The sequence below is a fragment of the Anabrus simplex genome, chromosome 9 (genome assembly GCF_040414725.1).
Source record: "Anabrus simplex isolate iqAnaSimp1 chromosome 9, ASM4041472v1, whole genome shotgun sequence".
Taxonomy (NCBI): Eukaryota; Metazoa; Arthropoda; class Insecta; order Orthoptera; family Tettigoniidae; genus Anabrus; species Anabrus simplex.
Window position 1 is genome coordinate 108,138,440 of NC_090273.1, and position 1,153,433 is coordinate 109,291,872.

The window sequence follows — 1,153,433 nt, forward strand, 5'->3', positions numbered from 1 at the left end:
ACAGGAGAAACTCGGAACTTAAAACTGGACCAAATTATAAATTTTCTCAGAAGATGTCACTACCTTAATTTTGTGATTATGAAGTTGCCAGTACTGTGTGAATTTCAACTTGTTTTGTTTTCTGTTCCTCAAGAAGTGTGGACACTATCTCATAGATGTCTCTACTAAGAAACTATGATCATGTACCCTGGTGCGAAGTGAAGGAACTTTATTTGAAGAAATTTTGTATTCATAAGTTTGTTCTTTACTAAATTTCGTTCATTCAGTTGTGGGTTGGCAATATTTATCTTTCTTTCCGCCTGTTTTGATTTTAACCAACCAAGAATTTCTGTAATTAATTTCCTACCAATCACAGGTTTCTTCTTCGATTTGATGTGTAACTTTAAGCGACCCAATGAAAGAGAGAGGGTGTGGCTTAATTATTCATGAAAGGTCTCGAACTTTCCCCGAGGGTCTATCAACTGTTGATTTTCTCGTCTCTCGGCCTCTTGATGAACATGTAACCTAGTGTGTGGACGTGTAGCAGGAGACGGGAGGTGCCTATTACATCAGGAGCTGGTCTTCAGTAAGGTAATGGCCGCTTAACATCTTTATTTCTTGCTAGCTCAGCAGTTTAACCCGCAGGAAAGGTCCGAAACCTTTACAATGTAACCTATCTTTCCAACATGTAATTTTCTGCCGTTTGATGTAAAAACTTCATAAAATCTGTTAATTCGGGGTAGAAAGTGATTTATCCTCTCGAGCTCCCCTTCATTTTGTTTGAGGTGACTACGTTTTGGTAACTGGTTCTCTTCCTTAATGTTTTAAATTTCTTTCTTATACGGGTCACCTCCATAGTTTGGGAATAGCCCCTGTTTCATCGGCCTAGTACCTTTTATGATTTAAAACGTGTATTTAGGAGTGCAAATACACGCCTCCATTTATTTTTTGTATTTCGGGCCATTTACTTAACCTGTTCTTTTTCTGCTAAGGCCCAGTAAATTGGGTACAAGATAACCCCGTGTCTTGTTGTAAGTGGTGCCTTAATGGCAAGTAATTGTAAAGTCTACTATTGCCTTGAAAAGGCTTGAGAAACTGAGAGCGTGTATGCTCTTTTCAAGTATTGTAAAAGTGCCTCTAGGAGGCTTGACATGGTAAATTAAGGAGCAAGCGCTCCAGGTATTTGGGGATTTCTGCCCTTTGTAAAATTACGCTCCTTTGTAATGTTTGATCTGGAAGCTCAAATATGATAAAACTAAGGGCTTGTAGCCGAAGTGTGTTAAAGATTCGAAATCTTGGATTTTTTATTTCTAAATCTTGTTTTTAAATTACTATGTTATTGTTATCTCACTAAGTGAGAAATTGTTGCTTTTTTGAAAATATAACCTTCCATTTCAGTTTAAATTCTTTCTTGACAAAGTAGTTAGATCCATTCATCCCGGCACCTTCTTTCACCTCTGCTGGTCTACCAAATCACGGTAACAAGTGGTAGCAGTGCGTGGTTGAATGGGTCTCAATTTACCCCTTTTGACGGCTAAACATTAAATTCAATTTGTACTCTAACAATTTTCTCAGTCGCTTGAATTTTCTGTTCCTATTTTCTAAACGTGTAAAGTTTCTGTCATCATGTCCGGCCTTCGCGAAGTCCTCCACCCCGGCTACTTGCGCAAGGAGGAATTGATTTATGAATTAGCTATTAGAAATGTTCAGTCTGGAGGCACGGTTGCGGCCGATACCACCAAGCTTAAAGAATCCCTTGGATTCCCAATCAGTATCCCAACTTTGGGAGAGAAAGACATTGATGAGGCTCTCTCCACTATCACTGACAACACTACTGAGCTAGCATCTGTAGTTAGTTTTTTGAAGTAAGTGATCCATCGCCCAATAAACTTAAACGGGTGCAAGCTAGACTGTTCCATTTTTATCATAGAGTTAGCCATCTATTGTCTCTGAACTTAAACGAAGTTCAGGGTAAGGAGGCAAGTAATCTTGTTGAACACCTTTCTAAAATGTCCAGTAAAGTTAGTCAATTGTTAACTGGGTCTGCTACGCCCAAATCTGATCAAGCCACTGTTGTAAACATCGTATGTGAGGAGGACTTGTCCAAGAACGTAGAAAGCAGAAAATCTGTGGCAACTCAACAAACTTCTGCCCCATTAGGAAATGAATCTGAGCGTCGTACATCTATTCCACCATTGGTTTTGAATAATACAGTCTCTGAACCAGCTTCTCCGCCCCCTAGGCCTTTACCTACTATGTCACCTGGGTTCAGTAGTTCGCCTCATCCTTTGACTATGTTGCTTAGGGGAATTTCTAAATTTTCGGTCAATTCTACTAGTGATATCATTTCCTTTTTAAGATTTTTAGTCGAGTTTCAGGATCACGCTCTGGTGTTTTCTCTTTCCCCTTCTCAAATTCTTCAGATTATTTACCCTTATTCCATTGGCGTCCTTTCAGACAAAATAGTTAGAGCCTTATCTGAACAATCATCTATTGAAGACTTTCACGCACACCTTCTGGAAAATTTTATTCCGACTAAGGCAATGCCCTCTCTAATACAGAAGTACTTTTACAGAGTACAGCGTCTGGATGAAAACTTGGCAGACTTCATCCAAGATTTTAAGTTTTACACAAGGGTATTTGCTCTTCCATTTCCTGAAGTTCAAATTGTGCAGGCCATTGTGGAAGGGATTTCACCACCCTACAGGTCATATCTGTGTTTTGCGTCGCGTCCTCAAACATTCGCGGAGTTAGAAGCTATGGCTGTCTCAGCCGAAGGAGTTAGGTATGCCGACACCTTGCGTGTCGCAAAGGAGCCCCCTCCGTCTTCGAGTACTTTTCGGCCTCCACCTCGCCGAACTTCCATAACCCGCAAATGTTTTGCTTGTGGGTCGGCAGATCATCTCCGGAACAAGTGTCCGTTGATTAAATCCAGTGGGACAAAGAACAGAGCAGGGTCATCCCGAGGCTGTTTTAAATGCGGCTCGTTTTCCCATATAGCCAAGAATTGCCCTAATGCTAACGGCATCCCCTCCTGTTCAACTTCTGGTGCAACCTCCAGCAACGTAAATAATCAAAAGTGACAAGTGGCATCGGCTGAGTCGGCGTGCTCACCTTCGTCAGGCTCAGACCCTGTTAAACTCGATGAAAGCTCAGGGAAAAGTCAGGGCTCTTCTAATTTATCATTCAAAGGTCCCAAAGAATGCCTTAGGATTGCGGCGGAGACCCCCGCACTGGTTCCCTTTCTCAAAATTGAGTTGAATAATGAACCGGTTACTGCTCTATTAGATTCTGGGAGTGTGTGTTCCATTATTTCGGCTGAATGGTATTCCAAATTAAAGTCTGTCTGTAAATTTTCTGATTATTGTTCGTCTTCGGTTCAATGCGTTTCGGCTAACACTTCTCCATTAGAAATTTTAGGCTTCATCTTTGCCAGAACTAGGATTGCTAAATTTACTTGGAAAGTTAAACTGTTTGTGGCTAAGCATTTGTCTTGCCCCATTATATGTCTTTTACTGGTCTAGTGCTCGACATTCAGAACAAGTCGTGCACCTTCAAGTTTGCCAAATATTGTAAAATTCCCTTGTTAAAATGTAATTCTGTGTAATGTTCATCTGTTTCGCCTACCCAGGATGAGATGTTGTTAGACCTTAGACATCTACCTGAGGAGCAGGCTGAGAGTATTCGTAAGTGGTGTCAGTCATTTTCAGAGGTTTTCTCCGATACTCTTGGTGTTACTGACCTTATCGAATACAAGATTGAGGTTACTGATTCGGTCCCAGTTAGGTTTCCACTTTATAGGTTATATCCACCTAAAATGAAGGCTCTTAAGGAGATCATCGATGAAATGCTGAAAGATGGTATAATTCGGCCCTCTAAGTCGGCATATTCTTCGCCTATTTTCTTGGTTCCGAAACCCCAATGTGGCTTTAGGCCTGTGATTGACTATAGGACTTTAAATCGGAAGGTGGTGTTACAATCTGTACCCCTTCCCGACCTTCACTCTCGTTTTTCATGGTTTCGAAAAGCTAAGATCTTTACTATCTTGGAGCTTAGTCAGGCGTATAACCAGATCCCTCTAGCCGAAGAATCCAAATATCTGACAGCTTTTGCCACGGATTGGAACTTGTATGAGTACAACTGCGTGCCTTTCGGCCCGTGCTTACGAGACTGCTAGATAGGGTCTTTTCCGACATCAAATTCGAGTACTTATACCATTATCTCGATGATGTCGTATTTTCTGAGACCTTTAAGAACATCTAGATCATCTGAAACAGGTCCTTAATCGACTTCGTAAGGCAGGGTTAACCGTGAAGTTGTCTAACGTTGCTTTCGCTAAGCCTTCCATGTCATTTCTAGGGCATATTGTGCCGCCCGATGGTGTTTCCATTGATCATTCCAGAATACAAACCATCCGTGATTTCAAACCTCCTAAGGACATCAAAGACATTGCCAGGTTCATAGGCATGGTGAACTTCTTCAGGAAATTTATTCCAAATTCCGCCAATAGAGCGGCGCCCTTGAACCTTCTTCGTAGGAAAGGCGTCAAATTTGAGTGGGGGGCCTTCTCAACAAGCCGCTTTTGAAGACCTGGAATTAGCTCTTTGTAATGCCCCTGTTCTTGCTATGCCTGATTTCTCGAAGAAATTCATCGTTCAAATCGACGCGTCGTCGTCAGCGGTGGCTGCAGTGCTTCTTCAAGATACTGAACTCGGGAGACGACCCATCGCCTATGCATCTAGGACACTATCGGCTCAAGAAGCCAAGTATTCCACCTATGAATTTGAGGGTTTGGCAGTCTTGTTTGCACTAGAGAAGTTCCGCCTCTATCTGGAACACGTCAATAATAATGACCGTCTCTTTGGTGTAGTGGTTAGCGTGATTAGCTGCCACCCCCGGAGGTCCGAGTTCGATTCCCACTTCCGCCACGAAATTTGAAAAGTGGTACGAGGACTGAAATGGGGTCAATTCAGCCTCGGGAGGTCGAATGAGCAGAGGGGGATTCTATTACTTCCTCATTCATCCTTGAGGTGGTTTTCCGTGGTTTCCCACTTCTACTCCAGGTAAATGCCAGGATGTTACCTAACTTAAGACCACGGCCGCTTTCTTCCCTCTTCCTTGTCTATCCCTTCCAGTATTCCCATACCCCACAAGGCCCCTGTTTAGCATAGCAGGTGAGGTTACCTGGGCGAGGTACTGGTCTCCCTCCCCAATTGTATCGCCGACCTAAAGTCTCACGCACCAGACACTGCCCTAGAGGCGGCAGAGTTAGGAACCCTCGCTGAGTTCGAAGGAAAAACCAGCCTTGGAGGGTAAACAGAGTAAGAAATAATAATAATAATAATAATAATAATAATAATAATAATAATAATAATAATAATAATAATTCTGGGAGATTGGGAACATCATGCTTCAGAGAAGGATCGGAGCTTCTCAAAATCTCTTCGCTCCATGAAAGGATTTTCCTTGGTACTATTAACATCAACACACTGTTAAAAACTGGAAAGCTTAAACAACTGACTGACGCCCTGGACAAATTGGATATTCAAATTCTAGCGATCCAAGAAACCAGATTTCAAGATCAGAACCACTTTGACTCTGAAAACTTCAGGATATTTAAGGGTAAACCAGCAATAAATATCAAAGGGAATTTATCAATACTTGGGACGGCCTTTGCAGTAAGGAAAACCATGTTAGATTCAGCCATCGACTTTACATCACCATGTGAAAGAATCTCAGTGCTTACAGTGAAATCAAGCAATAAAGCATATGCCTTGATAAATGCCCATGCCCCCACTAACATAGACAATAATAAAAATCCTCAGAAAGTAGAAGACTTTTGGGAACTGCTTGAAGAAACTACTAGCAAGATCCCTAAACATCAAGTTAAAATCTTATTAGGAGATTTCAATGCACAGGTTGGCAGAGAGAAGAAATACAGATCAATCGTAGGACTTCATTCTGCACATCGGTGGACTAATAAGAATGGAGAACGTCTAATAAGCTTTTGTACATCATTCATGCTGAGACTCATGTCCACGCACTGTATGAGACCTTTACATAAAAGGAAAACTTGAGGATCACCTAACACATTACTAGGGGAATTCCAGATTGATCATGTTGCTATTTCCGTAAAGAATATGCTTGAGATTCAGAATGTTAAAGAACGGAAGACAGTTGTCGATTCGGATCACTACCTTACGCAAATCAATGTTAGGTTCCAACCAAACAGATCTAGACCAAAAGGCAACCGATTTCCAAGAGTGGATACGGACTGTCCGAGGAAGATCGCTGACGTTTCCGTACGTGACATGCACGATCAAGATCCTAAGGTGTGGCCAGACATTTGCAGTTCATTGCAGTCATCAGCAATGAAATTCGGACAGCCGCCCAGGAAACGTAAACACAGAAGGTAGAACACAACCTGTAATGAAGCTATCCCTCTCTAAAGAACCAGAGAAACAAGGAAATGCCATTTGGTCCTTGTTTCAATGACGGTGAAATCCTGACATTCACCTCCCCGCGGTAGAGAGGGCGCAACGACTGCATATAAAATAATATTTTATATGCAGGCGGCTAACGAATGAAGGGACCGATTATCTCCCGGTATAAGGAGATCCCCTATACCAAGTGCCAACAGTCTCTTTGAGAGTGGATGAGCGGGCACTCTATTGTCCTGGGGACTATAAATTGTCCCCAAAGGCGGAGGAACCAGTTTGGTCAACAGCATTAGGATGCAGAAGGCAACGGGAAACCACTGCATTAAAGATCCTGAGAGATATTCCAATAAATCCACATGGCATGGCTGCAACGTCAAGATCGGAGCTGGCCGTGGATCGTCTACCTCCGTTTGGAGACGACGGCTTAAGAAGAAGAAGATGACGCTATCAGCGACAGAATTAAAGCATGGAATCATTGGAACGGACACCGAACAGTCGACAGATGGCAGAATTTCCTTAAGACTCAAAAACTTACCTCAGAAACAATACGCCGCGAAAACGTACCTATAAAATTCTCTCAAAACTGCTTCTTAATAGAATAGAAGCGAATCTGGACCAACAACTAGAAGAATACCAAGCAGGGTTTAGGAAAGGCCGCTCCTGTATCGAACAAATATTTAACATGAAGTCAATACTCCGCCACAGAATGTTGAGGGGTAAGAAAATTGTGGTGTCGTTTATAGACTTCAAAAAAGCCTTCGATTCGGTGGACAGAGAGACTTTGGATAAGATCATTAGGGAATTTGGAGTCAAAACCAAACTGGCAAATATAATCAAAGAGACCGTAACAGGCACAACCTCCAAGGTAAAATTCTTCGGGCATCTCTCACAATCGTTTGAAATCAAGACAGGCGTGAGGCAAGGGGATGGACTATTCCCACTCCTATTCAACTGTGTCCTAGAAAAGGTAGTGAGAATGTGGAACTCAGAACTTGAACATCAAGGGATAATCCCGATCTGTCTAGGGAGAAAATCAGGTGGGTTTAAAGTCAACTGCTTGGCTTTTGCTGACGACTTTGCTATACTATCAGAAAGTCCAGAGGTCGCAACCATCCATATTAACCTCTTGGAAAGAATCGCCAGCCAAACAGGACTGAGGATCTCAGCAGAAAATACAAAATTCATGACGAACATCAAAGATGGACAAAAATTCCTGGAAACAGAGATTGGACGGATAGAAAGGGTCAAGAAGTTCAAGTACCTTGGTGAGACGATACAGGAGAATGGACTAGAAAAAGCTGCAGTGGAAGATCGGATCTCAAAAATGGAGAGAGCATACGGATTGACAAAAAATCCACAATAAGAAGTGCTTATCCTGGAATTCCAAATTAAAACATTACAAACCGTGGTCAAAACAGAATGCCTGTATGGCAGTGAGTGCCTGCCCATGAACTACAAGCTGGAGAAGCTAGAGGTCCTGGAAAGAAGAATCCTCAGAAAAATTATGGGAGCTGTCCAAACTGAAAGCGGTTGGAAACTTCGGAGTAACAAAGAAGTTTACCAGAAGGTGGAAAGAATCTCAGAGACGATGAAGAAAAGGAAGCTGGCGTTTCTTTTTATTTATTTATTTATTTATTTATTTATTTAATTATTAGATACAGCCTATGGAGGGCCATTTTACAACAATAATAATAATAATAATAATAATAATAATAATAATAATAATAATAATAATAATAATAATAATAATAATAATAATAAGTTTAAATAAGTATAAAAGATAACAAAGGTATAAACAACAATATTAAGTAACAACAATAATTAACAATTTTAATAGTAACAATGTGACAACAATGACAACGGTAACTGGCAAGTGTCGGTATCAGAAATTAGGAAGAAGAAAGGTCAAGGGTTGGTGGGACGAAAGAAAGTGAAAACCTGGAGAGGACTTCAAAGGAATCTTTTAATTTTTTGTTTGAAGGATGAGAAAGGTGTGAATATGTCGATATCGGGTAGTGAATTACCAAGTGTAGGGAGACGGTGGAAGATAGAGCGTTGTTGTAAGGTTAGGCGCGGATGGGACACATGATGGGTGCGCCGGTTACGTGTAGGGCGGGGAGGAACGTGTATAGGGAAGTGCGCTGGAAGAGAATTACATTTGGTGTAGCCATTGATTATTTTGTGAAGGTAACATAGGTCAGAGAACTGTAAACGGCTTCTCAGGTTTGGACATCTATACAGAATGAACGCAAACAGACTTACCAAACAGATATTTGATTACTTCTGGAGAAAAAAGACCACTACAGCATGGATTAACGAAACGAAGAAGGATATGGAAAGCTTAAGCATCTTGGAAGACCAGCTGTTAGAAAGGAATACGTTTACGAACACGTTGAAGAATTTGAAAGGTGTTCAAACCGCAGGAAGAACAAGGAAGACCGAAAGAGCCTGAACAGATGAACAACGGAAGCAGGCCAGCGAACGCATGAAGGAGTATTGGACACAGAGGAAACTCCGCACGCAGAGAAAGAAATGAAGTTGTAGCGTGATCCTTAGTGGTCCATTCGCTTGTAAAAAGAAAAAAAAATGTGCGGCTCCTTGGCTGAATAATCAGCGTGAGGCTTTCAGTTAATAGGGTCTCGGTTTCGATTCCCGGCTGGGTCTGGAATTTTAATAGCGTCTAATACATTCTTCTGGCTCGAGGACATGGTGTTTGTGTTTGTCCGTAGACTTTCCTCTTCATATTCAGACAATACACCATTCCGCCACAGAAACACTGAAAAATGATTACATCCTTCCAAATAGGCTTGATGTCAGGAAGGGCATCTGGCCCTGAAACAGGGCCAAATTCACGTGTGCGATGTATTTCGAACGCAGGACTCCACAAGTGTGCGAAAATCAGTATAATAATAACAATAATACGCATCAGAAGCCATATCCTTTGGCGATAGAAATTGAAAAGCAAGAAAGGAATATCGGAATATCCTCCGGATAAATGTATGGTCCCACGAGAGAAAATGGATTAAGAGGAGCACAGCGGACTCTGCCCATTAACTGACATGTTCTCTGATGCCGTACGCAAGAGACGCCTGAAATTCTTTGGTCATATCTATAGAATGGACAACGACAGACTCATTTAAATTTATTTAAAATAATCAACTCGTAGAAGGACAAAATAAACTGTCTAAAAAGAACTAAGGTGAACCTCCAAGAAATGAACATCACGGGAGACATCAGAGAAGAGATCCTGAAGCCTTTAGTACAATAGTGACCAAGCAGAAATTTGTACAGAAACCAAAAAAGAAAACTGGTAGGAAGTGGTCGACAGAACGCAAGATGCAACACAGGGCCTTCATCAAGAGATTTTGGGAGGATAAGAAGGAGAAAACCATCAGGCCAAGGAACAAATCCAAACGAACTCTTTGAATGGGCATAACGAGGAAAGAATGATAATAATGGTACTAGGACAAGCTGAGGCAAATATTCATTTATAGGAAGAAGAAATTAATGGAGGAAGTCCTTTGAAATAATTTAAGAAAAGAGTACATAAATTATTTATAGGGAATCTTTTATTCAACAATTTGCTTCACGTCGCACCCACACAAATAGGTCTTATGGCGACGACGGCATAGGAACGCCCTAGGAGTGGGAAGGAAGCGGCCGTGGCCTTAATTAAGGTACAGCCCTAGCATTTGCGCCAACGGCCGTAGCCGTGTTGAAACACCGGATCCCGTGAGATCTCCGAAGTTAAGCAATATTGGGCGTGGTCAGGAGTTGGATGGGTTACCACGCGCTGTTGGTGGGGGGTAAGGGAATGGAGGAGCGGAAAGGAACTGGCCACCCTACCGCACGTAAACTCCGGCTCAGGAACACCTTTGCGGAGGTTCGGACCTACCTTCGGGCAGAATAACCCTTACCTACCTTACCAGCATTTGCATGGTGTAAATATGAGAAACCACGCAAAACCATCTTCAGGGCTGGCGACACCCACTAACTCCCGGATGAAAGCTCACAGCTGCGCGTCCCTAACTGCACGGCCAACTCGCCTGGTGATAGGGAATCTGCCAGCTGTGCGACAGTCCTAATGCATATCACTGATGATTTATTGAATAATAATAATAATAATAATAATAATAATAATAATAATAATTCTGATCTTTTTTCCTTAAATGCATGCCATACTCTGAGCAATATACACTGTAGATACAAGTCTGGATATTAATAAATTTGATATGTTTCTTTGTATTTGTTTTACGTTGCACTGACACAGATAGGTCTTATGGCGATGATGGTGGTGGTGGTGGTGGTGATGATTATTGTTTTAAGAGGAAGTACAATTGGGCAGCCAACCTCTATATAACACTAATCAGAGAGAGAGAGAAAATGGAAGGGGTCCGACACTTCGAAAAATGAAGGTATCGGCCGAAGGAAGACAAGGGCCACGAAGGGCGTGAAAATGAAAGACTCCCTAGGCCTCCATACGTAATACCGCTGGAGTCTGAAAAGAACAAGAGTTGACCAAGAGAGGTCGGAGAGGATAGATGAAAGTGAGGAGCCTGGCACAAGTAAGTGGAAGCAATGCCAGGACTCAGCTAAGAGCCCCTTGGTTGCCAATCCACGCTCCAAAGTTCAGAGCCCTGGGGCCCCTTTAAGTCGCCTCTTACGGCAGGCAGGGGATACCGTGGGTGTTATTCTACCACCCCCACCCACAGGGGGATGGCGACGATGGGACAGGAAAGACTTAGGAAGGGGAAGGAAGCGGCCGTGGCCTTAATTAAGGTACAGCTCCAGCATTTGCCCGGTGTGGAAATTGGAAACCATGGAAAACCATCTTCAGGGCTGCCGACAGTGGTGTTCGAACCCACTATCTCGCGGATGCGAGCTCACAGCTGCGTGTTCCAACTCGCCCGGTAAATTGATATGTTAATTATGAATCTGGATTTGGAGAGTTCCATGCGATATGCTCGGGTTCCTTATTTTCATTGCCATCGCTGTCATGTACGGAGAGTACCTTATACGTCAGCTGTTAAAATATGACAAAAGAACAAAGCAGTTACCTGTTGCGTGTTAGATTTGCCAGCGTTCTGGGAGATATTTGGCCGTTCAGACTTGCGTAACCGTATATGACATCCAAGGTTGATCGAAGGAGAAGTTCTTTATGAATAAATATACTTATAAACCCACAAGCTTGTAATTGATAGGTTCAACACTTTGATTTGCTGCGTTGACATAAGCAAGCTATAATTACCGCCTCTTGATAGCAAGACTGATGTGACATAAAATTCTACTTACTTATAAACCGGTAAAGTAATAAATTGAATTCGCATAACGTTATGCCTTGCATGATACGTATTTCTACAGGGAGTATGTACTTCTTCTTATTATTATTCTTCTGGTGTCGTCTTCTCATGGGAAGTTGGTGAAGCCATGCAGTAAATCCAGGGTGTATTATAATTAACAGCGCAAACTGAAACATGGTATTAGAAGCAAAAGTAATTCTTAGTGAACATGGGCCAACAAACGAGCCTCTTGCGAAATAATTTAGAATTTCTTATTGAATGTTTGGTTAGGGGTACTAGGTGATCGTCTTATTGGGCCGTACATTTTACGAAACAAGCTCAATGGACGGAATTACCCTCGGTTTCGGCGGAATCATCTTCCAGGATTGCCTGCACCCTGGTACAAGGACGACACTTTGAACACTTCCTTTAACTACGAGTAAGTACAATGTACAGCCATTGTAACATTTCACATAGTAAGATAATTTTCTTGTACATTAAAAACAACTGCACTTCTACCAAATAATCTAATAACTTTTCCTAATGTTGTATTGGTACCCTTTCCCAACTAGGATGACGTTTACACACAACCAAGTCAATGATGACTGGGAACCACAAATTCTAAGTTATATCGCAAACGGCTCGTTTGCAAACCCACGTTTACTAAGACGTTTTTGCTTCTAGTATCGTGTACTTACAGCTGTTTTAATTTGTACTATTAATTATGTTACACCTTGTAATGCTGTTTTGTACTTCCCGTTGCCGACGGACCATTGACAAAGGATCAGAGTCCAGGATAATCTTCCCCGCCCAGTTCTACATTTACCCCTTTTATCTTGCCTTCTATTTGTCATTTCGGAAAATATGATCGAAATACGCTCCTTTCCTCTGTCTTGCAAGGGTTAAGACTTCGCATGATTCTCTGTCTAGACGGAGTACGGTACATCCTTGTTGGTGATGTTGTCTGCCTTGGTGTCTTGAACATTCTGCGGTATAACACGATTCAAAGGACAACACTCTTGTTCGCCGGCGACGCTTTTACTGTCCCTCCTTCGACACCGCAAAGCAGCACCGATAACAAGATGTTTTATTTCAGATACGCTCTTCTTGCAATGCCGATACTGGTTTAAAATTCGACATCCGGACTCCATTTCTGCATTAACAAGTATTCGTGCAGAATAAATCTGGTGGGGACACCAGACCGTCCGTATCGCAATTTAGAACGCCTGGAAGATATGCATAGCCACTTAACGGCATGGATGAACAAGTTGCCGGCTTAAGGGGAGTCATGACTGAAATTTAGGTAAGTGGTAAATTACTTGGAGTTGGTTAGTTAAATGGTTGCAGAGTTCTTGACGGATACTTTTTATTTTTATATATTGAATGGAAAATGCCAGGAGAGATACCATGAACGATGCCTGCGGAGGATATTGAAAATAAAATGGCAAGATCATTGGACGAACTTCAGTAACCTCGAGAAATCCAACACTACAAACATGGAGGAAAAATTAACCAGGAATCAACTACGCTGGTCTGGACATATTATTCGCATGCCAGATACACGCCTCCCAAAGCAAATAATGTATTCCCAACAAAAAATGGCCTACTTAATCATGGAGGGCAGCTAAAGGTACAAAATAATATTTTGAAATGTAATTTGAAAAAAATGTGAAGTTGATAGTGTCAAGTTGGAAATTATACCCAATGATAAGTCAAAATAATGTATGATGGAGTTAAACATTTCGAACATGATAGAGAAAGATTAGAATATGAGAGGTGTAATCGCAGGAAAGAACAAACATTAACTAATTCGACATTAGAAAATATGGCTTCCTACTTAACGTAGAATTGGACTTATCAGCCTTGATTACTCACAAGTGACTTTCCAAAATACATATTTATATTCGTCTGACGAATAAACGCCTATCATGAACCAGAATAATAGGCATTTGAATTGTGACACCCTTTCAGAGGCTTTTCTGTCCAATGTGAAAATAGCGTTGATGATTTTTTGCTTGCTGATTAGCATGAATTTAGTTTTCTGAATGTTTTTAATTTGCTTACCGTTGAATGCCAATAAAGATTAGATGGACTTCAACACTGCAGTGTATGCACGGTTGCTCAAAAAGAAGAATGAGCGAATGGTTTTTTTAATAAGTTCTTAGGTATATTTTTATCAGAAACAATTTGACCTGTTGATATAATGTTTGTCGTGGGTATCTACAGGTATTTTTTTATTTATATGGTGGGTGAATTATATTTTGACAGTAATTAAAATTAAGTTCTCCTGCTTGTTTGATTTTCCTCTGTTCTACAATTAACTTGATATTGGTTATAAAATCTGTTTTCTCAAAGGTTATCTGGAGGCCAGCCTTTGCTGCTTGGGTTTTAAGTTAGTTGATTTGTTTTGCAGCGGTATCTAGGGAATTGGAGAATGTCACACGATTATTATTATTATTATTATTATTATTATTATTATTATTGTTATTATTATTATTATTATTATTATTATTATTATTATTATTATTATTATTATTATTATTCACCACTTCCAGTATCATCATGGGCAGATTTATCGGTATTAATATAACGAGAGTTCTATAATTTATCTGGATAAAAACAGGAGATTGAATTGTATTTGTGTGGATTATTTGGGGAATAACTAGAAAATAAAATAAGAAATTATAATTAAAACGCATAAACATAAAGTAAATCAGTTTGGTTCCTGAGCAGTTAGCGTTCAGACCTTTGGATCAGTGGGTGCTGGTTTCGATTCCTGGCCGGTTCGGGGATTTTAATCTCATCTGATTAGTTCGTCATTCACGTCGAGTGTTTTTTTTTGTATATTCCAACACACTCATCTTCATACATGAAAAATACTTCTCACTACCAAACAACACGAAAACCCGCAATAGCAAATACTTTCCTCGTCATAGCGCTGGCGTCACGAATTGCAAGTCCAAGAGTTCGCACCCACGACCCAGCAGGATGTCTGAAAAGTGGCGGAAGAAGGAGAAAATGAAGATGAAGAAGATAAATCGCATACACGGATATTCACAATATTAAAGAGAACAACATTTTCAGCAAGGAAATATACGGTATTATTTTTGCATGTTAACTCTTTGAGCCTCAGTCTCCAAATGTTTTCGCTGTCGGCTTCATGAGAACACCACAGTTAGGTTTATGTTGATTGTGCGGTCTGTCTTCAAATATATTACACTGGTTGACAAGGTTTTCCTCACAAGAAATCTGGTGATTGAATCTAATGCATTTTCTCATACTAAATTCAGATATGTAGTCAGAATTTTTCCATCAGGCACAGTCTTTTTTGGACAGCGACTTTTTAAAATGTGATTTTAGCGTTCACTTTTGCCTGTCATAGGAACGTTTGTCTCATATGTATCGATTTCATTCAGCTGCATTTAAGGATATTTTATGTAATGTGATGGTGAAATACCGAAAGAGAAGACTGGGGAGGTTCATTCCTGTCTTGACATGCGCAGACCTGTTAATCTGGCATTGTGATGTGTCAGTATTGTGTAGACGGTGAGCGTGTTAGCACGAATATAACCAGTGAAGTATTTCCTTCCTTCCTGTTTACAGTGTATTTTGTTTTTTAATATTTTGTTTTTCCATCATGCCACGAAAGTGTAAATTATACAGATATTTTCTGCTATGTTTGTGGTGAGCTGTTCTTCAAGTCTCAGAAGCGACATTGTGAAAGAGTGTTATGAACTTTATTTTTGACTGTCGAGTTGGTGATTTTGATAAGAGCTGGGTCCCAAATATATGCTTTGTTTCATGGGTTAGATGTTTGACTGGGTGGAAAAATGGTACACATAATATGCCATTTGCAATTTCCATGCTTTGGAGGGAACCGAATGATCATCGACGCAATTGTAATATTTGTTTAAGAAATATTAAAGGAATCATATCTAAATCAATATATCGTCGTTGCCGGAACAAAACCTCCTATGTGATAATAATTTTGGAGATATACTGACCCGCAGCACATACAGTATGAAGAGCGAGAATGCCTTGACAATATTCACACAATATTGCGCCTTAGATGATAGAACATTACCGACCAAAATTCTAAGCTGAAATATTTCTCATAGGAGGTTTTGTACCGACAGCGACGATATACAGTTACGTATCCGAATTTGTCATCTGCAATGAGGCCAGTGTTACACAATGAAGATTTCCTTGTACAAATTGCAAAATAATCAAATGAATATGACACAAAATTCCTCCTTATGGGGAAAAATTGAAATGATATTTGAATTCAACATGAAATTTCTAGAACATCTTTTTTTATATTCTTGTAAAAGAAAAAAAGGTTCATTTTTGACGACCAGTGTTATTGTTTCAGTGCGCTATTCTGTTGAATTTGTATAAAGACAAGTGCACGTGCGTACGACAAATTGAAAGTGATAAAATTGTGGCGATAGACAACTGTTGATTAGTTGAAGTTCCTGATATTCTTAAACCTGTCAGTTGTGTCATTAGAGCCGTACGCTGAATAGTCATAATTACATTGCTCCTCTTCATCGTCTTCGTTGGCACCGGCTATGTAATAGGTGTGGCATCTCATCACAAAGAAATAGAACGGAACAGTATTTATTAGTTCCGGTAAATAGAATATTATTTCTTCACATCTTGGAGAGTTACTGGAGGGAGGAAATCGAATAATTAACACATCACAAGAGAGTCTATTACCGGCGTGACCTTCTTCAGAGGTTGCTCAGCAGGTTTAGCTGCCTGCAAGCTCTCGTGCAATATTCATAATTAGTAGTTATATATATGCGACATCCGCATTCATCGAAAATGTGTAATTAAAATGGTTCACAATTTTAAAATATTCTAACAATACACCTTTGTTCTTGGAAATTATCTCTGTATTTGCATCGTTTGCATAGACAATTAAGCAATTGAATGTTAATAGACTGAAATAATTTCCGATGTCCGGTATTATAACTCTTGAACTATTCAGGGTAAACATGCATATCCGTGTAGTACGTGTCACTTGAATGCAGAATTTTGTTCTAAAGTTAAGCCCAATAATTTGGGGATACTTCAAGTCTGTTGAAGAATCTATGGTCTTCGTGAATTTTAATGTCGCAGTGTGGCGTAATAATCAAGTTTTGTTTTAAATCAAATAGGATTTCGACGATTAAGGAAGGATCATCGGTCGATTTAAAGTGGCCCAAATATATAGTGACAAAACAAACAATATTAAAATTAAATTTCGACCATGGTCTCAACATCAAAGAGTACTGAATGTCGCCCGAAACTTGCTACTGTAACGATAATGGTTACAAGAAGATGGAGAAACAGCGCACATGGCGAGGAGTCACTTGCCTTACTGCAACAACACTTCGGAGATCGCCGTACAATTCGCACTCTCCGGATCTCACTCCTCCAAGTGTCTACATATGAGCCATACTTAAAGATTCTTTCTTCCGGTCAGATGAGCCTCTTAGGAATGTTCTCGAATTATGAGAGAAGATAAATTATTTTTGTACCCTTGTGCCATCCTTCGTTCATAAATATTTTCGACAATCTACTGTGCAGGACCGTTATGAACCACGAGTAAGTTGTGAGAGTGCACTTTCTCATTTTCCACTTTTCTGCATTATAGCTGTTGCTCGGCAGGCGGATTCCCTATCAGCTGTTTACCTGGACTTTTCTTAAATATTTTCTAAGAAGATCGAAATTTATTGAACACCTCCCTTGATAAACTATTCCTCCTTCTTCCTATAAGCGAATATTTGCCCTAGCTTTTCCACTTCAGTTCCTATTTTATCTTCATATTATGTCTTTCCTACTTAAAAAAATACCTTAAAATCGTTCCACGTCATCCCTACACTGACAAAGTTTGGTAAAACCCCTCTTTTGCCGGAACTTACCCAGAACAAATCATGTTGCTTTCCTCTGGATCCCTTCCATTTCTTGAATTGACTAATCATAGCGAGGATCGCACACACTAGAATCATAGTCTAACTGGAATCTTACCGGTGACTAACACGCCCTTACTACACACCCCGAATATCTTAATAACCCTATGATGGCATCAGAAACCTCTAGTTTCAATCTCCTTAATATGATTACCACATTGAAGATATTTCAATATATTATTGCCTAGTTTCTTGTGGTGATATCCGTGAAATAATTTCACTCCATAATATACAGCAATTAAAACTGAAAGGATTTTCCTTCTTGGTGAAACGTACAACCTGTCCTTTCATCTCTTTTACCATCATACCACTGCCTATTATCTAAGAACACTCTCCAGGTCGTTTTGCACTCACTCACAACGTTGTAACTAATTTGTTACTCAATTCAATGTGGGCTGTAAATCGCGTTAACATACCGTGGCCCTATTATGCTTTTGTCTCGTGTCCCTGTGGGCCTTCTCGATGATGAAACGAAAATATTCCTTCCATAGCCGTACCTCGAAGATTCTAGTACTCCATTACCAGATATTTAAATACCGGGCCATCGCGAACGAGGAAGGGTGTCGAGTGTGTGGTGAGTGTTCCACCAGGATCACTGATAGTTGTAGAGTTGGATAGCAGCAGTGATGTGGCTGTCGTCAGGGTTTTTATTGGAGTGAGTGCAATGGAGAGTAATGTTGAATTTTGGTCGCTGTTGCTTAATGGTGCTGTGTTGTTGTCCTACCGAGCAATACGTGGTGAGCAGTCCACTATGTCCAATGGCTACGTTAATTTCTCTAGCCGTACCTCGAAGATTCCAGTACTCCACTACCAGAGATTTAAATACAGAGCCAACGCAAACGAGGAAGGGTGGCAAGTATGTGGTGAATGTTCTACCAGAATCACTGTTAGTTGTAGAGTTGTAGGAGTAGTGGTGTGGTTGTCATCAGATTTGTTGTTGGAGCGAGTACGACAAAGACTAATGTTGAAGTGTAGTCCTCTTTTTTTAGTGGTGCTGTGTTATTGTCCTACCGAGTAATCCACTGTGTAGAACGGCTACGTTGACTATGAGATAGTGGATTTGACTGTGTTGATTGTGTGAGTTGCCGTATTTATCTGGAGTTGACTCAAAACACTCGTCGTGTGTTATGGTTGTTAACAGACTGAATGTTCGAACCTGTTTGCGTTGAATGTAGAAATATGTTGTAAGCAGGACAGTTTATGTGTGCATTTGCCAATTATTACAAAAACCCATACTGTTTGTTCAGTAGTCTCGGATCTAATGCTGCAGTTATTTGGTGCTTCAGTGAAATTTTGACTTGTTATCCACTTTTTATCTATTGGATAAATTGTAAACAGTTGCTGAGTATTGCAATATACTATATCAAGAGTTGGTATAGTTAGTATGTGATATTTCTTTCCATTCACAAAAATAGTTATGGCTTTATTGGTGAAAGGAACTAAGCGTAAAACGTATATAAATCATTCTGGAACATGTTCCTATTACCACCGTTTCATATCTATGACCAATGTGAATATAGTATCAAAGGATTATTCATCGAACTGTGCCGAAATAAAGAAGTTATTGTTACTCTCCTGAAAAGTATAAAAATTCATGACTTAATTCCTTTCTCGTCTTCACGATTCATTTATTACTTCTTCGCGGGTTTAATGTGAGCTTCTACATTAATGACATTTTATTGTGTGAACTATGCAATGAACGAGTCAGTGATGCTATAAGAGTCTTGAAAACGACTGCGAAAATTATTTAGAATCAAACAAACAAAGACGAATCAGACAACAATCTGAAGTATTAACATATCCGACAGAAGGATAGAGTTACCAAAATGTTTCAAAGTTTAGGCTGGTAAGACTTGGAAGAAAGGAAACGAGCTGATCGACTAAGCGGCATTATTTTATATTAGAGGCAACCGTCCTCTATATAATCAGAGATAAAAAATGGAAAGGGTCGACACATAAAAATGAAAGTATCGGCCAAAGGAAGACAAGGTTGACGAAGGGCGTGAAAATGATAGACTCCCTAGGCCTCCATACGTAATACCGTCGGGGTCGGAAAAGAACAAGAGTTGACCAAGAAAGGTCGGATCGGATAGATGAAAGTGTGGAGCCTGGCACAAGTAAGTGGAAGCAATGCCAGAACTCAGCTAAGGACCCCGTGGTCGCCAACCCACGCTCCAATGGGCAGTCAGTGGAGAGATCCAGTGAAATGACGTTAGTAGATAAGTTTCATTGGTGTTATTAAAAGTAGGAAATATTACAATATTAATATAAAGTCTGAATTCGAGAGGACAAATTGGGGTAAATAGCCTATTCGTTTATTAAAGGAAGAGACGTTACGGATAACAATAATTTACCAAGTGTGGTGTTCGATACATTTCTAGATTCTCTGAATTTTTTTAAGACTAGGTAAACAACTCACAGGGAATCTGCCAACTGGGTGGCTGCCCTAAATGCAAATCAGCGGTGACTGATGATTGATGACGAAGAGAAAAATAATGTGCCACATCTGCTTAAATGACCAGGTACTATTGCAAATTTCTTAAAAGATCTTTAAGTTATGCTGGATTTTCATTCCCAGGGTGCCCATTTTCCAAATAGCTTCAGAATAGAAAATACAATTGCAGTATGGGATTTCAAGCCCAGAACGATGACTTTTGAATGCAATAATCTGAATTTTGTATTTTGCAATTTTGAGTGTTTTTAATATAAAATAATTGCCAATACCTAACGTCATTATTCATGTTGTTGTGCATATACAGTTGGAACTTGAAAGCAGGTGCAATAAATATGTATGACATGAAAATTAGCTTTTCCAAGACTAAATTGGTGCCAGTAGGTAAGGAACCAAAGAGAATTGAGTGTCAGGTTGGGAATACAAAGCTGGAACTGGAAGGTAATTTCAAGTATTTTGAATGTGTATTCTTCCGGAATTGTAGTCCCTAAGTGAGATTGAATCAAGGTGCAGCAATGATAATGGAGTAAGTTCACAGTTGCAATATACAGTAAGAAAGATGTCACTTCCCAGACAAAACTATCTTTCCACCGGTCTGTTTTCAGACCAACTTTGCTTTACGGGAGTGAAAGCTGGCTGGAGTCAGAAGTAACAGCCATGAAAGTGGCGAGAATGATTGCTGATATATACAGGTGGAACAATGGCAGGAGGTCAATCGGTAGAATAAATTAGGAATGAAAACTGAAATGAAATAGCGTATGGCTTTTAGTGACGATGGATGGACTCGGTTTCTAATGATAGATTTATACAACTAAACGAGACCACAGTGTTAGTTTTAAGTAGTGGTCTTTTGATTTGATTCCCATAGACGACCTTCGCGTCGTGATGTGGATGAAATGATGATGAAGAGGACACATACATCCAGCTCCCGTGCCAGTGAAGTTAACCAATGATAGTTAAAATTCCTGACCCTGCCGAGAATCGAACCCGGGATCCCTGTATCCAAAGGCCAGCATGCTAACCATTTACCCATGGAGCTGGACGGATAAATTAGGAATTAACTCGACTGATGAAGCTATACGCTTTAGTCGGCTTCGGTGGTGGGGTTATGTGAGGCGAATGGAAGAGGATAGGTTTACCTGGGAGAATAATGGAGTCAGTAATGGAGGGTAAGACAAGTACAGAGAGACGAAGACGACGATGGATGGACTCGGTTTCTAATGATAGATTTATACAACTAAACGAGACCACAGTGTTAGTTTTAAGTAGTGGATTGTGGCGATACTTAATAAATTCACAGATGCTTGCAGAATGAACGCTGAAAGGCATAACACTCTATAATAAATACGTATGTATATTTGTATATACGTAGTATACACTAACATTATACATTTTTACAGTTCATTTTAGAATTTAAAGTGCGCCTGTAATATATAACACAAGTATTTGATTTACAAATTTACTTGTTCTTTATAAGTCATTTAAGGAGAGTCATGACTGACATTTTGACCTTCCACATTTTATCACTTATCAAAACCACATTTAAAACGCAAGCACATATTAATAAGATATATCTCCACACAAAATTTGAAGATAATAAATTTGCAAAATTATTTACACATAACTTTTATTTTGATGTGCTCAGTGGAAAATTTTCAATGCGACACAGGTTTCATATTTTTTGGCTATAAATTTTCAGACTTGTCAAAAATACTCAAATATTTAAGAAAAACTCCGGTTTTTGCAGTCAGGTGTAAACTATTGGGGATATCATTTTTTCAATATTTCGTTATTCATTGATTGGCATAAATCTAGTTTCATGCTATTTTAGGAGAAAACATATGAAGGTACTTCAGCTAATGATAAAATTCAGAACTACTTTTATTCCTGTACATTTTCAAACATTCACTAAAAATGTCAGGTGAATCTGGTAAGAATTCTGTTGCGAGGAATATTTTATGCTTGGCAAAGAGCTAAAAAATGCGTTAATGTAGAAAAATGCAATTGAAAGTTTAAAGAAACATATTTGCTTTAAAACTGCCCTGGATTGTAAATTATTTCCTCAGATGTCTTTCCTCTCTTACGCACAGCGTAGGCCTACTACAAGGTAAATATATTCCAGAGGTATTACTGAAATGGTATTCCGAAAGAACTAAGAAGCTAAAGTTGTCTGACAGCATGAGAGAAAGCGGCATCCGCTTGCTCTATATACGACGTACCACTACCATTTAAATGCGGCATTTAGAGATTTTGAAATGGTGTTAGGAAAAATTTGATAGCGGTGTTTGGAAGAGAGAGAATTGAAGATTTTTAAGGTTAAATTGAAAATTCTCTATAATGAATATGTATGTATGTAGTATATACTACCATTATACATTTTTACAATACATTTTAGAATTTAAAGTGCCCGTGTATCATATAGCACAAGTGTTTGATTCACAAATTGTCTTTACAAATTGCTATTTTTTAAGTCATTTGGACAAAAATCATTACGTTTCAGTCATGCCTCATCTTACAGTATTAAAATATTTCAAAATGTACGTTGGTTATAATTTAGAACTTCTTCTTCTTTATCTGTTTACCCTCCAGAGTCGGTTTTTCCCTCGGACTCAGCGAGGGATCCCACCTGTACCGCTTCAAGGGCAGAGTCCTGGAGCTTCAGACTCTGGGTCGGGGATATAACTGGGGAGGATGACCAGTACCTCGCCCAGGCGGCCTCACCTGCTATGCTGAACAGGGGCCTTTAGGGGGATGGGAAGATTGGAAGGGATAGACAAAGAAAAGGGAAGGAAGCGACATTTGCCTGGAGGAGAAGTGGGAAACCACAGAAAACCACTTCCAGGATAGCTGAGGTTGGAATCGAACCAATCTCTACTTAGCTGACCTCCGAAGGCTGAGTACACCTCGTTCCAACTCTCGTATCACTTTTCAAAGTTCATGGCGGAACCTGGAATCGACTTCGGGGGTGGCAGCTAATCACACTGACCACTACACAACAGAGGCGGACATAATTTAGAATAATAATTTAAAAAAATAGACATGGGTCTGTGAGACTCAAGTTACAACGTAGAGTGCCAGTGCAGCAGAGTTAATTGTCTCCTGTCGTCGCCATGCGCGCGAATACTGACCTTTTCCCCGTCTTGTCCATTCATTGATGGTCGAGTCAGTGCCCTCTGCTAATGTTGATGGACCTGTTGAATGATGCACATTAAGCTGTTCACAGTTCCCTATAAGGAACATGGAGATGATTGATGTTTCGCTAGAAACTGTATTACTTACAGCCCGGGAGCGAGTTTCATTAATTCGCGCCCGTTTCCAACAAAATTATTACTTTGAAAGAAGTTGATGATCAATCAGGTGTTGCTTATAACATAGGTACAAACTGTACATTTCTCTTCATATGGAACGTTTATTAGGTAAGGTCATGTACAATCAACAGCACAAGAATATTTAATATAATTTAATAATAAGAATACGAATAAGAATAATTTAAGAAATATTTAATTATACATTCTCGAAAAGCGAGGATATCCGCAAAACTGTGGATAGCTTGTAGCCGAAGAGATGATACTTGAAATTAGTGATTAGTAATCAAATACAAAATAACCGCTTATTCGATTTTTCATTTTATTCTACTCTACTTCTTCTGCTTCTTCTTTTCCTACCGCTTTTTCCCACACCTGTGGGGTCGCGGGTGCGAACATGTGGATTTGGCCCTGTTTTATGGCCGGATGCCCTTCCTGCCGCCAACCCTATATGGAGGATTTCATTGTATTAAATTATTCGATTATATTTTCCATTCAATTATTTTTCGATTATTCATTCGAATGAATGAGACAATCGAAGAGTAAATATTTTTCCATCGGATTATTTTTCGATTGTTCATTGGAAACTCCATTCGAATGCATGAGGCAATCGAATAGTGAATGCTTTCGAAACAATCGCAAGAAAATTTATGTTATTAAGACAATTCATTTACTCATTTTGTGAACAGTTGGGGATGCGTTTGGAAAAAGGCGTATTTTTGCTTTTGATTCGCAATTTGGTGTATTGAGGCTTTAATACTGACTTAAAATCCTGGAGTTGAACTGGAAACCTCTTCCTTGCGGGGAAATTACGGAAAAATAGCTGCGGCATATATACGAGGGTTGCGGCATAAGTCATTGCAACTATGTTTCTCCTCACATTCTCACTCTGCTAGCATACAATAGTCATGTGTCCTGGAAAGCATGACACTCCTAGAACATGGACACAGGTGGTGATGGTAGTGATTATTGTTTTAAGAGGAAGTACAGCTAGGCAACCATCCTCTACATAACACTAATGGAAGGGATCCGACACTTCGAAAAATGAAGATATCGGCCAAAGGAAGACAAGGGCCACGAAGGGCGTGAAGATGAAAGACTCCCTAGCCCTCGCAAACCTAATAGCGTCGGGGTCGGAAAAGAACAAGAGTTGACCAACGAAGGTCGGATAGGATAGATGAAAGTGAGAAGCCTGGCACAAGTAATTGGAAGCAATGCCAGGACTCAGCTTAGGGCCTCGTGGTCGCCAACCCACGCTCTAAAGTTCAGAGCCCCTGAGGCCCCTTTTTGTTGCCTGTTACGACAGGCAGGGGACACCGTGGGTGTTATTCTACCGCCCCACCCACAGGGGGAGAACATGGACACAGCACGATATGTCGGTGTATTGGACAGGTACCATGCACAGGGCGATGGGACAGCGGTAATGAGTTAGGCTCCGTGCAGAATGGATGTGACGAGGTAAGAACGCAAGTATCCAGTATTCGGGAGATAATGGGTTGAAAACCCACTGTCGGCAGCCATGAAGATGCTTTTGCGTGGTTTCTCATTTTTCACACCAGCCAAATGCTGGGGCTGTACCTTAATTAAGGCCACGACCGCTTCCTTCCCACTCCTAGCCCTTTCATGTCCCATCGTTGCCATAAGACCTGTGTCGGTGCGACATAAAGCAGCTTGTAAGAAAACGAGGTAAAAACAACGTAGGAAGTACTGGAACACCCGCCATAGTCACCGGACTTGTCTCCGTGCGATTTTGATCTTATCCCCAAAGTGAAAGAACCATTGTACGGGATGTGGTTTGGGACACGAAAGTACATTGTCAACGCTGCGAAACATAAAACTGCACATCGTTCTTGGGCTGAGTGGCCCGGACGGTTGAGGCGCTGGCCTTCTGACTACAACCTGGCAGGTTCGATCCTGGCTCAGTCCGGTGGTATTTGGAGGTGCTCAAATACGTCAGCCTCGTGTCTGTATATTTACTGGCACGTAAAATAACTCCTGTGGGACTAACTTCCGGCACACCGTTCTTTTACGCCCGAAGGAAACCAATCAACTTCGATGAATGGATAATCTGATTGAAAAACAGATAGAAAAACAATAAAACTCATCCCATTAGAGAATTGAAAAAGCTCTCCTTTGGCCTGTGGACAAGCGTCGTAGCATGTGATAATATTCCGCTTCACTCTCGGCAATTATTCACCCTCATGAATCTTGTTTTTTTTTGGGGGGGGGGTGCAAATTGCATTTAAACACGAAAATACGTTGTTTAGCACTCTATTCAGAAGCCGTAAAATGCACTAAGCCACTCAATTACTGCTGTATAACAAGCAATCGCGCTGTACGCTGTACGGAAGCATATCGCAGATCAGCCGAGACTATGACATCACTGGGTGACGTATTTGGGTCAGATGCGTCATCACGCGGATACGGTACACGTAATAACTGGCACCTCGACTGAGGCCCGTACTGTATAAATTTGAAACTTTAGTTGAAACGGGTTAATTTTCCTTGTCTTTATCACATTTATAATCATGCTACTGCACGAGCTGTTGTAGTTAGCTTCTTCTCTATGGGTAATTCTAATTTTACTTTCAAGGTGACAAAGAGAGATACGATTGGGTGCAGGTGAGCGACTTCCCCGCTGGATTTTCATGACAACTTCACCCAGCGCAATTTTGACATTGAAAGACACGTTAGATAGTAAATTGAATTCAAATTAATTTACAAGTAGCCAATAATAACTAGAGAGGAGCTGTCTCGCCGTGCTCGCTTCACCCAGAAGAACTTGGGTTCGATTCTCCGTCAGGAAGTTCAAAAACGTAGCGATCATATTTATAATTCTTCGTTCGCGATATTGATATTTCAACACTTCGAATTTTTGAAGCGGAAACTGATTAGAACGCGATTTCTTGCAGCTATACCGAACGTCACAGAAACCCCTTCTCTAGATTATTTACGACATTGTAAGTACCATATAAAGTATATTTTCTGAATGAGGATTTTATTAAGAGCTACAAAATTTACCCATGTAACTTTGATGTACCCATAATAGCTTAGGCTGAGTAACTCGAAACATTAAGGTAGGTGAATTTTGAATATAAAACCGCCCTGGGTACGGTCGTTCGAGCGGGATATCAATGTTGATATTCCTGTCTTGTCTTATCTGACTTAGGGAGGCAGAAAGAAGCGGTGAAGTTCATTTACAAAATAATGAATTCGCAAATTGATAATCCTGTGTTCCTTTTCCACCTGAACACCAATGTGCCGCGCCCAAATTAAAGACTTAATCTAGCATTCTTAAATAAAAATTTAGAATATTTGTCCATCAGCATTCACCACTTTCCAGACCTGCAATATAACAGTGCATTTCAGAAAAATAATGCTCTTGATATCAGTACGAACATGACAATATTTTAAAAAGAAATTATGGCTAGCATTTACAGATAGCAATTAAGATAAAGCCTCTATGTTCAGTATATTCAACTATTTTGGAACATTGACGTGTAAGCACAAGCCTATAATAACAGGGCAGATTAGATTTATGAACATATGCTCAGGTAATAATTATTTGTATAAGTTATTTGCAATTTTACTTTATATCACACAGAATTCTACTGTAACTGGGATGAAATTCCTCTAGCATGCGGTAAATTAAATTAGAGTAAATAAAGGAAGTTTCACCGGGTTTTCAAAGGGGCCCAGGAAACAAAAACAGTAACGTTTATTCAGTATTTATGCTTTGTGGTTAATTCAAATTCTTAATTCGATGTACTTTTAAAATGATCCCAGGCCTCAGATTAATCATTCGTACCAAAATGTTTCTTTTGCAAATTTCATTTCTAGATTATTCTTCCTCTGGGAATCAGATAAGATAAGACAGAAATATGAGCACTGATATACCACTCGAACGGCCGCTCGAACGCTCCAAGTTGTACTTCCTCTTGAAACAAGAATCACCAAAACTACCACTTTCGGAATGCAGTCGTAGCTGCCTTTCACAGAAGGGATCTTCTAGCATGAACTTCACCGTAGATGCAATAAACAGAGCTCGTAAAACCGTCGTCGTCATAAGGTATTCAGTCTTGCAACTAGTTTTCCCTTGTGATAAGTATTTTCCATTTGATTGAGTACCGCCTGTGGGCGGGGGTGGTAGGATACATCCACGGTATCTCCTACCTGTCGTAAAAGGCGCCTAAAAGAGGCCCCAGGGTCTCTGAAATTCGAAGTGCCCTTGGTGGCTCTAGACGAGTTTGGAATTGCTTCCATTCGCTTCTTTAATCTTTCCTATCTGACCTCCCTTGGTGAACTACTGTTCTGTTCCGACCCGATGGTATTAGGTTTGAAAGGCCTTGGGAGCCTTTCATTTTCATGCCTTACCTTCTACCTTAATTTTGTGAAGAATCAACATTTTTCCTTTCTCCTTTTGATGAGTCTTAAGAGAATGATTTCCCCATCGTTCTTCCTCCTCAGCCGTTTCATTTCTTCACAGCTTCGTAATCTGGGTTTATCTAAAACATTGAATGGCTTTCTTGATCTTTTGCAAACGGCCGTAGACGTGTTGAAATACCGGATCCCGTGAGATCTCCGAAGTTAAGCAACATTAGGCGTGGTCAGGAGTTGGATGGGTTCCCACGCGCTGTTGGTGGGGAGGTAAGGGAATGGGGGAGCGGAAAGGAACTGGCCACCCTACCGCACCTAAACTCCGGCTCAGGAACACCTCTGCGGCGGTTCGGACCTGCCTTCGGGCAGAATAACCCTAACCCCTAACCTTGATCTTCAGTGAGGGAACGTTTCTGGAATTTTCCCTTCAGTTATTTCAGCCTTCAAAGTGGCTTGCCGAAGTCGATTCTGGACTATCCACATGAGCTGTCGCTTCCTAATCTGACCCAGCAGATGCCTACCTCTCCTGTAGGCCTACGTAATCTAATAACTCAGCAGTGATTATCTTTGTTGTCCAATAAGAGAGCAATTTATTCGAAACACAGTGCCTCTATAAAAGGGTCTTCTTGTTTGATTTTAAGCGTTTACTGATACACTGTATTGTTATTAGGTGGTTGACCTCACGTCAACACTTCGTAAAATAGAAAAAAAAAATAGCATGGTAGGCTCTGCTAGATACAGCTGCTACAGTTATGTACGTGAAACGTCCCTGGTATACTATAATTGTGTGTGGGTGGGTCATCAGTCCATGGACTTGTTTGATGCAGCTCACCATGCCATCCTATCCTGTGCTAAACTTTTCATTTCTACGTAACTGCTACATCCTACATCTGCTCTAATCTGCTTGCCATCTTCATACCTTGGTCTACCCCTACCGTTCTTACCACCTGCACTTCCCTCAGAAACCAAATGTACAAGTCTTGGGTGTCTTAAAATGTGTCCTATCAGTCCGTCTCTTTTTCTCGTCAAATATATCCAAGTCGATCTTCTCTCACCAGTTTTTTGATTCAGTGGCTCTTCATTCGTGATTTGATCTACACGTCTTACCTTCAGCATTCTTCTATAACACCACTAACGTTCTCCTTCTTTCTCAGCTAGTTATCGTCCATCTTTCACTTCCATACAATGCCACGCTCCAGATGAAAGTCTTCACAAAATTCTTCATAATACCTATAGGCCTATCAGGTGGTGGTGGTGATTATTGTTTTAAGAGGAAGTACAACTAGGCAACCATCCTCTATATAACACTAATCAGAGGGTAAAAATGGAAGGGATCCGACACTTCAAAATATGAAGATATCGGCCAAAGGAAGACAAGGGCCACGAAGGGCGTGAACATTAAAGACTCCCTAGCCCTCGCAAACCTAATAGCGTCGGGGTCGGAAAATAACAAGAGTTGACCACGAGAGGTGGGATAGGATAGATGAAAGTGAGGAGCCCGGCACAAGTAAGTGGAAGCAATGCCAGGACTCGGCTAACGGCCCCGTGGTCGACAACACTCGCTCCAAAGTTTAGAGCCTCTGGGCCCCTTTTAGTCGCCTCTTACGACAGGCAGGGGATACCGTGGGTGTTATTCTACCGCCCCCACCCACAGGGGGTTATAGGCCTATCAATGTTCGAAGTGAGCAAATTTCTTTTCTTAAGAAAGGCGTTCCTTATTGAAAAAATCCTCTTTTAAAATTACAAGATTTTCAAAACAGGACACTTAGAATGACGACCAAAAGCACCAATACTTAAATCTAACAGGAAGATACGAACTGAATTAGTATTCCGACTGTCAGATCCCTGATTAAGATGACCAAAGCTAGAATCCATAAACGGGTCGTACGAACCAAGTAGCCGAACACACGTTACAAACATCGCAGCCCTTAGCTTGCTTATAAACCTTTTTTAACAGTAAATAGAATTTGTTTCGGCCTCTTCAATATTTAATATCATTATCTCATTAAATTAATCTTAAAATTAAACCCCCAAAAGGGACAGTTTATTAAGAAGGGGAGTTTCTCACCCTACTCCCCCAATAACTCCTCGAATCAAAGTTAAACTCCATTGCCTCAGTGAAGAGGGGGTTTCTTCTCTGACGGGAGGCGAATGTCGCCTCTCAGCGAGATCGTTTATCCCCCGCCAGTGCAAAATCGGAGATTTTTCCGACTCAGCAGCACATCTCGGGAACAGATGAGTAAAGGGGCATAGTTTCGCCGTGGGACTCTCATGTACTCGCCCTCAAAAACAAAACATAATCAAAATAAACATGTACTAGTCTGCATGTTATGTCCTTCTCACTTGTGCCATCGTTAGTTTACTATCTAAGTAGCAATATTCATCTATTCACTTCAAAAGGCATAGATTCCTTATGTAATATTTCCTGCATCACCTGACTTCATACGACTGCAGTCCACTACTTAGTTCTTCTTTCTTAATCTGTTTACCCTCCAGGGTTGGTTTTTCCCTTGGACTCAGCGAGTGGTGGTGGTGATTATTGTTTTAAGAGGAAGTACAACTAGGCAACCATCCTCTATATAACAATCAGAGAGAAAAAAATGAAAGGGTTCCGACACTTCGAAAAATTAAGGTATCGGGCTAAGGCAGACAAGGGCCATGAAGGGCGTGAAAATGAAAGACTTCCTATGCCTCCATACGTAATACTGCCAGGGTCGGAAAAGAACAAGAGTTGGCCAAGGGAGGTCGGATAGGATATTCTAGATGAAAGTGAGGAGCCTGGCACAAGTAAGTGGAAGCAATGCCAGGACTCAGCTGAGGGCCCCGTGGTCGCCAACCCAAGCTACAAAGTCCAGAGACCCTGAGAGCCCTTTTAGTCGCCTCTTACGACAAGCAGGGGATACCGTGGATGTCATTCAACCACCCCCACCCACAGGGGGAAGGACTCAGGGAGGGATACCACCTCTACCGCCTCAAAAGCAGTGTCCTGGAGCGTGAAACATTGGGTCTGGGTATACAACTGGGGAGAACGAGCAGTACCTAGCCCAGGCGGCCTCACCTGCTATGTTGAACAGGGGCCTTGTGTGTGGAGATGGTAAGATTGGAAGGAATAGGGAAGGAAGAGGGAAAGCCTTAAGTTAGGTACCATTCCGGCATTTGCCTGGAGAAGCGGGAAACCACGGAAAACCACTTCCAGGATGGTTGAGGTGGGAATCGAACGCCCCTCTACTCAGTTGACCTCCCGAGGCTCAATGGACCCAGTTCCAGCCCTCGTACGACTTTTCTAATTTCGTGGCTGAGCCGGGAATCGAACCTGGGCCTCCGGGGGTGGCAGCTAATCACACTAACCACTACACCACAGAGGCGGACTCATTACTTAGTTATAGAATTATTTACGTATTTTCCAAAACTTTATCGGTACCATTCAGTAATTTCTCCAGAGCCTCTGCAGATTTAAATAAAATAATAATAATATCATAAACAAATCTCAGAGTTTTGAATTCCTATCCTCGGATTGTGATTTTCTTATCAATTTCCTCTTATATAGGCTATTATCCATACATTCGTCTTATATTTGTTCATTTCTTATGAAGTATGCCGAAATTCGTACATTTTCAGTCACAGAATCTTAAATATATTCTTTATTTACGGTCTCATTTGATTTGTTTCTGGCTATTTCTGATGTATTTCGTTGGGAAATATCAAATTGCACCTCATTCGCCTCTGTACGTCATCTCCACGCCGAGCTACGGCCAAAACACGCCTTAATTTAGCACCCACCTTCTGAAGAGGTCAGCACACTGGGTCAGATATTGTAGTCACTTCTTGTGCAACCACCCTTCTACTGCTGCCTCTGTGGGTCAGAGGTAGTGTGTCGGCTTCCGGATCCCAAGATAACGGGTTCAAATCCGGGAGAGATAGTCTGATTTTGGAAAGGCGGAAAATAATCCATTCGACACTCCATATCGTGCTATGTCAGCATGTAAAAAAAAGTCTCTGGTGACACGTTTGATGTTCACCCCGCAAGAAAACATTAAAACCCAGCTATAGACTCCCCAAGAGAGATTCGGTTTTCTCTGCCATATAGTAGGACTAGAGTGAAATGAAACGTCGGAGCTGAAGAGCAGACAGCCTGTTGGCGTCAAATGAAAATCTCTCCACACTATAGCTGAGGCCATACGTTTATTTATTTATTTATTTATTTATTTATTTATTTATTTATTTATTTATTTATTTTATATCTAATTAAATTGCCAACGGCCGTAGCCGTGTTGAATCAACGGATCCCGTGAGATCTCCGAAGTTAAGCAACATTGGGTGTAGTCAAGATTTGGATGGGTTGCCACGCGCTGTTGGTGGGGGTAAGAAAATGGAGGAGCGGAAAGGAACTGGCCACCCTACCGTACGTAAACTCCGGCTCAGGCGCACCTCTGCGGAGGTTCGGACCTGCCTTCGGGCAGAATACACTCTTACCTTACTTACGTTAAATTATGCCTTTGGTGGCAAGAGCTAGTGTTTACAGTGCACTATGTCTTCTGGTGTACTGGGCGAATTAGCCCTGCGGTGAGGGGTGCGCAGTTGTGAGTTTGTATCCGGGGGATAGTGTGTTCGAATCCCACTCTCGACAGCCCTGAAGATGGTTTTCCGTGGTTTCCCATTTTCACACCAGGCGAATGCTGGGGCTGTATTTTAATTAAGGCCACGGCCGCTTCCTTCCCACATCTAGCCCTTTTCTATCCCATCGTCGCCATAAGACCTCTCTGTGTAGGTGCGACGTAAAGCAAATTCCAAAAATTAAAAAAAAAAAATTCTAGTGTAGGCTAGAACAAGTTTGTTACTTCATTGACCCGACTCAGACTCAGGTGGTGGTGGTGATTATTGTTTTAAGAGGACGTAAAACTAGGCAACCATCCTCTATATCAATCCGCCTATTCAATACAATATATAATTTATTAATATCTAGGACATGTTTCGTCCCCTAAGGGACATCATCAGCTAATAACAAATTAACATTAATATATCAGTAATAAATATTAAAATTGGAAAGACACATTAAAATTTTTGACAATTTAAAATCTTAAAATTTTGTTAAAATTGTAAGTCATAAGACAGGTAAAACAGTCAAATTGTCCATATTTCTCTTGTTGATGTTCTTGGAAAATACCAGTTTTGCTTATAAAATCTTAAAATATCATTTGTTGTAAAAAGCACACTTGATTTGTATTCCTTGGTGAAAGATTTGTTAAAACTTAATAATCATTCCTTAGATGGTATACTAAAATTTAAGTGCTTCAGAATTTAAAGTCAGATCGGGGCCGTGATGGTAAAGTTCTGTGTGGTAATGGATATATAACTTTATCTGAAATAAAATGAAAAAATAATATAAGTGTAAGTAACGTGAAATGGAAGATGAAATAAAAACAATGTAATGTAATAAAATCGTATTACATACTCCTCTATATAACACTAATCAGAGAGAAAAAATGGAAGGGGTACGACACTTCGAAAAATGAAGGTATCGGCCAAAGAAAGACAAGGGCCACGAAGGGCGTGAAAATGAAAGACTCCCTACCCCTCGCAAACCTAATAACGTCGGGGTCGGAAAATAACAAGAGTTGACCAAGAGAGGTCGGATAGGATAGGCGAAAGTGAGGAGCCTGGCACAAGTAAGTGGAAGTAACGCCAGGACTCAGCTTAGGACCCCGTGGTCGCCACCCCACGCTCCAAATTTCCGAGCCCTGGGGCCCCTTTTAGTCGCCTCTTACGACAGGCAGGAGATACTGTGGGTGTTATTCTACCGCCCCCACCGACAAGGGGATCTCATACTCCTCCTTGGCTTTGACAACATGAAAGTGACTGAGGTATGGGTGATGGTAGTAATGCCATTCCTTATGCAGCCAGTCCCTGTTATGAATGGTGTGAAGATGTTGCTCAAAGGGTCGGTTGGTGTGCGGGAACTTCAGTGGGCTTCCCAGACTGAGATGTAATAGCATCTTCTGGCTCAGTGAAGAAAGCAACGGGAAACTACCTCATTCCTTATTTCCCTAGTACGCCTGTTCAGTGACGACTGGGCCACTTATGACGGCTGATGGTGGAGTTGCTGAGGTCCAAATCAGCCTCCAGGCTGAGCACTCAACAGGCATACATACATTAAATAAATATATAAATAATTCCCGTATCTGTAATACGTTTCGAGCTAAAATACTTTTAAGTATTTCATGGAAATATACATACTATGAAAAACGTAAAATTAAGCAATTTTCTCATTGTGCCGAAAGTTGAGGGGTTAAAGGGCCAGGAAACTTTTCAAATTTTGAGTCTCGGATAGCTCTAGCCAACTAAAAATAAATTTCGAAAATCACTTTCCGGCCTAAATTCAGTTCCGGAAAAACAGCCTAAAATCGCTTGTTTCTTTACTCGTTTTCTTTTTTATTCAAATCATAGCCAAATTAACTTACCTATATAATTATTTATGTAATGTGATCCTTGGTTCAATACCCTTAGGCATTTTTTTGGTTTTTTGGAAAATGTCCGCACCGAATGTAGTTATAAGGGTTTAAGTGAAACTCTGCATTGACTCACATTAGCGCTCGTAGTGGTGCTTAAGTGAAACAATGCATTGACTCACATTAGCACTCGTAGTGGTGCTTAAGTGAAACAATGCATTGACTCATATTAGCGCTCATAGTGGTGCTTAAGTGAAACAATGCACAGACTCATATTAGCGCTCATAGTGGTGCTTAAGTGAAACAATGCATTGACTCATGTTAGCGCGCGTAGTGGTGCTTAAGTGAAACAATGCATTGACTCATATTAGCGCTCGTAGTGGTGCTTAAGTGAAACAATGCATTGACTCATATTAGTGCTCATAGTGGTGCTTAAGTGAAACAATGCACTGACTCATATTAGCGCTCATAGTGGTGCTTAAGTGAAACAATGCATTGACTCATGTTAGCGCGCGTAGTGGTGCTTAAGTGAAACAATGCATTGACTCATGTTAGCGCGCGTAGTGGTGCTTAAGTGAAACAATGCATTGACTCATATTAGCGCTCGTAGTGGTGCTTAAGTGAAACAATGCATTGACTCATATTAGCGCTCGTGGTGGTGCTTAAGTGAAACAATGTATTGACTCATATTAGCGCTCGTAGTGGTGCTTAAGTGAAACTCTGCATTGACTCACATTAGCGCTCGTAGTGGTGCTTAAGTGAAACAATGCATTGACTGACATTTGCGCTCGTAGTGGTGCTCAAGTGAAACAATGCATTGACTCATATTAGTGCTCGTAGTGGTGCTTAAGTGAAACAATGCATTGACTCATATTAGCGCGCGTAGTGGTGCTTAAGTGAAACAATACATTGACTCATATTAGCGCTCGTAGTGGTGCTTAAGTGAAACAATGCACTGACTCATATTAGCGCTCATAGTGGTGCTTAAGTGAAACAATGCATTGACTCATGTTAGCGCGCGTAGTGGTGCTTAAGTGAAACAATGCATTGACTCATATTAGCACTCGTAGTGGTGCTTAAGTGAAACAATGCATTGACTCATATTAGCGCTCGTAGTGGTGCTTAAGTGAAACAATGCATTGACTCATATTAGCGCTCGTAGTGGTGCTTAAGTGAAACAATACATTGACTCATATTAGCGCTCGTAGTGGTAGAAAAAGGCAAATTGTTAATCTAATCGGCCGTATATTGATTATTAAGAAAAGGATTGTAATTTTTAGGAATAAATACATAATATATTATCATACTGTATTATATTTTATTCAACTAAAATTCGTAGCTCATATCCCTAGGATGTTTTCAACATTGAGTTGTCCGACTCGTTGGCTGAACGGTCAGCGTACTGCCCTTCGGTTCAGAGGGTCCCGGGTTCGATTCCCGGTCGGGTTAATTCCAATGGCACGGGGGCTGGGTGTATGTGTTGTCTTCATCATCATTTAATCCTCATCACGACACGCAGGTCGCCTACGGGAGTCAAATAGAAAGACCTGCACCTGGCGAGCCGAACCCGTCCTGGGATATCCCGGCACTAAAAGAGCCTTACGACATTTCAACACTGAGTTGCTTGCTTGAAAGGCTAGTACTGTGGATTTTTCTCTTCAAATCCCACTATCCCGTATTTGAAAGTCGTTTCCGTCAAAACATACCTTGAATCAGAACTGTTGCTGTGTCTCTATAGGAGAGGTCTTCTTGCCTGAGTTCGACCGTACATGCACACATTATCTCCAGTGTTGTGTATATGCATTGGACCCAGAAGGTGTCCGCCTTCGGGAGGCGGTCTGTACCCATTATTAACAACCTCACCTCTTATGATTAATGTCACGACGCACATTGATTTTTAATTCTTGTTACCATGTAATGGTTATTTATTAATTTCTCCTTGCGACTCTTACAGGTGTGGCACCATCGTTACCAGTAAGTTGTTGTACCACATTGATCGATGATAATCATCATCAAAACATTTCTTTTTTCGTCTAAAAAGAGATCGGGCCATATCAGACCAAATCGATGATGACTGGAGTTTTAAACACCTGTTCTACCAGTAAACATTCTCGCTCTTACGACAGACGATTGCGTGGGCAGCGAAAGTGGTTTTGAATAAATAACAACAGCAGCTGATGGAGAACTTTGACGTGAATCTTCAGTCACTGGTTCGAATCAATCCTTGAGCTGGGTTGTATAATGGCACGATATATTACATCAGCTATAATCAAGTACCATCAACAAGTATTCAGTTCAAGGACTGGTATGTGGCCACGAAGCGGTTCCATGCCTCCAGTCTGGCAGTTTTTATTGTGGTGGTGGTGGTGATTATTGTTTTAACAGAAAGTACAACTAGGCAACCATCCTCTATATAACACTAATCAGAGAGAAAACATGGAAGGGATCCGACACTTCGAAAAATGAAGATATCGGCCAAAGGAAGTCAAGGGCCACGAAGGGCGTGAAGATGAAAGACTCCCTAGCCCTCGCAAACCTAATAGCGTCGGGGTTGGAAAAGAACAAGAGTTGACCAAGAGAGGTCGGATAGGATAGATGAAAGTGAGGAGCCTGGCACAAGTAAGTGGAAGCAATTCCAGGACTCACTTAAGGGCCCCGTGGTTGCCAACCCACGCTCCAAAGTTCGGAGCCTCTAGGTTCCCTTTTAGTCGCTTCTTACGACAGGCAGGGGATACCGGGAGTGTTATTCTACCGCCCCCACCCACAGAGGGATCAGTTTTTATTGCTACATAGTTTTCTACTTCAGTGTCTACTAAGATCTGCTTTATTAGGAATATTTTGCTCTATTAGCCAATTGTACTTCTTTATTCAGAAAGGTCGACTTCCAAGGCCGTTACCTGCTATCGCAAATCTAAAACCATAGTTTCTATAATGGGAGAACAGGAATTTCTTGAAGATTAACAAGTCGAAAACGAATGTTATTACGTTCAGAAGAGGAGGGATATTCTCCGCAAGAAACAAAACAAAAAATACGGCTATACATCAGGAAACATAGTACGAGGTTGTGGTGGTGGTGGTGATTATAGTTTTAAGAGGAAGTACAACTAGCTAACTATCCTCTTATGACACTAATAGGAGAGAAAAAAATGAATGCAATCCGACCCTTCTGAAGAAGGTATCGGCCAAAGAAAGGCAAGGGCCACGAAGGGCGTGAAAATGAAAAACTCCCTAGCCCTCGGAAACGTAATGGAGTCTGGGTCGAAAAGAACAAGTGTTGACCAAGGAAGGTCGGATAGAATACGTGAAAGTGAGGAGCTTGGCAGAAGTAAGTGGAAGCAATGCCATGACTCAGCCACGGGCCCCGTGGTCGCCAACCCATGCTCCAAAGTTTGGAGCCCCTGTGGCCCCTTTTAGTCGCCTCTTACGACAGGCAGGGGATGCTGTTGATGTTATTCTACCGCCCCTACCCACAGGGGGAACATAGCACGAGTTGTGAAGATCAAGAAATCTAACAGGGATAGTAAAAACCAGGACTACAGACGAAATAGAAAAATTTATTCCCTCCTTACGTGTCAGGTAAAAAAATGAAATGGTGTATGGCTTTTATTAGTATCCGAGTATCCGAGGACAAGTTCGGCTCACCAGTTGCAGGTCTTTACATTTGACGTCCGTAGGGCGACCTGCGCGTCGTAATGAGAATGAAATCATGATGAAGACGACACATACACCCAGCCCCAGTGCCAGCGAAATTAGACAATCATGGTTAAAATTCCCGACCCTGCCGGGAATCGAACCCGGGACCCTTGTGACCAAAGGCCAGCACGCTAACCATTTAGCCATCGATGTCGAGCTGCGTGTCAGGTATAACTGACAGAATAGGGCGCATACTTAGGAAGTACGATATAATTCCAATTTTCACCACAGATCGGAAGCTCAAATCTCTGTTTTGACCAGTCAAAAACATATCTCTTGAAACACCGGGCGTCTATGAAGTTCCATGTTGTTGTGGTTGCTCATATGTAGTCATGACAAAAAGGTTTGTTGCTCTTCCATCATCCACAGAAAACGCTATAAGCCAGTCTGCCATAGCAGAACACTTCTACAATACAGACCATCAAATCATCTTTGACCAGGCGAGGGTCATCGCACCTGTAAAATATTTCTATGCTGGACTTGTGAGGGAAGCCATAGAGATAGAGATGCGCCTTAATAACTTCAACAGGGAATACGACTACAAATTATCAAATACATGGAGACCTGTGTTCCATAAATACATGCATAAAACCACCATGGCACAGCGTGACGCACTCTAGAAACTGTCGACAGAGGACGGTAAATCAGTAACTTCACTCCCAACCACCTCAGCACAGCGTGATGATACCCGAGTCCAGTTAGTGGAGAGTATGGTCGGGTCTTCCACGTTCTTTCAAGAATTTCAACAACTTCCCATGCCCTTAAGAAGGCCAATGTAATTTGGCGGAAGACTCGGCTTTGTTTCAACAATAAACTAGTGGACCCGCGCTTCTCCGCAGCATTCCTTCCAAATAGTTCAGATAACTTGTTTTGATATGCCAGACCTAGTCATATTGTTTTTCCTGCTCTTTTCAATAATTTTATCAGTAGATACAAAACTTAATAATTGATTCATTCTTTGTGTAGTTTACATCACTTCTTTCTTTCCATACTGTATTCACTGTGTTTCGGCCATTCGGGTGTACCTCGTATCTGGATGTTAACATGTTCAAACGATCTTGCCCGAGATATTGCAACATAAGATACAATTGGACGTGACTGAATGCTTGTTCGGGTAAGTAGAATCCCACTTTTACAAGAGGTTGTCCCTGCGCTTTGTTACTGGTAATGGTCATACAGAAGGCTAGTCTACTTGATTCTTGCCCGCCTCTGCGTACGTTGATGTTTTCTATTAGCAGCATGTAATTTATTAGTGGTGGTGGTGATGATTATTGTTTTAAGAGGAAGTACAACTAGGCAACCGTCCTCTATAACACTAATCAGAGGGAAAAAATGGAAGGGGTCTGACACTTCGAAAAATGAAGGTATCGGCCAAAAGAAGACAAGGGCCATGAAGGGCATGAAAATGAAAGACTTCCTAGGCCTCCATACGTAATACCGTCGGGGTCTTAAAAGAACAATAGTTGATCAAGGGAGGTCGGATAAGATAGATGAAAGTGAGGAGCCTGGCACAAGTAAGTGGAAGCAATGCCAGGACTCAGCTGAGGGCCCCGTGGTCACCAACCCACGCTCCAAAGTTCAGAGCCCCTGAGGCCCCTTTTAGTAGCCTCTTACGACAGGCAGGGGATACCGTGGGTGTTATTCTGCCGCCCCCACCCACAGGGGGAACTGAATACGTGTTCGGGTAAGTAGAAACCAACTTTTACAAGAGGTTGTCCCTGATCGTTGTTACTGGTAATGGTCATGCAGAAGGCTAGCCCACTTGATTTTCCCCCGTCTGTGCGTACATCGACTACTTTGTTAGCAGCATGTAAGTTATTAGAGAAGTTCTGCCATATGTTGAGTATGTTAAGAAGATGGGGAAGGTCAGAGAATCAAAGAGTATAACAGTACACAATAATTAATATTCCTCCCTGATCAGAGGAAGCGTACTCCTTGGCTTGACAGGTAGTAATCCAACATGACTGCATGCAATGCCATTACTAAGGATTGAAATCACATATATCAGAATATTAATGAAAGTTGAAACACAGTTTGGGTTCAGAAATTCTTTCGGTACAAGGGAAGCATTGTTTGCGCTAAATACGTTAAGTCAGAACAGTCTAAATCACCAGCAAGAAGTGTTTGCATGTTTCATTGATTTTGAAGAGGCATTTGACAAAGTACATCATCCAAAACTTGTGAAAGTCCTAAAGCATATAGGAGTTAAATCTTTACTGGAGACAAAAGGCCGTTGTCCGATTCGGAAATCAAACCACAAACGAGATAGCCATCCAAAGAGGAGTTAGACAAGGTTGTGTTTTGTCTCCATTGTTATTCAACCTTTACTCGGATAAACTTTTCAAACAGCTTTAGAAAGTCACCAATATGGAATAAAAGTAAATGACGACATTATTAACAACATAAGATTCGCGGATGATACAGTCATCCCGTGTGACGGTTTTCATGGTCTCCAACTCCTGCTCAATAGTATTAGTGCAGTAAGTGAGGACATGGGACTAAAAATAAATGTAAACAAGACCAAGTTCATGATCTTCAGCAGACGTGCCAATGCTGAGGCGATTTTACAATTAAACAACCGACAGATTGAGAAAGTTACCACTTTTAAATATCTGGGTGCCATTGACATTGAACAACTTGATCCTGAGAAAGAAGTGAAACAGAGGATAGCAATAGCACGAAGAACATTTACAAAAATAAAATCTTTCTTTTGCAATGACTACTTAAATTTAGACAGAGGATGGTCAAGTGCTATATATGGTCAGCCTTGCTATGTGGAATGGAAACATGGACCCTCAAGAACATATCTGTGAAACGCTTGGAAGCCGACATGTGGATCCACCGAAAGATGACTGTTACCTCATCTTACAGCGGATTGTACAAGGAAAAATACAGGGTCGAAGAGGTGTCGGGAGGAGGCGAACATTATGGCTTGGAAACATCAAAGAATGGACTGGAATCCACAGTGTTGAAATATTTTTCCACCTAGCAAGAGATCGTACTGCATTCGCCACAATGATCGCCAACGTCAGGGAGACCTGATATAGTACTGTGAAGTAGAAGAAGAAGAAGAATAAATGTGTTAGTCGCTTAGCAACCTGCTAACTACAGTATGTATTTCGGTCTAGGGTAATCCTTCGCCTGCAATTACTGGAGTGACCATTTAATGATTTTGATTTTGATTTTGATTTTGATTTTGATTTTGATTTTGATTTGATTTGATTTGATTTGATTTGATTTGATTTGATTTGATTTGATTTGATTTGATTTGATTTGATTTGATTTGATTTGATTTGATTTGATTTGATTTGATTTGATTTGATTTGATTTGATTTGATTTGATTTGATTTGATTTGATTTGATTTGATTTGATTTGATTTGATTTGATTTGATTTGATTTGATTTGATTTGATTTGATTTGATTTGATTTGATTTGATTTGATTTGATTTGATTTGATTTGATTTGATTTGATTTGATTTGATTTGATTTGATTTGATTTGATTTGATTTGATTTGATTTGATTTGATTTGATTTGATTTGATTTGATTTGATTTGATTTGATTTGATTTGATTTGATTTGATTTGATTTGATTTGATTTGATTTGATTTGATTTGATTTGATTTGATTTGATTTGATTTGATTTGATTTGATTTGATTTGATTTGATTTGATTTGATTTGATTTGATTTGATTTGATTTGATTTGATTTGATTTGATTTGATTTGATTTGATTTGATTTGATTTGATTTGATTTGATTTGATTTGATTTGATTTGATTTGATTTGATTTGATTTGATTTGATTTGATTTGATTTGATTTGATTTGATTTGATTTGATTTGATTTGATTTGATTTGATTTGATTTGATTTGATTTGATTTGATTTGATTTGATTTGATTTGATTTGATTTGATTTGATTTGATTTGATTTGATTTGATTTGATTTGATTTGATTTGATTTGATTTGATTTGATTTGATTTGATTTGATTTGATTTGATTTGATTTGATTTGATTTGATTTGATTTGATTTGATTTGATTTGATTTGATTTGATTTGATTTGATTTGATTTGATTTGATTTGATTTGATTTGATTTGATTTGATTTGATTTGATTTGATTTGATTTGATTTGATTTGATTTGATTTGATTTGATTTGATTTGATTTGATTTGATTTGATTTGATTTGATTTGATTTGATTTGATTTGATTTGATTTGATTTGATTTGATTTGATTTGATTTGATTTGATTTGATTTGATTTGATTTGATTTGATTTGATTTGATTTGATTTGATTTGATTTGATTTGATTTGATTTGATTTGATTTGATTTGATTTGATTTGATTTGATTTGATTTGATTTGATTTGATTTGATTTGATTTGATTTGATTTGATTTGATTTGATTTGATTTGATTTGATTTGATTTGATTTGATTTGATTTGATTTGATTTGATTTGATTTGATTTGATTTGATTTGATTTGATTTGATTTGATTTGATTTGATTTGATTTGATTTGATTTGATTTGATTTGATTTGATTTGATTTGATTTGATTTGATTTGATTTGATTTGATTTGATTTGATTTGATTTGATTTGATTTGATTTGATTTGATTTGATTTGATTTGATTTGATTTGATTTGATTTGATTTGATTTGATTATTACTGAAAGCTGGCTGAACTTAGAGACGTAATCATTTCTCATGGTTCACAGGGAGGTCATACCGGAAAAAATGAATCAAATCGGTCCAGTATAATAGGCGGACGGATTTGTCAAAGCTGTTTTAAGTAAACTCTTTTAATATATGGATAGGCTATGTTTTAGTAATAAATAAGTGGCTTTAATCCAGTTAATCGTAATTATTTAATAATAGACAATTTTACGTGCGAGAACTCTACGTTAGAAATGGTGCCTTACTTTAAGTATGTTGCTTAACACTTCTGTTGACTGGCTCAACATTAAAAGAGAGGACAGCTGCAGCAACAAAAGCAACATATAATATCCCCAAACAGAAACATCTTTCAGTGGGGATAGTGATGGTGGTGATGATTATTGTTTTAAAAGAAAGTACAACTAGGCAATCATCCTCTATATAACACGATTTAAAGAGAAACATTGGAAGGAATCCGACACTTCGAAAAATGAAGATATCGGCCGAAGGAAGACAAGGGCAACGAAGGGCATGAAAATGAAAGACTCCCTAGCCCTCGCAAATCTAATAGCGTCGGGGTCGGGAAAGAAAAGAGTTGACCAAGAGAGGTCGGGTAGGATAGATGAAAGGAGCCTGGCGCAAGTAAATGGAAGCAATGCCAGGACTCATCTAAGGACCCCGTGATCGCCATCCCACGCTCCAAAGTTCATAGCCTCAGTGGGGATAGTTATGGCCCTCTTCATACTTCACATAATAGCACAGAATAATATTCTTTCATGATCAGAGGAAGTGTATAACTCTCTGGCTTGACAGGTAGTAATCAAACATGGCTGCGTGCAATGACAATACTAAGGATGAAGATCGCATATTTCAGAATATTAATGAAAGTTTTAGTCGCTTAGCAACCTGCAAAGTATAGAATGTAAACCAACTTGCAACCTACTACTAATCTGGCACAAACTCACTGTACTTAACCTAAGAAAATTAGGGAAACTTAAAAGCAACCTATCTGAAATACATTCTAATGTTCTTAACAATTCTCTGAAAACCGACTTCTATCTCCAGGACATCAAAACAGCCTTCGGCCTAGAAAAAATCCTACCTTCTGCACCGTAATTGAGGAGAGGATAGGAAAAGCGAAACAAATAGCAAGGGAAATCTTCGGCAAAGAAGATCTAAAGAAGGACATAGGGAAGGACTCCAACTTCAAGTTACGCCTTATCTACACGAAATTTGCGTGCATTGTTTCTATGGAAACGTTTGCATGACCATACGATACGATTCGTACCTACAAACGCCAACAATGTGACTCCTTTTAAATTTTCGGTTCATTTTGGCCTACTAGGGACCACGGGACTCGTCTTAAATCATAGCTATTGTCTTCTGCTTTTTATTGGCCCAGTACACTTTACTTTTCTGGCTGCATGCCTGCTTCCTTCCATCCGTTCACTTATGTTTGGTGGTCCCTGTTCTCTATTTGCTTGTGAGGGACAGTGGGAAGGCTCCCTGTAGGATGGCCTGTCAGTGCTGAGATCGGTTCTCTGTGGTCTCTAATGGGGTCTGTAGTTCCTCTAGGTCTGATTTTACTGAGGTGATCCACTTGGTCATGGAAGCCTTTACCCGCTTGTCACTGTGAGGATTCTGTTGATCAGCCTGCAGGGTTTCAGGCGGCTCATGTGCCCGTAGGTAGTCGCCTTTTCCCCATACAAGTGGCTATGTCTTCCTGATGTTCGTAGAGTTCGTTGTTTTGGCTGATCCTCCAGGTACCATCCTCCTCACTTATGGGTTCTAGTATACTCCTCAAGATCTTCCTCTTTTTAAGTTCCAGTTTCCTGAGTAGGACCTTTCGATTCATCAAGAGGCACTCAGAGGCGTAGAGTACAGTTGGTCTCACTACTGAGTTGTAGTGCTTCAGATTCAGGTTCTTGGAGAGTTACTTAGAGAGGTACATACTTGGAAGTGTAGATGTTTTTACAGAAATCATAGGCCCTCTCTAATGTATTTATTTATTTATTTATTTATTTATTTATTTATTTATTTATTTATTTATTTATTTATTTATTTATTTATTTATTTATTTGTCTCTTTGAAAGTACACAGGGAATAGGCTCAATACAGTGCCGTCTTAACACACCAATACTTCTAATACATACGTAAGAAAAAAATAAATACAACATAAAAATAATGAAAATGACAAGGAAAGAATAAAAAGAAGAATAAAATGTATATACAGAGAAAATAGCGATTTAAAGTACATCAAGGATATTTGCACGAAATATGTGCAATAGCAACGTCTGGCTCGATGAGGAAAGCAACGGGAAACTTCCTCACTCCTCATTTCCCTATTATTCCTCCGCAGTGACGCCTAGGCTGTCTATGATAGCTTTTGGTGGAGCTGTGACGGATAAAACCAGCCTTCGGGCTGAATACCCAACATACAACACATACATTACCTGAAGACTGTACCTAAAAGACACTTTCCCTTTAATGAATACGCTAAGGAAGGGCAATAATATTACCTGTGGGCACTGTACCTTTTAATGTGTAATTAACAATCACCTATTTGATACGTTTGAGCCTTTTCTGTCTTTTGATGCCTAAAAAAGCCTTTTTAGAAAATTACTCCCGTTTTTTGTAATACGATTGACTTATTTGCATTCAAATAACCTTGAATGTTGATCTGGCGTACATCAAGTGCCACTTCTATGGACTCCGACACGCACTCACAAAGCATAAGACAAGAAAAGAACCGTTGGTAGAAATTTCCGACACTGTTTGGTATATTTACAAAATCTTAGAGGAAGCGTCAGGTGGGAGGACAAGCAGTGAATGCCAAACTGCAGCGTGTGCTTGAGAGTAATTCGTGATGGAAAACAATTAATGCGATTGGCTGCAGTTTACAGGGCAATTCACGAATATAGGTAATTTTTCAACCGCATTAAATTTCCGAAATGCAGTTTTGTTCTATTGTTTCGTGTGAAGAAGAAAGAAGTTTCTCTCAGTATAAAATTATTCTGCGTTACAGTAGAAAATTTCCCTCGGAAAAATCCTGAAAAATATATGATGCATTGCAAAATGTAACTTGAAAGCTGTTCAGTCTGTTGAACCCACAAGTTCAATGTAAATACTACACTTAATGAAGTACTGATTTGTCTCAACTTCAGCATAGTTCCAAATTTCTAAATCCCAGGTATTTGGACAGAAAAATTCTGCAGATTTCTAAGATTTTTTTGAAGGGTGTACCCATATTACTTTTTTGTTCAAATAGCATTTTCAGACTCAGCTCTTCACGTAGATAATTGTAATATTTTCCTTTTCTCAGAAATTTTAAATTTCTCTGGAAATGTTTTACAGTGTTCCAGCTCCTTAGTAATACCACAGTCTAATATATACAGTCGCGAAGCTCTAATAAGAGGAAGGTTCATCCACTTGACAGCCGAAGCGACACTAGCACCTCTAGCGGCAAGATAGGGGCAAGTTGTTAGCAGACAACAGGGAACGAATTACCACTACAGTCTAAAATGGTCATAACTTCTGAACCATTCGTGCAAATAATGTCCTGACAAGGTTATTGTAATCCTTATGAAATAGGGGAGGAGGTCAAACAATTTAGATGAGGAGTTCGAGGATAATATCGAAATATTTATTTAATCTTAAGGAGTTGCCTTTTTAACCGCGGACTGTAACATAAAATCGCTTCTAGAGGGCAACCGGTTGGAAATAGGTATATACAATCGGCGGCTTTTTTTTGTAGAGGTTTCTATGCTCTACAATTCGTACGCTTACACTTGGGGTCTATCGTTGACGGTTCAGCCAAGAAAGCAAGTGACCGACCATGGTAGAGCGCTGGCCTTCTTACCCGAACTTGGCAGGTTTGATGTCGGTCGGTCGGTCACTTGCTTTCTTGGCTGAACCGTCAACGATAGACCCCAAGTGTAAGCGTACGAATTGTAGAGCATAGAAACCTCTACCAAAAAAGTCCGTGATGGTATATACCTATTTCCAACCGGTTGCCCTCTAGAAAACGATTTTATGTTATAGTCCGCGGTAAAAAAAAAACTCATTAAGATTCAATAAATATTTCGATATTATCCTCGAACTCCTCATCGAAATAAATTGTTTGACCTCCTCCACTATTTCATAAGGATTACAATAACCTTGTCAGGACATTATTTGCACGAATGGTTCAGAAGTTATAACCATTTTAGACTGTAGTGGTAATTCGTTCCCTGTTGCCTGCTAGCAAGTTGCCTCTTCCTCGCCGCTTGAGTCACCTCGGATGAAAAATATAATCAGAGCTTCGCGACTGTATATATTTGACTGGTAATGCTAGGGAGCTCGAACGGACGCTGTTGTGATGTCATCTGTAGAAGAGCTGTGCGGGATGCCTCCTTTCAGGGGCGTTTGTTGCTCTGTAGAACGGATAGCGCCTTCTGTAGCGTTTAACACTCATAACGACCGCAGCGCGAATAAGCAAGTTGCACGCTGCCTCTGCGCAAGCGCACCGCCAGCGATAAGGGACTTCAACTTTTGTACAGAGAGGGTTACAGCATCCGCGCTCTTGGTAATACTAGGAGCGTGGACCCGACGCTGCGCTGGCCGCTTTATTGCTATCAGAGTATTTTAGGGACCCTTGAAAGGGCCATTGGACCTCCCAGGCAAGCCTGGTCAGACAAGAAAGGATAGGAATTAGGAAAGGGTTAAACTTTAAAGTATAATGTTGCATTCGTTCGTTCGTTCGTTCGTTCGTAATCTGTTTACCCTCCAGGGTCGATTTTTCCCTCGGACTCAGCGAGGGATCCCACCTCTACCGCCTCAAGGGCAGTGTCCTGGAGATTCAGACTTTGGGTCGGGGATACAACTGGGGAGAATGACCAGTTACTCGCCCAGGCGGCCTCACCTGCTATGCTGAACAGGGGCCTAGTGGAGGGATGGGAGGATTGGATGGGACAGGCAAGGAAGAGGGAAGGAAGCGGCTGTGGCCTTCAGTTAGGTACCATCCCGGCATTTGCCTAGAGGAGAAGTGGGAAACCACGGAAAACCACTTCTAGGATGGCTGAGGTGGGAATCGAACCTACCTCTACTCAGTTGACCTTCCGAGGCTGAGTGGACACCGTTCCAGCCCTCGTACCACTTTTCAAATTTCGTGGCAGAGCCGGGAATCGAACCCGGACCTCTGGGGGTGGCAGCTAATCACGCTAACCACTACACCACAGAGGCGGACATAATGTTGCATTACCAAACAAATTTAATTTCAATGAACTCTCGTCTGACTTTATATTTATTACAACAGCCAGTACGTGTCCCCTCCATAATTTAGCCTTCCTTTTAGAACACCAACATAATTTGTTAGCAGCAGTCATTGCGTCCTGTGTTGCATAAGCAGTAAGCATATTAGAACCAATAATTTGGTCATCAAAATCGGATAAATTGTCAATTTTAGGAATTTTATCCCGAAATACACACATATAAATGTTCAAACATGCTTAACCTTTGTCATGTAAGTTGTAAACACACAGGTTCAACCTCCAACCTAGTAATACACCTGATTCTTCTGGCTTATACAACAAGAATTCGTGATATAGATTATAGGGGGGTCGTACTTGACTTGATAGAATCTGATGATGTTCTTTCAAGAGCGAAACATTTTCTTTGTTTAATAGTGTGTATATTTATTCCTTGTTTAAGGTATACTAACAGTTTCCCGCTGGCCCCGCTCTCAATGTACAAAGTATGGTGTTGTTCCTTATTATTCTCACGGGTGTATTTGCGAAGTTACGAGTTAATGAAATAAAACACATGATCCGCTGTGGTAATAGAATGTAATATTATGTCAACAACACACATGAAAATACATCACACAAAGAAATTGAATTAAACGTTCCTTGGAACAAAACTACGCGCCGAACTGTAAAAAAAAAAAAAAAAGTTTTTCTTAAGATCTTCGTCATGGAGATAAATGTACTCATAACTTTCCTCAAAATCTACCAATTTAAGTAGTTATTACCTCAAAAGAAAACGCTTGATCCATTGAGTGTTTTTAGACCAAAACGATCTGCGTACCTCAATTAGAACAAATGATATGATTGCTTCAATGAGAAAAAATGTTGAAGAAATGAGACGTCAAATTGAATGTGCACTCATAACATTCCTCAGAATCAACCAATTTTAAAGGTTAAGAGCTGAAATGAAAATACTTGATCCGCTGAGTATTCTTAAGTCAAATGAACTCCGTACCTCAATTAGAACCAAATATATAATTGCTTCAAAGTGACAAAAAAATTGAAAAAAATCAAATAATTTGAGGAAGGCGGAAGTTAAGTTATTTATAGTACCTGATGAGCTAGAGTCCAGATTTCCATGCAAATGCATGTTTTTCAATAAGCTACCGACACTTCTCAAACTTTGCAAATATTCGTTTTACGACTTAACAATGCCAAATAACTGTCCTTTTTCCGTGCATGTTTGCATGTTTTGGCCATTTTAGGAGAAAATTAATGCTTAATGCATATTTGGAAGATTTTGGATTTAATAACGAATATTTGGACTTTCCACGTTATAGGCTATAGTATGTCTATTACTGAGAGACGGAGAGAATGTATTTCTGGCATCCTATGTGACAATCCAAGTTAGTAGCCTACATACGGTACAAGTCCTACAATCCATTGACCAAACACTTTCTTATCTGTTGCTTGAGTAAATAATGACGTATTTCGGAAGTCCCCACGTCGATATCTATTTCTTAGGAATAAGGTGTCCCAGTTTTACAGTTGTACATTGCTATAAATTGAACCGTAAATTGTGCATTAATCATTGACGGCTGTTAGGCGAACAAAAGAAAACTTGTATCGCACTTCTGTGGCGCCGCGTTACTGGGATAGCAGCTTACAAACTCTGGTTTTTCATTGAACCCTCTACCGTTGTTATCTTAGAATGTCCTACCCGGAACTCTCACTCATCCGTCACACGTCTTTGTTATCGCAGCAGGCAATCGTTACCAGTTATTGAGGACATTCAAATGTGTCTGCAATCATCGCATGGAGAAGTAGCAGCGGCAGCTAGAGATAGGTTGAACAGATTAATTCCTTCAAATCCTGATTTTCAGTTCGTCAAGCTTATAAAAGACGTATTGTGGTGAAAATGCAAAAGATGTACAATTTGACCTCATTTTGTTCAAATGTCTTCATTGAAGTATGCATCTATCACTTCCTGTGATGTAAAAAGATCATTTTCTATGCTTAAGAATGTGCTGACAGATAAACGAATGGGCTTAAATCAAGGCAATTTGGAGAAATTAGGGTAGTTTCTGTACAATGTTTCAAAATGAACTGAATTTTGACGGTGCATATTTTCCAGTTTATTGTGCATGTTTTGCCATATGATAGTGCATGAATGCATGCATTTTTTGAGATTTGATAGTGCATGAAAATCCGGGCTCTACTGATGACAAATCTGTGCATGAATACTTTTCAGTTAATATAAAAATGAAGGAAATCAACCGGCTAGAATGGCCGGACAGACTGACTTTAGTTTTCATAATTTTTTTAAATATGTAGATTAGAGTGTAATATTTATATTAAACTTCTGTGTTCAACATATTGAAAAGCTTTTAAGTTACATTTAACTCAGTCGACACTGTAACAAAGATTATTGTCTGGAAACTAAAAGAGGAGTCCGCCTCTGTGGTGTAGTGGTTAGCGTGATTAGCTGCCACCCCCGGAGGCCCGGGTTCGATTCCCGGCTCTGCCACGAAATTTGAAAAGTGGTATGAGGGCTGGAACGGGGTCCACTCAGCCTCGGGAGGTCAGCTGAGTAGAGGTGGGTTCGATTCCCACCTCAGCCATCCTGGAAGTGGTTTTCCGTGGTTTCCCACTTCTCTTCCAGGCGAATGCCGGGATGGTAGCTAACATAAGGCCACGGCCGCTTCCTTCCCTCTTCCTTGCCTATCCCTTCCAATCTTCCCATCTCTCCACAAGGCCCCTGTTCAGCATAGCAGGTGAGCCCGCCTGGGCGAGGCACTGGTCATTCTCCCCAGTTGTATCCCCGACCAAGAGTCTGAAGCTCCACGACACTACCCTTGAGGCGGTAGAGGTGGGATCCCTCGCTGTGTCCGAGGGAAAAGCCGAACCTGGAGAGTAAACAGATGATGATGATGATGATAATCTGTTGGATACTTGGTTTATTTTTCTTTTATCATTTTGTGGCTGTTTCTTGAATTGTATTTCTTGCACATATCTGCTCTATTTAACCAGCTACTCCATACATGTTGTTGCCTCTTTTACTTGCCTAGCTCACATGTTTCTAGTGCCTTCTTCTTTATCTGCTTCTACTACCGTTTTTCCCATGTTGGTGCAAACCGTATCGCACATGTGGATCTGTCCCGGTTTTACCCTTCCTGACACAAACCTGTAAGGAGGTTTGTATTCACTATTGCATGTTTCCTGGCGGTTGCTAGTATATCCGTTGTGTGAATATGAAGAGAAATGTGTTGAGACAAACACAAGTACGCAGTCCCAAAGCCGTAGGAGTTATCTATACACTGTTCATAACTCTGACCCGGCCAGAAATCAAACCCTGGCCTCTCTGAACCGAAGGCAACTACGTTGACCATTCATCCAAGAAGTCGAACATATTTCTTTAAGTGCCTGGCTACGATTTTAAACTAAAGGTTCTCTTTCAAAGATCAATTCGTACACCAAACTGTTTTTGGAGGAATGAATATTTTTGCTTCCGGATCTAAGCCTCCTTTTAATCTTGAAGTGTCAGAATGTTTTGAAACCCCAAAGGCCGACGTAGATACGTAGCATGGTTTCGGTAGATTGAATGTTTCTGTTTTCGGGTCTTAAACCACATCCAAATCCCTGACTGCTGAATTTTTTTTTCAAACTTTGTCTTATTTACGTCTAGGGAATGGAAGCGACCATCATGTAAAAATTTAACTTCGTACTTCAAATGGTTTCGGAAGAATGAATATGTTTGCTTTCAGAACTAACCCACATTTAAATCCCTTATTAGAAGCAACATGTTTTAAACATCCAGGACATAAAGTAGTAATCATTATGTGAAATTTAAACTTTGCACTTCAGCCAGTCCTGAAGAATAAATATTATTGCTATTGGAACTTACACTCGTCCGCCTCGATGGTGTAGTGATTAGTGTGATTAGCTGCCACTCCCGGAGGCCCGGGTTCAATTCCCGGCTTTGAAACCAAATTTGAAATGTGGTACGAGGGCTGGAACGGGGTCCACTCAGCCTCGGGAGGTCAACTGAGTAGAGGTGGGTTCTATTCCCACCTCAGCCATCCTTGAAGTGGTTTTACGTGGTTCCCTACTTCTCCTCCAGGCAAATGCCGGGATGGTAGCTAACTTAAGGCCACGGCCGCTTCCTTCTAACTCCTAGCCTTTCCCTGCTCCATCGTCGCCATAAGACCTATCTGTGTCGGTGCGACGTAAAGCAACTAGCAAAAAAAAGAAAAGGTACTCCTTCCACCCCGTCAACATCCACGCGTACCGACCACCGTTTATTTTACGTGGGTCTTCCCCATCACATTACCACAGGCTTCAGGAGTACCTCTGGCTCAACCTCAAAGACATTACCGACCTTGTACTTGCGCCTTGCAGTACGTACCCATAGCCAGTAGGCAGTAATGTTCGGTCTTTGAATGTTGAAACCTTAGCGTAAAATCGTGAAAAATCCCATTATGGCAATCCACAACACATACGAGTGTTAAGCTATTAGCCCCAGTTAATAATTCATGCAGTATAGGGTTGATGTCTCCATCTCGCAGAAGAATCGCCATCAACAGCGTTCACTCCATATGGACTCTGAGGAGAGGTTTGGAATTTAATCCAGGCTTTTTGCACACAATCTAGTGATTATGAATTGCTATTTGCTTTACGTCGCACCGACACAGATAGGTCTTATGGCGACAGTGGGAAAGGAAAGGCCTGGGGATGGGAAGGAAGCAGCCGTGGCCTTAATTAAGGTACAGCCTCAGCATTTGCCTGGTGTGAAAATGGGAAACCACGGAAAACCACCTTCAGGGCTGCCTATAGTGGGATGATTATGAATTGTATGTCACGACTTCTCCTGCCCCGCCAGTCTATATTCTAGTCTGGTGGTGAAAATGATTTCTACAGTACTAACGGGACTCAGATAACCACAGTGCCAGGCCATATGGACTTGACACCTTAACGGTTATGGCCAGTAGGTTGGCGACCATATGAGGTGAATGCTCTTTTCGAACTCCCCAATTTCTCAGAACTCCGCTCAGTGTCTAGGGGTTATTATATCACCATTTTCCCCATGCATGGGTAACTTCACTATGTCTGTCGCATTACGCATGTTTCATAGCCCTCATAAAGACACCTTAATATGGTCATTTCCATAAGTTTCCAGTGCAGCATACCAATTCTCCCCAACGTGATATGTAAATAGCCTCCTCCTGGCCGTGTACTTATATAATGATAATAAATATTGCAGCACACGGGCTATATATATGATAATCTTGATCTCACCTCCCCACCGTGACCAACAGTTTTGTTCTAACGTACCGCATGCTTATGAGCGCACTGTCAGAAGAAGCTCGATCAATCTTGGCTGGAAAATATCCCACGACCGATTTCTCCGGATCAGTAACGCTCTGTCACCTTTTGTACTGTCTTATGCTTTCTAAATCAAGGACACGCTGTTTCGGTCTTATGTGAAAGATCGAGTCGTGTTTATTGTCAACCGAGAAGTACTGTATTTGACCGGAGCATTCTGTTTGGTGTGACAATCAGTGAATATCTTATGTCTTCCAAAATACTTTGTGTTGTAATAATGCTATAGCCAGGCTGAGTGGGTCAGGCGGTTGAGGCGCTGGCCTTCTGACCTCAACTTGGCAGGTTCGATCCTGGCTCAGTCGAGGTGATATTTGAAGGTGCTCAAAAACGTCACCCACGTATCAGTGGATTTACTGATACGTAAAAGAACTCCTGCGGGACGAACTTCCGGCACCACCGCGTATCGAAAACGACCACAGAATAGTTAGTGGGATGTAAAAATATTATTATTATTATTATTATTATTATATATAATTCGCTGGGGCCATCAAGGACCACGTTAAGTCTTGTTGCATTTGACACTGAACTTGGCCTTCTGTAGAGCCCAAATTTCCCTCATTCTTTGTGAGTGGGCCTGCTTACGCTACTTTGTCCAAGGGGTACCGTGTCTTCTCTTCGGTTGCTCGTCTCGGTTTAGCCCGTTCGTCAATATTTTCTTGCGGAAGAGATCTCTGTTAAGGGCGTCTTTGCAGGTCTTCTTTGGTATTTCTAAACCAGGGAATTGTGGTTTTGGGGTTTGAATCAAAAAAGTGAAGGATTTCTTTAGTTAACTTTCTTCCGTCCATTCTTTTCAGATGACCGTAAAATCGTGCCCGTTTTTTTCTGATTGTGTCGGTAATTTTCTCTATTTTGCTGTAGACTTCCTTGTTGGATCTCTTTTGATGGATTCCATTTCTGTACTTTGATCCCAAGATTCCTCTCACAATTTTGCGTTCTCTTTTCTCCAGTTCTTCAAGGAGTCCTTTGTTGGCATTTAGAGACAGGGTTTCGGCTGCATATAGAACTACTGGCTTCAGAACTGTTTCATAGTGACGTATCTTGGTGTTTTGGGAAAGACATTTTTTTGTTGTAGATTGTGCGGGATGTTTGGAAGGCTATTTCCAGTTTGCGTACTCGCTCCTGAAGTGCTTCTTTGTCCAGTCTATTTTTCATGTTGATCTCACCCAGGTATTTGAATTTGTCTACTCGGGTGATGTCCCCGTATTTTGTATGGAGTTTGGTGGAGCCTCTTCGATTACTTCTGTTTTCTCAAACGATATCTGCAAACCAGTTTGTTCGGCAATTTCCTTTAAAATTTCAACTTGAGCTCTAGCGGTTTCTATGTCGTTTGAGAGAACAGCAATATCATCGGCAAATGCTAAGCAGTCCTTTGCGATCCCCTTGGATTTGGTTCCTATTCTCAATGGACTGTAGTTGGTTTCCTGTAATCTCACCCGTCAGGTTCTGATGATCTTTTCAAGAACACAGTTAAAGAGTATTGGGGATAGCCCATCACCTTGTTGGACTCCTGTTTTGATGTCAAAGGAATGCGAGAGACATCCGTGGAACTTCACCTTGGATTTGGTATCGTTATTATTATTATTATTATTATTATTATTGTTATTATTATTATTATTATTATTATTATTATTATTATTATTATTATTTGCTATTTGCTTTACGTCGCACCGACACAGATAGTTCTTATGGCGACGAGTGGATAGGAAAGGTCTAGGAATGGAAGGAATTGGCCGTGGTCTTAATTAAGTACAGCCCCAGCATTTGCCTGGTGTGAAAATGGAAAATCACGGAAAAACATCTTCAGGGATGCCGACAGTGGGGTTCGAACCCACTATCTCCCGTATGCAAACTCACAGCTGCGCGCCCTCAACCTCATCGCTAACTCGCCCGGTAATAATGATAATAGTATTTGTATTATTATTAATGCCATTTATTTAACGCCTCTTTAACTAGACTTCGGTCTCGAAAATTTGAAAGGAGTTTCGTTAAGCCTCACCCTTGTGAAAAGTTAATACAATTGAATAACGAGAGAAGTAAGTTGTATCAAGGGAATAAAAAGAAACTAAGTTTTCTTTTCAATTCTGTGTAAAAATTTTCGGCTTACCTAACTCTACGAGGTTGCCTCTGTTGGCGAATCTAGAGTTTACAGTGCACTGTGCCTTCTGTTATGAGCTAGAACATTAAAAAAATGCTGCTCCTTGTAAAGCCACAACCTGTTATAAAAGGTGCGAAATTTCATTCATAGGGTCGTTGATGCATTTCAATGGGCTTGGGACTCACATGGAGTGGCGTGCACTGAACCCCATCTAACCCAGCGCTGTTGGGGCAAAGAACGTTCTATTAACATCTTCTAATTATTCCTTAGAACGCATATTTTTATAATGTTTAAAAAATTGCGAACATCTAAGCCAAGCCAAGTAGAGTTGTCTCGACAATCCGCTCGCACTACCGCAGTTCAGCTTCTCCAGCGAGCTGGGTTTCCTTGCCGACGCGATAGAGAGCTACGTTCAGCGAAATTTAAGGTCGCTTGGTTGACGCATGCACTTGAAGCTTCCTTGAGGCGGAGCTGTAGCCCCTCCTCCGACAGCAATTTACGGCGAAACGCCAGTTAGCTTAGGTAAGGGATGTTAGTTTTAATACTTGACACTCGAAGTGTTCAGCGCCACACACTAGAGACTGCAAGAAAAATATCAAATTCTTAACAGTATAGCCACTTGCACATCGTCTTGATAATAAAAATAGAGCCAGTATATGAAATCAATTGTAATATAGAAGAATATATTTTAGTCTTGGGTTTCGGCATGTATACAGTTCTTTCGAGCAATTCATTGATGGCAAGTGTAGAGTATGTGTTCCGATAGCCGCAGAAAAATATTTAGGTTGCCCAGCATGAACACAGAGTTAAGCGGGAATGGTTGTCTGTGATGGTGGTATATGGTGATTTTTTGTGGTGTTCCTCTTGGATTAAAGGTGGAGGTGTCGCGAGTTCTGTGGCATTCTTCATGATTATAACAATATTTTCCCTCCTTTGTCGTTGATGCACGTACACTCAGTATGCGAGTGAAACTATAAAACTTCAACGGCGGTAAAATACCAGTTAAATTTTTCTGATTAGTTAGTCCTAGTATATTTTTGTGAAAACCATGACTGTACTATCACGAAGCGTCACCGGATGCATCTGAAGTACATTGTTTAAAATCTGCTGTAGATTAAGTTATGATGATGTCGTCACTGCCGTGAATATCAATGTGGAAGTATGTGCGAGCGTGTGGTTGAACTTATTCTTGAAAGATCTTTCTCAGGTAGACCTTTCCAGAAAAATGCAGCCTTATAAAATGGTAATGTTGACTTTAGAGAGTGTAGTGGGGCTACCATTGTTTATATTTAAAAATCTTTCTTGCAGCTGGGGTAATGAATATATTCACCTCACGCCACTGCTCATATGGCATCGTCTGGCTAGTACAAAAACTCAAGCGATTATTTTCAGCAAGCGTCGGCCTAAATTTGGTCATCTTACTATTAACAATGGCTCTCTGTCTTGGACTAACAAAGTAAACTATCAGTGCTTAATAATGGACCGCGGTTTGTCCTGGGGTCACAATATAGAACAGGCCTTACTGTACAACGAGCTACTGCACGGGTGGCAATCCCGATACCTCTGCTAGAAAGTAAATAATATTAAAATAATAATATATCTCTACAAATATTGAGAAAAATATTAACCAGGGCTATCTTGCTGTATGGTTGTGAGGCCTGGTGCTATATCCGAAAAGCTTCACTGTCAAAAATCCAGATATTCCAAAATAAAACACTCAGAATGATACAAGAGTCCCTAGACTGAAATCTAATAAAAAGATATAACGTGAATGTACAAATTGATGGAGGTCTGGAGGCTGAAATACAGCACAGGGTAAATAATGTATGGATGAATTGGAAGAAATTGAGTGCAGTATAGTGTGATAAGAAGGTCAGTCTCTGGAGCACTTCAACACTGCTGGATCAGTTCCCTTGGATGTGCAGTACACAGTTATTTTGGGACGATAAAATAAAAATATTCACATTAGAGTTGGTTTTTGTCAGTTTTACATCGATATGTTTCCGGGATGAAGGAGCCCGCCTGGTGGCCATGATCGTTAAGGCGTTGAAGTCTATATGGTGTGACACCGAGGTTAGCCGGTTCGATCCCCCTGTGGGTGGAGGCGGTAGGATAACACCCTCGGTAACCCCTGCCTGTCGTAAGAGGCGACTAAGAGGGGCCCCAAGGGCTCTTAACTTTGGAGCGTGGGTTGGCGACCACAGGGCCCTTAGCTGAGTCCTGGCATTGCTTCCACTTACTTGTGCCAGGCTCCTTACTTTCATCTATCTTATCCGACCTCCCTCTGTCAACTCTTATTCTTTTCAGACCCCGACGGTATTAGGTTCCCGAGGGCTAGGGAGTCATTCATTTTCATGCCCTTCGTGCCCCTTGTCTTCCTTTGGCCGATACATTCATTTTTCGAAGTGTCGGACCCCTTCCATTTTTTCTCTCTGATTAGTGATTAGTTGCCTAGTTGTCTTCCTCTTAAAACAATAATCACCACCATCACTTAGCCGGTTCGAGTCCCGTTGGTTGAAAAAATGTCACCATCAGAATGTTGGCCGGCAGGGTGGGAGAGGTGACGGTATACAATTTTTGATCAATACATTGCGTACCGTCGGATTCTGTGATGTAGTGGTTAGTGTAATTAGCTGCCACCCCCGGAGACCCGGGTTCGATTCCCGGCTCTGCCACGATATTTGAAAAGTGGTACAAGAGCTGGAACTGGATCCACTCAACCTTGGGAGGTTAACTGAGTAGAGGTGGGTTCGATTCCCACCGGAGCCACCCTGGAAGTGGTTTTCCGTGGTTTCCCACTTCTCCTCCAGGCAAATGTATGGATGGTACCTAACTTAAGGCCACGGCCACTTCCTTCCCTCTTCCCTGTCTACCCCTTCCTATCTAACCTGTTCAGCATAGCAGGTGAGGCCGTCTGGGCGAGATGCTGGTCATCCTCCCCAGTTGTATCCCCCGACCCAGAGTCTGAAGCTCCAGGACACTGCCCTTGAGGCGGAGGAGGTGGGATCCCTCACTGAGTCCGAGGGAAAAACCGAACCTGGAGGGTGAGCAGATAAAGAAAAATAAGGAGAAGAAGAAAATTGCGTGCCAAAAGCCTGGATTCAATTCCAAACCTCTCCGCAGAGTTCATATGAAATGAGAGCATATGATGCACTTGATGGTGATTCGTCCGTCAGATGGAAACGTTAAGCCTTGAACAGACCTCTTGGTGCTATTCGACTGGAGTAGGCTATGTGCCGGCACCCAGTTTCACCCTCTTCCTTCCTACTATCATATATCACGTCATTCATTTCCTCTCATTAGCTCCTATAATGAGGTTGGCGTCTGGAAGGTTATCCGGTGATAAAATCCCACCACAACAGATTCATCTCACCTCATACCCGACTCCGTGGAGAAACAGCGTTGAACGAACGAACGAACGAACGAACGAACAAACAAACAAACAAACAAACAAACAAACAAACAAACAAACAACCCAACCAACCAACCAACCAACCAACCAACCAACCAACCAACCAACCAACCAACCAACCAACCAACCAACCAACCAACCAACCAACCAACCAACCAACCAACCAACCAACCAACCAACCAACCAACCAACCAACCAACCAACCAACCAACCAACCAACCAACCAACCAACCAACCAACCAACCAACCAACCAACCAACCAACCAACCAACCAACCAACCAACCAACCAACCAACCAACCAACCAACCAACCAACCAACCAACCAACCAACCAACCAACCAACCAACCAACCAACCAACCAACCAACCAACCAACCAACCAACCAACCAACCAACCAACCAACCAACCAACCAACCAACCAACCAACCAACCAACCAACCAACCAACCAACCAACCAACCAACCAACCAACCAACCAACCAACCAACCAACCAACCAACCAACCAACCAACCAACCAACCAACCAACCAACCAACCAACCAACCAACCAACCAACCAACCAACCAACCAACCAACCAACCAACCAACCAACCAACCAACCAACCAACCAACCAACCAACCAACCAACCAACCAACCAACCAACCAACCAACCAACCAACCAACCAACCAACCAACCAACCAACCAACCAACCAACCAACCAACCAACCAACCAACCAACCAACCAACCAACCAACCAACCAACCAACCAACCAACCAACCAACCAACCAACCAACCAACCAACCAACCAACCAACCAACCAACCAACCAACCAACCAACCAACCAACCAACCAACCAACCAACCAACCAACCAACCAACCAACCAACCAACCAACCAACCAACCAACCAACCAACCAACCAACCAACCAACCAACCAACCAACCAACCAACCAACCAACCAACCAACCAACCAACCAACCAACCAACCAACCAACCAACCAACCAACCAACCAACCAACCAACCAACCAACCAACCAACCAACCAACCAACCAACCAACCAACCAACCAACCAACCAACCAACCAACCAACCAACCAACCAACCAACCAACCAACCAACCAACCAACCAACCAACCAACCAACCAACCAACCAACCAACCAACCAACCAACCAACCAACCAACCAACCAACCAACCAACCAACCAACCAACCAACCAACCAACCAACCAACCAACCAACCAACCAACCAACCAACCAACCAACCAACCAACCAACCAACCAACCAACCAACCAACCAACCAACCAACCAACCAACCAACCAACCAACCAACCAACCAACCAACCAACCAACCAACCAACCAACCAACCAACCAACCAACCAACCAACCAACCAACCAACCAACCAACCAACCAACCAACCAACCAACCAACCAACCAACCAACCAACCAACCAACCAACCAACCAACCAACCAACCAACCAACCAACCAACCAACCAACCAACCAACCAACCAACCAACCAACCAACCAACCAACCAACCAACCAACCAACCAACCAACCAACCAACCAACCAACCAACCAACCAACCAACCAACCAACCAACCAACCAACCAACCAACCAACCAACCAACCAACCAACCAACCAACCAACCAACCAACCAACCAACCAACCAACCAACCAACCAACCAACCAACCAACCAACCAACCAACCAACCAACCAACCAACCAACCAACCAACCAACCAACCAACCAACCAACCAACCAACCAACCAACCAACCAACCAACCAACCAACCAACCAACCAACCAACCAACCAACCAACCAACCAACCAACCAACCAACCAACCAACCAACCAACCAACCAACCAACCAACCAACCAACCAACCAACCAACCAACCAACCAACCAACCAACCAACCAACCAACCAACCAACCAACCAACCAACCAACCAACCAACCAACCAACCAACCAACCAACCAACCAACCAACCAACCAACCAACCAACCAACCAACCAACCAACCAACCAACCAACCAACCAACCAACCAACCAACCAACCAACCAACCAACCAACCAACCAACCAACCAACCAACCAACCAACCAACCAACCAACCAACCAACCAACCAACCAACCAACCAACCAACCAACCAACCAACCAACCAACCAACCAACCAACCAACCAACCAACCAACCAACCAACCAACCAACCAACCAACCAACCAACCAACCAACCAACCAACCAACCAACCAACCAACCAACCAACCAACCAACCAACCAACCAACCAACCAACCAACCAACCAACCAACCAACCAACCAACCAACCAACCAACCAACCAACCAACCAACCAACCAACCAACCAACCAACCAACCAACCAACCAACCAACCAACCAACCAACCAACCAACCAACCAACCAACCAACCAACCAACCAACCAACCAACCAACCAACCAACCAACCAACCAACCAACCAACCAACCAACCAACCAACCAACCAACCAACCAACCAACCAACCAACCAACCAACCAACCAACCAACCAACCAACCAACCAACCAACCAACCAACCAACCAACCAACCAACCAACCAACCAACCAACCAACCAACCAACCAACCAACCAACCAACCAACCAACCAACCAACCAACCAACCAACCAACCAACCAACCAACCAACCAACCAACCAACCAACCAACCAACCAACCAACCAACCAACCAACCAACCAACCAACCAACCAACCAACCAACCAACCAACCAACCAACCAACCAACCAACCAACCAACCAACCAACCAACCAACCAACCAACCAACCAACCAACCAACCAACCAACCAACCTGCTTTCGGGATGGAGGTCTGTCTGCGGTTAGCGTCATCAATTTTCCGACAGCGTTGTAACCATGACAACCAGTGTTCGTATATGTATCCTGTTCAGTAGCGTCATCTTCTCGCTGTGCGCTTTCTTCTTGTAACCAAGGGCTTTAGGAAAATCTCATATCAACTGAACAACGTTCTACTTGCCTCAATCCAGAATTAAAATCCTTGTACTGGCCGGAAAACAAACCCAGAGCCTTGGAATAAGAGACAGGCATGCTACCCCGACACCACAGGGCTGTTTAATAATAACAATAATACGCAAGGTGTCTCAGTTGTTGACAAGGGACGTCAGCAGAGACGATTACACTTTAGGGAAGAAACTTACAGAACACGATAACTTCCGATAGGCTTCCTGAACGTGGAATATCTTCTCTCTTAAAGACGTTTACAACATGTTCGTGCCGTAATCTCCCCGACAGTAGCCTCCGTGGACAACGTGCCGGCCTCTCACTGCTGTGTTCCGTGGTTCAAATCCCGGTCACTCCATGTAAGAATTGTGCTGGACAAAGCGGAGGCGAGACAGGATATTCTCCAGGTAATGCGGTTTTGCCTATCATCCTTTATGCCAGCAACACTCTTCAGTATCATTTCTTTTTTTTCTTCTCTTCCTACCGCTTTTCTCACACGTGTGCGGTCGTGGGTGCGAAATATGTTGCACATGTGGATTTAACCCTGTTTTACGGCTGGATGCCCTTCCTGCCGCCAACCATATATGGAGGGATGTAATCACTATTGCGTGTTTCTGAGGTGGTTGGTAGTGTAGTGTGCTTTGTGAATATGAAGAGGAGAGTGTTGGGACGGACACAAACACCCACTCCCTGAGCCAGAAGAATTAATCAGAAGCGTTTAAAATCCCCGACCCGGCTGGGAATCGAACCGGGACCCTCTGAACCGAAGGCCAGTACGCTGACCATTCAGCCAACAAGTCGGACTTCAGTATCAGTTCATCTGTCAGTCGTTAATCATTTTCCCAAAGGAGTGCTACACGCTTCAGCAGGCGGCATAGTTCCTATGCCTGCCGCTAGATGGGGGCATCATTCCATTCCAGATCCGGTCGAATGACAGGCTGTGGATTTTCATCTTCAGTCTCCCCGACGGCATCCTCCTTGTACACAGTGCAAATGGTTCGAGCCTCGTCAGCTGCTTTTGCTCCCCTGTTAAGCTCGAGCAGAAGAATATGTCGAAAATATTTATCTATCGCCGCTTGGGGCTCCACCTTCAACCGAACTTCTGACACTTCATCTTCTTCAGAGCAACTCAGTTCAAAGCGTAATACCCCATCACTGCAGTAGCTCTCCAGTTGACAACTAACAAACGATCAACATGCTTCTGGCTATCTCAATAGCATCAAGTAACAGTACATCTAAAGGCTACGCACATATGCATCAACCTAATAATTCATAGCTAGTAAAAGCACCATCTGCGATTACTATACTAACATGTAAACGATATGTTTAAGAGTTACTGACAATAATTCACAACGCTAAATAAGAGAAAGGTGCTCTGGAATGCCAGCCTTGGAGACACGGTCAGTGAGTTAGAAAGAAGTGAGTAATATTATTCTGTCATAATGCAAAAGCTTAATGAATGATGATAATTACTTGGAAGTCTCTAATTAGTTAGACTTGAGAACAACGCGGTATGAAAATACATTAATAAATAAAATGATATAAATGATTTTTCTAACTAAATAGTAACCGAGATCAATCTTTCGTTGGTTTTATATCACTGGTTAGTGAGTTTAGTGCGTATTATTTCCATTGTTTAATTATTTGTTCATACACGTTCCTGTTCAAAAATACACAGGGTGGTCGGAAACAACGTGAAACTGGTGTATGAACGTTAGAAGGTTGGTCAGACTGATAAATAAGTTGAAAAAATATTTTTGATACCTCTCACCTTTGTCTTTTTATCAGGTGCTGAAGTTAGCTAATCAGATCGTTTCGAAGGTGAATTCAAATGGGCTTTGCGTGGTTTATTACCGGCTTGAAAGCACTAATTGAGGAAAAAACTTCGTCACGGTAGAGATTTGAACACGGACCTCCGGGCTGACAGGATCGCGCCATATCCTTTTCCCTTTGATTAATATTTTATATTTCTTGATTAATTGTTGTGATGTGATATTAGCCATACGCTAAATAAATAAAGACATACAAAAAATAAATAAGTAGTTATTTTAAAAATATAAGGCATCCGTGTCTGAGACGGCAGCATGCCGGCCTCTCACCGCTGGGTTCCGTGGTTCAAATCCCGGTCACTCCGTGTGAGATTTGTGCTGGACAAGGCGGAGGCGGGACAGGTTTTCCTCCAAGTACTCCTGTTTTTCCTGTCATCTTTCATTCCACCAACATTCTCCACTATCATTTCATTTCATCTGTCAGTCATTAATCATTGCCCCAGAGGAGTGTGATAAGCTTCGGTAGCCAGCACAATTTCTATCCTCGCCGTAAGGTTCCTGACCCAGTCATTGAATGGAAAACAGGCAGTAGGTTTTCATTTCCATTTAAAAATGTAAACATTTTTCATTTAAACCATACAATGGGTGGAAAATACTTTTCATAAAAATGAAACGGGACAAACTGGTGTTTGCTTTAACTCCCTAAATAACAGCGATCGCCCTCGCGCACTTATCACTCATTCTCATACTTCGCACGACGCTAGGGACCTGACATTTGGCACAGGTGTTCCTTATGTGCAAATCTAATTAAGGAAATTAAACATGTTTTATTATGTTATCAAGTGCTGTAACGGCCAAGAACGGAGTTAGGCAAGGAGATTCATTATCATGCCTGTCGTTCGACATAGCTCTGGAGAAAGTTGTTAGAGATGCAAGTATCAACACAAGGGGAACCACCTTATATAAATCAATTCAAATTTTGGCATATGTATATGATATTGATTTAATCGCAAGAATACCAGGAGAATTGAGAGAAACTTTCACAAGCCTCGAAATAGCAGCAAGAAATATGAATTTACAGATGAATGAAGAAAAACTAAGCCGTAACCAAGAAAGACTACCCTAGTGTATCTATATTCATAGAAATTGGCTCGTATAAGTCTGATGTGCGTAGCTTTACCTACTGTGGATCAGACATTAATTCCAAGAACAATGTTAGTTCTGAAATCCAAACAAGTGCTATCATGGCCTCAGAAAACATCTGAAGTCTAAGGTGCTGTTCAGGAAATCTAAAGTCCTAATGTATAAAGTTTTATTAAAGCCTGTATTAACATATGGTGCTGAGAACCGGACAAACTCAAAATCTGATGAAAAACAGCTCGGTATTTATGAAAGAAGGATTTGGAGGCAAATTTTTGGCCAGTGGAAGAAAACGGTGTCTGAAGAAGAAGATATAATCATGAGTATATCATTTATATAACGAACCAAACATTGTTAATTGCATAAAGATCAGAAGACTGGAGTGGGCAGGACATGTGCTGCGTGCTAATGACAGAATGGTAAGGAAGATATCTATTTAATGCAGTGCCAGAAGGAATCAAGAAAGTTGGAAGACCAAAGTTAAGGAGGGAGGAAGGGATGAGAGAGGATGTAAAGATAGTTGGAATCAAGAATCGGAGGAGCTCTGCACTTAACAGGAAAGAACAGGGAAAACTTCTTCAGAAGGCCAAAGCCCACATTTGGCACAGGTGTTCCTTATGTACTAATCTCATTAAGGAAAGCAAAAATGTTTTATTAATTATTATATTATCAAGTGCTGTAACGACCAAGTACGGAGTTAAGAAAGGAGATTCATTATCATGCCTTTTTTTTTTTTTAATACAGCTTTGGAGTGATGATGATGAAAAGTGTTCTGATGGTTAATAGGTTGGGTGGAGGGTGGGCGTCGGCAGAGGAGGCAAAGGGGCAGATGCCTCCCTCTAGAATGCCTTACGGCCTCATTAATGTTTTGGTACACTTTGTTTCTCTGAACCTTCTGTTGCAAAAAGACCACACAATATAAATACAATTAATTAATTCGTAATATTATACTCTATTATATATATTCTCTTTTACTATCCGCGTTACGTCACAGAGATACAAACAGTTCTTATGGCGACGATGGGATAGGAAAGGGGCAAGAGTGGGAAGGAAGCAGCCGTGGCCTTAGTTAAGGTATATCCCCAGTACTTGCCGGGTTTGAGAAAGGGAAACCACGGAAAACCATCTTCAGGGTTGCCGATAGTGGGGTTCGAACCCACTATCTCCCGCATGCAAGCTCACAGCTGCGAATCTCTATCCGCACGGCGACCTCCCTCGGTACTCTAATAAGTAAGAATCTTTCTCTTTGGAAATGTCTCAGTTTTGACCTCAATAATTAACTTCCTGGCGACGTAACTGAGGGGGGGGGGAGAGGGATGTATAATTTGGGTAAATACCCTGAAGATAATATCACTACATTCTCGTGAAGCTAGAGAGCTGCAATTTTCTCACGTATTTTCCTTGTAAACGAGTTTAAAATACTATCCTAATTTGCTCTCTCCGTTTGAAAGCAACTTCCACTTTTCTACGTATACCAAGGTGTTAAGTTTGGGCGTTATTGTTTTATTAATATGACGTATATATTTTCAATGTGTTCATAATTATTAACATAACTACTACTTTATTGTGATTATCATCTGCACTAACAGTGCTTAACATACACAAATATGGTATATAAACAAAATACTGTGTGTAATATACAGTGTCTCATATGGACATACACCTTATTCCGAATTGTTTCCGAGATAGAGCCCGGCTCCAGGGCTAAATGGTTAGCGTGCTGGCCTTTGGTCATAGGGGTCCTGGGTTCGATTCCCGGAAGGGTCGGGAATTTTTAACCATCATTGGTTAATTTCGCTGGCTCCAGGGCTGGGTGTATGTGTTGTCTTCAACATCATTTCATCCTCATCACGACGCGCAGGTCGCCTACGGAAGTCAAATCAAAAGACCTGCACCTGGCAAGGCGAACATGTCCTCGGACACTCCCTGCACTAAAAGCCATACGCCATTTCATTTCATTTCATTTCATTTCATTTCATTTCATTTTCCGAGATGGAATCCATTTAATGTACATTTGTTTTTGGGCTAGTGTGCATCCCTCTCCCATGGAACGGTTCTTCCACTTTGGGAATAAAGTCGAAATCACACGGAGACAGGTCTGGCAAGTATGGCGGATGTTCCAGAACTTCCCACCACCATCTCTGAAGTTGTCTTTGTACAGCCTTTGCTGCATGCGCTTGGAACTCAAGTAGTGCCCGTGTTCTGTCCACGTCCATGCTGAAATGCTGCTGCTGCCTATCTCACAAAGGTTCAGTACGAAAGTCCATTGTTCTCCATAGATTGGACAAGTTGTGTGGCCAGTTTGATGTACGCTCGCTTTTCTTGTCTCGTTACATCCATTATGCACCGAGCCTGACTCACTACTGCATTCCCATCGCCCTGTGCGTCGTACCGGTCCAATGCACTGCCATCTCGTGCTGTGTTCATGCACTATGTGTGTCATGCTTTCCAGAACATACTAGCATTGTGGAAACAAGTACTTTCCATTATTTATACCCCAACCCTCGTAAATAGATATCGTCTTTATTGGTGGCGAAGTTAGGGTCCTTGATCCCTTCTTAAACTAAAGCAAACCCCGAACCAAACCCCATGGCACTACAGCCCTTGAAGGGCCTTGGCCTACCAAGAGACCGCTGCTCAGCCCGAAGGCCTGCAGATTATGAGGTGTCGTATGGTCAGGACGACGAAACCTCTCGGCCGTTATTCTTGGCTTTCTAGACAGGGGCCGCTATCTCAGAGTCAGATAGCTCCTCAGTTCTAATCACGTAGGCTGATTGTACGTCGAACCAGCCCTCAGGTCCAGATAAAAATCCCTGACCTGGCCGGGAATCGAACCCGGGGCCTCCGGGTAAGAGGCAAGCACGTTGCCCCTACACCACGGGGCCGGTTTGATCCCTTCTTACAGTCAACAAATTACTACAATAACGTGATTTAAAATCTGAAAAACGAACAATGCAAAATTGATAGCAATAACATTAATAATAGTCACAGAAACAATAATTCAGAACATACCGTTATACCGGGTTGGGTGAAATAAAACAATAGGATTGACGCGGCATTGTTAATGAACATCGCAGGAGATGCTGGAAATGGCCTTATCCGAGGACATGAAATACTGAGTATCCAAAAGTCTTGACTCCACTTCAGTCAGAAACTAACGTCAGAACTCAACACGTGAAGGTTCGTCTGGATGCTTGAACGCATGCACAGCAGTAAATTTGTAAGAATAGTGTCCACTTGCACAGATAAATGGCGCTGAGATTTCGTCGGACTTCGTTCCAGGGATTCCTTCACTCGAGTAATGTTTTCTGGGGTTCGAATTCTTTTCGGAGAGTTACGGTTTTTATTCGTTACAGAGCCTGTTGCACGTCATTTTGCCAATAAGTTTTGCATTGCAGTCTTTGTTGGAGTTTTTTCCAAAACACTTCCAGTCTTAAACTCTTGCGCAAAGAGTTCCGCACAGGTTTTCCGGCAATCGTGCTTCGCATAACACTCGACAATCAACACGCGCTGTTTTTATCGTGAGCACTGTTTTGTGTTGCATTCAACTGGTCACTAAACTCGCCTGCTCCCCTCACTCACTCACACCTAATGACACAGCGACGTACTCGGGACACAGCAAGCGATTGGTGCATCGAAATCACGGTTTTCAGCATTTCCTGTGATGGACAGTTCTCCTTTTCATTAACGAGGGTCAATTTTGCGTCAGTTTTAATAAATATTTTCCGTGCCAGTTTTGTTTTCCCCATCCCGTATATAGTTACCTTTATAATTATTCTTAAACTAACCCTAATACAAAATTGTGACCTAAGATGAACAATATTTGACAAATCACTGATATATTTATACCTCGCTCGTGTCACAATTCAGTCTGATGAATCAAGCGAGAACCGTCGATAATCCACCTTAAATTTCTTTTTTTTCTTTTTTTGCTAGTGGCTTTACGTCGCACCGATACAAATAGGTCTTATGGCGACGATGCGATAGGAAAGGCTTAGGAGTTGGAAGGAAGCGGCCGTGGCCATAATTAAGGTACAGCCCCAGCATTTGCCTGGTGTGAAAATGGGAAACCACGGAAAACCATCTTCAGGGCTGCCGACAGTGGAATTCGAACCAACTATCGCCCGAATGCAAGCTCACAACCGCGCGCCTCTAACCGCACGGCCAACTCGCCCGGTCCTTAAATTTCTTTAAGGAAGTAATATCTCTGAGGTTGGCAGGGAGAGAATTACATGACTTGGCAGCAGAGATTGGTTATAGACAGTAGTTTGGCGTAAAGGTATTATGAGACAGGAATCGGATCGTGTACTGTGATGATGGTGGAGACGAGATATTGAGTGCAGTTTACGACGTTCTGGCACTCGAAGCCATGACAGTTTCTTATAATACGGTTTTATATTACTATCATAATGAAGATTAAAAATAAGTCTAATGCACCCATTTAAAGTCCGACGTAGTTTCTTATTCCTGTCTTAAGTAATGTCCATTAATACAGTGTCATGGTAGTCATGAACAGGTAGGATGAGAGAGAACGAAGAAAATAGTTGAGTAGCATTTCAAAGGATAAGAGGGATTTGCGTAATATTTTTTTTGCACGTGTTCATTTCAATTTGACGTCTCGTTGATTACAACATTTAAGTTAGCACTAGGGAATGGCATCGTTATTTAGCATAATTGGAAGCATATAACGACGTTCTGATGAATTCAAGTTTCTTCTGGGACCAATAGGTCGATATTTATTAGGATTGACTAATAAACTGTTTTTAATAGCATAGTCACTGATTTCCTGGAGGCCAGTGTTTTATAGTAACTATAGCCCCTCTGGAGTTCAAGCATGCGCGCTATACGCCTCACAATACCAATCATTGTCCATGTATCACTTTTGATCAGTTAAAGACCGTCCGACTCGTTGGCTGAACGGTCAGCGTACTGGCCTTCGGTTCAGAGGGTCCCGGGTTCGATTCCCGGCCGGGTCGGGGATTTTAACCTTAATTGGTTAATTCCCATGGCACGGGGCTGGGTGTATGTATTGTCTTCATCATCATTTCATCCTCATCACGACGCGCAGGTCACCTACGGGTGTCAAATAGAAAGACCTGCACCTGGCGAGCCGAACCCGTCCTGGGATATCCCGGCAGTAAAAGCCATACGACATTTCATTTCACATTTCAGTTAAAGACCAACAAATCAATAATTTTTCAGGAAAGAGAAAAATTATTGCATATGCAAGTACAAAAATGAGTTCATTTATGAAAAACAATTAAAATGAAAATCCACAGCCTTTTTCCAGTCATTCGACCGAGTCGGGAATGGAATGAATGAAGCCCCAATCTAGCGGCGAGGATAGGAATTGTGCCGGCTGCCGAAGCCTGTCGCACTCTTCAGGGTAAATGATAAATGACTGATAGATGAAATGAAATGTTAACAGACAGTGTTGCTGGAATGAAATATGACAGGGAAAACCGGTGTGTTCGGAGAAAAAACCTGCCCTGCCTCCGCTTTGTCCAGCACAAATCTGACATGGAGTGAGCGGGATTTGAACCACGGTACCGAGCGGTGAGAGGCCGGCGCGCTGCCGCCTGAACCACGGAGGCTGCTTATGAAAAGCAATATTTTATTTTTTGAACTTAAGTTTTTTTTTTAAAGTAATGTATGAAATGGAAGTCAAACAACGGAAAATAATCTGCAAATATGTCTTACATTTGTATATGGCGGAAGAGAAATCCTGTACATGCCCTTGGAACACAAATAATAGCAAATAATATCAGTGTATTAATAAAGATAACAACAATAACAATGAAAATGTCAAGAAAATGTTTCAAAACGTAAATGTGATTTCATCTATGGCCTTTATTTAAATGATCTGTTACACCTGGTGATGAACCAACACCAGCACCGTGCATCATCTTGACTGATGTTCCATCCTTACACCACGGAGGACAAAATTCTGATGGCTCTAAACCAGTTTCAAGTTGAAATGTAAGACATAAGATGACACCACAGCATAGGCGTGATGAATTTTGGGCCCGGATTTTTATGCAGTAACCGCTTAGATTGCAAACTAATTTGGTTAGTAGGAAGTGTCGGCCACCTGCTCTTCCATAATGCAGCAAGAGTAACATAAATTATAGGGGTTTTGATGGGCCGTACCCCTATTGTTTATGCAAACCCCGTAGCATAGTCGTTGTGAAGGTAGACTATACTTGTTACTCGCTTCAGGAAGTTTGCATTCTAACCTATTACTGCATAAACATCCGGGCCCTAGATGATATACCTCGTGTTCACTTAAATCTCTTCTTCTTCTTCTTCTTCTTCTTCTTCTTCTTCTTCTTCTGTTTAACCTCCAGAGTTGGGATTTTCCCTCGGACTCTGCGAGGGATCCCGCCTCTACTGCCTCAAGGGCAGTGCCCTGGAGCGTGAGACTTTGGGTCTGGGTATACAACGGGGGAGAATGACCAGTACCTCGCCCAGCCGGCCTCACCTGCTATGCTGAAAAGGGGCCTTGTGAGGAGGAATGGGAAGAGTGGAAGGGATAGACAAGGAAGAGGGAAGGAAGCGGGCCGTAACCTTAAGTTAGGTACCACCCCGGAATTTGCCTGGAGGAGAAGTGGGAAACCACGGAAAACAACTTTGAGGATGGCTGTGGAGGGAATCGAAACCCCTCTACTCAGTTGACCTCCCGAGGCTGAGTGGACCCCGTTCCAGCCCTCGTACCAATTTTCAAATTTCGTGGAAGAGCCGGGAATCGAACCCGGGCCTCCGTGGGTGGCACACTAACCACTACACCACAGAGTCGGACTCACTGAAATCTCACGTTTTAAAAATGAACTGGTTATATCCTTATTCCGGGGAAGTCTTCAAGTACAATGATCCTCCAGAAATATGTATTGCACGTTGACAGATATTAGTTAGTTGAATATTTCTACTACGAGAATGGTTGACTCATTCCTATTTTTATTTGTATAAATAAAGAGAATCAAAGTAGATTATAATACAATTTATTATCAGCTTCATAGTAAAACAATTGCGATTTGAGAAATGAAGTGAAACTTCTCGAAACTATATTCTGTATCTCCAGTCGTTTCATGTGTCTTAGTCCGACTCCATGCCTAATGGCTAGCGTGCTGGCCGTTGGTCCAGAAGGTTCCGAGTTCGATTCCCAGCCGGGTGTGGAATTTTAACTTTCATTATTTAATTCCGATGGCTCGAGGGCTTGGTGTGGCTGCCGTTTTCATCATTAGAATTTAACATAAGTAGGTAGAATTCCGTCCTCGAAGATGCGCAGGTCACCTGTATGTCATCAACTCGGAAGAACAGCACCATCTCTCCTCCCAGGCCACACTCCCTAAAATATATTCATGTCCGAGTAATATGTCATTTCTAAAAATCTTAAACTTTTCGATCACTTATTTTCCTTGAGAACTGAGTAACGTCACAAATCTGGTCGATTCATCCTTTTGCATCTCGTCCTCGTAACTTTTACCGTTAACTTTTCCTTAGACAATTTTACCAGGTTGTCATCTTTATTTCACATAATATGGCCAAGGTTATACTGATGGTTTCCCACCTTGACCTCCTGGATGACGGAATCACGTGTTCTCCTGGCTGTATATGATATTCCCAACGTTCTCTCCGCCAGCACCACATCTCGAAGCCAGTGATGCGATTTCTTGTCACCAACTTTGACTGCACGTATAACAAACATACAGAAAATATTAAAAGGCAAGTGAATCGAATCATCTTTTCTTTGTGCTCACAGTTATTGATATCTTGTCGTAATATTTTTTAATTTCCCCATTGTTTATTTATTTATTTATCGTATGATGTGCACAGATAGATTATCCCTTTCAGACCGGAAAGAAAACTGGAGGTGTGAATTTTTGTTTGTACGTCAAGAACTGACTAAAATGCTCCTCAATACACATATTAATAGTTTATTTTACAAAATAAAAACTAACATCCGAAAAACAGGACCCACACAATTGTGCGTATCAAAATTCAAAACCTCGTTGTATCACGTACGATGGTGTAGCTTCAAAATTTACGTTCACTAACCAATGTACACACTTCATTGAATATATTCCGGTATTCAGTAAAGCTTCTAGATTAATATAAACGCAGTAAATAAATACTTACTTTCGGCACTACTGCTTCCTGCCATCTCGCCGATCAACTGTGCTTTTTAAACCCTTCTTCCTTCGCCCTGGCGGTCAAGCGCATACTAAAATCAATTGAAATACACGCCACGTGTCCTGCACAATCACTGCAGTCCGGTGTAGCGCCGAAAAAACATCAAATACGGTCAGGGATAACGAAAATACGAACCCGCACAATTGTGCGTACTCGGTCTGAAAGGGTTATATAAATAAGTAACAATATATACAAGCAGAAGCCTATAGTTCCAAATCAAGTCCATTGATCCATTTTAAGGCCTCCTCAGTTGCGTTGTGTATGTCCTCCAAAGGACCTTGAAATGGTCTCTGTGGACACTCGGCAATTACGTGGTGGATGGTCTGTGAGGTAGCTCCACAATCACACCTAGAAGACTTCTGCCAGCCCCATTTAAAAAGAGTATAGCCGCATCTTCCTTGATTGACTCTTATCATGTTTAAAGTCCTCCCTTGACGTCTGGGTAGATGGAATCCGGGAGGTTGAACATGAGGTAGAGTCACAAGATGTTGATTGGGAACAGAAGACTGCTGCCATTGGTGTAACCAGGCGTTCGTGATGGAGAACCCAGATTCTACCAATGTAAGAATATGTCCTCTGAAATCTTTAAACCTTAGACGTTTTTAACAATGTAAGGTATGTTATGGAGAATAAAGTGAATTTAATTTTTCAACACGTCCATTTCCGAGTAAGTGTTCCTTTTAAGAATGTGTCCACGATAGGCACGATGGTGTATTAAGCAAATTGGGCCAGTCTCTTTCCTCTGTTTTATCACTCATCAATCCTGTAGGCTACCACAATTTCGTCAACTTGTTTGCTGGTTACTTGTAATCAATTCAAAGCGGCAATCTCTTCCTTCTTTTACAGTTCTCCTGAAGCCTCTCGTAAAAGGACTCAGTCTTCTTGTCTGAATGGTTTGAAGTGGGAGCATAGACCAGTACAATCTGAACTTTGTATCTTTCCAAAACTAATTGCGTTATTCTGCTGGATAATTCTTCTAATACAGATTTATTGTCAGTGAAGTTCCTGGTTATTAAGACACCAACTACATGCAGCTTTCCTCGTGGGTCGGTGTAGAAGTAGAGTAAATCACCAGAGTTTAAGAGGGAACAGCCTTCTTCTTTATGCGAACTTCGCTAAGACCGACAATACTCCAGTTAATCTTACTCAGATCTTCTTCTATCAATGAGCGACGGTTGTACACAAAGATCTGGAAAGTTTGGATATTACTGCTTGCAATTTTTTTTTTCTGAGACATCAACCGTGCCCCACCCGGAGATCCGACGGAGGGGCTGTTTTATCTCCGAAGAATTTGACTTTGATGTCATTCATCGCCAGTGACGAATCCCTGATGCTTCCGCACTGATCTGCTCGCCGACCCTGTTTCCTGCTTGTACTGGATACCCGAACCTTTCAATCAGTTGCTCAACTTAGCAGGAGCACTTCTTGTAGGTTACGTGCTTGGAGTTGGAGTGAGAAAGGCTAAGAGAACTCAAACTTGCCGAATGATTATGGTATTGTTCCTAGATGGGCTGCAACGACGTATCTCACTCCCATTACGCCCCAGTAGAGATTATACAGAGTGGTTGAAAACAATGTTCACTGAGTAGGTGAGTGTTTGAGTGTTGGTCATACTGATATCTGATTTCAAAAACTCATGTCGATGTCCCGCACTATTGTCTTTTTATCAGCTGCTGATGTTAGCCAATCAGATCGCTTAGTTGGCGAATTGAAGTGGGCTTTACCAGGTGGTTTTGCTAAATCTGCACGTGGCTTCGTCATGTGTTATGCCGAGAAATGAGCATCGAAAACTAACACCCCTTGGGTTTCATCAATGCCACCATAACGTGCTTGCTATGGGCTGAACCTATCAGCAGGGAGGTCCTTGTTCAAGTCCCTCCCCTGGAGAAGTTCATTTCTTCTATTGGCGCTCTCAAGCCGGTCCTAAGCCGCTTGTAAATTTAAGTACACCACCTCGGAAAGCCCGTCTGAAGTCGCTAACTGGCTAACTTCAGAATCTGTTAAAATGACAACGGTGCAGATGAAACATATATATCACTTAGGGCAGAGACACGACGTCAAGGGGAGTGGAAACAGGAAGGACGCGGTGGAAAGTATCAGCGTGTTCAAGAATTGCATGCGTGAGGAGGTGGTGGTATACTGTTTTCGGCTGGGATTATGGATGGTCGTCGTACAACTTTGATATCGATTCGAAAGATGGTAATCCAGCGGCATACCGATGACTTTCTTCGACAATTTGTACAAATATTTAGGGAAGAATATAGCTCTGTTCATTTTCATCGACGACAACGTTCACCCTCATCGAGGTGCATCAGTGGGGGACGTCATGAGAGAGGCGGGTATAAACCATATGAAATGGCCAACTAGTTCACCGGACATGAACCTCATTAAGCGTGCATGGACACTTGTGCGCTGTTACATGAATGAGTGGTGAGGAATAACATTGACAACTTAAGGGGTCGGTGAGGTTTCGGTTTCCGAGCCTCATGAGACATGTCTGGTCGTGACATCCCAGGGAAGGGTGGTAACAGTTCCTCACCAGGGGGGGGGGGGTGTCACGGCCAGACAGATTTAGGATAGAATTAGTATAGATTTAACGTAGTAAGTAGTTAGTTATAGGCTTAATTTAGATGTAGGGGGTGCCCTAGCATGTGAGCTGGTCATCCGTCCATGTTAGAGACAGCTTAGTAGATTTAGTTGGGGGTGGAGCCTTGCGTGGTGTCTGGTATTCCGTCTGTGTGGAGGGGCCACCAAGTTAGTTGTAAGATTAGAGGTTTGTAGGGTTGGCCATTGCATGTGGACTGGTCATCCGCCTGTGTAAGAGACCACTTTGTAATTTAATTGGTGTATTTTTAGTTATGTCTATAACTGTTCAGTTTCACTGGGTTTAAGGGTTCTTTGTTTTATGTAATTTAATTGTGAACATGTATCTGGGCTAAATGCCTCCAATGTTCAATAAATGTTCATTCATTCATTCATTCATTCATTCATAAGCGTGCATGGAACAGATTGAAAAGGCTTATCTTTATCGTCCACAACCTCCACAGGCACTCCTAGACCTCATTAGATCTGTCCAGACAGAATCTCAAGATGACGTCAATGAACTGACCACAGGCATACCACAGGGTGTCAGAGACCTGAACAATGCCAGAGGAGGCCATGCATGATACTAAGTAGTGAAAGGATTTCAATGTAAATACATGCTTGTTTTTCCTTAGATAGGCCTACAGTTAAACTTTTGTCATATCTTTACGCATTAGAATATTGGCAATCATTTATAAGGGGCAGTCGAATGAAAAGCGAACATCCGATGCAACCAGACCATGAAAAGATTTTATTGAATGGTAATTGCCAAAAGCGTTGATACATTTATCACACTGGGAGACGAGACGATCAATTCCAGTTTTGTAGAAAGAGATAGATCGCTGGCAGATCCACAACTACACCCAATCGTGCACTTCCTCGTCCGAATGAAACCGACGACCACGAGTGTCTTTCTTCAGGTCACCAAAAATGTGAAATGACAAGGTGAAAGATCCATGCCGTACGAACAATGTCGAAGTGTTTCCCAACCAAATCGTTGAAGCGTAGCCTTCGCCAGACTGGAAGTATGGGGGCGAACATTATCATGCAAGAGGAAGACTCCATCCGACAGTATTCATATTACATTTTTCCCTATATCCAGGTGCAGTACATGTTCTTACATATTTGAGGGAACCTTGCATATATTTATATAATTTAACGTTTTATTTTAAGTAACTTCTGTATTTTATGGTTTCAAAGTTATTCTTCCCAAAAAATAAGATTGGATAAGAAATTGTTGCTACTGAGAAATCTACGAGCTCCTTTATCGTTTGTCAGTGGTCATTTGGAGAGATTCTGCAGCGCTTATGGATATGCTTTGAATTGCGCTGTTCTGAAGAAGATGAAGTATCAGATTTACGGTCGAAGATGGAGTCCAAAGCGGCGAAAAATGAATATTTTCGACACATTCTTCTGTTCGAGTCTAATAGGGGAGAACAAGCAGCTATCGAGGCTCGAACCATTTGCACTGTGCTCGGGGACGGGGAGTTTGAAAATGAAAATCCACGGCCTGTTTCCAGTCATTTGACCTGGTCAGGAATGGGATGAACGATGCCCCCATCTAGCCGCGAAGCCTGTCGCATTCCTTTTGGGGCAGTGATTAATGACTGTCAAATGAAATGAAATGGTACTGGAGAGTGTTGGTGGAATGAAAGATGACAGGGAAAACCAGAGTATCCGGAGAAAAGCCTGTCCCACCTCCGCTTTGTCCAGCACAAATCTCACATGAAGTGACCGGGATTTGAACCACGGAACCCAGCTGTGAGAGGCTGGTACGCTGCAGTCTGAGGCACGGGGGATCTTCTGGTACAGTATTTCCATTAAATATGGAAAGACAATTCTGCTCTAAGACATATTTTCCTTGTTGTTGGCTTTGGCCTTGTCACTCAACCTACTGTGACCCATATGAAAAAAAACGTTAAACTTGTGTTCCGTGATTTAATTTTCATTTAAAATTATTATTTGTGAATTTTATGACATAACATGGATATTCTTTTTTTTTTTTTTTTTTTTTTTTTACAAGTTGCTTTACGTCCCACCAACACAGATAGGTCTTATGGCGAAGATGGAACAGAAAAAGGCTAGCAGTTGGAAGGAAGCGGCTGTGGCCTTAATTTAGATACAGCCCCAGCATTTGCCTGGTGTTAAAATGGAAAACAACGGAAAACCATCTTCAGGACTGCCGACAGTGGGGTTTGAACCCACTATCTCCCGAATACTGAATACTGACAGCACATAAGCGATTGCAGCTATCGAGCTCTGGACAGATATTCTTTATAATAATTTGCGTCACTTTTATAAAAAGAATATCAGTCCATATTTTACTCCATATTTTGAAAATTTTAGCCCACATATATGTGCATATTTAGCCATTTTTAAATCTTACCCCTAGTAATGAGGTAGAGTGACGAAGGGGCAGTCTCACACACACAAAAATCATACATCTTTTAACCTCTTCATTATTGCTGTTTATTTGCGTTAGATATCGAAAGAAAAGCATTTGAGTTTATAAAATTTTACATTTTCAAGTTGTATGCCAACTTTTTGGTGGCGTATATAATTCCTTTTCCCTTCAAGACGACAAAAACATCTGTCATTCCACTTGTATTGAATATACTAATCTCAATATAGAGTTAGTTCTAACTCCATGAAATGGGCCAAAACAACATCTCACTAAAAGGGTCGATGTCTTGGTTGCGATTGTGAACGATTATCTTCTTCAAGGTGCACTTGAATGACAAACCACTGCTAATTACGAAGTGGAAGATGTCCAGGAGACTAGTTTATATCTGACAACTCCTGCTCTTGACTTTTCTTTTTATAGTGTGTGGCTGTTTTACGAAATATGGCAAGCATTTAAAAACTGAAATAGGTTGACTGCCCAATTTAGCTGTCATCATAGAATATTATATAGCTCGGTCGTCAGGTTTATGTGTAATAAGCTCTCGACTCGAGAGTATATGGGAGGGGCTCCTTGTCGATGCTGGACATGTCTTTAGGTTTTAGCCATTAAACTCTCGTCCTTTAAGTCCAATATATTCAACTTCCAATGTTCGGGCCGTATGAGTCCGGCGTAGTAATTAAGTATTATGGCTCATTATCGCATTTAAAGTGCCTCATGTCTGTTTCGATTACCCTCACAGACAAGCTCCATCAAGACATCCTTATCTATAGAATGAGGAAGTAATTACTGATCGCCAACCTCAGCGGTGTAGTTATTAATTCACTATCCTTCTGCTCCCAAGAGAGTGAGTTCGAATTCGGATTTTGCCGACAGCATTCAAGATGTTGAAATGCGTAACCTCCACATCATTTGCTTCCTATATATTATGGATAGAGTCCTGCTCGGATGTGGATACCGCGAAGTTAGATTCTTGGAGGGTACAAACAGAATGGCTGTGCGGATAATTTTGCTGATAATTTATAAATAATTAAGTTTATTTTCTTTTTATTTGGGAAACCAAAACAGCGAGAAGCCGAATTACACAGTTCCGCAAAGGAAAAATATATTTACAGTGAAGTATCACAAGGCTAACATAAAAAAATAAGTGGAAGAACAATGAGGAAAAAAAAACATCTAATGATGGAAATAGAGGAAAAAATTAAAACTAACAAAATAACAATAGAGACACAACAATTAAGAACAAAACATAAAGGCAAGAGAAACAACGAGGAAAACTGAAGATTGAACGTAAAACGAAGAGAAGAACTTATAGCTAGGCACAGTAAGATAAATACAGATATAACACATAAGTAATGGTATAGTACAGTAAAAAAAAATGAATATTACATGATGTACAAAAGAGAAGACAGCAATGAGAAGAGAAAAGAAAGGAAAATTAAGAAAATGAACTAGGTTAAGTTAAGGAAGAATCGATTAAAGGAGGCATACGAAGAAAAAACGTCCAAGTTCCTGTCAGAAGATAAAGAGTTAAGGAGGGTTGGTATGCGGATAAATAAACTTCTTTGAACGAGAGAGAGGCCGGAATACGGAATATGAAGGGGCAGATTAGTCCTGGTTTTGCGAGTTGGAACATGTAAGGAAAATAAGGATGCAGGTTCGGGGGAACGAAATAAACCGTTAACAGCGATATATAGGAATCTAAGGTCGGCTACTTTCCTGTTACTAGATAACGGGCGAAGATTTAAGTTATTTAGTATCTGATTACTGCTCAAGTTTCGACAGTCAGATACTCTGGCTCTAACAATGGCAAAGAAGAGTGACTGCACACGGTCTATGTGATTCAGATTAGCGGGTGAAGAGGTAGACCAAATAGGAGACGCGAATTCAATAATCGGTAGGATGCAAGATACATAGTAGTCTCGGAGGGCGTGGACATCGGTGATGTCAGAAAATCTATACAACACACCGAGAAGTGACATTGCTCGTGAGGTTATCTTTTGTATATGGGGGACAAATAACAATTTGCTGTCAAACAACACTCCTAAGTCATTTTGTTCTGTTAGAGTTGGGAACGGGTTACCGAGGAGGGGGTATTTACTGAGAATCGGGGATTTACGAAATGTGATCGAAATAGAGGAACACTTGGTAGGATTAGGCTTAAGACGCCATTTTCACTCAGGTATACTCTTACTTTGGCTTGTGGTTAGGCGACCCTTGACAGTGGTATGGAAGAATGGTGCATTAAGTCCATAAAGCTGTAATTCTGAACGTAGCCTAACTGGCTCCTGTCCGCAATTAATGGGAGGAAGGTACAATGGTCAATACGTCGGTAGATGTCGTAAGAGAAAATCTCTCCTAAACGTGGGACTGCGGGAGCTCTGGTACCAGGTATCAGGTCTGTTGTACTATGTTAGCAGATCTATCCGTTTCAATACCTTGGGTGTAATATAGTGTAGTTAAATATTTACAATATCCGCAGATAATCATTCGCGGACGGAGATAACCATTCGCGGATGCGGATAACCATTCGCGGATGCGAATGCGTGTGCGGATGCGGATAATATTTTTATATCCGCGCAGGGCTCTAGTTATGGATATCAAATGCGTAAAAAAAGAATCGACACTCTGATATGTCTTATACTGCCGGTAGACTTACTAGCACATAAAATAAATTGTACGGGACAAAATTTCGGCACCTCGGCGTCTCCGAAAACCGTAAAATTAGTCAGTGGGACGCAAAACCAATAAAATTGTGAGTGATGCCTTCATTATTGTTTGTTTCTGTGGTAATTGGCAGTGTGGTGTATTGCATGTATTTCAGCTGGCCTGTAGTTCTGTTCACCCAAGGTGTAAATATACATACAGCATGTGCTCGCCGCTTTTATGGAACAGCAGTGACGTTCGTGAATGCGGGCGGAGATGCTCAGCCACTGCGATACTCTTTTCCAATAGCATAGGGCAGGGTTTTCCAAACTTGTTGTCTTCGAGGCCCCCTGAGCTTATTGCATCCATGTCCAAGCAGCCCTTAGACCAAGGCCTCTCAGGGTGCATGCACCACTGCATTGCGCGGTGCACGGTGCAAAAGACGACTTTGCTTTGTTGACCAGAGTGCAGACCCCCACTCCTCGACTTGAAGCATTAGCGCGCTCTCTCTCTTTCCCCACGCCTGTTTCGCTCGCTCCGCCTGTCTCTCTCTTCCTCATTTGCGCCATAGCGCTCCAAATCCGAGCTGAGTTGAGCCGAGCTTAGCCGAGTCGCCCCGACACGGAGCGTTGGTCCGAGCCGAGCCGAGTGGGGCCGATGCACTGTGCACAGGACCTCTACGCCTCAGTTTGCACGCGTGAGAGTTTGAGCGTTTGAGAAGCCCTGCCTTAGTCACTGAACATAACACTGCATTCAGTAAACAAAATACAACATTTTGTAATGAGCCCATGTTTGATTTTATTCGTATAATTTAGGTCTAATATTTATTTTCTTTGAAAGTTTACTGTAAGACAATTTATACTAGCACAGAAATTATAAAACAGTTTCACACTTGGCTAATAATTACAACAGTCAATATCTGGAAACTTAATTGAAAAAATTCACTTGTTGCGGTTGTTGGACGGTGCTGTTTTCCAAAGACCAAGCGTTTTACAAGCGTAGTCACTCGAACCGAAGATCAGCCTCTAAATTTGTTTCTGTACTTCGTTTTCATTCGTGTAAGAGCATGCATGCTGCCATGAAAGGCATTACAGGCAGTATTTCATTTCTACAAATTGTAAGGTGTAGGATGTCACGGACACAAAAGTTGAACAGAGACGTGAAGTTGTGGTACATTGATGGAACTTCCTGAAGCTAAACATGCCACTCCATCTGATTCTCTGCCCATGTCATACTTCAATTCATTTTTCATTTTTTCTCTGCCAGGATACATCAGCTAAGTTGATCTTCCTCAAGGGCAGTTCATGTTCAGTTTCAAAGAAGAGATTTCTGATTCACGAGATTTTCTCAACCAGAGGTGGAAAATATGGTCTGAGTGAGGCTACTAGCCATTCCAAGCGTCTCATAACTACATCATTTAGGCCTAAACTGCCTTGTAGTATTTCTTCTTTTCCGCTGCTAACTTTTATTATCTATCGGCCAAGTTAAGAATTACATATACTGTATGTAAGTTACACAGATTTTAAGGCGTGTAAACTAAGACCAAATCCCACGGCGTAACAGCCTCGAGGGGCTATGGCTTACCAAGCGACAGCTGCTCAGCCCCAAGTCCTGCAGATTATGAGGTGTCGTGTGGTCAGCACGACGGATCACCTCGGCCGTTATTCTTGGCTTTCTAGATCGGGGAATGAAGACATCTACATATATAAAATAAGAGTTTTGTCTGTACATTGCTCCGAATAAAAAAAATCTATTTCTGTATCGGTCGTGACCACAGTAATAAGGATATGCACGTTTTAATTTTCCATAACTTCTGTCTGTCTGTCTGTCTGTCTGTCTGTCTGTCTGTCTGTCTGTCTGTCTGTCTGTCTGTCTGTCTGTCTGTCTGTCTGTCTGTCTGTACGCGCATCATGAGAAAACGGCTGAAGAGAATTTAATGAAAATCAGCATGTAATATCGGGGAATAAGTCGCTACAAACTAGGCCATAAATAATTTTATTCACGCTGAGTGTAATGATAGTTTAGGGGAAGGCCTAAAATGTAAATCTCAAATATTTATGTTATTAATGGTCCTATCCATAAATACTGCATAACTTAAGTTATATAGTATTCAATTTCCCATCATTACGTCTCGTACATTTTTACCGCATCGGGTATGATAACAGAGATATTCATGAATTTCGATTTTTGTTGCTAAGTCCATATCAGCACCGAGTCACAAGAAAATAGGGAAAGAGATTTTAATGAAAATCGGTATGTAATTCGGGAAAAAAGGAACTACAGTCAACGCTATAAATAATTGTATCAGCTGACCTAATATCACAGAGTCGGAGAAAACTTAATATGAAGGACTACAATATAGAAAGCTCATAAAACTGATCAAAAATAACATGACATTGGCCAATGTTTGTTGTGATGTGCTTTGTGTCTCCTGCTGCCACTGATCTCCGATGGATGGGATTACTGCTACGTACTGAATATAACAACCTGCCTGAATATCGGCGGGAAGTAGTTGGACGGTTAGATCTCTATCTTCTTTAACATACCATTGCTTTCTTCTGGTTCATAAATATTCTGATACTACTGGTACGTAACACACTGGTTCATCATAGCATTCCAGCTATTCAATCCCTACTCTGAGGCACTGATTAGAATGAGCAGTTTAACGGAATATTGGTAGAGGAGTGCTCGTGGCTGTCTGAGGGCTGGTCTAGATCGGCAGCGTAGTACTGATCGTTAAAAGTGGGAAAATGTGCGATTTTTCATCTGGTCGAGTATTTTATGTGATACCATTGCTGTTAATCGCTACATTCCTACTTACGTCATTGTAATGATCTACGTTGACTTCAGTTGGGAAAACCACAAAGACAGTCTTTCTGAGAATTCCATAGCGAAGCAAGGGTACATGCTAGTAGTTACTAAATTTAGTATAATGGTCTATGAATTGTGTGTACAATAAAATTTCATTGCCGACCCCTTGGAATGGCTGGCACATAAAAAAACCTCAACGAAAACCTTCTGATAGACTGTATATCCGTATGTGGCTGGGAGGCGTGGCCAGTCTTAAAGGAGATAATGGATAGGAAGAAAACTGTCCCGCCTCTGTGGTGTAGTGGTTAGTGTGATTAGCTGCCACCTCCCGAGGCTCGGGTTCGATTCCGGCTCTGCCACGAAATTTGAAAAGTGATACGAGGGATGGAACGGGGTCCACTCAGCCTCGGGATGTCAAATGTGTAGAGGTGGGTTCGATTCCCATCTCAGCCATCCTAGAAGTTTTCCGTGGTTTCCCACTTCTCCTCCAGGCAAATTCCGGGATGGTACCTTACTTAAGACCACGGCCGCTTCCTTCCCTCTTCCTTGTCTATCCGTACCAATCTTCCTGTCCCGCAACAAGGCGCCTGTTCAGCTTAGCAGGTGAGGCCGCCTGGGCAAGGTGTCCCCCGACCCATTGTCTCACGCTCCAGGACACTGCCCTTGAGGCGGTAGAGGTGCGACCCCTGGCCAACCCTGGACGGTAAACAGATTAAGAAGAACATTATCACATTCGCGGTTTTGACACAGCAGCGATGATATGATAGTGCTTACCGGCACCAAGGAGTCTGCTCAAGGATTAACTTCCCCATCCAACTGAAGAATTAGCATCGACAGCGTCAAATGCTCTCACTCCTTAGGGACACTGCGGAGAGATCTGGAGCTGAATCCAGGCCTTTGTCACGTTTTCGGGTGATTAGAAATTGTATACAAAGACCTCTCCTACCATGCCGCTCAACATTATGATGGTAAACCAGCTAACCACTGTGTCAGACCATATAGACCTTGACTATAATGGCTACCAGGTCCACTTGCAGCTGTCAAAATTGAATCGCATTATCGACATGATGTAGGCTTTTGGGCTTATGCCGTGTCAAGAAAGGCTTCTTAAGCAAAGAGCTTTTGAATTTAGACATTATAATAGAAGTGGAAATGGTACGTTATTTCGTCACCAGATGGCTCCCCAGACGCGGCACAGCGCTAAAGTTTGAAGCGGAAGCTGACGGAACCATCAGAATCAGTCTAAGAGGGTCACATAACATTGACAGGTGTATGACATCGACACAAGCATCTCGCCATGAGAACGTACGAATTTGGAAAACACCGAGATGAAATAACAATAGTGAAGGGACAGGGAAGGGAACTACCTACGCAAATCCTTAATGGATGCCAACCAGGTATCACTTAATTGATAGCCAGTATCCCTGTTGAAATTGTTAGGATTTCTACGTATATCCACAGCTTCCCGTACAATCCTGGACGTGTAGTGTCTAGTGTGGGTAAGAGCTTAAGAGTTTGAGCATCTTGGAACATGACATTATGACCCGACGATAGAGCGTGCTCAGATATTGCTGATTTGTCTGGCTGGTTGAGACGAATATTAATTTCATGTTCCTTGATACGAGTACCAATGGTCCGACATGTCTGCACATGCTAGACAGTCGACTGTCACGTTGTTCTTTTAATATTAGTATTTTTATAAGTAGTGTTTTTTTAATTAAAAAAGGTGACGATACTCACTCGAACTTCTTTATAAACGGAATCTCACAGGAGTTCCCACGCTTTCTTCACATGCCGGAAAAAGAAACAACATGCACCATCCTCAAGGACTTTGTTCAGTGGAACCAGGGTATAATGGCGCTCAGGAGGCCTGTCCGTGAGCACTCTTCTTTGACTCTGCGGGCTGTAACTGTGTTGAGTTTAGTCGCATTGTGGGCCTGCGGGAAGCTGGGTGGACGTATCGGCGGATTACTGCCCATATTGGGCACAATGTATCGGTGGTATGTCGCTGCCTGTAGATCCACACCTGTAGACCAGTCTCCGGACGTCCGCGGAGAACAGACGGACGTCAAGATTGACGCATTGTGCGAGCAGTGGTGGCAAACCGAATATCAGCCAGGAACGAAATCCGGTCACATGTTGCACCTGCTGTATCACAAAGGATCACTGAGAACCAGATGCTTGCAGCAGGATTACGATCGCGTGTGCCTCTGGCCAGGCTACCACTGATACCAGGACACCGCCAAGCGCGCCTACTCTGGGGTCGTGAAAGAGTTGACTGGAGAGGGGAATGGCGCATCTTCAGTGACGAGAGTGCGTTCTGTCTGTATGCAAGTGAAAGACGTTAACTGTACGGCGTAGACCTGGTGAGCGGCCAAATCCAGAGTGCATTCGCCCACGACGCCCAGGTCCCACCCCAGGCTTCATGGTGTGGGGGGTCATCAGTTACAACTCGCGGTTGCAGTTCATTTTTCTACAGGGTAACGTAACGTAACGTAACCAGTGTCAACGTAGATTGTTCTCCCCGTGCTACGGCCATTTCTTCGGCAGCAAGGTCATGTGCTTTTTCAGCAGGACAATTCACATCAACATGCAGCCTCTGCGACGCAACGTGCCCTGGCCAGCAAGATCACCGGATCTCTCGCCAATTGAACACATGGGACATGATGGAGCGGAAATTTACGCGTTCAAGAGCTAAAGCCGGATTGCATCAAAAGATGCAAGTTTCTGAAAAAATCTACCACAGGATGCCATTCGGCACCTCTATGATCGATTGCATGCGCGAATACACTGCTGCTCTGCTGCCAGAGGTGGTAAATTGTGTGTTCATGCGACGATTTGCGAACCATTTTGTTGAGACATATGTGTTTCAATTGGTTTGAATTTATTATCATATCACATACCCTTGCAATGGCAAACTATCTGTCACATCGCTTATGAATAAATTGACCTTGTCCTTGATCATTAGCATTTTTTCTGTAGTGCATTTCCATATGTATTCTTCTTATCTCGATCGCTCTTTGCATTAGTATTTAAAGCGGAATATCATCCTTGCAGCAGTCACCGATCAACGTATTTGTCAGGTCATAAGTTGGTGAGAGGCGGTCCAACTATTTCATAAACATGATTGCAGAGGTTGGTGATCTGGCTCATCTGTGAAAACCTTCTTTCGCATTCACTGGAAGATAATGCAATGTGTTTGAGAGAGGAAACAGTCCCTCGAGCAGTTTGTCTTCTTCAAAGTACAAGAACAAAGAATATCCTCTCTTTCACTTACACGAAGCATCTGCGCTTGCTTTCGAATGTTTGCTTCTCCAAAGGTGACTTGCCTTTCTGGCCAGTAATGAGAGTCTAAGACTTTAGCACAATCAGGCAAATCTACATCTGTCCCCTGCGGTAGTCTTCATTCTAAGGGTTCCTTTAAGCATTGATAGAAGTTGCCTGGATTCACTGTTTTCAAGAGAGACGCTATAATATGGCCCAGCGTTAACAATTCTTTCTTCAAACAATTTTATTGCCTTCCTTATCTTCTCAACGTTGTATGAGAAATATTTTTTTCCTGCAATTCTACATATCTTCTAATTTTCCTTTCCTTTCCTCATTCCATGAAATTAGTACACGTTCAGGTTCCCTACTTGAAATTCCACTAAATCGAACGAATTCCTACAATCTTCTTTTATAGTTACTGCACTGAGACTCTGGAATACACTCCCAATGCACAATCGGCACTTTACTCCCTCTCATGAAACCAAATTTGCCTACCGAAAGTTGTTTCTGGCAACATATAACTGAGTTGTGTGTGCTATCGTGTGTATATTGTGTGAATGGGGTTCATTTTATCCTTTATGCAATTCAATTATTATTATTATTATTATTATTATTATTATTATTATTATTATTTCTTTATATTATTAATATTATTATAATAGTATTATCACTGTAGTTGTCCTAATGTCCGGCTCCATAACTAAATGGTTAGCGTGCTGGCCTTTGGTCACAGGGGTTCCCGGGTTCGATTCCCCGCAGGGTCGGGAATTTTAACCAAAATTGGTTAATTTCGCTGGCACGGGGGATGAGTGTATATGTCGTCTTCATCATCATTTCATACTCATCAGGACGCGCAGGTCGCCTACGGGCCTCAAATCAAAAGACCTGCGTCTGGCTAGCCGAACTTGTCCTCGGACACTCCCGGCACTCAACGCCATACGCCCTTTCAATGCTTTGTAACCTAGTCTTAGCGTATCTGTTCGTAGTATTATATTTTGTAAATTACTAGAGGATGGTTGCCTAGTTTTATGTCCTCTTAAATCAATATTCATCACCACCACGATATCTTACTTTTACTTTTAAGTTTATATCTTTAAACTTTATTATTTAAAGTGGTTAAGTGTAAGAGAGGGCCGTGAGCCCTAACTTCTCCACAAAAATCAGTCAGGAATAAAATAATAATAATAATAATAATAATAATAATAATAATAATAATAATAATAATAATAATGATAACAGAGATCGCTTCCGCAAGAAAATATTGACGAACGGACTACACCGAGACGAGCAACCGAAGAGAAGACACGGTGCCCCTTGGACAGAGGAGCGTAAGCAGGCCCACTCACAAAGAATGAGGGAAATTTGGGCTCTAAAGAAGGCCAAGTTCAGTGTCAAATGCAACGTGGTCCTTGATGGCCCCAGCGAATTATATATATAAATCACTCAGCTGTTGAAAAGCGCCATTTATTGGCACCAAGACCAAAATAAAATGACAAGATATGATTTTCTTAGACAGCATCATTCTGTGCTTGAATACTCAAGACCCTTCCTATTTTTAGGAGCTACTAATCTAATTTTGCTCAACACTCTTGCAGTGGCCTTCAATCATGTCCTCGTACGCATTGTTCGTATAAAGAAACATAACAAAAGCGTATAAACAAACTTGATTTCAAACCATAAGCCACCACTTCACAGGAATTGTGATAGAAATGTTCCGAATAATATCGAGTTCACTTTTCTTCGCAATAAAGTGCCAGTACACTGCGTACCGTTGCGTACCGCCACAAAAGCATTTATTATTATTATTATTATTATTATTATTATTATTATTATTATTATTATTATTAGTAGTAGTAGTAGTAGTAGTAGTAGTAGTAGTAGTAGTAGTAGTAGTAGTAGTAGTAGTAGTAGTAGTATTCGTTAGGGCCACTAAGAACCGTGAGATCTCAACTGTTTGTCTTCTTGGCGGGCCCACCATGTCCACTCTTTTCGGAGCGTGCTTTCTTCCATTCACCAGAATCGACATGCTTCATTCGAGTTGGGACTTCTTCTGGATGAACCTGTCTAAGTTTGTGTTTGGGTAGTGCTCGGAACTGGATGTCTGTTTTTGTAATTCTATACTTTAAAAGATCCTTATCGATCTCCACCAACCAAGGAGGAATCATTTTGAGACTTCTGAAGTAGGAAAACAAACGGTTACAGATCCTTTCAGCTGGCAATCTGAAGAGGTAGGCGTAAAAAGTTGTCCTTCTTTTCCGGATTACTTGGCATGCTGAACAGGGGACTTGTGGGGGTGGGGTTATGGGGAAATTGTAAGTGATAGACAAGGAATGGGGAAGGAAGCGGCCGTGACCTTAAATTAGGTAACATTCCGGCATTTTCCTGCAGGAGAAGCGATAAACCACTTCGAGGATGGCTGAGGGGGGGAATCGAACAACCCTCTACGCAGATGACCTCCCGAGGCTGAGTGGAATCCATTCCAGCCGTCGTATCAGTTTTAAAATTTCGTGGCAGAACCGGGAATCGAACCTCCGTCAGTGAGAGCTAATCTCACTAACTACCATACCATAGTGGTGGACTATTCTTATGATTATTACTACTTATTATTATTATTATTATTATTATTATTATTATTATTATTATTATTATTATTATTATTATTATTATTATTACAAGAAAGAATTACGGATTGTCACAGTTAGTTTCCGCGAAGACTATCGTATGAAGAAAGCTTCCTTTCCAACTCCATAAATAGAAAGACAGCATCGGTACTGGTCAAAGCAGGTGCCTACGAGTGATTGTAGTCGAAGACATACCAATTATCTGTCTGTTTATTGACGACAGAGGTGATAATAATATGTTATCTTGTTTCTACAGCCATTCACTAGCAAGTCATATATTAGTCAGTCGTATACAAAAGGTAATTAATTGCAATTAACTTCAACTTGTAGGTGTGAATTAGGGATAGTTTCTCATCACTCTAGTCGGAGTTTCTGCTTCATCTTACTAAATACGGAGAGAAAGCTCTCATTTGAATTCTTCTTGCCTCCTTTTTCTTTATCTCTACCGATGATGATGATAATAATAATAATAATTGTCAGATAATTTGTCATTACTTTTGTAGATTTCCAGAAGTCGTATGACTCGACTGACCGCACAACACTTTTCCAAGTTCTCCAAGAATTTGGCCTAGACAACAAGACCCGACAGATCATCCAAAATACACTGACTGGTACGTCTTCCACAGTGAAATTCAGATCTGAAATTTCTGAAGCCTTTCAAGTCCAAACAGGAGTTCGGCAAGTAGATGGACTATCACCAATACTTTTCAACTGTGCTCTCGAGAGGGTCATCTGGGAATGGAGACGTGCTCTCCAATCTAAAGGAATACCTAATGAAGTTCAAATAGGTCGAATTAGTAATGGCATAAATATTGACTGCCTTGATTTGCAGATGACCACGCTCTCCTTACTTCCTAACTACCCAACAAATCAATTACCAGCTTGAATGCGCAGTTAAGAATGGCCTCAAAATCTTCTACACCAAATCCCACTTCATTCCTAACATCATACATGCTCCACCACATCTTCTGACTTCCCACGGTAGAATCTTGAAAATGGAAAGGTTCAAAATTCTTGGTGAATGGGTTGAATCCCACAATTTTGAAGAGTTCGCGGTCTTAACACGTGTCATCAAGTTTGAAAAAGACTTCCTACTCACTCAAACAAAAACATTCCATCTCTCCAAATGCAAAAATTCGGCATTATCAAACTGTAGTTACAGCTGAAGCATTGTATGCAGCGGAATGTTTTACACTTCCAACGCATAGTCTGCTTGAAAAACCGACAATAAAGGAAATAATGATTATCCGAAAAATTCTTTATCCCAAACTCAAAATGGTGTTTACAGACTTCGGAGCAACTTAGAAATAAAAGATATAAAGCGTAATCCACGTAAGAAGGATAACTTCTTGCGTTTACCTCTTCAGATTGCCAGCTGAAAGAATCTGTAAACGTTTGTTGTACTACTTCAGAAGTCTCAAAACGATTTCTCCTTGGATGGCAGAGATTGATAAGGAGCTTTTAAAATTGTAATCTCAGAAACAGACATTGAACTCCGATACAAAGACAGGTTCATCAAGAAGAAGTCTCAACTCGTCTGAAGCATGTCCATTCTGATGCCTGGAAGAAAGCACACTCCGGAAGGATGAAAACCTGGTGGGCCCGCAAGAAGACAAACAGTTGAGATCTCGCGGTCCTTAGAGGCCCTAACGATGAATAATATATATATATTTTTTTACGAGGGACTGTGGAAAATCTTCAAAAGACACTTGTGAAGGGTCCGCACTCCACAAGTGTGTGGGATTCTTACCCACTAAAAACCACACACCCTTTTCCCACGATGTGTGTCATCACCCCGGAACCGCTCTCGCATTACTTCAGGGTGAAATCGTGATTTGCCTTTCAGATGTCTTCTTTCTTCATTTCTCCTTTACGAACGTTCGTATGCTTCCAAATCCTTCTTCTTCTGACGAAGGACGTTCTCCACGTACACTGCCACGCGATTCCAGGATTCCTGGTTTCGCAGCATCGCCGAAATAATATTATCTGTTGTCAGTTCTCATAGTTCAGATTCCACACATCTTCTCTGAAACGTCCAATGGCCGTATACAAAAAAGGTGTGAAATACGTCGTCAATGTCATCACAGTATATGCATGCTGCGTTACTCGCTCTGCCCACTTTATGCAGGAATTTCCGGAAATATCCATGCCCTGTTAGAAGCTGCGTGAGGTAGTAATTTACTTCACCATGGACCCTTTCAACCCAGATATCCAAGCGTGGTATCAGTCGCTTAGTCCATTTGCCTCGAGGGTCACTTTCCCATCTGAGTTCGACGATGCCGAAATATAAGTAGTATATGCCAGAAAACTGAATCTTAAATGAGGCTCATTATAGTTCAAGTTTCATTATGATACAAGTTCTCCACCAATCAGAGTTCAGATTTTCATTATGATACAACTGTTTGACCAATTAGGTAAGGAGAGCAAAATCAAACATGTCGGGCACACATAATAACATCAATGCACCTTCTACAACCACACGGCACATTCCCACAAAAGTCATTTCACCAATTGTACAATAAGCTGATGATGATGATGATGCTTGTTATTTAAAGGGGCCTAACATCGAGGTCATCGGCCCCTAATGGTACGAAGTGAGATAACAACAAAAAATGAAAAGCATCCACTGACCAAAATTAAAAAATTACAAAAATAAAAAATGTCATGAAGAATGAATGGATGGATATGAACACACAAAAAAAAACAGTGGATCAGACTCAAAAAAGATTGTAAATAATAGTATTAGTGACCAAGGGACCACTTATAAAGCACAATGATGCTAAGGGTACTTATCGGTAGTAAAGGAGAACCATGATATTTCTCAAGATGCGGTACTAATCAAAGGTAGCGTAAACTCACGGTGTTCCAAACATGAAGGTACTACTCACAAGTATTGTACGTTGTAAAGGTAACGCAGACCTATGGTGTTTCTCATACAATGGCGCCACTCATAGCCAACGCAAACCGATGAGGTTCGTCACCTAGGTGTACTAATCACGGGCGCCGGTATTCCCGTGGTGTTCCTACAGAGTGGGTACTAATCACTGGCAACGCAGACCTACGGTGTCGCTCGTATAGTGGTACAACTCACAGGCTACGCCCAGACCTGTGGTGTCGCTCACACGGGTACAACTCCCAGGCAACACCCAGACCCGCGGTGTTGCACACATGGGCACGACTCACGGGTACTGGAAACCCACACTGAACCCCACTCGAGTGCTACGAATCACAAAACTATGGAGTAGCTAACAGAGTGGTACTACTCGCAAGTAAAAGCGACCGATGGTGTTCCGCGCGTGTTGGTACTAATCAAAAGTAGTTTCATGGTTCTAATACAATCATTCCTTGGTCGCCCCTTTTAGTCGCCTCTCACGACAGGCAGGGGATACCGTGGGTGTATTATTCGTCAGCCTCCCCCACCCACAGAGGGTGTGTGTTTGGTCCGCGAGAGGTATTTTATTTCCCTCAAGTCCGCCGTCAAGCCGGTTAGGACCCCCCTATCCGCCACCTGGGACGCGCCACGTGGGAGTATCACCTCTCCCCCTGCTACGCCTGCGTAGCAGGTTCGTGGTGTACAATAAGCAATTTGTATTTGAAATAAAGCTAGGTTATGTTAACCGTCTATCGAAACTTTGAAAACTTTGAAGGTCTCTGATCCACTCACGGAAAATCAACAACCCAGAGCATGCGCTCTGCGCCTGTTCAGCAAACTCAACTGGCAAACGACATCTCGAAAGAAATGTATGAATATTTTAAAAATAGAGTTATAATTACTGTCGAGCATAAACAGTCGTATGCAACTCGCCTATAATGGTAATTAAGACACTCGCTTCGCTCGTTTTATAAACATACTCGTGTCTTAATTATTGCCAATATAGGCTTGCTGCATAATGTACTATTACAATGTGCTTTATGTCGCACAGACACAGACAGGTCTTACGGCGACGATGGGACAGGAAAGGGCTAGAAGTGGGAAGGAACCGACCGTGGCCTTAATTTACAGCCCCACCGAGCTCGATAGCTGCAGTCGCTTAAGTGCGCCCAGTATCCAGTATTCCGGAGATAGTAGGTTCGAACCCCACTGTCGGCAGCCCTGAAGACGATTTTCTGTGGTTTCCCATTTGCACACCAGGCAAATGCTAGGGCTGTACCTTAATTAAGGCCACGGCCTCTTCCTTCCAACTCCTAGCTCTTCCCTGTCCCATCATCACCATATCAGTGTCGGTGCGACGTAAAACAACTAGAAAAAAATACAGCCCCAGCATTTGCCTGACGTGAAAATGGGAAAACCACGGAACACCATCTTCTGGGATGTCGACAGTGGGGTTTGAACCCCCCTATCTTCTGTATGCAAGCTGACTGCTACAGTACGTTACCCAAACGGTGTAGCTACTCGCTCCGTATTTTTCAGTTTCCATTTAGTTAATTTATACTGTGAGAATCTTCAAGCTGTCGATACGTTTATTATTATTATTATTATTATTATTATTATTATTATTATTATTATTATTATTATTATTATTATTCGTCTGCTGCTTTTCCCATACCTGTGGGTTTGCAGGTGCGAGCTGTATGGCACATGTTGATTAGGTCCTGTTTTAGGGTCGGATGCCCTTCCTGTCGCCAACCCTATTTGGAGGCATATAATCACTATTGCTTGTTAGTGTGGTGTGTTGCCGGGATAGAATAAATTTAAAAAGTACCTGAAAAAGGAAACATAATAACAGTTTATATAATGGTATCAATTTCAGATATAATCTGTGCTGTGACGTAATTTCCTACTTCCTGTAGTCAAAGGAGTATGGGATATGACGCTTTACTCTACTCTAATTAATTAATTAATTTCCGCAATTGTTCCATTAGAAATCGTCTCTGACTGATTGAACTCCGCATCACAGTAATGTAAACAGAGAGAACATCAAACTTATCCTTGTTGAACTGTTTCTCGGCCTGGATGCAGCCCCGTGGTTCCATACTCATCTACACAAAAATGGGAGTGTCTTCATTCGCATCTCAAGTAATTAACCACCACTGCAATACTAACTAAGGTACAGGTTAATCCATTTCCAAAAGATAAATATCACAGTATACCATAAAGTATGTGTGGTAACTCTGAGGGCTTAGTGGAGTCTTCACTGCTTCAAATAACGTTCATTGATGGCCATGAACTTTAAGACGTGAAGTCTACATGGTGTGACACCTTGTGTTTGGCTGGTTCGAGGTCCATTGTCACCATCAGAATGTTAACTAGTAGGGTAGGAGAGGTGGTAGCATACGATTTCTAATCATTAGACTGCGTGCCAAAAGCCTGGATCAAATTCCAAATATCGTGCTCATATGGAGTGAGGGACATATGCCATTGTTGGTGGTGATTCATCCGTCGGATGGAGACGTAAAGCTTTGAGAAAACCCTTGGTTCTATTCCACAGGAGTAGGCCATGTTCCGGCACCCTTTCCCTTCCTACTACCATTTGTCACGTCATTCATGCCATCTCGTCAAATCCTCTGATGAGGTTGACGTCAGGATTTACGAAGATTTATCTAACTTCATATCCGACCATGTAGAGAAACAGGACAAGGGCTCGACATATATTAATATTTCATTACACTATAACCCCATGCACAGTCAGACTCGTTGGCTTAACGGTCAGCGTACTGGCCTTTGGTTCAGAGGGTCCCGGGTTCGATTCCCGGCTGGGTCGGGGATTTTAATCGCTTCTGATTAGTTCTTCTGGCTCGGGGACTGGGTGTTTGTGTCCGTCCCAACACTCTCCTCTTCATATTCACACAACACACTACACTACCAACCACCACAGAAACACGCAATAGTGATTACATCCCTCCATATAGGGTTGGCGGCAGGAAGGGCATCCGGCCATAAAACAGGGCCAAATCCACATGTGCGACGCAGTTCGCACCCGCGACCTCACATGTGTGGGACAAGCGGTAGGAAAATTAGAAGCAGAAGAAGAAGATAACCCTGTGCACACACTTGTTGCATATATTACAGCAAGACTCGAACAACAAAACAAGGGAACTTCAATGCATGGATCAAACATGGACGATTTGCGTCATGTCATATCAAAATTATTTATAATAAAATTCATTTAATTTAAAATAAGTAAATTCACCATAATAAGGAATAAAATATTGTACGCAACAGCCACTAAAGTGATACGTTTACGTTACTCGTTTCGGAATTCCGGTAAACATCTCACAAATGAAGAATAAGCTTAAGGGGAGACGTGGATGAAAATTCATTGATTTTATAAATTCTCTCTAACTTGAATTAGAATCATGAAACTTTGCGCTCTGATTTCAAATTCATTATTCTTAACTATAAATATTAATCAGTTACCTTAGGTAGCATGTTTAAAAAAGATTTTTCAAGTTTGAATTTTTGTCATATTGATGTACCTTTTGCTCAGCAAAGCCGGAGTTCTGGACCTTGTAAATCTTTATTAATTTCTAAGAACTTGATTATTTAATGCCTTCAACTTGAAAACTTCTCAAGAGTACATAGACTATATATTAAACTCTGAAGTCCGTAAAACGACATATTTTGTAATTTCCTTGCAAGAAAATGTGTGAAAGTGTTTAGACTGTCTGTCTATCAATTTTCAGATTTATACCTTTAGTATTTACAGAGAAAAGGTACACTTGTCATGTAAAAAGGAAGTTCAGGAAATGTCGATTGATTTTCACATCACAAAACTTCGCACTTCATCACTAAAATCAAAACAAACTTTCCGCGGTGATCGCTGTGCTTGACCAACCGGAAATGACGCTTCACAGCCTTCTTCAGTACTCCTAAGTGTGATAGTGTGATTAGTGTAAAATAGCCCTTCATAGGCTGCATCTAATGAATAAATAAATAAATAAATAAATAAATAAATAAATAAATAAATAAATAAATAAATAAATAAATAAATAAATAAATAAATAAATATTTAGAGGATGATTTAGAGGGCAGTCTGAACCCACCAGAAACCCCTTCTAAATATGTCTTTGGGCACAGCCATTGAGGTAAATACTGTATTATCCGACTGGGCAGCTGAGGTCGGCGTAATTCTCCAGATTATTCATTTATTAAGGTTACAGGCAAGTGGAGTAGCCTCTCTATGAAACTAAAGTGTCTTGGATTTAACTCGTAAGCATAAATATGAGCATGTTTTATTTTTACAATCCAAAAACCTGTCGGCTCATTAGTTTAACGAAGAACTTGTAGGTGCAATAATACCTACCACATATTGATACCCACAATGCTTTATTTCTGAAATCATTTCGTACAATTAGGAGGAAATAAACTCAAGTAATACGGCTGCTTTAAATATGAACTGTCGGCAAGAACAGGTTTTGAGTTTAATGTTAAAAGGATATTGCAATTCGTCAGTGCTAGTTTTCTCTATTTCCCACAATTAAAACTTCATTATTGTGTTTATAGCCGTGTTTGTTTGATTATAAGTTGTGGTTAGTGTCACACGCAGTGGTTAACTTAATGAGCGGTTACAATCGAGATGGTTCAGATCGATAGTATCGTCGCACAAGTTGTCTTGTAGTGGAGGATATCTGCCGCCAGATCTCGGTACAGCTCTGTCCCTAGAAAGCCGTTTGAATTATTGAAATACAGCTCTCTTCCCCCACTTCTACTCCTTTACCGACTATGGCGAGATCTCTTTTAATACCCTTTTTTTCTCTCTTTCGCTGGTTTTGTGCAGAAGAGACTCAAACAGATTTACTTGGTGGTAAGTTATAAAGGATAAGACTCCGAGAGATTCAAATGTTTATGTATTATTTGTTTCTTCAGTCAACTGCATTAATTTCGTACCTGAATAGGAAAATCCACAACCTGTTTCCAGTTTAAACCGTGTCTGGAATGGAATGAATGAAACCCCCATCTAGCAACGAGGATAGAAACTCTGCCGAAGCCTGTCGTACTCCTGTGGTGCTATGATTAATCTATATAAAAAAAGTTGTAGGGGTCTGCTGTCTGTAATTTCATTTACTTGGCCAATTTTTCAGATATTTGTCTGATTTAGGTCAATTCAAGACCGTATCAGTGTTTTTTAGCTTTCGTGTCTGTTTGTTTGTTTGTTTGTCCGGCTCTTCCAACCATCATGGCGAAACGGCTGAACAGACCTCTACCAAACTGCATATATAGGGTATACTCATCCACAGAAAGGTTTAGGTATGCATATGATTTAAATATCACTGAACTGAATGGGGGTTTATAGGGAAACGACAACAGTTTTCTTCCATTTCCTCTTATACTATTGATTTTGTGTAAAATCCGTGGACTGAATGCGAAATTTCCCTTCATTTTAAACAACTTTTGTTTGAGCATAATTTCGCTTACTCTACAAATGCCAGAGAAAATTACTACTTTCTGCTGGTTTCATGCTCTGCATTGAGTGTCGTCGACAGACAACAAACCTACCGGTTACAATGACAACGTATGAAGCTGCCTGCCAGCGGGGAAGTAACATAATATCATTTTTGTCAACATTCCTGTAAACTCGTGATTTTTCCTTGCGTAGAAGGCGAGAGAGATGTCATGCTGTCATCTGCGGGAAATTTGCGGAATGCCCTTGTAGGTTACAATCGTCTCCGAATAGTTCTACAGGGGCTGTTAATACTTGAAGAGTACCGCGTAGTGTAGCCCAAGATTTCACACTGTAAGGTATTTTCTGGCATTTTGTAAGAAATTTACTCGATTTCTCTTCTACTTCTGTTCTCTGCTTTAATTTTTTGCCTCCGTTTTGCCTCTTTAGGCTTAAATAATAACACCATATGTCATCTTCTTATCTGTTTACGTAAGAATCCCTGCGCCTAGATTTCTCCTCTGTTAATGCCTTCTTATATCCGTAACTCGTATCATCACATTTTAATGGGGGACATTTCATTTTACGATACATCCACTTGGTAGTTACATATTTGTTCTATCCGGCTGTCCTCAGTTATAATCCTATTTTCTATTAATTTCAACTTTCTTAACAGTAATACTTTTTTCCTTAATTACTCCGTATCTATGCTAGTGCTAATCCGGAAACCTGGACACTCTTTCCTTTGAGGAAAAATTCCAAACTGTACAAATGCATAACTTTTGGGTCCAGGAACGTATCCAAATATGGAGGCAATTTCAATGACGACGCAGACATTCATTTCGGGATAATTGGTGGCTAAACGGTAAGTCGTATCACGAAACAGATATAACAGTCGACTTTCAATTTCCTATGACATATTGTCGTATGTGATCCCTTGTGCGTGAGATAGAGCTGCATTTATCTATTTTAAGTCAATTTCGTACTGTTTACACATATATCTTATCGCTTGGCACACTTATAGGAAGGATAGAATCATCAAATACGGTACGCACATTGACACGACCAGTGGTCATATGTTAAACAATTTTCATGATTCCTACTGCCACATTAGTATCCAAAAAATAAAGTAATGTGGGAAAACTGTACCCAAATTTCACCCTATTTAATGTTTCTAACTCAGTCTAACCCATAAATATAGGAGATACAAGAAAATGTCATAGGACCAACCATGTAGCATACTAAAAGTGGAGTCTGATGGCCGAATCCGTTTGTTAATATGACTTACTACTTATAAGCAGAAAATCTCGAAATGAAAGTCTGTACTTATAAACTGCCCATACTTATGAAGTTGTAGGGGGTAATTTCGTTTATTTTGCCAATTTTTCAGATATTTATCCCATTTAGGTCAAATCAAGACCGGATCAATGGTATTTTTAGGTTTCGTGTCTGTCCGTCTGTCTGTTTGTCCGTCTGTTCCACCATCATGGTGAACGGCTGGATAGATCTCGACCAAACTTCATATATAGAGTATACTCAAACAGGGGAAGGTTTAGATATGCATATGATTTAATAATCCTCAATATAATGGGGATTTATAGAGAAAGCACTACATGTTTCTTCCGTTTTCTCTTGTACTATTGATTTTCGGTAAAGTCTGTGCACTATATGTGAAAAGTCGCTTCATATTAAACATCTTTTGTTATGTACATAATTTCGCTTGGTCACTGGACACTTTCTTTCTCGTTTGACGGAAAGTTCCAGGCTGTTAAAATGTATTACTTTTAGACCCAGGGAAAAGTCGATATATTATGGAGGCAATTTCAACGATGGTTGAGCGGTCTAATTACTATTATCTTAGCATTGTAAATACAGCACGTTCATATACGAATTCACACATACCGTAAATAACTCAGATGCCTTAATAAAACAATTTACTGTGGGTTGAGCATTGCATTGAAACATGGCACCATCCGCAGAGAAATGTACACACAGTTTACCGAATGCTGGAGTCTATTCTTGAAGCATATTACATTTTTGGAAACGGCTCTTAAAGAGATGCTGGTAATACATTCCAATCATCAGTTCCCCGATTTACAAACTAATATTTGCCATAGTTAGTTTTCTGCGATCTACCTTGTACTTTATGTGGATGATCTGCCTTACTTATGTAACCTGACTAACAGATGAAATGAAATGGTGTTGGAGAGTATTGATAGAATGAAGATAACAAGGAAACTGGAATACTCGGAGAAAAAAAACTGTCTCGCCTCCGCTTTGTCTAGCACAAATTTCACATGGAGTGGCCGGGATTTGAACCACGGTACCCAGATGAGAGACCGGCGCGCTGCCACCTGAGCCACGGAGGCTAATTCCTACCTAACGAAAATACAGGAATTAGAGATAAGTTATCAACGTATTAAGTATAGCAGGTTGAGCACAGTTTCCTAAGTATTAAAATAGAAGAGAGATGTATGGAGGTTTCGAAAAAAAAAGCTAGCCTGTTGCTTTATGTGACTAGTGAGATCATTGGCTTCATGTTAAAATAACGAATATGAAAATAATGCATTTCTCTTTAATACATTTTCTGATGCCACTGTTGGTCACGCTTCTCATGGCATAATGTCGAATATGTGTCTCTTTGTCAACGTCGGTTCAATTACCCTTGGTTGAAGAAAAGAAAATAACCATCAGAATATTGCCCGGTATGGTAGGAGTGGTGGTGGTCTACAATATATAATCACTAGATTACATGGCAAAAGCCTGGATTCAGTTTGAAACCTCTCTGCAGTGCTCATATAGAATGAAGGGATGAGACCCTGTTGATGGTAATTCATCCGTCGAATGGTGATGTTAAGCCTTCGTCATGAGTAGGCTCTGTGCCGACACTGGCTTCCACTCTTTCCGTACCTCATTGTTATAATAATCCCACATCCGGACACCTAGGTCACCCATGGATATCAAATATAAAGTCCTGCAGCAGGCAACATGTCCTCGTACACACCCACCACTAATCCCCATACGATAAATTAAATAAATAAATAAATAAATAAATAAATAAATAAATAAATAAATAAATAAATAAATAAATAAATAAGTAAATAATGGGCTACAATGAATCCTTACACAAATGAATTTGAGGTTTTTCTTTCATAACCTTTATAAAGTAGCGTGATTACGGGCTGCTATTTAAATTCTATTATTCACTTCATATATCTTGGAACTATAGTGAATGAGCACTTCGATCCCAAGAATGAAATATTATCCAGGATTGGGCAAGCTAAAAATTTGTTCAACAGTAAGAGGGCCGTACTCACTCGCAGAGATCTCAACCTTCAGCTCCGAGTTCGCATGTTGTGATGCTATGTTTTCCTTACCCTTCCGTATGATTTTGAAGACTGGACGCTCAGCTCTTTGCTGGAGGGATGGATTTAAGATTTCGAAATGTACTCGTATAGAAGAATTCTTCGAATATCCTGGATAGAAAGGAAGACCGATGAGGAAGTCCTCAAATTGTTAAATACGAGAAAAGACATTCTATTAATCATCAAGACTGAAAACTCAGGTACATCATGGGAGGAGAACGATATGAACTTCTCCAAGTCATCATCGAGGGGAAAACTGAAGGAAAACGATATGTGGAAAAACGGAGAAGTTTCTGGTTAAAAACTCATCCATTGGTCGGAATTCGAACCACGGCTACCTTGGTAAGAATCCAGTGAATGCTTCACTCTCTTCCTCGCGTAAGGAACATTAGACATCTTGATTGCCATCATTCTGTACTTAACGTAGGCGAAATTTGGTTAACTTTATGGATTTGAAAGAAAATTGAAGATTTTTAAATTAATTTATATTGTACCCCCAATTGTAGGCGATACATGAACGGTACTTTTACTAATACAAGGTCATGCTTTTCCTAATTCCAGCCCTTATTGTTATTTGCGTTAACTCCCGTGTATGTTCAGTCTTCAGACCGAAGCCTGATTTGATCCTCGAACAGCTCCACCATCAGCTGTCATATATAGCCTAGGCGTCACTAAGCAGGCGTGATAGATAAATGACGAGCGATGTGGCTTTCCTTTGCTTTCGTCACTGAGGTAAAAAGTGTTTTTATGTATCAGTCGGACAAGCTCACCAAAATCTACTCAACAGTCGACCGTATGAACAACATTTTCACACCATTCATATGACAGATTGGCTGAATAAGAAAAGTCTGAGTCGTTACCTGAATGGTCAGAGTACTGACCTTCGGTTCAGAGGGCCCCGGGTTCGATTTTTGGCCTTGTAGGGGATATTCGCTTCTGATTAATTCTTCTGGATCGGGAACAGGGTGTATGTGTCCGTCCCAACACTCTCCTCATCATATTCAGACAACATACTACACTACCATCCACCACAGAAATACGCTACAGTGATCACATCTCACCATGCAGGGTTGGCGTCAGGAAGGGCATCCGGCCGTAACACAGGGCCAAATCCACACGTGTGACGCAGTTCGCACCCGCGACCCGACAGGTGTGGGAAAAGCGGTAGGAAAAGAAGAAGAAGAAGACTGGCTGTATAAGAAACTGCATTGCTCATATTCCCAGTCACTTTAATTTTGTGAAAGCCATGAATGAGACTGAGATTATCGAGCAAGTGGCTGTGCGGTTTAAGTCACATAGTTGTGAGCTTGCATCTGGGAGATAATGGGCTGGAACCGCACTGTCGGCAGCCCAGAAGATGGTTTTCCGTTGTTTTCCATTTTCACACCAGGAAAATACTGAGGCTGTACCTTGATCAAGGGCAGGGTCCTATCCCATCGTTGCCATAAGATCCTTCTGTGCCAGGCTGAGTGGTAAAAAAGGAAATGGCGTATGGCTTTTAGTGCCGGGAGAGTCCGAGGACATGTTCGGCAGGTGCAGGTTTTTATATTTGACTCCCATAGACGACCTGCACGTCATGATGATGATGAAATGACGATGAAGACAACACATACACCCAGCCCCCGTGCCAGAGAAATTAAGCAATGATAGTTAAAATTCCTGGCCCTGCCGGAAATCGAATCCGGGACCCCTGTGACCAAAGGCCAGCACGCTAACCAAATAGCCATGGAGCCCGACAGTCCGGTGGTATTTGAAGGTGTTCAAATACATCAGTCTCGCGTCGGTAGATTTGCTGGTACGTAAAAGTACTCCTATGGGACAAAATTCCGGCACCTCGGCGTCTCCGAAAACCGCCAAGGTGTTAGTGGGACGTAAAAGAAACCAACATTATTATCAGACCTATATGTGTCGGTGCGACGTAAAGCAAATCGTAAACGAACAAAACAAGAGGCGGAGACATATGAATGAAAGTAACAAATTTGTTTCATCCCATACCAGAAGTGGGACTGGGCCTTAATTTAATTCCTACCTGAATATTCTTTCTTTCTTACTCTGTTTACTCTCCAGCGTTGGTTTTTCCCACGGACTTAAGTGATGGATCCCACCTCTATTGCCTCAAGGGCAGTGTTGTGAGACATTGGGTCGGGGATACAACTGGGGAGGGTGACCAGTAACTCGCCCAGACGGCCTCACCTGCTATGCCGAACAGAGTCCTTGGTGGGGGACGGGAAAATTGGAAGGGATAGACAAGGAAGAGGGAAGGAAGCGGCCGCGGCCTTATGTTAGGTACCATCCCGGCATTTGCCTGGAGAAGTCGGAAACCACGGAAAACCACTTCGAGGATGACTGAGGTGGGGATTCGAACCCACCTCTACTCATTTGACCTCCCTAGGCTGAGTGGACCCAGTTCCAGCCCTCGTACCACTTTTCAAATTTCGTGGCAGAGCCGGGAATCGAACCCGGGTCTCCGGGGGTTGCAGCTAATCACACTAACCACTACACCACAGAGGTGGACTCCTACCTGAATATAAATACAGAAATACAGGCAATCGGAGGGAATTTATTAACGGATAAAGTATTATAGGTTACTAACCACAGTTTCCTAAGGACTCACATGCCAAAAAAAAAAAAAAAAAAGCTCAGTCCTTCTCAACATTGCCTATTTGAGGTCTACGTAGGCCAGACTGTCATAAACCTACTTTGCCACGTGGAAAGGAACAGTGTTTTATCAGTAGATTTGACACAAAGAACTATTTTCACACCAACACTGTTGATGTTCGCACTTCACTTTCGTCACGCCATTGTTGGAATTCGTGGGAAAGAGGTCATGAGAGTCCAAGTTCACGAACTTGTGGGTCGGTGCCGTCTGTAATATATATCACTACAAGATTAGCTGTCGTAGAAAGTGTAAGGAAATGAGCGTACCGTACTCACATAATTAGTACCGAGCATTCGAGTTACAGCTTGAATATACTGAGCATTTCAGTGGTCAGTGAAACTGTATTCAACAATTAGAAGAACAAACATTTTGCTTTTGTTACGTTTGTAATAATAATAATAATAATAATAATAATAATAATAATAATAATAATAATAATAATAATAATAATAATAATAATAATTGTACCGGGCGGTACACCTCCACGCCGCTAATTTAAAATGTGCGCCAATTGAAACTCCTCTGCTGGAGGAAGTCTGAACCTTATTGATGGTATTGATTTTCAAGTTTCTCAGAAGATGTCACTACGTGGAAAATTTGGAGTTTTTGAACTGTGTCATTTTCGACGTATTTTTGTTTTGCTTGTAGTAAGAAGTGTGAACTTTCTCTTCTAGAGGACATTACTGAAGATCAACAATAGTGCACCCTAGTGCGGAGTGAAAGAACTGTTTTTTGGAGAAATTTTTATTTCAAAAGTTTGTTTTTTTGTTAAATTTCTTTCTGTTATTGTTTAAGTTGGCTGTATACCCCTATCTTTCCCCTTGTTTTGTATGTATCCAATCCCGAATTTCTTCAATTTATTTCTGACCAATCCGAGGTATCTTCCCCCAACTTGAATATGTTGCTGTATCCTACCGAATAAAGTGATTGTGGGCGGGTGTTCTCATTCCCCTAACGCCTAGAACCTTCCGCGAGAGTATATAAACTGCTGATTTTTGGGTCTCTGCGCCACTTCTGTTCCATCTTTCTGTGTGTAAAGTACATAGCAGGGGGCGGGAAGCGCCTCTTTCTCCGGCAGCGGTCAACAACCAGGTAATGGTCGATTAATTACTTCTTTTATTGCTTGCTCAGCAGTTTAACTCTCGGGGCGGGTCCGAAGTTTCCATTATGTAACCTTCCTTAAAATGTAAAAAAACTTGTATCTATTCTATCTTTCAATCTACATATTGGGATAGAGAGTGCTTAACCCTCTCGAGCTCCCACTCACATTGTTTTGAGGTGAACTTATTTTCTCAACCTATTCTTCCATAACATTATGTAAATTTGTTTCTTTTCTAAAGTCACCTCCGTAGTATGGGATTAGCCCTTGCATCAGTGGCCTAGAGCCAAATTAGGTTTTGAAACAAATACATTAGGAGTGCAGATCGCCTCCTCTCAAATTGTTATTTTAGAGGTCATGTAATTACCCCCTTTTTTTTATCTAATAGACCTCAGCAGGTTGGGTAGTTTACCCCTGTGTCTATGTCCAGAGAGGACAACTTGAAGGTGGAGTTTGGTGTGGCCTTTGATAGGCTTAAAGTTGAGAGCGAGTGGCTCTTTTTCTAAAACTGAGTGTTGTATGCCTCGAGGAGGCTTTGCTGTGTAATTTGGAGCAAGTGCTCCAGGGTTTGATTGGGGTCTTCTGCCCCGTTGTTGAAATTGGTATATCGTAAAGTTGAGCTAGTTGCTCAAGAATTGTGTTTTCAGGGCTCGAAGCCCAAATCCTGCAAATACTGTAATTGTACTTTGTTGCCTTGTTACACCGTACCTGCTATTCTTGTTATTTCCTTATTTTAAAAAGAAAATATAACCTTGTTAAATTTTACATTAACTTTGATTCCGTAGTTTGAGACCCGTTCACGCCCGCACCTTCTTTCACCTCTACCTACCACTAAAACACGGTAACAAGTGGTAGCAGAGCGTGGTTGAATGGGTCTCATTTTAGCCCCTTTTGACGGCTAAATATTGTTCTGTTCCGAACTCTAACCATTTTCTCAGTTGCTGGAATTTTTGAGGTTTTCAAAATTGTTCTGTCATCATGCCCGGCCCTCGCGATGTTCTCCATCTTAACTACTTGCGCAAAGAGGTGTTGATCTATGAGTTGACTATCAGAAATGTGCAATCTGTAGGCACGGTTGCAGTAGACACCAATAAGCTTAGAGAGTCCCTTGATTTGCCCATTTCCATCCCCACCTTGGGAGAGAAAGAAGTTGACGACTCTCTTTCCACGATCGTCGAGAATATTACTGGGCTAGACTCTGTAGTTAGTTTTTTTGATGAAAATGATCCTTCTCCTAATCAAATTAAGCGTGTGCAAGCCAGGCTGTTTCATTTTTCAAATAGAGTTAACGATCTGTTGTCTCTAAAGTTGAATGACGTTCAGAAGAAGGAAGCTAGTTCGCTGATTGAAAATATTTCTGAGTTATCTAGCAAGGTCACTCAATTGTTAACTGGCGAAATTCCTCCCAAAAGCGATCAACCCACCACAGTGAATGTAGGTAGTGAGGAAGAGCCTCCTAAGGGAGAAGTCAATAGAATAACCGTTGCTGCTCAAACTATCTCTGCCCCATTGGACAACGAGTCTGAACGCCGCACATCGTTGAATAATGTACGTGCTGAATTAACTTCTTTGCCATTGAAACCTTTACCTACTATGTCACCCGGGTTCAGCAGCTTGCCTCATCCATTGGCAATGTTGCTCAGAGGTATATCGAAGTTTTCCGTTAATACCACCAGTGACGTAATTTCATTTTTAAGATTTCTAGTTGAATTTCAGGATCATGCCCTTGTGTTTTCTCTTTCCCCATGTCAAATTTTGCAAATCATCTATCCTTATGCAATTGGTATTCTCTCCGACAAAATAGTAAGAGCCATAGCTGAACAGTCATCTATTGAAGATTTTCACGCACACTTGCTTGCAAATTTTATTCCTGCTCGCGCGAGGTCATCTCTGATTCAGAAGTACTATTATCGTGTACAGCGCTTGGATGAAAACTTGGCTGATTTCATACAGGACATTAAGTTTTATACTAGGGTGTTTGCTCTTCACTTCCCTGAGGATCAGATTGTACAAGCCATTGTAGAAGGCATTTCACCACCCTATAGGTCATATTTGTGTTTCGCGGCGTGCCCGCAAACCTTCTCCGAACTTGAAGCATTGGCCGTCTCAGCGGAAGGAGTGAGATACGCCGATTCCTTGCGTGTCGCGAAAGAACCCCCCGCCTTCTTTTAGTAATACTCGGCCTCCACCTCGCCGATCAGTCACACCCCGTAAATGTTATGCTTGCGGGTCGCCTGACCATCTTCGCAATAAGTGTCCACTGATCAAGTCGAGTGGGACAAGGAATGGGGCTGGTTCATCACAAGGCTGTTTTAAATGTGGGGCTTTCTCACATATCGCCAAAAATTGCCCAAATTCAAATAGCACCCCCTCCTGCTCAACTTCTGGTGCAACTTCCAACAAGAATCAAAAGTGACTAGTGGTTCCGGCTGAGTCGACTAATTCTGCTTCCCAAGGCTCAGCCCCTGGCAAAAAGGTCGTGAATTCAGGGAACGTTCAATTTGCAAATCCTTCTTTTGAATGCCCCAAAGAATGTCTTAGGATTGCGGCGGATACCCCCGCACCTGTCCCTTTTCTTAAGATTGAGTTAAATGACGAGCCTATAACAGCTCTATTAGATTCAGGCAGTGTTTGTTCAATTATTTCGGACCAATGGTATTCTAAATTGAAATCGGTTTGTAAACTACCTGACTATGATTCATCTCCTGTTCAATATGTTTTGGCCAATTCATCCCCATTAGAAATTCTAGGTTCTTTGCAGGTCAAAATTCGTATTTTTAAATTTACATGGAAAACCAAACTGTTTGTGGCTAAGCACTTGTCTTGCGCCATCACACTGGGTGCGGACTTCATTTCTCACACTGGTCTTGTGCTCGATCTTCAGAGTAAGTCGTGCACATTCAAGTTTGCGTCCAATCTAAAATTTCCTTATTGAAATGTAATTCAGTATCATGTTCATCTATTGCGCCTACCCAGGATGAGATGTTGTTAGACCTTAGACATCTACCTGAGGAACAGGCTGATAGTATTCGCAAATTGTGTCAGTCGTTTCCCGAGGTGTTCTCTGATACTCTTGGTGTTACTGACCTTATCGAATACAAAATTGAGGTCACGGATTCGATTCCTGTTCGTTTTCCACCATATAGGCTATCTCCACCTAAAATGAAGGCTCTGAAAGAAATCATCGATCAAATGTTGAAGGATGGTATTATTAGGCCCTCTAAGTCGGCGTATTCTTCGCCTATTTTTCTCGTCCCTAAACCCCAAGGAGGCTTCAGGCCTGTCATTGATTATAGGGCTCTCAATCGGAAGGTTGTGTTGCAATCTGTGCCCCTTCCCGACCTTCATTCTTGTTTTTCATGGTTTCGTAAGGCCAAGTTCTTTACTATCTTGGACTTGAATCAGGCCTATAATCAAATTCCCCTTGCCGAAGAGTCTAAACATCTTACAGCGTTTGCCACGGACTGGAACTTATACGAATACAACCGCGTGCCTTTCGGGCTCCCCACGGGAGCAGCTGTACTCACTAGGCTACTAGATAGGGTCTTCTCCGACATCAAATTTGAGTACTTGTACCACTACTTGGATGATGTCGTCGTATTCTCGGAGACCTTTGAAGAACATCTAGATCATCTGCGAGAAGTTCTTAATCGCCTTCGTAAGGCTGGGTTAACTGTCAAGTTGTCCAAGGTGGCCTTTGCTAAGCCCTCTATGTCATTCCTAGGGCATATTGTGTCACCTGATGGTGTAGCAGTCGATCATTCTAGAACACAGGCCATCCGTGATTTTAAACCTCCCAAGGACATCAAAGGTATCGCCAGGTTCATTGGTATGGTGAATTTCTTCAGGAAGTTTATTCCTAACTTCGCTAATAGAGCGGCGCCCTTGAACCTTCTTCGTAGGAAAGGCAGCAAATTCGAGTGGGGACCTTCTCAACAAGCCGCTTTTGAAGATCTTAAATTAGCTCTCTGTAATGCCCCTGTACTTGCTATGCCTGATTTCTCGAATAAATTCATCGTCCAAACCGATGCGTCGTCGACAGCAGTAGCGGCAGTCCTTCTTCAAGAGACTGAACTAGGGAGGCGACCCATCGCCTATGCATCTAGGACCTTGTCGGCTCAAGAAGCCAAGTATTCCATCTATGAGCTCGAAGGTTTGGCAGTCTTATTCGCCTTAGAGAAGTTCCGTCTCTATTTGGAACATGTCAAATTCGACCTGGAGACAGATAATCAAGCCTTAAGCTGGGTCTTAGGTAGGCCGCGCCGTACTGGTCGTATAGCCCGTTGGGCCATCCGTATTTCTGCCTTCCAATTCGATGTCAGGCATATCAGAGGTACCGAAAATGTTGTTGCTGATGGACTCAGCCGTATGTTTTCCAACGACGTCGAGACCCACGAACCGGCCAACAGTTCATCACCTCCCGAGTCCATACTATCTGGTGTTAATGCCATCTTAACAGATGCTCCCATGCTCTTTAGGGATATCGAGAAATACCAACGTGAAGATCCGACGCTGGCTCCGATAATGGAAACCGTTTCTTCTGGGGAACATGTTGTCCCTTATGTTCTGAGGAATGGTGTTCTATGTTGCCCTTCGAGGCATGATAAGATGATGAAAGTTATCGTTCCAGCTGTTCTTGTGCCTATGATCTTCAAATACTATCATGAGACCCCATTAGGGGGGCATCTTGGAATCTTTAAAACTCGTGAGAAGATTCGTGAAATGTTCATTTGGAAGGGTATGGACGGTGAAATCCGTGAACTTGTAAAAGCTTGTAAACCTTGTTTGCTCAGTAAACCCATCATGTCCACCAAGGTAGGCCTTTTGTCTTCGCATCAAACGTCGCGCCCCATGGAACGCCTGTATATTGATTATGTAGGACCCTTCCCCCAGTCAAAGGGAAACGCAAACAAGTTCATCTTTGTATGTGTAGATGGTTTTACAAGATTTTCCTGGTTATTTCCGACTAAGCTGGCTACCGCTCAGTCCACCATTACTTGCCTAAATTCTATTTTTGCGTCTTTTGGTCCGTGCCAATATATTGTGTCTGATAATGCTAAGGCGTTTACATCAAATCTTTTTCGTAAATTCTGTTTTGACTTGTCCATCTCTCATGTAACTACTTCTGCTTATTACCCTCAACCATCTCTGGCTGAACGGGTTAACCGTAATCTCCGGTCCGCGCTTATTGCCTATCATCATGAAGATCATTCCAGGTGGAACACGTCCCTGCATTGGTTAGCTTTTGCTTTGAATTCGGCGGTTCATGAATCACATAAATTTACTCCAGCCTCTTTGATGTTCAAGTTTGTTCCCAACACGCCGCTCTCTAACCTCTGGTCTCTGAGTGACATTCTACCCGAGACAATAGATCCGGACAACATCAAAGATCTTTGGAAGAAGGCTAAAGCCAATCTTAAAGTGTCTCATGAAAAGGTTAGGGAAAGGTATGATCGTGGACGGAGACCCACCCCTTTGAAGGTAGGTGACCAAGTTATGGTCAAGAATTTTGTTCCCGCGGGCAAGCTTGCCCCCAGATTTCATTGGCCTTGTGTCATTCTCGATTTTCTTACGCCGGTTACGTTGTTATTAAGTAATCCAGCCACCGAGAGGATATTTAGGGTTCATCTGTCACAGGTGAAACCGGTGTAATTTCTGGGTTAACTTGCTTCATATAATCGTGAAAGGAATATGAAGGATATATTTTTTTTGAGTTTTCAATTTGTAGGCATTCTGCCCCTTCTATAATATTTTGTTTTAATATGTAAGTGTTTTTGTAAACCCTCCCCGCACCGTTAAGCTGCCATTCTGTCCTTACCTCGGCCATTACCACGCTCCCGTCTCCTGCTATACACACTGTGGCTTGCTTATATTAAATACCATATTAAATGCCATGGATATCTGCACGCCGCTGGCCCCTCAACCTCTCCACAAAGCCTGTGCCCTCAAAAATGATGATGGTCCAACAAATTCTGCCGCCTAGTTTTAATGTTTCAGTGCCCCCGCAGCCGCGCGGCGCCGTGCCGCGACTGGGTTTGAGGAAGGGCCCCCTCGGCCCCAGCGAGGACGACATGTGCACGGCGAGCCGGAGCTCTCCTCCCGGCCTAGGCTGATGTGCGGCGCACGACCTGCTACTTGCCCGCAGCCTGTATATGTTCACCGCGGGCGCGGCGTGTTTCAACACCTCTGCTCCCCTCATAGTGCGGGCGAGCGGTATCTCAGGGTACTTGAGGGGTCCGAGCGGCCTCCTCTGGACGCAAGCTGCAACGGCCGGTCTGGCCATCCAACTTAATCATCACTAACTACATGAACTATTACTATCAGCAATTACTGCACTTGGGAATTCAACAGCAATATTTGGTGGACCTTGCAAAATTTTTCTTCACTTTCAAGTATTAAAAGTTTATCTTCTGAATTCAACTTCTACAACCATAAAGACTTTACTTCACCTGCAACAACAACATTTTGAAACTGAATCAAACCAGATTAAGAAAATCTTATACATTTTTCGGCAATTAATCTCCATATCTACATCAAAACTTGGACCTGGTTTTCAAACAAATTTCATGTGTCACCCCTGGAGGAACTTTTGGGGGGGGGGGAGGTCTGTACCGGGGGGTACACCTCCACGCCGCTAACTTAAAATGTGCGTCAATTGAAACTCCTCTGCTGGAGGAAGTCTGAACCTTATTGATGGTATTAATTTTCAAGTTTCTCAGAAGATGTCACTACGTGGAAAATTTGGAGTTTTTGAACTGTGTCATTTTCGACGTATTTTTGTTTTGCTTGTAGTAAGAAGTGTGAACTTTCTCTTCTAGAGGACATTACTGAAGATCAACAATAGTGCACCCTAGTGCGGAGTGAAAGAACTGTTTTTTTTGGAGAAATTTTTATTTCAAAAGTTTGTTTTTTTGTTAAATTTCTTTCTGTTATTGTTTAAGTTGGCTGTATACCCCTATCTTTCCCCTTGTTTTGTATGTATCCAATCCCGAATTTCTTCAATTTATTTCTGACCAATCCGAGGTATCTTCCCCCAACTTGAATATGTTGCTGTATCCTACCGAATAAAGTGATTGTGGGCGGGTGTTCTCATTCCCCTAACGCCTAGAACCTTCCGCGAGAGTATATAAACTGCTGATTTTTGGGTCTCTGCGCCACTTCTGTTCCATCTTTCTGTGTGTAAAGTACATAGCAGGGGGCGGGAAGCGCCTCTTTCTCCGGCAGCGGTCAACAACCAGGTAATGGTCGATTAATTACTTCTTTTATTGCTTGCTCAGCAGTTTATCTCCCGGGGCGGGTCCGAAGTTTCCATTATGTAACCTTCCTTAAAATGTAAAGAAACTTGTATCTATTCTATCTTTCAATCTACATATTGGGATAGAGAGTGCTTAACCCTCTCGAGCTCCCACTCACATTGTTTTGAGGTGAACTTATTTTCTCAACCTATTCTTCCATAACATTATGTAAATTTGTTTCTTTTCTAAAGTCACCTCCGTAGTATGGGATTAGCCCTTGCATCAGTGGCCTAGAGCCAAATTAGGTTTTGAAACAAATACATTAGGAGTGCAGATCGCCTCCTCTCAAATTGTTATTTTAGAGGTCATGTAATTACCCCCTTTTTTTTTATCTAATAGACCTCAGCAGGTTGGGTAGTTTACCCCTGTGTCTATGTCCAGAGAGGACAACTTGAAGGTGGAGTTTGGTGTGGCCTTTGATAGGCTTAAAGTTGAGAGCGAGTGGCTCTTTTTCTAAAACTGAGTGTTGTATGCCTCGAGGAGGCTTTGCTGTGTAATTTGGAGCAAGTGCTCCAGGGTTTGATTGGGGTCTTCTGCCCCGTTGTTGAAATTGGTATATCGTAAAGTTGAGCTAGTTGCTCAAGAATTGTGTTTTCAGGGCTCGAAGCCCAAATCCTGCAAATACTGTAATTGTACTTTGTTGCCTTGTTACACCGTACCTGCTATTCTTGTTATTTCCTTATTTTAAAAAGAAAATATAACCTTGTTAAATTTTACATTAACTTTGATTCCGTAGTTTGAGACCCGTTCACGCCCGCACCTTCTTTCACCTCTACCTACCACTAAAACACGGTAACAATAATAATAATAATAATAATAATAATAATAATAATAATAATAATAATAATAATAATAATAATAATAAGGAACTGGAATATCTGTACTAGAATCAATGCCTGGTAGAGGTGTGACAAACGGCTATTTTTGTGTAACTGCTACATCTGTCACCGCTACAATAAAATAACTGTGACAAGTAACAGTTAAACATAACCTCCAACGTTTCTCACCTTTTATTGATGACAGCCTGGTCACGGCTTCAACTTGTCTCGTTACAGTTGTGTTGCAAAGTCCCGTTCATTCACTCGCGCATGCGCTCACGCATCACTACACTGTTGAAAGTCGGTGCAGCAAAACACGCATTCCTATTTGCAATAAAGTGAACGACAGGCAGACAACGGATGAAATGAGAAAAGAACATAGCGTCTTTTCTGAAATCTAGAGTAATGAGTTTGACAATGCCCCGATCAAGGATTTAAGACAAGAAAACGTGATGATCTGTGTGCCAAACCTCGACACAAGCCGGTACAAGAGGTTCGATTAAGTAAAATGAAGTAATGTTTTGTTCTCTGTACTATCAATATGGAAAGTTAGCATACTAATTTATTTATGGTAGAAGAACAATTATACGGGAGAAACTTAACAATATTATAATATAGGTAGCCCTGTGCGATGTCTGAGTAGGTGATTACCCCTGAGCAGTTCCATATGTCATAACAGTTTACACTTTAGTTACCGGATGACAGCAGCAACTTAAATACACTATAAGAGTATATTATACACTATAGTGTATTTGACTAAGCAATCTCCTGCGAAAGCTCTCTCACTTGGAAGACATTCGTACTTTCTGAACTCTGCAGGTCACATTCTGTGTCTGTAAGCCGCTATTAGTGACAGTTACCACTTCCCAGTTACTGTTTTCACTAGTACGTTATTCTGTTGTCGTTATTCGGTAAACTTTTAAACATCTTCAGGGCTGCCGAGAGTGGTGTTCGAACCCACTATCTCCCAAATGCAAGGTCACAGTTGCGCGACCCTAAACCCATGGAGTCACATTTTGAGGGTGCATGAATACAGATTAACGAAACAGATATTGAAATACCTTTGGTATAAAAAGCCAACAACAACCTGGATTTGAGAGATCAAGGGAGATTTGGGACGAAATAATATAAGAAAATAATGAGAAGCCAAGGAAAGAGGGTTTCTTAGAAATAAGGTGTTAAATATGATAGAATCCAAAGGCAAAATTAAACTGGTACAAAGCGATCGGAAGAGGGAAAGAAAGAACACAGCGAAAGGATGAAATAGCGTTGGAAAGAAAGGGGGAGGAAACGTTAAAAGCTAAGGTATTTAAATTGTGACGTTGCTCCTAGCAGACCATAACGCGAGGAGGAAGACGAGGAAGATTAATAGTAAATAAATGTTAGTAAAAGAAAAGAGAAGTCATTTCCGTACTGGCCATAAAAACTCTGGGAGGGGTCGAAGGTAAATGCTTCCATTATCCGTAACCTCGACACTTGGTGGGGTAGAGTGCTTAGTTCTACACTTGAACGCCTTTGCTTGCAGGAATTAACCTGGTACTCATTTTTGGTGTAGTCCTAGTGAGCCTCAGGGCCACGAGCACCGCAGGACAGTGGGAATCTCGTTTCTTAAAAATAAATGTTAGTAAGAGAGTTATCATCACGAGAAGGAAGAAATATATTACAAATTTCTTATTGAAAGCAGAGGAGGGTGGTGGCACTGAAACACCTAATACATTGAGTAATTGTGTTCGTTCCATTTCTGTACGGGGAGGACAGAAAATGTCGTCCAATAGAAAAACGGGTAGTGATACAAGGGATGAGGACAATTACGTACCTCGCTATTTTCACCCAAGTCAAATGGGGCAAGTAATGTAATGTTTTGGACGAGGTCGGTGCCCCAAGCCTTGAAAGGAACCCTAACGACACCTTAAATCAGAGTTATGTTACGAAATGTTAAGATTCGTCAAAAAACCAAATGTCGATTGTTTTGCACGAATAAGTTTCCTCCTCTTACATTATCGTTCGAAAGTAAAAGTCGAAGTGAGGTGAAGCAGAACGACCGCGGTTACTCTTTCTTTCTTTCTTTCTTTCTTTCTTAATCTGCTTACCCTCCAGGGTTGGCTTTTCCGTCGGACTCAGCGAGGGATCCCACCTCTACCGCCTTAAGGGCGGTGTCCTGGAGCGTGAGATCTTGAGTCAGGGGATACAACTGTGGAGGATGACCAGTACCTCGTCCAGGTGGCCTCACCTGCTATGTTGAACAGGGGCCTTGGCGGGGGATGGGAAGATTGGAAGGGACAGACAAGGAAGAGGGAAGGAAGCGGCCGTGGCCTTAAGTTAGGCACCATCCCGGCATTTGCCTTGAAGATAAGTGGGAAACCACGGAAAACCACTTCCAGGATGGCTGAGGTGGGAATCGAACGCACCTCTACTCAGTTGACTTCCCGAGGCTGAGTGGACCCCGTTCCAGCCCTCGTACTACTTTTGAAATTTGTGGCAGAGCCGAGAATCGAACCCGGGCCTCCGGGGGTGGCAGCTAATCACACTAATCACTACACAACAGAAGCGGACGCGGTGACTCTTACCTGACAAATTATGGTTGGAAAGCTACTGTTTCTAAGTTCTGTGGCCGTGCTAGAGGGGTCATTTCATCTGGCGCAGGGAAAGGTGGGGGGGGGGGGGTCTACCTGCTTGCATCAATGTGACTAAGCGCCGTTCGAAATACATCATGCTTGAGTGTGGTCGGGCGTACGGTGTGCTGCTCTTGAACCCTCAGACAAAGATTTCCATTTGAGCAGTATCCCACTCTCACCGTGTAACAAGTACAGCGCGGTGTGGTCGTCACCAGTTGTTTACCTAGATCCTAGTAACTAGCAGTACATTACCTTACATTCCCCCAGATGAATCCAGATGAAAAAAATTGAGTTAGAGGGTTAGTTTCTGCCCTCATTTTAATCGTTCTATTGTCACCACCTTCAGCGGTTATTGGATGGCATTTTTCTATATCCTGCGAAAATTGAATTATCGTAAATATGTCTTTCAATAAATCAATCACAAAGTGGTAACGATTAATTTTGCTTGCGGGACCTAGTGTTTATAGTGCATTGTGTCTTCTGGTATGGGCTAGAGCAATTTTGTTACTTTCATTGATCTTTCTCAGCTTTATCCTTGGCTTTGAAAAAATGAAAGTGACCGAGGTATGAGAGATGCTAGTAAAACCATTCCTTATGCAGCCAGTCCCTGCTATGAATGGTGTGAAAAAGTTGCTCGTAGGGTCGGTTGGTGCATGCATTTCAGTGGACTTGACATACTGATATGTAATAGCAACTTCTGGCTCGGTGAGAAAAGCAACGGGAAACTACCTCACTCTTCATTTCCCTAGTAGCATCTTCAGCGATGCCTAGGCCATCTATGACAGCTGATGGTGGAGCTGTTGAGGATCCAACCAGCCTTCGGGCTGAAGACTGAACAAACATACATTGATTGATTGATTGATTGATTGATTGATTGATTGATTGATTGATTGATTGATTGATTGATTGATTGATTGATTGATTGATTGATTGATTGATTGATTGTTTGAATCACAACAAGTTAACGATACATAGGAGAGCAAGGTTGCTTGCTCGATAAACCCTTACAATTTTGAAGTATTACTGGAATCCGTCAGCTCGAGAAAACAAAGCAAGAGGTAAAAAGCCCTGACACAGGTACAACATGAGCCTATTGGATCCTAACTGTTACAATTATCAAGGGACTCAGCTCCCATTCACATGAATAGGACCATGATACGTTAGAGTTGAAGCTAGCCTTAAAGTTTGAGAAGGAGATCATGTCAACACTTCTGAACATGGGTCAGAACTCATTTCACAAACCAAGATGAGTCCTATAGTGGGCTATTGATACAGTCTTTCAATTTACATTAGTGATCACAAATTCACAGATCTAGCTCACATTCTAAGGTTACCCTTCAAGAAAGTTATATATAAAGTCCGAAAACCTATCCTACTTGGCCACAGCAGAACGAATTTGGAAAAGGAAATCCTTAAGATAGACCGATAATTAATTACAAAGGAGGCTTACACCAAGCACTTCATAATGAAAAGTTTAGAACCCTATGTGAGCTGATGGCCTGGTGAATCAGAGGCGAATCCCTTCCTACGGGTTGACTAAGTGGGAGAAACACTGAAAGCCGAAAAAGGTAAGTTCAATTTTAGAGTTACAAAAGCTTAGTCAAACAATTTAACTTGAATGGGAGAATTATGAGGGTAACCACTCGTACTTCCTGACATTCAACCATTTTCCCATGAGGGAAATAATAATTTAAATACGGGAACCATCCTCTGTTACGATGAGGAAAGGAAGCCCTAACGGTCACATTTTAAATGAAAAGTGAGAATATTTTCCCTACACGTCACACGCAGTTAAGCGCACTTAGATAAGTTTATTCCTCCATATCTTATTAGTTTGAACTTCTTTCAGGGTGTAACCCCCGCCTCCAGCGATTCCCCGAGGGGAACTCTCTCTCTTTCACGATGCGTACACAATCCCATCAGCAATGCAAGTCACTGAGGGTGAAAATGCCTCAGCTTACATAGAGCTAGAGTCCGAAAGATCTAGATGTTTAATATTCAAGGATCGAACTGGACGGCTTCCGTTACCTAAGAGAGACCCATATTGGTCAGAAATAATACATTCTAGCTTAAGATAGACGGGTAGCATTAGATGAGGTAGTGGAGGAAGTATGTGCAACTTCGGAACTAAAAATAAAAACAACAACATGCTATTACTTTTACGGACATAGAGGTATAAACTTTCTTTCAGGATTAATTAGGGTTTTACCCTCAAGAGGTATCTTATATATCGGGGACAGAGCCGTCTAACCATAGAAGAAAGATCTATTACAATATTTCCAAGTTCAGAGTCTTAAGCAGAGATGGGCATAGTAAAGAACAGCTCATGGAATACGTAAAGCGAGAGACTGTATTATTATTATTATTATTATTATTATTATTATTATTATTATTATTATTATTATTATTATTTGCTACTTGTTTTACGTCGCACCGACTCAGATAGGTCTTATGGCGACGATGGGACAGGATAGGACTAGGAGTGGGAAGGAATCGGCCGTGGCCTTAATTAAGGTACAGCCCCAGCATTTGCCTGGTGTGAAAATGGGAAACCACGGAAAACCATTTTCAGGGCTGCCGATAGTGGGGTTCGAACCTACTATCTCCCGAATGCTGGATACTGGCCGCAATTAAGCGACTGCAGCTATCGAGCTCGGTATTATTATTATTATTATTATTATTATTATTATTATTATCATTATTATTATTATTATTATTAATATGGAATATTCATTATCAAGTAACAGTAAACAGAAATTCACTGAAGGTCACTCTTATGTATTCCCGCCAAATATGCGCCGTCCTTGCTGTGGGAATTAGCAGTATAACAACAACAAAAAAGGGAGTGAATAAATAGGAACATCATGTGTTGTCTTTTTATTGATTTTAACTGACAGGCAAAACAAAAACCTCAAATACTTTCTGCACCCATACGAACAAACATGCTGGCATACTTAAGCTGGCTAATGCCGATCGTAACTGCACGTAATTGGAGCGAGAGAATAGAGTTGTTAAACGTATGAGGAAATCCTTTATAGTGATAATGTGCCGTCTGCAGTAATTGTGAATGGAAGAAGAAAAAAGCTCATATAACACTAAGTTAAACTTTGTGAATAATGTTTCCATTTAACGATGATTACTACTTTGGCAAGACATGTCGGGTCCAGTTTTTACTAGTCTTGCTCCTTATATTGACTTGAATACATTTTAAAATAATTTTCAGTACGGTTCGAAGCTGGTTAGCCTCTATGGTCAACACAAAAACGCATGAAATTAAACATTTTCAAGGTATTTACACATACAGTATTTGAGTTCCTTTTCTATTTTCAAAGTAATTATTTCTCTTTACTGTAAGTACTTTCTTAGAACCAAATCGTTCTATAAAGACATGGGTAAACTTAGGAACTTTATTGCCCAGAATGAATATGTTATACCAATATTTGTTTTATTTTTCCCTTTTCTGCATAGTGTTGCCATCAGGCAAAATATTACTTTTCGTATGTGTAAGTGGATACATATTGTGGACAGAGGTAGGTTTACGACACACCTTCAAGTGTACAGTCAATGAAACACACATACCAGTGATGCCTTGTTTAAAAATAAATAACAGGTAAAAAAGCAGCCTTACAACCATCAACATTCATGCGTACCAACCACTGTTTACTTTTTGTGTGCCCTCCCAAAAACATTACCACAAGCTTCAGGAGTACGTCTGGCTCAACCTCAAAGACATTATCGGCCTACGGTCGTGCAAGCAACCTTGCGCCTTACAATACGTACTCATGGCCAGTAAGTAAGTAAGTAAGTAAGTAAGTAAGTAATTAATTAATTAATTAATTAAGTAAGTAAGTAAGTAAGTAAGTAAGTAAGTAAGTAAGTAAGTAAGTAAGTAAGTGAGTGAGCGAGTGAGTGAGTAAGTAAGTAAGTAAGTAAGTAAGTAAGTAAGTAAGTAAGTAAGTAAGTAAGTAAGTAAGTAAGTAAGTAAGTAAGTAAGTAAGTAAGTAAGTAAGTAATTAAGTAAGTCGTCTTTATTTGTGGCGAAGTTAGGGCTTGAGGCCCTCTCTTACACTTACCTACAACTTTTAAAATAATTAACATACGTATATTTTTAAATACAACAAATCTTTTTTAAATATTAGCGTACTAATAGAAAATATGGAGATAGTAATAAAAGAAATAATTATAGAATGTGCAACATGACAATATAAATGAACATGATAATAATTTTAAAACTAACACTGTCTGTCTGTTAGGTCATCAGCCCAGAGGCTGGTTGGATCCTCAAATAGCACCACCAAAGGTTATGCGGTTATAAGGAAACCGCAAAAACCAATGGCAGCACCAAAATGAGGCGTACTAGACAAGACGAGGAGTGAGGTAGTTTGCCATTGCTTTCCTCACTGGGTCAGAAAGTGCTATTGCAGCACGACTGACCGTATGAGCAACACCTTTCATAACACTCAGATGCACTAGCCGTGCTCTGAATGTCATTACTTAGCACCACCCATACCCCAGCAGCTTCCATATTGTCACAGCCATGGATGAGACTGGGACTTTGGTGAAAGCTACACTTTGTTCTGGCCTGTGCCAAGAGATGGATACAAAAGTACTGTATCCATCAAGAAATGGCAGCAGGCAAAAAACTAACACTAGTAATAATAAAAGAAAGAAACACAGTAAAAAACCTATAACTAGAAAATACATTTCTAATTTTTATGAAAATAAGCTCATTCACGCACTCATTCACACTACCCACATCGAACAAGTCAACTAGAGGTATTCAGCAAGTGATTTCGGCAATCGATCTTAAATCTCCTATGAGAACGTAAATCCCTAATGTTAGCGGCAGTGACTACGAAGGAGCGCTTGTAAGTCCTGGAGTGACTGAGAGATATTGTTAAACAGGAGCCAGATCGTGTATCATGGTTATGATAGGAGGAGAGGTAATTAAAGTTTGATGAGAGATAATTCGGCAGTAATGTTCGGTTTTTGAATGTTAGCGTAAAATCACAAAAAAATCGTACATATACAACCCTGACAGAGTATTACATCACGGCCAGACATCTGCTCCCATGACATACGCACTGCAATGCCCCAAACATAAACCTAAGTACGTGACTTACCGAGACTATAGCCGTATTGACAACGAACAATTATTGGAAGACGCTTTTTCGATGCCGTGGCAGGAGTTAACTCATAAAACTAATATTGACGATATGGTAACAACTTTCAATAACATGATACTACACATTTTTGACAAACACTCCCCTCTATGAACAGCACGCGTCTGTACTCTCCCCATGGCTAAATGATGATATTAGAGCAATGATGGCTATGCGGGATGCAGCTCATAGGAAATATAAACATTACCCGACGGAGGAAAACTTTATCTATTACAAACGACTACGTAATAAAACGACTCAGACAGTAAGAATCGATCGACTACGGTACGCCCATGACCTTATAAAACCCGACGTATGACCCGCTACTTTATGGAAGTCAATCTGCCAATTTGGACTGAATAAACCGGACAAGGTGGACGATTTGGAAATTTCTCTTGATGAATTGAATAATCACTTCGTATCCTCCCATGTACAATTAAACGAAGAAGCAAAAGAAAATCTTTTGAGTGCAAATTACAACACACCACCCGCAGGCAAAGACAAATTTTATTTTAGTTATGTCTCACCCCTGCAAGTGAAAGCGGCTATCTTGTGAATTAAAACTAAATCCAAAGGGGGTGGGGGGACAATATATGTATTATAATGCTAAAGAAAATTATCGACGCTATTATTCCAGTATTGACATTCATATACAACTTCTCCCTTCAAAACAGTGTATTTCGAACTGTCTGTAAAATGGCCGCGGTACATCCTTTACCGAAGACTTTACCTAGACCATAACGTATAGAAGAGGAAGTGCGACATCTTCACGAGTTACCGTGGACCGCCGCACAGATGGCACTGCCATTCTAGTGATGACTGAGCGCGAGGATAACTGAGGCATTTTCGGGACTACTACTTCAAAATCTACTAAGAAACTCAAGCATGCAACTTACGTTTGAAAATGATTTCATCTGCTGGACACCTTGGAATATTTTCTGGATGATTTCACTGCCTTCGAAGTAACTAGCTCCCTTCCTATCCCCTTCGTGCGGAAGAAGAATCGATATTTCAAGTAGTAAAGTACGAGTTTTGGTAGCAAACACAGCACATGATCTTTACAGCACCCCAACTGCGATGACTTCACTTTAATAACATCTCAGTTATCCAAGCACTCAAAGCAAATATCACCCCGTAAACTATCCATACACGGTAGCTTTTCCGCAACAACGTTTCCTACTCGCAACAACACATTATAAACACTTTCCGACGCATACGTGAGATATCTGGCGCTGTGCATTGAGCTGTAATCTTTAATTAGTGTTAGGGAAGCAGGCACGTTATCAGTCAGTTTGCCGTTCTAGGGGATCTTGATTACATTTTCCGATCAAAATGTAGCTATAATTGTGTCCCCACAAATATTCCGACACTTCTAAGGTACTTTCCAGGGTAACTCTTAAAGACGCCAGTGTCCTTTGTGAAACGAATGAATTCTGAGTATCTCTGTGAACATTCTGCCATTTAATTAAAGTTTCATGTGCCTGTGATCCTATATACAGTGCTTGAGTTTGATTAGCCGAATTTAATGCGTCAATCAGACAGTTTAAATCGCTTGTGAAAATTTCCGTTTGTTTACTGTCTTCTAAACCCTGTGTTTTAATTCCCCGATAGAATGCTATGCCATTAGCGACTGATCTACTGAATAGTTGAAATGCCACTCTCACATTCATTCGCCGAAACGAATTGGGATTCAAGTGGTCAGAGGTCAGATTGCAGCAAACTTTCAATCCGGAAAATTCAGGAGACTAGTCACATTCGTAAACTTTCCTGTAGAATGAATAATCAACAATATTTCCATTATAATTAACCTGTCATTTGTCATGGAAATGATTTCTTACACATTTAAATACAGTATATGTGGCGCGTGTGAAAATGCCCATAATTTTCTGTTGGAGTCAGCTGGATTAGAATATAACATTTCAGATTCTTTATGTCACCAGATATTCCTAAGCATTTCCACAACTTTTTATTCGACCGGCTACCATCCGATGTGAAACCAATGATCCGTACACCTACTTGTTCCAGTTGTATGATGACTTCAATGATAATGCTATGGCAGCGGTAGCATGCTCATTTATGCCGTACGGACATTTTAGGCCCTTCACCAAATTTCTCAAGTGGGATTCAGAAGGCAATGGTAGCAAGTCATGATTTAAACAGTGCCTATAACCATTGCAAGACTTGGAAACCTTGATAGACGACACGTTGTTGACGTTCGTGTAAATAAGCTCCCATCCATCTCAGAATACTGTAGGAGAACCCTCGGTGATAAGGTTTGGATAAGAGCAACTCATGGTCTACAGAGTCAAACGCTTTGCTGAAGTCCAATAATACTAGAATTGTCAGTTTTTAAAAGAAGTGCATCAAGAAGAAATTCATCACTATATCTCATTCCTTTTTTACTTTTCGCTTGACATTTCTTTAACAATGTATCGAAATGCACACCTGAAGACGATCGGTCATATCCAGATCTGCAGCCGGGTACAAAACATGAAGGCATGATGATGTGGTAGTTTCCTCTCGCACTGATATACGCTGCCTCATAGCGCAATAGCAACAAAGACCGAGGTATTTAAACCATAACCCTTCTCACATCACTCAATCGTGAATACACTAATACTGCAAACAGTCGAAACATCTCTGACAGCGACAATAATGAGCAATAAAAATTACCACAACTGAAGGCGGATATAAGGCAGGCTAATGGCCAAGGGTCTCTGGTGATATCACAATCGCCTGTGCTACCACCAAGCGGGTGTTCCATGAACCTCTTGGGCGTTCTCTTACGGGCCAACGGAGATGATGTCGCACTTCCTCTTCGATACGCTATGCCTAGACTAAACAGTGACTACAGACCTATAACTATACTGTCAATAGTAGCCAAGGGACTCGAACACGTTGTGCATAATCAAATCACGAACTATCTCAACCACTACGACATACCAGAGCCACACCAGTCAGGTTTCCGACGCAATCACAGCACATGTATTGCCTTACTAAGCGTGACTGGCGATATAAGACAGGCTATTGATGAGCAAAAACTGACAATTCTAGTATTATTGGACTTCAGCAAAGCATTTGACTCTGTAGACTATGAGTTGCTCCTATCCAACCTTTATTACCGAGGGTTCTCCTACAATATTCTGAGATGGATGGGAGCTTATTTACACGAACGTCAACAACGTGTCGTCAATCAAGGTACATTTTCTTCGTGACAACATGTGAAAACAGGTGTCCCACAAGGGTCAACCCCAGCTCCTTTGCTATTTTCTGTCTATGTCAATGACCTAGCTCAACAGCTGACACATTGTAAAGGTCACATTTATGCTGACGACGTACAATTGTACATCCATGCAAAACCAACACACGTTTCGACAGCAATCGAGCAAATTAACATTGATCTAGAGGCCATAAGTAAATAGTCTTCCCAGCATGGACTTATTTTAAACCCGAAAAATTCCCAAACCATAGCAATTGCCCACCCATGACTTATTTCCAGTAATTACTGCATGTCCATCCCTGACGTTCGACTTCAAAATCAAATTTTGCCCTTCGGCAAGAGTGTAAAAAATCTCGGAGTAATCATTGACCAGCACCTCTCGTGGACGGATCAGACAATATCTGTGAGTAGACGATTTTTTGCCATGTTGCACACATTAAACAATTTCAAATTTACTTTCCCGTTCAGTCTAAAGAAGAAACAAGTTGAAACCTTCGTTCTTCTAATATTCGATTATTGTGACGTAGTTTACAAAGACGCGAAAACCGAGCTTCGAGATAAACTACAACGTGCACAGAATGCCAGTAGTAAGATTAATATATAATCTGAAATTTTCAGATCATATTACCCAGTCTTACGTCGACCTCGGATGGATACGTCTTAAAGACAGGCGCAAGTTGCGTATCCTGACTTCATTGCACCAAATCCTTACATTAAAATCCCCATCTTACCTTTATGAACGATTTCATAGCTTATCTTAACACCATGATAAAACCACCAGAGCACTGAGCTCGACATTGCTCGCTATTCCTAAGCATATATCCTCAACCTACAATAATTCCCTCACTGTTGTGGCCAGCCGTGAATGGGACTTCCTTCCGCAGGAGGTCAGAGGGATATCAAACCACGGAAGATTTAAACGTAGGTGTTCAAAATATCTCTATGAAAAGAGCTCTCAGTGCGACCGTCTTCATTCATCAACACAATAGTGTTAGAGAGTACTCAGCTGTGGTTTCCTCCTCATTTTGTAATGTTCTTCATCCACAGTAAACACACGAAAACTGCAACATTCGGCAGTGTGATATAGTTCTGGAATTGGACAAATTAATTAAATACTGTATTAGTAGGTTTATCATTATCATTATTATTATTATTATTATTATTATTATTATTATTCATTGTATATTAATTTCTTCGTAGGTACGGTATTATATTATTGTACCTAGGAAGCAATATGTTAATTTAAATTGTGTGTTATAATAAATATATTTATGGAAAGTAGGATAGCATTGTAGCATAGTAATTTACTTCAGTCTCTTTTTTTCATTTATTCATTATTTTTTATTTTTATTTTATGTTATTTATGTATTTCACTGGTTAAGTATAAGACAGGGACACGTGTCCATAACTTTGCCAGTTAAAATAAACCATATCTATCTATCTACACTACTACTAAACGTTTTCACTCCTCCCCTGAAGGGGGAGGCTGGCCTCTTAGACGGTTACGCCATCCCTCAGGCCGGGAGATTTGTTACGGTGAAGGAGATGTGCGGAGAAGGTGAGGGGTTTGGCGGCCGTGGCCCATACTAGGAAATGTTCTGGCATTCGCCTTAGTGCAGGAGAATGGGAAAACCACGGAAAACCATTCTCAGGATAGCCGACGGTTGGGGCCAGCCGTGAGGTCCAGCCCTGTCCCGTCTCCCGAATCTAGAGGCGTAGAGCCACGGTAGAGCCGTGGCCACCTCTCCTCTGCTCGGTTGGCCGGTCAGAGTACGGACCAGCCGTGGCCACTAAAGGGACGGAACACAAGAGCGGAAACGCACTCTGCACCTATCTATCTATCTATCTATCTATCTATCTATCTATCTATCTATCTATCTATCTATCTATCTATCTATCTATCTATCTATCTATCTATTATGGTAACCACTACATACGAGTGTTAAGGTAGTAGCTCCAGTTAAGAATATTGTTGGTATATCTAAAACACTGAACGTAAGTTGAACTTTAAAGATTGAAATTTTCTTCACCAAACGGAAACGTAAAATACTTCATGCAGTAGAGGGTTATGTAAAATGAAAAAGTCATCTGAGCAAGGACACGCAATAGTGCAGGACAATTAGTTATATTTATAACTGTGAGAAAAAAATTAAACGCAAAAGTATATTATACAGGAAAGGCAATATAAAACTGGCCCGGAAAATATTTTAAATAAAACTGTCGCGGGATTGGCCCTTGTCAAAGAACGTCACAGAACATAGTGGAAATTGCCACCATTGACGTGGATGCAGCGCTGTGCTCAATATATCAAACTGTGAGACACGCGTAGCAGCTCTGCCTGCGCAGCTGCAAGAGCGTTTTCAGTGTTCTGCTGTAGCTCTTCCAGTGTGTGAGGATTGTGGGAGTATACCTGACTCTTCAATTTCTCCCAAATCAAAAATCACAGGGAGAGAGATCAGGCGATCGAGGTGGCCAGTTGATAAGATTGTCAATGCGGTGTCTCCTGTTGCTCGGTCTTGCTGAAAATGTCCATAAAGTCCTTCATCTTCTGTGAGTTGATCCACACAAAATTGAAACAGTCTTCGGACATACCGGTTAGCATTAAAAATTTGGTGAAAGAATCGTGTTACGATGAAGGCACCAGACATTGCGGACCATACACCAGACTTGACATTATGCAGCGGCTTTTCGACGAAATGATGGGGATTTTCTGATGCATAATGGCAAGTGTTCTGTAAGTTCGCATACCCTGACAGACTGAACCAGGCCTCATCTGAAGAAATGGAAAACTGAAGATCCAAAAGTCCTGACTCCAGTTCGCTCAGAATTCAACACGCGAAGGTTCGTCTGGACGCTTTAATGCACGCACAACTGTAAATATGAAAGGATACAGATGCAGGTTCTCTGTGATAATGTTTCGATACGATGATCTCTTAATTCACACTTGCACAGATAAACGGCGCTGAGATTTCGTCAGACTTCGTTCCAAGCTTGTCTTCACTCGAGCAATGTTTTCTGGTGTTCGAACACTTTTCGGATAGTTACGGTTTTTATTCGCTACAGAACCCGATTGGCTCCATTTTGACTCTTAATTTTTGCATTGAAGTCTTTGCTGGAGGTTTTGCCAAAGCACTTCAGGTCTTAAACACTTGCTCAAACAGTTCCCCAAAGGTTTTGAAACAAATCGCGCTTTGCGAAATACTCGAAAATGAACACGCACTGTTTTATCGTGAGCACCATTTTGTGTTGCATTCAACTGGTCACTAAACACGTCTGCTCCTCTCATTCAGTCACACGTAATGACACAGCGACGTACTCGGGACACAGCAAGCGATTGGTGCATCGAAATCACGGTTTTCAGCATTTCCTGTGAAGGGCAGTTCTCCTGTTCATTCACCAGGGTCAATTCCATGTCGGTCTGATCAATATTTTCCGGGTCAGTTTTATTTTGCCCATCCGGTGTTACAGGGTATTACCGTGATGATGATGATGATGATGATGATGATGATGATGATACAGACTTTCAGCTACCCTGGATAAGGGTGCGTGCATAAATTTGCGAGAAGAAACCCCGCCCCAAAAACGTCTCTTCGGTGGTATGAACCAAATTTGTTGTGGGATCATGTACACACTATGAAGACATGTACAACAGCTGTTCAAAATAGCGTGCCCTAGACTCGACAATGTCGCAGTAAATCAATTAATTAATTAATTAATTAATCAAACATCACTGACCTACATTTAAGTCATTCGGCCAGGGGACAGATTGCCTATCTGTTGTTTACCTAGTACTTTCTTAAATAATTGCAAAGAATTTGGAAATTTATTGAACATCTCCCTTGGTACGTTATTCCAGTCCCCAACTCTCCTTCTTATAAACGAATATTTTCCACAGTTTGTCCTCTTGAACTCCAACTTTATCTTCATATTGTGATATTTCCTATTAAAAACACTATTAAAACCTTTTCGTCTACTAATGTCATTACACGCCATCACTCCACTATTTATTTATTTATCGTATGGTTTACAATCACATCGCAATAAAAGTATTTTAAAATTAAAATTAAAAACTTCTGAACACATTAAATCAAAATGTCAGATAACTCGGAACACACCGCTTAGTCGAACAGCCCGTCTCCTTTCTCCCGGTGGCATTTGAAGGTGCTCAAATACGTCAGCCTCGTGTCGGTAGATTTACTGGCGCGAAAAATAACTCCTACTGGATAAAATTCCGGCACCTCGGCATCTCCGAAAATAGGTAAAAGTAGTTAGAGGGACTTAAAACCAATAACGTTATTATTATTTAGTTGCGGAGTTTAAATCCCAAATATGAGCACATTTATTTATTTATTTATTTATTTATTTATTTATTTATTTATTTATTTATTTATTTATTTATTTATTTATTTATTTAGCGTATGGCGTTTTGTGCCGGGGGTGTCCGAGGACATGTTCCGCTCACCCGATGCGGGTCTGGCAATTTTAATGATGTGGTAAGGAGAGAGGGAAATCCCGTGTGGGCACGTAACCTGCTGTATATTACTATTCAGCCCCAACTCCTGTAATATAATACCAAGGGGCCTGCTGAAGGTTTATCGTCTCCATCCGACAGGCGAATCACCGTCAACAGCATCATGTGTCCCCGCTTCACATGAACAGTGTGGTGAGATTTGAAATTGATTAAAGCCTTCTGGAACGTAATTAGGTTATTATACATTGTATATCATCACCAATCCTACCCTCTTTGGATCATCAGTGCATAAACTGTTTTGATGCAACCCTCCATGCCACCCCATCCTGTGCTAAGTTTTAATGTCTACTACATTCTACATCTACGTGGGTTCGAATCCCCGTCCGGAAGTCGTAAAATTTAAGAAATGAGATTTCCACTTCCGGAGGTGCATATGGCCCTGAGGTTCACTCAGCCTACACCAAAAATGAGTACCAGGTTAATTCCTGGGTGCAAAGGCGGCCGGGCGTAGAGCTAACCACTCTACCCCATAAAGTGCCGAGGTTACGGATAGTGGAAGCCTTTACCTTCCACCCCTCCAAGGGCCTTCATGGCCTGTACGGAGAAGACTCTGCTTTTTACATTCTACATCTGTTCTAACCTGCTTGTCATTTTCATATCTTGGTCCACCCCTACCGTTCTTACCGTGTATACTTTCCTCAAAAATCATTTGATCAAGTCCTGGGTGTCATAAGATATGTCCTATCATTATCTCTCTTCTTTTCGTCAAATTTAGCCAAATCGACCTCCTCTCATCAACTCGACTCGGTATCTCTTCATTCGTAATTCGATCCCCCAATCTCATTTTCAGCTTTCTTCTGTAACACCACATTTCAAAAGCTCATCTTTCTACTTATCTTGCTGCTTATCACCCATGTTTCAAATTCATACAACGCCGCACTAAAAAAGGTCTTCAAAAACTTATTTCTAATTCTTGTATCAATGTTCGAAGTGAGCACATTTCTTTTCTTAAGAAAGCTCTCCCTTGCTTGCGCTAGTCTGCATTTTAAATCCTCCTTCCTTCTGCCATCGTTAGTTATTTTACTACCCAAGTAACAATATTCATCTACTTTCCTTTAACACTCCATTCACTAATCTAATATTTCCTGCATCACTTGAATTCGTTCGACTGTACTCCGTTACTTTAGTTTTGGACTTATATACTTTCATCTTGTACCCGTTTCCCAAGGCTCTGTCCATACCATTCAGCAATTTGTTTAGACCTTCTGCAGATTCAGATAAAATAACAATATAATCTGCAAATCTCAGGGTTTTGTTTTTCTGCACTTGGATTGTAATTCCCTTTCCAAATTCCTCTTTACCGCCTGTTCTATATCAGTACTGAAAAGAAGGCGGGGGGGGGGGGGCAAACTGCAGTGTTTTTCAAAATCCTCTACTCTTAACATTGCTGATTGATTATTATACAGATTGTAGATAATTTTTCTTTCTCATTATCTGATTCTGATCACCTACACAATCTCAAATGCAGGAGCTCGATTCAATCAACATTATAGAGTGCCTTCTATAGATCTACGAATGCCTTGTTAATTCGGTCCTTTAAGATCAGACGTAAAGTTAGGATTGATTCACATGTTCATACATTTCTTCTGAAGTCAAATTGATCTTCTCCTTCCATTCTTCTGTAAATAATAAGTGCTAAAATTTTGCACGCGTGAGATGCTCTGCTACACTACCGGCTAAATTTCTGATTTATTTTTTTCCTACCAACTGGACTCGAAGCGGCTAACCATGGTGTCTAACCATTAAAGTCTTGACTCCTTAACCATCATGGCTACTGGGTGGGCTACGCCAAAATTATAGTTTATTTATATTGAAGGACTATCAGGTAACGACCGGACCAGTATCCTCGTCTTGTACTGTGGACATTCATTAACATAATAGACCAGGTTACCTAAATTCACATTCTAGTTTTTCTTGTATGTGGTTCCAAAACAGGGATCACTCCAGTTTCCAAGTTGAAGGAACAAGAAAGAAGTAAACACTGCATAATGTACTGTATACAGTATGTACTGAGTTATTCAATGTCCTGCTGCCATCTTGAAAGGTACCCTACTGATTGACTCGTTGAGGGAAGAAAGGAGATCAACTCTCTTCATCCTTCCGCGTCTTCTCTTTGTCCACTAATACAACAATCCGTCTTGTGTGTGTTTCGTATGAAAAAGTGGTAGTATGTATGACTTTCCTTGACATAGAAACATTGCAATGTCGCAGGGCGGGTTTGCTTGCTTGCGGTGTATGGCTGAGGAACTGCCTGTGTGTGTGTGCGCGTGCGTATGTATGTGAACTGGGTTAGTAAGATCTTACTGCCAGTCACCGCTCGCAATTCCTCAACAGGTTGATTTTCTCCAACACAGTAATAATTCGGACGCAGTACATACAGAATGAAACAGATATTAACAGAGCTGGGATTTCTACTTGAATACGTACTTTTTTTCCTTAAATTCATTTAGCAACTTTTCATATATTAAAGAATGAGGATAATGATAATAACAGTACTAATAATGTCCGCCTGTGTGGTGTACTGGTTAGCATGTTTAGCTGCCACCACGGGAGGTCCGGGTTCGATTCCATGCTTTACTACGAAATTTGAAATGTTGTACGGAGGTCAACTGAGTATAAGGAAATTCTATTCCCTCCGCAGTCATACTCGAAGAGGTTTTCCGTGGTTTTCCACTTCTCCTCCAGGCAAATGCGGGGTTGATACCCAACTTAGGGCCACGGCGGCTTCCTTCCCTCTTCCTTGTTTGTTCCTTTCAATCTTCCCATCCTCTCACAAGGCCCCTGTTCAGTACAGCAGGTGAGTCAGCCTGGGCGAGGTACTGGTACTCTTACCCAGTTGTATCCTCGACCCAATGTCTCACGCTCCAGGACACTGCCCTTGAGGCGGTAGAGGTGTGATCCCTCGATGAGTCCGAGGGGAAAACCAACTCCGGAGGGTAAACAGATTAAGAAATAAATAAATAATAATAAAAGTAAAGTCATCCCCGTACAAGCCATGAATGCCCTTGGGGGGTTGGAAGGTAAAGGCTTCCACTACCCGTAACCTCAGCACTTGGAATGCAAATTGTAAAAAAAAAAAAAAGTTTCATTTAAATTCTTAGGAACGTTGTGGATTTTCTTTAACAATTTGGTTCACGTGTCACCGACACAGATATGGCTTATGGCAACGATAGGATAGGAAAGGGATAGGAGTGGGAAGGAAGTGGCGCAGGCCTTAATTAAGGTACAGCTCCAGCATTTGCCTGGTGTGAAAATGGGAAACCATGCTAAACTATCCTTAGCGCTGGCGATAGTGGGGTTCGAACCCACTATCTCCCGAATGCAAGCTCACAGCTTCGCGGTGCTAACCGCACGGCCAATTCGCTCGGTTTTGTGGATTTCATGTTTAAGCATAAATCTTTACTAGTAGTATTTTTTATAAGTATTAAACTTTGATAAAATTGAGAAATTCTTCACATTATTTTATATCAATTTTTCAAAAACCAACTGTTCATATTTTATTCCATATTTTGAAATTATTTAGCGCACAAGTATATACATATTTAGCAATTTGATTACATGTAAGTCCTAGCCGTGGTTTATCAGTATTAGAATAGGACTACACGGTGACTATCCACTTCTTCTTCTTCTCCTTCTTCTTCTTCTTTCACTTTTATGACCACATAGGGTCACTTCGGTCAGACTACTATCCAAGTCTTTTCGAAGAGACTGCTCGAGCCTTACCGTCCTCCCAACAATTTTTCATATGAGGCGTATAGTTTCAAACATGGCCAAGTTCGTTGAGCTGTTTTTTTCAGGAGAAGCAAAAAACTCGTTTAGGGTATTAATTCATATATATTCCGACACTTTAATCTTTATGTTGCTTAGCAGAGGCTTCTGATTCATTACTATACATTTTTTTACAGTCTAAATATATTACATGAATTGAAAAATGTATTTAAAATTTGGACTTGACCATGTTTGAAACTAACTCTGGGACTTGGCCGATTTTGAAACTTACGTAAGAGGACTTGACCATCTTTGAAACTTAGATTAGAAAATTTGGCCTAATACCTAAAGAAAAAAGAAATCTAGATTAGGCCTATTTTCCAACTGTGTTCATCTTGACTTTATTTAGAACAAATATGATTAAAAATGATATAAGATTTAGTAAAAAAATCTTTAAAGATTATTATTTTAAACATTATGTTTGTGAAAAATTACCCAACATTGTAGAGGCTAATTAACATTTAAATAGTGTATATTTTGCAAATATATGGATTCATGTAGCTACTTCAATGTATATTCTTCATAGTATACCTATTCAATACCATCGCGCCTTCGAAACACATCACCGAGCCTTGATTGAATCACCACTAACAACACGTTGTTGATTATACTCATCTCAGCTGTCTTTCCCTCGTGCGCTTCCAGGTGGAAAGATCACGTTCCCGCTTTCTGGTATGGCGTTTATTAAATTCCTCCATTTTATTGCACAACAAGTATGAATACTATTAAAAATGACCAATTAATTATGTATGTATTTATTATTTATAAAATATTTGTTAAAATACACGCAAACAAAACCACCACATGTGACTCGAACAAACGTCAGGCCGCCATATTACCGGAATAAAACACGTGACTGGATAGCGCAGGATTATTGGCCCGTGCGGGTTAACAGAGACTTGGCCGACTTTGATATTGACCTCATTCTTTGCTGCAATTTTAAATGTGATCTGGCCGGATTTGAGACCCACTTTCGTTCCCGTTGTATTCATCTTGTAAAGAGGAATCCATGGAAGTCAAAACATCAGAACGTGAAAAAGATGGACTTGGTCGTGTTTGAAACTATACGCCTCATATACTGCGAAGTTCCTGTCCTTTCTGGTGTTGAAAATATTCGTGTTGTGAGTTCCTTTCATGTGAGTATGAAGGGGATGTAGTTACTCTGGATTATTTTTTGTTTAATATTATCTTATCTGGGCCGGCCTGCCGCTATAGGGGTAGCGTGCCTGCCTCTTACCCGCAGGCCCCGGGTTCGATTCCTGGCTAGGTCAGGGATTTTTATCTGGATCTGAGAGCTTGTTCGAGGTCAATTCAGCCTACGTGATTACCTTTGAGGAGCTATCTGTCGGTGATATAGCGGCCCCGGTCTAGAAAGCCAAGAATAACAGACGAGAGGATTCGTCGTGCTGACCACATGACACCTCGTAATCTGCAGGCCTGTCAAGGATCAATAATTAATTAACTAATAAAATCTATAACCCTAATATACTCATGAAAATAGGGTTCAAACTACTAGGACATTCAATAAATAGTATCAGTAGTGAGTCCCAACTCTTTGTACACGACGTTGTTGGGCGCTATCCGCCACGTAATAATAAAAAAACCCACGGCACTACAGCCCTTGGAGGGCCTTGGCCTACCAAGCGACCGCTGCTCAGTCCGAAAGCCTGCAGATTACGAGGTGTCGTGTGGTCAGCGCGACGAATCCTCTCGGCCGTTATTCTTGGCTTTGTAGACCGGGGCCACTATCTTACCGTCAGATAGCTCCTCAATTCTAATCACGTAGGCTGAGTGGACCTCTAACCAGCCCTCAGGTCCAGGTAAAAATCCCTGACCTGGCCGGGAATCGAACCCGGGGCCTCCAGGGCCACGTAATAATAGACTACTACAAATGCCGACCAACGTGTTTGCAATTATTTTACAACATAAAGCCTGTCCCCCAAAGTAAGAAACTGAACATGCTGAAAACAACAAAACCTAGATGTTGTCGTTCGCATTGTGAGATGCTATGGAAAGATGAACTATGGCCCTCAGGAGCTATGTTTGATAAGTGCCATTCTTCAGTGTGCAACAGAATTGTAGTTGCTCTGATTATGAAATTAAGGACTATATAATACTGCCCAATGGGAGCTCCCGCTTAATCATGACAGGAGCAGATAACACTTCAACTACTGTAATTACCTGAGTTCCATTTTTTAAAAAAATGCCAAATTTCAAGCGCTATTTTGTCTACTGCTAGTCCTGGTTATCGGTATTAGAATAGGACCACACATTGTCTATATTCTTCTTATTTCACTTTTATGACCATACGCTGAGAAGTGATGACACAGAACTCTTATTAAGTTAATAATTATTTAAGGTCGAAATAAAATCTGCTGGCATTATTAACTTTTTAAAATTTTTGTTTCGGCCGTCTAGGGACCACTTCTGACATTTTTTACAGTATTTATAGCCTTCTCTGCCAGTACAGTATCTTTTAATCCTTACTCCTACTTCCTGGTTCTGCTCTTCTGTGTAGGACCTCCCTTTTCTCATTAACGTTTCCCCAGTCTCCTTGAAACCCTTTTTGATGAGTTGTCTAAATTGATTTCTGTCCATGATATAATCTTCCGGAACCCTCAAGTCGAACCTCACTTCTCGAAACTATTTCAGCTCTGTCTTCGTCTTCCTGAAAAATTCAAAGATTTTCTTCGTTAGTCTACGAGTATTATAGTCCACCCTCAACAAGTGTACTTAGAACTGCAACCTTCTCTTCTTCATCAGTTCTGTTCTTCTGTTCTTCGATAAATTTGTTTGTTAGCTATGAGTCTCCTCTCCCCATTATTTTTTACATGTGGGCTCAGAATTATTCTTCCTCCCTTCCGGATACCTTCTTATTATTATTATTAAGTCTCCGTGACGACAAGTACCACGGTTACATACTGGTCCCTGTACCTTCTCAGCAGATTTAGCGGGGAATTCAATTCTTGCTATGAGTTTCAGGAGGAGTCATAGTGACTATTGGTCGTTTTAGCTCCGTAGTAGGACACCCATTGGCAAGAAATAATCCAGAAACCGTCAGTAATGACGGGTAAACTTGACGAGTATATGAATATCTGCAGCCTTATCAACTGTGTTTATAATTACCAAGTGAATTAACTTTTCTGAAGAGAACTCGACTATCTTTCAAGGTAGCTTTGACGAGAAAAAGAAAATGAGCGTGTTCCACCAGTGGGCATACCCGGCTTTCTTTTGGGCAGTCATATTTCACGTGTGGCACACGAAAGAATCGTCGTAAAAGCACCGAAGGTACATTGTTAGGCTATTGAAAGGGCGTATTTTTCGAATATCTCTAACAACAATACGGAAGACGGAGAAATTCTACTTATGGCAAGGCGAGGGATAAATAATGCTGAAATTGTTGAGAAACGTGTTATGACTATGATTATTTATTTATTTATTTATTTATTTATTTATTTATTTATTTATTTATTTATTTATTTATTTATTTATTGCAGGAAAATTCATCATTAGATCTCGATAGTAATTGCTCATCATAATTCAATACAATACAATGGATTTATTTTGTCTGTCAAGATTAAGACCATTAGGCTCTCTCTTCCATCTAGCCAGAAAATACAGTATCTGCATGTGCAAAATTAAAATAAATACATTTACAATTGAAACATCTTGCAACTACTAAACAATACAATATTATGATAAAAATAAAAATAGAAAAAGAAGGAGAATGATGATGATGATGATGATGATGATGATGATGATGAAGAAGAAGATGATTATTTACAAAATTATGACATGATTCGCTGATTTCTATTAACCTTGGTAAAAACAGTGAGATTATATAAAGTCGATAGTTTGAGGAAGGCTAAATCTACAATATTTCCATAACGTACGAATAATAATTTAGGATTTCATCTACGAATTCCTGTTGTCTAAAATGTTTCGTAATAACCTGGGTCCTCTTTTTCTCTAGCTAGCTGACTTGTCCCTGTGGAACTATTATTATTATTATTATTATTATTATTATTATTATTATTACTGAACACATTTATAGGTTAGTTCTTATCTTGCTATGTACAGTTCCTTAGTTGGATGGTCAGCTTGTTGGCCCTCGCTTTAGACGGTCCCGGGTTATATTCCCAGCCGGATTGGGAATTTTAACTGCGTATAAGTAATTCCTCTAGTTTGAAGACTGAGTGTTTGTTTATCCCAATACACATTTTTGTGTACACTCCGCACATCACACTATCAGCCACCACAGGATCACACAGTAGTGAATGCATCCCTCCACATAGGGTGGTATCCGGCATCTGGCCGTAAAACTTGGCTAAATCCATAGAGATTGTCCACCCGAGGTAACTGGAAAAAAGCGAGGAAAAATAATAATAATTTGTAACTTGTTCGGGGGAAATTGGCCTCCAATTATAGCTAAAAATATTCCTAGGCGTGGACAAATAGCATGAAATCATAGAACCAGAACATCTCTCATAAAAGCAACCCATTTGGCAGAAGACCGTGATAATTCTTGAGATCACGACCCTCATAACTGAGGAAACGGTGAGAAGAGAATAAAAACTGACCAGATGTTAATAATTATTATATCTGACGTAACGAAACTGCTCATAAATCTCCGGTTATGAAAACAACATTTCACAACGCAGATACATGACATTGTTTACTTGTGGATGTCGTATGATGAGAGATATTTCTCAGATCCGGTTCCTCCATCACCGCATTGCGTATATACGTTCCTGACATACAGGTGTGTTTGGTATTTTACCCGTTACCTCGCGACATGACTGGAATATTGTTACGACCACTTCTTCAATGAAATCTCGTGCAAGAAGAAGAACAAGGAGTGAAAGATGAAGAAGAAGTGCCTTGTGGCATAAATATTTATTTTACAATTATTCCAGGCATGCTGTTCGGTCTACTTTGTATCAGATGAATCGAGCTCTTTCTTAAAAAAAGGAAAACTATTGAGGTCATTGTAAGTTGATGATATCATCCTTCTGAACATCTTGTGCGTGGATGTGGTTATTAATTAATGTAGACAATGGAATATTGCATCTAAGAACTCTGTGTAAGTCAGATGTTGCGTAATTTTTTAATACTGACAAACACCGTTTAAGGAAAAGAGCAACATATGAACCAACCATCCGATTCTATCAACAAGAACATCAACTGGATGACACCGAAGTCATCGGATTAACTCTTGGTGCTAGAGGAATGATTCCTCTCTTTTTCGTCCAGTTCTGCAAATTATTTAACCCCAATCAGGCATTAATAGAATAATTTTGTAGTGACTACCTTGAAATATTCCATCCAAATCCTGAGGAACCATATTTTCCAAACGTTTTAATTGCACCAACATATAATATGTCAAATGTGCTAATCAACACACAATTACTTTTAATATTTATCTTGTCTTTTTGTGTACTTTGTTGTCAGGGGCAATGTCCAGTTGGGGAAAGTCGAAATAAAATAAAATGAAAAGAATTTCACCGAGGAACTGTGATAATTTCTGAATAACATGAAAGCAATCTAACAATCTTCATGTTGTAACACACGATGTTCATATACTGGGCTATCAAATGAACAGGGACACTTGACATGGCTGATAATTTGACGTTAATTGTGACAGAAATGAAGTAAAGTGTTTAATTTCAATATAATTGAATCATCTATTTTTTAATAAGTCGAAATGAAAGAACACATCATACAGTATCTAATTAAGACGAAAAAGTTCCGATTTTCTTTTCACATTTTAACTGCACATCCCTTATTAGATGTCATTGAACTTTTGGCTTTAATAGCAGCTTCTAAAGCATTTGCCATGCTTTCCATGCACTTTATTGCCAGTTCTGTAATACTCAAAGATTCCTGCAATATTCTTCTTAGTTCTAAGCTGCTGATTCTTTCTGATTGTAGTGCTGACATTTCAACAAATTAAATTTCAAGAACTGTGAAGAATATAGTCTATTTTTACTTGTGAATTATAGACATCGACAGAAGGATAACACCTCAAAGCACCGAATAATTTGAGAAAATACTGTTTTTAGAAGATTTTTACGGTTCTCCTGTTTTGTACTCTCCTTAATGTCAATAATTTTCTAATTTGTTTCCTAGTTAAAATTGTTTTTAATTTCGTTCCTTGTCTTTCAGATATTGTCCCAATTGTTCCGTTTTTCATGGTGAAATGCGTTTTTTAAAATTTTCTTTACGCCGCACCGACACAGATAGCTCTTATGGCGACGATGGGATAGAATAGAGTTAAGAGTGAGAAGAAAGTGGCCGTAGCCTTGATCAAGGTAAAGCCCCAGCATTTGCCTGGTGTGAAAATGGGAAACCACGGAAAATCATCTTCATGGCTTCCGACAGTGAGGTTCGAACCTACTATCTCCCGAGTGCAAGTTCGCAGCTGAGCGACCTCAACCGCAGGCCAACTCGTTCGGTGGAAATATATTTATCTTTGTAGCTGTAGTTGTGTAAATTTGAAGTTTACATTTTTAACGTTTTTAAAAATTCAAATAATATTGTATCCACCGGGAGGAGTCGCATTCGGAAGACGCCTGGGTTCGAACCCTACCGTTGGCTGTCCTTAGAATGATATTCTGTGGTTTCCCATTTTCTCTTCCAGGCAAATGCCCGGACAGTTTCTATTTCATAGGCCACAGCTGATTCCTCGTTCCCCCTTACCCAATATCCATTCACCTTCACTTTTTCAATCTTCAATTGCTCTTCAACTGAGACTGGCGTCAGGAAGGGTATCCGGTTACAGAAACAAGCCAAACAAATTCATCTCACATCATCTACGACCCCACATCAAGAAGCAGGTAACAAGTATAGTCTACCCTCCATAAGGTTATGTTATGAGACTTGCATGAACCGTAGGTGTAAGGCCTATCAGAACCTCTAGAATGTATAATACTCTTACTACATAACGGAAGAACGGGCTAGACTACACTTCCTAATAACCAAATTAGTTTGAATTCTACCGAGCTCGATAGCTACAGTCGCTTAAGTGCGATCAGTATCCAGTATTCGGGAGATAGTGGGTTCGAACCCCACTGTCGGCAACCCTGAAGATTGTTCTTCGTGGTTTCCCATTTTCACACCGGGTTAATGCTGGGGCTGTACCTTAATTAAGGCCACGGCCGCTTTCTTCCCGCTCATAGCCCTTTCCTGTCCCATCGTCGCCATAAGACCAATTTGATTCGGTGCGACGTAAAGCAACTTGTGAAAAATAATTAAAAGGTTTGCAATCTAACCTACAACTGCCGGTTAGACCTTCTTCTCTCGGTGGAGTAAAGTTATAATTCGGTTACTACAGAATAAACCGTACCGTGGATTTAATTGAGCTTTCCCCCCAAAAAAGTAATGTACTTGCGTTACACATCTTGCAAAGTGGAATGAAGGATAACCTTAAAAAACACGGCATGTCAAAAAAAAGTTAAGCACCCAGAAGGAATGGTTGAAAGTGAATGAATCTACATATTCTGAAAGATCACTTGCCTTTATTGAACTGATTACAATATGGGATGAAAGAGACAATGCCGTTGGCAGTTACAGGAGGAATGTTGATGCCAGGTCAGTAGGGTGTAGCCCAGCCCCCCTCTTCGCCGCAATGCATGCCCTTATGTGATTTGGAATGGTGTCAAACAGCGTTTGGGTACTCTCCTGAGGCAAGTTCGTCCACATTTTTTGCAGCTGTCCCTCCAGATCCCGCAGGTTGGTACTGGGACAGAGTCCCTTTCTAATGTCATCCCACCCGTGTTCAATGACGGCGAGATCCGGGGATCTAGCTGGCCATGGGAGGACCTCAATATGCTCTGGGCAGTCCATAGACACACCTGTTGTGTGCGGACGTGAATTATCCTGTTGGAACACAGTCCCAGGCTGCTGTGCCATAAGGGGTAGGACGTGCGGACGCAGAATGTCTGCGACGTATCACTGTGCCGTCAAAGTCTGCCGAAGCACTATTAGAGGTGACCGGAACGCGTATCGTATGGCTCTCCATACCATGATGCCAGGGATTACACCTGTGTGTCTTTCTACAAAATGAGCAGGATCTGTCCTCTGCCCTCGACGTCAAATCCACACATGGTTGTCATCGGATAAGCAGGACTTATCATTGAACATGATGCGACGCCAGTCATGCTCTGTCATGCCTCCTGCGCAAGGCACCATTCCAAACGCAGGCGTTGGTGTTCTGGTGTCAATGGCAACAGAAGCATGGGGCAGTAGGACGCCAATCGGGTGGATGCGAGTCGGCGGGACACTGTGCGGGAACTCACAGGATGTTCTAGAGTCTCCAGTACATGTTCGCGGATGGCGGCTGCCGAAGTTATGGAATCCCGCAAATGTTTGGCGCACCATACGACGGTCCTCCCTCGCGGTGGTCTTTTCTTCGTCGACCCGAACCTGCACGACGTGACTGGGTGCCCTCATGTACCCATTGAGTCACTGTGACATCTGAATGGCCCACATGCCTGACAATTTCACGATACGATCCACGAGCCTCATGCAGTCCCGCAATGCGGCCTCTGTCAAAAGCTGTCATTTGGTAGATAGGCTGTCTAACGCGTCTGCGAGGCATCGCGGGTGCTTCGTACTGTGTGTACTCCTCTCTGCACGTCTTACTTAACTGTCTGACTACAGAAGTTTACTGGTAACGAATGCTCCCTGGTGGTCTATTTCTAACCGAGTACAGCCCTTGTAAGGCAGACCCTCCGATAAGGGTGGGCGGTATCTGCCATATGTAGGTAATTGCGTGTAATTGTGGTGGAGGATAGTGTTATGTGTGGTGTGTGAGTTGCAGGGATGTTGCGGACAGCACAAACCTACAGTCCCCGAGCCACTGGAATTAACCAATGAAGATTAAAATGCTCGATCCAGCCGGGAATCGAACCCTGGACTCTATGAACCGAAGGCCAGTACACTGACCATTTAGCCAACGAGTCGGACGGTCCACTAGTAATAATACTATATAATATCGTGTGGCCTCCGAAGAGGCCTGATGCAGGTCTTTCGATTTGACACCGTATAGGAGACCTGCGTATTAATAATAATAATAATAATAATAATAATAATAATAATAATAATAATAGAAAATTGTTGACGTACCTTGCCTTCACGCAACATATTATGCATATATAATATAAAATCTCTTCCTGTCAATTCATTTGTGTCAGGCTTACATTTAGTGATTCTATGTTAGATAATTATCACCTGGAAATCAAATTATGATATTGCATTTGACTGTTTCTGCATTCACGTCAGTAATTCCCCTTTGGCAACTAAACTTTATATTGACAGCTTCAGTACGATTTGCAATGAAATACACATTTGATGTAATATTGCCCGTATGTTTGTGGGTTTATTCCTTGTTAGCGCACGCACACGTAAAGATGCGCTGAGTAAAACAAGCGTGAACTAAACATTACTTTCTTCTGGAACGAGTTCTGAAGACAATAGAAAGAAAGTAATAGCAGGTCATTGTGAGAATAATTAGTTGGTTTAATGAAGCAGGTGAGGAGAGGAAAGCTCAGGCTTTTGACATCATTACACCGAGCTATTTCTAGGGAAGAAAGCGAAATTCTTGAGAACTGTACGACAAGTCTTCTTTTTATGACATGATAAGCTTTTGTTTGTTCTTCGGCTGTCAACACGATGTGTTGACAGTTCCTCTTTGGTCAAATGCAATAATTCTTTTGATTTAGTGCGCCCGTGTTTCAATAGAATTGTCACTTCATGGGAGTACTTTATTCACCTCTAACAAGGTCTCTTGTGACAGGCATTTCAAGGAAGTGGATAAAGAGGATCCCTTCCCAAAAGTCGACTTATAATAAGGAGATTATTAACAAGTTTCGTTCCTACTCTCACAGTTTTCAGAAACTGTATAGCCATCGTTTTATATTCAAATCTTTAGTTCCAGACAGATATGGAAGTTGGCAGAGTGGCGGTCGTCCAGGGTTCCATTCCTAACTCTGGTATGGACGATTTTAATTGTGATATGATAATTTCAATAACCATGAGTTGTAAACTTGGTTTATAATATTATAAAATATTTCTAGGGAATTTATTATCAAATTTGGATTATGGGTTAACACGTTACTGTCATAATTGAACCTGGAAATAAGAAATAATTAAAGTGCATTGTTTCCAGTTTATTGCAATATATTCTGCTAAGTTTACTCTACAACGTGGTATATAATTTATTTTATGTGAGTGCATAGTTCTGAAAAATCTTTTAAATGTCTACGTGTCTATTTAAGCTGATATAAGTTGTAATACTAAATTTTATCCTTAAATCACTTTTTCTCAATATTTTATTTTAGTAAACGTAGGAACTACCAGACACAGGAAGCTGAATTTTGGACCGTATATTTTAGATGTACTACTGAGTTCTAATAAGAACAATTATGCATTTAGTTCCAATAGCTTTTAAGATATTATTTTCTAATTTTAGGGATTTGGCATATTTTATCGGGCATGATAATTATTTTCTCTATCCTAGTCTATTTCAGTTAGGAAGTAGAATTCTCTTGTTAGGCTCAAGTGAGCAAAGTAGGAAAGTTGTAGATATTTCAAGCTTGTAGTTTTAAATTACTTCCAAAAATTGTACCTAAAATCTCGAAGACTTTTGAAACTTTATAAAATTTGTAACCTTTTTACCTAGAAGCATTATGAGCTAGAGTAACGAAACTGTTCAGGAACAAAGATCAGGCTTTGATAAGACACCGAGAGAAATTTGAGCAAAATCCATTAGATACTTTACAAATATTATACCTTATAAATGCGAGATATGCATTGCGCTGTTTGGAACTCTGCCCGGTTCCTTCAAGTTCAGTCTCAATTTTGGACTACATGAATAACTATAATTATACATTGCGTGTTTGCAGGGAATATTTTCCTTCTGACTTTTTGGTTGCGCCCCACAGTCAGCTTGCATTTAAGACAGCTTAAAAATTTTCATACAAGAGTGAGGATTCACTTTAGAAAATATCCATCATATTTGCAACTACTTGAGGGATATTCTTGAAATCTGATACACACTTACATTAGTCTTGTCTGCAGCATACGGTGTCAGGAAGTTGATTTCTGCTGTATAGATTTTGATTTAAAACCATCCAAATTTTGTTAAGCTTATTTCCTATAAAACAGATTTTCTTCAGAGGAAAGTGTCGATGGTTTGACTCAGTTCGCACGAAGATGAAACTCCATGAGATTGATAAGCAAAATAATATTTCTTTAATATGTCAAACATCATTTAAATGGAAGCTTCCGGTATTATCATTTGTAGCTAAACCCCACAATTATTATTATTATTATTATTATTATTATTATTATTATTATTATTATTATTATTATTTTTATTAAATGTGATAATGTCGGTTCATCGTACGTAATAGTTAAATATGAACTGATTTGTGCAGTTATAAAGAAAATTCTTAAAATTAATTACAACCTTTTCAAATGGTTTGTCTAAAATATTACATTAGAACAGAACATATATCGCCCGTACTAGAAGACTTCTTCAGCTTGAAGATTACTAAAGAAACAAGATATACATGTAAAACAGAGCTACAGAAGTAACAAGATAAAAAATTACACAGATACTACAAAACTGAATATTTAAAAACATTTGTCGTTCTTCAATCTTGTTGCCATGAAATGAAATACTTATTTGAACAAATGGGTACATGTTAGTACGAAACATAGATTAACTAGAATAGTTCCTTGGAAAATTGCAGGGGTATATTCATTAAGTCGTCAAATGTTTCCTGTCGTTTGCAATTTCGGAACAGAGTACAAGGTTCAGATTCCATGATTTCTTTATGAAGAATGTCAATGTTAATCGGGAATCTGAAGCGAAAATCATAAAGTCGAGTGTGAGAACGAACACATTTTTCATAAATAAACAAGTTTAGGGGGATAAAAATGACCATAAACTTTACTCACTCAGTCTTTCTTCCAGCAGTTGGGTAACCAGACTGAGAAGCAATTTTTCGGTAGGCTAAGACCAATCAAGGCTTTAGTGCCATGGGGTTTGATGTAGTTTTTGATGTGTTGTGTTCCTGTTGTGAAAGTTCGTCCAATTTGGACATTCACTCCATTTAACTGTGACCTTCCCGCAGACCCCTAAGGTTCATCCCGGGACTGCGGCCCTGTGGTTGACAAACACTGCTGTAGACCTTCCTCTCCGCTGCCTTGTCCATTGTCGCACGTCGATCTGGAGGCATTAAAAATTCAGATGTGCCTGTTTATCACGATTCTTATTTGGGCGTTGAAACGATGTTGTCGTCGACCGGGTGAAATATTTTTATCCTAAGCCATCGCATTAGTATGCAAATACGAGCCGTTTATATTGCAAAGACATTTAACTGGCGATCCATATATTTAAAGAAGATTAATAATTTAACGTTGATGAATAACGATAACGACTTGTATGCAGATTTTCCAGCTATTACAGTGTAGTAAATATTAGATGAGCCACTTGTTTCTTTGTCTAGGTGCAACTTTGTGAGCGTCAAAATTTGCAGCGGAAATTACTCATTTGCAGGTGACGTGAGAAATTCTTTAGTGTGAAGCAATCAAGAATATATTTTAGAACTGTCATTGTTCCAAAAAACAGATGCATGGATTTTTTAATAATAATAATAATAATAATAATAATAATAATAATAATAATAATAATAATAATAATAATAATTTCGTGTGGCTATTTCTAGCCGAGTGCAGCCCTTGTAAGGCAGACCCTCCGATGAGGGTGGGCGGCATCTGCCATTTGTAGGTAACTGCGTGTTATTGTGGTGGAGGATAGTGTTATGTGTGGTGTGTGAGTTGCAAGGATGTTGGGGATAGCACAAACACCCAGCGCCCGGGCCACTGGAATTAACCAATGAAGGTTAAAATCCCCGACCCGGCCGGGAATCGAACCCGGGACCCTCAGAACCGAAGGCCAGTACGCTGACCATTCAGCCAACGAGTCGGAAATAATAATAATAATAATAATAATAATAATAATAATAATAATAATAATAATAATAATAATAATAATAATAATAATAATAATAATAATAATAATAATAATAATAATAATACCTCCTCTGCGAACCATGTGACCTTGCCGCGGTGGGGAGGCTTGCTTGTCTCAATGATGCAGATAGCCGAGCCGCAGTTGCAACCATATCGGATGGGTATCTGTTGAGAGACCAGACTAACGAATGGTTCATCGAAAGGGGGGTAGCAGCCTTTCGGTAGTTGCAAGGGCTGCAGTCTAGATGATTGACTGATACGGCCTTGTAATAATACTCAACATGGCTTAGCTGTGTTGATACTGCTACATGGCTGAAAGCAACGGGAAACTACAGCCGTAACTACCTCCCGAGGACATGCAGCTCTCTCTGTATGGATGATGTACTGATGATGGCTTCCTCCCGGGTAAAATATTCCGGAGGTAAACTAGTCCCCCATTCGGATCTCCGGGTGGGGACTACACGAGAGGGGGCGATCATCAGGAAGATGGATACTGACATTCTGCGAGTCGGAGCGTGGAATGTTAGAAGTTTGAATCGTTGTGGTAGGTTAGAGAATCTGAAAAGGGAGATGGATAGGCTAAAGTTAGATGTAGTTGGTATAAGTGAAGTACGTTGGCAGGAAGAACAGGAATTTTGGTCAGGCGACTACCGAATTATCAACACGAAATCAAACAGGGGAAATGCAGGAGTTGGTTTAATAATGAATAAGAAAATAGGGCAGCGGGTAAGCTACAACAACCAGCATAGTGAAAGAATTATTGTCGTCAAGATAGACACCAAACCAATGCCCACCACAATAGTGCAGGTCTATATGCCTACTAGTTCAGCGGATGATGAAGAAATTGAAAGAATATATGAGGAGATAGAAGATTTAATACAATATGTAAAAGGTGACGAGAATCTAATTGTGATGGGAGACTGGAATGCAGTGGTAGGCCAAGGAAGAAAAGGTAGTACATTAGGAGAATTTGGATTGGGACAAAGGAACGAAAGAGGAATTCGGCTGGTTGAATTCTGCACTGATCATAATTTAGTCCTTGCCAACACTTGGTTCAAACACCACAAACGACGGCTGTATACGTGGACGAGACCTGGAGACACTGGAAGGTATCAAACAGACTTCATTATGATTAGGCAGAGATTCAGAAACCAGGTGTTGGATTGCAAAACTTTCCCAGGAGCAGACGTGGACTCTGACCACAACTTGTTGGTCATGAAATGCTATCTGAAGTTAAAGAAATTGAAGAAAGGAAATAATGCAAAAAGATGGGATCTAGACAAGTTGAAAGAAAAGAGTGTGAGGGATTGTTTCAAGGAACATGTTGCACAAGGACTAAATGAAAAGGCTGAAGGAAACACTATAGAGGAAGAGTGGAGAGTCATGAAAAATGAAGTCAGTAGGGCTGCTGAAGAAATGTTAGGAAGGAAGAAAAGATCAACTACGAATCAGTGGATAACTCAGGAGATACTAGACCTGATTGATGAACGACGAAAATACAAGAATGCTAGAAATGAAGAGGGCAGAAAGGAATACAGGCGATTAAAGAATCAAGTGGATAGAAAGTGCAAGGTAGCTAAGGAAGAATGGCTGAAGGAGAAGTGCAAGGATGTCGAAGGCTGTATGGTCCTGGGAAAGGTAGATGCTGTATACAGGAAAATCAAAGAAACCTTTGGAGAAAGGAAATCTAGGTGCATGATTATTAAGAGCTCAGATGGAAAGCCACTTCTAGGGAAAGAAGACAAAGCAGAAAGATGGCAGGAGCATATCCAACAGTTGTATCAAGGTAACGATGTAGTTAATTTGGTTCTGGAACATGAAGGGGCTGTTGATGCTAATGAAATGGGAGACCCAATTTTGAGGTCAGAGTTTGACAGAGCTGTGAGTGACCTAAATAGGAACAAGGCACCTGGAATTGATGATATTCCCTCTGATTTACTGACTGTCTTAGGAGAAACCAGCATGGCAAGGTTATTTCATTTAGTGTGCAGGATGTATGAGACAGGGGAAGTCCCATCCGATTTTCGGCGGAATGTTGTTATAGCTATTCCCAAGAAAGCCGGTGCTGACAGGTGTGAAAACTACCGCACCATTAGTTTAGTATCTCATGCCTGCAAAATTTTAACACGTATTATTTACAGAAGAATGGAAAAACAAGTTGAAGCTGAGTTGGGAGAAGATCAATTGGGCTTCAGAAGAAATGTAGGAACACGTGAAGCAATGCTGACTTTACGTCTGATCTTAGACGATCGAATCAAGAAGGACAAGCCCACGTATATGGCATTCGTAGATCTAGAAAAGGCATTCGATAATGTTGATTGGACCAAGCTATTTATGATTCTGAAGATGATAGGGATCAGATACCGAGAACGAAGAATTATCTCCAATCTGTATAAAAATCAGTCTGCAGTGATAAGAATCGAGGGCTTTGAAAAAGAAGCAGCAATCCAGAAAGGAGTGAGGTAAGGCTGCAATTTGTCCCCTCTCCTTTTCAATATTTACATAGAACGGGCAGGAAAGGAAATCAAAGAGACATTTGGAAAGGGAATCACAGTCCAAGGAGAGGAAATCAAAACCTTGAGATTTGCCGATGATATAGTTATTTTATCTGAGACTGCAGAAGATCTCGAGAAGTTGCTGAATGGTATGGATGAAGTCTTGGGTAAGGAGTACAAGATGAAAATAAATAAGTCCAAAACAAAAGTAATGGAGTGCAGTCGAACGAAGGCAGGTGATGTAGGAAATATTAGATTAGGAAACGAAGTCTTAAAGGAAGTAGATGAATATTGTTACTTGGGTAGTAAAATAACTAACGATGGCAGAAGTAAGGAGAACATAAAATGCAGACTAGCACAAGCAAGGAAGAGCTTTCTTAAGAAAAGAAATTTGCTCACTTCAAACATTGATATCGGAATTAGAAAGATGTTTTTAAAGACTTTCGTGTGGAGCGTGGCATTGTATGGAAGTGAAACATGGACGATAACTAGCTCAGAAAGAAAGAGAATAGAAGCTTTTGAAATGTGGTGTTACAGAAGAATGCTGAAGGTGAGATGGATAGATAGGATCACGAATGAAGAGATACTGAATCGAATTGGTGAGAGGAGATCGATTTGGCTAAATTTGACGAGAAGAAGAGATAGAATGATAGGACACATCTTAAGACACCCAGGACTTGTTCAGTTGGTTTTTGAAGGAAGTGTAAGTGGTAGGAACGGTAGGGGTAGACCAAGGTATGAATATGATAAGCAGATTAGAGCAGATGTAGGATGCAATAGTTACGTAGAAATGAAAAGGTTAGCACAGGATAGGGTGGCATGGAGCGCTGCATCAAACCAGTCTATGGACTGATGACTCAAACAACAACAACAACAACAATAATAAATAAATAATAATAATAATAATAATAATAATAATAATAATAATAATAATAATAATAATAATAATAATAATAATAATAATAATAATAATAATAATAATAATCACTTTAATGTTGTGGCTTACTGATTGTGGGTTTCTACCGATCAATTAAACATTGTACAGGAAAATATTCGAATCGTAGTGTATTTTAAGTCCTGGATCACCTATCCAAGTCCCACTCCCAATAACTACAGTTACACATCAAAAACACTAGTTAACTGACACGTTTCCACGTAGTCAAATACACGGGAATGATGACATACAGGATGAGCATGAAGTCCCATTACCCGCTATCCTTGTATACACGTAGAATATCAACATAACGACTTATTACAGAGTGACTGGGTAGAATATTTTACTATCCGCTGCCCAACATTGATATCTTTATTAGAACGTTTAAATGATGCAAATCTCACTGGGAGTTGTTTTTAGAGAAGAGATGTCTTGATTACGATAGCCAGGGACCTGCCATCCGGCCCCCAGAACCACATTTACTCTTATAACCTAACGAAATGTGGCACGCGCCATTGTCCATTTCTTGAGCAGCTGCCATATAATGAGAAATAACGTCACTCCCAGAAATCAACAAACATATTCGTAGATTCCGTGACCAACGGATCCAGACCAATGGTTTTGTCACTAGCTAGACCTAACCAGTCCAGACCCATTGGGCTTTATACTACATTAATTAATCTTCTCGCCACTATCGAATGTAGAATGCGCTGCTGCCGCCAAAAATTAGTACCCAACTCTTGGTTATTAAAGAACAACCAACTGAACTTGTTCTGTAAGTCTATGAATACTACTTAGTAGGAATTTGGTTTTGTGCTGTTGTCAGTCCTAGTATATCTGCATAGGCTACATGGGACCGAATCTCACCGGTACCTTCTGATATACAAAATAGAATTTTTGGAGCTTAAACAAAGAGGATTTTTTCAGGTAATGCTTCCATGTTCACTGATCAATAAGTCGCAAAAGTAGGACTATTTTTTCATTTATTAGGTCGCGTATGTCTGCATTGATTCGTTTTCATTCACGGCGTGCCATGGGGTTAGTCAGAGTTGCGTCTTGGTAAAGCGAAACAGTCCAACTCATGAGCCCAATGCTATAAGCTGTGGGTGAAATGTTACACACACACACAGTCTAGTAACCCGGAATCTGTTCATATTTATGTGATTTTTGAAGAGATTTCTGCTACTACTAACTCTCAAGTATGTACTTGGTATTTACTCTCCTTCGTCCCAGAGTAATTCCAAAATTCCTTAAATTATTCCTACCGTAATCTAGAATAAATTTGTGAACTAAACATCAACGGATATGTTTTAATTTTTCGTTCTTCCTATCAAACCTTGGTACAAGGATTTTGAAAAGAGCCTTGGGCAGCTTTGAGCTGGTACACCTTAGAATTACTGCCCAATAAATGGCCTTTAAAATAACATGACTCAGAACTTCTTGTGCTTTTATTCGGTGAAGCTCTTTCAGTCTTTTATTTCATTTAGTTCCTGTTAATATTCCCTGGTCGTCGAGTTGAGCACATTAAATTGCTAATTTCTTTTAACCGAGCTACCTTCCTCTCTCTCTCACTGAGACCTCTAATTAATTTATGACTTAATTTGAGGTTTAGTGGGCCGACCTCAGTTCTGACTGCAATTAAGGAAGATCCAGAAGAATCGTTGCGATGACAAGAAAAGTGTACATCAATCAAGAACATCCAGCACCTTTCGTGCATGCCAATAACTCCCAGAGCGCAGAGTATTTAGTCTATTCCTTCACCTACTCTAGGGTATCAACGGAAACAAGGTTTTGTCCCGAAATAATGGTTATAATGATTACCGTTCAATTTTCTCGATTTCATTTTTCTAAACGGTATATTTCTCGAAACTACCATTCTTCCCTATTTCAAATGTATCAAAATTTATTAACTCCGAAGGAAGGAAGGAAGGAAGGAAGGAAGGAAGGAAGGAAGGAAGGAAGGAAGGAAATAAAAACATTAATTTTTATTTCCTGGTTTGTACAATTCATACACAATTGAGTGACAAGGTAGGTATCATGAGAAATAAATGTTTCGGACCTTGACGTTTCATTGTTCTGAAACACAATGACAGTCGTTCGTGATATTGTATCAGGGGCGATTAAAATTGTTCCGTTCGACGGTCGTACGGTCCTGAATCGGGATGCCAATCACGCAAAATCGCCATGAGCATTGAGCCACTCATCCCACCAATGCACCAGGTTGAAGTTCCCCGTGTGGTAAAATACTGTGTCCTGTTGCGTGAAGAAGTCCGTAACCGCCTGCTGCACATCCTCGACCGACAGGAAGCGTCGACACTTGAAGGCTTTTTTGACGGGACCGCAGATGTGATAATCCCATCGGGAGAGATCAGGACTATAGGGCGGGTGCTCGAGTGTCTCCCGCTTGAAATGTTGTTGTCCGTAATGGCTGAGGCTGGCCTCCCAAATCGACCGGCGTCTTGTGTCGAAACGGAACCAGCGGAAACTTGGTGCAGCATTCCACAACGGTGGTTTTCAACAGACAGAGATATTGATTGGTTGGTTGGTTGGTTGGTTGGTTGGTTGGTTGGTTGGTTGGTTGGTTGGTTGGTTGGTTGGTTGGTTGGTTGGTTGGTTGGTTGGTTGGTTGGTTGGTTGGTTGGTTGGTTGGTCGGTCGGTCGGTCGGTCGGTCGGTCGGTCGGTCGGTCGGTTGGTTGGTTGGTTGGTTGGTTGGTTGGTTGGTTTGTTGGTTGGTTGGTTGATTGGTTGGTTGGTTGGTTGGTCGGTCGGTCGGTCGGTCGGTCGGTCGGTCGGTCGGTCGGTCGGTCAGTCGGTCGGTCGGTCGGTTGGTTGGTTGGTTGGTCGGTCGGTCGGTCGGTCGGTCGGTCGGTCGGTCGGTTGGTTGGTTGGTTGGTTGGTTGGTTGGTCGGTCGGTCGGTCGGTCGGTCGGTCGGTCGGTCGGTCGGTCGGTCGGTCGGTCGGTCGGTCGGTTGGTTGGTTGGTTGGTTGGTTGTTTGGTTGGTTGGTTGGTTGGTCGGTCGGTCGGTCGGTCGGTCGGTTGTTTGGTCGGTCGGTCGGTCGGTCGGTCGGTCGGTCGGTCGGTCGGTCGGTCGGTCGGTCGGTCGGTCGGTCGGTCGGTCGGTTGGTTGGTTGGTTGGTTGGTTGGTTGGTTGGTTGGTTGGTTGGTCGGTTGGTTGGTTGGTTGGTTGGTTGGTTGGTTGGTTGGTTTACACAGTATTTATTGATATTCCCAGGCGCTATGCTCACTGTATGCCATAACGTGTATGGTTTCGTTGGAAAAGAAAATTAGAGTGAAATAAAGCCCTTCCTCCGCAATGTAGCTGCTTTTGGATTTATCATTTATAATTAAGCATCATTTACTGGATGATTGTCTACATTTTAACAAATCATTGAAATGCACCTCTGGACAACACTTCGTTACGGGGAGGTATACCTTAAAAATCATCCGTCTATGAGAAAAAAATTCACACTCATATGCTACTGAGTTGCTAGCTGACGAAGTCACAGACCCATAATAGGGAACAATGGCGAACAGACAAACAACGTACAGATAAAAAAAAAAATAATTCTTAACCTGTTTTGCCATGAATGCTCTTAGACAAAAATAGGGCGTTAACCATTGTTGATATCGATGCAGATGTATTCCTTCAATGTCACTATTAAAAATCAATTATTAGGCCGGAGTTGCATTACAAGTACATATATTGCACTACATCATTGATAACTAGCTACGATGAGAATGGGTCTTGAGAATGAAGTCCTGCTACGCATAGAATGTAATAAAATATGGTGTTTACCTTCAGTAAGATTTCTAACCAGGAACTTTCGATATATGTGTGAAATTATAATTATGTAGAGAAATAGCTGTGGAGATCAACGGAATGAGCTGGCACTGAAATGTGTTACCACTTAAGATGCATTAAACAGCGGTACATGTCCACTGATCACGTCATGTTCATAGAGAGCCACCTTGAAAGACAACAAGTAGAATTTCTTTGTTATGTTCTAGGTTTATGTTTCCAGCTGTACAGCGAACTGACATTCCGAACAGAAGAAACTGAATTACATTACGCGATTCAACTGGGGGGCTGTAACGTTTAGAAGTCCGGCGTAGTTCGAGTAAAGACTCTTGCGAAGAATTAGGAGAGTACATAAACTTAAGTCCCACATTAGCAATTTGTACCAGTTTAAGGGTCTCCGGTACGGTGTATCTTTCCCATGCATTTTTTCACACAAACTTCATTGCACCTTTTCTCAACAACTAATTAAGGTACATGTCTGAAAATAAGTAACATGAACCTATGATGGTTTTCTAATACTTTAACAAAGGTATTTCCAAAAGTGCCGTTTTGTATGACTGAATTTATTTTTTAATACTCCAATATATGTTTGCACTTCTGGAGGTTCTGTACAGTCAATAATTCACACACTACGAGGTATAATACAATATCTATGTGTTAAAATGTTAAAATCCTCATATTTTAAAGGCTGCAAAATTTTCAGAAGTTCATGGACGTAGTTTCTGAGCAAAGGTTCACCAAATCTTTCAAAAAGTAAACTTACGGGAAACCGCTGTCAAAGTTTCAGTGCATTCCATAACCATAACTAGGGTATTATGGATCGTCCTGATAGTTTTCTTCCAGTCTTCTCTTTAATTTTCTTCTCTCGTGTCTTATTTTCCACTTCCCTCAGTGCTTTCTCTGAAACCCTAACCCTTCCTTTGTCAAGCTTGTACATGGCTTGTATTGTGATATACACAACGCGAATACTTTCTTCAATGTCTCACATTTTGACAAGGTGCCATTGCTAAAAGTCATTATAGCATCGTAATCACCAAAATGAAGAGCATTAATTGACACCAAAAAATGTTCATGTAATACTTAACCAAATAACGCTGTTGATGCACTCATTCTGATTTTGGGTACAGCCATGTGAACACTTTTTTTAGAGACTGTCCATCAGATAGGTCTCTGAAAATAGACCTACGTTCCTCTTCGACAGCATCCTTGTGTACAAATGTTTCCGCTGCTGCTTTTGCTATGTTGTACTTACACCATGTATCAGATTCCTTGGGGCAGAGTCCGTGATTCTGTGCAGAATCAATTGAAGGAAAGCTGCGAAGACTGCCCACACTGCTTCCTCTTAAATAGTTTATTTAAGACATTCAAAGGTTACAAAAATATTTATTATACACCAAATTAAAGACATTCCAAAGATCAATAATCAGCAAAACACAAAACGAAAATAGAAGTACAGTTGAGGGTAGTTTGTTCAAAATCTGCTATTTCCCATTCCAAAAAATAAATCAGTATTTCGTCCACATGCATTACAGTATTTGTATACTATTGATTGCCGTAAGCAATCCAGACCAGAAAGATGTAATTCCTTAAAGGTTGTACCAAACCTGATCATAGGTACGTTCCACGTGCCTTTTATTTTACATTTCTTGCGTTTTCCCACAACATTCTTAAGGTGGAAATAGCACCATATAACAAACGCTCCTCAATTATCGACATTGCAATGAATGGTACGACGTTCAGATACCGGGCGAGTTGGCCGTGCGCGTAGAGGCGCGCGGCTGTGAGCTTGCATCCGGGAGATAGTAGGTTCGAATCCTACTATCGGCAGCCCTGAAAATGGTTTTCCGTGGTTTCCCATTTTCACACCAGGCAAATGCTGGGGCTGTACCTTAATTAAGGCCACGGCAGCTTCCTTCCAACTCCTAGGCCTTTCCTGTCCCATCGTCGCCATAAGACCTATCTGTGTCGGTGCGACGTAAAGCCCCTAGCAAAAAAAAGACGTTCAGATATCCGACGTTCGAAGTTCGGGTTAGATCGAGTCAACATCTCCAGTGAAGCATGAACACATAATCTAAATTTAAATTTAAGATGCTTTGCGATTGAAATGAGATGCTGCAACGTTCAGAAATCCGAGTTTCGTAGCTCAGTGGGATCGAGTCATTATTTCCTGTAAAATATTAGAACAGAGCCTTAATTTAAGTCCAGAAGCAGTAATTCGTAATAAACTCACATAATAACCATTCTAACCAGCAACTTTCGATATGCGAAATAAACTTGGGATACTGCAACGTAGGTGCTGCCTGGCCGAGGCGGTAAAGACATGCTTGAATCCCCATCGGGAAGTCGAAAAAATTAATACTCGATATTTCCACTTTCGGAGGTGAACATGGTCCCGAGATACACACATCAACTGGTTCAGAGAGCCATTAGTTCCATTCCCGACTAGAAAGGGCATTTTAAACGTGTCTGCCTCATGTGATCTGCCACGCAAACAATGAGGGGAAAAAATCATTGTCAGCTACTGTAGTTGTCGGTGGGGAAAGGCATCTGACACACGAGGCGTGGCAGGGAGTGGTGTCACGGGAAGGACGGGCAGTTTTCCTTACCAGGAGATACCACGACCAGCCAGTTCTTTTAGATTAGTTTTAGGCAGTTAGTTGTAAGATTAGAGGGTGGTAGGGTGGGCCCTTACATGCTCGGGGGCTGGGTGTTCATGTTTGTCTTAGCACACAATTCACGTACACACAAAACACCACAGAAACATGCAATAGTGAATAAATACCTACACATAGGGTTGGCGTCAGGAAGGGTATCTGGCCGTAAACAGGGCCAATCCACATGTGCTACGCAGTTCTCAACTGCGATCCCACAGATGTGGGGAAAGCGATAAAAGATGAAGATAGAAGCTACAAGATGATGGAGTTTCATATTTATAGTTTCATCCTTCGTTTCACTAATTTATTTATTACTATGAGAGGCGTTTTTTTTACGAACATCAGATAATCTCGGTGTTTAATTCTTTAATACACCGAATACTAACACTTCTTATGATAGACAAACTAATGGATAGAATAATATCAGAATCCAATATCACTTGCGAATTCCTTATCCTAATGGTAATTTTTAGAAATAGAAGCAGTAATAAATTTCTCTTTTGCTGGATTAGAATCTGTAGAATTTACAAGATGTTCTAAATCTCAGTGCATTTCGCCTTAATACTGCTTCTGTCAGTTCTACTACAGTTACATTTCAAGCTGATTAAGTTCTCCTCTGTCTATTGCCGCTAAGTAGTATCATTTATATGCGCAATGCTCCGATAGGTAGAACAAATATTTGGACTTAATTTGATGGAAAGGAATGATAATAATAATACGGTCATTAAGCTGCTTTATCAAGAATCTATTCCTACTCGAGCTGTTGGTGTGTATACGGCTAGGCAATATCAGAAAATTATAATAATGGAGTTAATACAGGAACCGTTATTTAGCTGGGAGTGTGTGGTGGATATAGCGAGCTTGAAGAGAAACTCATTACTGCTAATTTATCCGATTCTGATTATCAGAAGATAGGGATATTTCATAAAATGGAGCTAAGCAACCTGTTCACTGCACGGGTGTTTATAATTATTAGAAACTATACACGTGAACTGCAGTGAGTTTCCTTTACACATGAGTTACATGTTTATATAGTCACCAGACGACCAAAGTAAAAGTAAGTTGGAGGCTCAACCTGATCGGGAGGAAATACTTGGCATCCATACAGAATATGCTGTAGTAGATTACTATCTGATTGAACATGGCCTGCTCACAAAATGAATTTCGTATGCCGGCCAGTTCATGTGCTGCAGCGTGAAGGAACGTTCACTTCGCAAGTTGCTACGGAAGTGTTCACGTCGGCTCCTGGTAATTGTAACTGTATTGAGGGTTGAGATCTCAAATGAGCAGCACAAACTTCCTTCCTTCTTTGAAACGAAGTTTTGCTTCAGAAGCGATAAGGTAGGGGCACAGTGGTCGGTATTGTTCTGCTTCATAATTGTTCGTAGGAGAGTTGGGCATGTTAAGCCCCTAAAACTTTGAATTTCTTTTATTTTGTTCATCATTGCTTATGTCAACCTTAGTAATTTATTTTCTTAGTACACGGTGATTACAAAGCAAGTTGCTGGGCACATTTTATACAAACGCCGTCTTGAACATATTTGTATGTCCTTATTCGAAAGAAGATATGTATGTACTGCACAGTGTGCCTTAGTTATGAACGTGTAATGTACACCCCTCCAGGCTTGCACTATCTGATAACGTCCTGGGCTAGCGCTCGTAGCAGCTGTTTCTCGTGCACGCAGAGTTGTCAGTCATATCGTGACCTTGACATGCCTGCTCAAATAGATTCCATACCTTCCACCTCATATGATCTGCCACGCAAAGAATGGGAGGAAAAAGTCATTGTCAGCTACTGTAGTTGTCGGTGGGGAAAGACATCTGACCCACGAGGCGTAGCGGGGAGTGGTGTCACGGGCAGGACGGGCAGTTTTCCTTACCACGGGGATACCACAACCAGCCAGTTCTTTTAGATTAGTTTTAGGCAGTTAGTTGTAAGATTAGACGGTGGTAGGGTGGGCCCTTGCATGTGAACTGGTCATCCGCCAGTGTAAGACTCCGCTTAGTATTAAGTTTTAGACTAAATTAGTTGTAGATTTAGTTGTAGTAAAGCAGTTGGTCTAGCCATGTACTATTTTTTTTTATTTCCTTATGCCGATGGTTTGTAACTATGGTGGGGTAATACAGATGTTATGTAATGTAAAAAATAGATTCCATTACTCAATACGGTATTGGATGCAGCGGAAGAAGGGCTAGTTTGCGATGGTCCGTCAGCCAGGTAAACCCACTGTATTCTTAACTTCGAGCATAGAGTTGTGGATATGTACTTGCTCTCTCGTCTTCCAGGTCCAAACTATATCCGTGTTCGTATTATTTTTCCTTTGCAGCCTAGAAAATATACGAGCGATGCTTAATAGGGCTAATATTGTAATTCTAGAATTATTTCTATGTCTCATAAAATGTGGCGACCGTTTCTTATCCATTCACTCACTATCCTTTCCCCTGTGGGTGGGGGTGGTAGAATAACACCCACGGTATCCCCTTCCTGTCGTAAGAGGTGACTAAAAGGGGCTCTCAGACGAGTCCTGGAATTACTTCCACTTACTTGTGACATGCTCCTCACTTTCATCTACCCTATCCAACCTCCCTTGGTCAACTCTTGTTCTTTTCTGACCCCGACGGTATTAAAGCACTCGAAGTCTAGGGAGTCTTTCATTTTCTCGCCCTTGTCTTCCTTTGTCCGATACCTTCATTTCTCGAAGTGTCAGATCCCTTCAATTTTTCTCTCTGATTAGTGCCCTATAGAGGATGGTTGCCTAGTTGTTCTTCCTCTTAAAACAATAATAACCACCACTCACTCACTCGTTATCCCCGTCTTTCGAGGCTCGGCCTCAGCCCTGTCACACCGTGACCGCCCTGACTCAAGCACGAGGGCTGCTCACTTGAGTGGCCTGCTGTACGGGAATGAAGAGATATGAGCTGGTGCTTCACACGATGGAGATGCGGATGTTATATGTAAGAAGAGGCACGCCTGGACTTTAATGGAAATGCAGAATTATGGAAGATGTCCTAAATAGCCCTAATTTCCGAGAAGATGAGGTAAACGGGGCTGTGATCAGACCAGACCCAGAAACTGTTTACTCATGCTCAGCTCAGATGGTGGACAAAGGAAGATATGGATGTGAATTACTCGCTCGAAGATATGCAAACTTCGAGTGTATGTTTTACTATCGAAAATTACCTCCTGATTGGATGAAAATAGCAATTCCACCTGCGTGTAAGCAAGGTAACAGGAAGGAATGCAACAATTATCAAGGCGCGTCATTGATTTGTATACGTGGCATTTTAGATGATTGAACAGGTAGGTCATTTCCAGTATTTAGGATGTGTATTTTTAGAGAATGGTGGTATAGTAAATGCAATTGCATCAATGAGCAAAAAATCTAATTCATGATAATATAGCTTTTGGGGTTTTTTCCTTTTTTTCTGAGTTCATTTAGGTCGCCCGAGCACCAACTGCTTGTGCTTTAGCTGTGCTATTGTTGTTTTTGATTGTTGCCACTGCTGGGGTTCTTAATGGTAGGTTTGACTGCTGTTTTTTTCTTGCTAGCTTGACCTTTTCTGTTGGCTCCGTATTCCTTCATTTTCTTTGTTTATTTAATTCATATTATTTTATTTTATTTATTTCTACAGCACAACTATTTCCAACAAATTTACATTGAATGATTATCATAGAGAAAAAGAAGAAATAAAATACTGACATTATGCTTTAAGGTAGAATCAAAACTAGATAGAAGAAAAAATTAAACACATATATGCATGTAGGCCTACAGTTCCTGAAACAAACATTGAAACACCGTGAAGGGGAGGAGGCGTGTTGAGAGGGTATGTGATGTTAATTCACTCAAATTTACAAATAACTTGGCCTTACGAGTCCATATATCAGTATGACGTTGTACCCCATCAGGCCTGAATGCGTGCACTGATTCGGTTGGGAAAGGTGTCATAAAGTCGTTGTATCCTCTCCTGAGGGAAGCTAGCCCACAACTGTTATAACTCATCCTTGATACCGTGGATACTGCCACTGGGACGGAGCTGGTTCCACACTTGTTCTATCGGGGACAGATCTGGGGATCTTGCTGGCCATGGGAGTACCTCAACATAATGCAGACAGTCCATAGAGACACCTGTCGTCTGTGGACGAGCATTGTTCTGTTGAAAAATGGTACCACGATACTGTCGCATGAGACGTAACACATGAGGACCCAGGTTGTTCGCGATGTACCGTTGTGCCGTCAGAGTTCCCTCGATCACTACCAGCCGTGACTGAAGTCTTACCCGATAGCTCCCCACACCATGACACCAGGAGTAACACCGGAATGGGACCTCTCTCCAGGTCGCCTCCATACTCGCAGACGATGGTCCTTCGGGGTAGTGCAGAACCGCGATTCATCGCTGAACACAATGCGATGTGCCATTCATCAGCAGTCCGTGCTTCCCAGTCACGGCACCACTCCAAACGCAACCGTTTGTGTTGTGGTGTTAACGGCAGCCTAGTCTCCGTCCAATGGTGAGGGATGGCGCAGAACGTTTCAGGGAGTCCATTACTTCTTCTCGAATGGCAGGCGCAGATGTAAAGGGGTTACAATGTGCTTGGTGCACAATACGACGATTCTCCCTTGTGGACGTCAGAAGTGGTCGACCAGAACCTTGACGACGAGTATGCCTGCCCTCACGTTCCCATGCGGTCCAACATGGGGCCACTATCACATCCGAATGCCGCACAAACCTTGCACCCTTGCAGAGGGAGTAGAGTACTTGCTACATTTCTGTAAGACAGGCTTACAACCCCTGCTGTTGTGTTAATGGCGGTTTCTACCTTCTAACACCTCGTTTGGCTTTAACCCTAACACCTCCATACCTCCAAGCTTTAACTAGTTGATGTTAGAGCCCTCGCAGAGGGAGTAGGGTACTCTCAGAGTTAGTCCCATAAGAGCCCATGTATAGCGGCCATCTTGCGCATTTTCCCCTGTCCCAGCTCTCAGAGTTAGTCCCATAAGAGCCCATGTATAGCGGCCATCTTGCGCATTTGTCCCTGACCCAGCTTTCAGAGTTAGTTCCATAAGAGCCCATGTATAGCGGCCATCTTGCGCATTAGCCCCTGGCCCAGAATCCCCCTTTTATCGCGTAGGCAGCCAAATGGAGACCCACAATGAGGCCCCTTCCAAACTCTGACAGGTTCTGATAACGCTTTATTCATACGAATATGTGGCATCTCCGTGTCCTTCACAGAGATCACTCACCATCTCACGTTCTTCCACACCCCTTCTATAGCCCTGGTAACAACACTAACGCACTCTGGTGGCCGCTCTACGTGTCACAAAGAATTACAACTCTAATCATTTGCATATCCGCCAATGGTGTGTACCAGTAAAAATTTACATTGACATCCGACCATTTCTTCTACGTGTTTAGATTTTTCACGCAGTATAATATACAATCAGTGTATTTTTGTTAGATATTGAATACATGGATAGACATTTAATATTCAATGCAAATGGGAAAGGCAGTTATTCAATGACAATTTTATCTGTTTCAGAAAGTGTATCACGTCCAAATGCACTGTAGAAGTCGTGGAAGATGTCACAATGGGAACAAATCACATTCCCGTCACGCAGAAATCTTGGTAGAGGACTATAAAATAGGTGATTACTGCCAGAGTGTTTTCTCTTGAAGATGTGCTGACAGCGAGTGCCTACAGCGTCATGAATATTTATCTACCGCCAGAGATTAGGACAGTCTATTATGTTATGGAAGAGTTTATTTAAAAATGATAGATTAGCAGTCATTTCCTTTCAGACAACTGTTGAAGGTCAAAATTTCCTTCAAACTCAGAAACAGGAAGATCCTTGTAAGTATAACCTGCTCGTAATCCAAGAATTCTGATGAACCATTGCTGAATGGACTGAATCTGCTCAATATGAACTCGATGGTAATGGCACCAAACAAATGAGACATATTCTAGAGTTTGGCGAACTAAAGACTTTTACAAAATAATTAAAGAACTATTTTCCAGGCCATATATAATGGAACGGAATATAAAACCAATCATTTGAGAGGTTGTATTACATAATGATGCAATATGTCTTCCAGAATCCGTAATATAGTTGCATCTTTTAATACATACTCCATTAAGAGTGTAAGCATTAAGAATTGGTTCAGTCTTTCTATTATCAGTAACCAATTTAGTTTTGGCTGTGTTAACTTTAATATCATTTTGTGGACACCACTGCCAAAGTCCATCAAGTGCAATTTAAAGGTTGCATATGGAATCAACAGAATACACAGTTTTAAATAATTTCAAATCATTTTGCCCTGTCAAAAAAACAAGCTGAATAATAATAATAATAATAATAATAATAATAATAATAATAATAATAATAATAATTGCTTTAGGTCCCACGAACTACTTTTACGGTTTTCGGACGCACGTAGGTGCCGGAATTTTGTCCCGCAGGAGTTCTTTCACGTGCTAGTAAATCTACCGAAATGAGCCTTACGTATTTGATCACCTTCATATACCAAACCAGCCATTGTAGGGTCAGAAGGCCAGCGCCTTAACCGTCGGAGCCATTCAGGCCGTCTTTACTGAATGAAATATTTAACTCGTCTTATTCTTCCTCTTCCACAGCTTTTCCCACATCTGTGTCACACATGTGGACTTGGCCCTGTTTTATGGTCGGATGCCCTTCCATGTATGGAGGGATGTAATTACTATAGCGTGTTTCTGTGGTGATTGATAGTGTACTGTGTTGTCTGAATATGAAGAGGAAAGTGTTGGCACAAACACCCAGTCCTGGGGCCAGAAGAATTAATCAAACGTGATTAAAATCCCCGATCCGGCTAGGAATCGAACCCGGGACCCTCTGAACCGAAGGCCTACCAACTAAATGAAATGTTTATTGTACTCTGTTAATGAAATGAAATTAATATAGGCATTTTACATAACATTATTTATTTGAATTTATTGCATACCTATGTGATAAAGTTGCTTTTGCAAACCTCTGTATAATTGCCGCCGTATTTGACCTAGACACTGTCCTATAAATACTACCAGTTAGGTTACAAATTGGAATTTGCGAATAATCTTCGATAATTTCCAAACAGATGCCTATCAGGAGTGATAATATCATTTCGGTAATATTTCAGTGACACTCGATCGTGATTGGTTGAAACTGACACGAACTGTAAATTGGATTCCTCAATATGCAATGGATGAGGTAAATAGACGTAAGAATGTGATAAAGTGATATCACGAATATACTCTTGCCTACACAGGGCAATGTAAACTGTTACTACCTTGTTTTCAACTACGATGTTTGACTAAATTTTGGACTGGAAGGAAGTGCGACTTTTGAAATCCGAGATAGCTCATGGCAGGGGCAGCGGAAGACCTGTGTTGGCTGCAAGTTATTCCGACTGGGACTGTTCCATAGTTAAGGCCACGGCCGCTACCTTCCCACTCCTAGCCCTTTATTATGCCATCAGCCCTCCCGGTGGTGATGATCTTTAAGGCGTTGAAGGCTATATGGTCTGAAACCGTGGTTATCCGGTTCGAGTCCCGTTGGTAGAAACCATTTTCACCATTAGAATATTGGCCGGCAGGGTAGGGGATATGTTGGTATACAATTTCTAATTACTAGATTGTGAACTAAAAGTCTTGATAACCGGGCGAGTTGGTCATGCCGTTAGGGGCGCGCAGCTGTAAGCTTGCATCCGGGAGATAGTGGGTTCGAACCCCACCGTCGGCAGTCCTGAAGTTGGTTTTCCGTGGTTTCCCATTTTCACACCTGTTCCTTAATTACGGTCACGGCCGCTTCCTTGCCACACCTAGGCCTTCCTATCCCATCGTCACCATAAGACCTATCTGTGTCGGTGCGACGTAAAGCCACTGACAAAGGAATGTCTGGATTAAATTCCAAACTTCTCCGCAGTGCTCATTTGATGGAGTGAGGGCACATGACGCTGTTTTTGGTAATTTGTCCGTCGGATGGAGAAGTAAAGCCTTGAGCAGACCCCTTGATGCTATTCGACAGGAGTAGGCTACGTGCCGACACTGGTTTCATCCTCTCCATATCGTCATCCCACATCCAGTCGCGCAGGTCACTTATGGGTGTCAAATAGAAAGACCTGCACTAGGCAAGCCGAACATGTCCTCGGACACACTCGCCACTAAATGCCATACTACAGATATAACCTGAAGAATACTTCATTAATTATTTTGTATAAGTCTCTAGTTCGTCAATTATTTTTTATAATTTGCTTCACGTCGTACCGACGGAGATAGGTCTTATGATGACGATAGGATAGTCTATCTATCTATCTATCTATCTATCTATCTATCTATCTATCTATCTATCTATCTATCTATCTATCTATCTATCTATCTATCTATCTATCTATTACTTGATTCAAGAACTGGAAAAAATCCAAAGAAAAGCAACTCGATTAATTCTGGCTGATTTCCGACAAAAGTGCAGCGTTACAAAATTGTTGCACAGTTTGGGCTGGGAAGACTTGGGAGAAAGGAGATGAGCTGCTCGGCTAAGTGGTATATTCCGAGTTGTCAGTGGAGAGGTGACGTGGAATGACATCAGTAGACGAATGAGTTTGAGTGGTATCTTTAAAAGTAGGAAAGATCAAAATATGAAGATAAAGTTGGAATTCAAGAGGACAAATTGGGGCAAATATTCGTTTATAGGAAGGTGAGTTAGGGACTGGAATAACTTACCAAGGGAGATGTTCAATACATTTCCAATTTCTTTGCAATCATTTAAGAAAATGCTAGGAAAACAGCAGATAGGGAATCCGTCACCTGGGCGACTGCTCTGAATGCAGATCAGTAGTGATTGATTGATTGATTGATTGATTGATTGATTGATTGATTGATTGATTGATTGATTGATTGATTGATTGATTGATTGATTGATTGATTGATTGATTGATTGATTGATTGATTGATCTACCTATGCACCTACTGTACCGTACTGTAAGAATGTGTTTGGATGACATATTTACCCACTCCTAAGGTTAATTTTCCTTTACAGTCGAGCGTAGGAAAAGGAACTCAACGAAAATTGTTCTGATGGACTATATATCAATATGTGGCTGGGAAGCGTGACCAGTCTTAAGGGAAATAACGGATAGGAAGAGCATTGTCACATTCGCGGTTTTGGCATAGGGGCGACGACATAATGATGCAATGTGTCTTCCAGAACCCAGTGAAGGGTAATAATAAGCGTGCTGGCCTCTGGTCACAAGGGCCCGGGTTCGATTCCAGGCAGGGTGGGACTTTTTAACCTTAATTGGTTAATTTCGCTGGCACGGGGCTGGGTGTATGTGTCTTCTTCATCATCATTTCGTCCTGATCACGACGCGCAGATCGCGTACGGTCGTCAAATCAAAACACCTGCAACTGGCGAGCCGAACTCGTCCTCGGACACTCCCGGCACTAAAAGCCATACGCCATTTTATTTATGGAACCCATGCCTGTGTTCTAAGCACTAATGGTTGAATTTAGGTTTATTGAAGGAAACAGAGCGAGCCAGATGGTAGTACCCAGATAACTATATTTTAACATGGATATGTTTCTGTGCTGGTGATATAGCTGGAATTAACTTCATCAACTTCCCGAGACCATCGTAATCATGGTAAGCAGTTTTCGTCTACTCGTTTATGTATACTAGGTCAGTAGCGTCATCTTCTCACTATGCACATCCTTTTCTTTCACAATTTGACTTACGTCACTCCTGCACAGATAGCTCTTATGGCGATGATGGGATAGGAAAAGGCTAGGAGTAGGAAGGAAGCGGCCGAGGCCGTAATTAAGGAACAGCCTCAACATTAGATTTGAAAATGGGAAACCACGGAGAATTATTTTCAGAGTTCTCGACAGTGAGATACGAACCACTGTTCCCCTAAGCCACTTGTTCGGTAATGTGCACTTACTTCCTTTAACTAAGATCTTGAGAAAACCTCGTATCAAGTGAACTCCGTTCTACTCCTTATTCTATAAATTTCTTGAACTGGTCGAAAACGAACTCAGAGCCTTGGAATAAGAGAGAGGCACGCTACCTCTACATCACAGACCGGCTAAAATAATAATAACAATAATAATAATGTACCGAGAGAGTTGGTTGTGCGTTCAGGGGCGCTCAGCTGTGAGCTTGCATTCGGGATATAGTGGGTTCGCGTCCCACTATCGCCAGTCCTGGCGAAGGTTTTCCGTGGTTCACATCCTTCCGGGCGAACCGAGCACGCCTTTACCGCCTCGGCCAGGCAGCCCCTAATATTAATAATAATAATAATAATTATTATTATTATTAGACTATTGGTTTTACGATGTTTACAATATATTTCATTTTCTCACAATTCATGGGCCTTGCCATTCTTTAGTGGATACGCTAATTTTTCTTTCGATATATCAAAACGCTTCATCTACCCTTTGGGGTGGATTCAAAGGACGCATTATCTGAAACTCCTGCATGTTGTAAGAGGCTACTAAAAGGGGAACAAGCAAAGAATTTGTACTCGCTCTCTCTTCTTCTAAGCCCCAAAATTATCCTTGAATCCATGGTTTTCCGTGCAGCGGACAAAATGTACTATAGCTCATTCCATGTTAAGAAAACAGTATTGCTCTTATGGACCTACAAGGAGTGAACACACGCCCTCTGAGACACTCATAATTCCTTGTGATACTGTATTTTGTAATGTATTATGAAAGATAGGTAAAGGGATCAGGTATTTTTGCTCGTGAGTTATTAAACTAAATAAATAACATACCTATTCTTTGTTCATAAATATATTCGGGGGGGAGGAAGAACAATAGCAGGAACAGCCATCGCTTCGTTGCCTTCCTTAATTTTCCTTCTTCTGTGTTGCTCTGGTACAAGGCTCGTGTAGTTCCTCACTCTGTGAACAGCCGGCAGCCCACTTCTGTAGTTAAGTGGGGGAGACCCTGGTTAACATGGGGAAAATAGGCCAATATTCATTCGTTTGTTATACACAAACGTTGTTGACAAATGCTGCCCATATCCCAGTATTGGCATGCTTCCTAGAAATCACAAGCAACTTCAGTAATGTCAAAATTCGAATTATAACAATTTTAAATAAAATGTTCAAAATTTCCCGCCGTTTTAACAATATATCATGGTTTCCTTCATAACTCTCTTACTGTTTCACGGATAATAATGAATTTTTCAGAGTTTCCTCCCATAGTGTTGTACTATAATCTGTACCTCATTCAGATCAATAGGATTTATATTAGATTTCATATAAGATATTTCTTTACAAAAATATTCATATTTTCAGGTGCTCGGAATAAAAACTCGACAATAATATCTAAATCGCAGTCTATGTTAGTGATTGAGGTTCGTTTTGTAGGTGGAGGTTTGATACACACTTTAAGAAAGGAAACGTACCAAAATTCTTATAAACCTGGAATTTATAAAGGAACCAGTGATATATTGTTAAAAGGTGGGGGGGGGGGGGGATGTTAACATTTTATTTTAAAATGTTATCATTATTAGAATTTTGACATTATTGAAGTTGCTTCTGGTTGTCAGGAAGCATGCCAATACTGGGATATATGCAGCAATTGTCAACAACAATTGTAGTATATTTAACAATCGAATGAATATTAACCTTTCCTTTTGTGAAGCTGGGTCTCACCCTTGAAGTCATCTGAAGTATTTATTTGTTGCGTGTGTGTTTTTAGGCTTTAAATCAGTGAGTGATTGTCTTGTGTTTGGGATAAATTTATGCGATAAGCCAGCGTGTGTGATTTCTTTCTTTAACACTGATACTGTGATCTTTTGTGGAGTCTTCTTCATTATTTATCTGTTTTGTAGCCTATATTGCCTGGAGAAATTTATTAAATACAATTAAATGCACCCGTCGTCTCTCGAGCTCATGGACTTTATTTGTCTATTTTCTACCCGATTTGCTGAGAGTTTTTATGTGCCGTAGTTTACCTCTGATTATGTTCAAACCAAAAATAGCCCCTGTAAAAAGCCCGTCCCCTTTAGTGCATACAAATAATTTGTAGCTTACACTCTTCCGCTTTTGATGTTGAACTTAAATACCGAATTTCACAAATTTATGTGCCGCAGTTTTCCCGTGATTGTGTTGAGCAGAGCCGTTCGATAAGGTAACCCTGTTGTCATAAGAGTAATACTGTTTTCTTAACCTGGAATGAACTATAGTGCGAAGTTTTTATAACACATGAAACTGGCTAAAGAAGGTATTTGATTTCCATGGACCACTGAGTGGTTTACGCCTTGAGCGTCAGACCGTGGAGCCAGCTTGTTTGATGTCATGTCCATCACGGTGTAAGAGTAACATGATGCCGTGCGGTGACCAGGACTGTTGTTAGGACTGTTCTCGCACTGATACATTGTCACTGAATATGATACCTCTCTGTGAGTACTACAACTACTTGCCACCTTACCATTCTAATAATAAAACTGGTAGAAAACATTGACGGTAGGCTGTCACTATTGTAACGGACTCCGAGTGTTGAAGGTTCTGTAGACTCACTTACGAGGGCAAATCAAAAAGTAAGTTACACTTCAAATTTATGGCCATTTATGAAACCACCTAACATAGGCAAAGCGGCTGTGACAATATACAATCAATGGCTTAGTGCACAAACATCGTATGTCCATTTATGGACAGTTTGGAGTTAATACTATATTTGGATGTCTCTCAAACATATCTAGCTAATTCACAATTATAGTATGTCCAAATAATAGGGAACATGATGATTTCCAAGGTGCAAATATTGCATGTCCTGGTTAAATCAACTCTAATTCATGAACGTTGTATGTCCCGTATAATAACTTTAGCCTAGGTATATAAATTTAGTTTTCATTTTACTTGAAGGAGCAGATATTGTATGTCCGGACATACTATTTGGCTGTTGAAAATTTCCAGTTCTTACTGCCTTGATGGAGCACATGTCCTGGACACTGTTTTGAAACATCTGACGAGGGAACACATACATGTGTTTCTCTCGGATTCGGTTGAAATTTGGTAGGAATATTCGTGGGAGGCAGTAGAATGCTAAGCTGAAAACTGCATGTGCCCAGCGCAAGTTTAAACGCCAAAATTGAACAAATAAACAGTCGTAAAATTAGAAGTGCCGCGGGAGTATCGGGGTGTGGCGGAGAGGTAGGGAGGAGCGAAGCAGCGGACCTGAACCAACCAGGCTGTAACGAGCTGCGCCAGCAGCCAGGCAGCGTATAGTTAGCGCGTTCCCCTTAACTTCCCGATCAGATGTTCTTGTCACTCGTTGTAATTTTTCAAACCTTATTGGCATCGTCGTTCAAACATCGTCCTTTGTACACTTGTTTCATGTGCTGTTTTCATATTTACGTTTTGCACATCTGATCCGGAAGTTACGGGGAACGCGCTAACTATACGCTGCCTGACTGCTAGCGCAGCTCGACGCAGCCCGGTTGGTTCACGTCCGCTGCTTCGCTCCTCCCTACCTCTTCACCACACCCCGATACTCCCGCGGCACTTCTAATTTTACGAATATTTATTTGTTCAATTTTGACGTTTAAACTTACACTGGGCACATGCAGTTTTCACCTTAGCATTCTTCTGCCTCCCACGAATATTCTTACCAAATTTCAACCGAATCCGAGTGTAACACATGTATGTGTTCCCTCGTGAGACATATTTATAATTGAACGGTGATTATTCAACTTTATTTGATTACTTATTATTCAACCTTGTGATTTTATTAAGAAAATAAAATCATTTAATAATAAATGATGAAAAATAATGTTGAAATCAATTCCTTTGCGAAATATAACGTTTGTACTTTGAGTTCTATTTCACATTGTTAGTGCCAAATGTTGTATGTCTCAACCTTTCAATAAAATATAGTGAATAATTCCTTTTCTGATGCACAAAAATGTGGTCCAGTTGTTGAAATAAAATTACAAAGAAATAATCTACAGATCAGTAACACTGGCTACAGTTATATTATTTGTCGTAAGTAACTGCAACTTCATAAACTTTCAATTTGTCTTTTTTTTTTTCTTTTCAGAATCATGATTTTTGGACTTACAATATTTGTGCACTAAGCCATCGCAATGTAAGTTCACTTTTCCACATAGTAAACATTTCTCGGAACGGTCAACCAACTTTTCGATTCCGGATGCGTATGAATCACCTCCTGCGCTATGTAGCCACTTGGAAACAGCTGCTTTCACCCCCTCATCGTTTCGGAATCGTCGTCCACCGAGATCCTTTTTTCTGGACAGTATGGAGGATGTTGCCACACCTCCCAGTTGAATCGCTGAAGCAGTTCGGACGTTTGGTGGGCTGTGTAAGGTGTTGCGTGTTGAGATGTTCAGACTTACCGCCATGCCATTATCATGTGTTCGGAAAGCTGGAAAAGGATCTCGGTGGACGACGATTCCGAAACGATGAGGAGGTGAAAACAGCTGTCTCCAGGTGGTTACATAACGTTGGAGGTGATTTCTACGCATTCGGAATCGGAACATTGGTTGACCGTTCCGAGAAATGTTTATAGTCCCTTGGGGACCATGCGGAAAAGTGAACTTACTTTGCATGTTACCATAACCGTGTTGCCTATGTATAGATGGTTTCATAAATGGCCACAACTTGGAAGTGTAACTTACTTTTTGATTCTCCCTCGTATTAGAAATAATATATAAATATGTGGATAAAACTGTTTACTGAATGAAGCGTGGAACACTTGGAATCGACAAGGAGCATTGGGAATCTTCTTCTTCTTCTTCTTCTTATTCTTCTTCTTCTTTTTATACGGCTTTACCCACATCTGTGGGGTCGCGGGTGCGAACTGTGTCGCACATGTGGACGTGGCCTTGTTTCGCGGCTGGATGCCCTTCCTTTCGCCAACCCTATATGGAGGGATGTAATCACTATTGCGTGTTTCTGTGGTGGTTTTTAGTGTAGTGTGTTGTGTGAATATGAAACGGAAAGTGTTGGGACAAACACAAACACTCCGTACCCGGGCCAGAAGAATTAATTAATGGCGATTAAAATCCCCGACCCGGCCGGGAATCGAACCCGGGACCCTCTGAAATGAGCGCCTCAACACTGACCATTCATCCAATGAGTCGGAGAAGGAGCATTGGGAATATGGTTATAAAAAGAAAGCAAAAACCGTAAAGTAACGAAGGAAGGATGGAAAGCAAAAGGTCATGAGAAAAGGAAGGGCTTCCTTTACATTAGATGACCTAATATCACTGAGTCGGAAGAAAACTAAATAATGTGAATACTTACCATGTGGAAAGCATATAAAACTGATCAACAATAACACTACACTGACCATTGTTGTGATGTAATTTGTTTCTTATGCTATCACTCATCACCGATAGATGGGATTATTGCTGCGTCCCGAGTATAAAAGCATGTGCCTGAATAGTGGCGGAAAGTAGATAACTTTACCCTGTCAACGACGGGTACTATAGATAATCATTATTTACATTCATAAAGAAGATGGAATTATTCTTAAAAAAAATTGCTATAAGACATCGTCATAGCAATCGACAGGAAGAAGTACATCGGCTTAATTAATTAATTCATTCGTTATCGATCCAGCTGTGAGACTTGAAGGAGGAAACACACAAGCAGAAGAGGTTGGCGCTGAAAAGAAAAGCCACTACGAACCGTGCTTTCAAAGAATGGAGGAGAAATACAACATACTTTTCAAAACTGGGAGGTAATTCGGCTGCTGCCTGCTTTCAAAGAATGGAGGAGAAATACAACATACTTTTCAAAACTGGGAGGTGATTCGGCTGCTGCCTGGTGCTCGCGGGGAGTGATATGTAAATTCTGCGTGAACGTCTTTCGGAATTTTGAAATTAGTAATTTGGAACGAGGATTTGTTTACTGTAATTCAATTTGTTAACATTGATGCTTTCATGGCCCGTATTTGTAGACATGATATGGGCTTTTGGGCTTATGCCGTGTCAAGAAAACAAGGTGAAACTCTTGACGTTTCGCAGAGAACTTTGCTCCACGTCTTCAGGAGAATATCTCTTCTCGCCACGAGAAAGTGTTCTACAATAATGAGGGTTTGAATTTAGGATTGTTTTACCGTTGGAACTGTATTAGTACGCTCGTTCGTCACCAGGTGGCTCGCTGTATGCTGACACAGCGCTCCAAGCGGGAGCTGATGATAACATTAAGCTCGGAGCTAGCTAGAGCGACGCATCAAGTCGGCCGTGCTCTAAACGAGATGTTCATCACACCGTTGTGTGCGTGAGGAGTAACAGAGAGAACATCACACGAATCATGGACGAATGTGGTAGAAGAAGTAAATATAAGCTGTTAAAATAAAATGCAACGAAAGGCACCAGGATAGAAGGGAACAGAGCTGAATTAAGAAAAGAAAGTCTGTGGAGAAAAACCAGAGGATGATGTGAAACGGTGTGAGAAGTGGGGCGGGGCATAACCGGTGCACATACATACATACATACATACATATATACATACATACATACATACATAGAGCGAGCCACCAGGTGACGAACGAGCGTACTACTACAGCTCCAGCGGTAAAACAATCCTAAATTTAAGCCCTCATTATTGTAGAAGACCTCCTCGGGAACACTGGAGATTTTGTTTTCAGTTCCAGGTGAGTCTGTAGGTCTTCTGTAATTTTGAGATCCTCTCCTTATTTGCTTCACGATTGAACCCTGATGGCTGAATTATTTTCCTAAATACTTCAACTTATTCACTTGATTAATTTTGCCGAATTTAGTCTTTAGATTATTATTATTATTGTTACCGTGTTTTAGCGGTAGTTAAGCATGAAAGAAGGTGCTGGGTGGTGAATAGGTCTCAAGCTACTAAAGAGAAATTAAATTTTAAAATTTAACAAGGTTATATTTTCTTTTCAAAATTAGGTAACAACAAATAGAACAGGTACTTAGTAGCCGAAATACAATTTGAAATGTACAATTACAGGGATTAAAGAATTTGGGCTTCGAGCCCTGAAAACACAATTCTTGAGCAACTAGCTCAACTTTACGATATACCAATTTCAACAAAAGGGGCAGAAGACCCCACTCAAACCCTGGAGTCCTTGCTCCAAATTACACAGCAAAGCCTCCTCGAGGCATACAACTCTCAGTTTTAGAAAAGAGCCACTCGCTCTTAAAGTTAAGCCTCTTCCAGGCCACACCAAACTCAACTTTCAAGTTGTCCTCAAAGGACATATACACAGGGGTAAAATACCCAACCTACTGAGGTCTATTAGGTGAGAAAAGATTAATACATGACCTCTAAAATACAACTAGAGAGGAGGCGAACTTGCACTCCTAATACACTTTGCTTTTAAAACCTAATCTGGCTCTGGGCCACTAACGCAAGGGCTAATCCCATACTACAGAGGTGACTTAGAGAAGAACACTTTACATTACATAAACGAAGAAAAGTTTGAGAAAATAAGTTCACCTCAAAACAAATGTGAGTGGGAGCTCGAGAGGGTTAGCACTCTCTATCCCAATATGTAACTTTACAAGAAAAAGAAGAAAAGAGTAGTTACATTTTAGGAAAAGGTTACATGATGGAAAACGCTTCGAACCCGCCGCGAGAGTTAAACTGCCGACCTAGCAAGAAAAGAAGATATTAATAGGCCATTACCTGGTAGTAGATCGCTGCCGAGGAAAGAGGCGCTTCCCGCCTCCTGCAATGAACTTAATACACTGAAAGATGGAACAGAAGTGGCCCGGAGACCCCAAAATCAGCAGTTTATATCCTCTCGCGGAAGATTCTAGGCGTTAGGGGAAATAAAACACCCTCCCTCAAAATCTTTATTGGTTCGGGAAAAGAAACCCCTACATAGAGGAAAAAGAAACACATTATTGGTGGAAAATTAATTAAAGAAATTCGGGATTGGCTAGATCCAAACTAGGGGAAAAAGAGGGGTATACAGCCAACATAAACAATAACAGAAAGAAATTTAACAAGAAACAAACTTTTGAAATAAAAATTTCTCCAACAAAATAGTTCTTTGATTTCGCACTAGGTTGCACTATTGTAATTCTTCAGTAGTGTCCTCTAGAAGAGAAAGTTCACACTTCTTACTTCAAGCGAAACAAAAACACATCAAAAGTGACACAGTTCAAAAACTCAAAATTTTCCACGTGGTGACATCTTCTGAGAAAGTAGAGAATTAATAGAATAGATAAAGTTCAACCTTCCTCCAGAAGAGGAGTTTCAACTGGCGCAACTTTTAAATAAACAGAGTAGAGGTGTACCGCCCGGTACAGACCTCCCCCCCCAAAAGTTCCTCCAAGGGGTAACACAGAAGAACATAAGCTTTGTTTCCAAAATAAGGTCCAAGTTTTGATGTTGATATTAAGATTAATTGCGGAAGCATTTATAAGATGTTAGTAATTTGGTTGGTTGCAATTTCAAAATTTTGTTGTTGCCGGTGCAGTAAAATTTTTATGTTTGTAGAATTTGTATTTCTGAAGATAAACTTTTACTACTTAAAGGTGAAGAAAATTTTTGCAATGTCCGCCAAATATTGTTGTTAAATTCCCAAATGTAATTATTGCTTATGGTGACTGTCCATGTAGTTGATGTAGATTGAGTCGGATGGCCAGACCGGCCGTTGCAGCTTGCGTCCAACGGAGGCCGCTCGGACCCCTCAAGTACCCTGAGATACCGCTCGCCCGCACTATGAGGGGAGCAGAGGTGTTGAAGTACGCCGCGCCCGCGGTGAACAGATACAGGCTGCGGGCATGTAGCAGGTCGTGCGCCGCACATCAGCCTTGGCCGGGAGGTGAGCTCCGGCTCGCCGTGCACATGTCGTCCTCGCTGGAGAGGAGGGGGCCCATCCCCCTCCCCAGTCGCTGCACGGCGCTGCGCGGCTGCGGGGGCGCTGAAACATTAAAGCTAGGCGGCAGAATTGTGTTGGACAATTATTTTCTTTGAGGGTACAGGCTTGTAGAGAGAGTGAGGGGCCAGCGGCGTGCAGATATTCATGGTATTCATTAAGCCACTGTGTAGAGAGGAGCAGGAGACGGGAGCGTGGTAATGGCCGTGGCAAGAACAGGATGGCAGTTTAACGGGTCGGGGCAGGTTTTACATAAGGCTTACATCTAAAACCAAAATATTACAGAAGGGGCAGAATGCCTTGAAAGTGAAACTCAAAAAAAATATAACCTTCATATCCTTTCAAAATAATATGGAGCAAGTTAACACAGAAATTACACCGGTTTCACCTGGGACAGGTGAACTCTAAATATCCTCTCGGTGGCTGGATTACTTAGCAATAAGGTAACCGGCGTAAGAAAATCGAGAATGATACAAGGCCCATGAAATCTGGGGGCAAGCTTGCCCGCGGGAACAAAATTTTTGACCATAACCTGGTCACCTACCTTCAAAGTGGTGGGTCTCCGTCCACGATCATACCTTTCCCTAACCTTTTCATGAGACACTTTAAGATTAGCTTTAGCCTTCTTCCAAAGATCTTTAATGTTGTCCGGATCTATTGTCTCGGGCAGAATGTCATTCAGAGACCAGAGGTTAGAGAGCGGCGTGTTGGGAACGAACTTAAACATCAAAGAAGCTGGAGTAAATTTGTGAGATTCATGAACCGCCGAATTCAAAGCAAAAGCTAACCAATGCAGGGACGTGTCCCACCTAGAATGATCTTCATGATGATAGGCAATAAGTGCGGACCTGAGATTGCGGTTAACCCGTTCAGCCAGAGATGGTTGAGGGTAATAAGCAGATGTAGTTACATGAGAGATGGACAAGTCAAAACAGAATTTACGAAACAGATTTGATGTAAAAGCTTTAGCATTATCAGATACAATGTATTGGCACGGACCAAAAGAAGCAAAAATAGAATTTAGGCAAGTAATGGTGGACTGAGCGGTAGCCAGCTTAGTCGGAAATAACCAGGAAAATCTTGTAAAACCATCTACACACACAAAGATGAACTTGTTGGCATTACCCTTTGACTGGGGGAAGGGTCCCACATAATCGATATACAGGCGTTCCATGGGGCGCGACGCTTGATGAGAAGACAAAAGGCCTACTTTAGTGGACATGGTGGGTTTACTGATCAAACAAGATTTACAAGCTTTTACAAGTTCTCGAATTTCACCGTCCATACCTTTCCATATGAACATTTCACGAATCTTTTCACGAGTTTTAAAGATTCCAAGATGCCCCCCCAATGGGGTCTCATGATAGTATTTGAAGATCATAGGTACAAGAACCGCTGGAACAACCACTTTCATCAACTTATCATGCCTCGAAGGGCAACATAGAACACCATTCCTCAGAACATAAGGGACAACATGTTCCCCAGAAGAAAGGGTTTCCATTATAGGAGCCAGCGTCGGATCTTCACGTTGGTATTTCTCAATATCCCTAAAAAGCATGGGAGCACCTGTTAAGATGGCATTAACACCAGATAGTATGGACTCGGAAGGTGATGAACTATCGACCGGTTCGTGGGTCTCGACGTCGTTATGAAACATACGGCTGAGTCCATCAGCAACAACATTTTCGGTACCTCTGATATGTCGTACATCAAATTGGAAGGCAGAAATACGGATGGCCCAACGGGCTATACAACCAGTACGACGCGGCCTACCTAAGACCCAGCTTAAGGCTTGATTATCTGTCTCCAGGTCGAATTTGACATGTTCCAGATAGAGACGGAACTTTTCTAAGGCGAATAAGACTGCCAACCCTTCGAGCTCATAGATGGAATACTTGGCTTCTTGAACCGATAGAGTCCTAGATGCATAGGCGATGGGACGCCTCCCTAGTTCAGTCTCTTGAAGAAGGACTGCAGCTACAGCTGACGACGACGCGTCCGTTTGGACGATGAATTTCTTCGAGAAATCAGGCATAGCAAGTACAGGGGCATTACAGAGAGCTAATTTAAGATCTTCGAAAGCGGCTTGTTGAGAAGGTCCCCACTCGAATTTGATGCCTTTCCTACGAAGAAGGTTTAAGGGCGCCGCTCTATTAGCGAAGTTAGGAATAAACTTCCTGAAGAAATTCACCATACCAATGAATCTAGCGATACCTTTGATGTCCTTAGGAGGTTTAAAATCACGGATGGCCTGTGTTCTAGAATGATCGACTGCTACACCATCAGGTGACACAATATGCCCTAGGAATGACATAGAGGGCTTAGCAAAGGCAACCTTGGACAACTTAACAGTTAACCCAGCCTTACGAAGGCGATTGAGAACTTCTCGCAAATGATCTAGATGTTCTTCAAAGGTTTCGGAAAATACGACGACATCATCCAAGTAGTGATATAAGTACTCAAATTTGATGTCGGAAAAGACCCTATCTAGTAGCCTAGTGAGCACAGCTGCCCCCGTGGGGAGCCCGAAAGGCACGCGGTTGTATTCATATAAATTCCAGTCCGTGGCAAACGCTGTAAGATGTTTAGACTCTTCGGCAAGGGGAATTTGATTATAGGCCTGATTCAAGTCCAAGATGGTGAAGAACTTGGCCTTACGAAACCATGAAAAGCAAGAATGAAGGTCGGGAAGGGGCACAGATTGCAACACCACCTTCCGATTGAGAGCCCTGTAATCAATGACAGGCCTGAAGCCTCCTTGGGGTTTCGGGACTAGAAAAATAGGCGAAGAATACGCTGACTTAGAGGGCCTAATAATACCATCCTTCAACATCTGATCGATGATTTCTTTCAGAGCCTTCATTTTAGGTGGAGATAGCCTATACGGTGGAAAACGGACAGGAATTGAATCCGTGACCTCAATTTTGTATTCAATAAGGTCAGTAACACCAAGAGTATCAGAGAACACCTCGGGAAACGACTGACACAGTTTCCGAATACTATCAGCCTGCTCCTCAGGTAGATGTCTAAGGTCTAACAACATCTCATCCTGGGTAGGCGAAATAGATGAACATGATACAGAATTACACTTTAACAAGGGAATTCTACAATTGGACGCAAATTTGAATATGCACGACCTACCCTGGAGATCGAGCACAAGACCAGTGTGAGAAATGAAGTCCGCTCCCAATATGATGGGGCAAGACAAACGCTTGGCCACAAACAATTTGATCTTCCATGTAAATTTAAAAACCCGAATTTTGACATGTATGGAACCTAGAATTTCTAATGGAGATGAATTAGCCGAAACATATTGAACAGGAGAAGAGACATAGTCAGGGAGTTTACAAACAGATTTCAATTTAGAATACCAATCAGCCGAAATAATGGAACAAACACTGCCTGAATCTAAGAGAGCTGTTATAGGCTCGTTATTTAACTCAATCTTAAGAAAAGGAACAGGTGCGGGGGTATCCGCCGCAATCCTAAGACACTCTTTAGGGCATTCAAAAGATGAATTTGAAGGCTGGTCGTTCTCTGCATTTACAACCTGTTTACTAGGGGCTAAGTCTCGGGAAGATGGATTAGTCGGCTCAGCCGACGCCACTAGTCACTTTTTATTATTGGAATAGCTGGAATTTGCACCAGAAGTTGAGCAGGAGGGGGTGCTATTTGAGTTTGGGCAATTCTTGGCGATATGTGAGAAGGCCCCACACTTAAAACAGCCTTGTGATGACCCTACTCCATTCCTTGTCCCACTTGACTTGATCAGAGGACACTTATTCCGCAGATGGTCAGGCGACCCACAAGCATAACATTTACGGGGATTGACTGGTCGGCGAGGTGGAGGCCGAGTGTTACTAAAGGAAGGCGGGGGTTCTTTCGCCACACGCAAGGAATCGGCATACCTAACTCCTTCCGCAGAGACGGCTAATGCTTCCAGTTCAGAGAAGGTTTGCGGGCACGCCGCGAAACACAAATATGACCTGTAGGGTGGTGAAATCCCTTCAACAATAGCTTGCACGATCTGATCCTCAGGGAAGTGGAGAGCAAACACCCTAGTATAAAACTTAATATCTTGGATGAAGTCTGCCAGGTTTTCATCCAAGCGCTGTACCCGATAATAGTATTTCTGAATAAGGGAGGACCTGGCCCTAGCCGGGATGAAGTTAGCTAGCAAATGGGCGTGGAAATCCTCAATAGAAGATTGCTCGGCAATGGCTCTAAATATTTTGTCAGATAGAACACCAATAGCATAAGGATAGATAATTTGCAAAATTTGACATGGGGAAAGAGAAAACACAAGGGCATGATCCTGAAATTCCACTAGAAATCTTAAAAATGAAATTACGTCACTGGTGGTGTTGACGGAAAACTTAGAGATACCTCTAAGCAACATTGCCAATGGATGAGGCAAGCTGCTGAACCCAGGTGACATAGTCGTTAAAGGTTTCAAGGGCAAGGAAGTTAATTCAGAGCGGATGTTACTCAATGACGCACGGCGTTCAGATTCGTTGTTCGATGGGGCAGAGATAGTTTGAGCAGCAACGGTTATCCTATTGACTTCTCCCTGAGGAGGCTCTTCCTCGTTACCTACATTCACCGTGGCGGGTTGATCAGTTTTGGGAGGAGCTTCGCCGGTTAGCAATTGAGTGACCTTATTAGACAATTCAGAAATAGTTTCAAGGAGCGTATTAGCTTGCTTCCTCTGAACGTCATTCACCTTTAGAGACAATAGATCATTAACTCTATTTGCAAAGTGATACAGCCTGCCTTGCACACGCTTAATTTGATTAGGAGATGGATCGTTTTCATCAAAAAAGCTGACTACCGATGCTAGCCCAGTAATATTCTCGACAATCGTGGAAAGAGAGTCGTCAATTTCTTTCTCTCCCAAATTGGGGATGGAAATGGGCAAATCAAGGGACTCTCTAAGCTTGTTAGTGTCTATTGCAACCGTGCCTCCAGATTGAACGTTTCTGATAGTTAACTCATATATCAACTCCTCTTTGCGCAAGTAGTTAAGGAGGAGAACATCGCGAGGGCCGGGCATGATGACAGAACAATTTTGAAAAACTCAAAAAATTCCAGCAACTGAGAAAATTGTTAGAGTTCGAATCAAAGCAATGTTTAGCCGTCAAAAGGGGCTAAATTGAGACCCATTCAACCACGCTCTGCTACCACTTGTTACCGTGTTTTAGCGGTAGTTAAGCATGAAAGAAGGTGCTGGGTGGTGAATAGGTCTCAAGCTACTAAAGAGAAATTAAATTTTAAAATTTAACAAGGTTATATTTTCTTGTCAAAATTAGGTAACAACAAATAGAACAGGTACTTAGTAGCCGAAATACAATTTGAAATGTACAATTACAGGGATTAAAGAATTTGGGCTTCGAGCCCTGAAAACACAATTCTTGAGCAACTAGCTCAACTTTACGATATACCAATTTCAACAAAAGGGGCAGAAGACCCCACTCAAACCCTGGAGTCCTTGCTCCAAATTACACAGCAAAGCCTCCTCGAGGCATACAACTCTCAGTTTTAGAAAAGAGCCACTCGCTCTTAAAGTTAAGCCTCTTCCAGGCCACACCAAACTCAACTTTCAAGTTGTCCTCAAAGGACATATACACAGGGGTAAAATACCCAACCTACTGAGGTCTATTAGGTGAGAAAAGATTAATACATGACCTCTAAAATACAACTAGAGAGGAGGCGAACTTGCACTCCTAATACACTTTGCTTTTAAAACCTAATCTGGCTCTGGGCCACTAACGCAAGGGCTAATCCCATACTACAGAGGTGACTTAGAGAAGAACACTTTACATTACATAAACGAAGAAAAGTTTGAGAAAATAAGTTCACCTCAAAACAAATGTGAGTGGGAGCTCGAGAGGGTTAGCACTCTCTATCCCAATATGTAACTTTACAAGAAAAAGAAGAAAAGAGTAGTTACATTTTAGGAAAAGGTTACATGATGGAAAACGCTTCGAACCCGCCGCGAGAGTTAAACTGCCGACCTAGCAAGAAAAGAAGATATTAATAGGCCATTACCTGGTAGTAGATCGCTGCCGAGGAAAGAGGCGCTTCCCGCCTCCTGCAATGAACTTAATACACTGAAAGATGGAACAGAAGTGGCCCGGAGACCCCAAAATCAGCAGTTTATATCCTCTCGCGGAAGATTCTAGGCGTTAGGGGAAATAAAACACCCTCCCTCAAAATCTTTATTGGTTCGGGAAAAGAAACCCCTACATAGAGGAAAAAGAAACACATTATTGGTGGAAAATTAATTAAAGAAATTCGGGATTGGCTAGATCCAAACTAGGGGAAAAAGAGGGGTATACAGCCAACATAAACAATAACAGAAAGAAATTTAACAAGAAACAAACTTTTGAAATAAAAATTTCTCCAACAAAATAGTTCTTTGATTTCGCACTAGGTTGCACTATTGTAATTCTTCAGTAGTGTCCTCTAGAAGAGAAAGTTCACACTTCTTACTTCAAGCGAAACAAAAACACATCAAAAGTGACACAGTTCAAAAACTCAAAATTTTCCACGTGGTGACATCTTCTGAGAAAGTAGAGAATTAATAGAATAGATAAAGTTCAACCTTCCTCCAGAAGAGGAGTTTCAACTGGCGCAACTTTTAAATAAACAGAGTAGAGGTGTACCGCCCGGTACAATTATTATTATTATTATTATTATTATTATTATTATTATTATTATTATTATTATTATTATTATTATTATTATTATGCATGAATGGTCCCTTTCGGAACACATGAAGCTTTATCTATGATTTCGTTTGCGGAGGATCCAGGATGATTTCATCTGTTGACTAAATATCATCTTCCTTTCTTCCGTCCACTTGGTACCTGCTCTTTTTGGTACTACAGTTTTCTGGAGTAATTTCCCACTTGTCAATTTTCTTTCTATATATATATTTCGATTCAAAATTTCTTCAGGTTGAATTTGTGCGTTCTTCATGTCCACTTTTGTTTGTTGTATCCAAGGAAAATTCTTCACTTTATCAACTTTCAACAATTTGGCCTCTTAACATGTCCATAAAATTTTGGCTTTTTTTTCTGAGGACTTCCGCAATATTAGATAATTTTTCTGTGGATTTCCGGGTTTGGAGGCAGTACCCTTCTTCCGTGTGTCTTGGTCCTAAAATTTTCCTCATGATTTTTCGCTCTTCTTTTAGGATATTTTCCAGCTCGCCCTTTGTAGGAAGCGTTAGAGTTTCCCGGGCATATAAAGCCTCAGGTTTGATTACAGTATTGTAATGTTTAATCTTAATGTGGAGAGACATAACATTTTTTGTTGTAGATTTCTTTTGATCTCCCATATGCTCTTCTGAGTTTTTGGACACGGTTGTTTTGGGCTATTATTATTATTGTTGTTGTTCTTTTTGTTGTTTCGTATAGGCCGACTAAGGACTATGATATTCAACTATTGCGTTTGGGATGCGTTTTGATGTTTTCCCAGTTATTGCGCATCTTCTGGCTGTATTGTTCGTTCCTCTCCTTTGTCCTGGAACCTCATTTGTTTAAGTATCCTACAGAGAGACAGATGTCGGGTCTTTTAAGTCTCTTTCTGTTCCTCCCAGTTCCTGGAGATATTTGCTGATTTGATCTTCCTCCTTTCTCAGTAAGCTAGAAGCTGGTTGGTCAACCTGACATGATGCATCTTGTACAGTAGGTGCTACGGTGCTTAAGGAAGTGTATGCGCTGAGGCTAAGCGTCTCTTCCTGGCCATGATCGTACTTTTTCTTCGCAGTATTTGCAGCGCTATTGGTTAGCTCGCCTCTTGTATTCGTTCCCTTCGTCGACAGGTTCCAGCACCTCCCTCAATATTTTCCTCTCCTGGATTTCAGGCTTGTCTAAGAGTCCCTTCCGGATGAATATTAAATGTTATTATTATTATTATTATTATTATTATTATTATTATTATTATTATTATTATTATTATTATTATTATTATTATTATTATTATTATTATTATTATTATTATTATTATTATTATTATTATTATTATTATTATTATTATTATTATTTCGTTATGCCCATCATACAGCACGTAAGAACTTGTTCATTGGCTTGATGCCTGTTGCCTTCCTATTCTTTCAAACTCTCTAATCTCTTGATGAACTCACTGTGTTACCTCTTCCGTTCTGAGTACTTTGTACCAGTCCTGCTGCCAGTTTTCACCACAAATGTGTGTTTATTTACTGAGGTCCTGAAGACTTGGAGCGATTTTTCATTATTTTTGTTCCCTGATGTTCTATTCATTCAAGGTCCCTTCTTGTTTTCTGCTGCCAATTTATTCTCATGTTTTGGGAACTTGTTACAATGAACAATCTTTTTGTGCGTCTACTATTATCCATCCTAAAATTATATCCAAAAAATGTCAAACGTCTCTTCCATACAGTATAGATTATAGTATCTGATCCAAGTTCCATTTTCATGTATGGGCCAGAAAATTTTCAAAAGAATTTTACGTTCTTGTTTTTAAATATATACAATTTTAGAATAACCTCCTAAACTTGCTTATATAACTTCCGGTAGGACAACTGTTTTGTAATGTTTCCATTTAGCATTACGTGACATTTCTCGTTTATTTTAGTGATCCCATGTTAGTCTAAATGCCCTCTGAAGTTTTGAGGCCATTTCTGTATTGGCCAAACTATCTAATCCCGAAGGAAGAATTATCTATCCAAGGTATTTAAGAAGGATACGTGTGAAATCGTCCCATGGGCCTATACTGTTTCAGTTTTATCTTTCTTGAACTTGTGCTGAAAATTCTGCATACACTTGATTTTCTCAAATGATATCTGAAGGCCTGCCTGTGATGCTATTCTGTGCAATGTCTCGATAGAATATATAGTTCCCTCCATGTTATTAGTAAGGAATGGCGTATGGCTTTTATTGCCGGGAGTGTCCGAGGACAAGTTCGGCTCACCAGGTGCAGGTCTTTTGATTTGACTCCCGTAGGCGACCTGCGCATCGTGATGAGGAAGAAATGATGATGAAGATGACACATACACCCAGCCCCCGTGCCAGCGAAATTAACCAAAGATGGTCAAAATTCCCGAGCCTGCCGGCAATCGAACCCGGGACCCCTGTGACCGAAGGCCAGCACGCTAACCATTAAGCCACGAATCCGGACCATGCTATTAGTGATGACAGCTAGGTCGTCCGCGAAAGCCAAACATTATTATTATTATTATTATTTTGTTCGCATCAGAATGCTAGGAACCACGTTAACTCAGTTGTCTTCCCTGTGCTTTGATTTTTGTCAAGTGCTCCTTCATTCGCTTCCGGTGTCGCTCTTTTCTTTCCTCCGTCCATGTCTTTCCCGTCTTCAACTTTGGCCTTTCTTGAAGACCCTAGTTGGTTTCTTAGTAACGTTCTTGTATATCTTCATAAGTGATCTCCATCTCCTGTAGGTCTCTTTTCATCTCCTTGTACAAAGTTGGCTATGTCTTCTTATCTTTAAAATAGGTAAAGATCCGGTTCGATAATCGTGTTGGATTTAGGCCCCTTTCACACCATCCACTGCTTTCCACACCACTCCACTCCACTCCACTCCACCAGAGGTGTAGAACAAGGCCGGTAGCGTTCACACGAGACACTTCGTGTGGCGCAACCTCCGTCCGCTCTCGTCAACAGCAGGCTGCCGTCAACCGGCCTGAAGTGTCTTCCACTCTGGGCGACCGGAAGCTCACTAAATCAGACTAGCTCGTTCAGACGGTCAACATATGTGGCACAAGTTCGAAAATTTCGTTTCAAAATGTTGGTTCCATTCATAGATACTGAAAAGTTAATAACAGAAATACAAAATCGCCCTTGTCTGTGGGATTAACGAATGACAGACTATTCAAATAAAATTAAAGGCTTCAAATGTAGAATTAAGTTTCCCATGAAGTGATTCCAAATTTTTCCGAACTGGACAACTTCAAAGAGAGAGAAGTTGATAACTATAGTACAGTAATAGGCTATATGTGTTATAACTTATGTTAACCATTTATTCGATATTACAATAACATGGGTCATTGAAAAATAATGAATCAAGGTTTTTTAGCAGTCTTTATTTCAAAAGAACTGCTTCCAATGAACCTTAGTACTCTTCTTTCACCTCAACCTTCTTTTCGTAAGAATATAAATCCCAAGGATAACGTTCGCGTCCAAGGACCAGATTCAAACCGAGACGCAAAATATGTTGTGGGGCTAGAAGTTGCCGGCAAGTTGACGGAAGTGGACATCAAGAATAAACAGAGTGTCTGAGAAGTGACGTGGCGTGGAGAGCAAAGGGACCGTGAGAAAGGAGCCTATATTCTTAGCAAGTTGCATTAAAACGTAATTCTCTCTTTCCGCACGATATCAGAGATCTTATGGACATGAGTATAGAGCTCATGGTTATGCCAACGTCTACAGTATATTCATCTTTGTCTTTAATTGGACTAGGAATTTTCCTTAAGATCTTCCATTTCCAATTTCTCTATCAGGCCTTTCTTGTTCATAGCAAGGCATTCCTCTGCATATTATGAACTATAGAATACCAACTTCAGAGAATGTGAAAAATGTCTGGATAGTTGAGCGAATTCTTAAACATTTTTCATTACATTATAAACATGTTCGATAAACTGCATTTAAAAAAAAATATATTTTAACTGTTAGCAAGGTGACTCTTAAAGTAATGACTCCTGACCAATCAGATTAAATTCAGAATTTTAAACACTTTTCGAGCACATCCGGTTTGAAATATTCAGCGGAATAACATTACATTTCCAAAACGTGAAATATTTTTATTCGGCTATTATTATTCTTGTAAGCAGGTATAAGACCATGATTAGTGGCTCTCGGTCTCAAATCCTACACCTCTCTCGTTCGTAACGAACAGAAGGAACCTATTTTCAGGTTATCGACTTGTGTCAGACCAGTTTTTATCGAGCATTTTGGCCAAGTACTTTGCCGAGATGCTTTTTAAAATTGAACTTCATACATAACCATACAGCAGATTACTCCAGATATAAGTAATGCGTACTAAACATGCAACTCTAGAATAAGAATTAGTGTGGAAGCGTACTACTTCATGTAGTCTACGTTGATCGGCACTTTTCTCTGATCCAAATCTTTTAATTTAAAAGAGGTTGCTGCTGTTGCGGTAAAAAAGGTACTCTGGATGTGGCGCACGTCCGACCGTAATTTGCTGTTCTCCCAATTGTTGTTTTGTATTCCACTTCTGCTAATTATCACGTCCAGCACACGTGACCGGGAACGTGTCATCTTAGCAGTCGGACGTGATGTGACATTGCTTTTAATAATCATAAACTCAGATGAGGTATAGATAATAATGACGTCTCCCCTCATTGTAATCTGAACAGGTAGCTTCTGTACGGCAGTAATTGAGCAGGTTAGGTTACAATAGATACTGGCCGGCCAAGAACTCGTTTTATCAGAAATCAGCATCGTTAGACATATCATAACAACACTCGATCTAACATAATTTTAATTGGTTTTGAAATTTAGATGCGGTGTGGGTGTTTTTTTTTTAAAGTTTAATTCTTACATCGTATACTAAATGACTATCATCTAATTTTGTGCTCTCCTTTGTAGGGTCTATCCCATAAGTATTACCTGCCACAAAATGTGAATGTTGTGCCCAGCAGCTCACAGTAAGTGGGATGTATGAAGGAAACACGGATTTTTAATTGGATACTTATCAGCAGAAAATGCAAAGTGACAAGTATATGAACACTTTGAAAGTAAGTACTCCCTGCAGAAAGTTACCTTACCGGACTGATAACTAACAGCTGTGGAAAAATTCCAAAATCAGCTCTAAATTTAGATAGAGTGTTTTTCATCAGCAAGTAGCTCAGGGATAGACGATCATTCTCAGCTGTTTGCTTACTGCTGAGAATTTTAAAGCCAATTGCTCCCTCATAATTTGGCCAAGTTCCTTGTTCATATGAGCCAAGTGCATTATTTGGAAAATAGATTTACATTCTCTCAATTTTACTATGAACTTAAACAATATCAAATAAAGCCAGGTAGACTATTCTCAATACTAAAACAAAGGACCTTAAATAAAAACACGTTTCTGCTTCTTAAGCCATGTAAGTGTATTTTCACCATATCAAATATTAGGAAATATTGTAATCTCATAGATGTATTGCCAACGGCCGTAGCCGTGTTGAAACACCGGATCCCGTGAGATCTCCGAAGTTAAGCAACATTGGGCGTGGTCGAGAAGTGGATGGGTTGCCAGGCGCTGTTGGTGGGGGGTAAGGGAACGGAGGAGCGGAAAGGAACTCGCCACCCTACTGCACGTAAACTCCAGCTCAGGCACACCTCTGCGGAGGTTCGGACCTGCCCGCGGACAGAACACACCCGTACTTACTTATAGATATATTTTAGATGTTTATTTTTAATAAATCCTCAGCATTAAAATATATTTTCGGTTTTAGTTATTACTTTAGCTGTTCAATTTTTTTTTTTTGCTTTACGGCGCCTCGACACAGATAGGTCTTACGGCAACGATGGGACAGGAAAGGCCTAGGAATGGGAAGGATGAGGCCGTGGCCTTAATTAAAGGTACTGCTCCGGCATTTGCCTGGTGTGAAAATGGGAAACCAAGGAAAACCATCTTCAGGGATGCCGACAGTGGGGTTCGAACCCACTATCTCCCGGATGAGAGCTCACAGCTGCGCGCCCCTAAACGCACGGCCAACTTGCCCTTTGCTGTTCAATCTTAGGTTATATTATGCATTCTCTTCTTTGCTATTATAACCTATGTTTCTGAAATTTTAAAAGAAAATTTATATGAAAATGTATCTTATTTGATAAATTTAAGTGACAGTGACAGTTAGTTACAGCCGAAACGATCTGTGGTCCTACTTGTGATTCCCCTTCTATTTTAAACATGGCCCATCTTGGTGGTGGTGGTGATTAATGTTTTAAGATGAAGATCAACTGGATAACTTATCCTCTATTAACACTAATGAGAAGTAAAATTAAAGAGGTTCGACACTTCGAAAATGAAGGTATCGATTAAAGAAAGACAAGGGACATGAAGGCTGTGAAGATAAAAGACTTCCTAGGCATGGAAAATCTAACACCGTCAGGATCGGAAAAGAACAAGATTCGACCGGTCGAGGTTGGATAGTATAGGTGATAGTGAGGAACCTGGCACAAATAAATGGAATCAATGCGAAGACTCAGCTAATGGCCTCCTGGTCGCAAAACCACGCCCCCAAGTTAAGAGCCCCTGTGGCTCCGCTTAGCCGCGTCTCAAGATAGGCAAGGAATACATCATCATCGGTTGTTTGCTCAGCAGCAGGTTTTTGCATGCATTTTCCAAGCCGATCTGTCTTCTGTCAAACTCTTAGTCGTCCAATATCTTCCATTAATTTTCACACTGTCTATCGTCTGATACCTATTTCTTCCTCTCACCCTTTACCATACAACTTAAAGCATGGGAAGATATCCGTGAGAGGCTTCAGTTGGAAAATAATTATATCGGCAGGACTGACCACAAGTATAAAATTAGAAGGAATTTTAGCAGAAGCGATTGGGGTAAATTTTCATTCATTGGGAAGGGCGTGAAGGAGTGGAAGAGTTTACCAGGGGTAGTGTTTGATCCTTTTCCAAAATCTGTACAGATATTCAAGAAGAGAAAAACAGCAACAGAGAAAATAAATGAAATGTTAGAGGGTATTCGACCAGTGCAGGTTATTGTAAATAAAAAAATGTGTGTGATTAAATTATTCCATACCCTGATCTAAGGAGTTTGGACAGCCAAAGTAGGGGACTGCCTGCAGGGGTGAAGTACAGTGGGGACTTCGAGGGCCCTGGGACCGCTACGGTAGCTGTGAAGGCCCTTCAGGAACTCTGAAAAGTGGAGGCAGAAGGGAGCTCTGGTTAAGACACAGCAAGTCGTTATGCTACTTACGTTCCAAAATGGGTAAAAAATAAATAAGTAAATAAATGCATTGTAAATTTTAATCTTATACCAGTTGTATAGTATTTTTTGAAGTAATTCCACGTACTGTATATGAGTTGACTATATTTGTAAGTACAGTAGATATTATAAGTAGAATTTTTTAAACAATATAAATTTATTAAGGATGAGATGTGTGTTTAATAGAAAAAATTGTTAGCGTAAACTGTATAATATTGTATTCTAGGAAAATTTTCTTCTCTTGTTAATCTAAAATTTAGTGCTTGACAATAATGTATTTTAGTGTAGCATTTGCCACCGAGGTGGACACCTCATTTGCAAATAAAGAGATTTTGATTTGATTTTGAACTTTTCCTTCCAGTGCCTGTGTTAATAAACTTTTCCTCCGTAAACCGTGACCTAACCAATTCTTCTTTCTCTTTTGAATGGTTTCGAGTATTGTCGTCCTTTCTTCACCTACTCTTTCCAATGTCATTCCTGAATTTGTCTTGCCAGTTGATCTTCTCCATTTTTCTCCATACCCACATATCAAAAGATTTCAATCTTCCTTTTTCCCCTCCCTTCTCAAAGTCCAAGTCTCAGACCCATAAAGAGCAACGCTTCATACAAAGCACTTCACTAACCTCTTCTTAAGGTCCATATTGAGTGGCCCACTACTCATCAGAACCATTTACTTCATACTGTGGATGTTATTTTACAGCCTCCCCCCACAGAAGTGTCCCCTCTTGCTTCGAAAGATTTTGTAAAACCACCTTTATGCGCAAAGAAAATACCGATGCATGTCTACCCCTTTAGCCCTATTTCCTGGTACTGGCTCGGAGATGAGTTGAGATGAAACTATATGGCACGTTCTCTTACGGTCGGATGCCCTTCTTGACGCCAACCACAGCTGAGGGACTATTGAAAATAAACAGTGTGATGATAAATGAAATTGGGAAAGGAAGTGGAAATAATCAGCTGTGGCCAATGAATGGTAACTGTCCCGGTATTTGTCTGGAAGTGAAAATGGGAAAACACGGAAAATATTCTTAAGACAGCCGATAGTGGGGTTCGAACACACATGCCTCCCGAATGCATAGCTTGGCTCCTTTGCTTAGCCATAGCGTGCTAACACGTGCGGCCAGTCCTCTCGGTAATAAATGAAATAGGACCTACCTGTAATCTGGATAGTAATACATTTTTGCTTGTGCTTGTTGTTTTACGGGGCCTAACATCGAAGGTCATCGGCCCAGTAATACATTTTTAAAGAGGACCATAGTCTAATACTTACTGTTCTTATTTTCACTTTCTTTATTACCAATGTTTGTGATGGCATCTCTGTAATATATTGTTTATAGCTATTACTATATTTTTGTCTTTATTGTTCCTTCTCTTGCGGTAATCTGTAATGCCAGAAAGTATTGTCTCTAGCATGCCATGTGGCCATGGATCTTAAGACGCGAAGTCTTGGCCGGTTCGATTCCCTTTGGTCGAAAACATTTTCATGATCAGAATGTTGGCCAGCAGGGTAGGAGAGGTGATGGTCTACAATATCTAATCACCACCAAAAGTCTGGATTCGAATCCAAATCTCTGCACAGTATTTATATGGAGTGAGGGATATGACGTTGTTGATGGTGATTCGTCCGTCGGATGGAGACGTTAAGCCTTGAGCAGACGCCTTGGTACTATTCGACAGGAGTAGGTTATACAACGGTACAAGGTTTCGTCCTCTCCCTTCCTACTATCACATATAACGTAATTCATCTCATTAACTCCTCTCTTGAGGTTGACGTCAGGAAGGGCATCCGGTCTTAAAACTTGCTACGATAATTCATCTCCCTTCATACCCGACCCCGTAGAGAAATCGGTCAACGGTTGGACATACATACATAATAAATTGTCTCTGGCAAACAATTTAATGGGTTTAATTCTATTAATTAAATGAAAGGAACAAATTAAAACATTGACTCTTTAACAGCAGATTTGCCGGGCTGAGTGGCTCAGACAGTTGAGGTACTGGCCTTCTGACCTCATCTTGGCAGGTTCGACCCTGACTCAGGTCGGTCGTATTGAAGGTGCTCAAATATGTCAGTCTCGTTTCGGAAGGTTTACTGGCATAAAAGAACTCCTACGGGACTAAATTCCGACACCACGGCGTCTACCAAAACCGTAAAACCAGTTAGACTGACTTAAAAACCAATAACACTATTATTTTTAACAATAGATTGACAATAAAGTTAAAATTACCATACCTAGAAATAAAGAAGTGTCGTAATTTAGGAGCCAATTTCTGTAACATTTCATATACCGTAATGTTTGTTACTTTTTCTCCCACAGATTTGCAAGTAATATTCTTTATTTTCTTCCTTGGCCAAATAAGAAACCATGGCATTCAGGTCGTTCTTGCAGAACTCATAAAAAACTATGTACTTTGAAGTGTCTTACTACCTCAGCTTCTTCCACTATTTTGCTAAGATCTCTGAGAACATATTACGCCTTTGATTTTGCCTTCTTATTCTACAGACGAGCGAAGTCAGGAAAACATGTTATGAATCTATGTTCACTAACAAGGAGCGTTCAGTTTCCCACCTTAAAAGAAGATTCAGCTCCACTGCAATATTTTGGTGGTGAGAAGAACTCTCTACAATCTGGACTTATCCCCGATGATATGTAATGCTTCTTGGCGCTTAACACCTTTATGCTAATTCGTATCCAATTAATGTACTGCACAATGCAATTTCACCTTGGCTTAACTGAATCACAACTATTTTTTATTCTATAGAAATGCAGGTGTAATTTGAAAGATATCCTCTCGAAAAGATGTCTTGATCTATAGATCTGAAACTGTGACCGACCTTGGGACTTGGACCTGAACCCCAACACAGGTACGTTAATAGATTCTACTTGGGTAGCGAGCATCAAATTCACACTTTGATGTTAAAATTATTTTATACAGTGAGTGGCGCAAAGTCATGGGAAGACACTGAACGTGATGTTAATAACGAGTTTCTCCTCCGCGAGCCCTAGAAACGGCAGCATTGCGGCGAGGCATCGAATCTACAAGGTGTTGGAATAGTTCTAGAGGGATCTGGGCCCACGCATATTGCACTGCTACCCACAATTGGTCTTGTGTAGTTGGTGCGGGGTTCATGGAGCTTACACCATCATCGGCAGCATCCCATAAATGTTCGATAGGATTAAGATCGGCGGATCTGGAGGACCAGTCCATGGTCGTAACTTCACTGGAGTACTCCTCGAACAACCTGCGTGCCTCCACAGAGCGAGACATGGCTCATTGTCCTGTTGAAACATGGCACCTTCATCAGGGTACTCTAGGGCCAGAAAGGGATGCAGATGGTCTGAAAGAAAGTCCGCGTAACGTGCATCTGTCAGCGCTCCCTGCAGCCGGGCAATGAGACCTAATTGCGACCATGAGAACGCCACCCAGACCAGAACTGAGCCATCTCCCGCCTGCACACAACCTTGTTGACACGCGGGATCTATAGCTCCATGGGGCATACACCAGAGTCTCATGCGCCCATCAGCTCAATACAACTGGAACCGGGATTTATTGGACCATATCACAAGCCGCCATTGTTCCATGGACCATTGCTGACGTTCGCAGGCCCATGCAATCCATTGAGCTGTGTGACGAGGTGTCAGCAAAGGGACAAGAGTTGGTCGTCGGCTGATGTAGCCTATGCGGTGCAACGGCCTCTTGACAGTCCTGGTAGAAATGGGTCCCTGACTCCCAATATTCAACTGATCTGACTCACAGTAGCCCGTCGAGCGCCCAGTATGGTTCTGCGGAGGCGACGTGATGTCCGTTTGGTAAACGCCTGTGGTCTTCCCGTGCGGCGGGTTACGCGGGTGGTAACATTCTCTCTTCGATACTGATGATCCACCCTCGACACTGTTGACCTCGGAAACGCGAATTCGCGTGTATTCTCCGCAATGCTATGACCCATGCACCGTTCGCCGATGATCATCCCGCGTTCAAAGAAGGTTAACTCGCGACGTTTTGTCGTCCTCACGACTATGTTGTATGTGACAAAACTGCTCAGCTACGCCGCGTCTAGCTACAACGTTCAGGAGTCATACACGACACATTTTCTAATGACTTTTCCCATGACTTTTGACCACTCAGTATACTAAGTTAAAATAATGAATCCGCTTGCTACATAACCTCTCAAATTTTATCTTATATTAACCCTTTTGATGTCAGATGAAAATTGAATAATATACTAAAATAAATGGCAAGCTAATTTGAATGATAATACACTATTTGAATCACTTCATACAGAAAGGGCCTCAGTTCCCTTCTCTACTAAAATGAGATTTTTCATAATAATAATAATAATAATGATAATAATAATAATAATAATAATAATAATAATATAATAATTTTATTGTTTTATATCCCACTAACTACTTTTGATGGTTTTCGGAGACACGCCGAGGTGCCTGAATTTTGTCCCGCAGGAGTTCTCTTATGTGCCCGTAAACCTACCGACACGAGGTTGACGTATTTGAGCACCTTCAAATACCACCGGACTGAGTCAGGCTCGAACCTCGAACGAGGAGTCAGTGAGCAGGAGTCAAGGAGAAAGGCCCTCAGTCACGGACTGAAGCCTGTTCTCTATAAAATTAAAGTTCTGCTATATATCTATCTGTCAGCGGATGTATACAACAGTAACTGATTATGTTTTGTTCACTACAGCAGATTAGCTATAATATCTCAGTACAATAGTTACTTCTCCATTTACTGATAGCTAGCTGTGTAAGGCATGCGTTCCCTCTGAGACATTCAGGTCAAGATATCTCAGACTTTCATTTTACGAGCATCCCAGCTTATAACTGTGATTGTGAAACATACTTTATGAGTCTGCTTAGCTTTTTAAAATACAATAATGTGTCAATCTTGAATACTTGTAATATTTTCACTGCTTGCTTATAATTGTTCATGATTTGCACAGAAGGGGTCTCAGTCCAGTGACTCAAGAAAGTTGAAAGGTGGTGGTGGTGATTATTGTTTTAAGAGGAAGTACAACTAGGCAACCATCCTCTATATAACACTAATCAGAGAGAAACAATGGAAGGGATCCGACACGTCGAAAAAAATGGTATCGGCCAAAGGAAGACAAGGGCCAAGAAGAGCGTGAAAATGAAAGAGTCCCTAAGCCTCGAATGGCCTAATTCTGTCGGGGTCAGAAAAGAACAAGAGTGGACCAAGGAAGGTCGGATAGGATATATGAAAGTGAGGAGCCTGACACAAGTAAGTAGAAGCAATGCCAGGACTCAGCTAAGGGCCCCATGGTCGCCAATCCAAGTTAATAGCCCCTGGTGCCCGTTTTAGTCGCCTCTCATGACAGGCAGGGGATAACGGGGATGTTATTTTATCGCCCCCACCCATAGGTGGATGAGCGTTGAGAGCATACAATAATTAATAAGTGTGTTTGTGAATCATGTTTAATATATCTGATTAGTATTTTAAAATACATGATTATGTTCATCTTTATATTTATTCCAATGTTTTCCTATAAATATTTGTGATTTGTGCTGAAGGGGCCTGGGTCCGGTGGATTTTACAGGCCCTAAATGGAAATTACATAGTTGAACATCTGCATGCACTTCACAATCCATAACTGAGTTGTAACCTACCTATAGCACGTGTTTTGAATGTGAGTTGGGTGATGTATTGGTTCAAAATATTATCCGTATGTTTTCCCGAAAAATAACTGTTTTGGACTAAGGCCCATTCTGCATGAAGCGATTTACCTGAGGAAAAGTATCCTCCTACCAGGAATGTACGTGTTATTCTAACTCAACATACAGAATAATGCTAACCATACTGTTCTACGTAGTGTCGAGTTAGTGAGAGAGGAATTCTTTAGGGCCTGTACGGATGTCTTCGGCTAATGTTAAGAGACATCAGAAGTGCGCGTCCTGTCAAAGGAAATTCACACACACTAAGAGCATTGAACTTGATCACAATGACCCAAGTCTCTGAAAACGAATCAGCAACTACAACTACAAGCAATCATTATGTTAAGGTGATTTCATAAATGATATGACATTTTCTACTTCATAATAATATCTATGTTCTGAAAAAGTGATTAAGATATGGCAAAAGGAAACTAAAGTTATAAATAAAGGTATATGTGTATCAAACAAAATACATCTTAATTGACTAGCATTTACTGATGCTATTGCTATCCTATCGTACAACAAACAGGAAGCAATCCAGTCTGTAGAAAAACTTCATGGATAGCAGCCAAAACAGGACTCCAAATGTCTTATGAAAAGACAAAGTATATGGAAGGGACTAGATCAGATTTCAACAGTCAACCATTAATCATCAAATATGTAAATATCACTCAAGCAGGCAAATTTAAGTATCTAGGTTAAATTATTGATTCATCAGGGTTAAATCAGGAAGCTAACAAAGAAAGAATTGAAAAACTTCAAATAGCATAGACAATTACTTGGAACAGATGCAATAAAAGAACTATATCATAAAAGAAAAATTACAACATTATAAATCAGTAGGTAAAACATAAGCACCCATCTGAAACCAGTATAATTCGTGGCAAATCTCGAAAAAAGATGATCAAAAATCAAGAAATCCTCAGGACAATCTTAGGACCAAAATGCGAAAATGGAAATTGGTTGAAAAAGGAAATCACATGAAATCTATCAAATTACAGAAAAAAATCGCAGATACAAGGAGGAAACTGCAATTACAATTTTATGATCACTTATACAGAAAAAATAAGAACAGGCTCACAAAGAAAATTTTAAACTTAGCCTTATCAATGAAAAATCACGATAATTTGCTAAATGAAATCAGTGAAGACCTAAATGAAATTGGCGTTAATGAAGAAAGCATTCAAGATATAATAAAATTCAGAACCTTAATTCGTTAACACAAATCTCTGTAAGAATGGACTAAACAACGTAAAAAGGAACGCAGCGAAAGGTTGAAGAGATATTGGAAAGAGAAGGAAAAAACAAAGAAGGTGCTAATAAGTTCAAACGTGCCCCTTTGTTGGGCATAACGAATCGATAATAATAATAATAATAATAATAATAATAATAATAATAATAATAATAATAATAATAATAATAATAATAATAATAATAATAATAATAATAATGGTGTGTGGCCTCCGGAGACATCTGGTGCAGGTTTTCCGAGTTGGTGACTATAGGAGACCTATGTATCTGTAAGGATGCGTCCCTAGCTGTGATGAATTCTAATGCTGAAAACGTCATGCACACCCCCAGCCTCGAAGACACTGGAATGGAACAATTAAGGTTAAATTCCCCGAACCGGCCGGGAATCAAACCCAGGTCCAATTGGACGAAAGACGAGCACGTTAACCATTTAGCCATGAAGCTGGACATCTTCCGCTTGGGAAAAATACACGGACTCGAAGATACCGGCTGGATAAAGGCAAAAGAAAATCTCTAACATGAAAGTGAGGTCCGGCGCATTTAAACATAAAATTGTAATTTAACAACAGTCGTTGAAATTCTGAATGGAGCTCAAATAAAAATCTAAAACTTCGTAGAGGATAACACCCAGAAGGCAGATCTAAGCCTGTCAGATCAATCCCCACAAGTCACCTGTCTTATCTGATGTTCCCACTGTCCGATAGCCAGTCGCAATCCGGTTCCTATCTTGTGTGGTCTGCGTCCTGTCAAACCGCTTGGGAAACTGATACCGTGGAGAATGACCGCCTATTTCACGTAACGGCCAATGTTTGCGCTATTATATTATAGTGTCCTACATAATAATAAAAAGAACAACGTATTATTGTTATTATTATTATTATTTATTCTTCCTTTCTTTTTTTCTTTTTTCTTTCTTTCTTATTACTTTTATCCCCCAAGGTTGTTTTTTCCTCGTACTCAGCGAGAGATCCCAACTCTACCGTCTCAAGTACAGAGTCATGGAGCGTGGAGGGATACAACTGGACAGGAGGAACATTACCTCGCTCTGGCGGCCTCTCCTGCTACTATTTATTTATTTATTTATTTATTTATTTATTTATTTATTTATTTATTTATTTATGTATTTATTTATTTATTTATTGAATCCGTTTACCCTCTAGGGTTGGTACCCCCTCCCCCGACTCAGCGACGGATTCCACCTCTACCACCTCAAGGGCGGTGTGATGGAGCATCAGACATGTGGTCGGGGGAATGAAACTGAGGAAGAGGACGAGAACCCCTTAGGCGCCCTTGCCTGCTAAGCTGGAAAGGGGTCTTGTAGGGAATGAGAAGATCGGAAGGGACAGACAAGGATGAGGGAAGGAAGCGGCCGTTGCCTTAAGTTAGGTAGCATCCCGGCATTTCCCTGGAGAAAAAGTGGGAAACCACGGCAAACCACTTCGAGGAAGGTTGAGATGGGAATTGAACACTTCTCTACTCAGTTGACCTCCCGAGGCTGAGTGGACCCCGTTCCGGTCCTCGTACCACTTTTCAAATTTCGTGGCAGAGGCGGGAAACGAACCCGGGCGGGGATGGCAGGTAATCACACTAACCAAAACATCACAGAAGCGGACCGTATTATTATTATTATTATTATTATTATTATTATTATTATTATTATTATTATTATTATTATTATTATTACTACTCACCTTTGAGGTCTTCGGTTAAGATAATCCCTGGTTCGATTCCCGGCGGGGTCGGCGATTTTAGTCGCATTTGATTAAAATTTCTGGCTCGGGGACTAGGTATTTGTGTTTGCCCCAACACTCTCCTCTTCATATGCATACAACATACCATATTACCAACCATCGCAGAAACACGCAATAGTGGTTACATCTCTCCACATACGGCTTGCGTCAGGAAGGGCATCTGGCCGAAAAACAGGGACAAATCCTTATGTGCGACGGAGCTCGCACCCACGACCTCACAGGTTTGGGAAAAGCGGTAGAATGACTACTACTACTACTACTACTATTATTATTATTATTATTATTATTATTATTATTATTATTATTATTATTATTATTATTATTATTCATACTACGAGTAGTTTCTTCACGTGGATATGCCCGCGCAGTTATAGTTACGAACAAAAGGAAATAGGTTATATAGTCGCTGCGCCTGCGAAAATCGCTATGTGATAATATTGAGGGAGATATGCTGACCCGCAGCACATATTTCATAACAGCGAGAATTCTCTGAAATTACTCCCACAATATTGAATCGTAGATGACTGAACCATACCGGACAAAGTTTTAAGATAGAAATATTTCACGTACCGGTTTTCGCAGGTTCAACTTTGATATATTTCAAACGCAATGGACGGGATAAAAATATATGACATCCAACGTGTTGAGAAACGTGGACATATTTGTTGAAGGGAACGTAACAAGTGCTTTCAATAACACCAGTCAAATGTTTGATATTTACAATGAAAGTGTTAAAATATCCATATAGAATGTGTCCTTGAATTGCACAACATTGGCGACCAGTTCGATTCAGTTTGTAAAGGAAGGAGGAAAGAAAGAACGCTCCCTGTTACTGTAATCAATGTTTGTTTATTTATAAAGTTGCAAAGTTAATTCTTTTAGCCCTTTCTTACACTTAACAAATACAATTTTTAGAATTTTAAAGCATTCATTTAAAATATCCAATATTTTTCTGTTATTGTCTACGCTGTATTTAGACTTTTTTCATCAATCGTAATGTTAATTAATTGTACTATTGTTACTCCTTATCTGATTTACTCGTCATATCTTCTGAAAATTACCATAAAAACAATGCTGCGTATGCGTCGTGCTGACCACACGGCCCCTCGTAATCTGCAGGCCTTCGGGCTGAGCAGCGGTCGCCGGGCAGGCCAAAGCCCTTTCAAGGGTGTTAAGTGCCGTCGGGTATAAGATTAAGGCCTTCTCTTCCATCCAACCAGACACTAAAATATACATATATTACATGGTCTTGCTTTACACTAATTAGATTAAATAAAAATTACATTGATAATAATACAAGAATGACGAGTGATGAGATTAAATTTAAGATGAAATAAATTATTTATAACAAAAGAAAAATTAAAAAATCTAATATCCTAATATTACTATGTTACAATCTGAGTTCACTAAAACCATGTTAAGAAACAGTGGATAGTCTTGAATGAGAAAAGTAAAAAATGTAAATGGGGCAGCCTAGGATATTTAACATTGAATACGTAAGTTTTGGTTTCATTCCGCCGTCATTCATTCTTACACTCATTCGTGTCAACTGTATGTGCAATGACAAGGAACGAATGGCTGTAGGTATGTGTTTGATACGGTACTATTTCAAGTAGTGATCCGGAACGAGTATTCATTTCTTGGAATGAAGAAAGAAGCCTAAATTTGGACGAAAAATAGCTGGGGCTGTTTGTTGAAAGCAACTGGCACACGAGGGTCATTTGGTGGGATTTTAACGTAAACATCCCAACTTTTTTCTAGTATGGTATTATATGAGTTTCTTGTCGGAGCTGGAAGGCATATCGAAGAGTTCTGTGCACGTTGTAGTTTTTCTGCTTATTCACAGGTTAGGTCAATCAGTATACTATCACAGTAATAGAAGTATTTGTATAAGTTTTAATTTATGGTCCAGTGGAAGAATGTTGAATGAACATATTTCCCTTCTAATTAAGATCAACATAATCCTAAACATAACCATGTTTTATTTAGGCCTTGCCTGTGATTGTGAATTAATTCTTTATAAATAATTAATTCTGTTAACGCTAATATTTTTTATTGAATCTTCTTCAAAACGCCTTTCAGGATCTAGGCTCCATGTCATTTCGCCATCTGACGATGGAGCCTAGATTTTGAAAAGCGCTGTGAATAAGATTCAGTAAAAATTGTGACTGGTAACAGATTTAATTATTTATTAGCTCAATATACCTGACAATAGTATTACTGGTAGGATATTGTATTGAAGTGTTATGCCATATTTTTTACATTTGTTTCTATGTATCGTTTAGAAAGTTCATAGAGGTTTGCAGAGTGAATGCTGAAAGACATCGTAGTGTATAATTGAGATGTAAGTATGTAAAGTATGTGTGTATGTAAGGATGGATGGATGGATATGCAATTTACATGTCATTATTTAAAAAATATAAATTCTGACATTTATTTGTATCAAGAAGGTGCTTTAATGTTTATTTATGCTTGTGACTTTCACATTCATTAACTAACTAACGAAATAAATAAATAAATAAATAAATAAATAGATAAATAAATAAATAAATAAATAAATAAATAAATAAATAAATAAATTGAAAATAAGAATTAAAAAGGAAACACACCAACAAAAAATGTAACAGAAACATTAAGAAAAGGATATTCCATTTTTTGGATATACCATATTTACCGTATGGGAATTATACCCGCATATTTTAAAAAAAATTGAGGCACAGAAGTGGGGTGCGGGTTTTATTTGAGTAAATGTTGGCATTCTTTTCAAAATCATCCTTCCTAAAGTTAGGGTGCAGAGATTATTCGGTGGCGGGGATTATTCGCGTAAATACGGTATCTGTAATGAATGGATGATAACAGATTGACGCAGCAGATATTCAAATACGTTTGGGAGAAAAGGTGAACAACAAGCTAGATACAAGAATTGCAGAAAGATTTAGAACTCAACAACTTAAGCAATATAGCCGGAAGGGTAGGACTGAGGATCGCCTACAACAAGACAAAGACACTGAATACCACTGAGGATTGGACAACACCGGAAGGCACAGTGCAAAAGGTGGACAAATTCAAGTACCTAGGAGAATTTATAACAGGAAAGAATAGGAGCAATGAGGGAATAACAGAGAGGATAAAGAAGTTGCGATCAGCCTTCTGTATGACCAGAGGTATATACAATAAAAAGAATATACCTACAGACGCAAAGATTAGACATTACAAGGCAACGGTGAGAAATGCTGTATTATATGCTGCTGAGACAATAGCACTAGGAAGAAATGGTGCGGAACAACTAGAGAAAGAGGAGAGAAAAATATTGAGGAAAATACTAGGCCCTAAGAGAGGAGGTGAGAGATGGATGAGGAGACCCAGGGAAGAACTATACCGGAGCATGAGGACAATCTCAGAAGAAATCAGACTGAAAAGAGCAAGGTTTGCGGGACATGTAATCAGGATGAATATGGATAGAATGACGAAAATAGTATGGGAAACAACAGCGAGGACACGAGGAAAGACAGGAACCAAGTGGGTAGTTGAACTCCGGAAAGATTGGTCGGAATTGGGGATCAAGGTGGAAGAAAAGGAAAATTGGAGAAGCAAGTACATACCGACTAATATGCCAGAGATCAATGATAGGGATGGATACAGGAAAAGGATTGAGAGTCACCAGTGGAGTAGACAAGAGAAGAGGATACTGAATATCTCGGAAGAAGAGCGGGAGAGAAGAAGAGAAAGGATGAAGAGGTTCTGGGAGGAGAAGAAGAAAATGCAATCCATGAAGGAGCTGTCCGTGGTCCTACAGAGGCCGTAACGCAAGAATAAGAAGAAGAAGATTTAGAAATAAATAAAATAGGAGAAGAGAAATAGAGATTTTAAACAGAATGTTTTAGGAATGGAAAGATTCCAAGGAAGAATGCAAAAGAAAACCCGGCCCAAAGTGGTCTCAGAAGAGAAGAATAAAGCATAATGCAATGATGAAGGAATACTGGAAAGAAAGGAAGAGGAAATAACAAGGAAGGATGAATTGAAATTGACAAGTGCTCCCTAGCAGACCTGATCGTAAAGAAGAAGAGGAGGGAGAAGAAGCAGTAGTGGGGAGTGCTGTTCGAATGTTATCGTGTCCACCGGAAGGGATTTGTACCTACTACCTGCAGGAACTGTTACAGTGATTACAGGCCACCTGTACTTCAATGAGGATATTTAAATACAAGCTACCAAAAATACTCCTCTGTGTTTAGTTCTTCTCTCTGGGTGGCTTTTGTAATTTAACTAAATTATGGTTTCGATGTAGAAAACACAGACACTTTTAATTTCTGACATATTGGTGTGAAAACGGAGTGGGTGGTTGGTCTTCATTATTGCAGTCATGTTAGAAATTGCTCCACCGTTTAAAATATATTGCATCTGATGGGGTTATTCAGTGAGCTGCCCCGCCAGACTAATGTGCTCACTCCGTTGATGGATCGTCCGCGCGTTAACGAGGAGGGGATGGACAAGCCGCCACGCGCCTTTTACGGGCAACAGCGCCCCCAACACCCACGGTGACACGGAAAATCTTTTTAAGTGTTGTTTCCTGTTAATTAAGAGTAGTTTTAGAGAATCACATCTAATCAAGAGTTTCGAGACAAATGGGCATTACCCTTAATCTCCAGACGGTTGACCAAGTTTGTGATCAATGAGAAGTTAGCATTGTTTTTGTCATTCAGCGAACACACGATCGGATGCATCAAAGTATATTACATGTTGCAACTTCTTGTTACTTGGAGAGTAAAGTTGTCATGGATATGGACAGTCATTGACTGACTCAGACACAACAACAACAACAATAATATTAATAATAATAATAATAATAATAATAATAATAATAATAATAATAATAATAATAATAATAAAAACAGAGCCGATGACCTAGATGTTAGGCACTTTAAACAACAAGCATCAATAATAATAATAATAATAATAATAATAATAATAATAATAATAATAATAATAATAATAATAATAATAATAATCCGTGCCCAGTGGGTAAGATCATGTGTAATGGTGCTGCGTCATTTGTCGGCTTATACAGAAGAACTGTACTTCTTTTATGGCTTCCGAGGAATAATAGTGGTTCTACTTGTGGTGTTACAAGTGAGTTAGTGTTATCTTGTGATTTTGTTGTTATATAAGAGGGTTTTTGGTTAATATTTAATATGAATTTCATGCCGTAAATGTCCGCCATCTTGGTAAATACGACAATTATTCCATAACACGATCTAGAGGTCACTTCATATATCTAGTGAACATTTTTGATATAACTGCACTCATTTTGTTTCCTTTGTCATCAATTCCATAGAAACCACGAATAAGATATGCAATATTCCTTTTACTATCAGCGTTGCCAAGGCCACACTGCTGGCCACTATATTGTCAGCCATTTTTAAGCCTGGCAATGTGACGCATATGTAATGGACAGCATAATGCATTATTACCTGGTCAGCTCACGTGGGGGTTTAGTTCCGAACTGAGTACGAACTAAGCATAACCCTGCGTGAGACACTGGGATGGGGCCCTCAACCCCGACACGGCGCGTCCCAATGGCTAATAGGGGAAGTCTCCTGTAGATGTACAGGACAAGTGTGAATAAGACGTAGTCAAATAAGCACTCGCGGATCAACTGAGGAAACTAGAACTGTGGTCAACGGCTTCGATGGCAGAAGAGGACATATGTCTCAATGGCTGAGAGGGCGGAAGAACCAAAAATAAAATCTTTTTTTTTTTGCTAGGGGCTTTACGTCGCTCCGACACAGATAGGTCTTATGGCGACGATGGGATAGGAAAGGCCTAGGAGTTGGAAGGAAGCGGCCGTGGCCTTAATTAAGGTACAGCCCCAGCATTTGCCTGGTGTGAAAATGGGAAACCACGGAAAAAAATAAAATCCACCTCGCGTCTGACTCGGATCGAGCGGTGAAGTGGTCAGCGTCTGTTTACCTAGTAGGTACGGCTGTATAGTTACGTTCCAGGAACTAGCAATCCCTGGTCCTAATTTCCCAGTGGAAACACTGGTTCAATCTTTGATGACAAGCTATGATGATTCGTGAGAGTAAAATCAGCATTACCCCAGGTGGTAACTAATCCACCCGTCATGAGACGGCTACTGGGTATTCGGATTCTGGGGAACCCAGGCAATCACGAACACAGAGAAAGTCGGAGTTCTCTGGCAAACTAACATCCAAAACCTTCACATACATTGGCATGTGCAATGTAAACACCTTAATCCAACCTGGTAAATTGCACAATCTTGCAACAGAACTAGATCAACAGAAAATTCAGATACTTGCCCTGCAGGAAACGAGATTCACTGATGAGGACACAGCTGATTATGGAAACTACCGTATCTTCAAGAGTAAAACGGAGCGGAGAGTTGGTAAGGGAACTCCCTTACTAGGAATGGCCTTCATGGTACATAAAAGTATTGTAGATTCAATAAAAGAAGTTACTCCCATAAGTAACCGGCTTATGACAATGCGAATCCAATGTGCTAACAAGAAATATACCATAGTGAATGTACATGCACCCACTAACGCGGACAATAAAAAAGAACCGCAAAAACTGATGCATTCTGGGCTAAACTTGAGAAAATCATGGCGAAGATTCCAAAAGAGGATACAAAAATTTTGCTGAGTGACTTTAACGCACAAATTGGTAAAGAAAAAGAACATCAGAAAACTGTTGGCAAATTCCCTGCTCACAAATTCACTAACAAAAACGGGTTGAGACTCGTTGAACTGTGTCAACAAAACAATCTTAAAATCATGTCAACTTCTCTGAGAAAATCTCCACGGAAACAGAAGACCTGGAGGTCTCCCGTTCCAGGGATCGGTGAATTTCAAATCGATCACATTGCCATCTCTCATCCCATGCAGAGAGAGGTGCACGATGTACAGGTACGCCGAGGAGCAAACGTCGATTCCGATCACTACCTAGTGAGCATAAAGGTAAAATTCACCCCGAAGAAAATTCATCATAAGAGGTCACAAATACCGAAGTTTGATACGACACAGATTGGAAATACTAATCTGCAAGAAGTGTGGGAAAGGGAACATGCAGGCACCTGGGAAATTCCTCAACAAAATCATCCAGAAAGCTCGAGAGCAAATTCCCCTGAAAAAGAATACTAAATACCCTTGGTGGAATTCTGAATGTGAACGTGCCTTGAAGGAACGAAAAGAAGCATTCCAGAAATACAACAGCAAGAAATCACCAGAAAACCAAACATATTTCAATGAAACTAGAAAACGAGTAGCCAAAATCATCAGGGAGGTCAAGAGAAAACACTTGAAGCAACAACTGGACTCGATTGAAGACAACTTTCGTAACTACAATGTACGAGATTTCTACAGGGAATTCGGAGGACAAGTCCGTGGGTATGCTCCTCAAAACCTGGCTTTCAAAAGATCAGATGGAAAACTTGCATTCAGTAATCAGGATAATTGTCAGGAATTAGCACTTTACTTCGCTGATATCCTCAACTGTCCAGAGCCCCTCACAAGATTCCCTCAAGAACCCCCAAGGCACACTTTCCCAGAATCTCCACCACCGACAGAGGAAGAAATCCGCGGCCACATCCTCAAACTTAAAAACAATAGGACCTCCGGAGAAGATGGCATCATTGCGGAACTTCTGAAAAATCTTGGACCTAACTCCCTCAAGGAGCTCACTCAGATCATTACAGATATCTGGCAATCGGAAGAATTACCTCAGGACTGGAAGTGCGCCCTCATCCACCCATTACACAAAAAGGGAGATAAGACTGACGTAAACAATTACAGGGGCATTTCTCTTCTCCAAGTGACTAACAAAATTCTTTCAGCTTGCCTTTTGAAGAGAACGCAAGAACAACTTGAACAAAGTATTGGCGAATATCAAGCAGGCTTCCGCCCTGGTCGCTCGTGTGCAGAACAAATATTCAACTTGAAGGCAACACTTAAATACAAAGCATTGAGGAACAAACCGGTCATCTGCATTTTTGTTGACTTCAGGAAAGCGTACGACTCGGTTGATCGACAGTCTCTCTTCGTTATTCTTGAGGAACTGGGGCTTGATTCCAAGACCCTCAACCTCATCAAGGCAACACTCACTGACACTATCTCCAAAGTTAAATTCATGGGGGAGATCTTTGAACCATTCCCGATTAAAACTGGCGTCCGACAAGCTGACGGCTTATCTCCGCTTGTTTTCAACCTCGTCCTAGACAAAGGCATCCGCGAGTAGGAAAAGGTATTGAAAGACATGGGATACTGGCGCCCCATACGACTAGGACGACCCAAAGACGGTATTGAGATATCATGCCTCGCTTTTGCAGATGACCTGGCCATAGTTACAGATGATGTATTCACAGCCTTCAAACAAATTGAAACCCTTAGCGAATGTGCTGGAAAGGTTGGCCTACAAATTTCCTTTGAAAAGACCAAGTTCCTCTGCTCTAAACTTGACATCCAAAATTTGAACACGACACATGGGCAAATCAACCGAGTACGACACTTCAAGTACTTGGGAGAAATACTTGAACCAACAGGAGGCGAGAAGGCTGCACAGAAAATTCGCCTACAAAAATTTCGGAAAGCCTACGGTGGGGTTCACAACATATACAATAAAAAGTGCTTGTCCCGCCATGCAAAGATCAGACACTATAATACAGTAATAAAGCCCGAAGTCTTATATGCCAGCGAGACCCTTACACTAAACGGGAAAGGTGACCTAGAAAACATTTTAAAAGAAGAAAGAAGAATCCTGAGGAAAATTCTCGGCCCCCGAAAAACAGAAGATGGATATAGACTGAGGTCACGCAAAGAGACAGAAGAGCATTCCAATATTGCAGCAGACATCCGTAAAAGACGTCTGAAATTCTATGGGCACGTCCATAGATTGCCGGCAAGTAGACTGACACACAAGATTCTCACCTACATAGAACATCTAAAAAATATTCCATGGGTACTAGAAGTGAAGAAGGATCTGGAAAAAGCCCAGATAAACCCAAATGACACCACGGACAGAAACCTTTATAGGAAAAAAATTAATGGATGGAAAGTGCAACCAGAGAACGAAGTGAAAAAGAAGACTGGAGCAAAGTGGACAGAAGAACGAAAAAGGATCCACGGAGAAAGGATGAGAGCTGTTTGGCAACTCAGAAAACAGAATCGTTAGAGCTTTGCGTGATCCATTGGGTCCATACCCACATAATAATAATAATAATAATAATAATAATAATAATAATAATAATAATAATAATAATAATAATAATAATAATAATAATAATACGCTCTGGTCCAAAGAAATATCCCCACCTGCATATTTTAAGAAAAACATACTTCATGAGAGTATGGAGAAAGAATTTGGATGTTTTGTTTCAGAATAGCAATACACAGGATTTCTACAGTATATGTGGCATGCTTCAGTACTTTATGTGACCACCTTTAGCCTTTTTAAGGGCTTGTACTCTTTGTGGCATTGACTGAACAAGTTTTTCGCAAGTAGCAGGCTGAATTTCATTATATCACACTACAATTTTTTCAATTAATTCCTTTCTGGTAGTGTAACAATGTTTTCTGAGTTTTTCAGACATAATATCCCATAAATTCACATTGGGGTTCATATCGGGGAATTTGGAGTCCGCCATTACCGCAGAATGCCAAGATCTGGGACACTTTGCCGGACAACCCTGGACCGGTGACAACTGGCATTGTCGTCTTGGAAAATGAACGGTCCTAGCTAGGTTTGCACCACTAAAATGATCCCTAGCACTATTCAAAACTTCCTACTTCATGAAGTTATAGTATGCCGTTCTATTGGTTGAACCTCTGCAAAATTCAATTCTTCCCACCCGTTTGGGAATTATTGCTCCCCACAGCGTAACACTTTTATTAAGTTTCTTAGTTTCCAAAATACATTCCTTATTTGACTTGTCTCCGGGATCTATCCACAGTTTTACATCACCATCATTACCGAACACATTGACTTTTTTCCTCAGTTGTCCGATTTTCATACATCTCAACATTTCTTTTCTGTCTTAGATATGCTTTTTTTTTGTCAGAAGTGGCGTCTTTGCAGGCTTTTTCTTTTTAATGTTCATATCTGAGAGACGTCTTAACACTGTTTGTTGTGAAAGGGAATGACCTAAATCATGTTGCAACTTGCACGAAGGCTGCTTGGAACTCAATATTCGTCCTTGTTTCGCCATCTCTTTCAGCACCCTGCACAATATTGGGCTGGCATTCTTTTTGCGACCACATTTATGCCTCAAACTTGTTGTCCCTGTCCCTTTTCTTTTCTTTAAAACATTACTCACTGTTTTATGGTCAATGAATAACCTCCTAGAAATTTCCCTGTTGGATATTCCTTGGGAAGTGAATGCAAGATTCATGCCATGCTTCCTTGGTGATAGGTCTTTCTTCCTCCCCATGACCTAAATAAAACAAATATCAATCATAAATTTTCTCAAACTCCAGTGAGTTATGTGAACACAATTCTATCTATTGAGAAACAGAACAATCTCTTTTTGAAAACTTACCAAATTGGTTTCCATTTTTATAATTCAACTTACTGAAGAACAACTGATAAGTAGTGAGACGAAAGTACAACTAGGGGTATATGGCGGGAATTTTGTGAACTTCAGGCATGTGTGCCACCTTGTGGCCAAATATTGCGATATCTCCTAGGAGCTGTATTTGAATGTGCCTCGGAAGCCAATATCAAGATAAATCTTATCACGTTGTCCTGTCATTCACATTACTTCAATTAACCAGTCAAAACTGAGCTTTTGATAACAAATACCACTTGAAGAGTGTCTTAACTTCATTAGAAAATAAACTGATAGTACGAAAACGCTAGTACCAATGCAAGTCTGTTAGAAAATGAGGTTGAAGTTGAAATATTGGGCCAGTATACGTAGTAGGATTTTTTGGGCCGGAGTGTAATAATTTAAATCATGAGAGAGAATTTCTGAATTAAAAAAACCTATAGAATCGCATGGAACAGGTACAACAACAAAAATTAATATCTCGGAATGCTAAATTAAAGCAGTATAACACTGTAATTAATCGTGAAACATTACACGAATCAGAAACCTTGATTATTGGAGGCAGATCATTAACTGGAATTTTTGGAAAACAAGAAAGGAAAAACCTCAGAAAAATCTTCGTCCCAGTATGAGGAGGAACGTGGATGAAAATGTGATCACCTGAATTATACCAGCAATCTGAGAAAATATCACTTTGAGAAGAAGACGTTTGAAATTTTACTGCTATATCCACAGAATGAACAATGAAAGACTTACTAAAAAGATATTTAACTATACCTCCTCACTAAAAGTCAAGAATAATTGGATAATCGAAATTAAAAAAGACCTTCAAGAAATCAGCATAACAGGTGAAATTACTCGTACATGGGACGTTCAGAACGTAGGTGAACCAACATCATTTTTCTGAAAATTCCAAAATGAGAAAGGCCACTGCATGGATGGAAGGACGGAAGAAAAACACAGTGAGAATATGGTGAGATTATGGGAAGAGAAAAAAAGCAAATTCATCTGCTAAAAATGTTCAGTCGCGCTCCTTAGTTGGGCACAACGTCGTGAAAAAATAAATATTGATTTGGAACCGAAGACCTAAGACCCAGAACTTTTTCATACGTTGGCTGATAGCATGCCTCTCTTCCTTCGATAACTGTCCCAGAGGTTGACGTCGAATTTGCTAAAGTGATAAATCTTAGAAGTGATCTGTCGCCGAAAGTCCATCCTGTTTGTTATGACGTCATCTGCGATCTTCAGAATTTGTAGATCCCATCGTATCTCTTCCAGCCACCTATTGGTGTATTTTAATTTTGAGATACAGTAGAATTCCATCAGTCCGGCATCCGACAGTCCGGAACGCCCGATAGTTCGGCACCATTCCTGGATTTTTTAAATGTTATTATCTCTTAATAATGATCTCTCGTGAACAATTTGATGCATTATTTGTCGAAACCAATTGAAGTGTATTTTTTATTATTTCAAAGTGAATAGTGCAAATGTATCTGATAAAATCCATTTGTTATGCATTGATTTACTTAAATATCTCTACAGTATCTCTGGAAATATTTAGTCTAGAAGGCTGTGTGCTGTACTGAGTACTGGAAAGCCAACCATATGATTAAAAATAACAGATTTCAATAATTGAATGTGTAGGCCACGTTCAAAAACGGATGGGAACAAGCCTTCAGGAATTGAAGCGGACAGAACGAAAGGAGAAGTTGTAGATGGAAAGACTCTTAAATGTTAAAGGAAGACTTAAAAATAAAAACATCGACGAACTCCGACATTATTATGGAATGGCAATAAGAAACAACACGTTTTAAAAGAGGAGTGTGTTATTAAACTAATGATTCTGCTGATCAACATTTTACTGAAAAACGTCATGTTACAGCTGTTTACGCTGTACGCCTTAACCTATATCGTAGTAAGAGGTACCGCCAGATATTCCGGCATTTTCGGTAATCCGACACCGGACCGGTCCCGAACGTGCCGGACTATCGGACTTCTACTGTATAATAAAATATTTTCTTAGTTAGCCTGTCGATGTTCATTCCGTGTGGACCATAAACTTAAATGTGCCTGTAATTTTCTCTATATTGTGGTAAGGGTCTGCGATTTTTCTCTTCGTACAAATTTTATTCTTTTGGGATCCCAGAAATTTCCTAAGTCTTTTTCTTTCTTTCTTTTCCAGTTCCCCTTCTTCACGTCTTTTGTTCAACATAAACCCTTTCAGTTCCAATGTTGCTTTAAATTAACACGATATTCAGTACATACATGCACTAAGCTTACTATTTTCCCCTGAGTTCCTGTGTTGCTGTGAATTAACTACAGATGTAAGCTTCCATAATCATTCAACACATTGCTTGGTATAAAAAGTCTTTAAAATACCATGTGTACCAGATACACTTAAATTTAGAAATATTAATTTGTTTTAAGTAGGTTTGATATTGTTGTTAATCTAAAGCAACTTTGAGACTCAATGGGTAAACTGTGTTAGAATATCCTAACCTCAAATCAATAATGAGCAAAATTAAGCATTTTGGAAGGGAACTGAAAGAGATAGAAATTGAGGATATTCTTGAGAAGCTTGTTGACGGGACGATGTCTGACTTCGAAGATAGTGACTCGGCGACTCGATAGGAAGGCAATCAACTTTATTTGTACATATATGTAGGTGTAGGTCCAGAAGATAAAAGACAATGATGGAGCCAGTCGGAAAAGAAATCTGTGGAAACGATTGTCCCCAAGTGGTGAAATAATATAATAATTTCCTGGGGGAGTAGATCTAGCAGATATGGTGCTTGAGCTATACAGAATAGACATTAGATTGGTCAAGTGATATATGGAAATTGTGTTTTGGTGTATTAGTGTTGCAGTAGTCAATGGTTGACTGCTGTAACGTAAACATAAAGAGCAGCCAGGAGAAAAATGCATGTATTCCCTTGTACAATTTCAGATAGAAATATCTCAAATACTGACTAAGACAGAGAAGGTTCTGAATCGAAAGCATGGGCGACCAAATGACAGTTCAGTTCCAGAATACAGTTGAAATATGTTCGCTCCAAGACCAATCGATGATGTCAGCTATGATGAATATGGACACTGGCCTCAGTATGAAACGAAGAAAAGCCGATGTAAATTTTGTCCTAGTCAAAACATCCAGCTGACCTGCTCTAAATGAAGAGAGAATTTGTGTTTGATAGGAGCCAAGAAGTGGTTCTTCCAATTTCATAACACGTAATTGAGGAAACATTACAATTTGATGCAGGATTTACCGCTCTATTCCCTTGTGTAGAATTATTTAATGAGGCAATGTTAGATATAGTATATTTTGTTTGTTAGATGCACTTTTGTGTACATCGTCGCCATACGGCATATCTGTGTCGGTGCGACGTAAAACAAATAGAAAAAAAACTTTTGTGTACAGAAGAACATCATGAAAATTGCTCTGTGAAGTATGTATGTCGCATTTGAATGTTACTACAGGCTCCCAACGTTAACCGAGAGCAACATGCTGGATTTTCTAAATTAATGTGGGAAATTTTGAAAAATTGTTAGTAAACACGGTCACTGTGTTCTAAAACAACTGTTCTAAAGGAGACAAAAATTCTCGCAAAAATAATAATTCGGTACCGAAAGTGCGGTAAAGTTCAACAACAACAACAACAATAATAATAATAATAATAATAATAATAATAATAATAATAATAATAATAATAATAATAATAATAATAATAATAATAATAATAATAATAATGTCTGCTTTCATGGCTGAGTAGTCAGTGTCTTGCCCTTCGTGTTTCAGGATTCTGGGTTTGATTCCAGGTCGGGGAGTGGCATTTTTATTGTAAACGGTTGATTTCCTTGGTGAGAGCTCACACACTATACAGTCCCCGTTTAATTACAGTGCCTGAATTTTGCCTGAACGATATCGATCGTTTGTTGTATCGGTGTTGAGTGACTTTATAAACTATGTCCATGTTCTTCAGTCTCAATAATAATAATAATAATAATAATAATAATAATAATAATAATAATAATAATAATAATAATAATAATAATTTTTTGCTAGGGGCTTTACGTCGCACCGACACAGATAGGTCTTATGGCGACGATGGGATAAGAAAGGTCTAGGAGTTGGAAGGAAGCGGCCGTGGCCTTAATTAAGGTACAGCCCTAGCATTTGCCTGGTGTGAAAATGGGAAACCACGTAAAACCATCTTCAGGGCTGCCGATAGTGGGATTCGAACCTACTATCTCCCGGATGCAAGCTCACAGCCGCGCGCCTCTACGCGCACGGCCAACTCGTCCGGTAATAATAATAATAATAATAATAATAATAATAATAATAATAATAATAATAATAATAATAATAATAATAATAATAATAATACGAGTAATAATAAGGGAATCAACCGTTTACAATAAAAAATGCCACTCCCCGAACTGGAATCAAACCCAGAACCCTGAAACACGAAGGGCAAGACACTGACTACTCAGCTAAGGAAGCAGATATTATTATTATTATTATTATTATTATTATTATTATTATTATTATTATTATTATTATTATTATTATTATTATTATTATTATCATTAATCGGGAGATAGTGGGTTCGAACACCACTGTCGGCAGCCCTGAAGATGGTTTCTCATTTTCATACCAGGCAAATGCTGGGGCTGTAACCTAGTTAAGGCTACGGCCGGTTTGTTCCCATTCCTAGCCCTTTACTGTCCCATCGCCGCCATAGGACCTATCTGTGACGGTACAACGTAAAACAACTTGTAAAAAAATGTTATGCAAACATACATTCCTACAGTGCGATAAAGTTCAATAATAATAATAATAATAATAATAATAATAATAATAATAATAATAATAATAATAATAATAATAATAATAATAATAATAATAATAATAATAATAATAATAATAATAATAATCTCAACAGGAAAGCAGTACTCGAAGACATCCTGAAAGAGGAACGTAAAATCATCAGAAAAATTCTCGGCCCAAAACTGACTGACGAAGGATATAGACTGCAATCTCGTACAAAAACCGAGGAGCTCTCAAACCTTGCGTCCGACATCAGAAAAAGACGCCTGAAATTTTATGGACGCATCAAACGCCTTCCAGAAAACAGACTGACAAGAATCTTAGAGAACATCAAAACAAATAGGTGGACAACGGAAATCCGCCAAGACCTGGAAAAATCAGGAATCAAAGTGGCCGACATCGCAAACCGAACCTGCTACAGAACGAAAATCAGCAAGTGGGAAGTAGAGTCAGGGAGAAACCACAAGAAGAAGACAGGAGCTAAGTGGACAGAAGAACGAAGAACCACGATGAGAGAAAAACTGAAGGCTGCCTGGCAAAGAAGGAAATGCACAACTTCTAAGTGAGCTTTGCGTGATCAGTTTTCTGGTCTTTTTCGCATCTAATAATAATAATAATAATAATAATAATAATAATAATAATAATAATAATAATATCTGTTTCCATGGCTGAGTAGTCATTGTCTTGCCCTTCGTGTTGCAGGGTTCTGGGTTTGATTCCAGTTCGGGGAGTGGCATTTAATTGTAAACGGTTGATCCCTTGGTGGGAACTCACTATACAGTCCTCCACCATTACAAAACACAGCTTCAAATACATTGCAGGCCTCTCCCGCCTTCATCGGCTATGATAGCATTCGAAATTATGATTATTGTTGTTGTTGTTGTTGTCCACCTATGTAGTGTACTGGTTAGTGTGATTATCTGCCACCCCCGGAGGCCCGGGTTCGATTCCCAGCTCTGCCACACAATTTGAAATATGGTACGAAGGCTGTAACGGCCTTCTTGAGGCACTCGTCCTCCTACTGCTCCCCAGTTGTATCCCTGACCCAAAGTCTCACGCTCCAGGACATTGCCCTTGAGGCGGTAGAGGTGGGATCCGTCACTGAGTTCGAGGAGATAACCATCTCTGGAGGGTAAACAGATTAAGAAAGAAAGAAGGAAAGAAAGAAAGAAAGAAAGAAAGAAAGAAAGAAAGAAAGAAAGAAGAAAGAGTATTATTATTACAGATATCGTACGACAAAACCAAGCACTTTGAGACTCGGCATCCCGGAAACCCCCCTTTGATGACCATACATGGAACTATTGGGAGAGTCAATCGCTTCCGCTATCTTGGTGAATGAGTCCACCCCAATGGTACAGATGGTACATCCATCTTAGAAAAATGTAACAAACTCGATGCAGCGTACCAACTATCCCACAACCATTATAATAAGAGGTCCATTTCGAAAAATGCTAAGATCTGTCATTACAAAACTGTTGTCAGACCACAGTTTTTGTACGCCTCAGAGACCCTCCTGATGAACAAAAAAAGCAACATGGATGATCTAGAGAAAGGAAAAATTCATGGACCGAGATTGCTCCCAGATGGAACCTACAGACTTAAATCGAACTGTAAGCTGTATCGACAGTTAGAATCAGCCAATATCAGCATGCGACGTGGGAGGCTTTAGTTCTACGGACACCTACAATGAATGGACAGCAACAGGCTTATCAAGAAGATTTTCTCTTTGGTTAAAAGCTACAAGATTGGAAGCTTGTGGCTTTATGAAGTACAGAAGGACTTGGATTCGGCTGGGATTTCAGACATTGATATAGAAGATCGTTACAAATTTTGTGCTATGGTACAGTCTTGGACCCCACCACCTAGAGTTCCTAGAAGTCGAAGTCGGAAGCCCCTTTCACAGGAGAGAAAGGAGAAATTATCAGCAGGGCTCAAGTGATATTGGGAAAGAAGAAGGGCATCGAGGAAGAACTAGTCATCAGCGCTCCTTAGTGGGTTTAAACGATTATTATTATTATTATTATTATTATTATTATTATTATTATTATTATTATTATTGTTATTATTATATACCGCGGACAGGAGTCAAAATTGAACCCGATCCTCCGGGGGTGGCAGCTAATCACACTAACAACTATACCACATAGGCGGACAAATGTTGTAGTTAATAAAGAAGATAACCAGTATTGGTTCAGTATTTCTGTCCTCTTTATGAAGGGCAAATCCAGTTTTTGCTCTTGATGAAAACGAGGATAATTAAAACGTCCTTTAAACGAAATTAAACAGTATACGAGACGTCTTGCTCCGTTATGTGATGTATAACGTAATCTGTCTTCCATCACAGCCCGCAGACCACGCAGACTCTGCAGCTAAATCTTATTTCACATGGCTTATATTGCTCCACAGCAGCTTTCATAAGGCAAACCCCCGACAAGGTTCGGCGGCATCTGCAGTGTATTGGAAACTGCACATAAATGTGGTGCACTCTAATGTCGTGTGTGAGCTGCGAAATGCAGGAGACGACACAAATACCTAGTAAATTATTCACGTTTAAAATCCCAGGAACTAACCGGGAAACGAACTCTGGACTTCGAGCACCAAAGGTCAGGTTAATGACCTTCTTTCCCGTTTAATAAAATAATACCTTCACATGTTTAACCATGCGATGAATAATAACCTTGATATTTGCACAGCAAAAAATTCTAGATATCTCCGCAAAAATTAGTTTTACCAAAAAACCTGGCTACAATTAAGATTATAGAAAATCTCAAAAAAGAAAAGAAAAGAGTATATTTGTGTGGGGGAATGACTAGTTCATTTACTTAGCCACTCGCTTCCCACCCAGACTAATAATAATAATAATACCGGGCTAGTTGGCCGTGCGGTTAGCGGCGCACAACTGTGAGCTTGCATCCGGGAGATACTGTCGGCAGCCCTGAAGATGTTTTTCCGTGGTTCCCCATTTTCACACCAGGCAAATGCTGGGGCTGTACCTTAATTAAGGCCACGGCCGCTTCCTTCCAACTTCTAGGCCTCTCTTGTCCCATCGTCACCATAAGACCTATCTGCGTCGGTGCGGCGTAAAGCCACTACCAAATAATAATAATAATAATAATAATAATAATAATAATAATAATAATAATAATAATAATGTTATTGGCTTCAGGTCGGACTAAATAAATAAATAAAATTAGTTTTTTCATATATAGACTATTTTTAGCAGGGAGGCATCATTAGCTCAGTAGCTTGGCTGCTAACATTCCCACCGGGAAGGCTCGTTTCTAATCCCGATCGATCCTGAGCTGAGATTTTCATGTCAATAGTCAACGAGGGCATCCGAAATTAATCCCCAAGAAAAAAAACAAAATGAACCTGGGTGGTTGCAACGACTCCAGAAATACCTGCGATGAGCTGAAAAAAGTTATAATATAGATTATATTTGTGATAAGGTCAATTTTTAACGAATTTAGATTGGATTGTCATTGCTAAGTCTATCAACGGCGGACAGACCTGACATGGCAATATTGTTCACTCATCATGATAACATGTTAACTTGCCATGGAGGTGCTTGGTGTCGTAATTGTTGTTTTTATAAGTTGCAAAACTGCATGAGCCTCAACGCCTATTAACCAAGAAGATAATAAAGATGAATATCGAAATGAAAGCATGAAGGAACGACTACTTGAATGGGGGAGAAAGAATCACAAAGGCAGGGAAGGAGATGTGGAAATTAACGTTTTCCTAAACCTCAGATGCTTTGAATTTGCCGAGCAAGAATGAATGAAAACTTCATCAGGAGAAAGTACAAGATAATGCAAGTCTTCTGGGTTCTCCCAGTCAGCTATAAGTGTTGTCTGTCTCTGCAAGCGTCAGTCCTCTTCACTAGATATCATCGCTGCGATTTTACAAAAAAATAACCCGTCATTGGAAGACATATCAAAACTTGTGGTTTTACTAACAAGCAAGAGTAAATGTTCCGTTGATCTCTCGTGAAATATTGGTTGGTTATCCAAAATGGCGCGTTCCGACGATGTCACAGCACGTTACACAAGGGTGCCAACTTAGGAACTAGACCACTATCTTTACAAAACCAGGTTACTGAAAAGATCACGGGTCTGGAATGGTTAGGACCGGCTAGTGATAAGACCATTGGGCCGGATTTGTTATGTATACGGTATATGTTCAGTCCGTCAGCGATTTCGCTGTCATAGATGGCCTAGCCATCACTGCAGAGGCGTACTAGGGAAATGAGAAGTGAGGTAGTTTTCCGTTGCTTTCCTCACCGAGCCAGATGTTGCTATTACATATCAGTCTGCCAAGCCCACTGAAATGCATACATTAACCGACCCTATGAGCAACATTTTCACACCATTCATAGCAGGGACTGACTGCATAAGGAATGGCATTACTAGCATCGCTCATACCTCAGTCACTTTCATATTGTCAAAGCCAAGGATAAGACAGAGACAGATCTATGAAAGTAACAAAATTGCTCTAGCCTATACCAGAAGACATAGTGCACTGTGAACACTAGGTCCTGCCAGCAAAGGCATGCCGGATTTCTTAGCACCGGCTAGTGACAAGTCCGACGAAATCTCAAAGCTGTTTATGTGTGCAAGTGGGTATTAAGACATAGTCGTGTCTAAACATAATAAAAAAGGGCGTCCAGATGCTTGTTGAGCATGCGAGAGATACGCACGCGCAGCACCCGTTTAGTGCATCGAAATCAAGGTTTTCAGCATTCCCTGTGATGGGCAGTTCTCCTGCTCGTTAACAAGGGCCAATTCCACATCAGTCTTATAAATATTTTTTCCGGGACAGTTTCATTTTGACCGCCAGGTATTAGGCTGATTCTTCCATTGTACACAGCAACAAATGTAGATGAGTGAGAAAAGATGTTTAAAAAATGGCTTCCATTTATAAGTGAGTTATCTATGATACCACGATCATTCAAAGTGTTCATATATTTTCATTCCGTATGATTGCCCGTACTGTTAGCGGTGTAGCGGCGGCATCCTACTTGAGGAAGCAGAATACTACCGTAACCTTGCAGATGTAATTTCTTAATCATTAGAGAAATATTTTTCTCTCGTCATCATGAGTAATTACAACGTCTGCTGTAACTAATGCAGTAAGTCAATTATACATAACTCGTCCCTTACCTCTTTCCGTTCTGGAAATCCATTATAAGTCTTGAAATATCGTTCTGCGGTGAGATCACTCGTTATTATCTTCAAGTTATTCATATGGAAAGCACCGACTTAGAAAAATTCATCGTTCATCATTATTGTTGACCTTTGTCTACAATTGACTGTGGACGGTGTGACATACAATTGCCATTTACATCAGTGTCCGTGATCACCGCCCGCATTCTCCTATTTTAAATATGAATCCGAAACAGAGCTCAGGTTTGAATGAAGAATCATTGAGTTAGCAGTCCAGTAGCGCAGTGTTCCCAAGTTTCCAGAAATTTCAGGAGATCTCCCTTTTTTTTTTTTTTTTTTTGCAACGCACCAGAAAATCCGAAAAAGCAAAACATCTCCCAAAATTTCTTCTAATACGAATTTGATGATGAATGGTGCATTGAACGAAGAATCATTGAGTAGCGCAGCATTCCCAAGTTTCCCAAAATTTCTGGATATCTCCCAATTGTTTTTCAACACACCAGAAAACCTGAAAAAACAAAAAATCTCCCAAAATTTCTTCTAATACAAATTTGATGATGAATGGTGCATAATAGATTTGTGCCCAAAAACTCTTTCCTCTTCTCACTGCGTGACGTTTTATAGATAGCATCACTCGTTAGCTACTTACCCGAATTCATTTTTGGCTCCAATTACGTAATCTCTCCCCACTTAATGATCTCAAAAACTCACGCCTGACTGCATCATTCGAAGGGAGATAACCGACTCGCATAGAGAATAAAAAAATTGCATCCTGCTACGACGTCAAAATTGGCATACAGTTTCTACGCCTGATGAATAACTACATCTAAGGAAGAGTGGGGAGAAATAAAAGAAGAAGAAGAGTGGCCAGAGAGTTCAGGTGAGTGAAATTGTATATATTTTTCTCATAACTTCAAATGAATATTGCATTCTTTAATTTAGTTATTATTATAACTAAAGCCCGGATTTTCATGCGGTGATAGGTTAGATTGCAAACTAATTTGGTTAGTAGGAGATGCCGGCCACCCGTTCTTCCATAATGTAGAAAGAGTAACATAAATTATAGGGGTTCTGATGGGCCGTACCCCTAATGTTTATGCAAACCCCGTAGCATAATCGTTGTGAAGGTAGACTACACTTGCTTCTCGCTTCAGTAAGTTTGCATTCTAACCTATTAGTGCATAAAATTCCGGGCTCTAATTATAACATGTCAGTGCTCCAGAAACTACCGAGATTTTCATTCATGTTTACGTACAATCTAGCGATTTTTTGTAGACCTGGCAACACTGCAATAGCGTAGCCATGATCGGCCGATGGGCAGGTTTGTAGTTACAAAATTATGACAGAACACAATGAAGGTGTACGAATGACTTGTCATTATAAGGAAATTTATAAGAGTGAAGTACAGATCTGTTGGTTCTTCAATTATGTCTCCGAATATATTTATATTTACATTTATATTTATATTTATATTTATATTTATATTTATATTTATATTTATATTTATATTTATATTTATATTTATATTTATATTTATATTTATATTTATATTTATTCAGTTTCTATTTATTTTATTTTTGTAAAAATTCCATGGGGGTTTCTAACTCCCAGTAAAGCAGTAAACCTGGCTACGCCCCTGTGGCAGTCAGACAATATATCTCCTAGAACAAGGTGGGTGATCTTCCTACTTCTTCTGCTGCTGCGCGAATGGGTCATTTAGGACCTCGCAGAATCAAAATTTTTTGTTGAGCTTTCTTCCTTGCCCAATAGCTCTTCATTTTCATCGATTGTTGTAATTTATGTTCCTCTGACCAAGTATATCGTGTTGGTTTCTTCTCACCTTTCTCAAATCCGCTAAAGCTGGACCCTGGATCCAAGCATTGTAAAACGTATAGATGCCTTTGAAATGTACCTGTATCGCCGTCTCTTGCTCATACCTTGGATACTGAAATTTTCAAATGTCGAGGTCCTTCATCGCATGAAAAAGCAAAAAGAACTCTTACTTCTTCTTCTTCTTTTTCTTTTATGACCACATAGGATCACTTTAGTCAGTCCGTCGTTCAGGTCTCTTTGAAGGGATTGTTCGGGCTTTGCGGTCCTCCCAGTAGCCTACTTCTTCAGACGCTCCGATCTTCGTGCCCTTTCCTCAGTTGAAAATGGGCGTGTTGTTGGTTTGTTTTGTGTAAGGGTAAAGCGAAGGTTTGTGTTCTTGAGTTTTGCATTCAATTTTATCTTATTTATGGTGTCTTCTGTTGTAAGGCCTATTTCCTTCAGATCCTCTCTTACTTCTCTGATCCATTTACATCCTGTACTGTTAAGTATTATAAGACAAAGAAAAACACAGTAATTATGGCATGTTATAAGGGCGAACGGTATCAATTATTACAGCTAAGTATTGAAGGAAAGATACAAGGAAAACGGTCCGATGGTAGACGGAGAAATTCATGGCTGAAGGACATTCGAAAAGGGCACAGATGTACATAAGAAGAAACTTTTCATGTAGCATTGTCAAGATCAGAGCTGGCTACGTGGATCACCAGTCTCCATATGGAGACGATATCTTAAGAAGAAGAAACAACTATAACATTTTCTACAAGGAGTAAACATGGTTGTAGTAACGCATAGTTTAGGCAAAAAACACTCGTTTCCAAATGTTAATCAAGAGTTTCAAACATTGTTATATCACATAGGCTATAGGGACAGTGTCGCATATGTTTAAATCATAGTGCGTCCATAAACTTTCTCGCAAAACTGTTTTTTTCAAATGAGTGTAATAATAATAATAATAATAATAATAATAATAATAATAATAATAATAATAATAATAATAATAATAATAATTTGAATGTCTTTCATATGCAGATGACTTAGTGTTCTTCGCTGAAATTCTAGAGACTGTCGCTACACAGATAGAGGTTTTGTAAGAAACAGCAGAAAAGGCAGGACTGCAAATATCCTTTGAGAAAATTAAGTACATGAACATAGAATCCAAAGAACCAACATGAATAATGAAGACCAAGTATGGTGACATAAAGAGAGTCCTCAAATACAAATATCTATGAGAGATTCTGACTCCTAAAAGCACCGGGAAACGAGCTATCGAAGAAGGAGCAAAGAAGATGGAGATTTGATTCAGACTATGCCAGGAAGTCCAAATCCCTCTCTTACCAAGCCAAACTCAGACACTATAATACCGTGGTGAAACCTGAATACCTCTTTAAAACAGAGACAATTGCCAGAAAGGGGATTAAAGAAATAGAAAAAAAAAAGCGTAAATTTCGGAGCAAAATTTTGAGACCCAAGAAAGCAACAGGAAATGAGCTTGCCTTCCGTTTGAGATCAAATCAAGAGCTGTATGGAAAATGCGAAAATATTCCAACCTCGATAAGAAAAAGGCGACCGACATTCTATGTACACCTGAGAAGAATGGCACCGGAACGCCTAGCAAATAAGATCCTCATCTTCCAGGAAAGAAGAAAGACCTAAGTACCATGGCTGAAAGAAGTTTATCAAGATCTTAGAAAATGTGGAATTGAGGAGGGAGATATTACAAACAGAACAGTGTCCAGAAGGAAAATTGTGGAGGTGACTGATCTGTTCATAGAAAACCCAGGGGAACACGAAGAGTGGTCTCGGAAGATTAACGAGCAAAAGCGAGCCAGAGAATGAACGAGTATTGGCGTAAAAGGAAAGAACAGTCAAGGAAGTTGTGTAATCGTAACCCATAGGAGGTTGAAACGATCATAAATAAATAAATAAATAAATAAATAAATAAATAAATAAATAAATAAATAAATAAATAAATAAATAAATAAATAAATAATCGAACCATGCGTGTAAAGGATGCGTCACATTTGCCTTCGTGCGACTGGAATTCTGTGTCCCTGTTCTCACCACTCCATGCTTAGGTTTCTTCTTCTTCTACCACTTTTCCCACATCTGTAGCCTCGCGGGTGCAAACTGTGTCTCCCTGTTAAACGGCCAAATGCCCTTCCTGACGCCAACCCTATATGGACGGATGCAATCACTATTGCGTGTTTCTATGGTGATTGGTGATGTAGTGTGTTGTCTGAGTATGAAGAGGAAAGTGTTGGGACAATCACAAACATCCAGTTCCCAGGTCAGAAGAATTCATCAAACGTGATTAAAATCCCCGACCCGGCCGGGAATCGAACCCGGGATCTTCTGAACCGAAGGCCTCAGCGTTGACCATTCAGCCAATGAGTCGGACACCCCATGCCTAAGTTTATGGATAATAATAATAATAATAATAATAATGATAATAATAATAATAATAATAATAATACCGAGCTCGATAGCTGCAGTCGCTTAAGTGCGGCCAGTATCCAGTAATCGGGTGATAGTGGGTTCGAGCCCCACTGTCGGCAGCCCTGAAGAAGATTTTCCGTGGTTTCCCATTTTTACACCAGGCAAATGTCGGGGCTGTACCTTAATTAAGGCCACGGCTGCTTCCTTCCACTTCTTAGGCCTTTCCTATCCCTGTGTCGGTGCGATATAAAACAAATAGCATGATAATAATAATAATAATAATAATAATAATAATAATAATAATAATAATAATAATAATAATAATAATAATAATAATAATAATAATAATCGAACCATGTTTGTTAAGGAAGCGTCGCGTTCCTCTTCGTGCCATTGGAATTCTGTGTCCCTTTACTCACCACTCCATGCTAGAGATTTATGGGATACATCTGCTTGTTGTTCTTATACCATAATTGAATGTATATGCTTCCGGATATTCGTCAGTCTTGTTCAAGGTCGGGTAATTTATTTTAAATAAATTTCTCTATTTAAATTAGGAGAATATTAATAACATAGTGTTGTGAGCATCCCACATTCCATTGAAAGTACAGACACGAAACATTTACCATCTTTTGAAAAAGATCAGTGTGGCAGAGTTGAATGGTGAAGCTGTTAAGAACGCTATTTAACTTGTTGTGTTATATTGTGCATACACTATTCTGTCAAATATTTATCCCTCAACTCTGCTCCTCCTTCAGCTTCTGTTGTAATAATAATAATCACCCAGCTTGCATGATCTATTTTTTCTTTCTCCTCCAGTAATGATGAGGGGGCTCCAGTCGCCCCTATAGTGCCAATTACCTTGCCACTTAATGATACACTATTCCAATCAGGTAGCATCTTAAAAAAGGATCAGGCGAACGAAGAAGCACTTCTCTTTTTGTTGAGAGTGGGGACCTCGACGAGCGAGCAAGCAGGCAGGCCCGCCTGTCCAATTAAAACAAAAAGGACAGTAAGAAGTAGAGGAGAGAGATGAAGCAGAGGAGAAGAGGGCGATATTGTTCCCTCTTCTACCTGTATTACGTGCCCGCAAGGCCGCCTTGCATTCATCATCATTAACTTGTGCTCTTGTCACTCTATCATCATATGAGTACCGTCTGGACAAAAGTACCACATCGTATGGGATCTCACACAGCATGGGAGCTCATAAAACACTGAAATTCCTCTCCATATTACAAATTCTGGAGCCTCCGTGGCTCAGGCAGCACCGCGCCGGCATCTCACCGCTGAATTCCGTGGTCAAATCCCGGTCACACCATGTGATATTTGTGCTGGACAAAGCGGAGGCGGGACAGGTTTTTCTCCGGATACTCCGGTTTTCCCTGCCATCTTTCATTCCATCAACACTCTCCAATATAATTTCATTTCATCTGTCAGTCATTAATCATCGCCCCAGGGGAGTGCGACAGGCTTCGGCAGTCGGTACAATTCCTATCCTCGTCTCTTGATGGGGGCTTCATTCATTAATTCATGACTCGATTGAAGGACTGGAAACAGGCTGTGGATTTTTCATTACAAATTCACAAACTTCTATACTGTCGCTATTAGAATACCTTCATCCTTTCTCTAATAAAGGCGTGCTAAATTTTGTGGTTATCGTCATTTTAATGACCATGGATTCAACGTTATAAATGCAAAAGTATGTTTTGTGCCTGGCAAGAAAAAATCCTCAAAAATGTGGCTTAAAGTTATTATAGAAATGGCCCCAAAGCATGAAGTTAAATATTTTACTCAAATTATTATTCTTGTTGTTTTTTCACAAACTAAATTCTTCAGTATCCCCAGCTCTTGTATATCCTTTGCAAACAACTCGTCTGGAACTGATTCCTGCAGGTTTTTTTCTGATATAATGAAGCTAATCATGAATGTGACTAGAGAAATAATACAACTTGCAGCTGATGTGCATGATCGCCATGGTTTATTCCAGAAAGAATGCTAAAGGTCATGGTCTATTTTATGCATCTTGGGAATCAAAAGCACAACATATCAATACTTGTAAATTGCTTGCACTGGAAAGGAAGGCATACATATCTGCAACAAGAGGGGTCATTAAAGAAAGCAACAAATGTCTCGCAGTACTTGGGTGAGAGGAAAATGAACACCTTTCTTTTTATAAACGAACTCACTTATTTTCGGCTTCCAATGAGAGTAGAGCTTATAAACCGTCAATGCAAGAGATGGTGTAAATTTCCTCACAAAGGAAAAGGTGTAACGCTATTTGAACAATAAAACCCCTGGGTTAGAAATCATATTGTCAGAATATGTGTGCGCTGTCTGTTTGGTCTCTTCCTGGTAGGTCCCAGAACGGAAACTTCTGTCGGCATAACCGAAAAGAGATAAAAATAATCCCGCAGGTTTTTGGGTCTTCCCCTCATGAAGAGCTGCTGCGGAACGCCAGGCATAACAAGATTCGGTCCTTTATGGCAAATTCCCTCAGAAAAAAAGTTATAGGGTCACCGAAGAGATATTCGGACTTGCCGATAACGGTACCAGTAGGAGAATTGACATCATGACGTACAAGGAATCAGATAGTGTGGGATATTTATAACAGACTCCACAGTTTGTTGTGAAATCTCCACAGACCAGCCAGAAGACGTTGATAGGGAAAAGAAGCCTATCTATGAACCGACCGTAATTTATTATAAATAAATTTCCATTGAAGGATAGTATTAATGACAGGAGCTCGAGGAACTGTTCCTTGATTCAGTGTGAATTTTCGGAAGCAGTTAAACTTAGATGTTCTGGAACTACAAATTATTTTTTGTTAGCTTTACGAGGTTCTGTTTGATTACTGAGAAATCATTGCTACGTGTTATAACTCCTAGTCTAAAGTTTAAAGACATAAAGAGAATAATGTAATCAACAGAATAATTTAAACCATAATTATAATTTCATTTGTTTCGTGTCCGGCTCCATGGCTAAATGGTTAGCGTGCTGGCCTTTGGTCATAGGGGTCCCGGGTTCGATTCCCGGCAGGGTCGGGAATTTTAACCATCATTGGTTAATTTCTCTGGCACGGGGGCTGGATGTATGTGTCGTCTTCATCATCATTTCATCCTCATCACGACGCGCAGGTCACCTTCGGGTGCCAATTCGAAAGACCTGCACCTGGCGAGCCGAACTTGTCCTCGGACACTCCCGGCACTAAAAGCCATACACCATTTCATTTCATTTGTTTCGTTATAATTTGCCCATAGTTGCACCTTCAACTGAAGCAAGTTTTATAAATAAAAAATTATTATTCGATTCTGAAAAGAATAGAAAAAGACTCTAGTGCCACCCGACACTCTTAAAGAATGGAGTTAAAATTTAATGGAAAGAATGCTAAAGTAAGTAGCAAATCCCGAGCCGAATATTTACGTCCTGGGTGTTGTACAGTCGCTCAAAAAATAATGATTGCATGGTATTTTTTAACTTCCTCGCAGGTACACTTTTTCAGAAACAATTCAACCTATAGATATAACTTTTGTTGTGGGTATCCGCAGGCTCTGTAGCTACTTGGGAGGCAAATTATCTTTTGGTAATATTTGAAGTCGAATAAAATATTAAAAATGCGGGGTAAATAAAACAACATGTGCTCATTCCAGGTAGCATAAAAATATAGCTGTAAAGGATGTATGTAAATTATCCTATACCAAATCCCTATTTTTACCATCTTGTTCCCTCTGAAGATGCGAACCATGTCTGAAGATTAACTTACATTCACAATTTTTGCAATGTTCTGCTAAATTATTTCATGCCAGTCATCGTCGAAAATTTCTCTAAATATGATTATGATGATGCTTATGATGTTTGTTGTTTAAAGGACCTAACAGCTAGATCATCGGCCTCTAATGATACACCGGGCGAGTTGGCCGTGCGGTTAGGAGCGCGCAGCTGTGAGCGTGCATCCGGGAGATAGTGGGTTCGAACCCCACTGTCGGCAGCCCTGATGATGGTTTTCGGTGGTTTCCCATTTTCACACCACGAACATGCTGGGACTGTACCTTAATTAAGGCCACGGGAGCTTCCTTCCCACTTCTAGCCATTTCTTACCCCATCGTCGCCGAAAGATCTATCTGTGTCGGTGCGACGTAAAACAAGTAGCAAAAAATAAAACCCTAATGATACGAGGTGGAATGAAATGAAACGATAATTAAAACATAAAAATGGATCCACTGACTAGAATCTAAAAAGAATGAAGATGAAAATTGACCATGAATCCAAAACAATCAGTGGATCCGATTCGCAATGCCTTATTTTCTGGGATGATGCTTGTTGTCCAAATGAGTCCGAGTCTGCTTGTAAAGCAGAACCATGGTGTTCCTCATATAGTGGTATCAATCACAGGCCACATATACTCATGGTGTTCCTCATATAGTGGTATCAATCACAGGCCACATATACTCCTGGTGTTGCTCATATATTGGTATCAATCACAGGCCACATATACTCATGGTGTTGCTCATATAGTGGTATCAATCACAGGCCACATATAGTCATGGTGTTCCTCATATAGTGGTATCAATCACAGGCCACATATACTCCTGGTGTTGCTCATATATTGGTATCAATCACAGGCCACATATACTCATGGTGTTCCTCATATAGTGGTATCAATCACAGGCCACATATACTCATGGTGTTCCTCATATAGTGGTATCAATCACAGGCCACATATACTCCTGGTGTTGCTCATATATTGGTATCAATCACAGGCCACATATACTCATGGTGTTGCTCATATAGTGGTATCAATCACAGGCCACATATACTCCTGGTGTTGCTCATATATTGGTATCAATCACAGGCCACATATATTCATAGTGTTGCTCATATATTGGTATCAATCACAGGCCACATATAGTCATAGTGTTGCTCATATAGTGGTATCAATCACAGGCCACATATAGTCATAGTGTTGCTCATATAGTGGTATCAATAACAGGCCACATATAGTCATAGTGTTGCTCATATAGTGGTATCAATCACAGGCCACATATAGTCATAGTGTTGCTCATATAGTGGTATCAATCACAGGCCACATATACTCATGGTGTTGCTCATATAGTGGTATCAATCACAGGCCACATATACTCATGGTGTTGCTCATATAGTGGTATCAATCACAGGCCACATATACTCATGGTGTTGCTCATATAGTGGTATCAATCACAGGCCACATATACTCATGGTGTTGCTCATATAGTGGTATCAATCACAGGCCACATATACTCATGGTGTTGCTCGCGTAGTGGTACTAATCGTAGAAAATGTAGACCTACGGTTTATCACACATTATGGCACCCCCCACAGGCAACAGTGACCCAAGGTGTTCTTCACATGGTGGTACTACTCACGCAGTAATCCTCCCCCGATGATACTAATCACAGACCCAGCTGGAAGCAGCAGTGGTACGAGTTCCTCAGGTAGTAGTGATCTTTGCACAATGAGGCACATGTAGTAGTACTGATCGCAAGTAAAGTCGACGCATGGTGTTCATCGGGTAATGATATTAACCACAGATTGTCTTATGGTTCCAAAAGTACCATCCCTTGGTCGCCCTGTTATTCTCCTCTTACAACAGCCAGGGGATACCGTGGATGTATTCCAACAGGGGGTTCTCTGAATATGTAATTTATTATTTCATGACTTGGTTAAACGACAGACAGTGAGTTAAATGATCTCACTCGTGAATGCTACGTAAACTTACTCATGGCTTAAGACTGGTTTTGGCAAATTAAGTCAGGCTTTGTCAAAGACTTAATGATCATCATTGGAAAAGCGACAGGTATGTACGTATTTATTTTGTATTTTTTACCGTTTATTCTCAGCATGCCCCATTACATGAAAGTAATACTACATGCTTGAGTAATCATATTACAAATGTAAGTTAATTTTCTAATTACACGTGAGATATATTTTTAATTCGATTACTTTTATGTTGTTTGTACGTATGTATGTGCAGTCCTCAGCCCGATGACTGGTTGGATCCTTAACAGCTCCACCATAAGATGTCATAGACGGCCTAACCGTCAATGACGAGGAGTACTAGCGAAATGAGGAGTGAGGTAGTTTCCCGTTGCTTTCCTCATTGCTCATACCTAAGTCACTTTCATATTGTCAAAGCCAAGGATAGGACTGCGACAGATCATTAAAAGTAACAAAATTTCTCTAACCCATACCAGAAGACATAGTGCACTGTAAACACTAGGTCTCGTCAGCAAAGGCACAAGCGATAGGTACTGGGAAATATCTTCGCTGAAATTTAAAAAGACTGTTTTCGTTAGATGGAATAGGCCTACACGTTTTTCTGTGTATTGGAACAATTTCTGGAATAACCGGATCGATAACAGCCGCCATACTTTTTGACAGTAACATTTTTAGGGTAGCAAATTTCTTTGTGATCTTTCTTAATTCTCAGTTGATATTCTCCACGGTAACTTATAATACTGTTGACGCATTTGTAGTGTACTTCATCCTCAGGTACACCTCGAAAGACGCGATTATTGATTTCGTTCGATTCTTCATTCGTAGCAGTAAGAATCAACACCATGTAAAATGTTCCAGCGAATACGAATAGACTTCAGAGATGCTACAGATGCAGAGGTTTGATTCACAGGAGTTCATACTGCAGATGATAAATCTAAACACCGCAAGAATGTCATATTTAAACTCCCTTGAAATGCCATCAACCTAAGCTGGGATCGAACCGCAACCTTCTCACAGTATTCAGTCAGCCACGACGACCGGTACTTTACCCGTCACTGCGAGCGACATTAGCCATCATAAAATGTGATATAGATATTGTTACCCACCGATATGATGATAGGTCTCCTCTTCCTGCGCTGAGGAGGCAATAAAAGCACCAATTCAATTGTTTCTTCAACATTCCTTCCTCGGACACTTCACTAAGGTAATAGCGCTTTTTAAAAGTATTATTTATTGTTTAATATTTGTGCTATTTCTTTAATGAGTAGGAAGGAACGACGAGGAAGGCATTAGCCGCGAACGATGGGAACAGCAATATTTCTTTGTCTCCAGAGAAGTACTGAACAAGTAAAATAAAAGGAAAGGCAATCCCGGCAATACCTGTATGCCAGTTCACGAAAAAGTCAATCCTAACTGATTTGTTCATTTGAAAATGGACACATTTATACAAACGGTATTATTATTATTATTATTATTATTATTATTATTATTATTATTATTATTATTATTATTATTATTATTATTATTATTATTATATGTGCAAATAAGCCCGTTGGGACTACGCAAAGGACTTAGAAGCGTGCATTTACCTTCCTTTATGCCCATATATCTTTCATATTTTAACTGTTAGCTTTCTGTCCAACTCGTTGGCTGAACGGTCAGCGTACTGGCCTTCGGTTCAGAGGGTCCCGGGTTCGATTCGCGGCCGGGTCGGGGATTTTAACCTAAATTGGTTAATTCCAATGGCACGGGGGCTGGCTGTATTTGTTGTCTTCATCACTTCATCCTCATCACGACGCGCAGGTCGCCTACGAGTGTCAGATAGAAAGACCTGCACCTGGCGAGCCGAACCCGTCCTGGGATATCCCGGCACTAAAAGCCATACGACATTTCATTTCATGTTGGTTTTCTATCTACCGGGCGAGTTGGCTGTGCGGTTAGGACCGCGCGGCTGTGAGCTCGCATCCGGGAGATAGTAGGTTCAAATCCCACTGTCGGTAGCCCTGAAGATGGCTTTCCGTGGTTCCCCATTTTCACACCAGGCAAATGCTGGGGCTGTACCTTAATTAAGGCCACGGCCGCTTCCTTCCAACTCCTAGGCTTCTCCTATCCCATCGTCGCCGTAAGACTTATCTGTGTCGGTGCGACGTAAAGCCACTAGCAAAAAAAGAAGGTTTTCTATCTGTCTTCAGACCAGGTTGTTCCAGTCTTCTTCTCTGGTCTTTCCTCTTGGTCAACTTGCCATTTGTGAATTTTGGATCTGAAGTTTACCCTGTTTTGGATATCTGCTGGTGTAATTCCTGCCTGTTTCAAATTAATTTTGATTTCGGTATTTCATTTTGTCTGTTTTAGCTTTTCTGTTATTATTATTATTATTATTATTATTATTATTATTATTATTATTATTATTATTATTATTATTAATCATTTTCTTGTTTTATATGGCGGGACTCAGGCTATGAAGCCTGCTATTCTGCCCGACCATACATACACTCACATGAACATTTAAATATACACTAAATAAATTATTTAAAATTTAATATCTTAAGGTATCAATTAAATGTTTTAATTAACCTAATAACTTAGCTATGATTTAGCCCTACGTATGTTATGAGTAATTATTATTTATTAAACAGGTTTGACAGAGTTTCTTAGAGCGGAGGTGGTTTGACATGCTCCTAATTTCAGCAGGTAGGGAATTCCAAATTCGACTAGCGGCGACTATAAATGGTCTACTGTAGCCAGTTGAGCGGTGAATGGGAATGCTTAGTACTGAGGTGGATGATGATCTGGTAGGAATACTAGAAGGTGGTGCTAGGTAATGATATAGTGTGGCAAAGTATTCAGGAGTGTTAAGGTTCAGTATACGATGTAACAGAGAAACAGTGTGTAAATTTCGTCACTCTCTTAAGCGGAGCCATGAAAGTCTATCAAATGCGGGGGAAATGTTATTAAACCTTGGTATATCTGAAATAAATCGAACACATGCGTTTTGTGCCCTTTGGAGCTTGACGGAAAGTGAAGCGTTCAGGTTATTGTAAACTACGTCACAGTAGTCGAATATTGGCATTACCATACTATCGATAAGCAGTTTTCTTACATGTTGGAGGAGTATATCTCTGAGTTTCTTAAGGGAATGTAACGAATAAAACACTCGCTGACATATACCTATTACATGATCGTTCCAACTAAGGTTTTTGTCCATTATTATCCATAAGTTTTAACTGTGTCTTTGAATTGTAACTGAGTGCCTCTTAATGCTACTGAGTGAGTATGAACGTCCGTGAGGCGTGCGTGGTTCTTTCTGGGTAGCTAAAAGAATACACTGCGATTTTTGGGCATTGATATTTATTGCATGGTCATCAGTCGACTTACATATTCTTTCTAGGTCGTCATTCATATTATTTATTGCAGTCGGTAAGTCACGAGAATGTGCATGTGTATATATTTATAAGTCATCTGCGTACACATGATATTGACAATGCTTAATTACTTGTGTTAGTCCTGAGATGAAGATAGGAAACATGAGTGGCGCTAGCACTGACCCCTGTGGTATTCCAGTTTCTATAGACTGCCATGAAGAGAAATTTTCACCTGATGATACACATTAATATTATGCCGACACTGTTGCCATTGTTCAGCGTCGCATTTGAACCAATAAATAACATGCATGTTATTTCATTAATGTACTAACGTCAATCTTTCTTCCGGTTCCATAATATTTGTATTCATCATGATTAAATTGGTATGGTATGCTACTACGTACCAGATATGATACTACTAGGTATTGGTATGCTACTATTAGGCAATACCGTACGGTTCATAAGAAAGGCATGGGAGAATGTTTAAAAAACACAGATTTAAAGCAATTGCTGAGCAATGTGAAAACAGCTATGTACCTTTAAAGGTAGTAAGGGCCCATTGTATTATAACAGGGAAATATAGATGTTCAAAAGGAAGTGCGCGTTAGAACTAGAGTTAGAAATGGTTGCGGGAGTAAGGAGAGCTTGAAGGAACTTACTAGGAAATTGAATTTAGCAAAAAAGTCAGCTAAGGATAACATGATAGCAAATTGAATTTAGCGAATAAGTCAGCTAAGGATAACATGATAGCAAACATAATTGGCAGCCATATATATTTTAGGGAACACTACAGATATATATATATATATAAGACAGAAACAGTTTCCAGGAAGAATATTCCGGGGATCATTAATGAACAAGACAAGTGAAGGACTTACAGAAGGCAGAAGGATTCAGTCAGCAGTATGTAAAGGCAGTTGGGCATAAGGATAATGTGCCCTTACGCCCTTTTAACAAGTCATGATTGGCTAAATGGAGCAGCCAAATTTCATGATTCTTCATTTATTCAACGAGCTCATTTCTTTTTTTGAATTTCATGAACTTTTTCATACTTTATAAATGTCAGGAATGTGACGACTTGGATGCTCATTTATTAAAAATGGATATAACCAGAATTACAAGCAAATTTCTTGCGAAAATTAGCGAGTTCTACAGCACTGAATTAACACAAATTCCGTCCGACTCATTGGCTGAATGGTCAGCGTACTGGCCTTCGGTTCAGTGGGTCCCAGGTTCGATTCCCTGCCAGTTCGGGGAATTTAACCTTCATTGGTTAATTCCAATTGCCCGAGGTCTGGGTGTTTGTGCTGTCCCCAACATCCCTGCAACTCATACACCACACATAACACTATCCTCCACCACAATAGCACGCAGTTATCTACACATGGCAGATGCCGCCCACCCTCATAGGGGGATCTGCCTTACAAGGGCTGCACTCGGCTAGAAATAGCCACTCGAAATTAACATTAATTCTATTCCATGCGATGTCAAGTATTCGCTAATCACTACGCATTAGCACACTAATGAGTAGAATAATAAATTGATTCTTAATGCTAACGATTTCTTACGTAATAAATTACACACGATAGGTGGCACAACTGTGACTAACACCTGTATCACATGTGATATTGATTTATAGAGCAATACTGGGAAAGAAGCTCCTTTGCTTGTAATGCTTTTAATGGCAGGCAAATAAAGGGATTATTTGAGCTTTGGTCTTCTAAAGAGTACTGCCATAAACTTTATAGGTTCCGATGTAATATCAGTTCAATTATCCTTTATATTATATGCGATTTCCTCAGAATACTCTGTTATAAAGTTAAAGACAACATTCCTTTCTGCACCATGCTATTATTTTCTTCAATTTTATTGGATGTTATACAGTAGATCATTTCTACTTGAGCTTACAACACTTATAGTTATATTGGGAGCGAGCAACCTAGCTACACAGTCCTGTAGCTATTCGTTTGCATTTGGGAGGTGATAGATTTGAATTCCACTGTCCACAATCATGAAGATGGCTTTCATTATTTTAGCATCTCAATATTATTGTTAGTAATAAAATACCATCTGCCTTATTGCTCTAATTTATTTCAGAATGACCCAATAAATGCACAAACACACACAATACTATTCCCACTTCCTGTTTACAAGTCTCTGTCCTCTTCACACAGTAGGTAGTCCGGCTCATTTGTATTACCTGAGACGGCTATAATTCTTATTGACATGCTCGCCTTACTTTTACTTGCAAGTCCAGTCACCCCGCACACTAGCTACAGGTGTACAGATACCAGTCAGGGTTGCTGACTCCCACAAGACCCGATGACTATTCCTTGGTTCGACTCCAGAAAAGGTCCAGTAATTGACACAGTGAACTACCCAATACTGACAATTAAACAGCAGGACAATACTCCTCACAAGAATGAGCATGACCACTGTTCTAGTACACCCACAACAGCTGCTCCACATGCTGACTCTACTATGGTCCTCAGTTCACGGTAGCACACACACACACACAGTACTGCAAGGCAGCACGCAGCCAGTCCTCTGCTCAGTACAAAACCATACTCTGACTCATGCGAGGCAAACACGGCAACCAGCACTGCTTCCGTCAAGCTCCAATCGCTCACTCCACGCCGGAACACGAACAACACTCCAAGACAGTACATAGGCTACACAGTACTCCCCTCAGACACTCGGTGAGATACTGGTAGCAGTCAACAATTATGTTGCTCCACTCTGACGACTGAACTTCAATACTGACTCACTGCTCGCGTCTAGACTTTTTTTTTAACACGTTGGGTGCCACGTGCCGCCATATGGCGTCACGGTGGTCTTCAAATTTGAGATGGCGTGACGCCATATGGCGGCACACCGTTTTTGAAATCAGAGTTGGCGTGACGCCATATGGCGGCACAGTTGAGTTTCAGGCGATGCACCGTAGATAATCAGCTGTGACATCTATGCGCGTAAAATTGGTACTACGTGAAGGGCGAACTTCAGGGTCTATTCCAGCTATGTATTTTTACTCTATGCCACCATGTGGCGCCACAGTATTGTTCCGAAGCCACTGACTGGCCAGTGGTCATTGTAACAGGTGAAAGCGCGCCAGGCATTGTTTATTCCTCGTTTACGTACCTATTATCACTCAGTTTATGTAGTTGTGCAAAAATATAAAAAAATGGAAGATATTGGTAATAGTCTTACGAGGGAACACATACATGTGTTACACTCGGATTCGGTTGAAATTTGGTAGGAATATTCGTGGGAGGCAGTAGAATGCTAAGGTGAAAACTGCATGTACCCAGCGAAAGTTTAAACGCCAAAATTGAACAAATAACTAGTCATAAAATTAGAAGTGCCGTGGGAGTATCGGGGTGTGGTGGAGAGGTAGGGAGGAGCGAAGCAGCGGACGTGAACCAACCGGGCTGCGTCGAGCTGCGCTAGCACCCAGGTAGCGTATAGTTAGCGCGTTCCCCTTAACTTCCCGATCAGATGTGCAAAACGTAAATATGAAAATAGCACATGAAACAAGTGTACAATGGACGATGTTTGAACAACGATGCCAATAAGGTTTGAAAAATTACGAGTAACAAGAACTCGGGCAAGCCGAGACGCATATTTTCATTGTTTAGAGCTATCAGAAAACTGCTCACAACAATATGTAATGTAATATAAGTACTTGTTTTGCATTTTACTAGGTTTTAATAAATATTGCGTTAATTTGAATTAGCGAATAAGTATCCCGTACTTGAAATTCGTATTGCACATACCATGTCAAAAAATTCTGTGACACCATATGGCGTCACGCTATATTTTATCTTTCCTAAAAGTTCATGTGACACCATATGGCGTCACACATGACCATGGTATGGTGAGATAAAATTTACTTAGTACATCATATAAATACATCCCAAGATTATATAAACAGACTACAACGCGTACAATTGCTTTGGCACCAGCGGAATGCAATTCAAAAACATGCCTGGCACCAGTGGAATAGTGTGCTACAATCGACACGGCACTCAACGTGCCTGGTGATGAAGTACTGGAGTATTCGGGACTCGGCTAGAGACGGAACATTCTCGTTGCACCTTCCAGAAAGCGCACGAGGAAACCAGTCTAAGAGATCAATACGCGGAAAGGTCGGCCGTCCCACCAGGCGGGCTGGGAGCTCCCCGGTCTAACTCACCATTCCCTTACAGGAAGTACCGAAAGGGGTCACGACGACGGAACATTATGAACTGCCCTGTATTAATGATATTCCTTAGCCCTTTGACATAATCTTGAAAAAGTGTCACGGAATACATTTTTAATTTAAATATTTAATTTTTAGATTCATACAATTTCGGTTAAGACAACCGTGTTCGAATCCAGAGAATGACATCGTTTTGAACTCTTTTGCTTTGCAGACATGGGGTAGAATCAATTAAAAAAAAGAAAATTATTTGTCGTGGTGATAAGGCATCTGGTTTATTGGCACTTATTATTAGTATTTCTTAACATTCTAGTACGATTTAAGGATCAAACATGTAAAATGGGCTTTTTGTGAACAAAATGGCCTATTTTGCAAAAGCAACGTAGGCTTTTGTCCGCCTCTGCGGTGTTGTGGTTAGCGTGATTAGCTGCCACGCCCGGAGGTCCGGGTTCGATTCCCGGCTCTGCCACGAAGATTTGAAAAGTGGTACGAGGGCTGTAACGGGGTCCACTCAGCCTCGGGAGGTCAACTGAGTAGAGGTGGGTTCGATTCCCACCTCAGCCATCCTGGAAGTGGTTTTCCGTGGTTTCCCACTTCTCCTCCAGGCAAATGCCGGGATGGTACCTAACTTAAGGCCACGTCCGCTTCCTTCCCTCTTCCCTGCCTGTCCCATCCAATCTTCCCATCCCTCCGCAAGACCCCTGTTCTGCATAGCAGGTGAGGCCGCCTGGGTGAGGTACTGGTCATCCTCCCCAGTTGTATCCCCCGACCCAAAGTCTGAAGCTCCAGGACACTGCCCTTGAGGCGGTAGAGGTGGGATCACTCGCCGAATCCGAGGGAAAAACCGACCCTGGAGGGTAAACAGATTAAGAAGAAGAAAAAACGTAGGCTTTTAAATTTGAGAACAAACCTTCGGATGATGACAATGATATAATCCACAAAATGGCAAACGTAAAATTAGTTTATAAAACAACACGTGAATATTAAAAAGTGTCAGAGTAATGCAGTTTTCCACGATAACGGGTATACTGTACTTGTCGTTGTAAGGAAAGGAGTTACAGAACGCTTGATCGTTTGTCAATCGCGGTAATATTTTCGGTAGATATCTTGATGTTTTGTGAGCAATAAGTGTTCAAATGTCCGACTCGTTGGCTGAATGGTCAGCATATTGGCCTTCGGTTCAGAGGGTCCCGGGTTCGATTCCCGGCCGGGTCGGGGATTTTAACCTTAATTGGTTAATTCCAATGGCTCGAGGGCTGGGTGTGTGTGTGGCGTATTCAGCATTAGAAATCATCCTAGGTAGGGCCCTCATCTTCACACACATGTAGGTCGCCTAATAGGCCGTCTACGAGGAAAAGACCCGCACCAGGCCTCTCCGCAGGCCATACGCCATTATTATTATAGTGTTCAAATCCCTGAAACAAATAAAAAATATAGCTGGTGACATGACTGGCCTGATGTCCTCCAATCAAAATCAGTTTCATCTCATTTTTCAGTTTCATTTCATCTCATTAACACAGTAACTATATCTAATATAATTAGTACTGTGTATTTTGTTATCACTCAGTATTTTATATTCGTTAAAATGTGTGAATAAATATAAATGGTCAAAAACGTCGCTTAGCTACTTTTCTCTTTTTGCTAGTTGGTTTACGTCGCACGGACACAGACAGGTCTTATTGCGACGATGGGTCAGGAAGGGCCTAGGAATGGGAAGGAAGCGGCCGTGGCCTTAATTAAGGTACAGTCCCAGCATTTGCCTGGTGTGAAAATGGTAAAATACGGAAAACCATCTTCAGGGCTGCCGACAGTGGGGTTGAACCCACTATCTCCCGGATGCGAGCTTACAGTTGCGCGCTCCGAACCGCACGGCCAACTCACTCGGTGCTTAGCTATTTTACCATAAATGAGTAGAGGGAACCTTTTCGAATCAGAATATGCAGTATAGAGTTTATGTATGTTGTTTTGCTCTGAAGTCCATTTAAACAGGGTTTCTGAAAATGCGCCATATTTTTACGGTCCCCGTTCCAATGTGTACAATTCTGGACTCCACATGTTCCATTGTAAGCGAGTAATTTCTCGTTTCTCTTTACTCCTTGACCCGTGGACACTTTGACCCAGCCTCAGATGTTGATTTTCTTTTGTTTCGCGTGCTCTGTGCAGTTTATTTACATTTTGTGTGCATATGATTTCCTATTGCTGAGTTATAATATTCATCTCTGTAGTGCTTACCACTTCTTCTTATTCATAATTTTCTACCACTTTTTCCACACCCGTGGGGTCCCGGGTGCGAACTGTGTCGCACATGTGGATTTGGCCCTGTTTTACGGCCAGATGCCCTTCCTGACGCCAACCCTATATGGAGGGATGTAATCACTATTGCGTGTTTCTGTGGTGGTTGGTAGTGTAGCGTGCTGTGTGAATATGAAGAGGAAAGTGTTGGGACAAACACAAAACACCCAGTCCCCGGGCCAGAAGAATTAATCCGAGGCGAATAAAATCCCCGACCCGGCCAGGAATCGAACCCGGGACTTTCTGAACCGAAGGCCTCAACGTTGACCATTCAGACAATGAGTTGGACCTGTAGTGCCTCCCAATGTCACGTGTAAAGAAATTCAATTCAAAGCAGAAGTTCCATGGTAATCAACATAATAGGATCACGGTAAGAACTGTAATTGAAAACAACAGCGGTGAATTGCTTGTTGTTGATAAGGATAGCTCACCCATCAAGTGCTTCGAAACGCAAGCTGCCTTTGTCCTGCGAGAGTTTAGATATTAATGTAAATAGGCTTAGTAGTGTAAATTGAAAGAACAGTGGTATTTAAATAGAAAGAACAGTGGTATTCTACATAGTAATTACTGTATTTGTCCACCTCTGCGATGTAGTGGTTAGGGTTTTTAGCTGTCACCCTCGGAGGCCCGGGTTCGATTCCCTTCTCAGCAACAAAATTGAAAAGTGGTATGAGGGCTGGAACGGGGTTCACTCAGCCTCGGAAGGTCAACTGAGTAGAGGTAGGTTCGATTCCAAACTCAGCCATCCTGGAAGTGGTTTTCCGTAGTTTCCCACTTCTCCTCCAGGCAAATGCCGGGATGTTACCTAACTTAAGGCCACGGCCGCTTCCTTCACTCTTCCTTGTCTATCCATTCCAATCTTCCCATCCACCGCAGGGCCCCAGTTCAGCATAGCAGGTGAGGCCGCCTGGGCGAGGTGCTGGTCCTCCTCCCCAGCTGTATCCTCCGACTCAAAGTCTGAAGCTCCAGGACACTGCCCTTGAGGCGGTAGAGGTGGGATCCCTCGCTGAGTCCGAGCGGGAAACCAACCCTGGAGGGTAAACGGATTAAGAAGAAAAAGAAGGAGAAGAAGAAGAATACTGTATATTATCGTACATTTTAATTCTCTGACAAGCATAATGAACAGTGTTGCTAAGTGTCGGTTGTATGAGAAGTGGTGAGTGAATTCCCATCGTAAATTTATTTCTCCCCTGTAAAATTCATATTTTGCCTGCTTAGGTACTTTTATCTCCCAATAATAATAAATAATATTATTGGCTTTACGTTCCACTAACTACTTTTTATGGTTTTACGAAACGCTGAAGTGCCGGAATTTAGTCCCGCAGGACTTCTTTTCCGTGCCAGTAAAACGGGGGCTGACGTACTTGAGCACCGGACTGAGCCACCAGGTTCGAACCTACCAAGCTGAGGTCAGAAGGCCAGCGCTACAACCGTCTGAACCAGACTGCCCGGAATTTATCCCCCAAACTACTGTATTTGTGATAGAGCCATGCAATTTTCCAGAAACGTAGACACAAACACACTATGTTTTACGCTTATATCAATTTTTGTACTTGTGTCCGGCTCCATGGCTAAATGGTTAGCGTGTTGGCCTTTGGTCACTGGGGTCCCGGGTCCGATTCCCGGCAGTGTCGGGAATTTTAACCATAACTGGTTAATTTCGCTGCCCCTGTGGCTGGGTGTATGTTACGTCTTCATCATCATTTCATTCTCATCACGACGCGCAGATCGCCTACGGGAGTCAATTCCAAAGACCTGCACCTGGCGAGCCGAACTTGTCCTCGGACTCTCCCAGCACTAAAAGCCATACGCCATTTAATGTTTGTATTTGTGGTACTGATAAGGGGCTTAATAGTTGTAGTCGTTTCCGGCTGGTCTTGACGTGAAATGATAGATGACACCACACGAGGCGTGTATTTTTAAGTAAGGGCCGTTTTTTGTAGACCACGGCCGACTAGATCCCTCGCTGCGCTCCTTATACCGGCCTTGACAATCGCTTTTGAAGCCCAGCATAAAGCTGTAATTGGAAAGTTTCACCATAATGCCGCTGGAGCGCTGGCCTGCTGGCCTCCTAGTCACTGACAGGAAGCTGTATACCCCAAATTGCCGCATTTTCAGTTTTATTGATATTGTTTTCCCGTCGTAAATGTTGGCAATGTGTTCACAATGAGGTGCTTGTTGGCTTGATATTGAGAGCTGGTAGTTATGCGCTACTGAGCTAATTTTTTTATTGTGCAGTTTTGTGATTATATTTTTTAAATTGTGTTTACAAATCTTGGAATTTGTGACATTATTGTCCGGCTTTTTGTACTTCGAGCAGAAATTTTCTGCAAATAAGAACAAATGTAATGAGTTGCTCAAAGTGATTTCTTGCTGTAACTTTGTCCTAAACAAGAATTTTAATTTATGCGCTAATTCGTTTTTTTATGGTGTAGTGATTTGCTTTTCTTTAACTGTGTTTGGAAATATTCGAATATGTATTGCTGTGTGCCTTTTTGTATTTCGAACAGGAAAAAAAATGAGCAAAAGGACACTATCATATCACGAATTCTCTGTAGACCATGACAAAATTACGGAGTGTCTCAAAGCAGTTAGCACTTTCATCTTAGTTTTCACTTTCTATTTCGGGTATATATTGTATCTTCTTTCTTTATTTATTTCTTTTTCTTTCGTTCTTTCTTTATTTCTTAATCTGTTTACCTCACCAGGATTGGCTTTTCCCTCGGATTGAGCGATGGATCCCACCTCTACTACCTCAAGTGTAGTGTCCTGGAAAGTGAGACTTCGGGTTGGGGTATACAACTGCGAAGGATGACCAGTACCACGCCTAGGCGGCCGCAGCTGCTATGCTGCTATGCTATGTGTTGGGGATGGGAAGATTGGAAGGGATAGACAAGGAAGAGGGAAGGAAGCGTCCGTGGCCTTATATTCGGTACCTTCCCTGCATTTGCCTGGAGGAAAAGTGGGAAAGTATGGAAAACCACTTCGAGGATGGCTGAAGTTAGAATCGATCCCTCATCTACTCAGATCCACTCAGTTGACCTCCCAAGGCTGAGTGGACCCCATTCCAGCCCTCGTACCACTTATGAAATTTCGTGGCAGGGCCAGAAATCGAACCCGGGCCTCCGGGGGTGGCAGCTAATCACCCCTAAATTATCTTTCATTGAATAACCCTTTAGGTGGAGTGGAATTTGACATATGACAGCAACGTAACATATTTTTATCCAAGATAATCTGAACTTTAACATTTAAACACTGACAAGTAAGAACCATTACTGTTATGACGGTAAGACCAACGTATCAAGGTTTGTTTCCTGAGCAATGAACAGTTTACAATGTATCTACTCAAAATACTTTTCTCTCACTAAATTTTTATTTAAAATTTGTCTAAATTTTTCTATTCATTTTACGTTGCACCAACACAGATTGGTCTTATGGCGACGGTAGGATAGGAAAGGGTTAGGAGTGGGAAGGAAGCGGCCGTGGCTTTAATTGAGGAGTACAGCCTGCTGTGAAAATAGGAAACCACGGAAAACCATCTTCAGGGTTGCCGACAGTTGGGGTTCGAACCCACTATCTCCCGGATGGACTATTATTCCTCACAGTTTAGGAACGTCAGTTGGACTACCTCCATCTCTCCGCAGTTTCATTTCACGACGTTATTTTGGCACATATCAATGAAAGTAGTCTTTAGGATTAATAATTTTAACAGTATTAGTCAATGTAACATAGGCTAGTCCTTAATTCCCAAAATTAAGATAAATCGGCAATCAGAGTCAATATCAGAACGTCAGCTGGACTACTCAATCTCTCCGAAGTTTCATTTCACGACATTATTTTGGCAAATATCAACGAAAGTAACCGCTAGGATTAATCATTTTAACAGTATTAACCTATGTAACATTGTCCATAACTCTAAATTACGATAAATCGGCAATCAAACTCCAATATATTTTCCATAAAGAAGTATGCATTTCAAGCGCAAGTAGTTAAGCCGCCAGCGCCACGTGTCGAGCTGTGTAACTACTCTGATTACAGTGCGTGGACCCGATTGTTAAGGTGGTGGTGGTGATTATTGTTTTAAGAGGAAGTACAACTAGGCAACCATCCTCTATATAACACTCATCAGAGGGAAAATTTGGAAGGGATCCGACACTTCGAAAAATGAAGGTATCGGCCAAAGAAAGACAAGGGCCACAAAGGGCGTGAAAATGAAAGATTCCCTAGCCCTCGCAAACCTAATAGCGTCGGGGTCGGAAAAGGACAAGAGTTGACCAAGGGAGGTCGGATAGGATAGATGAAGGTGAAGAGCCCGGCACTAGTAAGTGGAAGCAATGCCAGGACTCAGCTAAGGGCCCCGTGGTCGCCAACCCACGCTCCAAAGTTCAGAGCCTCTGAGGCCCCTTTTAGTCGCCTCTTACGACAGGCAGGGGATACCGTGGGTGTTATTCTACCGCCCCCACCCACAGGGGGAGATTGTCAATGTCGGTAAAAGGAGCCAGCTAGAGCGACGCATCAAGTCGGCCGTAGTTCGTGCGCGTGTCGCAACGAGTGCATGCGTCGTGTGCCGGCATCGGCCGGCATACCTCGGCAACAACAGTGCTCAGTTGCAGGTCTGTTGCTAACCTGTACGGTTCTGTTCTGTGCTTGCTCAAATGTTCAAGATTATCGTCTCACCCGCCCCGTGCGAGGTTCGGCAAGGAACCTGTCTGCTGCAGACCGTCATCGACAGATTTGCGAAGTGTACGGCGCTAATGCTATGAGTGAAGGAAAAATGCGTAAGTGGGTATGAGACTTCAAAGAAGGCCGTGACAACGTTCATGATGAGGCCCGATATGATCGCCCATCTCTGATCACAGACGCTTTGATGGCTTCAGTTGAGGAGAAGATTCGTGTGGACAGACGCCGAACGCCACCTCAGCTGACGATGATGTGAAGACGCCCGTGAACTCTTGATTATCGGAGCAGGCGGCAAGATTCTATGAAGAGTTTATTCTAAACTTAGTTGTAAGGTATGCTGAGTGTTTAAACAAACTTGGCGGCTATGTTGATAAATAAAGTATGTAGAATCTATATAAATAAAATTGTTCGTGTCTGTTTGTTCCACCATCACGTCAAAACGGCTGGATAGATCTCAACCAAACATCATATTTAGAGTATACTCCTCACGGGGAAGGTTTCGATATGCATGTCATTTTAAAATCTTTGAATACACGGGGGGTTTATAGGAAAACCAGAATGGTTTTTCCACCATCACGTCGAAACGGCTGGATAGATCTCAACCAAACTTCATATTTAGAGTATACTCCTCCCGGGGAAGGTTTCGATATGCATATCATTTTAAAATCTTTGAATACACGGGGGGTTTATAGGAAAACCAGAATGGTTTTTCCACCATCACGTCGAAACGGCTGGATAGATCTCAACCAAATTTCATATTTAGAGTGTACTCATCCCGGGGAAGGTTTCGATATGCATATCATTTTAAAATCTTTGAATAGACGGGGGTTTATAGGAAAACCAGAACGGTTTTTCCACCATCACGTCGAAACGGCTCGATAGATCTCAACTAAACTTCATATTTAGAGTATACTCATCCCAGGGAAGGTTTCGATATGCATATCATTTTAAAATCTTTGAATACACGGGGGTTTATAGGAAAACCAGAATGGTTTTCCTCCATTTTCTCTTATACTATTGATTTTCTATAAACTTCGTTTACCGTACGTGAAACGTCTCTTCATTATAAACAACTTTCGTTATGTTCATAATTTACCTTACTCTTTACATGACGGAGAAATTTACAATTTTCTGCTGGTACCATGCTCTGCATTGAGTGACCGACAGACCGACAACGAACCTTTTCGATACGAGGATTAATAAGGGAGATATCATTAACGGACCGTTTTTTTTTTTTGTACAAGTCCCATCGGACTTGACATTCGAACCAAAATTCATATTTAGCATCCACATGTCCAAAGGTAGGTTTTAGACGTAAATAACATTTCATGTTCCGGAATGGACTGGCGGTTTATAGGGAACGGAAATGGTGATTTTACTCTTCCACAATATATACAGAACAAGACCAACCTGACTGGAAATCGACCAAACGTGATGGAATTCCACCTCTAAACCTTTTTTTCATGTGCATTTTTTCGTCAGGAGGATTAATAAGGGAGATATCATGAATGGTCAGTTTTGCAGGTTAAGTCCAGCGGACATAGCCAAAACGGTGTTTAACATGGAGCAGATACCTTATCTATATAAATCAAATCGTAACGACTGTGTGCCTCTACACTGACTATTTTGGCGAAATTGTCGTTAAGCTTTCCGTTTAAGGGGTAATAATGACCATCTGCATAATTTTTGGTTTAGTTTCCTGAAAGTCCTAATTTTTACCCGCCTCGCTCAAAATCCACATTGTGGCATAATCTGCCAGAAGAAAAAGAAGATAATTGAAATTTGACAAAATTATACGTTTTAGCCTGTAACGAACGGAAAACATCCAAGATCATTAAATTTTTCACTTTTTATCCCCGAAGAATATCGAAATATGCAGGCAATTTTAATGATGGTGCAGACCTTCGGAAATTCCTATCACATAACAGATTGCACAATCTCCGTTCAATTTGGAATGATCTACAACCTTGGTCTTATGACTTTTTGCCGTATCTGTATCCCTTTTACGTTTGATTTTTCTCTATTAATGGATGTTAAGTCAATTTGGAATTTTCACATGCATAATTCATACCTTCGATTACTTATATGAAATACAGAATCATCAAACTCTTCACGAAAATTGGCCCACCCAGTAGCCATATATGAGCCAAATGCTATGTATGTAGCTGTCACATAATTATCCGAAAAGTAATGTAATGTGAGATAATCTTACAAGAACGTTACCCCGTTCCACGTTTCTAACTCAATCTGACCCAAGAATAGATGACATATCATAGGACCAGCCATTTAGGCCACTAAATCCGGCGTGTCTTATGGTATAATCCTTTGTCGATATGACGTACGTTTAGTAGCAGTTAATCTGTAAATGAAGGTCTTCAATATTGTAAACACGCATATACTTTCGTATGTCGATCTATATATATTCACTGATGTCGATTTGTAGCGATCGAGAAAGGGTGGGTCTGCTATTGTAATCAGTACTCCCCACACCGACTTTGACTGGCAGTATGAAAGGGTTCCTTCTCCAACTCCTGTGTAACTGTCATTACTAAGGAAGGTCTACAATTGTAATGAATAGTTCACTTCTCGATTTGACTTGCAGAAGGCAAGTGAGCATGCAGTTTTGTTTAAAACTCCCCTACCCGATTGTGTTTGGCAGTAGGCAAGGGTGCAGCCATTATAAAGAAATGTCCTCATCTAAAATGTGACTGGCATTAGGCATAGTGGCCTGCTATTTTGATGGAAACTCACCAACTTGGTGTGACTGGCAGTAAGCTGGCTGGAAGTAGGAAAATGGGCCTGGCATTATAATGATAACTGCACAACTCAATTTCGAGTGATAGTAGGGTAATTGCCTGCCATTATAATAGAAACTCCTCAACTGTAATCTGTCTGGAAGTAGGAAAGGGGGGCTGCCATTTTAACGAAAACTCCCCAAATCGATTGTGAATGGCAGTAGGCAAGTGAGCCTGCCGTTATATCACAAATCCATAACAAACACTTTACATTGGAAACAACGTACGGGGACCTCCCCATGCTCTTTCTCGGATAACGCTAAGAGACATGCAATTTTAAAACAATCTTATTTACTGCATGCACACTATTTACTTCGATATTCGAATACAATGTAGAATACCGTAGCGAAGCACGGGTACATTCGCTAGTCTCCAAATAAATGTGTTTTATGAAAATCTTCTTTCGTCGTGTAGTTATTTTCAAACGGCCCTTACTAAAAAAAATACGCCTCGTAAAACAAGTAGGTTAACCCTGCCTTAAAGTAAAGATTTTCCAACTTGAAAACATTCATTTTGTTAATGAAATTTTAACGAATTGCTTCAATATTAGAAATAGCCTCAGAGCAATGACCTTCAAATTAGAGAATCTTAATTTCTTAATAAAAAGTTTGCGGATCGTATTGATATGTGCTAGTGTTGCACATGACATAGTGACTTTCTTAAAAATTCTCTGAGAAAAATGGGTTTCAAATATTGTATGAGAAGAGAGTGCGGAATCCCGTTGGCATGTCATGAAATTACTGAGAAACTAGATTCATGAAAGTGAAAAGAATCGATTGTTCAATACCTCCTTTCCCCAATCAAGAAAGACTTACACATCAAGAATCTTACAAATCAATCATACATTGCCTGAGAAAAATATCTAAAAATTAGGGACTTTCATTTTGTTAGAGAAGAAGTTTGCGGGTCACAATTTGTACGTTATGAAATTTTGAGTACTGTAAGATTGCATTCGGGAGATAGTGGATTCGAACCCCACACTCGGTAGCCCGTGGTTTCCCATTTTCACACAAGACAAATGCTGGGGCTGTACCTTAATTAAGGCCACGGACGCTTCCTACCCATTCCTAGCCCTTCTCTATCTCAACGTTGCCATAAGACCTGTCTGTGTCAGTGCGACGCAAAGCAACTAGCAAAAAAAAAAAATCTTCTCCAAAACCACATTTATGCAGCCTCAGGTTTTCTTTCTTCCAGTTTCCCTAATGTTCAGTAAATGGTATTATAATTTTAAAATGAAATCTCTCGTCATAAAAGATATCATATTGCTACCGTGCTTGATGCATTCGTCCGTCCTTGACTTTAACTTCCTTTTACTGCTTCCAGTAATGCTCATCTTCTTCTCTCTCTCTGCCACTCACACGCACAAATAATAAAACATTTCCATCGTAATGTCTGAGATAAATTAGCACTTGCTCACAGAGAAGGTTAACACCTAACATCTATTTATAGCACTGACAAGTAATACGTTTCGTAACGCTGGAAGAGCAGCCCGATTTACAGATTAGGTACATCTGAGTACACGCTGAAGAATTTGATTTTACTATCCTGTGTCAGTACTGGTTGAATTGTCCGGCTCAATGGCTAAATAGTTAGCGTGTTGTCCTGTGGTTACAAGGGACCTGGGTTCGATTCCCGGCAGGGTCGGGAATTCTAACCATCATTGGTTAATTTCTCCGGCACGGGGGCTGGGTGTATGTGTCGTCTTCATCATCATTTCATCCTCATCAGGACGCGCAGGTCGTCTACGGAGGTCAAATCGAAAGACCTGCACCTGTTGAGCCGAACATGTCCTCGGACACTCCCGGCACTAAAAGCCATACGCCATTTCATTACTGGTTGAATTTAATAGGTGAAGAACACTTTTCACTAGTTTAAATTTAGTTGAAATATAAATTGTTAACTATATAATTTTGCATGATGAATACATACTCATTACCTTCAGGGTCCGGTTACATGGATAAATGATTAGTGTGCTGGCTTTTGGTCACAGGGGTCCCGGGTTCGTTTCCCGGCAGGCTCGGGAATTTTAACCATCATTGGTTAATTTCTCTGGCACGGAACTGGGTTTATGTGTTGTCTTCATCATCATTTCATCCTCATCAGGACGAGCAGGTCGCCTAAGGGAGTCAAATCTAAAGGCCTGCACCTGGCAAGCCGAACATGTCTTCGGACACTCCCGGCACTAAAAGCCATACACCATTTCATTTCATTACCTTCAGGAAGTGGCGGAGGTGTCGTTATTGGATCAGTGGTTTAGCTGCTTACTTTATACCCGGAAGCTTAAGGTTCGAATTCCCCTACAACTGGCAATTTAAATCCTGTGGTGGCAGCTTTACTTATAAATATCCGTAAGATACGAAAAAACTCTAATACACCGAGGATTGTCGTGGTGACATAAAATTGAATAAATGTTTTTACTAGAAAATGTGCAGTCTTTTCAAACAGTGTAATTCGTAAATTTAAAAAAATAATAACATTTTTGATCAAATGTACACTAAACAGGTACATGTCGCAAACAAACTGAGGTATAAAATTGTCAATAATATATCTTTAATGAACTAGCAAAAGTTTCATCACTCCGAGAAGTGTATTCTTGAAAATATTAGGAAAATGTGTTGGCATGCAATCGTTTGGAAGCGTGACCACGTTGTTATGATAAATTGCTTTACGGGAGGTTCGTAATCTCTTTAACTTTCCGATGTTTGATGTGAAGAAATAGCTGATGATCATTTCAAATCCCACTCTTAATCTTTCGGTTCATTCACAGTTACCTGAAAGTCATATTCGTCACTTCGCACTACATCATTACTCATTGTCCATAATGAAGTCAAGATGCCATATTTAGACACACACTGTACTAAAAATGTATATACCGAGCCCGATAGCTGCAGTCGCTGAAGTGCGGCCAGTATCCAGTATTCGGAGATAGTAGGTTCCAACCCCACTATCGGCAGCCCTGAAAATGGTTTTCTGTGGTTTCCCATTTTCACACCAGGCAAATGCTGTGGCTGTACCTTAATTAAGGCCACGGCCGCTTCCTTCCAACTCCTAGCCCTTCCTTGTTCCATCATCGCCATAAGACCTATCTGTGTCGGTGCGACGTAAAGCCACTAACAAAAAAAATGTATATAAACAACCAAATAAGTATATGTGTATATATACAGAAGTAAATAAGTCACACCAAACGGAAAATTACGAGATAAAAAGAAATAGAGAGCAAAGCAGAGCCTGTGAATGCTTGTATACAAACACTACAGAAATTGCGCTCAAACAGATGGTTAGGAAGACTGCACTCATTTATTTCTGTGAAATTGCGCCCAAAGAGGTTGTAAATATGAATGAAACTGAATTCACGGCTGCTGTGGACATCGATAATGACAAAAAGTAGACTGGCATGACATCTGTTGAAGAAATGAGGAAATTACGAGAGGAAATACGGACATGTCGAAAATTAGACGGTGTCACTAGAGCAAGGACCGAAGTGTCAAATTCCGGTCGCACACGGGTTGAGATTTCACCTCACTGATCACGTGACCCTCACTCCGCCGCCGTTTCTCCTACACCCAGTGATAACACTGGTTAAGGGAAATTACGACGGAAAAGTTGCAATTTTTTAAAATAAAAAATCTAAATTTCAATTTTAACTTTTAAAATCCCCAATTGTTCCGCTTTCAAACCTCGATGTGATTTTTGCCTTATCGTCATACAGGGTGTCCCAATAATATGTATACACTCTTTAAATTACTATAAAAATAACAATTATTATAATACGGAAAAACTTCAAATATCAAAATAACAATTGTAGAAACCAGCCAATTACCGAAAGTGTTCAAATTGTTGATCATTGTGGTCCAAGCACAGCTTATAACGCTGACTGATTGAATCCAAAACATTCCTAATTATTTCCATTGGTATTTCGGCACATTCTCTTTCAATGACTGCTCTCAACTCATTGATTTTGTGGTGTGAACATTGTGTTTAACAGTTTAACATACCCCACAGAAATAAATCCATGGGGCTCAAATCCGGTGAGCGTGGAGGGTATTCGATACTTCCTTTCGTCCTACCCCTATGTTTGGCACGTGGCCGTCAGGATAGGCCCTTACATCCCGATGGTAGCAGGCTTAGACTGTGCGTAAGAAGTCTGAGGGAGTAACTTACAGTCCAGAGCAGTTTTAATGAAAGTATGTGTAGGCCGCCCCTAGTGGACTTTGAGTGAACTAAAAACCGTAGATAACTCGTCTTTGCTGAGAGAAAAGCGGCAGAAAAAAGTAAAGATGGAGTGAGCTGTTTTTGTACATTTGTGTAGTGATAATTGTGGTGTAAAATAAAGTGTAGTTAAAGCAGATTCGGTGTGTTGTGTACTTCACTACATAATTGGTGACCCCGACGTGATTCAGTGACGGAAGTGCGCAATAAATATCGCGAAGTGCATAAGGGTAGTGTAAGCGTGAAGAACAATGGATGAAAACAACACAACGGGTACGCCAACGGCAAACGAATCTCATTCAGGACACATGGTGGGTGAAGCTAACAAGGTAAGCATCAAGATCCCTCCTTTCTGGATAGAAAAACCTGAAATATGGTTCTTTCAAGTGGAAGCTCAGTTTTCTATCTCAAGAATTACCCAAGAGGACACTAAATTTAACTACCTCGTGTCTCAGCTCGAACCTAAATATCTCGAAAACATTTGGGACATTATCAAAAGTTCGGAACTGAATAAATATTCCGCGGCTAAAGAACGCCTTCTAAATATTTTCAATGGAAGCGAAGATAAACAAATAAAACGGTTGGTAACAGGGCTAGAATTAGGCGATCTGAAACCTAGTCAGCTTTTAAGGAAAATGCAGTCCTTAGCAGGCGTGAATGTTTCCGAAAAAGTGCTTCGTACCTTGTGGCTTGAGAAATTACCGGACTCTATCAAACATGTTCTAATCGTATCGGACGAAAACTTGGAAATAATCGCAATTATGGCCGACAAAATCATTGAAATGAATCCCTGCAGTAAACTTTACAGTGTGGATAATAGCGGTACTGATGCGTCCGTAAGTAACGACGCTATCACGAAACTCTCTGCACAGTTAGCCGCCCTAGAGCAACAGATAGCTTCAATGCGCACTTTTAGGCCCCGCAGTCGAAGTTCGAGCCGAAACCGAAGCAAAAAGAAGTACGATCCAAACGGAAAGTACTGTTACTACCACTTCAGATTTGGTAATAAGTGCTTCCCTGACAAATGCAAGCCTCCATGCTCGTGGAAAAATTCGGAAAACACCAAACAGTAGTAGAGTCGGCAGCAAGCTCCACTACTGAAAGTATTGAGGATTGCTGTAAACCCCGTTTATTTGTACGTGACCAAAACACGGGTTTGCACTTCCTAGTGGATAGTGGAGCCGATGTTTCAATAATCCCTGTCACTTCCAGTAACAGAAACTGTGACCCAGATTTTAAACTGTTTGCAGCTAATGGCACAGAAATCCCAACTTATGGACTTAGAACACTGAATATTGATTTGGGACTCCGTCGACAATTCCAATGGCCTTTCATAGTAGCTAAAATTGGCAAGGGAATATTAGGTGCTGATTTTCTGAAGAAGTTCAACTTACTAATCGACCTAAATAAAAAGCAGTTAATTGATGGCGAGACTAAACTCTCTGTCATAGGTGAAGTAACAGCCATCACAGCTGATAATGTTATTAGCACAATGTCAAATGCACAAAAATTTGCCGATCTCTTATCCAGTTACCCAGATTTAACGAAACCTAATTTACTACCTACTCAAATCAAACACGACATTCAACACTTCATCCCAACTGAAGGCCAACCAGTTTATTGCAAGCCCAGACAGCTGGATCCTCTGAAGCTACACATTGGTAAACAGGAATTCCAGTTTATGCAAAACAGTGGAATTATTCGACCATCAAAGTCGCAATGGGCTAGTCCTCTCCAACTGGTCCTCAAAAAGGATGGAACTTTTCGACCATGCGGTGATTACAGACGACTGAACGCACAAACTATCCCAAACCGATATCCAGTTCCTCGGATTGAAGATTTTCAACATATTTTGAGGGGTAAGAAAATATTTAGCAAGCTCGACCTCTTCAAGGCATATTTCCAAATCCCTGTAGCAGAGGAAGACAAACCTAAAACCGCTATTATCACTCCATTTGGCTTATATGAATTTAATGTGATGCCGTTTGGACTCCGTGATGCACCAAGCACCTTCCAACGTTTCATTAATGAGGTATTTAGAGGCCTGGACTTTATTTTTCCATATCTTGATGACTGCCTAATTGCTTCAGAATCAGTAGAGGAACATCGTGAGCATCTTAAGATTGTGTTTGAGAAGCTACATGAATTTGGCCTCCGAATCAATGTCTCAAAGTCTGTACTTGGTGTAGAGCAAGTGGAATTCTTGGGACACTTAATCACCACGGAAGGTTCCAGACCCTTACCAGATAAATTGAAAGCGATTGTTGACTACAAACTACGACAGACAGTTCATGACCTTCGTGTATTCTTAGGTACCGTTAATTTCTACAGACGTTACCTCAAGGATGCAGCAGAAACGCAGTCTCTTTTGCATGCTTATCTCAAAGGTGCTAAAAAGAAAGATAAGCGACAAATTAACTGGACACCAGAAGCTATCACAAAATTTGAAAAATGTAAGCAGGACTTGGCAAATGCAGCACTGCTTACATTTCCAGACCCAACATACCAGCTGGCCCTGGCAGTAGATGCAAGTGACTTTGCAGTAGGAAGTGTCCTGCAACAGTGTGAAGAGAAAGGATGGAAAGCTATCGGATTCTTTTCGAAGAAGTTAAGCGATACACAGAGAGCGTATAGCACCTTTGACCGTGAACTGTTAGGAATCTACCTCTCTGTCAAGCAGTTCAAACATTTTCTTGAAGGAAGAGACTTCATAATATATACGGACCACAAACCACTCACTTTTGCATTTAATCAGAAAAATTAAAAGGCATCTCCACGGCAGCTGCGACATCTTCAGTATATCTCCCAGTTTACAACAAACATCCAACACATTAGTGGCAAGGACAATATCGTTGCGGATAATCTGTCACGGAATGAATCTATGACTGTAATCGATTACGACACAGTCGCTGAAAGCCAACGTCAAGACAGTGAACTTAAACGACTTCAAGAGGAAAGTCAGTCACTCGTGTTCAAGAGCTATCCACTGCCTTCTGGAAAGTTACTGTGGGGTGATACCTCCACAAACAACATAAGGCCATACATTCCAAAAGAATTTCGCAAACAATTCTTTCTTCAGATCCACAACATGGCGCATCCGGGGAAAAAGACTACTGTTAGGCTGATGACTTCCAAATTTATCTGGCCTGGTATCAAGAATGATGTCAGAAAATGGACGCAAGCTTGCATGGGATGTCAAAAAAGCAAAATAACAAGACATACCAAATCGCCAGTCAGCCATTTTCAAGAACCTAATGAGAGGTTCAGCACTGTTCACATAGAGATTGTTGGCCCCCTTTCACCTTCTGATGGCTATATCTACTGCCTCACCTGTATAGATCGCTTCACCAACTGGATGGAAGCAATACCATTGCAAAATATAACAGCAGAGACGGTAGCAAAATCATGTTATGATCATTGGGTGACGCGGTTTGGAGTCCCAGCAAATCTAGTTACTGACCAAGGCCGACAGTTTGAAAGTCAGCTCTTTAAGAATCTTTCCGAATTGTGTGGTGTGAAGCTTAAACGTACGACACCCTATCATCCGCAGAGCAATGGTAAAGTTGAATGTCTGCATCGAACAATAAAAACTGCTATCAAAGCCCACAACTCTATAAAGTGGACAGACACCCTTCCGACTGTGTTGCTAGGTATAAGCGCATCACTCCGGGAGGACTCGAACAGTTCAGTTGCACAAATGGTGTATGGCATGCATATTAGGCTTCCAGGTGAATTCTTTGATAACCCTCCATCTCATACCGAACCAGAAACTTTTGTCTCCAAACTTCAGCAGCACATGCAGCAACTCAGGCCTGTGGAAGTTAAGCACAAAACTTCCCGAACTGTGTTCATCCATAAAGACTTGAGTAAATGTACTCATGTATTTCTGAGAATCGATAGAGTGAAAAAACCTTTGCAACCCCCATATGAAGGTCCTTTCCTGGTAACTGCCAAAACTGATAAATATTTCACGGTTACCAAAAAAAAATCTGTGAATGTCTCCATTGATCGCCTGAAACCAGCCTACTTCATAGCAGCAAATGATGAAACTTCTACAGCTCGTCATGAAGAACAACCAGGTGTCTTGCAAGGACTCTGCCCCCCTGATGGATCAACCGCGGATTCCCCGGACAAACCCAGCAAGGAGAAAGTGGTAACAAAATCACGTAGTGGAAGGACTGTCAGGTTCCCCACTCGCTATTTAGATGATATTGTATATATTTAATATTCTTGTGATCATGGTATATTTTGTTTATGTTTATATTGTCTTTGTATCGTAACTTGGTTACTGGAGGGGGAGCGGTGTAGGCCGCCCCTAGTGGACTTTGAGTAAACTAAAAACCGTAGATAACTCGTCTTTGCCGAGAGAAAAGCGGCAGAAAAATGTAAAGATGGAGTGAGCTGTTTTTGTACATTTGTGTAGTGATAATTGTGGTGTAAAATAAAGTGTAGTTAAATCAGATTCAGTGTGTTGTGTACTTCACTACATATGTTTCTTAAAACTTTCAATTGATTTTTCTAGCTTCTTGCCATGTATAAAATGCTCCTTGCGACAGAGTTCTAATCAGATTTACCTGAAATTTTCTGACAAAGTTTCAATATGTACAGGAATTAAAAGTAGTTCAGCATTTTATTATCACTTCAATATGACCACCATATTTTTGCTCCTAAAGTAGCACGAAACTAGATTTTTGTCTATTGTATAAATAATGAAAACTTGAAAAACTTATATCTCCATTAGTTTATACCTGACTGCAAAACTCAGAGTTATTATTAAGTATATGAGTGATTTTGACAAGTCTGTCGAATTATAACTCAAAAATAATGAAAACTGTGCCACAAGGAGGATCTTCCATGCAAAAATATAAAAAATGATTTATTAATAATTTTGCAACAAATTGCCTAATCAACTTCAAATTTTGTGTGGTATTCTATCTTATTAATATATGCTTGTGTCTTAAATTTGGTTGTGATAAGTCGTAAATTGTACAATTTCGAAATTTCAGTCTTGACTCCCCTTAAAGTCTCCTACAGTGTTTTTTCCCTTTGTACTCATAGCTTCTATTCCTTTCTTAAACTATAAATTATGGTGGATGTTATTTATATTTATTGCTTTCTTCTTGAGTGAAGTGTTGATAAACACAATGTCGGTTGTTTAGAGCGTGGCACGCCTTGTAGCGATGAAGTGTTTTCATTATGCAATTCCAAGTTATACATTGTGGATTTTATTTACACAAGGGAATTATTTTATATATTCAGGAGATTTTCGTTCTCCCGGTCGCCTGCGCTGTCTCCTGCCAAGCACTTTGCCGTAATGCGCTGCTCGGCGCCACATGTTACCCTCTTTTGCAGTCTGCTGAGTGCTTTATCAGCGTATGGTACAGTTTAGTCAAGTGTTCACGTGCTTAATGCTCAATGTGTTGTTCAAATGCTATTTTGATTACGTGAATGACTGTATATACACAATACCTTCACAAAATACAGGAGATATTGTGTGGAAACACTCTATGACTCATTGCTGGGTGAGCGCTGGCCGCATTACGGCAAAGTACTTGGCGGGAGACAGGCTCGTAGCACAGGTGACCCGGGGAGCGACAATCCCCTGCATAGATAAAAGAATGACCCCGTAGTTGGTAGACTTCCTCGATTTAATGAACCCTGAACGAGAACTCTTTGATAAAGCGAAATTAGTGGATATGATGGGGGGGAGGGGGTAAGAAGATGATCATAAGAAGAATGTGATCATAACACGAACGCCGAGAATTAATTTTCTGATGAAGAAGCTAATGTTGGGAGTGATTTATCAGACACAGATGGGAATTTCGTTTCAGGAAAGAATAATACGTCAATTTGGACAAATTTTCCAGACAATTGTTTTATCATCAACATCTTCTAGTTTACTACGCACACGGGTATGAGAGGGGGCGATAACAATCTTACAAGGAAATAAAGGTCGTGAAATTGTTTGAAACAGTTAGTACTTTGTTGTTTCAATCCCCTTAATGGCTTACAAGGTTCTATTAACCATGTATACGATGTAGCCAGCTATTTCGTCACAAGAACAGAGGCTGGCGAAACGACCGACATGCGACCACTAGTGTAACACAATTAAGAGCATCTCAGCAAGGATTAACTCCTTAGCTCTGAGGTTCACTCAACCTACACTCAAAATGAGTGCTAGGTTAATTCCTGGGAACAAAGAGGCCGGCCGTGGAAATAACCGTTCTATCTCACTTAGTATGAAGGATACGCATACTGGAGGACTTTACCTTTCCAGCTCCAAATCTTTTATTGCCTGTGTAGAGACGGCTTGCAGTTTTTTTTTTTTTGAATATTCGAAACCGAATTGAGTTTTATTCATTTACCTCTAAAATTACTGGTTTTAAAATGAAAGTTTGGAAAAGGCAATAAAAGTCATAAAAACCATTGGAGCTTTTGACAAATCTTGGCCACAAGATCCAGTTAGGAAACTCAACTAAATTTCAGAAACTTCCCGAAGAATAGGAGGGAGGTGGGCAGAGGTCAAGAAATGTAGATTCATCCTAAACAACATGTGTATTTTACATAACCTGAAGACTAATTCATACAAATGAAATGGCGTATGGCTTTCAGTGCCGGGAGTGTCCGAGGACATGTTCGGTTCGGCGTTGCGGGTCTTTTGATTTGACACCCGTAGGTGACCTGCGCGTCTTGATGAGGATGAAATGATGATGAAGACGACACATACACTCAGCCCCTGTGCCAGTGAAATTAACCAATGATGCTTAAATTTTCCGACCCTGCCCGGAGTCGAACCCGGAACCCCTAAGGCCAAAGGCCAGCACGCTAACCATTTAGCCATAGAGCCGGACACCAATTCATACAAAATCTACATCTTATCTCGGTGGGCTGAGATGATACAGATTCTAGATTCTCTCAGAAAACAGAATTATTCATCAGAAATTCGAAGAAGAAACCCGATCAATGATGTCCTGGGTGAAACTACAAGATCAAAGTAGCTTTGGATTAGACCCCTTGGACTGTCCACCGTAAACAAAGGGAAAATAAGAGGAACATTGGAAGGACATACAAAAGTTGACCTAAATACATCAAGATTAATTTCGTGTGGCTATTTCTAGCCGAGTGCAGCCCTTGTAAGGCAGACCCTCCGATGAGGGTGGGCGGCATCTGCCATTTGTAGGTAACTGCGTGTTATTGTGGTGGAGGATAGTGTTATGTGTGGTGTGTGAGTTGCAGGGATGTTGGGGACAGCACAAACACCCAGCCCCCGGGCCATTGGAATTAACCAATTAAGGTTAAAATCCCCGACCCGGCCGGGAATCGAACCCGGGACCCTCTGAACCGAAGGCCAGTACGCTGACCATTCAGCCAACGAGTCGGACAATACATCAAGATAAAACAACAGAACTAAAATGGTGGTTCAAAGAGGACATAGTGACAAAAATATGGAAGAGGATTAGAAGCAGCAGTGGGTAGAAAATAGTTAAGTAAGAAGATTCTTGCAGTACTAAACATACGTCTTTAAACACTTTTGATTATTTATTAGAATATTATCAAATAAAATACTGTTATTAATACAGTGAATTGAGTATTCTGTTTCATTCTAATAGGGAATCGTTTTTGATGGTGCAGATACGAAATAAAAGGCCTGCATAAAGACTTTGTTCACAACCGTTCGCCACGAAACACGATTGAGATTGATTTTGATATAGAAATTCACGAAGCAGGTACTTGCATTCAAATAAAAATTGTAGGTCCCGCTGCTCACGAACTTAATTTAGAAAACTTTCAGTTCCTCTTAGATAAGCAACGCTGTTATGACCTAAGATGGAGGTGTGTCACATTTCAGATTTCCCGGTGTAAAAAATCAACACCAGACGTGCGTTCCTGAAGAAGAAACATCTTGCGTACAATCGAGATTTCAGTTCTAAAACTTGTTATCAAATCGCGAAGTGTTATGTGTTTTCGTTGCTACTTTAGTTGTCGAAGTCTGAACACTAAAGGTTTCACCAATCGAGACTCCCCAGGCTTTTAAAACATGGGAGTACCACAGATTTACAATGATTCCATGTGTAGACCGCATCACCAACGAAAGGATAGTCTGTTGTGTCGGGAAATCTTGCAAATTCCTCAGCAGCCTATTTCGGTCACACCTTCAGAAATGATAAATACAGCCTGATATAACTGACCACAGAAGGAAAAATAGAAGATAATTCTGAGCGTGGACAAACAAAATTATAGTTGACGCGGAACTTTCGACATAAGTTCGACATTCAAGATACAGCATGTCTGATATGCGGAGCGCAAAGTATGGGTAACTGCTCCATGATGATCAGAAACCTCCTGTAAGGAGAAGACAACATTTGGAGAAGCTATCTACAAACATTAACAGAAATGGTGCTCGATATGTGCAAAGCATAGCGTCCCTCACCTCCTCGCTTAACACATTGCTACAGGTAGACAGCCCGCTACAAGAGTGTTGTGATTGAAATTGACACAGCAACACGCACACTCCCTTCCCCTCCCATTCAGTATTGGAGTGGCCTTCAACACTACCACTTCACTCTCTCCCCTCCTTTTCAGTACGGGTTGGGGGCAGTGTTGATTGTTTATGTCGGGATACCATTTCTGTGCCTGCGTATACAGCACTTTGCTTGCACTGTAAACGTATATTGATTTGTTCCATAATATCCGATATGTCTTAAAATTGTTTCAGATAGGCTTCTCAACTATTCTCAGAACGATTTGCTCTTGTAACACATGTACTTTCTGAGAGCCATATTTCAAATTCGCGCAGATTTAAATATCGTAATGTTTGAGTATTAATAAATATTAGAATTACAAATGGTCACTTTAACTACGGTGATATAATTCTCCTGCTCACAATTAGCATACCTGTAATTCATGTCATCTCAGTACACAGCGCAATTACTCGGTTTTCATAATTAATACCAAATTACCATAATTTATATGTGAAGGTGGAATACTTATGGAGAGAGGTGGTAAAGGCGTGTTAGGTTCACTAAAAAAACCTAGGTTCGATTTCGCGTCAGCGCATATGAATCCGGGCCCCAGTTATCAGATACTCCCGAAGTATATCTATATTTGGAATCTCGTAGACTTTTAAAAGGAAATGATACATAACTTAGTGTACATTCACTTTAGGAGAACTACAAGAGGATTTTGCTTACCCCAAACTTTTACGCTGTAGCGATAGACCTTACTACATCGATGGAACGTTCCCTTGTCACCAAACAATAACGAAATGAAGGAGAAATTCTTCTCCTTTTGGTTTGAGTGTCTGCGTTGCCATTTATTTCCGAATCCTCTTCTTGTTTCGTTGAGGCTCCTTGGACCACGTGGTTCCTAACTCTGGTGAGCTTTCTTCTTAGCGCAGTATTCCTTCATCTTTGTACTGTGGGTTGCTGTTCTTTGCTGAGTCCACATCACTCCCACTACAGCACGCAGTATTTTAGCTGTCATTGATCGGAAAGTGTCAGTTGTGTTGAATATATCCTTGGAATTAATTTTTAAAATGTCTAGGTCTTTTAGAACCAATTTTGTCCTGTTTGTATTTGTCCCCTTCCCTCTGTAAATGGCGTTGAAGATTCTAGTGTCGAAGCTTGAGAGGAAGGGAAAGGTATTTGGACTTGTAAACGTTCTTGCAGAGATTGAAAGCTCTCTCCACTTTGGTTCACCTGGTTTTCATAGCTAAATTCTAACTAACATTCGAGGTTATCCATTCTTCGAGCTATTTGTAGGAGTTAGATTTTTATTACTGTATCCCCGTGTGGGGTTTCTGACGTTGGTGATGAACTCCGTTTTGTTAATGACAATCCTCAACTCTCCTTTAGCTGATATTTGACTGAGGGATGACAGCTGGTCTGTATCTGTGAAGGTCAGGCAACTGATTTTTAACTTGTCCTTCTTGAAACAGATTCTCAACACCGAGTTGCCTGACAGAGTTTTCTTCCATTCACGAATTACTTTCTCTAGCATGCAGTTAAAGAGAATAGGGGATAAACCATCCCTTTGTCTAACACCTGTTCTGATATCCTCTGCTTTATTCCTATGTGGAATTTCTGTATTTTAATTAGATAGCTACCGGGCGAGTTAGCCGTGCGCGTAGAGGTGCGCGGCTGTGAGCTTGCATCCGGGAGATAGTAGGTTCGAATCCCACTATCGGCAGCCCTGAAGATGGTTTTCCGTGGTTTCCCATTTTCACACCAGGCAAATGCTGGGGCTGTACCTTAATTAAGGCCACGGCCGTTTCCTTCCAACTCCTAGGCCTTTCCTATCCCATCGTCGCCATAAGACCTATCTGTGTCGGTGCGACGTAAAGCCCCTAGCAAAAAAAAATTAGATAGCTTTTAATTATTAATTATTGTTAATTAAATAATTATTAATTAATTAATTATTATTTTAATGTTTAATTAGATAATATAGAATATCTACGAGAAAAGAAGCCTTCGGAAAGGTGAGAGGGATTCTGACATCTTTTTAATATTATTTATTTTGCTAGTGGCTTTACGTCGCACCGACACAGATACGTCTTATGGCGACGATGGGATAGAAAGGGCCTAGGAGTTGGAAGGAAGCCGCCATGGCCTTAATTAAGGTACAGCCCCAGCATTTGCCTGGTGTGAAAGTGGGAAAGCACGGAAAACCATCATCAGGGTTTCGACAGTGGGATTCGAACACACTATCTCCCGGATGCAAGCTCACAGCCGCGCGCTCTTTACCGCACGGCCAACTCGCCCGGTCTTTTGACATATAAGGCAATCCCTATTGATTTAAGAAAGAGGTTCGCAAAGTGTTTTGTGTGGAGTGTAGTGTCGTATGGAGCTGAAACATGAACACTAAGAAAGAAAGAAAGAAAGAAAGAAAGAAAGAAAGTATTTGGAAAGTTTTGAAATATGGTTGTGGAGAAGAATGGAAAGAGTGAAGTGGACAGATAAAGTGAGAAATGATGAAGTGCTAAGAAAAGTAGGAGAGAAGAGACACCTGATGAAAACGATAAGGAAGAAGAAAATATCCTGGTTGAGTTACATCCTACGTAGAAATTGTCTTCAACAGAGGATGACGGAAGGAAAAATAGATGGAAGAAAAGGTAAAGGAAGAAGGTGTGGAACGTTAACATATGTCAAACGAGGGAGAAGGTATGGACAACTGAAGCAAGATGCTCAGGACAGAGAATCATGGAGGATGTCCAGTTGATACTTGGCTCAAAACAGATTCACAGAAGAAGAAGAATAAGAATAATAATAAGAAGAAGAAATATTAAGATGTCTTCAGTTCAGGGCATACCATTCAGAAAGTTGGCGCTATCCATGAATAACTATATACATCCCTTTCTGTTTTCTTTCTTCCTGAAAACAAACGAGGCACTGTGTCTCACTGTGCGCGCGGCCTGAAGATCGTGTGACAAACGCAAAGGCATAGAAGACGGCTTCGTCAAGAGTAGCTGACTGACTTGTGGTTGACTGTATCGCGAACACATCGTACGGTCCGATCACAGGCAACAGTGTTCCTTGTTTTGATGAAACGAATGAAGACATGTGTCTGTATTGGAAAACCTGTTCTTTTGGCCATTATATCACGTTTAGGATGTGCTTTTGTAGTGTTACAGAATAACAGTGGGGTGTATGCTGAAAATTTAGACTATCTCCCTCATGGTCAGTCTTTCAAGCAGAATTGTGCGCTGTACAACAGGCAGTTATGTGGATTAAAAACACAGTTCTGCTGCACAAATATTGAGTGATTCTCAGGCAGCTTTGAGAGCAATCCAAGAAAAATATAACTTTCATCCGGTAGCTGTTAATATAAGATCACACATATTAGGCTACAGAGTAACCATATGTGCATGAAATGGGTCCGAGATCATGACGGAGTAGAAGGAAATGAGAGCTGATAAAGTTGCCAAAGCAGCTACTACTTCTTCAGACACCTTGTTGATATATGTAAAGTGCCCTATGTGTCATTTAAAAAGGAACTGAGAGAGTATACACCAATGGATCACCAGTGCAAATGGCAGAAATAACGTCCCTCTGAAAAATAAATTTTCATTAACTTCACCTTGTTGTGTTGTCAGATACTCCTGAATTATATCTATATTTGGATTCTCGTAGACTTTGTAAAAGGAAATGATACATAGTGTACATTCACTTTAGGAGAACTACAAATGTTCTCCACTACTACAAGAGGATTTTGCTTACCCCAAATCTGTACGCTGTATCTATCGACCTTACTACACCGATGGAACGTTCCCTTGTCACCAAACAATAAAGAATGAATCTTTTATTTGAGTGTCCAATTGTTGACAGGAGTAGATATGAATTATTAATGCATTTAAACATGTGTAATATAGAATACCAAGCACATTTCACTATGACATTTCAGAGAAGATGCTGTTATAAAGTGTTTGTCAAATTTCTCCTCCTCATTTATAAGTCACCTCCATTTTTAATTCAATTGTCATGTATTAACTTAGTCTTACTATCTATAGCCCTAATATACTACTGGTAAAATAGGGTTTGTAACGGGATATTCAGTAATAATAGTAACAATTAAACTGTGAACGAGATTTTTAAAAAATATTTTATGTATTACAATTATAATATACTGTATAACATCAAGCCGTATGACACTGATTAAACTCTGTATATGGAATTGTAGCAATACACACACTGCGAAGACACCAGTAGCTGAAATGAATAATCAAGCTGCTGTGAGGAAACACCGTCACACCATATGTCTGTATCACTTTGTGATGTATTGGTTGTGATCACCCGGAACTCATATTTTTATGTGTAAATCTTATAGAAACTGTGCGATGATTGAGTGAATCGATATCATTGAAGAATTATTCGACAGATATTTTGACTCGCCCACATAACACAGTACAGCCATTTGAAATGTAACTAACTGGATTACATATATTTAATCCGAAAAAGTTGAGGAGCTCTTCCTTGGCCCTATGCATCTCAGCCTAAAAATATGTATAACCAGTGTGGAATTCCTCTGTACACACCAAAATAAGTTGTCACTGCAGTAAACCATTTGGCTGAATCATATGTGGCTGCCTAATGTCAACTCCTGTCCACTTAGGCTGCCTTAACACGTACCACTTTGCAACCACACCACAACCACACAACAGTGGTTGGAAATGCAATATTCCTTTCACACGAATCACGTACTGCAGTGAAGTTCAACCCTGTCGCTAGTAGTGGTCGAACGCAATTCGCACTGTCGACACGCCAACCACACGCCAGTGATAGTGCTGCGAACCTCGCACACAGTTGCTCAGTTCAGTCGTTCCCTTCGTTTCCAGCCTGTGATACGTATTTCTGCTCCAGTGTTGCGGCAAAATAGCGATCGAAAGTGATACCTTTGGCACGGAATTGTTTGCTGAAGAGGTACTGAACTTATTAAACTTACCAAACTCCTGTTTTCTATAATAGAATGAATCTAATAAACTCTATTTCGATGACGAAGTCTTCGTCGACGTAACACAATGCTTCCTCTCTTCTGAATACATTTCAGTGCTTCATGCGTGGGTCGAGTCATCAGTCATGGCAACTTTTATTCTCGCCAACAGGAGACAACACGGAGAATCTAGGATATGCATTTGGAAACGTACGGTATGCACTTGCGTATGATGCCACTAGATGGTGTATGAAAACAACAGTGTGGGTCTAAGCATGCCCCCAATTTCAGCGTGTGAGTGAGAGCGTCACAAAATGGAATTCAACAAGCAGGAACAACGATCGTATATTAAAATAGCAGTTATCCGCGGCAGAAATGCACGCCAATGTCATGCAGAGCTGCGGGAAGCATTATTATTATTTATTATTTAGCGTATGGCATACAAATACGTTATTACAAATGAACAAAAATAACCAATGAACCAATCTACAAACAAACATCTAGATCTTGTATGTACTCAATACATTTTGGGGTTGCCATCAAGAAGTCTTCATATGGCCCTCCATATGCTCTGATGCTGCATTCCTCCCTGATGTGTTTTATAGTTTGTCGCGGTGCACCACAGTCGCATAGCGGCGAGGAGAGCATTCGCCATTTAAAAAGTGAATCCCCACATCTTCCGTGTCCCGTCCTGAGTCGGTTGAGCATTGACCATACCTTGCGAGGTTGATCAAACCCTGGAACTGTCTTATCGATGCATGACATTTTCAGGCATGTAGCTGGAGCATTTTGCATCCATTCTTCCCTCCAGGAATCGGTGATGTTGAACCCGATGTGATTGATCTCGGCTGAAAGAGGTGGATGTCTCGAACGAAGTCGTTTGATTTTGAGGTCTGAGATGTCAGAGTGTACCGGTAGTCCAGAGTTTGCTAGGATCTTGTTGTATTCTCTGATCAAAGCTACTTTCCTTCGCAGGTTAGGAGGTGGTATGTTACTTAGGACAGGCAGCCAGATTGTGGGAGTTGACCTGATTGTTCCTGTGATAATGCGCATAGTACTATTAAGTTGGACATCAACTTTGTTAGTATGGGCGCTGTTCAACCATACTGGTGCGCAGTACTCCGCCGCAGAATATACCAAGCTCAACGCAGACGTCCGCAGAGTTGTGGCGGATGATCCCCACGTGGTTCCACAAAGCTTCTGTATGATGTTGTTTCTTGTTCTCAGTTTCGCAGCAGTTTTTGTGAGATATGATTTAAACGACAGGGTCCTGTCTAGCGTGACTCCCAGATATGTTGGTTCCTTATTGTGGGTAAGTTGTGTACCATCAAAGTAGACTTCCAGAGTCCTATTGGATTGTCTGTTGTTGAGATGGAAGCAAGTCACCTCTGTTTTTGATGCATTAGGTCGAAGCCTCCATTTACGAAAATACTCTGCAAGCACAGACAAATCAGATGTTAGAGTTTCTTCCATGGGTTCGAAGTGAGTGTGCCTAGTTGCAATGACCCAATCATCAGCATATCCAAACTTTTTGGTGACAGTTTCTGGCATATCAGCAATGTAAAGGCTAAAGAGCAGTGGGGCTAGAACAGAACCTTGGGGGAGACCATTTTGGAGGAATTTCTGGCCACTGGTTTTGTTTCCCATAATAACCTGAAATCCTCTGTTTCCAATCATGTTATCAATAAGCTTCGTAATTTGTTGGCATGGAATGATCTTCATCAGCTTGTAGAGTAGGCCTTGCCGCCAGACGGTATCATAGGCTGCTGATAAATCAATGAAAGCCACAGATGTTTTCATCATCTTCTGAAAGCCTGCTTCAATATGTGATGTGAGTGCCAAAACTTGATCTGCGCAACTTCGGTTGGGACGAAAGCCAGCTTGTTCTACAGGGATCGCCGAAAGTATTGTTTGGCCAATCCTATTAATCAGTACACGTTCCAAGAGTTTATATATAACACTAAGTAATGCAATTGGACGGTAGCTTTGCACAAGATCTGCATGTTTTCCTGGTTTAAGGAGAGCAATTATCTTGGCACGTTTAAGCTCTTGAGGTACATTTCCTGTTTTTAGCATTGAGGTGAAGAATTTTGCTAGCCATGTCCTCATATATTTTCCAGATTTGATGAGAAACTCGGGGAGTATGCCATCAAAGCCAGGAGCTTTACCGGGTTTTAAATCCTTTATTGCTGCTGCAACCTCTTCGGGGGGGATGTCATGTGAGTACTCTGTCGTAGAGCCAGCTCTAGCTTTTAGTTTTTTTAGTTCCTGTTTAATATTGGTTGTAGTCGCGCGATGATTTATTCCTTTAGAAGTTTTAACAATGTGTGAAGCAATGTTGTTGGGTATTACGAGACTATCTTCTCGCACGATACGACTAGCTCCTCCTAATTTTCGTAGCAGAGACCATGCTTTTCGGCTAGATACTTTGAAATCGATTTTCTGAGTAGTGTCTATCCACTTCTGTCGGCGTGCAGCATCCAGGTTATGTATCAGATCATCTGCTATTTCTCTGTCACCGCTACTTTGAAAAACGTTATAGAGTTCTTCGCATTTCTCGTCCCAGCCTGGAATATATTCTTTACGATATCCTCTGGGTATGTGCTTTTTTGCTGTACAGATAGCGGCTCCAACAAACCTGTTATAGATATCAGCAGATGGTGGGATCCAGCCTAGACATTTATCAAGGCTTTCGGAGAAGGCCTTCCAATCAGCTTTTTGTAGATTCCATCTGGGTCGTGGAATTGAGGTTATCAATGGGATATTTGTACCAATTTCTATTATGGCTGGACGGTGTTGGCTATGAGGGAAATCTGGTAGAATGTTGCGGGTAGTGCTGACAAGGTGATGTTTATCATCAGCTGTAACAAAGCATAAGTCTGGGTCGACGTTGCTTCACGTCCGTAGGTTTTAACTTAAAGTGCCCTACACGTGTCCCCCGGGTGGTGTTAAGAAAGCAACACAACTGGCTGCCAGACAATCTTTCCAGATCTCCTGGCTACAAGACAAATACGTACCAAACTGAATAAGAAGATGACCCAACACTATATCAAAAGCCTTTTGCGGGAAGCATTAGGTGTGCATGACAACGGTTTGCTAACAAAGAGGACATCGTAACAGCATTTCGGAGAGAGGTGTCACACGTTAACGATACACATGCAGTGAATGGTATTCAGCGCCTGCCCCACCGCTGGCAACGCACAGTGGAAACCTTGGGTGATTATTTCGAAGGTCTGTAACCAGTGGAGACCTGTCCTTTGTACGTAGTCTTGTGTATTTTCTGTCTATACCATAATAAAACAATGATTACCATTGGCCTATGTTCTGTCACTTTCCTACGGGAATCTCCTGAAGTCAGAATTTGTCTTCAGGCACTGTGCATAAGTTCATGCCCTGTATTTCCAAATGCATATCATCGTTGCCGGGACAAAACCTCCTATGTGAAAATAATTTTGGAGATATACTGACCCGCAGCACATACATTATGAAGAGCAGGAATGCCTTGACAACATTGACACAATATTGCACCTTAGATGACAGAACCTGACCGGCCAAAGTTCTAAGCTAAAATATATCACATAGGAGGTTTTGTTCCGGCAGCGACGATATCTTAGATTTTCCGTGTTGTTTCCTGTTCGTGAGAAAAAAAGATAGTTGCCATGACTTATGACTCGACCCTCGTACATACCAATGTAGAGTGGTTGGAAAGTTTGTGATTGATACGAACTGAAAATAACCACAAAGAACCACTTAATTGAGGTTAAGAGTGGTCGATTGTAGCCACAGCTGAACCTCTCAAGAACCATCGTTTTGTAGTTGCAAAATGGTACGTTTGAAAGTAACTATATTGTTAGAGCCCCACCACACACCCAGAGGGAGGTAGCCGCAGATACAGTACGGACAAAGCAGGAGACTGGTCCCTGCCATCCCCTATTCGGTCACCAGCCAGCCAGATGATGTGTCAGTTCAAGGAAAAGCTACCTCTCAAGAACAAAAATTCTGGAAGGGACGCCTCGTAAGGTGAAGGATAGAGCTGAATGATCCTTTCCTGAAAGCCAAGGAAGAATTATTGGCCCCCGGTGGATAGCTCGTTAGAACTTTGAATGACCTGAGGGAGGAATTATCATGACGAAAGATTAACATGATAAAATTGGGTTGGTTACCAGGTGATGCAGATACCTTGTGTGCATGTGCTGCTATTCAAGATACAAGCCATCTGCTATTACGTCCTTGCTTTGATTTTCCTTGCTCGATGGATGATTCGCTGCAAGGTGGTGTCAGCCAATTGCTACTTGACACTTCAATTTTATTTCTTAGCAGGCAAAGTAGGAATCCCCATATAGTACTACGAAAAAAGTAAAATTAAGCAATTTCCTCAATTGTGCCGAAAGTTGGAGGGCTGAAGGGCTCAAATTGTAAGGCTTGGATAGCTCTATCAAACTAAAAAGCAAATTTCGAGAATCACTTCCGGCCTAAATGCAGTTCCAGAAATTCAGCCTAAAATCGCTTGTTTATTTACTCGCTTCCTTTTTTATTCGAATCCTAGCAACTTATTTAGGCCTACATAATTCTCTCTGAAATTTCTTCCTTGGTTCAATACCCTAAGGCTTTTTCTGTTTTTTGAAATATGTCCACACCGAATGTAGTTGTACGGGCTTAAGTGAAACTCTGTGTTGACTCACATCAGCGCTCGTAGTGGTGCTTAAGTGAAACTATACATTGACTCACATTACCGCTCGTACTGGTGCTTAAGTGAAACTCTACATTGATTACTGTTCGTAGTGGTGCTTAAGTGAAACTCTGTATTGACTCACATTAGCGCTCGTAGTGGTGCTTAAGTGAAACTCTACACTGACTCACATTACCGCTCGTAGTGGTGCTTAAGTGAAACTCTACTTTGACTCACATTAGCGTTCGTAGTGGTGGTTAAGTGAAACTTGTATTGACTCACATTAGCGCTCGTAGTGGTGCTTAAGTGAAACTCTACATTGACGCACATTACCGCTCGTAGTGGTGCTTAAGTGAAACTCTACATTGACTCACATTACCGTTCGTAGTGGTGCTTAAGTGAAACTCTGAATTGACTCACATTAGCGTTCGTAGTGGTGCTTAAGTGAAACTTTACATTGACTCACATTAGCGCTCGTAGTGGTGCTTAAGTGAAACTCTACACTGACTCACATTACCGCTCGTAGTGGTGCTTAAGTGAAACTCTACATTGACTCACATTAGCGTTCGTAGTGGTGCTTAAGTGAAACTTGTATTGACTCACATTAGCGCTCGTAGGGGTGCTTAAGTGAAACTCTACATTGACGCACATTACCGCTCGTAGTGGTGCTTAAGTGAAACTCTACATTGACTCACATTACCGTTCGTAGTGGTGCTTAAGTGAAACTCTGAATTGACTCACATTAGCGTTCGTAGTGGTGCTTAAGTGAAACTCTACATTGACTCACATTAGCGTTCGTAGTGGTGCTTAAGTGAAACTCTACATTGACTCACATTGATGTTGCTTGCCTGAAGGAGTAGAACTGTGGTTTTTTCCAGATAGGGAAGAAGGAGACGAAGAAAACATCCATTTAAAGATATTTCTGATGGCACGTTTCTATGTTGGTAAAAGTTGAAGGCTGTAAATAAATACAGTATCATAAAGCACAACTTTCTACATTATTTTGGGGACAGTAAACGTATCAGAGTTTCCGTGGCTCAGACAGCAGCGCGCCGGCCTCTCCATGTGATATTTGTGCTGGACAAAGCGGAGGAGGGCCAGGTTTTCTCCAGGTACTCCAGTCTTCCCTGTCATCATTTATTCCAGCAACACTCTCCAATCTCATTTCATTTCATCTGTCAGTCATTAATCATTGTCCCAGAGGAGTGTAACAGGCTTCGGCAGCCGGCACAATTCCTATCCTTGCCGCTAGATGGGGCTTCATTCATTCCATTCCTGACCCGTTCAAATGACTGGAAACAGGCTGTGGATTTTCATTTTCAAAGTAAACGTATCGAATTCAACATAGAATAAAATAAACGTCTATTCAGCACTCCGTGTCGAACGATGTGACCAAGTAAAATATCTGTAGTAACGCGTATTGTGTTGACCCGAATAAATTAACAAATTAGAATTGGAAAAAAAGAGAAAGGTTTATTGCAGAAATAATCAATCGTTAGTTCTGCAGTGAAGGTAACCATTCGGATCTGGAATACAATCAATTTACAATTTCAATCAAATATGGAAAAAGTGGACATTTATAATTTTCATTGCAGTTATAATCATTTTTCGGTGGTGGGGGGAAGGAATTAATCATATTCTCAGGTATAGATGGAAATGAATTATGCGTAGAGAATCCCTCAGAATGTGTATTACTATTTTTTCTATTTCGTCAGTATGTTATTTGCCACTCTGACTTTCCTAGACCATTTTCAAAATTTTCGAGGGTGAAAATTTAATCAATTTCATATCTCATTTCGTTACCAAGATGTTACGTATATCCAACTCCAGAGACTCAAACAAGTTACAAATTAATGATAGAGCAATAATCAAATCCAGGACTCTAGTATTTTATCTCTTAGACTGTGGTCAAGAAACTATGAACAGTTTAAATATTTAAAGACTACTGCATACCAATCTGCTTTATGATCTTCTTCATCCAATGATAGTATAATAGAATTTTACACATGGTTCATTTACAAATTGGATGGATAGTTGTTCCAAATCTTTTTGTAATACACATGGCTGGCAACCAAGCATAAAATATGCCTATTAAGGTACAGTATCATGCTCATCTCTGCTGCATTTATTTAACAGTTTCAATGCAATATGGACCACATCCTGCGCTTACAATTTCTCCTGAAATGCTACGCCAGATTTCTCAGAATCTGTCTTCCTGATGATGTTACGATGTTCTATGAGAAATACTATTGCATCCTATATAAACTATACGACTGTAATTACTACTCTACCGGACAATAAATTGCAATCATGAAGTTGTACTCCTGACACAATGCATAAGGAGAGTATTTCTTGACGAGCTTATCACCCGTTGAGCTTCCAGGAATAGCTCATGGGATGCTATTCAAGTCGACCCTTCTAATACGGAGAGATGAAAGTATATATGCCACCTCTTGTTAAGGTTTTACCCATTCGCATTGGCGATTCGTGACCTTCACAAGAGATGGGGCACGTCGGAACGAGCAACGCATCTGATCTTAAAGTTGCTCCTTCAATACAGCGGCAATCACGTCATTAACACAAAGAAATCTCCTCACCATCACGGTAAAACTGAATGAAGAGGGATGAATTCAACAATGAGTATTTCAATACATATAAACATTGTAAAATATATTGAGATTTTTGAGGTGTAACAATCATGTCTAACAGACTAACTGCGTGGTCCCGTCGTGTTAGCAAATGGGGATTGCTAACATGCTAAAGGAGAAGTGAATTCTCCGTTTCCGAAATTATGGACAATTCCTAAGTCGGTAGAGGAACTGCAACCTGTGACGATAAAGCCCTGTGAATGAAGTCAGAACGGTGATCCGGCAACACTGGTCACACGCACACGTAGCAGCAGGTTTTGACCACCTGCTCTCATAGTTGTTCAGTTGAGCATAGTGTGTGTGCCGTGTAAGACCAGTTTGACACAGTGCGTGTTTGGTGCGTTGGTTCTGAACTGCGAAGAGGAACATGAACAACCAAAAATCAATGTACAGTTTGTTTTAATCTTGGCAAGACACCAAAAGAAACGCATGCGATGTTGGTACGTGTTTATGAAGATCAAGCACTGTCTTTGAAGTGTGTGTACGAGTGGTTCGCCCATTTTCTAGGAGGCCTGGAAAGTGTTCGTGACAACCACCGTTGTGATGAAAACATGGAGAAGGTGAGGATATTAATCACGAACGATTAACTGTGCGCATGATAGCGGATGAACTGCGACAAATCGTTACCCAGAGGTTAGGGAAGAGGGAAAGGTGTTCTCGTCTTGTGCCACATCACTTGACTGACGATCAGAAGCAGACACGTTTAGAGGCTTCATAGGATTTTGTCAAAACGGCGGATGCGACACCAAATTTCTTGAAATGTATCGTCACTGAGGATGAAACCTGGTGTCTCAGGTAAGACCATAAAACGAAACGGCAAAGCATGGAATGGCATTCTCCGGGATCCCCTCGTCGGAAAAAGGGTCAGAGCCTATTCGCACGACTCAAACTCGCTTTGAAAGGAAAGAGATTTGACGGTATTCCTGACACCCAACGAAACGTGACGAGTCTTTTGAATATCATCCCAAAGGAATCCTTCTTGCAAAGTTTCCAGGACATGTATCGCTGATCTCAGCAGTGCATAGTAATGGGAGGGGACTATTTCGAAGGACAGTAAGGTCAATTTCGTGCATTGTTCATCTGTGTTGATAGTACAGGACTATTCACCGATCTTTATTGTCACAGGTTGTATTATAGACCCAACTGCAAGAAGAGAGTAGTGCCCCGAATAGCCATCTGGTGTGAACAATGAGGAATGATTCATTTATAATTCAGCCATTCCGTAATACAAGTCAAAATATCAACTTAACAACATTTAGGTCATCAGTTTGATGGTCGGTTTGAGAGGTATGATCTCAGGGCTCTTTGCAAAGTTCTGCAAGGATTTACTTCTGGATAATTTCTTTCTTCTAAGAATTGCAATTAGTGCTGTTAAGGGCTCAATTTCCATCATATGTATTCGCTGCTAAATTACAAAAGTCGTACTTTGTAGATTTTCTGAATATTCTTGTATTTCACTGTGTGATCCTATTGTTCAGCAACTTTGTCGTATGACAACCTCTGAATGAGGAAAGCATAATATTGCTTGTTATCAAGCAATAAAAATAAGACATACTGTATATTAAGCAAACGACATTTTGTTTAAGTCACATTTGTATTTACTGATCTCCAAGAAACAGAATTGTTTCTTCGTTTTACTCACACACACTAAGGGTTGCATATGCATGCTGGACATACAGTACACATAGTCCTGAGGCGCGTCGAACTGCTGTTCTGCAATATGGCTTCTCACTGCGCAGCCTGGTTTCGTGACTGTTTACTTCACAACTAATAAGTATCATTGAACTTTGCTTAGCTGTCTGACGGACTTATCCCCCTGTGGGTGGGGCGGTAGAATTACACCCACGGTATCCCTTCCTGGTGTAAGAGGCGACAAAAAGGATCCCATGGCTCTGAACTTTGGATCGTGGGTTGGCGACCATGGTGCCCTCAGCAGAGTCCTGGCATTGCTTCCACTTACTTGTGCCAGGCTCCTCACTTTCATCTCTCTTATCCGACCTCCCTTGTTCAATTATTTTCCGACCCCGACGATATTAGTTTACGAGGCCTAGGGAATCATTTTCATGCCTTTCATGGCTCTTCTCTTCCTTTGGCCGATACCTTCACTTTTCGAAGTGTCTGACCCGTTCATTTTTTCTTCTCTAGTGTTAATAGAGGATGGTTGAATAATTGCACTTCCTGTTAAAACAATAATCACCCACCAAAACCACAATCTGGTGGACTCGCTCCCGTTGAATGAGACGTCACGGACTCACGATCGACTCATGACTCTCTCGCAATTGACGCGCTCAAGACTGACTTGCTCGAGACTGACTGCAGACCGATTGGCATCCGCCAGTTGCACTCTAGTATTTCTCACTTCCAGATTATTCTGCATGCCTGCTTCCAGCGACTCGCACCTGGCATTTGTTGTCACAATACTAATATAGTATGTCAGTCTTCGAAACCCACTGGACCGAATACACCAACCAATCTTATTTCACAAGCCATACTTTCACACCATGTATCACAGGGAATGGCTGCACATGGCATGACCATACTAACGCTGCTCATAACTCACTGACATTAATCTTCTCAAAGTCAAAGGCTAGACTACGATATATCGATAAAAGAAACACATTTGTTCCAGCCCACATCGTAAGATAAAATGCACTGTAAACACAAATATGTGAGAGTCTTCACATGGTCTTCGTTATCGTTAGTTATCCATGAGCATAAATTACACAATAACACTCTCATCACTTCTCAAAAGGATGAAAGAAATTTTACGTTTGAATGATGAAGTAAAACCGAAATACAGGTTGACCCAAAAGTCCGTTAACATTTGTCGAGGCAATACTTCGCGGCATATATGAGGTAGAGAAGTAATAACTGACATACATGGTTGGCATGACATGGGGTTTATTGACACTAAAATAAAGTGCACAAATTGACCAATAAATGGTGCTGGACAGCACACGTCAGGTACAAATGGCCAAACGTGCTTGACATGACATGGGATTTTATTGAAACCAACAACGAGTGCATAAACAGGCCAACAGATGGCACTGGACAGCAACACGTCAGTGATGCCGCATGAGACCCGTGTGCGGTATAAATGAAGCTGTCGTGAGAGAGGGCGTCATATGTGTGGCTTGTCATGCTTGGCCTCCCCAATTCCCTGACCTTAATTCGTGTGATTATTGGTTGTAGGGTCACCTGAAGTCACAAGTCTGCCACGATCTTCCGACCTCATTGGGGATGCTAAAAGACAACATCCGACGGCAATTTCTTACCATACCTACTGATATGCTGTACAGGGCTGTTCACAAAATTGTCCCTCAACTATAGGTATCGTTGATGAATGACTGCCGACATGTTGAGAATGTGTTATAAAGAATATCGCATTTGCTAAACCTCGATTGTTATGATAATTATTGCTTCTTTATCATATGTAGCGCCATCTATTGGTTATTTTGTGTACTTTATTTTGGTGGCAATAAAACCCCGCCGTCATGAAAACCATTTGTGTCAATTATTATCCATTAATCCATAAAGTATTGCCTCGTCAATATTCGCACTTTCCATTAGGTTACAGTGGACTGAAACCATTTGTAAAATATGTCTACAAGAGGCAGGTCTGAATGGGATATTGCTTGCCTGGATAGCACAGGTTGGGAATGTATGAACAATTCCAACTGCTAAAGTCCGTTACTAAGATGTAATTTGTAGCGGATGATGACAAAGAAGATAAAGAAACTAGTTATATGACAATGTTGATTTGTTGGAAGAAAGCTACTTGCGTCCATTAATGTGCGCGATTTAGATGGAATACTTTCAGGTCTTTCAGAACTTAATTCGGGAGATAGTAGGTTCGAATCCCACTATCGGCAGCCCTGAAGATGGTTTTCCGTGGTTTCCCATTTTCACACCAGGCAAATGCTGTGGCTGTACCTTAATTAAGGCCACGGCCGCTTCCTTCCAACTCCTAGGCCTTTCCTATCCCATCGTCGCCATATGACCTATCTGTGTCGGTGCGACGTAAAGCCCCTAGAAAAAAAAAGATCTTAATTCTTTCCCACAGGTGGAGTAGATTTATTTATTTATTTATTTATTTATTTATTTATTTATTTATTTATTTATTTATTTATTTATTTATTTATTTATTTATTTATTTATTTATTTATTTATTTATTCGATTGTTCATTCTTTCTTTATTCTTTATTATGTCCTCCAGATCTACATTATATATATATGATCCATTAATGGAGAGAAAAAAGAACAGGTCTGACCTAAACTAGCTCACGAAAAGAAAATGAAAAGAATGCCACCAGATAGGCAGACATATGAACAAAACCATGAATAATAATAGTAATAATAATAATAATAATAATAATAATAATAATAATAATAATAATAATAATAATAATAATAATAATAATAATAACAACAATAACAATGATAAATAGCAATTGGGCAGGATAAACACTGTCGCTTGGCCCAAGATCAACTCTTATTGGTGGTCTGTTGGCCATGGCAGAAGGCAGTATGGCAGTATGATAATAAGAAACTAAAATAATAACATATTACTGTGTAGCGTTCGTTCATTCACTCATTCTTTCGTTCATGCCTTACATTTGTGATGAAATTAGGGCTCAAAATAATAATGATAATGCTTGACTGAAGAACAAATAGTAACGAAAAGAGGTAAGGAAAACAAAGACATGGTAGTTCTAGAAAGCTATGCTGTTGACTTAAGACATATACAATTAAACGTAAATGCTTAACATAAATAATGTTATCTATATAACAGCACCAATTGGTCAAGCGAAATTAGTTTATAATAATATTCTTATAATTGATAGCAGGAAATGTAAACTACAGTAGTTCATTTTACAAATTCATTACCGAACAACACGTTGAAGATATAAACAGCTAGGATTAGATTAAAAATTAGTAAGGCAATAAGTGATAATAATAATAATAATAATAATAATAATAATAATAATAATAATAATAATAATAATAATAATAATAATAATAATAATAATAATAATAATTGTTACGGGGCTACCCGTGGACCAGCAGAGGTGAAAGAAGGTGCCGGGGTGAATGGGTCTAACTACTATGTCAAGAAAGAAATTAAAGTGAAGTGGAATGTTATATTTTCAAAAAGCAACAAGTTAACAAATTCTTACTTAGTGAGATAACAATGACATATCAGGTACCATGACAAAGTTTAGACAAAGCAAGAAAATCCAAAATTTAGTGACTGTTTAGTAAACAGGGCTCCCAGCACCTCGCTTCACAATTCTTGAGCACTCGGCTCAAATTTACAAAAGAGCACAATTTTACAAGGGCAGAAATCTCCTAATACAATTGAGCACTAGCTCCGTAATTTAAAATACCAAGCCTCCTAGAGGCACTTTTACAACATTTGAAAAAGAGCTAACGTGCTCTCCGTTTTCCAAGCCTATTCAAGGCGATATCAGAACATTACAATCACTTGTCATCAAGGCACAACTTACAAATTTGAAACAGGGTGTCTAGTACCCAACCTATTGGGCCGTAGCGAAAAGAACAGGTTATGTAAATGGCCCGAAACACAAATTGAATGGAGGCGTGTACTTGCATTCTTAAATATGCATTCCAAAAACCTAAGGGGCACTAGGCCGATGACACAGGAGCTACTCCCAAAATATGGAGGTGACTCGTATACGAAAGAAAATTTAAGACATTACGGAAAGGAAGAAAACCACTTACAAAACGTAGTCACATCAAACCAATATGAAGGGGAGCTCGAGAGGGTACATCACTCTCTATCCCCGATTTACAGTTAAAGTTTTATGAAGTTATTACAAAAGCCGGCAGAAGTTACGTTTACAGAAAAGTAGGTTACATAGTTAAGGTTTCGGACCTCTCCCTCGGCTTAAACTGCAGAGCTAGCAAGAAATAAAGATGTTAATTGGCCATTACCTTGCCGAAGAACTGCTGCCTGATGGAAGAGGCACCTCCCGCCTCCCGCTTGACACACACACTAAGTTAGATGACGATTAAATGGCCATGAGACGTGAAAATCCGCAGTTTATAAACCCTTGGGGAAAGTTCGAGACCTTTCATTAATAAACCAGCCACAACCTCTCACTTTATTGGTTAACATCAAAAGGGACACTCAGAATCGAGAAAGAAGCCTGTGATAGGCGGAAAATTAATTACAGAAATTCATGATTGGCTAAATTCAAAACAGGTGGAAAGAAAAGATCAATATTGCCAGCCCAAAAATGAATGAACATAATTTAGTAAAAAAAGAAGTTAGGAATTCAAAACTTCTTCAAATCAAAGCTCTTCCACTTCGCACCAGGGTGCATGATCATAGTTTTTTTAGCAGTGACCTCTGTTGAAGAAAGTCCCAACTTCTTGATAAATGGTAAACAAAACACGCAAAATTTCATACAGTACATGAAACTTCAAAATAACAAAATTTCATCAAATTTCTGTAGTGGCATCTTCTGAGTAACGGTTTAACTATGTGTAGTTTCTAGTTCAAGATTTCTCCAGACGAGGAGCTCTTTTAGGCGCAAGATTTAAATGTGTAGCATAGAGGTGTACCTCCCGGGACAATAATAATAATAATAATAATAATAATAATAATAATAATAATAATAATAATAATAATAATAATAATAATAATAATAATAATAATAATAATAATAATTGTACCGGGCGGTACACCTCCACGCCGCTAATTTAAAATTTGCGCCAGTTGAAACTCCTCTGCTGGAGGAAGTCTGAACTTTATATACGCTATTAATTCGCTACCTTCTCAAAAGATGTCACCACGTGGAAAATTTTGAGTTTTTGAACTGTGTCATTTTTGATGTGTTTTTGTTTTGCTTGAAGTAAGAAGTGTGAACTTTCTCTTCTAGAGGACACTACTGAAGATCAACAATAGTGCACCCTAGTGCGAAGTCAAAGAACTATTTTGTTGGAGAAATTTTTATTTCAAATGTTTGTCTTTGCTAAATTTTTTTCAGTTATTGTTTAAGTTGGCTGTATACCCCTCTCTTTCCCCTTGTTTTGCATTTAACCAATCCCGAATTTCTGTTATTAATTTCTGACCAATCATAGGTATCTTCCCCCAACTTGAATATGTTGCTGTATCCTACCCAATAAAAAGTTTGTGGGAGGGTGTTCTTATTCCCCTAACGCCTAGAACCTTCCGCGAGAGGATATAAACTGCTGATTTTAGGGTCTCCGGGGCCACTTCTGTTCCATCTTTCAGTGTATTAAGTACATAGCAGGAGGCGGGAAGCGCCTCTTTCCTCGGCAGCGGTCAACAACAAGGTAATGGCCGATTAATTACTTCTTTCTTTGCTAGCTCAGCAGTTTAACTCTCGGGGCGGGTTCTAAGCGTTCCACCATGTAACCTTTTCCTAAATGTAACTACTCTGTTCATATATTCTCTTTTAAAGCTACATACTGGGATAGAGAGTGCTAACCCTCTCGAGCTCCCACTCATATTGTTTTGAGGTGAACTTATTTTTCTCAACCTATTCTCGTTAACGTTAAACAAATTGTTCTCTTCTTAATTCACCTCTTTAGTATGGGATTAGCCCTGGTATTATCGGCCTAGTGCCAAGTAGGTCTTAATCAAAGTGTATTAGGAGTGCAAGTTCGCCTCCTCTCAAATTGTTACCTTAGAGGTCATTTAATTAACCTTCTTTTCATTTAATAGACCTCAGTAGATTGGGTATTTTACCCCTGTGTTTATGTCCGTTGAGGACAACTTGAAGGTGGAGTTTGGTGTTGCCTGGGAGAGGCTTAAATTTGAGAGCGAGTGGCTCTTTTGAAAATTGAGTGTTGTATGCCTCGTGGAGGCTTTTCAGTGTAATTTGGAGCTAGGGCTCCTAGGCATGAATGGGGTTTCCTGCCCCTCTGTTGAAACTTGTGTTTGGAGGTAAAACTGAGCTGATTGCCCAGGTATTGTGTTTTTAGGGCTCGAAGCCCAAATCCTGTAAATTTTGTAACTACCCTTTGACTTGCTACTTTGTACCTGCCATGCTTGTTATTTCTTTGTTTTTGAAAAGAAAATATAACCTGGTTAAATTTTAATTAATTTTACTTTAGTAGCTTGAGACCCGTTCACCACCCCGCACCTTCTTTCACGCATAACTACCACAAAAACACGGTAACAATAATAATAATAATAATAATAATAATAATAATAATAATAATAATAATAATAATAATAATAATAATAATAATAATAATATTTTTTTTGCTAGGGGCTTTACGTCGCACCGACAAAGATAGGTCTTATGGCGACGATGGGATAGGAAAGGCCTAGGAGTTGGAAGGAAGCGGCCGTGGCCTTAATTAAGGTACAGCCCCAGCATTTGCCTGGTGTGAAAATGGGAAACCACGGAAAACCATCTTCAGGGCTGCCGATAGTGGGATTCGAACCTACTATCTCCCGGATGCAAGCTCACAGCCGCGCGCCTCTACGCGCACGGCTAACTCGCCCGGTAATAATAATAATAATAATAATAATGAAAACTGAAGTGCATAATAGATAATAGTAAACCCGTTCACATCATTGGCTGAATGGTCATCGTTGAGCCCTTCGGTTCAGAGGTCCCGGGTTCGATTCCCCGGCTGGGTCGGGGATTTTAATCGCCTCTGATTAATTCTTCTGTCCCGGGAACATTGTGTTTGTGTTTGTCCCAACACTTTTCTCTTCATATTCAGACAATACACTACACTACCAACCACCACAGAAACACGCAATAGTGATTATATCCCCCCATATAGGGTTGGCGTCAGGAACTGCATCCGGCCGTAAAACAGGACCAAATCCAGATGTTCGACACACTATGCACACAAGACCCCACAGGTGTGGGAAAAGCGGTAGGAAAATAATAATAAGAAGAAGAGTAAACCCGTTCACACAGCGTGCACACACTGACTAACACAACTGGATTTTACGTGCTCAGGAAAAACTTTCGGCAAGCGGAGTTATATATATGAGAGTAAGTCATGTGCTGAATATCCACTGGGATTGTATTCCAGAGTTTTGATGCTGTAATTAGAAAGGAATGGTTGTAGGAATTCGTTGATTTAATGGAATTTCAGGTAGGGATCAGGACAGGGTAATAATTGTATAGAATGAGGTAAGGAAACGGAAATTAGAGAAGAGGTAAGTAGCAGTGTTCGTCGAAAGTAACATACTTGGTGAACAAGTGTCATTAGGAGAAAATTGTTTCGTTTGTTTGTTTGTTTGTTTGTTTGTTTGTTTTGAATGGTCGCAAAAATGACCGCTTCCTTTCTCAAGAAAAAGTACTTTAAAATATTAACATTTGTGATATATAGATGTTTATATACAGGTTGAAATGAACAGCATCATTCCCCAATTTAACCACTATTTCTTCTTCTTCTCCTTCTTCTTCTTCCCCTACAATTCATACACCCTGGTGGGGATCGTGGACAGGAAATATGTCGCACATTTGGAATTGGCCCTGTTTTACGGCCGGCTGCCCTACGTTAACGCCATCCCTATGTGGAGGGTTATCTTCATTGTTTTGTGTTCCCGTGTTGGTTGATGATGTGGTCTATGAAGAAGTATCTTCTGGGACAAAAGTAAAATATCCAGTCCTAGAGTCATAGGAATTAACTAGACCAGCAGGAACGTGAACCCGAGAGCCCTGAACCGAAAATCTCGACACTGCCCAATCAGCTAAAGAGCCCGACAGCTATTTTAACTGAATATAACTGTATATTGTACAAGAAGTAAATTACTGTACCTCAGATCACAAACCGTTTGTGTAACATTAAACGACATGTAATTATTCTTAAATTCGAGGAGATTCTGATTGCCCTATCGATACATGTTCAATCATTTCTTAGCATTCAAAATAGAGGGCCCCATACTAAGAAAAACGTAAAACTAAGCAATTTCCTCTATTGTGCCCAAAAGTTGAAGTGCTAAAAAGCCCAGAAAGGGTTCAAATTTTGAGTTATGGATAGCTCTATCAAACTGAAAAACCAAATTTCGAAAATCACTTCCGGCCTAAATGTAATTCCGAAAAAACAGTCTAAAATCGCTTATTTCTATACTCGTTTTATTAAAATCAAATATTAGCCGAACTTACTTACATAATTCTTACTGTAATGTGCTCCTTGGTTCAATACCACCGGGAGAGTTATTCGTGTGGTTAGGGGCGCTCAGCTGTGAGCTTGCATCCGGTAGATTGATTGTTCGAACCCCGCTGTCGGCAGCCCTGAATATGGTTTTGCGTGGTTTCCCATTTTCACACCAGGCAAATGCTAGGGCTGTACCATAATTAAAGCCACGGACACTTCCTTTACCATTCCTGGGCCTTTCCTATCCTATCGTCGGCATAAGACCTATCAGTGTCGATGCGATGTAAAGCAAATAGCAAAAAGAACGGTTCAATACCTCAGGCGCTTTTTGATTTTGGAAAAACGTCAACACCGAATGCAGTTAAAAGGGCTTATGTAAAACAATGCATTAACTCACTTTAGCGCTCGTAGTGCTAGAAAAAGGCAAACTGCTAATCTAATCGACCGGATAACGATGGTTAAGAAATGGATTGTAATTGTTAGGTGTGAATAAAGAGTATATTCTCATACTTTATCATATTTTTCTAAAATTCGTTGCTCATATCTCTAGGATGTTTCAGTATTGATTTGCTTGCCTGAAGGGATACAATTGTGCATTTTTGCTAGATGCTGGAGAATACCTTTCATGTATGTGCATTTGTATGGCACTATCTTACCAAATATTGAAATTCAATTCAATTAATTTCGATTAAATTCAAAAACCTGAAATGTAAGAGAAATTTGGAAATTTCCGACTGAAATGGAGCTTTAGATATCAAAGGGTCATTACATGATAATGAAGACTGTCTAAGAGGGTTCATACGGATATCAATATGCAAGTGAATCACAACTGAGTCTGTCATAAAAGTTTGCGTTATGCCCGTGCATTGAAGTCCCCAAGGCTCATGAAAAACGTTGCTCATTATTTCAGAGTTATCAGCATTCCCACAAAGAACAGGCTTTCTATATCAAATTCCTTCACGATTATTCTGATAATAAGAAGCGGTTTCGTATTTTATCACTGCTTATAAAATAATGAAAATATGTGGCATTCACCATGAAACTCTTTTTCAAATTTAATAAGGATAAGAAGTGAATTTCTTCGTTTACGGTAATATGAATAAGAAATATAATTTAGAGCTGAAAAATTATTCCGACTGTAAATGTACTTTTAAGTTCCACTTCGTTTCACACAGATCACGAGCTCGTTAACATGAAATATGAGAGAAAATTGCTTCTCCTTTATAAATTACTTGATATATCAAGTTACTTCCTCGCGTTCCTGTTCAATGCTCGTAACGGAATGATCCAGTTCAGAGAATGAGGGTGGTAATAATTAATTTCATCGTCAAGAAGGGGAATTAACATGTAGGTATAAAGTTATGTTAACGACATGATTATAATGAGCCGATTAATCATGTGAAACCTCACCTCTAAGAGGATCATTTCGTGTTTTTGACGACCAACTTGTACGATGCTCCGTTATTAAATATTTTTGATAACTCTCATTTGTGCTGTTCTGACATCATACTATGGAGCATTTGCTGAGATGGAAATCATTATCTGAATGGAAGCAAGCTCTTAGTTTTAAGTGATTGTTGATTTCGTAATCACCGAGTGAGTTGGCAGTGCGGTTAGGAGATAGTTGGTTCGAACTCCACTGTCGTCGGTAACCCTGAAGATGGTTTTCCATGGTTTCCCATTTTCACACCAGGCAAATGCTACAGCTGTACCTTAATTAAGGCCATGTTCGCTTCCTTCCCACTCCTAGCATTTTCTATCTCATCGTGGTCATAAGACCTGTCTGTGTCGGTGCGACGTAAAAAAACAAATTGTGATTTCGTGAACATAACTGTCAGGTAGGCCTATTTAGTTTTACGTAGATTTCGTACCAAAAAGACGTGAATTGTTCATTTAGGAAGTTTCACGTGAACTGGTCGGGATTTGAACCACGACCGCTTTCATCAGAAGCTAGTGATGATGGAACTCGGTCATCGTCGTGGTTTTCGGTTTATACGTCCCTGGATTCGATTCCTGCTCAAGGCTAGGCTGTTATCTGCGTGTGGTCAATTACTCTAGCTCAGGGATTGGTTATTTGTATTCATTTTAATACACGTATCAGCGTTCACACACGAAACACACCTCACCATCAACACAGAAGCACGCAATAGCGAGTACGTCCCTCGACCTATGGTTGGTGCCAGGAAACGCACCGGGCCGTAAAACATGGCCAAATCCATTGGAAATACCTATCGTAATAAACTGTGAAAGACGGCAAAGAAGAATTTGTACTACAGTAGTCAGGTGGAAATTAACAAGTATAATTAGCGCCTTTAGACGGATACAATCCTTAATACTCAACTTCAGGCACTTTATCATAATTATTGAGAAACTATTCAACATTTTAGGAAAATTTCAAGTAGAATCCTCTGATGACATCAGAAATCATAGCAATATTTCGATAGCAAGCCGATGTTCTATGTGGTTGACGTTAAATTTAATGTTCTTCAGCCGTCGAATTCATTACCTACGACAAGTCCACCACTTAGTTAAATGACTTTATTCCTCGAGGTGAAGTTACGGCTCCTCACCATCTCTTACAGTAAAAAATATGCACATAATTTTACAGCAAGCAGAATAGGAACCAAAAACAATAAACAGTAACCATAAATTTACATGTGAATGAGGTTAGTGCTACCGACAATACAAGCAAGATAAAAAATGAGTTCGAATGTTAGGCAGCATGCAAATCATCATCATCATCATCATCATCCATCATCATCATCATCATCATCATCATCATCATCATCATCATCATATTTTTATTATTGGCCTGGGTTTGACATCGAACTTTCTTTTGTATGCATTGTTATTTCGAGCGGCAGATTCATCGTCAAACTTTTTATCTGGTGGCGGCACGTCCTTTACAGTCGATTTCCATCACCTTTGTCCCGTATGAGATGCTTCTCGATTCCATCCCGCCGGATGACAGGGTCAAAAATAATTCTATTTTCCTTGGTACGTTTGGGAGAATCCATGCGTTAGGGACAATACTTAGCTTCTTCAGAACGGAATCCTTTGCCGTTCTTGCAAACCATGACAATCGTAGAATTCAAGAGTCCCTATTCTCGTACGACATGCAGCATTTATAATCCAGAGCTCAGAACCATACTGAAATACCAAATCTTAAACCAGTCTCTTCTTTGTTTCCATATTTAGATTAGACTAGAGTGCATTCTTAGCCATAACCTACCTACACGTCTTTTAATCTCAGCTTCACAATTTCCTTTACGGGAAATGAAAACTTCTAGGCTGACTATTTCTTTCTTGATACGTATATGAAGATGGAAGGGATGAGTTAACACACCCTGTCTGTCCTCTACCATCAACCTCTTTCGGCATTGCCACGGAGGGAAACAAATTCTTGGTCACGTCCTGGAATTCTGCAGACGAAGGGAGCTCTCAAGAAAGTAGTGGCCTTACCAGATCAAATCCTTCATTGCCGAAGAACTGAGAAAGAAGGGATTCAATGTACAGGAGGAGGTATACTTACTGGCCATAAATGGCAGTTCGCAGAGAATTGACATCATAACCGTTGAAGATAACAGTTCTCAGGGATTCATCTTTGATCCGACTGTCAGGTTCGAGCACCATAGCGGTCAGCCAGAGGAGGTCAACCTAGAAAAGATTAAAAAAAAATACAAACCCATTATCCCTTACTACAAATCTAAATACCACCTTCAGAAAATTCAAATAATAGAAGTAATGGACGAAGCTCGTGGTACCGTACCTCGTCACTTTATCATCACGTGGAAGCGCTTGCAAGTTCTAATGAAGCTCATCCCCGAAATTGTGTCTCTCGTCCTCCGAGGTTTCATTAAGGTCCTGAGATACCTCCTCTACAGCACTGAAATGCCTCACTAATTATACTGTTTACTATATCTCCTTATAATTTAGAGTTTTCTTTCATTAATAGAACTGTCCAGATACAATTTTATACGTTTTACATTATTTTTAGCCAACAGCCGTAGCCGTGTTGAAACACCGGATCCCGTGAGATCTCCGAAGTTAAGCATCATTGGGCATGGTCAGGAGTTGGATGGGTTGCCACATGCGCTGTTGGTGGGGGGTAAGGGAATGGAGGAGCGGAAAGGAACTGGCCACCCTACCGCACGTAAACTCCGGCTCAGGAACACCTCTGCGGAGGTTCGGACCTGCCTTCGGGCAGAATAACCTTTACCTACCTTGCTTTTAGCGGCGGCCTGTAAATACATGAGGTTATTCCTAAATAAATGGAAATGCATATGGTTCTGTTCAATTTAAGGCCTACTTCTTCCTCAGTGCAATGTCGAAATTCTGCCAGCTCTTCCTCCGAACTAGCCTATAGCATAGTATCGTCTACATAACGGAGTTTGGATATTGTTCTTCAGCCTATTTGAACCCCAACTTTTCAGTTCTCTGTGCTTTTTCGATGATTCATTCTCCATACACGTTGAATAGGAGTGGTGTCAAAACACATCCCTGTCTGACGCATTTTTTCGACCTTAAAGAGGTCTGATAACTCGCCAGTGATTTTAAGGTATGACTTATTTGCATACAATAATTTTAACAATGGTATAAAATGGCTTTGCACTGCCATTTCCTCAAGCAATTGTCAAAGATGGTTCTAATTAAATGTAAGTAAATATTTTTGTTAGATCATTCAGTGCATTCTTAGCCATAACTATTCTTCCTTCAATTTCACCTTCTCAATTTCCTTTGCTTGAAATGGGAACTCCTAGGTGGATTATTTTTTCCTTGAGATCCATGTCCTGAATGAGGTGGAAGGGACGAGGTAAAATAAAAGGCCTATATAACAAGCTGAAGGCTGAAACAGTAAACGAATCATATACATTACTATTAGAACAAGGTGAGATATGGGAAGAAGAAGAAGAAGAAGAAGAAGAAGAAGAAGAAGAAGAAGAAGAGTAAAGGATATTAAGGAAAATTATTGGCCCAATTAAAGTCAAAGATGAATACAGACGTCAGCCTATTCAGGAGCTGTATACTCATGTCGAGAAGATCTCTAATGTCATGCGGCGAAGGAGAACAGCATTTTATGGCCACTTGCTAAGAATTAAACCAACTCAATTACAGAACCAGATATTTACCTACACTTGCGGAAAGAAATAGAAAAAGAAAATATGCTTGTGGGATGGAGGTCAATGCCTGTGGTCTTTGGTCGGTCAATAAAGGAACGGTTAATGATGGTTGTGGATGACGCTGGAGTTGTCGTCCAATAATGTCCCATACGTGCTCGATTGGGGACAGATCGGGGGATCGAACAGGCCAAGGCAATATCTCGACACTCCGTAGAGCACGTTGGGTTATAACAGCGGCATGGGGGCGTGCATTATCCTGTTGGAAAACACTCCCGGGAATGCTGTTCGCGAACGGCAGCACAACAGGTCGAATCACCAGACGGACGTACACATCTGCAATGAGGATGCGTGGGATAACCACGAGAGTGCTCCTGCTGTCATAGGAAATTGCTCCCCAGACCAGAACTCCCGGTGTACAGTAGATCCAGTGTGTCGACACCGCAGACAGGTGGAATGCAGGCGCTCACCTGGTCTCTTTCTAACCAACACACGACCATTAGTGGCACCAAGGTAGAACCGTCCTTTGTCGGAAAACACAACGGACCTCCACTTCATCCTCTAATGAGCTCTCACCTGACACCACTGAAGTCGCAACGGCAGTGGTTTAGGGTAAGTGGAATGCACGCCACAGGGCGTCTGGCTCGGAGCTGTCTTTCAAGTAATCGATTTCGAACTGTTCGTTGCGTCACTGTGGTGCTAACCGCCGCTCGAATTGCTGCTACTGACGGCGGTACTCCCTCTCGATGGTACCAAGGGAACGTCCGGAGCCAGGTTTTCCGGCGAGCGTACATTCTCGTGACCACTGCTGCCAGCACGCATTCACTGTGGAGACATTCCTGGCAAGTCGTTCTGCAATAGCGTGGAAGGAAAATCCACCTTCACGTAAGCATATTATACGGTCCTTTCAACCAGACTGAGCTGTTAATAATAATAATCGTATAGCCTCAGCTACCGTGTGCAGACATTTCGATTTGACGCCATCTCGCTGTCTGCTCGTCAATTTCGACGTTCCGTTTTACTCTAGGCCCACTAGATGGCAGACAGAGTAAACCGGACCTCTCTTGGGCGTCTATGGCTGAGATTTAATTCATTTTGTCGGGTAGATACCAAATGTATCGCCAGATATCTTTTACATGCCGACATCGTACGACATGGAGAGTCGAGTGGACTTTTCTCACCCCTTCAAAAATCCGACTACTTTTGCCGGGTTTGAGCTGTTGATACTGGCCTTCTTATCGTCGTAAAGGCATTCTTTGCCCGCTCACAGTCACTCCGTCCAATCTCATAGGTAACTAACGCTCTCGCACAGTACAGCCCATAATTAAAACAAACCCGATGTGCAACGTCATGGGGCTGCTACTAGCGCCACGCTGATGCGACTTGCGGAAAATTTGAATGAACGTCATCTTTCAAATCTTTCACGCCTACCAAAATTCGTTAATCTAGCACAACTCCTTCTTGGTGGTTAAATATATTTCTCCGCCAGTGTATTTTAAAGATAAGAAGATCCAGCCAACTTGGTTCTAGAAGGTGGAAAGGGAACTACAGGAGATAGGGATCACGTATCAAGATATACAAGAACGTAACCCAGTCAGGAGTAAACTAAAAGACACCGAGAGTTTTATGAAAGACCAGAGCTGAAGACGGGAAACGTGGACGGAGGAAAGAAAAGAACAATACCGGCAACAAATGAAGGAGCATTGGGCAAGACCAAAAGCCCAGGCAAGACAGCTGAATTAACGTGGTCCTTAGTAGTCCGACACGAACAAATAATAATACCAAAACCGCATGGCCCTGGTATACCAGGTGACCACTGCTCAGCCCGAATGCCTGCATTTCACGTGATGACGCATGTTTTACGCGGCGTATCCTCTCCCCTAAGAATAACAGCATTTTTAATATAATTTATATGTTCTACGCGGTGTATCCTCTCGGCTAAGAATAACAGCATTTTCAATATAATTCATGTAAATGAAATTTTACACCCAGATATAAATATCGAACGGAGATTGTCCCGAATGGAATTATATAGTGATAAATCAATGCTATCTCCATACAGGCCATGAAGGCTCATGGAAGGATGGAAAGTGAAGGTTTCCATTATTCGTAAAGTCGGCATTAACTGGACTTATTAACTCGAGTTATTAAAGGTAAAGGAGCAGAACTTACTAGTGAAGAAAATCTGCTTTCAACGCAGATATCGCGGGAGTCAGTAGAGGAAGTTTAGCGACAAAGCGTAAAGCCATATGGAGCAACGCAGTTCCCTGTATTTGTCCTGTGTGTAAGGGGAATTATTATGATGAAAATGAAGGGCACAAGTGGGCTAAGTGGTGTGGTTTATGTGCTAAGTGGTTCCGTGAGGACTGCGTAGAGATGGAAAGTGATTATTTATATTGGGATGAGTATTCGAACTTTCTAAGCTGTTCCAATAGCGAAATGGCGTGCGCTTCACTCGTCACACTAAAGTTCCTTACCTGCAGCTTAATTTATGATTATGAAATAGAGTTGTTAGCTGTATGTCCGGCCGCCTTTCCCTAAATGTTTTGGTGCAGGCTGAGTGAACGTCACGGACATGTTCCTCTTCAAACCATTCCACAAATATACAAACACACGCTTTTTGTATTAATATTAATGTTATTTTCTTTACGTCCCACTAACTAATTTTAGGGTTTTCGGAGACGGCGAGGTGCCGGAATTTAGTCCCGCAGGAGTTCTTTTACGTGCCAATAAATCTACCGACACGAGGCTGACGTATTTGAGCACCCTCAAATACCACCGGACTGAGCCAGGATCGAATCTGTCAAGTTGCGGTCAGAAGGCCAGTGCCTTAACCGTCTGGGCCACTCAGCCCGGCTCGCGCTGTTTGTAATGCAGTACTACTTATTTTTGATATATTCTAGTTCTATTCTTATTTTGCTGTAAGTAATGTATGCACGTTCATTAAACATTACAATGGCTATGGCATTATTATTAGGGCAAACTTGGCAAATATGGGCACTAAGGTAATATGGGCATATTTAAGGAATTGATCATATTTCACGCAATGGTAGCGAGTAGAAGCATGCTCTCTGTCCGGTTGATGATGCTGTATTGTCATGATACTCACCGTGTTGCTAACACAAGCTGAGAAGAACATGTTTTGAGGTAAGTAGACCAGTCTACTCTTCCAAAATCTTGCTGTTATAATAACTCAGGTAACTGAATTAAGGCACTACGCGCAAATAAGTCTACTTTTTAAGAAATGTTATAACGGGCTGCTTTCAGTGTTACTGTAGGCTATGTTGTAGCGAGTGGACACGCGCTTGGGAGTTAGTTCCTTCCCAGTAATGCCAACTTCTGAAAAGTGTCACTAAGGCAAAATCTAGCTTGTATAGGCATCATCAAATTACATTGTATTTACGTGACGTGCTCTGAGTGAAACTTATTATTCTTTATTTTTACAGAAATCTTTATGCTAATAGGTTAATATAGCATGTAGCTGTTTCACGAAAACTAAATAAATTTACTTTCCAGATGATGATGCAAAATCGGAATGAACGAGCGGGTATCCGCCAGAAATGGTTGAAGGGGATATGTCGCGTGATGTATTAGCTGTAAGAAATGGCAATTGTAACCAGTAGCCTACAATGTACCTAGACAAACTTTGCAGCGGTATTTGTGGAAAGACGAACGGACCACGTCCGTTCATGGACCATCCTCACTTCTTTAATTTATTCCATCCTCGACGCCAGTGAGAGCAAGAGTCCTTTTTAAGGAAATTACTCCAGTTCCAAACCTGAAGATGTCGACTACTAACCGGCAAAGACGGAAGTGTTTTGGAGCAGAACTTACTAGTGAAGAAAGTTTACTTTCAACGCAGATAAGAGCTAGGCCTATCGCGGGAGCTAGTAGAGGAAGTTTAGCGACAAAGCGTAAAGCCATATGGAGCAACGCAGTTCCCTGTATTTGTCCTGTGTGTAAGGGGAATTATTATGATGAAAATGAAGGGCAGAAGTGGGCTAAGTGGTGTGGTCCATGTGCTAAGTGGTTCCGTGAGGACTGCTTAGAGATGGAAAGTGATTATTTATATTGGGATGAGTGTAATAAATAAAAACTTGTCAATATTTACGACCCAGAATGCTCTCATGTGATTAGTTTTGTTAGATTAATCCTTTTTCTTTTTATATTACACACAATTAGGGAGAGTTTCATGTTATTTTCATTTCCTAGTTCAGTATAAAAGTGATTCAGCCGGCCCCGCGGTGTAGAGGTAGCGTGCCTGCCTCTTACCTAAAGGCCCCGGGTTCGACTCCCGGCCAAGTCAGGGATTTTACCTGCATCTCAGGGCTGGTTCAGGGTCCACTCAGCCTACGTTATTACAATTGGTGAGGGATAGCGACGGATGAGGAAAGGAAGCGTCCGTGACCTTAAGCTAGGTGCCATCTTGACATTTGTCTGGAGAAGAAGTGGTAAAAACCGGAAAAAACACTCCGAGGATAACCGATGTGGGAATCGATCCACTTCTCTACTTGGGTGACATCCCGAGCTTCTTGTCTGAATGACCAGTGTAGTAGCTGTAGGTTCAGAGGAGCCCAGGTTCGATTCCAACTGGGATGGGAATTTCAACTTCTTGTGGTTAATACCTCTGACTCAGGGACTAAGTGTTTGTGTTCGGCTTAATATGCATCTCTCCATCATCATACTACACACCACAGTATCTACCATCGCAGGAACACGGAGTAGAGCATCCGGTTGTAAAACTGGGCCAGATTTATATGAACTGCTGATACCAGCAAACTGGGAAAGGCCAGAAGAATGATGAAGAATAAAACAAAAGAAAAAAACGAAGGTTAATCATAGAAAATAGTCAATCAATCAATCAAACAAAGTTTTGCATTTTTACAGATTTCATTTTTTAATAACAGAATATTACTTAAACCAATACGTGCTTGTTATCTGGCGATGTATTGACTTTTCCATACTTTCAACTTCTTCCTTCTTCTTCGTCTTCTTCTGTTATTCGTTTTATGTCTCACCGACATAGGCAGGTCTCACAGCTATTATGGGATACGACTGGGCTAGTACTTAGGAGGAAGTGACCATCACCTTAATTAGACTAAGTTAAACCATCTTCAAAGTTACCGGCAATCGGATTTGAACCCACCATCTTCTGAATACAAGCTAACAACCAAACAACCCTTCCCCTTATTTTCAATTAATGGCTATTATTTATTTATTTATTTATTTATTTATTTATTTATTTATTTATTTATTTATTTATTTATTTATTTATTTATTTATTTATTCCCTTTCCTTCCGGCCGTTTATGGACTCCATTTGACAATTTTTGCAATATTCTTAGTCTTTTCCACCTTCACTCTCAACCACTATAATTTCATCCTTTCTCCTAATTCCTTCGTCTGTTCTTCTATATATGATCCCCCTTCTCTCACTAATGTTTCCCCAGTCCCCTGGAAACAGCGAAACTTTTTGATGAGTTGTCTAAATCGATTTCTGTATATTGTATATTCTTCCGTAACCCCCATCGTAGTCAAGTCCAACCTCACTTCTTGAAACAATTTCAGGTCTTTCTTCCTCTTCCTGAAACATTGGAAGATTGTATTCGTAGGTCTGTTAACTTCCATCCTCAACAAGTGCCCATAGAACTGTAACCTTCTCTTCCTCCGACAGCCACTCCTTCTGTTCTTTGATAAATTCTTTCTTATATTTGAGTCTATTTTTATTAGTATTATTATATTAGAAATGGAATTATATATAGACTGTGTATTCTCATTTCTCAGAAAAGGGAATATTGTAAAGTCTCATCCCTTATAATCCTTTTGAGGATCTTTTTCTCCATTTCTACTGCAGTTAATATCATGAGTTAGTCGGAAATAAATTCGATATGAATGTAAACTCCTTTATGAACACCACACATTTTACCAGTAAAATGAAATGTCGTATGGCTTTTAGTGCCGGGATATACCAGAACGGGTTCGGCTCGCCAGGTGCAGGTCCTTCTAGTTGACTCCCGTAGGCGACCTGCGCGTCGTGATGAGGATGAAAGGATGATGAAAACAACACATACACCCAGCCCCCGTGCCATTGGAATTAACTAATTAAGGTTAAAATCCCCGACCCGGCCGGGAGTCGAACCCGGGACCCTCTGAACCGAAGGCCAGTACGCTGACCGTTCAGCCAACGAGTCGGACTGTTGTACTAGTGAAAGCAAGTAACTGCCCTTGTATAATCGTATAAAGTAACGGTCCAAAAATCAGACAAATAATTACATTTATAGGTTGGAATGACGAAATCCGAGACCATTATTTTAGAAATTATAATTCGAGCTATAATGAAGAAGCCAACAGGATAATATAGAGATTTCTAAATCAACGTTCATTCTTTACCAATAATAAAATAGTAAATAATTAAAACAACAAATAATATGGTAATAGAACGTTGTTCTATGGCTGTGTAAATACAGAAGCAATCGTAATTTAGTTTCTGATGTAAAAGCATTTTGATTTAAAAGGCATTGTTGGTCCGTGTTAGAAGTGATTTGAACGCTGGGGTGGCACACGAGCTCAGCACTCGGTTCGCTTGACTGTACAGCATCATTAAGGCAGTAGCAGCAGCCGTCTAGTGTAAGACTGTCTTCTCTCTTCTCCAATCTAGATTACATTTAATGATAGCTAGTCTCGGTTATTCAAGGGCTAGGCTGCCCGTGCAATGTTTCTTTATGACATCAGCGCTACCTGATTGTGTATGGAACGGCGTGCTCCGATTGGTTAAGACGTCAGCAAAAAGGAGAAGGGCGTTCATTTCTGGTTGGTTAAGAATACTGAAGTTGCACCGCCTTCCAGTGTTTTTTTAAAGGAGGATCACTTCGCTGTTTGGTGGAGGTGGTAAAAGCGGGGAAGGGATTTTGTGAAGGAGTTGTTCTTTTTTCTTTACTACCAGGCTGGCTTCTTCAGGTTAGAAGGGGACCACGTGTTTTAAGATGCCTGTGTTGTAAGGTGGTGGGAGAAGGCGCTCGTCTTGGCTGGTGCCGGTGGTTTCAGTTGGGCGGTTGTAGCACTGCACTAAAGAAGCACGTGTGTTGGTGTGTGCGAGATCCCTTTTTACTCACATACACATTCACAAGGTCAAAGTCACAAGAAGGACGAGGAAGGAGCGAGTTTTGAAAGACTACTACATACTCGACGTTGTATTCTTGTCTTCTTGAAGTACCGTACCTGTTTGGCTCGTTACTCGTATACCGACATATAAAAACTTGTTGTGTGCTGTATGTCACTGGGCTGTCATTTCTCTTCCCTTCCTTTCTCGGAGACTTCCTGGAAAACATTTCGCCGTCGAAAATTAATTTCTTATTGTGTTCTTCCATACAAAGTGTTTCAGAATGACTGTCATACAGAAGCAGACATTCTCATAGACGCGTGTTTTAAATGTCACAATAAAGACATTTAAAGACATAACACTAGGTACTCGGGTAATGACACTGGTTTTACCGAAGTGATCTTCAGCGGATATTTTATAAAAACATAAAAGTATTATTAATTTAAATATAGTGTTTATTTTGCAAAATTCTCCACTAGTGACACTTAAAAAAACTGACAAGATACTTTCTAGTGGAGATAGTTTTATAATTATTATTTGTGAATTTCTGAAAAAACTCTAACGATCTGTGACTATTAAGAAAGTCTGTGTGATGGTTTATTTGTGCTGCATTTAACACGTGCTGTGCTAAAAAGAAGTGTTTAGTTTTCGCTTTCAGTTTTGTTTGGACAATTTGAAGCAAACATGGAGACGTGTGTACTAATCCCACAAGAATTTTCTCTAGTATTGACGGCTGAACCCACATCATCCGTGGATCGTAATGCTAATAAACTTCCTGAGATGCGTGTCAATGTTTGGACCAATGCTCGTATTCCACAAGGAACACTCATCTACCCATTCCAAGGCACTATTCGTCTTGACAAACTGGAGGTTTATAGCTATCTGGATGACAATGATGTAAGTACCCTTACTGACAATGTATATTATTATTATTATTATTATTAATAACAGAAAAACGTTTGTGAATGCTTCTGTAATGATAGAGATTCCGTCGACATTTTTGTTACTGTTGAACTACTTTCGTATATTTCATGACAGCACAACTTTTTGTTATTCTTCGGAGATTATATTAGATTTGTTTCTGCTGTTAAATTTAAAACCACAGCTAAATTATTTCGAGGTTTTGAAGAGATTCCAACATTGTTATTTAAATCTTACGGTGATGTTTGATTTTGTTTATAAAGCAACGTTATCTCCATACAGACCTTGAAGGCCCATGGAGGGGTGGAATGTTAAGGCTTCCACCGTCCGTAACCTCAGTACTTGTTCGGGGTAGTGGTTAGCTCTCCGCTCCGCTGCCTTTGCCCTCAGGAATTAACCTCGTACTCACTTTTGGTGTAGGCTGAGTGTACCTCAGGTCCATCTGCGATGCTTAATTATTATTTTGAATTTTTCAAATATTTTCTGTAAGTAAAATCTATTATGAACTTCCAAATCATTATTAATCAGACAGATACTGAATACTCTTTCAGAGTCGGAGGATTGGGAATGTTAGTTTCATACCGAAACGAGGGAGGTCGCTGAAACTGTCGTGTACTACGAAGCAAACTACAGTCCATTCACTAAATGAAAATGAAGAATCACTCGTCGGTTGATAACACGGCCAAAATAATACTAACACTGAGTTCCTTCTGGATAATTCTGATGAATTACAAGCATGAAGATACCGTTTCATAAGTGCACAAGAGCCTTCCAACTGGATTTTTAATTAATTATATTTTTATATTTACGTATGAGCATTAAAGGTCCGATAAATCCTAACATTCTAACATAAAATCCTTGTATCCTATAGATGCGTCTGATTTTACAGTAATAAACAATATTTAGATATAATCACGACAATTTTTAAACAGTTGGCTCGGACATGACATTAATGAATTAATTTCATATGACAGACTTGATGTATAGATATAGAATAAAATACGTTTTGAGAATATTCAATACTGCTATTGAAAATCCGCAGCCTGTTTCCAGTCATTCAACCGGGTCAGAAATAGAAGGAATGAAGCCCCATCTAGCGGTGAGGATAGGAAATATGTCGGCTGCCGAAGCCTGTTGCGCTCTTCTAGGACAATGATTAATGACTGACAGATGAAATGAAATTATATTGGAAAGTGTTGCTGGAATGAAATGTGACAGGAAAAACCAGAGTACCCGGGGAAAAAACCTGTCCCGCCTCCGCTTTGTCCAGCACAAATCTCACATGGAATGACCGGGATCTGAATCATGGAAACCAGTGGTGAGAGGCCGGCGCGCTGCCGCCTGAGCCACGGAGGCTTATATTCAATACTGCTATTCATTTCGAATAAAGCTTATCCTTTTGCACGCGCCGAAGACTAGGTTCGCTGCTCATGCGGGCGTGCATATCTCCAGGAGTGTGGATTCGGTTACGCACCCTTTACAAGGGTTACATAGCGTGAACAGTTAATTTTGAACCAGTAGAGGAGAAAATGAGAATCGTTTAGCACCTTCCACAATAACAACTGAGAACCATAATGGCACAATCAATCAAATCTTATTAGAACGTTCAACCACACGGTTGAAAATAGCATGTACTTATGATAATGTATAGCATATATTTATACTCGTAGTATTCGACGAGTCCAAACCTAAAATTAACAATGTCTTGTATCTTTAGTACTAATTACTCAAACGTTAACCACTGAATGAAATGACTCCTCAAATTCCTAATCAATTGCTAAAAACATGATAACATTTTTTTAAAATTTCGAACCAATACTGCTCAACTAGGTCTAATAAAATGCCATTTACGAACTAAATAACCCACTAGAATGTTTTAATTAAAATAACAAAATAATAACCATGTTATTGGGCTCACGTTCCACTGACTATTTCCATGGTTTCTGGAGACGTAAAGGGACCTTCACCCTACAGGTGTTTTCTACGTGCCATTAAATCTTTCGCCACGAGGCCTACTTATTGGAGCACCTTCAAATACCATTGAAATTATTCGAAATCAAACCCGTGAACTTAGGCTCAGGAGGCCCATACTGTACTGCCTGAGCTACTCCATCCTGTAGAAACTATGGTATTTTATTGGTCCAAAGTGATTCTTCTCAGAGATATTTTTTAATGTTTGTAAAAAATGGCAATAATAGATTACGTTCCTTTATTTTTACAGTCATTTCTGGCGGAATATGAACTTCCAAAAGTACTTGTTTCCATTTAATCCAAGCATACTTCCCGAAATTACCTATCGAAGAGAGACTGTCGCAGAACAACCCATAAAAGTTATTTTTAAGTGGCATGTTAATACAAACGTTCTACATTAAAATCCTCAAAATTCTGACTCCTGCAAGTTGACTAACGGAAAGTGCTTAATAATTATAAATCATTTTAAATTCGGTACTCCCTTTATTCTTCCGATTTTATTATTATTATTATTACTATTATTATTATTCAGGGGCTACAGTGGCACAAAGGTACGTCTGATGGAGTGTGTTCCACGGTTGAACAATGTTGGGATAGTATCTGCTATGAAAACATCAAAAGAATGCAGGAAAAGAGTGAAGTACTGGCTGAAATATAAACCATGCAAAGTGATATTACCTTCACAAAACTGAGGTTGAAAGAGAACATTATTATTATTATTATTATTATTATTATTATTATTATTATTATTATTATTATTATTATTATTATTATTATTCATAATAGGAAAGCGATTTCTTTAACAATGGTTTCAGATTCATTATCAGCCTTACGAAGTAATACAAGATTCATAATACACAAAACAGTGTCAAGAATGTTGTCGAAATTCCTTTGGTGGCTTTTCATTTTGTCTGCCTTTCACTAATCAGTCTGTTTTTTTTTTTTTAATCCATGCCAGTTGAATTTATCTCGCGACAACTTCGATAATAATTGGTTGTCCTTATGTTACCTAGAAACTAGGAAATTAATTGAATCCATTTTAAATGGTTTTCGTATTAGTGGTTTTGTTGGTGGTTGTGGTGATAGTGATTCTATTGTCCATAGAACGAAATTTTAGTGATTACCCCATTTCCTACCGTGTTTTTACCAGAAAGTTCTTCAAATGAAGTACTGCCCCATTATTTTCCTGTAATAATTCCGAACAAACGAACGAAGCCATGCTCGTGATAACTGCAGAATCGTATCCTCTCATATTTTCTTCTTGCCTTCGTGCCTTAGCATACACACGAGTTTCTTACTGCCTGACAAATGATAACATTTGTACAATTAATTGTATGAGATTGTTTCTTTAATATTACAATGTTTTATCGGGCTTAATTTTCCCTTCTCTGCTTCGCTTAAAACATTTTTCTGATATAGCATTTTGTCCTTGAGGAGAACGGATTTTCCTAGTATTTGGACTGATCTATTTCACGACCATCATTTAACTTTTCTCGATCGCAAGGGGTTGTAACGCCACGAGTTTTTCTTCTTTTAGGAACTATTTGAAAGCCCAATACAGAGTTTCATATGAAATGTCATATAAATAATAATAATAATAATAATAATAATAATAATAATAATAATAATAATAATAATAATAATAATAATAATTAATAATAATGAAATTGCCAACAATTACAGGATTAGGCAGATTTTTCTAGCTTAAAAGTAAAATCATTGTTAAAACCAGAGAAGTTTTCATTTCACTCGGATAGCATAAAGTACCAGTAATAAGTTCTCGGGAAAATTGTAACTTGGCACATGTCATTTGGAATCGATCCCAGACCACCTGTCTCATCTGGATTAACCGGTTTTAAGACAGAGTTGTATTCAGCATCTATTATCACAGCATAGGTGGAGTTTCATAAAAGAGAGAATGTAATTGGCTAGGTCATTTCTTCTTGCATATATTTGCTTAATGATATCAGTGCGTTTATTTCTCTGATACTTCCACCTCACCTTTAAAGCAATGTAGTATTTCTTATTCAGTTTTTCACCCTATCGGCCTGATGTCGTCCCTTAACTCTACCACGAAGACCTGGTATGAGATAGACAAACTAACTTTTAAAGAGTTTTGGAAAGCTCGATAAGGGCAATCAAAGGCACCAGACGTCCGATTGCTTTGAGGGAGTCTACAGTTGTTCTAAGATAACACAAATTTTTATGGAGAATGAGAATCATCTTTCTAAGAGGATAAATCGAACTCACTTGGTCATTATCGGTGTTATTTTGTGTATGTTTTATAATCGTGTGGCTCAGCCATCTAGGCTAACAGTGAGTCAATTTCAATGTTTAGTTTTTCTCCTGGGGAATTCATGGCTGAGTTTTAATGAATGTAGTCGGGTAAACCCTAGATTTGTCACCAGAAACATACCGACATCGTACGACATGGAGTGTGGAATGGACGTTTTCTGCCCTTCATAAATCTGACCTCTGCCAGGTTTGAACCTGCGACCTAATAATCTGGAGACCGACACTGTACCACTGATCCACAGAGGAATTATGCCGTAGTGAAGATAATAAGATAAATTTTCATGAATATCAGCACCAAAAAGGGAAACAATTAGACCTCGAAAGCAAAAGGCATCAATATTAAGGAAAAACAAAGGTCAACATAGGCTGATATCCCATTGGCTCCCTTCAACACAACAACGTAGAAAGTACACAATGAATCGGTTGGGTACGACACGGACTGACAAAATAATAAGAACTTCCGGCACCTCAGTATTTCTGTTAACTATTCCTCACGTACAAATATTATCATAAGTGAGGTAAGTCGAGGAAGATTTTGCGCCCGAGAGATACAACTGGCAATGAAGTTTGAAACACGTCAATTTTCCTCACGTCATTAATTGCATTTTTGTTTTCATTTCTACATTCCAGGTAATAAAAAATGATTTAAAAATGCCTTGAATGTATATGAGTTAATATCAGTGAATACATCGAGTTTCAGTATTATTTTGTTTATTTGTTTGTTGTCAAGAAATATGTTAAACCATCTTACTTACTTACTTCAATATCAGTAAAACATACGGCAGTAAAACATAATTTCTTCCATGGAAACGATGTAATAACAAAATATTTACTATAGTGTAAGTGGAAGAAATATATTTACTTGTCCCTCAACCGCATAAATGACTAATGATATCAGTGCGTTTATTTATCTGATACCTCCACCTTACCTTTAAAGCAATATTGTATTATTTTTATTCATGGGCGCCCATATGACAGTTTGTAAGGGGGTGGCCTAGACCTGGGGTTATGTAGTATTTTTAATATTTTGAAAGATGATTGGTGACTTGTAGTCCGCGGTAGAATAACACCCACGGTATCCTCTGTCTGTTGGTGGGGGGGGGGGGGCGGTACTACCAGTTCTACGCAATACCGACTTTTAAATTATTTTCTTCAAAAGAAAAACACCTGAGTACATTAGATTTCTGCCTTTCCCTGAGAGGTAAGTGGGGGCCCGACCCCCTTGCCCGCGGGCATGGGCGCCCTTGTTTTTATTCAGTTTTCACCCTAACGCCGACTCTTAGCTCTATGACGGAAACCTGGTATGAGATAGACGAACAACCTTTTAAAGAGTTTCCTTTCAAGCGTGCCTTTTTTTTTTGCTAGGGGCTTTACGTCGCACCGACACAGATAGGTCTTATGGCGACGATGGGATAGGAAAGGCCTAGGAGTTGGAAGGAAGCGGCCGTGGCCTTAATTAAGGTACAGCCCCAGCATTTGCCTGGTGTGAAAATGGGAAACCACGGAAAACCATCTTCAGGGCTGCTGATAGTGGGATTCGAACCTACTATCTCCCGGATGCAAGCTCACAGCCACGCGCCTCTACGCGCACGGCAACTCGCCCGGTAAAAAGCGTGCCTTTAAACAAGGATTTAGTCAAATAACTTACCGTTAAGAAGCACCCTTTAATGGATATTTTCTCATTCTATTGTTCAGTAGATTGAATCTGACGGCTGTTGCGCATTGCTTGTTCTATCACTGACGCAGGAAACTGTCCTGAACTCTTTGGCTGACCCTCCTTCCGGGAGATTTTTCAGTCGCACTAGTGAGTGAAGATTGTATGAGTTTCTGTTATGAACCTTGCGGTTACTCAACGTTCTTGGTAATGTTGATCAAACTGACCTCCACCCTTCCGTAAAGCTCTGGCGAATTCCATTTTAAGTCATTTGGAAATAAGGAATAACAACTGAGTTATCGAATACACACACATTTCCGCAAATCAAACGTATGATGTAAAAATGGTATAAGCAAGTAGAGAAACACCACACTGAATTACGATCACCAAATGTGCAGGATAAAAATCTTATCAGGAAAATTGTTCACACAAGGAGATTTGAGAAAGACGACAAGAATCAACACGACTTGCTTGGTCGGAGGAACAGAATTTACAACAATCTATGAAAACGAAGAACTATTGGGCAAGTATAAAGTTCAACCTATTCGCGCAGAAGAAGAGGAAGTAATGCAAATATATTACGATTAATTTCTTTGCATCTAATGAATTGTTTTCGAAAGACATCTGTATGGAATTTGGAGTCGACCAAGTGCGTCAAAAGGGTGGAACCGACTGAGTATGTGAAACTATCACAATTCTCTAGATTATGTTGAGATGAGACCTATTTGATAAAATATCTGTCAGTCTTGGCCATCCATCAATATTTCACGTCACAGCCTGCAAGATCACGTGGACCATCTTTACGCAGAAGGCGATTTATTCTCGATAATAATACAGTATGTGAAGAAGGTCGTGTTTTTGTTTCGTGATGTTCTCTTAAAACGAGACTTTCCGGTAACAGTTTGATGAGCGTTCAAAGCGTACTCTCTTGTTACTTCACCACATTACTCACTTTCTATCTCTAGGTCGCTGGCAGTCAACTCATTACAATTAATCAACCATTCTCCTTCCTTAAATCTCACCGTGTTTCAGAACCGGCAGCGTATGCACAGTATTTACTTGTTTTGCTAAACATTATAAGCGCATACACAATGGATTATTATCGTGTAATGCGTTAAATTTTCCATTAAAATAACGTCTGTTTAATGGCACACTATGACTATGATATCCTAGCATCTTCCCTCCATTGCTTTCAGGATTGTTTCGGTTGTAAAGCTATAACTTCTTCTTGTTCTTTTCTTCTACCATTTTTTTTTCTAATACTGGTGGGGTCACTGTGCGAACTGGGTTGCACCTCTCGACTTAGCCCTATTTTAATAATAATAAGAAGAAGAATACAATCCTCGAAAGACGGGTACGATTTTGCGGTCACCTCAAACGAATGTACAGGAACAGATTGACCAAAAAGATCTTCTACTTCTTGTTCAATTCAAAACTCAAAACCACGATTCCTTGGTATAGAAACACCAAAGAAGACCTCCAAATGCAACAAATCAAACTCAAAGACGTGCTTGTCAGAGATCTCTTCCGAAGAAAAAGATAGTGACGAACGGGATTAAACATGGACAACAGAAAAGAAGACAAGGTGTTCCTTGGACAGGGAACGCAAGCAGGCACACTCACGAAGAATGAGGGAATTCTTGGCTCAAACGAAGATAAAGTTCTCTCTCAAATGTAACAAGACTCAACGTGGTCCTCGATGGCTCCAGCGAAAAAATAAATAAATAAATAAATAAATAAATAAATAAATAAATAAATAAATAAATAAATAAATAAATAAATAAATAAATAAATAAATAAATCATGTACGGCTCCTCGGATGAATTAACAGCGTTGAGACCTTCAGGTGAGAGGGCCCCAGGTTCGTTTCGCGCTCGGTTCGGGGATTTTAGTCGCGTCTGATTAATTCCTCTGATTTGGAGACTAGGGATTTGAATACGTACATTCACATTTTCCAATGGGTTGGCGTCAGGAAGGGCGTGCGGCCGTAAAACAAGATCGGATATACATATGCGCTACGATTCACACCAGTGACTCAACCGGAATGTGGGAAAAGTAGTGGTAATATTAATAATAATAATAATAATAATAATAATAATAATAATAATGTAATTGTTTCCACTAAACAATTTTGACGTTTCTGGGCACGGTGAGATGCCAGAATTTTGTGCTGTGGTAGGGCTTTGATGTGCCGGTTAATCCACCGACATGGGACTAGTGTATTTGAGAACCTCCAAAAATCCCCGGACTGAGCCAAGATCGAACTCTCCATCTTAATCTCATAGGATCAGCGCTCTACCGTCTGAGCTATTCATTTACATAGCTGGATGTGAACAATGTAAGGAGGTATATTTTCACTAGTGTATGTTTCTGTACTGGTTGAAAGCCCGGTGTATTGTATTGTATTGTGTTGTGCTGTGCTGTGTGCCGAGACACGCACAGGCACCCAGTCTCAGAACCATAAAAATTAAACAGTTGCGGCTGAACTCCCTAACCCACGACTCTCTCAATCGAAGGCTGGGACACGGAACATTCAACCAAAGATCCCCGGACATGGTTATAATACTAGAAATGATTACTCTGTAATTCATCTCTAATTGTTCATAATCTTCATTTACTCCTATCTGTGCACAGTAATCTCCATCCTTAATTCAGGAAATGCAGAATTAACTATTCAGCAGGGTCTACTTACCAGTCGAGATAGTTACATGTAGCTGTGAGCTTGGATTCAGGAGATGATGTAATCGATCCCCAGTGACGGTGGTCCTAACGTTGGTTTTTCGTGGTTTCCTCTTTTCAAACCAGGGAAAGATTGGGACTGTACCTTAATTAAGGGCAGGGATGATACTTTACCCATTCTAGTCCTTTTCCACTTCAGCGTAGTCAAAAACTAGTATGAGTTCTTCTTCTTCTTCTTCTTCTTCTTCTTCCTCTTGAATTTGTCAGAATAGATCATCCTGACCCTATCTATCGAGCTGGCGTATTCGTCGCTGTTTGCTGCAAGGCAGAATAGTTTCTGAGAGTTTCCTGAACTTGCCCAATCTTGTTTGTTTCCCAGTAAGAATGCTGGTCTTCTTCGACACCTCCATGAACTCTAATTTTCCCTTGTATTAGCCTATTAACTTCGGAAGTTGATACCAATTACCCTTTAGTATACGTCCTAGGTCTGCCAATTTTCTACATTTTTCTGTTGTTAGAAGTTCTCATCCGACAGTGGTACTTCTTCATAAGAGTTTTGAGCAGTCCCGAAAATACGAAGCGTTCTTGTATGAAGCTACATTTTTAAATGCTTCTACAGTAGTTGGTTGATTTTGCTATTTTAATGTCCACCCCTGTATCAAAACACTGACCAAATATACCACTCAAGCATTATTTCTCCTGCTTCAAATTTCATTGCGATTTTGAGGTGTGAAATCAGTATCCCAAAAGTTAATTTAGTGTTTCTTATATTACATTCACCAAAGTTTAAGAAATCCCGAAAATGTTAACATATTTTTCCAAAGATTTTTCGTTTTTTCAACTGTGGTATTTTCTTTAACAACTTAGTCACTAACTCAATCTATTTTCTTCCTATACATGAAGAATATATGATAGTCTTACATAGACTAGCTTATATATAAGTAGCGAATTGGTAAGAATCTGGCCGTGATATATAAGTGAAAGTTATTATTCTAGTAATTTCCTGAATATAATCTAAGGAACTACCTAACTTCGTTTCAAGGATTCCGATGATGAGATTCGAACGTATTTGAAACCATAAACAGTAGCTCTCAAGTGCACTTCATTACTATTATTACTTTGAGGGAGTAGATCATTGTTATTATGATTCTCTTTGGTATTTATAACTGAATGATCACCACCTGCGCAGTTAGTAATTCTGAAGATGTTTGGTCGTCATGAAGTAACTCGAGCGATACAACTCCTACCCCACTAGTCAACGGTTTTATAAGGAACATCTGCGATATTCGTTATATCTTCAGCTGGAGACGTAACAGCGAAGTTTCCATGGAGTTCCTTGAAACTAAAACGTCTTTATGATGAAAACATGGCTATAAATTTACCATTAAATCCTTGATAAAGTTGTAAATCACAATGTTGCGTACTCCATCTCTCTATAAGATTATCTTATGGAGTCATTTCCCATTACAACTGGAATAAAAGAGCAATCACCTTCAACAATAATTATTTAGCAATATGAATTAAACCATTACTAACGTATTGGATAATCCATATTACCATTAATTGAATGGTTTATAAGTACGGAACCAGGGAAGGAAAATAGCATGAAAACTGAGAACTCAATGATCGGAGAATAGAACTGTGCGTAATGGGAAGGAAAAGTATCCTCAGAGTTTGAACTTAAAGCAATCCAGATTTTCTAATTATTAAATACATTAACCATGACAATCAGAAATGACTCAGAAGGGTACATGTTATAATCCTATGTTACACCTTCATGTTTGAGCTAATGAATGTCACATCCACGAGATTTGTTAGCACACGAAGGATTTTATTAGAAGAGGATCTTTCGTAGCATTGTGTATATTACTCGTAAGTCGCACTTCAAATAAAAGACGGTAGTAGAACATAATATTGTTTGATAATATCCCAATATTTTCCCCTGGTTATCTGTTTTAATAATAATCATGTGTAACATTCAATCGGGCGTAAGGTGGTCTACCATTACCAAGGCTTAAAATCCTATATAGCCGGTCTTAGAGTGAGAATTCTCCCAGTTCCGTTGTGAGCATTGTAAGACAAAGTTAACGGCAGAGAATCAAGAGCATAATTCTCTGTGCATTATATGAAGCTCGCGATTTCAAGACTGTGTCCTTCAAAGAACTTAACAAAGCTACACAGGTGTATATATAACAGATAAATCAACTTCAGTATTGCCTATTGTAATGCATACACTTCTTATATAGACCCTGAAAGGAAACAAATAAAGACACATATTTACTTCGGTATCTGAAAAATTAAAATTCAATTGATATTACGCAAACATTTAAAAATAATTTATTTTAAATAAACGAATGATAGGGTAGAAATATTTATCCATAAACAATTGTGGGATAAGAAAGAATATCACATATCTGACAATGCTTTTCCTATCCATTATTTTCCTTAAGAATGGTCACGTCTTCCAGCCACATATGGGTATGAACTCAATATTTTTGTTCATTTTCTATTCTAATGTGTAAAGGAAAATGAATATGAAATATATTGTGCTGTAGGAGTGCGTAAATACATACAGGTATAGCAAAATGAACACAATGAAAATTGTTCTGATGGACTGCGTATCCATATGTGGTTGGGAGGTGTGACCCATCCTAAGGAAAATAATGGTTAGGGAGAGCATTGTCAGATATGTGGTATTGTTTCCTAACCCACGATATGCTTATTATATTTTAGAAAATACATCTTAAGTAAAAATTGGAATTATACTAAAATGCAGGCAAACGATTATTTAACGAGCAGTTAATGACACATTTAACTTATATCAATAATATAACGAATGGAATTGATTTTCCATGCTGAATAGTAGCCGTAAGTGTGTCGGACAAAATACATATTAACAAACTGTCATTCAGGAGTAATTTGTAGAGGAAGTCTGAAAGCTACGTTAAAATTAAGACGAAGATAAAATAAGAAACAGTATAAGAAAATAACTAAAACACATACCGTACCATATAAGTCACGTAAATAAATATTCCTAATCTCATACATTCCTTATTTAGTGTAAACTAATTAGGGATTGGAATAATATACCAATTGGATTTTCGATGAATTTCCAAATTCTTTGAAATCATTTAAGAAAATATAACGTAAGTGATAACTAATCTGACACTTGGTGATAGCCCTAGATGCATATCAGAGGTGGCTGATTGGTTGATCCAGAATGAGGTATTAACCTTTCCTCGAGAACATCAAAGTAGCCAGCAAGTTAGAAATGCTTGTAATCAATAAATTCAGTCTCTAAAACTAAGAGAATTGAACCTCATAATTTCTGAATAACGCAATATATTAGACAGATAATATTGTCTTATTGTCTAAAATTAGAATTTTAGTGAGAATTCTCTCCATCTGAGTTAAGATATTGCACGGGTTCTGTTGATTAAGACGTGTTCTTTATGATTTCAACTTTTCTGTTTCGTAAGATGTTACCATTCTAGAGTATAGATCACCCAGCGGGAGTTGGCAACATTACATCTCTTCTGTAATTCTAGTTTCGACAGCTGAATGTAACTTTCCCTCACTGACTTGTTCGCTTCATTAGTGTTGGAAGGATAACACGTACTTACGAGGGAAGCGAGAAGCAGGTGTTTGTCGACAGCCAACGGTTGTGTCTTCAATAACTCGATGTTCGTTAACACGATGTGGTCTTCCTTTCCGTCCCTTCTTCCGTCTTCATTTCCTCAAAGCAACCTGATGGCCAACTGGCGAAGGGAATATGGGCACGTACAGCTAAGAAGTTTGATTAAACTACGCTATAAAGAAATACTGAATTGCACCAGAAGGCTCATCTGTTAAACCTTTCGTTTCGTGGATCGTCAAATCTCTGGAATTCAACGCAGTCAGGCAATCAGATAGATAGACAGTAAAATACGTGATATAAATATTACAATTGGATAACTATCAGGAAATAGGTCGAAAGAACCTAATTTATGAACATTAAGTTATCGATAAAAATGTCGCTTAGAAACAGTTTAATGGATTTAAATATTGCAAGTTAAACTTTTGATCGATGTTTAACAGTAGATTGATGTTAGAGTTAACATTTCCACACTGAGAAATAAACATGGAAATCAATTTCTAAAAGAGGCTATGTTATATTTAATATTCACTAATGTACAAATACTACTTTTATGCTCTTCCATGGCTAAATAGGAAATCATGGTCTTCAAATCATTTCTTTCCTTGAGTTTCAGAGAAGATATAGGGGTGCTAACTTCTTACAATTGCGTATTTCCCTTTTTTCAGAAATTTTACCTTGCTCCAAATCTCAATCCCACTGCAAAACTCAATCGCACTGTATTATTCTAGTTATAAAATCTCAGCCTGGCCGCAAATCGAACCCAGGGTCCTCTGAACTTAAAAGGACTACACTGAGTCGAACACTCAATTACTAACTGTTCATACACAATAGTAAGTTTGGTAGTAGATCTCGAGGTAGAACTCAAAGTAATTTATTACACTAGAATTATAACATAAAAGTATAGTACTACCATTGTGTTTAATCTACTTCTCAATTTGCAGCAACGTTCTTGTGCAAAATACTTCAAAAACAAATGTACGAATTAAAACACAAAATCATTTCTGCAGTGATAACCCATAGTTTATTAGTATGCTTCGTGAAATACATTCATTATATAAGAAAATATTAATCCTTCTCTGCGGATAAGTAATAGGATGTGGGTCTCAGGATTCCATGGTCGTGGTTCAAACCACGCAGAAGTAGTCGAATTTTTGAAGGGTCAAAACAGTCCTTTCGGCACTCCGTGGCGTACGATGTCAGTGTGGAAAAGTTCTTTAATGAAACATTTGATCTTATCTTGATTAAAACTAATTAAAGCTCAGTAATGGACCACCCGGTAGAGTATCAACTTCTCTGCCATGTGATGTAATACAATAGAAGGTCGAATTTGATGTGCAAGCAACATAAAAACAAAATTCCTGCACGTATTACCTGAGGTAACTTAATTTTAATTTTGAATATAAATTCTTTTGGTCACCAATAATATGTGGAAAATTAATATATAGACTAATGTATAATTAACTGAATAAACATTTTCTCAGATAAAATATAAATTGACAAGAATGATCTTTTTGATTGTGTTTGTGTCGACTGATGATGTTCAATAGCATCTTCATCAGAAATTAAGATCAACGGAAAGCATGAATACGTACTTTAAAAATCAAGTTGAAGGTAGTTGTCTATCATATTTACATTGAAAAGAGAAAATCTGGGTAATGGTGTGCGAAAGGAACGTAATTATAAGTAATGGCCTGTTTGACTATTTAGACGGGCTATTTCAATACACGAAATAAAATCTTCTTTTGGCAAGATGTGTCCTTTGCAGTTCAGCGAATGTATTACGTGCATTTTATAATGAAAGTTATTGGCATGAAGCTTTACAAATAAAATCAAAAGAAGAAGATAATTCAGAATTTCTAACCGTCATTTAAATACTATTTAATGCTCAGAAATTCATCAGATTACCATGATAAATTTAGGAATTCGACTATGGGAAATATATTTAAATTTATAACAGCAAGAAACGTGACTGCTTGCTACAAGCACATTTGTTCGTTTCTCACATTCAATCCCATGACGTATAAAAACAATGCAAATTCAATGTAAAACGGTGTCGTATTTTGTAGTAATGCAAACTTTTTTTTTTGCAAAGTCAATACATTTCCTTCTTATATTTCGCACCTCTTTAATGTTTTTTAAACGTTGTTAAATGTTCTTCGGAGAAATGTAATGTTATTTCCAACAAATACTCCGTCTGTGTTCTATACGGCTCGAAAATTACTGGGACCATTCACCTGTTTCACGTTTCTCCCTTTTACCCGGCCTCCCTCCATACACAAACGAGCGGCACGTGTCGAACAAAGTTACATAAGAAATGATCATTATCTAAACGGCCACTCGCCACCGTACGCTCTGTGGCCCTCGGTGGTCTGTCGAGCCCTTGTAAGCTTGATGACGGGCAGCAGTGAACCGGATACCACAGCAGTGAAGCAACCTACCGTTCCCCATTGTAGGGGAGAACCGTAAATCATTTATCTTTCAATTCGAATACGATGACTGAAAATTGAATTCTTGTTCTGTTTGTTGTAATCACTACTTAGACCTGTGTAACTACAAGTGAAGTACTTCACGGAAGAAATGTATCGTTTAACCTTTTTAGATCAAACTATTTTCCCACTTATATTTTTAAATAAAAATTTTCCTTCTGAATAACAAAAATTGAGTGAAATATTTAAAGAAAATATGTTTTCCCTTTATTGACGTTTTCGACATTTCCATGTTTGTGGGAAAATTTTACTGCAAGGTATCTCTGTCTATTCATTATTAACCACTATATTTAAGTCATATACCAATATGGACATCTATTTTACGGCAGTAAACGGGATGTCCTTTCTAATAAAATGAAAGAAACATTGGAAATACACTATCGGTTGCTTGTTCACAAATATTTGAAATATGTTGGTCATCTATGATTCTATTTTCATCAAACTCTGGTAGATGAAACTATGTTATAAAAATTGGAATGGAGATGTTCAATGAATACATGTACTCGTAACGCAACCCAAAAATGATTATTGTTAGAGCTTTGAATTTAGTTTAGTCTCTTTGTATATTTTTACTTCTTTACCTTTCTTATTTATTGCTAATTATCAGATAATTATTAATTATATTTGATCATTTTGTTATTGTTTTTATAACTATTATGCATAATATACGTACATCTGTTTGATTTATGTAAATAATAATGGTCAAGAACTGTAAAAGTACTTAATAAATTTCTACATATTTTCATAGTGTAAGAAACGTATTCTTATAATTGTTTGTATCATCAACTTTAATATTATTACTATTATTATTTACGTACCGGAAAATGTTTGGAAATTCATATGTCACCGTCCATTGTAACTGGTGAAGTATACCTCTTACGGACGAAATAAATAAATACATTCATTAATTAACAACACCCTAAGAAGACCTGTGGAAAATGCAGGATTAGAGTTAGAATTGTTAATACTGAATTAGAAAATATATTTGTGACATTTTCATAATAGTCAGTTGGGAACTAACGGCGCTTTGCATATGGAATTCAATTCAGTTGAGTACACTTCCTGACGCAAAACCTGAATGGAGTCTGGTAGGGAAGAATAGCTCGCCCCATGTTGTGGTGTAATAAAATAATTTTTGATACACATGTAAGGAAGATTTTTATGTAGTACGCTGGTACGTTCTGTTCCTGTATGTTTCCCACAATTAATGTACTATGTAGAGTTGTAAAAACCTGAGTTCTAACAGGGAAATAGGGCTCTTCTGGATCCATATTCATAGAACACAATTTATTCTTCTACGTGTAAGAAAACTGTACTCAAATTTGCCCGAGCATTATTGTTACATCCTGTATAATAATGCCATGGTTCTACGTCCTTCTAACTACTGTACTATTCTGAGTTTTGGGGATATCAAGGTTCATGAATTTTTTCCCGCATGAGTTCTTCTACGCGCAGATATATCTACCGGCATTAGGCAACTTATATAACTTCTAATGTTACCGGACTGATCCGGCATCGGGATTACTCTAAAGCTTGACACAGATTTTTATTATTATTATGATTATTATTATTACATATAAATGTTGCCTCTGTGGACGGCTTGTTAATAACCAACCTCATTTTCATCGTTTAGATCTCGTTCATTTTCCGGTCTTGACCAGTATCTCCTGAGTTCTGAGAGCTTTCCAATGTTCCAATGTTCTTCACCCAAAGGCGCCCTCAGTCTTCTTGGCTCCTATTCCACTTAGAAACCCTGATATCTTTTCCCCATTCGTCTAAATTCAGCCCTGTTAGTGACTTAGTTTCCAGGGATCGCTCTTAGGTCTTTCTCGTATTCTTGGAAACACTTCAGTTGTGCTGCTTTTGGATTTTAGAAATTCCAGGTTTTCTCAGTCAGTCGATCGTGAGTCATGCGGAAGTTGTGTCTATGTAACAATAACCTTTTGTTTTTTAATTGATGATGTTATTGGTTCTATGTCGCCTTAAAGTTCTTCATTGGACCTCAATGGCAGTTTCCCAGAATCATCCGTAAATATCGTTCGATCTCTTTATGCTATCTGACCAACTTGTCCGTTTCTACTCATAGTCAAGGTCTCTGAAGCAAACTATCCTTCTGCTTTAACAACTGTACAGTAGTGTCTTAGCTTGGCCCCTATACTCAGTAACCTCTTCCTGCAGGTGTTTCTTCGTCAGCTGATATGCCTCGTCCAATTTTCAGATCCTGACATTGATCGCTTCCTGTTCTAATCCATTCAACTGGATTATTTCGCCCAGGTACTTTACCCACCCAGTCTTCCGACTTTTTTAATAATCATCCATTCTGGTCTATTATTTATAGTTTGTCAAGTATTTTGTCTTCTCAAAAGATATCTTCTGACTTACTCTTTCAGCTGTTCCTCAGCGAATGATTGCTTAGTAAATTGATTTTGTTGGCAAAAATGGCCAAGTCATCTGCAAAAGCTAGACAGTCACCATACAACTGTTTATTATTATTATTATTATTATTATTATTATTATTATTATTATTATTATTATTATTATTATTATTATTATTGTTGTTTCGTTATGACCATTCAGAGAGCTCGTTGGAACTTGTTCCTTGGCTTGATGACTTTCGCCTTCTTATTCTCCTTCTGTACTTCTCACCACTTTGTACCAGTCCTGCTACTAGTTTTGATCACAAATGTGTATTTATTTACTGATGTCCTGAAGACTTGGCGATTTTTCATTATGTCTCTCCTGAGGTTCAATTCATTCAGGTCTCCTCTTGTTTCCTCCAACCAATTTGTTCTCTTCTTTTGAGAATTTTATACATTGAATAACCTTTTTGTGAGTCCATTATTTTCCATCCTAAAAAATATCCAAAAATCTCAAACATCTCCTCCATACAGTATTGATGAAACTATCTGTGTAACTATAGAGGTGTGCAGTTCGCCTTTTGATCTAAATTCCATTTTATTATATGGGGCCGAAAGTGTTTCTTAGAATTTCAAGTTCTTGTTTTTCAATATCTGCAATTTTAGAATGACCTCCTAAAGTTAAAAATTGTTGATGCACATAGAGCTGCCGGTAAAATTTGAAATGTTTCTATTTAGCATTACGAGACATTACTCGTTTATTATTATTATTATTATTATTATTATTATTATTATTATTATTATTATTATTATTATTATTATTTATTTTTTATTTTTATTATTACAACTTCCCCAATGCGGAGGCTGTCACAAGGACAAAGTATGTCGACTACACAATATTTTGTCTTCTAAGTTACTGTTGACTTTGCAAGTGTGCCAGGTAGAAAAATCACCACAAGGCTCAGGAATAAATTTGCAATACGGTTCTTCAGATGTTATATAGATGATTACGGAGTATGGTCACTGAACCTCGTATTGCGGCGATAGCGATGTCGTAAAGTCGTGTCCGGCTGAGACCGAGAGAGTCCCATAGCTGTACAATATTGTAGTGATCGGATGTAAGTCTAAATGCACTCTGAAGTTTTGAGGCCCTTTTTGTATTGGTCAAACTGTCTACTCCCGAAGGAAGAATTATTTTTCCAAGATATTTAAAATAAAATGCCCGTGAAATTACTATAATTAGTAGTAGTAATTGTGTTTGACCACTAGAATCCATAAATATACAACATAATTATTTTAACACCTCTTCATTGATAACATAGACACGAAATAAGGAGAGCTCGTTAAAATTATTACAAAGTAAAGTTCAATTACTAATAAAAATTATGAGTTCATGAACATTAAGTACAATCAGTTTAGCATCCATAATCGAGAAAACATACAAAATAAAATCTCTGTTTTATAGAATAAGAAAAAATAATAAATAGTACCCCACATCAGGATGGTCCATGTTTAATGCTCTAAATGATGGAGAGTATCAAGTGAAGGCTAGTGGAAGTAAAGTAGCAATTTCCCTCGCATAGTAGGAAGTAAAATCTGACCATCATATAACCGCAGTAGAAAGGAAATGTGCTGGTGAACCACAGCAAGTGCGAGCGTATTACATTTGAAGAGAGAATGTTTTATCTTACCGCAGAATATAGTGATGATTTCTCTCTCTGTCCGGCTCCATGGCTAAATGGTTAGCGTGCTGGCCTTTGGTCACAGGGATCCCAGGTTCGATTCCCGGCAGGGTCGGGAATTTTAACTATAATTGGTTAATTCCCCTGACAAGGGGACTGGGTGTATGTGTCGTCTTCATCATCATTTCATCCTCACCATGACGCGCAGGTCGCCTATCGGCGTCAAATCAAAAGAGCTGCACCTGGCGAGCCGAGGTCCTCGGACACATCCTGGCACTAAAAGCCATACGCCATTTCATTTCATTTCTCTCTGTAAGGATGAATTCAGGATACCCGCGAATTAAAGCACGAAACAGAATACAGTAACTAAATCACAATATCCACAGTACATGCCCATATTCAATCTGTGTAGATGTAGTGATGATGTCGTGGTATTTATTGAGTATTTATACCGTCTTTGTCATTTAACGGGTATTGGACTGGCTTTTCAGGCCTGGTAAAACGAAATACCTCCCTATTCGTAAGGGAAAAGAGTTGGCTATGGGATGTGGGATCGGACAAATGAGAGTGAGATGGGTGGTACTAGTAACTAGAATCAATGCCAGACTACGTTACGGGCCTGTGCTCACCAAGGTGGCAGTATAGGGGGGCTTAATGACGAGTAGATTTGGTGCCACATTGACGAACCCCTTTTCAGTGCAAAATCTCTATCAGTCTAAATGAAAAGCCCCTGAGGCTGACAGTTGATATGAACATAATATTCCTCCTTAGGTCCTTATGGCTGAATGGTCAGCGTAGTTGTGGGTTCGATTCCGAATCAGGACGGAAATTTTAATTGCTCTGGAAGTGACAGTTTATGTGAGTCTTCATACACACTTCTTTACATACTTAAACACATGACACTACCAACCACTAAGGGACACGCATTAGTTAACACATCCCTCCATATAGGGTTGCTATCGGGAAGGGTATCTGGACGTAAAACTGGGCTAAATCTACGCAATAACCAAATTCTAATAAATGAGGAAAAATAACACAAAGAAGAAGATTTTCCTCAGGGGAACAATAATAATATATAATGTAAAAAGTACAGAATATATTTTACGATTTACTTTACGTCGCACCGACTCAGGGAGGATTTATGGCGACGATGGGGTAGGAGAGGGCTAGGAGTAGGGAGGAAGCAACCGTGACCTTAAATAAGGTACAGTCCCCAGCATTTGCCTGGCGTAGAAATGGAAAACCATGGAAAAGCATCCTAAGGATTGCCGGCATGCAGAATACTTTTCCTCATTACAAATGCAATATCTCTTTAAGACGAACGGCTGAATTCAGAGCCTATCCAGGTCCAAGTAGAGACGATGTGATATAACCATTCTGTTAAGTCAATTCTTAATAAATAATTATCCAAAAGCTCAGATTTTTTATTACAAATTATATTATGCCAGAAGTTACACATGTATGCATCCTAAAGCATGTAAATTGAATGACAATATTTTTGAATGTATTATTAATACAATAGTGTTTGAAGAATACAGACATCAATCAGGAAAATTAGAGAAAAAAAGAACAAAAATCATTATAATACAAATTCTTCTTGTATCCGCCCCTCATTTTGAAAACACTGAATATTTTTCTCAAGAATGGCTTTCCTTTGGTTAAAGCTGTTACTAGCGTAGATTTCATGAAGTCAAGAGTTCTCAAATGTGCTTCTACAGTCATGATTCTCGTAACAAACGAAGTTTATGGAGAAATAAGTAAGGAGTGGACGTCCATATTTATGTACCTATGATCCGGAGAAGAAAGTGAAATACTAGTTAATTTCAGTATTATAAAAACATATTTCTCTGTCATATATTTTTATGTTATTATTGACCTTCACTCAAATATGTAATGATAATGAGACAGCTGGGAGAGTCGGTATATCAAAGAAGAAGGCGAGTGTCGCTGTTCGCTCGGTTCGTGCCAGGTTCTGCCCTCCCAGTCGCTAATGTGACACTCACGACTTGAGGAGGACCCCCTTAAACATTCTGCTCGATCTTATCGCTATTCACAACACCTGCTCGACAAGGATCTCTATGTCACTGTGATGCCATCAGAAACAGAAATTCCGACTGTAACGTATGTTCAAAGCTTGTAAGGGATCTAGCATATTGTAGCATTGATTCCTCCCTTCACAGACCTGGATGCATGGTTTAGCTTTCTTTGTTATGTTCTACTACTTTCATGAAAAGATGAAAAAAAATTATTGTCACGTTTACTGTCAATCCCGATATAAACTTCATTGAGTCATTATGAAATCCTGAATTTAGGACCAACATTTGGCCAAGTGGAGAAAATTTAATATCTTTCTTGGGTGACTACACAATACGAGATTTAATCAATGAAGGATTTTACCTCAATGAAATAACTATGAAGTTAAACTAATTAAAACAATCGTCGGAAGAGAAGTGGAGAAACTGTTCTTTCAACAGTTCGTTTCGAGAAGTCAGGCGCTTAATCAGAAGATGTTAAAAAATACGATTTATGAGCCAACTATAACATACTACCACCGGTACCACTTTTTCGGTAAATTACATATCAAATCAAGAACTTTAGGTTATTCATCTGCTTCTTAGCTCTAGGGCAACAATTGAGAATATTTTTGTTAACTGGAGAGCACTCTCAACCGTTAACCTTTGAATTTATGCTTGTACGAACTCTAGTATTAGGTAGTAAAAATTCTACTAGTTATTATTTTGGGTCAGATTAGATAAAAATAATTCATCTTACATAATAATTTGGAAGTTTTATTCACAAAATTCGTGTTAAAAACCCAAACTACTTGCCTGACCAAAATAACAAGAAAAGCTTGTGTTTCTTTAAAACTAATGAACGAGAAACTAAAAAGACAGGTGCAAAAGAACGTGAAAAATCAAAGGAATAATGCAAAAGGAAGAGAAAAGCAAGTAATAGATAGTGTACATAACACTTTTACGTACAAGCATAAGCACTAATTTTATGGTACATGTTCCGTATAACTTATATATAGACAAATAATTCAATAACTGTCTTTTCTATAGAATTTCGTAGGTTCCATAAACTATCTAGTAACAGGAAAAAGTTAACCCTCATATGTGGGCCAAATTATAAGTAAGGTACCTTCCACAATAATAGGAAATCAGTTTGGGAACAAAAAAAGCTGTTACATACTGTATATTCTGTAGACGATAAGAAATAAAATCATATCATGGAATTGTCATAATTAAACGGTCATTTCATCTACAGGACTCAACAAGTTTTGAACATAGGGAAATAATGCATATTAATAAATATAATGAAACCAAGGATTAACTAAGTTAAAGAATATGGACAATATATAGCAAAAAGAAGTATCCATTATTAGAAACTCAATTAGAAGCAATTAAATATCCAGTTGTGCATTCTTCACCTAAAACATATGATGTTGGTTTCAAATCCATCTCACTTACAATTAAGTGTATGATTGTTTGCAATTTTACATAATTGAATAAACTATATTTCATCATATCTAGCAAATCCATATATTTATTCCCTGGCAAATATTACGAGCGCAGATAGAATTCAACAAAGTTCTGTATCGTCTACAGAAACCCTGTATATTCTGCACCTCTCGAGCTTCACACGCATCACTGGCAGTTAACAATGATTTCAATTTGTGGAACGACTCTCTCATGTGCATTTCCTGTACTGTTCAACCAGATTCTTATCCAATCACTTCCTCCGACAACTTGCTTCGCAACGTCAACTGACCTGATCACATTCATTAGTGTAGCGCAACGCTTGCGAGAAAGTGAATGACAAACAAAATCTGAAGAAGGTGGTGAAATTGCTAGCCTATATGATATGTTTGTACATAGAAAACAATATTTCTACTCATGTTTGTTTTACAGTGTAACTGGAAATAATACATTCATTAAAGAGAACAAGTTTTGTTTTGTCTTGTTTCTCATCGATATGAAATATTTCTACTACAGTATTTTCTTGAACTAACAAGTAGGAACTTTTGTCGGTAGGTTTATGGAATTAAAAATAATATTTAAAGATAACTGTAAAATATCACTTAATTTTTGAACTAGTAAACATTGTAGGTCAACACCGTGATAATTGCCCCAAATTATAACATAAATGAGATAGGTAACATAGGTACTCATGTATCATCAAAGCGCATTTCTCTACTTTGCAAGCCATAAAATCTACAAATGTTGAACCCTCATGAAGTGTTTCTTATTTTTCAAACTGCATCACGTAATATTTAATTCCACTGTTTTATTATAGCCCAGAAATAGCAATAAATGATATGGCCCTAATAATAAAATATATATGTACTATCAAGTTGAGTTGCAAACCCATTCAAAAATTCTCGAAATTTTGTAGCACATACTTCGACGTTACGTCTATTGACAATAATCGGGAAACAAGACACAGAGCTCCTTCACAACATAAATTTGTATAAATGTCAGGGTGGGGGGTGAACATAACCTCAGGTATAAACGAACTGCCCCGGAAATTGTTATTTTAAATCCGAAATAACATAAATCACTTAAAGGAAGTACATACTTAAAATTATAGTTTTGAAAGACAGTTTTTATATAGAAATTAATAATTATTATCATTATTCTCCTTTCAGTATGTAAAATAAAAATTGTTGTGATTTGATTATATTTATGTAATATTTACATAAAATGTTTGTTTTAAATTCCAGCGAGTTTCAAAAATACTAATAATAATATTTGTTTAACGTACTTTAAATGGCTATACATTCCATGAGAAGGTTAAGGTGTTGAAATTTTGTCCCACAATAGTACTTTGATGTGTCAGGCACTGATACGGAACAGTCACATTTGATCACCCTCACATGGCACTGATCTCAGTTGGAAACTAATCCACTATCTCGGAAACAGAAGGACAAATGAATATATTATATACAGCTAACAGTAATACATGACTTTGTTGTATGGTCGTAGATAACAAATTGGATAGGAAATAATTTCACAATTTAATCTCAGTACCGGTATATAAAATTCGAAACCATGATTTTGATTTTTCACTGAAACCTTATTTGTTTAATAAATTAGAAAATGCAATCCTCATATTCTGTAAAAACTAAGTGAAATTCATTTTCACATTCGTTCTTCGTAAATAATTAAATTATTAATTTCATGATAGGAAATGTTAGTGGCTAATAATGAAAATGTTGCAAATGCAGGTTGACTGGTGATGCTGTTATCTTTCATAACTGAAAAGATGAACTGCTGCAATTCAATAAAATAACAATTACATCAATCTACTTACAAGAATATGTAGATTGTTGAAGATGAATAAGCATCTAAAAAGTTTATAATGTTCAGTAAAGAGTTAGGCACTTCAACATATGTTAAAATAGTATTCAATGTATATTTGATAAGTCTTAGGGACATCGTAGTAAAACTTCGTGTACTTTCTCGAGAAACATTAACTTATTAATCCTATACCTGTATTTTAATTTATCTTATTTGCTCCGTTTTTTTGAATATGTGATTGTCTGTACTACTCTTTTTTCGAAAATTATATCCTTGTAAGATATTCTGCTGTTACCACAAATGTGGAACTAAAGAAGAGAATTCACACAGCAGTGTTGCTACTATGCCATATTCCGTATGTAATAAATTTTACTTAACAAAAGGACTTTTGCTGTAGAATGGGTGTCGTTCTAATTAACATACGAATGTTTTTAAAAATCCAAAGTGTTGAATGTATTAGATAAGCGTTTCGCACGAACAGAAATAAAATATGGCGTGGAATGGTACACAGCGGATACACCCAGTCTCTTGTACAGAGAAGCTCCTGTACATTTAATCAACTCAGATGATTCATATTAATTACTAGACAATCTGACAGTATTTCCAATTCAAATGCCTTTTTCTCAGAAGTCCTGGTGTGAAAAAAAGTGTAAATATTTCTGTGTTGGATAATACATATTCAGTACATCTTCGTTATCTTCTTACAAGTTTGCAGCTTAGCTTTTCTTATTTCACAGAGCACAATAATGAATAGCGGCATGATGTTCTACTCAATTAATTTTTCTGTGGACGTCGTTAAAAATGAACTTTCAATTCTTAAACAATTGTATGAATTTGCTCGATGACGCTCTTAAATTACTGAGTTTGAAATTATTTTTTTATTAAATTACTATGAGTATCTTAGTAACTAGGGGGATCATCCCTAAATTGTTTGACGAATTTTGTAATCGGTTCATTCATAAACAAACCTGCCATAACAGTGCTACAAAAGTTCAATTTGCAAATTTAGTAACCATGCCTGTGGGCCTTTACTTATGTAATGTATCTCATATACTTTTAAACATCTAAACTACAATGTGTAATTTGACATAGTATTCTTGTTTTTTTTCTTTGAATTTGCTTTACATAGCACTGACACATATAGGTCTTATGACGACGATGGGATAGGTAAGGCATAGGAGAGGGTAGGAAGCGATCGTAGCCTTAATTGAGGCATTTTCCTGGTGTGAAAATGGGAAACCACGGAAAACCATCTTCAGGACTACCGATAGTGGGGTCGAACCCACTATCTCACGGATGCAATACATAGTATTTAACTGCATGATTTTGGTCATTCCTTATCATCATAGCAACCTGCAAATTCTGTGGAAATATTTCCAAATAAAACAAATATTGAGGTAAACTAATCAATAAATTGGAAATAAATGTGCAGCGTATTAGGCCATGTTCAGTACATCAAAATAGTCATATACCAGTTTGTGTTGAGGTGGATCTGATAAAATACTCGTATTATTAAATATGAAACTCGTAATACTAAATACAACGAAAAGGTACACTTCTAGGTAAATTTAGTCCCACCATGGAAAAGAAACCACTCCGTATGTGACTAAACCAAACAAATTAATGGACTTCCTTTTTAGAACATCACAAATTAAAGACAGTTTTCAATGTGGTCACAAGAGTCGATAACGTGTTGGTCCTCCACGAACTCTGAGGCACTTTCGAAAGCGACGGGGCATGCTCAACACCAAATTATTGAGCGTTTTTGAGGCAAACGGTCCCATTTGTCAATAAGAGCATATTTTATGGCATAGTTCGTTAGAGATGAATGTTGGCGATTGAAATTGCCTTTTTAACAAGGTTCCACGCATTCTCTATGCAATTCCTGCCCTGAGAGGACACTGGCCAGTCCATTCTGCAGATCCCACGTCCCTCCAGGTATCCATTCACAGCTGCTGCACAATATCGACGAGAGTAAACCGACCTCCTACAGTCTCCGCAAAACCACTTTCTATGTGTCAGAGAATGTTGTATTCTTATGCTGCAGCCATCATATTTCCTTGAACATGAACCTTCAAGCTATTGGTTACGTTCGACTGTCAATGATTCATTGTAACGTTCCCCTCTTGCCCTCACATACGCAGAGAATGTCCATCAGGGTGTAAACCAAATCGCACGTCAACAATGAACAACGTTCTGAACCACTGATCTCGTGTTTAAGTCTGATGTGCCCTAGTCCATCGAACACGAGGAACCCTGTAATGTCGTCAAAATGGAGAAGTCCTGAGAGGTCTTCTGGAATACAGTTCTTTTTTTGCTATTTTGCTTTACGTCGCACCGACACAGATATGTCTTACGGCGACGTTGGGGTAGAAAAGGCCTAGGAATTGGAAGGAAGCGGCCGTGGCCTTAATTAAGATACAGCCCCAGCATTTGCCTGTTGTGAAAATGGGAAACCACGGAAAACCATCTTCAGGGCACTTTAAGATTTAAAAAGTGGGAAATACACTTTTTTTACAAGCTGCTTTACGTCGCGCCGTCACAGAGAGGTCTTAGGGTGACGATGGGATAGTAAAGGACTAGGAGTGAAAAGGAAGTGGCCGCAGCCTCAACCAAGATACAGCTCCGGCATTTGCCTGGTGTGAAAATGGGAAGCCACGGAAAACCATCTTCAGGGCTGCCAACAGTGGGGCTCGAATCCACTATCTCCCGATTACTTGATACTGGCCGCACTTAAGCGACTGCAGCTATCGAGCTCGGTCTGGAATTCAGTCGCCATCATGATACACTGTTTTGGTTCTTACAATAGCTCCTGGAGCGTGTTGAAGCTCGTGGCGCAGAGTTGTATCTATGCGTGTAGGAAGTCTACATACAGGCTTTAGGTGTTGCTGTGGTGTTTTTTTTTTTTTTTTTTTTTTTGCAACTGGCTTTACGCCGCAACGACACAGATAGGTTTTACGGCGACGATGGGAGAGGAAAGGGCTAGGACTGGGAAGGAAGCGGCCGTGGCCTTACTTAAGGTACAGCCCCAACATTTGCCTGGTGTGAAAATGTGAAACCACGGAAAACCATCTTCAGGGCTGCCGACAGTGGGGTTCGAACCCACTAGATCCCGAATACTGGATACTGGCCGCACTTAAGCGACTGCAGCTATCGAGCTCGGTGTTGCTGTTTTGGGTGGACGGGTCGCACGATGTCGATCTGCTACTGAATGGGATTTTTGGAACTTTTATCACTACCTGGAGACAATAATTTGATTCACATGAGCAATGTTGGCAACGTCAACTTGTCGTATGTTTTGTTGCATCGATCTGCCACAGACAGCGTATGACGAGGCATTTAGAGCACACTGTATAAAAGCGAGGCACACTAACATGTTTACTTGGACGTCACGTCAGCTCTGGTATACACGCATGCACAGAAATGGTGTCCGAATATAAACAAAGCATGGCGCCACCCCCCCCCCCCCCCCCCCAGCAAAACCTCCTTTCTTAACTCACCGCTGTAGGTAACAACCACCCGCTACAAAACTTGAGATGGGCACAGTGGCCGATGTATAGCAATATACTCTGTGCCTTCAGCACTACCTGTTCAATCCCTTCCCCTCCTTTTCAGTACTGGACTGGGGCAGTGTTGATTGTTTGTGTCATTTCTGTGCAGTCGTGAGTCGAATGCCCCTGGCTGTGAATAAGGCAGGGATTCCATGATTTAAACATCGTAATTGCTATCTAAAAACGAATGAGACATACGTTTTAGACATTGATGAAAAAAAATGAAATGGCGTATGGCTTTTAGTGCCGGGAGTGTCCGAGGACAAGTTCGGCTCGCCAGGTGCAGGTCTTTTGATTTCACTCCCGTAGGCAACCTGCGCGTCGTGATGAGGATGAAATGATGAAGAAGACAACACATACACCCAGCCTCCGTGCCAGCGAATTTAACCAATGATGGTTAAAATTCCCGACCCTGGCGGGAATCAAACCCGGGACACCTGTGAAAAAAGGCCAGCACGCTAATCATTTAGCCATGGAGCCGGACTACACATTGATGAGTAAATTTCAAATATGCTTAACTTTTTATATGAGAGTAGTTCATATCGAAGAGATTTTAACTACAGAACAAGAACGGCCAACCGGACACTAGTAGCTCTTTTCAGTACGATGCGGCAGTAAAAACGAAATATTCATTGAACAACAAATGTATCGCAGTTATTACAAAAACAACTCTGTTAATGTGCCATGAACAGCATCGGGGAAAATAATCAGGGCTATCTTAAAACTATCGAATATGTGGAGCAACAAACTGTCAAGTATGATTTCAAATTGTACTTGACTAGTCTCCTTAAAATGAGGAGAATTATAAACGAAAATAGTTTTACTAAAACAATAGAAGTTCTGAGGAGTGAGATTTGGGTAGAACGTTGAAATTATAGGCAGTAGGTCGTTTCCTTTCATTTGTCGCACGGTCACAGGTAGGTATTGTGCTGAGTATGGGATAGAAAAGTGGTAGGAAGCGACTGAGGCCTTAATTAAAGCACAGCCCCAGCATTTGCCTGGTTTGAAAATAAGAAACCGCGGAAAACCTTCAGAGCTGCCGATATTGGAGTTCAAACCCACTGTCTCCCAGATGGAAGCTCACAGCTACGAAACCAAACCGCGTGATCAACTTGCTCGGTTAGAAATGAATTATAAACATCGGGTTCATGCAGTTTTCTAGCATACTATCTTCGTGGTTTTCATGAGTCAGCTGGAAGTCCTGTTGTGAGAAACAGTGAAGTGTGTGTGTTTTTAAGGCGGGTCTGCGAGTAATTCTCGGTGGAGAACGGAAGTAATGTCAACTTCCCAGACTGCTGTACAGCTGATATGAGTCACTCAGAGCGCAGTGATTTACCGTGCAATCAACATAATTCCCGTTTCCTTATAAAGCAATACTGTATTATTCCGATGAGATCCGTGAAGGTTCCAGCCACTATTGACTTACACAACATATAGAGAAATACTGTTACACCAGTGGTATTATCTACTGAAAAACATCTGAAGTTAACCTCTGAGTTAGGACTGAGAGACATTACCCGTGAGAAAGCTATTTCATCCGAGAGCTGGAAAATTATTATGTTTGTTGTTAACGTAGAATGCGTTTCTTCAGAGGACGTATCTGGTTCAAAGTGACGCTGGGACAGCGTTATCAAGAATCGTACAGTGCATGCGTAAACTCGGCCGTGCTTATAGTTATTATAAACCATACCTAAATATAACTTCAGAGTGTGAAGAATTAGCCTATTTATATTTATATACCTGTGCATTTTAGGGGCTCCCTAGCCGAGGCGGTAAAGGCATGTTTGGTTGGTAGTCTAAAAATGTAATAACAGCGTTGTTCAATTAAAACTTAGACTAGTGACCGTAAACTTACGACGGCGCACCGATCATGGTTTAAGAGAGTCTACAGAATGTCACCACCCACCGTTCAGGTGTCTGTCCCAACGCTCAGTATTTTTCCCTATGAACGCTTGTTCCTGGTTCAGCCACTGTTTCCATAGTATGAAGAACCACTTGACTGGTGATCAAACTCTTACTCTCGAGGGCTTTCTTCAGCAAACCAAGGACTTAACTGGTCCAAGCGGGTGATCCACAAAACCCGTACGAAAATACTCCGGAGTGTCCATTGTTGCGTTCGAACACGGGGGACGTGCGTCATTGTGGAACTCAAGTACATTTCATCACAGATGTCCCAGCCTAACTACGGTATTTACGCAAGAATATAATTATGCCATGTTGTATTCGTTTGGCCATTGACTCCTTGGCTGCATTGTCAGCATTGAGGCCTTCGGTTCAGAGTGGCCTGGATTCGATTTTCGGCCGGGTCGGGAATATTTATCGCGTCTGATTAATTCTTTTGGCTCGGGGACTGGATGTTTATGTTCGTCCCAACTTTCTCCTGTTCATATTCAGACAACACACTACCATCCACTACCACAGAAACAAGCAATAGTGAATGCGTCCCTCCAAAGAGGGTTGTGTCGGGAAGGGCACCCGGCCGTAAAGCAGGGCCAAGGCCACATGTTTGTTACTGTTCACACCCGTAACCCCACAGGATGGGGAAAGCGGAAGAAGAATAAGAAGAAGAAGTATTCGTTAGGACGTTACCATTAAATACGAATGTTGCTTCAATTATTTCTTCAACTCAGCGGACATGTGTCTCGGACTGATCACGTTTTGAGCTGTTACTTCAGACACCACACCATGCAGTGTTGCTACCTCGTCAGTTATCTTAGTAGTGTTGCCTGGTGTGACTACATTTCAATTGAACAACCATTGCGGAATACCTGAAAATATAATTTATTTATTTCTCTCTTTCTTTCGTAATCCAAAAGGGTTGGTTTTCCCTCGGACTCAGCGAGGGATCCCACCTCTACCGCCTCAAGGGCAGTGCCCTGGAGCGTGAGACTTTGGGTTGGGGGATACAGCTGGGGATGAGGAACAGTACCACACCTGCTATGCTGAATAGGGGCCTTGTGCGGGGACAGGAGATTTGAAGGTATAGACAACGAAGAGGGAAGGAAGCGGCCGTGGCCTTAAGTTAGGTACCATCTCGGCATTTGCCTGGAGGAGAAGTGGGAAACCACGGAAAACCACTTCGAGGATGGCTGAGGTGGGAATCGAAACTCCCATACTCACTTGACCTCCCAAGGCTGAGTGAACCCCGTTCCAGTCCTCGAACCACTGTTTCAAACTTCGTGGCAGAGCCGGGAATCGAATCTGGGCCTCCGGAGGTGGACAAATATCATTTCTACGGAACGAAATATACATGAATTTCAAATTTTGAGTTATTAAAATATGGAATGAGTGGTTTCAACAAAGATCCTTGGTGAGCTGCGAGGATTAAAGAGCAAGACATTAAAACACAACTGTGGTAGGTCGCACTTCTACGTACCAAGATGTAAAGAACGTTCATTGACCTAACTAGGAACCTGAAAGGTGGTTATGTTTGGTGTATAAAAAAGAAACTGTTTGGTCACGCCGTTTTCTTTTTCGGGGTGTTTCAGTTGTAGTGCGGGACCCCTCCCCGTGACAGACGTGTGACCGGATAGATTACACGCGCGGCTCTGTCACAGACACCAAGTCCGTACCGGTCCAAAGAGGGCGGGCGTGGATGTTCCACTTCATCCTTTTACAATCCCATATCCTCATCAACAGAACTGATGTTTGCTAGACTCTGTCTATTATCATAATGTTAACATTTCGAATAAATAGAATTTCCTCAATATAATCTGCTTGGCAGATTCAGGTTCGTTGTCTTCGGTTCAGAGGTTCCTGGATTCAATTCCACTTCTTATTTCCTTTAGATTAGGGATCAGTGTCTGTATTTGTCTCGATACACAACTCTCCATATAAACACAACACGCCTCACTACCACCCATCCTTAAAAAGAGAAGCAAATAGTCTTCCTCTTTATCCTCTTCTTCTTCTCCTACTTCTAATTCTTCTTCTTTTCCTGTTTTCAGTCTTCTGGGTCAGGCTGTCAACCAAGGATCACCACAGTGTTCCTTCCTCCAATATTTCTTCTATTATACACTTCTCTATATTCTTTTTCACCGTATCCATCTACCTCTTTCTGGGCCTTCCAGCGTTGTCTTCTTCCTATTAATTTCTCTATAAATACTCGCTTTGGAACTCTACCTTCCTCCATTCTCATCATATATCCGCACCATTTCAGCTTACTGGCATCTATGTTGTCTTGCAGTTTAGGGAACCCAGTTCTCCCTCTCTGATTTCTACGTTTCTGATCTTATCCCTTCGTGTCTTCATGTCGTAATTTAAATATACGGGGTTTAGAACTAAACGCTAAAAGGCATAGGCTAACAGTAGATAATGAACATTAACATTAGTATTTATCAACTGATGGGTCGGAATCCACTGATGTAACATACATTTTTTGAAAATATAATTTAGATTGCGCAATAAAGGTCGCTATATCCTAATATTGAGAGTCCGACTCCGTCGAGGCTATCTGAATTGAACACTGCAGTAGCGCTGCTACTAGTATGGTGTTATGTGCACAGCGTGTTGCACACTTAAAAAGTCCTGGAAATGAAGAAGATATCTTCTCCGAGATGAATGTCTGGATAAGGAAAGCTCTTGCTTGTTCGAAGAAAAGGAAGTGCCTCGGAAAATATACCAATAAACTACTGTAGCTGGCCTCTGTTCAACAACTTCAAGTGCGCTTTCACCTAATGAGTGCTCCAGTATTACAGTGTGGACGTGGAAAAGAAATGGAAGAAAGGAACAGGACTTTACTGAATGAGCTTAATTATTTGAAAATAGTGTGGAACTTTTTTTTAAAAAGTTGCACTAGTTATTGCTCAGTTACTAATTTATTGCTTATACTTTAAAAGTATAAATAAATACATAGATATATAAATAAATAAATAAATAAATAAATAGAAAATAAATTATTTAAAAAAGAAAATTCCTAGGCTGAATGGTCAGCGTAGATGCCTTCGAATCAGAGCGTTCCGGGGTCGATTACTGAGCGGGTCGGGGATAATCATCGCGTGTAATTAATTGTTCCGGCTTAGGGACTGGGTATTTGTTCCAACATTCTCCCCTTCATAATATTCAGGCAAGACACCGCACTACAAGCCACCACAGAAACATGCAACAGTGTATACATTCGACAGTAAAACAAAGCTTAATCCGCAAATGCAATACAGCTTGCACCCGCGACACGACAGATGTGGGAAAAGCGGTAGATAGAAGTAGTAGAAGGAAGAAGAAGATATCCAAATTGTGACCCGTTTCTCGGAAAGAGTCCCAAAGTTGGCAATGGACATTTTACAGTCGAGCTGAACGAAGATGTCTGTGCTGTAAAAATTGTATTTCTATAAACATGATTTAGTCTTTTAGGCTTATGCCGTGTAAGGAAAGTGAGGTAAAATTCTTCACTTTCCCAGAGAACTTTGCTCTGCGTCATCAAGAGAAAATCTGGACTGTCCAAGGGATTTTGACTGTTCACGAGATTTTCTTCTGATGACGCCGAGCAAAGTTCTCTGCGAAACGTAAAGAATTTCACCTTATTTTCTTGACATATCATAAGCCCAAAAGCCTATATCATGTCTATAAGTACGGACTTTGAAAGCATAATGGTAACATTGTATTTCTATGCTTTGACTTCTTGCGCTACCTATGGTTCTTCTTAACAAACTAAATTACGCAGCAGTTCGAGTCTTGACCACTCGATGTTATGAAGACTTTGTACAATTGGTAAGAAAATTAGTGAACGCTGTAATTGCGCTTTTCTCGAAATACGATCAATAATTAATATCTTCTGAAGTATTGCACCTAGAAGAATGAACTCTTGTTTTAAAACGCTCAGTATGTTACGCAAATTTTTACTGGGCGAGTTCTCCGTGCGGTTACGGGTGCGCAGCTGTGAGGTGTCATTCGGGAGATAGTGGGTTCGAATCCCACTGTCGGCAGCTCTGAAGATGGTTTTCCGGGGTTTCCCATTTTTACACCAGGCAAGGGCTGGGGGTGTACATTAATTAAGGCCACGGCCGCTTCCTTCCCATTCCTAGGCCTTTCCTGGCCCATCGTCGCCATAAGACCTATCTGTGTCGGTGCGACGTAAAACAAATAGCAAAAAAGTACGCAAATTTTTAGAATCACAAAAATCTCAAAAATGGAAAATCCGACTCTAGGTCCTTTTCTGTGCAACGGGTCACATACTGAAAACATCAATGATAAATTTTATTATGATACTTACAACGAGCAACATTCCATTTCACTTCTGTTTTCTGGAGTAGCTACGTTACACGTAAGGAAAAGCAATTGGGTTCATTGCACATCTCACTCACAGTGTTGACAATAACCTAATTACTCTTGTTTCCACGAGGTCACACTTTCCTTGTCTTTGTTGGTTTCTCTTTCACTGTGGGAGGTGTCTAGAAAAATATCAGCAGTAAATTTTCAATGGTAGAAATTAAGTCGTGCTCACACAATGTAACCTAGTTCTCGTCAACATAAATCAAGCTGCAATGTTTGGTGTTAAAAATCGTGAACAACTGCATATAAATCATAAAAAACTGTTATGAATATTAACAGCAAGACGAAGAGTTCATTTTCCTTTTATGCCGTATAAAATCTCAGCAAATTTCAAAGATCTTACTAAAGAATTATGCCTTTCTTTGATTTTATTTGTTTATATATTTTCATTTATTGCAGAAGATAATAATAATAGTAACAATAATTGAACTATACTTTAGATAATCTGGGAGTACTTCCTAGGACCAATATATATAATTTCGTGTGGCTGTTTCTAGCCGAGTTCAGCCCTTGTAAGGCAGACCCTCCGTTGAGGGTGGGCGGCATCTGCCATATGTAGGTAACTGCGTGTTAATGTGGTGGAGGATAGTGTAATGTGTGGTGTGTCAGTTGCAGGAATGTTGGGGACAGCACAAACACCCATACCCCGGGCCACTGGAATTAACCAATGAAGGTTAAAATCCCCGACCCGGCCGGGAATCGAACCCGGGACCCTCTGAACCGAAGGCCAGTAGGCTGACCATTCAGCCAACGAGTCGGACCCTAGGGCCAATAAAAACAACAGGACAATGCAAAATGAAAAGTAATAAGGACATATACCAGAACATAGGAAGGATAACAGAAACAATGAGATTGCTATTTTTTGGACGTATGTATAGAATGGATCTGCCTCCGTGGTGTACTGGTTAGTGTGATTAGCTGCCAGCTCCGTAGGGCCGGGTTCGATTCCCGGCTCTACCAAGAAATTTGAAGAGTGGTATGAAAGCTGGAACGGCGTCCACTCAGCCTCGGGAGGTCATCTGAGTAGAGGTGGGTTCGATTCCCACCTCCGCCATCCTGGAAGTGGTTTTCCGTGGTTTTCATGGAAAATGCCGTGATGGTGCCTAACTTAAGGCCACGGCCGCTTCCTTCCCTCTTCCTTGTCTATCCCTTCCAATCTTACCATTCCTCTGCAAGGCCCCTGTTCAACATAGCAGGTAAGGCCACCTGGGCGAGGTACTGGTCATCCTCCCCAGTTTTATCCCCCGACCCAGAGTCTGAAGCTCCAGGACACTGCCCTTGAGGTGGTAGAGGTGGGATCCCTCGCTGAATCCGAGGGAAAAACCGACCCTGGAGGGTAAGCAGATAAAGGAGAAGAAGAATAAGAAAAAAAATAGAATGGATATAGCGGATTGATATAACAGATATTGAAGTATTTTGGGGAGAAAAATTCAACAACGAGCAGGATACAAGAGGTAAAGAAAGATTTATTGAAGTATAAAGTAACAGAAAAGGAAACTGTTTAAAAAAAAAAAAATTGAAAGAATTGTTTACAACTTGTTTTACGTCGCGCCGACACAGATAGGTCTTATGGCGACGATGGGATAGGAAAGGGCTAGGAATGGGAAGGAAGCGGTCGTGGCCTTAATTAAGGTACAGCCCCCAGCACTTGCCTGGTGTGAAAATGGGAAACCACGGAAAACCATCTTCAGGGCTGCCGACAGTGGGGTTCGAACCCACTGTCTCCCGAATACTGGATACTGGCCGCACTTAAGCGACTGCAGCTATCGAGCTCGGCCTAGGACAAATTAGTTTCAGTGGAACATAGAAAAAGATGGACTGCAACATCGATTTTGTAATTAATATTACTTTATACAGGAAATCCAAACCTTTGAAATTTCGTCTGTGACCCCAGCTATTCACACATTTTTCGTACAGTATTCTTGAAGAACTTATGAATATTGCGTAATTTCCTGTGATTTTATAAATCATGTAATTTGGAAACTTGTGTTGAGCACTCTCGATATGATCGATGTTCTTTGTTGTCATTGGGTTCCAAATAATCGAGCCATATTGAAATATGGACCTTAAAAATTAGTTTAATAAAGTGTCTTTTGGACCTCTAACCTAACGTGAGACTTTGGACAACAATTACATTTTCCATTGCAAAATTTCCAGGTGAATGGATCAGGATTTGAACCATGATGATATTACTTAACAGTCCTGCATTAATAAATCAGCCACTATCTTCAATAAAATAATTCCTTTATTATTATGAAGTAACTTTTATGAAGCCTTTTTTATGACATTTTGAACAATAGTATTAATTAGTCTGAGATATACCTTGAACTCTCTTAGTATCCATTGTATGTTGTGCTTTACCACATTCTCATCTCAGAACGGCACTTCTTACTAGAATGGTTGCTGGTTTCTTGCTGAAGAGTTTAACTTCATGCATCAATTAATTTCACTTTCTGGTTCACAGATTATCTTATTATATGAGATACCTTGCAAAAAGTGTGTATTCATGTAAAAGGCACTCTCCAGTTGTTTGGCAGAAACTGAGCTAAACGGAAAGCGATGCATTCAGGCAGAAAGGTCACATTCGTCCTAATTTGCATGCCGATCTGAATTTATTATTCTTTCAATTTTAGAAGAAGCGGGCATTGAAGTAATTTACCTCTCATTGCGTGCGTGAAGCCTCTCTCCATTATTGTGAGATCTGTTCTTTTGTCTATGTAACTACAGAGTTTGCAACTAGGAATGGGAAATAATCAGCCATGGTCTGAAAAATGAATATGTGCACAATGAATCGCCATTTCGATTCGAATTAATCATTGGATAGTCACTATTGTGACTAGATTTTCTACTTTATCTAGTTACAATGAGTTCCGAATGAGTACAGTGACAATGAGTACAATATAACTACATATTCTGATACTTCACGAAAGGGAGGCGAACTCGGTAAATAAAAGAATTACACTGACAAAATTTGATATCAGAAAAGGCGAAATTTGTATATGATGCTGGATTTAGAATGTTAAACTAGTAGTATTTACTGTAATATTTCCTTTCCATGGAATTGCTTGTTGTACTCTTGTTGTAGTAGTTGTTCTTATTGTTTTTGCTGTTGTTGGGTGATTATATTTTAACTTTATCATCACACTACTGTAAGTGATCTTTGCCATCGGGATATTTTCCAAGTATTTGTTAATAATAATAAACAAAACGTGGCGCTAGAGGAGGTAATATGTCGATCACCTCTCTGAAAATTTAGAATTATAGATAGGATAGAAATGTTATTTAGACAAATTCCAGGTCCAGTGGTTACAGGAGGATTCTGATTGAGTGGCTTTGGTTTCTCTTTCTTCTCTGACCAATAATAGTCTAAGAAATGGTGTCGAATTTACCTTTGGGAAATTCAATTGATCATAAAGATGCCTTTTAACAAATGAAATTCAAATTTATAATGGTTAAATTAATTTGCATCGTGCGGCCAATGTCCTCGATGTTAGGCCCCTTTAAACAACAAGCATCATCATCAGCATCAATTTGCATCGTTCCACAAAAGTAGTTACAGAGTCTTCTATATGTCTCCTAGTCATGGCCATACATCAATACTTCACATAACGTCCCGCACATATAATAGATAACATCGCGTTATATATTTTGTATCCCTAATTTTGTGATGAAAATTTTCACATGACCTCCTCCCCAAGCCATAGGACAGGCACGGACTATATTTACGAGTACTAGTCCAGCTATGGTTCTTGAAAATTCAATGCATCTGTGAACGAAATACAGATGTTCCAAGTACCTGCAATGTAATATTTGTTTTCTCTCATCTATGAACACTCATACAAATACAAGTACTCGTACAAATACTTTCACTATGTTCCACATCAAAAGATTACGTTCGGATCTAGTTGAAGACCTTAACTGGAGAAAGAGTGAAGCGTGATGAAGTATCCACGTTGATACCGGAAATTCTTAAACCCTGTAGTGTATAAACGGAATCTTTTAAACTTTAATAAATATATAATATTTGATTGACAAATAAATCTTCCATTCTCTTATCTTTAACAGAAAACCACGAAACTTTCTGCTCTATTATTTGATTCTGCTATGTTTCTGCTACTGTATACACATACAAAGAGGTAAGGTGAAATAATTCCTAAAATAATCAGAATTTGTGTGAAGTTAAAATCAGATTTAACAACGTCATTAAATCCAAATTATCTGATGTAACATAATATTACACTAAGTTCTACTTACGAAATTACAATACAACAGGTAATCAATACTTGCTTACCGAGACAAAGAGTATGTAGGAAGAAAATCGAAAATATACTTAATCAAAACCAAGTATTTCATAATATATGTGTTATTATATTTTAGCTATGCAGATAAACGAAGGAGAGAGTAGTGTTATAGATAAATTAATTCATTTAATAAATAAATAAATACAACTCAATCATTTTTTTCTCTAGAGAAGTCAAGTATAAACTGGACAGCTGTCTGCACCAGTGGAACAAGTAACTTATTAAGAATCTTGGACTGACTAATCGACTGTTGCTTATACAGATAGCCTGCAGGTATTGGAATTGTACGAGGTCAGCGTGACGACATTTTCAATCGTATTGCTTGACTCTGTTCTCCAGGACGCTATCTGTTATTTCAGCAAGTCTCTCGGTTGAACTCTTGAAGCTGAGAAAATCTCGTACAAACTTTCATTCCAGGATTGAAATACATTCAGAGATACACTACCTTTCCACGATGGGGCTAAGTGGACGGAATGGTTTGAAACACCGACAGAATGTTATTTCAATTACCAAATGCTTTTAATAGTGCTCATGATGAGAAGCACGGGCGGTAAAGCACTGTCCTTCTGAACCCAACTTGGCAGGTTCGACCCTGGACATCAGTTTGGTGGTACTTGAAGGTGCTGAAATGCAGCAGACTCGTGTCGGTAGATTGAATGGCTCTTAAAAGAACTCCTGCGGGACAAAATTCTGGCCCTTCGGCGTCTCTGAAAACCGTAGAAATACGTAATTAGTGGGAACTAAAATAATAATAATAATAATAATAATAATAATAATAATAATAATAATAATAATATTCCATACGCAGTAATTGGGGCCTGCAGAAGATTTTGTCCAGGCTACCTCAATATGAGGGGCAGCATGGCCAAGGTGGTAAAGGGCCACTCGGTTCACCCGGAAGTATGTGGGTTCGATTCACAATCAGAAAATCGTAAAATTTAAGAAGCGATATTTCCACTTCAGGGCATGTAAATGGCCTTGAGGTTCACTCAGCCTGTACCAAAAATGAGTACCAAAATGTTTCCTCTGGACAAAAGTGGTCGGGCGTAGAACTAAACACTCTACACCAGCAAGTGGCGAGGTTACAGATAGTGGAAACCTTTACCTTCCACCCATTCAAGGGCCTTCATGGCCTGTACAAAGATGCCTTTGATTTTTCTTTTCCACCTCTCTAAGGGTCTTAATAATAATAATAATAATAATAATAATAATAATAATAATAATAATAATAATAATAATAATGTTCTTGTTTCTACATCCCACCAACTACTTTTACGATTTTCGGAGCCGCAGGAATTTTGTCCCGCAGGAGTTCTTTTACGTGCCAGTAAATCTACCGACATGACGCTGACTTATTTGAGCACCTTGAAATATCACCGGACTGAGCCAGCATCGAACCTGCCAATTTGGGCTCAGAAAGCCAGTGCCTTAACCGTCTGAACCACTCAGCCCGGCATCTAAGGGCCTTTATGTCCTCCTTTCTTGTTTTGTTTTTTATCCCAATATGTCCAAATGCAACAATAGTAATTTGGCCCCAAGCTTTATACCATAAGTACCTACATTTAAATCCTCCTTTGTCACTTATTTTAGGAAATCCTTGTTATGCTTTCTTGTACAGTACTGGTTGTATAAAGCCACACAGGAAGGACATGTGGGTAATGTCGCAACACTTGGATTGGCTAGGTCTGGTCAGAGTACAAAAAAAAACTGGGGCCAGTGGAATGCTAAAATGAGATGTAACAGAACATCCACTTCATTACTTGCAGCAAGCAGAAAGTAATGAGACTCTGGCGGCAATTAAAAACAAGCTACTCCTGTCGCATGACTCGCGTGCTAGCACACGCAGATCACCGACTTCCCGGGATTAGTCAGGCACGTTGTAAAGGAAGTGTGCGATTATTCAGCGTCTTCGCCTTCAGGGCGAAGGATACCGGTAATAATAATCTCAGACAAAGCAGATGACACGGAGAGAATTGTAACTCAGTTTGGGGTCATCCATCGCGTTCATAAATTTAAATACCTTGGAGAAATTCTCACTCCCAGTGGAAATGAAAACGAAGCATTGAAAGAAAGGATGAGGAGGATGGCGATGGCCTTCATACTATGACATGACACATACAAGTGAAAGTCCATTTCCATTCAAGCGAAATTAAAACATTGCTGAACAGTGGTCAGAACGGAGGAACACTATCGAGGGTGGCAAACTCAGACCATAAAAAAAGGGAAAGTAAGATCCTTCGAAAATTCTTGGGTTCAAAGAAGTTACAAAATTACCAAAATTTTCCGTTGAGATAAAACCAGGAACTCTACAAAACCATCGAAAAAATGATGAGGACAATGAGAAAAAGAAGACTGACCTTTAATGGACACATTAGAAAGGATGAATCAAGAGACGTTGGCCAACAAAATACTCTTGACTTCATCAGCAATAAAAGTCTTTTCAGTCACATTATTAACCTATAAGTTCTGACGGACTGATAGAATACAAATTCATTGTGTTCCCCGCCAGAGTAACAATGACAGTACTACAAAAATAAAACACTTGGAAGAATAACAAATGACATAAACTGATACGCGGGATACCACATGTCCCAAAGCTACCACAGAGCACGGAAGAAAAGCTCTGAACTCTAACAAATCGTTACATTCAGGTACTGACCCCCTCCCCCCACCCCCCACTCAAGTAAAGTCACGTCACATGGCGTTCACAGGTAGTATCACCATAAAATGATAGCGAAAATAAATTTCTCTGGGGCACTGTAAGCCCCGTGTTTCCATTCCAGGGATAAACAGAAAGAGAACTGTTCATGGTTTAGAATCCCTTAATATTTCCAACATGATAGCGCTCTTTCTTTGCGATTGTTCACATATTGTTGTAGGTCATTGTACTGAACGTATTTTCACTAGAGGACGCCGCATGTAAGAAGCGTCCTTCTCCAACACTTTTCATTCACTGTGACTGTTCAACTGAACGTTATCTTTGACGTTCAGTGTTTCTCGTTAGCTTGCTGGCATTACGTCTTTTACCCACATTCAACATGGTACACGGTGGTTTTCACGCCCCACATCCTCTTGCGAACATCTTGTATTTGTGACGCCTCTCTGAGTCTTTAGCAAACGCATTCTGCCGACTCGCGTAGTCTAGCCAAAAGAATGCACAGAGAAACTAATAACTCCTGTAGTAAGTAAGCTTGTTTCAAATTTTGTAGCGTTATCGGTTTTACCTCCCACCAACTACTTGATTGGTTCCTCGGAGACGTCGACGTGCCGGAATTTTGTCCCGCAGGATATAAATCTTCCATGCTGCCATTTCGCGTGTAATCATAATCAATTGGATTGCCAACCTTCGGAGGGAGACGGCGTTATAAGAAGAAGGAGTTATTTTTCGTAGGTACTGGTAAATCTTCAAACACGAGGCTGGCGTAATTGAAAACCTTCAACTACCACCGGTTTGTATCAGTGGTTCACAAACTCACCGCCATTCGGTCCGACCGACTGATAATCCTCTCATTGGCTAAGCTAATGCCTTTTCATCTAATCATCTAATCTGGCTTGATGACCACGGGATCCTTAGCTGAGTCCTGGCATTGCTTTCATTTACTTGTGCCAGGTTCCTCGCTTTCATCTATTCTATTCTATTTCCCTTGGTTAACTCTTCTTCTTTTTCGACCTCAGCGATTTTAGGTTGCGAGGCTGAGGAAGTCTTTCGTTTTCACGCCCTTCGTGGCCCTTGTCTTTCTTTGGCCGACACCTTCATTTTTTCGAAAAGTCGGAGTCCTTCCATTTTTTAGCTTTGGTTAATGTTAATAGAGGATGATTGCCCAGCTGTACTTTCTCTTAAAAAATAACAACCACCACCCTCACCTGTTATGTTTCGGTGAAGTCGATGCTGTGAACAATTTCACTGCTTCATATATTAAAAAAGTGAAGTATTGTAATGTACCCTGATCTGCCTAAACTTTCTCCTTTTCCATTTCGTCATAAAGACGCTGATAGATAATTAAGATGTGTTTTCCGAACGCTCCTGAAGCTTCAGCAACACATGCACAGGAAGAAAGGTCCAAAAAAATATAACCCTGAGGCTACCACAGAGCGGTAGTGATACTCTGCTAGGCTGGAATTGCTGCAACCTCATTTACCGAGTAGACTACGGACCACGTACTGGTGAGGTTTCCTGTAGATAAACTCATCAGCTCCATGACTTCCTCTCCAATATCTCAGTGTCACCTTCACCGACAATCCTTCGGAAACACAAATATTCGCCTTCCTCCTGCAAAACAATTAACATCGTCTTAAGAGGAGGATATTGAATCAGAACTCTCCTGGATACCTTGAAAATTCCTTCAAAGCTTATAAGAATAAGAATAATAATAAGAATAAAAGGACTCTATGGATGTCACCAAACAAATGTAAAAGAAGTTTGGAAAATATTTCATTGTATATCGTGAAACTGCAGGTGCAATTGACGTCGAAAATGAGTGGTTTATATCTAATCTTTGGAAAGGTTTCTTCTAAAGCAAGAAGCAAGCAAAGAACACGCTCGTCTAGCCTGCATAGTTATCCATCGAAGATGTACCGTTGAATAGTCACCGGTTTGAATCCAAGTTTGGTCATTGCGAGGAAGATAATATATCAAGACACCTTGTCTCTCGACAATCCCTAGTTGGGAACTCAAGGCTGTTATTTACTAAACCACCAATATCTCCTCCTCATGAAGTGGAAGAGGAGCGGGCCGGATCACAAGTTTGGGCAGGCACACCATCAGCAACCTGTTGAGAAAGCAATACAGTAACGTGAAGGGAAGTACTTCATACAGGCTACTGCAAACCTACAGATCGGTTTAAATAGTTGGTAAAATAGCTTGATGTGGTAGGTGAGGTGGTAAAGGCGTGCTAGGTTCATCTGGAATGGCGTGGATTCGATTATCCGTCAAGAAATCGAAGCATTTAGAAAGAATTTTTCCACTTCCGAAGTTGCACATGGGCCTGAAGTTCACTCAGCCTACACCAAAAATGAGTAGGCCTACCAAGGGCAGTCAAAGCACTCGATATCACTTAGTGTCGATGATACAAGTAGTGGAAGCCTTTATCAAGGGACATTCGAGACTTGTACACAGATAACTTTGCTGTACTTTACTTGCATTAACTTGGTTGGTTCTTTCTCACCTTTTAAACGTTCATCGAAGATACCTTACGGTACTCTTCTATTTGCAGGATTTTTACAACGTCATGAACTAGGGACAACGGAACTTCAAATAACTTATATTATTTGAACGGAATTTGAATATTTCGTTTTGAAAGACTAACAAAATACACTTATATACTTTTAATATTCCTTAAACACTGAAAGAAGCACTATCTTCTTCTTGTCTTCCGCCGAATTTCTCACATCCTGGTGGGGTCGTACGTGCGAACTGTGCCGAACATTTTGACGTGTTCCTGTTTTACGGCTGGACTCCCTTCTTCTTGTCGCTAATCCTATCTGGAATTATGTTTTTCGTGTAGGTGTATTGAGAAAAAACCCAAACACCCAATCTACGAGTCAGAGGAATTCACGAGACGTGAATCTCTGGTCCCTTTGTAACGAGGCGTTCTAATCTGAACATTCAGCCAAACAGCTTGAATATTCACGTACATCTTCTATAAAACTGTATTTACCGAAAGCACATTCATGAAAACAAATCAGCAACATAAGTACTGCCAAACAAAATAAAGTCATAGGCCTACGCCATTTTTGCTGAAGCATCCTGAGCGGGAGTTTTCATGTGGTAGAGTGGCTAGTTTATTTTCCTTCGTCAATCACTTATGAGCATGTGGTCATCAGTCCGAATACTAACAAGTCTAAAGTTGTTTGTGTATGAACTTTACGTTTAAATGGCTTTATGTGGTTGACTCTCAGAAGGATATGGAAAAAAAGGTGAATTCGAATTCTTAACTGCGATACTTCTTAGGTTCATGTACAGTTGTCAGAGATAGATTTGTAAGTGCATAGAAAGTGAGGAGTCTGTGGTTTACACAGACAGGCTGGAGAAATCTGGAGACACTTAAACAAGAGCAGTGCAGACCACGTCGGGAGTGGACATCTTCGCGAAAGTTCCCTTCGCTTGGCCGCATCGCGACCGCGCCTCACTTTCGCGCCGTAGTAACCAGCTCTCGTCAGGACGTGATTCGCAACTTGTAGAATGTAGGAAATGCGGTGCAATGTTGCTCGTGTTACAGGGTTCGTACCTTGCTCTCTTAGTCACATACATATGTACACACAAAAATACAACAGATGAAGAGCAGAGGGAAATGGAGTAGATCTTCACGGATTCTCCCGATGCTATCCAAAATTACCATTAGACTACTGTTTGATTATCAGAGTCCATCGTTGAGAGTGGATCCACGAAAAATGCTTGAGTAATGAAACGTAGGGAACTTCTATACCAATTCGACCAGGGGCTACAAGCCCAGGAAGTAATTTCTTCTGTAATCATCTCATCGTTAGAATTTGTTTCCAACTGACATCCCAGAAATCTATATACAGTATATTTTTAAATGCATTATTGTAAGTAGATTTCGAATATTTGACTTACAGTTTACGCTTTTACCACGGTTTACGAGAATACTTTAAATACATTGCGAGAATAATATTCATTCAGCACCTCATTAACTGGTTTCCATTACTAGAATTTTGACCTCTTGGCCTTACCTTACATGGCCATATATATATATACAGTATATCGACACGATACTGGCGTATTTCTGTACCTTCAAATATTTTTTGTGTTCAATCGATATTTTTTCGTAAGATGAATCCCCGGGTACGATTCCCGGCCAGGTCAGGGATTTTTACCTGGATCTGAGGGTTGGTTCGAGGTCCACTCAGCCTACGTGATTAGAACTGAGGAGCTATCTGACGGTGAGATAGCGGCCCCGGTCTAAAAAGCCAAGAATAATGTCCGAGAGGATTCGTCGTGCTGACCACACGACACCTCATAATCTGCAGGCCTTCGGGCTGAGTAGTGGTCGCTTGGTAGGCCAAGGCCTTTCAAGGTTGTAGTGCCATAGGGTTAGGTTAGGAGCCACTGCTCATAGGCTATACCAGGGGAGAACCACTTCTTGTAACTTTGACAGAGTAAAGTACATGTAAGCCCGACTCGTCGGCTGAATGGTCAGCGTTGAGGATTTCGGTTCAGAGGGTCCCGAGTTCGATTCCAGGCCGTGTCGGGGATTTTAATAGTTTTTGATTAATTAGTCGGGCTCGAGGACTGGGTGTTTGTGTTTGTCCCAACACTCTCCTCTGCATATTCAGACAACACACCACAGAAACACGCAATAGTGATTACATCCCTCCACATAGTGTTGGCGTCAGGAAGGCCATCCGGCCGTAAAACAGGGCCAAATCAACATGTGCGATGCAGTTCGCACCTGCGACCACACAACTATGAGAGAAGCGGTAAAAGAAGAAGAAGAAGAAGACGGAGAAGATAGTAAAGTACATATAAAGACGTGTTCGATTCATGCAGAAGGACATGGGTTCCTTTACCCGCCAGGAAGTGAGGATAATTCAGGAATGAGATTTCTTATTTTGAAGAGAGGTTCACTCTCAGGAAAGAGGTTCACTCGCCTAACATCAGAAATGAGTACTAGATTAATTTGTAGGGGTTAAGGTGGCCGAGCTAGAACTAACCTAAACTTGATCATTAATCTATAGGCTACTTGTTATTCAAAGTCTGCTCTGACTTCGGCTATCACTTATATCCGCTAGATTGCAGCATTGTACAAATTCGAACTCATCAATGGCTAGTTCATAATTTAGATACAACCACTTCATTGAAGTTGATCTAATCACTGTATTGTACAGTAGATTGTGACCGTTGTGTCATGGGACAAGGCAGCGAGAACATCGGCCTCTCTTAAAACAAATTCCGAGCTCCTTTCCTCACATTCAACACTTTACACTTCCGCCATTTCCAAATAGAGGCAGGTTCATGACATATGGTGCAAAGTATGGGCAAAAGATCTTCTTAGGTCAACGTCCCGAAAAAATAGCATTTTTAAAAGAAATCCTCAGCTCACCTTCCGAAATACATGTGGCTCCCCAAACAGACACCAATAGATTATTATTGTGACCGATCCTGCCCACGGATTCGGATTTCACTGATCAGGATATATATACAGTATTGCTTCTATACTGGATATGAAAGTAGTGAGAATGATAACTTTCACGAAGAGGTGGAGAAGAAGAATAGTTTCAACCCTACCAGGAAAGAGATTATTGGACAAGGGTGAGAGGTGTCCCTGAAGGGCTCCCTACACCACACACAAGTGAACTGGAGTTGATAGAGGAAGGTCAAATGGAGATGATTTCTGTTGTTCCAAATATGCCTTCCTTTTTTTCCCACCAATCAGTTAGCAATCACCTGAAGATCATGAGCCTCCGGCTCCAGTACAGAAAAAAGGCCATTTTTCGAGCAATTTTTCTTAAAAAATCGCCTAATTAACGAGAAACTATGCCGTTAAAATATTTTAGTGAATCCTACGAATGTCATGAATGTTCTAAACATGCCGTGGTGCTTATTTCATCTTCACTAACAATGACAGCAGCAATAACAACAACATCGGATATATTTCTTTATATTCAGGTTTGTAAAGTGAAAAACGATTAAACCAACATGATGGCTGGTAACTTGGTTATACAGTAGGTAGTCATTCACAGCCACACCCGGTTGGTAATGAGAGCGGTCTGTATTCGAACCCGGAGGCTGGTGTTCTACATCGCGGTTTGTCTTCTCTCTCTTTACAATTGCCTCGACAACCGCAGCTTTCCTTCATGATAATTTGTTAGCAGGAAAAAAACAAAGGAAGGAGGAAGAGATGCCGCAAAAACATTCAATATTCCTGTATACATCACTTTGAGGCAGTGCAATTGCCACGGGTGGAATTTGGACGATAAAGATCGCTCTCCACTACAATACACTATTAGAAGGTCTAATCACTCCATCAGTATCTCTAGGAGAATGACTTAATCCTTTTTGTTTTTTTTTGCTATTTGTTTTACGTCGCACCGGCACAGATATGTATCACGGCGATGATGGAACAGGAAAGGGCTAGGAAGGAAGCGGCCGTGGCATTAATTACAGTCCCAGAATTTGCCTGGTGTGAAAATGGGAAACCACGGAAAACCATCTTCAGGGCTGCCGATAGTAGGGTTCGAACCTACTATCTCCAGAATACTGGATACTGGCCGCACTTAAGCGACTGTAGCTATCGAGCTGCCACTCACATCATTCATCCTTCGGAATTACAGGCTGTAAAATTTAAAATTTAGAAGGAATTAGTTGCATGGTGTCATTTGTGGGTATATACCTGTTTTTGTACTGTAATACGCTGAAAAATATTTTCTGTATGTTCTAAATTTGTGTAATATTTTATATATATATGGAACTCCATACAACGCTTGCATATTCTAACTGTGGTCTCACAAAGGTATTGTGCAAGCGAATACACGAATTTACCTCTTTAAATCATTTTATATTTATAAATACAAAACCAAGGGTTCCATATGCTTTATTTATCATTTCATGCAGACGAGGAATTGAAGTTATTTACCTTTCGTAGATCATTTGCCCCTATTTTAACGTGAAAAATAGGGCCTTTTATTCGTGTGAAGGACATGGTAACTCATTTAGATACGTTACCGAGTGTAATATATATTCAACAGACAACTGTAACATGAAGTTGAACTGTGAAAGGTCAGAACCACTACCTGAAGGAATAGGTTTGATTTTTTTAAAGTCATTAGCAAACCTTTCTTCCCTTGGGATCAATTTGAAAAAAGGGATCAAAATCTGTATAGGTATAATTTACGAAAATAATAATTCTGTTTGGCTAAAAAGCCTTTCATGTCATGTAAGGATATTAGATATAATCAATAAAATTCCTACATGAATTACTTACTAGAGTTTTAACGTCTTACGAAGGTTAGTATACCGAGCTCGATGGCTGCAGTCGCTTAAGTGCGGTCAGTATCCAGTATTCGGGAGATAGTAGGTTCGAACCCCACTGTCGGCAGCCCTGAAGATGGTTTTCCGTGGTTTCCCATTTTCACACCAGGCAAATGCTGGGGCTGTACCTTAATTAAGGCCACGGCCGCTTCCTTCCCAGTCCTAGCCCCTTTCCTGTCCCATCGTCGCCATAAGACATATGTGTGTCAGTGTGACGTAAAGCCAATAGCACAAGAAAAATGTTAGCATGGTGAAATTTGTGTTCGAACCAATAACCTCCCGAATAATACCAATAATTTTCTCAAGTTGAACGCCGTGGTTTCCCATATTCACACCAAGCAAATGCTGGGGCTGCACCTTAAATAAGACTACGGCCGCGTCCTTACTGCTCTTAGCCCTTTCCTATACTATCGTCACCATAAGATCTAACTGTGTCGGTACGACGTAAAGCAACTTCTTAAAAAAAATAAGGAAAGGAATGAATAAATTCAAGTTCAACGAATGATATTGTTCATAATATTAGTTCACGACAAACTATAAACATAATAAAATATTTTCAACTAAATAGATTCACACGCGAGTTTCTGAAATCATGTTCCTTATTCTTATTAAAAGCAGGAAATTGTAATCGAAATAAAGTCCAAGAAATTTTACCCACATTTTTATATTTTTAATAGATTTTCAACAAAATGATGTAATTTATAATTAAGATCATCCCTTTTGTGAATCCGTGGCATATTTTTCACCGAAATTCGAGTTAGTGACACCTTAAAATTTATAGTAACAGATGGAACTATAAATAAATGACTATTCAAGTTTATACGCTTTAAGATGAAGACAGCACATACGCCCAGTCGCCGTGCTAAGGGAATTAACCAATTATGGTGAAAATTCCCGACCCTGTCGGGAATCGAACCCGGGACCCCTATGACCGAAGGCCAGGACGATAACCATTTAGCCATGGAGCCGGACATCTATCAGCTGATCACGTGGTATCCATTTTGCTGTAAATCACGTGGCTGTTAAATCTTAGCTTTCGAAAATAGACCTGTAGCCTGAAATAAATTTTCATCTTCGTTTTCGGTGACCAACATCTGTTCCAGTATAACAAGAGGGAGATCCTCAAACTTGACACCTCCATTCACTGAAGATGTGAGGTTAAGAATATATTTTTACTTTCACTTAGAGTATTTCGGTTTCCTTCTCCTGACATATTTATGATTTTGCACAAAGAGATGCTTTAAGAAGAGAACACACTGACGGTGTAGGGGATGCACGGAGAAAGAAACAGACCCAGTGACCCGTTGTAACACAATGCTCATGAAGTGAAAGTGCTCTTGGGTGCAGGGTTTATGGTTCGCTGTCAGTATCCCGACCTTGACTTGCAGAGCGAGAAAACATTGCATGATACAGAGAAACAAGGTGGAGGGCTCTTTGACACAAGGTCATGGAGATAGTTCTCATGAGACATTAGCGAGAAATATCTGATCATTCTTGATGTCTTAATAATAATAATAATAATAATAATAATAATAATAATAATAATAATAATAATAATAATAATAATAATAATAATAATGTCTGCCTCTGTCGTGTAGTGGTTAGTGTGATTAGCTGCTAGCTGCGGAGGCCCGGATTCGACTCCCGCCTCTGCCACGAAATTTGAAAAGTGGTACGAGGGCTGGAACGGGGTTCATTCAGAGTGGGGAGGTCAACTGAGTACAGAAGGGTTCGATTCCCACTTCAGCCATCCCCGAAGGGGTTTTCCGTGGTTTCCCACTTCTCCTCCAGGCAAATGCTGGATTGGTACCGGTACCTAACTTAAGGCCACGGCCGCTTTTTCCCTCTCCCTTATCTATCCCATCCGATCTTCCCATTCCCCCACAAAGACCCTGTTCAGCATGGAGGGTGAGGCCGTCTGGTTGAGGTACTGGTCCTCCTTCTAGTTGTATGCCCCGACCCAAAGTCTCACACTCCAGGACATTGCTCTTGGGCGGTAGAGGTTGGATCCCTCGCTGAGTCCAGGAAAAACCAGCCCGGGTTTGTAAACGGATTAAGAAATAATAATAATAATAATAATAATAATAATAATAATAATAATAATAATAATAATAATAATAATAATAATAATGCGGAAGAGGCGATTGAATTTTTCTGGAAAAAAATGTTAAAACTGGAAGGATTCCTAGGTCGAGAAGGAAAGGTTTTGGTTTTTTTGGCAAGTTTATTTACGACGCACCGACACAGATAGGTTTTTTTGGCGAGGATGCGATATTAAAGGCTTACGAGTGAGAAGGAAGCGGCCATAGCCTTAATTAAGTTACAGCCCCGGCATTTGCCTGCTGTGAAAATGGGAAACCATGGAAAACTATCCTTAGGGTTGCCGACAGTGGGGGAGGGGAAGAATTGTCCGTGGTCTTAATTAAGGTACAGCCCCAGCATTCGCTTGGTATGAAAATGGGAAACCGCGCAAAACCATTTTCAGGGCTGCCGACAGTGGGGTCCGAACCCACTATCTCCCGAATACTGGATACTCGCCACACTTGAGCGAATACAACTATCAAGCTCGAAGAGAGGGAAAGAAAACAGGCTCACAATGGTCCGTGGAGAGGTCAAGGAAGTATAGTGAGCAGATGAAGGATTTATGGGAGGAGGAAGAAGGAACAACAAACGATGAAGCTTTGAAATTGTCACGTCGTCCCTAGAAGACAACAACGGTGAAATAATAATAAGAAGAATAAGGAGAAGGAGAAGAAGAATAAGAATAATATTGGTTTCACGTGCCATTAACTACTTTTACGATTCTCAGGGATGCCTAGATGGAGGAATTTTGTCCCGCAGGTGTTATTTTACTTGCCGGTAGATCTACAGACACGAGGCTGGCATATTTGAGCACCTTCAAATACCACCGGACTGAGCCAGGATCTAACCTGTCGACTGCGAATAAAAGACCAGCTACTAAACCAAGCTTTCGGAAGATAATGACACACAGTTGCTTCTAGTTAACGAAAACCTCTGACGCCATCGAACTCAACCGGTATCGAACCCATTTTGGTGACAGAAGGACAACATCTAACCGATAGAGGTCAATTGTTTCTTCTCCAATCCTAACCTCAGTTAATTACAATTTGACCGAGCTCGATAACTGCAGTCGCTTAAGTGCGGCCAGTATCCAGTATTCGGGAGATAGTAGGTTCGAACCCCACTGTCGGCAGCCCTGAATATGGTTTTCAGTGGTTTCCCATTTTCACACCAGGCAAATGCTGGGGCTGTACCTTACTTAAGGCCACGGCCGCTTCCTTCCCAGTCCTAGCCCTTTCCTTTCCCATCGTCGCCAAAAGACCTATCTGTGTCGGTGCGACGTAAAGCCAATAGCAAAAAAAAAAAAAAAAAAAAAAAAATACAATTTGAACAGTACTGACCACGCCCAATGCTGCTTAACTGCGGACACATCAAGCGCGATCTAGTGTTCCTAAACGATTCCGCCGTGGGCAAGGAGCGATAATGACTACTAAAATGAAGTCGCCAGTCTGATTCAGGACTGAACATTAAATCGCAATGGCAGCCCGCAGGTAATACTTTGGTTGTTCGCTTTTCTGTTATTCCTAGTTCGTCTCCATTTTTTCTTATTCTTCTTCTCATAAACGCTAGTTTCTCTCTCCCTTCTGTATAATTCTCCGTGTAGCCATTTAATCAGTGCTGCTCATGGTTGGCGCCAGTGAGTAGCAGGCAAGTGCTTTTCCTGGAGCAGCAGCGAGATGAGCGCTTTGTGGGAGTCATGGCGAGGGACCTCTCAGCCTTGTGAAGGACGCTACCTTAATTACTCAACATCTAACTGGTATTGTGTATTGGAAAACATTTCCTGTGAAACGCTCTCCGGTGGAATGCACCGCTCCGCCTCGGTTATTCATTTAGATGCCACTCCACTGCGGCATTTCGTTACCCTGAGGGGGCTGACTGTAGACCGTCATAATTCCAGTATGTGTGTTATGCTGACAAACCACAGTCCGCATACTGAAATGACCCATTACCGCATACTGTCGGATATCGCTATTTCAACGTGGAATACGGTCCTTCTGAGAATATACTTGACCATTCAGACAGCGTTGTGAACGGGGCATGTTCTTTAATCAGTATCCTTATTCTTCGAGAAGGTGAAACTCTTCTTTCCTCTCTACCTTTATCTCATACGATTATTTAGAAGGACTGGCTATTCTTGCTGTTTTTCAATTTTGAAAAAAAAAATCACCACCACTGGTATAGATTTCCTCTCTTATACAGTTTTCTTCCTCCAGGCCTTGCTAGTCGATTTGGCCTGTTTTACGACTAGATGCTCTTCTTGACGCCAAGCCTACGTGGAGGGATGTATTAACCATTGTATGCCTCTGTGGTGATTGCTAGTGTGGTGTGTTGCATATACATAAGGGGAAGCAAACAAAAACCCAGTCCCTGAGCCAGAAGAACGACCATAAACTTTTAAAATCCTCAGTACAGCCGGGAATAGAACCCGGGAGCTTCTGGATTGAAAGCTATTGACCATTCAGCCAAGGAAATATACAGTTCTTCCTCTCTCTAGGCTCTATATAATATAATCTATAAATTCTAGAAGTTTGTCTATAGACTTCATATCCACACTGTAAATACTAATAATAATAATAATAATAATAATAATAATAATAATAATAATAATAATAATAATGAAAACCTACAACCTGTTTTCCAGTCATTGACCGGGTCAGGCATGGAATGAATGAAGCAGATATAGGCTATTAGTACGATGGGGTCGCCACTCCCAAAGTGATTTATTAATGACTGATAGATGCTATGAAATGAGAATGGAGAGTGTTGCTGGAATGAAAGATGACAGGGAAAACCGGAGTACCCGGAGAAAAACCTGTCCCGCCTCCGCTTTGTCCAGCACAAATCTAACATGGATTGACCGGGATTTGAACCACGGTATCAAGCGGTGAGAGGCCGACGCGCTGCCGTCTGAGCCACAGAGGCTACAATAATAATAATAATAATAATAATAATAATAATAATAATAATAATAATAATAATAATAATAAAGCGATTTTTCACTTTTTATTCAAACCCCAAAACCACAATTCCATGGTTTAGAAATAAGAAAGACCTGCAAATGCTACATATCTCAGCAGAAGACGCCCTTAACAGAGATCGCTCCCGCAATAAAATATTGACGAACGGGCTAAACCGAGACGAGCAACCGAAGAGAAGACACCGTGCCCCTTGGACACAGGAGCGTAAGCAGGCCCACTCACAAGGAATGAGGAAAATTTGGGCTCTAAAGAAGGCCAAATTCAGTGTCAAATGCAACAAGACTTAATAACGTGGTCCTTGATGGCTCCAGTGAATTACATAATAATAATAATAATAATAATAATAATAATAATAATAATAATAATAATAATAATAATAATAATAATAATAATAATAATAATAATAATAATAATAATAATAATAATGGAAGTACAAACCCCAATCAGTCTTGGGAAGCAAATATTAAAAACATTACTGGGATATAAGTATCATTACTGATAAAATTATTACCTGCAACAGACCAGATATAACTTTTCTAGATAAAAACAAGAAAATCTGCTTCATGCTCACAAACTCCAATCAACACATACAGAGAAGATTTCCAAATACGCAGATCTGGCCACAGAGATAAAAACCATGCGGAAACTCAACAATGTTATCATAATTCCAGTAGTGATTGGATGTAATGGTATTATACCAAAGAAGCTACACAGGAGCATTGAAGCTCTTAATCTCCACCCTCTCACTCACAGCAATCCTCGCCACTTGCCATATAGTGAGGAAGTTTATTGGCATAAACTATCCACCATATACAGAGGACTAATGAAAATCGACCAGTAATAACTTTGACTATTTATGTATAGTAAATATCTCATAAATAACTGCCAAATTTATTTGTTAACAATATAAGTATATACCGATATGTATGAAGCATATGTGCGTATGTACTAAATAGTACTTCTTCCATGTACATTGTACCGAAGAAGGTCATAAACCCAATTATAAAATTGTGAAATATATATATGAAAATATAATAATAATAATAATAATAATAATAATAATAATAATAATAATAATAATAATAATAATAATAATAATAATAATAATAATAATAATAATAATAATAATAATAATAATAATAATAATAATAATAATAATGTACTGCTTTTGCGTCCCACGAACTACTTCTGGCGGTTGTTGAGAGGCTGAGGTGCCGGAATTATGTACCACAGGAGTTCTTTTACGTGTCAGTAAATCTATCGACACAAGCCTGACGTAGTTGTGCACCTTCAAATACCAACGGATGGAAACAGCCAAGTCGGGGTCAGAAGGCCAATACCTCAACTGTCTGAGCCACTCATCTCGGCATTTACACTGTAGAGTGGGTAGAAGACAACGGGAAAATACAAGCTTACTTCCGTTTACATCATTTCTGTCATGGCGTGAGTGAAGTCTCGATACTATTACGTTAACAATCTACACCGCATTCTTAAGGTTGACCTAGGAAGTTCATTAAACTTGGCTTCCAGGAAGAAAGTTGAAGGTAGGCAATGTCTGTACTAATCAATTAGTTATTATACTTCTGTGAGGATGGAAGCTTTTACTTTATGAGGCACAGGTGCTCCTTCGAGTACAAAACATATGCCCCAATAGAAACTCTATTATACTGTACGTCTTCTAATAAGTACTGGTTCCGTTCACTGACTAATTAGAACTACGTAAAGTGCCAGCCTCTTTGTTAAATAGTATATCATAGCGGATGACGATGCAACTAAAGTGCGTATGGCCTACTTCTACAAAACGTAATTATACCTTCCAATAAAGGCGAAGAATATTCCTGTACACACAAGTCGGCACAATGAAATGAAATATGATCGCTGTCAGGGAATTTAATTTGTAATTACAAACTGAAATGACAAACGATGCAGAGGAACAATATTACAGACCACCACCAGCTATAGCTAGAAACGCAGATAGGATCGGCAAAACTGAAGGTAATGTTCCGGAATATCTTTCGATACATGCAATCATTTCCTACACATGCGGATATGAATAAAGTGATGTTGTAAACGAAGTGAAATTTACGTCGAAATTGAGGTAATACTTTTTCCGTTCCTTCGTTGACCAGTCAGTCCTTCGAGTCTCAGGAACCCGGGCTCGAATCCCAGAAGGGTCGTGGTATTTCAGTCGTGGACAGTGCTCTTTATTAAGACAACCGGTGCTACTCCAAGGTTATCAGTCTCTCTGTAAAGTAATCGAAAAACCCTGCAACCTATATATCGTAACTTTAGAACTCTGGCCAGAAAGGTTCTGTCATCTAAGGTTCAGTTCTGCATGAACTATATAAACGAATTTTCGTTCTAACAGATACACGCGGTGCGGATCAGTATTTCTCCCCTTAATATTGTCACATAATTTTGTTGGTAGTGCTGACATTCACACTATAATTGACACCGCTCTTCAAACGGACGTTACAACTACATTTGGTAATATTATTGGTAGGTTTGTTGGTGGCACTATTGATTCTGATAATCGTACTCTCATTTGTACCACTGTTGACATTAACGTCAAGGGTTGACAAGTGGTAACTATGCATTTTCTAGATACATAGCATGCATACAAGGTTATAGATACTACTACAATTAAAATGTTTTAATTTCGTCCCTGAAGGGGTCGGCGGGCCTCCTTATACGGTAATGCCGTTTTTCAGGCCGGGGAGATGTGATACGGGGAAGGAGATTTTCAGAGAAGGTGAGGAGATTGCCGACCGTGGCCTATACTAAGAACTGTTCGCCCTAGTGAAGGAGAATGGAAAACCACGGAAAACCATTTAGGACAGCCGACGATGGGAACAAGCCCCTCTCCGTCTCCCGAATGCAGAGGATTATAGACACGGTAGAACCGTGGCCACCTGTCCTCTGCTCGGTTGGTCGGTCGGAGTGCAGAGCTGTCGGACCACGGACCAGCCAAGACCACTTATTGGCCGACCAGGTTATAGATTTTCCAGGCTTTTGATGTAGCCAACCAGCGTTGCATACAACGTATTTCCCAGCGGAGACCTTTGAACACACCTCTCAAAGCCAGTAATTCATGACGTCCCATGCATCTGCAAGTAGACATGATAACGGACTTTGTCTCAGCAGCAACTGAGATATTAGCGATTTGCCCCAGTGTAACACTTTAAATGAATGTTCATTATTACCATCACACTGATTTATCCCGCTGAGGGTGGGAACGGCGAAACAACACCCACTGTATCCCCTGCCTAACGTAAGAAGGGGCTAAAAGGTGCCCCAAGGGTTCATAATTTTGGAGAGTGTTTTGCGCCCACGGGGTCCTCAGCTGAGCACTGGCATTGCTTCCACTTACTTCTGCCAGGCTCCTCACTCGAGGCCTAGGGAGTCGTCCATTTTTTCGCCCCTTCGTGGTCCTTGTCTTTCTTTGGCCGATACCTTCATTTTTGAAGTGTCGGATCCCCTCCATTTTTCCCTATGATTAGTGCTATATAGATGATGGTTGCCTAGTTGTATATCCTCATTAAACAATAATCACCACCATCACCTCACACTCATTTATTTCTGCGTTCAAGTGAGTTCTCTCTGCAACGGGAGAACGCTCATGCGGGAGTCGTTCTGCTCAGCCAGAGTCAGCATAGCATGTCTATGATCGTCAAGGCGTCCAGTCTATGTGGTCTGACACCACAGTTAGCCGGTTCGAATCCCACTGGTGGAAAAATAAATCACCAAACAGAGTGTTGGCCGCCAAGGTAGGAGAGGTAGTGGTATACAATTTCTAATCACTACATAGACTGAGTAACGAAAGCCTGAATTCAATTCCATCCCTCTCCGCAGTGAGGGCATAATGACACTGTTGGGGGTGGTTCGTCTGTCGGATGGAGACGTTAAGCCTTGAGTGTTATTGGACGGGAGCAGGCTATGTGACGACACTACTGGCCTTTGGATCAAGGGCTCCCGGGTGTAACTCCTGGTCAGGTCGGCGATTTTAACTTCCATTAGTTAATTCCACTTGTTCGGGAACGGGATGTTTGTGCCGTCTTCATCCCTATAATTCATCATTGGTAGCGCCCATCCTCGCAGACGCGTAGGTCGCCTACACGCCGTTATCGCTACTATTATTATTATTATTATCATTATTATCATTATTATCATCATTTGTATCTTTCTCCCTTAATCCGTTTATCCTCCAAGGTTGGTTTTTCCCTCGGACTCAGCGAGGGACCCCACCTCTACCGCCTCAAGGGCAGTGTCCTGGAGCGTGAGACTTTGGGTCGGGGGTACAACTGGGGAGAAGGACCAGTACCCTGCATGGAGGGGGGGAGAATGGAAGGAATAGACAAGGAAGAGGAAAGGAGGCGGCCGTGCCCTTAAGTTAGTCTGGAAGAGAAGCGGGGAAAGCAAGGAAAACCACTTCGAGGATGGCTGAGATGGGAATCGAACCCCACTCCCTTTCTACTCAGTTGACCTCACGAGGCTAAGTGGACTCCGTTCCTGTCCTTGTACCACTTTTCAATTTCGAGGCAGAGGCGGGAATGGACCCGGGCCTCCGCGGGTGGCAGCTGATCACACTAACCACTACACAACAGAGGCGGATATTATTATTATTATTATTATTATTATTATTATTATTATTATTATTATTATTATTATTATTATCCCACATCCTGATGCTCAGGTTGTGCGTGGGCTTTAAGTGGAAAGTTTTGCACCAAGCGAGCCGAATATGCCCTCGGATTCTCCCGGCACTAAGGACCGCACGATAAATAAACAGATAAATAAACGTAAACATATATAATAGAGTCCGCCTCTGTGGTTAGCGTGATTAGCTGCCACCCCCGGAGGTCCGGGTTCGATTCCCGGCTCTGCCACGAAATTTGAAAAGTGGTATGAGGGCTGGAACGGGGTCCACTCAGCCTCGGGAGGTCAACTGAGTAGAGGTGGGTTCGATTCCCACCTCAGCCATTCTGGAAGTGGTTTTCCGTGGTTTCCCACTTCTCCTCCAGGCGAATGCCGGGATGGTACCTAACTTAAGGCCACGGCCGCTTCCTTCCCTCTTCGTTGCCTATCCCTTCCAGTCATCTCATCCCTCCACAAGGCCCCTGTTCAGCACAGCAGGTGAGGCCGCCTGGGCGAGGTACTGGTCATTCTCCCCAGTTGTATCCCCGACAAAGTGTCTAAAACTCCAGGACACTGCCCTTGAGTCGGTAGAGGTGGGATCCCTCGCTGAGTCCGAGGGAGAAACCGAACCTGGAGGGTAAACAGATGATGATGATGATGATGATGATGATGATGATGATGATGATATATAAAAGAAATACATAAATAAGTACGTAAGTAAATAAATAAATAAATATGGATAGCCCATAGTTATTCTGAATGTGTTTTCCTTTATTCAACGGCGAAGAGAGAAAAGGAAAGAAAAGGGGGAAGGAGTCATGCCTATTACTGGCTTCTGGTTGTATTACGGCTTGTCTTTGCACCACATCGTTTGTAGCTCGCAGGCCTCAGTCTGGAGTTTACAAGCACTTCATTCTTTTACAACAGGTGTATATGGCACTCCTATCCGCTCCCAATACCGGGTAGTGTCTTACGCGCGGCCAGTTCATTAATCTTCACGGAGGAAAGTCCGTGGTGGACATCACACACATGTAATGTGGATCAGTGGCCCACAGCCCTTAGGGTGTTGGGCGTGGAGGGACCTCTACTTGCAGAAGAGCAGCCATGCGAACGAACCTGAACTTGAAGTAGGTCTCTGTCTTGACTTGTTTGGAGACCATTTCGCTACAATACATACTGTAAAGCGCCTGACCGGCCGGATGACTCACATACATGTTCCAGGTAGTTGGATGGTAATTGGTCTCAGCATTATGGTATAGCGTGGACGGGATAACTTAATATTGTTGCGCCACACACTCTGTAAAGGCTGAAGTTATGCCGGAAGCTATACCCGGGTTTAAATTCATGACATTCCATTGATTTATATCTGATTAACCACACCCTTGGCGCTGCTATGGATTAGTGCCATATAAGGGGTGTCTGTAGTCAGACAAGTGGTTGCGTTTTCCCTAGAGGACACTCTTAAGCACTCCTCTCAAAATTATGACCGATTATTACTTCATCGTGAACCTCCGTGGCTCAGGCGGCAGCGCGCCGGCCTCTCACCGTGGGATACCGTGGTTCAAATCCCGGTCACTCCATGTGAGATTTGTGCTGGACAAAGCAGAGACGGGGTAGGTTTTTCCCCGGGTACTCCGGTCTCCCCTGTCATCTTTCATTCCATCAACACTTCTCATTAATATTTCATTTAATCTGTCATTCATTAGTCATCGTCCCAGAGAAGTGTTACAGGCTTCGGCAGCCGGCACATTTCCTGTCCTCGCCGCTAGATGGGGCTTCATTCATTCCATTCCTGACCCGGTCCAATGACTGGAAACTGGCTGTGGATTTTCATTTTCGTTATTACTTCGCCGTAGTCTGGCTCCATGGCTAAGTGGTTAGCGTGCTGGCCTTTGGTCCAGAGAAATAGAGGATGATTGCCTAGTTGTACTTTCCCTTAAATCTTTGATCCAGAGGGTTCGATTCCCGGCCGGATCGTGGATTTTAACTTCCATTGGTTAATTCCAATAAATTGGGGGCTGGGTGTGTGTGCTGTCTTCATCATTATAATTCATCACAGGTGGGTTCTCATAATAATAATAATAATAATAATAATAATAATAATAATAATAATAATAATAATAATAAATAATGTAATTTGCTTTACGTCCCACTAACTACTATTACAGTTTTCGGAGACGCTGAGGTGCCGGAATTTAGTCCCGCAGGAGTTCTTTTACGTGCCAGTAAATCTACTGACTCGAGGCTGACGTATTTGGGCACCTTCAAATACCACCGGACTGAGCCAGGATCGAACCTGCCAAGTTGGGGTCAGAAGGCCAGCACCTCAACCGTCTGAGCCACTCAACCCGGCGGTTCCTATCTTCATAGATGCGCAGGTCTCCTATACGGGGTCAGCTCAAAAGACCTGCACCAGGCCTCTTCGGAGGCCATTAATTACTTCGTAGTAAGAAAGAAAAATGGCAAATGTCTATTTCAAGCAAGCGAGTCGTTTTACATTACTGTTAATGCCATTATTGTAATAACAGGACGTCAATTTTAACGTCGAATAGTGATGTGATTTTTCATTTTATAAATCCCACATGAATGGTCTGGATTCGAACCACAGTCACCTTGGGGAGAAGCCAGTGACTATAACACTAAACTAACATTCTCCCACGTGCTAACTCATTAATCAATTAGACAGCAAGGAAATATTTCTATTAATACTGACGATGTCAGGTGAGAATCGTGTCGACATTTACGACTGATTGTCAGAAGAGACCAACGCTTCCGGTATAACACTGAAGAAAATACATAGAGGATAGTGTCTTATTCGGCTCAGCTGCCTGGACGACCCAATGAACGCCCTCCAAAGGAGCTACCCTGCAACTGGTCAGACATCCTGAACTCAGGTTGATCTTGCGGTGTTCGGCCTACTGTATCTTTCCCTTTGCTAACTGGTGTCGTGCCTGTCAGATTTATGGCTTCTTGCTAGGCAGGGTTCTTACGTCCTGAATATGAGGAATACAGTTTCGCTCCCATGGCAGGCAATGGCGGGCACCCTCGTCAGATTATAGAAATTCTCGCGGCACGTATAGCCAACTGCCAGAATTGCTATTCCAAGATGACTGCTGCCCACATGGCCTCTACATATTTGAGTGCGCATGGTCAGCGTCACGAAGTACTCAGCCGCTTTATTTGGTTTCGATTATCGTATCTGAACTTTCAAAGTCTTGTACGCTTCCAGATTCTCGCATGGGTAGTCTGAGAATAGACGATTGTCACGTTGTGTTATCCCTTACATCAATAACCATCACCACCACCTCTCTATGAATAGAAAACCTGTGATAGTTGGGTTCAGATGAAAGCAAGGGTAGTCCGGAAAACAGAAATGAGTGGTGTATAATTTCCTAGTACAAGCCATGTGCCTGTAAGCTTACATTCGGGAGACTATGGTTTCGAACTCCACCATCGGCATCCCTGAAGACAGTTTTCCGTGGTTTCCTATTTTATACCGGTCCTGTTCTTTAACTAATGCCACAATCACTTCCAGACCTAGCCCTTTCCTATCACATCGTCGCCAAAAACCTACCTGATATAGTACGGCTTTAAACTCCTAGTAAAAAATGTTGTCCTCAATTGTCGCTGTCCAAGTACCAAACCCTTGAAAGCTTTGGTCTTCTGGGTGGAAACCTTTCTTTCCTTTCTTTCTCAATCTGTTTACCCTCCAGGGTTGGTTTTTCCTTCGGACTCAGCGAGGGATCCCACCTCTACCGCCTCAAGGGCAGTGTCATGGAGCGTGCGAATTTTGGGAAGGAGGACCAGTGCATCGACCAGACGGCCTCACCTGATATGCTGGACAGGAGCCTTGTAGGGGGAATGGATAGACAAGGAAGAGGGAAGGAAGCGGCCGTGGCCTTAAGGTATCATCACGTCATTTGCCTGGCGGAGAAGTGGGGAAACCACGGAAAACCACTTCGAGGATGGATGAGGTGGGAATCGAACCCCCCTGTACTCAGTTGACCTTCCGAGGCTGAGTGGATCCATTTCCAGCCCTGGTACCACTTTTCAAAATTTATAGCAAAGACGGGAATCGAACCCGGGCCTCTGGGGATGGCAGATAATTACACTAACCACTGTACCACAGAGGTGGCAAGCCTTTTCTTTACGGTATTTAATTGTGCGTGCACTTCATTAAACGAGCAAGACAAAAATTAAGTTAAATTGCAATTACATATTGCAGAATTATATTTTATTAATTATTAATATTGTTTATAAAAGAAAACAAAAGAGCTCAGAAACTCCAACTTATAATTAATGAGTACTTTCTTCCTGTTTTACTGCGAGCAAGGTAGGCAGGCGGCCAACCAGCATTCCAGTTCATAGCTAGCGACTTGAATGACCCGACCGACTAAATTGCACCTCTCATCATTGTGCCACGCCTTGACTTGCCTTCCTTCTGCTCATAGACAACTTTCCTAGTGTTTTCTAGTGTATACCTCGCCCTTCAGGGAGTGCAAGGCTGGCAGGTGCAGTAAATAAGGTCACTGCCACACGCATACACACACACACACCTATAGGCAATGTAGCTTTAACAGGTACATCTCACTAGCAATATAAAGCCGTAACATGACACAGACTGATCTCAGCTGACAAGCTAATAAAAAGGAATAAAAGTATCTTTATCCGTCATTGGAACCAAGAACCATTAGTCACGCTCCATTCCAGAAGGCTAGGAACCTATGTCGTTCCAAGATTCGCAGTTTGAATATTGGCACTTACACTGGTAATTCTGAATACGATCGCTCACTGCTTTCATCTCATCAATTTCAGTAAAATACTGGTAGGGAGTCCTTTTCTTTTTTCTTTCTTTCTTTCTTTCTTTCTTTCTTTCTTTCTTTCTTTCTTTCTTTCTCTTTTTAGTCCGTTTACCATCTAGGGTTGGTTTCTTTCCTAGGACTCAGCGAGGTGGTGTTGATGGTGGTGATTATTTTTTAAAGAGGAAGTACAACCGGGCAACCATCCTTTGTATAACACTAATTACAGAGGAAATATGGAACGGATCCGACACTTCGATAATTGAAAGTATCGGCCAAAGAAAGAGAAGGGCCACGAAAGGCGTTAAATTGAAAGATTCCCTCGGCATCGAATGCTCTAATACCGTTGAGGTCGGAAAAGAACAAGTGTTGACCAAGGGAGGTCGGATAGGATAGATGAAAGTGAGGAGCCTGGTACAAGTAATTGGAAGCAATGCCAGGACTCAACTAAAGGCTCCGTGGTAGTGTGTCACATTTTTGTACCGGAAATTGTACAGTTCCCAAATTTTGCACGTCTCATTGCAATATCTTAGAGATAAATTACTTTGGAAATTATCTCTTCAGTCCTCTTGATGCACTAATTTTGTGCAGACCTACTCGTCAATTTTGCTCTCAGCCAGTGTTCCTCCAGGCCATGCTAAATTACTATACGGATGGCGTAGCCGAAACAATAACCTCAGTGTATTGAGACTGGAACTGAAGACTTTTAATTTCATTTACGAAGCATTTCCCTTGCAGCGCCATTCAAGCGCGGCATTAGCGCACTGCGGAAAGTCTTGATTTCATTACGCACACCTGCAGGGGGCCAATTGTACCGATTGTGCTAGGGCTTCATTACACAACCAGCAAAGTAATTACATCTATACCCGTTCAACCCTGAGGGAGTGTTCTCAGAGACTGAGAAAATTTGATCCAACTTCCAAGAAGATGACGAAGAAGAAAGAACAAGTAAAAGAATAAGAATATAAAAAAATAGGCCTACCTTCTGCCCGAAATAATAATAATAACAATAATAATAATAATAATAATAATAATAATAATAATAATAATAATAATAATAATAATAATAATGTCGCCTCTGTGGTGTAGTGGTTAGCGTGATTAGCTGCCACTCCAGGAGGTCCGGGTTCGATTCCCGGCTCTGCCACGAAATTTGAACAGTGGTACGAGGGCTGGAACGGGGTCCACTCAGCCTCGGGAGGTCAACTGAGTAGAGGTGGGTTCGATTCCTACCTCAGCCATCCTCGAAGTGGTTTTCCGTGGTTTCCCACTTCACCTCCAGGCGAATGCCGGGATGGTACCTAACTTAAGGCCACGGCCGCTTCGTTCCCTCATCCTTGCCTATTCCTTCTAATCTTCCCATCCCCCTACAAGGCCCCTGTTCACCATAGCAACTGAGGCCGCCTGGGCGAGGTACTGGTCACACTCCCTATTTGTATCCCCCGACCGAGAGTATGAAGCTCCAGGACACTGCCCTTGCGGCGGTAGAGGTGGGATCCCTCGCTGAGTCCGAGGGAAAAGCCGAACCTGGAGGGTAAACAGATGATGATGATGATGATGATAATAATAATAATAATAATAATAATAATAATAATAATAATAATAATAATAATAATAATAATAATCCAATGTTACATTTTCTTCTATATTGGCTGACTGATCAGCGTGTTGGCTTTCGATTCAAGGGAGCGTGGTTTCAATTTCCGGCTGGGCCGAGGATATCAGCCGCGTGTGGTTAATACCTCTGGCTCGAAGACCTGGTATTTGTGTTGTTCTTAATAAACTTCTCATCATCTACACAAAACACACGACAGCACCAACCACCACAAGAGTCCGACTCGTTGGCTGAACGGTCAGCGTACTGGCCTTCGGTTCAGAGGGTACCGGGTTCGATTCCCGGCCGGATCAGGGATTTTAACCTTAATTGGTTAATTCCAATGGCACGGGGGCTGGGTGTATGTGTTGTCTTCATCATCATTTCATCCTCATCACGACGCGCAGGTCGCCTACGGGAGTCGAATAGAAAGACCTGCACCTGACGAGCCGAACCCGTCCTGGTATTTCCCGGCACTAAAAGCCATACGACATTTCATTTACCACCATAAGAAAACGCAATAGTCAAGACATCCCTTAACATAGAGTTGGTATCAAAAAAGAGCATTTTGACGAAAAGCAGGGTCAAGGTCACATGCAATAAAGTTCGCATCCATTACTATTTCACGGTGTGGTAGAAGTGGCGGAATAATAATAATAATAATTTTCTTAGGCTATTTCTAACCTGGTGAAGAACTTGTAAGGCTTACCCTCCAACGAGGATGAGTATGCATGGGAATAGTGTTGTGTGAGTTGTGAGTTGCAAGGATGTTTGGGACAGTAGTACAAATACCCAGTTCCAGAGTCAAGTTAATTAACCATTTAAGGTCAAAACCGGTGGCTCAGCCAGGAATCTCGAAACCGGGGTCCTCTGAACCGAAGAGCCTACGTTGACTAATCAGCCATGGAACCCGACATTATTATTAACAATATTTACTGCTGTTATTTCTAGCCTGTAGCTGCTCTTGCTGGGGATGAGAAGTGTATGTCGTAAACACTCATTCCCAGAAAAAGGAAATTATCCGTATTTAAATTAAAATCCCTCTACCTGACTGGGAATCGAACCAAGACTCCGACCACTCAGCCATAGAATCAGACAAAACTCGAGTCCTCGTATTCTCAAAATGGTACATCTATTTCTAGTCCCATCCCTATTGAAGGTGAGCTTCATACAACCTACATTTTAACCACATTTCAGTTCTCCTGCCAATATTAAATCTCTGGTAGTACCAGGAAACAAACCCGGGCCTCTAAGGGCGGTGGCACTAATCGTTACACAACGGAGGTTCTCGTCAGATTCACTATTAAAACATTAGTACTGTGGTTTGAATTCAGTATGGAAACGGTGTAAAAATATTGGCGTTATCAGACCCTAAATATGAACCTCGGTTTTTCAATTGTGCTGCTTTCCAGTTCTACTGTACTGCGTCATTTAACGGGTTAGGTTCGGCAGCGTATTTCGTGAGAGTTTTCAAACAGAATACTAACGACTGAGTCACTTTGAGGGTCACCTAATCATTACGCTTCATCCTGAAACAAAAATCACATGATTAATAATCAATTCTCTCGTTGCGAAGTTAAGCCGTGAGGTGGGAGTCTATTTTCCTTATAATCAGTCCATAAAGCACTGAGGACCTCGTCTTCGTAGCAGGTCTGGCCTGGCCTTGATACAACTTCATAAAGTACTCCGCTACTCGTGTGACTAGATCGTGACGTCACGAGGCTCAAACAATGACCTGGCGGACGAACAGACAACAGGTGGAATTTGTCATATATATATGTACAGTAATTCCCACGTACAGGTGGGAAACTCGAGATTCCCCTTACACTTAGTCTGTCACGGTAATTAACTCTCTCTAAGGTCAAAGTTGAGGTGAGCTGTGTTCGCTTCACTTTCAACTTCATATTTCTAGCGTTCTTCTTTTCCTACACAAGGTATTTTTGTATTTATGACGGTAGCTTATGGAATGTGTCTTTATGAGTGCTATGGGTGGATGAGTTGCAAATATTTTTAAGTGAGCAATAATCTCAGCACAAAGCGGAGGCGTCTTTCATTCCAGCAACACTCTCCAATATCATTTCATTTCGTCTGTCAGTCATTAATCATTGCCCCCAAAGAGGACGACAAGCTTCGGCAGCCGGCACAGTTCCTATCCTCGCCGCTAGAGGGGACTTCATTGATTCCATTCTTGACCCGGTTAAAGTTGAAACAGGCTGTGGATTTTCATTCCCATTTTTCACATACCTCCCCCCACATCGTATATTGCGCACTTACAACAGTATTATTATTATTATTATTATTATTATTATTATTATTATTATTATTATTATTATTATTATTATTATTATTATTTATATCCCCTCCTCCCAAGTCAAAGTGGTCTAGTATTTACGCCACTGGCAGGCTTCATAGTCCGAGCCAGTTCACATAAAATAAGTAAATACGTAAGAATAACGAGAGTTTTAAGAAACTTTGACACGTTTTGATGGGGAACAGCAGACCGTGTTTGATTACACAATCTTAAGATGTTTTGGCTTCTTGCGTGTTAGAAAACTCTTATGCCCGGTGTTGTGCTACTCGCAGCCTAAGACGTCTGCTACCCACTCAGATGACCAGAAGATATTGGAGGGTCACGTAATAAACTGTAAAATTGTAATTACCTTGAAATTACTACAAGTGGATATTTTTGTTTGGAAGAAGCAATTCTTTTACGTGTCTCAATATGACATAAAATATTGGCAATGATGAGATCAAAACAGTGAAATTAAGGAAATTCAGCCATTCTTTACCTTAAGACCCTTATCGGTTAATGACACCGTAATGGTCTGTTTTATCTAAATCATACATTCGTTTAATTATTTTACAGAGAGCAAATTGAATTTGACTTACAATGGCACCATTAAGATAATCAAAATGGATGCTTCCTGTTTGAGAATGAGGTATAGAAGTTGACGTCTTGGCTTCATCCTGCCGTTCTATTAATCCATTAATTGGCCGACTTGTAAGCTCATTAAGTATGCATCTGGTCGACTTATTAAATAACCTGGCACTTAATATTCATCGCACAACATTTATTGAAGATGGTGTGCAGGTTATCTCATCGACCCCAGTCGGACAGATATGAATTAGCAAGTGATTACCTGTCTGATACCTCAAGTACATTTGTTTAAGGAATGGGAATTCTATTACATCCAATTTATTAATATTACGACACGTTTAAGCATTAATCGTGACGAGGAAGGAGAAGAAGTTAGAAGCTAGTTTTCTTGTCACGCAGTACCCACTGGCTTCCTCCGCTGCTCATTATTCTACAATATCATATCGTTTATGAAGTGTGTGTTAACTGATACAAATAAGAATCTGTATTGCTGTTTATAATGTGGTAAAAGAAAAGACCATATTAGTCGTGAGTAAACATCCTGAAGGAATTCACACCAACATCAAGCTTATTGACAAGATTGTGGAACAAGTCAGCAGTTTCTCTTATCTAGGAAGTGCAGTAAATAGATAAAAATATGAATAGCATTTGCCAAAGAGGCGTTTAGCAATAATAGGAATCTTTTAATCAGCGCAAATTTAGTTGTTGGAATTGGGAAGAAATTTGTAATTTATTTTGTATGGAGTGTGCTATTGTATGTCTGTGAAACTTGGACAATCAGAAATCAGGATTGAAAACAACTGGAAGCGTTTGAGATGTGGGTCTGGAGACGAATGCTATGGATTGAAAATAAGAACAAAAAAGCGTTCTGCAAGAAATTCAAGAGAAGGGAGAACTGATGCTAACTATACAGAGGAGAAGAGGTAAAATCACTGGCCACATCTTGCGTCATAATACCATGTTTTTCCAATCTGATGGAAGGGCAAATCATGGGGAAGAAAGGCCGAGGACGACCGAGCAAAAAAAAAAATTCCTTCAATACTTGGCACAAAATCTTCATTATTGTTTCTATTACGACATGAAGCTAGAAGTTGAGAACATTAGTTGGATAGACTAGGCATTCCCTTTAGACACTGATGATGCTGATGGTATTGAACACACGCAAGATAAGGAAAATGATACTTTAAATGGCATAGTCATAAAGTGCACAAGTGGCAATTTATTACCTGTGACCACTGTCAAATTGCGTACATGTAGAACTTAAAATACCTGCGTTCAGTGCATAACTAAATTAAATTTTCTTTCTCACTGTCATATTTGCAGGCTTAGGACTAGCAAATTTATTAACAGTATGTAACTTCTAATGGCCTTGTATTGGACACTACTTGATAGCGTTTGAGGAGTGTCCATTATAAAGGTGCTATTTCCACTCAATAAACGTTTTAGTATTTCGTCCACATGCATTTCAGCCGAATGTCACGAGCATTCCAGACCAGAAAGATGTAATTCCTTAGAAATTGTACCATACCCGATGAGGGGGTATGTCCCATGTGGCTTTTATTATATATTTCCTTGCGTTTTTTCACAACTTTCTTAGGGCCTTTTGAACAGACACTCCTTATATGTCTAAGTATATACTCCTTATTTTCACCTTTAAGCTTTCGTACACTCATGCGTGCACTACAGTTCTTCACACACATCTCCACTGTTTCCCTTTTCCAGTTGATCTTGTATATGAAAATATAAAAAGTCACAAAAAGTATCTTATGGCTTCTTACTTGACATTCAGAACACAACCTTACTTATAAGGATGAATGTCACCGCGCAGTTCTTCTTCATCCACCCCCACCCTTCTTAGTGATATCCCGCAAGTGCAGGGGTCCACTTTAGGGATCCTAAAACATTACTTGGTTCTGTTCGTTGCATCGTGGGATCGCAGTTGTGCTTCTCTCATGGTGTCTTATCATCGTAGTTCTAATAGTAATAACGTCATTGTATTTACGTCCCACTAACTACTTTTACGATTTAAGAAGGCGCCGAGTTACTGGAACTCGGTCCAGCAGGTGTTCTTGAACGTGCCAGTAAATTTACCGACAGGAGGCTGATGTATTTGAGCGCCTTCAAATACCACCGGAATGAGCCAGGATCGATCCTCCCAAGTTGGGGTCAGAAGGCCAGAGCCTCAACCATCTGAACCACTCGGCCTGGCTATCATAGTTTTGGAAGCCCACAAGTTATTCTGTCTTACATAATATCGAGATGGAAGGCAATGATTGTGATGCTGCTGCTCACTGCTCCTATGATCTGTCACGTAACTACGCCAATCTGCTGTCTGATGGTGTCATTGGTTTCGTGCCCAAGGAGTCAAATATCCATCTTAGCATTCGCATTTCCATGACGTGGAGGGAATTTTTTGCTGGTAGCCCAGTACTCAGTGCTGTAAAACGCAACTGATCGCAACTGTCCAATACACTTTGGACTTCTGATGGATCGGTATTCGCTTACCACATAGACCTCATATGACTCCCTCCATCTCATCCATGTAGCAATAATCCACACCCTAACGTTGCTTATAAAAGGGATCATACTTCGCACATACAAATCTAAGCTTTCGATTGTTGATCCAATGAGTTTTACAATTAGCACCTAATACAGTGTTTTTGAACCGGAAATTCAGTAATACTTTTCCTGATATCAAGAACATTGTAATGCTCGAACCTCAAAGTAGTGTTTTTCCCATCAGTGTCACTTGGTGTTAAGGTTGTGAATAGCAGATGCCTTTACATTACACTCCTCCAGGGACCTTCACAGTTTGTATGGACCTATCATTGGTTTGATATCTTAAGTTCTATTAAAATATTGTTATTGTAAAATCATCACATAATTTTCTGTAGTATTGTCCTTGTAGTTGATACGGAAAATCCCAGTAGTATATCTTGACGGTGGTATTAAAACTAGTTCTAAGTCAATTACGGGTAGACCACGATAATATGAGGTATCCCTAAAGAACACCCATGATGTTGACTGTGCGTTGCAGGGTATGTATATGCACATAACGTGTGGAAGTCACTCAGGAGGGACTGACAAGTTATTTCCCAGAAGCCACAGCTATCAGTTTCTGTGGTGGAATCTGCTCAAAGTGGAATTTGGGCTATTTGCACTGGGTGGAACTGTAGTTTTCAAATCAGTGTTCGCACATCAGAACTAACCATATCATTTACTTAAGTTGTGGAATCAGCATGACTCCAGAAACCTCACTGAGTAATATTCTTCACTCCTACAACAGTAGTTTCTTTGTTCGAGATACTGTTTGTTACCTTGAAGCCGTTTCATCAACAAAGATATAATTAGTGTATCATGTTGAATTATTACAATGGCATACTTAAATATTTTAAGACTTGAGTTAATCCTTGAGACAAGTTTAATTACCCTATTAGTAGCGCCGTATTGTCAGACAGCCCAGTTAACAGTACTGTCTAGCGTATTGCCTATATAACAGTTGGAGTGATAACTTCCTTTCTCTTGTTACTTGTTACATAATTCTCGAGTGACTTCTTCATAAAATATCAACTTCTTCTTGCCATGCCTTCGCTTGAATTCATCGCTACTACTGTGGCCAGCTAGAGTGTACAGGGTACATGTTCTGAGAGTAAGACCTCACAGAAGAAAAGACGTCTATCAATAATATGTTATCGAGAAAGTGACCGTGCGGCTAGGGGCGCGCAGATGTGAGCTTGTATTCGGGAGATAGTGGGTTGGAACTCCATTGTCGGCAGACCTGAAGATGGTTTTCCGTGATTTCCCATTTTAATACCAGGAAAATGCTGCGGCTTACCTTAACTAAGACCAGGGCCGCCTCCTTCCCACTCCTAGACCTCTCCTATCCCATCGTCGTCATAAGGCATATCTGTGTCGGTGCGACGTTAAGCAAATTGTGAGAAAATCTTTATGAACTATCATTTCTTTTTTCCTAGTAGTTTAACGTCGCACTAACACATCAAAGGTTTTTGGCGACGGAAGGATGGGATTCGAACCCTTCATCTCCGGAATGCAAGCTCACAGTTACGCGATGGTGACATTTACGAGCATGCCTCCAGGCATGTTATAGACTGACTCGTGGAGCCGTATGACAAGAATTGTATTCACCGATAAATCTGCTGAGAAGGTAGGGAAATACGAATCATTATCCAATGGTTCACGAATGTGTTAAATCACTAGGATGCGAATGTATTACTTTGAATTTATGGAGCTGTTAGTTATCGTGTTATAAATTGAGGTTCCAGTCAAGTTCATTACATCAAAACATATATTATAAACGAATCAAAACATCTCTACGTGGTCCTCAACTTCTGCCTGAGACTGTAAATTCTACACATAAGTAATGACGTGAGATTAATTACTGTAGGTATACTTCGTCTCTAAAATAAGTTAAGAGGTGATAAATATGCTAGATAAGAAGGAAGGAATTAAATTTTAAGAGACCATACTGTCCAGTACTTTCATGTACAGCTCTCATGTTCCTCTGACCTCCCAGCTTCACGTGAAGAGCTGTCCGCGGAAATAGATTAGGACGTTGCAAGTTAAGGTCATGGAGTCCTCTCGCCTGCATCCTATAACAAATTAATAACGTGGTCTACGTGCGGGCAACAGGTGATAGCCAGGGTAATGAACATCATTTATTTAGTTTGACTTGAGAGTTTAAATGTCAAAAAGAGGAACGTGCTGTGACGTCATCTACTTCGCTTGTTTATTAGACGGAGAAAAAATAAACACATAAGTACATGACGTCATCTACAGTACTTGTATTTCTTTGTTTTCTTTTCAAATAACTTGTCTATATCATGAGAATAGCCGGCCTCGTAGTGTAGGGGTAGCGTGCCTGCCTCTTACCTGGAGGCGCCGGGTTCGATTCCCGGCCAGGTCAAAGATGTTTACCTGTATCTGAGGGCTGGATCGAGGTCCACTCAGCCTACTTGATTAGATTTGTGGACCTATCTGACTGTGAGATGGCGGCCCCGATTAAAAAGCCAAGAATAACGGCCGAGAGGATTCACCGTGCTGACCACACGACATCTCGTACTCTGCAGTGGCCGCTTGGTAGGCCAAGGCCCTTCAGGGCTGTAGCGCCATGGGGTTAGTTATATCATGAGAATACGCCTTTTCAGAGGATCTACTGTACACACGGAGAGTATTTTCAGTAACCGTATATCGGATGCGTGAACTCAGCAGTGGTCTTACATATCATGCAGTAGTCAGCTCCTTACAGGCCATGAAGGCCCATGGAGGGGTAGAAGGTAAAGGCTTCCACTATCCGTAACGTCAGCATTTGATGGGGTAGAGTGTTTAGCTTTACGAATACGCCTTGGCCCCAGACGTTAACCCGGTACTAACTTGATGTGTAGGCTGAGTGAACCTCAGGACCATATGCACTTCTGGAAATGGAAATCTCGTTACTTAAATTTTTCGACTTCCTGGTGGGGAATCGAACGCACGTCTTTCCAGGTGAAGCGAACACGCCTTTATCGCCTCGGCCAGGCAGCCGCTTTACTTTCCATAAACCATTCTAAATTATAACTTCAGAGCGTGAAAAAGAGGTCTTTTATATATCACATGTTTCGTTTATCCACTTGCGCATTTTGAACACTGTTAGTGGAAATAAAAATTGTCAATAGTGGGGCTCTGTGGATAAATGGTTTTCGCGCTGGTCTTTTGTCCAAGGGATCCCTGGTTCGATTCCCGGCCGGGTCGGTGATTTTAATCTTCATTGGTGAATTCCAATTGTTCGTGGCCTAGGTGTGTGTGTGCCGTGTTCAGCATTAAAAATTAATGTTATTTAGGTAGTCGAAGACGCGCAGGTCGCCTATCAGTCAACTCCAGGCCCCTCCAGAGGCCAGACGTAATAATAATAATAATAATAATAATAATAATAATAATAATAATAATAATAATAATAATAATAATAATAATAATAATAATGGCCGCCTCTGTGGTGTAGTGGTTAGCATGATTTGCTGCCATCGCCGCAGGCTAGGGTTCCATTACCGGCTCTGCCACGAAATTTAAAAAGTAGTACCAGGGCTGGAACGGGGTCCACACAGCCCCGGGAGGTCAACTGAGTAGAGGTGGGTTCGATTCCCACCTCAGCCATCCTGGAAGTGGTTTTCCGTGGTTTACCACTTCTTCTCCATGCAAATGCCGGGATGATACCTAACTTATGGCCACGGCCACTTCCTTTCCTGTTCCTTGTCTATCCCTTTCAATCTTCCCATCCTCCCGCAAGGCCCCTGTTCAGCATGGCAGGTGAGGCCGCCTGGGCGAGGTACTGGTCATCCTCCCCAGTTGTATCCCGACCCAGAGTCTGAAGCTCCAGGACACTGCCCTTGAGGCGGTAGAAGTGGGACCACTCGCTGAGTCCGAGGAAAAATTAATGGAGGCTAATCAGAATAACAAAAAAAAAAGAAAAAAGAAAGAGAGAAAAAAGAAAGAAATAAATAAATAAAGAAAGAAAGAAAGAATAATAATCATAATTAATTATTATTTAGTGTGATTTTCATGAAACTATCTGATTTTTTTAAAAAAATAGTGTTATTCGAGAGTTTAAATGTCAGAAAAAGACACGTACTTTGACGTCATCTACTTGGCTTCTTTATCCGACATAAAAGAAAACACGTTTACACTTGACGTCATCTACTCGTCTTTCTCCCTTTTCTTTTACCATAACTTGAGTATATCACGAGAATGAATCTGCAGAAGGATAATAAGAGTTAAGAGGGGAAGTGGTACGGACAAGTTATATTAGAGAATTTCCATTACGTGATTACGTGATTGGGAAAATATGTAGTGATACTGTGTTGTGTCCCGTAATACAGATAGGGTTTTAGCAAACAGAAATTAACCTTGCTTCTAAACATTCAGAGCAACATTTATAGAAGTGACTTACATTTCCCATGCATTTCTTGACGCCCACCGTGACTTAGTAACTAGCATTGCAACTCTTTTCCTCGGATAATCTTGGAATCGATTCTCGGCCTTGGTATGTATAGAAGGTTGTCAGGTGAATGGCTTATGGAAGCCTCGTGAGAACAAATGAGTTTCTACTTGACTTGAGAAATAATCACTTTGTCACGAAAGGAAGGCTAAATTAAGCCAGTCAAATTAATGATAATAATAATAATAATAATAATAATAATAATAATAATAATAATAATAATAATAATAATAATAATAATAATGTCCGCCTCTGTGGTCTAGTGGTTAGCCGGAGGCTCGGGTTCAATTCCCGGCTCTGCCACGAAATTTGAAAAATGATACAAGGGCTGGAACGGAGTCCATTCTGCCTCGGGAGGTCAACTGAGTAGAGGGAGGTTCAATTCCCACCTCAGCTATCCTCGAAGTGGTTTTCCGTGGTTTCCCACTTCTCCTCCAGGCAAATGTGGGATGGTACCTTAGTTAAGTCCACGCCAGCTACCTTTTGTCTTCCTTGACTATCCCTTCCAATCTTTCCATCCCACCCACAAGGCCCCAGTTCAGCATAGCAGTCAATGCCGCCTAGGCGAGGTTCTTGTCCTCCTTCCCATTTGTATCCCCGACCCAAAGTCTCGCACTCCAGGATACTTGAGGCGCTGAGTCCGAGGAGGAAACCAACCCTGGAGGGTAAACAGATTAAAATAGAAAGAAGGAGAATAAGCTGGGCTGAATAACTCATACGTTAGAGTATAAGTTCAGGTTAACGGGTTCGATCCTGTTTCCTTCCGGTAGTATTTTAAACTGTTCAAATACACCAAACTTGCATCCATAGATTTAATGACACGTTAAATAATTAATTCCTCTTGAATAAAATTTTGGCAATACGGTGTCTGCGAAAACTGTAAAGGTACTTATTGGGGCGCAAAAACCAATGACATTATCAAAGAAATGAAAAGATTTAAGGTTAAGGAAATTGGCGAGTTGATGATACAACTATTGATACTCCTTGGAACTGAGACGGAATCGTGATAATAATAATAATAATAATAATAATAATAATAATAATAATAATAATAATAATAATAATAATAATAATAATAGTAAATTAAGAAGTGTCGGGCTGAGTGGCTCAGACGGTTAGGGCGCTGGCCTTCTAACCCCAACTTGGCAGGTTCGATCCTGGCTTAGTCCGGTGGTATTTGAAGGTGCTCAAATACGACAGCCTAGTGTCGGTAGATTTACTGGCACGTAAAAGAACTCCTGCGGGACTAAATTCCGGCACCTCGGCGTCTCCGAAGACCGTAAAAGTAGTTAGTGGGACGTAAATAAAATAACATTATTATTAGTATTATTATTATCATTATTATTATTATTATTATTATTATTATTATTAAATTAAGAAGAAGAAGAAAAAGAACATGTGTTTGATTCGAAAAGAACTTCAGCTTCTCAAGAACTCAGGAACCTTGGCGTCTGTTGTAATCCCTAACAAATCATAGAAGGTCGAAGATAACACGTTATTATTAGTAACATTTTCAACGTCCCTTTAACTTAATCTGGTGCTTAATAATGTCATAAAGTGATTTATTTCCTCAAACAGAAATTCTCCTGAAACAAGTCTCCAAAATTTACTCAGTCTTCAATGTCAACTTGCTCAACTAGACTCGGTTCTGTTAGCTAACACCGGACGAATTCCGCTAGCGGACTGGCATTGTTAGATAAGAACAATAGGCTCTAAGTGGTGGTAAGAGATACAACCAGGGAATAAAATATGCTACAGTATGGAATTCAACCTCCTTCAATGTAACATCAAGCTTGTTGCGATAAATCGTAATAAGAGTTACACTCAAAAGAAGTAGAAATCATCCCGGGATCACGCAAGCATTAAATGTTGTTGTTGTTGTTTTGTGGTTGTACTTTGTTTTTATTCCTCGCAGTCTTAAACAATGCATGATAAATCAAACAGTATATCTTTACAATTGTTCTTCGTAACCTTTAGTGGTGCATTAACTTCCGTTGTCATTTTCTGCAGCACATAATTTGTCTCGATCCATATTTACCGTGCCACGGAGAAGAGAGCATTTCTCCTCTAATTGCTCTAAATACCTCTCCCTTCTGTATTTATGTTACCGAGTAGAGTGCTAGACTGTATTTGAATGTATGAGTGTTCTTGAGGAATGTGGACTTCGTTGCGTATATCCTTTTAATGGGCCGTGACTTACCGCTTCTCTGTTTTGAAGTAGAGTGGACCTGCTAAACCTGAAGGAGGCCAAGTATTGCTTCCATTGTTCTTTCACTATTAGGCCATGCTTGACTGTACAAATAAACATAGTATTATTCTGGTTGGATTCCGCCTGTTTGATTGAATAGTGAGCGATGTGGCCTTCGGACCAGAAGGCCGCAGGTTCGATTCCCGACCGGCTAAATCAGGGATTTGGTTAATTTCCCTGGCTGGGAGACTAGGTATTTGTGTTGGTATCAATAGACTCTTCATCATATGCACACAATGCATAGACATAAAACACTAAATACATTCATCCACAAAAGGTTGGCGTCAGGAAGAGCATCCGGTCGTAGAACATTTCCAAGCCCACATTTGCGACTCCGTTATGGTGTGAGAAAAGCGATAGTAGAAGAATATTATTCAAACTAGAATCAAAGTGAAGTATTTCCCCTTAAAACAGCAATCACCGAGCAGGTTGATAATGTTTTTTTTTTTAATGCTACTTGTTCGGAGCGTCGATATATGAAGATCTTTTGCCCCTACTTGCACCATATGTGAAGAACCTGCGTGGGTTATGTAAATGGCGGAAGTGTAAAGTGTTGAATGTGAGGAAAGGAACGTTAAGGACGACACAAACGCCCAGTCCCCTGGCCAGGGATATTAATCATTTAAATTAAAAAACCCTGACCCGACCGGGAATTGAACTCGGGGCCACCGGATGACAGGCGGATACTTTGACACGTTGCCACCTACACCGTGGGGCCGCACTTCAAAATGAGATAGCGAGAATGATTGCTGGTACAAACAGGTGGGAACAGTGGTAGGAGGGTACTCGGAATAAGGAGATAAAGGACATCTTAGGAATGAATTCGATGAAGCTGTACACATAACCCGGCTTCAGTTGTGGGGTCACGTGAGGTGAATGGAGGAGTATAGGTCACCTAGGAGATTAATGGACTCTGTTATGGAGGGTAAGAGGAACAGAGGGTGACCAAGACGACGATGGTTAGACTCAGTTTCTAACGATTTAAAGATAAGAGATATAGAATTAAACAGTGCTACAGAACTAGTTACAAGTAGAGAATTTTGATGGCGATTAGTAAATTCACAGAGGCTTGAAGACTATACAGTACGTTGAAAATGAATTTTACGACGCACCGACACAGATACGTCTTATGGCGACGATGGGATAGGAAAGAACTAGGAGTGGGAAGGAATCGACCAAGGCCTATATTAAGGTACAGCCTGAGCATTTGCCTGGGAATCTACGGTAAACCATCGTCAGGGTTGCCGACAGCGGAGTTCGAACCCACTATCTCACGAATGCAAGCTGACAGCTACGTGCTCCAAAGCGAGTAGCCACTCACTCAGTGCTTGTATAGTTGGCCATGTAACTAAATTAATGCACAAATAAATATGGTAGTAGATATAATGCGTTATAATGTGTGCAATGCGTTGTAATATATAGTGTGCTGGGGTGTGATATATGTACTATTCATCTCCCAAAACAGCTGGGGGTCTTTGGAGGGACATTGTTAGGTAACTCATAGACTGCGACCTTGGAAACGCATTAGAAAGCTATTCCTTTAAGTCGAGGAGTTTTGAGAGAATACCAATATCGTCGACGCAATTTCTACAATACATGTTTCCATTGCACTGTGATCCAGATTACCGTTACGGTGAAGGTAGCTGTGTGGTAGTCTTGTCACGTGTTGGAGCTTCACGACAAGTTCTTGTCCACTTTATGGAGACTTAAACTCTTTCTCCTCATGTTACAATTCCGCACATTCAAGATCAACTTTCTACAGAAGGTCGCCGCACTCTGCCCAGCTCTCCCTGCTTCTCTCTCTATCTCTCAAACACGTATACACATTCACACACACAGATGAAACTATGGTGGTCCTTAATTTTTTAAGATCAAAAACTAGGTGTCAATTAAGGAGAACTGGAATGTCTCATCGCTTGTTTACAAGCAAAACACATTTGAGGCAAAAAATTCCTACTTCTGAAAAAGAAAAGTGTTAATTTTCACTTTTGGAAAATTATCATAAATACGTCTTTCAGCAAAGAGCCTCCGTCGCTCAGGCGGCAGCGCGCAGGCCTCTCACCGTTGGGTTCCGTGGCTCAAATACTTGTCACTTGATGTGAGATTTGTGCTGGACAAAGCGGAGGCGGGACAGCATTTTCTCCGGGTACTCCGGTTTTCGCTGTCAGCTTTCATTCCAGCAACACTCTCCAATATCACCTTATTTCATCATTCAGTCATTAATCATTGTACCAGAGAAGTGCGACAGGCTTCGGCAGGTGGCACAATTTCCATCCTCGCCGCTAGATGGGGCTTCATTCATTCTATTCCTAACCCGTTCGAATGACTGGAAACAGGCTGCGGAGTTTGATTTTCACGTTTTTAAGTAAATGAAGCTCAAATTGATAACGAATAATTTATTTGCATCACCAGCGTTTGCCTGGTGTGAAAATGGGAAACCACGGAAAACCATTCAATTGACATCTTTGAGGAATCTGAAATCGACAAGTGTAGGATTTAGTGGAACGAAAGTGGGGAAACTGTCTAAGGACCTTTGAAAATACCAAGAACACGATGAAATGAGACCTCTCTGATCAAAGAGCCTTCTATATGACTCTCAGTCATCGTCATCCATCAATACTTCACATCACAGTCAGCAAGATCACATCGACCATCTGTGTTCTAACATCCCTCTTTGATAGTGCGTCTCCTTCTTGTTTTGCTAGTTGCTTTACGTCGCACCGGCACAGATAGGTCTTACGGTGACGATGGGACAGGAAAGGCCTAGTAATGGGAAGGAAGCGGCCGTGGCCCTAATTAAGGTACAGCCCCAGCATTTGCCTAGTGTGAAAATGGGAAACCACGGAAAACCATTTTCAGGCCTGCTGACAGTGGGGTTCGAACCCACCATCTCCCGCATGCGATCTCACAGCTGCGCGCTCCTAACCACACGGCCAACTTGCCCGGTAATACGTCTCTCAGTCATGGTCATCCATCAATACTTCACATCACAGTCAGCAAGATCACATCGACCATCTTTACTCTAACACCCTTCTTTGATAATACGTCACTCAGTCATTGTCATCCATCAAAACTTCACATCACAGCCTGCAACGTTGCTAGGTAACATCGCGTCACACATTTTGTATCTTTAATTTCACATGTCCCCCCAACCATACGACCGTGGGGTTCGAAGCAACTGTCTCCCGAATGCAAGTTGTGGGTTCATGGTGTTGCAATTTCCATTCTCACTAGTGCATTCTTTCCCTTCTAAACTGGCTTTAAGTAAAAGGCAGTCACAACGTCCCAAATGTGAATGGTGGACTGATGTGAGGCAGTGAAGGGATTATAACACGTTCATGTTCCTTTGTGTGCACATGTTGACACAAGTCAGTACACGGAGTGCTCACCCCGAGCTTCAATACAGCCTTAAATCCTGCGTGGCACGGAGTCAATAAAAAAACATTTACAAACATTTAAGCTCTTTAGGACTTTTCAATCGTGAAATACGTTTCATGATTATTATTATTATTATTATTATTATTATTATTATTATTATTATTATTATTATTATTATTATTATTATTTCTTCGTCATGCCAATTCAAAGAGCGTGTTTGAACTCGTTGGTTGGCCTGCTGGTTTTCGCCTTCTTATCCTCCCAAAATCTCTTCATGAATGCACTGTGTTACATGTTGCGTTCTGTGGACTACTTCCTACCAGTGTGGTTTTTTTTTTAGGTTTCTTCACAAATTTGTGTTTGGCTACTATTGTACTAAAGGCTCCGCGATCTTCTATGATGTCGTCTGTGATATTCATTTCTTGGAAGCCCACCTTAGTTTCTTCTAGCCATTCCTATTTGATCTTCTTTGTGTTGATGACTTTAAATAATATTTTAATAAGTCTCTCGTAGAATTTCAGGCGTCTCTTGCTTACGGCATCAGGGTCAGTTAATGAGTATAGGTTCGCTGTTCTCCTCGTAATCCACATTCCATTTTTTTTCTCGTGGGACCATAAATTTTCCGGAGAATTCTCCTTTCTTGCATTTCTATTTCTATTATTTTAGAAGGACCTCCAAGCGATATGGTTTGTGAGGCATATAAAGCTTCTGGCAATACAACTGTCCTGTAATGTCGTAATTTTGCATTACGCGATATGACTCTTTTATTGTAGTAATTCCACTTTAGTCTGTATACCTTATGGAGTTTGGTGGCTCTTTTTACGTTGACTCTACTGTCTGGTCCCGATGGTAGTATGGTTTCTCCAGGGTATTCGAAGGTGGACACCTGTGAAATTGTGCCGCTTTGCATCTCTAGCGGAGATTTTTGCTATGTTGCTGTATATTTTCCATGTACTGGGTTTTTCGTATGAGGTATGGAGGCCTGCCTTTGATGCTATATTGTGTAATTATTATTGACGTTGTTGTTATTAAAATAAAGAGAATATTGAGGCGGGCGAATCTCAGTCGTAAAGAATCAGATAGTCCAGCAAGTTTATAAAAAAGCGTGATTGGCAGCGGTGGTAAGAACAACTTTGTGTTCGATCCCACGCCTGAACGGATGAGCTCTCCACCGGAGATAACATCATTGCTGACTATGCAGACACTCTTGTCATTTTCAAGTGAAGGGAGCGGAGGGATTAAGATTAGCTTCTGGACCACAGCATCCCAGACTTCAGAAACCGGCTCCATACTCGTATCTCGAATTACCAGGCTTACGCCACCTTATTTATTTAATACTTGGTAACTTTTGAGAGCGTGATTTATTCCAGTGCGTGTGTGAGGCACGGGTGAATAAAGATAATCTTAATTAATGGGCGTAGCTTCAGAACAAGATCCTTTGTCGCGTGTTAGAGAAGATAGTTACGTAATAAGTTATATTTTACTGGTTACAAAACGATTTATCCATCTATCACATTGGTATGACATTACTGTACGCGTTTATTGTCGTATAGCATATCTTAGAAACATATCTCTGACGAGAAAATGGGAGTTGGTTGTTTAGCCAACTGATGTAAGCAATGTTTTGTTTTCTAATAAACATCTCCCTGTGGATCAGTATTAGAGTGGCAGCATTTGAGCCCCAAGTTTTCAGGTTCAAATCCGGCTGAAATAGACTGATTTTTGAAAGACGAAGGAAAATTCGTTTCGCAAAATATTGGTGTCTACCCGACAAAAATTAATTAACTTCAGCTATGGTAGCGGCAAGAGAAAAGTCGAGATTGCCCAGAAGGCAGCCTAAAAGGTGTCCGTTCAAAATGTTGTTTCTAATACAGATTTTTCGAGGACGATATACTGTAATATAATTTATTCAGTCCTTAAGTATGTTACATGCAAGTTCCTTTCCTTACATTCAACACTTTACATTTCGGCAATTTTCAAAAACAAGCAGTTTCCTAACATATGGTGCAAGTAGGGGGCAACAGATCTTTCTAGGTCGACGCCCCGAACAAATAGCATTTTAAAAATGTTTCATGCAATAAATATCATAAAACAAACTCATAAAAGTATAGCCGCTCAAAAAATTATTATACCATGCAAACTCAGAAATATAATTCATCCCCCACGTCGATACAGACCCTGTAGATACACACATCCAACATTATGTCTATGGAGTAAGCTCAGTTATTTCTGAAAACGTGTACCTGCGAGTAACTTACACAACACCATGTGTTCATTCTATTTGTATATGACTGTACTTACTCAGAATAATAAACACAGCAGACCGGGCGAGTTGGCCGTGCGTGAGCTTGCATCCGGGAGATAGTGGGTTCGAACCCCACTGTCGGCAGCCCTGAAGATGGTTTTCCGTGATTTCCCATTTTCACAACAGGCAAATGGTGGGGTTGTACATTAGAATAATTATGGTCACGGCCCCTTCCTTCCCAGTTCTAGGCCTTTCCTATCCCACCGTCGCCATAAAAGCTATTTGTGTCGGTGCAACGTAAAGCAAATAGCAAAAAAAAACCAGCAGAGCAAAGGCAAGGCATTTTTAAAGCTCAGGAAGGCTATTGGAGAAGTGGAAGCTATAAACTTTGTTAAACTCGGTACTAACTGGGGTACAATGGTTAGATCTACGCCTGGCAGCCTTTGCTCCAAATAATTAACCCACCGAGCTCGATAGCTGCAGTCGCTTAATTGCGGCCAGTATCCAGTATTCGGGAGATAGTAGGTTCGGACCCCACTATCGGCAGCCCTGAAAATGGTTTTCCGTGGTTTCCCATTTTCACACCAGGCAAATGCTGGGGCTGTACCTTAATTAAGGCCACGGCCGCTTCCTTCCCACTCCTAGCCATTTCCTGTCCTATCGTCGCCGTAAGACCTATCTGTGTCGGTGCGACGTAAAGCAACTAGCAAAAAAATAATTAACCTAATACTTATTTTTGGTGTAGGCTGATTGAACCTCGGAGTCATGTGCCTCCCCTCTCCAGAAGTGGAAATTCAGTTTCTAAATTTTTTTACTGGAAATCGAATCTTCGGCCTTTTCAATGAACCGTGAATGGCATTGCCACCTCGAATTGGCAGCCCCTGGAATACTATATCCCTCTTCTCTCTAATACATTAAATAGTTCTATCAAAAGACCTTTGTTCATTATTTCAGCGGATAAATAAATTGAATGATAGTAAGTAATCCGATTAACGTTGATTCGATTCTTCGAAAGCTATCAGATAGGATGATAAATTATTGGCGCGGTCGCGGTGAAGGGCGGACTGGAACAGGTGAAGTTCATTGCCTCTCCTATCTGGGCCTTCAGGGAGTTGCCTGTAACATCGGCCTCATTCCAGCCTTCAGCCTTGGTGGACTTCGGTAATGCAAGGGTCATCGGCGATAGAAAAGGTTGCTATCCAGTACCACCTGTGTGTTCCACAATGATTGATATGTACGGTGAGATGAGAATATAGCAATCAAAACAACAGTAAGTATGCCATTGTTAATGATTTATGAAAACCGCGTGGCTCTAAGTCATAAGTAGCTCTCCATAATGGAAATAGAGTTCAATATTTATTGAATTGTTGTCAATTGGAACTTAGTCTCTTAATCGTTTAAAGTCCATTGCAAACTTGTTTGATGGCTTGGTAGGTGTAGGAATGAAAAAAAAATCTAGCCACTCTAATACACGTAAACTTGAATTCAAGATGACTTTTCAATGACGTGTCGAATCACTGAAGCTGTCATTAGAAGAAAAGAATAGTTACTGCAGCAAACTTCCGGATATTCGGGTAAATGAAGGAATGAACGGGGAGGAAAAAATCAAGAGAACACGAATAATTGAATTCAACGAGAATTCGTGGAGCAACTTGCCTTTCTCTGATGATAACTCCTTCGGTCTCTGTTTGTGGAATATTTAAATCTTCATCATACTGAATTTCTTAACATTTCACGTTTTTAAGGTCCTCTACTATCGCAGTCCAACGGCCGTAGCCGTGTTGAAACATCGAAGTTAAGCAACAATGGGCGTGGTCAGAAGTTGGATGGGTTGCCACACGCTGATGGTGGGGGGGTAAAGGAATGGAGGAGCGGAAAGGAACTGGCCATCCTACCGCACGTAAACTCCGGCTCAGGAACACCTCTGCGGAGGTTCGGACCTGCCTTCGGGCAGTATAACCCTTACCTACTATCGCTGTCCCGCACAAAATCCTCCAGCTTTCCTTTTCTTTAAATCGCGGTCATTTTTGCTTATATACCATAATCTACCGTCAAGTTAGCAGTCCATTCTCACTTCTAGAATTTTTCTATAACTCGTAATTCTTTAATGTTAAAACAGTTTTATTACGTTCCTCTGCACTGATGAGTAAAGTATGAAGACCACATAGGTATATTGAATACAATAGGAAAATGAGCGCTCAGAGACGCGTAGGTCTATAACAATGGATGAGATATTCTATCGTTACGCCGCAACCAGAAAAGCTACATTTCATAACAATTCAAGCCAAGAACAAGAACGGGAATCAATAATGTACATTGCATGACATAATTTTTAGAGCCTCCGTGGCTTAGACGGCAGCGCGTCGGCCTCTCACCGCTGGGTTCCGTGGTTCAAATTCCGGTCACTACATGCGAGATTTGTGCGGGACAAAGCAGAGGCGGAAGAGGTTTTTCTCAAGGTACTTCGGTTTTCCTTGTCACATTTCATTCCACCAACACTCTCCAGTACCATTTTATTTCATCTGTCAGTCATTAATCATTGCCCCAGATGAGTGCGACAGGCTTTAGCAGACGGCCTAATTCCTATCCTTGCCACTAGATGGGGCCTCATTCTTTCCATTCCAGACCCGGTCGAATGACTTTTCATTTTCAGAGGATGTTATTTATTTGCTTGTTTATTTATTTATTTATTTATTTATTTATTTATTTATTTATTTATTTATTTATTTATTTATTTATTTATTTATTTATTTATTTATTTATTTATTTGTCCGAATTCTTGCGTAAATGGTCTGTGTCCCAGTCTTAAGTTCAGAAGGTTCGTTTTCCGACCGGACCGGGCGTTTTAACCGTACCTGGTTAATGTCTCTTTATCAAGTATTGTATATTTTCATTTGCCCCTAAGAAACAATTCTCCGTATACACATTGCCAACCACTACAGAAACACGCCATAGTGAATACTGTACATCACTATACACTTGGTTAGGACATTCGGCTGTAAAACCTAGTCAAGTCCGTTTGTGTGATACAGTTCACACCCACTAACCCACCAGAATGTGGAAAAAATGGCATAAGAAATAGTTCACTAATATCTTTTTTATTGTTTTCTTTTAAATTATCTTTTTAGTACACACGAATGCTCGGGAAACCGAATAACGTCACACGAAATAATAGGGAGTTTACAATATTATTCTTTAACTGCAAGTATCTGCGTTACATAGAGTTAAGCTTTTAATAAAGTCGTTACGCTCGCTGAGATATTAAATTACTCTTCTCCTGGGAACTGTGAGCGGCTGTCCCATTTAATTATAGGCGGGGTTCGAACTTGGACACTGGCGTGAGAATATTCTGCACACACACACATACTCATGCTCACGTTTCCTGAGGGCTCAAAGAAGTGTCGGCTCCTGATAATCAAGATGAGCAAGTATATAATCTATACCATAATTGACTTGACTTGCTCAAGCCACTTCCGTAATCAAGAAGGCTATATAATCTAGATATAGACCATCGCTAGGTTTTATTTAGAGCAACTTGGGCACATCACTTTTCTCATGTGAATGAACGAGTAACTGTTCTCTTCAGTCGTTATTTTCTATCAGACAAACATGCGAAAAGCAAGGACGTGAAGAAGCAGTTTAACAGTGACAACACCATTTTGAGAATTTCTAGGGCAATATTAATGTATTTAAACTTGTGGGCTGATACGTATCATTCTTTTTTTTTTTTTGCTAGTTGCTTTACGTAGCATCGACACAGATAGGTCTTATGGCGACGATGGGACAGGGAAGGGCTAGGAGTGGGAAGGAAGCGGCTGTGGCCTTATTTAAAATATAGCCGCAGCATTTGCCTGGTGTGAACATGGGAAACCACGGAAAACCATCTTCAGGGCTGCCGACAGTGGGGTTCGAACCTACTATCTCCCGAATACTGGATACTGGCCGCACTTAAGCGACTGCAGCTATCGAGCTCGGTACGTATCATTAAAAAAGAAAGTCATCTTCATACAGGCCATGAAGGCCCATAGATGGGTGGAAGGTAAACGCTTCCATTATCAAACTGTACGTAATGTACAGATAACAAAAACACCATTCAACCTGGAAAATAAACTAAATAATTCTACACACCGTGGAAGCTTCACTTCTAAGATAGCTTCTATTATACGTAACCTCGGCACTTGATTGGGTAGAGTGGTTAGCTCTACGCCCGGCCGCCTCTGCCCCCAGGAATTAACCTGGTACTCATTTTTAGTGTAGGATGAGTGAACCTCAGGAACACGTGCACCTCCGGAAGTGGAAATTTCGTTTCTTAAATTTTTCAACATCCTGACGGGGAACCGAAACCACGTCTTTCCGGGTGAAGCGAGCACGCCTTTATCTCCTCGGCGAGGCAGCGCTTCGAATTATTATTAATCGAGGAAATATCAGAAAGTGTACAGCGCCACTAAAACAAACGCATATTTAAACACGATCGTCTGTGATATCCGCCATATTCGCCAGACTTTGTGCCATCCAAAAATTTCTTTACACTGAAATTCGATACTGTCAGGAATTACTTAGATTACCTCTCCACTTTCAAACCAGATATTCCGAATAAGATATCCAAACCAGAGTCTTTATTGGCCTTGGCCTAACAAGCGACAGCTGCTCAGCCCGAAGGCCTTAGATTACAGGGTAGCGCATGGTTAGTGCCACGTTACTCTTGGATTTCTATACCGCGGCTGCTATCTTAGCGTCAATTGTAATGACATAGGCTGAGAGGACCTCTAATTAACCCTCAGATCCAGGTAAAACTCCCTGACCTGGCCGCGAATCGAACCCGGACTCTGTGAGTGTGATGTAGGTACGTTACCCCTAGCCTGACAAGCAACTAGTACAAAGGTATCTATTGATAATTTTTTAAACTCACAATTTGAAATTTTTGCACATTTGAAAAATTATTCATTTTTATTTCAAACTTCTTCTGGAGTGATTTCAGATGTTAAGAAATTGCTTGCAAGTAAGCTGTTATGTTCTTTTCCTCCTTATATGTAGTGTACGGCGGCGCAGTCTCAGCAGTACGTCTTTGGTTTGTGAGGTCTTCGTGCATCTGCGAGTCAGTGACGTTCGAAATAATTACTATGTTATGTAAATCACGATTTGGTGTACAGCGATAATTTCAATCTCTTCTTCCATTACATTCCTTCAAGGAAATCATCCGCAAAGTGAATTTTTTTGCCAAATGTTGGCAAGCTGTTGGGGACCATTGGCAAGACCTTCTCTGATAATGGCAGCGACAGAGTACAGATGCCACGTCAGGAAATTCGCAGCCTCAGAGGGGTTCCTTGAACGTCGGAAACAGGTCGAACTCACAAGGACTCATGTCCGGTGAGTACGGAGGATGTTCCAAGATCTCATTGCGGCCCACCTGGCCCATCGTGCAACCATCCTATACGGTAATGCAATCTCACCACAGGCTTCATGTAATTCTCAATAACATTCTGATGCATTTTTACCACGGACGCTGTTTACCGTTGGAAAACATGATTTAGAGCGGTGAAATCAACACTCTTCACTTCAACACCACACATCAACAACACTCCCTACTGGATGCCCGCTAAATGCACACTATGCATCAACAACAGCGCCATCTGACCACTCCCATATCCTATTTGCGCTAGCCCGATCTCGTGCGAGTGTCTGCATTACGTTTCCACTACTTCATTTACAACCCTCATATATAACCTCAATAGTTAAGATTTGTCTTATAAAATTAAGGCCACGGTAGTATAGAAGCAGTATTACAATATCTACCAAAGATAGTCTCTAAAAATATCCCATTATTAACTAAATTCTTACCATTGTTTGTGCAAATTGTGTTTTAGTACAGTTTCTTTTGCACCTAAGTTATACGAATTCCTTCTTTGGGCTTAATATAATAGGATATTTTGCTCTGTGGTTTTTCGGAAATTTATCCATTTTGATATTTTTGTTCTTGTTCATCTTCTCTCGGACATTATAACATCCAGCCAATATCGACGACCCGGGAAAAAACGGAATGTGATAACCTACAAAATCGTAAATCTCTAAAACTGATCAAAAATAGCATAAGGCTGACTGATTATCATTTTTAGTAGAAGTTTTGTATCTCTTCTAAGGCCTTGTCTCTTCTTCACCTTCGCCCAATATCATTACTACCGAGCTCGATAGTCGCAGTCGCTTAAGTGCGGCCAGTATGCAGAATTCGGAAGATAGTGGGTTCGAACCCCACTGTTGTCATCCCTGAAGATGGTTTTTCGTGGTTTCCCATTTTCACACTAAGCAAGTGCTGCGGCTGTACCTTAATTAAGGCCACGGCCGCTTCCTTCCCACTCCTAGCCCTTTCATTTCCCATCGTCGCCATAAGATCTATCTGTGTCGGTGCGATGTAAAGCAACTCGCAAAAAAATGTCAGTACTGCTAACCGTTACCAAAAACGAACTAATTAGCGATACAGAACAGGTAGTATTTAAAGAAATTTATAAAATGTCTTTCATTCTCACCCAACTAACCTTAGAAATCTCAGAACAACTCAATATCACATTTCCTAAACAAATACAGACACTATATTATGTTTTAATGCACAAGGGCACAATTTAAGCTTATCTACCAATTTTTATCATTTATTGTGAAATCGCTATCTAATGAAAGCATTCGTTTACCATTTTTCTTCAGAATTTATTCTGTTTTAATGCATACTGTTCTGTTTAGAAATAACTGACTGGAGGTGAAAGGAATTCACAAGCTTGAAACTGCTGTTATTTACTCCTTGCACTAGGTCACGATAATGCGTGTACAGACATAAACAAATGTGTTGTGAGACAGAGCGAACGAAGCAGGTGGCCTTGGAAACGAATAAAATAATCTCCATGTCACATCTGAAAATGACTATCCATAAACCATGGATAAGAACAAGGAAGAGAATGTAAATAGGTCACGTTTATGTTCAATGAAGATTCTACTCTCTTCGGTTTAATGTCCTTGACAGCGTACTTGTCCCGGTCAACGGTGAGAAAATCGCTCACTACATTAAACCCTTGAATCTCTTTTCTCTCTTATGCTACTACTACCGTTGCTCTCTTGTTTCCTTTCTTTCTCTAACTGGATGCCTTCACGAGCTCTGTCTCACTCGTTTAAAGTGGATACCTGGATGCGCGCGCGATCTCTCTCTCTCTCTCCTTTAAAACTCTTACATTAAAAGAAAGAGAAGTAAAAAAATGCGCGCGTCTTTCTCAGGGCGTTGTCCGGCTCGCTCTACATTGCGGCAGAGTAGAGCAGGTCCGTCTGCGGGCTGGTTCGTCCACTAGGAAGTGATTGCATAAGGCTGACCCCAAAATACAACACAACATAACCTCAAAACTTCTGCTGCTTCATTGGAACTGGGTGGCGACCGTTCAATCTCCTTTGTTTTTTGCTTTTTTTAAAATCTCCCGTTTATAATCATACATACGTATACATTTAGTAAGTTATATGACTGATAATTTTGCACTAAGAATTTATCTGAAGCTTCGCACAACGCAATTTCCATAAAGCAAGTCCATTAACACGTTCTAATGTAATACAATCATTGCACCTGCGAACACTGCTATGTGACATTGGTGTGGAACGTAATACATATGTCATTATGATAATCACTGCGCCGGATCGAAGTGAATGAAGTCTTAAATTGCCTTATGCTTAAACCATTATAACTCAGTCGAGACTGCCGGGCTGAGTGGTTCAGACGGTTGAGACTCTGGCCTTCTGATCACAACTTGGGGGGGTTCAAACCTTGCTCTGTCCGCTAATAATTGAAGGTGCTCAAATACGTTAGCCCCGTGTCGTTAGATTTACTTTCAATTAAAAGAATGCCTACGGGACTAAATACCGGCACTTCGGCGTCTCCGAAAACCGTAAAATACGTAAAAATCAAAGAACACCATTATTATCAGTTAAGACTTTTCTATGAACTATCTCGTGAATCATTGTACATACAGGTGCATGTGGCATTAAGAGCGATGATTTCTGGGTATAATTCCCACAATATTGAACTTCAAATGACAGAATCTTAACGTTCAATGTTTCCAGTTGAAATATTTCAGATAGTGGTCTACACAGGCTCAATGAAGATATGTTACAGTAAGTTATTTGAAGGATATGAATCAAACAAACTTAATTGTTGTCCCTTAGAAATTCCTTATGTGATTGTTAGTTAGACTGATAGTCATTCATCAGCTTGTCATTGAAGAATGAAGAAACCTAGTCCGTCGAAGATGAAAATTCTCTACTGAGTTATTATGGATAAGCATAAAACTTAATTTAAGACTTTATTTACCGCTGACATCTACACGGCAGAGTGATTTATCAGAAGAATGACGTATGTGCTGCGGGTCACTATTCCTTCGACAGCAAAGTCACATAGCGGTATTCTCCACAATTCGTCTCCGTAGTTAAGAACCTCCTTGACAGATACCCGAATGCATCTTAGATCGCACTGTAAGACAATTCGCATAAAAGACTACTAAAGACCAGTATCCCTGTTATTTACATATGCTTTCGTAATAAAGTTAGGGGAACGGGAGTTCGTTTAAGAAGATTGGCGTCAATCTTATTAATATCCATTCATCAACCCTTTCTCATATCATGAATCATGGATGATTTTATAATATTGCTTTGTGATTAATTTTACTCAGAAATATTACCTTGTTGATACCAGGCAAGCGCAGGAAGAGTACCGCTATACCGGTTCATTGACGTTGTCCAAGAAATATGCAAAACCCCCTACTATTTTCGAAATCACAGCAACCCACATTATGGACGAGGCGTTATATATATGCAAAGGCATGAGGTTAATTAGTAAATATGCCTGGAGTTTCTAAAATTATCCTCATTATAATTAGAAAGATGATTAAGTTTGCAGCAGTCGAAGTGGTGGAAATGTTGTTTTGAAGAGAAAAACCAAAGTCATTATTAAATGTAGTCGTAAGATACCACACCGACACAGATAGGTCTCATGGTGACGATTTGATTGGAAAGACCTAGGAGTGTGAGGAAATCGGCCGTGGCCTTAATTAAGGTACAGCCCCAGCATTTACCTGGTGTGAAATCAGGAAACGACAGACAACCATCTTCAGGGCTGCCGACAATGGGGTTCGAATCCACTATCTCCCGGAAAAGGATAGAGTTCTGATCCATCGAAGAACAAAAGTATCGGCTAAATAAAGATAAGATCCAAGAATGAAACACTCCTTGAGTTCCGAGCGAGTTGGCCTGCGGCTAGGGCCAATCCGGCTGTGAGCTTACATTCGTGAGATAGTGGGTTCCAACCCTACTGTCGGGAGCCCTGAAGATTATGTTTAGTGATTTCCATTTCCACACAAGGCAAATGCTGGCTACGGCCGCTTCCTTCCCACTCACATCCCTTTTCTATACTTTCCTCGCCATAAGACCTATCAGTGTCGGTGCGACGTAAAGCAATTTGTGAAAAAAAAGCATACTCCCCGAGTCTCTTAAATCTTCTACAATCCGTATTGGAAGAGATCAAGATTTGAGCAAGGGAGCTCGTAAAGGAAAAATGAAAGAAAGAAGCTTCTAACAAGCAAATACCAGACTCACCTAAGGCCCCGTGGTCGGCATTTCAAGCTAACAAAGTTAGAGCTTGTGGAATTTTAGAATATCGTCTAACTACTTCTTCCCACAGTGGATGCGTAGTGTAGTGGCCTAAAGAATGCCACCTTTCACATTGTTATTTATATAGAAATCTAACCAATATTTTAAAATCGAACAGTCTACTTAGCATACTACATCCTTTGAAACTATTGTGTGAAATTTCATTAAATGGCTCTGAGTTTGTTTTATGTAATAGGGAACAGAGAGAGACCCATGGTTTCGTCTTTATTAATTTAGATGGATAAGAATGGCAATAAATGCTGTAGTGGATGTCCTGTTTCTGCGAAAAGCAATCAACAAAAGCTCAACCTGAAATGAAATAGGTGTGTTATATTTCACATTATAGCATTCTTTAATAACAGAGTGCTAAACAATGATTCACTCAGGAAGGAAGAGAAGGAGATACCGGTATCGTAAAAATCCCATAAAAGCCTTATTTTAGAATCATACTCCTAATGAGGGAAAACGACTTCTAGAGAAATAGTCGTACAGAACTGTGGGCGAGTTACACTGACCAACATCTTGAGGAATCACAAAAAGCTTATTTTTATTGTAAGCTGTAAACTGCTTGCCAAATTATGTATAGTATGGTGAAGCTTACCTGGATCATGGAGTACAAGTGGTTAGCGTACCCATGGAGGGATTGTTATTGCCAAGTACTGTACTGCAGTATTAAAACCTTCAACTGTTAGGGCCACGCAGCTGTAAGCTTGTATTCGGGAAATAGCGGGTTCGAACTCCACTGTAGGGAGCCCTGAAGACGACTTTCCGTGGTTTCCTGTTTTCACACCTGTAAGTAAGGCAACGGCCGCTTCCGTCCCACTACTATGTCTTTCCTATGTAATCGTCGACATAAGACGTATATGTGTCGGTGTGATGTAAAACAAATTATAAAAAAATAAAAATACATTCAACTTATTGACTAACTACCTTTGTTCACTTCATTGTCAACGTATCGGGAAATTTCGAAAGCATCCTGTAAAAACTGCTCTTGGCATAATTTTTTGGTCATCCATCTTAATCTTATGGCTAACATTAATATTCCTACACTAGCTTCCTTCTAGATCTCCATTCAGCCAAAAAGAAGGAAGAAATTAGAGTTTGCCGTATCAGGAGAATATGGGGGAGTACATTTGCTGTTGATCATTATTAATTGATGAGTGACTAGTAGGTTTAATGTAGTAGTAAAATAATGATTTATTGGTTTTGCGTCCCACGTAATACTTTTATGGCCTTTGGAGGAGCCGAGGTACTGAAATTGTATCTTTCAGAATTTATATTACTTTCCAATAAATATACTGATATGTAGTTGGCGTATTTGACCACATTGAAGTACTACTGGACTGAGCCAAAATCGAACCTACAAACTTGGTCTCAGAAAGCCAGGATTCTACGGTCCGAGCCACATAGCCTGGTAGATTTAGAGTCTTATCTCAATGAAGTCCTTACTGCTCTCGACTATAGCATAGATAAGTTCCAAAACCCAACCTTTTAACGATTTAAATAGAAATAAACATAAATATTTATACATTTCTAAATAGATTTGAGTGTGACTTGATAGAATCTGATGATGTACTTCGAAGAACGAAACATGTCATTCTCTTTTAGCTAAGTTGTTTATTTTTCAGGTATAATTTGTTACCACGTGCTTTCTTTGTAACATAGTTTGTACATTCATTAATCAAAATTAGTTTCAGCGGTCTGAAGAACCTAACAGTTACAAATTGACTGAATCGAAACTGGAAAGATATGGCTTCAGATATCACACCATATATATATGTAAAAAGCAGTCATCTCCGTACAGGCCAAGAAAGGCCCTAGGAGGGGTGGAAGGTAAAGGCTTCCACTATCCGTAACCTCGGAACTTGATAGGGTAGAGTGGTTAGCTCTACGCCAGGGCGCCTTTGCCCCCAGGGATTAACCTGGTACTCATTTTTGGTGTAGGCTGAATAAACTTCAGAGCCATGCGCACCTCCGGTAGTGGAAATCTCGTTTGTTTAATTTTACAACTTCATGACGGGGATTCGAATCCATGTCCTTCCGGGCGAACCGAGTATGCCTTTACCGCCTCGGCCAGGCAGCCCCTGACCCTATATATATATATATATATACCGTATAAAAGAATATACTCATGCATAATAATATACTGAACCCTTAAACTTTTATGGGATCAATACATACTGTGCATGTTGGCCTTATCAAAATGTTACAAATAATTCAATATCCTTTCTGTGATTGTTATTATCATCGGTACGAGCTCACTAGTCATCTACTGTAGACGGTATGCCTATAATGATTTGAGAGCTAGCACACCTAGCATTCCATCTTCCATAAGGTTAATCATAGATGCTCTGCTAAGTCTACCCGACTTTTTGCCTTAATGTTTAATATGAGAAGTTCTTGAGTGCAGTACCTCACAGCAGTAGCAAGTGAACATTAGCAGAGAAAGGTGTGGTCGAGACATTTCTTCTTTCCACATACTACACTTTTGATTACATTTTAATACTCTCTGCGTGATGAAGGGCAGAGAAACAACATTATGAGTGCTACTAAGAAAGAAAAAGTCACGGTAGTAATGTTTATTCTCCTTCCTGGGGGCGTGGTAGGTGAGTGGCATAGCCACTGGATTCTTACGAAGGCGATCACAGTGCATGTGGAATTTTTTTCCTAGGGGCTTTACGTCGCACCGACACAGATAGCTTTTATGGCGACGGTGGGATAGGAAAGGCCTAGGAGTTGGAAGGAAGCGGCCGTGGCCTTAATTAAGGTACAGCCCCAGCATTTGCCTGGTGTGAAAATGGGAAACCACGGAAAACCATCTTCAGGGCTGCCGATAGTGGGATTCGAACCTACTATCTCCCGGATGCAAGCTCACAGCCGCGCGCCTCTACGCGCACGGCCAACTCGCCCGGTCATGTGGAATTTGTGAGATGAACAGTCACCCTCTTTTGTTCTGATTCTAATTAAAGGTGAAGGTCTCTTATCCATGATCATGATATCAGTAGCCATGAAAAATTACAAGCTTCCTTGTTTGGTTTGGTTTCCAGAATATTTTAGTTTTGACACCAACAAATATTGGTGCTGTACCGTAATAAATATCATGACCGCTACTCCGAGTCCTACCACAACCTGACCGGAAAATTATCTGTGCTAGTGATACGTCATATAAGTAACCCAATAAAAAAGTGTACTTTCAATCGTTCTCCTATTATGCCTCTAAATCTTCATATTCCTCCTCGTCATCTTCAGTTGGTGATCTTCTTTACCTCCTCCACATACAGTATTACACTTTGTCTACACCCATAATTCTAGGTAGTTTTCTCGCGTATTATCTCCTTTCACTTCTGTTCTTTTCTTCTTTATAGTTATCATTACCTAGGGGCTGCCTGGCCGAAGCAGTAAAGGCGTGCTCGGTTCACCCGGGAGGACGTGGGATCAAATCCCCATCAGGAGGTCGTAAAATTTAAGAAACGAGATTTCCACTTCCGGAGGTGCATATGGCCCTGAGGTTCACTCAGCCTACACCAAATATGAGTACCAGGTTAATTCCTGGGGACAAAGGCGGCCGGGCTTAGACCTAACCACTCTACCCCATCACGTGCCGCGGTTAACAATGGTGGAAGCCTTTACCTTCCACTCCCCCAAGGGCCTTTATGGCCTGTACGGTGGTGACTTTGTCTTTGTTTTTAATTATCCTTACCCATCTTGACCTGATATCCACGTCTTGCTCTCCACGATAAGAATTAGAAGTTCTGCCTATTAGTCACTCTTCTCTAAAATCTTTAAACACCCACTCTAAGGAAAGCCGTATTTAGTGTTCTTCATTTTCTGGTCACCCACTCAAATCCTAGGCCTAGGATGAGCGTAACAGCTTAGTAATATCGTTAATGGCTTCTCATCAAGGCAGCCCTGGTTAAAATAAGTCCAGCGCCATGGCTAAATGTTTAGCGTGTTGGTCTTTGATTCAAGGAGCCCCGGGTTCGATTCCCAGCCGCTCGGGGATTTTAACCTAAATTGGTTAGTTCCACTGGCTCGGGGACTGGGCGCGTGTGTCTTCATTAAATATGAAATAAAGGAAAACGAGGAAATAATGAGATCAATAAGATAATATCTGTGAAAAGGTGCTTAAAAATGAATACAAAATCGTTCGGTAATATTCTGTAAGTAAATTTTTAATAAAAATATTGCATTAAGTAAACAAATTGCAACCACATACATGCACTGTGCACAAGAAAATCACAAAAAACCGAACAATGTACGTGGGGTTTTAAGAATCAAAAGCCAGTTAAAAAAACTTCATAATTCTATATCAGTATGGACAACAACGCCATATTATTCAAATTGACCTATATTAAATAACGTAATTAGTTTGTGAATTTTAAAAGAATATCGTATAGTTCATATTTTGTGTGATTTTTACTAATTGTGACTAATTGTTAATTTATGACTTATTTCTAGTTGTTTACATATTGTTGTCTTTGAACTAATATAATATATATTCTCTTTCAGGTAAGTACAAGCTAAGATAGTTCCACCCCATCTGCAAGATCTTACTGAGTGAGTACAACCCTAAGTGCGTGACAAAATGGTTAAAGAAATATCCAGGAAAAGGGAATTATAATTATATTTTTATTTACTTTTATAATTGCATAAAATGGAGAGTTTTACATTAAATTTGCAGCTAATATTAACAATATTTTATCAGATAAATTCGCTCAAATTTTACTGTAAATTTATTCAAATATATGTATGGTAAGTTACATGTTCTTGATCTAGAAGAAAGTAAGCTTCAAGCTCGTACGTCAGAACTAGCGCTAGAAAATTATCAGACAACGCATCTCAAATTTTTATGAATAACCAGAACTACCAACATAAAATAAGTTAATAAAACTCTTCCGAGAGCGAATTTTAAACAAAGGTATCGTTTCACTGTTATACACTTATTCAATACCTCCTTCTCGGATTCTGAAGAGAACTGTGCGTTATTGGAGAGAGTCAGATAATCTAATTAAAATAAAAAGTATCAGAATTTGATGATATTCTTCTTCCTCTACTTCTGTTTCTTCCATTGAATAATCCTCTACCACTCTCCTCAGATATCTTGCCTTGGATGCAGAGATGGATTATTGCCCTTATTCATTCTTCCTGATATGCCGAAGTAATCCAATTGCCTATGCTTGATGACGTTAGTAAGCTGTCTTCTTTATTCATCTGGCTGTCTACTAGCTACTCTCAGTTTAAACGTTTAGATCTTATTTAAAACGGCATACCTACTTCTAAGTCAAGTTTCCATACGTATTAGCATCACAATAAATGATTAAATTTTAACCTGAAGTGTTATCAACTTATGTTATACGATAGGGGATTCGTTCTTAGGATAAATTAACTCATCCCGGAGAAAAATCAGATAAGTCAATTTTTTTTGGATTTTTGAAACTGTTGCATTAACCTACTAAGGTCAATGCTCTCTAACGAGATAAGTCATTTCGTCATGAAACTGAAGAAATATCCAAAATTTACTTCCATACTACTCAAGGAAAGAAAACAATCCCCGGCAAGAACCAGATACGTTGAGTTATCTTGTTAATATTCTGAATATTGTCAATAAAAGTGGCTGCAACCAGATAAGTCAATTTGTCTTTTGTGTAATACATTTTCTATGGTGCCTGTGGACGTGAAGATTATTGTCTTGTAATTGAAATATTGACAGTGAATGTACACAGCTGTCTCTGTTAAAAAGAACTATTAAACTTTACGAGCTAACAATACACAAATATGACTTACACCACATTGGTTTTTATTTTTCCACATGAGAAAATAATGCCTAGTCAGTATTTTTGAATTAAACAAAATCCGACCAAAACCATTATTTTAAAGCTGTTTCATAAAACGGAGAATGGTTTGACATTTGGTGAATCGGTGATTTTGAATTGTTTAAAAACAAAAAAGTGCTTCCCCTGAGAAATTTACTTTTTGACTTACATTCATGCCCTGGGATGAGTGAACCAATCCATTTACTTAAATCTCGGAAATGCGAAAACCCAAGTCAGCTGAAGAATATTTGAGTGACCGTAATGTGGAGTTTCTATTTGAATTAAGACGGAAGCTCACCTGTGTAAACACAAAATAACAGTAGTCACCCGTAAAGCTCACTGTTTAGCGAAGTGAAAGAAAATCATGTTTCTTCTCCTCATTATCGTGTTATAGGACGGAGAGGGCATAGTTCATCAACATGGGAGACGTGTGTCTGTTATTATTGTACCGTTGTACAATCCGCACACCTCGTTAGCAACGTCCAGGCGCACCAGCTTAATCACTGGCCAACTCTTCTTCTTATGTCTGCCTGCCTTCCTCTGTCAACATCGTTATTCTTATTGAAATATAATTACTGCGAACGTGCTTTATCAACATATGGGTCAGGATTACAAAACCTATTCCAGAAACTGCCTACAGAGTTATGCCCAGAAAAACATATTCCATGAAGATCAACATTCCTCTTTTTTGTCTGGTACCTCTCCTCGCATAGTTTGATGACCATCATGGAATATTTCCCCCTATTTTTCGTCTTTTGTATCGGAATTGACGTATCATGGATATCGAGCCACTATTGGAGGTTCTTTGTCCACGATAATCCTCTTCTTCCACGACCACGTCTTGTCTCCGATGGTCAGCTGTATCAGAGTGTACTTATCATTTGGGAAAATCTTATTGTTATTCCCCGTATTTTTAGGCGGTAATAGGTTAGAATGAAAATTAATTTGGTTATTATGAAGTTGTCGTCCAGTCCACCCTTCCGTATTGTTGCGAGAGTAACATAATCTCGAGGCGTTCTAACGGGCTGTACTCCTAATGTTTATGCAATATTCATAGCATATCCGTTGCGCAGATTAGAGTACACTTCAGTAAGTTTAAATTCTGAACTATTTCCGCCTATACAGTTGGTCTTTAGTGATCGTAACAGGCTGCTTTCCTACATTATGGGACGGTTAAGTGTTTGTGTGATTTTCAAGAACAAAGGAGTGTCTACTCATTGATGATGTCTACCCATGGAATTTTTAATATTCTGCAGTAAATCAAAATTTCGACGGTTCATTGACAAAGCTTCTTATATCCAGTCTTCGACACCGTAAAGCAAAACCAATAGCACATCACGACACGCCAATCAGTTTCGATCTGGGGTCACAGTTGCAGATAAGACGTTTTAATTTCATTAAAATGACATCTTGTAATTTTAAAGTGTAGATTTTCACAACCACTGAATGACATAATATTGTTCTGCGGATAATACGTGAACTTGAACTTCTAACCAAAACATTCCTGACCAATGGCTATTCAATGAAACCATTTAATGAAGTGCTACATCCTAAGCCAAAAGAAAGATTGCCAGGTGCCACATATAATCTGCCACAGACAACATTGACAATATTCTCAGAAGGCACAATATCAATACCATCTTTTAGCCTTATATCATCACATACAATTGTTTCAGATATGTTAAAGATCCTGTTGGTTTAAACTGTGCTGTAATATATATGATTCCTGGTTCCCGTCTATCGGTTTATGTTGGCCAGCATGCACGAAGGTAGCAACAAGAGTTAAGGAAAATCACAAGCACTTACGTCTTTTCCAGCCAGAGAAGCCTGCTGTGGCAGAGCATGCCATACATAATGACCATCAAATCATTTTTGATGCAAAGTCTGTCATTTGTAAAGGGATACGTTCTACACCCAGAATCATACGTGAGGTGATAGAAATTGCTAAACACCCGAACAATTTTAATAAAGAGGACGGTTATATACTGAGTAGAACATGGCTACCCTCAATATATTTTTCCTTTACTCTGTTGGCCCTGAAATGAACGACATTTTTTACAGGGTCCTTCTCTCTTGAGTCCACTTACTATGGAGTAATTGCGATTAACGATTTTCATTCTACATTGTCAATGCTCTGACGAAGGTCTTGGTTGTAAGATTGAAGCGTATCAGCATTTAATAATTACAATACAATCTCATAAACAATACTTGTCACTTCTGGTAATGCTGATTCTACAGGAGGTTTGATGAAGATCCGGGGAAACAAAATTAAATTAACTAATGATATACAGCACGTCGATAGCGATCTACCAGTAGATGGAACTGATTAAGTAGATCGTAAGCTATTGAAATGAAGATACAGTATTTTGATTTTCACTTCTTTGAGTGAGTAGATTCTTCCACCGGCTGAAAATATTATTTCCATCGGATGTGTGTGTTGTAGTCAGGCTATACTGCATTCCAGTTGTCATTATCACCCATTATAGTAAGAAAAAGAAAAAAAGGATGAATGCGAAGAGTAATGGTGAATGAGCCCGTGATTTTTCAAAGTGTAAATTGATACCGTGATGTTCTGAGATCAGCGATTTTAATCCGTGACGTGATCATGACTTGTAAATCCTGACAAGATGTTAATTCTTTTGAAGCTCACAGCTGTAAATGGACCAGTTATGTACTGCGAGCAAGGATTAAATGCATGTTATATCAAATTAAGTCCTGCTAACGGTGGTAACACTGCGACTAGCGTCCAAGTATTGAAATCATGTACCAATATTCGTAGTTCTGCCAAGAAAAATTCGTTACTATTGATTATCTGATATTTCCGGAAAAAACATATCTCTTGAAATATTTCTCATCACTAGAAGCATTACAGTTTGTTGCCATGCAGTCAACATAAAGGCTATTGTTGAGAAAAGTTCCTACAGACTTTCATACTAAGTGATTTTTACTTTTATTTTTTGCAAATTTTTTTCAGTATAATTAATTTCCGTAGTATTTCATTGTCTAGAGTGATTTTAGTGCTGCATTAATTTATTTAAGAATGATGTTGCATTTGAAACTGTTTAACGAATAGTTCATTTGGAAATGTGTGAAGTTCTCTGTAGATCACTGAAGCACCTGGAGTTGCCTGCCCACTTCTTTGAAATATTCTTTTAAAAAGACTCGGTAAACAACTGATAGGAAATCTGCCACCTAGGTGACAGCTCTAAATGCAGATCAGTCGTGATTGATTGATTGATTGATTGATTGATTGATTGATTGATTGATTGATTGATTGATTGATTGATTGATTGATTGATTGATTGAGTGATTGATTGATTGATTGATTGATTGATTGATTGATTGATTGATACATACACCTTGGGACACTCTGGACACTCTTGAACTTTTCCAAACAACTTCCAGGGTGTTTCCTTTGCGATTCTCTTCAGATATAATAATGGGAAACGCGAATTATCTTTTAATCTCAGCGCTCCTAAACATAAGCCTGTCAGATTAACCCTGGAGTTCACTCAACCCACGGCAGATATCGGTAGTTCCTGTGGACAAATGTGACCGATCCATTCAGCGATGGGTTACGTGTAGTAGTAGCTTATACCATCCTCCCTTATAGGGACGTTAATGACCTGCAACGAAGGCGACTTTGATTTCCTACTCCAGTTAAATCCAGGAACGCTCCTCAAACTCATTTTCTAATATTAATCCCAGTTACAATTATACAGTTATGCACATAACTACAGAACCCGACAATAAGTCATCAGGTAGTTTCCACAAAAGCACAAGTCCCATGGACAATCATAAGAGGAGAAAGACAGTAGATGCAAATTTACAGTTTACAATAATAATAATAATAATAATAATAATAATAATAATAATAATAATAATAATAATAATAATAATAATAATAATAATAATAATAATAATAATGAAAATCCACAGCCTGTTTCCAGTCATTCGACCGGGTTAGGAATGGAATGAATGAAGCCCCCATCTAGCGGCGAGGATAGGAATTGTGCCGGCTGCCGAAACATGTCGCATTCCTCTGGGGCAATGATTAATAAATGACAGATTAAATGAAGCGATATTGGAGAGTGTTGCTGGAATGAAATATGACAGGGAAAACCGCAGTACCCGGAGAAAAACCTGTCTCGCCTCCGTTTGTCCAGCACAAGTCTCACATGGAGTGACCGGAATTTGAACCACGGAACCCAGCGGTAAGAGATCGGCGCGCTGCCACCTGAGCCACGGAGGGTCAATAATAATAATAATAATAATAATAATAATAATAATAATAATAATAATAATAATAATAATAATAATAATAATAATAATAATGCCGCGATGAATGGCATAAGGTTAAGGCGCTGGCTTTCTGAGCGCAAGTTGGCAAGCTCGATTCTGACTTAGTCCGGTGGCACGTGCTCATATACGTCAATCCTGTGTTAGTAGATTTACCGACACTTGAAAGAACTCCCGCGGGACAAAATTCCGGCATCTTGGCATCTCCGAAAGTCTTAAAAGTATTTCTTGAGACGAAATTATTAATAATAATGATCATTTTATTGGTTTACGGCCTACTGACTACTTTTAAGTTTCTCGGGTTTTCGGAGACGGCGAGCAGTCTGAATAAATCTCCCGCCCGACACAAGGCTGGAGCACTTGGCATCTTCAAACACCATCGGACTGAGCCGGTACCAAAATCGTGCGCTCTACCGTCTAAGCCACTCAGCCGCGCATGGAAACTGCCATACACTTACTAAACGTAAGGTGTGTTAATCACGATGTCCCTAACTTCTCGACAACTCCTCTTGTAGTAAGTGCTGCACTCGTTAGCTTCATAGACCGTTAGACAACTTGTTTCAATATCCCGTCCCACACAGTATGTTCTTATAGCCTCTTGGACTAATAGCTTGCTTCGTCATCGTCCTTCCTGACAGCTTCGCAAGTTTTATCCACTGATCCCAGAGTGGGACTTGGGAGGTTAGAATAAGCACTTCTCCATCATCATTGGCTGGATACAAAACAAACATCATACAGTGTAAGAGGGGGATCGCTCAGCAGAATAACAAACCCAAACAGAGTCATATCCACCGTAAAGGGATTCACAGCTGATGGACATGGTGCCATTAGAGGGGCAGATCAGTTACTTTTTTAAATCACTAGAGATGTTTACTAGCCAAGATGTGAAGGCGTACTGTGGCCACGTGGGAGGGTGTAGGTTTCATTCATTGTCAGTAGAAAAGGAACTTCGACAACTCGATAGACACATGGCCCAAGAATTCACTAAGCCTATTTTATAAATGTTGCCTATCTGGTGAATTTGATCGTTAAGGCATCAAGTATATATTCTTCTTCTTCTTCGTCTTCTTCTTCTTCTTCCTTCCTTGCGATGAGGCCTGCTAAGGACCACGTGCCAATTTCAATTCAGTTCTTCATACTTTGTTGTTTTCCCTTCCGCTCCTTCCAATATTCTTTCATCCTTTCACTATGCTGTTTCCTTCTGTCCTCGGACCATTTCGCACCAGGCTTCTTGTTCAATCTTCCTTGGAATCCTTCCATACTTACTACCCTGTTTCTAAAAATCTTTCTGTTCATAATTTCTTTTTCTCTTATATTATTTCTTTCTAAGTCTTTCTTTACTTCTTGAATCCAGCTTTTTGTTGCCTTGTTGTTCCAAAGGTACTTGAAAATCCTTTTTGTTAATCTGGAATCATCCATTCTGAAAATATTTCGGAATTATTATTATTATTATTATTATTATTATTATTATTATTATTATTATCAACAAATACATCGCAATTGTGAAATATCCCAGTGACACACTTGAAATGAAATGGCGTATGGCTTCTAGTGCCGGGAGTGTCCGAGGACATGTTCGGCTCGCCAGATGCAGGTCTTTTGATTTGACACCCGTAGGTGACCTGCGCGTCGTGATGAGGATGAAATGATGAAGACGACACATACACCCAGCCCCCGTGCCAGCGAAATTAACCAATTAAGGTTAAAATTCCCGACCCTGCCGCGAATCGAACCCGGGACCCCTGTGACCAAAGGCCAGCAGGCTAACAATGTAGCCATGGAGCCGGACAATGATAACTTACAGCAGTGTGATAATAAAGTTATGTTAAAACATAATTACCCAACAACAACAACAACAACAACAACAACAACAAAAGTATAACAAGTAATTCCATGGAAAGGAAATATTCCAAGAAATACTACAAGTTTAACATTCTAAATCCAGCATCATCGTACACAAATTCACACACAACTTAAGTATTTCCAGTGCTTAACACTACGGCTTACAATACTATAGGTTAAGCTTACTACTCTACTAGCTCTAGTCTGACATCGTTGTTCGCCGGTTCGAGTCTTGTGGTGAAAAAATTCACCATGAGCATGTTGGCCGGCAGGTTAGGAGAGGTGGTTGTATACAATTTCTAATCACTAAATTGCGTGCCAAAAACCTGGATTTAATTCCAAACATCTCCGCACTGTTCACGTGTTGTGATGGCATATGAGGCTGTTGATGGTGATTCGCCTTTCGGATGGAGACGACCCTCGGCGTTATTCGAAAGGAGTAGTCTATTATTCATGGTTTTGAAGAATGAAGGTCATAATTTATACCCATACCATATAGTCAATATTTAGTTTCAGACCCATGGTTATTTACCAACAAAACGTTTTAGTCATCCCTGGAAATTGGAAAACTGACTTTTTAAACACCCTGTATTTCTTCAACACTGACTTGGAGTTATTGAACACGGAAGGATCTGCTTGTTGGTGAAAGAGAAAAAGAAGACGGTCGTGAGAACAGCGGAGAGGTAGTGCGCCGGATGCTGTATGGGTATAAAACGGATGAGTTGTCTAAGAACACGCGATCTTGAAAAGGATTCTACCTGCACCTGTGTGTCCAAGCAAACAGGTCGCGCATTCACCTCCTTCAGACTGGTAGCTTCCCGAAATGTTTTTTGTTACTCCTGTTTTCTGTCTCTTTCTCTCTCTCTATCATTCTCTCCATCTCTCTCCCTCTCTGGCCGACGAGGACAAGCGCGAAATAATTCAGATCTTTTAAAACAGCTTTCACGACTTTTAAAAGTAACTATCTCTCTTTAGAAATCTGCGACCAGTATCCCAGAACAATACTGGATCCTAATGTACCCTACAAATCTGCACCTTGCAGAACCAGAACCGTGAATATTTAACGGATCTCACGGCGATGTTCATCGTATGCCGTTACTTGATTTTGTGATATGAAGTGATTTCCATAGCATCTGCATTTGTTAGTTCATGCGAAAACCTGAATCAGTGTCCATTAGAATATCTTGAATTCACTTCCATCATGCTCAACTTAAGGATTGTTATTATTGAATATCCCATTACAAACCTTATTTTACAAGTAGTATATTAGGGCTATATATAGTGAGACTAAGTTAATACATGACAATTGAATTAAAATAGAGATGACTTATAAATGAGGTGGAGAAATTTAACAAACACTTTATAACAGGATCTTCTCTGACATACCATAGTGAGAGGTGCTTGGTATTCTATATTACACATGTTTAAATGTATTAATAATTCATATCTACTCCTGTTAAAACTTGCAAATGGTTCCGCATAAGAGGATTTGTACTCTAGAAGATCTTCACTCATTTTGATCTTATCCGATAGACCATATCTCCCTTCGTTTATGTACTAATTTTTATGCAAAAATAACCAGAACTTTGTTTTGTTTCATTATTTCAATTTTCGCGAAACGGTGCATGCTCTAGTCAGAGTTTTGAGCATGGTGTATGAGCTCAACATTACTCTGTACCTCCCAGGATAACTGTTATTTGAGTTGCATTATTTCCTGTCATGATCGATGAATGTGTGAAGAATTAATTAACAGGATTATTCACTTGAATATTTTTCAGGATTATTTTGAGGTGTGAAATGCACTTAGTGCAAGAATGAAGGAGTACTGGTCGAAGAAGAAAGTTGCTAGAGATAAGAACCACGTGGTCCATAGCAGGCCCAAACGGAACTAAAAAAGGTCAATTACGTAATTCCTGGCATTCTGAGGCTGGTCCAGGCCCAGGGTTTTGGTTTCAAAAATTGTACTTCGACCCCTTTATGGGCTATTTCATGGTGACTGTGCCACCCTTGTACTTGGGGTCTGATCAAAAATTGTTATCAGAAGAGTTCAATTTTTAATTTGGAGAACAGTTTACGAACCTTTCTTAAGTGAAGATTTACCACTATTATTGTGGAGAAAGATGGAGAGAGAGTGAAGGAACTCGCACAGAATATCAACACTAGGTGATTGACCTCAATAAGCGTCGATCAATTGACCTCTGTAGAAAGAAAGAAATGACCTATTATTTTATCTAACGATCATGCGGATACTGAGTTCGGAGGCAGGTAATAGGCCTACTTGACTGGTTTTGTTTCTTATTAAAGGAGGTTACGGACAGAATGTTTATGCCTGCATTCTCCTTACTGACCAAGATTCTAGCAGGAACCATCCCCTCTTCTGCCCGTTACCGAGGTAAAGTGGAATACGTGCAGAATATTTGAATACTTTCTTTATGTTAAACAGTCTTTAATCTTCTACAACTGGACAATTACGCACAACAAAGCGGCCAGTGACGTCATGATTATTATTTTTTATTATTATTTATGTTCCTCAGTCATGTTGTTGTTTTGCTTTGGGTTTCGAGATATGGCATTCACTAGTCACGTATACATCATGAGTATATTAGATCGCCAACTGTTTAGTCTGCAGCCCTACATATCTTTGTGAATCCTGTCTTTTTGGTTTATCTGTAGACATTATTGCAGTTCTAATTAACCAGAGTATATGGAAGTGATAGGACTATGCTTGATTGACCTGGAAATAAAAGGGTTTGATTCCCTGTAAGCCCTAATCTTCCACGGGCCTCCAAGCATTGAGCAGATATTACTTTACTTTCTTGCGCGCGTTGCGATAATCAGGCTTTTTACGATCATTAATTTGCTGTATAAACCCAGTTATCCTATAGGTAACCAAATTATAGACCATATTGGACCTTCAGTATTCTTGATCAATAATAATCTATTACTATACTCCTTCAAGGCAATTAAGATTAAAATCCTTATCATATGTGCCATCGCCCTAGAAGGTAATTATATCAAAATCCTTATCATATGTGCCATCGCCCTAGAAGGTAATTATATCAAAACCGTTCCGCTACAATTAAAAGTGAATTTGAAAATTGTGCAGAACTGTAGGACACGAAGAACCTGATAATCTATTCGTATTTCGAAAGTATAATTCCATCCTGAACTTTAGGCCATTTGGAACCTACTTTCTGAATATGCCTTGCTGATATACTGAGAGTATCTATCTGTTGTGTTAAAGTCCAGAAAATGTTAACAGTCGACCCCGAAGCTGTAAATAAAGTTTATAGATAATGCTAAATATTTTTCTTCTTCTTTTGAGAATCTGTCTTGAGACAGGTATCAACTGGACATCCTCCATGATTTTCTGTCCTGGGCATCCTGTTTCAGTTGTTGATAGCTTCTACCGTGCTTGACATCTGTTAACATTCCAAGCCTTTTTCTTCCTCTTCTTCTCCATCTATTTTTTCTCCATCTTATTACTTACCCCATGGCGCAATAGCCCCGAAGGGCCATGGCCTACCTACCAAGCGACCGCTGCTCAACCAGAAGGCCTGCAGATTATAAGGTGTCGTGTTGTCAGCACGACGGACCCTCTCGACCGTTATTCTTGGCTTTCTAGACCGGGGCCGCCATCTCACCATCAGATAGCTCCTCAATTCTAATCACGTAGGCTGCGTGGACCTCGAACCAGTCCTCAGATGCAGGTAAAAGTCCCTGACCAGGCCGGGAATCGAACCCGGGGCCTACGGGTAAGAGGCAAGCACGCTACCCCTACACCGCGGGGCTGGCATCTTATTACTTATTACTTATTAATATTCCATTCCTAGAAGTCTTTGTAGACGCCGGAGTGCGATCATTTTGCCTGTTCGGGTGATATTTTCTTCGGTTGCATATACATAAACGTTCTCAAATGATAATATTCGCTTGAGTCACAAAGATATGGGCTCCATTACCCACTAGTGAGAGTGACTTCCACGTTTCGAGAATATAAGGCGCTAGGTTTCCCACATCCTGCTACAGCCATGAGTACTCCATTCATTCCCGAGGAAAAATGACGGTCATCAGCTATATCTTACACTGAACTAAAGTTAAGGATAGAAAGTTTTTATTTTCTCCTCCTCCTGGGACCTTCATGAGCTGTATGGGGAAAAATTTTCTATTTGGTGCGTAGTCGAATTACCAAATTGTACTGCAATGTCAAGTTACTGTAGGTTCTCTATCTTTCTGACAGCCTAATACTAGTCTATATAAAAAGTAACATTCTATTCAGAATGTCCCGAGTTCGATTCCTGGCTGGGTCAAGGATTTTATTTTTCCTGTTGCTGGGTGTTAGCATTCGTCTTTTTTTTCAACAATGTGCTTTACGTCGCACCGACACAGGTAGGTCTTAGGGTGACGATGGGATAGGAAATGGCAAGGAGTGGGAAAGAAGCACCCGTGGCGTCCAGCATTTGCCTGGTGTGAGAATGGGAAACCACGGAAAACCATCTTCAGGGCTGCCAACAGTGGGGTTCGAACCTACTATCTCCCGAATGAAAACTCACAGCTGCGCGACCCTAATCGCACGGCTAACTCGCTCGGTATTATTATTATTATTGTTATTATTGTTATTATTATTATTATTATTATTATTATTATTATTATTATTATTATTATTATTATTATTATTATTATTATTATTATTACCTATTAGTGTAACCACTGCATAAGGAGGCTGTCATGATATAAAACAAGAATGGAAATATCTCTTTATAAGTCCTGCCACACGCATTTTTTCTTTCGTAGCCATAATCGGAGAAGTTACGAACTCCTATTAACATACTATTTTCACTGATCACGACATGTGGATTGGTACAAGTCTCACTCTTTAATAGCCTGCCAACTGGAGAACATCGCCATGGACTGTTACTGTAAAATGCGAAGTTATGGTAAGTAGCTGAGAGGTTACAGGTCTCGGTAAATCACATCAAATAACGGGTTCTCGTAGCTCAACCGTATCACATTCGCTACCGACCGAGGAAGGGACCAACCTTGTGGCCCAATAAGTGAGCAGGTGGTAGTGCAATGTTCTGTTGAGTGGAACCAGTTCGTTCTGACATATAGCACGGTGGTAGCCTTGGGCCGCAAGGTGGGAAGACGTAAATTTCCTGTTTTCAAAGCCGCAACACTTGAAGAGTAAATTATCTATACCGTAGCTGGAGTCTCAAAGCACCCGTTAATTTTCTTAAACGCTGTTTTCCCTCTTCCTTCTCTCTATAGCAACGTTTCTGTCATGCACATTTACTTGTACTTATTAGATGTGTAGAGAAGTTTGATGATTTCTTCAGATAATCCACTGCCTGATCTATATCTTCAAAGAACGGAGTCGACCGGTGCAGTGGACTTATCCACACCTTCCACTAATCTAATGATACTCCCTCCATACCGGTTTCCTTGGACATAATAATTGAGGTGGTGATAGTTCCGAGTAGCGTATTTCGAAATGAAGAGATAATTCAAATTTCATACCACATAGACCACATTACAAAATGAAAATGCCTTTCTAACCGCAATATTGTTCACGGAGAAAAACTTCAAGTGTTCCTGATTGAAATCCAATTGCTGAAAATGAGTGTCTAGTGACATCAACATAACTATATCAGTACTATTTTCAGGATCAAAGTTGAGGTGAAGATGAAATTTATAAAAATCTTCATTATAAATTATTATTATTTTTCAAGGGTTTCCAGGAGAAGGAGAAGAGAAAAAGTAATAACATCTGGACACAAGAAAGGAGGAAACAGCAAAGCGAAAGGATGAAAAACTATTGCAAGTCAAGAAAAGAAAGATCAAGATGAATGCAAGGGGTTACTTTCCATGGTCGAAAAGGAAGAGAGAGAAGTAGAAAGCTGTTATGTCTTTCAGTGTTAAGTTTGCAAGACTCTGTGTTTCAACTATGTCTCTCCACAATTCTCAATTTAGAACTCGTCCAAATATTCTCTAACCCATGATCAAGTCCACTTTTATTACACGTAAGCTATCAACACCCAAGCTGGTTTATACACACAGCCTCTATCTGCACATTCCGCGTACACTCTTGTAATTGTTCCAGCCGTTTGTACCAAATAATAATTCTCATTATCTTCATCTAAGCAAAGACACAGACACTCCGAGGTACGTAGACAAAACTTCAAGTTGAATATCAATATTAATGCTGTGATTTTAACGTCCCTTAAATAGCTGTCGATATTAAAACAGGAATTTCTCTCTCTTTGATATGCTAGTAAATCTAATACATACCGACATTTAAACGCTCTTAAATTCCATTCGACTTTGTTAGTATTTTGTTCCAAATCCTTCAACTCTGGAAGTTATGGTTAACCAACTGTACTGCCAGGATGAACTAAACAAATTGTACTTTAGTACTTAGAATATCAAGAAAGCAAACATCTGACAACAGATTGAATGGAACCACAACAATCAAAATTAACTACGGAGCCGTTGAAACATTCCAAGGTTTCATGTTCCTGGAATCAAAAATCCAATGCATCTGTATTGAAAAAGTAATCCCGAATTGTCTTTCCAATCGCAAAGTACGCTTGCGAAATCTGGACGGTAAAGAAACCTGACCGGTGGAAGATAACATTTGTCTTTGGAGTGTGGTGCTGGAGAAAGCGCTTATCCATTCCATGGATGGCAAAAATCACTTATAGAGTATTCCTTGACCGTTTCAGTACAATAATGTCAAAATAAGACAAAATTACTTATTAGCAGCTCTCATATTTTGACCAGATAATGCGCGCTAGTTCTTCAAAAACGTCTATTCTACTAGTAACAGTGTTTACATCATCAAATCAGACAACAAGATGTCAATATACCATCTCAAGGAAGCTGTAAGGAATAGTACTACCCGGCAAGCCATGATCCATAAGATCTCCATAAGTCTGCCTTGACTGAATGGATAGCATCATTATTCTATTTATTTCTTCGTTATTGCTCACTTCAAAGAACGCGTTTGAACTTGTTATCTTGGTCTAACAGTTTCCCATTCTTCTTCTTCTTCTTCTCCCAAAATCTCTTCATGAATTCGCTGTGGTGTTCTTCTGTTCTTCTCTCCAATGTTTGACTTTTTAGCTTTTCTCCACGAATTCCAAAGAATTTTTACGATTTTTACGGCATCCTCTGCAGCGTTTATTTCCTGCAAATCCTGCTTAATTTCTTTCAACCAGTTGATCTTCATCTTCTCTGAATTAATTGTGGTTAATAGGTTTATTTTAGCCAATCTATTCTTGTCCATTCTACAGATGCTACCATAGAATTTCAAGCGTATCCTACGCACGGCAACAGTAAACTTATCTGTGCTTTGTACAGGCCTGTAGATTTTCACTTAACCCGTAGGACATAGAGCAGATATTTTTCTGAGTATGTTTCGCTGTTGCTTTCCAATTTCATCAATTATTATTTATGATTATCATCATCATAATATAAACACTTTCTTAAACCCTATGATAACCTAGTTATTACACAGCTTCTACTCTCAGGAATACAATTAGACTGTTGAGTAATGATACTCGAAAATCGAACACGAATTAAGAACAGCGAAAGAAATGAGTGTCTTTGATCCATTGACCGACACTACCATAGATGGACCAACCTTGAGGACGAAGAGATAAATAACTGCAGGTTCGCCTGAGCATGTTCCGGTAACCTCTTGTTGTGGAATGTCTCTTGTTATTGTTGAGAGGGAAGGGCAATGGTCTGCTGCTGTGTAAGGAGTTTAATGCAGGGGAAAGCGAGTAACTTAGCGGTCATGACCTTACGCAAGGGCGAGGAGTGGCGAAGAAGATCGCCTCGGGGGAAGGCGTTCTACAGACCAATTGAGTACATTGTGGCCTACTAAAGGCCTACTGCACTAGCATAGAGAAAGGATGAAGTGCGCTGGTACTCACAGCTACTGGTAATTTGCAACAAACGAATGGACGTGACCTTGTCAATTAATTAGTAATTTACTTAAATATTACGCAGAGTTTCCTTAATTGATTACATGTTCGTAGCATTTTAATGAAGGAAAAAACATGCGAGGTATATATCTTTTGTTTCAGGATATCCAGTGAAGGTCATGTTTTAGAAACTTTACTTATCTTAGATGAGGAAGTTGAAAATGTGACCGACTTCTGGAGTCAAACACAGATCTCCCACTCTTTGGCCTGTAGCGGCTTCTATGGTTCTGCTGTTTCATAGGCTGCCCAGTAATTCCTTTCCCTGCAGGTTTATAAACAGACATGACCTATACTCCGTGTGGCTTGAGCATTCATTTCTATATTCTTCAATAACCTGCATTTCGCCACGTATTCGCGAATTCTTTTCTTATTTCTTCATTCGTCTCGTGGTCTCGTCTTCTTAAGATCCGGGATTTCCTTTAAGTAAATGTATTCGTTCTCTCTTCTGCTTCCATCCCTTATCATTAAAGTTCATGGTTGGCATTCATATTACCGTATGTCTTAAAGTTTTTCTCATGGCTCCACATACTACACTAAATCTCTTAATTTCGTGATTAATATTACGTCCCCTTTGTATAAGTTTCACAGCCTAGGAAATTTAATATAGGCACATTTTCGATAATTATATTTTCGGTTAAAAATTTGCAACCAACAGGCCATTTTCCAGCGAAGGACATTGATTTGACTTTCTTAGTTATTTTATAACTTACAGGCAGTCCTCTTCGTAAAAGATCTTCGTCACCTAATGAATTAAATAACGAAGGCGACTCGAATAATAATTACGACGACAATTATGATTATTGTGATGAGGATTATGAGGATGATTTAATTTTGGAAGCGTTTTACCCTCTGACTGAGTGGATGAAAGTGATTGGGCTATGAAAGGTAAAAGTAACAATAAAAGACACCGTAGACATTCGATTGTCTATTAGCATTGAGATCAGAAGACACCGGAAGCTCATCTAGGAAGCCCCTTACGTTGGTAGCACTGCAGTAGCACGTGCGCTTACCTATAGTGCAGTATTAAGAATGTCATGTAGTATCTACATGAGTTATCATAATTAATTACTTGGAAAGAAATGTTTGATTTTTAACATGTATCACACACATTTCTCACAGCTGAATTGGACACAGTTATAAACTATTTTAGTCCTCATTAAAGTTACTGAATGTAAAATATCATAAACATTATTTAAATTATAATAATTTTGAGTCGTAATTGCTAGCCTGGTGCAGCCCCTGTAAGTCAGACGCTCCGACGAGAGTTTACATTCAAAAATGTTAAAAGTCTGGTATTCTTGATCGTGCGATGATTGTTGTAAACAAGGCTAGTGGACACCTATCAGGCGCTCTCAGTCAAACCCTACTTACTAGCCAACAGTACCCATTCAAGTGGCTACCAAGCCTAATGTTGCTTAACTTTGGAACACACGGGATCCGAATATGGAAACATGGCAAAAAATTACATGGATTTGAAATTTTTAACATGGGTGGGAAGGAACAGTACTTCTCGTCTTAATCATCAGGGCATTCTGCGAGATAGTACAATTGATAGGGAAAGGACATTTTTATGTATGCATGATCAGTCCGTCAGCGCTAACGCTGGTGTGATCCTCAAAAGCTCTGCCATCAGCTACCATAGATGGCCTAGGCATCACTGAGGAGGCGTACTAGGGAAATGAGGAGTGAGGTAGTTTTCCGTTGCCTTCCTCACTGAGCCAGAGTTGCTATTACATATCAGTCTGCCAAGTCCACTGAAATGCATATACCAACCGACCCTATGAGCAACATTTTCACACCATTCATGGCAGGGACTGGCTGCATAAGGATTGGCAATACAAGCATCGCTCATACCTGAGTCACTTTCATATTGTCAAAGCCAAGGATAAGACAGAGACAGAACTATGAAAGTAATAAAATTGCTCTAGCCTATACCAGAAGACTTAGTGCACTGTAAACACTAGGTCAACAATAGGCAACAATAGGCACTGAAAATGAAATGGCTTTTAGTGCCGGGAGTGTCCGAGGACAAGTTCGGCTCGCCAGGTGCAGGTCTTTTAATTTGACGCCCGTAGGCAAGCTGCGCGTAGTGATGAGGATGAAATGATGATGAAGACGACACATACACCCAGCCGCCGTGCCAGCGAAATTAACCAATTATGATTAGAATTTCCGACCCTGCCGGGAATCGAACCCAGAACTCCTGTGACCAAAGGCCAGCACGCTAACCATTTAGCCACGGAGCCGGACTTTTAGGCAGTAATAGCTTAGAATGCAAACATTTAACCCAGTGTCTTCTAGCCCGCACAACGGTTCTGCATTTAGATTTGCATAAATATCAGATATATGAACTATCAGAACACCTGAAATAAAAGCATGTCACCTACATGAGTGTAAAGCGGGTGGGAAGTACATGCGCCTTGTTCAAATATGTTTGAATTCTAACCTACAATATTAGTGCCCAAAACCCTTTACCTAAAAATTAGTATTGCATTGCCCGTAGATGTGTAAACAAGTTCTCGGCGCCACGGTACGTGGATTGGAATTGGTATGCGTTGAAAAATGCACTGATTGACAACTTATTCGCCACTAGAGCGGAAACTTTCGTTCACTTGAATTCTTTGGGAGATGAGGTGCTATAGATACAATTTTTTCTGCCCCCTAAGAAGTGGAACGTTATAGTAAAGAAACGTTTAAAAGCACCTCCTATTGGCGATTTCATAATTTTTTCTTGCCAACGATAGGACGAAAATGATGACCGGTTAGGTTGACTTCAAACTTCTTTCAAGGAAGCGTAGCGAGAGGTATTCCTCGCCGCGGGCCGAAACGGTTTTGTTCATTACTAGAAGACAAATACCATCAGACACGTGGACACTAGATTGCTGCTCCTAAATGGCTGCACTCTCTCCATCTCTCTCTCTCTCTCCCTCTCCCCTTCCCTCCATCTAATTGCAACTGTGTATGCAACAGAGGAAATGTACAAAACGTTTGCAGACAAATTACTCAACAGAGTGCTCGTAGTGCTTTCTAATAGTCATTATCAAAAAAAAAAATATTAGGCGGGACTATGCGAGGGTCAGATAAGATGTGAAAAATCATTGTTCACATTTATTTTTTAATTATAAATAATTGTACACGGGTAATCGAACCCACGTCCTTCCGGGTGAACTAAGCACGCCTTTACCGCCTCTGCCAGGCATCCCTTCTAGATTGTTACTAGAGCCAGGAATTTTATGCACTAATAGGTTAGAATGCAAACTTACTGAAGAGAGAAGCAAGTATAGTCTACCTTCACGATTGTGCTATGGGGTTTGCATAAACATTAGGGGTACGGCCTATCAGAACCCCTATAATTTATGTTACTCTTTCTACATTATGGAAGAGCGGGTGGCCGGCATTTCCTACTAACCAAATTAGTTTGCAATCTAACCTATCACCGCATGAAAATCCGGGCTTTAATTATTACACTTTTGTATTAAATGAGTTGTTATTTAGATATCGCTATTCTTCACAGCACTGAATTCATCCCCTGCCTCATCCTCTGCTTCCTCTATCATCCACTAGACCAAAAAGAGCACCTGAAGATCCGCAGGTGTATGGCAATAAATTGTGTGAAGTAGCAAGCAACAAGTGCTGCTTAAAGTGCCATGACCACGGGAGAAGGTGTGATGTATCAGCACTTTCTAGTCATACTCTACGTCTTTGAGACTCCTACACGAACAAGTGGGGCTTGGCCTACAATGTGCGTATCTGATCGATTTTCGACAAACAAATAAACACATGGCCTACAAACGCTGTCTCTGCCAATCACAAGTTGTCGAACGCCTACAGCTGAGTTGTGGTCACACTCTACCGAACATATGTGTTAAATGTTCTCTGCAGGCGACTTTGACGGTCATCATAATAACAGGTAGTATGCCTTTCATCTTTCAAAGGTGCAGCACTTTCAGAGAAGTACAAGGAGGACGAGCCGATATGGTTATTACTCCCATGGACGAAAGCAAAATGTCGATGATTTGTAGAAGCCGCATAAGTCCAATAATGAAGGGATACACACAGAAATTGAAGTGGGATACAAATGTCTGGATAGTTTAATGCAATACCCACTGAAACACTGAAACACTGCATTTACTCGTATCTAAAACATTCATAATTTTATAACAGGTTCACACGGACCACAAGGTATATACCGCACCATCGAATGTCCAACTATAACTCGTTTAGCTGTTGTGTGAGACTCATATACAATTTCTAAAATTTACATAATTATGAATGCTCATGTCGCTTTATAGTAACGAGACACCTTAAAAAGTCTTAATTTCTCACTGCTATACAAGATGTCTTAGTTTGAAATATTTATTTTGTAATATTCTGAACATGGCATATAGCTTTCTTTTATGTTTTCCTTATTGTGTACTTTGCGGAAGTACACAATACTTCTATACTTCTATTTCTTGAAGAATAGGGCCTATGTGATTGCACTATGCATGCCTTTATTCGATCTAAAGCTATGTATGGTTCTCTACCTGAATTTACCCTCCGTGACTGGCAATAAATAACTTGCAGACGCTGTTCGCAGATCATCATGGGGTCAATCTTATTTTTTGAAATATTAGTCTTATGTTTTATTGTACTGTTTACATTATACTTTATTATACTGTGTTATCTCCTATTATTCGCGAACGGATTATGTACACCAAACGACCTTTAATAGGTATATGGCAGTCCAAATCACTGGCTGAATGGTCAGCTTTGAGGCCTTCGGCTCAGAGGGTCCCTGTTTCAATTCCCGGCTGGGTCGGGGATTTTAATCGCCTCTGAACAATTTTTATGGCCCGGGGACTGGGTGTTTGTGCTTGCCTAACACTTTCCTCTTCATATTCAGACAACACACCACAGTACCAGAGATTACACCCTTCCATATGGGCTTGGCGTCAGGAAGGGCATCCGACCGTAAAACATGGCCAAATATACACGTGCAACACAGTTCGCACCCGCTACCCCACATATGTGGGAAAAAGTGGTAGAAAAAGATGATGGAGGAGATGATGAAGTTGTGCAAATGGCAATCGTGCTGTTAGCGGCCCTAACTTACCATGCTTCCATCAAGTATATTTTGGGCAACTAGCGACTGCGTTAATAGCGCCCAGACATTTTTCATGCTCCCAGCAAACAATCAAATACATAGTGTAGAACTAGCGTCTGTTTAATGTATGACCAGTACTTAAAGAAGGGTTAGGAGCAGCGATGTGTGGACATGAAGAAGAGGAAGAAGAAGAAGAAGAAGAAGAAGAGGAGGAGGAGAAACTATTTGTCCTTCCCTTACACAATTTTCTTGCAGCTAACATTTTCAAAACTAATACATTATTCTTAAATAAAAGTTCTTTGATCTCAGAAATTTGGATTTGTCGCAGAAATTGTCAATATGTACAATTCTAAAAATAAAAATGTACTACCGTTAATAAGCTATATTTTTATTGAACATTCTAGGTACATCTATAAGCTATCAGATTTTGTGGTTAGGCTATCTCTTAGAATTATTACGAATATGACGCATTATTGTGGTTATAATAATAATAATAATAATAATAATAATAATAATAATAATAATAATAATAATAATAATAATAATAATAATAATAATAATAATAATAATAGCCGAGCTGAGTGGCTCAGACGGTTGAGACGTTGGCCTTCTGACCCCAACTTGGTAGATTCTACCCTGGTTCAGTCCAGTGATATGTGAAGGTGCTCATACGTCAGTCACGTGTCGGTAGATTTACTGGGACGTAAAAGAAATCCTGCGCGACAAAAATTCCGACACGTCGGCGTCTCCGAAATCAGTCAAAAGTAGTTAGTGGAATGGTAAACCAATACCACATTATTATTATTATTATTATTATTATTATTATTATTATTATTATTATTATTATTATTATTATTATTATTATTATTATTATTATTATTTCGTGTGCTTATTACAGTCGAATGGAACTCCTTTTCAGGCAAACCACCGATGAGGGCAGGTGGCGTCTGCCATGTACAGGAAGCTGCGTGTTATTGCGAAAGTGTGTGGTGTGTGAGTTATGGAAATGCTGGGGATAACGAAAATACCGAGTTCTGAACCAAGTGATTTAGCCGTTTAAATTTAACATCCCACGACCCAGCCGAGATTTAATCTCGAGGCCTCAATGCCCATTAACCACTCAGCTATGGATCCTGACATGAATGTGATAACTTCGAATAGCGTGGCCTCGTGAGCTGTAGCATTGTGAAGTTGATGAACGCACATATCTTTGAGATGATGGTATGGTCCTTTCACGGTCAAGTAAAACGTGCTTATTGTATACCGGTTTCTATCTTCCTTTTTTCCGTACTCCTGCGGGTATTGTGGTCAGTGAAATGTCTCTCTATCGACAGGTGAAAGTCAAAATATCACCACAATACTTCACTGTTATTATGTGGAGTTCAGCTTTGTGCATTGCCTGGCAGGTGTATGGTTCATGTGGGTTGTAAATAGAAGAACAAAGAGTGTAACAATGAGTTCAAGAGAAGCTATTGGCACGAGGTTAGTTCCTGGTTCTCAGAGATAAGGTGTCTGATGCAGGATTAGAATTTAGCCCTCGTTGAAGTTTTGAGAATGCTTTTCAGTTAATATTTCCACACACTGGTAGATCATTACTTCAGGCTGTTGATTTACTCATGCGCATAATTTGAAGATATCGAACTCAGGACTCGATCAGTCAAGATACCCATATTCTCTGGGGGATTTTCTGATGATAAATTTTATTTTCATCTACTCAAACAACATGGAATATGTCACACATACTTTCTAGATATTTATTTATTTATTTATTTATTTATTTATTTATTTATTTGTTTATTTATTTATTTATTTATTTATTTATTTATTTATTTAAGGTCATCGTGGTTCAAATTCTGATCAATGCACGTGAGAAATTTGGAATGAAAAATCATGTCCATGTGCTTCCGAATTCACATAAAAATGGACGTCCCATGGCTGCAACCACGATACTGATAGTCGCCTTAAATAACAGGCTTTATTGTTTATTTATTTATTTATTTACTTATTTATTTATTTATTTATTTATTTACAGATTTATAGCATTAATTAGTTAATTTGAGTTCTTGAAAATTGTTATGCCTGATTGATTGTGTGCACGGAAACGTATGCCTAATATCTGGTAGACCTAATAATGCCGCACGACTACTGTTATAATAATTTTCGTCCACGCTGGGAAGGTATCTTAAGCCATGTGGCCCTTCATGTTACAAGAAAGATGTAATTTCTATGTTTAATTTCTAGCAATGACTTCACTGTTAAATTTCTGCAGCATTCTTTCCGCTGCAGGAGTGACATAATGCTATACAGTTTAGTGTTATTTCTGCACGTAATTACGTCATATTTTTCTAGAGGATGGTAATGAAGTGGTCAGATCAGTTAAACCTCGAACACATGTTCTGCCGTTTAGAGCATGACCACGACTTTTACGTCAACTTGTTTAAGGCTCCTATTATCATCAAACTTGTCTTCATACCGTATAAATCGACCAGAATAACTTCCACGGGCAATGAACTATAGGAGTCGTATGAAAATATAATGAGCGGCGGCGTCCAAGGAGAACCGCCTAGGCTGCAAGGGAAGTTGCAGGAAGCGGGAGTGAGGAACAAATTAATTGGTCAGTTGGCAAAAAGATCAAGTGTAGTCCTTCAAATTTTACAAGAGAAGCCGTATTAACTCATCGCATGTCCATAAAAATGGTCAGAAGATATTCCACACACACAAAAAAAGTCTGATTCAACATTGTCTTCATAATCATATTAGGTAGATTATCATGCCAGAAAATAATACATTTTTGCGGGGAGTTTACCCGTTACACAATGAATCTCGTATATTTAAGAAATACGTTATTTTAGAAAAATAATAAAACATAAGAAGTATTTATTTTTATATCATCCCCTTCATTGTTTCTGCCGGTAGGGATTATCAGCTACATTGTAGTGTGCTTGGAATTAACTCTCCCACCATTGTTAAAATTATCGACCTAGTAAGTGGGTTGCGCCTTTCGGGCTAGTAGCTGATAGCTAGTATTCGGGAGATGGTGGGTTTGAACTCCACTGTGGGCCGCCTCGCAGATGGTTTATATTGGATTTCAATTTTAAATCAGATGATTGCTGAAGCTGTACCTTCATTAAGGGAGATGGTGGGTTTGAACTCCACTGTTTCGCGCGGCTGTGAGCTTGCATCCGGGAGATAGTAGGTTCGAATCCCACTATCGGCAACCCTGAAGATGGTTTTCCGTGGTTTCCCATTTTCACTCCAGGCAAATGCTCGGGCTGTACCATAATTAAGACCACGGCCGCTTCCTTCCAACTCCTAGGCCTTTCCTATCCCATCGTCGCCATACGACCTATCTGTGTCGGTGCGACGTAAAGCCCTTAGCAAAAAAAAAATGAACTCCACCCTCGGCAGCCTCGCAGATGGTTTATATTGGATTACAATTTTCACATCAGATAATTGCTGAAGCTGTACCTTCATTAAGGTCTCGGTCACTTCCTTTCGATTCCTAGTTCTGTGCTATCCCATACCTCGTTTGAGTTGCGTGACGTCAAAAGAAACAATAACTAAAAAATGTTCTCGTATCTCTGAAATTTCTCTAGATAAAACTTTCAAATTCCTACAGTTGAATTTATCGTCTCTCATAAGCTCTCTGAACTAAAATTGAGAGCGAGCTATGGTTTTACCAGGATTTATGTTTGCTCTAAGCAATGTTCAAGGAGAAAAATATTATAAGAGTGTATCTAATTCAAGAACGTCTAGCTTCGTCTACTTTTTCTTATTCTTCCCCACGCAAAGTTGGCTACCATCCTGGAATGATCCCTCTTTTGCGTTTCCTGTATCAGAGTTGCCAATTCTGGGATGTCGAACCTCTGTTGGAGATTCCGCAGCCGGGATAATCTTCTTCTCCCACTTCTAGCTTTGCTTTCATTATCTGTTGTATCAGGCTGTGCTTCTCAACTCAAGGAGAGCATTGATTTACTGGGACTCGTGAAGGCGTCTAATCTTTATTGTTTGAGATCGTGGTTAACTGGGTTGAGGTCTGTTGGTGGTAAACATTTGCACCATCATAATTTTGGCCGGCATGGTAGGAGAGGATTTGGTATACAATTTCTAATCGCTAAATTGCGTGCCGCAAATCTTGCGTTCAATTCCAAACATCTCCGCAGAGCTCGTATGGAGTTAGGACATATGATGCTGTTGATAAGGACCTTGAGCAGACTCCTTGGTGACATTCAACAGGACTATAGAGTGCACGGACGCTGGGCTCCATGCTTCCCCTGCCTCATTATCATCTTGATCATCGCAATTCACTATACAACACATAACATGCAGCGATCACCTAGATAAAGGTACATACACTCCTACAATGATTTTCGCTTCGGTGGCAAGGAGTAATGAACTCCTTGAACAGATGAGGTGATACAAATAAATACCGTCCATCATTACAGACAATGGACATTACAAAACACACACATATTGTTTATTACTCAATTCCTCACATTGCTTTTGTAACAACCCTCGTAGTGCTATGTGTGTTGCATTATCAACACGGGAAGGAGACAGGGGTGATAATGAATAATAGCAAAGAAGTGCAAAATGCCACAGCTTTTCAAGTTATACAGATAATGCAGTGACTTGAGGTTAGGAGCAGAGTCATGTTCAGAAGTGTAAAGTCGTGTATCCATGATAGTGCCAAGTGGGAATCACTACTACAAGTACAAGAAGGTACTTTATGCATACTGTACGACTAATAGTTAAAAATACTCAGCTTGATTCACAGATGAACGTTCGCTGTCTTGACAACGCTGAACTTTAGGTCATGTACTGTATGTATGTGTCTGAATTATTGTGAATGGCAAAACCTGACAATACTGCATGTCACCTTTCCACCGAAGTGAGGCAAGACAGGAAAAAATGCAAATTTTAAAGAATTTTATCCAATATGAGTTCTATAGCGTAAAATCTATTGATGTTAAGCTGACGTATTTGAGCCGAGTTGAGTGTCTCAGACGGTTGAGGCGCTGACCTTCTGACCCCAACTTCGCAGGCTCGATCCTGGCTCATTCCGGTGGTATTTGGAGGAGCTCAAATACATCAGCCTCGTGTCGGTAGATTTACTGGTACGTAAAAGAATTTCTTCGGGACAAAATTCCGGCACCTGGGCGTCTCCGAAAACCATAAAAGTAGTTAGTGGGATGTAAAGCCAATTGCATTATTATGACGTTTTTGAGCATTTTCAAATATCAAAAACTGTGCTGGGATCGAACCAAATAGCTCAGCTCAGAAGATCTGTCCTCCATCGTTTGATCTTCTCAGCCCGACAGTTTAATAATAATAATAATAATAATAATAATAATAATAATAATAATAATAATAATAATAATAATAATAATAAGCCTGTGGTTCATGCAGCGCATCGAGAAGTTTGTCATATCAAGACGAACAAAATATTGGAACACCGCGTGGTCAGCGTGACGAAATCCTCTGCTATTGTGACCACGGTCCCTGCCTGTAATATCAGACAGCTTCTCAGTTGAACTCACAAAGCTGAATGAACTTTCTTCCAGTCTTAAGTACACGATTATAACCTTGGACTGGACGGGATGCATTATCGCTAAACCTTTAGCTAATAATAATAATAATAATAATAATAATAATAATAATAATAATAATAATAATAATAATAATAATAATAATAATAATAATAATAATAATATTTTAAACAACAGCAATGAAGGCATGAGTCTGTTCCAAGGGATCGTAGAAAAGAAATGAGAAATTATCACAAGATTCGACGACGACAAGCAGGACCACGAATTCGATTCTAACTGCATGTGGTTACTTTCTCAAGCTCTGGGACTGGGTGTTTGTGTTCGTCTTAATACATTTATCTTCATATACATACAACCCACCACACAAACACTCAATAACGAACACGCCTCTCAACGTTGGGTTGGCGTCAGAAAGGGCATCCGACCGTAAAACTAGTACAAATCCAGGACATGTGTCGTCCACAATAAACTGGGAGGAGAGATAAGGATGAATAAGATTCTACGATAAGAAGGAACTTGATGTCAGTATTGTGATAGAGATTTTGGTTCTAGAATTGATTTCTTCAGCCATCCAAGAATACAACATAATCAGCAACCTTGAAGTACTAGAAATACGTATTATAATCACCGTCGAGTGATTGCCACTTTATTCATTACACTCAGTTGTATTAACAAAGTGATAATGTCTCTACGTTCACAGTAAAGCAACCGTCTTTGCAACTTATGACATAGGAAATAATTTTAAGTTCTGATTCTACTTAAAAATATGGTTACCTGACTATGACAAGTTTGAAAGGCAGGCTAATCCCCTAGATTGCTTGCTTACTTTATTTTGAACGTCATATATTTCAATTTTTCTTCTGTTTGAAAATTTATATGTTGAATATGTTTATAAAATGACCTTTGTCATTAAAACCTGTAACGACTGTTGCTAATTGACATAATCGACATGGCAAGCGTATACATTGACAAATGAGCTGTCTGCTAAAGCAAGTTTGCAGCGCTGCTACTTTTGAAGGTTATTGAAGTGTTTGGTTTCCAGTTTAAATAAGGGAACGATGTATACAAATCCTCCTTCCCACTCTGACGTATATCATAGTCGTAGAAACGAATATAAGCCTACACTATCACCCGTAAGGGACAAAACTGAAAGCAGCTCATCTGACGAAAGTATAGTAAAATAATTCGTAGCTCAAAAGAAATCACTAGACCGTGGAATTTAGGCAAAAATCTATTTCGCTCCTGAAGAGATAACTAACGAAGATGTAATTACACGTTTCAGGTATTTAGAAAATTAGAAATCGTAGTCCTACAGTGCCTAAAAGTGTTTAAATTCACGTCAGAACCTGTATTTGCCTATATTTTTGTAATTTCTAATCCCTAAATCCACTAAAATGCTTTTAATTTATTCCGAGAAACTAAAATATTTGCTGGCTCGTTTTCAGTATCTTGAACAAACAAAACATTAAAAGTGGAAAGCTGTAAACCACACTTCCCGGATGTCCTTAAGGATCTCCCTCAGTAAACTCGCCCATAGTCTGTGTGTCATGAGGCTGAGAGTAAGAGAGCCTACGTACAAGGTAATAAATTTACTTTGTGTTCTTCGCATTGTTGCCAATGTTTTGTTTGCTCCCCCCTTTCTCCCGGAAGAAAGATTCAATGTATTGTTCTGTACTTAAAGAATGTGGACGACTTGGTTTTCATTTCTTATTTGTATTTTGCACTGGAAATTTTTATTTTTGTATGTGTGCTTTGAGTGTTCCTTGTACACGTAGGATGACCAAATGTTATTCCAACAAAGGTCAATGAAATAAATTAAATAATGGTAATAAATTCGAGGTGGCCGAGCGCCGCAAGCCGCAACCAAGAACGTCTACTGCTTCCGTCAGGCCTGTGGAGGTAGACACGCCCGCCAGACAGGCAGATGTAATCGAATAAATAAATGTTGGAAATCATGTGACTTTACAGCATTCGCAAAGGTATATTCCAGATAAAGGAAGAATCTATTTAAGCCGAGTCCGGCTCCGTGTCTAAATTGTTAGCGTGCTGGCCTTCGGTCTCAGGGGTCCCGAGTTCGATTCCCGGCAGGGTCGGGAATTATACCCACCATTGCTTAATTTCGCTGGCACGGGGCTAGGTGTATGTGGCGTCTTAATCATCATTCCATCCTCATCACGACGCGCAGGTCGCCTACGGGAGTCAAATCAAAAGACCTGCACCTGGCGAGCCGAACTTGTCCTCGGGCACTCCCGACACTAAAAGCCATGCGCCATTTCATTTCGTTTCTTTAAGCCGAAATTCTGCGCATTCATTTATTTATAATACATACGCGATTTATTCCACACCCACAACACCTGCTGTCCTACACATTTTTTTCTTTGAGTAAATGTTCTTTCGTAAACTTCTCCAGCCTCTCTCAGCTTAGGAACCACTGGTCAATACTTTAACACTGTTCGAAAGATTTTATTGGTGGTTTCATGTTTTATCTCCTAGTTATTGGTTATTGCTTGGGCAAAAAGGGGAAAGAAAATACCTAATGTAGTGCAGAGCTTAACAAATTGGTTGACGTGAATACAGATGGTGAGAACATCACCTGCGGTCGCTTTACGTACAACACACATGGGAAGTTATAATTATGCAGCAACTATCAAGTACAAGGTCTCTCTCTGAACAACATTACAAGCATGGGAGCAAACGGTGGGATGGAATGGGTACTCTATAATTACACCTGATGTCCATTTACTAGTATTATGAAAAGATTTTGGCATTAACGGGAGTATGGCCGCTAGCCTGGTGGGGTAGGGTGGGGCAAGTGGCGGTCAGCAAGCTGCTCTTGACACACTTCTCTCCGGCCACACCTAGGTCAGCGAGATCTCTTCTCTGAGCTGCGGAAATGAGCGGATCTGTTTCTCATCTGAACGACGGTCAGAGAAAGAATTTCATGAGCTCATAGTAGAAAGGACAGATTCACCTGGCCTCGTATATATCAGTTTAATACTGCTACCACGAGAGAACTGTGTACTGCTATTTGCTTTAGGTCGCACCGACACAGATATATCTTATGGCGACGATGGGATAGGAAAGGCCTAGGAGTTGGAAGGAAGCCGCCGTGGCCTTAATTAGGGTACAGCCCCAGCATTTGTCTGGTGTGAAAATGGGAAACCACGGAAAACCATCTTCAGGGCTGCCGACAGTGGGATTCGAACCCTCTATCTCCCGGATGCAAGCTCACAGCCGCGTGCCCTTGTCCGCACGGCCACCTCGCTCGTTATATTATTTTTATTATTATTGTGAATTTCATATTTTTCACATTCAGACGACAAAAAATTAAGTGTGCTATTCATAACTATACGTTGACGATCTAGTCGTTGTCTCCAGTTACACCTCGGCCAATGTTCAATGACCATTACTTACAGTAGTGTGGCCAATTACTTACCGGTCCTCTTCCAGCTAATAGTACGTAGAATACCTCCCCAAGTGGGGTCCGTGTCCAATGTTGCTTAACTTCGCAGATGTCATGGGATTTACTGTCTCAATATGCTATTTGCATTGTGCATTTGCTGGTGAAGGTCGTATTATCAAAACAACAACAATAACCTTCTTCTTTTTCTACCGCTTTTCCCACACCTGTGAGGTTGCGGGTGCGAACTATGTCGCACATGTGGATTTGGCCTTGTTTTACGGCAGGATGCCTTTCCTGGCGCCAACCCTATATGGAGGGATGAAAATAATAATAATAATAATAATAATAATAATAATAATAATAAAAACAACGGGGTTGAATGATAGGTTTTCTCTGGCACATGTGAGGGTACCTGCTAGAAGTAGGAACAAATTTTATATGAATGTTACTGGTTTGACTTCCTATGAACAACATTTTTTGTTTTTCGGTGAAACCGAGGTGCCGGAATTTTGTTCCGCAGGATTTCATCTCATTTTATTGTTCGAAACGCCTTTTGAGACGTGTGATGGCTACACTGTTATGATAATGACAGGTTGGAACGTAGTGTATCTCATACTGCTCGTCGCAATCTTCTACGTTGTTCAGACAGCCGGGTCACCTGCTCCGGGTTGGCGTCCTACCACATCTTGGCTACCCTGGGATCACTAGCTTCTCCACGTGGGAGTTGTGAGTGATATTCCGTAAAAAATTCAGAATTAATTTTTAGTTCACGATATACAATCATTGTTGCGATCGGACTTTTGCATGGATAGATACGTTAGTTCTGTGCGCTATCCACAGAACACAAAGCAAACGTCGCCAGCGTCGACAGGGTAGCAGTTAGTGACGCATAAATTCATGTCACCTGATGTACAGAACATGACAGAGAACACCATGATGTTCACAAAACTGATTTTTGACGCATTTGTCACTGAAGTGTATCGCCAATTTTTTGTTAGCTGCCTTACTGCAATGTGTCATGTGTCCATAAATCTACAGACACAAGTCTAGTGTATTTGGCTGAGAAGATCAGTGCATCTACTGTCTGAGCCTCTCATCGTGGCGAAAATAAATTCTCTTAACCCGGGATGCAGCTGAGAAAGGCTGAACTCGCACTGACTACATGATGAAGGGGATTGTAGTGTATTATTTCTGCTTATTTATTTTGCATCAGCTCGTATAGTAGTGAGATCCATACAGTATGGTGAAGTGTAAGAGATGAGAAAGTGGGAGGAGATAGACTCACTTGCCATAATCCTCACGTACCATCTTCATCACACGAAAGGAGTGCTATCTATAATGATGAGCTCCGTACCTTGAGCAGCAAGCTACAAAGCAAATTTAAGGAATCAAGGCACATCTACAGAAGAGATTGTAAACATAGAGAAACGATGTAACTAGGACACAATCTCTTAGTTCCTGTCCTGAACCTTGCTTTACTCGTAAAACATACATCGACAACACACTGTGAAAGATTTGGAGAATCTGAAGTTTGATAGAAACCCACTGTCAGTAAATCTAGAAATTATTCTATGTGGTGTTTAACTGGAACTGGTGTAAAAAATAATTCCTTTCTCATAACATTGTTAGTGGTTTTAGAGCAACGTACTGTTTAAATTCTACGGATACACACGCTATACAGTACATGTCCACAAAAAAAGAGATTTTGAAGCAGGATTCTTACCAGCAATTTGTCTGACTGGTTGGCTGATTAGTCAGCGCACTGGCCTTCGGTTCAGAGGGTCCCGGGTTCGATTCCAGGACTGGTCGGGGATTTTAATCGCTTCTGATTAATTCTTCTGACTCGGGGACTGGGTGTATGTGTCCGTCCTAACACTTTTCTTATCATATTCAGAAAACATACCACACTACCTACTACCACAGAAACACGCAATATCCCTCCTTATAGGTTTGGCGTCAGGAAGGGCATCCGCCCGTAAAACAGGGCCAAATCCACATTCACGACCCAGTTCGCACCCGCAATCCCACAGGTGCAGGAAAAAACAGTAGCAAAGGAAGAATAAGAAGAAGATTCATACCAGCAGTTTACGGAAGTAATGTTTCGATCATACTAGGCTTAAATTAGATGAGCAAACCAAACCCATGGCGCAACACCCTCAAAGGGCCTTGGCAAACCAAGCGATCGCTTCTCAGCCCGAAGGCCTGCAGATTACGAGGTGTCGCGTGGTCAGTACGACGAATCTTTTCGGCTTTATTCTTGGCCGAGGCTGCTGTCTCACGGACAGATACCTCCCGAATTGTAATCACGCAGACTGTGTGGGCCTCGAACCAGCCTTCAGATACGTGTAAAAATTCTTGACCTAGCCGAGAATCGAAACCGAACCCTCCGGGTAAGAGGATGACACGCTACCTCTACACAACGGGGCCGACAAATGAAATGAAGATAATAGTAGGCCTAACATTAATAATAATAATAATAATAATAATATCCGGGTTCTTGACTGAATGATCAGCGTAATAATCTTCGGTTCAGAGGTTGACGGGTTCGATTCCCGGCCGTGATGCATTTGACCGTAGAAATGGGCTTAATCCACGCATAGTGCTGACCCCAGGAATCTGCCTAAAAGCTAGTAATAATAATAATAATAATAATAATAATAATAATAATAATAATAATAATAATAATAATAATAATAATAATCGTTTCCGGCTTTTTGACTGAATAGTCAGCGTACCGGCCTTAGGTTCAGAGGGCCGGCAGGGATTTTTACTGCGTATGAGCAATTTCTCTGGTTCAGGTACAGGGTGTTCGTGTTCGTCTCCATCTACACACAGCGCACCAAAGTGCAAAACACCACGGAAAGGTGCAACAGTGGAAACTAAAGTTTGAATTCAGAAAGGCCTTCTGCCAGTAAAGGTTAAATCTTCGTCACATATCGACACTCAATAAAATGAGTCAAAATCCAAGGAGAAAGGAGAAGACTGACGCTAACCTTATCTGGGATCAAACCCGTTATCTTGGAAACAAGTGCCCAACGATTAACTGACGGTTCCGCTAAGGTCTTCATGGGTCCATAGTCAGCTAGGCCCCGATATGAAGCGACAAGAATGAAACGAGGTGTTCGTTATCCAATAAAATTGTTTACGGTGTTCAATACCGCGGTTTCTCCCGTCTTGCTATTCAAGTGGCTCACCGCAGTCTGTCAGTATGTGTCAGAGGCTTTGAGAGCAAATCACCCGCATGATACAGCAGACTCGTGTGAAGTGTATTTAACCTGGGGACTGGACAGTGATGATTGGAATAACACTTCCTAGTTGTTATAAATCACAGTTAATGATACTAAATAGAAGTCAGTTCATATGGACGTTAGTAGACCGTTTTGCACCACCCATTGTAGTTCAAATGGTGAATATGCAGATCTCAGCAGATCTCATTCTTCAGAGAGAAAATGGTGCGTTCAGAAATCATCACTCAATATGCTAACAAACGCTTCCGAAAAATTGCATATAACACAGATTTAGAAACGGTTTATGAGTGTTGTTGAGTGTTTAATGGGTGAGTTCCTCGAGAAGAATATCATGGGCTCCATGTTAACATACTTTTGGAAACGAAACCATTCTTTTACGTCATATCGTTCATGCTGACATATAAAATGAACTCTGAAGAACATATTATTTCTGCGACGAAATTCTCTTAGCATATTAAGAGACACTTTTTGTTTTACAAGTTGCTTTACGTAGCACTGGAACAGATAGTTCTTATGGCGACGATGGGATAGGAAAGGGCTAGTCGTGACCTTAATTAAGGTATAACCCCAGCATTTGCCTGATCTGAAAATGGGAAACCATGTTAAAGCATCTTCAGAGCTGCCGACATCAAGAGACACCGGGGTGTCAATTTCGTCCCTTTAACGACGAGAGGGTCTCATATAAACGTCATCAAGTACCGATCTGAGATGGGATAGAACGAGCTATCTTGGGAAGAGGAAAATTTTGGCTAAACGATTGCATCTCTGAGGTCAGAATTTCTCTCTTTCTTTCTTTCTTTCTTTCTTTCTTTCTTGCTTTCTTTCTTTCTTTCTTTCTTTCTTCGTTCTGCCCGACTAACGAGCGCGATTGAACTTATTTCGCTCATATCACTGCCATTTTCTTCGCCCAAAATATCTTCATCTTCTCGCTGTGGCTTTTCTTGCGATCTTCTGACCAGGTTTTGTTCGTCGTAGTGCTTGGATGGTGCGTAAAGCGGTGATTGTGGACTATTTTTCTGATCTTAGGTCTGGCTAATACAATCTCATCTCTCGTGCCTATATCCTGAAGATCTTTTCCATCTTCTAGCAGCCAATTTTTTTACTTTCATTGATAGTGCAGGATTCAGAATTATTTTGGTAAATCTCGTTCTGAGAATATAGCCGTAAATTTTCAAACGTGACTCAGATTTTCTTTGAGCATAATTCATGAAATTTCCTTTTTATCCATATTCCCCCTGTATAGACTTTGCTTAAGATTTTTCTGTCTTGCTTTTCTACATCTTTAAGCAATGATCTACCCCCCAATTATCAGTGTTTTAGATGCATATATAGTGCTTAAGGCTGAGGTCAGACTTTATTATGATGATTATTATTAAAACATTACGAACGAGTTGAATGTCAGAACGTCCACCATATCCAATACGGTTCTGATCCAGAAAATGACGTTGGAGGAAACTAGATTTCCGTACGATAGCTGAGAGTGTCTGAAACAAAGGATACCGAACTGAAAATCCTAATTTTCAGCATTGCCTGTTAGGGCCAACTAACCAAGGATCTAGCTAATGGATCACCCAATAAACAAGCGAATAAACAATCCACCCACCCAAGTTGAGAACCCTTGGGGTGCAGCTCCTTTTGGTCGTCTGTTACGACTGGCAGAAAACATCGTGGGTATGCTATGTTACAAGGGGATACAAGTAGGAAGAGGTCATTATTAAGATATTACCAGTGCTTGTTAATTGTTGTTCTATCTATCTAAACTCCTGACCTATATTTAAGATACTGAGATCATCTTCAGGTCAAAGGTAAACACCAGGGTAAGATAACTGGTATTAACACGTGCATACTCCAGTGATTTGTCTCAGGAAATGGTTACAACATTAACCATTTGTTACGGTGAAAGTATAAAATTGAGATGTCTTATGGATTACTTATAATTATACTCCTAAGCTAAAGTGTGTAATGATAGTGTAATATGTTTTACATACAGTTTTTAGCATATTATAGAGTAATTATATACAATTTATGCCTTTTTCAAGGCAATGAGTGCTTGATTTAGCACATTAACATTCCGTTCTGGAATGAACTCATATTTCTGACGAACAAACACTAAATTATTGAAGAAGAACCCTGTCATATAGAGGATGTCTTCCAAAATATTATAATTACAGGAAATTAAATATTGATAGGACCCGCGTAACAGTTAGGATTTTTGTATGTGATCATACGGTACTTGAATTACTTAGGAATTTTTAATAATGCTAAGCATGTTTTTCGGTGATTTCATTGGCTCTTTCGTTTCAAACGTCTTCCATTGCTAAAGAAGTTTTAGAATAGAGGATGGTGAATTTTAAATTTTAGTAATTGAAGTCATGATGAGAAATTGAAAAGCCATCATTTCTAAGTCTAATTGGGCATAACAAATTAAACTGCCAGAGGTTTAATGTCATACTAACACAGAATTTCGATGACGATGGGAAAGGAAAAAGCTAGGATGTGGACGGAAGTAGCTGTGGCCATAATTAAAGTTTAGTGTAAAAATAGGAAAACATGGAAGACCATATTCAGGGCTGTCGACGGTAGGCTTCGAACCCTCCAACCCAGGAACACAAGCTCACAGCTAATCTCTAGTACCACGTAGCCATCTCACTCGGTAAAAGACTGGCAATCTTATTATAAGCACACTTTGTCATAGCATCATATAATGCGAATAGGATTATCCCAAATTGCCCTCCTCTCGTCGCTTCTATTCCTTATATTCCCTCATGAGTATTCTAATCAGGAATTGGATGAACAGCTGTTGCTGTGGAGACTGCGGAGGAATACGTCTCTTTATCAATACACTCCCCCAAAAGCATTGCTGCGCCATTTCTTTTTGAGACACGTCAACCATCTACAGTACAGTGTGTCTGTCTCACTCACGGGCATCTATTGCAATATAAATTAATTAGTTTTACTCTACCATGGGATATACTGTATTTTATTTCTTTATTATTTATAATTTTCGTCTTGTTCTACAATCCACCGTTGTATATTATTTATTTACTACTGATTAAGATTGGAAGTTTCCTTTGAGAACTGGTCCGTTATTTACACTGACTGACAGAGCAAATGCAACACCAAGGAGGAGTGGTTCGAAAGGGATGAAAGTTGGGGAAAAAACAGAGACGGCACGGACGAATAATTGATGTTTATTTCAAACCGATATGCAGGTTACACAATGCGCACGGCATCGACTCAGTAGGATGTAGGACCACCGCGAGCGGCGATGCACGCAGAAACACGTCGAGGTACAGAGTCAATAAGAGTGCGGATGGTGTCCTGAGGGATGGTTTTCCATTCTCTGTCAACCATTTGCCACAGTTGGTCGTCCATACGAGGCTGGGGCAGAGTTTGCAAACGGCGTCCAATGAGATCCCACACGTGTTCGATTGGTGAGAGATCCGGAGAGTACGCTGGCCACGGAAGCATCTGTACACCTCGTAGAGCCTGTTGGGAGATGCGAGCAGTGTGTGGGCGGGCATTATCCTGCTGAAACAGAGCATTGGGCAGCCCCTGAAGGTACGGGAGTGCCACCGGCCGCAGCACATACTGCACGTAGCGGTGGGCATTTAACGTGCCTTGAATACGCACTAGAGGTGACGTGGAATCATACGCAATAGCGCCCCAAACCATGATGCCGCGTTGTCTAGCGGTAGGGCGCTCCACAGTTACTGCCGGATTTGACCTTTCTCCACGCCGACGCCACACTCGTCTGCGGTGACTATCACTGACAGAACAGAAGCGTGACTCATCGGAGAACACGACGTTCGGCCATTCCCTCATCCAAGTCGCTCTAGCCCGGCACCATGCCAGGCGTGCACGTCTATGCTGTGGAGTCAATGGTAGTCTTCTGAGCGGACGCCGGGAGTGCAGGCCTCCTTCAACCAATCGACGGGAAATTGTTCTGGTCGATATTGGAACAGCCAGGGTGTCTTGCACATGCTGAAGAATGGCGGTTCACGTGGCGTGCGGGGCTGCCACCGCTTGGCGGCGGATGCGCCGATCCTCGCGTGCTGACGTCAGACGTCACTCGGGCTGCGCCTGGACCCCTCGCACGTGCCACATGTCCCTGCGCCAACCATCTTCGCCACAGGCGCTGTACCGTGGACACATCCCTATGGGTATCGGCTGCGATTTGACGACGCGACCAACCTGCCCTTCTCAGCCCGATCACCATACCCCTCGTAAAGTCGTCTGTCTGCTGGAAATGCCTCCGTTGACGGCGGCCTGGCATTCTTAGCTATACACGTGTCCTGTGGCACACGACAACACGTTCTACAGTGACTGTCGGCTGAGAAATCACGGTACGAAGTGGGCCATTCGCCAACGCCGTGCCCCATTTATCGTTCGCTACGTGCGCAACACAGCGGCGCATTTCACATCATGAGCATACCTCAGTGACTTCAGTCTACCCTGCAATTGGCATAAAGTTCTGACCACTCCTTGGTGTTGCATTTGCTCTGTCAGTCAGTGTATTTTGGAAGAGGATTAAATAGCTTGCTTCAGGCGCTATTTATTAGGCCATATTCTACACTAGTGATAGTAAACGCAACATGGTGCCGATTGATTTTGATGGATAAGAAAAATGACAGTCCGAAACCTCCGCAGCGATGAGCAGGTGAGAATGTGGAATAATGAGAGTATCGTCTATAGGAAGTCCTTGAAAAGAGTGAGGGTTAATGATGATTATAATTGTTTTACGGGGTTGCCTAATCGAGGAGATTAAGGCGAGCTCGGTTCAACTCGAAGGACATTGATTCCGACCCCAAGAAGAAGCCGAACATTTTAGAAACAATATTTCAATTTCTAGAGAAGCACTTGACCCTAAGGTTCACTCAACCTGCTCCAAAAATGAGTAACATGTTAATGCCTAGGGGCAAAAGCAGTCAAGCATTGAGCTAACCACATTTTCCGACTTACTGGGCGAATTCGCCGTGCGGTGGCGACGCGCAGTTGTGAGCTTGCATTCGGAATATAGTGGGATCGACTCCCACTATTGGCAGCCCTGAAGATGGTTTTGCGTGGTTTTCCATTTTCACACCAGGCAGATGGCGGAGCTGTATCTCGGTTAAGGCTGCGGCCACTTCCTTTTCATTCCTAGTCCTTTATTATCCCATCGTCACCCTGAGACCTCTCTGTGACGGCGCGACGTAAAAGCAGCTTGTAAAAAAAATGTATTTCCCACTTTTTAAAATCTTAAAGTGCTATTTGTTCGGGGCGTTGACCCATGTGGATCTTTTGCCCCTGTATGTTGTGCGTATGTTTAGTCCTCAGCCCGAAGGCTGGTTGGATCCTCAACAGTTCCGTCATCAGCTGTCATAGATGGCCTAGGCATCACTGAAGAGGCGTACTAGGGAAATGAGGAGTGAGGTAGTTTCCCGTTGCTTTCTTCTCCGAGCCAGAAGTTGCTATTACATATCGGTCTGCCAAGCCCACTGAAATGCATGCACCAACTGACCCTATGAGCAATATTTTCACACCATTCATAGCAGGGACTGGCTGCAGAAGGAATGGCATTACTAGCATCACTCATACCCCAGTCACTTTCATTTTGTCAAAGCCAAGGATAAAGCTGAGACAGATCAATGAAAGTAACAAAATTGCTCTAGCCCATACCAGAAGACATAGTGCACTGTAAACACTGCGTCCCACCAGCAAAGGCACCTTTTGCCCCTACTGGCAGCATATTGTACGAACCTGCGTGTAATTGGAATGGCGGTAGTGTGGAATGTTGTGTGTGAGGAAAGGAAGATTAGGGACGTCACAAACACCCAGTCGCCCGGCCAGGGATATTAATCATTACAATTTAAAAACCTGACCCGGTCGGGAATCGAACCCGGGGCTGCCGGGTGACAGGCGGACACGTTGCCCCCTACACCGCTGAGCCGGACTCATTCCCACTTAGTACCGAGGTCACGGATTATGGAAAACTTTACTTTCCACTTTTCCATATGGAAGTACCCTTCAGTACTGGTCATTATCCTATCTCAAATAAGACCAGAAGGTCGGATGAGTTCGAATCCCACTGTCATCATCCCTGAAGATGCTTTTCCGTGGTTTCCAATTTTCACACCAGAAAAATGCTTTGAAGTACCTTGACCAAGACCACGTTTGCTTCCTTCCTACTCCTAGTCATTTCCTATCCCATGGTCGCCATAAGACTTATCTGTGTCGGTGCGACTTAATACAAATTGTAAAATTAAAAATAATAAAGAATAAGAAGAAAACGTTCCAACCTTCTTAAAAATGAGGGCATTGACAAAAGAAAGGAAAGAGTCACTAAGGGCGTGAAAACAAAAGAATTACAAAAGTAATAATCACGCAGTCGGAAAGGAATAAGATTTCACCAAGGAGATTTCAGTTCGGAAAGGTCAAGAAACCTAACACGAGCAAGTGGAAGATAAGGCTTGTCCTGTGGTCCATACCTGACTGTATCACGAAATGAAAATTAGAAAGAAGTATACTCAACCTAAGAAAAATACGAAGAAAAATAGTTGGTTACAACTGTAATAGCAATGGATCATTTCTGTTTTAATCCACCCACGCACAGATACGGGTTCATCGACTATGGAACTACATATCGCTTGCTACTTGCTGAGTATAATGAAGGTAAGTTTCAGCTCGATTAAACTTCCACTATAACTCATAAGGTAGAAAGAAATGACCCCTACACTTGTCTCTGAAACATTCTTTGTGCAAGTGATGAATATTGTGGAGTGAACACGTGTGCTCACGTTATCTCGCACGGTCATCAACACTGTGGATGATTCATTTCGGCGCAATTCATGAGAAAATTAAGAGCTCCATCCTACACCACAATAAAATACAATTACCATCAGTAATATTCCTTGGTGATTTGCCGACAGCATAACGTGTGGTATATCACAGACGAGATAATCAACAAGGAATGCAGTAAGGGCTGATTAAAACGCTAGTGACTGGATTCTTATAAGGTATTTTTAAGCGGTGAAACTCGGGGGTTTAGTAGATGCAACCACTTAGGGTAAGTTCAGTGATTGATAATGCGATTTTATTATTATGGTTATTATTATTTAGTTTCGTGCCCCTTAAGGACCACGGTGCCTGTGCTTTAGCTGTGTTGTTGTAATTGTTGTGTTTCGATTGTTGTCACTTCTGCTGTTCTTAATGTTAGGTTCGGCTGCTGCTTTCTTCGTGGTACATTGACCTCTTTTTGGCCCAATAATCCTTCACTTTCATGCCGAAATCTATTTTGCGCTCCTCGGACTATTACCTCGTCTAATTGTGGGGTAAGTTCTGTAAGGGATGATAGGAAGGGTCTGGCTTTGTTGGCTTTGTTAGTTATTTCTGTTAATTATTATGACATGATTGATATTAGGTTTTCTACCTGCTGGATTTACAGCGATCCAGTGGCTTTATCCTTGCTGGCTACTTTGAAGATCTTATAGCACAGCCTTTGGGACTCCGTTTTATGAAGGTGTCCGTAGAAAGCCAACCGTTTTCTTCTGTTGGCATTTGTAAGGCTTTCTTGGTGTTGGTACAGTTCACGGTTTGGATCGTACCATCGCCTTCTATCTGATAGGATCCTTGGTCCTATTATCTTTCTCAGGAACTTCCTTTCTTGTTTTTCGAGAGCTCTTGATGCTGTCTAACTATTGCATTATAGCGTCTTAGTTTGGCATTCATCGATAGGTGTTTTGAGGCGTACAGTTTTCTGCAGGCATGGTGTGCATTGTATAGTTTTATTCTCCTCTATTCGAGAGCACTAAGGTCTAAGGTCCTCTGAAATCCACTCTCCAAGGTACTTCGCAGTTTTTCTCTCTTGATATGCTTTATGTCACTGATATTCATTGTTCTAGCGTCGTCTTTAATATTGGTAATCATAATAATCGTATGGTCTCGGCTACCGTGTGCAGACATTTCAATTTGATGCCATCTGGCTGTCTGCTCGTAAATTTCGACGTTCCGTTTTACTCTAGGCCTACTAGATGGCAGACCGAGTAAACCGGAACTCTCTTGGGCGTCTATGGCTGAGGTTTAATGAATTTTGTCGGGTAAACTCCAAATTTGTCACCAGAGATCTTTTACATGCCGAAATCGTACGACATGGAGTTTCGAATGGACATTTTCCGGCCTTGGAAAATCCGACTACATCTGCCGAGTTTGAACCCGCTGTCTTGGGATTTGGAGGCCGGCACTCTACCACTGATCCATAGAGGCAATGAACTCGGTATTTCAGATGTTGATCAGGAGACATGTTTGTGCTGCTATTGGGTGTAGTGTTTGGAGTTGCACAGTAGTAGCCTCTTGCATGTCGTTGGTAAGATCAGGTTATTATTATTATTACTATTATTATTATTATTATTATTATTATTATTATTATTATTATTATTATTATTATTATTATTATTAATCATAGGAATGAAACTTGCGTTCTATAAAATACATTTCATAATAATTGTCAAGTTGAAAATTCAGAGTCAAGGTTGCAAGGTTGCTGGAGCACTTGCCACTCTGCTATGAAGTGTAAAGGAACGAGGCCACCCTGTCTTTTGAAGCCTTAAAAATGTCAGACAGGAGAGAGAGAGTGACTACGGGAGCGATATATGATACGATCAAACTACTTGACAGCTTCGAACACCCAGACCCGGAATTGAACCGGCGTCCTCTTGTAACCAGAGCTAGAGAGTCATTTGATACCTCTTTCACATTATGGGGCAACAGCAACTAAGTCTTGTATTAACACCAGGACGAGAATACAATGTTAAGGTTGCAATACAATGTCAGAGGCTTTGAGAGCAAATCACCCGCATGATGCAGCAAGCAAGTCAGGCCGAGCCAGCGAATGGACAATAAAGCTCCACTCCCACGAAGCACGATCGAATATCGGTTCCTTGTTGCAATAATTTACTGTTCGTCAATACAAGTAAATGGTTAGTCAGTTGACCTGAACGTCAGACTGTGCTTTTCAGAACGAATAACCACACCTTTTACTGTGAATGGCAAGTACTCCGTCAGTGTAGGTTGTTCGTTTCATACTCCAGAACACAATCTGTACGCAACTGGAATTCATTAATTCTTGACTGCTCTGGAGAAAAAGTCTGTCTGTTAAATCTTGAACCCAAAGACAGGTTAGATCCTCAAATAGATCTACCAAAGATTATGTGGTAGTAGGGAAACGGTAAAATCCAACTGTGGCATCATAATGAGCTGTATATGGTATGATGAGGAGTGAAGAAATTTGCCATTGCTTTCCTCAGAAAAGAGCGTACGTCATAAAATGGTCACAATATGAAAAGTCCATATGATGTTAGCCTATGGTGTTTTCTACAGTTTGGTATTTTGAGATACACGTAAAAGTGTAATCTGTTCATAATAAGACAGGAGTCATGATTAGCTTACTGACCTAGCGGCTGACGTCTCACTCGGAAGGCTGAGGTTCGAATCCCGGCCGATCCTTGGATGAGATTTTCCTCTCAAAAATCACGTGGCGTCAGGAGCAGCATCCAGTCTTACAACGCCGGCTAAAACAAAAATGAGCCTGGTGACTTAATAGACCCCAGAAACAACTTGGATGAACTGGAGATTGTGTGATACCTTGATAGATTTAGTACTAGTCAGTTTTAACATTTTTTCAGATTGTATTAGTTTCCAAATAATTACATAAATTATTCATCGTCATCAACATCATCAAGAGCCCCTTCAGCGTGTCAGGTTGGGCTGTCTTCACCATTGTTGTCTGTCCAGAAATGCATTCTCTCTCACACACCACTGACTCCCAATTCCTTCCACTACGTCTCTCAGTTGGTGTTGCCATCTCATCCTAGGTCTTCCTACTGGCCTTCCTCTTTCAACGCTTCTTTCTGGGCATGCATATGGTGTTCTTGTGCCAGACATTCGCTTTACATGTCCATACCATGTACGTCTCGAAGTCTTTAGCTTGTCTTCTATCGAGTCCAGTACCAGTTCACTTCTGATGTCATCGTTCCTTACATGGTCCTTGCGTGTTTTTTGGAAGGTAAGGTAAGGGTGTATTCTGCCCGAAGCCAGGTCCGAACCTCCGCAGAGGTGTGCCTGAGCCGGAGTTACATACGGTAGGGTGGCCAGTTCCTTTCCGCTCCTCTATTTCCTTACCTCCCACCAACAGCGCGTGGCAATTCATCCAAATCTTGACCACGCCCAATGTTGCTTAACTTCGGAGATCTCACGGGATCCGCTGTTTCAACACGGCTACGGCCGTTGGCTTTTGGGAGGTAGTTCATAGAAACTTCATCTTGGTCCTTATGGACTCTTTGACATCCCAAAGTACCGTAGATGTCTTATGAGGTTGTAGAAGTTGGAACTGTTAGCCACTCTGTTTACTATTTCTCTATCTTCAGTTCCCCTGCTGGAAAATATACTCCAGAGATATCTGAATACCTGTACACCTTCAGTACATAAAATATTATACTTTTTAATTTAAAGTATCCATTTCTATGCAATCTATATGTTAAATTAGTTTTTTCTTGAGTGCGAATGCAGCACGCTGTTATGAGAAACCTTCAATAGCCTGCAGTGAGAAGTTCCGTCTTTTGACTTGCTGTATACTCCTTTACCGGAGCTGTAAAGAATAATTAACCAATTAACTATCAACCATGGATCAGTGGATGAAATCGAATAGCTTGTCCGAAACCCTAATCTAAACCCAATCGAGCATCTCTAGTTTGAGTTACAGCACCGGTTGAGAGTCATGCCGAAATGGAAAAGAGTACCTGCAGGCATTAACCGAAGCTTAATGGAAGTCCTTCTAGAGGTTGCGATAGTGGTGAATGGTGGGCTGACTGACACCCTGGTGTCTTGGTGTCCGGTTATTAATGACAATGTAATGTATTTCTGAAGACGTTTAAGTGGAGTGTAACCCTGTAAGGAAGTGAAACGTGCAAAGTAACCGGTGCAGAATGGAAAAGAGTAGAAGGGTTTAAATTAGGAGAGACTGAATTTTCTGATGTTCTGGTGAAAGTTACAGAAAATACTAGGGATTTGTTCAGTAGATCTTGTATAGGATAAGAATGGTAGGAGAAACCAAAGTATTAATATGAGAAATAGATGAAAGGTAGGAAACAATCATTAGGGAAAAATGCATTGGTTAGCGTAGAGGTCGCCACGAGGAATTGGAAGTTGTATAAGGCTCAGCAAGTGTGAGAGGCTTCGGAAGCTGGCACAATTACTATCCTCGCCGCTAGATGGGGCTTTATTCATTCCATTCCTGACCCCTGACTGGAATCAGGCTGAGGATTTTCATAAGGCTCAGTACGGATACCGCGCGATTGTCATGCAGGCGCGAAGTGTTAAAGAGGAAAGCAATATTCTTCCATGTATTTTACATGAATCAAAGAAATATTTCACAACGTCCAGACGTTAAGCAGGCACCACGAACGTGTAGTTAAGCACTAATTCGAACACATGAGAGTAATGAGTGCGTTGTGTGACCTTTGCTACCTCAGGTACTTATTCTGGAATTCCAGGTTACGGTGTGGCTGCCGGGTTAAGTGTTGGCGCTAATTGCTGTTTTGTCTTACAGGCAATGCTCGCAAGGGCCATCAGTTACTCGCTAATCAGACCTCCTCGTATCTGACAGGCGTTAATGCTAATGTCCTTATACTGCAAGTTCAAGAAGCTTACTTGTAAAAGAGCCCTCAATGAATAGTAATACATCGACAAATTTCTATGGAGAAAATATTAAACTGTCCGCATTTTAACCTGAAAAATGATGTTGACGAAATGGTTTGACTTTGTCAGCGCACTTCTTAAGCCACAGCTGGTTGTGCGACTACGGTGGAACGTCGATATCTCGAATCACCTCGAGAGCTAAGTTTTATATCTAGTTATCGAAATTTCGAGACATAGAGAATAACCTTTTTGAGCATATATAGTGCACAAATGAATCATATGTATCTACGGAATTATACTGAATACAGTATTTTTTACAGTATTTAAAAATATACTAACAAACTCTTATTTTACTGCATCAGCTGCCTCTGTGGATCAGCGGTAGAGTGTCGGCCTCCGGATCCCAAGATAGCGGGTTCAAACCCGGCAGAGGTAGTCGGATTCTTGAAGGGCGGAAAAAAGTCCATTCGACACTCCATGCCGTGCGATGTCGGCATGTAAAAGATCTCTGGTGACACATTTGGTGTTTACCCGACAAAATTCATTAAATCTCAGCCATAGACGCCCAAGAGAGTTTCGGTTTACTCGGTCTGCCATCTAGTGGGGGCCTAGAGTAAGACGGAACGTCGACATTGACGAGCAGACAGCCAGATGGCGTCAAATTGAAATGTCTGCACACGGTAGCTGAGACCATACGATTATTATTATTTTACTGCATCGCTTTTTTATGATATAAAATATAGTACATACAGTAGTGAAACAAGACCCACATCTTTCAAGAACATTTTCTGCTGTGAGAAACATTGCCATTATATTCGACTGACTCTATATGTAGGTTCGAAACCACGCAGCCAAGAAACGTAAATGGAGCTTGTCATCCACGACTTTCGGGGTTGCTTTCGTACGTGACCAGTAATGAATTCACACCCTAGAAACAGTGAGGCTTCGTTGATTTTGCGATCACTAGAAGTTTGTTTTTCGGTTCCCGTCATATTACCTCCCAGCATCACTGAAACCCTTTCTTTATTTTTTAACTGTGTAACGGTTAGCGCCATTGGCTGCCGTATACGGGCCCCGAGCCTGATTCCTGGTACTGCTATAAATTTGAAAGGACCGAGCTCGATAGATGCAGTCGCTTAAGTGCGGCCAGTATCCAGTATTTGGGAGTTAGTGGGTTCGAACCCCACTCTCGGCAGCATTGAAGATGTTTTTCCGTGGTTTCCCATTTTAACACCAGGCAAATGCTGGGTCTGTACCTTAATTAAGACCACGGACGCTTCCTTCCCACTCCCAGCCCTTTCCTGTCCCATCGTCGCCATAAGATATATCTGTTTCGGTGCGACGTAAAGCCAATAGCAAAGAAAGAAAATTGAAAGGTGCAGGAGAACTGGTCTGTAGTTATGATAAGGCACTTGCAGCTGACTTTTATTGGGGGGAGGGTGCATGAGCTGCACCACCGTACGAGGACACGAACGTTCTTAGAACTGGTATAAAGCCTGTTATGGAGAAAATTCTGCATAAAATTGTATGTTAAATTCAAAATAATTACTCTTAAGTTTAATGAGCATCATTTTACGGACGTATTTTCGGTTGACTTATATACAGATGTAACCATACATACAAATATATATTTCGTACAACTGACGTTCACATTATCCGTAAGGAAACAGCCTTAGACTTGACAGCAAACAACATAGGGCCTAAGAATTTTTGTTCCCAACGTCAGAGTAAATATTAATTTATCACTTAACGAGCGCTGTTTATGCACTCGTCCGGTCATGAAGTGAATAAAGCTTACGATAGAGTACGCTTCCTTAATTGTGTTTAGCAGTTAAGCACCGTAATATTTTTGCTAAGTATAGCAACAATCAGCAGTAATATACTTAGTTTATTAGCTGAAATGTATGGGTACGATGTTTACAATAGCTGCAGTAAACACTTACATTATGTGTGCTTTAACAGGCTTGTTTATTGTTTCACAGAGGAGATGTACGTAAAGTCACTGTGTTATATGTGGTGGTAAACTTTGAAAAGATGTTATCCTGTAGTTCTGAGAGAACACGCAAACGGAAATCTTCTTTTAGCCGTTTAACAGACAATCCGTGAAGACCCCTGAGGGAGTGGAAAGGAAAGACTTCCGTAATCCCGGCACTAAAGTGGGATAGTGTGGTTAGTTCCAGGGTGTCCTTTTACCCAGGAATTAATCCAGTAACTGCCATGATTCCCGTTTGAGGTTGAGTTGTGCTGCATAAATTTTTTAAGCAATCCTTAATTTGGTTGTGTCAGTTTGTTATTTCCATTGCTGTTTAAGCCAGTGGATGAATGATAATTGACCTGTTTACATACAGCAGGTGGCCCTTCATCTCCTTATTTTGTACTTGTAAGTGTCCCGCATACAATAATGATGAATGGGATGCCTGATCGATGGTTTACAAAGAAGCACTACAACGTGCTATACTTCGGATGTGAAACAAAAATAGCAGTCATTTTACTACACACATTTTTGTAAGAGGGTGCATTTGTAAACGCGCCAAAATTGCAGAAAATCCACACTCTAGCCCTTCAGGCAAGCAAACATCCTAGGGATCTGAACTACGAATTTTAGGTAAATAAAATGTAATAAATTATGAGAACATATTATTTGTTTATTCCTCAAAATTACAATCCTTTCCTTAATCATCGTTGTCCGGTCGATTAGATTAGCAGTGTGCCATTTTCTAGCACTACGAGTGCTGAAGTAAGTCAATACATTGTTTCGCTTAAGCACCACTACGAGCGCTAATATGAGTCAATGCAGAGCCTAAATAATTCCATTCAGTGTGGACAGTTTTCAAAAGTTCAAAAAAAAACGCCTGAGGGCACTGAACCAAGTAATACATTGCAGAAAGAATTAATTAAATTTAATTTGGTTAGGATTTGAGTAAAAACTAAAACGAGTAGAGAAACAAGCGATTTTAGGCTGTTTTTCTGGAAATGCATTTAGACCGGAAGTGATTTTCGAAATTTGAGTTGTTTAAGTTTGATATAGGTATGCAGGACTCACAGTTTGAAACTTTTCCGGACCCTTTAGCCCTTCAACTTTCGGCACTTTCGTAGTATGGATAGTCTTACTTTGTCTGCTATGAAATATTTTCAACATTAAAATAAAGTGCAATATATAAAGCCCGGATTTTCATGCGGTGATAGGTTAGATTGCAAACTAATTTCGTTAGTAGGAAAAGCCGGTCACCCGCTCTTCCGTAATGTAGAAAGAGTAACATAAATTATAGGGGTTCTGAGGGGCCGTACCCCCAATATTTATGCAAACCCCATAGAACAATCTTTGTGAAGGTAGACTACTGTATACTTGCTTCTCTCTTCAGTAAGTTTGCATTCTAACCTATTAGTGCATAAAATTCCGGGCTCTAGTAATATAATTCCAATTAATACACGTACATAGTTCACTCTATCAAAAATTTGGTTGTATGTGGTATGTACCTTGGACGATCCATTAGATCATAATTGCAACTCTCTTCAGCAAAATACGTGTATAGAAGGCAGGTGGCTATTTGGAAACTCCTGCGCAAAACGTCCGAGATTTTCGGCTGCACTCCGACGGGATTCTCCATAGATTAAAATTACGTCTATGTGTTCGTCGTTGTTGAGCACACCAGCCCTTGTCGATGTGTTGACAGCAACTGTAGTACTGCTGTGCCAAATACTAGTCTACTGCTATGCGTTCGAAAACGAGGCTTACGAGCACAAGGGAGTGCAATAGACGGGTAGCGCTTAGGAACATGCAGCGAGCGTCCGTCCCGTTCTTATCTCTCTGTATTCTACCAAAAATAACCTGCAGGCAGTAATACGCCTGTGAAAATCTGTTATTAAGCAACCCATTTATCATTAGTGCATGTGGGACACTTATAAGTAGAAAGTACGGCACTTGTGGGCCGCCTGGTATGTCGTTCTGAAGTGTTATGTGTGGAAAGGATGTAGGTCCTTCAATATTTCTTCATCTTTGTATCGAATGAAAACTGTTGGCCTCGTTATTCCTGCCTCTTACCCGGATGCCCGGGGTTAGATTCCCGGGCAAGTCGGGATTTTTACCTTGATCTGAGGGCTGGATGGAGGTCCACCCAGCTTACGTGATTACAACTTAGAAGCTATCTGAGGACGGGGTAGCGGCCCGGTCTAGAAAGCAAAGAAGAACAGCCTAGAGAATTTGTCGTGCAGACCACATGGCAGATCTTCGGGCTGAGCAGCGGTCGCTTGGTTAGCTATGTCCTTTCGGGGCTCTTGCGCCATGCGGTTAGGTTTGTTTTGGTAAGTAACATTGTTACTCAGAAAATCTGAAATTTAACTACCTAACTTCGATCAGTTCTGAGAAAATATTCTGTATATGTTGCATGATTTAACATTGTGAGCATAGGCCATTCCGTGTCCCTTTAAAATTATTCAGAGTCAGTCCAGTGACGTACGTTCCTTGTCTTTACTTAGAGGATTCACCTTCGAATCACTCAACCCACAACACCTCGTCGTGGCAGTGGTGTGGGAATAAGCTGTTACTCCATTACATACCCTACCTATTGCTGAGGTGATGAATCATGGGAGTTTTGACCTCGTACACCTTTAGCGACTTTTGTAGTTTGTACGGCCTGTGAACTTGCATTCTGGCGATATCAGGTTCGAGCTCCACTGCCGACAGCCTTGAAGATGGTTTCCCGTTGTTTCCCATTTTCACGCTAGGCAAATAATGGGACTGTACCTTGAGGCCACGCCCGCTTCCTTCCCACTCCTAGCCCGTTCCTATCCCAGTGTCGCCATGAGACCTATCTGAATCGGTGCGACGTAAATAAAATTGTGAAAAGGGAAATAAATATGGCGATGGTTCCGATCTTCGTTATTAATCGATTCTCATCACTCGATTATTATATAATGTCCCTTTTTTAGCATTAACTGATAGACGAAGAAAACTATTGTAAGAAGCATGTTGAAACACATTCTCTGAAGAATCAGTGTCAAGATAAGTTCTGTTTCTAGCAAACATGTCTCTTACCCTATGACCTCCTGGCAGAAAACATGTTACATATGCTCGGGGTAGGAATTGCAAAGACACAGACTTACATATCAAATGAATAAAGTATAATTAACAAGTAATGCAACTGTTGATTTAAAGAATTTCCTTTAACAGCCACGTAGCAACGTCCAACTGATTGACCTACAATAAGGCGATGATTAATGGTGAGTAATTACATGCTGTTCGACGGTTTACGTTTGGATTCGAACCTCCTACCTCTCGGCTTCCACAATTCAGGTTGAGGGGAAGTTGTTAACATCCTACTTTACACAGAGTAGGATGTGCCAGTCAGATAAATATACGAGTAGAAGTGGCAAAAAAGCAAGTCTGTTAACACTTCCTCTTTTCTCGAGTGGTTAGCGTGTTGGAATTTAATTCCTAGGGACAGTAAAAAGATCACATCAAATCCACGTAACGTGACGTGCTCAAGATGCTTCCCGTTCTCTCGCTCACCCAGTATAGTATTTATTACCTTGTGTTAAATATGTCTCTGCAGTTTCATGGTTTAAAGGGCAATAAGGTCAATAGTGAACATCGTGCTAGTGATAATTCAAAAGGAAGGATTTCACAAACCTACAAAATTGAGGTCCACAGGAAAATTGTTCGAAATATTTAAAATGATTTGCTAATAATTTGATGTTTTGATTTTAATTATCACCACCAGTTTCCTCTACCACACAGAAATTTTCATCATGTTTAATGTGCGTATATGGGAAAGGGGTATATAAATACATATATACACTTGTAAAAAGTATTTTTGCTCTACGAGAGAAATCGGAAGCTCTATTCGCCGACCAATTGCAGAGTTTTAATCACTTCCGTCGGGTAAACTCTTATGTGTCACCAGAGATCATTTACATGCTGATATCACACGACGAGTATGGAAGTGACTTTGTTCTGTCCTTAAATATCATTTAGCTTTCATAATTTTGAACCTCCGTTAATGGGAGTCGGAGGCAGATATACTACCACTCATCTACATATAATAATAATAGTAATAATAATAACTTTCCTTTTTCGTTTCGGCCGTGTATGGAGTACGATTGACAATTCTTCATCCAGAAACAATAGATTTTTATCTCTGGTACAATCGCATTATACTCGTACAGAGGTGTGAAAAATTATTAGACTCAAAGGAGAAGACAAAAAGTTTAATTGCCTTACATTTAGTTTTTTCCCCTCACTTGCCTTTCAAATTAAAAGACCTGGCAAGCCTAACATGTCTTCGGACACTCCCGGCACTAAAAGCCATACGCCATTTCATTTTTTTACAGAAGAGTAAAACCTGAAAGAGCTCAACTGCAGCACAAAATATTTTTATGAGCAAGAAAGTAATACGTAATGCGACAGTGGAAATAATAAAAAATTAATATTTAGTCTAATAATTTTCACACCTCTGTACTTCAGGGGAACGGAGGTAAAACAATTGGATTTTGGGGTACACCAACCAAAAGGTTTGAACACCACTGTTGTAGTGAGTACACGATTACAGAGAAAACAACACAGGAAAATTACAGATTTATTTTCAAAAATATGGATTTGTGAGTATTCTAAAATGAGAATGTTGCTTCTTATGGCAAAATTATTTTTTTAAATATGATATTTAATAATATTAAAATTTTAGAACTGAGATCGATAGCTGCAGTCGCTTAAGTGCGGCCAGTATCCAGTAATCGGGAGATAGTGGGTTCTAGCCCCACTGTCGGCAGCCCTGAAGATGGTTTTCCATGGTTTCCCATTTTCACACCAGGCAAATTCCGGGGCTGTACCTTAATTAAGGCCACGGCTGCTTCCTTCCAATTCATAGGCTTTTCCTGTCCCATCGTCGCCATAAGAACTATCTGTATCAGTGCGACGTAAAGCAAATAGCAAAAAAAAAAAACAATATGTAGATGTTAAAGAAAGAACAATGTCAAAATTGGGAAGTAAATAACAGTACAGTTGATACGTAGTAGTGTGTACGTTCTCCTACACCTGAAATTTTCTATTACTCGAAGTATTTTTAGCCTCCGCAAGCACTTCGAGATATCGAAATTCGACTGTACTTGAAAGTGCAGGTTTGAATGATCTTCTTACTGTCAAGAAATAGACCTGCACTTATCTGGCCCTCCATCCAGGATGCATATAATCTGTCTTAGCTCAACAGCAAAGTAAGCAAAATAAAAGAAATACAAGAGTGTAGACGAAGTGACATGGCCGACGATTGAGAGAGAGAGGAAATAACTATATTCTCAGGTGGGCCGATATAGGTGCCAATATGTAGAGCAGATAGCCCGGTAAGTGATTGGGCCGTAACACTATCCCTGCAGTGTACATGCACGCAGGTCAGATAAGTCTCTGGATAATGTTCGTTCCACACAAACAACGTACGAGCTCCAGAAAGGATTAACAGCTGTACTCTTTCTACACGGCCAGCCGCCTGCTTCTTACGTTACCGATGTAGATTCCTCGAACAATAACCATTCCTTGGTACGCACATTCATTTAAAACACTTTTCTTTCTTCCTTACCTTAATCTGGTCCTTGAAATCAACAAAGGAAGAAGTAAAGTGGAAGGTAACAGCATCAATCATTTGTAATCTCGGCACTAAGGAAACTGGACTGGTTAACTCTACGCTCGGCCAATTTTCCACTTCCTCAGGAATTCTTATAATAATAATAATAATAATAATAATAATAATAATAATAATAATAATAATAATAATGACTAACTCCTTCAAATACCTAGGAGAATGAATAACCCCAAACATGATGAAGATCAGGCCATAAACAGCAGATGCATCAAATTGGCTACCACCTATGTAAGACCCTGTACAAATCCAAATCCCTCTCCCTTAATCTCTAAATTAGGCATTGCACAACTGTAGTGAGACCGTCAGTACTATACGCCTCAGAATGCCTAAACATGGTAAGAAAAGGGCAACTTAGAAAACTGGAGCTGAAGGTAAGGAAGATCCTGAGAAAAATCAAGGGCCCTATTAAAGAAGAAGGCAAGTACAGAATCAGGCACAACTTCGAACTGTACCAACAATTGGAGAGCATTACAAATGAAATGAAATGACGTATGGCTTTTAGTATCGGGATATCCCAGGACGGGTTCGGCTCGCCAGTTGCAGGTCTTTCTATTTGACGCCTGTAGGCGACCTGCGCGTCGTGATGAGGATGAAATGATGATGAAGACAACACATACACCCAGCCCCCGTGCCACTGGAATTAATCAATTAAGGTTAAAATCCCCGACCCGGCCGGGAATCGAACCCTGGACCCTCTGAATCGAAGGCCAGTACGCTGACCGTTCAGCCAACGAGCCGGACAGCATTACAACATCTATGAGGAAGAGGAGATTGAACTTCTATGGTCATGTCATGAGAATAGACAATCAGAGGCTCACCTCCAGAATCTTCCACACCATCTCTAGAGGGAAAGCGACTAATGCCAAGTGGGCAAAACTTGTCAGAAAAGACCTTCAAGAATTCGACATTGCTCCTAGTGAAATCTATGACAGGAATAGGTACAGAACGTTGATCACAACATCAAACTCCAGTCACCAACAGAAAAAAACAGTACGTCCAGGAGGAGGTGTGAAATGGACTCAGGAGCGAAAAGACATTCACAGTGCCAGAATGAAGGAGTACTGGTCAAAGAAGAAAGCTGCTAGAGATAAGAACCAAGTGCTCCATAGCAGGCCAAAACGGAACATTAATAATAATAATAATAATAATAATAATAATAATAATAATAATAAAGGTTGTATTGGTGAAGAAAGAAACTCCTTCGACGTGAAGAATCACGGACACAATGCGCAAAACGCAGGGCTCCCTTCTACGGTCACCTAAGAATAATGGACGACTCTCGATGTACAAAGTGCATTTTCAACACTTTTGACTCAAAAAACAACAGTTCTCTGGCACATTAACGTCAAGAAAGATGGACCTGTGACCAGATGACGTGCACAAACGAAAACATTTCAGAACAAGCATTGTGACTTATGGGTCTTTGCTAGATGTGAAGTGGACAACTGGTTCAAAGTGGTCGGATGGACGCCGTGTTCTACACAGCGAGCTAATGACAACTTACTGAATCAATCAAAAACTGAGAATGTATAATGATACTTATAATGGTCCCTAGCTGGCTGATTGGCGAATCATAGTGACTAATAAATAAGTAAATAATAATAGATTTAATGAAACTTCAAAAAATAAATAATAGACGTAATGTTTCGGATCATAACTTCAAGGAAGACCTGGATAGGAGTGAAAAAAGTTGAAAATATCTTTCAAAACCGAACAAAAGAACATAACTACGAAGAAGAAGTAGAACAGAAAAGCGGATTCATGGACAAAGGAAAGCTTAAGTCGTCATTATGGGCTTGAAAGAAAGGCTCCCAGTATGCATAATAGTTACTTACAGTCGCCTCTAATGTCGCTAAATAATTCACATTGCAACAGTAATAAAATATCCTTAACATCCATTCAATTAATTGTCATACATTTCTTTTAGACGCTGTAGTGTATGAATTTTGCTCTGAAAGAAACTTCTTCGACGTGTCAGTAAATTTACTCATCCTAGTCTCTCACAATTTAAATACTATTACATGCGAAACGACTGTGTCTGGATTTGATCCCGTGGTACTCAGAATAAAACACAATCACCTCAACAAGAGAAAATCGTACTACTTTCCGTTGCTGGCTTAATGAGGCCCAGAACCTCGCAGAAATTGAAATTCCCGTCGGAGAATCGAACTGATTCAAGGTCACTTTTTCTAATAAGTCTAGGCATCCTACTATGTCATTGTGTAGGCGTAAGTATTGTTATTTTGGATACGAATTGGGATAAACCTTCAGAACTTTTAATAGCCTTTTCCGTAGCGGGATTCAAACTTCTAGTACCCCAGCGATACGATGGAGCGTCAGACAAAGTGAGTGGCCGCAATTGCACTTTCTAGTTACCGAATACAATTTTTTCTGACCTTTTCACAATTATTACAGTTCCTTGGCTGACTGTTCAATGTAGAGGCCTTCAGTTCAAAGAGACCGAGGTTCAATTTCCAATTGAACCAGACAAGTTAGGTACGTCTGGTGTGTGTTCATCTTAAAGAACACGTGCACACAATACATTAAAAAAAGCAGATACACAGTGTCAGGAAGGGTATCTGTTCGTAAAACTGAGACCTTGGGAAAAGTTAAGGAGGAGGTCTATACTTGCAGCAACTGTAAGTGGATGAATATACTAACTTTTGTGTGTTTCCATGATGGTTGATAAAATGTATATAAATGAATAGGTGTGTGTCATCCATATGAACTGATTAGACGCGACAAATTCCCGACTTTGCCGGGAAACAAACCCCGAACTTTCTGAACCGAAGACCACTACACTGACCATTTTGCCAAGGAGCAGGATCCGTTGTAGACCCCAATGAACTAATTAAATATCGTTACAAAATTCGATTCAAACTCGACGGAACGAACTCGATCGTAAAATCGATTCTGTATGGCAGAAAAATGTTTTAATGCAACAAAGAGAGCGACTAGATGGGAGGACAAACGGGGCGTGAAGTATCACAACTCTAAGAATTGGCATGCATAGTCGACCACGCCTACAAACATAATATATTCCTAAACATTCACACATTTGCATAGAATTTTCGCGGATCTGGACTTAATTGAGTTGCTTTTTATGTTTCAATCTAATCTCAGTATCTGATGTGTCATAGAAGAATAATGGATCGCGCAAGTGATTACCGTATGATTAGTTATTGTCGTCGTTAAGATAATGATATTAATGAAAATAGATTTCAGCTCACTGATAGCAAAGCGCTACTGATAATCCCAAGTACTGTAACAGGAAGAGTGGTAACGTAGAGACAAATGGGGTGGTTACAGGATTGCCTTGTGACAGGCTTGAGCATTTTGCTTGCTATTGTGAAGAACAGAGGGACGAGGAGAGGAGGACCATCTTAATATAGGTCGTAAAGGCTCGTGGAGGAGTGGAAAGTCAATAAATTCTGCGCTAATTGGCCCACCTAACTCGATAACTTGTGACGTAAGAGCACCTTCACAGCTCGAGAGGAACAAAACAGAGCCGCATAAAGGCAGGGGATGAATTGTTATAGACAATGTTGATTCTGGCCAATAACTAGAGCTAATCGACTTAGAGTGTTATAGATATGACTTCTGGCCAGAATGATTTAGTTGATGAGGCTTCAAACTCTTGTTACATTCCGTGCAAGCGTATTGTCCTTGCCTCGTGTGTATTCTGTTGATTATTATAGATTGTTATAGATATGACAATAAAAGGAAAATATCGTCGTTCGGCCTGCAAAAGTCGCCATCTGCTTTCGCGCAATATTGGGAAAATGAGAATAGTTCAACAGCTGGAACTGGTACAAGAAAGATACCAAGATATTCTGTACACTTTAAAGAAAAATACATCTTTCAGCGAAGTGATTTATTTATTTATTTATTTATTTATTCATTCATTTATTTATTTATTTATTTATTTATTTATTTATTTATTTATTTATTTATTTATTTATTTATTTATTTATTTAATAAATGTGCCACCAAGAAAGACACCTTCCAATTATAGGTGGCTTTTGCAAATTATTTGAACAAATAACATAGAAATACCAAAAAGAAGAAAATATGAAAACGCTATGTAAATGAGATGATAATGCTCTGTATGAAATGGATGAAACAATATCTCATATACAGAAGCCTGTTAATGAAGCAAACAAAAAAATTGTAACAAAAGTATGTAAATATTATACATATAAACAAATCACTTCGACGAGTAAAATTCTTTTAATATATTTACATATGTATCATATTCATAAGCAAAGTCAAGATCTATATGATACTTATTAATTAAGTTATTGTATGTTTCACACATATTGATAAACGGAGAGTTCTTAAAAAAATACCATGTTGACGCGTACAGCTCGAACTATCCCTGAGGTCTGTCACCTTTCTCTGCGAAAATGGGAAAGTTTTTAACTCTGAAATACATTAATATGTTCATTTCAAATTTACAAATCCAGTCTTACATATTACCAGTAATATACATTGTTAATCAGGACCTTTATTGTCGATTTAACTGTCTATTTCGTTACCCGACTAAGGTTTCGGTCCAAGCAGGTTGGTTAACAACGCGTCCACTTGTTCGGCGAATGTGTCCCATTCTAGTCCCTCAAAAATGTAACTCCCTAGTGTTTTCTGGAATTGAAGCCAAGTAAACAGGATGGGAAGTTCCAAAACCGCAAGGATCTTCAGAAAGGCAATTGAAATGCCATTTTTTTATAAATGGCGGCTCATCACACGTAGTCGGACATGTCTGAAGTAGGTAGCAAGTCCCCTTCACCTCCAGATTACAGGTGTGTTCCTCTCTTGCCAGCTGATCCACTTTGCATGCTGACCTGCTCTAAATATGCTGGACACTTCTAAGGTTTCACACATACACATAAAAAAGAAATAACTAGCGGCTCTGTGCCACAAGAAAAATAAGTTATGATCACCGCTTCAGGTTATACTTCTCTTGCTGCTCAGTATCCTCCCAGCTGATGTTCTGTAGAAGTTATGTAACGGAAAAGTTTATAATATATTCCATCATATGAAACACTCCCTGGAACCAGTCACAGTTATGTCGTCCAGATAAAGTTTCATATTTTGACCTAGTTAAGTCTGCCGAGATTAAGGCTACAACATCAAGTGTAATATAGTGATACCATTATTGTGGTATGAGTGCCGAACGAAACTCTCATGGCAGAATGGGATAATTCTCTTTGAATCTCCATTAAAAATATAAAAAAGACAGTTTTCCATAGAATGTTGTCTTGGAGGTTTAAGAGGATCGCAGCGGCTATGTTTTGAAAAATAGAATTAAAAAAGTGGCAGTATGACTGAATTTTTGGGATTTTTTTATAAAAAATCGAATGTTCTCTTTTAACTTTAAAAATATCCAAATTATTTCTCTTTGAAAACTTAAGAGGTGGTATGCCTGAATTTTTGGGATTTTTTTAACCAAAAATCGAATGTTCACTTTTAACCTTAAAAATCCCAAAACTGGGCCGATGACCTTAGATCATCATCAAATCCCCAAATTATTCCTCTTTCAAATCCCATTTCAGATTTTCCCTACCACCTTGAAAGCTCTAAATGCCGGATAAAGGGTAAGCCCACGTCCCTTCCTCACTCGCTGTCATATGTATCATTAGTTTCAAAGTTCTTTCGGAATATCATTTCAGTAATATATAATATTGTGCGTCAGAGGAGAAAGACATCTGGGAGAGTAATTTACAGTCCATGGCAGTTACAAAGCAAGTGTGTTTCTTTAAAATTTCAATTGCGTTTTTTTACGTTAAAACATTTTCAGTTCGAAGCCACGCATAACATTCTCCTTGCTTGAGAGTTCTAAGCATTATTTCTTTTTAGAATTACTATGTACTTTTATGTTTACATTTTTAAATTTTGTTTATAGTGGTTAAGTGTAAGAGAGGGCCGTGAGCCCTAACTTCGCCACAAATGTAAGTCAGGAATAAATAAATAAATAAAAATATTCACCTGAAATTTACAGAGAATGTTGGAATATGTCCAGGAATTAATAGTCGTTCTGCATTTTATTATCAGTTAAATATTGCCTTCATACTTCTGCTCCTCAATTGGCATGAAACTACATATTTGAAAAATTGAAGAAATGATGTCTCCATTATCTTATGCCTGACTGAAAAATCCGGAGTAGTTCTTAAGTATATGAGTATGTTTGACAAGTCTCCCAAATAACAGCCTTCTCTCCCCAAAAAATGAAAACTGTCCCTCATGGAGATTTTCCATTTAACATATTACAAAATTTCAATAACTTTCAAAAAAATTATGAAGTCCAAATTTTCTGTTGAACTATACGTTATTTGTTTTAAATTTGGTTTTGATAAGTGGAAATTGCAGAAGTTCAAAATTTCAGTCATGGCTGCCCTTAAGTTATGTGAGCTGGAAAAAAAAACCTAACAGGATTGAATACCAAGTACACGGTGCAACTCTGTAGCTGGTGGATCATTTCACTTACTTGGGATGTATGTTCTCCCAGTATGTTAAGTGAAAGAGAATCAAATTGTAGCATAGCTAATAAAATTAACACACAGTTATAATCAATCGTATTGTGTACGAAGAATGTAGATTCCCGGAAAAAATTATCATTACATCGCTCTGTTTTCATACCGAATTTACTATATGGACGGAAGATTGAGAGGTCTCAGTTTAGACCACTCCAGCCCAAATTTATGTGACACACGAGGAAAAGAAACTTATTTAAAATTCATTTCCGATAGGTATGAGTAAATTTTCATATAATTTTACGAAACATAACCAAAAATGGAGCAGTTATTCTAAGTGGAATCTTTAGGAAATATGAAAGAGTTACTTAGCAAGCTCACAAAAACATGAAACTTGGTGATTCCATTTGGAATCGTTGGCCTGAAGTTAGACACATTTATCGAAAGCTGGAGGCAACTGTGTTGAAATTAATGAAAATGGTTCTTAGTACGAACAGTTGGAAACATTCACAGGACCTAAATGTTTCATTGGTAGGTTTATTGAAAATGAATGCAGAATGACTGTTCCTGTTTGAATCTCTATTAAAAATATCAACAGACAATTCTTATTAGCCATGATGTACATTAACTTCAAGTTTTCCATGGTATGATATCTTGGAGGTCAAAGAGACATGCATTGGTTATGATTTGGAAGTTCGAATTTTGAAGACTTAAGTTATGTCATCTGGGAAGAAACCTAACAGGATTAAATACCAATGAATCTTCTTCTTCTTCTTCTTCTTCTTCTTCGTTAATGGATGTTTTTTCATTCAGTTAAATGTATATAATCAACCCTACTGGATTCGATGCGGATTTTTCCCACTCTCTGTAATTATTTTCCCCTTATACCTATTGAATGACCCACTAGGGTGTTGCAAGAATGAATATGTAATCTCTTCCCCCGCCAATTGACATGTGGTTTTGCTAGAAAGTAATTATAAAGTATTGCTTGAGCAGAAACGTCAGGTACAATTACTTGATTACATAAAGTTGTGTATACGTGTAGGATGGTGCGATGCTGTGTTTATCTGTGTGTGCCCTTGACGTGTGCACTTGTCGACTGGAGCAAGGCCACCGAGAACTGCTACCTCAAGCGTACCTTTGATCGTTCCGAGTTCCAGGAGGAATTGAATTACTTTTATTAAATATAAGATGCTCAATGTCTTTCCTTTCCTATCTCAGCCATAACTTAAGGAAACACAGTTAGTTTCACACACTGATCGCGAATTCCGGTTTATTTAGTTCGGATCAGTGGTGCGATTGTATTGTCTGTCTCATCCAAGCGTGACTTTCAGTTCCCATGTTGGCTGGTCGTGCCGGCTGCCATTTGTTGATGGATGCAGTATTTTTTGCATCTTATCTTTTGTGTTGAAAATCCAAACCAAACCTCATGGCACAACAGCCCCGAAGAGCCTTGGCCTACCAAGCGACCGCTGCTCAGAGGAAAGGTCTTCAGATTACTAGGCGTCGTGTGGTCAACAGACGAATCCTCTCAGCCGTTATCCTTGGTTTTCTAGACTGGGGCTGCTATCTCACCGCCAGATGGCTCCTCAATTGTAACCTAGAACCAGCCCTCAGATCCAGCTAAAAATACCCGGCCTGTGGGTAAGATGCAGGCACGCTTACCCCTACATTGCGGTGCCGGCATCACTTGCGTCAGACCAGGGAGAAATGCACCTTCCACCAATATCAGTCTCATTGTGATCATGGAAGCTTATACGGAATGGGTGGTAATAAGTAATGACATTTCGAGTACGACTTGTGCGTCTGAATTATTATTTTTTTTTTTGTTAGTTGCTTTACGTCGCACCGACACAGATAGATCTTATGGTGACGATGGGCCTAGGAGTGGGAAGGGAGCGGCCGTGGCCTTAATTAAGGTACAGCCCAGCATTTGCCTGGTGTGAAAATGGGAAACCACGGAAAACCATTTTCAGGGCTGCCGACAGTGGGGTTCGAACCCACTGTCTCCCGAATACTGGATACTGGCCACACTTAAGCGACTGCAGCTATCGAGCTCGGTGTGCCTGAATATTAAGAAAGGTGCTACCCATTGGGCTCGTTTTACTGCGGTAGCATTTTCTGGTCCAGGGAGGAAGGCAATGAGAAACTACTTAACTCCTCATCTTGTCTAGTATGCCTCAATCCATCGCTACTGTTTAGAAATAAACATACGTTTATTTGATAAAACCTGATGATGTTCTTTCAGGAACGAAACCTGTGACTGTATTTTAAGTAAGTTGTTTCTTTTTCAGGTGTAATACTGTTACCATATATTTCCCCTTTCAGGTAGTTTATAAATGTATTTACTCGAAGTTAGTTTCGGCAAACTGAAGAATCTAATAGTTATAAATTTACTGAAAATGTTGCTTCAATTATTACAAAATATAATTTAAGCTCTCCTCATCCCTGACCCTGTATCAGGATATGGGGCTAAATTAGTATTTAAATGTATTATCAGTCCAACACTTTGGATTTGAAGCAGCCGCTTGATATTGACATTTCGTCGATATGTGATAATTTTTTATAATTTAATTTTACATTCCTGTTTCGGTCATTACTAGTTAATATTGTGAATTTTGATATCCTTCCATTTATTCAAATTTTTCTCAAAATAGTAATTAGTAAGGACTAAAGACAGGATTTTGATGACGTAAATAATATTAAAATGCACTTAAAATGTTAAAAATGATTTTATTAAATTGCGGTTTTTTTTCAGTTTGTTTTACGTCGCACCGACACAGACAGGTCTTATGGCGGCGATGGGATGGGAAAGGCATAGGAGTCGGAAACAAGCGACCGTGGTCTTAAATAAAGCACAGCCCCAGCATTGGCCTTGTGTGAAAATGGGAAACAACGGAAAACCATCTTCAGGGCTGCCGACATTGAGGTTCGAACACACTATCTCCTGCCATAGCCGCACAGCCAACTCGCTCGGTGACCTAAAATTAACAACATCCATTCTAAAATGTAAAGAATGGTGTTAAAAATTATTGTTTAAAAATCCTTCAGAAAATAACAGAATAGAAAAAACTTCCAATGTACATAATATAGAACTTTTATATGGAGGCTGCTCGAAGACAAAGACACGTCCTCACTTGAAGAAGCTCTACGAAATACTAAGCACCATAAAATACGATCAGCCATTGCTCGAATGTTAAGGAAGTAAGGCTTAACAGTCTTCGAGGATATTCATGGTCTCTCTATTACAAGCAGCACCCGTCGAATTGACATGATAGCCTTCAAAGACCAGCGAAAGGGCTTTATAACAGATCCAACGATCAGATTCGAGACATTAGCAATACAACCCAATGAAGTACATGAGGAAAAGAAACAACATATGGACCAACAATCCCATTCTATCAAGAAGAATACCGGCTGGATGATATCGAAATCATAGGATTGATAGTTGGCGCTAGAGGAAGCATTCCTCTCTTCTTCGTCCAGTTCTGAAAATCATTTAACCTCAATCAGGCATTAATAGAATACATTGCAGTGACTACCTTGAAATATTCCGTCCAAATCCTGAAGAACCATATCTCTCAACCTTTTAATGCAACAACAGACAGTATGTCAAATGTGCTAACCAGTTCACAATTACTTTAATATTCATATTGTCTTTTTGTAAACTTCGTCTCCAGTTGGTGAAAGTCGAAATAAATAAATAAATAAATAAATAAATAAATAAATAAATAAATAAATAAATAAATAAATACATAAATAAATAAATAAATAAATAAATAAATTAAAATTAAATTGAATTTAAATTAAATAAATAAATAAGTATTGGTTGATAAAGAAGCAGTTTGGAGTGAACTTGAAATAGTAAATGACGATTTGCGAAATACAAAATTTCGTGTGGCTATTCCTAGTCGAGTAAAGCAGACCTTCCGATGAGGGTGGGCTGCATCTGCCATGTGTAGGTAACTGCGTATTATTGTGGTGGAGGATAGTGTTATGTGTGGTGTGCGAGTTGCAGGGATGTTAGGGACAGCATGAACATCCAGTCTCCGACCCACTGGAATTAACCCATGAAGGTTAAAATCCCCCGGCCGGGAATCGAACCCGGGACCCTTTGAACCGAAGGCCAGTACGCTGACCATTCAGCCAACGAGTCGGACGATTTGTGAAATGAAGGTCTACAAGAACAATTTAAAAATTATAAGAGATAATTGAGAAATTAATTTCTACAAAATTTTAAACATAAATGTGATTCAGAAACAAATACTCGAAAGAACAGAAACAAGGCTACTAAATATTATGTTGAATTTTAAAAAAATATTTGTTTAACTACTGTTCAAGGCTGTCAGACGTAATTTCATAAAATAGTATGGTATTATGACAAAAGAGAGAAAAAGAGCTAAAGAGACAAATATAACCAAAATATCACCGAGAAATTCTCCAGACTCAAAGAAAATGATATTAAAATATAAAAAAACAAAAATGCAATAAAAAGCAAATTATGCAAAATTTAATTTAATTTTAATTTCGTGTGGCTATTTCTAGCCGAGTGCAGCCCTTGCAAGGCAGACCCTCCGATGAGGGTGGGCGGCATCTGCCATGTGTAGGTAACTGCGTGTTATTGTGGTGGAGGATAGTGTTATGTGTGGTGTGTGAGTTGCAGGGATGTTGGGGACAGCACAAACACCCAGCCCCCGCGGCACTGGAATTAACCAATGAAGGTTAAAATCCCCGACCCGGCCGGGAATCGAACCCGGGACCCTCTGAACCGAATGCCAGTACGCTGACCATTCAGCCAACGAGTCGGACATTATGCAAAATAAAAGGGATATATTTGTAATCGATGTGCCACGAACCCAGTTTGTATGTACTGGACAATTGCACCCGACCACTCAATAAGGAGAAGACATGTCATCAACATCCGAGCCATAGTAATAACGGATTGAGGGAGCATGTTCTTAAAAAGCTTATAAAAGGGGCCCAGCTGAAAAAGCTTGGAAATAACTGTCATAGGTTGTTGACTTTGAGCTTTCGCTACGGCAGTTAGTACACACGAAATTAAACAGATAGATGCAATTTGTCTGAGTAGGAGCGGCTGTCAATCATTCGCCGTTATTTTAAATCTGAAGCATCACCATTCCATTCCATAAGGAAGTGATCATCGCATGAAATAGAGGCAATTAGAAAACAAGCAAGGTTATAAAGAAGAATAAGAAGAAGTCTGAAGTGGGTTATGAGCTATCGCTCTCTTCACTGTAGTGATTCAATTAGTTTCCCGCAGCCTTGAGTTCAGAGAATTCATTCTCTCTCCCGATCACCTTCAGTCCATTAGGTATTGAGTAAACACGACGACGAGCTTATGACAAGTGAGGTGTGATATTGCGCAGCTTTTCCGCGGTCGACGTAGGTGTGGTTGGTCTTAATCAAGGATTATATAAATCAAGTTGGCCTACATTTCTACAGTGACGTGATAACGTGGGATTTTTCTCTTCACTAATCATAAAAAGAAGGTAGGAAAATCCCTACAAAGTTGAACTTTTTACAATGTTATGTTTTCGAATACTACTTTCTTCTTCTTTCTTGGCCTTTTCGTAGTTATCTAATGTGGATCAGTTAAAGTTTTACAGCCGGATGAACTTCTTTACGCCAAGCCTATGTGGAAAGATGAATTCGATATTTGGTGTTTCCTTAGTAATTGATAGCGTATAAAAGAAGATATATAATTATCTATTTTACTGATGGTACAGTAGTGCTCTGGGTCCTTTAACCACTGTTCCATCATTTACAATTTTACGATTTGGGTAACGTCGCACCGATACAGATAGGTCTTATGGCGACGATGGGACTAGGGAAACCATCTTCAGGGCTGCCGACAGTGGGGTTCGAACCTACTGTCTCCCGAATACTGGATACTGGCCACACTTAAGCGACTGCATCTATCGAGCTCGGTACAGATAGGTCTTATGGCGACGATGGGATAGGAAGGAAGCGATCGTGGCCTTAATTAAAGTATAACCCCAGCATTTGCCAGGTGTAAAAGTGGGAAACCAGGGCTGCCAGCAGTGGGGCTCGAACCCACTACCTCCCCATTGCAAGCATACAACTCACTCGGTGTTTCATAATTTGAATAAAATGCTACAAAACAAAACAATATAATAAGTGATAATAATAATATTATTATAAACATTGTTATTAAAATGGAACTGCCTTACGCAGCGGGATGTATAACCTTTAAAAAAGTAGAAATTGAAGAATAACAGAAAAAGCGTACGAAAGTACTAAGGAAGACATTTTAACCAAGAAGAGTTGAAGTACTTAGATGAGTTGTCTCTCTCTTTTTTTTTCCTAGTGGTTTAAGTCGAACTAATGAATCGAAGGTATTCAGTGACGAAGGGATGGGAAAGGATTATGGATAGGAATGTAGCGACCATGGCCTCAATTAAGGCGTTTTCCTGATGTGAAAATGGAAAACCAGCGAAAAACCGTCTTCAGGGCTGCCAACGGTGGGATTCGAACACACCATCTCCCGTAAAAGCGCGGCCAACTCACTTGGATTAGATGAGGAGTAATGAAGAACTGTGTACAGCCAAACTGAAAAATTATTAGATTCCCTCCGGAAAATAAGAATTACTTTTTATGATTACTTAGTCCAAATGAACCCGAGAAGACCGACTTAAAAATTATTTGACGATTTTGTTAAAAATCCCAAAACACAAATAAGTTGATTCATCGAAGTAAAATAATAATTTAGCAGCAATGAAGATTACGAAAGCATAAATTCTAGACAAGCTCTCATTTCACAATAGGATTAGAAAATTCGGTGGGTTTTAAGGAAATAGACAGTATGTGTGCAAAGAGTCTGGTCGAGTGAAAGAAGAAAAGAACAGAATGAAAGGATGAAGAAATGATGGAGTGACAAAATAATCCGTTAAGTGCCAACACTGCTGCATTTACAACAATCTAACCAATAAACGACGGATAAACTGAAAAGGTAGGCATTGTTGAGTGACCGAATATGTGGCGGTTTATCATGTAGTTTGAAATACAAAAGAAGTATTACAACATGATATTGTGAGTAACGTTCTGTGCATAAATGAATGAAGTCATAGATATTCGAATGCTTTAAATAGTCTGGTGATCAGGCGTTGGTCACGTTACATAAGCAAGACTCATTGTCAAGGTAAATTGCCGGCCATATTAAGGAATGAAATCCAGCACATTACCAGCCGGCCGTAATGACCGCCATGAACAGGTAGCGATTCAGTAGCTGCCACTTACCGGAGAGACAAAGACAGAAACACAAGGACGGCACCTTCAAGTGTCAAGCTGGACGCCTCGCCTCAGGGGCATTATTGTATCTTGCGTCATTTAATAAGAACTCGATTACAAGTGGTAACAGAAATTACTGTTGTTATATCTGCATTGTAGATATGGTGGTGATTGTGAATATTGTTTAAAGGGGTGGAGAAAACTACAGTAGGGAGATGGCTGCATAGTTTGGGTTGCGCAGACAAGAGCTTGAATTCAAGGGACCAGCGGTTAGCGGCGCGCAGCTGTGAGCTTGCATCCGAGAGAAGTGGCTTCGAACCCCACTGTCGGCAGTCCAGAAGATGGTTTTGCGTGGTTTCCGATTTTCACACCAGGCAAATGCTGGGGCTGCATCTTAATTAAGGCCACGGCCGCTTCCTTCCCACTCCTAGCCCTTTCCTATCCCACCGTGCACATAAGACCTATCTGTGTCGATGCGACGTAAAGCAACTTGTAAAATAAAAAATAAAAATAATTCTAGGGATGATCTTAGGGGTCCAGGGTTCCATTTATGGCGGGATTATGAGAATTTTAGTCGTAAAAAGTTATTTCCCTTGGCTTAGGGACTGGGTGTTTTGCTTACCCCAACATTCCTTCAACTCATGCACCACACACATCACTGTCCTTCACTACATGAACCCGCAGTTTGCCGTACACAACAGATGCTGCCCACCTTCGCCCACCAAGCGAGCAACAGGCACATTAAATTCTTCTTCTTCTTCTTCTTCTTCCTCCGGGCTGAGTGGCTCAGACTGTTGAAGCGCTGGCCTTCTGACCCCAACTTGGCAGGTTCGATCCTGGCTCACTCCGGTGGTATCTGAAGGTAACGGTACTCAGATACGTCAGTCTCGTGTCGACAGATTTACTGGCACGTAAAAGAACTCCTGAGGGACAAAATTCCGGTACCTCGGCGTCTCCAAAATCCATCAAAAGTAGTTAGTGGGACGTAAAAACAGAAACATAATCTTTTTCATCAACTTCTTCTACCATTTCCTCACGGGTGGGAACTGTATCCCACGTGTGTATACGGCCATGTTTTACGACCGGATGGCCTTCCTGATGCAACCCCATATACGGAGGGATGCATTTACTATTGCGTGTTTCTGTGATGGTTAGTAGTGTGGTGTGTTGTGCGGATATATAGAGGAATGTGTTGGAACAAAGACAAATACCCAGTCCCCAAGTCAGAGAAATTACTACACGCGATTAAAATCAACGACGCGGCGGGAAATCTAACCCGGGACCCTTGGAACCAAGGACCACCGAGCACGATAGCTGCAGTCACTTAAGTGCGGCCAGTATCCAGTATTCAGAAGATAGTGGGTTCGAACCCCACTGTCGGCAGCTCTGAAGATAGTTTTCTGTGATTTCCCATTTCTACTCCAAGCAAATCTGGGGCTGTACCTTAATTAAGGCCACGGCCGCTTCCTTCCCACTCCTAGCCCTTTCCTATCCCATCGTCGCCATAAGACCTATCTATGTCGGTGCGACGTAAAGCCCCTAGTAATAAAAAAAAACTAAAGACCTCGATGCTGACCATTCAGCCATGGAGTCGGTCTATTTATTTTGTAATAATAATAATAATAATAATAATAATAATAATAATAATAATAATAATAATAATAATAATACGATTAACGCTAATAGTAGAAAAAGGAAGAATTTATCTGATCACCACCACCAGAACCATACACCTTTTTGTGGTCTATTACGTCTGGCGGGGTATAAGCCTACCCTGGATGTATTTTATCCCATCCCACAGGGTTTAATGCCAGACTAAGTTAGGGGTACCTTTGTCAAATTGTTGATAGGTTTTAAGTGCTTCAGTACCGAGAACTTACTGTGTGTCAAATGGGTGTCTCAACTGATTCCTCAGTGTCCATAGAATGTGATACATTTTAAACTTTCATCTTGCAACATAGAAACATAGAATTTCTTCAGGATATTCGGTATTAGAAAGTCTCAACGAAGAGAGAACAATTAAAGTATAGTACTTGTTCTTCACTCTGTTTTTAAAAACTAAAAAATACGCTGACACGCATGAGAAAATGAAGCCTTCATTACAGAACATTAGAACTATGTGGAAAAGCGACAGCTATCATTTATGATACACGCAATGTTTAAGTCATATTTATGTTGGATGACAAAAATTGAATTAGCTTTTGTTAATTCTTTGCTTGTCATTAATTATAGTAGTTATACACGTTGGAATGAGGAAGCTTTCCAGCTTTTAATTGCACCAATATCTACATAAAACGAGTTTTTAATATCATACGAATTAGAATCGCATTCTTCATTGTTAAGAGGTGAAGGACTTACGACTCAAAATGATCCAAGTCTATTCTTGTTTTTTAACATTTTTTATAATCACAAAATTAGCGTGCGATTTGTTGTAGTGGAACTCGGGGTAACTTCGTGGGAGGTCCTTCATGCAAGGTTGCCTTATAAGACCATGATGAATGAATAATAAAATGAAGAATAGCTAGAACAAATATTAAGAAAAATAAATTATAATGGCAGGGGTCTAGCGCTGGCATTGAGAGTAAAGACGAGGGCTTCAGCAGCCAGAAGCAAGTCATGGCAATATTTGTTTTCTTTGTTCGTTTCGTGAGTTGCACTACTTTTCTCTCTCTAACGATCTTACCACTAGCACAGGTGTTATTGATTGCTTAGCACGTAATACATATAACTCTTATTCTTTACTGTTAGACCACTGTCAATTTGCTGAACCATATGTGGATATATATCTTTGTGTTCGTCGATGCCACTACATTGCTTCTGCTTGCTTCTATTTACAGGCCATTGATAGGGTAGCCAGAAGAACTGTAGACGTTGTGATGGTGATGATTATTAGGGAAAAGGTTTTAAGGTTGAAAGTATGGTCAAAAAAGGGGGTAAACAGTTCTGAAAATACAAACAAAAAGGTGAAAAAATAGTGTTGATGAAATCACGTGAATTTCCCTTATCCAATTTTCTGGGTTTTATTAATTAATACACTTGTTATATTGGATTGCAAACAACATTTCAATGTTTTTGACTGTAAGTCACTGGTGTTTTGAGCGCAGTGTTTTCTTATACAGAAAGAGAAACTCCGTTCGAAATCTACAGAAACCAATGGAGAATATCTTGTCAGCACTCACAAAGAGAGTTTGGTCAAAGTTGGTTCCCACATCTGGATTGTTCTTCAAATTTAATTCAAATTTGTCTTTAGCAAATCCATCAAGGTTCTCCCCAACACTCATCAACTTCTTCCAAACTCTGAATCACTTCAGGCAAATGCTTGTAACCATGCACTGCAAAAAGTTCCAACACTTGGTCTTTGTTGTTGTTGTTGAGTGATGTTTGGGCCTGCTTGATGGCTTCTGCGTACGTTGAGTCTAGGGCACATATGAAGTATTTGATGTTATCAAAACTTTCGCCTAAGAAAATTTGTTGAAGCAGAGAAAAAAAAAAGATTCTCCCTAATCTTTTAAAAACGTAGATAAAACTGGGGGGAAAAGTGCTGAAGCATCAAATAGAAAGTGAAAGGTAGCAACATGTGAATGAATTAGCCTGTGGTGTCCCATAAAGGGCAAATACCTCCCTCGAGAGGGGGAGCTCTGTTCTATTGATCTCGCGTGGTGAGCTAGTCACGTGAGATGACTGTTTTGTCATTTTGTTAGTTTTTTCCACTAGTTTAGCTTATACCTACTTTTAACATTTCACGTTCCTTTGTGTGAGCTTTTCGTTTCTAATTGTATATTTAGTACTTATTTCGACACTATTATCTACACTCATGTAAGTTTTCTGTCTATAAATCTATTTTCTAACTCCTATTTGACCACTTTTCACATTTTTCAGTTTCACTTTCCAGATTTTACTTGAACCACTGTGTTTCCATCCCTTTCCAATCGGTTCTGGATCGCGCTGTCCTGGTCCAGTGTGGTCCTAGTAGCTGCCTGAAGTCGTCTGCCCATCTTCTCTTGGTCTGCCGCGGCTTCTCTTTCCTCTGTAGGGATACCACATGGTTGTCCTTTGTACCCAGCTGTTCTGGTGTAGCCTCGCGACGTGCCCTGCCCATTTCAACTTTGCTCTTGTGGGCTTTTGCAGGACATTCTCTGAGGATGTAATTTCTTGGAGTGTCTTGTTTCGATCTCTCTCTCTCTATCCATGATATGCCGAGTATTTTCCTTTCCATTTTCATTTGACGTACTTCTATTGCTCTCTTTTGCTTGACTGTTAGGCACCAAGTCTAGCAGGCGAACAACAATACGGAAATGATGCACGAGTTGAGTGCCTGGTTGACTGCTTCTAGTATGCACCTTTCCAGTGTGTTGTAGAGCTCCGCAACTTTGCGGCCCGTGTTAAAGTCTGCTAGTGAGAGTTAGATTTGTAAGTGCTCCAGAAATTTGTTTTCGTCCATTGTTTCTATATTCGGACTCGCTCTTTTCGGAATGTAATGTCTGCTGTTGACCTTAATTACCACGCTTATAATTCTGTGATCCGTTTTGAATTTTAGGTTCTTGATCACCTGGATGTCCTTTATTACTTTTAGTGCAGTGCTGAGGAAAAAGGTGCAAAAGGTGCAAAAAATTGTGTTTATTTCGCTTCATTTCATGTCCCCAAGTTCATATAGTACATATAGGTCCTGCACCTGAAAATCCTTTCCCTAATTATTATTGTGCCTATATGGTTTTCTTTTACATCGCACCAACTCAGAGGAGAGATAGTTCACCAGCGGTGGTCGGATAGGGAAAATGAAAGCGAGGTGGTTCGCACATTTCAGTGGTACACAAGTTGTCTATGGATATCTTTGGATATTTGCATTATTGAACCATTACACTAGATAGCCAACAAATGAAGAATTCTTAGATTATTAAACATTCCCGCAGATAAGATAATAGTGCTATCTGCTTTTGTAAGGTTTTCGGAGAATAAAATAATTCCCATCGAGAACTGAAAAGAAAAACAAAGAAAAGTTCGATTTGTTCTGGGTGCTTTCCGACAAAATAGCGTTACGAAAATGTTGCAAAGATTGGGCTGGAAAGATTTGGGAGAAATTGACAAGCTGCTCGAGTAAGTAGTATGTTCCGAGCTGTCAGTGGAGAGATGGCGTGGAATGACATTAGTGGGCGAATACGTTTGGCGGTGTTTTTAAAAAGTAGGGAAAGATCACAATATGAAGATAACGTTGGAATTCAAAAGGACATATTGGGACAATTATTCGTTTAAAGGTAGGGGATTTAAGGATTGGAATAATTTACCAAGGATGTTCAATAAATTTCCTAATTCCCTGCAGTCATTTCAGAAAATTCTAGAAAAACAACAGATTGGGATTCTGCCACCTGGCCGACTGCCCTAAATACAGATCAATGTTGATTGTAGTTGTTGTTGTCGCCCATAAACTCGAAACACTACAGATCCGGGAGAGGGTATTGTTTATTTTAATATAGTTTACAGATAATTGTTTTGCAATTTCCTTTTACGTCGCACCGACACAGATAGGTCTTATGGCGACGATGGGACAGGAAAGGGCTAGGAGTGGGAAGGATGCAACCGTGGCCTCGGTTAAGGTACAGCCCAAGTATCTGTCTGGTGTGAAAATAGGAAACCAAAGAAACCCAACTCCAGGGCTTCCGACAGTGGGATTCAAACCCACTATCTTCTGAATGCAAGCTCACAGCTGCGCTGCTCTAACCGCTCGCTCAGACAAATTTTGATGAAGCGGCTCTTATGATTTAATTGACACCCCTGTACGTACCTTGCTCTTACCATCAATACTGATGTGCCCCCGGACTAGGTGTTAATGTTCCTCTTATCATTAGAAATTGATTTAGTTCGCTAGCAGTTTCTTTTGTTCTCTTTGCCTTCCTCTCCCGGCCAGTTCGTTAACCTTGCCCCACTGTAAACTCATTCTCAGTAGAGTTTGCTATATATTTCTCCAGCACATTAGAGCACCTGCGTGTATGTGCTAGGGTTATATGAGGATCCCTCCCGCTCTCTCTCTCTCTCCAACAGCCCTACCTAGGTCATTAACTAGTAGAATCGTGTGGCGGAAGCCATAGAAGGAGAAAAAAGTCCTATCGACATTTATTGACCGATATATCGTGCAAGTCACGAATTTATATTGTAAAATATTCCTCCTCGTAGGGTTGACGTCAGGAAGGGCATAGACCCGAAAAACAGACCCAGATGCATAACAAGTGCTAACCTTAATAAACAGGCAAAAGACAAGGGAGAAGAATATACTTACTTATAAAATATAAATCATTTCTCGACTCACTTTTTTAAAACCTGTAGACAATAAATAAGAAAGATAAATCAATCGATTTATTAAAATGGTATTTCCTCATTCAGACACCCCATGTATTCGTAAATCACATGCCATCTCAATATATGCTAAAATTTTCGTTTACTATCTGTATTCATTTCTTGGCTGCCTAGTCCTTCCAGCGATTCGTTACTCGACTGCCAATTAACTTCTTAGCTGGTTATTCGAAGTGTTCGTTGTTAATTGTCAACCTATTGCTTAGGTTCTTGGTTATCCGAAATGTGCTTTATTCCACTGTCTATTACTTGTCTTTTTGGTTATCCGAAGTGTTCTTTAATCGGCTGTCTATTACTTGGCTTCTTGGTTATCGACTGTCCGTTACTTAGCTTCTTGATTATCCGAAGTGTTCTTTATTCCACTGTCTATTACTTGTCTTCTTGGTTATCCGAAGTGTTCTTTAATCGGCTGTCTATTACTTGGCTTCTTGGTTACCCAAAATGTTCTTTAATCGGCTATTACTTGGCTTCTTGGTTATCCGAAATTTTCTTTATTCCACTGCCTATTACTTGGCTTCTTGGTTATCCGAAGTGTTCTTTAATCTACTGCCTATTACTTGGCTTCTTGGTTATCCGAAGAGTTCTTTAATCGGCTGTCTATTACTTGACTTCTTGGTTATCCGAAGTATTCTTTATTCCACTGTCTATTACTTGGCTTCTTGGTTATCCGAAGTATTCTTTAATCGACTGTCTATTACTTGTCTTCTTGGTTATCCGAAGAGTTCTTTAATCCACTGTCTATTACTTGGCTTCTTGGTTATCCGAAGTGTTCTTTAATCGACTGTTCTGTTACTTGGCTTCTTGGCTATCTGAAGTGTTCTTTAATCTATTTTCTATTACTTGACTTCTTGGTCATCTGAAGTGATCCTTAATCGAGTGTCAACAGTTTCCCTCGCTGGCCTTCCGAAGTGTTTCTTTTACCGATTGTCAGTTATTTCCCTAGTTAACCGTATTCTTTACCCTACTGTGAATTGTTTATCTAGCTTCCACTGCTCTTTAATAGACTGCCAATTATGTCCCTCGCTGGTCATCCGAAGTATTCTTTGACCTATTGCCAATAAATTATTCTCCTTGCTGATCATCCGAAGAATTCTTCCACAGATTGTCAATTACTTCCTTAGCTGACCATCCGAACGCTTCCTTCATCATAAATTATTTTCCTATCTGGTGTTGTTCCTTAACCGAGTGAATTGCTGCGTGGTTTGAGTCAAGTAGCAATCGGCTTGTAATCGGGAGACAGTGGGTTGAAATCCCACTATCGGCAGGATTAAAGATGGTTCCCGTGGTTTCCCATTTTCACATCAGGCAAATGCTGGTGCTGTGCATTAATTAATGCGACGGTCGCTTTCCTCCCACTCCTTACACTTTCCTATCCCTTGTCGCCATATGACTTGTCCATATCAGAGCGACGTAAGAAAATTTGTATATTCTCAACCATATTGCTTGGTTTTCATGACTGGGTACGCTGGTTCTCTTATCATCCAACTCCTCAGCTGGGAATGAGTGAACCTCGTTCTAACATTCAGTCTATATTAAAATCTTGGACTGAATCGTACCCCTTCCTGTCAGGCAGGTTCGGAGCCCTGATTGACCTACCAAGCCACTGCCTGCAGATTACAAAGTGATGCATGATCAGCGTGACAACTCGTCTCCTCTGTTATTCCTATTTTTCTAGACTTGGGAAGCTACCTCACAGTCGGATGACTCCTCATAAGCCAAGTGGGTTACGTAGCGCATACCTGTCTACGAAATGTCACTGTAATATTTGTCCCAAATGGAACATAATAATTGCTTTTACACAAATAAAGTCGAAAATCTGCGGTAAATTAAGAAATATTTTACTTGCGGAGAATGATATGGATATATACTTTACTACCTTACAACTATATTTTTCTGCTACGTCGCAGCGCTTCCGTATATGTTTTCTTTGTCTAACACTTTCGTGTGTGATGTCTTTGCTCACTGAAGTTGTTTGCATTAATTAGGTGTCGTTTCCTTCATGTTGCTCATTCGTTTTGTGCCCTAACTCATTCATTAAATGATATATTTATTGGTCCAGGGATCATGCTATTTTGCTGTTTGAACTGCCCGCGCTAGTTATATAGACAAAGATAATGAGAATTCACAGACATATCACTCCCATTCGTCGGTGAACCTCAAGAAAGAAACAAAAGACGGCACTAGCAGCGGAATACAACATCAAGGAGTCCTATCTACAGCCCGTAAGTAAGTATACATACTTCTCTAGACATTTCTCCAGTAACGACGTTATTAATTAATTTACCGCAGATTTGTCACATCATTTGTGTAAAAGTAATTATTATGTTCCATTTGGGACAAATATTACATTGACATTTCATAGATAGGTATGCGCTACATAACCGCCAAATGGACATCGAACCAGCCCGCAGATCCAGGTAAAGCTCCCTAACCTGTCCGGGAATCGAACTCGGGGCATCTCAATAAGAAGCAGACTCGCTGACCTTTGAAGTGATTATCAATAAATTAGTTCCAGCGGTGCGGAGCTCTGCGTATGTCAGTGGCACGTTAATTCGTTGGCCCAGCGTGTTATGTATGAAGTGGACTGCGTGAGAACTAGTTAGAGTAGTATAGTTTCCTCCAGCTAACAAGCTTGATGTTATTAACACCTAACGTACAGCCGCCACGCCCCGTAATTCGTACGTGGCCAGGGTTCGGTGCCCGCACTAACTGAACTTGACCGGACTGGCGGCATCTTTTCATCTTAATCGTACGCGCCCTTGACCTTCTCACAAAGATGATAGAGAACTTCATCTGCATATTTATTCCTGGGAGGACGGGACAAAATAATCTCATAAAACTAAGGTTACTGCTGGGAAAATTGGTTTTGCTTTCTTCAAGTCTAGAAGAGCAAGTTGCGCTACATATATAAACCGCTTAATGCCACAGCTGAAACAACCTGCAAACAAGATTATGTGGTCATCCAGTGCACAGGAATTAAAATGTGTGGACAGCAGAATGCGTTATTTTTTATAATAAATAAAGACTTTTGAACGTATTTCATTGTCACATTTCTTTAATTCTGAACAGCCGAAGTAGCGCACGCTTTGAAGCTGTAAGTTTACAAACAGAGGGATTTTAAAATTCTTGGATTAAATTCGTTATACATATTTTCAATATAAAGGGTTTTAAAAGTGAGCTTGACTGTTTTACATTCAATCCAGTCACTGAAACTCTAGAACAGAATGAGAGTTGACAATTGGATCACGATTTATGGTCAGTTATTATTCAAAGCCCCCTTCAACAAGGTAGCATTCAGAATTTTCAACCGTGAACTGTTCTACATCCATGGAATAGTCTAGATCTTATTCCACGGTAAAAAAATTCACACACACACATAAACACGTTTCATCCTTCTAAATTTTGATGAGCAGAATATAAGAGATCATGCAGGATAATAAATTTTCTTCTTCATATGTCATTGTGGACCGAAACATTTAGTTTAGTTTATTTCTTATAATCATTCTTAACTAAGGTTGAGAGACGTTACTGAGAGGCATACAAGTGAGAAATTCACGAGTCGTTCAATGAAAACCTCAGGACATATACATAATAACCGTCCGATCCAAGAAAGGGGATTAAACTCATGAAACATGAATAAAATAATACTGTTAATCGTGTCAAATTTGGGATGATTTTACCACACATTACTCCAATTCAGGAAGTTAAGTTTCGATTTTATTCAGTCACTCAACCTTCAAATACAACAGAAAAACATGCTACATTTTTATTGCATATCATGATTACAGACTTCATAAATCTAGAAAAATGATTTTGAAAATTAGGAACGAAATTTCCAATAGTTATAACCATGTTTCCATTTCGCCGGCCCCGTGGTGTAGGGGTAGCATGCCTGCCTCTTACCCGGAGGTCCCGTGTTCGATTCCAGGCAGGGTCAGGGATTTTTACATGGACCTGAGGGCTGGTTCGAGGTCCACTCAGCCTACGTGATTAGAATTGAGGAGCTATCTGACGGTGAGATAGCGGCCCCGGTCTCGAAAGCCAAGAATAACGGCCGAGAGGATTCGCGGTGCTGACCACATGACACCTCGTAATCTGCAGGCCTTTGGGCTGAGCAGCGGTCGCTTGGTAGGCCAAGGCCCTTCAAGGGCTCTAATGCCATGGGGTTTGGTTTGGTTTTATGTTTCCATTTCATACTACAGACTACGCTTACCTTCTTCCCTTCAATGCAACTGAACTTTCGATACGGGCATGAGTTCACTTCCGGGAGATAGTGGGTTCGATCCCTACTGTCGGCAGTTCTGAAGATGGTTTCCCATTTTCACACCAGGTAAATGCTGGGGCTGTACCTTAATTAAGGCCACGGCCGCTTCCTTCCAATTCCTAGGCCTTTCCTCTCCCATCGTCGCCAAAAGACCTATGTGTATCTGTGCGACATAAAGCCAATTCAAAAAAAACATCTTGATACGCGCAAGAAAGTACTGTTCTCCATCTCTCACAGTTCTCTTCTTCCAATATTATCAATTCACGTGTTATTTCAATATTTACAGAATACAATTTTTAAGTAACCTAAATTAGAAATAATTCTTTCGTATCATTGAATCTATATCAAAAACAATATTCTACAGATCACATTTGAAAAGACCACGCTAACTCTTCGAATGAATGCTGCAATTGAACTCGATACATGGATTTGTGCGTATGTCTCATTACAAGATTTTGTTCTCCGCTTAATAGTAGTCTTTTCACATTGTTAATAATCATGTTATTGGTTTTACGTCCGAATACCTATATTTTTATGGTTTCTGGAGACGCCGAGGTACCAGAAATTAGTCCCTCAGTAGTTCGCTTACCATCCAGTAAATCTAACTAACCGAGCAAGTTAGCTGTGCGGTTAAAGGGCGCCCAGTTGTGAGCGTGTATTCGGGAGATAGTAGGTTCGAAACCCCATTATCGGCAGCCCTGAAGGGGGGTTTCCGTGGTTTCCTATTTTCACACCAGGTAAGTTCTGGGGATGTACCTTAATAAATGCCACGGCCACTTCCTTCCAAATTCTAGCTCTTTCCTATCCTATCGTCGTCATAAGACCTACCTGTATCAGAGCTACGTAAAATGAATTCTAAAAATGAAAAAATCTACCGACACGAGGAACCTTTAGATCCCATCGTACTGAGCCAGGATCAAACATGACAATGTGGGTTCAGAATTTTTTTTTACAACTTGGGATAGGAAAGAGCTAGGAGCGGGAAGGAAGCGGCCATGACCTCAACAAAGGTACAACCCCATCATTTGCCTGATGTGAGAATGGGAAACTTCCGAAACCATCTTTAGGGCTTCTGACAGTGGGTTTCGAACCCACTGTTCTCTGAATGCAAGCTCACAGTTGCGCGCCCCAAACCTCACGGCCAACTCGCTCAGTCTGGACTCTGAAGGCCAGCCCTCTACCACCTGAGCTAGTTAGCCCGGCTGTCATATTATTAATGTTAGAATAATTTTAAGTAATAAATTTCTCTACCAGTAGAAAGACAAGACAGGTGTTCTTCTAATGCACTAGAATGCTTATTGCACGTTAAAAAGACATGTCTTCTTCTAAAATATGTAATTGATATATTCATATGGGGAACTCTCCATTGAAGACTATAATGAGAGTATGTGAACACTACGATTGATGAATACCAATGGAGAGGAAATTGTTTTCGATCTGCTGGCTGAGCTGGTGGCCTTCAGAGGTCGTCTCGAGGTGAGGTCGTGACGTACCCGAGTAAATCATGTCGCTCAGTAGTAGTGGCTGTAAAATGCCACTAGAGCGCAGCACACACGGGGACGCGATGCGAGGCTGTTTGCCCCCACCTTCCACGAGGTACTTCCCAGTGCTCTGTATTCTAACAATTGTTTCTTCGCAGTGTGATCACTAGAGCTCGGAATTTTTAGGTGCTAAAAACATATTTTATGTGCCTAAAATAGGCTCAAAATATGAATAAATAGGTTCAAAATATATATATATATTTGGTAGCTTCAATTTTACGTATTGTAACTGGTATCAATTAAAATAGGTTATCAATATTATATTTCTAAATTGATAATAACCCATTAGGAGGAATATAAAACAAATTTCACTCACCTCGTTGCAATAAATGTCACAGAATTTACCATCCACTGTGAAATGGGGGAAACTTGTTTAATTAAAGACGACTTGGAAGCTGACACTTTCAGCATATTTCATACATTGCCCAAACGGAAATACTGAAATGTTTAACAGAATGAAATGAAGAGGGTTTTTTTCCAGCAGGTCAACGGACACTGTCTGCTACCTCTTGCCACACACACTAACTTTGTTTTACTTCGGAAAATTTTGGCCTAAAATACGGGGTCTAGTGATTATAATTTTTCCATTTACTGATGGGGCGCCAGTTATGCGATGAAACTTCCGGGGGGTGGGTGTGGTTTGAGATTTTACTTGTAAAATATTTCAAGAATACACTGTTCAAGATACTGAAAGAGTGTCAGCAAATATTTTAGTTTCTCGAAATAAATTAAATAAATTAAATCAGTTCAGTTATAAAACATAGGAATTATTGGAATATAGGCAAATATAGGTTCTAACGTCAACTTGGGCACTTTTTGGCACTATAAAGCCATCATTTCTAACATTATTAATCCACGATACGCGTAAATGCAACTTTATTTACAGTTGTCTCTTTAGGAACAAAATAGGTTTTTGCCTAAAATCCGAGGTCCAATTGATTACAATGTTTCCATTTACTGATAGAGCTTCAGTTATGGGGGATGACTGGTGTGCTGGGGCACTTATAATGAAACGACGAAACTATTCATAAACGTAGTGATGTAACGAGAGAATCTGGAGCTCTGGTGTATTAATTTTGATTATTCGGTGAACTATAAAATGTAAATAGGTAGGTAACGATAATAAAAGTGAATAAATATAGAACAAATCAATTTGGTTAATGCCTGGTCTAGCTATTCAGAGAATAACACTTTAAACATGGAAATATACAGGTTTATTTTTCCATTCAAACTGTTTGTCAGTATGTCGGCTGTCGCCTTCCTGTTGGCTGTGTGCTCTACGGTCAAGTACATGATAAAAAAGAACTCGTATTTAGGCCAAAGAAACTGTAATGACGAGTATACCTACGTGCGAAAAAAATTAATGAAAACGAAATGGCTAAATTTGTGGCAATAGGCAGCTGTAATTATCTGAAATTCCTGATATTATTATATGTGATTGGTCACTGATTAATGTGCAAAGTAGTCCAAATGAAAAATAGGATGAGGATATAAGTGAATGGCCAGATATAAGTCTAAATGTTTTGAATGATCGGCACTAAGCTACGATCCAGTCACAGAGTTTATGTTTCATTCTCCACTCATTTAAAAATCAGAACATCTACCATCAAAATCGCTCAGACCGGCGCTCGTAAAAATTACTATTTCCATTCAACATTATCAAGGATCTTTAAATGCTCTCTCTACCACTGATCCACAAAGGAAACATGATACTGTCAATCAGCAACTGACTTTGAGTGAATGATCTTTTCGTTAGTTTCTTAATTCAATCTTATGAACACGTCTTATGTATCCTTGTTAGTCATAGCTAAATAAATGTAGAAGAATTTCAGTAACGTACGAGTTGAACGTTACTCTTGAGTTGGATGTTTTCGTTCTGGTACTTTTCTTTCTTCCGACTGCTAGCAATAATCTTTTTCATTTACACCAATCAAGTTAGTCTGCCCGTATTCATGAACTATCCCCCGCCAATTTACCACACTTAAAATTCGTTTCACTTGCTGCTGGACGGAGAAGTAGTTAGTCTTCATTCTCGATTAGCTCCAGCTATTCACCCGGTAACGTTCAGCACAATACTTGTCAGAGGTACCGAGGACAGACTTCTATGATACTATCACGAGTTTCTAGTTTAAAGAGACAAGCTAATTTTAAGGTATAAATCACGGCTTATTGAATTGAGTAAAAAAACTGCACGTTAATCTAAATTGCTAGTCAATAGATATTACATATCTCATTAGATTCCTTTCCGAAATCAAAATTTGTTCTACTCTTTTACAGTTTAATTTAATGATTATCAACTGGGATATCAGATCCGGGAGAGAAGTGCTGAAATCATATCCTCGATAATAACATACAATTTTCTCTTCAATATTCTTTATAGACTAATAAGATACACACGAGAAAACAGGTGTTTTGATCTCGTGGTTCGAGAACCATATGTGGGTACTAGTCGCTGTTTATTTGACTCACCTGGAGTTATAAGATATGATTATGTTCTCCGACACATGAACAAATTCAAAATGAATGGTTCACAAATTCGAAGTTAAGGGAGGAAATAAAATCCCCACATTCCCTGATGCCCATGTTTATATAGCGTTCTTCACTTTCTACAGGACTAATGCCGTTCTTGCCATTATCACCGCAAGATTTCTTCAGTTTTTATGTTTATTACTTTTAATACAACTTGTGCTCGGCTCCATGGCTAAATGGTTAGCGTGCTGGCCTTTGGTCAGAGAGGTTTAGTCTCGATTCGCGGCAGGATTGGGAATTTTAACTATGATCGGTTGATTCCGTTGGCACGGGGGCTGAGTGTATGTGTCGTCTTCATCATCATTTCATCCTCATCACGATGCGCAGTTCGACTACAGGAGTCAAATCATAAGACCTGCATCTGGAGAGCCGAACATGTCCTCGGACACTACCGGCACTGAAAGTCATACACCATTTCAGTACAGATTGTGAAATTTGAATAGTTAGACTTCCGTAAGATTTTTAATGAAGTACAATAAGCTATTTTCTTCTCAATTATTGTTCTCTATTTGCCTGCTCAAGAGCATACCTCTCTGGTTTGTAAAGTCATTTAGCACGACGCTGAAATATTCTCCCTTTCGAAATAGAGATCCTGATCCTCTTGGATTGTTTACTTGCACAGGTTAATTTCAAGTTCCGAGTAGATAATGAGATTGAGAAAGCATTATAATACATGTGCATGGTACTTTGTCTTAGACTTTTTTTCCTCTGAAAAATCCAGTGCTGTGCGTACGACAATATTTTTTTATAGATTTTCACTCACGTTATAAAGGTCAATAGAATTCGGATAGAGTAGTGTATTTAGTATGAAGTTAATAGGTATAAGTAATGTGTAGTGACACCTGTCTGTCTTCAAAAGAAAATCGCGTCTAAATCTCTGGGCAGAATTTCATACCATTTTGCAGAAACATTCTCACCTGTCTTATTACCGTATGTTATTTCAAAATATTGAACCGAAAGTATTTTTTTAAAACTATCGCGTAAAACATTCACAGTTACCGCATCCCAACAAAGGAATCTCTTACCCGTGGACGTCAGAAACATGTCCAGCAACTTAGTTTTTAAACATGCCTGTGTCGAAATACCCGATAAACATGCATGAATCATCTAGTTTTGACCTGAAAACACCTCGTCCTACATTCTTCTTCATCATTATTTCCCTCTTACTTTCACAGATCATTTTCCTTTTCTTCTTCTTCTTATTCTTCTTCTTCTTCTTCTTACTATCCTTCTCTTCACCTCTCAACTGAAAGCGACATTTCTGTATCTTCGTGAAATTTATAAATTTTTGAAACATTATTCTAATTATTATAATTATCTACTAATTATTCATGTTTGTTACGTACGTACAAAGTGTTTTTTAATGTAAAGATAAGATCTATATATAATTCTTCCTAGTATCCAGTATTCGGGAGATAGTAGGTCCGAATACCACTGTCTGCAGCCCTGAAAATGGTTTTCCGTGGTTTCCGATTTTCACACCAGGCAAATGCTGGGGCTGTACCTTAATTAAGGCCACGGCCGCTTCCTTCCCACTCCTACTCCTTTCCTGTCCCATCGTCGCCATAAGACCTATCCGTATCGGTGCGACGTAAAGCAACTAGCAATATATATATATAATTCTTCCTTAATGTCACTGGGTTTTATTACTTTATCAATACTGTTATTGTTATTATTGTTAATATTTTTAAATCATTTTGTCATCAGTACTTATTATCAACAGTGTTCTAGGTTAAGACTGGTTAAATGTAAGAAAGGGAATACATCCCTAACTTTGCCAGAATAAATAAGACATTATTATTATTATTATTATTATTATTATTATTATTATTATTATTATTATTATTATTATTATTATTATTATTATTATTATTATTACTATTACTATTATTTCCTCGCACAATCACCCATGAACTGCTGAACTAATGGGTCTGAAATTTGGTATACCTCAGATATGCAATTCAGATACAGGCATATAACAATTTTTCAGTAATTATGCTTTTCAAAATGGTGGCTAATAATATACAGAAATTTAGTGAACTTGCTCGTGTTTTATCCTCTGAAAAATAAGATGGGGGAGAGGGGGCAGGGCCAAATATTCTTATCACGAAATAAAGCCCAAATTGCGTAATTAAAATGTAGCTTTCCACAATAAAGTTAATATAGATTTTCTTTGTAACTCTAAGAGTTTTTCAGGTAATTACGCCTTTACGTGCCAAAGTACGTGACCCAAACCAAGAAAACCAAACCCCACGGCACTTAACGCCCTTGAAAGGTCCTTGCCTGTCCAGCGACCGCTGCTCAGCTCGAAGGCCTGCAGATCATGAGGGATCGTGTGGTCAGCGCGACGCATCCTCTCGGCCGTTATTCTGGGCTTTCGAGACCGGGGCCGCCATCTCACCGTCAGATAGCTCCTCAATTCTAATCACGTGGGCTGAGTGGACCTCGAACCAGCCCTCATGTCGAGAGAAAAATCCCTGACCTGGCAGGGATTCGAATAAGGGGCCTCCGGGCGAGAGGCAGGCATGCTACCCCTACACCACGGGGCCGGCAAAGTACGTGTCCCAGACCCTCTAAAAGTAATGAACAATGAGACTAAGTTATTCTGACTGGCTGCTCTTACTTTCAGTACTGCTGCAGTTGTACAAAACTACAATAGCTAGTAATATTATAAACTTGGAATCATTGGGTTGAATCCAACCATAATATGCCAGTAAAAAGATTGATCACGTGAGTTACTATAAAAATACAATGAATTTCTTGACATTCTTTAGTGATTTCCATGACTGTAATTCAATAGAATCATAACAAATATTCTGTGAATTCATCATCATGTTAGAATTTCGCTCCATTTAGCTTCCTACTGCTCGCGTATCGCAACCATCAGTGGACAGTAAAAAAAGAAAAGTAGATGAACGATGAAGAGTTTCTGTGTAGGCTGGGTCCAGGAAGCTAGTCCACTCAACCTCGAGCATGGCCATTAACTCGCTCTTGCACGTAAAACTGTAAGCTCGCCCCTGCAATTACCGTCTATCTCAGCCCTCACTGAAGTACTTAGTAACTAATCGAAAGGAAAGTAAAGAAATCGATCTTCTTTAGAACTGAACTCGTTCCAGGCTGCCAAATTTAAAGTACGTGGCTTGGAACGTTTCCTTCTTGTTAAACTATGCATCCTGAATGATTTATTCCTACAAATTGCTAACTTTATTGAAACTTTATGCCTTACACCGTTCAGTCTACGAGCATCTACCAATTAACAAAATGCTTCTACAATTATCTAACTAGCGTTACCTCTTATCTTTAAATAAAGAGAAACTGAATTTAACCATTGTCGTCTATATCTCCCTCTATTTCTTTTACCCTCCTTGATCGAGACCATTATTCTCCTAGGTAGCCTATCCCCCTCCATTCACCTCATATGACCTCAACACCGAAGCTAGTTTATGCGTACCGCTTTAGCCATCGAGTTCATTCCTACCTTAGGATTTATCTCCACATTCCGAGCACTCTCCTGACATTTTTCCCAACCTTTTTGTACGTACCAATGATTACTACTTTCATATCCATTTTCCTACCTTATGAACAACATATCTTTTTTTTTGTTTGCTATTTGCTTTACGCCACACCGACACAGATAGGTCCTATGGCGACGATTTGATAGGAAAGGCCTAGGAATGGGAAGGAAGCGGCCGTGGCATTCATTAAGGTACATCCCCAGCATTTGCCTGGTGTGAAAATGGGGAAAAACAGAAAACCATTTTCAGGGCTGCCGACAATGGGGTTCGAATGTCCCGATAACTGGATACTGGCCGCACTTAAGCGACGGCAGCTATCGAGCTCGGTGAATAATATATCCTGAGTCCATCCAGTTTTCACTCTCCTACTGCAACGTAGGTCTGAAAACATATCAGTGTAAAGACAGTTTCGTCCGGGATCTGACGTCTCTAGCCCATCTCTCCTGACTGAATTTTAATGAATTTTATCGGTCATACACCAAATGTGTCATAAGATATCTTTTACATGCCGGCATTTTCTACTTTTACTCCAATCTGAATTTTGAGCACAACTGCAGCTTAGAAGGTAGATCATATACAATGACTGAAGGTGAAAGTGCAAATGCGAAAGCTGTATAGGCAAGAATAGATTTTTCTTGTCAAAACTCTCAGTCATGCTGTACGATATTACTACACATACCATTGATGAATATCAAATTGTTTCCATACTGACTTTGAAAAATAAAATAATTATTCCTTAAAATGGAATGATATATATATTGGTAGTGGAATATATATAGGCCTACTATTCCATTTTGATGAATAATTATTTTATTATACATGTATGTATGTTGGGTATTCAGCCCGAAGGCTGGTTTGATCCTCTGCAGCTTCACCAACAGCTGTCATCAATAGCCTAGGCGTCACTGAAAAGGCGTACAAGGTAAATGAGGGGTGAGGTAGTTTCCCGTTGCTTTCCTCATTTTATTATACACATACATGATAATGTTGTTCTTTGTTTCTACAAGCAAATTTATTAATAACAAGTTAGTAAAACATATTACCTATTATATGTTAATAGTAAAGCTTCCAAGATAAAACACAACGGTGACTGACGTTGCAATAAAGCCATAACATTATAAGAACGTGTATTTTAGCGTTCTTCTTTTCACAAGACATAATATGATGTAGTGGAATAACAGGAATTACTGAGCGTAAGTACAAGTTATGTTATAACTGAATAACGGGAAATACAGAGAAGCAAATCACTTTACTTGAAAATTATACCTAAATTAATATAAGCATTTGCATATCGACATCTCATGTACTTATTTCAACGCATAACATTAAAATATATAATAATTCTGAAGAGTGCTCTGCCCTAGTAGTCTAGGTACTTTTCTAATTACCGGGCGAGTTGGCCGTGCGCGTAGAGGCGCGCGGCTGTGAGCTTGCATCCGGGAGATAGTAGGTTCGAATCCCACTATCGGCAGCTCTGAAGATGGTTTTCCGTGGTTTCCCATTTTCACACCAGGCAAATGCTGGGGCTGTACCTTAATTAAGGCCACGGCCGCTTCCTTCCAACTCCTAGGCCTTTCCTATCCCATCGTCGCCATAAGACCTATCTGTGTCGGTGCGACGTAAAGCCCCCAGCAAAAAAAGAAAAATCTTTTCTAATTCGAAAATATCCGGTCAGAAGCCTGGTGACATCGCTTGGGATGTTTCAGAAGAACAAGATCCTAGTGGCAAACAAAGCACACAGCCAATTCCTAAACTGAACCTAGGTACTCTACCCACACCCCATTTGGATGTGAGAACTTGGTGATGAAAAAACGAATACTAGCTAACATTCTTTTATAGATATTCTCCTTCAGACGAAATTCTGAACGCAGAGACATCAATGAAGGAATAATACATGATCTTCTTCAAAGGCATAGCAACAGTCAAACTGTTATCTTACGGTGAAATATTCATCGAGGAATCGTATACCAGAATAAAAATACTAAGTATTTCAGGACTTGAATAGCTCCCTGAAATATGAGAGCAATGATATTGGCTTAGAATAACAAGAGTTTAAGTTTGCACTAACGCATCGAGGGTTTTAGAATCGCAAGGGGACGTAGCGATATCCCCATCACTTACCTGTTATGAAAAATAGGAAAACATGGAAAACCATTTTCAGGGCTGCCGACGTGGGATTCGAGAAAACCATGTCGCAAATGCAAGCTCACACTTCCGCGACTCAAACAGGGCAGCCAACTCGAATACGAGTTTGATAGAACAACATGTAAGTAAGAAAAGGTGTATAAATTAGTGATATAAATGTCATGCTCTGACTAGATTCCTATTAAATTAACCAGGCTTATTCATCAGTAACGGCATTGTTGAAGACTTTTCACGAACAGTTCTTACGTTTCGGATAATTTTAACAGATGTACAAAATTTTGGCTCTGTATACCTACATCTGCCTTCTAGGAATCCTAGGCGAACTTCCATTTTCATTAATAATTCTTGATGTACCGGTATCAAAATTGTTCCCAGCATGTTGTTTTCAGAGGTGGGATAAATATAAAAAAAGTCCGGGACATTACAACTCTTGTGCTTCATAGGATTGTTGCTGTTGTATGATGGACGAACGTAAAATATATCTTGAAAACGATAGTGAAAACATGTACAGAAAATACGTTAGGTTCTGGGCTCGTTCCGTGGAATTTCGTTTAGAAACATTGCATTACATTTTCACACCCTAAAATATCAACATTCCTTCCTAGAAAGACCGGAGAAGAAGATTCCCTCCTTTCAGTAACTTTAGTTTTCCTTAATCATAGTCAAAAATTCACCCTCTTAGTTGAACATAACGGAAAAGCTACACGGTTAAAAAATACAAGGTTCGTTTGACTATGACAGGAAAGACTATCTAGAGTGAGGACATTTCCTTGGCTTTTCTCTGTTCCTTCTATGAAAATATTGAAACAATGCAGGTAACCGGTCGTGTAATAATAATAAAATAATGATAATTATCTCCACAATCGTCATCATCATTAATGCTTTATTTGAGGTTATAATACAGCTATCATTATTCTGATTCCAATGAATTGTGATATCATGAACTACTACATATCATACAATATTGCAGGTTATCTCACAATGTACACATACATGCGGATATCGAATCTCTAAAATAATCAACTGCACACAAAACACTTTTAAATGACATTCTCTTATATATCGCTCTTGAAAGTACTTTCTCAAGTGTGCTAATATACTCCGAACATTGAACTTTGCGTGAATCTTTGTTCCAATTCTGGCATGACATTAATTACTTGAAGAGAGAAGTCAGCTCATTTTAACGTTTATGACGCGGATACGAAAGTGGGACCCCAAGTTTATGTGCAGACCTCTTCTCTGTCTTCCAATTATCAACATACATAATACCTTCTTTCTTCTCCTCCTCCTCCCCCACCTCCTGCTCCTCTTTGTCTGCTTGTAACCACACACAAGGTCTGCTCGTTCTTGTGCTGATATCTCATTGCATTTTATTCCGGCCAGGCATCACCCCGCGGCAGTCTGCGGTCGTCGTGACGCAGTGGAAAATATTTTGTCCTCCAGGCGTCTCTCACGTGCCTAGGACTGAGGAACGAAAAGATATGATCTCTGATTTCATGAAATAAAACCCATACTCTTATATAAAAGGATTATTTGGAGTTTGAAAAATAAATGAGTTATTCATCGCATGTCACAGTACTGTATTTCGTAGTGGTAATGCTAGCTGATTAACAGGCAAAATAACGGAATTGTCAACAATTCTTATTGTGCGAAAATAGGAATAGTTCCCGTCCTTCAAAGAACAATAAAAATAATATGTCTCGAATGCGAAACATAAATAAAACACACAGTACTGTACGTCATTCACGGCGGTCAAAAGCTTGAAGGACAGTCAACCATTACACACTTCCTTAATCCATAGGGACTCACGTATAGGGACCGTGCGGAACAACAAATTCTCGACCGCAGTGCCACTGGCGGAAGAGGCGATTATTAATCGGTAGGAGAAACACCAGAATAACATCAGCTGTCGTTGTTTACTTATTGAAATTAGTAGTATGCGCTGGGCCAGTTCAGAAACATGGCGTCAGCATTTACTCTGCTGAGTCAGCACCCGAGGTCATTGACCCCCTGACGCCATGACCACGTGACCGGGACGTCACGACCACGTGGTCTTGTTTACAAACAAAGCCACGTGCTTTTTGACAGCTGTCATCTTGACGGACCCTAACTTCACTTTTTAGACAAGAGAAGATCGCTAACCTCATTGCTGCCATCTTAACAGCATCTAACCTCACTGTTGCCACCTTAACCACATGCGCGCGTATTTTTGAACTAGTGAACAGAAGTTTTGATTTGGTGCCATTTAGGCTGACTGAGTATGAGTTGCGACGTTACATTTCATTTTGCCAGATGACAAAGAAAAGGATCTAAGGTGTGAGATCGGTGGTTTTGTCGTGTGAACATGATATATTTCACCAGAGATATTTTGCATGCAGACATCCTACGACAAGGAGTGTCGAACAGACGTCCGATTACATCTGCCGTGTTTGAACCCTTGAAATTGGGATCCCGAGGTTTACACTTTGCCACTAATCCACAGTGGAATTTATGGTTCTAATAAGTCATCCACGTCCTTGATGATGAGATGTGTTCTTAGGCTATAATTTGTTGAACAGAAAACCACACTACCTAAGAAAGACATTACATTATTGTCCAATTTTTGTTCCGACCATGGAAGATACCGATAGAGATGTAATCTAATCAAAATATCAGTATGTTTAGACTCGGACTGTACCGAAGAGCGAATGACAATGTAAACCACAGTACCTCATAAGGACTGGAGAATTGCTCACCAATACAGTTTATCGAAACTTTTTCTCATCAGTGTGGCCACTCGTGGACTCAATAAGGATCTTTTGTGGTTTCGTTCTTTGCCACAACTATCCGTGGTCTAGAATGGGGATCGAACTTGGAATGACTGTCCACGTGGCCTCCGTTATAGGATAGAACGAACACGTTCTCTTACGAACCTCAGAGCTGATTATCCAGTGGCCACATAATTTTCCTATCGGAGGTTCGGGTGGTACTTAGTGCAGAAAAGAGAAATCTCCAACATAAATCAACATCTTTTACATAAACAGCCATAGTCCAGTGTTTTTTGGTCGCGTACCACAATACTGTTAGGAAGTCTGAGTTGAGTGGTTTGAATTCGGACCGCTGAAATTTACGACTCTCATTCTGCTAGGGATGCCGCAGGCAGAAAGCAACTCTGACCTGAATATTTCCCGCGTGCACTGTAAAATAAGATCTTTAAATACAGACGAACTTCGGAGGAAAGGTGGTTGAGTTAATGAAGAAACTGTAAAACAAATGTGACTTCCAAAAAGACATGTCTTCTTAAGATATGGATTACTTTTTTAAGAAACTGCATGGCGGTCAATGTCTCAGTTATGCTGTACAAAGTTACACCTGTTCAAAAAAAACAACTTGATCAATTTTCAGCGGGGTAGGATCATAGATGACAAATAATGTAAACTTCCAAAACAGAGCGATCTGTTTAAAAATTCCCCCCCCAAATTTGCACAAAATCTCCCAAAACAGAGTGATTCGACTTGACGGTCGATATGGCTTTACCGTGGCTCTGCAACACTGTATTTGGAAGACGAAAGGCTGTCCTGAGAACGGTTTTCCGTTGTTTTCCCTTCTCTTCACTAAGTTTCCTCCGGAAGAGTTCCTTTTATAGACTATTGCTGATCCCCTCTCACATTCACCGCACCTCAAATCAATGCTACCCATCTTCTTGGCCTCAGAATGGGCGTTAGCGTCTAGGAGGCCCGCCCTAGCCCTTTAGGGAACGGAATGAAAGCGAAAAAAGAAAAAATATAAACATCTGTGGAAATAAATCAAAAGACAAAAACGTTCCTTTGTACTGGTGACACTGAGTTAGAGCAATTATATTGTGCACGTTAATTCACGAATCAACAACAGTTACTGATCATGAAATAAAAGAAACAAGAACTAGAACAAATTTAACTCTGAGTACAGGTTGTCTGGGACATTCTTATTTGATTCTTAGTTCTAGAGAATTTATTGTGTCTGGTATAATATATATTGGTTAATATATTGTGGAGTTTTTGTGTGCACTACCTACGGTAATCATATTGTTCTCCACCAAACCCGCTCTGTTGTTGAATGTTACCTTTAGAGATTGTATTGGTTCAATGGCCGGGTCGAGTGGCTCAGACGGTTGAGGCGTGGCCTTCTGACCCCAACTTGGCAGGTTCGATCCTGGCTCAGTCCGGTGTTATTTGAAAGTGCTCAAATACGTCAGCCTCGTGTCGGTAGATTTACTGGCACGTAAAACAACTCCTGCTGGACTAAATTTCGGCACTCGGCGTCTCCGAAAACCGTTACAGTTGTCAGTGGGCCTGTAAAGCCAATAACATTATTATTATTATTATTATTATTATTATTATTATTATTATTATTATTATTATTATTATTATTATTATTATTATTATTATTATTATTATTATTATTATGGGTTCAATGGAGTAACTAGGTCCGTAAATCCTTCCAGGTCATGGCAAACTCTTGTCCGACTCGTTGGCTAAACGGCTAGACCATTGGCCTTCGATTCAGAGGGTCCAGGGGTCGATTCCCGGCCGGGTCGGGGATTTTAACAGTTGGTTAATTCCAATGGCACGGGGCTGGTGTATGTGTTGTATTCATCATCATTTCATCCTCATCACGACGTGCAGGTCGCCTACGGGTGTCAAATAGAAAGACCTGCAAATGGCGAGCCGAACCCGTCCTGGGATATCCCGGCACTAAAATCCATACGACATTTCATGGAAAACTCTAACGGATTACTTACATTGTTAGTAATGACTGACCACCCATAACGTAAATATTAGCATTGACGGTCTTATCCCAAGTCAACGATGCGAACACAATGTCAGCCCGAAGGATAAAGTTATCATATTCTTGTTTCCATCGTCTACAGTCATGAATAAAGTTTTATGACGGGAATAAATCTGAAGTTACTCCTTTTGCCTTTTAATCTCTTTGCTGCATAGGATTATCCCATTGTTAAGTCATTTATGTTATATTTTCTAAGTACTAATATTTCCTTTAATATGCCGAGAACTTGAAACGTCACCTGTATTGTGAGCAGTAACTCCAGAATTTCTGGCTCTGATGAGGTTATCGATTAATTGAAGCAAGTCTCCAATATAGTGATTCTTCTTTCATAACTCTCGTGTTTGTAGAATGCAGTTATAAATATTAAAGGAGAGTGCATTTCCTCTTTCATACAATAGAAGTTTCTGTTCTCTCTCCCAAAATATGACTGTAGATCACAGCATCACCACCACCACCATATCAACTTACGCAATGGAGCATTCCATTATAATTCAACTTGACAGTAGAGTGATAGTGTGGTTCGATACAGATTTAACCAGTCATACCATGTGGACCAGGAGAAAAGGACTATTAACGAACCAACAACCCCTTATTATTTGGATCCATACGGACTGAATGGTACAAACATATGATCGGAGCACATGACACAATAATATGAAAATTAGCTAACATCTGCCGTGATTATGGGATCTTCAGCATTTAGACTACCTGTGTGCCAATGTTTGAATTTTCTCCACCAGATGAAAGGTAAACAGCAACTGTATTAGACGATTTTGGCTGAATTTTCATTAATATTTTCGGGGAAACACCCGACGTACTACCAGAGGTCTTTCTCGTTAATAAGCTTGCAACCTCTGCTGCTTTTGAATTCACTCACTTTTGCGATTCAGAAATCGATAGCCTACCATTCACTGAAAGAGGAAAATTCAGAATTTACAAACTGTACAAATTAGCTTTGATTTTGGTCAAATACCACCGGACTAGGCCAGGATCGAACCTGCCACGTTGGGGTCAGAAGGCCAGCGCCTCAACCGTCTGAGCCACTCATCCCCGGATTTTCTGCATGCAAGTTTAACTTGTGAATTGATTTCCGACCTTTACCTTCATATCTCATATATGTTGTAGGCCTACACACAAGCTATATTCTATACACTTTTTCTCTAATGGTATTGCACCTTCATCTACGAGGAAGAACTGCTTAATGTGAGACTAATTCAATTAATCATTATTCCTTTGAATACAACCTCTCAACTTTGAATTCCATCTCCCTGGCGATGGTCGTGGTGGGAACTGTTTTTGTAAATGAAATTCAACGAGATGGCCATACAGTTTTAGCACTAATCAAAGGACGAAAATCGAAAGATTAATTTTTTGCTAGTGGCTTTACGTCGCACCGACACAGATAGGTTTTATGGCGACGACGAGATAGGAAAGGACTAGGAGTTGGAAGGAAGCGGCCGTGGCCTTAATTAAGGTACAGCCCAAGATGTGCCTGGTGAGAAAATGGGGAACCATGGAAAACCACCTTTAGGGCTGCCGACAGTGGGATTCGAACCCACTATCTCCCGGATAGAAGCTCACAGCCGCGCGTCTCTAACCGCACGGCCAACTCGCCTGGTCGAAAGAATTAGGATATCAGCAAATGAAAAGAAACAAATGAAAATGAAAGGCTGCCCAGACCTCATAAATCTAATACCGTCGGGTCAGAAACCCGGCTCCATGGCTAAATGATTAGTGTGCTGGCGTTTTTCCCCGGGAGTCCCAGGTTCGATTTCCGGCCGGGCAGGGGTTTTAATCTTCATTGCTTAATTGCGATGACACGGGGGGCTGGAGATGTGTGCCGTCAAAGCATTAGAAGTCATCATACGAAGGGCCCCATCCTCACGGACGAGCAGGTTGCCTATTGGCGTCAATTCCGAAGAAATTGCAGCAGGCCATTATTATTATTATTATTATTATTATTATTATTATTATTATTATTATTATTATTATTATTGTGTATGAATGTAGGGTATTCAGCCCGAAGGCTGGTTTGATCCTCTACAGCTCCGCCAACAGCTGTCATAAATAGCCTAGGCGTCACTGAAGAGGCGTACTAGGGAAATGAGGAGTGAGGTAGTTTCCCGTTGCTTTCCTCACCGAGCCAGCCGTTGCTATTACATATCAGTCTGTCAAGCCCACTGAAATGCATGCACCAACCGACCCTATGAGCAATATTCTCACACCATTCATAACAGGGACTGGCTGCATAAGGAATGGTATTACTAGCATCACTCGTACCTCAGTCACTTTCATATTGTCAAAGCCAAGGATGAGACTGAGACAGGTCAATGAAAGGAACAAATTTGATATAGCCCATACCAGAAGACATAGTGCACCGTAAACACTACATCTCGCCAGCAAAGTCATATTATTATTATTATTATTATTATTATTATTATTATTATTATTATTATTATTGTTGTTGTTGTTGTTGTTGTTGTTGTCCGGCTCCATGGCTAAATGATTAGCGTGTTGGGCTTTGGACACAGGGGTCCCGGGTTCGATTCCCGGCAGGGTTGGGAATTTTAACCATAATTGGTTAATTCCTCGGGCACGGGGGCTGGGTGTATGTGTCGTCTTCATCATCATTTCATCCCCATCACGACGCGCAGGTAGCCTACGGGAGTCAAATAAAAAGACCTGCATCCGGCGAGCCGAACTTGTCCTCGGACACTTCCGGCACTGAAAGCCGTACGCCATTTCATTTTTCATTTTATTATTATTATTATTATTATTATTATTATTATTATTATTATTATTATTATTATTATTATTATTATTATTATTATTCCAAAGCCTGTTTCCAGTCATTCCACCGGGTCAAGAATAGAATGAATAAATCCCCATCTAGAGGCGACGACAGGAATGTTGCCGGCTGTCGAAGCCTGTCACACTCCTCTGGGGCAATGATTAATGACTGACAGATGAAATGAAAAAATATTGGAGAGTGATGCTGGAATGAGAGATCACGAGGTAAGCCGGAGTATCCGGAGAAAAACCTGTCCCGCATCCTCTTTGTCCATTTTTGCGGTCGGATTCCCTTCCAGGAATTTGAACCACGGAATCCAACGGTGAGAACCCGACGCCCTCCCATCTGAGCCACGGAGGTTCATTATTATTATTATTATTATTATTATTATTATTATTATTATTATTATTATTATTATTATTATTATTATTGGGGCTGGAAAGGAAAGGTGGAACTGAAGAGTCTATAAAGTTAAGTAGAAATGCCAGGTTCAGTTAAGCACTTTATGACCCCATTTTACACTTCAAATTCGAAAGACCTTGGAGGATTCCCAGTCTCTCACGGTACATAGATAGGTTATGTAAGTCATCTTCCAAACATAAAATGAACATCAGTCTTAGCTACAGTAAGTAAATCTAGTACCTTCCATTTAGTCAATTTTATGTGTCCTGCCTATTGACGTTTGGGCTTCCTTCCCACTGCATCGTAAAATATTTGCTATGCTTGCACTGCTAATTCCAAAGCCTCCATAAAGTGAGTCATTCTGCCAGTGTAAGAGGGCTTCCCTCGAGTTTCACAGCCCTCTGAATCCGTTCCAGACTGCTAACGAACCATGTACACAGATTACTAAGGTTGGTTTGACGCTACCCTGGCGTGTAAACCAACACATCATTCGTTCCAGTAACTGGGTCCATTCTGCCACTGCTTCTCCGTCTCTTACTTTCCCTTATCCCTCCTTACTTCGCTGTCTCACACATGCATAGTATTATATATGTGTATCTGTGTGTGTTTGTAATTATTCATGGATGTTAGTTCTGTCGTCTTCACCACTTGTGTAATTGCTTACCGTAAATCATGACACTCATAAATATTTCACATCTCAAAGAAAAATTTCTCCATACACAAGAACAACCCTCTGTTTTACACGGCGTAATTGCTTATTTACTGAGACCAATTAAATGCTAAAACAGTAAATAGCAAACGCTGTATAACTAGGTAGTTATGCTTGTAATATGGCAGCCATGTAATAGCTTTTACGTACTGTAGGAAAATCACGGAAGCAATGGTAAGTAAAGGGAAGAGAATATCTTTTTTCCCTCTTGATGTTCTTTTCGCGTGTTAAGTTGAGTGTTAAGAGTTAAACGATCTTCTAGTTTATTGTTGCAACTCCTATCGACATCAATCTTTTCTTGGTGCAAGCTATATTATTTCTTCTGAAAGTGTTAGAAATTCTTCACCGTTAAACTAAGCACGCACATATTCAAGAACTGTTGAAATCTTAATAAAAGACTTGACAGGAAGTGAAACTATTCCTTTTAGTTATACACGTAAGACTAGTTATGCTGAAAATACAGTATTTCTTAAGAATTGAGACGTGAACTTAATTTTCGCATAATACCGAGCTCGATAGCTGCAGTGCGGCCAATCCAGTATTCGGGAGATAGTTGGTTCGAACCCCACTGTCGGCAGCCCTGAAGATGGTTTTCCGTGGTTTCCCATTTTCACACCAGGCAAATGCTGGGGCTGTACCGTAATTAAAGCCACGGCTGCTTCCTTTCCAGTCCTATCTGTGTCGGTGCGACGTAAAGCCAAAAGCGTATATTCTGCGTAATTTTCGCATATTGTGCCTAAATTCAAGATATTCTTCTTATTCTTATTCTTCTACCGCTTTTACCACACCTTCTAGGGTCGCAAGTGCGATCTGTCACACATGTGAATTTAGGCCTGTTTTACGGTCGGATTCCCTTCCAGACGCAAACTCTGTGTGGAAGGATGTAAACACTATTGCGTACTTCTGAGGTGTGTTGTCTGAATATGAAGAGTAAAAGAACGGGAAAAGTACAAACAATAAGTCCCCGAGCCAAAATGATTAATCCCAAGCGATTACAGTCGTGACCCGGCTGGGAATCGAATGTGGGGCCCTTGGAACCGAAGGCCTTAACATTGACCATTCGGACCTGAATACAAGCTCTAATTTTGTATTTTAAAATTAGAATATTAGAACACTCGCCCATCAAAATCCAACACTTTACAGACCTTGAAGTGTTTCAATGCATCTCGCAAAAATAAATGTTTTACCACAAATGTGAGAATATTTTTGAAAGAACTCAGGGCTATTATTGACAGAAAAAAAAAAGATTTCAAACAATATTTGGGAATCATCGTAATTCAAGCCCACAATAGCATGTTAGATTAGATCAAATTAGTCTAGATGAATTTAAATGACAATAGGTTAGATAGTAATGAGTTGTGATTATTTGTAATTTTACAATGTATTAAAAGAAATGCTGCTGTAATCATAACCAGCAATGAAATAAAGTAATGTACATGTATCCGCCTCTACGGTGTAGTGGTTAGTGTTATGAACTGCCATCCTCGGAGGCCCGGATTCGATTTTGGGCTCTGGTACGAAATTTGAAAATTGGTACGAGGACTGGAACGGGGTCGGTTCAGCCTCGGGTGGTCAACTGAGTAGATTGAAGTTCGATTACCGCCTCAACCATCCTTGAAGTGGTTTTCCGTGATTTCCTATTTCTTCTCCAGACAAATGCCGGGATGGTATCTAACTTAAGGCCACGGTCACTTCCTTGCTTCTCCATTCTAATCATCCCATCCCGCACAAAGCCCCTGTTCAGCATAGCAAGTGAAGGCAGCGTGGGCGAGGTAATGGTCCTCTTCCCCAGATGTGTCCCCGACCAAATATCTCAAGCTCTGGGATACTGCTCTTGAGGCAGTAGAGATGGGATCCATCGCTGAGTCCGGGAGAAAAACCAACCCTGGAGGGCAAAAGATTATTTATTTATTTATTTATTTATTTATTTATTTATTTATTTATTTATTTATTTATTTATTTATTTATTTATTTATTTGTTTATTTATTTATTTATTTATTTATTTATTTATTTATTTATTTATTTATTTATTTATTTATTTATTTATTCGAGGTAACGTGGACCAGATAACTGAAATCTCAGATAATACTTAATACCTGTGCTTGTCACCATTCTACGTTATGTGCACGGATGTAAGATATTTCTGTCAATTATTTCAGCATAAATTTACTTCCGAGCCTCTTTCATATCTTCTGTATGAAAATTGAATCGAGTTAGATAAAATAAACTGTACGCGTTCATTAGGCAATCAAAAGCAAAGCAAAGTCACCTCCGTACAGGCCATGTAGGCCCTTGGAGGAGTGGAAGGTAAAGGCTTCCACCATTGTTAACCTCGGCACGTGATGGGGTAGAGTGGTTAGCTCTAAGCCCGGCCGCCTTTGCCCCCAGGAATTAACCTGGTACTCATTTTTGGTGTAGGCTGAGTGAAACTCAGGGACATATGCACCTCCAGAAGTGGAAATCTCGTTTCTTACATTTTACGACTTCCTGACGGGGATTCGAACCCACGTCCTTCCGGGCGAACCGAGAACGCCTGTACCGCCTCGACCAGGCAGCCCCTCATTAGGTAATCAGGAATCATTCAATTATAGGTGGTAAAATTATCCGTGCCATCTAGTTTACTAGTGCATATGCTTGTCAAGAATGCACTCCGTTTTTCAGTAATGCAAGGATAATAAAATCAGAGTGGTAATATCACATTCAAGGATATGGTAGGTCAGGCTAAAGGTAAATGATATCTAACACATTCCTAAACATTATTGTTCATTGTACGAGTGAAATACCTTAGTTTGTATAAAATCAACTCTTCATTCTCGAAAACCTGAATTCTTATGTTTGACGCTGGCTTAACCATTAGTTGAACAGACGTTCCAGTAAGAAATGAATACCCCACCAATATCGATCTTTCACATGAAACCGATGCCACTGAAAACGTGTTGGAAATAGATTGTACTTTTTTTTCTTTGTGTATTTGACAACTCGACTCAGTGGAGCGAACAGTAATTTGAGACGACATGGTACAAAGTTTAGAGGGACAATTTTGTGGTTATTAGTCATGCTTAGAATCTTCTCTTGATTCTACCTTAGTTCTTTGTTTCGTTCTGGAAGGAAGACTATCTTAAAGACTAAACATTTGTAAACCTTACACTTCACTTCATGGAAAATATTAACAGTAATAATAATAATAATAATAATAATAATAATAATAATAATAATAATAATAATAATAATAATAATAATAATAATAATAATAATAATAATAATAATAATAATAATAATAATAATGTCCGCCTCCGTAGCGTAACGGTTAGTGTTATTAGCTGCCGTCCTCGGGGGCCCGGGTTCGATTCCCGGTACTGCCAGAAATTTAAGAATGGCAGGAGGGCTGGTATGTGGTTGAAATAGTACACGCAGCTCACCTCCAATGGGGGTGTGCCTGAAAAGAGCTGCACCACCTCAGGATGAGGACACGAGTTCGATCGAATAATAATAATAATAATCGTATGGCCTCAGCTACCGTGTGCAGACATTTCGATTTGACGCCATCTGGCTCTCTGCTCGTCAATTTCGACGTTCCGTTTTACTCTAGGCCCACTGGATGGCAGACAGAGTAAACCGGATCTCTCTTGGACCTCTATGGCTGAGATTTAATTAATATTTAATTAAATATTTTATAATTATTGTACCTCACTTCACAGCTCATTGCCTAAATGGTATTGGCCTTCGTACCAGAGGGATATGGTTCAATTCCCGAGCAGGTCGTTGATTTCTAAATTGTGCTTGGTTTATTTCTATTGCTCAAGGACTGGGTATTCGTGTTTGTTTTAAAGCATACCGCACAGCAATACAAACCATCACAGAAAAACGGACAAGTAAATATATATCTCTCAACACGTTAGGAAGACCATCCAGTCGTAAAACTAGGCCAAATCCACAGGGTGTGATGATTCCAATGGATTAAAAAAGTGTTCAACGTGAGTTTCTCCGCTACAGAGAAAAAACCAAGGAATCATGGGTCTGCTTTTGGGCTTAAAATATAAGAGAGAGACAGAGTTCAGATTCTTTGGTTGCTCCCCTTTTAGTAGCCTCTTACAACATGTGGAGATAAGGAGTTCCGAAGAAATAGAAAGAAAAACGAATCCACAAAAAATGGCTAGGGTGAACTGTGAGAAAATGAAAGATGTCCTAGACCTGGTAAGTATAATACGAATCTAATTAATAGTATCACCCAGTCCTGTGGTGTAGAGGTAGCGTGCCTGTCTCTTCTTCCAAGGCCCCGGGTTCGTTTTTCGACCAGTTCAACGATTTGTAACCCTGGACTGGGGAGTATAATGAGGTTCACTTGCTACGAGATATATGAACTCTGGTTGTCGTGGTTACAGTGGTGTCGGGAAATTAATGATGCTAATTCCAGATGGCCAGCCGTTGGCTGAATGGTAAGCGTTGAAGATTTCGATTCAGAGGGTCCCGGGTTCGATTCCCGGCCGGATCAGGGATTTTAATCGCCTTTGATTAATTCTTCTGGCCCTGGTGCTAGGTGTTTGTGTTTACCCCAATACTTTCCTCTTCATATTCAGACAACACACTTCACTACTAACCACCAGAGAAACACGCATTAGTGATTACATCCCTCAGTATAGGGCCCCCTGTGGGTGGGGCGGTAGAATAACACCCACGGTATCCTCTTCCTGTCGTAAGAGGCCACTAAAAGGGGCCCCAAGGGCTCTGAACTTTGGAGCGTGGGTTGGCGACCATGGGGCCCTCAGCTGAGTCCTGGCATTGCTTCCACTTACCTGTGCCAGGCTCCTCACTTTCATCTATCCTATCCGACCTCTCTTGGTCAACACTTGTTCTTTTCGACCCCGACTGTATTACGTATGGAGGCCTAGGGAGTCTTTCTTTTTCACGCCCTTCGTGGCCCTTGTCTTCCTTTGGCCGATACCTTCATCTTTCGAAGTGTCGGATCCCTTCCATTTTTCTCTCTGATTAGTGTTATATAGAGGATGGTTGCCCAGTTGTACTTTCTCTTATAACAATAATCACCACCACCACCACCACCACCTCAATATAGTGTTGTCGTCAGGAAGGGCATCCGACCTAAAACAGGGCCAAATCCACAAACGTGTGACATACTTCTCACCCGTGATCCCAAAGGTGTGTGAAAAGCTGTATAAAAACAATAAGGAGAAGAAGAAGAAGAACTCCAGATATCCAGCCCGAAAATATAGCCTTGTTGAAATGCCAAGAAGAATTACAATACTTTATTTATGTTAATCAGCAAGCAGAAAATCATAACACCCTGGGCAAAAACATCAATGGGAAGGTGTAACGTTCCAAGCACTTACACTGGGATTTGTATGTCCAAATCAAAACCAGAAGCGGCATTGCAAGTAATGTGTTTCTGAAATTAAAGCATCTTGTGTGCAGTCGAGACCTGTGATTCGAAACTCATTGATGTGTCATGAAGTGTTGTGTGATACGCGCGCTTCTTTACGGTGTCTGAGAATGGACACTAAAGCTTTTCCAAATAATCCATTGCATGTGTTTGAAATGTGGTGTTACGAAAAGTGTTGAAGATTACATGGGTAGACAACTTCAGCAACAAGGATGTACTCAACTGTACTGGGAAATCAAGTGAAATCTGAACCCTTGAAAAACGTAGGAAAGCAAAGTGCCTCGGCCATATTTTCTTAAATTTCAAATAGAGTCTGCTACAACTGATCATAGGAGACAAGAGTAAGGGAAACATAGCGACAGCCATTCTATGGTGCCCTTGTAGGGAAATACGAAATGACTGTGAATTACTCCATGATGGTCGGCAACCTGTTGTGAGAAGAAAGCACCAGAAGTCGAGGAAGAGACATCATTCGGTTTCTTTATTGAAACCAGAAGCGTATAATGTTAACATTAATTTGCATTCCTGTAGAGCAGTGCTGGAACGAGTGTGACAGGAGTTATTGGAAAACCTGAGCAAAACCTGTCCCACCTTGCTTTGCTCTGCACATGTTATACACGAATCACCCAAGGTTTGCACCCAAGATGATGTAGTTCAGCATTTCTAGGTATAGTGAAATCTAATACGGTAATAGAAATTAATGAGACAGGTAAATTCTACAAGACTAGGTATAAAAAGAAGTTACGAGGCTGAACGCGAATGAAAAACATTCTTAGAACAATCACAAATCGTCTCAATTTCTCGAATATACTACCACAGATCCAGAAATCTTGTTACTTCGCAGAAAATTCCACGATTCAGTATATGATATCTGAGTACCGAACATGTTAGCTCAGTGCGTTGAGACACGGTCAGTTTCATCCTGCTAGTTCTGTACTCGGGAGGCAGGTGGATTCGAATCCTCCCTTGATCATCCTAGAGACAGTTTTTCGTGGTTTCCCATTTCAAGTTCAGGCAAATGTCGGGATGGTATCCCCCTCAAGGCCTTCCCATTCCTAGCCACTAAAATTACACCTATACCTATAAAAAACACCATCATACAGCGCTATATGTGGCTCACCGCCATGGGATGTATCGGGAAAAGCAGCTGCAGAACTGCGGGTCCAAACATGTCCGCGGACACTCCCAGCACTAAAAGCCACACGCGGAAAATAAAAATAAATCTCAAAACTGAACACGTAAGACTGTGGCGATTTTGTTGCCAGATATATTTGCTTTGCATGATAAGGCAGTCATTTCTTCTAAAGGCTGCACATTGCCAATTCAAACACTCTGCTGATCCTTCCATTTTCGTGTGATTCTCATATCCCACTCTGCTCTCGATCTCCTCCAAATACATTTTCCTAGGTTCCATCCTCAAATTTTGCCTTCAAAACTATTGGTGATAACGCGGTTATGTCTAAGGATGTGTCCAATAAATTAAATTTTCCTATTTCTTTTAACAACCTTCTGTCCTCTTTTACTTCTCTCGTTATTTTCTGATTTGTTTCTCTTTCACTCCAGCTCTTTTTTGTTATTAGTGCCATATTCACAACTTTACTTCTTCTCCAAATACCCACCTTTAATTTTTTTAAATATCAGAATATTCCACACAAATGGTTTTGTAAAATATGTCCTAATCTTCCCCTGCTTACTGTTCGAAAGATTTTTCTTTTGCCACGTTCAATGGATCAGAGGCAATTTTTATACCCCTTGCAGTTATGAGACTAAAATACTGTGCAGGAGCAATGGTGCCGTATATTAAAGATAAAAAGGAACGGCTACACAGAGGTGAAATTATAAGGAAACAGCGAGCCAGTACACTAATTTAAACTAGTGGAATGAAGTTTCATTTCATTTCTTAGCGAATCTCAAGATTCTCATTTCGATGAAGAGGAACGCTTATAAGGGGCGGTATTAAGAAGAGGCAAATAATTACAAACGTTCTGTTGAAGTGAAGTAGGATATAAACACGCCCCTTCATACCTTCAACTCATCTCCACAGTAGCAAGGCGTCACCGCTTCGTAATTACGAGTAGACTTCTAATTCAGCTGGGCTGATTCATCTCAAACTTTTTTGTTTACTTCTCCAGCTATTCTCGAAGGAATATGCTTGGGATTTGTAACGATACTTTTATCTCTTTGTTTGCATGCAGTGCTATTTCAGAGCTGAAATACCTTCCGATTACATTTCATAGTAAACTGCCGAGACTAATTACAATGCGTCAAGTAATTGAGGATTGGCACAGGAACAATAGTTAAGATTTTATTTTTTAGATTTGTAGATCAAGATAAGGTATAGCGGAGTACTGAAGAAACAGGTGTTTCGGGGATCAACTGTAGATTATTAGCGTCTTGGGAAGATACGAAGGTTTTAAAATATAGTTCCAGGGAAAGTTGATGATAGAATGAACTGTTGGTTCAAAGAAGTTACGGAAGTTATTGTTCACAAGAATAATTTACTAAAGGGCAGAGAATAGTACGCTGGGATATAATTGAACGAAACAGTATTTACACGATTTACTATGCTGATTCCTATGTTTTATTAAGCATTTTCAATCATAAAGTCATGTCGATTGGTAAGAATCCCAGGAAGATTGTTTGCCACGGAGGAAATGTGAAACAGAAGAATATGGGCCTTATAAGTAACCTCCTGAGAAAATGTGTATCAAAGATTCGTGTTCGCAGTTACAAACATTAGTATTCTTTAAGAAGGGCGTGATAGGGCAGGCAACGTAATATTAACATGGCTTTGATTTCAAGTCAAAATTTTTCATGCATGCCTGAAAGCTGGATGGACTTTGGATATTTTATTTATAAACTCTAGAAAACAGTACCTAGAATGACTGCTGGTACAAAGTGGTGACAAGACTATCAGGAAGTTTTGGAAATTAAGAGAAAAACCAAATAAGTAGGCACACATGTTCGATTAAGCTGTACGATCGAACTAGTTCGGTGATAGTTGAAGAGAACAGGTCACCTCGAAGAAAGCAAAAGCAGGAGAAAAGTACCTACGAATCAATCATTAATCTAGGTTTAAGATAGAAGTGTAGGTGTCGAAGAGATCACAGTCATAATTAGCAATGAAAGATTATAGAAGCTCGCTTTTCATTCACAATATGATCAGAATCCTCAGCCCTCGAGAAATGGGGGATTCAGATGGAGATCCACTGTCATAGTTTTACAATTTCAGATTGCAATTTTTTTTCCAGAGGATTATTTTACGTGCTGGAAAACGCGAGGAGCACCTTCAAATATTATCAGACAGTGTCGGGATCGAGCTCGCCAACTTCAGCTTGGAAGGCAATCACTCTACTGTCTAAGCCACTCAGCTCAGCATAAAGGCATGAGTAAAATAGCCTAATACGCAGTACCTTTTTTCTTTTATTTAACACTTTGAATAACATTAAGACGTTTCTTCTTCTTTTTCTTACTGGGACCTTCTCAGTTACTTCGGATTGGCATTACAATAAATTTGATCCATTTCTAATGTCGGACACCCTACCTGAGGAGTACCATAAAGATGTAGAAGCATGTAGTTATTCATTAATTTCCGTGTCCGGTGAGCATTTCCATAAAACTGTACGTGCGATGGCCTTGTAGTTTCCTAGGTCGGTAGATGCTGAGTGGGTTTCGGCCCTTGGGTTTCGTCCCTTAAGAGGCCACGGCTGGCCCGTGGTCCAACAGCTCTGTACTCTGACCGGCCAACCGAGGAGAGGAAAGTTGGCCACGGCTCTACCGTGGCTCTAAGCCTCTGCATTCGGGAGACGGGCCTGGGGAACAGTGCCGGACTTCCCTTAAGTCGGCTGTCCTGAGAATGGTTTTCCGTGGTTTTCCGTGGTTTTCCGTGGTTTTCCATTCTCCTGCACTAAGGCGAATGCCGAGACAGTTCGTAGTATAGGCCACGGCCGCCCACCCCCTCACCTTCTCCGCACATCTCCTTCACCGTAACAAATCTCCCGGCCCGAGAGACGGCGTCACCGTCTAACAGGCCCACCTCCCACTTCAGGGGAGGAAGGAAAACGTTTAGTAGTAGCAGTAGTTGTTTCCTATTGTGGCGTGTAAGGGTTGTCCAGGAGGGGACAGATAAGTAGGTGGCTTGGGTCTTGTTCAGCACCACATTCACACGAGGTGTCTGGGTTTTCTGGAAGGATCAACCATTTCTTCAGATTGGTCTTGCATCGAGGGATGCCCACTCCTATGCAGTTGAGGGAGAGTAGGCTAGGTCTGCGCCAGCAGCTAGTTCTTCCTTTGGTGGACACGTCTATAGGCAGTGAGCTCTTCCATCTGTTACGACGATTTGTTTCTGATGTTCCCTCTAGCGGCAGAGTCCTAGCAAGGAAGCTTTTGCGACATCAGAGGCGAGACCATGCTGCTTGCTGACCCCATGGAGTGGATTTATTCTCTCGGCGTCGGCAGCAGTGGCCCCCAGGATGTTGGGTGGGGCTATTCCAGCAATCGGGTACAGTTTCTGCAGTGGTATTGGTTTTAGGCACCCAAGGATTATCCTTGCAGTATCGTTGACCGCAGTATCAACCTACTTAGCATGTACTGAAGTGGTCCACACAGGAGCGGCATGCACAGCGCAAGTGCAGAAGTCTTCAGGATGAGTATACTAGACTTAACTAAAGTTGGCGTCTGACAGGTAAGGTTGGAGGGAGGAGCACTGCACGTGCCATTTCACGATGTTGCCACATTCCAGCATTCCCTTCTACATACTCTTACCCCTCGCTTCCGGCTCACTTGTTCCCTCCTTCATTCTGACAGCTGTGATCTGTTGTAGACTACCTGGCCAGGCGGTGTCGTCCCATTTGCGATCACTCTTATACAAACAATCAGGTTCTTATCAGTGACAGTGAGAGGTTTGGCAACTCTCAGAAAGACGAGCTGCCCTGAAGTTTTATCTCCATGGCAACCGCAGTCGCTCCACCCTCGTTTCCATGGCAACCACACAGCCACTCCCTTTATCCCGCCTCGGCAGGCAATAAACGGACCTCCCTCTAAGAAATGTCAGATGCCAACTCTTATTATTAGCAGTATAGTTAGTGTTACGTGCGGTGTGTTGTATCGCGTGTTAAGACAAACACATACGCTCAGTTCCCGAACCACAGGAATTAACCAGACGCAACTGAAATCCCTGAACGACCAGGAATCGAACTTGGAACCATCTGAATGGAAGACCAGTAGGCAGTCTCTTCTGCCAAGGAGCTAGACCTACTACTCTTCACAGTATTTTGGCTAAAATAATGAGGATATGTCATCATTTAGGCTATATGGTAATATCCGTCGGTATTTTAAAGTTGAAAACATTTCTTAGCAGAAATATACTACGAAACACGTAAAATTGATCAATTTCCTCAATTCTGTCGAAAATTGAAGGGATAAAGGGCCTAGAAAGATTTTCAATTGTGAGTTTTGGATAGATTTATCAAACTATTCGAAAATCATTTCCGGCCTAAATGCAGTTCCGGAAAATACCCTAAAATCGCTTTTCTTCACTCATTTTCTTTTTTATTCAAATCCTAGCGAAATTAACTTATTTACATAATTCTTCCTGTAATGTGTTATAGTTATATGGGTTTAAATTAAAGTCTGCATTGACTCACATTAGCGCTCATAGTGGTGCTTAAGTGAAACGATTCATTGACTCACATTAGCGCTCGTAGTGGTGCTTAAGTGAAACGATCCATTGACTCACATTAGCGCTCGTAGTGGTGCTTAAGTGAAACGATCCATTGACTCACATTAGCGCTCGTAGTGGTGCTTAAGTGAAACGATCCATTGACTCACATTAGCGCTCGTAGAGGTGCTTAATTGAAACGATTCATTGACTCACATTAGCGCTTGTAGAGGTAGAAAAAGACAAAATGCTAATCTAATCGACCGGATAACGATCATTAAGAAAAGGATTGTAATTTTTAGGAATAACAAAGGAATATAATCTCATATATTTACATTTTATTTACCTGAAATTCGTACCTCATATCCCTAGGATGAAAGGCTAGAACTGTGGATTTTTAAGAACTCATTTCATTGCCTTGCACATTTATTTTATTTTCTCTCTACATTTTCACATTTTAATTGAACTTTGTGTATATGAGTCCCTACAAGGAATGTAATTCTACACATTGTATGCTATTATATTGATATCTACATCTCTTACTCTCCCACCCTGTGCCGTATTCCCTCTCTCGCTCTGCAATTCCCTCCTTCTCTGTTGTGTAATATCCCCATCTCTCTCGTTTCCATCTCGATATAATTATCTCAGCTTTACTCGATCCGCCCAATTCATTTAAAAGGGACCTCGTATGGTAGCAGATCTCATTTCAAACGTCTGTTGCGCTCAAAGGGCAAAAGGATGGGTGTTCTATGACCAGCTCTGCCTACTACTTGCTTCTTTTTTTGTTATATTCTTCTCCTTTAATTTAAATGCCTTCCAGTAATAACTTCTCAAGTCTACGTATGTCTTAACTCGAATGTCTGGTGGTAGCGGTTGTAAAATACTCATTATCATACACAGGCTTTATTAAATGTGTTCCTTGTTACTAGTGTGCCCTCCTTCATACCGAATTCCCAGCGACCTCACTCGTACTATATTGACCATCGATCTCATGCCTATGATGCAATAATGGGTTTCGTGACGGTGATATAGGATAGAACAGAACACAATAGAATGGAATATTCATATTCCCTAGTTCCAGATCACCTGGGAAGAGAGCGCTCTTTTATTGCAATTAATTTCGATATTTACATTACATTTTCCTCTTACAATTATTCGACTATTACTACACTAAATATAATTTTATTTTGTCCAACACGTTAACATGTATCTTCCCCTTCCCTAGCTTATTTAGCGCTTACTTTTGTGTCACAAGTCTTATGGAATATCCTACCATTAATAACATGCCTTATGACTATACCTCGGATTTTTAGGTGGTAATAGGTTAGAATGCAAAGTAATTTGGTTTGTAGGAAGTGTGATGCAACCCGTTGTACCATAATGTAGGAAGAGTAGCATAAATTCAAGGAGTTCTATAGGCTGCACCCCTAATATCTATACAAATCCCATAGCATAACCGTTGTACAGTGTATGGTATACTTGTTACTGGCTTAAGTAAGTTTGCATTCTAACCTATCAGTACCTTGTAATCCGGACTCTACTTATGACTGAATTGAATGAGTGGATGACTGCATGAACTGGTAAATGAATTGTTTCATAGTTTAATTGTAATGGACTGCATTGAGCATTCCATTTTGAGTGAGATCCTGACTGCCTAAATGAATGAATGGACTGAATTCCATGTCTTCCCTCCCAGATAGCAGTTATGCTGATGAACAGAAGCTATGACTCATAAATATATCTTTAAATTCATTTTCCTTCCTCTTGTGTATGCATTTAGTCTCACAATCATTAATTGACAATGTGGAAGTACACGAGGATCTACTGGATGAGACGAGATACTGTATTTTTGTAGGTATCAACTGCACGCATGCACGTAAGAAATCTAACATTGTCAAATTATGAGAGTTAGTGGTAACTTTATGACGAGGATATGAATTACAATATTGCATTTTGAGGAAGCTGCTTCCCTGAAATGGCATTTGACTGCACACAATCCTTGGCTCTGCCAAGTACCTTCCTATGTGAGAACTTGGTGCTATGCTTCCTTCATTGTTTCTTTGCCTAATAGTAATAACAATAATAATATTCGAAAAAGAGTAATAATGTGTGTTCAACTTCCTTAAAACTGCATCGTTTATAAAAAGGCTAGCATGCCGAATTTGCGTACTGTTTCCCTTACCTTTCTCTTCTGTACATGTCTAAACCAGTCAAAGATTCCAGGCTCCGCTATGGAGGCACAATTTAGGAAGGAGAAGAAAGGATACATGCAAGGAGGTTCAATAGTCTCATAATGCTATTTTTACCGTTTCCCATGAATCAGCAAGTTGCGATAGGGATACGTGATTTTATCAAAAATAACGTGGTTACATCTATGTTTAAAATAGCAGTGTTGCACGCGCTTAGTAACGATGTATTAACACGCTACGTTAAAAAATGCATGGTTGACTGGTATTCAAAGTTACTTACATCCGTATCCTGACCCATTCCGCGTTCTGTTACTGCACTCCAACGAGCAGCATTTCAATGAATTTAGTAGACAGACGGAACGGAAATTGTATTAAACATACGTCCCCTAAAACTATTTGACCTTTCAGTCAGTAAAATATCCGGCTCGTTGGATGAATGATCAGTTTCTATTGACCAACCAACCATAAATTAATAAATTATTGTTCTTCTTTGCGCTTAAATCATTTTCTTAGAGTTATCAGCTAAATTAAGGAATGTAAATCAAAGAAATGTTTTACAGCTATTTTTGTGCAATTTCCCAGATTCAAAGCTTTAACATTTAAGAGAATCCATTTTCGTTGAGAATGCACTTCCTCATTCGTGAGTCGTAAAAAGACAAAGGTAGATGAGGTGGGGTTACATATACTACATTCCTGCAGTACCTTCGTGTCTGACTACTATGTCCATCATAGTCAACCACTAGCAGTATATCGCGGCCATATGATACCATGGACTATACTGTACCAGATATGGGTTGCAAATACCACTACACTACATTCACAGCTGCCACCTACAGCTTGCCGATAAGAGGGCAGTTAGCTACAACGCACATAGTCGGATCGACCTAATTAGGTGGGCAAACAACTGTTATGTGAATTTCACGGGAATGGTTTAAAACTTGGGATGCAGGTTGGGAAATGGGTGGTGGAGTTGTGAATGATATTATGCCCTGAACATGGAATCTTTAGTTACTCTTAGGTCAGCGCATATTCCTTATTTTCTACAACAAATTGTAAGGAAACACTTAATCAAAAAAATTTCAGGAAAGCCATATTTAATTCATGCCCAACATGGACGATACATTACTCTATTGTTGACAGTCCTGTACTCCGGACTCAATGGAGACGGCGGACCTTCTTCCGCCGCTGCCCACTTCGCTCCAACCGCTCCAGGAGTTGCGCCAGAGATCGGCGCCCTGGGACATCATCCGCGGAGAAGAAGACGAGAACGACTCCCGGCCAGGCAGCCATGGTTCGTCGGATCAGGAGCCCAACGCAGACGTGGAATCCGAATTCGGAGAGGACCCTCTCCGGGACGCCCCTAGCCTTCCTTGGCGTCTCCTGTGGCCTCCACCGGAGCCTCCTCCTGGACAACATCCAGACCTACACCGATGTTCAGCGAATTTATTGAAGAGTCGAATGAACCATTTAATTATTTACTGTATTTACAATGCACTAGTGTGCTACTCGTATTTGCAAGGTGTCGATGACATAGATCTTAGGTCCTTTTAAGTAACAAGCATCATCATCATCATTCTTGCAACGTCGATCACTCATGTGACCATTTTAACTCTGTGATGTTAAGTAGGTACCAGACAGTTTCTACTTATATATACATTAATACTTGATATTCGTCCCGTCTGTTTTTATACCTTCTATCATACCTATCTTCTTCTAAGGGAGCAGTTATCCTTGCCTCCACTTGTGTTCTATAACCAAGAATATATCTTATCAATAAGGCAGTTTGTTTAAAGGATTTATGTCCATGTTCCAAATACCCGAAGAACTTTCACAAATACACATATTGAATCTGCCTTACGATGCCATAAACCGTATCGATTAAAAAAATAAGTGAATAAATGTGGATCTAAATTAGCACGAAACTTAGAACATGAACATAGGTTGATAAAGTAATGGACACTTCTTTTTTGACATAAATATGTCTTAGAGCTGCGAGTTTGTCCCTAAAACGAAATAGTCTCATGTAACAAAATATGTGATACGATGTTACTTAGCAACAGAACCTTGGGAGCTGCACAGACCATGGATCTGATTGTCATGGCCATCCGCCAGTACTTCACATCACAGCCTGCGCAGTTGCTAGGTAACATCGCGTCACACAGTTTACTGAATTATACAGTTATGATCGTTTGATTTTCCCAAAGTGAAATATAAGAACAATTTTATTATTAGTAAATAACTGGAGATCCTCCGTGGCTCAGGCGGCAGCGCGCCACCCTCTCATACCTGAGCTCATTGGTTCAAATCTCAGTCACCTCATGTGAGATTTGTTCTGGACAAAGTGGAGGCCAGACAGGTTTTTCTCCTCGTACTGTGGTTTTTCCCTGACATCTTTCATTCCAACAACACTCTCCAACATCATTTGATCCGTCAGTCAATAATCATTGCTCTAGAGAAATGCGAGAGGCTGCGGCAGCCAGCACGGTTCCTATCGTCGCCGCAAGAAGGGGCTTCATTCATTCCATTCCAGTCCCGATCGAATGACTAGAAACAGGCTGGTGGATTTTCAGTAAACTTGGGGCGTCAGTAGCGCAGTATCTTTTCTGCTTACTTTCCACTCGACGGCGGAGGTTCGAATCCCAGAGGTTCCTGGATAGAAATATTTCCCTGAAAAAATCTCATGTCTTAAAATGGCATCCAGCCTTAATCCGAATAAGCAGTAAAGTAGGCTCAAGTGACCCCAGAAATGCCTGGGTTATACTCAAGATTTTAAAATGTATTTAATTTGATTTTACTACTAAACTGTAGCTCTTAGCCCATTTAAAAATATATGTGATTACTCTTTGGCGTGGTGCGTTTAAGCTAGTGAAATATTATATTAAGGTAAGCATACTTTACTACTCTTCTTTTGTTCAATAAATCCTCTGCATGCTACTAACATCATTGTTAAAGTACTGTAGTACATTCGATTATCCGTACATTCTCCACCACTGGTTTACCTGCAGAAGTGGGAGTTTACTGTACTTTGTACTGTTGGCTGTTGGTGAGTCCGTCGAACTCATTTAGAGATGATGATAGTCTGTCGGTTAACTGCCTATTGATACTTCCCACAGAACCACAAGAGCACTTGATACAACAGACCATATTTAAGGACACGTTTCTGACGTAAAAAAATAAAAGGTAAAAGAAGAAAGTCCAAAGATCTCTGCGCGTGGAGGGTCTCGCAAAAAGTGAGATTGTCCACCACAGTGGGACGAGGGACTGCCGTCCGGCGCAGCGTCCGGAACAACTACCAACCACAACGCAACCCTCCACTATCAGCGAAGTCGCCTGTCGACCATAAATCTGCTTACCATCCGTAACAAGTACAGGTTCTTCTACGGGAGCAAACATTCAGAACAGCTTAAGGCATTTCCATTGTTCTAACAATAGCACACATGAGAACAGGTTGTAATCATCATTTATAAATTCTTCTTCTACTTCCTGACCATTCTTCCAATTTATTCGGGTTGACACTTCAGGTGGGTTTGGCCCAGTTTTAAGGCTGGACGCCAACCATTTGTGGAGGGATTTATTCACTCTTGCATGCTTTTGTGGTAGTTGGCTGCGTGATGTGTGTTGAGTGAACGGAAATGCATTATGACACACACAATTACCCAGTCACCGACCAAGAAGAAATAAACATACGCCTGACATGGAATTGAACCGGTGGACCCTCTGAACCGAATTTCAGTATACTGACAATGTTGAGAGGGAGAAATACTGACCCGCAGCACATGTATCACTCTAAACGAAAATTCGTTGATACAGTTCATGCAACACTGAACTCTGGTCAGAGTTCTACGCTGAAATATTATCACATAGCGGGTTTTTTTTTTTTTGCGCAACGACAATATGGAGAAAATAGGCATCAAACAGAAAGATATTAAGGATCGGAGCCATTTTAGAAAGGTGGTATTGGTTTTCAAAGATTTCCGAGAGGAAGTTGGAAGGAAACCGCTCAAGATTGTCTGTTGGGAAGAATTAAGAAAAGAAGGAAAACGCAACTGAATGAAGGAATTACTGGTAGAAAATAGTGGTGAAACAACATGAATAGACTCCGGATTTTAAGGCCGTAATAGGTCAGAATGCAAACTACTGTAATTTGGTTATTAGGAAACGTAGTCTGGCTCGTTCTTCCGCAGTGTAGCAAGAATAACATATACTCTAGGGGTTCTGATGGGCCGTACCCCTACAGTTTATGCAAGACTCATAACATAACCGTTGTGTAGGGTAGACTAAAATTGTTACCCGCTTCAATATATTTGCAGTCTAACGTATTATGGCCTAAAAATTCTGACTGTCATCATGAATTTGTATTCAATATTCTGAAGTTGTTATTTCGCGGACTACACTGGCTCAATTCGAAATTAAGAAGAAGAGTGAACCCCATCTATGTCTTAATGCTAAGCATGGCGGCATTCGGATGAGAGGGTACTGGGTTCAATTCCTGTTCGGGACAAGTTTTAACCGTCTCTAGTTAACTCTCTGACTCAGGGACTGAGTGTTTATGTCTAACTCAAACCACACTACTCCATATACACACAACACTACAGCCACCACTGGGACACTAAATAGTGAGTAGGATACATCCCTACACGTTGAGTAGGCGTCAGGAACGGCATCCGGCCGTATTCCCATGACGTGCTCTACAAAGAAAGTGTACATTACCCCTTATTAATAATTTTAAGTTTGAACTGTAGGCATATGCTGTGTGAGTTGTCTGTTCTTGGAGAAAGGTCGTAGGCCGGCCGGTCACGGCACGGCGAGCTTTTAAAGCTGAGAGTGTTCATTTGACCCTGGAGGCCTTGTTGAGATCACCTGAGGGGTCGCATGAGGCCGAGGGGCCAACATGCATCGTGCGAGGAAAGCCGATCGCTGTACCTGCTTCGTTAGTGCGTGAGTGCGTCTGATTGATGTCTTCTTGGATTTCCTTAGTCAGTGAGAACCACTCCAGGATCTCTACCACTATCTCAGGGCGCGTTCGTTTACATGGCTGAATAGTTAGCGTGCTGGCCTTCGGTTCAAGGGGCCCTGGGTTCCATTCCCGGCCGGATCGGGGATTTTAACCTTGATTGGTTATTACCACTGGCTCAGGGAATGAGTGTGTGTGTGTGTGCTGTCCTTAAATAGAACATAGAAAGGAAAACAAGGAAAATGAGAAAAATAAGAAATATCACTCTTTTTTAAAAAAAGTCTAACAATTTGCGAGTCTGGCATTCCTGCCATTTACTCGTATCAATTTTTTTTAGATGAAAGCGAAGCGTTTTTAAATTTTTTATTTCCTCTTGATAATGTTCTTTCTTGATCCATATTTTTGACCCTTTCAGCTTGTTTGCATCCTCCGAAAAGTTTTGAGCCTTCAAATTTGATCGGTCTCCTTCCCGTATTTTTCTCTAATCTGTATACACAATCAGTGTCATTGTCATAGCATTAGACTTCCAGATTCTTCCTGATTATGGAAAGTACTGTACTCTATCCAACAGTTCATTTGGGTTCTCTTTAGCTGTCTCTACCAATCCATAGATTATTATATTTTATCCTCCTCTCTGCCTTCTCTCTAATTCTTCCCTTTACTTCCATTTTTCTTATCCTTTTTTTTCTAATTCCAGGACCGTATTCTTCATTTCAGCCATCTCAATCCTATCCTGTAGCAGGCTCTCCTTGATATCATTGAGTTCCGCTTCTAGGAAGTTCCTCAATTTCTTCGATTCTCTATTTTGTTCCATTACCATTTCTCGCGTCTTATCCACTTTCAAGACGACCTTAAGCTTCCCCATATCTTCCCAAGACAGTCCAGGCTATGGGTTTAATTCAATACCACCGATCACCAATAGCACATCACCACCACTGATGTTAACACCATCTGCGTGATGTTATGGTTATTGATTCTTGTTTTTATTGCTATCATTTTCATTCTGCATTACCACCTGCCTATAGCACACAGATATTGCTCTGTAGATACTCCCATGTTTCACTCGCCTTTGCACTCACTACACTTGTCACTCCCTCAGCACTATTGGGTCCTTTCAACTTGATGTCTGAATTGCAAATGCAATGTCTTTTCTATCCGTTGTTGGACAACACTTCTTCTATTTTGACCCCGACGTTATAGCGTGTCCGAGGCCCAGAAAATTCAGATTTGATTACCTTTCCGTTTCTTTATCTGATACTTTCGCCGGGCTGAGTGGCTCAGACGGCTGAGGCGTTTGCCTCCCGACTCCTACTTGGCAGGTTTGATCCTGGCTCTGTCCGGTGTTTCTTGAAGGTGCTCAAATACGTCAGCCTCGTGTCCGTAGATTTACTCATGGGGGACAAAATTCCGGCACCTCGGCGTCACGAAAACGCTAAAAGTAATGAGACGTAATGCTACTATTATTATTCAAAGTTAACACTTTCTCTTTCCAGTATCATATTTTAAAATGGCTATTAATTACAATAAAGACATTCAAGCTTGAATGGTTTAACATTTGCAATCGAAGAAATAAAATTATGGTTTCCATCTGTGACCTAAATTTTTGATGTAATTACATTGATTATTTTCTTAAACGAAAATCACCCCTCCGTGTTCGGCAGGATTGTTGTGATTGTGTTACGAATGCGTTCAAATCCTTTCATAGTGCCAAATTTACTGACCATTTTCTACCTTAATTAAATTATAATTCTTTAAAAAGTAGCGTATAATGTAATATTTTGATGAACGGTGAACGTATAATCCGCAAATCCCAATTCGGATAATCGAGAGTTTGATGTATGTATTTTCTGCTCCACTTGGAAGATTCTAACGTTTTACAAAGATTTTGATCCTACTCAATTTAGTCTAAAAAACACAGGATTCTTGGTTCGATTTCAGAGTTAATAGTAGAATATTGACAACGTACGACGAATTGCTGTGAATCGAGGAATATGAGTTCTTTCTACCCCCTAGTTTTCCTGCATACTCGCACATTACACCTTACGCCTCTTCTACGGCTGATATCATCTACCTTCATTTAAGACTTTAGCTCACAAGCCCTACGCTCAATGTAATATTCATATGAAATTATTTGGCTCAATTTTTGCCCGGCTGCCCTTCCTGACGCAAACCTTATGTGGAATTCTGTATTCCCTAACATGTATTCATGTGGTGGGTGGCAGCGAGATGTGTTGCAAGTAAATTAAGTACTCTATTAAAATGAGCATAAATACCTAGTCCCCTAGCCAAAGGAGTTAACCATATGCAGTCAAAACCTCCGGCCCGATTGGGAATCAAACCCAAAGGTCACTGAACCGAAGGACATTACGATGACCATCCAGCTAAGAAAGCGGACATAATATTATATTCTTGTAACTTACTATTTAACAGGTTATTATCGAAATGTTGAATAATATTTCAAGTAGGGAACTTTTTCTTCTCGTCAGCACACAGTGAGACAATCATGGCCCTAATATAGATCCTTGTGGAAACCTAAGTCCTAAAGGCGAGAAATGTCTACAGTACATTGTGTAGTACATCCCCGAGCAACATGTGATCTATGCTCTGGACCAGTAGAAGTGAAGCATCCAGGGCATGACAAAAGATCTCGGTTCCTCTTGTGAAGAAGGAAAGGCTGATGAAATACATGAGCCAAGCACTGGTAAAAGATAACTTGCCTACTTCGTGCTTGTTGTCCGGCATGTCGAGTCTCCAATCTGTTAAGAATTATGTTACTCTCTCACGTAGCTGGTCAGGAACAAGACTGTCCAAAACTCCACTACACTTCATTATACTATTGTACCAAGGTCTTGAATTAAATATTTGTATTTGTCAATGCAGATCTAATTCAGAATTTTTAATCTGTGAAGTGCACTCCAAAATATTTCTGACTGACATATTGTGGGCATGCAAAACCAATACGCTGCTGAATGAACTTCCATGTAAAAGATCATATAACTAATTGAGGAAGGGGCCTTAACCCACTTAGAATTTAGCCAACTCTTCATAAAAATAAGATCTAGTTTAGATATCTCAGACTCCTCTCGAATGACACTCGATGTAAGGCTTATTTTATAACAAATATCTGATATATTTGTCAAGAAGTTCAAAGGTGTTCATTTACATAGACGATGACTACCTTCTGTAATTGGTCATTTTTACCTGGAGGTCATAGAATGAAGCTTAGATTTTACTTGACGTTGTGTAATTTAGCCAATACACTACAATCTACGGACGGCATTTTAATTATCGGAGTTCATTTTTATTGAAAGGGTTTGTGATGAGGATCTGAAAGTTGACGTAAAATGCTGATTTCTGAATTATATACATTAATAAATTAATCTGAAGGACAACTGTCCGTTTCCGCTCCTGGAATAGAGGGCGTATGTGTCTATATTATTATTATTTTTATGGTACATTGTGCTGTACATTTTGGTTCGAGAGAGACTCTTGAAAAATTAGTAAGTAGTGTGGGTGGTGGCCATGTATGATTTTGGTAAGTGTTGTTTTAAGAGGCAAAATAGCGGGTTTGTCAGTCAAGTAATGTATTTGTTTAATTAGATAGTTGGTTAGTTAGTTAGTTAGCAAGACTTGCGCGGCGAGTCTCCCATGGTTAGCAACCTACACATCAGGCAACCAGCGGGCGATGCAAGTGCACGCACGCGGAACAGCTCTGTGATACGGCCGGACACTTTGATGGATGTTCCATTGCTTTCGGTTTGAAAACGTTCTTAACATTTGGCTTCCCTAGGCGGGAGCGCAATAGAGGCGTGGCTGCTGCCCGGTAGGACTTCTCGCGCGGCTTATAAACCATCGTCAGCATACAACGAGTACAGTCACGGTCCTAATATAGATCCTTGGGGGAACCTAAGTTCTAAAAGCTAAAGCTGAAACTTATAAAAGCAATGATATCTCGATAACAGCACCAGGGATTATTAAAAAATATGTATGTAAAAAAAAGAAAGCTATATTTCTGTAATCTCTTCTTTTCTTTCTCTGCCGGTTTTCCACATCTATGGGGTCGTGGGTGCGAACTGTGTTGCACATGCAGATTTCGCCCTGTTTTACGACCGGATACCCTTCCTGACGCTAACCCTATACAAAGGGATATAATCACTATTGCATGTTTCTGTGGTGATTGGCAGTGTAGTGTGCTGTCTGAATATGAAGAGGAAAGTGTTGGGATAAATACTAAAACCCAGTGCCCGGGCCAGAAGAATTAATCAGAGGCGATTAAAATCCCCGAACCAGCCGGGAAGCGACCCAATGAACGAAAGGCCTCAACGCTGACAATTCAGCCAGTGAGACGTACCCATTTCTATAATACTTATCCTGAATATGTAATTGGAAGCAATAATTTAAAAATTATATTTAGTAAAGGGAATATTTTGAAAAAATAATTATTTTTGGAAATAAAATGCGTACAGGTTCTTTACTTACATGAAGTACAGGGTGACCCAAAAGTCCGTTAACATTTGACGAGACAATACTTCACAGATTATTGGAGGTAGAGAGGTAATAATTGACACACATGATTGACGTGACATGGGGTTTTAATGACACCAAAATAAAGTACATAAAATGACCAACAGATGGCGCTGGACAGCAATACGTCGGGTTCAAATGGCCACACATTCTTGACATGGCATGGAGATTTATTGACACCAACAACGAGTGCACAGACAGGCCGACGGATGGCGCTGGACAGCAACACTTCAGTGATGCCGCATGAGACCTGGGTATGGTATAAAAGGAGCTGTCGTGGGAGAGGGCATCAGATACACCCAAAATCGTGGCATGGTGTTTATCGTATTAAGCGCGATCTGTTTTCCATTTTGTGTACTTTATTTCGGTTTCAATAAAAGCCCGTGGCATGCCAATCATGAGCGTCAATTATTACCTCTCTATTTCCAATATTCCGTGAAGTATTGGCTCGTCAAATGTGAACACACTTTTGGATCACCTGTACTATCTGAATAGATCAGCTCCTTGGCTGAATGGTCGGCGTTGAGGTCTTCTGTTCAGAGAATCCCGAATTCAATTCCCAGCCGGGTCTTCAATTTTGAACGCATCTAGTTTATTCACACAACACATTAACCTACCAACCATTACGGGAATACGCAATGATGAATAGAACTCTCCACATAGAGATGGCGTTAGGAAGAACGAGATCTGCATTTGCGACATAGTTGGGATCCGCGATCAAACCAGAGTGTTTGAAAAACGACAAAAGAACAAGAAGAAAGGTAAATAAAAAGGAGACTATCAGAAATAGATAGACATTCTTGGAATCATCTTCTTGCATTTGCAGATTTAATCCCAAACCCTAGAAGCAATCAACGAGCATTTAGGTCGAAAACACCATTCGGGAAATTAACCCTGTCCCCATTTCTTGATGGATGTAGTATATTTGCATCTGTCTCTTGGCGCAGGTCAGATAAAAATGTAGTTTTCACCGAAGTTTCAGTCGCATTTTTAGTTTTGACAGTATAAAAGCTGCTGATGTATGATTGGTACTGAGTAAAGACTTCGAAGCACGACTAGTTCATTTGGATGTTACGAAAGTGTTCTTCATACTTCAGGAGCAGTGAGGGAATTAACGGTAAACTATCTCATTCCTCGTAATGCTTTGTACGCCTCATTATGGCTCTGCCATTGCTTTTGCGGTCTACCTTTAACCCCAAAACCTTTGGTATTGCTATTTGAGGATCAAACCAGCATCCGGGCTGAAGACCGAATATACAACCCTCTAAACATGTTGCTATTAGCTGAAATTTTCAATTGATTTATTTTGTAGCTACCAGCCCTTCCTTCAGCACTCAACGAGTACAGTCACGGCCCTAACATTGATCCTTGAGGAAACCTATTTTCTGAAGCTTAAGCTGAAGCTTATGCAAACAATGATTTCTCCATGAAAAGCACTAGGGATCATTCAAAAAGATATATGTATGTAAAAATGAAAGGTGTTATGGCAACTGCTTTGCAAATAAATGTCTGTGAAGAACCTTTATGAAGCGTGACGAGGATATTATCATGTCACCCACGTTGAGGGGTCAGTGGTTATAAGTATCTTTGTAGCCTTTTCTGCCATGTAAATCTCAGCAGAATGATGGTAGTATTAACGAGAATATTTATAGGTCAATATATTTTATACGTATGTTTCTCACAACCGTTGTTGGATGGAAAGTGAAACAGGCTGAAGAGAACAGTTACTTTGTCGTGAAGTACTGGAATCGAATCTCGTCGCTGTCACTGGATATTTTCAGAGATCAGACTTGTGTTATAACCATTCTCTCACTTCGGCATTCAGAACTAAAATACGATATTTTTAAGTTTTAACAGTGCTCATCACGACATTTGAAGAACAGCTGTCCGTTTCAGCTTACTGGCACAGAGGGAGTACTTGTAATTTGAGGAAGATAAATCCAGGTATAATTTAACTTTGGCATTGCCATGCTGAGAGCTATTTGTTGGTTGAAATCTAAGTAATTATATAGGCATTTCTGTGTAGTTAGGAAAAGGGAATTTTAATATGTGTGGTAAAGTATTTATTCTGGGTAGTATTCCATCTAAGTTTAACATGGACTTCAAGACGACAAGTTGGAAAAAGGACAATGCGATAATAAATGCCTGCCAATTGATAACATTGTACAAGAAAAGAAACCATTAAAAAGTGATGAATCTTTTTATTATTGCACAGTGGATAACTGTAAGAGATTAGATTATTCAAAGACAATGGTATTCTTACTGTGTGGAATGGAATCGCAATCACGAAGGTAGTGGTACATGAAAATTATCCCATGCAAGTGTTTGTATAAGTCGTTTACTTTCTCCTTCTAATCGTATGTAGCTTCATCAGTTTGCCAGCCTGAAAACTCATCTTTGTGCACACTGAAACACGCCGTTTTATCATCAGTATACCAGTTCTGAATGGTGAGGAAATGTTTGCGTCATGTCAAAAGTTGTAAAACCATTATTGAAACATTTTGATGCTGTTCGTCAAATTACAATGAACCTTTGAAGGACGTTTTTTCTCAAATTGTTCAACCTTACAGTACTTATTACTTTTATTTTTCATTTATTTATTTATTTATTTTTTATTTCACCTCTTCAATTATTCTTTACCTCACCCTTTTTAGAGTTTGTGAGAGCAGTTTCGTCCAGCCTCCTAAACAAACAAAGCATGCGAAAACGGGATGATTCTTAGTGCTTCGTTGAGCGTGAAATTATATTTGCACACCAACACGATATCAAAACGGAAAAGTAAAGATGTTTTACTAATATATATTTGCTATAATAAATGACAATATCTGATGTCATTAATGAGGAGTTATAAAGAATATTTTAACTTCTTAACTAACTTACCAAGGCGAGAGAGGTTTGAATCCCTGAAAACACCGTAAGATATTCACTACTGATACACTCGTCCCTGTAACGTGTATTCATATGAACAATCATAGAACTGTAATAAACAGTAGGCTATTAAGGAATTTCCACGGAATAACTTACCGATGACAAGCCTTCACAAACTCTAAATATGCTTACTTGATTGATTGATTGATTGATTGATTGATTGATTGATTGATTGATTGATTGATTGATTGATTGATTGATTGATTGATTGATTGATTGATTGATTGATTGATTGATTGATTGATTGATTGATTGATTGATTGATTGATTTTTCTCTAGTAAGAGTTATGAATTTGAGGTGAAATAACTAGCAGTATATTCTAATGGAATAACTGAGATTTATACGCTGGATAGCGGAATGATAACGAAATTATAAAACATTGGACGGGTTCCCTAGCCTACCTGAATTGTTGACAACCAGCGGCTTCATTAACTTTAAATTCTTCGCCTTTTTAAGTTATTCTGACAGATCACATTTTCCTTCGTTTCTGATACAATTTTCATACAGATATTCTCAGTATTGTTTTTAGAATTGTGCATTTTATTGAAGAGTTGTACGGTCTGGTCAAAATAGTGGGCGTCACTTATAAACAACACACTGATCTGCACCTGCAAGACTTTTGTTGCTTGTGATGAATTATTTACTCTCATAGTTAAAAAATAAATAGAGAATCGAACTTTACTGGCGTCATATTTCATCAGTAATTTTAGGACTGACTTAAAGTTCAGCAGATTCCTTTAAATATAGCTATTCTTTACAATAAACTAAAATGGTCACATTTAATTAATACCTGAGGAAGTTACATCGGAAAAGTCGTGCTTCCAAAAATTAACATTTGATTTTTTAAAGTAAACTTCACATAAATACACATGTTAATCTTGTGAATCTTTGCTTTTAAGGGAAATAAAGAAATTAGATCACTAAAACTACGTTTTCCTCCCCCATGAAAAAACACTCAATAATAGCGTACATGTGGACCAGATTTCAAGAAATTTGGATACTTACTGAAAATTTGGTCCAGTAGTGTGTAATACCACTAAGCAGAAGAGTGGTAGAAGTAGAAAAATGAACCCCTTCGAGTCTCAGCGCTGACCATGTCGTGAGGAGAAGAGAGAGTACTCCGGTTTCCACGGTGACTGCACAGAAGATGTATGTAAATTTATTGCTGTTCCTTAGCAGCTTGACTTTGCTAAGAGAACTCTTTCGTGTATTTAGTTGTTGCTTCATTCGTAGTAACATAAACAACTTAAGCAGACTAGTCTGTCCTTTTCACATGGGAAAAGATCATCTTTGTTTCAGTTTTGTCAAGATAATCAGTAAAAGACCAGTCAATAATTCAGTCTTATTATCACCCAGTGCACAGTTTCTTAGATATACAAGGTAAAATCTCTAATCAGCAAATTCGTCCCCAATATGATGAAATTCTCTTTGCTATTCTGGTGATGCTGATATTGTTTTAAGGGAAATGTAACGAGTTAACTCTAATCGGTAAGCAGACTGGCTCAGGTAACAGAGGGATGGTCCTCTGAGCAAATGTTCGTGGGATCGATCTTAACTCAGTCCGACAGTATTCGAAGGTGCTTGAATACACCAACTGCGTTTCAGTAGATTTAGGAGCACGTAAAGGAAAGCCTCCCGTACAAAATTTCGGCACATCGGCGTCTCCGAAAACAATAAAAGTAATCAGTGAGCCTTAAAAGTATTATTATTATTATTATTATTATTATTATTATTATTATTATTATTATTATTCGATAATTGGTCAACTAGAGACCACGATAAGTTACATTATACATTCTGGCGTTTAATCAGTTTTTGATTGATCCGCTAAGTTTTAATTGGCTCGCTGTGCCGATCACGGCGTTCATCTGACCACTTTGCACCAGTTGCTCACTTTATACCCTGGAAAGTCCCAAAAGTCACGATGCTTGTAAGTTGGTCGTCTGGTCGTAGGCCTATTTCTTTGACGTCTTTCTTGGCGTTAACATGCCACGGAAGTGTTTGATTTTAGTTTTGGGTCAAAATAGATGAAAAAACGCGTTTTATCTATCCTTAGAAGTTAGCCCTGCGTTTGCGGATTGTGTCCATGATCTTCTTCTTCTTCCTTTTATTATTATTTTCATTGTTTTTATTAATATATTTTTATACACGCACATCAAGAGCTCTTCATATTAGGAATTTCCAGATCGGCGTCTGATGTTCGATCAAGTATTCCACAACGCGAGAAGTGCAGTAATTTAAATGAGAAGGGAATACGATTCTAGGTTTAAAATTATGTCATTTCTATCAGGAACAAAATAGCATATAAACAAATAAATTCACAGCTCTAAAAGATAGAATCCACATCCTATTTCCAGTCACTCGACCGGGTCAAGAATGGCATGAATGAAGCCCCATCTAGCGGCGAGGACAGGAATTGTGCCGGCTTCCGAAGCCTGCCGCACACCTCTGGGGCAATGATTAGTGAATTAAAGATGAAATGAAATGATATTTGAGAGTGTTATGGAATGAAATATGACAGGGAAAACCGGAGTACCCGGTGAAAAACTTGTCCCGCCCCAGCTTTGTCCAGCAGAAATCTCACACGGAGTGACCGGGATTTGAACCACGGAATCCAGCGGTGAGAGGCCGGTGCGCGGACACCTGAGCCACGGAGGCTCTAGTTAAGAGTGAATACCTCTGTTTATTTAAACAAACCCTTTTCTATAAATTTTGCCAAATAATTCTGAGAATTTTTCATTGCGACATTTTATATTCCTCGAAGTACTACTGGTAGTGAAGGTCTTGGTTGTTTCTGAGACGTTCATCTGGATTGAACCATATTTCATCTGCCTTCACGTTTTCATGTAACTTCATGTTTTTTTTTCTTCCGGGATGAAAATGCACACGAAAGAACGTTGCTACTATGATGTCTTGGGTCAGAAAATTAATAAGTGTACCTTGAAGTAAGGTAGTCTGTTGTAATCTCTCAGTCTAATAAATTGCAAGGTGTTCAGCGCGAAGGAAGGAGATCTGAGTGATGAAGGATGCTGAGGTCCACAAGCCATCTTGCGGTGTAATAGATAGCCCAAGCTCTGAATGTCCCGAGGGAGAAATACAAAAGGCAGCATTTTATGACCCCACATTTTATTTCAATTCATATGACTCATTACACATATAATAACTTGAAACTGGTCAGCAATAAGACTGAATTATTACGACAGTAGTCACGGGTTCGAATTCCAGTTACGGTCAAGTTCTTCAACGCCAATAACGTTTGTGGTTTATAGATTCACGGCAAACTTAAAAGGAGGGCATATATCTTGTATTACAGCCATAATTAGCTTGCTCACTTCCTGCCTAAACGCTATTTTAATTGGAAGTAATAAGGAAAATTGAGCATATACTGAGTTGCTTGATAGTAAGGCAAATTGTGCATAAATAATGAGTTGCATGACATTGAAGGTAATAATTCTGTTTGCTAATAGCAACAATTAACACACCAAATGTAAATCATTATTACATGCAATTGTATGTACAGTATAACTAAAGTTTAATTTCAAGATTAAATTTGTATGGTCCTCTATACGTTAGAGTCCGACTCAAGGACTGGAGTGTTAGCGAGGAGGCCTTCTATTCAGAAGGTCACGGGTTCAATCCCCAACGTTGTCTGGGATTTTTTTACAATTTCTTTTACGTCGCACCGACACAGATAGGTCTTATGGCGACGATGGGGTAGAAAAGTGCTAGGAATGGGAACGAAGCTGTCGTGGCCTTAATTAAGGTACAGCCCCAGCATTTAGCTGGTGTGAAAATAGGAAACCACTGAAAACCATCTTCAGAGCTGTATATAGTGGGGTTCGAACCGACAATCTCCCAGATGCAAGCTCACAGTTGCCCGCCCCATCTGAGATTTTAATCCGGTATGATAAATTCGTCTGACTCTGACACTGAATGTTTGTGCTTGTCCCAAAACTTTCCTCTGCATTTATACAAAACACATGATACTACCAACCACCACAGAAATACACTGGAGCGAGTACATCCTCCCGCATAGGATTGGTGTAAGGAAGAGCATCCGGTCGTAAAACGCGGAGAAGTCTACATATACAACACAGTTTTCACCAGTGACCCCATAAGGGTGAGGGAGAAGCTGTACAAGGAGATTCCCTCTCCATTATATGTAACTTTTTCAAGTAAACGTATTATGTGTCACAATGGTTCAACTCACTCAAATGCCTGGCCTAACTATTTTTTAAGGTACGCCTTCCGAGTTTAGTTTAATTAATGTCCAATGTGACGTGGACATTCCAGCCTTATGTCATCGTTGTGCCTCGAAACACCGCTATGTGACAATGTTGTATCACTTAGAATGGAAATTCGATTATATGGTTCATACAACACTGACTTTTCATGACAGAACCTGTCTGGTCAGAGTTCTAAGCACACTGTCGATGTCTGTGATGAATGCCTCCCCCCTCCCCTCCCCAACCAGGGTTGCTGGTAAGCGCATCGACGTAAATTGTCGGTTTCCGAAGTCTCCAATCGTGTGTTGTTGAAAGTGTATAAGTGATATCTCACCCCAGTTTTTGACTCTTCGTAATGGTAGTCGATCTCATTTAGAAAGTATTGGGTCGAATATATCCACTTCAAACACATGTGGATTTTAACCCCTTCCGCGTACCCAAGAAAGATATTCTCAGAAGTGTTTGGCTACAAAATTTTCCCTACGTAGTACCGCTTTAAAAGCAAATTATTCTAATGATTTTGACTTTTTTAAACGGAAACATAAACAAATAGTTGTCCATATTTGTCCGATTTTGTTTCATCACCACTTTACTGTGGCAGTGCATGCCAGGCGTCTTTCGAAAATATGCTCTTAACAGCGCATATTATCGATTTCAGGAGCTAATACCTAATAAGAATTACTATTTTCCATTTTTCCTGTATTAACATTTTCTCAAACAGTAAATACATGGATTTCTTTTTATATATTTCTCCTCTTAAACGTTATAGGAACTGGAAAACTCCATCCCCATCCCTCTTAAACGAGCAATCACTTATATCACGTATTTCCCTTGCAAAATTCGTGTATGACGAGCCATTGCTTTGTAAGGGAACACTTTAGTATCTACCACTGAAAATTCCACTCAATAAAATCCAATTGAAAGATAACATTCGTTCGAATCTGAGCCACGAAATATCTGTACTGTAATTTGATTTCCGCTGATTATTTTATACACGATTGTTATCCACTTGAAATTCTGTCACAAACCTGCTCAGTAAGCCCCTTGTAAGTGAGGACCAACATGACATTTGAGCCCAGATGGTTGATAAATAAGACATGGTAGTATTTCATTAGGAAGTGTTATTGTTTGGGAGCATGTAATAGGCAGTTTGACAGAGACCAAAGTTACTAGAAAGCAACGTGTCCGGAGCCATTTACTGAATTATCAAAGATACCGAAGCTTGTTTTTATTCACTCAGCGAGGACCAGTCATTGATCGATCATGTTCATTTTGGCGCCGAATCTCATAATAAAATCATGTCACGTTTTCTTGTGATAGCAATCCACCATTGTTCACAGCGACGTATTTGCAATTACAACCCTTCCTTGCTTAAAAACTGTCAGAATAATCACTCACCGATGTATATGTTTCTGGACTGAAATAATTCTCGCAAAACTCACCTCAAATACTAATTGCAGTGTTTCAATGCTGGATCCTTTATGGAATCACTGGCAACTGAATTTCATTATTATTCTCAGTATTATTAAACATATTATCAGTACAATTTATTCAACATAGCTGGGAATGGGACGGATGTAGCAATACCACCGAATGCCATCTGGGCTACGGAAGACAGGGTTCGAAACCTTCATCTCCCAAATTTAGAATTTAGAATTGTTTCTGTTTCCATTTAAACTCTAAATTTAATTATAATATTAATCATAATAATAATAATTTTAATAATAATAATAATAATAATAATAATAATAATAATAATAATAATAATAATAATAATAATAATAATAATAATAATAATAATAATAATAATGTAACTTACTGAACGGAGCAAGTGGTTGAGCGATTCGAGTCACGTAGCTATCAGCTTGCATTCGGGAGATAGTGGGTTCGAACCCCACTACCGGCACCCCTGAACATGGTCTTCCGTGGCTTCCCCATTTTCACACCAAGAAAATGCTGGAACTGTACCTTAATTAAGGGCAAGGTCGATTCCTTCCTACTCCTAGGCCGTTCTTATGCCATCGTCGCCATAAGACCTACATGTGTCGCTGTAACTTAAAGGAAATTGTAAAAAAAAAAGTCTCATTGATTTTACGGTCCGCTTGCTACCTTTATGGTTTTCAGAGACAGTTAGGTGCCAGAATTTTCCCGGAGTAGATGTAGAATGTAGTAATCGTGTAGAAATGAAAAGTTAATACAGGATAGGGTGACATAGAGAGTTGCATCAAACCCGTCTATAGACTGATGACACAAACAACAACAGAGGCGACAACTTTCTAAATAGGATAAAATATCGGGTTTCTGAATTCCGTCTTCACGGTTGAAGTGTCAGCTTACTGAACCTCTGTTCAGAGAACCCGGGTTGAATTCTCGGCCGGGATGTCAATTTTAACACAGTTTGGTTTATTCTTCTAGCCCGTGGACTGGGGGTTCATTTGCATACAGCGCACCACACAACCAACACTCGAAAGTGAATACATCCGTCCACGTAGGGTTGGGGCCAGGAGGGCCATCCGGCCAAATTTCCATCAAATACCGAAGCCAATAAATCAGGAAACGGTCAAGAAGAAGAGTGGTCTTTTGAAGATGTCGAGTCTGCCTGGCGAAATGAGCTTCACAATAATGTTATTGTCTTTACCGTCCCACTAACTACCTTTACGGTTTTCGGAGACGCCGAGTTGGCGGAATTTAGTCTCGCATGAGTTCTTTCATGTGCCAATAAATCTACTGACACGATGCTGACGTATTTGAGCACCTTCAAATACCACCGGACTGAGCCAGGATCGAACCTGCCAAATTGGAGTCAGAAGGCCAGCGCCTCAACCGGCTGAGCTTCGTAATCAGCCCAAACAAGAATCTTTAGAATTGAATTGTACCTCAGGAAGTCGTGTTGTTGCGATGTGGAGTGGAATGGAAGCTATGATGTAATCACATACTGACTGATATGTTTGCCATTCGTGTCTAACCACACGATTTCTTTTCATTATGTATATCGATAACTTCATTCAAGGGTAGCCAGTGATGATTCATGCGACCTTCATCAACCTTATTGTTAGTTACTGAATTATGAAAAGTCCTAATAACCAGAACTAATGAGTTACCTTCGTTCGTTTTCATTCCTTATCGCCAGGATGCACCACACCGTGACGACTTAGTTGCTTGTATGTCACCAGTTCAAGACCGTCTTTGGGAATCATGAGTGAAGCCCGGTTTCTTACGCATCTCCATTTCTTTTCTTATAAAGCTGTGACCAGCTTCTCCGGAAAAGCCCACCACTGGCATCCATCAAGAAAATAATTGTCTATCGTCGAGCCTGAAATAAGGGGTTGTCAGTTATCAGAATTTCGTGAGATTCTCTCCATCTTCGCCTGAATATCTGACTCACCGTTTAAGGTTGGTCATACCGTTTTCAAAACATGATTACAATAATAATAATAATAATAATAATAATAATAATAATAATAATAATAATAATAATAATAATAATAATAATAATAATAATAATAATAATAATAATAATAACATTTGCTTTACATCCCGCTAACTACTTTTACGGTTTTCGTAGACGCCGACGTGCCGAAATTTTGTCCCTCAGGAGTTGTTTTACGTCCCAGTAAAGGTACCGAGACGAAGCTGACGTATTTGAGCACCTTCAAATACCACCAGATTGTGCAAGGATCGACCCTGCCAAGTTGGGGTCAGAAGATGAGCGCCTCAAACATCTAAGCCACTCAGGCAGGCTAATTTCACTATTAGTAGACCAGATTTCAAATAATTATCTACACTTATTTAAATTTCGATTGATTTATTTCGATAAAAATGAATACAATTCGAACGGGGCTGTGTTGGAGTCGTGTATGTAAGTTTTCACGTAAAATACGAACCACGTGTTGTGTATCATCGAAATATGGGATTTAGTTAGTGTGGGTTTGGAATCTTGTTGTTAAAATTTTATTTTTTAAGTCCAGAAAAAGTGTGCAAGCCGGCTAAGCGGTGTAAGGGTAGCGTGCCTGCCTCTAATCCGGAGGATCAGGGTTCGATTCCCAGCCAGGTCAGGTATTCTTACTTGGATCTGAGGGCTGGTTCGAGGTCAACTCAGCCTACGTGATTACATGTAAGGAGCTCTCTGACTGTGAGATAGCGGCCCCGGTCTGGAAAGGCAAAAATAATGGCCTAAAGGATTCGTTGTGCCACATTTCATAATCTGCTAACGGAGAGCACTTTGAAAATTTTTGTGAGGAAGAGTTTCATGTGGTAAGCTGGTACGTTACTGTGTGTTTCCCATGATAATGTAGATTTGTAGAAAATTAGTTTCTGGGACTTCGGAAGGGTTTTCATTCCTCTCCCCAAAGGGGAGGGGCGGGCCAACAAGAACGTAATGCTTTCTCTCTGGCCAGGAGATTCGGTGGGTTTGACGTTTTGAAGGTGTTAGGAGATGGAAGGGGCGGTTTGAATTGGTGAAGGAGTTTTGTGGGGTGTTTCCGTCTCTCGGCTAAGTGCTTTAATGATTTTTTCAGTTATTACATGGTTTTACAATTTTTTGATTTAAAATGAGTTCCAGCCTGGAAGTAATGTGCATCAGGACCCGTGTCCAGCTGTTCTACGAGTGAGGAATGTGCCCTGAACGTTTGGCCCACCCTGTATGGCGCGGAAATGAAAGACTTCCTAGATCTTCCAACCATAAAACCGTTAGGATCGGAAGATAACAATAGTTCACTGATGGAATTGTATGGGAAAATGTTAGATATAAGATTTGCATAAGTGAGCTGAGTTCGATTTTCTATGCTATAGTCCAAATACTTTGTAAACGTCCTGCGCTGGAATCGGCTGGGCATATGGGGAGGGGCAATCAAAGAAGCCCGCCTGGTCTCCCACTCCCCCCGCTGCCCAGCCTTCGTCTACATATCGTGCTAAGCTCTGTACGTAGTAGCTGAAAATAACGTGTCAATAAGCGAGTTCAGAGATAGCTTACCGGAAAGCGATCACGCAAATCAGATCTCCCACAATACCTACACGACCACGCACAGCCGATCACTCAGAAGGACGTTTACTAAGTATTTTGACTATAACAGCAGGCAACTGAAGTATGGCTCTCCTTCTATTTTTCATGCTTTATGAAAAACGTTTTGGAATAGAGGTTCACTGTAAGTTCTGGGCAATTGATCCCAACTTACCTCAAATAATAATTACAGTCTCAGCTACTACCAAAATTCTCACAATAGCAGAGTTACATTCGCAGAAGAAGAAGAAAAGGCAAGATTAATGTTTTAACATGTAGAATCCTTCAAATGTAAATGAACAAGTCGCACGCCTGAATTTTCGTACCCAGTATGATGGAAGGAAAGGGAAAAGGACTAACTTGCAGGTCTAAGTAATAGTAAATCACGCAATTTACTTGGAATCCGCCTTAATATCCAGGAAGAGATGAAAAACCAAACAACCGGGCGAGTTGGCCTTGTGGTTAGGGGGGTTTGAACCCCACTGTCGACAGCCCTGAAGATGGTTTTCCGTGGTATTCCATTTTCACACCAAGCAAATGCTGGAGTTGTACCATAATTAAAGCAACGGCCGCTTCCTTCCCACTCATAGACCATTCCTATCCAATCGTCGCCATGAGACCTGTCGGTGTCAGTGCGACGTAAAACAAATTGTGTTGAAAAATAAAACAAGGAGGATCAATTCAAACTTCGTCAGTACCTTATTTATTAGAAATATGACGGAGAGGCATGGTCCAATAAACTACATTCTAAAATATTTGAGAGCTTATATCACCAAAAATTGTATTCACGTTCCTTTCCGCTCCCTTTCTCTGAGCTTTATTGCTTCTCGTGACTAAGGCATATTTGTTAATCTCACTCACGAGGTACTCGAAATGTAAATATGCCAAGTGTCCATTGTGTATGTCTGTGTGTTTGTAATGGGACTAATTGAATGTAAAGAACTTAATACATCTGGATCGAGTCAATGAAACGGCCCGTGCGTGGAATATTGCTAAGCGAGAGAAGGTAAACCTTGAATAGGCAAGCAGTTATTTGCTCCACGTGAACCTTGGGAGAAACACACACACACAAACACACACACACACACACACACACACACACACACACACACACACACACACACACACACACAATGCAGTCGTTATGAATGGCGGACATCCAAAGTAGCACCAAAGTTCAAGTTCAGCTCATCTTTGTAGTCAAATATTTTGAGTACTCAAGCTTCCAAAATTCATTGTATATTTCTGATATTTTGCACTGTCAGTCCTATTCCTGTAGTTCGGATTTCAAGTAAAACTGTGGCTTTGATCACTACACCAGGAAACATTTAAAAACTTAGTTTTTGATTCCAGATGGTGGTAGCGATTATTATTTTAAGGGGAAGTACAACTAGGCACCAGCCACTATGTAACACTAATCAGAGAGAAAAATGGAAGGGATCTGACATTTCTAAAATCGAAGATATCGGCCAAAGAAAGACTAGGGCCACGAAGGGCACGGAAATGAAATCTTGGGCTTCGAGTTCTCTAAAACCGTCGGGGTCGGAAAAGAACAAGAGTTGACCAAGGGAGGTCGGATACGATAGATGAAAGTGAGGGGCTTGTCACAAGTACGTGGATCAGTGCCATAACTCAGCTAAGGGCGCTGTGATCGCCAGCCAACGCTCCCAAGTTCAGATCTCCTTGGGCTACTTTTAGTCGCCTCTTAGGATAGGCACGTGATACCGTAGGTGTTATCCTACTGCCCCCATGGAGTAAAGGTAGTGTAGCCCCCGAAGATCCCGGACAGGATTCCCGACCAATCCTGAGATTTAAATCCTGGACCTCGGGTGGGAAACTGGGTTCACTCAGCCTCGCAAGACAAACTAAGGAGCTGTCTAATACGAGAGTCAGTGGGCATGGTCAGAAATCCAAGTAATATAGTCGAAAATGTTGTCGCGCTGTCCAAGTGTCTTTAGTATCTGCAGGCAATCTGGTTGGGCAGTAGTTGACTTTGCATGCTAAGGTTCTAATGAACTGTTGCAACTGAGGCAGGTCTTGCTGTTGGTTTTATTTGACATTCGTTTTAATATTGTCAACGATTTTAGCAGACGCTGTGGTGCTAGAATGTCGTCGCTGCTAGGCGTCAGTCTGCCTTGCCCACTGAAATACATGAATCAACCGACCCATGGGTGACAATTCAGGATTAATAATCACAGGAAGTCGTTCCAGACGGAATGACACTACTAGCATAATTCTTCCTTCTGGAACGAATCTCTATGTTTACCAGTCCGAAATTGTCACCCAAAAGGTGGATCGATACATGAATAATAATAATAATAATAATAATAATAATAATAATAATAATAATAATAATAATAATAATAATAATAATAATAATAATAATAATAATAATAATAATAATAATAATAATAATCTTGATTATTTATTGCAAACTAAGCGGTGCGATTCAACTTATCTAGCACAACATTTCTCTTACTCTTCCAAATATATCTTAATTTGCTCACTGAGATTCCTTTTACGTTCTGCTGTCTATCTTGAACATTTTCTTTTAGACTGTCCGGCTCCGTGGCTAAATGGTTAGCGTGCTGGCCTTTGGCCACAGGGCCCCAGGTTTGATTCCTGGCAGGGTCGGGAATTTTAACCATAATTGGTTAATTCCACTGGCACTGGGGATGGGTGTATCATCATCATTTCAACCCCATCACGACGCGAAGGTCGCCTACGGGTGTCAAATCCAAAGACCTGCATCTGGAGAGCCGAACTTCTCCTTGGGCACTCCAGGCACTAAAAGCTATACGCCATTTCGTTTTTTTCTTTTATATTTCTCTGTGAATTTATGTTTCCTTGCTAAGCTATTATATATCGTTCTACCTTGAATTGTTTGCTCGATAACACCGATTTCTTGTAGATCTTCGTTCATTTCCACTAACCAATTGTTGCAGTTTTTCATGGATTGTACTAGGTTTAGAAATTTATTTGTAACCCTGTTATTGTACAATTTGCTTAGGTGTCCGTAGAATGTAAATAGCCTTTTTGTAATTTTATCTGTGTTTTGTTTTCTCTGACTTGATACATTTCCTGCGGTTTCTTTTTCAACAAAATTCCATTTTCGTATTTTGGTCCTTTGATATTTCGGAGAATTTTCCTGTCTTACTTTCGATACTTTTTATTTGTGACATGCCACTAGTTACTGTATTATTTATTATAATAATAATAATTATTATTATTATAAGTTATCGTTGATGAAGAGGACGTTGGGTCATTACAAAGCGGAAAAATGCCAAAATCCGTACATGTTGCACATGTAATAGAAATCCCGAGTTGAAGAAAGTAATGCTCAAAAATAATCATTTCACGAATTTTGGACATATAGGCCCTGTTTGAGGATTTTTCTAGCCAAATACGTGACCTTCTTTGTAGTGTAATGACAGCCACCGACTGATTCTGAAAATAGCACTCCGTATTGACTGCTTCATAATTTTGGACAGCCCTGTTTTCAGCGCCGCAGTACAAGCCTTCTCATGGTGTAGAGAGACCTATAGGTAACCAGGTGTGGTGTGACATTATCAGCTCGAGTGTCGGGCGGAACACAAGGTGTTGCACTTCGAGTGGAAATGAGCTTTAACATTGACTATCGGATGGAAGACCTAATTTATTGAGCAGCAACAAAGGGAGAGAATTCCTTGGCCTGTAACATTGATCTCTACATTACGTTACGCTCCAGTCTAGATGATCAAAACAAACGAGATGCGGAAGAACCAGAATGTTTCGAGAATTATTAATATTTACTTAATTTTATTCTCGTGTCTGGATTAAGCGATACCTGTCCAAAATATTGCTACCACTTCTCATTTGCAAGCACAATGTCGTCCTTTTTGCAAGCAATGTTGGCATAGATATACACAAGCCAATGCAAGGAGTTCTACCTTATCCCTAAGGAACACAGGTCTTTCTCCTCCTTCGAGGTGCCTCACCCATCGCTCTAAATGAGTTTGACATTTTTAACCCCAGCGCGGAGCGGGTTCACTTACAAGGAAAGGAACCAAGATTCAACGTGGATTGAAGCCACTTCAGTGGATCAGACTAATGATCCTAATTTCGCAAGTCTTTTCACGATTGAAGCATCCATGTCGTTGTTGTTGTTGTTGTTGACATGTTAAGGACACCTGGTAGAGTTCACCGTACGAATGAGCACAACATTACAACAAATTTTGAGGCCATCTTACTTCTATAGCATTAATCTCAATGCATTGAAACTTCGCACATGCAGTTTGTGATATCTCTTCAACCCAGGCAAAGAATACGATTATGATTGTAATGTCCAGTTCATATAAAATAAATTTTTAATTTAAGCTGAACAGTAATTTTTGAGAATGTTCTAATCACTCTAGGTACACTTTTCTCAGACAATAGCAGACAGAGAGCAACTAAACTGCCTACATATGTTGCATAGGTTTAGATTTACAGACAGGTGGAAGCTTTTATTCATTGTTGTATTATTTGGCCAATAAAATTTTTTTGAACTTGATGCACCAAATTTTGGTAATTTTTGTAATATTTATTTTGTTGTAGGGCATGATATCATTTTATTTCCAGTTATATTTCACCCCATGCATACCCATAACAACTTTATGACAATAAGTTCAGTAGTTTCTGAGAAAAGTTTACCTGAATGTTTTTTGCTAGTTGCTTTACGTCGCACCGACACAGATAGGTCTTATGGCGACGATGGGACAGGGAATGGCTGGGAGTGGGAAGGAAGCGGCCGTGGCCTTAATTAAGGTACAGTCCCAGCATTTGCCTGGTGTGAAAATGGGAAACCACGGAAAACCATCTTCAGGGCTGCCGACAGTGGGGTTCGAACCTACTATCTCCCGAATACTGGATACTGACCGCACTTAAGCGACTAGAGCTATCGAGCTCGGTTTACCTGAATGTAAGAAAACTTAAGTTACGGTAAATGACAAAATAATATGTATAAACTGGACAATACAATGATAATCATATTCTTTATCTTGGCTGAGGAGATATCACTAAATGTACGTGCGAAGTTTCAATGCATTGTTATTAATGGTATAGAAGTAATGTTGCCTCAAAGTTTATTGTAATATCGTGCTAATCCCTAAGGTGAACTCTACCAGGTGTCTTTAAAGATCCTTCGTGGCCGACTGAGTGCCACCTGGGAAAATGAAATTAAGTTATCCATAGTACGTCCGGCTCCACTGCTAAATGGTTAGCGTGCTGGCCTTTGGTATCACGGGTCCCAGGTTCGATTCCCGGCAGGGTCAGGAATTTTAACCATAATTGGTTAATTCCACTGGTACTGGGCGGGTCTATGTATCGTCTTCGTTATCATTTCATCCCCCATCATGACGCGCAGGTCACTTACGGGAGTCAAATCAGAAGACCTGCATCTGGCGGGCGAGCCGATCCATAGCACCAATACTTTATTATTCAATTTTCGTTGCTAAATAGCAGTATATTCAGAATATCGAAATTGTTAGGGAGGCTACCTAGATAGCACCATTTCAGAAAGTCTGCAACTCGGTTACTGTTATTAAGTTGCAAAATATGATCTAGGTAAACCAGAGCTAATCCTTGAGCATGTACTCTTCTCGGTCATGTAGCGGAAAATTTGCAAAGTCCGTTAAAGTGAACTTCTGTTAATTATTTTCCCTCTAGAAAAGGAATGAAAGGAGGTGAAGACATAAACATTCTCACAAATTATTAAAAAAATTTAACAATGAGCACTGTTCAACAAAACGAGAGGGATAAATTGAATTAAATGCAGGAAATACATCTATAGGGGCAGTGAAGTAGTATTCCAGGAATTCTGTTGTGCTTGGCGAGATTACGGAAGTAATTTAGACCACTTGTGGTTGGTTACTAGCCCAGCAGGCACAAGAGGCAATTTGTACCAGCATTCATACCTCCTCCTTGCCTGTGAGATAAACTTATTGCTTGTTTTCTTCGACATACATGGATCACAACACGAGTTACAAATGACTTAGAGTACAATACCTCAGCTGGAGTTACTATTTTTTTGTTTGTTACTTATTCTGGTTTTTTGCTTAGAACGTTATTTGGAACTGGATGACCCGAGTGTAAGAAAGCTCATTCTCACATCTGTATCATGCAAGGCATTCATTCTAGAAACGATGATGTACGGTGGAAAATTAGTCAAGGTAGAGGAAAGTAAATCTAGTATTCATTCAGACCAGGATGTTCACTACCTAGTCAGTGCTTCCAGTTAGGCCAAGGGCCATTCCTTGGGCATACTGTACCGGAGGGTGGTCTGTTCTTTCTTGACCTTCCTTTAACCAACAGCGCGAGGAATATTCACTCATGTTGCCACCACACTCAATGTTGCATAACGTCGGTTAATACTTTATTTCAATACGGTTAGAATTAGTTATAGTACTAATTATTCGCATATTTTAATGTACTCTACGTTCGATGATATGATTTGTTTTCTTTCACGTGTGATTACTTTTATTAATACTATTACTGTTATTATTGTTAATATTGTTTTCATACTATTGTCATCAGTTTTTATTATTAACAGTGTTCTATGTTAAGAATGGTAAAGTGTAAGAAGGGTAGTACATCCCAAACTTTGCCAGAATAAAAATTATTATTATTATTATTATTATTATTATTATTATTATTATTATTATTATTATTATTATTATTATTATTATTATTATTACCGTTGACCTGGTAAATTACGAAGTATACCTATTACTATAAGAGGACAGAAAGACTTACTCGACTTTTTTGACGCATTTACAAAATTCTTCTTCTTCCTTTTCTCTTCTTCTTGTGCCTTCTTCTCACCAAAAAATTTTCTAATTTGCGTTTTGGGAAAATAAAATGATCATAAAAGTATGTCTTATATTTCTCTCGGTGATGGCCATGCATCAGCGGTTGCTGATTTCAGATAAAAACTGGAAATGGCGTATGGTTTTTAGTGCTGAGAGTGCCCGAAGACATGTTCGGCTCGCCAGGTGCAGGTCTTTTGACTTGACTCCCGTACGCAACCTGCGCGTCGTGATGAGGAGGAAATGATGGCGAAGACGACACAAACACCCAGCCCCTGTGGCAGAGAAATTAACCAATGATTGTTATAATTCCCAACCATGCCTGAAATCGAACCCGGGACCCCTGTGACCAAAGATCAGCACGCTAACCATTGAGCCATGGAGCCGGACGCTGATTTCAGACATAAGATATATTTGATGGTTAACACTTCCGTCACAAATTTTAGGATAAAGCCCCGGATCTAAGATAAATTTATGTCAAGATGAATTCAGTACGTGTGAAACAGATACTATGATGAAACCAAGCGATTTAACTCATTCTAAAGCCTTTGAATTGGCATTAATTATTTGATTTCAGCTACTGTTAAACCGTCCCTTGGAACAGTCTTCAGTGGCGTGTGTTATGGTCTGAAGTTCCACAGCCACACAGTGCGGAGTCTAATATTCGAATCACTGTTGAAAGACACGTTTCTGAAGATCCAGTGGCTATGATACCCCACCCCCATGGCGGAACAGCCCCGAAGGGCCATGGCGTACCAAGCGACCGCTGTTCAGACTGAAGGTCTGAAGATTACGAGGTGTCATGTGGTCAACATGACGGATCCTCTCGTCCGTTATTCTTGGCCTTCTAGACCGGGGCTGCCATCTCACCGTCAGACAGCTTCTCAATTGTAATCACGTAGGCTGAGTGGACCTCGAACCAGCCCTCAGATGCAGATAAAAATCCCTGACCTGGCCGAAAATCGAACCCGCGGCGCCTGGTAAGAGGCAGGCACACTACCCCTACACCGCGGGGCCGGATATGGCTTTGATCACATCAACACAAACCACGTAAAACTACGTGATTGTTTACCTTTTCAGCATGTGCTGTAAAACAGTTTCATATTGAACCCTGTAGAATTATGGGTTCAATATTTTTATGTATTTATTTTTACACTCTTCCGATAGTGTTGTTCTTGACTACTTTGGTTAGAAAAAGAAGACCGATGCAAACGAATAAGAAGAAGAAAAGATAACATGACCAGGAGCAGAAAGTGAAACCTTGAAGGGCATTGTGTTGGCCTCAGGTAACACACTGCTGTGGTTTATGAGAAGTTTCATTTCTCATAATTACCTGTGTGAGCGGAAGGGTACAGCGCTAAACAAAGGAGTCCGCTCTCAGGCCACAGCAGAATATGCATTACCCAAAACAATTGCTTGGACTAGACTCTTCAACGTGCTGGCATTAAAAAGAATCAGAATAAAATAAAAACCTACTTAGTATTTTACAAGTTCTGAGAAATGAATGTTTAAAGTGAAGCATGCGTGCCACTTCACCATATTCGAGAAAAGAAATATCAGGATGGAATGTATTATTTAACCCTTATCCAGCCCGAAATATCTGAAGTACTAGTAATAATTATGGAAAAGATTTTTAGGTACTAATGGTTTAGAATGGAAACGTACAGTATAGCAAGTCGTAAGAATTGCCTAGCCCGCACAATGGTTCTGCAATGAGAGTTGCATAAATATTATAGATATGAACTATCAGAACTCCTAAAGTTTATGCAGCTGGTCAACATTACTGTGGAGCATGCTAGATGATACTTGCAACTTGCTTTACTACGTTTGCATTGAAAACTATTAGCGCGTAATAATAATATACCTGGAGTACCGTACGTACAATCCGACCAATACTGACAGGCCATCAAAGCAGACCAAACTCCATGGCGTTACACCCCTGAGGAGGCTTGGCCTCCCAAGCGACCACTATCCATTCTGAAAGCCTGCAGATTACGAAGTGACGTGTGGTCACCGTGACTAATCTTCTCGGCTGTCAGGTACAGTAGCTCCCCAATTGTTCTCATGCAGGCTGAGTGGTTCTAGAACCAGCCTTCAGATCCAGGTAAAAAATTATTGACCTGGCTGAGAATCCAACCCGATGCCCCATGGGTGAGAGACAGGCTCTCTCCCGTAGATCAGCTGGCCGTCGATTATATCATACGGTCAACTGAAAGAAGAACAGAAAACAACTCTCGAGCTCTCAATTTTCAACCAGTCAGTTAGATAATAATTATAATAATAATAATAATAATAATAATAATAATAATAATAATAATAATAATAATAATAATAATAATAACACAAGATGTTTTACGTCGCACCGACACGCATAGGTCTTCTCACGGTGGCGATGAGATAAGAAAGGGTTAGGAGTGGGAAGGAAGGGGACGTGATCTTAATTAAGGTACAGCTCCAGCATTTGCCTGGTGTAAAATGGAAAACTACGGAAAACCCTGTTCAGATCTGTTGACAATAGGGTTCGAACCCATTATCTCCCGAAATCTGGATACTGGCCGCACTTAAGCGATTGAAGCTAACGAGCTCGGTTAATAATAATAATAATAATAATAATAATAATAATAATAATAATAATAATAATAATAATAATAATAATAATAATAATAATAATAATAATAATAGCAGTTGTATGACCAACTAACTACTTTTGCGGTTTTAGGAGGCCGGGATTTTGTTCAAAAGGAGTTCTTAAACGTGCTAGTAAATCTAATGACTTGAGGCTGACAAATTTGAATACATATTCAAATACCACCGGACTAAGCCCAGTAGAGGTATTTAATCATTGATGTTTTAGTAGTTGGTCCGAATTGTCTACCTGTACAGTATCTCTGATGAAATTGTCCAGCATAGGATGAATAAGGATAAGAGCCTCAGTGGCTCAGACGTCAGCGTGCCGGCCTCTCACCGCTGGGTTCCGTGATTCAAATCCCGGTAAGTCCATGTGAGATTTATGCTGGACAAAGCGGTGGCAGGACCGGCTTTTCGCCGGGTACTCCGGTTTTTTCCCAGCTATCCTTCATTTCAGGATCACCCACCAATATCATTTCACATCATCTGTCAGTCATTAACCATTGCTCGAGAGGAGTGCGACAGACTTCGGCAGCCGGCACAAGTCCTATCTTCGCGGCTAGATGGGACCTTCATTCATTCAATTCCTACTGAGCTCGATAGCTGTAGAGGTTTAAGTGCGGCCAGTATCCAGTATTCGGGAGATAGTAGGTTCGAACCCCACTGTCGGCAGCCCTGAAAATTGTTTTCCGTGGTTTCCCATTTTCACACCAGGCAAGTGCTGGGGCTGTACCTTAATTAAGGCCACGGCCGCTTCCTTCCCACTCCTAGCCCTTTCCTGTCCCATAGTCGCAAAAAGACCTGTGTCGATGTGACGTAAAGCAACTAGCAAAAAAAAAAAAAAGGAGCATTCCATTCCTGAGCCAGTCGAATGACTGGAAACAGTTTGTGGAGTTTCATTTTCAGGATGAAAAAGGATAAAATAATCTTAGTGTAAAATGAGGTAATTCAGTCAAATAATGAGGAAAGAAAAATACTAACATTTAAACTCACTCTGGAAGAAAAGGTATGAGAGGACCTGGAAGAATAAGGACTTAGTGACTGAAGAGTATCCACAAACGGATTTAAATGATAACTGTTGAGGTATACAGAGCAAGATGACAACCAACTTCCATTTAAGACAAGGTAATCAATGATGATTACGAATTGAAGAAGAAAAAGAAGTGCCATAATCAGCTTGAGGACCCATAAACACAATCGTACGCTTCCTAATTAATAGTCCTAGTTACTACGATCCTAACCATAACAAACAAAATAGTGATTTGATCGACGATTTGGGATATCGTTTTTGCACCTAGAAAAACCGCTATGTGTTAATTAGGGTTCAGTGGTTTATGAACTAAAAAGTAAAATAAATATGCAAGCAAATATGCCAAAAAACAACGTAAATATGACCTTAAAATATGGCTCAATTGTTTTAGGGTTAGGTAGAAAGTATTAGGGTATAACTAACATGCCAAAAGCTGATTAGCGATAAAACAGCAGACATATTTATCATGCAACTGAGAGAACTGCAGTAGGTACGTTAAAACTGTATACATTCATTCAGTATCAGAGCCCTGAGGTGCAGGTCACAGTCTGTTTTTCCGAAAGGAAGACGAAAAATCGAACTATTAGCATGCTTTTCCGTATCTGTCAGCGTACGTTCGTCCAGCATCACTTTCTCGGAATCGCGTCTTCTGAATACACTACCTATCTGTTTCAGGAAAAGAAAGAAAAATACATCTACTCGTCGCATATAACATGCACCTTGTTAAAAATAAAGCCTCAATTTAAACAAAAATACCATACTCAAAATGTAATCAAATTTGCCTTATATCACTGACATGAGCAAAATATGACGAAAACAATAAATATGGCCGAAATATGCATATATATGCAATATAAAATTACTTTAAACGGGGCTATGGACCTATCATTTACAATTACTTGTCAGATTACGGGTAAAATGAGCTCAAGAAAGACGTATGACGTTTCCTTAACTTCCGAACCTTAGTGATAATATTTCAGCTTAGAATTGTAACCAGTGTTCGGTGTTGCACGAACTGCATGAACGAATTTCCGGTCTCAGTGACACATGTGCTGCGGGTCAGTATTTCTCCCCTGAACATTGTCACATAACGGCATTTCGAAGCGCCAATAACTCGTTATAATATTTATGATATTCATAACAATTTGATGTATTTATAATAATTGTTATCAATAGCCGAAGTTAATGTGAGAATAATTCTTCTTGAAGTGGAATCACCAAGTTAATGACACAGACTAAGGAACAGAAGATGGATACCTTGAATGCTGTCAGCAGTAAATGAACCTGGGAGGTAAATTCCTTCACATCCTCGCAGGTGGTAATTGTTGGCTACATAAAGCTGTCAACAAGTGTGCATTATGATGAACAAACGAGCTTCAAACAAATTACACACACAAACAAACTGTACAGGATTTAAAATTCCTGATAAAACTTTAAAATCACGTTGAAAGAAGTTTAGAAATGCTAATTGAGTGAGCAGAACAACGTATTTGTACAAAATGAAGTAACTAATTGTTAAGTGTTTTTGTTGTTTTAAAAATAAAAGCCAACACAATTTAAAACAAAACTTCTAGTACATGATATGCGTTCTCCTAACATGGCAATACAGATCGAAAGCAGCCAGTGTGCATCTTAAGTTGAGTCACAAGTTTAAAATGTTAATGTGTGGAAAGTATTTATTCTTTTGAATGCAAATGAAACATTTATTGATTAAACTCTCAGGTGGCTGGCGTTTGGCGACACTAACCCAGAAAGTAGAGGAAGAATATTTCATTCTGAAATAATAATAATAATAATAATAATAATAATAATAATAATAATAATAATAATAATAATAATAATAATAATAATAATAATAATAATAATTTTCTTTACGTCGCACAGACACAGATAGGTATTATGGCGACGATGGGATAGGAATGAGAAGGAAGTGGACGTGGTCTTAAGTAAGGTGTGTAAATGGGAATGTGAAAAACCATGAAAAACCATCTTCGGGATTGCCGACAGTGGGGTTCGAACCTACTATCTCCCGATTGCAAGCTCACATCTGCGCGACCCTAACCGTACGGCCAACTCACTCGGTAATAATAATAATAATAATAATAATAATAATAATAATAATAATCTAATGTTCTCAAGTAATGTGTGCAATCATTTTTATTTGATGCCTGAGAGGCTGCTTGCGGGTCATATTCGACGATCCATTTTATCTATCACATGGCAGAGAAGCAAATCTCTTTTGGGTGACAGGCGGCTTAATTTTAATCAGTTTTGACGAGTGAACTCTAATTACGGCTTACCTAACCGATGCGTAATAGGCGTGCTATGTTTACCCGGAAGGTTATGAGTTCTATTCCCTGTCAAGAAGTAGGAAAAAAATAAGAAAATTTTCCACATCCGAAAGTGCACATGGCCCTGAGGTTCACTCATCCTACGCCAAAAAAGAGTACCAGGGCAAAGGCGGCCGAACGTAGAGCTAAACACTCTACCCTACCAAGTGGTGAGGTTACGGATAGTGGAAGCCTTTACCTTCCACCACTCCAAGGGCCTTCAAGGTCTATACGGAAATTCTTTGTTTTCGGGAAACACTAATTGTGTCACCAGTGGTCGGTTATATTCCGACATCATACAGCATGGAGCACTGAGTGAACTCTTCTTCAAACCATAAAAAATCCGACTACCTCTTCACGGGTTTGACCCACGATCTTGGGCTCCGATCGACATCCTACTCGTGATCTAAAAGGAGCTATGAATAGTTTAGAAGGAATGGTGCATATTAAATGAGGAAGTGAAGGAAAAATGACCAAGTGTCAGGTAACATTAACATTAAGAACGGGAAGTATGCAAAATGAAGCATGTTAAAAAGAACTGACAAGAATGGAGAAGTGTATCCCATGGCGAGACCTGTCTTTGAACAGAAATACGTCGATGGTCATGTTGCTGTATACTTAGAAAAACAAGTACAATATTTAAGTGTTAGGTTTCAATTTGCTATGTGATTTACTTTTATTTATTTATTTATTTCATTTATGTTTATTTACTTTTATTGTTTTTATTTATTGTTTTTATTTTGTTATTATTATGGTACTGAAACTGATAGATATGGAGTAAGTACGAATTAATTACTGCATTTCATTGGGAGGATATTATGCTTGTAAATGCCATACGATAATAATAATAATAATAATAATAATAATAATAATAATAATAATAATAATAATAATAATAATAATAATAATAATAATAATTGGGAGGACAAGAATGAAAAATTCTCAACCTGATTTTCCCTTATTGGAGGGCATGAAATGGGGTACCTCATACCATTATTAGACATGGAAGCACTAAACCAGCTGTCTTGTCTGCATTTAGATACATGCGTGCGTCCATCCTCAAACTTTATTGCTTGAGTGTGTATACAATTGAACTGTTATCGCATATAACAATTCCGAAACAAAATGCTAGCAATTGTTTTATTCCAGGGCCCCTCTTAAAATCGCAAATACGGATCTCTTGTATGTCTCTCGTCCCAATTGTGTTTACACGACCTCCTACTGTTTCCCTTGTCTGCCACTAAGAGGATTGTTACATGTTTTTTTCTACTTTCTTTGAAACACGTTGGATTGGCCGTGTCTTTGTATTAGAACGAACAAGATCATAAATATCTTACAAGCAAGCTATAGTCAATGACTTGGAAATCCTAACTCAAAGTCTCGTTAACTTGACGTCACTTGGAGAATTATCTGGTGCTGAAGAAGAGAATTCCTTTCCATAGGCTTGTTACACTGCTTGGCACAATTTTAGCACGTCCATGTGTAGAGATATAATCACTGTGTGATGGGGTGAAACGGCTCCGTCCTTCTTTTGTCTACATGCGTTGTTCGTATGACTATGTTCATTAATCTATGTCCAGCTTGGGTTTCTTCCACAGCCGTCTTACTCTACACACATGCGGAACGGTAAGTCGGCGGGCATATGTCTTAGAAGGATGCGATAATATCGGTTAAGGCTTGCTTATTCACTGCCTGAGATCCCTCCAGTAAAATAATATAATTTTTACTGCAATATTTATCTTCATCTAATCCTTCTCCTTAATGTATTCTTTGTTATTCCTTGCTCATTTTATACCTTCCAAACCAGGATTCTCTTTATTATAAAAACACATTATTGAAAGAAATGTACGTTTCTCCAAGCTTACATTCTGACTGTCCATATACTGCACTTCACAACTTTCTACTAGAGTTCTTTACTGATCTATATATACTTCCTATACCTACCCCAGATTGTGTTAGTGATTGTTGGTTTCCATTTATTTTTTAAACCCACAAAAGTGAGACTTTTTAGTCATTTCTGTACAGGCCATGGACACCCTAGGAACGGTTTAAGGTAAAGACATCTGCTATCCTTAACCTCAGCACTTGGTGGCGTAGAGTGGTTGACTAGCTCTGCGCTCAGCCACCTGTGCCTCCATGAACAAATCTGGTACTCATTTTGGGTGTAGGTTGAGTGAACCTCATAGCCGTGTGCATCTCCGGAAGTGGAAAACTCGTTTCTTAAATTTTTCGACTTCCTGACATCGAATCGAACTCTCGTCCTTCCGGGTGAACAGAGCAAGCCTTTATTGCCTCGGCAGGCAGCCCCTAAAACAGAAAAAAAAAATTAGAATGTCAGTTCTATTTCCGTAAAATTTGAACATCCTCTGCAGATCCACCATAAAATTAAGTTCAAATATGAAATATTTAAAAAAGCTTGGTTTGTTAATCGACTTTCATCCATTCTGAAGGGATATCCGTAGAATCCGTTTCTATATCGACTTCATCAACAACAATAATTGTTCCTATTCCCGGTACAATATTCCTCTTTCACAATCTTTGGACCAACTCTTTTCCGAACGATGTTTCTCTCAAACATTTCGGCTTCACTTCCTCCACCATCTCCAGTCATTCGAAAGCACTGCATATAAGGTCCGACACGTTGGCTGAACGGTCAGCGTACTGGGTCCTGGGTTCGATTCCCAGCCGGGTCGGGGATGTTAACCTTAATTGGTTTATTCCAACGGCACGGGGGCTGGGTGTATGTGTTGTCTTCATCATCATTTCATCCTCATCACGACGCGCAGGTCGCCTACGGGAGTCAGATAGAAAGACCTTCACCTGGCGAGCCGAACCCGTCCTGGTATATCCCGGCACTAAAAGCCATACTACGACATTTCATTTCACTGCATATAAGCACTCGGTTTTAATCACCATGTTTCAGTCTGAGTTCATCTTGCCGTGAGAACACTCTTTAATAGAAAACAAGTTAATTAATTAATTCTATTTTAATTTTGTTTCTTTCTTCAAGTACTATTTTAAATAAGTTATTTCTTTTTCAAATTCTACCCTAAGTAAGTTGTTTCTCTTTCAAAATTTATTTTAACTAAGTTGTTTCTTCTTCAGGTATAATAATGTTACCATATGTTTTCTTTTTTAGGAAGTTTATAAATTTAGTTACTCAAAATATGTTTTGACAGACAGAAAAACAACAATTATAAATTAACTCAGTCGAAACCGAAAAGTGATGACTTCAGATATTACCAAAAAACCACTGAAATATTCCATACTTCCTTATTTGTAAGGGAATATCCTGCTCAGATCCGCCTAAACCTCATTTCTTCCCTGCATCGCCTTTTGGCGTTATAACGACTGTTGTTATACACTCTTTATTGCATACAATTTTAACTGAAAAACCATTCAAAGATCCACTTACATAAGCATGAAAAATGCTAATTTTTTATTTTTTTTACTCACCAAAGAAGATTAAGAAAAAAGCTAAATTTAGTGTGAAAACCACTGTGTTGGTAACACTGATTCCGAAACTATAGACATTTTACACATCAAAATGTAAATTGTTTTCTTTCACTTTGGTTTTATTGCACAGTAGCAGTAGTAAGCTGCAAGTCAAGAGTCAAAGTCAATGTTTACTACGCTATAGCATACTCCGATGTTGAAATGAACCGCAGTATGTTTCCTTTTAACACCAGTACTTACACTACATGCCTTTGCTGGCAGGACCTAGTGTTTACAGTGCACTATGTCTTCTGGTATGGGCTAGAGCAATCTTGTTACTTTCATTGATCTGTCTCAGCTTTAACCTTGGCTTTGACAAAATGAAAGTGACTGAGGTACGAGTGATGCTAGTAATGCCATTCCTTCTGCAGCCAGTCCCTGATATGAATGGTGTGAAAATATTGCTCATAGGGTCGGTTGGTGCATGCATTTCAGTGGGCTTGGCAGACTGATATGTAACAGCAACTTCTGGCTCGGTGAGGAAAGCAACGGGAAACTACCTCGCTCCTCATTTCCCTAGTACGCCTCTTCAGTGATGCCTAGGCCATCTATGACAGCTGATGGCGGAGTTGTTGAGGATCCAACCAGCCTTCGGGCTGAGGACTAAACATACACACTTACACTACTCTTCATGGGGAATTTCTTGCATTAAGTAGAAACTTTCTCTGGCCCTCTATAATCTCGAATGATAACGAAAGACTGTGCCGCTACTTGTGGCATGTGGGGCGCGCGGCAACTATCGTATATGGCATGTGGTATGCTGTGACATCGACACAGCTACCGGTCTGTTGGCGGCTCCTTTCTAAGTCCAAGCGCCCATTTGCATTCTCGCGCCGCCGTCCTATCGTGCCGGCAGGCACAAGGTAGAAAACTAGATATTTGTTTAATTGTCCACGGAACCCACCATGGCATCTTGGTATTCTGCGAGTTTGGCGAGGGAAAACTTATGATGAGCGCAATCAATTCAGTGTCCTAGTTAATGAGCCTTTCCATAGTTGACCCTCACCCAGAGGTCCACAGCTTGCGAGAGCCAGGCCATCCAGCACATGGTGAAATACTGCAAGCTGAGAGCATGGCACGGAAATCTTAGCGACACAAACAGCACTTGAATGAACAAAGAAACAAGTAGGCAGGATAATATGTTTTTGGGATCTTTCCGTGTCAAGAAAACAAGGTGAAATTCTTTACGTTTCGCAGAGAAACTTCCTCCGCGTCTTCAGAAGAAAATCTCGTCTCTTCACGAGCAAGACTTCTCTAATAATGATGTTTTGAATTTAAGAATGCTTTCCCGTTGGTCTGTGGTAACTAGTACTCTCGTTAGTCACCAGGAGGCTCACTGAACGTAACCCTTCCGAGCTCCAATTAAAATGCTTCTTGTTCCATCGTATGTGCGTGCGAAATAAACAGCAAGGTGATCAGTCTTTTTCGTTTTTCATTTTATTTTTATTACATCTTCCACCGCATTCGTCACTGATTCATCTGGGATTCACTTGATGGCTTCAATATGTGCTTACCAGTGGCAATGGTTCGAGTCATTAGCTGCAGTCCTCGCAGGCCCACGTTCAATTCCCGGTACTGTCGGAGCTTTATGAATGCCAGGAGGGCTGTTATGTGATAATAATAAGCAGAAGAAGAAGAAAAATTGAATGGCATCAGCTACCGTGTGCAAACAATTTAATTTGACGCCATCTGGATGCTTGCTCGTCAATTTCGAGTTTCCTTTTACTGTAGGACTACTAGATAACAGAATAAACCATGAACCATAAATCCCTCTTAGGCATCTGTGGCTGCGTTCTAATGAATTTTATCGAATAAACACCAAACACCCGCTAGTCTCTCACCACTGGTTTCCGTGGTTCAAATCCTGGTCACTCCATGTGGGTGAGATTTGTGCTGGACAAAGAGGATGTGGGTACTCCGGTTTTCCCTGTCATCATTCATTCTAGCAACACTCTCCAATTTTATTTCGTTTCATCTGTCAGTCATTAATCATTGCCCCAGAGGAGTGCCGATAGGTGGGGACTTCATTCATTCCATCCGTCACCCGGTCGAATGACTCGAAACAGGCTGTGGATTTTCAAACACCAGACATGTCACCAGAGATTTTTTACATGCCGACATCGTACGACATGGAGTGTCAAATAGACCCCCCCCCACACCCACCCCTTAAAAAATCCGACTACATCTGCCGGGTTTGAACCCGCTATTTTGGAATCTGGAGGTCGACACCTTACCACTTACCTACAGAGCGAGCTTGTTATGTGGTTAGAATGGTACATGAAGCTCACCTCCATTGGGGTGTGCCTCAAGAGAACTTCACCAGCTCGGGATGAGGACGCGGCTTTATTTTATTGTCCGGCTGCATAGCTAAATGGCTAGTATACTGGCCTTTTGTCCAAGGTATCCTGGATTAGTTTTCCTTCCGGGTCGAAGATTTAAACCTTCATTGGTGCAGTTAGAAATGTTTCTTGCACGTCACGTATGCAGGATACGTCCTGAACCCGCAGTGAAGTGATGTACGAGGAACACAGCTGCAGAGGAGTGATGTACTTAGTCTTGCTTCGTATCACACATTAAGCATACCTACTGTACTTCAGGAAGTATGGTACGGTGGGTGAAATAAGCCGATGGGGCAAACGAAGCTACTACCTACCTTACAAACATTAAACTCTTCTTCAAGCTTCTCCCCCAAATAAACCTCTCTATGAACCACGGACATTCATTCCTAGCTTTCGTAACATTATTTGTATTTATCTCCTGCACACCCTGAATAAATTATTTATCCCAGTGTTAACAGCTGTTCCTGGAATTCTTTCTTCGGTTCAATAACACAACATTAACTTATTCTCATAGCTTGACTTTTGACGTTCATTTATTTGACGTTATAAATCAGAACTTACCAAGCTCTATGACTTGTTATTATAATCTTAGCCCCTTGCTGGTAAATATATGAACATCTGGATCAATTGTTAATATTTATAGGGCAATGTTCAAGGTGAGAGAAAGATCTCTGGAGATAATGGAAGCAAACCAAATTCAAAGCGGTAAACTCAACACTTCAATTCAGAACTTCAGTACATAAAAGTAATTAATCTAACTGAGATATAATTAAATATTGGTTAATATATAAAATCGTGTTCTCTTTTTCTTTTATTGAGAGAGCAGTCAAGATTTTGTGAAATGATGATGTTATAAAATCATTTCTTTCTTTTCGTGTTAGGGAACAGTTAGCAGTCAGCACGAAAATATTTGCAGCGGAGCTCTCCCCATGACGCAAAGTTGTATATAACAAAGGAATATCGGGCACCGCCTTTATTTATTTCGGATAAATGATGCACCAGTTTTTCTTGTCTGTTGCGCTAAAGCAATGAAACGCTGCAGGTGGTGTGAATACATTTTACCGGTAAATATTATTATTACTACTTTACTTAAAATTTAATCCTTGACTAGAATTGTCATACATGCATGATCAAAACAGCGTTCTTACCCTACACATTCACTCTTGGTTCTTTTGAGCACCGAACATAGCACTGACATCTCTGATCCATTGACTGAATGGCCAGTTTGAGGACCTTCGCTTCCGAGGTTCCAGGTTCGATTTCCGGCCAGATCGAGTATTTTAGACAGATCTACTTAGTATTATTCCGACTCAAGGGCTGGGAGTTTGTGTTTTTCTCAATGCTCACTTCATCGTATATATACAAACACCCCAGGAAGAAGCAATGTTAAAATCAATCCGCCACATGGGTTTGGCGTGAGAGGTTGCACTCACGACAACTACAGGGTGGCAGCTGAGGTCAAACAATTATTATTATTATTATTATTATTATTATTATTATTATTATTATTATTATTATTATTTTCTTTTTGATAGTGGATTTACGTCGCACCGACACAGGTTTTACGGCGACGATGTGATAAGAAAGGGCTAGTAGTGGGAAGGAATCGGCCGTGGCTGTAATTAAGGTATATCCCCAGCATGGGATGGGAAACCAAGGAAAACATTTTCAGGGTAGCCGACAGTGGGGTTCGAACCCACTATCTCCCGGATGCAAGCTCACAGCTGCGCCACCTCACCTCAAGAACAACTCGACCGGTCAATATTATTATTATTATTATTATTATTATTATTATTATTACCAAGAAGAGCAAAGCAAAACCTTGTTAATACAGGCTATGAAGGCCCTTGGAGGAGTGGAAGGGGACATCTTCCGCTATCAGTATCAGCACTAAGTGGAATAAAAGATTTAATTATATGCCTGGCCGCCTTTGCCCCGAGGAATGAATCTAGTACTCATTTTTGGTGTTGGCTGAATATACCCCGGGGCCTTGTACCCCTCCTGAAGTGGAAAACTCTATTCTAAATTTTTAAACTGATAGAGAATCGAACCTACTGTATGTGTTTCCATGTAAACCGAGTACGCCTTTACCACCTGAGTTTGGCACCCCCCTCTGTTCCACAGCCATAATTTATATTACTAAACTGTACAACTCTGAACAGACCCGTTTCTGACTAAAAGAAATGTAGCGGTGATCAATTAGTCTCCTCTTTCTGAAAGCCAGTTCTTTTCTTCGGCTCACTTAGATACAATTTATCCCCGCGCTTCCTTTTGCTGCCACTTTCATCTTTTATTAATCTTATTGACTTCAGATTATAATTGTAATTAATCATTGGATGGAGGCGTGCCTAGAGAAGTTCATGGTTTCTGGTCAGGCCACTCATTTTATAGTGCAATTAGACTCTATATATCATGTTTGTAATAGACTAGAAGCCGCTCGATGTACCCACACAATCTACGAGATTCATGTTCTATGAGCAAGCATGGATGTGAACTGATCGTCCCAGAGCGCGATTTATAGTGTTAAGACATGATGCGAATCTAAAATATCATCGTGATTCAAGGACAATTTTAGTTCAGAAAGATTCATCATCATCATCATGTCCGGCTCTATGGCCGAGTGGTCAAAGTCTTAGTCTTCGAACCTCGGGAACTGGGTTCGATTACCGCACGGGCCGAAGGATTTAAATCCTAAGCTGTTAATTCTCACTGGATGTTTGTGCTGTCGCAAGCATCCCTACAACTAATTCACCAACACAATCATATACCAGGCGCATCGCTAGCGCCGTACCTTCTACTTATAAATATGTCGCATGCACAAATGATGAATGGGATGTCTACTAACTGATTTTCACAGGGGCACTACTACCACTAATATGAAGACTTAGCTATCGTGGACGTACCCCACATCATTCCACGTTCGCGGCCATCGAGAGACGACTAAGAGAGGCCGGACTTTTCCACGTAGGTAGTATGAAGGGTATGGTGTATGAAACTCCTGTAACGTCAGCGGAAGACTTTATTGCTCGAGTCCACGGAGCAATTGAAATTCTTCAAAGACAACCGCTCGTATTGGCTTATGTGCGTGAAGTTCAGCACCGCCGATGTAGGCTCTGCAATGACGCAGGGGTTACACAGTTCGAACCCCGTTTGTAATGGCCCGATGTGCTACTCAAGTTGAGTTTATTGACGACATGCGGAACGCGCACCCATCTCACATTTTGATGCGCTACAGCGTCGAAGTCGCGCTTTTCTGGATATGGGTTCCTTCTTGAAAACGGATCAGAGTGACTTCCCGCAAAATATACTAAGCGTTGTCGCTGTTTTTTGGTCACCCTGTATATTTTTCAGGTGGGTCAGGGAAGTGTTGGTTATTTGTAGTTGGGTAGGTTGGGTTCATGTTCCCTAACACTGGCAATCAATATACGGAGGTCGAGTCATAAGTCACGGCAACTATGTTTATTCTCGCGAACAGGAGACAACACAGAAAATCTAAGACATGCATTTGGAAACGTATGGTATGTACTTGCGTATGATTCCACTAGATGGTGTATGTAAACAACAGTGTGGGTCTAAGCATGCCCCCAAGTTCAGTGTGTGAGTGAGAGCGTCACAAAATGGAATTCAACAAGCAGGAGCAACGATCGTATATTAAAATAGCAGTTCTCTGCGGCAGAAATGCACACCAATGCCATGCAGAGCTGCGGGAAGCATTAAGTGTCTATGCCATGCCCTATAGAACAGTGGCGAGGTGGGTGGAGACGTTCAAACGGGCTAGAGTATCAACTGCCAATTTGCCTCGCCCAGGCCGTCCAGTATCCATGGACAAAGATGTACGGATATTTGTAATGGTGATCGATCAGTGTTTACATGAGGACAGGCTCTGGACTCTTGGGTGATTATTTCGAACGTCTGTAACCAGTGGAGACCTGTCCTTTGTACGTACGAGTCTTGTGTATTTGCTGTCTATACCATAATAAAAGAATGTTTACCAATAGCCTACGTTCTGTCACTTTCCTACGGGAATCTCCTGACGTCAGAATTTTTCTTTAAGCACTATGCATAAGTTCATCCCCTATATTTCCAAATGTATATCTTAGATTTTCCGTGTTGTCTCCTGTTCGCGAGAAAAAAAATAGTTGTCATGACTCATGACTCGAGCGCAGTATATATATATCCCTTATATGTTAAAAAGGATAAGATTTTTAAGATTCACATTCCTAAACTATGTACTCATTCTGAAGGAACATTGTATATCCTCAGGGGAGTGAGTACTCTTCTAGATAATCGTCTGGGCTGCTCAGTCGCAGAGTGTGGACCACATAATGGGTGCGACGTACATGGTCCGACCATGTAAGGTGCACGAGCTGAGTATGTTAGCTAATTGTCCCGGACATAGGAGCCACGCTTCTGTCGTTACATCCGATGTGTTTCATGACTTCATTTCCGGTCGGGCGCACCACACGTCACGCGTGATTGGCTCTTTGATTGGTCGCTGCGCTTCGCTTCTTCTCTAACCGATGCAAGCCGCGGATCCTCCTAATTGAAAAGCAAAATAAAAAAGCACAAATGGCAGTCTAGGCTGCAAGCCGGACCCGTGGCGGGTCTATTCACACCGGATGCTACCTCTGGAGAACAAGTCTGATGAACACGGGAAAATAAAATGATGAGAACATAAATACACGCTGAACTTACTGGAAATTAACCAGTAAGAAAAAGGATTGCAATTTGCACCAGTTCTTTACAAGATTTTCGAGAAATTCATTTTTAACTACATCCGTTGGCTTTGAAATTTGAGGCAACTACATCGAGTGCAAAAAAATGATTTATGGTAACTCATTTTATTAGGAGCTGCCTGCCTAAGGCGGTAAAGGCGTGCTCGGTTCGCCCGGAAGGACGTGGGATCGAATCCCCGCCAGGAAGTCGTGAAATTTAAGAAACGAGAATTCCATTTCCGGAGGTGCATATGGCCCTGAGGTTCACTCAGCCTACACCAAAAATTAGTACCAGGTTAATTCCTGGGGGGCAAAGGCGGCCGGGCGTAGAGCTAACCATTCTACCCCATCACGTGCCGCTTCCACTCCTCCAAGGGCGTTCATGGCCTGTACAGAGGTGACTTTGTCTTTGTCTTTAACTCATTTTATTAAACTTTTGCGAAATTTCAAATGTATACCACAAAACTAGGGAAGTCAGTTTTAATTCCTGACAATGAAAGGCATTATTGTTGACAAGCATGCTACAGTGAAAAATAATGGTAAAATGAGTTTTATCTTCACAATATTTACTGGGGTTAAACAGGCCTGTAATCTGTCTCCCTTTTCGTTCATCGCTTACATTGTTCGCTGAAATGCAGTTGTTTAGCCAATACCAATGACCTGATATTAATTATATGCTGGGGCTGTACCTTAATTAAGGCCACGGCCGCTTCCTTCCCACTCCTGGCCCTTCCCTGTCCCATCGTCGCCATAAGACCCATCTGTGTCGGTGCGACATAAAGCAACTAGCAAAAATAGATATTAAATGCAGATTGGGGAGAAAATCTCGGATTGAGGAGATAAAGCGAATGGAGGAGGACTGAGTTTGTTCAGCAATTTGCTTTACATCGCACAGACAACAAATAGGTGTTATGGTGGCGTTGGAATAGGAAAGGGCTAGGAGTGGAAAGGAAGTGAAGTGGTTTTTATTTAAGGTACAGCAGTAGCATTTGCCTGGTGTGAACATGGGAAAATACAGTAAACCATCTTTGGGGATGCCGACAGTGAGGTTCGAAACTACTATTGCAAGCTGATAGCGACATGATCCGAACCCCGCAGCCACTGTCTTGGTAGGAGAATAGTGGACTACACAATGGAGTGTAAGAGAAGCAGAGGGATGCCAAAGTGACGGTGGTTGGACTCAGCTTGCAGTCAGAGAATTCTGGAGGCGTTTATTTAATTCACATAACCTTACAGATTGATCATTAAAAGGTATAACAGTCTGTAATAAAGATGGGATCCAGTATCAGTGAAAGAAATAGAAAAACTATGCAAGATTATAATTTTCTTAGGTGGGGGTTCAAAAGTCATGAACCGCTGAGGCAAAGAATAACAAGAATTAACCTAGGGAGATCAGGTATAGAGTAAGTAGCTTAGAACAGGGTCGGACTTTCCAACATTTTGCCTTTGATAACAGAAAAGTTTTCGAGTCATAAAGCATGTATCGTTGGGGTCGGAACCTAGGGAGATTAGACAGACGGATGAAAGTGAGGTTCCTGGTTCAAAGAAGTGAAACCAATGCTAGATTCAACTCCGTCCTCGTGATCACCATGTCAAAATTAGACTCCGTATTTTTAGGTATTTATAGGTTAGAATGCAAATTATATTGGTTATTTGGAAGTGTCAACGACCCCGCTCCTCCGTAATGTAGCGAGAGTAACATTCATTCTAGGATTTCTGATGGCCTGTACCCCTAATATTTATGCAATACTCGAACCACAACCGTTGTGCATTGACAAACGGTTATTTTTGTGTAACTGCTACATCTGTCACTGCTACGATAAAGTAACTGTGACAAGTAACCGTTAAAAATAACGTACAACGTTACTCACCTTTTATTGGTCACAAACTGTGATCACAGCTTCAAGCTTGTCTCTTTACAGCTGTGTTGCGAAGTCCCATTCATTCCCTCGCACATGCGCTCACGCATCACTACACTGTTGAAAGTCGGTGCAGCAAAACACACCTTCCTATTTGCTATAAAGTTAACGAGAGGCATACAACAGATGAAATGAGAAGAAAACATGGCGTTGTTTCTGAAATCTAGAGGAGTGAATTAGACAATGCCCCGATCAAGGAGAGAAGACAAGAAAACGTGACGATCTGTCTGCCAAACCTCGACATAAACCGGTACAAGAGGATCGATTAAGTAAAATGAAATAATGTTATGTTATCTATAATATCAATATGAAAAGTTAGCGTACTAGTTTATTTATGGTACAAGAAAAATTATACGGGTGAAACTTATAATAATATTATAATGTAGGTAGCCCTGCGCGATGTCTGAGTCAACCCCTGAGTAGTTGAATATGTCATAACAGTTTACACTTTAGTTACCAGATGACAGTAGCAAGTTAAACATATAGGTACGCTATAGAGTATATTATACACTATAGTGTATTTGACTTATAGCAATCTCCTAGGAAAGCGCTCTCACATGGAAGACATGCGTACTATTTGAACTCTGAAGGTCATATTCCGTGTCTGTACGCTGCTACTAGTGGCAGTTCCCACTTCCCAGTTACTGTTTTCACTATTACGTTATTCTGTTGTCGTTACTCTATAACCTGTTATTTTTTGTCCTCGTTACAATTGTAACAGTGACAGGCATTTAACTGTGACAAAGTAACTACTATGTTATTTTCCAGGCATCTCTATTGTGCATGCTCCGTTATACTTATTACTCACTCCATTAACTTCGCGTTCTAACATGTTTCTGCCAAAAATCCTGACTCTAGACTCATAATTCACAAGTTCTCAGCCTTCCAGAGCTCTACCCTGTGTGGAATACTTCGAGGATTGTAACAACGATATGTGGTAGGGTCGGATGATATGACTGGAGATATGGTAATGAACTAATTATGAATCTGAGAGAGTATAGCAAACTGCTGCTGATGATATCTAGAGGCTGCAGGTGATACAACACGCCCCCACACCTTGTAGCTCTGGCAGCTCATCTCAAAGTGGGAGTGTTCAATCTCCTCCCACTGCCTGGATCCATCTACACAGTGGCCTGTCATAAAGTCAAACATTTAGTAATCTTATACTGTACCAAGTTAAACAGCCCTCAACCTACACAGGAAGGGAAGGGAGACTTAGCAATGGCCTTACCCCCTTTTGATAACTCACGCCATTAGACCACATACGTTTTTGTAAATATTTAATTACATACTTCAAATAAATTTCTAACTTATTAGGTCAAGTTGGGATATTAAATTCAGAACAAACAGAAAACCGTACTAACATCAGTGGGATCCGATCCTAAACTGAAGTTTTTAAAAATGTGGTGTGCAGAGAACTGGCCCCGCTTTGTAGGGGTAGGGTGCCTGCCTTTTACCCAGAGGCCCCGGGTTCGATTCCCGGCCAGTCAGAATTTTTACCTGGATCTCAGGTCTGACACGAGGTCCACCCGGCCTGCGTGATTGCAATTGAGGAGCTATCTGCCGGTCAGATGGTAGCTCCGGTCTAGACAGCCAAGGATAACGGCCAAGAGGGTTCGTCGTGTTGACCACACCATACCTCGTAATTTGTAGGCCATCGGGCTGAGAAGCGGTCGCTTGATAAGCCATGGTTCTTCGTGGCTGTTGTGCCATGGAGTTTGGTTCCAGCGTTAGTACACGGTTAGCAACGTACCGAAATAAAAATACGTTTTAACGTTAAAAAATATGTAATTTGTTTAGAATTCAGAAATCTAATGCCAACAATTAATTTCTGAAGAACACACAGATAGGGGCTGTCTTGAAGGAGGGTTATTACCAGACCATCGACGTAAGGTGATATTAAATTAGAATTATACTTGTAGAAGTGACGTTTTTAGTGAGGACATTTACAGGAAAAGTAAGCAAACGAGAAATATATTTTAATAAAAGAATAGTAATAATAATAATAATAATAATAATAATAATAATAATAATTCAAATCCATTCTGGCACGATACAGTATTTCGATGATAGGCCTACTTAAAATGCTGCACTTATTTTTGTCAAAACTTGGAACTGTGATCTCAAGAGAGCTCCGTTCTGTTTCTTCGTCTTCTAATTATTAATGATTTATTTATTTATTTATTTATTTATTTATTTATTTATTTATTTATTTATTTATTTATTTATTTATTTATTTATTTATTTATTTATTTATTTCACAACGTTGTGCTCAACTAAGAAGCGCGATTGAACTTATTTAACAGATGAATTTGCTTTCTTTTCTTCCCAAAATCTGTTCATTCTCTCGCTTTGTTTTTTTCTTCCATTCATGCAGTGGCTGTTCTCATCTTCGATTTTTCAGCAAAATGATGTTTCTTCACCAACGTTCTAAAGATAGGCCTATCACATATAATTTGACCTGTAATGCTGATTTATCTAGGGTCTTTTTAAATTTCGATTATCCAATTATTCTTGACATTCAGTGAGGAGGCATAATTTAATATATATTTTTAGTAAGTCTTTCATTTTCCATTCAGTCGTCTTTTCCTAACAGTGTCTGATATTTTCTCAGAAGTGTGGTGCAAGAATTTGTAAGGGGCTGAAAGCCTGGATGCCCAGAGGGGGTCAAAGGCTTCCTAACTCAATTCTAGGTAAGAGGCTTCTGTGAAAGGAAGCTCAGAAACAGGAGATAACGAAAAATATTTCAGAGACAATAAACACAATGATTCCTCATCGGAATCCCTGCTAACCGGTAAGGTGTGAAGTCCTTGGTAAGTTCCCTCACGTATGATATTTCAGGAGACCTCCTTTAAATCCACACTACGTCTGTGCATACTTTCCTAAGGATTTCTCTTTCTTGTTTTTCTAATGTTTTAGTTAGTGATCTGCCTCCAATTATTAATTATTATTAATATTCTTATCATTGTTATTCAAACTTTTTGCGATTCGTACGTACAGCGAGGTACTAGTGTTCCGCTAGTTCATGCAGCACCATACTCCTAACCTGTAGCCAAAGGGTTAATAACATACACGTACATCTCATCAGCGCATCGCAGTGCCCAGAGCTAACACCTGCAAAGGGAAGATCCGTCACGTGCCAGAGGGTTTTTACTTGGTCACGAAACAAAAATGCCTGAGGCTCGCGATCTCAAGGGGAGTTCCGTGAATATTCTCAATGAATTATACCGCAAGCCAAGCACATCTCTCGTTATAGCTCTAAATTCCTTCATTAAAAAAAAGACAGATCATTAAACATAAATTCATACAGAAGGAACTAGGTAATAACCTTTCCCCATTCCACTGCATTGCATAGTTACTTACACTCAGCGTTACGACATTTCTCGGCTTTTCTTTTGGTATCAAAAAAAAATTACGCGTTAAACATCACACAGATCTATTTAATGCAGGATCTTCATCTAACTTTCAACAGTAGAAAACGATGACAGAAAAATGTACCTTGGAATGTTTGACCTGGGAGGTATTCAAGCCCACCTTATGTTTGATGGGTTTTTTCGGACATGTGCAATTATATAAAACAAAAACACTTAGTGCATTCCAGAAAAGGCGGTGATAATAACTGTGATGGAGATTGTTACCATAATTTTATTACTTAATTTATAGTCCAGTGAAGTAAGAAAATCTACCTCACCTTATTCAGTCAAATGCTGAGCCAGTAGATTAAGTCGCTGTTTACGGCTACATTTCAAAACGTCATTGCATGGGGGAAATAATGACCCGCATCACATCTCGCGCACCTTGGGAAGAAGGGGGCCAGAAATGCAAAAATGTTACTGCTGAGAAAATTTCAATTATTGAATGTTAAAATTTACAGTCAGTCGAGTCTTCCCCCTGTGGGTGGGGGTGGTAGAATAACACCCACGGTATCCCCTGCCTGTTTTAATAGGCGACTAAAAGGGGCCCTAAGGGCTGTGAACTTTGGAGCGTGGGTTCACAATCACGGGGCCCACAGCTGAGTCCTGGCATTGCTTCCACTTACTTGTGCCAGGCTCCTCACTTTCATCTATCCTATCCAACCTCCATTGGTCAACTCTTGTTCTTTTCCGACCCCGACGCTATTAGGTTTGAGAGGGCTAGGGAGTCTTTCATTTTCACGCCCTTCGTGGCCCTTGTCTTCCTTTGGCCGATATCTTCATTTTTCGAAGTGTCGGACCCCTTCAATATTTTCCCTCTGATTAGTGTTATATAGAGGATGGTTGCCTAATTGTACTTCCTCTTAAAACAATAATCACCACCACCACCTCAGTCGAGCCTCGATATCTCGAACCTCCAGTACTTGAATTTTCTGTATCTCGAAGTAACTTCAATTTCCCGGCCATTTATCCTATTCTTCGCGTGTATTTATTTCTCTATTACTCGAAATTCTGGTACACGAATTTCTCGACTTCTCGAAGCAATCGTTTTCTCCCTCGAAGCAAACAATACTCTGTAAATCGAACTTTATACAACATTGACTGTGCAATACGGCACTTGTATTCTGTGAGGAACAGTTAAGAAGTAAAGAAAGTTTTACAGTGATGCTGGAAGCTAATATGACGGGAACCGGAAAACAAATTTCTAGTGATCGGAAAATCGGCGACGCCTCGTTGTTTTTCGCGTGTGAATTCATTACCGGTCACCTATGAAAGCAATCCCGGAAGTCGTGGGTGACAAGCTCCATTTACGAAACTTGGCTGCGTGGTTTCGAACCTACATACAGAGTCAGTCGAATATAAATGACAGTTTTTCTTACAGCAATAAATATTTTTTTTGCTACGGGCTTTACGTCGCACCGACACAGATAGGTCTTATGGCGACGATGGGATAGGAAAGGCCTAGGAGTTGGAAGGAAGCGGCCGTGGCCTTAATTAAGGTACAGCCCCAGCATTTGCCTGGTGTGATGGAGATTGTTACCATAATTTTATTACTTAATTTATAGTCCAGTAAAGTAAGAAAATCTACCTCATCTTATTCAGTCAAATGCTGAGCCAGTAGATTAAGTTGCTGTTTACGGCTACATTTCAAAATGTCATTGCATGGGGGAAATATTGACCCGCATCACATCTCGCGCACCTTGGGAAGAAGGGGGCCAGAAATGCAAAAATATTGCTGCTGAGAAAATTGCAATTATTGAATGTAAAAATTTACAGTCAATCGAGCCTTCTCCCTGTGGGTGGGGGTCCGAACTGCTAACAGAAGTCTATAAAAATTGTTCTGATGGACTGTACATCCAATTGTGGTTGGGATGCGTGACCAGTCTTAAGGAAGAAAATCGACAGGAAGTGCATTGGGAGATACGAGGTTTTAGAAGCAAGCCATCGATATGCTCAAAACGGTATTCTCTATATCTAGAAATTTCGATAACTCGAAATAAAATTTAGTTCCCAAGGTGATTCGAGTTTTTCATGTTCCACTGTATATAAAATTCATAATATATAACACACATAAAAATACATTAAGCTGGGGCTGTACCTTAATTAAGGCCACGGCCACTTCCTTCCCACTCCTAGCCCTTTCCTGTCCCATCGTCGCCGTAAGACCTATCTGTGTCGGTGCGGCGTAAAACAACTAGCAAAAAAAAATACATTAAATGAATTTACTAGACCTTCTTAAATCTTATATTGCAATAAGCTGAAAAGTAACATTATGCACTTGTGGACCTCTTCTTCCCAAGGTGCGATAAATCATTAAAAGCGAATGAAAATGAAAATTCATAACCTGTGTGCAGTCTTTTTATCGGGGCTGGAATGGAATGAATGAAGCCACATCTAGCGGCGAGGATAGGAATTGTGCTGGCTTCCGAAGACTGTTGTATTTTTCTGGAGTAATCATTAATAACTGACAGATGAAATGAAATTATATTGGAGAGTGTTCCTGGAATGAAATATGACGGGGAAAACAGGAGTACTCGGAGAAAAGTCTGTCTCGCCTTCACTTTGTCCAGCACAAATCCCACGTGGGGTGATCGGGATTTAAACCACGAAACCGAGCGGTGAGAGGCCAACGCACCGCTGCCTCAATATTCTTTGAAAATACTCGTTAAATATTGAATCATAGATGGCAGAACCTTACCGGCCAAAGTTCTAAGCTGAAACTTTTCAGAACAAAAATTAAATTTGTTAAGTCAGAGTATTAGCTCAGAGGATTAACACCTTACGCCGGTTTGATGTGTCGCATACATCCGACACTGCTTCCTAAATATAGCAGACAGCTATAATATTCACTTCAGTGCGGTGGGAAGTTCAGATTAAAATCTCAAATAACTCTATGTTCTATCATTAAATAGATTCGTCCATTACCTGTTATCTGAAGTCTGAAAGTACTGTAAAATATAATTTCTGAAGAACACACAGGTAGGAGCTGTTTCGAAGGATGATTATGACCAGTTCACCCACGTGAAGTGAGAATAAACGGGAGTTATAATTGTAGAAGTAACATTTTTGGCGTGGAGAATTACAGGAAGGGTAATCACATCATAAATAGATTTTATATAAGAATAAGAATAAGAATAAGAATAAGAATAAGAATAAGAATAAGAATAAGAATAAGAATAAGAATAAGAATAAGAATAATAATAAGAATAAGAATAAGAATAAGAATAAGAATAAGAATAAGAATAAGAATAAGAATAAGAATAAGAATAAGAATAAGAATAAGAATAAGAATAAGAATAAGAATAAGAATAAGAATAAGAATAAGAATGTAAAGTATATTTATGTTCCGTTAAATAATGGTATTTTAAATTCTTCCTACAGCATTTGCAGACTGCCACGGAGACAAAAAGTAGCTTACAATTTCAAAGAGTAGCTTACAATTTCAAAGAGTAGCTTACAATTTCAAAGAGTAGCTTACATTTCCAAAGAGTAGCTTACAATTTCAAAGAGTAGCTTACAATTTCAAAAAAGAATACCTTACACATTTTGGGTAATCATGAACCTATTCTTTATTAAAAATTGAACAATGGAATGCAGAAAGAAAGAAATAAAGAAAGAAGAACAAGCAAGAGAAATTTTTAAGGTCATAATGCGCGGTTCCTAAAAATGTAGATCGAACGTTTCAATGTACTAATTGCTGTGGTAGTGATGAAGGTTTTGGAAGTCCGAACTGCTAACAGAAGTCTTAAAAGTTTTGGGGCGTCATCTCTCGCTCTGATCATCAAACTACTGAGATATTTCGGTAAGGTAAATCTTTTCTTTTAAATATTCAAGAAGTTGTGTGAATAATCCGATTAATAACCAATAATCGAATCCGAATTCTCCTATATTCTAATTTTGTGTGGAGGAAGTTTGACTACAGGTTCACCATGTGGGATTTGTATATTTGACATTGTTTTTTATCACAACTGAAGATATCAAATCAAATGTTAACGAAACGTTACTTACACTGAGAAATAGGTTATAGTTTAACAGTTTGAAAGGAAACAGCTCAGAGGACTTTATAATAGTCGTTAGTTATGAGCAGTTATGACTTGATTCTTGATTTTGAAAGCATGTCGTGCCATTGGTGGTTATTTTGTGAATTACCCCATATTTATCTAAGTCACCTTGAACGAGTTAGAATTGGATGGGGTGTTATTTTGGCATCATAAATTAACCTGAAGAATCCTACATGAATACTTAGTATGAACCTAACCTAAATTTATTAGACACTTGCTTCAGAACGTAGCAGAAAAAGTTCTTAGCAGCAGTAAATTTGGAAGATTAGGGGCTTTGGCGCTGAAAGTAGCAGATCCAATGGCAACGAGGCTTCTAGGCAGTACCCTGGGTTATATTTCTTGCTCTAGAGGGAGAAGGTGCGTCAAAACTACCCTGAAGGTATCACGATACAGACAACTTCAGAAAGAAAGAAGCTAGGAGAAAAAAATAGAGTAACAATACTGCCCACGAATAGCTTCCGACATTCATGGCCTGCGGTATGAAGATGAAGTCTTGGAATACCTGCTGCAGATTTTTAAAGGAACTGCGGTGAGGTAAAAAGTGCTGATGGTGTGTAACCAAAGATATTTTTTCTTAGGAATTACAAACCCGACATAGCTTGGGGTTATGCAGGTTTCACACTCGAATTAGAAAAACAGCTGCCGTGCCGTACCTTCAGGGGAAGGACGTGATATCACAGAGGCGATTCTGAAACCTCATACACAAAATGACGCTCAGCTTCACTCTGGTTGGTGGTGTTAAAATGGGAAACAGAAAGAAACTCAGTGTTTGAGGATCTCAGATTTCGAACAGTTCCAGCGCAGACATTGATAATTGAATATAATCTGACTTCTCCATGTTTCTATAATCTATCAGCTTCATTGTCCGTATTGATGAATTAAGAATGCAAGTATGAAGAATGAGATTTCCACCTAATCAATACTTTATTACAAATGTTTGAAGTTATCTACATTGAAACAGTATCGGTTTCGACCTGTAAAACGGTCATCATCAGCTGTTGGTGAACCTGCTTAATAGCGATAGTACGTAAAACATTACTAAAACTAATTTAACAAGAATGCCTTATTCTAATATAATATTACTTAAGATATATACATATGGTACAATATGGGGCTTAGACTCATTGGAGTTCCATTCAAAAACCTATGCTGTTGCCAACATTATGTCAAACAATATACATATATACATATGGTGCAATAAAGGGCTTTGGCTTGCCGGAGTCCCTTGAATGCCACACACTCCAAAAATTGTATAACAGAGGTTGAAAATACAGTTCCTATAGAATAGAGGATCACTGAGGTTTCGGTGTTAAGTTGACACGTCTTTGCAGCATGTCGGCACTAGTTTTAGTAATGTTTTACGTACTATCGCTATTAAGCAGGTTCACCAACAGCTGATGATGAGCTTTTTACAGGTCGAAACCGGTACTGTTTCAATGTAGATAACTTCAAACATTTGTAATAAAGTATTGATTAGGTGGAAATCTCATTCTTCATACTTGCATTCTCCATGTTTATCAATACTGAAAGAGTACCGTACGCATAAAGGTAGGCATAGAAATGTGTAGACATGAATTAATGACGCATACCTAGACATTTCTGGTATCAATCAATCAATCAATCAATCAATCAATCAATCAATCAATCAATCAATCAATCAATCAATCAATCAATCAATCAATCAATCAATCAATCATTCAATCAATCAATCAATCAATCAATCAATCAATCAATCAATCAATCAATCAATCAATCAATCCATCAAGCAAGCAAGCAAGCAAGCAAGCAATAAATAAATAAATAAATAAATAAATAAATAAATAAATAAATAAATAAATAAATAAATAAATAAATAAATAAATAAATAAATAAATCGATCGATCGATCAATGAATCAATCAATGAATGAATCAATCAATCAATTACTGCTGACCTGCATTGAGTGTTGTCGGATAGGTGGCAAAGTCTCCATTAGTCTTTTTAAATTATCCTAAAGAAGGAAATTTATCGAACGTCCTCTACGGCAAATCTATCCAGTACCTAATTCGTCTTCCTATAGACGAATATTTGCCCCAATTTTTTCTCTTGAATCTCAGCTTTATCTTCATGTTATGACCTTCCCTACTTGTAAAACTTCATTTAAGCTTATTCGTATACTAATATCTTTCCATCCCTCTCTCCACTGACAGCTCGGAAGTTGACGCTTAATCGTAAGTAAGGGTGTATTCTGCCCGAACCTTCGCAGAGGTGTACCTGAGCCGGAGTTTACGTACGGTAGGGTGGCCAGTTCCTCTCCGCTCCTCCATTTCCTTACCCCCTACCAACAGCGCGCGGCCACCTATCCAGATCTTGACCACACCCAGTGTTGCTTAACTTCGGAGATCTCACGAAATTTGGTGTTTCAACACGGCTACGGCCATTGGCACGCTTAATCGAATAACGTTATTGGTTTTTACGTCCCACTGACTACTTTTTAAGGTTTCTCGGAGACGCCGAGTTGCCGGAATTTTGTCCCGCAGCAGTTCTTTTTACATGCCAGGAAATCTACCGTCACGAGGCTGACGCATTTGAGCAGCTTCAAATATCAGAAGGCCATCTTCTCAACCGTCTGAGCCACTCAGCCTGGCCTGCTTAATCGAGCAGCTCACCTCCTTACTCCCAAGTCTTCGCAGCACAATAGTTGGCAACATTTCCTTAACACAATCTTTTGTGGGAAATCATGCAGAACAACTCAACTGGATCTTTACCAGTTCTCGAATCATGTAATCCTCGCATGGGTTCCTTACACTGGAACCGTACTCAAATTAAGGTCTTACCAGTGACTTACAAGCCCTACACCCCCGTTACATCTTGACACAACCTCTAACTCTAATCTCTAAACTTTATTTACAACCACGATAATGTGATTGCCCTAATGAAGATATTTCCTTATATTAACAGCTAGGTACTTCCAGTGATGCCCATAAGGTACATTTACTCCATACGTCCGACTCTTTGGCTAAATAGTTAGCGTGCTGGCCTTTGGTCACAAGGGTCCCGGATTCAATTCCCGGCAGAGTCGGAAATTTTAACCATAATTGGTTAATTCCCCTGGCACTGGGGACTGGGTGTACGTGTCGTCTTCATCATCATGTCATCCTTACTATGACGCTCAGGTCATCTCAAAAGACCTGCACCTGACGAGCCGAAGTCCTCGGACACATCCCCCTAAAAGGCATACGCCATTTCATTTTACTCCATCAACACAGTAATTAAAACTGACAGGACTTTTCCTCTAGGTGAAAATTACAACCTACCCCGTTGATTGATTGATTGATTGATTGATTGATTGATTGATTGATTGATTGATTTATTGATTGATTGATTGATTGATTGATTGATTGATTGATTGATTGATTGATTGATTGATTGATTGATTTTTCTTGTTCAGTATTGTCTCATTCGTCTTACCCTATGTTGTTTGTTTATCTTCTTGTTAATATTTTATATTGGTACACAGTGTAAAATCGAGTACTTCGTACCTGCATCTGAGTACTAACTAAATATATAAATTAGCATATGTTAATTTATCATTCACCCGTTTAGTCCAAGTCTAATTGGTCCAAGCAAAACAGTTCCGTAATCAGAGAAACAGAAGACAACAGTAAGAAGCGAACCGTACTTTTTTTTTACAATGTGCTTTACATCCCATGGACACGGATAGGACACGATGGAGCAAGAAAGGGTTAGGAGTGGGAAGGAATCGTCCGTGGTCTTTATTAAGGTATAGCCTTAGCATTTGCCTGGTGTAACAATGTGACACCACGGAAAACCATCTTCAGAGCTGCCGACAGTGGGGTTCGATCCCTTTATCTCCCGGATGCAAGCTCACAGCTGCACGCCCCTAGAACCGTACTTTATAGGCAGCAAACTGGACTGAGAATCATTATTCCGCAAGAATGAGTTAGAAGGTGAAGAATTTGAACTACCGTACAGCTTCTAGACTGAAATTATAACGAAGTTCTTCACTTTGGTGATCACTGAATTGTAAAGTCATTCACTGACTAATGGGTATACTTTTAGAGACATTATGCTTATTACGGTATGATTATAAAAACTAAATTACAGGGAACTTCATAAGAAATTTTGTTCAAAAAAATTAGCATAATTCGTTATTAGATATAAAATTGAAACGCAATTTTATGAATAGTTTTCTTTACTTGCCGACATAGTTGAAGCTTGTTTCATTTTATACCTGCGGTCATAAAAAATCGCTAATGAATGGATTTGTGAAAAACAACAGAAGCAATTACCTTAACAGTTCCTACGCCCTTAGATGAATGACGTTGTCTTAAACTGAGCGTCGCGCTCTATAAGAGCATTCCATTCCCTTTCTCAGAAACAATAGACTGTAACATGTTAATGTCTGTACCATGATAACCTAAAACACCAATACGTGTCATGCAGAGTTATCCAGCATATGCCAATACACGGCAATGCAGCAGACTTCAAACAGTGTGTAGTATATTGTTGCCTCCAACATGATGATGATTCAGCTAGCAATTTTACTCTTGTGACATTAGAGAGCGATGTCGAGATGATTTCAACCACTGCCGTATTTGGCCTCTTTTCTAAATGTCACTTCTTATATTGGAAGTCTTGTAAGAGATTATCATGAAGATATCGTTAATAAGAACTTCAGTATTCGTCTTCTAGAACATATATTTTAGCACACATGATATCAATTCGCCAGTGATAAATACAACGAATAAATTTTATAACATTAGTAATGAAAATAACTAGAGATAATCCACCTGATAGCCGCCCCTATTAAGGAATCAAAATATCGGCCTCTTATTCATACGAATAATACTTATTTTATGTGATATTTGGATTAAAGAGATCTTGAGCCATCACTCAAGATTATAATATTGTCACCATCAGTCAAATCGTCTCTTTCAGATTTTATCCGAAAAAGAAAATCCAGTACATGGTTCTTCAAGTTATGGAGCACTAATGATGTCTAACAATCGCCAATGAATTTTTCAACGCTGAGTCCTCTATGGTCTGAATAATAGTGTTCGTCATTTTGTTTATTCTTAAGAATTTCAGTGTCTCCTCTGGCGCCAATCATATGGCCAATGACTTCCCATTTTGTAATTTCATACTTCTTTCCGAGAATATCAAAGCATGGTTTATATATGTCCTTTATTTCCTCATGCACTAATCGAGGCTGCTGTTCATTTTCCTCGAATCTTTCAGTGGCATAAATCACATACCCGTACCTTTCGCCCGGTCGATAACAACAATATTAGCTCGTCTTGTGGATCCATTTATCGAAAGACATCCTACTTCTTCATGGATCTCCAAATGTTGTTCTTTACGGAGGCTTCCAGAAATCAATGTGGAATTGTATTGTGGACGCCTGCTCAGAGTATCATGCGTTGACATAATGCGTAACACTGAAGTACTCCAACGCATTAACAAAGTGATGGAGGTCATACACAACATCAAAAAGAAGAGACTTGAGTACATTGGCACTTCAGTAGATAAGTTATGTAAAAGAATAATTCACTATTTGCTTTAATGTAGTAAAATTCAAATTTGTATACATTAGTAAGTGCAAATTCCACTTATATCAACATACTCTAAAATCTTTGAAATATTCCTCCAGAAATGTTTTCCTTAATCGTTTGTACCTTTCAATATATTCTCTAAGTTTGACTCTTAATTGTTTTCGAATGTTAAATTACTTCAAACAAAGAAAAGAGCCAGCTTATTTTCCGTAAAATACATTTGTACACGCGTTTTCATTAAAATTCAAAACTATTCTAAAATGTTTCGATAAAAATTTCGATGGTAGTGTATTTCATAGTTGCGCCTCCGAAAACCGCTATGTGATAACGTTATGACAGAAATACTGACCAGCAGTACATTTATAATCAAGAACGTTAATTCTTTGAATGCCATCGCACAATATTAAACCTTAGATAACAGGACCTTACTGACCAAAATTCTGAGTTGAAATATTAACGGGTGTGATTTGTGCAATACGAGAAAATACGGCAATACGGCAAAATAATAATGGACCCTACCATTCCCAAATGTACGGAAACATGATACAGTTCGATACTTCAATGTATCCACCAAAATAAAAATAAGATACATTTCGACTAACTTTTGGGCTCTATGTACAAAAAATGCGTAAAGCGATCGCCCCTCTGGAAAGAAATATTCTTCAGTTCTGAGATCCAGTAATTTTCACAGAAGCTAGTTGGCAACGAAACTGAAGAAGCAGCCGGTATTCGTGGTGCTGTCAGTCTTTAGTGAAGTGAAGGGAGCTTGGTGGTCCTGTCTCGCTGGCTACTAGCTGTCACAGTCCTTTGTTTGATGACCCAACCATGGGTTGGTGGGCCATTCTTCTTCCCGTCTACTTTGTTGCGTATGCCAGCCAACCACTTTTTAGACTTGCGGCGAAATATAGAAAGCAAACAACTTGCAATTGATGCAAAATAAGCATTGTCCTTAAGAATATATGTTTAGCTTTCGGGACATGAACGTGCTGATTATTTTTTCCTCCCATGCATGCGGACATGAATGATCTTGAAGAAAATAAACGTTTCTCGAACTCAGTGACAATGTATTATATAAGAAGCATGGTAAGTGATACTCTCGCAGCTTGACGAATTGCACAGAGAAATGTAAGGACTGTTAAGTAAGAGCTGTGGCAGTAAGTAACTTCACTGTACTGGATATGCCTTTGAATATGTGAACTTGACCGATATACCATCTCATCGACCTGACAATAATTATTAACGAATATAACTTCATGTACGTATAGAACTCCACAATTGTTTAAAATAAATGTGTTATGAAGTGGAATAAATCTTTAAACATAAAAACATTCGACTTGGTGATAAGGTATAATTTCTGGAGATACAAATTGACGACCTACACAAATATCTGATGTAGAAAGTGATAGAAGTCTGGTGCATCTGTTTACATACTCGCGTACCATACATTTAGTTTATTAGTACACAGAATGCATTAGTCATCATACCGTAAGAGGGCATCAGTACTCATGATTATGATTATTCATTATGAGAGAATCACATTTTTCTAAATCGAAAATGTTTTAAACGTTACTCCCTGCAAAGTGTGCAAAAAGTGTATGAACCCCTTCACTCCCTAAAAATTAAACAATCCAATCTTCCACATAGTATGAAAATAATACTTATTCAAACACTCGTTTCTCTAATAATTTATTTCTGTGAGGGCGACCGGATCCATGGCAAAATTGTTAGTGTGCTGGCCTTTGGTCACAGGGGTCCCAGATTCGATTCCCGGCAGAGTAGGGAATTTTAACCATCATTGGTTAATTTCGCTGGCGCGGGAGCTGTGTGTATGTGTAGTATTCATCATCATTTCATCCTCATCACGACGCGCAGGTCGCCTACGGAAGTGAAATCAAAGGACCTGCACCTGGCGAGCCGAACATATCCTCGGACACTCCCGGCACTAAAAGTCGTACGCCATTTCATTTCTGTGAGGGCAATTAACTTTTGCATAAAATTTATAACTTCTTTGAACTTTAGAACACATACCCTGGCTTAAAATCGATAAACTAAGAAACTTACACACTGAGACACAGCATATCAACTTCAGAACTAATCTACACCTAATAATAATGGCGTGTGGTCTCCGAAGAGACTGGTGAAGTTCTTTCGATTTAACGCCGTATAGATGAGCTGCCCGTTTATGAGAATTGAGCCCAACCTATGATGAGTTCTAACGATGAAGGAAGGTTCATAATCCTTTTGGTGAACGTGTCGTTGTTCATTCTGAGAATGTGGCCATAGAACTTTAATCGCCTTTTACTGATGGTGTCGAGACTTCCGTTTCATCCAGATTCTTCCTGAGTAGACTGGACCGAATATTTTCAAGATTTTCCTCAATATTTTCCTCTCCTGTTTCTCGATGTCGTTAATAAGTGAAATATTATTATTATTATTATTATTATTATTATTATTATTATTATTATTATTATTATTATTATTATTATTATTATTATTATTATTACGGTACCACATGTCTACATACATTCCAGGTAGATACGGGAGTGCACTACAACTTGCGTGGTGCAGATATTAATCTGGTAGTAAACGCGTGGTTGGTTGGATATAATTGACAGTCTTAGCGATGTTATTGCTTATTGTGCGGTAATTAACCAGCTCCAGTAAAACATTTGCTACTCTTTGATTGCTAGGGGGAACAATTTTATTGGATAATTTGACTACCAATATCCGCCGACCGTTCATAAAACACGTTTCTCCAGAAGAACACCATTAGTTCAAGTGGAATGATATTATTGTTTTTGGTATTTATTACACCAGAATTAATCAGAGTAAATGGAGGCAGGTGCTGGTTGAGCGGTTGATAGTGTTAATATGAAGTTTGATTTAGATAAGCTCAGTATTATCTCGGCTTCATATCGATAGTAATGCGTGCTGATGGAGCGGAAACGCCTCGAGCTGTGACATTCCATCCAAACAAGAGGCTCGATTACAGCTACTGCTGATGCTGAAATTTGGCTCCTGGATAAAGGTCATTCAACTTGACAGAGTATTTAAGGAAGGAAACACAAGCCTTTACATCAATGTCACAGGATGTTGATTTCTTACAATAACATCACATTAAACGCTGCAGCATAATTTCAACAAGATCAAAGACATATACAAGCTGGACAAATCACCATATGTACAAAAAAACTGAATCATCGTCATTTTAAAAGGGTTTTATACTGAAGTGCAATATCATCATGTTCCATATTTTATTTAATATTCACCTATGCAGGTGTTGCAGTGTGTTTTAAAGTTGTTTTTGTGTTATTGTGTTTGCCTGATTTGACTCGTTGGCTGATGATGGCACAAGTTTAGTGCCGAAACCAGTACCTCATGTGAACGACATGTGATTGATTCACATTAATAAATGTCTTTGTATTGAATAGAAGGACCCTTATTAATTCCAATTATTGTAATCCCACTTCAATACCGATCATGAAATTTCTAAATATCGATGTTGATTTCTTAGGTAAAAAGAACTTGTGGGAAAACTATAGAATTCATTGTATGAGGAATCATCATTTTCGACATGCGTTCTGCCCACAGGGATATTTTCTCATAGGCAGCCCTCCATGATCTTCTGTCTTTTTTTTTTTTTTTTTTTTTGCTAGGGGCTTTACGTCGCACCGACACAGATAGGTCTTGTGGCGACGATGGGATGGGAAAGGCCTAGGAGTTGGAAGGAAGCGGCCGTGCCTTAATTAAGGTACAGCCCCAGCATTTGCCTGGTGTGAAAATGGGAAACCACGGAAAACCATCTTCAGGGCTGCCGACAGTGGGATTCGAACCTACTATCTCCCGGATGCAAGCTCACAGCCGCGCGCCTCTACGCGCACGGCCAACTCGCCCGGTTCACTCTTTCTATCCAGATTATTCTCTCCATTCTCATTCACATCTCGAACGCTTTTAGCTTTTATTTAACGTAGACTTACGCACCCCTCCAATGGGTATATGGAAAGAAAAATTGTAAGACGCTTTTGGTGTTTGGATAGAACGCGTATATCTGCGAGAGTATTTTACTTACCATTATGTTTAATGTCTCAATTGACAGGTAAAAGAGGACGATACCTAATGCAAAAAAAAGTGCTACATATGTGACGTCACAGGCATACTCTGTTAGAAGATGGCGCTGTGTTGACCCGCTCGCTCAGTTGGAGGTTAGCTGTCCTTGCGAATACATCGTGGTCAGTTGTATAGAATAATACATCTTATAACGGAAAAGTAAACATTTGATTAGGATTCGGCAATAACGTACAAAAGTAGGTGTAGAAACGAGAAAAATGAATAATGTAGAAGTAAAAGAAATGAATCGAAAAGAGCGTAATGGGCGTTACTATGTGAAATTAAAACTGCGAAAACAGTTAACAATAAGTAAGTCTTAAATTATGTCTCTTATTTCTTACATTGTCCGCCTCTGTGGTGTACTACTTGGTGTGCTAAGCTGCCACCCCCACAGGCCTGACACTACCACGAAATTTGAAAAAGTGATGCAAGGGCTGTAACGGGTCCACTCAGCCTGTGGTGATCAACTGTTCAGTGCGGGGTGGGGGGAGGGGTGGGTGTCTATTCCCGTTTCAGCCATCCTCAAAGTGGTTTTGCGTGGTTTCCTCACTTCTCCTCCAGGTAAATGTCCGGATGGTACGTAACTTAAGCTACGGCCGCTTCTGTCCCTTTTCCTTGTCTATCACTTCCCTACAAGGGCCCCTGTTCAGCATAGCAGGTGGGGCCACCTGAGCGAAATACTGGTTCTACTTCCCAGTTGTACCCCACCGACCCGAAGATCTCACGCTCCAGGACTGCCATTGAGGCGGTAGAGTTGGGATACTCGCGGTAAATGGATTAAGAAAGGAAGGAAAATACATTATATTAGGTGCAGACAAATATTTTATGGATGTACATCGTGTGTGTGCATCCCTCCATTTTTGACACAAAGATTTGGGCGTCACCACTTCCGCTGCGGCTACATAGGACTGATCGTTACTCTCGTATCGCCGTCTACGTACCTCTGCTTTAATAGGACCCCAGAGAGCATTGTCCGCTATGATGAGGTCCGGGTTTCGTGAAGGTCTTGGCAATAGGGCAGGCAAATCTTGTGATCCACGTCCGATCCGGAAAGAGTTCGTTCAGCCATGTCTTATAGCAAAATGTGATGGAGCACCATTCTGTTGCAATGTAATAATGCTCCACTGGCTGTTAATTTCTTCGGTTGTCGGTTCCGCGGCATCGATTCCCGGTCGAGCCGAGGAATTTTCATCGTCAACGAGTAATTCGTTTGGCTCCGGGATCGGGTGATATTGGTGTTCCCAAATCCCTGCAACTCACACACGACATAAAATATTATCCTCCACCATAATGGCATACATTTTCCCACACACTGCAGATGTTACCCACCCACTCTGGAGGGTCTGTATTACAAGTGCTGCACCGGGCTAGTAATAGCCACAAGAAATTGTTAGGCCGATTTAAGAGAAAGAATTATTTTAGAATATTTGGAATGATGAGAGCCTATGTATTGATTTTAATAACATTGTACATTTTTGGCACATTATGAGATTGGCTGTTTTCATACAAAAAGGATTACCAGCACACAACAGCATAAATGCTCTAAATGTTGACCAAGTTTACAAATATTTAACGTTCTGTCTAAGGTTGTGGTGGTGGTGATTATTGTTTTAAAAGGAAGTACAACTGGGCAACCATCATCTGTTAGGGCTAATGAAAGTGAAAAATTGGAAGGCATCCAACATTTCGACAAATGAAGGTATCGGATAAAGAAAGACAAGCGACACGAAGGGAGTGTAGATGAAAGACTCCCTACGCTCCGAATGTTCTGATACAATCGGGGTCGAAAAAGAACAAGTGTTGACCAAGGGAGGTCAGATAGAATAAATGAGAATGACGAGCATGACACAAGTAAGTGAAAGTAATGCCAGGACCCAGATAAGGTGCTGGTGGTGATTATTGTTTATGCCTGGTAAATTATACGAAGTCCGCCTCTGTGATATAGTGGTTACTGTGAGTAGGTGCCATTCACGGAGGGAAAGTATGGAAAGGATTCCACACTACGAAAAATGAAAGTATCTACCAAAGAAAGACAAGGGCCATGAAAGGCGTGAAAAAATGAGACTCCCTAGACCTCACAATTAGTACGTCGGGGTTGGAAAAAAACATGAGTTTACCTAGAGAGGTCGGATAGGATAGACGAAATTAGGAGTTTCGACAAGTAAGTGAAAGCAATGCCAGGAATCAGGTAAGGGCTCTGTGGTGGCGAACCCACGCTCCCATATTAAGAGCCCCTATGGCCAATTTTAGTCGTCATTTTAATATATAGCCTCCCCCCGCCACACACACACAGGGAGGATAGTTCTGTCCATAATATACAGTAGACCTAGCTATTAAGCAAATCTTTTCCTGAGTATTGATAAGGTGTAACTGTACACTTCATTGGCCGTTATTACTTATTATTATTATTATTATTATTATTATTATTATTATTATTATTATTATTATTATTATTATTATTATTATTATTATTATTATTATTAACTGACTTAGTCTGGCGACTTATTACCTCTCCCGTTCAGTAGCCTGACAGCTTCCTACTTACGTATCAGGTAATAAGAGAACAAGTTTGTTCCGAGAGATCTATACATTCCCTTCTTCTTTGTTCTGTGTGATTTAAAGAGGGCAGGGAAGAAAAGGGGAAGTTATGAGTGCTTCGTCTTGACCTTGCTTCTTACGACACTGAACAGACGTAATTCGGTAATTGCTGATCGACTGATATGGTCTTACTAAATCCTTCGCAATGAATTTTAAACAGCAGTTTAAGTGAAGGTAGACAGTGTGCGGAGAGCAGAGGGGAAGACTGTTGATCCCTCAGGACAAAATGGTAAAGCACGGTTGAGTACAAGTCTGGTCAGTAAAACCTCAGCATTTATCCTTTTATGAATGCTTCACTAACGTAGAATGCCAGTTACTTCAACATGTTTCAAGATTTATACCTGGTAAATTATACGAAGTCCGCCTCTGTGGTATAGTGGTTACTGCGAGTAGCTGCCATTCCCGGAGGCCGGGGTTTGAATTCCGGCTCTGCCACTAAATTTTAAGAGTGGTACGAGGGCTGGAACGGGGTCCACTCAACCTCGGTAGGTCAACTGAGTAGAGAGGGATTCGATTCTCCAAATGGTTTTCCGTGGTTTCCCACTTCTCCTCCAGGATGGTACCTAACTTATGTCCATGACCGCTTCCTTCCCTCTTCCTGGCCTGTATCTTCCATCTGGCCCCTGTTCAGCATAACAGGTGAAGCCGCATGGGCGAGGTGCTGGTCCTACTCCTCAGTGGTATCCTCCTATCCAAACTCTCATACTCCTGGACACTGCCTTTGAAGCAGCAGAGATGGCATCCCTCGCTGAGTCCGAGGGAAAACCCAACCCTGGAGTGCAAACGAATTAAGAAAGAAAGAAGTTGCACTAAATTTGTTACGGTCTCAATATTTCACAAATAGTGTATGTTTCTGTTTTAATTTCATGTTAATATTTATACTCACTTTTCCTCATTCACAAATGAAATAACTGTTCCTAACTTTATTTAGTATATTTAAAAAATCTAATATTAAGTGCAACCAACGCAAATAGCAATGCTTACGAATTTTGTATTGAAAATCCACGGCCTGTTTCCAGTCATTCGACCGGATCAGGAATGGAATGAATGAAGCCCGCATCTAGCGGCGAGGATATAAATTTTGCCGGCTGCCGAAGCCTGTCGCACTTCTCTGGGGCAATGATTAATGACTGACGGATGAAATGAAATGTTAATGGAGAGTGTTGGTGGAATGAAAGATGACAGGTAAAGCCGGAGTACCCGGGAAAAACCTGTCCCGCCTCCGCTTTTTCCAGTAGAAATCTCACACTAAGTGACCGGGTTTTGAACCACGGTATCCAGTGGTAAGAGGCCGGCGCGCTGCCGCCTAAGCCATAGAGTCTGCTTACTGATTTTGTATTAATCTACGTGTAATTACACTATTTACGAAATTTACTGTTTCATATAGAATGAACTATATTCCTTGGCATATTAATAGACGTGCACTCCATCAAAAGGATTTTCAGAGATGTTCTCAAATTTAGAGCGTCATTTTCCTAAACTGCACGATTGTGGAGCTAAATGGATAATATAGTTTAGTAAATTTTAAGTTTAGGTAGCTCAGTAGATGCCAGTTATATTAAATTGTTCCTGCTTAGCACATCATCGTTGCTCCCCGAAACACCGTCATATGACAATTTTGAGGGGAGAAATACTGACATGTATCACTTAGACCGGAAATTCACTGATACAGTTCATGCAATACTGAACCTTAGATGACAACACTTTTATGGTCATGATTCCAAGCTGAAATATTATCACAAAGCATTTTTTGCTAAACGAAATGACGATATATTAATTTCCATTCAGGAAAATAATGTTCAGCTTTTTAAAATACCAAGAAATTACCTGTAAATTAAAAACTTAAGTTTCCAGAAGGAAACTATAATTTAATTTCATCGATTACAAATGTTTTTATGTGTAAACTGTTTATGAAGTTTGTATACCATTATGAATCTTCTGCACCTAAGTGGAATTTTGTATCTTAAATACTGAAGTTCATTTATAATTAATATGAAACTTTTGCTGAGAATATTTAAAGACTTATATCGACAAAACATTTTTCCTTATTAGTCCTTTCTCAGCTTTTCCTATTTTTAAATTTATTACTTCTTCCTCGTTATTTGTAACTAATTCTGTACCTTATTAAGTAGCTTATGTTGTATATAAGCCACGTGTAAATGGAGGAAGTCTCCGTTGGTAGTATATGTTTAAATAAATTAAGATCCACTAGTATGGAATCCACTCGTAAAATACACTAAATGGTGTCAGGAAGGGTATCGGAACGTAAAACAGAGCCAAATCTATAGTTCGCACCCGCGGCCACCAATGGATGGGAAAAACTATACACGTACAAGAAGAATAAGAAATAGAAGTGACTAATTTTATCTTGAATGGGAGATATCAATGACCTTGTAATAAGTAGTGAATAGGCAGACCGTAATTTCACGCCAGATAAACGTGCATGTCTCTCAAGTACGTATCGAAAAGTCAATGGACTGGCCATTCCAGAGTCCTCTTTTCTTTTGCTGAGAAGGTCTTTGGACTGTCTTACTAAAATCATTGAAGGAAGCTGCTGACTGGAACTGAATATGATCTGCGTCTTCTGGAGTGTCATCTTCGTGATCACTGATGCATAAAATTGGTATAATTTGTATAGCAAGTATAATTCAATTCACCACAATTATTTGAGTGTGTTTCGTTCGCTCCGACTGAAGTGGTTTTCTAGATCACTTTACATAATTCGATATGGTTGGGCGGTAATGCGTGCTAGGTTCATCTGGAATGACTCTGATTCGATTCCTTGTCAGGAAAATTTTAAGAAATGAGACTCCCCATTCTGGCAGTGCACGTGGTCCTGAAGTTCACTCAGCCTACACTAAAAGTCAGTACCACGTTAAATCCTGGGGGGGGGGGGGGTGAGGCGGGGGAAAAGTTGGCCGGGTGTACAGCTAATCACTCTACCTCATCAGCTGCCGAGGTTATGAGTAGTGGAATTCTTTGGGCCTTCATGGTCTGTGGAGAGATAACTTCACTTTGCTTTATAGGGAGAATAAATCGATTTTCAACAAAGTTATCATCGCATCTTTCTGGAACGTAAAATCGCGACAGATCCCGTAACTTCCACTTCCTTTCTCAACGTGCCGGCCAATGGTGAAATGCTTTTCCACCAACGGGACTAGAACCGACTAACCACGTGTCAGACCTTATAGACTTAACGCATTAACGATCATGGTCAGAAGGTGGACTAAGTGTTAGTAATATATCATCCAAAGTATTATTGATAAGGGTGGTGAATTCTGGATCTCTGAAAAAATGAAAAAGTGGATGCCAGGTTACCTCTGCAAGTGTCGTTTTGGAAGAGATAAAAATGTCGACGGTCCTCAGTCGGCGCCAAGGCTGCAAGTTTTGATGTATTGCATGATAGATATTGCCGAAATGAATTAATACTCAGAATATGTTTGAAAATTCACTCTCTACATTGTATTTATTCGTTCTAAAGAAATTTTCACATCTTCAGGGCGATCAATTTTCAAATCATTTTCCGCCATTGAGGACTTAAATTCTCCAGAACAGTAAGTAGTAATTTTTTCAATAATATTGTTCATTCATGTACAATTTCAATTATTCATTAAAAGAAAAGGTAGACAGGTTTATGATGTTTATTCTCCTGCATCTTCATACAAATATTCAAATCTCAAATAGTTTTTAATTTTTGTATTCGGCAACCCTAGGAAAGTACAAACCGGATTTCGCAATTTCCTTGTATCTTCATACGAATATTCAAATCTTGTTACTTTTAAATTTTCTATTTGGAAACACTGGGAAATTACGAACAGAATTTCTCAAATTTATCAGCCTCTGTGTAGTGTTTATGAGTAACAGGATCAGCGCCTAAATCGAAAAGAAGGTCCCTCAGTGTAGATTTTGTCTGCCAGAGTCAAACTAACACGGTATAGAAAAATCAAAATAATATAACTCATCGTGGTTGCTAATCGAAATACCGCTAATGACAATGTTGAAGGGAGAAATAATGATATAGCTTATACAATACTGAACCTTATATGACAGAACATTTCTGGTCAGAGTATTGAGCTGAAATATTATTATCACATACGGGTTTTTCTAGATGCAACGACAATAGTTGACCTTGAGGCTACATAAGTTAGTAGAGAATCACTGTGAGTACTGAATAATCTAAATGTATGACTCGACAATTTTGACAACGATTTCACTAAAACGTTACATGCTGAGTTATGTTTGACCGAGAGTCTGGAAATACTTAACTGCACTTCATCGGTGATATAGTGAGCGTGTCGGTACACTCTTTTTTTTATTCATTCATAAATGTTGTTGATAAAATGCTGCGCAGTGCTTGCGAAGATGAACTTGTCTGGTCGCTACTGCTATGAGAGAATTGTTTACGGCGGTTTCATTTCAATCTTTGAACTGGAACTCATTATGTCTCACGTCAAGATAGAAGAAGTGAGACGAATCTTGCCTTCTCCATTGTTACGTTATGATTGTAATCGTCATGTTTGCTGAATAACGCTGTACATACTTGATGTGTTCCTTCTTTATAGCTGAAATACTTTGACAAGAAGGAAGAAAAACGCGATGCTCGCTACGATTTACGGAGATTAGCTGACGGTATAGCATTGTGTTTTACGTTCAATGTCAGGACAGTATGTCGACTTGGAGTAAAGAAACAAAGTTCTCCATACAGCAGGGCATACCTTGAAAGATATAAAGAGGAATTCTTATTTACAACTTTTGAAGTACAATAATGTGTAATTCTAAAACTATTATGAAATCAAAGTAATAAACAAAATTAATTGAACCGAGCGAGTTGGCTGTTCGGTGAGGGAAGCGTGGCTGTGAGATTTCACTCGAGAAATGATGGGTTTGAATCCCATCGTCGGAAGTCCTGTTTTCCGTGGTTTCTAATTTTCACACAGGGCGAATATTGGGGATGTGTCTTAATTAAGGCCATGGCCACTACCTTCCCAATCCTAATAACCCCTTCCCCACTTTCGTTACCAAACTTTTCCATACGTTAGGGGGCAATCCATAAAGTACGATCGCAAAAATGCCATAAAATTTGAGCCCCTCCCTCCATTGCAACACGTAATAACATTTCTTAATACCCCCTCCCCACATTAAGTGAATGCCCACTTGTCTGAGAACACGTAAAATATGACTGAGATGTGGTGCCAACTTCACAAGAAAAACTAACGGGTGAATTCTGGGCACAGATTTTAACTGTGAGGTTTTATACAGGCATTATAGGCAATTTATATCGCAAAATGTTACGAATTTCTTAATGAAAAAATTGTAAAGAAAAATGTTCATCTATTTTGAAAATCCACAGCCTGTTTGCAGTCATTCGACCGGGTCAGGAATGGAATGAATGAAGCCACATCATGCGGCGAGGATATGAATAGTGCCGGCTGCCGAAGCCTGTCACACTCCTCTGGGGCAATGATTAATGAATTACAGATGATATGAAATGTTATTGGAGAGGTTCTGTCATCTAAGGTGCAATATTGTGTGAATATCGTCAAGGCATTCTCGCTCTTCATAATGTACAGTATGTGCTGCAGGTCAGTATATCTCCAAAAAATATTATCACAGGAGGTTTTGTCCCGGCAACGACGATATATCGCTTGCATAGAGGATAGAATGTAGTTCTTAAAATTATGCTACCAAGGAATACATAGCTTCACTTCTTTGTCTCATTTTCTTGCAACAGTATTTTAAAACTACATGTTGTGCTTACTTTCAGAATTAAATAACTCCTTAACTAGTGAAAGTATGTGCGTGATATTTTCGTGCTTACTGCTTTGCAGGGACTTTGGGATATTTCATAAGGGATTTGAATTTTTATTTCTTAAATCACAACACGTGGCGAAATTCTCAGATCAAATTATTGGTAATATCACGGTACCGTATGTAGCCTTTTAAATGGCAACCTACAAAAATACTGGTGATCGGTATCTCATCATGGGTATATCGTAAAAATCTGATCGTGGGTTTTGTAACTAAGTCGTTTAAATACCAGAAAGAATATAATTTGTCTTCGCAAGGCTTCATCTGTTTTCCATGCATGTCTTAAAATTTGCTACAATATTGATCTTTCACTCATAAATATGACAAAAAAAGATCCTAAAATTTATGATACCATTTTACATATCTTGACTTAGTATAAACATTTCTCTTAAAAAACTGGATTTATAGCCAAGAGTTCCACGATCTATCTCAAAAACCGCTCAGCCCATGGAACTTCCCCGTTAGCAGTGTTGTCCAGTAATAAATATTTACTCGTTCAACCTAAACAGTGTATTAAATTGCGAGTTATAACAACAAATAGCTATAATTTCGAATGTTGGAGGCGCCATTTGTACTCCTAACTCATTCTACGATATACTGAACGTAATTATATTTTGAATTTAATATCTGACGACCAAGTATATCTCGATCACAGTGTCCAGTAGTTTAGCGCAACCAACGGTAAGTGTAATTTGGATGTCAGATATTACCCTGTCATGAATATTTCAAAGCTACTTCATAAAAGTGGGAGCAGTGAGATGTCATTATGCATAATCGAGGGACATGACGTGTGTTCATAAATAAGGACAATATGCTGGTTAATTCGAGGTTCTATGAGGTGGGTAACCTTCTTACAACATCATACTTCTGGTTTTATTTAGACAACGCAATGCTCTTTACGATGGAGTATATGTTGTAATCCTGTTTCCGGGAATATAAAACATGTTATTACTTATAATAGATCCAGTTCTTTCTTTCAGAGATTTATATTGAGATTTTACAAGCAAACGTTGTAGAAATAATTTCCTCTTTGGCTTAGTTCCTGAACTTCGAACTTTGTACATCTACTTCGATTCTCAGTGTCCTTTTAGAGCGAGGTTCAATAATGTGTTCCTATTATTATTATTATTATTATTATTATTATTATTATTATTATTATTATTATTATTATTATTATTTTCTGTGCGAATTTGTCACTTAGGACAACGCGGAATCAATATTTGTTGAGCTTTCCTCCTTGCCCAATACGAGTTCTTCATTTTCATCGATTGTTGTAATTGTTGTCCCTCCGAACAAGTACGTCATGTTAATTTCTTTTCGTCTTCCTCAGATCCCCGTGTGTGAAAAAAATTCCTGATTACATTGCAGATTTGGTGATCCTAATTCACTGAGGTCTTTCTCAACTTGCTTGCCTATTATTATTATTATTATTATTATTATTATTATTATTATTATTATTATTATTATTATTATTATTTGCAAATAAGCCCATTAGGACTATGCGAAGTACTTAGAACCGTGAATTTGTCTTCCTTTGTGACCATATCGTCACTACTGTTCCAAAACTGCGAATGTAACAATGTTCTTCCTATTCATTATTTCCCTTAAGACTGGTCACACCTCCCAGCCACATATTGATATGCAGTCCATCAGAACAATATTTTCGGTGAGCGCATTTTCCTATGTGCGTGTGTAAAGGAAGATGAATCCTACTCTACCGTACTGTAGGAATCAATGTTTGCATGACATATTTACCCACTCCAAGTGTATGATGTATTTTTTTATTTATTTTGTAAAATGAAGTTTTGATTTCTCCTGTCTCTTGGATATACTGTTAACGTTATTTTACTGTATATTAATTTCAAATAATATTTTCACTCTTCCCCTTTTTAACAGTATGTTAACCATTTAGCTATGGTTTTCTAGTTGCGACTCCAACTTAGCAGCTTCGATCCTGGCGCATACCGTTGATATCTGAAGGTGCTCAAATACGTCGGCCACGTGTCGGTAGATTTACCGGCAGGTTAAATAACTTCTGTGGGACAAAATTCCGGCACCTAGGCACCTCCTAATACCATCAAAAGTAGCTATTGGAATGCAAAATCAACATCAACATCAACATTATTATTATTATTATTATTATTATTATTATTATTATTATTATTATTATTATTATTATTACAGTTGTGAAGTTATGAAGCCGAACTGGCCATAGATTCCCATATGACGCTCAAAATTCTACACAGGGCACAGTACACGAACGGAAAGAAAGACATATTATAAGTAAAAACGAAAACGATGGTACTATAGCCTTGGTAGGGTCTTGGTCTACCAAGTGACCGTTGCTCAGATTCCAGACTGCGAGATTACTCGCGATCAGCGAGATGGATTCTTTCGACCATTTTCAGTCTTATACATTCTAAATTTTGCTAATATGTTTTTCAGTAGCATGTTTGTACTGTATGTTCTTGGCTCGAACGTTAGTAAGAAAGGGTGGTACTTTTTCATTTTATCAATCACAGGTTGCACCCTACCGCGCAGGGAACATGAATGAAGGATGGATGCTAGAACGGTATAGACTCAATCTATCATTCACTCTTCCGGCAAAGAGCTGCAGTACTCTTTAAATTAACATCAATAAGAATAGAGAACGGAGTGAGTGAGGCTTGTAACATGTCATGTGCTGAGTGAAAAGAAGAAGGAGAGAGAGAGAGAGCAAATTACTAGGTGCATTGTTGTTGAGGAAAACACAAAGGCAATGATGGATGGTTTTCAGGGGAATCCCAGGTGCCGCCCAATAGTATCATCTCTTTCACTCCAGTGCCTTAGCACATTTAAAACAGCAATAGAATGAGTTGCTAGCTGCTGATGCATTTAAAACATAGCTCTTGTTAATTCTTTGGCTTTCAGTAACGCCTCCGTGGTGTGTAAGACCAACTGGGTGTTGTGGATTGTAAATTGCTTTGTGTATGTGTGTTTACTCTTTCTATTTTCCTCGTAACTGTCATTGTTAGAGCATAACTACTATGAGACTACTGACATGCTAGGCCCAGTGTGCCATTTCTTATTTTATGGGAGGGAGCAGGGGGAACATAATCTTCCTAAGTTTATACGAACTATCAATGATTCCCAAAAAATTCACTAACTTTCCCTTTGCTAACACTATTTGCCATTTCATTCCTCAGATTTATTAGCGTCCGGCTCTGTTAATTGCCACACACATCTCCGTCAATCCACTGTTCCTTAAGAACGACAAAAGTTTACTTTGCGTTTTAGACATGCTCAGGGGCAATATTTATGGAGAATGATTTTAATTGTTTTTCTTAATATTGATATAACAGATTGTTGGTGACTGCATGAAATATTACAATTCCATTTTCTAGGAACTGGGTGTGAGTTAAGCTTTTGCAATTTGACCCGCTGACAGTTTTCACCCTTGCTGAAATATCTAGAAGACGTAATTATTTTGGAACTCAAGTATTAAATTAATATAAATATTGATTTGAACTACCATAAATTTGTAATTAACCTTAAAGATTCGTTGGATTCTGGAGAATGTGTAGTGTGATCAAGAAAACTATTAATTACACTGTCGTAAAAATTGCACTTCGGCAATAGCATATTATTAATTGTTACTACTACATATTAATTATTTATAATTATTAATACTTTCATCCGCATACTTCTTTTATACTGTATTAATAGTCTACTACAACTTAGGTCAATTTACAAACTATTTTAGATCCAGTAACCAGATTATTTATCATGATTTCCTTTTCTGTATCAAATTGCCAAAGAAAATTGTACCAATACCTAATTTGTTCAATACAGAATTATTTACTTTATATGAAAAAGGATATTATCGCAAATTTTTAAAAGTTATTTCTTCTATCAGTTCCTATTAAATTCTACGTTACCTGAAATAGTGGAATTGTATTGTTTAGTGTAAAAGGTTCGGTTTATTACGGATATATCATTGCACAAACAAACCTAACACCATTAATAGGGAATTATATCTGAGATGGAATTTATAATCTATCATGATTTGTTATTACTTTTCAAATATTTTCTTATTATATTCTTAAATATAATGTACCACAGAAGAAGAAGTATAATTACCCACAGAAGGGACTTCGTACTTACCTAGATTTTACAGTATGCTTTCCTTTGAATAGAATTGGTGGTAATGATTAATATATGACCTGTTCTATATGTTTTCAGATCCGTCACCGATTCGGTTGCTACGATGAGATCACGGAAGTGGACAGACGCCGAGTTCGCCACTGTAACTGGGTACGCTTCCTGCGAGCGGCACCCACCTACAGCGAGGAAGTCAACCTCATAGGAACTAAAGTCAAAGGTAAGTACTTAAAATTTCCCCCTAATTTCAAGCATAATTAGCCCCAGATTTATAGGTAGTATCAATCAGATTAGGAAAACTTAAAATCCACAGCCTGCTTCCAATTTCAACAGTGTCAGGTATGGAATGAATTAAAGCCCCACCTAACGGCGAGGATTGGAACCGTGCCGGCTGCTGAAGCCTGTTACACTCCTCTGTGGCAATGATTAATGACTGACAGATGAAATGAAATTATATTGGAGAGTGTTTCTGGAATCAAAGTTGAAGGGGAAAACCGACCTACCCGGAGAAAAACATGTTCCTACCTCTGCTTTGTCCAGCAAAAATCTCACATGTAGTAATTGGGATTTGAACCACGGAATCCAGCTGTGAGAGGCCGTCTGAGCCACGGAGGAATCTATTAAAATAGAATGCAAACTAATTTGGTTTTACGAAGTGTCGCCTAGCCTGCTGTTCCGTTATGTAGCGAGAGTAACATAAATTCTTGGGGTTCTGATGGGCTGACCCCTAATGTTTATGCTATACTCACAGCATACCCGTTGTGCAGGCTAGTGTTTACTTGTAACTTTACATTCTAACCAATTTCTCGAAATACGGGCTCTAAAGATAAGACAATACGTACTTTTAACTAATTATGTTACAGATTGTCCATACTCTTACTTTGAAAACACGTAAGCAGAAAACTGTAGTCAGTAAGTGCCTACAGTATTTTGTTAAAGTCGAAGCCATTTTCTCTCCAGTTTCGGCTTAGTTAATAGATTAATTTTAATTTTTCCAGTCTATAACTATATTAATATTAAGACTGTTAAATTCTGTAAGAAGAAATATTTAATTAATAACAGAATATATCCGAAACAGGAAACATTTAATTTAACAAAGTTTACTATGGTATTTCCATTTCCTGTTATATATGGCATAGAATATATCGACGAAGACATATGTAAATTTTTTACTAACACTTTGGTCGTGATCCTTTATCGAAACGCAAAACAACAACGGCTCAAATGCTGGATATTTTATTGTGGTACCAAACTCGTAATCATAGTTATAACTATAATTAAATATTTTTTCACAATCAACGTTTAACAATAAGCTACCGAGATTTTCATTACATACTAGTGTGAATATATTTAATGTGCTTTTAATGAAAATAACGTACCACCTAAACATTAAAAACAAACCAATAAAAACACTACGGAGGAAATATTCGCTCCGTGTATCACAAGTTTGTGTAGTAGAGAGCTGGCTCGTTGTGCTGCGCAGTCATTGTGGAAATGTCACGTACCGATCATATTACAATTTTATTTTATAGGAACTGGGTGTGAAATAAGCCTTGTTCTCACAATATATATTAAGAATTGGATCAAGTCACTGAAACACGTTGGCAAGGTCTCCATGCTTCCTTTGAGATACAGAAGATAAAATCTTGTTTCAGTTTACTACTAAGCCTATTTAATCGATATTGTTGTTGTCTAACTTGGAATATTACATTTCAGGAGAGCCTATGTACGAAGCGGTGAAAACCATCCCTGCCAACTCAGAACTAGTTGTGTACTACCTGCCCGAAAGACCTGAGGAGGTGTTCTTCATGCCCGCTGTCCACTATCTCCGTAACTCGCTATATCGCCGTACCATGGACACAATTCTCGAGGGTAAGTAGTCCACTTGTACATTTATTCACCTGAGATTTCATTCCGATGACTGCTTCTTAATGGCAGATTTTGTTGGAAACTTCTAATTTGTTGTCCTGATAGGTATTTGAACAGAAATGCAGTGAAGAAGATTTGAAGAGCATCATTTGTAAGACAATTATGCAACATTCGACGTTATCCTTGTAGGCTTGAAGGTCGTGGTACAGTGAGTCTTCTTCATTTTCTCCTTCCTGTACTAGGTATCTTATTCCCACACAGGATGTTATATTTACATCTTCTATGATTTCATTAATTTTTAAGGGTTTTAGTAGCGGGAGTGTCCGAAGACATGTTCAGCCTATCAGTTCTTTAATTGCTTTCCCCGATACAGCCCATAGTTGTGAACTACGTGTACCGCTGTGTTAGGGTGTTATTTTTGGGTGTAAGTGTAATTGCACTGGGTAGAAATGGGAAGGAAACGGCCTTAACCGTCAGGACCCTACTATCCCGACATCTGCTTGGAACCAAAAATGAGAAACCAGAGAAAACGATTTCCAGGATGGGGGATTCGAACTCCCCTGTGTCCTAGTACTAGAGCTACCAAGAGTAACTGGTCCTGCTGCAAATCTCTGAGCTAACCTGCACAGTATATTTCATTAATGAACTTCGTCTTACTCGTTTCTCCTACACTTTCTCTCCAAAATATTCACTGTGAAAGTGTTGTGACTGTACAAAGGATTAACAAAACCCCTCTTCGTTTCAATAGCTCCATCCAAAGAATTCTCTTTTCCGCAGATCTAGTAAGTAGGCCTACATTCTCTCTAGTCGTTTTCCTGTCAGGGCATTATTTCCAACACTACAAATCGAACACCCCTAGTCATCTCTCTTTATATTTGCCAACGGCCCATGTTTCCAAGCCATATCTTGTTTGGACTCCTAACTTCATTTCCTGAAATCTATTTAATCATGTATTATAAAATACGTACATAGAGAAAAGTGTATATGTGGGTTCGAAAATCATGTCAGACATTATTCTACGATTCGTAGAACTAAAACTTACTTCGATCGCTCCAAGTATTTACAGCAGACCTGCCAACATTTAAAGGTCAAGAAATCAGGTGACACTTTTTTCAACATACTGTGATGTATATGACACACCACATATGATATACCTGGCATTATTTGAAGAATATTTAAACATTACATTATTGCTTGATAATTATTTTATTCATACTAAAATACTACACATACCTCAGGTTTAAGACACACGAATCCTCACCGTAGCTACCTTAACCCTCTTCAGAAACTCTCAACTTTCACTCTAGTCACTTACATTTCTGAACAGATTTTAGGATTAAAAGTGTTTTTAGTTATCTCTGAAAGCATCGATCTAAACTGTATTATTCTCTAAAAAAATCATCTCACACTCAGCATTTCTAATTGAAATTGACATAAGAGTCACTTTTTAGAGTCTATCACATTTAAGAACACCACCTGCCTTATCAATGTTCACCAGTTATATCTCGCTAGTAATACCGAAGATGCATTCTCCATATCTGGACGTTGGTGACTTATTCAGTAGCCCCAGCCAGTCCAAGGTTCGCTGATCAATTACCCTGAGTCGGAGTTCACTTGCTATAGGGTGACCGGTTTCTCTCCGCTCCTCCTATATCTTATGCTCCCACCCAAGTTAAAACCACTTCCAATGTTGCTTTACTTCGGAGATCTCACGTTATCCAGCAAGTCACAGAACGAGGGAAGTCACAGAATTGTTGAACTGTTTCATCAATACAAGAATAATAATTTTTCCTCCGAACATCGAGGGAGCTGGCACGTCTGATTTACAGAATGTCGCACAGAAGCCGCTGAGCATAACATAAGCACCATCACATCTCCAGGGAAGTACCCCCCTTTCTCGTATAACACAACTCGTGGATTAATAAGCTGTCACTTTAGATTCCTGATCGGTAGCTAGATCTTTATTGACACAGAGTTAAAAGTAATTGTTGTTATACAGTACAGTGGAAGGAAGGAGACGACTGATCCAGGATGTGTAGTCCGCTCTCTTTGTACACTGACAGTTCTCTCTTGTAATGATGTTCCAACTGAAGTGAGTTAGCAGTTTAATGTGACATGTACGAACATGACCCGAACAGACCTCTATACACATAGCACCGAGGGTTCAGGAAGTTCTTAAACTAAACATTCATAGAAATATGACCAAATTATTATTATTTCTCCATTAGAGTCTGCTGGGGACCACATGACAATTTCAATACTTCATCCTTTGTTGTTACTTCTTTATCCTCCAATACTCATCCATCTGCTCACCAGGTCTCCCTTTCCTCTCCTCGGACCATTTTGAGCCTGTTTTCTTTCCCTCCCTACCTTCGAATCCTTCCATTTATAACACATTATTTCTAAAAAAAAAAACATATCTCCCTCTGTTGCTGCTTCTTGTTTCTTTCCAAATCTTTCTTGACTTCATGAATCCAGGTTGTTGTTGACTTATTGACTTATTGTTCCAAAGATATTTGAAGATACTCTTTGGTTAACCTGCTGTCGTCCATTCTGTATAAATTATTATTATTATTATTATTATTATTATTATTATTATTATTATTATTATTATTATGATTATACGTAGAAGTAGTCTAGGAGGCAACGCGTCCGCCTGTCACCCGGCGGCCCCAGTTTGGATTCCTTTCCTCACATTCAACACTTTACACTTCCGCCATTTCCACATACACGCAGGTTCACAACATATGGTGCAAAGTAGAGAAAAAGATCTTCTTAGGTCGACGGCCAGAATAAATAGCATTTTAAAAAAGTCTCAGTTCACCTGGAAGAACGTTCATTGAAAGGAGGACAAACATTTTTAACGAGAACTCCACTCCTGTAAAGGCACATGTCCTACGCTTTCACTAAGCCTACTCCAGAAATGAGTATCAGGTTCATTCCTTCGAACAAAAATGGCCAGGCAATGAGCCCCTTCCATTTAGTTCTGAGGTTACAAACAGCGGAACCTCTGTCTTCTACTGCTGCAGGAACAATTGTGGGCTTTGCAGAGATTACCTCGCTTTGTCATTATTTTACAATTGGCTTTACGTCGTTCTGACACAGATAGGTCTTAAGACGACGAGGAAAGGGCTAGGAGTCGGAAGAGAGCGTCCGTGGCCTTAAAGTACAGCCCCAGCATTTACCTGGTGTGAAAATGGGAAACCACAGAAAATCATCTACAGGGCTGCCGACAGTGGGCCTGGAACCCAATACCTCCTGAATGGAAGCTCACAGCTGTGTGCCCTTAACCGCAAGGCCAACTCGCATAGTTCATCTTGAGGCTTAAGGTTGAATTCCTGATGAGTCTAAGGATTTTAATTCTGGACTGAGGACTAGAGTTTTCTGATACGAGAGGTGCAAAAGGCAAGAAATTCGACTGGGGGATCGCCACACTAACCAACTATCATTCTAATGCCTGTCATCCACCTGAGTCGTCATGACAAGTCAAGGCAGACAGCAGGATCCTACTAGAAGTGGTAGTAGTAGTGTTGAATGAGAGGAACCACGAGATATCTCTGAAGTTAACCAACATTGGAAGTGCGAAGAACTTGGGTTGATAACCAGTCGTGTTAATTGATGGAACAGCTGGAAAATATTAGGCACTCTACGACAAGAGACTTCGAACTATGAATGCCTCATCACCGGTTCCTTGGTTTAGCTAGTGCACTACTGGAGTCATTATTATTATTATTATTATTATTATTATTATTATTATTATTATTATTATTATTATTATTATTATTATTATTACTATTATTATTATTATTTCGTTTCACACTCTTTGCGTACGTAGAATCAATCATTTCTCGGTGTATTGTTCTTTCTTAGTGCCCAGTATTTCTTCTTTCTTTTGATCTTCGTTTCCTCTTGCCTTCCGAGATAATAGGTTTGGCTTTTACTGTACATGTCTTGGAACCTTATATTCTCGTCCCCAGTTATTATTTTAGCTATCTCGATCAAATAGTGAATTTTCTGTAATTTTTACTTCTATTAGGCCTTTTTCAGTTTCTTTAAACCAGTTGGGTTTTATTTTGCGGTTATGGAAGAAGTTAAAGTTTTCTTTGGGTAACCTATTAGAGTTTATTCTGAGAATATCACCATAAAATATCCTTCTTTTTCGTATAATATCTGAGAGTTTTCAATTTTCTAGTAGCGTGTTTCGTTCTTGGCGTGTATTACTATTATTTTCTTTTTATTTATTTATCTGAATTACAAATGTGCATAATAATCTAGAATACTACAACTGTCTATGGCAGATTTGATATTTGAGCATTGAGTGTCATACAACAGGATGAATGTACATGATATTTCAATAACAGATTGGTCCCTTCAGTACTGTGAAGGCAACGACGTAGATGACATCTTTGCTGAGTCTGTTGCAGAAGTCTACAAGTCGAAGGACGTAATCGCTCTTCTCACTGAAACCATAAATTCCATGACTTCAAAGTTCTTGTAGCGATATTTTTTAAGATAGTAGAGAATATACATCTTGTGTCTATTATTTTCCTCTTTGTCGACTTCTACTCTGTCTTCACACTGTAGAGAAGATGTATGGAAAATATTTTTCGGACTCTACTTTTCGTGGACCAGACTATACAAGTATGCTACGATACTAAAACTGACAGTAAAATATAATTCAAGATATTGTTTCATGAACACACTGTAGTCTTGCTGCGAGTCTTAGCTGCTCCGCTTCAGCCGGCAGCCAACCGGTAAGGTGATGATAAATCTTTTTCATTCTATGTCAGCGTCATAAAGAAAACCAAATCTGACGATAACATATTGTTATCAATGGTATCCTTCTAGTAATGATGAGATAATTTGTCAGTGGTCAGAAGTGGAATTGCTATCATCCCTCTTGAATCATGGACCACTAGTTCAAGTTCTCATCTGAACTCCACTGCACATCATTCAGCAGGCTCCCTGTTAGGATACGTTGAGCACCGGTAGGTATCAAATTTCTTCTTCTTCTTCTTCTTCTTCTTCTTCTTGAGACATCGTCTCCTTACGAAGGTTGGCGATTCACGTTGCCAGCTCTGATCTTGGCAATGCAACATGTAAAGCTTCTTCTTATGTACATCTGTGCCATCTTCGAATGTCCTTTAGCGATGAATTTCTCCGTCTACCAACCGACCGTTTCTCTTGTATCTTTCCTTCAATAATTAGCTGTAATAATTGATACCACTTGCCCCTCATTACATGCCCTAAGTATTGTGTTTCCCTTTGTTTTATAATGAGTATCAGTTCCTCTTTATTTTTTCATCCGATGAAGGACCTCAACATTTGAAAAGGTATATATACGTTTTTCAGTGCTTGGATCCAAGGTCCAGCTTTCACATCCAAATAGGAGAATATGGAATATGTAGCAGCGTATTATGCGAACTTGTAGCTGCAGACTGAGATCTGACGTTCAAAAGAGAGTATCAAATGTGGGAAATTAGGTAAAGATATGTTATTTGTGACTTTTTCAAGGACACTTCTGGTGACATGTAAGCCGAAGTTGGGTACATCTCTTAAGCCAGAAGTATTGTCAAAGGAGTTTACCTTCAACATAAAAGCCTTGACCTTTTATTATTTATTCTAAATCTGTACGAGCAAGTACGACACTAATTATAACTCATACTAAAGCCATCCTTAAGCCTCCTTGGGCCAGGTGGCAGGGCGCCGCCCTTCACCGCTGTGTTCCGTTGTTCGAATCCCGGTGACTCCCTGTGAAATATGTGCTGGAAAAAGTATAGACGACCAAGAGAGATGGCTAAGTGGTTTCGGTCACATTGCTCTGAGCTTGCAGTAGGGAGACCGTAGATTTGAAACCCACTGGTTTTCCGGCGTTTCTCATTTTCACATGAAGCAAAATGCTGGGGCTGTACCATAATTAAGGCCACGGTCGCTTCCTTCCCAATTCTAGCCCTGCCCTCATAATAATAACTCGTATTCTCGACCCGAGGTGGTGCAGTGCTTTTTAGGCACACCCCCAATGCAGGCGAGTTGCATGTGCCATTTTGGACACATAGCAGACCTCCTACCATTTCGTGCAGTCCCGGGAATCGAATAGTACTAACCGTTACGCTACGGAGGTGGACAGCCCTGCCCTATTTGATCATCGTCGCAAGACCTATCTGTGTTGGTGCTACGTAAAACAAATAGAAAAATTGGACGTTTGGTTTAGCTAATGGTGAAAGCATATGACGGGGCAAAAGTCATGAAATGGCTGTTTTCGGTCACAAACAGATACTGGATTTGCAATATTGTTATTACTCTACAAGACATGTTGAAAAAGCCATTTCAGTACAGGCCCGTAATTGTTACGTTGTCAACGAGAAATCCACAGAAAGGTTAGCGGAGGTTTTCCAGTGTTAGTAATCTTCCCATCCATCTTTTTCTGCACATAGATAACATGTGGCTGATATTGTGATTGTTTTAATATCTGAAGACTGAAATTCGACTCTTAAATCATCTCATTATGTAAGTAATACACCAGGTTTTATCACTCATCTTCTCCGTAACGACGAAGCTTGAACACTGAGAATGTAATAGGAAGCAAGATCAATTTACATTTAAATCAACAGATGTGTTTTTGGTCACGGTTGTTAGTACAGCTCTGCGGTAATGTTCTTCCAGGACGTTTCATTCAATTAAAGGCAGGTGGCGCTACCTAGTGTTCCTCTCTTCCATTTAATGTTCTCGTATGTAAATAAATTACAATCTTGGCCTCCTGTGAGAGAAAAAACGGTGTAACGGAAACAAAAGAAACTGAGGGACCAATTCGTTCCGGGCACATCTTTACAAAGTTAAGTCTCATCCTTTCTCCTTCTTCTTTAGAAAGGTGAAGTGTCAAAACTTAAGTAAACAAATAATTAATCCGTGCCCAAGAGCGATGAAGCGAGTCTTAAAAATTACTACGGAGGCTGGAAAAAGATGTGGTGGAGGGGAATCACTCGATAAAAAGATTACTTCCCATAATCAACTTTTGGTACTTATTTTTCTTTTAGAGACCAGTGTGTGACCTTACTTTCTTCTCGCATTTTTTTGTCATTATTATTGCTGTTTGTATCACTGGGTGGTTTTCAATCTCTGGCCCGTTGTTGCTATGTCCTGCACGGGGCGCGTGCGTGAATAATCGCGCCAGACAATTGAAGCTCGTTATCTTGTGCTGATGGATTTCAGGCGCCCAACTTTAAGAATACAAGAGGGTCCGAAATTTTCTTCACAAATTAACAAGCTAATGGAATTAGATGCGTTGCAGATATCTCCAACTAATTTAACATCCCCCCTTCTGGAACTCATTTTCCACTTTAAATTCATGCTCATTCCTGTTAACACATATAATATGTCGTTAACATTACATACCGGTACTATTTTTTGTCTAGGCTCTCTTCTCATAACTTTCATTTTCGGTCGAAAGCCACTGAAAAAAATTATTAATATATTGGCATTTCAGATTATTATATGTTGTTGCGTCAAAAATGTATGATTGGCACTTCGATTGCAAACAGTTTAACGAGTTTAAATCTTCAATGCTTCAACGTTTTAGTTTGGTTCTTATATTAACAATCGGTAAGGAATATATGTTATAATTAAGTAAATTTGCAGGATTGTATTTCCTTCTGTATGCATATTATCTATCTGTGATTGCAGATGAGACATCTGACCTATCTTACACCTTTCAAATGGCAATTGTTTTACGGTTTATGGTCAGTGAATGAAGAAGCTCAAACGCTCTGGAATTTTCTGTATCCATGCAACAATAATGCTGAATATTTAACAGCTTGTAAAGTTCTAGAGGATAAATGTCATCTTTAAGGGGTCCTAATAAGCTAACCGTGCAGACATGTGATGGGGCAAACATAATGAAAGTGTCGTTTCCGGCCACAAACAGATACTAGCTATGGTACACAGTAAAAATGGATTTAAAATATTGTTATTCCTCTATAGGACATAATGAAGAAACCCTTTCAGTACAGGCCTGCACTGGAGAAGAAGGTAAAAGCTTCCATTATTCATAACTTAGGCGTAGGTGAGAAGGATTAATTATAGGGAGAAGCTCGTCTAAATTCTCTGTACTGCTTATTCTGAAGTAACTGAATTCTAATTTTAGTGTGCCTTTACCTCAGCTCGGGGAGAAGGTCTAACCGAATTATTATGTCCTCTAAACATCTTTGTACTCTGCTGGTAAAGACTGTAAATTATTTAGTGGATCCCTTTGACTTCATTAATATGAGTACCGGTATTTATTCAATATTTATTACTACTTTCGAGTATTGTTGTTTGCAGTGATATTGGTAGTGAATTTACGAACTACTGTAGAATTAGCCATATAATGCTGCAGAATTATTTAAGATTTATTTATACCTTTACAAGTGGCGAAGTTTAGGCTCTTGGCCCCTCTCTCCCACTTCAACACGTTCTTTGCTATAGGTTAAATTGTCTAAACTTACAAATTAATAAGATGACGATTATGACAATGATGATGATGATCATTATCATCATGATCATGACCATGATGATGAACATGTTGATGGGGGAGAGAAAATAGAGGATTTAGACAAAGTACTACAATTGTAATTAATTGAATTAATTAAAGAAGTAAATTATAACATTGTTCTGAAGTACTAAATAAAAAGTAACAATTGCTCCAGGGTATAAATATTGTTTCAGGAATCATTCTCAAAATGCTCCGTTTCCTTTTCGACTTAATATTGCGATCTAGCTGAGTTCCTCCTGTGTATGCTTGAATCATCGATCCGTAGGCTAGTTTCATGCACGACTCCATGCCGCCCTGTGTTGTATTAAATTTTACATTTGAAAGTAGCTGCTGCATTTTGAAAGTGCTCTAAACTGCCTGTCATATTCATACCTTGGTCTACCCCTACCATTCTTACCACCTACACTTACCGCAAAAACCAGCTGAACGAATCTTAAGATGTGTCCTATCATTCTATCTCTTCTTCTCGTCAAATATCCCAAATCGATCTCCTCTCACCGATTCGAATTAGTGTCTATCCACCTCACCTTCAGCATTCTTCTATAACACCACATTTCAAAATCTCCTATTCGCTTTCTTTCTGAGCTGTTCATCGCCCATATTTCACTTCCAAACAGTGCCAAACTCCAGACGAAAGTCTTCGAAAACATCTTTCCAATTCCTATATCAGTGTTCGAAGTGAGCAAATTTCTTTTCTAACGAAAGACATTCCTCGCTTTTACTAGTCTGCAATTTATATCTTTCTTACTTCTGCCATCGTTATATTACTACCTAGGTAGCAATACGCATCTACTTCCTTTAAGACTTCATTTCCTTATCTAATATTTCCTACATCACTTGCTGTCGTTCGACTGCACTCAATTACTTTTGTTTCGGACATTTATTTTCATCTTGTACAACTTCCCCAAGACTCTATCCACACCATTCAGCAATTTCTCCTGATCCTTTTTTTTTAATATTTGGCTCTACGTCGCACCGATACAGATAGGTCTTATAGCGACGATGGGATAGGGAAGGGCTAGGCGTGGAAAAGAAGTGGCCGTGGCCTTAATTAAGGTACAGCCCCAACATTTGCCTGTTGTGAAAATGGGAAACCACCGGAAAACTATCTTCAGGGCTGCCGACAGCGGGGTTCGAATCCGCTGTCTTCCAGATACAAGCTCACAGCTACGTGCCCCTGACCGCAAGGCCAACTCGCCTGGTCTCCTGATCATCAGTAAACTCAGATAAAATAAGAATATGGTCAGGAAATCTCAGGGTTTTGACTTTCTCTCCTTAGATTTTGGAGTTTCTCGTACAGGTCACGAAGAATGTCGTGAGACGTTTAAAGCCACAGGCAGCTACTAATTATATTAAAAACATTGATTAACTGTTACTAATACTCTACAGCAGTTGTCAGTAAATGGGGAGGAGGGGGCGTGGAAAGCAGAAAGAGAATTAAATTAAAATGTGAATTAAATTATAATTCAAATTCTTAGGTACAATACGGAGTGGACTCTTGCAAGTACTGAACAGTTTGGACTAAATTCCAACCGTTGTTTTGTCCCTATTCTCGTAAGAGCAGATTTAATTTCCCAATTACTGTGAACTCACGGATTGCGCTCACCCTTGGCAGCACGTGAGGCGCCAGACAATGGGCGTCGCTTATTTCACGCTTACGGTCCGTATTATCGAGCCTGCACGTAAAATATATAGACTAACCTACCTCAGATGCGTTCACTCTTCCGGCAGCTGTCCGAAGTACCACATGGATAGCAGAATACGACAGCTCGATTCGAAAATAAGTACCAGTGCCAATCGATGTGGCGAATTATCTAGATATTGAAAAAAATACATTATCAGTCTTAGTTTTTGCTGTTGATTCATTCAAGCAGCTTAGCACATATCGCAATCAACAGCTGCTGGAACTTGTATGTTGAGTATTCAGCCACTGTTGGATCCATAACAGATGCACCATCAGCTGTCGTAGGTAACCTAGAGGTCATAGAAGAGGTGCATTAGGGTAATGCTGGTGGTTTTAACGTCGCACTAATACATCGATGCAGGATGGAAAAGGGTACAGGTATAGCCCATAAAATGGTAAACAATGGAAAACTCTCTTCAGTGCCAGTGACGGTGGGTTTCGAACCCATCATCTCTCTTATGCAAGTTCGCAGATGGGAGACTAAAACTACGCAGCCTCTTACTTAAGGCTGTATTTCAACTGAGGCCACGGCCGCTTCCTTCTCACTTCTAGCCTTTTCCTAACCGACCGTCACCGTAAGAACTATTTATGTCAGTGCGACGTAAAAGTAAATAACAAAAAAGGAAGGGCATCTGACCGTAAAATATGTCCAAGTCCAAACGTTTAATATAGTTTGCACTGGCGATCCCACCAAGCTGTGGGTAAGGCGTTGATTCCAATGAAACTTGGTACGGTGATAAATTAACACAACAGAACATCGCTGCAAGCTCGATCATCCTACCAAGTTTAATTGCAATCGATCCTCCTACCTAGTTTAATTGCAATCGATTATACTAGGAAGTTTCATTACCAAGTTTCGTTGCAATATATTATCCTACCAAGTTTCGTTGCAATATATTATCCTACCAAGTTTCGTCGCAATATATTATCCTGCAAGTTTCGTTGCAATATATTATCCTACCAAGTTTCGTTGCAATATATTATCCTACCAAGTTTCGTCGCAATATATTATCCTACCAAGTTTCGTCGCAATATATTATCCTACCAAGTTTCGTCGCAATAGATTTTATCCTACCAAGTTCATTGAAATCGTACATATCATCAAGTTCCATTGCAGTCGACTATCCTACCGAGTTTCACTGTAATCGATCATCCAACCAAATCTCGATGCAATCGATTAACCTACCACGTTTTATTGCAATCGATCACACTACCAAATTTCATTGCAATCGATCATCCTACCAAGTTTTATTGCAGTCGGTTATTCTACCACTTCTCTTGCAAATCAGTCTGGTCCTAAATACACAATTCCCTTGTGAGAAGGAGTTTGGTAATAGTTTCGAGAGAGTCACATTCTCGTAGTTCGCACCGCACGTGAAGCTGCAGGTCCTGTGGCTACGATAATGGGTCCGATGACCTTCGATGTCAGACCCCTTAAAACAACAAGCATCATCATCATCATCATCATGAAGCTACGATAACGATATTAGTAGTCACTAAAAGCTTGCTTGTTTTTTATTTCCGGGAAAGTATCAACCATCTCTTCGACGAGAGTAATGGCGGAATGCCTTACCATTGTCTAACATCGAAGACTAGTGCCTTAAGGTACCTCTACTTCAATTATAATATCTCAAGATCAGTAAAAATTCTGTTTTCTCAGGGTAGATGTATTTAAAATTCTTCTTTAATGAGATAGGTACACCCCTGGAATAAGTTATGTAGGCTCCAGTAAAGCACGAACGCCCCTGCGTATCCTCCGGCAGAATGAGATTACTGCTGGCACCACAGGACGCAGGTAGCTGCTCTATTGGAAGGGTTGGAGTCCAGTTAATTTAGCGCCTGTAATCAGAGAAGAGATGAGGCAGCATAATTTACAATAACAACATCATGACTGAACATAACTATTTAGATGAGTAAATCCATCAGAATCTAAGAGACGACAACAAAGATATGATGAGAAGGATTTGCCTTCTTATTTTAATTTCATAAACGCAAAACACTCTCTTTACCTTTTTACGAAGAGGATAGAGGTTTCCGTTTCTAACTTATTTTAAGGTATATGGATTAAATTGGGTTCGTATTTCGAAAGTAGTTCATTGAATCTCAGATGAAGTCCTCGAAGGCTCTAGGTTTACAATTATTACGAACGTATTGTACAGGAACTGAAGAATATATAAAGGAAATCAGCATGATTTGTTCTGGATGACCTCCGATAAAAGAGTAGTGTTGACAACTTTGGGCTGGGAAGGTTTGGAAGTAGGGAGACGAACAGGTTGTCCCGAGATGTCACTGGAGAAATAGCGTGGAATTTTGTGAACAGGCAAATAAGCTTTTAACGGAAGGAAAGATCATTAAATGTTAATACTAACAATGTTAGTGGCTTAACGACCCACTAACTACTTTCACGGTTTCGTAGACGCCAAGGTGCCGGAATTTAGTTCCACAGGAGTTCTTTTACGTGCCAGTAAATCTACCGACACGAGGCTGACGTTTTTTGAGCACCTTCAAATACCACCGGACTGAGCCAGGATCGAACTCGCCAAGTTGGGGTCAGAAGTTAAAGTCGAATTTCAGAAGGACAAATTGGGATAAATAATCATTGACAGGAACAGAAATTGACAAATGTATTAATTTATCAAGTAAACTATAAATTTTCAAGCTCTTTGACATCATTTAAGGAAAGATTACGTAAACAATTGATTGATTAATTGATTGATTGATTGATTGATTGATTGATTGATTGATTGATTGATTGATTGATTGATTGATTGATTGATTGATTGATTGATTGATTGATTGATTGATTGATTGATTGATTGATTGATTGATTGATTGATTGATTGATTGATTTTTCTTCCTTCTTCCTCTCTTTTCTCCTCCTCCTTTACCCTGTCTTCCCCTCTCTTCTTTTCTCTTCTCCTTCTCTGTCCTTTCTGTCTCTTCTCTTCTCTTCTCTTCTCTTCTCTTCTCTTCTCTTCTCTTCTCTTCTCTTCTCTTCCCGGGCGTGTTGGCCGTGCGGTTTGGGGCCCACAGCTGTGAACATGCATCCGGGCGATAGTGGGTTCGAATCCCACTGTCGGCAGCCATGAAGATGATTTTCTGTGGTTTCCAATTTTCACACCAGGCAAATGCTGGGGCTGTACCTTACTGCCACGGCCGCTTTCTTCCAACTCCTAGCCCTTTCCTATCCCATCGTCGACATAAGACGTGTCTGTGTCGGTGCGACGTAAAACCACTAGTCACTTTTTCCCACTTCTTCTGCTCCTCTACCATGTCTTCCATTACCTTTTCTTTTCCCTTCCCCTTGTTTATCCTTTATCACATTGTCTCCTCTTCTCTTCTCCTTTATCTTGTCTTCTCTTCTCTTCCGCTCCCTATTGTCATCTGCTACAGTAGCCACTGAAGTATTTCTTCCAGTAGATATTAATACAATTTACTAATATCTACGTTGATGATGATGATGATTATTATTATTATTATCGTTCGTTTCTGACTGTGAATGTGCCTTTGAATTTAGCTCTCCTAGTTACTCAGGCTCGTCATCATGTGTTAATTTTGGTCCACTTTTACGTTCGGTTGCCCTTCATGACATCAAATCAATGTGAAGGAATATATTCAACTGTTGTTAAGTGTTTTTGTAGTGGTTGGTACTATGCTGAATTGTTGGTAAATGAAGAAAATTGCATTAGAAATAACACAAACTCTGCCCCCGAACCAGAAGAAGTAATTGGCTAGACATGACTAAAATCAACAGCAAAAAGTCGGTAAACGTCTGATACGAACGTCACTACACTGTCTATTCAGCCACGGAACCGGACAAGTGGGGAAAATATCATCGAATGCGATGATATTCTCCCGAAACCTGAAGCTTCCCAATCATAACTATTTCATCTTCTTCCTAAGCCATTTCAATTTCTCACCTGTTATTTCACATTAATTTAGCTTCCCTATTTTCTTGTAGCTTCATTTCGTTATATTTGATTTGTGCTCCTGTTACACTGGCCGTATAAATTCATTCATGTTTTACGGCTGGATGCCCTTCCTGACACCAGCCTAATGTGTAGGTAGGTATTAACACGAACGCTAAAACCATTCCCCACGTTTGAAGAATTATATGCGGGTAAAATTTCTGGCCCGATCGGGACACGAACCCGAGGACCTCTGAACCGAAGACCGTTACCCCGACCATTCGGCTACAAAAACCTGATTCCCTGATACTACGAGCTGAAATTAAAAGAAAAGAAAATATTGAGGAAGTATTTTCACTTTAACCTTTATATCCTTATGTCAAATTATTTTTAATAATAATAAATAATAATAATAATAATAATAATAATAACGCTATTGTTTTTACGTCGCACTAACTACTTTTGCGGTTTTCGGAGACACCGGGTGTCAGAATTTAGTCCCGCATGAGTTCTTTTACGTGCCAGTAAATCTACCGACACAAGGCTGACGTATTTGAGCACCTTCAGATACCACCGAACTGAGCCAGGATCGAGCCTGCCACGTTGGGGTCAGAAGGCCATCGCCTCAACCGTCTGAGTCACTCAAGCCGGCTTTCAATTTTCATTCAGTGTCTTCAAGATATGAGAACTTACAGGCGAGTTTTAACCATTATACGACTTAAAATGACCAATCTCAACATATTTCAATACTTCACTTAGAGTAATTGGTTATAGCACGTAGAATACAGTTGTAGAGGTAGTGTGTGTGGAAAGAAAGAAGGCAGAATAACTATTGAACTAGGACAATGTTAATTTTGCTGTCAACTGCTAGAAAGATAGGCTCTAGATAGCTCGATAGATGCTTTCTCGGGTTGTGCATACAGATTTCAGATGCTCACCTCCCCATATTAGGACGAGAAGATGAGTGCATGATTAACATGAGAAGACTCACCGTCCACTGGCTCCCTCATTTTCGAGCCTAGACACGATCAGGTCGATGCAGGCCGCGAGCTTTTTGGGAAAGGAATCTCCTTCAAAACAATAGCGCACCCCCTGCCCCTCATTCCTCGCCTCTGTGAGACACCGCCAACACCATACTTCTAACAATGACAGTAGTTTTGGCATTGACATTCCGAGGATCCATTCTTGAGCGTCATCAATATCACCACATATGTCGGCATTACTTCAAAGGGAAGCCTTAAAACAATACTATAAAAAACAACATAATAAACTATGCGACATACCTGGCGTAGCTCAGTAATTCTTGAGGTCCTAGAAATGGTCCGTGCGGTACTCTGTTTTCTTAGTGTTATTTAGGACATAATAAAGGCGAATACCATGCTGTATATGTGTTAGTTAGGACGTAATAAATAGCAAATACCGTTTTACTACTTAAAATGTTCTCCTCTGACTGACCACTTAGCTTGCAAGTCTTTTCTCCAGCGCTCCTCTACTGGGTTGCATAGTTTAAGCATATACATCGACCCATTGTACTGTCTTAAGAATCTTCTCCTGTCGGACATTCTAAAAGGGTAGCTCTCATAGTAGCCATTGTGAATTCTTTTTAACTCTGTTTATTTTTTGTTTAGCGTCCTTGTTTTATTTTTCGGTTTGAAGAAGCCAGTAGCTGTTGAATAGGAGAGCAAGGGAAGGTTTCGCTTCAACCAGAAGTCAGGCGTTGTTCTGAACGGAAGAGAATTATGGCTGTCCGTTCCCTGTGGTATTCTATCCATAATACCAAAGACCTGCATGCAAACGATACAGTGGTTCGTCTCTATAAGAGAAGATATATTTTCGATTGGATGAAAAGGAGATTATGTATCTCATTATAAAATGTCTGCAGATTTTATGCGGAATTTCCTTCTACCCGAACGCTTTGATGTTCGAGGTATTTATATTTTCCTGATGTTGCTAGTTAAAATCTCTTATGCTAATGGAATAAAGTACGATCTGAATGGTATTTAGTACCGAATACCTCATCTTAATACAACAGATAGCAGTGCAGTTCACTTCACAATGAACTTACTGTGGCTGTTCGTTATAAATGTACTCAGATGTGTACTACAAATGCGCTGAATGCTTTTCAAGTAGTAAATAAGGACAGATTTTGATATAGTTTAAGAGAGTTGGACACCCTAAAAAATATTTTTAATATTTAAAATAAATTATATTCATTCACGTTGTAACTTAATAACATCAAAGTATCACACATCCACTTAAATAGAATTGTATGCATCTTGATATTCTGTACACTAACTAGTGTTAACTACCGTAGTTTATGTTCAATATACACCCTACTTCAATTCCAAATTTCTTATTATTTATTTTTTAAATTGATGTTAAAATTCATTCAAGTTACTGTAACCGAAGAACATTAATTATTTTGAAATGTGATAATTTATTTTCCATAACCACATAACAATAATAATGATGACAATAATAATTTTAAAAAATTCAATGCTCTTTCCATGCCATCCCCATTGTTCTGAGTAGCGAGCCTATCTCTTACGTGGAGGGTGGAGATTTTTACTTGTATCTGAGTCTAGTCCAAGGTCCAGTCAGTCTTCGTATATGAGTTTTTTAAAGCTGCGTTAGGTCGCGTTATGTATTATGGCGACGATAGGAGAGTAAAGGCCTAGGAGTGGGAAGGAATTATCCGCGGCCTTAAATAAGGTACAGCCCCAAACTTTGCCTGGTGTGAGAAAGGGAAACCACAGACTGGCCGTACTTAAGCGACAGCAGCTGTCGAGGACGGTGAGCAAAATTAATGAGTTCTCTGACTGTGAGGTAGCACGTCCAGTCTAGAAATCCAAGAAGATTTTTAAAAATTTGTTTTAAGTAGCACCGACACAGATAGGTTTTACGGCGACGATGGGATAGGAAAGGGCGAGGAGTGGGAAGGAAGCGGCCGTGGCCTTAATTAAGGTACAGCCCCGGAATTTGCCTGGTGTGAAAACGGAAAACCACGGAAAACCATCTTCAGTGCTGCTGACAGTGGGGTTCGAACCCTCTATCTCCCAGATGCAAGCTCACAGCTGCGCGACCCTAGCGCATGGCCAACTCACCCTTGAGCCTCATAAGCTCCAAAACTCCTTGCCAGACTACAGCATCGTGTAGCCCCAATATCAACACTAGCTCATATTTGGACCATAGCCCATATTTGGACCTTCTCCTCTAAGGCTGTAAAGGAGAGGGCATATAAGTCACTTATAAGACGCCAATTGGGCCTAAGGTATACATCCAGTGTAAGGGATCCTCACCAGAATTACTTGATTCGAGAACTGGGAAAGATTCGATGGAATGTAACACGATTTATTCTCCGCCATTTCCGGCAAAGTAGTATTACGAAAATGTTGCAAACTTTTGTCTGGGAAGACTTGACATTAAGGAGGCGAACATTTCGAACACGTGGTATGCTCCAAGCTATCAGTGGAGATACAGTTGTAATTCAAGAGGACAAATTGGGAAATACTCGTTTATAGGAAGAGTAACTGAGGTTTGGAATAATTTACTAAAAATAATAATTTGGAAGTTCTCTGAAATCATTTAAGAAAAGAACAGGTAAATAACTTATAGGCAATCTTCCACTTGGGCTACAGCCGTAAATGAAGATCATTGCTGATTGATTGGTTGAGTAATGCTTACCCTAGAAAGGTTAGTAAGTAGAATTCCTTGCTTGGTGTTCCAGATTCGCCACTCGATTTGTCCATGTCGCTCTTATCAAGGGTCCTCATCACATCGTCACCGAACAGTGCAGGAGACACTGATGAACGGAAGTCCGTCTCCGGAGAGTCTTCCTCATCATCGTCCTCGTCATGCGCGACGTCCACCGCAGGTGACTTGTTGGAGCAGTGTAATGTGCACCACCAGACGTCACCCAAATCGCGACCAGCTCGGGGTGAACGGACCTTGCTACCGTGTGAAGTGTGCGGCAAGGCGTTCGACAGACCATCCCTCCTCAAGAGGCACATGAGGACACACACAGGTACTGTACTATGATCGACAATGCTATCATTTAATATACAGTATATGTTTTAGATTATTTTTTCCTCCATTCTGCTATGTTCTGAAGTAAAGGAACTTGGTTTAGAGAAGTTCCAGTAACATCTGATTTCACCAACTCTTGGTCTATCTCTTCTTCTTACACCAGGTATTTGTCAATCCACAATACTACATGTGCCAGAAAGTATTTGTCAGAAGAATTTATCAACTCTTACCCCATTTATGATCAATCTATTGGTAAGATGGCTCCTCCAAAAACAGCATATATTCAGAACACTTCTTTGCTCGCATAAACTGTCCCATAAAGAGATAATGATCTAATTATAATAATATATGTGTCAGAAGTATCTTCTCAACACTGACCTTCATTACGGTGGCTTCATTCGTTCAGCGTTTCCTGCAAGACTACTTCAGAATATGTCCTCGTGTATAAACTGTGTAGAATTTAGCAAGTGTTTTATAGCATGGAGCGGCTGCCTGGCCGAGGCGGTAAAGGTGTACTCTGTTCACCCGGAATGATGTGGGTTCTATTCCCAGTGAAGAAATTAAAAAATTAAGAAACGAGATGTCCACTTTCGGAGGTGCATGTAGTCCCGAGGTTTACTCTACAGCAAAAATGAGATTAATTCTTGGGGGAAAAGGTGGTAGGAAGTAGAGCTAACCACTGTACCCCATCAAGTGCCGAGTTACGGATAGTAACCTTACCTGCCAACGGAGATGACTTCACCTTTTTTTTATATAAACCATGGAGGAGGTGGGAGCCAATTGAAACACTCACTGACATATTATTAAGGTGGCCGAGGTTCAAATTTCGGGCAATGTAATTGGAAATTGAACATTTCCGTGGGAGGCTCCGTAGCTATGATCACGAAGTCAGAGGAATAAACTTTCTATTGTGGATACAAAAATATATCTGCTCCACTCTCTACATCAGCCGCATTTACCAAGTCTTACTGTGGTCGCGGATGAGAACTGCAGACTTTGGTCCTATTTTACGATCCGATGGCCTTCCTTTCCCCTAAGTGGAGGGATGTATTCACAGCTGCGTGCTTCCTTAGTGGATGGTTGTGCGGTGTATTGTGTTTGTAGGAAGAGAACTGTACTTAGACAAGAATAAATACCCAAACCTCAAACCAAATGAATGAACGAAAAGTGGTTATAAACCCAAATCCGCCTGGCAATAGAGGGAGTTACCATTTGAACCAAAGACTGAGTGTCAGACTATACGGGCAAGGAGCCTGAATAATAAATAAGAATCAAAAATAGGCAGCACAATATTTCAATAACGAATTCCTTATATGTATAAAAAAGAACTATCTGTCTTTAGCTTACCCAATGTATTTCTTGGGTCGTTGAATGCACCAGACTCGTCGGTTTTGGTTTTTAAGGGAATTTAAGATCTGATGCCTTTCCAGATGCCACGTAAGAAACCAAACCAAACCCCATGGCACTACAGCCCTTGAAGAGCCTTGGCCTACCAATCAACCGCTATTCAGCCCGAAGGCCTGCAGAATACGAGGTGTCGTGTGGTCAGCACGACGAATCCTTTCGGCCGTTATTCTTGGCTTTTTAGACCGGGGCCGCTATCTCACCGTCAGATGGCTACTCAGTTCTAATCACGTAGGCTGAGTGGACCTCGAATGAGCCCTCAGGTCCAGGTAAAAATCCCTGACCTGGCCGGGAATCGAACCCGGAGCCTCCGGGTGAGAGACGGGCACGCTACCCCTACACGACGGGGCCGGTCCAGATGCCACGTGATTTGTGAAATTAACGTTCAAGTTAGGAATCGACTAAGATTTAATCCCGGCCGTCCAAGTAAAACGCCAACAGCGAAACTCCCACAAACCCCGTTCTTTATAAACATTACCGGTATAATTTATAAATAAAGGAAGTAGATTGTATCGATATGGGTTTATAAATGTTAACTTTTTGAGTTTTCCGATTTTATAGTAGTGCTATTGCAATATGGTTACAGCTATTCTTACAGACTAGAAACCATGGCATTCAGTGAAGTTTATTCTCAAAATTAAAAAAAAGAATTTAAAATTTATCTCTGTTGATTGTCTATCCTAAACATTAAAGACCACCAACCAATTCATTTAAAGTCTCTCCCAAACAAATAATCAGAAAAAGATTTTTAACATCCTACCGTAAGTTTCTCAGACAACCCCACAATCAACGACCCTGCTCTGCCAGTAAATTGCGTCTTCTCTGAATGAAAACCTACTCAGAGTAAAATATTGAAGTCTGTACCTATAACAATAGTCATCAAATATAGATTTGTAGGAGCTCTTTCACAGCAAATGGGCTCACTACTTGTTCGGACTACCGTATATAGTGTCGTGTCCCGTTAGATACTCTGCTTTATGGCTTCAATTGAGAAGTGTATGCTATCTGCTATCGCAAGCTCTAAGTGGCAAACCTGGTTTGCTACTGTGCGGTAACTTCAAACACGCCTGGAAACAGACCTGCCGTAGTTTGCATTCAATAAACCACACTTAGCATCATCTTTGTACTCGAAGCAGCTTACTTTCTATATTTCAATATTGAATCAATACGAAAGGTTAGATCTTTCTTCAGTGACAGTGTTACAACATCTAGAATGTTGGGTTGAAAATAGTAGAATATTTAAACAAATACTTGCTTGAATGCAAACATATTTTCTCCAGAACTCGTCATAGGGAAGAATCGCCCGAAGCGTTTAAGAAACTACAAATGGTATTTTCTTTAAATCATAAATACCCCGACAAATTTTGCAAGGAATCTCACAGGTCACTTTATTGGACAATACAATAAAAACAATCTGAACATAAAATGTGTATCTTTATACATATATAAACACTGAAATATAATCATTTCATGCCTAGTTAATCACTAAATAAATAAATAAAGACCGAAAGAAAGGAATACAAATATATATTACGCAATTAATGAAACTAACAAGTTGCTTTAGTCTAATATTATTAACTAAATTAAATAATTCATTAAGTTGTATGTATTCAATTACAACAAGTGATTTATGAGCAAACCATTTCCAAAATCAACTTGTAAACTCCCAGATTGATACATTACGTATCATGTTGCCAAGAAATACATACTGTTGCACGAAGAAAACGTATGCCTGTATAAAAATGAAGTCTTGAATAGAAGTATCTATGTTTCCTTAAACGTCCAAAAAATAATCTCTCTATGACGAGAATATAATAAAGTTATATAACTTATATGTAATGAGTTCCCTACTTAAAGGTTTCTTGCTCTATACTCCATACTACTAAAACGTATTACAGTTGTATCACGTAGCACCCTTTACAGCAGTTTGAATTGTATTGAGAAACTGTGTTGTGAACTTGTGTAACTAAATCTGTATTTGGGTTGGAGAGAGAATCTTCTGTAAACAACGAAATGTTTAATGTGACTTTAATATACAAAACTATACTTTTACCATTATTCTTACTAGAATATAATTTCATTAGTTGAAAAAAAAGATGTTGTTGGTTTCAAAAGAAATATATTCGCTGACTTTAGGCATTGAAATAAGGCTAAGCATAAACATTTAGATAAATAATTAGAGAAAAATTCAAAACCTCTTTTTTTTCCTCATATTACTGTCTCTGTAGTAAAATAGTTGAAGGAAATTGTATTTTTTTTAAGAAACATTTCAATATGATTTTCCCTCTTCATTTCACAGGCGAGAAGCCACACGTATGTATGGTGTGCAACAAGGGCTTCTCCACATCTAGCTCCCTCAATACACACAGGCGAATCCACAGTGGGGAGAAACCACATCAGTGTCAAGTGTGTGGAAAGAGGTTTACCGCTTCGTCGAACCTCTACTACCACCGTATGACACACATTAAGGTAAGTCACTAAGTTAACAAACCATTTCTTTAAACATTACATTTATAAATGTATCCTAACATCCAAAGTCACAACACTCCATGTAATCACTTAACACTGCATATTTGTACAAACTTACTGCTTGAAACAGTTTAAAATTTTAAAAGGGCTATTTTCTTATGATTTTAGTGATAAATAAATATTCTGTTTGATTTCCTTACTGTGGTTGCCAAATCATTTAGATATTAATATTAAATTTTCAGTTTATAAAAGTTCACATTTTCGGTAAAATCACGCATTAATTGAGATTAAGTACCTGGTCTTTATCGCAACACTATTCCGAATCGAAAACAAAGGAGGATTTTGCGCAAAATCTACACATTTCTTATAACAAGATGATAAACAATTGCCACTTAGCCAAAGTACGCTGTACATTGACATATTACATGGTCACCTACAGTATATTAGTTTGCCAACTACTTGGTCCTGTACTGGGATTTTTTTGTATTTTGCACAAGACATAAATTTACTAGTAGTTTACCCTCCTTTTCTTATCGTGGACTGCAGTATGCAGTATAAATATACCATATTTGACTGACAGAGGGACTTCATGGTCAATTGATACTTGGGATTTTGTGATGAATAGTCTCTTAAATTTAGTTTGTGCCAAATTTCACTGCTGGCGTATTGACTGAGGTCGTATATTATGTAACTTTAAGCGGAAATCTGCGAAAATTCACACTGTATGAAGTAGGACTGAAAACTACCAGCAGCTTCGTATTTTAATGCCAGGGTTTCATTCCTTCTTAACAGGGTCAGAGGTCAAATCCTGACTAATCTTCCAGTCATCATTCCACAATGGTGGTCAGTTTAATCGTTAATATCACGTTACAGTGTTTCTTTCTAGTGGATACAGAGCGATCTCAGAAGCTAACACTTTACTGGTAATTTTAGAGGCACATGTGTAAGCAGTCAATGAACGGTATACACTGCAAAATTCACAGTACCAAGGAATTGATAAAGTTCATTAAGGATAAAGATCATGTCGGAATATTCTTAAAATACACTGTATAGGGTGTGATCTAGAATGAGAGTACACTGGTGTAGTCAAAATAAATCACAATATTTGTATTCGTCCATGTACACTGGTTTATATCGTAAATTGAACATGTGAAATTCTTGCACTTTGGCTGTTCAACCAACAGGTTATTGCACCTGAGTAGAAATCAGCAGGATTTAGAATCGAGTACCGAGCATTCACAACTTCAACTCATTCCTGCCTAGATAGTAATCTGTAATTTCTTAAATGCCTGGCGCATTCTGACAACAGTAACACAGCGTGTGTACAAACCAGTTAAGAAACTCATAAATAAAGTAAGTTCGTGAATCCTTTCGTGATGGAGGTAGCACTTGTTCTAAAACTACTCTCGAATAGCTACTAGTCCTGCTGCAAATTTTTCTGTGGATTGCTTTATTTCTTTTAGCTTCATTAGAAGTATTTCCTTCTTCCATAACTTTTAATCTGTCAGCCATCAGCTCTGTTAAAAAATTTCTTGAACTCTGCTTCGAAAGATATTTATTAAACTACGAGACATTTTGTGTGCAACGAAACAACCGAAGATTCCAAATAAACTTGTTCGAAATTATAAATCAAAATAATTATATATAAATGGACGACTAGCGTTCTTCCTAGTCTGTGCTGGACATAAAGTAATGCATCTGTGCGTTTTCTAATTGTTACTTAGTGTAATCAATTTCGAGTAAAATTTATATTTCATGTGCAGCCTCCAGAACACACGCTCTAGCCTCCTGTGATTTATTACACTTAATCAGTAATAATTTCAGTGTATGGTACTGTTGTGCTTTGGTATGCGGTTGAAGTTCCGTGACCCGAAATAGTTCAGCTACTGGTAAGTGTTAAATCTTCACCAGTCTATGGACTGTTATAAATCACAGAGCGGTGATTGGACTTCACCTCTGCAAATGTGAGGTTCTTACTGCATATCTACTTCAAACTTTTTGTTTTCCTTTTACTGAAGAATGGTGCATATAAAATAAAGTTGAAGATCGATAATAAGCAACGGGTTTCCGTGTGAATCTTTCAATTCACCAGAACACGAAATATACAAAAACATATTTCACATCTCTAACTATTGTGATGATTCGGAAAAAATGGATGGAATCTTGTCAAATGTGACTTTTGGTAGGATTCTAATTTTAGTTAATTTTATAAGGTTTATTCCTTTAGTTCTCCGTGCGTGTACTAAAAATTTGTTTACTTTTTAGTCGTAATTCACTTTCAAGACTATTTATCATTAAAGTTCATTTTAGAAAACGTTTTAAAAATTCTGAAAATTCCCCCAAAACTGTCTGAAGTATATACAAACTTATCATTTTGTCGTATCCTTCAAATTCTTGTCCCATACTTCGGATTAGATATACAGAAGTCAAAGGTAGGTTTAGTTTAATGTTTGTTTGTTTGTTTGTTTGTTTGTTTGTTTGTTTGTTTGTTTGTTTGTTTGTTTGTTTGTTTGTTTGTTTGTTTGTTCGTTCGTTCGTTTGTTTGTTTGTTACATCACGGGAAAATGGATGAGGAGAATGTCTCCAAACCTGATATTTAAGATTAGGGTAGACGGTTGTACATTAGGCTATATGTTACTTTAGTAATATGCAGTGGCGTAACAATATTAAAGGGGCCAAGACAGGAAATGTCCAATTTCCATAGCTGAATCAGAAAACTACAGAGGGTAATAATAAGGTAGGTGAAAATTTCGGAACACATTCCTCACACATAGAATAAGAAAATATGTTATATGAACATGGGCCCGAAAACGCTTCATTTCCAGTGACAACTCATTTTCTACAACTCTGCATAGTACATAAATTGTGCAAAACACACAGGAACAGAACGTAGCAGCATAATACATGAAACTCTTTAACATATGTAATGTGCAAAATGTCCCCTAATCCCCCCCCCCCCCGTTAGCACTGATACATCTATCAATCCGCGGTCGCATATAACAATCAAGGCCAACAGGTCGGCTATAAGAACTGGAATGTTAACTAAAAGGGAATGTGAGAGGATAATTTGGTGGCTGATGGCATGTGACCTCCAGAGAAGAGTATTGTTGGTCTTTAGAGTTGAGGCCCTATAGGCGACCTGCGCGTCCGTGAGGATGGAGCCTTACCAAAGATAGGCACAAACACCCACACCCCGAACCAGGGGAATTAACCATGAAAGTTAAAATCCACGATCCGTCCGGGAATCGAGCACAAGGCCCCCTGAATCAATGGTCAGCATTTATGTACGAATTCGGATATTTGGTGGTTGATGGGAGTATATGAGAATACAGTCATAAGACTTTTATGCATTTCATTCTAAAAAACCGTAAAGAACCAAAAATTCAGAGAAAACTGTGGATGGGAAAGAGATAAGTAAAGATTAAAATGAGCCTGAACTTTGCACTTCTATTAAGTCATTACATGGATAATTGGGAAAAGCAACAAAACTAGGCCTATATATGAGGAATGTGGTAAAATAAACCAGACCTCAGATTAGGTAAAAATCCGTAACCTGGTCGGGAATCAAATCTGAGACTTCCGGGTAAGAGGCAGGCATGCTAATTCTACACCACGGGATATATTAATAAATTATATTTTAAACGTGTTTGTTGCTATCTCGAATAATTTTAGTATTTTTCACGATAACGAAAGTTAACACCATGCATTTGTTATGACTAAAATAGACAAATACTTTCTCCCAAGTTCGTCGTCAGCCGTGTTCGATGGAGAAGGGAATAGTATTAATATCTATTGATACCTTTTTATTCAAACTGAACACGTCATAACTGACCAGTAGGGACACTACAGTACTAGTAAAAGTGCAGACTGTCCCTAAGTTGTATTTATCCAACATTGTGCCCGCCAGCATCTGTACGACTAAGCGCGCTACCTCACTAGTTTGATTTATGCCCGCGGTGTTAACAATCTCGTTAAGAAGAAAGGAAAAGTCTCGGCCAGCATTACAGAGCATATATAGCGTTAGCTAAAGCATTCCTCACCAGATTGCATTGCACACGCCACAGCGGGTGAGCAATGATGATCGATTGTGTATCGAGATTTTGCTGCTTAGTTATTGTATCGATGTTATAAAGACGGGGCTGAAAAAGTTCCATTTTTAAATTAATGCCTTCCCTCTTGTGTTCTTCTTTTTGCAGTAAATCCTATACCGTGCTGCTTTAAAGTCTTTTTTATTTTGTAAAATTCTTTCTAGCTCTACAAGTGTTCCTGTATTTTCTTAGCAAATAATTTTAAAATGTCATCATTATCTTATCTGCCATAGCTCGGTATTACGCCATGTAGGCTGCTATCGGTTAAAAATAAATCATGTTGTGCGTAAGAGTTATATGCCTGACATTTTTTAGAAACGTGTACATGGAGCAACAAGCCATAAAAATGTTCTGGAAGACAATCTGACGTTTTTACATGAATGTTTTAAAAAATCTTCACTTACATGAAATTTATTTATTTAAAGCCTTCTGGCTATGAGAAACAGTATTTACGAACATTATTGGACAGCTACTGAAGGGGTTGGTTTGTCACTAGCATTCCCCTGAGTTCTCATGTTCTATTCATAACTATGGATAACATTTTAAATTGTCAGGTTGAGTTGGACATGATTAAGCCAGCCGATTTTGAATTCAAATTTGAAATTGAACTGATATCACTTAAGTAAGTCATTCTGTATGTAAGAATTATATGATTTATTGTTAGAATGCCTCCAAGTGGTGCGAAGAGTCCAAAAATATTAAGTTTAAATAAAAGTAGGTAGTTCTCACAAGGGTGGAAGAATTCTCGATATTTCTCGATATACAGCTTAGTCCAGGGATGTCAACCCAGACTTGCGTGTCAATTACGGTCTTTTAAATTACTTTTTAATGTATAGTGTGCCATCGGTTATTTCCCTTTAAAATTATGATTCAATCCCTCATTTGACTTATTTTATTCGACTGAATGTGTCATGATTTTTTTTTTGCAAACCACTGAAAATTACTTTTTTATAAAGTCAATTTTAAGAGTGACGTATATTTTTGCATTAACCTAGCAAAATTAGTAAAAAGTATGGCTATAGAATTAATTGAGATACTTATTTATGAAAGATTAATGTTAAAATATGTTATGCTGCTAGATTTTCGACCTATTTATTACATGTTAAAAACATTAAAATATGTTGGTATGTTGTGGAACATGCCATGGAAGTCTTCACACGTACGCCATCCCTGGCCTAGTCAATATCAAGGAGCTGAATGAAATATTCTGGTGTGTCAACTATTCTGGAGAAAAAAATTATACCGTTCCAGTCCGGAAAGCAAAGGATACGTATATACACTTCTTCAAACTTCCTGCCTCAGATAACACCTTTCAGGATGATTTCTTTTGGCCAGAATGATTACAGCTTCCTGCGACATAAATGAATGTGTGCTCGAGGGAATGGACAAGTCAGGAAATAATATAGGGTTGGAGATAAATGAAACTAAACACAGATGTCGCGCACCCGTCAGATTTGTGGCTTTTTGTCAAGCAGGGCTCTTAAGTCGTGAAATGAAGGATATCAAGGTAAACACCAACCTCCATTACACGAACCAGAAATCAAACCCTTTGAACCTTTGAACTCAAGACCTCCATGCTAACCTTTCAGCTGAGGAACCGAACCCCTCTACTTCTACAATTCCACTTATCAGTTTATTAATTCATTTTATGATATCCCTAATTATAGGGTTGATACTAGTACAAAGTATAATTCACTTTTAAATACAAAACTTACCATCACTGCTTAACAGGTTATAAAAAAAATCTATGTATTAAATCATATGAGTTGCCATTGATGCTTTCACGGCCCCTACTTATAGACGTATAGATTTCTGTGTTCTCTGCGAAACGTAATGAATTTCACCTTATTTTCTTCACATGGCAAAAGCCCAAAAGCCTATACAGTATCAAATCAGATGAGCCCGGAATGTGAAATGTCTTTCACATACAGTACAAAAAGGAATTAAGATGCAAAAAGTGCGCACAAGATGCTATTGTCTGTATAAATAGATTTTCAATTAATAATGAACCTCGGATAGCAGATACCGCTGTCCTTGTCAACAGATGCTTTTTCTATAGCTAACGAAGTCCAAAACTGCGATAAGGTCCGACTCGTTAGCTGAACGGTCAGCGTACTGGCCTTTGGTTCAGAGGGTCCCGGGTTCGATTCCCGGCCGGGTCGGGGATTTTAACCTTAATTGGTTAATTCCTATGGCACGGGGGCTGGGTGTATGTGTTGTCTTCATCATCATTTCATCCTCATCACGACACGCAGGTCGCCTACAGGAGTCAATTAGAAAGACCTGCACCTGGCGAGTCGAACCCGTCCTGGGATATCCCGGCACTAAAAGCCATACGATATTTCATTTTACTGCGATAAGAATTTAGGAATTGTTCCCTGGGCTCCCACCATCAAACTTGAGACATATATTTTCAGTCCATATTTTTCTTTACAATACGAGATTGTAAGATAAATACTCTTCTTCTCTAAATCCGCTTGACCATAATGTGATTAAAATCGCGCACTTGGGTCAATCATCATCCTATTCTTGTTTTCCGGTTTAAAGGGTATGATATCTGTTCGTCTGGTGCTTCCACTTCCAGCCAATCCAGACACTTCGTCGTAGACCATATTGATTCGTTCTTTGAGGGCGCAGGCCATCATGTGTCGAATCTTGTGATGTCCACTATTCCTTAAAATATCTCCGAACGGACAAGCACCCAAGACAAGGGCAAGTTTTCGTGCTCTCTGTGGCAACGCCGACTGAGAGTGTTATCCTGCGACCTTCCCAGTTTCCTGTGATAAAGGCACTGGATCCTTTAAAACTGTATGTCTACTGGTTGTACATTTTCTTCTAATTCTTGGCTTGTTCTCTAAAGAATAACTCAATTATATTGAAGGAGAACTTTCAGAAGAGTTAAAATTGTGTACCTGATTAGTCCTACAGTGTAGAAATTATTGCACGTTCTCACTATATAACTCACTGCGGGCGGTCTCCAACACCCCTCGTCTCTACCCCCTGCTGACAACACGTCACCACCAGTTCCCAGTTAACCCTAAATCTTGTCCAACACACGCCCTCATACCTGTTGCATTTGATTCTCTCACTCTGCGGTTTGCTTCCTCAACGATACTCTCCATATCGTACTAATCTTTAGTCGATCACCATGAGTGATGGACTTGCAAAGCAATGACCAGCAGTGAGTGTTTAAGAAATCGCGATAATCCGGATATGTTAGATATAGAACTCATATTTCCTATTGTTGTGATCAAGAACATGTGGATGCAACAATTGCGAATTATCAGAGTCGTATTATTTTTATAGCGAATGTTATATTGAGAATTTTTATAGGTTCAATACGGTTTTATTATTCGATTGGATTTGTTTACTGGAATACAGATTAGGTAAATTTTCCGTTCTCAGGTTTTCTTCAGACGCTGGTTTTTTACGGCCAGCTGCCACTCAAGAAGAGTGGAATCTGTGAGGGAGTGTCTGTCGTTATCTCCAAGGTCGATGACTCTTCTTCCTTAATTATTATCTTCTTCCATAACATCAGATGTGGTTACGAAAATGGGACGTTCAGTCATTCCACTTTCCACTAAAACATACACAGAACAATATTTCAAGGATGGTTTTCATGTGAGTGATGGAATTTATACCTGTAGTTTGTATAACATTCGGACTGTTTACAAACGAGTTGACACGCGTGAAAAAAATACATGTAAAGTTGAAGTCCACAAAAAAACAGCGTCAACGTGTAATTTTTGCAGAAGTGTAATAAATCATAAAATCCATACTGAGCCGGGATCGAACCCGTCAACTGAAGCTCAGAAAACCAGCGTTCTACACCCTTTGCAACTCCGCCCGCCTTATTGAATTAGTATTTCCTTTCAATGACTCAAATTCCATAAAAGGAAATAACTGCGAACTTTTCGGAAAAAAGAGCCAATTTTTTTAAAAGAACTCCTCGCGTTTACTTTCATGATAATTCTGTTACGGAGATTTCCGTGGTAGTTAGAGGTGAAAGAAGGTGCGGGGGTGAACGGGTCTCAGGCTACGAAATTAAAGTTAATTTAAAATTTAACAAGGTTATATTTTCTTTTCAAAATTAAGAAATAACAAGCATGGCAGGTACAGAGTAGCAAAGGCACTATTCGAGAATGTACAATTACAGAGTTACAGGATGGGCTCCGAGAGCCAAACCCACAATACATGAACAATTAGCCCAATCTTACGATATACAGAAATTCAACAAAGGGGCAGAAGACCCAAATCATGCCCAGGAGCACTTGCTCCCAATTACACCGTAAAGCCTCCTCGAGGCATACAACACTCAATTTTCGAGAAAGAGCCACTCGCTCTCAACATTAAGCCTATTAAAGGGCACACCAAACTCCACCTTCAAGTTGTCCTCTAAGGACATAGATACAGGGGTATTTTTCTAATATATCCTATGGAGACAGATTTTATTTGGTAGATTTCATTGACATCGGGTTCAAGCTACTGTTAATTATTGGTGTCTCTGGCCGTGATATAGTGGTCGTAACATCTCACAAGGGGCGAGAGGGGTAATCTACCTGCTAGTGCCAGCGTGAATACGCCCAGTTCGTAAAGCATCGTGTTTGAGTGTGCTTAGGTTTATGGCGTGTGAACTGTTGGGATATGTTTTCCGTCTTGATAGTATTATATTAGTATAGATTATGGCTATCCGCGTGTTCGTCACTGAAAGTTTACCTTTTGCACGTGACAAAATATTCCAGCAATTAACAATAATAAGTGTCCACTCAGCTAATATTTCTGAAGAGCATTCATCAGTTGGTAATTACTACTGGTATATTGTATTACACTTACCTCCAGAAATATGTATCCTATACAAGTATTATCCTCGAAAACATGGATTATATCATTCTCACTTATACACAATTCTTGTGAATCAACTGAAAACTTCTCCTCTAAATATGTTCTGAACAAAAAATAAAAGTAAACTGATTTATATGACTAAAGGATCAAGAAACGCATGAGGTAACGAAATGTCCCAATTAAAATCAACGAGCTTCCTTAGGAGCTATAACGAACGATAGATGGTATACATTTTTCCTTCCAACAAAGTCAGGTTCTCCAGTGAAGGACGATCAAGCTATAACAATTAAGTCCTACCACAACAGATAAAACCTTTTAGATCTACCAGTGAATTATCAAAACAATTTAAATACTTTTGGTTATGTGAAGGGTTCTGCATATTAGTGAGTTGGCTGGGATAATATTTCAAGGAGTAGGTTCACCTTAATGGGTAATATAAATGGTGTTTTCGATTATTTTTTCTCTGTGTACAATACTAGCAAGTGCAGTCCTACCCAATGATGACGTTTTAGAGAGAGAGAGGTTGAGCACCTCAGATTACTTTTCGGTCCTGTGCTGAACGTCTACAAAGACTGAAACTCCCGTCACAAAGGGTGGCGCTAATTTTGAACGCTGATATTTCCGTATCTATTAAGCATATCGCCATTGTAATTATATCGTTGCAAATAATAATTCCTTAACTATAATTTGACACCAGAAGAAAATTTCTCTGAAGCTACCCGTCAAAATAATATGGCCACCAAATAAGACCCCATTTTGGCGGTACCGTGCTCGAGGACAATCGTTATAAATTCAGAATCGTCAGTCGATTTCGAAAAACAAAGTGTCGTTTGGAAACCTGTACAATACCCCACGAACCGAGTTAACGTTTTTTTTTTTCAGTTGGCAAAAAATAGTTTGTGAATTTTCAATACATTTTCGTAATATCTAAATTTAACCCCAAAAGTCAAGCACAGTAAGTCAGGTTACTCCATCATTGACAAGATGACAAAAATTCCGAACAAAATGAGACAAAAACAGCACTGGAGGACCAAGTTCGAGCGCGTAGCTATCAAAAGAATTAGAGCCTTAACATTACCCATAAACACTCCTGTAGTCCCTAAACATTACGTCCCGTACTTTTATCATCATTACCCTGTATTTAATAAATGTTTGTTAAATTAATGTAAGTTAAAATAAAGAAATAATAAATGTATAAAAAATATATGTTGAAATAAAAAATAAAAGAAATTGCGAAGTAATATTTTGTTTCAGAGGTTTTCACGCCTTTAAATTTAACGCTTATTTTCGTTAGGTTTGAAGGCTCTTCTCTATGGTGTAGTTGTTAGCGTGATTAGCTGCCACTCCTGGAGGTCAGAGTTAGATTCCTGGCTTTACCACGAAATTTGAAAAGTGGTACAAGGACTGGAGCGGGGTCCACTCAACCTTGGGAGGTCAAGTAGTAGTGGGAGTTCGATTCACAGCTCACCCATTCTCCAAGTAGTTTTCAGTAGTTTCCCACTTCTCATTCAGGAAAATGACGGCCTGGTACGTAACTTAAGGCCAAGCAGCTTCCTTCTCTCTTCCTTGCCTGTCCTTACAATATTTCCATCCACCACAAGGCCCCTGTTCATCATAGCAAGGTACTGGTCTTCCTGCTTAGTTTCATCCCCCGACAAAATGTCTCACGCTCCAGAACGCTGCAATTGAGGCTGTAGAGATGAGATTTCTCGCTGAGTTCGGGGGAAAAACAAAAAGAAAAGAATATTACGGACCTCAAAATATCACGTGTTTATCAATGCGTACCACACAGCAACCAAGATTATCTTCTGCTAGTGGTGTCACGTCGCAGTAACATAATGAAGTTTTCGGCGAAACAGGGATGGGAAGTGGCTACGACAAGAGTGGAAGCGACCAGCACTTGCCTGGTATGAAACAGGAAAATCGCGGATACCATCTTTAGGGCTACCGACTTCGAATCCACCATCTCCCGAATGTAAATTCACAGCTACGCGATTCGAAGCACTCGGCCAACTCGCTCACATCGACCAGCACTCAGACTGGAAGCAGAGAATTCATCAACCTAAAAGTAAAATCAATAAATCTGCTGTAATAGTATTTCCAATTGACATGACTGAACGAGAAAAGTCTTCTAATAGTTCGAGTTACTCTACCGTATCTGAAGATGGAATGGCATTCATAAAGTCACGTAGTAAAAAGTGTCGTTTCTTTGTCCGAGCCATCTTTTATTTTATGAAATGCTGACAGTGATGGAACATTAAATAACGCACAGGATGAGCTAGCCGTAGGTCATTCTCTTTAAGAGAGAGAAGGGAGAAAAAAGACATCTGCCCAATATGAGCATAGAACTTCAGGCAGTGGAGCTACTGTGTGCGTCTCTGGACCAAGAAGTGCTTAATTTTAAAATACGAAAGTGGCATCTTCCTTTTTCATTTTTAGTAAGACAGTGGACTTTCTGGTCTTTATTACCAAACATTTCTTTTCAATTGATAGAGGTAAAGAAATAAATCTAAATTTTCAGAACGATATTTTTTAAGTAGTGGGTTTTGCAGCCGGTCGATATCAAGAGATTAAAATGGCTAAGTTACATAAACACAGCATATATTAGGCTGTGTCAAATCCTGGGAAACCCATAGCTAAAACTAACTAAAGCTAGCTAGCCACCTTCAGTGCTTCAAATATTAAAAGCACTTTTTTTTAAGGTTATTCACAAGATTTATTCACATCAATTTCTTAGCAAGAAGCCGAGAAATCTCTAGCAAGAACTAAGGCTATTTAGACGTTAGCAAATTAAATTCATATCAAATTCAAGTCAAAGTCTGAAAACAGGTTACAATAAGTGGATGTTAGATTTTGTTCAATCGACACTATATCTCACCGTTTGAAGATCACGTGTCTCTACTGTTTCGATAACGGATTTCTCCTGTAATATCTGGTGGGGACGCAAATTCGCTTTGTAATCCATGCAGCAAAAATACTCAGCCTGGTGAGGCCACAACCCGCTCTGCAAGTGTTATTCCACTGGAAAGGCTAGAGGTAAATCCGGCAACTTGCCCGTCCATGCCGTTAAGTGGCTTTGCATAACATCCAGGCGTTCTAGATGGCGGTACGAACGTTGGTCCCCGCTAGATATTTCCAATAATATATTAGAGAACTTCTAAGATTCTTGATATTAGGGGCATGATAGCCGAGTGGCATATCACTGGGTCGTTATCAATGAATCCTAATTAAAATCCTGGTCAATTTATGTGAGATTTTCGAAATTGAAAGTCACGTTCCAGTGGTTCAAATTCCACCTAAACTTGATTGCCCGTGGCTGTCATCAAAATCATAGTAGTCCCGTAAAACTACAAGGTTGATTTCGACGTGCTCAAAATGTCCGAACCGTACTTAGACCAATGAGTGTTACGAAAACATGGAAGCTTTTAAATCGAAATAACTTATAGACGACATATGCGATGGTAGTGTTCAATATCTCATTGTAAAGGGGAAATATGGTATGCCTAGCAACAATAATCTGACCTGGCAATGACGTCTTCTGGTGACGCGATAACGCCACCATCTTGAGGTACTAACATCGCCGTGTCAAGCGGCTATCAATTAGTATAGCTCTGGACCCCGGTGTGGTACTACGTGGTATGTCACGACGACTGATTGCTCAAATAATAGTTGAATGAAATATGTAAAACACAAATAGACTCATTTATAACACTCAGAAGTTTTACTTGATGGTAAGTATAACGACGGCACAGCATACGCATGCGCTGTAAGGCTGTTGAGAACGCTGCCACCACGTCGCTGTGGGGCTAAGTAGGTCCTATAAAAAAAACATTTATAATTTCCATGAAAAAGGAAGGACAGTTATATGTTCTCTGTAAATCTTGCATTCCACAAGTATTAATTCCATTTCCCTGTGTAAGCGACATGGCGCTTGTCTTTTGTGACGTATATGGATTCCATACTTCTAACCCTAAAAAGATGTCCGGTATTTTATTTGATATAAATAACAAACCACGTAAAAACTCCTAATTGCTTCTAATGTTTTATCTAATTCACTATACGATAAAGCAATAACTAAGGCACGGTACAATATAGAATACCAATGTCACTAAGTAACAAGCGGACGAGGTATTGAAGTTTCTTGGATAATGTTTGTTATTTAGGTCAATAACAAGGAATGTACAATGTGAACACGACCTCATTAATATACTTATTCTCCTGTAAAATAGCTCTCTCTTCTCATTGTTTATGACTCACGTTATTCCACAGCCCTCACAAAAGTACATAATATTACTTACCACCAATAAGCGCCACTTGATTCAGGGATTTTAACACGGAGAGACTTCTTATTGCGGATTTTCGATGTCGCATAGTGCTACCATCTTCTCCAACCTATAACTAGCTACTCGAGGAACTAAAGAAAAAGACAGCAGATGTATGGATGGTATTCTACGCCACAGAGGCCATGACATCTCGCAGATGGGCGGAAGTAAACTACGAACTGTGACGCCTGGTAACCCGAATGGCAGTGCACGGATTTCACCACCGATTATGCAAAGGAAAAACATATCATGGACCTGATGAAGACTGTGTGTTTGACCATTGCAATCAACGTTGTGAGAGCTATCACATTCTTAAGTGCCCCAAAAGAGGGACCTCCATAAAGAAATTATGCCTGGAGGAGTAATTTTAGTTGATTATTTACAACAGCCTAATAGAACCTAATATGGCCATATGGCTGCAATAAAGGTATTATTAAAACATATTCTACGTTAGGAAATAAATTCACGTGACCATGGAATGTTTTCGTTGAAGTTTGATTTCTGTGGAATACAGGCTCTGTAATGAACAGGTTTCATTGTAAGAACCGGACTGCATGGTTCAATATTATTAATTTACTACGTGTCATCTTGGAATAAATCTTAATTTCTGCTCTTTTATGAAATCAGATCTTTGAGAAAGAACTCTTTTCTGATGTAATGTCTTGCCTCGGAGATCATGGTGCGCGAAGGTCTTGTCTCCTGGCCGAGGTCATTAATCTTGTGTGGCGTTAACACTTCTTAGAGGTAGAGCGTTACTGTCTAAATAACAATAAGAAGAAGAGTAGGATAAGTAACAAAAGAAATGAGAAGTGCACTGCTCGGGGATATGATTGGCTGTCCATGACATGGCGAGTCTAATTTCCGCCGTGGCGCCATGGGGACGAGGTAGCACCGTGGTTAGGCTTCATCAGCTTGCACAAACTAGAAGGCGTATGGAAATTGTAGACATCTTTGTCTTGAACTCATCCTATGTCGTTGTCCTGAAAGGAGACCTAGTATAACCGATCGACCTGGCTGTGTGGTTCGAGCCGTATAGCTGTCAGCTTGCATTCAGAGATAGTGGGTTCGAACCCGTCTAAAGATAGTCCTGAAGGTAGTTCGCCGTGATTTCTCATGTTCACACCAGGCTAAATCGGTTTGACATAATCGTGTCTAATGACTAGGCGTCATCTAAAAATTTGCATCACGACATTGGTGATACAAAATGTGTGACGCGATGTTACCTGACAACCATGCAGGTTGTGATGTGAAGTATTGATGGATGGCCATGACTGAGACACATATAGAAGCCTCAGCTCTAGAGAACTGATTTTTTTATTCGGGGCAATTTCACAGGCTCTGAGTCAGTATCCCCTTCTCCCCCTTCGATGCACTGAATCCTACACAAACTTGTCGCCCCCAAATTCCATATAGATGTCTCTTGGAAAAAATTAGCTAGGTGCAAATAAATTAGTCATAATCATTTTGAGTTTCATCTATTGACAAACATATTTTTGATCATTTTATGTTCACAAAGGGAAATTTGGTATAATTCTCCACCCTGAGGGTATGGGGCGGGTCACCTAGAGGACAACACCCTCACATTCACGAGGTCTGTACCTTAATTAAGTCCTTGGTTGATCTCTTTCTAGACGATTTTGATTCCGTCTTTGGTCCTTGGTCCTAGAATATTCCTTATTAATTTGCTTTTTTGAAATTCTAATTATTCCGTTAGTGTTTCGTGTTTGAAACTGATTGTCTCTGATGAGATTATGATTATTATTATTATTATTATTATTATTATTATTATTATTATTATTATTATTATTATTATTAACACGGATTTCTGTTCAAAGGGTCTTGGGTTTAATTCCCGGATGGGAAGCTGCGTCTGATTAATTCCTTTCACTCGGGGACTGGGTATTTATGATTGCCTCAAGACACCCCTATTCACATACACACAAAGCCAACCAATGCATAAGTACGTAATGTCAGTTACTCCCTTGACATAGGGTTCGCGTCAGAAAGGGCATCCAGCCGTAAAAGGTACGAACCGCAGGGTGTGAAGAAAGTTGTTGAAGGAAAATAATAAGATCATTGGTAATTGCCACCCTTTATGAAATACTGGAGTAAGTTTGACTGTGAATTCGTGATTGCAGCACAGGACTCCGGAGTACAGGAACTTTTAATTTCAAAAATTCCTTTTCCCTTGACCGGAATTCGAACCACAGTCATCTTGGTCACAATGTAACTCCGCCATCATGCCCCCCACCGAGTAGTGCTAAACTGATAAAATGTACAAGAAATCAATAAATGTATGGCAGTTCTCTCCGGGAGAAAGGATTTCATACCTGATGGTTTTACCACTACTATGCTGCTGTTGTTGTAGATTCCTTTAAGGGTCTTGAAATTTCCTTTTAGTCATCAGATCCAGGTCTGATGATATGATATTAAGAGAGGCAGGTAGTCGTGGTCGAGATAATTGAATCGATCCAATCTGGAGAGGAGAGAAGCGGCTGGTTGTGTTGTGTCGTGAAGCAAGCCAGAAGCTTTGCGAATAGCCCATAAAGCCACGAAAAGTAGGCGTTGGGAGGCAGGCGAAGAGCTGAGAGAGAAGTGGGAGGGGATGGAAGGACAGGTAAGTCAGCAGACAGATGCCGGCTTGGTCCTAATTGGGAGGACATTCCAGAAAGCCTTTTTAAAACAACAGCAGGTGATTAACTTGCAGGAGGAAACTAACGAGGAAGCAGCGGAGACATTTTCTTAGCGGTGCTGCCACTAGATCGATCATGGGGATTCACTTGAGCGAGATGAACACACAGCTCTCTCATGCCCCATTTAAAACACGAAGATAAGGTTAATTGAAGAAAATAAAGAAATAAAATATAAGATACCTTTTGTTTCTCTCTCTCGTGATTGAACCGAATTTGTTAGCTGTGTTGTTAGATGTACCCCCAAATTTGTATGTTTCCAACTATATAATGCAAACAAGTTTCAGTACGTTGTTTTACTACAAGATCTTGAAGTAAGTAATCCCCCACACGAAGAGAAGAGAATACTCCCATCCCATACTTCCACATCGCCAAGGACTGAGGATAGTGTAATCATTTATTGCAATCAAAATTATTTTGTTATATGACTAATTTACCTACTAAGACACTATCTTAAATATTACAATTACGCCTACTCACTATTTACACCCGATCTCTAAATTGCACTTTCCAAGATTTTTATTTTTCTATTTTGTCCTAGACGTTAACATTGTTATATGTTCTACGACAATATACTGTTTATCTTATTCCTGCTAATAAGTGTTAGTGCAAATATTTATTTGTGTCACGAGTCGGAAGTGTGTTATCTTTCGCTTATAACAGACATTATGAATTAAGCGAATGACTGTATGAATGAATGTAAGGTAAAGGTGTATTCTGCCCGAAGGCAGGTCCGAACCTCCGCAGAGATGTTCCTGAGCCGGTAGGGTGGCCAGTTCCTTTAACGCTCTTGCATTCCCTTACCCCCCCCCCCTCTCGTAAAGCGCGTGGCAACCCATCCAAATCTTGACCATGCCCAATGTTGCTTAACTTAGGAAATCTCACAGGATCCGGTGTTTTAACATGAATGAATGAATGAATGATTAATTAATTCATTGTCTGATTGTATTGCATTCATGCATGCATGAGTGGATGAACACAGTTCCCTCCCAGTCACGGATAACAACCAACCGGGGAGAGAGCATTCGTTAATGAATGAGTGATTGAATGATTGAACGTAGTGAATGCTCTCAGCCTACATCTACTGAACTCCGGCCGATAAGGTGAGAACATTCCATACGCATGAATGCTTTCTCAGCATGTCCATAAATCTAGACATAGCCTGCCATAGATCGTTATAGAAAATTATCTACTCAAAATTGCAGCCATGTATTATGCAATTTTTAGCCGTTTACCAGTTAATTTACATTAATATTATTACTTTGACGTAAATAATTCTTAGAGCTGCAGAGTTATTCGAAAATTTGTGTAACGAAATAGTGTCATGTAACAAAATGTGTGACGGAAGTTTAACCTAGCAACGGTGCAGATATGTGTGGCAGTCATCTGAAATTAGTAACCGTTGATGAATGGCCGTGACTCAAAAACATTTAAGACACGGCATTTTTATAATTACTTGATTCCCCACCCCCCAAACAATTGACACCATTTTTCAATGATTCATTTTTCACTGTACTCACTAATGCAGTGGCTACAAGTTGTTCTAGAGAAGTTAAAATTTATGACAAGGTATTATTAAGAAGACAATTTTTGTTTGGATTTACGTGCATTAAATTTTTTAAAAGTAAACAATGAGAAGTAAAGCAATAATTCTAAAACATTTTATTCTTCTCTACCAAATACAGATGCATAAAAAATTTAATTTTTCTCAATATTAATGTTGTTAGGGAAACGACTTTGTTCAAGTAATGGGTGGTACATAACTTAGGGCCACGGCCGCTGTATTCCTTGGGACTCCCAGTCTTCCCAACCCCCACAATGCCCCTGTTCCCCTGCCTGGGAGAGGTACTCGTCCTTCTCCTCAGTTGTATCCCCTACCAAATATCTAACGCTCCACGACACTGCCCTTGAGGTGGTAGAGTTGGGATTCCTCGCGTATTTCGAGGGAAAAACCAACCCTGGACGGTAAATGTATTAAACAACAATCCCATAGAATGTATTGTAATATACGAAGAAACGAACAAACCTTATGTAACTGCAGTCCTGATGGGCTAATAAGCGACATCACTGTCTTGGAAAATACAATAAAATCAGTGAGTATCTTGCTATGACATCACGAAAACGACTTCCTTTTTCGGTACTTAACCGCCATATATATATTGAAGTCTCTCAATTATTCATTCTTAATTTGCTGAAGTAGTTTGCATCATTTAGTTACATACTAATGGGTCTGCATGCCTTACATGCAGTGACAAATATAAACAAGTAAATAAAATAAATAGCAACGTATCTTCTGAAAACTACTAATCGAGCAACCGACAATAGAGATTGTCTCATTATTTGTTGTCTATGTAATTTAATTAGGCTTGCTTCTCGATGCCGGTGGCAGATACGGTCAGTTTGAGAGTACAGCTCTCTCGTTAAGGATGTTATTGCTTAGGTTTCCAACTTGCACACTCACCAAAAGCTTTTGTAATAATGTTCATGTGTGCTTCCAAAGCTTGATATTCTCCAGAGACGGACATCAGAATATAACAGAATCATTTCACCGTCGTTAAAGAATATACAGTTGAATTTGACGAAGTTAATTTATAGAATATTATAATAATAATAATAATAATAATAATAATAATAATAATAATAATAATAATAATAATAATAATAATAATAATCGTATGGCCTCAGCTACCGTGTGCAGACATTTCAATTTGACGCCATCTGGCTGTCTGCTCGTCAATATCGACGTTCCGTTTTACTCTAGACCCACTAGATGGCAGACAGAGTAAACCGGATCTCTCTTGGGCGTCTATGGCTGAGATTTAATTAATTTTGTCGGGTAAATACCAAATGTATCACCAGAGATCTTTTACATGCCGACATCGTACGACATGGAGTGTCGAATGGACTTTTTTCCGCCCTTCAAAAATCCGACTACCTCTGCCAGGTTTGAACCCGCTATCTTGGGATCCGGAGGCCGACACTCTACCTTTGTATAGACATAGGAAGTGCCTAGCCGAGGCGGTAAAATTGAGCATGGGTCACCTAGAAGTAAGTGGGTTCGATTTCGCTCGCCGGGGTGAGTAGCTCGGACGATAGAGCGCTGGCCTTCCGGGCCCAACTTGGCACGTTCGTTGCTGGCTCAATCCGGTGGTATTGGAAGGTGCTCAAATACGTCAACCTCGTGTCGGTAGATTTACTGGCACGTAAAAGTACTCCTGCGGAACAAAATTGCGGCAATTCGGCGACTCCCAAAACTATAAAAATGTAGTTAGTGGGACGTAAAACAGTTATTATTATTATTATTATTATTATTATTATTATTATTATTATTATTATTATTATTATTATATGTATGTTTAGTCCTCAGCCCAAAGGCTGGTTGGATCCTCAACAGCTCCGCCATCAGCTGTCATGAATGGCCTAGGCATCACTGAAGAGGCGTACTAGGGAAATGAGGAGTGAGGTAGTTTCCCGTTGCTTTCCTCACCGAGCCAGAAGTTGTTATTACATATCAGTCTGCCAAGCCCACTGAAATGCATGCACCAACTGATCCTATGAGCAACATTTTCACACCATTCATAGCAGGGACTGGCTGCATAAGGAATGGCATTACTAGCATCACTCATACCTCAGTCACTTTCATCTTGTCAAAGCCAAGGATAAAGCTGAGACAGATAAATGAAAGTAACAATATTGCTCTAGCCCATACCAGAAGACATAGTGCACCGTAAACACTACGTCCTGCCAGCAAAGGCATATTATTATTATTATTATTATTATTATTATTATTATTATTATTATTATTATTATTATTATTATTATTATTATTATTATTATTATTATTAGTATTAGTATTAGTATTATTATTAAGTATTATTATTATTGTTGTTATTATTATTATTATTAAGTATTATTATTATTATTATTATTATTATTATTATTATTATTATTATTATTATTATTATTATTATTATTATTATTATTATTATTATTATTATTATTATCTATTTTCCTCCAAGAAATAAAAACATTTGGAAATGAAGTTTCTACTCATTGCCAGGGACATAACCTAGAAATTCGTTCAACCTTTTTATAAAATGAGTACCAAATTGGTTCCTGGGGCCAAAAGGGAGGTCGGGTGTTGGGCTAACCACTCTATCTCACTTGGATGCTATGTTCATGGAATCTGTGAAGTAAAGTATCTCCCGCTCTGTTCCTTGTGCGCTGACTACTCATTGGTCCAGCCAGATGGCCATGCAGGTTCTGTGAATGGAGATTAGTGCAGAGGTTACGGTTATTGGAAGCCTCTACCTTCCACTCATTCACGAGCCTGTATGGAGATAATTTTATATTCACGTAAATAATTTCGTTTCTTACCCTATGTCAATGCTGCAGTCTTGTGTACTGTATGGTGTGCACATTTACTGAGTTGCCTTGAAATTATTGAACGAATCGTCGAGAGGAACAAAAGGAATCCATGGCACATCTCGGTCATTTTTATACTTAGTCTGCCAAGGTGACTGTAGCCCTGGACATCACGTGGTCAGTGTGATGACATCCTCTTCCTGGCTTCCACTGTCTGTGACATCGTACAATGGAGATGTAGAGGTGCCAAAAATTCTGGCATATTTGGACAACTTTAAATGAGCTGCGATCGAACCTGCCCACTTACGCTCAGAAGACCAGCGTCGTAACTTCTAAGTCACTCAGTCCAGACCTAGATTACAGTCGAAGGAATACTAAAGACTTAACTTCGTCACTCCTACCAAATGGAGCCGAATAAAACGTTTAACCAACATCATTTATTCACTAGGGCCCGCTGTGTAGGGGTTCTATTCCCGGCCAAGTCAGGAATTTTTATCTAGATCTGAGGGCTGTGTCGAGGTCCACTCAGCCTAAGCGATTACAATTGAGGTGCTCTCTGACGGTGAGATAGCGGAACCGGTCTAGAAATCCAAGCATAACGGCCGAGGGGATTCGTCGTGCTGACCATACGACACCTCGTATTCTGCAGAATGTCAAACTGATCAGCGGTCGTTTGGCAGACCATTGATGGCCCTTCGGTGCTGTTGCTTTGGGGGAGGGAGGGGAAACTTAGAAAAATAAACTCAGCACGTTTGTTCAACCGATTGTTATTATCAGAATGTCATGAAGAGTCACAAGAGAAATTGCCCTTTTTGCTTTTCCTACATGTTATCAATTAAGCTTGTCATTAGCTGAGTTTTGAATTCTTAATTAAATACATAAAATCTTATTTGTGTCACGTAAATTTAATTGGAGTGTCTTATTGTTGTATTCATCTGGCATAACAAGGATATCTGGAATATTTGCGGATGAGGAACAAAAGAGAATGATTTGCCATAAAATTTATGGTGAATGGACATCGTCGACCGCCTTGCTTGGTCTGCACAGTGGTTGCAGCTTAGTTGTCGGACTAGTATCTGACATAAGTTCTTCACCAATTTGCACCAAACTACGAGGCAAATGTTTCCCCTAAGACTTATGGTAACACCCTGCACAACAGTGAACACATTTCACACTAATTGCCTCAGACGCGCTAGTGCGGAGATTGGTCATCTCTTTAGAGGGGTCTTCAACAATCACGATCTAAATATCCATATCAGACCATGTTTTGTATGCTAACTTAGGGAAAGGGAGTCCGTTCCATTTGTACAAAGATATCAATGATGATCCGCTTCTATTTGCCCTAGTGGCATAAACCCAAATGGGAAGCGGCGATTGGGAATTAGAATTGTTTGGAGTGAGGTGGATCACAAGAATGTATGGGGAACATAACGTACCTTGGGTCTGGAAAGGTGGCATAAAGGGAGCTGGGTAAACCCCTTCCCCACAAAAAATAAAGATAAACCAGAATGCCTGTATGCCAGCGAATGCCTAGCACTGAACTACAAGCTTGATAAATTAGAAATATTAGAAAGAAGAATGATAAGGAAAATATTGGGTCCTCCAAGAATTGCAGAGTTTGGGAAATTAAGAAGTAACAATGAAATTTACCAGAACATAGAAAACATATCAGAAACAATAAGAAAAAGGAGATTGCTATTTCTTGGACACATTTACAGAATGGATGACAATAGACTAACTAAACGAATCTTCAAGTACCTTTGGGAAAAGAAATCAAATTCCACCTGGATTCAAGAAGTCAAGAAAGACCTGGAAAGGAAAAACATACGAGAAGAAGAATTATTGGAAAGAAAGATTTTTAGGAAGAAAGTCTTACAAATGGAAGGATTCCAAGGGAGGAAGGAAAAGAAAACAGGCACAAAGTGGACTGAAGACAGGAAAAAGAAACACAGTGAAACAATGAAAGAATACTGGAAGAAAAGGAAAGAACAACTAAGGAGGAACAATTGAAATTGTAACGTGGTCCTTAGAAGGCCGGAACGCAAGAAGAAGAAGAAGAAGAAGAAGAAGAAGAAGAAGAAGAAAGATAAACAATTGAAATATTTTGATGGTCTCTCAGCAAATTTGGACAGACAGGTTACCAACTTAGCTACAGTAATAATAATTTGTTTTTATTATAATAACATTTTTAGGTTTTAATATAATTACATACAATATCACTTTCACCAAAGGAGCAATTACTCACGTATTAACTTTAAAATTAAACATTAAATATAATTATCCTTCAAAACTATGGCATTTTGAAAATAAACACCGGCAAGTGCCAATTTGCTCAAGTCGAACTAGTAACAAATTAAAGGAAAGATAATTAGGACAACAGGGTTTGTATAAATTGTTTGTTATAATTCCTAGGATTGGGCAGATGAAATGGAATAAAAATTTATTTTTCTCCCATAAATTGTGGGGTAACACATTGATTATAATGTCTGTTAACCTTATGACCACGAACCATAAGACCGACGGATTAACGTGGAATAAGAACAACAGAGGCATGATCCTCCTCTTCGAAATTCTCACATTTATTGACCGGAATTCTAACTGTAGACGTCTTGATGAACAATGAAGTATATCGGCCAATAAGTAGATGTTATCACTTCAAGCGTCCGACTCGTTCGCTGAATGGTCAGCGTACTGGCCTTCGGTTCAGAGGGTTCCGGGTCCGGGTGCTGGGTGTTTGTGCTGTCCCCAACATCCCTGCTTCTCACACACCACACATAACACTATCCTCCACCACGCAGTTACCTACACATGGCAGATACCGCCCACCCTCATCGGAGGGTCTGCCTTACAAGGGCTGCACTCGGCTAGGAATAGCCACACGAAATTATTATTATTATTATTATTATTATTATTATTATTATTATTATTATCACTTCAAGCAAACATTGTTCTCAAATGAACATGGACCCAGCTGATTGATAAATATCGGCTTGTAAGTTTCGTTTTGGATCCCGATGAGATATATGCGATCTGTGCAGCACTGGAGGTCCAACCAGCTCTATGAATATTCATTGTGTTCAGGGGATCAGCGTTCCTTTCTAATTAAGATGTTCCTAATTTTAATTGCTTAAATAATGTATGAGGTAGGTTTTATTTCATTGTTGGGTACCCAGACTTGTCGGAACATTTCTTAATTCTTCTCTTCGATCAGTGCTCTACCGTCATGTCGTTACTCAGTATTTTAATTACCTTCTTTGCATATAGTGTCATTTAAATTGAGACGACGGTCAGAGCTTCTCATCAAACAGGCCACAACTCGAATCTCGAATAAAACTGTGAATATTTTAAAATTTAATGTTGCTTTCCTGGTACCTGTGGTCTGCGATGAGTAATATTTTCGAGGATTGTTCAGTACATGAGAAAATTACAATCATCTTACGCGTAATAGCAAATCATTTTAAAGAAAAATACGTTATTTTGGAGGATCTACTTTGTCATATGAGACACATGGACAGTGTTACCAACAGTTCTATAGCCCATATGTGCCATGGTCATAGTTAGAGTTAGATAGCGCGGATTTTTATGCATTAATAGGTTAGAATGCAAATTTACCCAAGCGAGTAGCAAGTATAGTCTACCATCACAACGGTTAAGCTATCAGGCTTGCATATACATTAGGGGTACGGCCCATCAGAACCCCTATAATTTATGTTTCTCCTGCTACATCATCGAAGAGCGGGTGGCCGACACTCCCTGCTAACTAAATTAGTTTGCAGTCTAACCTGTCACTGCATAAAAATCCGGGCTTTAGTCATAGTTAATATACAACATTGTTAATTGGAAACGTAAGCAGAAAAGGTGAAAAATCGCAATATCTTTTTATTGCTTTTCTTGAAGGCATAAATCAAGCAGTACAAAATCCCAAAATTTTACATTGAAATTCGAATTACAAGTGACGAACACGAATACCCAGTCCCCATGACGGAGGAGTTAATCAGACGCAGCTAAAATTCCCGATCCGGCCGGAGATCAAGCTCGAGCACCATTCGCACTGAGCATTCAGTCTAAGAGCCAGACATCCACTTCTAACATCGTGTTCAATAAAATCATATTATACGATCACTTTCTGTATTTTTCTTTTTTATTCCAGATTTACTTTACGTCGCACGTACGGAAATAGGTCTTATGGCGATGATGGGACAGGAAAAGAATCGATTGTAGCTTTGATTTAGGCACAGCCTCAGCATTCGCCGGGTGTGAAATTGGACACCACACAAAACCATCTTCAGAGCTGCCGACAGTGGGGTACCAACACACTATCTCCCGAATGCAACCCCCTATGGGTGGGGGCGGTAACATAACGCCCACTGTATTCTCTGCCTGTCGTAACAGGTGATTAAAGGGGGCCCAAGGGGATCTAAACTTTGGAGCGTGGGTTGGCAACCCCGGGCTCCTTAGCTGAGTCCTGGAATTGCTTCCACTTACTTGTGTCAAGATCCTCACTTTCATCTGTCCTATTCGACCTCCCTTGGTCAACCCTAATTATTTTTCTACCCCAACGCCCTCGTGGCCCTTCTCTTCATTTGGCCGATCCCTTCAATTCTGGAAGTGTTGGACCCCTTCAACGTTTCTTCTCTAATCAGTGTTTCTGGAGGATGGTTGCCTACTTATACTCCGTCTTAAAACAATAATCACCGGGCGAGTTGGTCGTGCGGTTAGGGGCGCGCATCTTTGAGCTTGCATCCGGGAGATAGTGGACTCGAATCCTACTGTCGCCAGAACTGAAGATGGTTTTCCGTGGTTTCCCATTTTCACACCAGGCAAATGCTGGGGCTGTACCTTAATTAAGCCCAGGCCGCTTCCTTCCGACTCCTAGCCCTTTCCTATCCCATCGTCGCCATAAGACCTGTCTGTGTCGGTGCGACTAGAAAAAACAATAATCACCAGCACTACCATCTTCCGAATGCAAGCTGGCGGCTACCGCTTAGTTACTTGCTCGGTTGCTGCAGTTTTCTTAGATCTCTCCCGAAAAAAAGTAAAAAACATTAATTATCCCTTCCCTTTAGACAAATTCTTCTTTCAGTGCTTCTTTTTATTTTATAATAGGTCCCGTCCTTGAAATATTAGAATTCTATGTGGAGTAAGGAAAGAATTTGAGAGTCCTAGCAGACGTTGAATTAAAGCGACCATCTCGTTTCTTCAGAGCGGTATCACCGAATTATTCAGGTGATTTACTATCCCTCATCGTTTCGTCATCAAATATATCGAGTTCTCCGCTTAGTTTAGAATAATTCTACCTGCTCCCACTCTTGGTAGAATAAACAATATGCTAACTTGCGTTGTTATCTCGTGGTCTGTACTAGTAGTGTTCCTTGTCGCTGCTACTGCCTCCTAATTGGTCCATTACTCTGGTGCCGGGAGGAATGCGATCCAATTAGAGTGCCATACTAAAGAATTATCGAAAAGGAAAGGGCTCGCTCTTATCATCAGACATAGCTTTCAACTCGCATACTCGAAACACAAGTCATTAGTGAGGTGGATGGCGTCCTATTCCCACGAAGTGCATAAATTCTTTCGTGATAGAGCAGGTGTGCAGAAGCCAATCTTTATTTTATAACTCGATAACAGAAAAATTGAGAATATTTGCTGTGTATCTCGTCTTTAGTGGACTCGGGTGGATGGGGTTATAAAAGTCAGCGTGGAGAAGTTATTCGCGTTTGAGGTGATCTCCAACGAGTAGCCTTCCAATTGTAGGCAGTTATAAACATCGGGAGGACGATTTATGCTATAGTAACTGTGAAAGGATAATCTATGGTTCTATATCATTAAAGTATATGGTTTACAGTAGTTTGCATGAATACTTCTGAAGCTATTTGCGCTACTGATCTCTTAATGGCAAAGAGAACAAAAAAACATAAATTCACTTGTAGAGTTTCTCTAATTAAAATTTATGATCAAGTAAAATAAAGGAAGTTAAAAATCGCTGTCCATAAATGAAACCGCTAAGGTGGGAGAGGTTAGTTTTGAAGAGAGAGCATTCAATTCACAGTTTTAATACCCAGTTAGCACGAACATGCTCACAGGTTGTTACCTCGTCGTTTACTACAATAAAGAACATCACACAGTAGAAAATATCCTCCCACAAAAGATACATTTATCTGAATTATTATTTTACGTATAATTGTGTTTACCAAATTCGTACGTTCTTCATCGCCAGATCAGACTTGTGTTTGTTTATATGTGCGTACCCCTGCTATGTTATGTTATGTGACCCTCTCAGACTGATTCTGATGATTGCGTCAGCTTCCGCTTCAAACCCTAGCGCTGTACCACTTCCGAGGAGCCATCTGGTGACGAATGAATGTACCATTTCCACTTCTATTGGGTAACGTCTAAATTCAAAGCTCATTGTTTTAGAAGCCTTTCTCGAGGACAGCCGAGATTATCTTCGGATGACGCAGAGCATAGTTCTCTGCGAAACGTAAAGAATTTCACCTTATTTTCTTGACACGGTATAAGCCCAAAAGCCTATGTCATGCCTAGAACACTCATTTGTTGGATATGAGACAGTTTTCTTTGTCAACGACATAGTTTATTCAGAGGCCTCTTGTACCTCGACGTTGTATGGTTCTATTACATAACTACAAATCTACGAAGAGGAATCCTCTTTACAACCTAATCAGTTGGTATTGTGTGTTTCATTTATAAAGCCTTAACTTTTCCAGTGAATCACTGCCGTTGTCATTTAGTACTTCAACCATAAAATCTTCCACAAACACCACCACCTCGAATAATAACACTTCCCTTGAACAACAAAGAACCTGTAACAGGGAATTATTTTAAAATAATTTGTCATTAAAATCATACTTACTCTAATTAAAAAAGGGAACTAGAAACAGCATATTTTGATGTCAGTCACACCACTGAGTGTATGCCTACTGTGACTTTATGAAATTCTCTTTCAGGAATATGACATTATCTGAAATATGCAAAATGTTATGCAATGTGTTAAAAACTTGCAAATAGTTAAAAATCAGTACCTTACTTCTATCTAATATTTTTTTGTATTCACAGCTAACTCTTCCTGAATTTTAACAGTCAGAACGGTCGTTTCTCGTACATTCTTCAGAAACTATCTCTGCTCGTATTTGACAGGCTCATCTTTTCTTGCCGGAACTGAAGTAAGATCAACGATCCCACTTCAGTCTCCTGCTTCTGGAACTCTATTTTTTTTAAAAGGTAGTTCATTCTCTGATTAAATAAGGTACAAATATTATGTGAATATTATCCAAAAGATTTCTACCTACTCTCTTTACGTTTTTTTAATTAACAACTCACCAACAAATCATAAGGCGAAGTAAGAACTTTGAAGTTTAATTAGAAATTATGTATATTACAACGTACCAAATGAGACATTTTCATTTCTAAACAAAACATATTTCGACTTTGTATGCACTTCCTCATAAAGAAATATTCCCTTGCTAGAGCTTATTGAAAAAATAGTGCATCATAATTTTAAAATAATTACCCTTCTTTTTATTCTTGGCCGTATTTCGATGACCTTAGCCATAAGGTTATATCATATATTTTCGCAACCAGCTCGAGCAACAACCAATGAATGATGTAACAAAGAAATTGAAAAATATAAAATTTAAAACAACTTTTCCTTTAATATTCTAGTTCGTAAGATAACAATGCAAATATTTGCGGGTGTTTGAAAGACTCAATCCAGAACTTTATCTTGAGGCACAGGTGCGAAATTATACCAGTTGTACTTTGGTAACATTATGAGGTAATTTTATTCAGCAGTAAAAGCCATTATATTAGGAAAAGTGGGAGAGCTGCAAAGATATCGCTCAAAGTCTTAAAAATCTAATTTAAAATAAGAGCATCTGGAGGGGCTTCGTCCATACAGTCAGTCAGAACTCAACATCGACGTGTGGTCAGCTATTTATCACCGTTCATATTGCGGAAACTTTTACTGCATATCAACACTGGAGGAAGTTATTATTGTTCGAGATTTGTCAGAAATGCTCTGAGCCTCTAGCGGAGACTTCACTGATGGTATAGCAGAGTAACCTCTGTAGATCGTAGATAGTCCTGTTTATATTATTAGCTAGAACCATAATTCACCAAGATAACCTCTTACGAATACTATGACATTATTTAGATAATCTCAAGGACATTTTAAGTTTAAAATGTTGACGGTGTCATCAAACAGATGTGTTTGTGAGTGATGTGTAGCATGAGTTAGTATTAAATTTAATTTCTCTTTCAAAATAAAGAGGCTTCTTTTAAGCCGTTCATGCTAATGAGGACAAGTGACAATATTTATAGCATGGCGCGTACCGATCTTTTATTATCACGCTTCTCAACTTGGGTAGAGCATAAACTTCCAAACACAGAAACAATTATCTCTTTTATGTACGTGCGATGTGAATGTGCTCCATTAATGACATTGTGTACACCAGTAAATTAAGGTAGAAGAGCTCAGGTTGCTGAAGGTTATCCTTCACGCAATCAAAGAGCAAGGAGAGATATATCATGGGTTATACCGCCATAAAAAGGATACTTCTTAGAAAAACGAAATAAAGAATTGTCATTAAATTCGGACGTTAATAAATGGGAAGTGCTTTCCTGGTAGTATAGTTAATGGAGTGAAATCTATGAAGAAAAATTAAACATTGAGCTGAGTATCGAAGGGAGAAAGGTAGGATGGAAGGAAAAGACTGCTTCTTTACATTTAATAGGGCTCCGAAAGGTAACTAACCATTTCGGGTCCTATGTTGGACTCGCTGTTAATACACAGTTCAGTATGTCTGTCAGTTGTGGTTTGGCCTTTTTTTTCTGTTTGGCTTTACGTCGCACCGACACAGATATGTCTTATGGCGACGATGGGATAGGAAAGGTCTAGAAATGGGAAGGAAGCGGCCGTGGCCTTAATTAAGGTACATCCCCAGCATTTGCCTGGTGTGAACATGGGAAACCACGGAAAACCATCTTCAGGGCTGCCGACAGTGGGGCTCGAACCCACTATCTCCCAATTACTGTTGGCCTTAATCTAAGTTAAGATTTGTCATAAATTTATGATATAAGGATGCATGTTTTAGGTTGTACGTAGCATAACCATCTACGATTCATTTGTTTCGTTTTAAAAGTTTTATCGCTGTAAATGCCTCAGTGGCTGAAGTGGAAGCACGTCGGACTTTCACCGCTGGGTTCTGTGTTTCAAATCGCAGTCACTCCAAGTGAGATTTGTGCTGGACAAAGTGAAGGCGTGGCAGGTTATTCTCCGTATACTCTGGTTTTCCCTGTTATATTTCATTCCAGCAGCACACTCTCCATTATCATTTCATTTCATCGGTCAGTCGTTAATCATTGCCCCAGAGGAGTGCTACAGCTTTCGGCAGCCGGCACAATTCCTATCGTCGCCGCTAGCTTGGGGTTTCATTCATTCCATTCCTCACCTGCTCGAATGGCTGGAAACAAGTTGTGGATGTTTAAATTTTCATCTATAGAACTGTATCATCTACGGAATTCTAATGTTTTAGTTCTGCAGTCACATGACATCCATTAACGGCAGTGTGCGTACTGACAATATTTACAAGTGGTTACATGATACTAGTGGTTCTGATGTTGACTTTTAGCCTCACCAGAAATCTAAACGTCAGTAATGCTCAAGAGGACACGAAACAACGGATTGTGCCGTATGTTCAGGCAAGGAAGTTAAAGCTGGTAGAATGGAGGCGTCATTTTTCTGTGGAACCTGTTCATGAAACCCAGGACTCCACCCCAATAAGTGATTCCAAAAAGTACCGCGCGATAAAAAACTATATCGCTTGAAATGTCGTTGACTGATTTGCAGTGAAAAATTGTGAACTGACTTACTTTCGAAGAGTTACCATACAATAACTATCGGATACTTGTTCTATTATTCGCTTGGTTTTAAATTGGAGGTGTGGGAGATGCGAGTGAAAATAGAACTTACTTCTAATATAATCTAAGCAATATTCATTAAATATTTCACAGTTTCATGTCATACATAATGTTACTACAATCTTTGTAGTGGCCTTTTTATGGGAAGGTGGCAGACTGATCTTATTTATGAGACAGAGCGTCTTCTTCTACTTTCTCTTCGTTTCTGATAAACAGACTTTTTGTTCCATAGGGCTTCAACGAAACTATACTAACGTATTTGCAAATTCAATTAAAATTTCAAAACGGACATTGTAATTACTACAAATAAGTTATAGAAGAATATAAAACTGAAAGAATGTCTGCAAAAATTCGAGAAGTAAGAAACTACATAGTATATTTTGTAACGTCAGTGTTCATTAAGAATAAAATATTTTACCCATTAAATTTAAACTTTACGTTGCAACGGCCAGTCTGAGAGAATAATTATGCTTTAACTTTCGTGTTCATAATATACGTCTGTCATTATTCACGTTTTCTGTTATTATATATATTTTATTTCTAGCACTACAAATTGCGGGAAAATATTATATATATATCTTATATGTCAGTTCTTTCCTACTACCAACTAACTATACAACATATTTCTTTTCTTCCTTTCTTGAAACTACTTCAGATTGTTTACTACTCTGATAGTTCATTTCCTGCATATGATAGAACATTTTAAACATGTTAGAGCCCATTTCGTTCTTATCAGTGAGTTTTTATAGATCTCAAATAGTGGCTTCTTGCGAAACCAAACCTTATAAGTTTCAAAATATTCACCAGAAGTCTATGTAATGTTGGGAGAGACACTTGCTGTTAGATTCGCATTTTAGTTCCACTTCGGAAGACTGGGATCGAACCTGCATGTTATATGAAGCTTCAGTTCCATAACTTACCTTTTTGTGTAAATTTTCAAATTTGCAGTACAAGTTGCAATAATTCCTTGAAATACCCGAAGATATTTCTGGAGACTTCAACAGTTGGTCTGAAGAGTAGCTCGATGTGACCGCCAGTTTGTTCTTGAGAGTATCAGGAGAGTAAGAATAGTCATCACTGCCCGGCTCATTGGCTCAGTGACTTGGATTTAGATATCCTAGTTTCGATTCCCTGCTTCGTAGAGTTTTTAGCCATGTCTGGATAATTCCTCTGACATGCGAATGCATGTTCGTCTTTGTCTCAGTACGCTCTTCTTCGTGTACACACAACACACCAACTACCGCCTCAGAAACACAAAATATTGTATGTATACATCACTTCAAAAAGGTGAGTTTATCTGGTGATAAAACTGAACCAAATCTGCACGTCCGATACCAACATGGTGTTGAAAAAGTAGTTTAAACATAAGAATATTTTAGTACCAATAATTGTTGTTGCGGTATATTTTTTTAAAATATATTTTTCTTCACATGCACAGTTCGCTCGGGTATGTATGGGGTCAACGAAGCACTCAGGTCCAATTTGCTCAAGTTAGCTCTTGGATTTTTAAGCTCCTATGTACTTCATGTGACCATGCAAGAGATTCTAGTTAAAGTCTCACCCTCAACCTCCGGTATTCGTACCTGTGACATTCAGATTGGGTATAATAACGCTGCACTATAATGTACGTCTTCCGGATTGAAATCAAGTGGATCGACCATTAAACTAATCGAATCATATTCATTTTTTTGAGTTTCTTCAATAAGCCATTTGTGCTAATCAGTCATATATGTCTATTATTTGGTTATTAGTTTAGTTTGTAAGGATCCATTTAAACATTCAGTAATTATTCATATTAAATTCTTCGAAACTATTATTTTGCTCAGAATTACTGCCATTATAGTAAATCGTCGTAATGCTAGCCATTTTACGAAAAAAATCAAAGCATGATCATCTGAAACGCATGTAACATTCGATGAAAAATAAGAAGTGTAGAAAATTAATTTAATATGTCTACTTCAAATTAATTCTTATAATCATTTCTTCCCGTTTTTATGAGTTAGTTTCGTCAAGTGGATGTAGATAGAAGAGGTAAATAAGATAAAGAAAAACGTACACACTAGAATCTAGCGTAGCCAAAAGGTGTATCAACAATCAAAACAAATAGTGGTAAGCATGGGCACGCTGGCTTGCCACCGTCATGCAATCTTCACATATTTCATCGCGGTTTCTTGACATCCCATCCAAACACAGATTCACCACGCTAGCCTTCTAGTCTCTCCTTTGTGAAAAGAAGCCGCCAGCAAGGTGAGGCCAGACAGCCTCAACATATCACTGAAAGATGGAGCCAAAAGGAACAAGAAAAGACAAAAGAGACATAAAAGGCCAAGGTATAGCACTATTTCTTTCTCAGTGCTTAATTTAATAAGATTCCCATACCAATTAGTGTGAAGGTCTTTCCTTGTCTTCCTTATGAGTTTAATAATCAAATATAAGTCATTAGTTGAACTTTAGCTGTATATCTCTCTTTATTTTAAAATTACCTTGTCCATAAGAGACTTTCTTTAGAACTGGAGGATATATATGGGAAACCAGAAGCTATAGCAATAAAACAAAAATATTGAACCTTCATTGAGAAGACAGAGAAGGGGGTATGCTGGTAACACGCACACTGTCAAATTCAGAATTAATGGAACATCATTAAAAAAAGATAGGAATGTAACACTAGAACAGGTTAGGTGTTGTCCTTTGTTAATTTATTTTTCATTCTAGGTATTGTCTTAAAGCAACGGGAAGATGATTTTCTTTCTCCATCACACTTATCTTCCTAGTTCTGGTCGTATTTAAGATTGTAGAAGAGTACCTAAAAGTGTTAGCCACTCAATAACCATACCTCCTTGATGAAAGTCTTAACTTGCCTCATCTCCGCCCTCCTCAGGGCAACTTCAGAACTTAATTAACCCAGCGATTAAGCTACTGTGCTGCAACCTACCGACACGTTTAATTATTTTTCATTTTTTTTCTCCAGCAGAGACATTATTCATCAAATATAACACATTCTCTTTCGCTATCTTATTTATTCTTTTCAACATAAATAAATTTATAGAAGGGTTTATATTCGAATATTCAACAAAAACTTGATTGCGTAAAGCATTATTAATTAATTACCTCCCATCTCCAAATTACCTCCCTTTATGGTACTTGGGCGGTACGAACAAAGTCTGTCGTACTTTTCCTCTGTGGACGGTCATGGTTTAATATGGAATCCTCGTCATGTTGTGGAGGAATTCCTTTAATGCATCCCGCGTTCAAGACCTACGTTGAAGAGCATACTTTGCCTAAGATTGATGCTCATTAGAATCCCATTGGACATCAAAATAACTAGTAATGAATACGCGATGTTTCACAATGTAACGGACTATTTAGATTTGTTATTATATCCAATTCTGAAAAGTTACAGATGATGTCTTTCTGTCTTTCTGGGAGAAGAGTTTTGTGTGTACAAATCAAAAAGCTACAAAGGGATAACAAACCAGTGGGTATATAGTTATAAATTTCTTAGGTCACTCATGTACAAAGGACTGGAATAATTTTCTCGTGCTTTTCCGGATATAGGTTCTTATTCAGTCTAATTGATCTCTCTACAATTTCCAGAAGTGTGTAATACGTTTTTGGATTCAAGACGCAGGGGGACTACTTATTCTCACATTATACTGTATAGGATAAGGAATACATTTTCCATTCCTAGAGAGAAAATGTCACACATAACAAGTGAACCAACCAGTTTACAGCCCATTCAACATTTATCACCCGTATACAAGGCAGGAAAACGAAATGAAAGTACAGGGTGATGATGATGATGATGATGATGATGATGATGATGATGATGATGATATTTATAATCGATTAAAACGTGTACACGTAAATCTTCTCTGCTACACGGAAAACGCTAGAATCATGGAAATGTTTTGGGCTAGAAGATGAGAGAGCGAGTAAAGATTCGTTGATTGCTCCCCTTTTAGTCACCTCTTACGACATGCAGCGGTAAAAAATAATGCATCCTTTAACGCCAGCCTCAAGGGATATAACAATTTCCGATACTTCGAAAGAGAAATGAGATGAATCACAAAAGAATTGTGAGAAGATTAAAGACATTCTAGACCTCGTAAACATGCCTGTCTCTTTGTCCAAGGTCCTCGGTTCTTTTTCTGACCAGTTCTAGTATTTTCATTCTGGTACGAAGAGTAGAATGAGGTTCACTAGATAAAAGATTTTCTCAAGCTGTTAGCTGCAGCAAGTAAGCACACAATGGAAAGATGATGTTACTGTCCTAGAATTCATGGACGAACATTGGTTTCCATGGTTACAATGGAAATTTATGACGCTACTTCCTGATAGACTACCAGCCAAACATATCCATGCTAAAACTGTGGAAAATTACCTCGTTAAGTATCGGCGTAAATTCAAAACACACTGAAGTACTTATGTTTTAAAATATTCATCTGAAAATAGGATTCCGAATAATCTGAGCCCAGGATATCAAAACACGGGTACAGCAGAGGAGTCGAGGTTCGAATGACAACATATCCAGGATGGAGGACGGACGTATAGCCAGGATAGCACGGGATTGGGAGCCAGGCGTTAGAAGACTATTGAAAAGGTCTCTAACATGGCAGATAAATAGCTGGACATCAATAATAGAAAATAGTATAAGCCGAAGGAAGAGGAGGAAGAAGACAATCTTCAACTATATTTTACTTAATGCTTACCTATCACACCATTGTCGAGGACCAAGTTTCACCTCACTGTACCATTTCAGCGAAAAAATTTGTTGATGGAGGTTTGACAACATGAAAAGAGAACGAGGTGATTTTGACTAATCTTAGCATTAAATCTTGCGAATGTTTTATAATATGCAAATGGTGAACTCCAAGTGACATTTTCCATACATGTTATTTTATGTCAATTGAAGTACTTAGTAAATTACCAGTTAGTTCAATTTTGGCGAAAATAAGTAATACATTGATCCTGAAAGGAAATAAATTTCCCTTTCATGATGGCTTTTATAATTTTTTAATTTCCAACAAATCGTACCGGATTAAACATAATGATTTACTCAAATAGGTTGCAAGAGGCTATTAACATAGTAATGAAGTAACACATAAGAAAAGGTATTCTACAAATTATTATCAAACATTTTATTACGTTATTGCGATTAAAGTGAATGTTTTAATTTTAGAAAATTAATCCAACACAAAAGCAACAACATTGCTTTGTATGAACTAGGATTCCCTTTGACTTATGTTGCCCACTGATATATAACTGTACCTTGAAATATTCCGCCATATAGTCTATACTAAGGCTATCAGAAGGACATAACGCTTCCGCCATCTGTATCTAACTTTTAAAAACATATCCATCACGGAAAGAACACGTTCAGAAGCATTCTTTATAGGCTTGTTGATGGAGGAGGTACTAAGGATTAGCATGGTTTGAAAGAGAATACATGTATTTTCAAATGGACAAGCTTGGCAAATGAGCTATTCAATTAGCTGATGATGATGATTATGCTTGTTGTTTAACGGGGCCTAACATCTAGGTTATCGGCCTCTAATGGTACACAATGAAATGACAAATTTGAAGTTCAAAATCATCAATTGACCAAAATAAAAAATGTCATGAAGAATGAATGGATGGATATTAATTGAAAACAATCAGTGGATCCGACCCAAAAACTATCATAAAAATAGTATTACTGACCAAGGGACCACTTCTAAAGCACAATCCTGAATCGAGGATGCTTGTTGTCTAAAGGGGTCCACAAGCCCCTCATAATAGTTCTTATCTCTAGTAAAGTAGAACCATGGTATTTGTCATGTTGGGGTACTAATCAAAAGTAGCGTAGACTCACGGTGTTCCACACATGATGGTATTACTCACAAGTATTGTACGTCGTACAGGTAACGCAGACCTATGGTGTTTCTCACATAATGGCGCCACTCATGGGCAACGCAAACCGATGGTGTTCCTCACATAGGTGTACTAATCACGGGCGCCGGTATTCCCGTGGTGTTCCTCATAGACTGCGTATTAATACAGGCAACGCAGACCCACGGTGTCGCTCATATAATGGTACTAATCACAGGCAACGCCCAGACCCGTGGTGTTTCTCACAATGGTACTAATCACGGGTACTGGAAACCCACAATTAACCACTCTCTGCTGCTACTAATCACAAACCTATTGTGTACCTAATATAGTGGTACTACTCGCAAGTAAAGGCGACCCATGGCGTTCCCCGCGTGATGGTACTAATCAAAAGTAGTTTCATGGTCCTAATACAATCATCCCTTGGTCGCCCCTTTTAGTCGCCTCTCACGACAGGCAAGGGATACCGTGGGTGTATTTTTCATCTGGATTCCCCATCCACAGGGAGTATATTCAATTAGAAATAAAGCACTCATAAAGTTGGAGATATGGGCCTTTCGGAACCAATCAACAAATATATAGTTTTAAATTAGGTGTAATACAACATAAACCTGTTGTTTCCTTCATACCCCTTTTCCCAAATAAAAACCAAACCAAACCCCATGGCACTACATCCCTTGAAGGGCCTTGGCCTACCAAGCGACTGCTGCTCAGCCCGAAGGCTTGCAGATTACGAGGTGTCGTGTGGTCAGCACGACGAATCCTCTCGGCCGTTATCCTTGGCTTTCTGGACCGGCCTTTTCCCAAATAGTACTCTTAATTTGTCTATTCGGCAATGATCGCGTATTTGTAGGCTTGCATTTGGGAGTTAGTGGGTTCGAACTTCACTGAGGTTTCTCGTCTTCACGCGAGATAGATGCTGGGGCTGTAACATATGTTTTAAAAATCAGGTATTATCGACATAAGGGGTGTATTCTGCCCGAAGGCAGGTCTGAACAGAGGTGTGCATGAGCCGGAGTTTACGTACGGTAGGGTGGCCAGTTCCTTTCCCCTCCTCTAGTCCCTTAACCCCCACCAACAGCGCGTGGCAACCCATCCAAATCTTGACCACGCCCAAAGTTGCTTAACTTCGGAGATTATCGAAATACAGTGCACTTTATTACGTTACTAGATTTTTAATGAATATTTCGAATTTAGCAAAACAACCAGCACAAACAAATATTGGAATAATATTGCTTTGTATTGCACGGCCGCTTCCTTCTCAGACCTAGCTCTTTCCTATCCCATCATTGCAATAAGGATTTTCTATTTCGGTGCGATTAAAAACAAATAGAAAAAAGAGTTATATTAGAGCCATTAACTCAGGACAGTGGTAACTTTATGGCTTTTTGTAATTTGGGTGCCTTTTTAATAATATTGTTCTTCAGGCACGAATAAATTTGCGTCCCTTCTTGCCTGAGGAGTCTTAACCAGGGCCGGAATTACCCTATGAACTCATATTTCTTAAACCCTCCTTCCTGGTCGGCTTTTGTTTCCTCAGACCCTCCTATGTCCTACCAAGCATGCAGTTAGTTAGAACCCTTATCCTGTCACGATACCACAGTATAGCCTTTGCATCACACTTCAATCTAATAAAAATTCCCTCCTCCTTTTCCACTCACCCAAATGTTCAACCAAGCATTTCTTCTTCTCCGCTTTCTTTTGAATTCTCACGGAAACCATAAGTCGTCTTGGCCTCACAATATGGTCTTCCTTCCTTTCTTCTGCCCCTTACCCCGCTGTGTATTTCTTATCTGTTTTTTGTTGTTGCTCCATGTGTGAAAGAAAGTGGAGAGGGGTGGTATAAGGTTGACTTCTGCTAGGAGGGAGGGGTAGAAGAAGCAACGACAGCAGTGAAGAGGTAATCAGATAAAGTAAAGGAAGTCGTCGCTAGATAATTGGCCCCTCAAGACGAAGGAATGACGTTGTCTGCGTAGTGCGCGTCCATTGTTGAGACCCCTCACTCCTTCGCACCTGCCAGTCCAGAAGGTTTGTGCAAGCTACTACCGTAACAAGGGCCAAATGAAGAAGAACAAGACGAAGTGTTGCCCCTTTTCTGTTGTCATTTCTTTTGTTAAATTAAACACTCTTCTTCATTAGTGATTCGCATGGCTCCACAAATAAGTACCTGTTAGCATCACATCAGTAGGGCAGTACAAATATCACAATTCATTATTAGTAAATGGCTGGTGAGTTAAATTACTATAGCATGAATGTTGAAGATGGTTTCAATTCTAAGATCTCAAGATTGGCACTAGCTCAAGTTCAGATTATTTTCCTCTTCTTCAAGTGCTGATCCGTTATCGGATGTTGGCAGACCACATGACAATCTTACCTTTGTTTCGTACAGTTTGGAATAGTTCACTGAATGATGTCTGAAATCGCGTTCTTAAATTTCAAGCCATGACATCCGTGGTAAGAATGAAATGGCGTATGGCTTTTAGTGCCGGGAGTGTCCGAGGACTTCGTCTCACCAGGTGAGGTCTTTTGATTTGACACCCTAGGCGACCTGCGCATCGTGATGAGGATGAAATGATGATGAAGACGACACATACACCCTGTACCCGTGCCAGGCGAATTAACGAATGACGGTTAAAATTCCCGACTCTGCCGGGAATCGAACCCGTGCCCTCTGTGACCAAAGACCAGCACGCTAACCATTTAGCCATGGAGCCGGACACATCCGTGTGTCTTCCATATCTACGTCTAATGATATTTAGGGGAGATGTGACTGAAACTTCAGACTTCTACAGTTTAACACTTATCAAAACCAAATTGTAAACACAAACACTTATCCCCACGCAAAACATGGAGTTGATTGGTTAAAAGATTGCAAAGTTACTGACGGACAGTGTTCATTTTTATATGATGCATAGAAAATGTTCTTTTAATTTTTTGGGGGGCCATAATTTTGCAGACTTGTCATAAATACTCATATACTTAAGAACAACTCCGTGTTTTGCAGTCAGGTATAAACTATTGGAGATTCTACTTTTTCTATTTTCAATATTCATTAAATAGGCAAAAATCTAGTTCCGTGCTAGTTCAGGAGTAACCATGTGAAGGTAATAGTCAACTGATACTAAAATGCAGAACTACTTTTAACCCTTTACTGCATGAATTATTTTTCGTTTTCGTTTGGTGAAGAAAATTTCAAGCTTCAATATTCAACTTACGTTCAATGGTTTAGATTTACCAGCAATTCTTAATTGGGGCTAATAGCTTAACACTCGTATGTGATGTGGATTGCCATAACGGGGTATATATACGATTTTTCATGATTGCACGGTAATGTCTTTGAGGTTGAGCCAGAGGTACTCCTGAAGCCTGTGGTGATGTGATAGGGAGGGCCCACGTAAAATAAACGGTGGTTGGTACGCGCGGTTGCTGACGGGGTGGAAGGAGTACCTTTGCTTGTAGGGCTGTTTTGTCTTACGTTATGTAAAAAAAACAAGGCATCACTGGTATATGTCTTTAAATGACTGTACAGTTGAAGGTGTGCCGTAAAACTACCTCTGTCCACAATCTGTATCCATTTATACAGGTGAAAAGTTATATGTTACCTGAGGGCAACAGTATGCAGTAAAGGGTTAATTCCTGCACATATTCAAAAATACTCTCAAAATTTCAGGTGAATCGCAAGGAGCATTTTATGAATGGCAAAAGAGCTGGAAACGTTTTAAGGTAGATGAAAGCAATTGAAAGTTTTAAGAAGCATACTTGCTTTAAAACTGCCCTGAACTGGAAATTAAATGGCGTTAGGACAAAACTGAAAACGGGATTTAAAAGAGGAAAAATTTGGGGATTTTTAAGGTTAAAATTGAAAAATCGGTTTTTTAAAAATATCGCAGCATTTCGTTCATGAGTCCCTTTAACGCAGAGACCACTCCGTGGCCCCGAAGCAGCTGCCCATGACCTATAAGTTGAGATGATTAATTTTAAAGACGAGTTGGTTTATGATGAAGTTGTGAATGAGGAGATTTATTGATAGGCCATTGTATTCTGTAAGTCTGTAGCCTATTTATTTACCCTTAAGAGACATCCTATAATTTGAAATAAAGAACTATGCCTGCATTTTTATAGAGTAATCATGGAGGAATTCCGAAGAAATCAGATTTTGCATCCATACATCTTCATTACAGACTGCTATGCCTTTCAGCATTCAGTCTCAAAAACTCTGTGAATTTACTAAACGCCGCCAATATACTGAGCCTAGTCATTGTCGTCCTGGTCTTCCTCTACTTTTCTTACCCTCCATAACAGAGTCCATTATTCTCCTGGGTAACCCATCCTCCTCCATTCGCCGGTTTATGCATACAGCTTCATCCATCCAGTTCATTCCTAACTTAACCTTTATATACTCATTCCGAGTACCCCCCTGCCAATGTTCCCACCTGTTTGTACCCGCAATTATTCTTGCTTCTTTCATGTCTGTTACTACTAACTTATGAATAAGATATCCTGAGTTCGTCCAGCTTTCACTCCCGTAAAGCAAAGTTGGTCTGAAAACAGACCGATGTAAAGATAGTTTCGTCTGAGAGCTGACTTCCTTCTTACAGAATACTGTTGATCGCAACTGCGAGCTATCTGCATTAGCTTTTCTGCACCTTGATTCAATCTCACTTTCAATGCTACCATCCTGGGAGAACACACATCCTCCATACTTGAAATGATCTACCTGTTCCAGCTTTGTTTCCCGAATCTGGCATTCAATTCTCTTGAATTTCTTACCTACTGACATCAATTTAGTCTTGGAAAGGCTAATATTCACACCGTACTAATTGCATCTATTTTTAAGTGCTAAGATATTATACTGCAGGCTTTTGGTACAATCTTCCATTAAGACCAAGTCGTCAGCGTAGGCCAGACTGCTTACTACATTTCCATCTAACAATCCCTCCCTGCCGTTTTATACCTTTCGTTAGATGAGCCATGTGAACTATGAACAACAAAGGTTAAAGATTGAGGACTTGTTTAACTCCTTGTAAGAACAGCCCAATTATTTTACTTTTACTGTAAATTTAATTCACACAATACTTAGTGTGATCGATCCTCATTGAATTGAAGACAAAGATGTCCATATCTCTAACATGGATCGACAATATCACATTAGTAAGTGCAGAAGAAGTAGAACAACAATATTATGTTTTTTGACTTGGCTTGTTCCAAACCAACTGAAGTATGTGTGGTATGTTTAATTCGTGAATTCATTGACCTTATTGCAACGTATTTCAGTTGTACAAGTATTCAAAACTTACATCTCGAAGGTATGATACAGATATCAAGAGCATGAGGTAATGGTAAGACAACATAAAAGAACAAACTCTGAATTTAACTTTATATGAATGCCTCTGTTATGCTTTTGGAAACGGTAATCGAAAGTGAAGTGCAGAAAAAGTTTGGAATGTGAAAATCTGGAAAAGAAATAATGTTGAAGATTATAGAACTGAAGTGCAAGAAAAAGTGATGTCAGGTAGGAAGAATATATGAGAACAAGGAGGATATACGCAAAAGAAACTTGGAAAGGAATAAATACAATGCTTTACAGAAGGAACGGCGCAAAAAAACCAAACAAGTGCAACGTAGAAGGGAAAAGGCTGATGACAGGAATGTGGAAAAGAAAGGACGAAAACCTGATCGAAGCAAAAACAGATGACAACGTTAGGAATTCAATTGGTGAGTAAAAGGCTAGATGGACGTGATGAAGAACGACTCAGCACTTAAAAGAAGCCGGAAAGGAATGTTTACGAGTTGTACGTGAAGTAAAGACCACCGTGCATTTGAAGAGAACGTACTGGAGCTCAAGACTGCGGAAGTCTTCCTTGCTCACCATTCACAATCCTTCGTATGATACTAACCTCCCAAACATAGTAAAACCTAGAATAATGTATACGAGACAGAGCTAACTTTTGAATGGTTCCACCGAATATTTTTAAAGAGCCTCGCATACGATGTGGTGAATTTATCTGAGTTATATCCTCACAATCCCATCGAGGGATTTCGAGTTTTCCCTAAGTATTCGGCAAAAATTGGGATCCCCTTGTTCGACTCTTATTTTACTATGTTGACCATATCTTCCTTGGAAAAGATGAAACCAGATATTTCTATACAGAGATCCGATATCAGCCCTAATTGACCAGAGTCTGAAGTACCCCTTCCTTCACATTAAGACAGATTCACTTTGAGATGAATATAGTCGCCTAAGAAGCAATACTTCGTATCACATAATGCTCTTCTTGTCCATTATTTTCCTTTATTCGCCTTCCAGCCCCGTATAGATATGCAGTCCATCAGAACAATTTCCCTTGTATTCACTTTGGTACGCCTGTGTATATAGGAAAATGAAACTTATATACAGTAGACTGTGCGAGTGTAATAAATACGCCATTCAAACATACATCCCGATAGTACTGTATGGTAAGGTTTATTTTCCTTTACACGTAACTATAGGAAAATGAGCACAAATGAAATGTTCTGATGGACTACATATCCACAAGGGACTGGGAGGTGTGGCCTGTCTTACGGTACATAATGGATAGGAAGATCATTGTGATATATGAGGTACTGATTCTTAGGCAATGATATGAAGTATTTATTGACTTCAATCGTTCATAGCTCGGTATAGTGAAGTTCTGCTGTATAAGCAGCCATATATTTTCTCTGTTCTCAAACCATTCCTTCTTCGGAGTTCATTATGATAATGGATGGTGACCATGGATGGTGTGTCAAAAATTGCATTTTAACCCCCGATACATGAAAGAACTGACAAGACTCGGTTGTGATGTTCGAAAATTAAAATAATTACAAAATGATGGTGATGATGATGATAATTATGAACAGAAGTAAATCACCTGACACATGTCCGACTCGTTGGCTGAACGGTCAGCTTACTGGCCTTCGGTTCAGAGGGTCCCGAGTTCGATTCCCGGCCGGGTCTAGGACTTTAACCTTAATTGGTTAATTCCAATGGCGCGGGGGCTGGGTGTATGTGTTGTCTTCATCATCATTTCATCCTCATCACGACGCGCAGGTCGCCTACGGGAGTCAAATAGAAAGACCTGCACCTGGCGAGCCGAACCCATCCTGGGATATCCTGCCACTAAAAGCCATACGACATTTCATTATTTACCTGACACATGATTTTCACCTTCGATTTACCATTCTCGTTTCTAGAAACCAATATCCCTGGCGTGAGGTATTGTAGAGAAGAGTGAGGTGGAATATTGCGAGGTGTAACCCTAATACGTATGCAAACTGAATGTCAGATGTGTACTTTTATGATCAGGAGGCTGGTGCAATATATGCATGTTCAGAAGGATGTGTGTTCGAATCTCCGTCACCAAGTTGAAACATTTAGAAAAAAATCTTTTCTAGAGAGGAACATAGCTCTGTGTATCATTCAACCAATTTCAGAAATGAGTACCAGGTTAATACCTTGGTAGAAGTGTGGTAGTGTATATAATTAACCTATAGTGTTGGGAATACGGATATTAGAAAAATGAGGATTGTCTATTCAAAAGGCTCTATTTCCACTAACTTATGAGAAAAGTGTGAGAAAACGCAATAAACAAATAATAAAAGGAACGTACCCATGATCGGGTGTGGTGTAACTTTTAAGGAATTATCTTTTTGGTCTGGATTTCTCATGGCATTCGATAGTACTCGAAGTACGGTAATTCATGTCGATGGAATACTAAGGTTTTTGGAAGTGGAAGTTAGCACATTTTGAACAAACACTCCTTAAATACATACTTCCCTCACTCCCTCGCCTATGCGGACACTGTTCTTTACGAATTACTTTCATGAACTTGTACTAAAGTAATTGCTTTTTCTATGTACTGGAAGTTCAACTAGAGGTATTGAAGGAATTCTAAGCTTCAGAAAAGTCTCAAGAGTTTAGAAAATAAGTAACCGGTGTTTAGTACAGTTCTGAAATTGAGCTCACTCTTAATAAAACTACTGCACAGACCACGGAACCAATATTTTGACCAAAGAACAGAAAAGGAGTGAGAAAGTTAGTCGGGAATGTTATAAAGAAGAAGATGACATACGTGAAATCCCATTGGTCTCAAGTGACAAGGCGCGGCGCTGAAAAATTGTTTTGAGATTCTGGCTATTGTTGACCAAGACTTCTGGGAAATTAAAGAAGAAATTCCTATGTGGGGCCAGATCAACTCGTGTGAGAAGAATTCGTCGACAAGTTGATGACCCTGTTAGTGGGCCTATATGGTATGTAAAGCTCTCGGTATTTACCTGGAATGTGAAGGAGCCACGGGAAAATAGCTTTCGTTATGTGAACCCAACTTTTATTGAGGAGCAGAATAAACTGAAGGTATAAACAACTCTCAGTAGTTAACTTTAAGAATTAAACGTTAGCTGTTCGTAAGAACACCAGAGATGGCGAGGAAATCCTCTTCCTCTACCACTTTTCCCATAATATGGTGGGGTTCCAAGTGTGAACTTTGTAGCACATGCTGATTTGGCTGTGTTGTATTGCGAGACACCCTTCCTGACAACAACTTTATATGGACGGTTGTATTCAATATTGCGCGTTTCTGTGGTGGATTGTAGTGCAGAACGATATGTATTAGACCTATATATGAAGAGGTCTGCAATGGGACAAACGAAAACACCCAGTTCCTGACCTAGAGGTTTGAACTGGACGCGCCTAAAATCCTTAATATAGCTGGGAATTGAACTCGGGACCATATGAGCCGAAACGCTGACCATTCATATGAGGAATCCGACAGAAACCAAATGAATTGTTTATACATTTAGAAGGCATGGTTTCTATTCCTCGTTAGTTAACCCAAAGTCTTGAAAGTGAGATACTCACGCCTAGAGAAGCATACGTCATCAGAATTCTCAAGCACAAATTCTAGATGAATTTTTGGGACATAAGATGATCGTCTGTGTCATCAAAACCTGTTGCAGAAAAATTAAAATTTACGAAATTTAATCTGTTGACTACAGATCGAACTGAGTGGCCCTGCGTTGAAGCGCGCTACGTCTATGGAGCCAAACTCTGCATTCCGGAGGCAAATGATTCAAACCGGGGTTACGGTTTAGGGAACGATTTACTGCATTTGCAAAGCATTTCCTTTAGTCTATTTTCCTCTATTGCTGAATGGAAAACTTTGAAATATAATGACTGCTAGTTTTCTTGAAGCTGATTTTTGATCGATTAGGGGGTATAACAGTCGCCTTAAGAATACCCCTTTGCATTCGAAACGTCGTCAACCTGAACTGTCTACAAAAGCGAACTACGCAGTCCAGCTAGGAAAGAGAACTTAATGAAATTAGTTCGTGCTCACAATAAATTCTATGACAATAAATGTACACCCAACCATTGTCCCGCTTCTCTACGAAGTTGGGTATGAAGTGAGATGAAACTTCATAGCCAGCTTTCACGACCGGAAGCCCTTCCTGATGTCAACCTCATCAGAGGAGTTAATAAGATGAAATTAATTATAATATGATATATGGTAGGAGGATTAGAGAGTGTGAAACCCACTGTCGGTATTAAACCTGCTCCTGTCGAATAGTACCAAGGGGACGAATCACCATCAACAGTGTCATATGCCCTCACTCCATACGAATACTGCGGAGAAGTTTGGAATTGAATCCAGGCTTTTAGCTCCAATCTAGTGATTAGGAATCGTATATCACCACCTCTCCTACCCCTCCAGCCAACATTCTGATGGTGAAAACTTTTTCTGACAACGGGGATCGAACCGGCTAACCACGGTGACGGACCGTATAGACTTGATGCCTTAACGATCATAGGCACCAGGTGGGCTTCCACTAAAATAAATAAATAAATAATTTAATTAATTAATTAATTATATGACTACTAGTTATCTTGAAGCTGATTTTGATCGATTAGGGGGTATAAAAGTCGCCTTAATTAATTAATTAAAAATAAATAAATAAAATTAATTATTTATGTAGTATTTATTTAATTTATTTGTTTGTTTATTTATTTATTTGTTATTTATTTTATTTATTTATTAGTTTATTTTATTTGTTTATTTTATTTATAAATTAAAAATTAAATAAATTGATGAATTAATTAAATAAATTACATAAATAAATACATTAATTAATTAAATACATAAATAAGTAAATATATTAATTAAGTAAATAAATAAATAATAAATAAATCAAATACATAAATATATAAAAATAAATAAATGAACAAATAAAATAAGTCAATTAAATAAATTAAATAAATTAATTAATTCAATAATAAAATAAATAAATAAAATAAATAAAATCAAATAAATAAATTAATTAATTAAATAAATAATTTAAATAAATACTCTATTTTCGGTTCCTTGAATGCGAAACGAAATCAAGAGTGAACCCTTCCTTCACTATATTCTGTCAGTTACGTATTAAGAGACGATTTATTATAATATGTGTGGGCAACCAAATTTAATCTAATTTCCTCTCATTGTTGAGCGGAAGAGTTCGCAATAAAATAACGGATCTTGTTACTGAAATGGGGTTTCCCATGAAGGGTGCTAATAAGATGAAGTTGGTTATAAACCAACTCCTCAGCACTGCAGAGCGTGACGTATGCTCTGCGAACTCGCTAGACCATGGAACCAATAATACGATAATTGTTGTAACAGAAGAAGGCAGTAGGGTTGATTTTAGACACCGTCTTAGTGTACCTGTTCGGCTTGACGGAACTCAAGGAACTATTATCTGCAGCATGACGCAACCAAGCAAGGACAAACTCCTTTGCTCTAATTGAAAGGCGCACCAGATGGTAACCCCATCAGCCGCGAAGAAAGGAAAGGAAGTTCCCGACCAGGGGGGAGTTCTAAGGAAGTAGCAAAATAAGAACATGCCACTTATTATTTCATATTTTTAAGGCTAGATAAGGAGATCTGGAGGGAAAATTGGGGAATTATGGCTACAGCTGAGGGTTTTTCTTGAAATGACGGAATCAAGAAAATTGTCCAAAATGTTGTCATTTACTCTTTGCTCTCTTCCGTGAAGATAATAATAATAATAATAATAATAATAATAATAATAATAATAATAATAATAATAATAATAATAATAATAAGGTCCGACTCGTTGGCTGAATGTTAGCGCACTGGCCTTCAGTTAAGAGAGTCCCGGGTTCAATTCCCGGCCGGGTCGGGGATTTTAATCTCTTCTGATTAATTCTTCTTCCTCGGGGACTGGGTGTATATGTCAGTCCCAACACTCTCCTCATCATATTCAGACAACATACCACACTACCAACCACCACATAAACACGCGATAGTGATTACATCCTTCCATAAAGGGTTGCCGGCAGGAGGGGCATCCGGCCGGAAAACAGTGCGAAATCCACATCTGCGACGCAGTTCGCACCCGAAATCTCACAGGTGTTGGAAAAGCGGTAAGATAATAATAATAATAATAATAATAATAATAATAATAATAATAATAATAATAATAATAATAATAATCGTATGGTCTCAGCTACCGTGTGCAGACATTTCAATTTGACGCCATCTGGCTGTCTGCTCGTCAATTTCGACGTTCAGTTTTTCTCTAGGCCCCCACTAGGTGGCAGACCGAGTAAACCGAAACTCTCTTGGGCGTCTATGGCTGAGATTTAATTAATTTTGTCGGGTAAACGCCAAATGTGTCACCAGAGATCTTTTACATGCCGACATCGTACGACATGGAGTGTCGAATAGACTTTTTTCCGCCCTTCAAAAATCCGACTACCTCTGCCGGGTTTGAACCCGCTATCTTGGGATCCGGAGGCCGACACTCTACCGCTGATCCACAGAGGCAGCTATAATAATAATAATAATAATAATAATAATAATAATAATAATAATAATAATAATAATAATAATAATAGGAAATAGAGACATGTTCAGAACGAAAATTACCGAAGGTCCTGTCCGAATAGAAATCAAGGATTGCTGAAAGGTATTTTCAGAAGAAGAAGAAGAAGAAGAAGAAGAAGAAGAAGAAAGATTCAGGAGAATGAAGGAGAGGAAAAAGAAACTTGGCGCTACAGCAACCGCTGCTTAATCCGAATTCCTGGAGATTAAGAGGTGATGAGTTATAAGCACGACGAATTCTCACCGCCATTATCCTTAGCTTCCTAGAACGGGCTGTTCTCCATCGTAGGCTGAGTGGATCTGGAATCAGCCTTCAAATCCTGATTTGAAAAACCTGACCTAGACGGGAATCGAACCAACGATCTCCGGGTTAGAGGCAGGCCTGCAAGCCCTAAACCGCGGAAGTGAAATAAATAAATAAATAAATAAATAAATAAATAAATAAATAAATAAATAAATAAATAAATAAATAAATAAATAAATAAATATTACTAATGGAAGGTAATCGATCATGTTAAAAGGGAAATTCTCGGTGTAGGTGAATATTCACTTGATCGTGGACTTGTTACGGGGGAATAGAACAGTGACAATGCTCTACTTAGGCCAAGTACTGTAACTCACAAAGGGAGTTTGGTCAGTCCTCAATTATGCAGGAGAAGAGGGCAAAGAGGTGGGGGTCAAGCATCAGCTGTGGCTGTAAGGAAGTGAGTGCGTATGTCCTTCTCTCTCACTCTCTTCCTTCAAGACACAAAGCTAAAGAAAGGAAGGGGCAAGTCAAGTAACATTTGGGTTGGATAATTCATAAGGCATGGGGTTCTACATCCGTTCATGGTAGGTAGTTCTTTGCATGTGGCAGAGTAGAGCACATGACGCAGCCTGAAGCCACTACACCTGCCGACCCTTCTACTTCAGATTTGTGACTATAACTCTTACTGTCTGCTCTAGGGAACGCTATGGTCATTGCAGTAGAGGTTTGGAAGGGAAATAAATTACTCCTTCGAATGATCTCAGCAAAACGGAGGAAAAAAATATCATGTCTGGCTGAGTGGCTCAGACGGTTAAGGCGCTGGCCTTCTGAACTCAACTTGGCAGGTTCGATCCTGGCTCAGTCCAGCGGTATTTGAAGGTGCTCAAGTACGTCATCCTTGTGTCTGTAGATTTACTGACACGTAATAGAAGTCCTGTGGGACAAAATTCCGACACCTCAGCGTCTCCGAAATCCGTAAAAGTAGTTAGACGTAAAGCCAATGACATTATTTATCATTTTAAAAATCATGTTAGTAAATTTCAAAGTAAAGTCATGAAGGCACTTGGTGGGGTAGAGTGGTTAGATATACTCCCGGCCACATTTGCCCCCAAGAATTAACCTGATATTCAATTTTGGAGAGGGCTGAGTGAACAATCCCAGCCGAAATTAGAGGCATAGGCAATCCGAGGCTATTTGAAAGGAAATGTTTAATGCGGTACTCAAATATGTAAAAAGTAGATCTCACTAACGTAAAAAAAGTAATAATTAGTTCATAATTATCAATAAGGATACAAAATTATAGAGGTTAGGTAAATTAATTTTTGTGATTTTTAGAAATATGTGAAAAAATGATTTTATGAGCATTATTCTGTAAATTGTATAAAGTCGTTGTATAATATGGTTTGGCATAATCGCAGTCTTCGTAACGTGAGCCCCGCCATACCTTCTTCTTAAGCCGTCGTCTCCAAACGGAGGTAGACGATCCACACGGCCAGCTCCGGTCTTGACGTTGCAGCCACGCCATGTGGATTTATTGGAATATCTCTCAGGATCTTTAATGCAGTGGTTTCCCGTTGCCTTCTGCATCCTAACGCCGTTGACCAATCTGGTTCCTCCGCCTTTGGGAACAATTTCTTGTCCCCAGGACAATAGAGTGTCCTTACCCATACCCGCTCATCCACTCTCAAAGAGGCTGTTGGCACTTGGTATAGGGGATCTCCTTATACCGGGAGATAATCGGTCCCTTCATTCGTTAGCCGCCTGCATGTAAAATATTATTTTTATATGCAGTCGTTGCCCCCTCTCTACCACGGGGAGGTGAATGTCAGGATTTCACCGTCATTGAAACAAGGACCAAATGGCATTTCCTTGTTTCTCTGGTTCCTTAGAGAGGCCCGCCATATAAGAAACGCAATAAACTAAACTAAACCTCAGGACCATGAGCACCTCCGGAAGTGAAAATTTCGTTTCTTAAATTTTTCTACTTCTGGGCGGGGAATCGAATCCACGTCCCTCCCGTTATTAAATAGCTCTTAGGAAAATTAAATAATCATAAGTATGTCTTTCAGATGAATGTGGCAGAACGCCAGGAGATCCCTATAGTTCCCTTACTGGCTGCTAAGCTGGTGGACCTTGCAGTGCTTCCACAAATGTGACATTCGTTTCTATCTTAAGGCACGTCGCTAATTAAATAGCGTGTAAGAAACAGCATATGTAGTTACTTAGAACACAGACTATGTACCTACATCACGCTTAACAAGAATGTCTACTGCAGTTGACTTTCAAAAGTTGTTCATGTAGTAGCAGAGGATATCCATTACGTAGGCCAACTCAACAAGTGGAGTAAAGGAACTTCGCCTGGCCTGTTGCTGGTCACGGCTACATTCTGAACAACAAGTCGCAGATGACAGATTGTACAAACTTACGTTCCTCTACAAACGGGTACATGGGAAGAAAAATGTTAAGACGCTTCTAGTGTTTGGGTAGAACGCCTATATCTCTGAGAGTATTTAACTTATGTGGTGTAGTGGTTAGCGTGATTAGCTGCCACCCCCGGAGGCCCGGGTTCGATTCCAGGCTCTGCCACGAAATTTAAAAAGTGGTACGACGGCTGGAACGGGGTCCACTGAGCCTCATGAGGTCAACTGAGTAGACGGGGATTCGATTCCCACCTCAGCCATCCGTGGTTTCCCACTTCTCCTCCAGGCAAATGCCGGAATGGTACTTAAGGCCACGGCCGCTTCTTCTCTATTCCTTGTCTATCCCTTCCAATATTCCCATCCCCCAACCAGTCCCCTGTGCAGTATAGCAGGTGAGGCCGCCTGAGCGAGGTACTGGTCCTCATCCCGAATTATATCCCCCAACCCAAGGTCTCGCGCTCCAGGACACTGCCCATGAGGCGGTAGAGATGGGATCTCTCGCTGAGTCCGAGGGATAAACCAACCCTGGAGTGTAAACAGAATTATTTTTTTTCCTAGGGGCTTTACGTCGCACCGACACAGATAGGTCTTATGGCGACGATGGGATAGGAAAGGCCTAGGAGTTGGAAGGAAGCGGCCGTGGCCTTAATTAAGGTACAGCCCCAGCATTTGCCTGGTGTGAAAATGGGAAACCACGGAAAACCATCTTCAGGGCTGCCGATAGTGGGATTCGAACCTACTATCTCCCGGATGCAAGCTCACAGCCGCGCGCCTCTACGCGCGCGGCCAACTCGCCCGGGTAAACAGATTAAGAAGAACTGACAAAGGAGGAGGCTAACTGCAAAAAAAAAAAAAAAAAAAAGAATTATAAGAAAAGGAAAATCTGGAACGTAGTTTTTCATGAAACAGAACTTCAAATACGGTAAAATGTCTGCTAAATATGTGACGTCGTCACACGCATGCTCAGTTATAAGATTGCGCTGTGTTGACTCGCGCACTCAGTTGGAGGTTAGCTGTCGTTGTGAACACATCGTGGTCAATTAGGCTCGGAGCTAGTGGCGGTAAGAACAAGCATTTGCAAGGCGTCTTTAAACTACAATATAAAACTCAATGTTATTCTTATTCTTATCCTTCTCTACTGATTTTTCCCACACCCAGTGCTTACTTGTTGGTTGGTGATTTTGGCAGGAAATTGACAAGTGTGAGTGAAGGCAAACAAGAACACCCACTCCCCGAGCAAAGATAAATCTCCCGACTTGACTAAAATCCCTGGCTCCAACGAGAAAAATAAACCCGGGACACATCCGAGTTTCCTTAATTATTAACAATACATATTCAAACAACAGGGCAATTTCCTGGTTGTAAATTTAATTTAAATATCGGAATTCAACTTCATATATTCAGGAGAGTGTAATCAGCTCAGTGACAGAGCTGCGGGATTCCCTCCCAGAAAGCAAGGTTCAAATCCCGGTCGATTCTGGGTTGGTAAATTTCTCATCATTAACAAGAACGTAGTGTTAGCAAGGGCACCCGGCCACGAAATCAGCCAAATCTAGATTAAGTGCTGACTCTAATGAATTGGAAAGGAGAATCAAATTTATTTCTAAAATATTCACCTTTCACTACGGACAGAAATATTTAATATCTAAATGTATGTATACTACAATACGGGGTCGGAAATGAGGTGAAATTACATTTTATGATTTTTACGGCCAGATGACATTCTTGACGCCAATCTCATTGAGAAACAAATGATAATAATAATAATGTTATTTGCTTTACGTTCCACTAACTATTTTTTATGGTTTTCGGAGACGCCGATGTTCCGGCATTTAGTCCCACATGAGTTCTTGTACGTGCGAGTAAATACACCGACACGAGGTTGACATACTTGAGCACCTTCAAATACTACCTTACTGAGCCAGGATTTAACCTGCTACGTTGGGGTCAGAAGGCCAACTCCTCAACCGTCTGAGCCACTCAGCCCGGCAGGAACAAATCAAGATGAAATTAATTATAGTGATTTAAAATGAAAAGGCGGTGGAAGGAATGGACTTTGAACTATGGACAGGAACTGCCGCGGCATTTGATTGGAAGCGGAAATGGGAAAACTCAGGAAACCGTCCTCAGGACAGCCGATGGTGGAGTTCGAACCCACTCGTCTCCCGAATACAGAGCCTGGCTCCATAGTCACCCCGCTAGGTTTAATAGTATATAAGTAAATTCTGAAATAGTGAACGAACTGTCCAAACAAGAGATAGGTGGTGGATGTATTAAGAAGAAGTACAATTGGGCAACTATCCTTTCCCAATACTAATAGGAAAAAAGTGTGCAAGAGGTCCGACGTTTCGAAGAATAAGTTTATTAAGAATAGAAAGGAAAAGGGCTTTAAAAGGTGTGAAACACTCTAGACCTCGCAAGCTTATTGCCATCGGAGTTGGAACGAAACAGGAGTTGACCAAGGGAGGTCAGATAGGAAACGTGAAGTAATGAGCGTCGCACAAGTGGAAGTATACCAAAATCATGTAGGGAACCTGTGATATAAATTCACTGAGGGTTACCCTTTTAGTTGCTTCTCCCCGACACACAGCGGGTAAAAGCATGGATATACAGTATGCTTTAAAACCACAATTTTATCTTATTAATCATGGTTATTATTTAGGCAACTTCCCTGTCTGCTTGACATGCCAATAATATCTACTGTTCCATAACAAGAGTAAAATAACTGAATGTTTAATAGATATATTTAGCCGCAGTACACATGTACATAACATATTCAGAAATTACGCCGCTGAATTCGCAGACATCTATCTAGTCTCGTGCTTGATATGACAACCCATGAAATGGCTATGCAGATGTGGAGCCTTGCATCCTTATCTTGATCAAGAGAGATTATTCACTGTTTCAATTTCGTCTATGTTAATAAGGATTTGAGATTTCTTATCCACTTGAAACACACTAATCCGGTAATCTATCATTAGTTTTAAATGGCCCGACAGTTTCATGCATATTGAAGCTCATAAATTAAATCAGAATTTATGCCTGGAAGCATCAACAACAACAGTTGAAGCAGTGGAGGTATAACATCTTGTGTGATGGCGTATTGATTCTTAATGCGTTCTTCTGTTTCATTCACTCTCATTGTGATCAGCTTTATAAGGCTCATTATTCGCACTTCCCCAAGCAACCTCTCCCGCATCAAAATAATCTCTTCTTAAAGCTAAACGTAGAAAGAATAAGCTAGCGATGGGGTTTATTTTCCATACAGCCAGACTCACAGACTGCTTAGTTCATCATTTTTAATTTTTGAATGTATTATGTTTCATTTCTAGAAAATACTTTCGAATGTAATGGAAGATGAACAGAAATCACCAATATATTCATTGTTTAATACTATTTTGAAAGAAAATAAGAAGAGAGCTATGTTTAGGAAAAGATATTTATTTTACCTAATTGTGTAGTCACATTCAACAATACGAAATGAAGCTCAGATATCCAAATAAAAGTCTAAGAAAGGAAACTAGGGACAGAATGTGAGAAAATAAATTGGTGTGGGCTTACTTAATTTATATTTCCTTATATTCGGCTCTTCTCTAGCTAAATCTGTTTCAGTAATAAAACGTCCTTTTACTTATCGCAGATATATTTGCAATCACTGGCGTTACCTAAGATTATTCTACATTTTAGCAGCGGGGTAAAGACGCTACGTGACTCACTCGTTATTTCCCTAGTAAAATTCTTGAGCGATACCTGATGTATCTATGACAGCTGTTTGTAGAACCCTTGGGGATCCAAAGAGCCTACCGGTTAAAGAATAATTAAATAAATAAGTAAATAAATGAATAAGATTTTTAAGTTCGACAAAATGAAACCAAATACCACCTATAGTGTTCATCGGGCTGCGTGAAATTGTATGTGGAACATACCTTCCTTTTTCGCTGATAGATGATAGAGACTGGGGACCAAAGAGATATTTCTCTCTTCTTGACTTACATTTGAACTATCCTTATAGTGAACTGTTAAACGATTGTCATAAGGCAGCATCTTCTTCCTCTTTGAGTAATTCAGTGTAATGACCGGAGTGTCCCTGCGTTGAGTCTTCTCCAATTGGCTCGATTCTGTGTAGTATCTTAGGCGTCTGCATAGCTCCTGCATCTTGAGTTCACAAGAAATGCCATCACGAATGTCTTTCTTGGTCTTCCATGAGGTGGTTTCCTGGTATTTTACTTTCCGAAATTTCCATCAACACATTCCTCTGTCGAATCCTATGCCGTATCCCAGAAAGCCAAGAAATGTATCTCCTCCTAATCTGACTCAACAGCTGATTTTTTCCTTGGATGACGTTCAATACCTCAGTGTTGGTCTTGTCCACCCAGCTTATCCACTGCAGCCGACGCCAACACCACATCTCAAAGGCTTCTAAGCCTCTTGGCTAACGTCTCCGTTTCAGCACAATATAGCACAACAGAGCAAACATAATATTTCATTATTCTTTTACCTGAGATGAGGGACATTGTTTTCTGACATAGAAGGGACTCTTTATCTCTGAAGGTTTGCTTTGCTATTGCTATTCGTGTTTTTATTTCAGTGTGACACTGAAGTTTATTCTGTTGTGATCTGGCCAAGGTATTTTAAATGTGCTACCGGTTGTACAGGGTCACCTCTGATCATCACGTGCAATGGACGTGGGTTCCTATTAAATATCATGACTTTTGTTTTATTAATATTTATTCTCATACCAAATTCCTTAGCTTTTTTCATTCATCTTTAGCAATATTTTGGATAATATTGGTGGACTACCCGCAACTATAGCTTGATCATTGGCAAATGTTGTTGAACTGCATTAGTCTCCCTCCTATTTTCACACCAAGCTTTGTTTTGTTATAGATACATTGATGATCTTCTCAGCAAAGACATTAAACAGCATATGAATTTAAAAATACAATTGCCGGTTAAGTTGGCCGTGCGGTTAAGTGTACGCAGCTGTGAGCTTTCATCCGGGAGATAGTGGGTTCGAATCCTACTGTTGGCAGCCCTGAAGATTGTTTTCTGTTGTTCCCAATTTTGACACTAAATGCTGGGGCTGTACCATAATTAAGGTCACTAGGGGCCTATGACTATGACCTAGATGTTAGCCCCTTTTAAACAACAAGCCTCATCATAAATTAAGACCATGGCCACTTCCTTCCAACTCCTAGCCCTTTCCTATCCCATCGTCGCCATAAAACCTATCTGTGTCGGTGCGTCGTAAAGCCACTAGAAAAAAGAATACAATGTGTGTTCAATCATATTCTATATGCATGTGAAATGAAACTGGCCAGTTATATGGTGTTCCCCATTGATAACCGGCTTATTATATTGTACAATCAATTACGTACATTTATATGAACATTTGAAAAAGGAAAATTAGACCTGTTTCAGTTGACATTACACAATGTATGATTGATAGAAAAATGTAAACCGCACAGATATAATAAAAACTTGTTTTTTCAGTTTCTATAATGGAAAATTTAAAATATAGGGACCGATGACCTCGATGTTAGGCCTCTTTAAACAACAAGCATCATCATCATCATCATCATCACCAATTTAAAATAAATATTATGCTTGAATACTCAAAGGAAATGAATTATATATTTTGAAATTATTCGTACTCCGAGAGAGGTAGTAGCATCGCCGGTTTGAATTCCACTGAGACTGTGTGTATAGGTACGAAATAGAACGTGAGGTTCCCAAATTAATATATTTTAAATTTAACCTGCCGATAACCGTAACAATATGAATGTGTTAATGATGGCAACTGGTGTTGGAGTGGTTCGCCAGAAGGCATATCAGCAAGGTGGGGCGTATCTTAGAATAATGAGCCTACCATATGCCACTGTCTTGACAAGCTCCCTTCTCCTTAGTGGCCAACTGACTCGACTCGAAGACATCGCTGAAATCTCCTTCCCTCATATTGTTAGTCAAGGAATGTAATGAAGGTAGCACAGTACTGGTAGCATATGGATCATGGAAAGTGCAGAGCACAGCTGCGAGAAAACTCTTCTGTCACTTTTTATCTACGCCCCAGATGTAATATCTGTATCACGATTCTCGTCATGCTATATTATTAACTAGAACTTTTGCAATATATTTGGTCTGTCATTTCTTGCTTTGCTAAAGGCTGAAATTATAGTCTGAAGCTCCTACCAATATAACTCCAACAGTTTGCTTGTTAATTATCCTCAATCAGAAATCCTGGGCAGAGCCACGAATTTAAGGGGACTTCACAACAATGTGGATAAAAGGTAGAATGTCGGCCAGTGAGATTAAAGCTGGCAGAGGTAGGTGGATTGTTGACGAGTGGAAAAAAGTCTAGTCTACGCTCCATGTCGTACGATGTCCGCTATTCCCGCAAATTGTGAATACATCTTGTCACAAAGGGTTTGCCTCAGAAAAAGGCATCCGATCGTAAAACTGGAGCAAATGCACGTGAAGTGGTGACTCCAATAAATTGGTAAAAAGCCGAAAAGGAGAAAGAGAAGAATCTTTCCCTTTCTTTCTTTCTTTCTTTCTTTCTTTCTTTCTTTCTTTCTTTCTTTCTTTCTTATTTCTTAATCTGTATACCCTCCAGGGTTCACTTTTCCCTCGGACTAAGCGAGGGATCCCACCTCAACCGCCTCAAGGGCAGTATCCTGGAGCTTCAGACATTGGGTTGGGGTTACAAGTGGGGAGAATGACCAGTACCTCCATCAGGCGGCCTCACCTGCTATGCTGAACAAGGGCCTTGGGGATGGAAAGATTGGAAGGGATAGACAAGTAAGAGGAAAAGAAGTGACTGTGACCTTAATTTAGGTACCGCTCCGGCATTTGCCTGGAGGAGTAGTGGGAAAGCACGGAAAACCACTTCGAGGATGGTTGAGGAGAGTATCGCCCCCCCCCCCGTCTACTGAGTTGACCTCCCGAGGCTGAGTGGACCCCGTTCCCGCCCTCGTACGACTTTTCAAATTTCGTGGCAGAGGCGGGAATCGAACTCGGGCCTTCGCGGGTGGCAGCTAATCACACTAACCACTACACCACACAGGCGAAGGGAAAAGGAGAATAAAAAGCAAAAATTCTCACTCGTGTACGGGAAAGCATAGAATCACGGATATGTTTTCGAGCTTAGAGGACGAGAGAGTGAATATAGAGTGTTTGTTGCCCTCTTAGTAGCCACTTAAGATATTACGACTCCGCCCACAGAGGAGAGAAAGCGTTCCGTTAAATCGCAATAAATGTCAGTGTATTCACAAAAGAATGGTAAGGTAAGGGAGTATTCTGCCCGAAGGAATGTCCGAACCTCCGCCAAGGTGTGCCTGAGCCGGAGTTTATGTACGGTAGGGTGGCAAGTTCCTTTCCACTCCTCCATTCCCTTACCCCCGCACCAACAGCGCGTGCCAACCGTCCTGTGGTCAGCACGACAAATCCTCTCGGCCATTATTCTTGGCTTTCTTGACCGGGGCCGCCATGTCACCGTCAGATAGCTCCTCAATTCTAATCACGTAGGCAGAGTGGACCTCGAGCCAGCCCTCAGTCCCAGGTAAAATTCACTGACCTGGCCGAGAATCGAACCCAGGGTCACCGGGTAAGAGGCAGGCACGCTACCCCTACGCCGCGGGGCCGGATACAATAGTGAAAGCCTACCGCCAATTTTTTAACAGGTGAACGGTTTTAATTTTAATTGCCCTTTACATATATATAGTATCTCTTTCTTGTATCTGCTGCCGAAGAGGTACACTACACCCATTATAATATTTTGAATATAATAGTCTAATAATAATATAAATAAATGTAAGGTAACACTTCTGAAAGTTTTGGAAAATTCTACTTAATCCAGGAAACAATTTCTTTCCTTTAATTAGGCGAACAGCAGACAATATTTCTGCTGAAGAAGCAGGCCTGTCTTTACTGGAATAGTTAGCTCGCCTCATTTCAACAAACCCTTTTGATGGGTAATAAGTGTAAGTGTTAGTAAGTCGCGGTGGAGGATCGTAGGTAATGTAACGAGACGAAGAAGAAGAACAGCAATAAGAACAACACCATCATCTGAAAGTGAAACTGAGCTTTGAACATGAGCAGAGAGCAAGTCACGCGTCTACTCGTCAGCTGTTGTGAAGTGTCTTTAATGATGATGTCACGGGTGTGTAAAACGCATCATCGTAAGTCTAGACTTCATGTAAACCATTACTTATACAAGGAATGCAAATCACTTTGACATCCATAAATTTGTCAGTCTCAACAAAACCAGCTACCTCTCACCGGAACACTAGAAGGGAGGACAGTGAGGTTGTATGTACGACAAGTGAAGAGAAGTTGTCAACCGATCAATCCATCAGTTTCATTTAATCGAATTGGTAGGAGGAACAAATAAGCAGTCAGTAAGTACTAAAACCAGCTCTTTGAAGCTATCATATAATGGATGACTTGGAGCGGAGATTTATCGAGAAAGACCGCACGCAAATAGCCTCCTGTGCTGTAAAGAGTTCATGCAAAGTATCCTCCTCGTCTTCAAGACAGGCAACAAAGTGAAGATTCTATGCATGATCAGGGGTTTTAAGTACAGTACTTTCCTTACGCCCACTGTCCTTTTCTATAGTCTGATGATCACATTCAAGAGTGTAGAGTATTTGCCAATGTAATAGCATTATCAACGATTAAAGCATTACAAACGTGGATTCAGAAAGGACCGATGAACTACAGGCCAAAATGTTACGCTCAGGAAAAATCCTTGAAGAGACATATGAATACAAAATTGACATGTACTAGTAAGCATTTCTTAAGTCATAGAGGACTTTGAAATCTTGAAATATTCTGGTAACCCCGATGAAACTGATTAAACTCATCACGAAAGCAAGCAATAAAGTGAAAATCCAAGGAAAGCTTTTCAGAATGAGACAAATAGATACACATGAGGTTATGAATACTCCACAGCTCGATACAACATGTGCAGGGAAGAGATTATCAGGAATGTTACAACTCGCTCATGAGAAACCATTTTTAATCGAACAAGACATTGTTTGGCATATCTAGATGATGTTGTAATACTACGACGAACTCATGCAAGTTTGTAGCAAGTGCTGAAAGAAATAGAAGAGACAGGGGAAACTGATGAACATTGTAATAAATGTAAACAAATCTTACTGCATATGAAACTGGGGAAGACACTTTGGGTGCAAAAAGAGATCGAGGTGAATGAATACAAATTTGGTAAAATATTATATATGTTACATATGGCAAATCGTCAGAAGGAGGTGGTAGAAGAAGTTGAAAATAGGATGAATGCCGATAATAGATGCCACTATGCACTATTCAAGGATCAGAACCTAGGAGGCAGCTAAGCCACGGAGAGCTTGAAAATAATAACACAACACTGAACAGGTTAATATAATGTACATATAAGAAATAAATTCCATATAACTTGGTACACTTCTTCGTAAAGAGAAGAAAGTTCAGTTGAGAAAGAAGGAACAGTTTATTTTGTATTTATCTTCTTCTTAGTACTCATGACGCAACGTTCTCGCGCTGATCAGTCACAGAGTCATATGACTCATGCTGCAGTATGCTCAAGGTCCACCGCTCGACTTCTGGTTGAACAACTTCATTACGAGCAGTACAGACAAGTGGTTGATTCTCGGAAGATTATTCACTTCTTCGTGACAGGTGATTTCTACAGTTGTAGGTGTGAGGAATATTGGTTTTTAACTAGTTATCTAGGAATCTAGTACTGACTCTGTTATGTTTACTGGGATTGTAATTTCCGCTTCATGTATACTTATAAAATACAAGTGCTTGTCATGGGTAGTACCAAGCAAATTCTCTTAGGCTCAAACTAAATGGTTCCAGGACGACGCGTGCCAGCTTTGCTTAGTCATACTATTAGGGATTCCGAGGATATCGCCGTTTTTCTACGTAACAGGCCTATTCAATGTTCAAAGCGAAGAAAGTCTAGTATGTTTCATAATGGGACTGGAAAGTTTAACAAGTTAAATTTTCCTCTAATAATAATGGTATTGGTTCTATGTCCCACTAAATATTTTTGGAGTCGCCGGGGTACCGGAATGTTGTCCCGGAAGAGTTCTTTTATGTCCCAGTAATTCTGCCGACAGAAGGCTCACATATCAAAGCCTCTTCAAATTCCGGGATTGAGTCCACCTACTTGAGATCAGAACGCAAGCACTCTACCGTTTAAACTCCTCAGCCTAACCTATTTTCCTTTCTTCCCTGGCCTATGAACTAAACTAAAACTCACGGTGCTCATTCTTGTTGACCCTTGACCTGCCAAGCGACCACTGCTCAGCTTGAAAGACTGTAAATTACGGGATAAAGCGTGGTCAGTGCGACAAATCCTATCCGTTATTATTCTTCGCTTACAGGATCGGTGCCGCTATCTCTCCATAAAATAGCTCCTCACTTGCTCTCACAAAGACTGAATGTAACTCGAACCAAGCCTCAGATCCAGGTAAAAATCCCTGACCTGTCCGACAATTGAACCCATGGCGTCCGAGCAAGTGGCAGGCTTACTACATTTAGACCACGGTGCCGTCTTCTCTAATTAATTACATTTATTTATTTATTTATTTATTTATTTATTTATTTATTTATTTATTTATTTATTTATTTATTTATTTATTTATTTATTTATTTATTTATTTACTGTATGTCATTACATATATCACGATCATTCAACATGCCTGTGCGTGTGTGTCTGTTGAGTCTTCAGCCCAAAGGCTGGTTGGATCCTCAACAGATCCACCATCTATCCGATGCGGCAAAGGCTTGTTAAGTTCAACTAAAGGATGTGGGTTCGATTAGGGCACATAGCCCCGAGGATCATTCATCCTACACCAAAAAGAAAATGAGTACTAGGTTACTTGGTAGCTATAATTTACCATAATATACCATCAGTGAAGAAACAATACCTTGCATGTCACCATGCTCTTCCTATCTACTGTTATCCTTAAGACTTGTCATGCCTCCCAGCCACATTTGGATATGCAGTCCATCAAAACAGTTTTCATTGTGTTCATTTTCCTGTTGTACACTGTAATGGAAAATTAACCTTCAGTATTTTATATTGCAGGAATGCCCAAATAAGTAATACAAACATACATTCCCAGAGTGCGGTACGGTAAGATTCATTTTCCTTTACACACGTGCATAGAGAATTTCGACATTCGAGGTTTTGTTTCTTCAACACTGATATGTAGTGAAAGCCACTTTGATTCCGTAAAATGTAAAATATTGACACTGAATACCAAATAACGTCAGTTTCTGGTATACATTTTGTGTTACCGGTATGTGATTTCAACAGTTTGGGACTCTACTCTTGAACATCAAAATTTATTGTGATATAAATATACCATTCTGTTTTAAACATAACTTTGAATGTAAAGCTCATCATTGTCGGTAATATTCGGCTAACACTGTTTGTCACTCTCTGTGTTACAGGAGAAACCCCACAAGTGCGGTCTGTGTTCCAAGTCCTTCCCAACCCCCGGAGATCTCAAGTCTCATATGTACGTGCACAATGGTTCGTGGCCATTCAAGTGCCATATCTGTAATCGTGGTTTCAGCAAACATACGAACCTCAAGAATCATCTGTTCCTGCATACAGGTAGAGTGACTTCCTTTTATTTAACTAGCAGCTGTTAGATACATTATCTGGCCAAAAGTGCCCCGACACAGTCTGATACACTACGTATTCCTCTACAATTTGAATTAATATGGTGTGAATCCATATTCTGCTCCTGGGAAAGCTTCCGCATTTTACGGAAGGCTGTCTGCTAGGTTATGGTACAATTCTGCAGAAAATTCTCTCCGTTTACCACAGAAGTATGTATGAGGTGAAGTGCAGATATTTGATGTTGTGGCCAGGAAGTCATAGTTCCAGTACATCCCAAAAATGATTTGTAGTGTTCAGGAGTCTGTGAAATTTTTTGAACACTTGTGTCATCAAAGCTTTCCTAGAGGGACGCCAATTTATGGGCGGAGCATTGTTGTGTTGGAACAGGAAATTGCTTGCACTGCATTCTTAGCACAATTTGAAAATTAGGATTGCTTTGATTGTTTGGGTACTGTTCGACAAGAGTTCTCCCAGTCATAATACAGGATCTAGTTCACACCTTCAAAATAAGTTCAAACCAGAACTTCTCTTTCACCATATTTTACATTTGTTTACCATGTTCAAGAAGATGGAATTCATCTTATATTGTCCATCCCTAGGCCTGTCTGTCAGACAGCCAGAGAATTCAGCAAGAACCTGTCTTCCCCGTTCAGCAGTCGGATTATGTCGTTTTATCCAATATTGTACTGATATTTGGAGTTAAATGAAATCGTGTTTTACGATATTGCACGGATATTTTACGTTCTTCCAATTAAAATTCAGCTGATGTATATCAGTCTGCCAATTGAATCCTAATTTGGACAGCACTCAAGGAACAATATCGGTACTGATGTTGTTCCCAGAGACATTTTGCCTCTCGGAATTCAATGTCTTCTCTAATTCCTAGTCATTTTGTTTTACTGTTCACCTCAGTACTCCATCTTCGTTATTATGTCTGTTTACATGTTCGTTGACGTCCATTTTTTTTACTTTTAGCGAACCCTTCCACGATTACAACTAGCAGCTGATCGAATAAATCGATCAAATAAAGTGCTAACCTATTACACCGCACTGAAAGTCAGTGACTTCACTGTTAAATTGCATTCTGTCTTAATATGCTTCATTTTATACCTGACAAAGACCTCGTAGTACATTCCAAAAAACAAAGCAGAGTTGTCTGGATACATTTGGCCAGATAGTGTTTCTGCAATATATTACTAACCATATGGTCTGAACAGTCGAATATAAATTGTCAAATTGTTTGTATTTCCAGCACTTTCTCTCTAAAAGTACATTAAACATTATACTTTTAAGAAGGGGAACGACAAAATAGCAGACTGTTAAAATTTTGCGATCATACAAAGTATACACAGTGAAATAAATATTATTCAAAGTACCAATTTTCTGACTAAATATTTTTTAGTTCGAGACAAGCAACACATCATCTCACGTAGAATAATTTTAGAATGTCTTTCAGTATCTGGGTAAGTTCCTTCAATACCTCCGAGCTATATAAAATGTTTAGAAAGACAAGAGATACGACGTGCCATGATCTGACTCTCTAGTGCATTGTATGAATTAAGGTATATCTGCTTCGATTAGGAGAACAATTTCTTTTTCTTAGGTGGTAAATAGCGACCAGTGACCATTGTGGAATGAAAAACAGATAACCTGCAAGCTGTCCTTGTGTGAGGAGTACACCTTCATACATGCGAAAAATATACAATTTAGACAGACAAAAAATAGTTCAAGATTTCCCATACTAATTCGTTTGAGTGAAGTGTACAGTTTAAACAGTGAAGGTAAAATCAATACTAAAAAGTTGTTTATCTCAGAGTGCGGACGTTCCCCGAGACTAAAGAATGGTGGTAGCTTCTGTACCTAATTGTACACTTTTGCATGTATCGTCGTTGCGCCTGCGAAAACCTCTATGTTACGATATTGTCGGAGAAATACTGACCCGCAGCACATATGAGAAGTCTTTGATTTTACTTGCACAATATTGAACTCCGAATAGATTGGCCGGGCGTGGGCTCGAACCTCACAGTCGACTGTCCTAAGAAAGCTTTTCACTTCTAAGCAAATGCTGGGACAGTTCCTATTCATAGGCCACAGCCGATTCCTTCCACCTCCTTACCTAGTTTCATTCACCACCATTCGTTTCATCTCCGTCAGCTCCTCAACTAAGGTTGTTATCAAGAAGGGTATCGGGCCGTAAAAACACGCCATATAAATTCATCTCACCTCATCTTCGACCTCGAATCATGAAACGGGACTGATAACAAAAATGACAGGACCTTACTGTCCGACTCGTTGGCTGAAAGTTCAGCGTACTGCCCTTCGGTTCAGAGGGTCCTGGGTTCGATTCCCGGCCGGATCGGCGATTTCAATCGCTTCTGATTAATTCTTCTGGCTCGGAGACTGGGTGTTTGTGTCCGTCCCATCACTCTCCTCTTCATATTCAGACAACAGACCACACTAATAACCACCTCAGAAACACGCAGTAGTGATTACATCCCTCCATGAAGGGTTGGCGTCAGGAAGGCCATCCGGCCGTAAAACAGGGTCAAATCCATATGTGCGACGCAGTTCGTACCCGCGACCCTACAGGTGTGGGATAAGCGGTAGGAAAAGAAGATGATAGGACCTTACTAGCGAACGTTCAAAACTGAATTGTTTCAGAAAACTGTTCTCTCAGGTATTGATTTTGACTTCGAAGTGATAAAAAATTATAATATGAAATGAAAATAAATAAAACATTGCCCATTTAGGGATTCTTTTACAATTTGATTTTACGTCGCACTGACAAAGATAGGTCTTATGGTGACGATGGGATAGGAAAGGCCTAGGAATGGGAAGGAAGCGGCCGTGGTCTCAATTAAGGTACATCCTCAGCATTTGCCTGGCGTGAAAATGAGAAACCACGGAAAACCATTTTAAGAGCTGTCGACATTGGATCTCGAGCCCACTACCTATCGGATGCAAGGTCACAGCTGCGCGCCTTCAACCGCACGGCCAACTCGCATGGTCATTTAAGAATTAATACCCAAGAACTTTGTGGTAAAAGTTTCCATATCCCGAAGCAACAGAAAATAAATGGTTGGATTGGCTCACACCCGTCTATAATAAAGGCTTGCTGTGAACAGAGCTGATTGAACGGGCAGTAGCTTAATACGATTGAGCTGCTTGTAGATTAGTCTAAAGACGGTCATTTTCCCTGCTCTGGACTTGAGTAATGAGTACGTTTACTTGTGCATATTGCCCCAGCCGTGTCTTTTCATCATTATAATCGCTACCGGAGAACGATCGAGTCCGATCAACTGGAACACATGGGGGATGAATCATCTGCTATAGCACATCTCTAGCATTAAGGCCTTCCTCGCCTAATAATCTTCTTGCAGGCTCCTCTGTGGTCTACTACCACTTCAACAACCACATGTTTTACATCAAAGAAATTTCCCTATATACTTAATCCGTAAGAAGTGTAACTTTGTACAGATAATAACATTGTACATCATCCCTACTGAAATGAGAGAAACAAAAAAATTAACGCACACCGTTCATTATGACATAGTGTAAACTTCAGTGTTACATAAAAAGCCTCTCACTATCATGCATCGTGTGTAATCCAATAATGTTAGACCTCACTTGATTTACTGTTAAGATTATACAATAGTTCCTCTAAGAGAATCTTCATTTTTTTTTACAAAAATATTAATATCTTCAGCAATATTAATATCGATCTTCAGCAAAGGATATTTCGTAATAATTACTTTGAAACCATTTCCAATAAAATCACATATAACAAATAATATTCTCAGGTATCGAACTGTTGCCATTCCAATGTCTACTCAATACAACGTGATGAATATTCGATGGGGTTCAATGAAATATGAAGCACTATGTAGGAAAAAAACACGTCAGTCATACATATTATAGCCTATAGGCAATTATTAGAGATGTTTAATGATTTAAAAATAGTTCTCGCTGCTTTGTCGATCTCTCATGAAGCTTAAAATCACCATGGTATCTTAAATGATCAGAATATTTACATTCCTCAATTACCATGGGGATTATTCTATTAAACTGTCCTATTTTGATCACTTCTATCCCTTGTGCATCCTCATGAGATTTCATATTGCTTATTGGTTGAGCATATGTTGTCACGGTAACAGGGAAATAACTTACAAAACTGACTACCGTTGCCCCTTACACCTTTCTTATGGACAATGTGATGCAACATCGTGGTATTCTCGTTATAGATGGGAATTATTTTACTGCCTGACCATCGACTTCATCAGAACAAAAAATGTTTCAACATAATAATATGAGGTTTCCTCCTCCTAAATTCTGCCTCTGTGTTTTAAAAATGTATTTTGCGATATTTTTCAGGGAACACTAGCCTGCACCATCTCCCCACAAAATCCGCCACTGGATCACATCCTCAAAATGTATTAATTAATTAATTAATTAATTAATTAATTAACTTAGCAATCATCCTATTTATGCTACATTACATTATAAACACAAGGAAATCAATTATTAAAGACGTAGATTCTCTATCCATTCAATCGATTCTGTACAAAACACATAGAAGGCCATGATGTCACCTCGACATGTCATGATGCTGCACTCTTGAACGCTATGTGTGATGGTCTGACGTACTGCTTGACGTACTGTTTAAATGTAGAGTCGCTTCATACTCCGTGAACCGTGCGTAATCTGTTATCCGCAAAGAATAATAATAATGTCACTTCATTTACGACTGATCTGCATTTAGCTCTGTCGTCCAGGTAATAGATCACCCATTTTTTCTGTCCGGCTCCATGGTTAAATGGTTAGCATGCTGATCTCTGGCCCAGAGAGTTCAGGATTCGATTCCCGGCCTGAGTGGAAATTGGTTAATTCCGATGGCTTCATTCATTCATGTATGACCCCAGGTCGTCTATTATTACCTATTTTTTTCTTTTTTATTAAATAATGATAAAGAAGTTACAGTAGTTTATTAAACATCTACAATGGTAAATTATTCCAATCCCTAATCGTGATTGCGCCTAGAAAAAACGCTATGTGATAATATTTCATCTTATAACACAGACCAGAAAGGTTCTGTCATCCAAGGTTTATTGCATGAACTATATCAACGAATTTTCTTTATAAGTGATACATGTGCTGCGGGTCAGTATTTCACGCCTCAACATTGTCACATAACGGTATTTCGAGGTGCAACGAGGAATTCTTCTTCCTATTAACGAACATTCACACAAGTTTCTCCTCAGGAATTCCAAATTTATCTTCATATCTTTCCTTTCAACCTTATTTTTCTAACCTCATTCCACGCCATCTCTCGATCGACATCTCGGAACGTACCACTTAGTCGAGTAGCTCGTCTTGTCACTTCGAACTCTTCCCAGTTCAAAAAGATTGTATCGTTTTCATAACACTCCCGGTTTGTTGGAAATCACCCAGAACAAACCGTGATGCGTTCGTTTGGATATTTTCCATTCTGGAATTAAGTAATAAGAAATTATATTAATAAGAAATTATATTATTGTACTTATTAAAAGCCTCCGTGGATCAGGCGGCAGCGCGCTCTCCTCTCACCGCTGGATTCCTTGGTTCAAATCCATGTCACTCCATGCAGATTAGTTTTGTTAGTTGCCGTCCTCGAGGGGTCGGGTTCGATTCGCGGTACTGCCAGGAATTTAAGATTGGCAGGAGGGCTAGTATGTGGTTGAAATGGTACATGCAGCTCACCTCCAATGGGGGTGTGTCTGAAAAAAGCTGCACAACCTCAGGATGAGGACACGAATTTACTTTTGTCCAGCTTCATGGCTGAGTGGTTAGCGTGCTGGCCTTTGGTCACAGGGATCCCGGGCTCTATTCCCGGCAGGGTCGGGAATTTTAACCATTATTGGTTATTTCCCCTGTCACGGGAACTGGTGTATGTGCCGTCTTGAACATCATTTCATCCTCATCACGACGCGCAGGTCACCTACTGGCGTCAAATCAAAAGGCCTGCACCAGACCTCTCCGTATTCCACAAGCCACTTCATTTTTCTTCCTCTTCTTAATCTACTTACCCTCCAGGGTTGGTTTTTTGCTCGGACTCAGCGAGGGATCCTACCTCTACTCGCCTCAAGGGAAGTGTCCTGGAGCATCAGACTCCGGGTCAGGAGATACAACTGGGAAGGATGACCAGTGCTTCGCCCAGGCGGCCTCACCTGCTATGCTGAACAGGGGCCTTGCGGGGGATGAGAAGACTGGAAGGGATAGACAAGGAAGAGGGAAGGAAGCGGCTGTGACCTTAAGTTAGGTACCATCCCGGTATTTGCCTGGAGGAGAACTGGGAAACCACAGAAAATCACTTCGAGGATGACTGAGGTGAGGATCGAACCCACCTCTACTCAGTTGACCTCGGGAGGCTGAGTGGACCCCGTTCCATCCCTCGTACAACTTTTCAAATTTCGTGGCAGAGGCGGGAATCGAACCCGGGCCTCCGGGGGTGGCAGCCAATCACACTAACCATTACACCACAGAGGCGGACTCATTCTTTTCATTTTAATTATTGTAACCATTATCGAGTAAAACGCATTCAGCAATTAGAAATTAACGCTTCCTCATGTCTTCGTCTAGAGTTCTCTGTCAAGATTAACCAAAACATAGTTCGCTGGAGAGTAGAGAATTAAGGTCCAAGTCTCGAGTTTGAACCAGCGTTCTTCGAATCCGGACGCTGACACTGTACCACTGAGCTACAGATGGTGTGGTCGTTATTACCTGTTTGTGTTTCACATCCTTATATAAACAGAATGTTGTATTCTAATGAAATAAACAGTTTATTAAGTTACAGATTTACTCACGGCAGGTTGATAAGGTCATGATTAAATACTGGAGGAACCGGAGAGCCGAAGAAGAAAACTTCCAAAGTACTAACAAAAGTTAATTAATAATTACAATGAATTTAAAAAAGGAATGAAATGAAAGTGAATCGAAACTAATTAGAATTCATAAGAGTTGTAGATCGTGATCTTCTATAGATCAAGTCTGACACCTTTCAGAATCAACTACTTACAAGTTTTTTGTATTGTAATGTACATTTCGTTGTTAGAATGAAGTGGCAGCGGTACTTCTTTCTCTTTATTACTCATTGTGCTGCATTAGTGGCCTCAGCTGTCGAACTGTTTGACATGACGGCGAGTTAACCTCTATGGCAATGGACTTGCATTTATTCTTCTTCTCCTGCTTCAACTACTTCTCCCTATTCATATTATTATTATTATTATTATTATTATTTTTATTATTATTATTATTATTATTATTATTATTATTATTATACACACATACATTATCATTATAGATCGTTATGCATTTCAGCGTTCAGTCTGCAAGCCTCTGTGAATTTACTAAACGTCGCCACAGTCCTCTGTTAGTCCGACTCGTTGGCTGAATGGTCAGCGTACTGGCCTTCGGTTCAGAGGGTCCCGGGTTCGATTCCCGGCCGGGTCGGGAAATTTAACCTTAATTGATTAATTCCAATGGCCCGGGGGCTGGGTGTTTGTGATGTCCCCAACATCCCTGCAACTGGCACACCGCACATAACACTAACCTCCACCACAATAACACGCAGTTACCTATACATGGCAGATGCCGCCCACCCTCATCGGAGGGTCTTCCTTATAAGGGCTGCAATCGGCTAATAATAGCCACACAAAATTATTATTATTATTATTAGTCCTCTATTTGCAACTAGTGCTGTGGCCTCATTTAGTTCTATACCTTTTATTTTTAAATCGTTAGAAACCGAGTCTAACCATTGCCGTCTTGGTCTCCCTAACTACCTTTGTTCTTCTCTAAAGCAACTTTTTTCTAGAAGTCAGTTTGATTCAACAAACAACTTTTAACCCGATTAGCTGCAAATGTCACACAAACGTGCTGTTCAAAACTTAAGAATCCATTTTGAAGCTGGCTGAAAAATTTCAGAAATATCTTGGGTCAACACTCGAAAACTAAGCTGTTTTTAAGATACGAAGCCACTTATTATTTAAAAATATTATTTGGCATACAGTAAATAATTGCAATTAATAACAGAAAAACTGAAAATTATTCATGTAATCTTCCTAAAATTAACAAACAAGTTTCACATCAGAAAACAAAATAACGGTACACCGGCAGGATTTTGGAAAAAGGGCCACTCTTTCGGAATAAATGAGCATAATTTAGAATAGCAATTTCTCATTTTAAACAAAATGTTTATTTTTTAAAAGTAGTCTTCATTAATGTGTCTCACATAATTTGATAAAAATTAGGTTAAAATGAATAAAGATAGAATATTCAGTGAGTCATCCTTTCAATCATTTTGACTTTGGGAAGATTCGACAATTCAAGTCTTCTTAAAAATATGACATGACGATATGTCTGAAATACAATAAGAAGGCAGTTTTGGTAACGAGAATAATATTTAAAAACGATATTATTATAATCACCATCTACACACCGTCAGTGATGAACCAAAACCTCGTAAGTCACAATGATCTTCCTATCCATTATTATCCTTAACACTTGTCACTTCTCCGAGCCCCATATGAATATGAAGTCCATCAGAACAATGTTTCCTGTGTTCATTTGCATATGCTTACGTGTAAAGGAAAGGGGCTGCCTGGCCGAGGCGGTAAAGGCGTACTCGGTTCGCTCGGAAAGACGTGGGTTCGAATCCCCGTCAGAAAGTCGTTAAATTTAAGAAACCAGATTTCCACTTCCGGAGGTGCATATGGCCCTGAGGCTCACTCAGCCACAACCAAAAATGAGTACCAGGTTAATTCCTTGGGGGCAAAGACGGCCGGGCGTAAAGCTAACCACTCTATCCCATCACGTGCAGAGGTTAACAATGGTGAAAGCCTTTACCTTCCACTCCTCCAAGGGCCTTCCTGGCCTGGGCGGAGGTGACTTTGCTTTGGTTTATGTGTAAAGGAAAATGAACCATAAATAAGTCCATGAATAAGTCTTTAGTGCAATACGGTAAGATTCAATTTTCTTTACACACATGCATAGGAAAATGAACACAACAGACATTGGCGTGACCAGTTTTAAGAAAAGTAATGGTTAGGAAGAGCATTTTAACATACCAAGTTTTGTATCTTCAACGACGGTGTCAAACATTTACGACAGTGGTTGAAACAAGATAGCGTAGGGATCCATGACTGAATGGTCAGTGTACTAGCCATCGGCTCCGAGGGCCCCGTGTTCGATTCCAGACCGAGAAGGGTAATTTAACTCGGAGTCTAAGTGTTTGTGTTCGCATTTATAAACTTCCCTTCGTCTACAAACAACACACCACAGTGCCATCCACCACAGAAACACAAAATCGTGGTGAACATATCCCTCCACATGGTGTTGATGTCAGGAAGGAAATCCGGTCAAAGATCAGGATCAAATCCACGGCAAGTGCTGACCCGAATAAATTAGTAAAAATGAAAAGCCGATGATCTTAGATGTTAGGCCCCTTTAAACAACAAGCATCATCATCATCATCATCATCATCATCATCATCAAAAATAAAAAGTCCAGAGAAGGAAACTGAAATAAAATAACGTTCAGATATTTCATTTTTTTCTCGCTATCGTTGAGCTTCTTAGCGAACAGAAGAACGTTTAGTGAAGGCGTTTGAGTGTGTGTGTTACAGCAGCTAAGTTCAGTGTCTGAAATGCAATAAGAAGTACCCCTCGCGCACGGAAGTTGTGATGAGTTCTCAGATAGGTGAACAAAGGGAACTCTTTATATCTCCTGTATGAAGCTGTGCAAGTAATGGCGTGTGATTCATCTGGCTGGACAATAGCTAGTTTCCTGTTGTTCTCTGACCAACATGGTCCTTCGCGGTCAGTCATGCTTACCCCTCTAGCTTCACACATTCTGCCTCAGTTGAGGAGATTTACGGAGTAAATTTCTTAGCTACCATAACTGAATTTGTATCTTCTTATCTATCCACGCTTCCTAATTGGAGTGGAAAGATTTCATGAATTTATATTCCTCTCAACGATGCCACGATACAAGACGAGGCAATCTTATCATTATTAAGGAAATCACGTACTAGATATTTTTCTTGCAAATCCCATGGCGCAACATCTCCGAAGGGCCTTAGTAAGCGACCCCTGCTCAGCCCGTGGCCTGAAGATTACGGTGTGTCGTGTGATGGGCAGGACGAATCTTCTCGGCCGTAATTCTCGTCTTTCCAGACCGGAGCCGTTATACCACCGTCAGATAGCTCCTCAGTTGTAATCATGGCAGGCTGAGTGGACTTCGAACCAGCCCTCAGACCCAGGTAAAAATCCCTGACCTGGCCGGGAATCGAACCCCGAACCTCCGGGTAATTCCAAAATGTTTATACAATTTTAAAACGTCTCTAGTTTTATATTATTCTAACTATTGATCCAAACTGATAATAGTTTGTAATAAAGGTTTTGGCTGGATAATTTATTATTATTATTATTATTATTATTATTATTATTATTATTATTATTATTATTATTATTATTATTACACGCTGCTTTACGCCGCACCGGCACAGATAGGTCTTATGGCGACGATGGGACAGGAAAGGGCTAGAAGTGGGAAGAAAGCGCCCGTGGCCTTAGTTAAGGTACAGCCTGGGAAACTACGTAAAACCATCTTCAGGGCTGCCGACAGTTGAGTTCAAACCCACTATATCCCGAATTCAGTTCATAAAATTCGTACAAAACATGTTTGACTTCTATGCCAAGGCACATTTTAACTACACTTGTTTGAATATTTTGATGCTATTGGAATGTAATCTATTAAAAGAAGATTACCAGGTTTACACCCCAAAAGACTACGGACACTAAAATCTTAGAACATATTGTCGTACGAGTCTGTTTTTTACCACTATTTAACCGTGGGCTCAGAGAATCCCGGCTTCGATTCCCGCCAGGGTGTGCATTTTTAACTGTTTATGATTAATTCTAGGTGTCTTAATACACATCTTCATATGTAACACATCACACCTCAAGCCATTACGTCATAGTGAACACATTCCTTCATTTAAGGTTGACTCAGGAATAGTATCCGATCGTAAAACTCGGCTTAATCCAAATATGGTTCCGATCCCATCTCATGTATTTAGAAAAAGGTTAGTAAGAATGAAAAAGAAGAAGAAGAGGAATAAAATCTGCAATACATTTGTGTCAGCTAATCACCAGGCATCAGAGTTTACTAACCTTCATCCTGGAAGGCTCTGTGGAAGGAATTGTGGGAAGGCCTAGACTGGAATATGTTGGTTAACTAATGGAGGAGGTGGGATGCCAGTCCTACAGGTATGTAGAACTGAAGATAATGGCTAAAACCAGAACCTTTGAAGATCTGCTGCCAGCCAACCTTTGGGCTCTAAAGTTTATTAATAGTAATCACCAGAAGAATGTAACTGAATGTCCTCTGACATACAACTATTTGTCGTAATCGGTGGTCATAATTTCATCTGTATCCAAGGATTTGGTAATTAATGTCATTTTATCTTTGAAACGGAGAATTTCTAGATTATTTCACGTAGATAAGTTCTGATTACAATTTCTGTCATCAAATTACAAGTGGCCAGTAATAGATTTCGAGACAATTCACAAGAATTGGCCGAACAGCCCGGGAAATGGAAGAGGATGTGGAATACATTGTCTGGTATTAAGACTTAAAGGTCCGAGTTCGGGTCGGTTCACTAATTGGTTATTGAGAAGTAGATAGAAGAAGTAAAGAATAGAAAACAGTGCAAGAGAGTTAGTGAAGGAAGGAGGCGGAGGAGGAGGAGGGAAATTTGTCTTCCATTTGGCTAACAAAAAGCGTCGTCCACTCTCTCAGTTCGCTCGTTAAGATGCCAACCTTGAAGACAAGAATCATAGCTTGGGTAGTCAATAATAAGAGTGCGGATGGCAGTAGCTCTACTCTCCTGTCTTACTTTTATTTTTGTCCTCTGGACATGAGGCGAGCCATTCGCTCCTTCCAGCTCATCTAAATACGAAATTACTGCCAGTGAAAAACCCCCTTAAGATTGGTTCCATTGATAGCTCCATGCTTGTCTGCCTGTCTGCCCAAGAGAGCGCTTTGCTAAGATATCAATGAATAGTTTAGTTCTATTCTACTGCACCTCATGATAAGGTGGTTACAATTTCCTGGAGGCTAATTGATGTTACAGCCTTGCATCTCCATGTTAAATGTCCTAACATTAGGACTTTTGTATTTTTACAGTAGCAAGGATAACCATTTTCAGCTTTCGATCAGAATGAGGAGCCTGCCCTGAGGCACGTGTCTCTTAAGAGAGTGATTGCTTTGCCTCCATCACTGCTGAGTTGTGAGCCGCCTGATGGTGAATGATCTCGTAATTGTAGGGTTGAAGCAAAGCTTCATAAAGCACTAGCCTGGTGATGATGATCTTGTAGAACGTCGAAAGACCTTCAGTAGTTATTATGAAGGTTGCTTTTTGTCATGCTCCTAAGACCCGGTTCCTAGTGAAAGAGTACACAATATCTTTTGTCTGGAAGTTAAACTAATCTGTTCGAAGCACAAACTGTAACAAACTAAGTAACATCTAATCTTTTATTCATTTGTATAAACATTTAAGCAACTGTTTAATTAACGTAATGTAAAGAAAATTCTATTTTAAACCCTTTGGATGGTCTCAGAAGAGATTTGTGTTTTGATCTACAGAACTGACCTTTAAACAAACAATCAAATAAACGAATAAACAAACAAAGAAATAAACAAGAAATAAACATAAACGAACAAACTGAACAAGCAAATAAACAAAAAACTAATAAAAAGGCAAACAAACAAATACATATGCAAATAATAAATAAACAATGCACAAATAGATAAGCACACAAACAAAGAACTAATTAGAAACAAATAAACAAAAAGAAAGGTAAAAAAGCGAACAAACAAATAAAAATGTAAACGGAAAATAAACAAAAATAGAAAGACATAAGAAACAAACAAGCGAATAAAGATACAAGGAAACAAAAATGAACAAACAAATTAAGAATGTAAACAAATAAATATCACGTAATTAAACAAAGCGAAAATAGAAACACATCAAACAAACAAGCAAAGAACGAATAATGAAACAAATAAATAAGAAAATAAACAAAGAAATAAAAATGTTAACAAACAAATAAGCAAATTAACAAAACAGAAATAAAGAAAATACAAACGAACAAAAGAATGAATAAACAAATAAATGAATAACAAGAAATGGTACGGTATGCTCATTTCCAAAAAATCTGTAGTTTTGGTTATTGGTTCCCCCATTGTTTACGACAGATTGTTAAGTTCATGTGAGGAATAATTTGCTTTGGTACAAAACGGCCACTATACCAGACTAAACCGTGCTTGAAGATAGCACTTGGTTCCAAAGATTACCTTGTTCACGTTTCAGAAAACAAAGATGACAGACAGTAAATTATCGAGATTTAAGAAATAGCAAGCCCCTCGTTCTATCAGGTCCCATGGAGTATTAAAGTCATTTGTTGTCAAACTGCCACGTGTCTTTTGGATGCTAAGAACGTAACCAATACATTAGGAGAAATATCAGAACGACATACATAGCGTAAATATAAGAAGGATTGGTGTATTCGTGTATGCTGAACATTTGGAATTTCGTTCCTATTTTGATATTATCATAGGCGATAATTCCCTCTGTGAATCAGGGATGGAGTGTCGAACTTCATCTCCCAATATCATGGGTTTAAACCTGGCAGAGGTAATTGGGTTTTTTGAAGAATGGGAAAGAATGCATCCATTTGACATTCCATGTCGTACGATGTCGGCATGTAAAAGATCCCTGGTGACGCGTTTGGAAATCTAGTTTACTGTGCCATCTTGTAGAGGTAAACAGAACAACGAACTTAACACTCAGGCATCCTAGAGGACATTAAATTAAAACAACTGCAGGCCAATATAATATTATTATTATTATTATTATTATTATTATTATTATTATTATTATTATTATTATTATTATTATTATTATTATTATTATTATTATTATTATCCTCACCATCATCATCATCATGGCAATTGACTTACTGTCGAGTACAGCGGTTGTCAATTATGCTCTCTTAGATGGTTCAAGAGACCAAATTCGCAGTATGAGTAAAAACTGACCTTAACACGCGTCAGCGTACTGTCACCGAGACTTGAACATGAGATGCTGCAATAATGACATCTAAGTTTCTCTACCATGAAGGAGTCTGCAGTGGTAAAAGTAGTGAAGCACAATGATGTGAAATTGAAATAATGATTAACTATGAAGCAGTGGTTGTTTACCACACGGTACCTTCCTGAATGTGAATGAGACGCCATGCCTTGAAGCTACGTGACACGGTAGTTCGTAAATGGAATTATAGGTTGATACTATCCGATGTAATTGCGATGGACTATACTTAGTATAAGGCAATTTTAGAGGCTTATTAAAAGCTTTATGCAGATCACATCCCCGTAAATTAGTTAAATTATTGTGATGTAGGACCGAGATGTTGCGTGTTGCAGGGAATAGGCATGAGACTTTTCTGTGTTAATATTGGCTTGCCCCGCGTAACTTACTTTCAATACATTTTCGTTAATGTATTTCCAACTAATTGATATATATCCGCCGTTGACGGGTTAGCATTTGTAACTGCAGCAGTGATATCACGAAGCGGAGAAGAATCACAGCATAAGGAAACAATGTATACGTCAGGGATCACTTGTCTGTCGGAGGTACGTAGATCGTTTGCATCAATTGAAAAATGGACTACTGCCTGAGTTTCTTCTTTACATGGGCCTGGTTTGCATCAGTTGAGAAGATGGACTACTGTCTGAGTTTCTTCTTTACAAGGGGCTGGACCTTCGACTTTTGTACACCTAATTGGCGAAAGAGAAATCGGGTGTATGACACGGCCGCAGGATTTAGGCGTGACAACGTCTACGTGCTGGGTCTTGTCAAATGAAGCAAATATAACAAACTTATTGACGGAATTCATTGAATGAATACAATGTCTGCCCCGTATCACCACGTCAACACGGTCGCACTGAACCAGCGGGACGTGCCACAAGATGTCGGTGCGGGTGATATCGTGTCTGTGTCGAACGTACTATGATCATCTCATTAAGTGCATGTCTCTTGAACGGATGGGTATATCTCTATGATTCTTTCCCTATTATCTTTGGACTGATGAGATCTATCAATGTGTGATATTTCAGTGGTATGTATACAATACGGAATCACAAGCCTTGATGAATACATTTAGAATCAGGAATCAAACGCCACATGGAATTAGTATAACGTTTTTGTCTCAAGTAACATGTTAGCTCGTCTTATGGATGTGTTTAACTTTGAAATTATACCTGAAACTAATCCATGAATGGACATCACAGCTAGTAACAGCTTGTCCAACGGTACCGAGCGCGCGCTTGTAGGGTGCATCGCAAGCTCTCTGTCACTCCACGCTAGCGGGGGAAGGGAGTGAATGAGCATGTTTGAAATAATGAGGCATCGATTAAAAGACAGTAACAACATGAGGAGATTTGCGTTGTTCTTCTCAGAACAGTAGGCTGTTATTATAATATGCTTTCTTTGCACAATGCTTCAGTACATACACCCCTTCTGGTGAAGATTTTGCCACAAGTATTTAGTATACAGACAAAATTAAAATTGTATCTGTAGGATGTAGGGTAAAGGGAGTTATATTTGTGATCACGATAAATCTTTTTGAAGAGGTACCATGTACTTCCCTACTAAAGACTAAGCATGTTTACATTACTACTAGTTCCTTAGCTCTCACCGGATATCTCTAGCTAGGTGCATTGGTATTCATCGCTCTAGCGGACACATGATACTTATTCAATGATTTCTCGTGAACTTACTTTTGTCATGAACATACCTCCCTTTACCCTATAATATCAACACTATGCAACCGTTTCAAAGACAACAACTATTAGATTTTAGGGGCTTAGAATATTGTGGCTCATCACATTTTCTTTCCTCTGGCTTAGCGATAATTATTAGACGTCTCGAATTACAACTCTTCCTTTAATGATCCGTTCTTCGAGTGGTTGTTCCCTTCTTCTAATTTCGATAATTACCTTCATTTATTTCTGATCAACAGTAGCTGAGATCACTGAGATATATTTCCACATAAGCGATGGTGGTGATTGCTGTTTTAAGAGCAACCACAACTGGGCAACCGCCCTTTATTAAAATTAATCAGATTAAGAAAGGGTATTTTTTTGCTATTTGCTTTACGTCGCACCGACACAGGTAGGTCTTATGGCGACGATGGGATAGGAAAGGCCTAGGAATGGGAAGGAAGCGGCCGTGGCCTTAATTAAGGTATAGCCCCAGCATTTGCCTGGTGTGAAAATGGGAAAAACCACAGTAAACCATCTTCAGGGCTACCAACAGTGGGATTAGAACCCACTGTCTCCCGGATGCGCTCCTAACCGCACGGCCAACTCACCCGGTGATTAAGAAAGGGAACGGCCACAAGAGGCTTGAAAATGAATGTTAATTCTTACCTCTCGAGACAAACTTAGTCATTAGTCATTAGAACCACTACAAGTCAATGCTTAATTTCATTTTTAGCCCATTCTACATGTCAACAGGTACACTTTCACTTAAGTACATGCTTATTGAAACCTTTTTTTTTTTTTTTTTTTTTTGCTATTTGCTGTTCGTCGCACCGACACAGATAGGTCTTACTGCGACGATGGTATAGGGGAGGCCTAGGAATGGGAACGAAGCGGCCGTGGCCTTCACTAAGGTCCTGGTATGAAAATGGGAAACCACGGAAAACCATCTTCAGAGCTGCCGACAGTGGGGTTCGTGCCCACTATCTCCCGGATGCAAGCTCACAGCTGCGCGCCCCTAACCGCACGGCCAACTCGCCCGGTGAAATATTTGTTGTAACATGGTTTACGTTCTTGTAGATCCTCGCCTGCGTGGAAAACCATTTCTAAATCATCGTCCGTTTAAAAATGTTTGCCAACCTGGAGCTTTTTCAGACGCAGAAAGAGGTAGTAGTCACTAAACGCAAGTGGTGATAGTGGTGGTGGTTAAAAGTTTTAATTCTGGATATGGCACGGTGGGCCTCCTAGACGGTAATGCCGTCTCTCAGGCTAGGAAGATTTTGTAACGCAGATGTGATTTGCGGAGGAGTTGAGGTTGGTGCGTCCCTGGTTTATAAAGGAGTTGTCGCGGCATTCACCTTACTGTAGGAGAAAGGAAATACCATTCTCTGGATAGCGGATGGTGGTGACAAGCTCCTCATGCTCCCGAATACAGAGATGCATGGCTAGCCATTACTAGCCACTATTAAGCCGAATCCTACTCTACTCTGTAGGGAGGGTGGTTGAACTGTTACCAGGCTATCAGACGGACATATTCTTGCCCACTTGGCAGATCAATAAGGGTATTAAAATGATTCATCAAGATTAACATATAACTTCAAATTTCTCCCTTCTTTGAGTGTCCCATCCTCAGTTCCCACGATATTTATCACTATATTTTATCTCTCCATTCATTGTTTGCAGGTTAAAACAAATTGCACGAGTTCGAGTGCAGTCTCGTTATTACCGCGCCATCTGATAGCGCGAGGGGCAGGCTACTGTCTGTTCTGTGCACCGTAATTAGTCCCTCCGGGCGAGGGCCGGCCCCGTACCACGCATACCGGGCGGGGACCCGCAGGCTTCTGACGACAGGGAATATATGGAAATTATAATAATGATGAAGTAGCGACCGGCAAGGCTGCCACCAGTACACACTACATAGCTGATGCTGTTGTTCTTGTTTTTATATCACATCTACCCTTCTCCTTTTTGGTGTGGAGATAAGAATGCTCTCTTTTTATCTATAACTGTATACAGGGTGCAAATAGTATAGAAGAAAGAATGTCAGCTACTTATTTCGCAGTAGGAAGGAGAAAGTCGGTATAAAATAACGGACATTTATGAGCACTCTTAGGGATCGTCCTATCTTGTTATTAATAATATATAATTTAGTACGCGTCTGTGATGTAGTTGTTAGTGTGATTATCTCCCATCCCCGGAAGCTTGGGTTCGATTCCCGACTTCACCACGAAATTTGAAAGGGTGGTACGGTGCTGGAAGGTAGTCCGCTCAATCTTCCATGGTTTCCCAATTTTTCTCCAGGCAAATGGTACCTAACTTAAAAGTTACGGCCGCTTCCTTCTCCCTTCCTTGCATATCCCTTCAAATCTCGCCATCCCCACAAAGCTCCTGTGCAGCATAGCAGGTGAGGCTTCCTGGATGAAGTATTGGGCCTCCTTTCCGGTTGTATCCCCGACCAATTTTCTCACGCTTCAGGACACTGCCCTTGAGGTGGTAAAGGTGAGATCCCTTGCTGAGTGCGAGGGAAAAATTAACCGGATTAAATAAATAATACAAATATGGAATTTGATCCATTTGTTACTTTTTTTTTTTTTTTTTGCTAGTTGCTTTACGTCGCACCGACACATATAGGTCTTATGGCAACGATGGAATAGGAAAGGCCTAGGAATGGGAAGGAAGCGGCCATGGCCTTAATTAAGGTATAGCCCCAGCATTTGCCTGGTGTGAAAATGGGAAACCACGGAAAACCATTTTCAGGGCTGCCGACAGTAGGGTTCGAACCCACTATCTCCCGGATGCCAGCTCAAATGATGTTACTAGCAAGAAAACAGTTAACTGGCAATAATGTGAGTCTGTTTTGTTAAGTATCTGCAAAAATACGCAACTTAATGATCAGTTCTACTATGTAACAATTTAATAGGAATTAAAATTGTAACTGGTTTGTGTTACCTTCTTGATAATTGAAGATTATTTCATTTAAGGAATTGAACTTCATATGTCCGGCTCCATGGCTAAATGGTTAACGTCTTGGCCTTTTGACACAGGGGTCCCGGGTTCGATTCCCGGCAGACTAGGTAATTTTACCCGTAATCGGTTAATTCCCCTGACATGGGGACTGGATGTATGTGCCGTCTTCATCATCATTTCATCCTCATCACGACGCCCAGGTCGCCTACGGTAGTCAAATCTAAAAACCTACACCAGGCCTCTCCGGGGACCCCACACTATTATTATTAACTCAATAAATAATTATACAATTATTGATAAATGTAAAATTAAGGTGTGTGGTAAACCAATACCGCCTTCTGTACCTCAATGTGAAATTTCTAAAGAAAAGGAAAACTGTAGGATGTAATTTGAAGTGCTTCCGTTACTTGCAAACTTCTGGAATACATACTCATTAGAATAATTATTTTACGATGGTAGTCCTCACGTTCTTCAAATCCCGTTTCTTCCATTCGATGGAATTAGACTATGGAGAATCAGTATTTTCAAACCAGAAGGTCGCAGGGCCTATGTTCAATGAGATCTTTAAATTTGCCCACACAAACGTTGGCGAATTCGTGAGAATGTTTTTGCCTGTTACGGTATCTTTCATTATAACGTTCACCCGTTCTTCATTCATTCCCATCTGAGACACCATAAAATGCCGTTGTTTCATTATGACTTATATAAATGAATTTATTGAAATATTTCATTCTTAGATGAAAATTTCAATGTCTTTTGACGACTTCCTTTGATCTTTATTACTGCGCACATAAGTTATTTTGTGCGTCTGATCGTTAAGCCTTATTCTACGTGCTGCTCTCTTTATCTAAGAAATATGTTTCAGAAAGGCCATTTCGTATTCCTTTACGAAGGTGTCAGTTTCTTTTTCGACCGTTCTGAGAATCCAGTCTTTTGTGAACTAAAATTATGTAGGACCATAATATTGCATAAATATTACCACAATAAATTTCTAAACTAGTAGACTTCAAATACTGGTGTCTGATTATAAATATTAATTGAAAATGTGTGAAGGTTATAATTTAATACCAGTAATGCATTTTTTATTTCTTTCAAAATTTTGCAGCAACGAATATATTTCTGTTAACTTTTGGTTCAGTAGTTCAAATTCTAATATGTCTTTTCCAGATGATTGTACCGTCGTCGTAAAAGAAACTGACGCATTGAAATCTTTCAGGTCTCCCCAACGGGAAGCGGCTTGCCGAAAAACAACTTCGCTGAAGCTTACGGACGGATACGAAATTCCTTGTTTCTCGGAACGCGGTTCAGGTAGGCGCGGAAGACGTCAAATTCGTACGTGGCAAGGCGCTGCGTCGTGAAATGAAGCAAATTGTACATAGTGAGGGTACTGTTTGTATACATCCATTATATTTAAAAAACCGTGTATTGTTTTATTTTTAAAGTATTATTTGGCTAATACGTTATTGTCGTACAAAAATAAATATGTTACATTGTTTATTGTGGACTTTATTATTTGAGCAGTTTTGCAATACCACTCCTTAACTTTTCCCTTGAATTCTCCATTCTGTTTCAGTTTTATCTGATTTGCAAAGTGTATGCAAATTGGTGCCAAATAATTTTGGGATGTACTCCTAACAACAAATCATTAAAATAAGTTAATTATGAACGTAGGGGCTGCCTGGCCGAGGCGGTAAAGGCGTGCTCGGTTCGCCCAGAAGAACGTGGGTTCGAATCCCCGTCAGGAAGTCGTTAAATTTAAGAAACAAGATTTCCACTTCCGGAGGTGCATATAGCCCTGAGGTTCACTCAGCCTACACCAAAAATGAGTACCAGGGGGCAAAGGTGGCCGGGCGTAGAGCTAACCAATCTACCCCATCACATGCCGCCGTTAACAATGGTGGAAGCCTTTACCTTCCACTCCTCCAAGGGCCTTCATGGCCTGTACGGAGGTGTCTTTGTAATTATGAACGTTGTACTGAGAAAGATTTGTTACTTTACAGTTGACAATGAATGGTTCAAGTGATAAGGTTAAGCACATTATTGGATTTTTTTTTTTTTTTTTTTGCTATTTGCTTTACGTCGCACCGGCACAGATATGTCTTATGGCGACGATGGGATAGGAAAGGCCTAGGAACTGGAAGGAAGCGGCCGTGGCCGTGGGAAACCACGGAAAACTATCTTCAAGGCAGCCGACAGTGGGGCTCAAACCCACTATCTACCGATTACTGGATACTGGCCGCACTTAAGCGACTGCAGCTATCGAGCTCGGTGGAATAAAATAAACATTATTCAAAGTGTCATCCTCTGAGCGAACTTCCCGTGGCGCAATCTGTTGAAAACGTCAGGATTAGGCAAATACGTTAGAATTTGTTCCTCAAGTTCACAAATTTGTTCCTATTTCCGTCTTCTAACATTAAAAATATTAGTCAAAAATGTGCCTGCCCTTTCCACATGTTGGCGAATGTGTGGGAATTCCCTTTCATGTCAGGGGTATCTTTCAATATCAAGTTCCCGCGCTCTTGATTAATTTCCATCTGACAAGTGGAGGGTTTGATATGTGCCTCGGCGATTTTGATCAAATTTTCCAGGGACGTTCTATACTCAAAATAAAGAGACACGTGTTTCGGCGTTTCGCTAGACACTCCCTAGTTTTTAAAAATATCGATATCAAACTTGATGACCGATAATCGTATTTTCAAAGCTATACATCGAAAGACCGCATAAGATGCTTTATTGATATAATATGGGGTATAAAATGAATAACATTAGAGGTTTTTTTGTGTGTTTTCAATAAAATCATCTCATGAAGGGTTCTACAAGAAGCTTATCCCAAAAGTTTTGAACACAACATAAAGAGTGTTAATCACACCTCAAGATGTTTTACTCTGAAAAAAAGGTGAAGAAAACTATTCTGATTATCAGAATATTATCACATTCACCGAAAAAAGTATTGAATGAAAACAAAAAGGCCACGCCCAAGAATCAAACACGGACGAGCTGATTGGTTCTGTGACGCCGACCTTGCTCTTCCACAGCATTAAAATTCAAAAACGTTAATACTCTAAAATTATTAACTTTGGACCTCATATTATATAAATAAAATATGTTTTTAGACGCTTTCAGTGTATAGCATTGAAAATACAATTTTCTGTCGTCAACTTTGACTCCGATTTTTAAAACCTAGGGAGTGTCCAGCAAAACGCCGAAACACGAATCTCCTTATTTTCAATATAGAATGTCCCTGTAAAATTTTATCAAAATCGATGAGGCACTAGTCAGATTCTCCCCTTGTGAGAAACCATAAATGAAGGGAATATCAGCCATTTCACTCGCTGAATATATTGTCCTAAGGTTGAGTATTGCATGAACCATATCAACGAATTCTCGTTCTAAGTGATACATGTGCTGCGGATCAGTATTTCTCCCCTTGTCGTTGTCACATAATGGTGCTTCGATTTTGTTATTGCAAACAACCAGTAAATATCAACTCAGCAAACAAAAACTATTAATCAGATGAAAAAAATTTCATCGCCTGTTTTAAAGGAACAGTTGCGACAGGATGAAGGAATTTGAATTGAAAGGTCAAAGCAAGAATAAACTTTTTGATAACTTAGATGCTAAGCTTTTCAGGACATTCTATTGTTTTCTTGTTAGGAATATATTCTCAAAGTGTTTTGCACCAACTTACATATTCTCTATATAAATGTAGCTTTTAATATGCATACACTGGTATGAAATAGAGAATCTGAAAGTCACAAAATTTGTGCTACTGTCTTGAAAGTGAAATATAAAATATTGAATTTCTTCAGTTAACTTAGGTGTCAGCTAAATTTAAGGAGTTTTTTTTTAACTCTAAGCTTACATTGAGGGTATGATAAATTGAACCCTACCGTCGTAGCACTGAAGAATGTTTATGTCGCTTCCCAGTCTTACATCAGGCCTTCAAGTCTGTACCTTAATTTAAACCATGGCTGATTCCCTCCTGATCCTATAACTTTCCCATCCCATCGTCCTAGTATACCTGCCAGTTAGACCATCAACAAACGATTGGAAAAATTACATAGAAATACTTTCAAAAGGATATCCGGAAAAGTAAGCCAGACCTGGATGAATCCCAAAGAAACAAGTTAATTTACTGGGTATTTTGGTAGGAGAGTATAACTGTAAATTGCAATCAAAGAAAATCTATAGAATATATTTTCTTACCCAAAAAGCATACGTTCATTTTGAATACAAAATAGTGTACCACGAACAAAACTACTTAAGCAATAAGATGATCCCACCCGATATTGCGTAATTTGAAATGTATGCCCATACTTCAACTTTCTTCTTCCTGGCTCTTTCAAAATTAGCCCAGTTGTACGGCTAGATGATCTTCATGACGCAACCTTATCTAAGGAGATATGTTCACTAATACATGTTTCTATAGCGGTTTTTAGTGTGATGTATTGTTTGTGTAAAGAAAAAGATAATTGTATTAAGATGAACACAAACACACAGTTAAAAATCTTTTACCTGGCCAATAATAGAACCCGGGTCTTTTGAGCCGTACGCCAGTACGCTGACCATTCACCTACTTCCTTCAAGACTTTATTTACTAATCTGATACTGTTTTATCACCTGACTTCATTAAACTGTATTCCATTAATTTTGTTTTTAATTTAATATCTTTTATCTTGTGCCCCATCTCCAAGACTGTGTCCGCATCATTCAGATTTATTTTTTTCATATTCTCTCCTCGCTCGATAAAATGACGATCTTCTTTCTTCTTTTGCTACCGCTTTTTCCCACACCTGTGCGGTAGCGGGTGCGAACTGCGTCACACATGTCGATTTGTCCCTGTTTTACGGTCGAATGCCCTTCCCGACGCAAACCTATATGGATGGATGTAATCAGAAGAATTAATCAGAAGCGATTAAAATCCCCGAAGCGGCCGGGAATCGAACCCAGGACCCTCTGAACCGAAGGCCAGTACGTTGATCATTCAGCCAACCAGTAATCGATAAAATAACGATATCAGTGATAAATAATTCAATGAAGATTTTCTCCCTTTGAAGTGTGACCTCCATTCCAAATTTTTATTTCAAAGACCTTGCCATTTTTTCTATATTCTGTATATATGAGTACGTTAAATAGAGGTCCGTCTTCCTTCTTTGTGGGTAGTTGTATTTCCTTTATATCTCCCGTTCTCATCACTGTAGTTTTATTTTTTATAGGTTGTAAATATCCTTCCCTTCACAGTACTTGTTCACATTTACGTTCTCATGGAGCTTGAGTAAATACTACTTAGAATTAGAATTATGTATCCCATGCCACTGGCTTAGTCAGACGGAATACCTACTTATCACCCGTTTAGTTGCTTTAAAAATACTGCATTTTCAACTCCGTGTCACGAGTTCCCAAGCAAGAAGGTAAGGAGCGATATCACTTCCATCGCTTTATAGCAGAGACCACTTAATAATATTGCAATGTAGTATCATGCGAATCCCTTCTATTCTCGTAAAATATATTGTAATTATTATATTGTCGCTTCTGTGCCAATACCGCGAATGTGACAATGCTTTCCTGTCCATTATTTCCCTTAAGACTGGTCACACCTCCCAGCCACATATTAACATGCAGCCCATCAGAAAAAATTCCGTTGAGTTCATTTTCCTGTGTAGGTGTGTAAAGGAAAATGAACCTTACTGTAACGTACAGTACGAATGTACATTTGCATGACATATTTAACCACTGTCGAAATATTGTCCCTCAGGAGTTTTTAACGTGCCAGTAAATTTACCGAGTCGAGGCTGATGTATTTAAAGTACTTCAAATTCCATCGGACTGATCTGGAATCGAACCCACCAACTTGAGTTCACAAGGCCCGCAGTAGTACTGTATTAATAATAGTAACAATAAGAAGAAGAAAGTGAAGAATAAACTTTGTGAGAAATTCCCGGGTTCGATTCCCAGACTGTCCGTAAATTTATTTTTAGACTGAATGCTAGTAGGAGATCAGCTCAAATGCAGTCTGATACGAGAGGCGTCGGACCCGGTCAAGAAAGGCAAGCAACACTATTGAGGATCTCGTGACGCTGCCACGTATACTCCAGAATTTGCAATCCATCTGCTTGGGCAGTAGTTATCTTGGGCTGCTTCGCCATGGGATTGTTTGTATGGCTTTGCACTGTGCTCGAGGAACTTGATCTTACGTCATTTAGGTGTATCTTTTTACTCTACGAGACGTCGGAGAAGCCATAACTCTACTTGGTGATGTATGACTGAGGTTTAATCAGTTTTGTTGGGTAAACACCGAAAGAGACACTTGAGAACTTTACCATGCCGATTCGGTACTGTAACGTACAGTACGAATGTACATTTGCATGACATATTTAACCACTCCTAAATGAAATGACCTGAACGACAATTGTTCTGATGGAGTGCATATCAATATGTGGCCGGAGGCGGTGACCAGTCTTAAGGAAAATAATGGATAGAAAAAGCATTGTCATATTCGCGGTTTTGGAACAGTAGCGACTATATGTTAGGGAGTAAACTTCCTAACGATCTAACTGCTTTAGGTCACACCGACACAGATAGGACTTATGGTGACGTTGGGACAGGAAAGTTTTAGAAGTCGGAAGTAAGCAGTCGTGGCAATAATTAAGGTACAGCCCCCAAATTTGCCTGTGTAAAAATGGAAAACCACGGAAAACCATCTTGGGAGCTGCCGAAAATGGCGCTCGAACTCATTATCTCCCGAATACTGGATATTGGCCGTACTTAAACGACTGCAGCTATCGAGATCAGTGGACAAAGGTTTAGAGAATGTATACATGTGAGAATGATGATATAGTGTACTGTATAAGTTGCACCGCAGCACGTTTTCTTTCCTTCCATGGAGGCATTATTGAACTGGAGTATACTTACAGAAGGGTGGAGAGTTCAGTAAATAAGCCAAATATGACATTGCGCAACTTCTCTGAAGAGATCGTTCTAGATTAGCTTTTCAACCGTGTCTATTCTACCGCCGGGCTGAGTGGCTCAGACGGTTGAGGTGCTGGCCTTCCGACCCCAACTTGGCAGGTTCGATCCTGGCTCAGGCCAGTGGTATTTGAAGGTGCTCAAATACGTCAGCCTTGTGTCGGTAGATTTACTGGCACGTAAAAGAACTCCTGTGGGACTAAATTCCGGCACCTCGGCGTCTCCGAAAACCGTAAAAGGGTAGTTAGTGGGACGTAAAGAAAATAATAATAATAATAATAATATTAATAATAATAATAATAATAATAATAATGTCTACTCTATCGATAATCTTGCCAAACTCTGCTTGTTTTCACATGATTTCGCTTATGATTACGTCGTCTCACATACATTACCTACCAAGTGATCTTCATCCATGAATGGCTAGCTGGTGATCGAAGGTGATGCATCTTTCTGTCTGTATATCTGCAGTTTTTGAGACAAAACGGGTAAGTAAACACTTTCAATGGAAAACTATTCGCCTCCATTGCTAAATGGATAGCGTGCTGGCCACTGGTCACGGTGGCCCCAGGTTCGATTCCGGGCACGGTCGGGAATTTTAACCATAATTGGTTAATTCCGCTCGCACCGGAGCTGGGTGCATGTGTCGTCATACTCGTCGTGACGCGCAGGTCACCTACGGGAGTCAAATCAAAAGATCTGCATCTGGCGAGCCGAACTTGTCCTCGGACACTCCTGGTACTTAATGCCATACACCATTTCATTTCGATGTATGACGCAAAGTTTTTAAATACAAATACTTCTAATAAACGTAGGAATGTTCATTTGAAGTTTAATTCCCTGATTCCATCTTAGATATCAAAATCTTCTTTCTTTCTTTCTTTCTTTCTTTCTTTCTTTCTTTCTTTCTTTCTTTCTTTCTTTCTTTCTTTCTTAATCTGCTTACCCTCCAGGATTGGCTTTTCTCTCGTACTCAGTGAGGGATTCCACCTCTACCGCCTCATGGGCAGTGTCCTGGAGCGTGAGACTGTGGGTCGGGGGATACAAGTGGGGAAAATGACCAGTACCTCACCCAGGCGGCCTCATCTGCTTTGCTCAACAGGGGACTTGTCGAGGAATGGGAAGATTGGAGGGGATAAACAAGGAAGAGGAAAGGAAGCAGCCGTGGCCTTAACGCAGGTACCATCTCGGCATTTCCCTGGAGGAGAAGTGGGAAACCACGGAAAACCACTCCGAGGATGGCTGAGTAGGGAATCGAGCACCCCCCTCTACTCAGTTGACCTCTAGAGGCTGAGTGGACCCCGTTCCAGCCCTCGAACCACTTTTCAAATTTAGTGACAGAGCCGGGAATCGAACCTGGGCCTCCAGGGGTGGCAGCTTATCACACTAACCACTACACCACAGAGGCGGACTGATATCAAAATATACTATCTAAAATTCTAGAGTTCAATTCTTGATGTTAATCTTCTTGATAAATTTTACTTTCAAGCAACATTCTGAATAACAATACTTATTTGCGTGCAAAATCTGTCCTATATACCTGAGTTACTTTGGTGGACAGAAAATAGTTAATCTGCAAATGCGATCTTGCCCATCTAAGAATTTCCTTGCAAATTAATTGAAAATTTAAAAAAATAAAAAATTATCACGTTTGGTATCGAAATCGTGCGGTTTATGAATTCAAGGCAAGTGCTTCCGCGGCAATTATTTCATCGTGGATATATTAGACAGACACGGCTCCCAAAGAAGAGGTACGTCTCAAAATGTTCCCTATGGCGAGCGTGAATGTGTGGGGGAATGTTATTAATCACACTCTCGATACTTTATTCATAAACATGAACCCGCTGCCCTAATTGTCCTAAATCTAACGCAATGATATCGTTGTGTTAGGCGTTAGTTTCTCCATTCAATGATATAAACATCATGCTTCGGAATTTACACTCAGAAGTCGAAACGTATCAAATTAAGAAATGTTCTCACTTTAAACTCCACACGACACTGCCCCTGAGGTTCACAGGTCAACCGTTGTGGTACCTTTATCTATTGCTTAGAGAGATCATCATAATGGCACACCATGTGAGGGGTTGGAAGTTATATTTCATTTAGCTTGTAACCTGTAATGATGATGTTTATTTTGGTTATAAAGTCACTAAGTCCGTTTGATATATTGGTTGTTGTATTAGTTCCTCTGTTTGTGAGGCACAAATTCACACCAGAATTTCTCCGATCAGATGAGCTGTTCGCTCGCTGCGTACTGAACCATCCGAAATCACATTGTTAAGAGAGTAGTTAGGGGTTGCAGTAAGGACGTAACGGAGTGGGCGTCTAAGTCTCTCGTAAGACCGTTATTAGAGTATGGTTCCAATGTATGGAAACCTCATCAGGATTAATTGATAAGAGAAATGGAAAGATTCCAAGGAAAGCAGCTCAATTTATTCTGGGTGATTTCCGAAAAAGGAAGAGTGTTTCGAAAATCTTGCGAACTTTGACTTGGAAGACTTGGGAGTAAGGAGACGAGTTGCTTGACTATGTGGTATGTTTCGAGCTGTCAGAAGAGAGATGGCGTGAAATTACATCAGTGGATGAATAAGCTCGAGCGGAGTTTTTAAAAGTAGGAAAGATCGTAAATGTGGGTAACGTTAGATTTCAAAAGGAAAAATTAGGCCAAATATGCTTTTATAGAAAAAGGAGTCAGATATTGGAATAAATTATCAAGGAAAATGTTCGATAAATTTCGAAGTTCGTAGAAAACGTACGAAAAATCTAGGTAAACAATTAATGGGAAATTGATTGATTGATTGATTGATTGATTGATTGATTGATTGATTGATTGATTGATTGATTGATTGATTGATTGATTGATTGATTGATTGATTGATTGATTGATTGATTGATTGATTGATTGATTGATTGATTGATTGATTGATTGATTGATTGATTGATTGATTGATTGATTGATTGATTGATTGATTGATTGATTGATTGATTGATTGATTGATTGATTGATTGATTGAAATCAGAGGTACGCGGTGCATCACCACTCGTAATCTGATGTCGGCAGCACGATAAGATTATCTATGAAGCATGTAGCCCTAGAATTTACATTAAACGTATTACTTATTCTTGAAGAGTAAATGCCACGGAATCGGCAAATAAATTTCGTAGCCTTCACTTTCCAAACATGAGTCGCTGAGCTGTAGCATACCATGTTAGAAAGTAAGCATCGACAAGGCCTTTTCATTTGTTCTATTTTTTTAAAAAAGTTACACCATTATAGCTGAAACTGGTTAACGTACTGGCCTTCGTTTGAGAGGGCTTCGGGTTCGATTCCTGAACAGGCCGAGGATTTTAACTACGTTTAGTTAATTCTTGATTTTTTTTTGCTAGGGGCTTTACGTCGCACCGACACAGATAGGTCTTATGGCGACGATGGGATAGGAAAGGCCTAGGAGGTGGAAGGAAGCGGCCGTGGCCTTAATTAAGGTACAGCCCCAGCATTTGCCTGGTGTGAAAATGGGAAACCACGGAAAACCATCTTCAGGGCTGCCGATAGTGGGATTCGAACCTACTATCTCCCGGATGCAATAATTCTTGATATCTCGGGGACTGGGTGTATGTGATCATCTTCACACCATACCACAATCCTAGCAATCACAGAAACACGAAATAGGGGATACATCCCTACATATAGAATTGGCGATAGGAAGGGCAATCAGTCGTAAGACATGGCTTAATCTGCATTAGTGCGGTCTTTTACGTCTCAACTACTTTTACGGTTTTCGGAGATGACAAGGTGTCGAAATATTGTCCCTCAGGAGTTTTTAACGTGCCAGTAAATTTACCGACTCGAGGCTGATGTATTTAAGTACTTCAAATTCCATCGGATTGATCTGGAATCGAACCCACCAACTTGAGTTCAGAAGGCCCGCAGTAGTACTGTATTAATAATAGTAACAATAATAAGAAGAAAGTGAAGAATAAACTTTGTGAGAAATTCCCGGATTCGATTCCCAGACTGTTCGGAAATTTATTTGTAGGCTGAGTGCTAGTAGGAGATCAGCTCAAATGCAGTCTGATACGAGAGGCGTCGGACCCGGTCAAGAAAGGCAAGCAACACTATTGAGGATCTCGTGACGCTGCCACGTATACTCCAGAATTTGCAATCCATCTGCTTGGGCAGTAGTTATCTTGGGCTGCTTCGCCATGGGATTGTTTGTATGGCTTTGCACTGTGCTCAGGGAACTTGATCTTACGTCATTTAGATGTATCTTTTTACTCTACGAGACGTCAGGGAAGCCATAAATCTACATGGTGATGTATGACTGAGGTTTAATCGGTTTTGTTGGGTAAACACCGAAAGAGACACTTGAGAACTTTACCATGCCGATTCGGTATGAATTCACGCTATGTCGTTCTTCAAAATCAGGAGGTTGACACTACCAATGATCCACACAGGGAACTGTAAAGTTCTTTAATCATTGAGGATCTTTTTAGACTTAATGTCCATAAGCTGTTCCATCCCGAGCTTGAGAGAAGATTGTCAGACAGACAAAAACGTTCGCAGCCTTCCAGAAGCAGTAAGAACGCATTCATTCTCCACACTTTCTTTGGTGTAAATCTCGACCTTCGCTGTCCACAAATTATACATGATAAACATACTGCAGTGGAAGATGAATTAGTTGGTGTTTAAAACAAGAGACTGGAGTAATATATGACACGCAATTACGTTGTAAATAACAACAGTTTTTATGAATTATGGGATTTATCACGCTCCAGTCATCTTTCACTGCGGAGTGGACACAGCAGGTACAGGAATCTGGGCAGGGACATAGATCACAGGAATGTGACTGTAACTTGCCAATCAGCTGTTACAACGGCTAGTACCGTTATAATAATTAAACACAAACACAAAAGGTTTGGTCTTTTAAAATCCTATAAGTCAAAAATTTAAAATTTTGGGGAAAACAGAATAATTAGTAATACAGTTTCTTTGAATGAATTTCTCCTACAACTTTGTAAGCGGCAAAATATAAATCTTCGTGTAGCGAAACAAATCATTTCTATGTGTGATTTTCTTTATCATACTGTACAAGTAAATATTATAAAGTTGTCGATAAAAATGTTGTTTCTGTGATTGTCAAGTAATTAAAATATCCTATCTAGACACAGAAATTGGAAATCCACAGCCTTTTTCCAATCATTAGCGGCGAGGATGGGAATTCTGCCGGCAGCCGAAGCCTGTCGCACTCCTCTGGGGTAATTATTAATGACTGACAAATGAAATGATATTGGAGAGAGTTGCTGGAATGAAAGATAACAGGGGAAACTGGAGTACCCGGAGAAAAACCTGTCTCGCGTCCGCCTTATCCTGCACAAATCTCGCATGGAGTGATCGGGATTTGAACCATGGAACCCAGAGGTGAGAGGCCAGCGCTCTGCCGCCTGAGCCATGGAGGCTCTCGTTATCTGAACACTATGAATTAAAATAATTAAATTTCAGAGCAACAACATTGTACAACTTCATTACCAACCGCAGTCCGTAACAATGTACGACTGTATTAATCGAATCAAATATATTTCCCTGGCTAAAGTACGCGTTTTTCGTTCGAATTTATGGGTAAGGATTGAAGTGGATAAATAACGCAAAAATTTGAAATGGAAATTATCTTCCTAAATATGTACCCTAAACCTACACAATATTAACAAGGTAGAAACATGGAATTAAAATATAAGATGATGGCGATGATAACGAAAATTTCTTCCTTCTTTCTTCCTTTCTTAATCTGTTTACCGTCCAGGGTTGGCTTCTCCCTCGGACTCAGCGAGGGGTCGCACCTCTACAGCCTCAAGGGCAGTGTCCTGGAGCGTGAGACATTGGGTTGGGGGATACAACTGGGTAAGAGGAGCACTACCTCGTCCAGGAAGCCTCACCTGCTATGATGAACAAGGGCCTTATGGGGGAATGGGACGACTGAAAGGGATAGACAAGGAAGAGGGAAGGAAGAGGCCGTGGCCTTAAGTTACGTACCATCCCGGCATTTGCCTCGAGGAGAAGTAGGAAACCACGGATAACCACTTCGAGGATAGCTGAGGTGGGAATCTTCTCAGCTGACCTCCTGAGGCTGAGCGAAACCCGTTCCAGCCCTCGTACCACTTTTCAAATTTCATGGCAGAGCGAGGAATCGAACCCGGGCCTCTGGGGGTGGCAGCTAATCACGCTAACAACTACACAACAAAGGCGGACTGATAACGATAATATCTTAATAAATAAACTGCAACTCACAGCAATTCTCAACAATGGGTGAGACGCTTAGCGCTGTCAACAATACAACTGAATCCTTCAAATGCTTTCCGCTTATCAAATGAACGACTTTATACGAATGATGACGAATGATGACGAACATTGCTTCACGTGACGTACATAGCCTATTCATTAGTGAAGGCGGCCACAATCAAAATCATAAGAAAGCTAAATTTTCTCGAAAATCCCTAAGAGTAACGAAAAAGGTTCATTTGGCGTTTCTTGTAGAAAATTTAATTTCAAGACAATGTAGTGCACGTCATCCTTCTTTTTTTTTTTTTTTTTTTTTTTTTTTTTTTTTTTTTTTTTTTTTTTTTTTTGCAAATTGCTTTACGTCCCACCGACACAGATAGGTCTTATGGTGACGATGTGATAAGAAAGGCCTAGGAGTGGGAAGGAAGAGGCCTTAGCCTTATTTAAGGTTTCTCCTGGAATGAAAATTGGAAACCACGGAAAATTATCTTCAGACCTGCTGACAGAGGGATTCGAACCCACTATCTCCCGGATGCAAGCTCACAGCTCCGCGCCCCTAACCGCATGGCAAACTCCCCAGGTCACTTAATTTTCGATGGGGCCAACCATTTACCCTTAATTTTAGTTGATGAAGTGGAAAATTTTGCCTCAATTTTAGACATACCCCTTTAAAATCCCTCACCAGTTCAAAACGGCGAAATATATCAACATCAAAAGTACCCATTGGGTGACTCTGGATTTCAAGCTATCTCCTTACCAAATTTCATCTTAGTAATACTCGAGTCTATCCGGAACAAACAAACAAACAAACAAACTGGCAGAGATCCGATCATTTTTGTCAGTAGTATAGACACATTAATTTGTGGATAATTTCACTTTGCCTCTGAAGAATTGAAAAAAAATGAAGAAATATAAACCAAAAATGATTTTTAAAATGAAGAAAATGCCATCTGATCTGAAAATAATCCGCAATAAACCCAAACAATACACGTGGAATACGTACGTGTGGTAGGTACTGTTCAGTCATTGTGGATTTGAAATATTATTGCTGACATTTCAAAATTTTAAACATATTGAAACGTCTTCAAGCCAGTCTCGGTGTACAGAGGATCAATGACACATATCTGTGCCCTGGAAGGAAAGGCCACTATGTGTCAAATATGCACTTCTACTGGAGAGGTAAGCGAATGTTTTTTAGTGTTTGTTTCACTTGCCTTTTCCTTAATTAAAAGCTTCGTAAAATCCTTTTACTTAATAATACAAATATTCGTCGATATTTTAACCACCATTTATCAAATTTTGGTTGTTTCTTTCTTTTTTCTTTTTGAAGTTACGTTTTTACCTCAAACTGGCTAGCTCGCTTATCATTACGCTTAAGACAGAGAGTTTTGAACCAGGAACGAGTGCAGAAAATGCTATAAACACATGTCAAAACTTCAATTTTCGAAAAAGCTGGGCATAGTGCTATATGATAGATTGTAAAAATGAATGGAAATCCAATAATTATTTGTACAGCTATCACCCAAAACGCTGATCAGGACATCAGTCTCTAAAGTATATATCTTAAATATTTCAAAGTTCCCCTTCTTCACTCCTGCTGTACCATTTGTAAATCATGGAGGCTGGTAGGAGGGTTGTAATGATCTTTGTAAAGCTGATTATGAGCCCTCCTGTACTCCAGCCTCCACTGATCTCGAGTAGTTTTCTTGACTCACGTCCACATAATCACTGCAATTATTATTCGTGCTCAAGAGTGGCGGGTGGGGTGGGGGAAGTGGGGGGCGCTACCCCGTTATTAGCCGGCATTAGACGAGATCGCCTGGCCACAGGTCTACCGGCAGTGACAAGAGACCAGCTACTTCATTAGGCCACACTGCAGCGTGGTGAAGATACTACAATTTTCTCTTGATCTACAACAAGAGCTATGTGGAAGGAAGTCATTGTTCTGTCCACGGGATCGTGTTCGAATCCATCGATATAGTGACTGGTGCGGAGTAAATTGCAATATAGCTGACAAACACAGCTTTCTGCTCGGAGGATCGAGGATTTCAATGAAAATCGCATCGTACAGAAGGGGGGGGGTATTTTTTTACAGTTACACCTAGTCTTAATAGTCATTCCTTGTGCTACGAGTCCGTGGGAAGAATGGTGTGGCAGTTTCTTTCATAGGGCTGGTTGGTGTGAGTAACTCGTCGGGCTTGCTTGAAAGATAAACTGATATATAATAACATAACGTCGCTGCGCGAGCAATACCGCGCATCTGACAATGCTCTTCATATCCATTATTTTCCTTAAGGCTGGTCACGTTTCCCAACCACATGTGAATATGTAATCCATCAGAACAATTTTCGTTACGTTCATTTCCAATGCTCTTGTGTAAAGGAAAATGCACTTTACCATGACGCACTGTAGGAATATATCGACGTTGCCGGAACGAAACCTCCTATGTGTTAATATTTTTGGAGATATACTGACCCGCAGCACATACATTATGAAGAGTGAGTATGCCTTGACAATTGTCAAACAATATTGGCCCTTAGATGACAGAACCTTACCGGCCAAAGTTCTAAGCTAAAATATTTCACATAGGAGGTTTTGTCCCGGCAGCGACGGTATGTTTGCGTGGCTTATTTACGCACTGCTAATTTATTTGAGGTTCATTTTACTTTACACCTTTACTATCAGTAACTTCGGCATTAAATGGAGAAAGAGTAGTTACCTCTATGATCGACCACATTTACGTCCAGGAAGTAATTTTGTGCTCATGTTGCTGCTCCAGAAATGAAAACTCTCTTCTAAAGTTTTCGGCTACCAAATGGGGAATCGAACCTTTGTTCTTCTGGGTGAAGGGAAAACGTCATTAACTCCTCGGTTTGACAGCACTTTGCAATTCAACATTAAAAACTTCGTATCTGGTCCGTATTGAAAGGAGATAACATACCTTAGAGGGAAATTTGATTGATCCACCTTTTTTCAATACATGATATGTTGTTCATACGACTGTTTCACCTGATGATGGTGTCCATAGACACCGAAACCGGTACTGAATAATACAAAATGTTGTGATCATATTAACAACATATTATGTGTTGAAGAAAGGTGGATCAATCTAATTTCCCTCTATTGTATGTTAGCACTTTGAAATTCAAAAACATTTTCTTTCTAGCAGTTTAATGTCACACTAACACAGCGAAAGTTTTCAGCGACTCAAGGATGAGAAGGAAGCAGCCGTGGCCTAAATTAGGGTACAGCCCCAGCATTTGCCTGGTTTGAAAATGGGAAACCACGGGAAACCATCTTCTGGGATGTCGACGGTGGTATTTGAACCCACCATCTTCCGAATGAGAGCTCCCAGTTCCGCGACATTAATCGCACTGCTAACTCATTATTATTATTATTATTATTATTATTATTATTATTATTATTATTAACTACTCCTGATTCGTACGAATAGAATGTCTGCTTTTCTCCGGAGGACCCATGTTCACTTTCCGGGGCGTCCAAGCATTTCAAACTACGACTCTGTTTCCTACTCGTCTTTAAAACCACACACAGGATTTTCCATTTTTCTTTTACTTTTGATCTTATATGCTCAAAATATTATATTTTCTTGCTTGACGTGTAATGATTTGTAGTTGAGCACCCTTTCCATTGTGACCCTCTAAACCCGGGAAATTTGAGCGAGCTCTTTTGATTCTACGTTTAGAAAAATCGATTTTCTTGACAAGCTCTCTTGTAAGTGTCCGTAGTTCTGGTCTTTACAACAGGACTAGGAACAAATCATCACCATTACCATTTGAGCAGGCATTACATCAAGTAGTTTCTTACCGTCTCATTGCATCTGTTAGTCGGGCGTCCGAAAGGACGACTTCCGCCGGCCTGGCATCGTAAGATCTGCTTTAAGATTATTTCCCTCGTCATTATGTGCTGACGTGGTCACTGCAATTCTTCCGATATATTGCTTGGCATTGTAACATGGATTCTACTACCTTGAGGAAAGAAAGTCCATTCAGTGTGTTCCTACGTAAATTTAAACAATTTCAATTAACAGAAAGATTTGTATACATTTATAACTGTGTCTTACTTTCGAACTGTTAGCAAATGAGGACTGCTTCCTTTAAGATGAAAAACATCGTGGTTACCAGACCCAGGAACACCGGGGATATTTCAAAGTATGAAAGAGAGAAGTGTGTAAGTTATAAGTCTAACCTAATGCCTCTTGTATAAATATTGAGACTGTTCCCTTCACATGCTTACGAGGATTAAAAAAAAGGCAAAATTGAAATAGATCCTGAGAACAAACATATAATATTGGCAAAAACCTTTCTTACACACTCACACATAGAACCAATATACTATAATACTTTTTACTTATTTTTCCTCTCCTTCTGACTACTTGCCATCGAGGAGATGCTATCTGTTTAAAAGAGAGCATTCCATACGTCTGGCTAGTAACACCAGTTCTCACCCGAGCACAATTATAACTCCAGCCAACCCGTTTTTCTGCGTCAGTCTTCTTGTGCCATGAAATAAGAAAAAAAAATCAAGACGTGGAACCATCCAAAGCCCTCAACTACACAGTTTGAAAAGGTATAATCTTTAACGAAAGTACTCACTCCTTCTATTTCCTAGTAAATACCTTGAGCGTGTTCTTGGTCAGCTCCTGGGGCGAGAAGAATCAGTAATTAGATACTAACCTCGATCCTAATTAATCAGTAGCAAGACAGGACGTGCATCCCTAAAATGTGAATTGAATTTTAATAAATCCTTGCCATTAATTACTGTCTTTACATGATAACATAATGTTATGTTCTTTATAGGTGATTTTTGTCGTTCAGATGTAAAAGTTTGGTAACAATCGGGTGCATTATTCATAACTAGGGCTCAAAAGTTGAGGAAAATTTATTTTTTCCTCGAATGTCTGAAGATGAGGGCCAACATCTTGTATGTTCATTCTGGGTCATTGTCAGCCAGAACATGGTGAGTTGTATTTGTCCTTTTTGGCTTTTTTTGCGATTTTGGGTTATTGGTCCTCTTTTAGCCTTTTTTTCTTAGGTCTTACCGGCATTTTTCTGTGACTTCAACTTCTTTCTACCACATTTTTACTGCCCATTCTCAATTCCATTCATCATTAATTCATCCATTACCCTTAAACATATTTTCTCTAGTAAATACATATATCTAAACCATATCTGTAAAGAAATGAAATGAAATTAAATGAGATAATGATACTAGTGCTTGAAATAAACCAGGGGTGTCAAATTATGTGCAAGATAAGCAAAATATTGAAAGGAGAAAATTATGATACGAGTGCTTTTGAAGAGGAAGATCTCACTTATTTCAAGCATGAACCCTTATCATCCGATGATGTGGAGGGAAGTTTCTGGACGTTTCGGTCTGAAAACCGACAATCCATTAGACGTAAGACTCTGGAGATGATCATTGTAATATACTGCAAAGCCAACTGAGGTAAGGTTTCCGAATTCCAATTTCTATAACCCTAGTGTGGTTAAGACAAAACTAATAATTGTCAACAAAGGTGCAGAGATTCAGCTGCCACAGCACCTGAACAATCTCCAAAGAGTCTGTCATTTTCCTTATCTTGGTTCAATAATCGAGGAAACAAGTAGCTGCAAAAAAAGAACTCAAACGTAGCATCATTCTAGGACGCACAGCTATGGCAAAATTAAAGAAGATCTGGCAAGGTAAATCAATATCTATGAATACGAAGAAAAGATTAGTCCATTCGCTTGTGTTCTCGATCTTCCTGTATGGATGCAAAACTTCGACCATGAAAGCAAAAGACAGGAACCGAATCAACACCTTTGAAACGTGGTGTTGGAGAAGGATGTTGCGAATAGCGTGGACAGCCAGGTGAACAAATGATTCTGTCATCCGGGAAATTGGAATACAAGAAAGTCTATGCCAAATTGTGTACCAGAGAATGCTGCAATTCTTTGGTCACATTATGAGAAGAGAGTATGACATCGTGGAAAAATTAATTGTCCAAGGAAAAGATGGGTTTATCAAGTAAGAGAGATCATGGACTTACCATGGAGAGTTACTGTCCGGAAAACGCAAGTATGTACAGAATGGTATCAGCTTTTAAAAGAAACAACAACGTCCTTGGGTCACGACGCTCAGACATGAGTGGAACGACTGAAGAGTGAGAGAGAGAGTGTGTGTGGTTAATCCAAATATCACGCAGGTCGCCTACGGGAGTCAAATAGATAGACCTGCACCTGGCGAGCCGAACCCGTCCTGGGATATCCCGGCACTAAAAGCCATACGACATTTCATTTGCATCTATCAAAAAATATATAATGTCTGAAAGCAACAGTATTTCACTCATGTATTGTCACACTGCATACCACCAGAAGTTTGCATTTAAAAACATTATATGCCTTAACTAAATTTGTAATTAAAACTAAAATTATGAATGAATTTGGATCTCATTTGTACACAATTTCCCCCAGTTTTTAGGTCCTATTTTCTACATTTTAGGTTTTTTATAGACCTTGTTGTAGGCATTTTATGTCTTCAAATTCCGAGCCCTAAATCATAACTAATATATATCTTGGTTGCGCTATGTGAAATATTTCAGCTCAGAACTTTGGCCGATAAGGTTCTGTCATTTATGGTTTAATACTGTGTTAGAAATCTCTAACAATTCTCACTCTTGATGACATCGTCAGTGAAGAAACAAAACCCAGTATGTCAAAATGTTCTTGATGTTGCTCAAATACGTCGGCTTCCTGTCGGTAGATTAACTGACACGCGAAACAATTCCTGCGGGACAAAATTCCGGCACCTCGGCGTCTCCAAAAACAGTGAAAGTAGTTAGTGAGACTTAAAAACCAATAAACGATATTATTTACTTGTTTCTATGGTGGTGTTTTATATGTAGATGAAGTGAAGGTTAAGACACAAATAACCGAGCTCGGTAGCTGCAGTCGCTTAAGTGCGGCCGGTATCCAGTATTCGGGAGATAGTGGGTTCGAATCCCACTGTCGACAGCTCTGAAGATGGTTTTCCATAGATTCCCATTTCCACACCAGGCAAATGCTGGGGCTGTACCTTAATTAAGGCCACGGCAGCTTCCTTCCAACTCCTAGCCCGTTCCTGTCCCATCGTCGCCGTAAGACCTATCTGTGTCGGTGCGACTTAAATCAAATTGTAAGAAAGACAAACACCCAGCCCCCAAGCCAAGGAAATAAACCACTGGCAGTTGTTAAAATTTTCGCTGCACTCGGAAATCAAATCCGAGGATCTACAAAGACGAAGGGCTGTATGCTGACCATTCGTCCAAGGGTACTGATTTTGTGTGCATGGAGCATAACCCTTCAATTAATTATTACGTTTTGTCATTTAAAATGAACTTTCTCATCCCTCCAATTAATATTATTAACAAATACATCGCAATTGGGACAGGCCCCATTACCAATGATCACTTGCAATAAAGTGATAATAAAGTAAGGTTTAAACATAATAACCCAATAACAACAACAGTACAACAAGCAATTGCAAAAGCAAAGGAAAGCAAAGCCATCTCCGTACAGGCCGTGAAGGCCCTTGGAGGGTTGAAAGGTAAAGGCTTCCACTATCCGCAACCTCGGCACTTGATGGGGTAGCTCTACGCTCGGCTGCCTTTGCCCCCAGGAATTAACCTGGTACTCATTTTTGGTGTAGGCTGAGTAAACCTCAGGGCCATGTGCACCTCCGGAAGTGGAAATCTCATTTCTTAAATTTTACGACTTTCTGACGGGGATTCGAACCCACGAGCACGCCTTTACCGCCTCGGCCAGGCAGCCCCTAACAAGCAATTGCATGGAAAGAAGGTAAGGTAAGAGTTATTCTGCTCGAAGGCAGGTCCGAACCTCCGCAGAGGTGTTCCTGAGCCGCAGTTTACGTGCGGTAGGGTGGCCAGTTCCTTTCCGCTCCTCCATTCCCTTACCCCCACCAACAGCGCGTGGCAACCCATCCAACGCCTGACCACGCCCAATGTTGCTTAACTTCGGAGATCTCACGGGATCCGGTGTTTCAACACGGCTGCGGCCGTTGGCGGATGGAAGGAAAATATTACAAAATTGCTACCAGTTTAACATTCATATACAATTTTATCACAACTTTAACTATTTCGAAAGCGTAACACCACGGCTTACAGTACTATGAGTTGAACTTACTTCTAGCTTAACATTGCAACACCGTTATATACAAATTCACACGCACCTATTTCTAAATTTTACACGATGGCTTGCAGTAGATTGAGCGGTCCAATTATCAACTATTATCTTAGCATTATAAACACAGCACGTTCGTATAAATATTCACACAAATATTACAAAATGCATATGCCTTAATATTACAATTTACAGTGGGTTGAGCGTTGCATTAAAATATGCCACCATCATATAGAAATTTACACACAATTTAATTGATATTGAACATCGTTAGTCCGCCTCTGTGGTGTAGTGGTTAGCGTGATTAGCTGCCACCCCCGGTGGCCCGGGTTCGATTCCCGGCTCTGCCACGAAATTTGAAAAGTGGTACGAGGGCTGTAACGGGGTCCACTCAGCCTCGGGAGGTCAACTGAGTAGAGGTGGGTTCGATTCCCACCTCAGCCATCCTGGAAGTGGTTTTCCGTGGTTTCCCACTTCTCCTCCAGGCGAATGCCGGGATGGTACCTAACTTAAGGCCACGGCCGCTTCCTTCCCTCTTCCTTGCCTATCCCTTCCAATCTTCCCCATGCCCCGGCAAGGCCCCTGTTCAGCATATCAGGTGAGGCCGCCTGGGCGAGGTACTGGTCATACTCCCCAGTTGTATCCCCCGACCAAGAGTCTGAAGCTCCAGGACACTGCCCTTGAGGCGGTAGAGGTGAGATCCCTCGCTAAGTCCGAGGGAAAAACCGAACCTGGAGGGTAAACAGATGATGATGATGATGATGATGATTGAACATCGTTGAAAAGGATTTTCGCAAATCCTCATTGAAGTGAACAGACACAGAACGGCGAGAAGTAAGAGAGAGAGAGAGACGAAGAAGAATACAAAAAATTTATATTTCAAGGAAAATAAAAAAAATACTGGCCGGTACGTCTAACGATTAGTGGGATAAAGAGAGCAGGCTGGAGTGGTAGAAAACGAGAAGTCCTCTGATTTATTAATAGTCCCTAATTTAATCTATTTCGTGGCTTGCCAGTGATTTATACCCCCTGCTCCCTCAATTTAAATGTAATGTGGCATGCATTTAGTAGTGGAAATATCGGTTTCATGAGCCATCTTTCTTGTGGATAAAGGCAGCAAGTAAAGTGCATCTTAAGTTCTCACGCAGTCCCCAAGGCAGCAGAGGGATGTCACGGACGAGCTGTTAGCGTGAGCTGCTCGTCCCAACGCTCCCAGTTCGATACCAATCTCTCTGATCCTTCAGAAACTGATAATGTTCTTATCCAGAAGTTCCTCTCACCTCATTCTTGATAGTAATAATACATTCATCAACCCTGTTTTGAATAACAGAAATGAAATGGCGTATGGCCTTTAGTGCCGGGAATGTCCGAGGACAAGTTCGGCTCTTTTGGCGCAAGTGTTTTGATTTAACATCCGTAGGCGACCTGCGCGTCGTGATGAGGATGAAATGATGATGCAGAAAATGAAGACGACACATACTCCCAGCCCCCGTGCTAGCGGAATTAACCAATTATGGTTTAACTTTCGACTCTGCCGGGATTCTAATCTGGGACCCCTGTAACTGGAGGCCAGCACGCTAACCATGTATCCATGGAGCCGGACTTTGAATAGCAGAAAGCTATGGGAACAACATTCTACTTTCAGCAGTTCAGAAAAAGACATTCTGAATTTTTTCATTTATTCTCGCATTTGAAAGTCTTTTAGAGCAATACTTCACCAAATATCCTTTCCTCGCAAATATACCGGTACATTCACAAAAATGCTCTAGAAATTTATTTTAAAATCGAATAATCTTCCTCTTCTTGTTCTTGTGGCATCAATCCTTCAACATCGTGGTAGTTTGTGGTGTGAATTGTATCACACATGTGGACTTGGTCATACTTTACGGCCGGATGCCCTTCCTGAAGCCAACCCTGCCTGGAGAGATGTAATCACTATTGAGTGTTTTTGTGATGGTTGCTAGTGGGGGTGTGTTGAGTGTGGAGTGTATTGGTACAAACGCAACTACACAGTCCTTGAATCAGAGGAATTGAACAGATGCAGTTAAAATCCTCGCACCAGTCGGAAATCGAACCCAGAAGCCATTGAACCGGAGAACTTAAAGCCAAATATTCAGCCAAGGAATCGAAATGAATCAGAAGGATGTATTTGATAAATTTATAAATGTATACAATATTAAATTATTTGGAAATCTCAACTAGTATTGGGTGTCAGGTGGGAGCTGCTGGCTGATTAGGTAAAGGTTTGCTTGGTTCACCGGGAGGCATGTCATTTATATTATCCGTGGAAAAGTCATTAAGTTTGAAGCAAGACTTCCACTTTTGGAGAGACTCGGAGTCCTGGGGTTCATTCAGCCTACACCAGAAATTAAAACCACTTAATTTGCTGGCGGGAAAAGCGACGATTCTATCCCAATTTTTGCCATGGTTGCGGCTGTTGGAATATTCTAATACTGAATATCCAATGTAGCTGGGAGGTGTGACAGTCTCAAGGAAAATAATGGAAAGGAAGAGCATTGTCAGAAATGCGGTACTCTTTCTCAAGTGACGATTTATCAAAGACATATTGTAATGCCATATTTTTTGTATTTAGTGAATATTCTTCTTTCCCTTTTATACTCTATGATCTGTATCCTGTAGTTGAATGGTCTTATGCTAAACTGAACCGAGTAGCATTTGAAAGAGAGAAAAAATAAAGGAGTTAAGGACACCGAACAGAAGCTAACATCACGCTCTTTCATATGCCAGAGTGTACCAGGCTGTACTTGTACTCCAACAAAAGGAAGCTAATTACAGGCGGAATACGTTGACCGTGGTAATGTTCGGTGACGAAAGAAAATGTCAATAATACTACAAAACGAATTTCAGATATTTCAGTACCGTTATTAATTGGTTTAGTAGATCAGTAATCATTTGTATTGTTCTCACCATTTTTAGAAGTACAATATACCTATGTAACTCTTAAATTAACGGTAGATATGGATATTTTAATCCACAGTATCTACCAGAAGTGTTGTCTGCAGTTATCTTAGCGGTTAGTGTTTTTATTTGCCATCCTTGGGGACCCGGGTTCGATTCCCGGTACTGCCTAAAATTTCAGAATGGCAGGAAGGCTGGTATGTGGTCGAAATGGTACGTGCAGCTCACTTCCATTGAAGGTGTCCTTGAAAAGAGCTGCATCACCTCAGGATGAGGATACAAGTTTACTTTACTAGTTTACCAGAAGTGCTGTGCAGTTTATGTTGCCTTATTGCATAATAAGCCATAAGAGTGAAATAATGCAGTTCAATATCATTAATACATTGTTCGACTCGTTGGCTGAATGGGCACCGTACTCACCTTCGGTTCAGAGAGTCCCGGGTTCGATTCCCGGCCGGTTCGAGGATTTTAACCTTCATTGGTTAATTCCAATGACTCGGTCGCTGAGTGTTTATGTTCTCCCCAACATCCCTGCAACTCACACACCACACATAACACGCAGTTACCTACTTATGGCAAATGCCGCCCACCCTCATTGGAGGGTCTGCCTTACAAGGACTGAACCCGGCTAGAAATATCCACACGAAATTATTATTATACATTATTCATAAAATAATCAAGATCGAATGTTTTATTAGGTATTGGCAAAGTGCTCCGAAGTTCTGGTGTAAATGACAGGTGTGTAAATCCTCCTTCTATAATTACGACCATGCCATGGATTTATCAATGGCTTTCTTTTTAAAACCTCGTATGTCCTAATGCTGTTCCTCTTCTTCTTCTTTAGCGTTTGTCCCGCCTGGTAGCAGGGTCCGCTGTGTGGATTCGTTGTCTCCACTTAATTCGGTCTCGGCCCATGTCTGAACGTAGTCTTACAGCTTTCAGGGCGTTGTGCACTGTATCGGCCCATCGCTGTATTGGTCGTCCCTTGGGCCTCTTTCCAGCTACTTCCAATGTATACGCTGACTTTGCCACGAAACACATGCCCAAACCAGCGCAGACGGTTTTCCTGCATTTTCTTCTGGATCGATGCAATGCCAAAACGTTTCCTAATATCATCGTTTGAAATATGATCCAGTCTAGTGATGCCAGCTGTCCACCTAAGCATCTTCGTCTCCATGACACGTAGTCGACGTTCTACCTCCTTTGTAGCTGGCTAACACTCAGTGCCGTGGAGAGTGACAGGACGGATAACAGTCCGGTAGATCTTAGATTTTAGATGGTCCTTCATCCGACGGTCACAGGTAACGCCCGTTGTCATTCGCCACTTCAGACAGGCTGCGTGTATCCTTGTGTTGACCTCGTCAGTAAGTCTGCCATCGTCAGAGAGTGTGGAGGTAAGGTATTGAAATTTCTCTACTCGTGGTAGATCTTCACCATCAATGTGGATTTTTCCAACTTCTCGAGGATCTAATGCCATGTATTCTGTCTTCTTCTTGTTGAGGCGCAGGCCGTATTGCTCTAGTAGGTTGTTCCACTCTTCTGACTGGCGCTGGAGATCAAACTTATTCTCAGCAGCCAGCATGACATCATCAGCATAGAGAAGTGCCCATGGTATTGGCTTGTGCAGGTCTGATGTAACAGTGTCCATCACAAGAATGAACAGCAGTGGTGATAAGGCAGAGCCATGATGTTCTCCTACAGTGATGCAGAAATCATCGGACACTCCTGCGGCAGCTTGAACATAACTTCTTGGTTCTACGTAGAGCATCTGTACCCACTTAACAAGGTGCTCTGGAATGCTATGTTCTAGTAGCGCTAACCAGATTAGGTCATGTGGCACCCGATCAAAGGCCTTCTCAAGATCCAGAAAAGCGAGATGAAGAGTCTTATTTCCTTCACGGTGTTTATCAACTAACAGCAGTGCAGCGTGGACTGCATCTGTTGTGCCACAATTTTTCACAAATCCAGCTTGATTCGTTGTAAGTTTGTCTATCACGTGAATCCTTTTGTCGAGAATACGTTCGAAGATCTTAATCGCGTGGCTCAGAAGTCTGATCGGGCGATAATTAGAACAATCGGAAGGACTTCCCTTCTTCTTGAAGATTGGTACGGTAATGCTCCGTCGCCAATCTGATGGTATTTGATCTTCCTTGATGATCTGATTGAAAAGCTGCGTTAGCCATACTGCAGCATCCCACCGTTCAGAGCACCAGAACTCTGCCGGAAGATCATCGGCGCCGGTGGCTTTCCCTGGTTTCATCTCCTTCAGAACAGCCTGAACTTCCGTGGCGTCTATTTCCTTGGTTGGGATTGGTGGGTGAGGAAATTCTTCGGTTGAAAGTTTCTCAAAATAGCTCCTCCAGCGTTCTCGCGCTTTATTCCAGTCGACGAGCAAGTCACCTGTTTCGTCATTGACGCCGTAAAAACGTTGGATGTCTTCCGTTTTGCGGTGCCTCGATTTGAGTAGCCGGTATATGTGCCGCTCGCCTTTACGCGTGTCAAGTTTTGCATATAGCTTTTTTTTTTTCAGCAATGACATTCTTCGCCTCACTACGGGCTGTTTTGTAGGCATTCCAACGATATGGTGTTTTATATGAACGAAACTCATTGTACAGCAGTTTCTTCTTCCGCTCTAATGCTCTTCCTATCCATTGTAATTCTTAAGACAGGTCACGCCTCCCAGTCACATATTTACATGCAGTCCATCAGAACAATTTTCGTTGTGTTCATTTCCCTATGCTAACATCTAAAGAAACATGGACCTTACTATACGGTATTGTACGGAACATGTTTGCACGGCGAATTTCTCCTACAGTATAATGTATTTTCTTTACACATTAGCATAGGAAAATCAACAAAACGAACGTATATAGATATGCTGCTGGCAGACGTTACCAGTCTTAAGGAATACAATGGGTAGGACGAACATTGGGGCATAAAGGGTTTTAAAAGAAAGCCAACCTTATACCATAAGTAAAAAAGATGTAGGAATGTGTCAAAAAAAATCTCTAAATCGTGTTAATGACACTTGGTGTTCGACTCGTTGGCTGAATGGTCAGCGTACTGGCCTTCGGTTCAGAGGGTCCCGGGTTCGATTCCCGGCCGGGTCGGGGATTTTAATCGCTTATGATTAATTCTTCTGGCTCGGGGACTGGGTGTATATGTCCGTCCCAACACTCTCCTCATCATATTCAGACAACAAACTACACTACCAACCACCACAGAAACACGCAATAGTGCTTACATCCCTCCATAGAGGGTTGGCGTCAGGAAGGGCATCCGGCCGTAAAAAACAGGGCCAAATCCACATGTGCGACGCAGTTCGCACCCGCGACCCCACAGGTGTGGGAAAAAGCGGCAGGAAAAGAAGAAGAAGAAGAAGAAGAAGAAAGAAAGAAAGAAAGAAAGAAAGACACTTGGTTCTCCTTAAAATCATCCATTCCTCTGTGTAACCTCTATGGAAACAATCTCTCAAATTGAAACCCTCAATTCAAATTTCGCACTGGTTGTTATTTGATCAAGGAACACATGTAATTCGTTATAAATTGTTTTTCTATATTTACTTGTATGTTTTATTGCTTAAAACTGCCAAACTCCTACAATATACATATCCTTTTATGAATTCCATGAGCACGAAGCGGTATTTTACGGGCGGTAACTCAATTGCAGTGCGCTTTGGAGATGTAACATTCATAATGTTGAGCACAGCGCGATATATTAAAACCGTCTCGAGGATGTCGGCGGCATGGAGCCGTGGCCCAAAGTAAAACAAATAGCTGTAAATTATAAAGTTGGCAATCTATGGCGGGATAATGCAAACTTTGCACTTGCCTTCCCTTCGCGTCCAATTTATCTGTTGCTCTACGACCGCAGATAAACATCGTAACCTTATTTCAATCAGGATTCTTTCCTTGCCTGTCATATGCTATATTTTTTTTTACTTCAAGAAACAAACGAACCATAACTCTCTTCTAAGAAGTGTCTTGAGATAGCAGGTCATCATCTTTACGTGTTCATTATAATATCCTCCAGCTTCATTGCATTATAAATGCCGTGGAATCCTTACTAACATAGTAAATTTAAAAATATGTTTGGATGTTTATGGAATTATCGCGTCTGAAAGACTTAGTGCATCTGGAATGAATTTCATACACAATTAGATTATGACTGGGGATGATATACAGTATAGGCTACTTGCCACCAATCTGTCTATTAACGAGAAGGTGCAGTGATAAAAAATATGAAACATGTCACTGTAAAACAAACACCTGGAACTCTTAAAATTGAATACGCTACTTATACCGATAGTTATCTTACAATTGAGCTCACCAGGTGTGCTTAACATACTGTATAATGTACTAAAAAAAGGTTCATATACATTTTCTTCCTAACTGTAACAGTTTTAAAAACAATACTTTGGCGTATGTTTTACTCCATATAAATCACATTAACGGGTAAACTGCCTCTTTGACTTCTTATAAAATGAATTTCTAGGCTGTGCTTTCCTGAAATATCTCTGAAATTAAATATGTTGATCTTTTAGTAATTAAGCCAACAAAACGCATTGAATCTTGGGGTAATATGTAATTAAGAGAAAGGGAATGAGGTCAATAATCTAACATTTTCATGAACTGTGACGGACGCAATAATATACACATTGCATTAAAGAAAAATATCGGCTTAAGCATAGGATAACCCCACATAAGGACATGTAATACCCTTACTCGAAAATGTTTCCATTGAGTACGATACATAATTTAGTTAAAAAACTGTAACTTTTCTCTGGCTGTCTTTCGCGTCAAATATATCAACTACTCTATGACTGAAAATAAACATTTTCCCGGTATTTCAGTCATGTTACATCTCTTCCCGTCTTTCATGTGTTAGTTTATTACAGAAGAATGCCTAAAAAAAGAAAGTTTCAAAGCAAATAAAATGCACTGTTGTTTGCTCAAAATGTATCAAGAATTTCTTCACTTCGCAATTAGATGTGACAAAATCTGCCCACATAGCTGAATGGTTAAAGTTTTGACCATTGGTTCAGAGGGTTCCAACATCGATACCCGGCCAAGCTGGGGACTTTAACTGGGTGTGGTTAATTCATCTCACTCGGGGACTGGACATTTACGTCTGCCTAAATACGCATTTCTTCATCTACACAGCACAATACACTACAAGCCACCACAGAAATACTCGTATTCAATAGCGTTAACATCCCCTTCATAGGTTCGACGTAAGGAGGGGCATCCAGTCGCAAAACTAAGCCAAACCTTGATAAAAGTCGATCCTAAGAATTGGAAGAAAAGGCCGGGAAGGAGAAGATAGTTAATTCGGATAAAAAGTAAAAATTTGTATGACTCAGTAGGTAGCCCTGAATTCCAATTTAAAAATCTGGCTCCATTGCGAGTGTTCAGCGTCTTGACCGGTCCTCAGGGCCCCGGGTTCGATTGCCGACCAGACTGAAGGATTTTAATCTTCAATTGTTAATTTTCTTGACTCGGGGACTAGATATTTGTGCTGTCCCCCAACATTCCTGCAGCTTGCACACCACTACATACAACGCAATCCTCCATCACATTATTACGCAGCTTCCTTTTTTTCTGCAGACGCCACCCATCTCATCGGAGGATCTGCCGCACAGGGGCTTCACCAGGCCAGTAATAGCAACACGAAACTATTTATTATTATTATTATTATTATTATTATTATTATTATTATTATTATTATTATTATTATTATTATTATTATTATTATTATTATTATATTATTACTTCTTTTTTATTACACAAGTTTCATTATAAATTTGAATTCGAGTTAGTACTATAGTGTTCCCTCTGAGAAGCGTATTATAATGCATAAACTTCACTCTTTCGCAATCAAAGAATACACAGTTTTATTTTCTAACCTTGTGCACAAAAAATGAATGAATATTTTCCCTTTCGATATGTATACAAGAAATTTCATAACAACGTAACGGCAATGGCATGTATAATACCTCTTGAAATCTTATGTAGTTCATGGCTTTTGTAATAAACAACAATATATTGCATAATCATCTCTGTTAACATTTAATAATAATATCGGAGGTAATGTTATTGGTTTTTAGGTCCTGGTAACTACTTTAAATATTTTCGGAGACCCCGAGGTGCCTAAATTTTGTCCCGCATGAGTTCGTTTACGTGCCAGTAAATGTACCTACACGAGACTGACGTATTTGAGCACCTTCAAATACCACCGGACTGAGTCACGACTGAACCTGCCAAGTTAGGGGTCAGAAAACCAGCGCCTCAGCTGTCTGAGACAGTCAACCTGGCTATCAATATTTTATCTCCAATTGAAGACAAGTACTGAAGTACTGAGATAACATTTCCAGAGGCTCTGGCATTTACAACAATACGAAACAGAGATAAAGTTGTATACAAATGCATAGAGAGTTGCGCTCAGATGCTGTAAATTTGAAAGACTTCAACGGTAGTGTAAGCGGTAAGCAGCTTGTTTCTCTAAACTACATTTAATTAAGGATTCCTATAAATCTTTACAGTAGTACTACAGAAGTGTTTGCAATGTGAGGCAAATGAAATATAGCTTCTAAGCGAGCAGGCGCGTTTACGTCATAAACCTTCCTCCTACTGGGAAGGGAGAGGAAGAAGGGAGCTATCAGGCTGTGGTCCGTTGGAAGCTGCGAGCCATCAATCACTGAGGCGTAGTCCCAGTCGAAGAGAGCAGCAGGTGGATAGATGAACGGTGGGAAGGGATGGGCTCTCAAAACAATGGCGAAACTGTTAACGGGATTGTTAACTGCGGTAGTTGCAAACTTATGTCCAGTAATTACACGGAATGTAAAATGAAAATTAAAAGACTCAAACATAATAGTAGTGAAACATTTCCTCATTCGTAATAATTTGTATTACCTTACTTCTTTTCGAAATTTATATTTCACTATTTATATAAAATACCAGGTAGCTCTGGGCTTCATTATCAGGTAAAGTAGGAAATAATAATAATAATAATAATAATAATAATAATTTCACAAGCATTTATATATTGAAACCAGGCTACATGATTAACTGGGTATCATACTGCCCTTGATCGAACAGTTCCTGGTTCGATTCCCGGTGCGGTCTGGAATTTTAACTTTCATTGGTTATTTCCTGTGATTTGGGGGCAGAGTTTTCGTGCCGTCTTCAACATTAGATTTTATTTTTACCTTTTACAATTGCCTTTACGTCTTACCGACACAGGTAGGTCTTATGGCGACCATGTGATGGGAAAGAGCGAGGAGTGGGAAGGAAGCGGCCGTGGCCTTAAGTAAGGCACAGCCCTAGCATTTGCCTTGTGTGAAAATGGGGAGCTGGAGAAAACCATCTTCAAAACTGTCACAGTGGGGTTTGAACCCACTATCTCTGGAATACTGAATACTGGTCGCGCTTAAACGACTGCAGCCATCGAGCACGGTCAAATCCATAAAACTGAGCTACATTTCAGTTTCACAGCCTTGAAGTGTGACTAACAAAATACACTATGGAGTCAAACGGTGCTAAAATCTTTCAAGATATTCTGGGGCATCACTCCTTTTCTTGATTTGAATTCAGTCGGAAACCGAACAGTAAAAACTTGTTCTAACTACTCTGGGAACTGACTTCAACAATTTTATGTGTTTGATACAGATTATGTCTACCTCAAAACCTCAATTGGAATGTATTGAGTCATGGGTCGATACTCACCCACACGAACTTCAGTCAGACACAATTTCCCCATTACAGAACGAGATAGGTATGCTTAGGAGAACCTGTCAAGCTAATCTGGGCAACATATCAAGAACGGTGATATAGCGCTGCTGTTCTATTGCTGCTTGTAGTTACTTACAACAGCAGCACGATTAGTGTTTTTACAACAATATTAAAATAATTATGTTATTGATTTTACACACTTCTAACTGCATTTTTACAGATTTCGGAGACGCTGATGTGCCGGAATTTCGTACCGCAGAGTTCTCTTACGGATATGAGGCTGACGTATTTCAGCACGTTCAAATCCCACCGGAGTGAGCGGGGATCGCTCGTACCAGCTTAAACTCAGTATTCTCTACTGTCCTGAGATATTCAGTACTGCACAATGAAAGATCTAAATCCATGAAGATTGTGCTCTCCTTGCTGACCATTTTGTGTTTCTCCTATCGAAGTTGCCGTATTGTGGATGTCAAACAACAGTCGGGGGTTCTGGCCATACATAATCTTCCCCACCGATGCCATGTTTCCCTAGCAGAAATAGAAAACTGCCCAACACTTTTTAATTAGCAAGGCTTCACATGATTTCCCATCTCGACCTGGTAAGGAGGTCTTCCCATGGTATTTTCAACACTCTGCTGTACATCAACATTTCAGTGACCTGCCTCCGGTTCATTTTCGGAAGATTTTAGTGTTCAATTTTTGACACCGTAAAGCAGCACTGATAACACATAACACTTCATGACACAATAACCGGTATCGAATCATAGATCACAGTTGTATACAAAATGTATTAAACACACCTTTTACAATGCCATTTCGTGTTTTGATTTCCTCTTTCGTCGAAACATGCCGTATCTTCCTTTTTCGGTGATTCAAACTATGGTACAGATTACGGTGCTGTAATTTACAGCGATATCTCAGAGAAATGTAATACTAAACTCCAGCGAGTTCAGAATGCCTGTGTGCGTTTCGTCTTCATTATTCGTAAAGACTGTCATGCAACATCCTACTACAAGGCGGCAGAGTGATTGAAACTCCGGGATAGATGATCATACTCAGTTGCTTGCTGACTGCTGAGACTATTAAAGTATAATGCTCCTTGATACTTGGCCAAGTCCATTCTTCATATGAGTCAAGTGCATGATCGGGATAATACTTCATCCGCACCCACATCCGCATCCGGGAATGGTTATCCGCATCAGCAAAATGGTTATCCGCGGATAATTTAAATATTTAACTACAGTATATTACACCCAAGGTATTGAAACTGCGAACATAATACAACAGGCCTGACACCTGGCACCAGAACCTCTGCAGTCGCAGGTTTATGAGGGATTTTCTCTTGCGACATCCACGGACATATTGAACTTTGTTCCTTCCTTCCATTACTTGCGGGCAGGAGCCAGTTAGGCTCAGATCAGATTTATGGCTCTATGGTCTCAAGGCTCTTTATATATCACCATTCTTTCATACCACTGTCAAGGGTTGCCTAATCACAAGCAAAAATAAGAGTATACCCGAGTGAAAATCAATAAACGACATTATTTAGAAATTATCAGCAAAATTATCCGCACCGCCATACAGTGTATATCCCCCAAGATATTAACTTCGCGGATTTATCCACTATTACGTTTTTCCTTAGTGATTGATAGTGGTGTGTGTGTGTGTGTGTGCGTGTGTGTGTGTGTGTGTGTGTGAGAGAGAGAGAGAGAGAAAGAGAGAGAGAAAATAAGCATACTGAGACGAACACAAGCTCCTACTCTCCGAGCCAATAAAGCTATCATCATTATTAGTCGTTTTGGTTATTGCTGAGCGTCGAGACCTCTTAACTCTATGAATTCTTGACTAGATGCCTCCATTCAGGACGATTTTCACCTTTCCTCAACATGATCTGAAGAGGTAGGCCAGTGATCTTCTTCGCCTGATCACACTGGAAGATGCTCAGTACGTTCAGAAAGGAAACATTGCTTCATATTTCCATCCAGGGTACACGCAGCATTCTCCGCCAACACCACATCTCAAAATCATCAATTCGACTTTTGTCTCTAGCATTCACAGTCCAGGTCTCACAGCCGTACAAAATTTCTGAGAACACTAGTGATTCCACCAACCGTACCTTAGTAGGTTTTAATAATGCCGGATTCTGCCAAATCTTAGAGAGTTAAGGTACTGCAGCATGACCTAGGACAATACGTCATTTGAACTCTATTTTACAGCTTCCCGTGTCATTGAGGACACATCCAAAGTATGCAAATTCATTTAATATCTCCAGGTCCTTTAAACATCCTCTAAGTTGGATTTAACCTTGCCGATCAACTACAATTAGTTTGGTTTTTTTTATGTTTATCTCTAGACCGTAGTGAAGGCTAATATTCTTCACTTTTCTAAACAGATCAGTGAGTTCCTCTTCATTTCCAATTAGCTATACGCAGTTAAAATCACTTGCCCTACCAGGAATCAAAGCCGGAGCACTTCGAATCGAAGGCCAGTACGCTAACTACTTAGACAAGTAACAATAATAGTAATAACATATCTATTGTAAACAAATCACAGGAAATAAGAACGTTATATTCCCAACGAATGGTGAAACCACTCAGACACTGGTTTGACAATGACAAGAATACACACCTTCTTTGTTGAAATGGAGAAACCTTGTTCTCTGGCTGTGATATGCTCCTCTTAAGACATTACCGCGCCTTGAAGAGAAGGCTAGAGTATTGGATTTCAGTTTTCGTGGGATTCTTGGCAGATCTGGGAGATTACATCTTATGTAACACCACAACTGGTATATATAGTTCCTTTCGGAGCTGATTAGACCTTATATGTCACAGAAAAGGAAACACTGAAGTGAACACGAATAAAATAACACAAAAGGAAAGGAAGGCTGGAGTGAGAGAGAGGTGATGCAATCTCCAGAGGAACGCTGAATAGAGCGCATCCTTTGTGGGACTTGTGTCTATATTAGGAGGTACTTCACGCTATGATAATAATAACACACAATGTGATACAAACCCAACGTCATTCAGTGACGAGAAGACTTAGCGAAGATGGAAGCTATTGTCGGGATTTTATTACAAGTTAACACTTCGGAATAAACTAAGAGAAGGCAGAGTTATTAAAGATTTTAAAACTATAAAACATCGGTTAAATTCTTATATTAATACAAGAGTATGTATTAATCCTCCTATTCAATACAATCAATATCATCTTATAAGATGAGTGTTATTATCTAGACCTGTTTCGACTCGCTCCGAGTTATCTTCGGTAAAAACATTGAATTAAATTAGATTAAAATATTGCAATATACATTAAAACGTTTGCTTAATGTTTACGATGAAGTAAAATAGAGGGTCCAGTTAGTCATGTTATCTTGTGCCTTAAGGTTCACAATTTCGTGAGGCACAGCTTCTTGTCAATAAATAAAAATTCAATTACTTACTGTCCAAATGCCTCTGGAATGGATTGGAGGTTATAACTACAGATAATGTGTTAATTCAGTATTATGTGTATTATATATGTGAACACATATTCTTATAACACTTCTTTTCAAGAGAGGAACTGTCAATAAGTATAATCTGTAATGGAAAATAAAACTAAAAAATATATGTAAACAAATAAAAATTATGTTTCCCAGCTAACTTCCAGTGACTTACATTTCGTTGCCCACTTGACTGTCCAGTGTCTGTTTATCAAGAGTTACAAAGTAATATCAGCCTCAATCCTTAGAAATATCGGTGATTCTCAGACAGCTCTACAGCACTGTTGAGCCTGCTGCAGATTACGAGACGGCACGTGGTCAGTGTATTAAATCCTCTCGGCCGTTATTCTTGGATTTCTAGACTCGGGCCAGTGTCTTTCCGTCAGAGAGCTTCTCTATTCTTCTCGCGATTGCTGAGTGGGCTTCGAACCAGTCGTCAGAGAAAAATCCCTGTCCTAGCTGGGCATTGAACCCGGGTAAGAGTCAGGTTCGCTACCGCGGTGACGAAAAGAGGTACACCGCCATCCTGCCGATGAAGAAGTTTTTTTGTTTTTTACGTACCACTAATTACTTTTACGATTTTCGGAGACGCCGAGATGCCAGAATTTTGTCCCGCAGGAGTTCTTTTACGTGCCAGTAAATCTACTGACACGAGGCTGGCGTAGTTGAGCACGTTCAGATACCACCGGATTCAGCTAGGATCGAACCTGCGAAGTTGGGGTTAGAAGGCTAGCGCCTCAACCGTCTGAGCCATTCCGCCCGACCGATAAAGAAATGACCCCCCCCCCCCACCCACTGCAGCTCCATGGTGATGTGGATTTTGGAAAATGTTAATTGGAGTTATGAAATGCCAGTGTCCAGAATTCGGGAGATAGTAGGTTCGAAACCCACTGTCGGCAGCCCTGAAAATGGTTTTCCGTGGTTTCCCATTTTCAGACCAGGCAAATGCTGGGGATGTACCTTAATTAAGGCCACGGCCGCTTCCTTCCCCCTCCTAGCCCTTCCCTGTCCCATCGTCGCCATAACACCTATCTATGTCGGTGCGACGTAAAGCAACTAGCAAAAAAAGTAAGAGTTATGAAACAGATTCTGTGAAAGGTTCTGGGTAAAACTTTACTTTCCTACGGAGAAATGAGCACTGTCCTCTGCGACAACTGTGACATATTACTTCCAAATGATAAAGTACACTGACAATCTGGAGATAAAGAAGTAAACATTTTGAACTCATCAATTCACGAATAATCAGGAAATTAACACACACATCAGTAACATAATTAAATACTCATCTCTGCTTACATGTCACCTTTATAACAAAATCATAGCCAACTTCATAGAAGTCACGAAAGACCTTAGAAGAATGAAATCTGAAAGTGGAATAAAGTGGTTAATTCTATGCCTTGCTGACCTCGTGCAGAGGAATGGTCCTTTGATGTAGGAATGGAGTCAGAAAGCGTATCTGGCCATAAAACTGAGCTGAATACAAATCATGTGCTGACCCTAATAAATTCGGAAGAAGAATAAGAAGAATAAGGAACTTCAGATTGTTAATCTTGTAGCAGTGTTTAAGTTTCAAAAGTAGCATTCAGTTATTCCGGTATCTCCTCACTCCTAGTAAGTTCTAAAATAGTGCAGTTTAGGATACAAAGTTACTTGAAGCCCGCCGAACGAGCCTGCAATGAGGTTTGCATACATATTACAGGTACGCACTTGCAAAACCCCTATAACGCATATAACTCTTTCTACATAACTACTGAGCAGACTGGGCGACACTTGCTGCTGAATTGAATAGGTCTGCATTCTAACTTATAATTCTGGGTTCTGTTCCCTTTATTATACATTTTCGTCAAGATAACGGACATATTTACAATTTTAGTAAGTTTTCTCAAAATTCTTTTGTTTCCCACAAATGTTATGCTATCTATTTTTCTTTCGAAGTATCTAGGTTATGAACATGTTAGTAAATTATACGGAAAACGCTGTGACATTAGTATGTATGAAATGTAATATATATATGAAATATTCTGATTGAGGACTCGTTGCACGAACAGTGAAGGTGAAATATAACAAAGAACACCGAAGTTGAGTAGACCCTGTTTTGTTTTTTTTTTCTTTGCTAAATATTTAATGCCGCACTAATACATCGAATGATTTTGAGACAAAATGATGGGTATGGGCTAGGATCGGGAAGATATCGGGCGTGGCCTTAATTAAGGTATAGCCCCAGGATTTGCCTAGTAATGTTTTAAATTTAACCAATATTTTGTTGTCATTTGGCTGAACACGGGTGCTTTTGTTATTTAGAATGTATTACTTATTGACATTAGAATGTAGAATACATTCTTCTCCTCAAGGAACTTGGCATCGTTTTCAATTCCTGGAAGAAAGGTACCAATGATCGTCTCTAACTGAAGGGAATTATTCAAACAAATGATCCCCATCAAAAAAAAACATTATCCCTTATCTACCGATGTCTGTAAACACATAACATGTTACAACCCGGACGAAGAATGTTCCTACAAGGGTATAACTCTATTGTTATAGGATTCAGATTGTACTCAACCTGTTGGATATCAAGCGAGACAACATTCAATAGACCGACTATGCCACCAGCTAAGCTAATGTGTAGATGGAAGTGATGACATGTCCACCAGAAACAAAAGCCTACCGAATATCTGCTGCTTCTTTTGTGGTAGATGCATCAGAAGAACAATGTCCCGGTCGAGACGGGCCGCCAACAAAATTAGGAGCCTATTAAAAATCAATGGGGTATACCTGAACGTGCTTTTCTTTTCCTGACGATCACAGGTCATCCAAACCCTATTAACAAGTACCGTATTAGCTATTAAATCTTATGCATTTTGGATCGAGTAAATTGAAGAACATAAACACCTTTAAAAGGGAGAGGAACATTTTTAAAGAATTGGTAGAAAAATCTCTCAGATTCAAATTTGAATTTTATTACCTACTGATTTTATTAACAAAAATTGGCTCTTCCATAAATGGTAAGAGAATCAATGGGTGACGTAGAAGATCATGGTCAGATTCAGTTTTAATAATAATAATAATAGTAATAATAATAATAATAATAATAATAATAATAATAAACTCTTGACATATGACAAAAATATATACAACAAGAAATCTCTATCCTGGAACTTGAAATTAAGACATTATCAAACAGTAGCTCGGCCAGAAACTTTATATGCAGCAGAAACTCTTAAACTTACAAGAATTGGGGACCTTGAAAAATAAGAAAAAGTTGAAAGAATAATTTTTTAGAAAAATACTGGGACTTATAAGAAACAACAATGCTGAATTTAGACTACGATCAAAAAGAGAACTGTATTTAAAAGTTGAAAACTGACAAATGTAATGAGGAAAAGAAGAAGACAGTTTTTTGGGCACATTTACAGAATGAATAACAATAGACTAACTAAACAAATCTTCAACTTATTGAACAGTTACAAATCCAACCCAACGTGGTTCACTGAAATTGAAAATGATATGAAAAACGCTAGAATTAAAATAGATACCATAGAAAACAGAACACGTTTCACAGAAATAACACTAAAGGCAGGCTTTCAGGAGAGAAAGAAATTAACAACTGGAAAAAAAATGGACTCAAGAGGAAAAGGAACAACATTCTCAGAAAATGAAAGAATTTTGGAAACGAATAAAGTTAAATGCAAAGAAAAGTAACCGAAGTCGATTTATCGTACCCTATAAAGTGTTATTTGAATAATAATAATAATAATAATAATAATAATAATAATAATAATAATAATAATAATAATAATAATAATACTCTTTCCTTGCCAGTACTCAAATAGATGTATGCGTGACCCCCATTACCCCTATAATCTAACCGAAAACTCATTTCTGTCGTAACTACAGTGAATTTCAAGAACACGTGCTTTCACAGAAGTGAGAGGTATCTTCCTCTATTTCTCTACTCATGGACATGGAATTGAACTCATGTCTTTCTGGATGAACAACCTTACTACCTGTGCCAGCCAGCCGTCAACCTTATAAAGGACAATTCAAGTTGTATTCACTTGATAATGAAAGTACAATACATATCTCATAACCATAGTGGTGGGGATAATTTGAAGTGAGTATACTTCAATGGACCACACAGCGGCGAATAATAGAAAATTGTTGTGGTGTTTGAAAAGAGCTGCGGTTTATGAAGGATCACCTAATAGAAAGCCCAGCAAGAAGACTCATTTGCGTCAGTCATGCTTTATTGAAGTCTGATGGGCTGAGACCGCGGGGGGGCCAAATACCATGAATTATTGGAAAATGAGTTCCGAAAAATCAATATAGGAGTACCATAGCGGATCGGGATTACATTTTTTTTTTCATCTACCTTCAGACTTTCAGTGATTTATTACACAGGTGAAGGGTTAAAGGGTGAAAACGCACAATAATAAGATTGTTAAAAATTTGTTTAAAATCTAATATAAGCATAACTTCTAATTTCTTATTTCCTTTTGTAGAGTTTAGAATGAATAATTTATTATGTGAGCATTTCTGACAATCCCTTTTATGATCCCTTCCATAATTTCATACTATCTGGTTTCCTGCTCTCATTCTTTAACCCTCCTAGTTGCCTAAGTTCAAAATATTATTTTTTAAAATTCTTTTTCGTATATTTTCTCCTTGGAATATTACTTTTCTCTTTATTTACTTCCTTACTTTTCCTTGTATAGCTCAATAAATATATAAAGTTTCTCTTGAAGAAGTATTATTAAGCGCGATAATCTGAAGGAAATGTAATACCAAACTGCATTCATTCCTAAAATCAGTTCTATCCCTTAGAAATATTTGCAATAAAGAAATAATATATTGATTTTGAAGAATGAATTAGGAATAGTTTCAAAGAAACTAGTATTCTTATTCTTTCCTTCTTCCTGGCCTTATCCCAATTAATTGGGATCGGCACTATGTAGTCGTTAAGCCCAGTTTTAGGGCTGGATAATTTTCCTAACGCCAATCCTATGTGGACAGATGTATTTACTAGAGTTCAGAATATTACGCACGAATAAGTTAGAATACCAACTTAAGTGAAACGTATAACAAGTATAGACAGCTTGCACAACGGTTGTGCTATGAGCTTTGCATAAGCATCAGGGGTTCGGCCAACCAGCACCCCTACAATTTATGTTACTGTCGCTACATTATGGATGAACGGGCTAGACGACCTATACAAATAACCAAATTAGTTTTCATTCTAACCTATTCCTGCCTAAAATTCCCAGGCCTAGTATTCACTATTGCTTGATTCTGTACTAGCTAGCAGAGAGCTGTGTTGCGTGAAAATGGAGATGTGCGTTAAGATTAACCAGTCTCCGAAACAGGGGAATTAATTTGACGTGGTTTAAATCCCATCCGATCCAGTAATCGAACCGAGGGCACTCCGAACCTAGGGCCCCTACGCTAACTGTTCATCTAAAAGCCGAACTTTTGAATACACGTGTGTTTTCCCCATTCTAAATTATATAGTCTCTCTCTATTTAAGAAACACATCATTCCTCAAAGTTGTGCAAAATTTACTGTACGATATTGTTATTTTTATACCAGTTATTGCATTTGATCATTGGTAGAGTATCCGATACTTGATCCGAAGTCCGTGGGTATTATACAAGCTGAGATAGTCGAATTTTGAAGGACAGTGAAAAAATTTTGACATATCTTGTCATAGTAGTTGGCATACTGAATACCTCACATCACACACCCAGTGTCACATGATAAAATTAAATTCACTCAGTAGTAGGAACAGTCCAATAGAATTACGATTTCGTTGCTACAGTATATATCAGGTCACCTGGATGGTACCCCTTCAGAAGAACTGCAACAAAGTAGCCATACGTTCCCACATTAACAAGCAGTCCGTTGAACCAATGATCTTCTACCTTTACCAACAGGTGGTCGCTTACAGATCTTCCACAAACAAATTCTTACAAAAAGAACTTTACGTTTTGTAATAAATTATATTTAATGCTAATTTATTGACATTTGCAATCTACCAGAAAAAAATAGCTAGTTTCCGGAATTACATAAGTTCAGTAATCGCTTTAGTTGACATGGACTTTAAACAGGTGTAAGAAAGTTGCCTGAATACACATTTGAAAGCTAAAAAACTCTCAACGCCATTACTCCAGAATTCTGTAGTCAGGATATTATAATAATGAATTAAAAAGTAATAAATTTAACATTTGATGGGGGATCAGATAAGTAGGTAAAACAATTGTTATTAGTGTTCAATGCTTGGCAGACATTTTATTGATGTCAACATTGTACGAATGGTATAAAAGGAAGTGAAAAAATCTGAGTATTTGTGACAAAAGAGATACCGTAATATCCCAAATTAATAAATATTTAAGTAAACACTGAGAAACGGGTAAGTCTACAGCAGAAACTATTAACTTTCGACAACATTTTCATTTTAATTACTAATCGTCAATAAGCCTATTTGCGGCTCCCTGGCTGAATGCTTAATGGAGTGACCTTTGAATCAGAGTATCCCGGGTTCGATTCCCGGAGATTTTATCCATTTCTGTTGAACTTCTCACGTTCGGGGAGTTAGTGTTTGTCTTAATACTCACCTATTCATTTACATACGACACACACATATTACCAAACATCACAGATAGTCGTAATACTGAATACATCCCTCTACATATGGTTGGAGTACAGGAAGGGAATCCGGAAGTAAAAATTGCTGAAGCCCACACATATGTGACAAATCGCCCCTGAATCCCACCAGCGTGTGTGAAAAGGGCCGGGAATAGAAGAAACATGAATACCCTCTATTGAATTACATTATAGTTTTCATTATGTACTAAAATAGAACGTTGATTATAACATAATAATAATAATAATAATAATAATAATAATAATAATAATAATAATAATAATAATAATAATAATAACCCAAAGCTCCCTTGTAACGAAATGAAAATATTGTATAACATTCATAAGTAGTATTTTAAATTTTAAGGTACTTATGATATCACAAGCTTGCCTTATTGCATTATATTGCTATTTTTTTACAATCCGTTCACTGACGTTAATATATTTCGATTTGGGGTTAAGTTGATACAATGTTAGTCTTCTGGTTTAACCAAGGATGCAGTTAAATAGTAGAAGGAAAATATTAAGGAGCTTATTAGTTCACATTTGTGCAAATTAATAAAAAAACATTTTTGAAGTAATTTTTTGAATGGATTAAAATCTTGAAAGGATACAATAAAAGGGAAATGTATGAAAACCATTCTGTGCTGCAGATATATTTTATGTCACATGAGTAAAATATGGATGCACGTAGAGGTAGGGACATGCAAGTAACATTGACGGTGTCTGTATTATTGCCAAGTAGATCATTGTATCTGTATGAAAAGGAGCAAGTGAGTTTCAATGGTAAATAATATTAGTTAAATCATCAATAGATATAGAAATAAATGAATTGATATATTCAACCTGGAATGAGTGGTTTAGACACTTTTCTGGGCCCTAGTTGACCGTTTCGATCCCGAAGATATTCGCATAGGCCAGTCTTGTGTCAGTAAATTTAATAAAATGCAAAAGGACACCTGTGGGTAAAAATTCTAGCAAATCATAGTCTACGAAAACCGTAAATAATTAGTAAATCATAATACATTATTATTATTATTATTATTATTATTATTATTATTATTATTATTATTATTATTATTATTATTATTATTATCGAAATCGGAGGCACTAATAGAAAGACAGTCAAGGAATATAATTAAAGAAAAATACCTGAACTTAAAAAACTATATTTAAAAGTACAAATTCACTAATGGTGTAGGCACAAACAAATTTGTGTTAAATGGAATATCGTGTAAAAATTTTTTTTTTTATTCTTGTCATTGCGTTAATGTAAAGTTTCAGATAAAAACACATAACATTTTTACCATGAAACATTATTTTCAAGTTTTAATCATACACATACATAGACTTCCTCACAAAACCATATTTTATATACAAAGGTTCTTGCGTGGTGGTTTTAATAAAAAAAAAATATCTCAGAAGCCGCAAAGTTTTTAAATGTATCTATAACGTTTTTTGTTCTCTTTATAAACATATGGGGATCTACCAGAAGGAAGGATGGAACGTACGCGTGTAGTGACGGCACGGGCGGATGGGGAGGTCCGGTAATGTCTACTGCCGGCAGGTGGAACCACGATAATGAAGGTTCGTCCTGTCCCGTGCCGTGTTGTGCTCGCCCGTCAGGTTGAAGGCATTCTAGTACACTCTGAGCTAACTTTAATACTCACAGGAAGTACGTTGTAACTACAATATTAGACACCTTGCCTATGAAGTAAGGTTACTATTTTGACAGTGCGTTGTAGTCTCTAGATGAAGTTTAGTCACTGCTCTCGTAGCTAATTACGGATAATGAATTATTTTAATGTTTTGCTCTACTTAATAAAATGGCAGAAATACCTTCATATTTTCTGTGTATCTCTCCAGACTGACATTGTCCTTTTCTCCCTAATTCCAAACGAACATAAAACCACCGATTGAATTGGCTACATAGTTTGGTCGTGTAAAAGTTAGCTTGTATCCGGGAGATGGGGGTTAGAGTTCCACGGTCAACATCTATAAAGATGGTCCCCCGTGGTTTCTCATTTTCACGCCAGGCAAATTTCGGGGCTGTACCGTAGCCTTGTCCTATACCATCGTCGTCATAAGATTTGTCTGAGTCGGTGCGACGTAAAATTAGTAGAAGAAAACATTAAAACCGTTCACGGATGATGGTTTTAAAGAGTGATTGTTTTATATTTTCTGAATTAGTCAAATATCTCTTAAACACTGGTAAAGATGATCGTAAAGATTATCATACGTTTCTTCATTTTTACAATTTGGTTTACGTCGCACCGACACAGATAGGTCTTTTGGCGACTATGGGATAGGAAAGGGCTAGGAGGGGGAAGGAAGCGATCGTGACCTTAATTAAGGTACAGCCCACTTGCTCGGTCATACGTTTCTAATATCCTTTTATATGCATCTTCGAATTTCAAGGATATTTCGTCCGTGAGCTAACAGATGATAATAACTTAATAATAATGTTATTGATTTTTCATCCCACTAACTACTGTTGCGATTTTCCAAGACGCCAAGGTGTAGAAATTTTATCCCGCAGGAGTTATTTCATTTGCCAATAAATCTACCGACACGGCGCAACTTATTTCAGCTTTTTCAAATATCACCGGATTAAGCCAGAACTGAACCTGCCAACTTAGACTCGGGAAGCCAGAGCCCTAATCATCTGAGCCCCTCAGCCTCTCCCTAACAGTTGAAATGTCATTACCATATAAACAGAAGACTTGAAACATCAATTGATTCGCAAGATATATGGTAAATAAAGTTAAATGAAATAATTCCAGATTATTATTTAAATTACTTCAATATATCGCTTCGGTCACTTTGGTTAACACTTTTCAACCTTTCTGAATCTCCAGTACTTCCATTATTTGATCTTCGGACCACTTTGCCCCAGTTCTTCTTCACACTGTTTCCGGAAGGGCCTTCCCACCAATCATAATGAAAACGAAATGAAGATGTAAATCCACAGCCTGTTTCCAGTCAATCAACCGGATCAGGAATGGAACGAATGAAGCCTTCATCTCAGCGGCGAGGATAGGAATTGTGCCGGCTGCCGAAGCCTGTTGCACTCCACAGGGGCAGTGATTAATGAATGACAGATGAAATGAAATGATACTGGAGAGTGTTCCTGGAATGAAAGATAACAGGGAAAACCGGAATATCCGGAGAAAAACCTGTCACGCCTTCACTTTGTCCAGCACAAACCTCATATCGAGTGACTGGGACTTGAACTACGGTATCCAGTGGTGAGAAGCCGGCGCGCTGTCGCCTGAGCCACGAAGGCTTCACTAATCACAATAATAATAATAATAATAATAATAATAATAATAATAATAATAATAATAATAATAATAATAATATGGCCTCGTTTACCGTGAACAGGCATTTTGTTCCATTATCATATACTAGGGGAAACAGACGTCCATTTGGATGAACAATTGCTAAGCTTTCTGATTAATTCTGTACGTTTTTCGAGTTATTGTAACGGCTCAACACTTAGGGTATTTTACGTAATGCGCCGTCTTTTATTCATTCATTATTTGTTTCCTAAGCATAATGTTGAAATCAACATGTTTACGAGCGTACGAAAATTTTAGGTTGTGTGAACAATGTTACGGTATGCGTTTGTAAACGTGTATAACCCAACTATCTCTTCTACTTTTCTGTATTAAAAGAATGTTAAATTGTTTGTCTCAAATTTTCATATTTTAAAATTAGAAATATTTCTATGATGCAGCAATTCAAATTTAACATTTTGACATTTTGGAACTATAATGTTTTATTCATCAGTTAGGATGGATATAGAAGTCAATCGATTCACAAATGTTGCTATTAATCCGTAGACTATTGCCTTTAAGTTTATTTCTGTGAAACAATACGTCTTAATGAATTGCTGAAGGAACACCACATCGGAATTATGTTCCATTAGACCATACCAGTGCCAATTCTAGCGTTAGTAATAACTAGAAATGTTTGCATGAAGGTAAGATCGAACTCATTTGTATACACCTATATCAGACATTCAGACGGTTCACAGAAATTGTTCATTTCTTTCTACAACCACAATCTCTCATCGTTGTCCCAACAATTATATTTCATCAACGTCAAAACTTAAGTAAGCTTAATTCCTCCGTAATTAATAATGAAATGTTCACCAAACGAGAATTTGTACAAAACTTTATCACACAGTATGTTACTCATGCAGCATACATTGGAGCCAGAAGAGCTATCATAAGCGGCTAGGAACTTAAATCCAGTCCAAACCCGGCGTTTAAATTCACATTACTCTAGTGCCTCAGCACTTAACGAACTAACACGAAAATAATTCTACCTTTCGATGAGCTACCTACTTATCTGAGAACTTCGGGACTCCTGTAAAGGAAGGTTTTCATTGGCCGTGTAATTCGTCTCTCGATCAAAGAAGAAATAAAGTTAAATTTTCGTCATACTCTAATTCATGGAAGTGTAAAGTCTCCCATGGCTCACTGTAAAGTAGATTTCATCATTAAATATGCCTGTAATGCACAAAGTGTTAGTCTAATATTTTTTAATCGACCAAGTCAGTGTTTTCGTTTCACTTACTTGCGTAGATATTAGTTGAATATATTATGGTCTCATCAACCATTCGTATAAATAATAATGTGCCCGTGATTCCAGAGTGGCATAGCAACTGGTTTCTCACCAAGGTGGTCGAAAGTCTAATCGCCGACAGTGTATGAGGGATTTTCGAAACGTCCTTGTCTTTAGAATTCTAAGTAAATGTCGAGGATCTGCGGCTACGATTAGGATATCAACAGTCAGGTAAAAGTACGCGTCTTCTTCTTCTTCTTCTTCTTCTTAATCTGTTTACCCTCCAGGGTCGGTTTTTCCCTCGGACTCAGCGAGGGATCCCACCTCTACCGCCTTAAGGGCAGTGTCCTGTAATTTTTCAGACCGGGGGACACAACTGGGGACAATGACCAGTAACTCGCCCAGGCGGCCTCACCTGCTAATCTGAACAGGGGCCTTGGTGGGGGATGGGAAGATGGGAAGGGATAGACAAGGAAGAGGGAAGGAAGCGGCCGTGGCCTTAAGTTAGGTATCATCCCGGCATTTGCCTGGAGGAGAAGTAGGAAACCACGGAAAACCACTTCCAGGATGGCTGAGATGGGAATCGAACACACCTCTACTCAGTTGCCCTCCCGAGGCTGGTGGACCCCGTTCCAGCCCACATACCACTTTTCAAATTTCGTGGCAGAGCCTGGAATCGAACCCGGGCCTCCGGGGGTGGCAGCTAATCACACTAACCACTACACCACAGAGGCGGACAGTACGAGTTATTATTATTATTATTATTATTATTATTATTATTATTATTATTATTATTATTATTATTATTATTATTATTATTATTATTATTATTATTTGCAACCCCTGTGATGTGGGGGTAATTTGCCTGTCTCTTATTTCAAGCCCCTGGGTTCGTTTTCCGGCCACTTCAAAGATTTCGATTGTGGACTGAGGAGTAGAATAAGGTTCACTCGACACGAGATTTTCCCAACCTCTTAGCAACAGGAGGAAAGCGCACAGCGAGAAGATGACGCCACTGACACTGGTTGGCATGTTTTAGTTGTACTTCCTCTTAAAACAATAATCACCACCACCACAAGCCCCGTTGCCATGGTTACAATGGTGTTGGAAAATTGATAACCACCGTGGTGGTGGTGATGGTGATTGTTGTTTTAATAGGCAGTACAACACTGGAACCATCCTCTATATGACACTAAGCAGAGAGAGAAAAAGGAAGGTGCCCGACACTTCGAAAAATGAAGGTATCAGCCAAAGAATGACCAGGCCCACGAAGGGTGTGAAAAGAAAAAACTCTGTAGGCCTCGAACGCTCTAATAGCGACGGGGTCGGAAGAGAACAAGAGTTGACGAAGGGAGATCGGATAGGTTACATGAAAGTCTGGAGCCTGGCACAAGTAAGTGGAAGCTATTTTGCTTTACGTCGCACCGACACAGATAGCTCTTATGGCGACGATGGGAAAGGAAAGGCCTAGGAAGTGGAAGGAAGCGGCCGTAGCCTTAATTAAGGTACAGCCCCTGAATTTGCCTGGTGTGAAAATGGAAAACCACGGAAAACTATCTTCAGGGCTGCCGACAGTGGGGCTCGAACCCACTATCTCCCGATTACTGGATACTGGCCGCACTTAAGCGACTGCAACTATCGAGCTCGGTAGTAAGTGGAATCAATGCCAGGATTCAGCTGAGGCCCCCGTGGTCGCTAACCCACGGTCCAAAGTTAAGAGCCCCTGGATTCCCTTTTAGTCGCCTCTTACGACAGGCATTTGATACCGTGGGTGTTATTCTAACGCTGCCACCCACAGAGGGACTAATTCCAGATAGAACCCTAGCCCCAAAACATATCCATATTAGGTATGTTGAGTGTGAAATTGTGTTCGTGTTGCCATAATCTCTGTTTAAAAAGTTTTCTATAACCTTAAAACTGAACAGTTGATATATTCATACCGAGCATCCGCAACGTGATTTCACATCAACATAAGGTTGAGCCCGTCAGGAAGTCGAATAGTTTAAGAAATGAGATTTCCACTTCCGTAGGTGCAAAAGGCCCAGAAGTTCACTCAGCCCATGCCATAAATGAGTACCAGGGTAATTCCTGGGGGCAAAGGCGGCCGGGCCTAGTGCTAGCCACACTAACCCCCACCAAGTGCAGAGGCCCTCCCAGGGCCTACATGGCCTGTACAGAGACGACTTTTCTTTGCTATGCTTTGCTTTGCTATATTTACAAATTATTTTGCGTCGTACCGACACAGATAGGTCTTTTCACGGCGATGGGATAGGAAAGGGCTAAGAGTAAAATGTGTCTGGTCAGGTTTAGCACGTGCCCATCCCTTCATTAGACAAAATCTAATCAATTTCTCTCTTTTAACGATTAACATTTTTTTAATCTTTCTCGAGATGGCGTTATGTCTAGCTTACAATCTCGAGAATAGCAGCGCGATGTCACCATAACTTACGTTTCCATGTGTCAAAGTCGTTCCTCGCGAGCGGAGTGTACAATGTAAACATGCACCTGCCCCATAACGCGCGAGCAATGCTTGAGGTTTCTTACGCAGCAGATAGCAATCACCCTTTCTTCCGGTGACCTCCTGAGCACGAGGCTGCTCTTCCTCCATACAGAGAGGCACCTGTTCTGCAGGCCCTTGCTCATCCTAAACATATGTGCGGAAGTATCAACTTCCTAGAATCGGACATAGACGGTTGAACAGGACGAAGAGTTTAAATTGACCAATGAGGCGCCTCCGATGGTAATTGCTCCTTTAAACATGTAGCGATTTAACGGTGTATTGGAGAGCGTTTTGTAGCCGAAGTAGAAAAAGGAAACGACGGCAGTAAAACTGCAATAAACTTTCATCATATTACATCTTGTTAAGGAAATTGCATTTCGAGAAGTGCTAAGTACAGAATAAATGACTAAGGGGAGATCCGAACCGACAACCTTCCGGTTTCTCATCGGATTCTAATATCGGTTGAGTTATGGTGTTAGAGGTAATATTTTTTCTAAAATAATGTACCATAGATATCTAAAATACCTGGGAGAATGGATCGCGCACAAGACATTTAACATAGAGAAGTCTGTTGAAATAACAATGGTAACAATAGCAGTTTACCAAACATTATATTCGAGAGAAAACTAAAAATGTCATATTCACCCGAGTCTTAGTGAATCTTCATTACTAATGGAGGCGGTAAAGGAAATCAAAGAAGAATTTGAAAAGAGAATCACAATCCAAGGAGAGGAAATCAATACCTCGAGATTTGCCGATGATATTGTTATTTTATCTGTGACTGCAGAAATGTTGTGAGATGGACAGCAGGCAATGGTATGTGGATAAACGTGGTTAAAAGTCAAGTTGTGAGTTTCGCAAATAGGAAAAGTCCTCTAAGTTTTAATTACTGCATTTATGGGGGTGAAAGTTCCTTTTGGGGATCATTGTAGGTATCTAGGTGTTCATATAAGGTAAGATCTTCATTGAGGTAATCACATAAATGGGATTGTAAATAAAGGGTTCAGATCTCTGCACATGGTTATGAGGGTGTTTAGTGGTTGTAGTAAGGATGTAAAGGAGAGGGCATATAAGTCTTTGGTAAGACCCCCAACTAGAGTACTGTTCCAGTGTATGGGACCCTCATCAGGATTACTTGATTCAAGAAGTGGAAAAAATCCAAAGAAAAGCAGCTCGATTTCTTCTGTGTAATTTCCGACAAAAGAGTAGCGGTACAAAAATGTTGCAAAGTTTGGGCTGGGAAGACTTTGTAGAAAGGAGACGAGCTGCTCGACTAAGTAGTACGTTCCGAGCTGTCAGCGGAGAGATGGCGTGGGAGGACATCAGTAGACGAATAAGTTTGAGAGGAAAGATCACAATGTGAAGATAAAGTTGGAATTCAAGAGGACAAATTGGGGCAAATATTAATTCATAGGTAGGGGAGTTAGGGATTGGAATAACTTACTGAGGGGGATGTTCAATAAATTTTCAATTTCTTTGGAATAATTGAAGAAAAGACTAGGAAAATAACAGATAGGGAATCTGCCACCTGGGCAACTGCCCTAAATGTAGATCAGAATTGATTGATTGATTGATTGATTGATTGATTGATTGATTGATTGATTGATTGATTGATTGATTGATTGATTGATTGATTGATTGATTGATTGATTGATTGATTGATTGATTGATTGATTGATTGATTGATTGATTGATTGATTGATTGATTGATTGATTGATTGATTGATTGATTGATTGATTGATTGATTGATTGATTGATTGATTGATTGATTGATTGATTGATTGATTGATATGGACAGAGCCTTGGTGAAGGAGTGCAAGATGAAAATAAATAAGTCCTAAACAAAAGTAATGGAGTGCGGTCGGACGAAGTCAAGTGATGCATATTAGATTGGGAAATAAATTGTTAAAGGAAGGAAGTGTTAAAGGAAGAGAATAGAAGCTTTTGAAATGTGGTGTTGAAGAAGAATGCTGAAGGTAAGACGGGTAGATCGAATCACGAATGAAGAGATAATGAATAGAATGGTGAGAGGAGTCCGCCTGTGTCGTGTAGTGGTTAGCGTGATTAGCTGCCACCCCCGGAGGTCCGGGTTCGATTCCCGGCTCTACCACGAAATTTTCAAAGTGGTACGAGGGCTGGAACGGGGTCCACTCAGCCTCGGGAGGTCAACTGAGTAGAGGTGGGTTCGATTCCCACCTCAGCCATCCTGGAAGTGGTTTTCCGTGGTTTCCCACTTCTCCTCCAGGCAAACGCTGGGATGGTACCTAACTTAAGGCCACGGCCGCTTCCTTCCCTCTTCCTTGTATATCCCTTCCAATCTTCCCCATGCCCCGGCAAGGCCCCTGTTCAGCATAGCAGCTGAGGCCGCCTGGGCGAGGTATTGGTCATTCTCCCCAGCTGTATCCTCCGACCAAGAGTCTGAATCTCCAGGACACTGCCCTTGAGGCGGTAGAGGTGCGATCCCTTGCTGAGTCCGAGGGAAAAACGGAACCTGGAGGGTAAACAGATGATGATTATGATGATGATGGTGAGAGGAGATCGATTTGGTGAAATGTGACGAGAAGAAGAGATAGAATGACAGAACACATCTTAAGACACCCAGGACTTGTTCAGTTAGGTTTTTTTTCACCGACACAGATAGGTTTTACGGCGACGATGGGACAGGAACTGGCTAGGAGCGGTAAGGAAGCGGCCGTGGCCTTAATTAAGGTACAGCCGGGCTGAGTGGCTCAGACGGTTGAGGCGCTGGCCTTCTGACCCCAACTTGGTAGGTTCTATCCTGGCTCAGTCCGGTGGTATTTGAAGGTGCTCAAATACGTCAGCCTTGTGTCGGTAGATTTACTAGCACGTAAAAGAACTCCCGCGGGACTAAATTCCGGCACCTCGGCGTCTCCGAAAATCGTAAAAGTAGTTGGTGGGACGTAAAACCAATAACATTAATTAATTATTAAGGTACAGCTCCAGCATTTGCCTGGTGTGAAAATGGGAAACCACGGAAAACCATCTTCAAGGCTGCCGACAGTGGGGTTCGAACCCACTATCTCCCGAATACTAGATACTGGCCACACTTAAGTGACTGCAACTATCGACCTCGGTCAGTTAGTTTTTGAGGGAAGTGTAGGTGGTAAGAGCGGAACGGTAGGGGTAGAACAAGTACGAATATGACAAGCAGGTTAGAGCAGGTGTAGAATGTAGTAGTTACGTAGAAACGGAAAGATAGCACGGGGTAGGGTGGCATGGAGAGCTGCTTCAAACCAGTCTATGGACTGATGACTCAAATAATAACTTTCCGGCTGGAATCGGTTGTGAGAATTGAATTAGCTAAAAGGAAACAAAAGAGCAAAGCCATCTCCTGAGGTACTGGAATTTTGAGCCGCAGTTCTTGTACGTGTCAGCAAATCTACTGACACGACGCTGTCCTATTTGAGCACCCTCAGATACCATCTAGGTAAGCCGATATTGAGCCTGCCAATTTGGGCTCAGAGGGCTACCGGTTTTGCATGTCTGAGCCACTTACAGCAGCTGTAGAGAACAATGGAGGAATGTACAAACATACCGAATGAATCAATGTACTGAAGATCCACACTCAACACATGGACCATAAACCAACTGCTATACACATATCGTCAGTAAAGGAACAATACCGCTCTTCCTACAGATTATGTTCCTTACGACTGGTCACGTCTCCAGGCCACATATGGATATGCAGTCCATCAGAACTACATATTTTTGCTGTGTTCATTTTGCCTATGTTTATGTGTGAAGAAAAATAACTCTTCCATACATTATACTGTAGAAGTGCATAAATACGTCATGCAGACATACATTCCTACAGGTCACACACAAATAGTAAAATGAACATTGCGAAAATTGTTATGATAGACTGCATATTTATATATAGCTGGGAGGGGTGACCAGTCCTAAAGAAAATAATGGATAGAAAGATCATTTTGACATACGAGGTTTTGTTTCGTCAAAGACGATATATGGCTGGAAGGCATGACCAATTTAACGTAAATATTGTGGATAGCATGAGTTCCGACTTATTGGCTGAATGGTCAGCGTTGAGGACTTCGGTTCGGAGGGTCCCGGGCTCGATTCCCGGCCGGGACGGAAAATTTAATTGCCTCTGATTAATTCTTCTGACCTGGGAACTGTTTCTTTGTGTTTATCCCAACACTTTCCTCTTCATTTTCACACAACACAACACACTACCAACGACCGCAGAAACACGCAATAGTGATTACATCCCTATATATAGGGTTGCGTCAGGAAGGGCATCCGGCTGTAAAACAAGGCCAAATCCACATATGTGTGACATAGTTCACACCCGAGACCCAACAGGTGTGGGAAAAGCGTTAGAAGAAGAAGAAGATTGTGGATAGCATGAGCTTTGTCACATGCGCTGAATTGTTCCTTCTGCTGCGATATGTATATAGTGTGCATTTGCAAGATTATGTTTGTATGCATGTAGGTATAATCTGAAGATTGATTTGATTGGACGAAACCTTTCGATTCATTTTTTCTAATTTTTGGCGTTTATGAGTTACTTTTATTCCCAATCGACTGAGTTTTTCCTTACACATTGTCATTGATTCAACAAGTCGACACTGTTTTCGGTGGCTTCTATCCAATCAGCCATACAGACGATGGAATAACCTGCCATTTATTCCACTGCATGCCCTGTGTGCTCATACAGTCCACAGTGTAAGGAAAGAAATATCAAGGAGGGAGATTCAAAAGGTCCTTTTCCACGTCCAATTCAAGTGAGAGTTGAGCATGAAATATATGACAGCACCCAATGAGGCCTTGGTAGCCAGCGTTCTGTGACGACGTTCACACGGAACAGCTACCACACTAGACAAATGGAGTTCCTTTTGAATGGAAGCTAATGATATCGAATGACTGTTAACACCGTATTACACTTTTATCAAAGCCAAAGAGGATTAATCTTGATTCTGAATATGCAGTCAACTTAGTATGTGATATATATTTATAGCAATACGATGTCTTAATTTTTGTACTTATCAAAGTAGACCCCCCCCCTTATTTAATACCGACATCGAGATCCAGTTCCAATTAGGTATTGTGTAGTATTAAATGTAACCAGTGAATTATCGACTTTGCTCCGACAGACTAAAATATGATACAGATTAGTCAAAGGATTATGTGATAATCAGGATTCTATTCGACTCCCAATGAACCAGAAAGGTAATTGATCGTAATTTTAGCGGGGATATTTCAGAGTTCGACATGTGTAAAATTATGCAGGAAAATAACTCTTAATTAAGACTCAACATTATACGATAGCCTCATTTCAGGTGGCTATAAAAAGGTACTGTGTAATAAATGTCTTAATTTAACCAAAAGAGTATGAGTTAAGGTTGAGAATTTCAAGCAGAGTAATAATTATTTATAAAGTATGTTACATTTGGGGCCGATGACCTAGATGTTAGGCCCCGTTAAACAACAAACATGATGTCACACTTCGAAAACAAATTAAACACTATCTGAGTGCAGCATAATTCGATTAAGATTCATAGGAGTATTATCAACAGGATACGCACCTCTGAAGGAGCATGTAAGGGAGATTCTACTGAGATTTTGGTCGAAAGATTCCCCAAAAAAGAAAAAAACTGGGATTTTGTTCCTCGTAGACACTCCAAAATTTTAAAACATTGGGGCAGTTAACTCTAATATACGGTGCATATACATCCATTCTAAAGGCCATGCGAATATATTTAAATTACACCTGCGCATTTATTACTGAGCAAGTGGGTGCGCGGTTTGGGTCACCTAGCTATCACCTTGCAGTCGGGAGATAGTGGGTTCGAACTTTACTTTCGGTAGCCGTAAAGGTGGTTTTCCGAGGCTTGCCATTTTCACACCAGTTAAATGCCTGTGATCTACCGTCGGTACCTTCCCATTCCTAGGCCCTTTCCTTTCCTATCATCGCCATAATCCCTATCTGTGTCAGTTCTACGTAAAATAAGTTGTTAATAATAATAACCCCATGGCACTACAGCCCTTGAAGAGCCTTGGCCTATCAAGCGGCCGCTGCTCAGCCAGAAGGCCTGCAGATTGAGAGGTGTCGGCGATTCTTCTCGGCCGTTATTCTTGGCTTTCGAGATCGGGGTCGCTATCTCACCGTCAGATAGCTCCTCAATTCTAATCACGTATTCTGAGTGGACCTCGAAGCAACCCTCAGGTCCAGGTAAAAATCCCTGTCCTGGTCGGGAATCGACCCCGGGGCCTCCAGGTAAGCGACAGGCACGCTATCCCTACACCACGGGGCCGGCTTGTTAATAATAATAATAATAATAATAATAATAATAATAATAATAATAATAATAATAATAATTATACAAGCCCAAACCAACTTTGTTCTTTTTTCCAACGTAACTTTTTCCAGAACTGAAAAAGCGCTCCTGGGAAAACCACTCTGGCTCCAAACTTGGCACAGTTCGTGTCCCATTCAAAAATCCACTGTTCTAACCCTTCAGACAAAAACTAAATGTTGAAAACACTCTAGGGATATGAGTTACGAATTTTAGATAAATAACATATAATAAAATATGAAAATATATTGTTTATTTATTCCTAAAAATACAATCCTTTTCTTAATCCTCCTAATCCGCCCGATTCGATTAATAGTTTGCCTTTTTCTACCACTTCGAGAGCTAATGTGAGTCAATGCAGAGTGTAACCTAAGCCCTTTTAACTACATTCGGTGTAGGCATTTTTCAAAAAATCATAAACGCGTGAAATGATTGAACCAAGCTACACATTACAGAAAGAATTGTGTAAACAAGTTAATTTGGCTAGGATATGAATTTTTAAAAAATAAAACGGCCGGGCTGAGTGGCTCAGACGGTTAAGGCGCTGGCCTTCTGACCCCAACTTGGCAGGTTCGATCCTGACTCAGTCCGGTGATATTTGAAGGTGCTCAAATACGTCAGCCTCGTGTCGGTAGATTTACTGGCACGTAAAAGAACTCCTGCGGGACTAAATTCCGGCACCTCGGCTGTTTTTCTGATGATTTTTCGAAATGTGTTTTCTTTAATTTAATAGAGCTCACAATTTGAAATCAGTCCGGACCCTTTAGCCTTTCAACTTTGGGTACAATTGAGGAAATTGCTTAATTTTGCGTTTTTAGAAGCATGGGGTCCGCTACTTTGTCTGCTAAAAGAGGTTTTCAACATTAATTGACCACAGTTGAGTTGCTTGAATGTTATTTCATTTTATTTTCTTTAATTCTTCTTTCTTTCTTTCTTTCTTTCTTTCTTTCTTTCTTTCTTTCTTTCTTCTTCTTCTTCTTCTTCTTCTTGCTAGTTGCTTTACGTCGCACCGACACAGATAGGTCTTATGGCGACGATGGGACAGGAAAGGGCTAGGAGTGGGAAGGAAGCGGCCGTGGCCTTAATTAAGGTACAGCCCCAGCATTTTCCTGGTGTGAAAATGGGAAACCACGGAAAACCATTTTCAGGGCTGCCGACAGTGGGATTTGAACCTACTATTCTTACTTTCTTTCCATAGTGAAAATGAAAATGAAAACCTACAACCTGTTTTCCAGTCATTGACCGGGTCAGGGATGTAATGAATGAAGCAGTTATACGCTATTAGTACGATGGGGTCGCCACTCCCAAAGTGATTTATTAATGACTGACAGATGCTATGAAATGAGAATGGAGAGTGTTGCTGGAATGAAAGATGACAGGGAAAACCGGAGTACCCGGAGAAAAACCTGTCTCGCCTCCGCTTTGTCCAGCACAAATCTCGCATGGAGTGACCGGGATTTGAACCACGGTATCCAGCGGTGAGAGGCCGACGCGCTGCCGTCTGAGCCACGGAGGCTCCTTTTCTTTCCATACTACTAGGTTAAATTTGAATCAGGTAACTTGTCAGACTCATTCCTCCTAACTGTTACATTCTTCTTCATTTTCGGAAATAAGAAAGTCTCTCGCCACAGTATTTAACTCACTACAAAATTACATATATTTTATATTCTAATCTTAAATCCGACATCAGGCATTACACTGGTCCAACCGAAGAATGATTCATATTCAACAGAAAAATTCTCATTAAGATATAAAAATTGAGATAACCATGAGGTCTTAAAGTTCAAATCTTAGTATAAAGCTAATTAAAGTTTAATTGGCCCTTCTTTAGGGCGAAGGAGGGGCAAGACCTTTCTCTGTAGCACAATTATCGTCATATAAAATAAGATTACAAATGCGTGAGTGTTCATTTCGTTTCCTTTTCTACCAGTCTGCCTCATAAAGCCATGTTAAGGAAAACCGAAGGTAGTTCTCTTTTCACTTCCACATGCTAAAGATGCAGTTAAGATGAAATCCTGCAATAAACGTGCTATTGACTTACTCTTCTCCATATAGGTAGACGCACTGCTATCATTATTATTGCAGTGGTGTCGTAAAAATGAGCAGCCTGTATAGTAGCACTAGCCCTATAACAATATAGTCTACACGGAACACGACTAATGAGCCATTACGGGTCGTCACGAAACTTTCCCTTTCGGTAGCCCAAGCAACGTAGTAAAACAGACTTCAACACGTGTTGTTGCTCGCATTGTGTTCTTGGAAGCAGGTCGCTCTTGTACAAGAATACACGGCTTCGCTGCCCGTTTTACACCCATCTTTCGTGCTCAGGTCAAAACAAAATCAATCAAGGAATGGGTCGGAAATGAAAGAACGTAAGAGGACCTAAACGTGAGAAAATACTCGATGAAAATATGTGTGGAGAACAGGTGAGGGACTGCCCCGCTTGGTTTTCGTGACAAATTCGTTGGTACAAATCTGAATTTCTGTGAAATAAAACACACATTACATAGTCAATTAAATAGAAATATAGTTATTTCTCCTTCTTCTTTGTTCGTATCGGCCTGCTAAGGACCACGTTATTTAACCCTTCTTTAGTCGCTCACGGAGATTTCCTTCGGGCCGATTACATTTTGCACGGTACTGAACTTCTCAGTTGAACTGTTGGTCTCCCCACTCCTATACCTTTCTCCTTGTTCATTTGGACTCGTCCTGTCAGCATTTCGACGCGATCGTGCATCCTGTGAGCGAGTGTGGGATCATTGTTGTGACAAGTAACATCACCTGGACGTTTCCTCCGTGTGCAAATAAGCAAAAAACCTTATATTTTAGTGCATATTATTTATTTTCTAGGTCGATGACTTTCTTCGTCTGTTCTTCCAAACGTATTTTAGAAAACTTCTTCTTTTCTTCTTTTCCTGCTGCTTTTCCCACACCTGTGGGGTCGCGGGTGCGAACTGCGTCGCACATGTGGATTTGGCCCTGTTTTTACGGCCGGATGCCCTTCCTGATGTAAAACCCTCTATGGAGGGATGTAAGCACTATTGCGTGTTTCTGTGGTGGTTGGTAGTGTAGTGTGTTGTCTGAATATGATGAGGAGAGTGTTGGGACGGACATATACACCCAGTCCCCGAGCCAGAAGAATTAATCAGGAGCGATTAAAATCCGCGACCCGGCCGGGAATCGAACCCGGGACCCTCTGAACCGAAGGCCAGTACGCTGACCATTCAGCCAACGAGTCGGACAAACGTATTTTAGAAAACTATTATTTCATATTTCATATGATGTGATGGTCGTAGGTAATATCATAAGACCATTCGTCACAGTTAAGGTCTACAGTATTCTGATTTTAGATCAAACAAACTGTGTAAGAATTACCTACTAATACTTAAAAGGGTTTCTTTTCATTATACCGAAAAATACTGCAAACGAACATGCCAAAACAACATCTCAAATGACGAAAATTACGCGCATTTTTAGCCCCGGAAATTACCTCCGTGCGCGACTAGTAACGTAATCATTTTCGCGCGACTAAAGAAGGGTTAAGCTGACTTCTCTGAGCTTCGATCTTTCCCCAGTGCTCCTTCAGTCGTTGCCGGTGTTGCTCTTTTTTTATTTCCTCCATCCACATCTTTCCCGTCTTCAACTTTGGCTTTTCTTGAAAACCTTGGCAGTGTTCTAGTTTCCTCCTGAGTGAGTTGCGTTCTTGGCTATCTTCATAAGTGATCCCCATCTCCTGTAGGTTCCTTTCCACTTTCTTGAACCAAGTGATCTGGGTCTTCTTATTTTTAAAATAGGCAAAGATCTGGTTGGATAATCTTGATATCCATAAAATGCAATTCTCCTTCTCCGCAAGACATCAGAGATCCTCTGGACATGAATATACAATATACAGCTAATGGTTATGCCGGCATCTATATTCATCTTTGTCTTTAATTGGACCAAGAATTTTTCTTAAAATCTTTCTTTAATTTGCAATTTGTCTATCAGGCCTTTCCTGTTCATAGCAAGGCATTCTAGTGCATACAAAGCCCCTGGTCTTATGACAGTGCAATAATGTCTGAGTTTTGGGATCAATGATTCGTTTAATTAATTAATTCTTCTCCTTCTCCTCCTTCTTCTTCTTCTTTATCTGTTTACCCCCAGGGTCGGTTTCTCCCTCGGACTCAGAGAGGGATCCCACCTCTACCGCCTCAAGGGCAGTGTCCTGGACCTTCAGACTCTGGATACAACTGGGGAGAATGACCAGTACCTCACCCAGGCGGCCTCACCTGCTATGCTGAACAGGGGCCTTGTGTGGGGGATGGGAAGATTGGAAGGGACAGGCAAGGAAGAGGGAAAGAAGCGGCCGTGGCCTTAAGTTAGGTACCATCCCGGCATTTGCCTGGAGGAGAAGTGGGAAACCATGGAAAACCACTTCCAAGATGGCTGAGGTGGGAATCGAACCTACCTGTACTCATTTGACCTCCCGAGGCTGAGTGTGCCCCGTTCCAGCCCTCGTACCACTTTTCAAATTTCGTGGCAGAGCCGGGAATCGGACCCGGGCCTCCCGGGTTGGCACATAATCACACTAACCACTACACCACAGAGGCGGACTAATTAATTACTGTATATATTTATTTATTCCATGCCTTCTTTTGTGGCGAAGTTATGGCTCACGACCCTCTCTTACACTTAACCACATAATTTAATAACTAATATAAACTTGAGAAAACAGAATAATGAAATAATAAAAAATCCTAACAACATATATTCTTCCATTCATACCAACATTCACACAAGCTTGTTACATATTTAATAGGTAATCTTGGCAAGACCACTTAAAACAATCTAACGAGGATAGTAAAATTTGTTATAGTATCCAATCGCTCGGTATTCGATTTATCAGAATCTACTTAAATAGACTTGGGAAGACAATTGCATTTGACTGAACGAGGGTGGGGATCTAGATTCGAACAGTGTGATCTTTGGGATTAACAGAACTAAGAGACAAATTTGTGAGGCTGATTTCTTTTTCGAAACAAAAATATCAACGGTAAGTGAAAATTAAGAGCCTCCGTGGGTCAGGTGGCAGCGCGCCGTATTCTCACCCCTAGCTTCCGTGCTTCAAATGCCAGTCACTCATTTTGAGAATTGTGCTGGACAAAGCGGAGTTGGGACAGGTTTTTCTCCGGGTACTCCGGTTTTCCCTGTCACCTTTCATTCCAGTAACACTCTCCAATAATATTTCATCTGTCAGTCATTAAACATTAATCATCGACGCTAGATGTGGCTTCATTCATTCCATCCCTGACCCGGTATAATGACTGGAAGCAAGCTGTGGATTTTTCCCCACATGTAAAAATTACTTCAGTAAGAACATTATAAATTAGTCAAACAAATCTAAATGATTCGCAAAACTGACCATTTTTCAGTGTCAAAATATTTCCGCTGTTAGATAAAATTTTTATCGGCAATGCATTTCTACGCGTCTTCCACCAACTTCGTGGTCTCTGTCTCGTCTTGCTCTGAAACTGTAAGTCATGATCACATGAACTCTTGTTGAGACGAGAAACATTTCTAGTGTCGTGCTTAACGTACCATAACAATTAACACCAGGATGTCAGCTATAAATATTGTGGTCTTGTAAATAGTTCACCAAAAAAGTAATGTTCTTTTTCGCACTAGTTTCATTGAACTACAGCCTCTAGTTGAGCGAGCGTTGGTCTGCCCATAAGCCGGTTCAAAAACAAAGCTCCGCCAACCATGAGATTCTAACGTAACACCTGAATGATGGTACAGTAGAGTACTTCTTACGCGGAACGTCCGTTGTTTTTTTTTTAGCACAATAACCACGCTTGTTTACTTCATCAGTTTATTGATGGTTTCCTCAATAATAATAATAATAATAATAATAATAATAATAATAATAATAATAATAATAATAATAATAATAATAATAATAATAATAATAACGCGATTCAGACGACTCAGACAAAACAGATTCACAGAATCAAAACCAAATTTGGGGAAAATTACAGTGTTCAAAAATGCCAGTACCTGGGAGAAATTTTTACCCCGAATGAAAATGAGAAAGAAGCTATAAATAGAAGTGTGTTAAAGATGGAAATGCCTTTCAGACTATGTCATGGAACTTATAAATCCAAGTCCATATCCATCCAAGCAAAATTAAAAAGTTATTGTCCGGTAAAAATATGAAATATTGTATGGCTTTTAGTGCCGAGAGTGTCCGAGGACATGATCGGCTCGCCAGGTGCAGGTCCTTTGATTTGACACCCGTAGGCAACCTTCCCGTCGTGATGAGGATGACATGATGATGAAAACGCGGCACATACACTCAGTCCCCGTGCCAGCGAAATTAACGAATGATGGTTAAAATTCCCAACCCTGTCGAGAATCGAACCGGGGACCCCTGTGACCAAAGGCCAGCACGCTAACCATTTAACCATGCAGCCGGACTATTGGACGGTGGTCAGAGCACAGTGTCTATATGGGATGAAAACCGTGACGAGGGTAACGGAGAAAGAATATTCCTTAGGAAAATCGTAGATCCATAGAAGTCACTTGATTCACAACCCACGTTCCACTGAGAACTTTATGAAAAGTTGAGAAGATAATAACTACTATGAGGAAAATAATAGTATCATTTTATGGGAACATTAAGAGGAGTAAAGAGGAGACTTTGACACAAAATATTTTATCAACAAGAAAGTGGAAGACATAATCTTTATGGCTATAATATCGGCGTGTGGCTTGGTGCAAGTCTTTCGAGCCGACGCCGTATAGACGACCTGCACGTCTCTGAGGATGGGGCCCTTCCTAAAATGAAATTTAATGCTGAAGGCGACACAAAAACCCAGCCCACAAGCCATAGGAATTAACATCCCTGACCCATCCGGGAATCGAACCCGGGACCCCAGTGACAAAAGGCCAGCATGCCAACCCTTTAGCCATAGAACTGTGCAAAAGTAAACTCGTTTCCACATCCCGTGGTACGAGGACTAGAACGGTGTCCACTCAGCATCGAGAGGTCAACTGATTATTCAGCTATCTTAATCGGAAGCTATATTTTTGGTCATGCTAGACTGGGAGGGCATTGATAGCAAGCGGAGATGCAGTTCTCCTCTAGTACGTCGATACTGCATCGTGCTTATCGCATGTATAGCTTGCAGTGGTGTCGCTACCGGCGTGCTAGCCGACCAGTGTCTTTGGAAGGTGCGTTAAACAACTTGATGATGCCGCACTGGGACGAAACATTGGTAGGGGAGAGTCCTACAGTACCAGCCGGCTTCCAGTACCGGCCATTGCTGGTTCTCGTTTTAGGTGCTATATGGCAGTAGCTTACAGGTAGCATATGAAGGATGCTATATTCCCGCGTGTCATACTTCGGGGGTTTCGTTTAGCGTTAAGTCTTGTGTGAGATGTGAGTGTTGTACATTCGCCGGCTTACGATCGCGCGCGAAAAGTTATTTTCAAGCCCCAGGTACTCCATTTCCAGGTAAGCTGTTGATTTTGTTTTTACTTATATATTATATACATTCCTTGAGGACGCTATACCTGGTAAGAGTTTCACGACATCGTCTATTAAACAATATCCAGCTGGGGAATTTCCTTCACGTGAGTGTCGTACAGTACCGGCCAACCATATGTCTTCCAGTACCGGCCAATAGGACTTTTAAAGAAATAAAACGATATCCACTTCTTATCACTTTCCATAGTAAACTGAAAGATAAATGGGGTAAAATACAATGAAAGTGGATCGAGGACGGGATGAAGACGGCACTGAACTAAATTATTTCTAACAAAATGACTGCAGGGCAAGCTGCTGAGGCTTTTTGTGGGCTAAGAAGTACGTTAGAAGTTCGTCTGAGAGCACTTAGAGTGGGTGTGGCTGTGGATCTAACTCCTCAGATGGGAAGAATTAAAAAATCCTTTTATTACGATATGTAAAATCAGTTGGTTACTTATATGAAGGATCTAGAAAATCCTTCATATCTCTGGTCAGGAAAAAAATGTACAATTAGCATTCGCTTTGGCCGAGCATTCAAAATTACCTCACCAGTTCAACAAAGAAAACAAAACTGCCGGAAAGCAGCTTTATTATGATTATTGCGTAAATACTAAGGAAATGGAAGAAGACACATCATGCATTATTTGTTGTGACTCATTGGATCAAGAATGGGTGCAGTGTACCAAATGCAAAGACTGGGCGCATGTTGGATGTGTAGACCACGGAAATATTTTGTATTTTATTTGTAATTATTGCAAAAAATAAACCAAACTTGAATTTAGTGGATGGCAATTCCTATAATTATGTGTTGTCGAAATCTTTCTGCATTTGTTTGATATTAGTAGTGTATTAGACACATATATCTTAGAAAATAGTACCTGGCCGGTACTGGAAGAAGATTTTTGTAGTCCTTGGAAATTAAGCTTTGTTGTATTTTTAAATATTATTAACTTTTGGTAAGATTTTATTGAAATCACACCCTTACATTGAAAAAGCATTTAGTAAAGTACAAGATTATTGTATGAAAATATCATATCGTAGAGCATTTTATATTTTATAAGGGAAAAAAGTTAAGGTGGCCGGTACTGTAGGACTCTCCCCTAATGTTTGTCGATTGAGTTTTCCTGAATTTTATTGAGTAGAGGTGGGTTCGATTCCCACCGCATCCATCCTGGAAATTGCTTTCTGTGGTTCCCCACTTCTCCACCAGGCACATGACGGGTTGGTACGGTCGCTTCCTTCCCTCTTCCTTGTCTAGCCCTTCCAATCTTCTCATTCCCCGACAAGACCCCTGTTCAGCATAGCAGGTGAGGTCGGCGAGGTACTGGTCCTCTTCCCCAGTTGTATCCCGACCCAAAATATCACGCCTTTGAGGCAGTAGAGGTGGGATCACTCGCTGAGCCCGAGGGAAAACCTACACTATAAGACAAACAGATTATGAAATGAGACGAAATACTATTGTAAGAGCACGACCAATGAAAGACCAGAAATGCACTACAGTTCTCTCTTATCCTGTTGTGCGTCTTACGCTCTTTTAAATTATACTCTGGTTGGTATTCCTCTGACGTGCCCCGGCAAACGGTTCCATTCCCGGCTGGTAAACACAGCAAATGAGCTGTTATATGCGGCAGTTCGAAGGTTAGTTTTAGTATTCGAGCCCTTGTATCTATGTCACGAACATTTGAGAAGTAATGGAAACGCGAAGAAAGGTAATATGGGGAAGATGTAGTAAGAAATCGGTGGAGAAGGGAACAGTATTGGGACAAACACTCAGTCTCCAGGCCAGAGGAATTAATCAAACGAGGTTAAAATCCTCGACCAGGCTGAGAATTGAACGCGAGACCCCCTGAACCGAAGGCCTGAGCTCTGATGATTAATCCAAGAAGACGGATTATATATAAGAAACTAACAGAGATATCCCGTATCCTGTGTATATTTTCTTAACTGGTTAATAAATTGGTTTGGAGTATCTTTGAACATGATAGTTGTCGCAGCCTAGTCTTGTTGTCTGTCGCCGTCTGCTGGCCAGCCAATTAAAAGTGTTGTGCCTGAAACAAAGGCTAGCCGCGACTCATATCGCTGCAAACGGATCAAGATTTAATTATCTCTAGTGCCATACATCGGAATTTGCATTGTCATACTCTGTAATCGAAAAGGCGACGACTCTTCCATTCCCATGCTCCCTCGCTTCAAGGGGTAAGCTTTACCGGTGCGTAGACCTCTTCACTGGATGGAAAGACTCCTTCGAATACCGGAGTTCATAAATCCTCAGAAACTGTGAAAATAATTACTTAGTAATAATTTTCGATCTTTCTGTCAGGTTAAAGCACTTCCTATGTTTTCCGTAATTGTTCCTTTAGTGCCACACTACTTGACTACAATTACCACAGACTATATGGAGCCGTTAACTTCCATGTTTCTGATTCCAGACATGAGATTATAACAATGTTTAGTGCAAAGCCATTAGTGAATATAACATCCCTGCCCTTATATGTTAGGTCGGTACTACTATTTTCTTCCAGCAGTACAAAACTTGTCTATAATGTACTCAAGGAGTCGACATAATTTTCTCAGAACGCAATAGATGAATATGCTGGAATATACTGTAAATCAATTCATTTTCTCATTATTATTATTATTATTATTATTATTATTATTATTATTATTATTATTATTATTATTAACATCCCGCTCCGCGGTGTAGGCAGAGGTTGCATGCCTGTCTCTTACCCAGAGGAGCCGGGTTCGATTCCCGGCCAGATCAGGGATTTTTACCAAGACCTGAGGACGGGTTTGAGATCCACTCACCTCTACGTGAATATAATTGTTTATTATTATTATTATTATTATTATTATTATTATTATTATTATTATTTAAAATATTACTATTGGCACTTATTTAATACCAGATACAAGGAAGAGAGCCTTGTAAATAATTTTATATAAACATTTACATACAAACTACGTAGTGGAATCATGAAGTAGATGTCCCATCTCCAAGAACTTTGAGACGATATGCCATGTGGCTAATATGGCTGTACTTTTATAGTTCTATGTAGTTGAAAGGGTGAAAATTGAGAATTTTGTGAGTGTTACGTAGTGTCTTTGGAATAGGATCACTGCACGCTATGATTGTTGGCACTTCCGTGGCGTTCCACTTAGCTTTAATTTCCACCGACAAATCAGTGTGCATGGATATTTTCTCGGTGTGTGTTGTATCAGACTCTGCCACATCACAGATGTCAAATCAGTATCGAAGGTTTCTCGTCCGAGGTAATCTTCTCCATCAAGTCGTTGGTTCCCTTCTATCTTGCCTGCTACGATCAATTGTATTAGTCTGTATTTGTCACTTCGTGAGAAGTGTGATCAAAATGAACTGCGTTCCAGTGTTTTCTTATTATTCATCCTATCACTCCCTCTTAGTGTTAGTAACACATGAAACGTACACTTCATGGGTTAGGAAGCGTATCTAATGTATAGGCATCGATTACTTCTTACCGCTCTTATCTCCAGTTGATTTGCAAACATACACATCTGATGGATGCTGGCTATCAGACAAGACATCACTCACCTTAACAAGGGACGCTACAGTGGGATCACATCCCAACATACCTGAAATTCTGGACATTCAATAAAAATTAGCCAAGAGTTTTAAAGGAAATTTTCGAAATCAACATCAGAATATGTAGAAAAATTCAGGCAAGCAACTCAATGTTGAAAACATGCTAGGGATATGAGCTACGAATTTTAGGTGAATGAAACATAATAAATTGTGAGAATGTATCATTTATTTATCCCTGAAAATTACAATCATTTTCTTAATCATCGCTATCCGATCTATTAGATTAGCAGTTTGCCTTTTTGTACCACTACGAGCGCTAATGTGAGTCACTGCATTGTTTCATTTAAATACCGCTACGAGCGTTAATGTGAGTCAATGCATTGTTTCATTTAAGCACCGCTACGAGCGCTGATGTGAGTCAATGCACTGTTTCATTTAAGCACCGCTACGAGCGCTAATTTGAGTCAATGCATTCTTTCATTCAAGCATCGCTACGAGCGCGAATGTGAGTCAATGTATTGTTTCATTTAAGTACCGCTACGAGCGCTAATGTGAGTCAATGTATTGTTTCAATTAGGCGCCGCTACGAGCTTGAGTCAATGCACTGTTTCATTTAAGCACCGCTACAAGCGCTAATGTGAGTCAATGCATTCTTTCATTCAAGCATCGCTACGAGCGCTAATGTGAGTCAATACATTTTTACATTCAAGCACCGCTACGAGCGCTAATGTGAGTCAATACATTCTTTCATTCAAGCATCGCTACGAGCGCTAATGTGAGTCAGTGTATTGTTTCATTTAAGTACCGATACGAGCGCTAATGTGAGTCAATGCATTTTTACATTCAAGCACCGCTACGAGCGCTAATGTGAGTCAATACATTCTTTCATTCAAGCATCGCTACGAGCGCTAATGTGAGTCAGTGTATTGTTTCATTTAAGTACCGATACGAGCGCTAATGTGAGTCAATGCATTGTTTCATTCAAGTACCGCTACGAGCGCTAATGTGATTAAAGCCATTTTTTCATTTAAGCACCGCTACGAGCGCTAATGTGAGTCAATGCATTTTTACATTTAAGCACCGCTACGAGCGCTAATGTGAGTCAATGCATTGTTTCATTTAAGCACCGCTACGAGCGCTAATGTGAGTCAATGCATTTTTACATTTAAGCACCGCTACGAACGCTAATGTGAGTCAATGCATTTTTACATTTAAGCACCGCTACGACCGCTAATATGAGTCAATGCATTGTTTCATTTAAGCACCGCTACGAGCGCTAATGTGAGTCAATGTATTGTTTCATTTAAGCACCGCCACGAGCGCTAATGTGAATCAATGCATTGTTTCATGTAAGCACCACTACGAGCGCTAATGTGAGTCAATGCATTGTTTCATTTAAGCACCACTACGAGCGCTAATGTGAGTCAATGCATTGTTTCATTTAAGCACCACTACGAGCGCTAATGTGAGTCAATGCATTGTTTCATTTAAGCATCAAAATCAAATAACGCCTGAGGGTACTGAACAAAGGAAGTCATTACAGAAAAGTATGTAAATTAATCAATTTGGCTAGGATTTTAATCAAATGGAAAACGAGTAAAAAACAAGCGGTTTTAGGCGGTTTTTCGGAATTGCATTCAGCCTGGAAGTGATTATCGATTTTTTCCATTTAGTTTCATAGAGCTATCCGAGACTAACAATCTGAAACATTTTCGGGCCCTTTAGCCCTTCAATATTCGGCACAATTGAGGAAAATACTTAATTTTACGTTTCCCGTAGTATAGGGACCCCTACTTTATCTGCTAAGAAATGTGTTCAGAATTAAAACTCAGGGTAAGAATCATCAGTTGTATCAATCGGTTTTGGGAAGCCCCTGTAAGGGCGGGACGGTGTGCAGTAGATCATGCGCACAAGCTTCGTGAATCACTGTATTCATCAGCTCTTTGTCCTCTTACTCCTAAAGAAACGAGACAGAGTGAACAGAAGATCTCAGCCGGTCACTATCATTCTCCTCCACTACACCATCTGCTGTCACCAAGATGACAGAAATGTCCATTTCAGTTGGTAAGCCGAGGCGTCATGCGATATCTCCAGCCTCGATTTCGGGACCTTCCAGCTAAAACTTGGTTCACGATATCCATTTCAGGTATGTTGGCACTTGATGACACTGAACCATTACCTGTAAACATTTGTGGCTGATGATCAAGCCGTTCCAATACCTCTAAATACCCTTCAATAAGAGCAATAATGGCAGGAACTCAGAAGGTACTGTTAACCTCATAAAGGAGCCGTGTCTTAGATTCTCGAGAGAAGAATCAGTAGCCCTGTAAGGTATCTTCAAAACCATCTTTTACTGACTGACCAGTCAAGAGGTCGAGATAAAATTTCGTGCTCACTTGCCCAGAGAAAGAAAGACGGACACAATTTAAATGAAGCTCTCCATTGGTTCCCTAGACCCGCGGGCTGTGGATGGACCGACCGCCATAAACCGGGAGCTGTTAAATGAATAAAAACAACCACCCCACCCGCCTCAACTCACTAATAGATTCATGTTATTTATGTAATAGTCTCTTCTTTATTTATATATGTATATATACTCCTTAATTACGACCAAGGAATAACAATATCGGAAATAGAGGTGTTTCGATCACCTCATTATCAACGTAACTTACATTTCTCAGGTCTGATAAAAGACACCTGATCACATGTTTAAAATAACTGTGGCGGTTTAGAATATCTAGGTAAAGGATATGCCAGCGGTAGATTCTATATTTTATTCCGTACTATAATAAATTTGACTTCTTTCCACCCTGAAATGTGTAAGGAAAAATAGTACACTATGCTTTAGCAGTTACATTCCGTACACTTGTTTTAAGAAAGCCTCTCTGATTGGTTTAACTCCGGTTCGCATAGCAACAGCTTTTCTGATTGGTTCAAATTTCCCGTTGAATACTGAATTTTTGAATTTTCATCCATGTATGCCTTTGCTGGCAGGACCTAGTGTTTACAGTGCACTGTGTCTTCTGGTATGGGCTAGAGCAATATTGTTACTTTCATTGATCTGTCTCAGCTTTATCCTTGGCTTTGACAAAATGAAAGTGACTGATGTATGAGTGATGCTAGTAATGCCATTCCTTATGCAGCCAGTCCCTGCTATGAATGGTGTGAAAAAGTTGCTCATAGGGTCAGTTTGTGCATGCATTTCAGTGGGCTTGGCAGACTGATATGTAATAGCAGCTTCTGGCTCGGTGAGGAAAGCAACGGAAACTACCTCACTCCTCATTTCCCTAGTACGCCTCTTCAGTGATGCCTAGGCCATCTATGACAGCTGATGGCGAAACTGTCGAGGATCCAACCAGCCTTCGGGCTGAGGACTAAACATAGGCTACATACATATCGTTTTTCCACGTAATATTGTATAAATTTTATTGGCCACGGCCACCTAGATCCTTCATGATTTGGACAACGACATCTCAAAATTACTTATAACAATAAAACATTTTGATTTAAAATAAGTGAATTCATCATCTTACTGCAGTTATTTCTGGGATCGCCGGACCCACCCAGGCTCATTTTGGTTTTAACCGCGGATTAAAGGCCGCATGCCCTTCCTTGATTGATTGATTGATTGATTGATTGATTGATTGATTGATTGATTGATTGATTGATTGATTGATTGATTGATTGATTGATTGATTGATTGATTGATTGATTGATTGATTGATTGATTGATTGATTGATTGATTGATTGATTGATTGATTGATTGATTGATTGATTGATTGATTGATTGATTGATTGATCTTTATTTTATTTCGATGATTTGGAGTGACATGTGCCAGTGTCAGCGTGATGAGATCTTCAGCCTATTGCTTGGTTTTCATGATCGGTTTGGCTACCTCTTGTATCAGACAACAAAAGGCATCACTTGTTGCAGATGATATTTCAAGAGGAGATAGAAGAAGGAGAAAAGGGTGAAACCAAATATAATGACTACGGAGTATCGGAGGAAGGCCCGACTTGTATACCATCAGATCTTACAGCAGCAAAGCAAGAGGAAAAGAAATACATAATCAAAATATGTTTCAATGGATATACACAGGAAAGAGAAGAATGAATTACATGCAGGAATAAATTATAAGAATGTGCCAAATTTCGGGAGCATCCGTTAAACCATTGCGAAGATAATGAATATCTTATTTATTGTATGAAGCTCGCTAATGTAAGTAACATGATGACATAGAACCTGGAAAAGTGGTTAATCATTTGAGAGTGACCTATGGCGATCTTCGAGTCAACAAACATAAAGGCCGCTTTTAACCTCACACAACAACCTAAAATGAAGCCATCCTTCTGGATGGAATTGTTTCTCACAAAATACTCACAATGTAACATTTATACGTTCTATTTCATATACATCGCGGCAATTCCTCTAAGGAAAGACAGGATAAAAACTACTCAATGATTTCATTGAGGAGGAGAATTTTTCTTCTTCATTAAATATGACAAGCGGTAGTACATCCTTCCTTTCTTCTAAACGGAGACCGTATACAATTAACGAATACCGCTACTAATAGAGCGATAGAACTTAACGTTCCGTTTGTTTTTCATGCATCCCAATTACTGAACTCCAATTAAAACAAGAGAACTGCGCTAATACGGTATACCAGAAAGAGGAAAAAGAGATTTTTTAACAACGGCCATTACCGTATCAATAGACCGTAGTTTTTGGAATGTGCCACATGTCGGAAATGTTAGGGAATTTATCGAAGCGTTTCAACTTAAATTCAAAAACAAACAAAAGTTTTTAATCACATATTATATGTATGGGTTGAAAGCTAAATAAGACAGTTGCCAAGTGCTTTTTAGACTGTTGAGTTTTATTAAGGGGGTTGACTTAGCTGTCAATTAAGCTGGAGTGATGGCAAGGAGAGACGCTTCATAGATAGCATCTGAGATTTGGGAATCGCCGATCCTTTACTGGCTCATGATGAGGAGACACAGGCTATTGTCTTGGACAAGGAAGAACGTGGATGTTTGGGATAACAAGCGGCTATAATCATTCATCTACCAGTTAAAGCCGGTTGATAGAACAGTTTTAAAAATCTTCAGACGTGATTGCTTCTGGTTGGGAAGTAAGCAAGTTCCAATTCTCAGCCCTCAGTAGTACCTGCCTGTAAAAGAAGATAAAGATGATAGCTGAAAATTTAGCTGGTTTAAATTCTATAACTATACAAGTACAGTTCATTATAGGAAGGGTAGTGTTCCCTAGCTTTCATTGGGAAACAATTCACTTAACAGATTTCGATTTTGTAGACTGTATTACACTGTTTGGTGACACAATGGCATGCTTGCAGAAAATGACTAACCTGAGAATTGAAACTTCTTACTTGCAACCGGAATCAACTCCACCTGAAGATTTCTAGAAATGCCATACGAGGGACTCAGAGCCACAGTTAAAGAAGACTATTTATTACGTATATATTTCTACTAGCAAATGTACCCGTGCTTCGCTACGGTACTCTACATTGTATACGAATATCGAAGTAAATTACTGCACATGAAGTGAATGAGATTTTTTAAATTGCATGTGTCTTGGGTTTATCCTAGAAACAGCATTGGGAAATCCACCGACCTTTTTTCCAATGTAAGTGGGATTTGCGGAATTGAGATGATAACGGCAAGTCCATTTGTCTACTGCAATTCACAAAGACTTAGACTGTAGTTTCTTATTCCCCGACTCTATATACCGATTTTCATTAAATTCTGTTAACCCATTTTCTCATGGCTCGGCGTTGATATGGACTTAGCAACAGAGTACAAATTCATGAATATCCTTGTTATCATAGCCGGTACGGTAAAAATGTATAAGACATAAATGGTCGGAAATTTAATTCTCTATAACTTTGGTTATGTATTATTTATCGATACGACAACTAATTATATAAATATCTGAGAATTACATTTTGGCCTTCCCCTAAACTACCATTTTACTCAGCGTAAATAGAATTACTTATATCATAAATTGTAGTGGCTCATTCTTCGACTTTTCATACCAATTTTCAATGAAATAGTACCACTAATAACGTAAATATTTAAAAATTAAATTTGAGGCCTTCCCCTAAACTACCATTTCACTCAGCGTGAATAAAATTATTCATAATCTATACTGTAGCGACGTATTCCTCGACTTCGCATACCAATTTTTATCAAGATAGGACTACTAAAAACATAAATATTTGAAAAGTAAATTTTAGGCCTTCCCCTAAACTACCATTTCTATCAGTATGAATAAAATTATTTATGGCCTAGATTGTAGCGACTAATTCCCTAACTTTGCATACCGATTTTCATTAAATTCTCTTTGGCCGTGTTCTAGTGATGTGTGTACATACATACATACATACAGACAGACAGACAGACAGACAGACAGACAGACAGACAGACAGACAGACAGACAGAAATTACGGAAAAGTAAAAAGTGCATTTTCTGGTTACTGTGGATATGACCGATACAGAAATACCATTCTTTTTAAATTCTGAGCAATATACAGACAAAACTCTTATTATATAGATAGATAGATAGATAGATAGATAGATAGATAGATAGATAGATAGATAGATAGATAGATAGATAGATAGATCTGGTGTAAAATGTATAGGAAGATCTCGTCGTTGAAGAAACAAAACGACGTATAGCAACTGGAAAGTAAAATGGGTCCACCTATTCAATACAACATGTTACTGTATTTGGTCAAAAATCCGTTACATTGTCATATAATTAGTACATGGGACCGGTTTCGGCCACTTGGGCCATCATCAGCCTTAAAGGTTTAAAAACAATTGGCACAACTAAAAACATAAAAGACCATCAAACCAGCAAAGTCATCTAAAAAAGATGCACATTAAAATCAATCTCTGATAGAAAACTTATGCTTCAAAAATATTGTACAATGAATTTAGACGTTGGCGTAATAAAAATATTAAGGATGCCAAGATATCAAGATAACACACGTTATTTCAATATCCAACGGAAAGCTTGGTGACACTTGTGTCCATATGTCATAAAATGTTGTGCCCTGGTTTTGAAATGGTGAGTTATAGTGTGAAGTCCATTCTTGACTTGCTTGATCTTAACAATTAACTTATGTACACTTGTGAGCGATTGGGTGGCGACATCAATAGTTATTGCAGAAATAGATAGTGGCACAGAAGGTGTTCTGTCGATACGGAGCAGATCGACGTCTTTAATAAAGAGAAAAAATGGAAATATGAAACATCTGAACTGTCGTGTGTGAGACAAAAAAGCATCTTACCTACCAATTGAAACTACTGTTAATACGGATCGCAATGACATTTTTATCGTAAGAAAACCTCGTATCCCTTTCAGACCTGAAAGAAAACTGGAGGTGTGAATTGTTGTTTGTACGTCAAGAACTGACTAAAATGCTCCTCAATACACATATCAATAGCTTATTTTACAAAATAAAAACTAACATCCGAAAAACAGGACCCACACAATTGTGCGTATCAAAATTCAAAACCTCGTTGTATCACGTACGATGGTGTAGCTTCAAAATTTACGTTCACTAACCAATGTACACACTTTATTGAATATATTCCGGTATTCAGTAAATAAATACTTACTTTCGGCACTACTGCTTCCTGCCATCTCGCCGATCAACTGTGCTTTTTAAACTCTTCTTCCTTCGCCCTGGCGGTCAAGCGCATACTAAAATCAATTGAAATACACGCCACGTGTCCTGCACAATCACTGCAGTCCGGTGTAGCGCCGAAAAAACATCAAATACGGTCAGGGATAACTAAAATGCGAACCCGCACAATTGTGCGTACTCGGTCTGAAAGGGGTATGTCACAATGCTCTTCTTATCCATTACTTTCCTGGTCACGCCTCCCAGCCACTTAACTTATGGATACGCAGTCCATCAGAACAATTGCCATTGTGTTCATTTTCCTGTGCAGAAGTGCAAAGCAGAATAAACCTTACCGTACCTTACTGTAAGAATGTGCGTTTGCTTGGCATATTTACGTATTCCTACAGTTTCATGCATTTAAGGCTCATTTTCCTTTACACATCAGCATAGAAAAACGAACACAACAAACATTGTTCTGATGGATTTCATATCCATATGTGGTTGGGAGGCGTGGCCCGTCTGAAGGGAAATAATGGATAGGAAGAACAAGGTGACATACGACGTATAGTTACTTCACCGACAATATAGTCCAGGGCCTCTTAAACGCCCAAAATCTCACGCGTGCAGATAGAGGCGCAAGAGCTCCGTGCACTGTGCATCGCTGCCGCTCAGCATGGCTCGGATCAACGCTTCGTCTCTGGGCTACTCGGCTAAGCTCGGCTCAACTCGCCTATACTCGGCTCAAGTCAGCCCGGATTTGTAGCGCTACGGCGCATGTGGGGCAGAGGGAGACAGGCGGAGCGAGCGAGACAGGCGTGAGGAAAGAGAGAGTAAGCGCTATTGCTCCAAATCGAGGAGTGGGGGGTCTGCACTCTGGTCAACCAAGCCAAGTCGTCTTTTGCACCGTGCACAGTGCATGCACCACGCGCATGCACCCTGAGAGGCCCTGATATAGTCTATTCTCTGTTATAGTGTACCAAGTCATTAGTGTATTTGCTGTCCCAGAATTGGCATCCTTGTAAAGAACTCGTGAAGAGAGTTGTAGTTTCTTTTACAGCCATACTGGCCCAAGTCAATATTATTGCAGTGGTATATTACAATAATTAAAGCCAATCAAACAGGTAATGAAAATGATTAATCTTTCAGAATCCTGCGCTGAAAAATATGTTCCTCGAATATTAGGTTAATTTAATCACAAAGTAATTCTGTTTTAATCATCATATCAAAAATAACAATTAATGTGTAAATGTCAAGCAAAAGGCTGAGGGGGAGTAACAGTTGTGCTGTCATGTTTGAACAGTCATTTAGTATACATTTTTGTTTGCAGGAGCATATCCATATTATACGGTACAATTTTGGACACAGGAAAACTTACTCTGTTCAAAGAAGTGAATTTCTGATGGCTATTTACGTCCAAGTGTCCTTAGAAGCTTCGTAGATTTTAGTTAATTAAATCGTGGCGGATTCGACATATCGCAGCTGTTGACTCCGATAGGTCACATGACAAAAGTAGTTTGGTAGTGCTGTGCAAAATACTGTGCAATTATATTCCAACAACAAAGAAGATGTTAATTAAATTCAAAAATTCTGTTTTGACTTATACTGAAATCCTTAATTCAACCGATTTAATTTCTATTCAGCAGCTAGTAAAATTAACTGTAATTCAAGCAAACGGGGCGAGTGAAGTATGAGATTCTTATCTCCGAAAACATGCTCCCTGTTGCTGTATTCATCTTACAACTTCATTTCATCAACAGTCCATTGTCACTGTATCTTCATTGAGTGCTTGTACCAACCCACATCCCTCACCATATAATTGGGTACCTCCTTCTCTTTCTATCTACCAGTCTTCTCATTATCATTCCTGTTCCTCTGTCTCACTATCTAAGTGTTAATTGTTTATCCAAACTCGCTACAGTAGAAGCAGTGGCGATGTTTGTTGGATTTCCAGCCTATAAAGTTCGCCTCCAGTGGGCGTTCGTCTGGGCGGAACGGCGTTCTATCAATAAAACAAAGGAATGGATTATCGGGAGAAGTCGGCTTCATTTTCTACCACACGATGTTTAAAAGAGGTTTAGAAAAAAGTCAGTGATTTATAAGATATCATTTCCTATAGGATACGTGTAAAATGTTAATTGGGCAATAACTTTAAAAAGAATTAATAAAAAATTTTGAGAAGCCTTTCTTATTTTCTAGAAACATGGCTTAATTTATTAGAAATTAAGCTTTACTATCAGAATAAAGTCTTTCTCAAGAAATTATGGGGACGATATTTAGATTTTTCTCTCGATTTATTGCTCTCAAATGTGTTGTTGTAAACGATTTACAAGCGTGTCTGCTCTGATAGAACGTATGCTAAACGGACGCCAAGTAGAACTTGTTAACAATCACTCTAGTGGAGTGCACGCATGGCGCATAAAAAATAACTGATTATACAGACGAATATATTATGATATACTTCTTCACTTCTTTTTCTCTCCTTTGCGTTTATACCTCTATAGTTCTTGAATTTAGAGCTTGAATAAAACGCGAATTTCTGCAACATTTCACAGTACTATTACACATCTAGATTATTAACAATGCCATAATATTATGTATTTTAGAGTATTCAATCATGATTTCTCTATGCAAGGTAACAGGATTTAAAATAATAATAATAATAATAATAATAATAATAATAATAATAATAATAATAATAATAATAATAATAGTCCGCCTCTGTGGTGTAGTGATTAGCGTGATTAGCTGCCACCCCCGGAGGCCCGTGTTCGATTCCCGGCTCTGCCACGAAATTTGAAAAGTGGTATGAGGGCTGGAACGGGGTCCACTCAGCCTCGGGAGGTCAACTGAGAAGAGGTGGGTTCGATTCCCACCTCAGCCATCCTGGAAGTGGTTTTCCGTGGTTTCCCACTTCTCCTCCAGGCAAATGCCGGGATGGTACCCAACATAAGGCCACGGCCGCTTCCTTCCCTCTTCCTTGCCTATCCCTTCCAATCTTCCCATCCCTCCACAAGGCCCCTGTTCAGCATAGCAGGTGAGGCCGCCTGGGCGAGGTACTGGTCATTCTCCCCAGTTGTATCCCCGACCAAGAGTCTGAAGTTCCAGGACACTGCCCTTGAAGCGGTAGAGGTGGAATCCCTCGCTGTGTCCGAGGGAAAAAAGCCGACCCTGGAGGGTAAACAGATGAATAATAATAATAATAATAATAATAATAATAATAAATAACAATAATAATAATAATAATAATAATAATGCCAATGAGTCATCCGAAATAACAGAAACCATAAGAAAAAGGAGACTGCAACTTTTTGGACATATTTACAGAATGGATGATTCCAGATTAATAAAAAGAATTGCCAAGTACCTTTGGGACAAAAAGGCAACAATTAGCTGGATTCAAGAAATAAAGAAATATTTAGAAAAGAAAATGGCGTATGGCTTTTAGTGCCGGGAGTGTCCGAAGGCATGTTCGGCTCGCCAGGTGCAGGTCTTTTGATTTGACCCCCGTAGGCGACCTGCGCGTCGTGATGAGTATGAAATTATGATGAAGAGGACACAGACACCCAGCCCCCGCGCCAGCGAAATAAACCAATGGTGGGAAAAATTCCCCACCCTGCCAGGAATCGAACCAGGCACCCCTGTGACCAAAGGCCAGCACGCTAACGATTTATCCATGGAGCCGGACAAAGATTTAGAAATAAATAATATAACAGAAAAAGAAAGTACGAACAGAGATATTTTTATAAAGAGGGTAGTATGTACGGAAGGATTCCAAGGAAGATTGAACAAGAAATCTTGTGCGAAGTGGTCCGAGGACAGAAAGAAACAGCATAGTGAAAGGGTGAAAGAATGAAAGAATACTGGAAGGAACGGATGAGAAAACATCAAAGTATGAAGATTTGAATTGATATTGGCACGTGGTCCTTAGCAGGCCTCATCGGAAATAATAATCTTCTTCTTCTTTTTCTGCCGTTTTTCCCACACCTGTGGGGTCGCGGGTGCGAACTGTGTCGTACGTGGGGATTGGCTCTGTTTTACGGCCGGATACCCTACCTTATATGGAGGGATGTAATCGCTATTGCGTGTTTCTGTGGCGGTTGGCAGTGTAGTGTGTTGCCCGAATATGAAGAGGAAAGTGTTGGGACAAACACAAACACCCAGTCCCCGGGCCAGAAAAATTAACCACAGGCGATTACAATCCCCGACCCAGCCGGGAATCGAACCCGGGACCCCTCTGAACTGAAGGCCTTAACGCTAACCTTTCTGCCAATGAGTCATCGGAAATAATAATAATAATAATAATAATAATAATAATAATAATAATAATGTGGCGTCAGCTATCGTGAGCGAACATTTTTATAAACTGTCGCTGAAGTTGTCTGTGATCAATTTCAATATTCCATTTTGCTCTATGGGATGACAGGAAAATCGAAATCCTATTGGCAATCTATGGTGTCTTTTTCTCTCGTTTGCATGAGTATCTCTAGAGTTCTTGAATTTAGAATGTGAAAATAGTATATTTATATAACATATCAAGGTATTATTGCACATATTATTTAATTCCTAAGTAACTTTATTAGTTAAACATATAATGGTACACTCGAGATCATCTATATGCCGCCATCCAACTACCTCTCTGGGTTCGAATTAAAGACCTTAGGATCCAAATGCTGGCACTATATACTATCCACAGAGAGAGATATAAAATAAATTAAATTAAATGTATCTACTCTGGTCAGCGGGTCCTGTTAGTCATAATGTGTTTAGAGATTTGTTTCATTATTTATTCAGTTTAACGTTCGTCTTTTGTTTCTACCCCCGGACTCAGCCAGGGATCCCACCTCTACCGCCTCAAGGGCATTGTCATGGAGCGTGAGACATTTGGTCGGGGATACAACTGGGGAAGAGGCGGCCTCACCTGCTATGCTGACGAAGGGCCTCGTGGGGGATGGAAAGTTTAGAAGGGATAGAAAAGGAAGAGGAAAAGACGTGACCGTGGCCTTCAGTTACCATCCCGACATCTGCCTCAGGAGAAGTTGGAAACCACAAAAAACCACTTCGAGGATGGCTGAGGTGGGAATCGAACCCTCTCTACTCAGTTGAACTCCCAAGGCTGAGTGGACCCAGTTCCACGCCCCGTATTACTTTCAAAATTTTGTGGCAGAATCGAGAATCAAACCCAGGTCTCCGCGGGGCACAGAGACGGACATCTTTAGAGATAACAAAGTTAAATGAAATGAAATGAAATGGCGTATGGGTTTTAGTGCCGGGAGTGTCCGAGGACAAGTTCGGCTCGCCAGATGCAGGTCTTTTGATTTGACTTCCGTAGGCGTCCTGCGCGTCGTGATGAGGATGAAATGATGATGAAGACGACACATACACCCAGCCCCCGTGCCAGCTAAATTAACCAGTTATGGTTAAAATTCCCGGTCCTGCCGGGAATCAAACCCGTGACTCCTGTGGCCAAAGGCCATCACGCTAACCATTTAGCCATGGAGCCGGACACAAAGTTAAATGGAAATGAGAAAAAGATAGGACGAGAAATCGAAACAACCGTCCTCGGAAACGTTCCTCCATGTGCAATTTCACATTCAATCCTCAATAATAATAATAATAATAATAATAATAATAATAATAATAATAATAATAATAATAATAATAATAATAATAATAATAATAATAATAATAATAATATAATGATATTGGTTTTAGGTCCCGCTAACTACTTGTCCGGTTTTGGAGACGCCGAGATGGGCGAATGTTGTCTCGCAGGAGTTATTTAACGTGCCAATATACCTACACGAAAGTGATGTATTTGAGGACCTTCAAATACCATGGGACTATCGAACCCGCCAACTTGAGCTCAGAAGTCCAGCTTTCCGCCGTTTGAGCTACCCAGACCAGTATTCCCCGACAAGTCGTGATGGGTATTTCCCCACTCGCTGCATGAAAGAACCATAATCTCCAGTACGCCTACATCTCGTTTTGGATTTATGGCCTTCTATTCATTGCACTAGCACTTTGAAACCGCGACAAGACAAAATGGCAATTTCCTCTTCACTGTGATTCGTTATATAGTGCTCCCAGTACCGCCTCTCAATATCTAGATATACAATACATGTGAGCGAATATATCAACTGTTGCAGCATACCACGATTTCATTTGCATAATACATGATATTTTGCCACCGTATTTAATTGTCGACTCGCAGGAGTGTTTTGTGAACGTGCGGAAACGTAAGTGAAAATAAATCGTGATGTGTTAGCGGTATTGCCAACAGAGCGAAGAAAGACTGGACGAATTGAAGTTCAAGGGCACTGTTGTCCTATGAATTCCATTACTAACATTTCATTGTTTAATCTCTGTAAAAAATATACATCGTTGTTGAAGCAACCTAGCCTCGTATGTTACAATGCTCTTCCTATCCATTATTTTCCTGAAGACTGGTCACGCAGGGTCCTAAATAATAACCATAATCTATTAATTCCGCTGGCACGGGGCCTGGGTGTATGTGTCGTCTTCATTATCATTTCATCCTCATCACGATACGCAGGTCGCCCATGGGGGTCAAATCAAAAGACCAGCACCTGGCGAGCCGAACTTGTCCTCGGACACTCCCAGCACTAAAAGGTATACGCTACTTCGTTTTACTTTACCAACAATGTACATTCCAAACATAAAATTAAGCTCCAAAATATTTAACGATTAATATTAGTCGAATCGAGAAAGTTAAAAAATTTAAAATATTTGGGGGACTAAATTCACGATTTTTTTTTTAGTTTGCTGTACAAGAAAGGATACACAAGATGGAAGGGCATCTGATATTACTAGGAATTTTTTCAATAAAGAATGCTTATCTAGAAGTCCTAACATAAGGCAATAAATAGTGCAATCAGAATATCGTCGTTGCCGGGACGAAACCTCCTATGTGTTAATGTTTTTGGAGTTATACTGACCCGCAGCACATACATTATGAAGAGCGAGAATGCCTTGACAACTGTCATACAATCTTGTACCTTAGATGACAGAACCTTACCGGCCAAAGTGCTAAGTTAAATAAATGCCCAGTACTGAATATTAGAGAAAGAACCATAAGAAAAGTCCTAGGTCCCAATAAAAAGTACAGAAGAACGGAAATTTAAGACGTAATCAGGAAATATATCAGAACATAAAATCATGACTGAAACAATAAAAAAAGGAGAATGTATTTTTAGTACATATTTAGGATAGCTGAAAAGAGATTAATAAATTGTATATTCAAATTCCTTTCGGAGGAGAGATCAAAAATAACCTGAATTTAAGAGGTTAAGAAGTATTTGGAACTAAATTATACAGCAGGAGAGTAAAACAAGGAAAGAGGGGCTTTTTAGAAGTGAAATAATAAATATCGAAGGTTTCCAATGGGGAAAGGAAAAAAAAACAATGGTGCAAAGCGCTCTAAGGAGAAAAATAAGAAAAACAACAAAAGTATGAAGGAGTATTGATAATAACGATAATAATAATAATAATAATAATAATAATAATAATAATAATAATAATAATAATAATAATAATAATAGCAGTAAGCTACTAGAAATGAGGAGATAAAAAATATAAGTTAGGAATGAACTCGACGGATGAAGCTGTACGCATAAATCGGCATCGGTGGTAGGGTCATGTGAAGCGAATAGAGAAGGATAGGTTACCTAGGAGAATTATGGACTCTGTTGTGGTGGGTAAGAGAAGTAGAGGTAGACCAAGACGACGATGATTAGACTCAGTTTCTAACGATTTAAAGGTCACAAAACGAATTACAAATTGAGGATTGTATCGGCGTTTAATGAATTCACAGATGCTTGATGACTGAACGCCGAAAGGCATAACGGTCTATAATGAAGATGTATGTTATTATTATTATTATTATTATTATTATTATTATTATTATTATTATTATTATTATTATTATTATTATTGTTTCGTTATGCCCATTCACAGAGCGCGTTGGAACTTGTTCATTGGCTTGATGACTTTCGCCTTCCTATTCTTCCAAAATCTTCCACTGTGTTGCCTCTTCCGTTCTTTTGACCACTTTGCACCAGTTCTGATGCTAGGTTTCACCACGAATGTGTGCTTACTTACTGAGGTCCTGAAGACTTGGCGATTTCTCATGATGTCTTCCCCAATCTTCAATTCATTCAGGTCTCCTCTTGTTTCCTCCATTCAATTTATTCTCCTCTTTTGAGAATGTATTACGTAGGTGGATCAAAAGATTAGTTGCACTAACGCGCCGCAGAAGCGCGCTGTGTGGACACAGCGGAGAAAGGGACAGACACTGCCCACACGTCTATTAGGCAGGTCGCTGTGGTGTCTCGTCTAGTATTGTGTGAATAGCGGCCAAATGCAATGGCGCGTCAACTGGACGTTCACTCCAAATATGAGGTGCGTGCGACAATCTGATTTCCATAGGCCAAAAGGAAGCATTGCACGGACATTCATCGTGAAATTAGTGCTGTGTATGGTGAGCGGGCCATTTCCCGGCAAGGTATCGTAAAGTGGTGTCAGCAATTCGAAGCCGGACGCACGGGTATCACGGACAACCATTGCTAAGGCAGGCCCGCAACGTCCAGGACCCGTGCAAAGGTGAACAGTGTGAATGCGATCATTATACAGAACCGGCGCATTAAACTGGGGGAAATCGCGACGCAGCTGAACATGTCGTATGGCAGTGTGTTCGCCATTGTTCACGAGGACCTTGGATATCGTAAGCTGTGTCAAAGATGGGTCGCACGTCTTCTCACCGATGAACACAAGGGACAACGTTTCCAATCTTCCCTGGCATTTTTGCAACGCTATGCCGCAGACGGCAACGGGTTTCTGCAGCGAATTGTCACAGGCGACGAAACGTGGGTCCACCACTTCACCCCCGAAACGAAGCGAACAATGGAATGGGTGCACCCCTCATCACCACAGCGAAAGAAGGCCAAGGTTCAATGTTCAGCAGGTAAGGTTATGGCGACAGTGTTCTTTGACATGGAGGGTTTGCAGCACGTGGAATTCATGCCGAAAGGAACGACGATCAACGCGGCGTCGTATTGTCAAACGATGCACCGGTTGCGTAAAGCGATTAAAGAGAAGCACCGGGGGAAATTGAGCGCCGGTGTGATTTTGTTGCACGGTAATGCAACACCTCACAAGGCCCGCCAAACGAGAGAACTGCAGCAGCGTTTCAAATGGGAGGTCTGGCAATATCCACCCTACTGTCCCGACCTAGCGCCATGTGGCTTTCATCTGTTCGGTAAGCTCAAAACCTAGCTCGGTGGTCGACGTTTCCAGACCGACGAGGAGGTGAAGGCCGCTGTTTCCGAGTGGTTGCAGAACGCTGGAGGAAATTTCTATGCATCCAGCATCGACAAGTTGGTTGTGCGTTCGCAGAAATGTTTGGAGTCTCTGGGAAACTATGTGGAAAAGTGACGTCACAGTGTTTGTCGTTACTTTTTTTTTTTTTTTTTGCTAGGGGCTTTACGTCGCACCGACACAGATAGGTCTTATGGCGACGATGGGATAGGAAAGGCCTAGGAGTTGGAAGGAAGCGGCCGTGGCCTTAATTAAGGTACAGCCCCAGCATTTGCCTGGTGTGAAAATGGTAAACCACGGAAAACCATTTTCAGGGCTGCCGATAGTGGGATTCGAACCTACTATCTCCCGGATACAAGCTCACAGCCGCGCGCCTCTACGCGCACGGCCAACTCGCCCGGTGTTTGTCGTTACAGTCGTGTTGCTGTTGTATAGGTGGTGTAATAAATGGCCATAACTGGGAAGTGAAAATTATTTTCTGATCTGCTCTCGTACATTGAATAATCTTTTTGTGAATCTATTATTATCCATCCTAAAACTGTGGCCAAAATGTTCCAAATGTCTCCTCCGTGCAGTATCCATGAAACTATATAGGTCTGCAGTTTACCTTTTGATACAAATTCCATTTTCTTGTATTATTATTATTATTTATTTATTTATTATCCATGAAAAAAGCCCTACTTTGTCTAGCATATTAGGGCTGTAGGTTATAACTAGTTACCTTAACCATTACAAACATATAATACAAAATTTTTGAAGTGAGTGATTACACACACAATTAATTAAACTGGGAGAAAAGTAAAACGTCCGCCTCTGTGGTGTAGTGGTTAGCGTGATTAGCTGCCACCCCCGGAGGCCCGGGTTCGATTCCCGGCTCTGCCACGAAATTTGAAAAGTGGTACGAGGGCTGGAACGGGGTCCACTCAGCCTCGGGAGGTCAACTGAGTAGAGGTGGGGTCGATTCCCACCTCAGCCATCCTGGAAGTGGTTTTCCGTGGTTTCCCACTTCTCCTCCAGGCGAATGCCGGGATGGTACCTAACTTAAGGCCACGGCCGCTTCCTTCCCTCTTCCTTGCCTATCCCTTCCAATCTTCCCATCCCTCCACAAGGCCCCTGTTCAGCATAGCAGGTGAGGCCGCCTGGGCGAGGTACTGGTCATACTCCCCAGTTGTATCCCCGACCAAGAGTCTGAAGCTCCAGGACACTGCCCTTGAGGCGGTAGAGGTGGGATCCCTCGCTAAGTCCGAGGGAAAAACCGAACCTGGAGGGTAAACAGATGATGATGATGATGATGATGATGAAAAGTAAAACTATCCTTAATTTTTTTCTAAAATAAACTGCGTAAACTTAAAAAATTCTTTCAAGCAACAGATCTTGTGAAATATCCTAAAAATGGGTTTGACTAACATTACTGTACAACAATTTAAATGTTGTTCCAGAATATATCTAGCTTTGCTGAAGAACGGACAATCAAAAATAAGATGAGTTGCAGTCTCTTCATCTCCACAAACACAACTGTTATTACTACTAATTTTGAATTTATGTAAATAAAATTTAAATTTTCAGTGACTCGAAAGAAACTGAGTGCAGGTGAAGTTTGGTTTCTATAAACTGCAGTCCAAATGGTCCTGTACCGTGGGGAAAAAGGATTGTTCTTGTAACTTCACTCTTATTACTTGAGTTCCACAGCTTTGACCATTCACTGATTGTTAATTTATATAATTCATGTTTCACTTTTGATATAGGGGCTCTTTTGTATACAGTTTCATTGTCACTAAATGCTGCAAGTTTAGCAAGCTCATCTTCTCTTTCATTACCTAATAGACCTTCATGCCCTTTAACCCACTTAAAACAGATATGTCTTCCATATTGTGACAGATCTGTATTATCATTATTATTATTATTATTATTATTATTATTATTATTATTATTATTATTATTATTATATAATTGTTCATTTATCCAGTTCGTGTATTTTCGGTAAATATCACAAAGGAATGAGCTATTATTTGATATTTAAAGACTGAGAACATTATTTTCATAAGCCACGCTGTTCACAAAAACTATTTTTACCAATTACCTTGTATGCAATAAGGAATGCCAAGTAGATAGCAAGTAGATAGAAGTAAAGCTTCTTTTCAAGCGAACACTGGCAGGGTGTGTTCCAGTACTTCAAAAGCACATTTCCTCAGGTAAGTGGTCAGCGTCTGAAACTTCGTCCTCGTGTCCCCAGCTTCGATTCTCCAAGGGGGCCCAAACCATATTTTTAGGGTGTCTACGTTACAAGGGCTGAACCAAAAATAGACACAGCCACACAATTTTAAACAATATTTCAAAGAACATTGCAGCCTCTTAATTAAATTGAAGGAACTGTTGAAATTCTCTTTTTGTATCACAAGAAGGAAGTGATATGGGGTGATTATTATTCTGTTTTGAGTGCAGTGTGGGCAAAAGAACGAAATCGTGCGGACCTTTCAACTTTTACAGCTGTAATTACAGGGGAAAATCACTTCATTGAGGATTGTGCAGATTTATTTTTACTCCTTGTAAAATATTATAGGATTTTGCCCTAGATTCATGAGGCAAGTAGAACCCAGTTCGCAGTCCTCAGACTCAGCTCATGTTTGCCAAGTATCAGCAGCACAACAGGAAGTGTTGTTTAAAGGGTAAGTAGCTAGTCTGTCTGCTACCAGGAGGCCCCGGATTCTGTTCTCTGCCAGATCAGAGATTTTTATCTGGATCTTAGTACTAGTTTCGAGACCACTCAACCTGTGTGAGGAAATTTTAGTAGCTATCCGATGAGATGATAGCCCCTGCCTAAAAAGCCAAGGATTCGTCAAACTGACCACGCACCATCTCGAAATCTGCAGTCTTTCGGGGTGACCAACTGTCTCTAAGTAGCCCAAGGATCTTCAGAGCTCTAGCTGTTTGGTTTGATTTTTAAGAATTTTAATGAATTCTCTTTTTGATTGTTTGAAATCCGGTGTCTAAATCCAAGGGGAAGGATGATAGCATTGAAGATCAGAATAGGGGAGTTACTTTTAAAATATTTGCTTGAGAAATGAGAATTTGCAGGGATTATAAAATTTATCGTCGTTGACATGAACTTGAAATCATTATTTGATCTGCTGACGGAGATTCAAACGCTTTCAGTTCCACAGGCGCAAGTTGGCAGCAATGTATGAGAGCTGATTGGAGCAACTTGCAAAGGCGGGGTACTATTCAGCCATCCACTTAATTGCAGGGCGTAGAGAAGAGGAGATATTCAAATGACCGGGCCACTTTGAGAGTCTGCAAAGGAATGACATAAGACACAATGATTTACGCTACTGTTAATCTGTATTCCTCGGGTGCTGATTCTATTAAGATGGACAAATGTTTATCGTTTCACAGCCTAATGTTTATTCACTCAACATTGACAAATATTACGCTCTGGAAAAGTAGTCTTAATGTATTAGTTAACAGTTAACAGTATCTCTCTATCCAATTGATAGACATTTTAGTTTCTATTGTGACGAAATAGAATGCTGATTCACTTTAAGTATTGAACTTGCTTCGGGCATAATATTTTAAATATACCGATAAAGAAGGTTATTTATGAGCTTTCGTATAATAAATAGTCAAATGTTAGTCCTCTTATTAATATTTAATTACTGTTCTATACTGATTAAATATTAAAAGTTATGTTCCCTAACAGCATTTTTTACAAGGAAGAAATTTAAGGAACTCATTTCTTAATGAAGTGAAAGATATTTCATACAGTATAGAACCTTTATACACTCCAGTGGTAGAGTAGCAGCCCGCGAATTTAAAGCCACCAGATATATCGTCGCTCCTGTTCCTATCCATTATTTCCCTTAAGACTGGTCAAACTTTCCAGCCGCATATTGATATGCAGTCCATCAGAACAGTTTTCGTTGAGTTCATTTTCACTACAAGAAACAAGTAGATAAAAAAATATAATTTCGTATCTCAACTAGTCTAATAACCTAATATCTGAACTATTCTAATATTATATTTACAATTACTAAAAAGAAACAATATTTCACACCCAACCTAATTTATTCGTTACAAGAAAGAGTAAAATAAAAAATAATTTCATATATAAACTATTATTTCCTTCTAGTTCTAATACGTATGATTATATTGATGAGAAGAGGATTAATGTAGAAGATTTGAAGTACATTTTGGAGTTCAAATCAGCGTTACAAGTTATGTAGAGAGTTTCCACAGAGATGGTGAATTGTAGTAGAAAAAGGTCTAGAAGTACACAGAAGTCTGAAGAATTATTTTCCTGAACTGCACTGTTGTAACCTGTAGAATGGAGAATTCTTGTGAGCAGTTGTTCTGATTTTTTATTCTGAAATGTTACATTAGACTTCGCATTACCTGACATCTCATAAGAGACATAAAAAGTCAAGGTTGTCAATAATAGAATGTATAGGTTTGTAGAGAAATTTCATGTCATCCATTTGTCTCCTCAATCTTTCTATTTCCAGATTTAGGAGAAGTTCTTTTTATGCTATATGTGGATAATTACCGGGCTTTTTAAAATGTAAATAAATGAGGGTACACTTGATCAGTCCATGGTAAGGCACAGGATAAGGTGCACAAACACCAGAATGTTTAATTATGCTCACCATTCCATTTCTATTTCATAGTTCATAATGTGAGCCTTCGTGGCTCAGACGACAGCGCGTCGGCCTCTCACAGCTGGATACCGTGGTTCAAATCCCGGCCATTCCATGTGAGATTTGTGCTGGACAAAGCGGAGGCGGGACAGGTTTTTCTCCGGGTACTCCGGTTTTCCCTGTCATCTTTCATTCCAGCAACACTCTCCATTATCATTCCGTAGCATCTATCATTTTGGGAATGGCGACCCCATCGTAATAATAGCCTATATATATGATTCATTCATTACATCCCTGACCCGGTTACTGACTGGAGAACAGGTTGTAGGTTTTCATTTTCAGTTCATAATGTGAGGCACGTACCACTCGGGTAATGAAATATATAGAATTCTTCACTGAGAGTAAAAGTCTTACCAGTCAGCTGACTCAAGCCTCTCTCGTTACAATGTCATTTTTTACGTCTCTTCTGCTGGTTTGACGACTTCTGCTCCGTTTGTTTTCATCGACGGCAACTTTAAATTATCCTGTTATACCGTTCAATGCTCCACTGGACTTGAAATCAATGAACACATGAAGCTATGTTGACATAAATACTCCGTGCAAAGAATAATACAATATTATATCTCAGACAACTATGGTCAACATTTTTTGTACTTAAATAATGAAACAATTACAAGGACAATAATGCACTAAAGAACGGTGTAAATTATTGTGTGGACATAATTAAATAATAATTAAACAATTTGTCCGCCTCTGTGGTGTAGTGGTTAGCGTGATTAGCTGCCACCCCCGGAGGTCCGGGTTCGATTCCCGGCTCTGCCACGAAATTTGAAAAGTGGTACGAGGGCTGGAACGGGGTCCACTCAGCCTCGGGAGGTCAACTGAGTAGAGGTGGGTTCGATTCCCACCTCAGCCATCCTGGAAGTGGTTTTCCGTGGTTTCCCACTTCTCCTCCAGGCGAATGCCGGGATGGTACCTAACTTAAGGCCACGGCCGCTTCCTTCCCTCTTCCTTGCCTATCCCTTCCAATCTTCCCATCCCTCCACTAGGCCCCTGTTCAGCATAGCAGGTGAGGCCGCCTGGGCGAAGTACTGGTTATACTCCCCAGTTGTATCCCCCGACCAAGAGTCTGAAGCTCCAGGACACTGCCCTTGAGGCGGTAGAGGTGGGATCCCTCGCTAAGTCCGAGGGAAAAACCGAACCTGGAGGGTAAACAGATGATGATGATGATTAAACAATTAATTATCCTCTAAGGAGGATCCTCCTTGACTCAGGTGGTAGCGCTCCGGCCTCTTGCCCCTGAGTTCCTTGGTTTAAATCCCGGTCACTCCATATGAAATTTGTGCTGGACAAAGCGGAGGTGGGACAGGTTTTTCTTCGGGCACTCCGATTTTTCCTGTCACTTTTCATTTTAGCAACACTCTCCAATATAATTTCATTTCGTCTGTCAGTCATTGTTCCAGAGGAGTGCGCCAGGCTTCGGCAGCCAGCATAATTCCTATCCTCGCCACCAGATAGGGGCGAATGACTGGAAACTGGCTGTGGATTTTCTTTTTCATCCTCTAAACAAACCAAACCCCATGGCGCAACAGCCCCGAAGGGTTTTGCTCTACCAAGCGACCACTGCTCATCCCGAAGGCCTGCAGATTATGAGGTGTCGCGTTGTCAGCTTGACGCATACCTTCAGACGTTATTCTTGGCTTTAGCCCGGGGCCACCAACCCGTCGTCAGATAGCTTCTGAGTTGTAATCACATAAGCTGACTGGACCTCGAGCCAGCCCTCAGATCCTGATAAAAAAATACCTGACCTGTTCAAAATTCGAACGCGGGGCCTTCGGGTAAGAAGCAGTCACGCGGGCCGGCTTTTTTTATCCCCTAAGGAGGGGGCTATTCAGTTTTATATCCAACTTCATTCATGGTCCCAAATTCTTCTCCTTCCTGACCTTTGTCCCAGTTTCTTGAGGTTAGCACTCATGATGCGTTTGACTCAGTTTTACGGCCGGATGCCCTTATGGAGTGTTGTATGTAGATGAAGAGAGAAGTCTATTAAACAATCAGTCCTCGTGGCAGGGAAATTATCCATAAGTAGTTAAAATCTCTTGCCCGGCCTGGAATCGAACCAATGGACCTCTGAACTGAAGACTGCCATACTGACCATTCAGTAAGGAGCCGGACTACAGAGTTCCTGTTTCTCCCTGACAAAAATTTGCTTGATTATTGAATTTGATGGCAAACCGAGCGTAGTGGCCGGCGTGTTAACGCGCTATGGCTATGGAGCCCAAGCTCTGCGTTGGGGAGTCGCGTGTGTTCGAACCCCACTGTCGGCTACTTGAGAATGGTTTTCTGTGGTCTCCCATGTTAATTTCCAGGCAAATTTCTGGACAGTTCCCCTTCATAGGCCACAACCGATTCCTGCGACCTCCCTACCCAATTTTATTCACCATTATTTATTTCATCTTCATTAGTTCCTCAACTGAGTTTGGCGTCAGGAAGGGCATCCGTCCGTATAACATGCCCAATAAATTCATTTCATCTTATCCCCGACTCCGTATCAAAAACGTGACTGAAGGGTAGGCATACATTGAATTTGATGGCATAGATTGGATATGGATGTCCACCTCTGTGGTGTGGTGGTTAGTGTGATCAGCTGCAACCCCCAGAGGCCCGGGTTCGATTTCCGGCTCTGCCATGAAATTAGAAATATGGTAGGAGGACTGGAACGGGCTCCACTCAGCCTGGGGAGGTTAACCGAGTAGAGGTGGTTTTCCGTGGTTTCCCACTTCTCCTCCGCCGGGAAGGTACCAAACTTAAGGCCACGGCCACTTTCTTCCCTCGTCTCTGCCTGTCCCTTCCAATCTCCCTATCCTCCACAAGGCCCCGTTCAGCATAGCAGGTGAGGCCGCCTGGGCGAGGTACTGGTCATCGTCCCCAGTTGTATCCCCAACTCAAAGTCTCACGCTCCGGGCACTCTGTCCTTGAAGCGGCAGAGGTGGGATCCCTCGCTGATTCCGAGGGAAAAGTCAACCCTGTACGGTAAACGGATTCAGAAAGAAAGAATCGATATGGACAAACCGAGCATTATCGGCAACTTGCAGATGATTACACGTTTTAAAAATATTAAAGTTAATGTAAATGTTAAATTTATTGTCAGATTTTTGTGAAACCACTGGAAAACATCTACGAATCTCCAAGGGGCGGACTCCAATTTAAGACCCCATGTTCTAATTCATCACATGTGAAGCTCTATGGCTAAATGGTTAGTCTACTCACCTTTGACCCAAGAGGTTTTGGGTACGATTCCCCGCCAGGTCGGGAGTTTTGTTGCTTTAAATCCTATGGATCTCGCACTGGGTGTTCGTGCTGTCTTCATCACTAGAATTCATCGTAGATAGGACCCAATTCTCACAGTGGCACAGATCGCCTTTATAGCGTCTACTCGAAAGACCTGCACGAAGCTTCTCTAGAGGCCATTCGCCATTAATAACAGCCTATACATTCACCAAATGTTTCTTTCAAATCTACAAATACGTTGGGTTTCCATTCATTATTACGTCTTATACAATATGCATTTGTTTTTCGATATATTTGGTAAACATGGGTTCTACTAAAATTATAAGGACGCTTATCTTGAGAATATAAGCCCTACGCAGCAGACAGAGCATCAGAAAGTAGCGAATTAATTAGAGCTGTTATCCGGTCAGAAGCTGCTGCCCTTCATATTAACTGTATCGTGTTCAGCCAACATTTAACGGTTTAACCTGTAAAGCTCTTGAGAACTAGTTCCTTCTGTTTACGATGTGGAATGCTGTATGTTTAAATACTTTGATTTTATAACTAATAAATTTTAATTATTTTAGCCCATTTGGCGGGCCGGGTGAAGACTCTGGTTTAATGGGACTACTGGGCCTCTTAAAACGTTAATGAGAATATGTGTACATTCTTGAGCGGTTTCGTCAAAAGCAATTTCGCGAAGTTCCCAAGAAGCTGTTGTTGCAGGATGAATATTGCATGAGTGGTTGGTTAGTGGGATTCTGACTTCCCTGGGAAGAGTTCATATTACCATAGGTCGTCGAGATATTAAATTGAGCATATTCTCAGTATTTCACCGTACAGCTGTATCCAGTACCAGCAGATAGAGGACGACAGGAAACTGACAAACTCAGGTTGTTCTTCTTCACTTTTATGTTTGTTTACCACGTCGCAGTGGGCCCGCCTCTCCCCTGAATGGATTTGATATGCTAAGTACTTCTTTATCAGTCAACTAATCAATCAGTCAATAAATAAATAGATAAATAAATAAATAAATAAATAAATAAATAAATCAGACAGTCAATCAATCAATCAATCAATCAATCAACACGAGAAACCTTTTTTCACACAGGGCTCGGATCTAAATTATTTAAGGAGTCTTACATCTCTAGCCAATTCATTAGTGGGCATGGCAAATTCAAAAGTTATTTTCGGAGATGCAGATAGGAGACAATTACCAGTGTCAGTGCGGAAATGCCGTGCAAACGAAAAATATAAAAATATACAGAAGGAATAGATGATGATGATGAAGATGAGGATGAAGAAGAAGTTAACAAAGAAGTAGAAGAAGAAGAGACGAGGAGGAGGAAAGAAAATTTTAAGACCCTCCTGTATATTTTCTCTTCTTGTTCTCCAATCTTCCTTAAGAAGAAGTTAACAAAGGAGCAGAAAAAGAAGAGAAGAGGAGGAGGAAGGTGAATTAAGAAAAGGAGGAGGAAGGAGAATTTTAAGACCCTCCTGTATATTTTTCTCTTCTTGTTCTCCAATCTCCCTTAAGAAGAAGAAGAAGAAGAAGAAGAAGAAGAGAAGCGGTTCAGGTAGAAAAATGTTCGAATGTCCATTAAGTGATGGCAAGAGACGCAACTTAGTAGCTCATTTGAACTACTGTGAAATTCACTTCTCCCCACCACTTAGAGATGCATGAGTTATTCTTCTGCCTTTGTGAGTTACATGGAGCAACTTATTTAAACAACCAGTGGCACAGATAAGGAGGGGCGTAAGGGGAATAAATGCCCCCTGTGAGGCGCCTGTTCTCATTATTATAAATAGTTTTTAACATTTCTACGAAGGTAAAAAGTAGTTAAATAATAAAAACATCCACTTAACATTATTATTATTATTATTATTATTATTATTATTATTATTATTATTATTATTATTATTCTTTCGAATGGGCCACCAGAGGACCACGTGCCAATTTCAATTCCTTCTTCTTTGTTCTTTCCTTTTCTTCCAGTACGCTTTCATCTGTTCACTATGTTTCTTCTTTCTGTCTTCAGACCACTTTGAACCAGTCTTTTTTACTTTCCTACCTTGGAATCCTTCTATTTTCAATACTTTTTCCCGAAAGCCTTCTCTATTATTTATTTCTTCTGTTGTTATATTGTTTTTTTCTAAATCCTTTCTTACTTCATTGACCCAGCTTGTCGTTGATTTCTTACTCCACAAATATCTGAAAATCTTACTGGTTAATCTACTATCTTGCATTCGATATAAATGTCCAAAAAACATAAGTCTCCTTTTCCTCATTACATCTGATATATTTTCTATTTTTTGATATATTTCAGCATTACTTCGTAATTTCCAACCTTCTGCTGTGTTTTGTGGGCCTAATATTTTCCTCATGATTCGCCTTTCTAGTATTTCTAGCTTATCTAAATTATAGTTTAATGCCAGACACTCGCTTGCATATAGGCATTCTGGCTTCACTACTGTGTTGTAATGCCTTATTATTATTATTATTATTATTATTATTATTATTATTATTATTATTATTATTATTATTATTATTATTATTATTATTATTATTATTATTATTATTCATATCGCCCTCCAAGGAAAAGTCGTATTTACGCCGCTGAAATAATTATAAATTATGAGAATTTTACCTAACGTACTTTTTTTGTAATAGGATTATGAATATCGGAGATTATATCATAATAATCAATCATTCACCTCTGATCTTCACTCTGCATTCTGCTGTTGTTCACCTAGAAGATTCCATACCGGTTATTTACCAATTCTCTTGTTAAATGATATCAAAGAATTTGGAAATGTAAAAAAAATATCCGGCTTTGAAGTGATTCCAGTCCCTAATTCCTCTTCATATAAATTGGTATATGCCCCAATCTGTCCTCTTGAATTCCAACTTTATCTTCATATAATAATTTCCTACTTTTAGAAACTCCACTCAAACTTATTCGTCTTATTCCACGCCATCTCTCCATTGAAAACTCGGAACATACCGCTTAGTCGAGCAGCCCGTCTCGTTACTCCCAAGTCTTCCCAGCCCAAAGTTTGCAACCTTTCCGTAACACTAATCTTTTGTCGGGAATCCTCTATAACAAATCGTGCTGCTTTCCTTTGTGTCTTTATCAGTTCTCTAATAAAGTAATCCTAGTGGGTGCCCCATACACTAGAACCTTACTCTAATTGGCGGCATAGGAATCGCCCCTCTTTATTGCATCACCATACCATCGCATGCAGGACTCTTTGAAATTCTTTGATTTTTCGGTGGCATTAATGGAACCTCTGATGTACTCATTCCAGATCTAAGTATTTCACTTCATTTATGCACAATCATTGTTCATGCACCTTTATGGTGGTCCAGTGTTCTGCTCCACTCATCATAGTACTAAGAAAACACAGTTTTTTCTATGAATTACTATAAATATCCAAACCATTCCCATACATTTTTGTAATATCTGAAGCCATCTATTTTCAGGTTCGACTCATTTAATTTATAACCTTCAGGTTCTTCAGTCATAAATTTATAAAATACCTCAATAAGAAACCATACGGTTAGAGTATTATACTTAAAAAGGAAACATCTTAGTTAAAGGAGAATGGCATGTTTCGTTATTGGAAGAACATCATCAAGTCATCTCAAATCACACTCAAATATTTAGAAATGTATAAACATCTATGTTTATTTCTGTTTAAACACTTAGGAAGTTTCAAATCTGGAACTTATCTTAATGAAGTCCTATTTTCTCTCCACTCTGGCATTGATGCGAGGTGTTGAAAAGCCGTTGTTCTGTCACTGGCGCGAGTCCAACTGGCTGGCCAAAACAGTGACCGATGTTTTCTTTTTCAGGTAGCTTATACATGTATTACTCAAAATTAGTGTCGGCAGACTGAAGCACTTAACAGTTTTTTTTTTTTAATTTTATACAGGCATGAAGGCCTACAAAAGAGTAAAGGATACATATTTTGTGTGATAGAGGGTAGTGTGCTGTGTGAATTTCAGGAATGTTACGAGACAGCAGAGTCACCCAGTCTCTGAGTCAAGCAAATTAATATTTCACGACTGGAATCCCACAACATGACTGGAAATCAAACCCGTGCCTGAAGACCTCTATCCAAGCCACAGAGCAGGATGTAATCGTTACGGGCCAACAAACAGTAAGCTCTTACTCTCTCCTGTTGTGAAACACTCAGCAGCATCTTTAAGAGGGATAAGTATTGGGGAAGAAATCCTCAAGAGTTGCATTGATTCTGCAGATGTATATATTTTGATTAAAATGTACTTATAATAATTATTTAGAATTATAAAAGTTTTAGGAAAGGGAACAAGGGGACAACCAAAAATACCGTAACATTAAAAACTCTGTCTGTACCAGCAATCATTCTCACTACTTTCATGTCTGTTACTTCTAACTTATAAATGAGTCCAAACAGCTACAACTCCAGAACAGCAAGCTCTGTCTGAAAACAAACCGATGTAAAGATAGTTTCGTCCGAGAAGTATAAATCGCCGTTGCCCCTGTCAAAAACGCTATGTTATAACATTGTGCTAGAAATACTGACCTGCAGTACATATATTATGAAGAGCGAGAATTCCTTGACAATATTCGCAAAATATTGAGCTCTAATGATAGAAACTTACCGACTGGATTTCTCAGTCGAAATATTTCAAAAAGCGGTTTTCGCAGGCGAAGAGAAATAATAGCTCCCTTAAAATAGATAATATGTTATATTTTTAGTACAAACAGCTTCACCCGAACCAAATACATTAGCGTGTAGAAAATCTGGCCTATTTACGTAGATCACAGTAGTGCTTCTTTTTATCCGTAATGTTTCCACCTAACACATGATTGCAGCCAGCCCTTACCGCTTCCCTCTAAAACTGGCTTGAAGTAAATCCGGAAGAAAAAAATAAATGAAATGATTCGCACCACAGCAACAATAGTGACACAAATCAAAAGTGAATGTTTCCGAGAAAACAAATTTAAATATTTGGAACACCATATCAAATCGAGAATAATATTTTGTCAGACTTTTTCTACGTGACACAATTTTTTAAATATTACTTCATTTTCAGAGTTTCAATGAAATAAATCACAATTAAGAAGTGTTAATATTCTTGGCTGATGTTGTATAACGGCATTTGTGGCTTTTCGCTAGAAAAAAAAAGGAATTTACACTTATAACAGTTTTCTAATTCGAAAGAGTGATTATTGTTACATTTGGTGCAGTCAACAAAAAATTTACATTTTTGAGTTTTGCCACTAGTCTTGTCGGGATGCAGTATGCTCGGGGTCAGGGGTCAGAAACAGCCTCCCGAAAGGAAATTCGCTAAAGTTTGAGAAAATAAAGAGGGATGGTCAAGACGAATGTTTTGTAATTAGAAGACTCGACCTGGTAAATGGGTGGGGGTGGGGGGTAATACCCTCCAAACATCTCTTGGAAGGTGGTAAGTAACTTGATGAGCTGGTTAGACATTCCTTAAACAGCCTAAATCGCTGTTCCTATTTAGATACCCACATGTTTGGCTCGCAAATGTGCATTACCTTACCTGACGTGCCCGTGCTTCACTACGGAATTCTGAACTGTATACAGCATTGTATATGAAGTAGGCCTAGTCTACATGTTGTAAGATTGTATCTAATTGCACGGCTCTTTGCTTTACCTGAGAAACACTACGAGAATGTCGCCATACGCCGTTCCTCATGTGAAGTCCGGTTTGGGGAATTTTAATTATAATGGCAGGCCCTCTTCCCTACTTCCGGTCACAATCGAGTTGGGGAGTTTTCCTTATAATGTCAGGTCCACTCGCCTACTGCCGCAGAACATTCATATAATCTTTTAATGTTGAAAACATTCCTTAGCAGACAAAGTAGGGATCCCCAAACTACGAAAAACGTAAAATTATGCAATTTCCTCCATTGTGCCTAACGTTGAATCCTGGGTAGCTCTGTCAAACTAATAAAACAAATTTCGAAATTCATTTCCGGCCTAAATGTAGCTTCGGAAAAACAGCCTAAAATCGCTTGTTTCTTTCCTCGTTTTCTTTTTTATTTCAATCCCAGCCAAATTAACTTACAGCATTTACGTAATTCTTTCTGTAATGGTTCCTTGGTTCAATACCCTCAGGCGTTTTTATATTTTAAAAATCTCCGCACCGAATTTAGTTATAAGGACTTAAGTGAAACTATGCAATTCACTCACATTAGCGTTAGTAGTGGTTTTTTTTTGCTTTACGTCGCACCGACACAGATATGTCTTATGGCGACGATGGGATAGGAAAGGCCTAGGAAGTGGAAGGAAGCGGCCGTGGCCTTAATTAAGGTACAGCCCCGGCATTTGCCTGGTGTGAAAATGGGAAACCACGGAAAACCATCTTCAGGGCTGCCGACAGTGGGGCTCGAACCCACTATCTCCCGATTACTGGATACTGGCCGCACTTAAGCGACTGCAGCTATCGAGCTCGGTAGTAGTGGTGTTTAAGTGAAACAATGCATTGACTCGCATTAGCGGTCGTAGTGGTACAAAAAGGCACTCTGCTTAACTAATTGACCGGATGACGGTGATTAAAAAAAAGATAGTAATTTTAGGAATAAATAAATGTATATTCTCATACATTATTATATATTATTTGGCTAAAATTCACAGCTCATATTCCCAGGGGGTTTTCAACACTGAGTTGCTTGCCTGAAGGGCTAGAACTGTAGTTTTCCTTGGAGATCGAATTTCAGTTACGCTTGGTGCGCTCTATTGTTCTTTAGGACTAACCTAAGGCGGTGTATTCAATTGGTCCCAAGCGAACGTTTTCCTCTGACTTGCCTCACATTTTCTTTCGCTTCATCCCCAACTGAAAGATATCGTGAGAGCAAAGAGCTTATGTCTTAACCAATGCCATCAGCTGTAAGTCTGCCAAATTTCAGCTCCACGAGTCGCGGAGTTTTTACGTAAAATAAACAGACAGGCAAACATACAAACTTTGAGATTTAATATTGCTGCCATTTTTTCTTTAAATCGCTGTTCTCGGGGGAATCCTTCGTTATTCCGAGATGGTACATAGTCTATGTTACACGTAATTATATTATCTTTCAAATGGTGAAAGAAATTCCAAAATCGATCCGGTAGTTTCTGAAATTGCTCGTTACATATAAACAAACTCACAGTCTCTCTTTGCATATTGATACAGAGTTTGTACTCGGTCAAAAATTAAAAAAAATTAAAGTGTAAAGTAAAATAAGTTGGTCATGAATACGTTACTGTAAAGGCAACGTCTCTTCTGTTACAAAGTAACGTGTGTGCGCAATCTCCTATCGATTGGTCTGCAAGAGGGCGGATGGTATGGCATGCTCATTGCGTAGCAGGTATCCTATCAGCAGTCGGCATCACAGGCAAACTGGGGCGCATGTCTTCCACTGAGAGGGCGTGCTTCGCTCATTATACAAGATGGAGGAGAGTATATGTCCTCCACCTCCAGTACAGGAATACTAATATACACTGTAACCTCTTCATTATAATCCCGAAATATCCCGACTTCAGTGCTTACGTGGAGAGCGCAGCATACCCAGTGACAAGGGACACCTTCTGAGCATCAAGTAGCCATCATCAAATCACGGTTGAGTTTGGTTTTGTTGCCATTTACTTGTTTTAAATGAATGAATGAATACTCTTCTCTCCCAGGCACGAATACTTCCAACTGGGGAGAAAGTATTCTTTTATTGTAATCACAATTATTACATGGAGTTAGCTTTAATTAGTTGTTCTTTTTCTACTTCTACCACTTTTTCCCACATCTGTGGTGTCGCGGTTGTGAACTGTGTCGCCCTTATGGATTTGGCCTGTTTTACGGCCGGATGTCCTTCCTGACGGCAACACTATGTGGAGGGAAGTAATCACTATTGTGTGTTTCTGTGGTGGTTGGTAGTATTGTGTGTTCTCTCAATATGAAGAAGAAAGTGTTGGAACAAGCACAAACACCCGGTCCTCGAGACAAAAGAATAAATAGGAAGCGGTTAAATTCCCCTATCCGGCCGGGAATCGAACCCGAGACCCTCTGAACCCAAGGCCTTAACGCTGAACATTCAGCCAATGCGTCGGACATATTAATTATTTACATATTGTGTAATAATAAATATAAAATAGTTATATCCAAATATGTCAATAACCTATTTCTTCACAATTTCGTTGTTAGCTCCCTCTCCCATTCTAAAACACAATTGCTATCCTCGCCACTAGATGGGGCTTCATTTATTAATTTCATTCCTGACCCGGTCGAATGACTGGAAACAGGTAGTGGATTTTCATTTTTCATTCCAATATTAATGAAATGTTACAAGAAATGATCAAAATATGTGATACGTACCCAATCATTATTACTTACACTTAGCTGAAACGTTAGACAATCTTAGCATTCTGAGGTATTTCCATGAATTCAACAAAGTTATAGAGTCCAGAATACATCCTCATGGATTCTTACTACATATGAACAAACGAAGGCAATGGACAGATCTCCTCCCCCCAGTCACGGAGAAGGAGGGGGAAGGGAAGTATGCACCCATCGCGATCATACACAGTACGTCAGCCCCATATTGGTAGATTTACTGGCACGGAAAATCTCCTGTTGTACAAAATACTAAGACACAGAGCGTCTCTAAAGGCCGTTATATATTTATTGGGACATAAAGAATCATTATAAACAAAAAATATAATAACTTGGGACGTCTTGCAATTAAAGCCAATATCCGGATTCATATAACATGTATAGTACCTATCACGTGAAATGTGTTTTTAGCTAGTCTGGTATCTATAACAGGGACAGAGTATTGCTATTCGGTGCATTTCACTCTTAACCTCGTCCCCCTCACCACCAACCAGAAATATCTTGGGGGGGGGGGGGTAGGTTCTACTTTTGTATCAATTTGCTTTACGTCGCACCGACACAGGTATGCCTTTTGGTGACGATGGGTTAGGAAATGGCTAGAAGTGGGAAGGAAGCGGCCGTGGCTTAATTAATTTACAGCTCCAGCATTTGGCTGGTGTGAAAATGGGAAACCACGGAATAGCATCATCAAGACAGCTGACAGTCGGGGTTTGAACTCACTATCTCCCGAATGCAAGCTCACAGCTGCGCGCCCCTAACCGCACGGCCAACACGCACGGTGAAATATCATTCATTAATCGTAGGGGAATTGCGTTGAAGATGGCAATGCTTTCATCTTCACAGATATACAGATTGAGTTTTTAATTATTAAATAAATGTTTTACTAAAATTATTCGTCATGCAAACATGCAAAAAGAAATATTTGGATTTACAGACTAATTAGGTGCATATTAGTAGACGATTTAACTTGATTTCAATAGCATGTTGTCTGCACTGGAGAAATGTCCTCGAGTGTGGTTAAGTGGTGTCGCTTTCTTCGGACGGTTGTACTCTGCTTCTTTTGTGTCGCTGACACCTGACATGTTCTCAAAAGCTCCGTCACACGCGGCTTATTTACCAACCAATGGAAAATAAAACAAACAAATACTGACACGTTGGAAAAAAGAAGAAGAACCAACTCTGTGATTGCATTTGCTAACCAAATGATTGTACTTCTTTTCTGGCCAGATTCTTATCGTCTGTCTCTCTTTAGTTTCTCGACGTATTTGCTCCGTGACAAGTCAAACCGAGCCAATCCAGTCTATTTATTTATTTCTGAGAATTTTTCAAGAAGTTGAGCTGCTGCTACCGTACATCCAGGCAATATCCCTCGGGGAAATTGGGCTACTTTGATATTCAGATATCCCTTACTGTTTGGTTTCGTGCCTGAATGGTCAGGATATTCGTCTTCTGTTCAGAGGGTCCCGGGTTCGATTCCTGTCCAGTGCAGGTATTTTAACTACGTTTGGTTAATCCCTTTTACAATCTGCTTTACGTCGCACCGACACAGATAGGTCTTATGGCGACGATGGGATATGAAAGGCCAAGGAATGGGAAGGAAGCGACCGTGGCCTTAATTAAGGTACAACCCCAGCATTTACCTGCTGTGAAAATGGGAAACCACGGTAAACCATCTTCAGGGCTGCCGACAGTAGGTTTCGAACCCACTATCTCCCGGATGCAAGCTCACAAGATTAATCCCTTTAGCTCGGGGAGTGAGTGTTTATTTTCGTGTTAATACACTTATCTTCATTTGCATATAGCCCACTACCGGCCACTACAGTAAGAAGTGATTTTTAATATATTCCTCCACATAGGGTTAGCACCTGAAAGGGCATCCGATCGTAAAACTGGTCCATATTCCCATCGGATGAGTACCCTAAGAAAACTGAGAGAAGAGAAGATGCATCCTGCTATTCCTCTTCTTTCCTCGATCTTGTCCAGCTGTGGACCATGTGAAGTATAGCCAGCCCTTGTCCCATTTCTCTGTGGAGTCAGCTATGAAGTGAGATGAATCTTCGTGGCGAGTTTTTAATATCAGATGCCCTTCCTGACGTCAACCTCATCAGAGGAGTTAGTGAGATGAAATTAGTGATGTGATATATGATAGGAGGAAGGGAGAGGGTGAAACCTGGTGCCGGCACATAGCCTTCTTCTGTCTGCTCAAGGCTTAACGTCTCCATCCGTCTCATACTCTTATATAAGCACTGGAATTGAATACAGGCTTTTAGCCCTGACGGCCTACGAGACTCGAACTGGCTAACCACGGTGACAGACCATGTAGACTTCATGCCTTAACGATCGTGCCCACTAGGCGGGCCTGTGCACCACGTTATGTAACGTCATAATTTCCTTCTTCTACTTCTCTTCCTGTCTTTCCAGTACTATTTCCTTCTTTTGCCTGTTTCTTCCTTATTTCCTCCGTACAGGTTCTATTCCCGTCTCTACCATGAAATTTGAAAAGTTGTACGTGGGCTGGAACGGTGTCCACTCGGCAACGGTAGACCAACTGAATAGAGGGGGTTCGATTCCCACCTCAGCCATTCTCGAAGTGGTTTTTCGTAGTTTCCAACTTCTGCTCCAGGAAAATACCGGGATGGTAAATAACTTAAGGCCACGGCCGCTTCCTTTCCTCTTCTATGCAATGTAGAACTCTCAAAACCATTACAGTATACCACCTGTTATGTAAATCCTGCTGGTACAAACAGATCCTTAAATCCATTCATCACATTTTCAATAATTTAGTTCCTAATTTTGTGTCAAGGACCAACAATGAAATAACTGACCATAAACGATAACCCTAATTTTTTTTTTTTTGCTATGGGCTTTACGTCGCACCGACACAGATAGGTCTTATGGCGACGATGGGATAGGAAAGGCCTAGGAGTTGGGAGGAAGCGGCCGTGGCCTTAATTAAGGTACAGCCCCAGCATTTGCCTGGTGTGAAAATGGGAAACCACGGAAAACCATTTTCAGGGCTGCCGATAGTGGGATTCGAACCTACTATCTCCCGGATGCAAGCTCACAGATAACCCTAATAAGGAAGGAAGGAATACTCTCCCCACAAAGCCCCTGTTCAGCATAGCAGGGGAGGATACCTGGGCGAGGTACTTGTCCTCCTCTCCAGATGTATCCCCGACCAAATATCTCACGCTCCAGGTATAGTGGTAGAGGTGGGATCCCTGCTCGAGTTAGGGGGGGAGAACAAGCCCTAGAGGGTAAACGGATTACTTAAAAATAATATCAGGTACAAATTCTTCGGATATTCTATAAATATATAAATACATTAAGTATTTAAATATATAAGTAAATAGTGTTGAGATTATGAACAGTGGAAGTCTTTACCTTCTACACTTCCAACGGTCCATATTGTTTTAATGGAGGTAGCTTCACATTGTTTGCCTTACTCTCACCTTATTTAGGGATTTCATGACAGACAAAAAGCAAGAAAAACCCGTCCCTATTGCAGGCTATTATAGGCCCATAAAGTAAGAAACCAGCTTGTCGTTTTGAGTGATTGCTAATATCATTATCACAGCTCCAGAAACTCCAGTGTTACGTGGACTGCGAACTATAGATACGTGAATTTTAATTTCATAATGTCCACTAGCACTGACCAGATTGCCACGGTAAGAAGCCAGTGGTTATGTCACTCGGCTACCACGCACCCTTCCCCCACTTGGTATCCTACCACTTTGCCGCCAAGACAATTGCCACTCAGCCAGACGCCGATATTGATCTCTCTTCTTTCCTGAAAACTTTACACAAAAATGTATCCTTGTTATGACAGGTATTCAAATCCTAAATCTGAGAATAGAAATAAGATCAAGACGGAGGGGGAAGCTGTGAAAGAATAACATGATCCCTTCGTGTAGTTATTTTTATTGGATTTTATCACAATTATACCATTTTTCCAGTCACTTGTCCTCAGTGTAAAACATGTGGTTATGTGATGCAAACCATGACCGTTGTCGCAGTGGGTAACCACGTGGAAAAACAGCTGTTTTTGTGAGTGCAGGACAGGTAATTTATACCTGAGCAGTGTGGAACTGCACGAATAGTATCAGAGTTTATCATTAATTCATACTGATTAGAATCATCATTAAATTTTCGGAAAATGAACAATGAACAGGATTGTAGTATTATCCTCTGACTTTTCTCGTTGTTAGTCTTCATTTCGTAGCAGAGCATTAGTCTCTCCTGAAACTTCCAATACGTGTTCAAATTCAAGCTTTATACTTTCCAATTTTGGTACCCTACCCTGTTGTTTTTATCTTATTTTCCCTCTGGATCATTCTGGATAACTCTGCAGGTCTAACACCCTGCTTTGCAAAAGGACTATTCAGTGGTTGGCTTCTCGATGCACTTGATACAGTAGGAAAGGGATATTGCAAAGCAAAGTAAAGCAAAGCAAATACATCTCCATACAAGCTTTGAAGATCTTTGGAGGAGTAGAAGGTAAAGGCTTCTACAACTGGTAACTTCGGCGCTAAGTGGTATAGAGGTAAAGGCATCCACTACCGGTAATTTTCGCGTTAAGTAGTACAGAGTCCTCCTCTGTGGTGCAGTGGTTGGTGTGACTACCTGCCACCCCCGGAAATTAAATGGCATATGGCTTAGAGTGCCGGGAGTGTCCGAGGACATGTTTGGCTCGCCAAGTGCAGGTATTTTAATTTGACTCCCGTAAGCAACCTGCGCGTCGTGATGAGGATGAAATGATGATGAAGACAACACATACAGCCAGCCCCGTGCCAGCGAAATTAACCAATGATGATTAACATACCCGACCCTGCCGGGAATCGAACCCAGTATCCCTGTGACCAAAGGCCAGCACGCTAACCATTTAGCCATGGAGTCGGACGCCATCCCCGGAAGCCGGAGTTTTATTTCTGCCTCTGTCATGGAATTTAAAAAGTGTTACGAGGGCTGGAACGGGGTACACTCCGCCTCGGGAGGTCAAACGAGTAGAGGTGCGTTCGATTCCCATCTCAGCCATCTTCGAAGTGGTTTTCCGTGGCTTCGCACTTCTCCTCCAGACAAATGCCGCGATGGTACCTAACAAAAGAGCACGGCCACTTCCTTCCCTCCACCTTGTCTGTCCGTTCCAATATTTCCATCCCTCCACAAGGCTCCTGTTCAGCATAACATGTGAGGCCACCTGGGCGAGGTACTGGTCCTCCTTCCCAGTTTTATCCTCCTGACCCAAAGTACCACGCTCCATAACACTGTTCTTGAGGCGGTTGAGGTAGGATCCCTCGCTGAGTCCGAGAGAAAACTAACCCTGCATGGTAAACTGATTAAGAAAGAAAGAAAGAACGAAAGAAATAAAGAAACAAAGAAAGAAAATTTTCAAAAAATTCATAATGACCGGTATTGTAGTATTATTCTCTGACTTGTCTTGTTCTTCGTCTTCATCTTCTTTAAGTAGCATAACCTTGGTCTCTTATATAACTTCTAGTAACTGGTCTAATACAAGGTTTATACTTTCCAACGTCGGCATGCTGTTATTGTCGTCTTCTTTTCCCTCACTTCACATGAATTTCATTTTTAGAGATATTTTCCAGATATTTTAATTTTAAAATAAGCTCTTGTTTTGAGGAGCAATGTCAAGCCGTCTTCTAAGAAGCACAGTGTACCGGGCGAGTTGGCCGTGCGCGTAGAGGCGCGCGGCTGTGAGCTTGCATCCGGGAGATAGTAGGTTCGAATCCCACTATCGGCAGCCCTGAAAATGGTTTTCCGTGGTTTCCCATTTTCACACCAGGCAAATGCTGGGGCTGTACCTTAATTAAGGCCACGGCCGCTTCCTTCCAACTCCTAGGCCTTTCCTATCCCATCGTCGTCATAAGACCTATCTGTGTCGGTGCGACGTAAAGCCCCTAGCAAAAAAAAAAAAAAAAAAAAGAAGCACAGTGTCAGTTGGCATAGCTCCTCCTTGCTACTAGACGTAAAGCACAGCCAAACCCTCCGCGTGGATCATTACTCGTACAGTTTCTTCAGACACTTCTCAACCACTTCCTTCAGAGGCTTCGCTCATCATTTCAACAATAAGCCGGCCTGATGACCACTAGGTCTATAATGTCTGACAGCGCGGTTCGAGACCCGTTTTTAGAAGAAAACATCACCAACGGAATGTTGGTTGGCAGAGTAGGAGAGATGGTGGTTTACAATTTCTAATCACTAGATTGCGAGCCAATATCCTGGGTTAAATTCTAAGTTTTTCAATTAAAATTCATACGGATGAGGGCACATGATGTTGTTTGTCCGTCGGATGGAGATGTAAAGCCATGGGTAGATCCCTTGGTGTTATTCGACAGGAGTAAGCTACGTGCTGACACCGGGTTTCATCATTTCACACAGAGACGTCATGGGCGTCAAATAGACAAATCTGCACCAGACAAGCCGAACATGTATTCATACGGTCGCAGCTCTAAAAGCTGTGCACTAAATAAAACAAAGTTCAACCACTGAAACATTAGTTAAAGTTACTACAGTTTGTAGCAACGATCAGCCTGCACTTAATTTATTTCTAAAAACAGCTGTCGCAGGGTGGAGGTTACTTTCCTGACAGAAAATCATAAAGAAACAATGAAACAACATACGTACTCCTCAAAATCCATACTAAAAGCTACTCTCTTATGATGTGTTAGTGGTATGGGGGCTGGGATCTTTACGTATGTACCGCACATTGTAAATGGAAACGTGCCTGTGAGAAACGTATGAACAGGCCTTTACCGTATTATGAAAAAGTTTAATTTTGCTGAGATCGGCTAAAAATAAACGGCACCTCGAACTACCAGGGCTTGAATGAACAGGGCTCTACTGTACTTCCAGGAAATCCCCTGCCTGCGCAAAAGCTGAATAAAAGGAGAACCTCAGGCGTTCAAAATTTAGGAGTGTGGGTTGGTAACCACAACCAGACCCTAGCTGATTCTGGCATTGCTTCCACTTGTGCCTCGTTCCTCACTTTGAGATTTCTTTTCCGATCTCTCTTGGTTAACTCTTGTTATCATCTGAATCTGGTGGTATTAGGTTTAATACCTTTAGTCTTCAAAGGTTTAAATCTCTTCCTTCCTTTTCTTATTACCGTACTTCCTCTTAAAAACAATAATCACCGATCAAGTGGCCATGGAGTTAGGGTCTCACAGCTTGAACTTGAATTTGGAAAATAGTGGCTTCGAACCCCACTGTCGGCAGCTCTGAGGATGGTTTCCCGTGGTTTCCCATTTTCAACCCATACAAATGCTGGGACCTTAATTAAGGCAAAGGCCGCTTCCTTCGCACTCCTAGCACTTTAATATCCTATCGTCACCACAAGACTTATCTGTGTCGGTGCAGCGTAAATCAAAAGTTGTAAAAAATATAATAATAATAATAATAATAATAATAATAATAATAATAATAATAATAATAATAATAATAATAATAATAATAATAATAATAATAATCATCATCATCATCATCATCATCACCACTACCACCTTAACCCTACTAATTTTCTTGATTTGTGTAATGTTTTTAGTGAAGAAGGGAACATTAATATTTCGCCTTCGCAGATTGGGCCTGCCATTCTGGGAGAACATAATATTCCTGTAAAAAAACATTCAAAACTCATACCATTGATGGTGTCATAATATATCTGGTGTTCCAGAAATGTGTCTTTTTTCTACTTCGTTGCTTCCTAATCTTTCAGTTTAGTTTGTTGTACGTCTTTCTAGCGTTATTTATCACGCCATTCCACTCCTTATTCAATTAATGTTTTTTTTCTCAAACTGCTGACTCCCAGTAAGATTTATCATGCTCCATTCATCAACCAGAACATGACGTTAGGAAGTAAAAAAATATCGAAGTAGTTTTATTATACAATTTAATAGATCTCTTATGAACTGTTACTCCTATTTGAACTTCACTTTGCAACTCCCTTGTATCAAAAAATTAAAATTAATCGGTTGATTTCTAAACCCCGCAAATCAGCCACTCTAGAAATTCAGTTTTATCTGAAAAAAAAAAATGAAAGCTGCAACCCAGACTCAACTATATAGAAATACATCAAGTCTGGTGTATGACATGAATGTGGATTTAATCAAATGAGGTATACCTACCTAAGTAAGAGGAAAATCGAAGATTCTAGTGAAGATTCCATGTGATAATATTTTGGAGATATACTGACCCGCAGCACACACATTTTCATTTCTTTAAGTAATTTCTCATAAGTACATTCTTACAAACATATTTTTCTTCTGAAGTTTATTGAACATTTCTCCTTACAAATAATTCCAGTCGCTAATTCTTCTTCCTATAAATGAATATATTGCGCTAGTTTGTCCTATTTAATTTAACTTTACCTTCCTACTTCCTACTTTCCTACTTGTAAAACTTCCACTCAAGCTTGTTTGTCTAATAATGTCATTACACACCATCTCTTCACTGACAGCTCGTAACATACCGCATAGTCAAGCAGCACGTCTCATTACTCCCAAGTCTTCCCAGGCCAAAATTTGCGACATTTTTGCAACATTTCCCTTTTGTCGGAAATCACCCAGAACAAATCGTTCTGCTTTCCTTTTGGGATAATTTCCATTTCCCCGAGTCAACCTAGGGTAGGTTCCACACACTGGAACCATACTATAACTGGGTCTTACCAGGGACTTTTAAAGTTTTTCCTTTACATACTTACTACAACTCCTACGTACCCTCATAACTATATCAACAGATCTGTAAACTTTATTTATAATCTCCTTAATGTGATTACGCCATTGAAGAGCTTCCGTTGTGTTAAGGCGACACTGCGGAGATAAAAATATATTTTTACCTAATGCATGGATTTTCACGAAACTTTGTGGGAATGTCTTCTCCTTTTTTCTTCTTTTTCTTCTCCTCCTTCTTCTTCTTATTCTTTATCTGTTTACCCTCCAGGGGCGACTTTTCCCTCGGACTCAGCGAGGGATCCCAACTCTAACGCCTCAAGGGCAATGTCCTGGAGCTTCATACTCTGGGTTGGGGGATACAACTGGAGAGGATGACCAGTACATTGATATGTTGTGTGCAATCAAATATAACAAGTTTATTAATTATTACAAACCATTAAATGAGATAAGAAAAGTTCATGTAACTATTCTAAACTTTTTTTTTTTTTTTTTTTTTTTTTTTGCTATTTGCTTTACGTCGCACCGTCACGGATAGGTCTTACGGCAACGATGGGACAGAAAAGGCCTAGGAATGGGAAGGAAGCGTCCGTGGCCTTAGTAAAGGTATGGGAAACCACGGAAAAACATCTTCAGGGCTGCCGAAAGTTGGATTAGAACCCACTATCTCCCGGATGCGAACTCACAGCTACACGCACCTAACCGCACGGCCAACTCGCCCGGTGTTTTAAACCTTAATAACGTGATCTTATCAACAACTTTTTTGCACCCTTTTGTATGTGTTTACAAAACCTTTCTTCCCCCTTTTCTGACCATACTTTCCACCTTAAAATCTTCTCCCTATGTATTACTCTATACAGTAAAACATCATCCACAAGAAACCTTATCATTGATGCCAGTTCCTTACTTATATACACCCTTTATAAAACTCTGCTACCTCTGCCTACATTTGAACCTACGATCTTGGGGGGGGGGGGGTACAGAGACCGGCACACTACCACTGATTCACTGAGAGAGCTGTTGAATTCATTACAACGTGAACTATATCTCGACCACATTCCCCTCCCTATCTTTCCAAGCAATCCATTGCCGAATGATGAATACGGGGCAATTCTCTTTTTCCACCAGCAATTTTTTATCTCCATTTTGGCCTGTTCGCTCGACAAAGTCTTGCAAGGGGTCTTGTCTGCCCGTCCGTCCCTTTTCTTTGTCTCCTCAGAAGGCACCGTAATGTTTTATACATCTCTTCTCTGATACAAAACGATCTGTGACAGTGAGATCCACAATTTTTGCAAAAAGCAGAGTGCTTTTGTCTCACAAATAGAATAATGATAATAATAAAAAGAGAAGAATAGAGATAAACGCATGTGCCTCTTTTTGGGACATCAAATTCCGATATATTTTTGTTCCCGGTCTCAGTAAAACACCGCTCTCGTAAATCACCTCCCATCCTCTTGCCCCTTCCACATCTCCTTGTCCATCTACAACCTGTGTGACTGGTTAATTATCCTCCTATTCCGGCCGAAATTTTATTTTCTTACCGTTGGTTTCTTTTTTAGCAGAATCCCCTCTCCCCTATTTCAACTTTTATTTTACTGTTCCCCTCTCTTCAGCTTCTTGGCTTCTTACGTACTCTTCTTTTCGCTCTGGGCTTCTTTGCTTAATTAAACTCAGCCAAAGGTGCCCATATTTTTGAATAAAGGAATTTCTCTTCTTAAACTAATTTCCGATTCAAATCTATTACTGTTTGCATTTTTTCATATATCATGCTTTGAGAGAATATTTCTCTCGGTTTTTTCTTTCCTCAGGGGATCGAGAGCCAGCGTCCTTATCCTAAGACGGTGGGTTCAAATATGGCAGAGGCAGTCGGATACCTGAAGAGCAGGATAACATCCATTCAGTACCGAACATCGTAAGATGTCGGCATGTAAAGAATCTCTAGTGATATGTTTCGTGTTTCTACAAGAAAATTAAAATTCACCAATAGGTCACACTGTTCGTTAATGTTTTTCTGCCATCTTGAAGAAAAATGGAAACATTTTCGATTATTATTATATTATTATTATTATTATTATTATTATTATTAGTAGTAGTAGTAGTAGTAGTAGTAGTAGTAGTACAATTTGTTATGGGAAGGAAGCTGCCGTAGCGTGACGCAAGCCGTGCAACGACTTGCTCGGTTATATTATTATTATTATTATTATTATTATTATTATTATTATTATTATTATTATTATTATTATTATTATTATTTGCGTATGCACCCTGTTGGATCACGCATTACATTCATGATTCGCCTTTCTAACAGACCATATTGCTTTCATTCTTCCACTGTGTGCCTGTTTCCTTTCTTCTGACCACTTAGTCCCCGATCTTTTAGGGACTTCATTCTCTGGCTTTACTACCTATCTATGTATCTTGTGACGGTAAATGTTTCTGTCCAGTATTTCTGATGGTTCTATCTGGGCCTTTTCCAGATCATTTTTAACATCTTGTATCCATGGTACGTTCTTCAGTTTTTCAGTATATGTCAACATCTTGTGGGTTAGCCTTCAAGACGATAGTCTGTGAACGTGTCCATAGAATTTCAGTCTTCATTTCCTGACGTCTGCGGCAAGGTTGGACAGTCTTTCCGTATCGTTGCGTGATTTGAGTCTATACAATTGTTCCTTTTTTATCTGAGCCCAACATTTTCCTCAAGATCTTCCTTTCCTCCTTCAAAATGTTTTCCAGATCACCTTTATTATTAAGAACCAAGATTTCACTTGCATATAGCACTTCAGGTATAATCATCGTATTATAATGTTTGATTTTTAAGGTTATATTATTATTATTATTATTATTATTATTATTATTATTATTATTATTATTATTATTATTATTATTATTATTTCGAATTTGGCCAACATAGAACTTAAGGCTTCTTGGCCTTTCTTCTCTTCCCAGCGTATAAATGAAGAGCTCCACTAATACACTGAAAAATCACGGACACAGTGCGGAAACGAAGGCTGAATATCTTCATTCATTATTTCGCTTTTCATCCTTTTCTTCTCTTCGGAAATGATCCGTTTGAGTCTCAAGTGCCTTCTCTTCAAATCGTTTTATACTTTCGACTCTTCTTCTGAACGCTCTTATATTGTGGATCATCTCTATTGTGATTCCAACTCCTTCTGCATCCCTCTTGACTTCTCCTACCCACTTGGAAGTGATGTATCTGAAGATCCTTTTGGTCAGTCGTTTGTCATACATTCTTACCAGGTGTCCGTAGAATTTCAGCCTTAGTTTCCACACTATGTCCGTGTTATTTCCAATGTACTTGTAGAGCTCCTCATATATCTTTTTCTTCCAAGTCCCATCAATATTCTTCTACGATCCCAGAATTTTGCTCAGAATGTTCCTCTCCTCCTTCTCCAGTTCTTGCTCCTGCCCATTTTTGTTATTTAAAATAAGACACTCTGAAACTTAAAATCCCTCCGGGTTTCTTCTTCATCTTCTTCTTCTTTTCCTTCTTAATCTGTTTTCCCTCCAGGGTTGGTTTTTCCCTCGGACTCAGTGAGGGATCGCACCTCTACCGTCTCAAGGGCAGTGTCCTGGAGCGTAAGATAATTCGTTGGTATATAACGGGGGAGGAGGACCAGTCCATCGCCCAGGCTGCCTCACATGCTTGCTGAACAGGGGCCTTGTCTGGATGGTAAGATTGTAAGGGATAGACAAGGATGATGGAAGGAAGCGGCCATGGCTTAAGTTAGGTACCATCCGGGCATTTGCCTGGAAGAGAAGTGGGAAACCACGGAAAACCACTTCGAGGATAGCTGAGGAGGGAATCAAACCCCCCTCTACTCAGTTGACCATCCGAGGCTGAGTGGACCCCATTCCAGCCCTCGTACCACTTTTCAAATTTCGTGGCAGAGCCGGGAATCGAACCCGGGCCTCAGGGGATGGCAGCTTATCACACTAACCACTACAACACAGAGGCCCACTTCCGAGTTTATTACTGAGTTATAAGGCCGAATGTTGGAATTGCAGGATATTGCCCGTTTGTTATACCTGTTCTGTGTCAGCTTGTAGGATAAATCTAATTTTCTGACTCTTGTATAGTTTGCCTTTTTATCCACTCCGTTGGGTTGGGTTAGATCTATTTTCCCAGGTATTTGAACTTATCTATCTATCTATCTATCTATCTATCTATCTATCTATCTATCTATCTATCTATCTATCTATCTATCTATCTATCTATCTATTATTATTATTATTATTATTATTATTATTGTTAGTATTATTATTATTATTTAGATTAATGAGAGCGTTGGCCGTGCGGTTGGGGTCGAGCAGCTGTGAGCTTTCATTCAGAAGATAGTGGATTCGAACCCCACTGTCGACAGCCCTGAAGATGGTTGTCCGTGATTTCACATTTTCACACCAGGAAAATGCTGGGACTGTACCTTAATTAAGGATACGGCTGCTTCCTTCCCACTCCCAGCATTTTCCTATCCCTTTGTCACTATAAGATCTATCTGTGTTGGTCCGACGTAAAAAAAATTGTAAAAAAAAAAGAAAGATGCAGTGTCTGTACCCCGCATGTCGTAAGAGGCTACTAAGAAGGGAACAGCCAAAGAATTTGTAGTCGCTCTCTCATTTTGCAAGCCAAAAACATATCGTCGTTGCGTCTGTAAAAATCGCTATGTGAAATATTTCGGCTTAGATCTAAGGTTCCATATTGTGCGATAATTTTCGCTCTTAATTACATATGTGCTGCGGGTCAGTATTTTTCCCAAAACATTATCACATAGCTGTTTTGGCAGGCGTAACAACGATAACTTCGCCGTGCAGCGGAGAAATTCGCCAGCATTTTTTTTTTTTGAAATGTGGATTTTTAGTGAGTAGACGAAGTTCCCTTGGATTAGATTCTCCGACCGACACGCCAGGAAATCATGCGCTGCCAGGCTGAGGTGTTGGCCTTCTGACCACTACTTAGCAGATTCGGTGGTATTTGAAGGTGCTAAAATACGTCATCCTCGTGTCGGTAGAATTACTGGCACGTAAAAGAACTCCTGCGGGATTAAATGCCGGCAACTCGGCGTCACCGAATTGAGTCTCTGTGAATTGTGTGTTAACAACCAATCTCATTTTCAGTGTCTGTGTCTTGTTCGTCTGCCGGCTTTGACATCCTGCCAGTATCTCTTGAGCCCATCGATCAGCGCTTTCTTCTGCTCCTCTGGTAACGGGAGTATTTGTCTTCTGGTTTCTGTCTCCACCATAAAACCAGGATAACTTTCCACCATTCTTCTGAACTAACCCTGACATTGACTTTATCTTCCGTAATGCCCACGTGTCTCCGATTTTTCTCACACTCTTGGAACGATCTCAACTTAGATGCTTTTAGTTTTTAAAAAATTCCAGATATTCTCCGTGAGCCGGTCATTATTTCTGCGGATGATATGCCCACAAAACAGCAATCTTTCCTTTCTAATATTATTATTATTATTATTATTATTATTATTATTATTATTATTATTATTATTATTATTATTATTATTTGAATAGTTCGCTTATTGACTAATTAGATTAACATTCTGGACACATTTTTTTATATGAAATAAATTTTAGGGAGGAAGGACTGTGAAGTGTTCAAGGCTGTTACACTGAAGCTTTGATGTTTGTAAATATGTAGAGCAGAGCGAAGCACAGCACCTGTGGCCGAACAATACACTGTGCTGTACAAGCCGCCTACCAGGAGCCGCTCCTGTTTAATTGTTCCCGGTCCAGCCCCGCGGGGATACACGGCGATTGTCTGCTGGATTCTTGGGATTTGGACAGCACCGTTGATGGATCGGAGTCTGTGGTCCCCGTGACGTGGTCCCCCTTCCCCCACTATCGTGACCCGCTGGTTCCCTGGGCGCTCCGTGTTGTACACCTCACCGCTTAATGGTGGTCGTAGTCACTGCCTTATAAGGCACCGTAGCCAATACCCTGTCTTATTGTATTCTTCAGGGCCTTTCTTATCATCCCTCCTTTCCGTATCCACGGTGACAACTGACTAAAATACATTGCCTCTTTTGATTGGCCCTAATTTCAATACTGGTCACAGGCTGGAGAAGTGCAGGGGCATGGAGTTCTTTCAGTTTTCAATTCTAATGAATGATATGCAAAAATTTAATCGATTCTAATGAATGATATGCAAAATTTAATAATCTAGGTCACGCAGGTCATCTATATTATTTTTTTTTATTTCATTAGGGCCATCTATGGACCACGGTGTTTCTTGATGTCATCGTCGTTGTTTGCCAAAATTGGTGTTCTTAGCGGTTGGTTTGGCAGCTGTTTTCTTGTAGGTGCCTCGAGCTTTTCTGATAGCCCAGTAGTCCTTCATTTTTCGGCTAAATTAAATCTTACGTTCCTCAGACGATTTCCTCGTGTCCTCTTTTGGTCTGTGGGTAACTTCTGTGAGGGATGTTACAAATGATTTAGTTTGAAGAGTTGTATGATAGTTACTCCGATCAGCTATGTCATTTTGATTTATATAGAGTTCCGAAAGGTCCTTCTCCACTTGCTTCATCCACACAAATCCAGTAGCTTTGCCCTTGTTAGCAGCCTTGAAGATCCTATGGGGTAACCTATTTGAGTCCATTCTGGATAGGTGTCCGTAAAAAGCCAGTCGCCTTCTTCTGATGGCATCTATGAAATTTTCTCGGTGCTTGCATAGCTCACGATTTGGTTGATACCATCGGCTTCTATCTGGTAAAATTCTTGGACCCACTATCCGTCTCAGGAACTTTCTTTCTTGTACCTCGAGGGCTCTTAGTGGGGTCTTCTTAGTTAAATATTTTTTTATTCATTTATTTATTTTTATTTATTTCATTTATTTAATTTATTTATTTATTTTATTCATTTATTTTATTCATTTATTTATTTTATTTATTTATTTATTTTATTTATTTATTTATTGTATTTATTTCATTTTTTCATTTATTTATTTATTTATTTATTTATTTATTTATTTATTTATTTATTTATTTATTTATTTATTTATTTATTTATTCTTTTAGTTGGTACGATTAAGTCTATAAAGCCTATATTTATGGTCGCTGAAGGCAATATTTTCTTTTTAATGTTGAAACCATTTCATCGAAAACAACGTAGGGGCCCCATAATACGAAAAACGTGAAATTATGCTATTTCTTCAATTGTGCCGAACGTTGAAGGGCTAAAGGGTCCGAAAAGATTTCAAATTGTGAGTCTTAGATATCTCTATTAAACTAAAGAAACAGATTTCGAAAACAACTGCCGACCTAAATACAGTTACTGATAAACAACCTAAAATCGCTTGTTTCTTTACTCGGTTTCTTTATGATTCAAATCCTAGCCCAGGGCCTCTCAGGGTGCATGCACTGTGCACGGTGCAAAAGACGACTTGGCTTGGTTGACCAGAGTGCAGACCCCCCACTCCTCGATTTGGAGCAATAGCGCTTACTCTCTCTTTCCTCACGCCTGTCTCGCTCGCTCCGCCTGTCTCCCTCTGCCCCACTTGCGCCGTAGCGCTCCAAATCCGGGCTGACTTGAGCCGAGTATAGGCGAGTTGAGCCGAGCTTAGCCGAGTAGCCCAGAGACGAAGCGTTGATCCGAGCCATGCCGAGCGGCAGCGATGCACAGTGCACGGAGCTCTTGCGCCTCTATCTGCACGCGTGAGATTTTGGGCGTTTGAGAGGCCCTGTCCTAGCCAAATTAACTTATTTATATAATTCTTTCCGTAATGTGTTCCTTGATTCAATACCCTCAGGCGGTTTTTAATGTTTGAAATATGTCCACACCGAATATAGTTATAAGGGCTTAAGTGAAACTCTGCCTTGACTCACATTAACACTCGTAAGTGAAAAAAATGTATTGAGTCACAATACCGCTTGCAGTGGTAGAAAAAGGCAAACTGCTAATCCAATCAACCGGATAACGATGGTTATGGGAAGGATTGTAATTTTTAGGAAGAGAGTAATATGGGAATAATGGAAATAGCTCCTTCGGAAAATAAAGCACAGAAACACCTCAAGGTCACTCACTACATCTGACTTATGCAACTCCAGAATACCCTGATCCACTGTCTGGCGTAAAAAATGGGGAAACAGTCCAAAACCATTTTCAGCACTGCTGACGGAGGAGTTCGAACGCCCATCTCCCGAAGGAAAACTTACTAGTACACCACCTCTATCACACAGGTAATTCTTTGAACATTCTATATATTCCTATATATTCGAACGCTTCAAGAAAAATACAGTACATCTATAATACAAGAAATATCCATGTGTTAGGGGACGCTTTGTAGATTTTACACCATCACCCGAATCGTTTCACTGAAAAATGAAATGCAGTTCAGTTACTCATGTGAACTATAATTCTCGCCATTGATCATTGTGATGAAATTTTCAAAAGCTTTAGAACGTCACGTTGCAAACTGCCCATAATGCATGTGTTCGATCACATTTTATCAGCTTTCTCCAATAACATTTCCAGACAATTCATTTTCTTTAGCCTTAACATTTTTATATATAACTGAGAAGCATGGTCACGAAACTTTTCAGCTTTAAGATCTGAGCAAAGTTAGTTTGAATATAAATCTAATATCGTTTACCAGTACGCAACACATAACTAGGAAAAGGTTCACCATAACTGCCCTTAGGTTTGAATGAGTCTTTCCTATCACACTACAAACGAGCACAGGTTTCACTCAGTGTGACAGAATCTGTAGCAATGACTGAACTGTTTTAATTAAGAACTTTGTTCATGAGTAAATGATTATTTTCCCTTATATCAAAACATAGGATTTTTTTATTAGGATTATCAAAAGAAATATTCCGTTATCCATGAAATTCGAATCACAGCGTGCGTGATTTTGTTTCAAGAATCCCAAGAGTATATTTGCCGGTATGCGAACCACGGTCTCCTTGTTGAAAGGAACCGTCGAATGTATACAATAAAGGGGAATACTTCAGAAATACATATCTCAAAAGAAAATTTATTTTTTGGACATGTTATTGGAGAAACCTGATAAAATGTGATCGAACACATGCACTTTGAAACTTGATGCACCGTAACATGCTCAGGCTTCTTAAAATTTCACCACAATGATCAATGCTGATGGGGAATGGAGTAATATAAGAAACGATTATCTCTACAAATACACGAAAAAAATCACTGTCAGCGTGCGAAAGTGAAGGCTAAAATTCTATTGGCATCTAGAAAGAATTGATGAGAAACGGCTAACTAAGAAAATATTCAAGTACATCACTGGACTGAAAGCTTCAACGAAGTGGGTAGAAGAGGTAAAAAGAGATGCAATATAATATGGACCTACAATGGATATGATTCACAACAGAACAGAATTTAGAATCCGAGTGGACAGCATCAAAACATTCCAGGAGAAACCGCCAAAAATGTAGACCCAAATTGGTCATATCTCACAAAGAAAGGAAATTAGAAGTGGAAGGATGAAGAGGTTCTGGGAGGAGAAGAAGAGGAATAGGAAGAAGAAGAAGAAGAAGATAAAGCCTTATGTTCAATGCGGTCCATAGGCGGAAAAATTCGGAAACAAGAAAAATATCAATGACGGGAATTATAGTTCACATGAGTAACTGAAATGTATTTCATTTTTCAGTGAAACCGTTTGGGTGACGGTGTATAATTTACAAAGAGTCCCCTAACACAGGAATATTTCTTGTTTTATAGATGTATTTATCTTGAAGCGTTTGAAAACTGGGTGATAATTTAGTAACAGTTCCACGAGTACCAAACAGTAGTCCTATGACTTCCCATCACTTCATTTTGCATTTCTCTTTCAGACAAAGTTCATAGTGTCTTTGTATTGCCAACTCTCTCTTTCAAATCTTATTGTTGGGTCGATTACTAAGCCCCTGTTCTCCTTTTTGACGATAGCTATTATTTCAAAACGTTTAGTAGAGCCTTCAGGCTACTTCTTCATACAATACAAATCCACAATTATTCTGACATTCAGCTGTATACATCTGACCATGTGATGTCTATTGCTCGTAAGAAGTCTCCCTTTACGACAGAATCCAAGAAGGTGAGTATTGGCTAAGGTTGCTAGCCTATCAAATTGTATTGACCTCGATACATTTCAAGTTGTATCCACACAACACGAGCAAATGGTAAGGGTGGATTGACAATCAACGCAAAGAAACTGAAAGAACCAGATAAGAGGTGGGCAATTCGCGAGGAAGAGGTATTGCAACATTCCATTACTAACATAATCCACTACTTCAGTATTGCCAAGACTCCCTGCGCTAAACATCTTAAAAGAGAGATTGACAAAAGTTTAAACGAATTGTTTTATATTCAGTGCATTTGCATTAAACTGTGGCTGGCCTTGCAAACTCTGCCTGATGAAGAACATGTAAAGGTCGCAAGAAGGAGGGGAAGAAGAAGTAGCTGCTAGAACACAAAAACCGCTCCTGGAGAATCGCTTTGAGGCAGCTTGATTGGTATTCCATTGACTGAACTCGAAACAAGGGAATGTCTGGAAAGATTTGAGTCAGATTTGTGTTCGGAGCATCGGGCTGGCCGTGCCATGTATTATGGTATACGTCTTCTCTTTGGACATTGCCCTCGAAAAGGTGGACATGGATCTAGAGCAGTTCCTCTCCAACAGGTGGCTCGCAATTCTCCCCGACAGACCCTACCAGATGGAGAACAAGAAATACTTAGGTCTATAGTAAACTGTATTGTTGGAAAAGAAATCAGATGTCACCAGTGATGAAGAACTTAAGTTTGACGTAAAGGCATGTGACAGTTCTGAGAACATAAATAAACTGGGAACCAGAAATGAGAATACGTATATCATATTTTTATTGCAGCCACCGGCCGTGTAGAAATTTAAACCTAAAACTTAAGTAAGCACACCTTCTCAAAATGTTCATTCAAGGCAAAATTTAGTCAGTGATATTTGTCTCCATACCACTGCCTATCACCTACGCATATCAATGCCTAAGCAGCAATACCTCGTGTCTCACAACGCTCCTCCAGTCCATTATTCTCCTTAAGACTGGTCACGCCTCCCAACCCCGCATGAATATGCATTCCAACAGAACAATTTCCGTTGTGTTAATTTTGGTATGTCTGCGTAAAGAGGAAAATGAAACTTATATACAGTGTGCTGTTGGAGTACATGAATACGTCATGCAAACATGCATCTCTACAGTACTGTGTGGTAAGGTTCATTTTCCTTTACACGTAACTATAAGAAAATGAACACAACGGAAATTGTTCTGATGGACTGTATACCAGGTGAATGCATAAGTCCTTTCCCGTTTCACTAAGAGATGGCGCCAGCGAACAGTACGCAGCGTATGAATTTGAAACATCCGTCAGTTCGTTCGTCTGACATTAACCTACCAACACACACAAGTTGAGTCCGCCAAACACTAGCGTCTGTGTAGTATCGTTCAGTGATCATGTCGACGTCTGTGCCTGAGAAAGAACATTTGCAGCACGCATTGCTTTTCTTACTGTATTTAATCAAAAGGAAAAGACTGTGGAAAGTCATCGTTTGCTGGTAGAAACATATGGTGAACACGCTCCATTGATTAGAACATGTGAGACATGGTTTCGACAATTTAAACGTGGTGAAATACAGTGCGCGCTCTGATAGACCACAAAAGTGCGAAGACGAGCAATGGCAGCCTAAGCCCGGAGAAACCGATAACGCACAACGCTATCGCCAACAAATTATTCATTTAAATCACGCATTGATCGAAAGACAACCGAAATGGGCCAGAAGACATGGCAAAGTGATTTTATTACACGACAATGCGCCGTCTCACACAGTATAACCAGTGAGAGACACCTTGAAATCGCTTGGATGGGACATCCTTCCGCACCCGCCGTACTACCTCGACTTGGCACCATCTGACTAACACCTCTTCGCATCAATGGGGCACGCACTCTCAAAGCAGCACTTCAGCAATTTCAAGGAAGTTGGAAAATGGTTCGACGAATGGTTTGCCGCAAAAGACAAGCAGTTTTTCTTGCATGGTATTCATAACTTACCTACCTGAAAGATGGGGGAAGTGTGTAGAAGCCGGTGGCCAATATTTTGAATAAACAAAAAATGAATTTATCTTGAAAATTACAAGTGGCTGGGAGGCGGGAAGAGTATTGTGAGATACGAGGTATTCCTTCTTAGGCGCGCATCTCACACGTGTACTGAAAACTATATTCATAATACCCTTTAGTCCAACAAATCTTGTAGTGAAACCCCTCATTATGTGCCAAAGTTCATAACATGCTCCCTTCCATTCATGTGTCGTCATAATGATCGTGATGTAGAAATCATCCCATATATTACTTCTGTTCATCCCGATTTAGGCTAGGATCTTTCAGATGGTAATGTAGATGGTAATAATAATTTCGTGTGGCTATTTCTAGCCGAGTGCAGCCCTTGTAAGGCAGACCCTCCGATGAGGGTGGGCGGCATCTGCCATGTGTAGGTAACTGCGTGTTATTGTGGTGAAGAATATTGTTATGTGTGGTGTGTGAGGTGCAGGGATGTTGGGGACAGCACAAACACCCAGCCCCCGGGCCACCGCAATTAACCAATGAAGGTTAAAGTCCCCGACCCGGCCGGGAATCGAACCCGGGACAATGTAGATGGTAGCACCATCTAATGTCACAGATCCTCTATGCAGAATGACTCCCATGCAAGTGTAAATTTGAACGCACGAAACACTCTTTTAAGATGAATATATAGCGTCTAAGACAGTGTCACGGTAATATTGACACGTCTTTCTGTAACTCGAAAGCCATTTTCTTTGACTTCTTTACCAAATCTGAGTGACTCAAACGCTAGACCGCTGGCTTTTTGAGACCAAATGGAGGGTTTGATCCCGACTCAGTCTAATGGGAGTTAAAGGTGTTCAAATACGCCAGCCTCCTTTCGGTAGATTTAACGTGTCGTGAAAGAATTGTTGGAGGTAAACATTCCTTCTACTCGGTGTTACCACAAACCGACAAAGTAGTTAATGAAACGTATAGATGTATCATCATCATCATTCCTTGGCGTTCTCCGATGAAGTCCCAAGTCTCTCGTCAAAGTTTCAATACACATAGAACTATATATATATATATACTGTATTTAGTTTCGTTTATAGTAAAATATCATGCTATTCAGAATAATTTCTCACTGATATAACCGAAATAATGGGTAACAATTTCTCTAGATATTTCAACATTCAAAGCGAATACTTATAAATACATAATTTAGCGATCAATTTCAATGATTTGATTTGATTTGATTTGATTTGATTTGATTTGATTTGATTTGATTTGATTTGATTTGATTTGATTTGATTTGATTTGATTTGATTTGATTTGATTTGATTTGATTTGATTTGATTTGATTTGATTTGATTTGATTTGATTTGATTTGATTTGATTTGATTTGATTTGATTTGATTTGATTTGATTTGATTTGATTTGATTTGATTTGATTTGATTTGATTTGATTTGATTTGATTTGATTTGATTTGATTTGATTTGATTTGATTTGATTTGATTTGATTTGATTTGATTTGATTTGATTTGATTTTTAATTACTTTTTGGTTTCTTTTCTTTTGTCACGTGCCGAAACAGACCTTCCTCATATACCTTTAAGGCATAAGAATCAATATATTTTTATCATATTTCTTCTAAATGAATGTACTAAGTCTTTACCTAATTATTTTCAAAGGATCTTGATCATGAACAGTAATGCATGGCTTCGATATGCACTATAGCATGGCTGAAAGTAACGGGAAACTATTTGGACTTCATAGGATATGCACATGCGTCTCAAAGTATGTACCATAATTAGCTATATTATATCAATCTCCAGAAAAGCGAATCGTGCTAGAGAGGAAAACCAAACCTGCGCATAAATGAAGAAAAGTGATCATGTACTTTCGAAGAAATTGTATTTTTTTTAAATAACCCAGGTGTAATAATTTCTTTTTCTGGTTTGAAACTCCGTTTTTCAGTTTAGAAAGATCAAAGGAATGAAATTTTTGTTTTTTTTTTGTTATTAATTGAAAACTAAACAACATTTTTGTCAAATGTGGCATCGAATTTTTAGAAACTTGAATTTTCCAGATGTTGAGTGTAGATATTCCTAAACGTTTTCAACCATTTTCAAAATGGTCACTACAAAAGTTATTAATAAAATCAGCTGCACTTTTGTGCAAAGTTTGAAGCTAATGATGAGGTTAAAACTGGTTTGTCCGGTACTGTATTCAGAATTGTAGAGGAAGGTTCCTTTGGACAAAATAGCGAAGAAGGAATTATGGTTCCCAGTTAAAAGGACGTGGAGGTATGAATTGAATGTCTCTACAGAACCTTTTAAACACATGCAAACAAAAATGGTACTGCAGTCTGGAGTGTCTACTAGTATCAAAATCTCATTTTTTGTTTTCTGGCGATTTTTGCTCTAAAATCTTAGTAATACTCAACTTAGTAACCTTGGTTAAAATATTGTATTTATTCATGAGATGTCGAGCCAAATCAGACATTACAAAGACCAGACATATTACAAAAAATTCGCAAAATTTTCGCACAAAACTGCAAATATGCTCCCAGCTATGGCACATGTTAGCGGTAATTCTTTCTCAGTAAGTTTGCTAATACCACGTAAAGTATAGTATGCAGTATTTTAGCAGCCGATGGGTCTAAGAATAAAGAAAATATTTTTGTTTCAGGCGACAAACCTCATGCATGCGAGCTGTGCCATAAGAAGTTCGCCTTGGCGTGCAACCTTCGAGCCCACATGAAGACTCATGAAGGTAAGTGTTCTTAATAACTGAGGTCTTGGAATTACAGTTCCATTATTTTGGTGAGGAATGGCATGTTTCTTAAAATCTTTTGGCAAGAATTACTCCTACATACTGCAGATTCCTTTCAAAAAATCTTGCTGGATTATCTCCAGACTGGAATTCGATCCTCTCCAGATTTCTAAGAAGCACTTGATCATTCAGTATTTCATATAAGTTGATAGGGCACAGTTCTTACATGGATCACCCTAGAGAAATGGTTATCACACACGATCACGAGTTGCTGTTGTTGTTGGTTGAGAGACAATTTGCAAGTTTTGTATGCTTTGTGTGGATCTGTATGACAGATAAGAAGGATTAGATATTGACAAATACAAGCATAAAGATGATAGTCGAGAAACATATTTCTTACAGGATAGAAATCGAGTGTTGTTATTTATCTTATGTGTGAAAGGAGTCAAAATTCCTTTGTTAATAATTCTGTTTGTTTATTTCTGTGTTTTCTAAGAAATTATAGGATTCTTAAAAATGCTCTTTGAAAAAGTAACATATACTTAGAAATGGATGTTTCTTTAGTTGTTATTTACACAGGTAAGTGTTCCTCAAACTTCGACATCGAACAGTACTTTTAACAACCCACGAATTATGATGGTTCAGGATCTTAGTATAAAATATTATTTTTCCTACCTTCTATCCTAATTTATTGCGGCCAGTGCTTGATATTGATTTGTTCCTATTTTACGGAGTTTTCTAGATCTATGAAACATCCGGTATTGGTCCCGTAGCATTTTTCAATTACTTTATGCTTACTGTAAATCTAGTCCTGACAGCCCCTTTGTGGTCTGAAACCACACTGGTTTTCATTCAACTGACCACCATTAATCGCACCTTCCTTTCTTAAGTCCCTGTGAACAGCGTGGCCGTTATACCGATTAATGAAATCAGTTGTCGCAAATTCAAACTTGTTTTAGAAATATTTGTTTAAAGCCAAGTCATCTGCTTATAATTGCTGTGGGGAGACCTTCAAGAGCTCGTGACTGAAACACAGAGTTCAATGTATGCATTATTGAGGTGGCAAAGCTTATAAGGTAGAAAAGTACTCACAAATCACTACATATGATAATTTTCTTCTCCACTTTTTTCTTTATTTACAAGTATCTTACCTGCCATTGGTAAACGACCGCTGAAGAAACCAATATGCTCACATGATGAACAGCCTAGTCCAAGCAACTTGCACAGGCAAATGTAATTGCAATACCCAAATGTGTTTCTTTTCAACGCCTTTATGTTAATTTATTAGCTGGACAAAATATTATATCTCAGTATAGGAGGTACCTTTATAGATTTTACGATGGAATAGGAGTGGTGTTTGCATTTAATTTCATATCTTGGCAGAACGGTCAGCGTAATAGCCTTAGTTTTACCGTGGCCTGGGTTCGATTCCCCTCCAAACCTGGGAGTTTATGCACACTACTGGATGATTCTCGTATTCGTAATACACATCTTCACTTGCACGCAGAACTTCGTACCAGCAACCATCTTTAAAGCACGCCATAGTGAATACATTCCTCAATGGCGTCAGGAAGGGCAACTGGTCCTAAATCTGGGCTTAATTTACATCAATGTCGTCCACATATAATAAGAAGAAGGGCCAAAAAATAAGCGGTAGGCTGTCGCTATTGTAATGGCCGCAGAGGTTTGAGTGTTTTGTAGATTTATTTATTAGAAATAAAAGACAAATATTATGTGGATAATAAATTTTATTTAATGAAGTTTCGCTGTTTCGATTCCTCAAAGTAACGCCTAGTGCGCTCTTTTGGTTTCATTTATTTTATTACTTCATAATTCTCTTCTCTCGTTTCAACTCTTTCTTTTGCACATGTTTGCCGAATCCTAATCAAATATTTATTTGTTATTCTATACAACCGACCACGATGTACTCACAACGACAGATAATCTCCAACTCAGCGTGCGAACCTGAACCTCGCGCTGCGACTGCTTACACTTGAGGAGTGAAAGCGATTGAAATGCTCGGAATTGCCGACCGAATGAGTCCTTAATTCCGTTTAAACATGAAACTTTTAGAGCGTGCAACATATGGTCATTTTGGTACAATATCTAATAGGTTATGTGCCTTCCTGGAGACCAGGAGTGTTGTGTTTCTTGTGTTCTATTTTCATCATTCATATCCTAAAGGCAAGGCCTTGTCGCTGCAACCACATTTGTCCCTCCTCTGCTGAGCGTTTCAGGTCAACATATTCTTTCAAATTCAGTCTTTCCATCACGGAATCCAGATACTTCTTCCTCAGCCTTCCTCTTCCCTTCTTGCCCAGAACTTTTCCTTCAAGCATAGTCGTGAGGAATGTGTTATGTCGAAGTATGTGGCCAAGGAATTTGGTTTTCCTCTTTTCTACAGTATTGATCAATTCCCTTGTTTCGTCTATTTCCTGAAGGACCGTATTGTTGACTTTTTCTCTGTCCAACTAATTTTCAGCATCCTCCTCCATATCCACATTTCCATTGCTTCCAGGCGTTTTATATCCCGTTTTGCTAAGATCAATGTTTCGCAACCATACAACAAAAAACACTACACAAACATTATGGCAAATTCTTTCCTAATTTTAATGTTAATGTTCCTGCTCGTCAGAAGCTGTTTCTTGTTACTGAAGGCTTGTTTAGCTAGAGCAGCCCTCCTCCTGATTTCTGTGATGTACCATCTAATACTAATCGATTTATATACATAATCTTATTTACAGTGTATATATTGTGTGTATATTAATGCGTGTTTTCGGGGGCTTGTATGAGTAATACACCTTAGTGTCTAGTCCGACTCGTTGACGGAATGGTCAGCTTACTAGCCTTCGGTTCAGAAGGTCCTGGCTTCGATTCCCGGCCGGGTTAGGGATTTTAACCTTCATTTGTTAATTCCAGTGGCCCGGCGGATGCGTGTTTGTGTTGTTCCCAACATCCCTGCAATTCACACATCACACATTACACTATCCTCCACCACAACAACACAAAGTTACCTACACATGGCAGATGCCGCCCACCCTCATCGAATGGTCTGCCTCACAAGGGCTGCACCCGGCTAAAAATAGCCACACGAAATTATTATTATTATTATTATTATTATTATTATTATTATTATTATTATTATTATTATTATTATTATTATTATACAAGTGCTTTGCTGCGCTTACAATCTCCTCTTAAGTGAGGGAACTCCGAACTGTTTGTGGGTTTCTCGGTTACCCATGTGGTAAGGGGCGTTAACAATTGTCCGGAGGACTTTATTCCTGTATTTTTGGAGCTTCCTTATATAGCACTCCTTATCCGTGCCCCACACTGTTATCACTTTTCTCATTTCAACTCTTTCTTTTGTACGTTTTTACCGAATACTGATCAAAAAATCTCTCTTTGCTATTATTAAATGTGTTATTCTATACAACTGACCACGATGTATTCACAACGACAGCTAACTTCCAACCGAGCGCCCGAGTCAACACAGAGCCAACTGATAACAGAGCATGCGTGTGACGTCACACTTTTAGCACGAGGCGCTATTTAACAAAAACTACGTTTGAGACTTGAAGACTAAATTGACGTCAGTAGGTAAGAAATTGAAGAGAATTGAATGTCAGATTGGTGATACAAAGCTAGAACAGGTCGAAAATTTCAAGTATTGAGGTTTGTGTTCTCCCAGGATGGTAATATAGTAAGTGAGATTGAATCAAGGTGTAGTAAAGCTAATGCAGTGAGCTCGCAGTTGCGATCAGCAGTATTCTGTAAGAAGGAAGTCAGCTCCCAGACGAAACTATCTTTACATCGGTCTGTTTTCAGACCAATTTTGCTTTACGGGAGCGAAAGCTGGGTGGACTCAGGATATCTTATTCATAAGTTAGAAGTAACAGACATGAAAGTAGCAAAAATGATTGCTGGTACAAACAGGTGGGGACAATGGCAGGAGTGTACTTGGAATGAGGAGATAAAGGCTAATTTACGAATGAACTCGATAGATGAAGCTGTACGCATAAACCGGCTTAAGTGGTGAGGTCATGTGAGGCGAATGGAGGAGGATAGGTTACCTAGGAGAATAATGGACTCTGTTATGGAGGGTAAGAGAAGTAGAGGGAGACCAAGACGACGATGGTTAGACTCGGTTTCTCACGATTTCAAGATAAGAGGTATAGAACTAAATGAGGCCACAACACTAGTTGCAAATCGAGGATTGTGGCGACGTTTAGTAAATTCACACAGGCTTGCAGATAGTCTATAATGATGATGTATGTATTTTTTGCAACATGTAGCCTACTCTTTTATATGTCAATTGACTCATTAAACATAACCGTAGGTTAAATATTCTCGATGATATACGCGTTCTCCAAAAACTTTAGTGTCTTAAAAAAATTTCCCATGTACTCGTTGTCGAGGAATGTATCTATACTCTACGTTAAAAACAAGCAGGTAAATGTTCATTTCATGTTAATCTACCTTAATTTTTTAATCTAATGTGTGAGTTAGCAGGATTTCGTTTAATTTGTGGTTGACAAGGGAAGTCTATAGCGTGGGGGACACCAATTTTGTCAATACCGTTGTAAATAGAACATTCTGTCAATGAAGAATATTTTTTCAAACATGGCGCAACAGCCCCAAAGAGCCTTGGCCTACCAAGCGACAGCTGCTCAGCCCGAATGCCTGCAAATTACGAGGCGTCATGTGGTAACAACGAATCCTCTAGGCCGTTATTCTTGGCCTCCTAGACCGGGCTCGCTATGTCACCGTCAGATAGCTCCTCAATTGTAATCACGTAGGCTGAGTGGACCTCGAATCAGCACTCAGCTCCAGGTAGAGATAACTAAACTTACAGGGAATCGAACTCGGAGCTTCTGGGTAAGAGGCAGTCACCGAGCACTTTTGGACGTGCAGTGGGTAAAGAAAAGATGCAATCACAATTCAAGAATATCTTATTTGAAATGAAAACAACATTACAGACGTTTTCAAGTAAGTTACTTTCTTTAAAGTCATTTTACACACTTTTGTAAGTTTTTTATACTTCATCAAACGTAACGTAAAGATCGATAGACCTACAAAACACTATCTTCTTTCTAGTGGATTTATTTAGACACAAAAGAATAATAATTAGGTATATAACTCTATTCTTATTAGATTCATAAGTACTGCAAAACTATGTACATTCCTTCCTGAGTTTTAATAAATGTTTGTATATGTTCCTCGGATTAATCTACCTTTTCTGACCGAGCGAGTTTACTGTGCAGTTAGGGGCGCGCAGCTGTGAGCTGTGAGTGGAATGAACTCCACCGCCGGTAGCCCTGAAGATGGATTTCCGTGGTTTCCCATTTTCACACCAGGCAGATGCTGGGGCTGTACCTTATTAAGGCCACGACAGCTTCCTTCCCACTGCTAGCCCTTTCCTATACCATCGTCGCCATAAGACCTATCAGTGTCGATGCGACGTAAGCCAAATCGTAAAAAAAAAAAAAAAAAAAAAAAAAAAAGTTAAATTCTACGTTTTCTGCTTGGTGACCCTGTTTCGGGCTCGTAAGTGATGGATTTCAAGCTTCTAGAGGTTTCACGCTTTTTGAAAATATATTTCTATTGATATTCTCCGCCCATTGCACATAATGTCTCACGATTGGCCTTTACTAGACCGAGACCTTCTATTCATGGCTCTCAGCTATTATAAAGTCGATGTGTTGAATATACAACAATGTACACAAAAGTAATGACGTCTATCCAACGCTAATGTTTGAACGTCTAATGATTAAAATACTGAGTGATTACATATTTACAATCTTTTAATGACTAACGGTGACGGAGATTAAGAAATCCCTTTCCTGAGAAATGCCCGAAGGCGAGTATTATGGTAATGTTACGTATATAGGTTTATTTCTTATCATAAAAGGGAAAAGATTTTTTTCATAGTGATTACCCAAGCATTATGAATCTTTTTGATTGCCAACATTGAGGCCTTAACAGTTCCCCACCTCTTTACGAAGACACCTGTGCGTTTCAGAATAAATCATGCCTATTCAACATATTTCTATCCCATTACTAATATTGTTCCCGGCACATTCGTATGCATGATGTCATCGAAAGTAATTGTTCTTCTTTATAAGGTGATAAGAGGTTCAGAGAATGTATGGGGGAGGATATCCTTTCAGAATAATAAAAATTATGTGAGAATAGTAGAATTGGCCTCTGACAATATTAGGAATAAACTTTGAGTTGTTCGCTCAAGGGTGAATCCGTTCTTATCCTGAATATGACTTCTATTATTATTATACAAAGTACCATATCATATCAGATCCCGCTGACGTTGGCGATCTCTTGCTAGATGGAAGATTCTTTCAACACTGTGAATTTCAGTCCATTCTTTGATGTTCCCAATCCGTGAGGATCATTTACTCCCGACAGGTCTTCGACCCTGTAAAATGAAATGAAATGAAATAGCGTATGGCTTTTAGTGCCAGGAGTGTCCGGCTCGCCAGATGCTGATCTTATGATTTGACGCCCGTAGACCCTGCTTGGAATCGAACCCGGGACCCATGTGACCAAAGTACAGCACGCTAACCATTTAGCCATATTGCCGGACTTCGACGCTGTATATTTTGCCTCGTATAATCCGTTGTAAGATCAGTTAAGAGTCATTTCTGAAGATGTGGTCAACGTAAAAATAATCTTGCAACCCTTCATTGTTTGAATGAGTTCACGACTTGTCCCTGCCCTTCTGAATACTTCTTGGTTCGTTAATCGAACAACCCACGGAATCCCAAGTATTCTCCGGTGACTCCACATTTCAAAGGCTTCCAAGCGTTCCACTGAGTTCTTCTTGAGTGTCCATGTTTCCACACTATACAGGAAGGCTGAGCAGAATAAAGCGGAACCGCTCCATCCTGTGCGCGGGAATTCCTGAGTGAGTGAGTCGCCCGGTGACGAAATACAGTGCCGGATGTATTGAAGGCCGCGCTACCGCGCCAGGTTTCAATCTTTGTTGAACGTTTGCAAACATGGCACGTGTTTCGTTGGTGACATTAGTACAGTGTGTGAATTCAGCCAAATGGCTCAGGCGGCTCACGTCGCGTATCGGTATTCTGTTCCCCAAAGAGTATTAATTTACGATTCATATGACCGTACAGAAAGTGCGAGGGCCGTAAGGAGATGATTTCAAGAGAGTTTGCTGATGTTCAAGCCCCAGGTGGGACTTCGATTCATAGATTAGTAATACGGGAAGTCTTCTTGATAAGAAACGTAATAAACCACGTACAGTACTCACACAAGGAAGGTCCGTCTCGTTGGCTGAATGGTCAGGGTACTGGCCTTTGGTTCAGAGGGTCCCGGGTTCGATTTCCGGCCGGGTCGGGGATTTTAATCGCTTCTGATTAATTCTTCTGGCTCGGGAACTGGGTGTTTGTGTCCGTCCCAACACTCTCCTCTTCATATTCACACAACACACTACACTTCCAACGCCGTAAAACAGGGCCAAATCCACGTGTGCGACGCAGTTCGCACCCGCGACCCTACACGAGTGGGAAAAGTGGTAGAAAAATAGGAAGAAGAAAAAGTACTCACAAAAGAAACTGCACGTAACATTGGTAACGCTCTGAAAGGGTCTCCTACAAAATCACTTCGATAACTTGCTCGGAAAATGGAAAATTTCTACGGTTCTGTTCGAACAGGTAAAACGTTACTGAAGTTAAAGCCGTACAAAGTTACTGAAGTGCAAGAATTTAAACTAGGTGACCCTGCATTACGAATGCGATTTTGTGAATGGGTTTTGAATGCGATACATGACGGAGAAATTGACCCTAGTCTAATGTTCCTTTCGGATGAAATGTAGTTTCATCTAAGTGAGTACACAGTATTATTACACAAAATCGTCACTGGAGTACTGAAAAGCCTAATCAGCTTCACCAAGCACCCCTGCATGATGCCAAAAATAGGAGTGTGGTGCGCTACTTGCTAGAAATAGCTTACGCGATAATGTATTTACAGCGGACTTCCTGTCACGCTCGCACCTCCCGTGTGCAGGCTGCGGAACTGGTTCCGCTTTATGTTGCTCACCCTGTATAACACTTAACCGTCCTTTGTCTAAGTCTTAAATCTAGGTATCATTATAAAAGAAAGATTTCATTTTTTTTAATACCATTTGTTACCATTGATTCTTTCACGGCACGTAGGCTTTTTTGGCTTATGCTGTGACAGGAAAATAAGGTGAAATTCTTTACGTTTCTCAGAGAACTTTGCTCCGCATCTTCAGAAGAAAATCTCGACTGTTCATGAGGAAGACTTTTTCAATAATGGAGGTTTAGAATTTAGCCGTTAGTAATAGGAAGTGGTTCGTTCATTCGTCACCAGATGGCTCACCGTACGCTGGCACAGCACTAGCGTTCCAAGTGGTGGCTGGTGGCACCATCTAGAGTTCTATTACACGAGTGAAACCACGGTAGCTAGAAGAGCCGTTAAGCCCCATTCACAATGCAAACATAACGTTACGTAAACTTAAAATTAACGTTAACTTAGAAGTTAGCGGCCATCTTATCTAATGGATCCATTCACAATGCGCCGACGTAAACTTAACTGCGAGTCCGTAAAATTAAGGGATTGCAAACTCCAAGCTCTTGCGGTTAATTTTACGTTAACTTTAAGAACCAGCCAATCAGAGCAGATATGACGACTTCTTTCGACGAAACACTTGTAATTCTCTTTCAAAATAATCTTTGTGTATAGGCTATGTATGATAGAAGGAAAAAGAATTACAAATACGCTGTACCGAAAATAATAGGTGGAAATTAATATCCTGTAGTAATGAAATCTGACAATAAATGGCGGGAGACAAGCTCGCAGCGCTGGCAAACGGACGAGAGAATATCCCTGTCATAAATAAAACAGTGTCCCTGTATATTTCTTAACATTATGACGGACTACTAGTTTACGAAAACGATATCATCCAAACAAATAGATCCAAATATCTCATCGTGGTGTGATAGATAGGGTCATAGATGTCGGTAAAGGAGACCTTTTACATTTCTTTTTATTACAAAAGGGGAAGAAAATCGTAAGAAAGGCAAACAGTTCAGGTTTCATCCGCATGTCCAAAACGAACTGATGAGGGTCATTTCTTACAGTAGATTACCGAAATCGTCCTGAGATAACCTTCTTTGATTCAAGGGATGAACCCATTTTCTGCACCGTTGTTTAGATCGCCTTTTCAGTTACCGTAGGCCTACACAGCTCCCAGGAGCAAAGCAATAGATGTTTGAAGTAATATGGATTCCGCTACCACGTTGTTTGATTCCATCGAGTTAATGAAATATAAAACTGAGAGATAGCCCAAAACCTGACTTCCGTACTAAATAACATGGCAGTGTTTTGATTGGCTGCTGTGTACTCTTTACGTTACTGTTACGTTCCTCCATTGTGAATACCACAAATTTTACATTAATTTTACGGTTACGTTACGTCGTTAAGTTTACGGTTACGTTTGCAATGTGAATGGGGCCTTAGTAATAGGAAGTGGTTCGTTCATTCGTCACCAGATGGCTCACCATACGCTAGCACAGCACTAGCGTTCCAAGTGGTGGCTGGTGCCACCATCTAGAGTCCTATTACACGAGTGAAACAGACAAGACAAGCCGTGACAAGAAAACAAGGTGAAATTCTTTAAGTGCTGCTGGTCACGTGCCCCGGAAGGGACTCCTCATTGGCTACATGGATACGTTATATTTTTGCCAATTCATCCCGTGGGATTTGGTACTGAAAATCGATCTTTTCCAGCGTCCAACATACGTGATGCGTGATGCGTATAGGAAGACGCACAACACCAGTGTGTTGACCTGGCATGTTTTTGGTGCTGATTCTATACCGCTTTTAACGAGAGTTTAATCCTGATGTAAACAAATAGGCGGAGCACTTTGCAATTGCACATGGACATAGACGTAGTTGATTGGAGAAGCAACCGTCGCACTCACTCGACTGTATGCGAGCTCGAAGGAAAGTAGTACGTCGCATTAACTTTATTTTATTTTTGTTTATTACATTTAGAGAATTTGGAAGAGTACGTAATCAAACTAAAATATGGTTGTCATATATACTGGCATATATATATATATATGCTTCTTTTATAAAATAGTGATTAAAGAACGAGAAATGAAGGCACAAGGCGTGGTGTAATACAGGAAGTCTTCTCGTAGTGGGGTAAAGTCCCAAACTGTACAGCGTGAAGATAAGGTGCTGCATCTTTCAACAGTCAGTTAGTCGGAATTCTTAGTGAGAAATATGGAGCAAGAGGTAGGACCATCGTGTGTAGTGAAGCACAAAAGAGGAAAACCGCACAGGAGTGACCACAGACAGTGCATTGCAAAAGTGTTCAATAAACTAAGTGAACAGAATCCAGGTTTAGTCGTTTATTCAGAAGTTCAGATCCACGCACTGTTATCGTATAGGATGCGCAGCATTGTACGTCCCAACACGAGACGTTGACGGGGTAGAGATAGGTACTACACGCTCAGCAAATCACAACTCTTTCTTTGGCGGTGGCGTGGACATAACATGTTTACATCAGGATTAAATTTTCGTGAAAAAACGTATAACTTCATTGCTCTACCATATTCTTGTAAGCTGCACCATAACAATTTTAGCAATGGCTTCTCTTATTTTTATTTAGGCAATACATCTGTCTGTGTTTATAATAATAATAATAATAATAATAATAATAATAATAATAATAATAATAATAATAATAATAATAATAATAATAATAATAATCCTGAGCCTTTTTCCAGTTATTTGACTGGGTCAGGAATGGAATGAATGAAGCCCCCATCTAGCTGTGAATATACGAATTGTGCCGGCTGTTGAAACCTGTCGCACTTCTCTGGGGCAATGATTAATGACCGACAGGTGAAATGAAAGGATACTGGAGAGTGTCGCTGGAATGAAAGATGACGGGGAAAACCGGAGTACCCGGAGAAAAACCTGCCCCGCCTCCGAATGGTCCAGCACAAATTTCACATGCAGTGAACGGGGTTTGAACCACGGCACCCAGCGTTGAGAGGCCGCCAGACATCCGTCTGAGCCACGGAGGCTCAACAACAACAACAACAATAATAATAATAATAATAATAATAATAATAATAATAATAATAATATCCGCCTCTGTGGTGTAGTGGTTAACGTGATTAGCTGCCACCCTCGGAGGCCCGGGTGCGATTCCCGGCTGAGCCACAAAATTTGAAATTTGGTACAAAGGCTGGAACGGGGTCTATTCAGCCTCGGAAGGTCAACTGAGTAGAGGGGATTCGATTCCCACCTCAGCCATCCTCGAAGTGCTTTTCCGTGGTTTCCGACTTCTCCCCCAGGCAAATGCCGGAATGGTACCTAACTTAAGGCCACGGTCGCTTCCTTCCCTCTTCCTTGTCTATACCTTCCAATCTTCCCATCCCCCCCCCCCCACAAGGTCCCTGTTCAGCATACCCGGTGAGGCCGCCTGGGCGAAGTACTAGTCCTCCTCCCCTTTTTTATCCCCCGACCCAAAGTCTCACGCTCCAGGACACCGCCCTCGAGGCGGTAGAGGTTGGATCCCTCGCTGAGGCCGAGGGAAAAACCAACCCTGGAGGGTAAACGGATTAGGAAATAATAGTCCTAATAATGATCGTACGGCCTCAACTACCAGGTGCAGACGATTTAATATGACGTCATCTGGCTGCTTGTTCATCATTTTCGACGTTCTGTTTTACTCTAGGGCTACTAGAGGGCAGAGTAAACCAAATCTCTGTAGGGCGTCTACGGCTGAGTTTTAGTTAATATTGTCGGGTAAACACCAACTGTGTCACCAGATATATTTTACATGCCGACATCGTAGGACATGGAGTGTCGAATTCACCTCCCCGCCCCTTCAAAAATACGATTACTTCTTCCGGGTTTTAACCCGCTACCCTGGTGTCCGCAGGCCGACACTCTACCATTGATCCACCGAAGCACGTTGTAATAAGGTGTTTATAATATGAAGCCTAGATAAATTACTTTAAAATAATAAATGTTATACTTTTCAACAGTAGTATTTTGCAGTGTTTCTTGAAAGGCACCATATCGATTTTTCGCTTGAGATCCCGAACGCCAATGTGAGAGACGCTTCACTTTTCAGTAGCTGAAAATTCGCTACGCATTTATAACACAACTCCGTTCTCCCCAAGGCGATGCAAGGAATGCGTGCTGAAGCTATGCTTCACTCAACATGTCTGAGCCACACCCCTGATAATTGCCGAGATAACAAATGTTGCACATTTCAATGACAGCACATCCTAACGAATGAGTACTATGCCGTTCTGTTTGAAGTCAGTACTTACATTTAAAGAAAAGTCGCTTGATGTTCTCAGAAGAACTGATAGGCATCAAAATAAATTTACAAACCATTAGTTAACCCTGCTTTGTTTCACTCTTACTCTAGGTAAATTCTGTTACAGAAGCTCTTCTGTGTCCTCCAATTGCTAGGATATCTAAAAGCAGAGCTTAAGGTCCAGAAGCCAATGTTGTTGCTTACTTAGGGTATTATAAGGTTAAACCTACGGACGTGAAGCGACGTCGACTGCGTACAGGTTGAAACACATAACCACACACAAAACGAAATATTCTGCTGTATATCGCGGGTTCACAGTCAATACCACTTAACTCACAATGCTCTTCCTATCCATTAATTTCCTTAAGACTGGTCACATCTCCCAACCATATTATTATTATTCATATTATTATTATTATTGTTATATGCGAATAAGCCCCTTAGAACTACGTAAAGTACTTAGAGGCGTGTATTTGCCTTCCTTTGTGTCCATTTTTCTTTCATTAGCTTCCTTTCTGCCTTCAGACCAGGTTGTTCCAGTCTTCTTCTTTGGTCTTTCTTCTTGGTCAACTAGCCCTTTGTGAATTTTGCATCTGAAGATTACCCTGTTTTGGACATCTGCTGGTGTAATGCCTGCCTGTTTCAAGTCAGTTTTGATTTCGCCAATCTATTTCATGTGTCTCTTTTGAATTTACTCCTGTTTTCATAAAATTCGACTACTTGTTCGGTGAGTCCGTCCGGATGCATTCTTTTAATATGTCCATAGAATCTCAGCCTGCGTTTTCTAATGTCAATGTGAATTTGTGTATTGTTTGACTTCCTGTCTGCCCCTAAGTTGGTATTGACCATCGGTGAGTTTTAGGCCTACAATTTTTCTTATGATTTTGCGTTCCTTTTTCTCGATGTTTTCAATGTCTGCCTTCCTGTTCAAAATTAGCGTCTCTGATCCATAAAGACTTCCTGCTTTAATTACTGTATTGTAATGTCTTAGTTTTGAGGCTTTGTTATAGACATTTTGGGTTAGTCGATATGCAGTTTCCACGTTTTGGCATCTAATTTCATCGGCTTTATTATTATCATTATTATTATTAGTAGTAGTAGTAGTAACAAATACATCGCTACTGGGAAATATCCCGGTGGAAATGATCACTTACAATAGTGTGATAATGAAGTAAAGTTAAAACATAATTACCCATCAACAACAACAACAACTACTACTACAACTACAACAGCCAGAGTACAAGAAACAACTCCATGGAAAGAAAATATTATAAGAAATACATTCTAAATCCATCATCAACATGCATCTTCACCATGTTTAAATTTGCAGAATAGCACCTCACCGTTAATAGAACAACTAACCTTCTTTAACGACCATACACCTTTTATCTTGCTAATAATTGCAATCTTAGTGGCTTATATTATAGAAAGCCTAATATTTAGTAAATTCACACACTGTTACTTTCTTGAACGTCAAACAATAGAAGTAATTTGAACAATTCTACCAGCTATCACACTCATCTTTGTTTCCCTCTCATTACATTGACTCCTTTATCTTTTAGACGAATCCACAGACCTATATATTACTGTGAAAATACCGAATTCACTACCCCTTACGAATTTGATTCATACAAATTTCCTTACAATGAGACGCCTACTAACGGATTATGTCTTCTACACGGTAGATGTTGACAACTGCACTGAACGTATACTTAAAAATATGTAAAGTTAAATGTATACAACACCTTAGCAACCATCCATTGAACTATCATCCGCAAAAAAAAAGGAAGTATATGTGTTCAGTCCTCAGCCCGAAGGCTGGTTCGATTCTCAACAGCTCCACCATTAGCTGTCATAGATAGCCTAGGCATCACTGAAGAGGATTATTAGTGAAATGAGGATTGAGGTAGTTTCCCGTTGCTTTCCTCACTGAGTCAGAAGTAATTCATAGACTGGACACTAGAGTGTGTAGAGTTTGATGTAACTCTTATTCTATGATTTCGTACCTAAACGTGGTCAGACGTTAGCGAAAGGGGTGACCTCCTTTCTTCTTGTTCAGGCGGATGGCCACTAATACAGTGCACAAAGAGGCCTTGGAAACTAATTCATAAAGTTGTTAGCTAAAGTTATCTCGTTACTAGTGAGTTAAACGTGAGACCTAACACGTCAACGATGGATTTTCGATACATCGGTATTAAAATATCTATGTCATTGTTATCGGTCTTCAAAATATCGATATATCGCCGATATATCCGTTTTAAAAATATTGGTGCTATTATTGTAAGTCTAGTTTTACATTTAACACAGTGATTAAAGGATTCGTTGGGTTTAATAAATCTTGACACAGATCAGAAAACAACGACCAAGTACATGACTTTTTCACTACAATGACACATTATAAAAACATTTACAGCCGAAAGATATTATGATACATAGAAAAACAGTATATGCAAGGTGTCTAGTAACGAGCTACCGGTAAACCATATGAAATACAATAAAGGAATAATTTGTGTACGAAGTACATCTGATAATTATCAGAGCTCTATAAAATAAAAAAAATTCTTCCCAACTTCTTCCTCAGCACTGCAATTACATTTGTTCGTGAAAAAAAACGTGATGATGATATTAGGTCAGCTTCCAATACCTCCAAGGTAAGCCATTTAATCGGTTTCTCTTTTCCGTGATGGTGTCATCGGCCTTTGAAAACAGCCTCTCTGCTGGGACAAAGATCGCTATAATGCTCAAGTATTGCTTAGCTAACGTGTAAAGCTATGCATGAACGATGGCTGAGTTGTGATATTATTACTGTATTTACCGAAGTGAATTGAGAAATGAAAATTCAAATTTCGTAACTGTAGCGTGGCAAATATTGAGAGGGTCTGAAATAATCAAGTCGTAGTCAAAAGTATGAAATTAGACAGAAATATCGATATATTGGGCACAAAATATCGATATCGACAATATATCGGACCTCAAAATATCGATTTTCCATATCAAAATATCGATATTTCCGATATATCGATATTCGTTTGCCATCTCTATGTTAGGCCCCTTTAAACAACAAGCATCATCATCATCAAAATATATCAGATGTCACTCCACAAAGTGCGTGGTAAGAGTTACATTTCGTGTTGACGGATGGAGGTAATGTCGTTTCATACGTTAGAAGAAGATCGATTTACTTCCATGATAGGAGGTACTTTCACTAAACTGCTCGCATATGATGGTCATCATTTTGTTGGCTTTGTTACCCATATATGGTGCCAATTTCAACCTTCTTAACAATCTACTCTTCTTGGTATCACTGTGGAAGGCAATACAACTGAGCACGGCCGATTTAATGCGTCGCTGTAGTTAGCTCAGGGTAGATCGACTTGGCCTTCTTCAGAGATTTGTGGTTCAAGCTCATGCACTGTATAGAGTTGTGCGCGTCAATATGGCGAAAATGATTGAATAACTGCTTGTAAAGGTGGGGGAGGTAAGAAGCTGTACCTGGTGGCAATTTCCACTATTGAGACGTTCTTATTTTCTCAATATCTCCTAAGGATAGAGAGAAATAGGGATTTTATGTATACACTCAGATACTCAAAGGGGCAGGAAATTACATCAAACGGCTTACCAGAAAATAAAAACAGGGCATAAAAGAGAAAAATACATATTTTAATTCATTTTAAATAGCAGCCATTAAAATTCAGTTCTAAATGCTTAAAGTTCAGGCATCCAAACTTCAAACCATATATTTCAGTAAACGCGCTGACCACATTTCTGTAACTGTTCTAGGAAGGAATGTAAATCTGAGGGCAAGGCTTGTATTTTAGGTTGAGAATTTTATTATTTAACGGTCTTAGTAATCACGAGGTAAATTTTATTTTAAACTTGCGTCATTTATCTATCATTTGTCTAGCACTGAAATCGTCGTCATCATCATTTGTAGGGTGCGAATGGCCGCGGGCCGCAGGTAGGTCTGGTTGGTTGTCCTCGGGTCTCAGCGAGACCGTATCATTACAGAACTCATAATGTGCCCTCGTAGCCGCTTCCTTGAGGTTCTCCACATTAGCGGAATTGAGACCACTTCAGAGAAGATATAAGCTGCACGCACATACTTATGGCTCACAAAACGTTGCTGGAAAACAATAGAGAAAATGAAGGAGGTATTTCTCTCGAAGGCCTAACGGAGAACTAAACGCACATTTTTATGACAGAGCGTTAATAAGCAGGGGGGGCATGAACGTAGAAAGTGACTATTGGGTCCTTGTAATATCGATAAAAAGTTACAAACTAACGAATTCGCAGTTTTGCAGTGAAGGTCTAGATTATCCTATTTATGTAAGGTGTATAGCACAAGACAAGGAAGATCTTTACTGTCATCTAAGGCAACAAGCCTAGACGTTCGCAAGAAATACATGAAAACATTTCTGTGGAGAGTTGGAATATTTGGGTCAGAAACCTGGACTCTCATGGACAGGGATAGAAAGAAAATCCAGTCTTTTAAAATGTGGTGCTGGCGCCGCTTGCTAAAAATACCCCGGACCTGTAGGGTAAGCAATGAAGAAGTGATGCAAAGTTTGAATGAAAAATACCAGCTGGTAAAAAAGTATAAAGTAGAAGGAATAGACTGATAGGACACATGCTAAAACTTTCAAACTGGTGCACCAATCTGATGGAGGAAAGGACGGAGACCAATAGACGAAGAGGAAAACCAATTGTAATCACTTAAGAGGCTGAGTGGACACCGAACCAGCCCTCAGATCCAGGTAAAAATCCCTGTCGTGGACGAGAATAGAACTCGGTTCCTCCAGATAAGAGGTAAGCACGCTAACCCTAAACCACGGGGCCGGCATTTATATAATCACCGTTCCTAAATAGCTGTTACTGTTAATACACATTAGCAAACATTTGGGATACTGATATTCAATATATACACAGCATATAACTCCCTGTTTTCAAAGCAAATGGACATAGTGTAAGTTATCGGTTTTTACGTACTACGTTGTGATTAGCTGCCACCCCCGGAGGCTCGGGTTCAATTCCCGACTCTGCCACGAAATTTGAAAAGTGGTACGAAGGCTGGAACGGGGTTCACTTATACTTGGGAGGTCCACTGAGTAGAGGGGTTTCGATTCACACCTCAGCCATCCTCGAACTGGTTTTCCGTGGTTTCCCACTTCTCCTCCAGGCAAATGCCGGGATGATATCTAACTTAAGGCCATGCCCGCTTCCTCCCCTTTGCCTTTTATATCCCTTCCAATTACCCCATCCCCCACAAATCCCCTGTTCATCATGGTGGGTGAGGCCACCTTGACGAGGCACTAGTCGTCCAGCCCAGTTGTATTCCCAACCAAATGGCTCACGCTCCATGATACATCCCTTGAGATGGTAGAGGTGGGATCACTCGCTAAGTTCAGCAGAAAAACCAACCCTGGAGATTAAATGGATTTAATAAACAATAAATGTACTAAATTGCATTTCGATGGCTTTCTTTTAAAACCTCGTATGTCCCAATGCTCCTCCTACCCATAACATTCCTATGACTGTTCACGTCCCCCAGCCACATATTTATATGCAGTCCATCAGAATAATGTTCGTTGTGTGCTTTTTCTGTCCTAATATCTGAAGGAAAATGGTCCATAACCCCCACCCCCAAACTCCATGGCACTACAGCCCTTGAAGGGCCTTGGCCTACCAAGCGACCACTGGTCAGCCCGAGGCCTGCAGATCACGAGGTGTCGTGTGGTCAGCACGACGAATCCTCTTGGTCGTTATTCTTGGCTTTCTAGACCGTGGCCGCTATCTCACCGTCAGACAGCTCCTCAATTCTAATCACGTAGGCTGAGTGGACCTCGAACCAGCCCTCAGGTCCAAGTAAAAATCCCTGACCTGGCCGAGAATCGAACCCTGGGACTCCGGGTAAGAGGCAGGCACGCTACCCCTACACCAAGGGGCCGGCAAAATGGTCCATACCGTACCGTATTTTAGGGATGTTGTTTGAATGTCAAATTTACGAATTCCTACAGTATAATGTATTTAATGTTAATTTTCCTTTACATGTCAGCACAGGAAAATAACAACGAAAATGATTCTGATGGACTTCATATATACAGTATATGTGTCTCGGAGGACTGACCAGTCTTAAGGAATTGCATTGCGACATACGAGGTTTTTAAAGAAATCCCTCGATTTGTGTTTTATTCAGGATAGTTATGGTCACCTGAACTGGCGCAAAGATGTCTGCATTATGCATTTGGCACTTAGCAGTTTTCTACTGATAAAAGTATTCTATTAATATCACGACTGTCATGAACATTTCTACGTTTTGGCTTGGCAGTCCTCAAGACCAGTAATATTAAACATGATTACAGAGAATTAACAAGCACTAGGTCACAGGTATATTTAACATCAATTCCAGCTCCTTGGCTGAATGGTCAGAGCAATGTTCTTCGGACGAGACGGTCCCGGCTTCGATTTCTGGCTGGATCGGAGAACTTTAAACGGGTAATTACAGTACCTTGACTCGAGAAGAGGTCTGCCTAACAAGGGCTGCACCCAGGCTATAAATAGCCACACGAAATTATAATTATACTTGCTTTTGCTTGTTCGCGGCTCCGCCCCCAAACCCCCAGTTGCTCTTCATTAGAAATGGTCATTTGGAAAATTGCTGTGGCGAAACAAACGGATTTCACCACTGGATGGCCCTAGTACGCCTCTTCAGTGATGCCTAGGCCATCTATGACAGCTGATGGCGGAACTGTTGAGGATCCAACCAGCCTTCGGGCTGAGGACTAAACATACACATACATGTGTTTGGCCCTGTGACGTTCTCATATATTGACAATTTATAGCATAGAAAGAGGTAAGTGTCTCGATCTGGGGCGAATTCCAGACGTTTTTCACAAGTTGAGAAATTATTTAGCCTACCTAGCACACAGCAGCAGTCTTGAAACGTAGTAGGTGTAACGACGATAAAACGATCTATATTTATGGTCCTTTGACGTTTCGTCGTGTCTTCATCGTCTATACCTTAGATTTTCTTAGAAACTTTGATTAGGCTGAAATTTGAGTACAGACCTTTCATTTTCCCATACTAACATGGCACCTAGAATCATGCAAATTGGTTCGCTGGACGTTCCAAGGAGCCTGCCGTATTTCATGATTCTATCTTTCTTATGAGTGTGTCAAACAGTAAAATAATATATGGAAAATATACAAAATTGACAAAAACTGAAAAAGTAAGCTGTATCCAAGATAGAAAGTAGGGCCTAGCTAGTTACGACAAAAAGCCATAGGGAACAAGGTTGTACATCTCGTCATGCTAGGCACCGAAAGTGCTATCGGTTTTTTATACGAAATGCCATTTAGCCACAAAATACTTCAAAAAGAAGGTCTGCACCGACATTTAAAATGCCTCAATATTTCGAGAATTTTCGGGAGTGAAAAGTTAAACAATTTAACAATTTAATTTAAAAGTTGAACAACTTAACTTTCTGGAATTTTTCCGTCGGTTACAAACCAAGAACCATAATTATGCCAAATTTCAATTTTCTAGTGCACCTGGAACATTGCGTCCGCCATTTTGTTTCGGGGTTGCTCGAAAGTAAAATTTTGAACTTTTAGGAATTGTTCCGTGGATTAAAAGTCAATGGCTACCTGTTTTCCATATTTCAAGTTTCTAGCTCATCTGGAAGTGGGCAAACATTAATGTCAGTGAGTCAGTCAGTCAGTTAGCCTTCTGGCTTTATATAATTATCATTATATATTATTCAAAATCAAGTCCATAAAGTGAAGCAGAAGTAAAAACATTAAATGATAAAGAACAAGGAATGTGTGATATCTCCAATGCTGACATTTCCTTAATGCTCGGAGAGAGGAACTAGCGGATACCTGAGCGTTTCACGGAGCGTCACCCGTCATTAGGCCTTGCCATACTTATCATTAGAAGCACGTCCCTCAATAACAGACCAGACATACTTGATAATACCACACCCTATTCTTACCGTAATTTTTGCGGTGTTGGGGCTCTCAGTATATTTGTATCAGGTAGAAGGGGCACGAATTGTCATTTAATTTAACCTAAAGCTACAAATCGCCCCCGTAATTATAATAATGATAGAAATCATGGCCACCGAAATTAAGTTCACATACGTCTCCGTTGTCGTTTATAAAATTCTTTCCTTAAAAGTCCCAATGACAAGAAAGATTTCTTATAATTCTTCCCCCTCTCATTTCTCTACCAAATGTTGATGTTCAGAAGGATACATATTACTACTTTTATATTGTGGTTTAGTAAAAAAAAAAAATTGGAAGGGGATTATTTTGTAGGTCGAAAGTAAGAAGGGAGGAAATGTCTGCACGACAGGTAGATCAATGTACCATAATTGTGGAGAGACTGTCTCGTAACAAATTGCCATTTTATTCATGAAGCCATGGGTAACTTCAGTATGTCATGGTGGACACAGGGGTGTCCTTGCTTCTTGCGGTTCATGCTTCTTCAAGGGATTTCCAGCCCTTTATAGATCAGTGTTTGTATGTCGGCCTGTGAATCCCAAGACCACCCGTTCAGACTCGGAAAGTTTTTTCGGGTTTTTGAAAAACGGAAGAAAGCCCATTCTTTACTTTCTGCCGTACTATAGCGCAAGTAAAAGATCTGCGGGGATACATTCAACTTTTACCAACAAAACTGAATAAATAAGCATATTTTTGTCTAGTGAATCAATAATGAAATGTGAAAAAAAATGTCCTCACTCTTCGGACAAAAGGGCATATCTCACAATGCTCATCCGATCCATTATGTTCCTTAAGACTGGTCACGCCTTCCAGCTGCATATGGATATGCAGTCCATCAGAACAATTTCCTTTTTGTTCTTAAATATATGAGTATTTTTGACGTCTGCACAATTCTAGCCCAAAAAATGAAAACTGTGCCGCCAGGAGGATTTTCCATGCAACATACACAAATAAAAATTATTTGTCCATAACGTTGCAACCAATTAATTAATCAACTCCGAATTTCGTGTGGGGCTAAATCTTATTAATCAGGAATAGATCGGCTTGCGATAGAATTCTATTTTCACTTCTATATGATTAAATAATAATAATAATAATAATAATAATAATAATAATAATAGTAATAATAATAATAACAATATTAATAATAATAACAATAATAATAATAATCCATTTCCAATTTTAATAAAGTTTGACAATTTTTCAAAATTTCCTTTTGCTACAATTTACATCTCCTATGCGCCCATCCGCTCATGACCTTGCAATCAGATAATAGTAATTATAATGCACTAGTACGTAAGCCTGTCTTCGACAGTAGAAATTATTCTGTGTTAAGTAATAGGTAACATGAAATGAACGTGTTAATGAAAGGTATGTTACGAATAAAAGTTACACATGTTGATAGATGCCACTTCTATTAATGAAGAAGTTTTGTACAAAAGATTGATTTATAGGCTACATACTCTTTCCAGGTTGTGCGCAGTTATAATTTCATCCATTCTTACAGGTCAGAGTCTTCGTGACTCGGATGGCAGTGCGCCGGCCTCTCACCGCTGGGTTCCGTGGTTCAAATCCCGGTCATTCCATGTGAGATTTGTCCAGCAACACTCTCAATTATCATTTCATTTCATCTGCCATTCATTAATCATTTCCCCAGAGAAGTGCGACAGGCTTCAGCAGCCGGTACAGTTCCTAACCTCCCCGCTAGATGGGAGCTTCATTCATTTCATTCCTGACCAGGTCGAATGACTGGAAACAGGCTGTGGATTTTCATTTTCATTTTTTCATACAGGTCAATTTCCCAAACACAGCGGAAGGATTTCTATATCGTTGTTATAGATGGGGATAACGTGGTTGCATACGCCAGAACGGTGAAAATGATCCATTCACTTTACTGGAAGATAGTATTCATTACTTAATATCGCATTGTTCTCGTAACCTGTATGTGTTGCGAGTTTCAGCCATTCAAACGTTCCCGTTCTCTCAGTATCTCTGTGCACGGCCGACTTGATTCGTCGCTCTAACTATATCCGTAATATTGAAAGAAGCATTCTGACAGACAGGGCTGAAGGGAGGAGCATTGCACGTGCCATTGTATGGTGTTGCCACATTCCTGCATTCCTTTCTCCTTCCCTTCGCTCTCGGCTCACTTGTTCGTTCGTTCAGACCGCTCTGTTCTGTTGTGCGTAACTCAGAAGTGAGAGGTTTGCCAACTCCAAGTAGCCATATCTCCATGGAAACCGCTATGGTCCCACCCTCGTTTCCATGGCAACTATGCCCCTACAACCTTATTCCCACTCAGGCAGGTAGTAAACGGACCCTCCCCCTAAGAAATGTCAGAATGCTTCTTTAAGTATTACGACCTTAGCTCCGAAGCGCAGCGAGGGATTCAGTCTGTCGTGCTCTGTGGAAGGCAATAGAAGTCAGAATGTAGTCCCTACGTAGTTTCAATGTATGCCAATACATATAGCTGTCATCGCAGTGAATGTGAGACAAACACTTCGCTGAGTGAAACAAATTTTTGTTTAAAAAGTACAAAAGTATTGGTCATGAGAGGTTCATTATATTTGTCGTGTAAAGAAGACACAAAATTATATATAGCTGATACCAATCTCAGCTGTTGAAACATTCTCATATTCTTAAAATTACTGTGAATGGTAGACAAAATAGCGACTATATAAAGATTTATTATATAGATTTGATTACAAATTACTTGGCATTAACTTACAAAAAGAGTGGTAGCAGAGTGCGTAAATTATGAATTGTTGGAACTTTCATAATGCTCCGTTGTCTAGAGAATGTAATTACAAATTTCAACACCATGTGCCGCACGTAGTGATGGCAAAACTTTTCAGAATATCGATATATCGGATTTTCGACACATCGGTATTAAAATATCGATGCCATTGATATATCGGCCTTCAAAATATCGATATATCGCCGATATATCGGTTTTAAAATATTAGTGCTATTATCCATTATTGTAAGACTGAAGACTCTTCAATGAAATAAACGGATAATAGAAAACTAACGGCTCTTTAAAAATAGGCCTACTTTCTGCTTAATAGGTCTAAAATACATTAATTATTTATAAAACACTGTAATCTCGTAATGCCAACCAACATTGTGGTGGCGTAAATTTTTCGGCCAACGGGACTCGAACCAGCTAAGAAGAGTAAGCCCTCATATTGCGGTAAATCACTTGTAAATGAAGCACCAACCACAAATTTTAGTGAAGATGGCAATCTGAAAAGCGGGATTATTCATGGCCTAACTTTAGCGTATACCGTGTAAAAATTTAGGGATTATAGCCCTGCATATAATGATAGTTATTTATCTCCGCATCCATATTCCGAAAACACAATCACACAAGTTATCAGACAGACTTCTCACACCCACCCAGTGTTGTTGCCCATAACGTCATCGACTTAAGCACGATGCGAAGACTTGGAGAAGCAATACTTGCTGAACACCCTATCACTCATTAACTTAAAAGGCTGAAGGGACCGTATGTACTATTTATTATTCATGAGGAAATCATTTTTGGTGAAGGAAAAAACAAGAAAAAATATTCCTTTCTTTTTTTGAATAATTATTGAAGAGATTGAAATTACAGGACTTGTAATGTTCCGAAACGAGCCATTTGATCGAGTAATATCTGCTCGGGAACTATTTTTAGAGAAGCCCGTGTGGATGATAATAGCCAATCAAAATTCTGCATATTTACCCTCGCGTTGAAGATTGTGAACTATTAAAGATGGCGTCCCCGCAAAAGCCCATTTAGCTTTAAATGAACTGAGTAATGTCGCACGTATATTTACCTCGTTGGTAATTACAACCACATAAGGTTTTTACTCCATAAAATTGCTAACACACAATATTGCAACATTCGTGGAGCTCAGATACAATTAAACGTACATCTGCTTGAAGAGGATACTAATGTCTCCATGTAAACATGAGATAATGAAGCTGATAATGCTGGTTAAATCTATTATTATTATTAGTAGTAGTAGGAGGAGGAGGAGTAGTAGTAGTAATAGTAGTAGTAATGAAAATGTTGGGTCTACATTCCAACATATAAAGAGAGTTATTTATCTCCGAATCCACATTCCGAAACCACAGTCACACCGGTTTTCAGACAGACTTCTTAAACCCACCCAGTGTTGTTGCCCATAACCTCATCGACATAATAATGATAATAATAATAATAATAATAATAATAATAATAATAATAATAATAATAATAATAATAATAATCATAGAACAAAATGGAAATTAATATGTAGATCACATTTTAAGTCTCAAAACCATCCTACCCGCTCTTCCGTAATGTAGCAACAGTAACATAAATTATAGGGGTTCTGATGGGCTGTACCCCTAAAATTTATGCAAACCCCATAGCTTAATCGTTGTGAAGGTAGACTATACTTGCTACTCGTTTCAGTAAGTTTGCAACCCCTCAGCAAGTTCAAATTTATATTTCCATTTAAACTCAAAATTATTTTTATAGAAACATTAGTTATGCCAGCTCGATAGCTGCAGTCGCTTAAGTGCGACCAGTATCCAGTATTCGGGAGATAGTACGTTCGAACGCAGCCCTGAAGATTGTTTTCCATGCTTTCCCATTTTCACACAAGGCAAATGTCGGGGCTGTACCTTAATGAAGGCCACGGCTGATTCCTTCCCACTCTTAGCCCTTTTCCTGTCCCTTTGTCGCCATAAGACCTATCCGTTCCGGTGTGAAGTAAAGCAAGTTGTAAAAAATAATTATTATGTGATATTGTTTACATCGACTGCGCTGATGAATCACTACTGAAGTTACAGAGCTCGCAGAATGCGTATGTGAGGTTCATCTGCAACCTTAAATACACAGACCATGTGACACCAGAGTCGGTTGGCTCCGTCTGCAAAACAGACGTAATCTTCAGTCACTACCCTTACTGCAAAGAACTTTAAATGTGAATTCTCCTCCTTATCTTAAAGAACGTTTCTGTAATCTCTCATTACACTACGAGAAAAAAACACAAGAGAACAGAGCATGCATATTCTTACGATACCCAGACACAAGTCTTCAACATAAGACAATTCCTTCACAGTTACTGCAATTCGTGAATGGAACAACCTGCATCAAGACATCAGTAAAACCCGGATTTTTATGCAGTAACAGGTTAGATGGCAAACTAATTTGTTTAGTAGACAGTGCAGGCCACCCGCTCTTCCATAATGTAGCAACAATAACATAAATTATAGGGGTTCTGATGGGCTGTACCCCTAAAATTTCTGCAAACCCCATAGCTTAGTCGTTGTGAAGGTAGACTATACTTGCTACTCGTTTCAGTAAGTTTGCATTCTAACCTATTAAAGCATAAAAATCCGGGCTCTAGATATCAGTGTCCAAGAAATTTAAACATGTGCGAAATATTTGATGGAAAGATACAAATGCAAGGCAGCGAGACATAATCACGTTCCTTCTTCCTCGTCCTCTTTTCTTTTAAATCCTCTTCCTCCCGTCTACTTTATCCTTCCCCTGACATTTCTCAACGTGGTTGGAAACTCACAGGACAAGAGTTATATTTCACACATAATTCTATTTTGTTTAGTATTTCATTTATTAATATCTTAAAAACTGTACTCTTTTTATGTATTAGTGTGTTCTTTTCCCTTGACTTTTGTAATTTTAATGTACAAATAGTTACTGTTAGCTATAGTTGAATAGTTCTACATAGTTTAAGCTTATAGTAGGTTACTTTTTAATAATATGTAATTAGTTAGTTATCAATATTTTTATACTGGTTAAGTGTAAGACAGGGACAGCTGTCGCCAATTTTTGCAGAATAAACAGATTATCTATATAACTATATAAAACCAGACAAATTGTGACAGTTTTTGTATATTTCAAAAGAAACATACGATCCTTTAGATAGACAAACAATTTTGATGTGCTGGAAGAGTTTAAAGTAGATAAGAAAACAAAAAAAATTGATTAGACAGACACTGACTAACACCATCTCGAAATTTAAGTTCTTAGGTTAAATTTCTGATGGCTAGTCTCCAGTCCTGTTCAGTCTTGTGCTAGGTAAAGTAGTCCTAAGCTGGGAAAAGGAAACAAAAGGGATTAATGAATATTGAATGTTCACGACCACATTGTAATCGAATGCGACTTTCAACCTATTAGATCGTGTTACGTACATTTAGTACGTGATGAAGAGATGTTAAGTACAGAACAAAAATGGCCAACCAGACACCAGTGGGTTCGACGACCTAATGGGTTGAAAGTCGCTTTCAATCAAAAGGGATTAATACCTGCAAGTTAGTTAAAGATAAAATTCACATCTAATAATTATGTGGTCTTCGCAGATGATCTGGTAATTCTATCCAACAGTAGGCAAGAAGCAATTTAATCCCTGGAAAAATTCACGGAATTTCATTTAAAACTGGACTTCAAATCTCACACGAGATAGGAGGATCTCCTCGATACTTATACAAACAAAACAAAACAAAACCAAGCGCCACGGCCTACAGGTTACGAGCACGACGGATCCTCTCGGCAGTTATTCTTGGCTTTCTAGACCGACTTAGACAAACAGCTTCTGGTAAATCATTTTGGTATAATCCCTCATGTAAATAATTTCAAATACTTAGGGAAAATTATTCAACTAACCGTGTTACATCAGGAAGCAGAGGGAGAATTTTTAAATTACAAGAAGCCTATAGAATCGCACAGAACAGGTGCAACAAAAATTAATTTCTCGGAACGCAAAATTAAAACACCTTAACACTGTAATTAAGCCTGAAGCATTATACGCATCAGAATCCTTGATCATTGGAGACAGGTCACTAACTAAACCTTTAGAAAAACAAGAAAGGAAAACTCTTAGGAAAATATTTGGCCCAGAATGCCTAGAAGGAGTGTGGATGAAAAAAAGGCCTCCTGAATTATACCAGCACTCTGTGAAAATATCAGACACTATTAGAAAATACGACTGAAATTTCATGGCCATATTCAAAGAATGCACAGTGAAAGACTTAATGAAAAGATATTTACATATTCCTCATCACTGAAAGTCAAGAATAATTAGATAATCTAAACTGAAAAGACCTTCAAGAAATCAGAACTTTTGTGAACATTATTTCCTGACAACCCAAGATGAGAACAACCACTGCATGGACGGAAGAACAGAAGAAGGAACACAGCGAGAGTATGAAGAGATTCTACGAAGAGAAGAAATCATATTCAGTCGCACTCCTTAGTCGACCACAGCGTTGTGATGATGATGATGATGATGATAATAATAATAATAATAATAATAATAATAATAATAATAATAATAAGTTGAGAGAGGGCGTGATGATAGGTGGCAATAGCCTATTCTTTTACGTGCATTACAAATTAATTCCTGATAATGATTTTTGAAAGAGCATATTGTGCAAGAATGAGTTAATGAATATATTTTTTTGACTTCGTCTTTTATGATAAAATGACGGCCTGCAATACGGCCCTTCGTGGCAGACCATTGAATAAATTCAAATTATTTTGTACAGACAAATATAACCTGACCAACATTCAGACGGACTTTGCGTCAGAGTAACCTCTAATGGAATTAATTGAGATCTAGTTATCATTACTATTTCTGTTATCATTATATAACCTCATTGATTCTAGCTTACCACCGTATTTCAGCCTTTGTTTTAAATAAAAAAATGTATTTTTCTTCTATGTTTCAGGAGATCCGCAAGAAGAGTGCGTACGTTGTGGCAAAGTTTATCTGGCTTCCTCTAATCAGGTGGCACACGGATTCTGTGGTTCCTGTTACACAGCCAACCAAGGACTTCCTCTTATCAAGGAATCGTCACCTCTTCGCTCTTGTGGGGACTCCGCCGGCGAGGAGTCCAGTAACACTGGCACTGAGAGGGATGAAGACGACAGCAGTGGACATCCTGAGTAAAACTGCAAGTGTCTAGTACAAAATACCCTTCCAGATCTCTTGGTGTAAGAGATACTAAGTGAGCAACCGTTTAAGTTCCAAAATACGAAACAAATAAACAGTGATACATGACCGTAAGACTCGTTCACAATGAGAAAGACAATGAAAATATTTATTAACTCACTGACGGAAGTATTGAAAATTGAACATTATGAAGGGCTTTAAAAACAGGATTGAAATTGATGCGAATGGGTATGTGAAACTATAGCAAACGTACTGAATTCTGACATCGTAATGTGTATATATATATATAAATTTCAGTCGATATTAATCGAAATTATACTGAGTCATTTAAGTGTTGTTTGTGGTATCTGATAACCCATGAGGCAACATTTCAGATCTAGGATCTGATCAACGCCATCAAGAATGTTTAAGTTTTTACAGCAATGAGAGGTTCTTTTCAAGCAGCTCTATAAATAAGTAGATCTCGAAACCTTGTCATTAATGTAATCTGTTCGAGTTTCAAATAGTGTTCCGCAGTTTACATTAAAGCTGTAAGGGATATGGCTGAATGCATCATCTGTGAAAATCACAAGGTATGTGTAGAAAGGTGATGTCGCACACATGTCCATAGCCAAGCTGCATGGGAATGTTTACAAATGTCTTGCATTGACGGCTGCAGTGCAGTATCACAGATTCATTACGGTCGAACAAGGTCGCTATGACAACGCCTTGATACTCCTAGGTATCCGTCTACTGACCAATTCCAAAGCCACCTTCTACAGACCAGCGCAAACTGGTTGATCCCTCAGGTCCAAAGTGTTATGGTATGTTACAAAGTGACGAAACAGCCTCTCACACTCTCCAGTCTTCCCTGTGAAGACAAAGCAATACCTACTAAAGGAATTAACTTGATCACATTGATATAAACGCGTTCAACTCTGCTCAGTTAAGGGATTGCTTGAGGTGCTTCACTTCCTTCGATTGACTGATAAGGATCCCATGCAAAATATACATTTTAAAAGATCATACATTGCCCTCTCGTAGCATCAGTTCAAACTTACAATTTTCTCAAGTGTGTCCTTCATAGTGTTCAGTTTTCAATTTCCACCCAGGTATAATTAAGTGAAAATTAATTTCCTGTTCGATTGAAGAGTTTGGAAGATTCTATCTCCTAACTCGGAACTATCGCATTGTGATTTTCTTGCAATTGACGTTTAATTGCGTACATTTCAACGATGTGGAAGATATGAGTGAGAATGATTAAAATAATAGTGATTCAAATCTAGTTTTAGGGTGAAAAGGAGAATTATTTCAAGTGCAAACATTTATCTGAAATACATTCACCAGTATCGTCACTGAAATTTTCCTTTTAATTGAGCATGACGATTGGTAGAATAATTATCATTGTTAACACAGAACAACAAAATAAGCATGAGTGCTTATGTGATACGTTACTTCATGAATATATTGCGTGGGATATTTAGATGATGGTAATCTGGACAATATACATCAAATGATTAAAAGTGATGTGTTGAAGTGTGCCGAGGTAGGGTTCAAGTCTTGAATCCTGGATACACTATGGATTATCCGAACTGATGATTTTTTTTTCTTAGATCATATTCCGATATTAATGTATATTTTTAGTAGTTGCACAGTGGTGAAAACAATTCACAGTATTTCTATCGGTGGATCATAACTTGTTTGTAGCAGTCTATCAATAATTTGGCTACACCTTATCTACAGTTACATTTTTGGCCACCTCAGGAGTTAAATTGGACACTTAACTAATGTGGAAAACCCGTAGACATAGAATGACAGCAGCGCTACTCTGTAGTTGAAGGGAGATGAGTTATTAAAATTTATTTTGGCTGGCCTACTTTAATAGCCGAAGAAAATGGATACAATATTTCAGTAATAGTACTGATTTGGATGAACATATACGTTTATCACTGAATGAATCTAGTGTACACTCTAAGGGAACAGCTTTCCAAGAATCACCCATGATGAATTCTGTATTGGTCTCCTTCAGTATAACCAGCTTGCAATAGATCAGTCTCAAAATAAATATGAGTGCTTATTAGATACGTTACTTCATGAAATATATTGCGTAGGATATTTCGATGATGGTAATCTGGACAATATACATCAAATGATTAGAAGTGATGTGTAAAAATTTAAGAATTTGAGGTCCTCTAACGGTTAATACAGGTTTAACATTTTATAATCAGGTTACAACGATGGCTGACTGTAGTTCCCAAACCTGGCGACTCAAAGAAATGATGGAAGATTTTCATTAATATGACCGACTAAGAAACATCAAATTCTGTGAATGGGTGATTTTAAACCAAACAGACTGTGACAATAATTCTTACTCGTGCCCAGGGAAAATGTAACACAAGTCCAATATTCTCCCATTTCCATCTCTTGTAGACTCTCATGAATCATTACCTTCCGTCCTTGAAGATACGGGTTCGATTTTGAAATCATTTAAGAAAACGCTAGGAAAACAACAGATAGGGAATCTGTCACCTGGGCGACTGCCCTAAATGCAGATCAGTATTGATTGATACTGCCAGAAATGTAAGATTATCAGGAGGGCTGGTATGTGGTTAAAAATGTACATACAGGTCACGTCCATGGGAGGTGTGCTTCACCACCTCGAGGAATAAGTCTCCATGACTGAGTGGTCATCATCTTGGTCTTTGGTCAGCTACGGGCAGATTTAGCAACGCCGCTCCACAAAGCGCATTTGAATTGCCCGCGAAGCGATCTGATTGGCTAACTTCAACAGCTGATAAAATGACAACGGTGCAAGATATCGAAATAATTTGTTTTCATATTATTTATCAGTATGACCAACCCTCTAACGCTCATTTACCCGGTTCACTTTATTTCCCACTACCCGGTATGCGAGTTGTCAAAACAAAATACCTTATTATTATTATTATTATTATTATTATTATTATTATTATTATTATTATTATTATTATTATTATTATTACACTCGGGAGATGGTTGTTTCAATTCCTCCCTTTAGCCACCCTGAAGATGATTTTCCGTCCTTTCCCATTTTCACACCTGACAAATTATTATTATTATTATTATTATTATTATTATTATTATTATTATTATTATTATTACAGTCGGGAGATGGTTGTTTCAAATCCTATCTTTGGCCACCCTGAAGATGGTTTTCCGTACGTTCCCATTTTCAGACTAGACAAATTATTATTATTATTATTATTATTATTATTATTATTATTATTATTATTATTATTATTGTTGTTGTTTTGGGAGCCTCCGTGGCTCAGGCGGCAGCTCACCTGTCTCTCACCGCTGGGTTCCGTGGTTCAAATCCCGGTCACTCCATGTGAGATTTGTGCTGGACAAAGCGGAGGCAGTACAGATTTTTTTCTTCGAGTACTCGGGTTTTTCCTGTCCTAGTTCGTTCCAGCAACACTCTCCAATATCATTTCATTTCATCTGTCATTCATTATTCATTGACCGAGCGGGAGTGCGACAGGCTTCGGCAGCCGGCACAACTCCTATCCTCGCCGCTAGATGGGGGCTTTATTCATTCCATTCCTTTCCCGGTGGAATGACTGAAAACAAGCTCTGGATTTTCATTTTTCATTAGTAGTAGTAGTAGTAGTAGTAGTAGTAGTAGTAGTAGTAGTAGTAGTAGTACATATGCCTTCAGCTACTATGTGACAAAAAGTTTGATTTGACATTATTTTGGCTGCCTGCGTGTCAATTTTTGCGTTGCGTTTTACTCTTCCAGATGGCAGACAAATATCAGTTCTCCGGCGGTATCTCTATGGCTGAGATTTAATTACTTTTTTCTGGGCTAACAACAAATGCGTCACTAGAGAACTCTTACATGCCGACATCCACGGCACTGAAAATGGAATAGACTTCTTTCCACCCGTCAAAAATCTGATTGCCTCTACTATATTTGAAACCGCAATCTTCTTATTATTATTATTTATTTTGTAATTATTATTATTCAATTAAAAGAAATATTAAAATAATTGTAGAAATGGTTCCTTGTTATATTTATCACTATGTTGCTGCTTTTATTGTTATTATTTAATTTGCTGGTTTCGGTATCTCAAGCTTGCCAAATCACCTGTGTTACTAGTGTCTTATTCTCCAGCTTACACAGTAGTTCGTTGAGAACAGACTTGAAGACGTCTAGTATGGCAATGGTTGTTGAACTGGACGAAGATACAAACAAAGGCGCAAAGCGACCATAATTGGGCGTTGTCATGCATTGAGCTGTTGAAGTATACATGGGCAGTGGGGGCGGAGTTTCAGAATTTTTTTTTTTTTGTTAGTTGCTTTACGTCGCACCAACACAGATAGGTCTTATGGCGACGATGGGACAAGGAAAAGCTAGGAGTGGGGAGGAATCGGCCGTGGCCTTAATTAAGGTACAGCCCCAGCATTTGCCTGGTGTGAAAATGGGAAACCATGGAAAACCATTTTCAGGGCTGCCGACAGTGGGGTTCGAACTTACTATCTCCCGAATACTGGATACTGGCCGCTCTTTAGCGACTGCAGCTATCGAGCTCGGTAGTTTCAGAATCAGTGTTGTGTCAGGGAAGATTCCATTTCCTATGGTAAGGAACTGAGTTCAAAAACGGGACATGTCACTGTATAGTAGTTTTGAGATATATCAACTTCTTTATATAATAGTAACAAAATTCCTACACCTTATGGTTAACCCTACATGACCATTAGGAAGATTAAGGTCATATACCGAAACATGTAATCATATAATAAAAACACAGGCTAGTAAACTGACAAAGAAAATGCCTGTCATGTCCCGTTTTTGTTTAAATAACACTCATTTTACCAAAAATTAATTGTAATTAATAATTTGTGTAAATTTGTAGCAGGATGTGTTTGAATCATTTAGACATATTAACATACATTCCAAATAAGTGTATAAATATGCATCATATAACAAAACATACATGTCAAAATCGACGCTGTCATGGAAAGACAGGTTAATAACCCATCAGTATTTTTGACTTGAGGTCCGCCTCCGTGGTGTAGTTTTTTAGCGTGATTAGCTGCCACCCCCGGAGGTCCGAGTTCGATTCCCGGCTCTGCCACGAAATTTGAAAAGTGGTACGAGGGCTGGAATGGTAATCTTAGCCTCGGAAGGTCAACTGTTTAGAGGTGGGTACGATTCCCACCTCAGCCATCCTGGAAGTGTTTTTCCGTGGTTTCCCACTTCTCCTCCAGACAAATGCCGGGATGGTACCTAACTTACCGCGGCCGCTTCCTTCCCTCTTCCTTGCCTGTCCCATCCAATCTTTCCATCCCTCCACAATGCCCCTGTTCAGCATAGCAGGCGAGGCCGCCTGAGCGAGGTACTGGTCATTCTCCCCAGCAGTATCCCTGACCCAAAGTCTGAATCTCCAGAACACTGCCCCCGAGGCGGTAGAGGTAGGATCCCTCGCTTACTTCGAGGGAAAAGCCAACCCTGGAGGGTAAACATATTACGAACGAACGAACATGGGAGAGATAATACAAAAGGATTTTCTTACTAAACAACCCAGGATATTTAGTCAGACAACTATGTTCGTATTTGATATGGACGCCAGATTTCACTCCTGATCACAGTCCCAAACTTCACTTTCGCACGACACAAAACTTCAACACTGATTTAAACAGGGAAAGAGTTGAACAAGTCACATTTTAGCATCAACAGATGCGGAATATAATGGAAAGAACAGTAATAACTCTTATACCACCAAAATGATGTCTAGCCCCGTTTTTTCATCTCCATACCTCCATTGGTGATAGTGTTATTTTCCAAAACCAACAAACTAATAACTACCTAAGGTTTTAAGAGACGCTCAAGGGTTGGACTGCTTATTATAATGCATCTTCCTTCTAGAACAGGCTTGTATTGATCTAATGCCAAGTCAGATTTCGTAAAACTTTACAGTACATTTTTCACATGATACAGCAACAAAGGATCTATTTTGCAGGTAGTGTCCGAGATCCTTTCAATACGTATCGGTCCACTCATCACGTTATTTACTACATCATTACTGGACCATGACTGAGCAAGTCTCCTCTTCTGTTCAAGAAGACGTTCCTAGAATTCTCCACATTATTTCTTGGAAACATCCAATCAATTTTCCTTCTTACACCTCATCTCATTTACACTTCCTTTGAGTCTATGTGGACCGTCCTTTATCTTCTCGAACAGTATAATTCCACTGATCTTCTTTGCTTACGTTCATTATCGTAATCTTATCTGTAATCTTAACCCTACATCATTTCTGTACTCAACTCTTAGCGTACTTGTCCGTTATTAAAGCGCATACCTGAACCATGATTAGAAAATGTCGTCAGATTGTCATCTGTAATTGCGTAACCCTGGAAATAAGAAGTCTTTCATTATTCCTATCAAGAGACACACGCTATTACGCTATTACTCTTGTAGTCGTGGTTGTGAAGGCTGGGTTAAAACTGCAGAAGAAGGGGATTATCAACCCACTGTGGGTCATTGACAGAGTGTCCGCCTATGGATCGCAAGATCCTGGGTTCAAACCTCGTACAGGTAGTCAGCGTTTTTAAGGGCAGAAAGAAGTCCATTATAATCTTTCATGCCATATGATAACGGCACGTAAAATTTCTCTGGTGGAACATTTGGTGTATACCCGAAAATGAAATTCAATGAAAATCCTCAGCTTGTTTCCAATCATTCGACCGGGTCAGAAGTGGAATGAAGCTCCCATCTAGCGGCGTGGATAGGCATTGTACCGCTTGCCGAAGTCTGTCGCAGTCCTCTAGAGCAATGATTGTTTTATTATTAATATTTGTTTTACGTCGCACCGACACAGATAGGTCTTATGGTGACGATGGGATAGAACAGGCTTAGGAGTTGGAAGGAAGCGGCCTTAGCCTTAATTGTAATACAACCCCAGCATTTGATGGTGTGAAAATGGGAGAGCACGGAAAACCACATTCAGGGCTAACGACAGTGGGATTCGAACCCGTTATCTCCCGGATGCAAGCTCACAACCGCGCGTCCCTAACCGCTCAGCCATCTCACGCGGTAAGCAATGATTAAATAACTGACAGATAAAATGATATTGGAGAGTGTCGCTGGAATGAAAGATGACAGAGCAAACCGAAGTACCCTGAGAAAAACGTGCCCCGCCCCGGCTTTGTTCGGCATAAATCTCACATGGAGTGACCGGGATTTGAACCACGGAACCCAGCGGTTAGAGGTCGGCGCGCTTCCACCTGAGCCTCAGAGGCTCTATACCCGAAAATAGCAATTAATAATAATAATAATAATAATAATAATAATAATAATAATAATAATAATAATAATAATAATAATAATAATAATGTGTATGTTCAGTCCTCAGCCCGAAGGCTGGTTGGATCCTCAACAGCTATACATTAGCTGTCATAGGTGCCCTACGCATCACTGAAGAGGCATACTGGGGAAATGCTGAAGGAAGTAGTTTGCCGTTGCTTTCCTCACTGAGCTAGAAATTCCTATTACATATCAGTCTACCAAGCTCATTGAAATGCATCCACCAACCGACCCTATGAGCAACATTTCCACACCATTCATAACAGAAACTGGCTGCATTAGGAATGGAATTACTAGTATCGCTCATACCTCAGTCACTTTAATACTGTCAAAACCAAGGAGAAGACTTGAGACAGATCAACGAAAACAACAAAGTTGTTCTAGCCCTTACCAGAAGAATTAGTGAACACCAAATACTACGTCTCGCCAGCAAAGGAATAATAATAATAATAATAATAATAATAATAATAATAATAATAATAATAATAATAATAATAATAATAATTTTGTGTGGCTATTGCTAGCCTGGTACAGCCGCTGTAAGGCAGACCCTCCGACGAGGGTGGGTGGCATCCACCGTATATAGAAAACTGCGTGTTAGAGTGGTAGAGGATAGCGTTGCGTATAGTGTATGAGTTGCAGGAATGCTGGGAACAGCATAAACGCCCAGTCCCCGAGCTAACGGAATTACCAGCTTAAGATTAAATTCTCTCCACCCGGACGGGAAACGAACCCAGGGCACCGAACACGAAAACTGACCTTTCAGCCATAGCGCCGAACAATTAATTAAAACTCACTCATAGATTGACCAAGAGGACTACGTGACTACAGTAGATGCTAACTTTCATCCCGGAGGGACGAGATTCGATTCTCGCTCCATCTTGGGTTGGAATTTTCACCTGAAAAATCACGTGGTGTCAGGAAGGGGATCCGGCCTTAAATTCTCGTCCAAAACCAAACACAAGAAATACCTGGGATAAGCTGAGAAAAGTTTAACTTTTAACAGATCTGCCAAGAGAGTTCCCGTTTCTTCGCCATCTGGTAGACTAAAACAGAACGTCCAAATGGACACTGAGGAAATTAATTGGCTTCAAATATAAATACCTGCTACACAGTTGCTGAGACCATACGATTATTATTATTATTATTTATTATTATTATTATTATTAAGAATTAAGTACTGAGCAAGTAGCCGCGCGGTTTGGATCACGTAACTATCAGCTTGAATTCGGGAGAGATTGGGTTCGAACCTCAGTGTCGGCAGCCCTGAAGATGGTTTTCTGTGGTTTACCATTTTCACCAAACAAATGCTGGGGTTGTACCTCACTTAAGGCCACGGACGCTTCCTTCCTACTCCTAACCCTTTCCTATCTCATCGTCATCATAAAACCTATCACTTTCGGAGCGACGTAAAGCAAATAATAATAATAATAATAATAATAATAATAATAATAATAATAATAATAATAATAGTGAAAATGAATGAAGTCAATGGATAAAACGGTGCATATAAATTGGCTTGCGGATCATGCGAGACGGATAAAGAAGGATGGATCATGTAGGAGGGTATGGAGGTCATGGACGGTAAGAAAAGTAGAGGGAGGCCTAAGTTTAAAGTTAATTAAATACAAGAACTATGCCACAGACCTAGCTAGAAATAGATTTAGAGGCGCATAGTAATTTCATATAAGTTTGTAGACTGAATTCTGAAAATCATAACAATCTATAGTGAAGGTGTATGCATACTGCTGGTCCCGCGGTGTGGGGGTGGCGTGCCAGTGTCTCAAACGGAGGCCTCGTGATTCGATTCCCGGCCAGGTCGTGAATTTTTACCCGAATATATATATTTAATATTTTTATTGTAGTCGAAAAGTTACAAACGATTGTGAAGTTAAATCTACAAATTTAAAGAATTATAAAATCAATTAATTAGTGAATATTTTTTGGTTAGAAATTAATATTCTCTATCTACATTTTAAGTTAACGATAGCTCTACATCAATCACTCTAACAATCATACAAGCTGTGCACGTACTTAAGGGGAAATCTCGACAAGTGAAGTGGGATGTTTCACATTTACTTAAGAGCAATGTAGACTTTGAAGAGTTCTCATACTTCTAACTGTTTGTGCGGTACGTAGAGGTAATTCAACTTAACCTTCCACCCATCATGAGAAGACCACTTCTCACACTAAGCTCACAAATTTCAAGTCAAATAAAAACTTTGACGTGTACATCCATTACGTGATGACGTCACGGAGCTCCATTAATCATTAGCTCAATTGATCAGCGAGAGCCAGAGATCGAGACGTGTGTTCGGTTTGAAAAGAGATGAACTTCACTCTGAGATCGAGATTTTCGAGGTTGCGAAGTAGAATGACGCTAGCGAAAGTTTGGGAGTGTGTATGATGGATTAGCTGGTCGTGTCTTATCTTAAGGTTCCATCGTTTGTCGGTGGGTGGCGACTTGCTCTCCCTGGTATGTGTGACCTCACAAGGACACCGTAGTGACAATAATACTTGTACAGCAATCAGACAGACCATCTCCTTGAGCATGCGACCTAGCAAGGACACGCCATTGACTTTATTTTTCCAGGGACGGCGAGGCTTTTATTGTCTGACTAAGAATAGCAAAAACCTTCAGTGTTGATAAAATGTAATATATCGTCGTTGTTGCGGCCTGAAATACCGTTATGTGACAATGTTAAGGGGATAAATACTGACCCGCAGCACATGAATCACTTAGAGCGGAAATTCGAAAATAAAGACTTAGAGCCCCGCTCGGATATACAAAATATTATCCGCATCCACATCCGCAAATGGGTATTTTTATCCAAGGATATCGTAAATATTAACTATAGTATATAACACCCAAGGTAATGAAGCAGATAGATCTGGTAACATAATATAATAGGATTGATACCTGGCACAAGACATCCCACAATAACGGGTTTATGAGGGAGTTTCTCTTGCGATAACTACCGACGTATTGACGTTCTTTCCTTCCATTAATTGAGGGCAGGAACCAGTTAGTCTTAGGTCATATTTAAGGATTTATGGTCTCCCATACCACTGTCAAGGGTCACCTAATCACAAGTAAAAATATACCTGACTGAAAATTAATAAACTTCATTATTTAGAAATTATCGGCAGATTTATCCGCACTGCCATACAGTTTGCATCCTCCAAGACGCTATTTTCGCGGATATCCGCATTCGTGCAGAGCTCTACATAGGTCATGCAATACTGAACCATAGTAGACAGAACCTTTCTGACCTGAGTTCTAAGATGAAATATTATCACATAGCGGTTTTTCTAGGAGCAACGGCGATTTTAATTCCTAACACGGCCTCAGACGATTAAAATGGTTCTCAGCTTTCAACTTAAATTCGATAGAAATTCGTTCTTCACTCCGTTAAAAAACGTGCAGTTTAAAAAACAAACATTCATTTAAGTCGAGACTGAAATGTTGCGGTGTTTTATAAAAACATCGAATTTTCAATTTTAATCTTAAAATATTCCCCAATCCTTTCTTCAAATCCAGTTATCAGTTTTTCCCTTACGTCACTTTTAAAGCTCTAAATACCGTATTTAAAGGGCAGTGATTCGGAGTGCTGTCAAACAAAATTAGCTTCAAAGTTCTTTCTGGCTAACGTTTCAATAATACTGCTGGAATATATTCACCTTGTAATAGACCTACGCTGTGCGTAAGAGGAGAAAGATTTCAGAGTCATTTACAGTCAAGGACAGTTTTAAAGCAAGTTTGTTTCTTAAAAATTTCAATTGATTTACCTTAAAACTTTTTCAGTTCTTTGCCATGCATAAAATTCTCCTTGCGTCAGAGTTCTTGTCGGATTCATCTGAAATTTTCAGAGAATGTTTGAATATATACAGGAATTAAAAGCAGCTCTGCATTTTATTATCACTTAAATATTACCTTCATATTTTTACTCCTGAAATAGAACGAAGTTTGTTTGCCTATTGAATGAATAATGAAAGATTGAAAAAATATCTCTAATAATTTATACCTGATTGCAAAACCCGGAGTTGTTTTTAAATATATGATTATTTTTGACAAGTATGCCAAAGTATAGCCTAAAAAAGAAACTTTGCCGCAATGAGCATTTTCCATGCAACATATAAAAATTAAAAATAGTTGTCAATATCTTTGCAATCAATTAACTAATTAATTAACTAATTAATTTATATATGTACTTGTGTTTTAAATTTTGTTTTGTTAGGTAGTGAATGTTGAAATGGCATTTAGCTTTTAATGCCGGGAGTGTTTGAGGCCATGTTCGGCTCGCCAGGTGGAGGTCTTTTGATTTGACGTGAAATGATGATGAAGACTACACATACACCCAGCCCCCGTGTCAGCGAAATTAACCAATGGTGGTTAAAATTCTCGAACCTGCCGGGAATCGAACCCCGGACCCCTATGACCAAAGGCCAGCACGCTAACCATTTAGCCATGGAGCCGGTCAGTAGTATAGAATGTTAGAAGTTCAAAATGTCAGTCATGACTCTCTTTAACAAAAACAAGTCTGCGACAACAGCGACCGCTGTACATCTCGAAGTTTTGCAGATTACGAGGACTGTGTGGTCAACGTAACAAATCCTCTCTGTCGTTATTCTTGACTTTCCAGATCATGGCCGCTACTCACTATCAGATAGCCTTTCAATTGTTCTCGTGTAGCCTTCAGATCCAGGGAATCGAACCTGAAATTTCAGGGTAAGAGACAGGCACGGGTTCGTAATTCAATTCCTCTTAACAAAAGTGCATCAACAAAAATTGATGGTGTTTAAGAGATCGATTACAATAATTTTTGTTGATATAACCTGTAATTTGTTTCTACATATTGTATTAGAATAATACCTACATAACACATAAATATATTACAGACTCTTATCAGCCTTCAATATGAATGAATACGCGCATTAACTAAGCCCCTCCACAATTCTGTGTTTATGTCTAGTTCTATGGCATCGTTTAGTTTCATTCAGTCTAACCATAGTCGTCTTGATCTCCCTCTGCACTCCTACCTTCCATTATATTCCTATTGTCCTCGAATCGTTTTACACGGCCTCACCCCCCAAACCACTTCATACGCATAGCTTCATCCATCTAGTTCATTCCTAATTTAGCCTTTTTTCTCCACTTTGTGGATACCTTCCAGCCATTATTACAAACTGCCCCACCCCCACCAGTTTCAGCACATAAAATATATTTTACTCCCAGGACTAGGACTACAATTTAAATCTTGTTGAACCTTCCGCTTCGCACATAATTTTATAAATTGATTCGGGGCTAACTTGACAACAGTGTAATATTAAAGATAGTCAGCAGGAGGCTTAAAGGGGTGAAGAAAACGTTGAATGTAATTTAAAACATTGAAAACGATAAAATTCTGAGTAAAGAAACTTGTTCAATTCGAAGAGTAATGGTGCGTGAATGGAAAGCTGTTCTCATCAACCTACATTGAATTTTGTTTAGTTAAAATTGTGTCCAATTAGCTACTTCGTCTGATGAAAATTATGGATAGAAACTGTGTATCATTTCTCATAATTATCATGCAGAGTGCTCTGTTTTTGTGCTGGGTCTGTTGTCGGAACTAAAACGCAGGAAAGTATATTGTATCATTATCATAAACGAGGAGCATCTGTTCAAAAGGTGTTATTTCACCTTTGAAAAGTTGTGGGGAAAAGTCCAAGAAACGTTAAAGACACGTGGAAAGTACCCATGATCGGGTTTGACACAGATTTTAAGGAATTACATCTTCCTGGTCTGGATTTATCATGACAATCAATAATATTGAACTATTGTAATGCATGTGGACGACATACTGATATTTTTGAAGTAGAAATATCACCTTTTGAACGGGCACTCCTCAAACAGTAATAGACCTTAAGCACTTCTTCTAGCCTACATGAGGCCATTAGAAAGAAAATGAAACATGTTTATGTCTACAAATCTCATTAAATGAACCATTCTACTTAATGAGATACTCAAAAAATCGCTAAATTGTTGGATTCAGAGTGAGAATATTTAATTGATTTGAATTGATGAATTATTGTATACTGGCCAGTGGAGTACTTTTTTACAATATGTTTAGCTAAAGTTTATCAAATTGCTACCACTGTAATTATCTTAAAGGGGAAAAAAGCTATTCATACTGTATGTGTTTTTGCCTTACTTTGTCCAACTTTGTCAAGACGTCCATAGTAATTGTCTTGTATATTTTTGTAATCAGATCACAAATATGTAGTGGCTGATTTTGAAGCTAAGAACACTGCCCGCTTCTAGACCATGAAGGAAAACATGGATTAAGTTAGTGAATGAACTGATTTTCATGTTAAATGACATGCCAATTTCTCTCTGACAAAAAATATTATTCTTCCTATATCCTGTTCGAAAATGTGTAAATATTATCTTCTTTCAATGATTATGATTTTGTTGAAGTGATTTCTAGTGCTCTCGTTATAATAGTACAAACTGCTTTTTTAAAATGAAAATTCGTTCCTTTATTGTTATAGGTTATTTTATTTCCTTACGTCTCTAAAATGATATATCTTGCATTATTGTCAATGTGTTTGACATCTTCTAGGAAAACTTTTGCTTGTACATCACGATTATATTTAGTTGCAACAGCTATGTAGTATTTTACAGATTAAACCTTATCTTGTTATTTATTGAAATATTAATTATAATCTACATATTGTATCTTTGCTAGATATATTTTCATTTAATTCACATCCGAATATATTTCATAGAAAATTTGCACAAAACAACTCACTTAAATTTTGTAACTTTGTGCATTATTTCTATTCCTTGTTGTACATACGGTTCATGGAAATATACACATAGATATTTAAATATAAACATAACCTAGGCCAAGTAAGTGTATAATAAATGCAAATATACTTAAGAACATATAAGTATGATTACGTTAAATTAAGCTGGAAACTGTGACTAAGTATGTTATGTATATCTTAGTTCTTAAATGGATGAAGGTTGCTTCCGGGTTGATTCTCAGTGAAAATATTACTCTTTTAATACGAAAAATTTGTGAAAATATTACTTTGTCAGAATACCAACAATATTTAACATGTGTCCAATATCTCATGGGTTATTTTCGTTAATTAATGAAGTTAGCCTGGGTTTGAAAATTAATAGATTTTATATAATGTAATTTGTGCTAACTTGGTCATTGTTTTCGGTCCTTAAGAAAGCGCGCCAGTATTTAATCGAGCGGTATACTTTTGTTTATTGGTTGTCAGCATTGTTGCGTAGTGTTTCGGTAACCATAATCATTCCAATTTTTGCTCAGTCTGAATTTCTCCCATATCTTCATTTTGTGTCTAGCCATGGAACACTTTACTAATGCGCAACGTGCATAATTGTGAAAACGTCTTATCACAACGGGGGAAGTTATGCAGCAATTGTCAAACGTCTTCGCACGAGTCTAGGCCGTGATAAAGCACCGAATGAATCAACAGCTCGTTCAATGAAACGGGTACAACAGTGAACATTAAAACAATTGACTTACTCCATGAGCGGTTTCGTGATCACCTCATATCGCGTAATAGTGACCAACAATGCACACAAACTTAAACTTTGGCGATGTTTTCTTTGGTGTTATCTTAAATCATAAACAAACCCTGAAATATCCGCGATTTAAAGGAGTAATTTCGACGAGTTGCTGGCGAAATACAAATGGAATCTTGTCATGCAGTCATAGCGAATTTCAGGAACAGATTTCTTGCGTAATAGCGCAGTAGGGTAGGTCAAATGTTCGACGTCACTTTCCGTACCTGAAATGGGAACGTGTGATGGATATGTTTATGTATTTTGTTATTGTGTTTTGAGAAAATAAGATCATAATTTTATTTATCAAAACCGAGCACTTTTGAAGTATCATATACTGTACATTTCTTTTAAAATAACTTCTTCTAGAAACACACAAGAACGAAATTAAAAAATGTATCCTAATTAAATTGATAATTCGTTTGTTAAAAAGTCTTAACCGAGGTTCTTGGTAGCATCATGAGGGAAGAAATATGAAAAGCCACAGCTCGATAATCCACTTAACCTTGTATACGCGTGTGCTGACTATGACCTGAAAATGCTAAATGTAATAACAAATTTGAACGGATTTCAGTGATACAGAACTTTTAATGTTAATACCGATATAAGACAGGAAGATGGCCCATACCACAAAATGTTTAATATTGTGCTTTAAATTGCATTAAAGTAAGTTCAAAGCTTGATATTAGGTGCAAAATTCAATATCATCTTATGGCATCAGGTATTATTTTTCGCTAAAGAGAAACCTCTTAGGTAACTTCAAAGTTATTTTCCAGAAACACAACATTCAGGATATACAAAACAACTATCCTACTAGTGCTACTCTAAGGTTCTGAAAATTTGATCTTGACTAAGGGAAGCTTCCGATCACTCAATGAAAATCTGTAGCATGTTTCCAGTCATTTGACCGGGTCAAGAATGGAATGAATGATGCCCCATCTAGCGTCGAGGATAGGAATTGTGCCGGCTGCCGAAACCTGTCGCACTCCTCTAGGGCAATGATGAATGACTAACAGATGAAATGATATTGGAGAGTGTTGTTGGAATAAAAAAATGACAGGAAGAAACGGAGTACTTACAGAAAAACCTGTCGCGCCTCCGCTTTGTTCAGCACAAATCTCGCATGGAATGACCGGGGTTTGTACCACGAAACCCAGCGGTGACAGGTCGGCGTACTGGCGCCTGAGCCACGGATGATCCCCGATAACTCATTGGTTTGAAAATAGCATTATCAGGAAAATCTTAAGAACACTGAAAGGAAACAATGTGTAGCAGACATTTAAGATGATTTGGACATACTTTATTCTGAGAATTTAGAAACTATAACACCAAGCCTTCATTACACGATCAAGTAGGAATAGACCTCTGGGTAGACCAAGATCCGCTGGAGAAATCAAGTCGTACAGCGTCATCTGGATGTCAATGAAAAAGAGGAACATGTTTGGGAAAGGAGAAAATGGCAAGCACTTGTGAGTGATGCTGAACATCTTTCATGTTTTAAATGGTCATGGTTGTAATTGTAATTTATTAAGGAACTTCTTCTAGGAACATAGAATAATGAAACTCATAAAATAAAACCTCTTTCATGCCCCCATGATTTTTTCGGGAGTTAACATCCCATTAATGATCAAAAGACTAAAAGAACAGTCTGTTCCACAAATAACGGAACATTCCACGCACAAGCATTAGAGCAGAACTCTACAGGAATGTTATTTTAAGAATTCTGGAACTCACAGTTTAAAGGCGCTTCGACCCGTCTTGAGTTTTATAGTTAATAGTTTTACTAGCAATCACTCAAGCACTGTCTTGTCAAATAAGCAAAGAGACTTGGTATTTTGTAAATCTCCAGTTTAAACACATAAAAAATAAAACGTGTTATGGGTATTTTACTCTTCCCTTGTCCATCCTGATGTGCAAAAACAAGCCAGTGTTTGACTTTTACAATTGCATTGTAAATCTCGCATGGCAATTTATAGCTTCCTCCTTTCAACATCGCCGCTTTAACCGTCGTTTAGAACAATATAAACGTAAAATACACCCATAGTGTTCCTTCTTTATTTTTTAATACGTGCCATTGACAATCACACAACGAGTCTCAGGCCTAAACTGTAGTTTCTTAAGACTTACATTCCCATCCACTAACTCAAATATTATTTATTTCCTGATGGCTTTTAGCACAAAAGAAAGGCAATTACAATTAGAGCCGTGTATTCGGATAAGTAACATATTAAGAATTCTGCCCCTTTAGGTACTGTATGGAACCTCTATTTGAATTCGATCAGTTGCGTGCAGGGTTCAGATCTCAATGACTGTTCGAGGACGGAAAGATAATACTCCAGGATCTCCGAATTTTCCTGTTCTGTTCATAATCATTCCTTCTGCATTATTTTGAAATATAAAATTCACCATCCTGGTTTCGATACATTTACTAGCACGTAAAAGAATTCCTCGGGATGAAATTCCGGCACCTTTCCGTCTCCAAAACACGTAAAGAAAATAGCGAATGGGATATAAAACAAATAACAGACCAAAAACTTTGAAAATTTTCTCTCACATTCGGATTGCGTATACTGAAAAAATGGTTGGTTTAATTTGCCATTGATAATTCAATCTGCTAGCAACCTTTACATGTATTAGAATAGATTTTGTATGAGCATAAATTTTAATTCTTATTTAATATGGACTTAGCTGAGATAGTGTGTACATGCTTAAGATGGACGTAGATATGAGTCCTGATAAAGAAATGAAAGTTATGTTTTAATATACAGGTTTTATAAACACAAGGCAAGGTCACATATATATTTTCATGATATTAACTATGTAATAACTGTGTACATATATATGTTGCTCAATCGTAGTCTGGATTTAGCAGTAAAACTGGCATAACGCAGGTTCTATTCTGTATTTTCTAGTCAAAACCTTTTGTAATATTTTGATAAATAAACAGCTTTTTATATTTAAATTTGTCTAGCTATGTTTACACCTTCTACATATTCCCATCCTAATGTTTTCCTCCATTGTCATTTGTAATTTATTTTATTTATTATTATACCGAGCAAGAGGCTGTGCGGTTTGTGTCAATCAATCAATCAATCAATCAATCAATCAATCAATCAATCAATCAATCCATCCATCAATCAATGAATCACTACTGATCTACATTTAGGGCAGTCGCCCAGGTGGCAGGTTCTCTACCTTTTGTTTTCCTAGCCTTTTCTTAAATGATTGCAAAGAAACAGGAAATTTATTGAACATCTCCCTTGGTAAGTTATTCAGATCCATAACTCCGCTTCCTATAAACGAATATTTGCCCCAATTTGTCCTCTTGAATTCCAACTTGATTTTCATAGTGTGATCTTTCCTACTTTTAAAGACATCACTCAAACTTATTCGTCTACTGATGTCATTCCACGCCAACTCTCCACTGACAGCTCGGAACATACCACTTAGTCGAGCAGGTCGTCTCCTTTCTCCCAAGTCTTCCCAGCCCAAACTTTGCAACATTTTTGTAACGCTACTATTTTGTCGGAAATCACCCAGAACAAATCAAGCTGCTTTTCTTTGGAGTTTTTTCAGTTCTTGAATCAAGTAATCCTGGTGAGGGTCCCATACACTGGAACCATACTCTAGTTGGGGTCTTACCAGAGACTTATATGCCCTCTCCTTTACATCCTTACTACAACCCCTAAATACCCTCATAACCATGTGCAGAGATCTGTACCCTTTATTAACAATCATATTTATGTGATTACCCCAATGAAGATCTTTCCTTATATTAACACCTAGGTAATGATCCCCAAAGGGAACTTTCACCCCATCAACGCAGTAATTAAAACTGAGAGGACTTTTCCTATTTGTGAAACTCACAACCTGACTTTTATCCCCGTTCATCATCATACCATTGCCTACTGTTCATCTCACAACATTATCGAGGTCATTTTACAGTTGCTCACAATCTTGTAACTTATTTATTACTCTGTAGAGAATAACATCATCTGCGAAATGTCTTACCTCTGATTCCACTTCTTTACACATATCATTGATATATATAAAGAGAACATAAAGGCGCTCGGCTGTGAGCTTGCATCCGGGAGATACTGGATTCGAATCCCAGTGTCGGTAGCCCTGAAGATGATTTTCCGTGGTTTACCATTTTCACACCAGGCAAATGCTGGAACTGTACCTTAATTAAGGCCACGGCCCCTTCCTTCCACCTCCTAGGCCTTTCATATTCCATCGTCGTCATAAGACCCATCTGTGTCAGTGCGACGTAAAGCCTCTACCAAAGTAAAAAGAGTTCTCTGTTTGGCAAAAGAAAAAAACGCTCCTTCAAGACTAATCTATGAGCTCACAAGACAACTGTTCTATATAGAAGAACTGCGATTTAAAATACCATTGCCTTCTACGACACAATACGAAGCTTTACACGAGGAACTCCAGGATAAAATAAAGCGAATATATCAATAGAATTTTACCAAACAGATGGCATGATGACGCCTTTAACCGCACGGCCAACTCACCCGGTAGAGAACTCTTTCTAGTGTAGCTATATTTTCCTTTGATAGGTGTTACCAGATAACGTCTAATGTCAGGATGGGGTCCGCTTGTACGTAGACTTTTCCTCTTAGCAGTATGCAAGTTATTAGGAACGCCCTGCCAGTGCCGGATTAAGGTGTTTGGGGGCCCTGGGCTATTTATAAATATGGGGGGCCCTTATTCGTAACATCACGTAAGACTAGCATACTGAAGTCATTATAGAACTACTTCCACTTAAATTGATGAATAGGGAAGTGTTGAAATAGACTACAATTTTTCTCTATTTTTCATGTTAATATTTCACAATGCCAAAACATATTTTACATGTCTCGTCATCACTATCAGATCGATATACAAAACAGAACTTACGTTTTTTGGCACCACTAGGATATTTTATATCCATTTTATAAGAACATTACAGTTGTAACTTACGAATGGTTCAATAATCAGTGGTGAACTGGAAGTTCTCACTTCCTAGACCTCTTCGCCACTTCCCCCTCTGCCCGTACTCGCAAGCTGCCAGATTTACATTTTCGTCAACAATAACCTTTACAATAAATACAGTGCGTAAGTTGCGGCGGGGATTCGTGTCTCCGGGCGGTAACTGATTCTAGCAGTGATGAAATATTAACACCGACAGCCGATAAGAAGGAAGGAAGAGTGCGAGTTTGATATTTTGCGAGCGTAAATATTCATATACATCCACGAAGGGGGAGCAGCATGCCTTTTTATACAATTTTAGGTTCGGCCAAGGGCTGCAGCCCCTTTAGCCCTCCCACCCCCACCCCCGCCTTAATCCGGCCCTGCGCTCTGCCATCTGTTGAATATATTTTGAAGCTGTAAAATTGAGAGAATCAAAGAGTAACTAGTAGGAAATAGTATTCTTCCGTAATTAGAGGAAGTGAATACTCTCCAGCTTGACAGGTAGTAATCAAACATGGCTTGGATGAATTCTGACTAAGAACTGCGGCATGCCATGATGTTCATGAAACCATTGAAAAGGGCAGGCAAAAACAATATGGCTACGACAATCATATCAACTTTATTAAGTACAACAACTTGAGACCCATGAAGGGCGTTTGGACTATGAAGTTCATAATGATGCCACACCACAACAACAGTTGATAATTGTTAATCCGCTCAATTTTTGTACCATGAATAAAATCTTTACACAACAAACTGGACGTAACACGAATGATATTCATGTTTGAACTTTTAATATTTGTTATTGTATTGCTGTTTTTAACCAGTTTCATGTTAGGTCATACAATGTTTTTAATAAGGTATTTTGCATGCATGTGATTTTAATCTGTAAGCTGAAGAAGAGAACATTAATGAATTCCCGAAACATGTACTTATATATACTTATGTATTTTATGTAGTAGTAAATATACTAGATTTTGAATTATATTGACAAGGCAGACCTTTAAATAATTAATAACAGAAATTTAAGTCAATGCGGTGGCCATTATGGTCAAGCTTATAGGTCTGTGTACAAAGACAAAATGTCTGTCTGTCTGTCTGTCTGTCTGTCTGTCTGTCTGTCTGTCTGTCTGTCTGTCTGTCTGTCTGTCTGTCTGTCTGTCATCCCTTATAAAAATCCGTACCGTTCCACCAATCTAAACCAAATTGTGAATACTGACCTTTCATAACACTGCGGGGTCCGGCTCCATGGCTAAATGGTTAGCGTGCTGGCCTTTGGACACAGGGGTCCCGGGTTCGATTCCCGGCAGGGTCGGGAATTTTAACCTTAATTGGTTAATTTCGCTGACACGGGGGCTGGGTGTATGTGTCGTCTTCATCATCATTTCATCCTCATCATGACGTGCAGGTCGCCTACGGGAGTCAAATCAAAAGACCTGCATCTGGCGAGCCGAACTTGTCCTCGGACACTCCCGGCACTAAAAGCCATACGCCATTTCATAACATTGCGGGTAAACCTGTCTACAATAAATTTTAACAGTCCTCTCCATTTCCTAGATATAGGTTCTTTGACACATTAACATAGACTAAAACAGAAAATTATCGAATTTGTCCTACACGGACGAGACAAAGCTCCTTTTAAGCTACACGATGTGGAGAACAAAACTCGCGGGACCAAAAACCAGGTCGGTTTTAAGGCCCTAAAACCAACCGTTATGGATATACTGGCACCACAATAACTCCGCTCCAGGAATAGTAGTGAATAGCGCAAGGGACAGCATTAATCAGCCGAGACACGCTTTATGGTTAGTGAATCCATATTTACATGCAATAAGTGGCAATCAAGTGAAAACAGAACACCCACCATATGACATATTCCGCGCGAAAGGTGGCAACACTCTTGTTACGTACCGATACTGCCATCGCTCTGGTAGGAGAACTGCATAGTGACAACTCACAGGTGCACGCAGTTGTTGGGTTATGTCTTTGTTTGTGCGCGAACTGGTCTGGTGTGTTCGTCCAGTTGTAGAAATGGAGGCAACCAAAGAAGCGCAGAGAAGTTTGGTTCGTGTTCTGGTGGGTGAGAGTGCTGGAGTACGCGAAACTCATCGTCGCATGTCTGCTGTGAATGGCGAACACTGCATGTCCATGACGAGTGTGCACCAGTTGCACAGGCAATTCCGAGAAGGGCGCACATCACTGCAAGAAGATGCGCGCCCAGGACAAACCATCGAGTCACTACTCCTGATATGATAGGGCCTTCTCACTATATTTCACCATTTCAGGTCTGCTTTCTGACAATGGAGTTTATTTATCATCCTTTTCCACTTCTTCAAACGTAATTTCAACAACATCATTGTCCTTCTCCCTATGAGCTCGGTTGTTCGCGATGTCACCAGGATAATTTCTGTTTACGTTGAGGAGACTTTCAAAACATTCTTTCCACCTGTTCTGTGATTCTCTGGGATCTGTTATGAGTTCACATGATTTTCCCAAAACTTCCCAAGATTCTTTATTACTGTCCAAAAAGGTTTCCCTTTTGCTTTACCTAGCCTTTACAGATTATTTCTAAAATCTTACCACGATTTCTTCTTGGATTCAATATTCGCTCCGTTTCTTTCATTTACGACCAATTCCCTGTCTTCATCAGTCCTTGTTAGGAGCCACTTCTGATACGCCCTCATTTTATAACGTTCTCTCACTTTATTATTCCACAAGGTGTTCGTTTTTCCCATCTTTACACACAGTTGTTCCTAGGCATTCTGTTGCTGTTTCTACTACAGCATCCCTATATGTAACCCATTCTCTTTCTGTACCCTGAACCTGCTTACTGTCCACTGTTTGGAACTTCTCACTAATCATATCAATGTACTTCTGTCTAACTTCCTAGTCCTGGAATTTTTATACCCTTATTCGTCTGCAGACAGATTTCACTTTCTCTATCTTAGGTCTAGAGATACTAGATTCACTACAGATCAGATAGTGTTCCGTATCATCAAAAAAACCGGAAAACCCGCACACTCTTAACAGTTTTACTAAATTCAAAGACGTTTATGATATAGTCACCCATGCGTAGCGATAAATACTCTTATACTTGAAGAATGTATTCGTGACTGCTATTCCCATACTAGCACAGAAGTCCAGCAAACGCTTCCCATTCCCATTAACTTCCATACCTTCCCCACATTTACCGATCACCTTTTCGTATCCTTCGGTTCTGTTTCCAACCCTCACATTGGAATCACCCATTATCCTTGCTGTTGACCTATTTACTATTGCACTCAATGCTTCATAAAACTTGTCAACTTCAGCCTCATCTGCACCCTCACATGGTGAATACCCTGAGACAATCTCGTCCTATTGTCAAATCTATCCACATCATTCGCTCATTTTCCGTGCCTAACAAAAACTATGTTAAGTGCAATAGTATTCCTGATGAACAATCCTACCCCACACTCTGCACCTCCTCTTTTTTAACCCACGTCAGGTACACTTTTTAATCTCCTGTTTCTTCCTCGTTATCTCCCCTTACCCGAATATCATTAACTCCTAACACATCCAGATGCATCATCTTTCCTGATTCAGCCAGTTCTACTTTATTTCTTCTGTATTCCCTATTAATAGTGATATGTCCTCATCGAATTCTATTTCGTTTGCCAAGTTGTATCCAAGGAGTCCCTCGTCTGTCAAATGGAAGTGGAACTCAGATATTTCCATAGGTCGAAGGCTTGCTTAAAACGTTCTGAGCGTGATCGCTGAAAATTCTGTGAAGCAGGATGCTACCCTTACTTACACATAGTCTCAGTGAGGATCTCTTCTATAACGGGTTAGGGACCACTGGTGGATCGTATAGTCTTAACCGAATGAGTAAAAGGAGGGCCATGACTCAGAGTATGTCCGAGATGCCCAATCCTACTCCATTGCAACTGGTATCCCAACTCTCAAAACCACTTATTAGGCCACTCAGCCGTTGCCCATGGTTCACGAACTAGGACGTGACTACAGTAACCCACACCATGACACATCATAACATAGAAAAAGGAATAAATTTACACTGATGCAAAATCATTAAAAAGAAACTGTACAAAATAAGCACTTAAATAATGTTTATGAATCACTGACACAGTTCACGGAAAGCATAGAACATACCTGAACATTTGCTCAGTCATTCGTGTCCTCCTCTATCACTTACAATAGCTGACGTCAATTAAAACAAATTCTTAGACAAGTGTTCCTGAGCGTGATCGGTGAAAAATCTGTGAAGCAGGATGCTACCCTTACTTACATATAGTCCCAGTGAGGCTCCCTTCTCTAACGGGTTAGGACCACCGGTGGATTGTATAGTCTTAGCCGCCTGAGTACAAGGAGGGTCATGATTCAGAATATGTCCGAGATGCCCAATCCCACTCTATTGCAACTGGTATCCCAACTCTCAGGACCACTTATTAGGCCACTCAGCCGTTGCCAATGGTTCACGAACTAGTACGTGGCTACAGTAACCCAACCACGAAGCATATTTTTTGAGAATTGTTGGACAATTTCATAAGTCACTTTGGCATTTATTAGTTCATCGGAATCCGGTCAAAAGATCATTGTAATCGTGATGAGAGCAACAATCCATTCTTCTTATCGTTCTGAAAGCTACACATCATTACAACTCCTATCATTTACACCGCTAGCAAATGGTAATACAGTCATATGACCTTTCAACTCCTGTAGTTTCATTTCATTTCATTTCCATCGCTTCTTGGTGCTTAATTTCTTTGGTCGGTGAGTGTATGTTGTCCAGACATAAAATAATTTTTAGAAGAAAAAGTAGTAACATGGATATCTTTATCTATTAAATCAACTGTTTACATAGTCGAGACACTGTCATTAGACGGTATAACCTTGACATTACGAACGGTACAAAAATGATAAAGAAAGGAGGAGGCAGTCCACGTTTGTACCGTCGCCAAATATTTCCCTTGTAAACTAATTTACGCCTTGTTCTGCCCGCTAATGTTGTGTGTTATATGGTGCCATCAATTATACTGACCTGGGTGCTAGTTTGCAGTCACAGGAAAGAGATTATGTAAATTGGACGGACCAAGAAGTCAGAGCTGTGAGATTTTTCGAACCGCCAGGATGACATCAGTAGCCTGCTAAACGTGTAATTTACTCTCATATCTTACATCTTTTATTTCGCACTTCTCATTATAAGGGAATTTCTTAATGCTCGCTGCTACTGTAGCTGCCAGAAGTATATATATAGCAAGTACGAGGCGAGCTAGATAATGATGGCTGCATTAATCCAGAGCGGTGTGAATGTCGTCATGTACTGTAATAATTTTTGCAGATATGTTTAATTCCAGAACAGGTATATACAGTTCATCACTGTTACCCTTTCTTTTTATGACGGGACGACTTTGAAGTCCCTCGAGTACTTTATGATACGGGAACATCATTTTTATTTTTGTCTGGCTCCATGGCTAAATGGTTATCGTGCTGGTCTTTTCTTCTTCAAGGTGTCTCGGGTTCGATTCCCGGTCGGGTCTGGGATAATTCAATGGATAATTCCGATCGTCCGAGGCGTGGGTGTGTGTGCCATCACCAGAATTCATTGTAGGTAGGGCACCATTATTGCCGGCCCCGTGGTGTACGGGTAGTGTGGCTGCCTCTTACTCGGAGGCTCCGGGTTCGATTTCCGGCCAGGACATAGATTTTTACCTGGATCTGAGGCCTGGTTTGTGGTCCACTCAGCCTATGTGATTAGAATTGAGAAGCTATCTGACGGTGAGATAGCGGCCCCGGTCTAGGACGAATAACAGCCGAGATGACCACACGGCACCTCGTAATCTGTAGACCTTCGGGATGAGCAGCGGTCGCTTGGTGGGCCAAGGCCAAGTCCCTTCAGGCTGTAGTGCTTGGGTGGTGAAATGAAAGGATGTATGGCTTTTAGTGCCGGGAGTGCTCGTAGGCGACCTGCGCGTCGGGATGAGGATGAAATTATGATGAAGATGATACATACACCCAGGCCCCGTGCCAGCGAAATGAACCAATTATGGTTAAAATTCCCGACCCTGCCGGGAATCGAACCCGAGACCCCTGTGACCAAAAGGCCAACACGCTAACCATTTAGCCATGGAGCCGGACGCTTGGATGGTGGGGGTAGGGCACCATTATCACAGACATGCAGGTCACCTATCAAAAGTCAACTCGAAAAACCTGCACCAGGCTTTTCCGCAGGCCACAAGCCATCAAATCGTTATTCTTGACGTTAGATCTCATGTGACTTCACGGAATTTTCCTGTAGATTATAATATTAAATCGTCAGAAGCATATGAGAGGTCCTTCAAGTACAGGCTATTTTACAGGATTCTTCTTCATATTGTACATTGGTAGAAGCTCTAGTTTTCCCTCATATCAACTAATGTGATGCGATTTATAGAGACTCTGGGAACAACTTATTGAGAAGATTGCATTCTGGTCAAAATGCATGTGTGAGATACGTCTATAACCTACTATGAGCATGCACCTCCTTCATACAATGACCTACCTTGGTCCCCTCTAGAAATCCTTCGCAGGGATGGCGAACCTATTACACGCCACTAGGTGACACTCGAACACGACTTCTGTTGCACAGACAACGTACTAACCTACTTTAATGTTTTTAACAAGTAATAAAAGGTCGAAAATCTATTAACATAGCATATTTTAATATTACGCTTTAATGAATAAATGTGTCACAATTAATTATAAGGCCATACTGTTTACAAATACTATTACGATATAGCAAAAAATACTATCTTATTCTTAAAATTTTCCTTTTTTGAAATGTAATAGTCAGTAATGTTTGAAAAATAAAATCATGAAGCATTCAGTCGAATGTGTTTATATGTAAAGCTATACGAGGACATAATATGCAAAAGCCACGAAGTCCAATTTCTAACATTTTGAAGCTGTATACGTCATATGTGTGCAATAGAGAATTCTTTGGTTATATTTTATTACTCATAAGCAAAACTCGCCATTTTATGTTATAAATGCATGTAGAAAATTGTAGTTTCTAGCAATAACCGCCAAGTCCTTAGGGTCATGGCAAGCAAGAGCCGCCAAGTTCACAGGAGCTAATGAAACTGCTCATCCGTCTCACGTGACATAGTTTATAGGTTTCATTTCTCAGATGTTTATCAGGTTCGTAAGATCACATACATTTGTTTAAATTATCAAGAAATATATTAATAACATGGAAGATTGTTCTGTTAAATAATTCCATGTCAAATCAAGAGAATAATATGAGAAAAAGAAGCACTGGAGTTACAGTTCAGGGTGAAGCACATTACCTCACTGATCTATGTATCCCTAAAAGTATTCTGAAGAAGGGAAAGAGATTAGGAAACACTACTCTTAATATTCTTCCAAATGGTGTCCAAGGGAAAAAACAGAAACACACAGACATAGACAACCTACTGAAAAAGCAATAGAATGGAGTAGCAAGAAATGGAGAGCCTCAAATTCTACAAGGACCTCATCGATACTTCCAATGAAAATTTACCTGAATTAGTGGAAGATTAGCCTGCCTGTGAAGGGAACTGGAGTGAATGTGTGTCTGATCTGAGAGTTTAAAACAATGTGAATTTTCTTTTAATTGTCAAGATCAATTTGGTGAACCATAACTAATTCAGTTAAACATTATTCTTGAATTTACCCCTGTAAAAAGCTTTCTATTATTGAAATATTTCATTGTTAACGCAAAATACTTGATTGCAGAGACGTAACTTCTCATTCATCTACATTCATCTACATGACAGAATTTTGAATGGATGATTAGTATCATGTTCCAACCAAAATCTTCCAAGTCCAAAATAAAATCCACATTTACAGCAAAAATAATAGGTATATGTTTATTTTTCTTTTCTCGTATTATTCCCAAACCCCTTACATATCTCTTGTCCAATGCACACACAGTAAGAACAAATTTTAAAGCAGAGGCACGTTTTTCTCAATTTCTGGAAATTTTGTCAATGTGGACTTGGTGGCTTTTGCATCTTATATCCTCACATAATACCTAAATGAAGACAACTGAGGGGGTTTCATGATTATTTTAAAGGAAAATAACCCGTGGAACATTACACAATAAAAAGTAATAAACAAGACCTTAACCGACACGCTGGTCGGAAAAGGTTTGCCATTCCTGCACTATGCCATCTTCATAAAGTCCTTTATTCTTCACACCCATTTTACGTTACTTCATATTTCAAACACCTGTCTTAGTCTTAACACTAGATCTACTAACAATTCCATCCTTGCCTTACCTCTCACAGAACTTCCATTTACGATCATCAATTTACAGTACGTGCCTTCCGTGAGAGGAACCTCCTTCCTGAAATTATCAGAGGGAAATATGCAATTTACACTTTCAAAGTTTCACTTTGGAGATATTTTATGAACCAGTAAGGATCATACGTAAACTTGATGCTGCAACTCACAACCATTATATTGTCATGGATGCCCTGGTACAAGATAAGTTTGAAGTTCTTCATCGTTTTATGTTTCAAATGTTATTAATTTTCATTCATGACCTACTTTTTTACACGCAAGATATTAGTTTTAAGAATGTTTCCTCTTATTATATTTATTTCAATTTAATTAAATACCATCACTTGTCATTATTTTATATTATTATTAATTTAATTTAAGAACTAAAGGAGCCGTGATGCCCCGCAGTATTCGTTATAAATAGGTCAGATAACGCGTCTTGACACGCCTGCCCTTTTCAATGATTTTATGAACATTTAATTAAAATCGCCTTACGGTATGCCGAAGTTTGCAGTCAGAATTCATCGATTCTGACATCATCATAGCGTCTGTTTGGTAAAAATCTATCCATATATTCGCTTTTTTTTAAATCCTCCAGTTCTTGATGTAAAGCTTGGCATTGTGTCGTAGAAGGCAATGGCATATTTAATTGCAGTTCTTCTATAGAGACCAGTTGTCTTGTGAGCTCATACTGTAGGTTACTCTCGAAAGAGCGATTTTTGCCAGGCAGAGAACTGCCTTAAGATACGTGGCCTTCACTCTTTCTAGTGTAGCAAGATAAATGTCCGCAGACAATGTCTAAGGCGTATGTCATGATGGTGTCTGTTTGTACGTAGACATTTTTTTTCTCTTAGCAGCATGTAAGTCATTAGAAACGCTCTGCCATCTGTTGAATATATTTGGAAGTTGGGAAAGGTTAGAGATTCAAAGAGTATCTAGCAGGAAATAATATTCTTCCGCGATCAGAGGAAGTGTATACTCTCTGAATCGACAGATAGTAATCAAACAGGGCTGCATGTAATCACATTACTAAAGATGAAAATCACATATATCAGAATATTAACGAAAGTGTTAGTCACTTAGCAACCTGCTATGTACAGAATGCATTGCGGGTTAGGGTAAGCCTTCGCTTGGAATTATTGGATTTTATGATAACTCCAAGTAGGCTGAAATTAGAGACCTGTCAATGTCTTATGATTCACCGGCAGATAATTCCAGTAAGAATACAACAAAAAATGAAGAAAATCGGTCAAGTAAAACGGACGGACAAATTTGCCAAAGCTATTTTATTGAACCCGTTTAATATATAGATTTTAATATAATACAATATAATACGCGTATATTTTAGTGCCTAGCTACATGAAATAGGTACTTAATATTTACTTACATTTTTGAACAGCCATAATATGATCTGAGTGTGATTATTTTACAAACTCTTCGTAAACATTTCGTTTGACTTTCAGTAAAAATCCAGCTTCTATTTTAAATTTTGGATGTTTCTAAAGTGTAGTTACAGTATCAAATGTTTTATGTTAATTGAAATTGTACGGAGATGGGAATAAATATAATACAGTGCTTCGAAGTCCCTGAAGGGCCCATAGAAGAAATGCATTGCAGCTCAATTTTCAGTGCTTTTTATCGTTGTTGGTAAACACTAAATGAACTATTTAAGAAATAGTGTGAACACTATTGTAATACACTGCCAGGAAAATATAGCACACCTGGAAAGACGACATCGATTTCGATCCGATGACGGCAGATGCCACCTGGGGGATAGCAGATGTACTGATAATTGTTTCAACGTCATCCGCCAACAGATAGCGTAGTGACATAGCTGACAGAGCGCCATCTGCGTGTATCCTATAATAGGGACTGTTTACAGCCATAAGGCTCAGTGTGATGTAAACGTGTGAAGCAAACAGACGCCTTGCCACGGGGACACACTCGTGCTTCCTACAGCCAACTGAGTGAGTTTGACCGGGGTCAAATTGTGGCCTTCGGAGAATTGCCACACAGGTTGGACATGGAGCGTCAGTTGTCCAACGATGCTGGTTGCAATGGTCACTTGAACATTCTCAACCCGTAGACAAGGTTCTGGATATCCACACAGCACAGACGTCCGCCAAGATCATCGTATTGTAAGGGCAGCAGTGGCAGATCGTACAGCTACCACAGCACAGGGTTTGTGAGCCTGTGAACTGTTGCCAACCCGTTACTAACAATGGGACCACCGGGCGAGTTGGAATTGCAGTCAGGAGGGCGCAGCTGTGAGCTCGCATCCGCGAGATAGTGGGTTCGAACCCCACTGTCGTCAGCCCTGAATATGGTTTTCGTGGTTTCCAATTTTCACACCAGGCAAATGCAGGGGTTGTACCTTAATTAAGGCCGCGGCGCTTCCTCCCCATTCCTAGGTCTTTCCTCCCATTGTCGCCATAAGACCTATCCCTGCCGGTGCGACGTAAAGCAACCAGCAGCAAAACAGTGGAACTACGGGCACGCACACCTCTAGCCCGTCTTCCACACCATCGACGTGCACGGCTCGACTGGTGCCGTCAGAGGATCACTTCGAAGATGGAATGGCCTGCCGTGGTCTTCAGCAATGAAAGCAGATTCTGCCTGCACGCTAGTGATGGTCGTTTGCAGGTAGGACGTAGACCTTGCGAACGCTGTCACGTAGAGTGCATTCGTTCAAGACACACTGGTCCCACCCCAGGCCTTATGGTCCGAGGTGCGATAAGTTACAACTCTCGTTCACCTTTGGTGTCTGTGGAGGCAACGCTGACCAGTGCTCAGTACGTGCATTCTTGCCATTCTTGCAAGAGGAAGGTGATGCGTTGTTCCAACACGATAATGCTCGCCCACACACTGAGCGTGAAACTCAACGTGCTCTGCAAGACGTGCAGCAACTTCCCTGGCCAGCACGATCTCCGGGCTTGTCTCCCATCGAGCACGTGTGGAATTATGGTGGGACAACTCGTCAACCCACAACTCTTGAAGAACTACGTGAACAGTTTGAATAGGCATAGAATAATGTATCCTAAGACAGTATTCGCCGTTCTGAATGATCGAATGGATGCGAGAAGCAGCGCCCTTTGCCGCCCATGGAGGATACACCAGACAATAATATGGGTGTTTCAGCACGGATCGACACCTGGTACCTCAGTACCGCTTGAGCTATTGATCTGTAAATATAATCATTTCATGTACTCCATATGCACTGTTTCAACAATAAATCTTGAGTAGACTGGAAAACCATAAAAGGGTGTATTAATTATTTTTTTCGGCAGTGTATTTCACTGATACACAGTAGAGTGTGGGAAATGCTGAGAACAGTTTTCAATTAAAACGAAATAAATATTATTCTGTGTGAGACGAAGGAAGTTAAAATTAAATGAACAGACGAACAGATATCTCTGGCATTTTCATTGAGATTCATCATCGTTCATAATTAATATTTCTTTGTCCGACTCGTTGGCTGAACGGTCAGCGTACTGGCCTTCAGTTCAGAAGGTCCCGGGTTCGATTCCCGGCCGGGTCGGGGATTTTAACCTGCATTGGTTAATTCCAATGGCCCGGGGGCTGGGTGTATGTGGTGTCTTCATCATCATTTCATCCTCATCACGACGCGCAGGTCGCCTACGGGAGTCAAATAGAAAGACCTGCAGCTGGCGAGCCGAACCCGTCCTGGGATATCCCGGCACAAAAAGCCATACGACATTTCATTTCAATATTTCTTTGTTTAAAACAGTTGAGATGAACCGTGGAATCCTCCAAGATGTTTTCAGATTTTCAACCGTTGCTGGTTCATCCCTAAGGAGTAAAAGTCAAAATCGCTGCCCTTCTTTTTAATGAGGTGAACGTTAGAAGTGTAAATGTATATGCTTACTCATCAACAAGAAAAGTGTTCGGCCTACATTCCAACGCCAATGTGTAAGTTGTAATGACTCTGGACTTTTCGCGCAGTGGAGGCCTGTTTATACTGAATTTGATGTGTAGAGACCTTTTAAATATTGAATTTGTTGATGTAAAAGTGGGAAGACCGGTTAGAGAAAATTTAATTTAGGAATTCCACAAGAAATATAAATTCCTAAATCAGGAAGTGGTTGCAACGTTCATTTCATTTATATAATGTTCCTACGAATCAAATGTGTCAATATACTGCAGTCAATAGAGAGCACCTCCAAGAGACGTCGCGAATATTCAAATATGCATAATTAAATGTCATACAATGAAAAATTATTACCTGAAGATATTGAGCAGTTTGTATAGAGTTATATAATTTTATGTATTAAGAATCCGCCTTGTCAGTACAATACCTAGTTTACTATCTAACACATATTGATATACAAGTTCATGTTTTGAGAATATAAAATCACTATATCCTTTTAGCCTCTAGTTAAAATCACTTTAAAGTATTAGAACTGTTATACATTGTACAATCTAATATAAAACGGCCCACAAACAATCTACAGTTAAAAATACATTGGAAATTCAAACATGAATAAACATTCAAGTTCTATCATGATTCTTATCATATAAATATCATCTGAAAGTTCGTATGTGTTGTGTTGTGTTGTGTTGTGTTGTGTTGTGTTGTGTTGTGTTGTGTTGTGTTGTGTTGTGTTGTGTTGTGTTGTGTTGTGTTGTGTTGCGTTGCGTTGCGTTGCGTTGCGTTGTGTTGTGTTGTGTTGTGTTGTGTTGTGTTGTGTTGCGTTGTGTTGTGTTGTGTTGTGTTGCGTTGCGTTGTGTTGTGTTGTGTTGTGTTGTGTTGTGTTGTGTTGTGTTGTGTTGTGTTGTGTTGTGTTGTGATGTGTTGTGTTGTGTTGTGTTGTGTTGCGTTGCGTTGCGTTGCGTTGCGTTGTGTTGTGTTGTGTTGTGTTGTGTTGTGTTGTGTTGTGTTGTGTTGTGTTGTGTTGTGTTGTGTTGTGTTGTGTTGCGTTGCGTTGCGTTGCGTTGTGTTGTGTTGTGTTGTGTTGCGTTGCGTTGTGTTGTGTTGTGTTGTGTTGTGTTGTGTTGTGTTGTGTTGTGTTGTGTTGTGTTGTGTTGTGTTGTGTTGTGTTGTGTTGTGTTGTGTTGTGTTGTGTTGTGTTGTGTTGTGTTGTGTTGTGTTGTGTTGTGTTGTGTTGTGTTGTGTTGTGTTGTGTTGTGTTGTGTGGGTAAGTGATTTTAACCAGAAGCTGAAGAAGAGAACGCTCTTGTATTCTAGAAACATGCACTTGTATATCAATATGTGTTAGATAATTAGGTAGGTATTGAATTGTATATGACAAGACAGGTCTTCAATATAAGAGGCGATCGAAAAGTTTTCGTTCGACGGCCGCACAGTCCTGAATCAGGCAAAATCTCCGTGAGCATTGAGCCACTCATCCCAGCGACGCACCAAGTTGAAGATCCCCGTCTGGTAAAACACTGTGCCCTGCTGCGTGAAGAAGTCCGTAACCGCCTCCTGCACATCCTCGCCCGACAGGAAGCGTCGACCCTTCAAGGCCTTTTTGAAGGGACCGAACGCGTCATAATCTCATGGGGAGAGATCAGGACTATAGGCCTCAGCCACCACCCGCTTCTTGTTGTCCGTATTGGATGAGGCTGGCCTCCCAGACTTACCGGCGTCTTGTGCCGAAATGCGATCCGCACGGAGCTTGGTGCACCATTTCACAACGGTGGTTTTCGACGGACATGCTGCTCCACACACAGTTTTTATTCCCCAATGAGTGTCCACGGTGTTTGTCCTTCGGCGACCAAGAACAGAATAACTGCACGTTGGTCCTGTTTGGACGCATTTGGTAATCACGTCGCCATAGTTCATGTGGCCGCATTGAACACACACACCTCAGCAAGACATAACTGCCACTCTAATCCCTTTGTTTACAACTACAAAAACGTTTTCATTCCTTCCCTGAAATGGGAGGCGGGCCTATAAGACGGTAACGCCGTCTCTCAGGCCGGGAGATTTGTTACGGTGAATGGAGATGCACGGAGGTGAGGGGGTTGGCGGCCGTGGCCTATACTAGGAGCTATCCCGGCATTCGCCTTAGTGCAGGTGAATGGAAAAGCACGGAAATGCACTCTCAAGAAAGCCGACGGCTGGGGACAGCCGTGAGATCCAGCCCTGTCTCGTCTCCCGAATGCAGAGGCGTAGAGCCCCGGTAGAGTCGTGGCAACCCCTCCTCTGCTCTGTTGGCCGGTCGGGATGCAGAGCTGTTGGACCACGAACCAGCCGTGGCCACTTGCGAGCCGAAACCCACTCTGCATCCACCAACTTCCCTTTGCCTTCATGTCCGCGCTTATACACCCGCATCGGAGTCGCACTACGTTGCATGTCCGCTGCAGCAACGCCCTCATACGGAAACGTTTTGAGAACGTTTATACATAAAATTGATTGAACTCAATACGGCCCACCTGTGGCCATTATGATAAAAATTATAGATCCTAGAGCTATACATTCACAAACAATAAACACTTTAATTAAGAGCTCATGATTTCTCATATTTTTCTTACGGAACTCGACAATTTTAAATCTATTGAACACTACCTGTGTTACATCTTGTTATTCCTGTGGTAGGCCTTAGATGAATATTGTTACTTCGGTAGTAAAATAACTAACGATGGCAGAAGTAAAGAGGACATAAAATGCAGACTAGCACAAGCAAGGAAGAGCTTTCTTAAGAAAAGAAATTTGCTCACTTCAAACATTGATATAGGAATTAGATGTTTTTGAAGACTTTCGTGTGGAACGTGGCATTGCATGGAAGTGAAAAATGGACGATAACTAGCTCAGAAGGAAAGAGAATAGAAGCTTTTGAAATGTGGTGTTACAGAAGAATGCTGAAGGTGAGATGGATAGATCGAATCACGAATGACGAGACACTGAATCGAATAGGTGAGAGGAGATCGATTTGGCTAAATTTGACAAGAAGAAGAGATAGAATGATAGGACACATCTTAAGACATCCAGGACTTGTGCAGTTGTTTTTTGAAGGAAGTGTAGGTGGTAAGAAAGGTAGGGGTAGGCCAAGGTATGAACATGACAAGCAGATTAGAGCAGATGTAGGATGCAATAGTTACGTAGAAATGAAAAGGTTAGCACAGGATAGGATAGCATGGAGGGCTGCATCAAACCAGTCTATGGACTGATGACTCGAACAACAACAGGCCTATCTATCGTTGTTACTTTCGAAACTTTTCCTTCTTGTTTTATATTTTCGCTGTAAATAATTTTATATCCTATTTAATTTATCCTCTGTTCTAACAAAAAAAAACTGTTGAAGTACCTCCAAACATGGCCTCTGTCAATCAACAGCTGCCATGACACTTATTAATTGAATATAATTTCGAGATCAAAGATTGTAACCAGTTGAATGTCATGATTTTATATTATTGCCAGTGCATATCTGTCAGGTTCAGTTCATGCATTTATACCAATAATTATTACGGTGACTAAGATACATAATCGGTATCGTTGTTTCCATTGCTTTTATTGTCATGGCAGGTTCCCGCTCTGCCGTCAAGCGATGGGCTGGCTGTGACATCACGCTGTTAACACAGGGCTTACGGGAACGAGACAATCTTCTCTCTACTAACCTTGGGGATCATCAACCCCATATACCTTTTGTGTGGGAAGGTTTGTCTAATAAACCCCCCCCCCCTCCCATGGCACTACAGCCCTTGAAGGGCCTTGACCTACCAAGCGACCGCTGCTCAGCCCGAATACCTGCAGATTACGAGGTGTCGTGTGGTCAGCACGACGAATCCTCTCGTCCGTTATTCTTGGCTTTCTAGACCGGGGCTGCTATCTCACCGTCAGATAGCTCCTCAATTCTAATCACGTAGGCTGAGTGGACCTCGGACCAGCCCTCAGGTCCGGGGCCTCCGGGTAAGAGGTAGGCACGCTACCCCTGCACCACGGGGCCGGCTTGTCTAACAACCTGATCTAATGTAATATCTGCACTCCTTTGTGCATTCGTAATTATCTGAGGTTGCGATCGCGAAGACTTACGTATTATCCAGATTTAAATAAAGAAATGCACGGTAAACCATTCCTATATTACCCGAGGAGGGGATGAGTGTCGATCGCTTCAACACTCGTAATACTTTCTGTACACAACTTCAACAAATCACTTCAATACGCAGTAGGGGTTGTAGTAAGAATGTAAACGTGAGGGCATATAAGTCTCTCAGGTAAGACCCCATCTAGGGCATGGTTGCAGTTTATGGGGCTGTCGCCAGGATTACTTGATTCAAGAACTGGAAAAAATCCAAAGAAGATCAGTTCGATTTTTTCTGAGTGATTTCCGATAAAAGAGTGGTGTTACGAAAATATTGCACAGACTTGGGAGAACGAGCTGCTCGACTAAGTGGAGAGATTGCGTGGAATGACATTAATAGTCGAATAAGTTTGAGTGATATATTTAAAAGTAGGAAAGATCATAGTATGAAGATAAAGATGGCATTCAAGAGGACGAATTGGAGCAAATATTCTTTTATAGGAAGGGGAGTTAGGGATTGGAATAATTTACCAAAGGAGATGTTCAATAAATTTCAAAATTCTTTGCAATTATTTAAGAAAACACTAAGTAAACAGCAGATAGAGAATCTGCCACTTGGGCGTCTGCCCTAAATGCAGATCAGTGGTGACATTGATTTTTTAATAGACCAATCGCTCTAAAACTCTGTCGCGTTAACATAAACAAGTCACAACAACATACAGCAATGTGCGTAAGTAAAATGTACAATTTTTAAAGTGGATAGTCAGTAGCGGTGCAGTCGCTCCCAACCTCCCCCCCCCCCCACCAACCACTACCCCCCCCCCCCCCCGAAAATATTACATTTTTACTCCATTTTTAGATCCTGAAACTACGAATTACAGGAATTATTAAAAAAGCAATTTGTACAAGCCCCATTGTCTTATCAGCTAATTCTTTCCTATATTTTCTTTAATTATTAACAAAATTATTAATGGAAATACGCACAAAATGTCGTTTGTCACCGCTAACCAATTTGTATAATGTCACAGAAAGTAGAGGAGACTTTGCATGTGCTGTGAGGAAGGGTGGCATTGATACATTTTTGCCATGGACATGGACACTGGGTTACGATTCAGCCGCTTGCAACGCGCATTTGCCAGTCTGGCAGTCTCTTTCGTGCCTGTTATTATCTTCGTGCGTAATGAGGCATAAAAACTTTCCAGTCTGTCAAACACAAAAATCTCAATATAAATTATAAGACTATAATAATAATAATAATAATAATAATAATAATAATAATAATAATAATAATAATAATAATAATAATAATAATGCTATTTGCTTTACGTCTCACTAACTACTTTTACGGTCATCGGAGATGCCGAGGTGCCGGAATTTAGTCCCGCAGGATTTCTTTTACGTGCCAGTAAATCTACCGACACGAGGCTGTCGTATTTGAGCAACTTCAAATACCACCAGACTGAGCCAGAATCGAACCTGCCAAGTTGGGGTTAGGAGACCAGCGCCTTAACAGTCTGAGCCACTGAGCCCGGCTATAAGACTATAAACATACCGGTAAAAAAGACGCACTATTATACAAAGAATGACATGTTTACAATTCTGTATATATACGCATGATTTAAGTGATTTGTTATAATCTGAGGATGTTCTTGTAGAACGAAACATATCATTCTTTGTATAGTAATACGTATTTTTTACAGGTATGTTTATAGTGTTATAGTTTATATTGAAAATTTGTGTTTGACAGACTGGAAAGTTTTGTCTCTCATTTGACTAAGTCCACATTGAAAAGTGTGGCTTTCTTCTTAACAAAAAATATCTTAGTGCGTTGTCAAATACTAAATTATTTTTAATTCTATAATCACGCAGTATTTCTATTTAATTTTAATGCATGTGTAATATTGTTCCTTTGGTGCATGTTTTATTGTATTGTATTGAAACAAAATCTCGAAAAACTATTATTACCGCACTTAAGTTGGCAAACTGTCAACCATTAGCTCTTTGTTGAAATTCGCTCAGAGAGCATCAACACACACACACACACACATACACACACACACACCCTTGCCCGCAATATACCACACACTTTTTGTTGTCTGTAAAAAAATGTTCCCCACACCCCCTCCACTTCTAATTCCCAATCACCGCTACTGTGAATAGTCACTATCTGTGTAACATTCTTGGAGGTGTGCTACACAGACAAACGCCGAACAGGATTTAACCCTCCTCTACACTCAGTGATCTGTATTTTGTCTCGTTTCAATATCTGGAAGAATAGAACATCGCATCTGGGCCAGTCGGGTGACTGGAATACGGCGGCGGATAACAACTGTATCAACCTGTATAACTAATTAAATGGTCCATTTCAGAGGTAACTTTTCCTTATCACCCTCGCTCGCGTAACTTGAATAACCATATAACTCTGACTAACGCGGCACCTGAAAAAGACGAGAGAATACTTGAGACGCTTTATCTGGTAAGCATCTGAGTCTATGCTTTATAAAAACTGTCATGTTTTAAGTTGTCAGCTGACACCTGCCGAGCTGTCATCGTGGACTCATTTGTACCCATCCATCACCTTTCAAAACGCCACGTCAGTGAAATAGTGCAGTCTTTATTATGAGATACTAACAACATAGCGTATTGTGATATAATCGTAACGTATGAAACTGGACTAATAGCCGGAAACATGGAGCACAATTAATTAGATTAAAAAGCAAGGTGATGGTAGTGAGAAGCACTGTGCTTGCTGTGTTAAAATGTCCTACCTTTATGGCAACATGTGCTTACAAGAAAGATTACTCGTACTTCTTACAGAGATGTGTGCAATGTCTTCGATACTTCGATATTCGAGAGTACTTACTTATGTGAAGAGGAAAAGATAAGTTTTGTTACCAGTTTCAGTTATTCCTATCCAAAGCCTTGATTCAATTCCAAACCTTCTCGCAGTGTTCAGATGGAGAGAGGGCGTATGACGTTGTTGATGTGGCGTTGTCCATCGGATGGGGACGTTAAGCCATAACCAGAACCCGTTGGTGTTAATCGTAAGTTATATCCTGACACGAGATTGATCCCTCTCCCTTGCTCCTTATATTCATCATCGACAATGGGCATGAAATAGAAAGACTTGCAGCTGGCAAGTCGAGCAGGTGCTCGGACACTCCCCACACTAAAAGTCATACTATAAATAAATAAATAAATAAATAAATAAATAAATAAATAAATAAATAAATAAATAAATACATCAATAAATAAATATAAAATTGTTTGTCCGAATCTTGTCCCGTTTCTCTACGGGATCGGGTATGAGGTGAGATGAAATCTGTCGTGGCTGGTTTTTATAACCGGATGCCCTTCCTGACGTTAACCTCACCAGAGGAGTTAATGAAATGAAATGAATGACTTGATGTATGATACTAGAAATGGAGAGGGTGAAACCCGGTGCTGGCACATCACCTACTCCTGTCGAATAGCACCAAGGGGTCTGCTGAACGCTTAGCGTCTCCATCCAACGAAAGAATCACCACCAACAGTCCTCACTCCATATGAACACTGCGGAGAGGTTTGGAATTTAATCCAGGCTTTTGGCATGCAATTTAGTGATTAGAAATTGTATACTACCACATCCCCTACCATGCCGGCCAACATTCTGATGTTGAAAATTTTTTCGACCATCGGGATTCGAACCGGCTAACCACGGTATCAGACCGTTTAGACTTCAACGCCTTAAAGATCACAGATACCAGGCGGGCTATTATTATTATTATTATTATTATTATTATTATTATTATTATTATTATTATTATTATTATTATTATTATTATTATGATATATTTTCTTCATGACGTACCTACAGAGATAGGTCTTATGGTGACGATGGGATAGGAAAGGGTTAGGAGTGGGAGGAAAGAGACCATGGTCTTATTTATGATACAGCTCCAGCATTTATGTATGTATGTTCAGTCCGTCAGCGATGCCGCTGGTGGGATCCTCAACAGCTCTGCCATCAGCTGTCATAGATGGCCTAGGCATCACTGAAGAGGCGTACTAGGGAAATGAGGAGTGAGGTAGTTTCCCGTTGCTTTCCTCACCGAGTCTGCCAAGCCCACTGAAATGCATACACCAACCGACCCTATGAACGATATTTTCACACCATTCATAGCAAGGACTGGCTGCATAAGGATTGGCATTACTAGCATCGCTCATGCCTCAGTCACTTTCATATTGTCAAAGCCAAGGATAAGACAGAGACAGATCTATGAAAGTAACAAAATTGCTCTAGCCCATACCAGAAGACATAGTGCACTGTAAACACTATGTCCTGCCAGCAAAGGCGGCTCCAGCATTTACCTGGTGTGAAACCACCGGACGGAAAACCACCTTCAGGGCTGCCGGCAGTGGGGATCGAACTCATTAACTCCCGAATGCAAGCTCACAGCTACCTAACCCTTATTATTATTATTATTATTATTATTATTATTATTATTATTATTATTATTATTATTATTATTATTATTATTATTATTATTATTATTATTATTATTATTATACTGGGTGAGTTGGCCGTGCGGTTAGGGGCGCGCAGCTGTGAGCTTGCATCCGGGAGATAGTGGGTTCGAATCCCACTGTCGACAGCCCTGAAGATGATTTTCCGTGGTTTCCCGTTTTCACACCAGGCAAATGCTGGGGCTGAACCTTAATTAAGGCCACAGCCACTTCCTTCCCATTCCTAGGCCTTTCCTGTCCCATCGTCGCCATAAGACCTATCTGTGTTGGTGCGACGTAAAGCAAAAAGCAAAAAATATTATATTATTATTATTATTATTATTATTATTATTATTATTATTATTATTATTATTATTATTATTAAGCCTCAGTAGCTCAGACGGCAGCGCGCCAGCCTCTCACTGCTGGTTCCGTGGTTCAAATCCCGGTCACTCCATGTGAAATTTGTGCTGGACCAAGCGGAGGCTGGACAGGTTTTTCTCCGGATTTCCCGATCATAATTCATTCCAGCAACACTCTCCAGTATCATTTCATTTCACCTATAATTCATTAATCATTGCCCCAGAGGAGAGCGACAGGCTTCGGCAGCCGGCACAATTCCTATCCTCACCGCTAGGTGGGGGCTTCATTCATTCCATTCCTGACCCGATCGAATGACTGGAAACAGGCTGTGGATTATTATTATTATTATTATTATTATTATTATTATTATTATTATTATTATTATTATTATTATTATTATTATTATTATTATTATTATTATTATTATTATTATTATTATATTGGGATTTTCAGTGGAAAATAGGTATCGAATCTGCCACTTCTACCACTACCGGTACTTGTCTGAGGCTCATTTCTTTCATCTTCCATATCCGAGTTCCCTTGATTGACCAACGTTCTCTTCCAACTTTTGGTGGTTTCGAGAGAAGTACGAACTCTTTACAACAGAGCACTGTCCTTCCACAACTAGGTGTTAAGAAAGGTTAGAAAGGTTACAGATCTCTGCACATGGTTATGAGGGTATTTAGGGGTTTTAGTAAGGATGTCAAGAAGAGGGCGTATAAGACTCTGGTTAAGACCCGAATTAGAGTATAGTTCCAGTGTATGGGATCAAAACCAGGACTACTTGATACGAGAACTGGAAAAGATATCAAGGAAAGCAGTACAATTTGTTGTGATTTCCCACAAAGGACTAGTGTTACGAAAATGTTGCAAATTTTGGGCTGGAAAGACTTGGAAGAGACGAGATGCTCGACCAAGTGGTATGATTCGAGCTGTCAGCTGAGAGATTGCGTGGAATGACATTAGTAGATGAATAAGTTTGAGCGGAGCTCTTAAAAGTAGGAAAATCATAATACGAAGATAAAGTTTGAATTCAAGAAGAGAAATTGTGGAAAATATTAATTTATATGTCGACGATTAAGGGATTGAAATACATTATCAAGGGAAATAGTCGATAAATTTCGAAGTTCTTTGAAAACATTTAAGAAAAATTAGGTAAACAATTCATGGGGAATCTATCACTTCGGTGATAGCCCTAAGTGTTGATTGATTGATTGATTGATTGATTGATTGATTGATTGATTGATTGATTGATTGATTGATTGATTGATTGATTGATTGATTGATTGATTGATTGATTGATTGATTGATTGATTGATTGATTGATGGATGGATGGATGGATGGATGGATGGATGGATGGATGGATGGATGGATGGATGGATGGATGGATGGATGGATGGATGGATGGATGGATGGATGGATGGATGGATGGATGGATTCTTTACAACAGAGTACTGTTCGTCCTTGACTGGGAATGGCCAACTCTACTGATAAATGGCGTTATCTTGGTTAGAAATAGAAAAGGTAAAAGCAAGATTTTTGGAAAGGGTGATATGCATCTCTAAGTTCACCCCATCACCCCCTGCTTATCTTCTGGCCGGAAAGACGAAGATCTGAGGTATTATGACCGTCGACTTTTGATACATAATAGAACCTACTGCAAGAACTCCAGGAAAAGAGGGAAGAAATATGGCAGGATTTTCACTCCACCGTTGCAATGACCAGCTAGGGATGCATGAAAGCAAATTATGAACTGAGACATGTGGTAACACGTTGCTCTGTCCACGGCTTTCACTCAAGATCTTCAAAAGAAAGACATTCCACAAATGAGATGAACTCTGTAAATGTCCATGAGACAGATACCATGTGATGAAGTGCAGTTACGGTCAAATATAACTCACACATTTCTATGAAAACGGAACCTAAATGTATTCTTATTATAGTGTTCCTCATATGCAAACTTATTTATTGGCCATTGGCTGCATTAAATACTATTAACTTATTATAAATGGTGCTATTTGTTTCTAAACCAACAAATAAGTTTCCGGACAAGCATTGAACTGTTAAAGACTGGACTAAGATTTAAAGAAAACAACATACGAATGGATGAAAGCCATAACGGTATAAGTAGCATTTTGGTCATTCAGAGAAAACGGCATTTAAACATCTTAACACTCATATAAAGCATGCTATTTGTAGTTATACCACCCATCACTAGAGCGCAGAATATTACCGCTATCACTTGTATCTCTTTGTTGGTGAAAGGATACATCCTCCCGAAGTTACATCCTGCACTTAACTCTTTCTTTTTTCAACGTCACTTATACCGTTATGGTTTTCATCCATTCACATATGCAAGGATTTGACAAACATATATTATAAAAGTAATATTTTACAATAAACCTATGTTTGTACATAACATCTCACCAAGAAACAGACAACATGTACACATTTAATCCAACAGATCACCAGTAGACATCAAACTCTCTTCTCATCAAAGAAACCCCGCTTTGCTGCAAGTATTCTTTTAACTATTCTCAGAACAAGGTTTTCTAACATATGCAGGTATACTTTACCGGGCATTCTGAAAGATGTGCACAGCCTTTCCGATGAAAAAGGATACTCTTTTCGGACTTGCCTATCCGACTCCTCCCACAGCAGCTCAATTGGATTTAAGCGGTGATTGGGGGGGGGGGGGAATTCCATTATAAACAATTCCCTAGGGTTTTGTTTGTTTTGCAGATAATTCATGCAATAGAGAGACGTGTGTCTGGGGTCACTGTCTTGTTGGAGGACGTTGCTGTCCAGACGGAAGAACATAACGAGATAGGATGGAATGGTAGCTGTTTTTGTCCAGTGTTCCTTGCATTCGGTGCGGTCTACCAACTCCACTGAATGTGAAACAACCCCAAACCATCACAGAGCCCTCTTCATGTTTCCGTGTAATTGTTATACACTAGGATGCACTTTACCGACGCTGAACGTCGAATATGAAATCGTCGCCGTTGACCGGAAACCTTCGAAGCTTGGTTACAGTAATATATTCTGTCATTAAACAATCATTAAACATATTCGTGCAGGTACATATGTTTTGTCTGGAAACTTGTGGCCGGACAGTGTATTTCAAAACAAAACAATGTTATGGAAATAAAAAATATATAATTTGTTTGCTTACTAGGTGAACCACCCCTTAAATAATCCTCACGCACCAGAAATACTATTAAATAATAATAATAAGAAGAAGAAGAAGAATAAATTGCCACCACGGTTCTGAAGAAACAAAAAAATAACCTCTTATGGTCACTTGAAGAGAATGAATCCGGAGGTACTGGTGCACCACATTGCTCACTTTACAGTAAAAACGTTTCTCCCCTCTCACTCACTCACGGACTCGTCCCCATACGAAACTCAATTTGTCCGCAGCTAAGTTTTTGTGCCATCAATTAGTAATCTACCTCAACCAGTGATCAATCGGAAGATCTAGAAATACTATTGGTGGCAACGCGGTCCCACATACGTCTTGCAATACTTCCACGCACTTGTGAAGTGTTCCTCCTTATTTTTATATGTCTGAACTTCCTTGGAAAACCGTTGTTCTCTTCCCGCTTGGAAAGAATGAGGTTCGAGGGATCTAGGGGAATCATTTATTCACACATCTTTCCCTTTTCGAAGGCCGATACGTTCATTCTTCGAAGGCCCCGACTTCCAGTTTTAGAAGAGGCCGATGTCCCCATTACATTTCCCCTTAAAATATCATTCACCACAAACGCAATCATCAATCAATCTTCCTATTGTCATCCTTCTTTGATCCTTTAAGGAATTCATTTAAAAGTGGTGAATTTTTGGCTTCTTTCTAGATATGTATTCTGTAGAAGTTGATCATTCCTTGAAACTTCGTAAGGTCCCGAACCGTTTGAGGAAGCTTGTAATTTTGGATTATTTCAACTCTTTCTGGCTGTGATAGGCCAGGAATTGAAATTCATGTACTCCTAATACTGATTTACTTAAATTAATTGTAAGACAATTATCATTCAATCTTTGCGACACCAAGTTCAAATGCTCAGTTCAAATGGAGATTCTGAGGCTACCAAGATGTCATCATTGTAAGCAAACAAAAAATCAAGTCCTTGTAAAATACCATGAATATATCTTTGAAAAATTGATGAGGCATTCGTGAGTCCATAAGACATATAATTAAATTTAAAGACGCCAAATAGGCCAGTTATCGCTGATTTTTCTTTATCTTCCTCTGCTAATGGAATCTGTAAATTTCTAATTTCGAGAAAACTGTTTTGCCTTGTAAGATGTAGTTGAAGTCATCAATGTGAGGTATGGGATAACGGTCGGGTCTGGTACGTTCATTAAGTCTACGATAGTCACCACATTCACGCCACATTCCATTCTTTTATGTAACTAAATGCACTGGGCTTTACCGTTGAGACTTTGAAGGCTTAATTATATTGTAATCCAACACGAATTGGAATTCTCCTTTTGCAATTGCTATTTTTTCGAGGATCAAGACGCCTAAGCTTGTAAAATACAGGAGGCCCATTGGTAGTAGTGATAAAGTACTTCACATAATGTTTGATATCTTTGAGAGTCATTACTGGTTTGGTTATGTCAGGATATTTCTGTAACAAGTCAAATAATGCTAAACCTTCTTGCAGAGTACTGACTGAATCAAAGTTGGGTACAACAGCAATATTAACCGTGACAATGAGTTTTGTTTTGCCGTCAATGATCCTTATATTTTAATGTCGATAGTCAGGTCAAACTGATGTATCTCCTCCCAATATACCTTTAGTCGTTTTTGCTATAACAAATGGCCATTCAAATGTTCTTTTGAAGCTTAGATCAATGTTAATTATTTTGGTGCCAAAAGTTGGTATCTCTGTCCCACTAGCAGCATGAAGTTTGAAATCTGAAGATAAATTTTTAGAATTAATATTAGCTGTTAACATGTGGTATGTCTATCTTGAATAAACAATCTAAAATTCCGGCCTACCTGAGGCATGACGGCAGAACGTGAGGCCGCTAGTAATTCTGCCTGCTGACGTTTCCCTCATCTTTCCACTGACAAGGTGGGGTGCACTTCTCTGGCCTACATTTGTTGCCAAGTCTGAAGTGGTAGGTAGCAAAATTTTCCATCTTTGGCAAAATCAATTCATTTTCGTGCACGTCATCCCTTAAATTTCCATATCTCCCTGCTTCCACAGAGGGAGTTGATGGGGTTCGTGATACGAAGCTATCCACCATTTATTAGAGAACTAGCTGATGTACCCGTGCTTCGCTACGGGATTGGATTCTCACAGGGACTGACCTTGTGGTTTTCCTAACTGAAGTCAACATACGTCATTACAAAAACGTCGGTAGGAAAGTAGCGATTAAAAGCAATGATATCATATAAAATACTTGATCAAATGAAAAACTGCACATTTTCTCACTTTTAAGGAACAGGACTATACTGCCGATCTAACAGTCCAAAGTTCCAGAGCTGGGATGATCAAAGCCGCAGATAGCCGTGATCCGTGAACACCCTTCGTCTTTTTTCGGCAGGGAGGGGGTCGAATAGTGCAGACTTCCACGGCATAAACTATGCCCTTCTACTAATCTGTTTCCTAGGAGTACCCGATGAGTCGGAAAATCTTAATTCACTACACTGGCGGCGGAAAAATCTGTCTGACTTGGAGGCAAATTTTTCCTCCAAGCCAGAGGAGAAACCCACTCTTCACTGCTAATTTGGAATAAAATGAACGTAGAATTTAATAAAAGTAAAGAGGAAGAAGCTTTAAGAAAAGGCTCTTTTCAGGGTCGAATTTTGAGTTATTTAGTGAATTATAGTGCTATAATTTGGAATAGGCCTAAATTGTTATTCTATACCAGGTCATACTACTACTACTACTACTACCACTAAGTGAGCCTCTGCCTTAAGTATGCGCACTGCTCATTCAAAACAGCGCGTCAGATTAGGGATCGCAGAACTGGAATACTATGATGAACCTGTGTGTTACGTACCAGCTGACCGAGCTCTATAGCTGCAGTCGCTTAAGTGCGGCCAGTATCCAGTAATCGGGAGATAGTGGGTTCGAGCCCCACTGTCGGCAGCCCTGAAGATGATTTTCCGTGGTTTCCCATTTTCATACCAAACAAATGCCGGGGCTGTACCTTAATTAAGGCCATGGCAGTTAATTTCCAATTCCTAGGCCTTTCCTATCCCATCGTCGCCATAAGACATATCTGTGTCGGTGCGACGTAAAGCAAAATAGTAAAAAAAAAACATACCTGCTGTATCAGAAAATGTATGAACCGAGGAATGACATGCTAAAGAAGAAAGTTTTCTAACTCCCCAGCTATTTCCCGCTAATATTTAGTCAGGCTGTTATACTCGGTACGCAGCAGTAATCCCATCTATCGGAGTTGAGAGGCAGCATAAGAGACAGAGAACATCACATCAAACAATGGTCAATGTAATGTTACTGTTGATCAATGCTATGCGCTTTTGATATTGTAGGTCTGCACATTTAGTTTTCTTCCGACTCTGAAACACCACTCTTACCATAGTTGGTACGGTAAAACTGATTAAAACATAAATGAGCGGAAATTGTATTTCCTGTAACTTTTGTTATGTAATACTTTTCGATAGCACCAATAACATAGGTATTTAAAAATTACATTTTAGGCGCCTTCCCCTAAACTACAATTCCATCCAGGGTGATTAATTTTGTTTATAGCTTAGACTATTGTTTCTCATTCTATATAACGATTTCCATTAAATTCTGTTAACTAATTTTCTCGTGGCTCGGCGTTGATATGGACTTAGCAACAAAATTACAATTTCATAAATATCTGTGTTATCACAGTCGGTACGGTAAAAATGTATAAGACATAAATGGTCGGAAATTTAATTCTACGTAACTTTTGTTATGTAGTATTTATCGATACGACCACTAATAATTTAAATATTTGAGAATTAAATTTTAGGCCTTCCCCTAAACTACCATTTCACTCAGTGTGAATAGAATGACCTAGATTATAATGGCTCATTCTCCGACTACGCATATCAATTTTCATTGAGATAGGACCGCTCATAACGTAAATATGTAAGAATTACATTTTTGGCCTTTCCCTAAACTACCATTTCACTCAACGTGAATAAAATTATTGATAGCCTAGATTGTAGCGAGTCATTCCTAGGCTTTGAATACCAATTTTCATTATGATAGGACCACTAATAATATACATATTTGAAAATTAAATTTCAGGCCTTCCCCTAAACTACCATTTCTATAAGCGTAAATAGAATTATTTATGGCTTAGATTGTAGCGACTTACTCCCCGACTTAGCATACCGATTTTCATTAAATTCTCTTTAGCAATAACAGAAGAATCATCTGCTGATAACAACATGAAGCACTTCTAATAAACACTAATCACACTAAAGACAGCTACACTCTACAGACGAATAAAATTACGACACATATAAAACTAGCCACTGATCACAACAATTAATAAATTATTCACCATTGATAGGCAATTAGGGGTGTAGCTGAGGTGGTAGATTCCCCATCACTTACATACCCAGTCTTTTCTTAAATGATTTCAAAGAAGAAAATTTATCGAACTTTTCCCTTGATAAATAATTCCAATCCCCAATTTCTCTTCCTGTAACGGAATATTTGCCCAAATTTGTCGTCTTGAATTCCATTCGTATTGTGATCATTCCTACTTTTAAAAACCCTCACACCATCTTATTAGTTTTCTAACATTCCATACCCTCTATCCACCGACAGCTGATAAGCTAACGAAATTAAACTAATTACTTCTTTGAGTAATTCTGCCTAATGACTGGTTTGTCCCTGCGATGAGTCTTCTCCAACTATGTCGAGCCTGTGCAGTACGTTTTGCATCTGCATAGCTCTTGTATCCTGAGTTCACAACAAATATCATCATGAATGTCTTTCTTGGTTTTCCACGAGGGCGTTTTCCTGGTATTTTTCCTTCCAAAGTTTTCATCAACACATTCCTGTGTCGAAGCCTATGTCCCACCCAAGAAAGTTGTCTCTTCCTAATCTGGCTCAACAGCTCAATGACTCAGTGTTCGTCTTCTATTCCACCCTACTTATCCGTTGCAGCCGACAGCAGTACCACATCTCAAAGGCTTTTGGCTTTTGGCTTCTTAATATCAGTCTCGTTTAACGTTCAGATGTCAGCACAATACAGCGCAACAGACCAAACATAAGATTCCATTATTCTTTTACGTAACGTTAGGGACATTGTTTTCTGACATAGAAGGGGCTGTACATCTCTGAAGGCTTATTTTGGTATTGCTATTTGTGTTTTTATTTCAGTGTGACCCTGAAGGTTTTCTGTAATGATCTGGCCAAAGTATTTGAACTGTGCTACCTGTTGTATAGGCTCACCACTGATCATCACGTGCAATGGACGTTGGTTCCTACTAAACATTATGACTTTTGTTTTATTAATCTATATATCAAAAAATTATGAAAATTAAAGTCAATCAGTCCGGCCATTCTATCCGGTTGATTTCCTTCATTTTTGTTATCTGAAAGGTATTTATGCACAGATTTGTCATCACGTACTATAAATCACTTAACTCCCGCTTTCCTAAAATTATTTGATTTTTTTCAATTTTCTGTCTCTTTGAAGCAATAATATCATTGGTTCTAATTGAGGTACGCAGTTCGTTTTGGTTTAAAAGCACTCAGTGGATCAAGCGCTTTCTTTGGAGGTAATAACTACTTAAATTGGTAGATTCTGAGAATAGTTACGAGTACATTTGTCTCCATGACGAAGATCTTTGAAGGACTTTTCAATAGTGTTGTTCCATGGAACGTTTAATTCAATTCTTTGTGTGATATATTTTCAAGTGTTTTGTTGACATAATATTACATTCTATTACCACAGCAGATCATGTGCTTTATTTCATTAACTCGAAACTTTGCAAATACATCCGTGAGAATAGTAACGAACAACACCATACTTTGTACACTGCGGGCGGAGCCAGCGGGAAACTGCTAGTATTCATATTAAACTAACAACAAAAATAATATTCGGAAAACAAATACGTAAAGTGATAGTAACTAACACAGCTAGCACAGTAACACTCCGAATGATATCACACAAGCGACTGACAGATTTATGCTTGCTTGTTGTTTAAAGGGGCCTAACATCTAGGTCATCGGCCCGACTGACAGATTTTTTTTTTTTGCTGGGGGCTTTACGTCGCACCGACACAGATAGGTCTTATGGCGACGATGGGATAGGAAAGGCCTAGGAGTTGGAAGGAAGCGGCCGTGGCCTTAATTAAGGTACAGCCCCAGCATTTGCCTGGTGTGAAAATGGGAAACCACGGAAAACCATTTTCAGGACTGCCGATAGTGGGATTCGAACCTACTATCTCCCGGATGCAAGCTCACAGCCGCGCGCCTCTACGCGCACGGCCAACTCGCCCGGTGACTGACAGATTAACCAAGCCACGTGGAGAGAGCACCCCTAAAATGTGGCATCGCTGGGATCGTTGCCATGGCAACAAACCATTGTGTAGTTTTGTAAGTCAGTTCTTTCTCGCTAGTAGCGCTAAACGTGACTGACATGAAAGCTAGTACAGCGAACAAGTTAATACATATTAGAACTCGTGCTAAAAATTCGCCTCCTTAGTAGTTGTAAACTTCACACCCGGAGAAAGGAGAAGTTGAATCCTTCTAAAATTCCTCCCTGAGAAGTGACTAGAAGAAGCGAAGAGCAGCGAGCAGCTTAGCTCTATTATAATTTGTGTCTGAGCCGCCTGGACGGGCAACGACACCTCTGGACTGTTAGCACACACTCACATATTTATGTTCCCCTAATGATACCAACCACTGTGCACAGGCGTGTTAGTCCGAGCCGCTACCGACTGACTGGAATAATAAAATACTCTACAATTTCCAACATTAATTTGTCCGTTGAAAGTTTATCGCAAAGAAAATGTCGACACGTCTACTGGGTAACGCCTATAAATACTAACTGGGAATCCATAATTTCTTAAAAAGAGGCTACACACCAGGACCACATTCCGCCATATTTATCGTGCACAACACAGGAACTTGATATTAAAATGATATCCTATAATATTTTATTGTTTTAAATATTTTATTTATGACGTCCTTGAAGAATGAATTTTTAATCATTCTGGGAAGTATACGGTATGTTTATACATCACGGCAAGTTCATCATTTATGATTTATGGGACTTCTCAAGTCTTCACTAGTTTCGTATTCAGCTGAGCTACTACAGTATCAGGCTGAAGAACACGAACCAGCTGCTATGGTTCCTCAACAATATGAGATTTTAGAAAATACCAGCGGTTATTTAAAGGATGATATTCCTTAAATTTTATTTCCTTATAGATTGGTACTATAAACTGGGTATACAGAATTTTTAAAACTTACAAGGAAAGTATTTGAGTTCGAGCGAACAAATCATCATCATCATCATCATCATTATCATCATCATCATCATCTGTTTACCCTCCAGGTTCGATTTTTCCCTCGGACTTAGCGAGGGATCCCACCTCTACCGCCTCAAGGGCAGTGTCCTGGAACTTCAGACTCTTGGTCGGGGGATACAACTGGGGAGTATGACCAGTAACTCGCCCAGGCGGCCTCACCTGCTATGCTGAACAGGGGCCTTGTGGAGGGATGGGAAGATTGGAAGGGATAGGCAAGGAAGAGGGAAGGAAGCGGCCGTGGCCTTAAGTTAGGTACCATTCCGGCATTCGCCTGGAGGAGAAGTGGGAAACCACCGAAAACCACTTCCAGGATGGCTGAGGTGGGAATCGAACCCACCTCTACTCAGTTGACCTCCCGAGGCTGAGTGGACCCCGTTCCAGCCCTCGTACCACTTTACAAATTTCGTGGCAGAGCCGGGAATCGAACCCGGGCCTCCGGGGGTGGCAGCTAATCACGCTAACCACTACACCACAGAGGCGGACGAGAGAACAAATACGTATGAAGTTTCGGTTACAGGGCCATTAAGTACTACTCAATGTGCTAATGAGTGTTTTCTTTCTGAAAAACTTTGTAAACGTGCTATATGTATCATTGCAGATGTCATTGTAGAATCCAAACGCAATGCCGATATCTGAACTATAAATGCCAGTGAGGACTTTCAATAATCTAATCTAATCTATTAATGCTTTCATTCCCCAACCTGAAGGGGTGGGGCGGGCCACATAGAGGGTTATGCCCTCTCTCTGGGCAGGAGAGGTGACGGGGAAATGGAGAAGTGTGGGATGAAGGAGATGGTTAAGTGAAGATAAAGAAAAAGGAGATGTGAAGAAATGGCTTCTGGGCTAAGGAGTACAGTGGAGATGAAACTTTATTGAAAGAGATACAATGTCGTGTATATTCAAAAACAGAGATGAGTGAAGAGTTAGAAGAAGGTGCTAGGGAGAGGATGGGAAGCTAGGATGTGGTAGAAAGAGGATAAGTTAACTAGGGAAGTGAGGAGAAGGTGGGGGATGGCAAGGTAAGGTGGTGGTTGGGGAAAGTAGTTTGGCGGGGGTGGGACTGTAGAAGGTCGCAGACGTGGACGGGGTGAGTGAGGAGGAGGGACAGGCCCGGGACGACTGCGGGGTGGGGGAGGACGGTATAAGGGTTGTGGAGGTGAATAAGAGGGTTCGACCCGATGATGGCGACCGTATATGTAGAGTCCTTGAGCGATGAGGCGTTGGATGTCGTCGGGAGTCTGAAGTTGGAGGCGCACCAGAAACGTTGGACCGTCGGCATTGTAGATGCGAGAATCTTGTCGTACAGGGAGACCTGCCTGGCGAAGATCGTGAACAATGGCTGCAGGCGCTATGCTTCGATTCATACCGCGAATAACACAGCTGTAGGTGGAAGAATGTTCAGGTGGCGGTGAACGTATCACGTTCATAGAAGGAGCGGTGGAAGGTCCCTCGGCAGACGGCTGAATAGATGTAGGCTGGTGATTTAGGGGATCAGGGGTGGGAAGGGTGGGAAGAGAGGTTATCAATAGGGGAAAAGGTTGGGACATAGTGGTATTAGTAGTAGGAAGGATGGTAGAGGAGTGAACAGAAGTAGTGATGGTGTTGGTAGTAGTGGTAGTGCGGACAGTTATGGTAAGAAGAATATTGAGGGATGGGTACTTTCAATAAAATGCTCAAAGCAATATGAATGACTTGAAAATGCACTGTGAAGAGAGGTAAGTTGATCACATTTCAAAAATTCACGCCACGTCAGTAACTCTTTTGGAGTAGTTCACAGGTTCACCAATATCGTTTCGCCACGCATAACGAAGCATACGTCCGCAGATAATTGATTGTAAATGACAGAATGCAATTTCACTATAATATGTCATTGAAGTTGGGCTGCATGTTACCGGAAAGCAGTTTAAGAAAGTTTGTTATTGTCTTGGCATACACATTTTTATTGCCTGAAGAAAAACACGTGCAGAGGCTGCGCATATTTTGTAGTTTTAGGTGGAATGATTTTTAAATATACATCTTTTCCTCCAGAGGCTTCCAGTAGTACTTGCTCATCCTTATGTCCAGACCGGGAATCACAAAATAGTAGTGACTTTGTCAGCAAATGTGGATTCCATACTGACCGAAAAAAGTCTTCAGATGTTCTTTCGTCATCTTCCCGCTCACACTCGCATCTACGAAGACATTCGGAGGGCCTCGACTGGCGTAGCGGCAGGCAAAGGTCGAATGTGCATTGGCACACAGAGGCCCCTAGTGGACGACTGCAGAGTTTTGCAGAAAAATGAATATCACCAGTGCATGAAGGGACCTTGAAATGATCCCTCAGGGGATTGTGGTGTAAATGCGTTTGTTCGAGCCCAAATACTTTCCTTGTTGGTGTTAACCTCCAACGACATTCTGCTTAATACTTGTCATTATATCAAAAATGAATAATTGTCATTTAATCAGTTACATAATCTAAGTGGACCGAGCTTTGTGGCTCAGATGGTTGAGGCGCTAGCCTTCTGACCCCAACTTGGCAGGTTCGAACCTGGCTCTGCCCGGTGGTATTTGAAGGTGGTAAAAATATTCTTCTTCTTAATCTGTTTACCCTCCAGGGTTGGTTTTCCCCTCAGACTCAGCGAGGGGTCCGACCTCTACCGCCTCAAGGGCAGTGTCCTGGAGCTTCAGACTCTGGGTCGAAGGATACAACTGGGGAAAATGACCTGTAACTCGCCCAGGAGGCCTCACCTGCTATGCTGAACAGGGGCCTTGTGGAGGATGGGAAGACTGGAAGGGATAGACAAGGAAGAGGGGAGGAAGCGGCCGTGGACTTAAGTTAGGTACCATCCCAGCATTTTCCTGGAGGAGAATTGGGAAACCACGGAAAACCACTTCCAGGATGGCTGAGGTGGAAATCGAACCCACCTCTACTCATTTGATCTCCCGAGGCTGAGTGGACCCCGTTCCAGTCCTCGTACCACTTTTCAAAAATTTCGTTTCAGAACCGGGATTCGAACCCGGGCCTCCGGGGGTGGCAGCTAATCACACTAACCACTTCACCACAGAGGCGGACGGTAAAAATATTTAAACATTAAAATACTAATGGCTAGTTTACACGACGACACTAGGTTTGGCAAGTAAATTTCGTAACTGACATTTATTTGAAAAAGCATGCGTGAATTTCAGTTGTGACACTAAATTATGACACTAGCAACTTCCGACTAATTTTTCTGAAACTAAACTGATAATTCTGAGGTTATAAACGTTTCGATCTGTTACTTGGTTGCAAAATCAAGCAGGGGTGTGAAGAAATAGTGAAATGTCTCAACTTGTACGCAGTCCAGACATGTTTATGGGTTGTTAATGATGTTATTTTAAAAATAAAGTCGAATTGAATCTATTCTGGAGGTTAGTAATATGGAAGAATTGACAGCTGATGAACTGAAAACCAAAATCCATTCTATTAGGAATACCTGCACGTATGAAATTAAAAATAGGAACATAGAGAATGGTTAGAAGTTCAATAGGGGCACGGAATAAATTTATAAGCCGAGAATTCCTTAGCGTCCGGCTCTGTGGTGTAGTGGTTAGTGTGATTAGCTGCCACCACCGGAGGTCCGGGCTCGATTCCCGGCTCTGCCACGAAATTTGAAAAGTAGTACGAGTGCTGGAACGGGGTCCACTCAGCCTCGGGAGGTCAACTAAGTAGAGGGGGGTTCGATTCCCTCCTCAGCCATCCGGGAAGTGGTTTTCCGTGGTTTCCCACTTCTCCTCCAGGCAAATGCCGGGATGGTACCTAACTGAAGGCCACGGCCGCCTCCTTCCCACATCCTTGTCTATCCCTTCCAAACTTCCCATCCCCCACAAGGCCCCTGTTCAGCATATCAGGTGAGGCCGCCGAGGAGAGGTACTGGTCATCCTCCCCAGTTGTATCCTCCGGCCCAAAGTCTGAAGCTCCAGGACACTGCCCTTGAGGCGGTAGAGGTGGGTTCCCTCGCTGAGTCCGAGGGAAATCCCGACCCTGGAGGGTAAGCAGATTACGAACGAACGAACGAACGAATTCCTTAGCCCAACGCTGTTCATTTCCTCCAGACGAAAATAATTTTCAAAATAAGTTATTTAAATTTGTTACGCATGATTTATTAACATTTAAGAAATGTCATATTAATAGATAGGGTTAGATAGTATTTAGATTAAATCCTCTACAATTAGCCTGTCTTTTCCAGTAAGGTTCCAGGACAACCTAAATGTGATCTACCGGGCGAGTTGGTCGTGCGGTTAGGAATGCGCAGCCGTTAGTTCGCATCCGGGAGATAGTGGGCTCGAAACCCACTGTCGGCAGCCCTGAAAATGGTTTTCCGTGGTTTCCCATTTTCACACCAGGAAAATGCTGGGGCTGTACCTTAATTAAGGCCACGGCCGCTTCCTTCCCATTCCTAGGCCTTTCCTGCCCCATCGTCGCCATAAGCCATATCTGTGTCGTAAAACAAATAGCAAAAAATGTGATCTATCTATCCATTCCCTATTCCATATTCATAAGTTTCTTTTCACAGCCTTTAGAGTCACTAACAACATCTTTGCCACGGCTGTAGTTGTGTAATGATGAGAGTATTTATAATAATTAAGTAATACAGATGTAAAATGCAAAATATATCATGAAACCACAGTATACAATAGTGTCACCATGTGAATGACCATCTATGCAATTACTTTCATGAAATCTGTTTCATAAAATTAGCTGATAAACCTAGTTTCTTTGTGTAAACTAGTCTTTACACAAAAATAAGAGTTTCGTAAAATCACCCACTGTCTGACCGCAATCATATTCCTTGCTAGAACCATCTGGTTCTTTACCCCATGGTCTCATATATTGACGTCTACCATTCTCCTCGTGCCTTTCCCACTGACAAGCAAACATTCTGATGGGGCGGAGGTACAAATTTTAATTATTATTATTTCATCGCGTTTAGAATATCAAAATGTGCATTCATAGAAATTTTGGCCATTTGCAAGCGATACCTTTGGGAGATAAATGGAGCTGAATGGTTTAACGAGAGTAAGACATTTTTGTGAATGATGAATCAAGGACGTGAACCATTTGTTAGAGAGTGCGCTTAGAGATATTCTTTCACTTACTATTGATGTTCCGGATGTAACGATTTATTCACCTAAAAAATACGAAGATTTAGTGTTAGCTTAGGCCCAGTGGGAAGCATTTGTTTAACATCTTAATATGATAAATATTCTGGAAAAATCTAGTAAGAAATACCATCACTGCTGTGCCAGAATCGCGAGTGTGACAATGCTATCTCTATCCATTAATTCCCTTAAGGCTGATCACGCCTCGCAGACACATATTGTATGTAGTCTCTCGGAACAATTTTCTTTGAGTTCATGTTCCTATACGGGTGTGTAAAGGTAAATTATTAACTTTAAATACGGCATACTCCAGGGGCGGGCAAATTTATGTCACCCAAACATACAATCCTGCAGTACGATACAGTAAGTTTGATTTTCCTTTACACACGCGCATAGGAAAATGAACTAAATGAAATTGTTCTGATGGAGTGCATATCAGCATATTAATTTAATTTCGTGGGGCTATTTCTAACCGGGTGCAGTATTTGGAAACAAAGTATTTAGCAAGTTTTGAAATATGCTTCTGGAGATAAATGGAAAAAATGAAGTGGACAGATACAGTGAGAAATGATGACGTGGTAAGGTAAGTAGGAGAGAAGAGACACCTGATGAAAACGATAAGGAAGAGGAAAATATCCTAGTTGAGTCACATACTACGTAGAAATTGTCTTCAACAAAGAGTGATGGAGGGAAAAATAGATGGAAGAAAAGGAAGAGGAAGAAGAAAGTTTGGAATTAACAGATGTCAAACAAGGGAGAAGCTACTGTATGAACAGCTGAAGCAAGATGTTCAGGACAGAAAATCATGGAGGCTGTCAAGTTGATACCTGTCTCAAGACAGATTCACAGAATAAGAAGCAGCCCTTGCAAGACAGACCCTCCAAGAAGGGTGGGTGGCATCTGCCATGTGTAGGTAACTACGTGTTGTTGTTGTGGAGAGATAGCGTTATGTGTGGTGTGTGAGTTGCAGGGATGTTGGGGACACCACAAATACCCTGTCCCCGAGCCAGGGGAATTAACCATTTAAGGTTAAAATCTCCGACCCGCCTGGGAATCGAATCTGAGGCCCTGTGCACCGAAGAGCACTGGGATGACCATTCATCCAAGGAGCCGGACATATCAGTGTGTGACTGGAAGGGTGACAAGTCTTAAGGGAAATAATGGCAAGAAAAAGCATTGTTACATTCGTGGTTTTGGCACAGAAGCGACGATATGCACGCCGTGGGAGAAATACTGAGAAAGAAAAAACCCGACTGCTTCCACAATCCCAATTAACATTCATCTCTACATTGTGTCATCACCACAACTGAGTTCATTGCATCTCGGAAATTAACTACTGTGATCTCATTTTTAAGACTGCAGTTTTTGTTGGATTTAGATATATTAGTAACCTAATTATCAGAAACAAAGCAAAAGGAATTCTTAACATTTTATATTTGTTGTTATTGTCCATTCCTCTCAATTATTTGACGCATACCGAAAACCTAGTCCCAACAATCCCTCTCCATTATTGATCGCATCCTCATTCCAAAAGTACCTGTTAGACAAGGTTTATCAGCCACCAAGAAAACTGGTGATGTTCATATTGCACAGCAGTATGCAAATGTGCTGTGTGTGTATGTGTCAGATTCAAAACGGTGGATGCCTGGTGCAGGTCGTTCGAGTTGACACCTGTAGTGCACCGATGTGTACAGATGAGTTACAATATGCTTGATACTCGTCATCATCATTATCATCTACTAAAGGCAATGTCTTGTCACAGTAGCCACATTTGACGTTCTTCTGCTAGCCTCTCCATGTTGCAGTAACATGCCAGTTCACCGACGGAGTTCCTGATGTACGGCATCCTGAGTCTCTTTCGTTTCATTGATGATTTGGGGAAGAGAGTCATGTCTCAGTACGTGTCTAAGGAATTTTGTTTTCCTCCTCTTTACCTACTTAATAAACATCGATCCTCCTCTACGTTCTTTAAGGGACCGATGACCTTCGATGTTAGGCCCCTTTAAACAACAAGCATCATCATCATCATCATATCATCATACGTTCTTCAAAAAAAAAGGATATTTGTTTTTTATCCATCCAACTTGTTTCTGTAATTGTTCTCCTAAACCACATTTCTGCAGCCTCAAGTTTTGTTTCTTCCTGCGTTCCTAATGTCCAGGTTTCACATCCATACAGTAGCACACTCCAAACAAAGGTCTTGAAAAATTATTCTCTTGTCTCCAAACTGAGATGTTGTTTTAGCAGTAAGTTGTTCTTATTTCGGAAGGCTTGTTTCGGTATAACTATTATTTTCTTGATTTCCGAAAAGGACCTGGTATCAGAGGTAATTACACTATCCAAATAGGAGAATTCTGTGATTTATTCTATCGGTGTGTTATTTAATATTAAGTGGTCCTACCTGTAGGCTTATTTTTTATCTACCATCACGAAGTTTTCTTTATATTTATTTTTCTTTCAAATTTTTGTAAGGATAGGTTTAATGTTTCTAGCACCTTACTCATATCCTTTCCAGAATACTAAAATTAGATTCATTCAGGACGTTAAAATACATCACATGCAAATGGAGGTAGGGCTTCGAAGACAACCATATACAAAAGAGAAAACTATGGATTGTGCCGTGAGTAAAGTGAAAAAGTCAACGAAAATGTGCAAAGGGAAACATAAAAATGGATTATACCTTCTGCAAGCAATGCTGGAAACTAAGGTACCTTATGCTCTGTGTAGAGAAAAGCACGCCACTAAAATGCGCCCTATGGAAAAATAGCAGTAAAATTTGCCATGCGTAAAGCATAGCTAAAAATGAAATGTAAATGTGAAAAATGAAAATGAAATCTGCTATGTGTGAAGGGAAATTTAAAATAAAAGGTTCTTGTGCAGAATTAAATATAACGATGGCTGTCTTTTAAAACCTTGTATGTGCCAACGCTCTTCCTACCAATTATAAACCGAAAGACGAAAGACTGTCACGCCTTCAAGGTACATATTTATATGCAGTCCATCAGAATAATTTTCGTCGTATTCATTTTCCTATGCTAACGTGTAAAGAAAAGTATTGTAGGGATGTTGTTTGAATGGAGAGTTTACGCACTCCAGCAATATATATATATATATTAGCACAGTAAAATTAACTCAACGATCGTTTTACTGATGGAATGCATATAAATATGTTTCTGGGAGACTTGCCCAGTCTTGAGGAATTGCATGGGTAGGAAAAGCATTGGGATATACCAGGTTTTAAAAGAAAGCCAATGATAAACTTAAAATATGCCAGGGCAAAGGGAGACAAAAACCAAAACGTGTCAAGAGTAAAGGTAAATAGCAAACTGAATGTTCCATGAGCAAAGGGAACCATTGAATGACGAATCTCTAGCTCTGCACCACAGTCATCTAACAGAAATGTTGATAAAACTTCGCAACGTGGATGAGGTAGCTCTAATTGCTTTCTATAAGTACACGCATTATAGGTACGTACCAAATCATCTAGTATGTTAAAAATTATTTCTGCACGTCTTTCTAAGAGAATTTCGAATACCTTGCATCAGTTTTGATTTGCCTCTGAATTCTCCCATCCAGCAGTGACTGGTGGGAATATAACCGCCGTCTGTTGAGCGCTAACATTCAAATCCTTTCAACTCTTCGTATATGCATTGAATGTGAAAGACAGTATCTGAAACACATAACGTTCACCAATTATTTCATTTTGGAGACATGGCCTAAACATGGAATGTTCAGCACTACCCATATTTCAAAAGTCTGCGGTCGGTTCACTTACGAAGCCACTTGTATCCATCCTTTGACACCAAGTTTCATCGAAACCGAAGATTTGGAATTGAAAAACGTTCATTGTGCGTCTGAAAGATAGCATTGCATGATCACAATTCATAATTATTTGTTTCCCTTGCACACTGAAAAAACGATCTTAAGTAATAACAACTGTCAAGAAATACCGGCCTTAAAAACTTCTTGTTTGACCAGTGTAATAAATATTTCATTCTTAATTTATTAAGTGCCTAATGAGGTAAATCCAGCCTACTTTTCACGCTTAATAACGATATTAATTAACCTGGAATGTTTTAGAATTCACTGCAATATTTCATTCTTCCCGAAAGTTAATTTTTTGTTTATAATTTATTCCAAGATGTTATTCGTTACGCAGAAGGAATGGATTTCTCTGTAAATGGTAATTAGTCCACGGTAGAACAAGGTTAATGGTTTTATTTTTAAGAATTCCGAAAACTCACCAAAGCATGTTACCCACGACAGTCTATATCTTGATATACAGAGCAATTTTTTCTTTAAGGTTGTTTATTCTAAGGTCGCGCCAAATCAAATCCAGATAGTACATCACAATAGGTGTGAAGAGACCCCCGCAGAATTCATAGGCAAGTTGCGTATGAAAAAACATACGAAAGGTCCGATTCGCCATGATTTCATGTGAGACTAAAAGAACATATGGAGGCCAGCCGCCGCGACACACTTACACCAGGGAATGAATGTAATAAATTCAGTTTGATTTCCTCTAGGTTCAGCGATCCATTATACTGTTTATGAACCTTGCTATTTAAGCCACTATTTTCAGATTTCATAATTCGAGACCTGGAGTTAGGTGTTCAAACATCTCGGCGCCCGTAAATTAAATGAGTTGAGTAGGAAGCTTTCCCAAAGAAATCAAGACCAGCATGAATGTAATTATTAATATTATTCTCGACAACATCTGAAACACGTGTCAGATAAGTAATCTATGAAAATTACTGCTTCTGTGTCCGACTCGTTGGCTGAATGGTCAGCGTACTGGCCTTCGGTTCAGAGGGTCCCGGGTTCGATTCCCGGCCGGGTCGGGGATTTTAAGCTTCATTGGTTAATTCCAGTGGCCTGGGGGCTGGGTGTTTGTGCTGTCCCCAACATCCCTGCAACTCACACACCACACATAACACTATCTTCCACCACAATAACACGCAGTTACCTACACACGGCGGATGCCGCCCACCCTCATCGTGGGGTCTGCCTTACAATGGCTGCACTCGGCTAGAAATAGCCACACGAAATTATTATTATTATTATTATTATTATTATTATTATTATTATTATTATTATTATTATTATTATTATTATTATTATTATTATTATTATTATTATTATTATATACTGCTTCCGTTTCATTTTAACAGCATCTATGCCAATTCAGTGTATATCAGTCTAAAACAACAAGCCCAATTTCAAACATTATATGACCTTGTCCTTTAAGTGGTATTTAATATGGCTGGTGCTTACTGGAAGTCCCTAGTCCAAATTAGTTGCAATACAATGGCTAACTCATATAGTAACTTCATTTTAGAGGAACCAAATGGACAAAGCATTCATTAAGAAGATAAAGTTGCATCGAAGCATAGAGTTTATTTTAGGTGCATACCCAGGTTTCTACCGCTAAGGACCTGTAAGAGATGTCGAGAGAATTCTCAAGGGACGCCATGAATTATCATTGAGGGTTACCAATAGTACTGTCCGACTCGTTGGCTGAATGGTCAGCGTACTGGCCTACGGTTCAGAGGGTCCCGGGTTCGATTCCCGGCCGGGTCGGGGATTTTAACCTCCATTGGTTAATTTCATTAGGTCGGGGACTGGGCGTTTGTGCTGTCCCCAACATCTCTGCAACTCACACACCACACATAACACTATCCTCCACCACAATAACACGCAGTTACCTACACATGGCAGATGCCGCCCACACTCATCGGAGGGTCTGCCTTACAAGGGCTGCACCCGGCTAGAAATAGCCACACGAAATTATTATATACCAATAGTACTCACCAGGGCTGCAAATTATCAATAATAATATGTTTATCAATTCTAAAATTTAAAATTAAAACTGAAATACACTCATATTCATAAAAAACAGAACACCTTGAAAGACTAGAGATAGGAAGATCATATTCACAGGACATATTCATCAATATATTCTGCAGAAACGATTAGCATTTTAGTCACCTAGGTTCAGCATGTGTCCTGTTGCCTAGTAAGCACTGGGTCCTCCATGGGCACTGATAACTTGTTCCATGCGTGATGGCATCGACGCGAATGGCGTCCTGAGGTATAGCCATCCATGCTGTGTTCACCTGGCTCCACTGTTCATCTTTGGTGGTCAGCTTTAGGTCACAGCGCCGCAACCGTCGTTTCACCATATCCCACACCTTTTCGATTGGCGCCAAGTCCGGTGATCGGGCGGGCCAGGACAACAGTCTGACATCCTTTGACAACAAGAAGGCACATGCTCGTGCAGCAACAGTGGTAGCTTATAGTCGTGCTGAAATATGGCGTCAGGTATGTCGTGCAGAAAGGGTATGGCTACGGGTGGCACGATGTCATTTACGTAGGTCAAACGGGTCACAGTGGACACGCACTAACTGTAATTTGTGTTGTGTCCAGTAGCACCCCACACCATAAGGCCTTGAGCTGGTGCTGTATGTCTTGTGCGAATGCAGTCAATGTAATGATTCTCCCCCTGTCTGCGGCGAACCAAAACACGGTCATCATTTTCAAACAAACAGAACCTGGATTCGTCCGAAAAACACTGTCTACTGCTATTCCTGTCCCCAGTGACGTCGTTCCCTACACCATTGCAGTCTAACATGTTTATGCACATTAGTCAAAGGTAAGCGGAGAAGTGGACAACGCGCCAGACCGTAATAAACAGCAACGGACTGTCACTCCCGATAAGGTACGAAGTGTTATACTGTTCGACTGTTGCGCCAGAGGCGAGGAGGACGCAGATCTCTCCTGCAATGCCATTCGGATGAGGTGTCGATCTTCTCGGAGGGTGGTCTGGGTGGTGTGACTAGACCCATCTCGTCGTGTTCTAAGTCTTTCGGTGAACCATTCTGTACACACCCGTTGCACTGCCGACACACTTCGTCCCACACGAGCAGCAATTACCCAGATGGATGCATCACGTTCTCTCATGCAAATAATGCGCCCTCTTTCAAAATCACTCATTTCACTGTACGGTTCTCGCATACGACTGCGAGACATCATGCACGTCTGCTCAAGTCACACTGATCCATTACCTTCGGCACGTTTTATCAGTCGGTGGTGGTGTGACGAGATATCGATGTGGACCTTGAACCTAATGGCCGCCAAGGTTCAAATGTTATCATTTCTTCAGAAAATACTAGTGCACATGGCCTATGAATATGAATTCCTATCTCTAATCTTTCAAGGTGTTCTGGTTTTTATGAACATGGGTGTAGAAATATATTTTTAAAACGTTCATTTACTGCAAAATTTAGTTAGTAATTCTTTTCATTGTTTGCATGTCAACGCATGTACCTCTTGCATATGTATACACCCTGCTCACAAGTTCACCGATAGCTAGGTTCATGGTATACCTTAGTCATACAAATTTTGTAGTCACTGAATGAGTTGGCCATGCGGTTAGGGGCGCGCAGCTAAGAGCTTGCATCCGGGAGATAGTGGGCTCGAGCCCCACAGTCGGCAGCCTTGAAGATGGTTTTCTGTGGTTTCCCATTTTCACACCAGGCAAATACTGGGGCTGTTCCTTAATTAAGGCCAAGGCTGCTTCCTCCCCACTCCTAGGCCTTTCCCATCCGATCGTCACCATAAGACCTATCTGTGTCGGTGTGACGTAAAACAAATTGTAAATGAAATTTTGTAGTAGTGGAACTTGTGTGCCGTAAAGCGCGTTATCAAGTGCCTGAGGTCATGGTATGCTGTTCTCTATTCATGTAACGTCATAGCCATCGTGGTGTATAAATCTCTCCATATCTCTGTTCCTTTCACCCTCATTTGGGCTAGAAGATTTTCGTGGTATTGGTGATGGTATATCCAATTGATGACGCGATTGTGTAAATTTGAACACAGAAAGTACTATTCTCAAGTAGTTCATTTCAACTCTATGTTTCTTGGGGTTGCTTTATGGAGATCATCCCAGATGATTTGCAGACCATATGTCATAACAGGACTGATATTCCATTTAAATAATTGTATTGCAGAGAAGAGAGAGAGAGAGAGAGAGAGGTTATTTGTGATCTATAAATCCTATATTGCTTTAATTGATAGAATTACCCTTCCCTTCACATGTGCCAGCGAAAACAGTTCCCAGCGTCAGCAGAGTTATCTCTAGCTATTTAAACTTATTAATGTTCTTCGGTGAGGTGCTACTCACCTCCAGGCTATCTCCCAAGGCCAGCGTACCTCTGATGCGAAATATGAACGATCCTGTTTTTTGAAGATTAATTCTGAATCCTTTTTTATTATTTTTTTGCCGACTCTGTAAGGTGGTCGGACGACTCCTGCAGTTCTTCTCCAGATGCAGAAGTTAATGCGTTATCATATGTGTATAAATAGCGTTACTCTCCTGTACTTAAAATATCCATGGAAAGAAAATATTACAAGAAAAATTACTAATTTAACATTCTAAATCCAGCATCATCATATACGAATTCACCAACAACTTAAGTATTTCCACTGCTTAACACTGCGACTTTTAATACTATTAGGTTGAGCTTACTACTAGCTTAACATTACAACACTTCCATATACAAATTCACACATACCCTAAGTATTTCAAATTTTACATTATGACTTACAACAAGAACAACAATAACAAAAAGAGTACAACAAGCAATCCCATGGGAAGGAAATATTACAAGAATTACTACTAATTTAACATTCTAAATCCAGCATCACCATATACAAATCCACACGCAACTTAAGTATTTCCAGTGCTTAACACTATGGCTTACAATAGTATAACTTGAGTTTAACATTACAACATCGCCATATAAAAATTCACACGTACCTTAAGATTTTACACTATGGCTTACAGTAGATTGAGAGGTCCAATTACTATTATTTTAGCATTGTAAATACAGCACATTCATATACGAATTCACACACGCTGTAGATAATTCTGATGCCTTAATACTAGAATTTACAGTGGGTTGAGCGTTGCATTAAAATATGACACTATCACATAGAAATTTACGCACAATGTAGAGAACGCTGGAGTCAATTCTTGAAGCAACTTTTTTTTTTTTTTTTTTTTTTTTTTTTCTCAGAGAGCTCACTCATCAATTCCCCGATTCACAAACGAATATTTACCGTAGTTAGTTTTCTACGATCTGTGTTCAGAGGTTCTTTCTACACAAGTCACTAGGAACATTGTGTTTATCAATAGAGATTTCGATAGAAGTTAGTAGAAATTCCGTGAGTTATTGTTAAGGATTCCAATACAAGTCACCAGAGAGTTTGTCAGTTTTGTTTAGCGAGCCTATACAAGTCACTAGGAATGTCGTGTTTGCAATTATAGATGTCCCTTGGAACTCCATGGGTTATCGTTACGTTTATGACTTTGAAGTCAGTAGGAATTGCATGGCTATCAATTCTGTCATTATTGAATTCAATATCGATTCGATACTACTTCTCAATGTTTACGTTCCTCGATTGAAGGGGGAGGCGGCCCTCCTAGACGATGACGCCGTCTCTCAGACCAGGAGATTTGTATCGGAGATGGTGAGAGGGTTGGTGGCCGTGGCCTATACTAGGAACTATCCCGGCATTCGCCTTAGTGCAGGTGAATGGAAAAGCACGGAAATGCACTCTCAAGACAGCCGACGGCTGGGGACAGCCGTGAGATCCAGCCCTGTCTCGTCTCCCGAATGCAGAGGCGTAGAGCCCCGGTAGAGTCGTGGAAACCCCTCCTCTGCTCCGTTGGCCGGTCGGGGTGCGGAGCTGTCGGACCACGGAGCAGCCGTGGCCACTTATGGGCCAGGACCTACTCTGCATCCTCCGACATCGATTCGATTATTTATCCTTAAGTTTATAAGAAGAACCCACTCAAGTCATCTCGAATTATCATTAGAAATTCCGATGAGTCACTCTGACTTATAATTAGGGATTCCAGAAGAAGTCGGCTCCATGAATGATCTCTACCAACTAGGAAAGCTTCTGAGATCTACCAAGTAGGAAAGCTTCTGAGATCTAAAAAGATAATTATGGGTACCTATGGAAATAATAAAGTAACATTTGAAATTATTTCAGCCAAGTATAGGGTCAAGGTATTTAAGGACAGAGAAGTGTGAATTACCTGAAAGGTGCAGTATTCTATTTTACATAACATATCTCAGAAAGTAGCAGAGATATTTAACTGATATTTCTTTTCATTTTGCTTTACGTCGCACCAACACGGATAGGTCTTAAGGTGACGATGGGATAGGGAAGGACGAATGGAAAGGAAGCGATCGTGGCCTGGTGAAAATGGAAACCCATGACAAACGATCTTCAGTGCTACCGACAGTGGAGTTCGAACCCATTAGTCTCCCGAATACAACCTGACAGCTACGTGCCTCAAACCGCGCAGCCACACTCGGCCTGATAATTATCTACTATATTTAAAATACTTTATTAGCTATAACTTACGCGTATGTGTCCGGCTCCGTGGCTAAATGGTGAGCGTGCTGGCCTTTGGTCACAGGGTTCCTGGGTTCGATTCCCGGCAAGGTCTGGAATTTTAACCATGAGTGGTTAATTTCGCTGGCACAGGGGCTGGGTGTATGTGTCGTCTTCATCATTATTTCATCCTCATCACGACGCGCAGTTCGCCTACGGGAGTCCAATCAAAAGACCTGCACCTGGCGAGCCGAACTTGTCCTCGGACACTCCGGCAATAAAAGCCGTACGCCATTTCATTTGTTATACGTGTGGAGTTTGATTGTCCTGTCAGAAATAAGCTCATTGCGTCAGATTGTAATAAAATGATAGTTAATCTTTTGGAAATCTATGTACCTTTTTTGAAAAAACTGTATCTTGAATCTTCTTGAGACTTGGAAGTTTATTAACCAACATACCATAATTTAGTCCTCGCCAATACTTGGTTCAAACACCACAAACGACGGCTGTATACGTGGACGAGACCTGGAGACACTGGAAGGTATCAAATAGACTTCATTATGATTAGGCAGAGATTCAGAAACCAGGTGTTGGATTGCAAAACGTTCCCAGGAGCAGACGTGGACTCTGACCACAACTTGTTGGTCATGAAATGCCATCTGAAGTTGAAGAAATTGAAGAAAGGAAAGAATGCAAAAAGATGGGATCTAGACAAGTTGAAAGAAAAGAGTGTGATGGATTGTTTCAAGGAACATGTTGCACAAGGACTAAATGAAAAGGCCGAAGGAAACACAGTAGAGGAAGAGTGGAGAGTCATGAAAAATGAAGTCAGTAGGGCTGCTGAAGAAATGTTAGGAAGGAAGAAAAGATCAACTAAGAATCAGTGGATAACTCAGGAGATACTAGACCTGATTGATGAACGACGAAAATACAAGAATGCTAGAAATGAAGAGGGCAGAAAAGAATACAGGCGATTAAAGAATGAAGTGGATAGAAAGTGCAAGGTAGCTAAGGAAGAATGGCTGAAGGAGAAGTGCAAGGATGTCGAAGGCTGTATGGTCCTGGGAAAGGTAGATGCTGCATACAGGAAAATCAAGGAAACCTTTGGAGAAAGGAAATCTAGTGTATGAATATTAAGAGCTCAGATGGAAAGCCACTTCTAGGGAAAGAATACAAAGCAGAAAGATGGCAGGAGCATATCCAACAGTTGTATCAAGGTAACGATGTAGATAATTTCGTTCTGGAACATGAAGAGGCTGTTGATGCTGATGAAATGGGAGACCCAATTTTGAGGTCAGAGTTTGACAGAGCTGTGAGTGACCTAAATAGGAACAAGGCACCTGGAATTGATGATATTCCCTCTGAATTACTGACTGCCTTAGGAGAAACCAGCATGGTAAGGTTATTTCATTTAGTGTGCAAGATGTATGAGACAGAAGAAGTCCCATCCGATTTTCGGCAGAATGTTGTTATACCTATTCCCACGAAAGCCGGTTCTGACAGGTGTGAAAACTACCGCACTATTAGTTTAGTATCTCATGCCTGCAAAATTTTAACACGTATTATTTACAGAAGAATGGAAAAACAAGTTGAAGCTGAATTGGGGGAAGATCAATTTGGCTTCAGAAGAGATGTAGGAACACGTGAAGCAATCCTGACTTTACGTCTAATCTTAGAGGATCGAATCAAGAAGGACAAGCCCACGTACATGGCATTCGTAGATCTAGAAAAGGCATTCGATAATGTTGATTGGACCAGGCTATTTATGATTCTGAAGATGATAGGGATCAGATACCGAGAACGGAGAATTATCTACAACCTGTATAAAAATCGGTCTGCAGTGATAAGAATCGAGGGCTTTGAAAAAGAAGCAGCAATCCAGAAAGGAGTGAGGCAAGGCTGCAGTTTGTCCCCTCTCCTTTTCAATGTTTACATAGAACAGGCAGTAAAGGAAATCAAAGAGAAATTTGGAAAGGGAATCACAGTCCAAGGAGAGGAAATCAAAACCTTGAGATTTGCCGATGATATTGTTATTTTATCTGAGACTGCAGAAGATCTCGAGAAGTTGCTGAATGGTATGGATGAAGTCTTAGGTAAGGAGTACAAGATGAAAATAAATAAGTCCAAAACAAAAGTAATGGAGTGCAGTCGAACGAAGGCAGGTGATGTAGGAAATATTAGATTAGGAAACGAAGTCTTAAAGGAAGTAGATGAATATTGTTACTTGGGTAGTAAAATAACCAACGATGGCAGAAGTAAGGAGGACATAAAATGCAGACTAGCACAAGCAAGGAAGAGCTTTCTTAAGAAAAGAAATTTGCTCACTTCAAACATTGATATCGGAATTAGAAAGATGTTTTTGAAGATTTTTGTGTGGAGCGTGGCATTGTATGGAAGTGAAACATGGACGATAACTAGCTCAGAAAGAAAGAGAATAGAAGCTTTTGAAATGTGGTGTTACAGGAGAATGCTGAAGGTGAGATGGATAGATCGAATCACGAATGAAGAGATACTGAATCGAATTGGTGAGAGGAGATCGATTTGGCTACATTTGACGAGAAGAAGAGATAGAATGATAGGACACATCTTAAGACACCCAGGACCTGTTCAGTTGGTTTTTGAAGGAAGTGTAGGTGGCAAGAACGGTAGGGGTAGTCCAAGGTATGAATATGACAAACAGATTAGATCAGATGTAGGATGCAATAGTTACGTAGAAATGAAAAGGTTAGCACAGGATAGGGTGGCATGGAGAGCTGCATCAAACCAGCCTATGGACTGATGACTCAACAACAACAACATGCTTGTGGCTGTGGATGTAAATTTGTCAACACAACTTGATGCGTAAGTGAATATCAAGTTGAAAGGCTCTGAAAACTTCACAAATTATTTGTATCAAGATACGAAAAAAAAATTCTCCACTTCTGAATGCAACTGTAGCTCATTGTGTATCTTTTAAATACACCCAGCAAGCTTCTATAGTGTTTTCATATAGTTTACCAGTATGAGATATATAAAATGAATGTGCTTTGTGAAATTTAAACTTTTCAACAATTTCTCTTTGAAAACCTTATTGACAAAACTATTGGACACATAATATTCAAACTCCGCACCTATAATAATGTTGTATGCCTAAGGCAGAAAATTAAATATATCTGATACGTTTAAGATATATTATGGTGTAATAAAGAAACCTGCGTCTTTCACTTGATTCACATTTCCCCGTCGGAGATGTAATTTTTGGACGAATGCAATGTCGTCAACACTCACATCGTTATTTGAAAGTAAACGTCGAACTGAGACCAAGTAGAAGGATCATGGAACCTACCACCTAATGAATTATGGTTCCAAAACTACATTACATCAGTACGACCAACAAAGATCACTTAACCTCCTTATAAATTGCGTGGCTCGAAATAAAATGGAAGTGAATCAAAATAAAACTGTCCAAATGGTGTTCATAAAAGTTGGGAGAAGATCGAAGGGATACATCATCTTGATAAAGGAGAAGCCATTGTGAACTCTTTCAGGTATCTGGGGGGTAACTTTGAGAAGAATCGTGGAAATGACCAAGGGAATGTTCAACATCAACGACGTCAAAATCCTAAGTCTCCCTTCTTCTTTAAAACTCTTCGAAGCTAAAACTATTCCGACACTATGTTACGGTATAGACATCATTTGGCATAATCTCAGTGTAAAGGGCCCCAAGGCTGCTTTTACGGAACAACTAGCGGCTACTTCCTTTTTAATTCCATACTTTTGTTAACCTTTCCAAAATTCCAAAATTACAAATCAATTTACAAAAATCCAATGAATCAATTAAATAAACAGCATGACAATTTAAAGAAATGTAGTGAATTTAAAACTATAAGCACACCTGTATAAATGTATAAAAGTGTTGAGACTATTATAAAACACAAATTGCAATGTATAATTTAAAGAAAAAATACAAAAAAGAATAATATTTTGAAAAACTATACAAAACCATCTCAGTGTTGTCAATTATTATTAGATCACTATGTACAATAAGCAAAATAAAACAAAAACATGAAATAAATGTTTCGCAAATTTCTTAATTTTGCGGTTTTTTACCATTTCTCAGGGAGCAGTCTTGACTGAGCTTATAAATTCCACTAACGTCCATCCTCTCCTACCGTATGACGTTAAATTCCAATGCACTGCCGCCACTATCAACCAAGTTACAGCTATTTCTTTCGATTTTTCCGACAGTTGAAATTCTCCAATCATTAACTGTACTCGAGCGAGCTAGCGCGACATTTTATAAACATTGCACAGTGTTGAAGCGTTTGAAATGGTAATTTTATCACGCGCGAGCTAGAGCCAGTAAAGCGTGTGAAACGGTCCAATGTCGGTTTACTCGCGCCACTCGAAGTTTGTCAACAAAGTGGTAATCATAGATTGAGAAAAATTAATAAACGAAGACAATTTAATGTCATTCCACTCCACTCAGATTTTAAAATTTTGAAAGAATTGTATATAATATGACAGAAAATCAAATTTTATTTATGACATAATCATCTGGGGATATTAGGTCTCGTAATGTAACAATCTGCTGACGCGTTTCGATCCTGCGACCAGGATCGTCTTCAGAACAATAAGAAATAACATATTGGCAACTGTCACTCATTAGTAACCAGATTCAAGATAGAGAGACCCTGTAAAAATGTATTTCATTACAGGGTCTCCAGAGTCGAGGAGAAAGATGTTGACGTGTTACCTATGGAGGGTATCCAGATCTACTTAGTACGAAGGTTGGAACTTAAATAGTGGCAACCATTTATTTACAACAGATACAAAAGAGTTACATGTTAGCAACATTTACTGTCCTTCAGTGTAGTCACCAGTGTTGTGTATAACTCGTTGTCAGCGATGTGGAAGTCGTAGTATACCTTTAGCAGAGCCTGTTCTGCGAATGGAGCGGTCTACTGCCTTTCGAATCTCTGCAACAGTTCTGAAGCGAATGCTCACGAATCGTCTGGTTTCGATCACTGTCCAGTAACGCGGCAAGAGCATGCACTTCTTCCTCACTCGTAGGACGACCTGCCTGATGAATGTCCGCCACAGTTTGCCGACCATCGTTGAGGCTTTTACCCAACGTGCCACTGTTCTGTAAGGCAATGAAGATTCCCCGCAAGCCTCTTGAAGACCTTGATGACACTGTCGTGCTGTACGACCTCTGGCACGTTCAATCTTGATCCAACTCCGTTGTTCCTGTTTGGAAAACATAGTGACAACGTTACGTTAGACCGCTAGCTCACACATGACTGTGTTTCTCTCGCTTGTGCTCACGCAGGTGATGTGGGAAGGGCGACTCCATTTGCTTTGAGATAAGGTAGGTATGTAACCAACGTGTGCTATCAGCGACAATATTAGAATCCGTTGCATATCGTCCCCACAGCAGTGTTGCCACTATTTAAGTTCCAACCCTCGTATATAGCCGTCACCTTTGTTAAAATTATTCGGGTGTTTAGCAATTTCTGTCGCCTCACGAATTATTCTAAGTATAAAATGTTTCTCTTTATAAATGACAGGCACTTACGTTTTTGCCAGCCAAAGAAGTCCGCTGTGACAGAACATGCCACACATAATGACCATCAAATCATTTTTATGCAACTTCTGTCGTTTATAAAGAGAAAGATTTTATACCTAGAATCAGTCGTGAGGCGATAGAAATTGCTAAACACCCGAATAATTTCAACAAAGGTTATGGCTATATACCTAGTAGATCATGGCTACCCTCCATAGTTAACTCTTCAACATCCTTATCCGTAACTCTGGGGGTCCTGGAATGAACCATATTTCTACCAGGATCTCTTTATCATGAGTCTCTTTAGTATGGAGTGGTAGTTGCCATTACATGCTTTTTTATTGCTCTGAAGACGATCCTGGTCGCAGGTTCCAAACGCGACCTAATATTCCCAAATTATTATAAGGTCATTTAGTGGTCGTAAAAATCTACGTATTAAGATATTATAAATGATATTCCAAAATATTTTAATTTCATCAATTCCCTTAAGTTACCTCAGTGTTGCTGTGAGTCACTCTTCTGATGAAATGGAATGTTTTTCTTTGCCTTGTAATAAGGACCTTTCTATTATTATCTAAGTTATAGTAAAATGTATCTGGCCTCATTCAATAATATTCGAGAAGTTATTGTCGCCTTTAAGCATTCCATGTAAATGATGGAATTCACCAAGTTCATGTTGATGTTCATAAATTGGATGCACTGAATACCTTCGTCTATGTAAATATCTAGATTTAAGAAAACTATTTTCATATAAAAATAACTCTTCACCTACAGAAAACTTCATCGCTTATAAATAACTCGCTCATCCTGGAATCCAGTCAACTATCGAGAACAAGCGCGGAAGCGTCAACTAGCTAGTAGCATATTAAAGCACTAGTAGAAGCAAGATGTTCCGTGACCGCAGCCCAAGAATCTGGAGAAAACAAAAGCCCGTTTCTTAAAGTTAGCTCTAGGATTGCCCAACTACACCCCATGAAGATTAGTATACGAACTCGCGAAATAAATTTTCCTGATGGAGGACTTACGAATAAGATTCTCGCTGTCCCTCATGACTAACTGGGCAAAAGTTGTACAAGAAAGACAAGAGAAGAGGAAAAAAATATGGCAGGAGTTTTACACCACAAATGAAATGCTAGATCGGTTGTGGACAGGACCCAAACAAGACCTTCGTCATTTGACAACGGATTTAGTGGTGCATGGTTACCATCACAAAATATGTAAAACACAAAACATTCCATAAACCTCAATAGGGCTGCGTTTGTGATCTCTGCAGCCTGCCATGTGACAGATATAATATTGTCAGACTACCGCTTGTGATCTCCTGACTAATGGTACACGAAAATATTGATACTAGCAACTTTCAGAGTCAATCTGCAAAACCCCCACTTGGGAACTACTCTGAGAGTCCTTCAAATGAACATCGAAGGAATCAGTAGACCTAACAGCAACTAAAATTTAGATCTAAATCTCTGAACAACCTTTTGCTTGCATGACTGTTTCAGTTGTTATAATGTGTATATTTTGTACTTACAATGTATAATACTGTTTACGCATGTTGTTTTGTGTACTGCACCATATGCTAAAAGTAATAAACAACTGTAAAAATGAACGATCTTAACCAGCTTCTACTGTAAGATGTGATATACTTTCATTATGCACACTTGTGCTCAATTCTTACATTAATTAATTAAAAGTACATTACGTTAATTCCACAACTGACTCTGGATTAAAATTGTGAGTCAGTTGGACGATTCCCGTGCTCATTTTAACTGCCCGAATCCACTTCACCGCTGCCTGTCATTATTGGACAACCTTTGTACATCCTTTATACGACGTATGATTTTGGTCTAAGTGGTCCACCTATTCAATACAAACACATATGAATACAAGTACCGGCACATCTAGTATCAGTTATATCCTCATTTTATACTAGTTTCGACCTTTTTGGTCATCATCAGCCGTCATAATCATTGGTACATAAAAACAATACACACCAGAAGCTGCCTAGAAACATGAACCATAGATAAACACACATAAAAACACTCCAAATAAGTCTGATCTTGACAGTGACAATCAGTTCGACGGTCGTAATTGCAGACTATAACAGTCTTGATTTAACATCGGTGCGTATATCACCTGTCCTCAATTAAAGCTTGTAACTTGTGGTAGTCACCAAAACTGAGGTGTATGATCATGAATGAGGGGGACATACTTAAAATAGTTGTATTGAACCAAGTCAATACGTATCAAAAATGAATCTTATAGCATATGGCACTCTGCATATGCTGTCACTGATATTTAAATTACGACGTCCGAACGGTAAAGTCATGGGGAAGGCTTCAAGAAATATCAGAATCCAATTTCAATTTACTCCTTAGTAATTATAAATTAAAAGTTATGCGGATGAGTAATTTTGTCCAACATTCTTCTGCTCCTCGCCATTGCACGTAAAGCGGAGTGTAAATACTTAACCTCGGATCACGCTTTGCAAGTTAATGTTGCATAATGAAATGTGAGCTCCTCTCTTGGAGAATTAGCAGCGCTTGACAGTGACATCTGTTGACTGGCAGTAGGTGTAGGTGATGAAAGGTGAGGCGGCTAAGGTCAGACAATCTCAACGCTTAACAGTTCCTCGCACGTGCCTACCAACAGGATTAGAACAGAAATCTTACACGTACTTTTGCGCAAAACGTGTTTCAAATCCCTCTTCATTTTTTCGTTCGGTTAATTCACATCATTGTTAGTTTAATCAATTTCTCTCCACAGAATGACTCACAGAGAGAGAGATAACCAGCAAGGGATAGCTGCCCTAGATCAAGGGCTACAGTGCTGTAACAACATCAAATTGATAATAAAGGCTTTTTTTTAAATTAAAATTTGCTTTACGTCGCACCGACAAAGATAGGTCTTATGGCTTCTATGGGACAGAAAGAGCATAGGAGTGGGAAGGAAGTGGACATGGCCTTAATTAAGGTACAGCCCCCAGAACTTTCCTGGTGTGAAAATGGAAAACCACGGAAAATCATCTTCAGGTCTGCCGACAGTGGGGTTCGATCCCACTTTCTCCCGAATACTGGATATTTGCCGTCCTTGATCGACTGCAGCTATCGAGTTCGGAGATGGTAATGTACTTAATGTCATTCCAATTTTCACACTATTTATTTTCTTCTGTTTACCCTCCAGGGTTGGTTCTTCCCTCGGACTCAGCGAGGGATCCCACCTCTACCGCCTCAAGGGCAGTGTCCTGGAGCTTCAGACTCTAGGTCTGGGATACAACTGGAGAGGATGACTAGTACCTCGCCCAGGCAGCCTCACGTGCTATGCTGAACAAGGGCCTTGCGGGGGGATGGGAAGATTGGAAGGGATAGACAAGGAAGAGGGAAGGAAGTGGCCGTTGCCTTAAGTCAGGTACCATCCCGCAATTTGCCTGGAGGAAAAGTAGGAAACCACGAAAACCACTTCTAGGAGGGCTGAGGTAGGAATCAAACCCACCTCTACTCAGTTGACCTTCCGAGGCTGAGTTGACCCCGTTCCAGCCCTCATACCACTTTTCAAATTTCGTGGTAGAGCCAGGAATCGAACCCGGGCCTCCGGGGGTGGCAGCTAATCATGCTAACCACTACATCGCAGAGGCGGACTCACACTATTTATCTTAGGATAAAATGAGCTTACATGTGTGTGTGTATTTCCAACCCTTGTCCCGTTCCTCCAGACGGGGTTGGGTATGAATTGAGATGAATCTTCGTAGCGATTTTTATGACCGGATGCCCTTCCTGACGTCATCCTCATCAGAGGAGTTAATGAGATGAGATGAAATGAATGGCGATAAATGGTAGTAGGAAGGGAGAGGGTGAAACCCGGCACATAGCCTACTCCTGTCGAATAGCACAAGGGGTCTGCTCAAGGCTTAACGTTAAGCGACGTCCGACGGACGAATTACCATCAACAGCGTCATATGCCCTCACTCAATATGAGCTCTGCGAAGAGGATTGGAATTTAATCCAGACTTTTCACACGCAATCTAGTGATTAGAAATCGTATATCACCTACCGGCCAACATTCTGATAGTGATTTTTTTTCGACCAACGGGAATCGAACCGGCTAACCACGGTGTCAAACCTTATAAACTTCAACGCCTTAAAGATAATGGCCATTTTTAAAATTTTGAAATTCTCTTGTTGTACAGCTATCCCTGCCCAGGAAACCTTATTTTTCTTTACATGTTCCGCATAAATGTTGATTTACAACTTTAGAATAGGAACGTAGAATTGGTTCAGAGCGTCTTGTGTTCGGTCATGAATTTTAATTCCTCTGGCTCGTAGGTTAGGAGTTTGCGTTTGAATCGACTACGCAGATCTCTGAAAACTAACACCCACGTTGTCGGAAGAGATCAATGGATATTAGATGAACCGAGAAGAAAAGCAGAGCAATCCTAGAATTAGCAGGGTCCGTGTGATCACCATGCCCGCTCCCGATTCGAGAACCTCAGGGAGGGGAGAAAAGTGTATTAAAGTATTAACATAATCCGCTTCTGTTGTGTAGTGGTTAGTGTGATTAGCTACCAACCACGGTGGCCCGGGTTCGATTCCCGGCTCTGCCACGAAATTTGAAAAGTGGTACGAGGGCTGGAAGAGAGTCCACTCAGCCTCGGGAGGTCAACTGAGTAGAGAAGGGTTCAATTCCCTCCTCAGTCATCCTGGAAGTGGTTCTACGTGGTTTCCCATTTCTCCTCTAGGCAAATGTCGGGATGGTACCTAACTTAAGGCCACGGCCGCTTCCTTCCCTCTTCCTTGTCCATCTGTTCCATTCTTCCCATCCCCCTGTGGGTGGGGGCAGTAGAATAACACCCATGGTACCCCCTGCCTGTCGTAAGAGGCTCTGAACTATGGAGCGTCGGTTGACGACCACGGGGCCCTCAGCTGAGTCCTGGCATTGCTTCCACTTACTTGTGCCAGGCTCCTCACTTTCATATATCCTATCCGATCTCTCTTTATTAAGTTTGCGAGGGCTAGGGAGTCTTTCATTTCACGCCCTTCGTGGCCCTTGTCTTTCTTTGACTGATATCTTAATTTTTCGAAGTGTCGGATCCCCTCCATTTTTCCCCCTCTGATTAGTGTTATATAGAGGATGGTTGCCTAGTTGTACTTCCTCTTAAAACAATAATCACCACCACCACCACCGCCAATTTTCCAATCCCCCACAAGGCCCCTATTCAACTTAGCAAGTGAGGCCGTCTAGGCGAGTAATGGTCCTCCTCCCCAGTTATATCTCCGACCAAAATGTCTCTCGCTCCAGAATACTGCCCTTGAGGCGGTAGAGGTGGGATCCCTCGCTGAATCCGAGGGAAACTAACCCTGTAGGGTAATAATAATTTCGTGTGGCTATTTCTAGCCGAGTGCAGCCCTTCTAAGGCAGACCCTCCGATGAGGGTGGGCGGCATTTGCCATATGTAGGTAACTGCGTGTTATTGTGGTGGAGGATAGTGTATGTGCGGTGTGTGAGTTGCAGGTATGTTGGGGACAGCACAAACACCCAGCCCCCGAGCCGCTGGAATTAACCAACAAAGGTTAAAATCCCCGACGCGGCCGGGAATCGAACCCGGGACCCTCTGAAACGAAGGCCATTACGCTGTTCATTCAGCCAACGAGTCGGACAGCCTGTAGGGTAAACTGATTACATAATAATAATAATTTCGTCTGGCTATTTCTAGCCGAGTGCAGCCATTGTAAGGCAGACCCTCCGATGAGGGTGGGCGGCATCTGCCATGTGTAGGTAACTGCGTGTTATTGTGGTGGAGGATAGTGTTATGTGTGGTGTGTGAGTTGCAGGGGTGTTGGGGACAGCACAAACACCCAGCCCCCGGGCCACTGGAATTAACCAATGAAGGTTAAAATCGCCTACCCGGCCGGGAATCGAACCCGGGACCCTCTGAACCGAAGGCCAGTACGCTGACCATTCAGCCAACGAGTCCGACACTGATTACATAAATAATAAAAGTAATACCTGAAAATATCAAGATATAATGCGATATTACAGGCACTACAAACTCTCTGCTTATGTTTAAGTGAAGCTCATTCTCTGTCGAGATAAGAATCGAACACAGAATGTCCCTGAATTAAGCAAAGATACCAGTTTCCAATTATAGATAGGAAACTATAAAGTCCCAAAAGCACAGCACTTACAATGCTAAGTGAAGTAGGTTCACTGAATGAAAAAAAAGTCGAAAATAGGATCTTCTGGATGAAGCAGAGATTTTACCTCTACATGATTACGGTGGCTCTTCAAAGACTCTTAAAAGGAATGACAAACTTATTTCCAATGTTTATGGCGTACATTCAACCGAATTTATTTTATTTTTAAGAACAAGGTCTTAAGCATTTAAATAGTAACTCTGTCTGCAAACGTTAGCAATTATTAATGAAAATAAACAGGTTAATAAAGTGCGGGTTTAGCGCTAGGACTTGAGCGGTCTTTCTGCGAGGTCTTAATCTGGATATATGTGAGCGTATGACCTTTCACCTGAAAGTTTTCGTGAGTCTCATTAATTCTCTATGATAACTTCATACCTGAAATGGCATTGAATCAAATACATAATTTACTCACCTCCTGCAATAACGACTTCATAATTATGTTGGCCTTTGCTCACTTTTGGGGTTATCTACGTACGGAATCACTAATAGAACATAGAGTATTCCACACAATCCACGGGGGGGAAAAAACTATGATGCACTCTGTAGCTACTACTCTACAGCGATGCATCGAGGTGGCCGTGTACAGGCCTAAACTACCGCTAGAGGGTAGCATAACCCAAGCCCGCTTAGTTGCCACGATACTTAAGGGACCGAGCTCGATAGCTGCAGTCGCTTAAGTGCGGCCAGTATCAAGTAATCGGGAGATAGTGGGTTCGAGCCCCACTGTCGGCAGCCCTGAAGATGGTTTTCCGTGCTTTCCCATTTTCACACCAGGCAAATGCCGGGGCTGTACCTTAATTAAGGCCACGGCCGCTTCCTTCCACTTCCTAGGCCTTTCCTATCCCGTCGTCGCCATAAGACATATCTGTGTCGGTGCGACATAAAACAAGTAGCAAAAAAAAGATACTTAAAGGGTAAAGTCTCGGTGGCTGACACCGTGCTTCGAGTGTCAAATTTCCCATTGGAAAATAAATGAAACTCAAATTGATAACTATTATATTATTTGCATCTACAGTACAGTCGAATCTCGATATCTCGAACCTCTCACTACTCGAATTTTCAGAATCTCGAAGTAACTTAAATTTCCCGATCGTTTGTCCTATTCTTCACGTGTATTTATTTATCTATTACTCGAAATTCGGTTACACAAATTTTTGGATTTCTCGAAACAAATATTTAATTCCTTGAAGCAAAAAATTCCCTGAAACTCGAATTTTGTGCTACTGTACAATAAGGCATTTGTGGTTTGTGGGGAACAGTTAACAAGTAAGAAGGATTATAGTGATACTGGGAGCTAATATGACGGGAGCCGAAAATGTAAAACTTCTAGTGAACGGAAGATCGGTGAAGCCTCACAGTTTCACGGGTGTGAATTAATTACCGGTCACGTACGAAAGCAACGCCCGAAGTCGCGGATGACAAACTCCATTTACGAATCTCGGCTGCGTGGTATTGACGAGAAGTTTCAAAGTGAAGGGAGGAAAGGTTAACAGTAACAAACAGAAGAGACTAACGGATTTTTTCAAAGATGTTAACGGCGGTAAGTTTCTTGTTTCACTACTGTATGTACTGTGTCCGGTCTTCTAAAATGTTACTATAATCATCATCATAATCATCATCATCATCTGTTTACCCTCCAGGTTCGGTTTTGCCCTCGGACTCAGCGAGGGATCCCACCTCTATCGCCTCAAGGGCAGTGTCCTGGAGCTTCAGACTCTTGGTCGGGGGATACAACTGGGGAGAATGAGCAGTTGCTCTGCTGAACATTGGCCTTGTGGAGGGATGGGAAGATTGGAAGGGATAGGCAAGGAAGAGGGAAGGAAGCGGCCGTAGCCTTAAGTTAGGTACCATCCCGACATTCGCCTGGAGGAGAAGTGGGAAACCACGGAAGACCACTTACAGGATGGCTGAGGTGGGAATCGAACCCACCTCTACTCAGTTGACCTCCCGAGGCTGAGTGGACCCCGTTCCAGCCCTCGTACCACTTTTCAAAGTTCGTGGCAGAGCCGGGAATCGAACCCGGGCCTCCGGGGGTGGCAGCTAATCACGCTAACCACTACACCACATGTTACTATAATAGTGGTTATAATTAAAGTGATGCCGTAAAAAACTTTTTTTTTTTACAATTGGCTTTACGTCACACCGACACAGATAGGTCTTATGGCGACGATGGGATAGGAAAAATCTGGGAGTGTGTAGAAAGCAAAAATAATATCTAAGGTACAGCCCCAGCATTTGCCTGGAATGAAAATGGGAAACCAAGGAACACCATCTTCAGGGTTGCCGACAGTGGGGTTCGAACCCACTATCTCCCGCATGCTAGCTCACAGCTGCGCGCCCCTAACCGCACTCGCCCGGTAATGTATTAATATTCAGTTGGTCAGAGTGTCCTCTGTTTTGTAGAATATAGTGGATAGTTGCGGCTATTATCCACAGAACTGAATTATTAACCCTAACAGCGATGAAATTATATTCTAAGTTCAGTATCCTATCTCGCTTACATGGAATTCGGTGTCATTTGTAGTATACTGCATATAGCTAAAGACCACAGATATGAACGCGCTGTTCCAGCACAAGAAGCGGTGCAATGACGTAAGGTGTCAGTTTGAAGACAATGTTGGCAAATACTGGATTCTAATCGTCTATGTCTGAATAGCTTTCCCCTTGTAGGGATCATTACAGTCCGCCTCTGTGGTGTAGTGGTTAGTGTGATTAGCTGCCACCCCTAGAGGCTCGGGTTCGATTCCCGACTCTGGTACGAGAGCTGGAACGGGGTCCACTCAGCCTTGGGAGGTCAACTGAGTAGAGGCGGTTCGGTTCCCTCCTCAGCCATCCTCGAAGTCGTTTTTCGTGGTTTCCCACTTCTCCTCCAGGAAAATGCTGGGATGGTACCTAACTTAAGCTCACGGCCGCGTCCTTCCTTGTCTATCACTACCGGTCTTCCCATCCCCCCACAAGGTCCCTGTTCAGCATAGCAGGTGAGGCCGCCTGGACGAGGTACTGGTCCTCCTCCCTAGTTTTATACCCTACCCAATCTCTCACGCTCCAGAACACTGCCGTGAGGTGATAGAGGATGCCTTGCTGACTTCGAGGGAAAAGCCAACCCTGGAGCGTAAACAGATCAAGAAAGAAGAAAGAAAGGGATCATAGCATTGATAAGTAGGTAGAGCGTTTCCCTCCACTGTTACGGGGGCCATTTCTTGTCTATGTTATTCCATATTGAAGCCCATAGTCTAGACGGATGTTTGACTTTGATTCTTGGTGTCTTCGTACTACTGTTCAGGAAATGATAGTAGAGCTGTGCGGTTTGGATTTCAGATCCTAAATAAGCAACAGCTAAATGTATTAATAATGTGCCATGAGAAAGGGAAGAATTAAAATCTTAGCCTCCTGTGAGGATCGAACTCACGACCCCTCGTTTACGAAACCAGTGCTCTACCAGTAAACTAAAGAGACGACGAACATGTGTTCTTCAAGTAGGCCTACTCCTGACTGTGCTACCATTACTGAAGGATAAAGCAAATCTAGAAACGTCTGCAGATACCCACACTCGCATGTAATTAAATCATCATCTGACTTGAGGGGCCGCACTTGAATAATAGGCCAAATTTAGTAAAATTCTGCTTATAGTAGGCCTACAGAAGTACCATTATGAAAAAATAATATGCTTAATTCAATTGAAATAAAGGTTTGATAATTTTTATTACTTAGGTAAAACATGATTTTACAATTGCATAAAAGAGTGAAATTTGGAGCCGGGTTGAGTGGCTCAAATGGTTGAGGCGCTGGCCTTCTGAAACCAGCTTAGCAGGTTCGATGTTAGATCATTTCGAAGGTGCTCAAATACGTCAGCCTCGTGTCGACTGATTTACTGGCACGTAAAAGAAATCTTGCGTGACGAAATTCCGGCACCTCAGAGTCTCCGAAAAACATCAAAAGTGGGACTTAAAAACCAATCATTATTATCTGAAATTTGGATTTTAATTTTTTTAATGAAAAAAATTCATTCAGATGGAGTGAATTTTTAAAAAGAGAAAATAATATTAAAGATTGAACTAGTTCGGACTTGGGTCTATAACGAATATAAAAATTAATATATTTTTGAACGACCTATAAAATATTATTTTGTAACTATTCTTCACATTGCCGCCTCTGTGGTGTAGTGGTTAGTGTGATTAGCTGCCATCCCCGGAGGCCCGGGTTCGATTCCCGGCTCTGCTACGAAATTTGAAAAGTGGTACGAGGGCTGGAACGGGGTGCACTCAGCCTCGGGAGGTCAACTAAGTAGAGGTGGTTTCGATTCCCACCTCAGTCATCGTGTGGTTTTCCGTGGATTCCCACTTCTCCTCCACTCAAATGCCGGGATGGTACCTAACTTAAGGCCACGGCCGCTTCCTTCCCTCTTCCTTGTCTATCCCTTCCAATCTTCCCATCCTCCCGCTAGGAACCTGTTCAGCATGGCAGGTGAGGCCGCCTGGGCGGGGTACTGTTCATCCTCCCCAGTTGTATCCCCGACCCAGAGTCTGAAGTTCCATGACACTGCCCTTGAGGCGGTAGAGGTGGGATCCCTCGCTCAGTCCGAGGGAAAATCCAACCCTGGAAGGTAAACAGATTAAGAAGAACTATTCTTCACATCATTTATTAAAATGCTCTCGCGGGCCGCATTATACGGCTTCGCGGGCCACATGTGGCGGTGGCCCGCGGGCCGTCAATTTGGTAACCCCTGTATTAGAAGAACGCGTTAGAGCATACGCAGCCCAGGCGGTGTTAGTAGCAGTACAACACGCATGCAATCCCACAATTAACAGCTCCCCATATAATTATTGAGTGCTTCCAGTACAAAAAAATAAGTGTAAGAGAAAAGAGACAGTGCTTCCAGAACAAAAAGTAAGTGTAAGAGAAAAGGAATGAAGGGTGAAGAAATCCCGTTTACATACACTTTTATATCCGAAGCCTGTGTATAGTACAGACATGTCTGGTATAGGTTTAAAAGGTATGCATGCGTCGAAATATTATTTCTTTTTAAATCCATTTACCCTCCAGGGTTAGTTCTCCCGTGGACTCAGCGAGGGATCGCATCTCTCCTGCAGAGTGAGACACTGGGCTGGGGGATGATGACCAGTAACTCACCCGGTGGCCTCACCTGCTATGCTGAACAGTGGCCTTGTGGGGGGATGGGAAGATTCTAAGGGATAGAATAGGAAGAGGGAAGGAAGCGGCTGTGGCCTTAAGTTAGGTACCATCCCCGCATTTGCCTGGAGGAGTAGTGGGGAAACCTCGGAAAACCACTTCCAGGATGGTTGAGGTGGGAATCAAACCCACCTCTACTCATATAACCTCCCGATGCTGAGTGAACCCCGTTCCAGCCCCCATGCCACTTTTCAAATTTCGTGGCAGAGTCGGGAATCGAACCCTGGTCTCCGGGGGTGACAGCTAAGCACACAAGACACTACCCCACAGAGGCGGACGAAATATTATTGAGGTGAACGAAATATTATTTATTTATTTATTTATTTATTTATTTATTTATTTATTTAATTATTTATTTATTTATTTATTTATTTATTTAATCCGTTTGCCCCCCTCCCTACATTATTGGTCCTAACCCGGACTCAGCGAGGGCAGTGTCCTGGAGCGTGCGATATTTGCTCAGGGACACAACTGGGAAGAAAGACCAGTACCTAGCACTGAAAGCCTCGCCTGCTAAGCTGAACAGGGATCTTGCGGGGAATGGGAAGTTTGGGAGGAATAGACAAGGAAGAGGGAAGGAAGCGGCCGTTGCCCTAAGGTTTAGGTACTATCCCGGCATTTGCCTCGAGGAGAAGTGGGAAACCACGTAAAACGACTTCGAGGATGGTGAAGGTGGGAATCGACCCTTCCCCAACACTCAGTTGACCTCTCCAGACTGAGTGTATCCCCTGTGGGTGGGGGCGGTAGAATAACACCCACGGTATCCCCTGCTTGTCGAAAGAGGCGACTAAAAGGGGCCTGAGGGGCTCCTCACTTTGGACCGTGGGTTGGCGACCACGGGGCCCTTAGTTGAGTCCTGGCATTGCTTCCACTTACTTGTACCAGGCTCCTCACTTTCACCTATCCTATCCGACCTCTCTTGGTCAGTTCTTGTTCTTTTCCGACCCCAATGCTATTAGGTTTGTGAGAGCTAGCGAGTCTTTCATTTTCATGCCCTTCGCGGCCCTTGTCTTCCTTTGGCCGATACCTTCATGTTTCGAAGTGTCGGACCCCTTCCATTTTTTCTCTCTGACTAGTGTTATATAGAGGATGGTTGCCTAGTTGTACTTCCTCTTAAAACAATAATCACCACCACCACCAGCTGTGGTGAGTCCTCACACCTTCTTTTTTTTTTTTTTTTTTTTTTTTTTTTCGAAGGGCCCAAGCCTCGCTGGCAAATGCAAGAACTTGTCTCGCCATAACTTCATAAAACTTAAGTCTTAGGTGCTTTTAGTATTTTCAGTGTTTTGAAGACCTGATCGATTATCGTGAATGATCTATTGTAAATTTCGTTACTCAATCTGCTTATCCCATTCTTCTAGGTAGGTCAGCCGGGTTGAGTGGCTCAGACGGTTAAGGCGCTGGCCTTCTCACCCCAACCTGGCAAGTTCGATCCTGGCTCAGTCCGGTGGTATTTGAAGGTCAACCTCGTGTCGGCAGATTTACTGGCACGTAAAAGAACTCCTGCGGGACTAAATTCCGGCACCTCGGCTTCTCCGAAAACCGTAAAAGAGTAGTTAGTGGGACGTAAAGCAAATGACATTATTTTATTATTACTAGGAAGGTCATTGTCTATCCCAATTTAAAAGAACTAATTTGTTCGAATATTTTGTTCTCAATGCAATGATCCCATTCCTCGTCCTATTCCGTAGCAGAATGGTCAGGGTATCCCCCTTCGATTTGAGGGCTCCAGGTTCGATTTCCGGCCGGGTCGGGGATTTTAACTGCATGTCGTCTTCCTCTTGTTCGGGGGTTCTTCATCTACAAACAACACATCACACTACCAACCACCATAGAAATATGTAATTCTGAATACATCCTTCCATATAGGATTAGCGCCAGAAATGGCGTCCGGTTTAAAACCTGAGTCAGTCTCATATCAAGTGCCGACCTCAAAAAAACCACTAAAGAGCCGAGAAGAAGAAAACTCGGCATAAGTTCAGTTACTACGCCACTTTTTCAGCGGAGACATCTAGGTGCGATTGCACTGTATTTTGTTTCTTTCTCGCCGACTTTTCGCGGTCGACGTGATTGTTTGTCACAAGGCTACCAACTCGTGAACTTTAATTTATCATTCGGACTAGTGACAACGCCATTGGACAGTGATGAAGCAAAGGGAGTCAGGGGGCGGCCGTTAGGCCTCTAGCATGCCTTAGGTTGATAGCAGCGTATTCTATATTGGACTACATTCGGGCTAGTGACAAAATCATTAGGTGTGTTTTCATTGTGCGCCGGTTTTTAACGGAATGCATTTGACATAGCCGATTGTGTTTCAGCCAATGGAAATGCTACTGCGTGCTTTAGCAATGAAGAACGGCGCGTGCTAAATTACACTAGGTTATAAAAGAAAGTGCACTTCTGGGGGTGAGTCAATGGCAGTGAACACATCTCTCCTCTACAAGGTATTTCACAAACGATTTGTACCGTTCCAAATCCATTCTAATGTCATAAATCTTGTGGCGCAATTACTGAATTTCTACCTTAAAACCCACTCCTCACTGGTCCTACCTCTTCCCAAGCTTTTTTTTTTTTTTTTTTTTTTTTTTTTTTTTTTTTTTTTTTTTACCTTGTGGTGAAATATTTACCATAGCGTTTTGTTATCAGGTGAATATGGTGTAGTAAGACAGTAATTTACTTTCTTCTTCTTCTTAATCTGCTTAACCTCCAAGTTCGGTTTTTCCCACGGACTCAGCGAGGGATCCCACCTCTACCGCCTCAAGGCGCAGTGTCCTGGAGCTTCAGACTCTGGGAGGATGAGTTAGGAGGATGACCAGATGGCCTCACCTGCTATGCTGAACAGGGGCCTTGTGGGGGGATGGGAAGCTTGGAAGGGATAGACAAGGAAGAGGGAAGGAAGTGACCATGGCCTTAAGTTAGGCTCCATCCCGGCATTTACCTGGAGGAGAAGTGGGAAACCACGAAAAACCACTTCTAGGATGGCTGAGGGGGGAATCGAACCCACCTCTACTCAGTTGACCTCCCGAGGCTGAGTGGACCCCGTTCCAGCCCTCGTACCACTTTTCAAATTTCGTGGCAGAACCGAGAATCGAACCCGGACCTCCGGGGGTGGCAGTTAATCACGCTAACCACTACACCACGAGGCGGACAGTACAATAGTAGCCGAGCACAAATTCATGAAGAAACCTAAAACGGAAATTAGAAGAAACTGGTCCACAAAAAGCAAGATGCAACAGTGTATTCATGAACAGATTTTGGGAGGATAAGAAGGTGAAAATCATCAACCTAACGAACAAGTCAAAACGCGCACCTTGAGTGGGCATGACGAAGAAAGAAGGAAAGAAAGAAAGAAAGAAAGAAAGAAAGAAAGAAAGAAAGAAAGAAAGAAAGAAATAATAATGATAATAATAATAATAATAATAATAATAATAATAATAATAATAATAATAATAATAATAAAATCCACAGTTCTAGAACTTTAGGCAAGCAACTGAACGTTGAAATCATCCTTAGGGATATGAGCTACGAATTTTAGGTAAATAAAGTATGAGGAATATATTCTTCATTTTTCCTAAAAATTACAATCTTGTTTTTAATCATCGTTATCAGGTTGATTAGAACAGCAGTTTGCCCTTTTCTACCACTACGAGCGCTAATGTGTGTCATTGCATCAAGATGCTTTGTTTCACTCAAGCAACACTACGAACACTAATGTGAGTCAAGGCAGAGTTTCACTTAAGCCCTTATAACTACATTTAGTGCAGACATTTTTCAGAAATCAAAGAACGCCCGAGGGTATTGAACCAAGGAACACATTACAGAAATAATTATGTAAATAAGTTTTAGTTTGGCTGGGATTTGACTAAAAAAGGAAAACGAGTAAAGAAGCAAGCGATTTTAGGCTGTTTTTCCGGAACTACATTTAGAGCGGAAATGATTTTCGAAATTTTTACTTTTTAGTTTTATAGAATTACCCAAGACTCACAATTTGAAACCTTTCTGGGCCCTTTATGCCTTCAAGTTTCGCCACAATTGAGGAAATTGCATAATTTTACGCTTATCGTAATATGGGGGCCACTACTTTGTCTGCTAAGAAATGTTCTGAACATTAAAATAAATAAATAAATAATAATAATAATAATAATAATAATAATAATAATAATAATAATAATAATAATGTCCGCCTCTGCTGTGCAGTGGTTAGTGTGATTAGCTGCCACCCCCGGAGGTCCGGGTTCGATTCCCGGCTCTGCCACGAAATTTGAAATGTAGTACGAGGGCTGGAGCGGGGTCCACTCAGCCTCAGGAGGTCAACTGAGTAGAGGTGGGTTCGATTCCCACCTCAGCCATACTGGAAGTGGTTTTCCGTGGTTTCCCACTCCTGCAAGCAAATGCCGGGATGGTACCTAACGTAAGACTACGGCCGCTTCCTTCCCTTTTCCTTGTCTATCCTTTCCTATCTTTCCATCCCCCCGCAAGGCCCCTGTTTTGCATAGCAGGTGAGGCCGCCTGGGCGAGGTACTGGTCATCCTCGCCAGTTGTATCACCCAACACAGAGTCTGAAGCTCCAGGGCACTGCCCTTGAGGCGGTGGAGGTGGGTTCCCTCGCTGTGTCCAAGGGAAAAGCCAACCCTGGAGGGTAAGCAGATTAAGATAGAAAAAAGAAATAATAGTAATAATAATAGTTCCGGGGCTTACGTGAAACGCAGATGTGATAGAAGGTGCGGGCATGAATGGGTCGATAGAGAAAAGATTAAATAGCAATTTAAAAATTTTAAAATTTTGGAATATATTTATATCCTCCTTTCTTTGCTAACGGCCGTAGCCGTGTTGAAACACCGGATCCCGTGAGATCTCCGAAGTTAAACAACATTGGTCGTGGTCAATATTTTTTTTTTTTGCTAGGGGCTTTACGTCGCACCGACACAGATAGGTCTTATGGCGACGATGGGATAGGAAAGGCCTAGGAGTTGGAAGGAAGCGGCCGTGGCCTTAATTAAGGTACAGCCCCAGCATTTGCCTGGTGTGAAAATGGGAAACCACGGAAAACCATCTTCAGGGCTGCCGATAGTGGGATTCGAACCTACTATCTCCCGGATGCAAGCTCACAGCCGCGCGCCTCTACGCGCACGGCCAACTCGCCCGGTGGTCAATATTTGGATGGGTTGCCACGCGCTGTTGTGGGGGTGTAAGGGAATGGAGGAGTGGAAAGGAACTGGCCACCACCGTACGTAAACTCCGGCTCAGGCACATCTCTGCGGAGGTGCGGACCAGCCTTCCGGCAGAATACACCCTTACCTTACCTCATTTCTTTTCAAACTTTACACTTTTGCTAAGCAAATAACAAAATCAGGTACAAGGTCTAGTTCGTGAGCTTGAGTAACAAAGTTAGAAAAATCTCGAATAATCAGATAACAGCCATTTCACAACCTGAGCTTGAAGCTCCCTAGTTACAACTTTAACACGAGCACTGCTCCTCCCTTCGACCCACACACACGGAGACAGAGTTCCAAATTTTACATCAAGAGAAAGAGCGTCTTTACTCTAAACAGTCACATCCTAGGAGACTATCCTCCAAAATTACAAGGTCCAGGTCTATTAAGGCACCTACCTACATTTAACAAATCGTAGACACTGTCTTAATCCTTCAACAGTCTGATTTACCTGGACACAAAGATGACTTATACAGGGGTAACAAGTACCCATTCTACGTGGCCTTATTTAAAAACAAAAGGTTAAAGTTGCTGGCCGAAAAGCAAAATGTTAGGACTCGAACTCTTGCACTCCTTTGGAATTCATAAGAACATCATTAAAACCCTATGTGGGCTTATGGCCCGAAGTTACAGAGGCTAAGCCTATACTACGGAGGTGACTAGTGGGAGAGAAAGTTTACAAAATTAAAAGATAATTTTAAGGGTTACCAAATCATAGTCACCTCTATACCAAGTTGAGAGGGAATACAAGAGGGTACCTCACTCTTTGTATCCTAAGTTCGATTAAGTTCTTTAGACTTGTTTGAGAATTTACATTGAGAAATAAAATTTACGCTCCGGAAGAAATTTGAAACATTCCCCTCGAGCTAGCTTACAAGGTTAAACAGAGTCTGCCATTACCTTGAGCTGGTGGACCTCCCGCAGATGGCCGAGGCAGCCCTTCCCCCTGCCTCCGTTACGAACACACTCTAAACCTCTTGACTGGAGCGATCACAAAGCCAACATGTCCCGAAATATCTCAGGTTTTATAGCGGAGAGGAAGTTTGCAGATTTCTCTGGGCCGAAACCCTGACACACACCCAATTTTCATTGGTCAATCAAATAAATATCATAAACTCTGATTGGTTACTTAAATAAATGTACAAAATCTCTTATTGGCTGAAAGATAAGGTTGGCTGAAAGAGATAGAAGTGTTTATAACTTTAGAACACCAAAAACAATTCAGTTTTGCCAACTAATGAACACTTAATTTTTCTTGAATTTTAATTGTCCATCCTCTCATCAGAGGGAATACCAAGTTTGACAGTATGCCAGTAGAGACCTCTGTCGAAAAACGATCGAACTTCTTCCACTAGCAGTTTCAAAGTTTATGTTATAGATGGCCTTCAAAAGGGCGCTTAGTTTAAATGCACGGGGCCACACGAAGTGCCTCGTGTGAATGCAACGGGCCTTTTTCTACACCTCTGGTGGAGTGGAGTGGAGTGGAGTGGAGTGGAGTGGAGTGGAGTGGAGTGGAGTGGAGTGGAGTGGAGTGGAGTGGAGTGGAGTGAAAAGCAGTGGATCGTGTGAATGGGCCCTAAGGCTCAACCTCCCTCCACTCTCGTGCACAACAGGCTGCTGTCAACCGGTCTGAAATATCTTCCACTCTCGGCGACCGGAAGCTCACTAAATCAGCTTAGCTCGTTCAGACGGTCAACACATGAGCCACAAGTTCGAAGATTTCGTTTCAGAATGTCGGTTCCATTCAGACATACTGAAAAGTTAATAATAGCAATACAAAATCGCCCTTGTCTGTGGGATTACGAACGACATACTATTGAAATAAAATTACAGGCTTCAGGTGTGGAATTAAGTTTCCCACAAAGTGATTCCAAATTTTGCCGAACTGGCAACTCCAAAGAGGGAGAAGTTGATAACTACAGTAATAGTCTATATGTATAGGCTATATGTGTTATATGTTAACTATTTATTCGATATTACAATAACATGGGTCATTGAAAAATAATTAATCAAGGTTTTTTAGCAGTCTTTATTTCAACAGAATTGCTTCAAATTAAATTACATAATAACATTATCTTATTCGTACCGAGCACGATAACTGCAGTCGCTTAAGTGCGGCCATTATCCAGTATTCGGGAGATAGTGGGTTCAAACCCAACTGTCGGCAGCCCGGAAGACAGTTTTCCGTGGTTTCCCATTTTAACATCAGGCGCTGGTGCTGTACCTTAATTAAGGTCACGGCCGCTTTCTTCCCACTCCTAGCCCTTTCCTGTCCCATCGTCGCCATAAGACTTATCTGTGTCGGTGCGACCTACAGCAACTTGTGAGAAAAACAATCTTATTCGTGAGAACTACCAGCGTTTTGTTAGGTGTAGGTAGCAAGGCCATACTGTTAGCTCACTAAATCAATCGTTCAAACGATCAACAAATGCGTCACAAGTTCGAAGTTTTTGTTTCAAAATATCGGCGGAATATATTTTCTCATGTTGCTGTCCTGACGCTGTAAACATGCTTCAAGGATTGACAACAATTCATCAAACAAATTCCCACTCATACGAAAGTAATTAAAGAACATGGTACATAACCATACAGCGGATGGGATTGCTGAAGGACCTGTTTAGTTCTCTCTGCATTGGCAGCTACCTCACGACGAAGATGGTTTTCCGTGTTTTCATATTTTTACACCAGGCAAATGCTGGGGCTGTACCTTAATTAATGCCACAGCCTCTTTCTTCCCTCTCCTAGGCCTTTCCTCTCCCATAGTCAACATAGAGCTATCTGTGTCGGTGTGTTTAAAACAAATTGTAAAATAAATAAAAAAATATTTCCCTTAACTTCCGGCTCACTTGTTCGTTCGTTCATTCAGCTACCTTCCGTTGTATGTACTTCGGATATGACAGGTTTGGCAACTCCAAGCAACACGAGCCGGCCAACAGGCTTATCTCCATGGCAACCGCAGTGAGTCCACCCTCGTTTCCATGGCAACCACAGCCGTTACTCCCTTTTCCCGACACAGATGGGCAATAATCCGACCTCCCTCTAAGAAGAGTCAGAACACATCTTCAAATATTACGACTATAGTTTGCATTCTAACCTATTAGCGACTAAACTTCCGAGCCCTATTCATTTATACACAACACATCATACTACAAACCACCACAGATAGACGCTACAGTAAATGCTCTCCACATAGGGTTGGCGTCAGGAAAGGCATCCAGCCGTACGCTGAGCTAACTCTATACAAAATGCCGTGCCCATGCAATTGCTAAAGAACGAGGAGGAAGAATAAGAAGTCACCTTAGCTGCTGCGGCCCCGTAGAAGTAGGCGGAGAGCATTCAGTTCATTCAACAATTCAATCACGTATCTAGTAATGAAGACTCTCTACCCAGTCGTCAGTTGTCCATGACTGGAAGAGGGGAGTGTTGTCCATGTATGCATGCATGAATATAATTCAATCATGCAAAAAGGCATTCATTCATTCATTGTCATTCATTCATACAGCAGTCATTCGGTTAATTGAGGGCCTCTCAAACCCCCAAAATCTCACGCATGCCAGATGAGGCGCAGAGTTCCTGTGCACAGTGAATCGGTCCCACTCGGCTCAGCTCGAACCAACGCTTCGTCTCTGAGCTACTCGGCTAAGCTCGGCTCAACTCGGCTCGGATTTGGAGAGCTACGGAGCAAGTGAGGAAGAGGGAGACATGCGTGGGGAAAGAGAGAGACAGCACTATTGCTCCAAATCAGGAGTTTTCCATTCTGGTCAACCATGCGAAGTTGTCTTTTGCACCGTGCACAGTGCAATGCACTGGTGCATGCACTCTGAGAGGCCCTGGGTTTCTTCATAATGTATTTTGTAAGCTGAAGGTAACTCTGCTCACATTCGATACATAAATACTTGCACTAACACAAATTAATCATGGTAAGATACATGTTTTCAGTAGCGGCAATTGAGAATTAGAAGTGGAAGGGGGGCAGAAACATTCACTGACAACAAAAAGTATCTGGGTTTGTGGGATATTGGGGGGAGGGGGGTTTATACTCATCAAAACTGAAAAAAAAGCTACAATGGTAAGTATTTGTATGCTCTCTGTGCGAATTTCGACAGAGGGGTAAAGGTTGACAGTTAACTAACTTACGTGCGGTAATAATAGTTTTTTTGAGATGTTCATTCAATTGTATACAATAAATATTCATCAATGTTACCCTTCCTCACAGCACATGTAAAGTTCCCACTACTTGCTGTGGCACTACGCAAATCGGTCAGCCGCGACGAATGATATTTCTTTGCGTATTTCCGCTAATAAATTTGTTAATAATTAGCTGATAAGACAACAGGGCTTGTACAAATTGCTTGTTTCAATAATTCTTATAATTCCTGGTTTCTGCCGGCTAAAATGGAATATTCATGTTTTCTCCACAAAGTGGGTGGAGGGAGCGCTTAATTAACGCTATTGCATGTTGTCCTAAACCTTACAACACTGTTAACGTCTAGGACAAATATGAATAAAATATTAAAAACTACAATTTGTAGATTGTTTGTAAATAGTGATTAGGCCTAGTTGTAATGTTTAATGTAGAAGTTTGCACTTGTTTTATAGATTGGCAGAAGGAGTTCGACAGAGTAAACTGGACAAAATTGATGAACATCCTTAAGGAGATAGGAGTCAACTGCAGAGACAGGAGGCTAATTCTCAACCAGTGTTGTCAACACTGTAAGAGTGAAAACCGCTAATTGACTGTGCCAGTTCCCGTAGAAATCCACTAAATTCTTCAGCATTTAATTTAATAATAAATAAAATGTGCAATCTTGCATATTTGTTTCCCGAGTTGGAACGAAGCTTAATAGGACATAGAATTGGGAATGGTTGCAATAGCACAACTTAGTTAAATGAGAGTATGATTTATTAAATATAAGATAATGTAGTGATTAATTGCTTACCACTTACTGTAAAGCCATACCCTCTTGATCAACCCAATATAAATACGGTACTACAATCATCAGTCATTAGGATGCTATTACACCGTAAAATGTTCCCCAGAATTTTAAGTTCCCAACATCTGTTCATTCATCAATGATGATGCTGTGAGGTCTGTCACATATTTTTAAAACTCATTTATGAAATGACCACCAAGTGTGTTTTAATTATTGCAGTATACTCTGTTCTATACGTCTGAAAATCTCTAGCAAGAACCAAGTCTGTAAACATCGCCCTGCAAACTTCGGCAAAGTGATTAGTGGTTAATAAACTACAGTGTTCCTGACATTTAAACATGCGCACATAGTAAGTACAATGACTCATTAAGGCAGAGGTAATATAAATTGATAAAATAAATCGTTTAAACATAAAAAATATAGATGAAAGTCACTAAAATACTAAATACTTTTAAAAACTGACTCCTGTGGTGCTGCAGTAGAATGACTCAGTCCCACAGAGGCACTGATGATGAACTGAACTAATATGCACACTCACAAAGGAAAACAGATCTCGTCCAGTAAAAAACAACCGGTACTTCTCAGTTACATGAAGGTGATTTACAGTACAAGCTCGACCCGATAGAAATGAGAGACAACTTTAGTGATACTTTCACCTGGGTGTACCTACATTCTAATGCTTCCCACGAATTTGATTCAGTAATATTTATGCCATAAAAGAGTGGCACACACGTTTACATTTTACAAAACCACTACAAAATCCTCTGACACATCAAAATTCCGGCAAAAATTCCGCTAGCCGCTAATTGCATTTTTTCACCGCTAGAAGGATTTAGAATCCGCCATATTTAGCGGGAGATCCACTAAGTTGGCAACACTGATAGGAGAAAGAGTAAAAGTGCGAATAAGCTACGGAGAAACAAATCGTGGAAATAGGAAGAAGAGTCAGGAAAAGATGTTGTCTATCACCGAGTCCCTTCAAACTGTATGGAGAATGGCTGGCGAAAGGAGCTTTGAAAGGATGCGGAAAATTCAGGATAGGAGAACGCCTCATCAACACCATCAAGTTTGCAGATGATCTGGTAGTGCTCGCCAAAAATCAAAGACAACTGCAACACATGATGAACCGGTTAGTGGATACTGGAAGGAAATATGGCATGGAAATCAACATTGAGAAATCAAGTGTGATGAGCATATCAAAACGGGAGAAACCTTTGAGGTTGACAATCGAGATCTGGAGAATGTGAAGCAGTTCAAGGACTTGGGAAATTTGCTCACAAAGGATGCCTACTGCACAAATGAAATTCGAGCAAGAATCGCCATGGCCAAAGTCACATTCAACAAGAAGAGGACTCTGTTGACCAGCAAGTTGAGCTTGGGAGTAAGGAAGAAATTGGTAAAGTGCTACATCTGGAACATTGCACTGTACGGCGCAGAGACGAGGGCCATGAGAAAAATACCTAGACAGTTCTGAAATGTGGTGTTGGAGGAGAATAGAGAAAATCAAGTGGACAGATCGGGTCACAAACGACGATGTACTGAGAAGAATAGGAGAGAAGAAAACTGAATACAATTCTTCAGAGGAAGGCCAACTGGATCGGACACGTACTTAGACACGAGGGGCGCTCATACACGACGTCATCGAAGGGTAGATCAAAGGAACTGCAGGACGATGAAGAAGAATTCAACATCTGGATTACATAAAAGATGGGAGGAGATTCAGCAGACTGAAGGAAGAAGCTGAAGACTGGTAACATTGGAGTCAGAAGTTCTCCGTACGAAGGCATGGGCCTGCCACTAGGCAGAATAATAATAATAATAATAATAATAATAATAATATGAAAATGAAAATGAAAACCTACAACCTGTTTTCCAGTCATTGACCGGGTCAGGGATGTAATGAATGAAACATATAGAGGCTGTTATTACAATGGGGTCGCCACTCCCAAGGTGATTTATATTAATGAGTGATAGATGCTATGAAATGATAATGGAGCGTGTTGCTGGAATGAAAGATGAGAAGGGAAAACCGGAGTACCCGGAGAAAAACCTGTCCCGCCTCCGCTTTGTCCAGCACAAATCTCACATGGAGTCACCAGGATTTGAACCACGGTACCCAGCGGTGAGAGGCCGACGCGCTGCCGTCTGAGCCACGGAGGCTCTAATAATAATAATAATAATAATAATAATAATAATAATAATAATAATAATAATAATAATAATAATAATAATACCGGGCGAGTTGGCCGTGCGCGTAGAGGCGCGCTGCTGTGAGCTTGCATCCGGGAGATAGTAGGTTCGAATCCCACTATCGGCAGCCCTGAAGATGGTTTTCCGTGGTTTCCCATTTTCACACCAGGCAAATGCTGGGGCTGTACCTTAATTAAGGCCACGGCCGCTTCCTTCCAACTCTTAGGCCTTTCCTATCCCATCGTCGCCATAAGACCTATCTGTGTCGGTGCGACGTAAAGCCCCTACCAATAATAATAATAATAATAATAATAATAATGTAAGCCTAGTAGTAGATAAACTAACTGTAACAAGAAAAGCATGCATGTATCCAAGTTGGACTGCAATAAAAGATTATTCTCGCTCCACTTCTATGCAATCTGGAACTAGGGGATGGCAGTATTTAAAAAAGTACAGTAAAATTGTACGTTATTTTGACGCGCTCGATTACAATATAGTATATAACGTGGATAACAACGCAGTTTACAACTGTAGAGCACTAGTGGATGACTAAACTGTTTCACTTCCCTCAATGTTAAATATCGAGTTGATTGTTCACTGATGCGTGGCACCATCCAGTGGCAATATATTATTCTGTTCTACAATAAAATACATATCAGGATGCTCTGACATGAGCCGGAGGGATTTACACACTTTTATAATATTCAATTCATTTTTGATTTACATTCAAGCTATCAGAATTATTTCTCTGTCATCCTTCCGGCAGCTTCCCCTTCATGCAGGACCTCGGGTGAATACTTACCTGCTATTTGAATTCCCTGCGTGTTGGGAGCTCACCAGAATAATGTCTTACAAAGATAACTTTGATTGTCCTTTAATAGGTTTTCTGTTCCTTTGAGGCACAAATGTAAATGTCTTTGTGACGAATTAAAATCTAGGTATGTAAATTGTCTTAATTAAAACAACATTAGTTTCTGTTTCTATACCACTCCACTCCTGGACAAATTATATGGAAATGGCTCCTGCTTCCAGACTACCTGGTTATCTGGATAACCACGGGAAAGATGATGTTCTGGGATGAGAATCTCAGTTATACAGGGGATAATTGAAGTATTTCCTCAAGGGAAGATGATGACGGAATTATATTTTTAAATGTCGTTATGCTTTGAGAACATTTTCCTAAAATTTCATTCCTGAAATAATGTTATTAACGAGTTAATAAATTTAAAATTTAGGTCTTGCAGGATGTCTTGTCAAGTTTTGTTTGTACGTTTATTATCAGAAGAATATTGAGGGAGCTCTGGTTGTAGTAGATTGACGAAGACAATAACGTTTACTGTATGTATTCGCCTGGTGTGTCTAGATTCGTGTAATCGAAGGTAGTGGCAGTTAGCGCCAAGTGTTTGGTTCAGTTTATGGATGTTTGGTGTTCATTTCTCGTGAAAATAGTAACAAATTAATTTCGATAAGTCATTTAGTTTAGGGTAGCAGGATTTTGTAGAGTTTTCAAGAGAAGTATTACAAAATTGCAGGGTTCAGAATAATAGATGTATTAATGCTGAGTGAAGCAATTAGGTCAGCTCACCAGTGAAAAGCCTGTGGGGAGGCAAGTTCGAATATCCTCCACAACTGTACTCTTCGTCTTATTAATGGTATTCTTATTCTTCTTCTTTCCTGTCGGTGGGGGCGGAAGATGGCACCCCTTGCCTGTCGTACGAGGCAACTAAAAGCGGACGAAGCGATCTCAAATTTGGAGGGTGGGTTGGAAAGCACGATTCAGCTAAATCTGGTATTGCTTGCACTAACTTTTTGTCAGGTTCCTCACCCTCATCTTCCCTATCCAACATCCCTTGGTCAATTATTGTTCTTTCTCGACCCCGATGGCATCAAGTTTGATAGGCTTAAAGAGTCTCTCATTTTTACGTCTTCTTTTGCCCTCCCTTTCCTTTGCCGATACCTTCATTTTTCGAAGTATTAGACCTAATCCCTCTCTGAATAAATAGAGAATGGTTTCCCACTTGTACTTCCTCTGAAATTGGTAATCACCAGCACCATACACCGTTCTTAAGAGATGATTTTGAATCCTGACCAATGTATGCAAGATTTTTGAAATTACGAGGATCGAATCATAAGTCATGGCAACTATTTTTTTCTCGCGAACAGGAGACAGCACGGAAAATCTAAGACATGCATTTGGAAATGTAGGGCATGTACTTACGTATAGTGCCTAAAGACAAATTCTGACTTCAGGAGATTCTCGTAGGAAAGTGACAGAACACAGGCCATTGGTAAACATTGTTTTATTATAGTATAGACAGTAAATACACAAGACTACGTACAAAGGACAGGTTACAGACCTTCCAAATATCACTCAAGGTTTCCACTATGCGTTGCTATTATCCGCACATCTTTGTCCATGGACACTGGACGGCCTGGGCGAGGCAAATCGGCAGTTGATACTCTATCCCGTTCAAACGTCTCCACCCATCTCGCTACTGTTCTCTAGGGCATGGCATGCACACCTAATGCTTCCCGCCGCTCTGCATGACATTGGTATGCATTTCTGCCGCAGAGAACTGATATTTTAATATACGATCGTTGCTCCTGCTTGTTGACTTCCATTTTGTGGCGCTCTCACTCACACACTGAACTTGGGGGCCTGCTTAGACCCACACTGTTGTTTACATACACCATCTAGTGGCATCATACGCAAGTACGTACCGTACGTTTCCAAACGCATATCTTATTTTTTCCGTGTTGTCTCCCCTTCGCGAGAAAAAATAGTTGCCATGACTTATGACTCGACCTACGTATATTATTACTATTATTTCTCTGTGTCATGTTCGTAAGTCTAAAAAAGAGATCTCCAACTGCACATCGTACTCAGGCACTCGGATTTCATTATTTCGTTCTTCATCCGTTTACCGTCCAGGGTTGGCCCTTAGACTCAGGGAAGGATCCCGCCTCTACCGCCTCAAGGACAGTGTCTTGGAGCCTGAGACTTAGGGTCGGGGATAAAACTGGAGAGGAGGAGCAGTATCTCGCCCAGGTGGTCTCACCTGCTATACTGAACAGGTAACATGAAATGGCGTATGGCTTTTATTGCCGGGATTGTCCGAAGGACAAGTTCGGCTCGCCAGATGCAGGTTTTTTGATTTGACGCTCGTAGGTGATGAGGTTGAAATGATGATGAAGACGGCACATACACCCAGCCTCCATGCCAGCGATATTAATCAATCATAGTTAAAATTCCCGACCGTGCCGGGAATTGAACCCGGGACCCCTGTTATCAAAGGCCAACACACTAACCGTTTAGCCATGGAGTCGGACGCTGAACACGTGTCTTGTGGGGAATTAGAAGGGATAGACAAGGAAGAGGGAAGGAAGCGGCCGTGTCCTTAAGTTAGGTGCCATCCCGGCATTTGGCTGGAGGAGAAGTGAAAAACCGCGGAAAACCACTTCAAGGACGGTTGAGGTCGGGTTCGAAACCCCCTTTCTACTCACTTGGCCTGGAGAGGCTGAGTGGACCCCGTTCCAGTCCTAGTACCACTTTTCAAATTTCGTGGTAGAGCCGGGAATCGAACATGGGCCATCTGGGGATGGCAACTACTCACAATAACCACTACACCACAAAGGCGGATATTGGGATCTTATACTGAATATTATGTAACCGAATCCTAGTGGAGTCGATTAACATTTAAGAACGTTTAAATGCGAAAGACTCCATCAGTATATTACTAAACATCGAACACTTCTTTTTCAGGGCAAGAGTCCAATCAGTGGGTCTCTTTCAAAAAAGCATACTTGAAGAATTACGTCATTGTTGATATCGTGATTATAGTCATGTGACCACCGATTTACCATTTTTTTATATTCGTGACGGATGTCTCCAAGCTGTCAAACCTTGGTGCGTATCATTAGAACTCAAGTTACATTATTCCAATCATAGTCTTAACGATGTCATCTTTACGTTTCTTTCCAATCGGATAGCAAATAAATGAAACGAATCGAATACCTGTACTTATACAGCCTACCATAAATTCCTCCAGAGTACGTACAGTTGAATTGAATGAATGTAAAGGTCGATGATGTGTGAGTGAAACCAAAGATTACGTATTAAATTTAAGTATAGGGCGTCCCATTTACGTTTTCACTCTTCTCATTCAAGGCTATGCACTGTTCTCAGAAATAGATAAAATAGTAACATAGTTTTTAGTAAACTCAGATTGTAACATAGTAATATCAAGTTCATTTCATTCTGTCTCATATTATAATAAGTTTTATTTTAAGCTACTCCGTAGATTCATTCTCTAGTTATTAATTTGGTATTTTTGTTCTAGTTTACTCCCGATTTATTCTATACATTTTTCATCAATATTAATCTTAATTAATTGTACTACTGTCATTCCTTGTTTTTACTCGTCTTAACTAATTAACTGTAATTGATTATCATGATATTTTAAATCAATGCTGTAAAAGGCTAAAAATTGTGTATGGTTAAGTGTAAGTGCGCCAAGGGCCCTAACTTCGCCACTTTATAAAGAGACAAATAAATAAATAAATAAATAAATAAATAAATAAATAAATAAATAAATAAATAAATAAATGGAGTGCTAATTGATGGAAAAGTTCTATTAGTTTGAGGAAAGTGATTTACTTCTTTTCCCTCATCTATCTTTTTCTGGAAATGTGATGGTGCGACGATCCTGTTAAACGTTCGGCAGGTACTCCAGTGCGTGAGAGAATGTTAAACTATTTTACGATCTCGTACATGTGACGTGCCAAAGCCGCTCGGTGGTGCTAAAGTTAGGGGCATCACTGAGCTGGAACGAACAGGCTACCGGTAAACGTCAGAAAGTGTCAAGCTTGCATTAGCCGTTACCTCACGCTTCACCGAATTATCCTCACTCACTCCCAAGGAATTTGTTCGCTCCTTGTACAAATTACTCACCACAACGGAGTGTATAAGTTCAGACGCATTAGAACAGTGGACCACACTACACACTACACACCGAGCGAGTTGACCGCGTGGTTTGGATAATGCAACTGAGAGTTTACCTTCGGGAGATGGGGGGTTCGAATCCCTCCGTCGGCAGCCCTGAAGGTAGTTTCCGATTTTCACACCAGCCAAATACTAACAAAGTACTGCAATCGAAGTCACGCCCGCTACTATCTCAGTCCTATCATTTTCCCATCACTGTATCGCCGAAAACGTTCAATGTGTTAGTGCGACGTTAAACCACTAGCAACAACAACAAAATCTACAGAGTGGCGTGGCGCACGAACAGCTAACACACTGTAGATATCATAATAATCTCTTGGGCTTTTGTCGTGTTGAGAAAACGAGGCGACCTGTGTGTCTGTGATAATGGGGCCCTATATTAGATGAATACGAATGCTGAGGACGATACGAACACCCAGCCCCCGGGCTAGAGAAATTAACTATCACCAGTCTATAGACTCGTTTGATACAGCTCTCCATGCCACCATATTCTATGCTAAACTTTTCATTTCTACATAACTACTGCATCCTACATCTACTCAAATATGTTTGTCATATTCTGTTTATTTATTTATTTATTTATTTATTTATTTATTTATTTATTTATTTATTTATTTATTTATTTATTTATTTAATTTATTTATTTATTTTACAAGTTGCTTTACGTCACACCGACACAGATAGGTCTTATAGAGACGATGGGGTAGGGAGAGTCTAAGAGTGGGGAGGATGCGGCGGTAGCCTGAATTAAGGTACAGCCCCGGCATTTGCCTGGTGTGAAAATGGGAAACCACGGAGAACCATCTTCAGGGCTGCCGACAGTGGGGTTCGAACCCACTATCTCGCGAATACAGGATAATGGCCACATTGAAGAAACTGAAACTATCGAGGTCATACCTTAGTCTACGCCTGCTATTTTTATCATCTATACTTTCTTCAAAAACTAACTGAACAAGTCCTGGGTGTCTTAAAGTGAGTCCTTCCTTCTGCCCTTTTTCTGGTCAAATTTCGCCAAATCGTTCTTCTCTCATCCATTCGATTCAGTATCCCTTCATTGGTGATTCGATCTACCCACTTCACCTTCAGCATTTTTCTGTATCACCACATTTAGAAAGGTTCTATTCTCCTTCTTTCTGAGCTAGTTACCGTGTCCATGTTACGAGTATATTTCACGCTCTGGACGAAATTCTTCAAAGACGTTTTCCTAATTCGTGCATCAATGATGTTGTGTTTGTTGTTGTTGTTGTTGTTTTTATTGTTGATGATGATGATGATGATGATTTTTTTTTTAATTCTTGGCTGAATGGTCAACGTAGTCGCCTTCGGTTCAGACAGTACAAGGTTTAATTCCCGGCAGTTTCGCGGATTTTAATAGGAGGAGGAATGTGGCCACTTCACAGCCCGGACATAAACCTATGCGACTTCTTCCTTTCGGGTTCCTTAAAGAGAAGGTGTACTACAGAAAACCCGAAAATGCAGTGCAACATTGGGCCATCATTGTGGAGTTATGCCGCGCCATTACAGAAGATTTGTGTCGGAAAGTCGTCACAAATGCACGTGTGCTACTTGAAGAAGTTGTAAAACAAAACGGCAGCCATATTGAGCATCTGATACATTAGGTTGTATTTACTTCTACATCAATAAATTAAAAATCTTGTCAAAAATGTGTTATTAATGAAACAAATCAGGTGACTTATCGTGCGCCACCCTGTATCTGATTAATTACTCTCACTTGGGGACTGGGTATTTATGTTTGAACCAACACTCTCCTCTTTACATTCACACAACACACCACACTACCAACCACCACAAAAATATGCAATAATGATTACATTCCTGCAGGTAGGGTTGGCGTCAGGAACGCAGTTCTGCCGTAAAACAGGGTCAAATCCACATATACGACACAGTTCTCACCCGTGGCCTTAAGTGGTAAAAGAAGATTATTATTATTATTATTATTATTATTATTATTATTATTATTATTATTATTATTATTATTATTATTATTATTATTATTATTATTATTGTCTGTCTGTTAGGTCATCAGCCCAGAGGCTGGTTGGATCCTCAAATAGCACCATCAAGGGTTATGCGGTTATAAGGAAACCCCAAAAACCAATGGTAGCACCAAAATGAGGCGTACTAGGCAAGATGAGGAGTGAGCTAGTTTGCCATTGCTTTCCCCACTGGGTCAGAAAGTACCATTGCAGTACGACTGACCCTATGAGCAACACCTTTCATAACACTCCGATGCACTCGTCATGCTCTGAATGTCAGTACTCAGCAGTACCCATACTCCAGCAGCTTCCATATTGTCACAGCCATGGGTGTTGACTGGGACTTCGGTGGAAGCTACACTTTACTCTGGCCTGTGCCAAGAGATGGATGCAAAATTACTGTATCCATCAAGAAATGACCGCAGGCAGATTATTATTATTATTATTATTATTATTATTATTATTATTATTATTATTATTATTATTATTATTATTATTTCCGCCTTCGGTTCAGAGGGGCGTAGGTTCGATTCCCGCCCGAGTCAGGTATTTTAACCATAAATGATTATTTCGCCTGGCTCGAGGACTGGATTTTTGTACTGTCCCCAATATTCAAACACCACTCACACCACACTATCCTTCACTACAAACAAGCAGTTCCCCTACACGTAGATGATGCCCACATTCGATGGAGGGTCTGCCTTACAGGGACTGCACCAAGGCTATGAATAGCGACTGAAATTGCATTATTATTATTATTATTATTATTATTATTATTAGTAGTAGTAGTAGTAGTAGTAGTAGTAACAATAATAATATAGCAGATGAATTTGCTTTCTTCCCTTTCCAGAATCTCTTTATCCTCTCGCTGTGACTTTTCTTTCGTTCATCTGTCACTGCAGGGGTGGTTCTCATCTTGGGTTTTTCATCAAAATGGTGTTTATTCACCAATGTTCTAAAGCTAGGCCTTTCCCATATAATTTCACCTCTTTCACTGACTTCTTGAAGATCTTTCTCGCCGAGCTCGATAGCTGCAGTCGCTTAAGTGCGGCCAGTATCAACTAATCGGGAGATAGTGGGTTCGAGCCCCGCTGTCGGCAGCCCTGAAGATGGTTTTCGTGATTTCCCATTTTCACACCAGGTAAATGCCGGGGCTGTACCTTAATTAAGGCCACGGCCGCTTCCTTCCAATTCCTAGGCCCTTCCTATCCCATCGTCGCCATAAGATATATCTGTGTAGGTGCGACGTAAAGCAAATAACAACAACAACAAAAAAGGATCTTTCTCAGTTTCGATTTTCCAATTATTCTTGACTTTGAGTGCAAGAAAAAAAGCAATGTCATTCCCGTACAGGCCATGAAGGCCCTTGGAGGGGTGGAACGTAAAGGCTTCCACTATCCGAAACCTCGGCACTTGATGAGGTAGAGTGGTTAGCTCTACGCCCGGCCGCCTTTGCCCCCAGGAATTAACCTGGTACTCATTTTTGGTGTAGGCTGAGTGAACCTCAAGGCCATGTGCACCTCCGGAAGTGACTTTTAATGAGGAGGCAAAATTCAGTTCTTTTTAGTAAGTCTTTCGTTGTCTATTATTTGAATATGGCCATACAATTTCAATTATTGTTATTAGTAGTAGTATACTACCATCATCATCATCATCGATACGATGACTTGCAGAATTCGATACCAGTAACGTGCCAGTACTCCGATTCTCTCATATATTCCATATGCATTTAACATTTGTCATTCTTAATGACTGTCGTGGAGGCAGAGCTGCAACATATGGCCCTGACAGACGGGTGATGACCTTAGTTGCCGATGCCCCGTTACTCTAAGTGTTGACGCATTCCTGTACGGAGAAGGAGAACGGCAAGTAGTAAGTTGATAACGTGATCTAGTTCATGAGATGACCTGTACTTCTTGAGCGTAGCAAAAATAAACTAGGAGTGGTAACTTCCTGGAACGATAACCGCGCTTAATAACGTATTAATAATAGGGTGCTGTGATTAATGTGTATATACTGTGAGCCACGGCGCCGATGATTTCTGTTGACTTCTAACAAAATGAGTGTTTAGCAAATACGATGTGGAAAGGAATTCCTCATTATTATCTTTTACAGTGTATTGACCTCTATCTGTGCATCGTAGATGGCTTTCAAGATCTGAGAAACAATATACTCAATTTCTTTTTCTTCTTTCTTTTCTTCCTTTCTTAATCCGTTCGCCGTCCAGGGTTGGTTTTTCTCCCCCAACTCAGTGAGGGATCCCACCTCTGCCGCCTCAAGGGTATTGTCCTGGAACGTGAGGCATTTGGTCGGGGATACAACTGGGAAGGAAGACCAGTATCTCGCCCAGGTGGCCTCACCTGCTCTGCTGAATAGGGACCTTGTTGGGGATGGGCGGATTGAAAGGGATAGGAAAGGAAGAGGGAAGGAAGCGACGTTGCATTACGTTAGGTACAATCCCGGCATTTGCCTGGAGGAGAAGTGGGAAACCAAGGAAAACCACTTCGATAATGTCTGAGGATACCGACAACGAAGAATTATCTACAATCTGTATAAAAATCAGTCTGCAGTGATAAGAATCGAGGGCTTTGAAAAAGAGGCAGCAATCCAGAAAGGAGTGATGCAAGACTGCCGTTTTTCCCCTCCTTTTCAATGTTTACATAGAACAGGCAGTAAAGGAAATCAAAGAGGAATTTGGAAAGGGAATCACAATCCATGGAGAGGAAATCAAAACCTTGAGATTTGCCAATGATATTGTTATTTTATCTGAGACTGCAGAAGATCTAGAGAAGCTGCTGAATGGTATGGATGAAGTCTTGGGTAAGGAGTACAAGATGAATATAAATAAGTCCAAAACAAAAGTAATGGAGTGCAGTCGAACGAAGGCAGGTGATGCAGGAAATATTAAATTAGGAAATGAAGTCTATTGTTACTTGAGTAGTAAAATAACTAACGATGGCAGAAGTAAGGAGGACATAAAATGCAGACTAGCACAAGCAAGGAAGAGCTTTCTTAAGAAAAGAAATTTGCTCACTTCAAACACTGATATAGGAATTAAAAAGACATTTTTGAAGACTTTCGTCTGGAGCGTGGCATTGTATGGAAGTGTAACATGGACGATAACTAGCTCAGAAAGAAAAAGAATAGAATCTTTTGAAATATGGTGTTACAGAAGAATGCTGAAGGTGAGATGGATAGATCGAATCACGAATGAAGAGATACTGAATAGAATTGGTGAGAGGGGATCGATTTGGCTAAATTTTATGAGAAGAAGAGAAGACACCCAGGATTTGTTCAGTTGGTTTTTGAAGGAAGTGTAGGTGGTAAGAACGGTAGGGGTAGATCAAGGTATGAATATGACAAGCAGATTAGAGCAGATGTAGGATGCAGTAGTTACGTAGAAATGAAAAGTTTAGCACAGGATAGGGTGGCATGGAGTGCTGCATCAAAGCAATCTATGGACTGATGACTCAAACAACAACAACAATTACTGAGGTGGGAATCGAACTCACCTGTAATCAGATGACCAACCGAGGCTAAGTAGACCCCGTTCCAGTCTTCGTGCCACTTTTCAAATTACGTGGCAGACCCGCGAGTCGAACCTGGACCTCCAGAAATGGTAGACAATCACACTAACCACTAAACTACAGATGCGGACTTTTCTTTCTTTGACGTTAAAAATGTTTTCCTTTTTGATCTGGCAATGACCCTGTACAAGCGCAAGAACGCCCGTTACAAAACGTGACTGTACTTTCAACGCTGATATCTCCGTATCTATTAATGCTATCACCATAGCAATTATTTCTTCGCAAAGGAGAACTTTTAAATTATACTTCGACACTAAAATAATTTTTGTGACGTCACCCGTCAAAACAAGATTGCTGCCAAATATGTCCCTATTTTGGCTTACAGTTCTCGAGGGCAATCGTTATAACTTGGAGAACGTCCGCCCGATTTCAAAAAACAAAGTTTCGTTAGGAATCCTGTATAACACCGTACAAAACGACGTAAAATACTGTCAGTTTATGAAGCCGTTTGCGACTAACGTCTCTTTATTTTGGGGAATTTTCACCAAAATTTCACAATGTCCAACTTTAAACCACAAAATGCGAGTGAAAACCTCCGATTTGGTATTAAAGGAAAAGAATTTATGAAAACAAGCATTTGAATCATATTTTACTAGAAAAATAATATTAATGTATAAATTAAGTGATTCTGTAGATAATGAATATTGAATTTTCACGACCGCATTGTAATCGAAACCGACTTTCAACCTATTAGGTCGTGTTACGTACATTTAGTACGTGTTGAAGAGATGTTAAGTACAGAACAAAAATGGCCAACCAGACACCAGTGGGATCCGAACCCACAACCTCCCGATTTCGCGTCGGTTGCTCTACCATAGCTCAATTGGTAGAGCAACCGACGCGAAATCGGGAGGTTGTGGGTAGATTCTGTAGATACTTCCGAATGTTAAACGCTAATGGACGAGTGTAACTATTTTTCGTAATACTTGGTACTATTAAGGAAATTCGGCATTCTAGTCATAAGACTTTGCAAATTTCAAGTGGGCTACATCGCTGTAAAAGGAAATTAAATAGAAAAAAAACGAGGAAAATCCATTGTGTAACTAAACACGCAAGGTGGGAGATCGATACCAAAATGTTCGACCGGTGAAATACCGTAAACTAAGAACCTGGAGGACGAAGAGGAGAAATATAATCAAAAGATAAGTGGCATGGTTCACTTTCCTTTTGTAAATTTATTTGCTGTTAATGGTTCTTCCCTTCATTATTTTTCTAGTAGTACCGGTAACGATAGTAATAATTAGAGTAGGTAATGATTTTCGTAGTAAATAGCTTAAAGTAGTATGTAGGTTCTTCATAGTGATATTTAACAGGATAAAGTTTTATTTTGGGAAGTATTAGAATTTTATATTGTTTCGAGTTAAATTTCCGAGTCCTCATGGCGTGTAACTATATCATAATTCCAGAAGGAGAATATGGCGTTCTTGTATGTCGATTATACTAGATGCGTGCATTACAGTAACTTATGTTTGATGATACCTACCGATTACAAAAACATTTTTAATGACCTTCTGTAAAGCGAAATGTGTTTCTTGTCTTCATTTTCCTGTGCTAATGAATAAAATGAAATGCAAATTAAGTGCATTGTAGTATACGAATGCGTAAATACTTAAAATACGCAAGGTACGGTAAGATTAGTTTTCCTTTACAAAGTGGCATAGGAAAATGTTCCTATAGTATATACTATAGGAAAATTGTTCTGATAGACTGCATATCCATATGTGGCTGGGAGACATGGCCAGTCTTAAGGAATAGAACGGGGAAACGAGGTATTGTTCGTGTAGCAACGATATATAACTTTGGGCTATTGCAGGCTACTGCATTTTGAGGTTAATAAGAATAGGATATGAAATGGTATGGGAAACATTTGTTTGGTTTAAAAATTCAAACCTGGTAATAATTTGCATGTGTTTTTCAATGGTATTGTGATAGAATAAGAAATAATAACGTGTATCTTCGAAATGAGAATTAGAGTCAATGTTAACCACACTCACGCTTACGCTAGCTTAGCCTATTCCGATCAGCTTATGATGATATGTGGATAGTTGATCTGTGATAACAAGTCTTCCATGAGCATATTCATCAAGGCATATTTATGGTCAAACTAACATGTCTTCTGCAGAGGACCTTATGAATGCAAGCCCAAACAGAAACATTCGAGATTAGATCACTTTAGACAGGATACGATATAATTTTCACGATTTTATTTGAGCATAAGAATGCCCTCTAGGCCCTATTGAAATTGCTATATTTAGAATAAAGGGACGTTGGTACATGTGGATGCATATGCTTGTTTTAACGATTATGAAAATGCTTTTGACCTTATGAAACATGAAACATTGCTGGATATTCTGCATGATATCGGCATGGATGGTAGAGATATCCGAATTATTGCCAACCTGTATTGGAATCAGACCGCGGCAGTTAAGGTTGACAACACAAACACCTGAGCTATTGAAATAAAGCAAGGAATGAGGAAAGGCTGTGTTCTATCTCAACTCCTCTTTAATATCTACTCTGAAAGGATACTTTCCGAAGCACTGGAAGGGAAACAGGAGGAATCATAATAAATAATTTGCTATATGCAGATGATACTGTTCTGATTGCAAGAATTGATGAAGATCTGCAGACATTACTAAACTGTGTGGCTGAACACAGTGCTGCAGGTCTACGTTTAAACACGAAAAATACCAAAGTAATGGCCATAAGCAAACATGTCATTCAATCTGTTAACTTGACAGTAGCTGGAGCATCACCGGAGCAAGTCCAACGCTTTGAGTATCTCGACACCGTACTTGATCACAGCTGGAGCAATACTGTGGAAATTAAGTCCCGCATTGAACAGACAAGGAATGAATTCAAGAGAATGAGCAAACTTCTCTGTAGCAGGGACTTTAAGATCAATCCCCGTCTCCGTTTACTCCGATGTTATGTTCTTTTTGTCTTACTTTATGACACTTGGACCCTAACAGAGAACACCCCCAAAAAACTTCGATCCTTTGAGATGTGGTGCTACCGACGTCGGCTCAGAATATCATGGGTTGACAGAATACGTAAAACTGGAGTACTCCAACGCTTCGACAAAGAGTTAGAGGCCATGCCTAACATCAAAAAGAAGAAACTTGAATACTTTGGCCATATCATTCGAAATGATAAATATAGACTAATTGAGTAAGGAGAAGAAGCTGAAGAACGAGAATATCTTGGATACGAAATCTACGAGCATGGTATGGGATCAGTTACTGAGAACAAGAACCAGATCGCCCTGATGACAGCCGACATCCAATGAGGATATCGTACAAGAAGAAGAAGGTAATCATCTAAATTAAACAACGATGCGATGAATGAGTTATTACTAGAGCCCGGATTATATGTAATATAAAATTGAGAAATATGTACATATATATGTAGCTAAAATTGACAAAATATGTAGTTAAATATGTAATAAATAAAAAATATGTAACTTAATATATATAAGCCTTATTTGATTTATTCTTGTACACAGAAAAGGAAACAAGACCGAAAAAAATTAAAATTGCAGATGTTATTCAACCTCTAATTTTCATTTGGAGGCGCAATTAATAACGAAATATTTTCTCCAAATCTTCTGTGGTCATCGAATGCCCTCTATCTGTTCGAACGCCGTTACACATAGCAAAAATACCCTTCAACATCACGTGAAGTCAGTGGCGCGTATTTTTAATTGCCCGGCAAAGAGATATTTAATTGTAGACTTGCTCAAGAAATCAAGGTCCTTATTAAGAGAGAAGATATTTGATCTCATAAAACACAGAAACACAGATATGCTTATTAGAAAAATGTTTCTGAAGACTTTTGCATGAAGTGTAGCCCTTTATGGAAGTGAATCATGGCAATAACCGAAGAAGAAATACTAAATAAATAAATATATTTAAAAAAGGCGCCTTTAACATGTGACATTAAACCGAGGACTGACGAAGGGATCACGAAAGAAGTCACTAAATCTGGGAGGAGAACAATGTGACAACGTTTGTGAGAGGGAAGGCTGATAAACACAGCTCCAGACACCCAAGACTTGCACCGTCAACATAGCTAAGGGATGCGATTCTTTGACAGAATACCTCACTTCAAATTATTGAATTATTTTTAGATGTTACAGATGTATAGGTTTTTAAAACTATTTACAAGTGTGTAATTAAAAGTCTTAAGTCAATGTAAAGTTAGTAAAAAGAAATTGTGTTTTTTTCAAATGCGCTATATCCTTCAAAATATTTAAAATATGTGATATTTATCAAAATATTTATTGTGCATCGAAATATGTAAAAATATGGAATTTTAAACTTCTAGGATAACGGTCCTTTTAATGTGATTCGCCGACATTTTAGTTTTCTTGTAGCTACATATATGGGAACAAAATATGTAATTACATATAATCTTGGCTCTAGTTATTACATATCTCTTTAAAAGTAGTGCATGCTTCAAGTATTTTACACTCTTGTTATTATATGAAGGGTCAGGGCTAAGAAACATGTAAGTCAACTTTATGTCGTCATTGAGTTGGATATCGGGCCAAACTTAATTCAGTTTACTACATTTCGAACTTCAGTTATTCAAGCATGTACTTTTGTCATTTTTATTTCTTTATCTAGTAATATTTTGAAATTAAAATTTCGTTTTTCTGGGTTCTGAAAGAAGTTGATTTATCTCATTTTCCCCCCTGATCATTCGTTTGTTTATTTTCTTCAAGGTGCATTTCTGTTTCGTAGTTAGATATTTATTTATGTCTTGATATGAGTTCTATTTGGATGATTTTCGCTGGATGGAAGTTGTATTTTGGATTTATTATGTGCCACTCATCCCTACTTATTATTTACAAGATCTATGGCACAGTGTTGTCCCTTTAATTTATTAGTTTCTCCATTCAAGTTATAGCTTGCCTTATTGCAACTTATTTTAATACCTTGTGGAGATAATCATTATTCTGATCAAAAGAATATTTTATCTAAAGGGGAAATAAATCATTACCATTCGCAAGATGCCACGAAATTCACCATACGAAAATATAACGTTCCACGAGATGAACTATATTACAATGTAATGGATTTTATAATAGCTATGAATGGTTAGTTAATATGCATTTAAATAGTTTATTTGTATAAAATCTCAAATGTACAGGGGTAAAAATGGAATTCTATTCGAGGCCATTATTGACTAAGATAATACTGTTCGTTGTTCTTGAAAGCGCAATAGTGACAGTATATGTAATCATTTGTTGTTGATATTTCATTCATTTCTCCGCCCATATGTTATCTTAAGTGTATTTCAATATTTTTATTTGAATAAATGAAAGAAGAAACATCTATCCAAACAACCCAGTACGTGTTATTAAGAATAGCAGATGTTATGTTTGTTGTTGTATCCTATAAACCCTCATGCCCGATGTATACTGTTTTTAACGACCCGACGTTTCCTTATGTCTATATTAACTAGCGGTGTTTTCTTGGGAACTACCCTCAAACCCATTTTAGCCTGTAAGCCTTTGTGTGATATGTTTCTTATGTCTATTGCCCTGAGTTTATCCGCGGTAAGAGAAGGCGTGTAGAATACATGCATAGAAAGAGGAATTAGGGACTGGGATTAATTTATCAAACAATATTTCAAGATAAAACTAGCTAAAAAGTTGAAGACCTCCCCGGAATAAGGATGTACCAACAAATTATTGAAAAGTGAGATTTCAATGGAAATAGGGAGTATCAAAACCCCTTTATGCTATGGTGACATCTTGTGTCTTACATTGAAACTTCAAGCTGGTTTACTGCCAGGCTGGTGTAAAGACGGAACATCAATCATATTCGTGGACAGTGCTTGTGTTAGATCATCACCAGGTGTAACAGATCATTATAAAGGCCATAGACGAAATCACATCTATATTTTTAAAATATTTTCTTGATATTTTTATTGTTATTGTCATTTTTATGATTACACTAATGTTATTTGCTGTAATTTGTCCAAATCGTTGGCTAAATGGTCAACGTATTTCGCTTCGGTTCACAGGGTCCCGGGTTCGATTCCCGGCCGGTTCAGGGATTATAATTGCTTCTGATTAATTCTTCTGGCTCGGGGATTGAGTGTTAGTTTATGTCCCAACACTCTCTTTTTAATATTCAAACAACACACCACACTGCCAACCACCACAGTAACACGCAATAGTGATTACATCCGTCCATATAGGGTGGCGTCAGGAAGGGCATCCTGCCGTAAAACAGGGGAAAATCCACACGTGCTACGCAGTTCGCACCCATCACCCTACAGGTGTAGGAAAAGCGGTAGAAAAATAAAGATTATTTGCTGTCATTTGTGTTCCAAGTGCAAGTACAGGATTTTTCTTCTGTTATATAAAAATATAAAATATACTCGCAAATTATTTCCCATTGCATCACTTCTATTTCATACATTATTTTAAGACCTTAAGTTACAACAATAAAATATTGTTTTAATAGATGAATTTATTTGTACATTTTTATATTCAATTCGTTCAAGTAGGATATACAATGAAATAAACCCCAAAAGTAATTTTCCACGCTCCTGAAAAATTAGTGATTTGTTGGCTACATCCTTAAACAGGGGAGGTTTTAAACTGATAGGCGACAGCCTTAAATTCAGATCAGTGGTAAATGATGATGGTAATGATGAACAATAGTTAAGATCTTCAACAACCGCCTCCTTCAGTAAGACTGAAAAACATTCTAAATGTGATTTCTGTTTATCCATTCCTTATTTTATATTCATGTGCGTATTCTCCTTTTTCTAAACCTTGAATCGCATTATCATTTCTGCCATAACTCAAGCAGCTGCAAGGATATGAGTATCCCTAATAAATTGATAATACTGAAGTGAATTGCAGTATATATTGAGAAATTCCAGTATTCACTACTGTCTCTGTGTAAACAACCATACATCTTTATAACCTCCATGAAATTAGTCGTGAAGCCTGGAGTCGTCGCGTACACTAACCTTCAAGTCAGTAATCACCACCGCTGCGGCATTGGTAATAATGAAAATCTACAGCCTGTTGCCAGTCATTAGACCGGGTCAGGAATGAATGAAGCCCCATCTAGCAGCGAGGATAGGAAATAAGCCGGCTGCCGAAGCCTGTCGCACTCCTCTGGGGCAATGATAAATGACTGATAGATGAAATGTTAATGGAAAGTGTTGCTGGAATGAAAGATGACAGGGAAAACCGGATTACCCGGAGAAAAAACTGTCCTGCCTCCGCTTTGTCCAGCACAAATCTCACATGGACTGACCGGGATTTGAACCAAGGTATCCAGCGGTGAGTGGCCGGCGCGCTGCCGCGTGAGCCACGGAGGCTTAGCGTTGGTAATAAATAATAATAATAATAATAATAATAATAATAATAATAATAATAATAATAATAATAATAATAATAATAATAATTTAATGTGACTATTTCTAGCCTGGTGTAGCTCTAGTTAGGCAGACCCCCCACGAGAGTGGTTGCATCTGCCATGTATAGAAAATTGTGTGTTATTATAGTGGAAGACAGTGTTATATGTGGTGTGTGAGTTTCAGGAATGTTGGAGACAGTACAAATCCCAATTCCCGAGCCAAGGGAGTTAACCATTTAAGGTTAAAATCTCAGATCCGGCCGGGAATCGAACCCGGGGCCCTCTGAACTGAAAAGCACTATGCTGCCACCCAAGGAACCGGGCGCCGCCTTGGTGAGAAGCCATTGTCGATGTTACTGGGCATCACGCCCCAGTTGAAGAGAATAACCAAGGGAAATGATTTCCATAATGGCCGAAAGAAGGATTTTATGCAGAAATAGCTTACCCACCCACGGAGGCCCGAGTTCGATTCCCCGCTGTGCCACGAAATTTGAAATTTGGTATGAGGAATGGAACGGGGTCCACTCAGCCTCGGGAGGTCAACTGAGTAGGGGAGGTTCGATTTCCACCTCAGCCATCGTCCTAATGATTTTCCGTGGTTTCTCACTTCTTCTCCAGGCAAATGCAGCGATGGTACCTTACTTAAGGCCACGACCGCTTCCTTCCCTCCTCCTTGTCTATCCCTTCCAATCATCCCCCCCCACACAAGGGCCCTGTTCAACGTAGCAGGTGAGGTCGCCTGGGCGTGGTATCGGTCCTCCTCCCCAGTTGTATCCCAGATCAAATGTATCACGCTCCAAGACCGTGCCCTTGAGGCGGTAGAGGTGAGATCCCACGCTGCGTCCGAGAAAAGAACCAACCCTTAACTGATTAAATAAGAAGAAGAATAGAAGTAACAATCATGTTATTTCTTGTCGCCCTATCTTTTTCGGAATGTTTTTGGAGACGCCGAGGTGTCGGAATGTTGTCCCGCAGGACTAAATCTATCGCCAAGAGGCTGACGTATTTGAGCAGCTTCAGATACCACCGGACTGAGCCAGGATCGAACCTAGCAAGTTGGGATCAGAAGGCCAGCGCCTGAACCGTCTGAGCCACTCATCCCTGCAATAATAATAATAATAAGAAGAAGAAGAAGAAGAAGAAGAAGAATACAGTAATAATATTTCACCGACTGGCACATACATGGTGCAGCCTGCCTACAGTCACGCACTGCTCGCTGCAGTGTGTGGGAGGCCCACCTGTACGAGCTTCCTAGTGTGGTCTGCAGACCTCGTTAAGAACCACACTCAAGCTCCTTCAGGTGGACATAACTAGGATCGACGTGCACTCTAATAAGTGGCATTCACACACCGGGAGTGCCGGTCGGATCACACGGATCAGTGACACTGGACAGACTCGCCGCAACCTGGTCTTTCTCTCTTTCTGACACGGTCACCATGGTGACTATGGAGCTTCCAAGGACTTCAAAGAACGAAACACTACGAGAAACAGAAATTTATTTCTTGAAATTGTAATTGTTGCATTCTTGTAATTGATATACATAGAACGGAAGCAGAAACCTGACAAAATAAATTGTGAAGATTACTTTTTTTTTGAGCTACCGAACTCGATAGCTGCAGTCGCTTAAGTGTGGCCAGCATCCAGTATTCGGGAGATAGTAGGTTCGAATCCCACTGTCGGCAGCCCTGAAAATGGTTTTCCGTGGTTTCCCATTTTCACACCAGGCAAATGCTGGGGCTGTACCTTAATTAATACCACGGCCGCTTCCTTCCCACTCCTAGGCTTTTCCTGTCCCATCGTCGTCATAAGACCTATCTGTGTCGGTGCGACGTAAAGCAACTAGCAAAAAAAAAAATACTTTTTGAGTTCTACTACAACAAAACCAGTAGCTTCACCAGTTCTTGAAGAGGTACACTCTTATTTCTCCTGTACAGGCCCTACCAAAATTGTAAGGACACCTACATTATTCTATGAACATGTTTTCTGTCCTTAAAATTGTGGTCTCAGGCAAATAAATTTTTACAGGGAACGAGGACATATTTAGAGGAACATTTTCTGAAATTTCCATTAAAATTACACTCTTTGTTTTGAACTTATTAAAGTATTTATTTCTAGTCATTGGAAAGAAAATAGCTATTTTTTATTACTTGAGGATATCTGGAGAGTTCAATATGAGGATTACATCTTCGTTATAGAGAAACCCAGGTACCTATATAACATTTAATAATTGTAATAGAGCAACATAATATGTTTCAATTTAAAAATATGTTCTTCTACCGCTTTTCCCACACCTGTGAGTTCGCGGTTTCGAACTGTGTCATACATGTGGATTCGAACCTGTTTTACGGCTAGATGCCTTTCCTGACGCCAACCTTACGTATAGGGATGTAATTACCATTGCGTTTTCCTGTTTTGGTTGGTAATGTGGTGTGTTGAGTGAATGTGAAGTGGAGAGCGTTGGCACAAACACAAACAACCTGTCCCCTCTGCCAGAAGAATTGAACACACGCGATTAAAATCCCCGACCTAGCCCGGAATCAAACCTGGAACCCTGTGAATGGAATGCTTCAACTCTAACCACTCAGCCAAGGAGTGGGACAGTTTTTAAAATAAGTATATCTCATAAACTTAACATGTTACAGATGAGAAAAATGGTGTTTGTAATTTCTTTTAAAAATAAAGAAACACGTTCTTTTTGTTTTCGGAAACACCAACTTAAGCTGCAGATCGAAAATAAATGAAGGAGTTGAATTCTCTTTATGAGGATACTTATATCTCAAAAACTAAGATGTAGCCGGGCTGAGTGGCTCAAACGGTTGAGGCGCTGGCCTTCTGACCTCAACTTGGCAGGTTCGATCCTGGCTCAGTCCGGTGGTATTTGAAGGTGCTCAAATACGACAGCCTCGTGTCGGTAGATTTACTGGCACGTAAAAAGAACTCCTGCTGGACAAAATTCCGGCACCTCGGCGTCTCCGAAAACCGAAATAGAAGTTAGTGGGACGTTAAGCCAATAACATTATTATTAAAACTAAGGTGTTACCGACGTGAAAATTGGTATTTGGAATCTCCTTTAGAAATAAAGAAACCTTTTTTCTTTTTACTTAAAAGAGGACTGGTTCTCACATGTAGAGTTCCATGTCGCATGTTCCAGTAGCCTGCTCATCTTAGTCCCAAAAGGCAATGCCACAAACCTGGTGTACAAAGAGATTCTGGGATAAACGAAGTGCAATTTTTGGTGAGATTTTATACTTTAGGGGTTTTCAGATAATATCTTGGTGCAGTACCGAGAGACAATTCATTTTTGTCAACTTACGAAAAATTTACGAGCGAAGCGTGGATAACAGCTAGATTATGACAAATTTTTTTTCCCCCACAGGAAAATTTGACATCATAGTTTGCCTTCTCTGGAGAAACGTTCATTTTGGTTGTAAGATTCTTTGCTACGTACACCCTTCAGTTGTCTACCAATAATGATTATCTTCAAATATTGAGGGCCACAAAAGGCAAGTACATCTTGTTCACCCCTCTATTATAGTAAGCTCCTCCGGAGGTGTTTTATAATCTTACCTCGTGACTGAACGGGAATGCAGAACAAAGAGGGAGCCAGTAGACGCAAGGTGCACAGATGCTGGCCAATTTACTTGGTAATTTTATAATTAGGCGTTATAGATAGTCCCTCTAAAAAGCAGCCTAGTAGGTATGAAATATGGCGAGGGAAGATCGTTACGCACACGAACAGAATAAAGATTAGACATGCAAAGAGACCTAATTACTGCAATACAGGTTATCAGGTCAACGGTACCAATTTATCGCGATTAAAACTAGTCAAAGTGAGATTCAACTTAAGACTGGAATTTACATTACACTATTCTGTACTGACTAGAATTTTAATTTAGTCCTTTCTTCTCATATCTCTAGGATAGAATGCATTCATATTTACGTACTTCTGCCGTAGTCCTTGTGCAAACTCCGTAGTATAGAGTTAGGGACTTCTTAAACTTTCGAGTATGGAAATACTAGGGAAACTTGAATAATGAAACTTTCAACTTTAAACTCCTCCTTCTTCCTCTTCGTCTCATAATTCTAATCATCATTTTCTTCTTCTTCTTCTTCTTCTTCTACTACCTGACTTATTCCCAATTTTTGTGGGGGGCGGGGTTTCGGCTACTTGTGTGGATGTCCGTCTCCATGACTAAGGCCCTATTCACCAACGTCAGTTACTTTTGCTGTTATCTTAGATTTCCAAAACTCGGTCCGACTCCATGGCTAAATGGCCTTTGTTCACAGGGTTCCCGGGTTGGATTCCTGGGAAGGTCGGGAATTTTAACCATCTTTGACTAATTCCACTAGCACGGGGCTGGGTGTATATTCGTCTCCTTCATCATTTCATCCTCATCACCAAGCGCAGGTCGCTTGCGGGAGAATCAAAAGACCTGCACATGGCGAGCCGAACACGTCCTCGGACATTCCCGGCAGTAAAAGCAGTATGCCATTTCATTTCCAAAACTTGCACAATGTCATTATCTCAAATATCGCTCACTTCTGTATTCATCACGGAATCTATTATCTCGGTTTACCAAAGCTAAGTTTTCATTTCAATCTGAATTTGGACATTAAATTTTTCATACAGGCGCACGGAAAACAAATGACTACGTACTGCCGCCACTATCAAAGTGTAAACAAGTTTTTGAATCCATTCGAGGTTTGCAAATGATTTGCCATAAATTATGTCTGCTATTGATCAGAAACGAAGAAAGAAGACTGATATGACTTTCCAGGACAGTGAATTGTTATTGAATTCGGTGGCAGAAAGCATTAACATTGTTACGGAGTTTTCCGTGGTAGGTAGAGGTGAAAGAAGGTGCGGGTGTGAATAGGTCTCCAGCTACGAAAGCAAAATTAATTTAAAATTTAACAAGGTTATATTTTCTTTTCAAAAACAAAGAAATAACAAGCATGGCAGGTACAAAGTAGCAAATCAAAAAGGGTAGTTACAATATTTACAGGAATTGGGCTTCGCGCCCTGATTTTACACTGCTTGGGCAATCAGCTCAGTTTTACCCCAAACACGAGTTTTAACAGAGGGGCAGAAAACCCCATTCATACCTAGGAGCCCTTGCTCCAAATTACACAGAAAAGCCTCCACGAGGCATACAACACTCAATTTTCAAAAGAGCTACTCGCTCTCAAAATTTAAGCCTCTCCCAGGCCACACCAAACTCCACCTTCAAGTTGTCCTCACTGGACATAGACACAGGGGTAAAATACCCAACCTACTGAGGTCTATTAAATAAAAATGGGCAATTACATGACCTCTAAAATAACAATTTGAGAGGAGGCGATCTTGCACTCCTAATACACTTGTTTTTAAAACCCTAATCTGGCTCTAGGCCACTAATGCAAGGGCTAATCCCATACTACCGAGGTGACTTTAGAAAAGAGCAATTTGTTTTACCTTAACGAAGAATAGGTTGAGAAAATAAGTTCACCTCAAGACAATGTGAGTGGGAGCTCGAGAGGGTTAGCACTCTCTATCCCAATATGCAGCTTAAAAGAGAATAGAAGAAAAGATCGTTACATTTTAGGAAAAGGTTACATGGAGGAACGCTTCACACCCGCTCCGAGAGTTAAACTGCTGAGCTAGCAAAGAAAGAATTTATTAATCGGCCATTACCTTATTGATGACCGCTGCCGAGGAAAGAGGCGCTTCCCGCCTCCTGCTATGTACTTTATACACTGAAAGATGGAACAGAAGTGGCCCGGAGACCCTAAAATCAGCAGTTTAAATACTCTCGCAGAAGGTTCTAGGCGTTAGGGGAATGAAAACACCCTCCCGCGATGATTTTATTGGTAGATCAATAAACCCCCTACACAATACTAAGAAGAAACACATAATTGGTGGAAAATTAATTCAAGAAATTCGGGATAGGCTAGATTTAAAACAAGGGGAAAGAAGGGGTTAATATTGCCACTTAACCAAAGACTGAAAAAAATTTAGCAAAGAACAAACATTTGAAATAAAAATTTCTCCAACAAAATAGTTCTTTGACTCCGCACTAGGTTGCACTATTGTTGATCTTCAGTAGTGTCCTCTAGAAGAGAAAGTTCACACTTCTTACTTCAAGCGAAACAAAACCACATCAAAAATGACACAGTTCAAAAACTCAAAATTTTCCACGTGGTGACATCTTCTGAGAAAGTAGAGAATTAATAGCGTAGATAAAGTTCAGACTTCCTCCAGCAGAGGAGTTTCAACTGGCGCACATTTTAAATTAGCGGAGTGGTGGTGTACCGCCCGGTACAGACCTCCCTCCCCCCCAAAAGTTCCTCCCGGGGTGACACATGAAATTGTTTGAAAACAAGGTCCAAGTTTTGATGTAGATATGGAGATTAATTGCCAAAAAAATTTATAAGATTTTCTTAATTTTGTTTGATTTAGTTTCAAAATTTTGTTGTTGCAGATGAAGAATAGTTTTTAAGTTTGTAGAAGTAGAATTCTGAGGATAAACTTTTAATACTTAAAAGTGATGAAAAATTTTGCAATGTCCACCAAATATTGCTGTTGAATTCCCGAGTGTAGTCATTGCTTATCGTAACTGTCCATGTAGTTGAGGTTGATGAAGTTGGATGGCCAGACCGGCCGTTGCAGCTTGCGTCCAAAGGAGGCCGCTCGGACCCCTCAAGTACCCTGAGATACCGCTCGCCCGCACTATGAGGGGAGCAGAGGTGTTGAAACACGCCGCGCCCGCGGTGAACATATACAGGCTGCGGGCAAGTAGCAGGTCGTGCGCCGCACATCAGCCTTGGCCGGGAGGAGAGCTCCGGCTCGCCGTGCACATGTTGTCCTCGCTGGGGCCGAGGGGGCCCTTCCTCAAACCCAGTTGCGGCACGGCGCCGCGCGGCTGCGGGGGCACTGAAACATTAAAGCTAGGCGGCAGAATTGTGTTGGACCATCATGTTTCTTTTGAGGGCACAGGCATGTAGAGAGATTGAGGGGCCAGCGGCGTGCAGATATCCATGGCATTTCATCTAAGCCAGCCACTGTGTGTAGTGGAGCAGGAGACGGGAGCGTGGTAATGGCCGTGGCAAGGACAGGATGGCAGTTTAACAAATCGGGGGAGGTTTCACAGAAATGCTTACATATAAAATAAAATAGAAGGAGCAGAATGCCTTAAGAGTGGAACTCAAAAAAAAAATATAACCTTCATATTCCTATCAAATGATATGAAGCAAGTTGACACAAAATTTACACCGGTTTCACCTGGGACAGGTGAACCCTAAATATCCTCTCGGTGGTTGGATTGCTTACTAACAATGTAACCGGCGTAAGAAAATCGAGAATGACACACGGCCCATGAAATCTGGGGGCAAGCTTGCCCGCGGGAACAAAATTCTTGAACATCACCTGGTCACCTACCTTCAAAGTGGTGGGTCTCCGTCCACGATCATACTTTTCCCTAACCTTTTCATGAGATACCTTAAGATTGGCTTTAGCCTTCTTCCAAAGATCTTTAATATTATCCGGATCTATTGTCTCGGGTAGAATGTCACTCAGAGACCAAAGGTTAGAGAGCGGCGTGTTGGGAACAAACTTGAACATCAAGGAAGCTGGAGTGAACTTATGAGATTCATGAACCGCCGAATTCAAAGCAAAAGCTAACCAATGCAGGGACGTGTCCCACCTGGAATGATCTTCATGATGATAGGCAATAAGTGCGGACCTGAGATTACGATTAACCCGTTCAGCCAGAGATGGTTGAGGGTAATAAGCAGAAGTAGTTACATGAGAGATGGATAAGTCAAAACAGAATTTACGAAATAAGTTAGATGTAAAAGCCTTAGCATTATCAGATACAATATATTGGCACGGACCAAAAGAAGCAAAAATAGAATTTAAGCAAGTAATGGTAGACTGAGCGGTAGCCAGCTTAGTCGGAAATAACCAAGAAAATCTGGTAAAACCATCTACACACACAAGGATGAACTTGTTGGCATTACCCTTTGACTGGGGGAATGGTCCTACATAATCAATATACAGGCGTTCCATGGGGCGCGACGCTTGCTGGGAAGACAAGAGGCCTACCTTGGTGGACATGGTTGGTTTACTAATCAAACAGGATTTACAAGCCTTTACTAGTTCACGGATCTCACCGTCCATACCTTTCCAGATGAACATTTCACGAATCTTTTCACGGGTTTTAAACATTCCAAGATGCCCTCCTAATGGGGTCTCATGATAACACTTGAAGATCATAGGTACAAGAACCGCTGGAACAACAACGTTCATCATCTTATCATGCCTCGAAGGGCAACATAGAACACCATTCCTCAGAACATAAGGGACAACATGTTCCCCAGAAGAAAGGGTTTCCATTATCGAAGCCAGCGTCGGATCTTCAAGTTGGTATTTCTCGATATCCCTAAAGAGCATGGGAGCATCTGTTAGGATGGCATTAACCTTAGATAGTATGGACTCGGAAGTTGATGAACTGTCGACCGGTTCGTGGGTCTCGACGTCGTTAGAAAACATAGGCTGAGTCCATCAGCAACAACATTTTCGGTACCTCTGATATGTCTAACATCAAACTGGAAGGCAGAAATACGGATGGCCCAGCGGGCTATACGACCAGTACGACGCGGCCTACCTAAGACCCAGCTTAAGGCTTGATTATCTGTCTCCAGGTCGAATTTGACATGTTCCAGATAGAGACGGAACTTTTCTAAGGCGAATAAGACTGCCAAACCTTCGAGCTCATAGATGGAATACTTGGCTTCTTGAGCCGACAATGTCCTAGACGCATAGGCGATGGGGCGCCTCCCTAGTTCAGTCTCTTGAAGAAGGACTGCAGCTACCGCTGACGACGATGCGTCGGTTTGGACAATGAATTTCTTCGAGAAATCAGGCATAGCAAGTACAGGGGCATTACAAAGAGCTAATTTAAGGTCTTCAAAAGCGGCTTGTTGAGAAGGTCCCCACTCGAATTTGATGCCTTTCCTACGAAGAAGGTTTAAGGGCGCCGCTCTATTAGCGAAGTTAGGAATAAACTTCCTGAAGAAATTCACCATACCAATGAACCTGGCGATACCTTTAATGTCCTTGGGAGGTTTAAAATCACGGATGGCCTGTGTTCTAGAATGATCGACTGCTACACCATCCGATGACACAATATGCCCTAGGAAAGACATAGAGGGCTTAGCAAAGGCAACCTTGGACAACTTAACAGTTAACCCAGCCTTACGAAGGCGATCGAGAACTTCTCGCAGATGATCTACATGTTCTTCAAAAGTCTCTGAAAATACGACGACATCGTCCAAGTAGTGATATAAGTACTCAAATTTGATGTCGGAGAAGACCCTATCTAGTAGCCTAGCGAGTACAGCTGCTCCCGTGGGGAGCCCGAAAGGCACGCGGTTGTATTCGTATAAATTCCAGTCCGAGGCAAACGCTGTAAGATGTTTAGACTCTTCGGCAAGGGGAATTTGATTATAGGCCTGATTCAAGTCCAAGATAGTAAAGAACTTGGCCTTACGAAACCATGAAAAACAAGAATGAAGGTCGGGAAGGGGCACAGATTGTAACACCACCTTCCGATTGAGAGCCCTGTAATCAATGACAGGCCTGAAGCCTCCTTGGGGTTTCGGGACTAAAAAAATAGGCGAAGAATACGCTGACTTAGAGGGCCTAATAATACCATCCTTCAACATCTGATCGATGATTTCTTTTAGAGCCTTCATTTTAGGTGGAGATAGCCTATAAGGTGGAAAACGGACAGGAATCGAATCCGTGACCTCAATTTTGTATTCAATAAGGTCAGTAACACCAAGAGTATCAGAGAACACCTCGGGAAACGACTGACACAATTTGCGAATACTATCAGCCTGCTCCTCAGGTAGATGTCTAAGGTCTAACAACATCTCATCCTGGGTAGGCGAAATAGAAGAACATGATGCAGAATTACACTTTAATAGAGGGATATTACACTTAGAGGCAAATTTGAAAGTGCAAGACCTACTCTGAAGATCGAGCACAAGACCAGTGTGAGAAATAAAGTCCGCTCCCAATATAATGGGGCAAGACAAATGCTTGGCCACAAACAATTTAACTTTCCATGTGAATTGAAAAATACGAATTTTGACATATAGGAAACCGAGAATTTCTAATGGAGAGGAATTAGCCGAAACGTATTGGATCGCCGACAAACAATAGTTAGGAAGCTTACAAACAGATTTCAATTTTGAATACCAATCAGCCGAAATAATAGAACAAACACTACCTGAATCTAAGAGAGCTGTTATAGGTTCGTTATTTAACTCAATTTTGAGAAAGGGGACCGGTGCGGGGGAATCCGCCGCAATCCTAAGACACTCTTTGGGACCTTCAAAAGATGAATTTGAAAATTGCTCGTTCCCTGAATTTACAACCTGTTTACCCGGGGCTGAGTCTCGGGAAGATGGATTAGTCGACTCAGCCGAAGCCACTAGTCACTTTTTATTATTGGCATAGGTGGAATTTGCACCAGAAGTTGAGCAGGAGGGGGTGCTATTCGAATTGGGACAATTCTTGGCGATATGTGAGAAAGCCCCACATTTAAAACAGCCTTGTGATGACCCGGCTCCATTCCTTGTCCCACTTGACTTGATCAGTGGACACTTGTTGCGCAGATGGTCAGGCGACCCGCAAGCATAACATTTACGGGGATTGACTGGTCGGCGAGGTGGAGGCCGAGTATTACTAAAGGAAGGCGGGGGTTCTTTCGCGACACGCAAAGAATCGGCGTATCTAACTCCTTCCGCTGAGACGGCCAATGCTTCAAGTTCAGAGAAAGTTTGCGGGCACGCCGCGAAACACAAATATGACCTGTAGGGTGGTGAAATCCCTTCCACAATAGCTTGTACAATCTGATCCTCAGGGAAATGAAGAGCAAACACCCTAGTATAAAACTTAATGTCCTGTATGAAATCAGCCAAGTTTTCATCCAAGCGTTGTACACGGTAATAGTACTTCTGAATAAGGGAGGACCTGGCCCTAGCCGGGATGAAGTTAGCTAGCAAATGGGCATGGAAATCCTCAATAGATGATTGCTCGGCAATGGCTCTTACGATTTTATCTGAGAGAATACCAATAGCATACGGATAGATAATTTGCAATATTTGACATGGAGAAAGAGAAAACACAAGAGCATGATCCTGAAATTCAACTAGAAATCTTAAAAAAGAAATTACATCACTGGTGGTATTAACGGAAAACTTAGAGATACCTCTGAGCAACATTGCCAATGGATGAGGCAAGCTGCTAAACCCGGGTGACATACTAGGTAAAGGTTTCAATGGCAAGGAAGTTAATTCAGAACGGATGTTACTCAATGATGCACGACGTTCAGATTCGTTGTCCAATGGGGCAGGGATAGTTTGAGCAGCAACGGTTATCCTATTAACTTCTCCCTTGGGGGGGCGCTTCCTCACTACCTGCATTCACTGTGGTGGGTAGATCGCCTTTGGGAGGAACCTCCCCTGTTAACAATTGAGTGACCTTGCTAGATAATTCAGACATATTTTCAAGCAGCGTACTAGCTTCCTTCTTCTGAACGTCATTCAACTTTAGAGACAAGAGATCGTAACTCTATTTGAAAAGTGATATAGCCTGGCTTGCACACGCTTAATTTGATTAGGAGAAGGATCATTTTCATCAAAAAAACTAACTACAGAAGCTAGCCCAGTAATATTCTCCGTGATCGTGGAAAGAGAGTCCTCAATTTCTTTCTCTCCCAAATTGGGGATGGAAATGGGCAAATCTAGGGACTCTCTAAGCTTGTTTGTGTCTACTGCAACCGTGCCTCCAGATTGTACATTTCTAATAGTCAATTCATAGATCAACTCCTCCTTGCGCAAATAGTTAAGATGAAGAACATCGCGAGGGCCGGGCATGGTGACAGAACAATTTTGAAAAACTCAAAAAATTCCAGCAACTGGGAAAATAGTTAGAGTTCGGAACAAACAATGTTTAGCCGTCAAAAGGGGCTAAATTGAGACCCATTCAACCACGCCCTGCTACCACTTGTTACGGAGTTTTCCGTGGTAGGTAGAGGTGAAAGAAGGTGCGGGTGTGAATAGGTCTCCAGCTACGAAAGCAAAATTAATTTAAAATTTAACAAGGTTATATTTTCTTTTCAAAAACAAAGAAATAACAAGCATGGCAGGTACAAAGTAGCAAATCAAAAAGGGTAGTTACAATATTTACAGGAATTGGGCTTCGCGCCCTGATTTTACACTGCTTGGGCAATCAGCTCAGTTTTACCCCAAACACGAGTTTTAACAGAGGGGCAGAAAACCCCATTCATACCTAGGAGCCCTTGCTCCAAATTACACAGAAAAGCCTCCACGAGGCATACAACACTCAATTTTCAAAAGAGCTACTCGCTCTCAAAATTTAAGCCTCTCCCAGGCCACACCAAACTCCACCTTCAAGTTGTCCTCACTGGACATAGACACAGGGGTAAAATACCCAACCTACTGAGGTCTATTAAATAAAAATGGGCAATTACATGACCTCTAAAATAACAATTTGAGAGGAGGCGATCTTGCACTCCTAATACACTTGTTTTTAAAACCCTAATCTGGCTCTAGGCCACTAATGCAAGGGCTAATCCCATACTACCGAGGTGACTTTAGAAAAGAGCAATTTGTTTTACCTTAACGAAGAATAGGTTGAGAAAATAAGTTCACCTCAAGACAATGTGAGTGGGAGCTCGAGAGGGTTAGCACTCTCTATCCCAATATGCAGCTTAAAAGAGAATAGAAGAAAAGATCTTTACATTTTAGGAAAAGGTTACATGGAGGAACGCTTCACACCCGCCCCGAGAGTTAAACTGCTGAGCTAGCAAAGAAAGAATTTATTAATCGGCCATTACCTTATTGATGACCGCTGCCGAGGAAAGAGGCGCTTCCCGCCTCCTGCTATGTACTTTATACACTGAAAGATGGAACATAAGTGGCCCGGAGACCCTAAAATCAGCAGTTTAAATACTCTCGGAGAAGGTTCTAGGCGTTAGGGGAATGAAAACACCCTCCCGCGATGATTTTATTGGTAGATCAATAAACCCCCTACACAATACTAAGAAGAAACACATAATTGGTGGAAAATTAATTCAAGAAATTCGGGATAGGCTAGATTTAAAACAAGGGGAAAGAAGGGGTTAATATTGCCAACTTAACCAAAGACTGAAAAATTTTTAGCAAAGAACAAACATTTGAAATAAAAATTTCTCCAACAAAATAGTTCTTTGACTCCGCACTAGGTTGCACTATTGTTGATCTTCAGTAGTGTCCTCTAGAAGAGAAAGTTCACACTTCTTACTTCAAGCGAAACAAAACCACATCAAAAATGACACAGTTCAAAAACTCAAAATTTTCCACGTGGTGACATCTTCTGAGAAAGTAGAGAATTAATAGCGTAGATAAAGTTCAGACTTCCTCCAGCAGAGGAGTTTCAACTGGCGCACATTTTAAATTAGCGGAGTGGAGGTGTACCGCCCGGTACAAACATCATAGAGAGAATAAGACAACAAATTATAGCCTACACAAAATAATACACAAGGCCAACTCATTCAAATATCTTGGAAAATAGATAACCCCAAATTTTAATGAGGACTTTGCAATGAAGTGTAGATGCACTAAATTAGAAAGAGTTTATCATCTTTGCAAGAACATATAGAAGTCTAAACCCCTCTCCTTGAATCTTAAACTTAGACACTACAACATCGTAGTAAGACCATCTGTACAGTACGCGTCAGAATGCCTAAACATGACCCGGAAAGGAAAACTCAGAAAACTGGAACTGAAAGAGCGAAAGATCCTCAGAAGGATTATGGGTCCCATTAAAGACGGAGATGGGTGCAGAATCAGGCACAACAAGGAACTGTACAGTAAAATAGAGAGCATTGCAACAGCTATGAGGAAGAGAAGACTAATGTTCTGAACCCTTTTGATCCATATTGAGGGATACCTACCTTCCTTACCTATCAGCAAAGTTCATGAGATCTGTCTCTTGGGTCGTTTCGGGTTCTTCGTCACTTGCTGAGGTAAAGGTAGGGTTCATTAATTCTAATCTATCTACTGGAATGAAAGGTCTGTTTAAAAGATTCCTATTTATTCAGGAAATTTCTGAAGCATGTCAATGGTATCATAGAAGTCAATTGTGTCCACTGGACACCACAATCATTTTTACATAAACGTCAGAACACTGGTGTGAGACTTTAACGTAACTGCCTGATGGGCATTCTTACTAGAAACCATTATCTCAATTATTAATCATTTAAGAAAGGAAAGTCTGGAAATCCTTAAATTCGGCTTCCATGTGAGACCACATGTACCATCATAGTGATTCGTTATGGTCCAGCCCTCGTAACACGAACTCTGAACTCTGGGAATAATTAAGGCCGTCCAATCGGTGTGTGCCACACAGTGGTTCTACGGCATGGACCCTTAATTGAATCGATGTGACCTGCGTCTATGTCATGGACCGGCATGTACTCTTCTAAGTTACTTTAAAGTCATTGTGGATGATGACCGCAAGGAAATGATGCTACAATGGCATATGGCACTAATCTGAGTCACTGAGGTTGATGACCCCTGACCATCCAAGTTTCTAGGCTGAAGGCTAAACACAATTAAGTTACATCGGTTTATGACCAAAGTTCCACTTTACTATCCCCAGCACATTCACTGCTCAATCAATCAAAGTTCAATAATTACAACAATAGCAATGCTCACAAACTTTGTGGCAGTAAAATCCATTTCCTTCGGATATGTCCCCTTAATCGTTACTTTACATGTTAATATTCCCCAGAAAACAAACTAAAATTTCCAGAATGCATCTCCAAGTTATTCGCTTGATTAAAGTTATTTCAAATGCGGTTTCACTGAATTTAATAAATAAATAAATTTTAATGATTTAACGAAATATTAACGAACAACAAATTTTATCTCCGCGGACTCTGGTTTCTTCACACATTTCTACGCAGCTGTGATGTGAGTTCAATATTGCGATGTTTATCTGGCTGGAAAAGAATTTTACATAATTCATGTCCAGCTATATATATCCTGTCTCGTGATATCACGCTTAAAAATCTAATCTAGTCCTAACCGTTATTAACACTTGGATATCCTAATAATCTACGTACAAACCAAACAACTCGCCATATAATTACGATGTCATATCTCGTCATTACCATTATGAATTTTGCACACCCCTCACAGACAAACCGATCATCACGACCATCGCTCTATATTTTGGACAACCCTGAAATTGGGTTACTCTGTTCCTTAAACTCGAAGTTCGTGATTTCAAATGTTCATTACGTCCCCAAATACAGTATTTCACAATACTTAGATCATTACCGGCTATGAATTTCAACTAAATCCAGCATTTTAACGTTTCCCTGGCCGAGAAATACAGCAATTCCGCCTGTCCCGTTACATCCCCGCTCAGCCGAGGCCTCTCACCCCCAGCTCGCATGGCAGTTACATGAAACACCTGTTTGTTCCAGTTGACTGGCTTCTCAAAATGCTCACCTTTTAAACTCTGCCGACATAATTAAACAAATACGATATTCTAACCAACAAAATGCACAGATTATGCTTCAAGATGCCCACACTAATTATACGCGTTGCCAATTTATACCGCTATGGATTTCTATGAATTTCTTTCCATTCTCAACATTATGAAATATTCCTCGGGCTATCATGTCCCGGCTTCAAATGACAGGACTCTAACCTGATTCGCACATCTCATCTCAACTCATATAAAACATTCCTCGGGCTTCCGTGTCCCGGCTTCAATGACAGGTCCAACCTGATTCACAAAACTAACCTCTGTTTCCCAGCTCCACAATTATCATCGACAAAGAACTGGAAATCCTTACTAGAAATCCCGACGTCTAATATCGCACAATGCATTAATCATGAATAACTTCGCATAAATGATATCGTATTTAATAACTTGATTTTTACGAGAAATGACTGAAACATTCTACTAGATCTTTTATTGTCAGTCAGACACAGTTTAAAATGGGCATAGAAAAACGTTTCTCTCCGTGACCAAATTCACCACCCTAGGCTCTCACCCGACAGCGCGCTTCCACTCGATTGAAAATGAGTAACCATGGATTATTATTATTAACGTCAAATTGCAGACAGAAGAATTTTACGTCGAATGAACATCTTAATTTGACATCACAAAATATAGGCAGTACACTCACACGGATGACGATCTACATTGGACGTGATATCACTTCGGAACCCTATGCAATAACTTTTTACAACATTATACGGCACTCGCAATACTTCAAACTTTTATCCAAGTGGAAAATAAAACAAATGACTCTTTTAGTCGTACTCTCACATTTACAAAACTTAATAGGGGTGACCACTGCGTCGTATATCCCCATTCAAATACAAGAAATCACGAGACAAGATATAAGAGGTAGTAAGATGGAAAGTCACCTACCTCATGTCACGCCAGTATTCGTCTTAGGGCTCACCTGTGACCCTGGCATTTTATTTAGCCATTTTTACATTCATGGCTTCACAGTTCATTATTAATTTTCTTCAGGTTTCCTGGAATAAAGCATTAAAAAAAAGAAAATACCCTTCACTTGTTTGTTGAGTGCACACGAGGGACTATAGTTATTTACGCACACGAATTACTTAATCACATTAGAATTTATTCAGTACTTTGACCGTCCTATCTGGTACAATTATTTCACTCAAGAAAACTATCTCCTCATGGAGTCAAGACTTAGCCGCAATGGCTAAAATCTGCAGTTGAACTCAGTCTACTTTCGTTGGTTTGATTTCGCAGAGCAGCTCAACAATTTTTCGTCCGCTTTGTATCACAAATGCCGGAGAAGGAGTCTTCGTCATGGCGTCCCTTCATATTTATAGCAGTTACCCCCTCTCTTCGGATCTCTCCCTTTGCCACCAAGAAAATTTCTATAAATTTTCTGACTTACCTACACTGTAATTTCAAGAGTTTTGAAAGTGACTACATGCATGCTACATTTCTGGCGGTAGTGTTCACGGACATTTAAAATTTTTACGGGTTCGATTTGTGAGATGATTGACCCCCTTTGATAGGCACTATATTTTTTGACTTGGCGTGGTCACGCCATTTACACGCGCTTTGAAATAGTTCATAAAAATGACTTGAGATTCTTCCGCCGTCGACACGTGTGGTTGACGTCACGTACCCCAGAGCGTGGGACCGAAGGTAATCACCCCCTCGTCACGTGTCAAATCCATGCTATCAAGAATCCAGCTTTTAGTTTAATTGTTACATTATGCATAATGTTCTTAGGGCACAAAGGTCATGGGTTCAGTTCTATAGTCACGTAGTCAGAATGGACAGCCAGAGACTCACTTCAAAGATCTTCAACACTGTACCTAGAGGGTAAGCAACAAATGCCAAACGGGCGAATTTAGTTCGGAAAGACCTACAATACCTAAACATTGATCACATGGACATTTACAACCGAGATAAGCTCAGAAAATTAGTCGAGACATCTGACGCTCTCCAGTCACTAACAGCTAAATCACTGCGTCCAGAAATAGGAGTGAAATGGACTTAAGAAAGAAAAGACATCTATAGCGCTAGAATGAAGGAATACTGGGCTAATAGGAAGAAAATGGCCCACTAGAGTTAAGAACCACGTGGGCCATTGTAGGTCTAAACGAAGAAGAAGAAGAAGAAGAAGAAGAAGCCTACACATTGTACTTGTCACTCAAAAAATAAGGCAGTATTTCTTAATTCTTCATCCAGGTGTGTACCTAATAAGATATAAGCTATGGGCCTAATCGGGAATTCATCCTAGGCCTACCTATTTCCTACTTCTAGGTTATGTCCGATAATGGGTAACATCGACAGAGTCGAAGCTTTCAATAACCTGAAGTGTGTTTCAAATCAGTGTCATCGTAGTCTTCAAAGTATGTAGCGCTCCCTTTTTATCCACATCGGGCATTTTATTGCATAACCTTGGTTGTATTCCTTGCGCTGTGATTTTCTCTTTCAGTTCAATATTTCAGCTGTCTACCAGCTGCCATCTTGGAAGGCTATTATGTTAGATTTCCTCTTTTACCGGCCAACCTTTCTCACGTAAAAGGTTAAACCGAGATAATGTTGTTGGTGAATACAAATGTAACTCTTATCCCGGTTGTCTTACCTTTTCCTCGCTTTAGTGAATACGGGCCTAAATGTGAAATACATCTTTATTCTTCCATACTCCGTTTACCCCCCTGGGTTGGTTATTCCCTGGGACTCAGCGAACGATCCCACCTCTACCGCCTCAAGGGCAGTGTCCTGGAGGGGGATACAACTGGGAAGAAGGACCAGTACTTCGCTCAGGCTGCCTCAACTCCTATGCTGAACAGCGGCCTTGTGGGAGGGGGGGATGATCGGAAGTGATGGACAAGGATGAGTGAAGGAAACGGCCGTGGCCTTAAGTTAGGTACCATCCCGGCATTTGCCTGGAGGAGAAGTGGGAAAACCACGGAAAACCACTTCTAGGATGGCTGAGATGAGAATCGACCCCCCCCCCCCCTTACCGCTACTCATTTGACCTCCTGAGGCTGAATGGACTCCGTTCCAGTCCTCGAACCACTTTACAAATTTCGTGGCAGAGCCAGGATTCAAACCCGTGCATCCGGGTGTGGCAGCTAATCACACTAACCACTACACCACAGAGGCGGACATGTAAAAATACTAATGCTAGTTTATTCATTCTTTCTTTTTTAACTTAATTGCCTTCTTCTATTGTCAGTCTGTTAACTGAAGACTGTGCTGCAAGCCTGAAATCTGCGTAATATGTTGGGACTTGAAAACAGGTGTAGTGAGTATTAGCATTTCCAAGACTAAAGTGACGTCAATCGGGATGAAACCTAAGAGAATTGAATGTCAAGTTGGAAATGAAATGAAATGAAATGAAATGAAATGAAATGAAATGAAATGAAATGAAATGAAATGGCGTATGGCTTTTAGTGCGGGATTGTCCGAGGACAGGTACAGGTCTTTTGATTTGACGTCCGTAGCCGACCTGCGCGTATGATGATGATGAAATGAGGATGAAGACAACACATACACCCAGCCCCCATGCCAACGAAATTAACCAATGATGGTTAATTTTCCCGACCCTGCCGGGAATCGAACCCGGGACCCCTGTGACCAAAGGCCAGCACGCTAACCATTTAGCCATGGAGCTAATAAAAAACTGGAACAGGTAGACCATTTCAAGAATTTCAAGGATGGTAATATTTTATGGATACATTCATTTGTCTCTCGATTTATCGAAACTCTTCATCCCCCTGTGGGTGGAGTCAAAGGATACGTTATCTCTACCTATCCCATCGTCGCCATAAGACCTATTTGTGTCGGTGCGACGTAAAGCAAATCAGAAAAATTAAAAAATACTTAGAGGAAAGATTAATGCTGCTCACCTCTGTGGTGTAGTGATTAGTGTGATCAGCTGGCACCCCAGGAGACCTGGGTTCCATTCCCACCTCAGCCATCCTAAAACTAATTCTTTGTGGTTTTCCATTTCTTCTCCAGGCACACCCCAGGATGGTACCTAACTCAAACATGGCCGGTTCCTTCCCTCTTCCTTGTCTATCCCTTCCAATTTTTTATCCCCCCTCCATAAGGACCCGGTTCAGTGGACCGGGTGAGGCCGCCTGGGCCAGGTACTGGTCCTGCTCCCATTTGTACCCCCGACCCAAACTCTCACTCTCCAGGACACTGCCCTTGACGTGGTAGAGGTGGGATCCCTCGCTAAATCCGCGGAAAAAACAACCCTGGAGCGTAAATGGAAGAAAGAAAGAAAGAAAGAAAGAAAGAAAGAAAGAAAGAAAGAAGGAAAGCGTAGTGCTGAGTAATGGTACCAAGAGGACTACTATTGCACTTGATTAATGTGAAAGGTGTTGCTCATAAAATCCATCATGCTGCAACAGCATTTTAAACTCTCTTTTTAATTTTGTATTTACTTACTGAAAAAAGGGCACCTGAGCCGAAGCTCACACGGTGCAATACAAGATTAAATATTAACAAAGTTTACAAAATATTTACAATACAATAATAGCTTATTTCTAAATTCGTTACAGTTTTAGAGAAGGGCCCTTACAAATATATAATACAACCGTACGTTACTTGGTTTGTAAGATTTACTGCTCATTTTCTTTTGTCAATTGATTACTTGTTTTTTGTTTAAATTTTGAAATTGTTGTTGCTTGTTGTATATGTTTTGCGAAAGCATTGTACATCTTCACAGAATAGTGCCATAAGGAGTTACAACCATACTTACTAGTTTTTCTTTCTATTTGCTTTACGTCGCACCGACACAGAAGATAGGTCTTATGGCGACGATGGGACAGGAAAGGCCTAGGAATGGGAAGGAAGCGGCCGTGGCCTTAATTAAGGTACAGCCCCAGCATTTGCCTTGTGTGAAAATGGAAAAAACCACGGAAAACCATCTTCAGGGCTGCCGACAGTGGGGTTCGAACCCACTATCTTCCGGATGCGAGCTCACAGCTGCGCGCTCCTAACCGCACGGCCAACTCGCCCGCTACTTACTAGTTTTTACAAAATTCGGTATGAACTCTGTTTGCTCCTCGGATGTTATATGAGTGTATGTCAGAATTTATAATACAGATAGTGTTTTTATGAACCAAATTATGCTTAATTTTATATACCATCATAGCTGAAGCTCTATCACGTAACATGTGGAGTGGCAGAAGTCTGCATTTCTTATACAGATAATCTGTAGGTGTTAAGGGCGGTAAATTAAAAAGTATTTCAATGCTCTTTTTTGTAAAAGGGCATCTTTCTCTCAGTGAAGGAAAGCAACGGGAAACTACTTCACTTTTCACATTTAATAATATGCCTCACTACCGTGTCGACAACGTTTGTGTTTTTTTTTCTCCCTTATTGCTGTAAAAGCTTCGGTAATAATAGTAATAATTTCGTGTAGCTATTTCTAGCCGGGTACAGCCCGTGTAAGGCAGACCCTTGCCATGTGTAGGTAACTGCGTGTTATTGTGGTGGAGGATAGTGTTATATGTGGTATGTGAGTTGCAGGTATGTTGGGGACAGCACAAACACCCAGCCCCCAAGACTTTGGAATTAACCAATGAAGGTTAAAATCCCCGACCCGGCCGGGAATCGAACCCGGGACCCTCTGGAGCAAAGGCCAGCACACTAACCGGACATAAGCTTCGGTAGTAGAACTAAACAGGATCAGGTCGGAATGAGTAAATAATGGCAAGATTTGTCATTTCTTATCCTTCTGTTTTTCGGTACAAATTACTCATTCACGCATTCACCTGTTTCGTGGTTCTGCTTCCAAGATAATCATCATCAGAATCATCACTCCTCTTGTATTAAGAACTCGTACAAGTTAATGTCTAATTGCAGGTTAAAGCTAAACGTTTCGTCGAGGACAATCTCAGTGTTTGGTCACGCTTATGCTTTCTCCCCTCCACTGACTGCTGGAGGTGAGTAACCAGAGGATAATGTAGCATCTAATTACAATCCAGCGTTTAAAACGTGAAATTTTATTTATTTCTCTTTTTGGTTAGTGTCTGTGTTGTTATTACTGAGCGCAGAGCACGTTCTTCTTGTTCCTTTCTGACGTTTACCCACAGGATTTGATGATGATGATGATGAAGTGAAAAGGATCTATGTACTAAGCAATTGAAAATTAAATTATCATTAGATATTAAGTCCAGATCCATTCCTAGCGTAGTATTTACAGCGTGCTATATCTTCTGGTATTGATAAGAAACACATTATTATTACTATTATCATTGTCATTATTATTATTATTATTATTATTATTATTATTTATTTATTTATTTATTTATTTATTTATTTATTTATTTATTTATTTATTTATTTATTTATTTATTTATGTATTTATTTAGTGTGTTTCGACCCATAAAGGATTGCATAAAGCAAATTACAAGTGGTTGCTATTTTTCTTGTTCTTCCAGAATTCTTTCATCATGTCACTATGTTTACCTCGACGTCCATCAGTCCATTATCTCCTGGATCTGCTGGGGTTATCTTCTGAAGAAACTTCCCAAATGTAGGTCTTATGTCTGAAAGTTTTGCGGTCTTCGATATCTGTAGGTGTGATGTTGGCGTATTTGAGATCATTTTGGATTTCTTTGACCCAAACCGTTGTCGTCATTAATTTTTGTAAGTACATCAATATTTTCTTTGTTAGTCGGTTGTCATCTAGCCTCATGATGTGTCCATAAAATTTCAGTCGTCGTTTATGGAAATGTATTTCAATGTCTGAGTATTTTTCTGTGATCTTGTGTGATTGTAGACGATGTCCTTCATCTGTAAGTTTTGGGCCAAGAATTTTTCGGATGATTTTCCTTTCAGCTTTCTTGATATTTTCGAGATCCCCTTTATAATTGAGGTGTAAGGTCTCACTGACATAGAGTGTTTCAGGTTTGACGACCGTCGTGTAATGTCGAATTTTTTGTGTTAATTCTCATGCATTTTTTGTTGTAGATGCTCGCGGTTTTCCCATATGTTTCCCGCATTTTGATTTCACTTTCTTGTGCTATTCTTTATGTAATTATTTTTTGTTTATTTTTTTAGGATCTTTTCAACCTCCTATGGGTTACGATTACACAACTTCCTTGTCTGTTGATTTTATTTCTTTTTACTCCAATATTCCTTCATTCTCTGGCTCGCTTTTGTTCGTTCCTCTTCTAAGAACACCCTTCTTGCTCTCTTGGGTTTCCCTACGAACAGTTCCGTCACTTCTCCAATTTTCCTTCTGAACACTGTTCTGTTTGTAATATCCCCGTCTTCAGTATCTTTTTTTAATATCCTCATGAACTTCTTTCAGCTATGGTACTTGGGTCTTTCTGTTTTCCTGGAAGATGATGATCTTATTTGCTAGGCGTTCTGGTCAACAGGTGTCCATAGAAAGTCAGTCGCCTTTTTCTTATCGAGGTTGACATGATCTCTCATTACTACTATTATTATTATTATTATTATTATTATTATTATTATTATTATTATTGTACCGGGCGGTACACCTCTACTCGGTTTATTTAAAAGTTGCGCCAGTTGAAACTCCTCTTCTGGAGGAAGTCTGAACTTTTATCTACACTATTAATCTACTAATTTCTCAGAAGATGTCACTACCTGGAAATTTTTGAGTTTGTGAACTGTGTCATTTTTGATGTGTTTTTGTTTCGCTTGAAGTAAGAAGTGTGAACTTTCTCTTCTAGAGGACACTACTGAAGATCAACAATAGTGCGACCTAGTGCGGAGTCAAAGAACTATTTTGTTGGAGAAATTTTTATTTCAAGAGTTTGTTCTTTGTTAAATTTCTTTCTGTCATTGTTTAAGTTGGCTGTATACCCCTCTTTTTCCCCTTATTTTGGATCTAGCCAATCCCGAATTTCTTTAATTAATTTTTCCACCAATAATGTGTTTCTTCTTCCTCTATGTAGGGGTTTCTTTTCCCTAGCCAATAAAAATTTTGTGGGAGGGTGTTTTCTTTCCCCTAACGCCTAGAATCTTCCGCGAGAGGATATAAACTGCTGATTTTAGGGTCTCGGGGCCACTTCTGTTCCATCTTTCAGTGTATTAAGTACATAGCAGGAGGCGGGAAGCGCCTCTTTCTTCGGCGGCGTCTACAACAAGGTAATGGCCGATTAATAACTTCTTTCTTTGCTAGCTCAGCAGTTTAACTTTCGGGGCGGGTTCTAAGCGTTCAACCATGTAACCTTTTCCTAAAATGTAACTTCTCTTTTCATCTATTCTCTTGTAAAACTACATACTGGGATAGAGAGTGCTAACCCTCTCGAGTTCCCACTCATATTGTTTTGAGGTGAACTTATTTTCTCAAACCCATTCTTCCGTGATGTAATGTAAATTGTTATTTTCTTAAGTCACCTCTGTAGTATGGGATTAGCCCTTGTATTAACGGCCTAGTGCCAAGTAGGTCTTAAACAAAGTGTATCAGGAGTGCGGTTAGCCTCCTCTCAAATTGTTATTTTAGAGGTCAGGTAATCAACCTTCTTTTCATGTAATAGACCTCAGTAGGTTGGGTATTTTACCCCTGTGAATACGTCCTTAGTGGACAGCTTGAAGGTAGAGTTTGGTGTGGCCTTTGAGAGGCTTAAATTTTGAGAGCGGATCGCTCTTTTGAAAATGGAGTGTCATATGCCTCATGGAGGCTTTTCTGTGTAATTCGGAGCCAGGGGCTCCTAGGGATGAATGGGGTTTTCTGCCCCTCTGTTAAAACTTGTGTTTGTGGTAAAACTGAGCTGATCGCTGAAGTCAGGGCGTGAAGCCCAAAACCTGTAAATATTGTAACTCCCCTTGTTTTGCTACATTGTACCTGCCATGTCTGTTATTGCTTTGTTTTTGAAAAGAAAATATAACTTTGTTAAATTTTAAATTAATTTTACATGCACTATAATTTCGTAGCTTGAAACCCATTCACACCCGCACCTTCTTTTACGCATAACTACCGCTAAAACACGGTAACAAGTGGTAGCAGAGCGTGGTTGAATGGGTCTCAATTTAGCCCCTTTTGACGGCTAAACATTGCTTTGATTCGAACTCTAACAATTTTCTCAGTTGCTGGAATTTTTTGAGTTTTTCAAAATTGTTCTGTCATCATGCCCGGCCCTCGCGATGTTCTCCTCCTTAACTATTTGCGCAAAGAGGAGTTGATATGCGAGTTAACTATCAGAAATGTGCAATCTGGAGGCACGGTTGCAATCGACACCAACAAGCTTAGAGAGTCCCTAGACTTGCCCATTTCCATCCCCAATTTGGGAGAGAAAGAAATTGATGATTCTCTTTCCACGATCGTCGAGAATATTACTGGGCTAGCATCTGTAGTCAGCTTTTTTGATGAAAACGATCCGTCTCCTAATCAAATTAAGCGTGTGCAAGGCAGGCTGTATCACTTTGCAAATAGAGTTAATGATCTGTTGTCTCTAAAGGTGAATGACGTTCAGAGGAAGGACGCTAATACGCTCCTTGAAACTATTTCTGAATTGTCTAATAAGGTCACTCAATTGCTAACCGGCGAAGTTCCTCCCAAAACTGATCAACCCGCCACAGTGAATGTAGGTAGTGATGAAGAGCCTCCTCAGGGGGAAGTCAATAGGATAACCGTTGCTGCTCAAACTATCTCTGCTCCATCGAACAACGAATCTGAACGCCGTGAGTCATTGGGTAACATCCGCTCTGAATTAACTTCTTTGCCATTGAAACCTTTAACGACTATGTCACCTGGGTTCAGTAGCTTGCCTCATCCATTGGCAATGTTGCTTAGAGGTATCTCTAAGTTTTCCGTCAACACCACCAGTGATGTAATTTCATTTTTAAGATTTCTAGTGGAATTTCAGGATCATGCTCTTGTTTTTTCTCTTTCGCCATGTCAAATTTTGCAAATTATCTATCCGTATGCTATTGGTATTCTCTCTGATAAAATCGTAAGAGCCATTGCCGAGCAATCATCTATTGAGGATTTCCATGCCCATTTGCTAGCTAACTTCATCCCGGCTAGGGCCAGGTCCTCCCTGATTCAGAAGTACTATTACCGTGTACAGCGCTTGGATGAAAACTTGGCTGATTTCATACAAGATATCAAATTCTACACTAGGGTGTTTGCTCTGCACTTTCCTGAAGATCAGATTGTGCAGGCTATTGTAGAAGGTATTTCGCCATCCTACAGGTCATATTCGTGTTTCGCGGCGTGTCCGCAAACCTTCTCTGAACTTGAAGCATTGGCCGTCTCAGCGGAAGGAGTTAGATACGCCGATTCTTTGCGTGTCGCGAAAGAACCCCCGCCTTCCTTTAGTAACACTCGGCCTCCACCTCGCCGACCAGTCAATCCCCGTAAATGTTATGCTTGCGGGTCGCCTGACCATCTGCGCAACAAGTGTCCACTAATCAAGCCAAGTGGGACTAGGAATGGAGCTGGTTCATCACAAGGCTGCTTTAAATGTGGGGCTTTCTCACATATCGCCAAGAATTGCCCAAACTCAAATAGCACCCCCTCCTGCTCAACTTCTGGTGCAAATTCCACCTATGCCAATAATAAAAAGTGACTAGCGGCTTCGGCTGAGTCGACTAATTCTGCTTTCCAAGGCTCAGCCCCGGGCAAAAAGGTCGAGAATTCAGGGAATGAGCAATCTTCAAATTCTTTTTTTGAATGCCCCAGAGAGTGTCTTAGGATTGCGGCGGATACCCCCGCACCTGTTCCTTTTCTTAAGATTGAGTTAAATAACGAGCCTATAACAGCTCTCTTAGATTCAGGCAGTGTTTGTTCCATTATTTCGGCTGAATGGTACTCGAAATTGAAATCTGTTTGTAAACTTCCTGTCTATGACTCTTCCCCTATTCAATATGTTTCGGCTAATTCATCTCCATTAGAAATTCTAGGTTCCGTACTGGTCAAAATTCGTATTTTTAAATTTACATGGAAAATTGAACTGTTTGTGGCTAAGCACTTGTCTTGCCCCATCATACTGGGAGCGGACTTTATTTCTCACACTGGTCTTGTGCTCGATCTCCAGTCTAGGTCGTGCACATTCAAATTTGCGTCCAATTGCAATATTCCCTTGTTAAAGTGTAATTCTGTATCATGTTCATCTATTTCGCCTACCCAGGATGAGATGTTGTTAGACCTTAGACATCTACCTGAGGAGCAGGCTGATAGTATTCGTAAATTGTGTCAGTCGTTTCCTGAGGTGTTCTCTGATACTCTTGGTGTTACTGACCTTATTGAATACAAAATTGAGGTCACGGATTCGATTCCTGTCCGTTTTCCACCATATAGGCTATCTCCACCTAAAATGAAGGCTCTGAAAGAAATTATCGACCAGATGTTGAAGGATGGTATTATTAGGCCCTCTAAGTCGGCGTATTCATCGCCTATTTTTCTAGTCCCGAAACCCCAAGGAGGCTTCAGGCCTGTCATTGATTACAGGGCTCTCAATCGGAAGGTGGTGTTGCAATCTGTGCCCCTTCCTGACCTTCATTCTTGTTTTTCATGGTTTCGTAAGGCCAAGTTCTTCACCATCTTGGATTTAAATCAGGCCTATAATCAAATTCCCCTTGCCGAAGAGTCTAAACATCTTACAGCGTTTGCCACGGACTGGAATTTATATGAATACAACCGCGTGCCTTTCGGGCTCCCTACGGGAGCAGCTGTACTCACTAGGCTGCTAGATAGGGTCTTCTCCGACATCAAATTCGAGTACTTATATCACTACTTAGATGATGTCGTCGTATTTTCAGAGACTTTTGAAGAACATCTAGATCATCTGCGAGAAGTTCTCGATCGCCTTCGTAAGGCTGGGTTAACTGTTAAGTTGTCCAAGGTTGCCTTTGCTAAGCCCTCTATGTCATTCCTAGGGCATATTGTGTCACCCGATGGAGTAGCAGTCGATCATTCTAGAACACAGGCCATCCGTGATTTTAAACCTCCCAAGGACATTAAAGGTATCGCCAGGTTCATCGGTATGGTGAATTTCTTCAGGAAGTTCATTCCTAATTTTGCTAATAGAGCGGCGCCCTTAAACCTTCTACGTAGGAAAGGCATCAAATTTGAGTGGGGACCTTCTCAACAAGCCGCTTTTGAAGACCTTAAATTAGCTCTCTGTAATGCCCCTGTACTTGCTATGCCCGATTTCTCGAAGAAATTCATCGTCCAAACCGACGCGTCGTCGTCGGCGGTAGCTGCAGTCCTTCTTCAAGAGACTGAACGAGGGAGGCGACCCATCGCCTATGCGTCTAGGACATTGTCAGCTCAAGAAGCAAAGTACTCCATATATGAGCTTGAAGGTTTGGCAGTCTTATTCGCCTTAGAAAAGTTCCGTCTCTATCTGGAACACGTCAAATTCGATCTGGAGACAGATAATCAAGCCTTAAGCTGGGTCTTAGGTAGGCCGCGTCGTACAGGTCGTATAGCCCGTTGGGCCATCCGTATTTCTGCCTTCCAATTCGATGTACGGCATATCAGAGGTACTGAAAATGTTGTGGCTGATGGACTCAGCCGTATGTTTTCTAACGACGTCGAGACCCAGGAACCGGCCGACAGTTCATCACCTCCCGAGTCCATACTATCTGAGGTTAATGCCATCTTAACAGATGCCCCCATGCTTTTTAGGGATATCGAGAAATACCAACGTGAAGATCCGACGCTGGCTCCGATAATGGAAACCCTTTCTTCTGGGGAACATGTTATCCCTTATGTTCTGAGGAATGGTGTTTTATGTCGCCCTTCGAGGCATGATAAGATGATGAAGGTTGTCGTTCCAGCGGTTCTTGTGCCTATGATCTTCAAATACTATCATGAGACCCCATTGGGGGGGCACCTGGGTATCTTTAAAACTCGTGAAAAGATTCGTGAAATGTTCATCTGGAAAGGTATGGACGGTGAAATCCGTGAACTTGTAAAAGCTTGTAAATCTTGTTTGCTTAGTAAACCCACCATGTCCACCAAGGTAGGCCTTTTGTCTTCGCATCAAGCGTCGCGCCCCATGGAACGCCTGTATATCGATTATGTAGGACCCTTCCCCCAGTCAAAGGGTAATGCTAATAAGTTCATCTTTGTATGTGTAGATGGTTTTACAAGATTTTCTTGGTTATTTCCGACTAAACTGGCTACCGCTCAGTCTACCATTACCTGCTTAAATTCTATTTTTGCTTCTTTTGGTCCGTGTCAATATATTGTATCTGATAATGCTAAGGCGTTCACATCAAATTTATTTCGTAAATTCTGTTTTGACTTGTCCATCTCTCATGTAACTACTTCTGCTTATTACCCTCAACCATCTCTGGCTGAACGGGTTAACCGTAATCTCAGGTCCGCACTCATTGCCTATCATCATGAAGATCCGTCCAGGTGGGACACGTCCCTGCATTGGATAGCTTTTGCTTTGAATTCGGCGGTTCATGAATCTCACAAGTTTACTCCAGCTTCTTTGATGTTTAAGTTTGTTCCCAACTCGCCGCTCTCTAACCTCTGGTCTCTGAATGACATTCTACCCGAGACAATAGATCCGGACAGCATTAAAAATCTTTGGAAGAAGGCTAAAGCCAATCTTAAAGTGTCTCATGAAAAGGTTAGGGAAAGGTATGATCGTGGACGGAGACCCACCCCTTTGAAGGTAGGCGACCAAGTAATGGTCAAGAATTTTGTTCCCGCGGGCAAGCTTGCCCCCAGATTTCATGGGCCTTGTATCATTCTCGATTTTCTTACGCCAGTTACGTTGTTAGTTAGCAATCCAGCCACCGAGAGGATATTTAGGGTTCACCTGTCACAGGTGAAACCGGTGTAATTTACGTGTTAACTTGCTTCATATTATTTTGAAAGGAATATGAAGGTTATATTTTTTTTTGAGTTTCCAAATTCTAGGCATTCTGCCCCTTCTATAGGATTTTGTTTCTTATGTAAGCATGTTTGTGAAACCTGCCCCGACCCATTAAACTGCCATCCTGTCTTTGCCACGGCCATTACCACGCTCCCGTCTCCTGCTCCACTCTACACAGTGGCTTAATGAATACCATGAATATCTGCACGCCGCTGGCCCCTCAATCTCTCTACAAGCCTGTGCCCACAAAGTAACATGATGGTCCAACACAATTCTGCCGCCTAGCTTTAATGTTTCAGTGCCCCCGCAGCCACGCAGCGCCGTGCAGCAACTGGGGAGGGGGATGGGCCCCCTCCTCTCCAGCGAAGACGACATGTGCCCGGCGAGCCGGAGCTCTCCTCCCGGCCAAGGCTGATGTGCGGCGCACGACCTGCTACTTGCCCGCAGCCTGTATATGTTCACCGCGGGCGCGGCGTGTTTTAACTCCTCTGCTCCCCTCATAGTGCGGGCGAGCGGTATCTCAGGGTACTTGAGGGGTCCGAGCGGCCTCCTTTGGACGCAAGCTGCAACGGCCGGTCTGGCCACCTCACTTCATCGACATCAACTACATGAACAGTTACTATAAGTAATGATTACACTTGGGAATTCAACAACAATATTTGGTGGACATTGCCAAATTTTTCATCACTTTCAAGTATTAAAAGTTTATCTTCAAAAATTCAACTTCTACAAACTGAAAGACTTTGCTTCACCTGCAACAACAAATTGTGAAACTGAATCACACAACATTCTGAGAATCTTGTAATCTATTTTCATATTCACCTTATAACTTGGAACTTGTTTCAAACTGATTTCATGTGTCACCCCTGGAGGAACTTTTGGGGGGGGGAGGTCTGTACCGGGCGGTACACCTCTACTCGGTTTATTTAAAAGTTGCGCCAGTTGAAACTCCTCTTCTGGAGGAAGTCTGAACTTTTATCTACACTATTAATCTACTAATTTCTCAGAAGATGTCACTACCTGGAAATTTTTGAGTTTGTGAACTGTGTCATTTTTGATGTGTTTTTGTTTCGCTTGAAGTAAGAAGTGTGAACTTTCTCTTCTAGAGGACACTACTGAAGATCAACAATAGTGCGACCTAGTGCGGAGTCAAAGAACTATTTTGTTGGAGAAATTTTTATTTCAAGAGTTTGTTCTTTGTTAAATTTCTTTCTGTCATTGTTTAAGTTGGCTGTATACCCCTCTTTTTCCCCTTATTTTGGATCTAGCCAATCCCGAATTTCTTTAATTAATTTTTCCACCAATAATGTGTTTCTTCTTCCTCTATGTAGGGGTTTCTTTTCCCTAGCCAATAAAAATTTTGTGGGAGGGTGTTTTCTTTCCCCTAACGCCTAGAATCTTCCGCGAGAGGATATAAACTGCTGATTTTAGGGTCTCGGGGCCACTTCTGTTCCATCTTTCAGTGTATTAAGTACATAGCAGGAGGCGGGAAGCGCCTCTTTCTTCGGCGGCGTCTACAACAAGGTAATGGCCGATTAATAACTTCTTTCTTTGCTAGCTCAGCAGTTTAACTTTCGGGGCGGGTTCTAAGCGTTCAACCATGTAACCTTTTCCTAAAATGTAACTTCTCTTTTCATCTATTCTCTTGTAAAACTACATACTGGGATAGAGAGTGCTAACCCTCTCGAGTTCCCACTCATATTGTTTTGAGGTGAACTTATTTTCTCAAACCCATTCTTCCGTGATGTAATGTAAATTGTTATTTTCTTAAGTCACCTCTGTAGTATGGGATTAGCCCTTGTATTAACGGCCTAGTGCCAAGTAGGTCTTAAACAAAGTGTATCAGGAGTGCGGTTAGCCTCCTCTCAAATTGTTATTTTAGAGGTCAGGTAATCAACCTTCTTTTCATGTAATAGACCTCAGTAGGTTGGGTATTTTACCCCTGTGAATACGTCCTTAGTGGACAGCTTGAAGGTAGAGTTTGGTGTGGCCTTTGAGAGGCTTAAATTTTGAGAGCGGATCGCTCTTTTGAAAATGGAGTGTCATATGCCTCATGGAGGCTTTTCTGTGTAATTCGGAGCCAGGGGCTCCTAGGGATGAATGGGGTTTTCTGCCCCTCTGTTAAAACTTGTGTTTGTGGTAAAACTGAGCTGATCGCTGAAGTCAGGGCGTGAAGCCCAAAACCTGTAAATATTGTAACTCCCCTTGTTTTGCTACATTGTACCTGCCATGTCTGTTATTGCTTTGTTTTTGAAAAGAAAATATAACTTTGTTAAATTTTAAATTAATTTTACATGCACTATAATTTCGTAGCTTGAAACCCATTCACACCCGCACCTTCTTTTACGCATAACTACCGCTAAAACACGGTAACAATTATTATTGAGTTTCTACCCCATGTCCACTATCTCACTATCAGATAGCTCCAAAATGTTTCTCATGTAGGATGACAATACCTCGAACCAGCTCTCAGATCCTGGTAAACATCTCTGACCTGGTCGTAAAATGGAGTAAGTGGCAGACTAGATGTGCCTAGCCTTGTAAGTGACAAACGTCGCGCTTGCGACCTACTGTGTTGTTACTAGAATGCTAGGTAATAATATAATAATTTGTTGCTCAGTTAATCTTCTAGAAATTCATTCACATTGAATATAAAATAAAAGCTGTAGTCTTTCATCCTTCGTATAACTGTGTCAGAAAATGAGCTATGGTAGGGTTGATTAATTTGTAAGGTCCCGCGTGGGGTGACCATAGACGTGCGATAGCAGTGGTTCCCCATTTTCACACCAGGGAAATTTTGGGACTGTACCTCAACTGACACATCGAAACTGACCTGTTAACGAACCCAGAGCTTTGGTAGAGGAGGCAAGTACGCTACCTCTACATCATAGGTCAGACTAATATTAATAATAATATTCGCTGAATGAACGATTCACCTCACTTGCACGGAAAAGACACATGCAATTCTGCGATCATACAGCACGAATGGACGACTCTGGCTTGATCAAAAAACATTCCACATTAACAACGGAACCCGACAATCCAAAAATACGCTGGTTGGTAGACACTCCAAGTGACCTCACAGAAAGTGACATTGACCCAATGGAAACTGCACGGATTACATACGGGTAGAATATCAATACATATAACTTGATGCCCAGGAATCCAACGGGGAGGAATTTGAAACTCATAGAAGCAAGGACGCAAGAAAGAAGACATGCCCAAAGTGAAAGGATGAGGATGTTTTGCGAGGATAAAAAGAACAAGGAAACCAGTTCTAAGTAATGTCTGTACTTGCTCCTTAGAGGGCGAAACGCAATATATATACCAGGTGGCTCACGGACGCCGTACTTTCTACTTATAAATGTCCCGCATGCATAAGTGATGTGTCTACCAACTGATTTTAACAGGGGAACTACTGCCAGCGGGCAGGTTACGACAGAATATGAAGAGATAAGAACACTCGCAGCATGTTACTCAGCGCTGGCGGTCGAATGCACCCCTTGCATTAGTAAACATCGTTTTCGACCGCATAGTTCTAGGCTGGTGTATGGTACAGCCGCACTATATTGACTGTCTGCTTATCGCCAATGGCTAGTGTGTTCAGCAGCGACGAATACATAGACATTATTTTAATCTGGACAACCCGGTCGGAATGCAACCGAAGCTCCAAACAGACGTATGCCTTCTACACAAGTATTTCACCGAACAGTATCGTTTTTGTTTCATACAAGCAACTCTTTTATCGAGTGGAATGTCTACACATGTATAAATTAACAAATAATTAAATTTCCTTTCCTTTTCTGCATCTTTGGCGTGTTAACAAACAGTAGCGGCGATTAGGGGGTGGGGCGTGAAGGAAAAGTCGCCCCCGCCCCTCGCCACTTTGTGGAGTAAACATTACATATTCACTTTAGCCACTTGGAACTAGGAATTATTATTATTTGTTTTGCTAATTGCTTTACGTCGCACCGACACAGATAGGTCGTATGGCGACGATGGAATAGGAAAGGCCAAGGAGTTGGAAGGAAGCGGCCGTGGCCTTAATTAAGGTATAGCAACAGCATTTGCGTGGTGTGAAAATGGGAAACCACGGAAAACCATCTTCAGGGCTGCCCACAGTGGGATTCGAACCCACGATCTCCCGGATGCAAGCTCACAGCGAATTATGTGTAAAAGAAACGTTATCTGTACAAGCCGTTGTGGTAGACCATACAATGCAATCACCGTAAGGTATCTCACAGACTAAAAGTAATGATTATAGAACTACGTAGCTTATTTTCTTAGATTTGTCCCTGTACAGTACTAAGAAGACATTGGTGACGGGACAGGATCGTTGGAATTGGGGGAAGGAAGTGATCGGTTAAAAGGAAGAAATAAGGGAGGAAATAATTAAGGCGCTGCGGTAGCTACCGGTCCTACCCTCTCCACCTCACCTGCCTGAAGTGCGTGCTTTGTCCCCGAGCAATATTCGTTACCAGGAGATACAGGGTGACACTCACATCTACATTCACACTCAAAAGCATCGCTCTTTAATCGTAGTGTCTGATGAAGTCGCTAGATGTCGCAGTTTGAGCTGTTTATAAACGCGAACTACTGCAACGACATCTAGCGACGTTAAGACAATCATGCAAAATTATCAAACGTAAGTTTCTAACAATGGAAAGCTAGGACTACATGTTCAAGACAACATAAACTATCACCAGAAACGCTCACGAAGTGCCGGTGAGATGTTAGTATAATCAGTATCAAAAAAGAAAACATTATTATACTAAAATTGTAGCGGGGCTGAGTGGCGCAGACGGTTGAGTCGCTGGCTTTCTGAGACGAAGTTGACAGGTTTGATCGTGGCTCAGTCAGGTAGTATTTGAAGGTGCTCACATACGTCAGTGTCGTGTCGGTAGATTTATCGGAACTTTAAAGAACTCCCGCGGGACAAAATTCCGGCAGCTCGGCCTCTCCGAAAACCGTAAAAGTAGTTAGTAGGACGCAAAAGCAATAACATTATTATTATTATTATTATTATTATTATTATTATTATTATTATTATTATTATTATTATTACTACTATTTGTAGTGGTTAGTGTGATCAGCTGCCACCCTCGGAGGTCCGGGTTCGATTCTTAGCTCTGTCACGAAATTTGAAAAGTGGTATGAGAACTGGAACGGCATCCGCTTAGCCTCGGGAGGTCAACTGATTTTCACATCAGCCATCCTTGAAGTGGTTTTCCGTGGTTTCCCTCTCCTCCTCCAGGCAAATGCCCGGTTGGTCTCTAACTTAAGGTCACGGCTGCTTCCTTTCTATCCTTGCCTATCCCCTCCAATCTTTTCATCCCGCATAAGGCCCCTGTTCAGCACAGCAGGTGAGGCCGCCTGGGCAAAGTACTGGTCCTCTTCCCCAGTTCTATCACCCCGACCCAAAGTCTCTCTCTCCGGTACACTACCCTTGAGGTGGTAGAGGTGGGATCCCTCGCTGGGTCCGAGTGAAAAAGCAACCCTGGAGGGTAAACAGATTAAGAAAGAAAGAATGAATTAGAGGAGCATTGTTGCTAACCATGTTACGTCCCCAGAACAGAATTTTTCAGGAACAGCAAGAGACTAATTGCTAGAAAGCAATGCAAGTTATCTCTAAACACTCAAACGGAAGTGTAACTACGTTAGGCGTATATCTATAACCCCCTAAAAATGTAATCAACTCAAAACTCGTTTTCATGAAAATTGGAAAAAACGTTCTGGACATTAAAACGGTTTGATCCACATAATATGTCAGTCGGGTTGTAACAATAATGAGACATGTAATTTGTCAAATTTCTATGTAATTGAAACGAAACCACTGTTGATATTACATGCATTGAATAATGGAGGTTTATAAGGTTTATTTTTAAGTGCCAAATTACACGGTCATTGTTAACAGTAGCTAGACGGCACACTCTTCCGTTGACAAACTTTACATGTTATTTATGCCTCCGTCTGGTTCCAAGCAGTGGTTCAAATGTAGATCTTTAAGTCTGTAAAAACAAAAAAAATAAAAAAGAAATACCAATACCATAATGAACAGTATGAACATTGCGTCTCCGTGTATATTGCCTGGATTGAAACAACGTGTTGTGTCGGTGCTACGAAAAGCTACTGTAATAATAATAATAATAATAATAATAATAATAATAATAATAATAATAATAATAATACCGGGCGAGTTGGCCGTGCGCGTAGAGGCGCGCGGCTGTGAGCTTGCATCCGGGAGATAGTAGGTTCGAATCCCACTATCGGCAGCCCTGAAGATGGTTTTCCGTGGTTTCCCATTTTCACACCAGGCAAATGCTGGGGCTGTACCTTAATTAAGGCCACGGCCGCTTCCTTCCAACTCCTAGGCCTTTCCTATCCCATCGTCGCCATAAGACCTATCTGTGTCGGTGCGACGTAAAGCCGCTAGCAAAAAAAAAAAATAATAATAATAATAATAATAATAATAATAATAATAATAATAATAATAATAATAATAATGAAGTAGTAAATGAGGTGGCGTATGGCTTTTAGTGCCGGGAGTGTCCGACGACAAGTTCAGCTCGCCAGATGTAGGTCTTTTGATTTTACGCCCGTAGGCGTCCAGCGCGTCGTGACGATGATGAAATGATGATGAAAATGACACGTACACCCTGCCCCGTGACAGCGGAATTAACCCGTTATGGTGTCTAATAATGAACTTCAGCATTATTGGCGTGTATCGTCAAACAAAATGGCATGGTTTCTGCACTTCTTTTATATTCTGTCTCGGATTTTAGCTACCCTGCATTCTTTTCTTGCTTCTATCTCTTGCAGCTCCCTTTCGAATGCTGCCCTACGCTAATATCCTGCTCCATATCGAGACTAAAATGCAAGTAAGACTGTCTAATTTTATTGTTAGAGATTGGCACCTAATCTGCATAGCAGCCAACATAACACAGCAACTTCCATTGTATTCAACGAGACAGAATGTATCCGTGTACTTAACACGATTTGCGTGGAACACTTTGGTGGAGAAAATACGATTCTTAATTACAGCTAGTTTTTCAGCTTAATTTTCACCAGAACAAATGCGTTTTGACCCATTTTGATTTAACTGCATGAAAGAGGTGGACATAATGCGGTTTGTAACGAGAGTCCTCATATGAGATGTATTTTTTAATATACTTACTAGCAAATGTACCCGTGCTTAGCTACGGTATTCTGCATTGTATACGAATATTGAAGTAAATACTGTACATGCAGTAAATAAGATTGTTTTAAAATTGCATGCCTCTTAGCGTTATCCGAGAAACAGCATTGAGAGGTCCCCATGCGCTGTTTCCAATATAAAGTGTTTGTTACGGATTTGTGATGATAACGGCAGGCTCACTTGCCTACTGCCATTCACAATCGAGTTGGGAAGTTTACATTATAATTGCAGGCCCCATTGCTTACTACGCGGTTACAATCGATTTAGGGAGTTTTCGTTTCAATGGCAGACCCCATTTCCTATTTCCAGACATATTCCACTTGAGGAGTTTTTATTATAATGGCAGGAAACTTCCCTACAGCCAGTCAAAATTGAGTTGTGCAGTTATCATTATAATGACAGACCCCTTTTCCAACTGCCAACCAGCTTACTGCCAGTCACACCAAGTTGGTGAGTTTCCGTCAAAATAGCAGTCCACCACTATGCCTAATGCCAGTCACATTTTAGATGGGTACATTTGTTTATAATTGCGGGCACGCTTGCCTACAGCCAAACACAATCGGGTAAGGAGAGTTTTGAACAAAACTGCATCCTCCATTGCCTTCTGCAAGTCAAATCGAGAAGTGAATTATTCATTACAATGGTAGGCCTTCCTTATTAATGCCAGTTATACAGGAATTGGAGAGGACCCCATTCCTACTGCCAGTCTATGTCGGTGTGGGGAGTACTGATTACAATAGCAGACACACCCTTTCTCGATCGCTACAAAATCGGTATCAGTGAATATATATAGATCGACATACGAAAGGATGTGCTTGTTTACAATATTGCAGACCTTCATTTACAGATTGACTGCTACTAAACGGTACATCATATCGAGAAAGGATTGTACCATAAGACGCCGGATTTAGCGGCTTAAATGGCTGATCTTATGACATCTCATCTATTCATGGGTGATTGAGTTAGAAACGTTGAATAGGGTAAAATTTGTGTAAGATTATCTCACATTGCATTGCTTTTCGGGTAATTAAGTGACAGCTACTTACATAGCATTTGGCTACTGGGTGGGCCAATTTTCGTATAGAGTTTGATGATTCTATCTTTCCCATAAGTGATGCAAAGTATGAATTGTGTATGTGAAAAGTCCAAATTTACTTAACATTGAGAAATAGAGAAAAATCAAACGTAAAACGGATACAGATACGACAAAAAGTCATAAGACCAAGGTTGCATATCACTCCAAATTGAACGGGGATTGTGCCATCCGCTATGTGATAAGACTTCCCGAAGGCCTGCACCATCATTAAATTTGACTCCATATTTCGATACTTTTTGGGGATAAAAAGGGAAAAATTTAAAGATCTTGGAAGTTTTCCGTCCGTTCTAGGCTAAAACGTATAATTTTGCCAAATTTCAATATCCTTCTTCGAGTGGCAGATTATGTCGCAATGTGGATTTTCGGTGAGGAGGGTAAAAATTAGGACTTTCAAGAAACTAAACCAAAACATATGCAGATGGTCATTATTACCCCTTAATCGTGTAGCTGTACGAAAATTTCGTCAAAATAGTCAATGTACAGGAACACAGTCGTTACGATTTTATTTACATAGTGAACCCGATAGGGGCATGATCCAAGGACCTTTGGTTGATATTGATTTTCGTAATTACGCACGCAATGCTATTTAAGGGAAATAATGCTGAGACTGATTAATATTCATATCATTGATAGAGGTAATACCGAAACTAATTAATATTCATACCATTGAGATGGATAAATTGTGTATTTTAAAAATTATTCTACGAGATTTCTTTGTGTGCGACTTATTGCGCAGTATTATCCTTTGTGTGGCGGGGGCCCGCAGATGAAGCCAAGCCAACTTAGACCCGGGAGGGGTTATGAATGGGGATTCCCCGTGACATCACTCGAGAGAAGACATCCCTCCTCAAGACTCACAGAATGAGGGGAAACCAACTTTTTCGAAACGAAATATAGGAGCCATCTTGGACTCGGACTAGCAAACTTAATTACCTACGATCTAGAAAATTAATGAAACTCGAATTATGGGGTCATCTCCCGATTTAAAAGGGATAAATGTCACTGGGACATTTATTTAGAGTGTTTAATGTCCTCTTCCTTGATAACTTTCAGAAGAAGAAAGAATACTGTGTGGTTTCTGCGTGGAAAAGTACTGGGCCATCTGTTTATTCTCACGACACCTCCTCGAGAAAGGGAGTTCACCACGCAGGGTGGGGGAAGCAGGACAGATTTTAATTAATTTAAGGAGATTCACAGAAGGATAATTGAGTGGTTATGTCTCAATCGCATCAACTAAATACTGGTCACCGATTAACCGTACTATTATACCTCGAGTACGCCGGGAATAGGCGCTACGCAAATTAGTGGAAGGGGTATCGCTCCCTTGTAAAAACTACTGCAGTAAGGGACGAGCGTCATTCGGGGTTAGTGGCTCATCGACGGCGAAGCTATGCTCGGTTAAGCTCTCGTTAGTTCTTTGTTCAAGTGAAGTTAACTCCTATTTAAATGAAATAATACAATTCGCATAAACAGTGTATAGTTTTGATCTCTGTGACGCCAGTGTTAACTTTTTAGAAAACCGTGATGTGTAAAGTAATATCATTATCATTACTATAGTATAATAATCTTACGTGGTCGCTTACGAGATCGTGACCGGACGTTCACATTGAACGCTATTAACCGGAGTGTGAATTAAACAGTGACGTTGTGTGTGTACAGGATTAATTGCCAGCGGCTCCACCAGCATCGAACAATGGATCTTCAACTTCAAGATGGAATGGAAATGGAAGTAATCACCGCGGTGCCCTTGGAGGAGGAGTAAGCTCAGGATGGACCTCCTGAGCTGACGAAGGTGTCATCATGTGATAGAGATGAGTACAAAGTTCTAATATCTGGCATGCATAGAGGGCATGGGAATATTTATTGTAAACTGACGCTATAAGAAATTAAAGATGTAGTCCTGTTGAAATAGAGCGCCGAAATGGGAGCGTAGTTATTAATTCTTAGTTTAGGAAACCGGCGAAAGGTCTGAGTAATTGATTGTAAATAATTTAGGGAATATAATTCTTTAGCTTTGCATGGGATAGAGATTTATTCAATTATTTCTTTCTTGGGAGATTCTGTTTGTTTATTGGCGTCAGAAGACCAGGAGTAATTAGTTTAGGGGAGTGCAGTGTGAGTAGTTATTAGAGTAATCATTAATTTGATAAGTGTATGGCAAGTAAAACGGTAAGTACTACAGTGCGTAAGGCACGTAACTACGAGGCTCAGCGGCCGAACTGACAGCCAAGAACTCCACCCTTTGAAATACTTAGATAGGAGGTGTTAAGATTAAATTGATTATGTGATTAAATTTACCAGGAAGTAATCATAATGCGTGTGTCAAATATCAATCCGTGTGAATATTAATTAATTAATGTACTGCCGTGTGACGATAAAGTAACCATGTGTTGACCATCGATTAATTAGCAGTCAGTAATCAGATGTTAATTGCCGCGCGAGTACTTAATTGTGTTGTAATTGCTGAATAGATTCCGCACGATGACCATGTATAAGTAATGTAGCGGGTAAGCCATGTAGGACGGCAGGAATAATAATAATAATAATAATAATAATAATAATAATAATAACAATCGGGCAAAGATTACCATTGTAATACCGGAGTCGCGTTGTGAAAGTGACGTGATACTGTTGAGTAAATATGTGTTGAAATCAAGGTGATTTGCGCGAGTCTTTGACCGCAGTTTATTGTAGACGTACTTCCGAGTGAAGTGTTACTGTTTCCTTTAGAAAGGGAACGTCACGCGTGTTATGTGGGCTGTTGACCCTTGGGGTGGCGGACGCGGCTGTCTGACCTCGCCCCAGTTGTGTTTCTTTTTTTTTTTTTTTTGTTCGGGTGTCCCGTAAGCTGAGGAAGGAGGGACATTGCTGTTAAAGAGAAGTTGGCTTCTTTGAACGGCAAAATAATGTGATTTACCTAACACGGCAGAGCAGTGTAATAATTAACAAGCGACCCGGCCGATAATGATAATGTTTGCCAATGAATCATTGTTAATTGTTCGAGTATAATACAGATAGGGATTACAGAACCCTGCCTTCATCGCAAGAGGTTGTCAGTTCGATGCTCAACGTAGGCATTGGAGGCCTACAGCGTCAGAAGAAAGATCAAAGGGCCTTTTACGTGTTTTGTTGCATATCATGTATCATTTATGTGTTCTTTATGTCATGTGTGGTCGTACATAAGGTCAGTGGTGCTTCTGTCCATCAGCTTGGCGATGTCTATAATAGCGAGGGTCGGTTCGAACCCAGGTGTTTTATCATATGTGTGTATATTTTTTTTTTTTTTTTACGTCATTTCATTGGGAAATCTAGGTCTTTATTAGAATAGGAATTGCTCAGACGTGTTGTCGGATGCATGTTAGTTTTATGTGTTAACGATAATATAGCCTCAGTGTTATGATAAAATTACCATTCGCCATATGTCACGATACATCGCTTCGCGATAAACGTACTCGTTTCTATCAAGTATAACGGACAGATGTCCACCTCACAAATCACAACAAACATTTATAAATTTTAATGTAATTCATTAGTGTTATTTAGTGCGCCATTTCCCATCATCATTAAGGTTGAATAAACCGGTGTTTGAGTTAAATATCTTAATTCGAATGTGTTCTCATTTTAGTTATGTATGCCCCGCTTCTCCTCCCCTGTACGCCTTTAAGTTTACTTTAGTTCAGCGCCTATTTATTTCATACTTCTTGACCCATGTGCGACCCTGTAGATTCCATGCCGGTGCCATTTAGGGAGGGGGCGGGTGCAATAGATAGATAAGGAACCTGCTCCACGTACAACACCTTTTGGGCTATATCCGCTGGACTTAACCTGAAAAACGGACCGTTTATGATATCTCCCTTATTAATCCTCCTGTCGAAAAAATGCACATGAAAAAAAGTTTCAGAGATGGAATTCCATCACGTCTGGTCGATTTCCAGTCAGGTTGGTCTTGTACTGTATATATTGTGTAAGAATAAAATCACCATTTCGGTTCCCTATAAACCGCCAGTACATTCCGGGAACATGAAATGTTATTGACGATTAACACCTACCATTGGACAGGTGTATGCTAAATATAAAGTTTGACTCAAATATCTTCAGTAGTTTTCAAGTTGTAAAAAATACGCTTTACACGCACCCGCTCTTGAGTTAAGTCCGGTGGGATTTGTAACGAAAAACGGTCCGTTAATGATATCTCCCTTAGTAATCATCGTATTGAAATGATACACATGAGGAAAGAGGCTTAGAAATTAATTTCCATTAAGGCAGGTAAATTTACCTTAAGTTTGGTTGTGTATATTTTGTGGAAATGCAAAATCACGGTTTCGGTTTCGTATAATCCCCAGCCAATTCAGGGATTTAGAAACAATATTTGCCCTAAAACCTACCCAAGGACAGGTGGATTCTAAATGTCAACTTTGGTGGAAATATATTCAGTAGTTTCCAAGTTATAGACAAACAGACAAACAAACAAACAAACAGACAGACACCAAAACTGAATATATGCAGATGGTCATAATTACACCAGAAACGGATAACTGTACGGACATTTCGCCAAAATAGTCAATGTACAGACACACTCTAGAAGTGCAGACCTTTATTTCGAGAGTTACTGCTTTGAAACTGTACGACGTATCTACAAACGGACTTCACCATCAGACGCCTCTTTCAGTGCTCTACATGGTTGGTCCTATGACATCTTCTCGTATCTCCTATATTTATGGGTTAGATTCAGTTAGAGTCATTGAATGGGGTGAAATTTTGTACAGTGACAGCTAGAATCATAAACTTTGGCTATCACATGGCCACTGGCCATGTCAATGTGCGTGCCGAATGTCATGATTCTACCTTTCTTATAAGTATGCCAAATGATAACATACGTTATACGTGTAAAAGTACAAAATCAACTTGAAATTGTATTAGGGATAGAAATACGACGAAAAGTCATAGGATTAAAGTTTTAGATCTCTCCTAAATGAAAAGCCATTTGCTTTCTGACTTGTGATACGACTTACTGATTAGCCACCAATTACCCCGAAACGAAGGTCTGCACCGTCGTTAAAACTGCATCCATATTTCGGAATTTTCCTGGGCCAAAAGTTATACGTTTGCATAGCTTAGAATATTTCCTCAAAGAAAAGAGTGTCCAGCTTTCGGGATTAGCACTCGCATACATACATACATGGTAATTAAGGAAGAAAATATTACAGTTTAGTAAGTTGAAATTAATAGAAAATGGATTATAACTGAGGACATCCCGATGACGACAAAGATGTAAATACCAAGTGAATGTATTGGAAAATCAAATGCCCCTCAAAAAATTATGCCGGTGTGAGTTATGGATATAAGAAAGCGGTAACAGGAGAGAAATTTAGGAGCAGGGATTCTTAAGGTAATCAGATAAGAAGATGAATATTTGTGTTATTACTGAAGCTATTCGAGGACGGATATAACCTCGAATGATATTCCGCCAATATCCCGCAGAATGGCCGATTGACGACTCTCTTGCTTTCTACCCAAGGAACAACCACGAATTTAAAGGAATGATGAGGAAAATGGCAATACGTTACTTCCCTGCTGGCAAGCAGTCAGAGACGTTGCCATGGTAACCCATATATTCGTTATCGGTCTGTCGGTCACTCAATGCAGAGCATGGTATCGGCAGAAAATAGTAAATTTTTCCGTCATGTGAAGAGTAAGGTAAATTATGAACATAACGAAAGTTGTTTATAATGAAGAGCCGTTTCATATACGGTCCTCAGAGTTTACAGAAAATCAATATTATAAGAGAAAATGGAGGAAAACCGTTGTGGTTTTCCTATAAAACCCCCGTCTGTTCAAAGATTTAAAAATGATATGCATATCGAAACCTTCCCCGGGATGAGTATACTCTAAATATGAAGTTTGATTGAGATATATCCAGTCGTTTCGACGTGATGGTGGAACAGACAAACAGACAAACAGGCACGGAAAGTAAACACCGATTCGGTCTTGAGTTGACCTAAAACGGATAAATATCTGAAAATTTGGCAAAACAATAGAAATTACAGACAGCGGACCAACTACAACTTTATTTATATAGATTTATCTTTTACGTGTTTAACGTCGCTCTAACACATCGAAGGTTTTCGGAGACGGAAGGCTGGGAAAGGGCTAGGAGTTGGAAGGTAGTGGCCATGGCCTTAATTTAGGTACAGCCTGGTGTGAAAATGAGAAAGCACGGAAAACCACCTTCAGGGCTGCCGACCGTGGGATTCGAACCCACTATCTCCCGAATGCAAACTCTGCTGCTACTACTACTACTACTGCTGCTGCTACTACTACTACTACTACTACTGCTGCTGCTACTACTACTGCTGCTACTACTAAAACGCTTTTCATTCCTCTCCTGAAGGGAGAGGCGGGCCTCCTAGACGGTAATGCCGTCTCGCAGGCCGGAGATTTGTTTCAGTGAAGGAGATGCTGGTGGCCGTGGCCTATAGTGAGAACTGTCCCGGCATTCGCCATAGTACAGGAGAATGTAAAATCACGGGAAACCATTCTCAGGACAGCCAACGGTTGGGGCTAGCTATGAGGTCCAGCCTTGTCCTGTCTCCCGAATGCAGCGGCGTAGAGCCACAGTAGAGCCATGGCCACCCCTCCGCTGCTCGGTTGGCCAGTCGCAGTTCAGAGCTGTTGGATCACGAACGAGCCGTGGCCACTTGTGGGCCGAAACCCACTCTGTATGACTGACCGCTGCAAATGTTTTCATTTACCTCCCTGAAGGGCAGGGGCGGCCCACCTAGTGGGTAAAGCCCTCTCTCTGGGAATGCAAACTCACAGCTACGCGACCCTAACCTCACGTCCAACTCGTTCGGTATACAAGTAATAAAAATATAATGTGTAATTAACTGATGTAAATACACTTTTCAATGTTATTAAGCAATGTGAATTCGAACAATGATACTACATTCACGAGAAAATGTGATTCGGTCGTATCTGTAGTGCATTTGATATCATTATCTACACATAAAGAGATCGTTTAATGATGAATATGTAATGGGATCGAAGATAATACCTTAATTCTCCTCTAGTGTGTCCGATACTAGGCCAATCGAAACGAGTGTACGGACAGACACGACATTCTGATTACATTATTAACATTATTGAATCAAGGAGATTCATTAACCAACAGTCCGGCTCCATGGCTAAATGGTTAGCGTGATCGCCTTAGGAGAGAGGAGTCCCGGGTTGGATTCCCGGCAGAGTCCAGAATATTAACTACCATTGGTTAATTTCGCTAGCTCGGGGGCTGGGTGTATGTGTCGTCTTCATCATCATTTCATCCTCATCACGACGCGCAGGTCGCCTACGGGAGTCAAATGAAAAACCTGCACCTGGCGAGCCGAACATGTTCTCGGACACTCCCGGCACTAAAAGCTAACGCCATTTCATTTTTTCATCAATCAATAAATCAATCAGCGTCAATCAACATCAATCGCCTCAGATCTGCAATTGGGGCCGTCACCCAAGTGGCAGATCCCCAACGCATTGCTTATACCAAGCCTTGAAGGATGTTGGGAATTAAATAATCTTAAATGGCTGCACGTATAAAAAAATAGAGATTTTGAATTATTCACATTCAATTTCTTCGAAAACGTTTTTCTCATAGGTACTTTGCTGTGAACCTAGGTCAATAAGTATAATGAATTTCAAAACGCTGAAAGCTAAATTATTTCTTCTTCTTCCACTTCTCAATCCGTTTACCCTCAGGGTTGGTTTATCCTTCGGAATCAGCGAGGGGGTCCCACCTATAGCGCATCAAGGGCAGTGTCCTGGAGCGTCGGTCGGGAGATACAACTGAGGAACAGGTGGCCTCACCTGCTGTGCTGAACAGGGGCCTTGTGGAGGATGGGAAAATCGGAAGTGATATACAAGGAAGAGGGATGAAGCAGCCATGGCCATAAGTCAGGTACCATCCCGGCATTTGCCTGGAGAAGAATTGGAAAAACACGGAGAACCACTTCGAGGATGGCTGAAGCTGGAATCGAATCCCCCTCTATTCAGTTGACCTCCCGAGGCTAAGTGAACCCGTCCCAGCCCTCGTACCACTTTGCAAATTTCGTGGCGGAACCGGTAATCGAACCCGTCCTCCGGGGATGACAGCTACTCCCACTAACCACTACACCCCAAAGGCGAACTGCAAAATTTCTTACAATTAAATAATTCATATTCGTCCGCCTCTGTTGTGTAGTGGTTAGAGTGATTGGCTGCCACCCCCGGAGGTCCGGGTTCGATTCCCGGCTCTGCCACGAAATTTGAAAAATGGTACGAGGGCTGGAACGGGGTCCACTCAGCCTCGGGAGGTCAACTGAGTAGAGGTGGGTTCGATTCCCACCTCAGCCATCCTAGAAGTGGTTGTCCGTGGTTTCCCACTTCTCCAGGCAAATGGTACCCAACTTAAGGCCACGGCCGCTTCCTTCCCTCTTCCTTGTCTATCCCTTCCAATCTTCCCATCCCCCACAAGGCCCCTGTTCAGCATAGCAGGTGAGGCCACCTGGGCGAGGTACTGGGCATCCACCCCAGTTGTATCCCGAAGCTCCAGGACACTGCCCTTAAGACGGTATAGGTGGGATCCCTCGCTGAGCCCGAGGGAAAAACCGATACTGGAAGGTAAGAAGAAGAAGAAGAAGAAGAAGAAGAAGAAGAAGAATTCACATTCACAAGGAGTGCAGTTTCTAATTGACTCACAGTTTCACAGAATAAAATTGACTAGAATGACTGACTGAAATTCTTCTTTATGGAAAGGTATCGGTCGTAGTCTTAATCAAGGTACAGCCCCAGTATTTGACTGATGAGAAAAAATGAAAGCACAGAAAAACCATCTTTAGGGCTGCCGACGGTGGTAATCGAACCCACCATCTCCCGATTGCAAGCTTACAGCTACGTGACTCTAGCTGCACGGCCTACTCGCCCATTTTCGTAAATGTTTATTACAGTATATTTGTAGTTCTGTCTGAAACCTTCCGAAATTATCAGTATGCCTTTTTAAACTGTACTTTTTGAGCTTAGGAACACTAAGCCGTGAGCTGTGTCATTTTGTGTTTTAGAAAACGCCATCATTATTTGAACTTGCTGGATTAAGCAGCACGGGAGACCCTAGATTAAAGGCAGAAAAACATTTTCGAATTATCTTTTTTTTTTTTTTTTTTTTTTTTTTTTTTTTTTTTTTTTTTTTTGATCTGGTACACGAGAGTCCCGTGGCGACACTAGGCCACTCTACTCGTCGGTTTCTGCGATTTGTGAAAAATTCACAACAGCACCAGCACGACGTACACTATGGAGGAAAAACAATCTGTCTATGACGGAGCAAGTCCGCCATGTCAGAGCTGAAACCTCCCTTCGCTGAGCTATTAGTATTCAAATTACTAGTGCTAGTTGGCAGGGTTGGAGAGATGTTGAATATCATGATTTACAAGAAGGCAAGTGGAAGGTGGCAAGGCGAAGAACAGGGTGAGCTGGTTACGGGATTAATATCTGCCGGGAGGGCATGTGGGGGACTTGGAGAGGAAGGTGAGGTGACAGATGAGAGGAAAGAAGAGTAAGAAGTAACTGGGTTAACTGGGAGGTGTCCTGGTTGGTTGGGATAGGACGTGGCGGGAATTGGGAGTGATTGAGAAGTGGTGGTGGAGAACGTTGTCGTTGCAGGTGCCTGGAGTCCTTATAATGCTTCTTGATGGCACTCTTGATGAACGGGCACCCCGGGAACGACGCCGCATGCTTCCCTTCACAGTTGGCGCACCTCGGCTGCAGACGAGGTACTTGACAGTCGGTGTGACGGTGGGGGCCGCCGCACCGATTGCACCTGGTGGAGTTGGTGCAGGTACCAGCTGTATGGTGCAGCTGGAGGCAGTTGTAACACTGCACGACGAGGGAGGGGCGGGGGGTGGAGGGGGGGGCTGGGGAGTGACTGGTTCTGGGTTCGAAGTGGAAGTCTTCGGAACTGGCGTTCGTCGTCTTCTTCTTCTTCTTCTTCTCCGGCGTGTCTGGGTGGCACTGCTGGTGAAGATTGGCAAGGGTTGCTCTAGGTCTTGGTTAGAGGCTTCTCTTGGCGAAGGGGGAGGGGTGGGGGGAGCCTGGGTGACCGGGTCAGTAGGTGTGAAAGGGTCAGATTGAATTTCTGTATCAGAGCCGGTATAACATTTCAAATTTATGTGAGGTACATTACTTCCACTTGTCAACGAACTGAATAGGTGAACTACATCTACTGACAGGGAGGTTGTTAGGAGTAGGAATATTCCCTTTGGAAACGAAATAAAGCAGATATTACCATAGTGTTAAACGTGATCTGTGCTCACCCAGTAAGAATTTCGTGAACTGATACACATTTCACGTGCGTTACAGGTTCCTAAAATTCCTGGCGCCCTCTGTTGATCAATAGTAGAGTATCGGCCTCAGTATTACAATATCGTAGATTCAGAGGAAGTCCGATCTTTGAAGGGTGGAGTAAAATCCGTTCGGCACTCTATGTCGTCTGATGTTGGCATGTTAAATATCTGTAGCGACACATTCGGTGTTGTCTTACAAAGTTCAAAATCACCATCTGGCACAGATAAACAAAATGTTGATACGTACACATCCCAAATAGCGACAAAGCCGAATGACTTCACACAGTAAGTAAGGCCATATTATATTATTATATTATTATTATTATTATTATTATTATTATTATTATTATTATTATTATTATTATTATTATTATTATTATTATTATTATTATTATTATTATTACGGGGTTACCCGTAGACCAGCAGAGGTGAAAGAAGGTGCCAGGGTGAATGGGTCTAACTACAAACTCATTAATTGATTAAAACTTTAACAAAGGTTATATTTCTTTAGGATTTCAGAAATCAACAACAGAAATTTAACAACTTTTCACTTAGTGAGATAACAATGGCATATCAGGTACCATGACAAAGTTTAGACAAAGCAAGAAAATCCAAAATTAGTGACTGTTCAGTAATCAGGTCTTCCAGCCTCTCGCTTTACAATTATTGAGCACTCAGCTCAAGATTTACAAAGACACCAAATTATACAAGGGCAGAAATCCCTCAATACAATGGAGCACTAGCTCCGTAATTTACAAAATCAAGCCTCCTAGAGGCACTTTTACAACACTTGAAAAAGAGCTAACGTGCTCTCCGTTTACCAAGCCTCTCCCAGGCACAACTTAGAATTTGAAACAGGGGTATCTAGTACCCAACCTATTGGGCCGTAGCGGAAAAGAAGTTTAAGTAAATGGCCCAAAACACAAATGAAAGGAGGCGAATTCTTGCACTCCTAGATATGAGCACTTAAAACCTAAAGGGCACTAGGCCGATGAAACAGGGGCTATTCCCAAACGATGGAGGTGACTCGTATAAGAAGAAAACGTAGTCACCTCAAACCAATATGAAGGGGATCTCGAGAGGGTATATCACTCTCTATCCCCGATTCATAGTTAAAGATTTATGAAGTTACTACATAAGCCGGCAGAAGTTACATTTACAGGAAAAGTAGGTTACATCGTTAAAGATTCGGACCTATCCCTCGGGTTAAACTGCGGAGCTAGCAAGAAATAAAGATGTTAAACGGCCATTACCTTGCTGAAGAACTGCTGCCTGAAGAAAGAGGCGCCTCCCGCCTCCTGCTTCACACACACACACTTAGATGTTGATCAAATGGCCAAGAGACATGAAACTCCGCAGTTTATAAACCCTCAGGGAAAGTTCGAGACCTTTCATGAAATATCAAGCCACACCCTCTCACTTTATTGGTTACCTTAAAGTTACACACAAAATCGAAGAAGCCTGTGATAGGCCGAAAATTAATTACAGAAATTAGGGATTGCCTCAATCCAAAACTAGCGGAAGGAAAAGATCAATATTGCCAACCCAAAAATGAATTAACGTAATTTAGTTAGAAAAACTTAAGAATACAAAACTTCCTTAAATCAAAGTTCATAAACTTCGCACCAGGGTGCATGATCATAGTTTTTGTAGTGACATCTGTTGCAGAAGGTCCACACTTCTTGATAAATGGTAAACAAAACACGCAGAATTTCCTACAGTACATGAAACTTCAAAATAACAAAATTTCGTTAGATTTCTGCAGTGACATCTTCTGAGTAACGGTTTAAGCAGATGTAGTTTCAAGTACACTGTTCCTCCAGAAGAAGAGTTCTTTCGGGCGCAAGATTTAAATGTGCGGCTTAGAGGTGTGCCTCCCGGTACAATTTTTATTATTATTATTATTATTATTATTATTATTATTATTATTATTATTATTATTATTATTATTATTACAGAAGAAATCATGGGAAAAAATCAAAGAGGAATTTGGAAAGGGAATCACATTCGAAGGAAAGGAACTGAAAACCCTGAGATTTGTCGATTATATAGTTTTTTTATCTGCGCCTGCAGAAGATCTGGAGAAATCGCTGAATGGTACGGACAGAGTCTTTGGAAGTCGTACTCCGCGCCCCCCCCCCCCCCTCATCTTCCATTCCAGCAACAATTTCCAATATCATTTCATTTCATCTGCCAGTTATTAATCATTGTCTCAGAGAAGTGCGATAGGATCCGGCAGACGGCACAATTCCTATAGTCGCCGCTATATGGGGGGGGGGTCCATTCATTCCATTCCAGACCCGGTCGAATGACTGGAAACAGACTGTGTATTATTATTATTATTATTATTATTATTATTATTATTATTATTATTATTATTATTATTATTATTATTATTATTATTATTATTATTTACCACACCCTGGCGACTGGAATGGGACATTGATAATGAAGATGATGTTGATTATTATTATTATTATTGTTATTGTTACGGAGATTTCCGTGGTAGTTAGAGGTGAAAGAAGGTGCGGGTGTGAACAGGTCTCAAGCTACGACATTAGAGTTCATGCAAAATTTAACAAGGTTATATTTTCTTTATAAAATTAAAAAAATAACAAGCATGGCAGGTACAGAGTAGCAAGGCCACTATTCGAGAATGTACAATTACAAAGTTACCGGATGGGCTCCGAGAGCCAAACCCACAATACTTGAACAATTAGCCCAATTTTACAATATACAGGAATTCAACAAAGGGGCAGAAGACCCCAATCATGCCCAGGAGCACTTGCTCCAAAATTACACAGTAAAGCCTGCTCGAGGCACACAGAAATCAAATTTCAAAAGAGCAATACGCTCTCAATGTTCTGGCCTATAAAAGACCACACCAACCTTGACTTTCAAGCTGTCCTCTAAGGACATAAACACAGGGGTAAGATACCCAACCTACTGAGGCCTATTAAATGAGAAAAGATTAATTACATTGCCTCTAAACTACCAATTTGAGAGGAGGCGAACTGCACTCCTAATGCATTTGTTTAAAACCCTAATCTGGCTCTAGGCCACTAATGCAAGGGCTAATCCCATACTACAGAGGTGACTTTAGAAAAGAACAATTTACATTACATTAAGGAAGAATCGGTTGTGAGAAATAAGTTCACCTCAACACAATATGAGTGGGAGCTCGAGAGGGTTAAGCACTCTCTATCCCAATATGTAGCTTAAAGGATAGAATAAATACAAGGTATCTTTACATTTTAGGGAAAGTTACATGGTGGAAACGCTTCGGACCCGCCCCGAGAGCTAAACTGCTGAGCTAGCAAGAAAAGAAGTTATTATACGGCCATTACCTTATTGTTGAACTGCTGCCCGAAGAAAGAGGCGCTTCCCGCCCCCTGCTAAGTACTTTACACACTGGAAGATGGAACAGAAGTGGCCCAGAGACCCCAAAATCAGCAGTTTATATACTCTCGCGGAATGTTCGAGGCGTTTCAGGGAAGAAAACACCCGCCCACAATCACTTCATTGGCTAGGGTACAGCAACATATCCCCTTTGGAGCAGATACACCTGATTAGTTAGAAATTAATTTTAAAAATTCGGGATTGGCTAAATACAAAACAAGGGGAAAGAAAGGGGTATACAGCCAACTTAAACAATAACAGAAAGAAATTTAACAAGAAACAAACTTTTGAAATAAAAATTTCTCCAAAAAACAGTTCTTTCACTTCGCACTAAGGTGCACTATTGTTGATCTTCAGTAGTGTCCTCTAGAAGAGAAAGTTCACACTTCTTACAATAGGGAACCAAAAATGCGTCGAAAACGACCCAGTTCAGAAACTACAACATTTCCCAGTAGTGACATCTTCTGAGAAACTTGAAAATTAATACCGTAGATAAAGTTCAGACTTCCTCCAGCAGAGGAGTTTCAATTGGCGCAAATTTTAAATAAGCGTCGTGGAGGTGTACCGCCCGGTACAGACCTCCCCCCCCCAAAAAAAAGTTCCTCCAAGGGGTAACACAGAAGAACATAAACTTTAGTTTGAAAATAAGGTCCAAGTTATGATGTTGATATGGAGATTAATTGCAGAAGCATTTATAAAAATTTTCTAAATTTGGTTTGATCCAGTTTCAAAATACTTGTTGTAACAGTTGAAGTAATGTCTTTATGTTTGTAGGAATTGAATTCAGAAGAAAAACTTTTAATACTTGAAAGTGAAGAAAAATTTTCTAAGTCCACCAAATATTGCAGTAGAATTCCCAAGTGTAGTAATTGCTGATAGTAAATGTCCATGTAGTTGATTAAATTGGATGGCCAGACCGGCCGCTGCAGCTTGTGTCCAGAGGAGGCCGCTCGGACCCCTCAAGTACCCTGAGATACCGCTCGCCCGCACTATGAGAGGAGTAGTGGTGCTGAAGCACGCCGCGCCTGCGGTGAACATATACAGGCTGCGGGTCAGTAGCAGGTCGTGCGCCGCACATCAGCCTTGGCCGGGAGGAGTGCTCCGGCTCGCCGTGCACATGTCGTCCACGCTGGAGGAGAGGGGGCCCTTCCTCTATCCCAGTCGCGGCACGGCGCCGCGCGGCTGCGGGGACACTGAAACATTAAAGCTAGGCGGCAGAATTTGTTGGACCATCATCTTTTTTTTTTTTGAGGGCACAGGCTTTGTGGAGAGGTTGAGGGGCCAGCGGCGTGCAGATATCCATGGCATTAAATAAGCCACTGTGTAGAGTGGAGCAGGAGACGGGAGCGTGGTAATGGCCGTGGCAAGGACAGGATGGCAGTTTAACGGTTCGGGGCAGGTTTTACAAAAATGCTTACATATAAAACAAAATATTATAGAAGGGGCAGAAAGCCTTAAAAGTGAAACTCAAAAAAATATATATATATATATATAACCTTCATATTCCTTTCAAGATTATATGAAGCAAGTTAGCACAGAAATTATACAGGTTTCACCTGCGACAGGTGAACCCTAAATATCCTCTCGGTGGCTGGGTTGCTTAATAACAACGTAACCGGTGTAAGGAAATCGAGAATTATGCACGGCCCATGAAATCTGGGGGCAAGCTTGCCCGCGGGAACAAAATTCTTGACCATCACTTGGTCGCCTACCTTCAAATTGGTGGGTCTCAGTCCACGATCATACCTTTCCCTAACCTTTTCATGAGACACTTTAAGATTGGCTTTAGCCTTCTTCCAAAGATCTTTCATGTTGTCTGGGTCTATTGTCTCAGGTAGAATGTCACTCAGAGACCAGAGGTTAGAGAGCGGCGTGTTGGGAACGAAATTAAACATCAAAGAAGCTGGAGTAAACTTGTGAGTTTCATGAACCGCCGAATTCGAAGCAAAAGCTAACCAATGCAGGGACGTGTCCCACCTAGAATGATCTTCATGATGATAGGCAATAAGCGCGGACCTGAGATTAAGATTAACCCGTTCAGCCAGAGATGGTTGAGGGTAATAAGCAGAAGTCGTCACATGAGAGATGGACAAGTCAAAACAGAATTTACGAGAAAGATTTGATGTAAACGCCTTAGCATTATCAGACACAATATATTGGCACGGACCAAAAGAAGCAAAAATAGAATTTAGGCAAGTAATGGTGGACTGAGCGGTAGCCAGCTTAGTCGGAAATAACCAGGAAAATCTTGTAAAACCATCTACGCATACAAAGATGAACTTGTTGGCATTTCCCTTTGACTGGGGGAAGGGTCCTATATAATCAATATACAGGCGTTCCATGGGGAGCGACGCTTGATGCGAAGACAGAAGGCCTACCTTGGTGGACATGGTGGGTTTACTAAGCAAACAAGATTTACAAGCTTTTACTAGTTCACGGATTTCACCGTCCATACCCTTCCAGATGAACCTTTCACGAATCTTTTCACGAGTTTTAAAGATTCCAAGATGCCCCCCTAATGGGGTCTCATGATAGTACTTGAAGATCATAGGTACAAGAACAGCTGGAACGACAACCTTCATCTTCTTATCATGCCTTGATGGGCAACATAAAACACCATTCCTCAGAACATAAGGGACGAAAGGTTCCCCAGAAGAAAGGGTTTCCATTATCGGAGCCAGCGTCGGATCTTCACGTTGGTATTTCTCGATATCCCTAAAGAGCATGGGAGCATCTGTTAAGATAGCATTAACATCAGATAGCATGGACTCGGGAGGTGAAGAATTATCGACCGGATCATGGGTCTCGACCTCGTTGGAAAACATACGGCTGAGTCCATCAGCAACAACATTTTCGGTACCTCGGATATGCCTGACATCGAATTGGAAGGCAGAAATACGGATGGCCCAACGGGCTATACGACCAGTACGACGCGGCCTACCTAAGACCCAGCTTAAGGCTTGATTATCTGTCTCCAGGTCGAATTTGACATGTTCCAGATAGAGACGGAACTTTTCTAAGGCAAATAAGACTGCCAAACCTTCGAGCTCAAAAACGGAATACTTGGCTTCTTGAGCCGATAGAGTCCTAGATGCATAGGCGATGGGTCGCCTCCCTAGTTCAGTCTCTTGAAGAAGGACTGCAGCTACTGCTGACGACGACGCGTCAGTTTGGACGATGAATTTCTTTGAGAAATCAGGCATAGCAAGGACAGGGGCATTACAGAGAGCTAATTTAAGATCTTCAAAAGCGGCTTGTTGAGAAGGTCCCCACTCGAATTTGATGCCTTTCCTACGAAGAAGGTTTAAGGGCGCCGCTCTATTAGCGAAGTTAGGAATAAACTTCCTGAAGAAATTCACCATACCAATGAACCTGGCGATACCTTTAATGTCCTTTGGAGGTTTAAAATCACGGATGGCCTGTGTTCTAGAATGATCGACGGCAACACCATCAGGTGACACAATATGCCCTAGAAATGACATAGAGGGCTTCGCAAAGGCAACCTTGGACAACTTAACAGTTAACCCAGCCTTACGAAGGCGATTAAGAACTTCTCGCAGATGATCTAGATGTTCTTCAAAAGTCTCCGAAAATACGACGACATCATCCAAGTAGTGATACAAGTACTCAAATTTGATGTCGGAGAAGACCCTATCTAGCAGCCTAGTGAATACAGCTGCTCCCGTGGGGAGCCCGAAAGGCACGCGGTTGTATTCGTATAAATTCCAATCCGTGGCAAACGCTGTAAGATGTTTAGACTCTTCCGCTAGGGGAATTTGATTGTAGGCCTGATTCAAATCCAAGATGGTGAAGAACTTGGCCTTACGGAACCATGAAAAACAAGAGTGAAGGTCGGGAAGGGGCACAGATTGTAACACCACCTTCCGATTGAGAGCCATATAATCAATGACAGGCCTGAAGCCCCCTTGGGGTTTCGGGACTAGAAAAATAGGCGAAGAATACGCCGACTTACAGGGCCTAATAATACCATCCTTCAACATCTGATCGATGATTTCTTTCAGAGCCTTCATTTTAGGTGGAGATAGCCTATACGGTGGAAAACGGACAGGAATCGAATCCGTGACCTCAATTTTGTATTCAATAAGGTCAGTAACACCAAGAGTATCAGAGAACACCTCTGGAAACGACTGACACAACTTACGAATACTATCAGCCTGCTCCTCAGGTAGATGTCTAAGGTCTAACAACATCTCATCCTGGGTAGGCGAAATAGATGAACATGACGCAGAATTACATTTTAACAAGGGGATTTTACAATTGGAAGCAAATTTGAATGTGCACGACTTACTCTGAAGATCGAGCACAAGACCCGTGTGAGAAATAAAGTCGGCTCCCAATATGATGGGGCAAGACAAGTGCTTAGCCACAAACAATTTGATTTTCCATGTAAATTTAAAAATACGAATTTTGACATTTACAGAACCGAGAATTTCTAATAGAGATGAATTAGCCGAAACATATTGAACAGGAGATGAAGCATAGTCAGGTAGTTAACAAACCGATTTCAATTTTGAATACCATTGATCCGAAATAATTGAACAAACACTGCCTGAATCTAATAGAGCTGTTATAGGCTCATTATTTAACTCAATTTTAAGAAAAGGAACAGGTGCGGGGGTATCTGCCGCAATCCTAAGACAATCTTTGGGGCATTCAAAAGATGAATTTGAAGACTGAACGTTCCCTGAATTTACGACCTGTTTGCCAGGGGCTGAGCCTTAGAAGCAGAATTAGTCTACTCAGCCGAAGCCGCTAGTCACTTATTATTAGTGACATAGGTGGAAGTTGCACCAGAAGTTGAGCAGGAGGGGGTGCTATTTGAATTTGGGCAATTCTTGGCGATATGTGAGAAAGCCCCACATTTAAAACAGCCTTGTGATGAGCCAGCTCCATTATTTGCCCTCCTAGATTTGATCAATGGACACTTGTTCCGAAGATGGTCAGGCGACCCGCAAGCGTAACATTTACGAGGTGTGACTGCTCGGCGAGGTGGAGGCCGAGTATTACTAAAAGAAGGCGGGGGTTCTTTCGCGACACGCAAGGAATCGGCGTATCTAACTCCTTCCGCTGAGACGGCCAATGCTTCAAGTTCAGAGAAGGTTTGCGGGCACGCCGCGAAACACAAATATGACCTATAGGATGGTGAAATTCCTTCTACAATAGCCTGTACAATCTGATCTTCAGGAAAATGAAGAGCAAACACCCTAGTATAAAACTTAATGTCTTGTATGAAATCAGCCAGATTTTCATCCAATCTTTGTACTCGATAATAGTACTTCTGAATCAGAGATGACCTCGCGCGAGCAGGAATAAAATTTGCAAGCAAGTGTGCGTGAAAATCTTCAATAGATGACTGCTCAGCTATGGCTCTTACTATTTTGTCTGAGAGAACACCTATTGCATAGGGATAGATGATTTGCAAAATCTGACATGGAGAAAGAGAAAAAACCAGGGCATGATCCTGAAATTCAACTAAAAACCTTAAGAAAGAAATAACTTCACTGGCAGTGTTAACCGAAAACTTCGAGATACCTCTGAGCAACATTGCCAATGGATGAGGCAAGCTGCTGAACCCAGGTGACATCGTAGGTAAAGGTTTCAGTGGCAAAGAAGTTAATTCAGAACGTACATTATTCAACGATGCACGGCGTTCAGACTCGTTGTCCAATGGGGCAGAGATCGTTTGAGCTCCAACGGTTATCCTATTGACTTCTCCCTTAGGAGGCTCATCCTCGCTACCTACATTACCGTGGTGGGTTGATCGATTTTGGGAGGAACTTCCCCAGTTAACAATTGGGTAACCTTACTGGATAATTCAGAAATATTTTCAAGCAACATACTAGCTTCCTTCCTCTGAACGTCATTCAACTTCAGAGACAACAGATCGTTAACTCTATTTGAAAAATGATATAGCCTGGCTTGCACACGCTTAATTTGATTAGGAGAAGGATAATTTTCGTCAAAAAAACTAACTACGGATGCTAGCCCTGTAGTATTCTCGGCGATCGTGGAAAGAGAGTCGTCAATTTCTTTCTCTCCCAAAGTGGCGATGGAAATGGGCAAATCAAGGGACTCTCTAAGCTTGTTTGTGTCTACTGCAACCGTGCCTCCAGATTGCACGTTTCTGATAGTTAACTCATAGATCAACTCCTCCTTGCGCAAATAGTTAAGATGGAGAACATCGCGAGGGCCGGGCATGATGACAGAACAATTTTGAAAAAATCAAAAAATTCCAGCAACTGAGAAAATTGTTAGAGTTCGAATCAAAACAATGTTTAGCCGTCAAAAGGGGCTAAATTGAGACTCATTCAACCACGCTCTGCTACCACTTGTTACGGAGATTTCCGTGGTAGTTAGAGGTGAAAGAAGGTGCGGGTGTGAACAGGTCTCAAGCTACGACATTAGAGTTCATGTAAAATTTAACAAGGTTATAATTTCTTTATAAAATCAAAAAAATAACAAGCATGGCAGGTACAGAGTAGCAAGGCCACTATTCGAGAATGTACAATTACAGAGTTACCGGATGGGCTCCGAGAGCCAAACCCACAATACTTGAACAATTAGCCCAATTTTACAATATACAGGAATTCAACAAAGGGGCAGATGACCCCAATCATGCTCAGGAGCACTTGCTCCAAAATTACACAGTAAAGCCTGCTCGAGGCACACAGAAATCAAATTTCAAAAGAGCAATACGCTCTCAATGTTCTGGCCTATAAAAGACCACACCAACCTTGACTTTCAAGCTGTCCTCTAAGGACATAAACACAGGGGTAAGATACCCAACCTACTGAGGCCTATTAAATGAGAAAAGATTAATTACATTGCCCCTAAACTACCAATTTGAGAGGAGGCGAACTGCACTCCTAATGCATTTGTTTAAAACCCTAATCTGGCTCTAGGCCACTAATGCAAGGGCTAATCCCATACTACAGAGGTGACTTTAGAAAAGAACAATTTACATTACATTAAGGAAGAATCGGTTGTGAGAAATAAGTTCACCTCAACACAATATGAGTGGGAGCTCGAGAGGGTTAAGCACTCTCTATCCCAATATGTAGCTTAAAGGATAGAATAAATACAAGGTATCTTTACATTTTAGGGAAAGTTACATGGTGGAAACGCTTCGGACCCGCCCCGAGAGCTAAACTGCTGAGCTAGCAAGAAAAGAAGTTATTATACGGCCATTACCTTATTGTTGAACTGCTGCCCGAAGAAAGAGGCGCTTCCCGCCCCCTGCTAAGTACTTTACACACTGGAAGATGGAACAGAAGTGGCCCAGATACTCTCGCGGAAAGTTCGAGGCGTTTCAGGGAAGAAAACACCCGCCCACAATCACTTCATTGGCTAGGGTACAGCAACATATCCCCTTTGGAGCAGATACACCTGATTGGTTAGAAATTAATTTTAAAAATTCGGGATTGGCTAAATACAAAACAAGGGGAAAGAAAGGGGTATACAGCCAACTTAAACAATAACAGAAAGAAATTTAACAAGAAACAAACTTTTGAAATAAAAATTTCTCCAAAAAACAGTTCTTTCACTTCGCACTAGGGTGCACTATTCAGTAGTGTCCTCTAGAAGAGAAAGTTCACACTTCTTACAATAGGGAAACAAAAATGCGTCGAAAACGACCCAGTTCAGAAACTACAACATTTCCCAGTAGTGACATCTTCTGAGAAACTTGAAAATTAATACCGTAGATAAAGTTCAGACTTCCTCCAGCAGAGGAGTTTCAATTGGCGCAAATTTTAAATAAGCGGCGTGGAGGTGTACCGCCCGGTACAATTATTATTATTATTATTATTATTATTATTATTATTATTATTATTATTATTATTATTATTATTATTATTATTATTATTATTATTATTATTATACCACTTTTCCTACACCTGCAGGATCACGGGTGCGAACTGCGTCGCACACGTTGATTTTGCCCTGATTACAGCCGGATGTCATTCCTGACGTCAACAATATATTGAACCCATTATTCAACCTTGCTGAAATTTCAAGTACAAGATAAAGTGCATCCATATTTTTATTGCAAGTTCATCTCGTATTCCGCTGCATGACAACAAATAGCGGGAAGCGGCCCACCAATTCGAACGAGGTCGGTACATTTCGGAAGACCTCGTGTAATTAATAATGAAATTCTGGATATTAAACCTCCTTGCTGGAGATTTGGGCACTGTAATTAACAAAGAAATGCGTAATTAAGAATTTTGGGAAATATTAAATGAAGCTAAAGTCCACAGGGTGGAAATGTATTTCATTAGGCTTGGAGAGAAGGTAACACCTATCTTGGCCGAGAGGAGTACACGTGTCAAGGACATGTAGTCAAAATGCGCGGGAATCCTCGTGCAGGAAATTAATTAATTACGCCCAATAAATAAATAGGAAAGATTAGCAAATAACACCATCATGACTGGAAAAATAGGTGGAATCTCTGGAGTGAGTCTCGAAGAAATCGGTCCAGTGGTCATCAATTGGAATGATTGTAATACAGTAGATAACGACAAGCAGAGCGTCCCTTCTACATGCATAAATACCTCGTCCTCAGGCAAGAGCATCAATCATCATTCCATGGTCCGAGAGTGTGAATCTGCGTCGGGCGACATTAAGAAGAAGGCTTAAAGTGGGCGAAATATACTTGTAGAATCTCTAAAGGCAGTTGGCTTGAGGGAGGAATATGTTACCAAGTGGTAAATGGTGAACGGAGATAAATTAGATATTGGTAACTTTGTATCCACGATATCCATCCCGGTCGGGGAAGAAAATCATAAGTTAAATAATTGTAGGATTCATGAACTTCTCATAGCGAGACAGCAGAATTATAGAGAGCTCTCGTGAATTACTGCGGACGATGTTATTTTCTTGTAATCGGCAAGGGAGGACTGTAATCTGGCGGAGATAAGCTTGTGTCTCACGGTCAGTCACACCTGTGAAACATCTCGATAGGAAGGATTTGGAAGATTCCGTAATCTGTAATAGTTGAGTTCTCGACACGAAGCGAGGCGGTTTAACTGTTATATTTACACAGAATAAAATTTATGATAAAGTGTTTATATATATTCGTAGGAGGATCAAAAGGTTAGTTGCACTAACGCGCCGCAGCAGCGCGCTGTGTGTCGCAAACGTGGGCACAGCGGAGAAACGGACAGACACTGTCCACACGTCTGTTAGGCAGGTCGCTGTGGTGTCTCGTCTAGTATTGTGGGAATAGCGGCCAAATGCAATGGCGCATCAACTGGACGTTCACTCCAAATATGAGGTGCGTGCGACAATCCGATTCCTATGGGCCAAAAGGAAGAATTTCACGGACATTCATCGTTAAATTAGTGCTGTGTATGAGGAGCAGGCCATTTCCCGACAAGGTATCGCAATGTGGTGTCAGCAATTCGAAGCCGGACGCACGGATATCACGGACAACCATCGCGAAGGCAGGCCAGCAACGTCCAGGACCCGTGCAAAGGTCAACAGTGTGAATGCAATCATTAGACAGAACCGGAGCATTAAACTGAGAGAAATCGCGACGCAGCTGAACATGTCGTATGGCAGTGTGTTCGCCATTGTTCACGAGAACCTTGGATATCGTAAGCTGTGTCAAAGATGGGTCCCACGTCTTCTCACCGATGAGCACAAAGGACAACGTTTCCAATCTTCCCTGGCATTTTTGCAACGCTATGCCGCAGACGGCAACGGATTTCTGCGGCGAATCGTCACAGGCGACGAAACGTGAGTCCACCACTTCACCCCCGAAACGAAACGAACATCAATGGAATGGGTGCACCCCTCATCACCACAACGAAAGAAGGCCAAGGTTCAACCTTCAGCCGGTAAGGTTATGGTGACTTCGTTCTTTTACATGGAGGGTTTGCTGCACGTGGAATTCATACCGAAAGGAACGACGATCAACGCGGCGTCGTATTGTCAAACGTTGCACCGGTTGCGTAAAGCGATTAAAGAGAAGCGCTGGGGGAAATTGAGCGCCGGTGTGATTTTGTTGCACGATAACGCAACACCTCACAAGGCCCGCCAAACGAGAGAACTGCTGCAGCGTTTCAAGTGGGAGGTCTGGCAACATCCACCCTACAGTCCCGACCTAGCGCCATGTGGCGTTCATCTGATCGGTAAGCTCAAAACGGAGCTCGGTGGTGGACGTTTCCAGACCGATGAGGAGGTGAAAGCCGCTGTCTCCGAGTTGCAGAACGCTGAAGGATATTTCTATGCATCCGGCATCGACAAGTTGGTTGTGCGTTCTCAGAAATGTTTGGAATCTCTTGGAAACTATATGGAAAAGTGACGTTACAGTGTATGTCATTATAGTCGTGTTGCTGTTGTATAGGTTGTGTAATAAATGGCCATAACTGGAAAGTGCAACTTATTTTCTGATCTGCCCTCGTATATATATTTATAAATTAATGTGCGTTGCATCAAGCCAAGTGCAGAATCTGTGTATTTATAAGGTAGTGTTTTAGGGAAGAATGTGTCCTGCAATGATGAGAGGCTAAGGCCGAGGTTGCTGGCATAAAATGAAGCCAAGATAACGCCATGCCGACAACGAAATTGCAGGCCTGTGTATTTTAAATATCATGTTTTGTAGTTAGAAATGTAAATGCTTGTCCCTTTAAATTAATAAATTGATAAATCATAACATCGCGTTGTATATGTGACGTGTGTAAAATTTAAGTGTTGCGTAACGAGGATTTGTCGTGTCGTTGTTTTAGTATGGAGGCGAATTGTCTACTATTTATGTCAGCGCGCGAGGCTTTAAAATGGGTTTTAATTTACTTTAAAAAAATTAAAAGTGAAGTTAAATATTGCAATGAAAATCACTGAAATAATGTTCGGGCCGGTAAAAGTTACAATAATGATAACGATAAAATAATCGTTATTAGTGTGATGAAGTCAAATATCAAATTATCCAATCATAACAAAATAATAAAAATAAATATAATAATATTCACGTCAGGATAAAAATGGAGATGATAAATTATGTGTTCAGCAGTAATGTCAAGCGAGATTTGTGGTTTATATCGAAATCCAGTGAAGTATGATAAAGTTGGCATTTATTTTTGGCAAACTTAAATTTTGTGGAACCGTATGTATTTGTGTTACAAAAAACCACGGTATGCTATTTTGCTCCTGAGGTGAGGAAAATTTCGAGAAGCTAATTGTGAGATCATTATACATTTGTTTGATCATGGGGTCGCTTGCATTTAAAAAGTTTCAAGCAAGAAGGGAACGGATTGTAATGGAAATGAAATATTGTGAGAATAGTTAGGAAGATGTTAAAGGCAGAGGAAGCCTGTATTTTATGAGTGGAGTAGAATAAGCAGGATGCCGAGGATACAGGCCCTGTATTTCGACGGAGAGGAATTTTGCGACATTGTGTATAGGTTGAGATGTAATATTTCTGAGACAGGCTATATAAGAGGAAATACGTCCTGTAGCAACCCAGACCGATTGAAGAATATAAAGGTTGTTAAATCCAAGTAAGCGTGTTGTAACGCCTCTTTTACCTACAAGTTGATGTTCTCAGATGATAACTATTTTATGTAAGACTGTAGGTAACGGCAGTTAAGTCTAAGTGACGGTTCTATTGGATACCAGCAAAGTGCATTTTGTGGTAGCCGACCTCACGAACAAAATACATTCTGACATACGGTCAAGATAATACTTGATTATTGTAAATTGAATTCTATTCTTTAACCTTACGAGACGAAAATATCGCTGACTGCAAACATTGCGGGTGTGAAAAATGAATTGCATTAGAATGAAAGTTTAGCTTGCGTAGATCGATGGGGAGTTACTTCAGTGGACAGTTCACGGTGATACCTGTTTTGAGTGTTAACATGGAAGGTCAGTTGGAACCTCACAGTCAAGTTGTGCCGTAAATATCGTGATGGTAGTGATTATTGTTTTCAGTGATATTACGTAATTTTTCTAATTTAGCGAACTTCACTACATGTGTTGAGATTGTATTGAGGAATAGATTAAACTATTTGGACATGTTGTTTAATTTCTATTTCACGCGTTATTGTAGGAAATAGACACAGTAATATTTCCAGGTTCGAGTTCATTTTTGTAACGAATTTCACTTCAACGAGGACAGATTTAAATATCCGGACATTGTATTAAAGTTTCGATTTCACCTGGCAGTATGATTGATGTGTAGATATCAGAACGTTGGCTCATTGATAGATTTAGAATGCTGCGTGTATTATATAACTTAAGGATGAGTAGACACAGTAACGCTGACTCAGCGACTGGATTAGGGCGTCGTCTATACATAGTCGAGTCACAAGCTAGGCATTTTTGCGAATCGACTTGAACGATGTTAGTGTCTGCAGTAGTGGATACGAATGTGAAAGGTATTAGCAGGTAGTATTCAGGCCATGTTTCGGCATAATTCTTACTGGCCAGAAGGAGCTCCCATAATAGCGTTGCATCAGTAGTGGCGTGAATGTAAGGGTTGTCCCACGTGGGAACTTGGCTAATGGAGAATAATCATTACAGTTTAGCCGCGCGTGTTTAAGTTAGATGAACTTTCGTTTCTCTATTTTCCTTTCTTTACTTTTAAATTTATTGTTCGGATGTCCGCTATCTATTGATAGAGCCGTGTGTTGATACTTAGTTTATTTATGTTAGATTTACGCTACGAATGCGGTTTCTATTCGTCAGCTGTTAATATATATAATTTTCATTTTTTGTTATTCACATTATTGATGTGAGACGTTGATCTACCGATCACTTGTAGTTTAGTTTAATGGGACAAGTGTAGGTAGACAGATTTGTAATTGTAGTCGTACTTATAGAAAATTGGAAAGATTTCCTTTCGTTTGTTTATATTGTGGACTTGTATTTAACAAATTTAACGGCGTAAATATTTCATAACCTGAAAGTTGGTTTAGTAAAAACATTTTCAAGTGATTTATCACTTTTCTTTAACTTCACTGTTTGGCATTTATTCTAAATGCATATTGAATTAATGTTTTACCGCATTTCGCAGTTTTGTTCTCTCAGAACGAGGTAACGTAAGATCCCATCGGATCAAGTGTTGTTGGTTCCTTCTGAACATCTGTTTGGGGTAATGCGCGTTTCAGCATCGGGATTCCTCTGTAACTTAAGGATGTCATGAGATGACAATACATGGTGGAATGTTATTTTTGATTGTGACAATTGCTGTTAACTGGTAATGAACATGATGCTTTCAAGTAATATATCGCAACCTTTCCAAAGCAACTTATAGTCGATTTGGTTCGATTAAGGATCCTTTTGGGGGGGGGTTCCAATATCCGATAGGATAATCGACTGGTGGATAACCTTAATTAAATGTAAATCTGGAATTCTACTTGTTGAAGGTCAGATTTTTCACGGATCGTGTGGATTAACTCTCAGTTATCGTTTGGATCAATGGTGCCCGATTTTAACGTTTATTCTCGTTTTCTGGTTTTTGCTGTACACGAATTTTCACTACGTTTTCATTCTTTGAAGGACAATAAGAAACCATTTCAAAAAACTTTACCACTCACGTTATGCATTGTGACTGCGTTAAAACATGCTGTGAAAATTATAAGTGACGTTTCTTGCCTATTTAATAAATTAATTATCGTGATTTACATTGAATAAATATTTTAGTAAGGACATTTTTGCTCCTCATTTGAAGTAGTTATGCTTTCCTCTGAACCCAATCGTTTGGTCGATGAAGTGACAGAAAAAACACTCAACGACCCCCAAGATCTAAGAGTACAATATTGCTCCACTGAAGAAGCCGAGGCAGATGACCAACGATGGAACGATAAGTTCAAGGGTTCAGTATGAAGGGATGAAATGATTATTGCATGTTTCTGTGATGATTCGTAGTGTGATGTGTTGTCTGCGAATGAAGATGAGAGTGTTGGAACAGAAAAACACTCAGCCCCGAGCCAGAAAAATTAATCAAAAGTGATTAAATTCGCCAACCCGGCTGTGAATCGAACTCGGGACAATCTGATCAGAAGGGATTGCGCTGACCATTCAGCCTAGGAGTCGGACAATAATAATAATAATAATAATAATAATAATAATAATAATAATAATAATAATAATACGGGACTGGCCGATTAGGTCACGATGCGTCGCTGGATGTTTGTTCATTTCTTCTAACACCTCGTATACAAACGGCTGGAAAGTAATGGAATACCTCTGCCAACTACGTAAAATTAAGCAATTTACTCAAAAGTTGAAGGACTAAAGAGCCCGAAAAGGTTTCAAATTGTGAGTCTTGGATAGCTCTATCAAACTAAAAAAATATCGAAAATCACTTCCGGGCTAAATGCAGTTTCGGAGAAACAGCCTAAAATCACAAGTTCCTTTACTCGTTTTCTTTTGTATTCAAATCCTAGCTAAATTAACTTATTTACATAATTATTTCTTTAATGTTTCCTTGGTTCAATAACATCAGGTGTTTATTTTTAGTATCCCCACCGAATGTACCGGTAAGGCCTTAAGTGAAACTCTGCATTGACTACCATTAACGCTCGTGGTGGTAGAAAAAGGCAAACTGTTCATTAAGAAAAGGATCGTAAGTTTTAGGAATAAATAAAGAATATATTCTCATACTTTATTATATTTTATTTACCTAAAATTCGTAGCTCATATCCCTGGTATGTTTTCAACATTGAGTTGCTTGCCTGAAGGGCTATAACTGTGGATTTTTCGTTAATTTGAAATGTGGTAGAGCTACTAGTTGGACCTCTGTTTGTTTCAGGGACTGTACCGCACCTTAATGACGGAATATTTATCGCGGGCAGCACCTGCTTCTCTCACTGGTGAAGAAGAGCAGTGAACGAGCACCTGTACTACCAGCTACTGTCGACCCCCACAAGTGTACCGTCGCCGTCATCATCAAGGACAACAAGAAAAACAACATACGCACAACATAAGAATTTAAATTACCGAGCAAGTGGATCTGCGGTTTGGTTCATGTAGCTATCGGCTTGCATTCGGGAGATAGTGGGTTTGAAACCCACTGTCGACAACTCTGAGGGTGGTTTTCCCTGTTTTTCCCTTTTTCACACCAGGCAACGTCGGTTTTTCCATCGGACCCAGCGAGGGATCCCCACCTCTACCCCTTCAAGGGCAGTGTACTGGAGCGTGATACATTTGGTTAGGGATACAACTGGGGAGGAGGACCGGTACCTCCCCCAGGTCCCCCCTGTGAGTGGGGGTGTTAGAATAACACCCACGGTATCCCTGCCTGTCGTAAGAGGTGACTAAAAAGGGTCCCAGGGGCTCTGAAATTTGGAGCGTGGATTGACAACCGCGGGGCCCTCAGCTGAGTCCTGGCATTGCTTCCACTTACTTGTGCCAGGCTCCTCACTTTCATCTATCCTATCCAACCTCTCTTGCTCAACTCTTGTTCTTTTCCGACCCCGAGGGTTAGGGAGTGTTTCATTTTCACGCCTTTCGTGGCCCTTGTCTTCCTTTGCCCGATACCCTCATTTTTCGAAGGGTGGGATCCCTTCCATATTTCCTTTGTGATTAGTGTTATATAGAGGATGGTTGCCTAGTTGTATGTCCTCTTTAAATAATAATAATCACCACCACTACTACCTCCCCCAGACGGCCTCACCTGATATGCTGAATAGTGGCCTTGTCGGGGGAGGGGGGAGATTAAGGGATAGACAAGGAAGAGGGAAGGAAACGGCCGTGGCCTTAAGTTAGGAACCATCCCAGCATTGGCCAGGAGGAGAATGGGAAAGCACGGAAAACCACTTTGAGAATTGCTAAGGTAGTAATCGAATATTGTAGATTTAGCCTCCCTCAAACTAGAGACTTTATATAATCCCACTGTTATTACCAAGGATAATAGAAATTAGCTAATCATGTCATAATTGTGTAAATAATCATCATCATCATCATCATCATCATCTTCATCATTCTCCTATTTTTTTTCCTTTTTTAATCATAATATTGTATTGTTTTGTAGTTGCAAGATGTTTCAATTGTAAGTGTACTTATTTCAATTTTGCACATGTAAAAACTGTCTTTTCTGGTTAGATGGAAGAGAGGGCCTAATGGCCTTAATCTTGCCAGACAAAATAAATCTATTGTATTGTATTGTATTGTACTCCGCCACATAGTTGACCACCCGAGGCGGAGTGGACCCCGTTCCAGTCCTGGTACCACTTTTCAAATTTTGTGGCAGGGACGGGAATCGAACCGGGGCTGTGGGGGTGGCAGCTAATTATGCTAACCTCTACACCACAGAGGCGGACGTAAAATGAATGATGGTCAATGATATTGGGTAAGGAGGAGGAAGGAATGAGCTGTGGCCTATGAAAAGGAACTGTCACGTTACTTGCCTGCAAGTGAAAATGGGAAAAACCTCAGAAAACCATTCCCAGGGTTTCGAACCCAATGCAGAACGCAGAACTTGACCCCATAACCGTTGCGCATTAACACTCCTGGACTCTCCGCTCGATTATTATTATTATCGGGGACGTTATTAGCTCAGTGGCTTAACCGCTGGCTTTCCACCCGGAAGGCTGAGGTTCGAATGTCGTTCGATCCTGGGTTGAACTTTTCATCTCAGAAATCACGTGGTGTCAGGGAGGTCAAACGGACTTAAACCTCCGGCCAAAAACAAAATGAGCCTGGGTGGCTCAAGCGACCCCAGAAATAACTGAGTTGAGGTAACGAAAGTTTTAGTAATAATAATAATAATAATAATGCCCACCTGGTGGCCATGATCGTTAAGGCGTTGAAGTCTAAACACTCTGACACCGTAGTTAGCCGTTTCGAGTCCCGTTGGTCGAAAAGGTTTTCTTTCTTTCTTTCTTTCTTTCTTTCTTAATATGTTTACCCTCCAGGGTCGGCTTGTCCCTTGGACTCAGCGGGGGATCCCAACTCTATCGCCTCAAGGGCAGTGTCCTGGAGCATGAGACTTTTGGTCGTGGATACAAATGAGAAGGAGGACCAGTACCTCACCCAGGCGGCCTCATCTGCTATACTGAACAGGGGCCTTGCGGTGGGAATGGGGAGATTGGAAGGGATAGACAAGGAAGCGGGAAGGAAGCAGCCGTGTCCTTAAGTTAGGAACCATCCCGGCAATTGCATGGAGGAGAAGTAGGAAACCACGGAAAACCACTTCCGGGATGGCTGCGGTGGGAATCGAATCCACCTCTACTCAGTTGACCTCCCGAGGCTGAGTGGACTCCCGTTCCAGCCCTCGTATCCCTTTTCAAATTTCGTGACAGAGCCGGGAATCTAACCCGGGTCTCCCAGGAGTGGCAGCTAATCACGCTAACCACTACACCACACAGGCGGACCGAAAGGGTTTTCACCATCAGAATGTTGGCCGGCAGAGAAGGGGAGGTGGTGGTATACAATTTCTAATCATTAGATTGCGTGACAAATGCCTGGATTAAATTCCAAACCTATCCACAGTACTCATATGGCGTGAGGGCATATGACACTGTTTATGTTGATTCTTCCATCGCTAGTTGCTTTACGTCGCACCGACACAGATAGGTCTTATGGCGACGATGGGACGGGAAAGGGCTAGGAGTTGGAAGGAAGCGGCCGTGGCCTTAATTAAGGTACAGCCCTAGCATTTGCCTGGTGTGAAAATAGGAAACCACGGAAAACCATTTTCAGGGCTGTCGACAGTGGGGTTCGAACCTACTATCTCCCGAATACTGGATACTGGCCGCACTTAAGCGACAGCAGCTATCGAGCTCGGTGATTCTTCCGTCGGTTGGGGACGTTAAGCCTTGAGCAGACCCCTTGGTGCTATTCGACAGGAGTAGACTATGTGCCGGCACTGGGTTTCACCCTCTACCTACTGTCATATATCACGTCATTCATTTCATCTCCTTAACTATTCTGATGATGTTGACGTTAGGAAGGGCATCCGATTATAAAAACCCATCACGACAGATTTATATCATCTCATACCCGTACCCGTAGAGAAACGGGACAAGGGTTGGACGAACAAAAACAAACAAATAATAATAATAATAATAATAATAATAATAATAATAATAATAATAATAATAATAATAATAATAATAATAATAATAATTGTTACCATGGTTTGGTGGATCAGCAGAGGTGAAAGAAGGTGCGGGCAGGAATGGGTCTAACTACAAAGCCGAAAGATGAATTAAAATGTCAATAAAGGTTATATTTTCATAAATGTCAAAACTTAACAAGATTTAACAAGGAGTTTTAGACTTTAACCAATAACAACAAGTCAACCAATAACCAAATATCAGGTCCAAGACCAGGAAATCCAAGATAATTTAGCACATTTTCACTAGGTGAAATAAAAATGAAAATCAGGTACAGGTGTAATTTTACAAACGAGAGCACACGTTCAGGGATCTTTTACAAGTTCTGGGCTTCGAGCCCCGATTTCACAATCCTTGAGCTATTAACCCCATTCTACACATTGTTCAAAGGGCAGAAAACCCCTTCATACAAGGAGCATAAGCTCCAAAACCCATATCGGGCCTCCTAGAGGCACATTTCAAACACAAAAGAGCTGTCCCGCTCTCAAATTCTCACACCTATCAAACGCCACAACTTTCCCATTAACTGCCTCTCAAAGCACACGTACAAATAAACAAGGGTAACTTGTACCCAACCTACGGGGCCTTCGTCGAAAAAGAACAGATTAATTAAATGGCCCAAAATACCAAGATAAATGGAGGGGTGTACTTGCACTTCTACATGAAGCTTGTTTAAACCTAAGTGGCGCTAGGCCGATAAGCAGGGGCTATTCCCATACTATGGAGGTGACTTGTACAAGCAAATTTATTAAGATATTACAGAAAGGAAGAGTAGAAAAGCAGTTACGAAAACGAGGTCACCTCAAATTCAAAAGGAAGGAGAGCTCGAGAGGGGAAAGCACTCTCTATCCCCGATTTACAGTTAAAATTATATGAAACCTTTTACACAGAGCGGAAAGATTTTACATGTTTCAATGGATTGTTTACATACTAAAGGTTTCGGACCTGCCCCGAGGGTTAAACTGCTGAGCTAGCCAGGAATAAAGATGTTAAACGGTCATTACCTTGTTGAAGAACTGCTGCCTGAAGTAAGAGGCGCTTCCCGCCCCCTGCTACATATCCACACTAAGCTAGATGTTGTTCGAGTGGCCGGGAGACGAGAAAATCAGCAGTTTTTATACCCTCGTGGAAAATTCGAGACCTTTCATGAATAATTAAGACACACCCACAGACGTTTATTGGTCATCTAAAGTTACAGATCAAAAATTGAGGAAGAAGGACACGATTGGTCCAAAATTAATTAAATAAATTCGGGATTGGCTAAGTTCAAAACTGGCGGAAAGAAAAATTAATATTGCCAACCCATAGATGAAAGAACGAAATTTAGTTATAGGAAAACTTACGAGTATAAAATATCTTCAAGAAAAGTTCCATCACTTCACACCAGGGTGCATGATCATAGTTTTTGGTAGAGACATCTGTGAGAGACTGTCCACACTTCTTGATAATTAGTAAACAAAAACAATTCGAAATTAACACAGTGATATCTTCAGATAAACGGTTGAATTAATTCAGTTTTAAAGTTCAGAGAGAGTTTCAGCTGTAGAGGAGTAATTTAAGGCGGAAAATTCAAATGTGCGGCGTATAGGTGTACCAACCGGCACAATAATAATAATAATAATAATAATAATAATAATAATAATAATAATAATTGTACCGCGAGGGTACACCCGCACCGTTGATTCAAATGAAGCGCCTTAAAAAACGCCACCGTCAATATAAACTGGCAAAAACTTGTGCAAAATGTTTTTACTTTCCTTCACAGACGTCTCTACAAAAAACTGATGTTATGGCCTCTAGTGTGAAGAGGAACGATTAAGACTACAAAGTAAATTGTTATTTTAAGGTTTCCTAAACTAAGTTGATTTGTATTTGTTTTCGGTGTATCACAGTTGTCAACACTTCGATTTCTTTCCGCCAACCAAACCAGTCATGGTTTTCTTGTACATATTTAATTATCCAATAAAAAGGGGTGGGGGAGGGTGTCGGGCCTTAGCCCAGATCTCTCTAGAACCTTCCTCTCGGGTATAAAATCTGGTACCTTTTCGAGCCACCTTGTCTTCTTGATCGTCCAGTTTCTGAGTGTGTGCTAATAGTGGAGGCGGAGGCTTCTCGCCCTTCATCGAGCTTTTCTGCAGATTAAGGTAATGGCAGCCATTTTATAAATAGGTGATAGCCTCTGAAAGCTAGCTCGAGGGATGAGGTTTCCTGTCTTTAATTAACTTACGTAACCTTTAATTTTCAATCTTCAATAATGTAAATTTCATCTTCAAATGTAAATCTTAAAGCTAGCCTAGTAACTCAGCCGAAATTCGGGAATAGAGAGTGTGACGCTCTCTAGAGTTCCTTATCAATTGAGATGACTATGTTTTTGTCACCGTTTTCTATCTGTAGCCTTTTAACATAAATGTTCTCCATCTAGTCACCTCAGTAGAATAGGATTAGCCTCAGTAACTTCGGGCCCCCTCCCTCTCCCCCACAAAGGCCCGGTAGCATGAGTATTCGATACTCCTGTAAAACTTAGTCAATTCTGTTAAGTGGTTAAACTGTTGAGAATTTAAGACAGGGAATTCTTTTTGAATTGTAAAATGTAGGTTGTGCCTCGAGAGGTCTGGAAAGTGTAAGTTTTTGTGAGCAAAGTTGCTCTGCTTGTTGAAGGTTGCCTCGATAAGGCAGTAATGGTATTTGGTTCGGGGCTCAGTCTCCTAGACAATTCATAGAGCATAGGTGCTCTTTCCATTCTTGTAGATATACTCTGTAAATGAAATGGGGAGACCTGTCTCCTTGACTTTTCGGTGTGTGGAGCAATAGTGCTCAAATAACATTTATAAAATTGGGAGCTTCAAGCTCAGATCACTAATTGACCAATCTTGTTGATTTTCTGATTTCTCCTGCTTTGTATGTAAACTACTGTACCTGAAATCTTGTTCCGTCGCTGAGCGATTTGCCTTGTTAATATTTTGTATTTTTTTAAAAAAGGAGAAAAGAAATATAATTAATTTTAAAGCTTTTAATTAATCTTTTATTGTAGTAGATAGATCCATTCATGCCCGCACCTTCTTTTACCTCTGTGATCCACAAAAACACGGTAACAACAACAAAAACGACAACAACAACAAAAACGACAATAATAATAATAATAATAATAATAATAATAATTTTACCGTTTTTACGTCCCACCAACTACATTTGACGGTATTCGGAGACGCTGAAATGCCGGAATTTTTGTCTCGCAGGAGTTCTTTTACGTGCCAATAAATCTACCGTCACAAGGCTGACGTACAGTATTTGAGCACCTTCAAAACACCACCGGACAGACCCAGGATCGAACCTGCCAAGGTCGAGTCAGAAAGCCAGCCCTTCAACCGTCTGAACCACTCAGTCCGGCAAGATCATCATCATCATCATCTATTAGACAGCTAAGTTTTGTTCCATATCGTTATAACTATCGGAAATTTGTTAGTTTCGAATCTTTAATAGCTCTAATTCTTCATTTAAACATTTTTGCAAGTTACTGTGATTTATTTTTTTTTTTGCTAGCGGCTTTACGTCGCACCGACACAGATAGGTCTTATGGCAACGATGGGATAGGAAAGGCCTAGGAGTTGGAAGGAAGCGGCCGTGGCCTTAATTAAGGTACAACCCCAGCATTTGCCTGGTGTGAAAATGGGAAACCAAGGAAAACCATCTTCAGGGCTGCCCATAGTGGGATTCGAACCTACTATCTCCCGGATGCAAGCTCACAGCCGCGCGCCTCTACGCGCACGGCCAACTCGCCCGGTGACTGTGATATTCAGTTATTGATAGGTAACCGTCGCGTTCATCAAGGCCACTGTAAGATCCTTTTGCTGCACAACAGCTGTAGAACAGACTCAAGGCAGATGTTTACACTTCGGTCTTCATGCTCGAATAAGCAGGAGGCTTTTAACAAGCAGAATTTGCAACTGGAGTGTGAGAAAATTTAGGAAGATATTTATTATAATTGCATATCTGCTTCATGCAGCTGTGTTCTCTAACAAGTAGCAGACTATAAAACAGTGCCACTAATAATGTACAATATTGATGTTCAATGTTCTTGAGATCGAACGTTATTAAATGTTGAGGTGATTTAAGGTGAAGATATATTTCATAGACTTTAGATTCTAGCTCTGACGGTCCAGTTTATGAACTCCCGCACCACTACCAATAGGGTATGCGAAACATTGGGAAAATACACGTCTTACATACATCGAGTGGACGTCGATTTAGTAGTTTTAATTAAATCTTCCTTTACACAGGTTGTATCAGAACTACACCGACAAAATAATCAGGGAAACTCTTCGCGTTATGCTAAAAACGATGGTGCAATCTGATTGGCGGAGAAAATTTTCTGTTTAAGAAAATTAGTTTTCTTTTATTTCCGGGCGCGCGACTCAAATTGACGAACTCACCGTATTTGCTATGGTGGTGGTGGTGGTGGTGGTGGTGGTGGTGGTGGTGGTGGTGGTGGTGGTGGTGGTTGTGGTGGTGGTGCTGATGGTGCTGGTGGTGGTTGTAGTGGTGGTGGTAGTTGTATTGGTTGTGGTGGTGGTAGTTGTATTAGTTGTGGTGGTGGTTGTAATGGTGGTGGTGGTGGTGGTGGTGCTGGTGGTGGTTGTGGTGGTGGTGGTAGTGGTGGTGGTGGTGGTGGTGGTGGTGGTAGTTGTATTGGTTGTGGTGGTGGTAATTGTATTAGTTGTGGTGGTGGTTGTAGTGGTGGTGGTGGTGGTGGTTGTGGTGGTGGGGGAGGTTGATGCGGTGGTTGTAGTGGTTGTGGCGGTGGTGGTAGTGGTGGTGGTGGTGGTGGTGGTTGGTGTGGTTGTGGTGGTTATGGTAGTGGTTGTGGTGGTGGTGGTCGTGGTGGTGATTATTGTTTTAAGAGGAAGTACAATTAGGCAACTATCCTCTATTAACCCTAAATCAGAGAGAAAAAATAGAAGGGATCCGACACTTCGAAAAATGAAGGTATCGGCCAAAGGAAGATAAGGCCCACAAAGGGCGTGAAAATGAAAGACTCTGTAGGATTCCAAACCTAATACCGTCGGAGTTGAAAAGAACAAGAGTTCACCAAGTGAGGTCGGATAGGATAGATGAAAGTGGCACAAGTAAGTGAAAACAATTCCAGGACTCAGTTAAGAGCCCTGTGGTGGTCGATCCACTTTCCCCCAATTTAGAGCTCTTGGGCCCATTTTAGTCGCCACTTACGACAGGCAGGGGATAGCGTGGGTGAGAAACAATAACCTCTGAAGTCGAAAAAAAAGTTTATTAATTTTAAAAGAGATTCCAAATATACCTAATTTCCACCTCTGTAACATCTTCAGTTTTTGAGATATATTAGAATCCCAATAAAAAGATTTGAAACTCCTTTATCAATCTTCCCCCACCTAAGTTGATTCGTCGAATTATTTTTATGAGGATACTTATATCTCAAAAACTGAAGATGTTACAGACGTAAAAATTGGTATTTGGAACCTCCTTTAAAAAACAAACATGTATTTTTTGTTTTCGGAAAATGTTAGGGAGTTAGCTCTGCCAGTAGTATGGTCATCTTAGCCCCAAGTGGCAATACTACAAACGTGGTTTACGAAGAGGCTCTGGCTAAATGAAACTCAATTTTTCGGTGAGTTTTTATACTTTAGGTATTTTCTGATAATGTCTCACGGCAGTACCGAGGAACGATTACTTTTATCAAAGTATGAAATCTACGCGAGCGAAGCCGCGGGGAACAGCCAGTATTTTAATATTCATTGGCTTCTGATTGAACACAATTTTTAAAATCTGTTCAAGAAGAGAAAAATTATGTCTAATCTTTTAAAAACACAGACAAAAGTGAGACACAAAGGTGCTGAAACATGAAATAGAAGGAAAAAGGTGGCAAAATGTAGTAATCTCACAAGAAAAGGTGCAAATGGTGCAAAAATGTGCGTTTATTTCGCTTCATTTCATGTCCTCAGACAAATATATTGACCTGTCTGTATGAAAACAGCTATATTTTTGGAAAGGTCCTGCACCTCAAAATCCTTTCACTATAATAAGCAATGTTTTAAATCACTCGTCCCAGAGAACAAGATAAGTCAAAAAATGTAACTTCTCGGGGAAAGCGTTTTTGTTTTCGTTTTTAAACAATATAAAATTAGCCATTCACAAATGTTGTCAAATCATTCTGCGTAATGTTAAACAGCTTTTTAAATCACGATTTATGTTTTATTTTGTTTATTTCAAAATATTAATGACTTACTTGTTTTGGATTATTTTCTTATATGGACCAGTCAAAAGCAAAGTGGTTTAAGCGAAATTTGTGTATTGATACCTAGTAAGATTTAATAGTTCTCTTTAACAAAGACAGATGTATAAATTCACCACCAATAATGCATTTACAACATAACAATGTCCACGTCCACAATACTAACAAAAATATGCTACACATAACACAAATTGGCTTATCTGTTTGAAGCCACTTTTGATAACAATATTCAGAATATCTGGTTCTTACCAGGGACTGTTTTGTATTCTTGAATAATCTGGAAATAGAATTTGACTCTTTATTCAGTACTATGACGAAATGACTTATCTTGTTAGTGTCAAGGAATAGAGAGCATTGACCTCAGTAGGAAACTGCAAAAATATTTTTTTTTAACTAAAAAAATTACTCATGTGGTTCTTCGGGATGAGTGAAATACAGTGTTTATACAGGATTTAGACGGGAGTTTAAGATGTCGTCGTTATATCCAATTCGTCTTTAAAAGCGATGTCGCTATAAACGGTTTCGTCTGTATTATGAAATGGAATGCCGTACGTAATACGGGCGAAAAGTATTTCGCGTATTCCTTTAGAAATCTCTACGCCTAACAAACCTCACTTTTGGAACTTATCACATTAACAATTGAAGGGCTTATTTCCAAAGTGACGCAACTCCCCTTTTTTTCGGATTTCAAGCTGAACATGCTTCTTTTTTGCTAGCTGCTTTACGTCGCACCGACACAGATAGGTCTTATGGCGACGATGGGACAGAAAAGGGCTACGAGTGGGAAGGAAGCGGTCGTGGCCTTAATTAAGGTACAGCCCCAGAATTTGCCTAGTGTGAAAATGGGAAACCACGGAAAACCATTTCCAGGGCTGCCGACAGTAGGGTTCGAACCTACTATCTCCCGAATACAAGCTGAACATGAAAATGTATTCCTGCAATAGTACTTTATCATGTGGTAGCGTATTTATTCTCAAAGTGGAGTATATCGTGATTAGATGGCATCCAAAAATTGTACTTATTTCCAAAGTGACGCAACTCCTCGATGTTTTTATTTCCAGAAGTGCCGCCCACATGACCAATAGCTTGGCGTGCAAATATCACGTGACCGCTTACTGGTTGTGTCGGGACTCTGCTCTTTCTCTCGTGGTTTTGCAGTGTACAAACACACACACACACACACACACACCCCTTCGAAAAGATATTGGAAATGCTTGTTTCTTGAAGGGGAACAGGGATCATTGGGTAATGTATTGTAAGAAGAAGTCAAGGATATTAAGAGGCTCCTCGATGAAATGAAATGTCGTATGGCTTTTAGTGCCGGGAGTGTCCGAGGACAAGTTCGGCTCGCCAGGTGCAGGTCTTATGATTTGACTCCCGTAGGCGACCTGCGCGTCATGATGAGGATGAAATGATGATGAAGACGACACATACACCCAGTCCCCGTGCCAGCGAAATTAACCAGTGATGGTTAAAATTCGCGACCCTGCCGGGAATCGAACCCGGGACCCCTGTGACCAAAGGCCAGCACGCTAACCATTTAGCCATGGCTCCTCGATAAACTGGGTGTACGTGAAGGACATCCTACCATGAAATTGTATGATACAATACTCACTTCTACTTCAACTGCTGAGTATTGTCCGACTCGTTGGCTGCATAGTCAGCGGACTGGCCTTCGGTTCAGAGGGTCCCGGCCGGGTCGGGGATCTTAACCTTAATTGGTTAATTCCAGTGAGTCGGGGGCTGGGTGTATGTGGCGTATTCAACATTAGAAATCATCCTAGGTAAGGCCATCATCTTCACAGACATGCAGGTCGCCTAATAGGCCTCTCCGGAGGCCATTAATTTACTGCTGAATATTGAAAGCCACAAAGAAATCCTTCAACTTGAATGTAATAATGACTTTTAAAATTTATTTTGCGACTTGAACATGTGAAGTGTATGGACCAATAGGTCCTGCCAAACACTTCCCCACCGAGCTCGGTAGCTGCAGTCGCTTAAGTGTGATCAGTATCCAGTATTCGGGAGATAGTGGGTTCGAACCCCACTGTCGGCAGCCCTGAAGATGGTTTTCCGTGGTTTCCCATTTTCAACACCAGGAAAATGCTGGGGGCTGTACCTTAATTAAGGCCACGGCCGCTTCCTTCCCAGTCCTAGCCCTTTCTTGTCCTATCGTCGCCATAAGACCTATCTGTGTCGGTGCGACGTAAAGCCAATAGAAAAAACATTTCCCCCCGAAAATTTGTATGTTCAAAAATACGAAACAATCATCTTTATGTTTGTTTTCTGTCAGGCCTTGGTTAGGCTTTGCTAAATTGAATTTATGTTTTTTACATTGTAGGCATTTTTATTTTCCATATGCAGTTTGACATTCTTCTTTTTCTGCTTAATCTTTTTACCCTCCAGGGTTGGTTTTTCCCTCGGACTCAGCGAGGGATCCCACCTCTACCGCCTTAAGGGCAGTGTCCTGGAGCGTGAGACTTTGGGTCGAGGGATACAACTGGGGAGAATGACCAGTACCTCGACCAGGCGCCCTCACCTGCTATGCTGAACAGAGGCCTTGTCGGGGGACGGGAAGATTGGAAGGGATAGGCAAGGAAGAGGGAAGGAAGCGGCCGTGGCTTTAAGTTAGGTACCATTCCGCCATTTGCCTGCAGGAGAAGTGGGAAACCACGGAAAACCACTTCGAGGATGGCTGAGGAGGGAATCGAACTCCCCTCTACTCAGTTGACTTCCCGAGGTTGAGTGGACCGCGTCCCAGCCCTCGTACCACTTTTCAAATTTCGTGGCAGAGCCGGGAATCGAACCCAGGCCTCCGGGGCTGGCAGCTAATCACAGTAACCACTACACCACAGAGGCGGACATTTGACATTCTCAAATTGTGAATAAATACACATTTGTGAAGTATTAAGCATTATATTGTGAATGTTTGAGCACCTACGAAGAAACCTAGCCTACACTGCTCTGCCCAGTTCGTATGTCGGGCAGGTCTTCAGTTCCAAAGCGACGTAATTCCAAGATCCCCGTCCACTTTTATGGTATTCTTTGCACTAAAATTTTAGCCACATGACAAGCAGATTTTGTTCGAAGTGATGATGCTAGATAGAAAAAATGAAATCTCTATTTTATTAGGAAATGAAGTAATTAAAAATAGTGTTTCCTGAAAAATTGTGTTTCTTGGAGATGCGTCACTTTGGAAATAAGCCCTTCAATTATTTATATACAGTGGGATCAATGGGTAATAACAACAACAAGTAATTCAAAACTTTTCCTATCTTGTAGTAAGCTCCACTTGGACCGAGTAGATGGGCCTCGCGGGTTAACGCGTTGCAGCTATAAAGCCAAGCTCAGCATTCGAGAGACGAGTGGGGTCGAACCCCAACATCGGTTGTCCGGAGAATGCGGTTTCCCATTTTCTTTTCCAAGCAAATACCTGGACAGTTCCTATTCATAGGGCACACCCGGTTCCCTTCACCTCCCTGCCCCATGTCATTCAACATCATTCATTTCATCATCTTTAGCACCTCAACTGAGGTTGGCGACAGGAGGGGCATCCGGCGGTAAAAACATGCCATATAATTTAATCTCTTTTTTTTTTTTTTTTTGCTACTTGCTTTACGTCGCACCGACACAGATAGGTCTTATGGCGACGATGAGACAGGGAAGGGCTAGGAGCGGGAAGGAAGCAGCCCTGGCCTTAATTAAGGTACAGCCCCAGCATTTGCCTGGTGTGAAAATGGGCAACCACGGAAAACCATTTTCAGGGCTGCCGACAGTGGGGTTCGGACCTACTATCTCCCGAATACTGGATACTGGCCGCACTTAAGCGACTGCAGCTATCGAGCTCGGTGTAATTTAATCTCACCTCATCTCTGATCCCGTACAAGCGATAGACATACATACAGTAAGCCTCACTTAGCTTCGATATTCAATTTTGTACACCCAATTTTTTTGCTTTTTAACCACTTCTCAGTGTTTCTTTTCTGCTTTCGGTAAAACAACGTAGTTGCCAAAGTCGATTATAGTAATTACTCATTGCCACTGTAGCACATCGACATACCCATTTAAAAAGCACTTATTTAAATGAACGCCTGCTTCTTTTTCTTTTCCCCATCTCGTGTCCTCTTGTTCTTTCCAAGAAGTCCATTTCAACAGCCAAACTATTCTGTGTGTATGTGTGCAAGTTTCTGAATCACGTCCTGTATCATCACAAAAACTGCCCGACTCGTGTGCCAGGTACCATTTAGTCAAGTCATTAAACACTGCCCCTGCGGCACGCCGGATATGTGGTCCTGTAGTTCATGAAATTAGACAGCTGGCCCTCAAGGAGACAGATCGAGCCCCGTTGCTTCTACTGTTGCATTAATCGGCCCAATACATCTATCAGCCGGAAAGACCTGGTTCATGACACATTTCATCAGTCAAGTTTGACCGGCTGCAAATTATCGTTGATTAGGTGCTCATGTTGTATGACCTAAATTGTAGAAACGAGTGCCGATGCAGTCGGCTGGCAAATAGAAGCCTTGTTAGTGTCTTTTGTTCTACACAGCGGTGATTCAAAAATATTTCTAAGTAGACTTTCTTTTCATTACTGCTGTTACTCTTTCTTATCTTATCATAATCTGCTTACCCTCCAGGGTCGGCTTTTCCCTCGGACTCAGCGAGAGATCCCACCTCTACAGCCTCAAGGGCAGTGTCCTGGAGTTTCAGACTTTGGGTCGCGGACACAACTAGGGAGAATGACCAGTTCCTCAGCCAGCCTCACCTGCTATGCTGAAAAGGAGCCTTGTAGAGGGATGGGAAGATTGTATGGGACAGGCAAGGAAGAGGGGAGGAAGCGGCCGTGGCCTTAAGTTAGGTACCATCCCGGCATTTGCCTGGAGGAGAAGTGGGGAAACCACGGAAAACCACTTCCAGGACGGCTGAGGTGGGAATCGAACCTACCTCTACTCAGTTGACCTCCCGAGGCTGAGTGGACCCCGTTCCAGCCCTCGTAGCAGTTTTCAAATTTCGTGGCAGAGCCAGGAATCGAACCCGGACCTCCTGGGGTGGCAGCTATTCACGCTAACCACTACACCACAGAGGTGGACTGTTACTCTTTCTACTTTTATTAATTTTCTTTCTTTCTTTCTTTCTTTCTTTCTTTCTTTCTTTCTTTCTTTCTTTCTGTTTTATTCCGTTTACCATCCAGGGTTGGTTTTTCCCTCGGACTCGGGTAGGGATATCAATGACAGTGTCCTGGAGCGTAATATTTTGGGTCGAGGAATACAACTGGGGAGGAGGACCAGCCCCACGCCCAGACGGCCTCACATGCTATGCTGAAGTGGGGTCTTATGGGAAATGGGAAGATTCGAAAAGATATAGAAGGAAGAGTGAAGATATCTCGGCATTTGCCTGGAAGAGAAGTGGGAAACCACAGAAAACCACTTCCAGCATGTCTGAGGTGGGAATCGAACACTCCTATACTCAGTTGACCTCCTGAGGCTGAGGGGACCAAGTTCTAACCCTAGTACCACTTTTCAAATATCGTGGCAGAGCTGGGAATCGAACCCGGTCCTCCGGGGGTGGCAGCTAATCATACTAACCTCTGCACCGCAGAGGCGAACCTTATTAATTTTATTAATTAAAAGCCAAGTTTTAACGTACTCTAACCTTCCTCGACAACGGATACATGGACGGAAAAATTGTATCGTCGATAGGATTTAACACGAGCAGACCTATGTTTAATGTCTCAGTTTACAGAAAAAAGAGTATGCTACCTATTTGCAAAAAAAAAAAAAAAAAAAAAAAAAAAAAAAAAAAAAATCGAAAATCTAAAACTTAGTTTTCATGAAATAGCGCTTCAAAAAAGGCAAAATATGTGACGTCACACGCATACTCTGTTACAAGATGGCGCTGTGTTTGACTCGCGCGCTCATATCACAGGCCCTTGAATCTTATTACACTGAGTTATTACCCACATTCCAAGTTTATCGCGTTCTAATGAATTTCATTTATTATCCACATACTATTTGTCTTTTATTTCTAATAAGTAACTTACAATAATGATAGCCTACCGCCATTTTTTAACTACATTTCAGGAAATTAATGGCCAGAACAATACAATCCAAAACTTGATTGAGAGGTACGTAAGAAACTGTGAAATAGTAGTAAACTTTTTGAAAATTACCTAAATTTCTTATTGCCTTAATTTAAAGAGAGTTCTGTCCTGCGGCGAACGGAAACAAGAAGAAAGAATGAGTAGAAAGGAATCGAACAAGCCCAAAATATGTAAGGTTGAGCGTAAAGAAATATTAATACTTTCGTTTAGCTATTCCTAGCCTGGTGCAGCCCTTGTAAAGCAGACCCTCTAACGAGGGTGGGTGGCATCTGCCGTGTATGGGAACTGCGTGTTATTGTAGTCGATGGCAGTGTTAGTTGTGTGTGGTTTATGAGTTGCAGGGATGTTGGGGAAAGTAAAGCCACCCAGCCCCCGAGCCACATGAATGAACCTTATTGAGGGTTAAAATCTCCCACATGACCGGGAATCAAGCCCGCGGTCCTCTGAGCCGAAGGCGACGCTGTACATTCAGCCAAAGAGCCGGACATCATACTAGTATAATACAATTGAATCTTAATTCTCATAGTATAATCGCGATATCATACATAAGTTCGGAATTGCAGCCTTTACATTGTCAAGTTCTCCTTTAGAGTATCTTTACTTGATCATTATCTAGAGCTTTGTACTTTTATACGCGCCCTTTTAGGTACCTGAAAATGAAAATCCACAGCCTGTTTCCAGTCATTCGACCCTGTCAGGAATGGAATGAATGAAGCCCCATCTAGCGGCGAGTATAGGAATTGTGCCGGCTGCCGAAGCCTGTCGCACTCCTCTGGGGCAATGATTAATGAATGAAAGATGAAATGAAATGGTAGTGGAGAGTGTTGCTGGAATGAATAATGACAGGTAAAACCGGTGTACCCGGAGAGAAACCTGTCCCGCCTCCGCTTTGTTCAGCACAAATCTCACATGGATTGACCAGGATTTGAACCACGAACCCAGCGGTGAGAGGCCGGCGCGCTACCGCCTGAGCCACGGAGGCTCGCTTTTAGGTACCTAATAAGGAATTATTAAACGGTCTCTGCATAAGTTAAAGTCTGTCTATTTATAAGGGGAAAAGACCGCCTGTATGGTATAGTGGTTAGCGTGATTAGCTGATACCCCCGGAGGCCCGAGTTCGATTCCCGGCTCTGCCACGAAATTTGAAAAGTAGTACGAGGGCTGGCACGGAGTCCACTTAGTCTCGTGAGGTCAACTCAGTAGAGGTGGGTTCGATTCACACCTCAGCCGTCCTCGAAGTGGTTTCCCACGTCTCCTCCAGGCAAATGCCGGGATGGTACCTAAGCCCACGGCCGCTTCCTTCCCTCTTCCTTGTCTATCCCTTCCGATCCTTCCATCTCCCGCGCAAGGCCCCTGTTCACCATAGGAGGTGAGGCCGCCTGGTTGACGTACTGGTCCTCCTCCCCAGTTTTATCCTCCTTCCCTCGCTTAGTCCAAGGGAAAAACGAACCATGGAAGGTAAACAGATTAAGAAGAAGAAGAAGATAAGGGTAAAAATCCCCGCTCCAAGCCACCTGACTCTGAAGAGAAGAAATTAAATTTCGGGACAGAGCGAGTGGCTGCACTGTTTGAGTCACGTAACTGTCAGCTTGCATTCGGGAGATAGTGGGTTTGATCCTCACTGTCGGCAGCCTTGAAGATGTTTTGTTTTGTTGTTTCCTATTTTCATACCAGGCAAATGCCGTGGCTGTACCTTAATCAAGGCCACGGTCGCTTCATTTCCCCTCGTAGCCCTTTTCTGTCCTATCGCGCTGTAAGACCTATCTATGTCGGTGCGACGTAAATTGTAAGGAAAAAAACACTTGCCAATTTTCTCTCATCCTACAGATTTGTTTCCACTATAGTTTCAAATGAAACCCAAAACTTGTCTTCTACTGTGCATAGTTTTACTGATGAAACGAGAAACACCGAGCTCGATAGCTGCAGTCGCATAAGTGCGGCCAGTATCCAGTATTCGAGAGATAGTAGGTACGAACCCCACTGTTGGCAGCCCTGAAGATGGTTTTCCGTGGTTTCCCATTTTCACACCAGTCAAATGCTGGGGCTGTACCTTAATTACGGCCACGATCGCTTTCTTCCCACTCCGAGACATTTCCTGTCCCATCGTCGCCATAAGACTTATCTGTGTCGGCGCGCCGTAAAGCAACTAGCAAAAAAAAAAAAAAAAAAAACGAGAAACTTCTCATGGGTATGAGTGCAGTAATTGAAGATATATACGATCTCCATATACAGTCACTAGATCGAACCTCAATTCGGCTACATTGTGACATCCTGATGCACCTATTCTTCTATAAAATGCGTTAATTCGTACGGTTGGCAACGCTGGTCCAGAGGTACAATTCCACTTTCCCTTGTTGATTGGAGGAAAATACACAACATAGAAAAGTTCCCGCAGAACAAAATCTTGATCGCTATTATAACTTTTTTTGTATTTTTTTGCTATCCTTAGACATTACTTTTGTAATACAATAATTCAGTCATATTTGAAACAATATTTTATGAAGTTAAAGTAATTAAATTAAATGAAGTTAGGTTGTCAAATTAAAAATTAATCCAACACTCACCAACACGTACGTAACATTACACTCAAGAGACCTGCGACCATGTCCGACACAGCCTACTGCATTTTTACCATCAGTATTATATGTATAAGCACAAACAAGGTAGGCTTTTCTTCTTCTTCTTCTTCTTCTTCTCTCTCTCTCTCTATCTCTCTCTCTCTCTCTCTCTTAATCTGCCTACCCTCCAAGGTTTGGCTTTTCCCTCGGACGCAGCGAGGGATCCCACCTCTACCGCCTCAAGGGCAGTGTCCCGGAGCTTCAGACTTTGGGTCGGGGGATACAACTGGGGAGAATGACCAGTACCTCGACCAGGCGGCCTCATTTGCTATGCTGAACAGGGGCCTTGGTGGGAGATGGGAAGTTTGGAAAGGATAGACAAGGAAGAGGGAAGGAAGCGGCCGTGGCCTTAAGTTAGGTACCATCCCGGCATTTGCCTGGAGGAGAAGTGGGAAACAACGGAAAACCACTTCCAGGATGGCTGAGGTGGGAATCGAACCCACCTCTACTCAGCTGACCTCCAGAGGCTGAGTGGAACCCGTTCCAGCCCTCGTACCACTTTTCAAATTTTCGTGGCAGAGCTGGGAATCGAACCCGGACCTCCGGGGTTGGCAGCTAATCACACTAACCACTACACCACAGAGGCGGACATTAGGCTTTTCTTAAGAAAAAAAATTGCTCACTTAAAACATTGATATAGGAATTAAAAATATGTTTTAGAAGAATTTTGTCTGGAGCGTGTTATTGTATCGAAGTGACACATGGACGAAAACTAGCTCAGAAAGAAAGAGAATAGAAGCTTTTTAAATGTGGTGATACAGAAGGTGAGATGGGTAGATTGAATCACAGATGAAGGGATACTGAATCGAATTGGTGAGGGGAGAACAATTTGGCGAAAATTAACCAGAAGAAGAGGATAGTGTTGGCGGTTAAATCATCAGGGGTAGACCAAGATATTAATATGACAAACTGAATAACAATAATGTCATTTGTTTTACATCCCACTAAATACTTTTACTGTTTTCGGAGACGCCGATGTGCCGGAATTTAGTCCCGCAGGAGTTCTTCTACGTGCCAGTAAATCTACCGACACGAGGCTGACGTATTTGAGCACCTTCAATTACCACCGGACTGAGCAGTATCGAACCTGCCAAATTCGGGTCAGATGGCCAGCGCCTCAACCGCCTGAGCCACTCAGCCCGTCGACAAACAGATTAAAGGAGATGTAGCATGTAGTAGATATGTAGAAATGAAAGGGGTTAGCACAGGATAGAGTGGCATGGAGGGCTGCATCAAACCAGTCTACGGACTGAAAACCCAAACAACAAACACCCTTTATCTCGTTTCCTGATACGGGGTCGTAGATGAAGTGAGATGAATTTATGTACAGTATGGCATGATTTTCAGGCCGGATGCCCTTCCTGACGTCAACATCAGTTGATGAGGTAATGAAAATGAAATGAACAATGATGGACGAAATTGAGTAAAGTGGTGAAAGGAATCGGCTGTAGCCGGCATTTACCTGGAAGTGAAAATGGGAAACCACAGAAAACCATTCTCAGGACAGCCGACGGTGGGGATCGAACCCAATCGTCTTCCGAATGCAGAGCTTCGTTCCATAGCCGTAGCGCATGAACACTCGCAGCCAATTCTCTCGATTATTATTATTATTATTATTATTATTATTATTATTATTATTATTATTATTATTATTACTATTTCTTCCTCCGTCATGTTGTTCCTTCTTCTTCCTCCAATACTTCTTCATCTGCTCACTATGCCTCCTTTTCCACTCTTTGGACCATTTTGAGCCTGTTTTATTTCCCTCCAACCTCGGAATCGTTCCATTTTTAACACTTTCTTTCTTTAAAAAATCTCTCTCTCTCTCTCTCTCTCTCTCTCTCTCTCTCTCTCTCTCTCTCTCTCTCTCTCTCTCTCTCTCTCTCTCTCTCTCGCTTTGTTGCTTCTTCCTTTATATTGTTTCTTTCCTAATAAACCTAATCATCTTATTACCTTAATATTAGTAAACTACTTATTTCTTACTTTAATCGTAATTGTAAAAATTACAAACATCTTTCAAGGTCCTTGACTTCATGAATCCAGATTGTTGTTGTTGTTGTTGTTGACTTCTTGTTCCAAAGATATTTGAATGTCTGTTCGGTTAACCTGTTGTCATCCATTCTCTATAAATGTCCAAAAAATATCAATCGCCTCTTCCGCATTTTTCCTGTCATGTTTTCTGATCCGATATATTTCATAATTTGTTCTTGATTTCCAGAGTTCTGTTGTTCTTAGCGGACTGAGTATTTTACGTATACTTTTTTTCGAGTACTTCGAATTTATTCAGCTTGTAATTCAGTACTAGACTTTCATTCGCGTATAGGCATTTCGGTTTGACTATTGTATTGTAGTGTTGTATTTTGTGGTTTTTATATAAAAACTTTTTTGTTGTAGATACTCCTAGTTATACAGTATGCTCTTTCCATCTTACGCATCCTTTCTTCTACAGCGGAAATTTCCAAACCATTTTCTTTAATTGTTGCTCCCAAATATCTGAATTTCTTTACCCTCCTTATTCGACCAATTTCTGTTATTAGAAATTCTGGAGCAGTTTTTATATTTGTCATAAATTTGGTTCTATCCACAGAAATTCTTGCACCTATTCTGTTCCTATTTCTTCCAAAAGATGGAATTATTATTATTATTATTATTATTATTATTATTATTATTATTATTATTATTATTATTATTATCAGAATACGAAACAACACTCTGTGACTTCCTCATCCCAATTTCCTAAACCGTCCAATACTTCTTCTAACCGTACTCCATCATACACTGAGTGACGAGAGACCTCGTCTATATAAAGAACACTGATGTGAATCTAGATACGTATTATTGAGCATGATAGTAATTAGGTCTTATTTATTTTATTATAAATTTCTACGAACACTTTTATATATAAAGACTACCTCGACGGTATGATAATTAACTTTTTCAGTCAAAGAAGACTAGGTTGGAGTGTGTAACATAGCTAATTGAATTAGGATACAAAGCTGAACAAATTGCCCTGTGTGGGTAATGGAAGTCCCTTTTATCTGATGAGAAATCCTAAGTGAGTGCAATCTTTGGCAGTAGCTGGCATTCAGTTTGATTAGATCTCATCTGACGTCTCCGGTTCGAGTTTTGCTCTTCATTTTGTGCCAGTTATCCTCGCTTCGAAACCAATGACCCGAACAAACAGTACTAATGAAAGGAAAAGAGTTATTTCTCACTAGATGATTACACAGTGTCAACTTAACGACCAAATGAGTGAATATTCTCAAGTTCAACGTGAAAAAATGTGCAATGTATTTGAAAAAAATTAAAATAACTTTATGAAAATATGTTTAATTATAATTGTTCATATTTTACACAATTAAAGTTTAACTCTTCAAATTGTAAAATTCATTAAAAGATAATTAGGAATTATTCCTTCCACGGAATATTCAGCAAGTGTCAGACTTACTGATATAAAATCAAAAACAATTGAAATTTCATCTGTAGTCAATGTTAACTAAGCCAGCCCGCAGTGTAGGGGTAGCGTACCTGCCTCTTACCCGGAGGCCCCGGGTTCGATTCCCGGCCAAGTCAGGAAATTTTACCTGGATCTGAGGGCTGGTTCGAAGTCCACTCGGCCTACGTGATTAGAACTGAGGAGCTATCTGACGGTGAGATGGCGGCCCCGGTCTGGAAAGCCAAGAATAACGACCGAGAGGATTCGTCGTGCTGACCACACGACACCTCGTAATCTGCAGGCCTTCTAGCTGATCAGCGCTCGCTTTGTTGGCCATGGCGCTTCAGGGCTATTGCGTCATGGGGTTTGGTTTGGTTTAGTCAATGTTAACTGAGGTGTGTCTGTTAAAAAGGAGCTATTTCCACGCTAAGAAAGTTGTGAAAAACGCAAGGAAACATATAATAAAAGGTTCATGGAAAGTACCCGTGATCGGATATGGTACTATCTCTAAATACATGTTATTACATCTTTCTGGTCTGAATTGATCATGACAGTCGATAGTATTCAACTTCTGCACTGCATGTGGACGAAATACTAATTTTTGAAGTGAAATTAGAACCTTCTGAACATACACTCCTCAGTTGTATCAATTGTAACTTCCCATAGCGGTAATTATACTTGCTTATGAGCCTAGATATTGGTATAATTAGGGGGCCGATGTTTATGACCTACAAATCACTGAAAATTATCAATAAAATGTCCTTATATTTAAGGAAACATGCTATAAAGTACATCAACAACTACTTAAAAATATTTGATCAAACTAAATTATGGTGACTGTGCAAATAGAAATATATCCCTGTTCTATTGACTGCTCAGCTCTCGTATTTTTCTTTCTTTCTTAATCTACCTACCCTCCAGGCTCGGTTTTTCCCTCGGACTCAGCGAGGGATCCCACCTCTACCGCCTCAAGGGCAGTGTCCTGGAGCTTCGGGGATGAAACTGGGGAGGATAACCAGTACCTCGCACAGGCGGCCTCACCTGCTATGCTGAACAGGGGCCTTGCGGGTGGGATGGGAAGATTGGAAGGGATAGACAAGGAAGAGGGAAGGAAGCGGCCTTGGCCTTATGTTAGGTACCATCCCGGCGTTTGCCTGGAGGAGAAGTGGGAAACCACGGAAAACCACTTCCAAGATGGCTGAGGTGGGAATCGAACCCACCTCTACTCAGTTGACCTCCCGAGGCTGAGTGGACCCCGTTCCAGCCCTCTTACCACTTTTCAAATTTCGTGGCAGAGCCGGGAATCGAACCCGGGCCTCCGGGGGTGGCAACTAATCACACTAGCCACTACACCACAGAGGCGGACTCTTGTATTTTTACGGAAATAATATCTACTAATTTACTGCATTATTTACAAAGTAAAACACGTCCACCTTTAGTAAACACGTCTTTTCCAAATTCATTCACTATCTGATTTAAAAATACACGTTGTGGTAATTTCACTTTTATCATTTTTCATGCACAAAACTATAGTACACACTTGGGAGGATAATTCTGTTCTGAAGCGAAAAGTTAAATATATAAACGATATGAGTAAAGAAATGGAATCAGAGACAAGGCTTTTTACGGATGATATTATTCTGTACAGAGGAATAAATAAGTTACAAGGTGGTGAGCAACTGCAAAATTACCTCGATAATGTTGAGATGGAGAGTAGGCAATGGTATGAGGATAAAGGGGGTTAATGTTCAGGTTGTGAGTATCACAAATAGGAAAAGTCCTCTCAGTTTTAATTAGTGCGTTGATGGGGAGAAAGTTCCTTATGGGGATCATTGTACGAGTGCGAATCAATAAGTAAGATACACTTCCAAGTTATGGCCATTTATGGAACCACCTACATATAGGCATCACGACTATGACAACATGCAATGTAAGTTCACTTTTCCACATAATCCGCAGGAGATTGTAAACATTTCTCGGAACGGTCAACCAACTTTTCGATTCCAGATGTGTAGAAATCATCCCCAGCATTATGTGACAACTGCTTTCACCTCCTCGTCGTCCTCCGAGATCCTTTTTCAGATTACTGTACACTTGATAATCACATATCGCTAGGTCTGAACTGTATGCAAGATGTTGCCATATCTCCCACTTGAATCGCTGCAGCAGCTCGGACGTTTGTCGGGCCGTGTGAAGTGTTGCGTTATCATGCAACAAAATCACGCCGTCGCTTAATATTTTCCTCGCCGGTTTTCTTTAATTGCCTTGCGCAATCGATTCAACGTTTTACAATATGAAGCCGTGTTGATTGCCGTGCCATTCGGCATAACTTCCACGTGCACCACACCCTCACTGTCGACATTACCTTTCCTGCTGAAGGTTGGACCTTGGCCTTCTTTTGTGGTGATGATGTGGTATGCACCCATTTCATCGATCTTGTCCTTGTTTCGGGGGTGAAGTGGTGGACCCACGTTTCATCCCCTGTGATGATTCGCCGCAGAATCACGTTGCCCTCCACAGAACACCATTGCGAAAATTCCAGTGACGATTGGAAACGTTTTTCCTTGTGAACATCGGTGAGCAGACGTGGGACCCATCTTTGACATAGTTTACCAAATACAAATTGCTGGTGAACAATGGAGAACACACTGCCATACAAAATGTTCAGTATGCTAGCAATTTCCTGCAGTGTTATGCGCCAATTCTCTCGAATGATCCAATCCACACGGTAAACTTTTGCAACGGTACTGCGCGTTGCGGGTCTACCTTCGCGATATTCGTTCGTGAGATCCGTGCGTCCGGCGTCAAATTGTTACACCACTTTACAATACCTGGGCGAGAAATTGCACGCTCAGCATATACAGCAGTGATTTCACGATGAATGTCCATGCAATTGAGCCGTTTATCGCATAGAACTCTGATCGTTGCACGCACCTCCAATTTGGAGTGAACATCCAGTTGACGCGCCATTGAGCCTAGCCCTCCCTGCACGCACAACACGACGGGATACCACACAAACCTTCCTATCGTACGTGTCAGCAATTACTGTAGCTTGCTCCTTATTTGCCACGGTCACGACACACAGCGTGCTCTCGCCATGAGCTGGTGTAACTTGCTTTTCGATTCACCCTCGTAAGTACCTAGGTGTTAATACAAGGAAAGATCTCCATTGGGATACTCATATAAATGGGATTTTAAATAAAGGATACAGATCTCTGCAGAAAGGATGACACTTCAACAACAGCCGCCCTCTAAGTACAATAATGAATTCGACAGGAAACTCAAACAATGAATACTAGCAGTTTCCCGCTGGCTCCGCCCGCAATGTACGAAGTATGGTGTTTTTCTTTACTATTCTCACGGATGTATTTGCAAAGTTTCCAGTTAATGAAATGAAACACATGATCTACTGTGGTAATAGAATGATATTATGTCAACAAAACACTTGAAAATACATCACACAAAGAAATTGAATTAAACGTTCCTTGGAACAACACTACGCGCCGAACTGTTAAAAAGTCTTTCAAAGATCTTCGTCATGGAGACAAATGCATTCATACATTTTCTCAGAATCAACCAATTTGAATAGTTAAGAAGTGAAATGAAACAGCTTGATCCACTGAGTGTTCTTAGGCCAAAACGAACTCCGTACCTCAATTAGAACCAAATATATGATTGCTTCAAAGAGACAAAAAATTTAAAAATCAAATAATTTGAGGAAGGCGGAAATTAAGTGATTTATAGTTCCTGATGACAAATCTGTGAATGAATACCTTTTAGTTTAAAAAAATGAAGGAAATCGACCGGATAGAATGGCCGGACTGACTGACTTTAGTTTTCATAATTTGTTTGAATATATAGATTCTACTATTTTTAATTGTCTTTGCATATAGGGTGTACCAATAATATAGGGCAAAAGTTCTGGACACATCCTTCACACTTGGAAGAAGAAAATGTCTTGTATGGACATGGGTGCAGAAACGCGTTATTTCCGTATTAAGTCTCATTTTCTACAACTCTACATTGTACACTGATCAAGGGAAACACACAGGAACAGAACGCATCAGAATAGCACATAGAACTCTTTCTTACATAAAATGTAAGAAATGGCCTCCGCAAGCATTGATACGTGCACGAAGACTCTCTGTCTCTTGCTAGGAATTCAGTGCAACGGCGGGTTGATTCAGGTATCAGTGCTGAACGTGGGTATTTCGAATATTTCAATTAATAAAAAGTTGCATATGCTATGCTCGTGCATACTCTTCCTGTGTGTTTCCCATAATTAATGTGCGTTGGCCTAATTCTTTTCTTATAAAGCAAAACGTATTTAGCCGAGGAATACGAGCATGTGCGACAGATCTATGACGTAGAAATCACATATCAGCCAGACAAGTCTCGCCTGGTGTCAGTAGCGCAGCAGCAGTGGCTCGAAATGGCGGTTCGTATTCTTTCTCCCGCCGACTGCGAGGTTCGGTCTGTCGTAAAGTTTATACGGAAATTGCGATGGGTCATTCAAAACTGCTCAGTGCATGTGTTGTGCTGATCCATGGCAATGCTCGCCCACATACGGCTCGGGACTCGGCAGCTGTTCCGCAGGAGTTAGGCTGGGAAGTGTTTGATCATCCACCGTACAGTCCTTATCTCGCTCCCAGTGATTTTCATCTTCTGTTGCACCTCAAGAAATTCCTGTCCTCCTGTTAGCGTTTTCACAAGGACGAAGAGCTGAAGACGGGTGCCACACGCTGGTTCCATTCCCAGGCGGCAGACTTCTACGACACCGGTTTGTAAAAGTTGATCCCACGATATGACATGTGTCTCAATTCTGGTGGTGATTATGTCAAAAAATAGCTCCAACATTGCTGTATAGGTTGCCAAAAGATTTTTCATATAACTATGTTGTCTTTTTTTTTATAAGGAAAATTTCTGGATGGCCGTCGTGCTAGGCAAAGTTGTAGAAAATGAGTTCTATCATGAAAATAAAGCGATTTCTGAGCCATGTCTTTATAACGTATTTTCTTCTTCTACGTGTGAGGAATGTGCCCTGAAAATTCGGCTTGCCTTATTGTTACACCCTGTATACTTAAACATGCGAGGGTCTTGATGTAGAACTACGTTAAACACAACTATAATTGACAATAAGCATATTGAATGAATGATTTATTTGTGCAGTTGGAAGCTGAGCAACTCGTATTTTTCCATTTCTCGTGATGACACTGTCAGGAGCACATTGGGCATCACATTCAACTGGAAATATATCTTTCTTCAAGGCATGCGTAGGCATGTTATTGAATATGAACTGATTATGCATAAGCGCATGAAGGTTGATGACAACGTAACGCCTCTGGAGATTTAATATAAATGTCGAGTAATATTCGCTCACAAAAACGTTTGGCGAATTTCTTCCATTCGAAAAAAGTATACATCAAAAAGTTGAACAAAGGAAGTCGCACCAGGTGCAATGGTTGTAGTTTATTCGGAATTACGAATTAGTCCGTATGGGCGAATAAAACATGCGATACTGAGGCTTGCATCCTTACTCTGTTTAAAAATGGAATATCCCGCAAAAATAATATTTAAAAAATAAAATAATACAAATCGACCATATTTCTGTGTGTGTTTTTTTTTTATTCATTTACCTTAGTGTGGGGTGATTCTCATTTCACTGTCTGGCACCAAGACATGGTCTGGGCCTCAGGAGGCAATTCACAAAAGATGAGAATTATACCCGCCAGGTATTTCGCAAAATTCCTCTTGTTAAATTAGCTGGAAAAATAGTCTAAGACAAGATAGACGTGTGGAAAGCGCTTTTCAAGATTTTTTTAAAAAAAGTTGCTTTACGTCTCCCCGACACATATAGGTCTTATGGCGACGATGGGACAGTAAAGGGTTAGGAGTGGGAAGGAAGCGGCCATGCCCCAAAGTAATGTACAGCCCCAGCAGTTGCCTGGTATGAAAATGGGAAACTACGGAAAACCATATTCAGGGCTGCCGACATTGGGGTTCGAACCCACTATCTCCCGAATGCTGGATACTGGCCGCACTTAAGCGACTGCAACTATCGAGCTCAATAGAGAATTCTCATAAGGTGATTAAGCCTTCAGCCGATCAAGAGAGTCGGCAAGATGACTGCAGATTTTTGAGTGCCAATGGTTGAAACTATAGCTTTCTGACCGCCCCGCTGCTTCTCGTACCATAGAGCTCTTCATAGGCTCAAGAGGCTGAAATAACCGCGTTCCAGCCATCAGTCTAGAATCAATCGCTGGGTATCCAGCCCGGGGCATTCAAACAGGGGGCAGGCATGCTACCCCTGCAGAATGAGCCTGACGTTCACTCGTAGGCAGTAATGTTTAAACATTGAACACTTTAGAGTTGATTGGAATTTAAATCACCTGCAACTACGATGTTCTAAACTTAGGTGTTATCACCTAGAAGAAACCTTCGTTTGAATGCGGAAGGTGTAATCATACTGTTCGAGGAAGAATAAAATGAAGTCTTTTAAAAATGCTACAGGTGATGTTCTCTTGCGGGCTTCAACCTCTACGACCTGCCAGTCAAAGGTCAGCACCATCAGTAATAGCCATCAGCTCATAGTGAAGCTGGTTATGCAAATCAACTTATGAGAATTCTCTAAAAGCGTTTTCCGCACGGTTATCTTACCTTATTATTCCAGCTACGCGCTAAACAATTTGATATATCAAATGAAACAGCTCAAGTTTTTGGTAGATTTAATTTTATAATTAACACGTTGGTTCTGCTATTGCCAAACCCATACATACCGCGTGAGTCGGAAGAGATCCGACGAAGTGAAATAAACATCCAATATAATATATGACGTTGTAATTAGTGACTCATTTGTGTACACTGGGGTAGGATTAGTCAACATCCTCGTGTATTTGTATGTGAAGAATATGTTTGATACTTCTTCCGGGACCGTGGGAGTCGGCTGCGTGTTGTAATAATAATAATAATAATAATAATAATAATAATAATAATAATAATAATAATAATAATAATAATAATAATAATAATAATAGTCCGCCTCTGTGGTGTAGTGGTTAGCGTGATTAGCTGCCACCCCAGGAGGCCCGGGTTCGATTCCCGGCTCTGCCACGAAATTTGAAAAGTGGTACGAGGGCTGGAACGGGGTCCACTCAGCCTCGGGAGGTCAACTGAGTAGAGGTGGGTTCGATTCCCACCTCAGCCATCCTGGAAGTGGTTTTCCGTGGTTTCCCACTTCTCCTCCAGGCGAATGCTGGGATGGTACCTAACTTAAGGCCACGGCCGCTTCCTTCCCTCTTCCTTGCCTATCCCTTCCAATCTTCCCATCCCTCCACAAGGCCCCTGTTCAGCATAGCAGGTGAGGCCGCCTGGGCGAGATACTGGTCATTCTCCCCAGTTGTATCCCCCGACCAAGAGTCTGAAGCTCCAGGACACTGCCCTCGAGGCGGTAGAGGTGGGATCCCTCGCTGAGTCCGAGGGAAAAGCCGAACCTGGAGGGTAAACAGATGATGATGATGATGATGATGATGATGATGATGATGATGATGATGATGATAATAATAATAATAATAATAATAATAATAATAATGTTGTTTGAGTCATCAGTCCATAAACTGGTTTGAAACAGCTCTCCATGCTACCCTATCCTGTGCCAAACTTTTCATTTCTACATAACTACATCATACATCTGCTCTAATCTGTTTGTCATATTTGTATCTTGGTTTACCCCTACCATTCTTACCACCTACACTTCCTTCAAAAACCAACTGTACAAGTCCTGGGTACCGTATCTTAAGATGTGTCCTATCATTATATATGTTATTCTGGTCAAATTTAGCCAAATCGATCTACTCTCACCAATTCGATTCAGTATCTCTTCATTCGTGATTCTATCTACCCACCTCACCTTCAGCATTGTCCGGCTCCATGTCTGAATGGTTAGCGTGTTGGCCTTTGGTCACAGGGATCTCAGGTTCGATTCCGGGCAGAGCCAGGATTTTAAGCATCATAGGTTAATTTCGCTGGAAAGGGGGCTGGGTGCATATGTTGTCTTCATCATCATTTCATCCTCATCACGACGCGCAGGTCGCCTACGGGTGTCAACTCAAACGACCTGCACCTGGCGAGCCGAACATGTCCTCGGACACTCTGGACACTAAACGCCATACGGCCATTCCATTCCATTGCCTTCAGCATTCTTCTGTAACACCACATTTCAAAAGCTTCTATTCTCTTTCTTTCTGACCTAGTTATCGTCCATGTTTCACTTCCATACGAAGACACGCTCCAGACGAAAACCTTCAAAAACATATTTCTAATTCCTATATCAATGTACGAGGTGAACAAATTTATTTACTTAAGATAGGCCTTTCTTGCTCCTCCTTACTTCTACCATCATTAGTTATTTTACTACCCAAGTAACAATATTCATCTACTTCCCTTAAGACTTCATTTCCTAATAGTATTATTATTATTATTATTATTATTATTCCAGTGGCTTTACGTCCATCGACACAGATAGGTCGTTTGGCGACGATGGGATAGGAAAGGCCTAGGAGTTGGAAGAAAGCAGCCGTGGCCTTAATTAAGGTTCAGCCCCAGCATTTGACTGTTGTGAAAATGAGAAACCACGGAAATCCACCTTCATGCTGCCGACAGTGGGATTCGAACCCACTATCTTCCGGATGCAAGCTCACAGCCGCGTGCCCCTAACCGCACAGCCAACTCGCCTGGTATTAGTAGTAGTAGTAGTAGTAGTATAAAGAGGTCAAGAAAGATTTATAAAGAAAGAAAGTAAGAGAAGAAGAAATTATAGTGTTTTTTTTTAAAGAAAGGTTTAAGAATGAAAGGATTCCAGGAAAAGGAAACCCAGTCCAAAGTGGTCTGAGGTGAGAAAAATAAAGTACAGTGAAATGATGAAGGAATACTGGAAAGAATGGAAGAGGAAACATCTTAAATAATAATAATAATAATAATAATAATAATAATAATAATAATAATAATAATAATAATGATAATAATATAATTCGAGCTGGAGCTCTATATGCAGCAGAATGGCTCTCAATTAATAAGAAAGGTCTGGCGGAACAACTAAAATCCAAAGAAAGAAAGGAAGAAAGAAAGAAAGAAAGATTCTGAAAAAAGATCTTAGGCCCCGTAAAAGAAAATGGAGGATGTAGGAGAAGGCACAAACATGAACTATGTCTGCCTATGGAAAAAATAACATACACTATTATAAAAATAAGAATTTCTTCCTATGGTCGCTTAAAAGGTCTACTGAGTTTTCAAAACCTAAAATGAGGATAGACAAGACGTGGACCGAAGAACGGAAGAAAGCCCACCGAAGAACGATGCGGGAGTTCTGGGTGAGTGTTAAAGCTCAAGACAAAAAATGGTTGAAATAGCGTGATCCATAGCTGCCCGAAGCGAAATAATAATAATAATAATAATAATAATAATAATAATAATAATAATAATAATAATAATAATAATAATAATAATAATAATAATACCAGCATATGGAGAGGATAACGGACACGATTCGGAAAAGGAGGATTAATTTTTACGGCCATATAGCACACAAGAGCACACAGAGACAGACCAATAAGATCTTTTCCTACTTTCTTAACAAGAAAACCAAGGGACCCTGGTTTATCGAAGTTAAAAAAGACCTTCAAGAAATAGGAATCACACTCGAAGACATCCAGAAACGTGCTCCTCTCCACAAAAAGCTCCAGGGATACAAGAGGTTCCAAGAAAGGCCAAAGTTGAAAACAGGCAAGAAGTGGACTGATGAAAGAATGGAGGCTCACAGAACGAGAATGCGTGAGTACTGGGGAAGAATTAAAGCTCAAGGACGCAAACGGTTGAAATAACGTGGTCCACAGCAGGCCGAAACGAAGAAAGAAGAAGTATGTTATGACGACATGTCTTGCATGTTCTCTTTTCGATCCAAATATTCCCGGTCAGCTTACTTCACACTACTGCAGGTGCCCGAGTAGACAGTCTGCTATTCCCTGGAGCGGAGACACATGTAATTACTTTTGTGACCGTATGAGATATCATTCCCGTGGTGAGTGTAATAGTCATCCCATAATGGCTGTGGTCTGTGACCAAGTGGTTTTTATTTCTCTTCTCATTACGTTGTTCTAGGTTCCATTTTCTCCTTAAGTAGGTTATCAAAAGATATAACACAGATGTCGATTAAGCTGGGCTGAGTGGCGCAGATGATGGAGCCCCTTGTTTCTGACCCCATCAAGGTGAGTTCGATCCTGGCTCAGTCCGGCGGTACTTAAAGGTGCTCAAATACGTCAGTCTCGTGTCGATGGATTTACCGGCACTTAAAATAACTGTTGCAGGACAAAATTCCAATTCTTCAGTGCCTATAAAAGTCGTGAAACTTGTTAGTGGGACGTAAAACCGATAACAGTATTTTAGATGTCAATTAAAGAGATTGTATTCTCCTCTTCGTCACGTTGTACACTAGGATGTTAAAAAATGTGACCAGCTCAGGATACTTCTATTTATAATAAGTTACCTCTTGGTTAAACTAAGCATACGCCTATCGCTTTGTTCCAATAGCGGATCGCCCTGCCTAGTGTGAGGTGACTAAAAGGGCACCTTATGGGCTCTTTACGTAAGAGCGTTTAAGGCAACAACTTAAGTTGTGTGTGAATTTGTATATGATGAAGCTGGATTTAGAAAATTAAACTAGTAGGGTATTGCTTGTTGTACTCTTGTTGTTGTTGTAGTTGTTGTTGTTGTTGTTGTTGGGTAATAAAGTTTTAACCTTACTTTATTATAACTTGTAACGTTAAGCTAGTAGTAAGCTCAGCCTACAGTTTTGCAAGCCATAGTGTTAAGTATTGGAAATAATTAAGTTGTGTATGAAACTGTACATGATGCTGGATTTAGAATGTTAAACTAGTAATATTTCTTGCTTCTCGTACTCTTGTAGTTGTTGTTGTTGTAGGGTAATTACGGATTAACTTCACTTTATTATTTAGTTAGGGGCTGCCTGGCCGAGGCGGTAAAGGCGTGCTGGGTTCGCCCGGAAGGACGTGGGTTCGAATCCCCGCCAGGAAGTCGTAAAATTTAATAAATGAGATTTCCACTTCCGGAGGTGCATATGGCCCTGAGGTTCACTCAACCTACACCAAATATGAGTACCAGGTTAATTCCTGGGGGCAAAGGCGGCCGGGCGTAGAGCTAACCACTCTACCCCATCACGTGCCGAGGTTAACAATGGTGGAAGCCTTTACCTTCCACTCCTCCAAGGGCCTTCATGGCCTGTACGGAAGTGACTGCTTTTTATTATCACTTATAATGTTAAGCTAGTAGTAAGGTCAACCTATAGTTTTGCAAACTATAGTGCTAAACACTGGAAATACTTAAGTTGTGTCCGGCTCCAACGCTAAATGGTTAGCATGCTGGCCTTTGGTCACAAGGGTCCCGGGTTTGATTCTCGGCAGGGTCAGGAATTTTAACCATAATTAGTTAGTTTCGCTGGCACGGGGGCTGGGTATATGTGTCGTCTTCATTTCATCCTCATCACGACGCAGAGGTCGTCTACGGGTGACAAATCAAAAGACCCGCACCTGGCGAGCCGAACATGCCCTCGGACACTCCCGGCACTAAAAGCCATACTTACCGAGCTCGATAGCTGCAGTAGCTTAAGTGCGGTCAGTATCCAGTATTCGGGAGATAGTGGGTTCGAACCCCACTGTCGGCAGCCCAGAAGATGGTTTTCCGTGGTTTCCCATTTTCACACCAGGCAAATGCTGGGGCTGTACCTTAATTAAGGCTACGGACGCTTCCTTCCCACTCCAAGCCCTCTCCTGTCCCATCGTCGCCATAAGACCTATCTGTGTCGGTGCGACGTAAAGCAAATAGCAAAAAAAAAAAAAAAAAAAAAAAAAAGAAAGAAAGAACCATGTGTTTATTAATGGTATCCCCCATGGCGTAACAGCCCTGAAGGGCCATGGCCTACCAAGTGATTGCTGCTCAGCCGAATGGCCTGCAGATTACAAGATGTCTGTGGTCAGCACGACGAATCCTCTCGGCCGTTATTCTTGGCTTTCCAGACCGCGGCCGGTACCTCGCCGTCAGATAACTCCTCAATTGTAATCACGAAGGTTGAGTGAACTCCAAGTCGGTCCTCTGGTCCAGGTAAAAATTCCTGACCTGGCCGGCAATCGATCCTGGGGCCTTCGGGTAAGAGGCAGACGCGCTATTCCTACATCGCGGGGCCGTCTTTAGTAATGTTTTTTACGTCGCAATGACATAAAATATGTCACAAGAGTCTAGCTCCTGATGGGGCAATAGTTCCGTGTTTCGCCGCATAGCGCTGTAAAAAAATAGTCGGAGCACTTCGGAAAACTTCGGCGAGTTTGCCACCGCGTAGCGCAGTAGGAAGGTAAATGTAATTTTTTGAGGAAGCAATGAGGTTACTGGTGCGCAGCTGTAAGCTTGCATTCGGGAGTTCAAATTCCATTGTTGGGAGCCTTGAATATGGTTTTCCTTAGTTTCCCATTTTCACTCCAGGCAATTCCCGTACCTTAATTAAGGCCACGGCCGCTTCCTTTCCACTCCTAGTCCTTTCCTATCCCATCGACGGCATAAGACTTATCTATGTCGGTGCGACGTAAAGCCTACTGTAAACATATATACATTACGGAGTACTTTCATTTCTACGAGGATATGAACTTTCCAGTCGCAACGATGTGACTCGCATGAGCTTTTCTCGAATTACTGTGTGATACACTGGTTTTTTTAATCTGTACGTCATAGAAACATTTTTCGACCAAAATACATTTTTTAAATCTTGCCAATGTGCTTTTATGCGGAGTCCCAGACCTTGGATATAACGGAGACTTCGTTTCAATAGCAATGCAGGCATTCTGAGTCGCCTGCATCTTCGAAGAATCCAGTAAAATGGTGGTGATGATAATGATGTTGACATAAAGATGATGAAAAAATTGCCATTCTCGTAATGCCAATTGGAATCGTGCTGAGGAATGGTGGGATAGCCTGACATCTAGCGGCACTATTTGAACTGCTGCTCCTTTGCAATTTAGTACCTGAAAAGACCGCAGAAGCCTTTACTTATCCCGTAGGCAACGTCCCGGTTCACATCAAGATCCATTACGCTACATTACGTGTCACAACTTGAAACCAAAGCTCCCTGATTGAAGTTTTCCAGAGTGCTCAGATTACTTTCTAACAGCGCTATGCGGCAAAATATGAAACTATTGCTCCCTCAGGAGCTAGACTCTTGTAAATAGGTCTTATGGTGACGATGGGAAAGAGCTAGGAGTGGGAAGGAACCTGCTGTGATCTTAATGTATTAAGTTTCTGTCCCAGCACTTGTCTGGTGTGAAAATGGAAACAATGACAAACCACCTACAGGAATGCTGGTGGTGGGGTTATAACCGATCATCTCCTGAATGAAATGTCAATACGCTACCCAGACCGCATAGCTACGTCGCTTGGTTGTTTAATATATGAAAACGTAAGCAGTTATTTTATAATTATGTATCCTGATTATTATTATTCCGACCCCACAGTGAAGGGGTAGCGTGTCTACGTCTCACCCGGAGGCCCTAGGTTCGATTCCCAGCCAAGTCAGAGATTTTACCCCTATCTGAGAGCTGGTTCAAGGTCCTCTCAGCCTAGTAGGTTATTATTATATCTTTATTGTTATAGAGTAACTGTACGTAATATTTAGCTTTTAACTCACCTACGTTGATCACTGTTTACGGTTGCACTTGTATTTTCGTTACTTTGTTATGTATTGTGTTTTATTTATGCAAATGCTTATATTTTTCAGTTTGTACCTAACTTCTTCTTCTTCTTCTTCTTCTACTTCTTCTTCTTATTTATCTGTTTACCCTCCAGGGTCGGTTTTTCCCTCGGACTCAGCGAGGGATCCAACCTCTACCGCCTCAACGGCAGTGTCCTGGAGCTTCAGGCTCTGGGTCGGGATACAACTGGGGAGGATAACTAGTACCTCGCGCAGGCGTCCTCACCTGCTATGCTGAACAGTGGCCTTGTGGGGGGAGGGGAAGACTGGAAGGGATAGACAAGGAGAAGGAAGGAAGCGGCTGTGGCCTGAAGTTAGGTATCATCCCGGCATTTGCTTGGAGGGGAAGTGGGAAACCACGGAAAACCACTTCCAGGATAGCTGAGGAGGAAATCGAACTCACCTCTACTCAGTTGAACTCCCGAGGCTGAGTGGACCCCGTTCCAGCCCTCGTACCACTTTTCAAATTTCGTGGCAAAGCCGGGAATCGAACCCGGGCCTCTATGGGTGGCAGCTAATCACACTAAGCACTACACCACAGAGGCGGAGGACACGTAATTTTTTTCATTATTCTTTTTCTCATTCTTTTTTTTTTTTTTTTTTTTACTTTTATGCTCTGGATTTCTTTTTATCTTATTTTTATTTGTTAAGCTTTGCTTTCGCTCTTCATTATAAATGTTCTACGTATGTGTTATTTAGCTTTTTTATCCTTGATTTCTAATAGAATAGTGCATCTCTTTTATATATATGTTATTCATTCATTATGTATTTACCATAAGCCTTTACAGTATCTATGGAAGGCCAGGGTAAAAGGAGAGGCCACCTATCTTGTAATGTACGTGGTTAAGTGTAAGAGAGGGACGCGAGCCCTAACTTCACCACTCCTTAAGATAAATTAATGAAAATAAATAAATATGTGATTAGAGTTGAGCAACTGCCTGACTGTGAGATAGCGACTCTGGTCTAGAGAACAAGAGTAACGGCCGAGAGGAGTCGTCGTGCTGACCACACGACATCTCGTAATCTTCAGGGCTTCGAGCTGAGTAGTAGTCGCTTGGTAGGCCATGGCCCTTCGGGGCTGTTGCGCCATGAGGTTTGGTTTTGGATAGCTGTACTGAGAAGTTCACTTTTGTGACTGAATGATCATCATACTCGCTTTTGATTTAAGGAGTCCTAGGTTTGGTTCATGGCCGGGTCGAAGATTTTTTTTTACAATTTGTTTTACGTCACACATGTTGACGATGGGATAGGAGAGGGCTAGGGGTGGGAAGGAAGTGGCCGTTTTCTTAATAAAGGTACAGCACCAGCATTTGTCTGGTGTGTAAATGGTAAATCACGGAAAACCATCTTCACAGCTGCCGACAGTGTGGTTCGAACCCACTATCTCCCGGATGCAAGCTCACAGCTGCGCGCCCCTAACCACGCGGCCAACTCGCCCGGTGGTCGAAGATTTTTACCTTCATTGGTCAATTCCTCCTGTTCGGGGACAGGGTGTTGCGCTGTCTTCAACACTAGAGTTCATCCTCGGTAGAAGCACAACCTCGCAGACCAGCATGTCACCCACTCAAAAGACCTGCACGTAGATCCCTCGGAAGGGCGTAGACCATTGCTATTATTGTCCGACTCGTTGTCTGAATGGTCAGCGTACTGGCCTTCGGTTCAGAGGGTCCTGGGTTCGATTCCCGGCCGGGTCGGGGAATTTAACCTTCATTGGTTAATTCCAGTGGCTCGGGGGCTTGGATTCGTGCTGTTCCCAACATCCCTGCAACTCACACACCACACATAACACTATCCTCCACCACAACTACACGCAGTTACCTACATATGGCAGATGCCGCCCACCCATATCGGAGGGTCTGCCTTACAAGGGCTGCACCCGGCTAGAAATAGCCACACGAAATTTAAAAAAATCATTGCTATTATTGTCTATAAATACGATAAAAGCTTGATTTAATGTTATTGCCAGCGAACCAGCTTTACGCCACGTTGTAGTTTAACCACAGTAAATGGAAATAGGGCGACAGAAGGTTTGGGAAGAAATAATACGCTATAAGGGAATACAATTTTATGAAAGACACTGCACCTAAACTTCACACATTCAACATTCCATTCTTGGCACGATCGATTATGTTCTATTTATTGTTCACAGAGTACGCTTTTCTATTTTGTGACATCACGGCACTTGCAACGAACTCAAGACTTAATAAGGAGATTGCCTGACAAAAGGTTGTTTTGTAACCGCGGGTGCAGGCAGACAAGCATAAGTTGTTGAGGGGTATGGGGGTAGCTCATTTAAACTTCATCCTGAATGCACGAGAGCTTGGCCAATATATTGTACACGACCCATTACTTTTGAGAATAAAAGGTACGCAGCGCCGGCCTCTCACCGCTGGGTACCGTGGTTCAAAACCCGGTCACTCCATGTGAGATTTATGCTGGACAAAGCGGAGGGGCGGGACAGGTTTTTCTTCGGGTATTCCGCTTTTCAGTGTCATTTTCATTCCAGCAACACTCTCCAATATCATTTCATTTCACCTCTCATTCAGAGGAGTGCGACAGGCTTCGGCAGCCGGCACGATTCCTATCCTCGCCGCTAGATGGGGCATTATTCATTCCATTCCTGACCAGCTCATTGACTGGAAACAGGCTGTGGATTTTCATTCGAAATGGCACGCGGATTTTAAAACCCTTTCCAGTCACCCCTTGAAATTCTGTTTAGCGCGGAGTTGGTAACAGTAATAGATAGGGACCTGCATTTTTCGTCTTATTTTTTGGTGGAAGTCGGTGTTACTTTGAAGAATTTTACGTTATTTGTTTTAGAATTTAGCGTTATTTTTAATCATGTTGTTATCATGTTTTGGGATTTTAAAGGTACCTTTTATGTAAATAAATTATTGGAAAACAATATGTAGTTCTAAGACACGCACACATTTTTATCATTCACTTATGACTGAAAAAGGCATAATATGAAAGAAAAATACATAATACTTTTTTGCTGTCAAAAGAGAAAATTGTCACATTCCTGTTGCAACGCTCAGTCAAAACTCCGGAGTAGCAAGAAGAGAAACGTTCACAGTCAACATTAGCACCTGGTTACCACACTGCTTGGAGAGTTCTGCCACTAAACTCAGAATGACTGTCAAGCAAATTAATCAGAATTTTCACAATATTTATTTTTCCATCTAGCAATTTGATTGGTTTGTTCTTGAAGTTCACTGTACCCTTTTGTGATCACTAGACCATTCTCATTTTTAAAGAATGGAATAGACTCCACTTTTTTCACTAGTGCTGAATCGACATTTTTGTTAATGATGAATACTGAACACTTATGCAAATAACATTTATAAAGTTGACATATTCGCGTTTATTGTCTCATTTCGTTTTATTTTGCGATTTAAACCTGTCCAGTTTTCGAATTGTTAATAACGTTATGTATAGCATTTTAGGGAATTTTTTTTTTTAGTCGGTGTTATCGCAAACGCGACAAACGTAGGTTCTTAGTAACATATTGTAATGTAGAATCTCTCTATGCAATTTTTTTAATTTTATTTTTACCACTTTACTTACAAAGTACAACGTACACATTAGAAAATAACATGATAGTAATAGTAAAATAACAACAAACAGCTACAAGTGCAATGATATATCTGATGAGGAAATGAAAATAATACCAATTAAGAGCAAAAATATAGATAGTAATAATAGAAACAATAATAATAAACCACTATGAATATAATGTACATAATGGCAATAATTGTATTAAATAAAAATAAAAATAGTAATAATAAAAACAAGAAAGAAGCAAATACATTTCTAACTGTTTTAAGAACTGTCCTTTTGTAATTTTTATAATATGATTTTATTATATTTATAGTCCGACTCGTTGGCTGAATCGTCAGCGTACTGGCCTTCGGTTCAGAGGGTCCCGGGTTCGATTCCCGGCCGGGTCGGAGATTTTAACCTTCATTGGTTAATTCCAATTGCCCGGGCGCTGGGTGTTTGTGCTGTCCCCAACATCCCTGCAACACACACACCACACATAACACTATCCTCCATCACAATAACATGCAGTTACCTACACATGGCAGATGCCGCCCACCCTCATCGGAGTGTCTGCCTTACAAGGGCTGCACTCGGCTAGAAATAGCCACACGAAATTATTATTATTATTATTATTATTATTATTATTATTATTATTATTATTATTATTATTATTATTATTATTATAAACATCATTTCAACCAAATATTTTGGAAACACGCAGTTCGTTTTGCATTAAAAATAAGAATTTTCATGCATGATATCCTTTCTGGAGACATACTTTGTCGTGGTTTGGGTCACGTAGCTCTCAGCCTGCGTTCTGAGATAGCGGGTTCGAACCCCACTGTCGGCAGCTCTGAAGATGCTTCTCCGCGGTTTCCCATTTTCACGTCAGGCAAATCCTGGGTCTGTGCCTTAATTAAGGCCACCATCGCTTCCTTCCCACTCTCAGCCCTTTCCTATCCCCTCGTCGCCATAACACCTATGTACGTCGGTGTGACGTAAAGCCAATTGTAAAAAGAAAGGACATACTTTGACCGCCTTCGATCCGAATCCTCAATGAATCGGACGACGTTTAACCGGGCTTCTTTTGAATATAAAAATGCAATTAGGCCTAGCGTTTTAAATTTTGTCTCCTCAATATAATAATTGTTCTGAAAGAAACATATCCCCGCTGCGGTGCCAAAACCGCGAATATGTTAATGCTCTTCCTATCCCTTATTTTCCTTAAAATAGTCACGCCTCCCAGCCACATACTTATATGCAGTCCATCAGAACATTTTTTGTTGAGTTCGCTTTCCTACGTAAGTGCGTAGAGGAAACTGGACATTGCTGTACCGTGTGGTAGGAACGTATGTTTGAGCGACATATATGTGCACACTCCTACAGTTCATTTTCTTTTTCGCTTTAACAAAGGAAAATGAACACAGCGAATATTGTTCCCATGGACTGTATATCAATATGTTGGTAGGAGGCGTGACCAGTCTTAAGGGAAATAATGGATAGGAAGAGCATTGTATTATTCGCAGTTTTGGCACCGCAGTGACAATATCATTTCATGCGGTACGAAAAAGTTGTTTCCCTTAATATGTTCATTTATTCGTTACCATGAAAGCATAATTGACTGTGGAGTACAAGAAGGAAGGTCTTTTTTTCTACCAGAAACACTTAGGTCCGGGCTAGAAGGACGGTTTTTGAGCTCACGTGGCAAGCGAGCTATGGGAGCCGAGCGTACCGAATGTGTTCGCGGAATTGCTCCCAGGACTAGGGTGGGCCACTGATCCCATTGTTTCATCTCTCCTCGCTCTGGGGCACGTCGAGTATCGAAAAAAAACAGGCCTTAAGATCTTTCGAACGTATTCCTGTACCAAGACACGTCCCTAACTGCGTTCATCCTCAAGGAATGTAGGCAGGAGCACGTGCAAGCAAAAGACACAGAGATAAAGAAATACGAAATAAGAAATAAGAATTCAGTAAGTAATTGAAATGAATTAATTAAGAAATAAGAATTAAAGTAAAAATATACTTAATTTTATAAGCAAATAAATTATTTATTTATTTATTTATTTATTTATTTATTTATTTATTTATTTATTTATTTATTTATTTATTCATTTGATAGTACGAAGGTACACAGGTCTGAGCCCAATTATGTTGCTACATGACGTATGGGATTTAAACTTTAAATACATCAAACAATAATAACAATACTGACAATATAGTAAGAAGAAGGAAAAGAAGAAAACTAATAAGCAGAACACAATTTAAAAATTAATACTACAAATTAAAAACATAGGCACCCATAGAAAAGTGACTAAACAAGTTAGAAAAGGAATACAAACCAAAAATTAACTTATGAGTACTTAGCATTCCAGCAAGTAGGAATTTAATAATGATAATGATTTAGTAAAAAAAATGCCTTTATTTGCTTATTGAACACTCTAGTGCCTTTGCCGATCTCAATATGACGTGTTAGTTCCTTATAAAGGGGGTCCCAGCTTACCGATGGATATTCTAATTTGCTTCGTACTAAACTTATATACAACTTAACAAATTATGTAAATTTAAAAAAATTAAATATATTAAATAAAAATCCTTACTAATATAATTATGTAGGAAGTTACATACATGTGCACCTATACTGTTAATTAAAATGAGATTTCGTTTGTTTGTTTGTTTGTTTGTTTGTTTGTTTGTTTGTTTGTTCCGGATAGGATCGAAAAAACTGGATCAATTGAGCTGAATTTTTGGTAAGGATATACATTGAAATTCCGAGTCACGCAAGGGATACTTTTAATTTCGATCTATTTCACCGTTTCGAACTAGTCCGGTATTTTGCAGAGATACGTCTTAAATTTGGATAATTTTGACCCTATATCAACTAAAATAGCTGGTGAATGGCTGGCTCTATCGAAAAATTAAGTGCATCGTGTTATCTTGAAATTAAACTTTCTACAAGGAACGTCATATGCATTTTCTTCATAACTAAAGGTTTTCGAGAAACGTGCGTAATTCTTGACAGTCAATTTCTCCATTCAAAATTATTGTAACGAAATTAATGTTCTCGTGCTTTTCAAAGATGTGAAATTAAACAAAGTTTTTTTTTTTTTTTTTTTTTTTTTTCAGAAACTGGGATGGAATGTCAAATCGACAAAATTAATTAAAATTTGTATGAAAACAACTATCTTAGAAATTTATTTTGTACGGTCTCAGTTTGACGTGTTTGTTCCTAATACAGGGAGTCCCAGGTTACCGATGAATATTCTAACTTCCTTCGTACTAAACTTATATACAACTTAACAAATTATGTAAATCAATGAAAAATAAATAATAACATATACTAAATAGGGTACTCATTCTTTGTAAAACTTTTGGAGGCTACAGTCACATTGTTGAGAGAGCTAATCGTACTTGTCCAAATTTAAATCGATTTTTTTCTAAAATATCACATGATAGAAAATCAGAGTTTTGAGATATTCGAAAATAAATATTTAAAAGCAGTAATGAAGAAGTAAGAAACAAATACCCAAAGTAAGAGTTAAAAACCATTAATGTTAGCATTCTTTTGTGAAAACGAAATACTGTACTGCTTTTCAATATTTTGACTTAGATTTAAAGCTTTTGCTACCGTAACATGTGTCATTTTTCCAAATAATAGGAAATTACTTTTAATTTTTCCTAGAGTAATATTTCACTAATTTACATTATCTGACCTAAAATTATTTCGCTCTCTCTTCTCTCTTCTCTTCTCTTCTCTTCTCTTCTCTTCTCTTCTCTTCTCTTCTCTTCTCTCTCCTCTCATTTTCTCTTTTCTTTTCTTCTCTCCTTTTTTCTTTTCTTTTCCTTTCGTTCATTTTCTTTTCTTCTTTCCTCTTCTTTTCCCTTCTCTTCTCTTCTCTTCTCTTCTCTTCTCTTCTCTTCTCTTCTCTTCTCTCTTTTCTCTTCTTTTCTTTTCTTTTCTTTTCTTTTCTTCTCTCCTCTTCTCTTCTCTTCTCTTCTCTTCTCTTCTCTTCTCTTCTCTTCTCTTCTCTTCTCTTCTCTTCAAAACGGCGTGTGGCCTCCGAAAAGGCCTGGTGCAGGTCTTTTGAATTGATGCCGTACAGGCGACCTGCGCGTCTATGAGGGTGGGGCCTATCTATGATGATTCTAATGATGAAGACATCACACAAACCCAGCCCAAGATCCATCGGAATTAACCGGTTAAGATTAAAATCCCAGACCTGACCGTGAATCGAACCCGAGACCCTTTGGACCAAAGGCCAGCACTCTAACAATTTACCCAATGAGCCGCACTCTTCACTAGTATAGGCCACTTGAGAATCTCACTGTAAAACTCACTACGTTCTGCTGGAGTGTACTGCATTACCTTTGTTACATCTCGCAATTTCTTTTGAACAATCGGCACTCGTCTTTCTGAATATGCAAACTGCGTAGCAAGACTTACGATATCTGAATTACTGGGTCCAAGTTTGAAAGCATGAACGATCATACCCATCTATGTAGGATCAATAATAATAATAAACCAAACCCCAAGGCACTACAGTCCTTGAAGGGCCTTGGCCTACCAAGCGACCGCTGCTCAGCACGAAGGCCTGCAGATTAGGAGGTATCGTGTGGTAAGCACGGCGAACCTCTCAGCCGTTATTCTTGGCTTTCTAGACCGGGTCCGCTATGTCACCGTCAGATAGCTCCTAAATTCTAATCACGTAGGCTGAGTGGACCTCGAACCAGCCCTCAGGTCCAGGAAAAATTCCCTGACCTGTCCGGGAATCGAAACCGGGGCCTCCGGGTAAGAGGCAGGCACGCTATCCCTACACCATGGGGCCGACTATCAACAACAACAACAACAATAATAATAATAATAATAATAATAATAATAATAATAATAATAATAATAATAATAATGGAAACCTCCGAGGCTTAGGCGGCAGCGCGCCGGCCCCCCACGCTGGGTTCCTTGCTTCATATCGCGGTCACTCCATGTGAGATTTGTGCTGGACAAAGCGGAGGCGGGACAGGTTGTTCTCCGGGTACTTCGGTTTTCCCTGTCACATTTCATTCCAGTAACACTCTCCAATATCATTTCATTTCATCAGTCATTCGTTAATCAGCTTCAGCAGCCGGCACAATTCATATCCTTACCACTAGATGGGGGCTTCGTTCATTCCATTCCTGACCCGGTCGAATAATTGGAAACAGACTGTGGATTTTCATTTTCAATAATAATAATAATAATAATAATAATAATAATAATAATAATAATAATAATAATAATAATAATAATAATAATAATAATAATAATAATAATAATAATAAATGTCATTTGCTTTACGTCCCATTAACTACTTTTATGGATTTCGGAGACGCCGCGGTGCCGAAATTTAGTCCTGCAGGAGTTCTTTTACGTGTCAGTAAATCTACCGACATGAGGCTGACGTATTTGAACACCTTCAAATACCACCAGACTGAGCCGTGATCAAACCTGCCAAGTTGGGGTCAGAAAGCCAGCGCCTCAACCGCCTGAGCCACTCAGCTCACCTATAAGGGACCAAACCCCATACAGCGGGTATAGACAGACATACGTTGGCATGTGTACTTTCGTCTGGAAATGACAGCTCTATATTATTAAGTGGGTTCCTGTCCATATTTCCATTTTGCAAAATATGTGAGATGTCCAGTTTCAGAAAAAAAAATCATTCGAGAACTGCTGTGGGCTGTGTTTTATTTATTCAGCCATTTTAATGATCAACGTCATAGTATTATATTTATATTCCATGTTTCTACTATTTTCATTGTTGTGTAGGTTTAGGATGGAGCCGGCCCCAAGGTGCAGGGGTAGCGTGCCTGCCTCTTACCCAAAGGCCCCGGTTTTAATTCCCGGCTAGGTCGGGGATTTTTACCTGGACCTGAGGGCTGGTTCGAGGTCCAGTCAGCGTACGTGATTACAATTGAGGAGCTATCTGACGGTGAGATGTCGGCCCCGGTCTAGAAAGCCAAGAATAACGACCGAGAGGATTCATCGTGCTGACCACACGACACCTCAAAATCTGCAGGCCTACGGGCTGAGCAGCGGTCACTTGGTAGGCCATGGCCCTTCGGGGCTGTTGAGCTATGGAGCTTTTTTGGTTTTTACGTCCCACGAACTACATTTACTATTTTTGGAGACGCTGAAGTGTCGGAATTTGGTCCTGCAGGAGTTCTGCAACTTGCTAGTTCATCATATATTTTTGTAGCAGGGGAGATACTTAGTATTTTTTACCAGATCAAGAACGAAATTATGTTATGTTCTATAAATAAAAATGGAATTTTTGACACATGAAGGTGTACTTCTCCTCTTAACATGAAAAACGTAACCGTTATGCTCCCGTGATTTACCCACTCTTGCATTTCTCAGCACATTTTTATTTGAGGCGTACAAATTACTTGTTTACATTTGCTCCGTCAAAACAATGGAACAGCTCTGTTATCCCGGCCGCAAGAACTAGAAATGACGAGATGAAAACGGTGCCAATAAAAAAGTAACAAAAAAATAAGAAGAAAGGCTGATAATGAGGAAGGAAGGAAAGACATGACTAAAGACAATAAATCGATCAAGGAGTATCGTTTACAATCGACAAAAATCTAAGTCTGTTGAGCCGTAAGCGAGACCACCCATCATACAATATTGCCAGGCAGCCAGTGAGACCACACCTGGATCCCAGAAAATTAGTCGCCTTTGTCCCAATCTGAACTCAAACAAGCGACTGGTGTATGTTTTAACACGGCTTTACTTCTTAAGACAATGCCTTCCACGTCTTGCACGATTGTCTCGGCTAGGCTTTTGTTGGCCCTCCCAACAAGAGGTAGACTACCTCCAATTACCAATTAAATCGTGATTTAAAACAGAACACTACAATAGATAGAGGTGTTAAAGCATAGCGCTCATCATAATAGCGTTGACGTCATGGTCTTTTCACACAGCTGGTGGCTAGTGACATCCTCAAATTATCAGGTGATGAAAGCTATCGCTCGAAAAGTAGTTAATGCGAGAAGTAACCAACAAAAATATTTAAACGTAAGATAAGAATTATCCTGTGAATATTAAAAATGGAATGCCTTATTATTCAGAGCAGCAGTTACACCTCAATATTATTCATCCATAATTTAAGAAAGAAACAGTTGGATATAAAAAAATACACTTACATCTCAGAAGGATTGTCTAAGTACAGTACATCAGTGTAAAACAGTTACAAGTCAAATAATTACATAAAGTGTTGTAAAAGTACAATATTAACATAATTCATGCTTTGAAGCTTCTTAATTCTTAAATAATTTTATACAAACTTTCAATAATTTTTAATAACTCTCTGATTTTGGACATTCAGGCTCTACTAAAGAAATTATGAATTGTCCCGGCAAAATTAGGAAAATATTCCCTTTTTTTACACTTCGCCAGTCCTAACTTAACCCAATAATTTTAGTAACAACTACTTAAATAATAATAATAATAATAATAATAATAATAATAATAATAATAATAATAATAATAATAATAATAATAATAATAATTTTAATTAATTTCGTGTGGCTATTTCTAGCAGAGTGCAGCCCTTGTAAGGCAGACAAGGGTGGGCGGCATCTGCCATGTGTAGGTAACTGCGTGTTAATATGGTGGAGGATAGTGTTATGTGTGGTGTGTGAGTTGCAGGGATGTTGGGGACAGCACAAACACCCAGCCCCCGGGCCATTGGAATTAACCAATGAAGGTTAAAATCCCCGACCCGACCGGGAATCGAACCCGGGACCCTCTGAACCGTAGGCCAGTACGCTGACCATTCAGCCAACGAGTCGGACATAACAATAATAATAATAATAATAATAATAATAATAATAATAATAATAATAATAATAATAATAATAATAATAATAATAATGGAGTGTGGCATCCGGAGATGTCTGGTATAGGTCTTTCAAGTTGACGTGGCATAGGCAACCTGTACGTCTATGAGAATTGGGTCCTACAATCGAAAATCAGGGAGATCGTTGATCAGTAGAAAAAATAGTAACGGTCCTAGATTTGAGCCAGAAGACCAAAGAAAGTGTTTAGAATATTCTCCTACTACTTCTGGTACTTTGATTAAATGTAATGCTGAATATGGTGCAAACTCCCAGCCCCCAACCAAGAGGAATTAACTAATGAAAGTTAAAATCCCCAACTCGACCGGGAATGGAACCCGGGATCCCATAGGCCAAAGGCCTGCATGCTAACAATTTAGCCATGGAGCCACACAATGCAAATGCAAATATTAATAATATTAATAATAATAATAATAATAATAATAATAATAATAATAATATATAAAATGTCCACCGCAGTAGCGTAACGGTTGGCGCTATTAGATGCCGTCCTCCGAGGTCCGGGTTCGATTCCCAATACTATCAGAAATTTCAGAATGCCAGAAGGGCTGGAATGTGGTTAAAAATAATAAATGAAGCTCAACTCGAATAGGTGGGAGCGGGACTAAAATAAAACTATTCTACCTCGAGACGAGAATACAAATTTATTTTATCGTAATAATAATAATAATACAAAGACGAGGAAGAAATATGATAACAATAAAATACTAATACATAGGGCCGGATGTTGATTACATGTCATCTCTTTATTGATCGGCCTAAAAACTGTGATCATGACACCTCGATTACAGTAACATATCCTTTTAACTTTGCATTATTTGAATTTTTAAATTTTTGTTTTTTTACATTTTCAGAGGATTTTCTTTGATTTTGGAGAATTTTTTAGTCATACTTTGGAGAATTTATCTCTTTAGGTCATTTTGTCTTTTTTGTCACGTCACCGTATTATTTTATGAAATTACGTCCTGAAAGCCTTAACTAGAAATAAAACATTTCAATATAATATTAAGTAGTCTTATTCTTGTTTTTTCGAGTCCTTACAGTATTTAAGAATCATATTTATATATTTTTAATTTTGTAGAAGTTAATTTCTCAAGTTGTTTCTTATAACTTTCATAATGTTTCTATAGCCTTTAATTTCACAAATCATCTTTTATTATTTCGAAGCCTTTTCAAACTGTTTCTTTTCCAATCAATATCCATTGTATTGTGTAATCTTTGTGGTCAAGCAGCCTCCAAATAAAAGGCCTACATTGTTTACTTTGTAAGCTTGTGTCTAATCTATTATTTTCTGAAAAGTTTTTAAATATTAATTTTTAACACCGGGCCGCCTCTGTGGTGTAGTGGTTAGCGTGATTAGCTGCCACCCCCGGAGGTCCGGGTTCGATTCCCGGCTCTGCCACGAAATTTGAAAAGTGGTACGAGGGCTGGAACGGGGTCCACTCAGCCTCGGGAGGTCAACTGAGTAGAGGCGGGTTCGATTCCCACCTCAGCCATCCTCGAAGTGGTTTTCCGTGGTTTCCCACTTCACCTCCAGGCAAATGCCGGGATGGTACCTATCTTAAGGCCACGGCCACTTCCTTCCCTCATCCTTGCTTATCCCTTCCAATCTTCCCATCCCCCTACTAGGCCCCTGTTCACTATAGCAGGTGAGGCCGCCTGGGCGAGGTACTGGTCATACTCCCTAGTTGTATCCCCCGACCAAGAGTCTGAAGCTCCAGGACACTGCCTTTGTGGCGGTAGAGGTGGGATCTCTCGCTGAGTCCGAGGGAAAAGCCGAACCTGGAGGGTAAACAGATGATGATGATGATGAATTTTTAACACCATTTCTTACATTTTATAATGCATTTTCTTACTTTTTTGAATCATTTAATCGAGTCATTTTTAACATTTTGAAGTGCATGTTTAATATTCTTTACATCATAAACATGCGGGCCTTACTAATAACATTAACCCTTATGGGTGAAAAATTATATTTAATTTCTTCTTTTTAAAATTGAGTGCGTTCCTCTTTAACCTGGTGAAAATATGTTTATCTCAACTAACTTACTTCAAAATGTATCTCTGTAGCTTTCCGTCTATGTTACGTGCTACCTCCTTCTCAGTCATATGTTTGTAGCTTATTTTCTGTAAATTTTGTTTTACATGTGGTTTTCATCATAATTCAAAAACTATTGAAGATATTCGTATGATATTTTGAGCGGTAATAGGTTTAATTTGTAAAAACTTGTTCTATGCACTTATAGAAACTGAATGTTTGTTTTAAGCGTATTTTCAGTGTGCTTTCCGTGGGGGTGGTGGTACTCACCAAGTAGGTGAGCAGCAACTTTCACAGTTCTAACCTACACTCCGATATACCCTGGTCGTCATCATCCACTTTTTTTCGAAACTGTCCATTGTTCAGGCCAGTCATTATCAGTACCTGCTTCCTTTTGACCCGTGGATCTACGGTCCAGGTGATCGTCTTCACCACCTGTATTTTCGGTGCTAGTTTTTTGTTTTACATGATCACATGCTGATTTCATTATTTCGTCATCCTTCCCTATTTTACTCTCTCTATGTTGCTACTTATTTTATTCATTTTTAACAATGATTGCAATGATTTAACTTACAGTAGTTTAATTCAAAACAAGCGTAAACATCTGAATATTGCTGAGCGGATATACAGGGAGTATCATAATTACACCGACAGAAAAATCATGGAAGGTCTTTGCATTATGTGAAGTACGATGACCCAATCGGATTGGCGGAGAAAGTTTTCCGTTTCAAAAACATGAGGTTAATTTGTTACTTCCGGGCGCGCGATTCAAATTGACAAACTCGCCGCATTTGCTTTGCTAGAGCGGAAATCGCTGCCGCTGCTTTGCTTCAGAGGGAGAAGGGAAGGGATTGGAAATAGGGTGTATGATAGACGGAGGCAGAGATAATGCTCAGTGCCAATGCACAATTTTCTTCGTTCGACTCGCGCACGCAATATCCACAGTCTGTTAATAAAAATGAAGATGAAAATCCACAGCCTATTTCCAGTCATTCGACAGGATCAGGAATGGAATGACTGAAGCCCCCATCTGGCGGCGAGGATGGGAATTGTTCCGGCTGCCCAAGCCTGTCGCACTCCTCTGGGGCAATGATTAATGACTGACAGATGAAATTAAAATGATATTGGAGGGTGTTCCTGGAATGAAAGATGACAGGGAAAACCGGAGTACCCGGATAAAAACCCTGTCCTGCCTCCGCTTTGTCCGGCACAAATCTCACATTTAGTGACCGGGATTTGAACCACGGAACCCAGCGGTGGGAGGCCCTCGTGCACCAAATTAATTACGCCCGTTAAAGAAACAGGAAAATCAGCAAACAATACCATCATGATTGGAAAAATAGATGGAATCTCTGGGGTGAGTTTCGAAGAAATCGGTCCAGTGGTCATCAAATGGAATGAATGTACAACAGTAGATAACGCCAAGCAGAGCGTCCCTAGAAAATGCGTAAACACCCCCCCCCCCCCCCATCAACCTAGAGCGTCAGTTATCATGCAGTTGTCCGAGAGGGTGAACCTGCGTCAGGCGACATTCATTAAGAAGAAGGCTTAAAGTGTGCGAAATAAACTTGTAGAATATCTAAAGCCAGTTGGCCTGAAGGATGAATACCTATTACCAAGTGGTAAATGGTGAACGGAGACAAATGAGATATTGAAATATTGTATTCAAGATATCCATCCCGGTCGGGGAAGAAAATCGTAAGTTAATAATTGTAGGATTCCTGAACTTCTCCATAGGGAGGTAGCAGATTCAATAGCTCTTGTGAGTTATTGAGGACGATGCTATTTTGGTAATCGATAAGGGAGGACTGTGGTAGTCTGGTGGAGATAAGCTTTAGTCTCACGGTCAGTCACACCTGTAAAACACCTAGATAGAAGGAGTTGGGGGTCTCCGTAAACTGTGTTAGTTGAGTTCTCGACACGAAACAGGGAGGTTTAACTGTTGTATAAGTGTACAGAATAACATTTACTGTAAAGTGTGATAGGTCAAAAAATTAATGTGTGTCGCTTAAAAGCCGAGTGCGCATTTTGCGATAGCCGATCTCACGAACAAATTACATTCTCACACACTGTCAAGGTAACTTACTGCAATTATCGTAAATTGATTTATATTCTATATTTTTACGAGATGAAAATATCGCTGACTGGAAACATTGCGGGTGTGAAAAAAGAATTTTATTGGAATGGGAGTTTAGCTTGCGTAGATTAATGGGAAGTTACTTCACTGGACAGTTCACGATGATACATGTTTGGAGTGTTGACATGGTAGGTCAGTTGGAGCTTCACAATCAAGTTATGCCGTGAATATCGTGATGGTAGTGATTATTGTTTTCAGGGATATTACGTACTATCAAATGATTGATAAGTTTATTTTTATTTAGTGAAATTCACTGCATGTGTTGAGATTGTAATGAGGAATAGATTCAACTTTTTTATTGCTAGTGGATTTCGTCGCTCCGACGATGGGATAGGAAAGGCCTAGGAGTTGGAAAGAAGCGGTCGTGGCCTTAATTAAGATACAGACCCAGCATTTGCCTGGTGTGAAAATTGGAAACCACGGAAAACCATTTTAGGGATGCCAACAGTGGGATTCAAACCCTCTATCTCCCGGATGCAAGCTCACAGCCGCGGGCCTCTAACCGCACGACCAACTCTCCCGGTGAATAGATTAAACTATTCGGACGTGTTGTTTAATTTCGATTTCGCGCTTTATTGTAGAAAATAGACACAGTAATATGTCCAGGCTCGAGTTCACTTTTGTAGCGAATTTCCCTTCAGGCGTTAGAGTTTCAGAGGGGATCAGATTTAAATATCCGGACACTGTGTTAAAAGCTTCCATTTCGCCTGACAGTATGAATGATGTGTAGATACCACAACGTTGGCTCAACGATAGATTTAGGACGCCGCGTGTATTATATAACCGATCTCTGGTGCACTGCACACGAAGAAAGCATAATTTTCAAACTGGAATGTAGTATTTTTTATATCAATTTCCATTGTTATAATTATTTTAAAATAATTTAGTGCAGGTCTTTCGTGAGGAAAGTATCGCATTGTTGCGAGCTGTGCTGTGTTACACTCAACAAAATTACGACTGCTGCTAGATGCTACCAAATCGCAATTCCTCTAGGCCTACCTAAAAATTGTAAAAACGAATTGTTTCGACTGATTTTACCAAAACCTTCCCGGAGAATTTCCTTCCAGAGAGACATTAGGCTAGATATATATTATTTTGTGAGGAGTCTTTGAAACAAAGGCTTGCATTACAGGCCCTGCAGGATTTAACGTTACGCCCCTGTATAGTGCAAAGGATACTGAACTTCTCCACCTGTCTGTATGTTTTGTATACCATCCAGCAACATGTGCAAAAGATTGCGGTCAACATTGAGATCAATCTCTTGTTTGTTGCTAGCAAACTGAAAGTATATCCTACATATCTCTTTCCTATCGTGAACCCCGAAAAATATGTCTCACATGTACTTTAGATTTATCATTGATTATCTCATGTAAAAAATAATTGTTTTTGTATCTGTTTATAAATCCCCCGCAGTATGAGCATCCAAATACTGACATTCATTCACAACATGACCTTCGTTTCTCCATCAAATGGCATTAGTAGTGCAGTTCCAGAAACTGCTGCTAGTTGGTGATAACATTTGAAGGTGACAATTTTGGCTGTTTACTAATGTCAGGTCCCCTTAAACTGGTGGTCAGTTCTGGTATAGACTGAGTGAAGCTACTCGGATAGCGGAAAACTCGTGTATAAGTTTTTTCGAATTTCTGACGAACTCACGTCCTTTTGTGTGAACCGATTACTTCTTAACGATGTCAGCTAGATACTGTAGTACCTTATTCTAACAAGCACTGTCAATCTGAACTCTTCATGAGGTGTCATTTGCGGAATCTTTACTGGATGTAACCGGTACATTCAAGAGGTCTTCTCTTCGCCAGAACAAACTAAGAAACAAATGGGCCATTCTTATCATTTGTTCTCGAACCTCATTGACCTTAGACCCATATAAGAACGAGTCCCTAAACAAACCTGCCTCCGCTGATGATCTGCTAAGATGGGCCACGCTAGCAATTTGTTGCCATCATGTATCGCCCCGGTCACAATCCTTTACTGGTAACAGATCTTATGACCAACAAAGGTACACTAGACAATTATCAGGATTTCTGGCCATGATTGTCTTTTAATGGGACAGACAGTGTTGCCAACCCCTCTTCTACAATGTCCCTAGAGACCAGTAAAAGTCCCATTTCCAGAGAAAATTGCATGTTAAACAAAATTACTACGAATCAGAATAATGAAGGAGAGCGAGAATTGTGGAAAAGGCACCTAATATTCATTAATATAAATGAAGACGAAGGACTAGATCTATTTACCGACCAGGGTGGAAGTTATACATTAAACAAAGCTAAGTTCTCGTTCTTCGTCTCGTCCCACCTTCCTGTTCTTTTTTGTTTGCTTTTTGTTTTTTGTTTTTTTGTTTTTTTTTAATTCTCATCCTTGTGTATCAGTTCTTTCAAGTTCTTCTGTTTTTCATTACGGCGTTGAAACCATAAATAGGAACTAATTACCGCTATCGTTTGAGCATTTTGTTTTTAAAATCTTAAATAAGGGTACCAAATGAAAACTATTGTGTATGAACTACTTACAGTATCTCACTCTGTAATAATACAGCTAAGTGACTTCACTGCTTGATTACATGAACGTAAGATACTAAGGCGGGAAAAAGCGAGAGAATTCGCCTTGCACACATCACTGCATATTATCAGGTCATGACCACCAACTTAACCACACAAGTACATATTTATTTTATTTATTTATTTATTTATTTATTTATTTATTTATTTATTTATTTATTTATTTATTTATTTATTTATTTATTTATTTATTTATTTATTTATTTATTTATTTATTGCTATAAACATTCTTCTTGTGTTGAAAAGCAATTTCTATTTTCTGAAATCTTGAGGCTACTGATTTATTTTCAATGCCATTTTCAGTGATCCATTCACCTAGCTACTGATCTTCCTTTATCCTTGCCGTTTTATTCATATGAATCTATAATTTAAAGGAGGGGATGTTTCACCTGATCAATACAAAATTTAAAATTCGAGTTATAGATTGAATTAAGGAATCATCAGTACGGACAATATGAAACTTATATAATAAGAATCGCAAATTTATCTTTATATTTATTATGTTTTCTAGTTTTTAAACCTCTATTCAAGCTTTATTCGTTTATAAATGTATTTTTACGCCACTTATAGTGTCAGCTCGGACATGAAACAATATTCGCCACCACCACCACCACCACCAGAAGAAGGTTTACCGTGCTTTCCCATGTTCATACCAGTGGTTGTGCCATGATTAAAACCACGGTCTCTACTATCCCAGTCCATGATTACATGATTTCGTTACCCTAAGTTTCGAATATGTGTAACGTGCTTTTAGTGAGTTTTTCACGCCGAAAATATTGTAAAGGAATATTTGTTTGTTTTTTACACTCTACTTTACGTCGCACCGACACAGATAGGGATTACGGCGACAATGGAATAGGAAAGGACCAGGAGTGGGAAGGAAGCGGCCGTGGACTTATTTAAGGTACAGTCCCAGCATTTGCCTGGTCTGAAAATGGGATATCACGGAAAACTTTTTATCAGGCCCGCCGACAGTGGGATTCGAACCCAGGCTCGCAGCTGCGCGCCCTTAAGCGCAAGGCCAACTCGCTCGGTGTAAAGGAATCCAATCTGTTCACCGTGTGGTTAGGAACGTCTTACTTGTCACTTTACTGTATGTCTATTTATTGTTCTATTTATTACCAGTGGGGCCGTATAGCTGTTTGCATATATTCGTGAGATGGTAGGTTCGAACCCCACTACCATTACGCCTGGATAAGGCTTCCCCTATGGGCAGGGGCGGTAGAATACACCCGCAGTAAAACCTGCTTGTTGGAAGAGGCGACTAAAAGGGGCTCCAGAGGCTCTCAACTTCAGAGGTGTTAGTGGCCGTTAATGATTTAAGAGGAAGTACAACTGGACAACCAGCTTCTATTATCACAGAGGGGAAAAATGGAAAGGATCCGACACTTCGAGAAATGAAGGTATCGTCCAAAGGAAGACAAGGGCCACGAAGGGCGCACAAATGAAAACTCCCTAGGCCTAGGAGACCTAACACCGTCGGGGTCGGAAAAGAACAGGAGTTAACCAAGGCAAGCCAGATAGGATAGAGGAAAGTGAGGAGCCTGGCACAAGTAAGTGGAAACAATACCAAGGCTCAGCTAAAGGCCCCTTGCTCACCAACCTACGCTCCCAAGTTAAGAGCCCCTTTAAGTCGGCTTATACGGCACACAGGGGATACCGTTTATGTTGTTCTACCACACCTACCCACATAGGGATTTCAACTTGGTAGCGCAGGTTGATGACCACACTTCCCCTAGCAGAGCCTGATATTGCTCCAGCTTACTCGTGCCAAGGTCCTCGTTTTCATCTTACCTATCTGGTCTCCCTTGGCCAACTCTTGTTCTTTCCCAATCCTGACAGTTTGTGAGGCCTAGGGAATCTTTCATTTCCACTCCCTTCGTGGCCCTTTCCTTTCTTTTGCCGATATCTTCATTTTGTGAAAGTCGGATCCCTTCCATTTTTCCCTCACATTAGTATTAATAGGGAATGTTTGCCCAGTTGTACTTCCTCTTAAAACAATAATCACCACCACACCACCATCACAATCTGAAGAAGGATTTTCCGTACTTTCTCATTTTCATACCTTAATTAAAGCTACGGCCTCTATCTTCACAGTCCTAACATTTTCCTAACCCACCGTCGTCAAAAAGCCTGAGTTAGTGCAGCGTTATAAAACTCAAAAATTAGTATTCCCACGTTTTCTCCATTTTTTTCTTCTTCCTTATCCTGAAAACTTCGACACAGTATAAATCAACGAATTAAGTAATTATTAAACAAAAAGTAGTCTCCATACTGATTATTCACTAGAGTATTGAATATAAAACCTCATAAAGTGAAGGACGCGCATGTTAACCTGTTCACTCGGTGCTGTAACAGGCAGCAAGAGGCTGATGGAGCGGCCAGCCTTATCTCTGTACCTCCTACAGAGACTTGCATACATTAAAACAAGTGATACCGAGCCCACTGGTACATCAAAAGCGATGTCCTCCGAACTACCTGTCACAGACTGCTTCCTACTGGACTTCATCTACCTCCGCCATGCTTTCGATCACTAGAAGACTATTCTCGCCATTTGAGGGTCATGAACACTGCAGTCAGACCAGCATTAATCTCATACTTCTAGATATACGTACACTTCTATATACATAAGAAAATATAAGATAAGAAATCGTCTTAAAACCTGTTTTCATTTTCTTTTTAAATCTAATACTTGCTTTTTTTTTATACTGGATAGGACAAATAATAGCCTATGTAGTATAATAATGCTATTGGCTTTACGTCCCACTAAAACTACTTTTACGGTTTTCGGAGACGACGAGGTGACGGAATTTAGTCTTTTACGTGCCAGTAAATCTACCAACACGAGGCTGACGCATTTGAGCACTTTCAAATACTACCAGACTGAGCCAGGATCAAACCTGTCAAGTTGGGTTCAGAACGCCCGGGCCTCAAACGTCTGAGCCACTCATCCTGGCCCTATGTACAGTAACATTCAATTTAACTTGGTTTGTTTGTCTAAAGTGTTCCTAAAGTAATTAAACCTTTCATCTGAAATTAAACATTGTCCTTAAATGCATCGATGGATCTCTGTTGGAATCCAGTACGATTATTCCGATAAGCTGATAACACTGAGGTTACGTATAGTATTACATTTACCTGGCAAGTTGGCCGTGCGGTTAGGGGCGCGCGGCTGTGAGCTTGCATCTGGGAGATAGTGGGTTCGAATCCCACTGTCGGCAGCGCTGAAGATGGTTTTCAGAGGTTTCCCATTTTCACACCAGGCAAATGCTGGGGGTGTACCTACTTAAGGTCACGGCCACTTCCTTCCAACGCCCAGACTTTTCCTATCCCATCGTCGCCATAAGATATATCTGTGTCGGTGCGACGTAAAGCCACTAGCAAAAAAAAAAAGGATTACATTTTTTGAGAGGATTCGGTAACTTCTTGAAAATGAAAATCCACAGCCTGCTGCCAGTTATTCAACTGGGTTAGGAATGGAAATTAACGAAGCCCCCATCTATCGGCGAGGATAGAATTTGTGCCGGCTGCCCAAGGCTGTCACAAACCTCTGACTGACTGACTGACTGACTGACAGGTGAAATGAAATGATATTGGAAAGTGTTGCTATAATGAAAGATGACAAGGAAAACCGGAGCACCACGAGAAAAACCTGTCCTGCCTCCGCTTTGTCCAGCACAAATCTCTCGTGGAGTGGCTGGGATTTGAACTACGGAACCCAGCGGTGAGAGGCCGAGGCGCTGCCGCCTGAGCCACGGAGGCTTCGGCGGTCGAATAGGATAGATCAAATTGTGGAGCATGGCAGAAGCAACTGGAAGCAATGCCAGGACTCAGCTAAAGGCCCCGTGGTCGCCAACCCACCTACCACATGTGAGAGCCCCTGGGCCGCTTTTATTTTCCCCTAATTACGACAGGCAGGGGATACCATGGGTGTACTTCTATCGCTCCCACCCACAGGGGTACCTCGGAAGATTTTCATCTAATTTCGTATTTTCTGGCATATTTTTAAAAATCGAAAGTCCTCACGAAATTTTGTAGGATCCGATAACATCGCTGATACTCAACCCCTGATCCACAGAGCGGCGTAAGTAAGTAATTCTTTAATTATAATATTATTGGTTTTTACGTCTCTTTAACTACTTTTACTGTTTTCAGAGACACCGAGGTGACAGAATTTTGTCCCGCAGGAGTTCTTTAAGTTCGCTTCTGTGGTGTAGTGGTTAGCAATGATTAGCTGCCATCCCCAGAGGCCCAGGTTCGATTCCAGGCACTGCCACGAAATTTGAAAAGTGGTTCGAGGGCTGGAACGGGGTCCACTCAGCCTCGGGAGGTCAACTGAGTAGAAGGGTGTTTGATTCCCGTCTCAGCCATCCTGAAAGTGGTTTTCTGTGGTTTCCCACTTCTCCTCCAGGTAAATGCTGAGATGGTACCTAACTTAAAGCCACGGCGGTTTCCTTCCCTCTTTCTAGTTTATCCCTTCCAATCCCCCCCCCCCTACACCACCACCACAACCACACACAAGGTCCCTGTTCAGCACACCATGTGAGACCGCCTGGGCGAGGTACTGGTCATCATCTCCAGTTGTATCCCCGACCCAAAGTTTCCCGCTTCAGGATACTGCCCTTGAGGTGGTATAGGTGGAATCCCTCGATGAGTCCTAGGGAAAATCTAACCCCGGAGGGTGAGCAGATTAAGAAATGAAGAAAGAAGGAGTTATTTTAGCGTGCCAGTAAATCTACCTACATGAGGCTGATGTATTTTAGAACTTTCAAATACCACCGGACTGAGCCATGATTGAACCTGCCAAGTTAGGCTCAGGAGGCCAGCGCTACATGGCGCAAGCTACTCAGCCCGGCAAGTAATTCTTTACAACTGAGGATTATCAGAGATTTAGTAGACTTGTATCATTAGTTTCCCTAATCGACCTTTCTCTCCCTGCGAACGAGGTTGTGTTAAAACTTCATACAGCTACAATGATATGTTTAATAAAGAGCCTACCTGTGCTGTAAACAGTTCACAAGCTAAGAGAGAGAGAGAGAGAGAGATTACGCGTTGGAAGTCTATGATAAATGGAAGTATCCTGAGCTGGCTACCACCGGTTTGGTATCCCAGCTTGTATCGGCGAGCAGTTGATCTTGATTGTACATCCGTAGGTAGCACCGCCCTCAAAGAAACAGAAGTCTTGGGAAGGCTACTGATGGGCCATAACTCGGGCTTGCCTTGTCTCACCCCACATCCCTCTATTTTAATATCCCTTGAAACAACCTATTTTATTGCTTCATCTTTTTTGGATGGTGTCTATATTATATACTACAAGACCAGATGCTGAATGCTATTTAAAAGCCGAGTCAACTCCACTAATATAACAGACAACGCCTTTTTTCCCACCTTTTCTCACTCACTCCAACTAGACCTTTCTCTCTCTCATTCAATCAAAAGTTCTCGACATGATAACAAACGCAATACAAGGAGATTTAGTAAGGTGAACATCATTATACAGAAAGGCCGTTCCCTTTTACTCTTCGCCGCAGCTCCCGGAGAGCAAGGAAAGCGTTTAAAGCCCTCTCGTAAAGACACCGACCAGTCAGTAGAAATAAGAATGGCAAGAGATTCCACCCCCCACCCCCATTAATTACCGTATAATATGTATAATTGAAACGTAATTCCATTTAAAATATAAATCTCACTTTTACTTCTAATTGCATCTATACATAGTCTACAGTAAAGTCGGTCCGCTTTCTCTATCTTATAGAAATCGCTAATCTCAGGAAGTATAGATTAGAATAGAATACTCCCATCCACTAGTTGCGGATCGCACTATTTTATTGCAATTCATTAAAATTTGATACATGCATTACATATTGGTTCTTATAATTATTTGAGTAATACTACACTAAATCCGCCTCTGTGGTGTAGTGGTTAGTTTGATTAGCTGCCACCCCCGGAGGCCCGGGTTCGATTCCCAGCTCTGCAACGAAAGTTTTTGAAAAGTGGTACGAGGGCTGGAACGGGGTCAACTCAGCCTCGGGAGGTCAACTGAGTAGAGGTGGGTTCGATTTCCACCTCACCAATCCTGGAAGTGTTTGCCGTGGTATCTCACTTCTCCTCCAGGCAAATGCCGGGATGGTACCTAACTTAAGGCCACGGCCGCTTCCTTCCCTCTTCCTTGCCTATCCTTTCAAAACTTCCCATCCCCCACCAAGGCCCCTGTTCAGCATAGCAGGTGAGGCCGCCTGGGCAGGTACTGGTCATCCTCCCCGGTTGTATGCCCCGACCCAGTGTCTGAAGCTCCAGAACACTGCCTTTGAGGCGGTAGAGGTTGGATCCCTCGCTGATTCCGAGGGAAAAACCAACCCTGGAGGGTAAACAGATTAAGAAGAAGAAGAAGACTACACGAAATATAATTGTCTGGGACAACATGCATCTTCCCTTTCCTTAGGTTATTGAATGCCTACTTTTGTGTCGCAAGTCTTTTGGAGTACCTATTCTACCATTAACAACATGCCTTACTCAACGGCTAAATTATGCATAGAAGATAATGACACGACAATACAAGAATTGATGTGTTACTACATTTGATATTATATTTAACCTAGTAGTAATTACATACATTATTCTAGGATTTTTCCACGTACTTTTCAAAATAATAAAAAATATATTCTATTCTTACCTGTGTGATCCACTCTTTAATTAATAGTTTGGTAATATTGTATAGAAATCTCTCAACTTTCTATATTTATTTTATATTCTCTTCCCAGATGTTTCACACTCAGTGCTTCTGTTGCCCTACAAACTCTTAATATATGCGCTTCTTCCATTTCTCCACGGAGTAGACACTGATTTTCGTTATTTCTCTCTCTTTCTCTGGCCTATTAGCCACCACACCATTCCTCTCACTTCTCTGTTAGAAAGCCTTTCTCTCCTTATTGTCATATTGTGTATAATTTTACAAAATTTTAGCAGTGTCCTTCTTATCTCAGAAAGTACTGAACAGATTTTATTCAAGTTTTCACCAACACATACAGTGCCTATCACGGAACAGATCTGTTTATTTATTTAATTAATACGTATAGCCTATGTTGTGTGTATATTTGCTTAAAACCTTTGCCTTGTCACCCATTTTCTATGTTTTGCCACACTTTCACTGGCGCTGCCTACATTGACCGCAAGAATGGTCGCGCTGAACAATAATGTAGATTGTGATAAAGTCGCTGGTCTTGTTTCCTTTTACTCGACGACGTGCTAATATAGGATACGACATGGTCAATTAATGCTAAGATACTACGCGTATGATAATACTTAAGATTTGTTCTGACGACGCAACCAAATTTTTTTACATACCAAAACAAAGCCACGCAGCTAAATTAATACGGGACTGCAAATTGGAACTAAAAGCGAATATGAGGGCTTTCTCATCTGGACAACATGGTCGAACTCACCCTCTTTTCCAAAATTCCAGTGAACAACACCTTGCGTGGCATACAGTTCTGATCAAGGAAATACTTCAATAATAATTGTCGATATAATTCCCGTTCCATGCCTTATAAAGAGATACAATTACTGCTTTCATCCAATAAGAAGGTAGGCCTTCCTTACTCACATTGTATGGGGACATGACATCCAGATAAAATAACCACTAGCTTATCGCCAAGACAGGCACGGTTCGATTCCCGTCCAATGCAAATGGAATTTTTAAATGATGGGGAGTAAGTCTTAGGGGCCCGATATACGTACAGTTTAGTTACACAAATGAGAAGTCCGGCACCTGAAGTTCGAATTTCACATAAAACTGTAGGTCCCGTGTCTACAGTCAAGATATCAACAGTCTCATACAACTAGAAGCTTCCTTTTTCTTCAGTTTCAAAATCTGAATTCGTATTGCTCAATGACACCATTTCATCTCTACCTTCCCACTATATTTCACCTTTCAAGTTTAATTTCATTTATACCTGCTGCTTTATTGACACCTTACTCCCCACTTTCTCGAGTGTAATTTCATTGCTTAATTGTTCTCCTCCCAAAGGACTACCGTATGTTGTTCGCGAATTCAACAGAAAAATTCTCAGTTTTCAAACCATTCCTTCCAACTTACCAGTGATAAGCAACGATCTATAATGAATTCATCTGATTTGCTCAAAACACTATTCTTCTTCTTCTTTCGTAGGGTACTGTTTTATACATCAGAAAGAACGCCCTGCCTCTTGACATAATATCAGTTATTCCCAAAACCCTGGAAAATAAATTATTTTTTCTCTTTTGGAATTCTTTGACTCTATTTCTTTTATCTACATCAGTTCTCAATACACCACCATCTTACGTTTGCAAGCTGCCCTTACACTATCTTTCCACCAAAATGTACGATATTTTTTTTCTTTTGCTATTTGCTTTACGTCGCACCGACACAGATAGGTCTTATGGCGACGATGGTACAGGAAAGGCCTAGGAATGGGAAGGAAGCGGCCGTAGCCTTTATAAGGTACAACCCAGCATTTGGCTGGTGTGAAAATGGGAAACCACGAAAATCCATCTTCAGGGCAGCCGACAGTGGGGTTCGAACCCACTATCTCCCGGATGCGAGCTCACAGAGCATGCCCCTAACCGCACGGCCAACTCGCCCGGTATATTATTATTATTATTATTATTATTATTATTATTATTATTATTATTATTATTATTATTATTATTATTACAATGTTGTGCGCAACTAAGGAACGCGATTGAACTTATTTAGGTGATGAATTTGCTTTCTTTTCTTTCCAGAAACTCTTCATCCTATAGCTATGGTTTCTTATATTGGGTTTTTCAAAAAGATTATGTTTCTTAACTAACATTATAAAACTGTGTGTACCCCACGTGTGTTATATTGATTTCCTGAAGGTCTTTTTCAATGTCGATTATCCAATTATTCTCGACTTAGTGAGGAGGCATAATGCAAGATATTTTTCGTAAGTCTTTCATTGTCCATTCTTTGAATATAACCATAAAATTTCAATCGTCTTCTTATGTCTGATGTTTTCTCAGTGTGCTGGTACAACTTAAGAAACCTCCTTTTCATACATACTCTTTCTATGCATACTGGGCCAAAGACATTCCTGGCCACGAACTTATTACGCTGGCGTAGCAGGAGGAGAGGTGATACTCCCACGTGGTGCGTCCCAGGTTGCGGATAGGGGGGTCCTAACCGGCTTGCCGGAGGACTTAAGGGAAATAAAATACCTCTCGCGGTCCAAACACACAATCCCCTCTTTCGTAAGAGGCGACTAAGGGATGATTGTATTAGAACCATGAAACTATTTGTGATTAGTACCACCACGCGTGGAACAGCATGGGTCGCTTTTACTTGCGCATAGCACCACTACGTTAGGTATAAAATAGGTTTGTGATTAGTAACAACAGAGTGCGTTGACGGCTTTTACAGTACCTGCGACTAGTACCTCTTTAGAAGCGACACCATGGTTCTGGCTTGCCTGTGATTAGTACCCACTATATGAGGAACAACACGGGATAGTACGAGTCCGTGTGGTTAGTACACGTATGTGATGAACACCATAGGTTTGCGTTGCCTGTAAATGGCACCGCAATATGCGAAACACCATAGGTTTGTATTACATGTGCGAATTTCATTGCCTGTGAGTAGTACCATAATGTGTGGAATACCGCGAGTCTACGCTACATTGATTAGTATCGCAACATGACAAATATCATGGCTCTACTTTCCTAGCGATATGTACCATTATGAGGGGCCGATGACTTGAATTTTTGACTCCTTTAGACTACAAGCATCATCGATTCAGTATTATGCTATAGAAGCAGTCCCTTGGTCAGTAATACTATTGTTCTACGTCAGTTTCTGTGATTGTGAAGCATTGCAGGTCGGATCCACTGATTGTTTTAAATTCATATCCATCCATTCACTCTCCGTCCTCACATTTTGAATTCTGGTCAGTGGAGGATTTTGGACTTTTAATTTGTCATTACATTTCGTCCCATTCGGGGCCGATGATCTAGATATTAGGCCCCTTTAAAACAACAATCATCATCATCATCATCATCATCATCATCATCGTCAGACATTCCTGGGAATTTTCCTTTCTTGGTTTTCTAAATTTTTAATTAGTGATTTGCCTTCAGTGATCAGGGTTTCTGATGCACATAGTTCTTCAGGGTTAATTACCGTGTTATCGTGTTTTAATTTAGCATTCCGGGATATTGATTTTTTTTTGTACCTGTTCCATGCGATTCTATAGGCTTTTTGTAATTTAGAAATTCTCTTTTTTTTTTGCTTCACGATTTAATCCAGGTGGTTGGATGACCTCCCCTAAGCATTTTAAATTAATTACGTGAGGTATTTTGCCAAATTGAGTTACCAGAGGTTGTTTGAGTATCGAGGAGATCCTTCTATGAATCAGGTTTCCTTATATGATATTTAGAGTCCACTTTTAGATGCAATTTCATGAAGATTTCCCAGGAACTGAATTGCTTCTTACCTATTGTTAGATAGAATTACCAGATCATCTGCGAAGGCCAAACGCCTTATGTGAGTTTTATCTTGTCGATATTAATCTGTTTCATTTCCTTTTCCTGGGTTCGGACTACTTTCTCCAGCATAAGACTGAACATTAATGGAGATGAGCCATCACCTTGCCTGACCCCCTGTCTCAATATCAAAAGGTTCAGAAATTTCACCTAAGAACTTGACTTTCGAGGTGAACTGTAAAAGCCAAGACTAAAAACAGGCAAGAAGTGTACTGAGGAAAGAAGAGAGAAAGGGAGCTCACCGAAGAAGAATGCAGGAATACAGGGCAAAAGTTAAGATATTACAAACAAAACAGTGTTCAGAAGAAAACTTGTGGAGGTGACGGATCTGTTGTGGAGAAACCCAGGATAACAAGAAGGGTGTTCTCGGATGAGGAAGGAGCAAAAGCGAGCCAGAGAATGGAGGAGTATTGGAGTAAAAAGAAGGAATATCAACAGTCAAGGAATTTGTGTAATTGTAATCCATGGGAGGTTGAAACGATCCTAAATAAAATTAAATATAATAATAATAATAATAATAATAATAATAATAATAATAATAATAATAAATGAAAATGAAATGGCTTATGGATTTTAGTGTCGGGGGTGTCCGAGGACATATTCGGCTCGCCAGGTGCAGGTCTTTCGATCTGACGTCCGTAGGCGACCTGCCCGTCATGATGAGGTTGAAGTTATGAGGAAGACGATACATACACCCAGTCCCCGTGCCAGAGAAATTAACCCATGATGGTTAAAATTCCCGACCATGCCAGGAATCGAACCCAGGGCCCCTGTGACCAAAGGCCAGTACGCTAACCATTTAGCCATGGCCGGATAATATTAACAAAAAAATATATCTCTCGAAATGCAAAAAATAGACATTACCAAACTGTATTTAGACCTGAAGAATTGTATGGGTTTTTTTTTTTTTTTTTTTTTTTTTTTTTGCTAGTTACTTTACGTCTTACCGACACAGATAGGTCTTATGGCGCCATGGGCATGGGAAGGAAGCGGCCGTGGTCTTAATCAAGGTACAGCCCCAGCATTTGCCTGATGTGAAAATGGGAAACCACGGAAAACCATCTTTAGGGCTGCCGACAGTGTGGTTCTAACCCACTATCTCCCGGATGCGAGCTCACAGCTGTGCGCTCGTAACCAAACGGCCAACTCGCCCGGTAGCATTATATGCAGCAGAATGTTTAATACTTCGAACGCATAGCCTGATTGAAAAACTACCAAATAAGGAATATCCGAAAAATTCTTCGTCCCAAGCTCAAAAATGGTATTTACAGACTTCTGAGCAACTTAGAAATATACAGCCATACCGAAACCATATCAAGCGTAATTCGGAAAATAAGAATAACTTTTAACGCAAACCTCTTCAGACTGCCAGCTGAAAGATTAAGTAAACGTTTGTTATTCTAGTTCAAAAGTCCCAAAACGATTCCTCCTTGGTTGGTGAAGATCGTTAAGGATATTTAAGGTATGGAATCGCAGAATAGACATTGAACTCTGAGCATCACTCAAACACAAACTTATACAGATTCATCAAGAAGTCCCAACTTGACTGAAGCATGTCTATTCTGATGCATGGACGAAAGCACACTCCGGAAGGATGGAAACCTGGTAGACCCGCAAGAAGACAAACAGTTAAGATTTCAGTGGCCCTTAGTGGCCGTAAAGAATAATAATAATAATAATAATAATAATAATAATAATAATAATAATAATAATAATAATAATAATAATAATAATAATAATAATAACAAGTACGAATATTTTAGAAATATTAAAATTAACGTTACTATTTCACATATTTTCTGAAATGAACATTCAATATTAACTAAACAGTGTGATCCAAAAATACTCGACCTGAAGACGTGTTAGTCAGAATATGTTCCTTCCTCTTGTGTGATAGAACTAATTACCATATGCTATTCTGTTTCATTATACCACTGATAAGCATCTCGACGAGTGGATCCATTGCTAAGTGCTTTGCCATGTTCAGAATGTTTTTGTATATGTGGTGGCACTCCTGCATTCGCTCCTGGTACCGCTGACGAGGGCTCACAATGGTGTGAAGACATGTCCATTCTTCGCTGTTAGAGGTCGTGACCTATCTTTTAAAAAGCCCCCCGTGAGGTGCACACCAATTGATTTTAAGAGGTGATTTCTCCGGCTTCCATTTGTATTGTTATGGTTATGACCTTCTAATTGATATTCTGTACCTAGAAAATGAACAAAAAAAAAAAAGTATCAGCGAACTTTTCGTGTGAGTAACAAAAACGCTCTACAAAATGATCTTACGAAGTTATGCAGTGCAAATTTAAGACAGTTAGTCATCAGTTGAACTCTCAAATATCACCACTGAAGGTTAAATGCAGAAACAGAAACACTATAAGAAGCGCACCAGGCAAACTGAAGAGTGAAGTAGAATTTCACTCACTTTCCTCATCGAATCAAAAAGTATAACTCATCTGAACTTTTGAGTTGCACTTTTCGGAGCATCCAAAACCTAATGATAATGAAAATCCACAGGCTGTTTTCCAGTCATAAGACCTGGTCAGGAATGGAATGAATGAAGCCCCCATCTAGTGGCGAAGATAGGAATTGTACCGCCTGACGAAGCCTGTCGATAATGATTAATGACTTACAGATTAAACGAAATGATATTGGAGAGTGTTGCTGGAATGAAAGATGCCGGAGAAAACTGGAGTATGTTACCCGGAGAAAAATCCTCAGTTATAGCCTTTCAGGCAAGCAACTCAATATTGAAAACATCCTAGGGATATGAGCTACGAATTATAGCTAATTAAAATATAATAAAGTATGAGAATATATTATTTATTTATTCCTAAAAAATTACAATCCTTTTCTTACTTATCATTATCCGGTCGATTAGATCACGACCGACTGATTAGACACGGCCGACTTGATGCATCGCTCTAGTCGGCCGTGGATTAGATTAGCAGTTTGCCTTTTTCTACCACTACGAGCGCTAATATGAGTTAATACATTGTTTCACTGAAGCACCACTACGAGCGCTAACATGAGTTAATGCATTGTTTCACTGAAGCACCACTACGAGCGCTAATATGAGTTAATGCATTGTTTCACTTAAGCACCACTACGAGCGCTAATATGAGTTAATGCATTGTTTCACTTAAGCGCCACTGCGAGCGCTAATGTGAGTTAATGCATTGTTTCGCTTAAGCACCACTACGAGCGCTAATATGAGTTAATGCATTGTTTCACTTAAGCACCACTACGAGCGCTAATATGAGTTAATGCATTGTTTCACTTAAGCACCAGTACGAGCGCTAATATGAGTTAATGCATTGTTTCACTTGAGCACCACTACGAGCGCTAATATGAGTTAATGCATTGTTTCACTTGAGCACCACTACGAGCGCTAATATGAGTTAATGCATTGTTTCACTTAAGCACCACTACGAGCGCTAATATGAGTTAATGCATTGTTTCACTTGAGCACCACTACGAGCGCTAATATGAGTTAATGCATTGTTTCACTTAAGCACCACTACGAGCGCTAATGTGAGTCTGCATTGTTTCACTTAAGCACCAGTACGAGCGCTTATATCAGTTAATGCATTGTTTCACTTAAGCACCACTACGAGCGCTTATATTAGTTAATGCATTGTTTCACTTAAGCACCACTACGAGCGCTAATGTGAGTCAATGCACTGTTTCACTTAAGCATAACTACGAGCGCTAATATGAGTTAATGCATTGTTTCACTTAAGCACCACTACGAGCGCTAATGTGAGTCATGCAGACTTTCACCGTTCCCTATGAGATAAGTACTGATCACGCAGGCAACGGTTTCACACTTCTTATAATTACCACGGCCTACTGGATCCCTCGCTGCGCTCCTTGTAGGAGCTAGCTAGAGCGACGCATCAAGTCAGCCGTCTAATTACATTCGGTGAGGACATTTTTTTCAAAAAATAAAAAATAAAGCCTGAGGTTGTTAAGCCGAGCAGCACATTACAGAAAGAATTATGTAAATAAGTTAATTTGATAGGATTTGAATCAAAAAGAAAACGAGTAAAGAAATAACCTATTTAGGTTGTTCTTCCGGAAATGCATTTAGGCCGGAATTGATTTCCGATTTTTTTTAGTTTGATAGAGCTAACCAAGACACAATTTGAAACCTTGCCGGGTCTTCTAGCCCTTCAACTTCCGGCACAACTGAGAACATGGCTTACTTATACATTTTACGTTGTGTGGACACCCCTACTTTGCTAAAACTGTCTTCAACATTGAAACTTGTCTTTACTCCTCTTTATCCAGCAAAAATCTCGCATCGAGTGACTGTGACTCAAACCACGGAACCCAGCGGTCAGAGGCCGGTACGCTGCTGCCTGAGCCATGGAGGCACCATCGGAAAACTAATACAATACTAAGCTAATACTAAGTACCACTCAAACCTCAGCTGTTTCTGAACTATCAGAGCCATAAGTGAGACAGACTTCAGTGGAAGCCCCATTCTGTTCGAGCCTGTGTCAAGAGGCAATTACAGAAATACTGCACTTATCCCTTTCATTTTTTCGGAAAATTGCAATTTGAAACTAACCTCATTTAAGCAGCATTAATATGCTTTTTAATATGCATTTAACATTGGAGAAGAAGAGACTTCTCACTGACGGAACAAATAAATATTTGGAGTATAAAATGAACATTTTTCTGTTTTCTTTTGAAAGAAGTAGCTTTATTTTTAACATTGGCATAAAACTTTAAACGTTTTATTGATAATTACAACAGTGGGAGGGGGCACAAATTATGTTCATAAGCAGCCAGATAATCATAACCCAGCCCATTGAAGAAATGTTCCTCAAATGACAGCTGGTTATCGTCATGGGGTAGGTGTGGGGGAACATGAAATATGGTACTATCCCGGTATTTACCTGGAGGGAATGCGGAAAAACCAGGGTAGAACCACACTCAGGACAGCCACTGTCAATACCGGGATTCGAACCTCGGATATCCGAACGTTCAAGGAGCGTGAGTCAACGCGCTCAGCCACGGTGAGGAATGGAACACAAAATACTGGGCTAGAACGTGAAAACGCAAAATGCTTTCAACATTTTTCAGTGATAGTATTATCTTTGGCGCATATTTACAGTCTCCATCCAAGCTTTTCTTTCCCCTCAGTTCACACCTGTACCTAATGTTTTTTTTTTTTTTTCTAGTTGCTTTACGTCGCACCGACACAGACAGGTCTTATGGCTAGGAGTGTGGAGGAAGCGGCCGTGGCCTTAATTAAGGTACAGCCCCAGCATTTGCCTGGTATAATATATATAATTTCGTGTGGCTATTTCTAGCCGAGTGCAGCCCTTGTAAGGCAGACCCTCCGATGAGGGTGGGCGGCAACTGCCATGTGTACGTAACTGCGTATTATTGTGGTGGAGGATAGTGTTATGTGTTGTGTGTGAGTTGCAGGGATGTTGGGGACAGCTCAAACACCCAGCCCCCGGGCCACTGGAATTAACCAATGAAGGTTAAAATCCCCGACCCGGCCGGGAATCGAACCCGGGACCCTCTGAACCGAAGGCCAGTACGCTGACCATTCAGCCAACGAGTCGGACATTTGCCTGGTGTGAAATTGGTAAACCACGGAAAACCATTTTCAGGGCTGCCGACAGTGGGGTTCGAACCCACTATCCCCCGAATACTGGATACTGGCCGCACTTAAGCGACTGCAGCTATCAATCTCGGTGTACCTAATGTTAAGAATCACCGCTAACCCTTTTTTTTTCTGCTTTTCCCTTTCCCAGTTTCTGACATTCTCTTTACGTTTTATGTAATTTCCACAGACAGAACTCAGATTATGTTCACGTAAATTATCATAACCTTCTAAAGCAGACGCCATCTTTACTTGGTTGCTACTACTGCTAAAATGTTTTCATTCCTCCCCTGAAGGGAGAGGCGGGCCTCCTAAACGGTGATGCCGTCTCTCAGGCCAGGAGATTTGTTACGTTCAAGGAGATGTGAGGAGAAGGTAAGAGGGTTGGCGGCCCTGGCCTATGCTAGGAACTGTCCCGGCATTTGCCTTAGTGCAGGAGAATGGAAAACCACTGAAAACCATTCTCAGGATATCCGACGGTCGGGAGCAACCCCTCTCTCTCTTCTGAATGCACGGGCGTAGGGCCACGCCAGAGCCGCGGCCACCCCTCCGCTGCTCGGTTGGTCGGTCGGAGTGCAGAGCTGTTGGACCAGCCGATTTACTTCTTTTGTAAACAGACAATATGACCAATGAGAAACAATATCCATATAACACTTCGTAATTTACATCAATTTATTGCCCTGCATACTCTTCTAAGGCAATGCATTATTAAAATGAAAAGAATACCTGTATATTTTATTCCATTTTGAATTAGCATTGTACCAAAACGGATATGTATCATGGACTACCGAAATCCGTAGTGTTTCCCATCTTGCAGATATTGTGGCGCCAACATACGTCAATTTTCAGTAACAGTCAGTTGGCCCGCTTTTGCAATTCTGTCAAGGTGATTCAGATATCTCAATAAATTCGAAGCCTTGTATTTCTTTATAGGTAATTTCCTGATGGTAGATGAGGTAACAGCATCGACCTTAATTGTAACAAATTTGATGGTTAGCCCGTTCTTGCGTATACCCATTCAATTAGCGTCATCAATTTCCCGATGCCATTGTAACAATGGCAACCAGTCTTGTTCGTCTATGCGTATACTATACTGCTAATAATAAGAGTTGGCATCTGACATTTCTTAGAGGGAGGTCCGTTTATTGCCTGCCGAGGCGGGATAAAGGGAGTGGCTGTGTGGTTGCCATGGAAACGAGGGTGGGGCGACTGCGGTTGCAATGGAGATAACACTTCAGGGCAGCTCGTCTTTCTGGGAGTTGCCAAACCTCTCACTGTCACTGATAAGAACCTGATTGTTTGTATAAAAGTGATCGCAAATGGGACGACACCGCCTGGCCAGGTAGTCTACAACAGATCACAGCGGTCAGAATGAAGGAGGGAACAAGTGAGCCGGAAGCGAGGGGTAAGAGTATGTAGAAAGGAATGCTGGAATGTGGCAACATCGTGAAATGGCACGTGCAGTGCTCTTCCCTCCAACCTTACCTGTCAGACGCCAACTTTAGTTAAGTCTAGTATAGGTCAGTAGTGTCATCTTCTCACTGTGTGCTTTATTCCTGTAACCAAGAGCTTGAGAAAATCTCGTATCAAGTGAACGTCCTTCTACTTCTCAGTCCAAAATTAATATCCTTGAACTGACCGGAAAACGAATCACGATCTTGGAATAAAAGAAAGGCACGTTATCTTTACACCACAGTGGTGGCCAATAATAATAATAATAATAATAATAATAATAATAATAATAATAATAATAATAATAATAATAATAATAATCCTCTTTAACTGCCTACTCGAAAACGTCATTCGTGAGTGGACGAAAATTCTAACGGATGACTCTGGATTTAGAATAGGCTACAAGAAAGACAAGATAACTGTCAACTGTTTAGCCTTCGCAGACGACCTTACACTCCTGGCATCCAGTGTGGAGGAAGCTATCCATCAACTATCCTCTCTCGACCATATAGCAGCTAAAGTAGGGCTGAAGATCGCCATCAACAAAACACAGTTTATCACCAACATCAAAGATGCACCCAAATCAGTCCCACTGGGGGACAAAACAGTACAAAGGACAAACTCCTTCAAATACCTAGGAGAATGGATAACCCCAAACATGAATGAAGATCAGGCCATGAACAGCAGATTCATCAAGTTGGAAAGCACCTACCACCTATGTAAGAATATGTACAAATCCAAATCACTTTCCCTTAACCTCAAAATCAGGCATTACACTACTGTAGTGAGACCGTCAGTACTATATGCCTCAGAATACCTAAACGTGGTAAGAAAAGGGCAACTTAGAAAACTGGAGCTGAAGGAAAGGAAGATCCTGGGAAAAATCATGGGCCCTATTAAAGAAGAAGGCAAGTACAGAATCAGGCACAACAACGAATTGTACCAACAATTGGATAGCATTACAACATCTATGACGAAGAGGAGATTGAACTTCTATGGTCATGTCATGAGAATGGACAATCAGAGGCTCACCTCCAGAATCTTCCACACCATCTCTAGAGGGAAAGCGACTAATGCCAAGTGGACAAGACTCATCAGAAAAGAACTTCAAGAATTCGACATTGCTCCCAGTGAAATTTATTACAGGAATAGGTGCAGAACGTTGATCAGAACATCAAACTCTCTCCAGTCACTAACAGAAAAAAAAACAGAAAAAAAAAACAATACGTCCGGGAGGAGGTGTGAAATGGACTCAGGAGCGAAAAGACATTCACAGTGCAAGAATGAAGGAGAACTGGTCAAGGAAGATAGCTGCTAGAGATAAAAACCACGTGGTCCATAGCAGGCCCAAACGGAACTAATAATAATAATAATAATAATAATAATAATAATAATAATAATAATAATAATAATAGGTTACGTAAACGAATCGTATCCACGATATTTCACAGTATCTTTGGTCCCAAATGGAAGATAATAATTGTTTTTACTAAAATAAAGTGTTAAATCTGCGGTAAATTAAGAAATAGTACGAAATATTTTACTTGTAGAGAATAATAAGGATACATATTGCGCTTCCGTATGTGTTTTGTTTGTCTAACACTTTCATATGTGATGTCTTTGCTCACTGAAGTTGTTTGAATTAATTAGGTGTCGTTTTCTTCATGTTTCTTATTCGTTTCTTGCCCTAACTCATTCATTAAATGATATTTTATTGGTCCAGGAGTCATGCTATTTTCCTTTCAACCAAAAAGTAATATATTTATTTGTCCAGGGATGTTGCGGTTTGAACTGCCCGCGCTAGTCATATGAACAACGATAATGAGAATTCACAAACATAGCACTCCCATTCGTCGATGCTATCCCGAACCTCAAGACAGAAACAAAAGACGACACGAGCAGCGGAAAGCAACAAGGGAGTCCAGTCTGCAGCCCGTAAGTACGTAGAGATATTTCTCTAGTAACGACGGTATTTCTTAATTTGCCGAAGATTTTACACTTTATTTGAGTAAAAGCAATTATTGTCTTCTGTTTGGCATAAAAATTACAGTGAAATTTCGTGGATACGGTTCGTTCACGTAAACATAATAATAATCAGATTAGTATTATATTTACGAGGTCTAGACTGTATTGTATTTGCTCATAATTCATGAGCGTTACACTCTTGTACTCCTTCTCCAAGATTGTGTTCACACCATACAACAATTTCGCTAGATCTTCTGCAGACTCAGATAAAATAACAATATCATCTGAAAATCTCAGAGTTTTGATTTCCTCTCCTTACATTTTGATTCCTTCCTCAAATTCCTCTTTGATTTCCTCTGCCGCCAGTCCTATATAAACATTGAAAAGGAGAGGGGACAAACTCCAGCCTTGCCTCACTCATTTCTGGATTGTGGTTTCTTTTTTCCATAGCTCTCGATTCTTGTCACTGAAAACGATTTTTGTACAGATTGTAGATAATGTTCTTTCTCGGTATCTGATGCCGACCACTTTTAGAGTCTCATTTAACATTATCGAATATATTTTCTAGGTCTACGAATGCCATGTACATGAGTTTGACCTTAATTCGATCCTCTAAGATCAGATGTAAAGTCAAGTTTGCTTCAGTGTTCCCACAATTTTTCTGAAGCTAAAGTGATTTTCTCCCCACTCAGCTTCAATTTGCTTTCCATTCTTCTGTAAATAAAACGTGTTGAGATGTTGCAAGCGTGAGATAATAAATTAATGGTGTGGTATAGACATGTTATAGGCGTTTGGGCTTATGCCGTGTCAAAAAAATACGGTGAAATTCTTTACGTTTCGCAGAGAACTATGCTCTGCGTCATCAGAAGAAAATCTCGACTGTCCACGAGAAAGGTTTCTAAAACAATGACGTTTGAATTTAGACGTTACCAAATAGAAGTGGAAATGGTACGTTCATTCGCCTCCAGATGGCTCCCCGAACGCGGTACAGCGCTAGCGTTCGAAGCGGAAGCTGACGGAACCATCAGAATCAGTCTGAGAGGGTCGCATAACATAACAGGCGTACGCACATATGAAGGTATGACTTTGACACAAGCCTGGAATGAAACATCTGGCGAAGAGAAACGTACGAGTTTAGAAAACACCGAAACGAAATAACAATAGTGAAGGGACAGGGAAGGGAACTACCTACGTAAGTCCTTAACGGCTGGCAACCAGGTATTACTTAATTGATAGCCAGTGTCCCTGTTGAAATTGTTAGGATTTCTACGTATGTCCACAGCTTCCCGTATAATCCTGGACATGTAATGTCTATTGTGAGTAAGAGCTCGTGCATCGTGGAACATGACATGTTGACCAGACGATAGAGCGTGCTCAGCTATTGCTGATTTGTCTGGCTGGTTGAGACGAATATTACGTTCGTGTTCCTTGATACGAGTACCAATGGACCGACATGTTTGACCAATGTATTTGTCAAGGACAAATTGTTCCCATTTTTACATCCTGGGATATGCGAAATTCCCTGTACTTGCGGTATGGTATACATTGACCAAACATGCTGGTCCATTGGTACTCGTATCAAGGAACACGAACGTAATATTCATCTCAATCAGCCAGACAAATCAGCAATAGCTGAGCACGCTCTATCGTCTGGTCATCATGTCATGTTCCACGATGCACGAGCTCTTACTCACAATAGACATTACATTTCCAGGATTATACGGGAAGCTGTGGACATACGTAGAAATCCTAACAATTTCAACAGGGACACTGGCTATCAATTAAGTAATACCTGGTTGCCAGCCATTAAGGACTTACGTAGGTAGTTCCCTTCCCTATCCCTTCACTATTGTTATTTCGTTTTGGTGTTTTCCAAATTCGTACGTTTCTCTTCGCCAGATGTTTCATTCCAGGCTTGTGTCAAAGTCATACCTTCATATGTGCGTATGCTTGTTATGTTATGCGACCCTCTCAGACTGATTTTCAAAATCTGTTGTTAATTTTTCGTGATCTTTTTCTGTTTTGCGATATATATCATTGTACTCCATTCTGTAATGTCTGCTGTAATTGGAGTGCAACTCTGTTACAGACATGTGTCATAAATAAACACATAAATCAATATTTCACCAGTCCATGCTGAGGCTGATCATGACAGTTACTTTGAATATCTCCTGTGATGTGAGCATTGTACGTCCAGTTACTTAGCAACAGCGCATAGAACGTATGCTCATAGGGACAATTTTCTTGCTTTGATCCCGAAAATCAAGCACTGATGTTGGTTACAAATATTAAGGTTGAACCTATATTTTTACTAGTTTTTTATAATTTTAAATTTATTCAAGAAAGTCTGGTATACACCCTTTCGGGAGACGCATTTTTTTTACTGAATATCCCAGTGTGGTAGCAAATGATAGATTTATTCCTCTATAAATAATGGCATTGTGACCTCCGGAGAGGCCTGATGCAGGTCTTTCGAGTTGACGTCCTGTAGGCGATCTGCACGTCTATGAGGATGGAGTCCTGACTACGACCTCTGTGGTGTAGTGGTTAGTTAGCCACCCCCGGAGGACCGGGTTCGATTGCCGGCTCTGCCACGAAATTTGAAAAGTGGTACGAGGGCTGGAACGGGGTCCCCTCAGCCTCGGGAGGTCAACTGAGTAGAGGTGGGTTTGATTCCCACGTCAGCCATCCTGGAAGTGGTTTTCCGTGGTTTCCCACTTCTCCTCCAGGCAAATGCCGGGATAGTACCTAACTTAAAGACACGGCCGCTTCCTTCCCTCTTCCTTGTCTATCCCTTCCAATCCCCCCCCTCCCTATTCAGCATAGCAGGTGAGGCCGCCTAGACGAGGTACTGGTCATCCTCCCCAGTTTTATCCCCCGACCCAGAGTCTGAAGCTCCAAGACACTGCCCTTGAGGCGGTAGAGGTGGGATCCCTCGCTGAGTCCGAGGAAAAAACCGACCCTGGTCGGTAAACAGATAAAGAAGAATAAGAAGAAGGTACAAGCTTCTAGTTTATGAGCCAGAGGAATTGACCAATAAAAGTTAAAAATCACTGTCTCGGCCGAGAATCGAACCCGGTACCCTCTGGACCAAAAGCCAGCTTGCTAACCATTTATCCATGGAGTCGGACACTTTAGTCACTGAAAATCAATAAAAGATTCAGTATCACAAATAGGGTAGTGAATCATTGCCAATGGATCACCAAGGAGAATGCGGCCATAGTAATCGACATAGTGAGGTATTACGGTGTACATTCATATAGCAAGTATTAGATGATACGAAGCAACTTGTAAGGGAGTACTTGACTGTACCCTAAGCGTGGAACACAGGAGAAATTCGTGCCCATATTTCAAAGACTTTAAAGTGGCAACTTCAGATTGCCGACAATGGAACCCACCACGCTCCTCTAGCAGTAGCTAGTCGCTGCCGGTTTTATATTCCCCATCTCTCACTCTCTCTTTCTCCCTCACTCGAAAGTTTTTGATATCGAAGATGCAATTAACATGACAATAGGCCACTCCATTTCGAGCTGTCAAATGGTTTGGGGCGGGCCTCTGAAGGCAAGCGCAGTCTATTATCAGATTGATTGTGGCCAAGGATGCTGTAGCAACACTGGTGGACCACTCACTAGATGGATGGATCATCCTTCTCTTTTTATTGAAATGTTACTGTAACTTCGCTAGCATAAATTAGAGCAGAGGCCATAATACATTATCACAGTCCGGAATCGTTTTCACGTTCTGGTCTGAAATGTTGGAGGATTTAAGACTTGTCTGATAAAGAACTCATTAGCATAGTTCAAGAAAAAACTAAAATGGATAGACGATTACTTTATAGTTTTATGATATGCCGAACTCTGTGTAATCCTCTGGCTTTATGAACAAACATTTAGTTGTTCCTTGTAAAAAAGTAAAAGAAATACAGATGTATAGATATTTTGAAGGAAGATGCGTGTGAATTTATGAGGCGCCTGTAAAAGTTATTTGACTTCATGGGTGTAATCTCGGTACTGAAGAACAGAAACCTACTTCCGAATCTGTTTTATGTTATTATTCAAAGGAACGTGTTTTCTGTTGTTAAGTCTCAATCGTTTTTCATACTAATCAGAATATCGTGTTTGCCGGTCAGACATGTTATATGTATGTTGGATATTCAGCCCGAAGGCTGGTTGGATCCTCATCAGGTCTACCATTAGCTGCCATAGATGGGCTAGGTGTCACTGAAGAGGCGTACTAGGGAAATGAGGAGTGAGGTAGTTTCCGTTGCTTTCCTCACTGAGCCAGGAACTGCTATTGCATATCAGTCTGCCAAGCCCACTGAAATGCGTGCACCAACCGACCCTATGAGCGACATTTTCACACCTTTCATAGCAGGGACTGGCTGCATAAGGAATGGCATTACTAGCGTCACCCATACCTCAGTCACTTTCGTATTGCCAAAGCCAAGGATAAGACTGAGACAGGTCAATGAAAGTAACAAATTTATTCTAGCCCATACCAGAAGACATAGTCCACTGTAAACACTACATCTTGCTAGCAAAGGCAACTGTCAAACATATCTCACTTAAATCCGAAGAGAAATAGAATGTTTATTACTTTGTGCTGAACTAAGACAACCAGAGTACTTGAACTCTGCACTGGGCGAATAGTTTCTAGATTCAACCAGTCAGTGGCTAACTATTCAGCGTAAATGCATTTGTACTAATGCTATACAGTACATAGACTATGTCTCACTGCTGACGGTCATCTGAAAATTTGCTGTGACATTTGCCAGACATTGTTAACTAGCAACCGTGCAGGTGATATCTTGTGGATGTCCGGACTGTGTGGTTCAGACGGTTGAGGCACTGGTCTTCTGGCCCCAAATTTGCAGGTTCGATCCTGACTCAGTCCAGTGGTATTTCAAAGTGCTGAAATACGTCAGCCTCGTGTCGGTAGACTTACTGGCACGTAAAAGAACTCCAGCGGGACTAAATTCCAGACCCTCGGCGTCACCGAAACCCGTAAAAGTAGTTAGTGGGACATAAAAACAAATGGCATTATATTTATTTATTTATTTATTTATTTATTTATTTATTTATTTATTTATTTATTTATTTATTTATTTATTTACAATTTACTTTACGTCGCAGCGACACAGATAGGTCTTATGGCGACAATGGGGTAGGAAAGGGCTAGGAGTGGGAAGGAAGCGTCCGTGGCCTTAATTAGGGTATAGACCCAGCATTTGCCTGGTGTGAAAATGGGAAACAAAGGAAAATCATTTTCAGGGCTGCTGGCAGTGGGGTTCGAACCCACTACCTCCCGAATGGAAGTTCACAGCTGCGCGACCCTAAACGCACGGCCAATTAAGACCACGGCTACTTCCTTCCCCCTTCCTTATCTATCCATTTCAATCTTATCATCCCCACACAATGTCCCTGTTCAGCACAGCAAGTGAGGTACTGGTCCTCCTCCCCAGTTTTATCCCCGATGCAATGTCTCACGCTCCAGGACAATTCTCTTGAGGCAGTAGAGGTCTGACTCTGAACGGAGAACGGATGAAGAAAGTTAACACTTAAATTCTTATTTCCCCGAAGTCGCGGATTACAAGCTCCATTTACGAATCTTGGCTGTTTGGTATTGACGAGAAGTTTCAACATGAAGGAGGAAAGGTTGTCAGTAACAAACAGAAGAGACTTACGGATTGTTTCCAAAGATTGTTAACCCAGGTACGTTTCTTGTTTCACTACTGTATGTACTGTATCCTGTCTTCGAAAACGTTATTATAATAAGGGTTATAATTAAAGTGATGCCGTAAAATAAAGTTTGTTTGTACATTTTTAAATCCTGTTAAAAATAATGTATTAAGTATAAGCCCGTAGATACATATGAGTAAATTATGTGCTATACATACTCAAAAATGGTATTCTCTATATCTCTAAATTTCGATAAATCGAAATAAAATCCCGAGGTGATTCGACATATCGAGGCTCCACTGTAAGTCACCCATTTCTTTGTAAAAGCTAACATTCCTTCTTTATCATATGTTTAAATAAATTTGTAGTACCTGAAGAAGACTAACATTATACCAATGTACCTTTCCCTTGTACATTTTTTGCACGGATAAGAAAAATGCGAATGTTGCACTTTTTGACGTAGACATATGTGCCCTTTACCGACATTCAGAGAAATGTATGTAAAAGTAGTGGAATTGATGAAAACAGAGCTAATCTATTTGAAGATAGCAGTGTATGAAGATGCGGATATTTTATTTGTCCTTTTCTGTTTTTATGTTTATCCTTGTCTTCTCTTTTACATTGGTCTCTTTTTCAGGCCAACTTTGCTTTACGGGAGCGAAAGCTGGGTGGACTCAGGATATCTTATTCATAAGTTAGAAGTAACAGACATGAAAGTAGCAAGAATGATTGCTGGTACAAATAGGTGGGAACAATGGCAGGAGGGTACTCGAAATGAGGAGATAAAGGCTAATTTAGGAATGAACTCTACGGATGAAGCTGTACGCATAAACCGGCTTCGGTGGTGGAGTCATGTGAGGCGAATGGAGGAGGATAGGTTACCTAGAAGAATAAGGGACTCTGTTATGGAGGGTAAGAGAAGTAGTGGTAGACCAAGACGACGACGGTTAGACTCAGTGTCTAACGATTTAAAGATAAGATGTATAGGACTAAATGAGGCCACAACACTAGTTGCAAATCGAGGATTGTGGCGACGTTTAGTAAACTCACAGAAGCTTGCAGACTGAACGCTGAAATAATAATAATAATAATAATAATAATAATAATAATCATAATAATAATAATAATAATAATAATAATAATAATAATAATAATAATAATAATAATAATAATAATAATAATAAAATAATAATTTCGTGTGGCTATTTCTAGCCGAGTGCAGCCCTTGTAAGGCAGACCCTCCGATGAGGGTGGGCGGCATCTGCCATTTGTATGCAACTGCGTGTTATTGTGGTGGAGGATTGTGTTGTGTGTGGTGTGTGAGTTGCAGGAATGTTGGGGACAGCACAAACACCCAGCCCCCGGGCCATTGGAATTAACCAATGGAGGTTAAAATCCCCGACCCGACCGGGAATTGAATGTCAACAAAATGGATTTACTTAATCATTATTTTGATACTTCTTCCCAGTTTCGATTTTGGCCACCTAAGGACCCTTCTTTCCTTGACTTCCAACTGTTCTTCATCCTTTCACTTTGCTGTTTTCTCCTCTCTTGTGTCCTCTTCTCCTTTTTCTGGAAACTCTTGAAAAGTCGTATCAATCTTCTGAAAGTTGCTCGGTCTTGTACTATATTATCTGTTATTCCAATCTCTGTCATATCTTGGTTTACTCCTTAGATCCACTGTCTGCCATTCTTGCTCCTGTAAAGCTTGTTAAACACTCGTTTTGTCAATCTGCTGTTATCCAGCCTCATTATGTGACCAAAAAATTTAATTATCTTCTTTAAGATTGTGTCTGACACCCTTTCATTTCCTTCGTCCTTGTCATCATCAACATTTTACAGTTCCAGTTTCCCCGGTACTGTTGGCGAGCTTTTCCCATTCTGTCTTATTGAGATACGTTCTGTTGTTTACGACGCCCTCCTGTGTCCTTCCCCAATCTGCAATGTCCATCTTTACGATATCCATCAAGTGGGTTCTTGGACTCCCCACCATCCGTTTCCCTGCCCCATGTCTCTCCAAGTTAACATAAGCTGTTCTTGCTGGCTCCATCCTCATGACATGCCCAAACCACCTCAATCAGGACATGCTGACCCGATCTAAATACGATGTAACAATTCCGGCTTCTTTTCTAACCACGTCATTCCTTAACTTGGCCACTTTTGTTTCTTTGAATTGTGGACCTAAGGAACTTCATCTTAGATGCCTGCAACCTTGATGAGTCCTTCTTAGTGAGGGTGCAGGTTTCGATAGCATAGGTTAAGATTGGTATGAAGTTCTGATTGAACATCACCAGCTTTGTTTTTGTTGGTATTTTGGAATCCCAAAGGAGAGTTCGTACTTGCTGGCAAAATTTAGAGCTCTTCTGCACTCTATTTGCCACTTTCTTTGTGTCTAGTGTATCTCGAGATATTACACTGCCGAGGTATGTAAAGTTTTCCACACTTTCTAGTGGATGGTTTCCTAGCATGATGTTCGCTGATCATCCCACTCGGTTTATTGCCATCACTACAGTTTTGGGTTCACTTATCTTGGGATTTAATTCCTGGAACTCAACCTACTATTCATAGAGTTTCAACTGTACTTCGTCCTTGTACAGATGTCTATTCCTCACTACGTCTAAAACCTCTTTCCCCCGTTTTCAATTGTCCCCAGATTTTCCTTAGAGCATTTTGATACTATTTTCTAATAAAAATGTTATCAAAATGGGAGCGTGCATTTTCGGTACTCTCTCTTTAAGGAAAAACAAGATCTCCCAAACCGATACATCTGTGCATGTTAGCATTACCTATTTACATATTCATATCCATCAACGAATGAAGTACCTCTTCAAACGGATGTCAAGCATAACCTTAATATTATAAACGATAATTGCGACCTCTTGCCACCTCTCAACTTGGTTACTGACAGCTCAAATCTAGAGGGAGAGAACGAACCGACGAAGTTCAGACATAGCAGCAGATCTCGTTCAATCACTAACTCAGACTGTCATCTATTGTGTGGTATGTTTCTCCGGAAGCCGACTTCAACTGCTTCTTACCGAACAATGACTTGTTCCCGATATCGATAAGGCTAGGCCTTGAAAGGAGATCTTGTAGGTGATAAGAAAGAGAGCTTAGGTGGTCCTGTAAATTTAACAATGCTTGCAGCTCCTTTGCCAACATCGTGAGGTCGGTTAGGTAATAATAATAATTTGTTCAAGGAACATTATTTGAAGAGCTTAATCCACAGACGAAATTGAAAATTTTGAATTTTCTATTTAAAATACAGTACGTAATTACAAAATTGATTGTTCAAATAGGCCCAAAATATTGTTGCGGTCAGTTTCTTTCTATACACAACAGAAACTAAGTCAGCCTAAAAATGTCTTATTTTAAAAGCAAAAGAAACTTCTAAATTAATAGAGCAGTGAAACTGTACAACAATATCCATCCATACACTCCGAGTGAGTTAGCCAAGCGGTTAAGCCGCGTAACTGTGAACTCGTATTGTACTTCTGCCGCTTTGTAAGACTTAAATTTCAGTTGTCTTGCTGCCCGGCGTGCAGAATAGTGTGAAATATCACTTTGCTGAGGTTCGCTCAAGTCTTCCACAAATATCTTGAATCTTTCATAATTTAACACAGTCGGGTGTTTAACACTTTTTTAAGCACAAAACCGGAGTTTTGACCGTATTCAGAATTTTCTTAGTTCCGTAACGCCTTGACACTCGCGCTCCAGGAAACAGTCCGCGAAATTATCTTTTCACCATCCCAGCAGATTCGTGCTTTAAATATGGCAGAACATGAAAATATACTCTCCAACACTTAATTCTGAAGCCACAAAACACAATAAACCAATGAATAATGCTGTATAAGAAACAATCACGCTGTACGCTGCACGGAAGCTTATCGCAGAGTAGCTGAGATCACTGAGCGATCTATTTGGCTCAGACACTGCGTCATCCACTCGCCCAGATACGACACAGAAAATAACCGGCAGCTCTATTGAGGTTCACAATATAGCAGCAAAACTACCATGGTGTGCGCCTTTAAATCTTGAGATTATAGAGAACGTGACCCAGAGTTTTGTTTTCCCTCCCCATCCAGGATTCAGCTACCTCGGTGGATCAGTGATAAAGTATCCGAACCGTGATCCCAAGTTCATGGGTTCGATTTCTGCTGAGGAAGAAGGGGAAAAAACGTGCCACTTCATGAATGAATGAATGAAAGAAAGGAATTGAATTATCTTTTCTCCCGGACACGGATGACCACCAAATGGAGAGAGAGTATTCATTAATTGTAATCACAATTTAAATACTTAGCCTTTGAGACTCTAATTACTAGAGTCTAGGATACTTACGCATGCATATCCATCTTCTCCGTTTTCACCTTCCTTAGATTTCTTTTCTGTTATAATATTGCACAGTTTTGTTAATCTCCTGGTTACTTCCATTCTCTGTTTAATAATTAAAAATAATATAAAGTTCAGGTTCATCTCCTATCTCCTATCTCCTATCTCCTTCCTTTCTATATCTTTCTCTCTGGTCGTTCTTGTTTATTCGCAGTTTTTAGTACGTATACCACTTCCATATCTCTTTTATTAAATACATAAATTTTCCAAAAAAAAATGTCTTATGGTTTACTTATAAGTAGCCATCTCACCGTCAGGTAGATCCTCAATTGTAATCTCGTAGACTGAGTCGACCTCGAACCAGCCCAGATCCAGATAAAATCACAGACCTAACCGAGAATTGAACACGGGGACACCAGGTAAGTTAAAAGTTGTAAAAATGTTGGAAGACAAAGCAAATAACCTGTCCCCGCGCCGAGAATTGAATACGGGCTCCAGGCAGCCGAATACCAAGAGACTGAGCACTTAGCCATGGAATAGGTCTATGTAAACTCGTGTCCTTGTAGTCCTCAAAGTGGTGCTGCTCTTTCCCGTCATACCCCCAATGAAGGTGAACTGCACGTAGCTTTTTAACCAGATGACAGTCCTCCTGCCAACTTTAATTCACTGACAGTACTGGATATCTAATAATAATAATAATAATAATAATAATAATAATAATAATAATAATAATAATAATAATAATGATACCCGGCTCTGCCACGAAATTTGAAAAGTCGTACTAGGGATGGAAGATCAACTGAGAAGAGGTGGTTCGATTCACACCTCAGCCATCTTCGTAATGGTTTTCTGTGGTACCTGGCGTGTTGGCCGTGCGGTTAGGGGCGCTCGGCTGTGAGCTTGCATCCGGGAGATAGTGGGTTCGGACCCTACTGTCGGCAGAACTGAAGATGGGTTTCCGTGATTTCCCAATTTCACATCATGCAAATGCCGGGTTTGTTACCTAACTTCAGGACACGGCCGCTTCGTTCTCTCTTCCTTGTACATCCCTTCCAATCTTCCCATCCCCATTCAAGGCCCCTGTTCACCATAGAAGGTCAGATCACCTGGGCGAAGAACTGGTCCTCCTCCCCAGTTTCAATCCGCCTACCCAGGACATTGCCCTTGAGGTGGTAGAGCTGGGAGCCCTCATTGAGTCCGAGGGAAAAACCAACCCTGGACGACAAACAGTTTAAGAAAGATAGAAAGATAGAAAGAAAGGAAAGAAAGGAAGAAAGACCAAAGACGAGACCAGGAAATGTGGTTTTTTTTTTACGTCGCACTGACACAGATAGGTCTTATGGCGACGATGGGAGAGGAAAGGGCTAGGAGTGGGAAGGAAGCAGCCGTGGCCTTAATTAAGGTACAGCCCCAGCATTTGCCTGATGTGAAAATGGGAAACCACGGAAAACCATCTTCAGGGCTGCCGACAGTGGGGTTCGAACCTACTATCTCCCGAATACTGGATACTGGCCGCACTTAAGCGACTGCAGCTATCGAGCTCGGTAGGAAATGGTTTGAGGAACGTAAGATTGAATTTAGCCGGAAAATGAAGTATTACTGGGCCATCAGAAAAGCTCGAGGTACCAACAAAAAAACAGATGCCAAACCAACCGCTAAGAACACCAGTTGTGGCAAACAACGACGATGACATCAAGAAACAGCAAAAACACAAACACCGTGGTCCATAGATGGTCCTAAACAAAAATAATAATAATAATAATAATAATAATAATAATAATAATAATAATAATAATAATTCCTTTACGTCCCACTAAGTACTTTTACGGTTTTCGGAGACGCAGAGGTGCCGGAATTTACTCCCGCAGGAGTACTTCTACGTGCCAGTAAATCTATCGACAAGAGGCTGACGTATTTCAGCACCTTCAAATACCACCGGACTGAGCCAGGATATAAACTGCCAAGTTAGGATCAGAAAGGCAGCGCCTCAAACGTCTGAGCTACTCAGACTGGAAATCGAACCCGGCCCTCAAGATGGCAGCTAATGGTGTTAACCGATACACTGCAGAGATGGACATTTGGTCCTGATATACGTGATAAGATAAAGGAAGAACAATATTGTTCTATCACAATCAAATGTTCATGAAGTCCGCCTCTGTGGTGTAGTGGTAAATGTGAATAGCTGCCACCCTCGGAGGCCCGGGTTCGATTCCCGGCTCTGCTAAAAAATTTGAAAAGTGGTACGATGGCTGGAACGGGGTCCACTCAGCCTCGGGAGGTCAACTGAGTAGAGGTGGGTTCGATTTCCCACCTCAGCCAGCCTCGAAGTGGTATTCCGTGGTTTCCCCACTTCTCCTCCAGGTAAATGTCTGGATGGTACCTAACTTAAGGCCATGGCCGCTTCCTTTCCTCTTCCTTCCAATCTTCCCATCCCCCACAAGACCCCTGTTCAGAATAGCAGGTGAAATCACCTGGGCGAGGTGCTGGTCCTCTTCCCCAGTTTCATCCCCCGACCCAATGTCTCACGCTCCAGAACACTGCCCTTGAGGCGGTAGAGGTGAGATCCCTTACAGAATCCGAGGGAAAAGCCAAACCTGGAGGAAATGTTCATGCAGTAACAGGTTAGATTCCAAGGCAGACGATGCCCACATTGTCCTTTGTTTCAACATAACTGCGTCGTTGAAGTTGGTGATTTACCAATGAATAATTAGTCAAACACGCTTCGCAAAGTAAACTTGGAATTTCACAGCATCTTTTAGGAGGTCCTCCTTTGCGAATCTATCCATCAGCCTCCATAGCTCCGAGCCTTCGACTGCTTCAAGCTTCTATCTGATATTCATGTATCCCGTGGCTGATCGTGGTAAACCATCAGGAGCTGCCAACGAGCCAGACGATTTAGTTATCACAGAATGACGCGTGTCATCAGGCCCAGCCTCACCAAGTCCATCGATACCACACAGCGCGATCAATCTCACCGCTTTAACCTCTCTTTCTTTTCTTTTGCTGGCTTCGTAATGAATATATTCTCGGACAGAACATTAGTTTCATCTTCCCTACTCTTCTTGTTTTATCTTCCATGTGAGTGCGTGTGTTCTCGGACCGATAGATAATAATTAATGAATCTGCGCCATGAGTTTCGAAGTTCATAAAACTTCTGTTTAACATGCACATGGCGGGCAGTGGGGCCTCTAACAATACGAGCAGCCTTAATACTGGAGCACGATTTCTAACGCCGTTTCTGCACTACTATTCAGCTGAATGAATGTTGTATGGCTTTTAGTGCCGGGAGTGTCCGAGAACAAGTTCGGCTCGCCAGATGCAGGTTATTTTTATTTGACTCCCGTAGGCGACCTGCGCGCCGTAATAAAGATCAGCGAAATTAACCAATTATGGTTAAAATTCCCAACCTTGCCGGGAATCGAACCCTAGACTTCTGTGACCAAAGGCCAGCACGCTAACCATTTAGCCATGGAGCAGGACAATATTCAGCTGATTGAGTAGTGCAATTTAGTAAATATTTCACACTCGGTATTTCAAGTTTATGGAGCAATCCCGCCATACTCAGTTGGAATGTGTGTTCAAAAGTGAGAAATTTACGTCAGAAAAAAATGGCCAGTATTCCTGTAACTCTAAGTACGAATGATAGACGAAGGAACTTTAAATTGATATTGTTATTACGTACTCTGTTGTTCATATTGTCTGCCTGCATTGTATTTATTACTACGTCAATTTGGTATTAAATTAATAATTTCATGCGTTAAACGTCGACCCCCTGTGGGTGGGGGTGGTAGAATAACACACACGGTATCCTCTGCCTGTCGTAAGAGGCGACTAAAAGGGCCCCAGAGACTCTTAACCTGGGAGCGTGGGTTGGCAACCACGGGGCCATTAGCTGAGTTCTGGAATTGCAGTACTTCCAGTTACTTGTGTCAGTCTCCTCTATCCTATCCGATCTTCCTTGGTCAACTCTTGTTCTTTTCCGACCTCGACGATTCCTTTGGCTAATACCTTCATTTTTCGAAGTGGCTGATCCCTTACATTTTTCTCTCTGATTAGTGTCATAGAGAGGATGGTTGCCTAGTTGTACTTCCTCTTAAAATAGTAATCACCACCACCACCGTTAAGCTGTCCATAGTAGATGCTGTATGTATACAGAGTGTCCTTCAAAAAGGTTGCAATATTCACAGAGGAGACAGCATACAAAATACGAAGAAAAATAGTCCTATAAACACTGGTCGCAAAACCAATACCATCGGAGTTGATTTATGGTCCACTGCCACTACCATCAGTGAGCCTGAGCCTCGCGTAGCGACTGGAGCGGCAGCCGTGGATTTGTTTGAGATCCCCGACCGATTGGGTCCTTGAGATTTGACGTGTGGCTCTTTGTTGACTGGTGTTTTTTTTTTTTTTTTTTTTTTTTTTTTTTTTTTTTTTTTTTTTACTTAGTTTCCAGTATTTCAGGGAAATAGTGGAGTGGCTAAGGTAAAGGTAATGAAATGTGGAGGTGGGAGTGGTTTGGCATTGTTTAGGACTTAGAAATATGAGACTTATTTGCACTTTGGAAGGTGCTGCCATCAGTTGGGCTCGTTGAGAGGATTAGAAGGGATTTGGGGCATGCAGTGATTCTGGGTGAAAAAAGGTCTTGGGTTGTGATACTTGGGTTATGTAGTGCTGGTTAGTAGAGATAGGACATTTTTAAGTAGTTCTATGGTGAGGATGGTTTGTGATGTGCTGTGGGATCACTATGCTTTGATCTACTCTTCACAACATGTGCTCGATGTGGCCCCCGTCATTGCAGTACAGTCTTCCACCCTACGTCGCATCAAATCACGCTTTCGTTGGAACATCTCTGGCTGTTGCCTGATTGCATAACATGCACTGAACACACATTATCGCAGTGCATCCACATCATTTACGGGGATCACATATACTATGGTCTTGACATGTCCCCAAAGCCAACAATCTAAAGGGTTAAGGCTAGGCGAACGGGCAGGCCGAGATATCGGCCCTCCCCGACCAATCTATCGCTCATGAAAGATCCCTGTTAGGGGTCACCTAAATCTAAGATCAAAATGAACGGTGCAGTTGTTTACGACCAATGTATTTCCGTCTTTTGTTGCATACGACCCCCCGCAAATTATTTTAACACCGTGATCATCGATAGTAAGGGTAGTTAATGGACTAGAGCTCCGAAGATATTGGATTCAAGGACACTCTGTAAACAGTATGTGTACAGTACTGGCGAAAATCAATGCTAATCAAATAGTCCTACGCACCCGATTCACTCTGTGAATGTCTTAGCCAAAAAGTTGCGAACGTTTAATCTAAAGTGGGATGGAACGCCATCTATTTGCCAAATGCTGAATGTGGTTCTTTTCAAGCTCAGGCACTAAAACGTTCTGCAAGAGCAACTGAAAAACAAATTACTTTTTCGTGGATAACATTCATATCTCCCAAGTGTTCTCTTTCTTTGGTCAACAGCTTCAAGTGGCTTCAGGTGAGCTTCCCTTTAATGCTGTCTATAAATTTTACTCTCGGTCTTCCTTTGCACCTTCTACCTTCCAAGTTCCCTTCTAACAGGGTAGTGCACCATTCTAATTGATGAAGAAAGTGGCAAACGAAGCTATTTCTTCTCCTACTGATAAATTAAGTGCCTATTAATCCGATACTTGAAATTATTCCACAGACAGCAATACCTGAAGCATTGAACAGTTATTTCAGTAGCTCCTGCAGAATATTGTATTATCTGAGCTTGAAAACAGCCACTGAACACTTTCACCTTTATCTCAGGGGATTTGTGTCGGTCCAATAAACACAATTATGGCCATTAACACGCCATTCAATTTGCTATTTGCTTTACGTCGCACAGACACATATAGGTGTTATGGTGACGATGGGACAGGAAAGGCCTATGAATGGGAAGGAAACGACCGTGGCCTTAATTAAGGCACATCCCCAGCATTTGCCTGGTGTGAAAGTGGGAAACCACGGAAAACCATCTTCAGGGCTGCCGAAAGTGGGATTCGAACCCGCTACCTTCCGGATGCCAGCTCACAGCCGCGCTCTCCTAAACGCTCGGCCAACTCGCCCGGTCATTCAGTTTGAAGATTGCCTGATCTGTCCATACCACTGATCGCCGAAAATTTGTATCTGCTTCGTTCTGGATTACAGACAACTCACAAAACTCAACTCTTCTACCATAATCATTTTTAAGTATTACATGAAGTATTTTCGGGTGAAAAAGCTTGAATCTTGAAGGATTCTCTCCAGACTCCTTCGAAGTATACCTATCTGAGAAGATGCATTCCTTGTTGATTTGTGAGGACTAGCTGCAGATGATTGGACAACCAATTGAGCATTTTTTATGTTACGGACCGCCCGAATCTTGATGAATCTCTATGTCTCCCGTTATTTCAAATTTGAGCTTAAGTTTTCGCGAACGTTGCGGAGTTGGTAACGGTGAATCAGGAAACCTCGTACTAAAATCGTTATTTCGAAGTCTCTTTGTCACGTTTTCTCCCCGAATTTGGTCTCTTTCATTTGAAATTCCGCTTTCCAACCTGACACTGGCAGTGTGCAAGATCAATGCGATTACTTTCTTTGTTCTTGATTGAAGGTCTCGCCATTTGCACGATTAGGTTAATTTACTTCTCTAAATAGAATCCAAACATATATCAATCATATGATAAAACAGTATAAAACACCAGTTTTGGTGGTGTTGGTGATAACTCTTTACGAGGAAGTGCAATTGGGCAAACTTCCTCTATCAACACTAATCAAAGCAAAAACTTCGAAGGCAAGTCTATAAGTACTTGCAATTTTACTTTAATTGTTGTCTATAGGTTGGTTCTATGGCGTTGTGTGCTCACCAGCCGCTAGATGGCACCGTTGTCTACGTCTGTGGTAGGTTTCAGCGTTATCAGATCAGCACAGCTTGTGCTGTTGCGACGTAAAGATGGCCGTGCCACTCTCTGCTTGCACTAAGGAAGAACAGTGTTCTATAATCTGCTTTTATTGTCTGAGGGTGTACCAGGAACAGAAATTCATAGAAGACTTCCAGCACAATGCGGGGACAATGTTTTGCCACAGCGAAGTGTTTACCAGTGGACTGAACAGTTCAAAAGGGGTCGCACGAGCGTGAAAGATCCGGGCGTACATCTGCAGCCGTAACTGATGCCAATATTGAACAAGTGCGTGATATAATCCTGAATAACAGACGAGTAATTGTTCTATGAATTTCCACTCTTGGTACACCCTCAGACAACAAAAAATGAATTACGGAACGCTGTTCTTCCTTGGTGCAAAGAGAGTGGCGCGGCCATCTTTACGTCGCAACAGCGCAAGCTGTAATGATCTGATAACGCTGAAACCTACCGGAGACGTAGAGAACAGTGCCATATAGCGGCTGGTGAGCACACAAAGCTATAGAGCCAACTTAAGAAAATTAGAGGAAATTTGCAGTTACTTATTGACTTGCCCTCGTAGGAGGTCCGACGCTTCAAAATATGAAAATAAAGACAAGAGCTCTGAGGGACATGAAAATGAAAGACTCCCTTGGTTTCGCAAACCTAATACCGTCGGGGTCGGAAAAGAACAAGAGTTGCCGGGCTGAGTGGCTCAGACGGTTAAGGTGCTGGCCTTCTGACCCCAACTTGGCAGGTTCGAACCTGGCTCAGTCCGGTGGTATTTGGAGGTGCTCAAATACGTCAGCCTCGTGTCGGTAGATTTGCTGGAACGTAAAAGAACTCCTGCGGGACTAAATTCCGGCACCTCGGCGTCTCCGAAAACCGTAAAAGAGTAGTTAGTGTGACGTAAAAGAAATAACATTATTAGAACAAGAGTTGACTAAGGGATGCAGGATAGGATAGATGAAAGCGAGGAACTTGGCACAGAAAATGGAAGCAAATTCCCCCTCCACTAGAGGGAACCATGGTCGCGAACTCAAGCTGAAAAGTGAGAGCCCCTGGTCACCTTTTCAGTGGACTCTTGTGACAGGCAGGGGTTACCGTGGATGTATTCCACCCGCCCTCCTCCCTCGCGCCACAGAAAGATAAAATTTTCAGGACTTCATTTTGTTGTAACATTATTCAACTGCTTAGTTGACTGTGAAGCAAGTAAGTACTCGTTTGCAAATAGCCAATGCTGCGCGTGTCTATCTGTTTCTATAAAATTCTCTTCCTATTTGTAGTTTGTGTTAATTTGCCAGTCTTTCTGCATAATGCAGGATGGCTAACGTAAAAGAGATCCTAGCCTTATTGCAGCCAAGTGTGAATGAAATTCAGTTCCATTCAATACTTTTTAATATCAACTTGATGTTTGCTTTTTATAGCGTACAGGGCAAATTATAGCCGATGTCAGGTTGAGATTAATTTCCGTCTGTGTCAGTTTTTTGGGAAGCATTACGACAAAACAGATAGAATTTTTTTAAATGTATTTTTATTTATTTGATTATTGTTGTTATTGTTCCGGTGATTCTGTGGAAAGCAGAGGTGAAAGAAGGTACGGGCATGAATGGGTGGATATAACACTTTAAAGCTATATTTCTTTCCCTTTTATTTTTGGTTTACCGTATTTTCAGATGTTAAATTTTACCAAACAATCCACTAAACGAACAAAACAATGTTAATAGCTTACCAAGTAGTCGACAGTTAATTACAAAAGTTAGCGCGTAGGCTTGAAACAACGCCTATAGAGAGATCCAAAATAACAATTTTACAGGCTGAACTTGAAGCTCACAATTACAACTTTACATGGACACAACTGCTACCTTCTAACGCACAGTCACGGAGAAGGATCTTCCAATTCCTTTAACACCACTAGAAGACAGAGTATCCAAAATACACAATCTTACAAGAGCACATTTGCTACACAAAATCATCTAGGAGACTACTCTCCAAAACTTAAGCCATCCCAGCCGTCCAAAGGCACCATGTAACCTTTATTTATGCGAATAATACCCGCATATTTTAAAAAAATTGAGGCACGAAATTAGGGTGCGGGTTTTATTTGAGTCAATGTTGGCAGTTTTTCAAAATCAGCCCTCCTAAAGTTAGGGTGCAGGGATTATTCGCGTAAATACGGTAATAGGAAGACGGTCTTTGCACTATTAATTCACACTGAGGAACCTATTTTCAAAATTTTTCAGGCCTATCAAAGGCACTACCTACATTTAACAAAATGAAACAGTATTCACTGTTTTAAAATGCTCAACAGTCTTATTAGAAAATAATGAAATGGAGTATAGCAGGGGTAACGAGTACCCAATCTACAAGGCCTTCGAAAAAACAAAACACTTGCGCTCATAGAAATTTATATTACATGCGTAAAACCCTATTTGGGTTTATGGCCCGACGTTACAGAGGCCAAGCCTATACTACTGAGGTGACTAGCTTGAGAAAAACATTTAAGTCACAGAAATTACAAGATATATTTTAAAGGTGACAGAATCAGAGTCACCTCAAGATCAAGCTGACAGGGAATACGAGAGGGTAACTCACTCTCTATTACCTAATTTTAGTTCTTTCGGTTTGTTTGAAATTTAAGTTTCAAATTTACATTTTAGAAAATAAAGTTACATCACTGAAAATTTGAAACCTTCCTCTCGAGCAAGCTTTCAAAGACTATCATATAATTAAGCTTGAACTGACATTACCTTGAGCTGGTGGACCTCTCCAAGATGGACGAGGCACCCCGCCTACTTTATAAACACACACTCCAGACTGGAGAGATCAATAAGACAACCTTGTCCTAAAATGTGCCATCTTTTATCCCCAACATCGAGAGCCACTCAAATAAAGTGTGCAGAGTGCCACAAAAATACAACAAAGAAGTGTAGCAAATGTAACGTGGGTGTGCATGCCAACTGCTTTAAAACGTTCAATACTTGAAAGACTATTCATCACAAATTCAAGTGTATTGTGATTGCACCATACTGAAACTGCCGAAAAATATATGTGTTATTTATAAGTTACAATGTCTGTCTGTTAGGTCATCAGCCCAAAGGCTGGTTGGATCCTCAAATAGCACCACCAAAGGTTATGCGGTTATAAGGAAACCCAAAAAACCAATGGCAGCACCAAAATGAGGCTTACTAGGCAAGATGAGAAGTGAGGTAGTTTGCCATTGCATTCCTCTCTGGGTCAGAAAGTACTATTGCAGCACGACTGACCCTGTGAGCAACACCTTTCATAACACTCAGATGCACTAGTCGTGCTCTGAATGTCATTACTCAGCACTACCCATACCCCAGCAACTTCCATATTGTCACAGCCATGGGTGTTGACTGGGACTTCGGTGGAAGCTACACTTTACTCTGGCCTGTGCCAAGAGATGGATGCAAACGTACTGTATAAGTACCCGGAGAAAAACCTGTCCCGCCTCCACTTTATTCAGCACAAATCTCACATAGAGTGACCGGGATTTGAACGACGGAACGTAGCGGTGAGAGGCCGGCGCGCTGCCGCCTGAGCCAGGGAGGCTCAATATTGCTTTTCTTATTTATTCAAAAGTAAAAGGCTGTGGAAAGTCATCGTTTGCTGGTAGAAACATATGGCGAACACGCTCCATCGATTAGAATATGTGAGACATGGTTTCGACAATTTAAACAAAAGTGCGAAGACCAGCAACTGCAGGCGTTACTGGATCATGACGCAACTCAAACCCAATACCAATTGGCACAAGGATTCAATTTGTGACGAGAAACATTCAGCAGACGTTTACGAGCAATGGGGAAGATCAATAAATTCGGTAAATGGGTCCCACACGATTTGAATGTACTGAGCCGTATCCTACCGGCCCATATGAAATATTTAGAGTATTATTTGACAAAATATATTAATTTTATTCATATAAATTACAGTCGTAAATGGTAGAGTATTGAATCCCAAGATAGCTGAGACCGGATGTCGATGGAGACATCAAGTCGCTGGAGAATGCCTAACACTTCCTTGTGACCGTGAGAATAGCTTAGCGTAACCAAGCATTGGGAAGGATCGGCACGTGTACAAGGTGATGACCAAGCAATATATCGGCCAATGAGAACGTGAGGATTTGGCAAGTATGGAGTCTGCATCGGGCCAAGTCTTAATTCCCAGGTTGACCAACGTGTATAGTTGCTTGAGTTAATTTCTGTCATTCATCGGTTTTCCATAGGTCTAGAAGCAAAATATAATCAGAAATACGATATAATAATTGGAGGAAGAGATTTGCTATTGTTTGAATTGTGTTTCATAAATGTATTATAATTAATATTGTGTCATCATACATAGCAAGCTTTCTGATTGGTGGTTTGTTTAGACAACCGGGAACCCCAGAGTTGAAACGGCGTTACCGAGGTTTCCTCAGTACCCGAGCTCTGAAGAGCGTCATTCTGACTGGATAGTTTGGAGAGTGTGGAAGTGTATTCTGATCGAAGAGTTTGGATAGTGCAGAAGTGTATTCTGATCGGGCTGCTTGGACAACGTAGAGGTGTTATCGTGATCGCGGATATTGAAGTGTTATATCAGTGACAGTATATAATTTCAAACAAGTGTTTCAGTCGTGCAGCTGGAAGATATAACTGTTCCAGTGTAAATAACTTTTCAGCAAGAAGATAGCTTCGCTTATGGAAGAAGGAAGTGCATTTCCACGTGTTGAAGCTGTGATCGACATGGAGTAGATCCCCATATATAGCAGGGATGTGAGCTGCTACCATGTATCCCGGGAGTCGCCACAGATTTAAGATAAGACGCATGTGTTAATTATGGAATGTTATATGAATTATGCTAAAGTACTAGGGCAGTTTAGATAGGGTTTTTATTTCATGTAAAGTAAACCTGACGGCATGTGTTTGATTCATTTTGATATTATTGTATATACGGATAAGAGAATAATGCATGTACTTTTCATTTTCATTCTGATTTATGACTAGATAGTTGGGATAATGAGGGATTTGTTAGGATTAGTTTGTTGTTCAGTTATACATCTTTACTTAGTGAAGGATATTCCGAGTTTTCCTTATATATAAATGCTAGGGGAATTAGATTGACAAATTCATCCAAGATTAAAGTTATTTACTTACTACGTCATTTTATTTTGGTTATTCAGGGAGACAGGTATAGCTAATTGCATGACGCATGGTATTTCAGAAGCTGTCCGAAGGAGCTACATAATAACGTTGAAAGCATAGGATCTTCAAATTTAGGTTGGAATCTGTTTTTGCCCAATGATTTGCACAGGAAACGAACCGGATCTCATAATGTAGAAGGCCAATGTGATTCATAAGAGATATGAGAAATAAGATTGCATGCGGAATGATAAAGTGTTTATGCAGGCCGATTGCATGCCTGATATGTGAGAAAATAATGTGCAGTGGATATGTACCTGCCAATTGTCTTCTGAGAGTATATTGTTATCAGAATTGACGGAATTAATTCCAGACTAATGAGTCTGATGTGTGTTAAATGGTAAAAGCATGCCAGGAAGGAATGATTATACGTGACTTTCCGTATAGCCGACGAAAGACGTTATATCATTGCAAGCTGATATATTGGCCGTGTTTGTATTAGACGGCGCGAATGAGATGGTATTTCCTTGTGACAATCTAGGGAGACAGAATCCATACTTTAGTACAGTGTTGAGTTCAACATTTCTTTTCAGCTCGCAGCCTACCCGAAAATACATGACGGATGATCGCGCTGTTGAGCGCTCAAATGCAGCAGAAGGAGGCAATGTTGCCCATTGCTTTCTACATGATATTGGTGGCTATTTATATGTTTTTCCCTTTCAGGATGATGTTGTATATTGTTTCTCGTTGTTTGAATACCTTGTCTCGTTGTTTTAATGGGGAACAGCCCGAGTGCTGAAATTTATTGATGGTCAATCTAGTTCTGACTAGATCCTTTGTGGTGAATCGCGATTCACGTAGAATCTGTGTAGCACGTAAGACTTTTTCGCTTTATCCGATGTAAATAGATGTGTTTAGTGTCGCTTATTTGTTTTGTTGTAAATATTAGTGTAGGAAATGCCACTAGTATTTTACATAGTTCATATCACGTCCCATAGCGTCTTAGTTTTTCTTTTTCATCGTAACTTTTCTTTTTATTGTAATTTTCTTTAACGTTAGAATTTTTTTTGCGACTCTCGATTTAAATTAAATTCATAACCGTATCGTTGTGATGAGTTAGAGTGTGACTCCATGCGAAATAACTACACAGCAGTGTATTCGTACACGTATTATCATATATCCCGTGAACTATGGACAAATAAGAAGAAGATCTGTTTTGAAAGTATACAAGTATTCAATGTTGTGCTTGATACTTTATTTCAGTTTTTTTAATAATTAACGTTGTAAATGATCAGATATATCTTTTATTTTGAAATTTTATAATGTTATTTTATTACTTGATTTTATTAATTTCCAAGTAGAATGATTTGGGGATATTTATAAATAAATTCATCTTACCCCATATGATTGTTTCTCATTCGTGTTATACCTCCATTTTCCTGTCATTTACTTATATTAGAGTAGAACTTTGACTTTTATCCTGACCCAACCGACAACCAACCCACTCTCTGCCCAACCCTGAGTTAGTCGGATGTTCATACAGGAATGGAGGCATCGTCCTAGAGGGTATTTACCCTTGGGTACGGTACAGTACGGCAAATGGAAAATCACAAATTCACTTGTGAAATGACGCATCAAAGCCACGAAAGGAAATCATTCTTTCTTTCTTTCTTTCTTTCTTTCTTTCTTTCTTTCTTTCTTTCTTTCTTTCTTTCTTTCTTTCCTTCTTTCTTTCTTTCTTAATCTGGTTACCCTCCAGGATTGGTTTTCCCTCGGACTCAGCGAGGGATTCCACCTCTACCGCCTCAAGGACAGTGTCCTGGAGCTTCAGACTTTGGGTCGGGGGATAAAACTGCGAAGGAGGACCAGTACCTCGCCCCAGGCAGCCTCACCTTTTATGCTGAACAGGGGCCTTGGTCGGGGATGGGAAGATTGGAAAGGATAGACAAGGAAGAGAGAAGGAAGCGGCCTTGGCCTTAAATTAGGTACCATCCCGGCATTTGCCTGAAGGAGAAGTGGGAAACCAGTCACTTGGCGAAGACGGTCCTTCAACACCAAGGCCAAATCGCTTCGGCAAGAAGACCATGCTATGTGTCTGCTGGGACCAGAGCGGTATTATGAACTCTTAAGGCCGGCCAAACCGTTAATACACCACACTATCGCCAACAAATGATTAATTTAAATCACGCATTGATCGAAAGACGACCAGAATGGGCCACAATGCATGGCAAAGCGATTTTGTTACACGACAATGCGACATCCACACAGCAAAACCAGTGAAAGACACCCTGAAAACGCTTGGATAGGACATCCTTCCGCACCCGCCGTACTGCCCCGACCTAGCGCCATCTATCACCTCTTCGCATCAATGGGGCACGCGCTTGCAAAGTAGCACTTCAGCAATTTCGAAGAAACTGGAAAATGGCTCGACGAATGGTTCACGCAAAAGACAAGCAGCTTTTCTGGCATGGTATTCATAACTTACCTGAAAGACGATGGCCAATATTTTGAATAAAAACATTGATTTTCCTTCAAAATTGCATGTTTTCTTTACCGCAAAACCGGCAAAAACTTATGCATACACCTGGTATCAATCCCAAAGATTTGGCACCCTTTTGGTATTAGTGGGGTAGAGTCTGATCACTGAGATTGTACTGTAATTGGAAAAAGGCCAGGAAGAGGAAGGTATCACACTCTAATATTATTCGACACTCATCATTTCCAGTCACACTGCATAAATTCAGAGAAGGAGCCTACTGAACACGGCACACTACAAAACGATAATGGTTATAAACTGGAGCGTGCTAAGGAGAATATATTCATTCAATTTACTGCAAACCTATTTTCCACAACACTTCATCACAGCCAATTATTTTGAATGGCGTTTCGGCAACTAAACACGTACCTTTGTAATGCGTCAAGCCAATTGCTCCGTGGCCCGTTGAACTAACAAGTCGTTATATCAACCCATTACTTGTCATGAATTTCAAATTCACGCATACAAATTGCTAGAAAAAGACGCATTCATTCAAGAAAGGAGAAGAAAGTAGAAATATGATTGCCAATTTTTTCCTCTTTTACAATTCTTATTCTCCTATAAAAATCATCATCAAGACGTTTTAATGGATGGAAAGAAGTGCCTTCAAAAGGTGGGATTAGGATGTAACAATACGACATAGTATTGCAGAGATGACCATGATGGGAAACTATTCGGCCCGTCTGAGATCTCATTCAACTTGCTGTCAACATGACAATTAGGTGAGTGAGTTGGAAGAACTCTTATCAACAGCTGTCAACGGTAAAATGTCCTTCTATTCATCTTGTTTATTAAAAAAAAAAGCACACGGGGAGACCTATGAGAAAGATGAAGGGAGAAGAAGGTGGTAGAAGAAATGACAGAAGATGTGGCTTGTCATATCTGGACAGCGCCAATAAGTTGTTGTTCCTTCAGACAGGCCGTGCATAGCCAATTAGAAGGCGGTGAAGTACACGTTTTCTCTGTAGACGATACCATAACGATTAGTTGGTGACAGACTCTGCCTTTAGGGTACGTCTGGAAACAAGCTATCAAGTAAACTCCTGGTGTAAGCATGCATAAAGCTGTGGATGCGAGTTACAACGTTATTAGGACGAAGAGGCCACTCAGAAATCGCAGTCATTGACATTCGACCACAACTGCAGTAAAGCACGTGTTAAGTGGGCACGGGATAAGCCAGATGCACGACTTAAACGGACATTTTTCTCCTCTACTACTACTACTACTACTACTACTACTACTACTACTACTACTACTACTAAAATGTTTTCATTCCTCCCCTGAAGGGGGAGGCGGGCCTCCAGACGGTGACGCCATCTGTCAGGCGGGGAGATTTGTTACGGTGAAGGAGATGATCGGAGAAAGTGAGGGGGTTGGCGGCCGTGGCTTATACTATGAACTATCCCAGCATTCGCCTTAGTGCAGGAGAATGGAAAACTACGGGAAACCATTCTCAGGACAGCCGACAATGGGGACCAACCATGTGGTCCAGCCCTTTCCCGTCTCCCGAATACAGAGGCGCAGAACCATGGCCACCCCTCCTCTGCTCGATGGCCGGTCGGAGTGCAAAGCTGTTGGACCACGGACCAGCCGTGTCTGCTTGTGGGCCAAAACCCACTCTGCATCCACCGACCTTTTTCTTCTCCGGATTCTTGGAAATATATGGCACTAAGATACCAACCAACACGAATCACATCATTTGTAAACATAGTCTGCTATGAGATCGGGCATTGCTATGAATAAGGTGTCTTGGTCAATCTCCTTAGCTGAATGGTCAGTTTCATGTCTTCGGTTGGAAGAGTCCCGTCTTCGATTCCCGGTCGGGTCGGGAATTGGTTGTCTGTGTCTGTCCTCTTCATATTCAGACAACACACCACACTAAAAACTACCACAGAAACACGCAATAGTGATTACATCCCTCTGTAGGGTAGGAATCAGGAAGGGCATCCGACCATAAAACAGGGGTTAAAACCTCAGGTGTGACACAGATCACACCCTCGACCCCATAACATGCTGGGAAAAGCGGTAGTGGAAGAAGAAGCAGGTGTCTTGTTCAATGAGGCATGTGAAGTCTCATAGTTTAAAGGATTAATTGATTTGTTAGAAGCCATTTCTCCTGTGTCCACTTGTTAAAAGTAAAACTGGGAAAACTTTCCTTCCTTTCTCTCCAGAATGTTTCGGTTTATTATTGTGATTTGTGAATTTGTTATTTTATTGATTGTGTGATGTCCATTTGATTGGGCGAAACATGTCATTCTATGACTGACGATATCATATATTGTAAATATACTCTGCTATGAGATAGGATATTACTATGAATACTTCAGCTTTTATATTGCTATTTTCATCTTGAATTGTAAATTATCTTCCACTGATTAGAAAGTATTTCGAGATGTTCTCTTTTCAAACGTTTGATGAGGTGTACATTTTACTGAAATATTTCTCATTATTTGTTAAATGTGACGAATAATTTTGGAGTCCGACCCGTTTGCTGAATGATCAGCGAACTGGCCTGCGATTTACAGTGTCCTGGGTTCCATTTCCAGTCGGGTCAGGTGGAGGAAGTGGTGATTACTGTTTTAAGAGAAAGTACAACTGGGCAATAATCATCTATTAACTAATAACAGGGGTCAGACAATTCGAAAAATGAAGGAATCGGCCAAAGAAAGACAAGAGCCACGACGGGTGTGGAAATAAAGTACTCCCTAGGGATCGAAAACCTGGTACCGTCAGAGTCAGAAAAGAACAAGAGTTGGCCAAGGGAGTTTGGATAGGTCGGATGAAAGTGAGGAGCCAGGCAAAAATAAGTAGAAGCAATGTCAGGACTCAACTAAGGGCCCCATGGTCACGAACCAGCGTTCCCAAGTTAAGAGCCCCTAGAGCCCCTTTCCTTCGCCTCTTACTGTACGACAGGCCTGGGATGCCGTGGGTGTTAATCTACTGCCCCTATTCACCAACAGTGGAAGTTTGGGTCAGGAATGTTAGCCACGTATGATTAATTCTTCTGGCTTGAGGACCGTGCGTTTGTGTGTTCTCTTAGTACACCACAGTGTAATAGTCAATACATTCTTCCACATATAGTTGGCGCCAAGAGGCATCCGACCGTAAAACAGGAAGTGGAAGCTAACGGCACCATCAGAATTGTACGTTCCTCATCACCAGATGTTTCATTCCAGGCTTGTGTCAGGGTCATACTTTCATATGTACAGGTAGGTTCAGCAGTTATCCCTCCCCCCCCCCCCCCACACACACACACAGACACACACCTCCATATCGAATCTGATGATGCAGCCAGCTTCCACTTCGAATGCTAGCGCTGTACCGCGTACGGTGAGCCATCTGGTGGCTAATGAACGTACCACTTACGCTTCTACACGGCCGACTGGATCCCTCGCTGTGCTCCTTCGATCATATATTAATGCTCTAAGCTGCGCTCCTTATACCGACATTGGCAATCGCTTGTCCAGCATAAAGACGTAATTGGAAAGTTTTACCATAATGCCTCTGGAGCGCTGGTCTCCTAGTCACTGACAGGAAGCTGTATACCGCAAATTGCCGCCTTTCCAGTTATATTTATGTTGTTTTGCTGTCGTAAATGCTTGGCAATATGTTCGCAATGAGGTGCTTGTTAGCTTGATATAGAGAGCTGATAGTTATGCGCTAGTGAGCTTATTTGTTTATTGCGTAGTGTGGAGTTTTTTTTAAACTGTGTTTACAAATCATGGAATTTGTGACATTATTGTGCGCCTTTTTGTACTTCGAGCAGAAATTTTCTGCAAACAAGAGCAAATGTAATGAGTGGCTCAAAGTGATTTCTCGCTGTAATTTTGTCCTAAACAAGAATTTTAATTTATGCGCTCATTCATTTTTTAACGGTGTAGTGATTTGCATTTCTTTAACTGTGTTTGGAAATATTCGAATATGCATTACTGTGTACATTTTTGTATTTTGAACAGGAAAAAAAGAGCAAAGGGGACACTATCATTTCACGAATTCTCTGTAAACCAGAACAAAACTACGGAGTGGCTCAAAGCAATTAGTACTTTCATCTTAGTTTCCGTTTCTATTTCGGGTATATATCTAATTTCTTTCTTTCTTTCTTTCTTTTTTTCTTTCTTTCTTTCTTTCTTTCTTTCTTTCTTTCTTTCTTTCTTTATTTCCTCGTTAATCTGTTTATCCCTCCAGGGTTGGCTTTTCCCTCGGACTCGGAGAGGGATCCCACCTCTACCACCTCAAAGGTAATGTCCTGGAACGTGAGAATTCGGGTCGGGGATACAACTGGGAAGGATGACCAGTACATCGCCCAGGCGTCCTCAAATGCTATGCTGAACAGGGGACTTGTGTTGGGGATGGGAGGATTGAAAGGGATAGACAAGGAAGAGGGAAGGAAGCGGCTGTGACCTTAAGTTAGATATCACCCTCGCATTTGCCTGGAGAAGTGGGAAACTACGGAAAACCACTTCGAGGATGGCTGGGGTGGGAATCGATCCCCCCTCTACTCAGTTGACCGCCTAAGGCTGAGTGTACCCAGTTCCAGCCCTCGAACCACTTTTGAAATTTCGTGGCAGAGCCAGGAATCGAACCCGGGCCTCCGGGGGTGGCAGCTAATCACGCTAATCGGGTAATTTTTTACCCCTAAATTTTCTTTCATTGAATAATCCTTTAGGCAGAGTCGTATTTGCCATATGACAGCAACGCAACACATTTTTATCCAAGATAATCTGAACTTTAACATTTAAAGAACCATTACTGTTATGACGGTAAGACCAACGTATGAAGTGTTGTTACCTGAACAATGAACAGTTTACAATGTATTTACTCAAAATACTTTTCTCTCGCTAAATTTGTATTTAAAATTCTTCTTCTTTTTTGCTATAGGTCTTGTGGCGACTGTGGGATATGAAAGGGCTAGAAATGGGAAGGGATCGGTCGTGGCCTTAGTTGAGGTACAGTCTGATGTGAAAATGGGTAAACACAGAAAACTATCTTCAGGGCTGCCGACAGTGGGGTTCGAACCCGGATGCAAGCTCACAGCTCCGCGCCCCTAACCGCACGGCCAACCCGCCCGGTATTTAAAATTCTAGTGCAAGGTATGAATGAAACGTAGTATGAAACTATATACATATATGGAAAATAAAATTTAAACATGTTTGAGTCAAAATATTTATGTTATCGATACAACGAATAGGCTATAGAAAAAAGCAAGACTTTTATGTTTAGTCCAGCCCCCTTCATTTAATTGAACAATGACTCTTAATCTCAAGATTAACATCAGAAGACAAAAGTATTGTGGTAAGTTCTGCTAAGTATTTAAATGCCATGACAATAAAAGCGATTACTTTCATTCCTCATAGTTAAGGAACGTCAGTTGGATTACTCCATCTCTCCCCAGTTTTATTTGTCGACATTATTTTGGCACATATCAACGAAAGCAGCCTTTAGGATGAATCATTTTAACAGTATTAGTCAATGTAACATACTCCTTTATTCCCTAAATTGAGATAAATCGGCAATCATAGTCAATATCAGAACGTCAGCTGGACTACTCCATCTCTCCGCAGTTTCATTTCACGACATTATTTTGGTAAATATCAACGAAAGTAACCTTCAGGATTAATCATTTACCAGTATTAACCTATGTAACATTCTCCATAACTATAAGTTACGATAAATCGGCAATCAAAGTCAATATGTTTTCCATAAAGACGTATGCAGTTCTACCGGAAATAGTTAGGCCGTCAGCGCCACGTGTCGAGCTGTGTAACTACTCCGATTACAGTGCGTGGACCCGATTGTCGAGGCCGGTAAGGAGCTAGCTAGAGCGACGCATCAAGTCGGCCGTGGCTTCTATTACTAATGTCTGAATTCAAACATTCATTATTGTAGAAGTTTCTTTCTCGTGAACAGTCGAGATTTTCTTCTGAAAACGCGGAACAAAGTTCTCTGGGAAATGTAAATAGTTTCACGTTGTTGTTTTTTTTGACACGGCATAATCCCAAAAACCTGTATCATGTCTACAAGTACGGGCCGTCAAAGTATCGATGTTAACATGTGCTTTATGCCTATTGCTCACGGCAAAATGTTTCGTAAAATTTGTTGTACAATCAATTTTATAAAAATTTGGTGAAAACAAGTTGTGTTGCTCACGGTAAAAGTATTTTATAAAATCCGTGAAAGCATCAGGGTGGCCATCTATGAACTCACTTCTGAACTAAGATGTGTATATGCTGCCATCTATCGATACATTTTTAAACCAAGAATCAACTGTTCAACTTAGTGTGTTTGAGAATATGGCTCCAACAAATAAGGCAAAACTTGCTGCTTTAGCTGCAATTATATGTTGTACAGTGGTAAAAAGGAAGAAAAGAAATGCCAGGAAATGCTAGACATGGGATTGGATCACAAGAAGAGAAGAAGATAGAGGATTGATGTCCTTGGTTGAAAATTAGTTGAGGTTAGAAGACCAGCATAGGAATTCGGCGATTGTGTTTTCTGCCCCTCTTCTTGCATTTCTATTGTGGTAAAGTGGCGTTTTAACTTCGCATAAACAAGGATATTTCTGGTATTCGTCCAGTAAAACACTAACAGCTTCCTTAGTCCACCCGGATCCTGCCATTTTAGAATCTTCTCACGGCGTAGCGCCAGCATCATCGTGATGTCAGCTTTGCTGAAAGGTTCGTACCGTAAAATTAATTTTACGGAATAGAACATGTCCTATTTTATGAAACGTTTTATCAAAGGTTTTATAAAACTTGAATTTGACCGTGAGCAACAGAAATTTTATAAAATTAAATTATTGTACAGTAAATTTGACAGAAAATTTTACCGTGAGCAACAGGCATTAGGAACCAAATTTTCTTCAGTCGTACATCCAGGCAAGGGTAGTATTAATGGTTAATAAAGCATAGCCCCAATTGTTGTCATTTTATGTGGGATTGGGTGGAGTGAGGGGTTGTATATGATTGTAGTGGTTGCTGTTGTTTGTCTGTAAATGTTGAATTTGTGCGTAACATTTGTTACTGTGAGGGTGAGGTCTATATTCTGTTGTGAAGTTGATGTTCCAGTGTAAGTTATGGAAGGGCAGGCATAGTTCATCGAGTTCTTCCTTATTTCCATTGAAGAGGATTACGAGGACATCCACATATCTGTGATAATATATGATTTTATTTACAAGTGGGGGTCCTGAAGTGATTTCTTTTCTCTGGGTCATTGATGCAAATGTCTACCAGGAATCCTGACAAGCTCCATCACATAGCTAAACCACTTTGCTACCGGTAGATTTCTTCGTCAATTTTAAAATCATTATTGACAGGACGAGGTCAACGCAATCCATTTATTTTTTATATATATCCTTTTACCGTCCGCGGTTTCTTTTCCCTCGGACTCAGCGAGGGAGCCCACCTCTACCGCCTCAAGGGCAGTGTCCTGGAGTGTGAAACATTTGGTCGGGGGTACAACTGGGGAGGAATTCTAGTACTTCACCCAGGTGGCCTCATCTGCTATGCTGAGCAGAGGTCTTGGGAAGATTGGAAAGGATAGACAAGGAAGAGGAAAAGAAGCGATCGTGGCCTTCAGTTAGGTATTATTCCGGTATTTGCCTGGAAAAGAAGTGGGGAAACCACAGAAAACCACTTCGAAGTTGGCTGAGATGGGCATCGAACACCCTATACTCAGTTGACCTCCCGAGACTGAGTGGAACCACATTCCATTCTTCGTATCATTTCTCAAATTTCCTCGCAGAGCCGGGAATCGAACCCGGACCTCCGGGGGTGGCAGCTAATCACACTAAACACTACACCACACCACAGAGGCGGACATTTATCAAATCTCCCTCGATAAATTATTCCAATCCCTAACTTCTCTTCCTACAAATGAATATTTAACCCAATGTCTACCCTTGAATTCCAACTGTATCGTCATTTTTTTTATCTTTTCTGCTCTTAAAAGCTCCACTTAAGCTCATTCATGTACTAATGTCATTCTGAGCCATTTCTCCTCTGACAACCCGAAATTTTCCGCTTAGTCGAGCAGCTCGTCTCCTTACTTCCAAATCTTCCATTAACTCCTGTTTCTAAATGCAACTCGGTTACTTTCAGCATAAGACCGAAAACCTATATATAAAAAATAAAAGTTTTGCCTGTACTTTGCTCAGAATTTAAAAAGAATGGTATTTATCTATCAGGCATGTCCACAGTAACAAGGAAATGCACTTTAAATTTTTCCGTCATGTCTGTCTGTCTGTCTGTCTGTCTGTCTGTCTGTCTGTCTGTCTGTCTGAATGTACAGTATGTATGTATGTATGTATGTATGTATGTATGTATGTATGTATGTATGTATGTATGTATGTATGTATGTATGTATGTATGTATGTATGTATGTATGTATGTATGTATTGTACCTGTCCCGGGAATCGACAGTGTACTAAGTATAAAATTCTGCTTCACAAATATGTCACGGATGGAGATCTTCTGGATGAAGAACTTCGGAAACTCAAACCCGGGCATCGAAGTCCCATTCTCCCCACTTTCATTCAGAACGACGGCTACGCTCGAGAGCATATGGGTCATGGTTCTGTCCAGTAAAAAAGAAAGTGGGCATGTGCGCCGTTCCTGCGTCCAGGTAAGGACGCACAAGATCCAGGCTAGCTCAAATTATGATAATAATTGTTATTTCGTCTTTTAAGGGCTATGAGTTTTGACTGAGAGGAAAGAACACCAATTTATACTCGTGGAAATATCTAACTCACGCAGAAGGACGTCTCCTACTCGTTTTCTTAGCTAGAATTCCCTATACCTTATCAGATCGCCAAAAATATAAGTGCCTACAGCTAAGGAACTACTTTAAAAGTCATTAAAAGAAGGGTTGATTTTTGACATATTTCATTTATTATGAACTAAGTTCAATCAGTAGTAAGATCATCATAGTCTCTTTTTGGAATAAAAGGTAACGAGTGTCGAACTATGCATTTATCTTGGATTTTTAGAAAAAATGAAATATCCAATTAGGATGCTCGAATAACAAATAATCATGACCTTAAAAGATCTTAATTGAAGAATTATTGTCTGGAAAATATCTAGTTGAAAAGAAAAGAAATAAGTTAAATAAAGATATCAGATAAAAAAGTATTGGATAATAACAATATCAGATAATTAAAATATTAGATAATTAGAATATTAGATAATTAGAATATCAGATAATTAGAATATTAGATAACTAGAATATTAATTAGATTATTAGATGCATCTAATGAAAGAAAATGAAACTTTACATCACAACATACTTTGTGCAGTATTGTAGATTGAGGATTGTCCTAGAAAAATGTAGGACGCAGTTTCATATTTGGTCATAAATCTATTTTAAAAAATTGGAATCACATCTTTCCTAAGTGAAATCTCAAAAAAATGTAATTCAAATGTTCTGTTTCTCTCGTCTCATTTACGTTAATTTATGGACATGCGTTAACTTCTCTTGATACACATTCTTTGTGTCCAGATACACAATCAAATTAACCTGGGAAAAATATCCTCATAACATTCATAATATTTGACAGATGTATTTTCAAGTTATGCTCATGTTTCTTGACGCTTCATCTTGCATCGGCATCAATAACTTCCCTTTAAGCCAATGTATACTCTTAAAAAGATCATGATCAAACATTACATCTAGAAAAATAGGCAAATTATTCTCTTAACTTGAGATCATTCATAAATTCAAGTGCGTATCCGTGCTATGACACTGTATTATCAAATGTATGTAATCATAATTCCATCAAAATATACGACAATTATATGGTCTACCTTGTGAAAAGACTCTACTTCAAATTAATGACTCTTATTTGTGCGGTTAAGTCACCAGTGATATTGGGTACTGCCTTAGAATAAACTTCAAAGTCTGCCTAACACGTGAAAAAAAATCTTATAATTAGAAGATATACACGGATGTCATCTAATTTAATTTCATCCTCCTCATTATGAATCATCTGGTGATCTTTAACATAAATGTCAACATACGGACGGCATTTAGATCGCATTCTATCCTACTCATGGCTTACTCATGGATAAATAGTCGACTGAAGACAGAATAAATTCACTAATTACTTCAAAAATACATAACTTGGAACATTATTTCCATAACAACACAACCATGACCATATTCACGAAGAACAATACCTATCACCAACATTAAGTACCATATCTCATATCATTACTCACATTAAATAACCCTCATTTCACATTTCAAATAAATATCACATTTCACTTCACAGTATATGCATTATCACATTCTAACTCGACGTATTTCTTACCGTTATCATGGTTCGTGAACTTATCTACTCTGTCATAGTTTTAATCCATTCAATTCCAAAAGATATTATCACATCCTTATATATAGTAAGCACTTCCTACATACGATCTCCTTTCTACGATCATTCGGTAACATAAGTTCTCACGTATGCCTAACTTCTATCTCAACGTCGTATGAAATTCACCAATAAATTAAAAATTAACCTCCCCTCACATTACACTGACAGCGTTACGAACGAAGGCTTTATTATCACTGGATGACTGTACCCTACATGTGGATTTGACGTCTAGGCTTGATGAATACCTAACATTCTTTAACCTAATTTTGGTAACCATCTACTCGTATATAATTATCGCACTGACACTAACTAGAATAGCACTTTAATAAAAAGAGAATGAATAAATTCTTACTTGTACGTTGGACTTAAAGTGAACTTACCTCTGCTCTGCAACTCCCATAGTCGTCTCATGTCCGGGTGGCTGGGCATGCGGACATAGCTCCTTGCATTTCCCTTAGGTGTTTGGGAACATTCGGGACCGTCTCATCTGGTTACTGGTCATCCTGCGCTGCTTTCATCTGGGCAGTCTCTCCATCTTCTTACTGCATCATGGAAGTAGCTTGAGCAATTGGAACAGAATAATACATCGTTTCAGTCAATGTCGTCATCTTATGGCTATTTTCTGTTACTATTTGCCTATGATAAATAAACGTCGTTCTTGGAAGAGTTGATATCAAAAATATTTTAACAGTCTGGGATAGGCGAAGGTAATTATTCCACTCAAAATGTGAAGATTGCTTCTTTATATATATTTCCTTTTCTCAATGTTCTTGCCGATTATCCAATCCTTTAGCCGTTCTAAATTGGTGATATCGGCTAACACGTTGTCTAAGGAGTGTAGTGTGACGTATCACGGTGGAATCTTTCATATTTTCCAGAGCAATTTAATTTCGCGGAGTGAAATAATTTATACCGCTAATACTGTAGAGAACAGCCGTGAACAAATATTTCTTTCGGTCTTGGGAATAGAATTCCAATGTGATGTTATTTTCTCCTTCTGGTAGTCGACTGTGACGTTCTTCTTATAAGCAAGTTGAGCGAATGTTAAAATTTTTCTATAATAATAACTCGTAACAATCTTCATACGTCATTCTTTTTATCACCGCCTTCCATGTTCCGTTCTTTCGCCGAGCGCTTGACGAAAATATTACTACCTCAGTTTGTAATAGTGTCAGACGTTTAAGAAAAATCGTCGTTTTGAAAATTTAGACTCCATTTTTGTTCCGGTTGTATCTTTTGGAGAACAGTGAAATGGCACACATGTAACGTAAATATCTTGAAAATGGGGCACTATAGTAAGAGCAATGCATTAATCTACGAAATTATAAGAATGGACTTTTACCACAATTTTATTCACTGTTATATCAGTGGTGAAAAATTCTATACACACATGAAATTCTAAACAATTGACTGCGTGGCAAATGTTCACATCTACTACACTTAACTTATCGCATAGGTAATGCCATTTAATATCTTTAAGAGTTCATTACACACTCTTGAATTGCATTCTGACATTCCCAAGCCAAAACCACTCAACATTGCGTACATTACAAATGCATTGCCACATGTTAGGGACTTTTCTTTGATATTTATATCATTACTGTGTTGTGAAAGGACACATAAATTAAATGAAGACGGTGGCATCTCAGGTGTTTTCTTTTCTTATGACGTGAATTTTAAAGTATTTGTCGAATACATTCCTTATCACAACAACAAATTACCTAGTCATGAAAATCCCGCTGTCGCCTATAATTCATGGTTCCTATAATATCACATTACACATTACCACGCTACTGAATATACGTGTCTCTCCGGGGTAACAAACTTATTACAGTACTAATATTTACAATGCGTACATTACAACGCTGGTAAGTCTGTAACGCCAAAATGAATAATCATACAATTACACAGCGCACAGACAATAAAATATATAATATGGTGGAATATTATCCCTTTAAACAAGACAATAAATACACTCAAATGCACCCCAAAAAGTGTGACCCCACAGAGGCCTTCTGTTATCGATCCAAGGACTTCGATACCAGTCGGGTATCGAACCACGCCTTCTTGACTTCGAGGTGCTAGGTGAAATTCCCTAACTACTACTTTATTTTAATACCCTAATTGGAGGAGTGCATCAACTACCGGCTTATTAAACACAAAGCCTTTCGATGATAAAGACAAGTTACTACGCAAACGAATATTTAAATACTCTGTTTTGAAATGGGCGATACTATCTCTGCAGGTCAGAAGCACCACATGTTTGGGAACAAAGCCCTTAAGAAACAAACAACTGAAAGGTCTGGAGCCTCACCTTCTTTTTCACCCCTCTACTCTGAGGCCATATATCACTCGTCTAGGGAAACACACTTTGGCCAAAACAGCTGATCGGATATACACAGTTCCATCCGGAATAAACACCTTCTAGAATATATTAAGACGACCTTTACCGACAGGGAATTACAGTATAACATTTCACACACTGGCGTATCTTCTAGATCATTAGATCGCACCTAGATTCATCGTTTTCCTCATTCACTTATCAGCATCCTTACACTAAGGAAGGGTGTCTATAATCATGCAAGATTTTAATTTGTGAAGTACCTGGACAATTATTAATCAGAACTTAAGAAGATCCTATCAACTGGTTTAGAATGTAAATACACAGATATCAGCTGAATTATTAAAATCCACCCATCCACGAGTGCTTCACTAAACACACATAACCACGTATGGAGCATTAAACACTAATTCATGCATATTCCCGAGTATAACTTTGGTGATTAACCACTAATCACCCAGAAGGGAAAGCTAATAAAACAACTGTACCCCTTTGAGAATCGCATATCTCGCTATCTACACACTATACATGAAACCAAAATGTATGCTGTTGAATTTATCTACAAAGTTAAATTATCATATTAATGCGACCTTTGACGGATTTCATGCTAAGATATCATTGGAATGTACTCATCATTTCGGTGCGTAATTTGCTGTCATCTGGCGATACCCGTATGGATTTAGTTATCCATGACCGCCATCTCGCTGGCAGAAGTTCTCTGGGTTCATCTGGCTTCACGTTGACTCTATGATGTACTGGAAACTGCTACCTCCAAGCCGTTAAGAATCCCACGCTATCTTTCCCCTCAGGAATACCGCTGGCACATAGACGCGATCTCGTATTTGTGGGTACTGGCTTCAAGGGGCACTCACACACATGTGAACACAGATGTAAGGAAAGTTATTCGAGAAACAGTTTATCTGACTTCAAGATAAATGCAAAAATGGTAGTGACCACCCATAGGATCGAAATGGACTACCACAAATAGCTATTAATGTCCCTGAAGATCGCCACTCGCGCCCCATTCATCACAGATAGAGATACGTGAGAATTTACCTATCCTCAAACTGAGCGTCACTTTTCACTTACTCATTCCTGGCTAATATGACTACATTTATTTGGTAGCGTTTATAGCATCTGATAATTTCACACGTGCTAACTATAGCACAATGATCTTTAGCTTTCCGTACTCACTGTATTACTACACACTGACGATTTCAGATAGCTTGACCCGGTCTCTAAATGATAATAATTGATTTAGCCTGTATAGAATATGACAATAATATCTTGTATTCACTCTATCGAAAGAGTAGTACTGAACACCCGTACTTGATATAAGAATCAGACACACGTATCACACAATGACCGTAGAAAGAAACACTTAGTCTGCACTGTGACAAGAACCACACAAACGCTGATAGAGAATAAGGCTCAATGTGCAGGGTGAAACACCTTATATAGTCGACTAGTGGATTTCGAAATGGAGAGGGAACGCCCTTCCCACTTTGACATATTCGCTCCGCTAATAGTCACCTTCCATAGTCGAATGGATGCTCAATGTGTAGCTCTTTACACCATCTATCTACTGAACTATTTTCAATTCAGATCGGATCGCAGGCTTCATGGAATGCATCCTATGTATTTTAGACGCGCTGGGTGGGGGTAATGGGGACTCCACGCTCTGCGTTAAGAAAACCCCCAAAGGCCATCTGGTCTTCGCCACTGCGATGCTGTTTCAAGTGGCGTTATTAAGAATGCGTCTAGAAGTAAATCATACTTTTACATCATTAAATACTACAAATTATGCGCAGAGTTCATTGATCCGTTTTATGTAGTTTTCTTGGGCTTGTGTCGAATTATTATTATTATTATTATTATTATTATTATTATTATTATTATTATTATTATTAGTGAGCCCGTGAAATCTTTGGGTTTGTATCCAGGAAATAGACAGGGAAGTGATGGTAACATACAGTTCTTAAGTTGAATCCCTGTAAATTAACCACGCCTTCTGACACAGGCAGTATTTTAAGTCTAGCATCATATCGCTAGCTCTCTTGCACAATAGAGAAGGTAATACCAAGGTCACGCGGTACTCAGAGATTCTCACTCTCCTTACGCGTAATTAGGACTCCTGCCTCCAAACGCACGTAGCGTCGTTCGTATCCCGGACAGGGCATACCATTCTATTTGCAGTCAAATATATTATAAATTGATGCGGAAAACGGCAAATATACCTTACTAGGCTCCGCGACATGTGTAATAACGTGGTATTAAACGATTTCAGTTTGTATGTATGTATGTATGTATGTATGTATGTATGTATGTATGTATGTATGTATGTATGTATGTATGTATGTATGTATGTAAGCGCATCACGAGAAAATGGCTGAAAAGAATTTAATGAAAATCGGTATGTTAACTCGGGAAATAAAGCACTACGGTCTAGGCTATTAATTATTCCCGCTGTATGAAATTATAGTTTAGGGGAAGGCACCTAAAATTTAATTCAAATACCCATGTTATGCAATTTAATAAAATTCATCTAGAATTCTGTATATAATGTAGAATTCCGTAGCGAAGCATGGGTACACCAGCTAGTTAAGAATATATGTACCTCTGGGCGGTATTTAATCATAATGCAGGTGGTTGATCTAAAGCCATACATATCTTTCTTACTTGTGATATTATTTTAATGTGTAATAAAATCTTGAAACAGTACTAATATTTCCTTTAAGCATAGGCATTAAAAATTAATTAATAGTCAACGTAGAGCATGTTGTTATGATGTTGACCATCATTTACACCATGCATTAATGTATTTCAGATTAATTAATGTCGAGGTTGTTTACTTCGAATACACATTAGTTACTATCGTATTACAGTAACTACTCTGATCATAACTCAGTGAAGTTCATTATACAATTCTGAAAGGCAATTAAAACAAATTCTTCAACATAGAATAACAATTACCTCTCCTAGACATTCAATTGATAGGCTCCCTCTCTGGACCAGTAGTGCAGTGTTAGCCTGCGGATCATAGGACTGTGGGTTCAAACCCGGCAGAGGTACTTGGATATTTGAAGGGTGAAAAGAAGTCCATTCGACACTCCATGTCGTACGACGTAGGCATGTAGAAGATCATCGGGGACACAATTAGTGTTTACCGGACAGAGTTAATTAAACTCGGCATAGATCGCCCCAAGAGAGTTCTGGATTTCTGCCAACTGGTAGAGTAAAACGGAACGTCGGAATTGTCGAGCAGGCAAACTAATTGGCGTCAAATTATAATGCCTTTTTATTTACCTTCGTTTGAACAACATCTGGTCATCACATATAAAATTGATACATTATAAATGCATACAAAAGTAAGATTTGGCAGCGCAATCCACCCATGAAAGAAAAAATTATTGTGTCCAACATATTTATTTATTTATTTATTTATTTATTTATTTATTTATTTATTTATTTATTTATTTATTTATTTATTTATTTATTTGTACGGCTCCATGGCTAAATGGTTAGCGTGCTGGCCTTTGGTCACAGGGGTCCCGCGTTCGATTCCCGGCAGAGTCGGGAATTTTAACCACCATTGGTTAATTTCACTGGCACGGGTGCTGGGTTCATGTGTCGTCTTTATCATCATTTCATCATCATCACCACCATCACAACGCGCAGGTCGCCTACGGGAGTCAAATCGAAAGACCTGCACCTGGCGAGCCGAACATGTCATATGACACTCCCGGCACTAAAAGCCATACGCCATTTATTTATTTATGTATTTATTTATTTATTTATTTATTTATTTTATTTATTTATTTATTTATTTATTTTATTTATTTATTTATTTATTTATTTATTTATTTATTTATTTATTTATTTATTTATTTATTTATTTATTTATTTATTTATTTATTTATTTAATCCGTTTACTGTCCAGGGTTGGTGTTCCCCCAGTCCCAGCGAGGGATCCCACCTCTACCGCCTCAAGGGCAGTGTCCTGGAGCGTGAGCTATTTGGTCGGGGGATACTACTGTGAAGGAGGACCAGCACCTCGCCCAGGCGGCCTCATCTGCTATGCTGAACAGCGGTGTGGTGGTGGTGGTGGTGGTGGTGGTGGTTATTGTTTTAAGAGGAAGTACAACCAAGCAACCATCGTCAATGTAACACTAATCAAAAAGAGAAAATGGAAGGAATCAGACATTTCGAAAAATGAAGATATCGGCCAAAGAAAGACAAGGGCCACGAAGGGTGTGAAAATGGAAGATTCCCTAGGCTTCGATACTTAATACCGTCGGAGTCGGAAAAGAACCAGAGTTGACCAAGGGAGGTCGGATAGGATAGATGGAAGTGAGGAGCCTGGCACAAGTAATTGGAAGAAATTCCAGGTTTCAGTTAAGGGCCTCGTAGTCGCCAACCCACGCTCCTAAGTTCAGAGCCCGTGGGGCCCGTATTAGTCGCCTCTTACGACAGGTAGGAGATACCGTGGGTGTTATTTTATTGCCCCCACCTACAGGGGGAGCTGAACAGGGGCCTTGTGGGGTGTGGGAAGATTAGAAGGGATAGACAAATCAGAGGAAAAGAAGCTGCCGTGGCCTTACGTTACGTACCATCTCGGCATTAGCCTGAACAGGTGGTAAACCGTGGAAAACCACTTCGACGATGGCTGCCTCCTCTATTCATGTGACCTCCAGAGGCTGAGTGGAGCCTGTTTCAGTCTTCGTACCACTTTTCAAATCTACAAATGCATAAAAAGTAAAATAAAGTCTAATTCTCAAATCAGCAGTCCTCAACAAATTTATCACAGCATTAAGTACTAAACTGTTCTGTCCTTGTTAACACTAATGTAGCACTGGTTGGGAACGGCACTAGGAGATAATGCAGTTCACATAAAAAGGCGGTATCGAGCAGCGTCATAGAAACTACATTTAAATAGGATATGTTTGAGATCGCCGTTCTCCGGATACTGACTTCGACAGAGCGGTGAATCCAAAACTCCTATACGATGAAGATGTGTAGAGTACGAACCATGGTTTAACCTCATCGGAATGAGTGAAACAGTTAGACCTACTGCAGCTGAGATGTTTTTCATTCCGTACAGAACTTGCGATAAATTTGTTGTTGAATGGTGGCAATAAAATCCATCCATCGGAGTTGCAACGCTGTAAACATACCTTTAGATGCAGCAGGTTTGGCGAATACGTCATTCTTTTCATGCCTAAAATTCCACAAAGTCCTTTAACCTACAGAAATGCTACTGAGCAACCTAAAGAGTAAATATTTAGAACACAGTCCACCATGCCTTACAACTAATCATGCGTTCCGTGATCCCACGGAAGATTTTGTAGTTTCTGTACAATACTTTGGGAGTTCGTAATGAAAACCGCGAAGCTGAATTACTCGCTTTGACAAAATCCAAGTGCGGCACGTACAGCAAAACTGTCTGCTGTAAAAATAGAGTTTCAGGTTTGTTGTTTGAAGATAGCATGATCCAGCCACTGTAGATAGTAATATACATATCCCACCGAATCATCGAATTCAGAAAAATTTGTGTAGATATAAGCATTTTTAGGCCACATGGAGCAAATCAGAGCCGGAATGTAGTTCTGGGTCTGAGTTTCCTTATTGCGATAGCTAAGTAGATAGGCCTAGTATATAGACGGACGATGTGTAGAACACTGAAAGCCAACATCAAAACCGGATATGTTTCATGTTTTGAAAGTATAACGCTGCACACGTAGCTGAGATATTATTATTATTATTATTATTATTATTATTATTATTATTATTATTATTATTATTATTATTATTATTATTATTATTATTATTATTATTATTATTATTATTATTATTATTATTATTATTATTATTATTATTATTATTATTATTATTATTATTATTATTATTATTATTATTGTACCGGGCGGTACACCTCCACTCCGTTAATTTAAAATGTGCGCCTGTTGGAACTCCTCTGCTGGAGGAGGGCTGAACTTTATCTACGCTGTTAATTCTTTACTTTCTCAAAAGATGTCACCATGTGGAAAAATTTGAGTTTTTGAACTGTGTCATTTTTGATGTGTTTTTGTTTCGCTTGAAGTAAGAAGTGTGAACTTTCTCTTCTAGAGGACACTACTGAAGATCTACAATAGTGCAACCTAGTGCGGAGTCAAAGAACTATTTTGTTGGAGAAAATTTAATTTCAAGAGTTTGTTCTTTGTTAAATTTCTTTCTGTCATTGTTTAAGTTGGCAATATTTACCCCTTTCTTCCCCTTGTTATGAATGTAACCAATCCCGAATTTCTTTAATTAATTTCTGACCAATCAGGGGTATCTTCCCCCAACTTGAATCTGTTGCGGGGTCCTATCCAATAAAAACGTTGTGGGCGGGTGTTTTCTTTCCCCTAACGCCTAGAACCTTCCACGAGAGGTTATAAACTGCTGATTTTTGGGTCTCCGGGCCACTTCTGTTCCATCTTTCAGTGTGTTAAGTACATAGCAGGGGGCGGGAAGCGCCTCTTTCTTCTCCAGCCGTTCAACACAAGGTAATGGCCGATTAATAACTTCTTTCTTTGCTAGCTCAGCAGTTTAACTTTCGGGGCGGGTTCTAAGCGTTCAACCATGTAACCTTTTCCTAAAATGTAACTTCTCTTTTCATCTATTCTCTTGTAAAACGACATATTGGGATAGAGAGTGCTAACCCTCTCGAGCTCCCACTCACATTGTCTTGAGGTGAACTTATTTTCTCAACCTATTCTTCGTTAATGTAAAACAAAGTGTTCTCTTCTTAAGTCACCTCTTTAGTATGGGATTAGCCCTTGTGTTAACGGCCTAGTGCCAAGTAGGTCTTAATCAAAGTGTACTAGGAGTGCAAGTTTGCCTCCTCCCCAAATTGTTATTTTAGAGGTCATTTAATTAACCTTCTTTTTCATTTAATAGACCTCAGTAGGTTGGGTATTTTACCCCTGTGTATATGTCCTTAGAGGACAGCTTGAAGGTGAAGTTTGGTGTGGCCTGTGATTGGCTTACACTTTGAGAGCAGATTGCGCTTTTGGAATTCAATTTTTGTATGCCTCGAGGAGGCTTTACTGTGTAATTCGGAGCAAGTGCTCCAGGGTTTGATTGGGGTCTTCTGCCCCTTGGTTAAAATTTGTATATCGAAAAGTTGGGCTAGTTGCTCACGAATTGTGAACTCAGGGCTCGAAGCCCAAATTCTGTAATCTCTGTAATTGTACATTTCAAATTGTGTTTCGGCTACTAAGTACCTGTTCTTTGTTATTACTTAATTTTGAAAAGAAAATATAACCTTGTTAAATTTTACAGTAACTTTGATTCCGTAGTTTGAGACTCATTCACGCCCGCACCTTCTTTCACCTCTACCTACCACCAAAACACGGTAACAAGTGGTAGCAGAGCGTGGTTGAATGGGTCTCAATTTAGCCCCTTTTGACGGCTACACATTGTTTTGATCCGAACTCTAACCATTTTCTCAGTTGCTGGAATTTTTTGACTTTTTCAAAATTGTTTTGTCATCATGCCAGGCCCTCGCGATGTTCCCCATCTTAATTATTTGCGCAAGGAGGAGTTGATATATGAATTGACTATTAGAAATGTACAATCTGGAGGCACGGTTGCAGTAGACACTAACAAGCTTAGAGAGTCCCTAGATTTGCCCATTTGCATCCCCAATTTGGGAGAGAAAGAAATTGATGACTCTCTTTCCACGATCGTCGAGAATATTACTGGGCTAGCTTCTGTAGTTAGTTTTTTTGATGAAAATGATCCGTCTCCTAATCAAATTAAGCGTGTGCAAGGCAGGCTATATCATTTTTCGAATAGGGTTAACGATCTGTTGTCTCTAAAACTGAATGACGTTCAGAGGAAGGAAGCTAGTACGCTCCTGGAAAATATTTCCGAATTATCTAGTAAGGTCACTTTATTGTTGACTGGGGAAGTTCCTCCCAAATCTGATCAACCCACCATTGTGAATGCAGGTAGTGAGGAAGCGCCTCCCAAGGGAGACGTTAATAGGATAACCGTTGCTGCTCAAACTATCTCTGCCCCATTGGACAACGAGCCTGAACGCCGTGCATCGTTGAGTAACATCCGTTCTGAATTAACTTCCTTGCCATTGAAACCTTTACCGACTATGTCACCCGGGTTTAGCAGCTTGCCTCATCCATTGGCAATGTTGCTCAGAGGGATCTCTAAGTTTTCCGTTAATACCACCAGTGATGTAATTTCTTTTTTAAGATTTCTAGTTGAATTTCAGGATCATGCTCTTGTGTTTTCTCTTTCTCCATGTCAAATTTTGCAGATTATCTATCCGTATGCTATTGGTATTCTTTCTGATAAAATCGTAAGAGCCATTGCCGAGCAATCATCTATTGAGGATTTCCATGCCCATTTGCTAGCTAACTTCATCCCTGCTAGGGCTAGGTCCTCCCTTATTCAGAAGTACTATTATCGGGTACAGCGCTTGGATGAAAACTTGGCTGATTTCATACAAGACATTAAGTTTTATACCAGGGTGTTTGCTCTTCACTTCCCTGAGGATCAAATTGTACAAGCTATTGTGGAAGGGATTTCACCACCCTACAGGTCATATTTGTGTTTCGCGGCGTGCCCGCAAACTTTTTCTGAACTTGAAGCATTGGCCGTCTCAGCGGAAGGAGTTAGATACGCCGATTCTTTGCGTGTCGCGAAAGAACCCCCTCCTTCGTTTAGTAATACTCGGCCTCCACCTCGCCGACCAGTCACACCCCGTAAATGTTATGCTTGTGGGTCGCCCGACCATCTGCGCAATAAGTGTCCACTGATCAAGTCTAGTAGGGCAAATAATGGAGCTGGTTCAGCACAAGGCTGTTTTAAATGTGGGGCTTTCTCACATATCGCCAAGAATTGCCCAAACTCGAATAGCACCCCCTCCTGCTCAACTTCTGGTGCAAATTCCACCTATGCCAATAATAAAAAGTGACTAGTGGCTTCGGCTGAGTCGACTAATCCATCTTCCCGAGACTCAGCCCCGGGTAAACAGGTTGTAAATTCAGGGAACGTGCAATTTTCAAATTCATCTTTTGAAGGTCCCAAAGAGTGTCTTAGGATTGCGGCGGATACCCCCGCACCTGTTCCTTTTCTTAAGATTGAGTTAAATAACGAGCCTATAACAGCTCTCTTAGATTCAGGCAGTGTTTGTTCGATTATTTCGGCTGAATGGTATTCTAAATTGAAAACGGTTTGTAAACTTCCTGACTATGTCTCTTCTCCTGTTCAATACGTTTCGGCTAATTCATCTCCATTAGAAATTCTAGGTTCCTTACTGGTCAAAATTCGTGTTTTTAAGTTTTCATGGAAAGTTAAATTGTTTGTGGCCAAGCAATTGTCTAGCCCCATTATATTGGGAGCGGACTTTATTTCTCACACTGGTCTTGTGCTCGATATCCAGTCTAGGTCGTGCACATTCAAATTTGCTTCCAATTGTAAAATACCACTATTAAAGTGTAATTCTGTGTCATGTTCTTCTATTTCGCCTACCCAGGATGAGATGTTGTTAGACCTTAGACATCTACCTGAGGAGCAGGCTAATAGTATTCGCAAACTGTGTCAGTCGTTTCCCGAGGTGTTCTCTGATACTCTTGGTGTTACTGACCTTATTGAATACAAAATTGAGGTCACGGATTCGATTCCTGTCCGTTTTCCACCTTATAGGCTATCTCCACCTAAAATGAAGGCTCTGAAAGAAATTATCGACCAGATGTTGAAGGATGGTATTATTAGGCCCTCTAAGTCGGCGTATTCATCGCCTATTTTTCTAGTCCCGAAACCCCAAGGAGGCTTCAGGCCTGTCATTGATTACAGGGCTCTCAATCGGAAGGTGGTGTTGCAATCTGTGCCCCTTCCTGACCTTCATTCTTGTTTTTCATGGTTTCGTAAGGCCAAGTTCTTCACCATCTTGGACTTGAATCAGGCCTATAATCAAATTCCCCTTGCCGAAGAGTCTAAACATCTTACAGCGTTTGCTACGGACTGGAATTTATACGAATACAACCGCGTGCCTTTCGGGCTCCCCACCGGAGCAGCTGTGCTCACTAGGCTACTAGATAGGGTCTTCTCCGACATCAAATTCGAGTACTTATATCACTACTTAGATGATGTCGTCGTATTTTCAGAGACTTTTGAAGAACATCTAGATCATCTGCGAGAAGTTCTCGATCGCCTTCGTAAGGCGGGGTTAACTGTTAAGTTGTCCAAGGTTGCCTTTGCTAAGCCCTCTATGTCATTCCTAGGGCATATTGTGTCACCCGATGGGGTAGCAGTCGATCATTCTAGAACACTGGCCATCCGTGATTTTAAACCTCCCAAGGACATTAAAGGTATCGCCAGGTTCATTGGTATGGTGAATTTCTTCAGAAAGTTTATTCCTAACTTTGCTAATAGAGCGGCGCCCTTAAACCTTCTTCGTAGGAAAGGCATCAAATTTGAGTGGGGACCTTCTCAACAAGCCGCTTTTGAAGATCTGAAATTAGCTCTCTGTAATGCCCCTGTCCTTGCTATGCCTGATTTCTCAAAGAAATTCATCGTCCAAACGGACGCGTCATCGTCAGCTGTAGCTGCAGTCCTTCTTCAAGAGACTGAACTAGGGAGGCGACCCATCGCCTATGCATCTAGGACTCTATCGGCTCAAGAAGCCAAGTATTCCATCTATGAGCTCGAAGGGTTGGCAGTCTTATTTGCCTTAGAAAAGTTCCGTCTCTATCTGGAACATGTCAAATTCGACCTGGAAACAGATAATCAAGCCCTAAGCTGGGTCTTAGGTAGGCCGCGTCGTACTGGTCGTATAGCCCGTTGGGCCATCCGTATTTCTGCCTTCCAATTTGATGTCAGGCATATTAGAGGTACCGAAAATGTTGTTGCCGATGGACTCAGCCGTATGTTTTCAGACGACGTTGAGAACCATGAACAGGTCGACAGTTCATCACCCCCCGAGTCCATGCTATCTGGTGTTAATGCCATCTTAACAGATGCTCCCATGCTTTTTAGGGACATTGAGAAATACCAACGTGAAGATCCGACGCTGGCTCCGATAATGGAAACCCTTTCTTCTGGGGAACATGTTGTCCCTTATGTTCTGAGGAATGGTGTTTTATGTTGCCCTTCGAGGCATGATAAGATGATGAAAGTTGTCGTTCCAGCTGTTCTTGTGCCTATGATCTTCAAGTATTATCATGAAACCCCATTAGGAGGGCATCTGGGTATCTTTAAAACTCGTGAAAAGATTCGTGAAATGTTCATCTGGAAAGGTATGGACGGTGAAATCCGTGAACTTGTAAAAGCTTGTAAATCTTGTTTGCTCAGAAAACCCACCATGTCCACCAAGGTAGGCCTTTTGTCTTCGCATCAAGCATCGCGCCCCATGGAACGCCTGTATATTGATTATGTAGGACCATTCCCCCAGTCAAAGGGTAATGCCAACAAGTTCATCCTTGTGTGTGTAGATGGTTTTACCAGATTTTCCTGGTTATTTCCGACTAAGCTGGCTACCGCTCAGTCCACCATTACTTGCCTAAATTCTATTTTTGCTTCTTTTGGTCCGTGCCAATATATTGTATCTGATAATGCTAAGGCTTTTACATCTAATTTATTTCGTAAATTCTGTTTTGACTTATCCATCTCTCATGTAACTACTTCGGCGTATTACCCTCAACCATCTCTGGCTGAACGGGTTAATCGTAATCTCAGGTCCGCACTGATTGCCTATCATCATGATGATCATTCTAGGTGGGACACGTCCCTGCATTGGTTAGCTTTTGCTTTGAATTCGGCGGTTCATGAATCTCACAAGTTTACTCCAGCTTCTTTGATGTTCAAGTTTGTTCCCAACTCGCCGCTCTCTAACCTCTGGTCTCTGAGTGACATTCTACCCGAGACAATAGATCCGGATAACATTAAAGATCTTTGGAAGAAGGCTAAAGCCAATCTTAAAGTGTCTCATGAAAAGGTTAGGGAAAGGTATGATCGTGGACGGAGACCCACCCCCTTGAAGGTAGGTGACCAGGTGATGGTCAAGAATTTTGTTCCCGCGGGCAAGCTTGCCCCCAGATTTCATGGGCCTTGTATCATTCTTGATTTTCTTACGCCAGTTACGTTGTTAGTAAGCAATCCAGCCACCGAGAGGATATTTAGGGTTCACCTGTCACAGGTGAAACCAGTGTAAATTTTGTGTCAACTTGCTTCATATAATTTGAAAGGAATATGAAGGTTATATTTTTTTTTTGAGTTCAACTTTTAAGGCTTTCTGCCCCTTCTATAATATTTTGGTCTTATATGTAATCCTCTTGTAAAACCTTCCCCGATCCGTTAAACTGCCATTCTGTCCTTGCCTCGGCCATTACCACGCTCCCGTCTCCTGCTTCATACACACTGTGGCGTAATTTGAGTAAATGCCATGGATATCTGCACGCCGCTGACCCCTCAACCTCCTCACCTAGCCTGTGCCCTCAAAGAAACATGATGGTCCAACACAATTCTGCCGCCTAGCTTTAATGTTTCAGTGCCCCCGCAGCCGCGCGGCGCTGTGCCGCGTTTGGGTCCGAGGATGGGCCCCCTCGGCCCCAGCGAGGACGACATGTGCACGGCGAGCCGGAGCTCTCCTCCCGGCCAAGGCTGATGTGCGGCGCACGACCTGCTACTTGCCCGCAGCCTGTATACCTTCCCCGCGGGCGCGGCGTGTTTCAACACACCTGCTCCCCTCATAGTGCGGGCGAGCGGTATCTCAGGGTACTTGAGGGGTCCGAGCGGCCTCCTTTGGACGCAAGCTGCAACGGCCGGTCTGGCCATTCAACTTAGCCTACATCAACTACATGGACAGTCACTGTAAGAGATGACTACACTTGGGAATTCAACAACAAATTTGGTGGACATTGCAAAATTTTTCATCACATTTTAAAAAGATTATCTTCAGAAATTCGCCTTCTACAAACATAAAAACCTTACGTTACCAATTACAACAAAAATTTTGGAACTGAATTAAGAATTTCTCAAATACTTCTGCAAATTATTTTAATATCAACATCAAAACTTGGACTTGGTTTTCAAACTGACTTCATGTGAAATCCCTGGAGGAACTTTTGGGGGGGGAGGTCTGTACCGGGCGGTACACCTCCACTCCGTTAATTTAAAATGTGCGCCTGTTGGAACTCCTCTGCTGGAGGAGGGCTGAACTTTATCTACGCTGTTAATTCTTTACTTTCTCAAAAGATGTCACCATGTGGAAAAATTTGAGTTTTTGAACTGTGTCATTTTTGATGTGTTTTTGTTTCGCTTGAAGTAAGAAGTGTGAACTTTCTCTTCTAGAGGACACTACTGAAGATCTACAATAGTGCAACCTAGTGCGGAGTCAAAGAACTATTTTGTTGGAGAAAATTTAATTTCAAGAGTTTGTTCTTTGTTAAATTTCTTTCTGTCATTGTTTAAGTTGGCAATATTTACCCCTTTCTTCCCCTTGTTATGAATGTAACCAATCCCGAATTTCTTTAATTAATTTCTGACCAATCAGGGGTATCTTCCCCCAACTTGAATCTGTTGCGGGGTCCTATCCAATAAAAACGTTGTGGGCGGGTGTTTTCTTTCCCCTAACGCCTAGAACCTTCCACGAGAGGTTATAAACTGCTGATTTTTGGGTCTCCGGGCCACTTCTGTTCCATCTTTCAGTGTGTTAAGTACATAGCAGGGGGCGGGAAGCGCCTCTTTCTTCTCCAGCCGTTCAACACAAGGTAATGGCCGATTAATAACTTCTTTCTTTGCTAGCTCAGCAGTTTAACTTTCGGGGCGGGTTCTAAGCGTTCAACCATGTAACCTTTTCCTAAAATGTAACTTCTCTTTTCATCTATTCTCTTGTAAAACGACATATTGGGATAGAGAGTGCTAACCCTCCCGAGCTCCCACTCACATTGTCTTGAGGTGAACTTATTTTCTCAACCTATTCTTCGTTAATGTAAAACAAAGTGTTCTCTTCTTAAGTCACCTCTTTAGTATGGGATTAGCCCTTGTGTTAACGGCCTAGTGCCAAGTAGGTCTTAATGAAAGTGTACTAGGAGTGCAAGTTTGCCTCCTCCCCAAATTGTTATTTTAGAGGTCATTTAATTAACCTTCTTTTTCATTTAATAGACCTCAGTAGGTTGGGTATTTTACCCCTGTGTATATGTCCTTAGAGGACAGCTTGAAGGTGAAGTTTGGTGTGGCCTGTGATTGGCTTACACTTTGAGAGCAGATTGCGCTTTTGGAATTCAATTTTTGTATGCCTCGAGGAGGCTTTACTGTGTAATTCGGAGCAAGTGCTCCAGGGTTTGATTGGGGTCTTCTGCCCCTTGGTTAAAATTTATATATCGAAAAGTTGGGCTAGTTGCTCACGAATTGTGAACTCAGGGCTCGAAGCCCAAATTCTGTAATCTCTGTAATTGTACATTTCAAATTGTGTTTCGGCTACTAAGTACCTGTTCTTTGTTATTACTTAATTTTGAAAAGAAAATATAACCTTGTTAAATTTTACAGTAACTTTGATTCCGTAGTTTGAGACTCATTCACGCCCGCACCTTCTTTCACCTCTACCTACCACCAAAACACGGTAACAATTATTATTATTATTGTTACCGTGTTTTTGTGGTAGTTATGCGTGAAAGAAGGTGCGGGGTGGTGAACAGGTCTCAAGCTACGAAAGTAAAATTAATTTAAAATTTAACAAGGTTATATTTTCTTTTCAAAATAAAGAAATAACAAGCATGGCAGGTACAGAGTAGCAAGTCACAAAGGTAGTTAGAATATTTACAGGATTCGGGCTTCGCGCCCTGACTTTACAATGCTTGGGCAATCAGCCCAACTTTACTTCAAAATAAGTATTAACAGAGGGGCAGAAAACCCCATTCATGCTCAAGAGCACTTGCTCCAAATTACACCGAAAAGCCTCCCCGAGTCATACAACACTCAATTTTCGAAAAAGAGCCACTCGCTCTCAACTTTAAGCCTCTCAAAGGCCACACCAAACTCCACCTTCAAGTTGTCCTCTCTGGACATAGACACAGGGGTAAAATACCCAACCTACTGAGGTCTATTAGATGAAAAAAGGGGTAATTACATGACCTCTAAAATAACAATTTGAGAGGAGGCGGGCGATCTGCACTCCTAATGTATTTGTTTCAAAACCTAATTTGGCTCTAGGCCACTGATGCAAGGGCTAATCCCATACTACGGAGGTGACTTTAGAAAAGAAACAAATTTACATAATGTTAAAGAAGAATAGGTTGAGAAAATAAGTTCATCTCAAAACAATATGAGTGGGAGCTCGAGAGGGTTAAGCACTCTCTATCCCGATATGTAGTTTAAAAGATAGAATAAATACAAGTTTCTTTACATTTTAAGGAAGGTTGCATAATGGAAAAACTTCGGACCCGCCCCGAGAGTTAAACTGCTGAGCAAGCAAGAAAAGAAGTTATTAATCGGCCATTACCTGGTTGTTGACCGCTGCCGGAGAAAGAGGCGCTTCCCGCCCCCTGCTATGTACTTTACACACTGAAAGATGGAACAGAAGTGGCCCGGAGACCCTAAAATCAGCAGCTTATATACTCTCGCGGAAGGTTCGAGGCGTTAGGGGAATGAAAACACCCTCCCACAAGCACTTTACTGGGTAGGATACAGCAACATATTCAAGTTGGGGAAAGATACATCCGATTGGTCGGAAATTAATAAAAGAAATTCGGGATTATCTAAATACAAAACAAGGGGAAAGAGAGGGGTATACAGCCAACTTAAACAATAACAGAAAGAAATTTAACAAGAAACAAACTTTTGAAATAAAAATTTCTCCAAAAAAAATAGTTCTTTCACTCCGCACTAGGGTGCACTATTGTTGATCTTCAGTAGTGTCCTCTAGAAGAGAAAGTTCATACTTCTTACTACAAGCAAAACAAAAATACGTCGAAAATGACACAGTTCAAAAACTCCAAAATTTCCAGGTAGTGACATCTTCTAAGAAACTTGAAAGTTTATACCGTCAATAAGGTTCAGACTTCCTCCAGCAGAGGAGTTTCAACTGGCGCACATTTTAAATTAGCGGCGTGGAGGTGTACCGCCCGGTACATACCTCCCCCCCCCCCCAAAAGTTCCTCCAGGGGTGACACCTGAAGTCTGTTTGAAACAAGGTCCAAGTTATGATGTGGATATGAAGATTGATTGCAGAAGCATTTATCGAAATGGCTGAAATTTAGTTTGATTCAGTTTCAAAATTTCTTTTAGTAATAGCGGAAGTACTGTCTTAATGTTTGTAGAAGGTTGAATTGAGAAGAAAAACTTTAGTTTTAAAGTTGAGGAAACATTTTCTAAGTCCACCAGATTTTGTTGTTGAATACCCAAGTGTAGTAATTGCTGATTGTAACTGTCCATGTAGTTGATGTTGGTTAAGTTGGATGGCCAGACCGGCCGTTGCAGCTTGCGTCCAGAGGAGGCCGCTCGGACCCCTCAAGTACCCTGAGATACCGCTCGCCCGCACTATGAGGGGAGCAGTGGTGTTGAAGCACGCCGCGCCCGCGGTGAACATATACAGGCTGCGGGCAAGTAGCAGGTCGTGCGCCGCACATCAGCCTTGGCCGGGAGGAGAGCTCCGGCTCGCCGTGCACATGTGGTCCTCGCTGGGGAAGAGGGGGCCCTTCCTCTAACCCAATCGCAGCACGGCGCCGCGCGGCTGCGGGGGCACTGAAACATTAAAGCTAGGCGGCAGAATTGTTGGACTATCATCATTTTTTTTGAGGGCACAGGCTTTGTGGAGAGGTTGAGGGGCCAGCGGCGTGCAAATATCCATGGCATTAATAAAGCCACTGTGTAGAGTGGAGCAGGAGACGGGAGCGTGGTAATGGCCGTGGCAAGGATAGGACAGCAGTTTAACCGCGCGGGAAAGGTTTACAAAAACTTACATATGAAACAAAATATTATAGAAGGGGCAGAATGCCTTCAACGTGAAAACTCAAAAAAAAATATAACCTTCATATTCCTTTCACGATTATATGAAGCAAGTTAACCCAGAAATTACACCGGTTTCACCTGTGACAGGTGAACCCTAAATATCCTCTCGGTGGCTGGATTGCTTAATAATAATGTGACCGGCGTAAGGAAATCTAGAATGATACACGGCCCATGAAATCTGGGGGCAAGCTAGCCCGCGGGAACAAAATTCTTGACCATCACCTGGTCACCTACCTTCAAATGGGTGGGTCTCCGTCCACGATCATATCTTTCCCTAACCTTTTCATGAGAGACTTTAAGATTGGCTTTCGCCTTCTTCCAAAGATCTTTAATATTATCCAGATCTATTGTCTCGGGTAGAATGTCACTCAGAGACCAGAGGTTAGAGAGCGGCGTGTTGGGAACGAACTTGAACATCAAAGAAGCTGGAGTAAACTTGTGAGATTCATGAACCGCCGAATTCAAAGCAAAAGCTAACCAATGCAGGGACGTGTCCCACCTGGAATGATCTTCATGATGATAGGCAATAAGCGCGGACCTGAGATTACGATTAACCCGTTCAGCCAGAGATGGTTGAGGGTAATAAGCAGAAGTTGTCACATGAGAGATGGACAGGTCAAAGCAGAATTTACGAAATAAATTAGATGTAAAAGCCTTAGCATTACCAGATACAATATATTGGCACGGACCAAAAGAAGCAAAAATAGAATTTAGGCAAGTAATGGTGGACTGCGCGGTAGCCAGCTTAGTCGGAAATAACCAGGAAAATCTCGTAAAGCCATCTACGCATACAAAGATGAACTTGTTGGCATTTCCCTTTGACTGGGGGAAGGGTCCTACATAATCAATATACAGGCGTTCCATGGGGCGCGACGCTTGATGCGAGGACAAAAGGCCTACCTTGGTGGACATGGTGGGTTTACTGAGCAAACAAGATTTACAAGCTTTTACTAGTTCACGGATTTCACCGTCCATACCTTTCCAGATGAACATTTCACGAATCTTCTCACGAGTTTTAAAGATACCCAGATGCCCTCCTAATGGGGTCTCATGATAATATTTGAAGATCATAGGTACAAGAACAGCTGGAACGACAACCTTCATCATCTTATCATGCTTCGAAGTGCAACATAGAACACCGTTCCTCAGAACATAAGGGACAACATGTTCCTCAGAAGAAAGGGTTTCCATTATCGGAGCCAGCGTCGGATCTTCACGTTGGTATTTCTCGATATCCCTAAAGAGCATGGGAGCATCTGTTAAGATGGCATTAACATCAGATAGTATGGACTCGGAAGGTGATGAACTGTCGACCGGTTCACGGGTCTCGACGTCGTTGGAAAACATACGGCTGAGTCCATCAGCAACAACATTTTCGGTACCTCTGATATGCCTGACATCGAATTGGAAGGCAGAAATACGGATGGCCCAACGGGCTATACGACCAGTACGACGCAGCCTACCTAAGACCCAGCTTAAGGCTTGATTATCTGTCTCCAAGTTGAATTTGACATGTTCCAGATAGAGACGGAACTTTTCTAAGGCAAATAAGACTGCCAAACCTTCGAGCTCATAGATGGAATACTTGGCTTCTTGAGCCGACAGAGTCCTAGATGCATAGGCGATGGGTCACCTCCCTAGTTCAGTCTCTTGAAGAAGAACTGCAGCTACTGCTGACGACGACGCGTCGGTTTGGACGATGAATTTCTTTGAGAAATCAGGCATAGCAAGTACAGGGGCATTACAGAGAGCTAATTTAAGATCTTCAAAAGCGGCTTGTTGAGAAGGTCCCCACTCGAACTTGATGCCTTTCCTACGAAGAAGGTTTAAGGGCGCCGCTCTATTAGCGAAGTTAGGAATAAACTTCCTAAAGAAATTCACCATACCAATGAACCTGGCGATACCTTTAATGTCCTTGGGAGGTTTAAAATCACGGATGGCCTGTGTTCTAGAATGGTCGACTGCTACACCATCAGGTGACACAATATGCCCTAGGAATGACATAGAGGGCTTAGCAAAGACAACCTTGGACAACTTGACAGTTAACCCAGCCTTACGAAGGCGATCGAGAACTTTTCGCAGATGATCTAGATGTTCTTCAAAAGTCTCTGAAAATACGACGACATCATCCAAGTAGTGGTACAAGTACTCAAATTTGATGTCGGAGAAGACCCTATCTAGCAGCCTAGTGAGTACAGCTGCTCCCGTGGGGAGCCCGAAAGGCACGCGGTTGTATTCGTATAAATTCCAGTCCGTGGCAAACGCTGTAAGATGTTTAGACTCTTCGGCAAGGGGAATTTGATTATAGGCCTGATTCAAGTCCAAGATAGTAAAGAACTTGGCCTTACGAAACCATGAAAAACAAGAATGAAGGTCAGGAAGGGGCACGGATTGCAACACCACCTTCCGATTGAGAGCCCTATAATCAATGACAGGCCTGAAGCCTCCTTGGGGTTTCGGGACTAGAAAAATAGGCGAAGAATACGCCGACTTAGAGGGCCTAATAATACCATCCTTCAACATTTGATCGATGATTTCTTTCAGAGCCTTCATTTTAGGTGGAGATAGCCTATATGGTGGAAAACGGACAGGAATCGAATCCGTGACCTCAATTTTGTATTCAATAAGGTCAGTAACACCAAGAGTATCAGAGAACACCTCTGGAAACGACTGACACAACTTACGAATACTATCCGCCTGCTCCTCAGGTAGATGTCTATGGTCTAACAACATCTCATCCTGGGTAGGCGAAATAGATGAACATGATACAGAATTACACTTTAACAAGGGAATTTTACAATTGGACGCAAATTTGAATGTGCACGACCTACTCTGGAGATCGAGCACAAGACCAGTGTGAGAAATGAAGTCCGCTCCCAATATGATGGGGCAAGACAAGTGCTTAGCCACAAACAGTTTGATTTTCCATGTAAATTTAAAAATACGAATTTTGGCATTTACAGAACCTAGAATTTCTAATGGGGAAGAATTAGCCGAAACATATTGAACAGGAGATGAGTCATAGTCAGGTAATTTACAAACAGACTTCAATTTTGAATACCATTGGTCCGAAATAATTGAACAAACACTGCCTGAATCTAATAGAGCGGTTATAGGCTCGTTATTTAACTCAATCTTAAGAAAAGGAACAGGTGCGGGGGTATCCACCGCAATCCTAAGACATTCTTTGGGGCATTCGAAAGACGGATTTGCAAATTGAACGTTCCCTGAATTCACGACCTTCTTGCCAGGGGCTGAGCCTTGGGAAGCAGAATTAGTCGACTCAGCCGAAGCCGCTAGTCACATTTTATTATTGGCATTGGTGGAATTTGCACCAGAAGTTGAGCAGGAGGGGGTGCTATTTGAGTTTGGGCAATTCTTGGCGATATGTGAGAAAGCCCCACGTTTAAAACAGCCTTGTGCTGAACCAGCTCCATTATTTGCCCTACTAGACTTGATCAGTGGACACTTATTGCGAAGATGGTCGGGCGACCCGCAAGCATAACATTTACGAGGTGTGACTGATCGGCGAGGTGGAGGCCGAGTATTACTAAAAGAAGGCGGGGGTTCTTTCGCGACACGCAAGGAATCGGCGTATCTCACTCCTTCCGCTGAGACGGCCAACGCTTCAAGTTCAGAGAAAGTTTGCGGGCACGCCGCGAAACACAAATATGACCTATAGGATGGTGAAATTCCTTCTACAATAGCCTGTACAATCTGGTCTTCAGGAAAATGAAGAGCAAACACCCTAGTATAGAATTTAATGTCTTGTATGAAATCAGCCAAATTTTCATCCAAACGCTGTACACGATAATAGTACTTCTGAATCAGAGATGACCTCGCGCGGGCGGGAATAAAATTTGCAAGCAAGTGTGCATGAAAATCTTCAATAGATGACTGTTCGGCTATGGCTCTTACTATTTTGTCTGAGAGAATACCAATTGCATAGGGATAGATGATTTGCAAAATCTGACATGGGGAAAGAGAAAAAAGAAAGGCATGATCCTGAAATTCGACTAAAAATCTTAAAAATGAATTTACGTCACTGGTGGTATTAACGGAAAACTTAGAGATACCTCTGAGCAACATTGCCAATGGATGAGGCAAACTGCTAAACCCTGGTGACATAGAAGGTAAAGGTTTCAATGGCAAGGAAGTTAATTCCGAACGTATATTATTCAACGATGCACGGCGTTCAGACTCGTCCAATGGGGCAGAGGTTGTTTGAGCAGCGATGGTTTTCCTATTTACTTCTCCCTTAGGAGGCTCTTCCTCGCTACCTACATTCACTGTGGTGGGTAGATCGCTTTTGGGAGGAACTTCCCCAGTTAACAATTGAGTGACCTTGCTAGATAATTCAGAAATATTTTCAAGCAGCGTACTAGCTTCCTTCTTCTGAACGTCATTCAGCTTTAGAGACAACAGATCGTTAACTCTATTTGAAAAATGATATAGCCTGGCTTGCACACGCTTAATTTGATTAGGAGAAGGATCATTTTCATCAAAAAAACTAACTACAGATGCTAGCCCAGTAATATTCTCGACGATCGTAAAAAGAGAGTCGTCAATTTCTTTCTCTCCCAAGGTGGGGATGGAAATGGGCAAATCAAGGGACTCTCTAAGCTTGTTTGTGTCTACCGCAACCGTGCCTCCAGATTGCACATTTCTAATAGTCAATTCATAGATCAACTCCTCCTTGCGCAAATAGTTAAGATGGAGAACATCGCGAGGGCCGGGCATGATGACAGAACAATTTTGAAAAACTCAAAAAATTCCAGCAACAGAGAAAATGGTTAGAGTTCGGATCAAAACAATGTTTAGCCGTCAAAAGGGGCTAAAATGAGACCCATTCAACCACGCTCTGCTACCACTTGTTACCGTGTTTTTGTGGTAGTTATGCGTGAAAGAATGTGCGGGGTGGTGAACAGGTCTCAAGCTACGAAAGTAAAATTAATTTAAAATTTAACAAGGTTATATTTTCTTTTCAAAATAAAGAAATAACAAGCATGGCAGGTACAGAGTAGCAAGTCACAAAGGTAGTTAGAATATTTACAGGATTCGGGCTTCGCGCCCTGACTTTACAATGCTTGGGCAATCAGCCCAACCTTACTTCAAAATAAGTATTAACAGAGGGGCAGAAAACCCCATTCATGCTCAGGAGCACTTGCTCCAAATTACACCGAAAAGCCTCCACGAGGCATCCAACACTCAATTTTCGAAAAAGAGCCACTCGCTCTCAACTTTAAGCCTCTCAAAGGCCACACCAAACTCCACTTTCAAGTTGTCCTCTCTGGACATAGACACAGGGGTAAAATACCCAACCTACTGAGGTCTATTAGATGAAAAAAAGGGGTAATTACATGACCTCTAAAATAACAATTTGAGAGGAGGCGGGCGATCTGCACTCCTAATGTATTTGTTTCAAAACCTAATTTGGCTCTAGGCCACTGATGCAAAGGCTAATCCCATACTACGGAGGAGACTTTAGAAAAGAAACAAATTTACATAATGTTAAAGAAGAATAGGTTGAGAAAATAAGTTCACCTCAAAACAATATGAGTGGGAGCTCGAGAGGGTTAAACACTCTCTATCCCGATATGTAGTTTAAAAGATAGAATAAATACAAGTTTCTTTACATTTTAAGGAAGGTTACATAATGGAAAAACTTCGGACCCGCCCCGAGAGTTAAACTGCTGAGCAAGCAAGAAAAGAAGTAATTAATCGGCCATTACCTGGTTGTTGACCGCTGCCGGAGAAAGAGGCGCTTCCCGCCCCCTGCTATGTACTTTACACACTGAAAGATGGAACAGAAGTGGCCCGGAGACCCTAAAATCAGCAGCTTATATACTCTCGCGGAAGGTTCGAGGCGTTAGGGGAATGAAAACACCCTCCCACAAGCACTTTATTGGGTAGGATACAGCAACATATTCAAGTTGGGGAAAGATACATCCGATTGGTCGGAAATTAATAAAAGAAATTCGGGATTGGCTAAATACAAAACAAGGGGAAAGAGAGGGGTATACAGCCAATTTAAACAATAACAGAAAGAAATTTAACAAGAAACAAACTTTTGAAATAAAAATTTCTCCAAAAAAATAGTTCTTTCACTCCGCACTAGGGTGCACTATTGTTGATCTTCAGTAGTGTCCTCTAGAAGAGAAAGTTCATACTTCTTACTACAAGCAAAACAAAAATACGTCGAAAATGACACAGTTCAAAAACTAAAAAAATTTCCAGGTAGTGACATCTTCTAAGAAACTTGAAAGTTTATACCGTCAATAAGGTTCAGACTTCCTCCAGCAGAGGAGTTTCAACTGGCGCACATTTTAAATTAGCGGCGTGGAGGTGTACCGCCCGGTACAATTATTATTATTATTATTATTATTATTATTATTATTATTATTATTATTATTATTATTATTATTATTTCAGGAGAAGAAGCAGCTCTTAATTAATAAATCCTTAGATGCTGAACAAAATAAATTGTTTATCAAAACGTTCATTTGGAGTGTGCTGCTATATGGCTGTGAAGGATAGACTCTCTTGAAGGAGGACGTGAAACGACTAGAGGCAGTGGAAATGTGGCTATGGAGGAAGATGACAAGAACTAGCTGGATTGAGAAGAAAACTAATGAAGCAGTGCTTAGAGAAATAAATACCCAGAGACATTTAACAACAACGATAAAAAGGAGAAAAGCATCAGTTTTTGGTCACATGCTCCGGCATAATGACTTTATAAAGAACCTGTTCGAAGACAAGGTGATGGGAAAGAAAGGCAGAGGGAAAGCACGGAAGATCATTGAACAGGTAGGTTAGATGATGGGATGCCAAGGTTATGGAGAGATGAAAAGGATCGCAGAGAGATCACTGGTTGCAGGGACAGGGCAAATCCTTTACATAATGATGATGATTATTTGTTTGTTTGTTTGTTTGTTTTGTTTTGTTTGTTTGTTTGTTTGTTTGTTTGTTTGTTTGTTTGTTTGTTTGTTTGTTTGTTTGTTTGTTTGTTTGTTTGTTTGTTTGTTTGTTTGTTTGTTTGTTTGTTTGTTTGTTTGTTTGTTTGTTTCCGAATTTGGCCAACTATGGACCGCATAGAACTTAAGGCTTCTTGGCTATTTTTCTCTTCTCATCGGAGAAACTCTTCATTCTTGCGTTTATCATCTTTCTGTCCTCTTCGGAAATGGTCCGTTTGACTCCTTTCTAATGGTTTCTCTTCATTTGATTTTACACTGTAGACGTTTCTTCTGAACTCTCTTCTATTGTGGATCATCTGCAGTGTAATTACAACTTCTTCCCCATCTCTCCTGACCTCTTCTACCCACTTGGAGGAGCCTTTAATCCCATGATATATATCAGGATCATTTTAGTCAGACGTTTGTCATCCATTCTCGCCAGGTTTACGTGGAATTTAAGCCTTGGCTTCCGCATTGTGTCTGTGAAATTTTCAGTGCTCTTGTAGACTTCCTTATATCTCCTTTTCTTCCAAGTCACATCATCAGTCTCTTGCGGTTCTAGAATTTTCCTCAGAATCTCAACTCCTTTCTTTTCGAGTTCTTACACCTTCCCTCTTTTCATTTAAAATAAGACACTTTGAAGCGTACAATCATTCCGGTTTTATTACTGAGTTATAATGTCGGATTTTAGCCTTGTAGAATATTGCCCGATTGTTATACCTGTTTTGTGTTAGCTTGTAGGCCATATCTAATTTTCTGGTTTTTGCCTTGTTTGTCTCTTTATCCAGGCCATTGAGTTGGGTTCATTCACCCAGGCATTTGAAATTGTCTGTCCCTCTAGTCTTGCCATATCTTTCCTCCATATTATTATTATTATTATTATTATTATTATTATTATTATTATTATTATTATTATGTATTTCTTACTTAATCCTGTTACCCTCTAGGTTTCGTTTCACCCTCGGACTCAGCGAGGGATCCCACCTGTACCGAGTCAAGGGCAGTGTCCTGGAGCGTGAGACTTTGGGTTGGGGATATAACTGTAGAAGATGACCAGTACTTCGCCCAGGTGGACTCGCCTGCTATGCTGAATAGTGGGCTTGTAGGAGAAGGGACGATTGGAAGGGATAGGCAAGGAAGAGGGAAGGAAGCGGCCGTGGCCTTATGGTAGGTACCATCCTGGGATTTGACTGGAGGAGAAGTGGAAAACCACGGAAAACTACTTCGAGGATAGCTGAGGTGGAAATCGAACCCCCTCTACTCAGTTGACCTCCCGAGGCTGAGTGGACCCCGTTCCAGTCCTCGTACCACTTTGCAAATTTCGCGGCAGAGCAGGGAATCAAACCAGGGCCTCTGGAGGTGGCGTCTAATCACACTTCCCACTACACCACAGGGGTGTACTGAATAACTTTTTAAGGCGTCAATAAATTTACCAGCGAACAACTGAGACATAATTCATTGTGATTCGACTGCGTCGGTATTCGATCCTGCAAATCTTTAGCTTAAGAACCGAGCGTGTAATCAACTGTACTACTCATCAGAGCAAGCGAAGTTTGAACCTGGCCTCTTATACGATGTGCATTCAACTTCTAAGGCCTCCGATTTTTTTCTCCAGACTGGAAAGAAATAGAAACATGTGCATTGTTTTAAAATGAGCCCGCGTTCGTTGTCAAAACGTCACAGAGATGGCAGCACTATACGACAGATGGAATTTTAGCGCCAGCCGCGAAAATGAGAACTGTTTTAGATACTTAAAATGGCGACGTTTTCCTTACTTGAACAGCGTGCAATCATTCGTTTTTTGAATTTGCGTGGTGTGACACCAATTGAAATTCATCGACAGTTGAAGGAGACATGTGGTGATGGAGTTATGGATGTGTCGAAGGTGCGTTCGTGGCTGCGACAGTTTAATGAAGGCAGAACATCGTGTGACAACTAGCCGAAACAACCTCGGGCTCGCACAAGCCGGTCTGACGACATGACCCAGAAAGTGGAGAGAATTGTTTTGGGGGATCGCCGAATGACTGTTGAACAGATCGCCTCCAGTGTTGGCATTTCCGTGGGTTCTGTGCACACAATCCTGCACGATGACCTGAAAATGCGAAAAGTGTCATCCAGGGGGGTGCCACGAATGCTGACGACGTTACGCAAACGTTTCTTCGTGAAAACAACTTTGAAGTGATTCCTCATGCTCCCTACTCACCTGACCTGGCTCCTAGTGACTAGTGACTAGTGACTTTTGGCTTTTTCCAACAATGAAAGACACTCTCCGTGACCGCACATTCACCAGCCGTGCTGTTATTGCCTCAGCGATTTTCCAGTGGTCAAAACAGACTCCTAAAGAAGCCTTCGCCGCTGCTATGGAATCATGGCGTCGACGTTGTGAAAAATGTGTACGTCTGCAGGGCGATTACGTCGAGAAGTAACGCCAGTTTCATCGTTTTCGGGTGAGTAGTTAGTTAGAAAAAAAAATCGGAGGCCTTAGAACTTGAATGCACCTCGTACAGTAAAATAATAGTACAAAGTTGGACGGTCGACCACGCATTATCGGTACAATTTTCTTTTGCCTGATGCCTTCTACTAATTTTAAAGTTTAAACGGATGTTATCGCAACATCAAAGTTCCCTGAAACGATGCCGCTGCGCTGAGAAGCAGCGAAGAAGAATAAGTGTTTGGTGAAGTGTCACTATTCCTTCATTTTATCAGATATTCGGTTGAGGGAAGAGGAGAGAATCAGAGAGAAGAGAGAGGGGGAAGGAGATTGATCAAGGAGCCTGAAAATTAAAGTGGACATGTTTCTTACGACGAGGTGGAAAATAATGGATTGAGGTGACATTGCATGTATTTGGTAGCAGGTGCTGTCGCCTGCTATATCCCCTGGAGGTATACCTCCCCCCCTACCGTGCAGTAGTTGTAGTAGAAGAAGAAGATCGTGTGGAAGACGAAGAAGCAGCAGCACCACCTGTCTTGTATGAGAAGGCACGCGACTTACAGCTGCCTTGCGTGCAAGAGTGAGTGAGATCAACTTTTGGAGTCTATATCAACTCGTCTTCAGTTTAATTATTATTCAACCACAAGCAGCAGTAGAATACCAGTTTTGCACGGAAAAAGATCATCTTTTTTTCCTTCACAAAATTAGCTTAAATATTAGAGCTTACAAAAGGTGGACACAGGAGAGACACACACACATAAATACACAGCATGTAAAGTTATCAAGGTTCCAGTCTTGCAACGTAACATTATAAAAGTACTCCAAGAGAACAAAGCAAGCACATGTACAGTTTTACGTGAAAGAGAATGCTAAGACAGTACCCAGGTTTTGCTCTAATTGATTCCAAATAATATGGGTGCGTGTTGCCAGCAGAGAAAAATACACAGTCAGGCAAGCAACTAAATGTTAAAAACATCTTAGGGATATAATAAAATAAGAGAATATATTGCCTCTGTGTTGTAGTGGTTCGTGTGATTAGATGCCACCCCGGGAGGCCCGGTTTCGATTCCCACCTCAGCCATCCTCGAAGTGGTTTTCCGTGGTTTCCCACTTCTTCTCCAGGCAAATGCCGGGATGGTACCTAACTTAAGGCCACGGCCGCTTCCTTCCTCTTCCTTGTCTATCCCTTCCAAACTTTCCGTCCCCCTACCAGGCCACCTTGGGACCGCTTGGACGAGGTACTGGTCCTCCTCCCCAGTTTTATCCCCGACGCAAAGTCTCACGCTCCAGGGCATTGCTCTTGAGGTGGTAGAGGTAGTATCTCGCTGAGTCCGAGGGAAAAATCAAGCAACCCTGGAGGGCAAACGGATTAAGAAAGAAAGAGAATACATTTTGTATTGCTAAAAATTACAATCCTTTTCTTAATAATCGTTATCCGGTCGATTAGATTAGCAGTTTGCGTTTTTCTACCACTACGAGCGGTAACGTGAGTCACTTAAGCCGTTATAACTAACGGTACATTCGGTGTGGACATTTTTCAAACTGGAAAACCCCTTTGGGTACTGAACCAACGAATATATTACAGAATAAATTATGTAATTAAGTTAATTTGGGTAGGATTTTAATCAGTAGGAATACGCATAAAGAAACAAGCGATTTTAGGCTGTTTTTTCGGAACTGCATTTAGGCCCGAAGTGATTTTCGAAATTTTATTTTTGTTTGATAGAGCCATCCAAGACTCAAAATTTGAAATCTTTCTGGCCCCTTTATCCCCTCATCTTTCGGCACAATTGAGGAAATTGCTTAATGTTACGTTTTTCATAGTATGGGGACCCCCTACTGTCTTTGCTAAGAAATGTTTTCCGTATTAAAATCTCACGAACACTGAGTGCACGGGACTGATGATCCATCTGTCCTAAGCTCCTTACATGAAGTAATAACAACGTATCCTGGTACTTGGGCACCAACTCCCTGGCTGAATGGTTCAGTTCATAGGGTCCCGAGTTAGATTCCCGACGGGATCGGGAATTTTAATCGCGTCTGATTAATTCTTCTGGCTCTGGACCTAGGTGTATGTGTTTGTCCCAACATTCTCCTCTTCATATTCAGTCAACACACCACCAACCACCATAGAAACAAGCAATAGTCAATACATCCCTCAATATGTCCGGCTCCATGGCTAAATGGTTAGTGTGCTGGCCTTTGGTCACAGGGATCGCGGGTTCGATTCCCGACAGGGTCGGGAATTTTAACCATAATTGGTTAATTCCGCTGGCACGGAGACTGAGTGTATGTGTCGTCTTTCTTCATCATCATTTCATCCTGTCCGACTCGTTGGCTGAACGGTCAGCGTACTGGCCTTCGGTGCAGAGTGTCCCGGGTTCGATTCCCGGCCGGGTCGGGGATTTTAACCTTAATTGGTTAATTCCTACGGCACGGGGGCTGGGTGTATGTGTTGTCTTCATCATCATTTCATCCTCATCACGACACGCAGGTCGCCTTCGGGCGTCAAATAGAAAGACCTGCACTTGGCGAGCCGAACCCGTCCTGGGATATCCCGACAGTAAAAGCCATACGACATTTCATTTCATCATTTCATCCTCATCATGACGCGCAGCTCGCCTACGGGAGTCAAATCAAAAGAGCTGCATGTGGCGAGCCGAAGTCCTCGGACACATCCCGGCACTACAAGCCATACGCCATTTCATTTGTTCATCCATCCATATAGAGTTGGCGTCAGGAAGGGCATCCGGCCGTTAAACAGAGTCAATTTCGTATGTTCGACACAGTTCGTTTCCGCAACCCCATATAGGTTTGGGAAATGTGTTAGAATAATAATAATAATAATAATAATAATAATAATAATAATAATAATAATAATAATAATAATAATAATAATAATAATAATAATAATAATAATAATAAGTTAGGCCTAAACCAATAAAGCATTACATCGATACGGGTTGTCAGCAGACAAAAATATCACAAACATTTTTACCTGAACTATCACCTAGTGTGCAGAGGACAATCCGGCCTTCATTTCCCGAAGAAAACCCAGAAATGAACAGCGGATAGTGTAGCTTTTAATTTGTAATTGGGAAATGAGTTCAAACTCCACTGTCGCCAGCGCAGATTATGATTTTTCTCAGTTTCACATTGTCGTACTAGGCAAATGCCAGGGACGTAGCTTTCGACATGTCAAGAATACTGTCAGGACTATCCTGGTCTCAAATCATACAATGTGCTCACAATAAGAGAACTACTGTTCCTTATGAAAAGCAGGAAACTACTCAACCTGGAGTCGAAAGACAAAGTGCGAATCTTCATAAAATAAACAAAAGCCTTGTCCAAACCTGAAACTGTGCACAGTTAGGATACACGTTCTGTTTTCCCGTGCGACAGGGTGGCCAGCTTTTGTCTGATTCTCCTTTAGCTAATAGCGTATTTTCCTGTCAGAGCGGAGGTCCGTGTTCAAATCCCTCCCATGGCGAAGATTTTTATTCGATTGGTGCCACGTGCAGATATAACAACATCGCAACGCAAAAGCGCATTTGAATTCAACCTCGAAATGATTCTCTCACTTCCGCAATTGACAAAATTACAACGGCGTGGCATATCGATTTTTCAAATTATTTATCAGTATGTTCAACTGACTGATGCTCATATATGCAGTTCACGTTGTTTCCGACCAACTTTTATAAGGGTTTTTTTTATTGACTAAGGTGTTTTTGTTCTTTTTTTAGTTGTTTTACGTCGCACCGAAATAGATAGGTCTTATGGCGACGATGGGACAGGAAAGGGTTAGAAATGGGAAGGAAGCGGCCGTGGCCTTAATTAAGGTACAGCCCCAGCATTTGCCTGCTGTGAAAATGGGAAACCACAGAAAACCATCTTCAGGACTGCCGACAGTGGGTTCGAACCCACTATCTCCCGAATACTCAATACTGGCGGTAATTAAGGGGATACGGAGCCGCCTATCTTACCAATGTTAAATTTGTTTAATTCATGTTCCTTTTTCTCATGAAATTTATGTCACATTTTATTCAAACCTTATTTGACATACTGACGGAGCGTTTTTGTAATTGGACATAAGGGGACTCAGAAACATATTTTTTTAAACAGTCAATAAATAGAATAAGTTTTTCCTAAAAAGCAGTCAAATCTCAAACAGTTTTATATAAATCAGGAAATCCCTCCGTTAAAATGTTAACCAATTTGAAACGAATTAATGATGAAAATTACACAGCTCTGTGATAAATAGTCACCTAGAAAAAGAAACATACATTTGAAAAAATTGGAAACTGAGAAAACTACAATTAAAACTTTCCACACATATGATTTTCTCATTGTTAGCGCGAGTTTAAATTAAAATTGTGGCAACTTTTAATTGTTAAACTATAATGTATTATACATCTTTTTAAAGAGCAGATTTCAGAGATTCATAAAATATAAAAATATAAAAAATGATATTTTTACCATTTTCGTATTCCCTTAAGCGACTGCAGCTATCGAGCTCGGTCGGGACATTTTTTTCCCAGGGGATGACTTAAAATTTAGGAAGGTTTTCATATATTTATATTTATTATGAGGGTGGAAGGGGTCGTAAGAAGAGGATCGCCATAGTGATATATAATGGCGTGTGCGACCTCCGGAGAGGCCTGATGCAGGTCATTCGAGTTGACATCTGGTAGGCGACCTGCACGTTTGTGCGTATGGGGCCCAACCTGAGATAACTGTTAATTCTGAAGATGGCACAAACACACAGCCTCCAAACCGTAGAAATTAACTAATGAAAGTGTAAATCTCCGACACGGCCGGGAATCGAACCCAGGACCCCTTGAACCAAAGGTCAGCATTAGCCATGGAACCGGACGGTGTAGTGGTAAAAAGCGAGAATCTGAAGGGGGATTGCGTTATTGAGATTAGAATGGGGTTGTTTCTCTCGAGCTATCGTTGGAAATAGGAAGGAATGTTAATTCACCTAGTTAAGGAATAGGGGTCGAATCGATCAAGATTGGAAATATTGTGATGATTTGACAACATTCGCAAATGGAGAGTCCGTATTCACCGTCGCTCAGACCACGTGACACTACAGAATATTCGCAGACCATCTGGCTGAGCAGCAGTCATCCAGGCAGGCCATAGTCCGTTTGGGACTTCTTCCTGGATGTGCAGTATCAGTGCATCCATGACTGTTAAAAAGAGATATGGGCTATGAGCTGGTCCTGACGAACTCATCTGAAGTTCCGTTTGAGCTTCCCACTGTTGTCAGGATTCCATCGCACATATCTCGGATATACGTGATGTACAAAGTAGATCTTATGGCACTCAGTCATAGATCTATGAAGACCATATGAAGGACTTTTCTGTACAGCCTGTACTTTTCCATTAACGTCCTTATGGTAAAGATGGCATCTGTAGTTGACTTACCAAGCAAACATCCGATTGGATTTTCAGTGACGCAGGTCTGTTCACTGAGCCTCTTTCGTACGAGTCTCTTCCAAGGCTTAACAGTTTGATCCCTCTGCAATTCCCGAAATCCTATGCAGGACAATAGTGCTCTTTCTCCATCTCTGAGATCTTCTTACACTCCAAGATCTTGTTAACGAGGCCTGTAAACCACTGAATTCCGTTATCTTTTAGATACTGCAATGCTTCAATAGATCAAATAACATTATTTTTATTAATTAATTAATTACCCGTTCGGAACATACCTGGGAATCGAACTCCTCACCACTTTTACAGTACACAGGCCTACTAACGACTGACTAGGCCTGTGGTCATTTTACAATCATTACGATAAATTATCAAATAATATGATATTATTCTTCCTCAACCAGGAAGCTGCTAGTATTTTAACTTTTTACAGCCTGTATAAATAAGTTGCAGCACATGGTTTGTCGAAAACACTCACGTATTGGACA

General features: G+C 40.4%; 1 protein-coding gene across 1 annotated transcript; it reads left to right on the top strand.

The window, feature by feature from the left end:
• Positions 1-292,242: 292,242 nt before the first annotated feature.
• On the top strand, positions 292,243-830,030 carry LOC136881067 (zinc finger protein 177). Its single transcript, XM_067153676.2, has 8 exons — positions 292,243-292,455; positions 573,366-573,504; positions 575,001-575,156; positions 593,000-593,296; positions 597,002-597,171; positions 659,316-659,481; positions 801,657-801,740; positions 829,810-830,030. Exons 1-8 carry the CDS (start codon positions 292,243-292,245, stop codon positions 830,028-830,030), a joined length of 1,446 nt encoding a protein of 481 aa, XP_067009777.2.
• The last annotated feature ends 323,403 nt before the right edge of the window (positions 830,031-1,153,433 follow it).

What these genes read in the sequence shown, in the direction of transcription:
- LOC136881067 (XM_067153676.2), top strand. Translation starts at nt 292,243, where the DNA reads ATGGAGACGTGTGTACTAATCCCACAAGAATTTTCTCTAGTATTGACG. An exon ending in CATAGGAACTAAAGTCAAAG is followed by an intron (nt 573,505 to 575,000) that starts GTAAGTACTTAA and finishes ATTACATTTCAG; the next exon opens with GAGAGCCTATGTACGAAGCG. An exon ending in ACCGTATGACACACATTAAG is followed by an intron (nt 597,172 to 659,315) that starts GTAAGTCACTAA and finishes TCTGTGTTACAG; the next exon opens with GAGAAACCCCACAAGTGCGG.